Source organism: Capra hircus, chromosome 21, assembly GCF_001704415.2.
Source record: "Capra hircus breed San Clemente chromosome 21, ASM170441v1, whole genome shotgun sequence".
Classification (NCBI taxonomy): Eukaryota; Metazoa; Chordata; class Mammalia; order Artiodactyla; family Bovidae; genus Capra; species Capra hircus.
The window spans coordinates 16,186,934-17,197,952 of NC_030828.1; the positions used below are offsets into that span (position 1 = coordinate 16,186,934).

At 41.7% G+C, this 1,011,019-nt stretch overlaps 1 protein-coding gene and 1 pseudogene across 1 annotated transcript; both read left to right on the plus strand.

Moving 5' to 3' along the window:
- AGBL1 (ATP/GTP binding protein like 1) lies at window positions 108,983-952,966 on the plus strand. The gene is made up of 21 exons (XM_018066611.1): window positions 108,983-109,122; window positions 113,517-113,648; window positions 119,021-119,114; window positions 169,194-169,231; window positions 197,336-197,544; window positions 208,387-208,552; window positions 210,075-210,142; window positions 217,514-217,630; window positions 218,652-219,232; window positions 221,354-221,437; window positions 221,675-221,761; window positions 223,668-223,816; window positions 226,520-226,607; window positions 238,553-238,697; window positions 256,053-256,206; window positions 387,777-387,957; window positions 538,514-538,643; window positions 556,905-557,036; window positions 565,153-565,329; window positions 703,808-703,971; window positions 950,252-952,966. Exons 1-21 carry the CDS (start codon window positions 108,999-109,001, stop codon window positions 950,454-950,456), a joined length of 3,225 nt encoding a protein of 1,074 aa, XP_017922100.1. The 5' UTR covers window positions 108,983-108,998; the 3' UTR covers window positions 950,457-952,966.
- Window positions 466,987-468,177, plus strand: LOC102175619 (annotated as a pseudogene).

Here is a 1,011,019-nt window from a genome sequence, read left to right on the forward strand (position 1 = left end):
AGTTAATCAGCAGAAGCGTTCACCTTGACTTATTAACTTTAATGTTCATAAAGGAGGAATCCAAGCGTCTTGGGGCTTAAGTCATTCTGCATTCAAAGGCACAGAGCTAAAGAGTATGTCTCATCTTCACTTGTGCCCTGTAGGCATGAAAGGCATCTGAGTACATAATCCACAGCAACTCATCTTGCAGTATCCCAACCAGTCCTCTTCTTGGGATGCTTGAGGTCCCAGAAGCCTCAGCCTGCTATGCAGTGTCCTGTATGTTTGAGTTCTTGAAAGCTCTCCTCCCCCGTCTGAGCATCACTACACATGACACAACCCCTTGTCACATTCTCCTGCCATGTCCAGCCCTGGGGGGTTCTGATGGCTTTACTCTTGAGAATTTGTCCAAAAGCTTTGATATATTTTCCTCTTTAGTGGAAGGGAAGGAAGCTAAGCAGGCAATGCCACACTCTCTTTGGGTACCATGTCCCATGGGATGTTGTGTGGAAGGATTAAGTAACTGGCTCAAGATCACACGGTTGGCAAGAGGTGGGGCTGGAGTTAAAGTTCACAAGAAGCCTGTAAGGAAGCCAACCTAATCACCCCCAGGGGAAACTAGACAATCAGAGACACACAGATTAAGTCATTTTTCCAAGCTAGTAAGTAGAAGAAAGTATTGGCCCTTAGGTCTGTCCAACTCTAAGTCTTACATTGTCTGGGAAATTAAGTCTTACCCTTCTCTAGGGAGGCTGATAGCTTTGTCACAGTTTGTCCTCAACATTTTTTAGCCAATTCTGCCTTCTGCCAGCCTCTCCAGAACAAATCCTCTGCTCCAGTCACGTGACTTCACTTTCCATCTCTAACAGGAATGGCTCATTTGGAAACTTCTCATATATTTCCATACCCTGCAACTGTTGCTGCCCTAAGGCTTTCCATTTTGGAAGCAACAAGCTTTGGTGCCTCAGAGAGGACAGATAACCCCTGGAGTAGTGAAGCCTTTGCTCAACTTCACCTGTCAGATTAGATTTCTGTTTTAATTAGAATCAAGGACATAAGCTCCATCCTGCTGTCGCAGTGCTGGCAGTTTTAGCAAGCATGAGCCAGTCCTGGTTTCAGTGTGTTATATGTAAGAAGACTCTTAACGAGGTGAGGAAAGAAGGGAGATGCATCTTCCTAGTATAAGGGATTATGGAAATAGAGAGACAGTAGGGAAAGCAGGGTTTGTAACCTTGGATTTGGATCGCCTTAGTGGGGATGAGTTCGGATTGGAAGGGGAGCTCTGAGGGTAGGTTTGCTGCACTTCACCTTTGGGAGTCTGAAAAGGGCTTTGCCTCCCAGGTTGCCCTGCCAGACTCTGTAAAGGAAACTCGCTGGTCCGGTGTGGCTAGACTTTTTTATAAATTAAAAATATATATTAATTTCTTTATTTGGCTGCATCGGGTCTTAGTTGCGGCACATGGGATCTTTAGTTGTGGCATGCAAACTCTTAGTTGTAGCACGTGGGATCTAGTTCCCCGATCAGGGGTCGAACCCAGCCCCCCTGCACTGGGAGCATGGTGTCTTAGCCACTGGACCACCAGGGAAATTTCCTACCTAGAGTTTTCTTGAGCTGTCCCACGTGCCATTGGTGGATCCCTGAGTTGCCATATATGCTATGGAGTGTGGGAGCTGGAGAAAGTAATTGTGTTGGCCACAGCTTGACCTCCATCTGTTCATGGTGAAGAGTGAGCAGAGGCACATGGACCAAGCGAGGCTGGGACAGATGGCGGATGTGGCAGAGACTCAGAGAGATGGAGGGAGGCATCAAGAACTGAGGAGAGGCTGAGAGGGGCAGGGAGCCCTGTGCACGCTAGTTCCTTGCATATGAACCTTCAAGTTGCAAACTTTCAAAGACGCGGCTGTGTGTTCGCGTGTCCAGTCAGGTAAGCTAGTTCACGTGTCTGGCGTATGTTGTCATGTGTTTGCATCCTCTTTAAGTGGCTGTGGTTTTGTGTAATTTACTATACAGTGCTGTATAGAGTACAGTAGTGCGTGCTCAGTCTTGTCAGACTCTTTGAGACCCTGTGGACTGTAGTCTGCCAGGCTCCTCTGTCCATGGGATTTCCCAGGCAAAAGTACTGGAGTGGGTTGCCATTTCCTCCTCCAGGGGATGTTTCTGACCCAGGGATTGCACCCCCGTCCAGTACAATAGTAGTACGGTATCTTTATTTCAAGCCCAGGATGTCTGGAAGCAAGTATAAAAGCTGTGGTATGTAGCTGGTTGTGTCAGTTGGGTACCTAGGCTAAATGTGTTGGACTTGGGAATAAATTGGACTTATGAAGCACTCTTAAAATGGAACTCGTTTGTATGTAGGGGACTTACTGTATAGAGTTCCTGCCCAGTGCAGGGGGCTGATGAGAATAAATCAGATCAATTGTGTCTGAAATAAACTGACTTTCTTTGCTCATCTGTTTTTTTTGTGTACCATGCTAACATGTAGAAGCAGAGTCCATGCGTGCAAAGCTATTTGGCACGTTTCAAGGGAACAATGCCTCCTGCCTGTGTTGGGGAGTCAGTGCTTTTGGCCTCACTGATGGAGGGAATGGTTTTTCTATTAACATCAACCTACATATTCTTCAAGGGTTGTCCCGTGGAACACCAGTCTGTGTGTTGAAATTTTGCCAGGTCCCATTTAGATTGCCCTGAGGGGGACGCTCCCCACTTTCAATGGTCAAACATTCTTGAAAGAAGCCCTCTGAAGCTGAGATAGCTTAGTAGGAGTTGCTGATAGGCAGGAATGCAGCCCACACTACATTTTCCAGAACTGCTTGCATCCAGGTCTAGCGACATCAGAACCAATGGTGAGGGGCTGGCATGATACGTTTGGAAGCTCTCTGCTCTCTTTTTTCACCTGAAGACTGGCTGCAGAGGACTCTGATGCCTTACTGGTTGGCAGAACTTGTGTTTCTAAATTACCCATCAAGGCATGGGTCCATCAGGAATTATTGCCCAGGTTGCTCAGTGGTAAGGAATCCACCTGCCAATGCAGGAGACTCGAGTTCAATCCCAGTTCCAGGAAGATCCCCTGGGGAAGGAAATGGCAACCTACTCTGGTATTCTTGCCTGGGAAATTCCACGAACAGAGAAGCCTGGCGGGCTACTGTCCATAGGGTTGCAAAAAAACTGGACACAATTAAGTGACTGAGCAGCAATAATTTAAGGTAAATGACTCAGTGAGTTTGAGGATAACTGAACCCTTGAAACCACTGCCATGTCAAACCTATAAACATATCCATCACCTCACAAAGATTTCTCCCACCCCTAGTAACATTTTTTTGGTGTGTGTGGTAAGAACACTTAAAATAAGATCTACCTTGTTAGCTAATTTTGAGTATACAACACAGTATTGCCGGCTACAGGTACTATGCTATATAGTAGATTTACAAAACTGAATTCTCTTGTATTATTGAGATTTTGTACCCTTTAACCATCATCTCCCCCTTTCCCCCTTTCCCTAGTCCCTGGAAACCACCATTCCACTCTCTGCTTCTGTGAATTTGACTATGTTAGATTCCACGTATTCTATGTAAGATTATACAGTAACTTTCTGTGTCTGGTCACTTAGCATAATATCCTTAAGTTTCATCCATGTTGTTTCAAATGGTAGGATTTCCTTCTTTTTAAAGACTGAATAATTTCTACTGTATATTCATCCATCTATTTATCCATCCATCCTATCTATCCATCCATTCATCTATCTTATCTATTTATATCTATCTGTTTATCAATCCTATCTGTCTTTCTGTCCATTCATCTATCTAAGTGTCTGCCTCACATTTCTTAGATTACCTGTGGATGGACACTCAGGTTGCTTCCTTGTTTTGGCTGTTGTAAACAGTGCTACTGTGAACATAGGATTTAGGAGTGCAGGTATCTCTTTGAGATTCTGATTTTTAATTCTTTTGATCAATACCCAGAAGAAGGATTGCTGGATCATATGATATTTCTACTTTTAATTTTTCTAGAAACCTCCATATTGTTTCCTATAATGTTTATACCAATTCACATTCTGGACAAAATTTTTAAGATTATTACTTTTGTTATAATTTTTGGAGGCATTCAACTTAGTTTCCATAGAAATAAAACCTTTTTGCACTCATATTTCATTGGTTTAGATCCTATTTAATAAAATGACACAGTTACAATCACTGGCAAACCAGTCTTGTGAACAACTGTGCCTGACATTTGGTGACCACAGCAGTGAGTAGGCATGCCATCTGCGTGATTCAGTGGGACTGTAGGCTCAGGATGGGCATTTAGCAGAGGAAATGGAGAACATCACTTAATCCAAAAAATGATTTTAAGACCTTCCACCCTCCATGGTGGCTAGCCCATGGACACCTGTTTCTGTACAGTGAAGTATCCTGCCATGTGCAAGGCATGATGAATGGATCTCAGGCAGAATTTCAGCCCCTGCTCCTTCCCTCAGTCAAAAATCTTTATGTGGAATAAACCTGATGTGATGGCTCAGTCTATTTTATCTGTGAAATTTAGAAATAGCACCGAGATGCAGACAAGTTTCTGAGTATCTGAAATTACCAAGAGGGGAAACTTGGACTCCTACCTAAGCCATCAAAACCTAATCCAGCATAGACGGAATCACCTGGGTCAGGTGTTTGGACAGCACATCACGTCTTGTCTTGGTCATTAGATAAGAGCGCCTTCAATCTTGTCCCAGCATGTAATATACATCGTCAAGCCATGTGCATGGCTCCTCTGCCCACATGGCTTTCTCACCTAGTAGGACCTCAACCCCTTTACTTGTCCTTTAAAGACCTGCTCAACCCCACCTGTCCATAAAAACCCTTTCCTTCTCACATCTTCTATTGCTACAGTAGTTCTCAACTCTGGATACATGTTTGGGTTGACATTTTAAAAATTCTCATGTCTGTATCCTATGCCCAAGCAACTCAACCAGAATTTCCATGATGGGGCCCAGGCGTTATGCAGGTGGCTGAAGTGTGCACCCCAGTTTGAGGACTACTGAATTAGAAGGGTCTGAATTGCATGGCCCATTTCCTGATTATGTTCTTTGTGACTAGGTGGTTAACAATTCCGTCTGTGTATTCCTTACCATGTCGACAAGACAACTTAGATGTGGGAGCCGGGAGTTTACTTTTGCTGCACACGAGGGCTTCCTAATTTCTATTTGTTGTGTGGTCTTTAATTGGATTTGTGGATTTGTGGAGAAGACCTGCTTCCTGGAGGAGCTCCATTGTATACTTTCAATGGATAGAAGTGTTGGTGCAGGCAAGAGATGGCACAGGTGAATCAGGTAAGGAAGCAAAGCTCTCTGTCACCAAAGTACATGAATGTGCAGTTTTGTAATAGGGTGGGAGAAGTCTGTGAATAGACAGCTCATTTAGAGATGAATGACCAGACATTTTGCATCATTCCTAGTGGCTCAGCAGGTAAAGGACCTGCCTGCCAATGCAGGAGATGCAGGAGACACAGGTTTGATCCCTGGGCTGGGAAGATCCCCTGGAGGAGGAAATGGCAACCCAAGCAACCCACTCCAGTATTCTTTCCTGGGAAATCCATGGACAAAGGAGCCTGGAAGGCTGCAGTCCATGGAGTAGCAAAGAGGTGGATGCTACTGAGTGGGCATGCGTGAACGCGTGCGCGCACACACACACACACACCTTTTTGACCACAATGTCAACTTGAGGTCTACAGAGTAAGGTTCAGATTTCTTAACCTGGTCATTATGATCTGGCTCCAACCTACCTACGGTTCCAGCCTTCCTTCTCCAAAGCATCACCCTACACCTTGTGCTGTGCTTAGGTTCTCAGTCATGTCCAACTCTTTGCAAATCCATGGACAGTAGCCTACCAGGCTCCTCTGTCCATGGGAACTCTCCAGGAAAGAATACTGGAGTGGGTTGCTATGCTCTCCTCCAGGGGACCTTCCCAACCCAGGGATTGAACCCAGGTCTTCCACACTACAGGCAGATTCTTTACCATCTGAGCCACTAGGGAGGTTCTTGTTATAACTGCACGATGCTTCTCTTTCTCCAAATCTTTCCCTCTACACTTTCTTTAACTCCCTCATTTTCAGGATTCTCTGTTAATCTCCTTTGCTGGATTCTTTGCCAAGCTCTTTATGCCTTGCTCCTATGCTAGGCAGTCTTCCCATTTCCTCCCTGCTGACTCTCTACCCAAAGATTTGGCACCAGTATGAGTTTGTTTCCATCACTGGATTGAGATACCTTCTCTTGGGAGGATCCTGGGGAAGAGAGAGAGAGAGCTTGAGAGGCCCTTGTGTTAGAAGGAGCTCCATAAGTGAGGAGAAGTTTGTAGAAGAGTACACAGTAAAGGAAAGAATGAAGTCCCCTGCATACGAATCTTCAAGTCGCAAACTTTCAGAGATGTGAACGTGCGTTTGCCTGTCCAGTCACATACGTTAGTTCATGTGTCTAGTGTACGTTGTCACGTGCATGCATCCTCTACAAGTGGCTGTGCTTTTGTGTACTTTACAATACTGTGTAGAGTACAGCAGTGCAGCAGTTTATTTCAAGCCCAGGATGTCTGGAAGGAAAGCGTAAAAGCAGCCGTGATGTAGCGGGTGCTGCTAAGAAGCACCGAGTGATAATGGTGGAAACAAAAGGAACATAATTGAGAGAGTGGAGCAAGATGAAAAGATGGTAGAGGTCGCTCATTCTTATAAAGTGAATCATTCAACCATTGGCACAAAAGAACAGTGACAAGATCATGGGACATGTGAAGTCCATTGTACCAATGATGTTGACAATAATATCAAAGAAGCGTGGACAGATGATGGAGGAGATGGAGAAATTCTCAGTGTGTGGATGCAGGATCAGCATCAGGGTCAAGTCCTACTCAGCTTAATTCTGATGCAAGAGAAAGCTAAAAGCCTTTACAAAGACTTGAAGAAGAAACAGTAAAGAATCAGAGGGTTCATCTTTTAATGCCAGCCATTTGCTCTTCCCTGGTGGCTCAGATGGTAAAGAATCTGCCTGCAATGCAGGAGACCTGGGTTCAATCCCTGGGTTGGGAAGATCCCCTGGAGAAGGGATAGTATACCCACTCCAGTATTCTGGCCTGGAGAATTTCATGGACAGAGGAGCCTGGTGGGCTACAGTCCAAGGGGTTGCAAAGAGTCAGACATGACGGAGCAGCTTTCACTTTCGCTTATGGCTGGTTTCATTGGTTCAGGCTAGAGCCAACATGCACAACATAAAAGGAAGTGGCGCCACTGTGGGTGCAGATATGGTAACTGCCCTGGAGCTTCCTGAAATGCTTCAGGAAATTATTGACGAAGGCATGTATTTACCCAAGAGACAGGACTGTTCTAAAAGAGGATGCCAGACCAAAGTTCTACCAGTAAGGACGAAAAGTTGATGCTAGGCTATAAAGCTGACTCTGTTGTTTGATGGCAATGATTCTGATGAGAGGGAGTTGAAGCTTCTCTTAGTTTATCATTCACAGAATCCCCTTAAAAACATAGCCAAGGGCTCTCTTCCTATTGTGTGGAAGAGTAACCCCAAGCCTGGGTTACATGGGTGATCTTCTAGGACTGGTTTTTCCATCACTTTATCCTAGAGGTAGAGAAATATTGCTTGGAGAAGGATGTCCCATTCAACATTCTTCTGCTGCTAGACAATGCTCCAGGCCACTCGCCATTCATGGATGCCTTTCACCTCAACATCAAAGTACTTCCACAGCTAGAGTCTAGCCCCTGCTCTCCACAACTGTAGGCAACCCCTAACAGCAACGAAGACCCAGTGCAGCCAAAAGTAAATACATAAATAAATAAAGTATGGGATCTGCCGCTGAATACTACATCACTCATCTAGGCTATGGACCAGGGAGTTAGATCAGCTTTCAAGAAGTGTTGATGTCACACTTTTTGTCAGGCAGTAGAGATGTCTGTACAAATCAGGAAATCAGGAACAACCTTGTGACAATTTTGGAAGGGCTATAACATCTTCAAGGCCATAAAAGCTTTGACTTGGCTTGGCATGAGGTTACCACCATCCCCATGAAAGGGGTTTTGAAGAAACTTTGCTGGCGATTTGAGCAAGTGGATGAATCCAAAGAGGTCTTTAGCAACTTAGTGACCCTCCTTGAGAAGCTGGAGTTAGATCTGCAAGAGGATGGCTTCATTGAACCCCTTGCTGTGCAACGTGGAAGAGCTAATGAAAACCTGATGGAATTGGAGGCCCAGAGAAAGGATGAAGAGATGAGAGGAAGAAGTAACTGAAGAACCGAAGAGATTCACAACACAGGAAATAGCAATGGGATTTTCTGTATTTGAGCAGGCATTCAGTTTTTGAGGCTCAGGACTTGAACATTGAATGCTACATGAAGATGGCAGCAGCCATTCAGAATGCAATCCAATTGTACTACGTCACCTATGATGAGAAAGTGAGAGCTACTACCCAGACATCTGGATCGTTTTCTTCAAGAGGGTAGATAGAACTAAACCCAGCAAGGAACCAGGACCTGTGCCATCAACATCAGGCGTGAGTGAGATTGCAGCTTGCCCTCCTTCTCCTATCACTGGCGACCCTTCAGCTGTACCATCCCTGCCTCCTCTCCCTCCTGCATCAGGAACTCTTGCCTGTTCTCTTGATGCCAGCCCCTGTGTGCCAGCTGTTGTACTATACTTCTGTACTTTTCAAGGTATCATACTGTAAGATTACAAATGTTTTCTTTATTTTTTGTTTATTTTTATGTATTATTTGTGTGAAAAGTATTATAAACCTATTACAGTACAGTCCTATATAGCTGATTGTGTTAGTTGGGTACCTAGGCTAACTTTGTTGGATTTATGAACATGCTCTTGGGACAGAACTCATTCATATGTAAGAGACTTGCTATAACCAGGACAAAGATGAAGAGGAGAAAAAGGCAAATCCATTCAAGAGACATGAGCCAGGCTACCCACTCTTGGTCAAGCCCAGGGGCTTGGAGGCTGGGATGGCGAACCTTGTCTGGCTGTTGAAGTACTGTTGTTAACTCAGCAAGTATCTTACCTTCTTAGAGTGTCCATTTTCCTATCCTGAAGATGCTGACAGCCGAATAGCCCACTTCATGGGATGATGGAGAGATGCTTATGGGCAATAAAGCTGCTGGGGTGTGGAAACATCACCTTGGAGTCAGCGGATGGGTAATTTCACAGAGAAGACAGTGAAAGTCCTGTTACTGGCACCCTTTAATCCTCCCATCTGGAGGGCAGGTTTTGACGGGCTTCCTAGACTCTCTCCCAAGGGTTCCTGCTCCTCTTGAAATGGGCTTCCTCTGAGGGATGTCTCCAGCATCTGGGAGTCCATGGAGTTGGCTGCCTCCTTTGTGTGGTTTCAGAGCATACTTTTTTTTTTTTAAATGTTCTAATGAGTGCCTGTTTATTTCCATTCTTTTAAAAAATTATTTATTTTTTAATTGAAGGATAATTGCTTTACAGACTTTTGCTGTTTTCTGTCAAACCTCAACCTGAATCAGCCACAGGTATACATATATCCCCTCCCTTTTGAACCTGCCTCCCGTCTCCCTTCCCATCCCACCCCTCCTAGGTTGATACAGAGCCCGTGTTTGAGTTTCTTAGCCATACAGCAATTTCCCGTTGGCTATCTATTTTACATATGGTAATGTAAGTTTCTGTGTTACTCTCTCCATACATCTCACCCTCTCCTCCCCTTCCCCGTGTCCATAAGTCTGTTCTTTATGTCTGCTTTTCCATTACTGCCCTGAAAATAAATTCTTCAGTACCATTTTTCTATATTCCATATATATGCATTAGAATACAATATTTGTCTTTCCCTTTCTGACTTACTTCACTCTGTATAATAGGCTCTAGGTTCATCCACCTCATTAGAACTGACTCACATGTGTTCCTTTTTATGGCTGAGTAATTTGCCATTGCATATATGTACCATAACTTCTTGGCTTCCCAGTGGTGCTAGTGGTAAAGAACCCGCCTGCCAACGCAGAAGACACAAGAGACACAGGTTCGATCACTGGGAGATCCCTTGGAGGAGGGTATGGCAACCCACTCCAGTATTCTGGTCTGGAGGATCCCATGGACAGAGGAGTCTGTGGGCTATAGTCCATGGGGTCGCAAAGAGTCAGACATCACTGAAGTGACTTAGCACACACACACACATGCAACCTTAGCTGTCCTGGGAAGACAAAGTGTGCTACCCTTGTTTGCCAAATATTTTATTCTGATTCTTAATGAGTTGATTTGATAAGGTAATATCACACATAGTTATGGCTCTTCTAGATGAGAAAAGGGCTGGAATGGGAGTTAGAAGAGATTCTTAGTCTACAGTGGACCAGCTGAGTGACTTGTGGCAAATGACTTACCCTCTTTGGGCCTCAGACAGTTCTGACTAAATTATCTCTAAGATCTATTTTGATCCTAATATTTTATGGATCTAAGAAGACAATATTGTTAAGAGAAAAAAGTTCATGTTTCACAGTCAGATGGGCTGGATACAGAGTTACAGCTTGAGCTATATCAGCTGTGTGCTCTTTGGAAAGTTATTTAACCATTCTGAGCCTCAGTGTTTTCATATAGAAAATATGAAATACAAGAAAGTGCTTAGAATAATGCTGTTTTTTTTTTTTGTTGTTGTTGTTTAGTCACTAAGTCGTGTCCAACTCTTTTGTGACCCTGTGCCAGCAGGCTCCTCTGTCCATGGGATTTCCCAGGCAAGAATACTGGAGTGGGTTGTCATTTCCTTCTCCAGGGGACCTTCCCAACCCAGGGATCAAACCAGGGTGTCCTGCTTAGCAGGTGGATGCTTTACCACTGAGCCACCTGGGAAGCCCAATGGCAGGTAGATATGTGTATTTAATAATGTTGGTTCCTTTCTTTCCTTTCTCCTTTATCTCTTGCAACCTAAGAAAGCCAGTGCATCTTCAGGTAAGTCTTCCTGTCTCTCTTCCCACTTCCATCCTTTCTTCTTTTCTTCTACATCCACTTCTTGAGCATCTCTGTTGTTCCAGGTCCTGAGTTAGGCATTGGAGACAGACAGATGAGTGTGATCTGGTCTGGGATGCTAAGCATGGTACAAAGCGGTGTTGGAGATTGTGATAAATTATACAATGCAGAGAAGACACGCTTCTGAAGCTGCAGAGGGGAAGCAAAGGTCTCTTTTGCCTCTGGGAATGCTTTGCATAGGCGTTGACTCTGGCTGGTTTCTGATGGAACTTTGTGAAAGCAGAAGAAACAGAGTACGTGTGCCTGGACATGTGTGCAAGTGGAAGTGGGGGCGTTTGTTTTTTATTTTATTTAGTTATTTATCGGCTGTGTTGGGCCTTAGTTGCTGCACACCTTCTCTGTGGCATGAAGGATCCTTCTTGCAGCATGTAGGATCTAGTTCCCTGACCAGGGATTGAACCCAGGCCCCCTGCATTGGGAGCTCAGAGTCGTAGCCACTGGACCACTGGGGGTAGTCTTGGAGATGGGGGGCATTTGTGATGGGGCTTTGGGCAAGGGATTAGAGGAATGAGAACAGGCAGGTCTGTTCTGCCAAAGGCTTTGCAGAAAGAGTTGGTGAGACCAGGCTGAAGTTAACACGTGACCTTCTCCTTTTTTTTTTTTTTAATTATCTTTATTATAAGGAAAATATACAGTAAAATGGGCTTCCTAGGTGGTGCTAGTGGTAAAGAACCCACGTGAAGAACCTGCCTGCTGATGCAGGAGATAGTTAAGAGACACGGGTTCAATCCCTGGGTTGGGAAACTCCCCTGGAGAAGGAAATGGCTGCCCACTCCAGTATTCTTGCCTGAAGAATCTCATGGACAGAGGAGCCTGGTGCGCTACAGTCCATAGGGTCACAAAGAGTCAGACAGGACTGAGGAGACTTAGCACGCACTTATGCAGTAAAACAGGGCTGGAAGGTGGTGGGAGTGGATGATAAGGAAAAACTTAGTCAACCAAAAAAGCTGCCCCAATGTGACTTCCTGCTGTGGAGGAGAGTGACTTGTCCCTTACCTCACCTGTCTTTCCTGATTCAAAGAAACCTGTTCCTAGCAGGGCTGGGCCCAGGGAACCCCATTTTCCAATGAAAATTTGGGAAAGTTTGGGTTTCCAATGGGAATTTGGGAAAGGTTGTATAGTTCTCAGGCTTTTAAGATATGAAAGTATAGAGAAAGGAGGGATGTTACAGCCCTTTATTCCAACGTCCCAGCCCCATCCCTCAGTGTTTGCTGATGCCAAAGAAATGAATGAACTCCATGGAACTTGGGTAGCAGTATGGTAAGCAGTGAGGCTGTGCTGATGAGGAAGTGAGCAGCATCATAACTTCTTGTAGAAGCTGACCAGAAGGTATAGTACAATGGGAGAGATGCTGAGGAATTTTTGGGAAGAGGTAAATCGGAGCCCATCATCCGTCTCCTCCTCATCGCTGAGCCTTTCTTTGGCCAGGGGTCTCTTTCCTCATACATAAGAAGACATACAGAGCCTGCCAGCTTCCAAAGCCTGTCCAGCTCGGGTGTGTCACTTGCTTGCTCTTGATGCTCTGTTCAGGTTCACGTTTCTCAGGGAGGGCAATAGGGCTGCATGCTCATAGGTTAATGTCTCAGCATAGCTGGTCATAATACTATAAAACAAGGCACAATATCTAATCTATATATAGCACATAATACTGGGCTTCCCTGGTGGCTCAGAGGGTTAAGCGTCTGTCTGCAATGCTGGAGACCCGGGTTCAGACAGTGTATTAAAAAGCAGAGATGTCACTTTGTCAACACGGGTCAAAGCTGTGGTTTTTCCAGTAGTCATGTACAGATGTGAGAGTTGGATCATAAAGAAGGCTGAGCACTGAAGAATTGATGCTTTTGAACTGTGGTGTTGGAGAAGACTCTTGAGAGTCCCGTGGACTGCAAGGAGATCAAACCAGTCCATCCTAAAGGAAATCAACCTTGAGTATTCATTGAAAGGACAGATGCTGAAGTTGAAGCTCTAATACTTTGGTTACCTGATGCGAAGAGCTGACTCATTGGAAAAGACCCTGATGCTGGGAAAGACTGAAGGCAAAAGGAGATGGGGGTGACAGAGGATGAGATGACTGGGTGGCATCACTGACTCAATGGACATGAGTTTGAGCAGACTCTGGGAGACAGCAAAGGACAAGGAAGCCTGGCATGCTGCAGTCCATGGGGTTAGACACGACTTAGCAACTAAACAGTAACAACAATAGCTAGTCCAGGTGGGGCTACGTGGGACCCCAGGAACCCCAAATCGGACCATGTTGTCAGTAGCAGCATATCTGGTTTGGAAAATGCTGGTCATTCCTAGCAGGGTAATTTGCTGCTGCTGCTGTTAAGTCGCTTCAGTCGTGTCCGACTCTGTGTGACCCCATAGACGGCAGCCCACCAGGCTCCCCTGTCTCTGGGATTCTCCTGGCAAGAACACTGGAGTGGGTTGCCATTTCCTTCTCCAATGCATGAAAGTGAAAAGTGAAAGTGAAGTCGCTCAGTCATGTCCGACTCTTCATGACCCCATGGACTGCGGCCCACCAGGCTCCTCCACCCACGGGATTTTCCAGGCAAGAGTACTGGAGTGGGGTGCCATTGCCTTCTCCGAGCAGGGTAATTTAGGGGAATCTATTGTCTTGGCATCTCAACTTTGCCTCTGCCTAGCCCTGGCCACCATGCCTAGCCTTGAGCACTTGGAGAGGTGAACTGATGGTGCGTGTCCCCAGTGGAGGTCAAGAAGCATCGCAACAGACTTGTAACCCTACCCAGGACTGGGGTGACAGAACCTGAGCCCCCAGCTGAGCCAGCCCTTTCCCTTTTGTGTGACATCCAAGCCCCTGGCTCACTGCTAAATAGTAGTAACCTAAGGACCTGGGAGGATGCACCTGGTCCAAGTGTTTACTTTCTTCTGCTGACAATCTCCCCTGTCTTGGGGCTGGGTGCTGGGAGCTATTCTTTTCCCCTGGTTTAATTAACTCTTTTCCTTAATGATTTACACTGGGGCAGTCCCTGCTTTGGGGGGGATGTAGCATTAAGTGGGAGGGTTAATGGATTTTGGTTTTTGTTGCTACGAATATGCTTTGTTATCTACTTGCATATCAGAGTTGATGAAAGCAAGCAAGAATCATTGCCTTGAAGCAACCACTCATTCTGCTCATCTAAATGTTTGTCATTTTAAACCTGGACAGTAGTTTTATTTCATATGTAGGAACATTTCTCCTCTTCCTCCTCTTTCTTCTTTATGATGAAAGGAGATTCTTCTCCAAGATGGAAAGTATTTGCTTCATATGCACTTAGAGGTCGCTGCTTTTATGTTCCCAAGCAGAAGGTCCCTGGGAGGGGAAGGGAGGGGAGGGTAAGACCCAGGAACCCATTGCCTGGAGCTGGAAGCCACACAGACTCAAAGGTCTCCATCTCTCAGTGGGGATTTACACTCTGAAAGGGACAGCCCATCTCTCCCAGGGCAGCGGTTTTTATTTTCCTCTGAAAGCTCAAGCTGCAGAAATTGATAGTTTCTCACAGCTTTCCTGACAGGTACAATTGTCGCCAGAAACGGAATAAAGAGACAATGCAAAATAGCTCCTCTAAGCTGCATTTAATTGGCTCTTACAGTCATTTCCCTGAGATGGATTAATCACACCAAGATACCATGTGCTTGCGCAACTCATAAACCCTGTTTTTCTCGATCGTTTTCCAGGGTGAGGCGGTGTTCTGTGCCACTCTTGGTCCTTATGTCAAGACCTGTTATTAGATTTTATAGGGGCTAGTCAATGGAAACACCCATTCAGGTTCTGGCACTCCAAGTCCAGGGAACAGGTGTGGCCTAATCCCAGAGGAGGCTTTCTTGCCATCTTGAAGATCACATCAGATTCCTTCTGCTTGTGGAAAATGACAGACTCCAAAACCACCATTCTGCCAGTCCTGGCAGGGGGTTATGGGTCTTATGCAAGCTCTAGCCCTGGGATCTGCAGAGCTTACCATTAAAATGTACTCTTATCCTTCTTCTTCTTTTTTTTTTTTTTTAATAATTGTCTTTATTTCTGGCTGTGTGGGGTCTTTGTTGCTGCGGGGGCTTTTCTCTAGTTGCGGTGCACAGGATTCTCATAGCGGTGGCTTCTCTTGCTGCGGAGTACAGGCTCTAGCACCTGGGTTCAGTAGTTGCAGCTTCCAGACTCTTGAGTACTTGCTCAGTAGTTGTGGCACAGAGGGTTAGTTGCTCATGATATGTGGGATCTTCCTGGACCAGGGATGGAATCCATGTCCCCTGCGTTGGCAGGTGGATTCTTTACCATTGCACCACCAGGGAAGCCCATGATTTCTTATTCATCTGGGCATCTATGTGTATTCATATAGGCATCTATGAGTATTGATGCTGCCATTTTTGTGTCTAGAGAGCATCCCAAGTGTCACTGGGCAGTCCCCTTCTCCAGAGTTAGTGAACTTAGTGAAATACACTGGATGAGGCAGGTCTTTGCAGTTTTGTTTTAAAGCTCTGTTACTTGGGGGCAGAAAACAGTGGAGGCTCGGCTTAAATCAGTGAAGAATTTAAGGCTGAAATCAAATGAAAACTTGCACAAGTTAATCTCAAACACTTAATGGTATGCAAATTTGAGCTCCTATTCATGTAAATCACTGGTAATGAGAATTGGTTTCAAGCAGCCAGATCAATTTTTCTCTTCTTGCTTCCTTGAGTGTCTCAGTGTGAGTGATGTGCAGGCGTGCGATTTCCCTGGGATTCCTGTGTGGTGGGAGAAGACTGCTGGAGGGGTGGGGCTGAAGGACAGATGGGAGACCAGCTGGGCTGGAGGGTCTGTTCATGACGGTGGCTTCCTCTCCGAGGCTTCAGTTTAATCCTCAGGCTGCCAGCATAATGGTGAAGAGTGTGGGGGCTGCAGTCAGGCTTGTGGCCACGTGTCAGAGCTTTGGCTTCTTGCTGGAGTCTGCTGGAGACCGCCCACGGTTCCTTGTAATACAGGCTTCTCCAGCTTGGCCGTTTATGTCATCAAAGCCAGCAAGGAGAGACTCTGCAGCGAGTCTGCCAGCAAGGTGGAGTCATACAATGAAACATGATTGTGGGAACACCCTCTTACCACCTTTGTCATGTTCAGGGTCCCTTCCACACTCAAGGGAAAGGGATTTGTTACACAGAGGTGTGACCTTCAGGAGGTGGGGGTCATGGAGTGGGATGTGGCACCCTAGAGTCTATCCATTCATTTCCTTATAAATTCTACTTCAAGTATCCTAAAATGGTGTTGCTCAGTCACTAAGTCATGCGACCCCGCGGACTACAGTACACCAGGCTTTCCTGTCCATCACCAACTCCTGGAGCTTGTTCAAACTCATGTCCATCGAGTTGGTGATTCCATCCAACCATCTCATCCTCTGCCACCCCCTTCTCCTGCCTTCAATCTTTCCCAGCATCAGGGTCTTTTCCAATGAGTCAGCTCTTCACATCAGGTGGCCAAAGTATTGGAGCTTCAGCTTCAGCATCAGTCCTTCCAATGAATATTCAGAACTGATCTCCTTTAGGATTGACTGGTTGGATCTCCCTGCAGTCCAAAGGACTCTCAAGAGTCTTCTCCAACACCACAGTTCAAAAGCATCAGTTCTTCAGTGCTCAGCTTTCTTTATGATCCCAACTTTGACATCCATACATGACTACTGGAAAAACCATAGCTTTGACCATACAGACTTTGTTGGCAAAGTAATGTCTTTGCTTTTTAATAAACTGTCTAGGTTTTAGATGTTTAATAATTCTTGAAAATGAGCTTGAAACAGAAAAGAAGGGCACAACCTTTAAAAGAATGACATAGCCATAGGACATGATGAAAACTGGTTAGAACCAATTAGGTCCAAGGTGGCAGAAGATTTGACTTCTAGTAGGTCCTGAGCCTCATTATATGCTCATTTTGATACATTAGCGTAAGCTAAATGTCACACCCACCAGCGTCATGGCAGTTCCGAGGTCAACAATAAAAGGGTAAGAAATGGGTGGTGGCCCAGTTTCTGGATATCTTCACTCTTTCCCCCAAGTAATTGGAATAATCCTCCCACTTATTAGCCTATGAAATTACCCAGTCCATAAAAGCTATATTTTTGAACACTTTGCTCTTTCCTGGCTGACATTATGTCTGGAGTATGTTTCTTTCTAAATAAATCTTACTTCTTACAAATCACTTTTCCTCCAGATTCTTTTGTGATGAAGCAAGAACCTCAGATTCACTGGCAGCAAGCCGATGTCTTCTGTGGCTATAAGCTGATAGAAGATAGAAGACTTAATTTCAGATGCTCCTCTGAGGTTACTCATGACTGGTTACCATGGTCATTGTGGCTAACATCAGATCATTACTTATTAGTATGAGAAAGGAAATATAGTCAAGAAAAGTTTCTGCTGAAAGAGAGATGGGATAAAAAGTAATAAGGGGGATAAGGGGCTTTATCATTTCCATGGCTTTTGCTCCCTTCTTACAGACAGTCAGGCTGTGATAATGGTGTTTCAGCTCTGAATTTCTGCAAGTACAGATGGCTCAGTGAAAGCCTTGGATAATGACGCAAAAGGAAAATCTAGAATCTCTGCTCTGTTTACAAAGTGTATCCCAAGATAATTCTATCAGAAGTTGTTAATCAATTGTTAACTGATAAAGAGAGCCTTTCATTGTAACGAGCTTCAGTTCAGTTCAGTTCAGTCACTCAGTCGAGTCCAACATTTTGTGACCCCATGGAATGCAGCACTCCAGGCCTCCCTGTCCATCACTAACTCCTGGAGTTTACTCAAACCCATGTCCATTGAGTCGGTGATGCCATCCAACCATTTCTTCCACTGTCGTCCCCTCCTCCTCCCGCCTTCAATCTTTCCCAGCCTCAGGGTCTTTTCCAATGAGTCAGCTCTTTGCATCAGGTGGCCAAAGTATTGGAGTTTCAGCTTCAACATCAGTCCTTCCAATGAACACTCAAGACTGATCTTCTTTAGGATGGACTGGTTGGATCTCCTTGCAGTCCAAGGGACTCTCAAGAGTTTTCTCCAACACCACAGTTCAAAAGCATCAATTCTTTGGTGCTCAGCCTTCTTTATAGTCCAAATCTCACATCCATACATGACTGTGAGACAAACTGTAGCCTTGACTAGACAGACCTTTGTTGGCAAAGTAATGTCTCTGCTTTTTATTTTATTTATTTATTTTGGTTATCCATTTTATTTATTTATTTTTCCCTTTATTTTAATTTACAATACTGTCTTGGTTTTGCCATACATTGACATGAATCTACCACGGGTGTACATGCGTTCCCAAACATGGTCCCCCCACCCACCTCCCTCCCCATAACGTCTCTCTGGGTCATCACCATGCACCAGCCCCAAGCATGCTGTATCCTGCGTCGGACATAGACTGGCGATTCGATTCTTCATGATAGTATACATGTTACAATGCCATTCTCCCAAATCATCCCACCCTCTCCCTCTCCCTCTGAGTCCAAAAGTCCGTTATACACATCTGTGTCTTTTTTGCTGTCTTTGCTTTTTAATATACTGTCTGGGTTGGTCATAACTTTCCTTCCAAGGAGTAAGGTGAAAGGTGAAGTCGCTCAGTCGTGTTCGACTCTTTGCGACCCCGTGGACTGTAGCCTACCAGGCTCCTCCGTCCATGGGATTCTCCAGGCAAGAATACTGGAGTGGGTTGCCATTTCCTTCTCCAGGGGATCTTCCTGACCCAGGGATCGAACCCAGGTCTCCCACATTGGAGGCAGACGCTTTAACCTCTGAGCCACCGGGGAAACCTTCTCCAAGGAGTAAGCGTCTTTTAATTTCATGAGCTTATAGGATACTATCCTGTAAAGATGAGGGAGGGGATTTGGGAAGTTCTCCTGAATCACAAAAGACTTATTTCATCTTCCAGTTAGTGACCTGGCTTATAACTGTCCCTTAGTAAACTGTAAGTACTCCTGAGGAAGCATTGCATCATGCCTTATCAGTCATTCACAATCTAATGCGAATGATAAAAAAGAAAATTGAATTTGCCACATCCTTCACTTCACATGGAGCAGGAGAAAGCTCACATTTCCACGGAAGGAGAAGAAATGTAAACATGAAAATGAACTTCACTCATCTTGCTTACAAATTTTCATTGGGATCCTACCCCACACTATGGAAAGCAAAGCTATTTTATCTGGTCTGAGTTACCTCCATAGCTTCACTGTGAGGGCTCTATCAGTTTTATAACTCTCTTACACAGGTATTCCATTTACATGCTCTTCTATCGAGAATTCCCCTTTGCTTTCTTCCATCTGGAAGCCCTCAGAGGTCCAGTGCTAGGGCTATGTTCCTTGGGAAAATTTCCCAACTTCTTCAAGGAGGAGACTTGGAGCTTCCATTAAGCATCTGCTTGGTCAAATCACACTGGAAAAGTTATGTGAAGGATAATCTCTCCCACTACCCAAAGAGCTCTTTGAAGGCAGGAATTTAAACATCTTTAAGATACTTTGTCACCTTAATCTCTTTGATGCCATCCCAGGACCTGATGATAACAATTAATACCTATCAAGCTTTATTATATGTCAGACACTGACCAGCAAATTTTAAATGCGTTACTCATTTAGTGCTCACAACCCTTTGTGTTACTATCACTGTTTTAATGATGGGAAACTGAGGTAGAGAAACCGTATATAACTCATTAAAAGTCATGTAACTAGATTTGGCAGAACCTGTATGTAAATCAAAACTGATTCCAGAGATTTTGCTTTTAGCTATCATGTGATGGTATACTCCTCACTGTAGAAATCCGATGAATACATGTTTGTGGAGTAAATGGCTGAATGAATGTGTCACAAGCTGGAATGTGGCCTCCTTCACAAGGCCCCTCCCAGAGAAGCCATGCCCCTGCCCAGTTTGGCACTGGATTCCTCTAGTCCTGGCTTGCAGTCTCTCTAGCCTTCACTGAAGCAAAAGGAAGCATCTTGACTGGTGGCATTGATGGCTGATATCTCTATTTCTCCCCCACCTCACTCTGGGCAGGCTGACCTTAGGAGCCCTTGGTTCCAGCTTGCTTGTGACCTGATACTTCAGCCTGAGACCCAGAGGCCACAAGCCTCTGGACTGGCCCCAACGCAAGAGCCTGATGAACATTCCACACCTGTCAGCACTCCAGGTCTGGTCACTGATGGGACTAGACTGGGCGCAAGGGTAGAGATTATCTTGGCCCTCCCTTGGCCCTCATCTGTAAGATGTACATGGCAACATCACCTCGGGTGGATGCTGAGCAGAGCTGGATCTCAGCTTCACAGAACCAAGGATACAGTGTCCTTTGAACTGCCACTTACTGACAGGGCTGGGATACTGGCATGTAGCTAGTCCAAAGGTGGACTAGTAACTCTGTCCTTCACTGGAGGCCACTGGAGCCTGACGGTTTCTTGCCAGCTACTATGTGCCTGGCATTGTGTTGGGTGTTATGAATATAGACAGCTTCCTTGGCCACTGAAAGACCACAAGCCTAACAGCACAGCTGTCCATAGAAACTAATTACTGTAACACATCCGCCTGCAATGCAGGAGACCTGGGTTCGATCCCTGGGTTGGGAAGATCCCCTGGAGAAGGGAAAGGCTACCCACTCCAGTATTCTGGCCTGGAGAATCCCATGGACTGTATAGTCCATGGGGTTGCAAAGAGTTGGACACAACTGAGAGACTTTCACTTTCACTGTCATCAATGCTATGTTATGTATGCATGTACTTTGGAGAAACAGAAACTGGAGCATTTAACAGGAAGAGTGGTGTTAGGATAAGCCGCCAAAGGAAGGGATAGTATAGCGTGAAATTAAGTAAAACTCTTGCACAGTAGCTAGTACACAGTAGTGTAAGCGCAGCACTTGACAAATCTATCCTTGAGATGCTCAAGGATATCAAATATCATTATCAGCAGCAATAGCAGTAGCATCCTTAGATCTAGAAAATAGGTGATTGATCTTTAGGCACAGAAATCAGGAAAGAGCTAGCAAAACTTTAAGAGGAGAAAATGTTATTCCCAAGGATAAATTTTTAAAACATTGAAAAGGCAGCATATTTTCAGGTTGAAAACTGGGAAGACACTGAGTCTCAGCTTGGGTGATGTAGTTTCAATTGGCCATGACTATCTGTGTGCATTGGGCAAATCATTTTCCCCATGGGTTCCTTTTTATAATTTGTAAATGCATAAAATGGGTTATGTTATCCAAGAGTCCTTCTAATAGCAGAGTCTACAATCTCCACAAGATCTCAAGGACAATGTCTTGCAATCAATAAAATATTACTAGACACTTATACAGACTGGTTCCAAATAGGAAAAGGAATACGTCAAGGCTGTATATTGTCACCCTGCTTATTTAACTTCTATGCAGAGTACATCATGAGAAACGCTGGACTGGAAGAAACACAAGCTGGAATCAAGATTGCCAGGAAAAATATCAATAACCTCAGATATGCAGATGACACCACCCTTATGGCAGAAAGTGAAGAGGAACTAAAAAGCCCCTTGATGAAAGTGAAAGAGGAGAGTGAAAAAGTTGGCTTAAAGCTCAACATTCAGGAAACGAAGATCATGGCATCCAGTCCCATCATTTCATGGGAAATAGACGGGGAAACAGTGGAAACAGCATCAGACTTTATTTTTGAGGGCTCCAAAATCACTGCAGATGGTGACTGCAGCCATGAAATTAAAAGACGCTTACTCCTTGGAAGAAAAGTTATGACCAACCTAGATAGCATATTCAAAAGCAGAGACATTACTTTGCCGACTAAGGTCCGTCTAGTCAAGGCTATGGTTTTTCCAGTAGTCATGTATGGATGTGAGAGTTGGACTGTGAAGAAGGCTGAACACTGAAGAATTGATGCGTTTGAACTGTGGTGTTGGAGAAGACTCTTGAGAGTCTCTTGGACTGCAAGGAGATCCAACCAGTCCATTCTGAAGGAGATCAGCCCTGGGATTTCTTTGGAAGGAATGATGCTAAAGCTGAAACTCCAGTACTTTGGCCACCTCATGCGAAGAGTTGACTCATTGAAAAAGACTCTGATGCTGGGAGGGATTGAGGGCAGGAGGAGAAGGGGACGACAGAGGATGAGATGACTGGATGGCATCACTGACTCGATGGACGTGAGTCTGAGGGAACTCCAGGAAATGGTGATGGACAGGGAGGCCTGGCGTGCTGCGATTCATGGGTCACAAAGAGCTGGACACGAGTGAGTGACTGAACTGAACTGAACTGAACTGAACTGAGACACTTATAGAAACTGAAAGATGTATTCCATAGCCAAGAGAAAGAGTGGTTAATAGACAGTAAATCTGAGATATTGGAATGAGTGGACTAGGACTTTAGAGCACCTATTTTAAACATGTTCAAGAAATTAAAGAAAAACATGGTCATAATGAACAAACAGATGGGTAATAACAGAGAAATGAAAAGTGTAATAAAGAACTTGATGAATCCTTTACAGTGTAAAACTAAACTACTTGAAATTTTAAAATGATGACAAGTAAGTGAACTTGGAAAATTAATAGAAACCATTTAATCCAAAGGGCAGAGGCTTGACAAAATGAAAAGAGCCCCAGGAACCAGTTGTACCAAGTCAGTTTATCTAACATATATTAAATTGGAGTTGAATAAGGGGAATAGAAAGGAGAAGGAAAAAATATTTTTTAAAAAGGAATGCTTAAAGTGTCCAAGTTTGGTAGAAAGCAAAAACTACAAATTCAAGGAACTCAAAGAAATCAAGCAGAATATGTATAAAAGAAGCCACATTTAGGTATTACATGTTAAATCTGCCAAAAGTCAAAGAGAAAGAATTGTTTAAAACAGACAAAGAGATATGACACAAAACATACCAGGAACACTGATACACATATGATGGCTGCTGCTGCTGCTGCTGCTAAGTCGCTTCAGTCGTGCCCGACTCTGTGCGACTCCATAGACGGCAGCCCACCAGGCTCCTCCATCCATGGGATTTTCCAGGCAAGAGTACTGGAGTGGGGTGCCATTGCCTTCTCCGCATATATCTGAGTGAAGACAAGAAGATAACCGAATGACGTCTTTAAGGTGCTGAAAAGAAAACAGTCAGTCCAGTGTTGCAGAATGCTATATTCTTTAAAAACGATAGCAAATTAATGCGTTTTCTAAAAAATAAAAATGGAGAGTACTTGTTGCCAGTAGATGATAACTTCAGAAATGCTGAAGAAAAATTGCCAAGCTGAAGGAAAATGGTTCCTGAAAGAAAATCATATCTACAAGAAGGAATAACAAGCAGGGAATAGTAAGTCTGTGAATAATAAACAGGGAATAGTAAGTCTGTGAATAACTATAAAAGACTGTATTTTTTCTTTTCATAATTTCTTTAATAGACGTATGACTATCTTAAGCAAAAGAAATATTGTGTAGGATTTATAACAAATATAGAGTTACTATTTATGACAACAACATCAAAAGGATGAGAAGTAAAGGCAAGTGGAGATACTCTGTTACATAGTTATCATAAATTACACGAAGAGGTACTATGAAAACTCCAGCCAGACTGTGGGCAACGGTTAAGGATGCGTAAAGTAGTCCTTTGAACGAGCACTAAAATACAATGCATGGGGCAGAGCTGAAAAGTCAATCATAGAATTAAATACTATAAAATATTTGATTGACCCCAAAGAAGGCAAAACGGAGGAGAGGTGGATGAAACAAAGGAAGTGAAGTCGCTCAGTCGTGTCCAACTCTTTGCGACCCCATGAACTGTAGCCCACCAGGCTCCTCCATCCATGGAATTTTCTAGGCAAGAGTACTGGAGTGGGTTGCCGTTTCCTTCTCCAGGGGATCTTCCCCACCCAGGGATCGAACCTGGGTCTCCTGCATTGTGGGCAGACGCTTTACTATCTGAGCCACCAGGGAATCCCAGGATGAAACAAAAAGAGATGGCAAAGAGAAAACCAATGGCATTATGATAAAACCAACTATATAAAAATTAAACTAAATGTAAGTAAATGGAACGCTCCAGTTAAAAGGCAGGGATTGTCAGAATAAATAAAAAAGTTGAGACCCCACTGTATATTTTTTTGTACAAGAAATGATGTTGTGTATAAAATACAGATGTGCTGTGCTCAGTCACTTCAGTCGTGTCTGACTCTTTGCGACCTGTGGACTGTAGCCTGCCAGGCTCACTGCCCATGGGATTCTCCAGGCAAGAATACTGGAGTGGGTTGCTGTGCCCTCCTCCAGGGAATTTCCCAACCCAGAAATCGAACCCATTTCTAGGGCATGCTCCTGCGTTGCAGGCAGGTTCTTTATCCACTGAGCCACCTAGGAAGCCCTCTCTTCTTCCTACTTAACCGTTATTATTTAACGATAATAATACATTGCAATAAATTCTCATTAGTAATATGCTAAGCAGTAGTGGGATGAGCCAATAGAGATAGATTGAAAATAAGGGATGAAAAAAGCTATATCAAGTAAACTATAGCATAACAAAACTGGAATAATTTGTTAGTATCAAACAAAATAGACTTTAAGACAAACAGTATTTTCAAAGACAGAGACATTTCAGTATGATAAAAGGGTCCATTTATCTGAAGGACATAGCAATTTAAATGTGTCAGTTCAGTTCAGTTCAGTCACTCAGTCGTGTCCGACTTTTTGCGACCCCATGAATTGCAGCACACCAGGCCTCTCTGTCCATCACCAACTCCCAGAGTTCACTCAAACTCACATCCATCGAGTCGGTGATGCCATCCAGCCATCTCATCCTCTGTCGTCCCCTTCTCCTCCTGCCCCCAATCCCTCCCAGCATCAGTCTTTTCCAATGGGTCAACTCTTCACATGAGGTGCCCAAAGTACTGGAGTTTCAGCTTCAGCATCATTCCTTCCAAAAAACACCCAGGGCTGATCTCCTTTAGAATGGACTGGTTGGATCTCCTTCCAGTTCAAGGGAGTCTCAAGAGTCTTCTCCAGCCCCACGGTTCAAAAGCATCAATTCTTCAGTGTTCAGCCTTCTTCACAGTCCAACTCTCACATCCATACATGACCACTGGAAAAACCATAGCCTTGACTAGACGGACCTTAGTCGGCAAAGTAATGTCTCTGCTTTTGAATATGCTACGGGGTTGGTCATAACTTTTCTTCCAAGGAGTAAGCGTCTTTTAATTTCATGGCTGCAATCACCATCTGCAGTGATTTTGGAGCCCCCCAAAAATAAAGTCTGCCACTGTTTCCCCATCTATTTCCCATGAAGTGATGGGACCGGATGCCATGATCTTTGTTTTCTGAATGTTGAGCTTTAAGCGAACTTTTTCACTCTCCTCTTTTACTTTCATCAAGAGGCTTTTTAGTTCCTCTTCATTTTCTGTCATAAGGGTGGTGTCATCTGCATATCTGAGGTCATTGATATTTCTCCCGGCAATCTTGACTCCAGCTTGTGCTTCTTCCAGCCCAGGGTTTCCTCTACTTAGTCCCTTCTAATTTAGCAGAAGTCCAGGGCATCGGTACTTAATAATTTCCACCACTCATCACCTTACATTAGTCACTTGCACATATTTTTGCTCATTTAATCCTCCCACCAATTACTTGAGGTAGGAATTCTTCAATCTTTAACAAAGGCAATCACAATAGTATCAGTAACATCTGCATGTGCAGAGGGCTTACTAGATGGCAAACACTGTAGTAAGAACATCGTGCTATTTCAATGAATCCTCCCAGCTACTGATGAGTTGGGCATTATCATCACCCCATTAAACAGATGAGAAAATTGAGGTACGGTGAGTTTAGGTCTCTTCCCTATAGTCACAGAGCTAATAGGCAAGGGAGCAAAAGTTTGATCTCAGGGGTTCCATGTTTAGATTGGAGAGAGGCTTTTCAGAGGGCTGGTCCCAGGCTGAGAGATGGAGGAAGTCTGTTTTCAGACCTGCTCTTCTACTGGAGGTACATGCCTTTGTGTGCATCTAAGTCACTATGTCTTTCTAGACTCCTGCAGGTGGCACTCACAGCCTCATTGCAGGGTATGCCCTCCTGTTCCCTTCAGTTCCCTCTATCTTCAGGAAAGAACCCACATTTGTCATATATGAATGTATTGGGTTGGCTAAAATCTTCTTGAGAATTTCCCTTCCAGGGGCTTCTGCACTTGCCCCCTCTCTTCTCACTGGTGGGCAGGACCATGAGGGCTGACAGATCCAGGATTAAATCCCTGCTCAACACCCTCATGTAGTTTAACATTAATGTTCTCAACTGGAAGTGGGAGTAATGTCTGACTCAGAGGGCTAGGACAGGGTTCCATTAAATCAGGTACACACAACACCAGCTCTTGGGCCCAGATTTCTTTTCCTCTACTCCTCTGCTCCCACCCACTCCCATTAGGAATTTCATGCATCAGGAGAAGGTGGGGGAAATCTTCTGAGAAGCATAGGGACAGCCAGTCAACTATGATGTACTGTCAAGGCAGGCTTTTTTTTTCTTTCTGTAGTTGTTATATTTTATTTTCCAAGTAACACTGATATTTATACACCAACTTTTAAGTCCACAGTTTAGTAATGTTATTTGTAGCATATTCAAAAGCAGAGACATTACTTTGCCGACTAAGGTCCATCTAGTCAAGGCTATGGTTTTTCCAGTGGTCATGTATGGATGTGAGAGTTGGACTGTGAAGAAAGCTGAGCACTGAAGAACTGATGCTTTTGAACTGTGAGGCTGGAGAAGACTCTTGAGAGTCCCTTGGACTGCAAGGAGATCCAACCGGTCCATTCTGAAGGAGATCAGCCCTGGGTGTTCTTTGGAAGGAATGATGCTAAAGCTGAAACTCCAGTACTTTGGCCACCTCATGCGAAGAGTTGACTCATTGGAAAAGACTGATGCTGGGAGGGATTGGGGGCAGGAGGAGAAGGGGACGACAGAGGATGAGATGGCTGGATGGCATCACCGACTTGATGGATGTGAGTTTGAGTGAACTCTGGGAGTTGGTGATGGACAGGGAGGCCTGGTGTGCTGCGATTCATGGGGTCGCAAAGAGTCAGACACAACTGAGCGACTGAACTGAACTGAACTGACTGAAAAGAAGGCAGCCTTGTTCTGATTGGCAGAAGGTTGTGGACAGTGTGTGTCTGTGTGTGCAGGCACTGGTGTGTATGCGCAAGTGTGTTCTGGAAATGGGGAAAGAAAGTAAAAATGAAGAAAACCAGAGCATGAAATGAAAAGTTTTAAGACAGTAACATTATATGCAAATCATGATAGACAGACTGGTCACATGTGTGGGCTTGGGTAAATCTTCTTATTAATCAGCTTATTATGTGTCCGAAGAAGAAGGGTGTTAGCTAGTATTTGAGAGAGATTTAGTCCCACTATAAGATGAGAGAAAAGATAATCTGAGCTGAGTATTAGACAGGAAGCATGGAGCAGTGTGATCCTTCCATAATTTTAGCTATTAACCTCCGTCCAGATTTTTGCTGTGTCTGAGAGTCACATGTACTATTATTCCCTTAATGTTTTTCTTAACATTGACTCACTTTTTAAAACACTTTATTTTATTGATAGTTGATTTACAATGGTGTGTTAATTTCTTCTGTACAGCAGTGATTCAGTTGTTCACACGCACACACACACACATATACACACGTATTCTTTTTCATATTCTTTTCCATTATGGTTTATCCTAGGATATTGAATATAACTGCTGTTCTATACAGTAGGACCTTATTGTTTATTCATTCCATATATAGTTAGTTTGCATCTGCTAATCCCAATCCATGGCCCAATACATTCCTCCCCTAGCCCCCTTCTCCTTGGCAAACACAAGCCTCTTCTCTATGACTGTGAGTCTGTTTCTGTTTCACAGATAAGTTACTTTGTGTCATATTTTAGATTCCGCATGTAAGTAATATCGTGTGGTATTTGTCTTCCTTTAGACTTACTCTGTCTGGCCTAAGTCGCTTAGTGTGGTAGTCTCTAAGCCCATCCGTGCTGCTGCATTGCCTTATTTTGTCCTTGTCTAACGGCTGAGCAGCATTGCACTGTCTGTGTGCACCACGTCTTCTTTATCCATTCATCTGTTGATGGGCGGCGAGGTTGTTTCCATGCCTGCCTCCTGTAAATAGCGCTGCTATGAACATCAGGCGCATATAGCTTTTTGAATAAATGGTTTCCCCAGGAGTGGGATCGCTGGGTCATACAGTAGCTCTGGGGCTTCCCTGGTGGCTCAGTTGGTAAATAATCTGCCTGCAATGTGGGAGACCCAGGATGGTAGTTCTATTTTTCGTTTTTTTGAGGAACCGCCATACTGTTCTTTTGAAGAAGGAACGAATGAATACCTGAGAAAACCGTTTTATTGTGCTAATTAGGTATTTTTTTCTCATACAGGCTGAGATACAACCTATTCATCAGAACATAAACTGTTTATCCAAGTTCCACCCAGACCATCACATGGCCACCTGGGAGAGTGGGCCACACTCTAAAGGGAAGATTCGAAGGGGGGTTTGTTCCAGCTCTGACATCTCCTGGCGGTGTGACTTGGAGCCAGGGAGTACCTCTCTTGCTCCCTACCCCATCAAGTCACTGAACATAAAGCCTGTTAAGGTCACACAGTCCTGGAATGTCCTCTGGAACCTTCTGACCAAATGCTCTTTTGGTCCCTGCTGGGCAGGGAAATAACCCCTTGTGGTGGTCTGAACCCTCTCGGGACAGTTCTGCATCTGCCCTACACTGGGCTCCTGGGAGCTCCTGGGAGCTCCACCCTTTACTTCTGTTTCCTGCCTTCCTCTTCACATCCTTTCCAGCCTGGGTGGCAGTTGTCGTGCATCTAGAGGCCAAGTAGTGTTGAGCAGGACCAGGGTCTCCTGTGTTGCGGTTAGGAGTCATCCATTGGTGATGTCCATAACGTAATACCCAGCTCTCACTGATGGGCACGTCCTCTGTGCCAGGTGCCTTTCTGAGCTCCTGCACAGGTGGGACCTCAGTGTAGCCTCACTGCCATCCTGGTTACAGGCACAACTTTCACGCCCCCCAAAGATGATGCATTCGACTGAAAAGACACTTTGGGAATCTGAGGCCAGGCTGACACGCATGTGGTTCTCCCCTCTGGCTAACCTCCCGAACCTTTCCATGGTCAACATCGTTTTGCCACGTCTCTTACCTTACTCTTGCAGAGCTGGTGTGGAGGATCCAGGGGCAGGAGTGTCCATCTGGCTCTGTTATATTTCATCCTGTGGGATCCGATCCACTACTCAAGGCTGCTGAAATCTATTTGGATCCCAACTATGTCAGCTGACATATTTCTGTCTTTCTCAATCGGGTGTCATCAGAAAATTTGGTAAGCTTGTAGTCTTTATTTTCATCCCAAGTCATTGATAAAAATGTTGAATAGGAAGAGCCAGGGGAATTCTCAGAATGCCGTTAGGAAATTCCCTCTGAATCAGCAATTCATTAATTTATCGCTCTTTGAATACTGGCAGTATACTAGCTATTGGATCCTCCTATTTATACAGACCTGTGCTTATTTCTCTGGCTTATTCACAAACTATCATGAGATTCTTGGGGCTGAGATTATGGGATAAGAGGGCAGGTGTGCAGTAAAGGGTTAACCTTGTCCAAATAAAGTTCTGACTCTTGCTCGGCTCCAGAGAGGTGATTTCTAAGTCCTTTGAATATGCTGTCTGAGAGTGTCTGCTTACCTGGGGACCTTGGGCCATGAAGATGTGTGCACATAGTTGTGTCTGACTCTTTGCAACCCCATGGACTGTAGCCTGCCAGGCTCCTCTGTCCATGGGGATTTTCCAGGCAAGAATTTGGAGTGGGTTGCCATGCCCTCCTCCAGAACTATGCAAACAATATCATTTAGGTGGGGACCTTGGATCATGGTGTGATCTTGACCTCTGGAGGGGCTGGAGACTAAAGTCAGCTGTGTCTACATGACCAAACCCCGGTGTTTGGTTGGCAACAGAGTTGGCAACACTCTACATGGGTTGTAACCCACTGTTGCTGGGAGAAGTAAGCACTGCCCACACAGTGGCCTGAGTGGGCATGCCTGGTGTCTCTGGGACCCTGCTGTGTGTGCCTCTTCCTTTTGCTGATTTTGATCTGTCTCCTTCTGCTATAATAAATCATAACTGTAACAGGGCTTTCCAGGTGGCACTAGTGGTAAAGAATCCTCCTGCCAATGCAGGAGGTGCAAGAGGCTTGGGTTTGATCCCTGGAGTAGGAAATGGTAACCCCTTCCGGTATTCTTGGGAAATCCCACAGACAGAGGAGCCTGGTGGACTCCAGTTCATGAGTTGCAAAGAGTAGGACATGACTGAGCACGTGAGCATAACAACGTTGCTGAGTTCTGTGAATACTTTTTGTGAATTACGGGACCAGGAGGTGGGGTTGGACACCTCTGGAAACTACAACAGAAATCTCTGGATCACATTAAATGTATCTTTTTTTGAAGCCAGTGGACTGAGTTCTATCCAGGTTTCTCTAAATGCCTTCTTCAAGAGGTACAAAGTAATGAAGGAAGGCCTTTCTCTTCTGCGCAAAGTAGCATCCTTGCTAACCTTCCCCGGGGTCTGACTGCCCTGTGTGGGTAACGAGCACTCATTTCAATCTTCTCTGGCTGCTATTTTGCCCAGAAGGACTTCAAGCTTGGGTATCTCCTCCTGCCTTTTAGGAAAGTCTCTGCTGAAACTCAAACACTAATGGGGGCATGCACACTAAGCTACTGTCACCCATTTATACTCCGGCCGAAACTAATCAGCCCACTCATGGAACTAGAGTCTCATTTGGACAGAATCCAGGAGAGGGATTCAAATGGGGGTCAATTTTATGTCAGTGCGAACATAAGGGCCCATGAGCACAAAAATACCTTCAGTTCAGGTCCTCAGGGTTGTTTGTGTGAATTCTCAGTACAAAGTGGCTTTTTCTCTTTTATTTAAAAATGTTTTATTGGAGTCTAGTTGATTTACAATGTTCAGTCAGTTTCAGGTGGACAGCAAAGTGAATCACTCCTACACATATATCCACTCCTTTTTTTTTTTTTTTTTAAGATTTTTTTTTCCCGTTTAGGCTATTACAGAGCATTGACTAGAGTTCCCTGTGCTACACAGCAGGTTCTTATGAGTTATCTGTGTTATATATATAGTGTGTATATGTCAACCCCAATCTCCCAACCTCTTCTTCATTCACTCAGTTTTGGCTGCACTGTGTCGCTAATGCTGCGCATGGGCTTTCTCCAGTTGCAGTGAGCGGGGGCTATTCTTTCCTTGCAGAGTGCGGGCTTCTCATTGTGGTGGCTTGTCTTGTTGCCGAGCACAGGCTCTAGGCACTAGGGATCAGTGGTTGTGGTGCATGGGCTTAGTTGACCCAAGGCAAATGGGATCTTCCTAGACCATGGGTCGGACCTGTGTCCCTATATTGGCAGGTGGATCCTTTACCACAGGACTACCAGGAGAGTTTGGCTTTTTTCTTTATTTTTGAGATACATGTTGGTAGGGAGGACTTACTTTTCCTCCACCCCTTTGCTTTATCCTACAACCAAGGGGCATGGATATCTGCCTTTAAGGTAATGGCATGGGACAGTGCAGTCCTTCCTGCATCCCTGGACCTTTAAGAATAGACCATCCCTGGACCATAGAATGTGTGCCTTGAAAAGCTCCACTCCTTATAGAAGACGGAAATCCTTGCTGTTGTTTAGTTACTAAGTCATGTCTGACTCTTTGTGACCCCTTGGACTATAACTCGCCAGGCTCCTCTGTCCATGGAGTTATCTGGGCACGAATATTGGAGTGGGTTGCCATTTCCTTCTCCAGGGGATCTTCTCAGCCTAGGGATCAAACCCACATCTCCTGCTTGGCAGGCAAGATTCTTTATCACTAAGCCACGTGGGAAGCAGGGGGACCTTTATTTCTTCTCTCCTGTCATCAGAGGTGGGGGAAGTGGAGGGATAAACTGTCCCCCTAGCCCCATGCTTGATTAATGTGAGATGTTATAGTCCAGTTCCTACATGGAAGGTCTTTATATTTAAAGCCATTAAGAATGGCTTCTTGGGCTCCAAAATCACTTTGGACGGTGACTGCAGCCATGAAGTTAAAAGACACTTGCTCCTTGGGAGAAAAGCTATGACAAACCTAAACAGTGAATTAAAAAGCAGAGATGTCATTTTACAAACAAAGGTGTGTATAGTCAAGGCTATGGTTTTTCCAGTAGTCAGGTACAGATGTGAGAGTTGAACCATAAATAAGGCTGAGCACTGGAAAATTGATGCTTTCAAACTGTGGTATTGGAGGAGACTCTTGAGAGTCCCTTGGACTGCAAGGAAATCAAACCAGTCAATCCTAAGAGAAATCAGTCCTGAATATTCTTTGGAAGGATTGATGCTGAAGCTGAAGCTCCAATACTTTGGCCACCTGATGCAAAGAGCTGGCTCACTGGAAAACATCCTGTTGCTAGGAAAGATTGAGGGCAGGAAGAGAAGGTGACAACAGGGGATGAGATGGTTGGATGGCATCACCGACTCAATGGACATGAGTTTGAGCAAACTCTGGGAGACAGTGAAGGACAGGGAAGCCTAGTGCTGCAGTCCGTGGGATTGCAGAATTGGATACAACTGAGTGACTGAACAGCAACAAGAGTGGGAATTTCTGGAGGGCAGAAACCACATGAATTTCATCCTTGAATCTGAGGGTGTGGCCTGGCCTAGCATGGAGAGGGAGTAACTGACATGCTGTCTGTCTCCTAACTTGAGAACGTTTCAGCCAAGTAGGATTAGGAAATACAGAGTCCCTTTCCTTGGTCACCACAACGGGCTTGGGCAGCTGCCAGCTGGCTGCGCTGATGCTCATGAGAGCTCCCCGAGCTCTGCACGGGGCTGTTGGCTGTGAGCCCAGGCCCTCCTGCCTAGCTGGGCTCTTGATCAGTCATGAAGTTCAGTGAGTTCACTCTCCAGTTTCACACGTGCAAATTGTGCTTGGAGCTTGCTGGATGGAGATTGGAGACAAAAGCTGTCAGGCATCAAACCCATGGGCTCTCTGTGGCCATGTCGTCAATGGGGTCAGAAATGGGGCTTCTTGAACGTTTACTCCTCTAGTAATGTTGTCAATCAGCTGTGGATCCCCTGGGGATCTTGTGAAAATGCAGCTTCTGATTCAGGAGCTCTGGGGTGTGGTCTAACAAGCCACCAAGTGATGACCTGACCACACTCTGAGAAGTCAATATCCAGTGGACCATAAGACACATGGGTGTTGACATGGTAGGGCGGGGTTTAGGTGGCCAACTAGCCACTAAAACTCTTGACACATTCTGAGCAGAAGACATAGAGAGAAGTGATGGATCCTGCATTGGTCTGGAGGAAACCAGCCACCAGGGCATCTACTCTCCCTGAGGCAGGGGACAGGGCTCCCAGCCCACATCGTATGACTTTGATCAACGCATTTGCAGAAGCAAGAGGCAGGATGGTGTAATGGCTCCTGCTCGTGGTTTGGTGCCAGTTCACCTTGGCAGGTTGGGCAAACACTCCTAAGCTCTGTTCCTGTGGCCCAGAGTTTTCTCTGTGCCCGAGTTTTCTCATTTGTAAAAGGGAGGTGCAATCTCAGCATCGCCCGGTGCTAGTGCTAAAGAATCTGCCCGCCAGTGCAGGAGACACGGTCTCGATCCTTGGGTTGGGAAGATCCCCTGGAGTAGGAAATGGCAACCCGCTCAAGTATGCTTGCCTAGAAACTTCCATGGACAGAGGAGCCTGGAGGGCTACAGTCCATGGGGTTGGAACGAGTCGGACACGACTGAGCGTGCACTGTCACTGCAGGGTCACTGTGAAGGCTGCAGATTATATAAGGGACTCGGTTGATAAAAAACGACCCAGAGTAATTCTTTTCCTTCTCAGCCAGAGCTCCAGTCCCTCAGCCTGGGACCTCAGGGGGCCCTGGGCTTCTGTGCCCTGCAAGGCCACGGTTGTGCAAGCGTTCTCGGGTCTCTTGTTACCCAGGAGCCGGCAACAGACCAAAATAAAGTTGAGGGGGGGACCGGCGGGGAGGGCCGAGCGAGCCTCTGTAGGGAGTCTGACCAGGTCAGCTGGGAATGCCTGTCAGCCGTCCAGGGTGGCTCCTGCGTGGGCCTGGAGGTGGGTGAGTGACTCACGCCGGGGGCCCTCTCTACCCCCATGCCCAAGTGCTCCTCCCCTCCCGGGCCGGGGCTCACCTAATCCCCGCAGTGGGTGTCGGGGGGCACCCGCACCTGGGCCGAGGGCTAGGGTTGCAGTGTGCTCACTTCACACTCGGCAGCGTGCAGCTGAGGCCCTCTCCCTGGGCAGCGAGGTCAGCTTGGCAGACATTGCCTCTCCAGCCCTGATCTGAATCTGGCCGCAGGCAGCCGATTCCCCCGGACCCGACGAGGTGATGGCCGAACAAGAAGCCAGTGGGCTGCAGGTCCTACTGCACACGCTCCAGGTAGGCAAGAGGCCGAGGGCCGCCCAAGCTAACCAGCTGGATCTTAGCCGCGCCGGGCCTGCTTGGGAGCCGGGGCTCTCCCCGCAGTCTATTCTGGCCCTAGTGGCCTGGTTTGCTAACCAGCAGTAACACCCGAGTCAGCAGCAGCTCTCACCTTGAGGCTGACCTAAATGATGCTCTGGTGTTTAAATATTAAACCTGACTGTGTTGATGAGTGTGCTGCTTAAATTATTGAACCTGGTGGGATTAGAGGCTCGGGCTAAAGGATCCAGGTTTGCTCGAGATGAGAAAGATGGAAAAAAAGGCTGTTTGGCAAATGCACGCCTGTTTAACTTCTCCCCGAGCAGGACAGTAGACCTCGGGGTGGGGGCGGGTGTATAGAGAAGGAGGAAGGTGGGGCATCAGGGAAGACCACTCCTCTGGGCTTCTGTTGAATGGCCATTACCAGGTTCCCAGAGAGTGGTCCTCATCAGAATCACCTAGGATGCCTGCTCACAGCGCATCTTCTCAGTGGGATCTGCCAGAAGGAATTACTGTCACCAGGGGCGGGGGCTTGGGGATCTGCCTTGCCTCCTATGTGATTCTATTCACTCCTATTTTTGAGACTTCTCCCAGGGCATGGTTTTGCTATCTTGTCTGCAGACTAGAAACTCCCAGAGGGTGTTAAAAAAATGTGGATACCCACCCACCCAAATTCAGATTTAATTGATCTGGGGAGTAAACTGAGTATTGGATCTTTGAAACCCTCCCCTCCCAGGTGGTCTCAAAGTGCAACTAAAGTCAATGAATCACTGCTCTGTAGACTTGGGTAGATGCTTGCACTTAACTGGATGCAGGGAATGGCAGACCTCAAAGGGGCCCAAGAGATCTTCTATTCCAGGATTCTAAACCTGAACTTTATGGACAGGTGGCACAAGAGAATGGGCTTCAGGGACTCCATCACCCCCACCCACGGATTTAGAATGTAAATATTTTGCACTTATTTCTTCCCAGCTTTGAAAAGTTTCGTTTTCCTTGGATTCTTGAGAAAAGCTATATTCCTAAATATAGGTTTAGAGTTTGAGCAAACTCTGGGAGATAGTGAAGGCCAGGGAAGCCTGGTGTGCTGCAGTTCTTGGGGCTCTCAAGGAGTCGGACATGACTTAGCGACTGAACAAAATATCCCCAGAAATTTGAAGAACCAGGAAATCCAACCTTCCAGTGCATGGTTAAAGCAACTGAGTTTCAGAAGAGAAATAGCTTCCCAAGGTCATGTAACCACTTAATAGGGGAGCTGGGACTAGCACCAGAGACCTTCAGTATCCCGTGGACCAAGTGTCTTTGACTCATTCTATCCGGTGCAACAAAGGCAAGAATGCATCTGGGTTAGGAGTGTTGGCGGTGGAGTGGGCCTGAAAATAAATTTGCAGTTGGCCTGGAAATCACTGCAGGATAAACTCAATCTCCTGTCTTTCTACTGTGGGGATTTCTGATTGATATTTAGGATGATTGTTCCAGATTCTCAATCATCAAAGATAGACTGAATTAAATTCATTATACCCCATGTGTGCTAAGTCACTTTAGTTGTGTCCGACCCTTCATGACCCTATGGACTATAGCCCGCCAGGCTCCTCTGTCCATGGGATTTCTCCAGGCAAGAATACTGGAGTGGGGCCATGCTCTCCTCCAGGGGTTCTTCCCTACCCAGGGATCCAACCTGTATCCCTTGCATTGCAGGTGGATTCTTTACCACTGAGCCACTGGAGACTCAGTATGCACTACTTATTCCCAATTAACCAAAACACTAAAATAACCAGAACATGTTTGCCCTGTGCACTCCAGTTGATCTCAGAATCTGGCGGTGGAATTGACTTGGGTTCCTGGCAGAGCCCTGAGTCAGCCCTCTCTCCAGGTGTCTGCCAGAGTCTGGTTTCACTTTTGAGGGTAGAAGTTAGAACTCTGGCATATTTAAAAAAAAAAAAAAAGGAGAATGAGAATCCAGAATAGATATTCCGTGGAATAATGTTTCCTGATGAGTCTCCTGCCCTCCTCATTCTCATCTCCATGGACTAGACCCTGAACAGTTTCTGAAAAGAGCTTAGCTGGTGTGTTTTTGATGGAGGGTCTCACAGGTCTTAGGGGTTCAAGCCAGTCCTCCTTGTGCACAAAAGTGAGAGACCGAAGGGTTTGTACCACTTCTCAAACCTCTGCAGAAAACAGCGGTTATGTCTGAGTAGAATGTGAGTTCTCCAAGTCTTTCAGAAGCACCCAGAACATTGCCAAGGGAAGAAGAGAGACCAGATGGCCAGAAAGACAAAGCACAGGGGTGACCATGTCCCCATGATATGATGGGGACTTCTGCCTCCTCGGGCAACTATGACAAAATCAACTAGATCATTAAGAAATACTGGTTCTCCAGGGACTGCCTTGGTAGTTCAGTGGCTAAGACTCCAGGCTCCCAATGCAGGGGACCCGTTTGATCCCTAGTCAGGGAACTGGATCCTGCATGTTGCAGTGAAGACCTAGCACAGCCAAATAAATACATATCAAAGAAATATCAGTGTTCTGCCTGTTACTTTTCCCTCTACAGTTGGGAAAGGGCTAAGTGCTTTTTTTCCTACCCCAGTTTCAACACAGATTTATCTCTGCCCTGAAAGGCTGAGAATCGGATTTCTACCCAGACATTTTCCAAGTGCCTGACTTTTACCGTATGAGTTGAGACAGAAAATCACGAGATTGACTCACGAGGGCCTGGGTGAAGGGGAGGCACCACAGAACGCAGGTGCGAGAGACAGGAAGAACTGGCTTCTGCCCCATTCCTGGCACTTACCAGCTGTACACCCTTAGGCAAGCCCCTCAACCTCTCTGAGCCTTCATTTCTAGATCTGTAAAAGTGGGGGGGGGGGGCAATAAAACTTTCCTCAGCCCTTTGTGCCAGGATTAAGAGAACCCATTTGAAAAGTGCTTATAAGCTATAATCAGCAGTTTGAGTGACTCTGGTTTTTATAATTTCCCCAGCTGAGGACACAGTGGAGAGGCTGGGAACATTTGCCTAGGCTTTTCATCATCTCACTCTGCTTATTTCCTGGATGGGCTCCAGAACCCTTGGAAAAAAAGGAAGGTGTCTCGTCCATCCTGCTCTCGTTTCTCTGTGTGGTTTGAGCTAATGGGGAAGATGGGGAGCTGCCGCGGTAACAGGATGTGGGCGCCAGGCCAGCCCCAAAGCTGGGAGCCCTCACCCGGTGATGTCCCACAGGATGCCAACTTTGACACACTTTGAGCTGTGATATGGGCACATTTTTTGCTATTTGCATTTGCACTTTATTATTTGATATTACAGCTGCTCAGACTGAATGCCAGGTCTGCATCTTGGCCGAAAGGTGCGTAGTGAAGCTCCTTTGCTTGACTTGGGCTCTGGTATCTACTATGGATTGCGAATGAGGTTGCTGCATGTGTGGTTTCTGGTCTTGGGTGAGCATCAGGCTCAGATAATAGAAAGCCTGGAGGAGGTGGCAACCGCACTTTTCCCTTGGACTTCTTCCTTCGAGGATTATTTCTGAGACAACAGGTGATTTCAGCCTCTGGGCTGCAAAGAGGGGATGGATGGAAAAATGATGACTGATATGTTTCATTCATAGCACTTGGGGATTTTAAACATATGTTTAAAAAATTCTAGAATTCTCCACAGAGGATGTAGAAATTTCCATCTATCGTACATCCATAGGACCAGGTGTGGCGGAAACTGAGGTTTCCCCTTGGACATCAACAGAACGGTTTGGAAAAATCATGAGATGAAGTTTCCTTTTAGATAGTAAGCATTGTGTCTTCCCTGAATATCCAGTAAGGAGGAGTCTCTTCTCCCAAATTCCTTACCATGGCATTCATTACATACAAACTTGCTCTACAAGTATTTTTATCTTCCCATTGTTCATCTAGAACATTGTATTTTCATTGGAAAATGGGTCAACTTTCAGCAGACGAAATTGGTGCCGTTAAGAGGGTAATGAGGGTCCCCAGGGGTCTTTCTCATGGCAGCAAAATGTGGAGAGTATTCAGTATTTGCTATGACACTGAATTTGATTAAAATGGAAAATCTGAGAAGGGGAAGAGAGGAGATTGACATGGGAGTTTGCTCAAATGCTTGAGTCTTGAGTGGCAAGCTTCAGATCTAATCATGCCCTTGGCAATGGCTGCTTATCCATAAAGGTAGATGATGGGGACTCCAGGACATTCAGCCAAGGTAACAGTGGTACAGATCTTTGGATGGGGACATTAGCCATGACTGTATCTCTGCTTTTTACTGCCAAGTAATATGATGTGCAGGCGTCCCTGGTGTCTCAACAGGTAAAGGGCCCTCCTGCCAACAGGAGATCCAAGAGACTCAGGTTTGATCTCCGGGTCTGGAAGATCTGGAGGAGGGCATGGCAACCCACTCCAGTATTCTTGCCTGGAGAATCCCATGGACATAGGAGTCTGGCAGGCTACAGTCCACGGGATCGTGAAGAGTTGGATGTGACCAGGTGTGCAAGCACGCGTGCATGCATGCCCTGTGATGTGTTACACACAACCTCCCCGTCACTGACCTGACTTCTATCCTGGTCCTCTTCTTATCCATCCCTTCCCTTTAGCCCTTTCTTGCCACTTAACTCAAGCTTGCATCCCACCCCATCCTGAGCCACTGTGCATCTCTAATCCCCCTCCAGGGGGAAGGTCAGAGACGGATTATGGCTCAGGGATTGGTGAAGTTGCACTGTTTAAACTTTTTTTTTTTTAATTTGAAAGGAACAAAAGTTATTTTAGAGGCAGAGTTCAATGTCCTTGTGTCAAAACAGTTCTGCTAACACGGCATTAAAAGGGCCAGTGCATGCTAAGTCACTCAGTCGTGTCCACCTCTTTGTATCCCATGGACAGAGGAGCCTGGTAGGCTGCAGTCCATGGGATTCTCCAGGCAAGAACACTGGAGTGGGTTGCCATGGCCTCCTCCAGGGGATTTTCCCAACCCAGGGATCGAATGTGCATCTCTTACCTCTCCTTCATTGGCAGGCAGGTTTGTTACCACCAGTGAGTTGAGTCCAAAAGTCCCATCCTCACTTTTGGTAACTGAGAGCTCCCTGCCGCACTCCCACTGAACCCAGACTCTGGATCCAACTTCCTCCCTGAGCATCTACCTCCCCAGGGCAGCAGGCTAGGGACAGAGGCCTGCATGGCTTTGAGGTGTAATTGAAAATTTGCCCTTGCTGCTGACATGTTGAAGGTAATGGCTAACAGAGAGACCCACGTTTACTCCACAACTGGCAACTTTTACTGGCAACATCGCTCCACAATTTACTCAGTTACGAAAATTGGAACCCCTCTTATGAAAGTCACACACAGTCTGGGTTTGAGTTCTGGGAGCTCGGAAAGCCTGCAACCAGGGAAGAGAAGTTGGTCTGGGTGACTGATCACTGTACCACACCTGTAAGTGTGGGGGAAGGCAGCTGTGAATCAAACAGACAAGGTGCTTCTTCATATTTCAGAAATAGGCACTTGGAAACGCATCCTCTTGGGTGTGAGCTCCATATCCTTTTGCCAGACCTGAAATGAAGGAAGTTGAAGGTATGTGGGATCTGTGCTTTTTCACAAAGAGAATACTGCATGGTTCCTTCAAAGCAAGGGTTCTGCAAATCAGGTTCTTGAGAGAGAAAAGGGTGTGTAGGGTGAAGGAGAAATCGATTTCAGAGATGCCAGGAGTACAAGAATGAGGAGAACAAACGGTGTGGAAGAAGACAGAGCATTCTGGGTCCTCTACACCTTGCCCTAACTTGCTTCATTCATACTTGTTAGTTGAAAATAGCTTGAGATGCTTTGCACTGTAGTTGTTGTTCAGTTGTTAAGTTGTGTCCAACTCTTTGTGACCCCATGGACTGCAGCACACCAGGCTTCCCTGTCCTTCACTATCTCCCAGAGTTTGCTCAGACTGATGTTACATCAGTGATGCCATCCAACCATCTCATCCTGTCCCCCCCTTCTCCTTCTGCCTTCAATCTTTCCCAGCATCAGGGTCTTTTGAAATGAGTTGGTCCTTTGCATCAGGTGACAAAGTATTGGAGCTTCAGCATCAGTCCTTTCAATGGATATCCATGGTTGATTTCGTTTAGGATTGACAGGTTTGATCTCCTGGCTGTCCAGTGCTTTTGAATTGTGGTGCTGGAGAAGACTCTTGCATGGAGAGATGTTGTCAAATTCAGGTTTTTATGTGTCTAATTTCCTCTATTTGGTCCCTTGAATTATAATAGTTAAAATAATAATGAACATTTATTAAACAGTTTCTCATGTAAGAAGCTGTGCAAAGTCCTTCGCAGGCACCGCCTCATTTAATCCTTACAACAACCCTGTGAGTTGGGTGGCATTAGTGTCTGCATTGTAGAGCTCTCAAAGGGAAGGTTGGAGATGTTAGTACACTTCTCATAGTCACACAGTGAGTGAGTGGCAGAGCTGAAATCTAAGCAGAGGGAATCTGACATGAGTGGATGTGTCCTTGCCAGGTGTATTAGCTCCCTGAGGAGAAACAGGCCCATTGTGAAGATTCAGAACAGATTTTCTCAGGTGGTAGGTATCTGCAGAGGAGAAAGGAGACGCCCCCGCCCCCCCTTTGGCAAAACAGCAGCTGTGCCCACAGTCCTGGCAGGACTGGCCGAAAGGGCAGAGAACAGGTGCCTAGAATGGGTGTCTGCAAACTTCGAAGGGTCTAATACAAAGCTTTTAGGCTTCTCAGGCCACACGATCTTTGTCACAGTTGTTCAGCCCTGCCGCTGTAGCTGTGGACGGCATCGGAAAGCATGGGCGCTCTTGCAATAAGATTTGTGTACAAAAACCAGGGAATGGGCTGGCCTTGGCTGTTGTGATAGACGGTGGACCCCTGGCTGGAGGTCCTTTGGGCCCAAGCAGGGTGGAGGTGAGGGTGGGAGAGGGGACAGACAGCGAGAGGTGGAGCATCAGGGGCCTGTTGGACTGTCTGCTGCCAAGTGGGAACTTCCTTTATGTGCGTGGACGCTCCTCCTCAACTTCCAGGCCGCCCTCCTTGCAAAGGCAGCACAGAACATGATGCTCTGAGTTCCTCTGGGGGCAAGTCTTACAGAACCTGAAACACACACTTCAGAATGTCATTTCCTGCTGCTGCTGCCTCCAGTTTTTTAAGTACCAGTGGAGACAGTCATTGTGTCTATTAATCCTCCAAGGAGAGCTTTCAGGGCATTTTAGCAGCACTTAACATAAATACTGCTGGTTTGATCCCTGGGTCAGGAACATCCCTTGGAGGAGGGCATGGCAGCCCACTCCAGTATTCTTGCCTGGAGAATCCCTTGGACAGAAGAGCCTGGTGGGCTACAGTCCATGGAGTCACACAGAGTTGGACATGACTGAAGCTGACTCAGCACATTGCACCGGTGTAATAGGTGATTGTCTTGCAGATATTGTTTGCATTCAACAGCACTTCCAGCACAAGACATGTTCAGTTAAGCACTTCTTAGACTGGTTTCTACAGAACACCAATGAGATGGGATGCCAATGAGTGTTCCATTCACAAAAGTTCTTGTTGAGAGATGGATTGGAAATGTCGGGGTAAATAAACTTATTAGAATTGCTTACTGGAAGATAATCAATCTTTTGAAAGCTTTTCAAACACTTGTGTCCTACAGCTCTCAGTTTAAATGCCTTTCACTTGGAGAGGAATACTCTGACACCCCAGTGTTCCTGACAGCCCAATGAACTGGGCTCTGAGTCCCATCTCCCTAGTTTGACTTTGCATAGAACTTGCCACTTCCTGATGCTTGTCTGTGCCTTCTCTCCCTTCCTCCACCAGAGAGGAGATGTCATCTGTCTTGTTCACCTTTATCCCTACTACCTAAAGCACTCTTTAGGACATAGTAGGCACTCAATAAATCTTTATTGATTGAATAATAAGATGAATGTGTGTGATAAATTATCAAGTTGGGGATATAATATATAGCATTTCTATGTCATCTTCAGTTCAGTTCAGTTGCTCGGTTGTGTCCGACTCTTTGCGACCCCATGAATTGCAGCACGCCAGGCCTCCCTGTCCATCACCAACTCCCAGAGTCCACCTAAACCCATGTGCCTTGAGTTGGTGATGCCATCCAACCATCTCATCCTCTGTTGTTCCCTTCTCCTCCTGCCCCCAATCTTTCCCAGCATCAGAGTCTTTACAAATGAGTCAGTTCTTCACATCAGGTGGCCAAAGTATTGGTTTCAGCTTCAACATCAGTCCTTCCAATGAACACCTTTAGGATGGACTGGTTGGATCTCCTTGCAGTCCAAGGGACTCTCAAGAGTCTTCTCCAACACCACAGTTCAAAAATCATCTTAGAGATGGGATTTTTAAAAACTTTTATTTTGTATTGGAGTATAGCCAATTAACAGTATTGTGAGTTTCAGGTGGACCGCAAAGGGACTCTGCTGTATATATACATGTATCCATTCTCCCCCAAACTCCCCTGCCATTTTCAGGCTGCTGCATAACATTGAGCAGAGTTCCATGTGCTATGCAATAGGTCCTTGCTGGTTATCCATTTTAAACATAGCAATGTGTACCTATTGACCCCAAACTCCCTAATTTTCCCTTCCCCCAGAGATGCAATAATTTTTTTGTAGCAAATGCCCACCAGTATTCCATCCCACAGAACATTAGATGTTTCTTTCTTTCTTTCTGGCTGAACCACCTGGCATGTGAAATCTTAGTTCCCTGACCACGGGTCAAACCTGAATCTTCCTGCAATGAGGGAGACCCAGGTTTGATCCCTGGGTCGGGAAGATCTCCTGGAGAAGGGAATGGCAACCCACTCCAGTATTCTCACCTGGAGAATTCCATGGACAGAGGAGCCATGAGGTCTCACAGAGTCAGACATGACTGAACAACTAACATTTTCACTTTTCTTTCAGTTTCCCTGTGGTGAAAGCCCAGTCTTAATGATTGGCCACCAGGGAAGTCCCTCACAGGACATTACAAATCCATGGAACACGTTTGGGAAACAATGGCTGTAGACCCAGGCCATGTTATATCACTGCTTTGAGGTCTTTGAGGGTTAAATTTCTCCAAATCTGGAAGCTGACTTCTGGCATGTTGAAACATTTTTAACCCAAGTTGATATGAAGTTAGTACTGTTGGAGACCTAGGGTCATTCCTCTACTTGGTGAATTCTACTAGCTGATGGCTATCCAACCTGTGTGTAGGCCTTGAGTGGACATGAATTCTAATCCTTACTTGATTGGGAAGGAGAATATAAGTGACAGATGTGGAGGTTTAGAAAAAAGGTTCTTCCCAGAAGCTCATGAGAGCCATTCTGCTTCTGATCAGGAGGCCAAATGGTGATAAGTATGGCATTAGGTTTCAGATGAAAGGCAGGGTCAGATTTCAGAGTCATGCTATCTGATGAAACTTTCCCTAGGGCACTTGGAGAGACAGCAGCTTCTTCAATAAATGGTCAGTAATGAATTTTCCCTCTAACCTTAAAAAATCCCGAACCCAATGTGTGTTAACATCTCTATCTTTGGATCCCACCCATCGGTACAGCCCAATGCCCTACATGTCTAGCCCATAAGCACCCTTATCCTACCCCTCTTAAAACTCAAATTAATCCCAAAACCCCATGACAATGCAGATATTTTTTTACATATCACAATAGGTAGATTAAGAAGAGGCTATAAGAAAATCCTGTTTTCTCCTTTACCTTCATTATTAAATCATAAAATATATATTACATGTCCTAAAGGAAAAGAAATTCCCCAAATGATAGTTAAAATTTTAGACGAAGGAAGAGGCTAAAATGATATTTGAAAAGGTATTATTTGAAAATGGACATTAAAATTCAAAAAGTGTTTTTGCCATGAGCTGCTCACACTTGTTGAGCACTTACTATGTGCCAGTCTAAGCATTTGACATGTGTTATCTCATGCAGTCGTCACAGTGATCCTATGTGGTAGGTCTGACTATTATCTCCATTTATAGATGAGGAACCCAAGGTGCTCAAGGTCACACAGCCGTTAAATAGAGGGTCAGGATGTGAACTCAGGCACAGTCTGACTTTAGTTTGCTTACTGCTCATTGCTATTAGGCATCAGGCTGCAGAGTTTCTTCCCCTCTTACCTGCCCTTTTCACCACTAAATGTTTTTTTCCCTGATTAAAGAAAGTAATAAAAGCTCATGATTATAAAATTTTAATTAAAATACAGATATAAATTTTAGGGAGTAAAAATCATCCCCTCAAATCCTGCTCTCTAAGCCAACCACACAAGGGTCTGCTGTGTATTCTTTTGTGTTTGCATACACATAGCGATATGTGTATTTGTATAACTATGTCTATGGGTGTGGATCAGTTTAGCACACTGTTATTCAATTTCCTTTTCCTACATATCAGCATAACTGTACATCTTTCAAGTCAGCATGTATGACGCAACTCAATCTTTTGTGATAGTTGCATAGAACTTCATTATATGGATATACTATAGCTTAAATAGAAGTACATTTTCTTCTAGTGTTTCACTTAAATTTGACTTGCTTTCTGTTTTGTTTTTATTTTTGATGTTGTGTTACATTTTAATCATCAACTTTATCAAAATTTTCAAACTTTCCTTTCATGAATTTTTTTGGCCATGAAACATTTCCCCCAGGATCTGTTATACTTAGTGATGTTTGACTTTAACGCCATGCCATTCCCTTTCTTGTAGGTCTCGTTGCTTTCACAGGGCTTCTCTGCCATACCACACTTCACCAGGATGTGGCAACAGTAAACAAATTTATCTCCTTAAAATTTCTTTTACTGGAAGATGCCAGTTCTGTAACATCTGATAGAGTTCTGCTTGATAATATTTGAAAATTTTGCATTTGACATAAATGTTTATTTAAGATAAACATGTGTAGGTTCCTTGGCTGGGCTTCAGGTGGCCAGAGCTGATTTTGGACCTAGTCACTGTCTTTCTGTTTGCCTAGAGTCCCTGGGCCAGCATCCTCTGTTTTGTTTTCAGACTTAAGTGCTAGGAGACGTGCCCAGAAAATATCATCTGTTTCCTTGATATTTTACGGCTCTCTTGTTAATGGTTCATTCATGTATTAAATGCTTCCCTTGTGCCAGAGGCTGCGCTAGGTAGTGGGTGGCAAGGTTCAAGAATCTTATTAGTCCGACACTTTCCTACTGAAATTCTTCCAAATGTTAATGACTAATGTCAGGAAGAAAGAGATCCGGAATACTGCAGTCACACCTGCCCTCCTTTCCTCCATGGACCGTTTTATTCTGTGGTGACTGGCTGAGAACACAGTATTATCATTACCCCGAGTCCCTGGGATAAGAGCTGAAGGTTCAGCAGCTGTAACATGTTTAGCTACGCCTATGTACTAACGTTAATTCGTATGTGGTCATTAAAAAAACCCAAAACTGTGGGGTCATAATTCTAAACCTTTTCATTCCTTTTTTTTCTCTTCCAGTGAGTAGGGTGTCACAGATGCCCCCCTTTGTTTTGGCTGCTCCCCACAGAATCTAGGATCTTAGTTCCCTGGCCAGGGGTTGAACCCGTGCTTCCTGCAGTGGAGTCTCAGTCTCTGGACCACCAGGGGGGTTCCACAGTTTCCTTTTTGGTGCCATAAAAGCTAAAGGACACTTTCCCCAGCTAAATGCACACACCAATTTTTGTGAACAATTTCAGTGTAATAAGCTACACCATAAAGTTTCACTGTCTCAGGGTATCTACTTGGGTTTTTTTTTTTTTTTTTTGCATGGAATGGAGCTTTTTAAGGCTGGAATAGTAGAAGTCAGTTATTGTCACATAAAGCAAACCCCACATATCTGTCCAGTTGTAACTTATCTTTTATGCCTCTAACCTGGGCACAATAAATTCTTTTTCTGTGAAATAATAAATTACCATACTTTGCAAGCCACATATTATATCTGTTTACTGTATGAAATAATGTATGCATTGATTTGTGGGCAGGGAAAAAGACCCTAATGTATGTTTTCTAGACTTTGAATCAGATTCAGTTTTGCTTACCAAGTTTCTATACAGAAGAGAAGAATGTACTCTTTGTTCTCCCTCTTTGGGCTTGACTGAATTTATTTTATTTTATTTATTTTTAACTGGAGGATAATTGCTTTGCAATGTTGTGTTAGCTTCTGCTGTAGAGCAACATGAACCAGCTGTAAGTATACATATGTCCCCTCCCTCTTGAATCTTCCTGCTCCCCCAGCCCCGTCCCACCCCTCTAGGTTGTCACGGGGCACTGGGCTGGGCTGAACTCCTTGTGTTATGTATCAGCTTGCCACTGGCTATCTGTTTTACCCGTGGTAATGCATATGTTCCAATGCTACTCTCAATTCATCCCACACTCTCCTTTCCCTGATGTGTTTACAAGTCTATTCTCTATGTCTGTGTCTTTCTTTATTCCTGCCCTGCAAAAAGGTTCATCAGTACCATTTTCTAGAGTCCATATATATGCGCTAATATATGATATTTGTGTTTATCTTTCTGACTTACTTCACCTTGTGTAACAGTCTCTAGGTTCATCTACCTCAGTTCAAACGGACTCAAATTCATTCCTTTTTGCGGCTGAGTAATATTCCATTGTATATATGCACCATGACTTCTTTATCTATTCGTCTGTTGATGGATGTCTAGGTTGCTTCCATGTTCTGACTATTCTGAGTAGCACTGCAATGAACACTGGGGTATGTGTGCTTTTTGGTTTTCTCAGGTATATGCCCAGCAGTAAGGAATCAGGTGGTGAAGAATCTGCCTGCAGTGCGGGAGACCTGAGTTCAATCCCTGGGTCAGGAGAATCCCCTGTAGAAGGAAATGGCTACCCACTCCAGTATTCCTACCTGGGGAATTCCATAGACAGAAGAACCTGGCGGGCTACAGTCGATGGGGTCACAAAGGGTCAGACATGACTGAGTGACTAAAAACAGCAACGACAAACTGGTAGTTTTATTCCTAGTTTTTAAAGGATTCTGTTCTCCACACTGTTCTCCACAGTGGCTGTATCAACTTAGATTCCCACCAACAGCACACGTTTTCTCCATATCCTCTTCAGTGTTTATTGCTTGTGGAATTTTGATGATGGCTATTCTGATTGGTGTGAAATGATACCTCATTGTAGTTCTGATTTGCATTTCTCTAATAATGACTGATGTTGAGCATCTTCTTGTGTTTACTGACCATCTTTCTTCTTTGGAGAAATGTCTGTTTAGGTCTTCTGCCCAGTTTTTGATTGGATTGTTTGTTTTTCTTATATTGAGCTGCATGAGCTAATAAAGTATTTTTATCTCCACATTCCAACTTTGTCTTGAACATCTTTCATATCTGATCTATACTTGTGAAAATTATAAGTACTTTTGATGGATCAACTGTTATTTTTCAAAGAAAGCTTCTTTTGATAAATTGTATAGATGATACTTCCCTTTCTCTTCTGAAGTAGTATCTAAGAATTTATACCTCTCTCCTAAATCATCCATGCTTTGCTTTGTCATGAATTGTTCTTTATTTTTCAATAGACTTTTACTGGGTAGGGAGAATCCAAAAATAAATATGACATGGTCCTTGTCCTCCCAGAACTCACTGTATCGAGAGGAACTAGACAGACACCGAGATTCTCCTGAAAATTACAGACCCCTTCTTTAGATAATCATACATATGCAATTCAACTAAGCATTTAAATCTTAGATTTGCCCACAGTTTGAATATGAATCTATGCCATGTGATTGCTCAGTTTGACATATCAGCAAATAATTACAAAGTACTGTTATAAATGAAGATATAGCAACATGCCCAGGGAATTCCCTGGCAGTCCAGTTGTCAAGACTCTGCTCTCACTGCCAAGGGCCTGGATTGAATACCAGGTCAGGGAACACAAACAGAGCATTGCATCCAAAAAACAAACAAACAATACCAAACCAAAAAATCACAAACAAACAAAAACAACATATGAAGTGTGTTATTCTGGAAGAAAAGAAATTTCAAACAATCTCCAGTCTCCTGTGACCTTCTCTTCCTGAGTAATAGATTGATTAGATAATTCAGACCAACCCTTGAGTTGGAGACAGTTAAAAAGACATATAAAATATAAATAATTTTTTAATAAAAAGCATCCATGTTCTAATGAAATAATGAACATTTAATGATCTGGAGTCAGAGGAGGTGGGAAATCCAGAGAGATGAGCGAAACTCTGGCATGTCTGCCCTCGAGGCATTTACTATTTTGAAGGCATGGCTTGAAAAATTAAGCTGTATGTTCTATAGTCTTGCATGTCTAGGAGAACAGGAGTTGGAATATAGGGCTTACCAAGAAGAGGCATTCTGGTAAACTACTCTCTGCTTTTGGGCTGAGACCTGAAGGGATGCTCACTAGAAATAAAGGCGAGTCACACATAAACTAACCTTCACATTGAGCCATTCCTCAACCCACCTGGGTGGTCCAGAAAATCCTAAGACTTGAACAGGCAGTCTCAGATTCCTGGAGCTTCCAGGTGCCTGGGAGTAGCAAATTAAAATCCCCATCAGTGGAAGAAAATATCATACTGGGCTTTACATTAATTCTACAAATAATTTGGAAGCCAGGGACAAGGGAAGATAAATCAATGTGAGTAACCACCAGCAGAAACAGGGAATTGTATTCAATATCCTGTGATAGACCATAATGGAAAAAAAAATTAAAAAGAATGTGTATATGTGTATAACTGAATCGCTTTGCTGTAGAGCAGAGATTGGTACAGCATTGTAAATCAACTGTACTTCAATTAAAAGAAATTTTAGGAAAGGAATACAGGGTTTCTGTTGCACTCCAGAAATTAGAATTATCAGACACAGAATGTGAGAAAGCTTTGGTTATTATGTTCAAAGAGATTGAAGTCAAGTTTGAAAAATTTGGCCATGAACTATAATCAATATAATGTCATACAGCAGATTTAAAAGGAACCATATAGAAATTCTTGAACTGAAAAAATAAATAACCAAAACTAAGAACTTGATAGATTTAACTGTAGATTACACTGGGCTGAAGGAAAAATTGAAGACCAGGTCATAAGAAGCTATCTAGACTGAAGCATAAAAGGCAAAAGATTAAATATGCTATGCTGAAGGGCAGGTAAGAGATAGAGAAGGTTTAGCATGTATTAAAATTGGAGTTTTGGAAGGACAGAAGAGAATGAGACAGCAACAGTTTTTCAAGAAATAATGATAGAGTCCCAACCATTTAATATACTGCTTATTCCTTGACAATAGGAGTATTCTTTCTCAAGTCTGTATTCCTGTAAGTACTTAGCATGACTTTATTAACTGTTTGTTGAGTTTGTTAGGTGAGGAAATGTCCCTATTATTTTCTATTTTTGAAATTATGTCAGAAGTTCTTTTAAAATATTATACTGTTTAAAACAATTCTATAAAATTACTGTCTGTTGTGGATATACATCCAAATATTGAAATTCCCGTATTTGCAGTTGTCACTTTAAAATTGAGAACTAAATTTATGATTGACATGCCAGTTGAAGATTAAACTCTCATTTGCAAACTGATGATTCATTTTTGACCCTCCGAATCCTCTCAGACTCAGGTTGTGCTGTGCTTAGTCACCCAGTCATGTCTGACTCTTTGCGACCCCATGGACTGTAGCCTGCTAGGCTCCTTGGTCCATGGGGACATCCAGGCAAGAATACTGGAGTGGGTTGCCATGCCCTCCTTCAGGGGATCTTCCCAACCCAGGGATCGAACCCAGGTCTCCCACATTGGCCGCATTGTAGGCAGATTCTTTACTGTCTGAGCTACCAGGGAAGCCTCAGACTCATATATGATGATCATACTACGATTATACTCCTATGATTATACTCCATTTCCCTTCTTGCTTTTTAAGTTTGACAGCAGCCTTTGGAAATGAGTTATAAAATTGTAATCTGGTCACACCAATTAGTATATTACATTCACTTGTTGTTGTTCAGTAGCTAAGTCATGTCTGATTATTTGCGACCCCATAGACTACAGCACAGCAGGCTCCCTGTCCTTTACTATCTCCTGGAATTTGCTCAAACTCGTATCAGTTGAGTCAGTGATGCTATCCAACCATCTTATCCTCTGTTGTCTCCTTCATCTCCTGCCTTCAATCTTTTCCAGCATCAGGGTCCTTTCCAATGAGTTGGCCCTTGGCATCAGGTGGCCAAAGTATTGGAGCTTCAACTTCAGCATCAGTCCTTCCAGTGAATATTCAGGGTTGACTTTCTTTAGAATTGACTGGTTTGATCTCCTTGCTGTCCAAGGGACTCTCAGGAGTCTACTCCAGCACCACAGTTGAAAAGCATCAATTTTTCAGTGCTCAGTCTTCTTGATGGTCCAACTCTCACATCTGTACATGACCCCTGGAAAAACCATAGTATTCTCTTTAATGATATGGTATTCTGATAAGAAACTTCATTTATTCCCTTTAAAATAGAGAAGAAAGATGATGTCTTATAGGTTCTCTGGGAAACTGATTTTGAGACACAAACTTGCATTCTGGAAATGTACCAGGGAGGGCCTCAGCTCCACACGTGAAGGAAGGGAGGAAGTCTGGGCAGGGGGAGGGGATGAAGTGCAAAGTGGTCTCAACAAAGACTCAAGCTGATCCCAGCAGGGGTCCCAGAACTTAGATGGTCTTTTAGCAGTTGTCTCCTCCCGTGAGCAGGGGACTGGCCCTTTATGCCTCCTGCCGCACACCACTGACCAGTCATTCATGATAGGCTGCTTCTAAACAGGGGGCATGACCTTAGAGAGCTCTACTTGACAGTAGTTCCCAAAGTGGGGCCCAGGTGAGAGCTGCCAGTCACTGTGGTCATTATCTGCGATTTCCTGTGGTTGGGTGTGTGAGTGTCTCAGTCCCGAAGGGGAGACCCAAGAGGCACACCTGTAGCATCCACTACAGGTGATAACTGATAACACTGGGTACCAAAAAGCTTAGGTTCAAATCTTGGCTTTGGAATTTGGAACCATGCGGTCTTGGGCAAGCCATATAACTAACCCTCTGGGTCAGTTTCCTCATCTTTTCCTTTCTAAAGGAGTGGGAATGAGATCATATTTTCCTCACAAAACGGTAGTTTGAATGCTACTTTCATGAGTTCTGTTTCATATTTTGAATCAACGATACTATTGTTTACTTGGCATGATTTATTTCAGCAAATTTATTCATTTTAAATTAATGTTATTTAAGGTGACACTTTATATATGACCATAAATATAGCAGCAGTGAAGTGAAGTGAAGTGAAGTGAAGTGAAGTGAAGTGAAAGTCGCCCAGTCATGCCCGACTCTTTGTGACCCCATGGACTATACAGTCCATGGAATTCTCCAGGCTCTTCTCCAGGGGATCTTCCCAACCCAGGAATTGAACTGGGGTCTCCTGCCTTGCAGGCAGATTCTTTGCCAGCTGAGCCACAAGGGAAGCCCAAGAATACTGGAGTGGGTAGCCTATCCCCTCTCCAGCGGATCTTCCTGACCCAGGAACTGAACTGGGGTCTCCTGCACTGTAAGTGGATTCTTTGCCAACTGAGCTATCAGGGAAGCTATCATACTCAGTAAAAATAGAAAGTAGCCACAAAAATAAATATATTGAATTTTTTTCTTTAAAAATTTTTTTAGATTGGAGGATAATTGCACTTTACAATTTTGGTTGGTTTCTTCCGTACAACAATGTGAATCAACTATAAGTATACGTATTTTGCCTCTCCTGAGCCTCCCTCCCACTCCCCACCTCCATCGCACCCCTCCAGGTCATCAGCACATCAGGCTGTGTATAGACTCCCTGTTATATAGCTCTTCCTACTATATATTTTATACATGCAAGATGTATAGCTACCATTTGTAAACATGTATTTAATATAAGCAATGTGGTGCTGTTAAAATCCAGCTAGACTCTTGCCTGTGGAGTCTCTGACCTGAGGCCTTCTCTCTGCTCTCTAACATGTAAGTGTTAGTTGCTCAGTTGTGTTAGACTGTTCGTGACCCCATGGACTGTAGCCTGCCAGGCTTCTCTGTCCATGGAATTCTTCAGGCAAGAATACTGAAGTGGGTCATCATTCACTTCTTCAGGGGAACTTGTTGACTCAGGGATTGAACCTGGGTCTCTTGCATTGCAGGCAGATTCTTTATCAACTGAGACAACAGGGAAGCCACTGCTTTCTAAAAATATTAGCAACTGTTGGAGAAGAATGGGAAATATACTAATAACTAAGACTTTAACAGACATTTCTCCAAAGAAGAATAAACATTTTACTGGAAATAAACATTTTTCTCTGAGTGATTCAGTGAAATTCAACGCTCTGTCTCTTGTGATGCCTAAATCCAGGTCATATACTCTCAGCAGAAGATTTGTGACCGTCCAAGAAAATACTGAATTATGTAGCCTTTAGGGTGAAATTGTATTATTCCATGATTCTCTTCTTGTGGGAAAGGAATATTAAAAGAGAAGATATTTATGAGTTATACTTTTCTTAAGGTCATACATCTATTAGATTGAATACCAAGTGGAAGCTTGAGGAATTAAATTTATTGGCTAGGGTTCCTAAAATTATGAGCACACCGTATCTGAAATGTAGGCATGATGATCTCCAATCAGAATGTAGTGCTTCAGCTCTCTTCTTTCTCCTGGGAGAAAGAGCCTCTTGTAAATGGTAGACACTCCTTTCTCGAGTAGCTTAGCACAGCTCTGTGTGCTAACTTGCTTCAGTCATGTCTGACTCTTTGCGATGCTATAGACCATAGCCCATCAGGCTCCTCTGTCCATGGGATTTCCCAGGAAAGAATACTGGAGTGGGTTGCCATGTCCTCCTAAGGGGATCTTCCTGACCCAGGGATCGAACCTGCCTCTCCTGTGGCTCCCGCACCGCAGGTGGGTTCTTTACCACCTGAGCCTCCAGGGAGAGGGGAGCTACCCTACACCTAGTTCCTCTCCTCAGGAGAGGCTGATCTGAAGTATCACAGCACATGGTCCCCTTATCTGGAGATCACCATTTTCTTATTCAGTTGCTATTTCCCTGCTGACGAGGAGTTAGCCAGTTTATCCCCGGACATTGACACATTAATAGGAGGGGCCTAGAAAATTCTGCCTGTGATATCTTCCAGATATCAGGCCCTATACCGGGTTGACCAAGCCTACTGGCCTGCTTTCAGGGTCCTGCCACCTCTGCACATGCTGTTCACCATCAGGAGTAGAGATGGGGGCTTTCTCTGCATTTCAGCTATATTCTAAGCTTACCTAGGGTTACTACTCATGATTCTTTATTCAGCTATGGTGATAGATAGTTCCTCCTAATCTTGGCATCCGTTCACCCCCAGATGTCAGGCTTTGGCATCTCTTATTGACTTCATCTTTTGCAAAGAGCCAACTCACTGGAAAAGACCCTGATGCTGGGAAACATTGAAGGCAAAGGGAGAAGGGAGTGGCAGAGGATAAGAGGGTTGGAGGGCATCATCCACTCAATGGATGTGACTTTGAGCAAACTCCAGGAGATAGTGAAGGACAGGGAAGCCTAGCATGCTGCAGTCCACAGGGTCACAGAGTCAAATACGACTTAGCGATTGAACACAACACAGTTTGAATTCAACTATACTGGCCAACAAGAGGATGGCCAGAATTCTGTCTGTACCCGTTTCCTCCATAAACAAGTGAGGAAAATTATCTGAAGGCATTCACCTTAGTGGGACCACCTCCTTCACTCAGTTAGTTCTACATTCTGAATATATTCCCAAAGAATTGAGACTATCAGGCCTTTTTTGCTTGTATCATAAAACAAATGTATATCCATATATACATCTATAAATAATGATGATGACATTTATTATCTTAATATCAGAGGAGGAAGAAGACAAGTTGGAAGAGGAGGAGATGCAAGAAGAGGAGGGAAGCAGAGGGGAGAGGCCCTATAGCTTTCTACAACCTTTCAGCTTTTGAATACAAATGCTTCCATGTGATGAATTTATCTCTTACATTTTATAGCTCAAGTGCGATTGAACAAACTAGTACGTCTTATTCTCTTCTGGACCAACCCCATCTTTGCTCTTTTTATGGCTCTTTCTATCTCTCCTTGGTAGAGAGTCAGTCCTCAGACCCCATTCAGGGAGGTCTGTTGAAGTGAGTTAGTTGTATATATACAGTTTTATTTGGTGTGACTATGAGTCACTCGGAGTGTCTGAAGTTAACGCTAGTATTTACAGAGTGGCCTGCCAACTCAGCCCTCTGTCTCTTCAGTTCTCTTCTGAGAATCCCTTTGTTCTTTGCTTCTAAATGTCTTGCTCCCCATGCTGTTATTTAATTCTGGAAACGGCACAGGAACCAAATTTAAATGATAATAATGTACAAATAAATATGTCTTTGACCCGATGTATGGATAACTTCCCTGGGACATTGCTGTGTTTGTCAATTGCTGGAATCTGCAGAGAGAATGGGATAGTTCACTCTGCAGTGAATTTGGTGCTTATGTTACATGTACTTGGCCTGTGTGAGATTTGGTTCAGTGAGATGTTTTCAGGAAAGCTAATTTCCCATTACTCAGGACAAAAACGTGCTTGGATGCATTCCAAGCCACCCATGGTTAGAGCAGTTTTCATGCATGGTATGTTAGGGGTGCATGGAGATGAAACACTGATTCAATGCAGATGACCTCTGGTCCTGTCTTGAGCCCCGATCAGCGCTAGGAAACCTCCATTTGATCTGGGATAATAACTATCTGTTTGGTTGACTCCAGTGATTGTCAACTAGGAATAATTTTGCTTCAGAGGGGACATTTGGCAATGTCTGGAGACAACTTTGATTGTCACAGTTGTGGAAGATTTTACTGGTTAAACATCCTATAATGCTTTGCCTCCTAATGCTGTTAAATGTCCTACAACACACAGGATCCAGCCCCATCCAAAGAGTTTCCCAGTCTAAAAATGTCAACAATGCCAAGATTATAGCCTTGCTCTATTCAATCAGCCCTTTATTCATTTTACTAATTGAGGCTGAAAGTGAAGATGGCGCAATACCAGAGAGCACGGTGTAATTTGGTCCAAATAATACTTTCTCTGAGAAGGGTAGTGATGTTCTCCTTGTTAATTCTTGGATTTGCTTATGGAAGAATCCTGCTAGTGAATCTCAGGACAGGCATTTTCTCTCCAGACCCACCTCCTCCTCACTCCCACGGGCGGTGTGCTTCTGAGCCCTGAGAACCAGGTGGCAGTGATCAGTGCAACTTGCTTTGATGTCTTCCTGAGGCTGGAGGAACTGTTGAACTCTGTGAGTGACACATGCCTGGAGGCAAAGTGTATTATAATTCACAAATGGGAGAAGGAGACCAATTAGAGTTGATTAAAAATAGAACACACTGTGGGAAACATGTGGGGTCCAAAATCATTCAGGAAGCAAAGGTATGCTCGCCAAGATCTAGCTGTGCCAAAAATGAACATGGCCAGGCTGCCCTATGATTTATGCGTGTGCATGTTAAGTAACTTCATTCGTGTCCAGCTGTTTGCAACCTTATGGACTGTAGTCCACCAGGCCCCTTGTCCATGGGATACTCCAGGCAAGAGTACTGGAGTGGGATGCCATGCCTTCCTCCAGGGAATCTTCCCGACCCAGGGGTTGAACTCGCGTCTTGTATGTCTCCTGCATTGGCAAGTAGGCACCTGGGAAGCCCCCTATGGTTTACAGTTTATTATAGAATAGGCTTTTGATGATTTCGTGCAACTATAGGCTAATATAAGTGTTCTGAGCTTGTTGAAGATAGGCTAGGCTAAGCCATGATGTTTGGTAGGTTAGGTGTATTTAATGCATTTTGACCTTCTGATGTTTTCAACTTAGAATTCCAGGATGTAACCCCATTTAAGTTGAGAATGATCTGTAGATGTCTGATGAATATTCATCCATCTTCCCCCACTGCTTCCTGTGGGTAGGAGCTCACAGGAGAAGATAAAATAGAAAGGTTTTACAAAGAACTGTGGTCCTCTGTGATTTTTATCCTGTTCTTACTTTTTCTGCATGACAGTTAGATTGTAGAGCTTAATTTTGATCTGCCAGTGAGGCCAGATGTTGAGTTTAACTCCAGAGAGAGTTGAATTTCCATTCTAGTTCTACTACTCATAAGCTGTGTGCTCCTATGCAAGTTATCTAGCTTCCTTAAACCTCGGTTCTCCCTTCCATGTGATGCAGAAAATGCTTTCTATCTGCTGTGAAGATGAAAGGTGATATCGTTTGTAAACCTACTAGCACAATTTTGGCACATGTAACAAATGGCCCCTGACTTACAGGGATTCGATTTGTGATTTTTCAGTGTTATGATGGTGTGAAAGCAATATGCATTTAGTAGCAGCCCCACCTTGAATCTGGATCTTTTCCTGCCTAGTGATGTGTGATATGATACTCTCTCTTGATGCTGGACAGCACGCATGCACCTCAGCTCCCAGTCTCCTTGTCAGCCACATCATCACTGAGGAGGTAAACACCAGGTATACTGACAACCATTCTGAGCCCAGATAACCATGCTGTTTATACTTTCAATAAAATATTCAATAAATTACATGAGCTGTTAAACACTGTATTATAAAATAAGCTTTCTATGATTTTGCCCAAGTGTAGGCTAATGCAAGTGTTCTGAGCATGTTGAAGGGAGGCGAGGCTAAGCTATGGAGTTTGACACAAACTCCAGGAGATAGTGAAGGACAGAGGAGCCTGGTGCGCTGCAGTCCATGGGGTCTCCAAGAGTCGGACATGACTTAGCTGCTGAACAACAGCAACAAATATGATAATCAGGAGAGAACCCAGATTTTGTGGGGCTTGAAGCTTATATAACTTTGGGGTTCCTCATTAAAAAAAAAGAGTTGTTGTTTATTGTTTAGTTACTAAGTTGTGTCCGACTCTTCTGCAGCCCAATGGGCTGTCCGTGGGACTGCCCTGGCAAGAATACTGGAGTGGGTTACCATTTCCTTCTCCAGGGGATAGTATAGACCCAGGAACTGAAGCTGTGGCTTCTGCCTTGTCTCCTACATTGTGGGCATGTTTTTCTTTTTTTTTTTTTAATCACTGAGCCACAAGGAAGAGAACAAAATTACAAATACAAAATTAAACACGAATGAGAATATTTGTTTAGAATAAGGAACCTTTACAAAGTAATGACTTTTTAGAAAGCTGACAAATAATGCAGGCCTCATGAAATCCAGAAAAATAATGTATTTTTAAATTGACTTCCTGGCATTTCTTTATAATCCTTTTAATCATAACTTTTGGGGGCTGACTGTTCTTTGCCATATTCACAGGACATTTTACTCTATCCTCTTCCATAGAGAATAAGGACAGTTCAACCTCTTCCTGGCATGGCCGGTCAAAATTTATTTTTCACTGTTGAGAATCAAAGAAAATTTTCTTTCTGTGTCCTAACTTTGTTTTGGGGTCATGTCAGGTAAATTTTTAGAATTATTGTCAAATTGGGGAAAGCTTCCATTGAGTTTGTTTTAACAGAGCTGTAAGTTCTGAAAGGACAAGTTCTAGGCCAAATTCTGGCTTTGCCCCCTCTGTGTCTTGTTGCTCCTCCATCCCTGACATCCAGGGCTGGATGCTGTGGGCGACATCTCCATAATGATGAGGCCTTCATGTCATGATGGTGGGGAATCTGCATATGTGGGAACATTTCTGGAAGCCCTTGTTGTGCCAAGATGACTAACAGCAACTTAAGTATGCATGTGTGCGTGTTAAGTCGCTTCAGCCATGTCTGACTCTTTGTGACCCCATGGACTGCAGCCGCCCAGGCTCCTCTGTCCATTGGATTCTCCAGGCAAGAATACTGGACTGGGTTGCCATTTCCTCCTCCAGGGGATCTTCCTGACCCAGGGACTGAACCCGCATCTCCTGCAGTTCCTGTATTGGAGGCAGACTCTTTACTACTGAGCCACCAGGGAAGCCCAACTTAAGTGTACAGAAGAGTTACTGTAAATCATAGGGATAAATCCAGCTAAACCCAGGTTACTTAGGTTCTCAGCTCAATTCCAGTGCCACTCAATTTGCGGGCAAAGTACTCGTGTTAATAGGAGGTTGAAAAAGAAACAAATAGGGGTCTTAATTGTAGTCAAAATATTTTCCATCTGCAAATTATACAAAAACATATGACAATGTAAACATGTAGCTAGGACCCCTCCCAGTTCTTGAAAGAATTCCATGGAAGTGAGGTACTCTGAAGCTTAAACTCCATGAAGTTCATGGTTAATCTACCACTGATAATAATAAATAACTCTGAGAAGGGAATGAGTGGACTTGGGAACTAGCTCTGCAAACTTGGGTAAAATCACTTCATTTTTTTATGAGCTTTCCCCCCCATTTTTAAAGTGAAGATGGTGATGTTGTAAGGTCTCAGATACCCATAGCAGTGGGCGACTCTGAGAACTGTTTCGGAGCAAGCCTAGAGGGGCCAGGGAGGATTGTGAAAGAGCAAGAAGAAATAGTCACCACATTAAGACTGTCCCTTCCTCCCTCTCTCCTGCAGGAAAGGTTTGCTTAGCAAAGGAATCCTGAGTTTCCCCAGCACAGCAGAGCTATGAAAACTCTGTGCCACTGAGTATTGCTACAATTACTGGCTGTGACAGACCTATCTTTTATTTCCCTGGGAGTGAGATGTAAGGAATGAACTGAGCTGTCAGAATGACTTACCCAGACATCCCTCCTTTGAAAGTCATCAGGGCAGGAGGAGAATTGTCTTGGAGGCAGCAGGGCTCAGGCCAGTTCCCTGGGTGGTCCTGAGAAATTCTGGTTTCTGACAGTGCCTAGGAGTCAGATCAGACTGTGAGTTTGGGCGGGTTCCAGTGCTTTCTTGCTTCACCTCTTGACCGTTAATTCCTCTCATTTGATGAATGGACTGGGAGTGAGAGAAAAGAGGGTGATGACTAGTCTTGCCTGGACAATATACATTTTGAATGTACTTTTGGTATTAAAACTCATTTTTTAAAAAAAAAACTTAAATTCATTCTGATCTTAGCCAGCTTGAACATACATAAAATTCTTTTTCCAAGATTCCTTTTCCACAAGGCTGCAACTTTTTGATATATGTTTAGTTCTTGTCCTGTATGTTTTCTCATTCTGGAACAGCCAGTCCTTTCACACGCTTTTGGTGCACACTTGTTCCTTTTCACCCTTACTTTTCTAAGTGGTTTTACTTATGTACATTGATGAAACTTCTTAACCCTTAGAGTCCTGTATTCCTAGTGAAAACTAAGAAGTAAGCAATCACAGACTGTTACATTAGCATTCTATGCACTGGCAAATGTATGAACATGTTTCATAATTTCTGGTACTTGTATATTCTTCCTCATAGTGAAATTTTCAATACAGCACAATATGTGTTTACTTAAAGGCCCATTTTTGTTACTCTGTAAAAGGAAGCCAGAAGTGGATAAACCTATGGTCAATAGTTAATGTTTCAGAATTTCAGCTTGTTTGGAAATGAACTAGAAATTCAATGGACATTTAATATTTAACTTATATCAGTATAACTTTCAAGTTATTTTTAAGTAGACATACCATAAAACATAATTATTATTGAAAAGTTAAATTATAAACTTTTATCCATTATCTATTTACTTGTTTTTAATAATTGTATTTATATTATTATAAAAATTTCATGAGACATGAAAGAGCTAACCATCACCTTTATCTTTTTTGCTGACAAATTCTATAACACAAAAAACGTGAGCTTGTTTGATTTTAGTAAAGCTAGGTAGAATAAAACATTTATATTTAATGCTGATAATTCTACAGATATACCTGTTTTAATTAAACCAACAAGCTTAAACTAACTTTTATTTACCAAAACTTCCCAGTGGCTCAGTGGTAAAGAATTCACCTGTCAGTGCAGGAGCTACAGGAGACGTGGGTTCAATCCCTAGGTCGGGAAGATCCCCTGGAGGTGTGAGAGGCAGCCCACTCCAGTATCCTTGCCTGAAAAATTCCGTGGACAGAGGAGCCTGGAGGGCTACTGTCCTTGGGGTCGCAAAGAGTTGGGCACAACTGAGCAACTGAACATGCATACACAATCCTACACCAAGTGAACTTGAGCAACATTTGGGTTAGTTTCTGTGTTTCTGAGAATACACTTTTTAAAATTTATAATGCTTGTTTGTCTTTGAAAGTGTGAAAGTGTTAATTGCTCAGTTGTGTCTGATTCTTTGTTTTTAAGCAAATTAAAACAAATTTTAAATTTGCTTATCTTTAAGCATATTAAGTAGAGCTCTTTAAAATTTAATTTTGGTGATATATTCTGGAGGCAGAAACAAAATAACACGCCTGTGACATACATCCTTGGACATCTGGGCAGTTGCAAACGGAGATCTTACGTCTTTTCTGAGACAGGTATGATAATGCAAAACTCACTGGTTTACGAAAGAACAGAGAGATCCAAACTATTTTTCTGGCAGATGGAATAAGTTAAGGTTACCTACTCAGATGGCTAAAGCTTTTTACTAATATTTATGAAAGAGACTTTTAAATTCTTCATAGGCCTAATTTTCAAAATTGGCTTTCCTTTTTTTCCCTCCTTCTGATAAGAATTACCTTAGTTCCTGGAGAAGACCAAGTAGATACTTGCATTTCAAAAGGCACAGAGAAAGAAGACGAGTTTTACCAAGAAGGATTTTTATTCCCTAACTTCAGATTTTCTACAGTATGTGCAAGCCTTTTGGAAGAAATAGGGGAGGTTTGGGGATTAGTAGAAGGATCCGTGGGCTTTCAGTTTTTCTCAGGTCACATTTCTGTTCTTGTAAAACTCCTTCTGTAGGTGGTTTTGAATTCCTCAGATAATTGAGCTGCAATTCTTGAATAATATCAGAAGCTGATATTTTCTTCTATTTGCATTTTATATTAGGGAGAAGATCTTTGACTGAGTTGAAATAAAAAATTTTTATGTTCTAGGTTTAGAATTGTGTATCTTTGGAATGTTTTCCCCAAATCCTTCCACAAAGCCTGCAGAATACTTTTCTTTCCCTTTGGGTGCATTGTTTCATTTTGGCTTAGGGAAGGAAGCCTAAAGAAATATTCCAATCTGACTCTTGAGTATCAGCTTTCAATCTGGTAAACACTTGTCCATAGAGCTCCTTAAAACAGTTTCTTCCAAATATCTTATCAGATTTTGACCAGAACAGTGAGTATTTTTGTCAATACCGAGCAACACTGTGAATGCAAGAGGCATCCCCAAAGAGGGCTCTAAGGATACTATCAGCCCAATATCCAGAGCTATGCCACAGTATAACCAAAAGAAAGAAAGAGAACTCCCCTGAGAACTGACAAGAGCTGATAGGGCCCCAGTGAGCTGCAAATGGGGTACAACCCACATTTTTGTTTGGCCATATTTTGGGGGATCCCAACCTGACAGTTTCCAAGTCAAGTTCTCAGGACACAAAATGAGACAAATGAGGGTGTCCAGTGGTTAAGAATCTGCTTGCCGATGCAGACTACACGGGTTCGATCCCTCCCTGGTCCAGGAACTAAGATCCTATATGCTGCAGAGCAACTAAGTGTGTTTGCTGCAACTGCTAAGCCCATGCACCTACAGCCTGTGCTCCGCAACAAGAGAAGCCACTTCAATGAGAAGCCTGTGCACCACAGCGAAGAGTGCCTCCATCCCCTGCAACTAGAGAAAGCCCAGCACAGCAGCAAAGACACAAAAATACATAAAGTGAGACAAACAAGAAAGCAATAATGTCCCCAGAAGAGAAAGAATCAGCCATCCATGGATACCCGAAAGCAAATTCACAGGCCACAGTTGAAAGACCTAGTTCTTACCTGAGTTTTTTTAGTCTGCCAATCTGAATTTGGAAAGGAAGAGACAATGCAAAATGTTCCTTCCTCTTTTGACCAGGCATCACACATGGTGATCTGACTTTGTTAAGGATTCTTACCTTCTGTTGGCTTCTGGTAGTTTTCCCAAGATGCCATCTATGGCTTTTGAAGCTAGTGGGGGTGTTCCAGCGGGTCTCATCCTGGTTATCAGACACTCTAGAGGAGGAAAAACAATTTCTCCTCTATACTTTATGGTGAGTGACTGGCTGAGAAGACTTTTTCTCTAGGCTATACCTCCTGTGTGGATAAGCTTATCTAAGTTACATTTTCCACTGTGGCCACTGTAACTAAAGATTAACTTTGGAAGGTTAAACTGCTTGCTTAGCCTCAAAACAAAATTTTATCTACTTGAGACCTCACACTCAGCCCAGCCCAGCTTAAGTCAAATCTGGCTCAGCTCACACTCAGTCTGACCTGGTCCAGTTGGCTTTAAGGTCAGACCCAGTCCAACTCTGGCCAGTTTCCGAATCCAGCGAAAAGAAGTGCTCAGATAATGTCTGAAGGTTCATAACACAAAAGCTGTGGGGCTAGAATCTGAGAGGGGCTTACCCATTACTTCCAGAGGCAAAGAGAAATCAGCAGTCCTAAGAGGCTCAGCAGGTACTGACCCCTGCTTCTTTGTTGCTCTTGGAAGCTGTTGGACATCACCTTTGATTCCCACTTTTGACACCAAAACTGTCAAAAGATAAATTGAGCTGGGTTAAAAATGAGTTTATTTGAACAAAATTTGATTCCCATTCGTCAGTATCCAATCCAGCAGATAGAAAGGAGCTTCTGAGGAGCTGTATAAAATGAAAGATTTGAGTAGGCAGAAGGAAGCAGGAACAAGGAAGCCATTCTAGGCAAAAAAGCTGGTTGGTTATTGCAAAGTTACTTTCCTTTAGGGGATGGCAGGGGTCTATCAGGCAGATGACCCCACTCATGCTGATCCGAGCATTCCTTACTGACCAGCTTAAGCTTCCATTTTTGCTAGAGCTAAAACTATAATTGAATCTTGGTTTCGTGACATGAGGCTTAGCAAAAGCAACTCCATTTTGGGCCTGTTGTCTTGTTTTTAACAAGTTACATTTTGAAGACTTGGAGACGTTTCCTAGATCAAGACACTGTTGAAGGGCAGAAGGCATGCATTGAATTGTCATAGGCAAATAAACACTGTCCATGGATGAAAAGGTTGAGAACAATGTACGGGTGTGTATATCTTTCCAGATCATTTATCCACATATATATATGTGTGTGTGTTTAAACAAAAACCAGACATGCTACAAAAGTATTCTGTACATTTATTGATATAACATGAATATTTTTTTGCATTAATACAAGTGTCCTACGACAACATCATTATCAATGGTGGAATATTATTCCATTGTATGGTGGTAATTCATTTAATGTTAGACATTCAGAGTGTTTTTCATGATTACCAACAGCGATGAAATGATGAAGATCTTTGCACACAGATGTTTGTCTCCATTCCTTAGAAATAACTGCAGTAGAATTGTTGGGTCAAAGGGTCTGTACGTTTTAAAGGCTTTTGATTAAGTATTTCTAAATTGCCCATCCAGGAAGGTTGGAGCAATTTAAGTCTCTTCATTACTTTAGAAGAATGCCCATTTCCTTCTCACCCTCGCTAGGACTAGAATTTTATCATGCTTTTAAATCTTTGCCCATTTGAGAGGAGAAAGATAGTAATTTGTTTTAATTTGCATTTGTTTGATTACTAATGTGATTGAGCAGTTTTAAAAAATAAGCTTATTAGCCATTTGCATTTCTGCTTTTGTAAATTGCCAGTTTATTTCTTTCAGGCAAGAGAATCTTTTCCTTTAGGAAATTATCTCTAAGATACTGCTGCTGCTGCTAAGTCGCATCAGTCATGTCCAACTCTGTGTGACCCCACAGACAGTAGCCCACCAGGCTCCCCCGTCCCTGGGATTCTCCAGGCAAGAACACTGGAGTGGGTTGCCATTTCCTTCTCCAGTGCACTAAAGTGAAAAGTTAAAGTGAAGTCGCTCAGTCGTGTCCAACTCTTCGTGACCCATGGACTGCAGCCTGCCCGGCTCCTCTGTCCATGAGATTTCCCAGGCAAGAGTACTGGAGTGGGTTGCCATTGCCTTTTCTGCCCTAAAATACTAGGATCAATTATATTAAAAAACATCATCTTTTGTTCTCATACTTCAAAAACATGCCTCCTGTTGGAAAAAGGAAGAGACAGTCTAAAGAAGGAAATGGTGTCCCTGTTAGCAAATGATGAGTTTAGCCATGGGGGTCAGGGGCAGAATTTAGGCTTGTTGCTTCAACTCCTAGCTCTTGCCTCAGAGTTACCTTTTCCGTTAGTTGAATTCTATTCATGGCTATATATTGCATCTTTTTTAGGGGGTAACCAAAGGATTTCTGGTAGTCTAGATCAGTATTCCCCAACCTTTTCAGCACCAGGGACCAGTTTCATGGAAGACAATTTTTCCATGGACCAGTGGCAGGAGGATGGTTTCAGGATGATTCAAGCACATTACGTTTATTGTGAACTTTATTTCCATTATGATTACATAACCTCCACCTCAGATCATCAGGCATTCAGTGCTAGAGGTTGGGTACCCCTGGTCTAGATATTTGAGTATCTATATCAAATAGATATATACTATGATGTATTATATAGTATAGTTTATATTAGGTAGTTTATGTTATGGGGCTTCCCCCGTGGCTCAGCAGTAAAGAATCTGCCTGCAATGCAGGAGATGTGGGTTTGATCCTTGAGTCGAGAAGATTCCCTGGAAGAAGGCAGGGCAACCCATTCCAGTATTCTTGCTGATAGAGGAGCCTGGCAGGCTACAGTCCATGGACTTGCAAAGAGTCGGGCATGACTAAAGTGACTGAATTTATATTATGTTGTTATGTTTCATTATTAAACTGATAATAGATGAGGGATTACCCTGCCCTATGCTAGGTTATAAGCTCCTAAAAGACAAAGGCAGTTTCTTCTTCATCTTTCTGACACAGTGGCTTGTCCATAAAAGCTGCTCTCTCTTGTGGGATGCCTATGGATAATGCCATATCCCAGTAATACCATTTTAATTCTAGCAGATTTTGAGTTTTCTGGTCATTTTGCAAACTTGGCATGTAGTCTTAGAAAAATGAGCTGAGTTTATAGAACTTCTCATTCTCCATAACCCAAAGGAAGACTGGTAATTTTGTTTATAAGGTTCTCTGTGTTATATTGGTTCTTTGAAAATGCTGAGAATTATTAGAGTGGTAAAAAAACAATTAAGAGAATTCTACACATAAGTCATTAACTATACTTGAAATAAGATATGTGAGTTACCACTGACATTTCATGGACTATATTTGCTAATAACTGAGCCTTGACAAATTGAAATTATTTACAAACTTGGCTGAAATGGGAATCCAATACTGCCTCTAGTCTTGTTGAACAATCCAATTAAGGGACTCTATATAGAACATGTATGCCATTTTTTATTTGAAATATTATGATGATGTTATATTTGAAGTCAGAAACTGGTTTTTAGACAGTGGTTTGGTCTCTTTGAACTTGAACTTGGAGGGGTCATGGGAGGTGAGGGGTGGGGAGAAGGGGGAGCAGGTTCTCACTTAATCTTGGCTGCTTGCTTTTCTTCTGGTTCAGAAGAAAGAGCTCAGAGGCACCAGTTTCAGTTGAACCTGGAGGGACTGGCCCCCATCCTCCACCCCTGTCTGCTTGTATGTTGTTGGTCTGCAGCAGACACTCCTTACTGATGATCCAGTGGGATTCCTGGAGCCCAGCTTTGGTGACAAGTGATAGGAACTTAGTTCCTTATGGATCAAAAAAATTTTTTTAATTGAAGTCTAGTCAATTTTCAATGTTGTGTTGATCTCAAGTGTATGGCAAAATGATTCATTTATGCACACACATATATTATATACATATTCTGATTCTTTTCCCTTATAGGTTATTACAGAATATTGAGTGCAGTTCCTGTGTCATGCAGTGGGTCCTTGCTGGCTACGCCTTTTATATGTAGTATATCTGTTAATCCCCAAATCCTAATTTATCCCCCGATACCCCCTTTGGTACCCATGTTTGCTTTCTATATCTGTCAATTTGTTTCTGTTTTGCATATAATTTCATTTGTATTACTTTTTTAGATTTCATAGCCCAAATGTTGGCTTGACCTCAGTGTGGCATAGATATCTTTCTTCCATGATGAGTGTTCCTTTATATGAGCTCAACCTTTGAAACAAAGAGAAGATTGGAAAGTTCCAGGAGGGGGCTGTTCTTTTCACTGATGCATCTGAAATCTTATTGATTTTGCTGGTTTAGGGATTGCACATACTGAGATATGGTCAGTAAGACACCGTGTCCCAGCTGAGTTTGGTGTAAATGGCAGCTTGTGTCTAGCATGCCCGCTTTAGGATGAGTTCGGCCTGCCAGTTTATTCTGTCAGCAGTCCATACCAATGCTGGGATCCTTCAAGAAGTCCTTCCTCAGCGAATTCATGTGAAATATGGAAAGAGTGGTCAGAGCTTTCCATGAATTTGTCTTTTTTGTTGTTCAGTTCAGTTCAGTTCAGTTGCTCAGTCATGTCCGACTCTTTGCGACCCCATGAGCTGCAGCACGCCAGGCCTTCCTGTCCATCACCAACTCCCGGAGTCCACTTAAACTCATGTCCATTGTGTTGGTGATGCCATCCAATCATCTCATCCTCTGTCATCCCCTTCTCCTCCTGCCCTCAATCTTTCCCAGCATCAGAGTCTTTTCAAATGAGTCAGCTCTCTGCATCAGGTGGCCAAAATATTGGAGCTTCAGCTTCAACATCAGTCCCTCCAATGAACACCCAGGACTGATCTCCTTTAGGATGGACTGGTTGGATCTCCTTGCAGTCCAAGGGACTCTCAAGAGTCTTCTCCAACACCACAGTTCAAAAGCATCAATTCTTTGGCGCTCAGCTTTTTTTATGGTCCAACTCTCACATCCATACATGACTACTAGAAAAATGATAGCCTTGACTAGATGGACCTTTGTTGACAAAGTATTGTCTCTGCTTTTTAATATGCTGTCTAGGTTGGTCATAACTTTCCTTCCAAGGGTAAGCATCTTTTAATTTCATGGCTGCAATCACCATCTGCTGTGATTTTGGAGCCCCCCAAAAATAAAGTCAGCCAGTTTCCACTGTTTCCTTATCTATTTCCCATGAAGTGATGGGACCGGATGCCATGATCTTAGTTTTCTGAATGTTGAGCTTTAAGCCAACTTTTTCACTCTCCTCTTTCACTTGCATCAAGAGGCTCTTTAGTTCCTCTTCACTTTCTGCCATAAGGGTGGTTTCATCTGCATATCTGAGGTTATTAATATTTCTCCCGGCAATCTTGATTCCAGCTCATGCTTCCTCCAGCCCAGTGTTTCTCATGATGTACTCTGCATATAAGTTAAATAAGCAGGGTGACAATATACAGCCTTGACGTACTCCTTTTCCTATTTGGAACCAGTCTGTTGTTCCATGTCCAGTTCTAACTGTTGCTTCCTGACCTGCATACAGGTTTCTCAAGAAGCAGGTCAACTGGTTTGGTATTTCCATTTCTTTCAGAATTTTCCACTGCTTATTGTGATCCACACAGTCAAAGGCTTTGGCATAGTCGATAAAGCAGAAATAGATGTTTTTCTGGAACCCTCTTGCTTTTTGGGTGATCCAGCGGATGTTTGCAATTTGATCTCTGGTTCCTCTGCCTTTTCTAAAACCAGCTTCAACATCTGGATGTTCACGGTTCGCATATTGCTGAAGTCTGGCTTGTAGAATTTTGAGCATTACTTTACTAGTGTGTGAGATGCGTGCAATTGTGCAGTAGTTTGAACATTCTTTGGCATTACCTTTCTTTGGGATTGGAATGAAAACTGACCTTTTCCAGGCCTGTGGCCACTGCTGAGTTTTCTAAATTTGCTGACATATTGAGTGCAGCACTTTCCCAGCATCAACTTTAAGGATTTGAAATATCTCAACTGGAATTCCATCACCTCCACTAGCTTTTTTGCTGAGCTCCATGATAGTCTCCAATGTTGTTACCAAGCTGAACTCACATCCCAACATGCCAGTAAATTGGGAGATGAGTTGTTGGGGCAAAGACTTTAATTGGAAAGCTAGCAGACTGGGAAGTTGTCAGATGAGTGTCTCAAAAAACCATCTTCCCGAGGATTTTTCCTGGTGGCCCAGTGGTTAGGACTCCATGCTGCCCATGCAAGGGGCATGGATTTGGTACCTGACTGGGGAGGCCATGTGCTGTGTGTTGTGGCACCCCCCTCCCCGCAGAAAAACCAAATCATCAACCCTCAGTCTGAATTCAGGCTCCTTTTATGCAAAGGAAGGGGGAGGGGTCCACTGCAACTAATGGCTGAGCAGGACCCTTACTGGTCACTCACTAACAGCATGCACCTGCCCCGCCCCTATTACACTGCGGAAAGGGCAGGACAAATTGCGCCACTTTCCACTCACTGTTCACCGTTGGGTGATGGGTAAACTCTGGCTGGCTTGGGGGATGAGAAAGAACTGAGGTATTAGTCTTGACTTCTAAAAAATAGGTATTGCTCTCCCAAAATAACACAGTGAGGCTACTTTTGCTTTCCTGAAAATGCCTTTCGTGAAGGATGCTTAAGCCATTCTCTAGGTGGTCACTGCTGATCTCGTGATTCAGGTGAGCCCTATGAGGTCACAGCAGGGGACAGGGACTATGAAGATAAGAGTGGCATCCACTCTGCCCTTGCCTAGATCTGCCTGTGAAACACACCACCACTAGGTTGTGCTAGAGTATAAACACAGCACTGACGTGCATGTCCTGGTAAATCTTTTCTTCACTGGCTACTTCTTCCGTTAACAAAAAATTCCTTCTGTTCTTAATGGCTCAGGAAATATGTCAGAAACATCACTGTGATCACTTTTGTTTGAAATGAAGGACCTTTGAGTGACTGTGCTGTGATTTTGTAAAAACCTGAGGCAGTGAGATGCTCAGAATTATTTATACTCGTAAGCCTGGATACCACTTGAGTGAATGAATGAATGTGGGCATGCTCAGTCGTGTCCAACTCTTTGCGAACCTTTGGACTGTAGCCCACCAGGCTCCTCTGTCCATAGGATTTTCCAGGCAAGAATACTGGAGTAGGTTGCCGTTTCCTTCTCCAGGGGATCTCAGTGACCCAGGGATCGAACCCACCTCTCCTGCAGCTCCTACATCGCAGGTGAATTCTTTACCCTCTGAGCCCCCGGGGGGAGCTAAGATTCCACCTAGCCACTTGCCCACATTGGCGCTCCTCCTCAGTTGCTTACCAGCTGCTCATTTTCTACCTGACTTCTCAGTGCTAGAAAGCGCAAGGCTCTAGCTAGGTTCCTCGATGTTCTTCTCTCTGTATACTCACCTAGATTTTCTTCCTTAGTCATATACCAAAATTCTTTCTCTTCCATACAAGACGACCAAACATTCCAGCTTTCTGGAACAGTACTGGTTTATACTTGTTTTCCTCTTATTAGTAAACCCCATCTCTCTCAAAAGCTACCATTTATGTCATCCTATATGTCTCTTGGAGAAGACAATGGCACCCCACTCCAGTACTCTTGCTTGGAAAATCCCATGGACGGAGGAGCATGGTAGGCTACAGTCCACGGGGTCATGAAGAGTCGGACGTGACTGAGCGACTTCACTTTCACTTTTCACTTTCATGCATTGGAGAAGGAAATGGCAACCCGCTCCAGTGTTCTTGCCTGGAGAATCCCAGGGATGGCGGAGCCTGGTGGGCTGCCATCTATGGGGTTGCACAGAGTCAGACACGACTGAAGCGACTTAGCAGTAGCAGCACACATGTCTCTGCCAATTTGACATCTTCACTTGAATATCTTAGTTTTCTGAATGTTGAGCTTTAAGCCAACTTTTTCACTCTCCTCTTTCACTTGCATCAAGAGGCTTTTTAGTTCCTCTTCACTTTCTGCCATAAGGGTGGTGTCATTTGCATATCTGAGGTTATTAATGTTTCTCCCGGCAATCTTGATTCCAGCTCGTGCTTCCTCCAGCCCAGCGTTTCTCATGATGTACTCTGCATATAAGTTAAATAAGCAGGGTGACAATATACAGCCTTGACGTACTCCTTTTCCTATTTGGAACCAGTCTGTTGTTCCATGTCCAGTTTTAACTGTTGCTTCCTGACCTCCATATAGGTTTCTCAAGAGGCAGGTCAGGTGGTCTGGTATTCCCATCTCTTTCAGAATTTTCCACAGCTTATTGTGATCCACACAGTCAAAGGCTTTGGCATAGTCAATAAAACAGAAATAGATGTTTTTCTGGAACTCTCTTGCTTTTTCAATGATCCAGCAGATATTGGCAATTTGATCTCTGGTTCCTCTGCCTTTAGATGGGAAAACAGTGGAAACAGTGTCAGACTTTATTTTTGGGGGCTCCAAAATCACTGCAGATGGTGATTGCAGCCATGGAATTAAAAGACGCTTACTCCTTGGAAGGAAAGTTATCACCAACCTAGACAGCATATTCAGAAGTAGAGACATTACTTTGCCAACAAAGGTCCATCTAGTCAAGGCTATGGTTTTTCCAGTGGTCATGTATGGATGTGAGAACTTGACTGTGAAGAAAGATGAGCGCTGAAGAATTGATGCTTTTGAACTGTGGTGTTGGAGAAGACTCTTGAGAGTCCCTTGGACTGTAAGGAGATCCAACCAGTCCATTCTAAAGGATATCAGTCCTGTGTGTTCATTGGAAGGACTGATGCTAAAGCTGAAACTCCAATACTTTGGCCACCTCATGTGAAGAGTTGGCTCATTGGAAAAGACTCTGATGCTGGGAGGGATTGGGGGCAGGAGGGGAAGGGGAATGACAGAGGATGAGATGGTTGGATGGCATCACCAACTAGATGGACATGGGTTTGAATGAACTCCAGGAGTTGGTGATGGACAGGTAGGCCTGGCGTGCTGTGATTCATGGGGTCACAAAGAGTTGGACATGACTGAGCAACTGAACTGAACTGAACTGAACTTGAATATCTTTTGGTGGTGGTGGTTTAGTCGCTAAGTTGTGTCTGACTCTTGCGACCCCATGGACTGTAGTCCTCCAGGCTCTTCTGTCCATGGGATTTCCGAGGCAAGAATACTGGAGTGGGTTGCCATTTCCTTCTGCAAGAGGTCTTCCTGATTCAGGGATCAAACCCAGGTCTCCTGCATTGTAGGTGGATTCTCTAGTGCTGAGCCAGAATCTCTTATAGGCATCTCCATTACCATGTCTGAAACTAGGCTCTTAAATTTCTATCTAATTCCCATATATTCCCAGTTAATGGAATCAACATCTACAGTTGTTTAGGCTTGTTATCTAGTACTTTTCACTGATTGTTTAATTTCTCTGATCCAATTAGTCAATAAATTCTGCAGGCTCTCCATTTATAACACATTCCAGACCTACCCAATCCTATCCTCTCTACTTCAATTTGAGTCCATCCACAATCATCTCTTACTTGGATGGATCTTAAAATCCATTCTCCATATGGTAACCAGTCTGGCATTTAAATAAGACCATGTTTTCTTGCCTAAAATCCTCTTGGAAGATGGGAAGTAACTAATTGGGAACAATAATAGAATTTATGATGCCACTAAAACAAGCAGGGAGCCTAGATTTTATTTAGCATCATTGTGCTGGTTTATTTGCCTTTATTCTCTCATCTCATCTCTGTTTCGTGGGTATTATTCTAGTTTATTTCAGTCAAAACAAAGCAAAATAAAACAAGCAAAGTAACGAAAGAGAAAAGTGAGGCTCAGAAAGACAAAAATAACTTGCGGAACATCACACAACTGCTAAGTTAAAGCTGGATTTGAATCTTGGTTCTCTCCAGTGCTGAACCAGGGATTACCTGTTTGTTTTTTCTAGTCACTTTGTTGGCAACTAGTCATCTTTCTTCCTCTGGCCTCAAGAATGCTTTCTGAGAAGTTTTTCTATTACTTAGGCCATTTGCTTGATGATTTATCAACTGCCATCGTTACAGTCTTATTGAAGATTACCCCTTGGTTACTGTATTGATTAAGATTAGGCTATGGATAATAAAAAACTAAAAATCACTGTTTTATCCTATTTCACATTAAAGAAGTCTGAAAGTAAAAAGCAGCCCTGACTGTTATGGGGTTCCATTCTCATCATGGCCCTGACTTTTTTTCTGCCCTACTATTGCAAAGCATGATTACTTTCCTTAAGATCACCCTATGATCCAAAACTGTGGCTGGGAAGTCCTACTAATATTTGCTGTGTTACTAAGGAGGAAGAATAGAAGTCAGCCATCTCTGCTGTAGTGACTGACTTTGCTTTCTTTTATTTTCAATATTTGGCAATTTGTCCAAATGTATAAAAAATAAAGTGTGGAATAAAGTTGATTTGGCATCAGATTCACCTGGCTACAATTTTCAGCTTTCCCTGGGACTAACTTTGCTAATTGGGCAAGCTATGCAACTTCTCTAAGTGAGACGTTTTACACAATCGTCTCATGCTTTTGAACTGTGGTGTTGGAGAAGACTCTTGAGAGTCCCTTGGACTGTAAGGAGATCCAACCAGTCCATTCTGAAGGAGCTCAGCCCTGGGATTTCTTTGGAAGGAATGATGCTAAAGCTGAAACTCCAGTGCTTTGGCCACCTCATGCGAAGAGTTGACTCATTGGAAAAGACTCTGATGCTGGGAGGGATTGGGGGCAGGAGGAGAAGGGGACGATCGAGGATGAGATGGCTGGATAGCATCACTGACTCGATGGATGTGAATCTGAGTGAACTCCCGGAGTTGGTGATGGACAGGGAGGCCTGGTGTGCTGTGATTCATGGGGTTGCAAAGAGTTGGACACAACTGAGCGACTGAACTGAACTGAACTGAAAGCCCCCACTATCTCTGTTTTACAGATGAGAACACCAAGACTCAGAATGTGTTAGTGCACATCCAATAATGATCAATAGGCAATGATTAACACTTCACATGGCACACAAGGTATCCAAAACACTTATTTACCTTGTTTTAACCTGAAGTTTTCCTCTTGACTATCAAATAGGACCCTTCATCATTTTCAATTTATTAAGGTTTCCACAGAAAAAAAATAAAAAACCCACCTCAAGTTTAATGTGATCGGAGATGATAGGAGAATGTCATTGTTACTGCCAGTTGCTCAGTTGTGTCTGACTCCTTGCGACCCCATGGACTGCAGCACGCCAGGCTTCCCTGTCCTTCACTGTCTCCCAGAGTTTGCTCATACTCACATCCATTGAGCCGATGATGCCATCCAACCATCCCATCCACTGTTGCCCCTTCTCTCCCTGCCCTCAGTCTTTCCCAGCATCAGGGCCTTTCATAGGGCTTTAAAAAAATGTATTTGTTTATTTGGCTGCCTTAGGTCTTAGTTGCAGCATGCAGGATTTTTGTTTCAGCGCACAGACTCTCTGCTGCTGCTGCTGCTGCTGCTAAGTCACTTCAGTTGTGTCCGACTCTTTGCAACCCCATAGACGGCAGCCCATCAGGCTCCGCTGTCCCTGGGACTCTCCAGGCAAGAACACTGGAGTAGGTTGCCATTTTCTTCTCCATTGCATGAAAGTGAAAAGTGAAAGTGAAGTTGCCCAATCACGTCCGACTCCTAGCAACCCCATGGACTGCAGCCTACCAGGCTCCTCCATCCATGGGATCCTCCAGGCAAGAGTTCTGGAGTGGGGAGCCACAGGCTCTGCATACAGGCTCAGTAGTTGCAGTGTGTGGACCTAGTTGTGCCGTGGCATATTGGGTCTCAGTTCTCTGACTGGGGATCAAACCTGTGTCTCCTGTTTTGCAAGGATGATTCTTAACCTCTGGACCACAAGGGAAGTCCGTGTTATAGAGCTCTATAAAAATTCGTACGTCTGAAATCCAACTCTAGGGACTTCTGATTCAGTAGGTCTGGATGGGCTTGAGATGTCTGTTGTTTAAAAACAGACATGTTTGATGTGTATCCATGGGTGAGCTTCTGACACAAGAAGAATAGCTTTCTGGAAATGTGCCGCTGGCCTTAATTTGGTATCTTTTTGGATAGAAAAATCTTTGCCTGTTCCAGTGTTTCTGCTGTCATATTAAACAGCCATCTCTAAATTTCTTATCACATTGACATTGTTACCACCGTCCTAAGGAGTGTCAATGTAATCTTTCTTCTCATATTTACCCACAGGAATTCTTTTAGAAGCGGGCTCTCACCTTGTTCTGGGTGGGCTCAGTTCTTTAGTTCTTTAGCAGCACCCCTAGTTCTCTATCTAGGGGTGCTGCTTAGGCTGTATAAGAGCTGCTCTTAATTGAGGTGTTGGGGACCCCCTGTTCATCTTGCCCCTCCCTCTTGTCTTCTTTATGGGGTGAAGTCTGGCAGGGGAGAATGAGAAGAAAGTCTAGACACTCCAGATTGGAAGGTTGGATTTCAAAGAACAAAAATAATATTCGAGGCATCTCTCCCCTCTGTTTATGCTGACAAAAGGCTGTCTTTGTAAGAACTCTGTGGCATCACACGCACTGTTGGCCCTCTGCAAATCAGCACCAATGACAACATTATAATTACGTTTCAAAAACAGGCAGCGAGAAACTGCATTTTAAGTATCCTTTATTTGGTTGCTCTGGGAGTGTTTGTGTAAATTCAGTGCTGGAGAGCAGGTTCAGAGATTAAAAATACACTCAGGGGAATATCCGAGCAGTCCGATGTGGTTCAGACTCTGTGCTTCCAATGCAGGGGACATGTGTTCAATCCCTGGTCTGGGAACTCAGATTCCACCTGCTGTGCAATGCGGCCAAGAAAATATTTTAAAAAATGTATTCGCTTAAAAAAAATCTAGAACTCAGGGCCTTGCTTTCTGTCATATCCATCTTGAACATTAATGTTTCCTGGAGGCCTAGACATTAAGGAGGGGTGATGAGGTAGGACACGAGAATTCCTCTTCTTTTGGGTTCTGTAATAGCACAATAAACCAAGGACGAGGAAGACTAAAGCTTTTGGGGGAGGGGTGGAGCTGGAAAGCAAATTTGTGCTAATAACCAATGACCGATTTCTCATGTACTCAGAGCGCTAAGCAGCTGTGTAGAAAGGGTCTTCCAGGGTAGGCATAATCGTGTGTGTGCTCAGTCGCTCAGTTGTGTCCAACTCTTTGCAACCCCGTGGACTAGAGCCCGCCAGGGTCCTCTGTCCATGGAACTTCCCAGGCAGGAATACTGGAGTGGGTTGCCATTTCCTCCTCCAGGGGATCTTTCTGAAGGCATAATCATAGCAACCCCCACTTAAGCATCCACTATTTGCAGGCAGGCTTCCAGGTAGTTTATTGCCATGGTTTCTCATTCCCACATGAAGATGCTGCGAGAATACCGTGTCATACTCTGGGAGTCTCTGAGAGGGCACACAGAGGGGAGCTGTGCACAGCCAGTAAGTGGCAGGACCGAGATCCAAACCTGTAGGCTCTGAAGTCTTCGCTAGTTGCTCTAGGTGGCATCTCACCTCTGACTTGATGAGGGTTCATTTCTTAAAATTGGAGTATGACTGCTGTATAAAGATGTGTTAGTTTCTGTTGTACAGTGAAGTGAATCAGCCATGCGTACATGCTAAGTCACTTCGGTTGTGTCCAACTCTTTGCGTCCCTGTGGGCCATAGTCCGCCAGGCTCCTCTGTCCATGGGATTCTCCAGGCAAGAATACTGGAGTGGGTTTCCATTTCCTCCTCCAGGGGATCTTCCTGACCCAGGGATCGAACTCGCATCTCTTATGTCTCCTGTATTGGCAGACGGGTGCTTTACCGCTAGTGCCAACTGGGAGGCTGGAAACAGCATTGTGCATACATACATCCTCTCGCTTCTGGACCTCCCTCCCACCCCAGGCTCCCATCTCACCCCACCCCCACATCCCTCCCCTCTAGGTCATTACAGAGCACTGAGCTGAGCTCCCTGTGCCATGCAGCAGCTTCCCACTAGCTACCTGTTGAACATGTGGCAGAGTCTGCCTGTCAAAGCAGGAGATGTGGGTTCAATCCCTGGCTCAGGAAGATCCCCTGGAGGAGGAAATGGAAACCCACACCAGTATTCTTGCCTGGAGAATCCCATGGACAGAGGAGCCTGGAGGCCTACAGTCCATGGGGTCGCAGAAGAGTCAGCCAGGACTTCGAGGCCGCACAGCAACAGCAACACTTCAGTTCACTTTTCCTTCCTGTGATTGGTGGGTCTCTCCTGGCTCTTTCCTGCTAACTCTCCTCACATACTGCCAGGAGTTCTGGAGTTTAACATGACAAAGTCATGACACCAGAGAGAGAGAGACCAGCTTCGACAGCCCAGAAAAACAGATTGACTGGTCCAGCTGAGCCAGCAGGAAGGTTACGTTGTATAAATATATGGCTGAATCCACAGTGGCCAGGGGCTAGGAATCCCACGGAAAATTGGAATAGGGTAGAGGAGGCCTGTGAGGACTGTGGCATGTGCGAGTATGTATATTTGAGTGCACAGTGCGTGGGTGTCTGTATGTAGAAGCTGGGCAGACGAGAGATGCAGGCAGAGGTGCATCCGGACAGGCTGCAGGGGTCTTCTGATTGTGCGGATCCTGGAAGGGGCAGAAGTTTGCCGCATGACCACCTGTTTGGAAGGATTTTTTTTTTTTGATGTGAGCATTTTATAAAACTTTATTGAATTAGTTACAGTATTGCTTCTGTTTCACGTTTTGGTTTTTTGGCCACGAGGCATGCGGGATCTTCATTCCCCAACCAGGGATGGAACACACACCCCCTACGTTGGAAGGTGAAGTCTTAACCATTGTGGGGGAAGCCCCTCACAATACCGCTTTTAATCCTCTCACCAAGGCTGGCTCCCCACAAGAGATAAGAGAGTAAGGGTTTTGGCAATGGTTGAAGGAAAGCCACGGAAGAGAAGCGTTTGTTCATGACCTGTTCTCAGCATCAATTCTGAACATCTGCTAACTGTTAAAAAACCAAAGCCTACTTGTGCACATCATCGTTTACCTTCCCTCGTGTATCGTTGGAACTCTAGCACAAGTTCCAATGTCCTTTTGCCCTTCATATGATAAATGAACGTTCATATGATAAGTGTCCATTCGTATGATAAATGAACTCCATTTTGATCTCAGCAAGACAGCAGTGAGCAGTGGTGTGAAGTGAGATCCTAATTCCCTGCCCAGGAATTGAACCTAGGTAGCCTGGCTGAGAACCAGGAATCCTAGCCACCAGACCAGCAAGGGCTAGAGGCTAGAAGCTATTTTTCCCTGGATCATTGTCCTCAGTGAAAATGCATTTCTCACGGAGGCAGAAACTGTAAATGGAGGTACAAGGTTTATTATTAGGGGCAGAGCCCAACAACAAGTGGGAGAGCACACAGAGAAATGGTTTCATTAGTGGAGGTAGAAGCAAGGCAGAGACTCACACCCAGAATAAAAGGCTGCAGGCGTCCCCCTAGTGAGGAGGAGAACAGTGAAGAGGTGCTTAAGTCATTTGTGTAGATCAGTCCTTCTGGTTCTTTGCCTTCTTTCAGGCCAACTACCTGCTTGCTTTTTCCACAACCGACCTACCCTGGGCCCCTCCCCTGGGTGTGCACACTCCCCTCAGCCAACATGGGTCTGGAAGTGAAGGCTTCTGGGAGGAGGAGCAAGACTCACTATGGCCTGGTGTTATCCCTTGACTTTTGACCCACAAAGAGCCTTTCTGTGCCTGTGTAGTGTCTCCTTTGTCCCAAAAGTAGGGAACGGAGATCCCTTAATCTTTTACTCAAACAGGGTTTTACCCCACTTTGTCCCTGCCGTGACTGACTATTACCTTAAGGTGTTCACAAGAGACAAACACTGGCTGTTTTCCCTGTTTGTGTTGTTACTTCCATTTCGGAGGGCAAACAGGAGGCTGATTGTAAATGTCTTAACTGGAGCCCACTTATCTCTTGTCTCAGAAAATGCTAACATTTCTAAGTATCCAGCCCGAAGCCCATTTCTTTGTGGCCTGTGAAATACAAACAGGAGGCCAGCTGTAAATGTCTAACTTGGAGCCCATCTATCTTCTACATCAATTGGCTTCAAGGCAAAGTTCTAGCATCATCTCCCTAAATTCTTCTCTGTAACAGCCTCTGTTACTCCTAAAGCTAAGCTAAGTGATGTTTCCATACTACTTAGTGGCCTAAGTATTATGGGCTTAAGTCTTCAGAAAGCAGCAGGAAAAAGCCAGTTTTCATCCCAAGTTGGATCTGTTTCTTTGACTTTAACCTTTGCTTTCGGTTGTTCTTTGTTATTTTAGTCTACACAAAAGAAAAAAAAAGTACACTGGTGTGGAATATTTTGAAAACAAATTTAATCATTCCTTTTAAGTAGAGATTTGGGAGACATATAAATTTGTCAATCACAAAGAAATACCCCCAGTCTAAGGATTTGTTGTTTTTCAGTCACTACTTTGTGTCTGACTCTTTGTGACCCCTTGGACTATATATAGCCTGTCAGGCTCCTCCGTCTGTGGGATTTCCCAGGGAAGAATACTGGAACGGGTTGTCATTTCCTTCTCCAGGGGATCTTCCCGACCCAGGAATCAAACCTGCACCTCCCTGCATTGACAGGTGGGTTCTTTACCACTGAGTCAGCAGGAAAGCCTGACCCTAAGGATGACCTTCTTTAGAATTAGAATTTCAAACAGTGGTGTAAGCTGCTTTGGGAGATGTTGGATTCCTTATCTTTGGATGTATAAAAAAAACAAACAAAAGATGGGGAAATTTCTCATTTGTGTGTTGAATGGGTTATTTTGGGCTTCCCACATGGTACTAATGGTAAAGAGGCTGCCTGCCAATGGAGGAGACTTTAGAGACGCAGGTTCGATCCCTGGGTTGGGAAGATCGCTGGAGGAGGGCATGGCAACCTATTCCAGTATTTTTACCAGGAGAATCCCCATGGACAGAGGAGCCTGGTGGGCTATTGTCCATAGGGTCGTGAAGAGTCAGACCCGACTGAAGAGACTCAGCACAGCACAGCACATAAGTTATTTCATGGATTTGACAAGAGTCAGATTAGAGAACTTTTAAAGTCTGAGATTCTAATCTGTTAGTAGAATTCTCATGGATTTCAAGGGGAACCCACGTTTCTAAAAGCATCTGCTATGTTGAAAGCCAGAATGCACTTTTCTGCATCCCTGTTTCAAGCCAGCCTAAACCTCAAAGGCAGCCTTTCAGAGGTTAATCTTTTAATACATTGTTAGGCTTACTTACACTTTTCAGGTTGACAGATGAGTTTTTGTTCCACAATGTATCCAGTGATGCCTAATGTAGTCACTGCACAATCAGCATTAAATTAGTTATAGGATGAAATGAAACAAATTTGGCTTTTTAAAAAGGGGGATTTTCCTACAAGGTCTAACTTGAGAGAAAGAAAGCCAGAGAACATTTCAACTCAAAAAGCAATTTACTTACAAAAGGAAGTAGGAAAATTGCAGCCAATCGTACCTAATTACTGGACACATTTGTGCTTGAATGCGAGCTGTCTCTCCAGGGAATGGTCTCTGAGTTCCTTACACTTCTCTCAGCAGCCAGAATCCACTGCTGATGGCAACACTCATTGGAGCAACACAGTCTTGCCCATTTCCTGACATGGTCGAAGGAGGTGCTGACCGAGTGCTGTAGAAAGTCTTGATCTAAGTGAAGTAATGGGCCTGCGATGATGAAAAATAGGATGGGACAGAATGTAGATATTCCCATGAAAGCTGAATGCATTGAATGGATTTCTCCCTCAAGGTCAAGGATTCAATTTTTGTAGATACTACCCCTTCCAGGAAATGGAGCTTAATTTCACCCTCTCAGCTTGTGTAGGTTAGACATAGTGACTTGCTTTTCCAAAAGGTAGTTAGAAAGGGAACCTTAGTAACTTCCGATTGGAGAAAACTGACAAGTGTCAGTTTATCCAAGTGTTGAATCATGTGGCTATCATACACCTCTGATAGATGATGGGAAGGGCAGTTCCCCTCTGAAGACTCATAAACCCGGCTAATGAAGGGGAGAAAAATGGAACAAACCCAGCCTGGGGGCTGAAGAATTGATGCTTTCAAATTGTGGTTCTGAAGAAGATTCTTGAGAGTCTTTTGGACTGTAAGGAGCTCAAAACAGTCAATCTTAAAGGAAATCAACACTGAATGTTCATTGGAAGGACTGATGCTGAAGTTGAAGCTCCGATACTTTGGCCACTTGCTGCGAAGAATGGACCCATTGGAGAAGACCCCAGTGCTGGGAAAGATTTGAAGACGGGAGGAGAAGGAGGCGACAGAGGATGATCTAGTTGGATGGCATCACCGACTCAAGGGACATGAGTTTGAGCAAACTCCGGGAGATAGTAAAGGACCGAGGAGCCTGGTGTCCTGCAGTCCATGGAGTCCCAGAGAGTCAGACACAACTTAGTGACTGAAAAACAACAAAAGACTGGGGGCCATTCTAGAGGACAGCCTTTCAGTACTTCTCAAAACTGTCAAGGTCATGGGAAAAAAGGAAAGGTTGAGAAACTGTCACAGACCAAAAGAGAATGGGGAAATGACGACTAACTGCAATGTGATAACCTAGTGAGGGACTTGGCACAGCATGAAGACATTGGTATAAAAATTGGCCAAATCCAAGAAGATCTAGAGGCTAGTTGATAATGTTCCAATGCCAGTGTCTTAGTTTTGACAAATGTGCCACACTATTATAAGATGTCAGCAATGGGGAAAGAAGGTGACAGGTATCTCTGCAACTTTTCTGCCAATCAAAATTATTCTAGGGGGACTTCCCTGGCAGTCTAATGGTTAAGACTGTGCTTCCAATGCTAGGGGCACAGGTTCAATCCCTGGTCAGGGAACTAAGATCCCAGATGCCCTGTGTTATGGCCAAAACATAAAAAGAAAAAAACCCCAAACAAAAAACCTCAAAATTATTCTAAATTTAAAAGGTTTATGAAAAATTTTCAAGGATTTTATTCTCTGTGAAGATTTGCTTCCATTTCATTAGTGGACTTCGTCCATGCCTTTGATACTGGCTCATCAGATTGTTTTCAGGAAATCAATGTATTCCTCACAAAGGATGTCTGCATTTCTAATCCTATGGCTCAAACACCAGACTTCTGAAATGAATTTCTTATGAGTAAAGGATTAGACTGATCATTCAGCATCTAATGCTTGACAATTGACCATGGAAACTCTGAAAATCGCACAGAAGAAGGTCATTAATGCTTAATCTAATTATATATAAACTTAAAACAGTCTATAATGACAAGACACAGTTATAACTACCCTTGGTAAATGGGCATAAAACTGGTTGATGTTCAAATGATAGACTTTATTTTATAGAGAATAAAAGAGACTTTGGAACTAATTTGATCAAACATCCCTCCAAAGTGCAATGATCCCTTTATATAAACTGATTGATTGAAGGCTCCTTGATTTTGCTTATCCAGTGAATTCATGTCTTCCTGATGGGAGAGAAAAAAAAAAAACTTTGATTTTTAATCATGGCAAATATGGTGCTTTATTTGCACAATTGGATGACTTCCTTCAAGAAGATTAAAGCCAAAACTTGAGACCGAGTTAGAAATAATTCATCAGGTTTTAAGAAGAGATTTCTACCTTGAAATTGAGATAGTCATGGCTAACCAAAATAAATGTTGCTTCTATTTAGAAAGAACTTCTTACCTCCTCAGTGTACATCTCTATCATTTCTCTTTTTAGCAGATATATTGATTTATTGGTATCTGGCTGTGCTGGGTCTGTGTTGCTGCACGCAGGCTTTCTCTAGTTGCAGAGAGTGGGGCTGCTCTCTAGCTGCGGAGCACGGGCTTCTCCCCATGGTGGCTTCTCCTGTCGTGGAGCACGGGCTCTGGGTGTGCGGGCTTCCGTAGTTGCGGTTTGTGGTCTCGGTAGCTGGGGCTCAAGGGCTCTAGAGCACAGGCTCAGTAGCTGTGGCACATGGGCTGAGTTACTCCAGGGCTTGTGGGATCTTTCCGGACCGGGGATAGAACTCATGTTCCTTGCATTGGCGGGTGGATTCCTAACCACTGGACCACCAGAGAAGCCCCCATTTTATTTTCATAATGAAGATTTCCACAATTACATTTTCTCCCCTTCTCACACACTTTTCCCAGAACTCCTGTTAGTCATTCTCATATATTGAATTCAGTATGGACATGGATAAAATGTCAGTATTTTTGTGTCATTTTGGGCTTGTTTTGCAGTTGGGTTGAGAACTCCTGCACTGGTGGCATCCTTGAATCCTCCTCATCCATGGCTTAATGTATTAATGTATACCCAATAAATTGAATAAACAATTGAATGGATGGATGGAAGGACAGATAAATGGAGATTTTTTTCTAGTTACTGCTTATGTAGGAAGTCATGTCTCTCTGTGACTGTACTTCTTGGTGACTTTCAAGCAGTAATTTTCCTTTCATTTCTCTTCAACCTATAGCTTCATTTAGTAATGTGTCAAAGAGAAATTCCTACTGGTGGGAAATGAACCTTCTCTGGAAGGCAGGAAGATGCCACTTCATCTCTGTGAAACTGTACCAGCTTTGTCTCTCAGATTCCTTGAAAGGATGCAGTCAAAAGCAACTTCCATCATCACGATATTTGGTAATTCAACATAAAGCTGAGTTCGAGAAAGGCGAATTGAAACAAATGTGCCCTCCTTAAGAGGGAGCATTTAGCTAAGAGCTTGCTGAGTATCTCCTTAGTTCTTGGAATTCAGCCCTGGCAATTACAAGAGGATTGCCTGATGTCCTCTTTGTGGTTTATGTGATTCTACACAGCTGCAAACACTTTTCTGGACTATTAAAATTGTGACTTAACTGACTACTTGCCAAATATTCAGGGCCTGTTTGCTGAATCTTTTGATAGACTGTTTTTCTCCCACTGGCCTTTTATAGTCTTTGACCCTTGAAGTCTTGAAGGTGGAACCATCACCTCTACCCTTTGTAGCTCTTTTTAAGATTATCTTTCCCATTTATTTAACCTCTCAACTCTCATCAGTTTTTATAACCCAGCCTGCTAACATTGTTTTTCCAGAATCTTCTGGTTGGTTGGACATGAATGTGAAAAAAATAAGATGTCAGTTTGTATCAATATCTTCCTCTCACCTTACCTCTGACCTGCTCCCTTGACTTCATGAAATGTAAGTGAGGTTCATGAGGTTTGAGTGCTTGAAGAATCTCTTGCGAAATTATGAACAACCGAGAGGAGTGTCCTTTAAGTGGGCACCGTGTCCCTGGTAGAGTTCTCGGGTGACGTCAGTGCATCTTAATAACTTCAGTGCGATTTCACATTTCTAAAGAGGCCTCCAAGATATTCCACAAATAGATGGGAGAGTCTGTGTGAATTTAATCATGTGTTAAGGAGAAATTTCTATTGGTAGGGAATGAACCATCTCTGGGAGAATGGTTTGCAACATACTGTCACTGATACATGTTACCTAATGATTACAATTTGAACCTCTTCACTCACCAAAGAGATCAACAAGATCTGTGACAGAGATACAGATGAAAAATACATTATTAACTAAGTGATCTTTAAAGTGAAAGTGAAGGTCACTTAGTTGTGTCCGACTCTTTGTGACTCCATGGACTGGAATTCTCTAGGCCAGAATGCTAGAGTGGGTAGCCTTCCCTTCTCCAGGGGATCTTCCCAACCCAGGGATCGAGCCCAGGTCTCCCACATTGCAGGCAAATTCTTTACCAGGTGAGCCACAAAGGAAGACCAAGAATACTGGAGTGGGTAGCCTATCCCTTTTCCAGCAGGTCTTCCTGACCCAGGAAGTGAACCTGAGTCTCCTGCATTGCAGGCGGATTCTTTACCAACTGAGCTATGAAGGAAACCTAAGTAGTCTTTGGGTGTCCTGAAAATGAAGCTATAGAATATTTGGAAAGATAAATAGGATTACTGATTTATTTCAAAACTGCTTTCTGTTGAGCAGTTGCATTGGGGTGAGGGGGGTACTTCCCAGGTAGCATGGTGGTAGAGAATCCCCCTGCCAATAGAGCAGACCCAGCTTTGACCCCTGGGTTGGGAAGATCACCTGGGGAAGAAAACGGCAACCCAATCCAGTATTCTTGCCTGGAAAATTCCATGGACCAGGGAGCCTGGCAGGCTATAGTCCATGGAGTTGTGAGGAGTCAGACACTACTGAGCACACACACATTTGTGGCTATAATTAATATAACAAATCTTGAAACAAACTCCATTGCAGCTGCCCACATAGCACTGAGATTCCTGGATATATTTGGTTGGAAGCATTTTGCTTTGAAGATGAGAATGACTAGAATGGAAACCACAGTTGAGGTTCCTCAGAGGTGTTTGGCCTGGGGCAGCTGGTCCAACAGGCTCATCATGATGTGGCTTGAAATCCTTCTGAGAAGTGCCTCCTGTGATGAAGAGGGTATGCTATTTAGATAGGATGAGTAATCGCTTTTCATAGAAAGTTAAAGCTGAGTATTGACAGGCATTTTCTGAGGTGCTTACCAGCACTGTGGCCTCCAAATAAGGAAACAACTACTGGAATTCTTTTTTAAAAAATATATTTATTAGTTTATTTGGCTGCATTGAGTCTTAGTTGTGGCATGTGGGATGTTCGCTGTGTCATGCAGGATCTTTCCTTGCTACTCAGGGACTCTTTAGTTATGATACATGGGCTTAGTTGCCTCTCGGCATGTGGGGTCTTAATTCCCTGATCAGGGATTGAACCCAAGTTCCCTGCCTTGCAGGGCGGAGTCTTAATTACTGGACCACCAGTGAAATCCCTACTGGAATTCTTAATGTTCAGCCTTTGGTATTTTTGCTTTTAGCTGTTGATGACTATTTCTATGTTGTAACTCACCCAGAAGTGTAAGGACTTTGTGATTTCAACTTTGGTCATAGGTTATTTGATATACTGACTCCTTTTTGTTGTTACTGTTTCTATTTTTTCTTATAAAAAATGTGCTTATCATTGAGTTTGAACTTTTGGTTCTTTGTGAAAGGTGTATTGGAAACCAGAGTCAACCTTTCATGAGTGGGGTGGGTCCTCACACAGGAACTAAGAATTGGAAAATTGCCTTTGATGCAGGATGGAATATCCAGTGTCTCCTGATCTTGCTTATTTTGGTCTATAGTTAGCAAGTTTAGACAGAATGGAGGGAAAGATGGCGTCCACTAGCAGGAGGCCAGCCAAGGGCATGATGGGAGATCACACCTGTTGGGAAACCGTAGAGGAGGATGAGGAGACTGCACTCTACCAGAGCCCAGCTAGCCATCTACCAAATCTACTTCCTCTTCCTTTAATACAACTGCTGGAGTTGTGTGCACAGTTTAGGTCCTGATTCTGGAATATGCTATCCTAGCAGCTTGGAAGGGAGGTGAATACCCATGAGCAGGAGAATTACTGTTAGAGTTGCAGTTGCCCCTCTCCACGTGATGGTCCCCAACCCATCCTTACAAGCTGAACTTACAGATTTGGGCCTTATTTTTATTAATGGGGGCAGGGTGTTTTTATATAGTTTATGCTAATTCATCCATATACCTTTTTCTTTTCTCTTTAAGCCAAAGAGTTCATCTACTAGAGATGAGGAAGCAATTTATACTTATGCAGCAGAATGAATGGAGTACTAATTTTAGTCTTACAAAACTTTAGTTAAGCAAACTTTTCATAGACTGAGGGAGCTATGAGAGCTGAGACCTTATTGGCCTCCCTGGCATGTTTACAACCCAGTACATGTCTTCTGATTATGTTAGTTTGCTGCTTTGAGCCAACCATGGGCAAGTCAGGAAAAATATTGGAAATAAAGAAGAAATCTTACTTTTTACCTATTAGAATGCACTAGGTGTTCTCTTTCAGTATAACAGAATCAACCATTTTACACAGAGGATAATTATTAATCATTCAAAAATAGATGTAATGTCCCATGTGAGAGCAAAGCCATGCCTTTGTTTTAATTCTTGGTTGCTTGTCTTAGTTTCCAGCAGGTGAGTAGCTGGTGGCATCCGCTATAGAATGAAATCTGCAAAATTCAACTACCTTGCAATTTAACCAAGTGTGTGTACGTGTGTGTTGATTGATCTTACCTGTGATCTAGAACTCTAGTGCTGGCTGTGAATGCAAGAAGAAAGCAGATAGTTGTCTGGGAGAAGTAATTTGTGGGGTGACCAAAAGGCTCCAGGACCCATTGTATCTCGGTGACTTGGCTTTTCACTCATCCTTGAAACAAGAAAATCTTTATTTCTTTGGTTTATGTTATTCTCGTTAGATATACTGGGAGGTATATTGTGTTACATAGGAGTTAGCCACTAATTCATTAGTAGAGTGGTTCTTGACCAGGGCCAGTTTTGAATTTGGCAGTGTTGTTCAGTTTTCACGACTAGGAGGAGGGGGAGTTGGGTGGGCTACTCATTGGCATCCAGTGGGTACAAACCAGGGATGCTGCTGAACATCCAATGATGCACTTTTAAGAAAGTTTACAATTGGGCCCTGTACCATCCCACATCCTCCGTAGCTCCTCTTGAACAACTTTTGTCCATAATTATTAAAGTATTCATATGTTTATGATTATTAAAATTGAATATTTAAATTAAAAGTTTTTTCTTTTCTTGATTATTCAACTTTCAGTTCTTAAAGCTGAGTAAGTGACATCACCATTCCTTGCTGTGGCACAGGTTATAAACTTAAATGGAGGTTACCTGCACCACCGAATGTTTCAACTTTAAAAAAGTAAAAGGCGAGTACAAGTGACTGTTTAGTTCTAGAAAATTTGTGCAACGTGTTCCTAACAACGGCTGTGGTTGCCAGAAAGTGTGTCGTTTATGCTTCTCTGGTCGCAGCGAGCGGGGGCTCCTCTTCATTGCAGTGAGAGGGCTTCTCATTGCAGTGACTTCCCTTGTTGTGGAGCACGGGCTCTGGGGCACGTGGGCTCAGTGGTTGTGGCACATGGCCTCAGTTGCTTCTGTGAGCCGTGTGTCACACTGGGATTCGTGACCTCCAGAGGGGAGGATTTCCATTTGGGGTCAGAGATGAGGCTTGACGACTTGGAGCTTTTTGTGCAGCAAAGTTTTATTAAATTATAATAGAGCCAGGGAAAGCTTTTTGACATAGACATCAGAAGGGGACAGAAAGAGTGCCCCCTTGCTGCAATGAGTTAGACAAAATTTTAATATATATACTCTAAATGAAAACAGATTGAACTTTTGAGCTGGTAGGGTAGAAGGCAACTCTGCCAACAGGGCAGTTAAAGCCCCCACTTTAGTGCACATTTCCACTGTTCCATTTGCATGCATGACACATTAACAGTACCTAGTCAAGGCTATGGTTTTTCCGGTGGTCATGTATGGATATGAGAGCTGGACTGTGAAGAAAGCTGAGCACCAAAGAATTGATGCTTTTGAACTGTGGTGTTGGAGAAGACTCTTGAGAGTCCCTTGGACTGTAGGGAGATCCGACCCGTCCATTCTGAAGGAGACCAGCCCTGGGTGTTCTTTGGAAGGACTGATGCTGAAGCTGAAACTCCAGTACTTTGGCCCCCTCATGCGAAGAGTTGACTCATTGGAAAAGACTCTGATGCTGGGAGGTGTTGGGGGCAGGAGGAGAAGGGGACGACCGAGGATGAGATGGCTGGATGGCATCACGGACTCCATGGATGTGAGTTTGAGTGAACTCCAGGAGATGGTGATGGACAGGGAGGCCTGGCGTGCTGTGATTCATGGGGTCGCAGAGTCGGACACGGCTGAGTGACTGAACTGAACTGAACTGAACTGAAAAGTAAATGAGAGTTCTCTGGTGGCTGAGTGGTGAGCAGTCTGCCTGCCAGTGCAGCAGACACAGGTTTGATCCCTGGTCTGGGGAAATTCCACGTGCCGAGAAGTGAGAGGGTAACAGGTGGGAAGGCCAGAGGCCCCCAGGCGGCAGGAGGAGATAAACTGCAATTGGCCGAGTTTTTTTTTTTTTCCCTTTACTGTTGATGGAACCAGTTCTGCTTCCAACTAACTTTTTTTCTTTTCTCAAACGTTGGGCTAATAATGGATCAACAAACCAGTATTTGTGTCAATTGTTTTATGGCCAGGGATGACACACCTTGTGCCATCCTATCTCAGAAATGCATACTGTGGGAGAGGGGTCTGGTGAAACTCCCTCAGCCTTGAGGTGTCTCTTTTATCTGTTTTCATTTAGAGTATATATATTAAAAATTTGTCTGTTAAACAGCCTGACTCTGATTTAGCCTCTTCAGATACTCTTGAGCTGTGCAGCAATGGTTCTCTCTGTAAATTCTATGTATTTTGAGGATACACAAAAAATCATGCTGTGTACAGGATAATGTTTCCTGCCAATTAGATGTCCATTTGTTACTGTGTTTGTTAAAAACCCTTTATCTCTTGTTGTTATGAAACCCACTTAAAACTGAAAAAAAAGGGGGGGCTTCCCTGGTGGCTCAGTGTTAAAGAATCTACCTGCCAATGCAGGGGACATGGGTTTGATCTCTGGTCCAGGGAGACCCCACATGCCAAGAGATGGCTAAACCCATGCACCACAGCTATTGAACCTGTGCACCCTGGAGCCCATGCTGTGCAGCAAGAGAAACCACCGCCTTAAGAAGCCTGCACACCGCAACTAGAGAGGAGTCCCCACCTGCTGCAACTAGAGAAAGCCCACGTACAGCAACAAAGACCCAGAGCAGCCGTAGATAAATAAATAAATCTAAAAAAAAAAATCCTACAGCTAAGTCGGCACTCCATCTTCACCTCAACAAATAATTATCTGGCCCCAAGTACCAACAGTTTCGAGTTTGAGAAACCTGACCTTAGTGTAAGCTAATTCATTGGCAAATCCGTTAGAGAAGATAGTTGGCAGAGTGGAAGGTTTTGAGGGAGAATGGGCAGAGCGGACATTAAAAGAAAAGTGTGAAAATGGGAGGTAAGTGTTGAGATTCATCATCACCCAGATGTCGGCATCTGTGAACCAAAAGGGAAAGAATCTCTCCCTGGGAAAAATGCCAAATGTAAGAGCTGTTTTTTTTTAAAAAATGGCAGAGTGCTGTCTTAAGTTCACAAAGGTGAGGAGAGGTCGTGGGAGGGAGGGCACACACAGGAGTGGCAAGAGCAGGGATCCTGGACCTGAAGTTAACACTGGCCTCTCTCTGGATTATTCTGGACCTGGAGGGATGTCTCTGAGAGCACATCATGCACCGCTTGAGGCCTCCCAGGGCATATCTGTCCTCTGAGACCCTTGAGCGTGCTTCCAGAGAATGAACAGATGCCATCTCTCGCTCTCTCATCTCTCATTTTCAGTCCGATCCACGTATAAGCAGCCACTCTTGGCCCACAGCACCAAAACTAGAAAGTTTACCTGTTAGCCTGAAGATCTTCTCTTTGGCCCAGTCTGACATCGTTGAATGCCACAGGGTCATAATGTTGGGAGGGAGGGACCTGAGAAGTCACCTCCTCTTGTTCTCTTAGTTGAAGAATGAGGAAAGCAAGTAAAGGCCAGAGAAGGTAAACGATGTCTCTAAAGTCGTAAAGGAAGAGTTGGGTGAGAAGTAGGTCTACTGTCTCCACGTCTGACGTTTTCTGTGCTGTCACGTGGTCTCTCACAAAAACCAATGAGATCTTGTCAAATCCTTGTGATATTTCACAGTTTAAAAGGTCTAGGTCCTTCTCATTTTCTTTTACTGTCATGCATTCCAAATTCTGGCTTTTAGAAATCAATGCATTTTTAATTGATCTATTTTTCAGATGGGTTTATGTTTCAGTTACTATTACTGCATAACGAATGATCCCAATGTCAGTGGCTTGAAGCAAACATTTCATTTTTCTCACAGTTTGGAAGGGACTCGGCAGGGTAGTTCTTGCTTGGTGTCTGTTGTGTGTTGTATTGGAAGCTGTCTGGGGATGCAATTATCTGAAGGTTCAACTGATCTAGATAGCCAAGATTGCTTGCTGCTACAGGCCACAGCTGATGCTGAGTGATCCCTATGAAGCTGTTTAAATTGGGGCTGTCTATCACAGCTTCCCTGCTGGCCCAGTTGTAAAGAATCCATCTGCCAATGCAAGAGACACAGGGGTTTGATCCCTGGATTGGGAAGATTCCTCTGGGGAACAAAATGACAACTCACTCCTTTATTCTTGCCAGGGAAATCCCATGGACAGAGGAAACTGATGGGCTACAGTCCATGGGGTTGCAAACGGTCAGATACAATTTGGTGACTAAATAACAACAACAACAACGGGAGGTGGATCATTCCATGTAGTGTGGGCATCCTTACATCATGGCTGCTCTAGGGGATTCAGTGCTTGCGCATGGTGGGTGAGGGCTCCAGATGCCAAGATCCCAGTGACTTAAGTAGAATTTCATCACTTTTTACAGCTTAGCCTTGGAAGTTAAGCAGTGTCACTTCTGCTACAATCTACTTGGTAATAAGGGAGTCACTTGGCCAAGATTCAAGAATATGGGCCATAGATTCTACTTCTTAGTCTTTCTCTCTCTTTAGTTGCTAAGTTGCATATAACTCTTGTGACCCCCATTGACTGTAGCCTGCCAGGCTCCTCTGTCCACAGGATTCTCCAGCCAAGAATACTGGAGTGGGTTGCCATTTCCTTCTCCAGGGGATCTTCCTGACCCAGGGATTGAACCTGGGTCTCCTGCATTGCAGGCAGATGCTTTACCAACTGAGCTATGAGGGAAGCCCACCTCTTGGTCATAGGTATGATAAAGCACTTACAGGCATGTTTTAAAATTATCAGTTTGTTCTCTAGAATCAGAGAGTTTCCACTAAAGAAACATTAATTTAGTTACTTTGAAAGTGATTTCTTTTTCAAATTTAGTAGCTTTCAAAACTCAACTCAGAAAATAAGAAGAAAAGTTACTCTTGCTATCAAGGAAATTATTCCTTTGGCCGCAGTCTCCTCACTAGTACAGTAGGAATAAAAATATCAAAATTGCAAGATGATTTCAGGCAATTCCCTGGTGGTCCAGTGGTTAGGACTCAGAGGTAGCACTGCAGACCTGCAGGGGCCATGGGTTTGGTCCCTGGTCAGGGAACTAAGATCCTGCATGCAAGTTGCAAGATGGTTTTCAGGATTAAGGAGTAAGTGATATCCGAAGCGAAGTGGGCCCTCAGTGGCAATATTCACAGCATTGCGGGCTGTGTGTGTGCTCAGTTGTGCCTGACTCTTTGCGACCCCATGGACTGTAACTGCCAGGCTTCTCTGTCCATGGAAGTTTCCAGGCAAAAGTACTGGAGTGGGTTCCATATCCTACTCCAGGGGATCGCCCTGACCCTGGCCCTGAACCTGAGTCTGGCAGGTGGATTCTTTACCCCTGCGCCACATGGGAAGCCCCATTATGGGCTATATGGGATGTCAGTTCATAACCTGATGCCTAGTTCTTAACTTTCAAACTACAGAATACCTCTGAAAAGCAGCTTTTCAGAGTAGGTTGGGGAAGGTCATTACCTACTAGGTTAGAGAATAGCCAAGCGGTGGAGCAAGACTACAAAATGATGGGGTCCCTGAAATGCGAGACATGAGGACCCCAGAGTCAAACTTCTGTTGCTTCATGACTGTGCTTTAGACCAGCTGGCTAAGAACTAGCTGGGTGGAAGGACCCAGAAAAGGGCTTCTTCTTTGTGTTTTTGGAAACTGCTTGGTTCTGTGGCCTTTCAGTGGCAGAATGGAGCCTCCCTGTACCCCTGCTTTTAATCTTCCCTGTGTGCTTGGGGGGTTGATGGATTCAGAGAGGATCAAGGTGGTGGGTGGCAGCTGCTGGCTGAACAGGAAGGAGCAGTTGCTTCCTCCACTTTGGTGCTGAACACTGGGTGACAGGCACCTGGACATGTTACTTACTAGCTCTGTTTAGAATCCATTCAGAAAAGCTGAAAACAGTTTGGCACTTCTTTTCAGCAATCCTTAATTCTAACTTGCAAGTTTTGTGCTCTTGTTTGTCAGCTGTGCTCTGGAGCGACTTCACAGCCTTCCTGGAAATGGAGACAAGTCTGCTCTCCGCTGACTGTCACTCAAAAGAAATCAGAGAACATCTCGAGGATGGGATGCTGTTGATTGCTGTTGTAATGATCGTGACTCCGAGTCTTTAGTGTTTACCAAACGCAACAAGTGTGCTGGACATAGACAAAGCTTAGGATTATAAACTGTCTCTTTTCAGAGGACACAACCTCACCATTTTTGCTTGTTTTGGTTATTTTTCTCTCCTCCTGAAGAGTATCCTGCTAAATTGAAAACATCGTGATCTGGGCGTAAAATTGATCCAGGGAGATGCCTTTCTAAAGATCTTCAGATCTGTTTTTAGACGACTCACATTTTGTTAGGCATGCTCATGGCAATGTTTATTCCCCAACAGCCAATCGAACATCTATTGTGACTTAGGCAGACGGCTAAGCGTTTAGCATCCGTTCTGGTATTTCTAACCCAATTGTATCCTTCAGCTGGGTTCAGTGATTAGCCCAATAATGTAGGAAAGAAAGTAAGTTGTGCAAAGGTTTTGGTGACCAAGGTCTATTTGAATTAGAAGTGCATTCTTCAAACACCCCTGTCCCTTTCTCGACCCTAACTTCACTGGCCTTGTTTATCTCCCTTATCTCTGCGTGTTCCTACCAGCTATGAAACTGTACACTACTCTTATTTGCCTGGTTTTGTCCTGAGCATTCTGCCCTCCAATCTTCTCCTAGTTAAAATTAGCTTATTCTTCCACTCTCAGCTTAAGTGCTACTAGTTTTTTTAAAAAGAAAAGGAAAATTTTAATGTTCTTTTTTTTTTTTTTATTGGAGCATAGTTGCTTTACAATGTTGTGCTGGTCTCTACTATACAGCAAAGAGAGTCAGCTATACCTATCCATATATTTCCTCTTATTTGATTTCCTTCCCATTTAGGTCACCACAGAGCAATGAGCAGGATTCCCTGTTCTACACAGTGGGTTCTCATTGCATGTGCATCCCAAGTCCCTTCAGTTGTGTCCAACTTTTTGCAACCCTATGGACTACAGCCTGCCAAGCTCCTCTGTCCATGGGATTCTCCAGGCAAGAATATTGGAGTGGGTTGCTGTGCCCTCCTCCAGGGGACCTTCCCGACACAGGGATCGAACCCGCATCTCTTATGTCTACCTGCATTGGCAGGTAAAGTGGTTCTTGACCACTAGCACCACCTGGGAAGCCCCCTTTAGTTATCTATTTTATACATAGTATCTATAGTGTATATATGTCAATCCCAATCTCCCAATTCATCCCACCACCCTCTTTCTCCCCTTAGTATCCGTACATCTGTGTTTCTATTTCCACTTTGCAAATAAGTATGTTATTTCTTAAGGAAATCTTTTACTGATTCACACTAAATAACCTTATTTTATGGTCACATGACAAAATAAACTTGGTTACTTATCCTCAGTTGCAATTCTACATTTCTTTGGGTGACTATTTAGCTATCTGCCTTTCTAACTGGCTTGAAAGTTAGATGAGGGCAGGGACTGTGTATATTTATGCTATCAGTGTTATTCCTGGCACCTAACACAGTACCTGGTACAAAGTAAGTACCTGACAATATTTGCCAAATAAAAAATAGACTGCGCTCTAACTTTACCCGAGGCTGAACCATGTATGCCCCTTTGTTTGAAGGGAAAGCATTGGTATTCTTTGTTGTTGGTCAGTTTCTTAGTCATGTCCAACTCTTTGCAACCCCATGGACTGCAGCATGCCACACTTCCCTGTCTATCATTTCCTGGCGCTTGCTCAAACTTATGTCCATTGAGTTGGTGATCTCATCTAACATCTCATTCTCTGTCATCCCCTTCTCCTCCTGCCTTCAATCTCTCCCAGCATCAGGGTCTTTTCCAGTGAGTCAGTTCTTCAAATCAGGTGGCCAAAGTATTGGAGCTTCAGCTTCAGCATTAGTCCTTCCAGTAAATATTCAGGACTGATTTCCTTTAGGATTGACTGGTTGGATCTCCTTGCAGTCCAAAAGACTCTCAAGAGTCTTCTCCAGCACCACTGTTCAAAAGCATCAATTCTTTGGTGCTTAGCCTTCTTTATGGTCCAACTCTCACATTCTTACATGACTACTGGAAAAGCCATAGCTTTGTTTGGAAAGTAATGTCTCTTCTTTTTAATATGCTGTCTAGGTTGGTCATAGCTTTTCTTCCAAGGAGCAAGCGTCTTTTAATTTCATGGCTGCACTTACCATCTGCAGTGATTTTGAAGGCAGAGAAAATAAAGTCTGTCACTGTTTCCATTGTTTCCCCTTCTATTTGCTATGAAGTGATGGGACCAGATGCGATGATCTTCATTTTTCCAATGTTGAGTTTCAAGCCAGCTTTTTCACTCTCCTCTTTCATTTTCATCAAGAGGCCCTTTAGTTCCTCTTCACTGTATTCTTAACAATTAATTATGTAAGACCCAACATATGACTAGAGCATTTGTCAAATTCTGGAGCCCAAGAATTATGAGGAAAGATCCTAGTGGGATTGTTCATTCTTTTCTCAGTAGTGAAGTATGTTTAAATTTTTATGTTGATGTGTGGCAAAACCAATACAATATTGTAAAGTAAAAAAAAATAATAAAATTAATTTAAAATGGAGTATAGTTGCTTTACAATGGTGTGTTAGTTCCTACTGTCCAGCAAAGCGAATCAGCTACTATGTATACATGTACGTATATATATACATATACATACGTGTATAAGTCCCTCCCTTTTGGACTTCCTTCCCAGTCAGGTCACCACAGTACATTAAACACAGTTGCCTGTGCTACACAGTAGATTCTCACTAGTTATCGCTTTTATACATCGTGTCAATAGTTTATATCTGTCAGCCCCAATCTCCTGATTCTTCCCTTCCCCTCCTTTCTCCCTTGGTATCCACACATTTGTTTTCTACACCTGTGCCTATGATTCTGCTTTGCACATAAGATCATAGACACAGTTTTTCTAGATTCCACATATATGAATTTAATATAGTATATTTGTTTTTCTCTTTTGGACTTACTGCCCTCTGTATGGCTTGTTCATTCTAAAGAGTCCACCTAAGACAGAAAACATTACGTACCATTTCACTTTATTCTATTGTGTCATGATGTTTATTTTTCAATATTATAAAACCACATCACCCAGCTTCTGTAATTATGGCAAGCTTCTTGTTTCTTTCCTATTTCCAGCCCAACATCCATTGTATTGAGAAAACTCTTATTTCTCTACCTCTGTGTCTCCTTTGTTGCCCTGCATGTGGGATCATCGGTTCCATCTTTCTAGATTCCATACATATGTGTCAGGATATGATATTTATCTTTCTCTTTGTGATTTCTCTTTCTCTTTGTGATTTAACTCACTCCATATAATAGGTTCTAGGTTCATCCACCTCATTAGAACTAAGGAGAGGGTGGGATGATTTGAGAGAATAGCATTGAAGCTACATATATATGTATATATATGAAGCTACATGTATACATTGTTATATGTAAAATAAATAACCAGTGGGAGTTTCATGTGTGAAGCAGGGCACCCAAAGCCAGTGCTGTGTGACAGCCTGGAGGGATGGGGTGGGGAGGGAAGGGGGTGGGTAGGAAGGGAGGGGGTGGGTGGGTGGCTCAGGATGGAGGGGACAGGTGTATGCCTATGGCCGATTCATGTTGATTTATGGCAAAATCATCACAATTGATAATTATCCTCCAATTAAAATAAATAAATTAAAAATAAATTATTTCATAACCATCTGGTGGCTCAGACAGTAAAGCATCTACCTGCAATGCCAGAGACCCGTGTTCAATCCCTGGGGCTACAGTCCATGGGGTCACAAAGAGTCGGACATGATTGAGCCACTAACTCTTTCACACTTTTGTAGATATTTCAGTCCATACTCATTTAAAACAACTCTCCCTCTTTTAAACTCGTCTCAGCCTTGACAGGAAGTTTTCCCTTCTGCCCCAGCTAAACTTCTAACTATGCAGCTTCTTCCTGTTTCTTCTTGTGTGAAGGCAGAGAGCTATTGGTCACCATTTCTGGTATAATAACCATTTTCAGTCATTGAAGTTTGTGATCAGTACCCTCTTTCATCACTCATTACCAGCTCCAAATTTAATAATGTCTTTTCTTTAGCCAATGGACCATTTCTAGTGAGTGTTCAAACTGCGTGACTGCAGAGCAAATTTATTTTTGGCAATATGGTTTTCTTGGGCTACGAGCTGTGTCCTGTGCTCTTGGCTCATGAATTTGGAAGAGGTTCTGTCTTATTCTTTAGAGATGAAGAATTAAAATTTCATGGGCTTATTCTTTCCATCTGTGGGAACAGAGGAGCAGAGTGTAAGCACTCTATTTCTGTGATATCAGGGGTGTTACAGAAAATGGGATTGGGATGGCCTTTTTTCCCCCCTGTTCAGTAAAGTTGGGTGTAGACTTGAGAAAATTTCAGAGAGTGGCACAGGATACTTCTTTTCCCTCCACATTGTCTGGGGTGATGTTGATGTTCTCTATTCATTAACACAGGTCTTGGCACATGATACTACATCACGTCAGTCATGTCCTACTCTTTGTGATCCCTTCTCTGTCCATGGGATTCTCCAGGCAAGAATACTAGAGTGGGTTGCCATGCCCTCCTCCAGGGGATCCTAGGGTATGTGTGTGAATCTTGCATTGGCAGGTGGGTTCTTAGCCACTAGCGCCATAATAGGCATCCTATAGTAGGCACCCTATAATTGTTTGTTCGGTTGCTGGATTCATAGAAAAGTTGATCTGTATACCTTGTCATAAATTTGTGTAAGGATGTTTTCACTGGAATATGCTTTGAGGTGAATGCTGTCGTCAAAGAGAATAGGGTAGCAAGGCTCTGGCAGATTTCATATTATTTCCATTCCATTCCATTCCATTGTATCCCACCCATCCCATCCCTTCCCAAGCCATTCCATTCTATTATTTTCCATCCTATCTCATCCCATTTTATAACATTTGGGATGTTTACTGAATACCTACTTTGTGTAAGATGCCACATGGGGAATGAGATAAAATACTTGTTCTGGAGAAGCTCAAAGTCTAAGGAGAGGGCAGGGGATTAAAAATGGCTGCAACTTTTTTCTACTCCTCCAGTTGAGAGGTAGAGAGTAATTCCATCCACTCAAATCTGGGCTATCATCAGTAACCTGACTGGCCAATAGGATGCAGTGGAGGTGATGGTTAAACTGAGGCTAAGCCAAAAGAGGCCTTGCTACGTCTACTCAGTTCTCTTGGGATGCTTGATCCACTGTGTAAGAAGTCCAAGTTCCTTAAGACTAACATGTTGGAAAGGCCACATGAAGGCATTCTGGTTCATAGTCCACGATAAACCCAGTCCTTCAGCCTGCCAAACAGAAACCCATCTGTGCCAAGGTATCAGACATACAAATGAGGCCATCATAGACCCTCCAGACCAGCCACTTCATTTGCCAGCTGAATGCCACCCAGTGGCCTTAGTTAACACCAGGGCAAGTAGAAGACTCTCCAGTTAAGCCCTGCCCAAATTCCCTGTCCACAAAATCAAGAGAGAAAATAAAAAGGCTATTGCTTTAATCCAATAGGCGTCAGGGTGGTTGGTCACCCCTGCAATAGACAACCAAAACACAGAGGCAAGAAAATACCCAGGATTTAGTAAGAATTCTAATCAAAGGAGGGGCAAAGTGGATTGTGAGAAATCAAGTATTTAGAGCAAATAATTCTGTTCTTAGACGGGCTGGGCCACTGCACCATCCCACTTTAGAGGCACTGATTATGTGGTAGTCCTTGCGAATGGCATGCCTGGTAGTTGTACATTGCCCAACGTATGCAGACATGTGGCAGTTTTGGGCAATGAGTGCCAGGAAGGTAGGTAATATGGAAAAACTGTAGAAAGGGAACTTGAGCTTGGAATTGAAATACAAGTAGGTTTCATGGGCTAAGTACAAGTAGGTTTCATGCTCTTCACAAGGAGAAATAATATTCCATCAGTAGAAGCAATGTGAGCAAAACTTTGAAGGCATAGGAGCCTGTGATGGGCTTGGGGCACAGGGACTGGTCCTTTGTGGCCAATATACTTGGTACTGGGGTTGGGGGGGTAGATGGAGATGAACCCCTGAAGCTGAGTGATGTGAAGGGTCTTATATCTTCATGGAGAGTCAGGAGGAGGAAGGCAACAGGGAGACAAAGATTTCAAAGCAAGTGAGCAACAAATTCAAAACAGTATTTCAGAAAAATGTAGTTCAAAACCCCACAGACTGTGAAAGACACTGTTTGTTCTTTCAGCTGCCTGCCTCTACTAGAAAGCTTGGCAAATCCTTTTTCTTTCTTTTTTTTTTTTAATGGGAAAGTCTTAAACAACAGGGAATTACTCAATGATTCATTTAAAAGGATCATTAAAGGAAAATGGAGGCATGTCGCATCCTGCCTTCTTTAATTGCTCATTTATTATTACTGTGGGTGAGATAATGGTTTTGTGTTATTCTTCTAAAGAGTGTAAAATATTTATTGGTAAATATAGCAGTGCATATATTAATGCCAGTGGAGATTTGGTGAAGTGTTTTTTCCCTCCACTGATAGCCATAATTTTTACTTAAAGAAAAACAACATTGTGTTGATTCATTCTAGCTCAGAGCTGAGCGAGAACATTATGAACTAAACATCTCTATGACAGCACTGTCTCAGTGCCGGTGGAATAGCAGGATTCTCTGGGGCTGGCCGTAGTTTGTGAAATCAATTTCTTTCCTGTTTCTTAACTCATGATTTGGAAGAGGACAAGCAGAAGTGTAAAAATTTTCTTCTCTCCCTCTTCATAACAAACTACCTGATTGAAAATAGCTTTTATAAGTGAGGATGCTTACCATTTCATATACCTGAAAGTCTGTGAAGGACAGGGAAACCTGGCGTGCTGCAGTCCACGGGGTCGTGGAGTCGGACACAGCCGAGCAGCTGAACAACAACGAAAGTGTATAGGTAGGTGGTTTTATAGAGCTGGTTCACAGCTTAGCAATGTCACCAGTGACCCAGGGTTGTGTCCTCAGACAACAGTGTCCCAAATAAGAAACAGAGTGTTTGTCTTTTTGCTTTGTTTTTGTTTTTCATGGTTTCTCTTTTTAAATCTTGGAGAAAAATCTTTTCTGGAATCTCTCAGTCAACTTCTATTTGAGTTTCCTTACCCAGATCTGGGTTCATAGTGGTGTGGTGGTTTAGTCCCTAAATCATGTCTGACTCTTTTCGACCCCATGGACTGTAGCCCACGAGACTCCTCTGTCCAAGGGATTTCCCAGGCAAGAATACTGGAGTGGGTTGCTATTTCCTGCTCCATGGGATCTTCCCCACCTGGGGATTGAACCCACGTCTCTTGTATTGCAGAAATTCTCATGCAGTTGCAGGCAGGTTCTTTGCCGCTGAGCCACCAGGGAAAGCCCCTATCTGGGATCATACTCACATCTCAACCAATCATAGGAAAAGGAGAAAGACAGAGGAGGTGAACTGTGGCCCATTCCCCAGGCAGGAGACAAGTAGAGTGTGTATCTTTCATCAGCAGGCTGCTGCCCCGGGCTTGAAACAAATGGGATTTTCTGGGAAGCAATTATAGAAGAGCGACTGGAGTGTGTGCAGCCAACTGTGCTGGCCACGGGTCAAACCAATTTAGGGGTGGTGATTTAGTAGATTCTGTATGCCCAGATCTATCACCCTGCTGGAAGGTGCAGCAGAAGCCGAGGAGAGGGTGCTTGTTCTCAGGGAGCATTAGTGGGCATTGAACTAAAAGCGGGCCATCTCTTAGCTGGATAAATGGATCCAATAAAATATACCGATTATCTATTGCACCTCAGGACACAGGAATGCAGAAATGAGTGACGCCTAGTTCTTGCCCACAGACTTTCACAATTCCCTTCACCATCTGCTTCATCCTGGAAGCAGCTTCATCCCGGAAGCAGCTTCATCCCCCAAGCAGCTTCATCCCCCAAGGCTGCCACACTCTGTCATGCTTCCCTCTAGTAAGTAGGGCTGTGGCACAGCTGGAACATTCCCCCTGATACGGTGCAGGGCCCTGTGGGGCTCCCAGGCACAAGGCCTTACTGTGTCTCCCCATTTCTTTGATTACAGGAAACAGCCTTCATTTATGCTCCATGACCTTCCCTGAGTTCCAAGGGACAGATTCAAGCAGTTGTTAATGAGGGAAAGGAGGGGATGCGAGACCAGGGAGAAACAAACAGTCAAGAGTCACCATGGGGCAAGGCCCTGTTACCCCATCAAGGGATACACACAATATCTTTGAGCTGTTTGCAGATACTGAAGAGCTTCCCAAGTGGCACTCGTGGTTAAGGACCTGCCTGCCAATGCAAGAGACACGGGTTCTATCCCTGAGTCAGCAAGATCCCCTGGAGGAGGAAATGGCAACCCACTCCAGTATTCTTGCCTGGAGAATCCCATGGATGGAGGAGCCTGCCAGGCTACAGTCCATAGGGTCACAGAGAGTCGCACATAACTGAGTGACTTAGCACGCACGCAGATACTGAAACCCGTTCCAGGTGGGAGAAGCTAATGATTGGTGATGACAGGTGGCCCACAAGCATGTAGACCCCAGACTGGTTGGACCCGAAGGCTGCTGATGCTGACTCCTGCTTACCTCACTGTCAGCCCATCAGAAGAATGCCCGTGAGCTGATCACACCCTTTATGAACAACCATTATAAAATGCCTCACTCTCTTCCCCAAGCTGGGGACACATGGTTTTGAGGGCATTAGCTCGCTGTGTCCCCCTTTGCCTGGCAAAGCAGTAAATCTATCCTCTTCTACTTCACTCAAAACTTGTCTCTGAGATGTGATTCAGCACCGGTGTGCAGAGAGGCTGAGCTTTCAGCATCACTCCTGCCCCACTTCTGCCCGATTTCCCAGATGCATCACTCCTGGACCTGGCTGGGCTGCACACCCCATCCCTGGACTCTTCTAGCATCCCTGTTTAACCTTTGTCACAGTCCTTAACCATCTTGGGTCCTAACTGTTTGCCAGCTGTTCGTCTCAGCCAGGCCCGGAGCCCTGTGAAGGCTGAATGTGTTCCCATCTGTTTGTATCCCAGCCCAGTGACTGGAACATACATGATTTCCAGGGAGTATTTGTGGGGCGAATGCATGAATAATTGAATGAAAGGAAATTAAACATGGATCTTTTTATCCCTCTTCAATCAGTTTCCACTTTATTGGTTTTCCTCTCTCCCTTTTCTCTTCGCTCTTTCTCATCACCCTGTTTCCTCTCTTATTTTCCTTTTTGCTCATGATTCACAGTTAACTGATGAATCCTGCATTTATACCAAGTCACACGATATTGCCCAGCCTTGCTTTTATGGCTTATCCCCCTCCCTCTTTTCAGAAAGAAGAGCAGTTACGGGGGTTTCTGCTGGTGGATCCAGACACATCATTGCGGAGAAGAGACTTTGTTTTTTTTTTCTTTTACCATGAGCCATCTTTGGGCCCATTTTCTTTTTTCTTTTTTTTTGGGTCCATTTTCAAAGGGCTGGATATTTTGTGGTTTATAGTAAGAAGTAGATATTTGGTCTTCCTCCTGTTTCTGGCACAGAGCTCCCCAAACCCTTGGAATATCCTCAGTGATGAGAGCAATAAAATTGTCTTTTGTTAAGTTAATGGGTTGACTTTTGGACCACAGCTACAGATGGAAAGCTGACTCTCAGGAGAACCGACCATGTGATTGGAGGGTTGGGACTTTCAGTCTGACCTCCTGGCTCCCCAGCACACCTTGAGTGCCCTTTACCTCCAGGGAAGGTAGAAGAGCCAGAAGGTGAATCTATAGACTGTGTAAGGACAGGGGAACTACCTTGGCAGTCCAGGGGTTAAGACTCCACGTTTCAAGGCAGGGGCGTGGGTTCAGAAAACTAAGACCCCCACATACTGTGGGTGTGCCCTTGCCCCCAAAATTAAAAAAGAAAGAAAATAGGAAACTTGAGAGATGAAGTTTAGAGAGCTTCCAGGTTGGTGAACAGGGGGAGGAGCTGGGAGAGTGATGCTCCCGGAGAAGGCGTGTGAGCTCTGTGCCAGTTCCCCAGACCTTGCCCTGGGCACCTCTTACATCTGGCTGTTCCTGAGTTATATTGTTTTACAATAAACTAGCAATCCAGAAAGTGAAATGTTTCTCTGAGTTCAGGGAGAAGATTTAACCAATTAATCACACCCAAGGAGGAGATCGATTATGGGACTCTTTAATTTATAGCCAGTGAACTGGAAGGACAGATTAACAACCTAGATTTGTGACTGACACCCTGAGTTAGAGGCGCTCATTGGAACCTCTGATTTATAATGTATGTTGGCCAGAAGGAAGGGTCACAACCTGGGCTTGCCACTGGAGTCTGAAGTCGGGGTGGGCAATCTTGTAGGACTGGCCCCTCAACCTCTGGAATCTGATGTTATCTCTGGGTAGATAGTGTCAGGATGGAGATGAACTGTAGGGCAACCTGATGGTGTCCAGAGTACTGTTCGTGGATGTGGGGGAACCTCTCCTACTAAGACTGGCAAATTCCCTGGGATGATGTGTCGCTGGCTTCCCTGATCCCTGGTTCTTGTTCCCAGATTTTGGAAGACCAAAGGGTGGGAGGGGGCAGGGAGAACTGACAGGGAGCACAGCTGTGCATGACATCTGTTGGAGAGGACTCAGAGTGATGCCTTCTGTCAGCGTCCAGGGCAGCTGTGATGGGAGGCATCAGAAAAGTGATGCTGAGGCTGCCTTCTTTAGGCTCAGCTCCCTGTGGAGAAGCTCCCAGAGCAAATCCAAGTCTTTTCCTTGGTAAGTGTATAAACCTCAAATGCCCAGGGAACCCCAGGTGTCTCATCACACCTGGAAGATGAGTTAAAGTATTAAGTTTTGGTATTTTGTCCATAATGGGCCTTTTTTTTTTTTTTTGCCTTGTTGGTGTGTAAAAGCATACCTTTACAATAGTATCTTATCAGTGTTCAATGATGACTTAAATGGGAAGGAAATCCAAAAAAGAGAGGATATATATATACAGAGAAGGCAATGGCAACCCACTGCAGTACTCTTGCCTGGAAAATCCCATGGACGGAGGAGCCTGGTAGGGTGCAGTCCATGGGGTCACTAAGAGTCGGACACGACTGAGCGACTTCACTTTCACTTTTCACTTTCATGCAATGGACAAGGAAATGGCAACCCACTGTAGTGTTCTTGCCTGGAGAATCCCAGGGACGGGAAGCCTGGTGGGCTGCTGTCTATGGGGTCGCACAGAGTTGGACACGACTGAAGCAACTTAGCAGCATGGCTAATTCACTTTGCTGTACAGCAGAAACTAACACAACATTGTAAAGCAACTGTACTTCAATAAATTAAAAAAAAAAAAGCTTAATTGTTGTTATTTATCCATTAAGTCGTGTCTGACTCTTTACAACCCCACGGACTATAGCCCACCAGGCTTCTCTGTCCATGGGATTTCTCAGGTAAGAATACTGGAGTGGGTTGCTATGCCCTCCTCCAGGGGATCTTCCCAACCCAGGGATCGACCCAATGTCTCCTGCATTGGCAGGCGGGTTCTTTACCACTGAGCCACCAGAGAAGCCCCTCGTATGTGAGTATTTCTTCCCATTCTGTTGACTTTTCTTTGTTGATTGTTTCCCTGGTTGTGCAAAAGCTCTTCAGCTTAATGGAGCCTCACTTGTTTATTTTAATCTCATTGCAGGTGCTTTTGGTGTCTTACCAAAGAAAACGTTGCAAACACTAATTTCAGAGATTTTTTTTTTCTCCTGTGATTTCTTTGGGAGCTTCGTGATTTCAAGTCCTAGATTTAAGTCTTTGACCTATTTTGAGTTAATTTTTGTGAGTGGTGTAAGATAAGACTCCTGGCTTTATATTCAAAAGATTTGAAAGCAGTATCTGGAAGAGACATCTGCACACCCATATTCACTGTAGCATTTTTCATAACAGCCAAGATATGGAAGCAACCTAAGTGTCCTTCAACAGATGAATGGATAAAGAAGATGTATATACATACAGTGGAATATTATTCAGTCACGAGAAAAAGAATATCCTGCCATTTGCGGCAACACAGATGGACCTTGAAGGCATTAGGTGCAGTGAGATAAGTCAGAGAAAGATGAGTACTGTGTGATACCACTGACACATGGAATCTAAAAAGCCGAGCTTGCAGTAACAGAGAGTGTAATAGAGCGATGCTTACCAGGGTTGGAGAGTGGGGGCTTTGGAGAGGTGCTATTTATGGGTGCAAACTTGCAACTTATAGGTAAAGAAGATCTTAAGAGCTAGAGAATTAACATATTACCATGCAATGACACTGGCCCGGTTTTTGGGAGCCTGGCCTGGGCTGTGCTCTGGGTTTGGCTTTGTGGATCACCACAGAGGTCTTGATTAAATCCTCCCTCCCTCTGAGTCTTGGTGTTCTCTCCTGTGTAACAAAGGGGAGCGTGTCAAGGATTGCAAATATCCCGTAGAGCTATATCGTGAGATGTGTTGTTACCCCAGGTGTCTCTTAAGAAAACAAAACTTTATCCTTGTATGTCAGGGAAGTCTTTCCATCTGAACATGTTAGTGGATTTTGGTTTCTGCTCTCTGCCCTGGATTGAACAATAATCTAAGTCTCCTGAAATTAGTGAAGGCTTTGCTACCTTGGCCCACAAAGCCCCTTTTCATTTGCCCTTTCTGCCTAAACTATCAATGTTTTCTTTTGCCCATTTTGCTGATGTTGCTAGTTTCTGAAGGCTAAATATGGAGAAAGAGCCCCTGAGATGCTTCACTCAGTGAGTCCATTCCAGTTATTATTTAAGGAGCAACCATGCCATGATTTCTTCCTTAAAAAATATTTATCTATTCGGCTGTGGGTCTTACTTGTGGCAGGTGGTCCTCTCTCTAGTTGTGGTGCATGGGTGTGGTTGCCCTGAGGCATGCGGGATCTTAGTTCCCAGGCCAGGAATCTAATTCAAGTCCCTGGCACTGGAAGGTGAGTTCATAACCATCAGACCACCAGGGGAGTCTCCCTTCAGCCATTCCTTATTGTAGAAAGTCTTTCTCAGCAAAAGGAAGCTGCCGTTCCCATGCATACCCTTGACCATGCCGCCTCCCTTCTTTTGCCTTCTTTCTTTTTAAAAGTTTTATTTTCTGCTTAGAGTATAGTTGATGTATGAGCTTCCCAGGTGGTGCTAGTGGTAAAGAACTCAACTGCCAATGTGGGAGATTTAAGAGATGTGGGTTTGATCCCTGGGTCGGGAAGATCCCCTAGAGGAGGGAATGGCAACCCACTCCAGTATTCTTGCCTGGAGAATCCCATGGACAGAGGAACCTAGTGAGTTACAGTCCATAGAGCTGCACAGAGTCAGACATGGCTGAAGCTATTTAGCATGCATAGTTGGTTTATAATGTCCTGTTAGTTTTAGGTATATGGCAAAGTGATTCAGTTACACATACATGTGCATGTATTCTTTTTCAAGTTGTTTTCCCATTTAGGTTATTAGAGAATATTGAGTAGAGTTCCCTGTGCTCTACAGTAGGCCCTTGCTGATTACCTGTTTTATATATAGTGGTATGTACATGTCAACCCCAAACTCCCGTTTCCCTCTCCCCACCCACCTTTCCCCTTTGGCAATCATGAGTTTGTCTTCCATATCTGTGACTCTATTTCTGTTTTGTCAATAAGTTTATCTGTGTCATTTTTAAAGGTTCTACATGTAAGTGATATCATATGGTCTTTGTTTTTCTCTGACATATTTTACTCAGTATGACAATCTCTAGGTCCATCCATGTTGCTACAAATGTCCTTATTTCTTTATTTGTAATGATTGAGTGATATCCCACTGTATCTATGTATCACATCTTTGGGCTTCCCCTGTGGCTGAGTGGTAAAGAATCTGCCTGCAATGTAGGCAACTTGGGAGATGCAGGTTTGACCCCTGGGTCGGGAAGATCCCCTGGAGGAGGGCATAGCAACCCACTCCAGTATTCTTGCCTGGAGAATCCCATGGACAGAGCAGCCTGGCGGGCTACAGTCCACGGGGTCGCAAGGGGTCAGCCACGACTGCAGCGGCTGAGCACGCAGGCACGCACCGCAGCGTACTTAGCGATTCATCTGCCAGTGGGCATTCAGGTTGCTTCTGCCTGTTATAAATGGTGCTGCAATGAACACTGGGATGCATTCATCATTTCAAATTAGGGTTTTCATCTTTTCTGCATCTATGCCCAGAAGTAGGATTTCTAGGTTTTACGGTAGTTCTACCGTATGGAGACCCTCCATACGGTTCTCCACAGTTGGCTGTACCCTCGCCTTTCTTCTTAAAGACGGCAATCTGCTTTCATTGCAGAGCTCCTTAGACCGGGAGTCCATCCTGGCCATCCTCCAGCTCCTCGGAGATCTGCTTTCGGTTGGTGAGTAGTTCCTGACCTCACTCCTCCCGTGGCGGACGTGGGGGCATGCAGATGCCGTGTTTCCCAGGAAACTGTGTGGCCTGGGGTTTGATCCAAGTTTGCTGTGCAAGACAAAATCACCATAAGATGGATGTACTTTGGGCTTTTCAATCATGTCACCCGCCCTACAGTGGCCCAAATTTAGGAGGCATTTAGACTCTGGGTGGCTATTCTGTGACATCTCATCTCTGGGGCCAAGGACCTCCAGCCCTCAGTGGTTTGACCTCTCGCCTCCCCATCTTCCCTCATCATGGCCCATTTAGAGAGCCAGGTGTCGGCAGCTCTCTTATGTAAGTCAAGTGGAGACAGGAAGGCGAGGCAGGAGCTAGACTTAGCGGTGTGGTCAGCCATCACATTTTGAGGGATAAGTGGGCAGAAGTCACTACGGTGGCATCAACTGAGTTAACTGAGTCCCGCCTCTATCAGCTCTTTTCCACCTGAAGTTCTTGGAAAACACGGCTTCTTGAGCATTCCAGCATTCACTTAGCTTTCTCTTCTATGAAGCCAGCCACGTTGCATTAGAAAGACATATTCATACCAAATAGAAATGCCACAAAGAATGTCGCTCCAAAGCCCCAGACCCTCAGGCTACAGCTTCAGAAGGAAGGGCCCCGCTCATATTGAGGTTTACCCTCAGGCTGCGCTGTGCTCCAGTGGCAGGGTGACATTTCTTCTGCATCAGGTGCCCTCTGGAAGTGAAGCCCATTTGTTCTCTGGGATAGTTAGTTCTGCCTTCGGTTTGTCCAGTGGTGTCTGGAACTCTTAGAATGAAACCAGAGTTCTCCTTCTGAAATAGTTACTGATTATTGCTCCTTTAGTAGAGGATGAAAAATCAGAGAGTCTTCTTTGATTATAATCTCCCACCCTGTTGACCACATTGGTTCAAGTATGTAGAGAATCATGTGAGTCCCCTTCCAAGTTGCCCTGTTGACCACGTTGGTTCAAGTGTGTAGAGAATCACGTGAGTCCCCTTCCAAGTTGAAACATAACTGCCACCTTTGGGCTTATCCTGGGGTAAGATGGGGGAGGTCCCTCTTTAAAACTACTCTAAGGTAGAAAGACCAACATATTTTACCTTAGTCCAGACCTTCTTCAAAACTCCCTAGATATATGATTAGGTGTTTGTTTCTCAAAGGATTACTCTGCTTGTTTCCATATGTACCTCACATCAGTTACTAAAGGCCAGCACAAAATAATCATTAATACCACTAATGAAATTATTCTAGATAAGCCATCAAACTAAACCTTCTTATATTAAGAGATGATTTAAACCTAATAGCTGAGGGATACTGATATTCTCACTTTAATCAAGTATATGATTATCAGTTCAGTTCAATTGCTCAGTCGTGTCCGACTCTTTGCGACCCCATGAACTGCAGCACTCCAGGCCTCCCTGTCCATCACCAACTCCCGGAGTTCACCCAAACCCATGTCCATTGTGTCGGTGATGCCATCCAACCATCCCATGCTCTGTTGTCCCCTTCTCCTCCTGCCCTCAATCTTTCCCAGCATCAGGGTCTTTTCAAATGAGTCAGCTCTCCGCATCAGGTGGTCAAAGTACTGGAGTTTCAGCTTCAACATCAGTCCCTCCAATGAACACCCAGGACTGATCTTTAGAATGGACTGGTTGGATCTCCTTGCAGCCCAAGGGACTCTCAAGAGTCTTCTCCAACACCACAGTTCAAAAGCATCAATTCTTTGGTGCTCAGCTTTCTTTATAGTCCAACTCATATCCATAGATGACTACTGGAAAAACCATACCTTGATTAGATGGAACTTTGTTGGCAAAGTAATGTCTCTGCTTTTTAATATGCTGTCTAGGTTGGCCATAACTTTATACATCAGCCTACATGCATATTTCTTTGCATGTGATACGAGGCTTTCCAGGTGGCTCAGTGGTAAACAATTTGTCTGCCAATGCAGGAGACGCATGAGACATGAGTTTGATTTCTGGGTTGGGAAGATGCTCTGAAGAAGGAAATGGCAACCCACTCCAGTATTCTTGCATGGAGAATCCCCACAGGCAGAGGAGCCTTGCAGGCTATAGTCCATGAGGTTGCAAAGAGTCGGACACAACTTAGTGACTAAACAACATCAACAAATGCATGAAACACCAGTACCCACATACACTGAGACTTAGGATAGAGTCTTAGGGAAGTAGAGTTTAGGCTCCGTTTATTATATCTGCTGCAAGTTCTCAAGTATTTTATTATTTCTCCGTTTCTCACCCCTCCCCCCTACCTCTGGCCCCTTACCTAATAGCACAACTTTACACAAGATGCTTCATGAACTGTACACTTACTGTCTCTGAGATGAGATGAATCAATGCTTGCTCATTCTCTAGCTGTGAGATCTGCTTCCTGCTCCAAGGACAGGAGGGTAGTTACGTGAGACTCAGGGCCCCTCTGCTCACCCACTCAGGCACAGACCGGAGGATCCGCTACATGATCAGCAAGGGTGGGAGTGAAGCCCTTCTGCGGACCCTGGTGGACACGGCCAGGACGGACTCTCCGGACTATGTCATCCTCCTGCCGCTCTTCCGGCTGCTGGCCAAAGTTGGCCTCCGAGGTACCCACGCCCCCAGACCCAACGATGGCTGGAAGGGTATCTGGGGATGTTATCATGGGAATGACTGGGGAAGCTTTTATGGGAGAACAGAGAGGAGGCAGTTCTAGAGCCTTGGTGATGATGGCAGGACCAGCCCCGCAGGCGAGCACATCCCAGGTACCTGGGGGCTCAGGACCGGACCCAGAGCAGGAGTGGACTGCTTGGGGCATGAGACGTATGGAGGATGGAGGGGAGCTATTCCATGGAGGTTTTCAGTCACTGTATTTAAAAACTTTATTAATTTATTTTTGGCTGCTCTGGGTCTTTGTGCTGTGCAGGTTTTTTTCTCTAGTTGCAGCAAGAGGGGGCTTTGCAGCAGTTACAGTGCATGGGCTTCTCATTGCGGTGGCTTTTCTTGTTGCAGAGCATGGGCGCTAGGTGCTCGGGCTCAGTGGTTGTGGGGCATGGGCTTAGTTGCTCCGTGGTATGTGGAATCTTCCTGCAGCAGGGATCAAACCCATGCCTGTCACATTGGCAGGCGGATTCTTAACCGCTGGACCACCAAAGAAGCCCTCCCTAAATCCTCACTGTGTTTAGGGCATACTCAAATATGTACGACCTTACTTAATTAATTAAGTCTGCAGAGACTGTTTCCAAATAACATAACATTCTGAAGTTCCAGGCAGACATGACTTTTTAATTTTTTTTCATTAATTTTTTTTTAAAATTATCATTTGTTAAGTTTATTAAGGACTTCCCTGGTGCCTCAGACAGTAAAGAATCTGCCTGCAATCCAGGATATTGGTGTTCAATCCCTGGGTTGAGAAGATCCCCTGAAGAAGGAAATGGCAACCTGCTCCAGTATTCTTGCCTAGAGAATTCCATAGACAGAGGAGCCTGGTGGGCTACAGTCCATGGGGTGGCAAATAGTTGGACATGACTAAGTCATTGCTTAAAACAATTTTTTATTGGAATATAGTTGTTTTACAATGTTGTGTTAGTTTCTGCTCTGTAGCAAAGTGAATTAGCTATATGTATACAGATATCGCCTCTTTTCTGGCTTCCCTTTCCATTTAGGTCACCACAGAGCATTGAATAGAGTTCCCTGTGTTGCACAGTAGGTTCTCATTATAATCTATTTTATACATAGCATCAATAGCATATATACATTAATCCCAATCTCCCAATTCATCCCACCCCTCCTTTCCTGGAAGGACAGTTTTCAACTCACTAGTGATATAGTGTATACTGTTAGTTGCTCAGTCGTGCCCAACTCTTTGTGACCCCATGGACTGCAGCCCACCGTCCTCTGTCCATGGGATTTTCCAGGCAAGGATTCTGAAGTGGTTTTCCATTTCCTTCTCCAGGAGAAGGAACTTCCCAACCCAGGGATTGAACCCAGGTCTCCTGCACTGCAGGCAGATTCTTTACCAACTGAACTACAAGAGAAACCCAAATAAGTCATATAGAAGTGGTGCTTCCCTGGTTGAAGACGAGATGGGGGTTTAGAATTCTTTCCACTTATGCTCCACACCCATTTCTATTTCCACATGGAAGACCCTGAAACACCTCCCTAAAACCCTAGGACCTTTTGAAAAAGCCTGGGCACCCAGGCTGCATGTAAATGTTACAAATTAGTCGTAATTAGGATCTATGTGTGCAGTCTTAGACCACAGGGCGTCCCTGGTGGCTCAGATGGTAAAGAATCTGCCTGCAATGCAGGAGACGGGTTCGATCTGTGGGTCAGGAAGATATCCGGGAGAAGGGAATGGCTACCCATGCCAGTATTCTTGCCTAGAGAATTCCATGGACGGAGGAGCCTGGCAGGCTACAGTCTGTGGGGTCACAAAGAGTCCGACACGGCTGAGCGACTAACACAACACTTTACCCAGACCACAGTCAAGAAGCTCAGCTCCTCTGAATGTTGTGAAGGCAGCAGCCGCTGAAGGCACAGGGCTCTGGGAGTACTCTTTCCTTTCAACGTTTCGAACTCTGCTTTGAGTCCCTTCAACATTTCACAAACAATGACTGAGACCCAGGCATCAGCCAGCACCTGCAGGATCATGTTCCAGACAAAACACATAGAATTCACCCACTGATGACTCAGCAGATATTTACTGCATATCTCCTGGGGCTGTGCACTGTTCTAGGCACACGGGAATCCCATTGTCACCAAGACAGATAAGGGGGTCTTCTCTTGTGGGAATTACATTTGAGCGGGGAAGGGCAGAAAGTACATAATTAGCTAGATAATAGCAGATGGTGATAATTACCTAGGTAGTAACTGGAAGGAAAAGAAAGGGTGATGTTCCTCTAAGATGGTGTAGACAGAGAGAGGTGACATTTGAGCCTAATCTTGAAGGAAGAGAAGAAGTGAATGAAACCAAGAGTGGGCTAAGTGAACTACAGGAAGACAGAATTAATATGATGTACACCCTAAATGGCAGAGGCTGGGGACTCAGACTTGGGTTTTAGGCTTGAAAGTGAAAGCATTAGTCGTTTGTTGGGTCTGGCTCTTGTGACCCCATGGGTTATAGCCCGCCAGGTTCCTCTGTCCATGGAATCCTCCAGGAAAGAATACTGGAGTGAGTTGCCACTCTCTTCTCCTGGGAACCTTTCTGATCCAGGGATTGAACCTGGATCTCCTGCATTTGAAGTGGATTCTTTACCATCTAAACCACCAGGGAAGCCCTGGCTTGATGCTTATTAGCAGTGTGACCTTGGGCAAGTTACCATTGGGCTCTCATCGACAAAATGGGTCTCAGTATATAATTCTTGGGTCACTTGCTGTAAGGATTAAGCAAGGTTGTATGTCGCCTGCTTAGACTGTAGGGTCAGAGACTTGACAAATAAGAGTCATGTAGGTTTTATAGGAGAAAGAGATGAACCAGGGAAGTGATTTTCAAGTTATAGACCCCAATACTACCATTGCCATAATTACATCACCACACCTTCTGCCATCAAAGACTGTAATCCTAGATGTTAGCATTCAAGCTGTCAGGGGCTGAGCTGAACAGAACAGCAATGAGGTTGGCTGCTCATGAATGGAGCTGGACAGATATCTTTCTCTTCTGATAAAGGGGATGGGTCATATGAGCTCAGTCACAGTCTCTTTGCCTGGTGTCCTTTGGTCCAGAGATAAATACTGGTAATTGAGGTGTAGGATGTTAACTGTTTTACTCATTTCTACCTGTGATGAATCTGATAGTGACTGTATTCTTGCTAACATAAACATGATTTGGGCATTGCACTTTGGAAAGGACAGAGATAAATGTGACAGGTGGCATAGTCATTTGTTATCCTGTGAAAACCAAGAGCATAGAATAAAAAGTACTTTCTATTTATTTCTTATGCTTGTTCATTATTATTAAAATAATAATGACTCACCCACAAGTCTGAATATCAGGTTTATTTTGATCAATATTTTCAAGAAATCTGGGGAGAAAATTTTATTTTCCGAAATTATGTTTTCACTTCTTATTTTAAAGTCCTTTATCATATAGAATGAAGACCTCTTATATACCTATCACTCAGATTGAACCATTGTTAACATTTTATCATATTTCCTTAACATATTTATTTTTGTTTGAAATGTTCTAAGGAAAATTAGAGATAGCATTTTACTCCTAAACACTTTTGAGTGAATTTTTTGAAGAGAGACATTTTCTTATATAATCACAATGCCATAATCACAAATCTAGCAAATTAACAAGACATGCACATTTATATTCATTCCAGTTTCTCTAAAATGTTCTCAGCGTGCCTTTTACAGACATGCTCAGGGAAGGATCCAATCAAGGTCCACATACTACATTTGAATATATGTAACTTGTTGTTTAGTGCTAAGTTGTGTCCGACTCTTTGCAACTCCCTGGACTGCAGCCTGCCAGGCTCCTCTGTCCATGGGGATTCTCCAGGCAAGAATACTGGAGTGGGGTGCCATTTCCTTCTCCAGGGGATCTTCCCAACCTGGGGCTCAAACCCACATCTGCTGCAACGCAGGCGGATTCTTCACCACTGAGCCACCAGGGAAGCCCAAGTTATGTCGCTTAAGTATCCTTGATTCTAAAACTGTCTTAGAGAAATAAATTTATACCCAACTAACATCTAGCTCATGTTTGAGAACAACCAGAAGTATTCTTACATACAGGGGATAAGAGTCATACAACTCGCAAGGCTGCATGTAAATAATACTTGAAGAATAATGGACCGTATGAGTGCCCTTGATGGGCTCTTTTGAGCCATCTGGTTCTAATGGAGACGTATTTATTAGCATTTTCTACTAGATATGAAAAGTCTCGTTGCCATGCCAATCCTCTTCCCTCCACCATCTTTGCTGTCTTCTCCCCCACGTGGTATACAACTGTCAGAATTGATGTGCAACACAACTAAGATGGATTGATATGTGTTCACAGATAAAAAGTTTGGACAGAAGGCACTGGAATTGGAAGCACTTGACGTGACATTGATTCTGGCCAGGAAAAACCTGTGCCACAGCCAGAACCTCCTCCACTGTCTCTGGGCTCTGCGTGTGTTCGCCTCTAGTGGTAAGCAGCTCAACTGTGGCTCTCTGGGGTGGCTTCCAGATCTGGGCCGGAGCACCTGGAAGCCATTTGGGAGCATGGTTGAAAGGAGGGCTTGGGGGGAGGACAGATGTAATCCCAACAAGACAAATAAACCGTGAGGAGCCTCACATTCTAGAGACTGTAGAGGTGAGAAGTGATTTCTTTGTCTCCTCCTCAGTTGTGGAAAACTCTTTTTTCCCCCTATTATTTACTTTTAATTCAAGGATAATTGCTTTACAGTAGTGTGTTGGTTTCTGCCAAACATCAGCGTGAATCAGTCATTAGGTATACATGTGTCCCCTCCCTCTTGAACCTCCCTCCCACTTCCCTTCCATCCCACCCCTCTAGGCTGTTTCAGAGCCCTGGTTTGAGTTCCCTGAGACACACAGCAAATTCCATTGGCTATCTATTTTACATATGGTGATATATGTTTCTATGTTACTCTCTGCATACATGCCACCCTCTCCTCCCCTGTACCCCACACCCCGTGTCCATAAATTTGTTCTCTATGTCAGTGTCCATGGAGAACTCTTGAATCAGTTCTTGAAATGAGAGGTCCATAATGTTTTCCCTTGGGAGCTACTCATTTTAGCACTCTACATCTCTCTGTCAGTACTACAAGGTGAAAAAGACCTATTCCAGGGGAAGGCAGACTTTATTGAGTCCTTATATCCAAGGCACAGTGCAATGTGTTACAGCTGTCAAGAGCAGCCCTCACATCACAAATCTCTCCACTGTGTCCCTGAAGTCACGCATGGATCATGACATCCTTTACCCAAGTTTATCTCCCAATGTGTCTTAAAATGGTCCTTCAGGTAATTTGATATATCATAGCAGAAGTGTTGATGTTATTTGCCATCTCCTAATTTGGATTATTCCTGAGTATCGTTAACAATCCTGTATGTAGTCTTAGCGTTTGATAGCTAAGAAGAAGAAAAGGAGGCTTAGGAGAGTGAAGAAATTGCTTGAGTTCATACAGATAAGTCATGAGGGCTGAGTTTCTAACTGTAAAAGTCATGTTGATTCTACTCTCCGCACGGAGACAGTTCTTAATAATAGATTATATATTCTGTACCACCTATTTCAGGATAATGAACATAGACTTTTATTTCTCTTTTCTGAGCTCCTTCCCTGCAGAAAGAAAGTGGCAATTATTTAGATGTAATACTCTCTAGAGGAAAGAATGTGAGCTTAGAGCCAAGAAGACCTGAGCTTGACTCTGATTTCATTTCTTAAGAGTCAGATGACATGGGCACTTAACTTGTTTAACTCCGTTTCTTCCTTTGTAATGTCAGAGTTGTAATAAGACCTCATAGACTTGGTGGATGAGTGAGTAAGATCATGTTCGTGGGTAAGCTCATCACATAACCGTCGCTAAGTAAGTGTTTTTCTTCTCTGCTTTCCTGTTTTCCCTCAGTCCTATGAGATAATAGGAAGCAGGCCCGTACAGGGAATTAATAGGTAACCTTTTCTGTAACTATCCTCAGAACTGCCAAAATAGTAGGGACATGTTTTATTGGTTAATTTCATGAATAAGCGTGGTGTGTGTGTGTGCTTGTGTGTGTGTGTGTACTAGTGTGCATATGTCTACTTGTGTGTGTGCTCAGTCGCTCAGTGATGTCCGACTCTTTGGACTGGGACCCACCAGGCTCCTCTGTCCATGGAAGTCTCCAGGCAAGAATACCAGAGTGCATTGCTATTTCCTACTCCAGAAGATCTTCCTGACCCAGGGATTGAACTCTCATCTTACCACTGAAACACCTTGGAAGTGGATAAGCATGGAGGACCCATCAAAAGACAATATTTCTAGGGAAAAATGAGATAGATGCTTGACTCCATGTTCATAGGCAGAATCTCCATTCACACTCATATATGTTGACCAGATAATCAGACAATATTTCAGAGAGATTAAAAGAATATATCCGAATCAATTTCTAAAAAAAGGAAATTCTAAGTGAGAGGCTGTGGCTTTGCATAAAGGACAACTCTTATTGATGAGTAGGCAGAAGGTATGCCATTCCCATTTTGAGCTTGCCAGCAGCATGAGATTTGAGATATCTTATTTTGGTTTTGTAGCAGGGGTTCCCAGCCTCTGGGATCTAATGCCTGATGATCTGAGGTGGAGCTGATGTAATAATAATAGAAATAAAGTGCACAATAAATGTAATGTGCTTGAATCATCCCCAAACCATCCCCCACTCCAGTCTGTAGAAAAATTATCTTCCACAAAATTGGTACCTGGTGCTGAAAACTTTGGGGACCACTGTTGTAAAGAATAGTTAAACTGAACAGCCTACTCTCATTATATACATTGATTATAGAGATCTTGAAGAATTCCTTCAGCAGGGAGCTCTGAAAAATGCAGGGATTTGCCTATGGATATGAAGAAGTGGCCATTTGTCTCCTATTCCAAGACAACATTTATTATACAAACTATTTCATAAGATATTTTAAAAATATATGGTCAGTCTCTACACATTAACTTTACTGATGAGAGGCAAGCAGAGTTCATGAAGCCCATGGGTTTCTGTCTCTTTGGTGAATTGTTAGCCACTGTCGAACGTTCCAGCAAGTTTTCTAAACAGTTCCTATCTGCAAAAGAAGTTGGCTGGAACCAGAATGGCTCTCTGACAGCCAACAAACCCTTCAGCATCTTTCACATGGCCAATGTGGATGTTTATAGACCTGCCAGAGGTCTAACCTTGGGCAGTCATCCAGCATGGAAGAAATTAGTGAGGATTTTTTATTGTTATTCTCTCCCAATTCCAAGTTGAAAGCCTTCCATGCTAGAATTCACGCTCTTAAAACTACTTCCTCCCTAACTGTACTTAATACTAGAGTTTTGCTGAATTATTTGCCAGGAGTTTATTCCAGCATGTTTTCCCAATTTAGAAGGAAAGGCTGAGTAGCCATGGGAGCAGAAGATTGATAGACAGAACTTGGACGCCAAATTCTTGAATTTTGATCCAGGCAATGGCTGCCTGTACTAGCCTCAGGAGGAATGGATGCACAGTGGATGTTCCAGGAATACACACTTCTCGTGGTAACTGAGACATCAGCCTCAGTCTCTCTCTGGTGGACTGTACTGGGATGAACTATATAAGAGACTCCAATTTTCCATTTTTTCTCCTTTCCTGAGGCTTGGAGCAAGCCAGGATAAGCCTCCCTTGATTCTCTCTCTCTGCTTCTCCATGACCCCCTTGCTACCATTCATATTTCCTGGAACAAAGCTGGCCCCAAGCGCAAGGCATTCCGAGGTCTCTGTTTTAGTATGTTACTGAAAATGGGGTCCAGCTGCTTGCCACTCGAAAGCCATAAGAGACCGGGTTGGGGGAAAGGAAAGTTTGCTTTATTTTGGATGCTGGCAAGCAGAGGGGGAGGGTAGATGCCAGTCCAACGATCAACTCCGTGCCCTCCTCCACACCTAGCACCCTGACAATCAGGGGTCAAGAGCTTTTATAGGCTGAGGGAGGGGGCTACATGCAGAAACAGCACAGTAGGCTCTAACAGCCTTCTTGAAACTGGTCATCAGAGGTCCCACCAGCGTCACCTTGATTGTTTTAAGTGCAGCTTATCTTTAGTTGCAGGTTCAGTTTGTTTCCATTTCTTTGAGGCCAGCTCCGGGAATTGTGGCAGCTCATGTCATGGCTACAGTCTGTTCATCATGTACTTAACTTCTTCCACCTGGTGGGAATTTCAGCATCTGCAAGACAGCTTACAGGATATGGCTCAGTATATTATCACTAGCTCTTGAGAAGGAACGAAAAGTCCTTGACTTTGCTTATGGACTGAACTATTATTATTTGGTTTCTTTTGATAGCTTTACTTTGCTTCTGCATTTTCTCACATTTCTGATTAAATTATTTTTGGTTAAAGTTTTTCCATATACAGAAGAGTGGTGGTTGGAGGGGGCACGGCAAGGACCATAGGATCCTGCTCTGTTTCACTACAACAGTGCAGTAAAAAGAAAAAAAAAAAAAAGTCACACCTTGGAAGATAACCTTCTTTCCTTCTCCTAACTGAACATTTTGCCCCCAGCCAAACTGATTCCATTTTGTATCCTGTGGATTCCTCTTATTTTTTGATGTGACCAGAGCTCTTCCTAAAGTGAGCTGAGTGGAGTCGGGTGCTGGGGATATTGTGGAGAAGCTGGAGCAGCATTGGAGATGAGAGTGGCATCCAGAGGTTTTGTATCCAAAATACTTACCTGAAGCTGCCAGGTTGACCAGATGCCCCTTTGAGTCTCTTTCTGTTATTCAGATCTCTTACTATGTTTCTCTAACCATCCACTTGGACAAAAAGGCAAAGATTTATGGTAATTACCTCTAAGCAGGACCAACTAATGGATAGAAGCATAGTCAAGCCACAGCCTCAGTGTTGGGAGATCCAAATGCAAAAGTAGGAGAACTTGGATTTGGCATGGAACAGAAAGGCTGCCATCTTTTTTCTTAAGTTGTTCCTCAAAGTTTTAAAGAAGTGAATCCAAGTTGTACTCACCCTTAACCCATCCACTTATGAATTTTCTTCATTGTAAATTCTCCAAACAGTAAAATGTATCCAAGAAACTGTTTCTTAAGATGCTGGCTGTGTGTGTGTGTGTGTGTGCACACGCACATGTGAATGTCATTTTGTCTGTGTGTGCATGCATATATGTGTCATATGGGAAGTTGGTAGTGGGTGAAACAGCTTGATCTGAAGTTGCCAGAAAGCCAAAGGTCTACTTAAAGAGAAATCTTCTGCTCTGCAATTACCTTGACTATTCTGATTAAAAATACAATGGATTTCACATATGTGCATTAATACACAATATTTGTTTTTTCTCATTTTGACTTACTTCAGTCTGGATACCAAGGAGGAAAAGGGGGTGGCATATATACCCTACTATGTATAAGACAGATAACTAATGAAAAGTGACAGTATAGCACAGGGAACTCTGCTCAATCGTCTGTGATAACCTAGATGGGAAGGAAGTCCAGGGAACGGGGGATATATGTTTATGTGTGGCTGATTCACTTTGCTGTATGGTAGAAACCAACACAACATTGTAAGGTAACTATACTGCCCACCCCTCTGAATACAATGGTGTAGGGCAATGGGCCACCGGAAAATGAAAAACATAATTTCATGGCTTGGGCCCCCTTTGAGAAAAAGATAGTATGAGAAGATAATGTGTGCTTTTCAGGTATCTTTAACTTCCAAGCCAGGGATGAAAGGCCATAGACTTTCTCTACTTTTAAGTTGCCTTTGGCAGGAAAGGTAATGGACCTCATCTTTCTTTTAGGCTCAGTCTGTGATGCTGAAAATAATGCTTGGTTCAGATGGGTCAATAACTAGTGTGTTTTTGTTTTTCTCAGTCACCACAGGAGCCATGTTGGGAATTAATGGAGCAATGGAACTGCTTCTCAAGGTCATCACCCCTTACACTCAGAAGCACACCCAAGTAATCAGGTACTGAGCACTTTTTAGTACTTTTTCCCACTTTGAGTAGATACAGAGATGGGGATGCCAAAGATATTCTCATGGTGAATGGTTGACATAGCTACTATGTCCGCCTTAGATATGGTACAGTGACCTTATCCTGTGTCAACTCCCATCCACCCATGCACCACTTCCTCTGATTGTCACAACAAACCTGAATAGATATGATATAATGGGTATAACACCATCCTCATTCTCAGATGAGGAAACTCAAATGTGAGAGAGTCCCTAAGATCACAATGCCGGGAAAAGGCAGAGTTGGGATTTGAATTCAGCCTGATCTGTCTGACTCAAAAGTCCTTTTTTTTTTTTTTTTTTTAATCTGAAGTCTTCAGGTATCTCTTTTAATCACAGCAACTCTACCATAGTGAGTACAGCCCTTTAAAGACAGTCCAGAAAAGACAGGGAAATGAGATGTTCTCAGGGTCTCTGAAGAGACGGCCAGTTAAATCTCTGATATGAAATTCTGGTTGTGTGCTAGCTTTGAGATGTGCTTTTATGATTGGAAAGTGAAACTCTGCCTGTTCTCTCTGGTCCTGCCTGCTGGAGTGGAGTGAATCACAAACTAAAAAAAGGGAGATGGCCAGACACGCCGGCTTTAGAGATATTCAGAACTATTAAGGTCCATCATTTATGGGAGTGACTCAGCAAGGACCTTGAAAGAGTATTAGAGAAAATTCAGCCAATTTCCAAGATATATGGGGTCGTTTGGCAAAGGAGCATTTCCATGCCCAGCCATGATATTTTCCGCATCCCAGCATCAATCTTTGGCTCATCTTCCACCTGATTATTTTTCTCTTGGGTCACCAGACTGATGCCATTATCATCCATTCTCACCTGCATCTCTCTTCACCAGCAATTCCTAGAGTGCAAAGCATGATATCTCAGTCAGAAAAAATTACTCATCAAATATATTGAGAAGTACTGGGGTAAACCAAGTTAGGTACATTTCCTTACTCTAAGACTTCTCAGAGCTTTTGTAAAGCCAACACATAATTCAGAATATTCAAGATGGGTATGTAGTGTATTCATTGTTCTTAGTTGCTCAGTCATGTCTGACTCTTTGTGAACCCATGGATTGTAGCCCCCCACACTCCTCTGTCCATGGGATTTTCCAGGCAAGAATACTGGAGAGGGGTGCCATTTCCTTCTCCAGGGGATCTTCCCAACCCAAGGATCAAACCTGAGTCTCCTGTATTGGCAGGCAGATTCTTTACCACTGAGTCACCAGGGAAGCTTCCAGGTAATATATACCCTTTTCCAAAATTGATTTGGCTAGGGATCCATTTTTGTTTGGAGACCACCTCTTTTTTGGGAGTCTGTGTTCCATGTACCTCATTTGAAAGCTCTCTGAAGTGCAAATGTATTGCAAAATGAAATTCAACTAAATTCTATCAAAGGATCCTCGTTTAGTTAAGTACGAAACTTCAGAGTCACAAGCTCAGTGACAAAAAATTAACTTTCTTGATTCCTCTGTAATTATTGAATACATTTTATTTCCCTCTTAAACGTCATTATTCAATTTGAATATGTTTGATTTGGGTATTTCGGTTTTTATCATGGTTTGTAGGCCTTTGCTGCTGACATATGCAGTCTTAATGTGGCCTTTGGTCAATAATCCATGAGCTGTATCTTTTTGCACTATTCACCAGAACTCTTCTATTTCCCCCCCTTCCTTTTAAAGGTTGCCTTATTTTTTTTCTTTTGATGTGGACCATTTTTAAAGTTTTTATTGAAATTGTTGCTATACTGCTTCTGTTTTGTTTTGATTTTTTGGCTGGGTGACATGTGGGATCTTGGCTCCCTGATCAGGGATCGAGCTTCCTTCCCTGCACTTGGAGGTGAAGGTTTAACCATTGGACAACCAAGGAAGGCCCCCCCAGGACTCTTCTAAACTGCTGGTGTCTCCATGCATCTCTTTGACAGCTCAAAGATATTTGGTACTTATCCTATATCATGTGAAAATCTAGCAGCATCTCTTGGGCCCACCCACATACCAGTATCCCTCAGTGCTCACTCGGGTACCATGTTGTTTAGAGAGCTTCTCTAGGTGAGTCCTCCCTGGCTTCTCTTGGCCCTAGGCCCCTCCTTTATGGGATCCTGATAGTTTTATATCAAACTGGGGGATGGAGAGTAAACGACAAAGCACCGAAGCCCCCTTCTCAGAGACTCACGCTAGTTGCCCTCGCTATTGCTCTTTTTCTCCTGGAAAAGGAGTAGAATTCAAGCACAGATCCAATCAAGGTGTATAGAAAAATGGGAAAGTAACCCCAGGGATTAACAGTCGTGGATGTTTCCAATGACACAGACTTTTCGGGGACCTTGGCATATTCCTGCATTTCTGGTCTGTTCTGTAAAAGACAAAATGATTTCCCTTCTTGATCCAAATGCCAAATTAAAACCGAACCTCCATAGAGGAGAGGCTTTTCCACCAGCCATTTCAATAGAGCTGTCATTGCTATGCGTTTATTATGTGCTCTGCCCTGTGCTAAACTCTTAGCATGCATTATCTCACTTGATCCTTTCCCCTTAGAGGCAGGTGCTATTACTGTCCCCAGTTCTAACAGGGGGAAAAAAATAAAAAGGAAGCTGAAAGAAATTAAGTAACATGCTGGGATTTAAGTGAAAGAGCTGGAATTTAAACCCTGTCTGATACATGAGCCTTTGCTCTTAAACCACCATTGTCCAGCATTTGATTTCTAAAACCACCATAGGTAAGACAATCATAAGCATTTAAAGTTTGTTTAAATTTCAGTGACCCTCTAAACTCATGGACCAATTTGCTTAATGATAGGGGAGCCTTTCTCTTCAGCTGAGTGACTATTTCCTCTCAAAGGCTAAAAGGTCTGTTCTCTCTGCTTTTGAATTCTTTCTTAAGGCTACCTCATTTTCTGCCTTGCCTCCAGCCTCCAGCAGCATAATGAGAAGAAACGTGCTAAAATCAGAAGACCTGCCTTCTAGCCTTCCTTCTAGCTGATTCCTTGGCAGGCCCTTTATCCTTTCTTAACTCAACTCTCACATTTCTCAAAGTGTGAATATCAAGTCCTACCTCCTAGGTTTGTTGTGGGCATTAAGAAAGAAGGTGCCAAAAATCTCAGAAGCTTTGCTGGGCTTTAATGTTGTTCCTCGTTAGGAATATAAATGCTATTGGATACTTGGCCGCCTGCTTCAGATCAGTCAGCAAAGCTAGAGGCAAACGCGCAGGCAGGAGGTTTCTGCCATCACTCACCTTCTCCCATGAACTCCGTGTCCCAAAAAGTAACTAAGGCATGCCCCAGTGGGTTCGACTCTAGTCCACTGGGATGCCAGAACCTGGGGCTTTGAAAGGGTCTTCCAGGGATGCAGGAACATGTCAGGGGGTCTAAATAGCTCTCCTGAGGGTCATCTTGCAAGTGCTGGCAAGCTCCGGGAGAGTTATTCTCAGATGCCTCAGTGAGAACAGATGCTCAGCGTTGTTTCTGTGACTCCTCCCTGCCCTGGAGATTAAACCTGCCCTATTTATCCAGTGCAAACCTAAAATTAGTTATGCAGCTGTCCTCCAATAAAACCCTGTCTCCAGATAGTACTCAGGGTGAGATTTATGACAGAGACACAAACTGCACACCTTCTAGAGAGAAGGGACAAGCCGAGCAATGTCACTCACCCTCTGTGGCCTCTTGCCAACCCTCACTCCCAGGAAAGGTGGCTGCTCCAGGCCTCCCTCACTTCCCAAATACCCTCCATGCTGGCAGAGTCTGAGGGCCATAGATTTGTGTCAGCTTGAACCTGTTTCCTCCTGACCGTCGCTTTACTCTGAGCCATTTTTAATCAGACTTAGATGGCTCCTCTAGCCTTCCAGTTGGCCTTCCCTAACTTCAAAGCAATTAAGAATGTGTGTCCTGGGAGATTTCTCTGGTGGTCCAGTGGTTAAGACTGCATGCTTCCAATGCAGGGGCTGTGGCTTTAATCCTTGGTCAGGGAACTAAGATTGCCCATGCCATGAAGTGTAGCCAGTGTGTGTGTGTGTGTGTGTGTGTGTGTGTGTGTGTGTGTGTGTGTGTGTGTGTGTGTGTGTGTGTGTTTAGTTGCTAAATCATGCCCGACTCTTTGTGACCCCAGGGACTGTAGCCTACCAGACTCCTCTGTCCCTGGGATTCTCCAGGCAAGAATACTAGAGTGGGTTGCCGTTTTCTTCTCCAGGGGATCTTCCTGATCCAGGGATTGAATCTGCATCTCCTGAACTGGAGGCGGATTCTTTACTGCTGAGCCACCTGAGAAGCCCATATATATGTGTGCGTGTGTGTTAAGAAATATATATATATGTATATATTAAAAAACCCCAATATATCCTGATCTCCGTCTCCTTCCTTACCTTGCCCTCCTCTCATCCCTCTAGTCAGCTGCCCCTGCACGTGGGATTCTCTGTCCTGCTCCAGACCTTTTCCTCAGGTGCTTCCCTCCCTCTGGAAGGGCATCGCTGTCTTATCGGATGGGAGAAACTCCCCCCACTTTTCAGGCACCTCACAGGAAGGAATTTTCCCTCCTCCAGCGCTTTGTTCACATTTTCCTTAAACACATGTCAGATTTGACTCCCGTGTTGGCTTTTCCGGTGGCTCAGTGGTAAAGAATCCCCCTGCAGTGCAGGAGAGGCAGGAGAGGTGGGTTCAATCCCTGGATGGGGAAGTTCCCCTGGTGAAGGAAATGGCAACCCACTCCAGTGTTCTTGCCTGGGAAATCCCAGGGACAGAGGAGCCTGGAGGGCTGCAGTCCACAGGGGCGCAAAGAGTTGGACGCAACTGAAGTGACTGAGCATACACGTTGGTTTGTGTTGTCTTTCCTCTCCTTGAAATTCTCAACCTTCTGAAGGTAGAAGTCAAATTTATATTTATTTTGCTGTTCTCCATTGGCCCAAGTGCCCAGACCATGGTATACTCTTAATTGAAAAGAACTTCATAAAAAAATTTTTTTTTGAATAACCTATCTGATGATTAATAAAAGCCAACATTTACTGAGTGGGTGCTATTTCGTGTGTGTGTGTTCAGTCATGTCTGACTCTTTGTGACCCTCTGGACTGGATAGCCCACCAGGCTCCTCTTTCTGTGGAATTTTCATGCAAGAATACTGGAGCAGGTTGCCATTTCCTCCTTCAGGGGATCTTCCTGACCCAAGGATCAAACCTGCATCTCTTGCATTGGCAGGTGGATTCTTTATCACTGGGGCACCTGGGAAAGCCCGGATGCTATTGTAGGTACTCCCTATTTATTATCTTACTCCTTGATACCAAGAACTTCACATGTGAGGTTCTATCATGTCTAAACATGTGTGGGAAATGATGTGGTAGATCTCCCTGAAGTCTCTTGCGTGAGAGACTGAGGTGCCTGGAGGGAGAGGAATCATGCGAAGAGAGTGAAGGCAGCAGCCGTCAGCTTGAGAGAGAAGAGAGTCTCACTGGAGGGGAGGCACACATGGCCTCTTTTATCTCTTCCTCAGATTTGTCTAGAGGACTGCCTGAGGTTGGCAGAAGAGAAAGATCTGAGTGTGAGGGGACGTGACAGGCAGCATTCACATTCAGGCTCTGCTTCCTATTTGAGACGGAGCTAGGCTTCCAGTATTTGGTTTGATAATCCATTCAGCTGGAATTTATGGGGCTTTGGAATTTATGGGGCAGCTTTTTATAGAATGGTGGTGGGTTGGGTGGGGGAAGGAATGACCCAAGGCCCGGGTGAGCTCACTCTCACTAGCTGGTTCCCCTGTGAACAAGTTTGTTTATCTGCACCAAAGCTCTCTTTGAGCTTTCCAAGTTTGCTAAGTAGGAAAATTTATTGAGGCAAAGATGGACTGCTGATCTGGCTCATCTTATGACCTTAGAAGAGCCTGTGTTTGTTCCATGTCTCAACTCGTCTGGTACCTTTGTGCCCTCATTTCCAGGGTGGACCTATGGTTCTGTAAAAAGAATGGCAATTTCTGCTGTTAGCATCAGTTTATTTTTCAGGACTTTAAACTCTGTTGACCTCTCTTGCCTTAAAAACATCAGTGTATGGGACTTCCTTGGCACTTCCCTGGCACTTCCCTGGGACTTCCCGGGACTTCCCAGTGGTTAAGACTTTGCCTTGCCATGCAAGGATTGCAGGTTTGATCCCTGGTCGAGAGATCCCACATGTCTTGTGGCCAAAAAAAAAAAAAAAAAAAAAAAGAAAATGCCAAAATCCTTCACTTGAAATTTCTCTGGAGCTTTTCCAAGAAGTCAGGAGGTCAGGAAATGTGTTGTTCACGACCCTGCTGGTCTAACCCTCATTGAGGACATTTTCAATATTCCCATCCCATCCATGACCTCTCAGGCTTTCAGCAGGATTCTCATGCTATAATTGATGCTCTTCAGGCTCAGGAGTTCCTGGGGGCCTAGCATTCTATGGGGCCACGGTGTTCAGAGACCATGTGCTTCACCCAGGCGCCAACACTTTGACAAGAGGAAAAGATGAATGTGTCGGGTCTTTAGCAAGCCTCATAAGCAAATTCTCCAGCTTAGCCTCCTGTTGTCTGTGCTTAGAATAGTTTTAGGTGATCTTCTCCCTTCAAAGGCCTGATCTCACAGCATTGCTGGCATTTGAGCTTTGCCTGAGTGCAGGATTACTAGACATTGCTTCAGGGGCAGTTCTTTACAATGATTTCATCTTCAGTCTACAAGCTCTAAAAAATGTCCCTCTCCTCCTTTCCCTCCTTGCAAAACTCCCTACATTTTTCTTTTTTTGCAGACCCAGACCTTCTGGAATTTCCCCAAGTATCCTACCATTCCACTTTTCAGAGTAGCTGACAGATGAGTGGAGACTCCACCAAAGCTCTTGGGTTCCCTGAGATCATGAGCGATTTGGTGACTCAGCTACTTTGTCACTGAGACAGAGAAGCAAATTTTCCTGTTTTTCAAAATAGCTACTGAACTTCTCCCTGGGTGTTCTTTTCCCCCTTACTGTCCCATGAATGGCTTTGTGGCTTTTGCTGTTCTCGGTTTAATATAATTAAGACTCTGTGGTCTCCAGAGTTTGGGCTCACATGGCCGGTTTAAAAAAATATGTGCTCCAGATCACTTGGACTCAAATACCCTGGAACAGGAACAAAAAAAATTCCACCCCAGCCCTACAAGTGCTTCTTTTGGGAGTGGGCCACACAGGCTCAACTTACTGACAGAGTGATTAGTGTCCTTGCCACTTGACTCCAAGCCTGTAGCTGATCATGGAATGAATAGTTTCCTACATGTATTAAAGCCTTGGTGACTAGGTTTGCTGGTTGAAATCTCTGTCATCTTTTTGGGAAGCCAGTGATCTCTCCCTGATTAGGGCCAGTTGTAGACATTCAAGTCATAGGATCTGAAGTTGGAAGTGCCTTGAGGACCTGCTGGTCCAATTCCTTTGTTTTAAAATGAGGCAGTTAAAACCCAAAGAGGTCAAACTCAGCCTTCCATCCTGATGTCAAGACTGTTTCCCTTAGATCCTCTACTGTGTGATACAGATCAAACCTACCCCGAACTAGGACTTCTGATATTTATCTGAGAACGTTGTAAGTGTCTATCTTGATTCTAGGCAGGAGGGTTTGAAAATAGCAGAAGGTGAACCCTGTCTTCAGATTATGGCAACCATAAAAGTACAGGGTGGAAGGCGCTTCCTGACCCCAGTGCTGGGCTTGTGAAATGGACAGATTTCCTGTTTTGTGGAAATGTCCTCATCACGCCTTTATCTTTAGAGCTGAGCCAGAAAGCCCTCCTCGTGTGGACCTGGATTCTCAGGAGGCTCAGGACTTTGGAGAGCCTGCCTAGAAATGTGTGGGTCCTGCTCTGGGCCTGAGGCGGGCTTGGGTTGGCTGTGCATCCACAGGGCTCCCAGTCTCTTTCTTGCTCCTAGACACCCTGATACTCGAGTGAGGTGAATTGGATACCTTGAGGAGGAGCTCTAAAATACATGCATATGGGGTTGTCCGGGGACCCCATGGCCAGTCCTTGATTCAAAGAAGATGATCTGGCAATGAGATCTCTCCTGTGGTATGGTATTTTGTCCTCAGCATGACATGAGATGGGGCAGATGGAATATTGGTAACATGCTGATTTGGGGTACGTCCAGCTGTTTGTATAGACAGAGGCTCCAAAGCAAAACAGAATAAAACTTGGTGGACCTGTGTACCTGGGACGGTCCTACATGGCCCCTTGGCTCTGTGAGGGTTCTCTACAGACACTCCATTCCCATCTTTATGTGCTGAAACCTGTTCTGCCCATACCTCTTCATAGATTTGGGCTTCCCAGGTGGCTCTAATGGTAAAGAACCCACTAGCCAATGCAGGAGACGTAAGAGGTGTGGGTTCCATCCCTGAGAAGATCCCCTGAAGGAGGAAATGGCAACCCACCCCTGTATTCTCACCTGGAGAATCCCACGGACAGAGGAGCCTGGCGGGCTACCATCCTCAGGGTCACAAAGAGTCAGACAGGACTGAATGATGAAGCACGTGTGCTTCATGGATTTGCTCCCATCTCCCCTCTGGAGTTTGGAGGCAGGCTCTTAGGAATTTCCACTTTCAATAGATTATTAATCTTCTAGGCCAGGCTGAACGAGCAAGAAACTTTTGCAAAGAAATTTGTTTCTTCCTGTAAATCATGCCTTCCTCGCAATACTATAACTGCTTTCAAATATGTGGGTGAGGGGTTTTGAAGAGCTGATGGGACGTTCAGAAAGACCTGTATCAGGAGAGACTCTTCTGACCTTTGCCTTTTGCTTTGAGGAAGAGTTGCTTTTATTTTAAGTATTATTTATTGGCTTGGCCATGCCCGGTCTTGGTGGCGGCGTGTGAGGTCTTTAGTTGTAGCATGTGGGAATCTAGCTCCCTGACTGGGGACTGAACCTGGGTCCCCTGCATTAGGAGTGCAGAGGCTTAGCCACTGGACCACCAGGGAAGTCCCAAAGGAAGAGATGCTTCTAATAGGCCATTACCAAATTCTTCAGGGGTTGATTCCACACTCAGGCAAATTATGAAGCCTATGGGTGAAGGGAGCACATTCCGCTTTCCCTATGGGGCTTTGAGTGGGTGCTGGGTCTGGGGTATGTTCATTAAGCAGAGACAGGCCAACTCAATCAGCTAGAAAGTGAAGGTCAAAAGAAATCTATTAAGCAGATGTATAGCCTTCTATAGCTAGCTTCTTTAAAGAATTTACACAGAGATTGTAGGGTGGGAACAGATTGGAAATGTTCTAAGTTCAGTTATAGTGCTATTTTAATATTAGATCACATGTGATCATTAATTATATTTAAAAGAGCCAATGAGAACAATGGCTAGAAAACAATCATTTGCCATTTCAAAGAAGTTAATTATTAAAAAATTAAGTTTTAATTTCAAGTGGTAGATAGCAGGTATTCAATAACTATCGTCTGAAAAAATGGACATTGTTGTTTGCGATGCACTCTTTTAACCATTTATTCCTTCAATAAGTATCTTCAACATTTATTATCTGTGGAGATGTGTGGACTTTGAGATGAAAATATACAGCCCTTGTGCTTTGCTGCTGCTGCTAAGTCGCTTCAGTTGTGTCCGACTCTGTGCGACCCCATAGACGACAGCCCACCAGGCTCCCCCGTCCCTGGGATTCTCCAGGCAAGAACATTGGAGTGGGTTGCCATTTCCTTCTCCAATGCATGACATGCACAATATGGTAATATAATGGCAGGACGTTTAAAGAAGGAGGATCTTAGTCTACCCAGGAACTGTCAAGGAAGAATTCACTAAAAAAGGCAGCTTTTGATTTCAAAAAGGAAAAGATTTTCAAAGTCGTTAAGGTTATAAAAGAAGAACCCTCTAGGCAGAGGCAGAAGCAAGTGCAAAAACAACAACAACAACAAAAGGAAAAACAAGAAAGGATGGTGGGTTCATATGTGACTGGGGTATATTGCAAGAGAATAAGGCCAGGGAGCCTAGCTCGGTTGTTTTGGAGCACTCCAATATCTTAATAGCAATAAAGAATGGAAATACATAATTCACGAAGAGGAAATAGAAAAACCAATAATCCCATGAAAATATTCAACTTGCCAATAATCACGGGCACACAATTTATATCAGGATGCCAATTCCATAAATCAGAGTGGCAAATATTTAGAAAAGTAATATTGTTGGTGAGGATTCAAAAGATGAACTCACATATATGCTGTTAGGAGTGTAGATTGATAAAATCTTCCCGAAGACAATGGGATGATGTACATCAGGTTTTTTTTTTTTTGATCACGTTTCCATCCCTTAAACTAATTTTTTCACTTCTTGAAATTTGTCCAGAATATCACTGAGAAAGACAGATGAATATTTGTGTACAAAAATATCAATCATGATATTATTTATAACTGGGAATGTTATAAACAAGAAATGGGATAACATGGGTGAAAGTTATATCGCTCAGTCGTGTCTGACTCTTTGCATGGGATGCATTGTAAAATGGATATATTTATACATCATCATATCATGTAGCAACACTCAACAAGTACATTAGGAATGCTGTTTGTCAGTAGTATGAGCTTAAGATAAAATATTGACCACAACAAGTAACGTCAAAATCCAGAATGATCTCAACTATGTATAAGAACATGCAGACGATTTCTGTTCCCAAGATGGAAGAACTGGGATCAGATTAATCTTCCCATCTGATAAAAAACTACAGATAAAATATATTTAAAAATTATTTTAGAAGATTTAATTGACATCAGGTAATGAAGAACAGGGATCCATGGGAGTTGTTCAGTCGCTCAGTCGCGTCTGACTCTTTGTGACCCCATGGACTGTAGCCTGCCAGGCTCCTCGGTCCATGGGTTTCTCCAGGCAAGAATACTGGAGTGGGTTGCCATGCCCTTCTTCAGGGGATCTTCCCCACCCAGGGATCAAACCTGCATCTCCTGCGTGGCAGGCAGATTCTTTACTGTTTGAGCCACCAGGACTAAATGTTAACTTTAAAAGTGTTTTCTGTAATTATTAGGCATTGCTTTTGTAATGATGAAAATTAAAGCTAAATGAAAATAGTTACAGTAATGTTTAGTCTGCAAAATGTTGTATCGGATTGTCTGGCTATGGATACATGCATTGAAACTAACAAAACCATTATTGATCATTAAAATGTTCATTTATTCATTCATTCAAAAAGGACTTTGAAGAGTTTTGATTAATGGGGAGGATTTAGCCCATTAGCATTGGGAATGGGGAATGGAGGGAACAAAAGCAGCATGTGTTTTTGTAGGTGGAGAGAAAAGCAGAAGAGGATGCATAGAATCAAGAAACAGACTAGTTTGGGTGGAGTAAACAATTAGTTGGATATTAACGTAGGTGAAGTTTGAGATGGGTGATCCTGGGAAAGAAAGATATGAACCTAGATGTCTATCAGCAGATGAATGGATAAGAAAGCTGTGGTACATATACACAATGGAGTATTACTCAACTGTTAAAAAGAATACATTTGAATCAGTTCTGATGAGATGGATGAAACTGGAGCCGATTATATGGAGTAAAGTAAGCCAGAAAGAAAAACACCAATACAGTATACTAACACATATATATGGAATTTAGAAAGATGGCAATGATGACCCTGTATGCAAGACAGCAAAAAAGACACAGACACAGATGTGTATAGCGGACTTTTGGACTCAGAGGGAGAGGGAGAGGGAGAGGGTGGGATGATTTGGGAGAATGGCATTGAAACATGTATACTATCATGTAAGAATCGAATCGCCAGTCTATGTTCGATGCAGGATACAGCATGCTTGGGGCTGGTGCACGGGGATGACCCAGAGAGATATTATGGGGAGGGAGGTGGGAGGGGGGTTCATGTTTGGGAACGCATGTACACCCGTGGTGGATTCATGTCAATGTATGGCAAAACCAATACAGTATTGTAAAGTAAAATAAAGTAAAAAAAAAAAGAAAATATGAACCAGGGCAGGATCTTCATATCTTGGCTTCTCTCATTCTTCTCTCCTTCCCCTTCTCCTTCCTTTTGTTACCTTAGTTTGTTTATATGAGGTTTTTTTTTTTTTTTTTTGCATTTTAGGGAAATTCTTTGTGTTTGCATTGAACTTGACTAATTCAGTTTTCTGCTATAGTCTGTCTTCTGTTCACTGCTTCTGACAAAGTTTTGCATTCATAACCATGTATTTAATATACATACCCAGTTTGTCTTTTTTTAAAATTTATAATTTCAGTCTTACAGAGATACTTTGTCTCAGTATTTGTTTGTAATCAGTAACAGTTGAGTGGGGACTAAGGTGGAATTTGGTATAGGTCTCTACTCAAATATTTCAGAGCAGGATCTTCAAAGTCAGATTAAAGAGAAAGAAAGGAAGGGAGGGAGGGATGGAGGGAGAGGAAGGAAGAAAGAGAGAAGGAAATCCGAGTGTTAATAGTTACTATTTTGCCAATTTAGAGATCTGGCAGCCTAAAGAAGGAATATAGTGGAATAGAGCCACAGGTCTTGCTCTTATTTCAGTATCACTGAGATAATGCTCTGCACCATGGTTAACCTTCCAGCGTGTTTGATCAAAAGCGAACCTTGGTGGCTTCTCACGTGCAGGTGTCTAGGAGGAAGGTGACGACACCTTCCCAGAGATTCCCACGCTGCTATCACCTCCAGTTCTTACTCTCTGGGTGGGGTCTTTCTCTAAGTGGTTAGCAGAGCCTCTGTCCATTCTCTTCTTTCACAATTATGAGAGCTTTTCTAAATATTATACTTTGGGAGCATCTCATTCCTGTTTCTCAGAACTGCTATGATTTTTGCAACCTAAAGATTTCTACAGTATTTTTTAAAAGGATGAAACAATTTTAGACTCTCTGACAGCAGTGCTTTTAATTTTCATAGACTCTTGAAATATTGTATGCAGAAGGGACAGTAGAGGGTACTCATTTCAGTAAATAAATAGAGACTGAGTTCAGATAAATAGAGACTGAGTTCAAAATAGGTGATTTTCCTGTAGTTTACACAGGTCATGGGTAGAAGAAGTAAGGTAAGATCCCGGTTCTTTTGACAGGAATATCCAAGCATAGTTTTGCCCTACCTTGCTGTAACACAATGACCTTTTCCCTCGATATATAAAAGTCATTCGAATATTAAATGACTTGAAACAGTAAACACAGGTGGTGTACCTTTTGACTAGAGCCTGAGGACTCTGAAAAGGAAAGAGGGAACCTCACATCTCTGTTTCCTATGACTGAAATAATTTGTCTCTGAAAAGGGCCCACACTAATTATAGTGATCATCATCCACACGATAAAATCCTATATTATATACCATACTGTGGCTTGTGTTATATAGCATGTTTTGGCCCTTGTTATATAGCATGTTTGGGGTCAAATGAACCCCCACAAAATGCTTTTCAGATTTGGTACCAAGGTTTGCCAGTTATAGGATGCTCTTATGAAATTAAATAACACACTAGCAGAGTTATTTTTTAAATAGTTATTTCTGGCTGTGCTGGCTCTTCGTTGCTGGGCAGGCTTTTTCTCTAGCTGCTGCGAGCGGGGGCTACTCTGTTGTGGAGTGTGGGCTTCTCAGTGGGCTGTCCTCTCTTGTTGTGGAGCAGGGGCTGTAGGGCATTTGGGCTTCGGCAGTGGTGGCACATGGGCACAGTAGTTGTGGCTCCTGGGCTCTAGAGCACAGGCTCAGTAATTGTGGCCCACAGACTTAGTTGCTCTGTGGCAAGTGGGATATTCCTGGATCAAGGATTGAACCCATGTCTCTTGCATTGGCAGGAGGATTTTTTTTTTTTTTTTTAACCACTGAGCCACCCAGGAAGCCTGATACCCGCAGAATTATGATTATAAGGGGTAAGAAGGAAAGTGGGAAATGATCAGGCCATAACAGTGGAAGGGAGTTTTTCTGAAACAATATCAAGAATCAATGAGGCAGAGAGGGCCCGCCACCCCAACAATATTCATAGCAGCACTATTTACAATAGCCAGGACTTGGAAGCAGCCTGAATGTCCACCCACAGAGAGGTGGATAAAGAAGACGTGGTACGTACACACAGTGGACTATTACTCTGTCATACGAAGGAATGAAACCGTGCCATAGGAGGCTCTAATATGGTTGTACAGAATGAAGTGAGTCAGAAAGAGAAACGCAAGTATCATACATTAATGCATATATGTGGAATCTAGAAAATGGTAGGGGTGAACCTATTTGCAAAACAGAAACAGAGACACAGAGGGAGAGAACAAATGTTTAGATACCAAGAGGGGAAAGGGGAGGTGGGATGAATTGGGAGATTGGGATTGACATATATATACTACTGTGTATAAAATAGATAACAATTTTAAAAGAAGTCATTAAGGCGGAGAAACAGGAAAGGCAGTTCGAGACGTCAGCAACCCACCAACCCTGAGCACTTATATAGACCACTGCCATCCCTTGTTAGTCATGGGCATTACATTTCCAAATTACCTCATATACAAGCTGGCATATTAAGATGTTAGTATAAAGTGTTGCAATGAAATGACTTTATATTTATAGACATGTTATTTCCAAGTCTCTCAAAGAAAATAGTTTTTTGAGAAATTCAATTTATTATTTTATTTTTTGTGCTGTTTGGAAAACCCAAATATTGGCTTCCTGAATTTTGTTTGTGATGGCAATAAATGTTCATCACAAGTTAGTTTTTTATTTTATTTTTTTTCTGGTCAGAGTTGACAGTGAAGGCTAAAATGAGTTCATCAAACAGTTAGTCACTGGATCAATATGAGACTGTTTTGAAGCAGAAGTATAAGAGCATATTTTGGAAGCCAACTGTTGAATGGCTTTTGATTTTCATGAAATTTTGTATATATTCTGTTTTTGTATTTTTGGTTTCATAAAGGCAAGCAGCTTAAAAAGGAGTTATAAAGTAATTTTTGGTGTCTTAGAAAAGAGTTTTGAAAATAAGTATGTTTTCTCTTCACTCAGGGTCAGCTTCTGTCCCTGAAAATTACCCTTTGAGGAGTTCCCATAAGGTGGAATTTCATGGCTGGAACTGGTTTATGGCTGTTCATGGCTTGGGCAACCCAATTGACTCAGATCTTGGACAATTTGTTTACTGAGAGGATGGTGCATTTGACATATCTTAAGATGGGTCTGAAAGTATTTATTCCAACACAAATATCAACTGCATATCATGACCACTAAAAGGGAAAAAGAGATAAATTAATTGCAGTGTAAAGATTACTCTTTTTGCTGTGGGTGTTCCAAGGCCTTCCAATCCACCACTTCAAGTGTAAGGCTAAATGTGAAGGCAAATGGCTGTGCAGACTTGTCAAAATGTTTGCTGTGGAGCAAAATTTTAATCGCAAGAGCCAGTCTGACATGGAACCATGTGGCCTCCACAAAGTCCTCAGCAAAGTAAATGTCACAGAGTGTATCATTACTATAGTCTGTCAAGAATTTGAATCATTAGTATTAATAAAAATGAAGCATTAATTGGGAACCTAATACATGTCAGATGTTTTCACAATATACAGAATCACTGTGAAGTTGGCATTTTTGCCTCCATTTTACAAAGAAGGAAACAGAGTCTGAGAGATGTTTAGCAACATATCCAAGGTTATACTAGATTGAGCATTCAGGTCAGAGTCAGATTCAATCTGACTTTAAATCCCAATCTGTTTTCATCATAGAATGCATGGAAGTGAAAGCCGCTCAGTGGTGTCTGACTCTTTGCAACCTCATGAACTATGCAGTCCATGGAATTCTCCAGGCCAGAATACTGGAGTGGGTAGACATTCCTTTCTCCAGGGGATCTTCCTTTGATCTCCAGGGGATCTTCTTTCAATCTCCAGGGGATCGAACCCAGGTCTCGCTGTTTAAATTCTTTGAGCCCTGTCTGCATGCTAAGTTGCTCAGTTGTGTCTGACTCTTTATGACCGATGGACCATAGCCTTCCAGTCTCCTCTGTCCATGGAATTTTCCAGGCAAGAATACTGGAGTGGGTTGCCATCCTACTCCAGGGGATCTTCCAACTCGGGAATCAAACCCTCATCTCGTATGCCTCCTGCTTTGGCAGGTGGGTTCTTTACCACTAGCGCCACCTGGAAAGCCCATAAGTCTATGCTTATTTCTATCTATAATCTGAGGATCTCTGGGCCATCATTGATATTAATGCTATATTAACTAAAGCTAAAGCATTTATGTCTGCATCTACCTTTTTGCTTCTCAACAAAAATATCTAAACTGTGCTGTAAACTCACACTTTCCTATGAAAACCAATACCTACCCATGTCTACAGATTAATTATTGAGGTCTTACAGTGGATCTGTTATGAGAAAGGATATGGGGAAAGGAAACAGACAGTTTTACAATTTTAAAGTCTGATTTCTTATGAAATTTTTCCTTTTATAAGTGGAAGATTCCAGCCCCTTTTCCAAGTGGATGCTTATGTGGAACTTCAAAATACGATACCGATAATAGCTACCTTCTTCGCAGTGTTTGAAAACCTCGAATTCTGCCTTCTCTTTGCACCTTCAACTTCTTTCCCTCATCATGCTCCTGGGATGCCAGGACTTGAAAGAACATATAGTATAAACTTGCCAAACTATTGAAATTAACAATATGTCAGCAGTCATGGATTAGGATTTAAAGGTTGACTTTCCTCTTTATAAGTGACTTTAAAGTCACTTAAACTTGCTTAAGCAAGTTTCTCATTTCAATTGAGTCTCAATTTGCAGTCTTTAAGAATGAGTATCATAGGGCTTTGTCTCAGGAGGCTGTTGAAAGGTTTTAAAAATTGGCTTTTATTGGAGTATATTTGCTTTACGATGTTGTGTTAGTTTCTACTGCGCAGCAAAATGAATTCACATATGCATGTTGAGAGATTTAAATGGGATAATACACAAAAGGGCCCGGAACAATGGCTACAGCATAGCTTCAATGAAGGACAGTTCCCATCACTGCTTATTCCCAGTCCCTCAAAAGTCCTTCTTTGTAACTATCAAGATTATATGCAGGGCACATGTGACTAAGAGCCTCACTGCTCAACAAATGCACTACCTCAAAGTGTATCCAATGCTGTCTTTTGTTTACAGTACAGCTCCCCGTACTGTCATTTGGATTCACCGCCTTCTCTAAGCATTTACCCAAAGTGACTTCATTGTAGACTGCTATATCTCCCGTGACTTCCAGCCTTCTTTAGTGAATAATTGTTAATGGTATTGCACTTACTCATTACTAGTCTACTTTCTATCTCTATGGATTTACCTATTCAGGAGATTTCATATAAATGGTATCATATAATAAGGGACCTTTTGTGTCTGTTTTTTTAAATTAGCATAATATTTTCAAGGTTCATCTGTGCTGTAGTATGTATCAGTGTTTCCATTCTGTGGCTGAGTAATATTCCATTGTATGGATATACTACTTTTGTGTATTTATTCATCACATGATGGACAGTTGGTTGTTTTTGCCTTTTGGCTATTGTGAATAATGCTTCTATAAATGCATGTGTTTCTGTTTGAGTGACTGTCTTTCATTCTTTTGGGTATATACCTAGAAGTGGATTCCATGTTTAACTTTTTAAGGAACCACTAACCTCTTTTCTGCAGCACCTGTACCCTTTTATATGCCCACCAGCCATGCATTAGGGTTCCAAAAATTTCTCTTTATCCTTCAGTTCAGTTCAGTCGCTCAGTTGTGTCCGACTCTTTACGACCCCATGAATCGCAGCACGCCAGGCCTCCCTGTCCATCACCAACTCCCAGAGTTCACTCAGACTCACCTCCATCAAGTCAGTGATGCCATCCAGCCATCTCATCCTCTGTCGTCCCCTTCTCCTCCTGCCCCCGATCCCTCCCAGCATCAGAGTTTTTTCCAATGAGTCAACTCTTCTCATGAGGTGGTCAAAGTATTGGAGTCTCAGCTTCAGCATCAGTCCTTCCAAAGAACACCCAGGGCTGATCTCCTTCAGAATGGACTGGTTGGATCTCCTTGCAGTCCAAGGGACTCTCAAGAGTCTTCTCCAACACCACAGTTCAAAAGCATTAATTCTTTGGCGCTCAGCCTTCTTCACAGTCCAACTCTCACATCCATACATGACCACTGGAAAAACCATGGCCTTGACTAGATGGACCTTAGTCGGCAAAGTAATGTCTCTGGTTTTGAATATACCGTCTAGGTTGGTCATAACTTTTCTTCCAAGGAGTAAGCGTCTTTTAATTTCATGGCTGCAATCACCATCTGCAGTGATTTTGGAGCCCCCCAAAATAAAGTCTGACACAGTTTCCACTGTTTCCCCATCTATTTCCCATGAAGTGATGGGACCGGATGCCATGATCTTTGTTTTCTGAATGTTGAGCTTTAGGCCAACCTTTTCACTCTCCTCTCTCACTTTCATCAGGAGGCTTTGTAGCTCCTCTTCACTTTCTGCCATAAGGGTGCTGTCCAACACATTATTTTTCACTTAAAAAATTGTTATTTTAGCCATCTTAGTCTGTGGGAAGTGGTATGTGTTTGTGCTTTTGAGTTACATTTTTCTAATGGCTAATGATATCAAGCATCTTTTTTTATGTGCTTATCAGCCATTTATATATCTTTTTTGGAGAAAGGTCTATTCAAGTTTTTTTTAAAACCTATTCTGTAACTGAGTTGTCTTTTTGTCGTTGATCTTGCCAGACTTTTAAAGTGTGCGCAGAGTATGCAGTGATGGACTCCACCCCACCTTTATTAAAATTAGTGCATTGTTGCCATGAAAAGGAGAAGTAGATACTGGGTAGAAACAGCAACAAATCTCTGCCATATTAAGAAAATTACACCAGGCAATTTCTCTGATGAACCCTAGAAGACTTCCTATAACCTTGCACAGTAGTAACTCTGTAACCCAAACTCCTCAGTTTTACTTAATGCTTTTCTTTTTTCTGGCTGTGACGTCATTACATCGGCTGCTGGGGAGAAGTAGGGGAAGTGGGAGAAATGAAATCCTGGAGTTGATGATGTCTGTGAGGTTCCACCTTCTGTCAGGGATCATTGAAAGCCCAAATATTCTTTCCATGTGATTCATATATGCCTTTAGTCAAGGGAGATGAACTCTGTCACCAGAGTTCTAAGAAATTTCATAAGAAAGGTGAACAACCATTCTAGTCTGTTTGTGACCGTCTCAAACTTTGCATGAAAATTTAAAAATCTCGTGTCCTGGGAAACCCCTCAGTGAGATAGGAAAGGTCTTGATTTCTGGTGATGGGTATGGAAAGTTGAGGGAAAAGTACAAAGTTCACATGCTGCTGCTGCTGCTAAGTCGCTTCAGTTGTGCCCGACCCTGTGTGACCCCATAGACGGCAGCCCACCAGGCTCCCCTGTCCCTGGGATTCTCCAGGCAAGAACACTGCAGTGGGTTGCCATTTCCTTCTCCAGTGCATGAAAGTGAAAAGTGAAAGTGAAGTCGTTCAGTTGTGTCCGACTCTCCGTGACCCCATGGACTGCAGCCTACCAGGCTCCTCCATCCATGGGATTTTCTAGGCAAGAGTACTGGAGTGGGGTGCCATACATGGTAACCCCCCAGTTAGGGCCTGAAGGTAGTATTGTTTTCAATGACAGGTAGTTACGGCGTGGGCTTCCCAGGTGGCATTAGTGGTAAAGAACCTTCCTGCCAATGCAGGAGACAGAAAAGACTTAGGTTGGATCCCTGGGTCAGGAAGATCCCCTGAAGGGGGCAACCCATTCCGGTTTTATTGCCTGGGAAATCTTATGGATAGAGGAGCCTTGTGGACCCTATAGTCCATAGGGTCACAAAGAGTCGGACACAACTGAAGTGGCTTAGCACACATGCACAGATATGGCATATGGATAAATGGGTAAATGGGTATCTTCTGTAGTCACTATCATTTTCTCTGACCACTGATGTTAGCAGCCATGAGTTGCGGTTCATAATAAAGGACTATTGGACTATTTGGGGTGATGAGACTTAAGTGTGAATATAAGGACATTGTAATTGTGAACGTTAATAGTCTGTGTTTAATTTTAAACATTGTGAACACTGAGACCAGATTTTCTGAGAGTTTGAATAACAAAATGAGAGTGATTACAATACTTTCCCAGCTTCAGCATGACCTAGGTATCACTGAAGAAGAAAGTTAAACGACCCTGCAATTTTTTGAAGTATAGTTGGTTTACAATATTATGTTAATTTCTGCTGTACAGCAAGGTGATTCAGTTATACATATATATACATTCTTTTTAAATATTCTTTTCCCTTACCATTTATCATGGGATATTGAATATAGTTCCCTGTGCTATACAGTAGGACCTTGTTGTTTATCTTCTATATATAACAGCTTGTATCTGCTAACCCCAACTTCCTGCTCCATCCCTTTTCCAACCTCCTCTCCCCCTTGACAGCCGCAGGTGTCTTCTCTATGTCTGTGAGTCTGTTTCTGTCTCATAGACAGGTTCCTTTGCGTCACATTTTAGGTTCTGTGTATAAGTAATATCCTATGGTATTTATCGTGCTCTTTCTGACTTCCTTCACTTAGTATGATGGTGCCTAATTGCATCCATGTTGCTGCAAATGGCATTATTTCATTCTGCTTTACAGCCGAGTAGTACTCCATTGTGTGTGGTGTATATATCTTTATACACCCCATCTTCTTTAAGTACTCATCTGTCGATGGACATTTAAGTTGTTTCCATATCTTGGCTATTGTGAATAGTGCTGCTATAAACACAAGAGGGCATGTATCTTTTTGAATTATAGTTTTCTATAATTATAGACTTCCCTGGTGGCTCAGATGAAAAAGCATCTGCCTACAATGCGGGAGACCCAGGTTCGATCCCTGGGTTGGGAAGATCCTCTGGAGAAGGAAATGGCAACCCACTCTAGTACTCTTGCCTGGAAAATCTTATGGACGGAGGAGCGTTGTAGGCTACAGTCCATGGGGTCGCAAAGAGTCGGACACAACTGAGCGACTTCGCTTCACTTTTGAATGTCCAGTATAATATTAACAACAGACGGAGGGGTACCTGTAACTGGATTAGGGAGATTGATAATCAAGCCAAATATACTGTACAACATGCAGAAAAAAATTGGGATCTTGCATGTTGAACAAGGGATGTGAAAGCACATATGGAGACTGAATCTCACAAATCTGTAATGGGACAGTCAAGTACTTCTACGCCAATTTAAGTGCTTTTCCTCTACTGAAAGTCAGTAGGGCTCAGTTGAAAATAGTGGCCTCTCGTTGATGTATGACAGAGACTACTACAACATTGTAAAACAGTTATACTCCAATCTTAAAAGAAAAGTAAAGAAAATAGTGGTTTATGAATTGGCTTCAACATACTTTATGAATGGAGACACATTATTGTTTTCTTGAGCATCTGTGAAACTATTACTTTTCTTGTTTCAGATATTGCAATTAAAATGTTCTATAGTTAAAGTAAGGGGAAAATTTGATAGTTGACCTATTGGCCCTTCCCACTGTAGAGTTCATTCTGTTAGCTATTATTAATGATCAAGTTTTCTATCATATTGATTAAAAGGGGAAGTAACAGAAATTAAAAAAAAACCGAAAAACCAGTTCTCCTTAGGTTTTAGGTAATTTGTTTTGAGAAAATGAAGCATCAAACTATCTTCATGATTTCTAAGAAGATTCTAATGAAATTGCAGACAATATAAAACAAAAGATTGTTGGTAATCTTGTCTAAATGCAAATTAGAAAAATTATATTGTGCTCATCTGTCTGCTTATTTGTTAGATAATGCTAATATAAATTTTGACAAAAATTCTATTTAATCTCTAAACTTTTTACCAAAGAAAAGGGTAAGATCTTACCTTTTAAGTGTTCTGCACACCTCGTACACAACATTGCTAAAAAAGGATGTGATTTGCTTATCAGTGTTATTCACAGTGAATTTTCTGTCACTTTCAAGTTCCTCAAAACATTCAGAAGCAATTAATAAAATTTTGACTTTATAGAAATGAAAGGAAATAGCGGCCTACTGCATGGTATATCTTGACACATTTTTCTTGGCCATTAAAAAAAAAAGGTTTTAAAATGTTGGCCTGCTATAAAATATTTTCAAACGTGAGATAAGAAGAATCTCCTTCACTAATTTGGAAATACCTTGAGGATAAAAATGGGGAAAAGGATTACTTTAAAAGAGAGATTTATATAATGTTTCTTCAAAGCTTTTTGGTGATTTTTAAAGAGATATTAAGGAGTTTTAGAAAAGGATGAACTGACTGCACTTGAAATATTTTAGGTTGTGGAAAACACTTATATGGAAAAAAAGAAGCCTTATTTTTGGAAAGAAATAAAACTGTTTCAGAATTCATAAAAATGCCAACAGAGTGGGCAGCCAAATTAAACAGGGCTTTCTCAATTTATTTACTAAAACTGTAATGTATTTGGAATGCAACTTCAATTCCACAAATTCAAACTGCTTCTTGGCTTTAAAGCCATTTTCTGTGAATGAGGTTTAACTTTGGATTTTTTTCAAGACTATGGACATTGTAGACACAGAAAATGTATTTGATAAATTTAGAGATGCAAAGGAACTGATGGACAGGCGACTGATCTACCATAACAGACCAGTAGATGTGACGTGGTGGAGCATTTGTAAAGAACCGGAAACTAATTTCTAGAAGTCTAAAAACCTGGTGTTGCTAGTAAATAAAATTGTAAGTATTCTATGTATGAATGCTTTGTGGAGAGGATGTTTAGACATCATCAAAACCAGAAATCAGTGTGATGTGGGCTTAATAAGGGCAGAGCTTGCAACACAAAATGAATTTTAGATTAGACTGTTGTCAGCATCACTACTACATTAAAAAGGATGTCCTCAAGGCTGCAGGAAGTTCAGAGAAGTATTGTTTGAGAAGGATTTAGAAAGATTACAAGTAGCTTACTGTGTCATGGGACCAAAAGAAACATATTTTATTTTAAATTAAATATGGATAATACCTGCTTGACTAGTCCTATGTTCTCTTTTTTCACAATGCATTATATTCAAATATGGTAAGAATAGATATTAATATAGCATAATGTAACCGAGCATAACTGGTATATTCAATGTGTTTAAAAGGTTTGAATAATTGCTCTGTCAGAGGGCAGAAAGAAATGTTATAAAAATATTAAACATTTCTCACACATATAATTTGCTTAGATCTAGTTAGAAGGACTGATGCTGAAGCTGAAACTCCAATACTTTGGCCACCTCATGAGAACATTGGAAAAGACCTTGATGCTGGGAGGGACTGGGGGCAGGAGGAGAAGGGGACGACAGAGGATGAGATGGCTGGATGGCATCACCGACTCGATGGACGTGACTTTGGGTAAACTCTGGGAGTTGGTGATGGACAGGGAGGCCTGGCGTGCTGTGATTCATGGGGTCGCAAAGAGTTGGGCACAACTGAGCAATTGAACTGAACTGAACTGATTAGTAAGTACTAAGTACTTACCTTGTCTTATTTTTGTTTAAACATTAACATTTGTATAGAATACAGAATTATGATTTCAAATAAACATCTACTTTTCATATTTTATATTAATGAGAAAGTGTTAGTCGCTCAGTTGTGTCCAAGTCTTTGCAAGCCCATGGACTATAGCCCACCAGGCTTCTTGTCCATGGGATTCTCCAGGCAAGAATACTGGAGTGGGTTACCTCCTCCAGGGGATCTTCCCCAATGAGAATTCAAACCCAGGTTTCCTACATTGCAGGCAGATTCTTTACTGTCTGAGCCACCAGGGAGGCCCAAGAGATATATGAATTAATTATTGTATTTTATTATGATTTTTGTTTGTTTGTTTGATGTGGCCATGTCCTGGCTTGGCTTTCTAAACAGTTGTTAATTCTACCCAGATAAATGCAGGACACTGACTCTGGTCCAGCTGGGGCTCCCCCATCCTCTTCCTGTAGGATACACAAAAGCAGATGTGGCTTACTGAGGCTGTGCACAAACATAGCTGACTGACAACATTCAGACCTCCAAGTGAAACGCTGAAAGGGAGATAGTGAGGTGCCAAATGGTGTGAGGGTGGACTAATGGGTAATTCAACCTCATTTTTACAGAGCAAATGAAATGTATAAAAAAGGACTCTCCGAGTTAATGGGCTTCCTTGATGGTTCAGCAGGCAAAGCATCAGCCTGCAGTGCAGGAGATGTGGGAGACACGGGTTTAGTCCTTGAGTTGGGGAGATTCCCTTCAGTAGGAAATGGTTACCTACCCCAGTATTCTTGCCAGGAAAATCCCACGGACAGAGGATCCTGGTGGACTGTGGTCTATGGGGTTGCAGAGAGTCAGACACGACTGAAGCAAATGAGCACACACACACTCTAGGTAATATGAAAAGCAACATTGTGGAGGAAGACCCATCTAAAAGGTACAAGAAAGCAGATATTAAAACAAACAAACAGAAAGAGTCTAAGCTCAAGAAAACCCAACCCAAGAAATAAAAATTTCCTGTAAGTACTTTTCAGAGTAGAATTTAAAGTGAACAAGAATTCGGTGACTCAAGAGCTCAAAGATAAATTGCTAAAACAACAGAGTGAGCTGAAAGGGAAGATTACTGAAGGAGGAAAATAATTTAAGGTACAAACTCTCCTTTAAGTGGAAGAAACTGAATAGGAATAGAGAAGACCCAGCAGAAAAGTGAGTGCGTGACAGAGCAAAGGCTTGTGATAATTACCCTGAATGCGGGAAACAATCAAAGGGATTAATGGAATTTAAATGGCAGTGATAGATAAAAAGGTAAGAGATGATATTTTTAACTAAGAGTGATTGGTCTTCTTGAAGTAGAAAGTGAAATAAATAGAATTGTTATGAATGAAAGAAAACCCTACCAGAGTGGTCTCAGAAATCCTGGTAGAATGACAACCCATGTCTTTGGGAATCGGGCTTCCTTTCTGCTCCACTGTCTTTGAGTGCGTGCAGAGTTGCTTCAGTTGTGTCCAGCTCTGCGACCCTATGGACTGTAGCTCACCAGGCTCCTCTGTCCACAGGATTCTCCAGGCAAGAATGCTGGAGTGGGTTGCCGTGCCCTCTTCCAGGACATCTTTCCAACCTAGGGATCAAACCTGCGTCTTTTGCATCTACCTGCATTGACAGGCAGTTTTCTTTTCTTTTCTTTTTTTTTTTTTTAACCGCTAGAGCCCTCTGGGAAGCCCTCTTTAGTGTGTGGCCACTCTCCCTTCGTGCACTGTTTCCACATTCCAGGCAGGAGCATGGATGAAGGACAGGGGGCCAGTTGCTTCTGCTAGTGAGAGTTTGTGTTTTTAAGACAGAATAAGCTCTCCCAGGGACATCTGACTATATCTCATTGGTGACACTGTGTCACATGACCACACCCCACGTTCAAGGGCATCTGGGAAGGTATTCTATATTCTTCCTCTATAGTGGAGGAAGGCAAGGGGTTAACTGTGGTGTCTGGGAACCCAAGCCAGAGCCATCTCCCAAAACAGCAAGTCCATAGGCATTGTCTAAATTAGATAACTCAATAAGCAGCAATGTCAGTGTATTTTTTAGAAGATTGGTGGTAATTACTGGAATAAACTGCAGAGATATTTGAAGAGTTTGCTTCAGGGAGCAAAATGTAAATATACAGAGAAGTGTGGTGCTGTATAGCTATTTTCACATAAGCCCTTTAATTTTACCTGAATTATAACCATATATTTGTATTTAAAAATGCAACTACCTTTGGGGAAAATATAGGGAAAAAAGGAAAATAGAGAAAATCATTAGGTGACTTCCCTGTTCAACTCCCCATCTCTTACCACCAGAAAGTAAAAGGTACACGTACAGAAAAATTACAAAGAGAAAAAGTGTTTATAAGTAAAATTCTTACTAAATACATAATTAATATATAATTATGTATATTTAAAGTTCAAGGAAAGTAAGGGGGAGAAGACAAAATTTTAGTCCATAGAGGGAAAAAAAGGAAGCAAAGAAATTTTAATCAATCAAATGAAAGGCAGGAAAGAAAATGAAAAGGAATCAAGGAGAGAGAATGGAAGTGGGAAATACGAAATAAGGCAGCAGAAGTCCATCTATATTACGACAAATCTGAATGAGCTCAACAAGGGCAACAGAGATTAAAATCCAGCTACGTGATATTGACAGGAGATATTCTGAATACAAAATGATGTCTGTAACCTAAAAATAAACACACGAATACGGGTAGATGGGATCCTAATCATGATGACTATAGGCACAGTAGCATCAACAGCAACCACGAAAAACAAAATGATTTCCCTCCCCACCCCACCAAAAGTACCTATCGGCCATTTGTATGTTTTCTTTGATTAATGTCTACTCAAGTCGTTTGTCCACTTTTTAAGCAGCTTTTTAAATTTTATGCTATTTTTTCTCTTGGGTTGTAGGAGTCCCTTTAAAATTTTGGATATTAACCCCTTATCAGACAAATGGCTTGCAAGTATTTTCTCCCATCACTCTGTCGATTGTTTCCTTTTCTGTCTAGAAGCTTTTTGGCTTGATGCAGTCCCGTTTGTCTGGTTTTGGTTTTGTGGCTTCTGCTTTTGGTCTCATGACCGAAACATCACAGCCAGGACCAATGTCAAGAAGTTACGCTGTTTGTTTTCTTCTACTAGCCTAATAGTTTTAGGTCTTACATTGAAGTCCTTAATCCATTGTGATCTGACTTTTTTCATTTCACTGGAGTTCAGAATGATGCAACAGAGCCACTGAACCACGTGTCCGCATCAGAAAGTGGCACTGTAGGTGTCACTCTGGCCTCTCGTGGCGTTTTCTGATCTCAACCCACGGCTCACTGGAGGTGGGACCATCCCTTCATTCTGAGCTGCTTTTGCTTTATGGCACAGTTGAGGTGCTCAAGGCCTGCATGCAGGCACAGAAAGGGGGCCTGGCTCCATGGATCTCTCTGGGGGAAAAGCTTGACAACACAGAGGAGGAGTAGTAATGTCAGAATAAATCACGGACTGTGTGTTTCAACACAGTGGGAAGACCGGTGTGTAAAGAATGGTGCCTGGGACTTGTCTGGCAGTCCAGTGGTCAAGGCTTTGCCTCCCAGTGCACAGGGCTGTGGGTTCTATCTCTGGTTGGGAAGCTAAGGTCCCACAGGCCAAAAAACTAAAACATCCCAGAAGAAATCCCAGAAACAATATTGTAACAGATTTAATAAAGACTTTAAAAATGGTCTATTTAAGAAAAAAGATTACAAAAATAGTTTTTAAAAAATAGATGATCCTTGACATACTCTTAATCCAGGCTTTTAGCTAGATTTTGAAGGTTGTTCAAGACCTGTTCATTTTGGAATATTTTCTCTGTTTATTCTAACCACAGCCCTATTGTAAACACAAAAGCTGTTTGCGTTAAACACTTGCACGAATTGGCAATGACAGGGTCCTTCTGACAAGTCCATCAGGCCCAGGGAGCAACACAGTAGAGAGGAGCTGACATCTGCTTCCAAGTCTTCTATCTGGAGGTGAGACCTCTGGGCGCAGGGGGAGATCTTGAGAGAATAACACATTCTCTTGTGAGGGATTTTTGTCCTGACACTGGGTCTTGATTTCCCCATCTTTTAAATTTCTTCCTTTTACTCCTATGTACATCCTGTGAGAAAAATTCATTTTGTTCCTAACCTGCTCTGGGATTGGCTTCTAAGTACAAACCAGAAGTACATCTGTACTTTCTCAGCAAACTCATCGTTTGGCTGGGTCGCTTCATAATTAGGTTTTTCAAAAGCCGCTCTCCTCATATATCAATGATTCTACTTCCTTAATCATCCTCCTTAGTTCTCCATGAGCCTACTCATTTGTCAAACTGTCTGGGTCTACAGCGCTTCGGCATTTACAGAAAAAGGAGTGACACCCGCAAACCGGGTGCGATGTCTACTTGGCTGTGGTCTTGGGATCTTTCTCCCACGTTTTCCCCCTTCTGCTCCCCATTGGCCCTGCCAGATGATAGCATTGTTTCCCGTATCCAGAAGAGAAGATCTGTCCATTTAGTGAGCTTTTGGATTTCTGCAAAAATGCTTTTAGAAGCAGAGCACTCTGGAGATCGAGGCTTCCTGTTTATGTCCTTTTGTACTGGGAGATCTGACTTCCTAAAGCGCTAACCAGCTTTATAGCTAATTAACCTCTGATAACCTTGGTGATAACCCAAGAGACAGGACGAATTATCGTATGAGTTCCTAATCTCATATTGGGTAGATAGTACAAAGGGAGTATGTTGGCAAGATGTGGGCAAAGAACAGGCAATCCTCAGTTTCATCAGGAGTATCACAGCCTGAAAAGTCACTCTATGGCAATTTAATCCTGTCTGTCCAAATAGACATGAAAGGAACAAGCTAGCAAGGTCTCAGGCAAGATACATATTTCTCTTATTTGTCACTGGGGTTTTTTCTGCAGAACCTGATATGGATATACTGTCTTTGATGTGTTCTCTTCCACTAGGAGACATCGTTTTACGATGGGAATGAATATGTTTTTTATGAGAGTCACTAAGCATGAAGTGTTGAAAGGATTCGCTTCTTCAGCTGATCTACGAAGGTCTTTAAGTATCTCTGATGGATTCATTCTTTCTTCACACAGTTACTGGGAGTTTACTGTAGACTGAATACCGTGTAGGCACCTGGAATGGGATGGTGAGTCGGAATAGATAGGCCTCTGTCCTGATGGGTTTTATAAAGTAATAGGGAAAGACAAATGTTAACCATTATAGCACAAAAATACTTGTAAAATTCCTGAAGTGATAATTGATCATTGGAGGGTACCTCAGTGAAAGGCATATGGGGATAGGATGTTCTGGAGTTCTGATTGGTTGAATTTGCTTGTGGTCATCCTGGAACTAATGAGACACACACCTACAGACACACCCTTCCCTGTGAGTACTCTGAAGGTGAGGTCATGTGGCATTGTCTATTTCTTTGTTTCAGAGGATTTGATAGTTTTTATTTGCACTTCATACCTAGTTAGTATCACTTAGTTCATCAGATTCATCAGACAAAATGTCTCCAAACATAATTCCATCACAAAAACGATACCTAGAAAAAAATTTTACGTATTGACCTGGAAATCATCTGGCTTGCTGGGATCACATGTTCTTCAGATTAAAGTGAAATTCAGCTCCAAATCTGGTGGGAAATCCAGTAGCATTTTACTCCCAGCATTCACCTGTAAATGCTCACCTCGCAAGATTTACTGGAGATTTAGGGCATAACGTGGTTGTGATGGGAATGAAACCACACAGCAGCACAACAGAAAAAACCTGAATTTTGGATGTTCCAGATTTTAAAAGTCCCTCAAGCATTTCCTTCCTTAGGGGATTTTTGCCCCTTTTTTTCTTGAGCTCAGCTCTGTCATTTTTTCACATTTCTAAGTTTATCCTAGCAAAACCCTAGGGGTATCTTTCAACAGCTATCTTCTTTTGTTGAGGGCAATAGGATGTACTGAAAAGAATATAAAAGGATCCCATTATCAAATAAATTTGGGGAGCTCCAGTTGAAATACAATAGGAGCTTTTTAACTCTGGGATTTATCAGAGTCTTTAATTCACTAATATATGTTGTAAATTGCTAAGAGAGATTTTTGAAAGTCTTTCACAGGATATATTTTTATTATTTCTCAGAAACTGCATCGTTTTTGATAATTTAGGCTCCACGTAGTACAAGATCTATGACTTATAATGATTTGAGCAACAAGAAATGTGATGTTTCCTTGTGGCTGGAAGTACAGATATTGGATGGTTGGTTCTGTGGGTCAGTGATGACGCCAGGGGCTCAGGCTTTTTCCCCTCTTGGCTTTTGCCATCGTCAGAGTTGACTCTGTATTCAGACTAGCAGCAGAATGGCTGCTGCAGGCATGCTCAGTGCGCCCAGTTGCTCAGTCCTGTCTGATTCTCTGGGACCCCTTGAACTGTAACCCATCAGGCTCCTCTGCCCATGGGAATTTTCAGGCAAGAATGCTGAGTGGGTTGCCATTTCCTTCTCCAGGCTGCAGCAGGTACAGGCTTTATGTCTATAGTGGCAGTATCCTTAAGAAAAGGAGTGGCCATTTCTTCCTAGGGCTTTTTCTTCGAGAGAATCGACTTGTTTCAAAATCTACCTGTAGACTCTCTCCCACAGGTCTTTGTCTGGATTGGTTCTTAGCCTTATTCCTAAACTAATTCATAGCAAGGAGGATGGCTGAGCCTCCCTTAAGCATCTGGCTTCGCATGGGATAGGTAGATACCCGCACACAACTGAGGTTCTTTTTTGAAGGTATTAGGTGGGAATAAGTGCGATCAAGCCACTAATAATGTCCATTAAAGAAACACATTGCTATGGACTGAATTTTGTCCCCCCTAAAAGTCATAATTGAAGGCCTAACCCTCCTTTTGACTGATTAGATTTGAGGATAAGGTCTTTATGAGTAATTAAGGTTAAATGAGCATCGTGGACTCAATGGACGTGAATTTGACGGAGGAGCCTGTCTTGCTGCAAAGAGTTGGACATGACTTCATGACTGAACAACATCTGAGGTCATACGGGTAGAGCTCTAATGTGGTAAGGCTGGTGGGTTTATAAGAAAAGGGAGAGAGAGAGAAAGTACAAGCACCAAGGAGGTGAGGACATTGCAAGAAGGTGGCTGTCTGCAAGCCAGGGAGGGCGCTGTCACCAGAAACCAACCCTGTCAGACCTGCATTTGGGACTCCCAGTCCCTGTAACTGGAAGAAAATATTTTTTTGCTGTTAAGCCACTCAGTCTGTGGCGTTTTGTTAATGGCAGCCTGCACTGACCGATATACACCTCAGTGTGACAAGAGCCTAAAATAGTTCAGAAATTTCTAGAAAAATGGTGGGATACTCCTCCTCTATGCCAACTGCATTCCTCCCTAGCGATTGCTGCTAAAAATGATTTGCAATATACTTTTCTAGTCTTTTTTGAGGTTGACCAGTTGTACATATATCTTCATGGGCTATAAACACACATATCCTTGTACACACATACATTTTTGCTGTTGACTTTATTTTTTAACATTGACAGTTCACTTACAGTTATGCAAATTTATTTATTCATTTATTTTCATTCTCAACAAAATATATAGCCCAATGTCATTCCTCATGAGGGTTGCATAGATAATTCTGTGCAGATGAATCATAATTTCTTCAACTATTTCAGTATGGAAGGATGCTGTATGAAGTGGGTCCCACATGTATCTGAACATGGAATATCTCCTGAGATTTGTGTTCAGCACATTTGTGGATCTGCTGCTCTAGAATTACAGGTTCTCTCTCTTTCTTGTCCTAAAAGAAGACGATGTCTTGAGGCTTTTATGATGTTTAACCACGGAAGAATGTAGTTGGCTGATGGTACTCAAAGGACTTGATGGCACAGGGCACTAATGAATGACTGCATGTTGGATAGTCTTCTTTTTTGGCCCCTGTGCTTCTAAAAATGCTAACTTCTCATTCTTTAGGGCATCAGACACTTTGTTCTCTCATGCATGACATTGTACTTAGAAATTGTGACATGACTCAACCACTGACTTATTCCATCTTGGATGAACTCTTCCTCAGGTCATGTAGCTTCAAGAGAGTAAATATGACTAATAAATTTACAGGCAGGATTTTGGCAACATATATAAGGTTCTGGCCTCCTTAGAAAAGTTTAAACAATTGGTCTAATGTTTATGAGGAAAATCATTTCTTGTTATGTAGGTTATTTGAGTCTAATTTTAATGGTCAAAAGACACTCTATAAATATAGGAAACCCACCCTAGTAAAGTCATTTAGTCTTTAAGCCCATTTAATCCTACCAATGGGATTGTTAAAATAAACATGGGTGATTCTAACATGCCTGGGAGTTTACACAACCGCCCTGTTTGCAAGAGCCAAGATATTATTGTGTTTATCATAGACAAAAGATGACCTTCACTTGGGGATTGGATTGAGTTCCAACAGAAAGATTATTCTGTAAACCTAATCCCCAAATGAATGTGGGTAATTGTTAAACATATATCTCAGTTTGTTGACTCAGTTGTTGGAAGGTCTAGATGCAGTGTTTTGGAAGATTTGTCTAACAACGTAATTTTTCATTTCTTCCTTTATACAGGCTCATCTTGGCTTGGATCTATTTTAGGTGACAGCACATTTAAGTAGAGGAAACGAGAAAGAACTAGAGTCATTAAATTGATGGATCAGAAACTTAAATTTTTTTAATGAACTTTCTCTCTTGATTTCAAAGGAATTATAAGAAAAAAATCTTTCCCCAATCCACTTAATCTTTAGTACCTCAGTTTTGTCATCTGTGATGTTTTTCTAGACAAGGGTGACTTACAGTTCACCCAGATTTCAGACTGTGGTGGCTAAGAGAGTTCCCATGTTTCATTATTTAAAAGTATTTCTTTTACAGCACTTTTTTGTTTCATTATATTATCTTTTTAGAGTAGTAGCCACCATTTTTTAACTTTAAAAGTGTTTTAAAATATTTTTCTTTTTAAAAAAAATTTGTTTATTTATTTAATTTTTGGCTCCTAGACAGGTACTTGAACCCTGGGCCCCCAGAGTAAAAGTCTGATGCTCGTCCAGCTGGTCTACCCAAGCAACCACCGGTTGGTTTCCATCACAATATTGCTTCAAAGAATCATGGATTCTTTAAATTAGAAAAAAAAATCATATTCTTATTCAAACTCCCATGCAAATACTTTAAAAACATTTTTTAACTGGAAGATAATTGCTTTACACTGTTATGTTGGTTTCTGTCATGCAGCGATTCAAATTAGCCTTAACTATATATATCCCCTCCTTCTTGAGCCTCCCTCCCACCACCACCCCATCCTACCCCTCTAGGTCGTCACAGAGTGCCAGTCTGGGTTCCTTGATTTACATAGCAGCTTCCCACTAGCTATCTATTTTACACATGGTGGTGCATACACTTTCATATCTTTAAAGCATGTGACGTCTAATGCTGGTTTAAGAAGTATAATTACAATACTACAAATAATCAAAAGCATGTTAAAAAAGTATAGTTTCAATTATATAGCATATGTGAATACTTGTATGTGATATTGTGTTCATCCATCCATCCATCCATGCATCTATCCTATCTGCAAAGATGTGTTCAGCATAGATAGGAATGATTCAGTAAATCTAAAGGCAAAAAAAAAAAAAAAAAAGGCTGTGCAAACAGAAGAACTTCACCTTGCAATCTAAGCAAGCCATTAACCTCTTCATGGCACTTCTGGATTGAGATTGAAGGGCGAGAGTCATAGAACATGAGGGGTCTGGGAAGAGAGCCAGTGTCTCTGTAAGGGAGATGAAAGAAGCAGGTGGACTCTGCTGGTAGCTCTGGCAGCTCTGCTCTAGGCTTGCTGACCCGCCGCGAGGAATCCCTGTGCTGTCCGCCACTGGTGGTGACGCTGAGCAGTGTGCCCTGTGCCGCATTCCCTTATGCTCTCAGTGCACTTCTTGCCCCCCGCCTTCCTCCCACCACGGCAATTCACTCCTGGTGATCTTTTCGTTTGTTTGTTTAATGGATTAGTTTATTTTGGGCTGTGCTGGTCTTTGTTGCTGTGCACTGGGCTAGTGGGGGCTGCTCTAGTTGCAGTGGGCTTTGTATGGCGATGGCTTTTCTTGTGGAGAAGGGTGTGCAGGCTTCATCAGTTGCAGTGCATGGGCTCAGCAGTTGTGGTGCATGGACTTTCTAGTTGCCCCAACTAGCATGTGGGATCTTCTTGGAATGGGGATTGAACCCATGTCCCCTGCACTGGCACGTGGATTCTTAACCACTGGACCACCAGGAAAGTCCACTCCTGGTAATCTTTAAAAAAAAAAAAACAAAAGCCCTTTTTTTGGGTGACAGTTTCTTTGTGGTTTCTGGAGCTAATGGGAGGTTAGTTCAGTTCAGTTCAGTTGCTCAGTCGTGTCTGACTCTGCGACCACGTGGACTGTAGCACTCCAGGCCTCCCTGTCCATCACCAACTCCTGGAGTTCACTCAAACTCATGTCCATTGAGTTAGTAAAGCCATCCAACCATCTCATCCTCTATCATCCCCTTCTCCTCCTGCCTTCAATCTTTCCTAGCATCAGGGTCTTTTCAAATGAGTCAGTTCTTTGCATCAGGTGGCCAAAGTATTGGCATTTCAGCTTCATCAGTCTTTCCAATGAATATTCAGGACTGATTTCCTTTAGGATAGACTGGTTGGCTCTCCTTGCAGTTCAAGGGACTCTTAACTGGATAATTGTACTCAAATCTCGTATTAACCTATAGTGGAAAAGAATCTGAAAAATAATATATGTATATATAAAACTGACTATATATATGTAACTGAATATGCATATATATATATAAAACTGAATCACTTTGCTGTACACCTAAAGCATTGTAAATCAGCTATATTTCAATTTTTGAAATTTACCATTTTAGCTGTCCTTAAGTGTGCAATTCAGTGATGTTAATTACATTTTCACTGTTAGGCAACAGTCACCACTATTGCATTATTTTAAGCAAAAGTTTTCATTTGTTTCATTTAAACATTTGAAAACTTTTAAACAAGTAAAAACTCTTGTCATAAACTGACATTTTCATTACTTTAAGCAAAAACTCTGTGATGATTAAGTAATAACTCCCCATTCCCCTTCCCCTCAGCCCCTGGTACTTCTAATCTGCTTGTATTCCTATGCATTTCCCTATTCTAGCTATCTTGTATCAGTGGGAAGAGTCTTACCATATTGGTCTTTTGTAAATGACAACCTTTGGAAGCACTGGTCGTGTTGGTTGCATTAGTGATGGGAGCTTTAAGCCTTGGTACCAAGTGTGTCGCTCTGTTACATCTAAACAAATAGGTCAAGTAAGGATCAGGCCTGTCTTTTCTTTGCTGTTCAGCAAGAGTAAGATCAGATACATTTCTGTTCATTCATCAAATCAGCAAATATCCACCAGGTGCCTGTTCTGTGGTTTGCATAGCTTTTTGTGCTTCCAGATAGTCAAGATAGGATGGTCTCATACACGCATTTGTCTTAGAAGATTTCAACTAAATACAGCAATTATTCTACTACAGTAATACAGAAAACATTCTGTAACACTTTATTTTGCATATATATGCATAATTATATGCTGTTCTCATTATGTATTTATATATACATACGTACAAATTTATATGCCTACACACATATATTTATATGTATATTTTATATACACATGCATATTATACATTTATTATACATACATTTATGTATAGGGTCACAGTCACTCATCCATATATATTATACTTTATGAATAATTTAAGGAAACTCAAACATTACTGTCACACTGAGTTCTAACTCAAGAGTCAAAGAGACCCCCCTGTTTATGAGAGCTTATTAGAATCCACACTCTGCTCCTCCCTCCCCTGAGTTAACCTTTCCTATCCTGGTCGTGGGGATTCTCAAAAATTTTTATCTGAACCCTAGGTCCTGATGCCATTGCCCGTGGATTTGGAAGTACTTCCAAACCAGTTCCCCTTTGCAGAGTTGCTGCTTGGGACCAGCCCGGCAGGGTCCTCCCAGCCTGGACTGTGGTGCTGTGCTCCTGGTTCCCCGGCTCAGGCCATAGACCCTCCTCGGTCACATCCCCTCAGTTCAGTTCAGTTGCTCAGTCATGTCCAACTCTTTGTGACCCCATGGACTGCAGCACGCCAGGCCTCCCTGTCCATCACCAACTCCCAGAGTCCACCCAACCCTTGTCCATTGAGTCGGTGATGCCATCCAACCATCTCATCTTCTGTCATCCCCTTCTCCTCCTGGCTTCAATCTTTCCCAGCATCAGGGTCTTTTCCAATGAGTCAGTTCTTCGCATCAGGTGGCCAAAGTATTGGAGTTTCAGCTTCAACATCAGTCCTTTCAATGAACACCCAGGACTGATCTCCTTTAGGATGGACTGGTTGGATCTCCTTGCAGTCTAAGGGATTCTCAAGAGTCTTCTCCAACACCACAGTTCAAAAGCATCAATTCTTTGGCGCTCAGCTTTTCTTTATAGCCCAACTCTCACATCCATACGTGACCACATCCCCTACTGATGTTCTAACAAACCTGTCTGAGATTAGGGTTTTAGTTTCTCTTGTAAAAATTTCCCATGACAGATGATGGTTCCCACAAGGTGTCTTTGACAGCATCTGGATAGTGTTGGGGAGGTGCTTTTTCTTTTTCTTTCTCCAGAACGAAATGGACAAGTTCCACGCTGGGCACAGGATCTGGTTAGACCTTTGCACTGTATGTCCATGGTTTTTCTTTTCTTTCACCGTGTAGGAGTTATCTCAGTTTCCATTTCTTTTTTCTCCTCTCTTTCTGAAAATAGTGATGAGAAAGATCCACTTGTCATCTGTTTTCCTTGGTAACTGGCCGTATGTGTGTGTGTGTGTGTTTGTGAGCTTTTACCCATCATGCTCTTCCTTCTCCAGCCAGGCAGGAGGCTGGGATGGTACCAGATGGTGTTCTGGACGTCTGTGTTCTGCAGGCAACATGTTCTGTCTCTTGTAAAGGTCCTCCTGCTTTATCCACCTGTTATTTTAAATAATTCTTTTTTCCCCATCACTTTCTGTTTCTGTTGCCACAACCCTGCATCCCATGGCCAGCTCTTGAGAGAATCTAACATTAAGTTCTAGGGCTGCCTACTTTTTTCTTTCTGAAAGCTATCTGATTTACAGATGGTTTGGTCTTGTATATAGAAAGTCATAATGAATCCATTAAAAAAAAAACTATCAAAACAAATAAACAGATTCTGCAATGTGGCCACAATAAAAGGTCAGTATTCAAAAATATTGATTAATATTCAAAGATCAATATTCAAAAATATCATCCTTGTTCATTGCTAGTTTACTGAAATACAGTATTTCTGACCCCAGGGCTGCCGGTGTTGCTAGGTGTCTGGGGTAAGTGCCAGATGTTGGGGTCACGCAGACTCGAGGCCAAGTTCCTGCTCTGGTGCTTTCTAATGTTACTTCAGGTGGGTTAATTGACTGTGAATAGTCCCTTCATCTGTTAAGTGGGAATTGTTATGAGATATACGTCAGGGCTTCCCTGGTGGCTCAGTAGTAAAGAATCCGCCTGCGATGCAGGAGCCGCTGGAGACATGGGTTTGATCCCTGGGTCAGGAAGATCCCCTGGGGGAGGAAATAGCAACTCATTCCAGTACTCTTGCCTGGAGAATCCCATGGACAGATGAGCCTGGAGGGCTGCAGTCCATGGAGTCGCAAAGAGTCGGAAACGACTGAGGCGATTGAGGACACACCCATGCGTGAGAAATAAGTTAATGTTACTTTTCCTAGTCGTGGCCAAGAAATTCTGTTAGCTCCAAATTCAAAACATATCCGTGTTCTTCCTGAGAAGATCCCTCTAGCTCAGTGGTCCCCAGGCTTTTTGGCACCAGCGACTGGTTTCATGGAAGATAATTTTTCCATGGATCAGGGCAGGGATGGTTTTGGGATGATTCAAGTGCATTCCATTTGTTGTGCATTTCATTTCTAATCTAATGCCACTGCTCATCTGATAGGAGGTACCAGTCTGTGGCCCACAGCTTGGGGACCCCTGCCGTAGTTATACCCTGAACATTTTAAAGGGGACCACCAACCTAGATAGCATATTCGAAAGCAGAGACATTACTTTGCCAACAAAGGTCCGTCTAGTCAAGGCTATGGTTTTTCCAGTTGTCATATATGGATGTGAGAGTTGGACTGTGAAGAAAGCTGAGCGCTGAAGAATTGATGCTTTTGAACTGTGGTGTTGGAGAAGACTCTTGAGAGTCCCTTGGAGTCTTTAGTCCATCCTAAAGGAGATCAGTCCTGGGTGTTCTTTGGAAGGACTGATGCTGAAGCTGAGACTCCAATACTTTGACCACCTCATGAGAAGAGTTGACTCATTGGAAAAAACTCTGATGCTGGGAGGGATCAGGGGCAGAAGGAGAAGGGGACGACAGAGGATGAGATGGCTGGATGGCATCACTGACTCGATGGAGGTGAGTCTGAGTGAACTCCGGGAGTTGGTGATGGACAGGGAGGCCTGGGATGCTGCGATTCATGGGGTCTCAAAGAGTCGGACACGACTGAGTGACTGAGATGAGCTGAACTGAACAGTGACTGTGGATACATCAATGCTGGGGCTACAGCAGTAGTTAAGAGACAGCTGACGTTTAGGTAATTTCTTCTTTTTTTTTAAATTTTATATATGTATTTACTCTGTTTTTATTTCATTTATTTATTTATTTTACTTTACAATACTGTATTGGTTTTGCCATACATTGACATGAATCCGCCACGGGTGTATGTGAGTTCCCAATCCTGAATCCCCCTCCCACCTCCCTCCCCATATCATCTCTCTGGGTCATCCCAGTGCACCAGCCCCAAGCATCCTGTATCCTATATCGAATCTAGACTGGCAATTCGTTTCTTACATGATAGTATACATGTTTCAATGCCATTCTCCCAAATCATCCCACCCTCTCCCTCTCCCACAGAGTCCAAAAGTCTGTTCTATACATCTGTGTCTCTTTTGCTGTCTTGCATACAGGGTTATCATTACCATCTTTCTAAATTCCATATATATGTGTTAGTATACTGTATTGGTGTTTTTCTTTCTGGCTTACTTCACTCTGAATAATCAACTCCAGTTTCATCCACCTCATTAGAATGGATTTTAGATATTCTTTAATTTTTTTTTCTTCAAACAATGTTTTCTAGCTTTCCATGTAAAGACCTTGGGTTTCTTTCTTAAATTTATTGCCCAGAATCTAATTCTTTTCGTAGCCATTATCAATGAGATTCCTATTTTAAACTTCATTTTTGAACTGTTTGTTGCTAGTTTACAGAAATGCAATTGATTTTTGAGTATTGATTGCAGAACTTTTTAGTTCTAGTAGTTTTTCCATGGATTAATTTACTTACTATATGTAAGACCCAACCATCTACAGATAGGATAGTTTTACTTCCTCTTTTCCAATTAGCGTCTCCCTCCTCTCTTCCTTCCCTTCCTATTAAATGCTCTGGGTAGAACTTCCAGTACAATGTTGAACAGAGGTGGTAAGAATGACTATCTGAATCTTGTTCCTGATCAGAGAAGGCAAGCACCCAGTCTTGTTTCTCCATGAAGTGTCATGTTAACTGTGGGTTTTAAGAGATCACTTTATCAGAGATAAGAAGGTCCCTTTATCAGATATTAGTAAGCTATCTTCTATTCCTAGCGTGTTGAGCATTTTTATCATGAAAGTGTAATGAATTTTATCAAATGGTCTTCCTGTGTCTATTAAAACGATAATATGATTTTTGTATTTTGTTATTATGATGGATTAATTGGTTGATTTTCAGAGGTTCAACCAACCCTGCATTCCTGCAAGTGGGTCAAGAGAAATCCCATTGTCTATAATACCTGTTAGTGATTGCTGTATTTGGTTTGCTCCACACAGTTCTCTACTGCTTTCTACTCTGGTTGGTTTCTGGTTTCTACTCTGGCTTCCCTAGAGTCCTTTTTTTCTTTTTGAAAATAGAGCAGCCAGAGAAATCTTAAAATACGTTATATCATTGCTCAAAATTCTCTAGTGAATTCCTCACTTAGAATGTAGGTGAAGCCTTTACAGTGCATACCAGGCCCTCTGTTACTCCTTACTCCAGCTCCTACTCTTCTTTCCCCATCCATTTTGGCTTCAGCAGCCCTGTCCAACTTTCTGTTCCTTGAACAGATCAGGCCTATTGTCATTATAGAGGGTCTGGGCATGCTTCCTTCTGACATGCATAGGACAATTTCCATCCTTTCTTTGTTCAGGGGTTGCCTTCTCCATGAAGCCTACACTAGCCAAACTTTAAAATTTTGCAAACTGGCCCTGAGCATCTGATCTCTTTACTCTATTTTTCTTTTTTCTTTTTTTCTCCATGGCACTGATCACAATTGAGAATACTAATTTAATATATTCTTCAAAAATAATTATTGTCTATTAATTATTTCCTTAACCTTATCCCTTTGGAGTATAAGAATCTTTGTTTTATCAGTTTATTTCAGCACACAGTAAGTTCTCAATAAATATTTGTGGACTGAATGGACAGTGTAAATAAAGCTCCTAGACCAGTGCCTGATTTTTGGAAAAGGTTCAGTGAATATTTGATGGTGTTCTGTAATCAAGCACTATTAAATGGTGGGGGTAGAATATGGATCTCGTGGTAAAGAACCCATCTGCCAATGCAGGAGACATAAGAGATGTGGGTTCGATCCCCGGGTCAGGAAGATCCGCTGGAGGGCATGGCAACCCACTCCAGTATTCTCGCCTGGAGAATCCCATGGACAGAGGAGCCTGGCAGGCTGTAAGCCATGAGGTCTCAATGAGTCAGACAGGAGTGAAGCAACTGAGCATACAGTCACACACAGAATAAGGCAAAACAAAATGTTTTCTGTTTTTTGGAGTTTGCAGACTGGAAGGGAAGGCAGACATTAGTAAAATAACCATGAAAGGAGTGAAAAATTATAAACTGAATTGAGAAATTTAAAAGTGGGGAGGGGTGAAGGATGAATATACCAATAGAGGACCTGGACCTCGGCTGCTGCTGCTGCTGCTGCTGCCAAGTCGCTTCAGTCGTGTCCGACTCTGTGCGACCCCATAGACAGCAGCCCACCAGGCTCCCCCATCCCTGGGATTCCGCAGGCAAGAGCACTGGAGTGGGTTGCCATTTCTTCCTCCAATGCATCAAAGTGAAAAGTGAAAGGGAAGTTGCTCAGTTGTGTCCGACTCTTCGCGACCCCATAGACGGCAGCCCACCAGGCTCCTCTGCCCATGGGATTTTCCAGGCGAGAGTACTGGAGTGGGGTGCCATTGCCTTCTCCGAGGCCTAGGCTAGGGGTCCTGAAAGTTTTTCCTGCGGGAGTGACACCTGAAATGGGAGGTGAAGAAGGAGGGGAAGGCCATGGCATTTTAGGCTATGTCATTGGCAAGGATGGAAGACAAGTTACAGGACATGTTTCAAAGCCTGGCAGAAGGTCAGAGGGACAGAATTACAGAGCATGAGAGGCTGCGCTGGGGCTGGGCTGGAGCGGGTGCCAGCTCCCAGGCTTGGTGGGGTCTCCAGGAGCGTGTTTCAGATTTGGGTGTTTTTGCAAGAGTGAAAGTAGTTGTGGGAGTTGCAATGTGAGGGTTTTCTAATCAGATGATCTTGAGAAGATCATTTTAGTTGCAGCCTGAAGACCAGTTTGAAGGGGACCTGGAGTAGATATTTCCTGGGAAATTCCCTGGACACAGAAGCTTGGTGGGCTACAGTTCCTGGGGTTGCAAGGAGTTGGTTGTGATTGAACACACACACACACATGTTAGAGCTGATATGGTCAGATTCATTCAGGGGTTATCACAGTAGGTAGGTGAGAGATATTTGGGTGATTTAAATTTCTTCCATTTACTCATGCACAACTCTATTTTCTGATATATCTAACATGATTCTGCAGTTCATATACATTTATTATACAGAAAATAAAATGTAAATTTCAACCAAGGGCCAATGACTCTAGAAATTACATTTTTCCGTGAAGTACCAGACCCCCATGTGCTTGGACTAGGGTGGAAACAACAGAGGAAGGGGCAAATTAAGAGCATTCTAGAGGTTAAAATGAGGGAGTGTGAGCGCGTGGGGTGACCTGGATGATAAGGGCATACAGACAGAAGGACGGGCGCTCAGTTTCTGGACAGCAGTAGCTCTATTCTGTGGGAAGGGGAAGACCAAGGAGGGTCATGTCTTGGCTAGGAGAATATCAGGGTCCTAGGCAATGACACCCCACTCCAGTACTCTTGCCTGGAAAATCCCATGGACGGAGGAGCCTGGTAGGCTGCAGTCCATGGGGTCGCGAAGAGTCAGGCACCACTGAGCGACTTCCCTTTCACTTTTCACTTTCATGCATTGGAGAAGGAAATGGCAACCCACTACAGTGTCCTTGCCTGGAGAATCCCAGGGACGGGGGAGCCTGGTGGGCTGCCATCTATGGGATCGCACAGAGTCGGACACGACTGAAGCGACTTAGCAGCAGCAGCAGCAGCAGCATCTAAATATCAAAGCTTGCAAGAAGCTTTGGGTGGTGTATAGACTCTAATGTAGCCCCCCAGCCCGTCACCTCTGTCTCCTGGTGTTTATGCATTTGAATAACCCCCTCCCCTTGAGGGCCTTCCCAGGTGATGCTAGTGGTAAGGAATCTGCCTGCCAATGTAGGAGGTGCAAGAGATGTGGGTTGGATCCCTGAATTGGGATGATCCCCTGAAGAAGGAAATGGCAACCCACTCCAGTGTTCTTGACTGGAAAATTCCATGGACAGAGGAGGCTGGCGGGCTACAGCCCATGGGACTGTGGAGAATTAGACAGGACTGAGTGACTGAGCACAGCTCTCCTGAAGAATGGGTAAGATCCAAGGCTTGCTTCTAGACAATAGAGTTTGGCCAAAGTGAGAGTGTGTTCCCCCCATGATTGCACTGTGTTCTGGAAGACTTTATCTTGTTTACATACTGCCTATAAAAATTTCATGATTGATGAAGTTGGTAGACAGGTTTTTTGGCATAGCATCTAGGAGCTGAGGATGGTCTTCAGCTGACTAATAGCAAAGACACCAGGGTCCTTAGCCTCACTGTTGCAAGGAAATGGATTCTGTCCACGATCTGCTGGAGCTAGGAAGCAGACCCTTCTGCAGCTGAGCTTTCAGATGACAAGGATGCATTTCTGGCTGACACCTTGGTTGCAGCCTTGAAAGACCATAAACAGAGGATCTAGTAAGCCACGAAGTTCCTGCCCTGGAAAAACTGTGAGATAGAAAGTGTTGTTTTAAGCTGCTAAGTTTGTGCTAATTTTTCACATAGACATAGATAACTAATATAGATCACGATCATTATATCTAGACCTTTGGAATTACAGAATATTTGACCTCCCTGAAATAGTTTGACTATTTTATTTTTCTCCAAGAGGGAGAAACCCATTTTTTCTCCAGTGGCCTCTCCTGACTAGCATGTGGCAATCCTGCCAGCTCATCATCTGTGAACACATGCAGGGATGAACCCTCACTTCCTTGCTTGGTAGTGGTTCTATTAGAGATAGATACAAGTTCATGGTATGTTCCAGGGACTGTGCTGGATTTTAATTTAATTTTTCCTTGATCTCCTTCTTCACACTACGGTTATCAGTTAGACCCTATTAAATCTACTTCGCTGGTGAGGATGCTGTGAGATTTGGAGTGATCCAGTAAACCCCAGGACACAAGACCACAAAACCAGCAGAAACAAGCTTCAAACCCCAGCCTTCTAACTCCTAATTCAATGACTTAGACCCAGCATTCAAAACCTCTGTGGGTTGGTACCCAATAACTTCTCCATCCTTGTCTCCATGACTACGTTTGAACATCTACATCCACTCAAGCTTCAGCTAAACTGTAAAATGCAGAGCCATGAATTAAGCCCCGGACTCAATGCAAAGAAGCTGTATTGGCTGTGACAGATTAATCGTCTGACCTTGTGCCAGTCACCTTCACTGAGAGATGTTTTAGATTTCTTCTAGCACCTTGCTTTGCAGTGCCCGAGATTAGCTGCCCTGTGGCATGTGGGATCTTAGTTCCCCAACTGGCGATTGAATCCCCACCTCCTGGATTGCGAGGTGGATTCTTAACCACTGGAACACTGGGGAAGGCCCTTCTGGCATGATTTTAAAAGTAGAAAGAGCTGTATGTGATTAGATCTGGAGAGATGAGGACTACTATTTCAATGCTGCCTCTTACTAGCTGCTGGAACTTGGGCAGGTTATTTACTTCTGTGAACCTCCCTGCTGTATGTGTACGATTAGAACTAGTCATTTAACCCTCCAGTATTCCTGGGGAGGTTACACATGATGGGTGTAGGACACTTAGCATAGCACTGGATATTTATGGGGACTCCCCAAATTATGGTGGTAATTATTAAAGACTATTGTAAAAGCTCTTAAAATTTATTTCATTTTGAAGACGTAAATTAAATTGTTGCAATTCTGTGGCTTCTGCTAACTCTTGGCAAGGGAATATATACAAATTTTGCAAAGGCTTAAACTTAGCTTTTTCTGAGGAGGAGAACTGAAGTGACCTGTGACCTCGAGAGGGCTTCCCAAATGGCGCTAGTGGTAAAGAACTGGCCTGCAAATTCATGAGACGTAAGAGATGTGAGTTAGATTCCTGGGTCAGGAAGATCCCCTGGAGAAGGGGATGGCAACCCTCCCCAGTATTATTGCCCGGAAAATCCCATGAACAGAGGAACCTGGTAGGCTGTGGTCCATAGGGTCGCAAAGAGTTGGACATGACTGAAGCAACAGCACACCCGCACACACGTGGCCTCTAGAATCTTAACTGAGTTATCCTCCACATTGTGAAATGGATAGGGTGGAAGCCATCCCGTTTCTCCTTTGCCTGTTGTAGTTCTCTGGGAGCAGGATATTCTGCAAAAATTTATTAAATGACCCATTCAGTGATTACACTCAGGGAGAGTCGGCAGAGGAGGAAATTTTGGCATTTCTAGTTTTAATCCCATGAGGACTGAGTTCAGACCACATGAGATGATGATATGGGTTTAAACAGAATAGTGGCATCTCAAAAATCTTTATAGAACCAGTGAAACTATCAGAACCATGGGCGCTGAATGTCCATGTCCAGCAGGGGGCAGTCTAGAACACCAATTCATTCATTCAATGCTGTGGGCTTGATTTCTAAGCGTGGAAGTAACTCACTTTCACTCATTTCCTTACTTGTTTTAACTTTAGCTGCTTGCATTTTTGCTTTATTTTTTGTTTAACCGTTGGTTGACAAAATAGCTGGGTTTACGTTCTTAGTGTTACACCAGGGGGTCAGGAGAGAAGCAGAGCACAGTGTTCAGACATTTATCCACCAGACAGAGCCAACACACAGAGGCTTTCGGTGACATTCACATGGATGCCTGGATCTCAGCCCCACGTGGGGGACCAAACGCTTTCTGTTTGCTCATTAGTTCATTAGCTGATTCCAGTCATTTGCTCTTGTTTAGATCTCATATGGATCCTATACCTTAACCTGCATCTTTAGAAGCTTACTTTTTTTAGAGGAAATTATTTATATTATCTTCCCAGTAGGCACACGATGTGTATATGGGCCTTGAAATAAGGTTTCCCAGATAACTGCTAAACTTCGCTGCATATCTCTGATATATACTTTATTCCATTTCAATGTATTCATTTTCATTAATGAAGCTAGTTAGTTAACTGCTGAACTGATTTTACAGTTCCTATTGGGCCACAACCTACAGCTTCCCTGGTGGCTCAGATTGTAAAGAATCTGCCTGCAATGTGGCAGAAACCCAGGTTCGATTCCTGGGTCAGGAAGATCCCTTGGAGAAAAGAATGGCTATCCACTCCAGCATTCTTGCCTGGAGAATTCCATTGACAGAGAAGCCTGATGGGCTACAGTCCATGGAACGTCAGAGTCAGATATGATTTAGTGACTAAAAGCAACAAACAATTGGGTCACAACCTACAGTTTGGAAAACATTGTGCCTGGAAAATCTCGCGACTTACAGTTTTAAGCTGAGCCCCCTCTATTTCCTTCTCCTTGACTGTGCGTTATCTGAGTTTCTTAAGGGTTTCCTTCCCCCTAGTTCAGATGCTTCCCTGGAGCAGTTCTCTATTCAGCTCTTGATTGAATTTCTTCACAAATATCCCCTGTTTCTGTGGCTACAACTGGTGTTGCTACTGTAGTGATTCATAAATATACACCCCAACTCTGGCTGTCCTCCAGAATCCTCAAGCTGTGTTTCCAGTAGCGTTTTGAATAGTTCTGTGTAGCTTTGTCCGCATCATCTCGAGCTCAGCAAGTCTCAAATCAAACTCAACATCTTCTCTAAACACCTCAGTTTCCCTCCTTCCAGGGTTCATTGTTCTCCCAATTACCTTGGCTAAAAATTCCAGGCCATCATTGACTCTTCCTTTTCCGATGCCCTTTATCATTGGCCTGTTTATCATCAAATCTTATTCATTCTGTTCCCGGTGAATTTGAGGTTCTTACTTTATAAGAAGTCTGGAGACAAAGTGATAGGTAAAAGTGGATTTATTTAGAGAGAAACATACTCTACAGATAGACTGTGGAGTCTCACAGAAGGTGCGTGAGAGAGGCCTTGAAATATGCTGTGGTTAGCTTTTATGAGCGGGGTAGTTTCATAGGCTGGGCTTCCCTGGGTTGAGAAGATCCTCTGGAGGAGGGCATGGCAACCCACCCCAGTATTCTTGCCTGGAAAATCCCATGGACAGAGGAGCCTGGCGGCCTACAGTCCAAGGGGTTGTGTAAGTCAGACATGACTTAGCGATTTAACGACAACAATAAATTTCACAGGGCAGGGAGGATCATTCTTATTTCACGGGAGGAGTGAGATTTCTAGGAATTGGACCACCGCCCACGTTTCGCCTTTTATGGTTGGCCTCAGAGCTGTCGTGGCACTGGCAGGCGTGTCACTTAGCTAACGAGGCTCAAAGTCTATCGGAAGTCGAATCGCCTGCCACCTTGGATCTAGTTGGTTCTCACCAGCCTCTGCGTGTCTGGTGGCTGTGCCATTCCCTTAAAAGTTGTGCTCTGCCCCCTCTCCTCCTGTTTCAATTCTGTGCTCAAATTCTTCCTCTCGCTTTTCCATCCTTGACACCATACCCTCTTGATCGAAGAAATGGAATGGCTTCTTATCATCTCTGAAATTGTATCTAAACTTATACTGGATTTTGGTCTCAAACCGATGTGCTTTGTTGCTCTAAATGTGCCCTTTGCTGTATCAGAGATTGCTCGCCCAATTAGAAGGACAAAGTATTTGTAAAGAAAGAAATATTTTCTGGTTCCTCAGGAATCAATCTCCCATCTTCGACTAATGCGACACTTACCCTGTGTTTTCTGCTGTATCCGTCCCTGTTTGGATTCATGTTTATTTATTGTGTGGTGGCTCAGATGGTGAAGAATCTGCCTGCAATGCAGGAGACCCGGGTTCAATCGCTGGATCAGGAAGATCCCCTGAAGAAGGAAATGGCAACCACTCCAGTATTTTTGCCTGGAGAATCCCATGGACAGAGGAGTCTGGCAGGCTAGAGTCTGTGGGAGTCGCAAAGAGTTGAACATGACTGAGCAACACTTTCACTTTTCGATGGAGCAGTACCCGATAGGCGATCCCCCAAACAAACATGCCATGCAAATCAGAAATGCAGAGTTGCCCCAAGACCTGGTCATGATCTAAGATTGCTGCTGCTGCTGCTAAGTTGCTTCAGTCGTGTCCGGCCCTGTGCGACCCCATAGACGGCAGCCCACCAGGCTCCCCTGTCCCTGGGATTCTCTGGGCAAGAACACTGGAGTGGGTTGCCATTTCCTTCTCCAATGCATGAAAGTGAAAAGTGAAAGTGAAGTCACTCAGTCATGTCCGACCCTCAGCGACCCCATGGACTGCAGCCTACCAGGCTCCTCTGTCCATAGGATTTTCCAGGCAAGAGTACTGGAGTGGGGTGCCATTGCCTTCTCCAGATCTAAGACTAGGCTAGACTTTTTGCTTGGGACGCCCCCATTGTTTCTTTTCCTGTTTCGACAGTTCCCTTCTTCTCTGCTAACCCTCTTTGATGAACTCAATGTGGCTACTCTTCTTTTGAACCCCCAAATACTGACTTTCATTTTGTCTCAGCCCAAGCCAGGCCTTCTGTACTATGGCTCATAGAGTTTCCACACTGGCTTGGGATCTCAGCAATGCCTGCAAAGTGCCTCTTTTTAGAATCCCTAAGGTTAGGGAACCATTAGCTGAAACTGCCCGCCTTGGCCAGGCACTTGCATGAGTTATCTTGAAATAAGAGGTCCTGATAGTGAACACAGTTCATTATGCCAAAAAGTAACCAGGAGACTTTGGGAGGGGCTGGAAGGAGGGCGGAGATGCCAGTCCACGTGCCCTGCCGACATCCCAGAATCTTTCTAGACAGAATACATCTTGGCTGAGAGATGCACACACCGCCAGGAAGGACCCTGAGGCAGACTGGATATGAGTTAAGTGAGATGATTGGCCAGAGACAGCCTAGAAACTAATCCCATCACCATAAAACCCGAGACAGCAAGCCTCATGGCAGAGCAGTTCCCTGGGTCCCCTACTCTCCACCGGGCGCCCCTTCCCAATAATGCCTTTTGTTTTGTCAGTACATGTGTCTGCTTGGACAGTTCGTTTCCAAATGTTAGATAAGAAGGTGTTCCCCTTCCTGCAACACCACTATGTAGAGTTAAAAAGAGGGTGACTGAGGAAGCTGCAAGTTGATTCAAGGAAACTGTGGTTAGGAAGGAGAAATGACGTAGTCCGTTGGTGAAAACTAGCCTTGCTTTCTTTACAAGTATCTTGAAGCTGGGTGGGTCTCACTGGGCTGGGGTCATCCCAACCATGGATTTGTGCCTTTGAGCATCAGACCACTGCTTTACAGGATTCTCTCATAGGTTATGGGGAGCAATCATGTTACAAGCACCTAATTTCTATTTTAGTTTAGTTTACTTTTGTTCATTGCTTTGTTATTATTATTTTTCACTGTCGGCTCTATTGCTCAGTGTGAAAGTGTTAGTTGCTCGGTCATGTGTGACTCTTTGTGACCACACAGACTGTAGCTTCTGTCCATGAAATTCTCCAGGCAAGAATACTGAAGTGGGTAGCCCTTCCCTTCTCCAGGGGATCTTCCTGACCCAGGGATTGAATCTGGGTCTCCTGCATTGCAGGTAGATTCTTTACCATCTGAGTCACCAGGGAAATAATACATAATATATTGCAAAGAGAATTGTTCTTTATCAACTATGCAGAGACCAGAGCAAAGCAAGTGCAAGATAAGCTCTAAAGACCAATGGATGTGTAGGAAGCAAAGATGGAAAGAGAGATTTCTGGATTTGGGGTGTCAGTTCTGCTCCCATGTCTATGAAATCTTGGAATAGTGATATATTTTCTTTGGCCTGTTCCCCCAGTTCTCAGAAGGGTGCTGGGAACATATCGCTGGGTTTTTTTTTTTGTTGTTGTTCACTTGTTAAGTTGTGTCCGACTCTTTGTGACCCCATGGGCCATAGCATCCTAGGCTCTCCTGTCCTTCACTATCTCCTGGGGTTCGCTCAAACTCATGTCCACTGAGTTGGCGATGCCATCCAACCATCTCACCCTCTGTCATGCCCTTCTCCTCCTGCCCTCAATCTTTCCCAGCATCAGGGGCTTTTTCAGTGAGTTGGCTTTTTGCATCAGGTGGCCAAAGAATTAGAGCTTCAGCTTCAGCATCAGTCCTTCCAATGCTTATCCAGGCTTAATTTCCTTTAGGATTGACTAGTTCGATCTCCTTGCTGTCCAAGGGACTCTCAAGTGCTTTTCCAGCCTCACAATTTGAGAGCATTACTGTTGAGTAGGCTTTAAGGATAAGTTAGTAGGGCTGTGCAGAACACTTTTTTTTTTAAAAGCAAACCCTCTCTCCCTCCCAGAATCACATCACAGAGTCCCCAGTGCCACAAAGTTTCCCTCTGCCACTTGAGTGGGTCTTCGTGTGACCTTCCCAGGCGCAGGGAGCAGACGGAAGTCACTCAGCCTTGGGCCAAAGGCATTTTCATCCTCTGGGCCTCCTCTTGCTGTTACAAAGGCTGTCAAATTCCTTTATGGAAGAAAACAATGAATTTGGAAGAAAAATGCAATATAGCCATTTTCTACCCCAAGGAACCAGCTTCATTTTCCAATGTGTGGATGTTTTCCAGTGTGTGCCCTGGGTCCTAAGTATTTCAAGAAGTTTGCAGTGAACTGTTGTATTCACCCGGCCTCCAAGGCTCACCCCCTCCCAACTCGTTCCATAGAGTCCCCGGGGTTTCCAGGTATAAATCAAGGGCCTGTGAGAGCTCTGGCTGAAAGGAGCGAAGTGTGAGGAAGGTGGTGTGGGGGAGAGGGAGAGACTCCCAGCAGCAGAAGGGACTCTTGAGACCCATTTGCAAGACAGACGCTTCACTCAGCACGATTTCTACATTCCTGGCCCTTTAATGGCCAGCAGTGGAATCCGTGGAATGCCTGCTACCTGGTTACTAATGGAGCAGCTAGGTGGCAGCAATGAGCAGGCCGGCTGTGGGATCCCTGGGCTGACAGAAAGACCACAGAGCCCTGATCTGACCACTCTTCTTTCTCTTTCCCCAGGACAGCCACTGAAGTTCTGGCAGCGTTGCTGAAATCCAGTAGGTGCCTCTTTTGGAACATGTGCTTTCTTTCCCCTCTGAGTTCAGTGAAAGATGCTTCTGTCTCCACGGCTCATTTTCGACCTGGAAGGCAGTTGAGCCATTCCTGGCTCTTTGGGGCGAGAGGGAGGGCACTATGGCAGTTCCAAGCTCGGGGCTGCAAAGAGAGATGGATGTGGACGTGCCCGTACATAATACTGCCGGCACAAGCCACTCTAATGGGGACACGGTGCCTACCACAGACCCGAGGATCTCTCCAGCTCCTAATGGGACCAGCAGCCTTTAAGAACTGTTGGAATAAACTGCAGTTTCCAGTCGGATTGTCCTATGTATGAAAACTTTATGAGAGCGAGTGGGAAGCCTGACTCTTCCCTTTGATTCACGACTTAGCTTTTGACCGTATTCTTAGGCAGATGGGGTGTTGTGATAGCTTGGCCAGTATAGATACTGATAACAAATTCATATTAAAAAGTTGGCTCCTTTCTCAGTTACTTGAGTGATTGCAAAAGCATAGCTCTGGGGGTCTGAATAATTTGAAATTTTTCTTTCTTTCTTTTTTTTTTTTTTGCCTCGTAGCCCTGGTCTAATTACACTGGGAGTCAGTTTCATGTGAGCGATATGGTAGAAGGCACCATGCGCTTGGGAGGGAAGAAGTCTCAGCTTAATGTTTGTACTCCCCCTCCCCCTTACCTCTTCATCTATTTTAATTTGGTACCTTGGAAACCAACTGCTTCAATTGTGATAGTTGTTTCTCTGTAGGGAGCCCGAGGCCTGTGGGTAATAGGTGAGTTTTAATAAAACCTATAAATAAATAAATAAAAATCACCTCCCCGCCCCCGCCCACCACACATCTGTCTCAGCTCCAAGTGCAGAGAAAGAGTCTTGTCACATAATGCTTCCCTTTATAGACTGAAAAAGGTGTTGAATCTTGGATTCATTTGGTTTATTGGAACTTGATACACTGTTCAGGTCTATCCGCAGGTGCCTGACCTGAAGGGAGAGGGGAGGTGGTCAGAGCAGCTGAGAGAGTGAAGAGTGAGCGGTTAGACAGCCCTCCAGGCGGGAGGGGATGAGAAAGTGTTACCTGCAGGCTATGGGGATATTGCAGAGAAGAAGCCAATTCTATCTCCACATTGGAATATGTTTCTTTGACTTGCTTTTCATTGTTTTTGTTATTATGTTGTTGTTCAGTCACTCAGGCGTGTCCGACTCTTTGTGACCCCAGGGACTGCGGCACGCCAGGCTCCTCTGTCATCTCCTGGAGTTTGCTCAAACTCACGGCCGTTGAGTCAGTGATGTCATCCAATCATCTCATCCTCTGTCGCCCCCTTCTCCTCCTGCCCTAATCTCTCCCAGCATCAGGGTCTTTTCCAGTGAATAGACTCTTCGCGTCGGATGGCCAAAGTACTGCAGCTTCAACCTCAGCATCAGTCCTTCCAATGAAATTCAGGACTGATTTCCTTGAGGATGGACTGGTTCGATCTTCTTACAGTCCAAGGGTCTCTCAAGAGTCTTTTCCAGCACAATTTGAAAGCCTCAGTTTTTCAGCACTCAGCCTTCTTTATGGTCCACCTCTCACATCTGTACATGATTACTGGAAAAATCATAGCTTTGACTATACAAACCTTTGTCGGCAAAGTGATGTCTCTACTTTTTAATATGCTGTCTAGATTTGTCTTAGCTTTTCTTCCAAGGAGCAAGTGTCTCTTGATTTCACGGCTGCAGTCACAGTCAGTCTGCAGTTGATTCTGAAGCCCAAGAAAATAAAATCTGCCGCTGTATCAGTGCAAATACTGACTGATACAAATTTGGAGATTAACTGGGTTTCAACACACTAGTCGAGCTTAGCAAATGGAGTGGGCTGTCCTAGGGGCTCAGTTTTAGGAGTTTCTAATGTCTACTCTCTCTCCAGAGCTCAGCTCAGCCATCAGTCCCTCTGAAAACATTTTCCCTAACTACCAAGACCAGGCTGGATAGATGCCCCTCCTCTAAGGACACATAGGCTCTCTCAGCTCAGCATCGATTGCACGGCATTGAATTTGCTGTTTGCCCGCCTCTCCCAGCTGATCGCAAGCTTTGTATGGCAAGGGTGATCTGCGCTGGATGTTGTTTCACTTGCATCAGCACAACATAAAGGCTAAAATAAATTGTGTGTGTGTGTGTGTGTGTGTGTGTGTGTGTGCACGCTCAGTTGCTCAGTCATGTCGGACTCTTTGCTACCTCATGGACTGTAGCCCACCAGGATCTTCTGTCCAGGCAAGAATACTGGAGTGGGTTGCCATGCTCTCCTCCAGGGGATCTTCCTGACCCATGGATCTTCACAACCCATGTCTCCTCCGTCTCCTCCATTGGCTGGTGAATTCTTTACCACTGAGCCACCTGGGAGGCCCCAAGTATTTGTGTACCAAATGTTGAAATGAGTGAATGAATTCTGATATTTACATGTATAAAAATGGGAATACCATCCTCTACGACCCTGTTTTACTGAATCCAACAACCCATGCATAGAAACAATGATCTTAGTTCTAATGTCTGTTTAACTATAAGGATAGACTGTCAGGGAAGTGATAGCCTGCCCGCTTCTACATATAAAACAGGTTTTTTGTTTTTTGTTTTTTGTTTTTTGCCCCATTAGAAGGATGTGTAGGGCTATTTGCTAATTCTTTTGAGCTGTCCACATACATTTTGTCTGAATTTTACGTCCATCCTATCACAGTTGGATGAGAACTTCTCTAAAGTTCTTGCTGCCATTAATCAACCTTACTGTTTACCAAGGTTTTTCAGCCTTGACACTCTTGGCGTTTTGAATTGGATAATTCTGAGTTCTTGAGGCTTCTCCTGTGTATTTCAGAATGTTTGGCAGCATCCCTGGCCTCAACTCACCAGATGCCAGGAGCACTCCCAGTTGTAATGAACAAAACTGTCTTTACACAATGGTGATATCCCCTAGCATGTCAAAACTGCCTCCCTACGAGAATCGCTGGTGTGTACATGACTATGCAGGAGCTGGTGCTCCTTTAGGAGCATGGTCTCTCCTAAATACCTTTATTGGTATTTCATGGATGTGCTTATTTTGTCTTTCAGGGTTGCTGTTTAGTTGCTCAGGCATGTCCAACTCTTTGTGACCCCGTGGACAGTAGCCCGCCAGGCTCCTCTGTCCATGGGATTTCCCAGGCGAGAATACTGGAGTGGGTTGCCATTCCCTTTGCCAGGGAATCTTCCTGACCCAGGAATCAAACTCTGCATTTTCTGCATTGGCAGGCAGATTCTTTACCACCAGGGAAGGCCTTCCATTATTGATCTTAAATTCCCCAGCGCTGGCATCATTCCTGTGGATTCGAATGATGTAGGAATACGAACGCCAGAAAGTCGTTATGAACATGCCGAAGTTACTTGGGAGGGAGCATGTTCTAGAGCTTTAGAGAATCTCAGCACAAGGAGGGCAGAAAGTTCGACTACAAGAGCCAACTCCCATGTGTGGGTAGAAGGATTCTGAGATCACAGTTGAGCTTAGCAGGAAAGAGGACTGTGTTTTCATCTTTTTTTTTTTTAATTGAAGTATAGTTGGTGTACAATATCATACAGATTATAGGTTACAATGTAGTGATTCACAATTTTTAGAGGTTATATTCCATTTATAATTATTATAAAATATTGGCTATATTCCCTGTGTTGTACAGTATATCCCTGTAGCTTATTTCATACCTAATCGTTTTTACCTCTTCATCCTGTACCCCTGTGTTGCGCCTATCCACTTCCCTCTCCCCACTGTTAAATGCTGGTTTGTTCTATCTGTGAATCTGCTTCTTTGTTGTTATATTCACTGATTCGCTGTATTTTTTGATTCCCCATAAGTGATATCATATAGCATTTGTCTTTCTGTGACTTATTCACTTAGCATAATGCCCCCTAAGTCTATAGATGATGTGGCAAAAAGCAAAATTTCATTCCTTTTTAATGGCTGCATAGTATTCCATCATATGTGCACACCCTACTCATCTTTACCCATTTATCTGTTGACAGAGAATTAGGTTTCTTCCATATCTTAGCAATAACTCATAATGCTGCTAGGAACATTGGGATGTACGTATCTTTTAAAATTCGTTTTGTTTGTTTTTTTCAGATATACACCTAGGAGTTGAATTGGTAGGTCATATGGCAGTTCTATTTTTAGTTTCTGAGAAACCTCCATACTGCTTTCCACTGTGGCTGCACCAGTTTACACTCCCACCAACAATGTAGGAAGGTTCAAGAGCGCTGTGTTTCAATAGCAAGGTCCTTCATGGATTTGGGCAGGAGCGGTTGCCATCTTTCTTCTGCCGGCCTAAGTGGTATGGTGTGGCATGTGAGGTCTGAATGTGTGTGCTGGCTAGGGTACTGCAGGGGAGATGGTTGTCATGGAATTCTGCACTTGTCTTCAAATGCCTTCTTGCATAGTTAAGATTTGACATGGAATGTCAATTTGGATCCCAGATGAGATTGTTTCCACTGAACCTAAATGCAGGAAGCTAATTAAGGTCTAAAATTCAAATCCTCACCGTGTGACACTGATATCTGGAATATTTCCATGAACATTTATCTCTTGAAAGCACACTCTTTTTAGCTTGTGGTTATTCTGGCCTTCATACTTATACCTATCAGTATAAAAGTTGTCCCTCTTAGTATATCTCTATAATTTCATCATGGGGCTTCCCTAGTAGCTCAGTGATAGAGAATCCTCCTTTGCGACCGTGGGGGTCGCAAAGAGTCAGACAGGACTTAGCCACTGAACAACAACAACAACAACATAATTGTGTCACAAACGGAGACTATTCCCAGTCAAAATAGAGCCCGAAAGACATGTCTACTACCTTGCGGACAGTGAACACAGGTGGGCTTGGGAATCTGAGGTCAAAAAGTCTTATCAGTAGTAGGTGACGGGAGGTAACCCCCACCAATAACAGAGTAGGGCTCGGGGATCTGGGAGCCTTGGAGCCACCCACTGTAACAAAGAAAGGCAGAGAACACCAGTCTGCATTAGGACAGTTTCGTTATTTTATTTCAGCTCTTTTTTCCATCAAGTAGCTTCTGCATGAGCAGCCAAAGAAGGGCGGGTAGACGGTAGGCAGAGAGAAACGAACCAAAAGACAGCTCTCATCTCTTTCTCTTTCTAAGCAACAGCAGGCAAAATAAACTTGGAAGTTCTAGGCATTTTCCCCAATAACTTCTGAAATTTAGAATCCTAGTAATTAAGGTCGTTGCTCATCCAAGGGTCCTTTTTGTGTGTACACGGAATGATCTAATCCAGAGTCCATGCCTTTATTCTATCAGCTTCTCTCTTTCTACCCACACACATGCAAATGCTACATCTTCCTATAGTGAAAGTTTTACCCTTTTATGCTTTATCCAGGCAAAAACATTTAGCTTTTGATCCCCAAAACTTAATAAAGGTTTAATTAAGAAATAAGGCTTCTATGGCAGGCAATTATTTTCCTCCAGTAAATCAAAACAATGGACGGTCCTTTGCCCTATCCCTTTTAAAATTTTTATTAATTTATTAAAGTATAGTTGGCTTACAATGTGTTACTTGCTGCTGTACGGCAAGGTGTCTCACTTATATATATTCTTTTTTTTATATTATTTTCCATTCTGGTTTATCTCAGAATACTGAGTATAGTTCCCTGTGCTAAACAGTAGGACCTTGTGGTTCATCCAGCATAGTTTGCGTCTCCTAACCCGACTCCCGCTCCACGCCTCTCCCATCTTCTCTCCTCTTTGGCAACTGCTCTGTTGTCTATGTCCGCGTGTGTGTGTGTGTTTGTGTGTGCGCTCAGTCATGTCTGATTCTTTTGTGACCCCATGGGCAGTAGCCTGCCAGGCTCCTCTGTCGGTGGGATTTTCCAGAATACTGGAGAGGGCTGCTGTTTCCTTCTCAAGGGGATCTTCCAAAACCCAGGGATCAAACCCGAGTCTCCTGGATTGACAGCCAGATTCTTTACCACTGAGTCACCAGGGAAGCTTCCAGGTAGTATGTTCCCTGACATCCTTCCATGAGCATTAGGTATAAATGGAGTTCGGAGAAGTGCAGGCCCCGGCAGGGATGCTTGGAATGAGCATGCCCTGTGGGATTCCTTCTGATCTGTACTGGCTCCAGTGGTGAATCTTCATGTGATGCCTTGGCAGTCACCTTGCTGCCCAGCTTTAAAGGTCACATTCTCACAACAAGGAAACACTTGAAGCACTTTCTGGCTCAGGCCGTACATCTTATTTATTTATTTTAAAATTCTTAATGGGCCATGTAGCATGCAGGATCTTAGTTCCCAGACCGCGGATCGAACCCATGCCCTCTGCAGTAGAAGCATGGAGTTTTAACCACTGGACCGCCAGGGAGGTCCCAGGCCCTATGTCTTGATAAGAGGGTGATGGGTCTACTTCAGACTACTCTCCAGCTTCAGAGTTTTCATTTAGAGGAGTCTGGGAGTTTGCATAAGTTGGGGCAATGGGGAGGGTGCTTGAAACGGGAAAGTGAGTTAGTGGAGAGAAGGCGAATGCAGGGCAGTTGGGGCAAGTCGGGCAGGAAGAGGGGTTCTCTGTGGTCTCCCTGGGGAAGCCTGTCCGGCGAGGGCCGGGGGATAGTGCATCCGGTTGCTAGGGGAGGGGCCTCTTGCTGCCTCTCAGGCTCTCAGCGGTCCTCTCCTGTGGCCTGTCAATCAGCTGTGCAGGGACCCGAGGCCTTGATGGTCAGAGAGATGCTCTGTGGCAAAATGTCAAAGAACTAGCCATGTAAGAAATGTCCCGACTGAGGCTTTTGTGGGAATTCTAGGAGCTCTTAGTTCTCAGTAGGGCATCAGTGTTTTAGGATGGTAGGCACGGCAATTCCTTTGAACTTCTGATGCACACCAGTAGCCGTGGGGCAGTATAGCCTTCTTGGGGTACACAGGTACAGTCTGGGTCACCACGGGGCCTGGAATCTGTCCTCCTGGCTTCCTGGGCTTTCTGGACAAGCCAGGTACCCCTGGGTTCTACCTAAGGAGTGTTTTCCCTTTAGTTTCCAGGTGAGGGCCATGGAGTCAGACCATTAGAGCTGGAAAAGACTTTCTGGGTTGCTGAGTGCAGTGGTGTTCAATCTTTTTTTTTTTTTTTTGAGTAGAGAGCTGAGAGCGCTCTCTGTCCATTTCCCAATGATTCTTGCCTTAAGGTGGCCTCTGAGACGCATTCATGAAAATATAGGGCTCCCTGAGAATGTAGGATACTATCAATCTTTTCTAAAATTGAAATGTGTTTGACACTTAACATTGTGTACATGTAACGCGTGTTGGTTTGCTACCTCTGTATATTACGGCGGCCACTAGAGCAATAATTTGCATGTCTGTCACTTCACATAATTATTTCTTTTTAGTGGTTGGAATACGATCCAGTCTCTTAATTAATCGGGTGATTATAATACAATTTGTTGTCTAGATTCCCCCCCCCAAAACTATTGGTTTTATTCACCCCCTCCTCATTTTCGGGTTTCCCAGGTGGTGCCAGTGGTAGAGACCCCACCTGCCAGGGCAGGAGATGCAGCAGACTCAGGTTCGATCCCTGGGGTGCAAAGATCCCCTGGAGGAGGGCATGGCAGCCCATTCCAGTATTCCTGCCTGGACAGTCCCATGGACAGTGGAGCCCGGTGGGCTAGGGTCCATGGGGTTGAAAAGAGTCAGACACGACTGAAGCCACACATGCATGCATACTTCTGAGAACCAACTCTCCCGCAATCAAAGATTCCTGTATTTTTGCATGTGAGTATGTGTGGACAGGGAGGCCTGGCGTGCTGCGATTCATGGGGTCGCAAAGAGTGGGACACGACTGAGCGACTGAACTGAACTGAACTGAACTGATGTGTGCATGTATTTCTGTGTATGTATGCGTGTGTTTTTCCTGCGGGGTACGCCTCCATGGGGGCTGGGGTCCCTACTATAGCCCCACACCTCTCACTGAGCTGTGCCCAGAGAAACTCTAGCACAGGGGTCCCCAACCTCTGGGGCCTAACGCTTGAAGATCTGAGGTGGAGCTGACATAATAATACTAGAAATAAGATTCACAATAAATGTAATGCCCTTGAATCATCCGGAAACCATCCCCCCCACCCCTGAAACCAGTCCCTGATGCCAAAAATGTTGGGGACTGCTGCTGTAACACAGTGTTAAATGAGGAAGAATTCTTATTTCCTGACTTAAGCCTCATATACCTGCTTTCAATATACCTTAATGAAGAGACCAGCCCAATTCCTATCCCTGGAAAGGATCGCGCTGAGGTGTGATTACAGACCGGATGTGCTCTCTGCCACCTTAACTGCTGCAGCCGCGAGCTGTGTCATTTCTGTGATGATCCGGAAATGGACTTCAGATAATATGGATAGGTTTTTGCTCTTGTCACACTGGGATGGACGGCTGTGACGGACTTTGCGTGGATCTGGACTAGCAGGCCACAGCCAGCACAGAGTGGGATGGATGTGATAACACAGATATCTGCCATTCATTGACTGGCTTGAGTGGCATCAACTATGTATATACATGTCGCCTAGCAAGGCGCTCTCCTCATACCCATTTCACAGGTATAGAAACTGAGGCCTGGAGAGCTTAAGTAATGCACACAGCTTGTGGACTGCAGAGCTTATCTGCTGTAGACCTCTGAAACCTAAGCGCTGTGCATACCAAGGATAGATACCAAAGAGGGTAGGTTTATTTAACTCAAAGAAGATAAAATCAAAAGCTGAAAGGAAGTTAAATGCTACGTATTAGGATTTTTTCTTCGTTTTTTTGGTGGTCGCATCTGGCATTTAGTTGAGAAAGTCCCTGGTCCATCCCATACAAGCATCTGAAGGGGCCCCAGTGAGAGGTGCCCGACACGTACACGTGGCTGCACTAGCGGCCAGAATCTGCTGAGGCTGGTGAACGATGCAGTGAGCGAGAGGCGAAGGGGACAAGACCAGGAGGGCTTCCATACCTCTATTACGTCGTGCCGCATTCAACCGGTATTTTTTTTACCCCTTGGCTCTTTTTTTTTTTTTTTTGAGTAATTTTCTCTCCCTAGTTTGGGGAAAATTTCCCGCCTAGTTGTGGGAGCTAGCTGATCGGCGCTGGCCACAAAAGGCAGCTCCTGTAGTTCCTCTTTCTGCCATGTGGTGGTGCTGTTCTTTTAGTTATCTCGGTCGCGCTCGTCCAATATTTATTTTCAGAGAGTAATTTGTTTATCAGGAGGTTATTTTAATCTAATTTTGGCCATATTTGCTATTGCACACTATCTGTGCTTCCCAGCGTTAGCAGCTTGCATGTCTTGAAGGAAATTAGCTGAAGATGGTCTCGGAGGCATTTGCTCAGCCATCATTTAAGGGGAGCTGGGAGAAATAAGGCAGGGTGAGCGGAACCTGGGGTTGAAAAAGCTGCGGGAATTTGTTGCTCTCGAGGTGAGGTCAGCGTGATTGAGAGAGACTTACTGCGGGCGGGGGCATCTGGCATCTCGGGCAGCCCTTTTGAGGGGCGCCTCTGGTCAAGGGCAGCAAATTCTGCAAGTTACTTTCCCCACCTCCCTTGAACCCCCGTGATGACCTGTATCTTACTCACTTAAGGAAGATGTCCACCCGCCTTCCCGTGGTTCACAGGCATCCCACATCCCATTTGACGATATGTTTCATGAGCTGTTCGCTGCCAGCCTTCGAGGAAGGGGGCAGGAAGGTGGGCAGTGGGAAGGGAATTATTGTTAGAGTACCTTCAGTGAATAATGATCGTAACTATTAATTACAGAGCACTGGCCCTTATCGCATGTTTTATACTTCCAGTTTACCTATGAGGAAGCTGTCCTTAGGAGAGGTTAATGATTTCCCCCAAGATCCCATAAGTAGTGAGTGGGGAACTAAGATTTGACCTCAGTTGTGCCTACCTTCAGAGCAGAAACTCTTCCCATTTCAAGGATGAGTCCCGCCTTCCACATGGAGCCAAGGAAGTCTGGACTGGGCTGATGGGCAGATGACCTTTAATCAGCTGTTTGTCATTGTATTTGACTCAGTTTCATTTTCCAGAAACGGGCGGGTTATACAGATTGAGTGGTTTGAGAGTGCTTTAGTAGAAGAAACGATTTTTTTTAAAGGGAAGTCTTTGAGGAGCGTGCCTGCTGTGTGCTCAGTCATGCCTGACTCCTTGCGACCCTGTGGACTGCAGCCCGCCAGGCTCCTGTGTCCGTGGGATGCTCTAGGCAAGAATACTGGAGTGGGTAGCCATGCCCTTCTCCCTGGGAACTTCCCGACCCAGGGATCAAACTCATGTCTCCTGCGTCTCCTGCATTGGCAGATGGATTCTTCACCATTGCACCACCTGGGAAGCCCTCTTCTGAGAAGACACATCTAAAGCAGATGAAACAGGAGCAGAAGTGGGAGATCCCAGCGAATCATAGCCCGGCCTCGCCCTTGTCACCCCTCCTTTCCCTGGCCCGTTTGACACTGAGAAGCTTCCATGGACGCTCCTTAGGGTTTGAAGGAATGAAGCTTGTGAACCTCCGAAGTAAATATTCTCATGAGGCACTTTCAGAACTCAGTAAATTGTCAGAGATTATAATTTAAAGTTGGACAGATGCATCCTTTAGGAGGGTTGGAAAACTACGCTCGTTTTTACTGTGTGCTGGTCCTAAGGAAGAGCTCCTCCAGTTTGGCCAAGAGATGCAAAATTGTTATCTTCATCCTTAGCCCTAGTCAAGTAACTTTTGAGGCTGTTGGGGCTAAGAGGACTAATGAAGCAATTAAACTTAACCTAATTAAGTGAGGAGGGTCAGCTTTCATTGGAAATTAGAATGTTAGTATGGTGTGTGCTAAGTCGCTTCAGTCGTGTCTGACTATCGTGGCCCCATGGACTGTAGCCCGCCAGGCTCCTCTGTGCATTGGATTCTCCAAGAAAGAATTCTAGAGTGGGTTTCCATGCCCTCTTAAAGGGGATCTTCCTGGTCTAGGGATTGAACCTTCATCTCACATATCCTGCATTGGCAGGAGGACTCTTTACTTCTAGCCTCACCTGGGAAGCCCTGTTAGTATGGGCAGGATGGTAAACCACCGAGGTGGCCTGGGTGTTCCAGGCACCCACATGGGGGTATAACAGAACTGTGGACTATGGTCGTGTATTTTCTCTGCTTGACATAAAACGGTTGTCTGCAGAATATATTGTTTTAATAAGACTGCAACCATTCTGGTTCTCACACCCAAGAAGGAGACTGGCTGTGTTTTCAGATGATCCTTTTCTCTAGCATTAAAGACCTGGTTTTCTCTCTAGCGCTTTCCCTCTGGCCTGATTATCTGACTGTAAATTTGAGCCATGATGTTGCTTTGACAACAGTGCAAATGTGTTCAGGGAGGCTCAGGGTCATGTGTGCAGGTAGCCTGTGTTTGCTGAAAGCTCAGACCTCTTACTCGCTAGAAGGATGAAACATGATGGAGAAGAGTGTTTGCGCGATGGTCTCAGTGCTGGCTCTCAACAGACTGAGCTCAAATCGTGGCCACACTGGGTGGGTTCCGCCAAGATTCTGTGTTGCAGTTTCCCCACTGGTAAAGCAGGGAAGATGATACCCCCCCAAGGATAATTAGTAAGATGTCAACAAGGTGATGGGGCTTCCCTGCTGGCTCAGTGGTAAAGAATCTGGAATGCAGGGAACCCTGGTTTAATCCTTGGATTGGGAAGCTGCCCTGGAGCAGGGCGTGGCAACCTACTCCAGTATTCTTGTCTAGAGCATCCCACGGACAGAGGAACCTGACAGGCTACAGCCCACGGGGTTGCAAAGAGTCAAACATGACTTAGCGACTAACCAATAACAACAACAACAAGCAAGTTGATGTGCTCATCGTGGGAGCATAGTGCTAGATCTTAGTCTGTCTCTAAAGATCAGCTCTCATTTTATTGTCAGTACCACCTGAGGAATACTGAGTTTCAGAAATGGGTCATACATGAGCATAACTCCTGTTGCAATGTCTTCCTGTCTCCCAATGTCTACCTGAGCGTTGAATGATACAGTGTTGTTTTTACTGTCTTCCTTCTGTAAGATTTTTTTTTTTCAATAAAAGAAGTAAGTAGATAGATGAACACAGAAGAGCTGGCCTTCTGAGTTGGTCCACATGCCCTTAAATGTACTTTATTTTCATTCCGGGGCAGCAGGGGTTAACATCCAGGATTGCTGAGCTCTAAATATTCTGGATTTTAGAATTCGTGTCACCCTGACATAATGAATGACTGGCTATGGATTGACAGAGATAAAGTATCACAAAGATTTAAAGAGATAGACAAAAAGATAAACATCTCAGGGCTCTGAAGGTGCGCGGTATCTTTCTCATCACATTCAGGATTGAGTGTACAATTATTTGCGTTTGTCAGGTTGTAAGTCAGCTGCTTCCTACAGACGTCTAATAAGAGCAGTTTGCCAAGCCCTTCTTCATGTATTATCTCATTTAATGCTTACCGTAGTCCTGCAAGACAGGTAAATATTTAAGTCTTCTAGGGCAGCAGCTCTCAACGTGAGTGATTTGTCCCAAGGGAACGTTTATTAATAATAAGGTCTGGAGACATTTTTAGTTGTTACATCTGCAGGGAGTGGGGGTGTTCCTGGCTTCACGTGAGTAGAGATTGGGATGCTACCAAATATCCTGCAATGCACAGGGCAGCTCTCCCCCACCCTTTCCTAAGACATAATGTTGTTCAGTCACCAAGTCATGCCCAACTGTTTGGGACCCCAGGGACTGCAGCATGCCAGGTCTCACTATCTCCCAGAGTTTGCCCAGGTTCATGTCCATTGAATTGTTGATGCCATCCAACCATCTCATTCTCTGTCTCTCTCTTCTCCTTCTGCCTTCAATCTTTCCCAGCATCATGGTCTTCTCTGGACCCAAATATCAATAGTCGAGGCTGGAAAACTATTCTATAGACAAAGCATTGAGGTCGAAAGAGGATTGCTGATTTGCCTAAGACTGTGTGATGTGCCCTCGGTACACTGGGACTGAAATCCATCCTTCTGTTTCACTCCCAGAGGAGTTCAAACCTTTTGAAGAAATAAAACTGTTTTAGGGACTTCCCTGGTGGTCCAGTGGTTAAGACTTTGCCCTCCAGTGCAGGGGGTGCGGGTTTGATCCCTGGTCAGCGAGCTAAGATCCCACATGCGCCGGTGCCAAAACAAAAACAAAAACAAGAAAAAACAAAGTAGAAGTAACATCATCACAAATTCAACAAAGACTTTAAAGATGGTCCACATCAAAAAAACAAATCTTAATAGAAATGAAATACAAAACTATTGCATGTAAGCAGCTGAGAGCGGAGCTGCCCTGGTGGAGTGGGGGTCAGAGGCCCCACTCAGCCTCTTTCTCAGCCCCTCCCCTTAATTCTGGGGCTTCCCAGGTAGCTCAAACAGTAAAGAGTCTGCCTGTAATGCGGGAGACCTGGGTTTGATCCGTGGGTTGGGAAGATCCCCTGGAGAAGGGAATGGTAACCCACTCCGGTATTCTTGCCTGGAGAACCCCGTGGACAGAGTATCCAGGTGGGCTCCAGTCCATGGGGTTGCAAAGAGTTGGGCACGACTGAGGGACTAACACACACCCCTGAATTCCAGGGATGCACAGCCTGGCACCCTCTCCTATCCATTCAAGGGGACCTGGAGAACATCAGGACCCTGTTGGCATCCACAGACCTTCCGGATTTCCCTGAGCTGTTACATTGTCCTGGCAGAGGATGAGAGCATCTGAGTGTGCATTTTAGTAAGATGTGCTGAGCACTGGCGGGGAGAAGGAAGCATGGGGGCCAGGGAGAAGGCTGCTGCTGGCACCTTCCAGGCAGTAGGAGAGGGGACTGGAAGGATCGCAGGTGTTAGATGATAGCTGTTCAGTCGCTCAGTTATGTCCGATTCTTTGTGACCCCAGGGACTGTGGCACGCCAGGCTCCTCTGTCCTTCACCATCTCCTGGAGTTTGCTCAAACCCATGTCCATTGAGTCGGTGATGCCATCCAGCCATCTCATCCTCTCGTCCCCTTCTCCTCCTACCCTCAATATTTCCCAGCATCAGGGTCTTTTCCAATGAGTCAGCTGTTCTCATCAGGTGGCCAGAGTCCAGCAGCTTCAAGTTCAGCATCAGTCCTTCCAATGAACATTCAGGGTTGATTACTTTTAGGATGGGCTGATGTGACCTGCTTGCAGTCCAAGGGACTCTCGAGAGTCTTCTCCAGCACCACAGTTCAAAAGCATCAATTCTTCCATGCTCAGCCTTCCTTATGGCCCAATTCTCACATCTGTAGTTTACAGGCAATAGGGTAGAGTTTAAACAAGGAAGCAGGAGGCTCAGGCATGCTGTGGGATTTTACAGCGTTGTGCTATTGGGTGTCATCAGGCTGAAGGGTGGCACGCCAGGAGCAGGGAGACTCAGCTCTTAGCTGTTGTCTTCTGTGCATGCTGGAGGCATGGAGGCAGATGCTGTGTGACCCAATTTGCATGTGACCTTTGCACCACCGTGCAGATTTGTTTTCTTGCCATCCACAGTGCTGCTTTTTACTCTGGTTGAAAGCTGGCAAGGCCATGGCAGACAGGTGTCTCCTGCATCCATTGACAGAGAAAGGCTGGTGCTCTGTGCTTCTCTTTCCAGGTTCTATCCTGGCTTTCTTCTTTAAGTGTCAGCTTCTGATGAGCTGAACATGGAAACGGCAAAATGAAACTAGGAGGAAGGTTACTAACAACGACCCAGGAGAGATAGTGGCTTGTCTTAGGACTTAGCAGGTAACAAGAATCCGAATTCAGAAGAAAATTCTGGATGGATAGGAAAACTCCTGGGAAATTCTAGGTCTGAACAAAGATGTTCATTCCTAAGGGCTTTCTTGCAGAGATGTCAAAAACAAATAATAGAAAGGAGAGTGAGAAAATCTACCTGACACATCCGTCCTCCCCGGACCTGGTCTTGCACAACCTTCTGTGAGGAATGTCAAGTGGTGGGGCCCCTGCCTTCTGACACCCGCCCTTCTTTTCAGTCATCTCCGACTGCCCTCTCCTCACTTTGTTCACCTGCCTTTAGCTTCTAGGTTTTTGTTATTTGCACTCACCAAATTTGGCCTTAGCCACTTGCTCTGATCTCAAGATCGTTAGAATTTTCTGTTCTTGGATGTCTGCATCCTGACTCCTGCCTACATTCCGGTCTCAGTGCTAATGTCCCCCTCAAAGAGCTGCCCCGACCACCGATCTAAAATAGCTACCCTACCCAGTCCCTCTAGAATCATTACTTTATTATTATTTTTTTCATTTTAATTTTTTTGACTATGCTGAGTCTTAGTTGCAGCATGCAGGATCTTCAATATTCTTTGGGGCATGTGAACTCTTAATTGCAGCTTGTGGGATCTAGTTCCCTGAGCAGGGACTGAACCCAGACCTCCTGCATTAGGAGTGGGGAGTCTTAGCAACGGGACCATCCAGGGAAGTTCCTCATTGTGTAGTTTTCACTGTCATTATCTGAATTTACCTAATTTGTGTCTGCGTATGCCTACTTATGCCCATCTGAGGGCTTCCCTGCTAGTACTCAGCTGGTAAAGAATCTGTATGTAATGCAGGAGACCCTGACTTGATTCCTGGCTGAGGAAGAGCCCCTGGAGAAGGGATACGCTTACCCACTCTAGAATTCTTGGGTTTCCCTGGTGGCTCAGACAGTAAAGAATCCACCTGCAATGTGGGAGACCTGGGTTTAATCCCTGGGTTGGGAAGATCCCCTGGAGGAGGGCATGGCAACCCACTCCAGTATCCTTGGCTGGAGAATCCCATGGACAGAGGAGCCTGGCGGGCTACAGTCCAGGGGGTCACAAAGGGTCAAACACGACTGAGTGAGTAAGCACAGCACAGCTCTTGCCCATTGGAATCTCGGAGTCTCCCCCAATACCCCCACGGGAATAGAAACCCCTTAGAACAGAGACTTGGTCCATCTCATTTCCTGCTGTGATATCACCAAGGCCTGCAGTGGTGTCTGGCGTATACTGGCACACAATAGTTGTTAGCAGTGTTTGTTGAGTGAATGAGGAGTGGTGTCTGGGGTTTAGGGGTAGGAGTGTGGTTTTGGCTGATGATTTACTGCCTGCCTCATCCCAGCAAGGTCTGGCTTTCAGGACAAGTTGTCTCCGATTATTTGCATTTGCTGAGCAAAGCCCTCAAGTGATCACCGCTTGCTGGGAACCAGCTTCTTTTAGAAAAATTTCAAACTAGATACTGAAGAATTAATCCTGCTTCCTCAAATCAAAGATGTTGTTGATTATAAGAAGCACCATTTGTACATGCCACTGAGAGAAAAACAATGCTGCCAGTTGCCATTGAAATACCATCATTGGTTAGAAGCACCTTAAATTTGGAACGGCTTAAAATGTGAAAAAAAAAATGCCCGAGAATTGATAAAGTACGAGATGAGATGGCTTCATCATATGGAGTTCAGGGAAGTGGTGGGGCAGTTTAGGGTCTGGAGTATGTCCTTATTAGTGGTCCCATCCTCTGTAGCAATGCACTGTAACACTTGGACATGGCATGCTTGATGGACCAGAGGAAGCACTGGGTGTGTGCAGGAAGAGGCAGATATAACTTCTGAGGCTTTCTCAAGAGTGGAGAAAGTTCTCCAGCTTGGGAATGTATCGGAAAGGCATCAGAAGGAGTTGGTGATAAAAACAAACATAACAACCTAACCAACAGTCAGTGAGTCTAGATTTAAAACACTACTATGAAGGATGTTTTTTACCCTTTTCAGCCATTCTTACTGAAGCTTAGGAAAAGCATCTTTAATTTTCAAAAGGCAGTCAATGGCAAAACAAGATTTGCTTAAAATCCAAATTTACTTTATAGCCAGGTTTACTGAAATGTATCTATTTTACAAAGATAAAAAGAAAATACCTGCAAGCTAATTCAATATCATTATTCTTATTTGAGCTAAAGATAATGGAGTATAATTTCCATTACTGCTGGCATTAAGATTAGTTATGTTTCAATACATATATCATAGCTTCTCCTTTGTGAGGAGCGTCTATGCAGCTGCCAGCGGAGGCTGAAAGCTGACTCTTCCTCTCCTCAGAAGCCCTACACTCACCTCCTGGGCCTGACATAGGGGCTGGCCTCCGGGCATCCCTGCTAGGCGGCAGGACGGCTCTTGAACATCCCCTGCAGTGACCCCAAGAACCATCGGCTGTTTGTTTGGCTCCTTAAACCTTCTTGGGCTTCCCTGGTGGCTCATGTGGTAAAGAATCTGCCTGCAATGCTGGAGACCCAGGTTCCATACCTTGGTCAGGAAGATCCCCTGGAGGAAGGCAATGACAACATGCCGCAGAATTCTTGCCCAGAGAATCCCATGGACAGAGGAGCCTGGGGGGCTACAGTCCATAGCGTCGCATAGAGACGGACATGACTGAAGCGACTTAGCACAGTGAGTGCACAAACCTTCTGGAGTTTCCTATAAAAAAATAAAATTAAATAAAATTAGTAAAAGAAAAAAAATCAGCTCTCTGAAGTATGTCAGAGAGAGAGAAACAAACATCATATATCACATAGGGAATCTAGAAAAATGGTACTGATGAGCCTTTTTCCAGGGCAGGGATAAAGATGTAGACACAGAGAACAGGCGTGTGGGCACGGGGGCATGGGGAGTGGGGGGAGGGAGTGGGGTAAACTGAGAGAGTAGCGCTGACATCTGTATATTCCCGTGTTTAAAACAGATGACTAGTGGGAAGCTGCTGCATAGGACAGGGAGCTCAGCTGGATGCTCTGTGATGACCTTAGGGGGTGGGATGGAGGCGCAGGAGGGAGGTTCAAAAGGAAGAGGATATATGCATACCTGTAGCTGACTCACATTGTTGTACAGCATAAACTAGCACAACGTTGTAAAGCAATTATGTGTGTGTGTGTGTGTGTGTGTGCTAAGTTGCTGCGGTCGTGTCTGACTCTTTGTGACCCTATGAACTGCAGCCTGACAAGCTCCTCTGTCCATGGGATTCTCCAGGCAAGAATACTAGAGTGGGTTGCCATGCCCTCCTCCAGGGGATCTTCCCAACCCAGGGATGGAACCCTCATCTCTAATGCCATCTGCATTGCAGGCAGGTTCTCTACCGCTTGCGCCACCTGGGAAGCCCAAAGCAATTATATTCCAGTTTGGAAAAAAAAAAAAAAAATCAATTCTCATCACAATTTAGGGGCCTGCGAGGTAGCAGAGAAGATACTGGAGGGTGATTGGGTGGAGGGGCTGAGCCAGGTTAGATTTGGTGGATAGCCACGCCCCTCAGGCACCTCAGGTGTTCTGCTGACTTTATCTCCTTTGGACTTTCAGAAACCTTCTGCAGGAAGCTGCTTCTGGTAACCATGAAGGGTCTTTATCTGAGTGCAAAACAGTGTAATCTCTGCAAACCAGCATCAGAGCCTTGGGGATAACAATGTGGGTTGTCAGCTTTGGAGGCAGATGGGGGATTCCATCTGAATTCTCCATATGCCATTTACAAGCTCTCAGGACTTAAATAAGTTATTTAACTTCTCTCAGCCTCTGTGTCTTCATTTATAAGAGGAGGCAAATAATGCTTATCTTCAAGCATTTCCATGAGACAAATGAGATGATCGTTGTAGGCTGATTAGCTCCTATGTGCTCAATGCTGAGCACATAGGAAACATTCAGTAAATACTCAGTAATTTTAACTGGTGTTAAAGTGGCAAAGAGGCAGCTTTTGTTCATGTACAGGACTTAGAAGTCTTGGTAAAAGCCTGCTTTGTCTAGAAACATCTTCTAAATTGACTCCATGAAAAGACCGCTAAAAGCCTCTGTTGGCTGTGGTTAAGGTCACTGTTATCTTGGGTTGTAGTAATATCTCGAAAGGGGGAGATCTAGGGTGAGATATTACACAGTGTGGGTTCTGTGGCTCCAACTAGATCTTTTCCTATGGGTTCTTGATGAAGATCAGGCAGTGTTTGTGATGTAATTGCTCTGGTCTGGGGGATCCAGGGATGAGAGGGTTTGGAAGCAAACCTTGGGAAGGAAGGTTTGTTTGATGAGCCCAGCGAGCGGTCTTCTCTTTTGAGAAGAGGACCACTGTCCTGAAAAGGGCTAGCTGAATTGCCAATAGTTCATATGAATGAATTTTCATGAAGTTCCTGAAACAAAAGGAAATCAAGCTGTTTAATAAAGCTATTTAGTCTTCCTGGGCAAGAATTTCTTGCGAGCGTGATGTCCTACTATGCTGTATGGTTGAAAATGATTTCCGTTCTCAAGAATGACGGGGACCTGGAATCCTGGTATATATTCGTACTCATATATGTGCATACCAAAATCAAGGATGAGTTATTCAACAGTTAACCATTATCAATCAAGAAGATCTCAGAGCACTAACCAGTCTTCTAAAAAAGCTTTAGTAATGGGATCCAACTGGGGTAAATTTTGCCAGAGACAGAACTATTTATAGTTCCAAAGCCTTTGACTGTGTGGATCACAATAAACTATGGAAAATTCTGAGAGAGATAGGAATACCAGACCACCTGACCTGCCTCTTGAGAAATCTGTATTTCTCAACAACAGACTGGTTCCAAATAGGAAAAGGAGTACGTCAAGGCTGTATATTGTCACCCTGCTTATTTAACTTCTATGCAGAGTACATCATGAGAAACGCTGGACTGGAAGAAGCACAAGCTGGCATCAAGATTGCTGGAAGAAATATCAATAACCTCAGATATGCAGATGATACCACCCTTATGGCAGAAAATGAAGAGGAGCTAAAAAGCCTCTTGATGAAAGTGAAAGAGTAGAGTGAAAAAGTTGACTTAAAGCTCAACATTCAGAAAACGAAGATCATGGCATCTGGTCCCATCACTTCATGGCAAATAGATGGGGAAACAGTGGCAACAGTGTCAGACTTTATTTTTGTGGGCTCCAAAATCACTGCAGATGGTGGTTGCCGCCATGAAATTAAAAGACGCTTACTCCTTGGAAGAAAAGTTATGACCAACCTAGATAGTATATTTGAAAGCAGAGACATTACTTTGCCGACTAAGGTCCGTCTAGTCAAGGCTATGGTTTTTCCTGTGGTCATGTATGGATGTGAGAGTTGGACTGTGAAGAAAGCTGAGCAAAGAAGAATTGATGCTTTTGAACTGCGGTGTTGGAGAAGACTCTTGAGGGTCCCTTCGACTGTGAGGAGATCCAACCAGTCCATTCTGAAGGAGATCAGCCCTGGGATTTCTTTGGAAGGAATGATGCTAAAGCTGAGACTCCAGTACTTTGGCCACCTCATGCGAAGAGTTGACTCATTGGAAAAGACTCTGATGCTGGGAGGGATTGGGGGCAGGAGGAGAAGGGGATGACAGAGGATGAGATGGCTGGATGGCATCACTGACTTGGTGAATGTGAATCTGAGTGAACTCCGGGAGTTGGTGTTGGACAAGGAGGCCTGGAGTGCTGTGATTCATGGGGTTGCAAAGAGTCAGACACGACTGAGCGACTGAACTGAACTGAAGGTCTACATTAAGGACATTGTATGTAGGGGGTCCTGGGATAACACTGGGAAATGATCCTCAGCGTGTGTTTGGGGGTGTCTAAGGCAGCTATGTAAAAGGGATGGCCATTTGGGGTGAGATGTCAGTTATATTACATGGGGATTGAAGGAGTCTGTTTATCAATTTTACTTCTTTTGAAACTTTTTCTTGGGCTATTCTCACTGGTGAAATGTATGTGAAGGTTGAATGGAATCCATATGGGGAAAGGGTTTTTGTTTGAGCACATCCTCTTGAGCTTTTATTGAACACATACTTGGTTCCAGGGGCTGCACTATGTAGTCACTCTTTATAATGGACATGTAAGGTTGATGCGGTCATTGTTTCCTTTTTATCTTGATTCAATGTTTGCAGATAGTGGAAATGTAGTTCAGAGTAGCTCAGTAACTTACCCAAGGTTATGCATCTGGTACAAGTTACAGTCAAAATGTAGATCAGCAGCTATGTGACCCTGGTGCTCCTATTCTTGCATGAGGCTGTCCAGAGGAATGTGTTCATGTCCTGAGCATTTGGCAGTTTGCTGTCCAAGATTACAGAGGGCCAGTTGAAATAGTAAATTGTTGTTGTAGTTCAGTTGCTCAGTTGTGTCCAACTCTTTGTGACCCCACAGACTACAGCACGCCAGGCTTTCCTGCCCTTCACTATCTCCTGGAACTTGCTCAAACTCATGTCTTTTGAGTAGGTGATGCCATCCAACCATCTCATCCTCTGTTGTCCCCTTCTCCTCCTGCCTTCACTCTTTCCCAGCATTGGGGTCTTTTCCAATGAGTCAGCTCTTCACCTCAGGTGGAGCAAAGTGTTGGGATTTTAAATAGATAATGCTTACCATGATTATGTGCTTCCCTGGTGGGCTCAGATGGTAAAGAACCCATCTGCAATACAGGAGACCTGGGTCAGATCCCTGGGTCAGGAAGATCCTCTGGAAGAAGGCATGGCAACCCACTCCAGTATTCTTGCCTGGAGAATCCCATGGACAGAGGAGCCTGGTGGGATACAGTCCAAAGAACAGGAAATGACTGAAGCAATTTAGCACACTGAGTGCTTATTACATTCCAGGCATTAATCTATCTACTTTATATATATTACCTCATTTAATTTTCTCAACAGCTCTCAAGGAGGAGATTGTTATTAGGTTTGTTTGTTTCTTTTTTTTTTTTCAAGTCTTAGTGATGAGAGCTGTCAAGTAACATGCTCAAGGTCACACAGTTAGAAAGCAGTGGAGGTCATGGCCTTGTGCATAGCATCCATAAAGAAAGCTGAAGGGTCTGCCCGACAAGGCAGTGAGGAGTATACAGTGATGGTTAAGGTGAGTTTGGAGTTCTGCGCTAATCCGTGTGTCTCATTCCTAGAGCTGTGGCTGTGAAAGCGTGCACTCATCCCTCTGCTGCAGGTTCCCACCTTTCCTCCGCTTCGAGTCATCACTTTTCCCTAAAGTGGTGATAAAATTCTCAGATACAGTGAACAAAGAGCATCCATGGCAATCCCCTCTGGTTTTGCCAAATAACAGTAGCAGAGTGCTGGGCTGCTTGCAGGAATAATAATCTGGCTCGTCAGGCACTTACTTCTCTACCAGCCTGTCCTGGCCCAGAAATTCCCCATGAGAAATCCAGGTTTTGAGCCTTAAAGGTTTCTGAGCTTTCTTGTTAAAAGACAAACATCTTTATAGAGACGATCATGATCGCAAATACCTTCAAGGGCGAGGTAGATAATTCACGTTTGAAAGGGATGGGGTAAGACCGAAAAGGTGCATTGGTTGCTATGGCAACCTGGGGACTGCCTGTCCTGCCCACAAACATTTACGACGTGGCATATAGTCTATGGACTTCCTGTCAAAGAGTAACCTATCTTTTTCCTCTTGTTAAGGCTCATTGTAGATGACGTGGAGAATAAAAGCTACAGAGAAGTGTAAGTTGAGGCTAAAAAATCCACAGCAAATTGAATCATCAATATCGTCCTCCCTCATAAGTACTATGGATATCTTGGCATATTCCCTTTCTTTTTTTTGTTTGTTTTTGTCCTGAGTATAAAATTTGCTACATCATCGGGGTCTGTACTAAAGAAAATATTTGAGCTTCTATGAAAAAATGAGGAGCAAAAATAAGACTGTGAGACCACATTTTAGACTGAGAATTAGCTACAAAGAAGACTTGAGGGGGATAAAACCTGGAGAGGTAGGTAGAAATAGTAAAGCTTAAGAGAGTTAACGGGAGGCGGGGACCAGGAGGTGGGCTTGCCACAGGGAAACTGGCCAGAGAAGGCTCTCAGCCGTAGGCCTCCAAGGGGGGGCTGATGGAGACGGGAGGTGCACCTTTGGATGGAGTGGGAGTTGGGGCGCTCTGTTGCTCAATTGTGTCTGACTCTTTGTGACCCCATGGATTGTAGTCTGCCAGGCTCCTCGGTCTTCTCTGGGGATTCTCCAGGCACGAATACTGGAGTGGGTTGCCATTCCCTCCTTCAGGGGATCCTCCTGACTCAGGGGATCAAGCCCACGTCTCCTGTATTGGCAGGCAGACTCTTTACCTCTGAGCCAGCAGGGACGGAGGATGAGCTGTTAAATTAAAGGTTCTCAGAAGTCCTCTCTGCCCTCTCCACTCCATCCTCCCATCAGCTTAAAATAAACCAATCCATTTCAGAAATTTAAAAAAAAAATACAGAACAGGAACTTTTTCCCCCAAGAAAATCTTAGGAGGAAGCCGTTTATGTAAACAGGCTAAAGTGCAGCTTGTCAATTTTAAAGGGGTTTGGGGGATCCTCACCTGCTCGCCCCCAAACCCTGAGCTCACCCAAAACAGCGTATGAAAGCCCACATCTTCTCCTTGCTATCTGGCCTCCCCAGGAGAAGCACTGTCTTCCCCCCAAACCTTTTGGAACTCCTGGAAATTGCTGATCCCAGCCACCCTCATTTCATTCTTTGGGTCCTCTCTGCATTGGTTCAGCTTGATGACTCTCCTCTTGTTGGGTTTTAGAGGCATGTTGACTTTTGCAAAGCTCCCGAGCCATCCCCAGAGAAAGACTGGCTGACTTAGGGTAGAGAATGGGGGAGAGGTGTAGCTGTTTTCGATGTTAGTAAACATGACAGCTTGCAGAAGATTAGCAGGAAACCATGAATAAAATCATCGGGATTTGATAAGGGATTTTTCTCACAGATAATTAAAGATTTTTTCCCTCCATATCTCCCTCCCCCTCCCCACAAAACTGGAGATGAAGGTCATGAAGATAACACATTATTTGTCTCATACTTTTAAAACAGATGAAAGACAAAAATGCTTAACCTCCCACTGCCCACGGGGCCTCTGTGCAGTGTTTTTTGCCATTCTGTCATCTTTTTAGCAGGCGATACTTTCCTTTAATGCCTCCTACTTAATCCTCAATTTTCTTTTAAACATCAGATATTGGCTAGGCTGGAACCTCATTTAGGCAGCAAAGAACTCCAGTGCTCTGTGTCCACGACCAGCCAAGAAGAGAAATATTTCTGATACAAAAGAATAATTCATTAAAGGAGGTAATGAAGGTGATTTAAACCGTCCACCACAAATATGTCACAGAGTGAATAAAGCTCATCGGTCTCAGTTCAGGGTCATGGCTAAATGAAATGTTGTGAAAAGTGAAAAAAAAGAAAGCAACTGCACAAATGGGTCAAAAAATCTCAGTGGGGCTCAGTCAAGCCTGACAGTTTAGAATTTGACAAACAAGCAAGATAAAAGGAGAATTCTATTAACATTATGAGAAAACCCTTCTGGAATAAAACACAATTTCCATGTCATTTTTTTTTTACTCATGGGCATTTACATGGTCTTAGGGAAAAATCTGACTTGGGGCTGAAACTTTGCTTATCCAATTACAGCACAAGGGAGCTCTCCCTCTCACACTCAGCCAAAAAGCATAGATTGTCTATGAACCAGTGTGAACAGTCTGGATAATGCAGAAATGTAGTGTCAGAGTGCAGAGCTGCAAGCTATGGCCCTTTATGCCTGAGAGTCAGCTGGTTAGAGTTCTACAGGGCACCTAGTTGGCAAGGGCAGAGAGAACCACAATCCAGAGAGGACCTATCCATCTACTAAGCAGGTCTGCACTAATCCACAAGTAGTTGGTTGCCTGCCAACCCTGTAGGGTGAGGAGTTTAACATGAAAACTGGAGTATGTGTGCTGTTGAGAGAAGTATCTTAGACCATTCTTCCCCCTTTGTTTCTTCAAAGAGAATTTAAGCTGTATCTTGAGAAACTGCCTTGCAATGCATGGGGCATGGGTTCGATCTCTGGTTGAGGAACTAAGATCCCACACGCTACAGGGCAACTAAGCCTCAACTACTGAGCTTTTCTGCTGCAACAATTGATCCGAAGTGCCACTACTAAGACCTTCACCAAATAAATAAATGCTAAGTCACTTCAGTTGTATCCTGTTCTTTGCTGCTGCTGCTGCTACTAAGTCGCTTCAGTCGTGCCCAACTCTTCGAGACCCCATGGACTGCAGCCTACCAGGCTCCTCCGTCCATGGGATTTTCCAGGCAAGAGTACTGGAGTGGGTTGCCATTGCCTTCTCCGATCCTACTCTTTGCGATCCTATGAACTATAGCCCTCCAGGCTCCTCTGTCCATGGAATTCTCCAGGCAAGAGTATTGGAGTGGGTTTCCACGCCCTTCTCCAGGGGATCTTCCCAACCCAGGGATTGAACCTGTGTCTCTTCCGTCTCCTGCATTGGCAGGCAAGATCTTTACCACTAGTGTCACCTGGGAAGCCAAATAAATAAATACATAAATAATATTTAAAAAAGAGAGAGAGAGAGACCATATCTTGGGAAAAGGCAGAAACCATACATCAATCAGAGGGGTCTTATGGGAGGTCTCACGCAGAGTCATTCAACTAACAACATGTACACACTTGCTATGCATCCGCCTTAAATATAGCAGGCGTGTCCGCTGAATCACTCTGTTATACAGCGATACTGTAGAACACAGGGAACTCTGCTCAGCGTGATGTGGCAGCCTGGATGGGCAGGGAGTTTGGGGAGAGTAGACACACCTATATGCATGGCTGAGTCTCTTTGCCATGTACCTAAAGCTGTCACAACATTGCTAACATTGGTAACTTTCTCTACTCCAGGGTAAAAACTTAAAGAAACTGCAGTTGTGGTGTGGGAGAGGGGAAAGGCCCTGTAAGATCTTGCTATTCCAGCTCCCTGAAGGACGTAAGGAAGCCCCATCCTCACATCCCTGCTGGGTGGACTTCCAGCCTCTGCCTGGGTATTTTTGGTGTCAGCTTGCTCGTCACCACATAAGAGTCCAGTCTCTTGTTGGGTGGCTTGACTCCAAGGAATTCCTTTCCCAGATGCAGCCAGGCCCCTGATGACATATAAACGGGCTTCCAGTCTCTTTGGGGAAAACACACAACACATCTGTTAAATGCGACAGCCTTCCCGACATTCTATCTCTCACTCAGGGTCCTTTCCTTTCCATTTGGATCGAGCCTTGTAGTTTGCTCAAATGACCATATCCCAAGCCGACTGAGACTGAAGAAAAAGGAATGGAAATCTGGTGAATCTCTCTCTTCCCTTCTTCTCTCTCCTTCACACTCAATTTTCCTTTTTCTGAACTATTTGAGAATAAGTTATAGACATTCATAATTGTGGATTTCCTAGAAACAAGAATATTCACTTACCTAAGCATAGCTTATCAAAATCCAGCAATATCCACTTACATAATGCTATGCGTGGTTGCATGCTCAGTCAGTTGTGCCCCATTCTTTGCAATCCCATGGACTATAGCCAACCAAGCTCCTCTGTCCATGGGATTTTCCCATCAAGAATATTGGAATGCGTTGCTTTCTGCATCCCCAGGGATCCTTCTCCAGGGGATCTTCCCGACCAGGGTTCAAACCCAGGTCTCCTGCACTGCAGGTGAATTCGTTACCACTGAACCTCCTGGGAAGAAACAGTGTGTAATTAAGTGTGCTAGTCGCTCAGCCTTTGTGGCCTCATGGACTCCAGACAGGCTCTTCTGTCCATGAGATTCTCCAGAAAGGAAGACTGCAGTGGGTGGCCATCCCCTTCTCCAGGGCATCTTTCTGACCCAGAACTGAACCCAGGTCTCCTGCATTGCAGGCAGATTCTTTACCGTTGAGCCAGCAGGAAAGCAGCACTGGGTTAATCTAAACACCTTATTCAGATTTTACCAACTGCTTCACTGATGCCTTATGTAGGAAAAGAAAACAATATTTTTGGTCCAGGGGTTAAATTATCATTATATACTTACATGCCATATCTTTTTTTAAAAATTATTGAAGTAGAGTTGCTTTGCTATTGTGTTGTATTGTGTCAGTTTCTGCTGTTCAGTAATATGAATCGCCTATTGTTATTCAGTTGCTCAGTCCCATCCTATTTGTGAACCCATGGACTGCAGTACACCAGGCCTCCCTGTCCTTCACCATCTCCCAGAGCTCGCTCAAACTCATGTCTATCGAGTCAGTGATGCCATCCAACCATCCCATCCTCTGTCGTCCCCTTCTCCTCCTGCCTTTGATCTTTCCCAGCATCTGGGTTTTTTCCCAGCGAGTCAGTTCTTTGCATCAGGTGGCCTAAGTGTTGGAGTTTCAGCTTCAGCATCAGTCCTTCCAATGAATATTCAGGACTGATTTTCTTTAAGATGGACTGGTTGGATCTCCTTGCTGTCCAAGGGACTGTCAAGAGTCTTCTGCCACACCACAGTTCAAAAGCATCAATTTTAACGTGCTCAGATTTCTTTATAGCCCAACTCTCACATCCATACATGACTACTGGAAAAACCATAGCTTTGAGTAAGTGGACCTTTGTTGGCAAAATAATATCTCTGCTTTTAAATATGCTGTCTCTGTTGATCATAGCTTTCCTTCCAAGGAGCAAGCGTTTTTTAATTTAATGGCTGCAGTCACCATCTGCAGTGATTTTGGAGCCCAAGAAAATGAAGTCTATCACTGTTTCCATTGTTTCCCCATCTATTTGCCATGAAGTGATGGGACTGGATGCCATGATCTCAGTTTTTTGAATGTTGAGTTTTGTTCTGTACATGTATACATATATCCCTGTGTCATGTCTTTTTGGTCTTTGTTAGCTGAATTCCTTGGTCTTTTTTTTTTTTTTTTGGCCTTTTACTACTTTGACAGTTTTGAAAAGTGTAGATCAGATATTTACAGCATATCCCTCATTTTGGGTTTGCTGATTTTCCTCGTGGTTACGTTCAGGTTATGCATTTTGGTTCAGGAATACCACAGTAGTGATACTCAACTGATGCTGTGTCTTTCTCAGGACATCTTGTCTGATGTTGACCCTGGTCACTTGATTAAGCTGATATCAGTTTCTACACTGGAAAATTAATATCATCCTTTTATGATTAATTAGTATTTTGTGGGAGGGGACGATCTCTTAGAGGAGGATATGGCAACTCACATCAGTATTCTTGCCTGGAGAATCCCATGGACAGAGGAGCCTGGTGGGCTAGAGTCCACAGGGTTGCAAAGAGTCTGACATGACTAAGAGGACTTAGCATGCACGGACACTGGACATCCTCAGGGGGGTGTGGCCAGGAGAGCCTTTGACTGATGTTGCCTTTTCCCATTGGTTTCAGAGTCTAACAGCCGCAGGGCAGTGAACAGAAGCTACGTCCCCCGTTTGCTCAGGCTGCATCAGGATTGGCACAGCCACGACACGGCCAATTCCTTCGTTCCCATCCGCCGGGCGCTTCTGCTCTGCCTCAAGCATATTGCCAAGCTCCGGTCAGGCAGGGAGGCCTTCCTGGCAGCTCAGGGCATGGAGATCCTGTTCAACACCATACAGGTAATCTGCACGGGAACTGCCTCTGTAGTTGGATGGCATCTGAAGGATGTCACTTAGGATTCACCCGTCACAGAGTTGGGGAATCTCAGTATGTTTCTTGCTTCTTGCTCTGGGTAGATGTTCTGGACTCAAATCCTTGTTCTTTCACTCACTCATGTATTGATTGACTCACTTATTTATTACATATTAGTTGGGTACACCTGGGTCGGGAAGATCCCCTGGAAAAGGGTGTGGCAACCCACTCCAGTGTTCTTGCCTGGAGAATCCCATGGACAGAGGAGCCCGACAGGCTGCAGTCCATAGGATCACACAGAATTGGACACGACTGAAGTGACTGAGCGTGCACGCACAGTGGGTACATGCTGAGCGGTGCCGGGATCAAGAGCGTTGCTTGTTTGTTCCTGGGATATAGTTGCTTTACAGCGTTAGCTTCTGCTGTACGACAGCGAATCAGCCATATGTGTACGTGTGTCCCCTTCCTCCTGAGCCTCTCTCTCATCCTCATGTTCCATTCACCTAGATTATTACAGAGCACCGAGCCAAGCCCCCTTTGCTATTCAGCAGATTCCCTCTAGCAATCTAGAGGGATTTTCTACACATGGCAAGCACGTGCTTCAGTCCCAATCTCCCAGTTCATCCCCATCCCGTGTCTGCACGTCTGCTCTCTACATCTGCATCTCTATTCCTGCCCTGAAAATAGACTCATCCGTACCATTTTTATAGATTCCACGCACATGCGTTAGTGCTGATTTTAAAGCTAGAGAACCTGGCTTCAGATCTCAGACCTCGCGCCTACTGCTGCGCAGTGACGCAGTCTCTCTGGGTTTCAACCTTCTTCCTCTTAAAAAAAAGATGAAAGTGATAAAATCTAAGTTTCTACATGGCCTGGATAAGTTAACATAGAGACGTCTCGTTTAGCAGGGTACTGCCGTGACTTCACTGCTTTATGAGGGAGAGTGTTTATTGGAACAGCGATTAGTTATTGGGACCTCACGGTGAATGTGATAGACAAGATCCTTGACCTTTGGGGGCAAATGTTCCAGCAGAGGGTCAGACACTAAGGAAGCAAATAGTTCAGTCTGCAAGATAATTTCATCTTGCTCTATGGGGTCAATAGAAGAAGGGCAGAGGTCCGCAGTGACCCTTGCATGGGCAGAGAGGTCTTCTCCTAGAGACGTCAGGTCTTTGAGTGGGTGACACCTAAGCTGAGACTTGAATTATTGAGGGAGCCTGTCATGCCAAGTTTAAGAGGAAGAACATCCCAAGCAAAGGGAGTAACACTTAGGAACGCTGTCGCTGATCTCTGCCCCAGTGGAATATGTGTCTAGGGTTTCCTGGATTTCAACCAAATAACACATTCCTTAATTTCACTTGATTAGGGCTAATGTAAGCTCCACTGTGGGCTTCCCTGGTGACTCAGATGGTAAAGAATCTATCTGCCTGAAATGCAGGAGACCTGGGTTTGATCCCTAGGTCGGAAAGAGCCCTTGAGAAGGGGCTGTCAACCCACTCCAGTATTCTTGCCTGGTGGCCTGCAGTCCCTGGGGTTGCAAAGAGTCAGACAGGACCCAGTGACCAACACACACAGGCAGGCACCATCGTGCGAGGCTGCCTATACGTTCTCCATGAATAACGCGAGTGTCTCCCAGGTACCCGTCATCTGCTCACCCACCCTCTGTTGGGGCCAAAGCAGCCGTGTTTCACACACAGTATATTCCTTTCTGTGTTCTTATTTGGACTTCCCTGGCGACTCAGTGGTCAAGAGTCTGCCTGCCAATGCAGGAGAAAGGGGGTTCAATCCCTGCATCTGGACAATTCGCTGGAGTAGGGACAATTCCCTGCTCCAATATTTTTGCCTGGGAAATTCTATGGGCAGAGGAGTCAGTCCATGGCAGGCCACCGTCCATGGAGTCACAAAAGAGTCTGACATGACTTGGCGACTAGACAATGCTTGAAAAGTGAAAATGAAAGTCATTCAGTGATGTCAAACTCTTTGCACTCCTATGGACTGTATGGAATTGCTCTAGGCCAGAATACTGGAGTGGGTATCTGTTCCCTTCTCCAAGGGATCTTTCCAACCCAGGGATTGAACCTGGGCCTCCCGCATTGCAGGCAGATTCTTTACCAGCTGAGCCACCAGGGAACTCCACAAATACTGGGGTGGGTAGCCTATCCCTTCTCCAGCGGATCTTCCCAACCCAGGAATCCAACCTGGGTTCTCCTGTGTTGCAGGCGGATTCTTTACCAGCTAAGCTACCAGGGAAGCCCAAACAATGCTTAATGTCTTCATATTATTCTCTGTACTCCCTTCATCTGTCTCATTGCTTCTCTCTGGACACCTTCCAATTTCTCTCCACCTGAGTACATCTGGGGTAATGAAGCAGTCAACCAGAGTGCCGTTTTCCAATCACGCTATCTGTAGACTCTAACCATTTTTAAAAAGCTGTTCCCCTCTAAACAATAACATAATATTGCACTGCAAGCCAATATCTAATTTTCTGTCTGCTCTCACCTCTGGGTTTCTCTCCATCATTACAGTTTTCAGAGCTTCTCAGTCATGAAATAGCTACCTTTTCCATTCTGTCCCTCTGGATGAGGAAATGCTTGAATTTTTCCAGGTTGCACCGTACTTTGTAAGCTTGTGTTCCCCAAATCTCGAATTTCTCCCAGCCCTTGTGAAACTGCCCCCTGCTTTGCTGATCTCTCACAGCCCCCTGCTCTGGCTCATGTACTGCAGCCAGCTCCTCTGCCCCTGCCCTCTGCATTTTGGACTGTTTCTCAGATCTGTGTTTTTTAAAAAAGCAAAAGAGCAGAAAAGAGAGGTGTTGATTGCAGAGGTCTTTGACACAGAGAGGGTGGAGAAGATGCAAAGTGAAGCCCAGGCATAAAAGTGGCTGTGAGCCTAGCAGCAGGCTTCTAGGAGCAGGCTTCTAGAAGTAGTTCCTCAGCAGGTCGATAAAGACCTCAACTGCTCAATTAAGCAAATTTACAACAAGCTCCCAGCCTCCAGTTACTGTTGGGACTGGAAGCAGGATGTGAGTGAGGCAGACTCCGCACTTGGTGGCCAGGTTTCTCTTGCCTGCAGAGCCTCCCAGCACCTGGACTCTGGGCTCTGAGCACAGATGCTGCTGCAGCTGTGCCGGAGTTGGGGCTTCACATCTATCCTCTCCCCTCTCCTGCCAGAGAAGGAACAGGAGCTGCAGGATGGCCAACCTTGGATCTGGGGATGTCATTCTGGCCACCATTGCGTATTATGCTGCTGCAGCTGATGGTAATAACACTGAAAATGCAGGAGACGAAGAGGAAGAAGAAGAAAATGAAGGAAGAGATGGAAGAGGCAGGCGGGGCATTGGGGGGTGGGTGGGCGTAGTGGGCTGCGGAGGGAATTTGTGTTGAATGCTTACTATAGCCCAAGACTGGTATAGCAGCTTATGCAGACTTTCTGATTTCAATATTTTTAAAGGATTTGGTGGCTCAGATAGTACAGAATCTGCCTGCAATGTGGGAGACCCGCGTTCGATCCCTGGGTCGGGAAGATTTCCCGGAGAAAGGAGTGTTAACCTACTCCAGTATTCTGCCTGGAGAATTCCATGGACAGAGGAGCCTGATGGGCTGCAGTCCATGGGATCATAAAGACTCTGACATGACCGAGTGACTAACACTACCTACCTAAAAGATTTGAAACTGATGATCTTTTTAAAATTGGGTTATAATTGCTGTACAATGTTGTGTTTTCCCCTCTCTCTTGAGCCTCCCTCCCACCCTTCCCATCTCACCCCTCTAGGTCATCACAGAGGCTGAGATGAGCTCCTTGTGCCATACAGTAACTTCCCACTAGCTCTCTGTTTTGTGCATGTTAGTGTATATATGATGGTCTTCCTCAAGAGTCCAAGCTTCTGTCCAATGCACCAGAGATTCTCCAAATTGAGTGTGATCAAAGCTGCTACATGGTGGCAAGGTCCCTCTCCTCAGAGTTTCTGATTCAGTCGGTCTGCGATGGAGCCTAGAATTTGTGTTTTTAACAAGTTCCTACGTGATGCTGCTGCTTCTGGGCTGGGGATCACACTTGGAGAACCGCTGTCCTATACCATTTTTATTGGTGTTTGTGGTGGTATTACAAGTCTACTAGGCATGAAAATGACTGAGAAAGAACTATTTTTGAGTCCTTCCCACAGCTCCTGCCCATCATAGTGTTCTTCACTTTGCTGCTGAGGTCACTGTTTGCCATGTTTCTCTCTCAATAACCCCACCTCTTTGTTTCTTGGGTCCTGCATCCTTGCACAGATTCTCTGAGCATCCTTTAAATGTTCAGAGGATCACACTGCCCATAATGCAGTGAGGCTGTGTGTAACAAACTGGGATCTTGCTGGAGCTTTGCATGAGGAAGGAGAAAGAATGCTGACAATTTGCATGTAGGGTTAAAAAAGAACCCCTGCTAGGATGCCCTGAAATAGCTTGAGATAGTTACCAACTTTGAGAAATGGGTAATTGCAGATGGAATAAACTTGTATGAGATAATCAGATTCAGGGGCCACTCAGTCTCTGGAGCCAGAACAGCTTCTGAGACCTAAAACTTTGCTATGATTGGTTGTTTGGAAGCTTAATTATATGTCATAATCACCCAGAGCACTCACTTATACACAGATAACTGGACGCCACTCCCAGAGTGTCTCATCATTAGATCTGAGCTAAGGGACAAGATTCTGCATTTCTCATAAGTATTCAGGTGATGTTAATGCTGCTGGTCTGGAACCCTCACTTTGAGAACCACAAGAGTAAGCCATGATAGCCTTTTTAAAAGCTGCAGCACTCTCTACAATAGCCAGGACATGGAAGCAGCTTAAACGTCCATCAAGAGGGAAATGGATAAAGAAGGTGCAGTACGTATTTACAGTGGGATATTGTTGTTGTTGTTCAGTTGCCAAGTCATGTCTGACTGTTCGCTCCTCCCTGGACTGCAGCATGCCACACCTCCCTGACCCTCACCATCTCCTGGAGATTTCCCAAGTTCATGTTCATTGCGTAGGTGATGCCATCCAGCCATCTCATCCTCTGAGCCTCTCTTCTCCTTCTGCCCTCAATCTTTCACAGCATCAGGGACTTTCCCAATAAGTCGTCTGTTCACATCAGACGACCGAAATACTGGAGCTTAAGCTTCAGCATTTGTCCTTCCAGTGAATATTCAGGGTTGAACTTTCTTACCATTGACTGGTTTGATCTCCTTGCTGTCCAAAGAACTTTCAGGAGTCTTCTCCAGCACCACAGTTCAAAGGAATCAGTTCTTTGATGTTCTGCCTTCTTTATGGTCCAGCTCTCACAACTGTACATGACCACTGGGGAGACGATAATCTTGACTACACGGACCTTTGTTGACAGAGTAATGTCTCTGCTTTACTCAGCCATGAAAAGAAATGAAATTGTTCATTTGTGGAAACATGGGTAGACCTAGAACCTGTTATACAGAGTGAAGTAAGTCAGAAAGGGAAAAACAAATACCATATAATAACACATACATGTGGAATCTAGAAAAAATGTTATGTGTGTGTCCTTAGTCACTCATTTATGTCCAAGTCTTTGTGGCCGCATGGAATGTTGCTGCCAGTCTCCTCTGTCCACAGAGTTTTCCAGACAAGATTAATGGGTCTAGTTGCCATTTCCTACTCCATGACATCTTCCTGACCCAGGGATCGAACCCACATCTTCTCCTTGGCAGATGGAATCTTTACCACCGCACCACCTGGGAAGCCAAAAACATGTTACAGATGAACTTCTTTGCAAAGCAGAAATAGAGACACAGACACAGAGAATAAATATATGAATTCCAAGATGGGGAAGAGGGGGGCTAGGATGAATTGGGAGACTGGGACTTGCATATATACACTACTGTGTTAGAATAGCTGCTGAGAACCTACTGTCAGCACAGGGAACTCTGCTTAATGCTCTGTGATGACCAGAGTGGGAAGGAAAGCCAAAAAGAGACGATATGTGTACACATATGTACACACTTTTCTGCACAGCAGAAACTAGCATAACATTGTAAGGCAACTGAACCCCAATAAAAATTATTTACAAAAAATAAAAAGCTGCAGTCACGGTCATGTGCTCAAGAAAGGTGAGAGGCCAAGTCTTGATTCATCAGGACCCTGTTTGTCCACAGGACTGATTTCCCAGCACTGTGGGTCTCTCAAGGGAGTGTTAGCCACTTGGGATCGGGAGCTTAATATGCTGGAGGTCAGGGTGATTGGAGCTCTTTATTCAGTAAATGTTTCCTAAACTCCTACTTTGTGAAAGGCACTGGGGTTAGGGTACATGTTCAAGGAGGTGATTAGAGTTTCCATCCTCCTCAGGAAACCTACTGTCTTACAGGGGAAATCAGGATCACTGTAATACAGGCAGCAGGTATAGTAGAGATGAGGCTTCCCAGGCGGCACTAGTGATAAAGAACCTGCCTGCCAATGCAGGAGATGCTAGAGATGTGAATTTGATCCCTGGGCCGGGAAGACCCCTTGGAGGAGGGCATGGCAACCCACTCCAATATTCTTGCCTTGAGAATCCCCATGGACAGAGGAGCCTAGTGGGTTACAGTCCATGAGATTGCAAAGAGTCAGACACGACTGAAGGGACTTAACACTCATGCCCACATGGTAGAGATGATTATTTGCAAAGTAGATTTCAACTCGTCAAGGATCAGGCTGGCTGCCACTGGAGGGGAGTACCCCAGGGCATGAGAGGAGGAGGAGTTAGGAGGGCAAGGGGAGAAGTCAGACCGTGAGAGTTGAGGCAGGAGATGCTGATGGCTTTGGCTGGTGAGAAGCATTTGTTGTTTATTCACTCAGTCCGATTGCGACCCCATGAACCATAGCCCACCAGGCTCCTCTGTCCATGGGATTTCCAACAGGCAAGAATACTGGAGTAGGTTGCCATCTCCTTCTCCAGGGCATCTTTCCAGCCCAGGGATGGAACCCGCGTCTCCTGCATTGCAGGCGGGTTCCTTACCACTGACCCACCAGGGAAGCCCAGTGAGAAGCAGATCTGGAGCTTAAAGCCAGGACCGCTTCTTCCTTGAGCGCCTCTTCCGCTAGAACATCTTATTTGGTTATTGTGAGAATTGTTTCTAAGACTCTGCCGTGAGTTAGCACGGGTCTCCTAAGATCTTTCCAGATTCTTATGAGATTTTATGATCCTAATGATGCCTCCTGGCATCCTCCTAGCTCACTTACCGAGTGTTTACTATTAGGCACTCATCTTATGTATAACTCATTTAATTCAGACACAGTCTTTATCAGAGAGGTTCTGATAGCATCTTTTCTTTACAGGGAAGGAAGCTGAAAAGAGAGGTATAGTAACTCACCAGGGTTCCGAGTTGTACAGTTAGTCCTTGTCAGCCCAGGATTTAAAAAAAATTTTTTTTTTTGGTTTGTTTTTTGTTTCAACATTAAACTTTTTTTAATGTTAGGGTATAGCCAGTTAACAATGTTGTGGTAGTTTTAGGTGAATAGCAAAGGGACTCAGCCATACATGTACATGTATCCATTCTCCCCCAAATTCCTGTTCCATCCAGGTTGTCACGTAACATTGAGCAGAGTTCCCTGTTCTCTGCAGTAGGTTATCCATTTTGAATATAGCAGTGTACATGGTCTTTCCAAACTCCCTAACTATCCCTTCTCCCCCGGCCACTATAAGTTCATTCTTTAAGTCTGTGAGTCTCTTTCTGTTTGGTAAATATGTTCATTTGTATCATTTCTTTTTAGATTCCACATATAAGGGGTGTCATACAATATTTCTCCTCTGTCTGACTTCACACAGTATGGCACTCTCTAGGTCCATCCATGAGGCTGCAAGTGGCATTATTTCATTCTTTTTATGGCTGAGAAGTACTCCATTGTGTACACGAACCACATCTTTATCCATTCCTCTGTCAATGGACATTTAGGTTGCCTCCATGTCTGGGCTATTGTGAACGGTGCTGCAGTGAACATCGGGGTGCAGTCAAGGATTTGAATTCAGACGGCCTTGCTCTGATCTGAGCTGTGTGCTATCCTCTCTTTCACTTACTTATTATGAAAGTAGGATATTTACCATCCCACAGCTGACTCAATGATATTAAACGTGAGTTGAATATTTTAAGCACTCTTGTATTTCATCATCTTTTTCAAGTAGCAGGTGGATGATTTGGAGTTATGAGAAGAGTGTGCTTATAGATGTCACCTTTGCCCCAATTCTGAGATATTTGTCCACCGAGATCCTATATCTTGGAGTCTTATCATTTGATGATACACAACACAAGTGGCTATCCTGCATTTGCAAGAGCCGGAGGGTACATGCCTGCTTAAATTTTGTGTCCTGAGCCCCTTCTTGCCTCACCTGGGTCTTGGTCATGATGCATTAAGACTAGAAAAATGTTGGCAAGAGATCTAGGCATTTCTGTTCCAACAACTTGGACTCAAGGATCACCTTTATTCTCTTCAATTAATTTTTATTGAAATATGGTTGCATTTGGAGTAGGAAATGGCAACCCACTGCAGGGTTCTTGCCCGGAAAACACCATGGATGGAGGAGCCTGGCTGGTTACAGTCCATGAGGTCACGAAGAGTTGGACACAACTGAGCATGCGTGCACACAGTTCCTTCACAGTCTTGTGTTCCTTTCTGCTGTACAACAAAGTGAGTCAGCCACACACACACATCCCTTCTTTTCTGGTTTCCTCCTCATTTAGGTCGCCTAGAGCACTGAGTAGAGCTTCCTTAGCTTCACAGTAGGTTCTCATTGGTGGTCTGTCTTATACATCGTATCAGTCCAAGGATCACCTTCAAATTCATAAATGTTTTCTCCAGAGTAGAGCAGACACCCAATATGACATTATCCCTAATGTCTAGGTTTCTGTAGACACCATCACCCAAAGTCCGTTCATGGCATAGCCTAGTCCAAGAGGGCACTTGGACTTGGCTCCATCCTTTCACTTGCTTTTCACCTGCACCATCCCACACCAAGTAAAACATTGTTTCCACCATCAGCAATAATACCAGTGACAGTCATAGACCTGGCTTCCAGAGTACTGCCAGGTTTGAGCAAGTTTCCTGGCCTGGACTTGGCTCCACATCTCCTAAGGGTGTAACTCAGAGCATTACCTCTGATCAGTCATCCACCGCACTCACCTCTCTTTATCGTCCACATTCAGTTCTCTCTCTTTCCAATCCTCATAGCTTCCACTAAGCACTTGAAACTACTTGAGCAGTCCCAGCGGTGAAGTGGGCTTCTTGGGTAACTCAGATGGTAAAGGATCCGCCTGCAATGCAGGAGACCTGGCATCGATCCCTGGGTTGGGAAGATCCCCTGGAGAAGGGGAAGGCTACTCACTTCAGTATTCTGGCCTGGAGAATTCCATGGACAGAGGAGCCTGGTGGGCTGCAGTCGCAAAGAGTTGCACTTGACTGAGTGACTAAGTCTTACTTTCGGTGATGAAATAGCCTCAACTAATTTATTTTCCATGGAAAGTGTTTCCTGCTGTTGGTTCAGGTTACCTGATTGGTATTATCTGAGCACACTGAAGAGAGATAGCATTGTTTTTTTGTTTATGATGTGGACCAATTTTAAAGTCTTTATTGAGTTTGTTACAATATTGATTTTGTTGCTTTTATGTTTTGGTTTTTTGATTGCAAGGCGTGTGGGATCTTAGCTCTGTGACCAGGGACTGAACCCACACCTTCTGCCCTGGAAGGTAAAATCTTACTCATTGGACCACTAGGGAAGTCCCAGGCATTCTTGATTGTATTAAGAACTTTCTGTTTTGAAAGTTGGCTTACTTTTATTTCACTCTGGAGTCATTTGGGTAGCTTGAATTCAAGGCTTACATTTTATTAAATTTTTTCCCTCCATGTTCCTTCCTGCGGGGCTGCCTGTAACGTGGGCCTGTAGGTGCCAGGCAGGGCATCATCGTAGACAGTCCCTGTTCTGTGGCATGTTCTAAAGCATCCTCCATATCTCCTGCTATGACTTATTGGCCTCAGAGCTTACTGGAAGCCCTTTAGGAATATCACGCTGGAGGCTTTCGTTAATCAACTCTCTCTACCAAATTCAGGAGACAAAATGTTTACTAAAAGACTGAAGAAAACGGCCATGCTTTTGCCACAGAGATCCTGACCACTCCCAACTTTCTCTCTGTCTCAGTTTAGAATACTTGTTCTTACATTTTCCGTGGTGCCTGAAAAGCAGGATCTTGTCATGTTCCATCAGTATCAAAATGTTACCTCTTGCAAACTCAATTTTTCTTTGCTTTGTCTTGCTACCAAGAGGAACCGACACTGTGGAAGTGCTTTGAGAAGAGGCATGCTATTTAATTTAGGCGCTTGGGATTCTATTACTCTTTCTTCCGATTTCATATTTTACATTTGCCTTGATATTTCCCCCTCAGATAATAGCTGAAAGAGAACAGTAAGACTTCTCTCAGTTCAGCTGCTCATTTTCTAATCTAGGGGATAATTCACAGTGACATATGGATGGTTGAAGGAAGATGCCATTTCCTTTCCTTCCCTCAGCTCTTCTAGACAATGTCTTACCTTAGGTGCAGCCTGCCTTGAGAATCTTTCAGGTGTATTTTCAGACTTAATTCACTCCAGTAATATATGAGCTGTAAAAGAGAAATAAAACTGTAGATGATAGACCGGACCAAAGCAGATTCTACGCTAGACAAAATGCTATGTTAGAATGTTCAGATTAGATGGCCTACCTTAAGGGTATTTACTGTGCATTCAGGCTGTGTGCAGTTCATTACCTAAAACACCATTGCAGCAAAGGGACTCTGCACAAGGTGGTGGTGTCTGATAGGATATTCTCTTTGTTTAGAACTGCCTGGATGACCAAAGTCTGGAGCCTGTCATCTCCATTGTTCTTCAGATCCTGAGACAATGCTACCCTAAGAGTCCGCTTCCCTTGCTCACAAGCAGCAGCGCTTACTCTTTTCCAGTCCCTGGGATCGTCACCTCTGAAGCTCCACGTGTTCTGACTGAAGGTAAATTTGTGGATATACAGATCTTCCTGTGGCTCAGTGGGGAAAAGTCTACCTGCCAATGCAGGAGAGGCGAGTGTGATTCTAGGACTGGGAAGATCCCCTGAAGGAGGAAAAGGCAACCCACTCCAGTATTGCCTGGAGAATCCCATGGACAGAGAAGTCTGGCAGACTGCAGTCCATAGGGTCACAAAGAGTCAGACACAGCTGAGTGACTAAGCACATACACACTGTGTGGGTAGTTATTCTGTACTCATTTTGCGAGCTCTAAGCTTTATGATGAATTTTTGCATTTGGATAATATTTCAGAGGAATGTGGATGAAAGTAGAATCAGTTTTTTTTTTTTTTTTGCTTTTTACAGATCAGCCATGATTATCTAATAAGCTAATTAGAGAGATGAATGAAAAGGCAAATTTTTCATAATACCAAGCTCATTAATTTTGTCCTGTATTATTAATTGTTGCCAGTTTGTATCACTGACTCGATGGACATGAGTTTGAGTAGGCTCCAGGAGTTGGTGATGAACAGGGAAGCCTGGCATGCTGCGGTCCATGGGGTCACAAAGAGTCAGACACGACTGAGTGACTGAACTGAACTGAACTGATGGAATGACTGTATAGTCATCTCAGCTGATTAAAAAAAAAAAATCTATTTCCAGTCCTATGATGGAGTCCCTCCATTGTACAGACTGGTTCTGGAATGAATTTTCCCTAAGGATGGAATTGAAAGCAAACTTTTGCTGTTTACCAAACCTTTTGCTATTTACCACCCCACAGTAGTCATGTTAGAATACTTGACAGTGTGATTGTCCAAGTCCAAGAAGATTTTGTTGTCAGAAGATTCTAGTGGTTTTCAACTTTGTCCTCTTTGCAGGGAACAGATTTTCGGTAGGCATCATCTTGTTGCAATGATACTGGATGCTTGCTTTGGACTTCTGTTTTAAACAAGTTCCTTCGTACTAAAATTAGGGAGTCAATCAAAGTGCTGTCGACATTACAGCAGCTTTGACATGTATGTGATCACTAAACTCTGGCCATGTTAGTTGCATAACTACTTCTATATCAGGTGGAGGAAGCCAGAATGGTCCACGTGCCTGCTAAGTCACTCAATCGTGTCCAGATCTTTGTGACTCCATGAACTGTAGCCTGCAAAGCTCCTATTCCCATGGGGTTCTCCATGCAAGAATACTGGAGTGGGCTGCCATTTCCTCCTCCAGGGGATCTTCCCAACTCTGGGCCTGAACCTGCGTCTCCTGCTTTGCAGGCACATATTTTACTGCTTGAGCCGTCTGGGAAGCCACGTGTCATTTTATTCTGCACTTGCTTTGCATTCAGTGTGGGGCAGCACTTTAGACTTCATGAGATAGTGCTCTTGTGTGCCTATATTTGCACTAATTACACATTCAATAATCGCTAGCCTGTGTTGAGGTCTTGTGCACTTAATAGCCTCCTAGTTGTAAGAAAAAGTACTAACCATTGTGTTCTAAGAATTGCAACCCACCTCTGTTTTTTCTCCCCCACTTAGAAGATTATGAAGATGACAGTGAGGAAGAAGAGGACAAAGACTCAGACTCTGAAGATGTGAAAGAGGAAGTAGGTACACTTGCCCTTGATTCAGATGCTCTCCACATTCACAATTCTCAAAGGAAAATGCCCTTTTCTATGTTCAGCTGAACCCAGAGTAAATTTTGTTTTTTTTGAACCCAGAGTAAATTTTAAGGACACACTTTTGTGCTTCCCTGGTAGCTCAGCTGGTGAAGAATCTGCCTGCAATGCAGGAGATCCCGGTTTGATTCCTGGGTCGGGAAGATCCCCTGGGAGAATGGATAGGCTACCCACTCCAGTATTTTGGGGCATGCCTGGTGGCTCAGCTGGTACAGAATCCACCTGCAATGTGGGAGACCTGAGTTCAATCCCTGGGTTGGGAAGATCCCCTGGAGAGGGAAACGGCTACCCACTCCAGTATTCTGGCCTGGAGAATTCCACAGACTGGGTAGTCCAGGGGGTCGCAAAGCGTCGACACGACTGAGAAACTTTCACTTCGCTCTTCCACTCCGGGGCCCCAAAGATACCGATGCTCTGTTAATGACTGCGACTGTTGTCATTTTCATCTTGGTAGGTCCTGTACAATCTTATTGTCACATCAGAGGCTGTCCATTATGAGGCACCAGTATTCCATCAGGATGAGCCTCAGGTAGACACTCCTGGTTGGTGTATTTAATAAGTGTGAACGGCATTCAGGCAGAGACCACGGAAAGATTTCCTAGGAAACTTTTTCTGGTAGCTCTCCAGTATCTTTGTAAGTTAGCCTTTCCTACTCACTCTGTACACACAGGACCACTGTGTTGTGCAACTCCATTCACCTTGGAGTCGATGTGAACTGTATTCCTTTGGGTTGTATTGTGAACATCCTAACCAGTAGGAGAGTAATGCCTGTCGGTCTCTATTACTGCTAACCTGTGCTATAGAGTGGAGGCCAGCAAACTTTCTATGAGAGGTCAAATGATCGTTGCTCTAGGCTTCATGGACGGTTCAGTCTCTGTTGCAAGGACTCAGCTTTGCTGTTGTAGCACAAAGGCAGCTGTAGACAGATGTGCAAACAGTAGGGACAGTGGGGCACAGTCTACTGACTGCATTTCTAGAAAAGACTTTCTGAACGCTGGCACTGTGGGCATTCGACCAGATAATTCTTAGTTGTGGTGGCTTGTCTTGTGCATTGTAGGGTGTTTAGTAGGATCCCTGACCTCAGTGCACAAGCTGCTGGTGACACCCACCACTTTGACCCCAGTCATGAACAAAACTGTCCCTTGTGGTTTACTCACTAGATCGTGTCCGACTCTTGGCGACCCCATGGACTGTGGCCCTCAGAGCTCCCCTGGGATTCTCCGGGCAAGAACACTGGAATGAGTTGTCATTTCCTTCTCCAGGGGATCTTCCTGACCTAGGGATCAGGATCAAACCTGAGTCTCCTGTATTCTCGAGTCACCCGAGAAGCCCAAAACTGTCTCTAGGACTTGCCACCTATCTCTGGGCGGGGGCGGGGATCACTGTGGTTGAGAACTACTGCTCTAGAAAAATGATAATTCATCTATGAGTTATAATCATATCTCCATTTCTGTTGGTGGCTATGAACAAGTTCCTTCAAGTCACAGTTCCTTAATTTTGACACTGGGGAAGTAAGACTGAAAAGCATGCGCTAGCTTTTATGACCTTCCTGGAGATGAAGTCTGAGTTTAAAAATCTGTCTATCGGTCTGTTTATCGCCTATCATCTGTATGTGTCTATCTATCTCATATCTCTTTATGTACCTACCTATATGTCTGTCATCTATATTTGTTGATATATCTATCATTTACCTACCTTTCTATTATGTATATGTCTATTTACCTGTCTCATATGTATCTGTCTATCAACCTACCTACCTACCTATCATCTCTATCTGTAGTTCTATGTATTTCACCTTTATCTATCTATATATTTATCTACCTACCTGTCTATCATCTATATGTCAATTTATATATCTCACATCTACCTACCTATCTATATCTGTCTATCTAGCTCACCTGTATCTATCTGTTCATCTATCTAGCCATCCATCATTCCATCCTCCTCTCTCCCTTCTCTTCCACCTACATATCTACCTAGAGAGAAAGGGACTTTTTGCATTCTCTATCATAATAATCACCCACCTTGCTATTAGTAGTACAAGACATAGAGGGTCTACCTCTTAGCGAGGTCTCTAGCTTAAGGCTGTTACTGATATTGTGGTGTGCTCAGGGTTTTGCTGATGAACAGAATCATTTTTGAAGTCATCAGAAGCAAATTGGCTCTTTGCTGTGGCTTGCCAGTGCAGGCCTATGGAGAACTTGCTGAATTATTTTGAATAATACTGTCCTGCTGCAGTCATTCATCAATGCCACTTTCCCTCCCCTCTTGCGGGCTCTTTGATAACTGAATGGTTGATGTGGAGCGTCGGTAATCTCTTGTGTCTGATATGAACGGACAAGTTGCAGGCTGGTGCCTGACTTCACACAGCGTGGGGTTGTGGGGTGGGGAGCTCTCAGACCATCTCCCTGCCCCCACCCCTGGCTCTGCAGATGATGGTGGGTTGGGATGGAGTGGAATCTAAACAAATAAATAAATCCAGCTGGAAAGGAAGCATAAGACAAATGAGTGAGGCCCTGGAAATAATTCATCAAGATCCTTCAAGCCAAGGAGAAGGTGAGAAGTTAGTGTGTGAGCATGCATTGTAGAGAAACAGAGGGACAGTGGAGTAAGGGCTTGATTCTGGGGGTGTTGCAAGGACTGGTGCCCCAGCAAACTTGTTTTCCCCAGGAGAAGCCAGCAGCATTTTCTCCTAGATATGTGGCCAAGCCTTCCCAGGTGATGCTAGTGGTAAAGAACCTGCCTGCCAATGCAGGAGACATTAAGAGATGCGGGTTTGATCCCTGGGTCAGGAAGATCTCCTAGAGGAGGAAATGGCAACCCACTCCAGTATTCTTGTCTGGAGGATCCCTTGGACAGAAGAGCCTGGAGGGCTATGGTCCATAGGGTCGAAAAGAGTCAAACATGAGTGAAGGGACACAGCAGCAGCAGCATATGGGCAAGAAACCAAGAGTATTTATTTCTGGTCAGAGAAGTAACCCAGGCCTTTAATTTATGGCCTTTTCATTTGAAAAATCTTAGTTGCTAATCGGGAGAAGTCTGTTAGAAAGAATTATTAAAAGGAACTTCTTACATCTGTAAAGGGTCTTGAGTGTGGATAGTCAGATGCTATTCTTTGGTTGAAAAGTGTCATCATAAGAAAGGAGAAACTTACAATGAATATCAACTGGGAGTGGGCCATGATTTTTTCTTCATGAAAATAAACATTAGATTTAGATAGACCCTGGAGAAGAAGATGAACAGAGTGAATTCAGGCTCTTCCTTCCTTTTTTTTCCTCCTCTTAAACTTTTTATTTCTTTCAGATATTTTCTTGGATAGGATTCATGTGTGCAGCAGCATGCTAAGTTCTTAGGGATGATATTATACAAAAACAAATGAGACAGTTTTTATCTTCAACGAAATCAGTCTGGTCAACTTGGGGACTGTCTCTGCCAGAGTTCAAATTAGTCCCTTCAGAAGGGTGTTGAACTCAAATCGAATACTGGCCAAAGTCAGTATTAGAAAGGTCCAGTCTGAGGAAGAAGGACCTTATCTGGGTTGTATGGGTTTCAGAATCCCTAAATGATGAAGCTTGTCTGGGTTGCTGTGAGTGCAGAGAAGTTGGTCTAGTGATAAATAAATATAAATGGTATTTATAAAATATGGAAGGAGTTGACAACCTGCCTGAATACCTGGAGATGCAGAGGTCAAGATTCAATTTTTAAAGACCAGAAGGGGTCTCTGGGGGACTTCCCTGGTGGTCCAGTAGCTAAGACTCTGAGCTCCCAATGCAGCGGGCCAAGGTTCGATCCTTGGTTGATCAGGGAACTAGATCCCACATGCTGCAACTAAGAGCTGGTGCAGCCAAATAAATAAATAAATATTTTTTAAAAAGTAATGGTCTCTTACAAGCACTCCACTTTACTATTACACTGAGAAAGGCATCATGGACAATATATAAATGAATGGGCATGGTTGTGTTACTTTATTTACACAAACAAGCAGTGGGTCATCAGTCGTGACCTATGTACACAGTTGTGATTAGTCGTGGTCATCAGTTGTGACCCTATGTACCTTAGCCCACCAGGCTCCTCTCTCCATGGGTTTCTCCAGGCAAGAATGCTGGAGTTGGTTCCCATGCCCTCTTCCAGGGGATCTTCCTGTCTCAGGGAATTGAACCTGTGTCTCTAATGTCTCCTGCATTGGCAGGTGGGTTCTTTACCACTAGCACCATCTGGGAAATCCATAGATTTCTAACTTCTGCTCTAATGCTAAGTAGATCACCTAGTTAGGCTGAAACTCATGGGCTACCGAACACTCTTCACACCAGACATACTGGCCTTACTTGCTGGTGGGGAGATGCTTCTCAATGCTTGCCAGGTTGCATTTCTATTGGTGCCAGCTCAGGGCATGGCTGAGGCTGGAGCAGAGATGGTGGAAGCAAGGAGGATCTGACAGATGAAGCTGGAAAGGATAAGGCTTGGGATCTCTAATACCAGGCTAAGGAATTTGGGTCTGAAAATATCATTATATCAACCTCGTGGAAATCTGTATTTCTTTTAATTTAAAGTTTGGAGGGAACTTGCAGAAGATGGATGAAATATTGCATTTTTATCCCCTGAATCAGGAATAGAAACATTTATTTTTTACAATTTATTTGATTTAGGGAAGACTAATCCAGACTCTCAGGACTCTCAGATTTTTCCTTAACTAACAAAATAGACTCCTAAACTATAGGGTAGAATCTGCATTCCTCCCTTCTGCCCCATTTTATTAGGGAAACTTGATCTAGGAGAAACACAGAGAGATGAAGAGATTACACTGTTTGATTCTTGATGTTCTTTCTCTGTATAAATCTATAACCTTTGGAAAATAGAGAAGTGTTGGGAGGAGAGTCACCATCGCTATAAAACTGTTATGAAATGATGATATAGAAGAAGAAAGATAAAGGGTCTGGGATTATTCAGTCCAGTGAAGAAATGGCTGCTGGTGACTTGGTAATCTTTTAGATGTACAAAGAGATAAAGGTGAAGCCGGAGGTTACAACCACCTCCTCAGAGCCTGGGAGTTCCAGCATCATCTTGACTCCTCCAGTCTTCCTCTTACACTTTATGCTTTAACCACCTGCTTTCTATGTAAAAGTTTTTTTAAAAACTATTTAATTGAACTATAGTTGATTTATCATGTGGTGTTAATTTCTTGTGTACAGCAAAGTGATTCAGTTATACATCCATAAACATTCTTGTTCTATATGTGAGTGTATACATTCAGCCACCTTCTTTCTATAAGCAAATTTAAGCTGTTTTTGTATTTTTTTTGTTGTTGTTAGTAATTTCTTTCCTCAAGTCTTTGCCTAGTTAGCTCTTATGATCATTTAGGTCTAGTTAAAATGTGACTTCCTCAGCTTCTTGTACCCCAGCCTCACTCATAATCACTCTACCCTGCTGGGAGCCAGCATGAGGAATCCCGCCCATGGCAAAGCTCATGAGGAAGGAAGCCTGACAAAACGCAAGGGTGTGATCAGGCTTCAGCGGTTCCCCCTGGAATTTCCTGAGCATCCACCCCCCAAAACCAGAGTCTGCCTGCTTTACTGTGTTATGCTTTCCACCTACTCTTCTGACATTAACAGGGGGCTGTCCCCCCACCGCCTTTTTCTGGAAAAAGTTAATTTAGAGCTTTTAGATAATAAATCTCCTGGGCATAATAAGAGTGTTTCAATCCAAACACCCCTCTGATGGCTTTCTAGCCTGCCTGCGGACTCTTACAGCCGTGCATGTGATTGTTTGTGGCCTCCTGACCGCGAGAGGCACAGGAAACTTAAAACATCCTAGGAATGTGGGGGCTTCGGAGGAGTCAAAATCATTAGAATAGGACTGATTAAAGGTTTCATTTGTTGAGCCAATACTTGCTGCCAAATTTTCATATCTTTTATTTGTAGATATAGTTGGCATGTAGAAAAAACAGGTAGTAGGCCTGGCATTGGCAACATTAGATCTTTGAGTTAAGTACTTTCTTTGTTATAACCCACTGCACCTTTGTTCTACAGGAATGTAACTTTATTTAGTACTTTGAGGATGATGCAGAGTAAAGAAAAAGCTCTTCTAGGGAAAAAGTGTTTTTCTGATTGATAGACATTTATCTAGGAAGAGAGCCATAAAAATGTTAACAGAACTCTTGGCCAGAAGATAATGTAAACCACCTGAGACCTTTTGTATATGGGAAGGTATGCAAAAGAAAGCCTGGTCTCAATGAGGGTCAGGACTGCTGCCCCTGCATAACTCTGCATATTCCATTATTTCTTTATGTACAACTTGGGGTATATATGCTGATTTTGAAAATAAAGTTGTGGGTCTTGCACCGATGCTGGGCTCCCCCATGTCATTCTTTTCTTCCCTTTTCCAGCTGAATTCCCATCTGGAGCTTGGAGGCTCGCCAAGTCTACTTACTTGCCCTGGCTTCTAAGATCCACGCGAGAGGGAGCCCAAGGCTGGGCACCTTCCGCTATTCAAGTGGGCACCAGTGGCCTAATGTAGATGGTGCAAACCTCTTGTCTCGAGGTTTTATTAGTTTTCTGTGTAAACCAAGTTATTCGGCATCTTTTCTCCACTAATTTCCCTACTACACTATTCTTTCCTAATCTCTTTATATTTCGAATTAAATAGTCCTTTCCCAGACTCCGACTCTGCCCCCGCTTGAAATTCCCTGGATCCACCAGGGCTGGACCCTGGCACTACCCCCTTTCATTCTCCTCATGACATTTATCACTGTTTGAAGTCACCTTGTTCATGCATTTGCTTTCTTAATTCCTGTCTCCCTTCTCTCACTAGAAGGCAAGTTTTATGGAATCATGGACCTTGGTCTGTTCCATTATCTCTGGGTCTCAGTACCTAGGCTAGTTCCCTTTCATAGTTGATGCTCATTAAATATTTGCAAAAAGAATTATTTAAATGGGTAGATAGATGAATAAATATGACAATTACAATTATGTTGAAGAAAGTGGTGATGAGATCAAAGCAATTCTTTTATATTGTTTACCCAGTTCATCTCATTTTGCATAAATTATTTATTTGTGATGAATGTTGATAAATACTGACATGAGTGCTGAGAAAAATTATCTTCTTTCTTTTTATTTAAGAAATACAATCTTACATATTAAATTATCCTTGATTAGGCTAGCCCTATAATTTGGAGGCAAGAGAACTGTGCCCATGATTCTGAAGAATCACATCTGTAGCTTGTCTTGACATTTCTCAGGATGGCATATGTTTTGAATAAACATATGCCTGTTGGTAACATATGTTTTGAATATTCCATTGCAGGATGATGACTTGGAAACAGACGTGAACAAGCTGAGCTCCAAACCTGGTCTTGACCGACCTGAAGAAGAGCTAATGCAATACAAGGCCATGTGTCTTGAGCTCTCCTGCAGCCTTGAGGTAGGATGTCCACTGTGGTTCTGCTCCTTGGTGATGCCCATGGGTTCTTTGCAGGTGCTGGGAGGCCAGACAGGTTTCCACAAGGAAAGCATCACTCATTTTTAGCAGTCTGCTTCTGGGATCTTTCTGAAAGAGAAGCATAAGGCTAAACACAAATGTGAGAAGGCGGCTGAGCCACAAATGCATGCAAGGGTTCTGCAGTGTGACACCGGGACCTAGGAAGGAAGTAGGATGAAGGCTCACATTGCGGCCTGTTGTCTGGTGGGCAAGGTGCCTACCCCCACACACTGATAAGCAAGTGAAAATCTTGGTGATTTAATTGTCCCCTTGTCAAAATGGAAAGGTTGTACTCCTTGGCTTTCTGAAGGTGACCAGCCTGGTTCTAGGGTTTCTTTGTTAGTGGATACAAATCAAGAACCTTATACCTAGTGATGTCAGTTCAGTGACTAGTTGCTGCTGCTACTGCTGCTCCCACCTAATTTTAGACCCTACTTTCGGACCTCCATTCTTTTCTTATGATTCTTAATAAAGCATGAATTTAGCTGCTTCTAAGAGTATAAGCTAAGTCACTTACAGAAGAGAGTTAACGTATTTTGCTCTAGAAAGCAGAAGGGGATCAGTGGGTAAAAGTTTCAGGGAAGGAAATTTTAATTAAATGTAAAAAAGAATATCTTAAAAATAATCAAAATCACCCACAAATGCAAAGAAGCACCTCGGGATGCAAGGAAACTTCCGTTAAGTGAGTTATTTGCCTAGACTGTAAATGCTTGAGGTGTCACAGGAGGCATTCATGTAGACGTGTACTACACCCACTGAATGCCCGTTCAAAATGTGAGTTGCTAGGATTCTACCATTTCTTTGACTCTTGAAACTTAGACTTTCGTTGACTGACCTTGGAAAAAGCTTTCCAGTTGACAGGATTTATGCTTAGCTCTGTGCCCAGAAAGTAAGGACAGGGATTGGATTGCATTCTCTATTGGAAGGAAACAATGACATATTGCTTTCCCCTTTTAACCTGAAGGAACTGGAGTCCAAGCCTGGAGATGATCTGAATTCTGATGAGACTGAGTATGCCAATCACCATCACATTCCGACTGCTGCCTCCCCAAAGGGGCTTTTCTTGAATAAGGACCAAATCTCTGGGGGACAAGAAAAAGAAGTTCCGGTCCAAACCTCTCTTCTGAGCAGGGTGAAGATGGGGAGGTCCAGCATACATCTAACTTCCAAAAGAGGACCTGGGATGAATTCATACAGAAATGCACACTCTAATGATCCTGGGATAGGTTCTTCTGGAAGTGACGTCTCAGACATTCAGGCATCCTTCCTAGAGGATGCTTGGGACATGGATGCGATTTCCTGCCCAAGGATAAGTGCTTCCTTTTCCAATTCCACTAAGACTAGAGAAACTGCCGAATTCATAGATCAGCTCCTGCAGACACATCTGAAGCCTATGGTCTTCCATGACCCCTATCTTTACATGGCCAAAGCCAGGAGAACCAGATCTGTGGCTGACTTCACCATGATGGCATTTCCTGATTTCTGGGGACATTGTCCACCTCTCTCTGCCCAGCCTATGTTGCAACGTAAACGTGGAGTCCAAAGGTGATGGTGTTACTAATTTGGGAGCTATGTGTGTTTTTTTTTTTTTCTTTTTCTTCTTTAGTAAATATTTTTGTAGGTGGAATGGTTGGTGCAGATAGTTCTGTTATCCTCAAGACAGTGAACATTAGTCAGGAGCATCTGAAAACCCTTAAGGACAAGCTTCCTTGATGGTCCAGTGCTTAGGACTTTACCTTCCAATGCAGGGGGTGCTGATTCAATCCCTGGTCAGGGAGCTAAGCTCCTGCATTGCCAAAACACTAAAGCATAAAGACAGAAGCAATATTGTAACAAATTCAATAAAGACTTTAAAAATGGTCCACGTCAAAAAAAAAATTTAAAAAACCCCACGACCCTTAAGAACATTTTGCCAAATATACAAGCTTGTCTCTCTACTAGGACATTTCGGAACCAAGTATAGAGTGGTAGACCTTAAAGTGAAAAGTGAAAAGTGTTGGTTATTCAGTTGTGTCCAACTCTTTGTGACCCCATGGACTATAATCCACCAGGCTCCTCTCTCCATGGGGTTCTCCAGGCAATAATACTGGAGTTGGTTGCCGTGCCCTCCTCCAGGTAGCAGATGTGTGTCTGCAAAATGAGTTTCTTAGATGATTCAAATGCAACTGCTTAGCTCCTGTCCATTGCAAATCCTACAAAAGGAAAAGATTATCTAGTTCCACCAAACACTGGGCTCATTCCTTAAAGGAAGTTCCTCAGGAAAACGAACAAACAAACAAGTGTGGATTATTTGGGATCACTTTTCTCATCCACTGCAAATTGGAGTCTGATCTCTCGGTGCGAGAATGTGGTGGACCTCCGTGCAACAGCCCCAACCTTACAGAACCTGACGTGCCTTGGGGAATAGTTTGGCTGCATCATTGAGGATTGTAAGGAAAAAAATGTATCTTCCAGGGAAGAAACTTTGGGTAATGGATTATTCCCAGCATGCATGGAAGGGAGTTTGTCTTGGGAATGGCCTAGTGAGATTAAAAAGAAAATTACTAAAGCCAAGGGGAAAAAACCTATCTTCATGGAAAAAAATTGAGTATATACGCATTAAGTCTATGCAATAAAGTGTGCATAGCAGTAAGTTTTATTAACTTATATTCAAGTTCATTAGCAAATTGATGGTGGACCCCAAGAAAAAAGTGCTTCTGCTTGGTCTTTTGGCTGACGTCTGTGACCTCTGACATCTCTGACCTCACATCTCTGACCTTATCTTAATGCTCTGTTTCCTGAGAGACCCACTGCAGGGGCTGGCTCACCTCCACACACCCCTGGCCAGGACACTTTCCCCTGAATTCAAGCCTCATGTTGACCTATCCTTCCTCTCCTACCACTCCCTACCACAGAATGGAAATTTAGGGAGGGAATCTGAAAGATCCTTAGGTAGCCTTCCTCTCTCATACTGCAATCTCCTGGATATTGCTGTTTCTTGGGCTTCTCAGGTGGCACAGTGGTAAAAATCCACCTGCCAATGCCGGAGACACAGGAGACGTGGGTTTGATCCCTAGATCGGGAAGATTCCCTGGAGGAGGAAATGGCAACCTATTCCAGTATTTTTGCCTGGAGACTTCTGTGGAAAGAGGAGCCTGGTGGGCTGCAGAGTCAGATTTGACTGAGCACACTTTGTTGTTTCTTAGACAAAAGATGTTTCTTAGACATAATCTTTTGGAGCAAACAAAACTGAGGAGTATAAATGACACAAAAGTTTAAGGTCTTACTGGCACCTCCCAGACCTTGAGGAGGCTAACAGTCAGCAACCCTGATGTCTCCTGTCTTAGTGCAAAGGACCCTCTTATTCCCACAGCCAGAAGCTCTCAGAGTGCTTCAGCCTAAACGCTCTTGGCAAAACTCTCCTTCAAGCAGACAATTCTCCTAAAACTACAGTTTGGCATCACAGCTTTAACATTCCCACTGCTCAGTGCAGTTTCATTGTTTGAGAATGAAGTAGAGGAAGGAGGCATACTGCTTTTTGCACTCATTCAGCTCAAGGTTGGGATATTATTGCATTTTTCTTTTATAAATCACTGGTGACTCCCAAAGTGCTTTCCACACGACATAGGATGGATGGAGTAAGGAGTGAGGGCCAACCCTTAAAATGTTTCCAATTTTCGTTTCCAGGATCAAGATACTTGAGGATGTCCGGAGACTCATCCAGCCAAGTGATATTATAAATAAGGTTGTCTTCAGTTTAGATGAGCCTCGGTAGGTGGTCCTGAACATCAGTGGAGCGAGGGTGAGGGGTGGTGGGCATATTGAATAACCTTTTAATGGCATGTGAATACGAATATTTTAGGTTCGTAATCCATTCCTTCTCCTAAAAACAACATGGTGAAAATTCGTGTTAAAGATCTGTAAGATAAAGCTTATCTCTAAGAAATGTCAATCCGTGTCTAAGAACAGCAGTCACTCCTATAGTAACAGGTTCTTTACTTCATTCAGGCCTTTGCAAGATACTGCTTCTGACTGCTTGCAGTTCTTCTCCGCGTTTGAGTCAGGAAATCTTCGCAAAGCCATCCAAGTGCGTGAGTAAGTAAGGAAAGCTGCAGGGGTAGGTCCTGGCAGCTCAAGCCAGCATTTTGTGACTGTCTGTCCCGTCCTCTGTTTTCAGGGACCTCACATCGATAGGTTGAAATCTATTATGGTGGGAGCATTTACAACATACAAACCGGCCAGCATGTGAAGGTTTTTTATTTTCCTAAGAGTTGATAAATGTTTACCAGCACACCACCGGGGAACTCACTAGCTGATGTCAAGAAAGTGGAGACTTTGACTTCCCAGGTGGTCTGGTGATTAAGAATCCGCCTGCCAATGCAGGGACTGTGGGTTTGATCCCTGGTTTTGGAAGATGAAGATCCCACATGCAACTCAAAGATCATATAATGATAGTGTCTATACACAAATTTCCCCAAAGGTCACAAACACCTTTATGGCTTTTTTTTTTTTTTTTTTAAATTCCAGAACTCTATCAAAGACCGCATACTTGGCACATACATTAATCGAGAACTATTCACTTCATCATCTTTTCATGGCCTTTCATGACATTGACACTGATGTTTTTAAAAATTCAGAGTGGGTTATTGTAGAACAACCTACAACCGGAATCTGTTTCCTGCTTCATGATTAGATTCTAGAGAAATATTTATTTTGGCAACAATTTCACATTGGTGATGATTTTACATTGCCTTTTCTTGATGTCATAAAATGGCAAGGACTCAATGTTATTTTGTTTTACTGTTGGTGATACTGACTTTGATTACTTGCTTAACAAGACTGGGTGCTTGAAAGAAAAAAAAAAAATCTGATTCAAGTCCTCCCCCTGCTTCAAACCCTATTGTGACTTTATCTTAGAATAAAGCTCAATTTTATGAAAAAGAGTGTGTCAAGGGGCTGGGATAAGACTTTTTTGAAAACAAAGTATCCTGATGATAATATTAAGTCAAAACTGCATTGCCAATTTTGTTGCTAAAGCTCAAAAAATAATTTTTTGGAGACATAGTGACAGGGTGGAGACACAAAAGGACTTTCTGGGGTTCAGGAACTGTTCTACATATTGATCCAGTGAACTGTCAGACAGGTGTGTCCAGATGAATTTGTTTAAACTCGTTGAATTGTACATTTAAGATTTGTACACTTTAGTGCATGTAAGCTAAATCAGTTAAAAAGGAGGGGGGGGGGACAAACAAACAAATCCCTCATTACTAGTCTAATTCATGTTTGTTGCCCTGATGGGGATTTACATATGCTATTCTACTTAATCTTTACAAACAGTACTGCAAGTTTAGACACTATTTCTGATTTTCATATGAGGAGACTGATGCTCAAAATCATGTAATGCCATCAGATAGTAATGGCATATCCAGCCAGATGTGATCACATTTTTCTCTGGAATACAGCACACTTATGTTTTTCAACCTGGATAGACACTTCATTGTTACTGTCATTGTTCACCTGCTAAGTCATGTCTGGGTCTTCGTGACCCCATGGACCACAGCATGCTAGGCTCCTCTGTCCTCCACTATCTCCCAGAGTTTGTTCAAATTCTTGTCTGTAGGGTTTGTTTGATCTCCTTGCAGTCCAAGGGATTCTCAAGCGTTTTCTCCATCACCACAATTCAAAAGCATCAATTCTTTGGCACTCAGCCTTCTTTATGGTCCAAGTCTGACATCCGTACATCACTACTTGAAGCTTTCTTACTGTGTAATAAAAAGATGTGCTCTAATTGTATAACTGACTTTTAATACTGCTTCCCTCTCCTTAAATTTCTAGAGCCTGTGTCCAAAATTGTGAGACAAGGATAAAAACCAAAGCTTACCAGCCAGCTGAGCTCCTGGGTCTCAGATCTGTCATCCAGAGCCTGAGATGTGCGGACTTCTCATTGTCGGCAGCTCTCTTGAAGGCTTCTAACCCACCCGTTTTGCTTCTGCCTTTGCAGGTTTGAGTACGACTTACTGGTCAATGCCGATGTGAACAGCACGCAGCACCAGCAGTGGTTCTACTTCAAGGTGAGCGGCATGAGGGCCGCTGCCCCCTACCGCTTCAACATCATCAACTGCGAGAAGCCCAACAGCCAGTTCAATTACGGTATGTGCACTCAGGGGAGAGAGGCCTCCGCAACGATGCCAAGAATGATGTCGCTTTTGAGTGCTGGACCAAGCTCTGCTTGGGTTGCATAGGGGTTGAAATTGGGATGGTAGGTTTTGGTTAACCTGAATGGCGAGAAAGCTGCCAACCTAGAGCAAATTTCTATTGCCATGCAATGTAACTGAAGGAAGTCCTCGGCACATGAACCTTCAAGTTGCAAACTTTCCAAGATGTAAACGTGCATTTGCAGATTGAGTCACTTAAGTTAGTTCGCGTGTGTGGTGTACATTGTCACCCCCATGCATCCTCTATAAATAGTTGTCCTTTTGTGTACTGTCCAGTAATGTATAGAGCACAGTAGTACAGTATCTTTATCTCAAGCCCATGATGTGTGGAAGCAAGTGTAAAACAGTGGTGATATAGCTGGCACATTACAATCTAGGAATCACTGGATCATTTTTTTTTTTCCAAGAGAGTAGATAGAACTGAGTCTAGCAAGGAATCAGAACCTCTGCCATCAATGTTAAGCGTGAGTGACCTTGCAGTGTGCCCTCCGTCTCCTATTGCTGATGATCCTTCAGCTATACCCTCTCCCATCAATGTTAAGCGTGAGTGACCTTGCAGTGTGCCCTCCGTCTCCTATTGCTGATGATCCTTCAGCTCTACCCTCTCCCACCTCCTCTCCCTCCTCCATCAGTAACTCCTCTGGCCTGTTCGCTTGATTCCAGCCCCTGTACGCCAGCTATTGTACTGTGCTTACTGTACTTTTCAAGGTACTGTTCTATGAGATTAAAAAACTGTCATGTAAGAATTGAATCGCCAGTCCATGTCTGACGTAGGGTGCAGCTTGCTTGGGGCAGGTGCATGGGGATGACCCAGAGAGATGTTGTGGGGAGGGAGGTGGGAGGGGGGTTCATGTTTGGGAACGCATGTAAGAATTAAAAATTTTAAAATTTAAAAAAAAAAATAAAAAAATTAAAAAAATAAAAAAATTAAAAAAAAAAGAGAAAAAAAAATTGTTTATAGAATACCAAAATAAAGCAAAAAAACAGAGGCAAAAAAAAAAAAGAGTGACTATGAAGCTTGGCTTAGGACCCAGTAGAGGAAATGTTCAACTTTCTCAAAAAAAAAAAAAAAAAAAAAAAAAAGATTTGTCTTTGCTACGTGTAATTTGTGTGCAAAGTATCATTACAGTACAGTACTATATAACTGATTATGGTAGTTGGGTACCAAGGCTAACTTATTGGACTTATGAGCAAATTGGACTTAGGAATGCACTCTCGGAATAGAACTCGTTTATATGTAGGGGACTTACTATACTTCGTGTAACTTTTCACAACTACCTGCCTCCCTGTCTCAGCTTGAACTTTTCGAAGTCAGTGAGCCCTCTCACTTATTCCTTCTCCCCATCTCGTGAATCCCCCAGGAGCACACGCGTTGCTGTTTGTGACAGACAGGCAAACAGCACAATTCAATGGGACAATGCTCATTTACACTCTCAGAAAAGACTGGCGAACGTTTAAATTCTCCCTAACACCTGTGGCCATTTTAGAGGAGACATTCAAGGGACAAAGAGTGATTAGGAGCCCATATTTATCTTGAATGTTTCTAGAAACTGGAAGTTCTGCCTGTTACTGTTGGCTCGTATACTAATGCACTGAGTGGCTTTGAGTAAAGAAAAAGTATTCCCACATCTCCAGGCTCGAACATAGGACATTGCATCTGTTTTGCAGTGATGAAATATTTTGCTGGTATAGAAAGAGAAAAGGGAATCCTTGACTCTCGAATTCACGTGCTGTAGCTGTTGTAACAAATTGTCTCATATTTTGTGGTTTTAAAGAAGACAAATATATTCTTTTACAGTTCCGAAGTCCACAAGTCTCAAGTCCCACAAGTCAGTTTCCCTGGGCTTAAGTCAAGGTGTTGGAAGGCTTCCTCTGGACAGTCTAGCAGATTATTTATTTTTAGTTTCCAGCTTTTAGAGTTGCATTCTTCACAGTCCTTGGCTCATGGCCCCTTCCTCCATCTTCAGCGTCAGAGCATCTTCAAATCTCTCTGCTTCAGTCACATTGCTTCTCCTCTAAACTCAAACCTCTCCCAGCCTCTTTCTTGGAAAGACACATGTGATTGAATTTAGGGACAACCAGGATCTCCTCCTCTTAAGATACTTAATTTAATCATATCCACAAAGTCTCGTTTGTCATAGAAGGTTAACACACAGCTCCCAAGGGTTAATACCTGGGTATCTTTTTTATTTTTCAGATATTCCTAATTTTATTTTATTTGTTTATTTTTGGCCATGCAGTGTGACATGAGAGATCTTAGTTCCCAAAAGTTTTAGTCGCTCAGTCATGTCTGACTCTTTGCAAACCCATGTGGTTAGCCTGTCAGTCTCCCCTGTCCATGGAATTGCCAGGCAAGAACACTGGAGTAGGTTGCCATTCCCTTTTCCAGGGGATCTTTCTGACTCAGGGATAGAACCCTGCTCTCCTGCATTGCAAGCATATTCTTTATTGTCTGAGCCACCAGGGAAGCCCAGGATCAAGCTTGTACCCCCTGGACTGGAAGTTCAGAGTCTTAACTGCTGGACTGCTAGGAAAGGCCCAAGATCTGGGTATGTCAGAGGGCTGTTATTCAGCCTACCACAACTCTCCTTTCCTTTTTACACCCCTCATGGATTAATCCTGCCTTTATTTTGTGTAGGGATGCAGCTGACTCTGTATTCCGTGAAGGAGGCTCTTCTTGGCAGGCCCACCTGGGTACGGACAGGCTACGACATCTGTTATTACAAGTAAGTTAGACTGTTAGCTCCCCTTGCTTTTTCATTCTCTCTCAACTTCTTACTTCTCCATTCTAAAAACTGTCTTTAAAAATATTTATTTGCTATTTATTTATTTCTCCATGACAGGTCTTAGTTGTGGCATGCAGGATCTAGTTCCCTGACCAGGGATTGAACCTGGGCTCCCTACACTGGGAGCATGGAGTCTTAGCCACTGGACCACCAGGGAAGTCCTTCCTGCTTCTCCATTTTAATCTTATAAACCTGATCAATCTGTGCTTTTCTGGTTTACTTATCACCCTCTCAATGACAAATGCTGTGTCTTTCAGAAGCATAAGCATGTTAAATGACACCCACAGTAGACCACAAGAAATATCTTTTGGTTCTGTGAAAAGTCATCTATTCTTATTTAAACACGTCAACACCTTTAGACCTTTTGTTGGATACAGGCTTAACCTATGACGAGTGCGTCAGCCTTCAGTTTCCTTCCTATTTCCATTTGTCTCAGTGAACAAAAATGTCTCAGATATTCTGGCTTATTCTTATCCATCCTGCACTTCAGTTTTCCAAAGTAGGTAAGCGTGAATTTCTGACAAGTACACTTAAGTAACTATTCCTCCACAGCAAGATAGCGTTTTGGAAAAAAGTAAAAGACAAAAGTATTTTCAGAATTCATCTTCAACTCTTGATCAGTAGCCAGTTTCATCAATTTATCCTGTAAAGGTGTAATGAAATTTGAATTATCCATGCATTTTGATAAAACAAATTCATTCCAGGCCCATGAATTGCTTATTTGTGCAGTTTCCTTTGATAGAAAATAAAATAGAAATTCATAAGACAAAAAAAAAAAAAAGAGAGAGAGAGAGAGAGAGGAATTGTGGACAGGTAGAAGTGATGTAATTAATTATTAGCTCATTGCTAGTTTCTTGTAAAGATTGATAGGCTACTACCTATTTTCTGGGATAAAGTAAGTTGTATCTCTTTCTGAGATGACAAGGGGCCCTGGAGAATATTATCAGGCATTGGAAAGTTTAGGATTGTTACAATTATCAAAAAGAAAGAGAGTGAAAAATGCTTATGCCTCTCGGGTTTTGAGACTGTGAGGACAGGAGCATTGTCAGAGAGAAAGGTCTAGAGCCGTATTGCTCTATCAGACATAAGGGCAAACATCACCACAAAGCAAGGACAGTCTATAAAGCACAGAGCTGGGCTAACTGTTTATATTAATAATAAAAGAGTCGACAGCCTTCAGTCTTGCATGTATTAGAATATGGACCTGGGTAGGCTAGTATTTTCCTTATATTCTTCAGAACAATAGCAAAGTCATATGCTTTTATTTATTTTCCATAGCAGTTACTTGCTTGCCCACCTAGCTACAGACTCTTAGGATATTTTTACGGTCCACAGAGACTGAGACTAAAATCACCTTACAGTGATAGCAGCCATAGCTGCAGTAGAAAATAATGAAAGATGAATTTGGATGTTGGTGTATCAAGAATAACTTTTAGGACTGAGCTGGTGGTCCAGTGGTTAAGAGTCCACCTGCCAATGCAAGGAACATGAGTTCAATCCCTTGTCCAAGAAGATCCCACATGCCACGGGGCGACTGAGACTGTGTGCCACAGTGACTGATGCCTACGTGCCCTAGAGCCTGTACTCTGCCACAGGAAAAGCCACCGCAATGAGAAGCCTGCACATCACAACTAGAGAGTAGCCCTTGCTTGCCGCAACTAGAGAAAACCCAGGCAGCAATGAAGACCCAGCACAGGGGTCTGAAAAATAAAAAGCCAATAAAATACAGAAATATATGAAAAGTTTTAGAAAGGAATAACTTTTAAGTGTCCTTAAATAGTAATCCTAAATAAGCATGAAAGACCCAGCTTGCAGCAGGCTCGGATCTGTAGCTTAGTAGGAGACTAGACAAGCATTAACTTTCAGCATCCTCGGGAGTAGGGGTGGAGAGGGAATAGCTCCCCCTAGAGGCTGGTTCCTTGGGCTGGAGGATAAAGCATCAGCTTAAGGGACTAAGTATTTGCCCAGAAGAGAAGGAAGAAATCAGACATCCCAAAGCAGAGCCTTGGCCTAAAGAATGCCTGTGTTAATGTTAATAGCTTTTAGATTCATTAACAGGACAATTGTTATGTGATTAAAGAGCAACAGAGGGGTAACATGAAAACCATGCATGTGTAATGTAATTCATTTTTCATCTTCCAATCATGAATCCAAGCAGATGAATGGATAAGATTGCTACACAGTCACATAGCTTGTTTTACAATGATTGGCCACATTGTGTTAACATATTTCCAATAATGTGATCTAACAACAGGATAGATATGTGTATCTCTATTCAACCACAAATCAGGGTAATTTTCCCTAAGGTAAAATGCCTTAGATTAGAAAATGTATTTGTTTCCCTCTTTTACTTATCACAATCTTTTTAAAAATATATGGTATTTTATTACAATTAATTGCATCTTCTTTCTATTAGAGTGCGTCATTGGCTTTTAATTGTTTTACTGGAGTATAATTCCTTTTCAATGTTGTGTTTGTTTCTACTGTACCATGAAGTGAATCAGCTATATGTATATATATATCTCCTCCCTTTTGAGACTCCCACTCCCCTTCCACCCTCCCCATCCCACCCCTGTAGGTCATCACAGGGCACTGAGCTGAGCTTCCTGTGTTATACAGCAGCTTCCCACCAGCTGTCTGTTTACACATGGGAATGCATATATGTCAGACTTAATCTCGCTGTTTGTCTCACCCTCCCCTTTCCCTCCTGTGTCCCTAGGTCTGTTCTCCTATGTCTGTTCTCTAATTCCTGCCCCACAAACAGGCTCATCTGTACTCTCTCTCTACATTCCATGAAAAAATGAAAGCAAAGACGCTTAGTCATGTCTGACTCTTTGTGACCCCATGGACTGTAACCTATCAGGCTCCTCCAACCATGGGATTTTCCAGGCAAGAATGCTGGAGTGGGTTGCCATTTCCTTCTCCAGGGGATCTTCCTGACCCAGGGATCGAACCCGGGTCTCCTGCATTGCAGGCAGATGCTTTACCATCTGAGCCGCCATATGCATTAATATATGATGTTAATTTTTCACTCTGCTCTAGAAGATTATTTTTTTCTTCATCCTTGCTTTTTTAAAAAATATAAATTTATTTATTTTAATTAGAGGTTAATTACTTCACAATACATCAACATGAATCTGCCACAGGTATACACGTGTTCCCCATCCTGAACCCCCCTCCCTCCTCCCTCCCTGTACCATCCTTCTGGGTCATCTCAGGGCACCAGCCCCAAGCATCCAGTAACATGCATTGAACCTGGACTGGCGATTCATTTCATATATGATATTATACATGTTTCCATGCCATTCTCCCAAATCATCCCATCTTCTCCTTCTCCCACAGAGTCCAAAAGACTGTGCTATACATCTGTGTCTCTTTTGCTGTCTCTCATACAGGGTTATTGTTACCATCTTTCTAAATTCCATATATATGCGTTAGTATACTGTATTATTCTAATATATTTATTTGGAAGAACTTTGCCTCTTTATTTCTTTGTCTCCAATGTGTCATCAGGCACTCAGAAGTCCTTTGACTGTTTACATTCTTAGATTTAGTACCACGTTCTAAAGGATCGGCTGGGTGCTTATTGTGGAAAGAACCAGGAGCCATGGTACCTGAGTATATCTATGGGAGGGTGAAAGGAAAAAAGAGAGCACTCAGAAAGAATGGGATATTCATTTCCCTTAAAAAGTGATAGCAATAATGATCAATTAAGGAAATGGGCTGACTGCTTTTGGGGTCTGAGCATTATCACTTAAAAAGTGATCTCCAAAGTATTTTGATAACATACAGTAATCCATGGATTTTAAAAAATGATTTGTTTATTTATTTGTGGCTGGGCTGAGTCTTCGCTGCTGAGCACGGGCTTTCTCTAGTAGAGGTGACTGGGGGCTCCTCTCTAGTTGGGGTGTGCAGGCCTCTCATTGCCATGGCTTCTCTTGTTGCAGAGCACGGCCCCTAGGCATGCAGGCTCAGCAGCTGTGGCACACGGGCTTAGTTGCTCAATGGCATGTGGGATCCTCCCAGATTAGGGACTGAACCTGTGTCCTCTGCATTGGCAGGTGGATTCTTAACCACTGGACCAGCAAAGAAGCCCCAATCCATGATGGACTTTGATAACTTGTTCAAAACTTAAAAAATTCAATTATATAAGTCTAGCTGTACTAGTATATTATGTACCCTTAGAAAACATGCAAAAAGTCTAGAATTTTAAATCATGGGGAAAAGATGAGAAAAATCATTTAAAATTTAAATCTTGAAATTTTAAATGTAAAATTATTATATTTTTATACTATTGATAACTCGGGGCATCCTGTACCCCTAAAGTTGACCATAAAATATATAGTTGTAAAGTGTCTGGTGGATAATTTTGAAAAATTGTGGTTAACTCCCCAGATCTAGTTAGTGAATTTTTACACAAATAAGAATTCTTGAGAGCTAGTATTAAGGGTAGGAGGTAGATCATGTCAGTTCTTCCATTCTCTTTGTCATTCGTGCTTAAAATGTAATATTATTATCAATCTCTGAATTCCAAGCTGAATTTAGAAAAAAATGAATTGTCTGTATTGTAGGGTTTAATTTAGATAATATAATCTGTAAATCCACTTGAGAAGTCTTCTGCAAATTTAAGTACCTTGCCAGAAAATGAAAGTGAAGTCACTCAGTCGTGTCTGACTCTTTGCGACCCCGTGGATGGTAGCCCACCAGGCTCCTCTGTCCATGGAATTCTCCAGGCAAGAATACTGGAGTGGGTTGCCATTAGAGATGGTGAGCTATTCCCATCCCTCCCTCGGGAAGGCTCCTGTGTAGCAATCCATACTTAACTATCTGACATATGAAAACCATCGATATGCAATGTAATGTATTTGTCATATTCCAGCCCTGGGAAACAACAGAGAAGAATGGATAACACTGTTACTCTATCGTTGCAGGAAGGGGGACCCCTTCCAGGACCCGAGAGTGGGTTCTTGTCTAACACTGGGAAGTGAATTGTCCAAGGAGACATTGCCAAATCAGGAGAGTTTGTTGTTAAGGTGGGGCCCAGGTGGAGAGCAGGGTAAGGGAACCCAGGAGGACTGCTTTGACACGTGGTTCGACGTCTCAGTTTTTACGGTGATGGGATTAGTTTCTGGGTTGTCTCTGGCCAATCATTCTGACTTGGGTTCCTTCCTGGTGGTGTGTGCATTGCTCAACCAATATGGAGTCCAGCGAGAAGGATTCTGGGAGGTTGACTGGACATGCAGCGTCTCTTTTTGACCTTCCCTGAATTCTTCTGGTTGATGATGGCTTGTTAGTTCCATTATTCCTTACCAGGACCTCCTGTTGTAAAATAACTCATGCAAGTGGTTGCTGTGGTGCCTAGTCAGGGTGGGTAGTTTCAGTCAGTGTTTTTCCTAACTCTGAAATCTAACTGGTTTCACAATTATTCATCACAGTAGGTTGATTTGCACAGCATACCGGCATCAGTGTCAACCCTTATGTTAAACCACTTTGTTTCTTTCTTCTAAGACCGTGACATATTTAAAGGGGAAGTCTCACATCTTCTCCCCATGTTCAGTTGATTTGATCTTCTTGCCCCTTCCCTGGAGTACCTCCACCCACCCCCTTGCCCACCCACCTTACAGACCACTAAGCCAGAAAACCAAAAGGGATCCTCTGAGGGAAGAAAGAAATGGGCAGGCTTGTTTTTCCACACCTCTCATAAAAGTAGGCCAGGGCAGTTTTAGTTTCTGCTTTATTTACTTCCCTGAGGTCTGCTTCTTCTCGAATGTACACAGCTACACACCTTTTTGAATTCTCTCTCAGCTCTGGTCTGAAGCAATTTTTTTTTTTTTTTTTTTTTTTTTTGCTGAAGGGCAGAGGGAGAGAAGCTGCCCATTCAGAGTGGCCATGTAATACACCACGGCTGATCTCTTCCGACATTTATCTCTGCTCGTGAGAGGGGACGGAACAGCTCACTCATGAAGATGAATGTCATACAAGAGCTCTGCTGTCGCGCATTCTTGCCGGGGATCTCAGTAGAGAGATTTGGTGCTCTCCAGAATATTAGAAATGCCGCAGACACACGGCAGCCTGGTGACTTGGCAGCTCTGCCTTGTTAGATCCTGTTAAGTGAAATGATACACCCATGTTAAACAGAGCCATCGTCATTATGAAATTATCTAATTCCCATTCTGTCTTGGCATTTACTTCTTTCATGCACACGCCAGAAAAAAAAAAAAAAGGCTTCTCCAAAATAAAATAAAAAATATGACTTCCCGTCCTGTTTTAAAGTACAAATGGAAATAGATGGAGTTCATAACTATGCATTTGTGTACTTTGCTCCTTGCTTCATTGAAGGCTTTATGATTATAAAAGTGCAGATCCTTCCAAAGATAAATGGTTCAGGGAATGAAAAAGCAGAGGGGAGCCTTTTAACTGTGGAATAACTGATCTTTCCATATTATCCTTGACCCAAGATGACATATCCAGGGGGCTTCTCAGATGATAGCTCAGTTGGTAAAGAAATCTCCTGCACTGCAGGAGACTCCAGTTTGATTCCTGGGTCAGGAAGATCCACTGGAGAAGGGATAGGCTACCCACTTCATTATTTTTAGCCTTCCCTGGTGGCTCAGCTGGTAAAGAATCCGCCTGCAATGCAGGAGACCTGGGTTCTATCCTTGGGCTGGAAAGATCCCCTGGAGAAGGGAAAGGGAACCCACTCCAGTATTCTGGCCTGGAGAATGCCATGGACTGTATAGTCCATGGAGTTGCAAACAGTCAGATACGACTGAGTGACTTTCACTTTCCCGGATGACACTAGTGGTAAAGAACTCGCCTGCCAGTGCAGGAGACATAAAAGATGCAGGTGTGATCCCTGGGTTGGGAAGATCCCGTGGAGGAGAGCATGGCAACTCACTCCAATATTCTTGCCTGAAGAATCCCTTGGACAGAGAAGCCTGGCAGACTACAGTCCATTGGGTCGCACAGAGTTGGACATGACGGCAGATGGTGATTGCAGCCATGAAATTAAAAGATACTTACTCCTTGGAAGGAAAGTTTGACCAAACTAGATAGCATATTCAGAAGCAGAGACATTACTTTGCCAACAAAGGTCCGTCTAGTCAAGGCTATGGTTTTTCCACTGGTCATGCATGGATGTGAGAGTTGGACTGGGAAGAAAGCTGAGTGCTGAAGAATTGATGCTTTTGAACTGTGGAGTTGGAGAAGACTCTTGAGAGTCCCTTGGACTGCAAGGAGATCCAATCAGTCCATTCTAAAGGAGATCATTCCTGGGTGATCACTGAAAGGACTGATGCTGAAGCCAAAACTCCAATACTTTGGCCACCTCATGCAAAGAGTTGACTCATTGGAAAAGACTCTGATGCTGGGAGGGATTGGGGGCAGGAGGAGAAGGGGACGACAGAGGATGAGATGGCTGGATGGCACCACTGACTCGATGGACATGAGTTTGCGTGAACTCCAGGATGGACAGGGAGGCCTGGTGTGCTGCAATTCATGGGGTCACAAAGAGTTGGACACGACTCAGTGACTGAACTGAAGTGAAGCAACTTAGCATGCATGCACAATGCATCTAGGGTCTAATTCGAGAGCACACTTGAGTTTCCCCAGGCTTCTTTTCCCACTAGAAGAACAGATCAAGGAGAGAAAGATCTGGGAGTCAAAGTTCTACCACCCATTAATAATGTGATCTTGGGTAAAATTATTCCAGCCTCTCTCAACTTCAGATTCCTCATCAGTAAAGGGGGATGTTAATGGTATCCACTTGATAGATCTGTGCTGAAGATGAAATGAAATAAGATAAAGTCCATGGAACTCTTAAAACAGTGTCTGGTGCATACTAGATGTTCCGTGAATGTTAGCAATGATTAATAATTAATAGAAGCATCTTGGTGGCATCAAATACTGATGACATAAAGAATGATAGTGAATAAATAACGTTCACTAGCTCTCCTCTGAATTATTTATCATTCAGTTATTTTAGACTTTAAGTTTATAGGTAGCCCTGATTTATGAAAGCCAAAACTTCAAATTCTTGCTGTATTAAACCAAAAGATGACTTGTCTTTTTATCCATTCTTATGAGACAGAGGATAGAATAAAAAAAAAAAAAAAAACCACAAAAACTTGGTTTTGGAGTTGGCCCACAATCCCATTCAGGCCCATTTGCGGTTGAATCCTGTTAACTGTGCTTGTTGTACGCCCGAATGCATGCTTAGTCCCTTCAGTCATGTCCGACTCTTTGTGACTCTATGGACTGTGGAGCCCACCAGGCTGCTCTGTCCATGGGATTCTCCAGGCAAGGAGACTAGAGTGGGTTGCCATGCCCTCCTCCAGGGCATCTTTTTGACCCAGGGATTGAACTTACATCTCCTGCATCAGCAGGCAGCTTCTTTGCCACTGAGCCACCTGGTTAGCCCTAATTATGCAGTAGGAAACCTAAAAAGAAACAAGACTCAGGTGAGATGAGACCACCCCCACTCACCCTGGGGGCATCTTATTAACCTTGAGTAAAGATGCAGGCTCTGGTTCTACTCCATGTAGGTGAAAAACTTGGGGATGACAAGGCACTGGTTTGGTTTTAGTTGCTAAGTCGTGTCTGACTCTTGCGACCCCAAAGGAGCCTGCTAGGCTCCTTTGTCCGTGGGATTCTCCAGGCAAGAATACCGGAGTAACTTGCCCTTTCCTTTTCCAGGGGATCTTCCTGATCCAGGCGTCAAACCCAGGTCCCTTGCATTGCAGACAGATGATTTACTGACTGAGCTATGAGGGAGGCCCAGTGCACTAGTTGTGTCTTTTTACCTGCCTTTGAAAGAGAGCAGGACCCTATGGTCCTTGTACCCCATGTTCTCAGCCTGCATTTTGCCTGTAGAAAAACTTTAGCCAAAGAACAAATTTAATTAGAGAAGTGAGATCATGTAGAAACGAAGGAAAACAGACAAAGGAGACCAAATAACAACGATAAGGTAGTCCTTAAGCATAGTCAGTGACACTCAGTTCCTGCTCAAGGGCTGTAGATAATATTCTGAGCCACATCCTGTGAGTTGTCTCATAGAGACTGAAACTCCCACCAGGTGAAACAAGTTAGCTACACGATGACCCAACTGTGGCCATGAAGTAAGCCGCCACGATTCCAAGAACTGGCCTCAAAGGCGTGGAAGCAAGCTGACCCTGGAGCTGAGGATGAGCTGTACCTAAAAGCATCAAGATGATGCTGGTCAGACCACTGATGACCAGTTTCAAGATGACTGTCAGCTGGGTTGTGTGTGTGTTGTATCTGCACGAAGCCCCCTCCCTTTGTCTAGAAAAGCCCTCGCCCCTTGATTGTCAGGAGTGAGGGGGCATTGGCCTTTGGACAGGAGTCCACCCTCCCCCTAGTTGTTGGCTTCTAAGCATCTAAATAAAGCAAACTTTCTTTTCCACCAACTTGGCCTCTTTAATGGCTTCTGAATGGCGAGTAGCTAGACCCCTCTTTTGGTAATGCCTTTACCTTCATGAGTATATATGTGTGGTGTATGTGTGCTTTCACACTCGTGCATGTAAAATTCTCTTCCACATTTTGATTAGTTGTCAAAATGTTGACCATTTGACCAAAATGACGACTGGCTCATTTCACTTCAAAGAGAGGTATAATTGCTAGTGTAAACTGAATGCGTGTTTGCAGTAGAGCCTTTACGAGTGAAGTCAGAGAGAATAAGAGGTAGAGCATATGTGGTCTGCATGCTTTCTGAGTTACCATCTGCCTCTTTACATACTTGCTAATAATCAGAACCTTAGCCCTGCAGAAACTATAGAACTTTAGGGAAATCTGGAGAGAGTAGACCAGTTAGGTATCAAGGACCAGAGACCACCATGGATGAAGATGCCTTTTTGAAGTTTCTAATCCTGTAGTCACAAAGGCTATGGCTCCTATTAATATGCAGCTGAGAAGCTGGGCGGCATCATCATTTGACACTTACATCACTGGAAACTTCTTTCTTTCCCTAGAATGATCAGGGACCCAGAGTGCCATGTTGGCAGAAGCTGAGGCGAGAGAAATGCAGGTCATAGTCCACGGAACTGTGAATTTCTCTTCCTCCCATTCTTCGTTGTATGAGTCCAGTAAGCCTCCTATATATGAACCTTCAAGTTTTGAACTCTCAGAGATGTGAACATGTATCACTGAATCGCTTTTTCAAGAGGGAGATAGAATTGAATCCAGCCAGGAACCAGAACCTGTGCCATCCGTGTGAGTGACGGCATATCAGGTGTAAGTGGAATTGCAGCTTAGCCTCCGTCTCCTGTCGCTGACGACCCTTCAGCTCTACCATCTCCCACCTCCATCAGTACCCTTCTTGCCTGTTCACTCGATGCCAGCCCCTGCATGCCAGCTGTTGTACTACTGTACCACCACACTGTACTTTTGTAAGTCCTGTATTATAAGATTAAAAGTTTTCTTTATTTTTTTGTGTTTGTAATGTATTATTTGTGTGAAAAGAATTATAGACCTTTTACAGTACAGTCCTATATACCCAATTATGTTAGTTGGATACCTAGACCAGCTTTGTTGGACTTAACAACAAATTGGGCTTATGAACACACTCAGAACAGAACTCGTCTGTCTGTAGAGGACTTCCTGTGTTGAAAAACCACCAAACCACTAGAAACAAGAGAGTAGATTTTCTATTTCTTCCTTTCTCGATTGCTTGATTCTTTTGGCGGAGGTGTCATGAAAGTGATAAAATGGCAGAAGAGAATAGTCTGTATTTTTTATACTTGCAAGAACACACAGAATAATTACCTGCTATTTCTTTCCTCTCCCCACCCTTCTCCCCAGTGAAACCCCAAAACATAATGGACAAGAAAGCCAATGTTGTTAATGTTCAAATGTGGAATTGCATCTTTCTGTGTCTGGGTGTATTTTGCATTGTAATACAGCCTTGATGATAGCATTTCTCAGGAAAGCCTGCCAGCCTGTCTCAGCATCAAGAGGCAAAAGGGGAATGTAACTGGCAGCGTGTGGGGAAAATATTGCTGGGAATGTACTTCTGGGGGCAATTTACTTTGGTACCGTTCTCTGAAGTATCAAAATTGGGTCTTCATCTTTGACAAAGGAAAGCATACATTCTCAAGCTGCAAGAAGCTGAACCATGTTGGGGGTAACAAATGTATGCCTTTGGGAAGAAAGTGCTGTTGTGGAAAGAACAGAGGCTTTGCAGGCAGATCTGGGTCCAAGGCACTCACTAGCTTTTGATCTTCGTTGTTGTTCAGTCACTAACTCACGTCCGACTCTTTGCGAACCCATGAACAGCAGCACATCAGGCTTTCCCATGTTTCACTATCTCCCTAAGTTTGCTCAGACTCACGTCCATTGAGTCAGTGATGCTATCTAAACCATCTCATCCTCTTCCACCTGCTACTTTTCCCTTCAGTCTTTTCCAGCATCAGAGTCTTTTCTAATGAGTTGGCTTTTTGCATCAGGGGGTCAAAGGATTGGAGCTTCAGCTTCAGCGTCAGTCCTTCCAGTAGGTATTCAGGGTTGATTTCCTTTGGGAAATTGGAAATAGGATTGACTGGTTTGATCTCCTTGCTGTCCAAGGGACTCTCAAGAGTGTTGTCTAGCACCACAATTTGAAAGCATCATTTCTTCAGCACTCAGCCTTCATTATGGTCCCACTCTCACATCTGTACATGACTGCTGGAAAAACCATAGCTTTGACTAGATGGACCTTTGTCGGCAAAGTTAGGTCTCTGCTTTTTGATATACTGTCTAGGTTTGTCATAGCTTTTCTTCCAAGAAGCGAGTGTCTTTGAATTTCATGGCTCCAGTGATTTTGGGTCTATGGCATCTAAATGACAATTCTTCCCACCTTTCACTCATTCGCCTCTCTCTCCCTTCTCTTCTAGAAATCATTATCGCCAGAGAACAGCTGGGACGGGGGCAGCTTCTGGGAAGTGCTACTACACGCTGACCTTTGCCGTCACCTTCCCTCACGCCGAAGATGCCTGCTATCTGGCTTACCACTATCCCTACACCTACAGTGCCCTCATGGTAAGTTCCTCCGTCAGCCCTACCCGCGTTGGACTGAAGGGGCTCTTTGAGGCTTTCCTGGAAACCTTCAGGAAACCCTGACATCCTGCTGGGGAACTTCAGGCGTCCGAGGAAGCCAGGGTTGGTTGTTTCTGACTTGGGGGCTTTCTCTCTGTCCTGTTTCCTTCCTTGGACAGAGTGCAGGGCTGAGGTCATGACCAGCAGCATTCTAATGACCCCAGTGGCATACTGTGCTCTTCATCTGCAGGGTGAGTGTGGATGTGAGGGGCAGGGGACACTTTTTAGGGGCTTTATCTTTAAATAGCCCTCAATATATGTTGTCGCAGGAGGACAAATGGCTGAAGATTAAAATTCATATTTTACCAAGGCCAAAACCAAAGCAAAGAAAAAGTTTGAAAGTTTTCTCAGCTAAACAAATTCGATCATGGGTGTTGTATATCCTCCTGTGATTTTTTTCGTCTTGCCATATTTTGAGGCAGCAAAACTGATATTCTACTTTTGTTTCATGGTTACCAGAAGTAAAAAGTCCACAAATATAACTTTAAAAAGTACTCCCAGTCTAAATAAAATTAACTAAAATTTCATTGCAATTCTGAAAGGTTATTTCCTTTTATTTTAGAAATGCAAGCACGCTAAGTAAATATAGGAAGGTTAGAATCATGATTTAATAAATATCTGTTAGTTTACCCTAAAAAAAATAACAAAAAGCCCTCAAGTTAAACAAGAAGAATGAGATTGGAGTGAGATTATTCAGCTGAAATGGGGTAACACCATGCAGGTCAGCTGAGATGCCAGTTTAAAGGACATGGATGCATTGAGAGGAGTGAAGCAGAGACTGAGGGGGTGAAGCTTGGAAAAATGCCCTGAGGTCACCTTCCAGCCACTTTCCCATTTCCAGTGGTTTCCTTGGCCATGGACTGGAAGGATCCAGGGTGGACAAGAAGGGTAGAAGAATGAAACATTGAATCACTACAAATAAGGGTCATGATCTTTTTACAAGAGGAGTGTAGTGTCAACCAGTCCAAACTTGAAGTCATCATTCAGATATCTTATCAGGCCATTTCTTGCCATTTGAAAAAGCTGGCAAACCGTCCCTCTCCCCGAGCTATTTCATGGATGTCCTGTGGAGTCATGAGCTAAAGTATCTAATAAAGTACTTCCATCCTCTGTGTTAATGCAAAATGTTATTAGCATATTTATAATAATATGTGTGTATGCAAATATATATCACTTAGCCTGAAGGATAAGCATTTTCATTGCAAGCCTGTGATAAGGATTTGGAAAAGATGATAACTGAGAACACCTTTCCCTCCAAAGAAATATTCAAGCGTAAATGCAATGTTTTTTCTCCATTGAGAAGGCATACCTTAAACCACTCAGCTAACTGCTTCATAAAAGTACATCTGCCCTTCTCTCCATATGCTGGCTTGCCTAAAGAGATTTTTTTTTTTTACTGTTTCCCAGATTGTAAAAGATAGACAACTAGTATTTTTTGTGGATCATACTTAGAGATCGCAAGAATTTAATCCAAGAAATGTGCATCACCAGCTTTGCTGTAACAAGGCATGTTTGTTTTAAAACATGCTTGTGGCCTTGAGGGCCTCAGGGCAGGCAAGATCCATGATCTCCTTCGACAGCTGTTCTTACTGTCTCGTCTATGAAACTCTGCATGTTGAAAAGTCTACTGGAGAAAGGGGTTCCTTTTTAAAGACAGGTTTGATTTTTCTGTCAGAGTAATTGTCCATGGGTCCAGGTCACTGTTCTTTTCACTTGTTAGAATATCTTTGTCCTACGGACTTAGAGAACAGACTTGTGAACTCAGGGGGAAGGAGCGGGTGGGATGGTTTGAGAGAGTGGTATTGATATATATACACCACCACGTATAAAATAGGTAGCTCATGAGAAGCTGCTGTACAGCACAGAGAGCTCGGCTTGGTGCTCTGTGATGACCTAGAGGGGTGGGATGATGGAGTGGGAGGGAGGCTCAGGAGGGAGGGGATATGTGTGTGTGTGTGTGTGTGTGTGTGTGTATACACATATATGTGTTCAGTTCAGTTCAGTTCAGTTGCTCAGCCGTGTCCAACTCTTTGTGACCCCATGGACTGCAGCATGCCAGGCCTCCCTGTCCATCACCAACTCCCGGAGTTCACCCAAACTTATGTCCATTGAGTCGGTGATGTCATCCAACTGTCTTATCCTCTGTCGTCCCCTTCTCCTCCCACCTTCAATATTTTCCAGCATCAGGGTCTTTTCAAATGAGTCAGCTCTTCACATAAGATGGCCAAAATATTGGAGTTTCAGCTTCAACATCAGTCCTCCAATGAACACCCAGGACTGATTTCCTTTACGATGGACTGGTTGGACTTGCAGTCCAAGGGACTCTCAAGAGTCTTCTCTAACATCACAGTTCAAAAGCATCAATTCTTCAGTGCTCAGATTTCTTTATAGTCCAACTCTCACATCCATACATGACCACAGGAAAAACCATATCCTTGACTAGATGGATCTTTGTTGACAAAGTAAGCCTCTTTTAATTTCATGTCTGCAGTTACCATCTGCAGTGATTTTGGAGCCCAGAAAAATAAAGTCAGTCACTGTTTCCACTGCTTCCCCATCTATTTGCCATGAAGTGATGGGACTGGATGCCATGAACTTAGTTTTCTGAATGTTGAGCTTTAAGCCAACTTTGCACTGTCCTCATATGTGTATGTGTATATATATATATATATATAGAGAGAGAGAGAGAGAGAGAGACAGAGAGACAGAGAGACAGAGAGAGAGAGCTGATTGGTTCACATTGTTAAACAACAGAAAATAACACAAAATAGTAAAGCAATTATAGTCCAATTAAGGAAAAAAAAGATTATCTTTGACCCTGTGGAGAAGCTCAGTGACAGCTAGTATAAAACTTTAGAATTCAGAAGGGTTTGGGAAATTGTGTAGCTCATATCTATCATTCATAAACACAAAAACCAAAGCCTAGAAGTCCCACATTTAGCTGGTGGCCAGAGAACTATCGATTATTGGCCTTTGAGGTCTATTCCTATCTGATGGAGACTCTGAGAGTCCTTCAGCTGACCTTGGCTGCATCTGGCTTCTTAATTTGAATTTTAGATCTGAATCAGCTTGTATGCACTTAGCAAAGACCCATCAAAGCTTCTTGGAATAAGAATGGGATCATGTTTGGGAAACAACACTGTTCTCAGCTGAATCACATCCATAGCACTCTGCATTACAGACAAAAATGGTGGGTTGGTGACTTGCACTCAACCACTGGATATTGTATAATCACGCAGCTTGATGACTATGTGCACCTATAAAAGTGGGCTGCCATTGTAGCAGCTGCTGTATGTCAGAGCTTTTGTCTCTGGGAACACTTAGTACTTTTGTCATACCGAAGCACAAAGTCTTAAGTTTACAGTCAACAATTGCTAATAGTTTAGGAGCCATTGAGGTCAAGTTGGGGATAATTTCATATTGATGGGGGACAAAAACTCAAGAAAAGAAGATCTTGGAAGATGGTCTCATCTTCCATCAACTGATCTCTGTGAGAAAAAGGGAAAGATCTTATTCACTGATGTTTATTGCCTTGTTACTTAGCCTACCGACTGAATCTCTTTGCATTAGGGAAGTTTGAGGAGAGTTAATGAGAAGAAGAGACGGGAAAAGGGATAGCTTTTCATTCCTTTTAAATGAGTAGAACAGAGTAAGAAAGACAATTTGTTACTTGAAGTGAAAAACATATATACTCAATTTTAGGTTTTACATTTCCAATAATGTATGGGCTTTGTCCTCTTCAGGTTTAAGAGAGTAATTGACTCTGTGACTTCTTTGAAAAAGCTCTTTCTCCCATCATGGACAGAATGAGTTCATTCTGTAATGCACACTAGTCATTTTTACTTTTGGACAAGCCCTAAGGAGAAACAGTTTTCTTCCAATAGATCAGTGATAAATTAAATGTGGATGATACCCCAAGGGTGGAATTAGCTGTATTTTACTTGGGGGTTATGCTGATGGGTGAAAAAATATATTTCTATGTGGAATTCATAACTGGTAAATCTCTTGTAATATGGATTATGTTTAACAATTATAGACATTTTTAAAGCAGGGTACATGTATGTTGAGTGTTTTTCAACATGAACCTTAAAAATTTTATTATTCTCTTATAATGAGAGAATTAGTATTTATTGAGTTCTTTCAAACTGATGTCTTCCAGATGCTTGCCAGGAATTCTGTTGGATAATCATCCCAATTATAGTATTAAAATAATGCTAAAAGAAAGAAATACAATATTATTGCCATTGCAAAGCCAACAAAAGACCTGTTTAATCATCCATCTCAAGCTTCCTCAATAATTGCAATGATTGTTAATGTGTTGTTTGCAATGCTTGTTAAAGTATTTGGTTCATGTTCTGGATTGCCTGTAGGTAGCCAGGAGTATTGGCATCCCAAGAGAGTTTCTGATGGACATTTTAGAGAGTAAGAAAGTGGAAGCTCACTGAAAATTTAAAATGACGTGAGTTGGCAAGAGAGGGGAAAAAAAAGTGATCAGAAATAGGATGGATGTGTTGGGAGAGCTTGTGGCTTTTAAAGAGTAGAGTAGGGTTTTTCGCCAGACATATATAGTCCCTGTGCTAGTAACCATTAGCAGGGTAACCTGCTGAGGTCAAATGAAGTCTTTTATGGGAATTTTAAGGGAGTAGCTGATGAAGCTTTATTTTTAGAGATAAAATGGAGGGTAGTGTAGGAAGTGAAAGGGAAGGGACAGGGAGAGGGGAAGGGGAAGAAAGAAAGTGTTGAGAATTAGAATGTCATATTCACAACATCTTATAAAGAGCTCCCATTTAAAACATGTCAAATGGGAAGTATTGACTTACACGTGATAGATCAAAGATTCAGTGAGCAAGTCATAAATCAGTGTTGTCGTTTAATCAATCGACAGACACCTATCTTTGTATGGGCCAAAAGAAAGGACAGATATCAGTAAAGGGTCCTGATGTTGAGGAGTTGAACACGAAAGGCCATTCTGAAGGAGCTGAGGTGTGCATGGGTGGGGAAGTCATTGACCACAGGGACCCCTGAATTCTAGGGTTTTGAGCACAATGGAAGAGCAAGCTTTGGAGTCAGAGTGACCTGGATTGGGGTCTAAGCTCTGTGTTTTGCAGTGTAGTCATGGGCAAGCTATTCAGCTTTTCTCAGCCTCAGTTTTCTCACCTGTGGATTGGAACCATTGAAGTGGTTCTTCTATGGGTTATCAAGATTACATGACTTGATACATGGCAAGTGTTAGCCAAGTGTCTACAACTAGTAAGCAGTATTAGATCTTAGAGCTTTTATTCTCTTTTTTTTTTAATGATAATGGGTGATCATTTTTTCTGTTGAACTGATTGTATATATATACACAATATATAATAAAATTAAAATTATGTTGTAACAAAATCCTAGTAAAGGACCAAAAAGAAATAAATACAGATTCTACTGATAGTTTTCTTAGGGTAGTGGATTATAATTATTTTTTATTTACTCTCTTATTCAATCTGGAGTAGGAAATGGCAACCCACTCCAGTATTCTTGCCTGGAAAATTCCATGGACAGAGGAGCCTAGTGGGCTACAGTCCATGGGGTCGCAAAGAGTTGAACACAGCTGAGCCCAGCACAGCAGCAGCTCTTATCCAAATCATCAGCAATATAACTTTATCTATTTTTAACAGAAAAAGGATATTAAAATCACCTTTTCTTCATAATCAGCAAATCTGTGAATACACATCTAGAGATGAATCACTCCCATCAGTCTCAAAGTGAATCAGTTTCAGTTAGGGAAAGTGGTATTGGCAGACTGGGGCAGTTTGAGAAAGCTCATTAGAACCTAGTCACAGCATGTTCCGTTGCTTTGTATTTAACTTAAATGTGTCTTTTGCTCTTCTCTTGTGATGAGAAGGATTCGATTCTCTGATGGATGTTTCTAGGTGACACTTGAGAGCTAGTCAGTACACAAGTGAAATAGGCCGTCTTTTTAGGGGTGAGCTTTATTCTGAATTAGGGGGACAGGAGGTACAGCTGTTTAGGGGCTAACAAGGCGATATGAATGATTTTTGAGAGCGTAGTGGTTCTTACTTCATTAGTAGCCATTAGCAGGGTAGCCTGCTGAGGTTGAGTGAAGTCTTTTATGGAAGTTTTAAGGGAGTAGCTGGTAAAACAAAGTGGGCAGAAGATGCCTGCCGAGAGGCAACCATGAGGCTGCAGACTAAGTTACCAGCCTGATGTCTTTCCTGGGTAGGGAGGGTTTTAAGAAGACAACCTCTCTGGAGGTTTCCATAATTGCCTTGAACGCCTTCCCATTTTCACAAAGAAGCCCACTCCTGCGGCTTCCATGGGGCTGCTATTACAGTTGTTTGTTGGCACATGCATTCCGAAACCCTGCTTCTCTCATCAGTGATGCCAACAATAGTTAATTAGGCATGGCCTCGCTGGACCTGAGATGGGAACATTTACCTAAGACTCATTTCCAGGAGACTGATACAAAGCCATTTTTTTGAGAAAGGAAAACCAGCAGAAGTTTATAATTGGTTTACTTCTGGAAGATTTCTGTGTGACTGGAGCTTGAATAATGCACTGAGCACAGAGGTGTTACGCGTTCCATGGCAGGTGGAATGGTCAAAAGGACAAAGGGTTCATTGAGGGACACAGGGAGATGACTGCATGAGCAATTGCAGAAAATGGGCTTAAGCTAAAAGTTGTCAGGCATTTGTTGAGCTGGAATATTAGTAATCATGAAAAATATTATAGTGAAAAAATTAACAAAGAGCTCATAGAAGAAGAAAACTTTTAAACTTTGCTTCCTTCATTAAGGTGACAGTGTTTTAAAGGATAGTGTACATGAACACAAGATACTTTCTTTTTTTTAAATCATTTTTTCTCCTGTATCTAATTGTGTTTGATGACTTCTGTTAGGCAAACCTGCTTCCAAACCTTCTTTCAGTAACTAATTTATAAAATCTAGATTTTATTTTGTTTCCCTAAGTTTGAGGGCAGAAGAAGGGGGCAACAGAGGATGAGATGATTGGATGAGATCATAGATTCAAGGGACGTGAGTTGAGCAAACTCCGGAAGATAGTGAAGGACAGGGAAGCCTGGAGTGCTGCAGTCCATGGGTTCACAAAGAGTCAGACATGACTGAGTGACTGAAAAACATCAACCCCAAGATTTGGCAAGAAGAGCTATGGCCTGTTTATATTGAGCTGGCCAAAAGGTTCGTTCAGGCTGTTCTGTAAGATCTTACGGAAAACCTGAAAGAAGTTTTTGGCCAGCCTAATAACTTTGTGATATCACGGAAATGATGGCCAGTACTTTTCTGGAGAAGGGTCTCTATTTCTCCCCCATCACCCCCACATGTCAAGAATCCTTGTAGCCGTAATAAGTGTGAAACAAATAGCCCTGATGGCAAGAACAAGGCAACAGACAAAACAAAGCAAAAACCCTCATAGAAACAATTCAGCAGACAGTGTTTCCCCAAACGCATGCTACAACTCTCCAGGGTCCCAAGATCTTTAGAGGAAAAGGGTCCAAGAGTTTGTAATGCGTATTTGCATGTAATGTATATTTGCACAAGAGTCTGAACAGTTCTGCAGTCGTGAAAATGTTTTCATTTAGTTTAACTCACTGTGCCCCAGGTGCTTTGGATCTCCCCCTCTCCACACCCCAGTGTTTAGTAAAATGCTGCTAATTACATTTTGGAAAATGCTTCAGGAAAAGGTAGAGATTTCCAAGTTTGAGGGCCTGGAATCTTGATGGTAGTTTTGAGGCAGATTTCAACTCAGTTGAGATTTCAATAAAAATATTGGGACAACTTTCACCTAGATATGTGTGAAAGTGATTAAAATAATTTGTTTATGATCACAGACTATCACTAAATCCAGAGTGATAGACTCTTTAGGAAGGTGCTGAAATGTCCTTTTACCAGGTGGCTGAGATGTGACTGACATTCTGATGGGGTCATTTTTGTTCCTGTCTGTAGCTTTTCTTCTGGGATGGAAAATGGACACTTCTTTGATCAGGGCTTTAATTACACTGATTTAATATTGACTTTCTTTTTCATATATGAATTTCTTCTTTAAGAGGATATTTTTTTATTCCTGAAAGGCTTAGTTGCTCAGATGTGTCCGACTCTTTGCAACCCTATGGACTGTAGCCCGCCAGGCTCCTCTGTCCATGGGATTCCAGGCAAGAATACTGGAGTGGGTAGCCATTCCCTTCTCTGGGGGAGCTTCCCAACCCAGGGATAGAACCTGGGTCTCCTACATTGCAGGCAGATTCTTTACTGTCTGAACCATCAGGGAATTCCTTAATCATTTTATTTTTGCTGTTTTTAAAACCATTTTTACTCAAGTCTCATTTCATCTAATTGTTAGAAAATGTGGTTTGTACAACTTCTGCTTTTAAAAAAATTTAGTGAAATTTTTATTGTCTTGCATATGATTAATTTTATTACACTTCCATGAACGTTTGAGAAAAAAGTAAAAGACGCTGTCTGTAAAGACAGTTTGACATATGTCTATGAAAAACAATATTGTTCAAATGCTCTATCACTATTTTGCAATTGATATATCAAGGCTGATGTATTGTTATAAAGTCTCCCGCTCCTAGTACAGAATTTTCCCCTTCTGCCATTTTGCCGTTGTATATTTCAGTTCTGCATTATTTGATTCCAGAGATTTATGAGTCTTATATGTTCTTTGTGAATCATGCCCTTTATCAAAATAAGATTTTTAAATCCCATTTAATGCACTTTTCTCGAATATGACTTTGTCATATATTGCTGTTGCCAGGCCCACTTTAATTTATGTTTGCTTATCCATTTAGTTTCCATATTTCTCTTTTAAAATATTTTAGTTGAGTCAAATAGAATAAAAGATAATTTAGGAATGTTTTTCATACACATCATGGGTCTTTTTTTTCCTTCTCTTTTAAAGTTCCTTTTATATACAATAGGCAGTGGGATTTTGAAGAGCTAATCTGAAAGTTTCTGTCATTTAATAATGCTGTTTAGCCTATTTATACTTTAAACAATTTTCGGTGTTGCGTCTGTCATTTTGGTTTTGTACTTTCTATGCTTCATTGCTTTTCTTTCTTTCTTTCTCTCTCTCCACCTCGTCCCCTGTCCATCCCTTCCTCCCTCCCTCTTCCTTTCTTTTTTCCTTCCCTCTCTCCCTCCCTACTTTTCCTCATTTCTTCCTTTCTCTCTTTCTTTCTTTCTGTTTTATGCAACATGAAGTGACCATATTTTCTTTGATATTTTTTCCTACAGTGTTTAAAATTCTACTAGTGTTTCCCTTTCAGCCCTTAAAAAAATTAAATATACATGTATCCATGAATAATAACAGCTGAAATTGAGTGTTTCCTGTATGACAGACACTTCTCACGCACAGTAAATGACTAAATTATAGCGACCACTGAATGTCATAGGTAATGCCATTTTATATACAACTTTACAGAGAAAACTGAGTCACAAAGAGGTTTAGTATAGAATTTACATGATTTATCTAGAATCCACAACCAAATTTAGAACCCAGGCTGGTTGACTCAGAGCCTGCATGGTTAGTCATCTTGCTATACTGCCTTTCCATTTTTAAGAATTAAATAATAATACCATGTCCATGTAAGCTGAAAAGTGAACATTTTGTTTTACTTTATACTTCAGTTACGCATTTCTTTTTAATTTCATTTTAGAACCACATGATGAGATTAACATTTGATGATATGTTTTCTCCCTAAAGAACTATTTTTTATGTTTGTATTATATAGTAACTGTTTTTTCCAATGATCATCTAAACGAACCTTGTTTAACTGGACTGTCCTTTTATATCACTCTTTAGTTTGAATTTGGGCAGCTAAAATTTGTCTTCAAGTTATTATAAGGGTGAGGTGATGTGTTTTCTGAGCTCTTGCATAGCTAAGCTTATATGAGAAGATATTTGTGAGTAAAAACTTGGCTGGTTATAGGTTTGCTATACATTGTACTTTCAAGCACTAAGCAGTACTCCATTTCCTCTGACATTTAGCACTGCAGAAGGAATTGTGACCCAAGAATAACTTTTTGCATCTGTATATGTATATATATATTTACATGAATAGGTTTATCTCTACACACACACACGCACACACACACTTACTTTTAAAAATAACTTTAATTGTATGATGAAACCCCCATTCTGCTCAACAAGGAGCAGTGATGTTGGGTGTAGATTGGTGATTGAACACATAAGTTTAGGCTTTACCCGGAACGAAATGAACGCATCCTTGAGAAAGGCAGGCAATAGCACAGCATGCGTGGGAGGGCCTCTGTGAAAGTCTGGACTCTCAGGCACAGCTTTCTTGGCCTGAGTCAGTCTTTGCCAGGGAAGTGTGTGGTCATGGGAGATGAAGCTGAGCTCAACTTAGAAGAGCCATCGGTTCCAGGTTTTCCTCAGCTTTCATACTTAGCTATTTACATAGAGCCTTTGTAACTAGTGTGTGCACAGTGTGTGTGCGTGCACAATCAGCTAGCCTCGTCTTCTCAGGGGTATTGAGACTACCTCCCAATCCCCACTGCAGGTGCTTCACAATAATACCTGGTATTCATCATCACTTGACAATGATAGGAAGATGAAGCACAAGGGTTTGGTCAGATATATGGGCCTTAGGTGAATTCTTTTGAACCTGAGGTAGCCATGGTCCTTATAATTCCTTTTCTTAGTATTGTGTCAAATGCTGGCTCTCAGAAATACCACCTGTTTCTAAGACAGACCGAAGATATTGCTTACCTTGGTGTGGTAGACAGAATAATGCCCCCAGCCCAAGATGTTCATTTGCTAATCCCTGAAACCTTCAAGGATGCTGCTTTATGTGGCACAAAGGACTTTGTAGATGTGATTAAGTTAAACCTCTGGAGATGGGGAGATTGTCAGACAATTAGATTGGGTCCAATGTAATCACCAGGCTTCCCTGGTGGCTCAGACGGTAAAGCGTCTGCCTGCAATGTGGGAGACCTGGGTTCGATTCCTAGGTCTGGAAGAGGGTCCTTAACCATGGACCACTGAGACAGAAGGGTCCGAGTCAGGGAAGGAGATTTGACCGTGGAAACCGAGGTAGGAATGTTGTGGTTGCTTCCTTTGAATGTAAGAGGAGAACACCATGGGACAAAGAATGTAGCTGCCCTCGAGAAGCTAGAAAAGGCAAGGAAGTTACTTTCTAGAACTTCCATGGGAGATGCAGTCCTGCCAACACCTTGATTTTTGCACAGTAAAACCCATTTTGGGCTTTTGACCTCCAGAACTGTAATACAATACATTTGTATTGTTTCCAACCAGTAAATGTGTGGTAATTTGTTACAGAAGTGATAGGAAACTAACATATTTGATAAAGCAGAATGTGACAAGAGTCTTGATAGTGTCTCAAAGGAGGAAGGGCAAACCTGAGGTATTTATTAAGATTTTAAAGTTTTGTTAAGTTCTGGTATGTTAATGTAGGGCTTGATTAACACTGGGTAAAGATCATGATAAAATGCTTTTAGACTGGTGGACGCTGTAAGGCAAGAACCTTGAGGTTGTCGAGTCTTAGTTGCGGTATGCTGGGTCTTCACTGTGTTGGGCATCATTTTTGTTGTGGCTCATGGATTCTCTAGTCATGGCCCACAGGCTTAGCTGCTCTCCAGCATGTAGGGTCTTAGCTCCCAGACCAGGGAGAGGGCCTGTGTCGTCTGCCTTGCCAGGCAGATTCTTAACCACTGGACCACCAGGGAAGTCCTCAGTTGATATTTTCTATTGAAGAGTTGTTGAGATGTTCCTGAAAAATTATCAATTTATGAAAAGTAAATTAATTTGTAATTTCTATTTTCCCAGGATAGTGTTTCCTAAGGCAGTAAACTTGTGTTGATGCAGACAGAGAGTAATAAATTCATATTAATCCAGGCAGTAGTCTGTGTGGAGGCAGATGATTCAGGATCCCAGTTGCAAGGAGGATGCGATTCAGAGTCAAATTTTCAGGTATACCTGAAGCTAGAGGAAAGGCCACAGAATCATTGGTCATCTTTTCTTTCCTTGGGACTTTTTCTTTTTCCTTGTAAGTCTGACATTTATTCAATAGAGTACAAGTGGAAGTTAGTCCATTCCTACCCAGATGCTAGGATTTCTACTTAATTTAGAAAATTCTGTTTCTTACTTATTGGTTTTGTATTGCTGCCATAACAAATTATCACAAATTTTGTAGCTTGAACAATTGAAAAAAAAATCTTACAGCTCTTATGGTGAGAAGTTCAATATGGGTAAACATCACTGGGCAAAAATCAACCTGATAAGATACATGCATCCCAATGTTCATTGCAGCATTGTTTATAATAGCAAAGACATGGAAGCAACCTAAATGGCAATCAATAGAGGAACAGATAAAGAATATGTGACATATATATACAATGGAATATTACTCAGCCATTAAAAAGAATAAATAATGCCATCAGCAGCAACATGGATGGACCTAGAGACTGTCATACTGAGAGAAGTCAGAGAAGGACAACCATTGTATGACCTCACTTATATGTGGAATCTAAAAAGAAATGATACAAATGAACATAGAGGACAGAAACAAACTCATAGACTTAGAGAACGAACCTATGGTTGCCAGGCAGAAGGGATGATTATGGCGTTTGGGATGGACACCTACACACTGCTGAATTTAAGATGGATAACCAACAAGGACCTACTGTCTAGCACAAGGAACTCTGACCAGTGTTATGTGCCAACCTGGATGGGAGGGGCGTTTGAGGGAGAAAGGACACATGTATGTGTATGGCTGAGTCTCTTTAGTGTTCACAACCTTTGCTGAAACTATCACAACATTGTTAATTGGCGATACTGCAATGCAAAATAAAAAGCTTTTTAAAAAAAATCAATGTTCAGTTCAGCTCAGTCACTCAGTCATGTCCGATTCTTTGTGACCCCAGGTCTCCCTGTTCATCACCAACTGCCGAAGTCTACCCAAACCCATGTCCACTGAGTCGGTGATGCCATCCAACTATCTCATCCTCTATCGTCCCCTTCTCCTCCTGCCCTCAACCTTTCGGAGCATCAGAGTCTTTTCAAATGAGTCAGCTCTTCACATCATGTGGCCAAAGTATTGGAGTTTCAGCTGTAACATCAGTCCTTCCAATGAACACTCAGGACTGATGTCCTTTAGGATGGACTGGTCTCCTTTAGGATGGATTGGCTGAATCTCCTTGCAGTACAAGGGACTCTCAAGAGTCTTCTCCAACACCACAGTTCAAAAGCATCAATTCTTCAGCACTCAGCTTTCTTTATAGTCCAACTCTCACATCCATCCATGACTACTGGAAAAACCATAGCCTTGACTAGACGGATCTTTGTTGGCAAAGCTTTTTACTGTGCTGTCTAGGTTGGTCATAACTTTCCTTCCAAGGAGTAAGTGACTTTTAATTTCATGGCTGCAGTCACCATTTGCAGTGATTTTGGAGCCCCCGAAAATAGTCTGACACTAATGTTTCCACTGTTTCCCCATCTATTTCCCATGAAGTGATGGGACCAGATGCTATGATCTTAGTTTTCTGAATGTTGAGTTTTAAGCCAACTTTTTCACTCTCCTCTTTCACTTTCATCAAGAGGCTCTTTAGTTCTTCACTTTCTGCCATAAAGGTGGTGTCATCTGCATATCTGAGGTTATTGATGTTTCTCCCGGCAATCTTGATTCCAGCTTGTGCTTCTTCCAGCCTAGCATTTCTCATGATGTACTCTGCATAGAAGTTAAATAAGCAGGGTGACAATATACAGCCTTGACGTACTCCTTTTCCTATTTGGAACCAGTCTGTTGTTCCATGTCCAGTTGCTTCCTGACCTGCATATAGGTTTCTCAAGAGGCAGTTCAGGTGGTCTGGTATTCCCATCTCTTTCAGAATTTTCCACAGTTTATTGTGATCCACACAGTCAAAGGCTTAGTCAATAAAGCAGAAATAGATGTTTTTCTGGAACTCTCCTGCTTTTTCGATGATCCAGTGAATTTCAATAAATTCACCTGGAATGGGTGAATTTAACTCAGATGACCATTATATCTAATACTGTGGGCAGGAATCCCTTAGGAGAAATGGAGTAGCCATCATAGTAAACAAAAGAGTTTGAAATGCAGTACTTGGATGCAGTCTCAAAAGTGACAGAATGATCTCTATTCATTTCCAAGGCAAACCATTCAATATCACGGTAATCCAAGTGTATGCCCTGACCAGTAACACTGAAGAAGCTGAAGTTGAACAGTTCTATGAAGACCTACAAGACCTTCTAGACTAATACCCAAAAAAGATGTCCTTTTCATTATACGGGACTGTAATGCAAAAGTAGGAAGTCAAGAAACACCTGGAGTAATGCAGGGGCCACTCCACAGAAAGAGAGAGGCAGTGGAACTTCCCTCAGCAGAGCTGAGGGGTCCCAAGGAAAAGTGAGCCTGCTGTCCGCCAACCCAGCCCCTCAGCGAGCGAGAGACAATAAGATGCGACAGGGGTTCTGTCTAAGCAGTTCCGCTTTATTGTCGTAAGCTCCTGGTTTATATAGGCAAGCAGGGGGGTTTTGTGAGGGACTTTCCATAGTTCTACCAATCAAGTTAAAGGTCAGATTACCACGTGCTTGCATCATGACAGGGGTCTATGGTGATCACGTGTTGTCCACGAGCATGGAAATCAAGAGAGCCAATCAAAAATTTTGACAAACAACTTAAGCTGCACCCTCATCTCTTCCGCCAGGCACCATCTTAGCTCTAAACCGCAAAGCTAGCCCTTCTTTTTAAGGTTTCCCATTTAGGGCCTCACAGAGTAACAGGCAAATTTGGCCTTGGAGTATAGAATGAAGCAGGGAAAAGGCTAATAGAGTTTTGCCGAGAGAACACACTGGCCATAGCAAATGCCCTCTTCTAACAACACAAGAGAAGACTCTACACATGGACAGCACCAGATGGTCAACACCAAAATCAGATTGATTATATTCTTTGCAGCCAAAGGTGAAGAAGCTCTGTACAGCCAGCAAAAACAAGACCAGGAGCTGACTGTGGCTCAGATCATGAACTCCTTAAAGCCAAATTCAGACTTAAATTGAAGAAAGTGGAGAAAACCACTAGACAATTCAGGTATGACCTAAATCAAATCCCTTATGACTATACAGTGGAAGTGAGAAATAGATTTATGGAACTAGATCTGATAGACAGAGTGCCTGATGAACTATGGGCGGAGGTTTGTGACATTGTACAGGAGACAGGAATCAAGACCATCCCCAAGAAAAAGAAATGCAAAAAAGCAAAATGGATGTCTGAGGAGGCCTTACAAATAGCTGTGAAAAGAAGAGAAGTGAAAAGCAAAGGAGAAAAGGAAAGATATACCCATTTGAATGCAGAGTTCCAAAGAATAGCAAGGAGAGATGAGAAAGCGTTCCTCAGCGATCAATGCAAAGAAATAGAGGAAAACAATAGAATGGGAAAGACTAGAGATCTCTTCAAGAAAATTAGAGATACCAAGGGAACATTTCATGCAAAGATGGGCTCAATAAAGTACAGAAATGGGAAGGACCTAACAGAAGCAGAAGATATTAAGAAGAGGTGGCAAGAATACACAGGAGAACTGTACAAAAAAGATCTTCATGACCCAGATAATCATGATAGTATGATCACTCACCTAGAGCCAGATATCCTGGAATGTGAAGTCAGGTGGACCTTAGAAAGCATCACTATGAACAAAGCTAGTGGAGGTGATGGAATTCCAGTTGAGCTATTTCAAATCCTAAAAGATGATGCTGCAATCAATATGCCAGCAAATTTGGAAAACTCAGCAGTGGCCACAGGACTGGAAAAGATCAATTTTCATTCCAATCCCAAAGAAAGGCAATGCCAAAGAATGCTCAAACTGCTGCACAATTGCACTCATCTCACACGCTAGTAAAGTAATGCTCAAAATTCTCCAAGCCAGGCTTCAGCAATACGAAGTTCACTTCCAGATGCTCAAGTTGGTTTTAGAAAAGCCAGAGGAACCAGAGATGAAAAAAATCAGTGTATTGGATCTGTATTCCTTCTGGAGGATAGTGGAAGAGAATCCATTTCCTTCCCTTTGCTGGCTTTTAGAAGACACCACATTCCTCAGCTTTGACCTCTTTCCTCCATCTTCAAAGCCAGCATGGAAGCCTGAGTTCTTTGCATGTGGTACTGGTCCTTTGCGGCTGGGGAAAGTTCTCTGCCTTTAAGCATTTGTGATTTATATATTAATAGTTTGGCCCTAACTGGTTAATGCAGGATCATCTACCCATCTCAAATAGAGTTAAATCTTAAATATATCTGCAAAGTCCCTTTTGCCATGTAAGGTAACATATTGTCAGGGTCTGCAGTTTGGGGCATGGACATCCTTTGTCGTTTCATCGCTAGGTTGTGTCTGACTCTTCATGACCCTGTGGTCTGTAGTCCGCCGGGCTCCTCTGTCCTTGGAATTTCCCAGACAAGAATACTGGAGTGGGTTGCCATTTCTTTCTCCAGGGAATTTTCACAGCCTAGAGATTGAACCCACATCTCCTGCATTGGCATGTGGATTCTTTACCACTGAGACACCAGGGAAGCTCAGATGTAGGGTATGGTAGGGAAAATCATTTGTTACCAGTTAGTTTTCTTCACTTAACATTTTCCCTGGATTGGTTGCTTTCTATTTTCCTTCCATATGCTCCCAGCGCTCCTTGTATTGCTTAAATCTAGTCATGTGCACCACTGAAGCTCAGTCTCATGTTCCCAAGCGTCTTGCGTGTACTTAGTCTTTGTGATAATCGCGTTCTTTGCATGTCACTCTCAGGGGAAGAGTGCTGTATGCCCCTCCTCTTTTGCTGCAGTGCAGCTTGAAATCAGATACTCTGTTGTGCAGACACAGGCAGGAATGATGTGTCCTGTTCAGCCTCACTGAACTTCTTCCAGGGAGCAGGAACAGTCCTGCTTCTAAATGACTTGATGCCCTGTGTCAGGCAGGTCTGTTGGTTTTAGTTGCTACGTCCTCTCCAACTTTTTTTGTGACCCCCATGGACCATAGCCTGCCAGGCTCCTCTGTCCATGGGATTTCCCAGCCTGGAATACTGAAGTGGGTTGCCATTGCCTTCTCCAGGGGATTTTCCCAACCCAGAGACTGAACCTACATCTCCTGCATTGGGAGGCAGATTCTTTACCACTGAGCCTGTCAGAAAGATTAGGTTAACAAAAATATTTCTAAACTACCAGGAGTTCGAGGAATATAAGCTGTGTTGCTGCTTTCACCTACTGTTATTATCAAAAATCTTAAAATACACTTTTCTTTCATTTATGCCCCAGACTCACCTTGACATTCTGGAAAAAAGTGTGAACCGCAAGCAGGTCTACTTCCGACAGGAGGTTCTCTGCCAGACACTAGGAGGGAATTCCTGTCCATTGGTGACCATCACGGCCATGCCGGAGTCTGACAGTGCTGACCACCTGGAGCAGTTCCGTGAGTAATCACATACCTTCTTTGAAGATTTGGTGGTGATGGTGGTCCAGGAGGTCCTCTTAGTCTTGGAAGCTCTCTGTCCCTTTGAGGTCAGAAATTCCACAAAGGATTGGGTACTGGTGTACCTTTGTAGAAATACACCCCGACTCTTCTTGCTTTGTTTTGTTGGTCTGTTGCTAAGTCATGTCCAACTCTTTGTGACCCCTTGGACTGCAACACGCCAGGTTTCCCTGTCCTTCACTATCCCCTAGAGTTTGCTCAAACTCTTGTCCACTGAGTCTGGGATGCCATCCAACCATCTCATCCTCTGTCCTCCCCTTTCCTTCTGCCCTCAGTCTTTCTCAGCATCAGGGTCTTTTCCAATAAGTAAGGTCTTCACATCAGGTGGCCAAAGTATTGGAGCTTAAATATCAGTGTTGCTCTGTTATCATAGGGAGAAGAAAATTAATTGCATATTGTCAAAGAGATGAAATGACTTGTTGAAATTGAGAGCAGTTTAAAAGTGACAGTCAGTTCTCCTAAAACAGATCTGGAACCGGAAAATGAATCAACATTTTCTGACCTGTAATCCAGGGACTTTTCTCACCATGCTCAGCTGTTATACTACCCTCATGGTCAGTCACAGTTTGGAAATTAAAGAAGCTGAGTCTTGGAGAGCTGGCTGAATAAGTCCCTGAATGACCTGGATACAGTTTGGATCTGAAGAACTAAAAGTGTGGAGGAGGCTCTAGCCAAGAGTTGTAAAACCAAACCAAAGCACACAGACACACACAGAGATGTACATGAGCAGACACACACAGCACCCATTTCATGCTAGAATCCTGAGCACAAATGTGATTTTCTTTGTAACCCACCAGCTTTTAAAGTTGGCTCCTCCTGGCATAGTTTTCAACCTCAGACAAAGGCAAGGAAAATCAAGCAGAATGAGGCATGCTTTGCAATATGGAAAAGTTTGGGAAATGAAAGAAAAGGCTGGGGAATAAAAATCTAGCTAATTTATCCCCTAAAGAGGCAGCCTTAGCTGATGAAGTGCTAACTGCATTCAGGTGAATCTTTGGTGAATAGGAAATGTAATTTCTCACACCCCATCAGCATCTGACAATGAATGCTTAACTGTCTGGCTAATCAACAACCGATTATCCCATCTGAATTAATAAGGCCATAACATGCTTTAATGAATAATAAGGGATTTTCTAAAAGTTCTCTGATGTGGTTCATGCATTTAAGAGCGGTTTCTCTAACAGTTACCACCTTCTTCCCTTGCAGATGAGCAGTTCGTGGAAGTTTGAGACAGTAATCCTTCCAGGCAACCTTCAGAGAGCAATTATTTATTTAAGAAAGTGGATCTATGTATGTCTGCATTTTGCAGGCTCAGTTTCTAAATAGGAGCTGCGCGGTACCCAGTGTGTAATTATAACATAGAGTTGCCTCTGCTCTTGCATCTTTATTTACACTGTCAATGGTACTTTCGTTGATATTATAACCACAGAGATCATTCTCCCTTTAAGGAAAGGACTTGAAACACAGTACTTGCTTGCTCAGTTGCTGCAATCATGTCCAACTCCTTGAGACCCTATGGACTAGAGCCCACCAGGCTCTTCTGTCTATGGAATTCTCCAGGCAAGAATACTGGAGTGGGTTGCTGTTTCCTGCTCCAGGGGCTCTTCCTGACCCAGGGACCAAATCCGTGTCTCTTATGCCTCCTGCACTGGCAGGCTGGTTCTTTACCATTTATGCCACTGACACACAGTGACAGCCCCTAAAAAATTTGACACTTCCAAATAGTTCAGTTAAAAAAAAGAGAAAATATTTCTTATCACACATTCATATGAATCAATGGAGGCTCATTTCTGCTTGGGATCTAAGGTTGGTAATAATACATGTATACTATTGTTGGGGGGTGGGGATGGCTGGAAGCAGGACCTTGGTCCTCATCTTCTTTAAGGAAATAATTCAATAGAGAGCGATATTGTGAAACAGATTAACTGTTTATCAAAATCAAAGTACACATGGAGGAAATGGCAACCCACTCCAGTATTCTTTTTTTTTTTAAACTTTTTATTTTTAGTTTATTTTACTTTATAATACTGTATTGGTTTTGCCATACATTGACATGAATCCACCACGGGTGTACATGCAATCCTAAACATGAACCCCTCTCCCACCTCCCTCCCCACAACATCCCTCTGGGTCATCCCTGTGCACCAGCCCCAAGCATGCTGTATCCTGCATCGGACATAGACTGTGATTCTATTCTTACATGATAGTATACATGTTTCAATGCCATTCTCCCAAATCATCCCACCCGCTCCCTCTCCCTCTGAGTCCAGAAGTCCACTATACACATCTGTGTCTTTTTTGCTGTCTTGCATAATTATAAAATTTTTTTTTATTGAAGGATAATTGTTTTACAGAAGTTTGTTGTTTTCTGTCAAACCTCAATGTGAATCAGCCATAGGTGTACATATATTCCCCCTCCCTTTTGAAAACCCCTCCCATCTCCCTCCCCATCCCATCCCCTCTAGGTTGATACAGAGCCTCTAGGTTGATACAGGTTGTTGTTTGAGTTTCCTGAGCCATACAGCAAATTCCCGTTGGCTATCTATATTACATATGGTAATGTAAGTTTCCGTGTTACTCTCTCCATACATCTCACCCTCTCCTCCCCTCTCCCCGTGTCCATAAGGCTATTCTCTATGTCTATTTCTTCACTGCTGCCCTGTAAATAATTTCTTCAGTACCATTTTTCTAGATTCCGTATATGTATATTAGAATATGATATTTATTTATTTTTCTCTTTCTGACTCACTTCACTTTGTATAATAGGTTCTAAGTTCATCTGCCTCATCAGAACTGACTCAAATGCATTCCTTTTTGTGGCTCAGTAATATTCCATTGTGCATATGTACCACAGCTTCTTTATCCAGGCATCTGTCGATGGACATCTAGGCTGCTTCCATGTTCTAGCTTTTGTGAATAGTGCTGCAGCGAACAATGGGATCCATGTGTCTTCTTCAATTTTGGCTTCCTTAGGGTATATGACTAGGAATGGGATTCCTGGGTCATATGGTGGTTTTATTCCTAGTTTTTTAAGGAATCTCCATACCATCTCCCACAGTGGCTATATCAATTTACATTCCCACCAGCAGTGCAAGAGCATTCCCTTTTCTCCACACCCTCTACAGCTTTTATTGTTTGTGGACTTTTTGATGATGGCCATTCTGACCCACGTGAGGTGATACCTCATTGTGGTTTTGATTTGCATTTCTCTAATAATGAGTGATGCTGAGCATCATTTCATGTGCTTTTGTACATCAAAGGAAACTACAAGCAAGGTGAAAAGACAACCTTCAGAATGGGAGAAGATAATAGCAAGTGAAATAACTGACAAAGGATTAATTTCCAAAATATACAAGCGCTCCAATATTCTTGCCTGGGAAATCCCATGGACAGAGGAGCCTGGTGGGGCTCCTCATGGGGTCACAAAGAGCTGGACACAGTTGAAAGATCAAGTACATAGCACGCATGGAAGAGCACACGGGTGAATTCTCAGAGTGAACTGCTCCCAATAAGAATGGCTTAGTTTGCTTACATGGGGGCAGTCTTCTGTGTTTGTCTCTAGCCAGTAATCTTGCTTGTAATATTTGGCCTGACTCAGGGTCCTTCCTGGTGGCACACGCATCTCTCAACCAAGATGGATTCCAGCGTGAAGGTTTCTGGGGAACTTGGCAAGACGTATGATAAAAATATGGTCACTTTGTCTTTCACCCAATCAGGGCCGATGCTCCTGTTGCTATTTTGTCTCAAAGTGTCCACAGGAGACTGGATGCAGCTGCTCAGCCTGGTGCCCAAATATCTCCTACATCACTCTCATGTATCTTTATAGTTTTCTCTCTTAAACATGTGCTAGCATGTCAGCTGCTGTTCATCTCAAGATGGGCAGGTGTTGAGAAGACCCAGAAATGAATGATGTTCATCTTCTTTGGGGCATCATTGACTTGGAAGTGACAATCACTGAGCTGAGTCCTGAGAGAAAAGACCCACGGGGGCTGTCTTTGCAGGTGTGTCAAGTGGGCATTTGCACAAATCCCATGCTTTAGAAGGGCCTCGAACTTTGTTTAATGCTCTTCAGTCACCAACTTGAAAATCCCAAGAAAAAAGTTCTGAAAGGGGCTTTGCATTTTCTCTGAGTTTATTTGAATTTATTTATTTTGCTGTGTTGGGTAGTTGCATCTTGCAGGGTCTTCGTTGCATCTCGCAGGGTCTTCATTGCATCTCGCAGGGTCTTCATTGCATCATCAGGGTCTTCGTTGCATTTTGTTGTGGTGCTTGTGCTCAGTGGTTGTGGCATGTGGGCTTAGTTGTCCCACGCGATGTGGGACTTTAGTTACCTGACCAGGGACCGAACCCACATCCCTGGCACTAGAATGCAGATTCTTAATGACTGGACCAGCAGGGGAATCCCTGTATTTTCACTGTGCAATGGACCCTCGTGTTGAGCAGTTGGTCCCAGGCCTAATCTAAGTTCATATAGCTGGAAAATGAAAAGGCTAGTGTACAAATGAGGTAAGTGGAGCTCAGGGAAGTTAAATGTCACAGTCAATGGTGGTGCCTGATTTCTGATTTTCTTTTTCTGACTCCTGGGTGCATGTGCACAATAAATGCGCTAACAGTCATCAGAACCAGTGTTCAACGTCACCATTCAGGGGCTCCACTCTGATCCAGAACGTCCTCTCTCCTCTATTCTATGTCCTCACACTATTGGAAGCTAATTTAGTTGTTAAAGCAACTGACACTAAATTGACCGCAGGTAAATGCATTATCCTCTTCCTGCTCACAGTGAATTTTATTTTCCTCTCCTCACCCAATGTAAACATTTTCATGGTGGACGTTTCAGGCACTGTGGCAGGAAGGAAAGAAGGAAGGAAGATTCAGAACCCTCCAGACCCTTCAGATCCCAGCACAGAGGTGAGATTGCATGACCTGAGCCTCAGTGCTGGATTCATAGTCCCTGATGGGTTTCAGAAACAATTTATTTCGCAGCTTTCAATATATACATGAGCACAGGTCTTTACTGTAAAGAGCAGAATATGAACATCACCTACTCTCCAAAACACAATACCATGCCCATAAATCAGAAATGAAACAACTTCCTTTGAACTGCAGTGTGTCGCATTGTTTTAGGACAAGAAAGCAGCCAATGAGCCAGTAGCTCTAGACTCTTCCTGCCTGCAGGCTCCAATTGTCTTCTCTGCTTCCTCCCTCCCTGGGTCACCAGCTTCAGTCTGCAGTTGGATTTAAATGTGATGTGGCTGGTTTCAGATTCAGTGGTGGCCTCTCATCCCTCATAAGGAGGTTTTGGGCACTAAAAGACTTTCTTTCCACTGAGCAGGATTATCACTTCAGTCTTATTTTAGAAGTTCAAGGAATGAGAGCATGGGGGCCCAGGGAGCAAACACCCCTCCACTGGAGACTTGTTCCCTGACAGTCTGGCCTAAAGTCCTAGACCAGGGGCTTGTTGAGAGCAATTTATTGGTTATTTTTAATTCTTTCTTGACTCTGGGCTCCAGAGAGTCTTTCCTGGAAGGATTCATTTTCTTTGATTTATTTTTCAAAAGCATTTTTTTAAAAAAAGACATTTTCCTGGAAACATTTAGCCTTACTTTCCTGATAAATATAGTTTTGGTCAGTAGTAGCCAGATTTAGGAGACATAAGTTCAATCCCTGGGTCAAGAAGATCTCCTGGAGATGGAAATGGCAACCCACTCCAGTATTTTTATCTGAGAAATCCTATGGACAGAGGAGCCTGGTGGGCTACAGTCCATGGGGTCAGAAAGAGTCAGACGCAACTTAGTAACTGACCAGGTAGCCGGATTTGCCTGGTGTATGTTTTATCTCTCTCCTGAGAATTGAGGGTGAGTGACCTCACAATGGTCCCAAGAGAGGCTCATTTTAGACCTGGAGATCTAAGCCTCAAAGCCAAAATGCTGGCAAGTTCGCAAGAGCAGAGTCACTGTCCACCCTTTCAGTGGGACAGTGAACAGGGAAGTTCTCCGAGAAATTCTCGTTGAGGCCGTGTGGAAGAGACTGACTTGAAAAGAAATGGAGAATAAAAGGGAGCTGTTACAAAAAGGATAAATGACTCATTCTAGCATCAGAGACTCTCAGTGGATAAGGTATAGAGGAATTAGGCAGTCTGGGCTCTTCTTAACTGGTAGGATTCCAGAGGTCAAAGGAAGCCTGGATGTTTGGGATGTGTAGAGCAGAGAGTCAGTGAAGAGTGAACAGAGTCTAAGAGGGTGGGATAAAGGCTCTGACAGGCTGAAATAGAAGGCGTTGGATGAGCTGGTCTGGAGGTAGGTTTGGTAGGCAAGATCTATCCCAGACATGCATTTGGGTGCTTTCTGAGACTACTCTCCATTGGTTAGTGATCTTCTGGCAGAATTACACTTCAGATCCTTTTACACGTTGTGTGTTAGCAGATATTCCAAGAGTTGAGAAGTCATATTTTCTTTAGCTTGTGTATGATAAGTCCCCTACATATGAATGTGTTCCATTCTAAGAGTGTGTTCATAAGTCCAACAAAGTTAGCTTTGGTACCCAGCTAACACAGTCAGCTATATAGTACTGTGAAAGTGAAAGTGTTGGTCGCTCAGTCCTGACCCAAGGATTGAATCCAGATCTCCCGCATCTCCTGCATTAGCAGGCAGATTCTTTACCATCTGAACCACCGGGAAAGTCCAAAGATACTGGAGTAGCCATTCTCTCCTCCAGGAATCTTCTCAGACTCAGGTCTCCTCCATTGCAGGCAGATTCTTTACAATCTGAGCCACCAGGGAAACCCCTAGAGTACTGTGCTATAACACATTAAAAATACTGTACAAATAATACATAGAATACAAACATAAATGATTAACAGTTTTAATCTTGAAAAGTACAGGAGTACCAGCTACATAAGCATTACGTTTTTGCTTCCAGACATCCTGGGCTTGACATACAGACACTGTACTACTCTCTTCCAGGAGCCTCCCAGGTGGCACTAGTGGTGAAGAACCTGCCTGCTAGTGAGGAGACATAAGAGACACGGGTTCGAGACGTGGGTTGCCAGATCCCCTGGAGGAGAGCATGACACCCCCCTCTCTAGTATACTTGCCTGGAGAATCGCAGGGCAGAGGAGCCTGGCACGCGGAGGTCCACTGGGTCACAAAGAGTCAGACACGACGGAAGGGCCTTGGCACAGCACTGCAGCACTGTTCTCTACGCAGTACAGCGCAGCAAAGCACACGAAAACACACGCCCTGGTAGAGGAGGCGCGCAGGTGGCGACGCACGCCAGACGCCTGGACTGGCTTGTGTGATTGGGCATGTGAACCCACGCTCGCATCTTTTCAAAGTCTGCAACTTGGGTTCATACGTAGGGGACCTGACTGTGCTCTTCAGGAGTGCTGTGTGTTCGTGTGTGTGCGTTTGTGTGCTTTTTGAATTGGAACTGAGAGAAGATACTGCATTTAAGAAAACTAGAGAACAATTCAGAGGGTTAAAAAAAAGTCTCGGGGGAGGGGAGTATTGTTTCCTGAAACCCCATTGAAAGTGGATGAAAAACCAGGAAGGGCAGTTGGTCTGCCTTTTCGAGGGCTTGGTCACTCCCCTGCCTGGCTTCCTACTCTTGCAGAAGGGCTGTCCTTATCTCCCTTTTGCAGATGGCCAAGTTAAGCCTCACTAAGGGTATGCAACCAGCCTGAAGCCCCATGTTAAGAGGTTTCTCAGAGAGGAGACCCCAGGTCTCTACCCCACAGTTCCAGAATATCCCCCTCTTTAGGGTCTGCCCTCAGTGAGAAATTTCCCAGAAATGCACACAATCCAAACACACTGCTTATTGAAGACCATCATCATTCTGTTAACTTTTCTATTTTCTCCACACTTCCCCCATCCCCTCACATTATTTTTTTCTTTTTTAAAGATTTTTATGATGTGGACCATTTTTAAAAATCTTTACTGAATCTGTTACGACATTGCTTCTGATTTATGTTTTGCTTTTTTGGCTGTGAGGCGTGTGGGATCTTGGTTCCCTCATCAGGGACTTAACATGTGCCCTCCTCTGCAGTGGAGTCTTAACCACTGGACCACTAGGGAAATCCCTCATGTTTTCAATGACCATTTCAGTCCAGGGGAAGTTGGGTTCCTTTTTAGTCTGGGGTTACATCTCTGTGATGGAAGCTTCATGGTTTTCTCAGGAATTCTCTTGATGATTCTTTTCCTCTTTGGATATCTCTCCATCCATGCCCCTGAGCCGTATTGTCTTGACTATCCTCAAGAAGAACCTGAGAGGGGGAATACGTCTGTGAGAATTTCCCAAGGCAGAATGACATTCTCTTGTTAGGAGCTGTCATTCTCCAAGTGAACAGTGATTGCCTGACTCAGACTGGTGAGAAGACGAGAAACAACAGAGGTGAATGGAGGGGGCAGATCTGCTATTTCTGCCCTTGGCGGCACCTCTACCTGGCATTTATTATAACCTGAAAGAGCAGAGTTTACCCTTCTGTGTCTGGAGGTGAGGTAATCTCACAGGGCTGCCATCGCCTCTGATGGCTCACATGCTGTTCTTTCCAGGGGGCCTGAGGTAGGGAACAAGAGGCTGTGTTTGCCGCTGTTAAAGAATACCTTTCTCTTGTTCTTTCTCTTAAAAATATTCGTACAAGAGCAATGTTCTATTCAGCCTGCCATTATGCTAAAAGCTTTTCCTTGGAAGACAATAGCTGTTCTCAGGAAAAAAAAGATTTACACGAGGTCCCCAGGGTGTAATGAGCTACCACACAGCACCTGCCTCGGGTTGGGAGTTGTCACTTATAAGTGGTTTTAAATTAGAACGGAGTGGAAAAATACACAGTTGCAGAATTCCCCTTTCGGCTTCTTTGCACATCATTTTCCATCCTCTCTGGCCTTTGTCTCTTCCTGAGACACCTGATCAGGTATGAAGAACAGAACTTTCCAATGAGGGGAGTGTGAAGTGACAGTAACAGTCCAAGGAAAACAGAAGCCTGAAGTCTGTTTCGGTTTTGACCCCCACCCCTCCTGGAGGCACGTGAGGCTGAGCATTGCTAAGAGATCACTGAATTTTAGAGTTTCGGCAGACTGTGGAGTCCAGATTCCTCCATTGCTAGTGAGGGATTGGAGGTCAGATACATGAACTGACCATGTTGTTCTCCCAGCTAGTTGATGGCAGATGGGGTTTGAAACTTCAGACCTCTCGTCTCCTGATTAAATTAAATGCTTTTCTTGCTCTCCTTTTTTTTGGTGGGGGGGGGTAATGCATTGCTGTTGACAAATATTAGAACTAAAAAAATGAACTACAAGAGTATGAAAAACTTCTCTGTATAGAAGTTTTTAATAAAAAAAAAAGAAATACGGAATTGTAAACTTTTCTTGTCTTATAGCTTCCATCTTTTCAGGCAACCAGGGCTAGGAACCATGGTAGATATTAGGAAGATAGAGATGAATAGCACGTGATTCTAGTCTTTGAGACACTCTTGATAAGCATTGTGTTTGTTTGTATGTGTGTGGCTTATGTAAACAAGTCATTATGATACAGAAGTTATACAGTGCTTTTCAGTGGAAACACTGAAAAGAGAGCCTTTTTCTTCTTGGTGGAATCAAAGGGGGACTGGTACCCAGGAGGGAAAGCTTTGTACATCTCACGTGCATGACGATCCTTTATTGACACACCTTTGTTTTTAAAGAAATCTCAGTGGACAATCCCAAAACTATTTAAAGAACTGTTTAAATCTTTCTTGAGAAGACATGAAAAGGGGAATATATAAAATGCATGCAAACCATCGTAAATTCATCTTTTTTCATCTTTCTTACTGTTACCAATCTACACATACAATTAGAGGTTCACAATAATCCCACTGTTTTTCAATATAAAGCTTTAAAACTATGACATTTAGACCAGTGAAGTATCTCCTTTCTACTTCCCATTTTGGCCCAGTCACTCTAAGAAAAGGAAGATGAAGAATTCTTTCTCCTTCCATGGCTGGTTGGAGGCAGTGGGGAAAACTACAAAATCTTACAATTGAATAGTTTTTCTTATTATACCCAATCACGTAGTTTATTCTTACAGAGTTTTTGCATAATATATCATTTTGTCCGTATAGTCCCTTTGTTCTATAATGATAAAACTGAGATTCCCTATCAATGCCACTGGATCTGTGTCTTGAACTCAAACTATTGCATGCAGTGACATGGAGATGTGTCTTCTCAAGCAGGAAAATAGCTTTTGTAGAGACACGGAGGTCTAGAAATAATTGCTGTGAACATCTCAGGGTGCCAGAACTACAGGGATGGTGGATTGAGTATGGGATCAGAAAATAAGGTGGGAAAGGTAAATTGCGCTGAGTTTAAACATATACCTTATTTTTCATATTAGTTTCTCCTGAAGGCAATGATGAACTAATAGGATGCTGTTAAAAGTAGAGAAATGACAAGATCAGATTTGTTTTGGAGGAAGATCTTGTGGCAGTAATGTAGGGGGTGGAGAAGGAAATGGCAACCTACTCCAGGATTCTTGCCTGGAAAATTCCACAGACAGAGGACCCTAGAGGGCTACAGTCCCTGGGTCGCAAAGAGTCAGACCCGGCTGAGCACACACAATGCAGGGGAAGTCTGGAGTGTGGCCATGGGGACATGACACCCAGCACAGAGAAGTTCGTGAGCACATAGACCCTAGACTGAGACTCACTGGGATCCTAGTCTTGACTCTGCCATTTATTAGCGTCATGAGCTTGGAAAATAGGTTTCAACACTTCATGCCGAGGTTTCTCCACTTATAAATTGCAGATGACAACAGTACCTTCTTCACGGGTAATCTGAAGCTTGTGAAAGGACTTAGAACATGGTACACAGTATTCAGGAAAAAATAACAACTGTTAGTCTTCTACCTGGTTGATGAGATTCCCAAGGAAGATAACTCTATGGAGATGGGAGGGGAGGGACTGAATTTAGGAGATATGTCTAAGTTAGGAGTGAGAGATGTTGGTGATTAACAGAGAATAGGGATAAAGAAGAAGGAGCTGAACTATTTCTCCTTTGGGTGATGGGTGCACAGTTTACTACCAATAGAAGAATACTTGAGAGAGTAAGACTGTTGTGAATGGATATTGAGTTCACTTTTGGAAATATTAATTTCTAGAGGCCTGCAAATTATGTAACTCAGGTTAAACATGATTATAAAGCCATGCTATAAGATCTAATCTATTTCAGAGGGAAATAAAACAAAGTTTGCATTACCTGAATAATTTTCTAAATTAGCAAGGTTACAATAAGTTGACTCTATGTGGTTACTGAAGCAGAAGCACATGATGTATTTCATCAGAATCCATGCCAAAACTGTTATATCCTGTAAATATGTTCATAGGATTTAACAATTTATATATTTCCAAGGTAATTAACTGTTTACAGAATGTTTATATGCGATTAACTGTTCCTCACAATAGCTCTGTGAGGCAAAGAAAAAAAATTACATTTTTTTTTCCATTTTTAGCTGATAATATTGAGGCCCTAAAAAGTCATGTGGTTAGTGAGAGCTGGAGCTCAAATTTATCCCCAAATGCTCTAGCTCCATAACCCTAATTCCATATTCTATGACCTTTCAGCTCCTCAGTCATGAGAGAAAATCCTTTATCACTGAGCACAGTTCCCTGCATGTAAAAACACTTGTTTATACAGCAGGTAATACATTCCAGGCTTCTCCAATGTGCCTAGCACCTATGTAGTCCCATTAACATTAATAACCCTTGTAATTAAAAAAAAAATCTGTACCACAAGTCCTTTAATTAATTAATTATTTATTTATTTTGTCTTTTTCTGTAAACTTTTTTTAAAACTAATTGAAGGATCATCGCTTTACAATACTGTGTTGGCTTCTGCCAGTAGGCATCAGCCGTAGACATACCTATGTCCCCTCCCTCCGCTCCCTTCCTCCCCTCTCCCACCCCATCTCAACGCCGTAGGTTGGCCCAGAGGCCTGGTTTGACTTCCCTGCGTCATACAGCACATTCCCACTGGCTGTCTATTTGACATATGGTAGTGTATATGTTTCCATGCTACTCTCTCCTTTCCAAAATAAGGAACGCTTCACGAATTTGTGTGTCATCCTTGCACAGGGGCCATGCTAATCTCCTCTGTACTGTTTCAGTTTTAGTATGTGTGCTGCTGAAGTGAGCACAATTTATTTTCATTTTCTGCCATCGATACCATGAAATTCCGTGTTAGAATAGAATAGCCCTTGTAACTTAAGTAAAATCTAAATCTTTCTGCCTCCGCAAAACCCTTCTCACCTGTATCTTACCCCTTAAGCACTCCATACCCTTCAGCCACACTCATCTTCTTTCTATTCCTCAAACACAGGGACTAAATTATCTTCCCCAGGCCTCTGGATTTGCTGTTCCCTCTGAGTGGAAAACTTTACCTCTGTAGCTTGGCAAGATTGATTTCTTCTTGTCCTATATTATCCTTGCTCAGGTTGAGGAAACCTTCCTGGGTCACCATATGTAATGTTCTTTCACTCAGAACCTCATTATTACATGACCTTGTTCTATCCTCCTCACAGCCCCTATGGCTGAACTCCACATGGACACAGATTACATGCTGTATTTTTTCACTGTTGTATCTCTAGGGTCTAACAATTCCTGCAGAAAGCTGGTGCACACTCAATATTTATTGAACAAATACATGAAATCTTTGCATCTATTTTTCCTTCCACCCACGATGCAGGGACACCTCTTGAAAAGTTAACTTTTTCCTTAGGTATTTCATGGGTTACTCTCAGGTAGCCTCAACTGCACTGATAAAGTAGCCATTGGATATAGTCATCCTTACGGCCACTCCATTCTTCCCTGGTGCTTGGGCTTGTTTTGTTAGTTGTCAGCTGTCCTCAAAGCTGCTGAAAGGATTCTTGCTACTGCCATTGCTGGGTTTTTAGAGAGTTGCTTAATTCTGTGTAAAGTTGGGGGGATTAGCACCCTCTAAAACTCCCCAAAACAATGTTGCTTGGCACCAAAGCGCCTTAAGTTTCCTCTGAAAGAAGCTCCTTCTTCATACTGGACAGGGACAAGCTGGCAACCCATGTCTCCATTATTGAGATGTTTCTCTTTCTCAGAGTCCCTCACCTAAGACTTGAAAACTCATATTCCTCGCTTGTCCTCCAGCCTCACATCCTAAGGCTTCCCTGCCTACCAGCACATGTTCTCAAGGGTGGGTCATGACCAGCCTTCTAGTTCCCCAAATAATCAAACTCAGTTTACCAGGCTGCACTAACCAGACACTCTGATTCATATATTTCATGGATGTCTCATAACATGACTGGCTTCCCAGGTGGTGCTAGTGGGTAAAGAATCCACTGCCAATGCAGGAGATGCAAGAAACCTGGGTTCGATCCCCTGGTCAGGAAGATCCCCTGGAGTAGGAAATGGCAACCCACTTCAGTATTCTTGCCTGGAAAATTCCATGGACAGAAGAGCCTGACGGGTTACAGTCCCTGGGGTTGCAAAGAGCTGGATGACTGAGCACATATGTACAGCATGACCACGAGTTTGTTATTAAAATCCTTTATTTTAAAATAAAAGGACAATGCAGTTTATTATTTATGGACAATTGCACTCATCTCACATGCTAGGAAAATAATGCTCAAAATTCTCCAAGCCAGGCTTCAGCAATACGTGAACCGTGAACGTCCTGATGTTCAAGCTGGTTTTAGAAAAGGCAGAGGAACCAGAGATCAAATTGCCAACATCCGCTGGATCATGGAAAAAGCAAGAGAGTTCCAGAAAAACATCTATTTCTGCTTTATTGACTATGCCAAAGCCTTTGACTGTGTGGATCACAATAAACTGTGGAAAATTCTGAAAGAGATGGGAATACCAGACCACCTGACCTGCCTCTTGAGAAATGTGTATGCAGGTCAGGAAGCAACAGTTAGAACTGGACATGGAACAACAGCCTGGTTCCAATTAGGAAAAGGAGTACGTCAAGGCTGTATATTGTCACCCTGCTTATTTAACTTCTATGCAGAGTACATCATGAGAAAGATGGAAGAAACACAAGCTGGAATCAAGGTTGCCAGAAGAAATCTCAATAACCTCAGATATGCAGATGACTCCACCCTTATGGCAGAAAATGAAGAGGAGCTAAAAAGCCTCTTGATGCAAGTGAAAGAGGAGAGTGAAAAAGTTGGCTTAAAGCTCAGCATTCAGAAAACGAAGATCATGGCATCTGGTCCTATTACTTCATGGGAAATAAATGGGGAAACAGTGGAAACAGTGTCAGACTTTATTTTTGGGGGGCTCCAAAATCACTGCAGATGGTGATTGCAGCCATGAAATTAAAAGACACTTACTCCTTGGAAGAAAAGTTATGACCAACCTAGATAGTATATTCAAAAGCCGAGATATTACTTTGCCAACTAAGGTCCATCTAGTCAAGGCTATGGTTTTTCCAGTGGTCACGTATGGATGTGAGAGTTGGACTGTGAAGAAGGCTGAGCGCCAAAGAATTAATGCTTTTGAACTGTGGTGTTGGAGAAGACTCTTGAGGGTCCCTTGGACTGCAAGGAGATCCAACCAGTCCATTCTAAAGGAGATCAACCCTGGGATTTCTTTGGAAGAAATGATGCTAAAGCTGAGACTCCAGTACTTTGGCCACCTGATGCGAAGAGTTGACTCATTGGAAAAAACTCTGATGCTGGGAGGGATTGGGGGCAGGAGGAGAAGGGGATGACAGAGGATGAGATGGTTGGATGGCATCACTGACTCGATGGACGTGAGTTTGGGTGAACTCCGGGAGTTGGTGATGGACAGGGAGGCCTGGCGTGCTGCAATTCATGGGGTCTCAAAGAGTCGGACATGACTGAGCGACTCAACTGAACTGAACTGATATATATATATAGAAAAAGTATAAAACCATGCTGAAAAAAGATAATACCAGATTCAAAATAGTGATTCTATCTGAAGATGGTGGAGCATAAAGAGGAAAAAAATGAATATTTATTGGGGAGTTTGAATTTCTTAAAGAAAAAGAATTTTAAAGAAGATATGACAGAAAGTGTGAGCTTTTAAATCTAGAGGGGCAGGCACATGAGTGTCTGTCCTATTGTTTTTTTTGTATCTCCAACTATATTTGTATTTCATATTTAAAATTTAAATTAAAATTTAAAATGTCAACATGTCATCCTTAATCAAAAATAGATGAACTAGTATAAAATATGAAATTAATCACATATTTCTCATCTTATTATTCCCTAAGCAATTGCTTTTAACAGGTTCATGTTTTCCTTCAGTGCACACAAACACACACACATACATACATACATATACACTCACACATAAACATATGAACTCATGCATACTGATTCCTGAAATTTAGACTGAATGAACTTTAAATTAGCCTTCCTGACAATTCTGTCCTATGAAAGTCCAAATCTCTTCCCCATGCATTCCAGGATTGACAACCTCACTAAATTCTGTATTACCAATTATACTCCCACAAAAATATAGGAGATTATTTTCCTCCAGGGCCCAGCCAACAATGGGTTTACCAGTCTTCTACATTTTCCTGTTGGTTAAAAAAATTAATCCCCTTCTCTCAAAATACCATTTCAGTGTTTTTTTTTTTTCATTTGAATCTCTTTGTGCATTATTCAAGTGATCCATATTTTTAAATGTTATTTATGTATCTTCCTATTAAATTACTCAATTTTAAGAGTCATTTGTCTATTGTTTTATTAGATGCTTTGTCTTTTCCTAAATGATGTAATAGGAGCTCTTTGTATATTAGAAATATTCTTCTTTGTTAAACATTGATTTATTTAGCAAAATTTATTAAGTATTGATCATTGTTTTAAGATAGGGCATCAAGTGGTTGATGTTTTCTCCTAGTCTGTCACTTCTTTTTAAATTTGTTAACATCCTTGGTTAGTTTTCATAGAGTCTAGTATAATAATCTTTTTCCTTATACTTACGAAAGTAATGTGTTAGGGAAAAAATATGATTTTTAAAGACTATGGAAGTAAGACCCAGTGAGTGAAAAGCAACTTGTGCATGGTTGCATAGCTATTAAGTATAAAGCCAGAAATAGGAAACTGGGTCTTTTATAATAACAAAAATTGCTTTATTTTAAATGCAACACTTATAAAAGAATTCATGTTACATAAAGGTCTAGGTTAAGAACAATAAAATGGATACCCAGGGATATACTACCCATTTTAAGAAATGGAACATTACTCCATATTTTAATCCCTGTAATCCTTGTTTCTATGTGTGTGCTCAGCCATGTCTGACTATTTGTGACCCATGGACTATAGCCCACCAGGCTCCTCTGTCCATGTGATTTCCCAGGCCAGAAACACTGGAGTGAGGTGCCATCCCTTTCCCCAGGGGATCTTCTTGACCCGGGAATTGAATTTGCTTCTCCTTCATTGTCAGATGAATTCTTTAATAGTGTGACACCAGGGAAGCCCCTTGTTCCTATGACCTCACAATTTCTTCATTTGAGTAACTATCATCCTGGATTTGTGTGTTAAATGGTCTCTTGCTCTTCTTTATATATGAAAATCACATTTATATATCTATAAACAACCTACTGGGAGAAATATCAATAACCTCAGATATGCAGATGACTCCACCCTTATGGCAGAAAGTGAAGAGGAACTAAAAACCCTCTTGATGAAAGTGAAAGAGGAGAATGAAAAAGTTGGCTTAAAGCTCAACATTCAGAAAACGATCATGGCATCCGGTCCCATCACTTCATGGGAAACAGATGGGGAAACAGTGGAAACAGTGCCAGACTTTATTTTTTTGGGGTCCAAAATCACTGCAGATGGTGACTGCAACCATGAAATTCAAAGATGCTTACTCCTTGGAAGAAAAGTTATGACCAACCTAGATAGTATATTCAAAAGCAGAGACATTACTTTGCCAACAAAGGTCCATCTAGTCAAGGCTATGGTTTTTCCTGTGGTCATGTATGGATGTGAGAGTTGGACTGTGAAGAAAGCCGAGCACCAAAGAATTAATGCTTTTGAACTGTGGTGTTGGAGAAGACTCTTGAGGGTCCCTTGGACTGCAAGGAGATACAACCAGTCCATTCTGAAGAAGATCAACCCTGGGATTTCTTTGGAAGAAATGATGCTAAAGCTGAGACTCCAGTACTTTGGCCACCTCATGCAAAGAGTTAACTCATTGGAAAAGACTCTGATGCTGGGAGGGATTGGGGGCAGGAGGAGAAGGGGATGACAGAGGATGAGATGGTTGGATGGCATCACTGACTCGATGGACGTGAGTTTGAGTAAACTCCGGGAGTTGGTGATGGACAGGGAGGCCTGGCATGCTGCAGTTCATGGGGTCACAAAGAGTCAGACATGACTGAGCGACTGAGCTGAACTGAACTGAAACAACCTACTGTCAAGTCTGGTATTGGGGGCTTTAGGTAAATGGGAACATACTGTGTATGCATATCTTGTGTTATAATGGGCTTATTTTGTTAATAACATTTGAGACTGAACCATATAACATGTTGGAACTGCATCTGAGCCATTCATTTTCACTACTGTATAATACTCCCAGGTATCAGTTTACATCTATTCATCCATTTTATTGTTGATGGCTAATGAAATATTTACAATTTTGTTTTGTTTGCTATTACATACTGAATATGTATACAAATAGAGCCTCTTGATGAGGGTGAAAGAGGAGAGTGAAAAATCTGGTTAAAACTCACTGTTAAATAAACCAAGATCATGGCATCCAATCTTATCTCTTCCTGGCTAATAGAAGGGGAAAAAGTGAAAGCAGTGACAGATTTCATTTTCTTGGGCCGCAAAATCACTGTGGACGGTGACAGCAGCCATGGAATTAAAAGACACTTGCTCCGTGGAAGGTTAGCTAAGACAAACATAGTGCACGCCTGCTAAATTGCTTCAGTCCTGTCCAACTCTTTGTGCCCCTATGGATTGTAGCCCACCAGGATCCTCTCTCCATGGGATTCTCCAGGCAGGAATACTGGAATAGGTTGCCATGCCTTCCTCCAGGGGGTATTCCTGACCCGGGGATCAAACCCACGTCTCCTGTGGCTCCTGCACTGCAGACAGATTTTTACTGCTGAGCCACTGGGAAACCCATGATAAATCTAGGCAGCATATGAAATTTAAAAAGCAGAGACATCACTTTGCTGACAAATGTCTGAATAGTCAAAGCTATGGTTTTTCCAGTAGTCATGTACAGATGTGAGAGTTGGATCGTAAAGAAGGCTGAGAGCCAAAGAATTGATGCTTTCAAATTATGGTGCTGGAGAAGACTCTTGAGAGTCCCTTGGACAGCAAGGAGATCAAACCAGTCAATCCTAAAGGAAATCAACCCTGGATATTCACTGGGAGGACTGATGGTGAAGCTGAAGTTCCAATACTTTGGCCACCTGATGTGAAGAGCCAGTTCATTGAAAAAGACCCTGATGCTGGGAAAGGTTGAGGGCAAGAGGAGAAGGGGTTGACAGAGAATGAGATGGTTGGATGGTATCACCAAGTCAATGGATATGAATTTGAGCAAACTCTGGAAGATACTGAAGGACAAGGAAGCCTGGCATGCTGCAGTTCATGGGATTGCACAGAGTGGGACACAACTTAGTGACTGAACAACAATAGCAACAATTTAGGGTTTTGTTTCTGATTGCCCTCAAGATTTTCTCACTAACTTAGGTTTTCAGCAGTTTGACTATCATCTATATAGGTGAGATGTGTGTAGATATGCTTGTATCATTTATTCTGCTTAGAAGTCTGTGAGCTCCTTGCATTAAGGATTGAGTCCTTGATTACTCTGTCTAATTTTTCATTGTTAGTATATAGAAATGCAAGTGATTCCTGTGTATTGATTTTGTATCCTGCAACTTTGCTAAATTCACTGATTCGCTCTAGTAATTTTCTGATACTGTCTTTACGGTTTTCTATGTACAGTATCGTGTCATCTGCAAACAGTGAGAGCTTTACTTCTTTTCCTATCTGGATTCCTTTTATTCTTTTTCTTCTCTGATAGCTATGACTCCCAGAACTATGTTGAATAATAGTGCCGAAAGTAGACACCCTTGTCTTATTCCTGATCTTTCAGTTTTTCACCATTGAGAATAATGTTTGCTGTAGGCTTATCATATATGGCCTTTACTATGTTGAGGTAGATTCCTTCTATGTATATTTTTTTGAATTTTAATGATAAATAGGTGCTGAATTTTGTCAAAGGCTTTTTCTGCATCTATTGAGATGATCATAAGGTTTTTATCTTTTGATTTGTTAATATGGTGTATCACATTGATTGATTTGCATATATTGAAGAATCCTTGCATCCCTGGAATAAACCCAACTTGATCATGGTGTATAAGCTTTTTGACGTGTTGCTGAATTCTGTTTGCTAAAATTTTGTCGTTCATCAGTGATATTGGCCTGTAGGTTTCTTTTTGTGTGTTTTCTTTGTATGGTTTTGGTATCAGGGTGATGGTGGCCTTGTAGAATGAATTTGGAATTGTTCCTTCCTCTGCAACTTTTTTGAAAGAGTTTTAGAAGGATAGGCATTAGCTCTTCTCTAAATACTTGATAGAATTCTCCTGTGAAGCCATCTGGTCCTGGGCTTTTGATTTATGGGAGATTTTTGATCACAGTTTCAATTTCAGTGCTTGTAATTGGGTTGTTCATAATTTTTATTTCTTCCTGGTTCAGTCTTGGAAGATTGAGCTTTTCTAAGAATCTGTCCATTTCTTCCTTGCCAGGGTCCAGCCCCGGTGGATCCAGGGAATTCGAAGGTGGGGACGGCGTCAGCGTCTTTGGGAAAATACATATTTAATTACAGATATATAGAGAGATTAGAAACGGATAGTGTAGTAGGAGATAGTGTAGTGGAGAAAAGGAGGCTGAATCCAGATGGGAATTCAGCCAGAGAAACGGGAGCAAGAAGGAAGTGACATGGGGGAATCAGTCTTTCCGGAAACTGATCGGATTTCTTTATTTTTGGGTTTGCTTATATACCTTTTGTTACACATAGGGATGAATACAGAGTCATGCGGGGGTCAGCAGTCCTGATCTTTATCAAAATCAGGTGCTTCACATAAAAAGGTCTTAGGGATTTTATGATACTTTCTTTCTGATAACCGAAAACTTATTTTTTCCAAGGGTGTTTTTTCTTAAACCAGGCACCACCCTCCAAATAAAGTTACATTCCTGTAGGGTGAGGGTGTAGTTAGTTACAATCAAGAAAAGAATTTATTTAACCCAAGGTTAACATGATTAATCTTAAAGGTTAATACTTATTTCTGCTATATACTTAAAGGTTAATGCTTATTTCTCCTATATGCTAGTTATATTCATTATAAGGGCAGGGAATATGGAGATTTAGCCGCAAACATCAGCCCAACAAATGAAAATCCTTTCACCAATGTTCCCCTTAAGATCTATTTAGTCTTAAGATAGTGATAAAGTTACATTTTTACATAGCAAGGACACAGTGATTTATAACAAAGTACAGTGATCTATTACAAAAGAGAAAATTCATTAACTCAAGAAGTCTAGTATTGCTAACCTTAAAAACTACTATATTTCCTTTTCTATATTCCAAATACATTGATTAATATATTCCCAGGTGCCTAAGGATATGGAGGCCTGGTGGCAATCATTGACTCAACAATGAGAAAAGCCCTATGCTAATTAAGACTCTCAAAATACTCCAAAACTCTCTGTGCTGTTTATGGTTGAGAGGTAGTAAACAATCATGTGCGTAGTGGCAGGAGTATGGACAATCCTGTCACACAAGCTAGTCTGTCAGCAGAGAGGTTTGACCTGAGACATCCTTGTCCCACCCAGGGGAGGGAATTAGCAGCAATTATTGACACAACAAATGAAAAACCCTTCACCAATATAATTCCTAACCAACCCACTATACTAATAGTTTCCAACCCCCAAAAGAATTTGCCTTTAGTAAGTCTAAAACATCTCGTGCCTCTCAGGTTGGGAGGCTGTAAACAATCACATGTGGCCGGACGAACTTATACAGGCGGGGTAGATAACCTTCAGAGCAGTCCATAAGCTGAAACACTCTTGTCATGCCCAAGAATTTTGATTGCCCTGGAGCTGCACGTTTACTCCTTCTCCGAGAGAAACGGTTATGGGGGAGAGCCCCCCGTAAAGTCAGAGGTGTAGGTGAGAGCATAAAACAGACTCTGGTTTTGGGGTAGATGCTTGGGAACAGGTGGTTTCCTGAGGCTTGATCATGCCTTTGCATATGCCAAGCCTCCTTCCTCATGACCTTTGCCATGGGCGGAGTTCCTCACGCTGACCCCTGGCACTTCCAGGTTATATATTTTATTGCCATATAATTGTTCATAATAGTCTCTTATAATCCTTTATATTTCTGCATTGTCTGTTTTAACCTCTCCTTTTTCATTTCTAGTTTTGTTAATTTGATTCTTATTTTTTTTCTTGATGGGTCTGGCTAAGAGTGTCCATTTTATCTTCTCAAGAACCAGCTTTCAGTTTTATTAATCTTTACTTTGATTAATAAATGAATCTTTGTTTGATTTCTTTTTCATTTATTTCTGCTCAGATGTTTGTGATTTTTTTCCTTCTACTAATTTTTGTTGTTGTTGTTGTTGTTGTTCTTCTTCTTCTTCCTGTACACCACTGCTTTAGGTGTAAAGTTAGGTTGTCTATTTGATGTTTTCCTTGTTTCTTGAGATAGGATTGTATTGCAATAGTCTTCCCTCTTAGAACTGCTTTTGCTGCGTCCCATAGGTTTTGAGTTGTTGTGTTCTCATTCTCATTTTTTTCTAGAATTTTTTTGATTTCCCTTTTGATTTCTTCAGTAACCTGTTGGTTATTTAGAAACATGTTGTTTAATCTCCATATGTTTGTGTTTCTTACAGCTTTTTTCTCCTAATTGGTATCTAGTCTCATAGCTTTACGGTTGGAGAAGATGCTTGGTATGATTTCACTTTTCTTAAATTTACTGAGGTTTGATTTGTGACCCAAGATGTGGTCTATTCTGGAGACTGTCTCATGTGTGCTTGAAAAGAAGGTGTATTCTTCTGCATTTAGATGGAATATACTGAAGATATCAATGAGATCGATCTCATCTAATGTATCATATAAGCCTTGTGTTTCCTTGTTAATTTTCTGTTTTGATGATCTGTCTTTTGGTTGAATGGGGTGTTAAAGTCCCCTACAATTATTGTGTACTGTCATTTCTCCTTTTACGTCTGTTAGTGTTTGTCTTATGTATTGAGGTGCTCCTATGATGGGTGCATAGATATTTACAATTGTCATGTCTTCCTCTTGGATTGATCCCTTGATCATTATGTAGTGTCCTTCCTTTATAATCTTCTTTATTTTAAGGTCAATTTTGTCTGATATGAGAATTGCTACTCCAGCTTCCTTTTGCTTCCTACTTGCATGGAATATATTTTTCCATTCTCTCACTTTCAGTCTGTATGTGTCTTGAGGTCTGAAGTGGGTTTCTGGCAGACAGCATATATACGGGTCTTGTTTTTGTATCCATTCAGCTAGTCTGTGTCTTTTGTTTGGAGCATCTAATCCATTTACATTTAAAGTAATTAGTGATATATATGTTCCTATTGCCATTTTCTAATTGTTTGGGGTTAATTTCGTAGATCCTTTTTCTTCCGTTGTATTTCTTGACTATAGAAGTCTGTTTAACATTTGTTGTAAAGCTGGTTTGGTGGTACTGAATTCTCTTAACTTTTGCTTGTCTGAAAAGTTTTTTATTTCTCCATCAGTTTTGAATGAGATACTTGCTGGGTACGGTAATCTTGGTTGTAGATTTTCCCCTTTCAGTACTTTAAATATATCCTGCCATTCCCTTCCAGCCTGCAGAGTTTCTGCTGAAAGATCAGCTGTTAAGCAAATGGGGTTTCCCTTGTATGTTAGTTGTTGCTTCTCCCTTGCTGCTTTTAATATTATTTCTTTGTTTAGTCTTTATAGTTTGATTAGTATGTGTGTTGGCCTGTTTCTGCTTGAGTTTATCCTATATGGGACTCTTTGTACCTCTTGGACTTTATTGGCTATTTCCTTTTCCATGTTGGGGAAATTTTCAACTATAATCTCTTCAAAAAGTTTCTCATATCCTTTCTTTTTCTCTTCTTCTTCTGGGACCCCTATAATTCAAATGTTGGTGTATCTGATATGGTCCCAGAGGTCTCTGAGGCTGTCCTCAGCTCTTTTCATCCTTTTTACTTTATTTTGCTCTTCAGAAGTTATTTCCACCATTTTATCTTCCAGCTCATTGATTCATTCTTCTGCTTCAGATATTTTGCTATTGATTCCTTCTAGAGTATTTTAATTTCAGTAATTGTGTTGTTTGTCTGTGTATGCTTATTCTTTACTTCTAGGTCTTTGTTAAGTGACTCTTTCATTTTCTCCATTTGGTTTTCAAGGTTTTTGATCATCTTTACTATCATTATTCTGATTTCCTTTTCAGGTAATTTTCCTGTTTCCTCTTCATTTATTTGGACTTCTGTGTTTCTAGTTTGTTCCTTTATTTGTGCAGTATTTCTCTGCCTTTTCATTCTTTAAAAAGTTATTGTGTTTGAAGTCTTTTTTCCCAGGCTTCAAGGAAAGTTGAATTCTTTCCTTGAAGAAGGTTGAATTCTTTCTTCCTTTTTGTTTCAGCCCTCCTAAGGTTGGTCCAGTGGTTTGTGTGAGCTTTGCATAGGGTGAGATTTGTGCTGAGTTTTTGTTTGTTTCTTTGTTTTCTTTGTTTTTCCTTACTCAGGGCAAGGCTGAGTGAGGTGGTAATCCTGTCTGCTGATGATTGGGTTTGTATTTTTGTTTTGTTTATTGTTTAGGTGAGATGTCCTGCACAGGGTGCTACTGGTGGTTGGGTGATGCTGGGTCTTGTATTCAAGTGGGTTCCTTTGTGTGAGTTCTCACTGTTTGATACTCTCTAGGGTTAGTTCTCTGGTAGTCTTGGATCTTGGAGTCAGTGCTCCCACTCTAAAGGTGCAGGGTTTTATCTCTGGCCAGGAACAAATATTTCACAAGTGGTTTGTTATGGAATTAAGGGAGAGTAAAACAAATATCCAAAAATGAGAAACCAAAGATGAACCCCAGACAAATGGCAGTTACAGAATCAGACAAATAATCATTAAAAATGGAATATACATATATACATATACACCCATGAGCAAAATAAAAACAGTCCAACAAAAATAAAGCACAGTAGATTGATCTGGCAAACAAAGGAAATCAAATATTATATTTACCAGTTAGGAACAAAATTAACTTAAGCACAAACTGAAAAACAAGACTAAAGAAGGTGTCAACTGGGGAATAAAGCAATGAAAACAAAACTAATAAACATATTGAGAGGAAAGGAAAGAAAGAAAGAATAGATATGCAAAGTTAAACAGAGGTAGATGAAGAAGGTTTATATACATTCAAGATTAACTGCAAGGGGAAAAGGACAGTAGGAAAGGCAAACGAAGGTATAAATGTAGAAAAAATATAATAAGTTTAAAAAATTAAAATTAAAAAAAAAGAAAGAGAAAAAATGGAAGAAAGAAAAAAGGGGAAGAAAGGAAAACTCCACAGAACTGCAAAAGCCCAAAATAGAGGCAGAGGTTTTTTGCAACAATAGAAAATGTGACTGAATGTATACATATACACTCATAAGCAAAATCAAAGCAATCCAACAAAATGTAAGTATAATAGATTGACCCGGCAAACAAAGGAAACAAAATTGTTATCTCCAGAATAAAACTAATTAAAGCACAAACTGGAAAACAAAAGTAAAGCAAGGTGCCAACTGGGGAATAAAGCAATGAAAATAAAACTAACAAATATGTTGAGAGGAAAGGAGAGAAAGAAAAGAAATATAGATTGCAAAGTTAAATAGAGGTAGATAAAGAAGATTTATATACATTAAAGATTAACTGCAAGGGGAAAAGAACAGTAGGAAAAGCAAACAAAGGAATAAATGTAGAAAAAATAATAATAGGTTTAAAAAATTAAAAATTAAAATTAAAAAAAGAGAAAAGGAAAAAAGAGGAAAACTCCTCAGAACAGCAAAAGCCCAACATAGAAGCAGAGGTTTATGACAACAATAAAAAATGTGACTGAGGAAAAAGAAAAAAAAAGTTCAAAAGCTTAATTGGATTTCTTAGTGTCAATAAAATCAACAACTACAACAGAGGAGGGGAAAAGGAAAAAGAAAAAAAAAATCCAAAAGAATCTACAGAACAAGTCAAAAAATAAGAATAATATATGTTTTTCTTGAGTCACTGCTGTCAGAGTCTTTTCCTGCACTGGGAGTCACAGTCCACCTCACCTCCCTAGGATGCCCTCCAACACTGTGCTGATTTCTGGACTTGCTGTGGGGGAAGCTCAGATTCTATTCTGGCCCTACTCCTGTGCGTTCTTGCCTCCAATGTCCACAGCTATGAGAGCTAATGTGTTTTCTTTTGTGGGAGCTCTCAGTGATCTTTTATATATTCCATAGACACAGAGTCTGCTTAGTTGATCGTGTGGATTTAATTGGCATCTGTACAGCTGGTGGGAAGGGTTTGGGTCTTCTTCCTTAGTCACACTACCCCTGGGTTTCAATTGTGGTTTTATTTCCACCTCTACATGTGGGTCGTCCACTGGGGTTTGCTCCTGAGGCTGCCCTGGAGGGCTTGGGCTTGCCCCTGGGAGGGCCAGGCCTGGAGGTGGTGCAGCTGCTTGGGTCACAGGAATTCTGGCAGCACCAGGTACTCAGGGAGTTTGGTGGCTAGGGCAGCAGGAAATACAGTGGTCTAGAAGGGTATGGCAACCAGTACTGGACCAATGCGTTCCAGTATCCTTGCCTGGAGAACTGCCCCCTCTCCCTGACATAGAAGCCCGATAGGCCACAGTCTACAGGGTTGGAAAGAGTCGGACAGGACTGAAGCGACCCTGCACGCATAAACACAAGACTTTTTTTTTTTTTTTTTGCCTGTGGCAGCTCTGCCCCAGTGAGAGTTGAGTGTGAAGCTGCTTGGCTTGCGGGGACCCTGGTGGTGCCAAGTGTGCAGGGACACGGACTGCCTCTGTAGCAGGAGTTATGGCCTTATCAGAGTCTTTTTTTTTGAGCCTTTTGTAGCTGGTGACCAGGAGGCCTCTTTGGCTAGTCTTTCTCTGTAGCTCCACCCATTCAGGCACTTAGAGGGACCCCTGGCTGGGGTCCTACTCTAGATCAGTGCATCAGGCACTGAAAGGGGCAACTGGGTGGGGTCCTACTCTGTAGTTCAGTGCGTCAGGCGCATTTGACGGGCCAGCCTCTCTGTTCAGCTGCTGATGCTGGCTTGTGGAGACAGAGAGGCTATGGTGATGGTGCCATGCTCTTTGCGTGACTCAGCAGTATCACCTTGCTTCCATGGCTGCCTGGCTTTTCTCCACAGGCATTTCCCACCAAAATCTCCTCCCTCACATCCCCTCCATCTGTCTCTCTGCAGTCAACAGCAGCCCTCGCATTGAGATTGCTCCACAATCCCTAAACTCCAGCTCCGAGCCGCTGCACCTTCCAGGAGACCCGTGTTCCTGCCCAGTGTATGTATGGCTGCGGCAAGTACTGTCTGATTCTCATTCCATTTAGGCTGCCGCACATCAGCTCTTTCACTCTCAGCCTTAAATATTTCTCCTCTGACTCAGACAGTGGCACCAATGTGGGGATCAGACCCCTGCTTCAGTTCCCCTACCTGCCGAGGGCAGGTCCAGTCCTGCTAACACTTCTGTTTTTCCCCTAGTCCCTTGGTTCTACTGAGTTTTGTGTGGTTCTATATATTCTTCAACATTGGTCAGGTACTCCTGTCCGCTCTCAGCTGGTGTTCTACATGCACTTCTGTGTCTGAAGGGGTATTCCTGATGTATCTGTGGAGAGTTGTACTCCATGTCCACCTCTTCCTCTGCCATCTTTTTTTCCCGCCATCAGCTTTTAATAGCACGTTTGCAATACAGAGAGCCTATGTCTCCATGCCCATTTCCTCCAGCCGGAGCAAACAACTTTTCATTTCCTTCTACCCCCAAAACATGATATATTAGCCTGGGTCCTGAGATTGAGAGAGTTTGGTTTTCCTCTCACAGCAGTTTAAGTTTTTTTTTGTATGAGAGGGTTCAGAGAAGGAGGTGCTGTTTTTTGCCTGTTCATCAGCAGCTCTTGAGCATGTTGCTCACATCTCAAATTTCTTTCATTTCTTTAAACATAGTTTTTTATATTATATTGTTATTTTATATTGTTTTCTACAGATCAACTATCTCCTGGAGGCCTTAGTTCCTACAGAACTCAAAGATATTGTTATGTATATTCCTTGAGGAGGAACAACAGTTCAGTTCAGTTCAGCCACTCAGTCGTGTCTGACTCTTTGCGACCTCATGGACTGCAGGACGCCAGGCCTCCCTGTCCATCACCAACTCCCGGAGTTTACTCAAACTCATGTCCATTGAGTTGGTGATGCCATCCAACCATCTCATCCTCTGTCGTCCCCTTCTCCTCTTGCCTTCAATCTTTCCCAGCATCAGGTTCTTTTCCTGCTTTAACTGATTCACTATAGTTTTCTGATTGTTCCTCTTTGTTTCTGCATTCCATATTTCCCTGATTAGCAACTGTTTGAATCTGCTCTTTGAAACTCTGAGAAGGTCTAGGAGACTGAAGCCTTTATCCTGCAAATAGGAAACTTGAAAGGCTTTTGTGTCCAGAGCTTTCAGGGATTTCTTAAAATTTTGCCTCTTCTACAAGCAGCCTTTCTTCCTCTCTTATATGACACCAAAGCAGAAAAAGTACTCCCTTGTTGGGATATACCGCTCTTTGCACTCTGAAATTCAGTGCATTCAGCTGCTTTATGATATTAATCTCTGATAGATTCAAGAAAAGTTAGGATGGATATGAAATCATGCAACTCAGATTGGGGCTTTAACCTATTATCTGTTCATTGAGAACAAACATCTGGTCTCGGGACTTAATGAAGCTCAGGTTCTTGAAGTCTCATTGCAGAAAGAATTTAATGAGAAACAAAGTCATAGGTGAGAAGTGGATTTATTTAGAAAGAAATACACTTCACAGACAGAGTGTGGCCTATCTCAGAAGGTAAGAGTGGACCTTGAAATATGATACGGTGAGTTTTTATTGGCTGAGTAATTTCATAGGCTAATAAGGCAGAGGATTGTTCCAACTATCTTGGGGCAGGCATAGAGATTTCTAGGAATTGGGCCACCCTCACTCTTTGATCTTTGGTGGTTGGCTTTGAAACTATTATGGTACTTGTGGGTGTGTCATTTAGCTTATGCTAATATATTACAAGCTCAGTGAGGCTCGAAGAAGTCAGATCTGCTATCTTGAACCTAGTTAGTTCTAATAAGTTTTCCTTTTCTTCTGTGCCCATGCTGTCAGAGTCAGACATGAACGAGCAACTAACACAGCACAGCCACATGGCTATGCCATTCTTTTAAAGAATGCCCTGTCTGCTTCCTGTCTTGGATAGATTATTATTCAGCTTTTTTTTTCTCCATTAGGATGAGAGAAACATTGTCCAGTGGCATTCTGCATGTTTTCTTCGAGAAAGCTGTCAAAAGTATTTAGCCTATTATTCTTCTCTTAATGGGAATCCTCACCCCTTCAAATTCCATTAATATCCCTTCCTCTATTGACTTTATCGTTTCAATTATTAGATTTTTCACTTCTAGAAATTTATTCCATCCTTATCCACATCAACATTTTGCTTTTAGAGTCTCATTCCTTGTTCATATCTCAAACTTCTCTTTCATTTCTTTCAACATTATGGTTTTTTTTTTTTTTATGTTGTTTCCCATCAATCTAGTATATTGTGTCTCTGCAAGTTTGGTACTCCTTCTTGTTTCTGCTGCCTGTCTCTCATGGGGCCTTGTTTCCTGGTGTGTTTCATAATTGTTGATACCAAATCACTCATTTTTATTGGAATTTTACCTCCTGGAGGTCTTTGAGGTCAAAATTGAGGCTGCTTTACTTAAGAAAGCATTTGTATTTGCTTTTGCTAGTTATCTGAGGATGCTAACAAATTCAGATAACTGTATTACCTTTCTGAAATTTAGGGACTGCATATGGATCATGAATTCAAATGAATGTGAAAGTTTTCTTATAGTTATAGACTCCTAGGGAAATTTTGAAATAAGCTTTTCTTGCTCTGCCTTTTTGTGAATCAAAATTGAAGACTTTTGGGGGGAGATGTCTCAGCTTTATGCAAGAATCTCTGTTTGATGCCCCACCAAGGATAAGCCACATGCTTCACTTTCCTGCATCTCCTGCAGCTTTCAAAGCAAAAACTCATGGTCTCCAAGGCTTGGTAGAAATCCTTGGGTGAAAAGTATGCTTTGATGCTTGCTTACCTTTCAAGACTTCTTTGGTCTCACTGTTTTTGGCATCTATAGATTTCTTCATTTCAGATCAGCTCAGCAATGCATTGAAAATGATTTTAGAAAAAGAGAGTTTATTTTAGTATGATGGTTGTTTCATTTGGGGGATTGTTCAGAATATTTAGTCTATTATTCTGTTGGAAATGGAGGTTTTCACTCCTTGATCTTTTCACTTTACATGCTGCTTCTTTCCATTAGAAGGAAAAAATGAAATTATTTTTTGTTTACTATAATGGATGATACGAATTTGAAAGTCTGTTTGTGAATCTGAAATAGTATATCTGCTCTTCTATATTTAGAATTGACATTAGTCCTGCTGAAAGAATATTCTTTCTTTTATGGTTCTTGAAATAATCTTTTTTTTTTTCTTTCCTAGCAGAAAGTAAGGATTTTAATGAAGAAATAATTTGAAAATTTTAAATTGAGACTCCAACTAAGGACCAGGTGTGCTCCAGTGTCTTTTGCTTCTTTTCTTTGACATCATGAATATTATCAGAAGAGTGACTTTTGTTTGGCTTTGTTCTTTGCCTTTAAGATGACTTGTTCACCTAGAGGTACCTCCTCCTTCTGATTTCAGTCACCCATACCAACACCATCATCAACACCAGAAACCTCCAAAAGACAAGTTATTTATTCCATCCCATCTGTCTGCTCTGTGAAACTAACTTTCGTTAGTTGCTCAGTCATGTCTGACTCTTTGCCACCCCATGGACTGTAGCCCATCCATGGAATTTTCCAGGCAAGAATACTGGAGTGTGTAGCCATTCCCTTCCACCCTAAAACAAAACATACGTGGTCACATTGCAAGTCTGACTTACAAAATGCTGAGACTATGTTGTAATGCTCTTTCTCTTTTCTTAAAAATAAGGATTGAATTTAATGGAATAACACTGATGTGAGTGATATGACATTATCCAATTTGTTTGTGGTGGTTTCCTACTCCCATTGTGCAAACCAAGTTGGAGGGAAAAAAGTAGTTTGGTCACACAGGCTTTTGTAAACAAGAATCTCTCGAGGCCATAGCAGGGATATCACTACGCTGATTCCAGTCGAAGGAGAAGATTCGGGAACACAGACTATGTGCTGATTCACTGGGCACATTAACTGCCTGAAATGTGATCATTGAAATTTATGTCCAAAGCCACCTTGGCAATGATCTCCTGATGGAGTTCTGACCTTAAGCTGGTATGTGCGATGCTGCTTTTCCGAAGCAACGGATGAATGCGGTAGGAGCTTCCATGCCACAACTCAGAAGCAATTGGTGATGCCCCAGTGTTCTCTGTGCACCCTCCCTGTAGCTGATTTTCTGTGGCTCATTGAATGTGGAGCCCAGGTGCAGCTGTGGGTTTTGACATCCCAAAATTTTATAGGGCAAGGGCATCCTCAACATGTACTGATGTGCATCTGGGTTGGAAGTGGCTATTCATGAAACTGACAGAGTAAAACCCTAATTAGAAAGACCCGCAGGCGCCCTGTACCCCGGGATGCTTTAACAGAGCTGTCACTGTCTTCCCTCAGGCAGGATCATTGGGCTAGAACACTGAGCAAAAAACATTTTGTTCAATGTTCACCATAAATAACTCCCATCATTAGCAACGTGACAAGTGAAAAGACGACCTGCATGTCAAGAGACAAAGGTTTTTCTATGGTGGTTGTAAGGGGTGATTCTGAAAACTTTTAGCTGCTGGGGAAGTAGATTTTACCTTCTGAGAGATGCTACTAGAAACTAGTGAAGTCAAATGGGTATGCCTCTCTGATTTTTAGCAGAATGAAGCTTAATTTGAGGTTTTGGAAACCCTGTAGGCTGGGAAAGGGCTGCTGTGGAGGGACTTGACTTTGAAGCCTGATTCATGTCAGTATTTTGTAGGACTTTTTCATTTCTTTGAAGCTCTATTTCTTGGTCTTTGCAATGGAGGGTTGTAAGCAACTCTTTGTTTAGGCTTAAAATGTAGCCCTGTTAATTAAGATTCTGAATTCTTTGGAAAAAAAAAAAAAAGCAAACCTATATACCTTACTGCACTCTGAATACGCTTGTGCAAACAGCCTTTATTCATACAGTTGAAAAGATACATTGCTAGATCATATGGTAGTTTCTCAAGCTGTTATGGAAAGCAAGAGTCCTTATCTTAATTTCTTCTCAGTCAATAACAATTCCTAATTAAGAAGGAAGAGGAGAAAAGTAGAAACGGTACTCCTTTGAAGGAAGCTGTGATGTAATGATTTGGTGGGCAACTTACATAGTTTAATTAAGCACTCTGATTGAATCAATATGTACCCAACAGTTCAGCCTGGCAATCAGCTTAATCTCATTAAATGTTGTTCAGGCCCTAATAATTGATTAATAATACATTATCATTTATGAATTATTGACTTCAAGTTGTTATAATTGCACCTGCTATGTTCTCTGCATCTGCTGCCCACATGGAAATTATGAAATGCTCAAGCACTTTTCTTGGAATAACTTTAGAGATAAAGCTGATGGGGTTTTTAATGAAGTAAGATTATCTTTGGTTCAGAGCTGGCCTTTCTCAACCCTGTGTTGTTTAATAAAAGGGAGCAGATATTCGCCTTTTTAAAGCCAGGCTCTAAGAATTAAAGATGGAGTTGGCAGACCTCATGCTCAAGTTGGACGGTGAGCCCTTCTGAATGAGGTAAGTGATGTCAGCCTCCTAAGCCAGTGGATTCTACTTACTGAGAAAGAGCTTGCCTTACTCAGTAGGGAGTGGCTTTCATCTGGAAGAGATGGGTGTTTCCTTCTTCAGTGGTCTGGGAGGAAAGAGAGGGCCTCAGAGAGGAAAATGGAATTGGCAATGTGAAGGATTATCCTTAGACTGTGGGAGAAGAAGAACTCCTTGGAACTTCTAACATCAAGGAAATATATTACCTTGTCAATTATCAGTTGACATTGGGAGCAACCTTCTGTTTCAACTGAGATCATACTGAAAAAGTTATTCCTTCCAAAGACATCTATTACATGCCGCTGAATGAGACAGACCCTGGATATAGAGACGTCATTTCTGTTCTGGAGTTTACTGATTCTGTCTTTGAGGGTTGGATTTGCCTAAGGTTATTTGGGGATTCTAGAGGAAAGATTAGACCTTTCCTGGCTAGAGATAGGAAAGTGTTAGTTGCTCAGCCGTGTCCAACTCTTTGTGACTCCATGGGCTCTAGCCCTCAAAGATCCGTGTCTGCGGATTTCTCCAGGCAAGAATATTGAAGTGGGCTGCTATGCCCTTCTCCAAGAGATGGGAAGCATGGGAGCTGTTTGGGAAAATGCCCTTTAGAAGGACCTTAGACTGAAGAAGAGGAGTGATCCCACTTAAACCAGGTTTAACCAGATTAGTCCTTTGCGTCCTATTTCTCCCTACTTCTAGCTACATTCTCTCTCTCTTTCTTTCTTTCTCTCTCTCTCTCTCTTTTTTTTTTTTTTGAGGGGCAGCTGGTTAGCAAAATCCTGCTTCAGAGCCCCAGTCTGGCCTCAGCTATGCCAGATGAATAGAAACAGGAGTTGAGAATGAACCCACACTTGAGGCTGAACATAAAAGGAGAGGACAAGGTTAACCTGGTTATGGCTGCAGAATGCATTTATGTTTGATGCTCAAGGGGAAAGTAAAATTTTGGGGCATGAGGAGTCCCATTTTTGCAAAGTCCCATGGCCCTTCCTATGCTGTGAGTCTCTTTCCATGGCCTTCCTTGAAGGACCTGGGCTTGATTTTATTGACAACACCCTGGGAGGCATTACTGTTGCCCCCTCTGGTTCTTAGCTCTTAAGAAACCCTTCAAGGATGAAAGATTCTGGCTCTCCTAAGATGTTCCTTCTCCAGTGAGATCCCTCTTTAATCTCCAAAACCTTGCCCAGAAATCAGTAGAGTAAGAAATAAGATTTTATCTTAAGGCTATATATTTTTTCTTTTTGTGAATGCCTTTAAGAGATTGAATATTTTCAACTGAAAGATATATTTTTAATAACTTTATTTATTTATGGCTGTGCTAAGTCTTCGTTGCTACACAGGCTTCTCTCTAGTTGTGGTGCACAGGCTTCTCATTGCAACAGCTTCTCTTGTTGCGGAGCACAGGCTCTAGGGCATGTGAGATTCCGCAGTCGCGGCTCCTGGGCTCAAGAACACAGACTCAGTAGTTAAAATGAACGGGCTTTGCTGCTCCGTGGCATGTGGGCTCTTCCGGGATCAATGATGCGACCCGTGTCTCCTGCACTGGTAGACACATTCTTCACCACTGAGCCACCAGGGAAGCCCCAGGAAAGATTTTCATAGAGTGGGAAAGCACAGGTTCATCGTCAGGCCTGGGCTGGCATCCTGGATTTTCTGTGTGAAGTTTGGAAAGTGGCTTAAATTCTCTGGGTTTCAGTTTCCTTATCTATAGAATGGGGATGATATTATTGCCCTCATAAGAGTGGTGAGGTTAATGCAGTAAGCTATATTTTCCTAACATAATGTCTAAGAAAGTACATGCACGCTCAGTTGTGTCTGACTCTTTGTGACCCCATGGACTGTCACCCACCAGGCTCCTCTGTCCATGGAATTTTCCATGCAAGACTACTGGCATGGGTTGCCTTTTCCTACTCCAGGGGATCTTCCCAACCTAGGAATTGAACCTGTGTCTCTGCGTCTCCTTCATCTCCTGTGTTGACAGGCAAAATTCTTTTACCACTGAGCTACCTGGGAAGCACCAATGTCTTAAGGAAGGTGCTTGTTAAATTCTCATGTGCACATTCTCTCTCTGCCATCCTTGGCTATTGTAAGCTGATGCCTCACTCATCTTACCTGGTGCCATTTTAACTCTCAGGTTAGCACACAGCCTTCTGAATTGAGGAGCAGGGGGTGAGACTCAGCAGAGAGGCAAATTACCCAAATGTCATGTCAAGAGCACAGACCAAGAACAGCTGTTGGAACCTTTCTGATCAGCATTCAACTTAGAGCTTGGTAGACTGTTGTAAACCACTGAGAGTTGAGCAACCTCTGAAGTGAACCAGCCTCAGTATCTTCATCTGTAAAATGACACCAGTAATATTTTTTCATATGACTGTGACAAAGTTGGAAGGCATTAGTGTATAAAGCACAAAGCCAGGCATTAGCTAAGGGCTCAGCGGTGCTCCCTTCTCCCATACTCATCTTGTATAGGCATTACGGTAGCTAATGTTTACTTCAGAGAGGGATTGCTCAAAGAGGAGAATATAACCAGCAGGCAGGAAGTCGTCAGTAGGACAAAACATCCTGTCTCAAATAGCCTAAAGCTCCCGGGATGGGGGTGGGGGAAGCTTGTCTATTTTATCTATTTATTTACTTATTTATTTGGGTGCACAGGGTCTTAGTTGTGGCATGTGGAGTCTTTAATTGTGGCATGTGGGATCCAGTTTGCCAACTGGGGATCAGACTCGGGCCCCCTGCTTTGGGAATGCAGTCTTAGCCAATGGACCACCAGGGAAGTCCCAGATCTTGTCTGTTTTTGATACACCAAGTTAAGGATAACTTTTGGCAGAGACTGAAGCACTGTGTAACTCCTGTTTTCTGAATGAACCCCCAAATGACCAATTTTAACATAGCCAAAACAGTCCTTCTATCTTGTACCCCTTTTCTTTACACTCCGCTTGTTTACTATGGGTAGACCCATGGAGAGTGCCCGAAGAAGCCCCATTATGTTGGCATAAAGGGTTTTAGACAAAATTGCACAAGTGTTCTAAGAATATTGATTGTGTGGGAGCAATCTCTTACTAGATTCAGCTGCTCTTCCTGTGTTGAAATAAATCCCAGCTCACCTTGAAGTGAAGTGCTCCTTCAGATCCCAGATAATTCACTAGACATTTTTTTTTTTTTTTGAGTCTTGCTTGATTTATTTTGATGAGATTCTCCATTTTTACCTCTTAGCTTTTGTTGACTAACCACACCTCTCCATTCATTTGGGCTTCCCTGATAGCTTGTTGCAGAAATCAGTACTCGAGAAACCAAGCACCACGCTTGCAGAGTTGGAGAACTCAGGTTTATTACGCTGGTGGGCCCAGAGGAGTTAACACTCTAAGCTTTGAGTCCCAAACAAAGGGGTTACAGAGTTTTTATAGACACACTGCAGTAGGCACACAAGCTGTTAATAGGCTGGTTTAAACTAAGGGGTTTCACACATGTGGGAATAGTGGTCAAGACAAGGAGGGGGATGCCTGACCAGGACAGGCATGATTAAACAGGTTTGCAGGGGCTGGGTGATTGCAAAGAGCAGGACAAGGGTGAGTGAGATAAACTCCAGTTCCTATTGAAAGTCCCCATTTTCTGAGACTATGTGACCTACGTGATTCAGACTTTGCAAGGGGCAAGGCGAGTTACAGAGGCAGAAGGAGGTAAAATTTTAACTTTTCCTCTTCATTCCCCCCTCTTGATGCTTCTATCACTTCTATCACATCATCTCATGTTTTGGTAAGACATTCAGAGCTCCCCATTGTTTGGGGGGCTATACTGAGCTATTACCATTTGAAACTTTATGGATTCAATCCAAGAGGTTATGAACTGGGTAACTGCATTGAGAATACAAGGGCAAAACAAGAGCGCCACAAAGAACACGAAGAGAGGACCGGTTAAAGGGAGAAGCCACGATGCCCAGCTCCAGATAGTGTGCCAGTTACCCCAGGAATTTGCTAGTCCCTCTCTCCTTTTCATGATTCCTGATTGGTTTACATAAAAGCAGCGTTCTTTGTTCAAGAAGAGGCAGAATCCTCCCTTTTCAGCTGTCAGTAGGTCTAGCCCTCTCCTATTCTGTAAAACCCCCTCAGCCAGGGAGTCTAGTTGGTCCTGTAAGGCTGCTAAAGATATGGCTACTCTCTCAATGTCGTCTGTGAAGCCTTTGGATAGTGTACGGTAGAAGGTGGCTGATGAAGCAATTCCTCTTATTCCCATAGCTACCCCAGCCATGATTCCTAGACCATCTAGTAGGGGTATAAGCTGGATGGCTCTTTTTGACCATGTATATGCTGCCAGAGGTATGGTGAGTGTCTGGTTGTTAGGGACAGTATTCATCTGGGGGGTGAGGAAAGCTAAGGTGCAGATACCCATCCAGTTGACTGGTAGACACAAGTAAGCATCTGCCCCACACACAAAGAAAAGGCCTTGATGGGGGCGGCGCCATATTGTGTTTGTGGGAGGATGAGTGGGCTATCCACATTTTATAGTTTGATTACAGTGGTCCCTGGCTAAATTGCCTACAGGTTCAGTTCCGCCATCATTTGTAAAGCATTCGGGAGCCTTTTGAGTTAACTCAGTTGCCTTTAAGACTGGCCCTTGTAAGGGTGGATCTATAGGAGTTCCCATGGCTGTTGCATTATTTAATGGTACTGGTGTGGCTAAATACTGTGGAGCTCCTAAGGATGAGCAGAGCCAGCAGTCCCTGGCCAGCTGGGGGTGGTGTCATTAAGAAGGCAAGGAGTTGTGTTGAGAACCTGTAGCCTGGGTCATGCCGCCAACAGGCAGAGCCTGATTTTTTTAGGGCAAAGTTGTTCTGTGATTTTCTTTGTCTGCATTATTGTCCCCGTCCCGTAGGTCTTTCCATTTGTTTGACAGACAGACACCTGTTCTGGGTTGTAACATCTGCATGGCATTTGGGGGTAGACAGAGGCTCAGGGGCATGATGACAATGCCATGGTGTTGGGATACCGCCTGGGTTTTGGATCTTCTGGTGGGGGAGAGGGAGCGGCAGTCGGGGGAATAACTGGGAAACATCTTTGGCACCCAGGCGCCTGGATATACATCGCCTGTTATAAAGGCAGTAGGTGATCAGCCTGTAGGATTGGCTGTCTATACATTGTTCTAGCTGATGGCTGAGCAAGCGATTTTCCAAGGGTTGACTGTAACGTTGACAGGTGCATGATGGATAAGCAAAGGCACCATCTGTTACAGCAAGGGACACCAAAAGTCTGCGAAGCAGCCTGCATATATCAGATAACTGAACACTAGCAAAAGGTTTTCTCCCCATCTTTGGGTTGTCATGGCTATAGCAACTGAGCTTATCATGAAGGGGGGGTCAGTTGTACTGGGGGGCAATTTAGTTCATAGGGAGAATTGATCATAAGAGACATCTAGGAAGAATGAAGCTTCCCACTACAGTGAGATAGCAGACAGCTATCCGTAGCTTCCGACCCAAATTGCAAAGAGCACAGCAGTAATACCAATCAGGGGTACAGTCCAGGGTTGACAATGGAAATCCATTGGTATTTTGATAGCCGGATCCTCAAGCTTCCACCATGTGTTGACCAGCCAGCTGCTGGACTGTGGCTGGAACAAGGCTGAAGAATCCTCAAGTTTCTGCGGTGTGTTGTCTAGTCAGCTCCCAGAGCGACTAGAGCAGGGCTCAGCATCCTTCGTGGGTGAGGGCCATTGTTTTTGGAATCAGACCCTGAGGGGCTTTTCAGGGTCCCGAACTGTTTTCCAGGTGTCCTCATCACAGGGAGCTGCTGCCTTCTTGACTCTGGTGTGGTGGATCCAAGGGATGACGCCTGTAACTTTAACAGCAGTAGGGGGTTGCCAGGATAGCCATGTGAGGGCCTGTCCAAACTGGTTGAAGTGGTTCCTTTTTCCAGTCCTTAACCCATACCTCATCTCCTGGCTGATAGGGATGAGCCCAATTGCCCAAGAGAATGGGTGTCCTTTCTAAGCTTTATCAGGTGATATGGCAGAAGACTTTTCCCAGGGCCTGGAGGTGTTGGGACATCTCCAGGTCAGCTATTGTTTGGGGGTTTCCCTTGAGTTTTCCTATCACTGGGGGTATTCTCCCATATAAAATCTCAAAGGGAGAATAGTCTGAGGACCTTGGGTGCACTGGGCTCAGAATAAGGCTAAGGGTTACATGTTGACCCAAGATAACTGTATCTCCTGACAGAGTTTAGCTAAGGTAGTCTTGAGGGTCCAATTTATGCATAAAACTTTCCCTGAGCTCTGGTCTGTAAGCAGTGTAAAGCTTCCATTTGATACCCAGCATCCTGGATAAAGTTTGGATTATCTCAGACACAAAAGCTGGCTCATTGTCAGACCCTACGGAGAGAGGCAGCCCATATCTCGGGATTATGCACATGGCGATTGCAGCCATGAAATTAAAAGACGCTTACTCCTTGGAAGAAAAGTTATGACCAACCTAGATAGCATATTCAAAAGCAGAGACATTACTTTACCAACTAAGGTCCGTCTAGTCAAGGCTATGGTTTTTCCAGTGGTCATGTATGGATGTGAGAGTTGGACTGTGAAGAAGGCTGAGCGCCGAAGAATTGATGCTTTTGAACTGTGGTGTTGGAGAAGACTCCTGAGAGTCCCTTGGACTGCAAGGAGATCCAACCAGTCCATTCTGAAGGAGATGAACCCTGGGATTTCTTTGGAAGGAATGATGCTAAAACTGAAACTCCAGTACTTTGGCCACCTGCTGTGAAGAGTTGACTCATTGGCAAAGACTCTGATGCTGGGAGGGATTGGGGGCAGGAGGAGAAGGGGACGACAGAGGATGAGATGGTTGGATGGCATCACTGACTCGATGGACGTGAGTCTGAGTGAACTCCGGGAGTTAGTGATGGACAGGAAGGCCTGGTGTGCTGCGATTCACGGGGTCGCAGAGTCAGACACGACTGAGCGACTGAACTGAACTGAACTGAAGGCCTTGGCCACTTCTTGTGCCCGTTCAGTGCGTGTAGGGTAGGCTTCAGTAGATGCATTGTGAGTAGGCGCAGACTACCACAAGTAAATACTTACCACCCTTATAGGGCTTGACTTCAGTAAACTCTACTTGTAGATCTTCAGAGGGCAGTGTCCCAGCTGCCTGCACCCCTGGGTTGGGTCCTGGTCCTTGGCTGGTGTTGTTTTGTGCACAAGTCACACATCTAGCACTGATCTGGGCACACAGGGTTGGGAGCTTAGGAATATTGAAATAGCAGCGGCTCAATAAACTCTCTGGCTCCGTTTTTGCTAAATGAGTTGTCTCATGATGTTGTTTTACCAGCTGGATTGCTATATTGCTGGGAACAAAGAGTCTTTGGCCTGGAAGCTTCCACCAGCTCTCTTTCTTTTATTCCTCCATCATTTAGAGCCCACTGATCTTCTTCCTTGGTGTATCTTGGGGATGGACGTGATTCTGGTGCCAAGAGGACCTTAAGTATTGACTCAGGGCCCACTGTGGGACTCAGTTGGGTCACTGCCTTCTCGGCTGCATGGTCACCCAACCGATTTCCTTTGCTGATTGGATCAGTTCCTCGCTGATGGCCTTTACAATGGATGACTGCCACTTGGGAAAGCTTCCAGACTGCTTCTAACAGCTGAAGGATTTCTTTTTTGTTTTTAATCTCCTTCCCCCGCCACCCCACTGTCACTAATCTCCTTTCTTTAGAAATGGCTCCATGTACACATACAGTAGCAAAGGCATACCTTGAACCAGTATAGATGTTGACCCATTTCCCTTCGGCGTGCCTTAGCACCTGGGTGAGTGCCCATAGCTCAGCCCATTGTGCTGACTGCCTTTGTGGCAAAGCCTCAGCCTTCACTATCTCATCAGTTGTTGTTGTGGCAGAGCTTGCTTTAGGCTGCCCTTCTTGGATGAAACTGCTTCCGTCAGTGAACAGTTCCAGTTCTGGGTTCCGGAGGGGAATGTCCGTCAGGTCCGGCCTGCTCGAGTAAGTTTCATCTATGGCCTCTTTACAGTTATGATCGGGGGTTCCTGCTTCCGTAGGTAAAAAGGTGGTGGGGTTCAGCAGCCGTACAGTCTTGAGTTGGACCTGTGGGTTTTCGCAAAGCAGTCCTTGATGGTGAGTCACCCTGGAGCTGGTCAGCCACTTATGCCCCTGGCTGTTCATCAGGGCAGTAACAGCATGGAGAACCTTTACATTTATATTTTGTCCTAGAGTAAGCTTATCTGCTTCTCTGACCAAAACCACAGTGGCAGCTACTGCCCAGAGGTGTGGCAGCCATCCTGCGGCCACTGGATCCAGTCGCTTGGACAGATATGAGACTGGGTGCTGCCATGGCCCAGTTGTTTGTGTGAGGACCCCCAGTGCAGTGTGATTTTTCTCACGTACAAAGAGGTTGAAGTATCACATCTGGCAGCCCTAATGCTGGAGCGCTGGTCATGAGTCTCTTTATCTCCTCAAAGGCCTTTTCCTGTTCAGGTCCTCACTCCAGGGGGTCCTTTCCAGACCCTGCTGTGGCTTTAAACAAAGGCTTGGCAATTTCAGAGAAACCCCGTATCCAGATCTGGCAGAATCCAGCAGCCCCGAGGAACTCATGACTTCTTTGTTGGTGTTTGGCTGAGGTATTAAACAGACGGCTTGCTTCCTCTCATGTACAAGCGCCTGATGCCCTTTTGAGATGACAAACCCCAGGTACTTGACCTCCTGTCTGCAGATGTGAGCCTTTTTCCAAGACACCTTGTACCCTGTGGTGGACAGTAGAGCCAACAGGGCTTTGGTGCCTCTCCAGAAGCCCCCTTGGGTGGGACTGGCTAGCAACAGGTCCTCCACGTACTGGAGTAGGGTGCAGTTTAAAGGTTCCCTGGGAAAGGCAGCAAGAGCCACAGCCAGGACTTCACCAAACAGGAGAGGTGAGTTTTTGAAGCCTTGTGGCAGTTGAGTCCAAGTCAGCTGTGTCTTTCTCCTGGTGTGTTGGTCTTCCCATTCAACGACAAACAAGGGCTGGCTGGTTGGTGACAGCTGGAGGCAGAAGAATGTGTCCTTGAGGTCAAGGCAGGTGAACCAGCTTGCCTGAGTGGGTAAGAGACTCAGGAGAGTATAGGATTTGGGACCACTGGATAGATGGTGATCACTGCACTGTTGACGGCGCAGAGGTCCTGGACGGGGCGGTAGTTGTTCCCTCCAGACTTTTTGACTGGCAAGAGCAGAGTGTTCCAGGGAGACTGACATCCAATTAGGATCTTGGCATCTTGTAGGCACCGGATATGGTCCTGAATTCCCAGGCGTGCCTCCCGCAGTACTGGGTATTGTTTCTGTCCAACAGGAGTGGCTCCTGGCCTCAGGTCTACTACGATGCGAGCATGGTTTTTGGCCAAACCTGGGGGCCCTTCCTCTGCCCAGACATCAGGGAATTGTTTTAGCAGGCTGGGGGGATTTATTTGTTCTCTCCCTGAGGAACAGAGATGCCATTCACCTTCCCTGGGCACAGTCACAGCCATCATCAGAGCCGATTGGCTCCCTAATGTAGAGGCTTGCAGACTTTCCAGGGGCAAAGGTGATTTGTGCCCCCAGTTTTGTCTGTAAATCTTGACCCAGCAGGGGAATGGGGCATTCTGGTAAGTACAGAAAATCATGAGTCACCAGATGGGCCCCTAGCTGACACGAACGGGCCTTGCGAAATGAGCGGGCTGCCGTGTCTCTGCGGCCCCAACTATAGTTGCTGTTCGGCCTGCGAGGAGAGCCACAGGTGTGGTTACCACGGAGTGTTCAGCTCCGGTATCCACCATAAAAGTCATTGATTGGCCCCCTACCTTCATCATGACCGTGGGCTCCCGGGGACCCAGGATCAGGGAGCCCGGTCTTCCCTAGTCTGGTTCTGCTCCGTCTAGGCCGATACGGTTTTGGACAGCCGGCTCAGGCTGGTACCTTTCTCTGTTGGGTTGACTGAACTTCTTTGACCCTTTAGATGGCCCTCTGTGTTGGGGGCACTCATTCCTCCAGGTCTGGTCTCTTTGCAATGGGCTCCTTGGTCATAGCAGAGTGATGATCTCTTCTTAGTTTCCCCTTTCCACGAGGGAATGGTCTGTTTCACTGGATCTGAGCTCCTTAATGCTGCTGCTAGCAGGGCTGCTTTCTGTTTCCTTTTTCTATCTGCTTCTCGTTGGGCTTCACGGTCTCGGTTCACAAAGACTTTATTTGCTACCTCCAGGAGCTGTGTGGCATTCATCCCAGTAAAGCCTTCCAGCTTTCAGAGCTTTCATTGGATGTCTGCACAGGATTGAGCTGCAAAGGCAGCGTTAATCATCCTTTGATTCTCGGCTGTCTCAGGGTCGAAAGGGATGTCTGTCCGGAATGCTTCACACAGTCTCTCATAAAAATTGGTGGGGTTCTCATCCGCTTTTTGGATTATCATAATTTTGGACATTTTGGTGAGCATTTTGGCTCCCTCTCAAAGTCCATGGAGAAGGGCATCATGGTATCAGCCCAGGGATTCTTGTCCTTCTCTGGCTAAAGGACAAGAATTGAAATCCCAACTAGGTCTCGTCTCTGGCATTGCTCCTCGTGCCCATCCTTCTGCATCTAAGACCTCTGCGAGGGCTTGTCCTCAGAGCCATTTTTCGGCTTCAGTTGAGATGCATCAGCTTTCCTCAGTGATGAAGAGAGACATAAGGAGCTGGCAGCAGTCATCCCATGTAGGCTGATGGGTGTGGAAAATGGACTCTAGCAGGTCAATCATAGCCTGTGGTTTATCAGAGTAAGTTGGGTTACGGTGTTTCCAGTTTAGGAGATCAGTAGTGCTGAAGGGCTGCTAATAGAGGATGGAGCGACCAGGCTGGACTGGGCCATCCTCGTTCACTTGTTGAGGACCTTGAGTTTCTCGCAGTGGCATCTGATGGGCCGCGGCCAGCTGGTTAGATTGTTTGGCTGAGCAGAGCCACCTCCCTACTGGCTTGAGGCTGGTGTCTTGCTCATGAGGTGGTGGGGGGACACGGAGGGAGCTGGGCTGCCTGGCAATGGGTCCAGCGCTGGCTGTGCTGGGGCTTGTGGAGTCAGGGGAATGTATTGTGGGGGCAGCACTGGGTCTTCCACTGGATCTCCCTGGAATATAGGTTTTTTTCCTTTCTTTTTTTCTGAGTGGTTGGGCCACAAATACCCTACTCTGTCCCTGTCTGTGCAAAATCTTGCCCGTGGGGGCAGGGTCTGTGCCATTAGAAGCCAGGAGTCTATGTATTGAAACTGATCTGGATGTCCTGGAGTCCCAGTGATGACCTGGTGTACTGTTTGGACAGTGGGCAGGTCGAGCGTGCCCTCTCACATCCATCCAATGTCCAATGATGGCCAATCGAGCTCACATAAGTTATGAAGCTTCCTGGGGGTCGTCTTGACTCCATAATCTCCTACAAAGCCCTTCTTAAAGTTCTTTATCATGCAATCTAAAACTGTTGGCTTAAAGGAACTTACCCTTATGTTGACAAATGTAATCTACCTGCAGGGTTTTGAGGAAAACCTAATCTCTTAGATGTTGGCTCAAGGAGTCAGTCAACAGAAGAATAACCAGTCACCAATAACTTCTCCCTCCCTGTGTATCCCGCTCTGAGTTGGTGGTGCAAAGACAAACAAGGGTGGGGGCCCCCTCAAAAGAGGAGACAATTCAGGTGCCTGCTTGGCCTTGTCTCCAGGGGGATCTTAGGTGCCTCTTAGCACTGGCGGAGCAGTATAAACCCCTGATTCTGATCTGTCTTGCAGGGAGGGACTGGGTCCCCTTGGGCCATATGAGGTCACCACGAAACTGCAAGTTAGGGCCCTCTCCAACTCTGTAGCCGCAGAGGCCAGAAAGCCACACAATTGAGCCCGACGCACAAGCGGATCAGGTTGCACGCTAGTTCACATTCAGTTTTTGTCCACCTGGCCGCTCTCCTAAGGGAAATTTAAGATGCCTCTTAGCATTGGTAGGTCAGTACAAACCCCTGACCCGGACCAGCCTTGCAGGGAGGGATCAAATCCCGCAGAGACTGGCACTGCCTTTCAGCCTTATGAGGTTGCTACGGAACTGCAGGTTTTAGACCCTCTCAAGCTCCATAGTCCAAGGACTGTTGAGCTCACTTTCACTTCCTTCAGTTAGCAATCATGCATATACAATCAGAGGTTATCACAGTGCCTCCCTTTTCCCAAGTCCCCAGGTCTCCCTATCTGATGCTCCCTTCCTGGGAGCCCAAGGAGGTGGTCAGTCTCTTCTCCTACCCACTGGGGTAGGTTCCTGCCTGGGGCCAGCCCTGGGGCCTTACCTTATACTGTCGCCATTCCTGGTAAGTTGTTATGTCCTTCCAATGAATTCGATCAGGGCTCGGCCATCCAGAGAGTTGGAACGCTGGCCCAGAATACCATCAGGTGGCACTCCTCCTTGTTCGTCTCAGGGCTCATCTTCTCTGACCCAGCCAAGCCACCAGTCTTGCAGCTCAGGGGGCTGTCATGGTTGGAATCTCACTGAGGCCTCCAGAAATGTTGCTGAAACCAGTACTCGAGAAACCAAGCACCACGCTTGGAGAGTTGGAGAACTCAGGTTTATTACGCTGGTGGGCCCAGAGGAGTTAACACTCCAAGCTCTGAGCCTCAAACAAAGGGGTTACACAGTTTTTATAGACACACTGCAATGGGCAACACTAGCTGTTAATAGGCTGGTTTAAACTAAGGGGTTTCACACATGTGGGAACAGTGGTCAAGACGGGGAGGGGGATGCCTGACCAGGACAGGCATGATTAAGCAGGTTTGCAGGGGCTGGGTGATGGCAAAGAACAGGACAAGGGTGAGTGAGATAAACTCCAGTTGCTAGTATTGCAAGTCCCCACTTTCTGAGACTACAGACCTATGTGATCCAGACTTTGCAAGGGGCAAGGTGAGTTACAGAGGCAGAAGGAGGCAAAATTTTAACTTTTCCTCTTCAAGCTCAGTCGGTAAAGAATTTGCCTGCAACGCAGGAGACCCTGGTTCGATTTCTGGGTTGGGAATATCCACTGGAGAAGGGATCGGCTACCCATTCCAGTATTTTTGGCCTTCCCTGGTGGCTCAGCTGGTAAAGAATCCATCTGCAGTGTGGGAGACCTGGGTTTGATCCCTGGGTTGGGAAATCCTCTGGAGAAAGGAACAGCAACCCACTCCAATATTCTGGCTTGGAGAATTCCATGGACTATATAGTCCACGGGTTCACAAAGAGACACAACTGAGCAACCTTCACTTCCACTTTCCATTCATTTGTCTCCACATGCAGACCCAAGGAATAAAATGACTGCCCTCTTTCTCACACAGCTCTGAGGCTTTGTAATTTGAGCATCTATCAGAGGTGACCCCGATTCAGAGGATTTGGGAATCAGTGGGTCTGTTACACTTTCTTTATTTTAAAGATTTGTATTTATTTATGGCTGTGCTGGGTCTTTGTTCCTTTGTGGAGGCTTTCTCTTGTTGTAGCAAGTGGGGTTACTCTTCGTTGTGGTGAACGGGCTTCTCACCACCGTGGCTTCTCTTGTTGCAGAGCGCAGGCTCTAGACATGTGGGCTTTAGACACGTGGGCTTCAGTAGTTGTGGTGCCTGGGCTTCAGTTGTGGTGCAGGGGCTTTGTTGCTCCATCACATGTGGGATCTTCCTGGACCAGGGATTGAACCTGTGTCCCTTGCATTGCAAAGCAGATTCTTTACCACTGGGTAACCTGGAAGCTCAGTGGGTCCCTTACTTTGTGCAGGGCAATATCCTCCTCCTGGATGCCTAGATAGAGATCTATCTGTGAAGTTGGGAGCTGGGTCCTGGAAAGCAGGTAGGAGATCAGAGGATGTAGAGATGAGGAAATCACGTTGTCCGTCATGTCCTGATTCTCGTCTTTCTTTACTCTGCTGGTAGCGCAGCTCTATTTTATGAATCTCCATCTGGCCCAGTCACTGTGTCCTCTCTGATCTCAGTTGTATCCTAGGTCTTGATCTCTGGCTTTATATTCTTTCCTTGGAGGAAGCAACTGATCCTTGCTGTGATGATATGGTTCTGAGAGAAGCAGCGCTCTCCTGTAGGATGATGGCAGAAGCTTATACTGGGACTTGCAGGGCTATTAGCTGTCCTGTGGACAGACAGAAAGTGTCAGCCTCCACACCTGCCAGTCTGGCATCCTTCACTGTTGCCATGTTTGTTTACAACATCTATAAGCGGGCAATTGGGTCAAAGCTATGGTTTTTCCAGTGGTCATGTATGGATGTGAGAGTTGGACTATAAGGAAAGCTGAGTGCTGAAAAAGTGATGCTTTTGAACTGTGGTGTTGGAGAAGACTCTTGAGAGTCCCTTGAACTGCAAGGAGATCCAACCAGTCCATCCTAAAGGAGATCAGGCCTGAATATTCATTGGAAGGACTGATGTTGAAGCTGAAACTTCAATACTTTGGCTACCTGATGTGAAGAGCTGACTCACTGGAAAAGACCCTGATGCTGGGAAAGATTGAAGGCAGGAAGAGAAGGAGATGACAGAGGATGAGATGGCTGGATGGCATCACCAACTCAATGGACATGAGTTTGAGTAAATTCTGGGAGTTGCTGATAGACAGCGAGGCCTGGCGTACTACAGTCCCTCGGGTTGCAAAGAGTTGGACACGACTGAGCGACTGAACTGAACTGAACTGCCTCTCATCTGTTTCCTGTTTCTCCTTCCTCTCAGTTCTTTTTTTCCAAGGAGCTAGGCATCAATTTAGGCTCTCAGTACTTAAAGAAGTGTGCCTATACCTTGTTAAACCAACTTAGTTTCTAGCTCATCTGTTCTCATGACCACTGATCATGATGTCACAAACAGTAGGGGATGGCCTGAACGAGGACTTAGGAGGTGAGACTGCAGATAGATTTTTGGAAAAAGGAAAAAGAAAGCAATATCCCCTTCACACAGAGTTCTCCTTGATAGTAAAGAACAGGGTGTAGATAAATCAAAAAGCAATGAGAAAGAAGAAGAATCATTTCCAAACACTGTCAGAGAAATTAGGGGGTGGAAATTAGCAACACTCATGAACAGTGTTTGGTTTCCTTTCAGGCACTATGAATGTTGAATCTGCACAGCTCTCACAGGATGATGAATTCCACACAAGATGGGGACATTAAAACTTTGAGAGGCTAAGGAATTTGCCAGAGACTGTGAAACACAGGGACAGGCTTTGAGAGGAGGGTTGCGTTGGTATTCAGAATGAACTGAAGCAGAGATAGAAACACATTTTCTAACAAAGGGTCAGACAGTACTTATTTTAGGCTTTTCAAGCCAGTGGTCTCTGTCTTAACTACTCTGATTTTGTGAAGCAAAAGTAGTTATGGCCAATAAATAAACAAGAAAATTGTGTTCCAATAAAACTTCATAAAAATAGGATGTGGGCTGGATTTAGTCTGAGAAACCCTTGAAATAGAGGATTATAGAATTGAGTACTGCATTTAAATGGAAAGGGCCTTGATGGTAGCATTGATACCAGACTTCCTCCTGAAATGTGCTGGTTCATGCATCATGGTATCGTGAGTGGAAAGAAAAGATCAGTACTGAATAGATGGATCCCAGTTCCTCTGTTTATTCCATAAACATTTGTTGTGGCTCTGCTTTGTGAAATATTCTGTGCTGGGCATTGGGAATACAGCAGTGCATGGATCTCTGTCCTTGAAAGATTTTATGTTCTAATTAGCTGTGCTAGCATGGGGAAATCATTGAAGCAACATCAACCCTGGTTTTCTCATTTAGAAATCTAATTTTTAAAAATCACAGGCCCTATTATATGTACAATACAATCTATAATACATATATGTAGAGTATAAGAAATAAAGCAAACATATTTTTGCACCACCCATGTTAACCAAAAAATAAGATGCTATGAGTACCTAAGATTTTTGTGTCTTTCCCAAGACTCATTATGCTTCTCATTAACCCAAAATTTTGTGCTAACTATTTCCTTGATTTTCTTTATGTTTTGCCACATACATATGTTTCATTTAAAATTATGTAGCTTAATTTTTTGCCTCTTTGATTTTTAAAATTATTGGAACCATCCTGTTGTATGTACCCTCCTTTGATTTGGGTTTTAAAATTAGGAATTTTTTTTTTGAAGGGGCAGTTTATCCACACGAATGTATTTAGCAATTGATAAAACCTGGGGCCCAAAGAACAGTAGAGTCAGACCTGTAGTCAAACAAAGCTAGATTTATGAACATGCTATAACTAAGAAAAATGGAGAATCACTAGGTATTTCAAAAGAGGATTTATAAGAGGCTATTTATAGATTTTGGCTAGTGTTGGTCATCGATTTTCTTGGTAGGGATTTCTCAGAATTTGTAAGCCATGTTGCTAGAATAGTCAGTGTTTGTATCTGTAGAGTGTGAGTTCATGTAGTAACTCTGTTAGATCAGTTTGTTTGTGGTTTTATCTTGTAATGTATGGATCTAGATAAATAGGTTTTAAGAGTTTGAGCTTATGTGAGCTGTGATGCATATCAGGACTCAGTTGGGCACAGTTTATCTGTCACTTGGGTCTGGGGGCATTCTGCCAGACATGGTTTCTGAATGATCAGTTTTCCCCTTGCAACCTTGATGCCAGAAAAGGCATTAAAAAACTTTATCACTGCAGTTTATTTTTATTGCAATGCAATAGTCCATTGTATGAGTATAGCCACGTTTACTTATCAGTCCTATCTTGATATATTTGGATTGTTCCTGGGCATTTACTGGTACAAGCCATGCTGCTGTGAACATTCTCTTTTAAAATGTTTGAACTGTTTATTTTGTATTGGGGTATAGCCAATTAACAAACAATGTTGTGGTACTTTCAGATGAACAGTGAAGGGACTCAGCCATACATACACATATATCCATTCTCCTCTAAACTCCTCTCCCATCCAGCCTGCCACAAAACTTTAAGCAGAGTTCCCTGCGCTATACAGCAGATCCTTGTTGGTTATCCATTTTAAATACAGCGGTGTGTACATGTCCATCCGTAATTATCCCTTCTTCCCATCCTTCCCCCTTACTCCCGCCTGGCAGCCGTAAGTTCATTCTCTAAGTTTTCGAGTCTCTTTCTGTCTTGTAAATAAGTTCATTTGTATCATTTCTTCTTAGATTCCACCATAAGGCATGTCATATGACATTTGTCCTTCTCTGTTTGACTTACTTCACTCAGTGTGACACTCTCTCGGTCCATCCATATTGCTACAAATGGCATTATTTCATTCTTTTCAACAGCTGAGTAATATTCCATTGTATATATGTAAGCCCATCTTCTTTATCCATTCCATTGTCAATGACGTTTAAGAGATTAGTCTCCAAAATTTACAAACAGTTCATGATGCTTAACAGCATCAAAACAAACAACCCACTGGAAAAATGGGCAGAAGACCTACATAGACATTTCTGCAAAGAATACTACAGATGGAAAACAGGTACATGAAAAGATGTTCAACATCACCACCAGTTATTAAAAAATACAAACCCAAACTACAATGAGATGTCACCTCACACCAGCCAGAATGGTTATCATCATATAATCCACAGACAATAAGTACTGGAGAGGATGTGGAGAAAAGGGAGCCCTCTTACACCATTGGTGGGAATGTAAATTGGTCCAGCCTCTGCGGAGGACAGGAGGCTGCTGCTGCTTAGTTGCTAGTTCGTGTCTGACTCTTTGCAACCGCTGGGCTGTAAACCTGCCAGGCTCCTCAGTCCATGGGATTTACCAGGCAAGAATACTGGAGTGGGTTGCCATTTCCTTCCCAGGGTATCTTCCAGACCCAGGGATCAAAGCCACATCTCCGGCTTGGCAGGTGGATTCTTTGCCACCTGGGAAGCCCTATGGAGAGCAGTACGGAGGTTCCTTAAAAAATAAAAATAGCAATCCCACTCCTGGGTATATAGCTGGAGCAAAACGTGATCCGAAAGGATACATGCACCCTGGTGTTCATTGCAGCACTGTTTACAATAGTTGAGGCATGCAAGCAACTTAAATAGACATTCCGGATGTGTATAGAAATTTCCCCAGGCTGGGTGTATACCCAGAAAAGGAATCATTTGGTGCACCCGTACATGGACATTTAACTTTTGTAGGAAACAGCAGTTTTCTGAAGTGGCTACACAGCCAATTGTAGGTGAGAGTTACTGTAGCTGTATATACATTCTGGCTAATACTTGGGAGTTGTTAAACTTTTCATTTTTTGCCAGTCTGATGAGTATGTGATGGTATCTCATTGTAGTGTTAATTGGTATTTCTTTGATTACAAACAAGACGAATCATTTTTTCAAATGATCCTTAGGTCTTTTAGATTCCTTCCGTTGTGATGTGTATGTTCATTTTTCTCTCCATTTTGCTATTGGTTTGTCTTTGTCCCACATCTGTATGGAATCCTATTTTAAATATATCTTTGTATACAATAGGGAAGTCCTGTACTTTATTTTGTTTCTTCAAGAGTATTTTAGCTCTTCTGAGCCTTTTTTGTGTCTAAATAAATTTTAGTGTGAAATTGACTGAGACGACCCAGAGGGATGGTACGGGAAGGGAGGAGGGAGGGGGGTTCAGGATGGGGAACACATGTATACCTGTGGTGGATTCATGCTGATGTATGGCAAAATCAATACAATATTGTAAAGTAATTAGCCTCCAATTAAAATAAATAAATTTATATTTAAAAAAGAACAGTATAAAAGTGCTTACTGGGATTTTTATTGGAAATTTATAAAATTGCTTATGTGCCAGGGCTGTCTGAGGAGGCTTTACAAATAGCTGTGAAAAGAAGAGAATCAAAAAGCAAAGGAGAAAAGGAAAGATATATCCATTTGAATGCAGAGTTCCAAAGAATAGCAAGGAGAGATAAGAAAGCCTTCCTCAGTGATCAGTGCAAAGAAATAGAGGAAAACAACAGAATGGGAAAGACGAGAGATCTCTTCAAGAAAATTAGAGATACCAAGGGAACATTTCAGGCAAAGATGGGCTCGATAAAGGACACAAATGGTATGGACCTAACAGAAGCAGAAGATATTAAGAAGAGGTGGCAAGAATACAACACAAGAACTATACAAAAAAGATCTTCATGACCCAGATAATCATGATGGTGTGATCACTCACCTAGAGCCAGACATCCTGGAATGTGAAGTCAACTGGGCCTTAGAAAGCGTCACTATGAACAAAGCTAGTGGAGGTGATGGAATTCCATTGAGCTATTTCAAATCCTAAAAGATGATGCTGTGAAAGTGCTGCACTCAATATGCCAGCAGATTTGGAAAACTCAGCAGTGGCCACAGGACTGAAAAAGGTCAGTTTTCATTCCAATCCCAAAGAAAGGCAATGCCAAAGAATGCTCAAACTACCACACAATTGCACTCATCTCACATGCTAGTAAAGTAATGCTCAAAATTCTCCAAGCCAGGCTTTAGCAATACGTGAACTGTGAACGTCCTGATGTTCAAGCTGGTTTTAGAAAAGGCAGAGGAACCAGAGATCAAATTGCCAACATCTGCTGGATCATGGAAAATGCAAGAGAGTTCCAGAAAAACATCTCTTTCTGCTTTATTGACTATGCCAAAGCCGTTGACTGTGTGGATCACAATAAACTGTGGAAAATTCTGAAAGAGATAGGAATACCAGAGCACCTGACCTGCATCTTGAGAAACCTATATGCAGGTCAGGAAGCAACAGTTAGAACTGGACATGAAACAACAGACTGGTTCCAAATAGGAAAGGAGTACATCAAGGCTGTATATTGTCACCCTGCTTATTTAACTTCTATGCAGAGTACATCATGAGAAACACTGGGCTGGAGGAAGCACAAGCTGGAATCAAGATTGCCGGGAGAAATCTCAATAACCTCAGATATGCAGATGAAACCACCCTTATGGCAGAAAGTGAAGAGGAGCTAATGATGCAAGTGAAAGAGGAGAGTGCAAAAGTTGGCTTAAAGCTCAACATTCAGAAAACGAAGATCATGGCATCTAGTCTCATCACTTCATGGAAAATATATGGGGAAACAGTGGAAACAGTGTCAGACTTTATTTTTTGGGGCTCCAAAGTCACTGCAGATGGTGATTGCAGCCATGAAATTAAAAGACGCTTACTCCTTGGAAGAAAAGTTATGACCAACCTAGATAGCATATTGAAAAGCAGAGACATTACTTTGCCAACAAAGGTCCGTCTAGTCAAGGCTATGGTTTTTCCAGTGGTCATGTATGGATGTGAGAGTTGGACTATAAGGAAAGCTGAGCACCGAAGATTTGATGCTTTTGAACTATGGTATTGGAAAAGACTCTTGCGAGTCCTTTGGACTGCTAGGAGATCCAACCAGTCCATCCTAAAGGAGATCAGTCCTGGGTGTTCATTGGAAGGACTGATGTTGAAGCTGAAACTCCAATACTTTGGCCATGTGATGTGAAGAACTGACTCATTTGAAAAGACCCTTATGTTGGGAAAGATTGAGGGCGGGAGGAGAAGGGGACGACAGAGGATGAGATGGTTGGATGGCATCACCAACTTAATGGACATGATTTTAGGCAGACTCTGGGAGTTAGTGATGGACAGGGAGGCTTGCCTTGCTGTGGTTCGTGGGATTGCAGAGAGTCGGACACGACTGAGTGACTTAACTGAACTGAACCAGGGAAAATGATATAAAAAATGATAGCAAATGCTCCTATCCAAAATGGTTCCAAAAGCTTGTATATTTCTCCATTTAGGTAAGGTTCTTCAGTAATTTTCATAATTTATTTTTATTAAGAGCTTGCTCCCACATCATAATTTTATTCTTGAATTTTTTTACTTGTGGGTTACTGTAAATGATATATTCTTTAAAAATTACTTTTCAAAATGATTGTTACTGGTAAAGAGGGATGAGTCTGACTTTTCTATACCATTTTTTATTTAGAAAATGGAATTCTTTTAAAATTTTAATATTTTTTATGCATACTATTTAGGATTTTCTATATGCATAATCGTATCATTTGTAAAAGATAGAATTCTGTGGTGGATTCATGTTGATGTGTGGCAAAACCAATACAATATTGTAAAGTAATTAGCCTCCAATTAAAACAAATAAATTTAAATTTAAAAAATATTTAAGAATAAGATACAATAAAATAAATTACTACAGAAAAAAAAACAAAGTATTGTATCTTTAAAAATTTTCTCTTGTTTTTAACACATTGACTTGAACTTTAACAACATTGTATAAATGGTGATAGTGAATATCTTTGTATTGTTCTCGATCTTAAAGAAATGCTTTCAACATTTCACCATTTAGTATGATATTTAATGAAAGGTGTGTGTATGTGTGTGTTTGTGTGTGCATGGTCATATTTGTGTACATTTCATTTATGAGCTTAAGGAAGTATCTTTTTATTCCACATTTACTAAAATATTTTAAATACAAATGGATGTTGAACTGTATTAGATGCTTCTTTCCACATTCATTATGATTATCAGATAATTTTTCCCTTTTAATCTGTTATTGAGTTAAACACATTAATTAATTTTCTAATATTAAGCTAAACTTGCAGTCCTGAGTTAAACCCACTTGTCATAATATATTGCCTCTTTAATACATTGCTTATTTAAATTTGCTTTTCCTTAGTTAAGTAACAGTGAATAACGTTAGCAATTGATGTAAAACATGTAAAAGACATCATGCTTGGCAGAAAAATGAGATAAGTTCACTTCCTTGTAAGGTGGTTGTATGAGCCTTGGTATTGCGTATTGGTTATGTTAAAGAGCCATATGTTAAAGCTCCACCCACTGTCAGGATAGAGAACCATTTGATTGGCAGATGATGCAAAAGATAGTCTAACTATAGGCAAGGTCATCAGAAGTTAAATAACTGTCAGTGTAAAATCCTGTTTGGATGTTTGTGCTAAATGTGTTTGGTCTCTTGATTTATTAGTGATACTCCTTATTCAGGTACAGAATTAATCTCTAAAAGGCTAATGCCTCGGACTCTGCCTTGCTTGGCAGTCTCTATATTCAATGCTGTCAGTGTGACTTCTGAAATTATTTCTTTTATTTGGCTAGGTTCACGAACCATTGGTACTCAGATTTGCACAGTAGTTTGCAAACTAAATGGACTTACTAGTGACCTCTCTTCACAGTGTTTCTCCTTTTTTTGCACAATCTGGCAAGTCTTGCTCTTTGGAAAGGTTGCAATTTCCTAAGTGTTGTGCTGTTGTATATCTTAGTGCTCCAGGTAATGGCTGGTGAAATGCACAGAGAAGATTTTCTGATACTTCCTATAGCGGGATGTTTCATGGGTTAAAAAGTAGCATGCCTCATTTTGTCATTAATTTCTAATTCAAAAATAATTTCAAGAGAGCTTGTTTACTGTCAGACACTGGGCTGCGTATTGAGTATGCAAGCATGATTAAAGCATAGTCTCTATCCTTAAGAAATTAATGGGTTTTCCTAAGAGGACCTTGGGTTGGAAAGATCCCTGAAGGACCCCCTAAAGGAAATGGAAACCCACTCCAGTATTCTTGACAGGGAAATCCCATCGACAGAGGAGCCCGGCGGGCTATAGTCCATGGGGTTGCAAAGAGTCAGCCATGACTGAGCAAATAAGCAACACAACAAAGAAACACCAAAATGGAACATTTAAGTGTTACAGGAGCTTTGCTAGAAGTTAATACAAGTTTGAGGTAAGGTATAAAGGAGGAAGTTGAAAACTATAACTGGGAGGGAAGAGAAGGCAGAGAAAATTTGAAGGAGCTAATGATGCCAGTAGTAAAGATATGGGTGCAGTGTGGGTGTTCGGCAGGATGTGGGAGGGGACAAAGGTCTCTCTAGGATGAGGGGTCATTGTCGTAAAGGCCCGCTGGCATGAGGCAGCCATGAGCTCTCAAGGGCTGCATTCATTTATTAACTCACCTGTCATTCATTCAGCCAGTTTGTACTGGGCATCTGCTAGGTGCCAGGGACTGTGCTAGTCACTCAGTTGAGTCTGACTCTTTGTGACCCCATGAACTGTAGCCCACCAGGGTCTTCTTTCTATGAGATTCTCCAGGCAAGAATACTAGAGTGGGTTGCCATGACCTCTTCCAGGGGATCTTCCTAACCCAAGGATTGAACCCAGGTCTCCCACATTGCGGGTCAATTCTTTACCATATGAGCCACCAGGAAACCCCAAGAATATCTATCCCTTCTCCGGAAGATCTTCCCGACCCAGGAATTGAACCAGGGTCTCCTACATTGCAGGCGGATTCTTTACCAGCTAAACTACCAGGGGAGCCCGTGCCAGAGACTGTATCAGATGTTAAACATATAAATGTGGTCTCTGACCTTTTGGAGCTTTCAGATTAAGGTGAGACAGTCAGTAAACCAGGAAGCCAATAAGAGAATAGTCACATAATGTAGTAATAGCTATAAGGAAAATAAGTAGTTCATAGTGATAAATAAAATAAGGTTGGGATGTGGTTGCTGCTGCTAAGTTGCTTCAGTTGTGTCTGACTCTGGAAGACCCCAGAGACGGCAGCCCACCAGGCTCCCCGTCCCTGGGATTCTCCAGGCAAGAACACTGGAGCGGGTTGCCATTTCCTTCTCCAGTGCATGAAAGTGAAGTCGCTCAGCCGTGTCCGACTGTTAGCGACCCCATGGACTGCAGCCTACTACGCTCCTCAGTCCATGGGATTTTCCAGACAAGAGTACTGGAGTGGGGTGCCGTTGTAATTTAGATAAGAATGGCTTCTTTGAAGGGACAGCATTTAAGTCAATGCCCTAATAACTTTGCACTTCACAACACGTGCTGAGGATGGAATCTGGAGAATGGTTTAGAAGGTTTTAGGAAGAGGGAACAGCCTGTGAGAAGCCAGGTAGCAGGAATGAGCTTAATGTGTTGCAGGAATGAAAAGGAAGCCAGGGTACAGAGGGGGAGAAAGGAGAAGAGATGCAGCAAATGACACTGGACAAGCAGACATGTGAAAGATCTTGGAGGGCGCTGTAGACCAGGCTAAGAAGTACTGGTGTCAGCAAACTCAGTGTCCATTGGCAAAGAATGGGTAAAGAAGATGAAGTACATATATAGAGCGGAATATCACTCAGCCATTAAGAAGAATGAAATAATGCCATTTGCAGCAACCTGGATGGACATAGATATTGTTATACCGAGTGAAGTAAGTCAGAAAAGGAGAAATACCATATGACATTCCCTATATGTGGAATCTAAAAAGAAATGATACAAATGAAGTTATTTAACAAACAAAAAGAAACTTACAGACTTAGAGAATGAATTTATGGTTGCTGGGGGGAAAGAAGGAGGAAGGGATAGTTAGGGAATTTGGGATGGACATGTACACACTGCTATATTTGAAATGGATAACCAGCAAGGTCCCACTGTCTAGCACAGGGAACTCTGCTCAATGTTATGTGGAAGCCTGAATGGGAGGGGAGTTTGGGGGAGAATGGATACCTGTGTATACATGGCTGAGTCCCTTAGCTGTTCACCTGAAACTATCACAACATTGTTAATCAGCTATACCCCAATACAAAATAAAAAGTTTTTGAAAGAAAAGTTTTAACAGACAGCCTTTGAAGGGTTTTGGATTAAAAAATATATTGACATCTGGGATTTTAAAAATGCCACTGACACTAGAGGGCAGGATGGTTGAAGGGCTAGTTCACCAGAGAGAGAAGTTCCTGGAAAGTATGGCCAGGAACTAATGAGTGTAAATGGGAACAGAGAGAAAGAAACTTGTAAGAAATGTTTGGGTCGGGGAAGAAGACAGGTGACAAATGGCATCCACGAGTAGATGGTGGTGTCAGCTTTTAAACCTCTCAATTCAGCAAGAGTAACAAGTCTCCGGGGCAAGGCAAACAAGTCACTATAGATGGGCAACCTGAGGTCCTGAGAGTGTCCAGGAAGAGAATAACATTTGGTGGACTTGCAGACCTGTTTGGAGCTTGGGACAGCAGCCAGGGCTTGTATGAGAGAAGGACACAGGTTTGGAAGGGCCCTCCTTTTCTGTAACTTGCCAGCCTACCCTGGAGGGGAGACAGGTTCCACACGTGATGAGTCAGTCCTCACCTCTGTGGCCAGCCTGGCATTGTTTTGTTGCTGAGTTGAGCCCCACAGTCCAGTCTCTACTGAACAGCCATCTCTTGATCTCTTAGCAAGATGAACACAGACCAGTAAATGTCCTTTTCCTTAGTACCTCCTTAGTAATTTCACCAGGCAAAACACTGGTTCATAGTGGAAATGTAGGGTGCTATTTTTCTAGTGGATGATACATATCTCACAGTTATAAGGTGTGTGTTCAGGGGAAGGAGGAGATATTACTGTTTCATTTGGTTTAGTTGCTTACCTGCATCTGGATGGGAAGTACCTGATATAGACTTATGTCTTTGAATGGATAGTGCCTCGCAAGGATAACTTCTTTCTTCAAATATCACTTCTTAATTTCTTCCATTTTTCTCCTGAATCTTTTACACTCAAGTCCACAGAGGCAGTATCGCACTCGCTCCTTGAGAAAATTCCAGGCCTTCCCACCTGAGGATGGGGTTCTGTTCCTTGAACTCCTATAACTTCCAAACTTGATCACATACAGCTTCAGATAGATAGGAAAGAGCTTGTCTTAAATCCAGAAGAGAAAAGTGCAGTCTCACGGGTGAAAGCAGCTAGGTGCTCCAACTCTCATTCATCCCCTCCATCAGCAAGTGTTATAGTTAATTTCCTTACTGTTGCCGAGAAAGCTAGCACACTTTGTCAAGATGAGCATTTTTTCTCTTTCTTTCTATTTTTGGTCAGGGCAACACAGTTCAGTCTTATATGGACAATGGAAATCCCTTTTATCAGATTTCCTAGGTGGCGCTAGTGGGAAAGAATCCACCTGCCAATGCAGGAAACATGAGACGTGGGTTTGATCCCTGGGTTGGGACAATCTCCTGGAAGAGGGTGTGGCAACCCACTCCAGTATTCTTACCTAGAGAATTCTTTGAACAGAAGAGCCTAGCAGGGCATAGTCCATAGGGTCGCAAAGAATCAGACACGATTATAGCAACTTAGCGCTAACACTGAGAAGATAGTTTTCTACCTTCCCGTGAAGCAAGAAACAAAGAATTATAGTAAGTCTCCTACATACAAATGAGTTCCATTCTGAGAGCACATTCATAAGTCCACCAGTTGTTCATAAGTCCAACAAAATTAGCCTAGGTGCCCAGCTAACACAATTGGCTGTATAGTACTGTACTGTAATATATTTAATCATACTTTGCACACAAATAATACGTACAAAATAACAGAGAATAAAGAAAACATTTTTAATCTTACAGTACAGTACTTTGAAAAGTACAATAGTATAGTACAACAGCTTGCATACAGGGACTGGCACCTAGTTAAGAAGAGTTACCGAGTGGAGGAGAGAGCGGAGGTGGGAGATGGTAGAGCTGAAGGACCATCATCAATAAGAGACAGAGGCAATGGGTTCACTCATGCCTGATGTTGATGGAACTTGTGTTCGCATCTTTGAAAGTCTGAGACTTGAAGGTTTGTATGTAGGGGATTCAATGGATTGGGCTACACCAGCCATGAATGTCTCTGTCCTAGACATTTAAAGCTAATGAAAAACATACCATGAAATTGTATTTTATTTATGTATTTGCTTCCAAGCACAATGGAGAGGGGTATAGAGAATGTTTTTTTTTGTTTGTTTGTTTGTTTGTTTACTTTGCACATAAATAATTTTTTCAAATATTGCAGTGAGCCAACTTAAGTTGAAAATGCAAGAGAAGAAAAGATTCCTTTCCTTGGCTAGGGATGTTTGGCTGGTAGGAGAGAAGAGAATGAAGGTAATCTTCATTTGAGAAATGTGATTGTTAAAGAAAAGAGACTATTAGGGCAATAATTATAGAGGAGTGGTATATTTTGGCTTTTTGTTATTTGATTTTTCTTTTTGCTTGTTTCATTTAAAGAAGAAACTTGAGAAACTTCCAAAAAATATCTTCTGGGTAAAGCAGAAGCCAGTTTTGAGACAAGATTTAAAGCACAGCCTAAATGGGGAATGAAATGGTCTAGCAAAGTCAGAAGAGGTTTAGCATAGATCAATCATGAACAATAGGAAAGGAGCCTCTGCCTTTAGACTGAAAGGAAGAAGGTGGCTTTTAGAAGATAAGTTTATGGATACAGGAAGCTGGAAATTGAAGGAAGTCACTCCCCTAGCCTTGATGGTTTGTGGGGAGTAATATGAGACCATCCACTGATGGGTAGGATGGGAGGATAGTTTGAGGAGATTGGTCAAAGTAGAAACAGTCATTCAAGGGAATGGGAGGAAAAGCTGCCCAGTGAAGGGGAGATGGGTGACAGAGCAGGGCTTAAAGACAAGTGTGAAGGTAGCTCATGGGTTTGTGGGTTTCTGTCTCTGTGGGCAAGTACTTTTTCCAGCAGTGCTCAGCAGGTCTCCTGGAACTGAGAAAGTCAGCGGACGGCCTGACCCAACACTGAGGGTGGGAGACGAGGGAGTGGAAAGACTAGGGGATAAAAGGAGACTTAGGTCATAAACCCTTTGTTTGGTGGCGCTAGAACCAACTAAGTTCTTATCTAATAAATTTGGGGTGGTCCAAACGCTAGATTTCCTGGTGGCTCAGATGGTAAAGAAACTGCCTGTAATGCAGGAGACCCAAGTTCGACCCCTGGGTTGGGAAGATCCCCCAGAGAAGGGAATGACAACCCAGTCCAGTATTCTTGCCTGGAGAATTCCATGGACAGAGGGGCCTGGCAGGCTACAGCAGTCCATGGGTCGCAAAGGTTGACATGACTGAGTGACTAACACTTTCACTACTTTCTCTTTAAACACTAGATTTGCTCACTTTAAACACTAGATTTGCCCTTAATATGTGATAGCTGCTGCTGTGATAGCTAGACATGATGTTTTCCTTTACTCAGAAAGCTGAAGTTTACAACACCTCTGACTCATTCTCTGATGATAAATTTTACTTTTTGGATGCCGAAATTCTGGTCTGAATACAAATGTCACCGGAAATTAGTTTCGTTTTGCTTACTCTGAGAAGTGATAAAATCCACATAAGAGAAGATAAATCTTAGGCATATGTACCCAGCAGAAATGTTTGTATACTTAGTGTTTGCTTATGTTTTCCTAGAGGCATCAGCTGCTTTTTCTATACCAGTACCTTTATTGAACATATGGCGTCTTGAGGTGAATCATAGAAAATTCAGCTGAGTCTCTTAATTGCTAAAAGAGACAGGTATAAATCCAGAAAGGAGCCAGAATGTACCTACGAATGAACTCCAAGCAGGTGTGACTTGTCTAATTACTTGCTGATGGAAAAAGCACTCCTATTGTGATTTATGTACCCTCCGGTCATATGATAGGAAAAGTCTTGGCAGCTGGCAGATAGGGTGTGTTTCAGACTGGGTGGGTTTCAAATAGAGTGTGTTGTGATCTGGCTCCTTGAGTATTCAGGTAATGTGTTTTAAAGGGAATAAGGATCTGGTTAGAATCATGACTTCATAGTTATATGGACTTCATAGCTATGGCAACTTGAGCACGTCTTTGCCTTTAAGCCTCCATTTTTCTTTTTCTTAAAAATGATGCTCAGACTTCCCTGACGGCAGAGTGGAAAAGAATCTGACTGCCAGTGCAGGACGTATGGGTTCAGTCCCTGGTCTGGGAAGATTCTACATGCCACAGGGCAACTAACCCCGGGAACCGCAATGGCTGAAGGCCACGTGTCTTGGAGCCCCTGCTCCACCACTAGAGAAACCACCACAATGAGAAACCCATGCACCACAATAAAGAGTAGGCCCTACTGGCTGCATCCAGAGAAGCCTGTGCAATAATGAACTCCCAGTGCGAACCCCCGGCAAAATAAATAAATCATTTTAAAAATGAAGCTTGTGCATGCATGCTAAGTCACTTCAGTCATGTCTGACTGTCTGCGACCCTATGGACTATAGCCCGCCAGGCTCCTCTGTCTATGGGGATTCTCTAGACAAGGATACTGGAGTGGATTGCTATGCCCCCCTCCAGGGGAATCTTCCCAACCCAGGGACGGAACCCATGTCTTCTGCATCTCCGGCAATGTAGGCGATTCTTTATGGCTAAGCCACTGGGGAAGCCCAGTGAAGTTCACAATACACAATGTGTGGACCAACTATTAGAAGCTCTCAGCTGAGTTCCTGGCCTGTGGATATTTGCTCACCTCTGACACCTACCCGTAGAACTTCTAGCCTTATGTATGGGAGATCAACTTGTGCTTATTGTGGTTCTTCTCCAGAATAAGAACTAAAACAGTGGAATCAAAGTGTCAGTATTTTAATAATCATATATAGAGAGTATTAAAACAAGTGTGGTAAACATTAAAAATTAGGGGAATCTTGGTGAAGAGTACACAGGAATCTTTTCAACTATTTCGGCAACTTTTCTATAAGTCTGATATTGTTTCAAAGTAAAACTAAAAAAACAAAAACAAAACCCCATGATTTAGAGAGAAAACACATCCATACATGTCTCAGAAATAAAGAAGAAATAGTTGGCCTGTTTGACTGTCTCAGAGATGGCTTATAAGAGACATATGGGTAAAAGAACAGAGCTGGGTTTACAAGTGGAGGTGGACAATGTGCGCGGTGTCTGGGTGCAGTAAGGGCAAGAGTATGGGCTTCCCAGGTGGCGCTAGTGGTACAGAATCCCCATGCCAGTGCAGGAGACACACGAGACGCAGGTTTGATCCCTGGGTCGAGATGATCCCCTGGGGGAGGAAGTGGCAAGTCTCTCCAGTATTCTTGCCTGGGAAATCCCATAGACAGAGAAGCCTGTCGCTGTACAGTCCATGGGGCTGCAGAGCTGGACCCTGTTGAGGCAACTTAGCATGCACACAGGCATTCCAGGTCTGTTGCAGTGAGAATTTAGCTAAGCTACCCAAATTCTCTGATGAAGAACTTGCATGGGGTGTTTTCTGGTTTTGTGTTTAGGAAGATTCGGCCAAATGAGCCCCCAACTCATTTTCTCAGTGTCTGTCATTTTCCACTGCAGAGCCCAGTGTACTTGTTGTGAATGTGTTGACACAGAGAGGTGGCAAAGTGTGAGGCCAGCTTGCTACAGTAAGGAGGAGAAAGGGTGGAAAAGTCCAGGAGCCAAGGACGAGGTAAAAGCACATGGTCCACCTGCTGCTCCTGGGCAGCCCAGATCTTCAGACCAGCTGAGGCTGTGGAGTCAGAGGAGAAGTCTGCGCGGAGCAGCAGTGCCCAGGGCATCTCTCACTCCTAAGACTTATGCTCCATCTGCCCCGGGCTCTAACCTCAGAGCTGCCTTTTGCCTTGTTGGTTTGGATTCTGTTTCTGGACGTTTCTAAAGAACATGCTTCTGTTTTTGAGTTGCTAATCATCACGCTCTGTAACTTGCAAAGAGACCCCCCTGAGGTTTCGCCGACTCAGGTAGAACAGAGGATAAACTTATTATGGAGCCTAAAACACGAGAGAATCAAACTGAAACAAGTTCAGAAAATAAATTGAATTTAGAGCTAAATGAATAATCTCTCCCTCTTCTTGGGCCGACTGGAACACAGTACCTGCTTGGAATAACAAGTCCTGCGTGTGAGCTGGCATTTGATTGTGCTTTTATTACCCAGTGGTCTGGCTTCAGCATGAAGAGAAGTGAGGAGTATTTACTTAGCACAGGGTTGCTGCATTGGCTGGACCTGCTTTAGCTCTGATCCATGATGTATATCAACATGGGAGCAGCCGGCAAGACCATCACTGTAGATGGGTGAAAGCCTATCCTTTATACCCCGTGAGGCAGAAACTTAACGGGAACTTCTCATACTCCGAAATCAAACATCAGATTGCCCTCTGCCTTTAGAGAGAGACAGGTGAAAGAGGGGCCTAAGAAAAGCTCCAATTTTGACCCATAATCTGTGCAAATCCATAGTATCAGTAACAATTATCCTTCCACCTACCTGTCCTGTATGAATAGTCCTTCTAGCATAGAGAAATTGTCTGCATATGGGGCTTCCCAGGTGGAGCGCTGGTAAAGAATCTGCCTGCCAATGCAGGAGATGGAAGAGATGAGAGTTCGATTCCTGGGTCGGGAGGATCCCCTGGAGGAGGATCCCCCGGAGGAGGAGATGGCAACCCACTCCAGTATTTTTGGCCTGGAAAATCCCATGGATAGAGGCACCTGGTGAGCTACAGTCCACGGGATCACAAAGAGTCAGACACGATTGAGCTACTGAGCATGGCATGGCATGGGGATCCACATACATGCTCTATTTCTAGGATGTCAGGAGGCACTCCTAAGGACTCTGGCTGTCAAGAATTAGCATCACTCTCAAGAGGTGGACATGCAAAATCATTAGTTTAGAAATGTGCAAAATCATTAGCTTTTGTGTTCCTGACAGCGGATCTGTCTCTTTCTGCAGCTCATGCCTACAGAAATTTGCACAGGTTTCCACTAGTGAAACTTTTGGAAACTGAGTTGCCATCTGTGTCTCATGTGAGATTTTGTTTACATGCCTGGATATTTGCAGAAAACAGGTAGACATATTCATGCATAATTTGCATGAATCCAATCTGTTGTCTTGCACAACCAGTAGACATTTGTTTAAGGAAGGAAAGAAAAAGAGTTCAGAAAAAGAGAAGGAAAGAAAGGATGGGGTAGAAAGACATATATAGGGTATTGTTTTAGCTTGTTCATTTATGTAACAGATATTTACAAGCATTTGGTGTGTACCAGATGCATTTCTAGGTACTGATTAGAAAACAAAATAGGTAAGGTCCTGCCCTCTGAGAATTTACATTTTATTGATTTATCTTTTAAACTTTTAAAGATATTTCTTAATGTAGACCCTTTTTAAAGTCTTTATTGCATTTGTTGCAATATTGCTTCTGCTTTATGCTTTGTTTCTTTTTGGCCTGAAGAATGTAGGATCTTAACTCCCCAACCAGGGACTGAACCCAAACCCCCTGGATTTGAAGGTGAAGTCTTAACCGCTGGACCCCCAGGGAAACCCCTGAGAGTTTACATTTTAAAGAGGGGACACAGATGATCACTATGCAGCCTATGATGTGTCAGTGGCTCTAAGGGATATGGAGGGAAGAAAAACGGAGTGTGGGATGGGCATGCCAGGTGGATGTTACCTCTGGGTTGTCAGAGGTGATCAGAGAAGGCTCTTTGAGAAGGGGCCAGCTGGAGGCTTGCAGACCCATTCCTGGCAGTCTGTGCTCAGCTGCTTCAGTCGTGTCCGACTCTTGGCGACTCTAGGGACTGTAGCCTACCAGGCCCTTCTGCCCATGAGAAAATAGCAAATACAAAAGAGCCTCAGTAAAAGCATGTTTTAGGGGCTTCCCTGGTAGTTCAGTGGTTAAGAATCTACGTTGCAGTGCAGGGGACTTGGGTTCCTCCCTGACTGGATAACTAAGACCCCACATGCTGTGGAGCAACTAAGCCTGTGTACCGCAACTACTGCACCCTTGTGCAACAACTGGAGTCTGTGGATCACAACTAAAGACCAGATGAAGCTAAATAAATAGATACTTAAAAACCAAAAATAAATTAGAGAGGTTTACTCTTTTTTTAATAAAAGCATGTTTTAAAGCCCCACAGGATTATGCTTGGTGGGTTCTACTAAGGATGATCCATGTGGCTGAGTGAAGTGGACAAGGTCTAAGAGGTGATCGGGGCCAGTTCCTGCAGGTTCCTGTAGTAGTCCTAAGAATTCTGGCTTTTCCATTTAGTGATGTGGCACCACTGGAGAGCTGATATGGTGTGATTTATATGTGGAAAGAATCACTTTAGCTTCTAAGGGATAAAGGTGAAGCAGTACCACCCTGGGTGATCCATTGCTTTGATCCAGCAAGAAATAGTAGTGACTTTGAACAGACGGGGGAGATGGTTGTGTTTTGAAGCCATTTTGAAGGCAGAGCAACAGATTTTGTTGCTGAATTGGATAAGGGATGTGCAAAAAAGAAGTCATCAAGGATGCTCCTCCAGATAAACAGTGTGGACAGGCTGCCAAGACTGGAGCCAACAAGAGCAGGATGGAGGCTGCTCTCAGTCATTGAGGTAAAGCTGGCGTTTCCAGCTCAGTGTTGAATGAGAATGATGTAAGTGGATATCCTTACCTTGTGCCTCATCTCAGGAAGAAAGCACTTGGCCTTTCACCATCATGGACAGTGTCAGCTTGAGTTTTTTTGTAGATTACTGTCAAGTTGAGGTTGTGACCTTCTGTTAGTATTTTTCTGAGAGTTTTCTTTTTTTTTTTTTTATCATGATTGGATGTTGAATTTCATCAAATCCTTTCTTCCACATTTCTGTATTTTTCTTCTTTATCCTATCAATAACACAATGAATGATGTCACTTAATACGTCTTTTTGAAAGTTATCATTCTACTTACAGGATTCCATTTTAATAGTCATTTCTTATAACACTTGGAAAATAGTGCCCTACTTCCTTTTGGCTTCTGTGGTTTTTGTTTATTTGACTGTATTGGATTTTAGTTGCTGTACGTGGGATCTTTGATCTTTTATTTGAGGCATGTGGGATCTAGCTCCCTGACCAAGGATTGAACCTGGGCCCCCTACATTGGGAGTGTGGAGTCTTAGCCACTGGACTACCAGGGCATTCCCTGGCCACTGTAGTTTTTAAATATACCCACTGTCATTGAAAATGTTTTTTCCCCTATAAGTAAGGTAAGGTAAAGTAAGGGGTTTCCTTCTCATGTTGCCAAGAGTTTTTTTTTTTTTTTTTCCCTTCAGTTTTTGAAGTTTGACTATGAAGTGTCTTGCTATGGATTTCTTTGGTTTATCCTGTTTGATGTTTGCTCAGTTTCTTAAATCTGTAGGTTGCCAAATTTAGGAACGTTTTAGCTATTATTTCTTCTAATATTTTTCCAGCCCTGCATTCTTTCTCCTCTAGTTCTGGGATTTGTTACATCTTATTGTCTCATATGTCTTTAAGGATATGTTCATTTTTTTTAATCCTAATTTCTCTCTGTTGTTTAAATTGGGTAATTTATATCGTTCTGCTATCATCTTCATTGATTCTTTCCCCATCTCCTCCATTCTGCTGTTTCACTCATCCAGTAATTACTTTTTTATTTCAGAAATTGCATTTTTCAGTTCTACAGTTTTTATTTTATATCTTATTTGTTGAGGCTTTTATTTTTCATTGTTTTGAGTATGTTCATAATTGCTTACTGAAGGAATTTTATGATGACTTCTTTAAAACTTTGTCATAAAATTCTAATACCTTTTCTTGTGTGTTATTGTCTATTTTTTTTAGCTTGTTATTTTATATTGGAATAGTTGATTAAAAATGTGTTCAGGAGCACAGAAAGCGACCCAGCCATACGTATACATGAATCCAGTCTCCCTCCAAATTCCCCTTCCATCCTGGCTGCTACATAACGTTGAGTGTATTCCCCTGTACTATACAATAGGTCCTTGTTGGTTTGTCCATTTTAAACACAGCAGTGTGTATATGTTGATCCTAAACTCCACACTGCACCACTGGCAATAAGTTTTTTTTTTCTAAGTCTGTGAGTCTCTTTTTTGTTGTAAATAAGTTCATTTGTATTGCTTCTTGTAAGGGCTGTCATATGCTATTTCTCCTTCTCTGTCTGACTTACTTCTCCCAGCGTGACAGTCTCTAGGTCCATCCATGTTGCTGCAAATGGCGTGATTTCATTCTCCTTAGTGACTGAGTAATACCCCTTATATATGCGCACTGCGTCTTCTTTACCCATTCCTCTGGTAATGGACATTTAGGTTGCTCCCATGTCTTGGCTACTGTAAATAGTGCTGCAATGAATACTGGGCTTTATGTATCCTTTCAGACCATGCTTTTTCTTTGGATATATGCCCAGGAGTGGGATTGCAGGGTCATGTGGTAGCTCTTTTTGGTTTTTTCAAGGAATCTCCATAGTACATTCCATAGTGGCTGTACCACTTTCGATTCCCTCCAACAGTGCAGGAGGTTCCCTCCTCTTCATTGGCATTGTTATCTATTGGCTGCCCATTTTCAGGACAACCTTCCTTTCCCTTTTTATGATGGTTAGTTTTTGACTGAAACCTGGCATTTTGAGGTATTATGCTGTAAGACTGTGGATCTTATTTAGATCTCCTGTTTTAGCTGGTATAATGGGTTGAATAGTGCCCCCCCAAGTTCATGTCTACTTGGGACCTTAGAATGTGACCTTATTTGGAAATGGTCTTTGCAGATATAATCAACTAGTTAAGAATATTTAGATTAAATCATCCTGCGCTTAGGATGGGCCCTGAATCCAATGATGCTGTCCTTATCCATAGAGGAGAGGACACAAAGAGACACAAACAAAAACCACGTGAACACGGAGCTGGATATTGGGGTTATGTTGTCATACGCCAAAGAATGACACCATTTCCCAGGTGCCTCGGTGGCAAAGAACCCCCCTGCCAATACAGGTCAAATGGGTCAATCCCTTGGTCGGGAAGATCTCCTAGAGAAGGAAATGGCAACCCACACCAGTATTCTTGCCTGGGAAATCCCATGGACAGAGGAGCCTGGTGGGCTACAGGCCATGGGGTCGCAAAGAGTCAGGCACAACTTTAGCAATGGAACAATAGCAAGCCGAAAAACTCCTGAAGCCACCAGAAGCTGGAAGAGGTGAAGAATGACTTTCTAGAGCCACCATAGTGAGTGTAGCTCTGCTGGCCACTGGGTTTCAGATTTCTGGCCTCCCAAAGTGTAAGAGAATAAGTTCCTGTCATTTTAAGCCATCAAATTTGTAATCATTTGTTATGGTCATCTTAGGAAGTAAATGAAATGCTCTGGCAGGGGAAGGGGTGGGGGTACCACTTTGTCACTGCTACAGGAGTGAAGTCCTAGTTCCCCACCTGGCCTTTGTTTGCAGAAACCCTCTGCATTCCTGCTGATTGTGGACAGGAGTTCTGATGACCTTAAGCATCCATTGATTCCAGCTGGGCTGGGAGGGGCCAGAGAGCTTCATTACTGCTCCTGACATGGCTGCTTCCCATACTGTGGGTGAAGGCGGCCTAGTTACTCCTGGGAAGTATTGAAAGTCTGGACTCCTGTTAGTCCTCCCTTGATGCTACCCTGGTAGGGGCAGGAACATGGCACCTCATTACTGCTAGGGTGCAGTACACGTCCAGACTCCCTGTGTGGTCTCCCCAATTCTGCAGGCTCACTAATGGCCCTCTCTGATGCACCACTGTGGGGGTGAAGATATGGGGGTTAGGATGCCTCCATGACACCTGTCCAAGGCGGAAATCTAGTGTCCCCACTGGGCATGTGCTGGTAGGGGTGAGACCTCAGTTTGTTTCTGTGGGGTTGTTTTGAAACAGTTTGTTTCTGTTGGCTGTAGGATAGTATTATCTAAAAGTTTTCTGATTTTCTAAGCTCCTCTTTTTTCTGATCCTTTGACTAAACAAAGCAGTTTTTTGTTTGGGCTTTTTTCATCTATGCCTGTTGGGTTTCTGAATTACTGACTTTATTCATTCTAGAAGTGGGATGCATGAGACAAAAAGCCACGTGAAAAAACTCAAAGTGATGACTCCTTTGTCACTCTTTGGGTTCTGGTGGTTCACCATCCTCTCGTCCTTTCTTAGAGCCATCTTTTATTTGTTTTAAACATCATGATCATGTGGAAAGAGTAAATAAAGATATACCTACTGAATACTGTACTTCCAGAAGTAGAAATCCTTATTTGCCTGTAAAGCTATTTTTTTTTGGCCATGCCACATGGCGTGTAAGATCTTAGTTCCCTGACCAGGGATTGAACCTGTACCCCCTGTCTTGAAAGCAGGGAGTGCTAACCTCTGGACCACCAGTGAAGTCGCTCAGTTGTGTCCAACTCTTTACAACGCCGTGGACTGTAGCTGACAAGGCTTCAAAGACCATGGGATTTTCCAGGCAAGGGTACTGGAATGGGTTGCCATTTCCTTTTCCAGGGGATCTTCCCAGCCCAGGGATCGAACCCAGGTCTCCCGAATTGTAGGCAGACGCTTTACCCTCTGAGCCACCAGGGAAGTCGCTAAATATTTTTCACATCTTTACTCTTGTCAGATTGTAGAAATTATCTTCGATGCTTTTTCTGGGTGAGTATAGTCCTCAGACCCTACTGAGATCTAGTGAACTCTGCTAGGTCATGGCTTTAAGTATGAGCCCATAGACTGATCATGTCCCCTACTTAGGAGGCCCATGAACCTTAATAGAATTTTGGTCAGAAATTTCCTTTGCCCCTTGCTTTTACTTGTGAGCTAGCCACTTGAGTCATTGCTTTAAGGAGGAATGGAAATTGTAACTCATTTCTTTCTAAGGAGAGTCTTCACTTGAGAACTTTTTTAACCATAGGATTTCTCAGAAGAGCTAGTCTTTCAAGGGTGAATTAAATAGTACTCAGCTAACATGAATGTTTTCATGAACACAAATGTTCAAATCAGTGATGGCTTATTGAAATCCTGGCTTGTAAAAGGCAGTGGGCCAGCACCTTCCTCCTGTGTGCATTTCTCATAGTAATAAAGGCTGCCACCTTCAAATGGCCCTTTTCCCAACTTTATTCTCACCTTGTTATCTAATTTCATATTATTGACCAGAGATGTATTAATTTGTCTTATTGACCATCAATAGGTTTTTGGAGGGTGATACAATTAACATTACCATGCAAGGTTGTTAGAGCCTAAAATTGATCAAGGGTTTATTATACAATTTGTGATTGTTGTTTTCTTTCATATTCTTCTCTATTAGGTTTTTGTTCCAAACTGTGTGTATTATAAACACAACCTTATTCATATAAAATTTTAAAAAATGATGCATCATGACATTTTGAGTAAAGAAGAATTTTTTGGCATATTTTATGCAGGTGCTTTCTCTGCGATGTACATACTACTGCCTCAGAAGATATTTCTTCAGAATATAGTTCTCATTCAGACAGTGTATCAGGCCAACAAGAAGACAGGAAAAAAAACAAAAACAAAAACAACACCTTTGTGATTGATCATCATACAGAAAGTGAAAATGAAACTCTCAGTGCTAGAGATGGCTTTACACACTTGTCAGGTGTGACTATTGAATGTAATAACTCGCAAAGTGTTAGTGAAATAACAGAATTCATTTTTGACCAGCCAAAATAAAAATCATGGCCACAGACATTAGCTTCTGCAAAATTCCCTCGGTCAATAGTGACATAGCCTTCCTCTATTGCCGGGTCTCCAACTGCCTAGCACTTACTATGCTCTTAAACATTGCTTAAGTTTTTGTCAGCATAAGCACGTGGGAAATAGCTGAACTCAGTCATTCTTGGTATGTTGTACAGAGTTGTTAGATTATGAACTCAGTTATGTCTCTTGACTTGTATATGTTGCTTTTCTGAGAAATACACAGTGTGAGACTCAGGACTGTGTTTCTTGTTTCCTTTTTACCTTTTGGGATGATTGAGAAAGTGCAGGCTCAGTAACTGATTGTGAAATGAGTTGATGAAGGCGACCAAGAGGATCTGGCTTAGAGGATAATGATGGAGACTCACAGCTATGTTTTTATTCTGTTAGACTATGTTCACGCATTCATCCAATGCGACTGTGTATGGGCGCCTTACTAAGGATTGTGGAGATTTCATAAAGTAAATAAGAGGCAGAGTGACAGGGTCACTAAGAACTTGAATGGTAGTGTCAGAAAGAATTAAGTTCAGTTCTCTGATCTTTCCCACGTTGGCTGCTTCACCTTGTGAAACTCCATTCCTCTGAGCTTTATTCCCTCCTCTATGTGTTTATTATGATAATTAAATGAAACAGTAAATGTAGCAAATACTCACTGTAAGCAGGTACTCAATTTATGTTGTTTATTGGGAAATCATGTCTGTCTCCCTCAAAGGAGCTTATATTATAATAGAGAAGGAAGCACAGACTCAAAGAAATAAGAACACTTTTAGAATCTGCACCAAGAGCAGCATATTGTGAAGTCAAAGGAGAAAGCTCACTTTAAACTGGAAACGGGTGAAGAACTTAAAAGTAATTAATAATTATTATTATTTTAGTTTTTGGCCACACCATGCAGCATGTGGGCTTTTAGTTCCCTGACCAGGGATTGAACCCATGCTCCCTGCAGTGGAAGCATGGAGTCCTATCCACTGGACCACCAGGGAAGTCTCAGAGCTTAGTTTAGTGTACTCTATACACCATCCAGACTGGTGTACCAGACCTATCAGTTCAGTTCAGTTCAGTCGCTCAGTCATGTCCGACTCTTTGTGACCCCGTGAATCATAGCACGCCAGGCTTCCCTGTCCATCACCAACTCCCAGAGTTCACTCAAACTTATATCCATCGAGTTAGTGATGCCATCTAGCCATTTCATCCTCTGTCGTCCCCTTTTCTTCCTGCCTCCAATCCCTCCCAGCATCAGAGTCAACTCTTCACATGAGGTGGCCAAAGTTCTGGAGTTTCAGTTTTAGCATCATTCCTTCCAAAGAACACCCAGGGCTGACTTCCTTTAGAATGGACTGGTTGGATCTCCTTGCAGTCCAAGGGACTCTCAAGAGTCTTCTCCAACACCACAGTTCAAAAGCATCAATTCTTCGGTGCTCAGCTTTCTTCACAGTCCAACTCTCACATCCATACATGACCACTGGAAAAACCATAGCCTTGACTAGATGGACCTTTGTTGGCAAAGTAATGTCTCTGCTTTCGAATATGCTATCTAGGTTGGTCATAACTTTCCTTAGTCTTCATTTAATTAGGGGGAATCCTGGGGGATCAAGGATAAAAGTGTGTTTTCAGAATTTCCTTGGTGTGCCAGACATTTTCCAGTTATGCCCCCTAATACCCCATATCTACTCTCTAGCTCTAGAGAGGGACTTTATGAATTGGGAGGGCGATCTTCATAGTCTGCACCAGTGGTGGTGGGGGTTGCGGGGGTGGTCATTTGATGGAGTGGCTTTGAATTGGATTGACCAGTAGGAGGCAGTATAAAAGACGGTAAAAGGGAGAAGAGTGAGATTTATTCATTCTCCCAGCTTCCATCTTGGTTGTGGGTTGGCTGTATCTCTCTTCTGAAAGTCACCACTTCTTAGAGGCGCCTCTCTCCAAACCACCGCCCTTTGTGCATGTGTGTGTGCAGTCACTTCAGTCGTGTCTGCCTCTTTGTGACCCGTTGACAGTAGCCTGCCAGGCTCCTCTGTCCATGGAATTCTCCAGGCAAGAATGCTGGAGTGTGTTGGCATGCCCTCCTCTAGGGGATTGTCCCTACCCAGGGATCAAACCTACATCTCCTACATTAGCAGGCAGGGTTTTTACCACTGAGTCACCTGGGAAACCCATTTCCCTTTCTAGGTACCAGCAATGGCTCCCTCTCCTTTTTGCCTTCAGGCCTACCAGTGGTCACAGCCAGCCTCAGGGTCCTGGATCAGGCCAGGCTAATTCCCACGGATTCTTGCACTGCTTTTGCCTGTGCCCCAGTACCCTGGTCTTCTCGGAAATTATTCTCGCCTCTACATCTCCTCACAGGATGCCTCCTGGAGGCTGAATCCAAATATCATCGAAGTCATATCTGAGCTCAGAAAAGCATGGGTTAAAGGCTTTCATAGACTTTGCGGGCTTCCAAGATGGCTCAGTGGTAAGGAATCCACCTGCTAAGGAGGATGTGCAGGAGATGCAGATTCCATCTGTAGATTGGGAAGATCCCCCGGAGTAGGGAATGACAACCCACTCCAGTATTCTTGTCTAGACAATCCCATGGACAGAGGAGCCTGGTGGGCTACAGGGTTGCAAGAGTCGTACCTGACTGAGGGACTGAGCATGCATGCAGTGGATTTCATGGCAGAACAAAAGATTAGAAAAAGAAGGAAAAGTCGGCGAACTTTTAATTTTTTTCTCCAATGCATTCACTGGAGAAATTTGTACCAACTTTTCCATTGCCTGTGGGTTCTTAACTTTCTTCCCTTTCAAAGAAATCCATCTCCTTTTCTAGAATGTGACCACCAGGCCCTGCAGTGGCTGCTGCTAGCAGAACCTTTAATCACCTGTGTGCATGTCTAATAGGACTATGAAATATGGACCCTGAAGGCCTCCGCACTGCCTTTTCCCTTCCTCAAATGGTGAATAATCATTGAACCGCTCCACAGTTTCTGATATAAAGTTCAAATCAAGCCATGAAAAAACCCATATTTCACAAGGTAACATATTTTTGGTTCCTGGCAGTAAATTTCTCTCCCTTTCACCGTGCTGTGGGGCATATTTGGAAAGGTCAGTTTGGCACTGTGTAAATTAACCAGAGAACCATTGGAGTTGAATGAAATCTATTGTCAATGTGTATTGATGGGCATAACATGGGCTGGGGGGCATGGCTCCAGTGCCAGAGTGATTCAGACCAAAAGGCAGAATTGTCACATGGGCCTCAGAATCATTGTTACTGTCACGCTGAGTAACCATTGAAATGGAGTGATGACACAAGGCAGGGCGACTCTTTCCGCAGCTTGCTTAGGGAAGTGAGTGTTGAACTTAAGCCAAGGGTTGAGATGATCGCTTGGTGTCCTGCGGGCCTCAGCAACTTGAACGTGAGCACTGCTGTTGTGTTGCACAAATCCAATGGGCACTGGTCACATTGTGATCCATATGAATAGAGCACCCTGGTGTTGTTCAGTGTATAGCCTGTGTATCCAGGCGGGGCGAACCAGGGTTTATAACATTCTAGGTCTAGAAGGAGGCAGCGTAGTCCAGAGGCTAAGACTCTGAGATTCCATGGACTGTAGCCTACCAGGCTCCTCTGTCCGTGGGATTCTCTAGGCAAGAATGCTGGAGTGGGTACCCATTCCCTTCTCCAGGGGATCTTCTCCACCCAGGGAATGAACCCAGGTCTCCTGCATTGCCAGCAGACTCTTTAGCATCTGAGCCACCAGGGAGACCCAAGACCTGGATAGAAGCACAGATCTTTTACTTGCTAACTGTGTGGTCAGAAGCCTGTCTTTTACATTTTCTAAGCCTCAGGGTCTTGGCTTTAAATACAATGGCTTTAATAACAACACCTCCCTGTGTGGTTTTGATTATGGAATCAGATAATGTAAGTAAGGCACTTTGCTCAGCACGAAAAGCAGTTCTTAAATGTGAGCTATTACTGTTCTTATCATTTAATATTACTGTTCTTATCATTTAATACGTAGGCCCTGAGTGGGAGCCCAGATCCCAATATAGCAAGAAATGATGATTACTAGGACACAGAAGGGATTCTGATCTGTCCTGTTCAGAGTCCTGGGTTCCTACCTGACTCCTTTTCATCCCTCAGTCTCATAACGTCATTGGTGAGCGGAGAGGAGCATGACTTTTCCACAGTCAGTTAATTATTTAATCGATCTAGGCATCCATTTGTTCATGGTAAATTAGTCAAGCGCCTCCTCCTTCTTAGCACTGTCTTAGGCTCTGGGGAGCCGCAGTGAGCAGAGAAGATGATACACATGTCATGTCCAAAGCCCTTGACACAGCTTCTGCTGGTCTGCCTGAGCATCTTATTAACTGGATGGCTCTGTTCTCATTTTTACCTGCAGGGAGACAGCTGATTAGGAGAGAGAGTGAGGGAGAGGAAAAGAAGAAAAAGGACGTGGAGGAGGTGGGGAGTGACATTTAGAGAAGACTTTCTGTGGATAGTAAAGCCAAAACTATTAGTCGAAGGCCTTGCCCTGCTCCCTGTCTGCTGCTGACAAGCCATCCCATTCGTAGTTGCCTCCTGCGGTTGGTGGCACCAGCAATCAGCCACAGTAATTGCATGCCCACTACGCACCAGGCATTGTGCTAGGCATTGGGCTTACTGCGATGAACAGATCATAAATGTACAGTTTAGTAATGAATACAAATACACTAGTAGTAAAGAACCCACCTCCTAATGCAGGAGACATAAGAGACACAGGTTTCCATCCCTGGGTCGCGAAGATCCCCTGGAGGAGGAAAGGGCAACCCACTCCACTATTCTTGCCTTGAGAAACCCATGGACAGAGGAACCTGGTGGGCTACAGTCCATGGGGTTGCAAGAGTCAGACATGACTTAGTGGCTAAACAATAACAGCAACAAGTGGATGAAGGATGTGATCTTGTTCTTTAAGATCTAGTGAATAGCAACATCACTGACCTGACAATCTTTTGTTGAAAAGGAGGAAGCAGGAACTTGTGAAAAATGGACCTCTGTAAGTTAGCTGGGGCTCACCAGCCAACAAGATTCTTGTGTAAATGACACTACTAGTGGAAGCTTTGAGAATTGAAGCTAACAATAGGCCATACAGCGAAACTCTGCCTTTGGGTCTGAGTGCTTGCTGGTTTGGTCTGCACTATAGTAGGTCAAATTAGAAAGTGATGAAAAATTACCCTGTTTGGTACCTTGTTCTCACAATATGGATCTTGGTGGAGCTTTGAGAACTTTATTAATAATAGCAGCTGATGGTTTATTGGACATGTGGTGCCCAATTAAGGGGTTTGACAGTACATGGTATATATTAATGACTTATTAGGGTGGACTTGGCTGGTAATTGATCACTAATGAGGCTTACTTGCTTGCATCTAGGCAAAATAAGATTTTGAAACTGTTTTAGCAAACCCTGCTTGAGCGCCTTAGGAGCAGCAATCTACTAAATGGGTGATAAATATTTCATGGTGGACATTTTATAGCACCTATTTTACTAAGTTTTTTAACTAGATGGTTACTGAAAAGTCCCCATTGGCGGTTGCCTTTGGTGTGCAAAAATTCTTGATGTACAGGACTGGCACTGAGTAATTGCAGTCATTACTGACTTTCTCTTGCTATCTGTGGCGACAGAGCGATGTCCAAGTGGCTGAGAGTGTTTTCCTGGGATGAGTAAGTTCTTGGCAAGCTTTGTATTGGATTCGCAAAGACAAAGCATAGTTTATGCGTGTTTTTCAAATGTCATAAGAAATGAACCATTGCAAGCTACAACTATGATTGCTCACTGATGTGGAAGTGAAATGTTTTCTTTCCTTTTAGACCCTGAATTAAATAAATACTTGCTTGCCTAAAGATGTTGCATGTATGTTTGCCATAAAAATGCTCTGGATCTGTTTTACAAATTTCCGTTTTCCATATGACCCTTTTTCTCTTTGTATTAATGAACTTCACCTAATTGAATCAGATGCCACAACTGACAAGCGCTCATTCTGAATTTCAGCTTCGTTTCCCCAAGCCGGCATTTTCTCAGTAACACTTAGCAAAATGATATCTATCAAATCACTGGTGCAGTTAGAATTTAATTTGCTCCATCAGCTGCCATTGTCATGCTACTTAACCTTAAAAAAAGTAATTTTCCTCAAGACTTCATAATTCCTATTACATTTCTCCTTCTTCTCACTGAATGAATTTAATAAACTCTTGAAAGAGAAAAGACTGGATAAGAGCCATTCTTCTCAAGGTGACAGGGGCTGGGAGCCTGTAGTGGCCACTTTATTTCCAAGTCACCCCTACTAGCTGGCATTGCATACTTTTAATGACATCTTTCCTCCTGACGCTAGCCTAAGCAGTGTCCCCTTATGGAAGGGGGGAAGAAATGTACTGACAGGGAATGGGAGGAAGGAGGGGAAATGGAGAAAAGGAGAGGCAAGGAAGGTGAGAAAATAAAAGGAGGAAAGAAAGAGGAGGAAGGAAATGGCAATGATATTGGGAGAGAAAGCAAGGAGAAACAGGGACTTCCCTCGTGGTCCAGTGACTAAGACTCGGTGCTCCCAAAGCAGGGGGCCCAGGTTCAATCTCTGGTGAGAGAACTAGACCCCACATGCCATGACTGAGTTTGCGTGCAACAATTAAAGATCCTGCAGGCTGCAACGAAGATCGAAATCCAGAGTGCTGCAACTAAGACTCGGTGAAGCGGAATACACAGATAAATAATCATGTATTAAAAAAAGAGGGAGGGACAACACTGCAAAGGCAGAGAAGCCAGGTTCCCTTGACCCTTTCCTGTCCTGTTGAAAGCTTTACTGAGTACTCAGCTCACATTCATTTTTCCATTTTCTTTTTTTTCCCGCCGAGACAGATCTCTCATTTTATTTGAGGTTTACGTGCATGCACACATTCATGGGTGTCTGATGGTGCAGCAAGACTTGAGTTACAACTTTGGAACTCTTTGCTCTTATCTATCTACTCAGTATCCCTGCCATCAAATCGGAGCTGAGACTCTTCATCACTTTTGCTATCCTCACAGACAATAGGGTTCCATAGAAGGAGCCAGCCTGAAATTTAATTCTAACCAGCAGCTCAGTCCTAAAATCTGGCTGGGATGGAGTTGTAAGGTATTTTGACAATCCAGTTAGTGAAAGAAGCGCCCCCTTGGAAATCATAACAAAGAATCTTAAGCAAGTCTCAAGAAGATTAGGCTAAAGTTGAAAAAAAGTCTCCAGGGAAGGTGGTTTTTTGAATAAAGTTGTCAACAAAAGGACTTGCATTTTCCCTTTTCTGATCTTGTGAAGCAGCAGTTCTCAACTCCAAGTGATAATTTTTCCCCCAAGAGGACATTTGGCAATGTCTGGAGAGATTTTTAATTGCCATGACTTGTGGAGGGGAGGGGCGGGACAACATAGTGGGGATAGTACAGGTGTGCTGGCTTGAATCCCATTCTTGAAAATTCATGTCCACCTGGAAAGTGTATATGTGACCTTACGGGAAACAAGACCTTTGAGGATGTAATTGAGTTAGCAGGAGGTTACACTGGATTAGACTGGGCTCTGTTCCAATGATTGGTGTCTTAATAAGAAGAGGGAAATTGGGAGGTGGGGACACAGACACAGAAGAAAGACAGCTGTGGGATGATGGAGGCAGAGACCGGAGTTACACTGCCACAAATCAAGCTAAGCCCAGACTGCTGGCGACCACCAGAAGCAGGAAAAGGCAAGGAGGTATTCTTCTCTAGAAATTTTGGAGGGAGCATGGACTGCCAACATCTTGGTTTCAGATGTCTAGCCTCTAGAACTAGGAGCTAATACATTTCTGTTGCTTTAATCCATCCAGTTTGCAGCACTTGGTGATAGAAGCTGTGTGGGGTTTGCCCTTAAATGTCCTATAACGCACAGGGCAGCCCACTGTGAGAATGAATTGCATGGTCCAGTTGTTGGTAGTGTCAGGATTGAGAAAATCTGCCAGAGAGCTTAGGTCTATAACTCTCATTGAACACCTTATTACAAAGCTTTGAGGCAGTTTCTATGCTATCAATTCATTTTTTTTAACCTGATTCCTATATATCATTTACTTTTTTGTGCCTTTGTATGTCGGCATATCCACTAAGTAAACTCTTGGATGGCACGGGGTTTGTATTTGCTTCTTTGATTTCTTTCTTTGCTTAATTGACATGCATACTGTAGGAGCTCAATAAATGCTGCTTGAGTAAATGAACAAAGGTTATCCAGTCCTTGATCGAGCTCAGTGGCACCTGTCCCCAGTCATGTTAACTGAACATTTTCTGAGGTCTTGAGGCTGTGCTTTCCTAAGTTGTGACTAATGTTTCTTAAGTCTGAAGCCTCTGGGTAGAACCATTCAACCCCATAAGGAAGGCCTGTGTGGATGAGGAAGCCTGGTCTTTCGCAAAGAACTCCAGGATGAAACTCAGGAGATGGGTTCAATTTCCAACCCTTTGGGTATCTTACGTTTCTTTCTAAACTTAAGTTTTTTCCACCTAAAAAATGAGACTAGCCACATCTGGTATATAGAAAATCAAGCAGGTAACAACATAAAGAGTCTGAAAAAGGTGCTAAATAAATATTTTATCTTTTGTCCATGTAAAAATTGGGACAAAGGTTTTTCTTGTTTCAGGAAAATGGCATGACTGTGAGATATAAATATTAATACATGCACGATGGGGCTGTGAATCGTGTCTCAGAAGCAGAAAACAAGGAAGAGAATAATGCTTATGTTGTGTGAACATGCCTCCTGTGTGCCAGGCGTGTTCATGCTTTCTCATGACAACTCTCTGAGGTAGCCATTGCTCTTCAAAGTCTGGAGAGAGGGAAATGAAACTCACAAAGAGCCGAAGCCAGTAGGGACAGACTCAGATTTGATCATAAACTCCACAGTGTTCTACTGCACTTGCCCCCTGCCAAGCTTACAGGAAAAGTCCTGAGCAGGTGTTCGGTAAATCAAAGGAAGGTGATGAACTCATGTAGCACTGGAACAGAAGAGATCTTGTAAATACAGTAAGTCCCCTACATACGACCTTTCAAAGATGCGAACCTGTGTTCACGTGTCCATGCATGTAAGTTAGTTCATGTGTCTGGCGTACATTGTCATACGCATTTATCCGCTACAAGCAGCTTTGCTTTTTTGCGCTTTACTGTGCAGTACTGTTAGAGTACAGCAGTAAAGTATCTTTATTCCAAGCCCAGGATGTCTGGAAGAAAGTGTAAAAGCAGCAGTGATGTAACTGGTATCTCTATGCTTTTCAAGGTACTGTATTATAAGATTGAAAATGTTTTATTTTCTGTTTGTTTTCTATGTATTGTTTGTGTAAGAAGTTTTATAAACCTATTAAAGTACAGCTCTATAGCTGATTGTGTTAGTTGGGTAAGTAGGCTAACTTTTTGGACTTATGAACAAATTGGAACAGAAAGAACAGAACTCATTCGTATGGAGGGGACTTACTGTGACATGAAGTGAACACATGTTTATAGGGTATTGTCTCTGTGTGGCCACTCTTGCCTGGTGGTGTATCTGGGCTGGTTTTCTGTACTTAGTGATGACTACAGCTTGGTCTCCAGCTTGTTCCCACAATATGTTGGGTAAAGGTTAATAGCATTGTCTATTACCATGAGATAAGGAGAAAATGATGAGTAATGGCCTCAGGAGCTCTACAAGGCACTCTGTTGAGTTGGTTGGTCTCAGAAGTGTGGCCATCAGAGCTAGAACATGATTAGGGTTAAAGTCCTGGGAAGAAATACTGAGTAAGAAGTAGCAATCCATATAAGATTCTAAACCTTCAAGTTAGGTTCATATTAGGAATTTATACTTGGTAACTCCTCTGAGAAAATGTCCATGTCCTACTGGGCTATGTCCTGATAGAAAAATATGTAGATCCATGGGCAAGTTTTCAGAGGGACATTTGAAAGGAAAAAAAAAAAACACAAGTTTAACAAGTGCATTTAAGTGATATCTAAGTGAATAATTTTGGTGTATGAGACCAGAATCACAGCAAGAGGAAGCTAGTCTTATCTTGGGTTGGCCATAAGGTTCAGCTGGTTTTTTTCATAACATTTTATGAACTTTTTTGGTGAACCCAATATTTTACTTTTCTGTGTTAAGCATATTCTGCATAGTTATGCCAGATCTGCTATTTAGGAAATTCATATTGGAATCCCATGTTGATAGAAAGCATGCTTTTCCTGTACCATTGATAGAATGGCAGTGATACCAATGGTTGAAGGTCGCTGTGGGCTCACATGGTGCTGTAAAATCTTGCCTTTGGAAGATCCAGCTTTCATCACTCAGCCCGTGATCAGTCAATCTGAATATCTGTGGATATGGAGGGTGACACTAGCAAACTGACCAAGAACGGGCTCCTTTTGTGATGGTAATCACTTTGCCAAGATGCTACAAGAGCAGATATTTGATCACGAGAGAAAAAAAGTTAACTTTCTACTATCCTGTTAATCAAATTAACTTAGCCATTGATGTCTACTCTAAAATTTTCAATTTCTGTATTTTTAGAAGTTTATATCCAAAAGGGTGAAAAATGGAACATATTTCTAAACGTCCTTCCATTAGGGATAAGTAGCTTTTGGTTTCTCCTCCATTTCTCTTATATGTTCTGTCTTCTATCTAAACTGTGGCCATTGACTTCTATATGAATGGTGACATCAGAAATATTTTCATTCTCTCTCTTTTTGGGTCATCTGGTTCTGAGAAAGCACACACCAAAGGTATTCTTTAAGTCTTTTAACTCATATTAGAAGTAAATTCTGGTGCTTCCCAGGTGGCTAAGTGGTCAAAAAAATCTGCCTACAGTGCAGGAGACCTGGATTCCACCTTTGGGTTGGGAAGATCCCCTGGAGAAGGAAATGGAAACCTGCTCCAGTATTCTTGTCTGGAAAATTCCCTGGACAGAGGAGCCTAGCGGGCTGCAGTCCATGGAGCTGCAGGGAGTTGGACGTGACTGAGCACGCACACACACAGAAGTACATTCCACTATATTAGACACAAGATTTTTTGTCTTCTCAGACGTTCTCCTTTCTTCCTTGGGAGGAGCTGCCCACCTCCTGCACAACACTGCAGTCCCCAAAGACTCTGGGAAGGCCAAGCCTCCCTCTTACTGCTCCTGAGAAACTAGACTAGTAGCAAGCCTGCAGTTTCTAGTTCTTCCAGCAATTTCTGGACTTGGATGAAAACTCACAATGAAGATGTGTGTTGTGGCATTTTAAGTCGTGAAAGTAACCAAGATAAGAAGGAAGTTTTAATACCTCGTGAAGTGAACTCTCACCAGCTAGAACCAGGAGACAGGAGGGATGTGGGCAAATTATCACCCGTTCTTCCCTTTCATTGACTACTTGGGTGTAGAATTTCTCTTTACAGCTTGTCTAGTTTACTTGCATGCTGAGTAACCCGGTCTGTCTCTTCATGGAAGGCTGTGAGTCAACGTGGTGATTATGAACTAACTTCTGTTCTCCATCCTCCACCACCATAATTCATATGTTAAAACCCTAATATGTGACTGTATTTGGAAATAGATCTTTTCAGGAAGTGGTGGTGGTTAGTCGCTAAGTCATGTCCAGCTCTTGCAACCCCATGGACTGTAGCCCACCAGGCTCCTCTATCCATATAATTTTCTAGGCAAGAATACTGGCGTCAATTGCCATTCCCTTCTCCAGGGATCAAACCCAGGTCTCTTGCACTGCAGAAGATTCTTTCAGAAAGTAGTTAAGATTAAATAACATCATGAGGGTAGGCTTATATGCAGAATCTAAAAAGGAATGATACAAATGAAATTATTTACTAAACAGAAAGAGACTCACAGACTTAGAGAAAGAACTTATGGTTGCTGGGGAGAAAGTTATGGTTGGGAAGCTTGGAAGGGACATGTCCACACTGCTGCATTTGAAATGGATAAGCAGGGGCTTGCCTGGGGGTCCAGTAGTTAAGACTGTGCTTCCACTGCAGGAGGCACAGGCTCCCTTTCTGGTCAGGGAACGAAGATCCCACATGCTGTGCAGTGAAGTCTAAATAAATGATTAAAAATATTTTGTTGAATAAATAAAATGGATAACCAACAAGGACTTACTATATAGCAGACGGAACTCTGTTCAATGTTATATGTCGGTCTGGATGGGAGGAGAGTTTGGGGGAGAATGGATACATGTATATGTATGGCTGAGTCCCTTTGCTGTCCACCTGAAACTGCACAAAATTGTTAACTGGCTATATCTCAATCTGAAATAAAAGGTTTACAAAAGTTTTTATTTTTTATTTTTTTAAGAATGAGTATGAGATCTAAACCTGTCCAGCCAACATAAAAATCTTTAAATAAAATGTTCCATATTCCCTCAAGAGAAAAGAAAGAAAAGAAAAGGTCATAGTGTGGGGTTCCAGTCCAGTAGCACTAATGTTCTAATAGGAAGAGAAAGAGGCACCAGATGGCTCTTGCTCTCTATGTGAGTGCAGAGGAGAGGCTGTGGCCACAGCGAGAGGTCAACCGTCTATAAGCAAGTAAGCGAGCTCTCATCAGAAAATGAATTAGGAAGTACGTGATCAGAAACTGTGAGTCTGCAGAATAATAAGAAAACACATGTCTTGTTCAATTCACCCAATCTTGGGTATTTTGTTATGGTAGCCCAAAGCAAGCTAATACAATGGTAATGCTGTGTTCTGATTACTTCACACCAAGGTTCTGTTTTCTTGGCCCCAGGCTAAGACGAATATCTTACCTTGGGGGAAAAGTGCCTTAATTAGAAGATGATGCATTGAACTCTGTTCTAGAAATATGTCAGAAAAAATGTAAAGTTTTAATTATAAAAAGGAGACGCTAAATATCTTCTCCTGGGGACTGTGTCATTCTTTTAATGAAGGATCTGTTGTAGTACACGTCAGTTGAAAGAAACTCTGGGAGACAGAGAGATGGTTGGCCAAAAAGGTTCAGAGATGACTTTTCAGTTGCTGCTCCTTGGTCCAGCAATATGTTATCCACTGTAGCTTTTCTAGCGCGTTTTGCAGGAGAGTTGAGTGGGGAAATCAGTTGGCTTTGTAGGGGGCTGTTTGAAAATATTCAGGCTGTTGCCAGGAAAATAGTAAGACAGAGTTTCATAGAACTCTATTTGTGAAATTAAATTGACCAGGATCAGGACAGTCCTACAGCTTCAATCTGGTCGCACGCCTCTAAACAGAGACCATCAGTACAAAGCAGTGTTCTTCCTTGTGAGGACTTATCTAATGGGCTGCTACTGAGGTCAGCTCTAGGTCAAGCTTCCTTTACTAGTGAAAGAAAAAGTGAGCACTGTGGAGAACATTAATGAAACTTATGCTGGTTCTAAAGGAAGGCCCTGCCACGCCAGGAAAAGGAAATAAATGTCACTCTTATTTCTTCCCATTTAGCAAGCTTTGCCAATTATTGTGCAGTGTATGAGATTTTATGATAAAAGCATTGGAAGGATAAGTGAAATAATGGAAGTGGCAGAGACGTGCAGGTAGGAGAGAGGTTTATCTTGGAAATGACAAATCCTTTGGATGAAAGCCCTTGGAGTTTCATTTTGAGAGAGAGGGAGAAATATATAAATAGTCACAGAGGAAAGATTTGGTGGAATACTCAACAACTGAGACCAGAATTTTTGTTTAGGGAAGTATGGAAGTCAAATGAGAAGTCAAAGACCAGATGTCCAGATACGTGAAAGATGAGAGTCATGTGAGAGCCGGAGCGTGAAGCTGTATGGGCGAGGAGATACAGCAGTCATGGTGGTGGTTGTAATAAACTTGACAAAAACAGTTGCTTCTTCTTTTTTCTTCTATGCATGGCTCAAGACGGAGTGTGCTGATTATAGCACAGAATAATACTTGAATTCCAGAGAGTGTAGCTCTGTGGGATCGGCCTCTCATGAGGCAGGTGATCTGCACTTAACTTCTCCATAGAAGCAGATGCTAAAGGGGGTGACTGTCACAACGTCCATATGCTTGAGTAAGGGATATGCCCAGAGCCAATCCATGGACCAACCAAGTCTGTCCCTCACTCTAGCAGTTTGTCCCTGAGGGGCATTCAAGTAGACTGAGAGTTAGGGTAAAATTATTCTAGGGTGGAGACTTCCCTGGTAGTCCAGTGGTTAGGAATCTGCCTTCCAGTGCATGAGACATGGGTTTGATCCCTGGTCAGGGAACTAAGATTTCACATGGCTCAGGGCAACTAAGCCTGACCACAACTACCGAGCCCCCAAGCTTTAATATTTAAATAAAAATATTCTGAGGTGCCCTGGTGGCTCAGACTGTAAAGAATCTGCCTACAATGCAGGAGACCTGGGATCGATTCCCGAGTTGGGAAGATCCCCCTGGAGAAGGGTGTGGTAACCCACTCCAGTATTCTTGCCTGTAGAATCCCATGGACAGAGGAGCCTGGTGGGCTATAGTCCATGGGGTCACAAGAGTCAGATACAACTGAATGACTAACACTTTCTAAGGAGCAGTTCAGAGAGGCCTAAGTAAGAAGGAGGATCATTTGGTGATTTGGAAAAATGTAGAGAGTGCCCATGGCAAGGCCAATATAGCCATCTGATTGCTAGTATAATGATTTTGAGGAATTGGATAATTCATGGTTATATCCTTCATAGTGCATGAGTTACCAGGATATGTTTTCAACATCCTGGATGAGAGGTAGACCAATGGCCTGAGACCACTCACTTTGGTTAGATTGTAGCACAGGTCTGTGGTCTCTGCCACTGTCAGAAATGGTTTAGGAATTGGAGGGGAAGCCATCACTAGGTAGGATGATCAGGATTAAGTGGACTTAGAAGCGTGAAAGATGCTAACAGAGAAGAGACATGTTTAAGAGTGTTGTATTGGGTTGGCCAAAAAATGCATTTGGGTCTTTCCATATGATATTCCAAAAGGTGAACTTTTTGGCCAACCCAATAAATATATAGTTCTGGACACTCAGCTAATATTCCTGAAATGTCAGTTGAAGTTTAGTACAAATAGGAATTCAGGTCATGGAATTCACTGTGGTAGGTCACAAAATGGATCCTCCAAGATGTCCTTGCCCCAGTCTCTTGATTCTGTGAATAGGTTGCTTTATATGGCAAAGGAACCCTGCAGAAGTAATTTAGAATATAGACCTTAAACTAGGGAAGATTATCCTGGAGGACTGGAGTGAGCGCAATCTAGTCTGTTCAACACTGAGAACTTTCAGTGCCTGAAGTTGGATATGGTAGAAAAGGAGGCAGAAGAGATATGTCAGGTGGGAAAATCAGAAACACAAAACAGGAACGGAACTTGATGGACTGTTGCTGACTTTGAGGATGGAGGAAGGAAGTTGAGAGCAACTCCAAGATAACAGACAGAGAGGAGATGGGGACCCTGGCTCTAAAGTAACAAGGAACTGACTTCTGCTGACAACTTGAGTGAACCTAGAAGCAGATTCTTTCCCCTAGCCTCCAAATAAGAGGCCTGAACAGGTGACACCTTGATTTTTAACCAGTGAGACTCTTTTAAAAATGGATTTTTATTGGCGTATAGTTGCTTTACACTGCTGTGTTAGTTTCTACTATGTGAATCAGCTATCAGTTCAGTTCAGTTCAGTTCAGTCGCTCAGTCATGGCCGACTCTTTGAGACCCCATGAACCGCAGCACACCAGGCCTCCCTGTCCATCACCAACTCCTGGAGTTCACCCAAACTCATGTGCATCAAGTTGGTGATGCCATCCAGCCATCTCATCCTCTGTCGTCCCCTTCTCCTCCTGCCCCCAATCCCTCCCAGCATCAGAGTCTTTGCCAATGAGTCAACTCTTCACATGAGGTGGCCAAAGTATTGGAATTTCAGCCTCAGTATCAGTCCTTTTAATGAACACCCAGGACTGGTCTCCTTTAGGATGGACTGGTTGGATCTCCTTACAGTCCAAGGGACCCTCAAGAGTCTTCTCCAACACCACAGTTCAAAAGCATCAGTTCTTTGGCGCTCAGCTTCCTTCACAGTCCAACTCTCACATCCATAAATGACCACTGGAAAAACCATAGCCTTGACTAGACGGACCTTTGTTGGCAAAGTAATGTCTCTGCTTTTTAATATGGTATCCAGGTTGGTCAAACTTTCCTTCCAAGGGGTAAGCGTCTTTTAATTTCATGGCTGCAATCACCATCTGCAGTGATTTGGAGCCCCCCAAAATAAATTCTGACACTGTTTCCACTGTTTCCCCATCTATTTGCCATGAAGTGATGGGCCCAGATGCCATGATCTTCGTTTTCTGAATGTTGAGCTTTAAGCCAACTTTTTCACTCTCCTCTTTCACTTTCATCAAGAGGCTTTTTAGTTCCTCTTCACTTTCTGCCACAAGGGTGGTGTCATCTGCACATCTGAGGTTATTGATATTTCTCCCGGCAATCTTGATTCCAGCTTGTGCTTCCTCCAGCCCAGCGTTTCTCATGATGTACCCTGCATATAAGTTGAAGCAGGGTGACAATATACAGCCCTGATGTACTCCTTTCCTATTTGGAACTAGTCTGTTGTTCCATGTCCAGTTCTATCTGTTGTTTCCTGGCCTGCATACAGGTTTCTCAAGAGGCAGGTCAAGTGGTCTGGTATTCCCATCTCTTTCAGAATTTTCCATAGTTTATTGTGATCCACACAGTCAAAGGCTTTGGCTATAGGTACATATATATCTGTTCTTTTTTTGGATTTCCTTCCCATTTAGGTCAGTCCCATGCCTGGTGAGGTTTTGCTGAGTTTCTAACCTATGGAACTGTAAGAGTAATTGGTTTTGCTTGAAACATCTAAGTTTGTTGTAATTTGTTATGGTCAAAAAAGAAAAGTAGTATATTCTCATATCTATCTTTCCATAGATATATGTATCATTATTTTAATGTGTGAACATACACATATCTGAGCAAAAGTACCACATACTATACAGCATCCTGAAGTGAGTCGATTTCATGGGAATATGCAGCCTTATGGTCAGTGCTTCTGGCTCTGACCGCTGAGGGCTGGTCTAAGAGCGTGTTGCATGCAACTTTTTTTTTAGTTTTTTTTTTTTTTGGTTTTGGCTTTTACTTATATTTAAAAGAATTTTTTTTTTTACAATGTTGTGTTAGTTTCTGCCATGAAGAAAGAGTGTTAGAGTCTCAGTTATATCTGACTCTTCGTGACCCCATGGACCGTAGCCCACTAGACTCCTCTGTCCGTGGAATTCTCGAGGCAAGAATACTGGAGTGGGTTGCCATGCCCTTCTCCAAGATGTCTTCCTGACCTTTCAGGTTTCTGCCATACTGCAGTGCATATCAGTCACAATTATACATGCTTCTCCTCCCTCTCTTGGTCTCCTCCCCCCATCCCACCCATCTGAGTCATCACCGTGCATCAGACTGGGCTCCCTGCGCTATGAGGCAACCTCTCACCAGCCATCCATCCCACACCTGACAGTGTGTATATGTTGATGCTAGTTTCTTCATTTGTCCCACACTCTCCCTCCCCCACTGTGTCCGCAAGGCCATTCGCTACAGCTGAATCTCCATTCCTTCCCTGCAAACAGGTTCATCAATTCAGTTTTCTAGATTCCGTATATATGTGTGCAACTATTTTTAACTTCTTCAGTGATTAAAGAGAGACTCCACGGGTGAGATTATTGTACTCTATGCTTTTAAGAGCTGCTGATTCACAAAAGTTGTCAGAAATTCAAACTCAGCTCCAGGCTTCCCCAACACTTTTGCCAAATTTGATAACTTCTCCAGCCAATATACATGTATGTATGTGGGTTTGTGCGTCTAGGGTATGTGCCTACTATATGTACACAGATATAGAGCTCTCATTTCCAAAACAGTTTTCTAATGTGTTAAGAATAGCCTTGCTGAAACACATAAGTCGTCACTTCCTGTGGACCGGGGCAGAGCTGGTGAGGGATGATGGGGAGATTTGATATTTGTTAACATTGAATCTGTCCTTTTCTCAGACTGACATCTCTCGCAGGATCCCTTTAGTTGTGATTCCCTGTGTTTTGCAAACTCACTGATAAGTTTATGCAAAGAAAAACATCTTCTGTTTCTTTCTGCTCAAACACCCAGATTGCAAGAATTTAATGGAATGCTCCATAGAGCAAGCACTCTACTTGCCTGTCTCTTCAGCACCAGCCTGGATGGACAGCTTTCTCTGGGCGGTTTGTGTGCACTTCTTACACAGTCAACAGAATTGTCCTCTGTGTTTTAAATCTAAATGTGGATACTGAAAAATGCTAATTTATGATAAGCAAGAGCTGGATTGACAGGAAGAACAATAGCAGAGGGAGAGGATGTTTGGTGAGACTGGGAAGGGAGTGAAAATATTACAGAGACTGACCGGGAATAAAACCAAAGAGGTTAAAGCAGAATTTTTTTAAAGTTAACCCAGAGAGGGGCTGTGATAGAATAACTTAGGAAAATCATGTATATTTATATATAGGGAAATATACCAAGTATATTTTTCTTAGTCAGGCAATAGTGATAAAGAAAAAAATATACATCAGTTTAGGGAGTTATACACCTTCTTGGAAGATCAATTAATTTCCAAGCCTTGGGTTTATGTCTTTAGAAATAGTAAAGGTAGCTGTTGAGTTTTTGAAGGTGATTAACAACAAGTTGCTGGTTGTAGGCTGGAAAATAGGTGGAACTAAAAAGCTGAACCCAAGCTATCTCATGCATGCTAAGTTGCTTCAGTCGTGTCCAACTCTGTGTGACCCTATGAGCTACATGTAGCCTGTCAAGCTCCTCTGTCCATGGGGTTCTCCAGGCAAAAATACTGGAGTGGGTTGCCATTTCCTCCTCCAGGGGATCTTCCTGATCCAAGGATTGAATCCCCACTTCTTATGTCTCCTGCATTGGCAGGCAGGTTCTTCACTGGCAGGCAGGTTTTTTACTCACAGGGTGAATTAGATGGACTCAGCAGAGATGCTATACTATGCCCCATGATTTTGATGATCTGCAGAGACTTTTTTTAAAACAAGATTTATTTATTTTATTTTGGCTGCATTGGGTCTTCCTTGCTGCTCAAGGGCTTTCTCCAGTTGCAACAAGAGGGGGGTATTCCCAAACTGCGGTGTGCAGGCTTCTCATTGCGTGGTTTCTCTAGGTGGTTTCTCAGTAGTTGCAGCTTGAGGTCTTTAGAGTGTTGGGTTGGTAGTTGGGATGCACAGGCTTAGTTTCTCTGTAGCATGTAAGATCTTCCCAGACCAGGAATTGAACGTGTGTCCCCTGCATTGGCAAGCAGATTCTTAACCACTAGACCACCAGGGAAGCCCCTGCAGAGACTTTCCTCTGGGAGTTTCACTGGCAGGATGTGAGAGTTAGGGCTACAGTTCTCCTGAGCAAGGCTTTCAGTTGGAGCAGGAGTTAGGGCTGACTTTACCCCAGGTCACTTAAGGAGCTGTTCCTTTTGTTGATCTCGCTGGCATTTTGTTTTGCATCCTTTTTGTGGAGAATAATGGGGAGGTAAGGTGAAATAGATTCTCACCTTACATTTGATGCAGCTGGGTCCCAGATGGGCACTGTTTGCCCAGCATCACACGCCAGCTTCTGGGCTTCCCTGGTGGCTCAGATGGTAAAGAATCTGCCTGCAATGCAGGAAACCTAAATTCAGTCCAGTATTCTTGCCTTGAGAATTCCATGGACAGCGGAGCCTGGTAGGCTACAGTTCATGGGGTTGCAAAGAGTCAGACACAACCAAGTGACTAACATTTTCACTTTTTCCACACTACAGCATCCACACGAACTCATCCAAATACTCTTAATTTTTCTTGATTACTAAAACCCTATTTCTACTCTGGCATTCCCTGAGGATAAATGTGTTTCTTGTTTCTCTGCAAACAAGAAACTATCCATGCAGAGCTTAATCATGGCTGAGAGAACATTTGAGAACTCAGAAAATATTTTAGCTAGAACCGAGTAACTCAGCTGGGGCATGTTTGTTATCTTCAGATATTTGTCAAGGAATCATGTAAAAGAGGGATGTATCTAAACTCCTATGGTCCCAGAGGGCAGATGCAGGAGTGTGATGTAGTAGTTACAAGAAAACAGATTTTAGCCTGTGAAAGGAAGAAGTTCCTTCCAGGAACAGTTTTGAACTGTTCAAAAACAGAATTAATTCTTTTATGTGATAATGAGTTCTCGCCTCTTAAGGTAATTAAAGGCTTGATAGTTCAAATCTTGAACTTCATTGCTTCCATCAAAATTAAAATGACCCTACCTTAGCTTTTTACTTCCCTTTCTCTATTTTTCAAAGTTTATGTTAATTTTTTTAATTAAAAATTTTATTTTTTTATTTTAATTTTTTAAAAGATTTTTTGATGTGGCTCATTTTTAAAAGTCTCCACTGAATTTGTTGCTATATTGCTTCTTTTTAATGTTTTGGCCTCGAAGACACGTGGGAGCTTAGCTCCCCACCCAGGAATCAGGCCTGTCGCCCCTACATTGGAGGGTGAAGTCTTCAACACTGGACCATCTGGGAAGTGCCATACTCCTTTATACATATTTCTACATTGTTATTTTTATTTTCATTGAGGTACAGTTGATGTACAGTATTATATAATTTCAGGTGTACAACACAGTGATTCACAATTTTTAAAGATTTTATTCCACTTAAATTTGGTCTTGATTTCTACTCTTCATCCAAACTTCTGGGGGTTTAGCAGAGACCACCGCACCTTTCTGGGCTCAGTCTTTCTCCCATTTCCTTCTCAGTGTACTTGTCAAAATTTACCCCTCTCTCTATTTCAGTTGTGTGTCTTCTTCCCCAGGGGCACTTTCTTTTTTTATATGTACCACATTCTTCTTTACCCTAAAACGGTATTGACTTTCCGTACCCCTCACATTTCCATTCTGAAACTTTTCATGAAGCAAGACTTTGTTTGCACTTGGTGCTGATTCATGCTCACTCCATAGACTCTTGCTATACAGCTCTTATCTCATCACTCTACTTACTGATGGGCATGGACGTGTTTGTTCTAATATTCTTTTTTGACTTCTTGCTTTTTAAAAATTAACAAAACCATGAAAAGCTCTCTGCCCTGGACATCCTAATTGCCAGATGTGGAAGCATCTTTCCAGTCTTTGTCCTTCTGATTTCTCCATGACCCTGTGGCCCTGGACACAGTCCCTCACCTCCTGGAAGCCTCTCTTCTCTTGACTTCTGTGCAGTCTCATGCTAATTCCCTTTCTGCTATTGCTACCCTGTCCCAGGACTCCCCAGGGAGTAGTCTTCTCCCATTTTTCCCTTTGTATTTTCCCCCTCAGCTGTATCATGGGCTCACTTAGGGTCAGCCGTAGCCGTGCACACAAATGGCCCTCAAATCCACCAACTTAAGCTCCCCCTGGTTCTTCTATGTATCCCAGAGGCAGCATGGTGAAAATCAGATTGGTAACCTCCCCCATCCCATTAGCTCCTCACGCTCATTCCTTGACTGTGATACCACCATTATCCAAGCTACTCAGGCCCACAATTTTGTAATCAGAGTGGACTATCCTTCCTCTTACTCCACAGTCAGTGCCTAGTCTATATATCCTACCCAAGATTCTGTTCAAGTGAGCCTCCCCCATTTCTATCCCCACCACCCCTGCTTTCGTGTGGCACTTAGTCCTTTTCATCTGAACCTTTAGAGCATCTTAACTCATCCCATACCTGCAGTCTCTGTGATCTCCAGTTAATACTCAGAAATTATCTTTCTCTTCAGACCCCACTCTTGGCTTTTTCTCAGCGACAGACTTCATAACAGTCTGAAATTTGAGTTTCTCCATGATGTTAGAACCAACTCTATGTATCTTAGCCATAAAATAGCTAATATGGATGACTGTTTACTCTGGGTTAGGCATTGTGTTAAGTGACTTTAATAACCCTATGAAGTAGGTACTCCCAGTTTAAGTAATTTGCCCATGTTCACAGTTGGTAAGACTTTGAGTCTAGGAGCTCAAAGAAACTTTAGAAGCTTTAACCATTCTGAGGTCCTATTGGCTTGTCCTGTACATATACTGGGCTTCCCAGGTGGAATTTGTGATTTAAAAAAACCTGCCTGCAAATGCAGGAGACGTAAGAGAATAGGTTTTATCCCTGGGTTGGGAGGAGCCCCCAGAGGAGGGCATGGCAACCCACTCCAGTATTCTTGCCTGGAGAATCCCATCGACAGAGGAGCCTGGTGGGCTACAGTCCATGGGGTCACAAAGAGTTGGGCATGACTGAATCAACTTAGCATGCATGCTACAAATACCATATGCAACTTTAATCTGAAATCTTAATGCATCTTCCCTATCTCATTCTGATTGGAATGATTTTCTACATATTTTATTTTAGAAACTATTTATTCTCCTAAGGACTCTACTGATTCCTGCTCCCTACTTGAAATCACGCATTATTTATTTTGTACTTTTATGTATAACTTCTTTAAACTTTTTTTATAGCAATGCATATCCCTAGCTTCTTAGTTCTGATATTTATCATCTCCTTACAGACAAGGACCATTTGTCCACCACCTTTTTTATTCTTTAAGTTATATAACAGAGCACACCTTCTCTATAACATAGTATCACACGTGTATGCTCAGTCATATCAACACTTTGGGACCTCATGAGCTGTAGCCTATGGGGCTATGGATACTATGGGTTGCCATTTCCTACTCCAGGGGATCTTCCCAAAAGAGGGATCAAGTCGGTGTCCCCTGTGCCTCCTGCGTTGGCAGGCAGATTCTTCCTGTGGGAAGGCCACAGTGTCTTTACTTAAATGGAACTGACTTGCAGCACATTAACTCGATGTGAGTGCTCGTCCTCATTCAGGTCAGTGGCCCCTTTCATGCCTTTATGATTAGTACTCTTGGTTCTAGTGCTAGATAACCTGAAGTAGCCTCATTTGATTTATGTATATATATCAGTTCAGTTCAGTTCAGTCGCTCAGTCGTGTCCAACTCTTTGCGATCCCGTGAATCACAGCACGCCAGGCCTCCCTGTCTATCACCAACCCCCGGAGTTCACTCAGACTCATGTCCATCGAGCCAGAGATGCCATCCAGCCATCTCATCCTCTGTCGTGCCCTTGTCCTCCTGCCCCCAATCCCTCCCAGCATCAGAGTTTTTTCCAGTGAGTCAACTCTTCGCATGAGGTGGCCAAAGTGCTGGAGTTTCAGCCTTAGCATCATTCCTTCCAAAGAAATCCCAGGGCTGATCTCCTGCAGAATGGACTGGTTGGATCTCCTTGCAGTCCAAGGGACTCTCAAGAGTCTTCTCCAGCATCACAGTTCAAAAGCATCAATTCTTCGATGCTCAGCCTTCTTCACAGCATTGATTTATTTACACTTCAGGAGCTGCCCTTCTAAGTGGAAGAAAGTAAAGTCTCATTTCTACAAAAGACAAGTGATAATACCTGAAACAAGGGCCATGTCACTGTCCAAATTGATGGAAAAAATTCATTAATTAGAATGAAGAGCCTGATTCTGATTTCTTAGAACAGATGGAAGAGATTCATCTAAGCTATTCTAGGTGACATATAATAGTCTGAACTTTTTGACAGAAGAGTTCATTTTGAGGAACTGATTTTGAGTTCCCTGAATTCTGATACCCTTGAGGGGGGAAAGCTGGGAAGGAGGATGTGATGAGGATATTGTACTTGTGGTAGATCTGCGTAATCTGGGATGGAAGGATGTGGTTGTCTCAGCACAACCATTTGAAAGTAACCATTTGGGTAGCCTTGTGTCAGAGAGCGGGTGATGGAATTTTTGCCTCTCACATGTGAAACTCATCTGTGCAGTTTCTCTCTACACCCATTTTTCTCTTTGCAGAACTCCCTGAGATGATTAATATTTTTTTATTTTTTTTCCTTTATCCCTTTTCTCACTCAACCCTTTGATTTTCTCTCAGTCACACCTGTTATTTGTCAGTCCTGCTTTCCAAGAGCCTTTAAGTTTGTTTGGTGTGTGATGAATAAATTTTTTTTAAATGTTTTGTGACAGAACATTTCTGGAGTAAGGGAGTGATAAATATCAAATCAAGTGGAGGCCAGAAATTTAATTTTCCCTATCAGGGCCAATCTGTGCTTCATTTTATCCTGACAAAAATTGATATTTTATCCCTGTGATAATGGGAGACTCTGATTGCAGGGCCTTTTCATAATTTAAGAAAAAAACGTTTTTCTTCCCCTAGAGAAGCTTGAATCAAAGCTGAGCAGATTCCTTGCTCATTGTGAAGAAAGTCACCTTATATTCCTTCAGCCTTTTGTGTCCCCTAGCCTGGCAGCAATTATTTCTGTAAAGTTGCTCAAGTTCTTGATTTAATGTGTTGCTTTCAGGTTTTCTCTCTAGTTCTTCTCAAGAAATTTATCTTACCATGGCAGGGATACAGGCCTCCTCCACTTTCTTCATCCAGCCCCACTTCATAAATTTAGGAAGACCTGAGGATTCTGACGTTATGTCTGAGACCTGTCTTTCCACTGAATGCAGTAGAAGCTGTTTAAGGCTGGAGTGAGACAAATAAGTACTTATTTAACAAATACTTGTATGTCTGGGTCAGACGACATTTCAAGGGATCTCTAAATATTCATACATTTAATGGTGGTAACAACCCTACGATGACCATCCGATTTTTATACCCATTTTACAGATGGGAAAACTAAGGCACAGACAAGTGAGAACGAATTGCTGGCAAGCAGTGGAGCCAGGAAACTCAAGTGTGGCAGGCTGCCTAGATCCATGCTTTTAATCATGTTACAGTGCTGACACCACATTCGATTGTTCAATTTGCTTCGTGTCTTTCCTAGCGCCATCCTTCCCTCATGGACACCCTTCCAGTTCTTAGGACTACTCTTTAGAATAATGTTGCAAACCATGTTTCTTCACATTCTCCAGAATCTGCCAGCATCATTCAGGAAATGTCGTTTCCCAAGTCCTAGAATAACTTCTTCTGAGGGGTGCAGTGCCAGCTCTGTCAGAAGCTAATTATACGGTCTCAGGGGGAAATGTCTACTGTCTCATCCATCTGTAAAATAAGGTGAGGCTGGGCGACTCGATTGTTTCTGTTCTAACAGTTAAGTGTTACGATCCTCAACATGACTCATGTTCTTTGGGGACATCCAGGCTGTGTGGACTGTGCTTAGGAATCTATCTAGATTCAGAATGCATCTTCTAGGGGGCTAGAATCAGGTTCAAAACTTTGTCCCAAGGCTGTTCTATAGAATCTATTAATATTACTACACTGACTGCCTTGATTTTGTGGCATATTAGACCATTCCTTACGTCCTTTTGACAGCCTCTGTTATGGTATAGGTATAAATGATAGCATATTCCATGAGGACAAAGAGAGACTAATATTATTGCAAGACTCAGAAGTCTTCTGGGGGAAGCGAGTAAGTTATTTCCTTCGTGTGTGCTTAGCTGCTCATTCTTGTCTAACTCTGTGACCCTGCGAACTCTAGCCAACCAGTATCCTCTGTCCATGGTCTTCTCCTGGCAAGAATACTGTAGCGAGCTGCCATTTCCCTCTCCAGGGTATCTTCCCGCCTCAGGGATTGAGCCTGCAGCTCCTGCACAGGCAGGCAGACTCTTTACTGCTGTACCACCTGGGAAGCCCCGTTTTATTTCCTAAACTGGACAAAATACATGGTGTGAAGCGTGGTCCTGAAACAGAGCACCCTGAATGGGTACTCAACAGAGCATTTTTTTTTCTTCTGAATTAATTTATTTATTTTAATTGGAGGCTAATTACTTCACAATATTGTAGTGGCTTTTTCCATATTCATATGAATCAGCCATGAGTGTCCATGTGTCCCCCATCCTGAACCCCCCTCCCACCTCCCTCCCCATCCCATCCCTCAGGGTCATCCCAGTGCACTGGCCCTGAGTGCCCTGTCTCATGCATTGAACCTGGACTAGCGATCTGTTTCACTTATGGTAATATACATGTTTCAGTGCTAGCTATTCTCTCAAATCATCCCACTCTCGCCTTCTCCAATAGAGTCCAAAAGTCTGTTCTTTACATCTGTGTCTCTTTTGCTGTCTCGCATATAGGGTCATCATTACAGTCTTTCTAAATTTCATATATATGTGTTAATATATTGGTGTTTTTCTTTCTGACTTAATTCACTCTGTATAATAGGCTCCAGTTTCATCCACCTCATTAGAACTAATTCAAATACATTCTTTTTAATGGCTGAGTAATATTCCATCACGCATACGTACAACGGCTTTCTTAGCTATTCATCTGCTGATGGACATCTAGGTTGCTTCCATGTCCTGGCTATTATAAACAGTGCTGCGATGAACACTGGGGTACACGTGTCTCTTTCAATTCTGGTTTCCTCCTGTGTATGCCCAGCAGTGGGATTGCTGGGTCATAAGGCAGTTCTATTTCCAGTTTTTTAAGGAATCTCCACACTGTTCTCCATAGTGGCTGTACTAGTTTGCATTCCCACCCACAGTGTAAGAGGGTTCCCTTTTCTCCACACCCTCTCCAGCATTTATTGCTTGTACACTTTTTGATGGCAGCCATTCTGACCAGCGTGAGATGGTACCTCGTTTGTGCATTTCTCTCATAATGAGTGATGTTGAACGTTTTTTCATGTGTTTGTTAGCCATCTATATGTCTTCTTTGGAGAAATATTTGTTTAGTTTTTTGGCCTATTTTTTAATTGGGTCGTTTAGTTTTCTGGGATTGAGCTGCATAAGCTGCTTGTATATTTTTGAGATTAATTCTAACAAAGCATTTTTTGTGTGAGAACAATGTTGGTTTAAGGCTCATAGCATATAACTGATGCTTACGCCCCCTGGTGGCATTTTCTGAAACATCCCCACACTAATAACTTGGTGTTTATAGGCTTTATCATATGGAGGAGGATAAGGGGAAATACGTTCTTAAGTCTCATGACTCCTCATTTCTGATTCCTCTGTTACACTCTCATAGATCTAAAGGTCCTTATGCTAGAGATTTTAGATCAATGGGGCCCATGGTTGGATTTCTTTCATCTGTGAGAGCCTGAAATTATGTACATAAAAAGAGCATATATGTGTGACTATGTGCCTTTTGTGCCAAAGAATTGATGCTTTTGAATTGTGGTGCTGGAGAAGACTCTTGAGAGTCCCTTGATCACAGAGATCAAACCAGTCAACCCTGAAGGAAATTAGTCCTGAATATTCATTGGAAAGACTGATAAATGTAGCTGAAGCTCCAATATTTTGGCCACTTGATGCAATCATGAAGGATGATGCTGTGCAAGTGCTGCACTCAATATGCCAGCAAATTTGGAAAACTCAGCAGTGGCCACAGGACTGGAAAAGGTCAGTTTTCATTCCAATCCCAAAGAAAGGCAATGCCAAAGAATGCTCAAACTATCGCACAATTGCACTCATCTCACATGCTAGTAAAGTAATGCTCAAAATTCTCCAAGCCAGGCTTTAGCAATACGTGAACCGTGAACTCCCTGATGTTCAAGCTGGTTTTAGAAAAGGCAGAGGAACCAGAGATCAAATTGCCAACATCCTCTGGATCATGGAAAAAGCAAGAGAATTCCAGAAAAACATCTATTTCTGCTTAATTGACTATGCCAAAGCCTTTGACTGTGTGGATCACAATAAACTATGGAAAATTCTGAGAGAGATGGGAATACCAGACCACCTGACCTGCCTCTTGAGAAATGTGTATGCAGGTCAGGAAGCAACAGTTAGAACTGGACATGGAACAACAGGCTGGTTCCAAATAGGAAAAGGAGTATGTCAAGGCTGTATATTGTCACCCTGCTTATTTAACTTCTATGCAGAGTACATCATGAGAAATGCTGGACTGGAAGAAACACGAGCTGGAATCAAGATTGCCGGGAAAAATATCAATAACCTCAGATATGCAGATGACACCACCCTTATGGCAGAAAGTGAAGAGGAGTTAAAGAGCCTCTTGATGCAAGTGAAAGAGGAGAGTGAAAAAGTTGACTTGAAGCTCTATATTCAGAAAACGAAGATCATGGCATCTGGTCCCATCACTTCATGGGAAATAGATGGGGAAACAGTGGAAACAGTGCCAGACTTTATCTTTTTGGGCTCCAAAATCACTGCAGATGGTAACTGCAATAATGAAATTAAAAGATGCTTACTCCTTGGAAGAAAAGTTATGACCAACCTAGATAGCATATTCAAAAGCAGAGACATTACTTTGCCGACTAAGGTCTGTCTAGTCAAGGCTATGGTTTTTCCTGTGGTCTTGTATGGATGTGAGAGTTGGACTGTGAAGAAGGCTGAGCGCTGAAGAACTGATGCTTTTGAACTGTGGTGTTGGAGAAGACTCTTGAGAGTCCCTTGGACTGCAAGGAGATCCAACCAGTCCATTCTGAAGGAGATGAACCCTGGGATTTCTTTGGAAGGAATGATGCTAAAGCTGAAGTTCCAGTACTTTGGCCACCTCATGCGAAGAGTTGACTCATTGGAAAAGACTCTGATGCTGGGAGGTATTGGGGGCAGGAGAAGAAGGGGACGACTGAGGATGAGATGGCTGGATGGCATCACGGACTCGATGGATGTGAGTCTGAGTGAACTCTGGGATATGGTGATGGACAGGGAGGCCTGGCATGCTGATTCATGGGGTCGCAGAGAGTCGGACACGACTGAGCGACTGAACTGAACTGAACTGAACTGATGCAAAGAGACGACTCACTGGAAAAGACTCTGATGCTGGGAAAGACTGAAGGCAAAAGGAGAAGGGGGCAGCCGATAATGAGATGGATATATAGAATCAGTGACTCAGTGGACACGAATCTGAGCAAACTCCAGGAGATACTGAAGGACAGAGGAGCCTGGCAGGCGACAGTCCATGGGGTCACGAAAGAGTCAGACATGACTTAGTGACTAAGCAACAGCAACAGATTCACTTAAATCATATCAAGTATATGAAAATATCTTACTGATTTTAAACTTACTATATTCCGCATGCATGAAATGATAAATGAAGGAATACTCCCAGATGAGAACAAGAACACACGAAACAAGAAGAGGCAGGCACGAAACAAGAATAGGGAGGTGTGAAAATAACTAATTAGAAACCTTGTACATGAAGGACGTATACTGTTGCTGAGTCACTTCAGTTGTGTCCGACTCTGTGCAACCCCATAGGCAGCAGCCCATCAGGCTCCCCCGTCCCTGGGATTCTCCAGGCAAGAACACTGGAGTGGGTTGCCATTGCCTTCTCCAATGCAGAAAAGTGAAAAGTGAAAGTGAAGTTGCTCAGTCATGTCCGACCCTCAGCGACCCCATAGATTGCAGCCCACCAAGGTCCTCCATCCATGGGATTTTCCAGGCAAGAGTACTGGAGTGGGTTGCCATTGCCTTCTCCATGAAGGACATATAGGTTGTTCAAAAAAAGTGAGTGGGACTAGTTCAATCCTAGAGACAGATGGAGAGAGAGTTAATGAGTTTGAAGAAATTCACTTAGTGCAAAGTACTGAGAAAGAGATAACATATCCCCACTAAAGACTAGGTAGAGACACAGAGTGCATGCTGAGGGACCCCAGCATTCACCTAAAGAACTTCAAGGAGAGAGTGGAAAGAATGGTGGAGAAATGATATCTGAAGAAATAATAGGTTAGGAGTTTGAAGAACAGGAGAAAGACTTGAATCTTTCAAAAATGCATTCTAAATACTAAAAAAGGAGAAACAAAAAGAAATCACCACCTAGAAACACCATCTTCATATGGCAGAACAACAGGATAAAGAGAACTTTTAAAAAATAGCCAAAGAAAACAACAGATAACCTTCAAAAAGACAACAATTAGACTGAAGGAAACTGATCAGCAACAAGACACAAGAGGATGAACTAAATGCAGATTTTTAAATCATGAAAGATGAGGGGAATTTTCCAATAAGACTCTCAAAAAGAGGATGGTTAACAAGTCTACTGCAGTAGGAATGGTAAACAAGGGATTGGAGGCATGGGGTAGAAGAAATGATGGTGATCATAGAAATTGATACATTCGATAAGAAAACTATCACAAGCATTGGTCACAAAAAATAATTTATTGTTTAACATGGTAAAAATAAACCCTAGATAGCAATAACAAGAAGGGAGACAATATTTAAAGGGTACTTAAAATATGCAAAATTTCCTGTCATCTTTGTAGGGGATATATTGTGAATAATTACATTTTGTTTAGAAGATTTATAGTACAGAGATAACTAAAACACAGACATAAAAATCTATAATTTTGAAACTAACAGAGAATGAAAAGAGCAGAATATGTTGAATTTCATCAATCGAAGCAGAATCCAGAAAGTAGATGTAAAAAAGCAGCAAAGAAAAGAAAAAAAAAAAAAGAGGTGGACACAAAATAAGTTGGCTAAAATGAGTGTATATATATATCAGTAATACCAATAAATGTAATTGGATTAAAGTTATATACTTTTGACTGTAAGTATTAGATTGATAAAAGGGAAATTGATTTTTATCCTGTTAACAAGACATATACTTAAGGTGACCCTCAGAGAAAGGCTGAAAATATAAACCAAGAATAAACTTGAGTTATAATATCAATATCAGATGAGAGAAAATTTAAATGAATTATAAATATGGATAAAGAGGGCTACCTCTTTATATTTGGTACCTAAATATAACTATTACTTATTACTGTGTCTATCAATAGAGAGAAATAGATAGAATTATTAGGAGACATGGATCAATTTATATTGTGGGTGATTTCAACAAATTTGTCTGATTGATATATATAGAACTCCACCCCCAACAAATAGGCTTTCAAAATCCAACCATACTGTAGATCAGAAAAGAAAAATTCTCAGGCAATTTCATAGAATCAATTACAAACAGGCCAGGTTTTATGAGTGGAGGGCAATTTAATTCCATATCAATCATAAAAATATTTAGAAACTTAATTCTTCATTAAGAAAATCACCCTGAAATTTCAAAATGTCTTGAAAAGAATAATAATGAAAATATAACACTTCAAAACATATGGGGCATAGCTAATGTGTTAATTAGAATAATATTTTCTGCCCGTTAAGCTGATATTGACTTCCCTGGTGGCTCAGATGGTAAAGCGTCTGTCTACAATGTGGGAGACCTGGGTTCAATCCCTGGGTCGGGAAGATCCACTGGAGAAGGAAATGGCAACCCACTCCAGTACTATTGCCTGGAAAATCCCATGGACAGAGGAACCTGGTAGGTTATAGTCCATGGGGTTGCAAAGAGTCGGACACGACTGAGCAACTTCACTTTCACTTTTCACTTTCAAGCTGGTATTGAACACCTTGGGTGACTCTTCCCTGTGGCCTGGGCTGGAGATTCACTCTGTAGTTACCTGGTAGGTCTACTGAATCAGCACATTCCATTTCTCAGACTCCTCCTCATCTTCCTATCACTTCTGCTTTTTAAGGCCAAGATAAGTGACAGCTGCCCAGAATACACCCTCTGGGTTCCAACGCAAGCTGATTTATGCTCTCTGTCTCTGCCTCTCTGCTCCCAGGGCTCATCTCAGTTGGGTTTGGTGCTGAGTAATCAGTGACTCTGCTTAACATAACTCCTCTCTCCACTAAGTGGAAGGTCTTTAGGGGAAGAGATCTTTACAGCCCCCACCATGCCCATATCAGGGACTTGCCTGCGGTGGTGTGCATATAGTAGGGCACAGGCTGAGTACCAAGTTGAATGTGGGAGGCATATACACATTGTCTTCACTAAAGTGAAGATGCTGGGATCTGTTGGTCTGGAGTTCAGAGAAGAGGTCAAGACTAAAGACATGATCTTGAGTGTCATCAGCATTCAGATGGTATTGAAAGCCTGGGGATGGGGTAAGATCACTGTGGTACTGACTACTGTGGGCAGAGGAGAAAGCTAGAGATGGCATATGGTGCAGCAGGGATAAGGGGGCTCAAAAACATGAGCCTGGCTGCAAGTCGGGAAGGAGCATGTTTTAAGGAGACGTGAATTGTGCTAGATGCTGCTGGCAGGCAGAAAACAATGAGGCCTTAAAGGATTCCACTGGAGTAAAAGCAGTGAGTGTCACTGGGAACCTTAGCAAAGTCAGTTTTCCGAAAGTGGTAAAAAACAGGATGCTTGATTGGAGTGAGCTGTCTGCAAGACTTCCACCTGGGGTCCACTCAATCTGGAGTGATTTTTCCCCCACCCTCAAGATCTGGCTCACAGTAGTCCATTCTCTGTATGGACTTCATACACTACATATTTATATATATGCATGTGTGTGTGTGTGTGTGTGTGTGTGTGTGTGTACATTCGTATGTATAATTCAAAACGACTGGGCATGCACGCATATATATATATGTTGTTATTTAGTTGCTAAGTTATGTCTGACTTTTGTGACCCTGTGGACTATAGCCCGTCAGGCTCCTCTGTCCATGGGATTTCCCAGGCAAGAATACTGGAGTGGGTTGCCATTTCCTTTCCCAGGGGATCTTCCCGACCCAGAGATCAAACTTGCGTCTCCTGCACTGGCAGGAGATTCTTTACCACTGAGCCACCAGGGAAGCCCAAAGGCATAAATAGACCCCATCAACCCTCCTCTAATTAATTCATTGTGGTTTAATCCATACAGCCTGGAACGTTTGGTAATAATTCTGCTTAAAATTCTCTAGGCTGAATTTCCACGTGTAATTTGCTTTGGGTCTATGTGTCTCTTATAACATGAAGACTTACTTTCCCCAGAAAGGCTGTGAGACCCTTCCAGCATTTGGAAACCCTGTTTCCATGGACAGAGAAAGTAGCCTTGATAAGCTGGGGCACAAGCAGCGATGCGGCCAAAACAGTCCAGGATTGGGGTGGAGATGACTCTGGACTTGCCCTTGAAGGCCAAGACCAGTGGTTTGGCTTTATGAATGGTGGTGTTGGGAAGTTCTGTAAGTCAGAGATTAAATATAAGACACTTAGCAGTGCTGAGAAGAAGGGAGTGAATGCAGGCAGGTTGACAGTAACCCGAAGATTACAGGAAGCAGAATGGGATTTTAGGCCAGAAGGCCAGGCGCAAAAATTCAAGACCTAGGTGGGGACTCTGAGCATCACAGGGTCAGGAGCCTTTGGTCAAACATGTTAGTATCTGAGAAGCCCTAGGTGAGACACAGCACGTCATGGAAAGACCAGAGGCTGCTAGGCCGCACATTCAGGTCTGGCTTTTTTCTGTATTTGTGTTTAGTTTTTGGCTGTGCTGGGTCTTTGCTGCTGCACTGGGGCTTTCTCTGGTTGCGGTGTGTGGGCTTTTCCTTGTGGTGTCTTCTCTTATTGTGGGGCACAAGCTGTAGGGTGCACGGGCTCCAGTAGTTGTGGCACGTGGCTCAGTGGCTGTGGCTCCCAGCTCCAGAGCACCGGCTTGGCAGTCGTGACACGCACGCTTAGCTGCTCCACAGCATGTGGGATCTTGCCACACCAGGGATCAGACCCGTCTCCCCGCCTTTTCAAGGCAGATTCTTAACCACTGGACTACCAGGGAAGCCCAGAGTGAAGTTTTTGTTGTTCTATTTACGAGAAGTCTGTCCATGAGCATAATTAACATCTGTCGACCATTTATTTTACTTTAAGTGGAGCCAATAAAACTCTTTGCTTTGTTATGGTGAGAATTAAGTGAAATTATGTGTGCAAAGCGCTCAGTACAGGGCTTCTCCGAGCAGAGAAGCTCCGAGTAATGAACTTAACCTCCTTCCTGCCTGAGGCAAGGCCTCCTGGCACAGGTCATTAGAATGGAACTTGACTCCACTTCGGAGGCTTTCAAGGGAGTAGGAGAAGGGTCTCCTATTCAAGCTCGATTTGATTTCCAATTAGAACAGAGCCTATGGTCCAGAATGGTTACTTGTCTTGGTGAAGATCCCAACAGTTGTTTGAAGCAAAGCCAGAAAAGCAAACTCCAGCATTTCTCAATTCTAACCCACAGGCATCTCCAATTAAGCATGTAAACACTTACTGTATCAATAGGAATTCAGGCTGAAGCAAGGTTTGCTTCTTGGCGAGGAAACTTTGTTGATTTATGACAAAGCCTGTGAAGATAAGTGTAATTTTGTGTTTCATGGATTCATTTTTATGAATACCCTAGAGGTCTGCATATTTGACTGTAATGCTTGCATTTATCTAAATATCCTAAAAGTAATAGCAAGAACATATGACGGAGACTGTGTGTGATCCAGGCAGCCCCTACTCCGGGCATGTGATGTGTCTTGTTTATACACTGTTGGTGACGGATTGTTCTGATTTATCCACTTTTCCATCCTAGTCCCTCGGGCAATGCCGGTAATGATTGGAGTTACAGAACAATCTGACTGTGGAATGGAGTGAGTCAGGTCCTAAACCTGTAAGCTGGGGTCACCACTCACAATCAGTGGCTGCGCACATCTGTCTTGTCAACAAAGAACCCCTCAGTTTCCTTGACTCTCTTTTAATTTCTTTCTTGTTCCTTTGTCAGAGTGCCCTCCATCATGGGTATTCCTCTCACGAGACTTTCTTTGGAACTGACTTGCTTCTAACATTCAGTTGGCCAATAAGTTCATCCAGGTTTTTCTGTAACATGTTATGGAAAAACTCAAATGCATTTTTTGGCCAACCCAGTGTGTGTGCTCAGTGCCTCGGTTTTGTCCGATTCTTTGAGACTCCGTGGACTGTAGCCCACCAGACTCTTCCGTCTGTGGAATTTTCCAGGCAAGAATACTGGAGCACATTGTCATTTCCTCCTCCAGGGGATCTTCCTGACCCAAGGATTGAACCTGAATCTCTTGTGTCTCTTGCATTGGCAGGTGGCTTTGGGAATCCAAACCCAATATGTTGCAGAGCTTAATTAAGAATGTGGACTCAGGAGCCAGTCTGCCTGAGTCAAAATCCAGCATCTCTTACTCATTTTCTGAGTGACCTTGGGCCAGTCACTTATCTCTCATGATCTGTAGGATGGTGAAGACAATAGCACCTCTATTCTGAGATGCTTTCTGAGGGCAAAGTGTGTTAAAAGAAACGAAGTGCATAGTCAATCGTGGACCCACGTTAAATGCTCCTTGAAAGTGAAAGTGGTAGTTGCTCAGTCGTATTTGACTCTTGCGATCACATGGACTGTAGCCCCCCAGGCTCCTCTGTCCATGGGATTCTCCAGGCTAGAATACTGGAGTGGGTTGCCCATCCCTCCTCCAGGGGATCTTCCCTACCCGGAGATTGGACCCAGGTCTCCATTACAGGTAGATTCTTTACCATCTGAGCCACTTGGGAAGCCCAAATGCTCCTTAATCTACTGTTATTTTCTGGTTCTAAAGCCACTTATTCTTCGTTTCCCTTTGGGGAATCAGCCACACCCTCTTGCTACTCAGCCACTTGGGATGCAATGCTTGCCCTTGTCTTTGGCCAGATCTAAGGAGGCCTGTCTGATTCCTGGTGAGACTGAAGTTGGGAAGCAGTTTGCCTTGAAAGGTATGGAACTTTTGATGACAGTTTATAGAATCATGTTGAGTTCCCTGAACCCTCCTGTTCCAGGCCATGATCCAGGGAATGTGGGTAGTGTGTGCAGGAAGTGGTATGTATTTGTCAGTATTCAGTGAAGAAATACAGTCCCATGTGCAGCCCTAGGCTGGTCCTAGGACAGTATACTCAGCATTCTGGCTCTTTCTCTGTGTTACCTGCCCCCACCCCCTATTTCATAGCTTACTATGTGACAGAAAAGGGTATAAGACTTAAGTTTAGGGCTCATGGGTGAAGGGGAAATGGAACAACACCAAAGTCAACAAGGAAGGGTGCTTGTTTGAGCCCTGATCAGTGGTAAGGTCAAGTGCATGCTGGAAATAGAAGGGCAGAGTCTTCTCTATTGAGAGAAAGCTGGACATATTCTGAGTCTGATCACACCAGGTGGCCACACTGCCTGAGACAGGCTGGTGGGTCCTTCGTTAGGGTTGGATTTGAGCAGGTTTTCATCTACGGTGACCAATGGCTCCATGAGCAGATAGAGAATAGAATTATGCTATAGAGGTGCCACGGTTTTAGCTGAGGATACAGTATGTGTTTTGAACTTGGTGGGACAAAGGAGAAGAAGGATGATCAGAATCTGGGAGGGTTATAAGCAGGATGAGAAGGGGGTCAGTGTTTGGTGAATGCCATCACTCAGATACAACTTCCAAGTCTGGGGAAACAGCCTCGGCAGGCTGCTCTCCCATCTGATACCAACTGCAAGTTTAGGGGTTTCCCAAAGCTACCTCCATTTTGATAATTTATTGGAGGAATCAAAGAACTCACTCAAAGCTATTATACTTACTCTGATAGTTTATTACAGGGAAAGGACCCACCCAGGAGGGGTCCATATGCAGACAGTTGGCTAGTCTTAGCCCCGTGGAGTCAGTGGAGTCTGGGCAACAGTACATACTCCCTGCCAAGATGTGTGACAATACGCAGGAAGTACTGCACACCTGGGAAGCCCACCCGAGACCTTGGTGTCCTGAGCTTTTACTGGGGTTTGATCACTTACTGTACATGTGGCTGACCTGTTATCTCAGATCCTCTGAAAGTCAGAAGTGGTACTCTCTGGCCCGCAGCTTTTTCCTTGTCATAAATCTCACTGTTAGACTGTCCAAAGGGCAAAATCCCGAGGCAAACAAAGTCACTCTTATTAGGAAGTACGTTCCTGGAGCCTAGGGAAGACCTCCATGTAGTCAAGGAGAAAGACTGCAGTCTCTTCATGAACAGTTAATTTTTCATTTCATAGTTACCAAGTCTTGAGGTGTCACCCTCCCTCTTTTTCTTTTTTTTAATGCTGCACAACATAGTTTGGGGGATCTTAGTTCCCTGACCAGGAATCAAACTTGTGTACCCTGAACTGGATGCATGGAGTCTTTACCACTGGACCAGCGAAGTCTCCTTTGCCCTTTGATGAACTCATCCTCTGTGTGTGTGTGTGTGTGTGTGTGTGTGTGTGTGTGCGTGTGCCCACATGCTCAGTCATGTTTGGCTCTTTGCAACCCCATAGACTAGCCCACCAGGCTCCTCTGTCCATGGGATTTTCCAGGCAAGAATACTGGAGTGGGTCGCCATTTCCTCCCCCAGGGCATCTTCCCGACCCACGGATCAAGCCTGCAGCTCCTGTGTCTCCTGTGCGGCAGGTGGATTCTTTGCCGCTGAGCCACTGGGGAAGGCTGAGCTCATCCTGCGGGTGGTGACAGAAGGAGAGGCGTAGGTTATAGAGGATGCAAGAGCTAGACCGTAGAAGCTTGCAGTCCTCTCAGCGTGGGAAAGTCAGGCAGCGCGGGCCTAATACTCAGAGAAGGAATCACAATTATCATGTTACGAGGGTTGTTCTGGCTTGGTTTTTCTGGTTGAGCCTAACGCACAGAGTCGGACACGACTGAAATGACTTAGCAGCAGCAGCAGCAGCAACGGGGCCAGACCTACCATGAGTTCAGCCCTAGCCTTTCTTTGTTTTCCAGTCTGGGAAACTCAACTCTATCCATTCTTCCAGGTGGATTGGATTATATGGACCAAAGTCCCAAGAAATGGATTTAAGAAATCAGTATCAAGTTTATTAATTTATAATTAAATACACACACTCATGTGTTTGTGCATACTTTTACATAGAACGGGATGAGGTCACTCCCCTGGGGGGCTCCCAGAGCTGATAAGTTATCCACTCAGGACACCAAAATATACCCAAGAAGGGGGCTTGGTCAGCAGAGACTTGGAGCAAGGAGAGCTGGCTTTAAAGATACGGAGGTTCTCACAGCCTGGTTGACTGGCCTAAATAACTGTACCAGACTCCTAAAATGCGAGGGAAATTTCTTGTGGTCAGTGCTGACAAGTCCTGAATTTCCACGTCTCCATTTTCATTATTTCTTATCGGGTCCCAAAGGTTTCTCTCATTACATTATTTTATATTACAATTTACAAGCTCATTTTATACAAGTGGCATTTCAGAGTAACTGGTTCCTGGCATGTTAATCTCACAGATGAGCCATCTCTAAATCACCCTGTGCTGTGGGTTAGTACGGTCTCTCATCCACTGTGGGGGCTGCCACGCTTGCTGTTTCCAAGGAGCTCTTCCCTCACTCGCCAGAGATTTCAGCACTCGGTGATTTGGGGTCCACCTCTGAGCCCCCCATCCTCATAGTTACCCTGTCAGATGAATGCTTTTTCTTTTTCTGTATTTTTAACGTGCAATATCTTAAAATGAAAATAATTAAAAATAAAAGGCGACTGCCTCAGTGGAAGAGGGCTTTCCAGGTAGCTCAACGGTAAAGACTCTGCCTCCCAGTGCAGGAGATGCAGGAGAGGTGGATTTGATCCCTGGGTCGGGAAGAGCCTCTGGAGAAGGGAATGGCAACCCACTCCAGTGTTCTTGCCTGGAGAATCCCATGGACAGAGGAGCCTGGTGGGCTGTAGCGCATGCGCCACAAAGAGTTGGGCAGAACTTAGAGACGAGCATGCACGCACGCATCAATGGAAGGGGTGTTGCTCAGTGTTGTTATGACCAGGCAGGTGCTCAGTATGAACACTCCTTCAAGAAGGAACTTGTCACCCCACCAGGCTGTTGGCGGGTGCTTTGTAAAATTACCTGGGAGAGAAACTCACACTCAAAACCCCTCTCTTCCTTTGTATGGTAGAAAAGAGACCATGAAAAAAATAGTAATGGTAGGAAAAAAAAAAATAAGATAGTTATTTGTGGATAAGAATTTAAAGTTCTCATGTAATATCCAGACTTTATATACCGAGGCTCACGCTTCACTTTGCCTACAGACAGACTTTGCATGTAAATGGGACTCACACGGCAATGTGTACCTATGTGTGGATAATATAAATACATAATATAAATACATAATGCTCTTCCTAATACCGCAAAGAAACAGTGGGGCAGATTTCAGACTTTAAAATACAGTATTGTCATATTTTTAGAGCTGGAGTCACCTTAATGTGCTGTCTGCCTCACTCAGGCAAACTTTAAAATAATATCGTATTTCACAAAACCCTATTAAACTGTCACATAAATTCCCCTTATTTCCTTTTCCCGTCAGTGCTGATTACCATGGAAGATATTTCTGTGTCAGTGGAAATCCTCATCTTTTCCCATCAGCCTCCTTCTCTTGCCTTGTTCTTTTGGGGGGCATCTCCAAGATGTGGTCTCCTAGGGTACCTTTGCTTCTCCAGAATGGAGGGAAAGGCAACCTGGTGACCCAGTGCTGGGTTTCTCATTAGCTGTGAGCAGCTTTGACCTCTTCTGGGCTGTGTTGAGAGACACTCTGATTTCAAAGGGCCTTACAAAGAGTTATCATTTCTCAAGGACTTCCTAGGGATCTGGATCACGTTAAGCCATTCAAGTCACCTCCTCTTATTTTCACAAGAACATAATGAGGTGGGATTATTATTATTCTCCCTATTTGGCCACTGAAAAAAATTGAAACTGGCTGTAAATAACTTACTCAAGGTCAAGTTAGAGGTGAAATAGCAAGATTAACATTTAGGGTGGCCAGTTGTCCTGGTTTGCCCAAGACTGAAGGATTCTGGGATTTTCAGTGCTGAAAAAAAAGGGACCATCCTGGGCAAATTAGGATGGTTGGTCACCTATCTCAGATCCCAGTCCATTTGGTTAGCTGACTATTATGGACACCACCCCACCTGCATGGAGCAGAATATAATATAATAATATCATATGAATTAATACAAAACTCACTCTTCTCTATTCCTATGTTTTTATATGGTGTTTTAGAGAAAGTTTTTGAAGTTGAATCTGAATGGTTCTCATTCAAACTTGATGCAGCCTTTTCAATAATTAATTCATTCATTTAATTTACTGTACTCTTGCCTGGAAAATCCCATGGACGGAGGAGCCTGGTGGGCTGCAGTCCATGGGATTGCTAAGAGTCGGACACGACTGAGCGAGTTCGCTTTCACTTTTCACGTTCTTGCATTGGAGAAGGAAATGGCAACCCACTCCAGTGTTCTTGCCTGGAGGATCCCAGGGACGGGGGAGCCTGGTGGGCTGCCGTCTAGGGGGTCGCACAGAGTCGGACACGACTGAAGTGACTTAGCAGCAGCAGCATGAATAATAATATGTGTGTGTGTGTGCATGCTATATAGCTTCAGTTATGTCTGACTCTTTGTGACCCCATGGATTGTTGCCTGCCAGGCTCCTCTGTCCATGGGATTCTCCAGGCAAGAATACTGGAGTGGGTTGCCATTCCTTCCTCTAGGGGATCTTCCCGACCCAGGGATGGAGCCCTCATCTCCTGTATCTCCTGCATTGGCAGGTAGGTTCTTTACCACTAGCACCACCTGGGAAGCCCAAATAATAATAATAATAGTACTATAATCCTCCTTAATTAAGAATTATGCAATTTAATTAGTTACATTTATTGAACAGTTTAAGGTGTGCTTTTTTCTTTGCAAACAGGCTTTACTTGTTTATCCTATTTAATTTGGACAACAATTTTATGAAATACTATTTTTTTTCTGGCTTTACTGAGATATAATTGACATATAACATTGTGTGAGTTTAAGGTGTGCAATGTTATGCTTTGAACCATTTTGCAAAATGATTCCCATGGTGAGGTTAGTTAACACATCCATCACGCAGTACTATTTCACCCCCAGTTTTGCAAATAAGCCTCAGAGAACTTAAGTGACTGACCACAGTGTGCATGCAGGGCTGAGATGCTAACCGAGGTCTGAGACCAGAGAGCTGGCTGGCTCAGGACATATGGGAACACTGTTGATGCGCCCTCGTCCTTGCAGCCTCAGGGCTGTCTGCAAGTGCCTTGCAGCAACCCAATCTTACCTGTGTAGCCGTGTCTCACTTCAAAAAGTAACTGCAGGAATTCTAACTTTTCAGAAAGATTCATAGCAGGGGGTTTCAAAATTGAGAGCTCTCCAAGTAAATTTAAATGATGACTTGATTTTTAAAATATCCATTTACATGCAATCGGCAGGGCCCACCTCTGACACAATTCCTTGGCTTGGCCTAAGGGATTGTTTGAAAGCAAAGCACTAGTGAGATGTCATTTGGCCTGTATTAAATGGCTTTCTGGGGAACTTCAAATCTATACACTGCTCAGGAATAACTGATGGCCAGAAATTCTCACATGATAGAATCTTTACACTATGAGCACAGAGTCACCTCCCTCCCTCCTATCCGTTTGTCTAGGTCATTCTGTTTCTGTTAGTGTCCGTTGTTCTTTCTGTCTCTAAAGGCTGAAAGAGGAAAAGAAGTATTTCATTAATTTCCTCTTAATTTACAAGTTCATCCATGCACATGCATGGTTTAGAAATCTATTTATAAGTCCCAATTTTCTGTGCCCATTTAAGGCTACTCATCCTCATCTAATTCTACTTTAAAGCTGTGTCTCAAAGGATGCCCCGTAGAACTTTAAGAAGTCTTGCTATTAGTGCTTATGCGATTTTCAGGTGTCTCAGTGGTAAAGAATCCATCTGCCAATGCAGGAGACTCAGGAGACACAGCTCTGATACCTGGGACGGGAAGATCCCCTGGAGTAGAACATGGCTACCCACTCCAGTACTCTTGCCTGGAAAATTCCGTGGACAGAGGAGCCTGGCAGGCTACTGTCCATGGGGTCACAAAGAGCTGGACATGGCTGAGCAAGCAAGTATGCGCACGTGTGGTTTTCAGACACTGATATTCCTCTCACTAGGCTTTGTTCTTCTAATTCATATTTTTAAAAAAACTTTTTATTTTGTATTGGCCTATAGCTGATCAACAATGTTGTGATAATTTCAGGTGGACAGCAAAGGGACTCAGCCGTACATACATATGAATCCACCTCCCCGAAACTCCCCTCCCATCCAGGCTGCCATATGACACTGAGCAGAGTTCCCTCTGCTGTACACTAGGCCTTTGTTGGCTATCCATTTTAAATATAAAAATGTGTACACGTCCATCTCAAACTCCCTACCTATCCCTTCCCTTCCTCATTCTAGCTGGCATTATTTTTTAATGTATGTTTGTGTGCGTGTTTATCTGTGTAGTATTTGTGTGTGTGTGTTTGCACGTGCATGCCCCAGTTACTATGCTGATTCCTAGTTTCTTTGGAAACAAAATTGAATGAAATAGATATCCTTAGGGACATCTTGAGATCTTAGGCTCAAAGCATTTTAAGAATTTGAGCCCCCATCATCATATATCATATTAAACATAATAAAATGCCCTCATATCCCACATTTCTCTTTTTAAACTGAATTTGAAATAATTTCATGTTTGTTTTACAATTATTGGGCTATGGCTGATACTCACTTTACGGTTGGCTGTGATTCCTTAGCCAACATTGTCTGCACTCAAGAATTTCTGTGAAGTGAGGAAATCTTACCTACCGCTGACTTTCAAAGATAATAAAGTTTTTATGAGTACTAAATTCACTCATTAATGAAGTTGACATAATATTCTAATTTTGAGGCAATTAAACACCTATTGCCATCAAATAATACTTCATATTTTAGAGCCAACATATACATTTCAGGTCTCAAACACTTTCCTGAGTTTTACCAAGCCCGTTGGCTCCAGGCACTGTGTCTTGGGGCCTGAGGAGTGAAGGACTCTGGATGTCTTTTGTGCCCTGAAGCGTGTTCCAGCTCAAGACAGGGAAGAAAAGCAAGACGTGTGAGGCGGGGTGGACTCAAGGTGCTGATGCCACAGTAGAATTGTGAGCCAGATGGTCAAGGAGCACAGGCTCTGGGGTATTTAATTCAAACTCAGAAGGAAGTAAACAGGGAGGTTACCCTGAAACGAGTGAAACTCGAGCTGAGCTTGAAGTCCATTGGAGCCGGTCAAGCAGAGAGGGTGTGCCGTCAGAAGAAGAGCCGATGCTGGGGAGCAGAACCGAGCCTGTGGAGCCAGCGGGCTGCACACTGTCCTGTGGGGGTACGCGGGGAGTGTCAGCACAGCTGTGGCCTTCCCAAGAGAGGGGGCGGCCCATCGTGGAGGGCCTGTGCCCCAGAAAGAAGCCTTAAAGTTTTAGTTTGGCTGTTTATTATTTGTTTATTTTTACTGAAGTATAATTGATTTACAATGTTGTGCAAATTTCAGTTATATAGCAAAGGGATTTGGCTATATATATATATATATATCTCCACAGGTTGTTGTCAATTCAGTTACTCGGTCATGTCCAACTCTTTGTGATCCCATGGACTACAGCACGCAGGCTTCCCTGTCCATTACTATCTGCTAGAGTCTGTTCAAACTCATGTTCAATGAGTCTGTGATGCCATCCAACCATCTCATCCTCTGTCACCCCCTTTTCTTTCTACCCTCAGTCTTTCCTAGCATCAGGGTCTTTTCTAAAGAGTTGGCTTTTTGCATCAGGTGGCCAAAGTATTGTAGCTTTAGCTTCAGCATCAGTCCTTCCGATAAACATTCAGGGTTGATTTCCTTTAGGATTGGGTGGATCTCCTTTCAGTCCAAGGGACTCTCAAGATATATATATATACTTTCCAGACCCAGGGATGGAAGCTGTGTCTGTGTGTCCTGCATTGGCAGCAGATTCTTTACCTCTAGCACCACCTGGGAAACCCCATATGTATGCATGTATACATGTATGTGTGTGTGTGTGTGCGTATCCATATTTGCTTTCTCTCTGATTATTTTCTATTACAGCTTATTACAAGATAGTGAATGTAGTTCTCTGTTCTGTACAGTAAATGCTTGCTCTTTGGGTCACTTGTAGAGACATGGATGGACCTAGAGACACAGACTGTTATACAGAGTGAAGTAAGAAAGAGAAAAACAAATATTGTATATTAATGCATATACACGGAACCTAGAAAAATGGTACAGATGAACCTATTTGCAGGGCAGGAACAGAGACACAGAAGTAGAGAACGGGTATGTAGACACAGGGAGGGAAGCGGAGGGTGGGACGAATTGGGAGATGAGGATACTGACACTACCAGCTGTAAAATACACAGTGAGAACCGGCTGCATAGCCCAGGCTTCCCAGGTGGCGCTAGTGGTAAAGAACCCACCCGACAATGCAGAAGACTTGAGATGCGGTGGAGAAGATCCCCTGGAGAAGGGCACGACGACCCACTCCAGGATTCTTGCCTGGAGAATCCCATGGGCGGAAGAGCCTGGTGGACGGCTGTCCATGGGGTCGCAAAGAGTTGGACATGACCGAAGTGACTCAGCACTCAGCACAGTGGGAACCTGCTGTATAGCACAGGGGGCTCAGCTCTGTGCTCTGTGGGGGCCTAGAGGGGTGGGAGGGAGGGGGTGGGAGGGAAGCTCAAGAGAAAGGAAATGCATGTATACATATGGCTGATTCACTTTGTTATACAACAGAAACTAACGCAACCTTCGAAAGCAATTAGACTTCAATGAAAAGAAAGTCTTAGTTTTATCCTAAGGGCAGTGGAATGGGGGAGATGAATATTTTGTATGAACAGGGATGGGGGGATGTGAAATACTCAGAAAGGTATTTTGGAGGCAGAAATGACAGGACTCAGTAACTCTGTATGTGGGGTCGCTTTCTGTTGTGAGGGGTCTGGTGAGACGTGAGACCTCCCTGCTTCTGGTAAGTTGCGTGGAGGCACAATGATGCTCTACACTTTCACCAGCACAGGCCACGCCGGGCCCTGCGCTTGAAGGCCCGAGGCCATGGGGCTTGTCTCTGGACAGCTGTCTCAGTCAGCCCAGGCCACAGAAACCAGCAGGAGGGTGTTAGGAAATGTCAGGAAAGGCAGAAGAAAACATCAGGAAGAGGGGCCAGAAATAAGTCTTTGATCCTGATAGAAGCCCGGTTTGGGAGCAGTGGAAGACTTTACATGCTGATCTCACTTTCTCAGTTCAGGCCTAAATGTGTCACTAACATTCTCTGCGAGGCTCCCTGGCCAGACCCACTCCCCCTCCCCTCCACACACACACTCTGTTGATTCCACACATCCTAGGAGCCCTTGGCCTGCCAGGAGCTCTTTCTTGTTGCCCAGTCATCTGTGAATATACCTAATTCAGAAGGTGAATACATTTAAATGGCTTAAACATGAAAGGCATGTTGCCAAGCAACCGGGAAACTGAAATACCCTTGTCAGGGTATGCAAGGGAAGAGCTAGCAGGTCACTGCTGTAGTTGTTTTTATTGGAACAGCATCAGTAATAATCCTCTTTCTCCTTCTTTTTCTCTTGTATCTTCTCTCACTCCCTCCTTTCATCTCTTCCTGTAAATCAGCAGCTCAGCCTTAATTTTAAAACATAATATCTCTATTTCAACCCAAGCGTGGCCGGAATAGCTCTGGGTTCTGCTTGGGGAGTAACTAAGCAGGAAAGTTACTTTCTCTAGTCCTGACTTCTCCCTGCTCCTTAAACACCTCCAGGTTCTTGAAACAACCTGTACCATGCCAACCCTTGCAGGAGTAAAAAGGCCCGCATCTCAAGGCAAGCAACGCAGCTATTGAAATTTCCTGGCACGATTTGAGTTTTAAAGCACTCTGCTCCAGTGTCGGATGGTGACATATGTTTTGGGCTTAAGACTTAAATTTTCTCCTACCTTCTTGGTCCTTGTGACTCAGGCCCATAATTTATTCATCATGTGGTTTTCACTTGGTGGTTTTTCTGTTCTTCAATAGCAGAAACTAAAAAGGCTTTGGCAAGAGAGAGGTTGAAAATTCGTGAAGGATAATGCAGGGAAGAGAGCAGGCTTTCAGTTGGCAATTTATAATTTAAAAGGAGAATCATCTGCATTTCCCTGGTGGCTCAGTGGTAAAGAATCTGCCCGCCAATGCAGGAGATACAGGTTTGATCCCTGATCCAGGAAGATCCCACATGTAGTGGAGTAACTAAGCCCGTGCGCCACAAGTGCAGAGCCTGTGCTCTAGAGGCCCTCAGTCTCACCTCCTGAGCCCATATGCTGCCACTACTGAAATCCGCTTGCAGTCAAGCCTGCACTCTGCAACAAGAGAGGAGCAGCCACTCGCCAAAACTAGAGGAGAAGCCTAGGCAGAGTGAAGACCCAGCACAGCCAGAAATAAATTATTTTAAAAAAGAGAGAATCATCCTATTTGCCTATTTAAAAATGTCCCTTGCACAGGAGATTGCATTTCCCCCCTACTGTTATCACTTCTGTCGACTTGAAAACATAGCCACAACCCCAAAGTTGAGAGCTATGCTTTGTTCAGTGCAAATTTTTAGGACTTAAACCCAGGAGGTCACATTTCAAGTAACCCTGAGGGAACTGCTCAGAGGAGGCGAGGGGAGGAGCCAGGTTATACAGAAGTTTTACAAAAAAGGACAGTTAGCTTGAACATCAAGAGGTTATTGTTTATGAAAAGAAACCAGATATCTCAAATTAAGGAATTTCTTTCCTGGTGACTCAGCAGTAAAGAATCTTCCTGCCAATGCAGGTGATACAAGAGAAGGGAGTTCGATCCCTGGGTCGGGAAGATCCCATGGAGAAGGAAATGGCAAACTGCTCCAGTATTCTTGCCTGGAAAATTCCATGGACAGAGAAGCCTGGTGGGCTACAGTTCATGGGGTCACAAAAGTTGGATACCACTTAGAGACTAAATAACAAAACAACAGGCATTTTTCTATGTGAGGGAAAAGGCGAGAGTCTGAGCTCACTGAAACCATTCCTTTAATATATATCTCCGCTATCTGGGCCAGTATCCTGTATTTTCACATCCTGAGTTCCTCAGGGCTCACTGTAGGGAGTGGCTGTGGCCCTTTGGGTGCTAGATCTTGCAGGTATTCTTCCTGAGCACCCTGGAGGATTAGAATAGCTGATGACTGTGACATCCTTGTTTATTGATATGGCAGGGAATACTCCTTTTTTCACTTCCCTTCCCCTCTTCACAGACGCCTAATAGTATCTCACAATAAGATTTCCTAACAGTCCATGGTAACACGGGCAGATGCTTTGCTTACGGAAAAAACTGTCTTCGGAACAGAGCACCTGCACCCTCAGGGACTTTGAATTCTTTTCTCTTTCAAATACGATCAGACAAATAATATGGGTAAGAGCAAAGTGAGAGACCCATTGTATGTGATCTGGGAGCAGAATTATTCACTAGGATATTTCAATGTTTTCTGAGCAAGGCAATAGCTCTTTAATCTCTTTCTTCAAGATTTGTATCTGTATCTTTCAGTGCTTTATAATATGCCTCAACCTGATGAGATGTAATCTAGTGTAACAAGGTGAGCTGTGTTGGATGTATCTTTACTGAGCTGGAAAAGGACTCCTTCCAACTCAGTTCGTTTATTTAGGCTTCTCGAGGTTATAGGGATGCTCAGCTGTGTCACTGTTGGGCCTAGGCTGAGAGCTCTGGCTGAAGATTGCTGGAATTTCGGCTGTATCTTTAAAACCATCCTTTCAGAAACAGCTGGTAGGGATTTGACCTCACCATCAGTAGTCTGTAGGTGACACAGCCCTCCTGGGACCTTCTGGTGCTTGAAGGAATTATAAAGCTTTCCTCTGGACAGAATCAATTCTATTAAGGAGGCCAGAGGCAAAGGAGCCAGTGTCCTGGGGTACCAGTGAGCCAGTACATACCAGGCAGAAATGTGAGCATCCCTAACTGAGATCAGCTGATGGGTTGGTGGGGGTTTGGAGGTGCAGTAGCATCTGTCTGCAATTTTCCTGATGCGATTACTCACTTCTCCCAAGTGACTGTTGCTTCTGTGGGTAGTAAATTTCTTAAACCCAATCTAAATACTGTATTATGATACTGTATATATTATGCATCATTAGAGCACAGATGTATCATTTTTATTTCCAGCATATTATAGTATAACAAAATCCGTAGAAAAAAATCTGTACCATTTGACACATATGAGGAAATGCAGATATTTGCTCTTATTTATGCAGAGTCTAAAATTGTTATCTCAGCCTCCATTACACCACTTCCTCTTGGTTATCTGAAAATTGCCCAGGAATAGATTTCCTGATTTTCTTTTCATTTATACATTATCCAGACCCGCTTTCTTATAGTCAGCGATAGGCAAGACTAGATATAGTCAAAATAAGAAAGTGAGATTGCCCTTTGCAAAGAAATATGGGTTTGTAATAGTTCAAGATTGGATTTGTTTCATGAGAAAGAAGGCAATGAAACAATGTTTTGTGTGTGTGTGTGTGGGGGGCTTATTCTTTTATTCATTTTATTAATGTCTCAACTATATTACATTGGAATGTGTTTACTTTTACCACTGAGTATGGTGAACAGTATCAGTTAGAGACTTGAAAGAGGGTCCAGGACTGTATTGTTCAAGTTAATACAATAAGCCCTCTACATATGAATGACCTCCACCGCTCCTCTAAATTCTCTGTTGCCTCCATTTGCCTTAATTTTCTTCATATTACTTAGAGGATGTTGTGTTTGCCTTCCCTACTAGAAAGTAAGCTCCTGATGACTGAGCTTTGACTCCTGCCTTGTTATAGTTCCAATTTGTATTATAATGCCTGGTGCATCATAAGGGCTTAATAAATACTTGTTGAATGAATGGATTCTGCAAGAATTAGTGAAATATGTTGTGAAACAACTGGGCATGGAGAGGTTAATTAAAGGTTAATTACTGTTAATTATAGGCTTCCCTGGTGGCTCAGTGGTAAAGAACCTGCCTCCCAATGCAGGAGACACAGGAAACACAGGTTCAGTCCCTGGGTCGGGACAATGCCCTGGAGGAGATGACAATCCACTCTAGTTTTCTTGCCTGGGAGATCCCATGGACAGAGGAACTTGGCAGGCTACCATCCATGGGTTGCAAAGAGTCCGACCCGACTTAGCAACTAAACCACAATGGGGCTTCCCAGGTGGTGCTAGTGGTAAAGAACTTGCCTGCTAGCAGAAGAAATAAGAGACATGGGTTTGATCGCTCAGTTGGGAAGATTCCCCTGGAGGAGGGCATGACGACCCACTTCAGTATTCTTGGCTGGGGAATCCAATGGACAGGGGAGCCTGGTGGGCTACAATCCACAGGGTCACAGAGCTAGACATGACTGAAGTGACTGCGCACGTGTGCACGGAGCAGACCTTTCCTGAGGTCAGCCTTTGCTCCACAGCTTCCTCCCTGCTGCTCCCCCAGATCCTCAGTGCGGCAGGTGGGGGGGGGCATGGGTATCCTCTCTCCTCCTTCTGTCAGTACAGGAGCCCTTGTATTTCTGCCAAGAAATTAGAAATCTCTTTACAGAAAGAAGCCAGTGTCTCAAGCTGTTTACCTTTCATTTTGTGGTCAGGAGATCATTTCTCAAGCTTTGAGAGGAAGACAGAGTGCAGAGCTCTGCGAGGGATAGGATCTGAGGCCACTCCAGTATTCGGGCCTGGAGAATTCCATGGACTCTATAGTCCATGGGGTCACAAAGAGTAGGAGACACGACCTGAGCGACTTTCACTTTTCACTTTCTTGCCCCTGGAGGAGGGTGGGGATGAAGATGATTGGTTGGGGATGAACTGAAGTTTTTAACCTCACCATTTGGAGCAACCCCGAATGAGACTAGTTTGGAAACAGAAGTCTGGTCAGTTGCATGTTCTATGGCATATGGGCCAGAAAACCAGTAGCTTATGAGTTTGTATGGACTTTCCTGGTGTTCAGTGATCAGGACTCTGTGCTTCCGGTGGAGGGAGTACGGCTGCAATCCCTGGGTGCATAACCAAGATCCTGCATGCCCCATGCCAACCTCCCCTCCTGCCCCCCAAAGTGTTTGTAAAAGAAGGCATGTGAAAAGTAGGCCCTGCTCATCTGGGAAGGAATTGTGCCCCAGTAATCAGGAGCAGCGAGGGAGATGCAGTTCACACTTGATTGTTCAGAAACTCATTATTAGCACTGATTACCTGCTCTCTATTTTTTCTGCCGATACCTGACTTTTGACTTCTTTACTAATTAGCACTTGCATCTGAATATTAGAGAAAGAGGAAAAAAAAAAAAAAGAGATGAAGTTCCCTGTAATTTCACTTCTTGTTAGGCACTCTCTTAAAAGAAAACAGGAGAATATAGTAGAATCAAAGCGGATTGAAACCACTGGCCAAAAAGTTTTATTTTTTTATCTATAGTATTTCACATTGCCATTGATAATCATTGAATTTAGTGTTACAAAGACCTGAGAGAGCCTAATTTTATAGGTCAGGGACTTAGATTTCAGAACAGTTCAATCTTTCCTAATACGTTCAATTGGTAGGATGCAGACTGGGCCTCAAACCCAGCTCGTTCGACTCAAAATGGACATGGCGCTTGCTGTGATGTCGATATATCATTGTGTTTTATCTCAAGAGGATTCATTTAAACCTTCCTCTGAGTATACAAACAGAATAATATATGGTCAAATGAAAAGAACATTGGATTTTGTTTCAGAACACCTACATTTTCCTCCAGTGATTTTTAATGATTTGGTTTTGTTATTGTATAATTCGAGTTGTTATTTAAATCTTCAGAGGGAAAAAAAGATCTAGGCTCATGGCTTCACTGAAAAATTCTAAAATAAAATTAAGAAAGAAATACTTCTAAACTTCGAAAATTTTCCACAGACATGAAAAAGTGGTAATGGCTTCCAAGTCATCATACATTCATCTCTAAGTCTGTAAAGGACATTACAAGAAAGAAAAATTACAGGCTCTCATGGGACATAGATGCACAAATCCGGAGGGAAAAAAGAACAAATCTAGAATTACAGAAATGACAATTGATTGGTTCTCAGGAGAGTAAAGTTGATACAACTTGAAAAAAATCAGTCAGTTTAATATAAAGTGATGTCTTGTTGCTCAATCTCTGAGTCATGTCCGACTCTTTGCAACCCCATGGATTGCAGTATGCCAGGCCTCCCTGTCCTTCACTATCTCCCAGAGATTGCTCAAATTCATGTCCATCAACTCAGTGATGCCATCCAACCAACTCATCCTCTGTTGTCCCCTTCTCCTCCTGCCCTCAATCTTTCCCAGCATCAGGGTCTTTTCCAGTGAGTCAGCTCTTCACATCAGGTGGCCAGAGTATTGAAGCTTCAGCTTCAGCATCAGTCCTTCCAATGAATATTCAGGGTTGATTTCTTTTAGGACTGACTGGTTTGATCTCCTTGCAGTCCAAGGGACTCTCAAGAGTCTTCTCCAGCACCACAGTTCAAAAGTATCGATTCTTTGATGCTCAGTCCTCTGTATGGTCCAACTCTCACATCCGTACATGAGTACTGGAAAAACCATAGATTTAACTATATGGACCTTTTTTGACAAAGTGATGTCTCTGCTTTTTAATATGCTGTCCAGGTTTGTCATAGCTTTTATTTCAAGGAGCAAGTGTCTTTTAATTTTGTGGCTGCAGTCACACTGTCTGCAGTGATTTAGGAGCTCAAGAATAGAAAATCGGTCAGTGTTTCCATTTTTCTCCCATCTACTTGCCATGAATTGATGGGATTGGATGCCATGATCTTAGTTATTTTTAATGTTGGGTTTAAAGCCAGCTTTTCCATTCTCCTCTTTTACCCTTATCAAGAGGCTCTTTAGTCCGTCTTTGCTTTCTGCCATTAGAGCTGTATTATCTTCACATATGAGGTGGTTGATTTCTCCTGGCAATCTTGATTCCATCTGTGAGTCTTTCAGCCCAGCATCTTGCTACTCCGTATAAAAGTTAAATAAGCCTGTCCATGGACAAAGGGGAACCTGCAAGGAGAATGTAGGAGGGGCATAATCACGTTATAATCAAATCCCATACCTGCAGGCTGGGTGACCCACAGACTGAAGAATACCAAAGAAGTTCTTGCACTGCTGTGACAGTTTTAGGCCCCACGTCAGACTTCCTAACCTGGGATCTGGCAAAGGGAATCCCCAGGGAATCTGACTTTGAATGACATTGGGATTTGATTATAGGACTTCCACAGGACTGAGAGAAACCAAGACTCTTGGAAGGCATGAACAGAATCTTGTGTCCACCAGAACCCAGGGGAAACCCCACCGAAGACTGCTCCACTGCCTGTGAATATTAAGCGTCTTCTGCAGAGGTGTGGGTCAGGAGTGGCCTGCCGCAGGGTCAGGGCTGCTGGCACCAGCAGTCCTGGGAGGTGCCTGTCGGCACGTGCTTAGTCTCTCAGTCGTGTCTGGCTCTTTGTGGCCCTGTGAACTGTAGCCCCCCAGGCTCCTCTGTCCTTGGGCTTCTCCAGGCAAGAACACTGGAGTGGGTTTCCATGTCCTCCTCTAGGGCAGGCAGATCAGGGATCAAACACAGGTCTCCCGCATTGCAGTTGGATTCTTTACTGTCTGAGCCTCCAGAGAAGGCCAAGAATACTGGAGTGGGTAGCCTATTTCATCTCCAGAGGATTTTCCTGACCCAGGTATTGAACGGGGTTCTCCTGCATTGCAGGTGGATTCTTTACCAGCTGAGCTACCAGGGAAGGGCATGTTGGCATAAGCCCTTTTTGAAGGTTTCCAATAGACCATGGAGCTTGTAACCTCCAGGACTGGTTCACCTCAGGCCAAATGACTAACAGGGATGGAGCATAGCCCCAGTCATCAGCAGATAATTGGATTAAAGATTTTTGAGCATTGCCCTGCCCACCAGAGTAAGACCCAGGTTTTCCCCAGAGCCAGTCCCCTCTATTAGGAAGCTTTCACAAGCCTCTTTCTCATCCATCAGAGGGCAGACAGAAGAAGCAAGAACTATAATCCCATGGCCTCCAGAATGAAAGCTACAATCACAGAAAGCTAACCACAATGATCACATGGATTTATAGCCTCGTGTAACTCAATGAAGGTATGAGTCATGCCCTGCAGGGCCACCTAAGATGGTCTGGTCATGATGGAGAGTTCTGACAAAATGTGGTCCACTGGAGAAGGAAATGGCAAGTCGTTTCAGAATTCTTGCCTTGAGAATCCCATGAAGAGTATGAAAAGGCAAAAATACATGACATTGGACACCTACCCCAGGTTGGTATGTGTCCAGTATGGTACAGTCCAATATGTCCAGTATGCTACTGAGAAAGAGTGGGAAAATAACTCTAGAAAGAATGAAGAGGCTGGATCAAAGTGAAAACCATGCTCATCTGTGGATGCATCTGGTTTTGAAAGTAAAGTTCGATGCTGTAAAGAACAATACCCTATATGCAACTAATTAAAAAAGGGAGGTAGAAAAATCTTTATATATTGATCTAGAAAGACCTCCAATATATATTAGTGAAAAGTAGACAACACAGAAAATGTTCATAGCATGCTATCTTTGGTGGCAAACTTTAGTATCATGTATATTCTATATAGTATATAATTTTTTTGATCAAACTCTTTTCAAATTTTCTTTCTCACAATATTCTTTCATTGAGATTTTCTTTTTTAATTTTTATTTTATATTGAAGTATAGTCAATAACCTCAGATATGCAGATGACCCCACCCTTATGGCAGAAAGTGAAGAAGAACTAAGGAGACTCTCTTGATGAAAGTGAAAGAGGAGAGTGAAAAAGTTGGCTTAAAGCTCAACATTCAGAAAACTAAGATCATGGCATCCGGTCCCATCACTTCATGGCAAATAGATGGGGAAACAGTGGAAACAGTGTCAGACTTTATTTTGGGGGGTCCAAAATCACTGCAGATGGTGAGTGCAGCCATGAAATTAAAAGACGCTTACTCCTTGGAAGGTAAGTTATGACCAACCTAGACAGCATATTGAAAAGCAGAGACATTGCTTTGTCAACAAAGGTCCATCTAGTCAAGGCTGTGTTTTTTCCAGTAGTCATGTATGGATATGAGAGTTGGACTGTGAAGAAAGCTAAACACCAAAGAATTGCTGCTTTTGAACTGTGGTGTTGGAGAAGACTCTTGAGAGTCCCTTGGACTGCAAGGAGATCCAACCAGTCCATCCTAAAGGAAATCAGTCCTGAATATTCATTGGAAGGACAGATGCTGAAGCTGGAACTCCAATATTTTGGCCACCTGATGCGGAGAGTTGACTCATTTGAAAATATCCTGCTGTTGGGAAAGATTGAGGTTAGGAGGAGAAGGGGACGACAGAGGATGAGATGGTTGGATGGCATCACTGACTCAGTGGACATGGGTTTGGGTAGACTCCGAGAGTTAGTGATGGACAGGGAGGCCTGGCGTGCTGTGATTCATGGGGTCGCAAAGAGTCGGACACGACTGAGCGACTGAGCTGAACTGATGGTTGGTTAACAATGCCATGCTGGTTTCAGGTGTACAGCAGTGTTTCAGGTGTACATACCCATGTATCTAGTCTTTTTCAAATTCTTTTCCCATTTAAGTTATTGCAGAATATTGAGCAGATTTCCGTGCTATACAGTAGGTCCTTGTTCATTAACTGTTTTAAATGTGGTGATGTGTACATGTCAATCCCAAATTCCTATTTATCCCTCCCCTCTCCTACCTTTCCCCTTTGGAAACCATAAGTTTGTTTTTTAAGTCTGTGAGTCTCTTTTTTGTAAATAAGTCCATTTATATCATTTTTAAAGGATTATGCATATAAATGATATCATTTTCTTTTCCATTTGTTTCCTGGTCTCTTTCTTTACCCCTTGCCCTTCAGTCAGGCCATTTTTATCCACTCTCTTCCAGAGTTAATGTCATGTTAGCTGACTTGACCTTAATATCACAATATGTGCTTTTTTGCCATTTCTCCTGGCATCTTTAGTTCCAAGAAAAGTCCCCATCTCATCACACCATTGTAGAATGATTTTTTATGGTGCTTCCATAGCCTATAAAATTACTCCTTAGCCTGGCTAAAAGACCTGTTTAAAAGAATTGGGTACAGATTTAGCTTATAGCATCATTCTTATCTTCCATATAGCTATTGCTTCAATCACATAAAATGACATCGCTTTTCTTCAGACACTATGTGCTTTAGGACACTGTTATTTTGCAAATATATCAACTTATCCCTTTCCTATCATCTCCCACCTTCCTTTCCTTTTTTCTTTTTGAAGTATTTTACTGATTTTTTTTTTTTTTTTGGCCACACCATGAAGAATGGGGAATCTTAGTTCCCTGCATGCATGTACGGGTGCTCAGTTGCTTTAGTCCTGTCTGACTCTTTGTGACCCCATTGACTGTCGCCTGCGAGGCTTCTCTGTCCATGGGATTCTCCAGGCAAGAATACTGGGGTGGATTGCCAAGCCCTCCCCCAGGGGACCTACCGGACCAAGGGGTGAAACCAAAGTCTTCTGCATTGCAGGTTGTTTCTTTACCCACTGAGCCACCTGGGAAACCCCCTTGTGGTACAAGTATGGTGTCCCAGCCTCTGGATCACCAGGAAAGTCCCTAATCTCCTTCCTTTCTTTTCTTCATCTTGCAAACTCCAATTAAAATGGGGTGAACCAGATCAAACGTCACCTCTTCTGTGAAAATTTATTTATTTTTTAAAAAATTTTATCTTCTGTGTTTTACTATTGGACAATATTTAGAATATATTGAAAAATTGGAAATATTGACAAATATTTTGCCTCTATGAAAACTGACATATGATTGTTATTTTCTGGAGAGACAGACACATTAGGTCAGGATAAAGAGGACATAAGAGTGACTCAGATGGCCTCCACTCACTGATTTGTCTCTGTGTACAGATGCCTTTAAGTATCTATTAATACAGTTAAACACAGATCGGATCCATTACAATTCAGGTATCTCACCTATATTGCTTTCACTCATCATTATGTGACAGGTACCCTCTAATATCAACAGAAAGAGATCTATGTGTCGTTTTTAATGGCTACATAGTATTCTTTTTTATATATCATTTCCTTAGCTAATTTCCTGTGGATGCACATTAAGTCACTTTCAGGTGCTCGCATTATGGTAAATAATGTCATAATGAGCATTCCACTGTGCTTTGGAAATGTTTGGACAGTTTCCCCTGATCACATAAGATCTTGATTATCTGTTTTCCTGTCTTTCTCACCAGACTATTATTAGTTCCCTGAGGGCAAAAATCATTTCTTTTGGAATCTCAAGACCTTTATAGAGTGCCAGCAGGAGCTTAATAATACCTCTAAAAGAAAGAAGGGATAAACGAATGGATATTTATAGAGTTGGGTGCACATCACACATGTCTTTAGTTCTTTCTCAGTTTCTCACTGGCCGTGAGCCTGATATCTCTTAGGACTGTACAGTTCTCTGTTTGTTTCTAACAGATGTCATTGCCACTGACATAAATTTAATATGTGACTTTAAGAATTACAGTATGCCAAACCATGACTCCACCATAGATCTTCATGGACTCCAGAATAGATTTTATAAATTGCAGAGAAAAAATAAAAGATGTATACCCTACACTCTTTGCCCTCCCCTAAGCAGAGATGAGTTATTGAATCTTAAAATTTCAATTACAGGAAAAAACACATAGTATGTGCATTGCCTACTGTTTACAGCTGTTGTCTATTACGGGTTCTCTGGAGCACCATTTGGGGCTATAACTGAGTGGTCCTATAGGTTGAAATCACCCATATGAATACAAAATTGCCTTAAATCACAGAGAGGAAGAGAGGAGAATCTACTAGAAATGTCTAAACTGCTGCTTATGCTAATGTCTTTGTGAGAAGCCACAGTTTCCCTGTTTGCTTCTTTAGGAGAGCCTCTTAGGTTTTGTGGCATATGACAATCCAGTGAATTATAAACTTGACTCTCCAAAGAAGAGAAACATCCCTGATATTTCCTTGCAAGAGCTACATTTGACTTACTGACTATAATGCACTAATTGCACCAGTTATCCGGCAATGGGACTCAACTGGCCCAGACAATGAGAGGACCCAATTGATGTTGAAAATTTACAAGAGCTTAAGCTTTGTTTTACTTCTTCGTGATGGACTGGGAACACCTACTATGGTTTAATATACTGTAAATGAGCATAGTTCAAAAACCACAGAGAGTGATGTGGACTTATAGAACTGAAAATAGGCCACTGATTGGGTCCAGGTTCATCAAGCCTCTTTATTTCTCAATAAGCTTTTTATTGGCATGTCAATACAGCTTGCTTTGGAAGTAATTGTGATCAGATGATATAGTGGGAAAGTTGACCTTCAACTAACTTCAACTGTGCTAACCAGCTGATTGTATACCACCCCCCCCCCCACCGTCCCCGTACTCTTCTTACTTAGTAAGTTCCAGTTAGCAAATCGTTAGTCTAACATGCAGAAGCTCCAGTCCAAAACTCAGTTTCTTCAGAAACTTACGTAATTCATCTTAGACAGAACACGGTGGGGCTGGAATTGGAACTCTGGAAATACAGCTCTTGAAGTTGTTCTCTGAACTTATGGTTGCCAGCAGGGAAGGATGAGGGGAACGGACAGTTATGGAGTTTGGGATTGATATGTACACACTGCTCCACGTAAAATGGATAACCAACAAGGAATCACTGAGAACTCTGCTCAGTGTTATGTGGCAGCCTGGATGGGAGGGGAGTTTGGGGTACATGTGTATATATAGTTACATGTATATGTGTGGCTGAGTCACTCTGCCGTGCACCTGAAACTATCAAAGCATTGTTAATCAGCTATAGTCCAATATAAAATAGAAAGTTGAAAAAATAAAAGTTGTGCTCTACTCCAGTAGGCTCTACTGTCTGTGACTAAACATATGTACTGTCTATAGAAATGTCATGATTTTTTTGAAGCACAATCTTTGGTATGTCTTGCTCCTGTTTAAAAGCCATCATATACTCTCTATTTCTTAAAGTAGAAATTCTCAACTGTTTATTTCTGGGACACACCTAGCAAATATGCTCATGACAACTCTTTGTGTCCCTCTTTTCTCCCCAGTCCAGAAAGCACACTTAGATGCATGCTATTCAAGGTAACCATATTATAAAGATGATCTTAAACTGTTCTTTTATTCATATAAGTTGAACTAGAGTCTAACAAAATATAACAAATATGTGATTACACTTGCCCAGTCAAATAGTGGTTTATTGGTCTCAAACATCTAGAAGCATTGAAGAAGCTAGTGAAGGTGCAGGATAGCTATTTAAGGGGTTTTTTCAAGAACCCAGGCTCTTTCTACCTTTATGTTACCATCTTCTCATGTGACTTGGATTCTCGAATTGGCTTCCCCACCTTAAAGTGTCAGATCTATGTTCAAGGAAGGAAGAAGAGGCAGATACAAGAGACAGAAATCTTAGAAGGCATTTGCCAGGTGAAACTATGCTCTCTAATCCTTTTTCCGACAGGCTTACCCTCTGGCTGCTATTTACATCTCATTGGTCTTACTCCTGTCACATGGCCTTTCCTACCTCTAAGAGGATTCATGAAGCTGGGTGTTTTGATCTGGGCACTTTTTTAACCTCCCCCGAAATCAGGGGTCTTGTAGTAGGAAAGAAGGGGACTAAAGCATATTGGACAAGGAACCAACATTTTGTGTGATATATACATTGTGAACATATGTATATATATATCTATGTATGGAGAAGAAAATGGCAACCCACTCTGGTAATCTTGGCTAGAGAATCCTGTGGACAGAGGAGACTGGTCGGCTGCTGTCCATAGGGTCACCCAGAGTCGGACACGACTGAAGCAACTTAACATGCATGCATGCATTGGAGAAGGAAATGGCAACCCACTCCAGTGTTCTTGCCTGGAGAATCCCAGGGACAGGGGGAGCCTGGTGGGCTGCCACCTATGGGATCCCACAGAGTCGGACATGACTGCAGCGACTCAGCAGCAGCAGCAGCATGTATACATATAGGGCTTCCCAGGTGGCACAGCGGTATAGAATCTGCCTGCTAATGCAGGAAACTCAGTAGATACAGTTTTGATTCTTGTGTTGGGAAGATTCACTGGAGTAGGAAATGGTAACTTCCAGTATACTTGCCTGGAAAATTTCATGTACAGAGGAGCAGGGTGGGCTATAGTCCACAGAGTTGCAAAGAGTTGGACACAACTGAGCACACGTGTACACACACGCACATATACATATATAATGTGAATATATCTGTATCTGTATCTATTTCTCTATATTATCTATGCTGCTGCTGCTAAGTCGTTTCAGTCGTGTCCGACTTTGTGCGATGCCATAGACGGCAGCCCACCAGGCTCCCCTGTCCCTGGGATTCTCCAGGCAAGAACACTGGAGTGGGTTGCCATTTCCTTCTCCAATGCATGAAAGTGAAAAGTGAAAGTGAAGTCGTTCACCTGTGTCCGACTCTTAGCTACCCCATGGACTGTAGCCTCCAGGCTCCTCTGTCCGTGGGATTTTCCAGGCAAGAGTACTGGAGTGGGGTGCCAATGCCTTCTCCGATATCTATATATAAAAGAAGCAAACATTTGCACTTTTATTAATAACCAGTGATTCTTCAATAGATCTCATCACAGATCATAGCATACCAGTGAGACACTGACTTCATGACTGAGAACTTCTGATTAACAGTATAAACTCCAAACCCAAACCAAAATGTATGAGGAGGGATATTACTAGTTTGACACCAGCCTAATTTCTAAATTCATGAGCTACCGTTTCCAGTCCTTTGCTTCAGCCACTCGTGACTCTTCTTGATTCTTGAAAGCACCGGTTTGTAAAAACTGATTGTTTTCACAGATTGGTAAAAAAACAATGAAAACACAGCAGGAAACTGGTTGTGTTTCCTCTGTGTTCTTTGCATGTATCTTTTTCTTTGCTTAGAAGACCCTTCCTCACCTTCTCTCTCAGGTTGTGCTTGGTTGCCCAGTTGTATCCAGCTCTTTGTGACCCCATGGACTATTGAGCACCAGGCTCCTCTGCTCATGGGATTCTCCAGGCAAGAATACTGGAGTGGGTTGCCATGCCATTTCTCTCAAGTTAGATGATAATTATTCTGCAGGACTGAGTCTAAATAAATGGCATCACATCTCTGGAAATGTCTTTCCCTCTCTCAGACAGATCTATTTTTGGTGCTTTATTTACACCTCCATTAGCTCGCTTGTCATTATTTGCTTGAATGTTTGTCACCACCGACAAGTGCTTTGGTCTTTTACAGAACAAGAACTATAATAGATTCAGCTTTTTCTACTCAATGCCTCCTGCAGTTCCTGGAATATGTTCAAGATACCTGCTTAAATTAAAAAAAAAAAAAAGCTGAATGTTATCCCCCAAATATAAATGATCTGCAAAGAGAAGCAATGTGCTCTCACCACAGGCAGTAAAAGTGCACGAATATATATGCTCCTTAAACCTGCATCTTGTTGGCTGTTGACAGAGGGCATTTTGTTTGTTTTAACTGATGATACTAGTAATATGATTGGATAATTAATAGTTTATTTCTCCATATCTTTTATTCCTTGTTATTTAGGGGTTCTTGAGGTTATTCAGTTTTGTCTTTCTTTGTATAGAATTAGAGATATAGTTTATACTCTTTAAGGGGAGAAAAGCCATAAACTCACAGTTAAATACTTAACTCATGAATTGAATAATCAGGAAGAAAATGGCTTGTTTAACTTTTAGACTGTTTAGTGGCTAATGTATTTATATCTGGCAAAAATTTTGTTCTCGTCTTTAAAATGAGTTTAGGAGCAGTAAGGAATTGGGTGAGGATACAGAAGGAAGTGAGAGTCAAAAAAACCCTCACAAAATCAAACAGGAGGTTAGAGCAGACATGGTGAGTTGCTTGTCTGATTCCACATGTTCTTCACCTCCCACTTCCTCAAGTATGTGAGGACAGACATCACTAATCAATCAAAGACGTTTTCCACCTGAGCCCAGATGTGGTCTGAGAATAGGTCTCAAAGCTATGTGCATCTTCTGTCAACAAAGAAAAGATAAGTCCATCTTTTCTCAATGCATTCTGCATACAGGTATGTTGTGTCAACACACTTCTTGTGATTGGCAGAGACTGTGTTCTGATTTCTTTCGCAAAGTGAAGGGTGTATTGCAACTCCAAGACTGAACTTCTAGGCACTTCCTTCTCTGAAATCTCTCCAGGATTGGCTTCAGTGTCATAAAGTCAATCATAAGTTTCCCAGTTCAGTTTCTGTACTTGACTCTCTTACTGCTGTGAAATGAGAGGGAACATCCTAGCCACAGATTTTATAACTGAGAAGGGAGAGAGCTAAGAGGTACACACCTAATGGCAAGCAATGTGCCAAGTGCTTTATAATTACATCGTTTAGTTTTTATAACAGCTACAGGAGGTCAGTATCATTGTCCTCATTTTACATGTGGGACAGCAGCCTTGGAGAAATTAAATCCTGCGGCTGAGATCTTACAACTGGTAAATGATGAAGATAAGATTCAATCTCAGATCTGGGACATCCAGCACCATGCTATTGGATACCGATGAGAAAACTGTTTCTTTGGTGGTATTCTAAAATCTGATTCATGGCTTGTTTTGATGCCACGAAGTACTTACAGTTTGGGTAACAGCCTTGAGCTTTAACTTTATACTCTCCCGAGTCTTAGAGACTATAGAGGCAGATGGAAAATGGATAAATGCACATTAGGTTTGTATTAGAAACAATCAACCTATTTAAGACTTTATGCCAGTCAGGTGTAAAACTGGCTTCCTGGAGATTGTCTTGATGGATATGGAAACTGTATTTAGGTTTAATTTTCTTGCGTGTGTGTTTTCTTTTTCTCTGCAGGGCAGCGCCCATACCAAGTGATTACAGCTCGAGTTCACCCAGGAGAGAGCAATGCTAGCTGGGTGATGAAGGGGACCTTGGAGTTCCTGGTCAGCAGTGACCCCGTGGCTAGGCTCTTGAGGGAAAACTTCATTTTCAAGATAATCCCCATGCTCAACCCAGATGGTGTCATCAATGGCAAGTAAGTTAGGGGCCTAACTTAGGTCGCATTTATGTTACCATGATAATGGATTGTTGTTCTGCTCAATGGGTTTGACTTGAGAGGTCTTGGTACTCTGGCAGGAATAACTTCTCTTGAGTTCTGTTACCTCGCACAAATATCAGGATGTTCTCTATAAACATTGGTATCAATCTCATAGTTTCTTTTAATAGAAAAGTATAGACTCATAGGCAATTAGTAACCAAAGAATCCTTAGAAAGAATCGAATCTAACACTCTCCTTTTAAAAAGGAAGGAATTGATGTCCATGATAATCAGATGACTCCCCGCGCACTACCCCCTGCCACCTGGGCTGGATTAATGACAAAGCCAGGGCTCAAACTGTGATCTGATGAAGTTAAGACTGGTGCTTTTCTTTGCTCCTGAGCCTGGTGGGCCATGGCCCACTGGGTCGCAGAGGGTCGGGCACGACTGAAGTGACTGAGCATGCACTGCGGATCAGTCTTTATTCTCAGTTGTGTTTTTACTTGGAGCAGGAAATGGCACCCCACTCCAGTACTCTTGTCTGGAAAATCCCATGGAAAGAGGAGCCTGGTGGGCTACAGTCCATGGGGTCGCAAAGAGTCGGACACGACTGAGCGACTTCACTTTCACCTTTCACTTTCATGCATTGAGAAGGAAATGGCAACCCACTCCAGTGTTTTTGCCTGTAGAATCCCAGGGACGGAGGAGCTTGGTGGGCTGCTATCTATGGGGTCACACAGAGTCGGACATGACTGAAGTGACTTAGCAGCAGCAGTGTTTTTACTGAATTCTGGATACAGCTATAATAAGGGTGTCACTTTATTTAAATGGAATGGCTGAAATGGTTGAAGAATGGCCATAGGATGGCTAAAAACGAAATGACTGAAAAATGGTTGGCTGAAAGAGAGAAGACTGGGGTGGTGCTTTTCCTGGCCCACTCCTACATGCATTTCAGAATGTATATTGGGAAAGATGAATTCCAGTGTTAGAAAGAGTCAGCATTTTTAGAGTTTGTGGGCTGAGGCCCAGAAAGCAGAGTAGGTTCTCAATATCTCACAGCCAGTGGATGGGGGTGACAGTGTGAATATTCATACATACCTGCCTCAAGCTGTGGAAAAAAACTTAACATTCCTTCCTTTGGTAATAAATGATTATTTTTACCATAAGATTAGACAGTGATATCCTATGGAAAAACCAGAATTCAAGATAAATAGACATATTGAAAGGAAACATAATTTCAAGAGCTAACGATGCAAAAGAAGTTGTAATTTAAAATATCCATATTAAAGAGGCAAACACACACTTTTAGAAACTGAGAAAATAGAGCAATATGGAAAATGTGAAAATAAAGAGAGATAAAATGAGAATTATAAAAAATATGAAAAAGCAAATTTCAGAGATAAAATGACTTAAAATAAATAAGAAAATGTTTTAAGAAATATAAAATAATTTCTTTCAGGAAAAAATCCTAAATATTAATAAATGTTGAAATGCTGAGAATAGACTAGTTTCAAAGGGTAAGCATAAAAAAAGAATATTGAGAAGTTACAAAGGTTAAAGATATAAAGATGGTAAAATAGTAAAAGAGGATCAGAATAATTCCCAAAGGATAAAATATGTTAAATTATGCTAAAATGCAAGCGAATGAAAGCTAAAGCCTATTAAAAAAGAAAAAAACCAACAGGAAAGTAGATAAGTAAGTAAAGAAAGCAGCCACATACTACTTAACATGTTTCCTAGTTTTGTAGCTCCCCAATTTTTTTTTCTGATGGAATTTTTTTTGGTGGGCAAAGAACAGGGTCCTTACTTTTTGTATATGGTGACTGGTTGGCACAGTCTGGCCCTCTTTGCATACGGTGACTGGTTGGCACATGTGAGGCATGAGAGGACAAGTCCTTTAGCAGGCACCATCGATCAGACCTTTGGCAGCAATCCGGCTTCTTAGATCTCAAGCGGGACAAAGCCCTGAGGCACAGTGTCCATTCCTGGTCCAGCAGCACTCAGCTGGCTCCTACCATGTGTTCACTGAGCTCTAGGAATCAGCTCTAGAGTCTCATTGAATGACTCCTCCCTGCTTGAGGGGCTAAGGATTTTATTAGCATGCTTACTGAGCCTAAATGGATGGAAAACAACTCTGCAAGCCGTCTTGAGGGACATGACCTCGTTTCAAAGATTTTCTCATCCAAATTGGCTCTTTTCTGAAGTTACGTGTTCCGTTGAATTATCTGGAGTCTGGCTGAGAGTGAAAAGAGCACCGGGTTCAGAGTCATAATTCTACTTGGGAATTCTGGCTCTCGCCTGACCTACTTAGTTTTCTCTTCTGTTGAAACAGGAAGCTCCCTGTTGACCCATCTGGGTAAAGGTCTTAAAAGCCTAAGGTAATATTCAAGCTTTGAAACAAATACTATGGTTTCTTCTATTTCAGATGCTCACACCTCTGAATCAGAGGCTTGATCCAGGTCTTAGTTTGAAAGGTTAATGTGGTCTCATCAGTGAATATCCTTCTGGTCTGGACATGCTTTATTTCCAGCTGGTTGCTTTGGGTTCCCTAATGGCAGGCCAGCTTCTTCTTTATGACACCACCATTCATCATCATTACCATTATTTATTATGACTAACTTACCCTTTTTATTTATATAGCATCTTTCATCATGCAGCTCAAAGCACTTTGTAGGTTACTTTGGATCACTCAAACCGTTTTGGCTGAGTTGGATTTGGAAATCATACCCTTATTTTACTGAAAGGAAAATTCCCAGGTCATTGCACATCATTACCGAAAGACTTGAGGCTGCCATGGAATCATAACATCACATGATAAATATGCTTAAAATCCTCAGCTCATGGACCCTTCTCAGAACATACCTAACATATGGTTTACCTAGTTTTTGTTGAGTCCCTAAGTCGTGTCCAACTCTGCGACCCCATGGACTTAGCCTGCCAGGCTCCTCTGTCCATGGGATTTTCTAGGCAAGAATACTAGAGTGGGTTGCCGTTTCCTTCTCCAGGAGATTTTCTTGACCCAGGGATTGAACCCATATCTCCTGTATTGGTAGGTGGATTCTTTACCACTGAGCCACCAGGGAAGCCCATGGTTTATCTAATAGCCACTTAAATACTTCATTGACATTCCATTTAAGAACGTACACATTCCATAGTATATAATTAGGTGGATTTGTTTTTCTCTGTTTTTATCTTATGAATTTTACACATTTTGCCTAAAATGTGTAAAAATAAGGATAAGATAATTACCTTCATTTTACATGTCTTAACTTCCCCAGCTGAAATCCCCTCCAAGTTTGATGCAGTTCACCTGAACACTGCTTATGTGATATTGTTTCTGATGTTCTGACTTTCATTGGTTTTCTTGGGACACATTCCTGTTCATCGGCTTCTTAACATTAACAAAACTTCCCTGTGTGTGGTCTGACCAGCAAAGAGGCAAGATTTGCCTAAAGATTAAAGAGCTCGAACTTGAACTTGGCACTTAATCTACCACATGAAGCTTTTCTTTTACAAGAAATTATGGGCCCTTATGGAGTTTGAAAAACCGTGTAGAGGTGGAGTAGTTTCCTTGATGCTAACGGAGACTCTGAGGATGGCTGAGAGGTTTTAATAGCAGTGGTCAGGGAGACAAAGCCAGGATTTTCTAGCAGAAATAGAGAGGGTCTTGCCAAGCCAAAGGTATCTTAGCAACATATGTCTGTAACAGGAAAACAAACCACAAAGACGGTTTCCAAAAGAAACATCCTACCATCTTGTTGGCCTGGTCATTTCTATTGAACTGGGCTGAGTTCTGAGTAATCTGGGAGGCCTGACACAGTGATCCCTTGATTCTTATAATTCTTTCCAACATGCAATAGAGGTAGGAGACGACCGGTTGGGTTAAAGCAGAGGTGATAATGGTGGCTTGACTAAAGCGGGAGAGGGGGAAGACTGGTGATACCTTAAAAGGTCATCATGGTAAGTAAGTGAAGGAGAAGGAAGAGATCTAATGTGAGTCTCAGTTTTTGGACTTTGGTTGCTGGGTGGATGGTAGTGACAAAGAATTTTTATAGAATCAATACAGAGGCTAACATTTTGTTACCAGTAGAATCGAAGTATATTTGTCCTTAGTATATGTACAAGTCTACAAACGTGATTACCTCTTCTAAGACCGTAGTGGAAAATAAGTAAATAACAGTAAAGAAAACAGTAAAGATGGCGTTTTGCCATACAGCAGAAACTAACACAATATTATAAAGCCAACTCTACCGCAATATTAAAAAAAGAGCAAAGGTCATGCTGTAAGTAATAGCTGACTACTTTAGGACAGGGGTCCCCGATATCTGGATTCTAACGCCTGCTGATCTTAGGTGGAGCTGATGTAATAATGATAGCAATAATGTGCGCAATAAATGTATTGCCCTGAATCATCCCCAAAACCACCCCTCCTGCCAGTTCATGGAAAAATTGTCTTCCATGAAACCAGTTCCTGCTGCCAAAAAGGTTGGGTCTCTCTACTCTAGAGGAAACATATGAAACTATAAAGATCAGATAAAAATGTTGATGACTTTAACTATCTAGGACCATTTAAACTTAGTATGGATAGCCTTTTATTTGTGAGTTGGGAAGGCTTTATTTTACTACATTAAAAGCCCTCACAGACTTTATCTAAGAAAATATTGAGCACCTTTTATAAGTCAAGAAAGAATCTTGCTCTTTTACATGTATTTTCTTATCCAGTAATAATTATGGCCCAACGGGAGTATCAATAGATCTTCTGTATAATTTTCAGGTATGAAAATAAATTTAAATACGTATACAGGGGTGAAGTCTTCAGAGCAGTTTATTTATTTTTTAATTGGAATATAATTGCTTTACAATATTAGTTTCTGCTGTATGGCACAATGAATCAGCTGTAAGCATACATATATCCCTTCCCTCTTAAGCCTCCCTCCCATGCCACCAGCCCACCCATGTAGGTTATCACACAGCACTGAGCTGAGTTCCCTGTGCTACACAGCAGCTTCCCATTAGCTGTCTATTCAGTTCAGTTTAAGTGGCTGATATTACAGAGGCAGGACTATAACTACCGTCTATTCTGTACAGAGATTTAAAAGCATTAAAATAAAAGAAACTTAAAATGTTCTAGCTGGGCAGATTCTTGTATATTATTTAGTCTCTGTCCATCAAATGATAAGGTACTTGAGACTAAAGAGATAAAAATAAGTTATCACATAGCCTAGTTGAAAAATGGCACTAAAAATTGTCTAGATAATTAAAACACTCAGGCAAACACACACATACACCCAGGTTGTATAGCTAGCTTGTGACAGGGTTGGGGTTTGGACCCAGTCTCCCTCCAGAGCCCATATTGATTTTAATCTATCAACTCTTCCCAGACTTAGATGGTGTACTTAGTCACTCAGTCATGTCTAACTGTTTGTGACCCCGTGGACTGTAGCCTGCCAGGCTCCTCTCTCCATGGGGATTCTCCAAGCAAGAATACTGGAGTGGCTTGGCATTTTTTTCTCCAGGGGAGCTTCCTGACCTGGGGATTGAACTGGGGTCTCCATCATTGCAGGCATTCTTTACCATCTGAGCCACCAGGGAAGCCTGAGAATGCTGGAGTGGGTAGCCTATCCCTTCTCCAGGGGATCTTCCTAACCCAGGAATTGAAATGGGGGTCTCCTGTATTGCAGGCAGATTCTTTACCAGCTGAGGTACCAGTTGGAGATGCAAGCAAAGCCTCAGCCCCATCAGCAGAAACGGTTTCTAAAGTTAGTCTTTTTTTTGTTTGTTTTGTTAGGCTTTATATTTTATACTGGAGTATATCTATTAACAATGTTGTCATAGTTTCAAGTGGATAGCAAAGGGACTCAGCCATACATGTGCATGGATCCATTCTCCCCTCCGATCCAGGCTGCCACATAACACTGAGCAGAGTTCCCTCTGCTGGACAGTAGATCCTTGTTGGTTATCCGTTTAAAATATGGCAGTGTGTACACGTTGATCTCAAATTGTTGACCTTGATCTTCACATCCAGTGTGACTGGGATGAAAGAAGGCATAGCCTTCCCAGCTTTCCACAGTATTGATCCATGATAAATGAATCGGTTTATCCTTGGTTTCCCTTCATAGAATTTGAATTCCCAGCTTGGCTTAAGCCTGGACACTCTACCATATCCTGCCAGCTTTTTCCATTGTAGAAGACATCCTTCCTGTTGCCACCAACTTTCTGGCTATAAACTGCACTCGTCTGACTTTGAATTGTTTTGGTCACTGGGCTCCTCTTCCACTGTCCTCTCTAGTACATTTTCATTCAGGTGACAATTCAGGATCGCAAAGCGATGATGGTGATCCCCTTTGGGCTCACTGCACCTTTGGTCTTGGCTAGGCCTCTTCCTTCCTTTTTTTGATATGCTACCAGCTTCCCTTTTACCTGACCTCAGTTCTTTGAATGTATTTCAAATCTCTTCAAGATAAAAACACATAGCACTGATTCTCAGATTTTCAAATTTCACAGATCAGTTACATTTGGAAAAAAAGGACTGTAGTGAGTATATAATCTTTTAAAAATTTGCACAAGTAAGAATGGAAGATACTCTCTGAGCTGCTGACCAACAGACTCGTGAGAAATTCAGCATCAGATGTTTCTTGGGCTGCCTCCTCACTTACACAAAATCCTACGAGTAACTCGGAGGTTTGTGCTGCCGGATCTTTAGATCATGGAAGTGAGCATTCTTACTTTTCATGCCACGATACACTTGCTACTGGTCATGAAGACTTCCTTGTGGGTAGAGAGCAGTGTAGTCATTGAATGAATTGGCTATTCCCAGTATCAATCTTCCCAGAAAGGAGTAAATCCTGGAACAGGAAAAGATGCCTGATAAATGGACCTTTTAGGGGGAAGAGATAATTCTGATGATCTTGAAATTGGAGAAACTCTGGTCCCTCTTACATCGCTGAGGGTCATTTTAGAATGATGGCACCTAGGATGTCAAGGAGGTCTGAAGAAGCGATTGCTCAACTTGCTGCCTGAGCATGAGAACAGCTATCACCAATGATCGATTTTAAATTTTCTGTGAGTAGTTATCATCTGTTATATCCTTTATTCTTATTATTGTTACTGAGTCACTAAGTTGTATCCTACTCTTTGCAAACCCAGGAACCTCAGCACGCCGGCTTCCCTGTCCTTCATTATCTCCATGAATTTGCTCAAACTCATGTCCGCTGAGTCACTGATGCCATCCGACCATCTCATCCTCTGTCACCCCCTTCTTCTCTTTCCCTCAGTCTTTCCCAGCATCAGGGTCTTTTCCAAAGAGTCAGCTCTTCACATTTATTCTTAGTAAAGTGCTAATAAGCCTTTCCATCTTGTTTCAGCTGTGTTATTGAGATTGAAAGAGAGTATCTATGCCTCAGGTTGGTGAAGAAGAGCAGTGGCAGTCATACTTAGAGAAAGTCTTAAGGAGACGGAATAATAAGCACAATGGCGAGTATGCTTTTAAAATCATACTCAGTATAACTGAGACATTTAAAAATAAAATAGCTTTATTGTTTTTTAGTTATGAAAGGATACATGATACAATCAAGATAATAGGTGTTGAAGAAGATGGGATTTGATTCACACAGTGATAAGAAATCTGAAAGTTCAAAAGAGGAATGCAGAAGAAACCAGGTGATAATATTTGCAGAGGCAGGCACTGCCTACCGGCCTGGGGAAGCAAAGGGAAGCTGTGGAGTTACTGAAACCCAGGGGCTGAAAGGCTCCAAAACACTGGTGTTTGGAGCTCTGAGAAGGAAATGTGACTTGTCATGGGCTTCAGTAGACTAAAGGTCACAGGTAAAAGGGTGAAAGAGAGTAATATCCAAATAGCAAGGGGACACATCCCACCTGCTGCTGGCACCCATGAGAGGATGCAGTGATGCTATTGGTGTGCATCTTAAGATGCAGGGGTTGAGCCAATCACCTGCTGCTGCTCTAGCCTCACTAAGTGGAACTGGGAAACATAGAGGGTACCCTTTACTTCCTCCTCCTGCCTTCTTATCACTCTCTAGTGCCTCTCAGTGCGGAACCTAGCAGGAAGTCAACTGGCAAGGTAGTCTGAGCATTGCAATCTTCAGTTTTAGCTGCAGTGTGACAGAGAAGAAGAAAAAATTATGGGCTGAGAGCTCAGAGACAACTGGTGAAAAGCAAGCACAAAGCATCCATCTACAGAGTGCCCATTATGCAATTGCATTGGGCTTATTACTGTTTATATGTGACTTCTCTGTTTTCAAAAAATAAAGTGGTTTTATTGTTTCCAATGGGGGGAAAATGAAGCATCATTATTGTAGAAAGTCCCATTGTGGAGAAAAACCTTAAGGAAGAAATTAAAAAGCACCCAAATTTCAGGCTAACACATTGCATTACTCCAAGGGGTACTGCTCACATTATCATCTGTGATAATTACATTGTGCCTGTGGAATTTTGTAACATGGAGTCCCTCCCTGAATCAGGCTGCTCAGAGAGAAACACCATTAGGAAGATGAAGAAGATGCATTAGTGTTTGTTCATAAATCTACAGCTTCGGGTATATCAGTTATTTCTTTACATGTATTTCTATATCCAAACTCATTTTAACTTTTATAAGATAATGTATTTTGTAGTAGAGTTTAAAAACAAACAGCATCTTCCTAATGGCAAAGAATACAAATGTTGTTATTAGTTTTTAAAACAGCGATTTTACTGTATTGCTGGGCCATAATTAATACAAACAGTTCTCCTTATAAACGACAGACAGGTGAAGAGTCTTGTCAGTCTCTTGACAAATTTCTCAGGTTGTTTCCTTAAGATAAATTCTAAAAAGTGATGTTTTTTAATCAAATGTTATACATATTTTATATTTAATACATATTGTTGCCAGATTTCTCTCTATAGAAGATATGCAGATGTATATTCCTACCACTGATGGATGAAAGGGCCTGGTCTCCATACCTTTTTAACACTGAACATTATCATTCTTTTTATTCTTTGTCAATTTTATAAGATAAAAATATGATTTTAAATTTAATTTTTTATACTTATGGAAAAGTAAATATCTTATCCCATTTTGCAGATGGAAAAAAAAAAAGTCTGATGCAAAAATCAGGTGACATATGCAAGGTCAGCCACACGGTTGATGTTTCACAGTCAGGAAGTAAACCCAGGTTTGTCAGGTTGCAAACCTCCCGTTCTTTCCACTTAGCTTTGCAGTCCCACTTATGTCAAAGCTTCCATACCATCATAGGGTGACTCTTCTTTTGAATGCTGTCAGCATAGAACTTGGGAGGTGTAAGCGCCTAATACATACCTGTTAAGTCTAACTCAGGGTGCACCTGACCTTTCTAAAGTGTTTTAACATATGGCCCTCCAGATAGTTCATCTTCAGACCAGAGTAAGAGCTCTAAAGCAGTGGTCCACAAGCTTTTTGACACCAGGGACCCTTTTCATGAAACACAGTTTTTCCACAGACTGCATAAGGATGGTTTCAGGATGATTCAAGTGCATTACGTTTATTGTGCACTTTATTTCTATTACTCTTACATCAGCTCCACCTCAGAGCATCAGGCATTAGATTCTGGAGGTCGAGGACCCTTGCTTTAAAGAGCTTTGAGCCAGCTCTGTCAGAAATGAACTTTCTGATACATCTTCAGTTAAATGTTAGTACACAAATATTGATGAAACACTCACAGTGTTTTGCTGCAGGTTGGCTATAGTTTTTTGTTCAATCTTGTACAGATGTTAGAGTTAGGCCATAAAGAAGGCTGAGAACTGAAGAATTTATGCTTTTGAATTGTGGTGCTGGAGAAGACTCTCAAGAGTCCCTTGGACTGCAAGGATGTCAAACAAGTCAGTCCTCAAGGGAATCAACCCTGAATATTCATAGGAAGGACTGATGCTGAAGCTGAAACTCCAATACTTTTGCCACCTGATATGAGAACCAGCTCATTGGAAAAGACGCTGATGCTGGGAAAGATTGAAGGCAAGAGAATGGGGCGACAGAGGATGAGATGATTAGATGACCTCATCGACTCAGTGGACATGAGTTTGAGCAAGCTCTGGGAGATAGCGAAGGAGAGGGAAGCGAGGCTTTCAGCAGTCCACGGGATCTTGAAAAGTTGGACATGACTTAGTGACTGAACACCACCAAGAAAATCGGAAGATTAGATTAGTGCCCTACCCATTTGGGGTATGATTTTGGTTGAACCTGGGGGTCTGACACTTAACCTTCTCTATGCCCTGCTCATCCTTTTAGTCCCCAGTCACTGTTTTGAGAGAATGACACATCCGGGAGCCTGGTTTTATGTCTGGACAGTCTCCAACAGGCTAAGGTTTAATCAGCATCTTCCACGCTGGGAAGATTTGTGCCCTCGTGAGTTCTGCCCTATGCCCTGAAAAGCAAGGATGGCAGATGACACTCCTTTGCAGAGGGGAGAAGGAGAAGCAGGGGAATGCAGGGGAGACCAGCAAAGGCAGGGGCTTACTGTCTGCAGACGGTCAGCCTCTACCTGCATCTCTTTCTCTCTCTCAGCGAGGCACTCTGTCATCCTGTCCAAAGGCCAAAATGATTGCAAGCCGAAGAGCCTAACAGAAGAAAGCTCTACATTCTCTGTGGCCTTTGGGAAGGTGAATGATCGAGTAAATGTCTGGAGAGATAGTGGTGACGGTCGTTATACCACGCCATGCCGTGACATGACAGGAGAATGATACTCCACGTTGAACTCTCGTTCCAAAGTTTCAGCTCCAAATTCTCCTTTCAGTGAGGCCCAGGAAATCCACCACCCCTGCTACGGAATCTCCCTGGGAAATATTTGCTGGCCAAAGGTCATATTTCTTAGTTAGAGCTTAGCCACGCCAGTCACCTTTCCTTTAGTGTAGAATGCAATTGCTCTGCCTGGGAGCTGAAAAAGTTCTTAAACTTGCAATCAGGGACTCTGAAAATTCAGATTGTTTTGCTCTTTTGTAGTCTCTGGACCAGAGTCATCAGTGGATGGATATTTGTTTTTAAGAAAATTTTAATTTCTTTGGACATGGAGTGAAGGGTTGGTTCTTTGGATGGAAATAGCAGTCTAATTCTGTTTCTGCTTTGTTTGCTGGTCTCAGTGTTAGGGGCTCTGAGAAGAGGTGGGCAAAAGGTATTTAACCTCTTTCTCTTTGCTTTACTTTCTTTATATAGATAATGGGGGGGGGATGTTATTTTGATCCAGAAGGGATTATTTGGATGGAGGAACTATAGTTTTCTCCATTTACCTGATGCCCTCACTGGGGAAAAAAAAAAAAAAAAAGAAACAATGGAAGTCTCAGTCCAGTTTGGATGGTGAGATGTTCTCCTAGGCACAGAAAGGGAACACTTACAGGAATATGTTAATCTCACAGACTCTTTTTTAAATTAAAAGGTAAAGTTTCAAAATTTTTTTAAACATTGGAGAATAGTTGCTCTACAATGTTGTGTTAATTTCTGTTGTGTAATGAAGTCAGTCAACTGTATGTATACGTATATCCCCTCCCTCTGGGACCTCCCTCCCAGCTCCTGCATCTCACGCCTCTGGGTCATCACAGAGCTTGGCGCTGGGCCCCCTGTGTTACATAGCAGGTTCCCACTGGTTACCTGTTTTACACAGGGGAGGGTATATATGTCAATTCCATTCTCCCAAATCATCCCAGCCCCTTCCCCCTCCAAGTTCACGTGCCTTTTCTGCACCTGCATCAAATAACTACAAAATGAAAGACAAATACGCATTTGAGATTATTTTAAAAGTTGCAAAGCATAACTGTTTTCTATCTTAAATACTTGACTTGCAAATGTCTGCCAGTAAGTCTCAAATCATGGTCTACAGAGATTTGCCGGACATCCGTGATGTTCCTTCTAAGAGACAAAAGGAGGCAAAGAGATCCATGAAGAACGTGGCATTCGGTGGCTCTGTCTGAACCTCTGTGCATCCCTCTTAGGAACAGTGTGAGTTAAGGGAACATTTGAGGGCTGCGGTTCTGGATGCTTTTTAACAGTGGAATTGGAGAAGGCGCTTGAGAGTCCCTTGGACAGCAGGGGGATCAAACCAGTCAATCCTAAAGGAAATCATTCCTGAATATTCATTGGAAGGACTAATGTTAAAGCTGAAGTTCCAATACTTTGGCATCCTGATGCGAAGAACTGACTCATTGGAAAAGACCCTGATGCTGGGAAAGATTGAAGGTAGGACAAGAAGGGGACAACAGAGGATGAGATGGTTGGATGGCATCACCGACATAAGCTTGAGCAAGCTTCAGGAGCTGGTGATGGACAGGAAAGCCTGGTGTGGTGCAGTTCATGGGGTTGCAAAGTTCGACATGACTAAGCAACTGAACTGAACTGAACTGCTTCTAGAGAGAGATCTGATACAGTCTTGTTGATGAACTTGTTCTTAGAGATCAAAATGAAAATTATTTGCTCTGGGAACTGTGAAAGTCCTGCTGCTAAGTCATTTGCATAGTGTTAAATGATGCATAGTTCTGGGTGGATAGTTCTGGGAGGGTGCTCCCAAGGGCTTCCTTGCTCCCACCCCTTCCTACTACAGCCTGCACACCGAGAGGGGGGTCATCAGTTTGACTGTTCCATTTGCCTTCCTCAGATATTGCAGTGCCGAATAAACATTACTATTTATTATTCCTAAATTTAGGATTATTAATTATATCAGCATAAACCTAATTTATGCCATCATAAACAGCGATAATAAATGCTGCCAAATGCTAATACTCAGCTCTTGCCAACTGTGCCTGTGGTTGATGGGTTCCCCCCCTCTTCCCAGAAGCATTAAATTAAAAATGATTCAGTGTTGCAGAATCATTGATCACACTGGAGCTGAGGCTCTTGGGGAAATGGGCTTGTTTTGTTAAATGCTTTTCTCCCTCATTTGCTGGGCAACTTTTGTTATCTGTCTGCACTCCAGTTTTTCTCTGTTCTTCCCCCTATAGGAGGAGCAGGGATGCAGGCAAGGAGGGAGGTGGTTGATCATTTGTTCTTCTTTCTAGATTTCCCCTTTAGACAGCTCTCTTTCTAGTATTACCACTCTTAACACCTTCTTTCAGCATACTGAGAAGTCTTTATAAAGCAAACCCTTGAGTATAATTTGGATGTGTTATTTCTCAATTCCCATCACGTCCACCATGTTTTTAATGATGTATGTCATGTGGCTTCCTAACATCCATCAATTTCCATCACTGGAAAATAGGAAACACAGCTCTGACAGCTCTGCCAATACTGAGGGTGTTACTTCTTTTGCCGTTTACCCTCGGGGAGGCTCTGCTTTTATGAGGGAGGACGTAGGCCTGTGTCCCCTTGTTTTGAGAACTGTAGTAAGACCTCACTGCTTTTCTCAAAGGAAGCTGTTTGAACTTTTCCTGCCTTCTTCCTGGATCGCTCTTTTTTGTTCCCATCTGGGATGACTGTGATGGAGGTGTAGTAAAGAAACTTTCCATCATGTGATCCAAAGACTGATTTAGGTCAGAGTTGTATTCTTTCCATCGATGTGGCTTTGAACAAGTTACTTAAGCTCTCCATCCCTGTTTCTTCAGTGTATGAAGACACCTTCCCTAGGTATCATCATGGTCAAATACCACAGCACTTTGAAACTGTTAAGCACTGAATGGAATTATGATGGAGGGGTTCCTTGGATGGTGTTCTTTCTTTTTTAACTAGAGGAAGGGATATGTTTTATATTTGGATTTTTACTGAGGTATAATTGACATATGATACTACTAGGTCACACACAGTGATTTGACATTTATATACATTACTCATTTATCACCATGAGAGGTCAATATATGAAGTTATTACAATGTTATTGATTTTATTCCCTAAGTTTTACATTCCCTAAGCTGTGATATATTTTATAAAATAACTACAAATTTGTACCTAATTCCCTTTCCCTGTTTCGCCAAACTCAACCTCCTCTTTCTCTCCCTCTCTTTAGTTATGATTCATTCTTTCTTATACTTACAATTTCTTACTCTTTGCTGAAGTTCTTATTGAGTTCATCTATTATTCTCCCAGGTCCTGAGATTTTGTCTTGCTCTTTCATTTGGAAGGTATTCCTTTGTCTCTTCACTTCCCCTACCTCCCTGTGTATGTTCCTACATATTAGGTATGTCAGCTACATCTCTGGGCCTTGAAAGAGTGACTTATATAGGAGTGATCACCACACAGGTGCTCCTCTGTGGGTGGCAAAGGTCCTCCTCTTATGGTTGGACTGTGAGAAAACTGGTGGGGGCAGGTCCCTAGTCCAGCTGACTGCGAGGCCTGGCTGTGACTGTTGCAGGTGCCCTGCTGGGTAGGGCTGCTCCTTGGCAAGGTTGTTTCTAAGGCCCAGCTGAGATTACTGCAAGTGTGCTGGTGAACGGGTCTGGCGCCCCAGAGTGGGAGTCACTTTGGAGGGGCTGCTTGAGTGGGTGGATCAGGTGTGGAGGGTCCTCAGGGGAATGCTAGGGTGGGATGCATGGTGTTAGCTAGTTTGATGGAGAGGGACAGACATAGTGCCCACTAGCGCTAGGCCAACTAGAAGCCAGGGAAAGGAGAGTAAAATAAATGGTGTCCACCAGCACTTATTTCCCCAGAGAAATTCCCACTAGATCCTAGCCTGTTTAGTACACACTATAAAGTTGTAAGCCAGAACTCCCTGGTGGCTTCATGGTAAAGAGTCTGCCTGCAATGGAGGAGACCCAGGTTCAATCCCTGGGTCAGGAAGGTCCCCTGGGGAAGGGAATGACAACCCACTCCAGTTTTCTTGCCTGGAGAATTCCATGGACAGAGGAGCCTGGTGGGCTACAGTCGTGGGGTGGCCAAGAGTTGGACTCGACTGAGTGACTAAGCATAGCACACAGCACCAGAACTCTAGGGTCAGATTGATGAGGGCTCAACAGCCTTTCCACGTCTCACCGGCGCTGTGATCTTGGGTTGGTTACTTAACTCCTTTGAGCATCAACTTCTTAACCTCTTTGAACATAAAATTGTAAAATCTCCTTGTATGATGCAAACACTTTCCAAGCTGTGCCTTTGCATTGGAACTCAGTGGGTGCATTTTTACAAGTTCTTCAAGAGTGGGTCTTGGTTAGCCACAACCCTCTGACGCGCCTAAATGTAAGCCAATCTGGTTTTCAAAAGCAAACACTTTGGGGGCTCATAGTGTTTTCTTCCTGGTGCAGGTCCCACAGGCTGGAAAACACAACACTGGGCTCAGACTGTTCGCTTCTCAGGGGGCATCTCCATAGTTGTGATGCCTGCCTCCTGCCCCCGGTTGTCAGTTACCCCATCGTGGGGTGAGCTCTGTGATTGGCAGCATCTCTGCTACTCCTACCTGTCTTGATGTGGTCTTTTCTTTATGCTGTTAGTTGTAGAAAATCTGTATGCTACTGGGAGGACCCAGAGGGATGGTACAGGATGGGAGGAGGGAGGGGGGTTCAGGATGGGGAAGACATGTATACCTGTGGCAGATTTATGTTGATGTATGGCAAAACCAATGCAATATTGTAAAGTAATTAACCTCCAAATAAAATAAATAAATTTATATTAAAAAATAAAGAAAAGAAAAATAAAAACTAAAAAAAAAAAACCCCAGAAAATCTGTATGCTAGTCTTCAGGTCCGGAGAAGGCAATGGCACCCCACTCCAGTACTCTTGCCTGGAAAATCCCATGGATGGAGGAGCCTGGTAGGCTGCAGTCCATGGGGTCGCTAAGAGTCGGACATGACTGAGTGACTTCACTTTCACTTTTCACTTTCATGCACTGGAGAAGGAAATGGCAACGCACTCCAGTGTGCTTGCCTGGAGAATCCCAGGGACGGGGGAGCCTGGTGGGCTGCCGTCTATGGGGTCACACAGAGTCGGACACGACTGCAGCAACTTAGCAGCAGTAGCAGCAGCAGTCTTCAGGTCATTCTGACACAATTGCTCATATGTAGTGGTAGTTCAGCTGTATCTGTGAAAGGCTGTAAACTCAGGAGCTTCCTACTCTGCCATCTGCATCCTGATGGTTTCCAGTTGTTTTCTGTTGCCTGAACTATAACTGTGGGACGTGCAAAGTTCTTCTCAGTCACCAAGCCAAGCAGGCTCTTTCCTGGTTCCATTTTCTCGTGTTTCAAAGATATTAGGATAAAGTTTGGCAAGAATAGATGAGACAGATATTCTTCAGAGGTTGAGATAAGGTCAAAGGTGAGAAAGTCTCCTTTAATATATATATTTGATATATATGTCTATACATGGTGTATATATATATATAATTACATGTATATGCATATAATTTGTCAATCTTACATCCACTCTAATTTTAAAATAACAATCACAAGGACAACAACCTCTTTAGTAAGAGCTTTCATTGACTTGTGATATGATTTAAAATTATGGATTGGGTTGAGAACTGAATAAACTGTATAAAGTATACCGCAGTAGGGAGGCTTGGAAGTGGAAGAATTCAGCTAATGCCTTTTTTCTTTTCATGCTTACTTTCCGAATAAATATCAGTTGTTGTTGTTCAGTTGCTAAGTCATGTCTGTCTCTTTTCGACCCCACGGACTGCAGCACACCAGGGTCTCCTGTCTTTCATTGTCTCCTGGAGTTCGCTCAAATTCACGTCCACTGAGTCAGTGAGGCTGTTTCACCATCTCACCTCTGCCTCCTCCTTCTCCTTTTGCCCTCAGGTTTTCCCAATGAGTCAGCTCTTCACATCAGGTGGCCAAAGTATTGGAGCTTCAGCTTCAGCATCAGTGCTTCCAATGAATATTCAGGGTTGATTTCCTTTAGGATTGACTGGGTTGCAGTGCAAGGGACTGTTAAGAGTCTTTTCTAGCACCACAATTCAAAATCATCAGTTCTTCGGTGGTCAGCTTTCTTTATGGTCCAACTCTCACATCTGTACATGGTAGCTGGAAAAACCATAGCTTTGACTATAAGGACCTTTGTTGGCAAAGTAATGTCTCTGCTTTTTAACACTGTCTAGGTTTTTATAGCTTTCCTTCCAAGGAGCAATCATCTTTTAATTTCATGGCTATAGGCACCATCTGCAGTGATTTTTGGAGCCCAGGGTCGGGGGGGGCGGGAATCTGTCACTGCTTCCATTTTAAATAAATTTAGTTGTTCTGTTTGAATGGATGAAAATCTGGGCTCTTGTGTTTTAGAACACAGCCTTTTCAGCCTCAACCTCCATCAGGGCATCTCCAAGAGTGTTTCAGGGTATCTGTAATGAGCTGTGTTTATGGTGGAATCTGTCTCCCCCAGCCTAGGGACTGCCTCCTTGCTGGAGTCAGTCTCAGCATCTGAGCCAGCCTCATTGCCCAGCACCCACAAAAGTCTGGATTCCTGTGAAAGTGCGCCCCATGAGGAACCAGAAGGAAACGCACCTCTAAGCCTGGCATTGGGCAGCTGCTGGGAGCCTTTTTCTTTCAAATTCTGGGTCCTGCTGCCTGGCTGGTGGTAACAGGAAAGTCAAACACAGCACATACATCTGTGTCTGTTTTGCTGTCTCGCATACAGGGTTATCATTTTGGACTCTGTGGGACAGGGAGAGGGTGGGATGATTTGGGAGAATGGCGTTGAAACATGTATACTATCATGTAAGAAATGAATCACCAGTATAGGTTCGATACAGGATACAGGATGCTTGGGGCTGGTGCACTGGGATGACCCAGAGAGATGATATGGGGAGGGTGGTGGGAGTGGGGTTCAGGATTGGGAACTCATGTACACCCGTGGCGGATTCATGTCAATGTATGGCAAAACCAATACAGTATTGTAAAGTAAAAAAAAAAAAAAGAGAGAGAGACAGCACATAAACCTTGGTAATGTGGCTCCACCCTCCCTACCCTGGCTTCCAGGTTGTCTTTTTCTTGGAAAAGATTATTTATCTCCCTGAGCCACCAAGCCCTTTTGAGTTATTAGTCTTATTCCTTTATTGCCCTGCTTCCTTCTTGCAAATATGTTCCTATACATCTTCACTGCGTAGGAAACTCTTTTCTATTTACAGCTTCTCTCTGCTCCTTACCCCTCCCCCTGGCCCAATAACAGCCAAGGAGATAAATAAGAAACATAACTCTTTTTGGCTATTATTTTTTTTCTTACCCTGCACAGTAATATATATAATAACAAGAAAACAAATCTTATTACTAAAGTAATTACAATAAATAAAAAATAACCGAGTGTGGAGCTTAAGGAAGGGGGCATGTCAGGGGAGTGATTGCAACAGGATTTTAAAAATCTAATTTACTAGCACCAGTCTCACTGTTCTGTGGATGCCTCGTTTAGGAGATTGTGTCTAATTAGGGAGTGTTGTTATCACTCATTGCATACACCCGCCCTTAGCTGACTTGTACCTTGGGTCTTTGAAGGGAAAATTTGGCTCAAGGAATCCCTGGAGAAATTTCCTTGTCAGCAGCCCTGTGTTGATAACAGCTACACTTTGCATGCTAAGTTGTATAATCGTCAAAACGTGGAAACTGCAAAGAACTGCATGGCATCCTCCCCTCTGATCGTAGATAATCTCCTCCTTCATCATCTAAAGAGTTGGGTATTTATCCTGTCATTTGTGAATTTCTAAGTAGGGGTCACAGAGCACCCCTTAGTAAAACATGCTGGTGCTGACCAATTCCTTTTGTTACAGTGTTTTTCCTTGAAGCCAATCTAATTTTATCTGAAAGCAATTTATGTCTCTTTGTTCCTGTGTGGTCCAGAGTGGAAATGCGGAACAGTTATTTTTCTTCATTATTTATGGCTATTATCTCATTTATGATAGCCATGTTTCCAAGTCCTTTTAGTATTGGAATCATTTCTTTTCTTTAAACTATGTCCTTGTATGGTCTGCATTTAGCATTTTTTTAGCTACAATGTAATTATCCCTGTTTGGTTTCTTTAGCCTTCTTCAAGTTACTCTGGCTATGGAAGGCACTTTGGGCCTGGCCTAACAGTTTGATCATGTCTTTGAGCATCATTCTTCAACATCAGCATCACAGAAACACAATCACATTTGTTAATCTATTATGTGCTCATGTGATCTAACTTACTCTGGCCAATTGGTCTTAGTCATCTAACAAAGTTGAAATCCAGGAAAAATGCACAGTTTAAACACATAATATGCCACCTCGTTTCTCAACCATCACTCCTACAACCATCTCTGAAAAACACAGCCAACATCATTGATAAAGTGGCAAATATTAATTGAGCATTTAACAATTGTTTGACAACGCTAAACACTGTACATGCATTATCTATTTTCATCTTCATAACAGCCCTCTGTGATAAGTCCCTAATATGACTTTATCATGAGGACGTGAATTTGAGCAAACTGCAGAAGATAATGGAGGACAGAGGAGCCTGACATGCTGCGGTTTTGAGGTTGTAAAGAGTCAGACACAACTTAGTGACTCAACAACAACAACAAATTATTTTAGGAGCAAAAGGAGATAGACCACAGATAATGAGTGAAGAGGGTATAGAATCAAAGTTTGTGTGTGAATGTGTGTATGTGTGTGTGCACGTATGTTTGTGTTTGTGTGTGGGTTTCTAGAACCTGTCCCCTTACCAATACATTATACATGATATCAAAAGTTAAGAGGATCCTATAATGTTAGCATTGGAAAGGCTCTTTGCATTTCCATAAATCGAGCCCTGCTCTCTCTCTTTTCAGAAGATAAAAAAGATGCCTAGTCAGGTTCAATAGGTTTTTAAATCCTTAGAATTTTGGAACTGAGTTTAGAGGCTAAGTTTAAAATTTTCCCCACTGAATGGCCATTTCATGTGAGGATAATGCATTTGCAACCAAGGTAGACATTTGTTAATAACTTTATGTATAATCTTGTGACATTTAGGCATGTAACACAAAGCTAAGTACTTTCTACATTTTGTACTTCTCTGTGCAAAACTGCAGTCCCTTACTAGTCTAAGATGGCATCCTAGGAATGGTGAGAGAGCAAAGAGAGATTAAAAAGGGGAAACAGGGACCTCCCTGGTGATCCGGTGGTTGAGAATCCACCTTCCATTGCAGGGGATGTGGCTTTGATTCCTGTTTGGAAAGCTGAAGTCCCAAAGGCCACGGGACAACTGAGTCCTCATCCCTCAACTCCTGAGCCTGCATGTTACAACTAAGACTTGATGCAGCCAAATAAATAAATGAAAAGAGATATTCCAGAATATTGAAAATGTAAGCAGAGTATTCTTAGAAGAATGGTTAAGATTTCTTTAGGCCAACATTTCCCAAACTGGTTCTGAAGGACACTAGCAGATTGGTGCTAATAGATGCTTCTTAAAATGGGTGCTCTGGTTGGAAGACACATTACAAATTTCATGGAAAAAGATTTCTTTGTTCACAACCTACCAGTCCTATTGGAATATCAACTTGCATGGAGACTGTCCAATAGGGGATAAAATGCATGGTATTTACTGAACTTACTTAAACAGGATCATATTTGTTGATATAGACCTAGAAGATCTAGAGGAATATTGTTGTGGCTGTATCATCACTAATTTGTGTCCAACTCTTTTGCAACCCTATGGACTGTAGTCAGCTAGGCTTCTCTGTCCATGGGATTTCTCAGGAAAGAATGCTACACCTATGGCTGATTCATGTTGACGTATGGCAGAGGCCAATGTAATATTGTAAAGCAATTATCTTCCAATACAAAAGCAAGAAAAAGCAAACAAACAATAAAGAATACTGGAGTGGATTTCTATTTCCTCCTCCAGGGGATCCTCCCACCCAGGGAAGGAACCCATGTTTCCTGCTTGGCAGGTGGGTTCTTTACCACTGAACCACCAGGGAAGCTTCTTTAAAGGAATGCTAGTGATCCTTCAACTTGGGTGTTGGAGAAGACTCTTAAGAGTCCTTTGGACAGCAAGGAGATCAAACCAGTCAATCCTAAAGGAAATCAACCCTGAATATTCATTGGAAGGACTGATGCTGAAGCTGAGGGTCCAATACTCTGGCCACCTGATGCGAAGAGCTGCCTCACTGGAAAAGACTGATGCTGGGAAAGATTGAAGGCAGGAGAAGGGGATGATAGAGAATGAGATGGTTGGATGGCATCACCGACTCAATGGACATGAGTTTGAGCAAGCTCTGGGAGATGGCGAAGGATAGGGAAGCTTGACATGCTGCGGTCCATGGGGTCACAAAGAGTTGGACATGACTGAGCGACTGAGCAACAATGTGGAAAGTGTGGCTCAAGACTTTTAACTGAGATGCAAATGTAAAATGAAACACATTACTTCTAAAGAAGCCTGTTTGCATAGTGGCTGAGAACACGCATTCTAGAGTTGAACTTCTTAGGCTTGCTGCTTACTGGCTGTGTGATCTTGGACAAGAAGCTTTCATAGTTTGGATAATGTGGGAAACATTCTGAAAGGGAGATTTGCTATAGGATGTTTATTGTAGCATGCTGTTGAGAATAACACCTGTGAGGGAATGGAGTTAGCTGAACCAGGGCTAGGGTAGAGTTGAATTGTTGATGGAGGTATTGCAGAAGCCTCAGATGATGAGTGGGAAATTCTGCAGCTGGAGCAGGATATCCTGAGTTAAACCATCTGGACTGAACCTTTCCTTTGTGAATTTGACTAATGACCAACCATTAAATATGGGGAGAGAGTGCAACCTTGGCTACAAAGCCTTTTGACAACTCCTCAGTTCCTCAAAGAGGTACACATCCAAGAGCCTCAGTGGCCAACAGCAGCTTAAGGATGAGTTCTTCAGTCCTAGAGGGATACTCTGAGTGAAATGCCACAGTTTCTTCTGTGCTTCACTTTTCTCATCTGTAAAGTGGGCATAATATAAAATTGATATGGGTTAAATGAGTTATTGTACAATGCGCTTACTATTTACTAGAGATGAATAAGCGTTAAGATAATTAAGATGATAGCATAGATAATAATTTAGATAATACAATAGGTAATAAGAATAATTAAGATAACAAATAATATTTAAAATAAGTTATCATGGAATTCATAGTTAGATTTAAGCCCATGAAAACTGGAAGAACAAAGATATTTTTTACTCCTAGTAAACTGAAAACAATTTTAGTCTCTCTGTGTTATCATATGTTCACACCAGTGGTTCTCTGTGAGACAATAAAGCAAGTACTCTATCATCTGATGTGCTCTTTCCCAGTAATATAGGACTCTGTGAGAAGAGCAGTCTACTCCTTCAGAAGGCATTTCCTTGGATAGTTGGGGATACATATATGGGGATATATATAGATATATATACATACATATACACCTGGGAAAGTGTATATATAGTGTTTTTATATACACACTCATATGTGTGTATGTGTGTGTGTGTGTGTGTGTGTGTGTGTGTGTGTGTGTATGGGCTTCCCTGGTGGCTTAGACGGAAAAGAATCTGCCTGTAATGCAGGAGCCCTGCGTTCGATCCCTGGGTAGGGAAAATCCCCTGGAGGAGGAAATTGCAACCCACTCAAGTGTTCTTGCTTGGAGAATTCCATGGACAGAGGAGCCTGGCAGAATACAGTCCATGGGGTCTCAAAGGGTCAGACATAACTGAACAACTAAGTATGTGGTATATATATATATATATATATACCACACACACACTATGTATAAATATATAGTTTCCCAGATATATATATATATATGTGTATATATATATATGTGTGTGTGTGTGTGTGTGAGAGAGAGACAGAGAGAGAGAGAGTGTATGTATACATGAATCTGGAAAATTATTCAGAATTACTTTGTTCAGGTTAGGTATTCCATTCTATCGATTAAAAAAAAAAAACTTAGAGATTTGATGCTGCTTATAAACTTTTATTCAGTTCTCCAGAATAGGTAAGATCAAGTCAAAAGACAAATGACTCTCCCGTTCTGCTATTTCCATGAATGTAATTTTCTCGGACATACATCTTATTCCTCATGGATTAATTCAAAGAGTAAGATGGTGTGAATTATAGATGAATATAGTTCTGTGAATATATTTGAATGCAGAGTTCTGAAGAATAGCAAGGAGAGATAAGAAAGCCTTTCGCAGTGATCAATGCAAAGAAATAGAGGAAAACAATAGAATGGGAAAGACTAGAGATCTCTTCAAGAAAATTAGAGATACCAAGGGAACATTTCATACAAAGATGGGCTCAATAAAGGACAGAAATGATATGGACCTAACAGAAGTAGAAGATATTAAGAAGAGATGTCAAGAATACACATAAGAACTATACAAAAAAGATCTTCATGACCCAGATAATCATGATGGTGTGATCACTCACCTAGAGCCAGACATCCTGGAATGCAAAGTCAAATGGGCCTTAGGAAGCATCACTATGAACAAAGCTAGTGGAGGTGATGGAATTCCAGTTGAGCTACCTCAAATTCTAAAAGATGATGCTGTGAAAGTGCTGCACTCAATATGTCAGCAAATTTGAAAAACCTTGGAAGTGACTGCAGGAATGGAAAAGGTCAGTTTTCATTTCAATCCCAAAGAAAGGCAATGCCAAAGAATGTTCAAACTACTGCACAATTGCACTCATCTCATATGTTAGTAAAGTAAAGCTAAAAATTCTCCAAGCCAGGCTTCAACAGTACATGAACTGTGAGCTTCCAGGTGTTCAAGTTGGATTTCGAAAAGGCAGAGGAACCAGAGATCAAATTGCCAACATTTATTGGATCGAAAAAGCATGAGAATTCTAGAAAAACATCTACTTTTGCTTTATTGACTATGCCAAAGCCTTTGACTGTGTGGATTACAATAAACTGTGGAAAATTCTGAAAGAGATGGGAATACCAGACCACTTGACCTGCCTCTTAAGAAATCTGTATGAAGGTCAGGAAGAAACAGTTAGAATTGGATATGGAACAACAGACTGATTCCAAATCAGGAAAGGAGTACATCAAGGCTGTATATTGTCACCCTGCTTATTTAACTTATATGCAGAGTACATCATGAGAAACACTGGGCTGGATGAAGCACAAGCTGGAATCAAGATTGCCGGGAGAAATATCAATAACCTCAGATAGGCAGATGACACCACCCTTATGGCAGAAAGTGAAGAAGAACTAAACAGCCTCTTGATGAAAGTGAAAGAGGAGAGGGAATATGTTGCCTTAAAGCTCAACATTCACAAAACTAAGATCATGGCATCTGGGCCCATCACTTCATGGCAAATAGATGGGGAAACAAACAGTGGAAACAGTGACAAACTATTTTCTTGGGCTCCAGAATCACTGCAGATGGTGACTGCAGCCATGAAATTAAAAGACGCCTTGGAGGAAAAGTTATGACCAACCTAGACAGCATATTAAAAAGCAGATACATTACTTTGCTGACAAAGGTCTGTCTAGTCAAAGCTATGCTTTTTCCAGTGGTCATGTATGGATGTAAGAGTTGGACTATAAAGAAAGCTGAGTGCTGAAGAATTGATGCTGTTGAACTGTGGTGTTGGAGAAGACTCTTGAGAGTCCCTTGGACTGTAAGGAGATCTAACCAGTCCATCCTAAAGGAAATCAGTCCTGAATATTCATTGGAAGGCCTGATGCTGAAGCTGAAACTCCAATACTTTGGCCACCTGATATGAAGAACTGACTCATTTGAAAAGACCCTGATGCTGGGAAAGATTGAAGGCGAGAGGAGAAGGGGACCACAGAGGATGAGATTGTTGAATGGCATCACCGACTCAATGGACATGAGTTTCAGTAAACTCGGAGTTGGTGATGGACAGGGAGGCCTCGCCTGCTGCAGTCCATGGGGTCGCAAAGAGTTGGACACCACTGAGCGACTGAACTGAACTGACGGATATTTCTGTGACTTAATCATTCAGCCATATAATAATAGAGAATTTAGCATTTAGTCCAGCTTTTCTTCTTGTATTTGATATTCCTTGATGGCTTTCCTGCCATCATGTAGCCAAACATTGTGTGCTTTGGCATATCCATACTGTACAAACTTGTTTTATCTCATGGGAATTTATATCATTATTGGTACTCCTATCAGAAAGTCTTCTCTTGAAGAGGTGCCTTCTCTTGAACCATGCTAAAATAGCTCTCCTTGAAAATTCTGTCCTTGATGTCATGTAGAATAAGCTAAATCAATCCTCTTCAGACATTTACCTAATTGAAAACCACCCTCACATCACTCCCATGAGGCGCCCTTCCTCCAGAGTAAGCATCTCTAGTTCCTCCTAGTTCTCTTGTGATGTTTTTTTATTCTTCTACTCTCCTGATTGCTCTCTGATTTACCTCACTCATTAATTCACTGAAAGTTTGTTGATCATCTGGTAAACTTATGGGTGCAACAATGAGTTCAGTAATCAGTTCACAGTACAGAGGTGGACAAAGACAATATAATGCAGTGTTTGAAGCGATCTGATAACTGTGAACTGTAGGGATGCTCAGAGGAAGGACACCTGGCTTAATCTTGAGATCAGGAGCAACTTCCTTTGGCGTCTGCATTGAGAGCTGGAGGAAGAGTTAGCCAGGAGCAAAGCATGTATAGGACAGTAGAAGTAGGGAGATATTAGAACTGTCTATAAGAGAAGCCAGAATGCTTCTAAGTCTAGAAATATTGAGCTGTTATAGTAGGATTCTCAGATGACCACCATTATCATTCTGAAAATCAAATTGCTCTTCATGACATCTGAAGCATGAAGCCTTAAGGTCTTTGGATGGCCTCATCATATGGCTAACTCATTTTCAATTTAGTGTCAAGTAAAGTCCTGAACTCCTTTTTTCTAATAATGGCCATTAGCATGAATGTTTCCAGCTACATCCCTGGGTAGTGGATCTGGAAGGACCACATCCTTGAACTTAAACTTACTCCAATTTCATCTGATTAGATTCCGTTCTCACGAGACCACTTTGGATTTTGAACTTGCCATCCATTTCACTTGGCCCTCTTCTCATTTGCAAGGAGGCTTCAGTGCTGACAGGAATTTCTTTTATCTTTTTACTCTGTCATTGATAGATTTGTTGAACTTGAGTGAATCAAGTACAATAGACTAGAATACGTATCACCCAAAACAGATCCATTTAGTTATGATCATTCATGCACATTCTAATCTATTTGAGTGCTGCCATTGAACCTATCTCTCTTTATATAATGTGCAGGGGTATCTTGAGAGACTCTTGCCAACTCCTCACTGAAGGCCTGTTAAACTCTGTCTCCTTATCTAATAACCTGTCAAAGTGTGAAAAGAAGTTGGGCTGGTACAGCTGGAATAACTCCTTAAGTTGTTCTTGGTGATAGGCGCTGGTTTCTATGATTTCTGCTTCTTTTTTCTGGGCAGCCCCACAATTCCTTGTTAATAGGTTTAAGAATGTTGCTGAATGTCAGTGTCAAGCTTACTGATTTCATCTGCTGTTTGCTCCTTTTCACAAATGGAGGGGCATGCGTGCATCTTCAGTTGTTGCGAATTCTCCATAGAGAATTCAGGCTACAGGTGGAGTCAGAACCGCTGAAAAGCGAAAAGGAGACCTCAGCTCCTGACTGAGGGTGGCTCAAACATCCCAGAGTCATCTCTAGGTGATGTGTTATTTCACTTTCCCTCTCCCCAGAACAGACCATGCACAGTGCTTGTCAGGATGGTTTATTCTAAGGGCATGAGAGCTGCAGTTCTCTTGACCTTACGTCACTGAACTAAATCATACACATGGGTCAAAATCATTGGGATTTCAGGTATTTTAATCTAGAAAAGTCTTTATTAACTTATATTGATTTATTTATTAATTATTAAAATTTATTATATATGCTGTTAATTTTTATTGGAATATAGTTGCTTTACAACATTGTGCTAATTTCTGAAGAAGTGAAGTTGCTCAGTCATGTCCAACTCTTTGCAGCCCCATGTAGCCTGCCAGGCTCTTCTGTCCATGGAATTCCCCAGGCAAGAATACTAAAGTGGGTAGCCATTCCCTTCTCCAGAAGATCTTCCTGACCCAGGGATTGAACCCAGGTCTCTTTCATTGCAAGCAGATTCTTTACTGTTTGAGCCACTAGGGGAGCTCTTACAGAAAAATATCTGAGTATTTTTCAGTGTTAGTTTCTACTATACAGCAAAGTGAATCTGCCATACATGTACACATATCCCCTCCTGTTTGGATTTCCTTTCCATTCAGGTCACCACAGAACGCTGAGAGAGTTCCCTGTGCCATATAGTAGTCCTCATTAGTTATCTATTTGATACATAGTATCAGTTGTATATGTATGTGAATCCCAATCTCCCAATTCATCCCATACTACCCTTTCCCTCTGTTGTATTTATATATTTGTTCTCTATGTCTCTGTCTCTATTTCTGTTTGCAAATAGGATCATCTGTACCATTTTTTCAGAGTCCATATATATGCATCAATATATGGTATTTGTTTTTCTCTTTCTGACTTACTTCACTCTGTATGCAGTCTCTAGTTCCCTCCACCTCTCTACAAATGCTCCAGTTTTGTTCCTTTTTATGGTTGTGCAATATTCCATTGTATATAAATACCAAATATTTTTTATTTACTTCTATTTATTTAATGCTCTTTATACCAATAGATTCTTGGATAGGATTAGGTCCTAGATTGTAAAGTTTATCAGCACATTTTTTGATGTGTGGCACATTATAAAATATATGTCTTACCTATTATAGGCATTTTTAACATGAAAATGTTGCCCACCTTTGATAAATCTGAGGGAGTTAAACAGCAAAATTCCAGACTATTAATATAACTTGGGAAACAACTTAAAATTAATGATTAAATTCATAGTTGTGAGATTTTTTTTTTCTTACTAAAAAGTGTTTCTTTCTCCAGTTAAAATTCTGGTAATTTACACCAGTGATTTGAAAATGTGGTTGATCATTAGAATGCCTTGAGGAGCTTTCTAAAAGCACAGAGTTCAGGGTCACCTCCTCAGAGTTTCCGATTTCTGATTCCGGAAGGGAAGGAGGAATCTAGGAATCTGTGTTTTGGTATATTAAATTCTGAAAATAGAGCAATGGTATACTACTTGTCTTTATAAGCCTTGTGGCAGTCACATTGTCAGAGAATTGTGGAGAGAGGTTATAAGTATGTATGTGTATGTGTGTGTGTGTGTGACAGAGTGAGAGAGAAAAAGAACAAAAACATAAAAAACTATACATATGAAAAAAATTCACCAAAAGGAACAAGAAGAAGCCACCTCCATGTGAGAGGCAGGAAGCATTTTTTTTGAAGTATCCTCTAGAGATGAGGCTGGCCACATCTCTGCTGTCCACGGGGACATCCCAGGTGGCTCAGGACTAAAGAATCTGCCTGCCAAAATGCAGGAGAGGCAAGAGACATGGGTTTGGCTCCCTGGATCAGGAAGATCCCCTGGAATAGGAAATATCAACCTGCTCCAGTGTGCTTGCCTGGAAAATTCCATGGACAGAGGAGCCTGGTGGTCTTCAGCCCATGGGATTGGAAAGAGTCAGACATGACCGAGAGCAACAAGAAGCACATGTAGCAGGAAACAGAGGAACCAGCGCAGAAATAAAGCTCAGACTTCGTACTTAGACCCTGAACGCTGAAGGCTTAGAAACAGAAAGACTGCGAAATCTCTGAAGTTAATGTCAAAGATCTCACACACGGGAATATCCATTTTGCCAAAGGCAGATGGGGAAGAAATCCGCATGGGATCAGAAAAATTTAGTGGACAATCTAAAACCAACTTCAGCTTCTAGAGATCTAGGACAAAGAAGATCTCCTTAGCCAGATCTGCCAAAGAATTTTGCTTAGTCCTTTTAAAAAACTGCATGGAAGTCATCTTTATTGGAGAACTGTATCATCATGTGTGTTATATATACATGTATATGTGTGTGTGTCTGTGTGTATGCATTAGATCATAGATCGTAAAGGATGTCTGAGCATTTTTAATAGTGATGCATTATGAAACTTATGTCCTGTATATCTGAGGCAGTGTTTGGCTGCCATACATATAAGATATCAGCCATTTGTTTAAGTAAGCCCAAAAGGATATTGCGTGTGGTTCCATAGTGTGGGTTCATCCATACATGTCTAACTTCCTTTGCCCCTCATTGAAAGGATTGCTTCAGGTAATTTCAACCTTAGCCAGCTAGACCAGCTGACAAACTGGTGCCTCCGCTACAGGTAGCCAGAGTGAGCAGTGGAAATGAGCGATGTCCCTGGTAAATGCGACCTGATGGAGGTCTGTTCTGCTCTGAGAGTGCAATGCAGTATAAATGCACGCATCAGTTGACATCTTCTATGGATCTTGTACTAAAGCTGCCCAAGTGGGGCTACTGAGATATTTATTTTGTCTGTTTTGTTATGTGCTTTGTATTTATTTTATTTACCTCAGGTCAAGTGGTGATCATTTAAAGAAACACACTTCATATTTTCTTTGTCACTGTATTACTCTGTTTTCTACTGAATTGATAAATCCTTCCTGGGAAAGATACTGCAGAGAAATACTTTTTCATGGTAAGAAGGAAAACGAGGAACAGTTCATGAGATGAAATTATAAAAGCTTCATTTTATAAGGGTGATGACAAATGTGCTAGACCTTTCTGTAATATCCATAACCAAGAAACAGGAATTGCATAGGGATGAATATTAGTGTCTTTCATGAGATGTTTTAGTACATGCTGGATGTCATTAATTAGGCAATATTTCTGTGAGCTTCAAACTAGGACATCTCCAGAGTCCTATATGACATTTCCAGCTTTATACTGCCACTGAGTGTCTTTTAGGTTGTTTTCTTTTTCTTTTCTTTTTTTTTTTTCAGTTCATTTTAAGCATTTAGATCCATGTGTGTGTGCACGTTACGCTGCTTCAGTTGTGTCCGACTCTTTGTGACCCCGTGGACTGTAGCCTGCCAGTTTCCTCTGTTCATGGGGAGTCTCCAGGCAGGAATGCTGTAGTGGGTTGTCATGCCCTCCTCTAGGGGCTTTTCCCAGCCCGGGGATCGAACCCGAGTCTCCTGCATCACCTGCATTGGCACGCAGATTCTTTACCAGTTAAGCCCCATTGAAAGGGAGTGACCTGGAAAACTGGGCCAACGTGAAGGTGGAATTGTCCACAGATGCAAATGAAACTCTGGGAATTTGGAACGCTCATCTAGGACAGCTTTGGGTTGAAAACTGTACAACAAAGCATTGGACAAAGAGGAAGATTTTAGTGTTCCTAGGAGCCAACAGCGGTCTCTAGGTGCCAACCTTGGCTTGAGGAGCCGTATCGTTTACTATTCAGTATGCTCAAGTAGGGCAAAAATTGTAAAGCTGAGGGAAAGTAAGATCCAACTCTTGCTTTGGACATTCTTCGCTTTTCTTCTCATCTTTTTCTCTATATACACCAAGACACTAGGACATTAAGGATAATCTACTTCTGAGTGTCTTGTTTAGGGACAATATTGGGAAGAGGATACACTTAGTGTCTTTAATATGTGCTGAATTATTATTTTATGAGTTGACTTGAGTTCTATGCTTTCTCTGAGAAAACCAAGCAAGAGAAAATCTGAAATGGGGAGGATTATGACTATAACCTAATTCACCATAGGTATTGCCAGTCATGAGGATGGATTCACAGCAGAGTTCACAGAATAAGATCTGGAGGTCTTTAACAGGTCTTTGGATTCCTACCTGCCTGGGATGTTGATGAACTAAGTCTTTCCAAAAGCAGCAAGTAGCATGAAACATTTTCTTTTTAAAAATTTTTTAACTTTTTTCTTTCTTGTTGAAGTATAGTAGATTTACAATGTTTCAGGTATACAGCAAAGTGATTCAGTTATACATATGTACATATACAAACATATATATATATATATATATATATATATATATATATATATATATACTTTTTCATATCTGACAGAATGTGGTCCACTGGAGAAGGGAATGGCAAACCACTTCAGTATTCTTGCCTTGAGAACCCCATGAACAGTATGAAAAGGCAAAATAATAGGATACCAAAAGAGGAACTCCCCAGGTCAGTAGGTGCCCAATATGCTACTGGAGATCAGTGGAGAAATAACTCCAGAAAGAATGAAGGGATGGAGCCAAAGCAAAAACAATACCCAGCTGTGGATGTGACTGGTGATAGAAGCAAGATCCGATGCTGTAAAGAGCAATATTGCATAGGAACCTGGAATGTCAGGTCCATGAATCAAGGCAAATTGGAAGTGGTCAAACAGGAGATGGCAAGAGTGACCATCAACATTCTAGGAATCAGCGAACTAAAATGGACTGGAATGGGTGAATTTAACTCAGATGACCATTATATCTTCTACTGCGGGGAGGAATCCCTTAGAAAAAATGGAGTAGCCATCCTGGTCAACAAAAGAGTCCAAAATGCAGTAGTTGGATGCAATCTCAAAAACGACAGAATGATCTCTGTTCATTTCCAAGGCAAACCATTCAATATCACAGTAATTCAAGTCTATGCCCCAGCCAGTAATGCTGAAGAAGCTGAAGTTGAATGGTTCAGTGAAGACCTACAAGATCTTTTAGAACTAATGCCCAAAAAAGATGTTCTTTTCATTATAGGGGACTGGAATGCAAAGGTAGGAAGTCAGGAAACACCTGGAGTAACAGGCAAATTTGGCCTTGGAATGTGGAATGAAGCAGGGCAAAGGCTAATAGAGTTTTGTCAAGAGAACACACTGGTCATAGCAAACACCCTCTTCCAGCAACACAAGAGAAGACTCTACACATGGACATCACCAGATGGTCAACAATGTAATCAGATTGATTATATTCTTTGCAGCCAAAGATGGAGAAGCTCTATACAGTCAGCAAAAACAAGACCGGGAGCTGACTGTGGCTCAGATCATGAGCTCCTTATTGCCAAATTCAGACTTAAATTGAAGAAAGTAAGGAAAACCGCTAGACCATTCAGGTAAGACTTAAATCAAAATCCCTTATGATTATACAGCAGAAGTGAGAAATAGATTTAAGGGACTAGATCTGATAGATAGAGCACCTGATGAACTATGGAATGAGGTTCGTGACATTGTACAGGAGACAGGGATCAAGACCGTCCCCATGGAAAAGAAATGCAAAATGGCTGTCTGGGGAGGCCTTACAAATAACTGTGAAAAGAAGAGAAGCAAAAAGCAAAAGAGGAAAGGAAAGATATAAGCATCTGAATGCAGAGTTCCAAAGAATAGCAAGAAGAGAAAGAAAAAGCGTTCCTCAGCGATCAATGCAAAGAAATAGAGGAAAATAATAGAATGGGAATGACAAGAGATCTCTTTAAGAAAATTAGAGATACCAAGGGAACATTTCATCCAAAGATGGGCTCGATAAAGGACAGAAATGATATGGACCTAACAGAAGCAGAAAATATTAAGAAGAGGTGGCAAGAATACACAGAAGAACTGTACAGAAAAGATCTTCATGACCAAGATAATCAGGATGGTATGATCACTCCCCTAGAGCCAGACATCCTGGAATGTGAAGTCAAGTGGGCCTTAGAAAGCATCACTATGAACAAAGCTAGTGGAGGTGATGGAATTCCAGTTGAGCTGTTTCAAATCCTAAAAGATGATGCTGTAAAAGTGCTGCACTCAATATGCCAGCAAATTTGGAAAACTCAGCAGTGGCCACAGGACTGAAAAATGTCAGTTTTCATTCCAGTCCCAAAGAAAGGCAATGCCAAAGAATGTTCAAACTACCACACAATCACACTCATCTCACACGCTAGTAAAGTAATGCTCAAAATTCTTTAAGCCAGGGTTCAGCAATATGTGAACCATGAACTTCCAGATATTCAAGCTGGATTTACAAAAGGCAGAGGGACCAGAGATCAAATTGCCAACATCGCTGAATCATGGAAAAAGCAAGAGAGTTCCAGAAAAACATCTATTTCTGCTTAATTGACTATGCCAAAGCCTTTGACCGTGTGGATCACAATAAACTGTGGAAAATTCTGGAAGAGATGGGAATACCAGACCACCTGACCTGCCTCTTGAGAAACCTATATGCAGGTCAGAAAGCAACAGTTAGAACTGGACATGGAACAACAGACTGGTTCCAAATAGGAAAAGAAATACTTCAAGGCTGTATATTGTCACCCTGCTTATTTAACTTCTATGCAGAGTACATCATGAGAAACGCTGGACTGGAAGAAACACAAGCTGGAATCAATATTGCCAGGAGAAATATCAATAACCTCAGATGTGCAGATGACACCACAGAAAGTGAAGAGGAACTCAAAAGCCTCTTGATGAAAGTGAAAGAAGAGAGTGAAAAAGTTGGCTTAAAGCTCTATATTCAGAAAATGAAAATCATGGCATCTGGTCCCATCACTTCATGGCAAATAGATGGGGAAACAGTGGAAAAAGTGTCAGACTTTATTTTCTGGGCTCCCAAATCACTGCAGATGGCGACTGAAGCCATGAAATTAAAAGATGCTTACTCCTTGGAAGAAAAGTTATGACCAACCTAGAGAACATATTCAAAAGCAGAGACATTACTCTGCCAACAAAGGTCCGTCTAGTCAAGGCTATGTTTTTTCCTGTGGTCATGTATGGTTGTGAGAGTTGGGCTGTGAAGAAAGCTGAGCACTGAAGAATTGATGGTTTTGAACTGTGATGTTGGAGAAGACTCTTGAGAGTACCTTGGACTGCAAGGAGATCCAACCAGTCCATTCTGAAGGAGATCAGCCCTGGTGTTGTTTGGAAGGAATGATGCTAAAGCTGAAACTCCAGTACTTTGGCCACCTCATGTGAGGAGTTGACTCATTGGTAAAGACTCTGATGCTGGAGAAGGAAATGGCAACCCACTCCAGTGTTCTTGCCTGGAGAATCCCAGCGACAGCGGAGCCTGGTGGGCTGCTGTCTATGGGGTCGCACAGAGTCGGACACGACTGAAGTGACTTAGCAGCAGGAGCAGCAGCTGGGAGGGGTTGGGGGCAGGAGGAGAAGGGGACGACAGAGGATGAGATGGCTGGATGGCATCACCAACTCGATGGATGTGACTCTGAGTGAACTCTGGGAGTTGGTGATGGACAGGGAAGCCTGACGTGCTGTGATTCATGGGGTCACAAAGAGTCGGACATGATTGAGCAACTGAACTGAACTGAACTGATACTTTTTCATATTCTTTTCCATTATAGCTTATTAGAAGATACAGAATATAGTTACCTGTGCTATAGAATCGATCCTTGTTATTTATCTATGTTACATGTAGTAGTGTATATTGGTTAATCCAGAATTTCTAATTTATTCCTCTCCCCACTTTCCCCTTTTGTAACCATTGCTTTTTTTTTTTTCTCTTCTATATCTGTGAGTCTATTTCTGTTTTGTAAATAAGTTCATTTGTATCATTTTCTTTAGATTCTGCTTCTGAATGATGTCATATGATATTTGTTTTTGTCTGACTTCACTTAGTATGATCATCTCTAGGTTCATCCATGTTGCTGCAAATGGTATTATTTCATTCTTTTTTCATGGTTGAATATATGTGTGTGTGTGTGTGTGTGTGTGTGTGTGTGTGTGTGTGTGTGTGTGTATGAGAAGATCTCCTGGAGAAGGAAGGGGCAACCCACTCCAGTTTCTTGCCGGGGAAATCCCATGGACAGAAGAGCCTGGTGGGCTACAGTCCATGGGGTTTCAAAGTGTTGGCCATGACTGAACGACTAAGCACACACACACGCAGGCCTGTCCTGCCTTGGAATTAAATGCCTTTGCACGTTTGTTGACTCATGGTCTCAGTGATCACTGAAAATGAAAAAGCATGATTGAAAGGTTTATCTTCTGGATTTCTTGGTGTGTTCTGGAGCAGGAAGTCTCAAAGACTGAAGCCGTGGACAAATGAAGACTGAGAGACGGAGTGGATTGAGGAGTGGAGCTGTGGCTGCTGGCTTCACAGAGGGTTACCTGTCCTTCACTGTGTCTTCTCACCAAGGAACGGCCAAGGGCACTCATTCCCCATACCCCTCCGGTCAGGAATGGAAAGCAGAGTCGTCTCTCTGTTGGCAGGTGTCTGTCTTACTCCAGAGCCCTGGGAGACAGACATGCACTTGTATCTCTCTTGTTGTTGCTGTTTAGTCACTCAGTGGGGTCAGACTGTTTGTGACCCCACAGGCTGTAGCCTGACAGGCTCCTCTGTCCGTGGGATTTCCCAGGCAAGAATATTGGAGTGGGCTACCATTTCCTTCTCTGGGGTATTTTCTTGACCCAAGGATCAAACCTGGTTCTCTGCACTTCAGGTCAATTCTTTGTTGCTCAGCCACTGGGGAAGTCCCATTTGTGTCTAGCATGCTGGCCTGACACATGTGAGCTTTGTCTCGGCTTTCCTCCAGGCCCAGCCTTGTAACAGAGCTGCATCATATTAGTCACTCAGTCGTTTCCAACTCTTTGTGACCCCCATTGACTATAACCCTCCAGGCTCCTCTGTCCATGGGATGCTCCAGGCAAGAATACTGAAGTGGGTTGCCATGGCCTCCTCCAGGGGATCTTCCCGACCCAGGAATCAAACCCAGGTCTCCTGCATGGCAGGTGGATTCTTTTACCGTGTGAGCCACCAGGGAAGCCCGCAGAGCTGCATAGGCTGAGTCTACTCTATACTATTGGAATTGGGAAAAAAAAAAAAATCTAAAACTTCACCTTTGTAACACATGCATGGTAAATAGAAAAGAGAAGGAAAGCTGTGATTTTTCTTTGAAAGTAAAAGTTTAAAAAAATGCATTGAGCATAATAGACTGTCAGCCACACTATCAAGCTGAAAATTATAGCCAGGCCCTGCAGACTTCCAGTGTAAATCTGACAAAGAGGGGAACAGACAAGTATGGCACAAATGCTGCCTGGGATCGTAACTTCAATTCATCTCTGAGGAATCAACATGAAGGGCCTCCTCTCCCGGATGCTCATGAGCCCTATAATTTCAGGCTCTGTTCTCCCCATGTGGGTGAATACAACCTTGAACTATGTCTACATTTTTCATTTTATTTCAGGCAAATGAATTTCTCACCGGGCATGTTATTTGTGCAATCAGACATCCTTCTTATCATTGCCTTCGAGCTTTGCTGCAAATAATGCCAAGATAGCCGGAGACATAAATAAACTGAAACCTAAGAGAAACGCATGTTGCAACAAATGGCCACAATAGATTGACTTTGATGAATATTCTTTCCTGTTGCCCGTGCTGGCCTGGGGTTCAGACAGCTCTGTAGCTTTTGATGACTGAGTTTGGAGTTCTTTTGGGAGACTAGTACCATGAAATCTAGCCTGTTATGATTCCAGTATTTTCTTTTCTTGCAAATAGAATATCACGCTTTGTCTTATCCAATCTTCGAATTTCTAAGACTCTGAACACTAAAGCATAATATTAATGTTATTGTATATTGAGAGAGTACTCAAAAAAATGGGGCTTCCCTGGCGGCTCAGTGGTAAAGAGTCTTATTTGCCGGTGCAGGGGACATGGATTTAATCCCTGGGTTGGGAAGAGTCTCTGTAGAAGGAAATGGCAACCCGCTCCAGCATTCTTGCCTGGAGAATTCCATGGACAGCGGAGCCTGGAAGGGTATAGTCCATGGGATTTCAAGAGAGTCGGACACGACTTAGCCACTAAACAACAACAACAGCTCCCCAAAATCATTCTTTTAGTGCATATGTTTTAGTTGTGCTATATTGGATTTGCTTGAGTCAAGATAAAAAAGGATTATTTTTTGTTTTTTAAATTTTATTATTGAAGTGTAGTTGATTTACAATGTTGTGTTAGTTTCATGTATACAGCAAAATGACTCATATATATATATTTATATAGTGTGTTTGTCGCTCAGTTGTGTCCTACTCTTTGAGGCCCCAGGGACTGTAGCCCACCAGGCTCGTCTGTCCATGGAATTATCCAGGCAAGAATACTGGAGTGGGTCGCCAGTCTCTTCTCCAGGGGATCGTCCCTATCCAGGGATGGAATTGGCGTCTTCTGCGTTTCAGGGGGATGTGTGAGCCACCATGAAAGCTCTCTCTCTCTCTCTCTCTCTATATATATATATATAGATAGATAGATATAGATATAGATATATAGATATATAGATATATTCTTTTGCAGATTGTTTTCCCTAATGGGTTATCACAAGGTAGAGTAAGTCCTAGCTATTTATGTTTATTTATATAGTAATGTATATGTGTTAATCTTAAACTCTTAACTCATCCCCTCCAAGTTACCCCTTTGGTAACAGTAAGTTTGTTTTCTATATTTGAGTCTGTTTCTGTTAAAAAAGAATTCTTAAAGTCAGTGTTTATTATGTGACCCTAACAGTGCTAGTAATTTATATTACAAAAGCCTATTTAGTTGTTGTGACCACCCACTGGGAGTGATGGTATTAAAACCCTCTATGCGGTAAGAAAATGCAGGCCCAGAGAGGCTGAGTAATGTACTCTGTGTCACTCAGCCACCAAGTGGTGACACTGGGGTCTGAACCTGCTCTGACTCCAGCATGCCACTATGTAATGACAGCTGTGCAGTGAAGACACAATTATTTCCCTCATGGTGTTTAAACTATCAACATTTTAATGGGAGCTGATTGCTTACAGACTGTGAGACCCTGCTATGAACCCATTTGCCAGAATGGGCCTGTGGTTCAGTTGCTCACTTGTGTCCAACTCTTTGGGACTCTATGGACTGCTGTGCAGCAGGCTTCCCTGTCCTTCACCGTCTCTCAGAGCTTGCTCAAACTCATGTCCCTTGAGTCAATGATGCCATCCAACCAACTCATCCTCTTTCATCCCCTTCTCCTCATGCCTTCAATCTTTCCCAGCATCAAGGTCTTTTTCAATGAGTTGGCTCTTTGCATCAAAGGATTGGAGCTTCAGCTTCTGCATCAGTCCTTCCAATGAACATTCAGGGTTGACTGGTTTGATCTCCTTGGTGTCCAAGGGACTCTCAAGTGTCTTCTCCAGCACCACAGTTGGAAACCATCAGTTCTTCAGCGCTCAGCCTGACCCAGTGTCAAGAGTCAGTGCCCCGTGGTTGGGTTCACTCTGGGACTGTCAGTTCCAATGTCAGCTTCACTACTCAAGTGATCTTGGAAAAGTTACATAAAATCTTTTATAGGTAGTTCTCTCTCCTGTAAAATAAATATAACAATTCCTCCATTACTCAGTATTTGGTAGGACGAAAGGAAATGACACATGTGAATGGCTCAGCAGAGTGCCTAGCACATAACAAGTTCATCAAAGTATTGATTACCACATAAATTTCTGAGTAATTTGCATGCATGTAAGCTAAGTCATTTCGATTGTGTCCAACTCTTTGCAACCCCATGAACTGTAGCCCGCCAGGCTCCTCTGTCCATGGGATTCTACAGCCAAGAATACTGGAGTGGGTTGCCGTGCCCTCCTCCAGGGGATCTTCCCAACTCAGGGATGGAACTGGAGTCTTCTGCAACTCCCGCATTGCAGGCAGATTCTTCACCACTGAGCCACTGTGGAAACCCTCTGGGTAATTTGCCATTTATCAGTTCCAACTCTCCAAAACTTGATGTTAAAGCCATGCTCAAAGTTTGCTTTTCCCTCAGGACTAGACAGTAATACAATTACATGTAAAGCTTTTCTATAACCCACAGCGACTTTCACTTTCATTAATATTAGCTAATAAGATTTTGTTTTACTTTATTACAAATCCTACGTGTTTATGTGGTGTCTGACAAGCCATAGGAATCCACCTGCATTTAATTTTTTATTGAATGTGCTTTTAATTTTTATTGAAGGATAGTTTCTTTACAATGTGGTGTTAGATTCTACTGTACAGCAGAGTGATATTTTTTGCTCAGTCTTTTTCTGTTTAGGATTTTTAATTGGTGGATAACTGCTGAGCTGAACTGCTTTACATTGCTGTGTTAGTTTCTGCCACACGTCAACATAAACCAGCCTTTGTTGTTGTTCAGTCACACAGTCGTGTCTGACTCTGTGACCCTGTGGACTGCAGCCCGCCAGGCCTCTCTGTCCCTCACCATCTCCTGAAGTTTGCCCAAGTTCATGTCCATTGCATTGGTGATGCCATCCAGCCATCTCATCCTTTGATGTCCTCTTCTCTTTCTGCCGTCAATCTTTCCCAGCATCAGGGACTTTTCCAGTGACTCTGCTGTTTACATCAGTTAGCCAAAGTACCAGAGTTTCAACTTCAGCCTCAGTCTTTCCAACGAGTATTCAGGGTTGATTTCCCTTAAGATTGATTGGTTTGATCTCTTAGAATCAGCCTCCCTTCCCCCTTGAACCTCCCTCGCATCTCCCATCCCACGTCTCTAGGTTGTCACAGAGCACTGGGTTTAGCTCCTTGCCTCATACAGCAAATTCCCACTGACTGTGTGTTTTACACATGGTAATATATATGTTTCCATTCTACTCTCTCATTTAGCTCCGCTCTCTGCTTCCCCCACTGTGTTCACAAGTCTGTTCTTTATGTCTGCGTCTCCTTTGCTACCCCGCAAATAGGTTCATCAGTATCATTTTCTAGATTCCATATATATGCATTAACATGTTTAAACTAAAAAAGAAAAGCATAACACATTTCTCCCACCCCACCCCTTGTCTCTTTCAACCATCAATCTTTTGTCTGTGTCTATGAGTTTGGTTTTTTGTTTTTTTTGCTTGTTCTTTTAGATTCTAAATATGAGAGAGACCACACGATATATTTTTTTTCTGTCTGACCTGTTTCATTTAGCGTAATGCCCTTCAGGTCCACACATGGCATTGCAAATGGCAAGAATTCACTCTTGTGGCTCAATAATATTCTATTATACATTTTAATAACATCCTTATTCTTTTGTTCATGAACATACTTAGGTTGTTTTCATATCTTGCCTTATAAATAATGCTGCAAAGAATATGCGGTGCATGTATCTTTTAGAATTGGTTTGTATTTTCTTTGAATAAATACCAAGAGATGGATTACTGGGTCATATGGGAGTTCTGTTTTTATATAGTTTTTTGATGAACCAGCGTAGTATTTTCCATAGTGGCTGCACCAGTTTATGTTCTCACCAACAGTGCAATTTTCTGCACTCCTTTTCTGCACAGTCCTCACCAACACTTGTTATTATTATTTGATGTCTTTTTGATTATAGCCATTCTAGCAGGTGTGAAGTGTTATCTCACTGTGATTTTGATTCACATTTCCCTGGGAATTAATATGGTGAGTATCTTTTCATCTATCTATTGGCCATCTGTGTATTCTTTTTGGACAAATGTCTGTCCACATCTTCTGCCTGTTTCTGAACCATTTTTTGCTTGTTTTTTTTTTCCTACTAAGTTGTGTGAGTCCTTTGTATGTTTTGGTGATTTGCCCATTTTCAGACATATGATTTAGGATTATTTTCTCCTATTCAGTCAGTAGCCTTTTGATTTTGTTGATAGTTTTCTTTGCTGTGCAGAAGCACTTCCGTTTTAGATTGTTTATTTTTGTTCTTGTTGCCTTTGATTTTGGTGTCAGATTAAAAGAACATCTTTGTCAACACCTGTGGTAAGGAGCTTATTGCCTTTGTTTCCTTCTAGAAGTTTTGTTGTTTCAAGTCTTATGTTTAGATCTATAATCCATTCTGAGCTAATTTGTGTGAATGATGTAAGATGTACAGTCTCGCTTCATTCTTTTGCTTGCGCCCAATTTTCACAACATCATTTACTGAAGAGACTATTCTTTCCCAACTGTATACTCTTGCCTCCTTTTTCAGAAATTAATTGACCATATATGCATGGGTTGCTTTCTGGACTCTCTGTACTATTTCAATGTTTTTTGTGTCAATTCTATATGTTTTAATTACCAAAGTTTTGTGATATAGTTTGAAATCAGGGAACTTGATGCCTTTAGCTTTGTTCATCTTTCTCAAGATTGCTTTTGTGCGTCCATCCAAGTTTCAAGATTGTTCTATTACTATGAAAAATGCCATTAGAATTTTGATAGGGATTGCCTTGAATCTGTATATTGTTTTGAACATTTGAACAATATTACTTCCTATAATCAATGAGCATGGACTGTCCATGTATTTGTGTTCTTCAGTTTCTTTCATTAATATGTTGTAATTTCAATTCACAAATCTTTCACCTCCTTGGTGACATTTATTCCTAGGTATTTTATTCTTTTTGATGTAGTTGCAAATGGAATTGTTTTTTCATAATTTCTTTTTTTGATAGTTTGTTATTTCTGTAAAGAAACACAACAGATTGTCTACTGATTTGTATCCTGCAACTTTACCAAATTTGTTTATTAGTTTTAACAGTTTCTTGATGGAGTCTTTAAGGTTTTCTATACACAATGTCATGTCGTCTGCAAATAGTGACAGTTCTATTTCTTTCCTTCCAAATCACCTTCCATGTTCATTGAAAAATGTGAGTGCTTACTTAATAGACTGTATCAGCTTGGGGACTGAATTGTAACAATTGCATCAGAATCCGACTGTAGTGCTGGTCTGTGTCATCTCCCTCTTTGACTTCCTGGAGCCTACCTCCTAATATGTCTTCAGTTGAGACTCCTGGTTGCCCTGACATGGGGCAGGTGGTTTATAATAACTTCAAAGGCTTCCCCTCTCTCCAGCAGATCTGAATATCCTGGGGCTCTAGGACTGTGCACTGAAAATCCATAAAAGTTCTGAATCTCTTTTCCTATCGTGCAGTCCTGGAGCCCAGGGGCTCGCCTCCTGTCTGTCCCACCTTCCCCCAAGCTGGGGTCTTCAGTGCTGCTCAGCTCCCAGATTGAGCTCCAGTTTGTGGCTCTAAACTCTGTATGTCCAGGACCCAGCTGAGGTGCGTGTGTATAGCCTGTCCTGGTATCCATTCTCAAGATAAGCAATTATGTGTGTGTCAAACTGCAGTTAATATAACCTCAAATAATACATGATTATTCACTAAAACCTACTTTATTCAGATGTCTTTAGCTTTTACTTAATGTATTTTTGTTGTTGTTGGTGGTGGTCCCAGGACCCCATCCATGATGTCACATTACATTTAGGTGTCATATCTCCTATGAGATTCTTGGACTTTGTTTTTGATGCCTTTATAGTTGTGAGGAGTACTGATCAGGTAGTTTGTAGAAGGTCCCTTATTGGGAATTTGTCTGGTATTTTTCTCATGATTAGATTAGGGTTATAGGTTTTATTTATCACAGAGGTAAAGAGTCATTTTAATCACATCATATTAAAGGTAATTCTATTAATGCGACTTCCCGCTAGTGATGTTGACCCGACTGAGCTGGTATTGTCGGGTTCTTCCAGTGTAGAGTTACTCTCTTTTTCCCCCCGTTTCTATACTGTACTCTTTCTGACCAATGCTTTTCTCTCAAATAACATCAGGTCACCACCAAGGAGTGCAGAGATAAAGAGGAGCTTAGATAAAAGCCTGAACAAGGTCAGGAGATCTAAAGCCTGAGACTATTCTGTTTGGGGTTTAATTTGTTCCTGGATCTGACGGCAGGAAAAATGGAAAGAATTTTCCTTGAGAACAATGGGGAGCGGGCCGCTGTTGTGCGGCTGTGAGCCAGTATTCTGGCAGAGGGACAGACCCCGCTGGCCACGGGGAGTGAGCTCTGTCCTCACCTCCCTCCCCATGCTGCCGGGGCCCAGGCTGCATGGCCACCAGAGCGAGGTCAGGGTGGAGGTCGCAGGTCAGTCCTGGGGCTCTCATCAAGGCTGGCATCACTCCGTGATGTGCAGAACAAAATGGCCAAGGGTGGCTCGGCTGTGGCTCAAGCCAGGGCAAGTCTGAGAGGAGCAACTAAAGCTGATGGACAGCAACCTGGTAGTTCAAGGAGGAGCGACCCAGCTGGCCTTGAAGAGATGAGGATTCCGAGTGAATTCCTCGACAGAAGCTGCAGTTCCTTTAGCTCTTTTTCCAGCCATTGGCCACATTTTCAATGGATGGGTGGAGGAATTTTAGATGCAGTCAGGATGGTGGGCATCATCCCAAATGGCCCTATGTGGTGCTGGGGAAGATGGTTAAGAGTCCCTTGGACAGCAAGGACATCGAACCAGTCAATCCTAAAGGAAATAAACCCTGAATATTCATTGGAAGTTCTGATGGTGAAGCTCCAAATATTTTGGCCACCTGATGGGAAGAACTGACTCACTGGGAAAGACCCTGATGCTGGGAATGATTGAGGGGAGGAGGTGAAGGGGGCAACAGAGGATGAGATGGTGGGATGGCATCACTGACTCAATGGACATGAGTTTGAACAAACTCTGGGAGATAGTGAAGGACAGGGAAGCCTGAAGTGCAGGACTCCACGGGATTGCAGAGGGTCTGACCCGACTGAGCGACTGAGAAACAACAACAACAGTTCCTTCTAGAAGGGGATGGTGGCAGATCCTGCTCAGGAATGTTCCATGGAATTATGTCAGTGTTAGAGTGGGAGAGAGTCCCAGGGAAATTTTAAACAGAATGTGTTTAACTGAGAAACCTGTCTGCTGCAAAGTCTTCCCCTTGATACAGTTTGTGTGTCAGTTTTCCCGCGTGTGAGGCACTTTTCCCGGGGAGGGACGCGTCCCTGTGTGAAGGGGTCTGTCCTAGGAGAACCTGGCCTGTGCTTCACTGACGTCTCCAGGAGGGCATTCCTTAGCCTGAGCTACCAGGAGCCATACATGCTCTGTCTCTGAGTTTCAGCCTTTCTCTCTTACATTTTATGAATTCACTAACATATCTACCAGAACAATCCAGAAAGCAGTATTGAGGGAGTGGGGAAACAGGGGGATATGCAGAGCATCTTTCCTGGATAACTCTCTTCCTTCCCTTTCTGCTACCTTGAATTTCTTTCTGCAGACTTTCCACCTGGAGGCACTGACTTACTGGAGCCTAAGCTATGGCACCCAGTTTGGAAGATTTTCCAACTCTTCCATTATCCGAAGTTGGGCAGATACAAATAATTCTAGTTGATCCAGAGAGTGGACGGATCTACAGGCATCTTAAGACCTGTCTTCATGTCCAGCTGGTCTTCGCAGGTGGCTCAGTGGTAAAGAATCCACTTGCCAATGCAAGAGATGTGGGTTCAATCCCTGGGTCAGGAAGATCCCCTGGAGAGAAAAATGGCATCCCACTCCAGTACTCTTTCCTGGGAAATCCCATGGACACAGTGGTCTGGCGGGCTACAGTCCATGGGGTCACAAAGAGTCGGACACAATTTAGCGACTCAACAACAGCATGTCCAACCAGTCCTTTTATTGTAGCTGAAACACTTGATCTGTCATTTACCTAGTCATTTCAGCTTTTAAACAAAATGGAATCTAGGTAGTTACCTGAACAAATTAACCTTTTTGATGACAGTACTAACCATCTGGGTTAATCACCCCTGTGAAATCAGCTGTCCACAAAAGCAGAGTTTTATGAGTCTTATTTCCTTTGACCTTTATTCTAACTGCCCAGTTATCTGACAACATGTGTCTAAAAAGTGAGCAAGGTCCACGTGGTTTACTCTAAATTCAATGTCTGACCTTGCTCCTCCGCTGTAGAGTGTATTGTTTAGATCATGAAATTGGTGAGGCGAGGAGAAGTGATGCTGAGAGGGAAATAAGCCAAGTGCAGTAGGGGCCAGGAAAGACCTCACAGTGCAGTTTGCTTACATTTAAATTAACTGATGCTAATTTATTTACTTATTATATTTATGGGATGCACCCATTGCTTATTAGCCCCTGGATACGTTTTAAGAGGATCATAAAAAGAGACACTCCTTGTCATTATGGCTAATTAACATTCAAATTGACTAACTAACTAACATTTAAGCGCCAAGAATAAAACCAGTCATGGACCAGTCAACATTTTCATCAAATGTCCTTAAATGGAATCCATTAGTTGGTTCCCTCTCCTCTACTTTTCAACCTGCTGCCAAAATATCTGGCACCAGAGAGTGTCGGAATTGAACAGGGGAACTATATTGTTACCTCTGTGACAATTAATATCTGATGTGTTTCTGGGCTCATACAAGGTAGTATGCAAAGTTTGATTAAATGGACAAGGCTTCCTCCCAGAAGTGGTTTATAGTCCAGCTATAATTGATACAGAAATAATGAACTTGTAAACCCAGGGTTTATATGTCCTTTTATTCTGGACTTGTCTTGCTCATGCAGCCACAACAATTACTGAAGCTTATAAATTAGGTGTGTGTCCAACTGTAAGTCTTCTTGATTGAATATGTGCGGTGAAAGACCCTTGAGCTACTGTAAATCCATTCAACTGAAGCATAAGAAGGACAGGGAGACGTACTGATTGGGCAACTTGGTTATTCTTGTAACTTCTAAAGGGGAAGAGAAAGGGAAGAAAATTCTTGCTTTTTTGTTTTTCTTTTTTTTCTTGGTCATTAACTTACCCAAGTAAATCTCTATATAGGCACATATGAGTCCTACATTAAAAATATATTTATGTTAAAATTTTCATCCCTGTTTTCTATTTATATTCTTGATTTCCACCTACTATTACAGTTCTGAGTTGTTCTTATACTGAAAGTAGTTAGGAAAGGTCAAGACCAGGCAGAGGGGGATAAACTGTGAACTTTGAAGGTCTTCCACTAAGTTTGGTGGGAAGGCTTAATTTTGCTTGAAGTTTAACTTATCACCACTTAAGAAGTAGCATTTTTGCTTTAGTCAGACCTGGTAAATTTGTATGTTTAACGAGTCCTTATTTTAAGCCATGGACTATCATTAGGCTAACTTTTCAGTAATCATTTCCATGTGAATCAGAAGTTTTAACCAAATTACAGATTTATCTTCCTGTGATACTTTATTCTCAGTGGGCTTCTTTAGAATTAGAACATCTAAAGTTAATTTTCAGGTTGGTCGCTAATCTAGTGGAGACTAGAGAAAGAACATATGGGGTTTGGGGCCCGACTTCTGAAATTTCTGGCCTGGCTGGACACAGAGCTAACCCCTCTGAGGCTCAGATTCCTTACCAGTAAAGTGAAGTAGATTATGAAACCTATCCATTAAATGAGATAATCAAATAAATTGCTTAACTAGATCTGTGGCAAATACTAACTGCTCAGTCTTCAGCTATTGTTATTACAGTTAATTATCAATATCATAACAATGCATATGAATTATTAGCAGCTCTATTGGCTTCTTATTTTAGCTGCAAGTTACTCTCATGGCATTCATCACGGTCTAAGGAATCATCTGAATTCAGTTCCTTTCTCTTAAAATGGTACTTTGAATGTCTCCCTGGAGTGACTGCAATGAAAGTTTCTTAATTTTTTTTCTTTCAACCCTTTCCTCTCTCCCCTTTGCTCATCCGTTTCTTACTGAACTCCTTAATTCTGAGCCGTGCATGCATACAGATGGCCATTAACTTATCCCTCCCTGTGGTGGTAGGAAGAATGGGGGAGGCATTCATTTTCATCCTATTGTGAATCAGCTTGGTAAATGTTCCATCTCCGGCCCAAACTATGCATAGCTAAGAATCAGATGGTGTGTAGGAGAAAGGGGAAGGCTGCCACTTAGGCCAAGCCAAAGAAGAGATCCAAAATAAGTAATAAAATAGGCAAATATGGCATATCATAAAATTAATGAAAACATAGATTAAAATAGGATCAATGTGTCCTGTGGGCTTGTGGGAGCAAGTTTCTTGGTGGTAAAGATGGTCTTGCCCAGAGCTGGCTTTTTGTGCAAGAAAAGTTTGGAAGTAGGGAAATTATAACTATTTTCCATCCATTCAGTAGATAATTAACGTACTACTACTAAGTGACAGGCACTGCACTAAGCCTTTTGTATAGAGTGATAAACACCAGAGGCATGGTCTTTGCTCCAATGGCAGTTACACTAAGTTAATAGGAAGAATTATTTTAGTAAATTAATATTAGTTGACAACCATGATCTCAAAATTATTATTTACAAATAAAGCAGATCAGCTCTGTTAATAAAGAGTAGGTACCCAAAGTTAATTATTGTTAATGAATAAGCTAAAGAAAGATTGAGGGAGGAAGGTATGAATAATTTTCAGATACGATGAGGATCTGCTTATGGTTCTAGAAAAAACTATGCAGGAATAAATAAAGAATCACCAAATTTCATACTTCTCCAAATCTTTTTTAAGATTCTGCAACTCCGCCATAATAAAACAAACTGGCTTTGTCAAATCTTGCAAAACCATCAATCGCAAAGAGATCCAAATGAGCTTTTTATATTGTTTACATCAAATGACTCTGGACTTCTCAGGAATTTTCCATCAAAACCACTTTTTTTTTTTAGTACGTCAAGGCTATATATTGTCACCCTGCTTATTTAACTTATATGCAGAGTACATCATGAGAAACGCTGGGCTGGAGGAAGCATAAGCTGGAATCAAGATTGCTGGGAGAAATATCAATAACCTCAGATATGCAGATGACACTACCCTTATGGCAGAAAGTGAAGAAGAACTAAAGAGCCTCTTGATGAAAGTGAAAGAGGAGAGTGAAAAAGTTGGCTTAAAGCTCAACATTCAGAAAACGAAGATCATGGCATCCGGTCCCATCACTTCATGGCAAATAGATGGGGAAACAGTGTCAGATTTTATTTTTTTGGGCTCCAAAGTCACTGTAGATGGTGATTGCAGCCAATAAATTAAAAGACGCTTACTCTTTGGAAGGAAAGTTATGACCAAACTAGGCAGTATATTAAAAAGCAGAGACATTACTTTGCCAACAAAGGTCCATCTCATCAAGGCTATGTTTTTTCCAGTCTTCATGTATGGATGTGAGAGTTGGACTATAAAGAAAGCTGAGCACCAAAGAATTGATGCTTTTGAACTGTGGTGTTGGAGAAGACTCTTGAGAGTCCCTTGGACTGCAAGGAGATCCAACCAGTCCATCCTAAAAGAGATCAGTCTTGGGTGTTCATTGGAAGGACTGATGTTGAAGCTGAAGCTCCAATACTTTGGCCACCTGATGCGGAGAGCTGACTCTTTTGAAAAGACCCTGATGCTGGGAAAGATTGAGGGCAGGAGGAGAAGGGGACGACAGAGGATGAAATGGCTGGATGGTATCACCAACTCAATGGACATGGGTTTGGGTGGACTCCGGGAGTTGGTGATGGACAGGGAGGCCTGGTGTGCTGTGGTTCATGGGGTCGCAAAGAGTCAGACATGACTGAGCGACTGAACTGAACTCTTGCCAAAAAGGGGGATCTCAATTCGTCCCACCCTCCCTTTTTCCCTCTCTGGGTCCACAAGTCCATTCTCTATGTCTGCATCTCTTTTCCTGCCAAATGAGGGGATATATGTATACATATAGCTGATTCATATCATTGTACAGCTGAAACTAAAACAATACTGTACAGTAATTGTATGCCAAAAAAGAAAGAAAAGAGAGGGGGATTCTGAATGAGCTGTTGTTTTCAGAATTTTATCGATTATCTCAATTTGAGGGCACTGAGTATGTGTATTAAGATATGTTCTAGAGAGGAGAAATGAGAAGCATGCATAGAGTTCTAAGTACCTTGATGCTTTGGCACAAGCTCTCCTCTCGAAGGCCTGGTATTGACAGACTCAGTGTTGGCTTTTGGTGAAGCAGGAGCCCAGTGTTCTGCTACTTCCCTTCTCCAACAGAGGCAGGATAGGGGGCTCTAAGTAAGATGGCTGCACCCTTGTTCCTACTCCAGGGCCCCCTTGGGTTATCATTGTGAGACACTGACTGAGCATCATCATTTCAAGCAACAGTGAGATCCAGTTTGTCCTCCCAAGTTCTTGTCTCCATGGAACCATCTTATCCTGTCCTTTGAATTCCTTTTTCTCCTGATGCTCAGGTGATTCTGCCAACTTAGCTGGGTCCTAAGACCTATTCTGGAGAAGGCAATGGCACCCCACTCCAGTACTCTTGCTTGGAAAATCCCATGGACGGAGGAGCCTGGTGGGCTGCAGTCCATGGGGTCACTAAGAGTTGGACACGACTGAGCAACTTCGCTTTCACTTTTCACTTTCATGCATTGGAGAAGGAAATGGCAACCCACTCCAGTATTCTTGCCTGGAGAATCCCAGGGAAAGGGGAGCCTGGTAGGCTGCTGTCTATGGGGTCACACAGAGTCAGACACGACTGAAGCGACTTAGCAGCAGCAGCAGCAAGACCTATTCTAGCTTGAGAGTAGATGGCTCAGTCCTGTTAAGTGACTAATGTGGCTGTTACTTCCAGCCATATTAACCTCAAGTATTACTAAGCCCATGGGATGGAGCTTAGGGATCAGGTGGTGGAAAGTTGAAAAAATGCAAATCCTACTCTTCCGAACTCCCAGTCTCTGTGTCTTTCTCCTTCTACCTTTCTGTTCTTATCATGGGTGGCTGTGTAGAGTGAAGAATCAGAGTAGAAACTAGAGATATCTGTGGTCAGATCCAGCCTTCCCTGATTACCAAGTATCACCAGACAAAGTATTTAATCCAGCCAAGTATCACTGATTAAATGGGGAATATAATAATAGTGGATTTTGAGAAAAATTAAACTAATCTAGGTAAACAGCTTGGGACCTAGCCCAAAATGCTCAGTTTAACAGATATCTTATTTTTATTAACTAATTTGCTGTTGTTGTTTTTTAGTTGCTAAGTCATGTCTGAGTCTTTGAAACCTGGTTTGGAGCCCACCAAGCTCCTCTGTCCATGGGATTCTCCAGGCAAGCATACTGGGCTGGGTTGCCATTTCCTTCTCCAGGGGATCTTCCTGGCCCAGGGATTGAACCCACATTTTCTGTTTGGCAGGTGGATTTTCTATTCCCCAATCTCATATTCTAAGCAGATTGGAATATTCCTTCACTCACGAACTTGCTTTACCCCCTTTTCTAAATTTTTTATACCATTCACTTTATCAAGCCTCACTTCCATATCCCCTTCCTCTCTTCACTGAAATCATGCAGCGTAATCAGATTTAGCAAGTTAAAATACAGGACACCCAGTTAAATTTAAATTTCAGAAGAGCAAAGATAATATTTTAGGATAAGTATTTCCCATGCAATATTTAATAAGATATAGTACTTCTAAAATTTTTATCTATTTGTCTAAAAGTAGAACTTAACTGACAGTAGTTGGTAATTTAAAATATAAAGTATGTGTGATCTGTTAGTATTTAAATGTTGGAACTAGTCAAATGCTATAGTAATTATTCATGGGTCACAAATTTCAAAAATCTGCTCAGGATAATTATGTCTTTTTTCCCCCATGTGGACTTTCTCTGGTAACCCACAGTAGAGACGGTGTCTCTTTCAGTTGAACTCCATTCTGATGGTCAGTGTTTAGGCACCTGCATGGTATATTTTTCTAAGATCATCAACTTCAAGAGAGTAGGGTCAGTTCATCTTTGCTTCTCCAGGGCTTAATATTTAAAGCATTATCAATTGAAAGAATGAATGAATGAATGAATACATAAATGAACAAGTTTTTATTTAGCGAGATTCAACCAAGATTATCCAGAGGGCTGAGAATCAGAGTTTTAAAAGGGCAGCGTTGAACAAAGCACAGAAATCTATAGATTTTCAGAGTATGACCAGACTTGACCTCATACACATTCTTTCTAGTCATCGTGATCAGCGAATTCCTCCTCTCGACAATAGTCATGTTTCTCATGCCTTATCCACTCAAGGAGTCACAGCAGAGGGGTTGTGTAAATAGAAGCACATCCCATTTTCTTAGGGAAGATTTTTATATCATTGCACACAGTCCAGGAGGGAATAAACCCGAGACACAGAAGGGGCCTCTCGGTGTCTAGGACTAGGTGTCCTAGCCAGCTTTATCTCTGGAGTTGAAGCAGTAAATCTTGCTCTGGAAAGAACTTAATTTTAAGTTCCTCAATATTAATAAAAGCATTAAGGGCTTGTATAATAAAAGTTTATTGACTAATTTTCTGCCATAATGTCTATGTGATTCCTGTGCAGCCATATTATATTTTTATGAAATGGAAACACTGTGTTCCTAGGCTGCACGATAATGACAATAAAAGAGCAAAAGATACTTTGAAAATCCTTCATCAGGATCTGAGGCATTTTGGGTGAGGAAATTTAATCCTATTTTCATGGGGGATGCGTGGAGTAATTTAAAAAATAATAATAAGGGAGTTTACCCAACTGGGGAAATGCTAAGAAGCCCATAATACACTCATGACTGGTTTATATATTACTTGGTTATGCACAAAAGTAGATCCCTTCGTAAAAGTCTTCTTGAGCATCAGGAGAGGAGAAGTTGAGATTACAGTCAATAACCTGTCATCAAGGGCTAAATTGACATGTGTGATTGTCCTATCCCTGCTATGGGATAGAGAATTATAATAATAATGATAATAAGACTCATAATAGTGAACGAGAGTTAAGCATTTACTTTGTTTCTGTCACTCTGTAAAGCATTTTATAGACCATGATCTCATTTATTCCTCATGACCACCCTATAAAATTGGCTTTCTCATTAGATGAGGAAATGGGTCCAGTGCATTGCCCCAAGCCACATAACTAGCGAACAGTGTTATTAATGTTCTAATCCAAGATGAAGAAGCTACTCTCCGTGCATTTACCATGGCCTCTTGCTGTAAAACTGTATCATGGATGCCTTAGGAATTGAGCCAGGGAGCAGCAACCAACCTCTAAGAAACTCTCATACGTGAGAGTGAAACCGAGGGGTTTTGGAATAAAGTACCTGTCATTAGGGCATGAGGTGCCAAGAGTTAAGTGGAATAGTCGGGTATGATAAACAAGCTCAAGAAACATCATGATCAACATAGTTATGGGAATGAACGGACAACAGAGTCAGAGACATACATTAGAGTGGGGGTCAGGAACAGATGGAGTAAAGCCCTAACTTTTTCAATTAGAGGTGTAATTGATGACCAATGCCAGCAACCATCTGACTACATGAACTCAAGAAAGATGCTGGCTGTGCTCAAATCCAGCAGATGGAGGCTTCCTGGCGTGGACTCGTTTTGCGAAGGGCCATCAGTGTGGCCCTGTGTCCTGTGACTGTATTAAGTAGCTGTGAGACTGATGCTTGTTTATATAGGTAATTGGGATATTTGAATATGGATGTCACTGATCATCAATCCTTTAAACTTCTGAAGTCAAAAATCTGACTGTTTTCATATTGATCTAGTATTTTGTCTTTGGAACTAAAATCTTCAACATCTCATACTACAGAAGTGAAAGTTACTCAGTCATACCCAACTCCTTGTGACCCTGTGGACTCTAACCCACCACATGCCTCTGTCCCTGGAATTTTCCAGGCAAGAATACTGGAGTGGGTTGCCATTCCTGTCTCCAGGGAATCTTCCTGACCCAGGGATTGAACCTAGTCTCCTGCACTTCAGGCAAATTCCCTACAGTCTGAGCCACCAAAGGGAAAAATAATTTCAACAACTCTCTCCAATTCCTGCTCAACTAAGGTTTATGGCCTTTGGAGCAGAGATGAGCACATAGAGTAGACTGGCTAATTCTGTTTAATTAATGACTTTTGAGAACCATAGAAGATGATAGGAGGGTAGATGTGCCAATAATATATCTTTGCTTCTAGGAGGCTATCCAGGTACCTGTGCCAATAGGCCCATGCCAAGGCCCCAGCACAACCCCTGAAGTCACTAAACGACTAACTGGCAGGGTGTACACTTGTTAGAAGGGCACTGTATCTCTGTCACTGGGAGAGATCAGGCAGCTCCCCTTCCCCAGGATATAAACACGGCAGTTGTCCAACCAAAGGGTCAGCACCCTGGGTTGAAGGTAATCATGGTGGAATTGGCAGAGGGTCAAGCCAGCCTCTTCTGCCTGTGGAGAGACATGCCCAGCAGACAGTGGTGAGATCAGTTCTTGGAGAGGTCAGGAGAAGAGGTTAAGCAAAAGCTCAGGTCATGTTCTGAAGAGCTCTGAGCATCAAAAGGAAAACAGTGAAATCCGTAAGAGCAGGGGCAGATGATAACATGACAGATGAGGCTTGGAACATTCCAGTAGCCTCAGGAACTGAGAAGGGAACAAAGGAGGGAGCAAAACCTGCTTTAAGACAATTGTTTGCATGAAGCCAGGAGGCTGAGCCTGATTTTAATTGGATACCAGTTATGCAGTGTGTGATACTCAGCTGGATTTAAAAGCATGTGGTTAGGTCAAGAATGAAAAAAAAAAAACAATCCTTCATTGAATAGGCAGGAGCAGACTGGGCCAGCAACAGAGCCACCATGCTTTAATATAATACATACAAACAGCCTGTGGACCAAGCCAGCCCTCTGCAGCCCAAGGATTGAAGCAAGATGAAAGAGCACTTGCTGCCCATACCTTCATGAAAATGTAAGTGTTAGCTGCTCAGTTATGCTTGGTTCTTTGCGATCCCATGGACTGTAGCCAGGTTCCTCTGTCCATGAGATTTCCCAGGCAAGAATACTGAAGTGGGTAGTCATTCCCTTCTCCAGGGGATCTTCCCAACCCAGGGATCGAAACTGGGTATCCCACATTGAAGGCAGATTCTTTACCATCTGAGCCACCTATACGATCTTCCTATAACCAGCTGTCATGTTGGGGCAAGGAGAGACAGGGGGAAAGAGCTCTAATAGAGAGTTAAATTCTGAATTAACTGAGCTTTTTCCCCAACAGAGTTGTTTGTAACCAACCCCTAAAAAATTTTTAAACGAGAAAAATTCAAAAAATTTAAGATTTTCCTTATCCAGTGGTATGGTGGCGAGTAGAAGGGGGGCAGATATCTTTTTAGGAGCAATGTCTGAGCTGAAGGGTGAATAGATTTGTGACTGCTCTGTGTGTGTTATTGCGAGTAGCCTCCTTTCTGCTTCCCAGAGAAGTGGGTGTGAACCAAACCTGAGAGATCAAGAACAGTCACACTGGTGCTCCTCCTGATCTGAAGCCCATCACTCTGGTAACATGTGACCCCTGGCACACCAACAGAGTAGCAAGTCCACCAAACGGATCTGGAGAGAAAGAAATCCATGAAGTATGTGAACGTGTGATAGCTTTTGGTGCTTGCAAAGGTGTGACTTGTTGCTATGGCAATACTTCTGAGATGAATGGGTTATAACAGGAAATGCCTCGCAACCCTTTGTTGCCATTCAGTCATTCAGTCGTATCCGTGTCCAACTCTTTGTGACCCCATGGCCAGCAGCACGCCAGGCTTCCCTGTCCTTCACTATCTCCCAGAGTTTGCTCAAACTCGTGTCCTTTGAGTCAATGATGCCATCCAACTATCTCATCCCCTGTCGCCCCTTCGCCTCTTTCCCTCAATCTTTCCCAGCATCAGGGTCTTTTCCAATGAGTGGCCAAAGTATTGGAGCTTCAGCTTCAGCATCAGTCTTTCCAACCTTGGCTTCAGTCAAACGAGGAGCATCTATAGGTGGAGGCTTGGTCAAGGCAACTTCCCTTCTGGCTGATGCAATGAAATCTCTTCCCTTCAGGGACACAGTAGGGCACTCCTGTACCAGTTGGCTTTATAGATCGTCACCACCACAAGCAGGCTTCCCTGGTGGCTCAGTTGGTAAAGAATCTGCCTGCAATGCAGGAGACCCCGGTTGAATTCCTGGGTCAGGAAGATCTGCTGGAGAAGGGATAGGCTACCCACTCCAGTATTCTTGGGCTTCCCTTGTGGTTCAGCTGGTAAAGAATTCGCCTGCAATGCAGGAGACCTGGGTTTGATCCTTGGGTTGGAAAGATCCCCTGGAGAAGGGAATGGCTATCACTCCATTATTCTGGCCTGGAGAATTTCACGGACTGTCCGCAAAGAGTCAGGCACCACTGAGGGACTTTTACTTTCACCACTGCAAGCTCCTCATCAAGCATGGCAGACAAACCACTCCATAGAAAGAAGCAAGAGCCTTACAAGGAGCATGGTGATAGACTGCAGGGTTCATTTTCTGCTTCCTCCTCTAGACTGATCTCCCTTTTCCTTCCAACCTGGCACATAATTTGGTGGTCAGTTTCCCCTCCACTTGGTCTCAGTTGAGTCCACTCATCCATTTATCAGGAACAGGTGCCAGTTGATACAAATAAATAAGTTAGAAAGGAAAGGGACCTCAGCATCCCAAAGCCCTCCATTGAGCTGTGACTCAGGAATTACAGCACATTGTATTAAACCATTTCTTCTTGATGCATTGGGGCTGCTCAAGAGCCGACAGTGACATATGGGGAAGGCCCTGGTAGCGGGATTGGGGCTGTTGTGTGATAAATGACACAATATGTCAAAGAACATCTGTTATCCATCATGCCGGCTTCCTTGGGACACTTGGATGGTGTGTGTGGGGAGGAGCGCTTCTGGGGAGGGGGCTGAGAGGTGGGTGAGTTAGGAGGAAGCAAGACTCAATATAGCTGGGAGAAAATAGGAAAGGAGGCCCTACCCTTGAGAGAGCAAAAGTGAAGCAGGAAGACGAACAAGCCAGCGAGTCTCTCCAGCAATCCACCACTCTCCTGGATCTTTTCATCTCCTTTCCCTTGATTTTATTTTTAAAATAATGTAGTCGAGGGTTGAGTGTATTAAACCATCATGCAGGCAGGTGAGGGATTGGAGCTGGCTGCCCCGCTGTTCTGCTCCTTTCGTTCTCCAGACGCACCGCCCTGGAGGTGTGCCGGGTCTCTCTGGGGACAGACAGGCTGAATCGGGCATTCTGCGACTTCATTGGCATGACAAGCTGTATTCGAATTGTCCAAGCTAACACGCTGAAGCCCCGCGTGTGATAGCAGGTTTTATGCCAGGAGGGATCTTTCATTTTGGATTTCTTCGCCTTTCATCCTATCATAGTCATGTAAATGCCTGTCTTTTCTATCTGGATGCAAACTTTTCTGATTGTTTTGTGTCCGGGGAGAGAAAACTTCCGTTTGTTTTGGATTTCTCTTTGTGATGTTATGAATGCAACTTTTCCAGGATGAGTCCAGGGGCACCCAGGAGAAGAAATGGATTTCTCGCTCCCTTCAAAGATGTAACCACTCATCATGTTATCTAAAAGAATAAATCTGTTTTAGTGATTCTGATAGACCAGAACCAGACACCCCCGGGGCTCATCTGCTTTTGTTTTAGATGAGATTGAAGGTAGAAATGCTTATTGAGAATATTTACACTTTCATATTTACAGAGTCACTTTCCTTGGTGCTCATATTTCTTTTTAATATTGCTTCATAACTTTTTAAATATGTATCTGCATTACTTTCCCATGTGATAGAAGTAAAGGAAGGCACAAACAGGAGTCAGAGGCTTTGATCCCCCTCACCTCAGGCCAGAGGAGGAAGTCTTACGAAATGCATTTTCTAGACTTCAGAATGAGATTCTCCTTTGGAAGTCTTTAGATAAGGCCCATAAATCTGAAATTTAAAAAGTTTATCCACTTGATTCTGATGATCAATATAGTGAATAAATCAGTTATAATCTAAATATCAATTTCCCCTTTTCCTGTTACTCATACTCAGATTTCCCTCTGTGTATTTATCTCAACCACTTATCCACCATGCAAAAATTAAATAATGAATACTTGATATAGTGCTCAATATGAGATGTCTGTTCAGAGTGTGGAGTAAGGTGGGAGACCTCAGCTCAGAGCAGGCAGAGTGGCTATGCCGTTCATCCAGCTAGGGCAGCCCCCTGAACCTCAGAGAGGCAGATTCCAGGATGCTGTAAAAATGCCTGCTGACACGTGACATATCTGGTCCTCACACGTGGGAGAGCCATCCTTTGGTCTACTGCCGTGGTCAGGGACACCGATGGCTTCGCTTGCAGAATTCTAAACTGCAAATAACTCCTCTTCTGTTCCATTGGCCTATTCCAAAACACAAACAAACAAGCAAAAGCTATCCAGAGGAAAATTGGCATACTTTTTCCTCACCTACCTGTGACCCTCCATGCCAGCTTACTCCAGCAGCTCACAGATCCTGTGGCCATGGATCCTTAGCACACCTCTGATGCCGTGAACGTCAGTCTGATCAAAGTCAGCTTTTCTCCCAGGCTCCACACATGGATTGTGGCATGGTAGCTACTCGGTCCAGCCACCCTTTGATAGCTGGGGCCCATTTTCATGCTGGCTTTGACTGTTGTCTAAGTCAACAGTGCTCATCTTTGCTCAGGAAACTTCCTGGTTTGTTTTATAACTCCATAATTTTTCCTCTTTACTAAATTCCTACCCTAGACCCAGCTAGTTTGAATGTCTAAAGATGGGGTTGGGTCATGTGTATTTTTACAATGCTCCTTGCATGTTTATACAGTGAAATCACAAATTTGAGACAAGAAATCTTTGAAAAATTGAACAGTTTTTTTTTTTTTTTTTGTCATTTGCTCCGGAATGAAATGTTGGGGAAACATGTTTCCTGTCTCCTAGATTAAATTAACATTAATTTTAGACATTATTGTGCTCTGTTTATTAAGACTGGAGGATGACTCCTTGCTCATTCAAAAGTTAACTTTTTGATTACAGTTGTTTTAGAATAGACTCAAAGTGACAGACTTTTAGGGACAATTGAGTTCAAATTTTAGTTCTGCTGGGACTTCCTTGGTGGGCCAGTGGTTGACTCTGTGCTAACAATGCAGGCCGCATAGGTCCAGTCCCTGGTCAGGGAATTAAGATCCCACATGCTGTGCAACGCAGCTAAAGAAGAAAAAATCGGTTCCGCTTTGCACTAACTGACTTTGAGAATGTTATATCATGTCTTTGACCCTTATCTATGAAACGCAGGCAATGCCCACTTCACAGTTTAGGTTGAAAGAAGATACTGTGCACAGTTCACCCAGCTCAGTACCTGAACATGGGATATACTTTAAACAGTAGCTATTACTCTTAATAATTTAATTATCTTAGTTACTGATTAATTAATAGATATTCTTATTGCTTTATCTTCTTTATATCCCAAATATTTGTAAACTCAAATTGATATTTTTCACCTGAGACATGTCAGAATGTAACAAGACCTTTTAGGATATGTTTTAATAAATAGCCATCATTTCTTTGAAAATATTTACAGACATGTATATGTATGCACAGATGTACTCACAGCTATTAGTGATTAAACATGTAGAGACTCATCACTGAATATTTTACTTCTTTTGAGATTGTGTTTCTATTATAACTCAACTGGTTGAATACTTTCTTTTGTACCCATGAAAGTTTTGGGATGTTTGACTTTCTCAGCACTTTTTCATTGTTTCGCTTTTACAAATTAGTTGTTGGATTGAAATTGTGTTAGACTTTCCTTTTACCAAAATCCCTTGAAAAACAGTCTTCTTAGGTTTTTGAACCTTAATTAGTTGATCCTTGGTCACACATGTGGTTATGTCAACCTTCGGCCAGGAAGGAACTTGGAAGTTTAAGAATTGTATTAATATTTCACACCAAGCAGTAGAATTAATTCCTCCAAAGGAGGATCCGGATGCGTTCAGTTCGGTTCAGTTGCTGAGTTGTGACCGCCTCTTGGTGATACCATGGACTGCAAGATGCCAGGCTTCCCTGTCCATCACCAGTTCCCAGAGCTTGCTCAAACTCATGTCCATCGAGCCAGTGATGCCATCCAGCCATCTAATCCTCTGTCATCTCCTTCTCTTCCTGCCTTCAATCTTTCCCATCATTAGGGTCTTTTCCAGTGAGTCAGTTCTTCACATCAGGTGGCCAAAATATTGGAGTTTCAGCCTCAGCATCAGTCCTTCCAATGAATAGTCAGGACTGATTTCCTTTAGGAATGACTGGTTTGATCTCCTTGTAGTCCAAGGGGCACTGAAGAGTCTTCTCCAACACCACAGTTCAACAGTATCAATTCTTCAGCACTCAGCTTTCTTTATGGTCCAACTCTCACATCCATACATGACCACTGGAAAAACCATCTAGCCTTGACTAGATGGACCTTTGTTGGCAAAGTAATGTCTTTGCTTTTTAACATGCTGTCTAGGTTGGTCATAGCTTTTCTTCCAAGGAGCAAGCGTCTTTTAATTTCATGGCTGTACTCACCATCTGCAGTGATTTTGGAGCCCAGTGACAGAAAATAAAACCTGTCACTGTTTCCATTGTTTCCCCATCTATTTGACATGAAGTGATGGGACCAGATGCCATCATCTTAGTTTTCTAAATATTGAGTTTTAAGCCACCTTTTTCACTCTCCTCTTTCACTTTCATCAAGAGGCTCTTTAGTTCTTCTCTTTCTGCCATAAGGATGGTGTCATCTGCATATCTAAGGTTATTGATATTTCTCCTGGCAATCTTGACTCCAGCTTGTGCTTTACCCAGTGCAGCATTTTGCATGATGTAGTCTGCATATAAGTTAAATAAGCAGGGTGACAGTATACAGCCTTGACATACTCCATTCCCAATTTTGAACCAGTTTGTTTTTCCATGTCCAGTTCTAACTGTTGCTTCTTGATCTGCATACATATTTCTCAGGATGTCTTCACCCACTTGACTTCACACTCCAGGATGTTTGGCTCTAGGTGAGCGATCACACCATCATGCTTATCTGGGTCATGAAGATCTTTTTTATGTAGCTCTCCTGTGTATTCTTGCCACATCTTCTTAATATCTTCTGCTTCTGTTAGGTCCATACCATTTCTGTCCTTAGTAGATGCGTTAGTAGAAGGTAAATAATTCATGTCTCTCCTTCATCTTCCATTACTTACCAAGAATTGCCTTCTTTTTCGGCCAAACCCCTGGCATGTGGCATGTGTGATTGTAGTTCCTCTATCAAGGATCAAATCCATGCCCCCCACACTGGAAGATCAGATTCTTAACTCACTGGACCACCAGGAAGTTTCCCAAGAATTGCCTTCTTGATGTCTTTCATGTCTCCCATTGTCCCTATGCTTTGGTCTCTGTTCTCCTATAGCCTGGTAACTACTTCTCCTGTCTCCCAATTTTAATATGTTTTGGATATGTCTATAAGATTAAACACCTTTACCATATATCAAAACCTTCAATGACTTCTGATCCTCATTTTATAAAATTTGAACTCCTCTGCCTGCCATCCAAGGCCCTACAAAATCTGTGTCCTATTGATATTTATGATTTTATTATTTAGAAATCTCTCACTGGCGAGGGGCTTCCCCGGTGGGTCAGTGTTAAAGAATCCACCTGCGGTACAGAAGACACAGTAGATGTGGTTTCCATCCCTGGGTCAGGAAGATTCCCTGGAGGAGGGCATGGCAACCAACCACAGTATTCTTGCCTGGAGAAGCCCCTCAGAGCGAGGGGCCTGGTAGGCTACAGTCCACATTGTCACAAAGACTGAAATGACTGAAGCAACTTGGCATGCACACACCTGAGCTAGACTCTCAGTGAATTCACCCTTTTATCTTGAAGGTGGCCTGTTTCTACTGATGGAGGCACCCTGTCCCAGCCAGGGTGGCTTTTCTGAAGACCTCATATAGATTCATTAGACTTCGTAAGAATCATGTGAGCATCATCTCCAGACTCATCTCCTGTCATTCCTGGGATTCTCTCTTACTCTCTCTCCCACTCTATACATCTATTGTACTAAAAATCTTGCAGGGCTCTGGGCTGACCATGTTGCCCTGGCTGTTGCCTCTACCTGGAATGTCATTTCCCTAATATCGACATGACTTCTTCTGCTCACATGTTTCTACTTAGACATCCTCTTATTGGAAAGAGTTTCCCTGACCAATAGCTATCGTGAAGCATGCTCCTCAAGGCACTTTCTATCTGCCTTATCCATCTTTTCTTTTCCTATTTTTTTGAAGGTGTGGACCATTTTTAAAATGTCTACTGAATTTGCTGTAATATTGCTTCTTTTTTAAATGTTTTGGAGTTTTGGCCCCAAAGCATATGGGTTCTTAGGTCCCCAACAAAGGATGGAACCCACACCGCCTGCATTGGAAGGTAAAGTCATAACTACTGGATCACCAGGGAAGTCCATCTCTTGTCCTTTTTAATAGTTTCTACATGTTCAGTGGTGTGTTCATTTCATGTCTTCCCGTGTATATGATTATTCCATGAGCATGGAAACTTTGTCTTGTCTTCTTTCTGTCCCCAGCTTCTGGAAGGGCACCTAGGTACTCAATTACGATTTGTTAAATAAATGAATATGTGCTAAAGACACGAAAAGACGTAAAGGAGCACAAAGCATGTAAAATGACTGTGTCTGGGATGATTGAATAAAGGGAACCGTTCCCACAGGCCATTCATATCCCCCTTTCCACATCAACAGACAGACACCTAAATTAAATCTAGATGCATGTCCCTGCATCTTCAAATCCGATGTGGGCACAATGGTATTAATAATACAAAATCCATCATGTCTGGCATTGCTTTAAGGAGATCAGGAGAGGAGAGGAGAAGGCCTGCATGCTTCTCCCTGCAGCAATTCCATACCTCTCTTAATGATATTTTGGTAGCTTGATAGAGGCATTTTATCCCAGAAAGGAGGCAGACATTTATCCTGGATTGCCTGAATTTACAGCTGCAGTTACCAGCAAAAAGCCATCAGGTTTTAGAGTTTTCTCATCCGTGGGAAGCTGGTCAATTTATTTTATTAGAATCTTTTCCAGTGCCTGACCCTAAAATAACCGATTTCAGTGTTTACATTCTTAGTGGCAAGCTAATGAAGAGCCCTTGTCGGCTACAGCCAAGTCCTCAATGTGTGAGCAAAACCTAATCATAACGGTAACAAAAACCTCCCCATGGAATCCACTGGAAAAAGATCTCTTATCTAGGATTTTTTTTTGTGGCGTCTTATTGTTTTATGAATAAACATTTAATGAAAATAATTGTGAAATGTGGAGCTTTGCTTTCCACCCTCTGCTTCACATGGGTCCATGGTAGCTGCAACTTGTTTCTTTTTAGGATAGTCTATTTTTCAATCTTCTTGTCCTCAGTTTCTCCTTGCCATCTATGTGCCATTTGCTTGCTTTCTTCATTTAGTGCTGAAAGGTTTCTGAGATTTGTGAGTTGATGGGGAAGACCTTAGAAAAGTTCCCTTATAGGCACACACAGAAAAGGGATCCTGGGGGCTTTTGAGAGTCCTTTGTATGTACCTACGAAGATCCCTTCGGCTTTGGCACCAACAGTTCTGCCCATTAAAAGTCAACCCACTTTCAATTTTGGTTTCCTTAGGGTATATGCCTAGGAGTGGGATTGCTGGGTCATATGATGGTTTTATTCCTAGTTTTTTAAGGAATCTCCATACCGTCTTCCATATGGGCTGTATCAATTTACATTCCCACCAACAATGCGAGAGTGTTCCCTTTTTTCCATACCCTCTCCAGCATTTATTGTTTGTAGACTTTTTGATGATGGCCATTATGACCAGTGTGAGGTGATAGCTCATTTGGTTTTGATTATTATCTTTAATAATGAGCGATATTGAGCATCTTTTCATCTGTTAGCCATCTATATGTCTTCTTTGGAGAAAAGTCTGTTTAGGTCTTTTTCCCACTTTTTGATTGAATTGTCTATTTTTCTGTTATTGAGCTGTATGAGCTGCTTGTATATTTTAGAAATTAAATATGTATCCCATTGTTCATCGCAGCACTATTTACAATAGCTAGAACATGGAGGCAACCTAGATGTCCATCGATACATTAATGGATAAAGAAGTAGTGGTATATATACACAATGGAATATTACTCAGCCATAAAAAGGAATGCATTTGAGTCAGTTCTAATGAGGTGGATGAACCTAGAACCTATTATACAGAGTAAAGTAAGTCAGAAAGAGAAAGATAAATATCATATTCTAACACACATATACAGAATCTATAAAAATGGCACTGAAGAATTTATTTACAGAGCAGCAATAGAGAAATAGACAAAGAGAACAGACTTATGGACATGGGGAGAGGGGAGGAGAGGGTGAGATGTATGGAGAGAGTAACATGGAAACTTACATTACCACATGTAAAATAGATAACCAATGGGAATTTGCTGTATGGCTCAGGAAACTCAAACAGGGGCTCTGTATCAACCTAGAGGGGTGGGATGGGGAAGGAGATGGGAGTCAGGTTCAAAAGGGAGAGGATATATGTATACCTATGGCTGATTCATGTTGAGGTTTGACAGAAAACAGCAAAATTCTCTAAATCAATTATCATTCAGTAAACAAAAAACATTAAAGAACAGTAAACCCGTCATATATTCTTCATTGTTTACTCTTGCCTCTTTTGTAAGAGATAAGGAAGGAAGCTGAACACCCACTGACAGATGAATAGATGAAGAAGATGTGTACATATGCACAGTGGAGTATATTCAGCCACGAAACAGAATGCAGTCGCGTCATTTGTAGTGATGTGGATGGAGTCACAGTCTGTCATACAGAGCGAAGGAAGTCAGAAAGCGAGAAAGCATTGTCATATATTAATGCCTGTATATGGAATCTAGAAAAGATGGTGCAGATGAACCTGTTTGCAGGGCAGGATAGAGACACAGACATAGAGAACGTCCCTGTGGACATGGAGGAGAGGAGGGGAGCGTGGGGCTAACATATATACACTGCCACGAGAGAAATAAACAGCTGGGGGAAGCCTGCTGGATAGTGCAGGGAGCACAGCGCAGCGGTGACCTAGATGGATGGGGTCGGCGCGTGGGAGAGCGGCTCAAGAAGGTGGGGATGTATGTATACACATAATTGAATCACTTCATTGTACCGCGGAAACTAACACAACATTATAACTCAATTCTACTGCAATAATAAAATACATTTAAAAAGTAAAATAAAGTGAACCCAAGAGTGGGCAAGAATGTGGAGCAATTCAGATTCTGCTACGCATCTGGTGGGAGTGCCACTTTGGAAGACATTTTTGAACTGTCTTTAAATTAAACACACACACAAACACACACTTCTATGATTCAGGAATCCCATTCCTAGGTATTTACCCCAGAGAAATGAAAACACATATGAAAGCGATTGCTCACAGCAGTTCTAGTCGTAATTGCCCCAAACTGAAAATCATCCAAATGTTTATCAACAGATGAATAGAAAAGGAAACGAAGGCATATCCATACAATGGGCTATTAGTCAACACACAAAGGGAAAAAAATCTGATCTGTGCTGTAATATGGATGAATCTCAAAAATATTCTTAGCGAAGGAATTCAGACACAGGAAGACTGCACACTGTGTGATTCTATTTTACGAAATTATCGAACAGGCAAAACTAATTTAAAGTGAAAGGAAGTAGGCTGATAGTTGCCTGGGGACAGTGGTGGAGGTATTGATGGCAAGCAGGCATGAGGGAATCTTTTAGGTGATGAAAATGTTTTATATCTTGACTGAAGTGGTGATTATGTGGGTGTACATACTTGTGAAAAGGCATCAAACTGTTCCCTTCAAATGGGTGCTTCTTGTTGAGTTAAAGTAAAAACAAAACAAAACGAAAACAAATGAACTCAGGTTTGAAGTCTGTACTCATCCACATCTTTCACCTGCCAAAAGCTCTGTCCAGAAAGAACTCTTGCCTCCCTGAAACTCTAGTGACCATTCACCCATTAGGAGACCTTTAGAAAACTTTGTTAAGTTTTTATATGAATAAAAAACAAGTTCTAAGTTCAATATCTGGTTATGCTGTCCTCTTCCTATGAAATCTCTGGGACAGCAACCAATGATAAAAACAATGAATGTGATTAAAATGTATCAATTGCTTGAAATGCCTGGAATTTGCAATGCTTTACTTCATCATATCAACCTTTAGCACAGTGCCTGGGGCATAAGAAGCACACCATAAATATTGATTGAATAACAGGACAAACCTTATAGCAATGTTATAAATATGTCCTCATTTTATCATATTCTATAGACAAGGAAACTGAGGTTAGACAGGTTAAGTGACTTTTCCAAAATCTGTGAGTTAATTAATTGGCAAAGCCAGGTTTTGAGTCCTGATCTGTAGTATTTGTTTTTCCATTAAATTAATTTGAGTTAATGCAAAGTGTATTATCCCCCAGTTGGTTGCTCATATGTAAAATTGTTATTATGACTATGTCTGACATCTAAGTCAAGTGCCTGTGCTGATGATCAGATGATTTAAAATATGTGAACAATTTTTATAAACTCTAAAGCTTTGTAGAAATATAAGAAATAAGAAACATGATTTTATGTAAAATGTGGCTTTCTTTTTAACTATCATTAGAAAAGCTAACAGTTTTTGAGGGCTTACAAGTTACCACATGTTATTTTAAGTGCTGTAAAACATATTTAATCTTCAGTTCTCACCAGAACTCTGTGGGGTAGATAGAACCATCATCATTGTCTTCATTTTACAGAAAAGACTGAGGTTCATGCAGATTTTCTCAGTCTCAGTAAGTGACAAAGTTAGGATTTGAATCCAAATAGTCTATATGGATATCTCATAGTCATTACCTTATACTCTCATCCACCCGTCTATCCATCCATATCCAAATCAATGAGTCTCGGCATTTTCCCTTGAAATATATCTGACAATTAATGTTCATTCACAGATATTCTCCCATCATTGTCATTCATGTCAGTTGACTACTAGATTGGCAGACTGCAAGTTATGCGATTTTTTTTCTGTGAATTTGCATTTTCTGTTCGAAATGTCACCTTTTTCTTATCCAAGATGAAAGCCGATACTCCAGATTTAAACAACAACAAAAACAATCAGGCAGACAAAACAGTAGCATGGTTTCGTGATTGCTAACTGGAATTGGATAAATTCAACATTAGTAATTCATGACACATTTATCAGGATAATGTCCTCTTAAGCTGAGAAACTTAACAAAGGGCTAACTTCCCCGTAAAGCTGGCCTGCTTGCTCCATCTATAATGTCTTTTTATCTTGCTATTAAAAATATTCTGGGCCAGGTCCAGCCTGGGACGGCTGGATTTTGACTGTGCAGTGGATGGTGAAAGGACTCATGTCCAGATGCTCATTAACATTCTTCTCAAAGACCGTACGGGGCTGGGCATGGTAGGTGGTGGTGATGATGCCTTCAGAGCAACTGACAAGAAGAAACTCTGACCAGTGTGGTATTCAGAGGAGAAGCCCTCATAAAACCTGAGCGGTTTATTCTTCAGTTTGCATCCATGTCTGCAGGCTGAATCTCAGGTGGGACAAGAGTCCTAGATCAGAATAAATTCAGAGAAGTTCTGGTCAGAGCCACAGCTTGATTAAGATATTTCAGGGGGGGAATTCTGATTAACCATGCCTCTAGAGCAAATAAAATTTAATCTGTTTCATGACAGTGTTGATGCTTCAGTTTAAGAAAGGAGTTGTCGCATTATTAAATGGATGTCAGTTTTATCTGATTGGTTTCATAAAACAGAGTCTATCTGAAACGCCTTCAAGTTCAGGCTTTAGAACCTTTGCTGTTTTGTTGGCTGAGATGGTATGGCCAACATTTGAGCATCTCAAAAAAGCATCCCTGCACTCTGGAGACTGATATGTTTATTAGCTATTCTTTACTGATTTAATGAATCAGTAAAGAATCAGTAAAGAATACACATATATGTGTATATTCATATACACTTATATATTCATATGAGAGAGAGAAGGACAGAACAGGGCATGTTATAAACTAGTGCTATGATACTGAAGCTGAAGCTGCAATACTTTGGCCACATGATATAAAGAACTGACCCATTGGAAGAGACCCTGATGATGGGAAAAATTGAAAGCGAAAAGAGAAGAGGGTGGCAAGAGATGAGATGGTTAGATAGCACCACCAGCTCAATGAATATGGATTTTTTTCCATGTTTTGAAATGTATTTTTATTTCCCTGCAATTTTCACTTATCAAGAACAAATAACAGGGAAAGTTGTCTGAACTAGTGCATAAACAAACATTCTGAAACATCACTACACATATCTAATATTGATGAATATGAATTTGAGCAAACTCTGTGAGATATTGAAGGACAGGGCCTAGAGTATTGCAGTCCATGGGGTCGCAGTGAGTCAGACATGACTGAGCTACTGAACAAGTTAGCAAACTAAATGGACAGAATCCTTTTCATTGTGGAACCTAGAAAAAAATTACCCCCCCCCCCCGCCGCTGGAATGCTGTGCAAGGGACAGAATGAAAAGTCTCTCTATTTTTCATTATTTATTTTTACTTAAATAAATATACTTTGCTATTTTTTTCCATTTTGAAAGTACCTTCTGGGACTTCCCTGGTGTTCCAGTAGTTAGGACTCCTCACTTCCACTGAAGGAGGCATGGGTTTGATTCCTGGTTGGGGAACGCGGGTTACACACACCATGCTGTGAGGCCAAAAACAAAGTAAAGCAATAATTTCTTCCTTAAAGGCTAGAAACCAGAGTAATCACTTGATTTGTTAGATATGCAACAAACTTTGGTCTTTTGTGGATGTACATGGAGAGCTTTTTATTTGCAATGGGGCTATCCTTGGCACGTGAAGTTTTTTGATTCCATCGGGTGAAGAGGAGGCTTACTCGATAGGTTCGTGGCCATTTCCTTACCTAAGAGGCCTTCCCAGGTGGTGCACTGGTAGGGGATCCCCCTGCTAAAGCAGGAGATGCAAGAGACGTGGGTTCGACCCCTGGGTCGGGAAGATCCTCTGGAGAAGGAAACAACAACCCATTCAGTATTCTTGCCTGGAAAATTACATGGACAGAGGAGCCTGGCGGTTACAGTCCCTGGGGTCACAGACAGTCAGACATGACTGTGCATGCACGTATGCCTTACTTAAGATCCTCTGGGAGCAATTCCAATAGCTGACATCGTTGCTTTCTGAAGAGGGCAGTGCACCCAAGGCATACTCAGCATAAAGGGGATCATTATAAAGATCTGTCTTAACTCATCCAGGAGAATAGTAGAGTCAGGAATGTGTGATTAGGGTATCATGTCTAAGGGAAAGCATCTCTACTATGCTTCAAACTTCATATCTTAAAGAAAGACTTGAGACCAGTTTTGAAACTAAACAAGATTAGAAGTCTTTTGGAGACCACTTGCAGGATACATCTGCCTGGCAGTCATATTGTCCAGGATTATGCAGGATTATTGGCTTAAAGGGTGTCAAAGGGTTATATAAGTCATCATCTTTCACTGAGTTCAAAATAAAAATTTGTTTTCTGCTAGTAGAGTAGAAAATGGATGTTAGAAACACACACCACCCTCATCTGGTCTCTTAATTTCTTTGAGATTTTCTGAGCCTGAGATGAGTAGGAATCTCAGATTCTTCCATGTAAGATCCTTGGTCTCTGTCCATTTGCAGTGCCTTCAGTCCCATGAGTAGTCTGGTATAAAGGGAAAATTAATGGAATAAAAATGGAAAGAATGATTGGTGAATAGGAGAAAAAAATAGTACTGCTTTTCTTGTTGGAAAGCAGATTGACTGCCTCCTTCTTTACCACTTTAAAAAGTGAGTTCAGGACTTCCCTGGTGGTCCAGTGGTTAAGAGTTTGTGTTTCTATTGCAGGGGGTGCAGGTTTGATCCCTGGTCAGGGAGAATCCCAGGGACAGGAGAGCCTGGTGGGCTGCCATCTATGGGGTCGCACAGAGTCAGACACGACTGAAGTGACTTAGTAGCAGCAGCAGCAGCAGCAACGGCAAGGAACTAAGATCCCACATGCCACGGGGTGCAGCCAAAAAAAGAGAGAGGGAGAGAGAGAGAGAGAGAGAGAGAGAGAGAACCACCCCCCGCCCCGCCCTGCAAAAAAAAAAAAAGAGTTAAATCAACCCAGCAAGAAGGCTCAACAGCCTGGCTGTAACCAGGTCAGGTAAACTAGTATGACTAGATACCAACTTGAAGAAACATGAAGATCAAGTCAGTTTTCTCTAACATTTAAAGGATGGATTTCTTTTTTAAAAGAAAGTAAAACTTCAAGAAGAAGATGACAAAATAAAAATAATAATAATTATCTTTATATATATGTCGCTCAATTGTGTCTGACTCTTTGTGACCCCTTGGAGTGTAGCCCACCAGGCTCCTCTGTCCATGGGAATCTCTAGGCAGGAATACTGGGGTGGGTTGCCATTCTCTTCTCCAGGGATCTAATATCCCATATTATTCTGTGTGGTAATAAGTTGCACTTATTTGCCAGTGTTGCACTATTCATTTGCATCAGTGTCCTATTTTCCCCAGGGATTTTACATGAGCCACAGTCTCATTGTCTCTTTTAAGAAATGAAAACATTGAACAGAAAGAGGTTGAAGAGTCCACCTAAGGGCATGCTAGCACTACAGTTCTGTTATAGATTGACTATCCTAGGTTGCAGACCATAGGAGAGTTTTTAGGTGGACAGCAGATATCATAGGTAGGGTAGGTATTACAAGGAAAGTGAAGTTGATGAGAAAATAGATGGGAAATTGCAGCTGATTTGCCTAGAGGCAAATAGACATCTCGGGGTACCACTGAGCACTTTTCAGCCAAAATCTGTATGAGTTAATTATGTGTTACAGAATTAGTTGACCATGAGCTTATAACTTTTTTCCTCCTTGCCTTAAAAGTTGAATAAAGCTTTCTGAGTCTTATTTGTTTATTTCGGCATGTAGCTTTACCTTCTTACATGCATGCACGTTCAGTCCCTCAGTCAGGTCTGACTCTTTGCTAGCCCATGGACTGTAGCCCACCAGGCTCCATGGGATTATCTAGGCAAGAAAACTGGAGTGAGTTGCCATTTCCTCCTCCAGGGGATCTTCTCCATGCAGGGATCAAACCTGCATCTCCGGCACGGGCAATCGAATCCTTTACCACTGAGCCACCTGGAAAGCTCTAGCTTTACCTTCTTAGCCTACTTACATACAATAACCGTGTGAGTGTAATAGGACCCTCTAATAGTGCCTGCTTTGGGGAGGTGTTCTGAAGAAGATCAGATCTATTGCTACTATTTTCCCAGAAGGTTCCCATTTTTGGAACTTGCTGCCAATTCAGCAAGATGACTAGAAATTGCGTTTCTTCTGATTTTCCTCTGGTCTCATTTCATCTTGACTAGGGTGTATGTGCTCAAATACATGAAGGAAACAGAAGCCATAGTCAGCACCTGTGTTCATTTGACTCTAAGATCTACTCTCTTTGGTGCTAGTTTGCCTGAAAGTAAGTAGCAATGAAGTCTTCATTCACCATGCTTATATCAAACCTTGAAAGCACATTTCTCAATTCTCATTCTTATACCTAAGTGGGGTGAGAATACAGATGTGGGGATTTAAAATTGAGATCCTATGAAATTCTGCACCAATTTAAGCCTTGATTCTAGTATATAATTTTGTTTGCTTCCTTAGGAAAGCAATCCTTATGCTGGAATCAGCTTACCTAGCTATATTACCTGGTGACTTGCTACATGTTTAAAATCCTGGAGGATTTCAAAATGAGGAAAGAATTTAGAATCAAAGTTTGAGCATAAATTGATGACTAAAGATTCCTGCTTCTGAAGAAGGTGGAGGAAAGAACTCCATAGGTGGACTATCTTTTGTGTGTCAATGCCAGGCCTGATCAACTCAGAAATAGAGGAGTGCTTACTGGGCACTCAGTTCAACTTGGTGTCCTTGTCTTGGGTGTCAGATGCACCTGCTTAGACATAAGTTGACAAGTTGCACATTAAGAACTATAAATGGGTCCTCATTGAACATAGAGCTTCCCAGCTATCTTCCTTGGAGACTAGGATCCAGAAACTCTGAGATGTCATTTGGGAATTACCATGTTTAACAAATACCCTGGGTCTTCCCTGGTCGTCCAGTGATTAAGCATCCACCTTGCAATACAGGGGATACAGGTTTGATCTCTGGTCGGAAAAGTAAGATCCCACATGCTGCTGAGCAACTGAGCCCAGCCACCATAACTGCTGAGCCCATGCGCCACAACTAGAGAGTCCATGAGCTCCAATGGAAGATCTTGCAAAGTGCCATGTGCCACAAGTAAGACCTGATGCAGCCAAATAAATGAAAAAATTTTAAAAATAAATCCTAGCAGAGTCTTACTATTAGAGAAGTTTGAGATGTTCTGCCGAGAGAGGGAATTTGTAGGCTGTCAGAATTAACTGAACTACCCTGCAGTTTTTCCTTGCTACTTCCCCCAGATTTCCTAGTTCCTTACTATTAGTGCTGCATCATTGACTCTTTAGCTCAGCTCTGCCTTCACTGGACTCAATATTGTAGGAATTCAACAACAGGGAACAATGACAGAAGCAAGGAAATGCGGAGTGGAATGCAGCTTTTCTAGTAGCAGCATTGGAAGCCAGTGATCTAAAGGAAGGGTTCCCAGGCGGCTCAGTGGTAAAGAATCTGCCTGCTAATGCAGGGGATGCAGGAGACACAGGTTCGATCCCTGGGTCAGGAAGATCCCCGGGAGGAGGAAATGGCAACCCACTCCAGCATTCTTGCCTGGGAAATCCCATGGACAGAGGAACCATGGACAGTGGGCTTATAGTCCAGTTCAGTTCAGTTGCTCAGTCGTGTCCGACTCTTCACGATGCCATGGACCACAGTACGCCAGGCCTCCCTGTCCATGACCAGCTCCCAGAGTCTACTCAAACTCGCCTCCATTGACTCGGTGAGGCCATCCAACCATCTCATCCTCTGTCGTCCCCTTCTCCTCCTGTCTTCAATCTTTCCCAGCATCAGGGTCTTTTCAAATGAGTCAGCTCTTTGCATCAGGTGGCCAAAGTATTGGACTTTCAGCTTCAACATCTGTCCTTCCAATGAACACTCAGGACTGATCTCCTTTAGGATGGACTGGTTGGATCTCCTTGCAGTCCAAGGGACTCTCAAGAGTCTTCTCCAACTTCACAGTTCAAAAGCATCAATTCTTCGGTGCTCAGCTTTCTTTATAGTCCAACTCTCACATCCATACATGACCATAGGAAAAACCATAGCCTTGATGAGATGGACCTTTGTTAGTGAAGTAATGTCTCTGCTTATAGTCCATGGGGTCACAAAGAGTCCGAAGTGACTGAGTGACTGAGCACCCTTCACTGGGCTCCTAGCATCTCCTGGAGCCCACCATCCTGTCTCTTGTGTAATAGCTCTTTGCTATTTCTCCTGCTAACCCTGAGCTTTATCTCTGTCATTGTGACCCATGTGAGAAATTTGGTGGTTTAGTGTCCAAACAAACCATTTTCTGCCCCAAAGGTTGGAGGATGTTATGATCTTATTTTCTCGTTTGTTGGTTTTTGGATAATTATTCTACATAAATGCATTCTAGGTCAGAGGACCTCAATCTTACATGGAGTTCCCTGGAGAATTTTACAGATCACACCCCTCCTCTTTGGAAAGGCTCTGGGAACCTTTAATGTGTCCCCAGAGTAGAAACCCACTCCCCTAGGAAGACTTGTGACCCCTGCACTGGTCCACAGGGCAGTGGAACTGGGTTTATAATGAACTTTGCTTTCGCGGTAGGAGCTTCTAAAGGAATCAACCACAGTAGCATCTTGCTCAAACTCTCTTTTCTTTTTATTTTTTTAAAATTCATTTATTTTAATTGGAGGCTAATTACTTTACAACATTGTAGTGGTTTTTGCCATACATTGACATAAGTCATCCATGGGTGTACATGTGTTCCCTGTCCTGAACCCCCCTCCCACCTCCCTCCCCATCCCATCCTTCAGGGTCAGCCCAGTGCACCAGCCCTGAGCACCCTGTCTCATGCATCGAACCTGGACTGGTGATCTGTTTCACATATGGTAATATACATGTTTTAATGCTATTCTCTCAAATCATCCCACCCTCATCTTCTCCCATAGAGTCTCTCTTTTCTTTTTTAAAAACATTTATTTATTTGGCTGCAGCAGGTCTTAGCTGTGGCATGCGGGATCCTTAGTTGCAGCATAGGGGATCGATGCTGACCAGGAGCTGAACTGTGGGCACCCTGCATTGAGAATGCAGTCTTGGCCACTGGGCCACCAGGTAAGCCCCCCAAACTCTCTTTCCTAGAAGAGAAGAATTTGCAATGAACTCTGTTTATGCCTAGCCACATTCCTCCCCCAAGTCCCATCCGAGAAGGACTTGTTACAATATTTGGTGTTTATATAGTACTTGTCTTCCTGGAGCAGAGGTACCATGCACATTTGCTTTAAGATCTCATTAATTCTCACAGATTTTTTTATTTAGGATTTCACAGGAGTATCACACCAATATATAAATGTCGAAACATTATTTCAAATATATATGTATGGGCCATATGATTTTTTAACTTAATATTTACATCACATAACCACTCATGCATACATGCTGCTTGTCTTTACGTATATAAAAGCATAAGCTATAGATGACATATATTAAACACCCCTCCCCCCACTGGCAGTGTGCTTGTATTTATCAACAGTGCTTTTCAAAGCCTTCTTTTAATCTTTAGTGCCCCATTTTTTCTTTCCCTTTCCCTTTGCAGGCGTTTTCATCTCTCTTTATTACCGAAATTCCCCTGGTGACACTTCTGGGTAGCTCACTCACGGTGATTGCTTATTTCTCATATGTTCCTGGTGGCAAAGTTGTCGCATAGTGATCAAACGGTTGCAGCATCCATTGCTTGAAATTTCACATCCAGTCCCTCCCTGCTTTATTCAGTCCATACAAAGTCTTTCCTGTCTGTGATTCCTTTTTTTGGGGAAAAGCTTTTTATTCTATGTTAGAGAATAGCCGATTAACCTTGTTGTGATTGTTTCAGGTACACAGCAGAGTCACTCCGCTATACACATACATGTATCCGTTCTCCCCCAAACTCCCCTCCCATCCAGGCTTTCACATAACACTGAGCAGAGTTCCCTGTGCTAGACAGTAAGTCCTTGTTGATTATCCATTTAAAATATATTGACAGCAGTACATGCGTGTCCATGGGCTGCCCAGCTGGCTCAGATGGTAAAGAATCTGCCTGCAGTGCAGGAGATGTGGGTTTGAACCCTGGGTTGGGAAGATCCTTAGAGAAGGGAATGGCTACTCACTCCAGTATTCTTGCCTGGAGAATTCCATGGATAGAGGAGCCTGGCGAGCTCCAGTCCGTGGAGTCACAAAGAGTCAGACAGGACTGAAGCAACTAACACTTTACTTCACACATGTCCATCCTGAACTCCCCAACTATCCCTTCCCCCATCCTTCCTCTCAGCAACCAGAAGTTTGTTCTCTAAGTCTGTGAGTCTATTTCTGTTTTGTAAGTTCATTTGTATAACTTCCTTTTAGATTCTGCTTGTAAGTGATGTCATACAGTATTTCTCTGTGTGACTTACTTCACTCAATATGAAAATCTTTAGGCCCATCCATGTTGCTGCAAATGGCATTGCTTCATTCCTTTTCACGAATGAGTGATATTCTACTGTATATATGTACAGCATGTTCTTTATGCATTCCTCTGTCAGAGGACACTTAGGTTGCTTCCAAGTCTTGGCTATTCTAAACAGTGCTGGAATGAACATTGGGGTGGATGTCTCCTTTCCGATAATGTTATGCCCAGGAGTGGGATTCCTTTTCTTTAGTCAATCGCCTGCAAAACCTGAGCTGCTCCATTAGTTGAAAAATAAATATTGGTAAACCTCATTGCCAGCTTCTATTTCAAAAAGCAGTGCCACATAAGAGTTGAGAAGATAGAATATAACAAGGGGTCAGACCGATCTGGGTTCAACTTCTACCATTTTCTAAGTGTATGGTCATCCTGCGCCCCTTCTGTTGGATGGCTATGAGGCTGAGTCAGACCATCACGCAGTGTGCCTGATGCATGATAGGCGATCAATAGATGTTGACATTCTTATTATCATCATTGATTCTGCCAAGCCTTCAAGTTTCAGATCAAAGTTTTCCTCTTTTTTAAGACCTTCTTTGACTGCACAGGGAAACTTCTTGGCTTGTCTCCTTGTTGCATCATTTTCACTTGTTTATGCCCCCTTTATGAATATTCCTTTTTTTGGCTAGCATTTCTCTTCCCGCCTAGACTGTAAACTCTTGGGAGTAAAGGATGTGACTTAAATCATTGTATCTCTACAGCCAGACACACAAGTGTATGAGCATATGGGGACAGGCAGGGAAACTGCTACCCACAAATATTTTGATTAAAAACTGCTTGTGAGTTTCTTCACTGGCTGTGTGGGAAGAAAGCGCTAGACAAGGCATTCAAGGCCTCGGTCACCTTTTTCTAACTAGTCCTCAACGGAACCTTTACATGAACCTGGCTATATCTGGCTTTTTGAATGGAAATCTAGAAACTCTGTTTGTTGCAAAGATTTTGACCAGCTAAAGCTCAAACTGCTGATTTCCTCTAGATGATAAGGAACACATTAAGCAGAGGGTGCCGTTTCTCAAATTCCATTGCTAGAATCGGCACTCCAGTCACGTGGCTTCTCTGCTTCAGTTCAGGTTAATTTCAAGGGCAGGTCACTTGCCCACGGAGGAACTTGAAACCTTGTATGGACAGCACTGTAGGTTTGCCCGTGTTTGTTTGTTTGTTTGTTTGTTTGTTTCTATGCTAAGGAGGCAATCATTTCATGTACTGGTGAGAAGTTTTAAACCATCTCATTATCAGTCTTTGCAAGCCCTTTAATGGCACAGCTTCCATTGTGATTGGGTCTGAATTGGGCTGAAACTCTCACCAGTAAGACTCCTGTTCTTATTTCTTCTAAATTGCAGGTTCATGTTTATGGCTGTTTCTGTCATCACCAAGGAATCAGGAGCAGGGTCTACAAATTCCTTAGCTAATATTTCAGTGATTAGGGTTATTAAAAGAGTGTTATGTTCAATGGATGTGAGAGTGACATGGGAGAATTAAGAGAGATGAATGATCAGTCTTGACACTGAATGGGAACAGAATTTTTTGTTTCCCCTCTGTGAATGTAATTTGCCTTAATGAAGCAGGGAAAGTCAAGTGGATTGTGATTGATATTTTAAAATCCTGTTTCCAATCTTTGATGAGGTCAGAGGGTTACAGTGACGGTGGCTTGTCTGCATAAGCTTTGTATCTTCAGGGCATCCTGTTGCTTCTATTTTAATAAGTAGAATCTGGAGGGAATTAAGGAGCATTTGAAGAGTAATATAATGTGTTGAGAGCTTCCTAGGTGGTGCTAGTGGTAAAGAAACCAGCTGCCAGTGGAGTAGATGTAAGAGACACAGGTTCGATCCCTGGGTCAGGAAGATCCCCTGAAGGAAGGCATGGTAATCCACTCTGGTATTCTTGCCTGGAGAATCATATCAGGGACAGAGGAACCTGGTGGGCTACAGTCCATAGGGTCACAAACAGTCAGACATAACTGAAGCAACTTAGCATGCATATATTGTGTTGAATGGTGATCCCCCCAAAAGAGATGTGAGTATGTCTTAACCTTCAGAACTTGTGAATGTTTGGAAAGAGGGTCTTTGTGGATACAAGTAAGAATCTGGAGATGAGATCATATTGGATTGATTATGATCTCAAGGAGAGCCAGGAGTTACCAGAAGCTGGAAGAGGCAAGGAGGGCTTTTAAAGGAACACAGCTCTGCCCGCCTCAGTTTTGGCATCATGGCTTCCAGAATGGCAAGAGAATAAACTTCTGTTGTTTTAAGTGACCGAGTTTGTAATTTTTAATGGCAGCCCCAGGAGATGAATACAGTTGACTAGGATTTATATCAGTGTTTGTGTTCAGTTGCTCAGTTGTGTCTGACTCTGCAGCCTCATGGACTGTGGCCCATCAGGCTCCTCTGACCACAGAATTTCCCAGGCAAGAACACTGGAGTGGGTTGCCACTTTCTACTCCAGGGGATTATTCCCAACCCAGGGATCAAACCTGCATCTCTTAAGTCTCTTGCACTGGTAGGCAGGTTCTTTACCACTAGCTCCACCTGAGAAGCTTAGGATTTATATCAGGGAGGTAGATTAAAAGGCCTAGTCAAGGTATAAGTTCTCTTACTGCTTATTAGGTTGTATGGCATTGGACAAAGATAGTCTCCAATATCTGATTGGTTGGTTCATTGATAGATTCATTTATTCATCATCGTGTACTTAGTAATCTTTTCAGTAAATACATTCTGACTTTCTTTTGTGCTCCAACCACTGTGGTAGACATTTTGATGAAAAAATGTGTTTCCAATCATTAAAAAAAATTACACTTAATGAAAAGAGACCAGTTATTACAGTATGTGTTTGTTAAATTTTCTTTATCTGATTATAAATATTCTAATGGGAGAAAATGCTAATTGGAGAATGTTAAGAAAATATAGATGGGCAAAAATAATAAAAGTCACCCATTATTTCAACACCAAGGGATTAATCATAGTTAATATTTTAATAGATTTACTTACACCCGTTTTACGAATGTGTGCATGCTAGGTCACTTCAGTCGTGTCTGACTCTTTGTGACCCTATGGACAGTAGCCCACCAGGCTCCTCTGTCTATGCGATTCCCCAGGAAGAATACTGGAGTGGGTTGCCATGCCCTCCTTCAGGGGATCTTCCCGACTCAACGATCGAACCCGTCTCTTATGTCTCCTGCATTGGCAGGTTGATTCTTTACCACTGGAAACAAATATATATAATATTGAATTTTGTAATAGTGATATATAGATTCACTTCCTCAGTTTTTTTTTAAAATAAAAGAACATGTATATAATTTGTGTTACTGTTTCTTTTCCTCATGCTAAAACGGTTCTTCAGAGACATCGTTTTTAATGACTCAATAGTAAATATTTTGTCACAAAGATGGAAAATAATTTATTTGCTATTGTTGGAATTTCAGTTATTTCCATGAATGCTATTGTTGTCAATCTTTGCTCATATCATTGATTATTACCTAAGTATTAACTCCCATAATGGAACTGCTAGGTCAAGCCTCTTAACGTTTTCTCTCTTGTACCATGTTGTGCCAAATTATGCTTAGAGACATGTCCCAACTTGCCCTTTTACGTGAAGTTTGTGACAGTGCCCATGTCCTGAGCGTCTGTTCTGAAAGTCACAAGGAAGGTTGTGTGTTGCCAACATTCAAAGTTGCTCTCCTCTTTGAGTGTTTATGTCAGACTTCAGGTTGGTGGTCCTCATTATCAGGCTAATGTACATTTAAAAAGAAAAATCTCATTAACAGAACTTGCGGCAGAAACGATTAGTTAAATTTTGTTAAACAATCATTAAGCGCCTATGATAAGCATGAGACTTTTGTTATGTCTGGTACCGTGCAAAGATAAATGAGATGTGATTTGTTGAAAGAGCACATAGTATTATAGCAGGATAAAACCTATGCATACCTATGAAGACATATATGGCCTATGAATATATGACAAGGAAGAAGGCAGTATATACACTCATATGGACTCAAGCAAAAGGGGTGATGGAGTCACATTTTCTTGGAAGATATGACATGGAGATGAGCCACCAAAGCAAGGCAAGATTTTAAAAGATGGAGATTATAAGGCCATAAGAACAGCATGAACAAAAGTCGTAAAAGGCTAGGGATATTTAAGGAATGGTAAATAGTCCAGCCTAGTTGGAGCCTAGAAAGAATGTGAAGGACTTTGACCAACATTGAAACCAATTTTGAAACTTATTCTATTGGCAAAATTACTGTCTGGGTATTCTTGTTTGTTTTTTCCCCTGCCATTAATAGTCCTGGGGACTGTTTTCAATGGATAGGATTTATCAGTCCGAAGGGAGGGAAATTATGGAATATGAAGAGGAAGAAAGACAAGTATGATTTTTTTTTAATTGAAATGAAATGGACATAACAGCACAAAGAAAAAGGAAGAAAGAAAAAGCCATTCTCCTATCTTGGTCCTTTGACACATTTAGAAAACTTTTTGATGGTTTTGTGACAATAACCAATATCATCATTATCAAGTACTTACCATGCGGTTGACACATTTTTAGCCATTAACTGAATGTCTATAGCAAGTGAGGCAGATATTTTAAACCACATTTATGTGTAAGAAAGCCAAAGTCTGGTAAGGTCATGTGCCTAGTCCAAGATCACGCCATCTGTAAATTACAGCTCTGGGAATCAAACTTACATCCATCATTTCCATATCCCATGGTCTTAGTACTGCCCTACATTGTGTGTATAGAACTCCATGGGCAGGACTTTCTTGGTTCTCCTATTAACTCATATCTCTGCATCCCTGGGGATGGAGAACTTGGGTTATCATACGCAATGAATGTCCAGTGGATTATCTGTTTTCATATTATTTTCCCTAGATCCTGTCAAACCATATCAAAACTACAGATCTTATGATGGGGTTACATCCTGATAAACCCATCTTAGTTGGAAGTATTGTTTATTCAAAAATGGACTTGAGGTCCACAGAGGAAAGGCCATCTGGCAGGCTGAGGAGAGAGGCTTCAGAAGAAAACAACCCTGCTGACATATTGGTATTGGATTTCCAGTCTCCAGAACTCTGACAGTCCAGAGGCTGGGTGCTGGTTCCACCAGCTACTGCAACTAAGAAACCAGGTTCAAAAATGTCAGCTATCCTCTGGGAGCTGCTCCGAGTTTCTGAGAGAGCTGCCAACATTGCCTGGGTGTGCAGGCAGCAGGAAGCCCTTTTTCATCTGCTGATTGAAGAAAAGAAAGAGGCAGAAAAGAACAAGATTTGCAGTTGATTTCTAAACCCTGGCTGATGTACTGGTACAGGAAGTTATCAAACAGAATATGGAGAACAAGTTTCCAGGCTTGGGTAAAAAAATTTTTTGGAGAAGAATCCAATTAATTTGTGAATGATTTTGGGGAAAAGATTATCATGAGACTGTATCCAACAGAGGAGGAACCAGCAGATCTTCTCAGCAAAGTCCTTAATGGTGACAATCTGAGGCCTTAGCCAAGACTGTGCACCAGAACATTTGTCTTCAGTGACCCAGCTTTGGATTCAGTAGAGATCAAGATTCTGCAGGACATCTTGGGAATCTGGGTGGATCCTATAGATTCAGCTTTTCAGTATATAAAATGTTCTGCTGGCATTAAACCCAACCAAGGAATCTCCCCCGGTGGACTTCAGTGTGTCACTATTTTAATTGGTGTCCATGACATACAGACAGGGGTGCCTCTCATGGGAGTCATCAACCAACCTTTTGTATCGCAAGACCTAAACACCCTCAGGTGGAAAGGACAGTGCTACTGGGGCCTTTTGTACATGGGGACCAAAATCCCTTCCCTTTGCTTCCCATCTCTGCAAGCAGCAGCAGTGAAAGGCAGAGCCAAGTGACCCAAAACCCCAGCTCTGAATGCTCCCTCCTGTTCTCAGCTCTCATTAGTACCAGTGAGAAGGAGACCATCAAGGGTGAGCACTGTCACGTGTGTGTGGAAAGTGCATCTTCTGGGCAGCTGGGGCTGGTTACAAGAACCTCTGTGTATTCCTTAGCCTTGTTGATATGTACATCTTCGCAGAAGATACCATGTCCAGGTGGTACTCTCATGCTGCCCATGCCATCTTCGGGGGTGGGGGAATGGTGGATTTAAAAGAATGCCTGGAAAGGAGCACTGACATGCGGCTTGACTTGCCACAGCTGGTGTATCACGCGGGAAATGAAGACGCTGCTGGAGTGGATCAGTGGGCCAGCAAGGAAGGACTCATCACGTACAGATCAAAGCAGCCACTGGAGACATTCCTGAACCTCCTCCTCCAACACCTGGCCCCTATGGACACACATACATAGATGAGTTCCGTCCTCATGGGCTCCACAACCTAACTGTGAACCTCATTTCCATATCTCTGTCTTTTGAAGATAGCTTTGTCCTATTGATGGTCAACATTCACCTTCCTCTTTTGGGGAGCATTTTTCCATTATGTGTTCACAATGCTAATGTTAATAAATGAATGATATTCATGCAGCAAAAAAAAAAAAAAAAAGGACTTTACACCCCTGAGTTACTGAACATCACAGCTTAGCATAGCCTAACTTCCAAAGTGCTCAGAACACTTACATTAGCATACATTTGGGCAAAATCATTTAACACGAAGACTATTTTACAATAAAGTATTGGATATCATGTAATTAATTGGATACTGTACAACTGTACTGGTTGTATTTGTGAAGCGTGGTTGTAAGTGTATCAGTTGTTTACCCTCGTGATCACCTGGTTGACTGGGGGCTGTAACTCATTGCCACTGACCAGCCTTGAGAGAGCATCATACTGCAAGAAAAGATTACATTTTGAAATTTGAAATGCCTTTCCTACTGAACGTATATTGCTTTCATACCATCATAAAGTCAAAATATCATAAGCTGAATTATCGTTAAATTGGGGACCGCTTGTAGATGGAAATTCAGTGGCCATCTGGTTCAATGCCCACTCTACTGAAGTTCCCATTGAGTATCTCAGATAGGTATTTTCTGCTTCAAAACTTTGCTGCATGACACTGGAATGACATTTAATGTAGTTGAGAAGTGGAATGAAAGATGTAAAGTCACGTTTCCTTCTAGAGAGATTAAACATTGAATAGAAAAAGTAATGTTTGGATGCTGCTAGAGATATGTCCTGGAAAAGGCAATGGCGCCCCACTCCAGTCTTCTTGCCTGGAAAATCCCATGGATGGAGGAGCCTGGAAGGCTGCAGTCCATGGGGTCACTGAGGGTCAGACACGACTGAGCGACTTCTCTTTCACTTTTCACTTTCATGCATTGGAGAAGGAAATGGCAACCCACTCCAGTGTTCTTGCCTGGAGTATCCCAGGCACAAGGGAGCCTGGTGGGCTGCCGTCTATGGGGTCGCACAGAGTCAGACATGACTGAAGCGACTTAGCAGCAGCAGCAGCAGCAGAGATATGTCCCAGAGTCTTCTCTGTTGACTTCAGTCTTACCTGCCTTTCATAGTACAGAAATTCCATGCTAACAAGAAAGAAGAGATGTCTTCCTGACCCATAACTGTGATGAGTTAACCTACTTTGGTAATATATTTATAATCTTTTTGAGCTCCTTGGAGGAAAGATGAAATATGAATATAAAATAATAACAGAACTAACCTTCAAGCACTTCCCGAATGCCCAGGTGTGGTTTGAAGCTTAATAAATTTGTGTTAGTAAAATATTCTGAGATCTCGGTTGAGGGGAACTTGAGAACACAAGCGGTTATTAATTATTATTATTATCAACTCCTGCCCAGAGTCATGGAGATTGATGATCCCTGCCATGTTTTATCCCCAGGAGTATGGTTGCAGATGTCAGTCCAGGGCACAATAAATATTTAATCCCTTAGAAGGATTTTTAAAAATATATTATTTTCCATAATCTATTCTGAATGAATTACTTCTTCCTCTTGCTATTTCATCTGGTGATTCTTGGTATTTATAGTGGAAACAAACTACACTAAAATCCAGGCTGGACCCTTTGTGTTTTGTGTCGGGTAGCAGCGCAAAGAAACTTCATGGATTTTTGTTAGTTCTGTAATGTGAGAAGAGTGAAAAGGGCAAAAGAGTTTTATCTAAGGAATATTTTTTGTACCTTGTGTCATATGGACCGCCTCTTGCCACCCAGGACATTTGTTCTAGGTCTGTTAATCAGTTCACCTTGACCAGATTTTTTTTGTTTTTTAATCAGTGATCTGGTCTTAACCAATCCACAAAGCTTCAGCAGCCAAGCCAAAATTTGTTTCCTTAGTTTCATGCTTGCCCCAGGGAGGCACAGGGGGAGAAGTTGGTGGCTGACTAATTCTGCCTCAATCACTGTCTATTGTCACTGATCGAGAAGCACAATGGAAAGATTTGGGCAGATGGAATGGTTCCAGTGCATTTCCAAAGTGATTACAGCAAAGTTTCATTGGTTTTCCAGATACAAACATTTAGCTGTTAAAATAAACAAACTTCTGCATCCCTACAATTATCGCTTACCCCTGCAGATGCAGCTTAAATGAATCCCAGCTCATCTCGAATGCTGTGATGATGTCTCCAAATGAAGCTTCTTGCTATTTTAGCCAGAGAAGGAGCAGTAGGCATTCAGCTGAACGTTCTTGTGACAACGTCCTCGCTTTCCGGTAGAAGTTTGAAGGACATTTCCAATCAGGTTAACAAGGACCTGCTGATTCAGGGCTGAAATGGGTTGGTTTACATCTTTTCACTTCAACCCAGTGGAAAGCCAGGCTCCTTTATCTGCCAGCCAATCACAGCCTGCCACTGTAACATCTGGCTTGAGCAGCTGCTGGGAGGGGAAGCACTCTCTCTGTCCCCTTCAGCAAGTAGCAAGGGTGTGTAACTGAGAACCTGTAATTGCAAGAGTGCACAGACTTTGGCAGAAATCATGAAGGTGAGAAGACAGAGGAGATGGAACTGCAGGAGGAGCCTCTGTGTAATTTCCAAGGGAGCCCGAGGTGGAAAGAACCACACAGGGGAAAGCCGTGATTCATTTTAATCTGTGCATCTCTATAGAAGTTATTGTTAATGTGTATCCAATGATGCCTGTGCCACATTCTTTTTTTTTAAATATTAGCATTTTTTAAACTCATCTTTAATTAGAGGATAATTGTTTTACAATATTACGTTGGTCTCTACCATGTATCACCATGAATCACCCATAGTTATACACATATGTCCCCTCCCTCTTGAACCGTCTTCCTACCTCATCCCATCCATCTAGGCTGTCACAGAGCACCGAATTTGAGCTCCTTGCATCATAACAGCAAATTCCCACTGGTTATCTATTTTACATATGGTAATGTATATATTTGTATGCTGTTCTCTCAATTGTACCACTCTCCCCGTCCCCAACTGTGTCCACGAGTCTGTTCCCTATGTCTGCATCTCCACTGAGATTGTTGTTCAATCGCCAAGTCATGCCCAACTCTTTGTGACCCCATGGACTGCAGCATGCCAGGCTTCCCTATCCCTCACCATCTCCCAGAGTTTGCCCAAGTTCATGTCCATTGCATCAGTGATGCCATCCAACCATCTCAACCTCTGTCACCCTCTTCTTCTGCCTTCGGTCTTTCTCAGCATCAGGATCTTTTCCAATGTGTTGACTGTTTGCCTCAGGTGGCCAAAGTATTGGAGCTTCAGCATCGGTCCTTCCATTGAATATTAAGGGTTGATTTCCTTTAAGATTGACTGGTATGATCTCCTTGCCGTCCAAAGGACTCTCAGGAGTCTTCTCCAGCACCACAGTTCTAAATTGTCAATTCTTCAGTGCTCTTCCTTCTTTATGGTCCAACTCTCACAGTCATATTTGACTACTGGGAAGACCATAGTCTTGACTATACAGACCTTTATCTGTAAAGTGATGACTTTGCTTTTTAACACACTGTTTAAGTTTGTCATAGCTTTCCTGCCAAGAAGCAATCGTCTTCTGATTTCATGGCTGCAGTCCCATCTGCAGTGATTTTAGAGCACAAGAAGAGGAAATCTGTCACTGCTTCCACGTTCCCCCTTCTGTTTGCATGAAATAATGGGGCTGGATGCCATGATCTTAGTTTTTCTTAATATTTAGTTTTAAGCTGGCGTTACTGAGTTGTGCAAGCCCCTTTGCCATGACAAGGCAGTGATCCATGCAGGGGGCATCTCCATTACTGGCCTGCAAGTATGTTTAGCACTACCATCTTTCTAGATTTCACACATATACATTAATAGAGCCACTTTCTGATTAGACAAAAGTTAGGAAATGATATTTTCCCAAATTGAAATTGCAAGGAATCATTCACGGATCTGGGAGGCACTAAGTGTCCTCTGAGTCCAAATGTATTCTTAAGGAGGCGTGTGGCAAGTTAGGATGGAAACTGATTTGCTTCTGCATTTCTGGGAAAGCTGCCTCCCCATGGCATACTGATATGCTATTGCCTGAGTGGGAGACACATTGAAAAAGTAGCCTATTATCAATTTATCCTGTATCTTGTCAAGCACTTCCTAAGCTTTACTCGGCTTCTTTTGGGGTCATTTCCTACAGACTCTATGACTGCGCTACTCAGTCAAAAGTATGCTATAAAATTGCTCCAAGAACATTTTCAAAGCTTCCCATGAGATCAGATAAGAATCACTGGAGGTAATTGAAAAAGTTTGAGATGTTTCCTAGGTTGTTCTAATCTACCTTCGCTTCTCTGCACCCCTACACCTCTTTTAGAACCAGTGTGCCTATGTGTTTCCTCCTGCTTATGGCTTGTAAGCTCTCGGGCAACAAACTTTGAACCTCAGGGATTTCTGAGAGCTCCTGGCAGAGAGCAGAGCACAGGTGAGGCCACGTGTAGAGTCACAGGCAAAGCGGGCTGTGCCAAGTACAACAGTCAAAGTGTCCTGAGTGAGGTGTTGGCTAATCTATTGGTGATCCTGCCAAAATCTTGATTGGGCCTGATGAGAGCATGCACAGGATAAGGACAAGAAAACAATCTTATCTAGAAAACTGAGATTATAGTTTAGCATTTCATGGTACATTTTAAAAAAATATCTATTTATTTGGCTGTGCCAGATCTTAGTTGCAGCACCTGCCATCTTTGATCATTGTGACATGTGGGCTCTTTAGTTGCGTCTTGCAGGATCTATATTGAACCAGGGTCCCCTGCATTGGGAGTGCAGTCTTAGCCCCTGGACGACCTGGGGAGTCTCATGGTACATTTTAAAAAGATTGTTTTTAATTGGAGGATAGTTGCTTCACAATGCTGTATTGGTTACAACACTGTGAATCAGCTATGAGCATCCACATTCCCCCTCCCTGCCTCCCCTCTGTCTCACCCCTATGTCATTCCTGAGCACCAGGCAGGCTCCCCGTGTTATTCAGCAACCTCCCCCTAGCTGTCTGCTTTATACATGGTAAGTATATGTCAGTGCCGCTCTCTCAATCCGTCCCACCCTCTCCTCCCCCTGCTGTGTCCCCAAGTCTGTTCTGTATGTCCGTATCTCTGTTTCTGCTCTGCAAATAGGTTAATAAATTCTGGTTGTATCACCACTTAACTGGATAACTTTGGACATGTTGTTTAAACCATCTGTGCCTCAGTGTTCTTTTTGAGAATATTGAAAAAAATTAAGTTATTTTCAAGCATAGTTGTGAGGATTTAAAGAGGAAAACCCATGGGAATTCCCTGGCAGTCCGGTGGTTAGGATTCGGTGCTTTCTTCATAAGGGTCCCAGGTTTGATCCCTGGTCAGGGACCTAGGATCCCACAAGCCATGTTATGTGGCAAAACAAAACAAAAGAAAAAGCAACAACAGCAACAAAAGAAGAGAGAGAGAGAAATCCATGTAACCTGAATTGTTAAACAAGCATCAATCAGGTATCTGTGTGCGAGGCACTGTAGAGCTGTGATATAAGTATAGAGACAAGATCTAATCTCTACCTGTGTAAAGTGACAAGTCAGGAGTTCTTAACTTGAGGTTCATGGACCCTTCATGCTGGGTAATAGAAGCCAGTTCTCTAAAAATAGTGCTTGACACATAAGAAGTATTCAATTACTGTTAATTGTTTTTGAACAATTGATACTTAAAAAATAGAATTCTTACTCTCTTAATGTTCAAGTGCTAAGAAATCTGATTTTTAAGTTTAAATTTTAATTTTATATCCAAGTACAATTTTTTTCTGCCCATCTGCTCTGTAAAATTTCCATCACATTTTTTATGGAATCATCTATTTTTCCATCATTTCTATGTAACTTTGTCTTGGTTCTTGCTTCTCTGTTTCATCTCTTCTGTACTGCTTTGTCAAACATGGTCTGTAATTTGCTATTTTGAATGAAGATGTTCCCAACTTTCAGGTGCGAACGAAAGTACAAGAGTATGTCTTTGAGTAACCGTCAAGATGATATGGTGTCCTTTCAGTCATCTTCCTGAAGTCACAGATTTTGTTCTTTAATACTTGACATTCATTTTCATGCAGGATCACACAAGCAATTCACAAATATATGTGCCATTTTTAATAACCTATTACAATGCATGAACAAGAAACATATTATTACTTTTTTGCACTGCCAGGTCTTAAATAAGTGGTCCTTAATTTCTTTTGGATCTTGGACTTCTTTGATGGTCTGATGAAATCAACTGTATCCCCCAAGAAAAACACATATATACAAGCATTTTTGTACAAAAAAATTCTGGTGTCTATTACCCAACATGGAGGGTCCATGAAGCTCAAGTTAAGAACTCCTGACATGCCATTTTTCTCCAGTAGAGATTAGATCTTATCTGTATACACCTATCACAGCTCTACAGTGCCTGGCACATAGATACCTGATTGATGCTTATCTATTTGAACTTGACTTCTATGAAGGTGACTTCAAAGGTCTGTCTTCAGCCAGGGGCTTTATCTTAAGTGCCAGATACATATACCCGACTGTCTTTCCTCCTCCACCCAGTTCTCTACCTCAAAACAGCTAAAATGTCAATCAGCTTTCTCTGTGAGGGTATGGATTTGGAGACAAAAAAATCAATCCACCTAACTCAGCTGAGGGCTTCCCTGCTGGCTCAGCAGTAAAGAATCTGCATGCAATACAGGAGACGTGCGTTCAATCCTCGGGTCAGGAAGATCCCCTGGAGAAGGAAATGGCAACCCACTCCGGTATTCTTGCCTGGGAAATCCCATGGACAGAGGAGCCTGGCGGGCTACAGTCCACGGGGTCACAAAGAGTTGGACAAGACTGAGCGACTGAACAAAAACAAGAGCAAACTCAAGACAGCACTTGTAAACCACCTTGTCCCACATGGCCACTACAGAATACAGTCACCTCTCCTGCTGGGATGAGCCTGTACCCATGGATCTAAGCTGGAAACCTTTGTATCATTTTTCAACTCCTTCTCTCCACTACCCTTATTTTAATTAATTATCAGATCTTAGTGTTTTTACCTCTTTAATACCCTTTGTTTCATTTCCCTCTGGCCTAGTTTAAATTTTCACCATCTCTTGCTTAAATTTTAATTTCAGTCTACTAATCAGCTGGGTTCTGGTTTCCCATTCTGTCTTTCTACCAGAAGTTATTTTCCTTTGATCCTAAAGCACAGATATGAATGCATTACTCCCTTTTTTAATGGTCATCAAGCCCTAGGTTTAGTATAAATATTCATGAGCCCAACTCAGACCTGTTGAAAGAATCTGAATCCCAGAACTCTGTATAATTAACAAGGTTCCTAGGTAGTTTCATATATCCTCAGATTGGGAAGTTCTGGCCTAACCCAGTGTTTCTAACTTTCCCTCAGATTCCTCAGTAGCATTTCTTCAAATGTAAATTCCTGGGCTTCCTCCCAAAGGCAGGATTCAGGAGATTTGAGACAGGTTTTGGGGCCTGCATAGTAACTCCTTGTCCAAGTGTCTCTGATGCAGGTGGTAATGGTCTCCAGCCTTTTTGGCACCAGGGACAAGTTTCATGGTAGACAGCTTTTCCTTGGACCAGGGTAGGGGTGATGGTTTCAGGATGATTCAAGCACATTACATTTATTTTGCAATTTATATGTATTATTATTACACCAGCTTCACCTCAGATCATCAGACATTAGGTCTTGGAGGTTGGGAACTCCTGGTTTATAGAATCACTCTTAAGCAGCCCTGAACAAAAGGTGTAAGCTTTGGAATCACACCTAGAGCTCTTCACAAACTTTGACTTCATTTCCTCCTCCTTGCCATACATTAGACCCTCAGGAAGGCAGAATAGCAGCTAAGAGGCTGAGCACCAGCCTCACACTTCTCTGGGTTCAAATCTAGGCTTTTCTGTTTACCAGGTATGTGAGCTTACCTGTATACACCTTAGCCTCCTCATCTTTAATTTAGAGATAATTACACAATTGCTGTTCACTTGCTCACTGACTCTTTGTGACCCCATGGACTATAGCACTCCAGGCTTTCCTGTCCGTCACTATTTCCCAGAGTTTGCTCAAACTCATGTCCATTGAGCTGGTGATGCCATCCAACCATCTCATCCTCTGTCATCCCCTTCTTCTGCTACCCTCAACCTTTGCCAGCATCAGGGTCTTTTCTGATGAGTTGGCTTAGCATCAGGAGCTTCAGCCTCAGCATCTGTCCTGCCAATAAATAGTCAGGGTTGATTTCCTTTACCATTGATTGGTTTGATCTCCTTGCTGTCCAAGGGATTCTCAAGAGTCTTCAGCACTACAATTCAAAAGTATCAGTTCTTCAGTGGTTGCCTGTCAGTTTTGTGCCAAATGTTAAATAAAGATAAAATATGCAGAGTTCTTCATATAATGTAGTGCATATGATACCTCCTGCATAAGGACATCTATTATTATTTGCCACTCCTGACCTACACTGTGGATTTGGATGTCTGACTTCTTTGCTTGGGCTTCCCAGGTGGTGCGGTGATAAAAAATCTGCCTGCCAATGCAAGAGCCTTGGGTTCCATCCCTGAGTGGGGAGATCCCCTAGAGTAGGAAATGGCAAGCCACCCCAGTATTCTTGCCTGGGAAATCCAGTAGACATAGGAACCTGACATGACTGAGCATACACACATACTTCTTTGTGTATGCTCTTCTGACCAGTTTGCCTTCTCTTCACTTTTTCCCTTCTATTTCTACGTTCTTCTAGGCCCAGGATATTCGTTACACCTCTTCTAACATCTTTCTTAACCCATTCTACTTCTCCAACCCCCTTCCCTACTTGGGTTTTGTTAATCGCATCATCATAATTGCTGTCACCTTTCCTTGCAGTCCTGCGTATGCTTGCCTCCCTGGCAGGGCAATAAGACCCCCGGACCCAAACACTGTCTCATTCAACTTTGTCATCCAGGCGTCTGGCACAGTCTGTTTCCCAGAGTGGGCTCGCAACAACAGTTGGCTGCATGAATGAAGGTGATAGATATGTGGTGAGCTTTGGGTGTGATTCTAAAGTTCAGACCTTTTGACCAGAGCTGTTCAAGGGTGATTGTATAGAACACCTGCATTACTGTTATGGATAAAGAAATTGAGAATAGCTATGAAAATACATTTTTAATATTATTTGAAAATCTTTCTTATAATTTTTTCTCAATCTCATTCCTATAAGTGAGATGTTTTTCAGTACAGTTAATCTCCATGTGTCATTTGGGACTCAAACGTTCTTTCTCCTTACTTCCGTCTTGAGGCTTGTGGATACTTGAGTCTTAGCTCTGCCTGTCTCTATTGATCCTATTCCTGTCTGCATAATTTTATTGAGCTCGAATACTACACATAGTGCTGGTGAGCTTTGACAACACGTTTACTGGGTGGCTGAGTTCCCAGTTCAAGTCTAGAAAGCTGACCTTTATAAATTTCCATATTTTCTCTCCACATAAACTGCTAGAAGTTTATCTTCACTTCAACTCATAGGATTCAAGTATTCCTATACATCCTTTCATGGAACCAGCTGGAATCTGTAGATATCCAATGCTTTGTGGTTTTAGCCACTCCACTAGCCCTTGTGACCACCTGTTCTTTCTTGCTCTGATCTGTCCCATCCTCCCTGACCTTTCAGAACTGTCCCCAGAAAGCATTCTATAATCAGATATGAAAAGGTAAAAAAGTCAGGTTGCAAGGAACTGGCAGCAAGGTGCAACATTTATCCAGAAACACATTTACTCCACTTGAAATATCCTTTCTTCCTATTGTAGCTCTTTGCTTGCAAAAGGAGCTCCTGTCCTCTCAAGCCAGCTGCTCCTCAGCCTTGGGATAGCTAAAGCGAAGTCCCAGTTTTCTGATTCTGGCAGTGCGCTTGACACCATTGCCAGGGAACAGAATGATGATGGAAATAATAATTAATAAATGATATGACATTATGGACTCACCAGGGACACTGTGTATTACTAAGCTGGATAGATGAAGAATATGGGTCCCTTAAAGACCTCTTAGAAACCTGGACAGCCGTGGTAATGACATCAGCTAAACATTCAAAAAGCAAAGGCCCTTTGTCTCCATTTAAAGGGAAGTGGCTTCAGTCTAAAAGGAGATGAAGGCTGAGTTGGCAAGGAAGCCCAGAGCCATGCCAGAGAACAAGGCCAGTGCATTCAGGTAGCCCCTCCCTCTCATCTGTAAAGGACCCAGAGGCAGGATTTTTCCTGCAGTTGTACAAAGACTCATTGTGGATGAGTCCAACACTACCCAAATGTCATACATTGAATGCATTCTTTCTCTGAACATCCAAACTTTATTTGGATTTAAATCCTCGGAAAGTAAGAAAAACCAAAGAAGTGCCTAATGGGGTGGCATGTGTTGAACTTGACTCATCACTGAGAGAACACTGGTTTGCGGGCAAGTCTGGCCTTTGCAAAAGTATCTGGATGGGTTTCAGGTTCCCCTCCTATTCTTTTTCCTAAATGAGTAGGTTTCACCTGGTTGAAGCAAATAAACACTAAACATCGTTCACTAATCCTGAACATTTTTATTCAGGTCCCAATTTGGTTTCCGGTCATATTGGCCCACAATTTTAGCTGTGGGTTTCAGCTAAACAACAGCTGGGAGTTGACAGCAAGCCAGCTGCAGCCTGCTAGAGCAAACACTTGAGCTCCTAAATGTATAAAAATGATAAAATGACTAGACATATAGGCTTCTAATTGCACCCAGCAGTCTGCAGCTGGGAAGTCACCAGGAGAAATATATTCTGTGCTGTCATCCAGCAATCATGCACTCCACCCCAATTGAAAAGCACTTCCCTTTCCCCACCCCCAAGATTCAGCCAAAATGCGAAGTCTAGTTCCAGTTTCAGACAATGTTTGCCACTTATTGAGGAACTGACCCAGCTCCAGGCTTCTAAATCCAGTCAAAGATGGAGCCAGGGTGATGCACCAGTTGAAATTTGAGGGGGAAATGATGATAAGCTGATGCTGGAAAATAAGACTCAGATGCACGTCTATGATGAGATCTATGGGGGTCACAAAGGTAGCCCCCCAGTGCAACAAAAAACATATGAAGGATTCAGAGCGCAGCCTCTTGTTTCTTTTCTTTGACTTTCCATGTCATCTCCTTCACTCCTGTCTCCTTTCCTCCCCTTTTCCTCCTTCCCTCTGCCCTCCAGATACATGCCCTCCTTTCTTCAAACAACTTCCATAACTCATCATTCTTGTCTGTAAGGCCTGTTCCAATGATAGGGGGACATTCATCTTTCTTGAGCTTCTCTCCAAGCATCAAGAAGGCAACTGTTTCCCTTACGTCAAGTATTCATGCTTTCATATAAAGTTAATTTTCCAAACATTTGTTCTTTTTTTCGAAGTTTAAAAAAATCTTTTTTTCAGATTAAAATTAGTTCCATAAATAATAATACAGCAAACCCACTTTCTTGAGTCCACTATTTCAGGTGATTGTGATTTCCATGCACATTAGAGTATTATTTGAATATTTGCTTATGTACTTGTGGGAAGCTTCCCTGGTGGCTCAGATGGTAAAGAATTTGCCTGCAATGCAGGAGACCCAGGTTTAATCCCTGGGTCAGGAAGATCCTCAGGAGAAAGAAATTGCAACCCTCTCCAGTATTCTTGCCTGGAGAGTTTTCTATGTGATGGAGAATCCTATGGACAGAGGAGCCCGGTGAGCTACAGTCCATGGGGTCACAAAGAATTGGACATGACTGAGTGACTAACAGTTTCACTTTTTGCTATAGACTTTTCTTGGTAGGAATTCCAGTTTTACTGAATTCTTCCCTTTCCTTTAGATATCCCATTTTCCATTCTTCATTAAAGGCTGGATCATTAGTCATTCTTTCAATGCATAATTTTCTTTCAGGCATTGTATTACCTTGATTGGAGGAAAAAGTAACCAAACTTTCATAGTTTTCTTCTGCTTGAAATTTCTCTTTCAAGATGGTTATTTCCCAGTGGATTTAAGAAAACTGAGCAATTTCTTTGTTTTCTCCTTCCCTGGAGTATGGATCTCCAACCTGTTGGACTAACTAGTCTTTTTTTTTTTTTTTTTTTTTTTCGGTATTTATTTATTTGGCTCACCAGGTCTCAGTTGTGCCACTCAGATCTTTAGTTGTGGCATGCAAACTCTCAGTTGCGGCATGGGGGATCTAGTTCCCGGGCCAGGGATCAAACCTGAGCCCCCCACCTTGGGAGCATGGAGTCTTAGCCACTGAACCACCAGGGAAGTCCTGGACTAACTAGTTTTAATAGCAGAAAGGCTGAAGGGCAGTGGGGAGAGGATGTGTGACAAAGAGGCCAATAAAGGAAAGTGAATCTGAGCCACTTTGGAGCATTATCTGGCTGTGTTCTTGGGCCCATGGCACTGCATTGTCCTGGCTTGTGTACGTTTTGTACAGCCGATCAGTGCGTGTGGGCCCAGTCGTGTCTGACTCTGCAACCCCATGGACTGTAGCCCGTCAGGCTCCTCCGTCCATGGGATTTTCCAGGCAAGAATACTGGAGTGGGCTGCCATTTCCTTCTCCAGGGGATCTTCCTGACCCAGGGATTGAACCTGTGTCTCCTGAATCTTCAGCATTGGCAGGTGGATTCTTTACCACTGAGCCACCTGGAAAGCCATGTATTGTACTAGAGCAACAAAAAAGAAGACATCTTCTCTTTTCCTTTGTATCTTTGAGGTCTTGCACAGTACCTGGTCTTTGAAATACATGTAGAAAGAGTGTTTGTGGATTGAACAGTGAATGAATGAACTCCAGTCAAATCTGGCTGAATACGTTTGTGCTAATGCCCTACATTTGTACATTTGTAAGAGTTTTCAAAGTGTTTCCACATATTTCATTTCCTTGATGTGACTATTAGCAAGTTGTCCCCTTTTTCTGCACTTTTGTGAATGAGCCAGAAAGTCTACAAATAAGCAACCTATTTTAAACAAAGAATTTAACCAGAAGAGGCCATGGCATGCAAGACTGGATAGCATACCTCTTTGCTGGCCTTGAGGGGTCTAGATCAGAGGTCAACAAAACACAACCTGTGAGCCAAATCTGGCCCGTGGTCCACTTTTGTAAATAAAGCTTTATCAGAACAGCAGCCATGATCACTCATTACCTCATGTCTTTGACAGCTTTCTGACTACCAGACAGAGGTGGAGAGTGTGAGAGATGGTCAGGCCCTCCAGGTCTATGCTATTTACTCTCTGAGACTTGGAAGAAAAAATGTTGTTGATCGCTGGTCTAGATTTTAATAATTGCAGGACACACGAGTCACTTTGAAGGATGTCAAAGAAGATAGGGGGAATTCTATCCACCTTTGGAACCCCTCTGGATTGTTGAGTGATATTTCTGACCTCTGATCGAATAATACACTTAAAAAGAAAGGTCAGGAAGTAAGCATGAGAAAGTAAAGAATGAACAGCAAGAAATTATCTTTTTCAGTCCATTTTTGGGCAACGACACTCTGGGATATACAGGGTTTTTCCCTCAGTCCTGTTGTGATATCTCAAAAAGCTCAGTGTAAGGTACTTCCGCTGTTCCACAAGGCAGCTGTGACATCCCAGTGAGCCATCCCAGTCCCCTTCTTATCTCATACTTTCTGTTATCTTTACCCTTGAGCAGTCACAGAAGTCAGATGCCTGCTGAAAGTAACCTAATTAGATATGGGTGCCTCTCTTCCCCTTGCATCGCCTGTGGAGTGGGTGCAAGCTGCCTTCACTCTTGAGAACTTAATTTTTTTTTTCTCAGTGGATTCCTCAGTAGACTGAACATATGGGACCTCTCACACCTGTAAGCATTTTAACAATTTTCCTCTGATGAGTCCATTTGTAACCCTCTGCTCACTTACACCAAAGGGTTCCTCTTTTCTTTCTCTCTCCCTTGTTTCTTTTTTTTTGTAATCTCTGAAAGATTTTGCCACTTGCAGGGCTAAGAAGTCATGAGCTATGTGGCTAGCTGTGGGGAAACTTTTGCATGTGGACAATTTTTTTGACTTTGATAAATCTCAATGAATTTCTCTAAAGGCAGCTGCTTTGTATTTATCTGCATGACAACGCTAAAATTCTAGAACAAGTCCAATGTGAGAATTTGCAATTTACCTCTTTATCCTGGCAGCTTCATTTAGCTTTACTGTGTGTTTTTTTTTTTAATCACTGAGTTAATTACTGGGTTATAGATAAAGAAACTGACTGCAAAGCGATTAAGTGACTTTCAGATCAGAGTGAAATCTTGCAAATAGAAAGAATACTGAAATATCCTTTCTCAGAGGCATCTGCTATATTAAAATTGCACAGACTTTGGGATGAGAGGACCTGGGTTCTCAGCACAGCTTCATCAATGGCAAACTCTAAGGCTATGGCTGAGTTGCTCTGTGACTTCTCTGAGCCACAGTTTCCTCTTGTATGAAATCCAGGTGCTCACAGTACTGTGCTTCTTGCTGAGTTTGAGCACGCATGCTCAGTCACTCAGACACGGCTGGCTCTTTGTTACCCCATGGACTGTAGCCCACCAGGCTCCTCTGTCGATGGGATTTTCCCAGGCAAGAATACTGATATGGGTTGGCATTTCCTTCTCCAGGATATCTTCCCGACCAGGGATTGAACCTGCAGCTCCTAGCAGGAAAATGCTTTATCACTGAGTCACCTTGGAAGCGCTCACTGAATTTAATTCTGTTCTATTCAATGTGACAACATTTCATTGAGCATATACTCCTTCTAGGCTCTTTGCCTAGCACTGTAGTTATGCATGAGAGGGTAACAGGCAGAAAGGCTAGGGGTCTCCAAATGGAGGAAATGGACTGCAAGTATCAGATGTTTTTTTTATCTCTCTCTTAAGTGGCAGGGGGAAACAAACTTTAAGTATCAGATATTGTCCCCTTCTCTATACAAATTTAAAAAGAGTTTTCTTTTAAAATTCCATGTTGCCATGATGACACCTGGTTCCACCTGAACTTAACTTTTCACAAACCTTGAGCTAACCAATGCATTCTTCTTATGGAAATGTTTTTCTTAAGCTATGACAATGAACTATGTATTTACCCTGGACTCTGTCTTTCTTCAGCTTGTTTCTGCTCAAGACTCAGAACCTATAAGGGCTCAACAAACCAGTATGTTTTGCTCATACATTGTTCTCCTACTCTACTTTACATCATCTATGTTAGCATCACTACGAACAAAGCTGGTGGAGGTGACGGAATTCCAGTGGAGCTATTTCAAATCTTAAAAGATGATGCTGTGAAAGTGCTGCACTCAACATGCCAGCAAATTTGGAAAACTCAGCAGTGGCCACAGGACTGGAAAAGGTCAGTTTTCATTCCAATCCCAAAGAAAGGCAATGCCAAAGAATGCTCAAACTACCACACGATTGTACTCATCTCACATGCTACTGAAGTAATTCTCAAAAATCTCCAAGCCAGGCTTCAACAGTACGTGAACCATGAACTTCCAGATGTTCAAGCTGGATTTAGAAAAGGCAGAGGAACCAGAGATCAAATTGCCAACATCCGATGGATCATCAAAAAAGCAAGAGAGTTCCAGAAAAACATCAACTTCTTCTTTATTGGCTATGCCAAAGCTTTTGACGGTGTGGATCACAACAAGCTGGAAAATTGTTCAAGAGATGGGAATACCAGACCACCTGACCTGCCTCTTGAGAAATGTGTATGCAGGTCAGGAAGCAACAGTTAGAACTGGACATGGAACAACAGACTGGTTCCAAATAGGAAAAGGAGTACGTCAAGGCTGTATATTGTCACCCTGCTTATTTAACTTATACGCAGTGTACATCATGGGAAATGCTGGGCTGGTTGAAGCACAAGCTGGAATCAAGATTGCTGGAAGAAATATAAATAACCTCAGATATGCAGATGACACCACCCTTACGGCAGAAAGTGAAGAAGAACTAAAGAGCCTCTTGATGAAAGTGAAAGAGGAGAGTGAAAAAGTTGACTTAAAACTCAACATTCAGAAAATGAAGATCATGGCATCTGGTCCCATCATTTCATGGGAAATAGATGGGGAAACAGTGGAAACAGTGTCAGACTTTATTTTTGGGGGCTCCAAAATCTCTGCAGATGGTGATTGCAGCCATGAAATTAAAAGACACCTACTCCTTGGAAGAAAATTTATGACCAACCTAGACAGCATGTTAAAAAGCAGAGACATTACTTTGCCAACAAAGGTCCATCTAGTCAAAGCTATGGTTTTTCCAATAGTCATGTATGGATGTGAGAGCTGGACTATAAGGAAAGCTAAGTGCTGAAGAATTGATGCTTTTGAACTGTGGTGTTGGAGAAGACTCTTGAGAGTCCCTTGGACTGCAAGGAGATCTAACCAGTCCATCCTAAAGGAAATCAGTCCTGACTATTCATTGGAAGGACTGATGCTGAGCTGAAACTCCAATACTTTGGCCACGTGATGTGAAGAACTGACTCATTTGAAAATACCCTTATGCTGGGAAAGATTCAAGGCAGGAGGGGAAAGGGATGACAGAGGATGAGATGGTTGGATGGCGTCGCTGACTCAATGGACATGAGTTTACTCCTGGAGTAAACTCTGGTAGTTGGTGATGGACAGGGAGGCCTGGTGTGCTGCAGTCCATGGGGTCACAGAGTCAGACATGACTGAGAGACTGAACTGGACTTTATCTATATTAATGAAACTATATATTTCCTTGGAAACCTGCCTTTCTTCAAGATTCATGTCAATAATTTTATGGCCTGGGATGACTCACCTTGTGCCAGTGTTATCTCAAAATGCATGTTGTGGGTGACAGACTTGGTATCAGTCTCTGTGTTTTGAGACAGTCCCTTTAATTAACAGCCTGCTGGTAGCTATATAACATGCAGCTAAAGATTAGGAGGGGGGCACTTTTTCTGCTCCATTCTGATGTCTATATCAGAAGATTTCTCTTTTATAATTTAACAAAACTTTATTGCAGAAAAGCTCTGAGCAATCAAGCCTTGTCACTGGCCCCAGATTGAATTCCTCTCCTCTGGAGGCCAAGAATCCCGGTGTCTTTCACAGCTCGGCAACAACCTTTCATTAATCAATATAATCATGTCTCTTTACCAGTTTAATGTGTACTGGAGATTCAGATACATATAAAGATGGTTTTAATATAATTTGGTATGAATCATATGAGATATAGTCTGGGTTGTATAGGGATATTTTGCTCTGTCCGAGTGTCCAGGAAAACATCCTCTGAGACATGGTACCAGAGCTGTGATTGAATTAATGTCATCAGGCTAAGATAGAAAAGAAAGATTATTTAGATGGCAACACTAGCGTGAGAGAAAGTGGGGTAGCATCAAACCACCTTGTTTATGTAGAAAACTGCAAGAGGTATATTAGTGGTCCCCATAAATTTGAGGTTTTAAATTTCATTGTGGAAGAATTTAGGGACAAAGTGAAAGGTAAGAAGTAGATTTAAGTAGAGAGAAATATACTCCACAGATAATGTGTGCATTCTCAGGAGGTGAGATCTCTCAAAGTGTGGCATGGTTAGTTTTGATGGGCTGGGTAATTTTATAGGTTAATAAATAGGAAGATTATTCCAATTATTTGGGGAAAGGGGCAGAGATTTCCAGGAATTGGGCCACTGCTCACTTTTTGGCCTTTTATGGTTTACCTCAGAACTGTCATGGTGCTGGAGAGTGTGCCATTTAGCATGCTAATGTATTATAATGAGTGTATAATGAGATTCAAAGCCTAGTAGAAGTCAAATTTTCTACCATTTTGGATCCATTTGGTCCCAATCAGTTTTTGCTCTGTCCTTTGGCTATTTCATTCTTTAAAGGTTGTGCCCTGCCCCTTTCCCTCTTGTTTCAGTAGTATGTGGCAGGGTATATGGTTGGAGGTACATTTAGGAACCAGGACATGAAGGACCTTGTAAGATTTGTCAAAAAGTCCGAACTTAATCCAAAGAGCTCTGGGGAACCAGTGATGTTTCCAGGCAGGGAAGTAACACAATGGTGTATATCTGATTACACATTATTTGTGGGGGTCCTTCCTCAAGGACGGCCAGTTTTAAAGCTATATGATAATGTTTTCAGCTTCCAATGAAAGGGTTATAGCAGATCTGTGACATGAGTCAGAGAGAAGGGGGGTAGTTTCCAGAAGTCATCAATATAATCATTAGGGGGAGAGAAGTTGACTGGGTGTGGTCAGTGAAGAAGGGTATATCTATACTGGTCAAAAGCCACATGTGAAACTATTCCTTGCACTTACTCTTGTAAAATCACACTTTCCCTCTCACACACACATACACACACACACACACACACACACACACTTATAGGCAGAGTAGTTGCTCACTGACACCCCAGCCCTTGTGACCTTGGGGCAGGAGGTGAGGGGTGGGGAAGTATCACTTTTTACTCCAAGCATTTATCAAGTATTTCTTATACAAAATATATCAGTTACTGGCTGTAGAAGGACTGGAGAAGGCAATGGCACCCCACTCCAGTACTCTTGCCTGGAAAATCGCATGGACAGAGAAGCCTGGTATGCTGTAGTCCATGGCGTCGCTAAGAGTCATACACGACTGAGTGACTTAGCAGCAGCAGCAGCAGCAGTAGAAGGCGTATGGACATCCCAGGTGGCACTAGTGGTAAGGAACCCTCCTACCAATGCAGGAGACATAAGAGATACAGGTTTGATCTCTGGGTCGGAAAGATTCCCTGAAGGAGGGCATGACAAGCCACAGTATTCTTGCCTGGAGAATCCCATGGACAGAGATCCTGGCAGGCTATGGTTCATAGGTTCATGAAGAGTCGGACACATCTGGAGCAAATTAGCATGCACATAGATGAATTATAATTGACCACTGTGTGGTAAATACAGGACGGGGTTGGTGCAGGGATCATGTTAATAGCAGAGGAGGACTGGTTTTATTATAAGTCAGTTTCATTTGACATGCCTATGGGACATCAAGGTCATTCCTGTAGTGACAGGTAATCTCACTCCTCCCAGAAGATGAATTCAGTCACTCAGTCGTGTCTGACTTTTACGACCCCATGGACTGCAGCACACCAGTCCTCCCTGTCCATCACCAACTCCCAGAGTTTACTCAAACTCATGTCCACAGAATCGGTGATGCCATCCAACCATCTGATCCTCTGTCGTCCCCTTCTCCTCCCGCCTTCAATCTTTCCCAGCATCAGGGTCTTTTCAAATGAGTCAGCTGTTCGCATCAAGCGGCAAAAGTATTGGACTTTCAGCTTCAACATCAGTCCTTCCAATGAACACTCAGGACTGATCTCCTTTAGGATGGACTGGTTTGATCTTCTTGCAGTCCAAGGGACTTTCAAGGTCTTCTCCAACAACACAGTTCAAAAGCATCAATTCTTTGGTGTTTAGCTTTCTTTTAGTCCAACTCTGACATCCATACATGACCACTGGGAAAACCATAGCCTTGACTAGACGGACCTTTGTTGGCAAAGTAATGGCTCTGTTTTTTAATATACTGTCTAGGCTAGTCATAACTTTCCTGCCAATTTTAATTTCATGGCTGCAATCACCATCTGCAGTGATTTTGGAGCCCCCCAAAATAAAGTCAGCCACTGTTTCTCCATCTATTTGCCATGAAGTGATGGGACCAGATGCCATGATCTTTGTTTTCTGAATGTTGAGTTTTAAGCCAACTTTTTCACTCTCCTCTTTCACTTTCATCAAGAGGCTCTTTAGTTCTTCTTCACTTTCTGCCATGAGGGTGGTGTCATCAGCATATCTGAGGTTATTTATATTTCTCTCAGCAATCTTGACTACAGCTTGTGCTTCACCCAGCCCAACATTTCCCATGATGTACTCTGCATATAAGTTAAATAAGCAGGGTGATGATATATAGCCCTGATGCACTCCTTTTCCTATTTGGAACCAAAACAGTCTGTTGTTCCATGTCCAGCTCTAACTATTGCTTCTGGACCTGCATATAGATTTCTCAAGAGGCAGGTCAGGTGGTCTGGTATTCCCATCTGTTGAAGAATTTTCCAGCTTGTTGTGATCCACACAGTCAAAAGCTTTGGCATAGTCAATAAAGCAGAAGTAGATGTTTTTCTGGAAATCTCTTGATTTTTTGATGATCCAGAGGATTTTGGAAATTTAATTTCTGGTTCCTCTGACTTTTTGAACGGCAGCTTGAACATCTGCAGTTTCACAGTTCACGTATTATTGAAGCCTGCCTTGTAGAATTTTGAGAACTACTTTACTAGCATGTGAGATGAGTACAATTGTGCAGTAGTTTGAACATTCTTTGGCATTGCCTTTCTTAGGGATTGGAATGAAAACTGACCTTTTCCGGTCCTGTGGCCACTGCTGAGTTTTCCAAATTTGCTGGCATATTAAGTGCAGCATTTTCACAGCATCATCTTTTAAGATTTGAAATAGCTCAACTGGAATTCCATCACCTCCTCTAGCTTTGTTCATAGTGATGCTTCCTAAGACCCACTTGACTTCATATTCCAGGATATCTGGCTCTAGATGAGTGATCACACCATTGTTATTATCTGGGTCAAGAAGATCTTTTTTGTCCAGTTCTGTGTATTCTTGCCACCTCTTCTTAATATCTTCTGCTTCTGTTAGGTCCCTACCATTTCTGTTCTTTGTTGAGCCCATCTTTGCGTGAAATGTTCCCTTGGTATCTCTAATTTTCTTGCAGAGATCTCTAGTCTTTCCCATTCTGTTCTTTTCCTCTATTTCTTTGCATTGATCTCTGAGGAAGCCTTTCTTACCTCTCCTTGCTATTCTTTGGAACTCTGCATTCAGATGGGAATATCTTTCCTTTTCTCTTTTGCTTTTCACCTCTCTTCTTTCCACAGCTATTTGTAAGGCCTCCCCAGACAGCCATTTTGCTTTTTTGCATTTCTTTTCCATGGGGATGGTCTTGATCCCTGTCTCCTGTACAATGTCATGAACCTCCATCCATAGTTCATCAGGCACTCTATCAGATCTAGTCCCTTAAATCTATTTCTCTCTTCCACTGTGTAATCATAAGGGATTTGATTTAGGTCATACCTGAATGGTCTAGTGGTTTTCCCTACTTTCTTCCATTTAAGTCTGAATTTGGCAATAAGGAGTTCATGATCTGAGCCACAGTCAGCTCCCAGTCTTGTTTTTGCTGACTGTATAGAGCTTCTCCATCTTTGGCTACAAAGAATATAATCAATCTCATTTTGATGTTGACCATCTGGTGATGTCCATGTGTAGAGTCTTCTCTTGTGTTGTTGGAAGAGGGTGTTTGCTGTGACCAGTGTGTTCTCCTGGCAAAACTATGAAGTGTAGAGTTTATATTCACACCTAAAGGAATGTGACTGTTGACTGTCACTGTATGGTTATTCCCCCTCCTCCATTTGTTTTTCCCAGGCTGATTTTATAGATTCTTCAGGATAATACTATGCTGGAGGATTTATGTGTCAGTTTGGGGTTGAGGATCTCAGTGTGTCCTGGTGGACTGTTAACGAGAAGGAGACTGAGGTTCTAATGCAGGGTAGGTAGTTTACACAATTAAAAACCCCAGTTCTATTGTCACGGGCTGCCCTTTTATCCTGCTAGCTGTCTCAAAGGTTTATGCTATTGATCACAAAGTTAAACAGGTATGACCCCCCAAAATCTATCACCACCATGGGAATGTCAGCCTGCCACTGCATCAGTGCACTCGTTAGCCGTGAAAATTCTTGAGTGTTGGCCTGATTCTTATGGCTGGGGTAATAGGGTCAGGAACCTTTTACTTGGGGGAGTAAAAAAAAAAAAATACAACTCATGAAAGCTAGTTCAAGTCAAAATGAGACTCAATGCTTATCTATCAGAAAAATACAAGGGGAAATTAGACTTTATTACTCTCCCTTCCCTCTGTTTTCAGTTATGCTTCCTAGATGGTAGAAGATGATTACCACAAGCATCAACTTTATATAGACTTTTGGTACTCAGGGTTTCCAGATAGGGTTCTTATTCCATGACAGTTTCAACAGTAGTCCTGGGGAAAGCTTTGATGCACACAGCTTGAGTCATTTGCATTTCCATAAATAAATCATTTCCATAAATGAATGTGAGGGGACGTGACATTCTGATTGGTTATACCCAGGTCATTTCTTCACTGACCTTGAAGAAATAATGGTTTACCCAACACATATGGGATTTATGCTTGGTAGTCTGATAACTCGGAGAAGGTAATGGCAACCCACTCCAGTACTCTTGCCTGGAAAATCCCATGAACAGAGGAGCCTGGTAGGCTGCAGTCCATGGGGTCGCTAAGAGTCAGGCACGACTGAGTGACTTCACTTTCCCTTTTCACTTTCATGCATTGGAGAACGAAATGGCAACCCACTCCAGTATTCTTGCCTGGAGAATCCCAGGGACAGTCGCCTAGTGGGCTGCCGTCTCTGGGGTCACACAGAGTCAGACACGACTGAAGCGGCTTAGCAGCAGCAGCAGCATCTGTAAAATCTTGTCTTAGGCACCAGATCATATCCCCAAGCAGCTTAATGGGATCCAGCAGTGAGACTCTTTACAAATACTGCAGTGTCATAACTACCTGAGTATAGATGTCAACACTGCATGGCTGTGGCTGTAGGGTCTCATCATCTTCCTCAGTTAATTATTTTATTTGGAACTGTTCTTGCTTTTTAACAATACATAGTTTGTTCTTTACTCTGGAGCACTGATATTTAAAAAAATAAGTCATAATAATTCTCATTTCATGTAAATATAGCAGAATTACTCATGTGTCTGTTTTACTTGTTTTAGGAAATAATTCAGACATAAATAATGCATAGAGAATAATGTAAGGGACAAACGTAAAGCTAATGTAATGCTATTTAACGAATTTTAACACATTTTTATATTTGCCTCAGGGTTTATGTTTAAACAAAAACAATATTTTGGATAAGGGTTAAAGCCCTCTTGTATCCAGTCAAATTTAATTTCTATCCTTTCCTCTCCAAAGTTATGACTATCCCAAATCTAATGTTGGTGTATCATCTATATATCTGTCTATCATCTATCTATTTTGCTTTAAGGTTTTCTCTTTGATTTCGTTGGGTAATTTTTCTATTGCCTGTGTATGGCTAATTTGGGCTTCCTGGTGACTCAGACGGTAAAGAGTCTGCCTTCAACGTTGGAGATCCCAGGTTCAATACTTGGGTCTGGAAGATCCCTGGAGAAGGGAATGGCTACCCACTCTAGTATTCTTGCCTGGAGAATTCCATAGACAGAAGAGCCTTGTGGGAGTTAAAAAGAATCAGACGACTCAGTGACTAACACTATCACTTTCATTGCATGGCTAATTTACAATGTGTTTATAGAAAGTGATAATTAAAGTTCTCCATTAATTAAAAGCAAACACACACGCAGATAGAAAAACTACCCTAAAATTTTAAAACATTAAAAACAAAAATGGCACCTGTAATATAACCTTTTTTAGTGAGCCATAGCTTTTGTAAGATGTTTATTTAAAAAAAAAATTCCCACTGTGATTGTGATCTGTCAGTTTCTACTTTTAAATATTTTTGCTTTTGTATTTTGAAGTGATGCTGTTAAGGGTACAAACATTCATGGTGGTGAGAATATCTTAGTGCAGTGTTCCTTTAATGATTATATTGTGTTTCTCTTCATCCACATTAATAATTTTGCTTTGAATAATTATTGTGTAGTAGTAGTTATTAGAGACTTGTCTAATTTACTAGTCTTTTTTTCTATGTAGTTTGGGACTTGCTGATCATTTTTCTTTACCCGTTTCATTATTTTTTTTAACTCCCTTCTTTGTGTATTCCATTCATTTTTCTCTGAACTTACTCCATCCTCTTCCTACTCTTTTGACCCATGATTTCAACAAACCTGTTTTTATTTTAATTCACCTTGTTTTTTAAAGTATAACTTTACAAAAGATTTTTGGCAAGCATTATTATATTTGTATATAGTTTATAATTTACATAATCATGTATTTAACCCATGAATTGATTAGATTCTGTTTTTAATTGCCAGATATTAGAGGTGGTTATCACTGTTGGAATAATTTGTCTTGTATATTATAATTTGATGTTTGTTTTCCATTCCATTGTGACTTAGTTCCATTATGGTCAGGGAAACTGGACTCCGTGAAGGTAACTTTTTAATATTTATTGAGATTTCTTTGTGACATAGTTCCTGACAAATTTTTATAGATATTCAACATTTTGTATAAAAATGGGCATAGTCTCTGTTGGAAACATAATTATTTAAGAACAAGCTTTTTTATCATGCTATTTTAGTTTTATCCACCTTTCTATTTTCTCTTCTTCCATTTGATCTGCTTTTTTTAAAGTTTATTTTAAAAATATTAGTTGTCCTTGGACCTGTTTTATCCTATTCAATGTTTTTGCCTCAAACACTGTCCCCTATCACAATATTAGTATTGCTAAGTCAGATAAAAATAGTGATCCTTTTTTTTTCACATAATTTTTATTTTTCATCTTTCTCTGGTAATTTCTTTGAATTAAAGATTTTAAAATTTAAAAAATAAAAAAAATAAAAAAAAAATAATCTATCAGTAAAAAAAAAAGATTATATAGCAGATTTTTTTCTTTGGGTTGTTTGGTTTTAAAAAATTCAATACATAGTACTGCCTTTTAATAGGTTATTTATTTTTTTATTTAATCTGAGCACTGATCAGTTTCAATTAATTCCTTCCATCTTACCTTGAATTATCTATTGAACATTTTTTATTTACTTACTTTTAAAAATCTCACATTTCCTACTTCTGTTAGCTTATAAAATTTAAAATATTCCTTTGTTTTTCTCCTTTGCCAGACTGTAAACTACTATTTATATTTTTATTGTGTTTTTAAATCTCTCCTAGTTAAAAAAAAATATTGATGTGCGTGGAGAAGGGGGCCTTCCCTGGTGGCTCAGCTGGTAAAGAATGTGTCTGCAATGTGGGAGAAGTGGGTTTAGACCTGGATTGGGAAGATCCCCTGGAGAAGGGAATGGTTACCGACTCCAGTATTCTAGCCTGGAGAATTCCATGGACCTTATAGTCCATGGAGTCGCAAAAAGTTGGACACCACTGAGTGACTTTCACTTGAATGACATGGAGAAGGAAATAGCAATCCTCTCCAGCATTCTTGAGGGTCGGACACGACTGAGTGACTTCACTTTCATGCATTGGAGAAGGAAATCACAACCCACTCCAGTGTTCTTGCCAGGAGAATCCCAGGGATGTGGGAGCCTGGTGAGCTGCCGTCTATGGGGTCGCACAGAGTCGGACACAACTGAAGTGACTTAGCAGCAGCAGCAGCAGCAGCAGCAGCAGCAGCCAGTATTCTTGCCTGGGAAATCCCATGAACAGAGGAGTCTGGCAGGCTATGGTCCATGAGGTATCGCAAAGGTTGGACATGACTTAGTGACTAAACAAACTGATACAGATAAGTCCCAGGTACCCTTCATCCAGCCTCCCCCAATGGTAACTATCTTGGAAAACTCTAGTACATCATCACACCAGGCTATTGACAAATATGTAGACAGACAGATAGATCAATAGATATACAATTGGCATACAGGAAATTGTACAGAATAAAAGGTAGTTTATCACAAAATTAGCATTCATGTGACTGCCATACAAGAAATAAAACATTTGCAATATTTCAAAATCACGAAGTATTACTGTATTTTTAAAGGTAAATCTTTAGATTAATTAAGTTTCTTACATTAGCTAAAGTTATGCAGTATCTCTATACTTTCTCTAGTGAGATGAGGACATTCGCAAGCCTAACTAGTCATTAAACTCTTTCCCACTTTCTTTGATGTTGTTTTAATTTTAATTTTACTTATTTGTGACAGTGAAATTCAGCTATTTGAATCTGGCAAGTTGCATAAATTTGCCAATTGTATCTTACTGTGTATTTGTTTTTGCTGTTGTTGCTGTTATTATTATTGTTTGTTTTGTACTAAAATGCAGCTTAAATCAGCTTACTAAACTGTAAGCTTCATTTTATGTCTGCAAATGGCTTCACTTCATTTTCATTTGAATGACACTTTATCCAGATATAAAATTCTAGTTTGACTATTGTGTTCCCTCACCTTTTTGAAATGTTTTCTCTGTTGGCTTCAGGTTTTCATTATTAATAAAATTAACATTATTCATAACATAATTACTAATCCTTTGAAGGAAATTTATCTTTTTCATTTGATACTTTTAAGACCATTTCCTTTTATTTTCACTGCATGAAATAGCAGCGTCATCTGATCTTTAGCATCACATTGCACGCTAACCCTGGCTGTGCCTGATGTCCCTGTGTTTGACAGCTGAATAGTTTAATCATTGAGAATCAATCTTTAGCCTTCAGACATAAAGGAGGAAGGAAGACTGCTTAGTTATACAACCTGGGACATGGATCTGAGGACCTGATTTCTTTTTGTAAAAACTTTCAACCAATACCATGTGTCGACAATTTCTCTATGTCTCACAGTCAGACACACTTAAAAATTTTTTTTAATCGGAGGATAATTGCTTTACAATGTTGTGTTGCTTTCTGCCATACATCAACATGAATCAGCAATAGGTATACATACGTCACCTCTTTTTTGAACCACCCTCCCACCCCTAACCCTATCCCACCTATCTAGGTTGTCACAGAGCACTGGGTTGAGCTCCTTGCTTCATACAGCAAATTCCCAATGGCTGTATCTTTCACATGTGGTAATGTATATGTTTCAATGCTACTCTCTCAACTAGTCCCACTCTTTCCTTCCGTCACTGTGTCCACAAGTCTGTTCTGCATCTCAGAGACACATTTTACACTCAATTTCTGATTTTTTTTTCTGTTGTAATTTGGCTTACTTCCTTTTGGTATATAAGTTTGAGAAATCTCTGATCTGTTAAATCACATACCACCAGACCATCTGCTTTCCATCTCTCAATATTTAGATATGTCTTGCCTGTTGTCATCTCCTCTCCTACTTTCTGTAGGTTTGAAGATTTATAGCTATTTTTAAATCCTTACAGTAATTTTAGGGGGGTATTCTTGAAGATATAATGGGTGGATGCATATATTCAGTCTTCTGTGTTTAAACAAAAATGCTTTCCATTAAGATTTTGCAGACACTGGAAATTCTATTAACAGATGATAGAGTCCTTCATTTCATAATTAGAGAAATCCCAGGGAGACATAGCACATTAACTTATAAATTATAAATGGCTGTTATGCTTTCCTCTTTATAATTGACCCCCCGATTCAGAATTAATTGCTTCTATATCCTTATTATATCTCCTTCACATATTTATGGTTTTTGGTGGGCAGCCCTCAGTAACTAGACTGTGAACTAGTTAGGATTATGTTTAAGGCACTTTTGCATTTGAGGATCATTAGTATCTATCACAGCGCTTTGTGCAAAGAGATTGCCTCATAAATTCTTCTTCAATAACATTAAATAGTTTAGAATCAGAATTAACACAAAAAACCTTTAGCTCCAGCAAGTGTTTTTCATCAATCGTTGAGAAATTTGAGCCAGATGTTCACAGACTTTTCTCTCAGGTTTGTCTCATGATTTCACTGTTTGTATGTTTTAGAAACTGGCATTGTGAGGAGACTAAATCTTCAAATAATGATAAAATAACAGCATTTGTTTATATTTATATAATTCATTTATTGTTTATATTGTTTCCGTACCATATATGTTTTTTCTAATCCTCACACATCGCTGCAATATTAGAGAATTGCAAGATGTATTTCATTTTATTTTTATTTATTCTTCCAAAGAATGCATGATACTGGCAGGGATAATCATTGACAATTTGGAAAAATTCAAGAATATTTCCTAATTTAACATCATTTTTCTGTAAAACTATGAGAAACCAAGGCTATGAGAAGAGTTTGTTAAAGGGATAATAAAACATGGAGCAAATGTCAGTGCCAAAGTAGAACTTGAACTTTTTCTTTCCATTTTGTTGTTGTTGTTTAGTCACTAACTTGTATCCAACTCTTTCAACCCCAAAGACTGTTGCCTGCCAGGTTCCTCTGTCCATGGGATTTCCCAGGCAAGAATACTGGAGTGGGTTGACATCTTTGTCATGGGACCTCCCGACCAGGGGTTGAACTCATGTCTCCTGCATTGGCAGGTGAATTCTTTACCACTGAGCCACCAGGGAAGACTTCTTTCCTTTTTACTCTGCCCCTAAGCAATGCTGTTGAGCAATAATCAGTACAAAGGCTGCAAAGAACAAAGACTTTATTGGAGGTCTTAAGACCTCCTGCAATTCAGGAGACATAGATTCATGTAAAACTGAAAGTGTATTCCAGGGAAGAGAAAGACTCAGGGTTTTATAAAAGCAAAACCCACAAGGTTGTACTCTGGCATAAGAAAAGAAATATTTCACTCTGTACGACTGTTTCTAGGTCCATACACATCGGTACAAATGACCCAAATTTTGTCCCTTTTTATGGCTAAGCGATAGTCCATTGTGTATAGGTACCACATCTTCAGTTAATGGACATTTAATTTGCTTCCATGTAAATAGTGTTGCAGTAAACCTTGGGGTGCATATTTCTTCCTGAATGATTATTTCTTTTCTGGGCACATGCTGAATAGTGGGATTCCTGGGTCATTTGGTAGTTCTATTTTTAGTTTTTTGAAGAAATTTCATGCTATTCTTCATAGAGGCTATATCAGTTTACATTCCCACCAACAGTGCAAGAGAGTTCCCCTTTCTCCATACCCTCTCCGGCACTGTAATCTAGAAAAATGGTACAGATGAACCTATTTACAAAGCAGAGATAGAAACGGAAATGTAGAGAACAAAAATATGGATGCCAAGGCAGGAACAGGGGGATAGAATGGATTGGGAGATTGGCACTGACATGTATAAACTGCTATGCATGAAACAGATAACTAGTGAGAGCCTGCTGTATACACAGGGAACTCTACTCATTGCTCTGTGGCGACCTAAATGGGAAGGAAATCCAAAAAGGAGGGCATTTATATGTACAGATAACTGATTCATTTCAACGTACAGCAGAGACTAGCACAACATTGTGAAGCAACTATGTGCTGTGCTGTGCTTAGTGGCTCAGTTGTGTCTGACTCTTTGCGACCCCATGGACTGTAGCCCGCCAGGCTCCTCTGTCCATGGGGATTCTCCATGCAGGAATACTGGAGTGGGTTGCATGCTTTCCTCTAAGGGGTCTTTTCAACCCAGTATCGAACCCAGGTCTCCTGCACTGCAGGCGGATTCTTTACCATCTGAGCCACCAGGGAAGCTCATGAAGCAACTATACCTCAATAAAAAACAACAACAATAACAACAATAATAATAATAATTAAAACTTTTCTTATTTAAAAAAAAAGAAAGGAAGGAAATATTTGTCCTTAAGGGTTAAGCTGTCATGAATTACTTTAGCCTAAGGGTCCATTGGGTAGATAGATGTTCTGATGCCTGCATCAGTTAAGACAATAAGGGGCTCAAAAGGTCAGATTCTATCTGGACTGAGATGTGCAGAAGTCACACTTCTGCGATGGCTTCATATTAGAGAACTCTCTTAACGATATTGACTCCATGTTGATTTTCCTTTCATCGCACCACCATGAGACAGCTCACACCCTCCATTTTTTGATTGGAAATAGGAAAGGACTTGGGCCAAAATTCTCAGAAATGGCTTGTCTCCTAGAACCCTTGCCCAAACAGACACACCTCTTCAGCCAAGCCCCTCATTCCCAACAGAAAATGACTCCTACTTTGAGCTTCTCTTCTCTAATTTTTTTAAGCAGAGGAGGTAAAGGGACCACTACTTTTATAAATAGTAAATGAAGTTCTTATTTATTACAAATGGGTAAACACACTGATAGGTATCCTAGAAATTTTTGCTCACAGAATATTTGACAGCAAAAAAAGCAGTAATGATCATTTTTGCTTAGAGTAGAAAGACCTACCATTGTTAGTTCTGAGAAGTGTCTCATCTATTCCAAAAGAAGCAGGAAGTCTGGGGATTTTGGATACACTGAAATTCCAGGAGAGGGGAATGTGTGAGTTTGAGAAAGACTGAGGCCTGCTACTGCTGCTGCTAAGTCACTAAACTGTATCTGACTCTGCAACCCCATGGACTGTAGCCTGCCAGGCTCCTCTGTCCATGGAATTCTCCAGGCAACAATATTAGATTGGGTTGTCATTTCCTTCCCCCAGGGACTTTCCCAACACATGGATCAAATCTGTATCTCCTGCCTTGGCAGGTGGATTCTTTACCACTGGGAAGCCCCAAATTGAGGTCTATGACTACACAATTTAGAACAAAATGAAATGGAAGCAGTGAAGCTGAGATTATATAAGGGAATGTTTTAAGAATTGAGGAAAAGTTCCCCAATCAAGATTTCTGGGTCAGAGCTTTAAACAGTTGGGATTCAGAGTAAAAAAATCCCAACTTTAAACAGTTGTGATTCAGTGTTTGGAAACCCATTTATTGTGAAATGTCAGACAAAAAATGCAAGCTCCATTAATTAGTATTGTAGTTCTTTTCATTACTAGTCTCATACTTGAGGTTTTGAGCTTGGATTTAGCTAGCAGGAAGTGTGCATTTTAAATGCATTGAAGGAAGCTAAAATTTTAAATAAATCACTCTGCCATCTTAAACTGACAACAAGGTGTTCAGTGAAAGTAGTGACCTGCTTAGCAGTCAGGGTCGAGTCAGCACGGAAACATTTAATTGTTATGTAAATGGTGGGGAGCAGGGGAATGTTCCTTGCTCCTCTGAGAGATCAAATTAATTAACATTTTCACAGCAGCAGGGATGTCTTCTGCTAATACCTAGCAGCTTTTCAGGTGTAACTCCCATGGTTATTTCAAGAGCTTGTCAGTTGCAGCTTTGAGCAGTCTTCCTGTTAGTTGTGAGAAAGCTGGATAATTAAGGTGTTTGTGGCTATGCAGACTTGCAAGGCAAAATGAACAACAGAAGACAGTGCTACTGTTTTCTTCTGAAGAATAAACAAATAAACATCCATCACGCAGGTGGAACTTGAGAACATTATATGGGCTTCCCTGGTGGCCCAGATGGTAAAGAATCTGCCTGCAATGCAGGAAACCCAGGTTCCATCCCTGGGTCAGTAAGATCCCCTGGAGAAGGGAATGAGTACTTACTCCATTATTCTTGCCTGGAGAATTCCATGGACAGAGGAGCTTGTGGGCTATAGTTCATGGGGTCACATAGTTGGACATGACTGAGCGACCAATACTTTCAAGAGCCTATGGAGCCGGCTAACAGAAAATCCTTTTCTGACGCATATGTTTGTGGAGGAAAACTTTGTCTCATGGCTTCCTGATGGTCATTAGTTTTTTTTTTTTTTTTTTTTTAAGGTTTATTTTTACTTTCTTTTGCTTTACAATACTGTATTAGTTTTGCCATGCATTGACATGAATCAGCCACGGGTGTACATGAGCTCCCAATCCTGAACCCCCCTCCCACTTCCCACCTCATATCATCTCTCTGGATCATCCCCCGTGCACCAGCCCCAAGCATCCTGTATCCTGTATCGAACATAGACTGGAGATTCATTTCTTCCATGATAGTATACATGTTTCAATGCCATTCTCCCAAATCATCCCACCCTCTCCCTCTCCCACAGAGTCCAAAAGTCCGTTATACACATCTGTGTCTCTTTTGCTGTCTCGCATATAGGGTTATCATTACCATCTTTCTAAATTCCATATATATGTGTTAGTATATTGTATTGGTGTTTTTCTTTCTGGCTTACTTCACTCTGTATAATCAGCTCCAGTTTCATCCACCTCATTAGAACTGATTCAAATGTATTCTTTGTAACGGCTGAGTAATACTCCATTGTGTATATGTACCACAGCTTTCTTATCCATTCATCTGCTGATGGACATCTAGGTTGTTTCCATGTCCTGGCTATTATAAACAGTGCTGCGATGAACACTGGGGTACATGTGTCTCTTTCAATTCTGGTTTCCTCGGTGTGTATGCCCAGCAGTGGGATTGCTGGGTCATAAGGCAGTTCTATTTGCAATTTTTTAAGGAATCTCCACACTGTTCTCCATTGTGGCTGTACTAGTTTGCATTCCCACCAAGAGTGTAAGAGGGCTCCCTTTTCTCCACAACCTCTCCAGCATTTATTGCTTGTAGACTTTTGGATCACTGCCATTCTGACTGGCGTGAAATGGTACCTCATTGTGGTTTTGATTTGCATTTCTCTAATAATGAGTTGTGTTGAGCATCTTTTCATGTGTTTGTTAGCCATCCGTATGTCTTCTTTGGAGAAATGTCTATTTAGTTCTTTGGCCCATTTTTTGATTGGGTCGTTTATTTTTCTGGAATTGAGCTGCATAAGTTGCTTGTATATTTTTGAGATTAGTTGTTTGTCAGTTGCTTCTTTTGCTATTATTTTCTCCCATTCAGAAGGCTGTCTTTTCACCTTGCTTATAGTTTCCTTTGTTGTGCAGAAGCTTTTAATTTTAATTAGATCCCATTTGTTTATTTTTGCTTTTATTTCCAGTATTCTGGGAGGTGGATCATAGAGGATCCTGCTGTGATTTTTGTCAGAGAGTGTTTTGCCTGTGTTCTCCTCTAGGAATTTTATAGTTTCTGGTCTTACGTTTAGATCTTTAATCCATTTTGAGTTTATTTTTGTGTGTGGTGTTAGAAAGTGATCTAGTTTCTTTCTTTTACAAGTGGTTGACCAGTTTTCCCAGCACCACTTGTTAAAGAGATTGTCTTTAATCCATTGCATATTCTTGCCTCCTTTGTTGAAGATAAGATGTCCATAGGTGTGTGGATTTATCTCTGGGCTGTCTATTTTGTTCCATTGGTCTATATTTCTGTCTTTGTGCCAGTACCATACTGTCTTGATGACTGTGGTTTTGTAGTAGAGCCTGAAGTCAGGTAGGTTGATTCCTCCAGTTCCATTCTTCTTTCTCAAGATTGCTTTGGCTATTCAAGGTTTTTTGTATTTCCATACAAATTGTGAAATTATTTGTTCTAGCTCTGTGAAAAATACCGCTGGTAGCTTGATAGGGATTACACTGAGTCTGTAGATTGCTTTGGGTAGTATATTCATTTTCACTATATTGATTCTTCCGATCCATGAACATGGTATATTTCTCCATCTATTAGTGTCCTCTTTGATTTCTTTCATCAGTGTTTTATAATTTTCTATATATAGGTCTTTAGTTTCTTTAGGTAGATATATTCCTAAGTATTTTATTCTTTTCGTTGCAATGGTGAATGGAATTGTTTCCTTAATTTCTTTTTCTACTTTCTCATTATTCGTGTATAGGAATGCAAGGGATTTCTGTGTGTTGATTTTATATCCTGCAACTTTACTATATTCATTGATTAGCTCTAGTAATTTTCTGGTGGAGTCTTTAGGGTTTTCTATGTAGAGGATCATGTCATCTGCAAACAGTGAGAGGTTTACTTCTTCTTTTCCAATTTGGATTCCTTTGATTTCTTTTTCTGCTCTGATTGCTGTGGCCAAAACTTCCAAAACTATGTTGAATAGTAGTAGTGAAAGTGGGCACCCTTGTCTTGTTTAGGGGAAATGCTTTCAAGTTTTCACCATTGAGGATAATGTTTGCTGTGGGTTTGTCATATATAGCTTTTATTATGTTGAGGTATGTTCCTTCTATTCCTGCTTTCTGGAGAGTTTTAATCATAAATGGATGTTGAATTTTGTCAAAGGCCTTCTCTGCATCTACTGAGATAATCATATAGCTTTTGTTTTTCAATTTGTTAAGGTGGTGGATTACATTGATTGATTTGCAGATACTGAAGAATCCTTGCATCCCTGGGATAAAGCCCACTTGGTCATGGTGTATGATCTTTATAATGTGTTGTTGGATTCTGATTGCTAGGATTTTGTTAAGGATTTTTGCATCTATGTTCATCAGTGGTATTGGCCTGTAGTTTTCTTTTTTTGTGGCATCTTTGTCAGGTTTTGGTATTAGGGTGATGGTGGCTTCATAGAATGAGTTTGGAAGTTTACCTCCCTCTGCAATTTTCTGAAAGAGTTTGAGTAGGCTAGGTGTTAGCTCTTCTCTAAATTTTTGGGTAGAATTCAGCTATGAAGCCGTCTGGACCTGGGCTTTTGTTTGCTGGAAGATTTCTGATTATAGTTTCAATTTCCGTGCTTGTGATGGGTCTGTTAAGGTTTTCTATTTCTTCCTGGTTCAGTTTTGGAAAGTTGTACTTTTCTAAGAATTTGTCCATTTCTTCCACGTTGTCCATTTTATTGGCATATAATTGCTGATAGTAGTCTCTTATGATCCTTTGTATTCCTGTGTTGTTTGTTGTGATCTCTCCATTTTCATTTCTAATTTTATTGATTTGATTTTTCTCCTTTTGTTTCTTGATGAGTCTGGCTAATGGTTTGTCAATTTTATTTATCCTTTCAAAGAACCAGCTTTTGGCTTTGTTGATTTTTGCTATGGTCTCTTTTGTTTCTTTTGCATTTATTTCTGCCCTAATTTTTAAGATTTCTTTCCTTCTACTAACTCTGGGGTTCTCTATTTCTTCCTTTTCTAGTTGCTTTAGGTGTAGAGTTAGGTTATTTATTTGACTTTTTTCTCGTTTCTTGAGGTATGCCTGTAGTGCTCTAAACTTTCCTCTTAACACTGCTATTATAGTTTCCCACAGGTTTTGGGTTGCTGTGTTTTCATTTTCGTTTGTTTCTATGCATATTTTGATTTCTTCTGTGATTTGTTGGTTATTCAGAAGTGTGTTGTTCAGCTTCCATATGTTGGAATTTTTAATAGTTTTTCTCCTGTAATTGAGATCTAATCTTAATGCATTATGGTCAGAAAAGATGCTTGGAATGATTTCAATTTTTTTTTTGAATTTATCAAGTTTAGATTTATGGCCCAGGATGTGATCTATCCTGGAGAAGGTTCCGTGAGCACTTGAGAAAAGGGTGAAATTCATTGTTTTGGGGTGAAATGTCCTATAGATATCAATTAGGTCTAACTGGTCTATTGTATCATTTAAAGTTTGCGTTTCTTTGTTAATTTTCTGTTTAGTTGATCTGTCCATTGATGTGAGTGGGGTATTAAAGTCTCCCACTATTATTGTGTTATTGTTAATTTCCCCTTTCATACTTGTTAGCATTTGTCTTACATATTGCGGTGCTCCTATGTTGGGTGCATATATATTTATAATTGTTATATCTTCTTCTTGGATTGATCCTTTGATCATTATGTAGTGGCCTTCTTTGTCTCTTTTCACAGCCTTTGTTTTAAAGTCTATTTTATCGGATATGAGTATTGCTACTCCTGCTTTCTTTTGGTCTCTATTTGCGTGGAATATCTTTTTCCAGCCCTTCACTTTCAGTCTGTATGTGTCCCTTGTTTTGAGGTGGGTCTCTTGTAGGCAGCATATATAGGGGTCTTGTTTTTGTATCCATTCAGCCAGTCTTTGCCTTTTGGTTGGGGCATTCAACCCATTTGCATTTAAGGTAATTATTAATAAGTATGATCCCATTGCCATTTACTTTACTGTTTTGGGTTTGGATTTATATGCCCTTTTTGTGTTTCCTGTCTAGAGAATATCCTTTAGCATTCGTTGGAGAGCTGGTTTGGTGGTGCTGAATTCTTTCAGCTTTTGCTTGTCTGTAAAGCTTTTGATTTCTCCTTTATATTTGAATGAGATCCTTGCTGGCTACAGTAGTCTGGGCTGTAGGTTATTTTCTTTCATCACTTTAAGTATGTCTTGTCATTCCCTCCTGGCCTGAAGCTTTTCTATTGAAGGATCTGCAGTTATCCTTATGGGAATCCCCTTGTGGGTTATTTGTTGTTTTTCCCTTGCTGCTTTTAATATTTGTTCTTTGTGTTTGATCTTTGTTAATTTGATTAATATGTGTCTTGGGGTGTTTCACCTTGGGTTTATCCTGTTTGGAACTCTCTGGGTTTCTTGGACTTGGGTGATTATTTCCTTCCCCATTTTAGGGAAATTTTCAACTATTACCTCCTCAAGTATTTTCTCATGGTCTTTCTTTTTGTCTTTTTCTTCTGGGACTCCTATAATTTGAATGTTGGAGCATTTCATGTTGTCCTGGAGGTCTCTGAGATTGTCCTCATTTCTTTTAATTCATTTTTCTTTTTTCCTCTCTGATTCATTTATTTCTACCATTCTATTTTCTATTTCACTAATCTTATCTTCTGCCTCCGATATTCTGCTATTTGTTGCCTCCAGAGTGTTTCTGATCTCATTTATTGCATTATTCATTATATATTGACTCTTTTTTATTTCTTCTAGGTCCTTGTTAAACCTTTCTTGCATCTTCTCCAGGCTATTTATCTGTGATTCCATTTTTATTTCAAGATTTTGGATTATTTTCACTATCATTATTTGGAATTCTTTCTCAGGTAGATTCCATATCTCTTCCTCTTTTGTTTGGTTTGGTGGGCATTTCTCCTGTTCCTTTACCTGCTGGGTATTCCTCTGTCTCTTCATCTTGGTTATATTGCTGCATTTGGGGTGGCCTTTCTGTATTCTGGGAATTTGTGGAGTTCTCTTTATTATGGAGTTTCCTCGCTGTGGGTGGGGTTGTACCAGTGGCTTGTGTAGATTTCTTGGTTAGGGAAGCTTGTGTCGGAGTTCTGGTGGGTGGAGCTGGATTTCTTCTCTCTGGAGTGCAATGAAGTGTCCAGTAATGAGTTATGAGATGTCTATGGTTTTGGAGTAACTTTGAGCTGCCTGTGTATTGAAGCTCAGGGGTGTGTTCCTGTGTTGCTGGAGAATTTGTGTGGTATGTCTTGCTCTGGAACTTGTTGGCCCTTGGGTGGTGCTTGGTTTCAGTGTAGGTATGGAGGCATTTGATGAGCTTCTATTGATTAATGTTCCCTGGATTCAGGAGTTCTCTGATGTTCTCGGGATTTGGACTTAAGCCTCCTGCTTCTGGTTTTCAGTTTTATTTTTACAGTAGCCTCAAGACTTCTCCATCTATACAGCACCAATGATACAACATCTAGGTTAAAGATGAAAAGTTTCTCCACATTGAGGGACACCCAGAGAGGTTCACTGAGTTACATGGAGAAGAGAAGAGGGAGGGGGTAGTTAGAGGTGACTGGAATGAGATGAGGTGGGATCAAAAGAGGAGAGAGCACGCTAGCCGGTAATCACTTCCTTATGTGCACTCCACAGTCTGGACTGCTCAGAGATGTTCATGGAGTTATACAGGGAAGAGGTGAGGAAGGAAGTAGACAGAGGTGGCCCAGAGGATAAAAGAGGGAAATGAAAAAGAGAGAGACAGATCCAGCCAGTAACCAGTTCCCTAAGTGTTCTCCACCGTCTGGAACACACAGAGATTCACAGAGTTGGGTAGAGAAGAGAAGGGGTAGGGAGGAGGCAGAGACAACCTGGTGGAGAAAAAGGAGAGTCTAAAGGATGAGAGAGTGGTCAAGCCAGTAATCTCACTCTCAGGTAAAATTGGGTACTGAAGATTGGGTTTTTAAATGTACAAAATTGACAACAAACACCAAAAAGAAAAGATTAAAAATCTAGAGTAGAGGTTGGATTTTCATCAATACAATATTAAAGAAAAGAAGAAGAAGAAAAAAGAAGTCACAAGAATTATTAAACAACAACAACAACCACAAAAAATATATATACAGCATTTGCTTTAAAAATAGGGTCTTTTTTTTGAAAAGTAATAGTAGGTTATAAAAATTAAAATTAAAGGAGAAATAGAGGACTTAAAAATTTAAAAATGTTAAAAAAAGAAAAAGAAAAGAAGAGAAAACAATCAAACAACAACATCAAAAAAAAAAATAAAAGAAAGAGAACAATCGTAAAAATAGTAAAGATATTTCTGTGACTTTCTCTGGTGTTGTGGGCAGTGTGGGGTCACTTCCAAGGCGGTTCCCTCTGTTTAGCTTCTTCTGTTTGCTGGTCTCTTCAGTGTCTGCTTTCCACCCTGACACAAGGGGGGCAGTGGTAGACACTTGTATTTTAGGCTCACTTGTTCAGTCACGCTGTGGGGAGGGAAGGATGCTGCAAACAAATAACACTGGCGTGTGCTCGCAGTGTCTCAGCCACGCTGGGCATGCCCCTGCACATGGCGCACACTGCTCAGGCTCTAGGTTGCTCCGCCGGGAACCATCTGAGGCCGGCTCCAGGCTGCATGCGCCTCCCTGGTTTAAGCTGCTCAGGCTCGGCTCTCAGGTAGTCCTCAGAGGCACAGATTCGGTTGGGCCTGCGTTTTGTGCCCTTCCCAGGTCCGAGTAGCTCAGGTGTTTGGCGAGCGCGGTCGCTGTGACTTATCGCCTTTCCCGTCCCTGCTCCTCAGTTTTCTGGGTGGACCGCTGGCGCCCCTTGTGAGATGGATGGTGACTGTCCAGGACCCCAAGAAGTCTTAGCAAAGAAGCCCGCTTGCAGTTTGGTAGGTAGGGTCTCTCAGGGGCTGCGATTGCCCCCTTCCAGCCCTTACAGCTCTGGCTGCCTTTCACCGGAGGGGGATGGTCTGCAGCCGGCTAATTCTGTTCCATTCTTTGTTCTGTGTGCGGTCCTGGCGGTGTCTTATGTAAGAGCTTTTCGCATGGTAGCTATCCCACAGTCTGGTTTGCTAGCCCAAGTTTGTTCGCTCTGGTTACACTCGCGGCATTCCAGCCTGATTCTTAAAAAGCACTGCAGCCCCAGCCCCCGCTTGCTAGTGGCGGATGCAGGCGTTTGCGCTGCTGGGGAGTTACCATTGGGCTTGTAATCTGTTGGTTTTAATTATTTATTTTTCTTCCCTGTTATGTTGCCCTCTGTGCTTCCAAGGCTTGCCACAGACTCAGCAGTGAGAGTGTTTCCTGGTGTTTGGAAACTTCTCTCTTTTTAAGACTCCTTTCCCGGGCCAGGACTGCCTTCCCGGGACAGAGCTCCCTCCCTACCTCCTCTGTCTCTTTTTTTGTCTTTCATATTTTTCCTACCTGTTTTTGAAAACAATGATCTGCTTTTCTGGGTGCCTGATGTCCTCTGCCAGCATTCAGAAGTTGTTTTGTAGAATTTACTCAGCGTTGAAATGTTCTTTTGATGAATTTGTAGGGGAGAAAAGTGGTCTCCCCATCCTATTCCTCCACCATCTTTGGTCATTAGGTTTTGAAAAACTTACCTGCACATTGTGATTGGTCTCTGAAAATGGATGTTGAAGAGTCATATAACAGGTAAGGAATTTGAGGACAAGTTGAAACACCTGATATAATTTAAGCAAGAACTTTAATAATAAACAAGCAGAAATAAGATATCCAAAATTGATGTCATTCTTAAAATAACTGTATTCGGGTACTTCCCTGGTGGCTCAGTGGTGAAGAATTTGGCTGCCAATTCAGGAGACATAATTTCGATTCCTGGTCCAGGAAGATCTCACATACCTCAGGGCAACTAAATCATGTGCCACAGCTACTGAGCCAGTGCCCTAGAGCCCTGGAGCTGCAACTGCTGAGCCCGTGTGCTGAAGCCCAGATGCTCTAGAGCCTGTGCTCCACAAGAGAAGCCACTGCAAGGAGAAGCCTGTGCACCGCACCTAGAGAGTTTCTCCTGCTTGCCGCAACTGGAAAAAAAGCGAACGCAGCAACAAAGATCCAGCAAAGCCAAATAAATAAATAAATAAAGTTATTTAAAAAAAAACCTGCACTCAATAATTGAGATTTTTTAAAAGCATCATCATGTATGAGAAAATTTGGAAAGCAAGCTGGAGTTAAGAATTTCTAGTATTATACATAAGACTCCTTTACATTTAATTTTCAGACAGATTATTAATAAATTTTTAAAGTTGAGGACAGGCTATTCCAAGTTTCTATATGCAAATACATAGGCATATGCTGATAGAGTTAAACCTCAGTGATTAAGGAACTAATTAATGGAGTGTCTACAATATGTAATAGTTTTTCACAGTTTTTATAATTGCATTTTTAAAGTTGGGATATAATTCGCATATCATGCCATTCAGCCATAGCAAGTGTACAATCAAGGAGATTTTAATATATTCACAGTGGTACAACCCAGCACCACTATCTGATTCTAGTATATTTTTGTTACCCCAATAGAAACCCCATACGCATTAGCTGTCATTCCCCATTCTTCTCTCCCTATGGTCCCCGGAAATCACTAATGTACCTGCTGTATCAATGAATTTGCTGATTCTAGACTTTTCATGAAAACAGTATGGTGTAATATGGAGTCTTATATATGGCTCTTATATATGGCTCTCCATACATAGTGTTATGGTTCATTCACTCATTGTTTTTTAACACTTCATTTTTTTTTCTGGCTCAGTATTTTTTCCATTGTATGGATATATCACATTTATTTATCAGTTCATTCACTGATAGTCAGTTGTCTTGTTTCCACTTTTTGGTCATTATTAATAACACTGATATGAATATCCATGTACAATATTTCACATGGAGATATTTTTTCAGTTCTCTTGGATATATACCCAGGAGTGACACTGTGGGGTCAAGTGGGGAATCTATTATGTTTTAAGGAACTGCAAGATTACTGCAAAATAGGCAAAAATTTTTATTCCACTAGAATGTGAAAGATTTTCAATTTGTATACATTCTCTAACATTTTAATCTTTTTAATTTTAGGTATGCTTTTTAATTTAGGATGTGAAATGATATCTAGTTTTCATTTTGAATTAGCTTCACCTGATAACTCATGATGGTGATTATATTTTCATGTACTTATTGGTCATTTGTATATCTGTTTTGGAGAAAGGTTTATTTAAATACTTTGTCCAGTTTTTAATTGGTTTTTCTTATCAGATATGTTATCTGTGAATATTTTCTCCTATCCTATTGGTTGATTTTTACTTTCTTGAGGGTGTCCTTTGATATTCAAGAATTTTAATTTTTTATGAAATACAATTTATCTATTCTGTTTTGTCACTTTTGCTTTTGATAATATGAAACCATTGCCTAACCCAAGGTCATAAAGATATAATCCAATGTTTCTTTCTAGTTTTGTAGTTCGGTTCTAGTATTTAGGCCTTTAATCCATTGTGAGTTAATTTTTGTGTATGATATGAGATAGGGGTCCAAAGACATTCTTTTATTTAGGTGTTCAGTTTCCCTAGCACTATTTCTGGAAAAGATTATTTTTTCTCCCTCATTTGTAGTTGTTTTGAAAATGGGAGTCCTTCAAATTGATTCTTGTCTTTCGAGATTGTCTCACGTATTCTGAATTTTAAGTGCAGGTTGTCAGATTATGAAAGAAAGAAAAAAGTCAGGTAGAATTTTGATAGATATTTTATTGAATCTTTGGATCAATCTGATGGATATTGTCATGTTGACAATATTAAGTCTTCAAATCCGTGAACAAAGGATATTGTTTCATGTATTTAGGTGTTCTTTAATTTCTTTCACTAATGTTTTATAGTTTGAAGTGTATGTCTTGCACTTCTTTGGTTACATTTGTCCCTAAGTATTTCATTCTTAATGATGCTATTCCATGACATATGGAATTGTTTTAATATTTTGTTTTCAGATCAGTCATTGCTAGTATACAGAAATACAGTTGATGTTAGCACATTGTTTTTGCAACTTGTGTTTTTGTTGAACTTGTTTATTAGGTCTATTTTGGTTTTATTGGTAGGTTCTCTATATACAGAATTATTTTATCTGCCAATAAGGATAATTTTACTTCTTTTCCAATCTTGGTGCTTTTTATTTCATCTTCTTGCCTAATTTCTCTGGCTAGCATTCCCAATACGATTTTCAGAACATGCGGTAAGAACAGACTTCCGTGGTTCATTATAGATCTTTGGGGAAAGATTTCAGTCTTTCACCATTAAGTATGATAACAGATGTGGGATTTTAATAGATATGCTTTATTATGTTGAAGAATTTCCTCCTATTCTTAGTTGCTTTTGTTTTGAGTGTTTTCTGTCATGAAAAGGAATTGAATTTGTAAAATAATTTTGTACATCTACTGAGTTGATAATATATTTTTTTGTCCTTTGTTTTATTAATATAGTATATTACATTGATTGATTTTTAACATTGATTTGCATGTTGAACAAACCTTCAAATCCTGGAATAAATTCCACTTGTTTGTGAACAACATATATAATCATTTTTATATATTGTTTCATTTGGTTTGATAGTATTTTTTGAAGAATTTTTAGATGTACTTGAATTTAGGGGTATTGATATCAAGTTTTCTGTAATGTCTATGGCTTTGGTATCAGGGTAATACACAAAGAAGAGAAGTGTTTCTGCCTCTTTTATGTTTTAGAAGAATTTGTGAATAATTGATGCTAATTCTTTAAATGTATAGTGGAATTTACCAGTGAAGTCATATGGTCTGGGGCTTTCCTTTGTGGGGAATTTTTAAGCTATTAATTCAATGTCTTTATTATAAATATATTCAAATTTTGTATATCTCCTTGATTTAGATTTGGCAGATTTATCTTTCCCAACATTTGTTCATTTCCTCTATATATTCTAATTTGTTGGTATATAATTCCTTATGTATTGTGTGCTCTGCTAAGTTGCTTCAGTCACGTCCGACTCTTTGTGATGCTATGGACTGTAACCTGCCAGGCTCCTTTGTCCATGGGATTCTTCAGGGTTGCTATGCACTGGAGTGGGTTGCCATGCCCTTCTCCAGGGGATCTTCCTAATCCAGGAATTGAACTCGCGTCTCTTAAGTCTCCTGCATTGGCAGGCAGATTCTTTACTTACTTAGCATCACCTGGAAAGCCCTTGCTTGTATTATTTCCTTATAAACCTTTCTATAAGGTTAATAATAATGTTCTCTCTTCCATTTTTTATCTTAATAATTTACTTTCTCTTTCTTTCTTTACTGTGTCTGCTTAGCTACAGGTTTATACATTTTCCAAGAACCAACTTTTAATTCATTGAGTTCTCTATTGTTTTTCCATTCTTTGTTTCACTGATTTATGTTTTAATTGTTATTATTGCCTTCCTTCTTTTTGCTTTGAGCCTGATTTTCTTTTCTTTTCTGTTTCTAAAGGTAGGATGCTGGGTTACTGACTTGATTTTTTTTTTTTTTTAAGGTAAGCACTTGTGACTATATGCCTCTGAGCAATGCTTTCATCTTATCCCATACTTTTGGTGCATTTTGTTTTCTTTTCATTTCTCTCAGTGATTTTTCTGGTTTCCCTTGTTTCTTCTGGTTTGACCCATTGATTATTGAATTTCCACCCGTTTGCGAGTTTTCTCAAATTTCCCTTTGCTATTGATTTCTAACTTGGTCTACTTTTGATCCTGGAACATACTTTGTATGATTTGAATCTTTTAAATTTGTTGAGACTTATTTTATGGCCTATCATGTGATCTACCTTGTCACGTATTTCCATGTGCATTTCAGTAGAAAGCGTGCATTTTGCTATATTGTACCAAGTATTCTGGTATTGGTTTATAGTTTTTACCAGTTGTATCATTTTGCTGTGTTGTTCCAGGTGTTCTGGAGTTGGTTTATAGTTTTATGTACGTCTTAGGTTTCCTTGTTGATCTTCTGTGTAGTTGTTCTATCCATTACTGGAAGTGTGGAATTGAAATCTCCAAGTGTTGTTATTGAACTGTTTCTCATTTTGATTAGTTCAGGTATTTTCATACATCATGCTACTCCTTTATTTTGTGCATGGATATTTACATTGTTATATCTTATTGATGAATTGATTCTTTATCATTATATCATATTCCTTCTTGTCTCATAATAATTTTTGAATTAAAGTCTGTTTTGTTTAATATTTGTATAGTCACTCAGTCTCTTTCTTTTGATTACTGTTTTCATGGAGTATCTTTTCCCATCCTTCCACTTTTAGCCCATCATGGTTTTGAATCTAAAGTGTCTCTCTAGTAGGCAATTCATAGCTATAACCTTTACTTTAAAAAACAATCCACTCTATTCATCTCTACTGTTAGATTGAACGGTTTAATCAATTTATAGTCAATGTAATTACTGATATGGAAAATGTATAAATGTCCTGTTGCTATTTGTTTTCTATGTCATTGTTTTCATTGTTGCTGTTCAGTCACTAAGTCCTGTCTGACTCTTTGTGATCTCATGAACTACAGCATGCCAGGGTTCTTGGTCCTTCACTATCTCCTGGAGTTTGTTCAGATTCATGTCCATTGAGAGTGATGACATCTGACCATCTCATCTTCTGTCACTTCCTTCTCCTCCTGCCCTCAATCTTTTAGTTTTCCCATTCTCCCATTATTATCACCTTTTGGGTTAAATAAATGCTATCTCCTGTTAGACTTATTCTGACATTGCTTTTGTAAATTTTTTTGCCTTGGGGGTTATAATTAATATCTTGATATTTAACCATCTGGTTCAGATTAATACAAACTGCATTATACCAGTATATAAATTTTTGCTTATATACAATTTCATTTCATCCCCTGTTCCTTTGTGTTATGATTATACACATCATACCTTTATACATTGTTTGCACATCAACACAGTTTATAATTATTACTTCTGCAGTTGTGTTTTAGATAGGAGAAAAATGTTAAACTAAAAATATGTTTATACTGTCTTTTATATTTACCTATTTTGTTACCTTTAACAGTACATTTTTCATGTGTATTCTTGTTATTATCTAATCTTCCGTTTCAGCCTGAAGATCTTCCTTTAGAATTTTAGAATTTCTTGTGTGTGTGTGTGTGTGTGTGTGTGTGTTCATCGCTCAGTTGTGTCTGACCCTCTGCAACCCCATGGACTGTAGCCCACCAGGCTCTTCTGTCCATGGGATTTTCCAGGCAATAATACTGGAGTGGGTTGCCATTTCCTTCTCCAGGGGATCTACCCAACCCAGGGATCGAATCTGGGTTTCCCATGTTGCAGGCAGATTCTGTACCATTTGAGCCAGGAGGAAAGTCCATAATTTCTTATAGGGCACATCAGTTAGCAATTACTTCTCTCAATTTTTGTTTATCTAGTATTATCTTAATTTCTTCTTCATTTTTCATTCAAAAAAGATAGGTTTGTTACTTTTAGCATTCTAGTTGGCAGGCTCTTTCAGTGTAAGTATGTTATCTCATGGCCTTCAAGCCTTCATTGTTTCTGAAAAAAGTAATCAACTTCTAATATTACTGTTTATTTCTTCTATAGGATTAGTCACTTCTATACTACTGCTTTCAAAACTTTTTTCATTTGATTATAGCTGTCTAAGTGTGGCCTTTGAGTTATCGGTCATAGAGTTTGATGAGTTTTTTGAATATGTAAATAAATACTTTTCATTAAATTGGGACATTTTTTTGTCATTATTTAACTATTCTTTATGGTTTGTCTTTCTCTTTTCTCCTTTCTGGGACTTCTGTTATGTGTATATTGGTATGCTTGTAGTGTCCTAATGGTTTCTGAGACTGTTCATTAGAAAATTTTTTTTCATATGTTTGTTCCTGAGATTCAGTTCAGTTCAGTTCAGTTCAGTTGCTCAGTCGTGTCCGACTCTTTGCGACCCCATGGACTGCGGTAGGCCAGGCTTCCCTGTCCATCACCAACTCCTGGAGCGTACTCAAACCCATGTTCATCAGGTCAGTGATGAAATCCAACCATCTCATCTTCTGTCTTCCCCTCTCCTCCTGTTCAGTGTTTCCCAGCATCAGGATCTTTTCAAATGAGTCAGTTTTTTGCATCAGGTGGCCAGAGTATTGGAGCTTCAGCTTCAGCATCAGTCCTTCCAATGAATATTCAGGACTGATTTCCTTTAGGATTGACTGGTTTGATCTCCTCACAGTCCAAGGGACTCTCAAGAGTCCACAGTTGAACTCTCCAATACCACAGTTCAAAAGCATCAATTCTTCATCAATCAGATTTCTTTATAGTTCAACTCTCACATCCATATATGACTACTGGAAAAACTATAGCTTTGACTAGATGGACCTTTGTTGGCAAAATAATGTCTTTGCTTTTTAATATGCTGTCTAGGTTGGTCATAACTTTTCTTCCAAGGAGCAAGTGTTTTTTAATTTCATGGCTGCAGTCACCATCTGCAGTGATTTTGGAGCCCTCCCAAATAAAGTCTGTCACTGTTTCCATTGTTTCCTCATCTATTTGCCATGAAGTGATGGGATGATCTTTCCTGGATGCCATGATCTTAGTTTTCTGAATGTTGAGGTTTAAGCCAACTTTTTCACTTTCTTCTTTCACTTTCATCAAGAGGCTTTTTAGTTCTTTGCTTTCTGTCTTAAGGGTGGTGTCATCTGCCTATGTGAGGTTATTGATATTTCTCCCGGCAATCCTGATTCCAGCTTGTGCTTCATCCAGCCCAGCATTTCCATGATGTACTCTGCCTAGAAGTTAAATAAGCAGGGGGACAGTGTACAGCACTTAAGTACTCCTTTCCCAGTCTGTTGTTCCATGTCCAGTTCTAATGTTGCTTCCTGACCTGCATACAGATTTCTCAGGAGGTAGGTCAGTGGTCTGGTATTCCCATTTCCCAAAGAATTTTCCACAGTTTGTTGCATTCCACACAGTCAAAGGCTTTGGCATAGTCAATAAAGCAGAAGTAGGTGTTTTTCTGGAACTCTCTTGCTTTCCCCATGATCCAGCGAATATTGGCAATTTGATCTCTGGTTCCTCTGCCTTTTCTAAATCCAGCATGAACATCTAGAAGTTCACAATTCTTGTACTGTTGAAGCCTGGCTTGGTGAATTTTGAGCATTATTTTGCTAACTTTGTTCCTGAGACTGGACAATTTCAACTGAACTATCTTCAATTTCATTGAATATTTCTTCTGTTTGCTCAAATTTTCTATTGAACACCATTAGTGAATTTTTCATTTCAATTATTGTACATTTCAACTCAGGACATTTTGTTTGGTTCTTTTTTATAATTTATATCTCTTCATTGATAATATCTATTGGTTGAGACAGGGATCTCAAACTTCCCTTTAGTTCTTCAGATCCAGTTTTCCTATTCCTTTGAATGTACAGACATACCTATAATAGCTGTTTTGAATCTTTCTCAGTAATATAATATCTGGGCTTCTACACGGACAATTTCTATTAACTGCTTACTTTCTTATGTATGAGCCATACTTTTTTACTTTCTTCTTTACTCTCTCTCTTTTTTGCATGACTCATAACAAGTAGAAATTTTAAATAATATAATGCTTCTGTTCTGGAAATTAGGTTTATCCTTTATGCCAGGATTTACTGTCATTTGTTTAGCAAATTTCTTGAATTAATTTTCTAAAGCCCATATTATTTGTCATATATGGTCACTGAAGTCCCTGCTTGGCTAGCTTAGTGATCATTTAATAATTAGTGATGTTCTTAGGTGTCTGTTGATAGTTCATAGCCTCTGCTGAGTGGCCTGCAAGCAAGTTGGGGACATACCATCAATAGTACAAGGTAACAACTCTGCTTTTTTCTTTACTACCTACTTGTACAGAAACTCAAGGTTAGTCACAAGTGAGAGCCTAGGGCCTTTTTAGGTGTTTTCTGAGCCATGAACACAGGCATGTGCATAGATCTGTATATTCACACAATCCTCGGCATGTATATTCTCAGAATAGTTTGAGATTTTTTTTCAAATTCCTCTATGGGCATTTCTGTCCCCAGATTTTAGTTTTGAATTTTGTGGTTAGTTCATTGTTTGTCTAGCTGCAGTTCTCTGCCATGGACAGCCATGATATTCAGCAATTGCCTCTGATTGTCTTTTAAAAATGCCCCTGGAAGAAAGGCTGTTTTCATGTGGCGACCTCTGAAGTAGGTAAAATAAAGACCGGTGCTGCTGATTCCTTTTGCCTGTCATCAGGGAACAGAGCTAACACTCCTCCAATGGCTTTTCAACAAAACAACCTTATTGAAGAGTCTTGACACAACTTGCAAGACATCACTAATTAGATTTCACTTGCCATCTGCTACACTATCCTTGTTAGAGACTAGTAAAATGTAAATTAAGAACAGATGACAGAATGAAAGGAGAAAACAACACCTTCCTGTTGATTGTGATTACCCAGTCTGGATGCTGGGGAAGCAATGCAATGTTATCTAAAGGATTGCTTCTTGTCATAGGCTAAAAGAATTGGCATTGAATGAATAAAAGAAATAAAGAAAGAAATAAAATTTTATTTCTTTATTTTTTATATACTCATTTATGTTTTCTTACCTTGGAAGAGGGGTGAGAAAGAAGGAGAACAGATATTATCTTATATAGGAGAATTATTCCTATAAAATATAATTTTGACAAGAGATGTAAAAGTTATGCAAAAGAGATGTAAAAGTTATATTAACTATGTTTAGCTTGAAGTGTATATTTTTCATTTAAAATATACAGTAGATCAAAGGTAGCATTTTTTTTTTTCTGGTTCATGAGACCTAGCTATGAAGATATTTTGAATTCTCATATTACTAAAATAACTCCCAGAATAAAAGGATGAAGTCAAGCTGCAATGAGAAACTTGTCTGATTTAATTCTGGGTCTTAAAGGAAATAAGATCCAAAGTAAAGTAATTTCAAATTTTTTAGGAAATGTCTTTGAGGAAGCTAGTGGTGAGTCATAGTCAGTCTGTATATATATTTTAAGTCAGAGTCTGTACAATTTGCTGATAAGTTGGATTCAGTTCAGTTCAGTTCAGTCGCTCAGTCGTGTCCGACTCTTTGCAACCCCATGAATCGCAGCACGCCAGGCCTCCCTGTCCATCACCAACTCCCGGAGTTCACTCAGACTCACGTCCATCGAGTCAGTGATGCCATACAGCCATCTCATCCTCTGTCATCCCCTTCTCCTCCTGCCCCCAATCCCTCCCAGCATCAGAATCTTTTCCAATGAGTCAACTCTTTGCATGCGGTGGCCAAAGTACTGGAGTTTCAGCTTTAGCATCATTCCTTCCAAAGAACACCCAGGGCTGATCTCCTTCAGAATGGACTGGTTGGATCTCCTTGCAGTCCAAGGGAATCTCAAGAGTCTTCTCCAACACCACAGTTCAAAAGCATCAATTCTTCGGCACTCATCCTTCTTCACAGTCCAACTCTCACATCCATACATGACCACTGGAAAGTGAGATTAGGGGTATGGAATAAGGAGGCATCCAAAGTGACTCTAAGATATTTGGTTGAGGAGCCAAAGAAATGGGGGAGACATTTGCTGAGAATAATGAGAAAGTCATTAGTGTTACCGCCTTTTTTTTTTTTTTTAATAAAATCTAATGACTAGTGCCTTTGCCTTTTTAACTTCCTGGCGCTGTATGTGTGTGTAATTCAGCCGAACAATATAAGAAGTCCCCTGCTGTCTGTCCGCCCCCTCCCCCAGAGTTTCAGTTACCTGAGTTTAAATATGGCTGGAAAATATTAAATTGAAAATTCCAGAAATAAACAATTCATACAATTTTAATTGCATGCCTTTCTGAGCAAGTGTGATGAAATTTCAAGCCATCACACTCTGCCCTCTTGGGTCATGAATCATTCCTTTGTCCAGCGCTCCACATTGAATATGATATCAGCCTATTAGTCATTTAGTAGCCATATTGGTTATCAGATAAACCATCACAATATCACAGTGCTCTGTTTGAATAAGCCTTTACTTAATAATTGCTTCAAAGCAGTGATGCTAGGAAAAACATAGTATATATTGGTTTCGGACATCCACTGAGGTGCATAACATATCCCCTGTGAGTATGAGGGAATCTAGAATAAATGGGCTGCAGAGGGCCAGGGTAAGATTGAAGCCAACATCACACCTCTCTGTATGAAACTATTGTGGAGTATGTCAAGGGAAAATGAGGACAAACAATAAAGGAGATACCAGAAGATTATTTTATAGGGAAATGAATTTCCAGACTTCCTTCAGGCCACCTATTTTTCAATTTGGTGAAAAACCTGGGTTTACATTCATCCTTGAAATGTGTGACTGTGGATAGTTATGTAAACCTTCTGAAGTATAGTTTTTTCCAGATACGAAATGAAGACTGTTATGAGGATTAAATGAAAAATAGTTTTTCTCCTATTATTTTTATTTACTTCTCATGCTTTACTGAAACTCTAGAAGAAAAAGGAAAGAGAACAGTCCTATATTTATAGTCATATTTATCTCTAAGCATCTCTGTAATAAGTAGTTATTGAGATCCATTGAATGTAGGACATGATGATAAGGACTGAAGCAGATTTAATAAACAGACAAAATGTAGGTTATCCTCCAGTGACTTATAATGTAAGTGCAAGCACATATAGCTTAGTTAAATGAAAGTTCAGGACAGTATTTGAGGGTGATGCAAATGTGAACGCTATAAGTAATTGTTTTAGTAAATCCAAATATTTATTCTTTGTCACTGGGAATTTACTAAGCATTTTGTTAAGTGCCTGTTACCAGCCGGGTTCTTGGCCTTCCCCAATCAACAGAAGCTGACAAGAGGCCAGACGAGAAATTCAGGCAAGGCTATGTTTTGACCCCTGCTGCAGTGGTGGGGGTGAGAACAAACAGGTTTCCTTTGCTTGCCCCTTCCCGAAGGAGGGGCAAGCTGGATCCTTACTTGGGATGAGGGTAATGGTGTTTCCAGGGGTCAGAGAAGAGGTGACTTAGATGTTCTGCCCACCCCTCTGGTGATGGTGTATGCATACGTGGCACCCTGCTTTTGCTCTCAATACCCAGTTTTTGCTCCCTGATGGCTAAGATGGTAAAGAATCCATCTGCAATGTGGGAGACCTGGGTTTGATCCCTAGATTGGGAAGATCCCCTGGAGAAGGGAATGGCTACCCACTCCAGTATTCTGGCCTAGAGAATTCCATGGGCAGAAGAGCCTGGCGGGCTACAGCCCATGGGGTTACAAAAGGGACATGAATGAGCAACTTTCACTTTCTTTAGGAGTGGTGGTTGTTATTTTTTGGTCTCTTTGTATCTTTTGCCCAGAAATTGCCCCAAATGTGCAGGCACACTGTTATTTTTAGTCTTATACAATTTATTTTTATTTTGTTGCTAGAGGAGAGGTTTGTCCAGGAGCAAGCATTGCAACCCTGCAGCAAAGAATCCCAGGTCCCAGCCTGTCTCACTTTCAGTGTGGTATGTCACTTAATTCTAAGAAACGAACAAACAAAAATCTGTGAGTTGGATGCTAATATTTCCTTTAGGTAGAGATTGAGGGATAGGAATCATTCTTATCTGATATTAAGGATTCTTAAATTTAGCAAGGTTAAATAATTTAGCCAAACATACATGGCAAGTTCCAGCACCAGACCTGACTCTACTGACTATGCAGTGAAAGTGTTAGTTGCTCAGTCATGTCTGACCCTTCATGACCCCATGGAGTCATGAAGTATGTACTGTATGTAGCCCACCAGGCACCTCTTCCAAGGGATTATCCTGGTCAGACTACTGGAGTGGGTTGCCATTTCCCCCTTCAGGGGATCTTCCCAACCCAGGGATTGAACCCAGGTCTCCTGCACTGCAGGCAGATTCTTTACCATCTGAGCCACCAGGGAAGGCTGACTATACACAAGTTTTTCAACATTTTGTTTTCCTAAGAAAGCTGAGCACTGAAGAGTTGATGCTTTTGAACTGTAGTGTTGGAGAAGACTCTTGAGAGTCCCTTGGACTGCAAGGAGATTCAACCAGTCCATTCTAAACAAGATCAGTTCTGGGTGTTCGTTGGAAGGAATGATGCTAAAACTGAAACTCCAGTGCTTTGGCCACCTCATGTGAAGAGTTGACTCATTGGAAAAGATTCTGATGCTGGGAGGGATTGAGGGCAGGAGGAGAAGGGGACGACAGAGGATGAGATGGCTGGATTGCATCACTGACTAGATGGACATGAGTCTGAGTGGACTCCGGGAGGTGGTGATGGACAGGGAGGCCTGGTGTGCTGTGATTCATGGGGTCGCAAAGAGTCGGACATGACTGAGTGACTGAACTGAACTGAACTGAACTGAAGGAGTTCAGAAGTTGGAGAAATTGATGCTGTACATGGGAGTAGTCAAAGAAAGTCTCTTGAACATGGCAGTGTTAGAAGGTTTTTGAAAGGTGGATAGACTAAGAAAAGAAAAGAAAATGATCAGATTTCAGACATGATTCCATCAGGAGAGAACATTTGATCCTCGGGAGAGCACAGACTTGGAAACAACCAGGACATCTGTCTTGCTTATAGGACTGGGTTTGTGTTAGGCAGTAGTAAGATTACTAAGAATAAGTGTGGAAGCAAATAAAAAAAAAGAACAGTTTATCCTCCAATGACTTGTGGAAAAAAATTTGCACACTGTGAGAGTTGTGAGTTAGGTTTTATTTGGGACAAAATTAGGACTGGAGCCTAGGAGACAGCTCTTCCGATAGCTGTGAGAAACTGCTCCAAGAAGGCAAGCAGGGAGGTAAGATAGATAGGAATTTTTCAACAAAGGGCAGGGAAACTGAATATCAAAAATTACTGTTAATTAAAGAAACCCAGATATCCCAAGTTAAGGTATTCATCACTTTTCTATGTATGGGAAGATGCAAGAGTCTGGGCTCACTGAAATCATTCCTTTGATATGCACCTCAGCTGTCTGGGATCAGTATCCTATGTTTTCACATCCTGTGTTTTCTCAGGGCTCCTTCCTTGGGGAATGGCTGCAGTCTGCTGGATGCCAGTTGGCAGATATTGTTTTCGGCCCTGAGTTTCCTCAGAGCTCATATGTTCACCTTGGAGGGCTGCAGTCATTGATGACTGTGACAGCCTTTGTTTACTGAGATGGCAGGAAACACTGTATTTCTCAGACTTATAATCTAAATATGCAGTTTGTTGTTGTTTTTGTTCAGCTGCCCAGCTGTGTCTGACTGTTTTCAAACTGTGTGGACTGTAGCATGCCAGGCTCCCTTATCCTTCAATATCTCCTGGAGTTTGCTCGAACTCATGTCCATTGAGTCAGTGATGCCATCTAACTATCTTATCCTCTGCCACCCCCTTCTCTTGCCCTCAGTCTTTCCCAGCATCAGTATCATTTCCAACAAGTTGGATCGTCACATCAGGTGGCCAAAGCGTTGGAGCTTCAGCATCAGTCTTTCCCATGGATATTCAGGGTTGAATTCTTTTAGGATTGACTGGTTTGATTTTCTTGCCACCCAAGGGATTCTCAAGAGTCTTCTCCAGCACCACAGTTCAAAAGCATCAATTATTTGGCACTCAGCCTTCTTTATGATCCAACTCTCACATCCATACATGACTACTTGAAAAGCTGTAGTTTTGACTCTATGGACCTTTGTTGGCAAATTGATGTCTTTGCTCGTCTAGGTTTGTCACAACTTTCTTTCCAAGGAGAATGTGTCTTTTAATTTCATGGTTGCAGTCCTCAGTGATTTTGGAGCCCAAGAAAAGAAAATGTCACTGCTTCCTTCCACTTGTCTCCCTTCTATTTGCCAGAAGGTGATGGGATGGATGTAGTTTAGTTTATCAAAAGTTCATGACAGTATTTGCTGCTGCTGAAAATAAGAATGCTCACCAAGAGTTGGGTTGGTGAACCAAGCCCAGTCTGTAGAAGATCTTGAATGACAATCAAAGTAGTTTACATGTCCTCCTGTAGGTAATGGTAAGTCATTGGAAGAATTTAAGTGTCAGTTTTGTGCTCCAAGAATTATAGAATTATGTCAATTTGGGAGAGAAACATTATGAGCAACAGAAGATGAGAAAGCTGTTGTGGAGGCGATTTTTACAGTTCACCTATGAGGTGATAAATCTTGGGCAATTTTTCTGTTTAGGAATCTGTGTTCCAAAGAGTAAAACTGTATAGCCCACCTCTATACGCTCCTCTCCCCTTGTGTATCTTTCTTTCTCTTTTCTCAGAAGGGTCCATTTTTAAAGAAGAGTTACCTAGGCTGAAGATCCTACATCCTAATTTTTTTAAACAAATAACAACTCTGAGTCAGGCAACATTAAGGAACATGTTTAAGATCCCATAGAAGCAAGTGTCCAAACCAAGACTGAATCCCAGTTTGTTTTCTGACTTTCTCTTTAGCACTGTAAGTAGTATCCTCCCAATCTTTCAACTTTCTCCTGCCAGGACTTTAAGAAGAAGAAACACCAGACTTCCTAGATGACTTTCTTCATCCCTTTGCCTAGGATGGTACTGACAGTCAATGTTGCTTTCAGGGGATGAGGTGAATGTTGCTAGCTACTGAAACTCCCAATCAGCAGAAATTATTTTTCCGCATCTCTGCTTCTTTCCCCGAGAGACTTATCTGGATTTTATTATACACCAGAGTTAAACACATTGACAGCCTCTGGAGAAAGCAGAGAATCACTTTCCTTGCTACCTCTACTAGTTAGCTGGAGAGGGAAGAGTTTTACTCTCTTGAGATATCTTTTGGCTTACAGCTCATCAGGGAGTTGTAGATGTCCTGTATACCTTCTGGTCCATAACAAAAAATTGCCTTAATGTGAAAGAAGCCTCAGAGGCATAGAAAAAGAGAACAAGTAAAGAGCTATGATTTTTTTTTTTTTTTCCGTTCAGGAAGAAAAACATGAGGTGTTATTTGGTCTAATTAAAGGACCCTAATTTCTGGATTTTGGGGGGATATCTCAGCTTTAATATCAGCACTTGCATTAAGGTTAAGAGAATGAAACAAATTGTAGTTTTAGAAAGGACAATTTTTATTTTTCTCAGTGTTAATGGTTTTGGTCTTTACATGGAATTTTTTCACCATGAGTTTGTCTCTAACAAGGAAGGCATAGAGATTTTCAGACTGTAGCAGTACAGAGAGCCTGCCAAGACAGAGATGATCAGGAAGAAAATCAATACCCCATAATTAAATCTGTTGAATTAACAGTTTTTTTTTTTTTTTTTAAGTTGTGGTTTTAATTTAGATATTGGCTTCCCAGAGAAGAAATATTCTTCAGCAGTAGAATGGGGAGTTCCTTCAATCATGATGAATTGGTTGCCTACCACATGCTGGTCACTGTGCTGAAAAATTAACAAATATGACGGACATCTGCCTGTCTTTAATTACCACTTAATCATAATCCCCAAAATGCAAATTCCTAGTTGGGCTTGTTTATTACTGTATTCCTCAGGATAAGAATAGTATCTGATACACTGTAGGTGTTGTAACAATAAATATACGGTGAATTAATGAATAATACATGGTATAAAACAACGCTTTTGTCTTTTGAATAAAATTTTATACCTTACACCAACTTGTCAAGCATGAAGGGGAGTATTAATTTTACATATGAGAAAACTGGATACTAAATTGTCAACAGATTTCTAAGGCTGAATCGAGTAATGACACTTGACTCACAAGCCATCAATTATTAATGTATTAAACACTGTAATCCTTTCTTCAAACAAAGTTTGCCTCTAAATTTCAATGTGCAAGTTAGACACAAGCTGAGATATGTAGGTACGGAAGGCAAAGATGGTCCATTTCTGAAGGTTTCTTCCCCACCTTTCATCCCTTGGGGACAATGAGTTGATCTGTCCACAGGATAGGATGGTTAAGACTTTTATAAAATAACCTTCTGTATTATGCCTTTTACTCTGAAACTAGAAATTATTGTACTTTTGCTAATTTAGGCAAATTACTTAACTGTCACAAACCTCTATTTCCTCATCTGCAAAGTGACAATTATAATAACAATGCCTATAGGATTATCATGAAGATCAGCGGAGATAATGCATAGAACCGCTTAACAAAAGATTGGCACTCAATAAATGTTAGTTATGATGGCGATGAGGAGGAAAACCAGCTGTTATGATCCTCTGGCCTGATATAAAAAGACGGGGCGTACCTTATTGTTTTTCTTGTAGTGATGGGCTCTTTCACTATTAAAAAAATAAAAGTATTTGTTTTATTTTACATCGCAAACATGACAACTAAGGTAAAACTAAATGCTGGGAATAATCTGCTTTTGCTTCTGTGATGTCAGAAAACATTTGAATGTCAAAACTGTTTTGCTTCTTAATTGATTTTGCTTTATTAAGCATTTATTTACGCACACTTCATTTACGACATTTAAATTAGAAGTTTAAATTCCATGCTGTCTTACTCACATTCTTATACGTTCAGTGAGTAATTTCAGTGGGTCAGGTGCTGTCCCAGGTTCTGGGATTTAGAGATGTGACAGGATACTATTTTTTACCTTCGAAGGGCTCAACTTCTGGTGGAGGAAACTATAGTATGAATGTGAAATGAGTTCTGTGGCATCAACATCTACAGGTTACTTTTATAAAAATTGAAAATATCCATAGCTCTCGGATCATTTTACGTATCTGAGTTTGCTCTCTAATGTATTTCCTAGGCTAGGGTCATGGGAATAATACTCCTTGGGTTCTTGAATATTAATAACAATGTGTCTGTTCCTCTTTGTATCTGAGGATCACTTTTGTTGGATACAAACAAATTTGTCTCATATTTTCTTCCTTTAAATGTCTTATTTAATTTCTTGAATATCACTATTCAATTTTCTTCTGAAGCATTGCTGCCAAAAGAGATAACCTAATTTTTCCCTTTTAAGTAGTGTTTTTATTGCCTTGCTCCCCAATGAGTTTTTTTTTTTTTTTCTTTAAAATCCAGTAATATTACTAGATTATGTCTTGATGTTGGTTCTGGATTATTTATCTTAGATACATAATAAATTATTGCAATGTGATTTTAATTTTTTTATTATTTTATGTGAGTTTTCTGAATATAGGTTTCTTAGTACTGTTAGTAAAGCATTTGTCCTGATCCTTGGCTTGTTTTCTTTCTCACACGCCCTTGTTACATGGGTTATTGTTTGCCTGTCTTCAATGTGTCACTCACCAGGTGTCAGTTTCTCTTAAATCCTTTTTACCTGTTTGATTCCTAAGGATTGGGCTTCCCTTGTGTGGCGCAGCTGGTAAGGAATCCATCTGCAACCTGGGTTGGGAAGATTCCCTGGAGAAGGGAAAGGCTACCCACTCCAGTATGCTGGCCTGGAGAATCCCATGGACTATATAGTCTACAGGGTAGCAACGAGTTGGATAGGACTGAACGTCTTTCACTTTCACTTTCCTTAGGTTTACATTTTTTTTTTCACATTTTTCTTATAAGGCATTATTTGTATCGATTCACTCATTCTTTCTACTCTAGGTTTCATTTTCAAAATTATAATTTCTTTTTCTAACCATTTATTGAGTTTTTTCTGAGTTTTTAAAATTATCTGTTATTTTTATTGTGAATTATATGAATATGTTCCTTTAATTCCTTTTTGTGAATTAAAAGGATATGTTCCTTTTTTAAATTTAAATTTTAAAAAATTCTTTAAGCATTTATTTTGAAATAATAAGCATCTGTCAGAAAAGTAAAAATTGTAATAATTGTACAAAAAGCCCTGTGTGTGTGTGTGTGTATATATATATATATATTTAACCCATTTTGTAGCATCTTGCCTATCCGCAGTATAATGAGGAAACGTAGAAAATAATATCAAGGCACTTGTATTTATTGGTTCAGATTTCATCAATTGCGCCAATAAAGATCATTTTCCCAATGTATGTGGTATTCGTGTCTTCTTTTTAAAAAAGTTTTTAAAAAGACTTTTTTTTGATGTGGACCAATTTTAAAGCCTTTATAGAATATTGCTTCTGTTTTATATTTTGGGTGTTTGACTGTGAGGCCTGAGAGATATTAGCTCCCCCACCAGGGATCAAACCTGTACCCTATTCATTGGAAGGCAAAGTGTTAACCCCAGGGAAGTCCCATGTTCATGTCTTCTTAATCTCCTCCAGTCTACAACAACTTGTCATCCTTTTTTATTTTTTTTTGATCTGGACATGTTTGATGAGTACTGGTCTGTTATTTGGAGTGTACACATTGATTTGAGTTTTTCTAATGATTAAATTTATATTCTGTATTTTTGGCAAAAGCATCATATAGGTGATGCCATGTCCTTCTCAGTGCATACATATTTCTAATGGTGATGTTATCTTTGATCTGTTGATTAAGGTTGTATCTGCTGGGTTTCTTCACCATAAATTTACTAATAATTTCCCTTTGAAATTAATAAGTATATTATGGGAACACAAGTCTATGTAAATATTCTATTCCTCATCATAACCCACAATTTTAGTATCCATTGGTGATTCTGGCTTATAACAATTACTATTATATTTGCCAAATGATAACTTTATTTCCTTCACTCTTTCTGTTTTAACTGACTGGAATTCTACTCAAATGAAGAGCTCTTCCTTTATTTATTTATATCAGTACAAACTTATGAGTAATTACTTATTAATAATTACTTGATTTAGTGTTCAAGTCTTACCCTATTTGGTCATTGAGATTCCCTTGAAATGGATTCTTCTGTCATTTCAACATGTTCCCATTATTTCTGAGTGCTTTAAAAATTCTGGCATCATAATATATTCTAGATTGATATTCTTTCCTCACCCCACCTCTGAAGCTAGGCGTTTCTTCAAGAAGCCCTGATTTCTTTGATTAAATAATGTTACTTGGAAACTTTGATCTGAGCATTTTATATGTTCATACTACTTGGGAGTTATTATTTCTAGGTCCTTCCAGTAGACAGAACTAGGAAATAAATGCATGAATACATACACCACTACAGATACACTTGTATCTATTTAATCTAACACTCTATATGAAATCATGAATTCATGATGATGCTTTTGATTCCAGTACATCAGAGTTAATTCTTTATTTATAATTCTTTTTGTAACTGTGAGATACCTGGTTGTTATTATGTATAATTGATTTACTTATTTAGTCAATTCTAGAGAAGGCAATGGCACCCCACTCCAGTACTCTTGCCTGGAAAATCCCATGGACAGAGGAGCCTGGTAGGCTGTGGTCCATGGGGCTGCTCAGAATCGGACACGACTGTGCGACTTCACTTTCACTTTTCACTTTCATGCATTGGAGAAGGAAATGGCAACCCACTTCAGTATTCTTGCCTAGAGAATCCCAGGGATGGGGGAGCCTGGTGGGCTGCCGTCTATGGGGTCGCACAGAGTCAGACATGACTGAAGTGACTTAGCAGCAGCAGCAGTTAGAATAGGTAGTAACATTGTTTTATAAAGTTACTTGAGTCAATTATTTCCTTCTTCACTTCCATAAGCGTAATTTATTTGCCATGGAGTTTATTTGTAACTAATCTATTTGGAGTTCTATTCATAGTTTTCTCATATTTATTTATTCTTATCAGTATGTGAGACATTAACATAATTCTAAAGGTTGGAACAACACAGAAAGGTATTATTAGAGAAGTGTCATTTGCCCTTGATTCCTCCTACGAAATTCCCATTCATCCATGTTTTATATCCTATTTCCATCTGCCTTCTGAAAGTAATCAATCTTTATGTTTTAATCTCTGAGTCACATCCGACTCTTTCCTGACCCCATCGACTATAGCCTGCCCAGGTCCTTTGTCCATGGGATTTCCCAGGCAAGAGTACTGTGGTGGATTGCCATCTCCTTCTCTAGGGGATCTTCCCACCCAGGTGTGGACCTGGTGTCTTCTGTATTGTGGCAGGTGGATTCTTTACCACTGGGCCACTGGGGAAGCCTAATCAGTCTTATTAGTTTTTTATTTATCTTATGTTATTTGCATAGATCAATATATATATGTATTATCATGTAAAAAGCATAAAAAATATGCTTTTTATATTTTATATAATTTTTAGCACTTAGCTTTATATCATGAAAATCACCATTCCATATTAGTAAATAGATATTTTCCTCTTTTTTCTTAACAATTGCACAATACTCCATTTTTTAAATGCACCAAAATATTTAACAGCTCTTGTATAAGATAATTTTCTTCTTTATTGTAATATTATATCCTGTTAACTTCCTGAATTATTTATTGTACGAGTTAAACAGTGATTTTCTAGGTCATAATAAATATATATAAAAATATGTGTATATATATATATATATATATATACTTATGTAGAATCAGAATTGATGGACACATTTATACACATACCATGACACAGAAAGTATCCAACAATTCTTATTTTCTTGACTGTCCTTCTTAGGAATGAGTGTTGACTTTTTTCAAGACAGTATTTCTTTTTTTTTTTTTTTTAACATTATGGAGGTAACCCTTAGTTTTCAATTTTTGAAAAACTCTTTTATAATTTCCTGTTCTGGCAACATTTTGCAAAGATTATTAATAGATTTAAAATTTCAGAAATTAAATACATTATTCTTCCTCAGTCAGTTCAGCTTCTCAGTCGTGTCTAACTCTTTGTGACCCCATGGACTGCAGCACACCAGGCCTCTCTTTGCATCACCTACTCCCGGAGCTTGCTCAAACTCAAGTACATCAAACCAGTGATGCCATCCAACCAGTTCATCCTCTATCATCCCCTTCGCTTCCTGCCTTCAATTTTTCCCATCATCAAGGTCTTTTCAAATGAGTCAGCTCTTTGCATCAGGTGGCCAAAGTGTTAGAGTTTCAGCTTCAATATCAGTCCTTCCAATGAACATCCAGGACTGATCTCCTTCAGGTTGGAGTAGTTGGATCTCCTTGCTGTCCAAGGGACTGTGAAGAGTCTTCTCCAACACCACAGTTCAAAAGCATCAGTTCTTTCACACTCATCTTTCTATATAGTCCAACTCTCACATCCATACATGACTACTGGAAAAACCATAGCTTTGACTGGATGGACCTTTGTTGGCAAAGTAATGTCTGTTTTTTAACATGCTGTCTAGGTTGGTCATAGATATTCTCTCAAGGAGCAAGCATCTTTTAATTTCATAGCTGCAGTCACCATCTGCAGTGATTTTGGAGCCCCCCAAAATAAAGTCTGTCACTGTTTCCCCATCTATTTGTCATGAAGTGATGGGAATGGATGCCATGATCTTAGTATTTTGAATGTTGAGCTTTAAGACAACTTTTTCACTCTCCTCTTTCACTTTCATCAAGAGACTCTTTAGTTCCTCTTCACTTTCTGCCATAAGGGTGGTATCATCTGTGTATCAGAGGTTATTGATATTTCTCCTGGCAGTCTTGTTTCTAGTTTGTGCTTCATCCTGCCCAGCATTTTACATGATGTACTCTGCATATAAGTTAAATAAGCAAGGTGAAAATATATAGGTTAATGTACTCCTTTCCCAATTTGGAACCAGCCTGTTGTTCCATGTCCAGTTCTAACTGTTGCTTCTTGATTTGCATACGGATTTCTCAGGAGGCAGGTAAGGTGGTCTGGGATTCCCATCACTTGAAGAAGTTTCCACAGTGTGTTGTTATCTACACAGTCAAAGGCTTTGGTGTAATCAATAAAGCAGAAACAGATGTTTTTCTGAACTCTCTTGCTTTTTCTATGGTCCAATGGATGTTGGCAATTTCATCTCTGGTTCCTCTGCCTTTTCTAAATCCAGCTTGAACATTTGGAATTTCATGGTTCACATACTGTTGAAGCCTTCCTTGGAGAATTTTTAGCATTACTTTGCTAGTGTGTGGGATGAGTACAATTGCGCAGTAGTTTGAACATTCTTTGGCATTGCTTTTCTTTGGGGTTGGAATGAAAACTGACCTTTTCCAGGCCTGTGGCCACTTCTGAGTTTTCCAAATTTGCTGACATATTGAGTGCAGCACTTTCACAGCATCATCTTTTAGGATTTGAAATAGCTCAACTGGAATTCCATCACCTCCACTAACTTTGTTTGTAGTGATATTTCCTGAGGCCCACTTGACACATTCCAGGATGCCAGGCTCTAGGTGAGTGATCACACCGTCATGGTTATCTGCATCATGAAGATCTTTCTTGCCACCTCTTCTTCATGTCTTCTGCTTCTGCTAGGTCAGTACCACTTATGTCCTTTATTGTGTCCATCTTCACATGAAACGTTCCCGTGGTATCTGTATTTTTCTTGAAGAGATCTCTAGTCTTTCCCATTCGATTGTTTTCCTCTATTTCTTTGCATTGATCATTGGGAAGGGCTTTCTTATTTCTCCTAGCTCTTATTTAGAACTCTGCATTCCAGTGGGTATACCTTTCCTTTTCTCCTTTGCCTTTCATTTTATCTTCTTTTCTCAGCTGTTTGTAAGTACTCCTCAAACAACCATTTGCCTTTTTGCATTTCTTTTTCTTGGGGATGGTCTCCTGTAAAAAGTCACGAACCTCCATCCATAGTTCTTCAGGCAGTCTGCCTATCAGATCTAACCCCTTGAATCTCTTTGTTACTTTTACTGAGTCAGTTGTATACGACTCAGTTCTAAGGAGAAATTTGAATTAACATGTTACATATTCCTGACTGATATTCACAATATTGTAGGGCTCTCCTACATTTCCCACCCCATAATATGGTCTGACGTGATTTCACCTTGTCCCTTTGCTTGTTATCTTTTGTTACATTGGATGTCTGAATGATATTATGAAACCAGACTTGTCAAAATAACTCAGAGAAAACACACTTACATCTTAAGTCTACACTGGTTTTCAAATTAAAACATGCAATAGGCTAATTCAATCCTGGGGGAAATTAGGTGGGAAAGTAGGAAAGATACATCTTAAAGCTTTTGGAGTTGGTGCTGCTTGGAGTCAGATGCCAGTGATTCTAAATAGCAAATGTTCTAGATTCCAGCAAGGTTTTTGGCAATAAAGTCCTTTATAAAGTCCACGTTTCTATGTACGTGTTAATTTTCTTTGTTTCTGTAAAGTATAAGGCAATGCCTCTTTTGCTTATTGCCTTTGGCTTTTTGAAAAAAATTATATTGGAGTATAGTCGATTTATAATGTAATAGTTTCAGGTGTACAGCAAAGCGATTCAGTTATGCATATACATATGTATATTCTTTTTCAGATTCTTTTCCCATGGAGGTTGTTACAGAGTATTGAGTAGAGCTCCTTGTCATATACAATAGGTCCTTGTTGATTATCCATTTTATATATAGTATTATGCATACATTGATCCTAAACTCCTAATTTATCTCTTTCCCCCACCTTTCCCTTTGGTAAATGTAAATTTGTTTTCTAAGTCTGTGTATGGTGTCTGTCTCATAAATAAGTTAATTTGTATCATTTTTTAGACTCTGCATGTAAATCAAATATTTGTCTTTGAGTTACATCACTTAGTTTGATAATCTCTAGATCCATCCATGGTGCTTCAAATGGCATTATTTCCTTTTTTATGGCTGAGTAATATTTCATTATGCATACATCACATGCACACACACGCACACACACACACGCACACACACACACGCACACACATCACATCTCATCCACCTGTTGGTGGACAGTTAGGTTGTTTCCATGTCTTGGCTATTGCAGACAGTGCTGCTATGAACACAGGGGTGAGTGTATCTTTTTAAATTATGGTTTTTAAATTATGGTTTGCTCCAGGACCAGATTTTTTTCTGAATTGTTTGATAGCTCTATTTTTAGTTTTTTAAGGAACCCCAAACTGTTCTCCATAGTGTTGATACCAGTTTACATTCCATTCCTTTAAAGGTATTCTCTAAATGTGTATACAGATTCTTTGGAACTCTTGTTAAAATGAAGATACAGAAATGGGACCCAGGTTTCTACATACCTAACAAGCTCTCACATGATGCTACTGTGACCACACTTAGAGGAAAATGAGCAGGTTAGGTTTGGACTAACCTAGGTTCAAGCATCACCTCTGGGTGATTTATTTAACAAAGTTGAGATTTCCACCCTGGTCATTTCTTTGTTGTTGTTGCTATTGTTTAGTGGCTAAGTTGTGTCCGATTCTTTTGCAACCCCATGGACTGCAGCCCACCAGGCTCCTCTATCCATAGGATTTCCCAGGCAAGACCACTGGAGGGGGTTGCCATTTCCTTCTCCAGGGGATTTTCCTGACCCGGGGATTGAACCTCCTGCATTGGCAGGCAGGTTCTTTACCACCGAGCCATCCGAGAAGCCCCATAGCCATGTGCGGATTGGTCTATCACTTAAGGACCTCAGCTTACCTCTGCCTGGGGTCTGGGGTGACCATTCCTCTGGCATCATGTGGCTGGGTACTTGGATATGTTGAAGGACCCTTGGGTTTGATTGCTTCTTTCTCCTTCACGCTAGACTACTGTCTGTCTGAGCTCTTTGTATGACAAAACTATTTTGAACATAATATGTCCTCACAACCCTGATTGTTTGAGCTGTAGAGTGATGATGGCCTTGAGAGGACACCGTGTTTTGCTGTGTTTTTTCTCTTTCCTCCTTTTCCTGATCCAGGCGGTCTTTATTTGGAAAGCTCTGGGTACAGTGTGTGGCCCGCAGTGGCCTGTGCTGTTCCGTCGCGTTCTCTCGTCCATCTATTTACCTTGATAAATATTCTCCTGCACCCATGCTGTCTCCTGTTACTAAGATGTGCAGTGAATGGTAAAGCACTTGCTAAATCTCAAACACGCTGCCTCTCTTTAGACTACAGAGCTTGCTGTGCCGCGGGCACTAATATTATCAAGCCTGGCATCACTCATTCAGTCTGAAGGGCCCCATCTTTCCTTTGATCAGTCACGGCTGGATGGGAGATTTTTGAATCATTTTATTGTCTGACTGCAGCTTTATAGATTCTCTTTCAGGAAGCAGCTCACTTTTCCTCTTTCTTCCTCTGCCCTCTAATTCTTTCTTTGATTTAGGGGTCCTGGTAGTTCAGGGTCTATGTATCAAGGCCTTTGGTTAGATCATTTATTTCCCATTCTCCAGTTAGGATAATCCTTGTTCTTAGCAAACACATAAACCCATATGTTGGAGAAGGCAATGGCACCCCACTCCAGTACTCTTGCCTGGAAAATCCCATGGATGGAGGAGCCTGGTGCGCTACAGTCCATGGGGTCACTGAGTTGGACACGACTGAGTGACTTCACTTTCACTTTTCACTTTCATGTATTGGAGAAGGAAATGGCAACCCACTTCAGTATTCTTGCCTGGAGAATCCCAGGGACGGGGGAGCCTGGTGGGCTGCCATCTGTGGGGTCGCACAGAGTCGGACATGACTGAAGCGACTTAGCAGCAGCAGCAACAAACCCATATGTGTGCATGCTAAGTCACTTCAATCTTGTCTGACTCTGTGAGACCCCATGGACTGCAGCCCATCAGGCTCCTCTGTCCATGGGATGCTCCAGACAAGAATACTGGAGTGGGGTGCCATGCCCTCCTCCAGGGGCTCTTCCCGACCCAGGGATTGGACCTCTGTCTCTATGTCTCCTGTGTTGGCAGGCGAAGTTTTTTACCGCTAGGTCCACCTGGGAAGTCCACTATAAAATCCACAACAGATGTTAAAAAGTGGTTTCGAGTGACATTATTTCCCTTTAGACTGTCTGGCCTTTAAGGTATGCTTAGATTACCATGAAGATGATGACTTTTAATCAGTGAACTCTTAGAACCGTCCTTTCTGATTCATTGTTTGATAATTTCAGCTGATATGTGTGGTTTTATTTTGGAGGGGGGTCATAAAATGACCATATTTTCAGGAGACCAAAAGCCTTTTTTTTTTTTTTAAGGGAAGTAATTTGACCTACCAAAAACTGCAGGTTTAATTAGAGAGATATCCTAGACATGTGCTGCAAATAACCTAAAAGGAGCGGACTCATAATATACATGTAAAGTACTCAGAGAGGCTTCCCAGGTGGCGCATATTCTTTGGTGGTAAAGAATCTGCCTGCCAATGCAGGAGACTCAAGAGATGCAGGTTCGATACATGAGTTGGGAAGATCCCCTGAGAAGGAAATGGCAACCCACTCCAGTATTGTTACCTGGAAAATCCCATGATCAGAGGAGCCTGGCAGGTCGTCTGTGGGGTCACAAGTCAGACACGGCTTAGTGACTGAACAAGAAAGTTGCATTACAACGTTGTGTTAGTGTCTGCTGTAGAGCACAGTGCATCAGCTGCGTGTGCACATATAGCCCCTTCCTTCTGGACTTCCTTCCCTCAGGTGCCCACAGAGAACTGAACAGCGTTCCCGGTGCAATGCAGTAGCTGTCTATTTTATACACAGTAGAGTGTACGTGTCCATCCGAATCTCCCACCTCTTCCCGTCTCCCCGTTTTATCCCCTTTGGTATCCATGCTTGTTCTCTGCATCTGTCTCTATTTCTGGTTTGCAAATAAGTTGATCTATAACATTTTCATAGATTCCACATATATGCATTCATATATGAAGTTTTTCTTTTTCTGACTTACTTCACTCTGTTTGACACTCTCTTAAACCAATGCTTTTGCTTTAAAAAAAAAACGGGGAGGACTATTTGAGTTAAATGACTTCCTCTGTGAAAATCAAAAGGAAGTATTTCTTTCCCCCTCTGTAAGTCTGCAATTTTTCAGTGGGGAAAAAAAGATAGCAATGCTGACCATTTTCTACTCGTTAGAAGCAAAGCAGGACTTCAAACTCTATTTGAGGGATGACCCCTTTTCAGAAATTAGAGGCGCTGAATTTATTGCCAGCCAGTCATAGCTGTCCATCTGCTAATTTTCTCCACATAGAGGCAGCAGCTGTCATTTCAGAAATGCTACAGTAGATAATAAGATGGGGTGCATTTCATCTTCAAATGCTTAAAACAAATCCCTAGGAAGAGTGACAGCAGTTCCTCCGACTGCATGAATCGCTGATGTCATTAACGCAAAATGCTAAATGGATTTGAAGATTGGAAGAAAATGGATTTGCTTTAAAAGGAGCAGCACTCAAGTTAGGTGTAGTACTTGTTGTAATAATGTGAAATTGCGGAAATCTAGGAACTGCTGAAGCCGTAAGCACACACAGAGATACTCTCAAAACCACAGCCACACAGAGAACACTGAATACAAATACATATGGGTTTCCCAAGTTCATGCCACCTAGATAGACCTAAGGAATGCATTGCTGTCTCCTCCCCTGAAAAACCAGCAAATTTTTTCCCCAACTAATAGGAGAAAATACTTGCTTAAGTCTCAAATGAGTCCAGTTTCTCCCCAAATCTGCACACCTAGTTGATCTCAGAAGCCATCTTTCCCTTGGTACAATTTAATGGCCTGCTTGGGACTATTAAATAGTCTGTTCAGCAATTTATATTGTTATATCCTTGCATTTTTTTTTCCTTAGACAAGATTTTATTTTTTTATTGGAAATTGCTTTACAACATTTTGTTAGTTTCTGCTATTCAACAAAGTGAATCATCTATACACGTACACATGTCCCTCCCCTTTCAGCCTCCCCCACCATCCTGCCCGTCTAGGTCATTGCAGAGCACTGAGCTGAGCTCCTTGTTCTTTATGGCAGCTTCCCTCTAGCTTTCTGTTTAACACATGGTACTGCATATATGTCAATCCTACTCTCCACGTTTGTCTCACCCTCCCCTTCCCACCGTGTCCACATATTCGTTCTCTGAGTCTGTGTCTATTCTTGCCTGCAAACAGCCTTGTCTGTACCATTCCTTAGATAACTCTCTTTCTCTTCAGTCTGATGCTTTCCACTCTTAAACGTGTTCAAGTCAGTTTGAATTTAAAAACTAACCACTGCCTCTTATGTGAGGTTCCCAGTCAAGATTCTTCTCCCTTCCAATTGAAGTGCATACAGTTCTCTGATGATTATTCGTAAGGAAAAGTGTAAGGATGAGATAAAGGATGAATGAACATAATCCAAGTGGTGCTTTGCATCCCTGAGCATTATAGTTGAAGATGAAGCTGTAGATACAGATAGAAAGAGAGATTATGCATGCGGATATGGATGTAGACATGGCCTGGATGTAGACAGTGGTGGAGAAAGAGTTACATAGTTTCTCCATGGAGATATCTAAAACAGAGATCGTTTCATTTACCCGTCAGAATAATCCTGAGAGGCAGGGTAGGAATATCTATATTCTTTTGCATATGACAGTATTGACTCTCAGAAGATCAATCCCCTTACCTGGTGACAAAGCTGAGAAGAGACTCGAGCTTTTTAACCAACACTCAGGCTTATTCTGATTGCAGCACAAAACTCCACCCACCCCTACATTTTGAAGAACTGTTGTCTAGAACAGTATATCTGCCTCTGTAAACCTCTGAGTCTTTTCCTTGTGGACATTGCTCTGAAACTTGATCTCTGTGGAGCAGAAGGAAAGCAGAGGCAAAGAGAGTTGCATGGAATTGCTGGCTACTGGTCACAGAGAAAGCTTGCATTTTTATTGCTACAAACAGAAATACTTTAAAGGGGCCTCCACTGATTTCATTACTTTTGATGTTACAAAGGAAAAAAAGGAAAAAACAGTGTTGATGAGAATCCAGGTCAAGGCAGAATCACAGAGCAGTTAGAGAAAATTCTGAGGCTCTGGGATGTTGTGCTGGCAAGTACCTTGATTTGAGAAAAGAAATTCATTTCAACACAGCAGATAGGCTTAGGAGAAAGTCTGAGACACCAGCTTCTTTCCATTGCTATTTGCTTCTTTCGAAAGATCTGCTTTGTATTTTATCTTCGTCCTTGGTCACCAGGCAGAAACCCTATTTCTAAATGTCATTGCTATTAAAAAGAGGACGTTTGGGGGGTGTAAAGCAAGGAAAGAATAAAAGTCATAGAGGAAGATGCAACAAACCTACCATTTCTCAAGTCAAAATATTTTAGTGGTGAAATCGGGATAAATGATTAATCTAAAGATTTTCCGTTTCCAGCAAGCTGTAACAGGGGCTGACAAGCAGCTGGAAACTAATATTTAAGATAATTTCAGAAACATGAGATTAAAAAGTGCTGAAAGGAGGAGGCTGAACCTTTTTCCTTCCACCTCCAAGATTTATTGAAAATAGTGTTTTTCTTTGAACATAAAAATTATCTGATTCTACATTTAAATGTTAGTACATTTTTCACTCCAAAGTATTTACTAATACCAACTCTGACACAGTTTCTATATTTGGGTCTAGATGGTAACAAAGAAACTGTTTCTGTCCCCAGGAGGCTTACAGTTTAACAACAAAGGTGAAAGAAACAAAAATAAATTGAATAAAAACTGTCGAAAAAGATTCTATGAGAACTCTGAGGATGGTGTTGCAATATATTTAGTAGCAGCAGAACATAAGGGTCTGGGGATCAGGGAAAGTTTCCCTGAAAAACTGACCCAGGAATGTTGAAGAGGTAAGGGATGAAGCTCTGGGGAGTCCTGGCAATGAGACCAGCAGGCACAATTTCTCAGGGAGAGTGGTGTGCAGTTTGATTAAGTTGAAGCACAGAAGGACAAGGGTAGGACATCACTGGTGGCTCAGTGGTAAAGAATCTGTCTGCCAGTCCAGGGGACATGGGTTCCATACTATTGAGCAGCTAAGTCCATGTGCCACAACTGCTGAGCCCACGTGCTGCAGCTGCTGAAGCCAGGACACATAGAGCCTGTTCTCTGCAGAGAAGCCACCAGGTCATGAGAAGCTCTCGCACAGCAGTGAAGAATAGCACCCTCTCCCTGCAACTAGAAAGAGCCCAAGCAAAGCAGCAATGACTCAGGGCAGCCAAAAATAAATAATTAAATAAAAGTATGTTTGAAAACAGAGAAGGGCAAGGGCAGCAGGAGGTGGTGGTAGGGATTGGGGTAGGGAGGTTGGGAGGACTAGCTGACGGAGATGCTGCTCTTCTTCCTCTTAATCTCTGGTACCTTGATTGTCAGCCTATTGAATAAATAACATCTCAGCAGGACTTCTGGCTGCCTCCCTAGAGAAGGGGCGGCCATTGGTAATCGCTGGTGGACCCGGGCTTTTAAGGTTCCCTTTACCCACCACCCAGCATCTCAGCTTCCTTCCCTCTGAATTGCAGTCACTGTTCTTGCTAACCAGCTGCATCACCTTTGTAGAGAGACTTGATACTTTCAAATGTGAACATCCTCTTTTCCCCAATGAGGACAAGTATGATTTTTGAACTCATTTCTAGAGCTAATAATCCATGATGATGTCTCTGAAAATGACCCTCCAGCTCTCTGAGTAAATGTCAAGCTTTTTGTGGCATCTATATGGATAGAGTGGAGTTAACGTGATAGGAGAAAGACCCTATACTGTTTCTCAGACGGAAACAGATGTGGATGGAAAGCCTAACTTTAAGTTATGTGATTTGGGGACATTTATTTAACCATTTCTATGTCATTGTCTTCACTGGGGTGCAATAATATCCACTTGGCAGAATTATTGGGCCAGCTAGAAAGATCATATGTAACGTGCCCAGCATGATATATTGATCCCAACTTATTATTAATAATGATTATTTGTGGCACTGAAGAGTCTAGAGAAATTGATTGAATTTGTTCTCCTTGGAAGTAGGTAGCAGAGAACAATATTTCCCAAACTTCATCTTCAAACTCTGGTGACCCTGACTCAAGTTAAATGCAGTTTCCAGTTCTTTGGGGAGCTGTGAATAATCACGACACATTGGGATCTGCATCTTTCTGGGCATCTTCAGTGGATGCCAATTGAGCAGAAGTCAGAAGGAAGTTGGATTCATTAGTTTAATTGTTTGTCTTTTCAAGCTTTATTTTCTCAAGTTATTTTCCTCTAAATGTGTATTTATTTGCTTGTTGTTTGTTCCCACAGTCACAGATGCTCACTGAGAGGGGAGGACTTGAACAGACAATGGCTGTCTCCCAGCGCTCATCTGCAGCCCACAATCTACCATGCCAAAGGACTCCTCCACTACCTGGGCAGCATCGGTCGGAGACCCACGGTGAGTCACTTCCTTCTGCGTCCACACTCTTGGCTGGCTGCTTCCACCTTCCGGGGACAGAGTACTTTCTGTCCAGGCAGGAAAACCAGACACAAGCCCAAGACCTGTGTATGCCAAGCTGTAAGGGGGCATATTCATTTCCTAAGGCTGACATAGCAGAACACCACAACTGTATAGATTAAAAACAACAACAACAGCAGCCTATGTTTCACATTTCTGGAGTCTAGAAGTCTGGAAATTAAGATGTCAGCAGCCCCTAATGTCTCCAAAGACTCTGGGAAAGAAGCCTTCATTGCCTCATCCTAGCTTCTGGTGATTGCCAGCAGTCCTTAGCATCCTTGGCGTGTGGGAGCACAAACCTCTGTCTTCAGAGGTCCTTCTTCACTCTCTGTGTGTCTGTGTTCAAATTTCTCTTTTCTTAGCATAGCAGTCCCTGGACTAATGTGTACATGCTCAGGCATGTCTGACTCTTTGTGACCCCGTGGACTGTAGACCACCAGGTTCCTCTGTCCGTGGGATTTCCCAGGCAAGAATACTGGAGTGGGTTGCTCTTTCCTTCTCTAGGGGACCTTCCCAACACAGGAATCAAAGCCATACCTCCTACATCAGCTGGCAGATTCTTTACCACTGAGCCACCTGGGAAGCCCACAGTGAAGCAGGGCCCACCCTAATTCAGTATGGGCTCCTCTTAACTTGGTTACATCTGCAAAGAATCTTTTTCCAAATAAAGTCACATACATAGGTACTGGGAATTAGAGATTGAGTGTATCTTTTTGGGAAACCATTTAACTGACAACAAGAGCAAACCAGGAGTTCAATATTCATTGCTGAAAACTGGGCAAATAATTGTATTTCATCCCATTTCCTGGGTCTTTAGTTTTTTTTTTTCCCCAGTTGTTCATCAATAAAGAAAATGTATATGTCTTATGAAATAGTAAAATATTCTCTAGATGTTCAGATTCATATTCAACTAGTACTTATTAAGTTCCAAAGATGATTCTGTCACCGTTCTAGGCACTTTCATATGTAGGCTTTTCTCTCGAGCTTATAGTAAATGAGCAATCAATGGAAAACAACATTCAGAGGCTTAGGCTCAAGATCAAATGGGAGGTAATACTAGCCACGTAACTGTATGAAAGTAATCATTTATGGGCTACAAACTATGAACATATCTATCTGCAAAAGTGCAGAGGGCATATGTACAGATTTAGAGTGCTTACCTCACGGAAGGAGCTTAAACTAATTTGCAGAAGCTCACACATGGACCAATTCAAACAATCATCTCCACCATTAACCACTTTTTGACCATACACTATATGATTAAAACAGTGACACATTCAATGAGTATCTGGTGAAACAATGGATGAATGTCTAATTTAGAAGCTGACTTGAACCTCAAAAAGATTAACAGGTCAGATGATTTCCCTGGCATCACCAGGAAGTAGACTCGATCTGGCTTTCCACCCCGGAACCCCTTCCCTCTTCATCACTTATTCTTTGAGGGATGTGTTAAGTCCAGTGTCTGCTCCCAGGGCAGTTGTATGGACAATGCTTAATTCTCCATCTTTGACGTGTGATCACAGGGAGAATGTTGCCAGACAAGGACGCTCCCCTGAGCCACTGGGGTTTTTATCAAGGGTCGTTATAGATTGGCTGCCCTGGGTCTTTGTTCCTGCTGCGAAGGCTTTCTCTAGTTTCGGCAAGTGAGGGCTACCCTCTAATTGCAGAGTTTGGGCTTCTCACTGTGGCGGCTTCTCTCGTTGCAGAGCATGGGCCCTAGCTGCACGTGCTTCAGTGGTTGTGGCTCGTGAGCTTAGCTCCTCCAAGATATTGTGGGATCTTCCCGGACAAGGGATCAATCCCTTATCCCCCGCATTGGCAGGTGGATTCTCAACCACTGAGCCACCAGGGAAGTCCTCAGGAGTCATTTTGTAGCCTTGGTGTCCACGTGGCTAATCTTAGTTAGTCTCCAGGCTCTTCAGAGGTCAAGCTGACACTTTGTGGCTCAAGAACCCCACCATATTTCACGTGGCATAAACCTTCTAACGTGGCCCAAGGTCCCAGGTAAAGAAAGACACTCTTATCTATCAGGATATTCCACAGATGTCAAGGTGAGCTCCCAGGAGCCAGTCCAGGGTCAGACCTTTCTTTGGAGAATATAGGGTTTACATACTTCAGGCTTGTTGAGTCAGTGCTTTATTGCGAAAGGACAAAGCACATGCTTTTCCCTTAAGAACACTTATTCTACACTGGTCAAAATGTGCCATATTTTCATGCTAATTCTCCATCCAAGGAGACACTGTAACCTGCTGTCTACCCTCTGGAAGTAACTTCATGGCCTGCATGTGTGTGCTCAGTCTTGTCCAACTCTGCCCCATGAGCTGCAGCCTGCCAGGCACCTCTGCCCATGGACTTTTCCAGGCAAGAATACTTGAGTGTGTTGCCATTTTCTACTCCAGGGGATCTACCCAACCTAGGGATTGAACCTGTATCTCCTGCATTGGCTTGGATTCTTTACCACTAGCACCACTTGGAAAGTCCCTACCCGGGGCCTCGTGCACAGCAGAGCCCCAGTCTTGAAGTCAAGATCTTGAAAAGTATGTCTCTCTAAGCAGGAAGCCTCAGCCTCTGGGAGGAGAGAGAGAGAGAGACATACAGAAAAACAGTTTCCACCCTGATACGCATTTTAAGCATACACACATTCCATCCGTAACAAACAGGATTCCTCTCCGCTCTGACAACCTCTAATTGAAGAGCAGAACATTTATTTTAAAGCATGGTAGGTGAAAGCCTTGTTTAAAAATATAAATAAACATTAATTAACTGTAAACATGACAGTCACAGATTCGTTTCCTGCTGGGACCATCTGAGAGGTGGGTGAGAAACAGCTGAGCACTAGATGCCGCTTGTAGCATTACAAAGCTCCCCCTCAGGCCCAACATCACCTTTCAGTTACCTGTGTGGCTATATTTAAGCAGCCTCCTGCTGACAGCAGAAGCACTGTCACTCACTCAGTACTCAGGCCTGTCCTTTACCTGGAAGTCTTCCACTGAGCCAAGATTGCCTCCTGCGCTACATGGTTGTAGATTAACAGTAACTCCACACAAGCACTGACTCTTATGGAAATATTTCTCAAAGCATTAGGAAGCCCATTTCTGGTGGTTAGCAGGTTCTACCTGCTCTAGATGGTACTGAGATATTTGCATATTGGCAGATAGAATGATATAAACTCCTGGGACTAATGAGAATGCAGGAGAGGTGGAGAAAGCAATGTCATGATACTTCTGGAGCTTGCAAAAGACCAGACAGTTCATTCAGTTTATAAGCAATACAGCCCTCTACACATATTGTTTCATCCATCCACCGATTCATCCATCTACCCTTCCATCCATTCATTCATCCATCTATCCATCCACCCAACTTTTTATCCATCCACGCATCTTTTTATCCATCCATCCATCCATCTATCCATCCATCCATCTTTTAATCCATCCATCCATCCATCCATCCACCTATCTTTTTACCCATCCACTCATCCATCCATCCATCCAGGCAGTCATCCACTTGTCTACTCATTTACATCATGTGTGTAATAATTGTGCCAGGTGCCAGAAGGTACCTATTCTTTAAGGAGTTGTATAATTTCTTTGGTAGAAAGTGAAGTCAAGTCTGTGAAGAAACCCATGTAGTAAAAAATGAAACAAAGTTTTTTTAGTAAAAACTGAAACCAAGGTTCCTGTGAGTTGTAGGAACACAAATGAGGGCTTGAGTAACTTTCCCTTCAGTTCAGTCGCTCAGTCGTGTCCGACTCTTTGCGACCCCATGAATCGCAGCATGCCAGGCCTCCCTGTCCATCATCAACTCCCGGAGTTCACTCAGACTCATGTCCATCAAGTCAGTGATGCCATCCAACCATCTCATCCTCTGTCGTCCCCTTCTCCTCCTGCCCCCAATCCCTCCCAGCATCAGAATCTTTTCCAATGAGTCAACTCTTCGCTTGAGGTGGCCAAAGTACTGGAGTTTCAGCTTTAGCATCATTCCTTCCAAAGAAATCCCAGGGCTGATCTCCTTCAGAATGGACTGGTTGGATCTCCTTGCAGTCCAAGGGACTCTCAAGAGTCTTCTCCCTTAAGGTTATGGAAATGCTAGAGACTGAAGATACCATTTGAGTTGTACTTGAATGATGACTAAAGGTTTTTCTTGCACTAACAATAAACTAGTAGAGAAACATTCTTTCAAGGTCTACAGGACTGATTATGGACTCTTTTATATTCTTCCTTGTGAAATTGAAGACTTGCTGGGTTTTCTGTGTTTGAAGGTCACTAGACGGAGCAAAAGAAAGGAAGTTTTTATTAAGTAATGGCATAGCTCTCACATCACACTTATGTTCCCTTTCCTATTGTCCTGAACTTCCATTTTATGTCTCTCTTGTTTGTTAGAAGATAAGGAAATATGCTGCAGATGTTGGATCCAAAAGCCCAGAAACACACACTGTTGGCATATTCATACACTGGAATACAATTCAACAATAAAAACTTAAAGACAGTAGCAATCAACTACAGATATACTCAACAACACAGACCAATTTCAGGAACATGTTTAGTGAAATAAGTTAGACATTAAGAAGTACATATTCTATGCTTCTATTTATACAAAGTTTAAGATGAGTAGACCAGAACAGTGGTTTCCTCTAGAAGGGGATTAAATAAGAGGGGCCAGGAGGGAACTTTGACTCAAAACTCTTTCAAGTTTTGTGCTTGTACATACTGCCATTTCCATTTATTTTAGAATTAACAAAATCAAAGCAAAGTCACAGAGCTTTGAAATGTAGCTAGGAGATAAAGGAGGATGTTCAAAGTAAAACTGACCAGCACAAAGGCATGTGAGTCAATCTAGAGAAGATTATCTTTACCAGAACAGAGTAGAGGGGCTGTGAAGATTTGTTAGAAATCAGAAGGCTCCAGTCAGAGAAGAGGTATGTAAGTGGAGAAGCCCAGAAGAGCAGACAGCCTTTACAATCAACTAACAGGAGGCATTGAAATGTTCATCTTCAGGAGCTCCACACAGGGGTCAGGAAACATGTCGCCCTGGGGCAGTAGGACCTGGCTTGGGGGAGAAGAGGAAAGCTCAGGCTCCAGCAAGCTCCGAGGAACCTAGGCCAGCAGTGTCTCCTGAAGAGCTGTGTTGTAGCTGCCTGGTCTCTGTCCTGCTGCAAAGCATCTGGGCTTCAGAATTAGGAGAGGTATCAGTTTGCATCCCCTTGGCTCTTGCTGTGTGCGTGCGCGCACGCGCAGTCATGTCTGACTCTTTGCGATCCCATGGGCTGTAGCCCACCATGCTCCTCTGTCCATGGGACTTCTCAGACAAGAATTTGAATGCGTGTTGGTAAAGAGATTGCAGTGCTCCGTGAGCAGCTCATTGATTTCCATTTACCACTCACACAAAATAGGCTGCCTTCTACCAGGGGATAGGGAGGGCGTATTTGGGGTTTATCCTTCTCTGGGGCCCAATGAAACAGAACTTTCAGCTACTAACATTATTTTTCTGGTCTTATTCTGTCCCTCTGGCATATGGTTTTAGTTCATCAGCTTCTTTTTAAAAAAGGCACGGAAGTAGAGGAAAAGAAGAAATGGCATGTCCCTTTCTAAATCCTAGTCTCCAAGGACCTAAAGGTACGCTGTACACACAATTTATTTTATCTCCACTTTATCCTTCAGAAGTAGCAGAGGAACATGTGTTACAGTTACTTATTTTCTTTGACTCAGGCTAAGGTACTGAATCTAGAATTCTCCTGTTTTTGTATTTGAGGATAAAGTAGGGGAAAAAAAATCCCCATACCAAAAAGGAAACAAGCAACAGAAAATATGGAGGTCCTGGGTAAAAAAAAAATTATAATAATAATTTGATCCCATATTTTTTTATTTAAAATTGTTCCCACGCTACCAGAATAAAGATTAAGTATTGAGTGGCTGTGTGCTAGTCATTTAACCTCCTTTAACTTTAGCACAATACTAAGTTGAACCTCATTTGTAAATTTGAATGAAAGCCTCCTTTCAGGAATTTTATACTGATTAAACATGTATGTCATGAACCTTAACAGTGTGACCGGCACATATCAAACATTTAAATAAACCGCAGAGATTAAAATCATTATTAGTTCCTAGAATGGTGTTACATCCAAAACAAAGCCACATTTTAGACTGCATGATGTTGCAATAATGTACATGGGCTTTGTCAACGTAATTGAGCTATTTTAGAAAGAAGGACATTGTAATACATAACTCTGGAATGGCAGAAAACTTCCAGCAGCATTTTATAATATTTAATAAAGGGTCCCACTGTGAGAAATCTCATAACCCATTAGTTACTGATGCCTTCTGCTGAGTTAAATGGGAAAAATTTCACCCCAAATTAGCCACTGGAGGTGGACAAAGCTGATGTGTAAGTAAGGCTGCTTTTCTGAGATCGTGTTGGAACTTTGACCCATAACGGCCCAATTTAAGTGAAAATCTCTCACTCTAGGAAAGAGAAAAGAGCATCAGATGCTCTTTCAGCTGTGTTTGTGTATTTGCTCAGTCCTATCCAACACTTTGTGACCTCGTGGACTGTAGCCCACCAGGCTTCTTTCTCTGTCCCTGGAGTTCTCCAGACAAGAATACCGGAGTGGGCTGCCATTTCCTCTTCCAGGGGATCTTTCCGACCCAGCGATCAACCCTGCATCTCTTGCGTCTTTTGCATTGACAGGTAGGTTCATTACCAGCTGAGTCACTGGGGAAGCCAGCCCTCACCCCCACCTTGCCTCTTTTAGGTATTGATAGGAATAAATTCTGCACATGCCCCCTGCGGTTAGCCTCAGACATGAATGGTGTTGCTGACAACTCAGATGAATCCCTTGCTAAGAAAAGATCATGCCTGTCAGTAAAAGGACTGGGAAATCTGGTCTTGCAAACAGGGTTCTTGGATAACTAAGCATGCCACTGATAGCATTTCTCTCCTAGAGAGGTTTACTCCACTGAAGAACCTGGGCTGAATGTTGTCTGCAAAGCATTGTACTCGGGCTGGAATCTCCAGGGCTACAGTGAGACTTGTTTGGTTTAATTGGAAGCATCGTGGTTTTGGATTTCCATCACATTCGCCAGCATTAGCCTCCTTCGAGCTTCAGCCTCACCTTCATTTTCTTGTGGCAAGGGTATAAATTATGCGGAGGTCTTGCTGCCAGGAAGCAGGAACAAGACCCAGATGTCAGGAATGGAAAACACAGCAGCTTAAAGCTGGCAGAGAGAGCAGTAAACAGTCAGAAACAGCGGAGCCATGGGGGTCGGGGAATGGCCAGGAGAGATGGCTCGAGATGACGGGAGAGGAACCCCTGGAACAAGGTGCCCAATTAGCTTATAGAGGACCCAGGGTGGGACGAAGGAATGGAGGGCGAGATGGTGGAAGTGTGTGAGCAGCATAGTAATGGGGCCCTCAACAGCCTCTTTGCTGAGCAAGAAATGATGGAACACACGTTTGCATGAATTAAATTAACCTTGCAATTTAGCTCAGACAGGAATTCATTGGAAAAGGTACTAGGGAGACGCATGGGAGTCTGATTTCAAAATCGTAATCCAATCCACAGTATACACTTTGCTGATGAAGGAAGTGAGGCACGAGGGAATCAGTTTAGCTCAGGGTGAACAAGTGTAAAACTAACCACTCTGGCTCAAAGAAAACAAAACTTAACTAAACGAGAGCTTCAAATCCACATCTCTCCCAAGTTCCTTGCCTTGGGGAAAAGCACACCATATTGCCTATTTACGTAATCTGAAAATTTAGGTATCATTCTTAACCTCTTCCTCACTGAGCCTGTGAATCCATTTAGTCTCTAATTCCTATAGATTTTACTTTCTTACTCTCTCACCAAACATCCTTTCTATCCATACTTACATTTTCTCCCTTAAAGTAAGTGTTTGCCATCTCTTGTGCCTGGTCTCAGGCCCTGCAATTCATTCTTTGTTGTTTTTTGTTAGTTGTTTTGAAGTGGATGATTTATAAAGTCTGTATTGAATTTGTTACAATAGTGCTTCTTTTTTTTTTTTTTTTTCATTAAAAAAAATGTTTTGGTTTCACGGCCCTCAGGCATGTGGGATCCTAGCTCCCCATCCAGGGATTGAACTCACACACCTGGCATCAGAAGGTGAAATCTTAACTACCAGGCCACCAGGGAAAGTCACTTTGCTCAGTCGCATCCCATTCTTTGTGACCCCATGAAACTAGCCCGCCAGGCTCCTCTGTCCATGGAATTCTCCAGGCAAGAGTACTGGAGTGAGTAGCCATTCCCTTTTCTAGGGGATCTTCCTGGATTAGGGATTGAACCTGGGTCTTCTGCATTGCAGGCAGGTTCTTTACCATCTGAGCCACCAGGGATGCCCCCTGCCAGGGAAGTCCTCGTGCAGTTCCTTCTTACTCCAGTTCTGGTGACCTGAGCGCATGACTCCTCTTTACCACAATGCTTTGATGGCTCCTTCCCCACCTTTGGGAAAATGCCCAAACATCCTGCAATGATAAGTGTGCATGTTAGGGATCTGATCACTGCCCACCTCTGCCTGTCCCCAGGGTCCACTCTCTTTCACTCTATATTCTTAGTGATTGCAGTTCTTCATGTGCATAGTCATTTCTCATTTTTCCACTTGCCTGGACAGCTCTCATTCAGTGGAGCTCATCTTAGGTATCACCCCCTAAAGAATTCCACCACATCATACACTTCAGGGGTGCCATTCCTTAGAGCGCATGGTGGAAGACATCCCAGGAGTTGTACAGCTTGTCCTTATTTGGGTTCCCACAGGAACTGTGTGTCTTTCTCCTCTGACAGTAATATGTTCACCTATTGTGGTGCTGGAGAAGACTCTTGTGAGTCCCTTGGACTAAGGAGATCAAATCAGTCAATTCTACAGAAATCAACCCTGAATATTCACTGGAAGGACTGATGCTAAAGCTGAAACTCCAGTACTTTGGACACCTGATGCGAAGAGCCAACTCATTGGAAAATACCCTGATGCTGGAAAAGATTGAGGGCAGGAGGAGAAGGGGGCGACAGATGGTTGGATGGTATAATCGACTCAATGGACATGAATTTGAGCAAACTCCAGGAGACAGTGAAGGAGAGAGAAGCCTGGCATGCTGCAGTCCCTGGGGTCACAAAGAGTAGGATATGACTTAGCAACTTAATAGCAACATTCACTGTGGGATCATCCCAGTAAAACAGCTCCTGGAAAAGGCAATACCCACCTAAAAAGTGTTTTAAAACATGAAGTCTGGATGAGAGCAAACCCGGGTTCAATTATTTGCTCACATACTTAACAGTAGCGCGAACTTGAGCAAGCCTAGGCAAGTTACTTTTTTTTCCCTGCAATTAAGTTTTCAGCTACAAAATAGGAGATAATTATAGCACCTAATTCATCATGAGATAATCTATATTAAATGTTTAGCACAGTATCTGAATCATTGTAAGTCTCCAATAAATTAACTACTGTTGTTCTTGTCATTGTTATTGAGGGCAGTATTGCCTTATACTAAAATTTTAATTTCTCCTGCCACAGTGCAGGCATCCAGCAAATATTTGTTGAATCCAGTTGATGAATAAGCAAGATAGGGCCATTTATTAATGCATGGATATTAGAGTGTCATGACTGGGCACATTTCCCACTTACCTATTACAGATTTTTACTGAAAGGAAGTAGATGAGTATTAAGTCATCCAATCGGAAAGAAAAAAGCTTCCTTAACTGAAATAACTTGATAATTTGTCTTGTAATTGCCCCCCTGCAATGTAGAGCAACACATGTTTCCTATAACTAATGTGCCTTTATTTTTAGGGATGTCATTTGAGCAATAAGTAGATCAATGTCTCCATCTCCTTTATTTTCAATCTTGAGGGGCCACTAGAACTCCTAGGGCAGAGCAGAGCTCATTCCAACAGGTGAAGAGGTCTATAATTTATCATTTATGTCAGCTTTCAGAATCTGAAGGATCAGAAAAAAATATAATTATTTTTTTCCAGTTGAGTTCGGCAGCTAAGGAGCACCTGTCACCACAGAGGCATAGCTTCTGGCTCAACTGAGAAATCTGTTGCTAAGACACAGTCCTAATTTGTTTGCACACTTTTCATGGGAACGGTGGGTGTTTATTCACAGGGAGAAACTGAGGCATGAGAGATAAAACTTGGTGGGAAGTTCATGATGGCAGAGGATTAAACCTTGAACAATTATTTGATTGGTTCCTTTAGAGGCTTTCAAAGCATGGCCCCAGGTCCAGTGGCATTAGTGTCACCTGGGGTTGTTAGATATGCATGTTCCTGGGTCTCACCCAGACTTGCTTCAGTAGCCACATTGCTGGGGAGTGGACCACTGTCTATGATGCAACCAGTCCTCCAGATTATTCCGTTGCTTCATGGCATGTCAGACCCTCTGCTCTAGACTCGAGACCCATGCAGTGGGTCTAAACCCTGGCTGCACATTTAGAAAAACCTGGGAAACTTTTAACAATCCCATCACCCTGGTGTCACTGCAGACCAATTAAATCAAAATCTCTGGAGGTGGGCTCCAGGCATTGATATTTTTACAATCTCCTTAGGAGATTCCAGTGCACAGACAGGATGGAGAAGCACTGGCCTAGGGGATTTAATTTTTTTTTTTTTTTTTTTCGCAAACAACGGAAACCTGCTTAAGTAAACCAAGGTGGCAATTTTAAACAAGTGGAATAAGGGCTAACCAGAGCTGGAAAATACCCAAACCCTAGACACTTCTGCCAGTCTCTCATTTTCTCCTTCTGTGGGCACATTTTCTGGTTTCTGCTTTTGTCTGCACATTTGCCTAATCATCTCAGCCTTTACAACCCAACTTATTCTGTTCATTCACTGTTTCTCCGCTGCTTTTTCATTATTTTTGTCTTGTCATCAGACCAACTCCCCCCTCGCAACTCTGTATGGAACACCCACAGCTCAATGATGTCTAGAAGCTGGAGAGATTTTGTTTTCTCCTAAGATTTTAACTTGAAACTATGAGTCAAGGATTCCTCCCTCCCCCCAATAATAAAATTCCTTTTTTTTTTTTTTTTTTTGAAGAGGAAAAAAAAAAAAAACCTAAAATACTCCTCTGCTAACAGGAAATTCACAATGCAATAAGAAAAATTTCCCCCAATAAAATAGTAGCTTTTTGAAGAAAAAGTAAAAGTTAAAGTGCTAGTCTCTCAGTTGATCCCAACTCTTTTTGACTCCGTGGACTGTAGCCTACCAGGCTCCTCTGTCCACGCAGTTCTCCAGGCAAGAATGCTGGGCTGGGCAGCCGTTCCCTTTTCCAGGGCAGTCTTCCCCACCCAGGGGTCAAATCCAGATCTCCCACAAGGCAGGGAGATTCTTCACCATCTGAGCTACCAGGGAAGCCCAGTAGCTTCCTCTTATTTACAATTAAGAGAGAGGGGGGAGAAGAGAAAGAAGGTTAATTTATCAAGAATATCTTCAAGTCCTTTAGTTCTTAAAACTCTCACCTCACGGATGACCCCAACCACCTTGACTCCAGATATCGGTCCTGACATCTCTGCATTCTTCCCTGCTTACATAGCCCATCAACTACCACACCTTATCAGTTCTGACCTACTCTTCAAGAATTAGCTTTCATCTTCTCCCATTATGACTGAGACCATCTACCTATTTGCCCTTTTTATCTTTCTTACATATGTGTGTTTATTTATGGCTCCATGCATGCACCCTGCATGTTCCAGGTCATTCCTGGTGTCAACAGCTTCTTATTCAATCAGTAAACTAAAGGACTTGATCAGATACCAGAAAACAGGCTCGTCTCATCTAACTTCTCAACCAACAACATTGTTGATAGCAATTTATCTGGCCTTAGCTAAAATATTTCCAGAGAACAGAAGTTTTTAAAAGCGTGACACTGCGTTGCAGGACATCTATAGCCACTGAAAGTTATTTCTTGCTGATAATAAATATTCAACAACTGAAATCTAGTTCCATGGTACATATTCTCCTCCCTTTTGCCTTCCTCTGCCATTTGAAATGATAGCAAGCATATTTATTCATGCTTCAGATGGGAGAATTTATAAATTTGGAGGGCTACTCTAGACCCTACTGACCCTTTTCCCCCCTAGGGTAAGTAAGCATCTCCAGTGTTGTTAGTTGATCTGTGTTTATGTGTGTATTAATGCTAAGTCCCTTCAGTCGTAGCCCACCAGGCTCTCTGTCCATGGGACTGTCCAGGCAAGAATACTGGAATGGGTTGCTATGCCCTCCTCCAGGGCATCTTCCTGACCCAGGAACTGAAACCCAGGTCTCTTATATCTCATGGACTGGCAGGTGGATTCTTTACCGCTAGTACCACCTGGGAAGCCTGATCTGTGTTTATAAACATTCCCATTTCCCTGACTTTCTGATTTCAATTTACTGAGGCATCCTAGCTTGTTTTAAAATGCTACACTCAGAAGTGAAAAACACTGTATTAGATATAAATTGACCAGTAGTGAGGTACATCAGACTGATTGCTCTCCTAATGTATGACCACTTTAACTTCTCCAGAAGCAATTTATGATTAATTTTGACATCCATGGCTACTGGTTCATTTTGAGCAAACTGTCATTTAAAACCTACTGCTAAGCTGAATGTCTCTTTCCTTTTGCCACTGTTTTCATCTAATTGTAGGAGCTGCATTTATTCTACTTTAAGCATTTCAATTTCCACGAATTCGGCTCCTTTTGCCACTTACAATTTCCGCTCTTCCTTGTTTGCCGTGCTTTCATTCATCCAAGGTCATTATTACTCTCTGTGCATGTGTGTGTAGCAGCTTCAGTTGTGTCCAACCCTTTGTGACCCCGTGGACTGTAGCCCACCAGGCTCCTCTGTCCATGGGATTCTCCAGGCAAGAATACTGGAGTGGGTTGCCATGCCCTCCTCCAGGGGATCTTCCTGACCCAGGGATTGAACCCATGTCTCTTATGTCTCCTTCATTTGCAGGCAGGTTCTTTACCACTAGCACCAACTAAGAATCCCATTCTCCCCTCAGTTCAGTTCAGTTCAGTTCAGTCGCTCAGTCGTGTCCAACTCTTTGCGACCCCATGAATTGCAGCATGCCAGGCCTCCCTGTTCATCACCAACTCCCGGAGTTCACTCAGACTCACGTCCATCGAGTCCGTGATGCCATCCAGCCATCTCATCCTCTGTCATCCCCTTCTCCTCCTGCCCCAAACCCTCCTGGCATCAGAGTCTTCTCCAATGAGTCAACTCTGCACATGAGGTGGCCAAAGTACTGGAGTTTCAGCTTTAGCGTCATTCCTTCCAAAGAAATCCCAGGGTTCATCTCCTTCAGAATGGACTGGTTGGATCTCCTTGCAGTCCAAGGAACTCTCAAGAGTCTTCTCCAACACCACAGTTCAAAAGCATCAATTCTTCGGTGCTCAGCCTTCTTCAGAGTCCAACTCTCACATCCATACATGACCACAGGAAAAACCTTGACTAGATGGACCTTAGTCGGCAAAGTAATGTCTTAGCTTTTGAATATACTATCTAGGTTGGTCATAACTTTTCTTCCAAGGAGTAAGTGTCTTTTAATTTCATGGCTGCAGTCACCATCTGCAGTGATTTTGGAGCCCCCCAAAATAAAGTCTGACACTGTTTCCACTGTTTCCCCATCTATTTCCCATGAAGTGATGGGACCAGATGCCATGATCTTCGTTTTCTGAATGTTGAGCTTTAAGCCAACTTTTTCACTCTCCTCTTTCACTTTCATCAAGAGGCTTTTTAGTTCCTCTTCACTCTCTGCCATAAGGGTGGTATCATCTGCATATCTGAGGTCTCAATTCTGTATCATTAGCAAATTTGACAAGCACCTTCAGTTACCTACCCTGTGTACTTAACTTATTACGTAAAGACTACATTTCTAGAAACTAAGGAACAAATGTGAGGAAATACCTCAACGAAATTCTGGAACTTCTGTCTCTTTGAAACACAGACGTGTGTATGCATCCTATTTTAATGTTAAGTACACAGAATATACCTCTACAGCTTGATAAATTCTCACAAAATGAACATAGCGTGTGACTGTCAAGCAAACCAAGAGACGGAACACCACACACAACCCAGACACGAGGCCATAATGTAATGTCCTCCTGCCCTCAAGTACAGATATTATTCTCACTTCTTTCAGCATAATAGTTTTGCTGAATGATTTTTGAATGTCATATAAAGGAAATCATACGGTTGTGCTCTTTCATATCTAGCTTGTTCTTCCATTCTCAATCCTGGATGGTATTTTGTTGAATGATTATAGCACAATTTATTAATCAGTTCTACTGCTTACAGATTTAGGCTATGAAAAATAGTGCTGCTGTGTATAGGTTGGCCAAAATTTCTGTTTAGGTTTTTTCCTTAAGATGGTACGGAAAAACCCGAACGAACTTTTTGTTCAACCCAATATATTCTTGCTATCTTCTCATGCCCAATGCATGCATTTCTGTTGGGCAGGTTCTAGATTATGTGTATATTCAGCTTTAGTAGACATTGCCAGATTGTTTTCTATAGTAGCGATATGGCAACATAGTCCCACAGGCTGGGTTCAAGAGTTTCACTTCCGCTGTTTTCTTTTCATGATGTTAGGAGTCTAATAACACATTAGGTGCAGTCACATCTCACTGTGGTTTAATATTTCCTTGATATTGACAGAGGCTGATTACATTTTCATTTGCTTAACAGCCATTTGGAACTTCTTTTTTTGTCCGTTTAAAATTTGAGTTGCTTGTTTTTTTCTTATTGATATGTGTATACATTCTCGATGAATCATTTGTTGGATATATACACTGCACATATATTATTTCACTCTTTGGTTTGCCTTTTCACATTTCTCCTGGTGTTTTTGCTTCAAAAGAAATTCTCAATGAAATGTATCTAGTTTTTTAAATGTTTTTATTTATTTTTAGTTCTTATTTTCATCTTCATTAAGAAATCTTTAAGAACTCTTTCCCAACTCCAAGGTCATACATAGTAACCTATGTTATCCTCAAGTGACTTTATTATTTTATCTTCCATGTTAGGATCTATAATTTATGTGGATACTTTTAAACATATTATGAGGATAAATATTTACTTCTATTTTTCTATATATTTTACATGGGAATTCAAGCCTCCTAAAACCGTCCTTTCCCACTGCACCAGTGTGTGAACTCTGTCATGAATCAAGTGACTGTGAGACTTTCCTTGGAATATTTACTTTTCTCTATTGATCAATTTATGTATTATTTTACCAATAATAATGTCTGTTATTCTTATGAGTTTTTTGCTTTTATGCTATTTTAAATACTGTTTTCCAAGGTTTTTTGTCATCCACAGAGTCAAAGGTTTTAGTGTAGTCAATGAAATATAAGTTAAGTAATTTTCTGGAATTCCCTTGGTTTTTTTATGATCCAGCAAATGTTGACTATTTGGTAATTTCATATTTCATGGCATATAAAATGCTGTTTTAAACTTTAGACTTTTTAGGTACATTTATAGTATTTATAAATGCACTTGATTTTTATATGTTGACATTCTTCCCTGCAATTTTGCAATAGTTTGTATGTATAGATTTTTTATATTCTGAATTTAGCAATCTTTATATAGGGAGATAAAAGACAATTTTATTTACTATTTTAAAATCTTATACTATTTTTTTCTCTTATGTTTGTTTTTCTTTTTCTTCAATTATACCATCAATTACAATTGAATCTTAGTGCCAGGTCTTTTCCCAAATACAGGGATTAAGCATAATATTTCATCAAAAATTATACTATTAACTGTTTTTTAAGTAATGGTTCTTAGGTTAAGGAAATTCTGTCTATAAATGCATATTTTTTTACATTTTTTATTTTTATACAATTTTATAGATTACTTTCCACATACTGTTATTACAAAATATTGGCTATATTCCCTGTGTTTTTCAATATATCCTTGAGCCTATCTTATAAGATTGTTACTTTTTGATCCTGTATGGGTATTGAATTGTATCAAACATTTTTATCCATCTATTATGATTATCATATTAGTTCTTTCTTTAGTCTATAAATGTAGTGAATCACATTTAATTATTTTTGATGTTGAAACAAACTAACTTTGCATTCTAGATTTTAACTAAATATTATGCTGTATAATTTTTTCATTTCTGTTTTGAAATAATTTTAGAAAAGTTCCCAAAATAGGCAATACCCATATATACTTTCCTTGTGGATCAGATGGTAAAGAATCTGCCTGCAATGTGGAAGACCTGAGTTCGATCGCTGGGTGCGGAAGATCCCCTGGAGAAGGGAAAGGCTACCCACTCCAGTATTCTGGCCTGGAGAACTGCATGGACAGAGGAGCCTGGCAGGCTGCAGTCCATGGGGTTGCAAAGAGTCTGACACAACTGAGTGACTAAGCATACACATACATAATTCATCCACTTTCTCCTAATGCTAATGTTTGGCACAATTACAGTACAATTGTCAAAACTGAAGGTTAATATTGGAACACTAGTATAAATGAAATGACAGAGTTCATATGGATTTTACAAGCTTTGCAGACCAGTTTTTTTGTTTGTTTCAAGATTAATCCACAATCCTCTTCGTACTTAGATTTCATATTTCCTTAGTTTCTCCTCTGTGAGAATCCCTTACACATTCTTTGTCTTTCATGACCTCGATGGTTTTATTTTATTTTTTATTTATTTATTTATTTTTTTCAATAGTTCATAAAGATTTTATTTTATTTTATTTTATTTTTTAATCTTTAATTCTTACATGCGTTCCCACACATGAACCCCCCTCCCACCTCCCTCCCCACAACATCTCTCTGGGTGGTTTTAAAGAGTGCTAGTCATTTTTAAACTTTTCTTCAACATGAATTTTGTCAGCACATCTGTTATTGGTGGTGTTTACCTTGGTTACTTGGTGAAGGCAATGTCGGCCAGATTTCTCCGTGGTAAAGTTATTGTTTTTCCTTCAGCAGTTAACATCTTGGAGGAGAGATTTTGACACTATGCAAATAATCCCTTTGCTCCACAAATCTTTCTCATTAATTTTGGCATCCATCTTGCCAGCAATCATTACAGGGGTTCTAATGGTGATTTTCTATTTACTTCATTTTTTCTATATTTATTAATTAGAGTTTGTGTGGAAAAACTATTAAAGCTGATTTCTTTTTTTTCTTTTTAACTGAGGTACAATTGCTTTTCAATGTTATGTCCCCTCCCCCTTGAGACTCCCTGCAAGCCTCCCCCCATCCATATAGGTCAGCACAGAGCACCGAGCTGAGCTCCGTGTGCTATAGAGCAGGTTCCCACTGACTCTGTCTTACACATGGCAGTGTATATATGTTAAACCCAACCTCCCAGTTCATTCCACTCCCTCAACTCCCCTGTGTCCACCTACCCATTCCTTACCTCTGAATCTCTATACCTGCCCTCAGATAGGTTCATCTGTACATTTTCCTAGATGCCACAAATAAGTGTTAATATATGGTATTTGTTTTTCTGATTTTCATTCTGAGTAATAGATTATTGGTCCAGCTACATATAAAAGATCTCATTTAAAACACTTCCTAACACCATACACAAAAATGAACTCAAAATGGATTAAAGCTAAATGTAAAACCTGACACTGTAAAACTCTTAGAGGAAAACATAGACAGTACACCCTTGGACATAAATCACAGCAAGATCTTTTTTGACCCACCTCCTAGAGTAACAAAAATAGAAAGAAAAAGAAACAAATGGGACCTAATTAAACGTAAAATCTTTTGCACAGCAAAGAAAACCATAAATGAGATGAAAAGACAACCCTCAGAATGGGAGAAAATACTTGCAAACAAAGCAACTGACAAAGGATTTATTTCCAAACTGTACAAACTGCTTATGAAACTCAATGTAAAAAAAAAATCAATCAAAAACTGAATGGAAGGTATAAATTGATATTTCTTAAAGGTTATTTCTTATCTCCTCTTCCAGTTTGGACCCTGTCTCCTCCCTCATCATAAGAAAACTTTTCAGAAGAGCTTTACATGAATTATATTTCTTTACATCCTGTTTGACCCTGAGGTCCTTCCAGCCTAACTTCCTCCTTGATAACTCTGCCTGCTGAACTCTTGCTGAAGTCAAAAGTGGTCCCCATGTGTCTGGTTCTGCTAAGTAAACAGTATCTACCTAAGAAAGTTGACATTTTAAGCATATAAGAAACTAGCAGATTTAGTTTCTCCTTTGTTTGGTCATTGCAGGTCTTCTGTGATTTCCATGGCCACTCCCAAAAGAAGAATGTGTTCCTTTATGGCTGTAGCATCAAAGAGACCTTGTGGCAAGCAGAGGCTACTGTAGGCACATCAAATCTCTCGGAAGATGTCAGCTACCGGGTAAGTCATTAGGGGGATGACATCAAAAATTTTATGTCCAGATTCTCGCCTTTGAGACATGTCGCAACCATTATTTTCCTGAATAAGAATTTTTATTATTTTAACTATAGGATTATAGTACAAGCAGGTTGAAGGCATGTGTAGCTTTTCCTCACTTTTGATGAATAATGGCTTCCTGCCTGGCTACTCTCAATTTTTTTTTTTTTTCTGTATGATGTGATATAGTGCATAGAATTGGAGATAGGAAACCTCATTTTAATTCCTGACTCTGTAACTATTACTGTGTGACTATGATCCATTAACATCACCTCTCTGAATCACCATTCTGTCACCTGTGGATAATGAAAATACTGCCCCTGTTACATATTTAGGAAGGAACGAAATGATACTGAATTGGAAAGGATCTTAAATAAATATGAAGGGATGAAAAAAATTAAGGCATTTCACCATCCACATTCCTCTGTGTGAGCATGCTATAAAAAGTAGACAGTGATCCACTGAACCTAATTCTCTATTTTTCTGGGTTCCAGTAGCTAGAGGTCAGCTATCCCCACACTGAAGCCAGATGAGGTTAAGGAGGCGGGAAGGAAGGACATCTTCCTGTTGGGATAAAGTGGACAAGCTGCTGCTTACTGGGTATTAGGAAGACGTAGAAGAGGTCAAGGTATCAAAAAAATAAAAATAAAAATTGACCTCTCTTTCAAATTTATACAGGAAAAGGAAAACATGACTGTGTTGGAAAAACCTGGTTCTCCTCCTCTGTCTTTCTCCTTTCCTTTTACACAGAATGCTTCATTTCTCACACTGTTGCTTTAGTTGCTAAGTCATGTCCACTCTTTGTGACCCCATGGTCTCTAGCCTGCCAGGCTCCTCTGTCCATGGGATTTCCCAGGCAAGAATACTGGAGTGGGTTGCCATTTCCTTCTCCGTGGAATCTTCCTGACCCAGGGATCGAACCCATGTCTCCCGCATCTTCTGCACTGGCAGGCAGATCCTTTACCACTGTGCCACCTGGGAAGCCCATTTCTGACACTGCTGAGGATCAGATATTTGCATTTTCCCCTCCACCAGGCAGTTCTGTGACAACACCTGAGTGTCTCACAGTTTCACTGGGTGCTAACACTGTCTACCTGGAGATAACATCAGATCTCCCAGGTTAAGGGCTCAGTTCCAGGAGACATCCCCTCACTTCAGATGCCAATTGCAAGTGGTCGGTCCCCAGGTTATCCACAACTCCTGTCTGACTCGGCTACAAATCAAGGGTTTCCATGATCTCCTCCCCTTTGGGTCTGATTATTTCCTAGAATAGTTCATAGTATTCAAAGGAACACTTACTCACATTTCCCAGTTTAGTTAAGGATATGCTAAAGGATACAGGTTTTTGACTTAGAACAGTGCACAAAGTGAGAGTCTCCAGTTAAGTTTCATTGAGGACAAAATGAGGACTATAGCTTGGGAGACAGCAACCCAGTTAATTCCGCAAAACTGCTCCAGAGAGGCAAGAGGGAAAGTCAGCATATATGTGATTTTCAGTTCATTTCAGTTCAGTCGCTCAGTCGTGTCTGACTCTTTGCAACCCCATGAATCACAGCACGCCAAGCCTCCCTGTCCATCACCAACTCCCGGAGTTCACTCAGACTTGCGTTCATTGAGTCAGTGATGCCATCCAGCCATCTCATCCTCTGTCATACCCTTCTCCTCCTGCCTCCAATCCCTCCCGGCATCAAAGTCTTTTCCAATGAGTCAACTCTTCACATCAGGTGGCCAAAGTACTGGAGTTTCAGCTTTAGCATCATTCCTTCCAAAGAAATCCCAGGGTTGATCTCCTTCAGAATGGACTGGTTGGATCTCCTTGCAGTCCAAGGGACTCTCAAGAGTCTTCTCCAACACCACACTTCAAAAGCATCAATTCTTCGGCACTCAGCCTTCTTCACAGGCCGACTCTCACATCCATACATGACCACTGGAAAAACCATAGCCTTGACTAGATGGACCTTAGTCGGCAAAGTAATGTCTCTGTTTTTGAATATGCTATCTAGGTTGGTCATAACTTTTCTTCCAAGGAGTAAGCGTCTTTTAATTTCATGGCTGCAATCACCATCTGCAGTGATTTTGGAACCCCCCAAAATAAAGTCTGACACTGTTTCCACTGTTTCCCCATCTATTTCCCATGGAGTGATGGGACCGGATGCCATGATCTTCGTTTTCTGAATATTGAGCTTTAAGCCAACTTTTTCCCTCTCCTCTTTCACTTTCATCAAGAGGCTTTTTAGTTCCTCTTCACTTTCTGCCATAAGGGTGGTGTCATTCGCATATCTGAGGTTATTGATATTTCATACATACAATCAAACATCTTTTTTTTTTTTGCAGAAGTTTTCTGCTAGTCATGAGAAGAATCGTCACCATGAAGAATTTTAGTGCTTTTGTAGATATGAAGAGATACAATAATTGAGTTCATAAAATTGCAGTAGCTCATGATTTAATCCTTGTAGAACTGGATGGCAAGTGGCAAACTGTCACTAACAAGATAAACAGCCATTTAAAAAGATATATAGATATGAGAGGGTCCCAAGTTTCTGTAAGTGTGGACCTGCACTGGGGATGCATTACTTTCCAGTGTATGGAAGAATTCACCAACCTGGAAGCTCCCCAACTTGCATTCTATTTGGATTTTATGGAAACTTCTTCACATGGGCTTGATCATTTATTAACTCCATCTCTAACCTTTCTCTCTTTCACAGAGAAGTAGTGATCAGCCCTGATCCAGGAGCGATTCAGGAACTCACCCAGAGTCACCTTATTAGAAGAAAATATGCTCCTACCATTCTTATCACATAGGAATTTACAAATGTTTTAGGAATCTCATGTCAGAACTGGGAATGAAGAACCAATATATATAGTTCTTACTGCAATTATGATATCACAATTATGATGGTACCAACCTCTTCTTAGGGGTGTCCCTTGTGGCTTAGATAGTAAAGAATCTGCTTGCCATGCAGGAGACCCAGGTTCAAGTCCCACTCCAGTATTCTTGCCTAGAAAATTCCATTGACAGAGGAGCCTGGCGGGCTACAGTCCATGGTGCCGCAGAGAGTCTTTCACAACTGAGAGACTACACTTTCACTTTCAACCACTTATTATTCTAGATATATGAATTTACTGAATATGAAATACCTTCAGAGTTAGTGAGTATGAAAAGGGGGAAAAAACCCACCAAGCTTCTGTCTCACCTGAAAATACTTCCCCTGTGTCCTGAATTGTTCCCCCCTCTTCATTTGTGCCTATAGAAGCATAACTGCTATTGATCACTAGAATTCCCCTAAGGCTGTTAATGCAGAAACAGCAGCTTATCTCCCATGTCCTATTTGCTCTAAGGCTCAACCAGAGTACTTGTGATAAACCTCAAGAAGCTTAACTGCATAATCTTACTTAGGAAACTAGCTTGGATTAAAACATTTCATCTTATCAGGTCATGCTGACCTATATAAAATTATCTCCTATGAGTAGTACATCTTAAATTAAAGAATCTATACTATCCAGCCTTAAATATAGAATCACCACGAATTTTTGCTCTCTTTTTCCAAGAAAAAGTTAACAATATTCATAGATAATGATAAAACTTGCATCATTTCCTAGGTGGCACAGTGGTAAAGAATCCATCTGCCAATGCAGGAGACATAAGAGATGCAGGTTCTATCCTTGTGTCAGGAAGATGCCCTAGAGGAGGAAATGGCAACCCACTTCAGTATTCTTGCCTGGAAAAATTCCATGGACAGAGGATTCTGGTGGGCTACAGGCCATGGGTCGAAGAGTCAGACATGACTGAGAACACACACACAATAAAACTTACCCCCAATACTTGTGATGATTAAATGAATTAATGAATGCAGAATGTATAGTTAGCATTCAGTGAAAAGCTATTACAATATCAATGTTTTGGAAACTGAAATTAGGTTTAAGACACAGAGAAAGTGTCAGGGGAAGAGTTGAATGTTCCAAGCCTTCTTTCCTCACTCAAGCTGGGGGATGCTAGGAATCACCGCAATAAGTCTCCAGTGGGTCAATTCATGTGTAGAGTTCATCAATTTCCTAATCATTTAAAAACAAAACATATCAAACCACCTCCAGCTATCCTAGCTATCATCATCTTCATTGCTCACCCTGACCTAGATCCATCTGCATAAAATCAAAAGGGAAATAGAAAGACTTTACTGTGAATGAGATGGTGTGGCACCCATTATTTAATGAATGGATAAATTGCCACTGTAGAAGTGTAAAAGGATGTTCCCATTGAACTTCATAAATTTCACATCTTCCAGGCTCCAAGGCTCCAGTAAAGGGATCATAGATTATGGAGTTTTCCAAATTCATGCCATTAATAGAGTGTGTGATTTTTTGGAGAGAGATTATACTAGCTAAGAAAAGAAGAGTCACTTAATTTAAGAAAGGAGAGATCATTTAAATGATGTCAGATTAAACTTTTTGCAACAAGGCAAAGCACTGATAAATTGAAATTATATTCAAGTATTCTCAAACACTTTAGTTGATAGAATAAACCTACCTAAGGAGGCAAAACAGCTGTATTCAGGAAACTAAAAGATGCTGATGAAAGAAATCAACGATGACACAAAAAGATGGGGTGATATACCATGTTCTAGGATTGGAAGAATCAATATTGTGAAAATGACTATACTACTCAAAAGCAATCTACAGATTCAATGCAATCCCTATCAAATTACCAATGGCTTTTTTCACAGAACTAGAACAAAACATTTTACAATTTGTATGGAAACAGTGGAAACAGTAGCTGACTTTATTTTTCTGGGCTCCAAAATCACTGCAGATGGTGATTGCAGCCATGGAATTAAAAGACGCTTACTCCTTGGAAGGAAAGTTATGACCTACCTAGACACTATATTAAAAAGCAGAGGCCTTACTTTGTCAACAAAAGTTCGTCTAGTCAAGGCTATGGTTTTTCCAGTGGTCATGTATGGATGTGAGAGTTGGACTATAAAGAAAGCTGAGTGCTGAAGAAGTGATGCTTTTGAACTGTGGTGTTGGAGAAGACTCTTGAGAGTCCCTTGGACTGCAAGGAGATCCAACTAGTCCATCCTAAAGGAGATCAGTCCTGGGTGTTCATTGGAAGGACTGATGCTGAAGCTGAAACTCCAATACTTTGGCCACCTGATGCAAAGAGCTGACTCATTGGAAAACACCCTGATGCTGGGAAAGATTGAGGGCAGGAGGAGAAGGGGACAACAGAGGATGAGAATGGTTGGATGGCATTACTGACTTGATGGACATGGGTTTGGGTAGACTCCGTGAGTTGGTGATGGACAGGGAGGCCTGGCATGCTGTGGTTCATGGGCTCACAAAGAGTTGGACACGACTGAGCAACTGAAATGAACTGAACTGAACTGATGGAAACAAAAATGACCACAAATAGCCAAAGCAATCTTGAGAAAGAAAAACATAGCTAGAGGGATCAGATTCCCTGACTTCAGACTATACCAAGCTATAGTTTTCAATACAGTATTGTACAGACTCAAAACTAGAAATGTTCTCTTTATGTCTATTTAAGCAGTCATTAAAAAGCTTAGATAAGCAGATTCTATTTTTTTCCAGTGAATAGTTTATGAAGTACTCCCTATAAGCAGCACTGATCCATGTGCAGAGAAGATACAGACCTGCTCTCATGGAACTTCTAGGCTTCAGGAGAGATTGAAAATAAGCAACTAGTTACATACAGAAAATTATGATGAACACTTTGAAGGAAAAAAACAGTGTGAGGGATCATGGGAAAAGAGGGACAAGAAAAATGGGTACTAAGTCGTGTATGACTTTCAGCCACATGGACTGTAGCCCACCAGGCTCCTCTGTCCATGGAATTTTCAGGCAAGAATGCAGGAGTGAGCAGATATTTCCTGCTCCAGGTGATCTTCCAATCCAACATCGAGCCCACGTCTCCTGTGTCTCCAACTTTCGCAGGAGGAGTCTTTACTACTACTGCCACCTGGGAAGCCCCAGGAGTGGATGAGTGAGCACGTGAAAGTCTCCCTGTCGTGCCCAACCCTGTGACTGCATGGATTGGAGCCTGCCAGGCTCCTCTATTCACGGAATTCTCCAGGCCAGAATACTGAAGTGGGTAGCCATTCCCTCCTCTAAGGGATCTTCCCAATCCAGGGATTGGACCCAAGTCTCCCTCATTACAAGTGGATTCTTACCATCTGAGCCACTAGGGAAGCCCAGGAATACTGGAGTGGGTAGCTTATCCCTTCTCCAGTGCATCTTCCTGACCCAAGGATTGAACTGTAGTCTCCTGAATTACAAGAGGATTCTTTACCAGCTGAACTACCAGGGAAGCCCCCAAGAGTAGATAGATGAAATCAATTAGGAGGAATTGGAGAAACTCTGAGGATAACATTAACACGTCATTTCCCTTAAAATTATGATGCTATAGGTCTGGAGCCTATGTAGGAACTTAGAGATCATAGTAGATTACATTAATAAACACATTAATATATACTGATGTCAAATGTTTTTATAATTAGTTATATTAATCCTTATATTAATATAATAGCTATGTTAAGCATGGGGACAGCAAGAACCAGAGATATTAAGAGATTTGCTCAATGTTCTAGAAACAAACAAAAACTGCATTTCTTGAAAAATAGTTCCTTAATTCACATTCTTATCCATTTGTTCTGCTTCTCCACCTTCTCCCAGGAATTTGTCCAAAGACTGACATCATACCATTTCTTATCTAATCTATATACTTTTTTTTACTATGTGCTAATTTTTGGAGATTTTGCTAACACTGAAGTGAGAGAACCCTCTGCGTTCATATCATAAAATTTCTGAACTGTCCAAGTGTATTATTGGTATACTATCAACTCTGGATGCCATCCTTGGGGTCCGGGAAGGTCCAGGGACTAGTCGTCCCCTCTCTGTAGATAGACTAGGGTCTATCGATGCCTTCTGGCTTCCCTGGCGGTATGGTGGTAAAGAACCTGCCTCCCAATGCAGGAGAGGCAAGAGGCGCAGGTTCGATCTCTGGGTCAGGAAGGTCCCCTGAAATTGGAAAGGGCAACCTGCTCTGGTATTCTTGCCTGGAAAATCCCAATGACAGAGTAATCTGGTGGGTACAGTCCATGGGGTTGCAGAGAGTCGGACGTGACTAAAACGACTGCTCACATGCGCAGGACATACAGTTACCTTTAAATGGAAATTAAGTGATCTCACATGGTATGTACGAATCCAAGGGGTATGGATTTTTATAAGTTTTATAATTGCCCCAACTTCAGATTTATAGATCAGAAGATGAGATTGAAAAGTTCATTTTGGCAGTTATACTCTTTCAGGAAACAAAGTAACTTTATATGTGTTCCTGCTTAAGAAGCACCAGTGGTCCGTATGTCTTAGATAAGTGAAAATCCAGCCAGAAAACAGGGAGTCTGGGTTGAGCCACTCTCTAAATTTCAGGTCCCTGTGAAGTCTGTGGCTTCCCATGGGGCTCAGCACCGTAATGTATGAGGCTGCGTACATGTTGCAACATTGGTTCATAGTGATGCAGGAAGATGAGGTTGAAAGATCATAGTTTTTGGAGTTGGCCATGTTGGCATTTGGATCCCATCCCACCCACTTCATAGTTGAACTTAAGCTAATTCTTTCTGAGTTTTTAAAGCTTTAGTTTCCTCATCTTTAAAATGAAAAAAAAAGGGGCTTCCCAAGTGGCACAGTGGATAAGAATCTGCCTGCCAATGTTGGAGACCCAGGTAGGATCCCTGGGTTAGGAAGATCTCCTGGAGAAAGATACGGAAGCCCACTCCAGTATTCTTGCCTGGAGAATCCCATGGACAGAGGAGCCTGGTGAGCTATATAGTCAGTGGGGTCACAAAGAGTCAGACATGACTTAGCAACTAAACAGTAACAATAACTACAGGAAAGGATTTAAAAATTGGTACTCAATACTTAGGACTGATATAAGATTTACAGTTGCATATATTAAGTGTTTGATATATTCAAATGCTTAATACTAAGAAGTTATTATTTTTTTTAAATGATGCCTAAATACAATCCTCTACAACTCCCCATAATTTGATTTTCTTAATTGTAGACTCTTCCCAAAATCCTTGATAAACTCGCACCAGCGTTTACCATGAGCAGTTGCAGCTTCCTTGTGGAGAAATCTCGGGCCTCCACAGCCCGGGTAGTGGTGTGGAGAGAGATGGGCGTGTCCAGAAGCTACACCATGGAGAGCAGCTACTGTGGTTGCAACCAGGGTCCCTATCAGGTATGTGAGGCTGTGGGATACCTCTGCTTTCTGTCCAGCAGCAATGCACTGTGATCGAGAGCTATTGCATACCCATTGATCCTTCTGTCTAGTCTGAAAGAGGAAGAAGTCTCCAGAAAGTCTGGCCTAGCACCCTTGATCTTGCAGAAGAACTAGTTCAATGAATGCTTTCCCTGGCAGCACAATCTGTGTTGATCCTGGAAGCAATCTGTGGCTGCCTGCTGATTTGGTATTTCAATCATCTGCCCTCTCCGGCAAGTGGTAGGGAGCCACCTCAGACAGGCACCCCTGCCTTTCATGGAACCTCTTCCTGGCCCTGTTTTATGTATGAGAACATTTTCTTTCCTTTTGCAACACACAGACCAGTCCCCGATGCATCATCAGGAAAAGGCACAGCTCAGGGCGTCGATGTTGTCGAACATATGTGGTTGGTGTTTCTCTGTCTTTTGTGTTCAGCGGCTCTCTGTTATCCTGCTGTTGCAGAGCAGACAGAAGTGTGTGCCCAATGCGGGTCTCCCCGAGATGAGTGGGCCTGGGACTCATGTCTCAACGGTGAAGGAAAGGGCTGGAATGAATCATACTCTTCCTGCAGCTGTATTGTCTGTATGAGCAGCTGGGTAGCTCTGAGAGCTGCCTGTCCCACTGCCCCGCTGCTGCTGCTGCTGCAAAGTCACTTCAGTCGTGTCTGACTCTGCGACCCCATAGACGGCAGCCCACCAGGCTCCCCCGTCCCTGCTAGAGGAGCATAAAAAAGGGGCATGGTGACAGTGCCAGGGCTCTTTTTTTTATGTGTTAGGCAAGATGACAGACTACTCCTGGGTAACTTCTATTGAACCCTAAGGATTCCTGGACCTTGCCAGCGTTAAAGCCCACCACGTTGGCTTTGATCCTCTCCTGGAACCATTAGGAAGCACTTGGCGTCTCCATGATCCGGTGCTTGTAGAAATCTGTTAGCCATCAAAGGCAGTTCAGGGAGTGACAGGTGGGTGATGAACATTATCTAACTTCCCATCTGCTCAGAGATATTTTTCAACATAGGGCTCCTGACTAACCAGTTTGACCTATCAATTCTGTTAAATCGTCAGTTTGTCTATAAACAGTGGCCTGAAAGAATTGTTGTTATTACTGAATTAATAAACGATGAGAATGAGTTAATCTTTATTTATAAATATCAATCCAATTCAGAGTAAAGACCTCACTCTTCCAGCTAATGGCAGTGTTGTACAGTGCTTGCCTCTATAAACCTCTATGTTTCATGTATGAAATGCAGATACTATAAAAGATTCCTCTCCTTCCTGATAACCCTGGAGGAGGAAATGGCAGCCCACTGCAGTATTCTTGCCTGGAGAATCCCATGAACACAGGAGCCTGGCGGGCTCCAGTGCATGGGGTCACTAAGAGTCAGACACGACTGAGCGACTGAGAACAGCCTCAGGCTCCTTCCTGCTAGGCAACATTTTTGTAAAGGTCAAAAGAAAATACATAAACAAATGTACTTGGGGGGTTATTGCATTAGGATTATGTTCACTCTCTTGACATTCAAAACCCATAGGATTGGAAAAAAAAAAAGCCTGGGCTATTGTGACTCAAGACGTTATGCTTATTAGACTTGTGCCTCTCTTGCTGAATGCTTCTCGATGGAAACGGGCCAGTCACTTGTTTAAAAGACAACTCCATGCATCCCTCACAGATTTATTGGATTGGTGACTTTCATTGACTTTGTTTCTCCAAGCACCAATTCAGGCTAACAGCTTCTAGTCACATAAGTATCAGTGCCATTCACAATAAATCAACCAGACACTCAAAGGCCCTCGGAGCTGTTGTTTGAAAACTAAATGACTCATAGGTTCAGGCCCTCACCAACACTCCATCTTTCAGGCAACATACACGGTGGCGGTTGGAAATGACAAACAGTGAAAGAAGCTTGCCCAGTGGGATGGCTTTCAGATATGGACTCAGCATTTGTCCTGTGAAATTTTCCACATGGCCTTTGCATGGAGTCTCTATAAGGAAGGATGGAAAAGGAATTGGCTTAGAGAAAAGTCCTAACAGTGCCAGACCTGGCTTTGCTTTTAAGATCCTATTCTGCATATGAAACACCTCTCTGAAAGGGTTGGTTTTCCCTTTCCCTTTGTTTTTCTGTTCTTACAAATGTTGTTGTGTAACTGAGCAGAATTGCAGACTGCACAAGAGGACGGTGAGTAATTTTACATATTGGGGGGGGGCACCCTGGGGAGAGGAAGTTAGCCCAGAGTTGGGTGTTTCAGTGATTTTTGTCTGAGGTATATAATGAAATCTATGAGCTATAAAGCTGTATAGAAATTTCCATCCTGAGCATACTGCAAATGATTTTTGTACTTTGAGAAGCTGAATCCCAGTTGAGTCCCGAGGTTATTATTCTAAGGTCATCTTTCCATTTTTTTTTGTTTAGCATTACCATTTATCCAAAGATGGAGGGTGCTTAAATATCCCCATGAGGGGCATTCCATCCTTCCTTCATCAGAATATAAGTATTTTTGCAGTTTCTCTGGTTAATGCAGCTTTAAAATAGTTCCAATCATTTCTCTCAGCACACTAAGTATCTGATTTGTTAGTATTGAAATGAAATATCATTTCTTACAGTGACATTTATGTTGGAACAACATTGAAGCATATAAACTCTCACCTTCTAATAATTATTAATACTATGATATTTTCCCTTCTATTTTCAGGTCTATAGTTGACGAATGTTGAAAAAAAAATTCTCCTGATTTATTTTTCTTCTTTTGAAACATAGCCTCTACTGCTAGGTTATATGCTCTGATCCATAATTTGTATTTAATGTGGAGGTCTCACCCACTGAGAGATTTTCTTAATGTCTTTGGACTGGCCCAAAGCTGTGGAGACTGTTGAGAGGAAAAGCCAAAGTGGAATGAGGCATCCTTTGTAGGCTTCTTTTTTACGTCACTCAGCCTACGTGGACAGCTGTGTGCTTTACACTGAGAGTTTGTGACTTGGGGGTCACATGCATGGTGTATTTGCATATGCTAAAACTTATGACTGGGTCCCTGGGGGCTGCTTGTGGCTTAGGAGGCTAATGTGAACACTCCCACCCAAACAGGCTGTTGACAGGCTCCTTGGCAGTGTTGCTGACTCCTGGGATGGCCAGGAGGGTCTTAGTCAGAGGTAGGACAGAAGATGGGTGACTCAGCTGAGGTTTGAAGAGTGACTCAGCTGAGGTTTGAAGAGTGACTCAACTGTGTGTTGACAAGCGCTGCCTGCCAGCCGCTCGCCCTGTATTGTGGACTCCCCAGCTATCCATCCTCTTTACCACTCACAGAGAGATATTTCAGATAACCCCAGCCTATTCAAATCATCTGCCCATTACCCATCATCATGTTTTAAAAAAATCCAAATTCCTCATCATAAGGGAGGCCGACTCCTCACCATCAGTGTAAGCCTTTGACAGCCTCCTCATTCATTATTTTTAAAGATTTTTTAACGCCTTTTTAACATTTATTTTTAACCGAAGAATAGTTACAATATTGTGTTGGTTTCTGACATACATCAACATGGATCAGTCTTGGGTACACATATGTCCCCTCCCTCGGGCCTCTTTCCCACTTCCCACTCCCTCCCACGCCTCTAGATTGTCAGAGAATCCCAGTTTCAGTTCCTTGAGTCATGCCGCAAGTTCCCACTAGCTATCTATATATATGCTTAGAATCTATGTTTCCATTGCTACTCTTTTTTTTAAAGATTTTTTTGGATGTGGATCATTTTTAAAGGCTCTATTGAATTTGTTACAGTATTGCCTCTGGTTTAGGCTTTTCGGTTTTTTGGCGGTGAGGCAGGTGGGATCTTACTTAGCTCCTCAATCAGGAATTGAACCTGGACCCCCTGCATTGGAGGGTGAAGTCTCAATCAGTTCCCATCCCTCCTCATTCACTTTTTTACACCCAGTGTCTTCTTTAGTATGGAATAGGTGTTATGTATGTATGTTGTCTCACCAATAAATGGGTAAGTGAACGAATAAATGGTGATTTCCGGGTAGGGTCAGGTGATTTTCCTTTGTCCATGGATAACTAGAAAAAGGAGATGAAATCCCCACCACGGTCTAAATGTGATTAGAAGCCATTCTATAATTTGACTTTAAGAGTTGTAATTCATGGAAATGGAAAGTGTGTGGGTGAGAGAGGGAAATGAATAAGAATGCAACTCAGACTTCTCAGGCCTGTCACTATGTACTTGACTTCAGAGCATCTAATGGATTCGTTCCCCAAGTCCAGGTGTGGAATTACACATGGCCACATTCTAATAACAGATGAGGGTTAGACAGAAAGACATCCACCTGTGCATGTGGGAGATGCTGTGAGGCACCTCCTAAATCCCCTTGGAGAGATGCTGATTCCCCATTGGCTCACAGCTGTGTCCATCACCAGAAATTGCCTAGAGCTGGTAGAAGTTGCTTTGACCAAAGCCCTGGCTTCTCTGTGTGAGCCTGCATCCAACAGCTGGTCTATGTGGGGGTCCAGTGCCTGGCCCAGTTGGGAAAACCCCAAAGGGGGGGCATTCCAACTCCAGAAGTCCATGTAGGGTCATCTGGACCTCAGTTGCAATTGCGTTGGAGTTCAGCCTCCTCCTCAGCCCAAGCCTGCTCTTCTCACCACTCACAGGTGGGATTATGTCATGTGTCCCCCTTCCCCTGCAATCCTTCTGCAAAACAGCTTGTAACAGTATTTCACAAAGGCTTCAATTAGGAAACATAAATGTTGGAATGAAGCACCTGGGCTGTTGAAGATAGGTTGATATGGATGAATTTCATGTAAAAATTAAATCATCTCAACTTGGCTTTCAAGGCTCCCAGTGCTCTTATTCAACAGCCCTCTCTGTCCGTGGGGTTTCCCAGCCAAGAGTACTGGAGTGGGGTAGCCCCTGGGATAGAACTCGCATCTCCCACATTGGTAGGTGGGTTCTTTACTGCGGAGCCAACAGGGAAGCCCCTCACACTGGTGGTCTACTGCTGTGTGGTCCAGAAGGGAGGTTGAGTTATATTGGTTTCCCATGGCTACCTTATGAATTACCAAAAATGAACAGGGCTTCCCAGGTAGCTCAGGCGGTACAGAATCTGCCTGCAATTCAGGAGACATGGGTTCGATCCCTGGGGTGGGAACATCCTCTGGAGAAGGGAATGGAGCCCACTCCAGTATTCTTGCCTGGAGCATTCTTGCCTGGAAAGAGGAGCCTGGAGGGCTGTGGTCCATGGGGTCACAAGGAGTTGGACATAACTGAGTGACTAACACTTTCAGGGGCTTAAAACAGCACATATTTATTCTGTAACACTTCTGGAGGCGAGAAGTCCACCATTATGGGGTTAGAAACACCATGTTTTCTCTGAAAGCCCTAGGGAAGAATCGGGCTGATGGCTTTCTTTTCACTTCTGATGTTTCCTGGCCTGTAGGTGCATCACTCCAATCTCATTTCCATCTTCTCCACTTGTCTGACTCTGTCTCCATGTCGTCTCTCCTTTTCTTATAGGAACACCAGTTATATTGCATTTGGGACCCACACTCCTCCAGTATGACTGCATCTAAACCAATTACGTTTCCAGCAACCCTATTTCTGGATCAGGTCACATTGTGCAGTTCTTGGAATGACACTGACTTGGGGGAGACATTATTTAATCTAGTGCACTGGGTCAGACAAGAAAGTACAGAATAGTTAGATCTAAGAACCGAAAAGAGCTTTTTATTTGTCTTCATATCGCTGTGCTGTGAAGCCCAAACAGATGATCACCAGTCTTGTTTTCACGATCAAGAACATGAGAAGTTTTAGATTTTCTTGGAATTTCTTGGAAGACAAATTTGAGAGCCATGCCATAGATAATGAATTCTTTTTAAAAAAACATTTTTATTTATTTTTAAGTGTCTGAGTCACCTGGGAAGCCCAAAATATTTTTACTTTTCTTTTAGATAATGAATTCTGTTTTGTGCTGCTTGAATATTATAACATACAATGCCCTTAAGGAAGCAATAATAACGAACAATCTATGTTATTTACTGTGTGTAAAACCTGGAAAGGCTACCCACTCCAGTAGTCTTGCCTGGAGAGCTCCATGGACAGAGGACCCTGGCTGGGTACAGTCCATGGGGTCACAAATAGTTGAACACGACTGAGCAACTAACACACTCCACCGAAATCTTTTGTAGCTAAAAGTTAATCCATTTTTTTGATACTGCAGGGTAAAACACTGTCAATTTTGTTTTATCATCATCAGCACTATCATCCTTGTTTTACTAATTGGTATGCCTGGGCAGAGTGGTTAAGTAACTTATTCAATGCCATGCAGTTAATACATTTTAGAATCAAGATTTGACTGCAGATACATGTGGCCCTGGAATCTTTGCTTTTACCCACCCTACTTTCTGCCTTGCTGAATGACATTGGTGAAAGGAATCCTGGGCTTGGGAAACAGGTGACCCAGCTTCTGCTTTTGGCTGTCACTCAGGAAATCTGCCCTTCCCAGGTAGCGCTAGTGGTAAAGAACCGACCTGCCCATGCAGGAAGTGTAAACGACGTGGGTTCAATCCCTGGATTGGGAAGATCCCCTGAGGAAGGAAATGGCAATGCACTCTAGTACTCTTGCCAGGAGAATTCCATGGACAAAGCAGCCTGGAGGGATACAGTCCTTGGGGTCACACAGAGTCAGACTCGACTGGGCGGCTAACACTTTCACTTTCAAGGAAATCTGCAACAGTGGGTATGGGTTTCTTGTCTATAATAAGAAGATATAATTAGAACTAAGACACGGGCATGTGGTGGTGGTTTGGTCTCTAAGTCGAGTCTGACTCTTTGTGACCCCATGGACTGTAGCCCACCAGGCTTCTCTGTCCATGGGATTTTCTAGGCAAAAATACTGGAGGAGGTTGCCTTTTCTTTCTCCAGGGGATCTTCCCGAACCGAGGATTGAACCTGGGTCTCCTCCAGGGAAGACCAAAGACATGGGCATGGTCGCTGGTAAATTGTGTTTGAAATAGGCAGCCTTTGATGATTATCCATGGGGCTTTGGGGTTACCTAGACCAGGATGACCTGGCATGATTCTGAAAGCCCTAAAAATCTTCGGTAACCACTGCTGGGCATGTGATTTTTCTAATGGGAAACTGCTGTGCTTTTATAAGCACCAATTAGCTATTTGTGAGGAGGAAATGGCAGCCCACTCCAGTATTCTTGCTTGAAGAATCCCATAGACAGAGAAGCCTGGTGGGCTACGGTCCATGGGGTCACAGAGTCAGACACGACGGAAGTGAGAAGCAGCAGCTGCTTGTCAGGAGCCTTTGTTCATCCATCCCGTCCTTTCACACCCCTTCATTCATCTTGACCTGTTTCTTTGTTGGCCTTGCCTGAGTAAACAAAAAGACTCTGGAGGACTGTAACACTATGAACTGACAGCTTTCTACCAGCAGGGAAAATGAGGGGAGTGGAGCTAGTGTTCAGTGAAACAAGATATTGAAGTTTGTATCAGACAAGTCCCTGCCTTTCTTCTGGACTCATTTCCCTTCCTGATGACTGCTTTTCTTGTCCTGTTAGAGATCTAGGGTTCTCACACAGCTCTTTGCACTTGACTAGTCTTTGTTTGAGGACACTTTTCTTCCTCAAATGTCCTAAACTGAAAAATTGCCCCCCTGCCAGGGAATACACGTATGTTCTTTCTCTCTTGACCAAACACATTTATGTGTGCCTATCATACGTGTATGCACATATTACCCACCAGTGGTTCTCCATAAATTCATACAGGAAGTATGGCTGATTTTTTTTTAAACAAACATTATTTATCTTTTTTTTTAAAAATTTTTATTTTTTGACTGTGCCAAGCGGCATGTAGGATCTTGGTTCCCCAACCAAGGAAGAAACCTGCTTCTGCTTCATTGGAAGAGCAGAATCTTAAACGCTGGACCACCAGGGAAGTCTCAGCTTACCCTTTAGTGTGGATGTCTGTGTGAGACATGGGCTTCCCTGGCAGCTCAGACAGTAAAGAATTTACCTGCTGTGCGGGAGGCCTGGGTTCAATTCTTGTGTCAGGAAGATCCCATGGCCAAAGGAATAGCTATCCACTCCAGCATTCTTGCCTGGAGAATTCCATGGACAGAGGAGCCTGGCGGGCTCCAGTCCGTGGAGTTGCAGAGTCAGACACGACTGAGCGACTAACACACTGTTAGACACTGAGTTCCAAGGAGACCTCTGCACTACGCAGTCGTAACTTTGAGACAATTACCTGACCTCTACGGGGTTTAGTTGTAAAAATGGTTTCCTCCCTATTCCTCCCTATGCAGATGCTGAATGAACAAATGGCTGTAAAACACAGATCTTTATTTTTCTAGTAGACATTCATGTTTTTTTTTAATCATCTGTACTATTATTGATGGTATGTAAGAAATTTTAATGATTACTTTCTCTTTTAATTTTAAATGAAGACACTTTGGCTCTAACTTTCATCCATAATTGTCTTACTCAGATCTTGATTAGAACCTCTGGGGTTGGAGATTAGGTATCTGTGATTTTATTAACTTTGCTATGAAGCCATGGTTGAGAATCATAGATTTTGACTTTTACTGAGGCTAATATCCATATATCTACATTTATAGATTTAGGTATATCAAAACAGCTTCTATATGTATTATTTAGACATTTCCTCTACTATCCACCTTTTATTCTATCAATAGAATAATATATAATATTATTATTCTATATAATAATATAACCTACATAATAGTTTATAGATGAGGTTCTAGGAAAGGGGAGGGAAACTTGTGAGTCTGTTCTTAGGGGAAGAGTGAGGAGTAGAGGCCACGGCAAGGAAACAGATTTAAATTCCTCCAAAATTTCTGAATTTAAAAGCCTACTCTGGGACTTCCCTGGTGCTCCAGTGGTTAAGATTCACCTTTCAAGGCTGGAGGTGCAGGATTGATCCTGGTCAGGGAGCTGAGTTCCCACATGGCTCATGGTCAAACAGCCAAACATAAAACAGAAAAAATGTAACAAACTCAACAAAGACTTTTTTTTTTAAGCCTATTCTGATCATGAGCACAACTCAAGAAAATATTTTGCATCACTGTTCTCTTGGAAGTAATTTTTCTGTCCTATGGGCAACCTCATATAGACTATCACTCTCTCTGAGCTCTGAATGAGAGTCGAGGGGTATCTTAATTTCATTAATGTAATTTGAGAATTGTTGCTGTTGTTGTTCCGTCATTAAGTCATCTCAGACTCTTTGTGACCCCATGGACTGTTTCATGCCAGGCTTCTCTGTCCTCCATTATTTCCCGGAGTTTGCTCAAATTCATGTCCATTGAGACAGTGATGCTATCTAATCATCTCATCCTCTGCCACCCTTTTCTCCTTTTGCCTCCAATCTTTCCCAACATCAGTCTTTTCCGATGAATCGACTCTTCGCATCAGGTGGCCAAAGTATTGGAGCTTCATCTTCAGCATCAGTCTTTCTAATGAATGTTCAGAGTTGATCTCCTTTAGGATGGACTGATTTGATTTCCTTGCTCTCCAAGGGGCTCTCAAGAGTCTTTTCTAGCACCACAATTCAAAAGCATCAATTCTTCAGCACTCAGCTTTCTTTATGGTTCAATTCTCACATCCATACATGACTGCTGGGAAAACAGTATTACTTAAACCTTTATTGTGTATAAAAATTACCTCAGGATTGTGTATAGTGCAGGTTTCTGAACCACATCTCTGTTAGACCTGGGGTTTGGCCCAGGAATCTGCATTTCATCAAGCACTCCTGGGAACTGTGATTCTTAGTCACTGAGAGATAAAGTGGGCCACCCAAAGGTGAAAGGAGAGATGGTTTTGAAGCTGGTTTCTGTAGTTTCTGGTTTTGTTCTCTTTCTCCTGATTTGCTCTGGGCTGTGGCACCCCACTCCAGTACTCTTGCCTGGGAAATCCCATGGATGGAGGAGCCTGGTAGGCTGCAGTACATGGGGTCACTAAGAGTCAGACACGACTGAGCAACTTCACTTTGACTTTTCCCTTTCATGCATTAAAGAAGGAAATGGCAACCCACTCCAGTGTTCTTGTCTGGAGAATCCCAGGGACGGGGGAGCCTGGTGGGTTGCCACCTATGGGGTCGCGCGGGGTCAGACAAGGCTGAAGCGACTTAGCAGCAGCAGCAGCAGCTCGGAGCTGTGGAGACTTTCTCATGGCTGTTATTGTAAAGTCTCAAATTTTCTGCCTCCCCCTACCTTAAAAATTTTTTTTTGTTTGTATGTTGTGTTTCATCTGTCCTTTTAGGTAACTGGCTTAGTTCTCCCAGAAAAGTTGTATTTAAAAACTACCTAATATCCCAGTGAGTTGAAAGACATTTTTCATTTTATTTATTTTTCTAGTTTTTTTGGACAGCATGAGGTTAAAGTTTCTTAAATTGCTTGTGGAACAAAAGTGTCTAGGAACTGATATAATTATACACCAATTTGTTTGCCTTTGTGTACACTTTTCTGGGGAAAGTGTCTACAGTTTTTTTTTTTAGATATTTTTAAAGGGAGAGCAAGCACCCCACCCCCCAACACACACACACACACACACACACACACACACACACACACAGAAAGATTAAGAGCTCATGCTTTAGTTTATTGAATCCAAGATTTCCAGGGAGCCCATCACAGCTTCCCAGTGTCTGCTTTTAAATCAGCTCAGAAGTGTTTGACTTGACTTTGTGAAAATCAAATGGGGTCTGTAAATCTCTGACTATCTGTCTACTTATCAATTAGCACAAGAACAATGATGCATCGTATTAAGTGTGTATTAGAGTAACTTCAATCTAAATCTTCTGTAATTACCTGTAGGACAATAATGTTTTCTGCTTTGTGCAGGTGGTCATTTAGAATGAGAAGCAGCTCCCAAGCTTCACCTGGGATGAATGCAGAGTCTCAGGCCCCACCTACTGCTTTAGGATCTGCCTTGTAATAAGATCCCCAGGTGATCCATATTTCTAGGAAAGCCCTGATTTAGAGCACCCTTGGTTTGCTGAGAGGGCTTCCCAGGTGGCTCAGTTGGTAAATCTGCCTGTAATCCAGGAGACTCAGGTTTGGTTTCTGGGTCGAGAAGATCCCCTGGAGGAGGAAATCGCAACCCACTCCAGTATTCTTGCCTGGAAAATTTCATGGACAGAGGAGCCTCGTGGATTGCAGTCCATGGGGTTGCAAAGAGTCGGATATGACTGAGCATGCACGCATATGTACGATTGGTTGGCAGGGCCTTGAGAAAGGATTAGAGGTCCAGAAAGGGAAAACTTAGGGAGCTCTAACTTCTCTGTTAGACAAGCACATTGTTCCCAGAATTTTTGTGAGCTGGGATGAGGTGCTGTATGTGAATGTGGTTTAAAAGGTTAACATAATCCCTAATATGAGACCTTTAAAAAGACAGAGTATAATTGCTTTACCATGTTTTGTTAGTCTCTGCTGTCCAGTGAAGTGAATCAGCTATATGTATACATACACCCACTCCCTCCTGAGCCTCCCTCCCACCCCCATCTCACCCCTCTAGGTCATCACAGAGCCCTGGGCTGAGCTCCCTGGGCTGTCCAGCAGCTTCCCACCAGCTCCCACACGTGGCAGTGTGTATATATCAGTGCCACCCTCCCAATCATCCCCTCCTCTGCTTCCCCTGCTGTGTCCACAAGTCCATTCTCCAAGCCTGTGTCTGTCTTCTTGCCTTGCAAACGGGTTTATCAGTACCATCGTCAACAGGAGACCTTTTGTTGATATGTGCAAGTGTTTTAATGCTAGATGAGTTTGTTGTTGTTTTTTCCCTGCTATACTTTCTATTCTATATCAGCCTTCCAGAACAGAGGACCATTTCCCAAACATCTGCTTTGTCATTGGAATGACACTCCATTCCTTTGTAGAGAAAAATATGAAATCGAAATGCTAATCTATCATTTTAGTATGAAACTCTATTTAAATCTTTCATGTCAATCCCCTTTCTCTCTCTCTCTCTCTCTCTCTCTCTCTCTTTTTTTTTACGAACAGTGATTCAACAAGTATTGCGTTAATATTCTGCTTTTGTTTTGGTTTCTTAACCTCTTTGTATATCTCAAAACACATAATGAGCTATTTATTAACTCACTGCAGGCTTAATGATATAGTGAAATATGTTCCTCATTCTGTATCCCCCCATTCCATAAAGTCTGTCAGCCTTATGATTAGACTGTTAAAAGGAATTAAATAAAAATCAAGAGGCAGAGATGCTAATAAGGTTGCCAGCAGGGGCCTTTCCCGGGATTTCTAAAGCCCTGGGAGCTGTGAGTTTTAAATGCCCATTGTAGAAAATGGTTCATTGTATCAAAAATAAGGTCAGAATCAGGCAGCACAGGATAATCCAATGAGCCTCTGATGACCTCTGATAGGTTAAAAATAATTTGGCTTCAAAAGACCAGGAAGAAGAAAAGATGGTTTATCTCTGTAAATCTTTCTCTCCTCATGTGATTAATGTAAGTGCAAGAACCCAGATGCCCTAAGGGAGCAGATATAAAAACAAAGAAAGAATTCATTTGATATAGGTGTTTTTTTTTTTTTAACCCCATTGCACAGCATGTGGGATCTTAGTTACCTGATCAGGGATCAAACCTATGCCCCTTGCAGTGGAAGTGAGGAGCGCTAACCACTGGACTGCCTGGGAGCTCCCTAATCCATTAAACGTTTTGCACAGAGAACATGGATTGGCCCAGCCTGAGATTCATTTCTCTGGTCTTGGTGCATGATTGAGTTCCTTGGGGTAGCATCTCCTTACAAATGTGCTGAGAAGGGAGGATTCAGGTTTTGGAAGTATTAGCTGTGGAGCTGTCTCCTCTACAACACGGAGTGGACCCTGGACCGCAATACCATCATTAACTGGGGTGAGGGGGGGGTGGGCGTGGAGGGGCAGGTAATAGTTCTATTTTTCCAGCTCTTCTTTCCATATTATTTATCATATTTTCACATCAGTGGAGTAGACTTGGAAATTTCTATTTATAAAACTGAGCAGTGATTCTCTTTATCCATCTATTTTCCATTGAATATAAATGAGAAGAGAACATCCCATGGACAGGGGGGGCCTGACAGGCTGCAGTTCATGGGATCCTTAAGAGTTGGACGTGACTGAAGCAACTTAGCAGCAAAAGCAAAAGGAGAATAGTTTGAACCTTGTTGTCAGAAGGTAGGCAGTAGACATTTTATATAGATTTATAGTTGTTTTATCAGTTAGTTAGCACATGTTTATTAGGTATCTACTTTGTTTTAAGCTGAAGCTAGGGGCTTGAGGATATATAGGGAAAGCTGAAAACACTTGGCTAAAGTCAGATACATGGTCAATGCATCTTCATTCTGTATTCATTCTTTCTTTCATTCATCATTCAATAAACATTTAAAAAAAAATCCAGACAATATGTTAGGTGCCAAGAATATGACAGAGAGTGGAACTGACAGCTTCTTACTCTCCCGCAGTTTATGGTTCAGACAGAAAGGGAGTTAATTAAGTAAGCAATAGCAACAGAGAGTCATATAAAACAACTGGGTGCTGCAGGAAACACAGAAGGAGATCATTTAGACCTTCCTTAAATGTTTTGGAGCAGAATATAAATTATCCATAAGTTATTTTTGTTTTGCAAAATTGGGGGAGGTAACTTTTATAATGAAATAGAATATAATTGATGGAAAGTAGGATAGGCTCAGGAAGTTCTTGACTTTCGTTTCATCCCAGCTTCCTTTCATGCTACTTTCTTCTCATTGCCTCTTTCTAAATCTCACCATGGAATTCCATGATGGTGGCATGTGTTAGGCTGCATCTGGGTCCACTGGAGCACTCAAGTATTAATATAATATCCTGCTCCTTATTCTACCGTGCCTTCCTTGGGAAGATACAGAAATGTTTTGCAGGTGTTTCTATGAGGCTTATAGTTGACTATAGCTCCCTGAAGACACATGGTCAAATCAGAAAGATCAAAAATGTCTCAAAATCCTTCTTAGGCTGATAATGAATGATGAAATATAAATAAGGGTAATCTTGATTACTTTATGAAATGAATTTCTGTATACCCCCAAGTATTCCTGAAAGCAGCAGCAATCACAGCAATAAAAAATACCTTCCCTTTGCAGAGTGGTTTATAATTTGGAACATGCTTTCGTAAACTTTATTATCTCAGACGAGACAGGAAACGACCATAGACCAAGCATGAGAGAAAATGAAAGTGAGAGATAAGAAAAGTGAGGCAGGAATGAGATGGAAAGTAATGTGAAGTGTATTGCTGGCCAAATCCAGCAGGGAGGTTTGCTCATCTCCCTGGGGTGTGTCCAGACAGGCTGTGTGGAACCATTTCCCGAGGGGTTGTAGGGAAGGAAGAAGGAGAGACTTAGCAGGCAGCTCCCCCTCCTGTCTCCCAGTAGACCAAGTGTGTCCCCAGAGAGTTGAACTATCTGGCTTCTTTTATAGCCATTCATCTAAGTCCAGAGATGCTGAGAGGAGCTAAAAACTCAGGGCGTGAGGCTGGTTGGCCTGGTATGGTAGCCAGAACGGAGGAAGTACTCTTCGGACAGTAACTGGTCTGCCCCAGAGTGTGGAGCTGTGAGAGCCCAAGCAGAACTGGGGTTTCCTAAAGGCTTCTTTGGTGGCTCAGCTGGTAAAGAATCCACCTGCTATTGCAGGAGACTTGGATTCAATCCCTGGGTGGGAAAGATCCCCTGAGGAAGGAAATGGCAACTCATTCCAGGATTCTTTCCCAGGAACTCCTGTGGACAGAGGAGCCTGGCAGGCTACAATCCATCGGGTCACAAGAGTGGGACACAACTTAGTGATTGAAACCACGACCACCAAGGCGAAGTTCTCCCACCACTGAGGGTCCCACGGCTGATGTCAGCACTGAAATCTGAGAAGGCACCTAACATATGTCCTACAAATTCCCCCCCCCAAATCTTTTCTATATTGTTAATTATAAACATAATAAAACACAAGTTGACAATACTCAATAAAAATATTCATAACGTTTGATCCTAAAGTTTCACTTCCAGAAATTTAATCCCCCAAATGCACAGAAGTATGATACACAAGGATATCATTACTTGTTAGTAGTGAAGAAATGGAAAGGACCTGAATTCCCACTGGTAGAGGATTGGTGAAATAAACATCGTCTGTTTAATGACGGATGACTTGGGCTAAAGCAAGAAGATAACTAAATTCACATGGTCTTTAGCATTTCTATACACTAGCTCCATTATGTATTGGCTGTATTTCGGGTAAATGATCTATTCCTTTTAATCTTTATTGTACTCATCAGAAAAAAATGAGGATAATGATTGTACTTTCTTCAGCATATTTGTATGTGAAGCATTTAGTAGACACAGAATGCTAACTAATCTTTGTCTTTACCATCCTCCTCCTCCTATCAGTTCAGTTCACTTCAGTCGCTCAGTCCTGTCCGACTCTTTGTGACCCCATGAATCACAGCACACCAGTCCTCCCTGTCCATCACCAACTCCTGGAGTTCACTCAGACTCATGTCCATTGAGTCCGTGATGCCATCCAGCCATCTCATCCTCGGTCGTCCCCTTCTTCTCCTGCCCCCAATCCCTCCCAGCATCAGAGTCTTTTCCAATGAGTCAACTCTTCGCATGAGGTGGCCAAAGCACTGGAGTTTCAGCTTTAGCATCAGTCCTTCCAAAGAAATCCCAGGGCTGATCTCCTTCAGAATGGACTGGTTGGATCTCCTTGCAGTCCAAGGGACTCTCAAGAGTCTTCTCCAATACCACAGTTCAAAAGTATCAGTTCTTCGGCGCTCAGCCTTCTTCACCGTCCAACTCTCACATCCATACATGACCACAGGAAAAACCATAGCCTTGACTAGACGGACCTTAGTCGGCAAAGTAATGTCTCTGCTTTTGAATATACTATCTAGGTTGGTCATAACTTTTCTTCCAAGGAGTAAGGGTCTTTTAATTTCATGGCAGCAACCACCATCTGCAGTGATTTTGGAGCCCCCAAAAATAAAGTCTGACACTGTTTCCACTGTTTCCCCATCTATTTCCCATGAAGTGATGGGACCGGATGCCATGATCTTCGTTTTCTGAATGTTGAGCTTTAAGCCAACTTTTTCACTCTCCACTTTACTTTCATCAAGAGGCTTTTTAGTTCCTCTTCACTTTCTGCCATAAGGGTGGTATCATCTGCATATCTGAGGTTATTGAGATTTCTCCCGGCAATCTTGATTCCAGCTTGTGTTTCTTCCAGTCCAGCGTTTCTCATGATGTACTCTGCATATAAGTTAAATAAGCAGGGTGACAATATACAGCCTTGATGTACTCCTTTTCCTATTTGAAACCAGTCTGTTGTTCCATGTGCAGTTCAAACTGTTGCTTCCTGACCTGCATACAGATTTCTCAAAAGGTAGGTCAGGTGGTCTGGTATTCCCATCTCTTTCAGAATTTTCCACAGTTTATTGTGATCCACACAGTCAAAGGTTTTGGCACAGTCAATAAAGCAGAAATAGATTTTTTTTTCCTGTAAATCTCTTGCTTTTTCCATATCTCCTCCTATAATCTCCCATAAACATAAGTAATATATATGAATGTTTCATGCATATTTACATGTAGTTCAGAGAAAAATGTATTGCAGGAGCCAGGCAAGAAGAATGGGTAGCTTATGCTCAAAAGACTTGAATTCTTTTGGGTGGATCTCAGTTAAATTTTTAAGGGGAGAATGAGGGCATCTCCCTTATATATTGTTAGACTCAAGCTACAGACATGAATACCAAGATAAAGAAAATTTATGAGGCATTCAAAATGTTTGGTAATTTGTCAGTGGTAGAATTAGAATTTAAGCTGTGTTGTAATTAGAATTAAAACACACTAAATCTTGTGTTACTCGATACCACCTGGCCTCATGTTGATGAAATTTTCTGGTGTCACAAATCTGGGACAAGCAGTTATTGAATTACAGATAAAAATTTGTGTCTAAAAAGATTCTAGCAAAATAGAATCATGGGCATAATATCAAAAAAGGAATTTAATATGAATAATAGCGAAGTCCAGCATTTGGTTAAAACTGAAAGAAATCACCCTAGTACAAGAAATTTTATAAAAAATATTTAGGGATTTTACTTACTGGTAATGTAATGTGATTAAATTGTGAATTATGACTGTTGGAAATGTGAATATGATAGTCAATTGCATTAAAATTATCATAATGCTTAGAATGAGAATGCTGATATTTCTGCTTTCTCCAGCTCAGTCTAATTGCACTGAGAAAAATGTGTTCCATTCAGTAATATGACTTGATTTTCAGACACGTAAGGGATAAGGGAGAATTGCAATAGAAGAATGCAATGGTCAGGTAGAAAGAACCTTTGGAGCCATCATAAGGATGATGGTGTTTACTTTCAAGGCTCAGGAAAGTCAAACAGGGGCTCTGTATCAACCTAGAGGGGTGGGATGAGGGAAGGAGATGGGAGGGAGTTTCAAAACAGAGCTGGAATATATGTATATCTATGGCTGATTCACATTGAGATTTGATAGAAAACAACAAAACTCTGTAAAGCAATTATCATTCAATAAAAACATTTTTTTTTTAAAGAGAAACTGTGTCCATCAATAAGATTTAAAAAGAGAAGTAATGAGACTCTACTTGTAGTTTAACAGCTGTGTGCTGACTGGGACTGGGGACAACAGTCCATGGTTGGAAGGAGGGCAGAGGTCTTGAAAGCAAACAGGAGAGACAAATTCAAGAAATATTCAGGGGGCTTCCCTCATGATTCAGTGGTTAAGAATCTGCCTTCCAATTCAGGGGACATGGATTCAATCCCTAGTAGGTGACCTAAGATCCTACATGCTATGGGACAATTAAGCCCACAGGCTACAACTAGAGAAGCCTATGTGCCACAAGACAAATTGGTGTGTTGCAACTAGGGAAAGCGTGTGTGCTGCAACGAAGACCTAGAGCAGCCATATAAATATATATATATATATATATATATATATATATATATATGTGCGTACGTGTATTCAGGAGGCGGACTTGACCAGAGCTGGTCATGGGCTGAATGAGGTAGTGAGGGGTGAAGAAATGGGAAGGGGCTAGGATGATTCAGGCTTCTGGATTAGATTCAAGGTTGGGAGTGTAAGAAGTAGAACCATTGTGGGCAGGCATGAGAGAGGAAGGATGATGAACTGCATCAGGCAGTAAAGCATAGGCAAGGCAACTCAGTAGTACTTTGAATATTGCACAAGAAACTAAAGAAGCAGAGTCTAGCTTGATGGATAAGCTCTGCGGCCAATTCCCTTGGAGAAGTTTGTGATTTTGTGATCAGACCACTAATGGAAAAGAATGTGAAATTGCTATATTAACCTTATGAGAAACTTTTGAACATATACTCATTACTGCTGCAACACCACTGACCTTATCCTCATTGCAGCTTAATTTAAATTCTAATGCTTATTATTCTACATCCTCCAAGATTCTTATTATATGTTTCCTTATTGCTACTAGCTTCCTAAATGCAAATCTATAAGTTTGGTATTATTTTGACTGGAGAAAAAGGCCCTGGGTCAGATTTGACTATATGCCTTTTTTTCCCCCTAACCGTATTATAGAAAAACAGTATGGCTCATAAATGTATGAACTTGTATCTACGGCTACCATTTCTTTTGTCAATTTGATATTACTTTCTAGACTTTTATCATATGCACATGTTTACAGATTTGTCAATCAGTACACATACTTGTGAATCATTTATTTACTTTTATTATTTTTTTAAACTTTATTCTACAAGCCAAACTGTGTGGCCAGAAAGAAAGAAAAGAAAAGAGAAAGCTCTCAGGCCAATGTTGACACTAGGGAGGTCCAGAGAAGGGAAGTCAATGGAGGAATATAAAACCATGTTGTGCAAATTGGGCCTTGAACCCACAGTCTATTTTTAATATTTATTTTTATTTATTTATTTGACTGTAGTGGGTCTTAGTTGCAGGACATGGGATCTTTAGTTGCAGTATGATGGATCTAGTTCCCTGACCAGGGATTGAAACCAGGTCCCCTGCTTTGGAAGCACATGTCTTAGTTACTGAACCACCAGGAAGTCCCCTGAACCCATGATCTTTTAACTGAGATCACACACCTGGTCTCAGAACGTTACGAACCTCAGTTCTTGATGTCTCATCACAGAAAGAATTCAGTGAGAGACAAAGTGACTGATGAAAAATGGATTTATTTAGAGAGAAACACACGCCATAGAATGTGAGCCATCTCAGAAGGCAAGACCACCTGTGAATTGTTTTTTTTTAAATTGTTTTTAATTAACATTGTATCATAAGAGTTTCCACTTTTCTCTGAAAACATCATGCTTCTGACAACTGCATTTGCCTTTATTACACTGCAGGTTACTTGAATTGTTATACATTGAGTTTGCTTCCAAATTTTTGGCTGTTTTATGCAACTCTCAGGAAAAAGATCTTAACCTATAAACTTTTCCCTACTCACCACCATATTTTCAACTAATAGATTTGAGATCCAAAGTGGAATTTCTAGTCTAAGTGCTTTAAAAAAATGTGGAACTGAATATTGCAAAATATCATTTACCAAATTAAAACCTGCCTTGGCCTTGGTTCTTTGCTTATGGTCAGTATGAGCAGTTGCATTTTCGCTTGGGCTTTTTGATTTGTGTATATAACAAATTTGGGCTTCCCTGGTTGCTCAGATGGTAAAGAATGTGCCTGCAATGCAGGAGACCCCTGTTCGATCCCTGGGTAGGGAAGATCTCCTGGAGAAGGAAACAGCTACCCTTTCCAGTATTCTTGCCTGGATAATTCCATGGACAGAGGATGCTGGTGGGCTACAATCCATGGGGTCACAACAGGTCAGACATGACTGAGTGACTGACACTTTTACTTTTCATAGCACATTTAAAGTGAATGAATGGACAGCTAAGCATAGGAAGGAAGGCAGCACAGAAATATAATGGCCATTTTTGTTTTAAAAAATAATTCTTACATTCTGGTGTCTCGTAATTTTGATAAGTTCCTTCTTACTTTCTTTTTACTCCCAGATCTGGTAATGGCAAGATACAGTGGCGAAATTTATTTTTTCACTCAGCTATATTGTCACAGAAAGGAATTCATGGATTTGTTTGTCAATTTACTTTTTAAATTTTGTGAAATGATGTCCTAAAAGAGACCATTGAAACAACCATTGGATTGACTTCCAAATTGGATCATCATTTTATCATTCATTTGAAATCTCATTTACCCCTAAAAAGCATTGCCAGTTCCCATAACAAATCAATTTTTGTGTCCTAATGCTCCTCAGACTCTCCTTAGTCACCCATGAATGGGTTAAGTACAGCTGTTCATGATCAACCCCTAAATATAACCCAGAAATGAAATCTTTCACCCCCAAATCTCCCTGACATAGATACTTCTTCACTGGCTCAACATTGGCAGAGAAATAAGATCATTTGTAGTCTCTGTTAGGAACCATTAAAGAGATTGCCAAGCAAAGTGGTGAAATGGAGACCAGCAGCCTTCTCTTCATCAAGGACACGAGATATGAGTTTAATTTGGATTATGAGTTTCTTGGGCAATGAGTATGGATATATGTTGGCAGGAGACATTAAATGGATTACTGAAAGAGGAATCTATCTCAGAGGTTTTCAGTTCTGTGCTGTTGACATTTTGGGCTGGGTAATTCTTTTCGAGGGGCTCTCCTGTGCATTGTAGGATGTTTAGTAGCATCCCTGGCCTTAACCACTAGATGCCAGTAGTAAGTGCTAGTTGTGACGACCAAAAATGTGTCCAGACATTACCAGCTGTCCCCTTGTGGGTTAAAACCACCCACAGTTAAGAATTACTGATTACCTGCAGTTGCTTAGTTTTCCAAGTCCTCTCTGAATCTTGCTTGGATTCCTTACCTACAAAATTAGAAGACTGAATTGGATGATACTTAGCCTCTAGCTCTAAAGACATCTGAACATGCAGAGGCCAGAGAAACAGATTTCTTGTCTTTGGTGGTGTTGGTTTAATCGCAAAGTTGTGTCCAACTCTTGCAACCACATGGACTGTAGCCCAGCAGACTACTCTGTCCATGGGATTTCCAAGGCAGGAATACTGGAGTGGGTTGCTATTTCCTTCTCCCAGGTCAAACCCGGGTCCCCTGCATTGCAGGCAGATTCTTTGTTCGATACGATCTTTCAAACCCTAGACTTTTGTGACTCCTAAAGTTTAAAAATTGCTACAGTGGGGGACTTCCCTGGTGGCCCAGTATTAAGAACCTGCCTTCCAAAGCAGGGGGTGTGGGTTTGATCTGTGTGGGGAACTAAGATCCCACATGCCACCGGGCAGTTAAGTCTGTGAGCCTCAACAACTGGGCCCGCATGCCACAACTAGAGAGCCTGCGTGCTACAATGCAAGATCCCACATGACATAGCTAAGATCCAACGCAGCCAAACAAATCCTAAATGTTTGAAAAAAATGTTATGGTGTTATGAAACTTTTTTAAAAGAAACACCATGGTGTTGTCAGTCGGGGAATGTAAACAAGATGGGCTACTGTTTCCTCTAGGAAAAAATAAGAATAATTGTTAGAGACCAGAACTCGAAATTGTATTTGTGCTAATGCCCTAAAGTATCCCAGTTTGGAAGCAAGCTGGAGTATGATAGAGTCGAAGATGGCAGAAAAGTAGCCAAACCTGAGAAGAAAATAGGAGTGAAGACAAAACCAATAGATGTCAAGTCTGAAAATACCCACATCATTTCTTTTAAATGTAAAATAATCAGATGACAGGAGTAAAGAAAAGGTTCAAGGAATTCAGGATCTGATTTCCTAAGAGGGCATGTGTCCGTTGGAAGGTTTATTCTTTCATCACTCGGTTGCTTAAGTTGCACAAGGACGAGAGACTAGCTAGGCGTGAAATCCACGAATTGCTTTCGGAGTACATCAAAAGGAATGGCTAATACATTTAGAACACTGGTGAGAAACAGAAGCTCAGGAGTTCTAGCACGGCCAAATGGGTGGAGCGGGAAAAAGGTGATTAGGGATAGCGAGCCACGCTCCACTTTCTGCTGCCATCACCGTGCAAAGAGCTTTTGTGATGGTCAGTGTCTCTTTGGACACACAGACATGCTGCCTGTCAGTACACCCCGTGCGCCCAATAGAGCCCATGGATTTGGGTCTGGCTTCACAGACAAGGCCACTCTCATCTGCAAGATAATGCTTGCCAAAATTCAATCAGAAAGAAGAAGGGATATTAAATCTGTCTTTCTTTTGCTTGGTCTCTCTCACCGTCTCTTTCTCTGCTAACCCTGCATTTCTAAACCATCCAGCAGGACAAATTTCATAGTCATACCCTGAGCAATCATGACTGTGAAGGATAACTATAATATTATTTAAGTGCTTACCATGATCTTGAAACCTGGCTTGGCTTTGACCTCATAATATATTATAATAGAATACTATTAGAGCTTACTCTGTGCTCTTATGCTTGCATGTGTTAGATTAACTGTCAATATAAATCTTTAAGGTTGTTGTTTAGTCACAGAGTCGTACCCAACTCTTTTCGACCCCACGGACTATAGCCCACCAGGCTCCTCTGTCCATGGAATTCTCCAGGCAAGAATTCTGTGGTGTGTTGCCATTTCCTTGTCCAGGGGATCTTCCCAACCCAGAGACTGAACCCACATCTCCTGTGTCTCTGGCACTGGCAGGTGGATTCTTTACCTCCTCTTTGAATAAGGAAACTTGATCAGGGGGTAGTTAGGTAACATGTCCAAAGTCATACAGAGAGTAAGTTGAAAGAGCTGTGATGTGGCTCAGTCAGACTTTCTCCTTGATCCTCTGCTCCGTATAGCTATGTCTGTCCCACCACTTCCTTGAGCTTGCTATAGCATGGTCCAACTTCATTCTCACCACCACCTGATACATAGATATTAGTTTTATCTTTTTTCCCACAGATGAGGAAATCGAGGTACAGGGAGGCTGAATCATTTTTCGAAAGTCACATAGAAATCAAGTCAGGAGTGAGGATTCCAACCCAGGTGGCCAGCAGTTCGTCTCTGTGGCACGTGCTCTCTGCCCACTGCGGGTCAGCCACAAGGACGTGTGCCAAGCCACTGCCCAGGGCAGAGGACATCACTGGAGTAAGGCACAGGGTGGTGTGCCTCCCTGGTTCAGAGAAGAAGGATGTTACATTTGGCTGCTTGTAAGGGGTTGTTCAAGAAGGCTTCCTGGAAGGAACGGTATTCACTAGAACTTTGGGGAATGAGCTAATTTCATAAGCAGAAATTGAAGGGAGGGATTTCAGGAAGATTAAACAACATAAGCAAAGGCATAGAGGTTGAGTTTTGCAGGATGGGCCTGAAAATGTTCAGTTGGTCATGGAGAAGTTTAGGGCAGTGAAAAGGGGCTAGCCTTTCCTGAAGCACATAAGCTATGCCTTCCTGGAAGATTTTCTTGAAAGTACAGCAATTTAGGGAAACTAAGAACTCGGGAGGGGGGTGGAATTTGGATTAGAAAGAGATTTGGGCACACTGGCTAAAGCTAGTATCAATGGACAGCCTTAGAAAGTGACCAAGAATAAGGCAGATACTGCCATGGGGACATGTATGTTAATCAGGCAGGAATGCCTGTCGCCTCCAGAAGTGGGGATCATTAAGATAAAACTCACAAGATAAGAGTCACAGGCTGGGAGGAAACCTTTTACCCTCCCACAGTCCCTGAGGACTCACTAGAAAGCCAGTTATCTTTCAACATGACCCTTTTTCTGAAACACATAACTAGTATGTAAATGTATTCATAGGGAAAGTATTATTATTAACTAACATGTATGCTGTGCACTAGTGTCAGTGATTTTAAATATTAACTCATTTAAAGGTATCAATAATGAGGAGAGTGAAAAAGTTAGCCTAAAGCTCAACATTCAGAAAACTAAGATCATGGCATCTGGTCCCATCACTTCATGGGAAATAGATGGGGAAACAGTGGAAACAGTGTTAGACTTTATTTTGGGGGGCTCCAAAATCACTGCAGATGGTGATTGCAGCCATGAAATTAAAAGACACTTACTCCTTGGATGGAAAGTTATGATCAACCTAGATAGCATATTGAAAAGCAGAAATATTATCTTGTCAACAAAGGTCCTTCTAGTCAGGCTATGTTTTTTTCCAGTGGTCACGTATGGATGTGAGAGTTAGACTGTGAAGAAAGCTGAGTGCGGAAGAATTGATGCTTTTGAACTGTGGTGTTGGAGAAGACTCTTGAGAGTCCCTTGGACTGCAAGGAGTCCAACTAGTCCATCCTAAAGGAAATCAGTCCTGACTGTTCATTGGAAGGACTGATGCTGAAGCTGAAACTCCAATACTTTGGCCACCTCATGCAAAGAGTTGACTCATTGGAAAAGACCCTGATGCTGGGAGGGATTGGGCGCAGGAGGAGAAGAGGATGACAGAGGATGAGATGGCTGGATGGCATCACCGACTCAATGGACATGAGTTTGAGTGAACTCCGGGAATTGGTGATGGACAGGGAGGCCTGGCATGCTGTGATTCATGGGGTCTCAAAGAGTCGGACACGACTGAGCAACTGAACTGAACTGAACTGAATGTTTAATTGCACAATTAGCAAATTACACTTACAGATAAGGATAATGTGTATGACAAGAATTTTACAATCTGAATTATACTTTCATTAATAGAATATTGTGATGTTCGAAATCAGAGTGAGTCTGGGTTGACTTCTCATCATGCATTATACATTAGTGTTAGTTGCTCAGTTGTGTTGACTCTTGTGACCTCATTGACTGTAGCCCGCAGGCTCCTCTGTCCATGGAAATCTCCAGGCAAGAATAATGGAGTGGGTAGCCATTCCCTTCTCCAGGGGATCTTCCCAGTCCAGGGATCGAACTCAGGTCTCTCACATTGCAGGCAGATTCTTTACCATCAGAACCACCACAGAAGCCCTCCTCTACTGACTACTCTACTGACAAGGAATACAGTCTCTTCAATGAAGATGTGTAAAGAACCTCAGCTTTGGGGCCTCCATCTCTTAACTCTATTATCAAAGACTCTGGTGCAGTTGGTCCCCTCCAGTGATCGCTGTGTAAAGAGGATGCAGCCAATAGAAATTCTGCCTGCCCAAACAATGGAGCGGTCCAGATAGAAAACCATCAACAGCAGTAGCTATTGAGGAGATTCTGTATTCTGTGCCCTGCATGGGGAGAGTTCCTGCAGGGAGTGCTGAGATCTGTCAGGTTTGGCTTTTCAACATTTTTGATAAGGCTGAAGCTCAGGTAAACCTACATCTCATTTGCCTGGGGTCAGGCACCACAGCCAGATAACCTGATCAAATTCAGCCCTTGCAGTGTGTGTCAGGCCAGCTGAGAGGGAACACAGTAGGCTCACCTCCGAAGCAGAGAAATATTCTTCCTGTAATATTCTGTTTGCAGTCCAAATAAGCTTTTTTTTTGTTCTCCTTCTCAGACAAAAATGTAACCTGCCCTTAGGAGGAAGCATGGAAACTGAACAAACACCCATATTTGTTGAGAGTGACTGACCCTTCCCTAGGAAAAACTAGAGCAAATGTCTTTTGATTTTTTTGTTAAACCTTTGTTAATTTTTGATTGCAAATAATATGTGTAATCAGTGTTCACTGAGGTAACTGAGAAAATACTGATTGGGGAGCAATGCAAAAATATTAAACATCCCTCATGCACTTTTACCATTTTCACGTATGTCTTTTCAGAATCTTCATGCATATATTTGTATACTAAGTACATTTGCTGGTCAGTCACTAAATTGTGTCTGACTCTTTGCAATCACTAAATTGTGTCTGACTCTTTGCAACCCTATGGACTACAGCACGCCAGGCTTCCCTGTCCTTCACTGTCTCCCAAAGTTTGCTAAAACTTCATGTCCATTGAGTCAGGATGCCATCTAATCGTCTCATCCTCTGTCACCCCCTTCTCCTTCTACCTTCAGTCTTTCCCAGCATCAGGGTCTTTTCCAATGAGTCAGCTCTTTGCATATGGTGGCCAAAGTATTGGAGCTTCAGCTTCAGTATCAGTCCTTCCAATGAATATTCAGGGTTGAATAACTTTAGGATTGACAGGTTTGATCTCCTCACAATCCAAGGGACTCTTCGAGTAGTTTCCAGCACCACAATTTGAAAGCATCAATTCTTTGGTGCTAAGTAAATAAGTACATATAAACCAGTAGTTTTAAAAGTATGAGAGTGACCTGCAATTGTTTTGAAATCTATCATTTTGGGGTATTTTTTTTAATTCTGAAATTATTTCACTTAGAGAAATTTTGCAGGATCAGTATATAGTTCTGATCATACAGATTTATCAACAGTTTGCATTTTGCCCAATTTGCTTTATAATTCTCCTTCTGTCTTTCCTTCCATCTTCCCTTCCTTACCTGATTCTCTCCTTCCTCCCTCTTCATTCCCATCATCCATCAATCTACATCTTTATTTCTCTAATCTATCCTCTGTGTATCTGTCCACCTATTATTCTGAACCATTTGAGAGTAATTGGAGACATCACACCCTTCTAGTGTGTGTTTCCTACAAAAAAGGACATTCTCTTGTATAGCTACAATAAAATATTCTCTTACATACACTCATAAAATTATGAAATCAAACAATAAACCTTGGTGCAGTACTCTGTCTAACCAGAGTCCATCTTCAAATCTCATCAATTATCCCAGTAATGTGTTTTATAGCTCTTTCCCCCTTGTTTTGGATCCAATCCAGGATTACATATTACATTTAGTTGTCATGGCTCTTTCATTTACTTTAATCTAGAACAGTTTCTCATCTTTTCTCTCTCATAACCTTGACAGTTTTGAAGGAAATGTCCCTCATGTGGATCTGTCTGATTGTTCTCCCATTGTCAGGTTCAGTGTTTGCATCCTTGGCAGATACATCACAAAAATCTTGCTGCAACCTTTTTGGGGCTTGACAGGAGGTGCAAAGAGTTTGTTTGTCCTAGTATCGATGCTAAATTTGATCACTTGATCAAAATGCTGTCTTCCAGGTTTATCCACTATAAACTTATAGTTTTCTGCCTTATAATAAACAGTTTTCCCATGGGGAGATATTTTAGGGCCAGGGAAATGCCCTAAAAATAGAATATTTTTCATCAAACCACTAGCTTAACATCTACTTAGGTTTTTTTTTCCCCCCACTCTATCATTATTTTTTGTTTACTAGTTAACTTTGTACGACAAGACAGAACTTTCCCTTACTATCTATCTGTGTATCTACCTTTCTAGCTATCAAATTGATAAGAACTCGTGGATTATTCAATGAATTTTATAGGCCATCAATGTCATTTTATTTTATTGCTCAAATTTCTGCAAAGGGAGCCACTTCATGCCATCTTCTTCTTCTTCTTCTTTTTTTTTTTTTTTTTTTTTGAGTCATGTTCTCATCATTCTCTGGGCACTTTTTTAGTTTCTGGCAACACAAAATATTCCCAGCTAATTCTATACTTCCTTCATTCTGCTGTGGAATCAGATTTTCCTTCAAGAAACAATGGCTACTTCCATTGAAGAAAAGTCTTTAAAAACTATGTGCGCTCATTGCTACTGATTTTTCTCATGGGACAGACCCAGGAGCTAAGAGAAATAGCCCGCATGTATACAAAAACAAGACAACATGCTGATTTCTCCAGTTCAAGACCAAAGAGTACGGTCTCACCTTTCTCTTTTTCATATTTTAGCTGTCTTTTCCAATAATGAGAAACCTGGTGAGATAATTGAAGAAATGTGTGCATATTTCAGCTAATAGGTTAATTGCACTAATTTTAAAATATATTTTATTGATTTTAATTTATATGTAATAAAATGCACCCATTTCACCTGTCCTATTTGAAGAGTTTTGTCAATGTGTGCACCACTGAAACCAACCACAGTCAGAATACAGAATGCTTCTAACACCTCTCCCCAAGTTTCCTCCGACTGCTTTCTCACCCTCTGCTACAGGGATCATCTATAAGGTAGCCACTGAGTTGCTTTTGGTCACTGAAAATCATATTCCCACTTCTAAAATTTGATATAAATGGAATCATAAAATAAGTCCCCCTGTTTCTGCTTATTTTACTCAGTATGATATTTTTGTGATTCTTCATCTATATGATTCTGATTGATTTTTGAATGATAAACCAACCTTGCATTCCTAGAATAAACCCATATTTATTCATAATTTGTTATCTTTTTATATGCTTTGACAGTTATTTTGTAAGTTTTTTTTTTTTTGGATTGATAACATTTATTTGGTTTCAAAATTCTTTTTTTTTTAATGTTTATTTTTACTTTATTTTGCTTTACAATACTGTATTGGTTTTGCCATACATTGACATGAATCAGCCATGGGTGTACATGAGCTCCCAATCCTGAACCCCACCTCCCACCTCCCACCCCATATCATCTCTCTGAATCATCCCCCTGCACCAGCCCCAAGCATCCTGTATCCTGTATCAAACATAGACTGGCGATTCGTTTCTTACATGATAGTATACATGTTTCAGTGCTAATCTCCCAAATCATCCCACCCTCTCCCTCTCCCACAGAGTCCAAAAGTCCATTCTAAACATCTGTGTCTCTTTTGCTGTCTCGCATATAGGCTTATCATTACCATTTTTCTAAATTCCATATATATGTGTTAGTATACTGTATTGGTGTTTTTCTTTCTGGCTTACTTCACTCTGTATAATAGGCTCCAGTTTCATCCACCTCATTAGAACTGATTTTGTTTTGCTTTTAAAATATATTTGTTTTGAATTTTATGTCTTAGGTTGTTTTTGTTAAGTTTTGTGCACAAGGTAATAATGTTGGTCTCCTAAAATGTGGTAGAGAATGTTCTTTCTTTCTATACTTTATTAAATAGCCTGGAGAATATTGGTGTTATTCATTCATCAAATATTTGATAGAATTCACCAGTGAAATCATCTGGGCCTGGGATTTTCTTTGTGGGAAAGAATTTTAATAATGATATAAAGGTTCAGTCACCCTCTAGTAACTTAAAATATGTATATATTTAATTGAGTCCAATATTGAGATGTATAATCTTGGGGCAGGTTAGCATGACACATATTGCTTGTTCATTACCAGAAGTATAATATAATGGAGTAAAATATAATTTTTTATTTTTAATTAAAATACCATTTTAGCTTTGTCTGTGCTGGTTCTTCATTGCTGCACAGGCTTTCTCTAGTTGCAGCCAGTGAGGGCTACTCTCTAATTGCGCTGCTCAGCTTCTCACTGCAGTGGCTTCACTAGTGTCCCTTGCATTGTCAGGCATATTCCTAACTGGACCACCAGAGAGGTCCCAAAGTCTAATCTTTTAAACTCAGTGATATATTATGGTATATTTCTCCATCAATAAATACATGCAAGTACTGTAGAGCATTTCGTTTCATGCAGGTATGACAGTTTATTTACCCGATTTCTCCCCTTGTGTATTCACACTCACTTTCTTTAAACCGACTCTTGAAGCCTTTTTACTCCAGTGACGTTGCTAATGTCAGGCTAATGAACTGCCTCCACATTGCTAAGCCCAGTGGTAAGTTTTCAGTCCCTGTGTCATGTCACGTCACCCACGAGCAGTACTTGACTGTTATTCACTCTTTCCTCAACATACTTCCTTCAATTGGCTTCCAGGACACCAGTGTTTCTTGGTTTTCCCTTAACTCACCGATTGTTGTGTTTTAAAGGTTTCACTTCCTGTGGGACTTCCTGTCCACTTCCTGAACTCTTAATGTTGAAATGATTCAAGACTCTGTTCTAAGTCATCTTCTCATCCTTCTATTCCCTCAGTCCCTTGATAATCTCAACCAGACTTACAACTTTAAGTATCATTTCTGCTGATTATTTCAAATTTATACCTTTAGCTCAGATCTGTGTTATAGTTCCAGACTCAGAAGTCTGATAGGCATTTCAAACTCATGTTCTACAATAAATTCTCCTCCATAAACTTTGTTACTTTGGTTGATGTCAATTCTGTCTTTCTTTATTCAGTTCTAAATACTTGGATTCAACTGTGACTCATCTTTCTCTTATAGTTGATCAAAATCCAAATTCTCTTGGCTTTACTTTTCTCATACATCCAGAATCTTATTACTTTTCATCATGTCATTGCACTGTCAATTATTATCACCCTTTATGCCTCTTAATGGGCTTACCTGGTGGCTCAGACGGTAAAGCATCTGCCTGCAATGTGGGAGACTTGGGTTCCATCCCTGAGTCGGGAAGATCCCCTGGAGAAGGAAATGGCAACGCACTCCAGTGCTCTTGCCTGGAAAATCCCATGGACGGAGGAGCCTGGTAGGTTACAGTCCATGGGGTTGCAAAGAGTCAGACATGACCGAGCAACTTCACTTTTTTATGACTCCTTTCTCTCCCGCCCCTTTCAATCTAAGCCACCATCATCTCTTCCCTGGATTACTCATAAAAAAAAAAAAAATCTTCTAATTCTAAAGCTGTTTTCAATGCATTCATATTGGATCACATTAATAATTGAATTTTTAAAGCTTAATTACATCATTCCTCTACTCAAAATACTTCAATGTTTCCCCAGTTTACTCCTTATACAATCTAAAGCCCTTATAACAGTTTATAGTTTTCTACATAGCCTGATCCCTGGTGTGTCTCCTTCTTACTCCTTGCTCAAAAAACTGTTTTCCTTACAATTCTATGAAAATTCCTGGTGGATATCTGTCCAAGGGCTTTGCCCTAACCACTCCCTCTTTTTCTGGAGTTCTACATAGCTAACCATTACCTTGAAATCAGCACTCAATTCTCATCTACCTAAAGCTGCCTGCTTTGACCATCCTCACCCTCAGAGCTCCCAGTTCCACTTGCCCAGTTTTCCCTTTTCTTATTTCTATATAACTTGCCACCTTTTAATACAAAATTTTGTTGTTCAGTTGCTAAGTCTTATCTGACTATGTGACTCCATGGACTGCAGTGTGCTAGGCTCCTCTGTCCTCCACTATCTCCTGGAGTTTGTTCAAATTTATGTCCACTGAGTTGGTAATGCTATCTAACCATCTCATCCTCTGCTGCTCCCTTCTCCTTTTGTCTTGAATCTTTCTCAGCATCAGGGTCTTTTCCAATGAGTAGGCTCTTCACATCAGGTGGCCAAAGTGTTGGAGTTTTAGCTATAGCATCAGTCCTTCCAATGAATATCCAGGGGTGATTTCCTTTAGGACTGACTGATTTGATCTCCTTGCAGTCCAAGGGACTCTCAAGAGTCTTCTCCAGCACCACTGTTTGAAAGCATCAATCCTTTGGGACTTAGCCTTCTTTATGATCTAATTCTCACATCCATACATGACTACTAGAAAACCATGGCTTAAACTATATATATAATTTTATGTATATATATATATATAATTTTCTTATTTGTTATATTTACTCTTTATTATATATATAATTTATGTATATATAATTTACTTATTTGTTATATTTACTCTTTATTGTATGTACTCTGTTAAAATTTAATCTTCCTAAAAGCAGAGATCTTTTTTTTTCTTTTATACCAGTATATCATGCATGTATCACGATTTAGGCAGGTCTTCTAAAACAAGGCGTATCTATCTAAAACATATTTATTTGTCTGCTGCCCATTAAATTAGTAATTCATCTATCATTTATATATTCCCATATCTATATCTATTAGCACACCCATATCTATTGATATATCTGCTGTAATCTACTGTATTCTATCCATTTGTGGGTTTTTTTTTGATATTTACTTGTGTTGGACAGTGTTAGATAGTGAAAGAAAAAAGTAGACAAATATAGAGTGATGACTGGGATCACTCAGGTTGCTAGCACTGATTGTTAAATATTCAGGAATTTACAACCCAGTTGTTAAATCAGTAGTAGCCTGAAATTGGCCTTGGTAAGAACTTTTACATTCTATAAATTGGAAAATGCCACAAACAAGGGCTTTTCTCATCCCCGCTTAACCCCAGAGCCCGTTTATCAGTGTCATTAGAAGTACAAGACTTACTCTTTGTCATCAAGCAGTTAAACTTCTAAGCATAGGATTCTTAACTATAATATATAATAGAACTTGAAAGTGAAAGCCGCTCAGTCCTGTCTGACTCTTTGCGACTCCATGGACTGACTGTACAACCCATGGAATTATCCAGGCCAGAATATTGAAGTGGGTAGCTGTTCCCTTCTCCAGGGGATCTTCCCAACCCAGGAACTGAACTCAGGTCTCGCACATTGCAGGCGGATTCTTTACCAGCTGAGCCACCAGGGAAGCCCAAGAATACTGAATTGGGTAGCTTTCCCTTCTCCAGCAGATCTTCATGACCCAGGAATCGAACTAGGGTCTCCTGCGTTGGCAGGTGGATTCTTTACCAGCTGAACTACGAGGGAAGCCCATGATAGAACATAGCAGGATGCTTCAAATTAACTCTTACTATACTTGTGTTTTGTGGAAATAAATGAGAACAGAGAGGTGATTTATTCAGAAATTGACATAGTGAGTGAGTCAGGCACCATCACTTGTCTGGCAGAGACTCAGTGGCAATCAGGCAGTTAAAAAGCTTTATAGTGAGAGACGGGGAAAGCATCAGGTTGGAGGCTGTTGGCTTGGGGAAAGTGGATAAATATCAGAGGGGCACCTTGTGTGATTGTTTTGGTAAGAATATGTGGCTTTCTCTAGTTTGTCCTGAGTTGGATGAGAGTTGGGGTGACAGCTGGGGGAGCTGGTCATCCTTAACCCAGGCCTGACCATTCTGGCTGATTGCAGCAGAGGTTGCAGTTGGGTTCTCTGGGGTTCACATGTGGATTAGAGAGCCCTATTGTCATGTATGGTCTGGTCATTGTCTGTATATTCAGTGTGCTTGGTGTCTATTTTGGTCGTTCTCTTGCTTGTAAGAGATTAATCAATTCAGAGAAGGCTCAAATTCCAGATCTTTATTGCTCAGTGATTGTCAACAATGCCAATTGCATTGTGAGATCTCCTTGATGTTGTCATCATTTCATGGTGGAGATCACTGGGTGAGACAGTGTCACTGCATTTAACAGAATACACTGTTCTGTTAAACAGATATACTCTTCTGTGTATCTGGACAGAATACCCTGGACCAATGTTATTACTACTGTGATAAAACAACAGTTACTGGTTTCTGTAAGATGCTTTGGACCTAAGCACCTCAATTGCCAAGAGTACAAATCCCAGAGGTTCTGAGAATCACCCTTGCAGATCTAAGTATCTTTTTCATAATGCAAGGTATAGCCTGCCCTACCCTGTCTGTTAGATCCAAGTACAAAAAAGTATTAGCAATGACAGAGATGCCACCATAATGAGTGTGCAAGAAATGTAGAGCAAGGCGATGGTACAGCACTATTCATGTCAATGAGTGAAACTGGTCTATATTTCACCTAAGGCAGAGTAGTATCCTTAACGACTTCTGCCAGAGTCCGTGATAAGTATTTTTATTTCCACTGTTTACTCTGAATGTTCTCATAAATGATCAGTCCATTTAAAATATGGCAGCATCTATTCTAAGGATATTATATTGAGATAACCTATTTAAGCATGTTAATGATATTTAAATGTAAAAATTCAACTTAGGCTTTGTTGCTCTTTTGGCAGTAGAACTATGGTCCATTGTTGAAAGTCAATATAAGGATGATTTGGCATTAATAAGAACTATGGAAATGGAGCAGGCACTGCCTTGAGAATGTAGTGGGCTTCTTGTTATTTAATGCTTTCAGGCACTGGTTCTAGCTTTGAATGGGAGGTTGAAATAGATTAACTTAAATGTCCCTTTCAATGCTAGGACACTGTGACTCAGAATGATTCTTGAGAGATGCTGATTGATGACTAACTACTCTAAGGAAAGGAGAATGGCTGATTTTAGGGTAATCACATAGAAGAAATAGGGATTGGCTTCCCAGTGAACTGAGTTTTGCTTAGTTTCTGAGCCAGAGTTATAAAGGGAAATTGACTAGCCTTATGTCATTTCATCTGCCACATAGAGGATTCTATTAGTCATCTGTTCTCCCCCTAATAATTTGGTATACTTTCTCCCTAAAGACTATGTAGATCATATAACTGAAGATGTTGCTGTTTTTATTTTAGCAATATGAAACCACGGGGCACATTTTCAGTTAACCGTTTTAACTGCATACATTCAAACTGCCTATTTATGGTTTTTCTTCCTGTTCTCAGTCTCCTATTCTAAATGACAGTGTGTTGACTCTTTATTTTTATGTTTGGCATTTATGTACGTTATGCACACTTCTGAATACCACAAACCCTTTGTGAAGTGAAATAAAAAATCAATGAGAGGTTGGATAAGTGGATGGAAGGGTAACAACTTGGCAAATCGGTGTTCTTTTTGGTAAGCACCAGTAAGTGTGATGTCATCATGCTCCATGAAGGTGGAATGATTTGTCAATCACTAGTATTGCCAGTAATTTAATCCATTACTCAACATCTAAATTTTTATTTTTATTTTTTTGCCAATGGGTTCCCATTTTAATAACTATCAGCCCTAATCCAAAATTCATTTGGAATAATGATGATAAATGGCGGAATCCAGTTGGCCAACAATGTTCTTGGATTTGTCTTGCATAACATTAGTAGTGTTCAGTACATATTAGATACGTATGAGAAGGTTTCTCACAATATAAGTTCCATGTTGAACATAAAACTTATAAAATAACAGCTGAGTTTTATACAAGCTATTTACAATAGCTAAACTTTGGGTCCCAAAATGGTGGTACACTTGATCCGCCCTCTTTGTTAGATTGAACTTGGAATTACTTCTACAGTAGTAAAACGTGACTGCTTCTCTATTATTATTACTGATCTGAGAAGGTGTAGAATGTTGTGTTCAGTTCTGGATCACTTCCTTGGGAAGGACACTGAAAACCAAAAATGGATTCAGAGGAAGTTCACAAATTGATGAGGGGTTTGGAAGTAACTCAGGTGTCACTTGCAGGAACTGTGAATGCTTAACCTGGAAAAGTGATGGCTCTAAATTGATAAGCTTCTTTCTTTCTGGTATCAGACTTAAATTTGTCCACTGTTTACTAATCTCTGTGCATAAATGAAAGTCTTCCAAAAATGAAGATACCCCTATGCATATGGCATATGTTTGTTGTACCACAATGTAATTTGTGAAGTTCCTGCATGGGTGCTAAGTTGCCTCAGTTGTATCTGACTCTTTTGGGACCCAATGGACTGTAGCTTACCAGGCTCCTCTGTCCATGGGATTTTTCTAGGCAAGAATACTAGAGTGTGTTGCCATGCCCTCCTCCATGGACTCTTCACGACCTAGGGATCGAACCTGCGTCTCTTATGTCTCCTGCATTGGCAGGTGAATTCTTTACCACTAGCTCCACCTGGGAAGTTGCCAATGAAGTTCCTGAAAGATCCTAAAAGCTCTTGCAAAAGGTCTATAAGATGTAGTTTTATGTTTACTGCCGGCTGGAAATCTGTCAAGACCCCTTAGTATACACCTCCTAGACCATGTTCTGGGGAAGATCAGAGTAGATTTCGCCTGTTACTCACCTTGGCTTTTGTTTTCTTGCTGAAGGCATCTTAGATGGGTAGGTGCGGAGAGATGGATGCCTGCAGTCTGATAACTGGTTCCTAGGACAGGAAGCTGAATCCAAAAGAGCCTTGATGGGACTTCCCTGATGGTCCAGTGGTTAAGAATCTGCCTTCTAAGGCAGGAAAGGGAACGTGGGTTTGATGTCTGGTTGGGGAAGTAAGATCCCACATGCCTCTGGGCAACTAAGCCCTCGTACCATGACAAAAGGTCCTGTGTGCTGCAACTAAGACTCGATGCAGGCAAATTAGTTAATTAATATAAAAAAGAGCCTTGGTAGGGAACACTGGTTTTCCTACCCCTGCCTTTACCCCTAAAATAACTCTTGAATCTACATTTATCCCTAAGCACTATCCTGATGAGCGAACGTAAAGGAGACATAAATTGGCTGACTTGCTCTTTCAGTGGCATAGTCTCATGGAATTTTATAGCTTAGACATTCTGGACACTCCTGTAGTAGAGCAGGGCCAGCTGATGATGCTGATTTACTCAAGGCAGACGAGGAAATCTCTAACAGTATTCCCTGCCAACTCTGATACTCGCCAAGTGTCCACAGCCTGCTTGACTTCATTTGTAATGGCTGCAGACTTCTCCTTTAGTGAAAATCTACTGGCTATTAAAATATCCTAGGACTGGTGGTAACTGAAGCCATTTTCCCCCATCTACCTATTTGCCTTAACCTTCAGACAGACCCCGTGAAACAAATAGCTTAGCAGGCCCATTGTCAAAGGAGGTCATGGGGATAATATGGGACCAGGTCTGATCACTGACAGACATTTGGTTAAAAAAGAGGTTGTGTAGGTTTAATTAAGAATGAACATACTCTTCTATAGACAGCCAGCTGAGGTCTCTCGAATCCTTAAGTCAAGTATTGTGAAAGTAAATTGGACAGGACGTTATTTGATTTTGTTTTTAGCATATGTAGCTTTCCAATTATGTGTTGCTTATGCCAATAATACATTAATTTGCATTTCTTGACATTTGCATTACTTTAATAGGAGTTGAGGTATTGAAAACATGAAGCACATTGGACAAAAATTTGGCTGTAAAATTGAGCACCAATCATGGTTTAGCTAGGCATAAGTGAGTTATTTAATCCAATGAAAGAAAGAGTAAACAAATGATCAAATAATATTTTTATTTTTTTAAAGATATGATTAAGGTGATTTCCATCTCTGGAAAGTTAGACAGTTTTTTTACTGGGCCGATTAGGAAGAAGTCTTGAGTGGTCTTCTATGGGAACAAAAGGAAAGAAAGAGGCATTTTAACTGGTATTTTAAGCAGAATCATCAGTAATAACATATTCTACTTAATAACAGTTTTAATTTCCCAAAGTCCTCTACATTAACCATATCATTTTATTTTGAGGTGATTTAGGCAAATTATCATTATTATCCCATTCAATAGATAAAGAAATGGAGACAGGCAGGGTAAATAATGTGCTTAAAGTTACACAGCTGGTTAATAAGTGGATTGAATCCAGGGTTCAGGTCTCTTAGCTTAGCCATTTCCTCTTTCCACTAGATCATGTCACCTCTCAAAATTTACTAGTGATCTCCATCTGATTTAAACCTCTAGCGGCTAAATATACCTTAATTACTTCCTTCCTTCTGTCCCACCCCCCTCCTTTTCTCAGTCTTTCTCCACGCCATTCCTTCCCCCTCCTCTCTTCCTTCCTTCCTTTTTCTTTTCCTCCCTTTCCCCTTCTTTCCTTCCCTTCCTTGTTTTCTGTTTTTCTTTCTTTGCGGCACTGTGACATTAGTCGACATCAGCAATCTCTTTGTTTCGGACTTATAAAACCTTTTCATCCCACCTTCCTCATTCTGAAAGGTACCATAGCTACTTAGCATGTGCTTTGAAGGGATTATTTATGTATATATACACACACACGCATATATTTGGCTTTGAATACCAAGCTCTTAAACTCGCTTACTCATAGTAACCCCGAGGTTTACATTCTTAATTCCTCATCTGAAGTACGGTGGGAGTTATTATAAAATAACTCCTTTATAGAATGATTCTGAGGATTAAGCTTGATCGTTATGTGATGGACTTATCTGAACTTCTGCAATACTGAGATGTGTGTACTCAATAAATGGTAACTATTGCTGTTGGATTGTTTAATCATGAAGCAACAATGAAACTGAAATTTAAAAGAAGACAAAAATCCATCTTCATTTCAAAGAATGAGGATGGAGTCACAGAATACATAGCACTGATTTGAGATCAGTTCCAAGCATTGTTATTAGTTGGCTTAATGCCCTTTCTGGTGAAATCCCATCAAATTTCCTAGTTTTCCTTGCATGTGAAAGATTCACATTGGGTTGAAAAAAAGCACAGCTAGTGGGGAATGAATGGATGATGGAATTCATAATATGTCTGTGGAATCATAATCAGGATTTATCAGAATGGGCAGCCTCTGATTTGTCAGTGAGGTGAGAAGTTATTTAAAGATCAGGCCTTGGGAGAAACATCTTCAGAATTTGACAGAGAGAGTGCTAAGTTAAATACATTAGTAGGGAAAACGAATAAGGTCCAGAGGGGAAGGGAGACTTCAGTCATGGTTTGGTCTCTTGGAGTCAATCAACATCAAAAGGGTTCCTTCCAAGAGGAATTCTAGGATCTCAGCTTCTCCAGCAGTGGACCAGTGGAGGCCCCATCCACAGCAGTGTCACGTCTTAAATCAGGCCTCTCACCCTGGCTGTTGATACATAGCTGGGTGGGGACCAGCTGAGTAATTGAATATGAAGCCCCATGCCAAATGGCTCCATTCAGATCAGTAGAAAGCAATGACAGGGTTAGTGCAGGAGAGGTCAGCCTCTGTTGGGAATGTGCAGCCATGCCTGGCACCACTGACTCAGAGGAGTTGATTTCAGCTGATTCTCAGAACCAGAAGTTCTCTTACCCCTCGGCATTTCCCCATTTCCCCACATTGCATTATAGACTTTCTTTTATTTATTTCCTTCCAAATACAGGTTTCCTAAGTTACAGCAGAAACTCTCCCCTCTGAAAGATCCAACATCTGATGTGCATTTTAACATCTCACTTCTATATGTTAATTATTTTATTTAAGAAATAGTTGGAAGCTGACTTAGGCATAGGGATATAAAATCCATTTAAAGTTTCTCTTAACGTTGTCATCCCCCACCCCCCCCCCCCCCGCCCCGCCTCCAGAATCTGGGCACTTGGCTAAAAGCTTAGTGTAGTATTGCAGTGATGCGTGAACTCTCTCTCCCTCAGCCCCGTTTCTCATACGCAACCATTTTACTTCCAAGATGGGCAATGTGCCTAAGAACAGGATCAGGCTGGCACAGTACCTACCAGAGGAGGAGGCATCCTTGCTTTCAGAGGGAAGCATTGAACCACATCTCTCAGAAGGGGAGCCTGACCCCTTCCTTCTCTTCCCACCCCCTCCATCTGGAAGAGAAGAGAAACACAGAGATGTGGAAGTTGCCAAAGTTTAATTACTTCTACTGAAAGTGCCAAAAAACCGTGAAAACTTATCCTTTAGTGAAAAGAACCCAGAGGGCCTTGTGGACATTTGCAGCAGTCTGTTTGTCTTTTTTTTCCTCTCTCTCTTTTCTTCTTTAGTCCCCCAAGTAGCAAATTTCCATTTTTCCTTTCCAAGAAGCAAGAGGACAGATTGTCCCTTAGAGACTTCAAAGGGGTGTTTTGGATTCTGTCACCTCAGTTAGAACTGTTGAGACATCCTCAAATACTTCTGCATTAAGATCCACACAACCTGAAACTTCAAGAGAGCGTGTACTCACACCATCAGCTCATTGTGTCAACTATCCATCCAGACACCTTGTATTAAAATAGAGCCCATCTCTGACTAATCCATAGGGGGCCATGTCAGCAGATATTAAAATGGGTGATTTTTAATTTTTGTCTGGGAAGAGGGGCAACAAAGACTTAGACAACATAGGAACAACAATTAGAAAATTGTAATATGAAAGTGTAGGCAATTAGATGATAATTAACATTCTCATTAAACAACCATTATCAAGTGTTTACCATATGTCAAATCTATAGACTTTCATGGGTGTTATAATTATTCCTCATGACAACTCTGTGAAAAAAAGCTAATATTGTCACTTAATAGATTCAAAGAAAGCTACATTTTCAGTGGAGATAAAGAACCTGACCAGAGTCACCCAGCTAAGGAGCAGGGCTGTAATCTCAATTCATGTCTTGTCGTCCCAAGACCAGGGGATCAGGCCTCAGTGAAGACTTAATTAGGTGAAGCCTGATCAGGCTTGCAGATTGCCTACACTTGATTTATCTGTCTTTTCTCTCCCTGTGGCATATTTTTGGTACCTTTTAGCAATACCTGTCCGAGAAGGCAATGGCACCCCACTCCAGTACTCTTGCCTGGAAAATCCCATGGATGGAGGGGCCTGGTAGGCTGCAGTCCATAAAGTTGCTAAGAGTCGGACATGACTGAGTGACTTCACTTTCGCTTTTCACTTTCATGCATTGGAGAAGGAAATGGCAACCCACTCCAGTGTTCTAGCCTGGAGAATCCCAGGGACAGAGGAGCCTGGTAGGAGGCCGTCTATGGGGTCGCACAGAGTCAGATACAACTGAAGCGACTCAGCAGCAGCAGCGGCAGCAGCAGCAATACCTGTATGCTTGGATTGATATTTACCAACCCGAAGACAGGAGAAGCAAAATTCTCTTTGCTACTGGTGAGTAGGTTGAGGGGTAGTTGAAAGTATCAAGTAATTAAAATTATGTAAAAATCATCAGTGAATCACAGTGATTGCTATTTTCTAACTTTTATATCAAGAAGTTGAAACTGGTGACATTTAGAGAATAAATTTATTCCAAAGAGCAAATTTGGAAGTTGAAGACTCTAAACAGCATTGCTTGAAAGAAAGAAACCTAATGTTCTTTCCACACTTAGCAGCAAGTCTTTTCTTACAAAGGAGTCTTTTTCATTACCAAAGGGACATTGTGGTGTTTCTGTCTTGTTGGTGACCCTTTCAAGAGCCACACATCTTTCTTATGTTTCCTGTGAAATCAGTGTGATTTGCTTTTTGATTTCTTCTATCTCTTTCTTATAAATCTTTTTCATTGTGGATTTATCACACAAGTCTGTGTAGCAGCTAAAAATTATCCTTTAATACAATATAGGCACTAAACATTAACTTCTACATTGGAGGAAATGTGTATAGAAGATGATGGCGCCACTGGGGAATTTCAATTTCAAGTCCTTTTTTCTTTTCAAATCTTTGATGTACCTGATCCTTCCCTAACATCACATGGAATATAGAAATTGCCCTTAGAAGTGAAGACATTGGTTTTGCTAGTCCAGTATTAGCCTCTAGTTGAGGCTCAGGTTTTAATTTTTCAACATTTGTCAAATAATTCATTTTGAACTGAATTGGGCTCAGAGGTTACATGTATGATGACTGGGAATAGAGAGACAACATGAATGGTAAGAATTTGAGAAAAAAAAAAATCAGCTGAGAGTCTTATGGGTGTTCCCTTGTAGTTCACTCTTTGTTTCTTTGTTTTTCTCTTGCTGACTTTAGAATCCTCTCTTTAACTTTTGACATTATAATTATAATATTTCTTGCTAATGGTGCGATGCTGTGCTCAGTTGAGTCTAACTCTTTGAGACCCCACAACTCCACATACTGTAGCCAGCCTGACTTCTCTGTCCATAGGATTCTCCTGGCAAGAATACTGGAGTGGGTTGTCATTTGCTTCTCCAGGGCATCTTCCCCACCCAAGGATCGAACCTGCTGCATTGCAGGCAGATTAGTTACCACTGAGCCATCAGAGAAGCCCTTATAAAATGTCTTGGGTTTGGACAAATATATGCAACATTAGGGTATCATACAGGATAGTTTCAAAGCATCATCTTTCAGGATTTGAAATAGCTCAACTGGAATTCCATCACCTCCACTAGCTTTGTTCATAGTGATGCTTTCTAAGGCCCACTTGACTTCACATTCCAGGATGTCTGGCTCTAGGTGAGTCATCACACCATCAAGATTATCTTGGTTTTGAAGATCTTTTTTGTACAGTTCTTCTGTGTATTCTTGCCACCTCTTCTTAATATCTTCTGAAAGAGATGGGAATACCAGACCACCTGACCTGCCTCTTGAGAAACCTATATGCAGGTCACGAAGCAACAGCTAGAACTGGATATGGAACAACAGACTGGTTCCAAATAGGAAAAGGAGTACGTCAAGGCTGTATATTGTCACCCTGCTTATTTAACTTATATGCAGAGTACATCATGAGAAACGCTGGGCTGGAAGAAGCACAAGCTGAAATCAAGATTGCCAGGAGAAATATCAATAACCTCAGATATGCAGATGACACCACCCTTATGGCAGAAAGTGAAGAGGAACTCAAAATTCTCTTGATGAAAGTAAAGTTGAGAGTGAAAAAGTTGACTTAAAGTTCAATATTCAGAAAACAAAGATAATGGCATCCGGTCCCATCACTTCATGGGAAATAGATGGGGAAAGAGTGGAAACAGTGTCAGACTTTGTTTTTTTGGGCTCCAAAATCACTGTCGATGGTGACTGCAGCCATGAAATTAAAAGACGCTTACTCCTTGGAAGAAAAGTTATGACCAACGTAGATAGTATATTCAAAAGTAGAGACATTACTTTGCCAACAAAGGTCCGTCTAGTCAAGTCTATGGTTTTTCCTGTGGTCATGTATGGATGTGAGAGTTGGACTGTGAAGAAAGCTGAGCACCGAAGAATTGATGTTTTTGAACTGTGGTGTTGGAGAAGACTCTTGAGAGTCCCTTGGACTGCAAGGAGATCCAACCAGTCCATTCTGAAGGAGATCAGCCCTGGGATTTCTTTGGAAGAAATGATGCTAAAGCTGAAACTCCAGTACTTTGGCCACCTCATGTGCAGAGTTGACTCATTGGAAAAGACTCTGATGCTGGGAGGGATTGTGGGCAGGAGGAGAAGGGTATGACAGATGATGAGATGGCTGGATGCATCACTGACTCGATGGATGTGAGTCTGAGTGAACTCCAGGAGATGGTGATGGACAGGGAGGCCTGGCGTGCTGCAATTCATGGGGTCGCAAAGAGTCGGACATGACTGAGCGACTGAACTGAACTGAACAGGATAGTTTCACTACCCTAAAAATCCTCTATGCTCTGTCTCTTCATCCTTCCCCAGCAACCACAGATCTTTTGCTGTTTCCATAGTTTTGCCTTTTTCAGAGTGTTATTGGAATCATACAGTATATATTCTTTTCAGGGTGGCTTCTTTCACTTAGAAATATGCATTTAAGCTGCCTCCATGTCTTTTCACGGCTTGAAAGCTCATGTCTTTTTAGTGTTGAATAATATTCCTTTGTTGGGATTTACTGCAGTTCATTATTCATTCACCTACTGAAGAATGTCTTGATTGCTTCCAAGCTTGGGCAACTACAACTAAAGCTACTATAAAACATCCTTGTGCAGGCTCTTGTGTGTATATGACGTTCACCTCCTTTGAGTAGATACTGAGAGTGTGACTGCTGGATTGTATGGTAAGGCTTTTTTTAATTTTGTAAGAAATTGCCCAAATGTCTTCCGAAATGACTGTCCCATTTTGCATTAGCAGCAGCAATGAGTGAGAGTTCATGTTGCTCCACATCCTTATCTGCACTTGGTGTTGTCTGTACTTTGAATTTGGGCCGTTTTTATAGGTGAGGAGTAGTATCTCATTGTTTTGATTGTAAGTTCCTCATGACATAGGGTAAGGAGCATCTTTTCATATCTTATTTGCCATCTGTATGTATTCTTTGGTGTGGTGACTGCTTAGATCTCCCCCTTTTTCTAATTGGATTGTTTTCTTATTGATGAGTTTTAAACTATGCTTTGCTTTTGATTTCTGGTGTCTTAAAGGGAAGACTTTCTATGAAGAAATAGTTGTATTATGCACATTGCATTTTTCTCCAACTGAGATATAAGAAAAATCTTGGCAGTGAATGGATACATTGTCAGACATTTGCAAATTATGATATTTGAGGTTATGCCTATAAAGGGCATAACCTTTATGGTGGGGCTTATCAAGTACATGACAGCGTGCACTGGAAAAGCCAGAGGACCAATTTATAACTAAGTACTATTATCCACATTTGGTATCTGTATTTTCATTGGTATTTACAATTGCTTTGACATCAATGACACCGAAGTGATATAATTCATTTTTAATGCAGTACTTTTCAAACCAAGTTCAATAGATGCCTGCTAATCTGTGGATATATTGTTTGAAATCCAGAAAAGTTTTGTCCCTTTATTCAATAATGAGAAGTACCAGAAATATGTGTCTTTGATCTCAAACTACAATGATTTCCACAGTGCTATCATCAGAGACTTTCTTTGCTTTGGCTAGAGACAGGCTTGGGCCAGTTTCTTGTCCTTTCTCACTAATTCATTTCCGAATTGCAATTTTTTTTTCTTTTTCAAACCAGGGATGCAAAAGCAGGGAAAACTGTGTGTCCAAACACATACTTGTCTTTTTCCCTATTGACAGGATGACCTACAAATGGGGCTTAAGACTGTGGACTTGTAATTTCTCATTGGGAAGTAAAATGCTTGGGTCCTGAGAAATACAAAGGAGATGGAGGAAAAGCAAAAAAGACCTTCAACTGCCTCCTTCCCCAAGAGTCTGTTTTATGTGACCTTGGGATATACTGCAGGATTCACAGTGGGTACCTGTTAGGTACCCAAGCAGCTGTTGATAGGAAAATGGATAGCATTATCCACTGGAAAGGGTGGCTTGGTCATTGCATGCTAGAATGGAGACCTGAGTCCCATCTGATCTTTCAAGGGAAGTTGTGAATCTGATTTTCATGTGGAATCTCCTAATTTTCAAATATTGGCAGTGAGTTCACATCTTGTTCATAGCCCTGTGACCTTAATAAAATGTATCTGTGGTTGAGATCTGGCCTGCTACAGGGCTTCCAGCTGGTGACGTCCACTCTATGTGGGTTCATTTTGCTGATGGTTTGCTGATGAGAAATTGCACTTTGACAAACACAAGGTAGCTATTTAAAAACATACACAGGTAGCACCTTTAGTTTAATTTCATAAGCACATGCATCTTTGATTTTGAAAATATTCATGCCAAAACATCTTGGTTGGCTCTCCGGAAAATGGGAGATGACACTCCCTTTCTGCATGCTACCTAATCTATCTAACACTTACCCACAAAAAGAGATCCATTCTTGAAGGCATTGCAGTTTTACCCAGGTAAGGATTTATAAGACTGGCCTTCTGAGTGTGGGTGACTAGATTTCAAGACCTGTGCACCAGGCCCTGATAAAAGGAGGATTACAAAGGGAGCAGGATGGAGGAGAGACTCAGAACAGAGGTCTCAGGAAGCAGAGTTGCTAGGTTGCAGAGGCCTGGAAGTTAGCCATCACATAATGTTACAGGTCTTTGAAGCTCTGTGGAAGATGAACACAGTCACCTGAAAAACACCCCCTGGTCAGAAAAACCTTATATCTGGGCTTACACAAACTTCATCTATATGTAAGTAGATGTGGTAGGAAATAGAGATACCAATGAAGGGTGATGTGGTGTTCTAGGGCTTGATTTGTATTTATTTACTCTTGGGCTTGGTCTTCCCTGGTGGCTCAGATGTTAAAGAATCTGCCTGCAATGCAGGAGACCTGGGTTCAATCCCTGGGTTGAGAAGATCCACTGGAAGAGGACATAGCAACCCACTCCAGTATTCTTGCCTAGAGAATTCCATGGACAGTGGAGCCTGGCGGGCTACAGTCCATGGGATCACAAGGAGTTGGACACATTTGAAGTGACTTAGCATACACAGCTCAGTTAATTAAGTGAAGACAGTCATTGCATATCTTTGTCATGAGAGAACGGTGGTTGTGAAAAGTGCAGGTAACTGGGTTTCACCAGAGTCATGCTATCAGATTAACACTATGTGAAAAAAGATCCAGTACAACTGTCCAGAAAGAGAAAAACTTAGTCAACCAACTGTTTTTTGTGTGTGTGTGTTTTTTTTTTTTTTTGTCCATGTGATACTACACGAAAGTTTAAGATCAAGCAAACTTGAATGCTTAAAAAACATATTCAGTGTGTAGCAGATGGATTTGAAAGATCTACCTCTGGGTCCTTAGTTATGAAGAGACACTTTCTTGGATGGGAATGAAGCATGTAGCTTGGTGATAGCTGAGAAAATTAGCTTGTTCTGCCCCAGAGAGAAATAGATAAACTAACAAAGTTTCCTAGGCTACACAATGCTGTTCTTGGAAACTTCTGCCTCCCAGAGTGAATCCTGGTCTTTCCAACCACAACACCACCTCCCTGCCCCTTCCTCGGCCCCCCGCCCCCACCCCCGTCCACCCCACCGCCACTTACTGTCAGTCAGTGTTTAAAATGGGAAACTCTCGAATCTGGTTCCTAAACCATTTCCAGCAAATCTGTGAGGGAAAGAAAAGGACCTCTGATTTAGACTTGGACTATAAAGCTCCATTTCACACTCTTTTGAGATATTCCAGGAGGCCTCCAAAATCAGCTCTTCCCTCATTTCCATAAGCATGTGTTTTCACTTTTCTTCTCTCTTCTCTTCCCTCCAATCTCTTGCTTTTCCTTATATTACATATTTGTAGGGTACATGATAGCTAAGAGACTCTGTGCTATGCTCTAGTGTTTTCTGAAAGTTTTCATGTTCTTCTCAGGTTCGAAGGCTTTGTTAACAATTTTAGCCACTCGTTATGTAGAAATAAATAATAGTTATTTATTAGAGAATTGTAGAGCTTACTATCAACATACTAACATTAAAGGAAAAGAGAAAGAGAAACAGTAGAGGACACACCACCAAACTGGGTTTTGACCAACATCCTGACTTAAACAGTTCTGGGAAGTCCCATATCACAGTACATCTAGAGTCCCAGTTGGGAAAAGGTGTCAGGCAGGGTGTCCACTCTGTGGGTGAGACTTCAGAGATTGCAGTTCTGGGTTGTCATTTATATTCCCAGTGAAAAGTGAAAGCGAAAATCACTTAGTTGTGTCCAGCTCTTTGCGACCCTATGGTCTATACAGTCCGTGAAATTCTCCAGGCCATAATACTGGATTGGGTAGCCCTTTTCTTCTCCAGGGGATCTTCCTATTCCTCCAGGGATCGAAGCCAGCTCCCCGACATTGCAGGCAGATTCTTTGCCAGCTGAGCCACAAGGGAAGCCCAAGACTACTGAAGTGGGTAGCCTGTCTTTTCTCCAGAGGATCTTCCCAACCCAGGAATTGAACTGGGGTCTCCTGCATTGCAGGTGGATTCTTTACCACCTGAGCCATAAGGGAAGCTTTTCTTTCTTCTTAAGGGCAAGTATTTTAATTTCATAGCCACAGTCACTGTCTGCAGTGATTTTGGAGTTTAAGAAAATAAGATCTGTCACTGTTTCCATTTACTTACAATGAAGTGATAGCACTGGATACCATGTTCTTCATTTTTTGAATGTTGAGTTTTAAGCTAGTTTTTTTCACTCTCTTCTTTCACTTTCTTCAGGAGGCTCTTCAGTTCTTCTTAACTTTCTGCCATTAGGGTGGTGTCATCTGTATTTCTGAGGTTATTGATATTTCTCCCAGCAATCTTGATTCCAGCTTGTGCTTCATCCAGCCTGGCATTTCCCATGATGTACTCTGCATTTAAGTTAAATAAGCAGTGTGACAATAGACAGCCTTGAAGTACACCTTTCACAATTTGGAACCAGTCTGTTGTTCCAGGTCCAGTTCTAACTGTTACTTCTTGACCTACATACAGATTTCTCAGGAGACAGATGAAGTGGTCTGGTATTCCCATCTCTTGAAGAATTTTTCAGTTTGTCATTATCCACATAGTCAAAGGCTTTGGAGTACTCAATAAAGCAGAAGTAGATATTTTTCTGAAACTCTATTGCTTTTTCTAGGATCCAACAGATGTTAAAAATTTGATCTCTTGTTCCTCTGCCTTTTATAAACCCAACTTGGACATCTGGAAGTTCATGGCTCACATACTGTTGAAGCCTGGCTTGGAGAATTTTGAGCATTGCTTTGCTAGCATGTGAGATGAGTGCAATTGTGCGGTAGTCTGGGCATTCTTTGGCATTGCCTTTCTTTGGGATTGGAATGAAAACTGACCTTTTCCAGTCCTGTGGCCACTGCTGAGTTTTCAAAGTGGCTGGCATATTAAGTGAAGCACTTTAACAGCATCATCTTTCAGGACTTTAAATAGTTTAGCTGGAATTCCATCACCTCCACTAGCTTTGTTTTTAGTGATGCTTCCTAAAGCCTACTTGACTTCACACTCCAGGATGTCTGACTCTAGATGAGTGATCACACAATCGTGGTTATCTGGGTCATTAAACTCTGTTTTGTATACTTCTGTGTATTCTTGCCACCTCTTCTTAATATCTTCTGCTTCTGTTAGGTCCATACTATTTCTGTCCTTTACTGTGCCCATATTCACTTGAAAAGTTCCCTTGGTATCTCTAATTTTCTTGAAACGATCTCTAGTCTTTCCCATTCTATTGTTTTCCTCTTTCTTTTCAGTGATCACTGAGAAAGGCTTTCTTTTCTCTCCTTTATATTCTTTGGAATTGTGCATTTATATGGGTATATCTTTCCTTTTCTCCTTTGCCTTTCACTTCTCTTCTTTTCTTAGAGTTTATAAGTCCTCCTCAGACAACCATTTTGTCGTTTTTCATTTCTTTGTGTTGGTGATGGTCTTGATCACTGCCTGCTGTTCAGTGTCAGGAACCTCTGTCCATATTTCTTCAGGTACTCTGTCTATCAAATCTAATCCCTTGAATCTATTTGTCACTTACAGTGTATAATCACAAGGAATTTTATTTAGGTCTTACCTCAAGGGTCTGAATTTTGCAATAAGGAATCTATTATCTGGGCTTCCCCACTAGTTTAGTGGTAAAGAATCTGCCTGCAATACAGGAGACATGGATTTGATCCCTGGGTTGGGAAGATCCTCTGCAAGAGGAAATGGCCACCCACTCCAGTATTCTTATCGCGAGAATCCCATGGATAGAGGAGCCTGGCAGGCTACAGTCCATAAGGTCCCAAATAGTTGGACACGACTGAAAGGACTGAACATGCATGAGCACGGTCTGAGCCACAGTCAGCTCCTGGTCTTGTTTTTGCTGACTGTATACAGCTTCTCCATCTTCAGCTGCAAAAAATATAATCAACTTGATTTTGGTATTGACCATCTGGTGATGTCCATGTGTAGAGTCTTCTCTTGTGTTGTTGGAAGAGGGTGTTTGCTATGACCAGTGCATTCTCTTGGCAAAACTCTATTAGCCTTTGCCTTGCTTCATTCTGTACTCCAAGGCCAAATTTGCCTGTTACTCCAGGTATTTCTTGACTTCCTACTTTTGCATTCCAGTCCCCTATAATGAAAAAGACATCTTTTTTGGGTGTTAGTTTTAGAAGGTCTTGTAGGTCTTCACAGAACCATTCAACTTCAGCTTCTTCAGCATCAGTAGTTGGGGCATAGCCTTGGATTACTGTGATACTGAATGATTTGCCTTGAGAACAGAGATCATTCTGTTGTTTTTGAGATTGCATCCAAGTGCTGCATTTCAGACACTTTTGTTGATTATGAGGGCTGCTCCATTTCTCCTAAGGGATTCTTGCCCACAGAAGTAGATATAATGGTCATCTGAATTACATTTGCCCATGCCAATCCATTTTAGTTCACTGATTCCTACAATGCCAATGTTCACTCTTGCCATCTCCTGTTTGATCACTTCCAATTTGCCTTGATTCATGGACCTGACATTCCACGTTCCTATGCAATATTTTTCTTTGCAGCATGGGACTTTACTTTCATCACCAGACGCATGCATAGCTGGGCGTTGCTTTTGCTTTGGCTCCATCTCTTTATTCTTTCTGGAGTTATTTCTCCACTGATCTCCAGTAGCATTAATATGGCACCTACCTGCCTGGAGAGCTTATCTGTCAGTGTCCTATCTCTTTGCCTTTTCATACTGTTCATGGGGTTCTCAAGACAAGAATACTGAAGTGGTTTGTCTCCAGTGGTCCTCGTTTTGTTAGAACTCTCCACTGTGACCTGACTGTCTTGGGTGGCCCTACACTGCATGGCTCATAGTTTCACTGAGTTAGACAAGGCTCTGTCCATGTGATCAGTTTGGTTAGTTTTCTGTGATTATGGTTTTCATTCTGTCTGTCCTCTGATAGATAAAGATTAGAGGCTTATGGAAGCTTCCTGATAGGAGAGACTGACTTTGAGGGAAACTGAGACATTGTTAGATATACAGATTCTCAGGCCCACTCCAGACTGGCTGAATTAGAACCTCCAGGGTGGGGCCCAGAAATCTGTGATCTAAGGGGCCCTTGGGAGATGCTGATATGCAGCTGCTCAAGCTTCTAGTCCATGCTACAAAATTGAATGGGACCAGTAGCTGGCCGTTTCAGCTTACAATTTGGGGATGGGAACAGCTTGAAAACTAATGATATGATGATTTATATGATATAGGTGTGCATAGAGTGTGTGGGAGAAAGAAGGGAGGACAAAATCGAGATCATTATTTGGAAGATCCTCTGTGTGTGCGTGTTCAGTCACTGAGTTGTGTCCAACTCTTCACGAAAACATGGACTCTAGCCCGCCATGCTCCTCTGGCCATTGGATTTCCCAGGCAAGAACACTGGAGTGGGCTGCCATTTCTTTCTCCAGGGGGTCGTCCTGCATCTCCTGCATTGGCAGGTGAATTCTTTACCTCTAAGACACCCAGGGAAGCCCCTGGAAGAACCTCCAAAACACTTGAAAGGCACTCTCTTTGTGTGTTGTCCAAGGATGGTTGTCCTTACATTCACATGTTTGCAGTATGTGGTTCCTTCTAAATCAGCAGGCACCCAGCCATTGCTTCTCTGTAACACCAAACCAGGAGAAAATCCTAAATCTCTTTTGAGAATTTTTCAATAGGGAGAGTACAAAATATACTGTTGGTTTTCTGTATCCATTTGGAAGCTATTCAGTTTGTCTAGAGCAGAGAATTTGAACCCAACTAAAAATCTAAAGAGGGAACTTCCCTGGTGTCCAGTGGTAAAGAATCCACCTGCCAATGCAGGGGATCCAGGTTCCGTCCTCGGTCAGGGAAGATCCCATGTGACCTGGGGCAATTGAGCCTGTGGGCCGCAACTGTAGCGCTTGTGCTCTAGAGCACTCGAGTCGCAACTACCGAGCCCAGTTGCTACAACTACTGAGCCCAGTTGCCACAACTACCAAGCCCACAAGCTCTAGAGCCCATGCTCGGCAACAAGGGAAGCCACTGCAATGAGAAGCCTGCACTCTGCAAGGAGAGAAATCCTGTGCACAGCAATGAAGACCCAACACAGCCAAAAAATGACAAATAAATAAATAAATTTTAAAAAGTAGAAAGAGAGATAGAAAGAAGCATATTCCAGAAAAATAAATGACCCAATCAAAAAATGGGCCAAAGAACTAAATAGACATTTCTCCAAAGAAGACATACGGATGGCTAACAAACACATGAAAAGATGCTCAACATCACTCATTATTAGAGAAATGCAAATCAAAACCACAATGAAGTACCACTTCACACCAGTCAGAATGGCTGCAATCCAAAAATCTGCAAGCAATAAATGCTGGAGAGGGTGTGGAGAAAAGGGAACCCTCTTACACTGTTGGTGGGAATGCAAACTAGTACAGCCACTATGGAGAACAGTGTGGAGATTCCTTAAAAAATTGCAAATAGAACTACCTTATGACCCAGCAATCCTACTTCTGGGCATACACACCGAGGAAACCAGAATTGAAAGAGACACATGTACCCCAATGTTCATTGCAGCACTGTTTATAATAGCCAGGACATGGAAACAACCTAGATGTCCATCAGCCGATGGATGGATAAGAAAGCAGTGGTACATATACACAATGGAGTATTACTCAGCCATTAAAAAGAATTCATTTGAATCAGTTCTGATGAGATGGATGAAACTGGAGCCGATTATACAGAGTGAAGTAAGCCAGAAAGAAAAACACCAATACAGTATACTAACACATATATATGGAATTTAGAAAGATGGCAATGACAACCCTGTATGCAAGACAGGAAAAAAGACACAGATGTGTATAACGGACTTTTGGACTCAGAGGGAGAGGGAGAGGGTGGGATGATTTGGGAGAATGGCATTCTATCATGTATACTATCATGTAAGAATTGAATCGCCAGTCTATGTCTGACGCAGGATACAGCATGCTTGGGGCTGATGTATGGGGATGACCCAGAGAGATGTCATGGGGAGGGAGGTGGGAGGGGGGTTCATGTTTGGGAATGCATGTAAGAATTAAAGATTTTAAAATTAAAAAAAAAAAAAAAGAAGAAGCATATTTAGCAGCATGGGGGACAAAGCTAACTGCAAATGCTACAAGGTACAATTCCAGTGAACTAGAGAATGTGGAGGTTTCTACAGATCTGTTGCAGCCCCTTCAGCCAGGGATTTTTTTCTCCCCACCCCACCCCTATCCTGTAATCTAATCAGAAAGTAGAAAAGTAATGTACATTTCTGTGGGATTTTTATTATCATCACATTGTTTTTTAAAGCATGATATCCAGCAGGCTCCAGTGGCCAGAGAAGTGGCTCTGATTAAGACAGCAAGCCCATTTGTGAGATGCTGTGAAAGCAGTGGCTTCATGCAAGAAGAGGCTCAAGGCAGTTTACTGTAAACCCAAGGTGAATCAACAGGACAAGATTGCCAAGAAGTTTAATTTGATCTGTGCTGCCTTAGAAGCCAGTATTTAAAATAAGTGGTGGAGGGATGATGCACCTTTCTGCAGGGATCAGAACACACCTGGAGTATTGTCATTTGGTTATGAGCCTCATTCTTTAAAGGAATATACCAAATAAGCCCCAGATCTAAAACCCAGATTAGACTCTTGCTGCTCTGTCCTTTACCTCTTGGAAAGTTGTGTAGGGAGGGGAGAAGGTATTCTGAAGAGACTGTATCTTGACCAGAAGAAGACAGAATCACCCAGGTGAAGCATCTTTGAATATACAAATAGAAGCCCCCAGAATTGGGTCTGAGAGCTGAAATAGTCTTTGCTCAAGTCAGTGCCCAAACATCTCTCCCCAGAAGGTCTTCCCAGATCTGGTTTAAGAGGGCATTCCCTCCCCCTGCACTATACCCCCCTTTACTTAAATGTATTTGTTTATTGGAGTATAGTTGCTTTACAATATTATGTTAGTTTCTGCTTTGCACTAAGTCAAATAAGATATATATTTACACTGTTGTTTAGTCCCTAAGTCCTGTCTGACTCTTTGCAACCCCATGCATGGTAGCCCACCGGGTTCCTCTGTCCATCGAATTCTCTAGGCAAGAGTACTGGTCTGAGCCACCAGGGAAGCCCACAGTAGGGTGAGTGATAAATGGTTCATGAGACAGGAGTGGGCATGTAGATGACACTGTCTCAAAATCTCCTGACTTGTGAGTGAACACAGAATTCCATACTTCCTGTCTCATTTTGTTATGGACTTGACTTGCTCTTGACCCTGCCAAAGCTATATTGTATGTTTCCATCAAGCCAAGTCATTTATTATTTCTCCAAATTCATAGGTTTGAGAGTATGATCATACTTGACTTTCTATAAACACAATGTTCAGGAATTTTTGCCATTTATCATAAATGTGTCAGATTTTAGACATTTTGCATTGGCTATCTACCATTGCACCAGTTTTCCTATCTTTTTATCATTGATACTTCAAGTTGATCTAAGAAGGAGAAAAAGAAAGAAATCTGAAGGGCTAGTCCTATATCTTAGTTCTTGGTGAACATTGTGGAAAAGGACCATCTCTTCTGCCTCCTCCGTCACCAGGAACCGTTGCGCGCTGGTGTGAGTGTGTGTTGTAATACTTTACTATTAATAAACATTATAATCACCTTCCAGTTTAAGTGTTGCTTCCTTCAGTCTCTCTCTGCTTAAATGTGAGAATTAGCTCAGTGCTTCTTAGCCTTGGCAAGCCACCTTTGGCCTGCCTTGCCCTTTGATCTGTGATTTCTAATTGCATTTCATAAGGGTTCCTGCTTCTACACAACTTATTGACCCTTTGACGGGAATTTTGGCTAGTGTCATTTGAGAGAATTGATGTCTCTTGCAATCTGACAGCTGTTTGGATTTCAGAGTCAACAGCTGAGGGTGATATTCTTGCGACCTTTAGAGTCACTGTTTTCTTTTGCTTTAAGGACCAGACACAAGAGATTTGAAAGAACTGCCCAAACTGACTTTGACAGCTGGAAACACGATGCTTCTGACTAAAGCACGAAGGACTTGGAGTTCAAAATCTAAAACTGTCTAGAAGACAGTTGAGGATGAGGAACTGTATTGAATTGTCATCTACTAATTAATTGTATAAGTGATAACACCTTGTAATTTATGATAAAGTCTGACAATTGGAGCTTCAACTAGTATTGTAAAATTTTAGTGGGGTGGATGAGAATATGATGTCATTGAAATCATAGCCATACATATTTTATATATTAAGTGAAACTGTATCTAGCTTCTATACTCTATATATTAAAGTGAAATATATGTATTTCACTTATATATAAAGTGAAACTGTATGAAATCCATGCTTTTGTCATACATTGAAAATAATTGATAGTATCAGTTGTGCATGGTTCAGCTTTATGTCACACACAGATGAGCATGGGGTAGCGTGGGAGGAGAGAGAAAGAGGGAAGGAAAGATTGTGAAAGAAATTGATTCATTGTCTCAGCACAAGTGCTTGGCAATAGAACTTTGACAGTAAAGTGTTGTTTTGCCACTTACTAAATCATGTTACTCGGAGAAGTCAATGGCACCCCACTCCAGTGCTAATCATGTTATTGCTGCGGCTCCATGATGATACAGGAGTAGTGGATCTTATATTTGTTGAGGTTCTATCCTTGGGTCAGGACAATATCTTGGAGAAAGGAATGGCAAAGAAATTCAGTATTCTTGCCTGGAGAATTCCATGGACAGAGGAGCCTGGTGGGCTCCAATACATGAGGCCACAAAGAGCTGGACATGACTGAGAAACTGACATTTTCACTTTCCTATGAGTCAAATATTAAAAAAAATTTTTTTTTAATCATAATATTTCTGAGAGGTAGGCCTTTTTAATCCTCATTCTGAAGATGCAATTCAAAGAAAGGGAACAAGTATCACAAAGCTACAGATTGATGAAACTGGGCTCACCCTACAGGATATTCCCACCCAAGACTTAGCTTCCCTCATGCATATTTTGGAAACTGAAGTCCTGATAGAATATTCAATCAGGGGAGCAAATTATGAACCACAAAATTACTCTTAAATTCCAAACAGTGTAGGAGGCTAATTTTGATGCCAGAGAAGAGAATTTAAATTTTAAAAGCCAAAAATTAAATATATATATGTACACACACATACATTATATATATACATATTGCATAGTCTTGCCTTTAAATAACTGCAATTTTGGTTAAGAGCAACAAACTGCACCACGGTTTTCTCATTTGTAAAGCATTAGGATTAGGCTATGGTGATTTAAAAGACCTTTCCCACTGTGGGAATATGAGTCATTGAATTGAAAATGACATGGACAGATCGATTAAGGTCAAGAAACAAATGGAGCTGAAACATCTTCCTCCAGGTGTGGTTCCAGGACCACCCTCATCAGAATCACTTGCACCTTTTATTAAAAATATAGATTTCTGAGCTCCAGAACTACAGAGTGTTTTGTAAGTCCTTGGGGATAGAGCCAGGGAATCTATATTTTAACTGTCTTTTCCAAAAGCCTGGCATTGAGTAACTGCTATGTAAATGAATGGTAATTCTGTAACATGAATACTACTAATTATTCTTACATACCTGACATTTGAGAACCGCTAAGCCAAAGAGTGTGGTATAAGAATACATTCAGGTGTACTGGATATTGAATACCCATCCTTGATCAGAAAACAGGAAAGTGGATCCCATCTTGACCTACTGTAACATCTGGCGAAAAGTTTGGAGTTTATTCTGAGTTTTTATTTTGTTCTCCATGGATCCTATTGTGGCCTGCACTAAGAAAAACGTGAAAGTGTTAATTGCTCGACCATGTCTGACTTTCTGCAACGCCACAGACTATAGCCCTCCAGGCTCCTCTGTCCATGGAATCCTCCAGGCAAGAATACTGGAGTGGGTTGCCATTTCCTCCTCCAGGGGATCTTCCCAACCCAGGGACTGAACCTTGGTCTCCTGCATTGCAGGCAGATTCTTTACCATCTGAGCCACCAGGGAAGCCCTCACTAACCTCTAACATTAACCCTTTCCCCTGGGCTACAACCTTTTTTGCAACCATTGCTTTTATTTTATAATTGCTCCTTCCCTCAGACCTAAGAGCAAATGCCGACAGTAAATGTCGGTAGTAACCATTTAGAACCTAGAAGAATAACAATATGACTTTAAGAGTAAAAAGTTTTGCAGGCCTTTCTGTAACTGTGGTATCTGGGTCTATATACATACCCGAATACCCAGGTATCTGTGGCCAGGGGAAACGATGATCTGGTTCAGACCTCTTCATTCATTAATTAATTCATTGCGAGGCTAATATACATTGAATGCCAACATAAGCAAAAAACCATGCTATGGCCAAGTGCAGTTGCTCAGTCGTGTCCGACACTACGCGACTCCATGGACTGGGGCCCCCCAGGCTCCTCTGTCCATGGGGATTCTCCAGGCAAGAATACTGGAGTGAGTTGCCATGCTGTCCTCCAAGAGATCTTCCCAATCCAAGGATCAAACCCAGGTCTCCCACACTGCCAGCAGATTCTTTACCGTCTGAGCCACCAAGGAAGCCCAAGAATACTGGAGTGCGGAGCCTACCCTACAACCAGGAGATACTTATTTCAACTATAGTGTCGGGTGGGCTTACCTGTGGCTCAACAGTAAAGAATCTGCCTGCAATGCAGAAGCTGCAGGAAATGTTATTTCGTTCTCTGGGTTGGGAAGATTCCCTGGAGGAGGGCGTGGCAACCTACTCCAATATCATTGCCTAGAGAATTCCATGGACAGAGGAGCCTGGTGGGCAACAGCCCATAGGGTCACACAGAGTCGGACACGACTGAAGCAACTTAGCATGCACACATGTGTATTGTCAGGCGCATAAGAGGTACTCAAGACATCTTTTAAAATAGATGTGACATCTATCTTCACCAAACCTACAATGTCTTCCATTTATAGAGACCCCACTGTATTTTGTGTCTGGCCAAAAATCAAAGATCACCTGCGAAGAGAAGAGCCTCTTAAGATCTAACTCGTGACTTCCAGTTTTTCCCTTTCTCCATGCTTCACTTTTAATATCCTACCACAGAATGAAAAGTTCAGTGGAAAATGATAAAGTTGAGATTTCATTAGCTTTTGATATCACTGGTCCTTGGGGAGAAAAGTCACATTTTTGGGTGACCTTTTTAGCTAATTCACAGCCGGGAGAAAATCATTGTCAGTATCTTTTCTATTTATAGGTAATTAGACTCTGCTGGTAAAGCATGGTCCTATGGGGTGGGCTGTGCTATGGGGGTGAACAGAGATGGAGTGTGGGTCTCATTCTTTTGGCTTCTGACTCCCAGATCCTGGGCCATAGCAGCTAGAAGAATGAGATCAGACTGTGACAAGTACCAGCATAGTACCAAGAGGAGAGAGAGCTTACTGCTGACCTGAAAATCAAGGAAGATTTCTCAGCAGAAGGGACATTTGGATTAAGCCTTATATTGTATGTGATCAGGCCTTTGACAAGTGGAGCAGGGAGGCCAGTTCAGATGGCAGCTGCCACACGTGCAAAGCAACTGAGACGGAGGAACAGATGCACATAGAGAGAAAATGTGAAAACTCTTGGTTTCTGCAAGGGTCTTCTCCTCGATAGTTTTCCCTATAGAGTTAAGTCACATTTCTTTGATCAGGACCTAGTCTTTCACGATCGATGGTTTTCCAGGCTCACCACCTGTCCTGGCCACATAACTGTTCTTCCAGACAAGCTGGGTCACTACTGACCTCAGCATGTTTTGATTAAAACAGTGCAGTCTCCAGTAATATCCCTTATTTGTGAGTTTCTTTGATGGAAAAGGGACACCAAATTGGTGGTGTTAGGTACAATTCCCATCAATAGAAGATGAAGAGAAAGGTCCATGAAGTCACATACAGTCTGTCTCTTGAGCATCAGGGCAGGACAATGATGGGGTGTGTTTATTTTCTCACACTTTGTTAGGACTCAGATTTACATGTTTACATTTGTAGAGCACCTCTCCAAAAAGGCAATGACATCACTTGGGAAAAGGCTAAAGGTCACTTGAAATCTGACTTAAGGGGAGACACAATAAAGTTCAGGCTGTCAGGAAGTTTGCCTTGAGGTCCCTCTGTGTTTTCTTCTCACTAACTTATTCTCTTTTGATGCTCTAAGCAATTCCACCCTTGCCTCTAGGCGGCCAACCCTGCCTCACCCAACCCCAGCCCTCCTCCCAGGGCTTGCCCAGTGACCTTAATTATCATCTCCTCAAGCGCACATATTCATTGCTTTTCCTCTGTCCCCAGAAACTGATCCACCCTCTGCAGGCACCCCTGCTGTTTAACCCTTTCATTGGTTTCCTACCCAGAGCTGGTGCATTTCCACATCCTAGAAAATAATCTATCCTCTCATTAGATCCTCATAAAAAGGGACTTTGTAACCTACCAGCTGTGTGATTTTTCCACCTCTGAAAGTGAACTTCGAAATGTTGGCTCTTTTTTTCCCCTCCCTGCTACAGCATCGCATGACTGGTCTAAATCCCAGTTGCTGCCTGCATGTCACTTCTCACCATTCTTTTTCAAGTTTGCTCTGTGCTTTGAATATTTCTCTTCAAAGGGAAGGGCTGCTCTTTCCCTCCAGTTAAGACTCCCTTTATTATACTCGGCTCTCTCATTGCTATGGCTGCTATGTTCTCCTGCCTGTCTCTTCTTTCCCTGACATTTGCAACCCTTTCCGTTTGGAATCACCTGAGACTTTTCCCTTCATGTGAGGTCTTCCTTTGCACATTGGGGCATGAATATAAATGACAATACAACCAAAGGTAACAACCATCCTTGCAGATTTTATTTGGTTATGCGGCTCTGCTGTTAAATCTTTCTATATTCTAATACAGTGTTGAACAAGGATGACTCTCTGCTGTAAGAACTGGGGAAGTCACCTGGGATGGTGGGGCAAGTGCAGTGCTTGGATTTGAATCCAGGTTCAAATCCTGGCTCTACCACTTACTACCCAGGGGTTTGTATTAGCTATTGATTTCGTATTCAGTTGCTGTGTCTGACTCTTTGTGAACCCATGGACTGTAGCCTGACAGGCTCCTCTGTCCATGGGATTTCCCAGGCAAGAATCCTGGAATGGGTTGCCATTTCCTTCTCCAGGACATCTTCCCAACCCAGGGATCAGACCTATATCTTTTTCGGATCCTGCCTTGGCAGGCAGATTCTTTAGCTCTAGGCCACCTGGGAAGCCCAGATGTGTTAGTTAAGAAGGTTACAAACGGCCACAAACAGGATGGCTTACAACTGTTCCTGCAAGTTTGTGTGCTCAACACACAGTGAGACCAAAATGTCTCAGATTGCAGCTGAGGAAGTTTTTTTGCAGGGCCACGCAAGGACACAGATGGCTCAGGACCCAAGACCCTGAGGTCCCCGAAGGGTTTCAGTAAAGCATGTTTAAAAGCTAGGTGGGGGAGAGGGGGTTGTGCACAAGTGTCTGACTGGCTGATGGTGAGGTGAACACAAGTGGGTGAACACGATCAGTCCTTAGGCTCCAAGAAGCCTGGGGCTGTGTGCGTGTGGCCCTCAAATAGTTAATATTCCATGTGGTAGGGGCTTTTCACATCTGGGAAACTACTCTGAAAATTTGCATCAAATACTGTTATCTAGGTACTTCAGGGAGGAGCTAAAACAGAGGATATGGGGAAAGGCATGTCCAAGCCCAGCCCCCACAAGGCTGCAAAGGGTCCTGTCTGGTCACAAGATCACAGCGATGTATTCTCTGATGGTTCTGGACTACAGTTCAATGTCAAGGACTGGTTCCTTCTGAAATCCGGAGGGGAAACCTGTGACAAGCTTCTCTTCCAGCTTCTGGTGGTGGCCAGCAATCCTTAGGCTTTTTGGCTGGTAGTAGTATCACTCCAGTCTCTACCCTCATCTTTCCATGGCTGTGTCTCTGTGTCCTCTCTTCTTATCATAAGAATGTCAGTCATTGGATTTAGAGCCCACCCTAAATCCAGTATGAGAGCATCTTGAGATCCACTTAAGGGACTTCCCTGAGAGTCCAGTGGTTAAGATACTATGCTTACAATGCAGGGGCTATGTGTTCAATCCCCAGTCAGGGAACTAAGATCCCACATGCCGCATGGTGTGGTCAAAAATAGTAATAAAAAGATTGCCTTAATTACATCTGGCAGGACTCTACTTCCAAATAAGATTACGCTCACAGGTACCTGTGGTTAGAACTTAGGGATATCATTTTAGGGGACACTATTCACCCCACTATAATCTTAGTCAAAATTTTAAATCTCAAACAGTTTTAAGTCTGTTTCCTCAGCTATAAAATTTGGATAATATTGCCGGCGAGAGTACTTGTTGAGGGAAATAAATCAAAATGTTTGGAAATCTTCTAACATTGTAGAGGATGTTGACTTAAAAAATGCACAATGTGAGAGTGGTAAGTTAAATTTTATTTGGGGCAGAATGAGGACTGCAGCCTGGGAGACAGCATCTCAGGTAGCTCTGAGAAACTGCTCCAAAGAGGCAAGGCAGAAAGGTCGGCGTTCATGTGATTTTGTTGAAGGAAGACTACATGCAATCAAGCACATATTTTTCCAGAAGTTTTCTACTAGTCTCACGAAGCCTTTCTAGTCACAAGGAACAGTGGCCACCATGAAGGATTTAGTGCTTTTGTAGGTATGCTGCTGCTGCTGCCAAGTCGCTTCAGTCGTGTCCAACTCTGTGTGACCCCAAAGACTGCAGCCCACCAGGCTCCTCTGTCCCTGGGATTCTCCAGGCAAGAACACTGGAGCAGGTTGCCATGTCCTTCTCTAATGCATGCATGCATGCTAAGTCACTTCAGTCGTGTCCGACTCCGTGCGACCCTGTGGACAGAAGCCCGCCAGGCTCCTCTGTCCACGGATTCTCTAGGCAAGAATACCGGAGTGGGTTGCCAGTTCCTTTTCCCCTTGTAGGTATGGGGGGATGTAATATTTGGGCTCATAAATCAGCTCTTGAGAATATCTGTCTGAAGACCTGTCCTGCCAGGTTTTCCCTGGGCACAGAGTGCCTCATTTTTGCTCTCCACCCTGAACTGCTCTCAGGAGGTGTTGAAAATCAGCAGCTACAGCAGCACATGATTTAATCCTTGTAGAGGCAGATGGCAAGTGCCAATTTGCAGTTGACAAGGGCATATACTAAGTCAACAGTGAATATCAATTCCCTTCTCCAAAAGCCCGATGGCTCTTTTGGTATGGCACATTGGACAACATATGTGATATAATTTACAGGTTGGAAAGTTAGCTGTGTCATACCCAGTGCTCTATTTCTATACGAAATTGAGAAATAAGTTTTCCCTCTAATAATTCAACTGCAAGGCAAAGTTGGAGATTTTGGAGAAGAAGGGGTGCAGCCAAAAGCCAGGCAGGCCTAATTCTTTCAGAATATGTATTTATTGCCCACCTGTTAAATACTAAGGGATTCCCTGGTGGCTCAGATGGTAAAAATATCTGCCTGTAATGCAGGAGACCAGAGTTTAATCCTTAGTTCGGGAAGATCCCCTGGAGGAGGAAATGGCAATCCACTCTACTATGCCTGCCTAGAGAATTCCATGGACAGAGGAAGCTGGTGGGCTATAGTCCATGGGGTCAGGAAGAGTGGGACAGGACTGAGTGACTAACACTTGAGCTTTTATTAAGTATTGAGCACGGATTAAAGGAGATCAGAGTCCAGGCATCATGGAAGGAAAGATAATTAAGAATAACACACTAAATGCATACTTTTTTATAGGTCACTATTAAAAAAACAGGCACAGTTAAGCAGGACAGTGGGATGGAGCATGATAGAGGGCCCCGGGGAGGGTGCGTTTTGAAAAGGTAGCAATGAAGGCAAGTTCTGAATGAAGCAAGGGGCCACTCAATGCAAGGGGCTGAAGGACACCCATTCTGGCAGAGGGGACAGCAAGCGCAAAGGCCCCGAGACAGATGGAGGAAGCAGAAAGCCAGGACGTCTAACAGAGTGGGACGCGGGATAGATTTGGAGGAGGCACATTGTATAGAGCCCAGTAGACCACAGTTGAGATTTTGTGAAATTCTTTAGAGATTGGACCTGTCACAGGTGCTGGGTGAGACAGTGTGACTGGTGACAGCAGTGTCCAAGGACAACCACAACCACCGCCTGCAGTTTGGAAAGGCCGCCAGCAATGTGGACAGAAACCGACGGAGCTGGTTCTCCCGACATGGGGCCACACCATCTCTGGATACTTGTTCTCACTCTTTTCTTTTCTTTTCTTTTTTTTTTGATACTTATTTATTTCTGGCTGTGCTGGGTCTTCATTGCTGTGCATGGGCTTTCTCTGGTTGCAATGGGTGGGGGCTACTCTCTCATTGCAGTTCACGTCCTCCTCATTGCAGTGACTTCTCTTGTTGCAGAGCATGGGTTCTAGGGCAGGAGTTTCAGTAGCTGTGGGGTATAGACTTAGCTGTCCCAAGGCATGTGGGATCTTCCCCTGCCTAGGATTGGACCTGTGTCCCTTGCATTGGCAGGTGGATTCTTTACCACTGGACCTCCAGGAAAGTCCTTTTCACTGTATTTTAACCTGATAGAAGTAGATGATATTACTATGAGACACTTTGAGAAACCAAAGATGCTTTTCAGGTGGTCAGTTCCTCCAGTGCAAGTAACATGATAGTACCTTTCTAAATAATTTCACAAAATTACACATCCTGTTATGTGAGTTTTCCTATGCTGGGAGCTGTTGCACTTCTTCGCCTAAAGCTACACTCTATTGTGAACTGTCATGTAGCTTCACCTAGATGAGGCCAGAGTTAGATTTAACCCCATTCCTGTTTCATGTCCTGTGGTGCTCAATTATGTAATAAAAAACACTTTCTCAAAAGATAAAAGCATGCATGAAGATAAAAGGCGAAGTCGGGGCCTTTCCGAAAGGGAAAGAAAAGAGGCTATGCGTATTGGGAGGAAGGAGAGAGAGTGAAGGAAAGCTGGACAAAGGCAGGGCAAGTGAAGCAAAGCACACAGGTGCTGTGCTGAAATGGTGAAGAGCATTGTCTACTTGCGGTCTGATGGATTTTCCTACATCAGTGCACACTGGTGCAATCCTGTCTTCTAAACTTGTCTAGGAAGGCAGTGAGAGGTGAGGTTCCTTCTTCCTGCTGTTGGAGACTGAGTATAGAGGAAAGCAAGTCAAACTGAAATTGTATGTTAAAATTATGAGATTAATTTATAGTGATCGATCAGATTTAATGCAACAGTATGCGGCAGTTATCAGCCTTTGATCAAGCTGTGGGCAAGGACACATTCAACATTCAGTAACATTTATAGAGCACCTGCAGTATACAGTGAGCTTGCTAGGGTGGGTAGAGAGCTATGAAGAGAAAGACATGGTCCCAGCCCTCCTGGGTATTAAGTGCCGATCCTGAGTCGTTTCCTGTGGTTTTCATCTCTTCTGTTCTATTAACCGCCTCTCTCTCGGAGGCATTCAGGATTAACTCTAAAAGGCCAAAAAATTTATCTGGAGTGTAAATGGGTGTGGGCGTTGGAGAAAGACTGGGCACGAGCTGAAGGCAGGATGCCAAACATCCCGCATGCCCACGCCAGTCGCGACTCTTTGTGACTCCATGGACCGTAGCCTGCCAGCCTCCTCTGTCCATGGGATTTTCCAGGCAAGAATGCTCAAGTGGGTTGCAATGCCCACCTTCAGGGAATCGTCTCAACCCAGGGCTCAAACCTGGGTGTCCTGTGTCCCCAGCTTGGAAGGTGAATTCTTTATCACTGAGCCACTGGGAGTGTTCCACAAACTCAGGCAAACAGCTCTCTTTCCGCTGGACCTGTTCCCACCTGTTCCTCCTGGTTTTACTCAGGGGTATTCTGCTGTGATGAGCCAAGCTGGCCACAGGGTGTCACAACTGCCCCAGAGACTCCCAGACACACTCAGGAGAGAAGGTCTGAAAGGTCAGGCAGCAGCTGCTGGTGGGGGCACGTGGCTACGTGAGTCAGCCCTGAGTCAGCTGGCTGCTGCTGCAGAAATCATGCTGTATCTGCCAGGGCCCTGCCAGAATGCCTCCAGAATTTCTCCCCAGACCTTGAGAGGTCCCCTGTGTAACAAGAGAAGGGGATCTAAATTCCGGCTGCCCCCATGGGTGCAGTGAGGGACTGGAAGCAGACGTAGCCCTGCTTAAGACTGGCTCCCTCTTAGGCTTTCAGTTAATCAGACCCAGTTTGCCCCTGGGAGGGATATTCATGATTTACCTGGAGAAGAGCTTGCCAGGGAGTCAAAAGACAATGATTCTGGTGTTGTTCAATTTCCTTCAACCTGATGATCACCGAGCTAGGCCTTGGTTTCTTTATCTGTATAACGAAAGCACATCTTTTCACTTCCAAAGCATTAGAGAATGATCTGGCATTTGTCCTATCGTTAGATGTTTCGATTTTGTTATCTTGTTTGGCCTTTAAAAAAGTTATTTCTGGCTGTGTTGGGTCTCTGTTGCTGCGTGCAGGTTTTCCCGGCTCGCGGTGAGTGGGGCCTCCTGTCTGGTTGCGGTGTAAGGGCTTCTCACTGCCATGGTCTCTCTTGGTGCAGAGCACCATCTCTAGGGCATGCGGGCTCAGTAATTGTGGCTGAATGTCTTAGTTGCTCCCTGGCATGTGGGATCCTCCTGGACCGGGGATCAAACCCATGTCCCGAGCATTGGCAGGTGGATTCTTAACCACTGGACCACCAAGGGAAGTCCCTTATTTGGCCTGGAGAGCCTTTAAAGTAAGAAGAATTAGCCTACCCCCTGTGTATAGACACAGAAATTGAATTTCTGAGAGGCTAGTAAAAGGTAATGGAAAGGTCAGGTAATAGAGACATTTTATGCAGATTAAAGTGTTAGTCACTCAGTGGTGTCTGACTCTTTGTGACCACATAGACTGTCACCCACCAGGTTCCTCTGTCCATGGGATTTTCCAGGCAACAGTGCTGGAGAAGGTTGCCATTTCCTTCTCCAGGGGATCTTCCCGACCCAGGGATCAAACCCGGGCCTCTTGCTTTGCAGGCAGACACTTTACTGTCGGAGCCACCAGGGAAGCTCAGACTAATCCCATCATCATTGAGATGTTAATTGACAAGCCATGCCAAAACCTCTCATAAATTCTGGAAAACCAGTGTAACACACGATCGGATAAATGACACAGAGGATAAATTTGAATTAGGCTCTGTAGAAGGTAAATTCTGGATCTTTGGGGTAGAAGCTAAATTTGATTTATGAATCAAATGTTAAGAACAAAACAGAATTATGCATCCATGTGTATAAAGAAGAAACAGAAAGGAAACTAATTTCAATTACATTCCATCAATATTTAATGAATTTCTCTCTTGAGAAAATGGCTGGTTAGGGTGGCAGGAGACACGCATCTCTCGAGGGCAAGTGACTCCAGGCACATCAATGTCCAGACACAAAGGAGAGTAACAGGGCTGGGGAAGTTTACCAAGAAGGAAACCTCATCCACTGGCGGAACTCAGTCCGAGCCATGCAGAAGGTGTTATTTCAGTTGGATTTGCAAGAAGAGTACAGTAGAGTAGGGCTTTCCCAGTGGCTTAGCAGTAAAAGAATCTGCCTGCAGTGCAGGAGACTTGAGTTTAATCCCTGGGTTTGGAAGATCCTCTGGAGAAGGAAATGGCAATCCACTTCAGTATTCATGCTGGGAGAATCCCATGGACAGAGGAGCCTGGTGGGCTAGAGTCTGTGGGGTCACACACGACTGAGCACACATATACACACACGCACAAGATAGAGCAGACATCAAGACAGAGCAGGTTTCAGCTAATTGAAAGAAAGAAATCCATGAACAGAAGTTTAAGAAAAGGTTTCATTTGAGAAAGTTTATTGGTGGTCTTTTTTATTGAAGTTATGGGGCGCATGTATGGATGTGAGAGTTGGACTGTGAAGAAGGCTGAGTGCCGAAGAATTGATGCTTTTGAACTGTGGTGTTGGAGAAGACTCTTGAGAGTCCCTTGGACTGCAAGGAGATCCAACCAGTCCATTCTGAAGGAGATCAGCCCTGGGATTTCTTTGGAAGGAATGATGCTAAAGTTGAAACTCCAGTACTTTGGCCACCTCATGAGAAGAGTTGACTCACTGGAAAAGACTTTGATGCTGGGAGGGTTTAGGGGCAGGAGAAGAAGGGGATGACAGAGGATGAGATGGCTGAATGGCATCACTGACCCGATGGACGCAAATCTGAGTGAACTCTGGGAGTTGGTGATGGACAGGGAGGCCTGGCGTGCTGCGATTCATGGGGTCGCAAAGAGTCAGACACGACTGAGTGACTGAACTGAACTGAATAGGGTGCATAGACCTGGGAGAGGTAATTTGCAATCATATTGTGGACGGTCTTCTTAAAAGAGTTTGGAGTTGGGGAGCGAGGAGGAACCAAACAGAATTTTGAAGCAAGCTGGTGATGTAATTTCTATAGAAACTTCTTTGCCTGTTGTGCAATATTAGATTTATTCTGGAGGCAGGAGATGAAGAGGCCAGATAAATGTTCAGTGAAATAATTGTTGTTAGAGATAAGCAGGACTTGAACTAATTTGGTGGCAGTGGGAGTGAAAACGAGATGTGAGAGACACCAAGGTATGAACTCAAGGATGTGGCCTCTGATTTAATACAGGTTGGAGGAAAGGGTAAAAGGAGGCTGAGGTTTTGAGCTTCCGTGTAAAATGAAGGTGCCCTTAAGAGAGGCAGAAAAGTCAGGAGGAAAAAGAAGCTTCGAGAAAGCTAACAAGAGGAAGTATATACAGAGAAGATCAATACAAGTGAAACACTAGGGGAGGCCTATGAGGGAATGAATGTGAGACAGTAAAGCTAATGGAAAGGCAGAAACCACCGGTGAAGACACAGGGTTACCAACGTAGATGGTCCCTAAGAAGAACCAAGGTCAGTAGTGTCAGCTGCCTTGGGGATTAAGTGGGGTCGAGGCGAAGCCCCAGGATGTGCTCATGAGAAAAATCAGGATGGCCTTTGATGGGAGCTGTCCAAGCACCATTACCATTTTCTCTGGTAGCAGATCACCTGTAGGGTGGTTAGGTTACATGGAGTGCTGGGTTCCACCTCTGGAGGTCCTGATTCAGTAGTTCTGGGATGAGTCACCCAAATTTTCATTCTCACAAATTCCTGGATGATGCGGATGCTGCTGCTAGACCTGCGACCACACTTTAAGAAGTGCTGAGCTACTGAAAAGATCCCTGGATATTTAATTACAAGACCTAGGGTAAATCCCAAGTCTTTCCGTTATTTGCTGTTTGATGTCAGGCGCATCTCTGCTGATTTCTTCCTATGCCAGGTAAGGCTCTTACCTGCAGTGTAGGTGGGTAAGTGAGATCTATCTCACAGTATGTATTTAAAACAGATTTGCTGAATTCAAATTGTTAGACATTTTTAAAAAATAGCAACTGGCTGGAACTTAAGGAAGTAGCACGGAGGAGAAAAAAATACGTTTCATTTTGTTATTTGAGAAACTGAGAGATCTCTGCATGTTTGTGGGCAAACAGATTGTGGGCAAAAGATTTGATCTGAATCAGCTGCTGTTGTTGCTGTTGTTCAATCACTCAGTCATGTCCAGCTCTTTGCAACGCCATGGACTGCAATTTGCCAGGCTTCCCTGTCCTTCACCAACTCCTGAAACTCATGTCTATTGAGTCAATGATGCCATCCAACCATCTCATCCTCTGTTGCCTCTTTCTCCTCTTGCCCTCAGTCTTTCCCAGCATCAGGGTTTTTCTGTCTCTGTGAAGTCACAGATGATTTCAGAGCTGGCATGAATCTTGCATATCCATCAGTCTGTCTGCCTATTTCAGCAGGGACATGTAGGCCTGAAGGCAAGTTTTCTCATTTTGCTGGTACAAAGGTAACTGAAGCGCTGGAACCACACACATTCAGAAGGGGAGGAGTGAAAGGAAGCACCCTTTGAATCATGCATAGATGTGTAATGCGTTCCCAATAAAAATAGAGATGAGGCTGGAGCTGGATAACCATCAGCCTGGTCCAAGGTACAAAGGTTTAATTTTTTTATGTTTGTATTTAGTCATTTTTATGGTACTGACTTCCCAGCTCATTCCTGAATAAATCCATGCAGCATTGAAACAAATGCCAAAGAAACAGAAGAAAAAAAAAAAAAAACCCTCTTAGAATTTCCCGACCATATTTATAGTGAGTTGACAGATATTGCATTTCCTTCATTCCAGGCCCTCATCAATTCATTGCTAAAAGGAAAAAAAAAAAGAGAGAGAGAGAGAGAGCGAAAAGAAAATAGATGAAGAATAATTTGTATGGGGCTTCTGGTCATTACCCTCCTGTTATAACTCTCATTAGTAGAATGAATTAACAGTACATTAATACACACAGGGATAAAGGATGCTGCCCCCAAAGCAGATGCTTATTCCGATTGCAGATTCATTGGTACCATTTGCTTGTTAAATTCAGCATCTTTCAGTCTTTTTAGTTTAGCGCTTCTAGGAGACTGAACGTTTCTCCTTCGGTGGATCTACTTCCGTGCGGTCAGGATGCAGATCCCAGGGTGAGAGTAGCCATGCGTCTGTCTACCTGCCTTTGTGTATAAGGTGTATCTTGAACTTGATTAGGCACCTTGAGCATTACGAATCCCGATGCCTCCCACCCTTTCCTGTTCTTCTCTTGGCTGGTCACAAGACAGTGGCCCAAGCGCTGGCAGAGAGAACTAGCCTGTTCCATGATAGTGATTTTTTTTGATGAGGACCTTTTTTTTTTTTTAAGATTGTTTTTTGAATTTGTTACAGGGTTGCTTCCCATTTATGTTTTGGTTTTTTGACCACTGAGGCATATGGGACCTTAGCTTCCTAAGCAGGGATTGAAGCTGCATCCCGTGCGCTGAAAATCAAAGTCTTAACCACTGGACCACTAGGGAAGTCCCCCATGATTGTTTTGGTGGAATTCAGCTTTGATGGAGTGTGCCTGTGAACTACCAGGGACTCCTAAGTGGCTCTGCCATGGATGATGGATTGAAACGGAGACTAAGGGCAAAGCAACACCTCCCCACACACTGTCCCTAACTTAGACAAGGGACATTAGGGGCAACAGTGCCAAGGTGGAAGAGAGGTTGTGCTGTCTGTCTCAAACATTACTGTACAGGCATCTGGGGTTTTGTTACAAAGCAGAGCTGATTCCACAGTCTCCTGTGGGTACAGATGCTCTTGGTCCATGAAGTGCTTGGAGTTGCCCTGATCAGTGATGGATTTCAGCTTCTTCAATTTAACCCTCTGTCTTCTGTGACAAAAACAACTAGCATTTTGCCCAGCTAGCTCCACAGGGCCATGTAGTTTTTCTTTCAAAGTAAAAGAAAATGAATCAACAGGGATGGAATCATATAGGAAAACCCCCTTGATAGTTTTCCCCCAAGATGTAGAGGCAGGTGACAGCGTGAGGCAGTGAGAACGGTAGATATCACAGTGGAGTTTTCTTCATCTTTAAATTTTTTATCATGTATATTTATTTATTTGGCTGCAGCAGGCACGTGGGATCTGTAATCTTTGTTGTAGTGTGGGAGATCTTCACTTTCTACCTGCGGGCTCTTTAATTGTTGCATGTGGAATCTTTACTTGCAGCATCTGAACTCTTAGTTGTGGCATGTGGGAAATAATTCCCTGACCAGGGATCAAACCCTTGCCTTGGGAGCTCAGAATCTTAATCACTAAACCACCAGGGCAGTCCTGCCTCATTTTTCATTCTAGCCCTAGTTATTAATTTTTAGGAAGGGTGTCCTTATATCACAGATTTCCAAAAGGAAGTCAGGGGGAGAATTCGATTTTGGAGAAGAAAAAAAAATCACTTTTATCAGCACTCTTTGTGCTAATCTTAACAAACATTTCAGGTTTAAATCTTAATGGGTCAGTAATGTCATACATCAAAGATAAAGGAACTCAGAAGAGCTTACTACAGATTCAGAGATATTGAGTGACTTGCCCAGAGCCAAGTTACTAGGAAGAGCTATAGCCCATGTCCCTTGATTTATAAAAAATACTGCTTCTGACTTACTTATTCTTTGAAACCTGTAGTTTGATTTGAGACCGACTAGTATCTTTTATTTATTGCTTGCATCATTTCCCATGAGATATGCATGGCAACCTGAGTGCCAAAACTTTCTGGAAGGATGAACTCACATCCTTCATAGGAGGCTTGGAGGCTTCCTGGTCTCATGAGAGTCCCCAGGAAGATGCGCAAAAAGGCTGTTAGGGGAGCTAGGGGTTAGGTGACTCTTCCCCCTATGCCCCCAGGCCCTGGATCTCTTTCTTTCTGAATTGCTGTTCTTCCATGAGCTGATGGGCTCCTCCTACTGCCTTGACCTGCACCGACCCTTGTTCCTTCTTTTGCTGAGGATTTCTAAAAATTGGCAGCCTTCCCTTGTTTCCATTGGGTTCCTTGCTTTTCTACTATAGTCAGTCCCCTACTTGCTCCTTAGAAAGAAAGCTATAACAAACCTAGAGAGTATATTCAAAAGCAGAGACATCACTTTGCTGACAAAGGTCCATAGAGTCAAAACTATGTTTTTATCCAGTAGTCATATATGGATGTGAGAGTTGGGCCATAAAAAGGCTAAGTGCTGTAGAATTTAGGCTTTCAAGCTGTGGTGCTGGAGAAGACTCTTAAGAGTCCCTTGGACTGCAAGGAGATCAAACCAGTCAATCCTAAAGGAAATCAACCCTGAATATTCACTGGGAAGGACTGATGCTGAAGCTGAAGCTCCAATACTTTGGCCACCTGATGGGAAGAGCTGACTCATTGGAAAAGACCCTGATGCTGGGAAAGATTGAGGGCAGGAGGAGAAGGGGACGACAGAGGATGAGATGGTTGGATAGCATCATCCACCCAACTGACATGAGTTTGAGCAAACTGTGGGAGATGGTGAAGGACAAGGAAGCCTATAAACCTTGGGGACACAAAGACTCGGACATGACTGAGCGACTGAGCAACAACAATGCTGCTGTACTCTATACAGTGCTGTGCACTAAAGTACACAAGCACAACCACTTGTGGATGACGAGTGTACGTGCCAGTGTGCACCAAACACACTAACTTGCGTGACTGGACTTGTGAATGCATATTCGCATCTTCGAAAGTTCACAACTTGAAAGTTTGCAGGTAGGGGCTTACTCTAGTTTTGAAAGTTAATGAAATCCATTTGAATTTTAGAGTTGCCACTCAGGACAAAGAAAGGAATTTATGTGGACCTCACAAATCATTCATATTGGTCAGATCTTGCTCCTGTATGTCAAGATTCCCGCCCCCCTGTCCATCCTCATAACTGTGGCGGTAACTAGGTCTCATCATATTTGTTTGCATAAGGGCTGACTTCATTGGGAGTTCAACTAGCCCATGTTATTCTTTAGGTGAGGTTACCTAGAGGTAAAGGAATCTGAACAAGTATATTAATTACCACTGCTACTAAGAAGCATGCATAAAATTGGGGATGTTTTATACCAACATCATTTTGTTTTCGCAGTTACTTTTATTTTATTTCTTGCTAACATTATTACCAATTTTTTCTCATCATTATGCAGATTTTTTTTTTGTTTCAAACCAATCATTCTTTGCTCACTTGCATTGTTTAATTATTAACCAAAGAGCTTACAGAAAACCCAAAAGCAATATTTGAAGACAAAATGAATGAGAACTTTTCAGATTTGATGAACATTGTGAAACATAACTGTTGGTTCTTCCTGATCGAGGGATCAAACTGGAGTCTCTTGCACTGCAGGTGGATTCTTTACCATCTGAGCTACTAGGAAAGCCTTATCAACAGTAGGTGAAGGTGAAGGTGAACGTTGCTCTGTCATGTCCAACTCTTTGCAACCCCATGGACTACACAGTCCATGGAATTCTCTAGGCCAGAATACTGGAGTGGGTAGCCTTTCCCTTCTCCAGGGGATCTTCCCAACCCAGGGACTGAACCCAGGTCTCCCACATTGCAGGCAGATTCTTTACCAGCTGAGCCACAAGGGAAGCCCGAGAACACTGGAGTGGGTTGCCTATCCCTTCTCAGTAGGTGGGCAAAATCAATTCTTCACACAGTAAAAAATAAATCTACATTTAAATACATTGCACTAAAATTTTAGATGAATTGAAAAAAAATATCTGGAGGACACCTAGATAGGAAAAATGACAAACACCAGTTAATACTTATAAAGAAGAGGTACATATGTACAAAAGGAAAGCTGAGCTGTGTGATACTAAGTGAATTATTACCTTTCATGGCTTCTTACATACCCACTAATTATTGTCTATATTATTAAGATATGCCAGATTAATTTTGCTGTGTTTGATTGCACCATGAATTATTGTTCATATAATCTGGTCACATGCTCCAAATTTAAAGGAAAGAAATATATATCAAGAGAACCTTGGTTATGACATAAATTAGGCTATGACATCTGACTTTATGGACATTCTTTTATGTATTTATGTTCTGGAAAGTACTTAGTAGAATGCTTCATGGATAGTGAGCTCTCAATAAATAAATGCTGTTGAAAGGATATTAGAATCCTTGATCTTCAGTAGAATTATTATTTTAAATTTTCTTCATCTTTTAGTTTCCTAGTGGGATATATGAACTCCAAGAGAGTAAAAAGAATCGTTCTGTGACATCTTAGAAGAAAGTCTTAGCCCTTCTTTCTTGAATTTAAAACAATTTTAGTGGATGTTTTATACAACATATCCTACATTTGTACTGTACTATATGTAAACAAATTCATAAACAATCCATCAGGCATAAAATAGGTGAAAGTTCAAATGTTAGCATATATGCAAAATTGATCCCATGGACCAAAGCACACTAGGCCTCCCTGTCCATCATCAACTCCCGGAGTTTACTCTAACTCATGTCCATTGAGTTGGTGATGCCATCCAACCATCTCATCCTCTGTTGTTCCCTTCTCCTCCTGCCGTCAATCTTTCCCAGCATCAGGGTCTTTTCCAATGAGTCAGTTCTTCACATCAGGTGGCCAAAGTATTGGAGTTTCAGCTTCAACATGAGTACTTCCAATGAACACCCTGGACTGATCTCCTTTAGAATGGACTGGTTGGATCTCCTTGCAGTCCAAGGGACTCTCAAGAGTCTTCTCCAATTCCGCAGTTCAAAAGCATCAATTCTTCACTGTTCAACTTTCTTTATAGTCCAACTCTCACATCCATACATGACTACTGGAAACACCATAGCCTTAGCAAGACATACCTTTGTTGGCAAAGTAATGTCTTTGCTTTTTAATATGTTATCTAGGTTGGGCATAACTTTCTTTCCAACGAGTAAGAGTCTTTTAATTTCAAGGCTGCAGTCACCATCTTCAGTGATTTTGGAGCCCCCCAAAATAAAATCTGACACTGTTTCTAGGGCTTTATATGTCTATTTGCCATGAAGTGATGGGGCCAGATGCCATGATCTTCATTTCTGAATGTTGAGCTTTAAATCAACTTTTCCTCTCTCTTCTCTCACTTTCATCAAGTGGCTCTTTAATTCTTCTTCAGTTTCTGCCATAAGGGTGGTGTCATCTGCATATCTGAGGTTATTGGTATTTCTCCCAGCAATCTTGATTCCAACTTGTGCTTCATCCACCCCAGCATTTCTCATGATGTACTCTGCACATAAGTTAAATAAGCAGGGTGACAATATACAGCCTTGATGTATTCCTTTTCCTATTTGGAACCAGTTCTTTGTTCCATGTCCAGTTCTAACTGTTGCTTCCTGACCTGCATACAGGTTTCTCAAGAGGCAGGTCAGGAGGTCTGGTATTCTCATCTCTTATATTGAGATCCACACATTCAAAGCCTTTGGCATAGTCAATAAAGCAGAAATAGATGTTTTTATGGAACTATCTTGCTTTTTCAATGATCCAGTGGATGTCGGAAAGTTGATCTCTGGTTCCTCTACCTTTTCTAAGACCAGCTTGAACATCTGGAAGTTCATGGTTCACGTATTGCTGAAGCCTGGCTTGGAGAATTTTGAGCATTACTTTACTAGCGTGTGAGATGAGTACAACTGTGCAGTAGTTTGAGCATTCTTTGGCATTGCCTTTCTTTGGGATTGGAATGAAAACCGACCTTTTCCAGTCCTGCGGCCACTGCTGAGTTTTCCCAATTTGCTGGCATATTGAGTGCAGGGCTTTCACAGTATCATCTTTTAGGATTTGAAATAGCTCACGTAGAATTCCATCACCTCTACTAGTTTTGTTCATAGTGATACTTCCTAAGGCCCACTTGACTTCACACTCCAGGATGTCTGGCTCTAGGTGAGTGATCAAACCATCACGATTATCTGGGTTGTGAAGATCTTTTTTACACAGTTCTTCTGTGTATTCTTGCCACCTCTTCTTAATATCTTCTGCTTCTGTTAGGTCCATACCATTTTTGTCCTTTATTGAGTCCATCTTTGCACAAGAAATTCCCTTGGTATCCCTAGTTTTCTTGAAGAGATCTCTAGTCTTTCCCATTCTATTGTTTTCCTCTATTTCTTTGGACTGATCACTGAGGAAGGCTTTCTTATCTCTCCTTGCTATTCTTTGGAACTCTGCATTCAAATGGGTATATCTTTCCTTTTCTCCTTTGCTTTCCACCTCCCTTCTTTTCACAGCTATTTTAAGGCCTTCTCAGACAACCATTTTGCTTTTCTGAATTTCTTTTTCTTGGGGATGGTCTTGATCCCTGTGTCTTGTATAATATCATGGGCCTCCGTCCATAGTTCATCAGGCACTCTATCTATCGGATCTAGTCCCCTAAATCTATTTCTCACTTCCACTCATTAATATAAGTAAAATTTAAAAAGACAGACAATAGCAAATGTTGACAAGGATGTGGCGAAATTGGACCCCTGGTATATTGTTGTTGAGAATATAAAATGACACAGCCTCTTTAGAAAACAATCTGACAATTCTTTACATTTTTATTTATGTTTGTATTTAATTTGTTACTGAGCTGGGTCTTTGATGCTGCGTGGGTTTTTCTCTAGCTGGAGCAAGAGGGGGCTGCTCTCGAGTTGTGATGCTCGGCTGCTCATTGCAGTGGCTTCTCTTGTTGAGGACCGTTGGCTCTAGGGTGTGTGACACAGGTTTGTCTAGCTGCGGAATCTGGGCTCAGCAGTTACAGCTCCCAGGCTCTAGAGCACAGGCTCAGTAGCTTTGGCTCACGGGCTTAATTAATGTGGGACCTTCCCAGATCAGGGACTGAACCCACATCCCTGCACTGGCAGGCAGATTCTTTACCCCTGAGCCACAAAGGAAGCCCCTAAATTTTAAAAAATAGAGTTACCATGTGACACAATGATTCTACCCCTAGGGATACCTGCTAAAGAAATGAAAACATATACCCACACAAAAACTTGTACATGGATATTAATGATAGCCTTATTCATAAGAGCCAACAAGTAGAAATAAACTAAAAGCCCAACAGCTGATGAAAGAATAAATAAAATATGGTATATCCATCCATACAGTGGATATCGTGACAAGGAATATAATATTGACACATGCTACAACATAGATAAAGCTTGAAAATATTATGTGAAAGCAAAGAAGCCAGAGACACCACAGGGCATATATGTTATGATTCCATTTACTGATTATGTCCAGAACAGTCAACTCCATAGAGACAGAAAGTATCAATAGATTAGTGGCTGCCTGGAGCTGGGGGGAACAGAAGATGGGAACCAGCTGCTTATGGGTATGAAGTGTCTGTTTAGGGGTGACAAAATGTTTTCACATTAGATAATGATGGCAGTTGTACAACTCTGTGGGGGAAAGAAAAAAGCTAAAAAACAGTATTTCGAAAAAGAAAAGGAAAAAAAAATATGTTTGTAAACTACTGCTGCAGATGAACTCACACAAACTGATTGAAGCCAGTAGAAGTTAGAAGATCATGTGAGTAAAGCTATTCAATTCTATTTACATGAAGTTGCCACATTTTTTCTCTCTTTAGATAGCACAGTCTCTAAAAGAAGTTTTTCTTTAAATTGTTCTTATAAGCTGGAGAATGATGTGGCAACCCACTGCAGTGTTCTTGCCTCAGAAATCTCATGGACTTAGGAGCCTGGGGGGCTGCAGTCCATGGGGTCGCAAAAGAGTCAGACAAGACTTAGCGACTAAACGGCAACAACAAATAACTGTAACCATGGATTTAACAAGAGCTGTCATGCTCCACTTTGTGTATGGGCTCAGCGGTCTAAATGGGACCCACTGGAGGTGCACTGAGGAACTACCGCTGCATAAAATTCTTCTGTGAATTAGAAGCAAAAAAATTTGATTAAATTTGTAATTTGTTCTCATGGAAGGGACTGTGGAGGATAGAGAAGACTGCATTCTTCATATTTCCTTCTATGTAAGCCTGCAAGGCTCAGAGTTTACCATTATTCCTCTTCCGGCTGTGTTTTAGAAGGACAGGGAAACCACCACCACCCCACCCCACCCCCCATTTTTCTCATTTCTGAGTAATTACCAAAGGAAAAAAACTGTTGCGAGGCTTCCAAGGTGGCTCAGTGATAAAGCATCTGCCTCTTAATGCAGGAGACACAGGAGAACGGTAAAGGACCTGCCTGCCAATGCTGGAGATATAAGAGACTTGGGTTCAGTCTCTGGGTCGGGAAGATTCCCCAGGGGAGGGCATAGCCACCCACTCCAGTATTCTTGCGTGAAGAATCCCCTGGACAGAGGAGCCTGGTGGGCTACAGTCCATGGGGTTGAAAAGAGTCAGACACAACTGAAGCAGTCACTCACTCAAGGACTGCTGACCTGAATAGTCATCCAGGTCAGATCATTGTGGGGGTAACTTAAAGAAACAGCAGGTAGATGGCACTGTCTTAGATCCCTGGTTGGAGGCTAATTCAATGCATCCGGTCTAAGATCTGGTGTTCTTTCCAGAGAGATTATTTAAGGAGCCTGATGTGTGTGATAGTTCCCTGAGTTCTTACTCTGGGTAAAGCTGTTTTGTAGATGCTCAGGGGATGGAAGTAAATCCAGCCTTTGTGGGGACTTCACTTGAATTTGGAGATCCTCTATAACAGGGGTCCACGACCTCGAGGATCTAATGCCTGATAATCTGAGGTGGAGCTGATGTAAAAATAATAGAAATAAAGTGCACAATAAATGTAATGCGCTTGAATCACCCCAAAACCTTTCCCCCTTCACCCCAGTCCATGGAAAAATTGTCTTCCGCAAAATTGGTTCCTAGTGCCTGAAAGGTACTAGGGGACCTAAAAGGTACTTGGGGACCACTGCTCTATAAGAAAAATATTACAAATTGTAAATATAAAAATACTTACAAAAGTGAGTATCTGTTTAGACAGAAGGCATAACACATACAGGTAAAATGCTGCCAATCCCCACCAGCATAAAAATAAAAAAGCTCATTTCAAACCTTCTGTCTCTCCCCCGCTTCCAGACCTACTTTCACAGCTGGGTGCCCTAGGATGGTTTGGAGCGCAGGAGAATTCCAGGCCCGACTTTCTTATAACATCACTGGGCGAGTCAGCACAGCTGGAAGTAGGAGGATTATTGGGAGCTCTTTCTACACCGGGATGGTAGCTATGATGTAACTACGCGTGGACTCCCTATGAACCTTATCTATATGTACCACTAACCGGAAACTAAGTGTACCCCAAGTCAACTCCTCCTGAGCGTGATGCCCGAAAGGCCGTGGGCACCATGCTACCACATCACAGGAAAGGAAACGTGATGGAGGGGAGTGGAAAGTCGTGTTGTCAGAGAGAAGACAGAAGGTTAACCTCGGCTATTAAAATTCCCAATTCTGTACATTTTATGACAATAGGAAGGAGTCTATTGTATGTGATTTGAAGCTTAAGCTTTTTTAACTTCATGGTAAATATATCTCTGCTGACTTCTCCTTTTCAGAGACATTTGCAGACATTTATTTAAATTGTTTCACCCATATCTTTTGGACAAAGTCATAGGAATAACAAGTTCCTAGGACATTTTGAAAGCTTCCAGTTTAAAATAGAGGAACTACAGAAGAAGCAGCAGCATTAAAAAGTATTCTCTCACTTATCAAGATACATTTTCCTAAAATATCTGCCATTTGTAGCACGGAGATGAAAAGTTTTTCCCCCTCATAAAAGGCATTTAAAAAAAATCCCAAATCCATTGTAATGCTCTCCATATGGGTGTATTATTAGCTTACTGAGTCATTGTGAGTCAGCATATCTAAATCTTATCATTTTGGCTTGCAGCATCTCATGAGCCATCACTATTATAAACATTAAAAGGTAGGAAAAGATCACATTCTTGAATGTATTTAACCAGAACACTGTAAAACCATCTCTAATGACTCACAAGGCACAATTCAGTTGTTCCATCATATATATCAGTGTCAGCTCCATAGAGGGCTTTGCTAGACCTAAGGTGAATATAGAGATTTATAAGACACAGACTCAGTACCTTAAGGAGCTCATTTTTTTTTTTTTTTAGCAGAACAAGGCATATATCCAGGTAGCTATACAAATACTGGGTATATATAATACAAATACTGGGTAGTAGGTAGATATGGAGGGGAAAAACTATGGAAATTCCTAAGAGGGAGATTATCATCCATTTATTTGAAAATAGAGGGGTGAACAGAATATATTTGGGTCCTGTGCTCACAGAGTTTATAATCTAGTGAGAAAGACATGCATGAAATAATTCCATGCATTCTTGGATATTTCACTATAAATTGCAATGCGTTATGAAAAAATAGATTTGAGAGCCAGTGAAAGAAAATCCTGGTTAAGACTGGAGAGTCTTAAAGTCTGAGAAGGTGACACATGGGTTAAACTGAGTAGTAAGTGTGAGTGAGTCCGGTAGAGGGGTCGAATGTTTTGGGCAGAGAGATGTGTAAGTATGAAAGCCTCTAAGGCAAGGAGAGCTTGGCTCATTTAATGTATTGAAAGAAAATGAATGGGGCTAGATTACAGTTCATCCATGATAGGGGCATGAGGTGGTCCAGAGAGCAGAGATAGAAGCTAGATTCTAAAGGGACTTAGAGACATGTTAGTAATTCTGTGCTGTGGCAATACTTTGGAGATACTAAACAAAACAAAACAAAAAAAAAATGGCTCTCATACGATGTAGAGTGTGGATGGGAAGCAGAAAGAAAGTACTGGTAAGAGGCTCCTGGAGTCACTTAGGGACAGATTGTAACCTGGGCTCCTGCAGAAGCAGTGAGAGTCGCAGGGGGGCGGGTCATCAGTTTTGCACGTGGAATTGACAGGACCTGTGTACGGGTTGGGAGGAGAGTGAAAGAAAGGACAATGCTGGACTACTTGTTTTATATTATAATCTTTTCTTAAAAAAATTAAATAGTTACTGAAGCCTAGTTAATTTACTGTGTTGTATTAGTTTCAGATGTACAGCAAAGCAATTCATACCTACACACATGTACGTGTCTATGTGTGTGTGTGTGTGTGTGTGTGTGTGTGTGTGTTAGTTGCTCAGCCGTGTCTGACTCTGCAGCTCCATGGACTATAGCCTGCCAGACTTCTCTGTCCGTGGAATTCTCCAGGCAAGTATACTGGATTGGATAGCCATTTCCTTCTCCAGGGGATCTGCCTGACCCAGGGATCAGACCCAGGGATCAAACCCAGTTCTCCTCCCTAGCAGGCAGGTTCTTTACCATCTTACCTACCAGGGAAACCCATATCTATCTATCTATCTATCTATCTATCTATCTATCTATCTATTCTTTTTCAAATTCATTTCTGTTACAGGTTTTTACAAAGCACTGAGTATATTTCCCTGTGTTATATAGTGGATCCTTGTTGATTACCTGTTTTGTGTATAGTAGTGTGTATATGATAATCCCAAACTTCTAATTATGTCTTCTTCTCCCACCCTCCATCCCCCTTTGGTAACTGTACACTTTTTTTCCCTATGTCTGTGAGTCTATTTGTTTTGTAAATAAATTCATTTGTATAATTTTCCTAAGATCCCACATATGAATGATACATGATATTTGTTTCTCTGTCTGACTTACTTCACTTAGTATGAAAATCTCTAGGTCCATCCATGTGGCTACAAATGGGATTACTTCATTCTTTTTATGGCTGAGTAATATTCCATTGTACATATGTACCACCTCTTCCTTATCCATTTATCTGTTGATAGACATTTAGGTTGGCAATTGTTAAGTAGTGCTGCGATGAACATTGGGGTGCATGTATCTTTTCAAATTAGAGTTTCCTCAGATATATGCCCAGAAGTGAGATTGCAGGATCATATAGTATTTAGTGTGATCTTAACTTTGTGCCAAGACTGAGTTCTTTCAAGCATTAGACATGTTTTCTGCTGGTTTGTATTTCTACAGCAACACATTTATAGAAGGTAATGGAGAAATATGGATTTGCAGTTTGTTGTACTAGATAGAGCATCTGGTATCTGGTGTCCCTTGCTTTCTGCTCCTTAGTTTGTTTGTTTGTTTTTTTGTCTTCTTTCCATCCCTGTGTATTTGCTTCCTGATCATGACTTTGGAGGAAGAAAAGGAAAACATCCTTCATACTTCACATTTCAGAGCTACTTACCATCTGTTCAAGGTAGCACAAGCTAGAGACACACAGTTATTCTTGTTCTTTTGGACAAATCCTACTGGGGTGGCCACCCTGGAAGGGCTGTCTAACATGGTAGCAGTTGGTGGCCCAGCTGAGATAAAGACATGTGATGCATCAGTCAATGCCTATTCTATTTTGCATAATTTCCAGAGAACATTTAGCTTATATGAGGAGTACCTCATGAGAAATGCTGGGGTGGATGAAGCACAAGCTGGAATCAAGATTGCCGGGAGAAATATCAATAACCTCAGATATACAGATGACATCACCCTTATGGCAGAAAGTGAAGAGGAACGAAAGAGCCTCTTGATGAAAGTGAAAGAGGAGAGTGAAAAAGTTGGCTTAAAGCTCAACATTCAGAAAACTAAGATCATGGCATCCATTCCCATCACTTCATGGGAAACAGATGGGGAAACAGTGGCTGACTTAATCTCAGGGGTCTCCAAAATCACTACAGATGGTGATTGCAGCCATGAAATTAAAAGATGCTTACTTCTTGGAAGGAAAGTTATGACCAACCTAGTTCAGTTCAGTTCAGTCACTCAGTCATATCCAACTCTTTGTGACCCCATGAACCACAGCATGCCAGGCTTCCCTGTCCATCACCAACTCCCGGACTTCACCCAAACCTACCCATTGAGTCAGTGATGCCGTCCAACCATCTCATCCTCTGTCGTCCCCTTCTCCTGCTCTCAATCTTTACCAGCATCAGGGTCTTTTCAAATGAATCAGCTCTTTGCGTCAGGTGGCCAAAGTACCTAGACAGCATATTAAAGAGCACAGACATTACGTTGTCAATAAAGGCCCGTCTAGTCAAGGCTATGGTTTTTCCAGTGGTCATATATGGATGTGAGAGTTGGACTATAAAGAAAGCTGAGCACCAAAGAAGTGATGCTTTTGAACTGTGATGTTGGAGAAGACTCTTGAGAGTCCCTTGGACTGCAAGGATATCCAACCAGTCTATCTTAAAGGAGATCAGTCCTGGGTGTTCATTGGAAGGGCAGATGTTGAAGCTGAAATGCCAATCCTTTGGCCACCTGATGTGAAGAGCTGACTCATTTGAAAAGACCCTGATGCTGGGAAAGATTGGGGGCAGGAGGAGAAGGGGTCGACAGAGGATGAGATGGTTGGACAGCATCACTGACTCAATGGACATGGGTTTGGGTGGACTCTGGGAGTTAGTGATGGACAGGGAGGCCTGACGTGCTCGGTTCATGGGGTCGCAAAGATTCGGACGCGACTGACTGAACTGAACTGATACTGATACCAGAGAACACGGTTTTAAGATGTCCTTAGATACACCCTGGGCTTCCCAGGTGGAGCTAGTGGCAAAGAACCCATCTGCCAATTCAGGAGACAGGGGTTCAATATTTGGGTTGGGAATATCCCTTGGAGGAGGGCATGGCAGCCTATTCCAATATTCTTTTGTAGAGAATCCCATGGACAGATGAGCCTGACAGGCTACAGTTCACAGTATTGCAGAGCTGGATATGATTTAGTACACAGCCCATTCAGTTCAGTTCAGTTCAGTTGCTTAGTTGTGTCCGACTCTTTGCGACCCCATGGACTGCAGCATGCCAGGCCTCCCTGTCCATCACCAACTCCTGGAGCTTACTCAAACACATGTCCATTCAGTCGGTGATGCCATCCAACCATCTCATCCTCTGTTGTTTCTTCTCTCCCATCTTCAGTCTTTCCCAGGATCAAGGTCTTTTCAAATGAGTCAGTTCTTCACATAAGGTGGCCAAAGTATCAGAGTTTCAGCTTCAGCATCAGTCCTTCCAATGAATATTCAGGACTGATCTCCTTTAGGATGGACTGGTTGGATCTCCTTGCAGTTCAAGGGACTCTCAAGAGTTCTCCAACACCACAGTTTGAAAGCATCACTTCTTCGGTGCTCAGCTTTCTTTATAGTCCAACTCTCACATCCATACATGACTTCTGGAAAAACCATAGCTTTGACTAGGTGGACCTTTGTTGACAATGTAATGTCTCTGCTTTTTAATATGCTGTCTAGGTTGGTTATAATTTTCCTTCCAAGGAGCAAGCATGTTTTAATTTCATGGCTGCAGTCACCATCTGGAGTGATTTTGGAGCCCCGCCCCCCCGCCTTAAAATAAAGTGTGTCACTGTTTCCCCATCTATTTGTCATGAAGTGATGGGACCAGATGTCATGATCTTAGTTTTCTGAATGTTGAGTTTTAAGCCAACTTTTTCACTCTCCTCTTTCACTTTCATCAAAAGGCTCTTTATTTCTTCTTCACTTTCTGCCATAAGGGTGGTGTCATCTTCATATCTGAGGTTATTGATGTTTCTCCCAGCAATCTTGATTCCAGCTTGTGCTTCTTCTAGCTCCGTGTTTCTCATGATATCCTCTGCATAAAAGTTAAATAAGCAGGGTGACAATATACAGCATTGACATACTCCTTCCCTATTTGGAACCAGTCTGTTGTTCCATGTCCAGTTCTAACTGTTGCTTCCTGACCTCCATACAGATTTCTTAAAAACAGGTCAGGTGGTCTGGTATTCCCATCTGTTGAAGAATTTTCCACAGTTTGTTTTGATCCACACAGTCAAAAGCTTTGGCATAGTCAATAAAACAGAAGTAGATATTTTTTCTGGAACTATCTTACTTTTTTGATGATCCGACAGATGCTGGCAGTTTGATCCGTAGATGCATCTTGATCATTTCCATGAATACTTTAGTGAAAATGGTGTAGGATCTGCCTCGTTTTAATGATCTTCAAAGACAATGATGCTTGGGGTTTTTGCTATGATCTGCATCTCCTGGCCTGTCTTGGAATTTGGAAGATCTCAATAGAGCAGCAGTGATTTTTAAAAATTAATTTTTATCAGAGTATAGTTGCTTTACAATGTTGTGTTCATTTGTACTGTATAGCAAAGTGAATCAGATATATGTATACATATATCCCCTCTTTTTTGACTCCCTTCCCATTTAGGTCACCACAGAACCCTGAGTAGAGTTGCCTGAGTTACACAGTAGGTTCTCATTAGCTGTCTGTTTCATACATTGTATCATAGCGTATATATGTCAATTGCAATCTTCCAATTCTTCCCACCCTTTTCTTCCCCAACTGGTGTCCATAATTTTGTTCTATACATCTGTGTTAGAGCTGCAATCATTTTGTTTCTTCATCTGGCGGGGAAGCAGGTGTGGATAAGGAGCTCTGAGGGAAGAGCATTGGCTCTGGTGGGTTCATGGACCAGGTGGATGGCCGTGATTGACACTGCATTTTCTTCCACCTTGGAGACTTATTTCAGCCTGACACGTTGTTCCTCACGTTCAGGTTTAAGGTCTAACTAATCCAAATGGGAAACTTGCATTAGAAAGAGGGTGAGGGTTTAAAGGAGATTTGATTTGGAGTAGAATTGAGAAATGTTGAGAGAAAGAGCAAAATGAAGGAAGAGGTATATATAACTGCATTAATCATCTATTGCTAAGTTACAAACGACCATCAAATAGCGCTTTAAACTACACACATATATTACCTTAGCTTATGTGGGTCAGAGTCTGGGCATTGCTGGACTAGGTCCAGTGCTCCAGGGATCACTCACAGGGCACAATCAAGGGGTCAGTTGGTCTATAGACATTGCAAGGCTCAACTTGGTAAGGAGATACCTCTAGGCTCATTCAGGAGGTCTTGATTTCTTACTACTTTTGCCTGCCCTGCGTTCCTTGCCATGTGGGTCTCTTGCTTTATTGATGTTGCAGCTGTACTATATGTCTACAACTTTGTGATAAGCCAACAGAGAGAATGCAAGCAATATAGGAGTTCCAGCTGTTGTAATCTAGTTATAGGATTGTTATCTCATCACCTTTACTGTCAATGAGGATTAAGTCACTAGTTCCAGCTTATACTCAAGAAGTTCATTCAGTTCAGTTCAGTCGCTCAGTCATGTCCAACTCTTTGCGACCCCATGAATTGCAGCACGCCAGGCCTCCCTGTCCATCAACAACTACTGGAGTTCACTCAGACTCACGTCCATCGACTCAGTGATGCCATCCATCTGTCGTCCCCTTCTCCTCCTGCCCCCGATCCCTCACAGCATCAGAGTCTTTTCCAATGAGTCAAATCTTCGCATGAGGTGGCCAAAGTACTGGAGCTTCAGCCTTAGCATCATTCCTTCCAAAGAAATCTCAAGGCTGATCTCCTTCAGAATGGACTGGTTGGATCTCCTTGCAGTCCAAGGGACGCTCAAGAGTCTTCTCCAACACCACACTTCAAAAGGATGAATTCTTTGGCACTCAGCCTTCTTCACCGTCCAACTCTCACATCCATACATGACCACAGGAAAAACCATAGCCTTGACTAGACGGATCTTAGTCAGCAAAGTAATGTCTCTGCTTTTGAATATGCTATCTAGCTTGGTCATAACTTTTCTTCCAAGGAGTAAGCATCTTTTAATTTCATGGCTGCAGTCACCATCTGCAGTGATTTTGGAGTCCCCAAAAATAAAGTCTGACACTGTTTCCACTGTTTCCCCATCTATTTCCCATGAAGTGACGGGACTGGATGCCATGATCTTCATTTTCTGAATGTTGAGCTTTAAGCCAACTTTTTCACTCTCCTCTTTCACTTTCATCAAGAGGCTTTTTAGGTCCTCTTCACTTTCTGCCATAAGGGTGGTGTCATCTGCATATCTGAGGTTATTGATATTTCTCCTGGCCATCTTGATTCCAGCTTATGTTTCTTCCAGTCCAGTGTTTCTCATGATGTACCCTGCCTATAAGTTAAATAAGCAGGGTGACAATATACAGCCCTGATGCACCCCTTTTCCTATTTGAAACCAGTCTGTTGCTCCATGTCCAGTTCTAACTGTTGCTTCCTGACCTGCATACAGATTTCTCAAGAGGCAGGTCAGGTGGCCTGGTATTCCCACCTCTCTCAGAATTTTCCACAGTTTATTGTGATCCTCACAGTCAAAGGCTTTGGCATAGTCAATAAAGCAGAAGTAGATGTTTTTCTGGAACTCTCTTGATTTTTCCATGATCCAGCGGATGTTGGCAATTTGATCTCTGGTTCCTCTGCCTTTTCTAAAACCAGCTTGAACATCAGGGAGTTCACGGTTCATGTATTGTTGAAGCCTGGCTTGGAGAATTTTGAGCATTACTTTACTAGCTTGTGAGATGAGTGCAATTGTGCAGTAGTTGGAGCATTCTTTGGCATTGCCTTTCTTTGAGACTAGAATGAAAACTGACCTTTTCCAGTCCTGTGGCCACTGCTGAGTTTTCCAAATTTGCTGACATGTTGAGTGCAGGACTTTCACAGCATCATCTTTCAGGATTTGAAATAGCTCCACTGGAATTCCATCACCTCCACTAGCTTTGTTCATAGTGATGCTTTCTAAGGCCCACTTGACTTCACATTCCAGGATGTCTGGCTCTAGATGAGTGACCACACCATCGTGATTATCCGGGTCATGAAGATCTTTTTTGTACAGTTCTTCTGTGTATTGTTGCCACCTCTTCTTAATATCTTCTGCTTCTGTTAGGTCCATACCATTTCTGTCCTTTATCGAGCCCATCTTTGCATGAAATGTTCCCTTGGTATCTCTAATTTTCTTGAAGAAATCTCTAGTCTTTTCCATTCTGTTCTCTTCCTCTAGTTCTTTGCATTGATTGCTGAAGAAGGCTTTCTTATCTCTTCTTGCTATTCTTTGGAACTCTGCATTCAGATGCTTTTATCTTTCCTTTTCTCCCTTGCTCTCCACCTCTCTTCTTTTCACAGCTATTTGTAAGGCCTCCCCAGACAGCCATTTTGCTTTTTTGCATTTCTTTTCCATGGCGATGGTCTTGATCCCTATCTCCTGTACAATGTCACGAACATAGTTCATCAGGCACTCTATCTATCAGATCTAGGCCCTTAAATCTATTTCTCACTTCCACTGTATAATCATAAGGGATTTGATTTAGGCCATACCTGAATGGTCTAGTGGTTTTCCCTACTTTCTTCAATTTAAGTCTGAATTTGGCAATAAGGAATTCATGATCTGAGCCACAGTCAGCTCCTGGTCTTGTTTTTGCTGACTGTATATAACTTCTCTATCTTTGGCTGCAAAGAATATAATTAATCTGATTTTGGTGTTGACCATCTGGTGATGTCCATGTGTAGAGTCTTCTCTTGTGTTGTTGGAAGAGGGTGTTTGCTACGACCAGTGCATTTATTAATATATAAGGGCACAAATACAGGAGATGGCGCTCATTGCAGGTTACCTTAGACGTCCACCAACCTCTCTGACCTCATGTTACATCTGGTGACACAAGTTGAAACTGCCATGACACAGGAAAAGAAGAGATGCTTCATTGGTTACGTCCATTTCCCTCTACATAGAAGGGACTCCAAATTATGACTCTTGGCATTGAGCTCAAATCTAGGCTCAGGTTAATGTCATGACCAAAGAGAGTCTAGTAACCAAAAACGTTTTCTCTTGACTCAAGTTAGTTTCAACTGTTTCTCCAACATCCCAGAAGACAGGCGTCTTCTACACTATGCCATCTCCTCTGAAAATCTCATTTTTTCCCCCCTTCCACACACTTAACTCATACACAGCCCTATGATTTTGTTAAACTTCTCTCTTCTTGTCTCTGAAAACAACCTCCCGGATGGCTAATCCTATCTTCCAGTTCTAGATTACTAAAGTTCAGAGAAACCTTTCAGCTACAGAACAGAAATGGCCTGGCAGTTGCTGAATTCTCTTTGGAGAGTGGAGAAGGGAAAGACACAGAGCAAGCAAAGCAAGTTCTCTTTTGCAGGCAGGAAAGGAGGAAAGCTGGAAAGCCCACTTATATTAATGTTTTCAGTCTCATCACATAGCATTTATTGTGTGCAAGTTTGATCTCCTTAACCAGACTGCAAACTCCTTGAAAGCACATTCTTATCTTCTACTTTCTCGTATTCCACCATAGCAAATGCTGGGCTGGAGTGGTATAGACAGATGGCATGCGTGCTGGGCTGTGAGTATTTTTCCATTAGGCTAGTGATTAGAAGCGATATTGTGCCTGAAAGTGCTATGTAAATGGTAACACTCTGTATACATGGTACAGTTATCACTGTTACTATCATCACCATCACCCTCTAGCATGTCTTTATGTACCACCTTCAAAGATGGACCCTCTCCTGGGTCGAAACTCAATCTTGATCCTTAGAATTTAAGTGCAGCAGAATAAACGAATCCTTTCCAAAGGTATACTTGTGCATCGATTTGCCTTAAATTATAAATACTATGGAGTGGGACTGTCACATATAATGTCAATTGGGTTTCTAAATACTTTATTTTTCTGACTATAAAAGCTATAGAAATAAAGTGAGAACAAAATAGAAGACCCCACCTTGGGCAGTTTACCGTATTTCTTAGCCTCTCGTATAAATGTGTATATATGTACATAATTACATTCACATATATCATATATATGCTACACACCTAGATATGTGTGCTATATATGTGTGTGTATATACATATACAAACAATTGATGCATTTGTTTGATGCCTGGGTTGGGAAGATCCCCTGGAGGAAAAAATGGCAACCCACTCCAGTATTCTTGCCTAGGAAATCCCATGGACAGAGGAGCCTGGAGGGCTGCGGTACACGGGGTCACAGAGTCAGACATGACTGATCTGCTGAGCATGCATAGCCAGTTAACAATGTTGTGATAGTTTCAGGTGGACAGCAAAGTGATTCAGTTATACATATTAGTTGCAACCTTTGGAGTCTTAAAAGTTGAATTACAAGTCAATTGCATGGCCTTTTGCAATATTTTTAAAATTTATTTCTTCTGGAAAGAATTTGCCAGTTTATATTTCTCCAGGAGTCTAAGACATTCCCACCCTCAAATGCATCACTTATCATCTTAAAATTTCTGCTGATTTGATAGAAATATCCTTGCACTTTGCTTTAATTGTATTTTTTAATTACTGAGGTTGATTTTTTTCTTGTGTTTTGCATTTATTCTTCTGGGAATGGTTTAGTCATCCCCTTTGCCCACTTAACTTGATGAGTCTTAATGTTTTCTTTCTTGATTGATAAAGTTTCTTTGATAGCTTATTTTAACCTTTTGACTATTGTAATAATTTTGAAGATATCATTTGGTATTATGATTTTATATATGATTTCACCCCAAATTATGAATCATGTCACTTATTTTTGTTTTAAAATATTTTCCATCCACATAAAACCAATGCTAATAATTGGCTGTCCCCTAGTCACACAACTTTCCCCAACTCCCCAAGGTAATCAGACTTTTGACTTTGGTGATGATCACTTTCTTCCTCTTCTTTGCAAGTTTGCAAATATCTGTGTATTCCTACTTAATACATTGTTCAGCTTTTCTCATACTTGAACTTTATATAGGTGTAAAACCACATTGTGCCTTTTTTTGGTCACAAGCTTTTCATTCAACAATGTGTAGTTTTAAATTGTAATGACATGTGAATGCATATCATAATTAATTTGCTCTGCAATATAGTAAGTTGTCCATACTTCATCTGTTTTATAATCTTAATGACCCTTTGGATTATTTTCAGAGTTTTTTGTTGTCATTTTGCAATTATGCACAATATTGCTTTGGACATTCTTGTAGATGACAAGTTTCCTAGAGCAAATCTGCAAATTATCTCTAGGGACTATGTTGAGGAATCAAGTTGTTGGGTATTGGGATAGGAATATGTTCAGTTTTACTGGATAAACACCAAAATATTTCCCAAAGTAGTTATTCTAGCTTTCTTTTATTCCAGCAGTTAACAAAGTTTTCTACTTTTTACCTTGGACAGCATTTAAGATTTCTGAGCTTTTAAGGTTTTCTTATAGGATGAATATGAAAGGTTATTTCAAGATTATTTTAATCATAATTTTGCTCATTACTCAGTGAGTTAAAGCACTTTTCACATGTTTAGAGGTTATTCATGGTTTCTGATCAACATTTAGATTCTTTGCTTATTTTTCTCTTTTTTAGAAAAGCTCTTTCTAATTGAACCACAGGTGCTCTTTTTTATTCTATTTTTTTGTCATTATAAGTGTTGCAATATATTCTTCCTATTTATGGCATGACTTTTCTCTCTCTTTATGATGTATTTTGATTGATGAACTCAAATTCTTAATTTTCCATGCATAGGTTTATCAGTCTTTGCCTTTATGATCCATTCTTTTTATGTTTTATTTTTAAAAATCTTTCATTACCTTCTGAAAGGAAAATCTCTATTTCTTTTACACAGTGACACCACTTCACTTCTGACATCAGACACAGGTTTTTTTCTCATATGGATCAATTCTCTGACACCAGCTAGATGTCCTACAATTTAATTCAATTCTGACACTGGCTACCTAGAGAAAGCATCACATCCCACAGGTTAAGGGCTCAGGCCCAGCAGACTGCCCCTAGCTCCAGATGCTAATTGTAAGTCTGGGCCTCCATTACTTCTAAATGACTGGCCGTAAATCCCACAGTGGCCTCCTCAAGCTTGGTTATTTGCTATGATGGCAAATAATAAATGGCACATAAATAAATAATAATAAATGGCACACAAATCTTAAGAAACTACTTACGTTTGCTAGTTTATTACATAATAAAGCAAATATGAGTTTCCCTAGTGGCTCAGTGGTAAAGAATCAGCCTGCCAAGCAGGATACACAAGTTCGATCCCTAGGTCAGGAAGATCCCCTGGAGAAGGAAATGGCAACCCACTCCAGTATCCTTGCTGGGGAAATGCCATGGACAGAGGAGCCTGGCAGACTACAGTGCATGGGGGAGCTAAGAGTTGGATACCATTTAGTAACTAAATAACAACAGTAAAGGCATATAATAAATGATTCAAATAGATGACCAGCCACATGAGGAGATACACACGATGAGTTCTAGGAGGGTCCTGTCCCTGTGGAGTGGGGTGTGCCAATCTCCTTGCATGTACAAGTATTTACCAGTGAAAAAGAGGGTTAACCAGCATTCAAGTTTTTGTCTATAAAATTACTATGGTGATTATTTTGAAAAGTCACTACTGCCATGAAATATTATCTTCAAACACTACTAAAATCAAACCATCTTTATCATCTTAGCAGCAATCCTGTTTAGCTTTAGTGAAGTATCCCTTACACCATATTGAAATCTATTTACTGATATTTTATTTGGGGTTTTGTATTTTACATTAGCAATTTTAATTTGTTTTCTTCATTCTGTTTTATAATAAATATTATACTACCTTAACCAGAAATGCTGAGTTAGATACCATCTTTCTCTATGCTCTAGAAGAATGATTTTTGTTTTAGAAGAAAACTAACTCACAGTGTTTTATTTTTTTTAATAGATGTGTTTGCCCACCAGGCTCCTCTGTTTATGGAATTCTCCAGGCAAGAATACTGGAGTAGATAGCCATTTCCTTTGCCACTGGCTCTTCCTGACCTAGGGATCAAACCCAGGCCTCCTGCATTGCAGGCAGTCTCTTCACCATCTGAGCCACTAGGAAAGATGGTAAAGACGTTGGGTGGGTTTGGACATTGGTTTGATTCAGCAATCCTCTCACCTCAATGATATGGTTTCTTTTTACTTCTCCACTCTGCATTCTGGTTGAAAAAACTTTTCAAGTTGGCTCCCTTCACTGAGGCAAAGTGTGGCAATTTGAGATATCACATTGTTCAGAAGAGAGAGGGCTGGCTTCTATAAGCTCTCATAAGATGGAGGTATCTTATTTACAGAAATTCATAGGGAAAAAAGCTTCTGCTTTGTGTTTCATTGTCTTGAATTGAGTCCATTGTACTTTGTAACCATCAAATGCCATGAATTGGTGACATTAGAGATGGGTCAACTGATCCAGCCATGATAATAAAGGAACTTTTGCCTTGATTTCTCCCGGCAGTCTTGATTCCAGCTGGTGCTTCATCCAACCCAGCATTTCTTATGATGTATTCTGCATATAAGTTAAATAAGCAGGGTGACAATATACAGCCTTGATGTACTCTTTGGACTGCAAGGAGATCCAACCAGTCCATCCTAAAGGAAATATTCAGAAGGACTGAATATTCATGGAAGGACTGATGATGAAGCTGAAACTCCAATACTTTGGCTACCTGATGCGAAGAACTGACTCATTTGAAAAGACCCTGATGCTGGGAAAGATTGAGGGCAGGAGGAGAAGGGGACGACAGAGGATGAAATGGTTGGAAGGCATCACCAACATGATGTTTGAGTAAACTCATGAGTTTGAGTAAACTCCGGGAGTCAGTGATAGACAGGGAGGTCTGGCATGCTGCAGTCCATGGGGTCACAATGAATTGGACATAACTGAGCCCACATGCAAGGTGTACTTGCCTTGATTAATTAGAACAAGACAGGCACTGGCGAGGTCACTCCTCAGGGCTGTTAATAGTGAGGGAGGGAAGAGTGAGATATTGGTGAGACAATCTCAATAGTTACTAAAAGATGTCCTTTAATAATTGAAAGTATCTACCTTTGAAAGCATTTAGGGTGATACTATATTTAAAACATGGTTTTCCCTATGTCTCTATTGATCTATTTTGGTTTCCTATGTCTTATTGAGTCCATTTTGTAATTTATTCTAAGTGTATCCTTCAGTTTGTTCTATTTCAAAAATATGTTAACTGATATTTCGTATGGTATTGTCGTATTTTGCTTTTATTGATACAAGTCTGTTGTAATAACTGTGAGACTGAAGAGAAATGGGTTCTGGCCCAGATATCATAAAGTGAGTCTCAATCCAGCAGGAAGGATGGGGGTCAACGTACCACAGTTGAGAGCAGTTACTGAAAAATTCACTTCATGGTTAAACCCCAGTGACCGATTCCTCAATACATGGGTTGCAGACTGCTCTTCTGTGCTCAGAGACCCACAGGGACCATGCTGCTGCTGCTAAGTCACTTCAGTCGTGTCTGACTCTGTGCGACCCCATAGACGGAAGCCCACCAGGCTCCACCATCCCTGGGATTCTCCAGGAAAGAACACTGGAGTGGGCTGCCATTTCCTTCTCCAATGAGTGATAGCGAAAAGCGAAAGTGAAGTCTCTTAGTCACGTCAGACTCTTCGCGGCCCCCTGGACTGTAGCCTACCAGGCTCCTCCATCCATGGGATTTTCCAGGCAAGAGTACTGGAGTGGGGTGCCTTTGCCATAGCCCTCCACTGACCAGGAGCTGGGCCAGCTCTGCATGATATGCCTTTGTGGGCTTCCCAGCATCTTCTGAGACAGTGTTCCAGCCCACAAAGGTTCTAAATCTTTTTTGATTTCTTTCACATATGCTGCTATAGCTATTACCATAGCTTTGATTTTCTTTTTGAATAATAATAATAATAGTGTTGAGAGCTTAGGTACTGTGCAAACATCTTTGCATATGTTATCTTAATTCCAATCACTCTCTTATAAGACTTATTACAATATTTTTGTTTTCATCTATTTCTTTTTAAAGAATTAGCTCTTAAATTTGCCTATGTCTGCTGGTTCTGACATTTTTTTCAGTAATTAATTTTTGCTACATTTTTATCATTTCCTCCTATTTTCCTTAAAGCTACCTCTATATTCTTTTTTGAATTCTTGATAGTTAAAAATTATTATTCAGCATTTAATTTAAAAGTATTAAGGATCCAGATTTATATATGCTTATATTTATTATGTGGATTTATAATATTTTTACTTAAGATAGTTCCTTCTTTCTTCTTCTCGTGTTCAGTCACGTCCAACTCTTTGGGACCCCATGGACTGAAGCCAGACAGGCTCCTTTGTCCATAGGATTCTCTAGGGATAATACTGGGATGGGTTGCCATTTCCTCCTCCAGGGGATCTTTCGGACCCAGGAATCAAACCCACATCTCCTATATCTCCTGCATTGGCAGATAGATTCAAACAAGCCCACTGAGTTTCATGGGCTTCCAAAGATAGTTCCTAAATAGTATTTTATTATGTATTTAATCTTTAACTTGGAGTGCTCTTAGAATAACCGCTTTCTACTTCTATGGTTAGGCCCTTGTAAAGTTAGTTTTGAAATTTCTGCTCTTGCTGAGTCTTAAAAAAAAAAAGTTGGTCTGTACAGTGACTAATTTGTAGAACTTAATGATTTGCATCCCAATAGACACAATTTTTAAGCCATACCTTTAAGGCTTAAAAAAAGAATGATTTTTAAATTTGTTATTAAAATTAAATATATGTCTGTTCACATGCTTCTGTTAATTATGTTAATCCAATCATCACTATTCATATATGTTTTGACTACTTCATTCATTATCCAGTGAAGGTAGGGAATTAAAGCAACTCCATTATATTTCTTTCAATTTCTTAATTAATTTTGACAAATAACTGCTTAGTCGAATAATTGATTTCCTAAATAATATGTGAACACACGCTATAATTAGCACCTGGGTTAAGAAATTGAAAGTCGATAACTCAGCCTCCTGTTCCCTTTTAGTCACTAACCCCTACAGGTAGCTGCTGTCCTTAATGCTAACAGTAGAGATAGATAGATTTTGTCTGCTTTCCTAGCATCTTAACATTGTATTGGGGAGATTTGTTCATATTTTTTGTGTGGAATGTTTTATAAATCCAGGAGCTTGCATGCTTAAAAATTAGAAAGAAACCAAAAGAACAGTCAATATTGTGAGGTGCCAGAGAGAAACAAACATGAAGCTGAGGGCTTAATTTAGGGTAAAAGAAAATAAGCAGCTATGGCAACCAAATGCATGATTAAATTGGAGAATTGTGAATATGCACTGTGTATCAGTTAATATGATTTGATTAATGTTAAACTTTTTGAGTGTTTAATGATCTTATTGTTGTAGAGGAGAATGTCTCATTGCTCTTCAGAGATAACGATGATATAGTTAAGAGTCAAATATTATAGGGTCTGCAAGTTAGTTTAATAATGGTTCAGTAATGGACTTCCCTGGTGGTCCCGTGGCTAAGTGTCTGCCCTCCAAATGCTAGAAGTCCAGGTTCAATCCCTAGTCAGGAAATTAGATCCTATAGACATTATCAGTTCCATTCAGTTGCTCAGTTGTGTCCAACAATTTGGGACACCACAGGCTGCAGCTTGCCAGGCTTCCCTGATACAGTCACATAAATAGAACTGATACAGCCAAATAAATAAATAAAACAAATATGAAAAAAAAAAACCGGCTCAGTCAAAGAAATATACATACACGTATATTTGTGTCTGTGTATAAAAATAGCAAGGACATGTGTCAAAATGTTAAACATTGGTGATGGATGTGTTAGTGTCTTATTGTTTCAACTCTTCTATGGAGTTGAATTTTTCAAAACTAAAGAAAGTGAAAAACAATCCTGCCTGGTGATTTAATCCTGACTTTTAAAATCTGAGAAATACCTTTTTCATTGTGATTCCATTTCTCATATGGGGTAAACTGAGGCTCAGTGGGATTCAGTGAATTGTCTAGAGTATGCTCCTTCCACAAAAGCTGCATGGATACTGTTGACTGACAGTTCCAAAAGGTTAAAGTTCCAAAACATTCTGGGATTTTATAATAGATATGGACCAAGTCAATCAGATACTCTAATCTTAGAAATGATGTCAAGAGGGTTGAGTGTTTGGCTCAGGTTCAGTGAACAAAGGATGTCAGAACCTGTGTTACAATCTTGGTTTTCTGATTTTTTAGATTGGTATTATTTTCACTGCACCACCAAAGATCTGAAGGTTCTTTGCAGGAAGAATTCTGGGCCATGATACATTAGAACAACAAAGTTACAAAGAAGACAAAAAACCTCAAATTCCTCTATATATGTTTTGGGTTTATGTTTGACATCTGACCACAGGTCAATCAGGCGTTGCTGATTGCTTGACTCAGGAACATTTTGTATAACTCCTCTGAATGGGTAAAATCCTTGCTTGCTTTCCCTGGCCAGGTTGGGAGTGTATCTTGGCATGCAGCAGAACTTCTGAATGTTTATTTCCCTGTCTTAAGTCAACAATTTGCTGAATCATTTACTTTTTCCCTTTGACAAGAGTTTCAATGCTGTCAGTAGAATTTGCATCAGGGCAGAAGGGAATTATTGTGGTGTCAGGCATTATGGGTAATTCCATGTAACTAGTTCTGCCGAGAGCCATGCAGACTTGCCTGGAGCCAGTAAAGGCTCTAAAAGGAAGGCTTCCTTCTGTCTGGTTTTGTTAATTTCAGTTGAGTGGCTAAAGACAGGTGTCTTGGAAATAGGTATGTTGGACCCTTGACAGTCCTCTTAAACTTGAGAGCCCTATCCAATCTCATTTATTCTTGTCTTACGGAAAAAAAGTTTTGTTTTCAGTGCCTTTGTTTCCATTATCCACATCTTTCTGTTTCCTTTCCTTGGCTGCAGTCTTCCTGAGGAGTAAGGAGACGTGTCTGGTGCCTCCTTCCTACATTCAGACTCTGAGCCCTGAGTCTGAGTTACTTGTTTGATTTGTTGCTGTTGCTGTCAGTTTGTTTTATTTCCTTATTTTTCTAAATTGGAGTATCATTGCTTTGTGGTGGTGTATTAGTTTCTGTTGTACAGCAAAATAAATCAGCTATCCACGTACATGTATCTCCTTATTTTTGGATCTCCTTCTCATTTGAGGTCACCACAGGGCACTGAGTAGAGTTCTCTGTGATATACAGTTGGTTCTCATTAGTTATCTGTGTTATACATAATAGGGACCTTCCGTAAAATCTCGGTGAAGAGAGATTCCCCTCAGAGGAGCCTGTATGATGTTATAAGAACAGCTCTGAACTGAGAATTAGGGATTCACCCACTCAGTTTTGCGATTAGTTAGTGCTCCCACCTGATCATACCGTTTTTCATCACTAAATAGGTAACAATGAAAAAAAAAAATGGAAAAACTCTACTTTAATGTGTGATTTGTAGGAGGTGAGAAATTAGGTTTTCCTTGTTCATTGTTCAGCTGCTAACTCGTGCCTGACTCTTTGCGACTTTATGGTCTGCAGCACATCAGGCTTCCCTGTCCTTCACGCTCTCCTGGAGTTTGCTCAGACTCAGGTCCATTAAGGTGGTGATGCCATCCAACTATCTCATCCTCTGTTGCCCCTTCCCCTCCTGCCCTCAATCCTGACTACTGGGAAGCTGTTGTATAGCAAAGGGAGCTCAGCTCGGTGCTCTGTGATGACCTAGAGGGATGGAATGAGGGTTTGGAAGGAGGTGCAAGAGGGAGGAGGCCCAGGATATATGTATGCTTATAGCTCATTCACTTTGATGCACAGCAGAAACTAACACAACATTGTAAAACAATTATATTCCAAAAAAAAAAAAATGAACCTGGGTTTCTGACACCATGGAGGCAATACCTTTAGCCAAAATAATTGTGAAAAAGAATTAACTTTTCATAGGGCTTCCCTTGTGGCTCAGATGGTAAAGAATCTGCCTGCAATGCAAGAGACCCAGCCAGTGTCATTGTGAGATATTTGATAACTCAGATGAATTGTAGCCTTCCCAGAGCATGAAAGCACAACAAACCATTTTTCCCAGGTCAAACATTCTATTTCTTGTTTCTCTTTATTTCATATCAGATCATCTGAAAATAAAAGCAAAAGAACAGGCATCGCTTATAAAGGACAAAGAAAAGAAAACACCTGCATTTAAAAACTAAGTCAAGATGCCTATAGAGTTCAGATCTGTGACCTGCCGATAGTGAACACTGACTTGCACGTTGTCAGGAGTGCCGATCGGCACACGCTCTGGCTTCTTCTCCAAGCTCCTTCGTCTTTCAGACCTGTGGACTTTGAATATAGGTGTCGTGTAATTTTCGGTGCCCTACAGCTAGTCTTATCCACACTGATCTTCTGCCAAGGACAAATCCCAAACAAGTCTGATTTGGGGATTTCGTAGACTTCACAGTTCATTGGCAGAGCAGTGAATCTTGAAAAACCTGTAGTTAGTGAATCCCCTAGCACTTCTTGGTTCAAGTCCTCAAATCAACTTGCTTCTGAGAAGGAAATTCTGATATTATTCGTTCAAGGATCTTTAGGACTCCCTTTCATATCTTTTCCTGTGTCCCTCCAACATACAACCCAGTGAAGTAGCTTTCAGATTTTAATAAGCATAAAATGATCAAAATGCATTTCATCAAATGATAGCCTTGGAGTTCCTGATTTGGTGGATCTGGGCGTGGAACACAGGATTAGTTACTTTTAACTAGTATCGTCCCATGGCTCACGTGTGGGCACTCCATGTGATCCTATTTTGAGAATTTTGTAGAAGTCTTCATGGAAACTGACACTGATTGCTCAGAACAGTTTCACTGTGTGAGATAGTCTAAAAAGTGGCTGATGTTCACCATCTTTCCTCGTTTTTTTTTTTTTTTTTCTTCCCCTAGATACAATAAATGGAAAACCTCGACCATAAAAGTGACTTGGACATCTGTGCTTAAACCCAAGTGCACTTTCAATTTAAATGTTATTTTGGGGTCAGAAGTTTGGCAGCAAATAGTAAGAAGAAACCAGTTTCCCCACTTCACATGTTCAACTCAAGAGATACAGAAGACTTCAGTACTGTGATATGACTCCCACTTAGTGAAAAAGGGGACAAAATCAATGCCTGTTTCTGTGGCTTTTATAAAGAAACAGAAACATCTCTGCCTCTTAATTTTGCTGTTGTTGTTGAAGATCTAAAGATCAGAACCAAGCTTTGATGTTGGAAAGTGGAATGAAAACAAAACTTGTTTTTTCCTGGCTACTGGAGGTTTTTATCCTTCTTAACTTAGAACTTCTAGAAAGATGTTGTCTCAGGCTCAATATAAACACACCAAGATGCAGTATAAGTGCTTCATATTTTACAGATTGGGTTGTAGACGGAAGCCCTTTCGGGGGCTAGATTTAACTAAAACTAGTGCTCTGCTGACTTTATTTGCTTTTCTTTCTTAAAAATCTCCCAAATATCATTTCTGGGTTCCCATTCTGAGATTCACTTTGATGAAATTCAATTAATTGTAATTATTCTTTTTGGAATTTTCTCTCTTAACTTTATGAGTGACTGCATTAAATCTCCCCAACATGTGCTCACACAAACACACACACAAACACACACACACATACTTGATTTTGTGTAAGTGAAAGTGAAGTTGTTTAGTCGTGTCAGAATCTTTGCAACCCCGTGGACTGTAGGCTGCGAGGCTTCTCCATTCATGGGATTTTCCAGGCAAGAATACTAGAGTGGGTTGCTGTTTCCTTCTCCAGGGGATCTTCCCGACCCAGGGATGGAACCTGGGTCTCCCACACTGCAGGCAGACTCTACTGTCTGAGTCACCAGGGAAACCCTTGTTTTGTGTAAAGCTGAAGTCTGAATGGGGAAATTTCGCCCCTCACTCCCACTCCTCAATACCAAAGACATTTGGCCATATCTAGAGACATTAGGGGTTGCCCTGACTAGGTAGATATATTCCGGACATCTAGTGGGTAGAGGCCAGAGTTGCTGCTAATCCGTTTGCCTTGCAGTGCACAGGATGGTCAGTCCCCACAACAAAGAATTTTCCAGCCCACATGTCGAAAGTGCCGAGGCAGAGAATCCTTGGTGTAGCACCTACATAAGTTTATCCATGAGAATGTATTTTCATTTTATTTTTGTGAAAAGCTAGTTCACCCATCAACCAACTGGAATACTGCCAAGTGGCCTTTTCGCATGCTCCTTCTATAATCCCCTCAATTGCAAACCAAAATGAGTGAAATCAGCACAAATATCTCAGGGGGTCATGATTCACAAATAAGGAATAGTTAGCTCTGGCTTGGCAGGCTCCCTCCACATCCATTCAGTGACCTCAACATAAATTATGGTCCGTGCACAGCGCACTTTAGTGCCTGCTCATTTCCCCTTTCTCTGCCACCCAGAGCGTCACCACCCACCTCTTGTTCCCTAGTTCCATAAAACCACAAAGCCCCTTCTCTCTCTATTATTCTCAAGGCCTAGCAGGACTTTTTGTGTTCAGGCAAATAAACACGCTACCAATAATCCAATAAAACCTTTACAGACATGGGATATAAACCATAGCGAGGAGCAGTGCGCAATCTATAACCGCTGGCTTCTTTTTTATAAACCTTGCACTTGAGCCCCGAATGCAATACAAATCAAAGCTCATAAAAGCGCCAAGGTTTTATCCTTATTGTTCCTAATGGGTTGATTCACCCTACCTGTGCTGTTCCCCTAGTGACCACAGGCTGTCTGGGCTTCTAGATGGAAGAGATGCAAGCTGGCATACCACGTTCGAGGGAGGAGAACTAATTTCAAATGCTTCTTTTTCATCATGATGATTTTCCCTTTTGGTGGTCATCAGGGTAACCAGCCAACATCTCGGGTTCCCAGAAACAAAATGAAATCCTGGAGCTCGTATTTTTTTCTCAGCTGCGTTTCCCATCTCTAACTTTAGGAGGGAACTACAATTAATCTATGCTATAGATGAAAACAGATTAGAACTGATAAATGTGAGCTGTATGATAAAAAAAATAAATAAATACTTGCCCCAAAGCAGAGGTAAGAGGAAACCGCAGTTAGAATGTTAGTCTTTTCAGAGGGAAAACATTATCTTTGGCAGAAAGACTGCAGGCTTTTGCTGATAATCAAAACATCGATGTTTTCTTCTAAGTCACAGCTCAGATGTCTCTAGGGGCCAAGCAGAAGACATAGATGAGTGGAAAGGAGGGGACAAGCACAGATGTTGTGGAGGGGCATGTTTGTCATCTAGAAATATGCTTTTCTTGTGGCACCCCACCCCCTCTCAACAGTTCAACCAAATTGTTGACAAGTAGACATGTATAAAAGACCCTGATGCTGGGAAAGTTTGAAGGCAGAAGGAGAAGGGGATGACAGAGGATGAGATGGTTGGATGGCATCACCAACTTGATGGACACGAGTTTGAGCAAGCTCTGGGAGTTGGTGATGGACAGGGAAGCCTGGTCTGCTGCAGTCCATGGGGTCCCATAGAGTCAGCTATGAGTAAGTGGCTAGACTGAACTGAGACGTGTTTTCAGATCTTCCCATTTTCCCAATATATACAATAAATATTTATTTTAATGTAAAGGCTTCACATTTTTATTATCTGGGAAATTGATTTCATTTAGGGAAAAAAAATGCCTTGGACAAAATAAAACTAAAACATATCTCTGGGCTGGGTCCAGCTGAGGGCTACCAGGTTGGGCCCCAACCTTCCCGTGATCTTGCTTCTTCCTTGGAAAGAAAGAGCTAATGACTATGATGTTTGGGCTTCCCTGGTGGCTCAGCTGGTAAAGAATCTGCCTGCAATGCGAGAGACCTGGGTTCAATCCCTGGGTTGGGAAGATCCCCTGGAGAAGGGAAAGGCTACCCACTCCAGTATTCTGGCCTGGAGAATTCCATGGACTGTATAATCCATGGGGTCACAGAGTCAGACACGACTGAATGACTTTAAAAAAAAAAAATTTTAGTCCCAGGAACCTGATCAAAGCTTTACAGAGCACATTAATTTTCTTCTTTTTTAAAAAACCTCCAAGTAGGACCCACACACATGTGTTCCTAGAGGGTGCATGTGGGCTCAGTTGCTCAGTTGTGTCTGACTCTTTGCAACTCAATGGCTTGGAGAGCTGTTGTTTAGTCACTCGGCCATTTGGACTCTTTGAGACCCTATGGACTGCAGCACACCAGGTTTCCCTGTCCTTCAGTATCTCCTGGAGTTTGCTCAGACTCATGTTAGCTGAGTCAGTGATGCCATCCAACCATCTCATCTTGTGGCATTCCTTTCTCCTCCTGCCCTCCTCTTTTGTAGCATCAGGGTCTTTTCCATTGAGTCAGCTCTTCACATCAGATGGCCAAAGTATTGGTGCTTCAGCTTCAGCATCCCTCCTTCCAATGAATATTCAGAGTTTATTTCCTTTAGGACTGACGATTTGATCTCCTTGTTGTCCAAGGGACTCTTAAAGAGTTTTTTTCAGCACCACAATTTGAAAGCATCAATTCTTCAGCACTCAGCCTTCTTTATAGTCCAACTCTCACATCCATACTTGGCTACTGGAAAAACCATAGCTTTGACTAGATGGACCTTTGTCAACAAAGGGATGGTTCTGCTTTTTGATACAGTGTCTAGGTTTGTTATAGATGGCATGAGTCTGGGCAACTTTGGGGGGCCCCCTTGCACTTCAAGCCTTCTCCTCTAGGTGTCACTGCAGCTCTCCTTGTGGGCAGGTGGTGGTCTAACCTCCTGCTCCCCTTCACTGTAAGGCTTTCCTGATGACCTGGCCCTGCCAAGTCAGCCAGCCATGGAGAAATAAAGATTACACACAGCCTCCCCTTGGCTAAAGATGCCAGGAACCATCAAAATCAGACAGCAGCTTCATATAGCCACAGGCACCAAAAGCTTGCCTCTCTGGAATCTCTTTCATCTGGTTTTGCTCTGTTGGAATGTAACATCTTTTCAACAGCTCCTTCTTTTCATAGCTGTGTTATGGTAAAACAGCTGAGGACGGCTTGTGTTAACCCAAATGCACACTAACAGCCTGCCAGGAGAGGTGATGCCTTCATCCATAAGGGCGGGTGCCAGAAAGGTGGTGAGGCAAGGGCTTATTGGATTCACTGGCGCAGTCATTCCGAATGCATCCAGTGGGACCAATCTGGGGCTGATCCCAAACTCCAAAATGCCTTCTTCCCTGGAAGAATCATGAGCCAAGACGTACAGGTGTTCAGAGAATGCAAACAAATCTTCCTCTCATATTTCTTTCGATTGTGAACACCTATTAGCAACTTGCCTTCCCACCTTTTCCCAACAGTTGGACCATAACTGAGCACACAGTCGGAAGATAGCAACGAAACTAGCCAACTGACTCTGGCTTCTAAGTACCCATAGAGGTAGTTATGTTGTATCTTCACTAGTAAGTAGTCAGTGGAAAATATATGAACATATAAATAAATGATGTATAAATTCTCCAAACTAACATTGAGGAGCGGTGAAATTAATATTTCCCCTTAATTTTCCTTTCCTTACCCCCCCGCCCTTCTTCCCCCATGCTTGTTAAGCATCTTCTGCTCCCTACCAATCAGGACACAGCTCACCTTTAGGGGGCGCTCTCTTACCATCACGTCCATTGCTTTGCTGTTTAGTCACTCAGTCGTGTCTGACTCTTCGCGGCGCCATGGACTGTAGCCCCCAGGCTCCTCTGCCCGTTGGATGCTCCAGGCAAGAATATTGGAGTGGGTTGCCATGCCCTTCTCTCGGGGCTCTTCCAGAACCTCTCCCGCATTGACAGTCGGATTCTTTACCACTGAGCCCTTCAAGTACATTATATATTGACAAGAACATACACCAGAAGACCCCAGCGACCACTTCGGAAGAGCCAAGAGCAAAAACGGGGTGTTGGGGGCAAAAGCAGGGCAGTCTGTATGCTCCCTGCGCTCAACACCACCAAAAGGACAGGCAAACCACCTAAGCCCAATCTTTGGGCACCACTATAGCTGACCCCATTTGAGGAATAAGCTAGCCCCTCCAGGATCCAGCAAGCCAGAGACACTGCTACTTGTTCTCACTGCCCCCTGCTGCAGCAAGGGCCCCAGTAAAGACTTACCTGAGGAAAAAAGAAAATACACCATTTGAAAAATTAGAAATGATACTTGTGTTATTAGATATTAAAAAAAAATGCTGTTGCTGCTGATATTGTGGTCCGTCTTGTTCCTGGGGGGAGAGGACGTCATGACCTTGCAGTGACCAGGAAATGCTGCAAAATGGTGTAGTTTGGAGAGTTAAGAGGAGAGGTAATTGAGTCGAGAGTTGAGGCTGTTCAGCTCAGTTCAGTTCAGCCGCTCAGTCGTGTCTGACTCTTTGCGACCCCATGAATTGCAGCACGCCAGGCCTCCCTGTCCATCACCAACTCCCGGAGTTCACTCAAATTCATTTCCATTGAGTCGGTGATGCCATCCAGCTATCTCATCCTCTGTCATCCCCTTTTCCTCCTGCCCCCAGTCCCTCCCAGCATCAAACTGTTTTCCAATGAGTCAACTCTTCGCATCAGGTGGCCAAAGTACTGGAGTTTCAGCTTAAGCATGTCCTTCCAAAGAACACCCAGGGCTGATCTCCTTCAGAATGGACTGGGTGGATCTCCTTGCAGTCCAAGGGACTCTCAGGAGTCTTCCCCAACACCACAGTTCAAAAGCATCAATTCTTTGGCGCTCAGCTTTCTTCACAGTCCAACTCTCACATCCTTACATGACCACTGGAAAAACCATAGCCTTGACTAGACGGACCTTTGTTAGCAGAGTAATGTCTCTGCTTTTGAATATGCTATCTAGGTTGGTCATAACTTTTCTTTCAAGGAGTAAGCGTCTTTTAATTTCATGGCTTCAATCACCATCTGCAGTGATTTTGGAGCCCCCCGAAATAAAGTCTGACACTGTTTCCACTGTTTCCCCATCTATTTCCCATGAAGTGATGGGACCAGATGCCATGATCTTCATTTTCTGAATGTTGAGCTTTAAGCCAGCTTTTTCACTCTCCTCTTTCACTTGCATCAAGAGGCTCTTTAGTTCCTCTTCAATTTCTGCCATAAGGGTGGTGTCATCTGCATATCTGAGGTTATTGATATTTCTCCCGGCAATCTTGATTCCAGCTTGTGCTTCTTCCAGCCCAGCATTTCTCATGATGTACTCTGCATAGAAGTTAAATAAGCAGGGTGACAATATACAGCCTTGACGTACTCCTTTTCCTATTTGGAACCAGTCTGTTGTTCCATATCCAGTTCTAACTGTTGCTTCCTGACCTGCATATAGGTTTCTCAAGAGGCAGGTCAGGTGGTCTGGTATTCCCATCTCTTTCAGAATTTTCCACAGTTTATTGTGATCCACACAGTCAAAGGCTTTGGCATAGTCAATAAAGCAGAAGTAGATATTTTTCTGAAACTCTCTTGCTTTTTCGATGATCCAGCAGGTGTTGGCAATTTGATCTCTGGTTCCTCTGTCTTTTCTAAAACCAGATTGACCATCTGGAAGTTCACATATTGCTGAAGCCTGGCTTGGAGAATTTTGAACATTACTTTACTAGCGTGTGAGATGAGTGCCATTGTGCGGTAGTTTGAGCATTCTTTGGCATTGCCTTTCTTAGGGATTGGAATGAAAACTGACCTTTTCCAGTCCTGTGGCCACTGCTGAGTTTTCCAAATTTGCTGGGATATTGAGTGCAACACTTTCACAGCATCATCTTCCAGGATTTGAAATAGCTCCACTGGAATTCCATCACCTCCACTAGCTTTGTTCGTAGTGATGCTTTCTAAGGCCCACTTGACTTCACATTCCAAGATGTCTGGCTCTAGGTGAGTGATCATGCCATCATGATTATCTTGGTCGGAAGATCTTTTTTGTACAGTTCTTCTGTGTATTGTGAGAAACCTCTGGCTGTGGGCTTAGGTGTGGTTTGGCTAGATCCTAAGTGTGAATCGACATAAAGACTAGCAGACAATTCAAATTTTGGAAAGTTAATTCACCTTCTTGAGAATTTATAAAATGGGGATGATAATGCTTATCTCCATTGAGTTGCTAGAAATATAAATATTAGATATTATATATATATTACATAGTATAATGTATCATATGCCATATATATCATGTTATATATTATAGATATAATTCAGATATCTAATGAAATAATATACAGAGCCACAGCATGAAGCAGGGCTCCTGGCTGGTTTTTACACTGTCAAGTGTATTAGAGAAAACTGTGGAGGTCTGGGGTCACACAGCGTTAGACACGATTTCACTTTCACTTTCACTTTTCACTTTCATGCATTGGAGAAGGAAATGGCAACCCACTCCAGTGTTCTTGCCTGGGGAATCCCAGGGACGGGGGAGCCTGGTGGGCTGCCGTCTATGGGGTCACACAGAGTTGGACATGACTGAAGCGACTTAGCAGCAGCAGCAGCTTGATGAGCTTGGGCATTTTTCTGCTAGTCCATTTCGGTCCCTGACCCTTATCTTCTTTCTCCCTTTTTTAAACTTTTTATTTTATATTGAAGTGTAGCCAATTAACACTGTTGTGATAATTTCAGGTTGACAGCAAAGGGAGTTAGCCATAGATATGTATGTATCCATTCTGCTCCAAACTCGCCTCCCATCCAGGCTGTCACAAACATTGAGCAGAGTTCCCTCTGCTAGACAGGAGGCCTTTGTTAGTTACCCATTTTAAATATAGCAGTGGGGACATGAGCATCCCAAACTCCCTAACTACCCTTTCTCCCCCTGCTTCCCTCCTGGTAATTAACGTCTTTTGAAGATCCTCTCAGCAACTAACCGTTGCTGCTTCTGAGACCCTCACTTTCCTCATTTATCAGTTTTGTGTCTTCTGCTAGTATGGTCAGCTCTCCATTCTAGGGGGTGTCCCTGGTGGTTCAGAGAATCCACCTGCCAATGCAAGAGGTACAGGTTCGATCCCTGAGCTCGTTAGATCCCCTGGAGAAGGAAGTGGCAACCCACTCCAGTAGTCTTGCTTGGGAATCCCATGGACAGAGGAGCCTGCTGGGCTACAGTCCATGGCGTTGCAAAAGAATCGGGCAGGAATTAGCGACTAAATAGCAACAACAATCCCTCTTAGCCTTTCCACTAAGGTCTAGGAAGCCTTTCCTCTGGTCCCCAGAAGTATTTCCAGAATGGGAAGCTGAGCCAGGACATAGCCAAATGCACAAGCCCCAAAGGTCACCTGAATTCCTACTGGCCAGTTGGCTTTCTGGCCCCAGTACGTGCTGGTTTCCTCCTGCTTTTTGACACAGTTTTCTCATTTCACAAAAGACTTTGTGGTTCGTATTCAACAAGAGCATTCTCTGGCAGCATCCATGGGAAATCGGATTGTCAATTTATTTATATCCAGCCTCAGGACAGAACTACTGTGCCTGTGTAAAGCTATCACAACATGCATAAAATAGAGCGTATGTGTATATATATACATATTGACTAGAGGTGATGTTTAGAGTGGAAATCCATTGCCCCATGGATTGGAAAAGTGACTAACAGTAGGATATAAAAATGCCAGAAAGACTTGGTGTTATTGCTAAACGGAGGTCACTTTTTCAAATTCATGGTTGGTAGTTTCCTCCAGAAATGCTCTGTTCTGTATGGATAATCACAGTGCCATCCATACGTGGACTTGTTGTGCCCAAACTTGACATGGTGACCTGGTCCTCCCATCATAGAAAAATGCACCTCTTTGTTAAATCTCTTACATCTGGTAAAATGGGCCAGTGGCTGCGGGCATATATCACAAAGGGAAATAGCAAAGGTCTCTGGTGGGCTAGCAGCTGTGATGTCCTGGAGGGAAGACCCCTGGACTGATGGTCAGGGGATATGGTTATTGATGGTTCAGAGATAATCTTATCTTCACCTTCTTTCAACCCGCTCTTTAGGACTGTTTAGGATTATACTCTATTTCTATCTTTGTGTCATCTCTATCTATCTATATATCTACCTATCTAATCTATCCATCCACAATCATCCATCTATATATTCTATGTATTCTTTCTATCCAGTTTGTAAATGTAAATAGCATATATATGTCTACAGTATATGTGTAACAAGAGAACATGATCAATAGAGTTGTTCAGCTTGAGTTAGAGTCCCTTTAACATATGCTCATAGCATTCCATGTTTTTGGGTCACAGCACTTTCAAAATTACAATAAGCAATTATTATCTTTTTCCTTTTTTTTGTATTTGGCTGTTCCAGGTCTTAGTTGTGGCAGGTGCAGACTTTAGTTACAGCAAGCAAACTCTTAGTTGAGGCATGCAGGATCTAACTCTCTAGCCAGGAAATTGAACCCAGGCCCCCTGCATTGGGAGCACAGAGTCTCAACAACTGGACCATGAGGGAAGCCCCAGTAAAGCAATTATTATCATAATTTCTCTACACTAGGTCACATGAAGGGGGAGGGCCTGTGTCCTCAGCCTGAGAACAATGTAATGGCATCTGGCACTTGGAAGGAATTTACTATAGATTTTTGAATGAATGATTATTAAATCTTAGTCTTTCTGAAATCTCTGGGTGAATGACCCATATGTTTTGACTTCTTTTGTTGTGGCTAATGGACACTGACATCCCTACTGGTCTATTGTGATCCTGGACCAAATAATATGGTTCAATAATATCCCAGTGGCTTATATTACTAATTATTCTTACCTTATTTGCATTTTTACAACTGTCCCACAAAATGAGATTATGAGTCCCACTTTATAATTGTAACTATGAGGCCTCCTGGAATTTGGTTCTGGTGAGTGTTTCTCATGTGTAGAGTTATCTAAACTTGAAGCATGAGTCTCGATCTTGTCCAGGATTCTCTAATCTGAAGTTTATGTGGTCCATAGCTTCTCCAGGGGCTCTTTCCTGCCCGGGGATCTAACACAGGTCTCCTGCATTGCAGGCAGATTCTTCCCCGCTGAACCACCAGGGAAGCCCAGAGACAGAGGCTCCATAGTTGGGGTTCACAGGCTGGAGTGAATAAAGGAATGAGCCCTGACAGGAGCACATCCTGTTACTGAACTCGGTTACAGCTGGTCCTACCTAATGAATTCAGTTTGGAAACCAAGGGAATGATTACTAAAGCTCCTCTTTTGGGGTAATCAAAGTGATTTCTAGTGTCATTGCACTTAGGTTTAAACTTTGAGATTTGCACATTTATTTGTCTACATAATTACCATTGTTTTAAAAAAAACTAAACCTTTTATTGTATGAGATAGAGTTGCATGAGAATTAAGATGAGTTATATCTACACGTTTGTGGATCACAACAAACTGTGGAAAATTCTTAAAGAAATGGGGATATCAGACCACTTTACTTACTTCTTGATGAAAGTGAAAGAGGAGAGTGAAAAAACTGGCTTAAAACTCAACATTAAAAAAAAATAAGATCATGGCATCCAGTCCCATCACTGCATGGCAAATAGATGGGGAAACAATGGAAACAGTGTCAGACTTTATTTTCTTGGGCTCCAAAATCACTGCAGATGGTGAAAGCAGCCATGAAATTAAAAGATACTTTTGGAAGAAAAGCTATGACAAACCTTGACTGCACATGACAAACCTTGAAAACAGAGACATCACTTTGCCGACAAAGTTCTCTAGTCAAAGCCATAGTTTTTCCAGTAGTCATGTATGGATGTGAGAGTTGGACCATAAAGAAAGTTGAGCTCTGAAGAACTGATGCTTTTGAACTGTAGTGTTGGAAGAGACTCTTGAGAATCCCTTAAACTGCAAGATCAAACCAGTCAGTCCTAAAGGAAATCAGTCCTGAATATTCATTGGAAAGACTGATGCTGAAGCTGAAGCTCCAGTACTTTGGCTACCCAATTCGAAGAACTGACTCATTGGAAAAGACCCTGATGTTGGGGCAGATTGAAGGCAGGAAGAGAAGGGATGACAGAGGATGAGATGGTTGGATGGCATCACCGACTCAATGGACATGAGTTTGAGCAAGCTCTGGGAGTTGGTGATGGACAGGGAAGCCTGGAGTGCTGCAGTCCATGGGGTCACAAAGAGTCAGACATGGCTGAGTGACTGAACTGAACTAAATTGGCATCTAACAAGTCTTTGTGGACTGGGGTTTGTCTACACAATCACTAAATGGCTCGAGGAACAGAGATAAACAATGGTTTGTCCTGAAAAATCAGAATATTTCTTCCATTTGATAAGAGACTGTGGTCCTTGATATCATTAATTGCTACATCTTTTATAAACAGATTTATGCAAAAGACTGGTAATATCAGTGCAAAGCCCTTAAGTCGTATATAGAAAATACAAAGGGCTAGAGTAGATCCACTGTGTAACTTGGTATGAAAATTACTTCTGAAATTTCCATGTGTATATACTGCCCAATACTAAAAAGAATGGCTAAAAAGATTGGAATTTTCAGAGGAAATATTTGCCATTTAATCCATGAATTTGACCCCTTTAACCAGATCAAAAATGTAGAAAGATCCAAGTCACTACAAATGACCCACTCTCATTCTTTTCATGGCTGATTGATGCTCCACTGTATATACGTACACATTCATAGCTAGTGTATAGCACGGGAAACTCAGCTCAGGGCTCTGTGATGACGCAAGTGTCTGAAAGAGAAAAGTGAAAGTGAAGTTGCTCAGTCATGTCCGACTCTTAGCGACCCCATGGACTGCAGCCCACCAGGCTCCTCCGTCCATGGGATGTTCCAGGTAAGAGTACTGGAGTGGGGCGCCATTGCCTTCTCCATTGTCTTTGGCTAGAGAAAGGTAAAGAAAAGGGTAAGAAATGCTGTTTACAAATGGTTATCTCAACTTGTTCAAACACTGAGATGGACATATTTTAAGAGCATCATTTCAGTATTGAAGGCTGATTATCTCTTGAGTGGAAGATGAACACCCAGACCTTTACCACTGTACTTGAGCTTAAGAGTTTCTCATCTCCTTGGAGGTTTTCCCTCCACTTCTGTCATCCATCCTATTTAATCCTAAGTCTGCTTCTAAAGCAACCACGTTTGGCACTAGAGTCAACATAACACATACATTTTAATCTAGGTATTAATTCAATTCTAACACCAATGAATGTGGTAGATCACTGCAATGCCAAACCCACATATGTGGTTAGTTAGTGGAAGCTACCAGAGAGTCTCACAGCTAAAAGAAGATTTACAACTACCTTCAGGAACTTTTCCGCTTTCTATCTGAGTCTTTCTCCTCATGGAAAATCAAATGTGTCTGAGCATATAGTATTCCACTGCATATATGTATCACACCTTCTTTAGCCATAGCTTCTGTATAGCACGGGGAGCTGAGCTCAGGGCTCTGTGACACCTAGAAGGATGGGATGGCGAGGAGGGTGGGAGGGAGGCTCAAGTGGGAGGGGATATATGTATACATATAGCTGCTTCACAGTGTTGTACAGCAGAAACTAACATAACACGGTGAAGCAATTATACTCCAACAAAAAAATGAATTAAATGAAAGAATGTAGAAAGAGGTCAAAGTAGAGGAAGGGCTGATAAGGATAAAATCGTGTTGTGGACTCCACCCCATTTCTTGTAGACTGTCTTAATGGAAACCCAATCCCAATGCATTATGGATCCCAGACTTTACATTCACGTATCAGACTATCCCCATGGTTTTACTTACACTCCTCTTCCTGGCTTGAGGCAGGGAAAGGGAAATAGCATGGACTTCACAGCATGGTTTTATCCTTATCACCTTACTGATGGTGAATTAGAGGCCCAGTTGGATTGAGAGCAGTTCCCCAGGTAAAGGGTGCGTATGTGCTTCCTGTAGCCCAGAGATGAGTGGCTTGTGCAAAAGGGAGATAGTAAAGAACTATCTCAGGCTGCATCCAGCCGAGATATCTGGGATGTAAAGAAAATGGATGCTTGCTTCTTGGAAGAAAAGCTTTGACAAACCAATACAGTGTATTAAAAATACGAGACATCACTTTGCCGACAAAGGTCTGTATGGTCAAAGCTATGGTTTTCCAGTAATCATGTATGGATGTGAGAGTTGGACCATAAAGAAGTCTGAGTGCTGAAGAATTGATGCTTTTGAATTGTGGTGCTGGAGAAGGCTCTTGAAAGTCCCTTGAACTGCAAGGAGATCAAACCAGTCAATCCTAGAGGAAATAAACACTGAATATTTACTGGAAGGATTGATACTAAAGCTGAAGCTCCAATACTTTGACCAGCTGATGTGAAAAGCTGACTGCTTGGAGAAGACCCTGACGCTGGGAAAGATTGATGGCAGGAACAGGAGGGGGCAACAGAGGATGAGATGGTTGGATGGCCTCATGGACTCTATGGACGCTAGTTTGAGCAAACTTTGGGAGATAATGAAAGACAGGGAAGCCTGACATGCTGCAGTCCATGGTTTTGCCAAGAGTCAGACACAACTTATTGAGTAAACAACAGAAACCTTGTTTGTGGGATTTTAGCAGCACGCCCCTATCTCCTGCTATCTGCTGGTGCATCTTGAACTTGTAAGTATCTCTCACTGATATCACATCCCTTTTCATCTGCCATCAACAGGCTATAACCTGAACACTCCCCCTTATAGGAGGTTGGAGGCAGGAAGGAAAAAGATAGGACTGATTGGGAAGAGTTCCATTAAAAAAATAAAACATCTCTCCTCATTTGAAGTGAACAAAACCTGCTAACATGTAACCTGCTTGCTGGATTCTCCAGCTGTTCCCTCCTGAGCAGTTGGGTATCAAAGCCGCATGGCCCAACGGGAGGACTGTTTGCTCTGATGCCAGAGCAATTATAGCCTGACGGTGTTCAGCTCTGTTACTGTTTTTATTACTCTTATTATTACTTCTCTGCTCATGGATTCTGAAGGCCTCTCTACACAAACGTGAACCCTGGGGAATCACAAAGCCACAGGCTCACCATTTGCAGTCACTGCTCAGCAGCTCTTGGATTGATGTGGTTTTAGCATCTCCCTTTATCTGGTAAGCAGAACCAGTGATGTTTAGACTTCCACTCACAGGAAAGAGAGGATTCCCTGCAGAAAATGTTGGTTTTTACTCTAGGCAGCAAGCAAAATAGAGGAGAGCAGCCTCTTCATTTTCATCTGAAAAGATCTCCAAGTGTCAAGATCTCCCTGCCAACTCGGGGCCAAGAGGCATATTCAAGGCTAAACTGTTTGGGACCTAGACTTGAAGCTTGGGACAATGCATCCTGCTGATGCCTTTGTTGTCGTTGTTCAGTCGCTAAGCCATGTCCAATTCTCTGCAACCCCATGGATTGCAGCACACCAGGCCCCTCTGTCCTCTGCTACTTTCGGGCATTTGCTCAAATTCATGAAATGGCAACCCACTCCAGTATTCTTGCCTGGAAAACCCCATGGATGGAGAAGCCTGGTGGGCTATAGTGCATGGAGTCGCAAAGAGTCGGACACGACTGAGCGACTTCACTTTCACTTCACTATGGCTATTGAGTTGGTGATGCTATCTAACCACCTACTCTTCCTGCTTCTTCTCCTTTTGCCTTCAATCTTTCCCAGCATCAGGGATTTTTCCAATGAGTTGGCTCTTTGCACCTAGAGCCCAAAATATTGGGGCTTCCGCGTCGGTCCTTCCAATGAATATTCAGGGTTAAATTCTTTAGAACTGAGTGGTTTGATCTCCTTGTAGTCCAAGGGTCTCTGCACACAGGAAAAAATAATTTTCTTGAATAAATTTATCAAACAAATCTCTCCTTGCATTCTCATTATGTGCATGTTTTAAAACACAACATTTGTGCAAATCAACTTTTCAAATCTATTTGCAGCTGGGTGGGTGTCATTTGGTGAAAAACAGCAAAACTCTAGAAGATGAAAACAAAATCTTATTTTTTATCCCCTTAGGGTTAATTTTATTAATAAGTTCAGTTCAGTTCAGTCCCTCAGTCGTGTCTGACTCTTTGTGACCCCATGAATCGCAGCCCGTCAGGCCTCCCTGTCCATCACCAACTCCCGGAGTTCACCCAAACTCATGTCCATAGAGTCGGTGATGCCATCCAGCCATCTCATCCTCTGTTGTCCCCTTCTCCTCCTGCCCCCAATCCCTCCCAACATCAGGGTCTTTTCCAATGAGTCAACTCTTTGCATGAGGTGGCCAAAGTATTGGAGTTTCAGCTTTAGCATCAGTCTTTCCAATGAACACCCAGGACTGGTCTCCTTTAGGATGGACGGGTTGGATCTCCTTGCAGTCCAAGGGACTCTCAAGAGTCTTCTCCAACACCACAGTTCAAAAGCATCAATTCTTTGGTGCTCAGCTTTCTTTACAGTCCAACTCTCACATCCATACATGACCACTGGAAAAACAATAGCCTTGACTAGGCAGACCTTTGTTGTCAAAGTAATATCTCTGCTTTTTAATATGCTATCTAGGTTGGTCATAACTTTCCTTCCAAGGAGTAAGTGTCTTTTAATTTCATGGCTGCAATCACCATCTGCAGTGATATTGGAGCCCCCCAAAATAAAGTCTGACACTGTTTATACTGTTTCCCCATCTATTTCCCGTTAATGCTATCAATAAAATTTTCTTACTAATTTTTTGGTTGAAACATTCTAAAATTAAGCATTATTTCTTAATTTACTTATTGGCTCAATATGAAAGTTTTGTACAGCAATCTCACTGCTTTTAAATCCTGAATGATGATTTTTCTCCTCATTTGGTCAGCCTTCATTTGCTGAACTGAATATAAAATTGCTGTATTACTTTTGGTCAGATGGTATCTTTTGGACCATAATATCAACTTCTAGCCACACATAAATCTCCAGGCCCTAATGGCTGTTATTAGCCCCTATTCCTGTCTGTATTGCTTTTCTCCCTATTCTGTCTCTCTCTGAAGCATTCAGTCAAGCAAAACTTGAAGGGGAATAAGAAAAGAATATCAAAGAAAGAATGTTAGTAACTAGAATTGCTCAGAATTGAGTGTTACAGGGGCCAAGCAGACAGCATAAATGCACAGGGCTAGGAAAGTGTAAAACTGTATTTAGCTGCTTACGTTGCTTCTCTTGTTTTGTTAGACTCCTTTAAAATGCTGTATTGGGACTTCCTTGGTGGTCTGGGGGTTAAGCCCCCACACTCCCAGTTCGTGGGGCCTGGGTTCAATCCCTTGTGGTGGTGCTAGATCCCACATGCCAAAACTAAAAGACCGTGCATGCCACATCTAAGACCTGGTGCAGCGAAGTGAGTAAATACATAGTTAAATAAATATCAAGAACAACAAAAATGGTGTACAGGGACATGCAAAGTCTGACCTTAGCCAGAGCAGTTATTTTCCCTCTGAACATCTAAAACGTTTCTCATTTTACTGTGAGTTGTACTTTTCTAGTAGGCGATTGGATCCTTAAAGGTTGACATCCTCTTTGAACTCCTTTGATGATGTTCTGAGTGCCTAACCCTGCCCTCTAAAATTATACACTGCACCACACTCTGCCGGAGATGTCGAGATGGAGGTGGTCTTTTGGAGGTGATGGGCACATAAGTCATGGTTCAGTGTTGGCATGGTGCTTCTTTCTTCCCAGCATAGTATCACGTACATGTAGTGAGAGCTAAATAAATTTCCATTTATGTGTGTGTGTGAGGGGCGTCAATGCTAATTGTTTACTGGTGATGAATGCTGACCCAGCCCAGCTGTCAACCTTCAGAAAAACCTGTAATTCTTCATGAAGTCAAGGACACCTCCTAAAAGATCCCTCCACACAAATCTGCATTCAAATTGAGGGTAATAATCAACCATCCCTGCATTTCTGTTGTTCAGTGAAACCCAGTTAGAAACCTCTTGGCTGGAACAAGCAGCTGGTCCCCGCGTAAACTGTGGTCTAGGGTTCTGGAAGACGGTGTTAAGAATGGTGATGGTGTCAAGGTCTCATCAGGGTGTAGGGCTCCCTAAGAAGTCATTCTTGTCCCCCACACTGTCACACTGTTCCTGGCCACTTTCCGATCAACTTGCTTGATTTGTCAAATGTAGGTTTCTTTGGGGATAATTTTTCCTTTACTGCTCAAGCTCTGAACTTCTTTCTTCTCAACTTCTACCTTCTATAAGAATTGTATACAAGCATGTCTCATTTTATGGCACTTGGCTGATACTGCTTTTTTTCTTTTTCCAAATGGAAGGTTTCTGGCAACCCTGTGTTGAATAAGTCAGTTAGCGGCATTTTCCTCCCTGTAGCATTTACTCACTTTGTGCGTCTCTGTCGCATTCAGGTCATTCTCAAAATATTTCACACTTTTTCATTATTATATTTGTTATATCTGCAATCAGAAATATTGGATATTACTATAGCAGAAAGATTGTGATGCGCTATAGGCTCAGATGATGGTAAGGATTTTTTTTTTTTTTTTTTGCAACCTTGAACATAATGCATTGTATTTTGCATATGAACATGGAGGCTCCAAGTTGAAATTACTGTTAGAATCATAGATAATTTACTTATACACTATTTTCTTTAGTTTTATAGTCTCTTAAAAGTCTTGTAACCTCCAAGCATAAAGTAGAGAAATAAAACGAAGCCTAAAACCCCTAATTGAGTTTGTGATAACAAAAGTATTAAATAATTGGCCCCGTTCTTGCTGATAAGCTCATCAGAGGTATTCCTTCTGATGTTGCAGTTTTCACTTCTAGCATTTCCATTTCACTCCCCTTTGTAATCCCCACCTTTTTGTTGAAATTTCCTATTTGTACATATTCTCCGCTTTTTCCACGAGTTCCCTCAGCTTATTAATCATGTTATTTTCGAGTGCCTCTTTGATAGTTTCAGCGTGTCTGGGTTCAATTCTGTTGATTATTTTATGCCTTAATAATAGATTTGTTTTTCTGGCTTTCTTGTGTTTATTGAAATTTTGTTTGAATATTGGATAGTTTGTGCAACAAAACAGCAGAGACTTGAGATGAATAAAATTGATGGCCAGAAATATTTATGTCCCTTTTCCTGTCAGGCCATTAATGTAGAGAGCTGAGTATCAAGTCTGTAGTTTGATCTCAGTTTTGTTGTGCCTGAAGTTATCATCCTTGTATCATAGGTAAGGATTTGTTTAGCACAAAGTATTCTTTATTAAGGTATGCACATTGGTTTTATGTTTTTAGACATAATTCTATTGCACATTGTTGGGGCTGAGGGAAGACCACCCCAAAATATGACTCAATGGCACATTGATTATCTTGAATAAAATCCATTTTAGAAATGGCCTGTGGAGGGGAAAATATATTGAACAAACACTCGGATACTTCCCTGGTAGTCCAGTGGGGAAGACTCCATGCTTCTACTGCAGGGGGCTCAGGTTCGACACGCAGTTTGGGAACAAGCTCTCACATGCTTCACGGCACAGGAAAAAAAAACAACTCATATTCCCATCTTTCTCCGTGAAACAGAAAATAAACCTACCATATGAACCATGTGAAGGTATTCGCCCTATAGTAGGAGGACGGAATGCATCCTTATTGCCAGAGATAGGGAATTCACACCCCAACGCACAAATCCCTTTGTTTCCTTCAGTTCAGTTCAGTCGCTCAATTGTGTCCGACTCTTTGTGACCCCATGAATCGCAGCACTTCAGGCCTCCCTGTCCATCACCAACTCCCGGAGTTCACCCAAACTCATGTCCATTGAGTCGGTGATGCCATCCAGCCATCTCATCCTCTGTCGTCCCCTTCTCCTCCTGCCCCCAATCTCTCCCAGCATCAGGGTCTTTTCCAATGAGTCAACTCTTTGCATGGGTTGGCCAAAGTACTGGAGTTTCAGCTTTAGCATCAGTCCTTCCAATGAACACCCAGGACTGGTCTCCTTTAGGATGGACTGGTTGGATCTCCTTGCAGTCCAGGGGACTCTCAAGTGTCTCCTCCAACACCATAGTTTTTCTTAATCTTCACAAATAATTGTTTCTTTGTCTAAAAACAATATATACAAATAGCCTGCTCTGGTCACTTTCAGGGGTTCCATTTTTTTTCTCCTATTAATCTATCTTGTATCAGTTTAATCATTAGACCTGCCAGAAGAATCCCAGAAGGTTAAGGAGGAAATTCCTCCTAACTCGAAACATTTGATAGACTAGAGTACACGCTAATATTCACTTTATTCTGGTGGTCTGGAACTGGACTTGACATACCTTTAGAGTGTCTCTGTATATCAGGAATATGATTCTTCTCCCTCAGCTCATCTAAAATTTTACTTATCTAGGTAATTAAAAGCTCTAGCTTCTCTTGAATGCCTGCCCTCAGTACTTTGCCTCATTGTGTTTATCCCCATCAAATTTAACAATGGAAGAAAATAAAGAAGAAAGTGAAATCTGATCGTAGATGAGTGGCATTTATATAGGCATACATACATACACTTTTAAAAACTGAAGTATTAGTTTATTCACAGTGTTGTGTTTGTTTCAGGTGTGCAGCAATGTGAATCATTTTATATACATACGTACATATTGGAAAAGGAAACGGCAACCCACTCCAGTATTCTTGCCTGGAGAATCCCACGGACAGAGAAGCCCGGAAGGCTATATAGTCCATGGGGTCACACAGAGTTGGACACGACTGAAGCAACTTAGCACACATCCATGTGTATCATTCTTTTTAAAATTCTTTTCCCTTACAGATTATTATGAGATATTGAGTATAGTTTATGCTATACTTACCTATACAATAAGTCCTTGTTGGTTATCTATTTTATATATAGTAGTGGGTGTATCTGTTAACTCAAACACCTAATTCATTCCTTTCTCCTTTTCCCCCCATGTTAACCATGAGTTTGTAACTTGTGTCTGTGAGTCCATTTCACTTCTGTAAATAAGTTCATTTGTATCATTTTTTAAAATCTCACATATAAGTGATATCACATGGTTTTTGTCTGTCTCTTTCTGCCTCATTTCATTTAGCCTGACAGTTTCTAGACCTATTTGTGTTACTGTAAATGGCGTTATTTCATTCTTTTTAAAGGCTGAGTAATATTCCAATAAATGTGTGTGCATATACATACATATATATATACACATATATATGTATATATATGTACACACACACACACACACACATATATATATATATATATATATATATATATATATATATATATATATATATAGAGAGAGAGAGAGAGAGAGAGAGAGAGAGCGATAGTTGCTTCCACAGCAATACAATAGCCTTGGCTACTGTGAATAATGCTTCCATGAACTCAGGGCTGCAGGCGTCTTTTTGAATTAGAGTTTTCTCCAGATATATGCCTAGCAATGGGATTCAGGGGTCATGGGTGACTCTCTTTTTAGCTTTTTAAGGAGGTACGTATATTTGTATGTTTCATGTATATATGTGTATGTGTGTGTGTGTAGATATCTCTCATCTGTACAAATGGCTGCAGTCCTGTGTATAATAGCACATGAGGTAAAAGCACCTGGAACCCCCATTTATGGAGCAGCTACTCTGTGCAGCTGTGTGGTACAGGTGCACCTTTTATTTCACTCAGTATTCATAGAAACATTCGAGTGATAGAGAATATTTTCCCATTTTAAGGAAAAAGGCCTTGATTTCATATAGGTTATATAAATTGAATAGCCACTGGGATATGAAGTGGCAGTGTTGAGATTCAGAGCCTACAGAACTGACTCTAAACATATTATTTTGCACTATTCAAAGCAGAGGCCTTTTGGGGGCCTATTCTGGAGCAGTATGACTCAAACTGGTTCCTGAACTATCGATTCATCTGTTACTACAAAGATATAAGTAGCTTGTACCAGAAATATAAATAAACACAATCACATGCTCCTTCCTTGGAAAAAAAATCAGATTAACTAAATGTGTGCTTGGTCACATGATTGATTTATATTCAGGCTCAGGTCTTCTATTTCTTTAAGTGTTCACAAACATTTCAGAGGCAAATGCTAATCTGAGGATCATGTTTTGAGAAGCACTGGCTTCAGCATTGTTATGGTGCTCTTACCCTCCCAACGCATGCACCATCCAGGGTGTCTGGTGAAGGCCTGTCTGGTGGGTCCCTCTCCTGGGAGAAGTCATATGGGAAAGTTGGGGTATTCAGCTTCATGTTAATGTTCCACCTTTTGAAAATAGTTTTTGTTTATGTCCCATCCCTCTCATCAGACAAAGAGACAGCCCCGGTGCACTTGGATGGACTGGAGTGAAAGCTGGAGGCTTGGATAAAGATTAGGATTGATATTCCACTGGGTGCACCAATATGACTATGTCCATTGTTAGTGCATTAAAATACTTTCACTTCTGCACGTTAATAGCCACTGCTGATGCCCTCCAGGGGAACCCCATCCACCCCTTCACTATACTGTTCTTGCTCACTCTTCTTTCAGATTCCTCCAGGACCACATCAAGGTTCAGAAGCTACAGGATCTGGCCAAGCAGAACCCTGCTCCATTGCTATGACCAGCACTTGTTCTAATTTGTTGTTGTTGCTGTTCAGTCACTAAGTTGTGTCCAACTCTTTGGGACCTCATGGACTGCAGCCTGCCAGGCTTCCCTGCCTTCACTGCCTCCCAGAATTTGGTTAAATTTATGTCCATTGAGTTGGTGATGCTATCTCACCATCTCATCCTCAGTTGCCCTCTTCTGCTCCTGCCCTCAATCTTTCCCAGGATCGGGGTCTTTTCCATCGAGTCAACTCTTTGCATCAGGTGGCCAAAGTATTGGAACTTCAGCTTTAGCATCTGTCCTTCCAGTGAATATTCAGGACTGATTTCCTTTAGGATGGACTGGTTGGATCTCCTTGCAGTGCAAGGGACTCTCAAGAGTCTTCTCCAACACAATTCAAAAGCATCAATTCTTTGGTGCTTAGCCTTCTTTATAGTCCAACTCTCACTGGAAAAACCATAGCAGTTCTAATTGGTCATTGTCTTTTTCAGGTGAATTTCTCAAAATGTTATATAAAACTCATAGGCAGTGGCAGGGTACCTTCTCCCTCCCTCCAACCCCCAATCTGTGACACCACAAGGAAAGTTCAAAACTAGGTCTGAGAGTGGCCCTAGGGACTCAGAGCTAGAGAGACTGCTCTGGCTAGCCATCTTAAGGTAGGCTATGAAGGCTTCAGGAACCAAGGGCAGAGATAAGGGATCCAAGGGCCAGGGAAGATGAGTGACAGGGACAGTGGGTGGGAATGGAGAAGGAAGGAGACAGCCCAGCTGTTTAAGATTGGGCTTGTGCGTGTGCCCACTGCCATTCTGGTTGAGGCTTTTTGTTTCTTGGGGTGATGAGGAATTTGGAAACGTGCAATTTATGGCAGCACATAACCAGTAAGAAAAGATGGACTCCAAATCTCCAAAGGCTATTATTAAACAGGTTTGTGATGTTAAAAGCCATATGTATTGACAGAGACATTTGATTAGTGTCGGGGGAACATTTATTGTAACCCAGTTTCTTCCAGCACTTAGCTGTATAACCTTGTATAAGGCATTGTCAGTTTATGCATCTATAAAACGGAAAGTTAAACTCGGTAACGTTCCTGACTCTGCTCAAATTGTAGGCTGTCTAAAATACAGTATCTGATTCATATTTACTCTTGGGTGTATGGTCCAGAAAGACATAGAAAGGCAATCACAGAGGACTTAGCTGTCTGCTGTGTCATTCATGGCTTAAGCACAAATTCACCAATAAAAGATCCAGGGAAGGTCCAGCCTAGAAATAAAGGATACATTTGAAATACAGCCCTCACCTTCAGCCCTGCTGTTTCCATGAATATAGGGCCTTTTTGCAGTTACTAAGGAAACGATTGTCAGTAATGGATTAGGAAGCCTGGGCTGAAAGGATGGATACAGAGGGGCTTTATACACAGGAACCCGTCAGATGGAGTATGGCAGAGACACCAACATGTTTCGCGATTGATTTGGTCCTCAGTGTGAAAGCATTAGAGTCCATTTGATGGGGTCGATAAACAAGGAACCCAAGGAACCTATCCACCAACTCTCTCGCTTTCTCCTCTTCCACCTATTAGATTTCATGGATCTGCATGGTTGGATTGGCTTGGTTTTAACTTCTCTGCTGGGTGCATGTCAGGACAAAGGCTGTACGTACTTAATTCAGCTCAGAGCCTCTCCAAACTCATTTAAAACTCTCAAAGTCACTGTCTCTCGACTCATGCTGGTAGTTTCCAAAGATTCTGAGAACATTTCTGGGGACAATAAGGGAGTAGACTTCTTGTTGTTATATCTTTACTAGACCTTAAGATGTTTAACCCCCAGATGAAAACAAGCACAGGCTCAGTGACCCAAAGGAGGTAAAGAGAATCTAGAGGGTACTGGTGGCTCAGATAGTAAGTAACCTGCCTGCAGTGCGGGAGATCTGGGCTTGATCCCTGGGTCAGGAATATGCCCTGGAGAAGGAAAGGGCTACCCACTCCAGTATTCTTGCCTGGAGAATTCCGTGGACAGAACAGCCTGGCTGGCTACAGTCCAGGGGTCCCAAAATCAGACATGACCGAGCAACAAACACTTTCACCTTCAGAGGGTACTAGGTAATATATGTGAAGGAAGAAAGAGGTACTCAAGATAAGTCAGTATGCCTAGCCAGCTTCATTCTTTGCTTTTTGTCCTTTTGAAATATTTAAATTCAAGTATTTAATTTAATTTTAATTTAACTAATGATTTATTAGAATGAATTTTAAATTTAATTTTACTTATAAATTTTAAATCACATATTATATAAAATAACACATTCATTCAGATATAGTACTCTTTTCAAGCTTACATGCACTGCTTAAGGAAATATGAGCAAAAAAGCAATTACTTATTTTTCATGACTAAAAATAAGGAAAATCAAACAAAGGAAAATAAATAAAAGTGGGTACTATCATCATTATGCATTTCTAACTACTTTGAACATTTTAGGACATATGAATCATTTACAATTTTTTAAATAAAATTAGGAATTAGGATTGCAAGATACACTGCACTGTAGCCAACTTTAGCTTTTAATATTCTATTGAATGAAATAATGGCTTTTGCAGCAATATATATGGGCCTGGAGATGATTTTACTAAGTGAAGTAAGTCAGACAAAGACAAACATCATACTATCATTATGGGTGGATCTAAACAATGATACAAATGAATTTATTTACAAAAAAGAAATCAACTCAGAGATTTAGAAAACAAACTTGTGATTATGAAATGGGAAACACAGGGGAAAGGGAATAAATTAGGAGTTTAGGATTAACATACACATGCTATTATATGTAAAACAATCAACAAGTACCTACTATACAACACAGAGAACACTACCAAATACTCTGTAATAACCAAATGGGAAAAGACTCTGGAAAAGAATAGATATAGTATATGCATAACTAAATCACTTTGCTGGACATCTGAAACTAACACAACATTGGAAATCAGCTATCAGTTCAGTTCAGTTCAGTCACTCAGTCATATATGACTCTTTGCGACCCTATGGACTGTAGCACACCAAGCCTCCCTGTCCATCACCAACTCCCAGAATTTACGCAAACTCATGTCCACTGAATCGGTGATACCATCCAACAATCTCATTCTCTGTCGTCCCCTTCTCCTCACACCTTCAATCTTTTCCAGCATCTTTTTTAGTGAGTCAGCTCTTCTCATCAGGTGGCCAAAGTCTTGGAGTTTCAGCTTCAGCATCAGTGCTTCCAGTGAATATTCATGACTGATTTCCTTTAGGATGGACTGGTTGGATCTCCTTGCAGTCCAAGAGGCTCTCAAGGATCTTCCCCCACACCACAGTTCAAAAGCATCAATTCTTCGGCACTCAGCTTTCTTTATAGTCTAGCTCTTACATCCATACATGACTGCTGGAAAAACCATAGCCTTGACTAGATGGATGTTTGTTGGCAAAGTAATGTCTCTGCTTTTTAATATGCTGTCTAGGTTGGTCATAACTTTTCTTCCAAGGAGTAAGCGTCTTTTAATTTCTTGGCTGCAGTCACCATCTGCAGTGATTTGGTGCTAAGTGACTTCAGTCGTGTTTGACTCTGTGTGACCCCATAGACGGCAGCCCACCAGGCTCCGCCATCCTTGGGATTCTCCAGGCAAGAACACTGGAGTGGGTTGCCATTTCCTTCTCCAATGCATGAAAGAGATAAGTGAAAGTGAAGTCGCTCAGTCGTGTCCGACTCTTCGCGATCCCATGGACTGCAGCCTACCAGGCTCCTCTGCCCATGGGATTTTCCAGGCAAGAGTACTGGAGTGGGCTGCCATTGCCTTCTCCGCAGTGATTTTGGACCCCCCTCAAAATAAAGTCTGTCACTGTTTTCATTGTTTCCCCATCTATTTGCCATGAAGTGATGGGACCAGATGCCATAATCTTGTTTTTCTGAATGTTGAGTTTTAAGCCTGTTTTTTCACTCTGCTCTTCCACCTTTATCAAGAGGCTATTTAGTTCTTCACTTTCTGCCATAAGGGTGGTGTTATCTACGTATCTGAGGTTATTGATATTTCTCCCAGCAATCTTGATTCCAGGTTATGCTTCATCCAGCCCAGTGTTTCTCATGATACACTCTGCACATAAGTTAAATAAGCAGGGTGACAATATACAGTGTTGATGTACTCATTTCCCGATTTGGAAGCAGTCTGTTGTTCTAATTAGCTATAGTCAAAAAGAAAATAAAAATTTTTTAAAGAAGGAAATTTAAACATTCCAGAGATGCTTAAACTAAATTGTGAAATTATCCCCATGAAGTTGCCTATTCAAAACACATAATGTTAATATTCCATGATATGAATATACACAAGCTTATTTGACTAGTGATATATTAATGCTTATTTAGGAATTTCTTATTGTTTGTCTTATGATTGTTTTCTTAATATTGATTTCTGGGATTTGGATTAACTCCAAGAGCTTAAGCATTCTTAAGGATGAATTTTCAAATTGTCCTTTGGAAATACTGCAGCTATATGCACTTCCGCTGGTAACTAGCAATGACATTGCCAATTTATAGATCTGTACCAGCAAATCAGTACAATTTTGGGATCAAGGCTAAACCTGAAATGAAAATCAAATCATGCTATGTTATAGTATAGTATAGTAATTTGTATTTTGTATCAAGAGAGCTAATTTTTCCCTTTATTAAAATCATGTTTCTTTTGTAATATTTTTGGCAATTTACATATTTTTATATTTTATTTGTTCAATCACTAATATTTTCCTTTATGGTTTCTTCTTTGCAGATATATATTAAAAGACCTTCTCCGGGTCTGGAGGTGATAAACATAAAATGTGTATTTTTTTCTGTATTGTTGTTTGATTTTTAAATATTTAGCCTTTTAATCAAAATAAAAATTTTATATTTGTGGGAAAAGTTTTGCCTGAAATATTAATCAGTTGTCTTTGTTTTAGCTCCAAATAGTACATTTTCTTGTGACTTGGAAAGCTTCTTATCATGTGCAAATTTTCAAGGTTTGGGGGCTTTCTGCATTCTTCCCTTGCTCTACTGCCATATTCTGCATCAATATCATAACAGTGAAGTGAAGTGGCTCAGTCGCGTCTGACTCTCTGCGACCCCACGGACTGTAGCCTACAGGCTCCTCTGTCCATGGGATTTTCCAGGCAATAGTACTGGAGTGGATTACCATTTCCTTCTCCAGGTGATCTTCCCAACCCAGGGATCAAACCTGGGTTTCCCGCATTGTAGACAGACGCTTTACCGCCTGAGCCATAACAGTAAATTATTGTAAATATGTAAGATCTTTTGCTTATCTGTAAAGGAAAACCCTCATTATTATTTTCACTCTTTATTCCAAAATGATTCTTGGATATTTTTGCCATGTATTCTTCTAAAGTGGAATTAGTTTGCCAAGTCTGAAAATCCCCATTGCTGTTTTGATTTTCTATGCTTTTATAGACTAATATGAGGAGAATTGATATTGCATGCTATTGGGCCCTGCTTTCCCAGAATTCAGTATATTCCTTCATTTCTTTAAATTTTTCTTTTTTATCTGTTGGTAAATTCCTGAGATTTATCATATAATCCTTAGGGTATTTATTATTAATTCCATTCCTAGATATTTTATAGTTGTGTTGCTATTGTGATAGAATTTTTATTATACTTAATAATTTATTTTGCTGGTTCATAGAAAGAAAATTGATTTTTGTATATTTAATTTGTTATCTGTCTACTTACTCATTTCTTGCCTTCTATCTAATAGATTTTCTGTTTCAGTTGATTCCTTTTGTTTGTTTTAGTACCTAATCAGTCTTCAAATAATGATAATGTGCTTTCTTCCTTTCTAAAATGTATGATTCAATTTTTTCTTATCTTACTGAATTGTTTGGAACTTGTTGAATATTGGTAAATAACAGTAGTGAGAGTATGCAATAGTTTTAAGAAGGACTGTGTATGCCAAGTATAATTTTGACTATTGGTTTCATGTTAGAAAGACTTCCCTGGTGGCTCAGACGGTAAAGCGTCTGTTTACAATACAGGAGACCCGGGTTTGAGCCCTGGGTTGGGAAGATCCCCTGGAGAAGGAAATGGCAGTCCACTCTAGTACTATTGCCTGGAAAATCCCATGGACAGAGGAGCCTGGTAGGCTACAGTCTGTGGGGTCGCAAAGAGTCGGACATGACTGAGCAACTACACTTTCATGTATGAATTTGCTGTTATAAATACTTGTATAATGAGACATGGGCCATCTATTAAATCAAGTTTTTAAAATATATATTAACTCCTTGAATTATCTCAGGAGTTCCATGAGGTAGATAGTGATATTATTATTATCATTAATGATGTTATTATTATTCCCATTCTACAGATTAGAAAATTGAGGCACTGAGATTGATTTTCTTAATGGTCATACAGCTAGCATAGGGCAGCACTAGACTAAGACACTAGCAATGTGAGCCCCAGGGCCTGTGTTAATACCCACCATGCTGCCCTCTCATGTTTAGTAAGTGCTGTTAGCTCATAAACAGATTTGTATCTGAAATGGATACATATATCCAAAAATCCTGTTTATTTTTTCTCTATTCTCTGCTTTTTAATCTCTATTCATTAACATTTATGTTAGTAGATTTTCAAATAACACCAACCACATGTCATTCTCAGAAAAATACTTTCTAGATTAGGCTATGTAATTAATTATTTGTCTTACTGCATTACTTACATGCTATAAAGATCAGTTTCTTGAATTTAGGGTTATGCTAATATTTTCCAACTTTTTATTGAGTTATAATTGGCATATAACATTATATTACTTTCAGCAGAACAACATAGTGATTTGATATATGTACAGACCGAGAAATGATCATCACCTTTCATTAATATTCGTCACCAAACACACATACAATTTTATTGTGTGTATAAATGATGAGAACTTTTATGCTTTGGTTTATTAGCAACTTTCAAATACATGATACAGTATTAACTATAATCACCACGTTGTACAAAACATCCTTATAACATTTATTTTACAATTCAGTTCAGTTCAGTTTAGTGGCTCATTTGTGTCTGAATCTTTGTGATCCCATAAACTGCAGCACACCAGGCTTCCCTGTCCATCATCAACTCTGGGAGCTTGCTCAAACTCGTCCACTGAATTGGTGATGCCAACTAACCATCCAGTCCTCTCTCATCCCCTTCTCATCCTGCCTTCAATCCTTCCCAGCATCAGGGTCTTCTAAAATGAGTCAGTTCTTCACATTAGGTGGCCAAAGTATGGGAGTTTCATCTTCAGCATCAGTGCTTCCAATGAATTTTCATGACTGATTTCCTTGAGGACTGACTGGTTTGATCTCCTTGAAGTCCAAGGGACTCTCAGGAGTCTTCTCCAACACTACAGTTCAAAAGCATCAATTCTTCAGCACTCAGCTTTCTTTATAGTCCTGTTCTCACATCCATACATGACTATTGGGAAAACCATAGCTTTGACTAAATGGACCTTTGTTGGCAAAGTAATGTCTCTGCTTTTTAATATGCTGTCCAGGTTGGTCATAACTTTTCTTCCAAGGAGCAAGCATCTTTTAATTTCATGGCTGCAGTCACCATCTGCAGTGATTTTGGAGCCCAAGAAAATAAAGTGTGTCATTGTTTCCACTGTTTCCCCATCTATTTCCCATGAAGTGATGGGACCAGATGCCATGATCTTCGTTTTCTGAATGCTGAACTATAAGCCAACATTTTTCACTCTCCTCTTTCACTTTCATCAAGAGGCTCTTTGGTTCCTCTTCACTTTCTGCCACAATCGTGGTATCATCTGCTTTTCTGAGGTTATTGATATTTCTCCCGGCAATCTTGATTCCAGCTTGTGCTTCCTCCAGCCCAGTGTTTCTCATGATGTACTCTGCATATAAGCTAAATAAGCAGGGTGACAATACATAGCCTTGACATACTCCTTTCCCAATTCGGGCCCAGTATGTTGTTCCATGTCCAGTTTTAACATTTGCTTCCTGACCTGCATACAGATTTCCCAGGAGGAAGATAAGGTGGTCTGATATTCCCATCTCTTGAAGAGTGTTTCACAGTATGTCTTGATCCACACAGTCAAAGGCTTTGGTGTAATCAATAAAGCAGAAGTACATTTTTTTTTTCTGAAATTCTATTTCTTTTTTGATAATCCAACGAATGTTGGCAATTTGATCTCTGGTTCCTCTGCCTTTCCTGAATTCAGCTTGAACATCTGAAAGTTCTCGGTTCATGTACTGTTGAAGCTTGACTTTGAGAATTTTGAGCATTGCTTTGCTAGCGTGTGGGATGAGTGCAATTGTGCAGTAGTATGAACGTTCTTTGGCATTGCCTTTCTTTGGGATTGGAATGAAAACTGACCTTTTTCAGTCCTGTGGCCCCTGCTAAAATTTCCAAAGTGGCGGGCATATTGGGTGCAGCACTTTCACTGCATCATCTTTTAGGACTTTAAATAGCATAGCTGGAATTCCATCACTTCCATTAGCTTTGTTTGCAGTGATGCTTCCTAAGCCCCACTTGACTTCACACTCCAGGATGTCTGACTCTAGGTAAGTGATCACACCATCGTGGTTATCTGGGTCATTAAGATCTGTTTTGTATAGTCCTTCTGTATATTCTTGCCACCTCTTCTTAATATCTTCTACTTCTGTTAGTTCCATACCATTTCAGTCCTGTATTTTGTCCATCTTCACATGAAATGTTCCCTTGGTATCTCTAATCTTCTTGAAAAGATCTCTAGTCTTTCCCATTCTATTATTTTCCTCTATTTCTTTGCATTGATCACTGAGGGAAGCTTTCTTATCTCTCCTTGTTCTTCTTTGAACTCTGAATTCAAATGGGTTCAGTTCGGTTCAGTTCAGTCACTCAGTCGTGTCTGACTTTTTGCGACCCCATGGACTGCAGCACGCCAGACCTCCCTGTCCATCACCAACTCCCGGAGTTTACACAAACTCGTGTCCATTGAGTTGATGATGCCATCAAACCATCTCATCCTCTGTCGTCCCTTCTTCTCCCACCTTCAATGTTTCCCAACATTAGGGTCTTTTCAAGTTAGTCAGCTCTTCGCATCAGGTGGCCAAAGTATTGGAGTTCAACTTCAGTCCTTCCAGTGAATACCCAGGACTGATCTCCTATAGGATGGACTGGTTGGATCTCCTTGCAGTCCAAGGGACTCTCAAGATTCTTCTCCAATACCACAGTTCAAAAGCATCAAGTCTTTGGCACTCAAGTTGGGTATATCTTTCCTTTTCTCCTTGCCTTTCACTTCCCTTCTTTTCACAGCTATTTGTAAGGCCTCCTCAGGCAACCATTTTGCCTTTTTGCATTTCTTCTTTTGGGGGATGGCCTTGATCAATGCCTCCTGTACAGTGTCACGAGCCTCCATCCATAGTTCTTCAGGAACTCCATCAGAGCTAATCCCTTGAATCTATTTGTCACTTCCACTGTATAATCTTAAGGGATTTGATTCAGGTCGTACCTGAATGGTCTAGTGACTTTCCCTACTTTCTTCATTTTAAGTCTGAATTCAGCAATAAGGAGTTCATGATCTGAGCCGCAGTTAGCTCCTGGTCTTTTCTGACTGTATAGAGATTTTCCATTTTTGGCTGCAAAGAATATAGTCAATCTGATTTCACTACTCACTATGTGGTGATGTCCATGTGTAGAGTCTTCTCTTGTGTTGTTGGATTAGGGTTTTTGTTATGACTGGTGTATTCTCTTGGCTAAACTCTCCTAGCTTTTGCCCTGCTTCATTCTGTACTCCAAGGCCAAATCTGCCTGTTACTCCAGGTATGTCTTGACTTCCTACTTTTGCATTCCAGTCCCCTGTGATGAAAAATACATACTTTTTGGTTGTTAGTTCTAGAATGTCTTGTAAGTCTTCATAGAACCATTCAACTTCAGCTTCTTTAACAATACTGGTTGGGGCATAGCCTTGGATTACTGTGATATTGAATGGTTTGCCTTGAAAACGAACAGAGATCATTCTGTCATTTTTGAGACTGCACCCAAGTACTGCATTCGGACTCTTTTGTTGACTATGAGGTCATTTTACAATTTTACTATTGGACATTTTTAACTTTTGATCACCTTCACCCATGTTGCCCACCTTCCACTCTTTACCTTTAGTGATCACCAGTCTGGGTTTTTTTTTTTTTTTTCATAGATTCCACATGTAAGTGAGATCATACAGTCTTTGTCTTTCCTTAACGTATTTCACTTAATGTAATGCCCTCAATGTCTGTACATGTTGCTGCAAATGGCGAGATTTCCATCTATTTTATTGAGACTAATATTCTGATGGATCCATATCTATATGTCTGTATCCTATTTTCTTCATCAAGTTATTGACTGATGGATTCTTAGGTTCATCCCATGTATTGGTTATTGTAAACAATACAGTTATAATAATATTTTAAAAGAAATTCTGAAATTTTTGAGTTCTGATTATTTGTATGGCGACGCTGGGAGGCATGTAGGATCTCAGTTCCCTGACCAACGATCAGAACTGCGCCCCCTGCACTGGGACCACGGAGTCCTAACCACTGGACCTTCACAGAAGTCCCTGCAATTTTCCTTATCAATATGTGGTCTGTATTTAACTCTTTCTCTTCCGTGGGTTATCTTCCTGCAAGGCCCTCACATGTAAACAGCATTTTTCAAGACACAGTATTTTCTCCTCAGTTCTATATGTCATTGCCTTACTATTTTTTGTGTCTATTGGTGTGAGCAAATTTTACCATTTAATTTTTAATTATTTATAAGGATCCGCATACTTTTTTGGTTTCTTTTCATTAATTACAGCACCTATATTTGGTGAACTTGTTTGATCTGCAGACTCAGTTTTTTGTTTTTTTAATGTAAGGAAGTTCTTTCTTCTTTCTCCTCATCCTTTTTTTCTCTTTTTTTCTTTTTCTTGACTTGTGTTATGACTTCCATACTATCTAGTCTCGCAATACAAGATCACTTTTCCTGAATCTTTTCCATGATCCTTGTTTACATATTTACCTCATCAGGTTTATCCAGCTTTCCCTTGAGATGCTGGAAAATTTCTCAAGGTTATCTTATACAAAATTAATCTCATTTTCTGCGTTGAATAGTGTATTAAATTTTTCCATGTGGATTGTCATGTAGAAATGCCATTTTCCATCTCAGTCGTGCAATTTCTTCTGACCTCATATTTTCCCATCATTCCTTTTTGCTATCCTTGAACCAAGGTAATGATATCTCTTGATTATTTCCAAGATATAAATAAGAAATCTCCCATATTTTTTTCTCATTTTGGGAAGTAATCGTATTTTTAAAAATGAAGCTTGTGTAGTGTCTTTTGAGTGCCACTGTTTTTAACTGTAGTATCTTTACACACGGCAGCATGAAGCATGTAACATCTTCCCTCTTTGCTTATAGAGGGTGTTTAATGAAGTCTAGTTTTATTAAAAATAAAGATAAGTTTTGCCAGACATTGTTGTTGGTCTTTGGGGGCAGATATTAATCCCTATTCGCTTATGACTTGGGTTTTGGACACAGAGAGAGGCCCATGCAAGATCTGAGGACTGATTGAAGACTTAACTACACAAAGTTAGGTCCTCCAAAAACGACAACTGCAGTCAGTAAGCTAGTGAAACCACAATCTGTGAAAAGCAAGAAAGTAGGTTTGCCTGAATGTCTTTTGGCCATGGCTTTGGGTAGAGCAGGAAAAAATGGAAACGTTTTTATTCATAATTTCTCAACACAAACCCTCCTTTTTCAGTTGTACACTAAAGCCCAAAAGGCTTCAAGCCAAAACTTCAGCCTATACTGGTCCTTTATTGGCTGTTCCTAAGTGCCTAGGGGAGACAAGCATAAGATCTTTCTGGAGGCAATAACATGAAAAATAAATCCACAAAGACTTTCTTTGAATTAAATAATATGCAAATTTAGAATTCTTAGAAAATCATAAAATGAGCAAACAAGCCTATGTTATTGACATTAAACAGGAAAATCAAACCAACAAATGATTCACACAAAGACTATATTTAGGACTAATCAGGTAGAGCATATAAATAACTGTGTTTACAGTGTTTCAGAGACAGGTTTTGAGATGAGTATGTTAGAAAAATGATTCAATAAAGCTGGAGAGAGAATCATGAAAATGGAGTATTTGCATAAAATATTCAGAATCACAGAGATAGAAAGAAAAAATATGAAAGTAGAGTTGAGTTTTGGAGGAGATAGGGAATGGGGGAGTAAATTATACTAAGAAATAATGGGTGACATTTTTCTAGAACTAATGAAAGACACCAATCTTTACTGTCACTGAATTACACATAAAAGAAATAAATCTTGATGTACTTCAGAATATTAAAGAAAGGAGGTCTTACAATTTCTAAATGTAATCACACTAGTTTATTGACATGCTATGTATAGTTTTTTGTTTATTCCTGGCTGCACCAGGTCTTCACTGTTACATGTGGGCTTTCTCTAGCTGCAGCAAAGGGGCGCTACTTTCTAGTTGCGGTGCGCGGGCTTATCATTGCAGTGGCTTCGCTTGTGGAAAAGAGGCTCTAGGGTGCACGTGCGTCAGTAGTTTCGGCTCTGGGGCTCAGTAGTTGTGGCGCGTGGCCTAAGCTGCTTAGTGACATGTGGGAGCCTCAGGGAGCAGGGATCTAATGAGCACACCCTGTATTGGAAGGCAGATTCTTAATGACTGGATCATCAGGGAAGTCCTTACATAGCTTTTAAAACATTTTTCTAGGGAGTGATAATTTTTAAAAGTATTTTGTACATGGATGTTTTATTGATATTACCCCTCTCTATGTGTTTGTGTATTATAGGCAAATCATATCAATAGTGTCTGAAAGTGTATATGAGGGGTTTTCGTTTCTAAATCTTCACCAGAAATCACATCATTATGTGCTTTGTATTTTGCTTTTCACACTTATCATTGAATCATAAACATTATTGCTTATTGTCAAATTGTTATAATTATTATTTCAGTGACTTCATTATCTCATAAAATCTATTCCACTATAATTCATTAGTCATTTTTCCTTCTTAGATATTTAGACTTTTCTCTCAAAAAATTTTAATTATTATGAATAACTTTGACATGATACACACTTTGTGCATATGGCTTCACTTTTATTAGAATTGGTTCCTTAGGAAAAATTCCCAGAAGTAATATTATCATATCAAATAGTCATTGTATTTTGATATGTGCCAGCTTTTATCATAAGAGTCAGCACTAAATATTTTCAATTTGAGTGTGTTTATCTACTAATTTGCAGGGTGTAAGAAGTATTTTTAAGTAATAAAATAGAATATTTCCCCATATTTCATTTTTAATTGGTTTTTCTCTGTGCTCACCAGTATCTTGATAAGTATCTTGCTTATCAGTATTCATGCTTTATAAACTTCTCTTCTGTGGATTCTGTATTTGTCTTACCAATATATAATTTTCTGCAATAACACAAATATTAAAATAAAAAATTAAATTTTAGACTTTAAAGTTATTTTAAAACTTATTTTAAAATATTAAAATAAGTAATTTTCTACAGTAATACAAATATTCTTCCCATGTTGATATTGAAAAATCATATGAGGGTGAGGCTACTAGCCAATTTGGGGATCAAATATAGTTATGAATTTCACTTATTTTGGGGTAGATTGTCAAGAAAAGTTTAAAAATATCTGTATATGTAAAGAACTGTCCAGTGAGTTTTGCTTGCCAATGTGTTGAAAAAAGAAGGACCTATACTTTCCAGCAGCATTGCTATATGGATATTGGTGTGTCATTGCTGGACTCTCCCAATCGTGTTTCTAACACTCTCTTGTCTTACATATCTTTATTAAAAAGGATGAGCAATCTGAACTATTTAGTTCCCAGACAATTATAAAGCTAATGTTTGCTTTGTTACATAATTCTGACCAATAAAGTGTAAGCAAGAATATGCTGTCATTTCCCCCTCCCCTACCATTTTCTCTTTCTCCTTCCTTGAATGGTGATGTGCTGGCTGCCGCTACTGCAGCCACCTTGCAGTCATGATGAGAAAATCAGAAGAATAGCAGATATAATGACCCTGATTTTGCTAAGCAACTGAAATAAGGCCAGAAACTTAATACCCACCAAAACTTATGATATGCAAAAACTAAAGTTCCATTTATGATTAAGTCACTTTTGTCAGACTTTTGGTCATTGCTGAAAAACAAATCCTAATTAATTGAACTAAGCTTAGGGAGAGGAAAATTGGTTCTCTGTTTTACTAAGATACACTTTTAAACTAACCCAAAGCCAGATTTATCTATAAAACTACTGCTGTGAGTACACAGTAACTGACCAATGTAGATAAGAGAATGTTTAAATTTTGTTTACCCGTTTCCCCAAATGTATCCAGGGAGTAAATGCACCTCCTGGAGCAAAAATAAAATAAAAAATTTTAAAAATTGCTCATGGCATTTAACAACAGGAGAACAGAATTTAAAGGCATTCCTGTATCTGCTATCCAGAGAAATACTGTTCCACTCAGCAAATACAACAGTATCCAAGGGATGCACACCCATGCCTCTGCATATCCATACATTTATAGCCATCACTTACCCATTTATAATATATGGAGGATATACCATATGCTGAAATGTGTGTTCCATGCCAGGGATATAAAAAACATATATGGCTTAGTCCTTGCCTCTGAGATTTTCACTCCAGGCTGAATGTAGGATAGAAGACGAGGCCATTTGGATAAACAAATGGTCTTCATACTGTTTGAGAGTAAAAAGCATAGGTTACTAAAGTGAGATTCATAGTAGAGAGTGAAATGGAACAGGTGTTCCTCAAGGCCCCACAGTCAATAAATGTGTAAGTTACTTTATTTGATGTCTTCCTGTCTAGTCATTTTATTTTACTAACCATTAACTGAAATAAGTGAACTGATATCTATTCTGAGACTCTTTTTGCATTATAAAGATGCTATTCTTTATTTTTTTTTTTTAGAGGTTGGAAAGAACGGCGAGAGTATCCTGGAAACATATACAATACCATGTGTAAAATAGATAGCCAATGGGAATTTGCTGTATGACTCAGGGAACTCAAACTAGAGCTCTGTAAAAACCCAGAGGGGTTTAAAGGGCTGAGAGATGGGAGGAAGGTTCAAGAGGGAGGGGATATATCTATACCTATGGCTGATTCATACTGATGTATGGCAGAAACCAACACAATATTATAAAGCAATTATCCTCCAATTAAAAATAAATTAATCTAAAAAGTAAGGTGATATGGTAGTAAAAAAAAATGCTTTTGACTTGTTGTGCAGAATTTGACTTGTATGTAGAAATTTCCTCTCATCTGCCAATATTGTGCCTGCTATGAGATTTATTTCTCCCAGGACTCTTCTTTCTTCTGACCTGTTATATGTTGGACTGGATGCTGGGCTAACAAACGTGGATCAGTTATGCTGCCTATCCCTAGAGCCTGGATTCTTGTTCATAGCCTCCTTGTTTATTCCCCTTTGCCACCAGCAAGGCAGGAGGGTGGAGGAGGATGGTCTGACCTCCACTTCACTGTTCCTGACCCAGCCAGCCATTATAGAACGAAGCAGAGCAGTCAGGAAAATGGGAGGAGGAAAAGCATTGGACCGCAGAGCTGCCATAGCTGGAAAGAGACTGAGATCTTTTCTCTTTTTGTGAAAAGGGATCTTCTCGATTGACCTAAGGAAAATCACCTGTTAAACTTCTGTCTTTCCCCTCCCGCTGCTATTGTTTATGGAGGAACAGACTTCCCTTAACTCTGAAGTAATGTCTCCTTTCTTTAGGTAAACAGGTGTCCAAACATGCAGTGAACCACATTTTTAAACAGCTGAAATAAAGTTGAGGACTTTACACATTTCTTTATTATTTTACCTAGAAATTCTTTCATGAAATAGTTTCCTAACTTGGAACTTCATTTTTCCTTGGGACACTTAGGCCAATCTTTTAAAATTTTTACTATCACATCCCTGTCTTCTAGATTACTATTCTTTGGATGGAAAATCTATTTTTTTAAAAAATATAATATTCAATTATTGATTTTTTTTTCATGTAAGTGAAATATGTTTTATAAACATGAAGACCTCAGAACTACATTGAATTCCATTGTATTAAATATCTTTATAGGAAGAAGAAAAGAAAAATTGAGATAAAATTGATCAATATTGTGGGGACTTTGAAATATTCTTTATCATGGTACATCTAAGTGTGTGGAGGGAGGAATTATAATCTCTTTTATGGATGAGAAAATCAAGGTGAATAAAGTTCACAATTCTAAGATAATACATTCATAAAATAAATTAGGATTCAAATCCAATTTTCTAATCTAACTTCAAAAAGCATGGACTTTGTACTAATATAAAGTAGTAATTACTCATCAAGTAATATAGAGTTCCTCACAGTCTACATATAGCACTTTGTTGAGTTGTTAAGTCAGAATCAATTTATGAGTCTCCAGGTGGCGCTAATGGTAAAAAACCCACCTGCCAAAGTAAGAGAAATAAGAGAAGCAGGACTGACCCCAGGGTGGGGAAGATCCCCAGGAGGCAGGTGTGGAAACCCACTCCAGTATTCTTGCCTGGAAAATCCCATGGACAGAAGAGCTCTGCATGTGGGCTACATACAGTCCATAGGGTTGCAAAGAGTCAGACATGACTGAAGTAACAGACACACACACACACACCCCTCATAGGGCTTTAAAAAAAATATATATATATATATAATTGCTTTACAATGCTGTGTTAGTTTCTGCTGTACAACAAAATGAATCAGCTTTTTGTTGCTGTTGTTTAGTCACCAAGTTGTGTCCGACTCTTTGAGACCCCATGAACTGTAAGCACGCTGGGCTTCCCTGTCCTTCACTGTCTCCCACAGTTTGCTCAGACTCATGTCCATCGAGTCAATGATGCCATCCAACCATCTCATCCTCTGTCATCCCTTTCTCCTCCTGCCCTCAATCTTTCCCAGCATCAGGATCTTTTCCAATGAGTTGGCTTTTACATCAGGTGGCCAAAGTATTGTAACATCAGCTTTAGCATCTTTCTTTCTAATGACTATTCAGAGTTGATTTTCTTTAGAATTGACCAATTTGATCTCCATGAAGTCTCTCTCAAGAGTCTTCTCCAACACCACAATTTGAAAGCATCAATTCTTTGGCACTAAGCCTTCATTATTGTCCAAGTCGCACATCCATACATACTGGAAAAACCATAGCTTTGATGACACAGACCTCTGTTGGAAAAGTGACATATGTGCTTTTTAATATGCTGTCTAGGGTTGTCATAGCTTTTCTTCTATGGAGCAAGTGTCTTAATTTTGTGACTGCAGTCACTGTCTGAAGTGATTTTGTGGCCTAAGAAAGTAAAATCTGTCACTGTTTCCACTTTTTCCCTTTCTATTTGCCTTGAAGTGATGGAACTGGTTGCCATGATCTTAGGTTTCTGCATGTTGAGTTTTCAGCCAGCTTTTCACTCTGCTATTTCACCTTCATCAAGAGGCTTTTTATTTCATTTTTGCTTTCTGCCATTTGAGTGGTATTATCCATATATCTGAGGTTGTTGACATTTCTCCTGGCAATCTTGATTCCAGCTTGTGATTCATTCAGCCTGGCATTTTGCATGATGTACTCTGCATAGAAGTTAAATAAGCAGGATGATAATACAGAGACTTGATGTACCCTTTTCCCAATTTTGAACCAGTCCATTGTTCCATGCCTAGTTCTAACGGTTGCTTCTTGACCTGCATACAGGTTTCTTAGGAGGCCATGAAGGTGGTCTTATATTCCCATCTCTTTCAGAATTTTCCAGTTTGTTGTGATCAACACAGTCAAAGGTTTCTGTGTAGTCAATCACACAGAAGTAGATGATTTTTCTGGAATTCCCTTGTTTTCTCTATGATTCAAAGAATGTTGGCAATTTGATCTCTGGTTCCTCTGCCTTTTCTAAATTTAGCTTGTGCATCTGGAAGTTCTCAGTTCACATACTGCTGAAACCTAGACTGGAGGATCACTGCATTGCTAGCATGTGAACTGAAGGCAACTGTACAGTCGTTTAAGCATTCTTTGGCATTGCCCTTTCTTTGCGATTGGAATGAAAACTGACCTTTTCCAGTATACATATATCCTGTCCCTCTTGGACCCCCCTTAACCATCTCACCTATCTAGATCATCGTATATACACTGCTGCTGCTGCTAAGTCGCTTCAGTCGTGTCCAACTCTGTGTGACCCCATAGACGGCAGCCCACCAGGCTCCCCCATCCCTGGGATTCTCCAGGCAAGAACACTGGAGTGGATTGCCATGTCCTTCTCCATTGCGTGAAAGTGAAGTCACTCAGTCGTGTCTGACTCTTAGCGACCCCATAGACAGCAGCCCACCAGGCTCCTCCGTCCATGGGATTTTCCAGGCAAGAGTAGTAGAGTGGGGTGCCATTGCCTTCTCCGCATATATACACTACCATGTTTAAAACAGATAACTAGCAGGAACCTGCTATAAAACATGGAAGCTCAGCTCAATACCCTATGATGAACTCATAGGACTTTGGTAAAGATTCACTGAGTCAATGCACGTAAAAGAGCTCAGAACAGAATGACACATGGTCAACATTCAAGTTGCTTGCTAATTGTTAATAATATCATAGAGTATATGTCACAGCTCTGCTTTCATGTGTTATCTTAGTACAGCTGAATATGAGGTTCTAAATAAATGGTGCATGGTTTTTATTTATTTTTTGAGTTTTAGTGTTTTTACATGAAAGATCTCCTTCATTCTCCATTGGTTGGTAAATTTATGGGAGAGAAAGGATATCTCATTCTTTTTCTACAAGAAACTCTTTTATTATTGCTTTCTTTTATATTTTGGCATAAGCAGACTTTTAGTCTCTCTTAGTAAGATTGTTTACAAACTTTTGTTTCAGCTGTGAAATCCTTTTGTAAAATATAGATAGAACCATTGCTGCTTCATCAGAAGTTGGTGTGGGGGGGGGTGGCTCCTGGATCTTCAAGCACCCTCCTGCCTTTCAGTACCCCTAACCACTCATTATTGTCTTGGGGGTTCTCCCCTAAGGTTGATGTTATGCAGGATGAGAACCACTGATCCACAAGGCACATGAGAAAACTCACTGGGCAGTGGCTGACAAATACTGTTAATTCATCATTTCTGTGATAGACGTACATCCAGGAATCCTTCCTCCTAATCACAGATTGTCTTCACTGCATTTCCGCTCTGTTCTCACTGTTGACTGCTCTCTTTAACTGGCAGGGTCTACAGTTTGGTACTGGTGAGCTGGAGGAGATGGGAGCCATGTTCTGCTTGGGGCTCCTCGTCTTAGAACTCAAATCTGGAAGCTGCAGCCATCAACTCCTGACCCGTGCAGCAGCTCTGCTGAATGCTGAGGAAGAGTCTCTGGACTTCTACCTGCAGAGGTAAGTTGCTCACAGTTTGAAGCTTTGTGTATCCATCGGAGAATATCTCAGAAGTGAAAGTCACATGGATCTATGGCTGTTTGATAAAGAAAAAAACATGGAGAAAGTGCCAAATGAAGGTAAGACAGTAGAGTTCTATTGGAGCCAGTCTCGGGACATCCTGAGTTCTTGATGAAGACAGGGAGGAGGATGCTTACTTGTACATAAATGCACATAGAAAGCTACGTACATGTATAAATATGTATTTTTATAAAATTTTGCTTATGACAAAGAAGATGCAGCTTAGCAACACACATACACACTTACTTATGCATGGTTTGACAGTTATATGTTTATATGTGTACAGGTATCATTTTGGAGTCATTAGTCAGCTCAGAAAACGCAATCTTATCATTAATATCTGCACACCTGGGAGACAAGAAATGATTTAATCTTCCCATTCTTAAATAGCAACGTTCTGTCTCAGAATACATGATGCTGATGAATACACTGGCCCGAGAACCTGACTCACAGCTATGGCAGGGAAAGGATGGGTCTCTGAGAATGGTAAGGATTGTTAATGAGTCAGGAGATGGATAACTGTTATCCACATGAGCCCTTTTGACGCCCTGCACTGTACACAAATTGGATTTAGGTGGAAGAAAGAGAGATATAATGGCCAAGAGAGAGAAAAGAGTATCAGCAAACATCAGAGGATGGAAGGAATAAGTCACTGCCCACATTTTAAGCAAAGGGAGGGAGAGGGGAATTGAGCCATTGGGGAAGGAAGTGGCTACCAATAGTTGAGGAAGCATCCTCACATCCAAAGGCAGAGAGAAAACAGTTTATATTAAGGTCTCTTATTTCCAGCTCATTTTCATGAATTTTCATCCTGCCACTGTTAGGCAGCCATTCCAGTGTGACTGCTCACCAAATGGCCAGTCAAGCCTAGAAAGATCTAATAGCTTAAATTCATAATGCTTCAGAAGGCACTGGTTTTCTGTGAGATTTAATTACCTAAGTGCAGTAATTAACTTGCTTATCACATGATGCTATAGATCATAGACTCTGGAGACTTAAGTAAATCCAGACCTCTTCCCTCCCCAGAGACACTGCACTGACTTCGTTTTGACATCACAACTGCTTCTGTCTGCCCCTGCTCCTTCCACGCCCCTCAGCGCCCAAAGGCTTGGTGTGTTTGGCATCGTGGTGGTATTTTAGCTTCTTTCTCTGACAGTGAGTGCTTCCATCTGCCAGGATGTATATTTCAACGTGTCTTTTCGTCTTCGCCTTTGCTGAGCTATCTTGGGTGCAGACATGCCTGCGTTTTCTTTCTCTCTTTCCATCTTGGCCGCTCCCCCCACCCACCTCCCGTCTCCTCTACTGTTCACTGAGGAAAGACTGAGCGGACCTGGCATTGCTTGCTTTCCCTGAATTGATTGTGCCCGTCTGTTTGATCCAATGCAGTGAGGATTAGTTGCCTGTAAACTGGAACAAGAAGAAATCTATCAGAGAAATGCCTTTTCTAATTCAAGTCTAAAGAATTTGGTGTCAGGCTCCACATGCAGTGGTTTCTCTATGGGTGATCATAAGAGCAGAGCATTACCTTACCTCCATGCCATCCCTTATAACTAACTAGTAATTCCACACAACAAACTAGTAACTTTTCAGTTGCAACCTATCCAAGGATACTGAAGGTTGAAGTCTGACCCTTCTTGGGCTGGGGCAACTTCTTACAGGGCACGATACCCACACATAGTATGTGATTCAGCTGTGTGTTTTGAAAAGATTTCAATTAAATTTGAGAGGCATGGAATCTGGTGGAGAGCAACAGAATGAAAGCTGCCTATTTCACCCTAACATTTGTATCATATGTCTACTCATGGAGATGGTTGATCAAAGCAAATCATGGTTCCTACACAGAGGACCTGAAAACTACTTGGTTGAGAGCGAAATCACCGTGAGAATGTCTTGACCCAGAAAATATCCCTTCCAGTAAGTGTGTATTCATTAAGGGATGGCAGAGGAGACATAATAAAAATGATACTTGTTGGTTTGAAACCAGCAGCAAGCTGTTTGAGTACCTTTGATTCGTTTCCGATGAACAGAACTAAATCATGACATTTAATAATCAGCAGAGTGAATCCTAGGAATTGTGTTAGTAACAGGACTCTTATTATCATACAAAAGGGTGTAAGTATTTGTTATATATGCTTTAAACAGGAGACTTCTGCTGCCCTCTTCCCACCCCCTGGCCCATTCCTGCCTTTTTTCCTTGGGTGTGTTACCTTTATTTGATATAATAGGATTATATATTTCAGAAAGATTCTTCTTGCACAGAAGGAAATGCTAGAAAAAAAAAAGGCAATCATTTATCTGAAAAGTTGCCTTAAAAATATGTGAGCATGTGTTATTTTGAGGGTCCTTTAGACAAGGCCCAGGAGTGATCTACTGGGAAGATAAAGCCTGGCTGTATGCTCGTGGGCATCATGTTTTTTGACAATAGTTTTCATGCCTCATTTACCACAGAAATAATTAGAATGTAGTCAACATTCACAGAACAACTCACCATTTTTCATGAGCGGATAAAGGGCAGAAAGGTGGATGTTTGCCCAGTGACTGAAGCTGAAAATGAAGTACATGCACGCTTTGGTTTTTTGGTTTTTCTTCTTTAGCTCTCTTCCCAGTTGCTCATTCAAGAGATGTCTGCAGACTCGTTAAGGCATCTTGGAACTTCTTGCCTTTCTTCATTCTGTCTCGTTCCTCTCAAGTTCATCCCTGGAAATTATCATGTGTGCACTGCAGGAATGCTAAGCTGTTTCTTCCGGAGGGACCGTTTATCCATTGTGACAGGTCTTTTGCAAAATCATTTAATAGTTTTGCGGAGTCAGCCACTGTTCATCTCGATTTGTATCCCTCCATTGCCTCTCACTCTTCAGTTCAGCTACCCTCTCTCCAATTGTTCTTCCATTAATAACGACAGAATGTGCAGTCTCCAAGCTGAACCTTAGCAATGGCTTAATATCTCATTTATTTTCTGAAACTACAGTCCTGTTGCATTAACCAGGGCACCCCTTAGCATCCATATAAACTCATTTAATCTTCTCTTTAATTTGATGAAACAACACAGAAAAAATAAAAATCTTTCATAGACTTTAAGAAACCTAACTATACTTTTAAAAATACTTATAGATACTTGATTTAAAACAAATGCAGTTTTGTTTTTCTGAATATTTAAGAAAATATAATTTGGAAATCAAGCAACAAAAATACAACCCTACTTCTGCCTTCAATCACCCATTATCCAACTACCTCTAGACAATCATTGTCAACATTTTGGTGAAATTTGCTATTGCTTAGTCACTTCAGTCATGTCTGACTCTGTGCGACCCCATAGACAGCAGCCCACCAGGTTCCCCCGTCCCTGGGATTCTCCAGGCAAGAACACTGGAGTGGGTTGCCATTTCCTTCTCCAATGCATGAAAGTGAAAAGTGAAAGGGAAGTTGCTCAGTCATGTCTGACTTAGTGACCCCATGGACTGCAGCCTTCCAGGCTTCTCCATCCATGGGATTTTCCAGGCAAGAGTACTGGAGTGGGTTGCCATATTAAATGACTTTTTTTACATGTGAATAAACTGATCAAAAAACGCACTCAACAGCAATGTATAAAACTTCCTTTCCTTGCAACTTGATAAACACTTCTTAAAAAAAAAAAAGAAATTACATTTATTTATCTATTTGCCATGCCTTGCAGCATGCAGGATCTTAGTTCCCTGACCAGGGATTGAACTTACTCCCTGCATTGGGACTGAGGATTCTTAGTCAATGGACCACCAGAGAAGTCCCTGGGTATTACATTTTAGAGAAACTTTAATTCACAACAAGATTGAGAGGAAGGTACAGAGATTTCCAATAGGCACCCTACCCCTTGACAGCTACAGCCTTCCCTGTTATCAACATCCCCCACTACAGTGGTAAATGTTTGACAACCAATGAGCTAACATCGACACATCATTACTACCCAAAGCCCAGAGTTTACATTAGGGTTCACACATTATGTTACACATCTAATGCATTTGGACAAATGTAAAATGGCCTGTATCCATCATTATATATCATACAGAGTAGTTGCTCTGCCCTAAAACATCCTCTGTGCTCCCTCTGCTCATCACTTCCTCTTCACCAGCCTCTGTCAACCACTGACCTTTTGATTGTCTCCATAATTTTGCTTTTTCCAAAATATCCTGTAGTTGGAATCATACAGTATTTAGCCTTCGCAGATTGTCTGTTTATCTCTTAGAAATACATATATTTAAGTTTCTTCCATGTCTTTTCATAGCGTTATAGCTCATTTCTTTTTTTTTTAGCACTTGATAACACTCCATTGTCTGGATGTACAATATTAACAGTTTATTTATCCATCCACTACTGAAGGACATCTTGGTTTCCTCCAGGTGTGGGCAATTATGAATACACCTGCTGTAAAGATCTGTGTGCAGGATTTTGTGTGGAAATGTGTTCAACTACTTTGAGTAAATACCGAGAGTGTGATTGCTGGATTGTATGGTAAGAGTATGTTTAGTTTTGTAAGAAACTACCAAAGATCTTGCCAAGTGGCTGCATTATCTTACGTTCCCACTGGCCGGGAAAGAGAGTTGTCATTGCTTTGCATCCTTGTCAGTATTTGGTATTGTCAGTGTTCTATATTTTGGCTATTCTAATAGGTGCATAGTGGTCTCTCATTGTTGTTTTAACTTGCATTTCCCAGTTGACATAGAATGTGGGGCATCTTTTCATATGCTCTGTTTTCCATCTGTATATCTTATTTAGTGAAGTGTCTTTTAAGGTTGTTGACCCATTTTTAATCACATTGTTTTCTTATTTTGAATTTGAAGAATTCTTTGTATATTTTGGATAATGGTCTTTTTCAAATATTTTCTCCCAGTCTGTAGCTTGTCTTTTCATGATCTTCACATCATCTATCACAGAGCAGAAATCTTTAATTTTAATGAAGTCCTCCTTAACAATTCTTTCTTTCAGGGATTATGCCTTTGGTGTTGTATCTAAAAAAAATGATTGCCAAAACCTAGGTCATCTATGTTTTCTCCTACCTCATCTTCTAAATATAGTGATTGTTTTTGCATTAAAATCTTTGTAATTTATAGGTGAAAATTGGGTTCTATTTTAATCTATAGTTTGATCTTTTTTAATATGAATTACATGCTTCTATTTCATTAGTTTCTTTTTAAAAATGAATTTCCAAATAATATATTGTATTCTTTATTCTTTTAATAAACATTTAAAAAATTATTTTCAAATTTAATTTCAATTTCTGTGTTAAAGGTATTCAACCTCTGTTCATCATGGATACTTCAAATATTTTCCCATTAACCTTTCACGTTTTTTACATAATTTATTTATGAATTGTTACTGGCCAAAAGTGAAAGCACTGGAATTTTAACTTAAGGTGCATTAAAATTATAGTCTTTTTCATCTATTGATTATTTACCTATATTATTTTTTCAAAATCTGACATTTTATCCCACTTCTTCAGGTCTTTGATTTTCTTTTCTTTTTTTTTTTTTCAGATTTAATTTAATTAATTAATTAATTTTTTTTACTTTACAATATTATATTGGTTTTGCCACAGTCTTTGATTTTCAGCAAAATATTGTAGGGGTTCTTTCTGTACGTCTTTTTCATATACTTACCTGATAATTATCACCAGCTTTTAATGTTCTTGTTATACTAAAAACTGTCTTTTTTCATCATAGATTGGTAAATAGTGGGTCTTAGTTACACGTGAAGATTCTTACTTATTGATCTGTTTATTAGTAATTTCACTACACTCTGTAGTTATACCTAAATGCATTTCCCTAGATTTTTCTTTTTTTTTCTAGGTAAAGCATAGCATTACTTATAAATGTCAACAATTAGCTTTGTTTACTTGTTTCAAAAAATTCTTCATTTTATTTATTTATTTTAAAGATTTTTTTTTTTTATGTGGACCATGTTTTTAAAGTCTTTATTGAGTGTGTTACAATATTGCTTCTGTTACAGTATTGTTTTTTTGGCCATGAAACATGTGAAATCCTAGTTCCTAAACCAGGGATTGAACCCACACCTCCTGCATTGAAAGGTCAAGTCTTGACTACTAGATCACCATAGAAGTCTCTGCTTACTTTTTACTTTTATCTATAAACTTACTCGGTTTTGAGAATGTAGTATAAAGACGATGATGATTCTATAGTCAAATTCACTGTGAACCTCATTTGAAAATGAGAATAACTCTAAGAGTTAAGTAAGATGTTGATGGTTGGTATTAATGTTCAATGTCTTCTTTTTTAATTATTACTTTTCCTTAGCATATTAATTTAAAATATCAAGATTGGATGATGAATTTTTTGGTGTATCTAGAAAAATGACTATGAATTAATAGTCTTAAATTATGTTAATAGATTTTATAATATTCACCCATTCTTAAAAATCAAAGGAAAGTATATTTGGCTGAAGATCTAGAATATTATTTTATCCTAGATATTGATGTTATTTACTGTGAGTAGAGGAATATTTTTTTCCCTTTGTTTGGGAGTAAAGTATGTACTTTGTCTGTTTTGTTCAATCATTAGAAACAGTTTGCATTCCTAGGATATTATCTGGAATATATATGTGTTGAACATACACATATTGCCAATCCAACCATCTGTGTCTCATTTATTTTAAACAAAAGCATTATTTTTCCACTTCTTAATTTCTCACATAAGATGTATCTGTGGCATTTGGCTTGTCTAATAGTCATAGTCAGATCATTTTAAAATTCAGTTTTTTAAGTTATTTGTTAATCTCTGTCCATTCTGTGCAGTCACGTCCTCCTTCTTATTTTTATATTGATTCATCTCACTTATTTGCTAGAGAACAACTATTTTTTTGTAAAGTAAATCAATGGATACTTTTGATATATTAGTATACATCTGAATATTTTCCTATTTACTTTACATCACAGTTCCACTTTACGTACCAAGAGATTTCATTAAAGCAGTATAGGCTTGGTTCAATTTACTCTGATATTTAAGCCGTAGTAATCAGCCTAATTTTTCTTTCTTTGTATGCATCTTATGTATTTCTGCCTTACTAGTTTTGCCTCGTTCGTTAACACAAATATCCTTTCTCTACTGCATCAAAAATATTTCTTTACTTTTTAATTTTTAGATTTAGGTCCTTTTGATTTATCTTGGTTTTGAATACTCTGTCCTTTTCTGACAAGTCTTTCAGTTATAAGATAGCAGTGTTTCCATTATGTCTTCATTTCCTTTTACTAAGGGTGTTTTTTTTTTTTTTAATTTTTAGTTTTACTTTATTTTACTTTACAATACTGTATTGGTTTTGCCATACATTGACATGAATCCACCACGGGTGTACATACGATCCCAAACATGAACCCCCCTCCCACGTCCCTCCCCACAACATCCCTCTGGGTCATCCCTGTGCACCAGCCCCAAGCATGCTGTATCCTGCATCTGACATAGACTGGTGATTCGATTCTTACATGATAGTATACGTGTTTCAATGCCATTCTCCCAAATCATCCCACCCTCTCCCTCTCCCTCTGAGTCCAAAAGTCCGCTATACACATCTGTGTCTCTTTTGCTGTCTTGCATACAGGGTCATCATTGCCATCTTTCTAAATTCCGTGTATATGTGTTTGATATCTGTTTTCTGAACACATGGGTCTGTCGTCTCCTTTCCTCTTATCACTTCTACTTTGTAACTATTTTTTTCATATTTTAACAAATTTTTATTTTATAAAAGTGTGGTTGATTAGCAACATTGTGTTTCCATAAAGATGATACAATGAGCTAATTTACAGAGCGGAAACAGACTCACAGGACTTAGAGAACAAATTGATGGTTACCAGCGGGGAAGGATGGGGGAGGAGAGGGATAGACTGGGAGTCTGGGATTGACATGTACACACAGCTATATTTAAAGTAGATAGCCAACAAGCGTCTACTGTATATCAAGGGGACGCTGCTCAATATTCTATAATATCTTATAACTTTTAATGCCAGATTCTGGAAGTGCTTCTAAGGTTTGCCCTCACAGATTCTCTTTTCTGCTTCATGGACTCTCCTCTGTTGATGTGTTTTATTTTCAGCCACATTGCATTTAGGTTTCATCGCACCTATTTCTTTATCTTTGCCAGTTTTTTCTTTTATTCATGCTTACAATATGGAGAGTTTTCTTTCCATTTGAATCTGCTATCTTTTTATTTAATGTTTCATGGATGTCATTTTCCGTGAATTTTCCTGAAACCTGAATAGGGGCTACCTAATGCTAGTGTCTGTTTCCTGTGGCTATTCATTTCCCAAGGAGCACCATTGTCTTGTGGGTTCTTATACATTGCAGAGCATATCACCCACTGGGTTGTTATGTCCTCCTCTTTCAACTTTTATTTCATTATTTTTGTTTATTTATCTTTAAATTGTGGGAGCTCTATTATCTTAAAATTACTCAATAGCCCAGGGTTCAAATGTTCTTTAAAACAATTTGTAGTCTAGCTGCATGCAGGCAGCTTCTCCTGTTATAGTGTGAAGTAGCTTGATTTGTTCGGAGAAGGCAATGGCACCCCACTCCAGTACTCTGGCCTGGAAAATCCCATGGACGGAGGAGCCTGGTGGGCTGCAGTCCATGGGGTAGCGAAGAGTCAGACACGACTGAGTGACTTCACTTTCACTTTTCACTTTCATGCATTGGAGAAGGAAATGGCAACCCACTCCAGTGTTCTTGCCTAGAGAATCCCAGGGACAGGGGAGCCTGGTGGGCTGCCGTCTATGGGGTCACACAGAGTCAGACACGACTGAGCGGCTTAGCAGCAGCAGCTTGATTTGTTGCTGTTCAGTCGCTAAGTCATGGCCAATTCATGGCGACCCCATGGACTGCAGCGTGCCAGGCTTCCCTGTCCTTCTGGAGTTTGCTTGGATTCATGTCCATTGAATCAGTGATGCTATATAACTGTATTATCCTCTGCACCCCCTTCTTCTTTTGCCTTCAATCTTTCTCAGCATCAGGGTCTTTTCCAATGAGTTAACTCTTCACATCAGGTGGCCAAAGTATTGGAGCTTCAGCTTCAGCATCAGTCCTTCCAATGAATATTCAGGGTTTATTTCCTTTAGGATTGACTAGTTTGATCTTGCTGTCCAAGGGACTCTCAAGAGTCTTCTTGATATAGGTGATGATTTTTCTTCAATAATATGTCATATTTTTGGCTTTGACCTGAAAATGTAGGTTTGGGGTGATTTCATTGCAGAAGTTAAGGAGAAAGGAAATGTTATATCTGTATCTCCAGAGACTCTCTGATTCCCTCAACATGGTTGGTTAATATTTACTGAATAAATATGTGAGCTAATTGATATTTAATATTATTAACAAACTTCTGTTCAAAATGTGTTTATATTTTAGAATCCTATGGAGGGAAACTAATAGCAGTCATGATGATGATGGCGATAGTGATGACAGCAAATATTCATGTCAGTGACATGAAATCTCCTTAGTAATTTACTTGGTTCCAAATAGCAAAAGGAGTACGTCAAGGCTGTATATTGTCACCCTGCTTATTTAACTTATGTGCAGAGTACATCATGAGAAACACTGGGCTGGATGAAGCACAAGATGGAATCAAGATTGCCGGGAGAAATAGCAATAACCTCAGAGATGCAGATAACACCACCCTTATGGCAGAAAGTGAAGAGGAGCTAAAGAGCTTCCTGATGAAAGTGACAGAGGAGAGTGAAAAAGTTGGCTTAAAACTCAATATTCAGAAAACGAAGACCATGGCATCCGGTCCCATCACTTCATGGCAAATAGATGGGGAAACAGTGGAAACAGTGACAGACTTTATTTTCTTGGGCTCTCAAATTACTGCAGATGGTGACTGCAGCCATGAAATTAAATGATGCCTGCTCCTTGGAAGGAAAGTTATGACCAATCTAGACAGCATACTAAAAAGCAAGTTCATCTAGTCAAAGCTATGGTTTTTCCAGTGGTCATGTATGGATGTGAGAGTTGGACTATAAAGAACGCCGAGTGGTGAAGAATTGATGCTTTTGAACTGTGGTGTTGGAGAAGACTTGAGAGTCCCTTGAACAGCAAGGAGATCTAACCAGTCCATCCTAAAGGAAATCAGTCCTAAATATTAATTGGAAATACTGATGCTAAAGCTGAAACTCCAATACTTTGGCCACCTGATGCAAAGAGCTGACTCATTTGAAGAGACCCTGATGCTGGGAAAGATTGACGGCAGGAGGAGAAGGAGATGATAGAGGATGAGATGGTTGAAAGGCATCACAGACTCAGTGGACATGAGTTTGAGTAGGCTCCAGGAGTTGGTGATGGACAAGGAGGCCTGGTATGCTGCTGTCCATGGGGTTGCAAACAGTCAAATACAACTGAGCGACTGAACTGAGTACTTGTATAATCTCATTTAAGCCTCTCAATAACTCTATGCACTAAATGTTATTATCTTCGTATTACAGATGAGTACATTGTGATTCAGAAAATATATGTGGCTTGCCTAAATGAGTGTTGATAAGTCGTAGAGCCGAGATTTCAATCTATACCGTTTTGCTAAAGAATCAGTATTCTTTAATGACTATGATGCACAACCTCTTAGTAGGTAATAAGGGCAACAATAATAATAACTAACGCATGTTAAGCATTTACTCTTTGTATGTCCAGGGTATGTGTTTTGTATACATACTTCACTTCTTGATTTTATCTTTTAAACCAGGAGTCAACAGACTTTTTCTGCAAAGGGATAGATGGAAAATATTTTAGTCTTAGTGGTCCATATGGTCTCTTTTGCAACTACTTAGCTCTGCTGTTGCAATGTGGAAGTAGCCGTAGCCAATATGGAAATACATGGGCATGGGTAGATTTCAATACAATTTTATTTACAAAAATAAACAACGGACTGGATTTGTCCCAGTGAGCCACAGTTTGCCAACTGTCCTGTTTTGAACAATTCTTTGAGGCTCCTACTATTATTATATCCCATACACAGATGGGGAAACTGGAGGTTAGAGAAGCCGTATAACTTATCTCTCACCTGATTATAAGAATCAGATAGGAGCTGAACAAGCACAGGGGTTGAATCAGGCAGTATGACTCTGTATCCTTAATGCTTGTGTGTACTCAGTCACTCAGTCACATCTGACTCTTTGCAACCTCATGGATTGTAGCCCATCAAGCTTCTCCATCCATGGGATTCTCCAGGCAAGAATACAGGAGTGGGTTGCCATTTCCTCCTCCCCAGGGGATCTTCAGGAATTGAAGCCGGGCCTCCTGTGTCTCCTGCGTCTCCTGCATTGGCGGGCAGATTCTTGACCACTAGTGCCAGCTGGGAAGCCCTAGTGTCTTTGATGCTTAGTGATGTCAGTACTAAACCATGTGGGGTTTTTGATGAGGAATGAATGACACTGTTTCTACTCTCATAAATTCTAAACCAAAAAAGAAATAGAACCCAGAAGCTAGATACGGTGTATGAAAATTACCTGATTTATTACTGGTAATAAAGAATTAGAGAGCATGGCCCCACCAGAACTGAACTTCCTTATCTAGCCATAGGAGCGGGGCTGGCCTTGCTAACCTCATCACATAGAGGAGCAACGAAGCATATTGAGCTCAGGGAGAGAATGACTGTGTGGGTCACCAGCAGCTCATGCTAGTTCAGTACTCATCAACTTTATGGCCCTCTTCCTCTCTTAGGCAGGTACCAGTGAGGGCTGGAAGTGAAGTGCCAATGTCTAGGGGCCAAAATGGGATATATAGTGTTGGGGAGAAATGTTCCCCTCAAAGGTGCATGGGAACTCAATGCTTCTGATTGTAAATTACTCTGTTTCCATCAATTCCAATTGTTGCTACATAGCAATTATAATGGTATTTATTTTTCCTTGTTGTTGCTCATCCTAATTTTATTGAAAATAAAAAATAATAGCCCATAATATTTAATATCTGAGAATAGTCTTAGCTTCATTCCATAATTGCAGGCAAACAAATATCCAATGACTACAAGGAGGAATGTTGGAATGGAAGTCAGTCTGGGGATTTTTTGAGACTATGAATTACCACATATTGCTTTAAAACATTAAATGGTTCTCTAACTAGTCAAGGAAAATGAATCATTTAGCCAGGAAGAAGTATCCATCTTAGCAGGAAACAATAACAAAACTCCCCAGCTTCATTAGTAGTTAAAGAAAGGCTAATTCAAATATTTTTGGTATGATTCTATGCTGAGTCTTCTACAATAAAAAAAAAAAAATGAAGACTCAGTGTTGGTGCATCTATGAAGAAAGAGCTTTAATAATATCATACAGCTATCTGTAAATTGGTTTACTTTCCTCTGGAGAAGAATTTGGCAACTTTCAAGAAGGTCCTTAAAAACCTCTCATTTAATCTTGTTTCCAGCCTGACTATCCCTCAAGAAATAAACTTATCAGAAAACAGTATTTACTACATAGATATTTATAGCAATGAGACTTATATTCCCAAATAAATTTAATCCAAATTCCTAGCAGTGAAAAGAAAAGAAAAAGAACATAGTTGATTATTTTCTAGAATACCGCAAAACCATGAGGATCCTGAGTGTGTCAATGCATATGTAAGATGATAATAAGAATAAAAACCTCACCATGAACTCAATGTTATACTAAGCATTTTATTAGTAGTATTTTATTTCATCATATAAATAATTTGTGTGATAGATCCTGTTATTAATGGCTCCTTTTACAAAGACATTGTTCTACTGAGGTTGAGATGTCCGCCAAATGTCAGGAATCTTGTAAAAGAGCCACTAGCTTTTGAATTCAGTTCTGTTTCATGACAAGGCTCAAGTTCTTACCCTTTGTGATATTCAGAGTTTCAAATAATAAATGGAAAAAGGGAAAATTAATTAACACTCTACACATGCTGATTGTGTCTTCAGCAACATACAGAACCACTGACAGAGATGAGGGCCATTACATACATAATCTAAAACTAATTTAATCTTACTGGTTTCTTTTTCTCTTTACTCTCTAAAAGTACATGTTAGATGAATGTATGGCTGAGTGTGTTTATGTGTAAGTTTTAAACCCTTAATGTCCTGGGCTTATTTTGACCCAGAAATACCCCTTGATTGTTTTAACACCACTTAGGGAAGATGACTATATATCATCATAGGTGGACTGTATGTCACCATGGATTAAATGCTTAGCCACTCCTGCAGAGAAGAATTCAGAAAAGAAAGCTGGTAGTGATTGCAGACAGAGAGGAGTTAAAGTGAATTTTCTGCACAGTGCAGTCGTTATTTGCAAAACATTACCACCTGATAACAACCATGCATATTATCTGACTTAAAAGAATTCCTATTTTACAGGTGATTCCGTGGGGGCCCAGGGAATCCTGAGTGACCAATGTGTGCGTGCATACTGAGTTACTTCAGTCGTGTCTGACTCTGTGACCCTACGGACTGTAGCCTGCCAGGCTCCTCCATCCATGGGATTCTCAGGCAAGAATACTGGAGTGGGTTGCCATGAGCTCCTTGAGGGGATCTTCCTGACTCAAGGATCAAACCTGCGTCTCTTATGTTTCCTGCATTGGCGGGAGGGTTCTTGACCACTAGCATCACCCGGGAAGGCCAAGGTACCACTAGGTATAGTTAAGTGATTTACCCATTGCCAGTCAACATTGGGGGTCTCATTTGCTTCTGCCTCAGGCTCATCCGAATGAAAGGCAGGTCTCCTGCCTATGAATCTATGAACACCTGAAAACAGAATAGGCTAGCAGCCCCTGGAAAAGAATTTCAGTCAAGAAAACTCATTCGTCCCACTCTTTATCCATAGTGTGTCTGACTCTTTGCAGCCTATGGATGGTTTTCTTTGCATGTGGATGGCCTAAGTTTATTCAGTGGCTTTTCATTAATTTTTAGAGTAATGCCTTTTTCTCTTGATTTCTTAGTACTGGATTACGCTTTTTGAAACCCCATGAGAACCTATGGCTCTTACAAAGAGTTAGCCATTTAGTATAAGGGTTCAAATCATTTCACCTGTAAGTTTACCAGATTTATAGAGATAGCAAAACTATGGATGTGACTACAAAGTTCTGAGAGAGAAGGGAGAAAGGATGGGGAGCTCTTTACAAGAGAAGAACTCAAGGGCGTGATAGTCAATCCACAATATCCTCATGTGAATAAAAGGAATCAGAAATTCACATTTTTGGCTTGTAAGATCCTGAATTTAGATGACTGTATTGTTAGAGAGAAACACTAATTTTAAGTTTCTGTGAACATTTCCAGGTTATATTATTTTTCTTTACCCTCCCTCGTAACTTAAATGGTAAAAAAAAATCTGCCTGTCAATGCAGGAGACACAGGAGACACAAGTTCAATCCCTGGTTAAGAAAGACCCCTTGGAGAAGGAAATGACAACCCCCTCCAGTATTCTTTCCTGGAGAATTCCATGGACAGAGGAGCCTGGTGGGCTACAATCCATGGGGTCGCAAAGAATCAGACATAACTGAGTGGCTCACACACACTTTGGTCATCGTCCCATCTCCCCCTCTAAGAAGGAAATCAAGTAATCCAGACAAATCTATTGCATCTGAGATGAAATAATCTATCATGGTTTTCTTTGTCTCACAGCTTTTCATGAAGCCCTCACTTTAGTACCCAACATAGTTTTTATCAAGGACATGTGGCTTAGTTTCACTGAAGCTCAGCTCTGGTTCAAAATATTAATGCTCTCAACTGGCTCTGTGACTTCGGGGAGGTGGCTTAACCTGTTTACTCTCAGAATTTTTTAGCTTTCAAATTCAAGATCTTTAAATTCCTTTCCTCTTGAATACCTTATTTTTATTTTCAAGGCTATGGCCACTGACATCCCCTCATTTCAACACAGGCTATGAGGTTACAACCCTACATTTAAGACATAAAAGGCAGGGCTGTTGGATTATGCTAAGTGTTGCAAAGCTTGTATTTAGTTGAATGAAAATTAAATTTTATCTCCATGCCTACTGAGTAGATAATACAGGGACAAAAGCTTAACAGTCCTTAGGTTACAGAAAGGAGTTATAAATAAATGAGAAAAGGAGAGAGTAAAACAAAGAAGTGTGTTGATGAGTGGATGTCACAAATTGAGAGGCAGCAACATGGTGAAGAAGAATGTTAAACCAAGCGTGCAACATTAGAAGTAGAATCTGGTACAAGATGATTCTTTAAAAAGGATCTTAATATTCTTAATCCAAATGTTAATGTATACTGTATCCTCTTCCTAAAGGTGAAGACTTCGAGGGGGAAGGAGTTGTGATTCACTTCTGCTTGGTCATTTTAATATCTTTAGATGATTTTGTCCAACTCAGACCCAGAAAATGTCCTAGTAAGACAAAGACTATCTTCAGTTGCGTGATAACTCACCATAGACTTACTGATTCTGTTGTGGTGAGAGGTGAGTCTATAAGAAAAGTGGAGGCAACTTAGCATAAGTCAATATTGTTTCAGTACAATGAAAATGGAAACTAAATTAAAGCCGTTGTGTTTATGATGACTTGGTACTCATCATTTTGTTAGGTGGTGGTGTCCAGTCAGGGAAGCTGGCTAGCTCCTTCTCTTTGGTCAGAGTGTGGCATAATAAATAAAATGAAGAGCAGAGTGGTAACTTGTCATAGTGATGGAACTGTGATAAAGCTTTGATAAGTCTGTCTAATGCATATATTTTGTTGTTCAGTCACTAATTCCTATTGTACGCTTCATAACCCCATGGACTGCAGCATGCCAGGCTCCCCTGTCCTTCACTGTTTCCAGGAGTTTGCTCAAATTCATGTCCATTGAATCAGTGATGCTAGCTAATTATCTCATTCTCTGCCACCCTCTTTTCCTTTTGCCTTCAGTCTTTCCCAGCATTTGGGTCTTTTCCAATGAGTCAATTCTTCATATTAGGTGGCCAAAATATTGGAGCTTCATCTTCAGCATCAGTTTTTCCAATGAATTTTCAGGGTTGATTTTGTTTAGGATTGACTGGTTTGATTTTCTTGTAGTCCAACAGACTCTCAAAAGTCTTCTCCAGCATCACAATTCAAAAGCATTTCAATTCTTTGGCACTCAGCCTTCATTATGTTTAAGCTCTCACATCTATACATGACTATTGGGAAAACCATAGCTTTGACTACATGGACTCTTGTAGGCAAAATCATGTCTTTGCTATTTAATATGCTCTCTAGGTTTGTCATAGGTTTCTTTCCAAGAAGCAAGCATCTTCTAATTTCATGGCTGAAGTCACCATCCACAGTGATCTTGGAGCCCAAGAAAATAAAATTGGTCACTGCTTCCACTTTTTCCCCTTCTATTTGCCATGAAGCAATGGTATTGGATCACTGATCTTAGTTTTTTGAATGCTGAGTTTTAAGCCAGCTTTTTCACTCTCTTCATGTATATATATATATATATATATATATATATATATATAATATTTGCCTATTTATAGCATGTGTATGTTATCTTAAATGGAACAAGCACTAGGAAATTATAATTATTATTCATTTCTACCTTATTGATGAATAAATGGAGGCTTTTGATGCTAAATGTTTGATAAAAGCCAAGCCACTACTACGTGGCTGATCTGTGACAAATACTGATCCCTGATTCCAAATTTCTCTCCTGAAATGTATTGAAAATAATTCTTTAAAAAATATATTTATAAAGTAGTTTCCATGACAAAGGGGTTAAGAACATAGGCCATGAAATATGATCCATTTTAATTGGTGTTCTTGACTAAAGAACTGGCTCATCTGCATATGAAGATAGCAACATGCTACATTAGAGATAGGAAATATGCATGCAAATGAGCATCAGCATTCTAATCTTTTCACCGACTGAAGTTCACGGCCATAAGGCAAAACCAGCCAACCTAACTTTGTTGTTGCTCTTTTTGTTCATATATTTCATTACCTAGAAATAACCTAGGAATAGTCTCCTCCACATTCTAAGGAAAAGATGTGCAATTATCTTGTAGGGCTACCTAATATCAGTTATTCAAGGTTTGCCTTAGAAAGGATGGACTTAGCTTTTGGACGCAGGGTCTGAAGAGGTTGAATTGACTGTCTTTTATCATTGAGGCACTGAGGACCTAGAGATGATTTGCATTGCAGCTGAGTCCTAGTTTACCACTCAGCCATTAGTACTGTAGGAATGTAGACCCCAGGGAATTGAATATACTCATCAGAAAAGCAGGAGTTAATGGCGCTAATGATGATAATAACCGACGTGTATTGATTTAACAAGTGCCAAGCACCATTCTAAGTTTTCATTCATATAAGCTTTTAAAATTCCCTCAACTAGTCCTAAGAGGTAAAAGAAAGCATTTTGCCCCTATTTTAAAGAGATGAAACCAAGATACAGGGAGTTTAAATAACTTGACTAAAGTTACTCACAAGTGATGGAGCAGAAATTCGAACCCCAGAGGTCATCTCCAGGACCAGCACATTCAGCCATGATACCAGCTTAAACAACAGAGGTAGTTTTGTAAAATCGCAAATCTTTTCTTTCTAACTGGATTGTGTGTGTGTCTGTACTTGTTTACCTAGTTAGGAAAACAAGTTGCCCTTTATGAACTGCAGGTTGGAATGGAAATGTAAGGAATGTAAAGGAAGCCTCCCCGAAGGGGAGGCTTATTAAACCATTAGAAAAAAGGTGGGGATATAGGCAAGGACTCTGTGGTCACTTAATAGTGCGAAAGTTAGCGGTTTCTTAGAGCCACTCGGGAGCTGCTTTGACTCTCAGAGTCTTTCAGGACCCCTCCCCCATCTGCATCGTCATCTCCTGGAGTCCTCCGAAAGGAACTGTCCTTACCTACCTCTGTGTCTATAGCCCCGAGGAAGGCAGCTGGCTCAGGCTTCCCTGAAAGCTGATAAGACCCTCATGTCTGTCTTCCCCCGAATCTTCTACCGCAAATGCGCCCCCTCTCCAGGAATAATGGACTCTCCCCTTCTACCTCCAAATCTGATAAACAGATTGGCAGGCTCTAATTCAGAACCTTAATAAGAACCAAAGAGAAGCAATGGAACCAATAAGTTGCTGAATACTAAAGGCTTCCATGTGGCTCAGCAGTAAAGAATCTGCCTAGCAATGCTGGACATGTGGATTCCACCCTGGGTCAGGAAGATTCCCCTGCAGAAGGAAACAACAACTCACTCCAGTATTCTTGCCTAGAAAATTCCGTAGACAGAGGAGTCTGGTGGGCTATAGTCTATGGGGTTGCAGAGTCAGCCACAACTTAGCAACTAAATAACAACAATCGATATTTTTAATATAATCATGAGTGACTTTGAAAAACCATGGCTTACAAATAGACAAATCTATGGCTTCAGCGCAGATGTATGAGTTACAACAGAATTAAGCATAAGCTATGTTAGTTTCACTAGTTCCCATAGAGTAAAATGATGGTAATTCTTAAATCTGAAATTTTTCTTGACTTCCCAATGTGTGCATAGCAATTATGATAATTTTGATTTGTAAAATTCTTCATTGTTTTAGGTGTTTCTATTTATGTTTATGACAGCTCCATGAAGAGCCCTAGGTAAACACAGGAATGGTGAGAGGGTGAGTGATGCAGGCAGCCAGGTCTGCAAAATCACTTCTTGGGATTTATAACAGATGTTCCAGAAAGCATTCTGTTCTGTCGAATGGCATTTTTGTTATTAACTACGTCAGCAACACAGAGCTTGTGTCTTCCTTGAGACCTCGGTGTTTTTTATTTTGTTTTTTGTTTTAGTAGCGTAAATAAGTATAGTTAGGAATACTAAATTTCCTAAAGAAATTGGAATATATAAAACCAAAAGAGAAACAAACAAAAACACACCATTAGTTACATTTCAGGGATTCCTTGGAGCTGCAAGTGACTTAAAGCCCAAGGGAGCGACATCTTTGACCTATGGCGTGTTTTGTTCTCACCTAGTAGAGAATGATATTCAGACTGAGAAGGATGAAGAGCAGAAAGGGAGAGGAAGAGAGGGAGGAGGAGAGAGAAAAGAGAATAAAGCTTTCTAGGAAGGAGCACATGTCAAAGGTGGGAGAGGAAGTTTACCAGTATATGTATGAGTCTAAATGAGTTCAGGGGCTTTCCTGGAGTTTAGCAGTGAAGACTCTGCCTGCCAATGCAGGAGATGCAGGTTTGATCCCTGCTTTGGGGAGATCCCCTGAAGAAGGAAATGGCAACCCACGCTAGTATTCCTGCCTGGAGAATCCCATGGACAGAGGAACCTGGTGGGCTACAGTCTGTAGGGTCTCAAAAGGGTTGGACACGACTCAGCGCCTAGACAACAACAACAAAAAGAGTTCAGGGTTTTTGGATTAGCTGTATTAAAATGCAATTCTGAAATAATATGCATATTATATTATCTAACTGCTGTTCAAGATCTTTGAGGTGGCATGTTTACAAACTGAAGTTGGAAAATATGTTCTTTTACTCTCCAAACCCTAGAAAGAGATATAGTCTCTCAAACTTAGGCAAGTGAATATGATGTAGATATCAGGAAAGCACGGTTGAATTATTGAGGAAGTTTTATTAACTACTTAGACAATGAGCTGGGTATGACTGAAAACTACCAAATACTCTCTGTAAAAGAAAGATACTCAAACAAATCTGATTTTATGATAGCTTAATTGAGACATTATCGACGTACAATAAACTGCACATATTTAAAATATGCAGTTTTGACTGGCTTTGACATTTATACATACATTCATGGTACCATTATCACAATAAAAATTACAACTATTTCCATCATTCCCCCAAATATCCTTGAGTCCCTTTGTAATCATAACTCTCAGAGACAACCACTGATTTGCTTTCTGTCCCTAAATTTTAGTCTGTACTTTGAGAATTTTATGTAAATGAAATCATATAGTAGGTACTCCTTTTCCCCATTTGGCATTTTCACTCAGAATAATTATCTTGTGATTTATCTATATCCTAATCTGATTATATTTCATTTTCATAAAGTTACCAGCTAGTTGATCAAATAAATGTGGGCTTCAGCCACAAATGTTTGTTTCTCTAACAGTTTGAGATGGATCAGTCCTAATTTTAATTTTTTTCACTGGTTGTCCCTTCACACTGGTATACATTTCCTTCAGATCATTGCACAGTTGGCTCCTTGACATTCAAGTCGTGCCTTAAATGTCATAATCTCAGCTTAAATTTCATCATCTCAGCAAGATTTGTCATGGCCGCCTTGCCTAGAGTAGCATTCCTCATCACTACTACTATGACACCTTTAATTCAATATCATCTGTCTTTCCCAGCTAGAATGTGCAACCCATGAGAAAAAGAACTTTCTCTGTCTTGTATAAAGAGGTATTCCCAGCACCCAGAACAATGCCTGATGCATAGGAGGTAATAAATAAATACATGAACAAATAAATCTTTGCCATAGTCTTTCATCTTATGTTTATGGGAAATTAGGGAGACCTATGGGCTGAATAATGGCATAATTCAATGCAATTGTTATTAGTTGAAGTAATATGTTCTATGTCTGTTGATTAATGGATATTTTTCTGTCTCAAGATTTATATCCACAGCTTTACCTTCAGTCCTGTCCTATTCCACAATTTTCAGACATTAAAAATATTTAAAGAAATAGCTGTAACTGTAGAAACAATGATATTTCTTTCTGTATAATGTGAATCTACCACACATAATGAAGATGTAATTGATATTCTAAAATATATTTACAGGTGGAAATGATAGATAGCACTGAAAACATAAAGCTAGATAAGGATAAATTCTGTTTCTAGCTGATGACACAGCCTCTTGGAAGAGTATGCAGTTGTCTCCGTGGGGTTGTAATTGACAGTGAGCTTAAGAAAGCTCAGTGTGAGAAGCCTGTCAAAGTTCTGATGACAAAAGAGTAGCTTTGATAGATTTATAAAACACGGAATTGGAGATGTACAAGTTTCCTTCTGCTTTGCTCGTGGAAACACAAAGCCTAAAGTCTTATAGTTTGTTCCTGAACCACAAAAAAGGAAATGGCTGCAAGGGATTGCTTATATCATAGTAAGAAGAGTCATATAAAAATAGTGCATATAATGAAAAGTAGAGGAAATGGGCAGTGGTTATTTTGTCAGCTGTCTTCAGATATTTCCATAATGAAAAGAAATTAAAGCTAGTCTTGGTTTGACAAAAGCGATGAACTAATATATATTAATATCTGATACAATCTGGTTTGCTTAGTTAGCGATGCCAACAGATAGAATGACTTCAGAATCTTATAGCACTTGACAAAGGCTTTGTAGGGCAGACTTAAGGTTTGTGAATTCTTGCTTGAAAAACAGTATATTTAGAATCTATACTAACACTGCCTTATAAATTAAAATGTATCATACTACTAATAAATAAAGGTATTCATTTTCATTTATTTGGTATGACATGTGGTCCAGTCACTTAAGAAAAAAAAAGAAAAAGGTGAAACCATGAATTCTTCCCTAAATTCCGATTGATATTGTATAATAGACTGTAAAAGTAAGTTTGAGGAGTGACTGCTTGGCAGTCTTGTTTGAATTTTATCTTGTGCTATTAGAGGCCAAAAAAGTGTTTGTTTTGTTTTTGCATTTTTCTTAAACCAGAGAATAGCAGTTTTTAATAGAGTATCAGTTCATTTCAGTTCAGTTCAGTCGCTCAGTCGTGTCCAACTCTTTGCGACCCCATGAAGCGCAGCACACCAGGACTCCCTGTCCATCACCAGCTAGAGGGGGGATATTGAAAGATTTGGCTTGTAGGTCTTACTCACCACAGAAAATCATTTTATATTCCTCAATTTCCATTCAGTTGGGTGGTTTTGCATAGATACTTGCTGAGATGGTACTGTCCAGAGGCATGGGTGCTGAATTGCAGGGCTCTCAAGGGGAAATTTTCTCAGCAATCTCATTAGTAAAATGAAACTGCAGGCGATAAGATAAGCTTGTCCAATTTATTTACTTAAGCATTCTATTCTTCAAAATTGTATTATTATCCAGGGAGAAGCATTAGCTATTGCTGTATCTTTCTTTTATGTAGACATTTATTTCAAATTGTAAGAAGTGCAACGCATAGTGATCCATATTAAGTTGAGGGTTGCAGTTTTCCTGGACAATTTTCTCTATTAACAAGAAGTGGAGACAAAGGAAGAACAAAGATATTTGTTATGTGCTGTGGAATCAAAATTGTTTCTAAATAACACTGTTGTGTGGTGTATTCCTGGAGGTCCTGACAGCTTCTTATAAGGCAAATGAACATTTCAGCTGAAATTTGCAAGCAAAACACAAGGCTAATTACAAACTCTTTCTCTGTCTCTCAGCAAACTGCAGGGGGCAAGAGTGAGCTTGTGTAAGCACTAGGAACCTAGATTTTCCTGGGTGCTGTCTTCTCACATGTGTTTTTCAGTCTTCCAACTTGTGATTATTATTTTTCAGCACTGAATTAGTGAATCATTTTACATAGTGCTGTTATGTAAAATAAAATGATACTTTGTTTCTCTGCATTGGCCAATTACTGGGTGGAGAAAATTGGACTCCTGAAAGACACATGTGAGCAGAGTTTGCCAGATTACAGGAAAGCCTTGTAAAATGCTCCCAGATGTTTGGTGCTAGAGAGGGAATAACGCCAAGAACAAGGAGCAAATTGAGGTGGGTTTCAGATATTACACAACCTATTGAAGTAATAGCTAAGAAAATAAATAAGATCATAGGCATGAAACGGCTCTGCAAGGTCAGTAATCATAGAGTTTTACTATATTAAGCTCGTTTGCTCCTTTCCTTTCTCCCCCTTTGGCTGATGCTATTATAGAAAATATTAAGGGACATTATTGCTAATGCTTAATAAACAGTACATTAAACATGAATCACCTCATCTTTTTAGCACATGGGCCACAGGACAGCAAAGAAGCAAAGTCTGGACTCTTTTTTTTCAGGGACATGACCCGATAGCTAATCATTGAGGTTGCCTTTTTCAAAAATAAAATAATAATAATAATATTTATTAGTGTGTAGTTGCTTTGCAATGTTGTGTTAGCTTCTACTGTACACTAAAATGAATCAGTTCCCAGTTAGGTCACCACACAGCATTGAGTACAGTTCCCGGATGTTCTCATTATTTATCATTTTATATATAGTAACAGTAATGCATATATTGTCCATCCCAACCTCCCAGTTCATCCCGCCGCCCCTTGCCCCTCAGCTTTCCCCTTTTGGTGTCTGTAGATTTTCTTTTTATGTCTGTGTCTCTTTTTCTGCTTTGCAAATGAGATTGCTTTTTATTTAAAGTTTGGTAAGGCCATTCCTGGTAAGGATTTTGTTATGAAAAAGTTGAAGTATCATAACAAGAGTCTCCTTCCAACCTCAAAGAGCAAAGGAGAACCTGTCCTTCATTAGCGTGAGGTTCTTAAACTTGACTATGGCAGAGCCGGTTGAAGTAAGGATTGTAACACTGGCTTCCTTTGAATGCCAGGAAGTGTTCTTGAGTCAGTCTATGTCCTAGTAGCAAGCAGCTGGAAGGTGGCAACGGGATCATTGAGGAGAGATAAATGAAGGGACTATTTTTGAAGGCAAGATTAAGGGAACCGTGAGAGGATGGTGAAGCACTCTAGGAAGAGTGATGGTGGGAAGGTAGTATCACCCTAGTGAAGTAGACAGATAGAACCAAGGAAGAGTCACCCTTACCTGTGAGAGGTGTCCTTGCAGGAGAAGGAGAGTCCAAGAGAGAAAAATATGGCAGCCACTGCCAAACAGTGTCTTTACAGGGAGGGATGTGGGGGAATAAATGCCGTACCTTTTTCTCTTGCTAACTCTTGATCTCCTCATTATGCCATAGTTTGTCCAAACTGCTCCAGGCCAATGAAGCGTGGGGAGGCCAGTCTTCTAGGTCAGTTTCTTAGGACACAGAATAGGATGGAGAAAGATGAAGAGAAGACCTGATGGGGTAAATGGGGAATATATAGCACGTTCCACATCTTAGCTTATTTATTTTTGGAAATACACCCCAACATGATTAGCTTCCATGTTTTCATAGATAAGTAAGTATACCAAGTTTAAAGTCTTTAATATAATTTGCCCAGGTTCCTTAAAAAAATTTAAAAATAAAGCTACCATGTGACCCAACAGTCCTACTCTTGGGCATATTCCCAGAGGAAGCTATAGTTCAAAAAGATACATGCATCCCAATGTTCAGAGTAGCACTATTCACAATAACCAGGGCATAGCAATAACCTAAACATCTATCAACACAAGAATGAATAAAGAAGGCGATGGCACCCCACTCCAGTCCTCTTGCCTGGAAAATCCCATGGGCGGAGGAGCCTGGTAGGCCTCAGTCCATGGGGTCGCGAAGAGTCAGACACGACTGAGCAACTTCACTTTCACTTTTCACTTTCATGCATTGAAGAAGGACATGGCAAACCACTCCCAGGGGTGGGGGAGCCTGGTGGGCTGCATCTATGGGGTTGCACAGGGTCAGACACGACTGAAGTGACTTGGCAGCAGCAGCAGCAGTACATATATACAATGGAATATTACTCAGCCATAACAAGGAATGAAAATGGGTCATATGTAGAGATGTAGATGGACCTGGAAGTGTCAGAAGTAAGTCTGAAAGAGAAAAATAAATACCATCTATTAGTGCATCTATGTGGAATCTAGAAAAATGGTATTGGTGAACGTATTTACAAAGCAGAAATAGAGTCACAGATGTAGAAAAACTTAAGGATGCCAAGAGAGAAAAGGGAAGATGAGAGGAATTGGGAGATTGGGATTCACACGTACACACTACTGATACTAAGTACAACATAGATAACTAATGAGAATCTACCCTGTAGCACAGGGTAGATTCAGCGCTCTGTAGTGCCCTAAATGGGAAGGCAGTCCACAAGGGAGGGGATATATATGTGCGCGTATAGCTGACTCACTTTGCTGTACAGCAGAAACCAGCACAACGTTGCAAAGCAACTATACAGCAATACAAATTAATTAATGAAAATAAATAAAATAAACGATTTGCCAGTTTTAAACAAGCATCTATCTGACTTCAAATTCTTCATCTCCTGCTGCTTTTTCTTTGTTTCCAAAGAGCATCTTTGGGGAAGATAATCCACAAAAGGAGAAAAAAAGATTACTGTATCACCTTTTCTCCCTACTGTAATTCTAGTAGGTCTAAGTGCTGATCCTTGTTTTCCAAGGAGACAAGCAGGATTAACAAAAGTAACTAATCAGAATTTCTCAGGCAAGGAGTCTCAGCCCTGGTGTTCCTCATCCTGCTCCTTTATTCTTGATTGTGGATCTTCTGGGATGCCTAAAGGAAATTTTGAGCCAAGTGTTCCGGGCAAGCCCTGAAGTGCCAGTCTGGGAACTCGCTGCCATTAGTAAAATGAATCTCAAAGGCATTTGTGAAGTTTGAAGACAGACCACTGCCTGAAAATTACAGACAAATGATATGTTTGTTTTGTTGTGTATGTAATTTAAAGATCTTGTGGACTCCTAGTAAGATGAGACAGAACCTCCGTTTTTAAGACTTCACCAGAGGACTGTAAAATTTTCTTTTAAAATACTAAAGTCGGGGAGGTAAACTAATTGAATCTTTAAAAGCAGGAAAATACATTATCATCAATCTCATGTGACATGTCTTTCAATATATATTATATATAGTTTTTAACTTTAAAATGTTTAACCTTTAAAAAAATTATTTACTTTTAATTGAAGGATAATTGCTTTACAATATTGTGTTGGTTTCTTCCATATATCAGCATGAATCAGGCATAGGTGTACACATGACCCCTCCCTCTTGAACCTCTCTCCCACTTCCCACCCCTTCCCACCCATCTGGATTGTCACGGAGGTTTGAGCTTCCTGTATCTTCTTTAAATAATTTATGGTTTAAGCTTCCCTGGTGACTCAGTGACAGTGAATCTCCCTGCCAATGTGGGAGATGCAGGTTTGAGCCTGGGTCAGGAAGATCCCCTGGAGAAGGAAATGGCAACATGAGACGCTGGTGGGCTACATGTAGTCCACGGCATCGCAAAAGACTCAGACACGACTTAGCAACTAAGCAACAGCAGCAATTTCAGCTTGATTAAAAAGTTGAAAAAACCATCCAAATACCTTCAATAAAATTCCTCAGATGTCAATATTTTGTACATCTGCTCTCACTTTTTCCTTCCCTCTCTCACACACACGTGTGCACAGAAACACAGCAGTATTTTTTCCTGAGCTGTTAGAGAATAAGCTGTAAACATCATGCAAACTTATCTTTAAATACCTCAGTGTACATTTCCTAAAAACAATGATGTTCCTGTATATAACTATAGGACACAAATCTGGAAGACTCAGCAGTGGCCACAGGTCTGGAAAAAGTCAGTTTTCATTCCAATCCCAAAGAAAGGCAATGCCAAAGAGTGCTCAAACTACCACACAATTGCACTCATCTCACAAGCTAGTAAATTAATGCTCAAAATTCTCCAAGCCAGGCTTCAGCAATATGTGAACTGTGAACTTCCAGATGGTCAAGCTGGTTTTAGAAAAGGCAGAGGAACCAGAGATCAAATTGCCAACATCCGCTGGATCATGGAAAAAGCAAGAGAGTTCCAGAAAAACATCTATTTCTACTTTTTTGACTATGCCAAAATCTTTGACTGTGTGGATCACAATAAACTGTGGAAAATTCTGAAAGAGATGGGAATACCAGAGCACCTGACCTGCCTCTTGAGAAACCTGTATGCAGGTCAGGAAGTAACATTTAGAACTGGACATGGAACAACAGACTGGTTCCAAATAGGAAAAGGAGTACGTTAAGGCTGTATATTGTCACCCTGCTTATTTAATTTATATGCAGAGTACATCAAGAGAAATGCTGGGCTGGAGGAAGCACAAGCTGGAATCAAGATTGCCAGAAGAAATCTCAGCAACCTCAGATGTGCAGATGACACCACCCTTATGGCAGAAAGTGAAGAACTAAAGAGCCTCTTGATGAAAGTGAAAGAGAAGAGTGAAGAAGTTGGCTTAAAACTCAACATTCAGAAAACTAAGATCAATGCATCTAGTCCCTTCACTTCATGGGAAATAGATGGGGAAACAGTGGAAACAGTGGCTGGCTTTATTTTTCTGGGCTCCAAAATCACTGCAGATGGTGATTGCAGCCATGAAATTAAAAGGCACTTATTCCTTGGCAGGAAAGTTATGACCAACCTAGACAACTTATTAAAAAGCAGAGACATTACTTTGCCAGCAAAGGTTCATGTAGTGAAGGCTATGGTTTTTCCAGTGGTCATGTATGGATGTGACAGTTGGACTATAAAGAAAGCTGAGCGCCGAAGAATTGATGCTTTTGAACTGTGGTGTTGGAGAAGACTCTTGAGAGTCCCTTGGACTGCAAGGAGATCCAATCAGTCCATCCTAAAGGAGATCAGCCCTGGATGTTCATTGGAAGGACTGATGCTAAAGCTGAAACTCCAATACTTTGGCCACCTGATGTGAAGAGCTGACTCATTGGAAAAGACTTTGATGCTGGGAGGGACTGGGGGCAGGAGGAGAAGGGGACAACAGAGGATGAGATGTTTGAATGGCATCAGCGACTCAATGGACATGGTTTTGGGTGGACTCTGGGAGTTGGTGATGGACAGGGAGGCCTGGCGTGCTGCGGTTCATGGGATCGCAGAGTCGGACATGGCTGAGTGACTGAACTGAACTGAACTATTATAAAAATGAATAATAATTGACACTGTGAAAATAATCTATAAATCTTATTCAAAAATGTTTGTTTCAGTAATGCACTTTATAACAAAAGGAAAAAAAAAAGACTATAGGATCCAATTCAGAATAATAAGTTTCATTTAGCTGTCAAATCTCTTGAGTCTCCTTTAATGTAAAACAATTTCTTGGACTTACTTTACATTTCATGACCTTTACATTAAAAATATTCAGGCCAGTTACTTTGGAGAATTTCTCTCTCAATCTTAGTTTGCCTGATGTCTTGTTGTGATTAAAATCAGGTTGTGTACTTTTGGCAAGAATACCACAGAAATAGTGTCTTATCTTTCTCAGTGCTTCATGTTAAGAACCACATAATATATATTTGTTCCATTACTGATGATGTTACACTTTGATTACTTGCTTAAACTGCCAAGCTTCTCCACTATCAAGTTACTTTTTTCCTTTTTATTTAATAAGCATCTAGTGGGAAAATTTCTGGAGACTATATAAGTATTCCATTTTTCATCAAGCATTCCCCTATCGGTATTAGCATCCATTAATTGCCCATATTATTTTGGTATAATTATTGTAGTATAACCAGGTGATTATTTCTCAATTCCACTATTTTTTCTACATTTATTGGTTAGCACTCCATTGTAAGGAATAACTATTCTTTCTGAGTGATTTACATCTCTATGTATTTACTGATTTTTTCAATGGTCATAATTAATTGTTAATAGTTATTTATTTTGATGCTCAAACTGTCCTTAATTTGGATAAAGGAAATTCCTTCTTACTGGCCCCTATAGCCACCTGGCACATCCCCATCATTCTTTGAGCCTGTCTTTATTTAGAGTACAGATTTATGTTTTCAGTTCATTTTGTACTGTCCCTGATTCCTCTCTGAAGCATTCTTTGTCTTCCAGAAAGATCTGATCTCATTTTAAGGTGCTATTTAGCAACTAAGATCTAAGTGTCAGTTTGTATTTTTTTTTAGCAGACTGAACTAATACAGCCCCCTCAACACACACACACACCTCTTTCTCAAGATGGTCTTAATGTTGAAAAGGAAGAGTTTAAACAATTATATGGAGCCTTTCTTAAGGAAAAGCATGGACTTTTGGCACTAATGCTCTTTGAGTTATTATCAGAACTGGCAGTTTTCAGCTGGGGGAATTTAAGATCAAGAACAAACGAATTACACACCACAGGTACAGGAAATGGTTTTGGCCACCTTGCTATTTCATTGTCTTTCAAGTACTCCTAACTTTCCTTCTGTCCTGATTCACTGTTTACAGATAAATTTCTCCATGGGGTCTAGTTCATCATCAAGAAACTTGATGTTGTTTGATGTCAACAAACTTCCTACTAGGTTTAGATTAAATGGATTTTTCCAAGTGAACCCATTAGTGTTTGGGGTAGTGTTTATCAGCCTTCAAATAAAACCCAGAGAGACAATGTCAGCAAGGAAGGTAAGAGTCAGCAAGGCTTAGGAATCAAGTAAGATACTGTGATGCTGAGCACCCTCCCCACCCCCCCACCCCACCCCCCCACCAAGGGTCTCAGCTACTAGAAGAGTTGCTCTGTGGCTGGTCCCATGCTCCTTCCCTAGATGATTCCAGGTGCCTAGTAACAGTTTAACTTGTTAAGAAGATATCAGCCTTACATCATTTGCATTTCCTTCCCACAATACTTTTAAATTTGGTGCTTGCTTTGAAAAGCAAATGATGACATTCTGCTGGGAAAATATCAGCCCCTGTGTGCTCTTTATAAAGTAAGGAAGTGGCATAACATTCACTGGTATGGGGGGAAAAGAATATGTTTTTCACATTTGGTGGTTTCAGAGAATGTGGCATGTGTTTGCTGTGTGTGTATTGGGAGGTTCTACTGGGGAGACGAGGTGGAGGATGGGAAAATAGTGATTCTGGTTCCCTGTACTAGCACGATAGTGAACCAAGAATTGTCAATAATTCTGAAAACCCTTGTAAATAAGAGGACATCCAATTTGTTGTTAAGAATGATCAAGCAGAATTCTGCTGAGCATGTGTTAAGATATATGTCATCAGAATTCTGGGTAAACCAAGCTTAGATCATGAAAAAAGAAGCTTAGACTCAAGGGTTGAAATCTACCTGGTCTCATGAATGGTTCAAAGATGAGAAGGAGGAGGAAAGCAGGTGAAGAGAATCAGACAGAATTTGATAAAACACAAATCTCTTCTCCCTCCCCTCTTTCCCTTTCCTTCTCATTCCCCACCGCCCCTTTTTTTTTCTTTTTGGTCTGCCACAGCAAATGACCAGCAAATCCTATTATTTCTTTTTCCAATACATATTTTATTTAATTTAATTTTTTCAAAGTTTTTTCTTGATATGGACCATTTTTTAAAGTCTTTATTGAATTTGTTTCAATATTGCTTCTGTTTCATGGTTTTACTCTGTTGGCCACAAGTCATGTGGGATCCTAGCTCCACAGCTAGAGGTCAAACCAGCACCCTCTGTATTGAAAGGTGAAGTTTTAACACTGGACCACCAGGAGAGTCCCCTCCAATACATATTTTATATTGAATGAAGTAAAACAAGAGTATATTAGAAAGAGATAAAGCAATGAATAAAATAAATAGAGGGTTTTTAAATTTGAGGAGCTTAACATAGTAAATAAGCTAGCACAGATACAAAACTAGTATTATAGAAGTAGGAATTAACAAGTTGTATGTATTTTACATATAATACTCTATGTACATTAATAGCAATATTTGCTTTCATCTGTCCATCAGAATGCAACTCTAGGAAGACAAGGTTTATCTTTCTGTTTTGTTCACTGTGTGTACCCAGTTCCTCGAATAATTCTAGGCGTAAAGTACATGCTCAATAAATCCTGAATGGTAGATGAGTGGAAATGTTCATACCTTTTATCATCATTTATTCCCTTCTCCTCTCTTTTGTAAAATTACAATGGATTCCACTTCCCCCTCCTTCCATAAACGTCTGAGCTCACTTTGCCGCACTGCTGCCCAATCCGCTTTCTCCTTTTAAGTCCTCCTTGCATTTTCTGCTTTGCATCAAGTGCAGGGGCTTCTTGCTTCCTCTGCTTTTAAACTCTCTTCACACTTTTCCCCCACAGTTCAGTGTTTTTTTTTTTTTTTTTCCTCCTATCAGTCTGGGTAGTCAGTAACATCATTCATTTGGTCTTTTTTTTTTTTTTTAATTTTAGCTTTTAAGTAAGATTTGTGGATAGCTGAGATGTACAATATCATGATTTGATATACATATACATCATGAAATGATTTTTATAGTCAACTAAGTAACACCGATTTCAGGCGCCTGCATCACACCCACCCACGTGTGCCCACACACACACACAGTTTGCTCTTCATCTGCTGATTTTTCCAGGAGTCCCTTCACTGCCATTTCTTATCCTTTTTTCTGCCCATTCTTCTGAAGTAATAGGATCAAGCTCCATGACTTGGACTGTGACCACCATGCTCAAATAATAAAAAAGAAAGAAAACCTTTTAAAAAACAAGTGAATGCAGAAAAGAAATGAAAAAATGTAACTCAAGGCAGAGTCCTAGCACACTCCAAGTTTTAAAAGGCAGGGAGCAATTAGCAAAGGAAAATGAGAATTTGTGGCCAGAGGTTTTAGAGGAAAATCAGATATGTTTTTTGTCCCAGAAGCCAAGAGATATAAGCATCTTGAGCAGGAACATTGAAAGGCTCTTACCAGCTGCATAGAGCAGTGACAATCAGTCAGTGTTTCTACCATAGGTGGAGTGTTCTGGTAAGTTCACACTAGTATAAATGACAATACCATGTTTGTTACTTTTTACATGCATAGATAAATGGATAGATATCAAGTAAACTAAGGTTCGGATAAACCTGGTTTGACTATTGGTTCTGCCTTTTATGAACCATGGTGGTGAGAACTTGGGCTCTGAGATTAGATGACCTGACATTGGCTCTTTTTATCAGCAGATGGTGTGCTATTTGATGAGTCCACTAAATAAGTCTCAATTCCTTTATTCATTAAATGGAAATAGTAATAATACCTCTTTCATTAGTTTTCTCTAAGGATTAAATGAGAAAACATATTTCAAGAACTTAGAATCTGGTTGCTGTTCAGTAGCTAATCTGTGTCTGATTCTTTGTTACCCCATAGACTACAGGATACCAGGCTCCTCTCTCCTCCACTATCTCAGAGGGTTTACTCAAATTCATGTCCATTGAGTTGGTGATGTTATCTAACCATCTCATCCTCTGCTGCCCCCTTAATCTGAGTACCACACAGGAAAAAACAAAACAAAACAAAACAAAACCACTCACTGGCTATTATTCCATGAGCTTGCGTTTCCTAGCCCATTGAACGTGCATCATGCAGAGTTCCAAGTTTCTAAAATTATTGTGAAAGTCAAATAGAATGAATATCCATGTAAAATGTTTTGTACATTGTACGTTCTCCATACATGTTGATGGAATCACTGCTGAATATATTCATCGTTTGGGGTGAATTGAATGACCCAGCCATACAATTTATCCCTCACTTGAGCATTGCTAGTGGTTATGGGGCTGGAAGCATGACACAGCTTTAAATTATTTTATTCTCAGTCATATTATTGAATCCATGCTCATAAAGCACTGTTGGCTGCAGACAGGAAGCGTAAGGAGCGCTGATGTGCACGCAGTTTCACGGGATCTTAAAGGTGCGTTCATCTGATCCAGATTCTCAGAGCACATCAAGGTGTCTCATAGCGCTTTGAAAACCAGTGCTAAAAAGTGAAAATTTAGTGATGATTAAATCCAATTTGACTTTTGTCTTGAGGGAGTAAACAGCATCCTCACAAACAACATGTCATATGCGAAGTGCTTGCACTTGGAATACATAAACCACTTCTCTCACCTCATATTTCAGAAACAAATATTTAAAAATAAATAAACAAATCGTTTTGTAAGTATGAAATGCAATCATTCCACACATTAGGTCTGAAAATCAATGTTTAATTTCCTGACTTTCTTTCAATCTAAAATCAAATATTAAATAACCCTTGTCCATTATTAAATGAGAGTGAAATTTGTCTACAAGGTTTATGAATATTCTTGGAGGCTATAATAAGTTAACTTTATATTACAGTATACCATAAAATGATAAAATATAAAATAATGTTTTTTTAACCTCAATATACTTTTTGTTGCCACGACAACAATGTATAAAATATTTTGAAAAATCTTGAGTTTTTACAAAATGGTATGTACTTATAAAATGCTTATGAGGGAAAGAAACTTTATTAATCAATAACTATAGCAGAAGAACTAGGTTCTTAGACCTGGGCTGCTAAACTTGGGGGGAAATTTGTAATATACATGTTATGAGTTTGATTATAGCACTTAATTATGAAAATCACCACTAAAACTCTCCATCCATCCCACGCTCATCTCCTAGATAATATCCTCTTGAGGAAAACCTCAAGTTTATTATGTATTCAATGCAATTGACGATCACATGCTGTTAATCACAATTCCTAAAGTTTCATCTATTCTGTAGTAAAGGGTGTGTGCTCACTCAGTCATGTCCAACTATTTGTGACCCCATGGCTTGTGGCTATGACTCCTCTGTCCATGGAATTGTCCAGCAAGAATATGGGAGCTGGTTGCTATTTCCTACTCCAGGGTGTCTTCCCGACCCAGAGATTCAACCTGCATCTCTTGCGTCTGCTTCATTGGCAGACAGATTCATTCCTTACCACTGTGCCACCTGGGAAGCCCATCTAAGTTGGCAGTACCCTTCAAATGATTACGTCCCAGTTAAGCAAAGAAAAAAGGCTAGGTTTTCATGAAATCACATAACTCTGCTCTTTTTAGAGGAATCATCAGACAGACAAAATGCGTGTACGTGCACATATACACATCACACCCCTGGTAAACTCTAAACATAATACATTGCAGAAGTGTAATAGGATATTATATACCTTCCTCCAATAACTTTTTCAGAATTTGGAAATGATGCAAAGCCACATGGGTAGAATTTGTAGAAAGCTCACTAAAGAAAAGATAGTCCCAAGGGGTCAATGAAATCTCTTTTCTGGACTTTTTGTATAAAATGTTGAAGAAATATTGAATTAGAAAATAAGAAGCATGTCAAATTACTTCCATGACAAAAAATATTACCCAAAAGAATATCATGGGTTCCTCTGAGAATTTTCCTGGAAGTAGGAACCAAAATTGAGTTTTCTATTTTAATGGAAATGAAGAGCTAGTAATGTGTGATCAGTTTTTAAAGGGTCATACTTGATGAGAGCATGAATGATTTTTCCTTTGGAAAGTGAAGTTAGAAGAAGAGGGTTAATAGAGATAGGAAGCATTATTCCAATATGGACCATGATTCCTCAAATGTTGACATGCCTTTTACTTTGTTCCATTTCTTCATTTTCCTTCTCTGGTTAGTGGCTACATCTGGCCAATTTCCATTCTTAACTTTCCATGCCAATTTTTTTTTTCTTTTCATTTTAACATTTTAAAATTAATTTTTATTGTGGTGGACCTAGAGACAGTCATAAGGAGTGACTTGTCAGAAAGAGAAAAAGCAAATATTGTGTATTAACACATGTAGGTGGACTCATGCCAGTTCCCTCAATGTCATGGCTACAAACACATAGAGGTTGCTCTGGATTGAACTGTCTTCCTCCACAATTCATATACTGGAGCCCTAATCTCCAATGTGATTTTATTTGGAGACAGGGATTTTATGAAAGTTATTAAGGTTGAATGAGATCCATGAAGATTGGACCCTGACTTGCTAGGATTCATATCCTTATAAGAGAGAATGCATTCTCTCTCACACATACGCCTAGGAAAGGCAATGTGCAGACACAGAAAGAAGATGTTTACAAACCAGAAAGACGGCCCTCCGCAGAAGCTGAACACTGTCGCTCCTTGGTCTTGGACTCCCAGCTTCTGGAACTGTGAGCAAATAAAGTGCAGTTGCTTAAGCCATCTAGTCTATGGGGTTTGTTGTGGCATCCCAAATTAAGACATAGGCTGATTACATCACTCCAGAATCGGGCCTGTTATATGTCGTCCCAGGTTTAAATAAATCCTCACGAAAACCTTATGATTGAGGTTTTATACAGATGAGTGCTTCAGTTTCCTAGGAGGTTAGATTATTTCCCCCAGCACACAGAGCAAAAGACGACAGGTCACGATGACAGCACACTTTTATTTTAATAGTGTGTCTCTTCCATGCACCAGTACCATTTCCCTAGGCCACCATGTTTAGCTTTCCAGCATTTCCCAGAGTTATCCAGCATCTGTGTTAATTTTGTATGCTTATCAAGACAAAAGCATCTCGTTTGTTACTTCACTTTCACCTCATGCTCATTTAATGCACCTGTAAGACTTGCCAGGACATGTCCCCAATCATTAACCCATCTTCTTCTAAGGTGTGTTCAAAATCTGAGCCCACTTAATTAAAGTGCATCACCACTTTCAAGGTCTCATGTCCAGTCTCTGATCCACCATGCTATACTGGAATACAACACATTCAATTTTGTCTTTATGATCTTATAGTCTATGGCCTTCCTGCTCCTGGAAAACAGTTTCCTCTCCCATCCATATACAAAAATTCTACTCATCATCTGAAGCTAAACTCAACCCAACTACTTGTATATATTTTATGTCAATCTATATTGATCCCCCTGCTTGGAAGTCTTCTAGTTTTGTGTGTGTATGTGTGTGTGTGTGTGTGTGTGTGTGTGTGTGTGTGTGTGTTTGGTTTGCAATATATTTTCTTTTAGTATTTGGTTATGTATCTTCCAGTGTTGTCTTATATTTATGAGAAAACTTTTCCAAAAAAAAGAAAAAATTCCTCAAATGCATGGTTCAAATCTTTAACAAAGTAACCAACAAATCTACTCAGTTAAAAGTGGTTACTAATCAGTTACTATACGATCTAGGCTTTGCAAAAACTACAATGGCATTGGATAAGAATATTCTTCCTCTGTAGTATATTTCTTCAATTCAGTTCAGTTCAGTCACTCAGTCATGTCCAACTCTTTGTAACCCCTTGAACACAGCATGCCAGGCCTCCCTGTCCATCACCAACGCCCAGAGTTTACCCAGACTCATCTCTATCTTCAGAGTCCATCCAAACCCATGTCCATTGTGTCGGTGATGCCATCCAAACATCTCATCCTCTGTTGTCCCCTTCTCTTCCTGCCTTCAATCCTTCCCAGCATCAGGGTCTTTTCAAATGAGTCAGCTCTTTGCATCAGGTGGCCAAAGTATTGGCGTTTCAGTTTCAACATCAGTCCTTCCAATGAACACTCAGGACTGGTCTCTTTTAGAATGGACTGGTTGAATCTCCTTGCAGTCCAAGGGACTCTCAAGAGTCTTCTCCTACACCACAGTTCAAAGCATCAATTCTTCAGTGCTCAGCTTTCTTCATAGTCCAACTCTCACATCCATACATGACCAGTGAAAAAACCATAGGCTTGATTAGATGGTCATTTGTTGGCAAAGTAATGTCTCTGCTTTTTAATATGCTGTCTAGGTTGGTCATAAGTTTTCTTCCAAGGAGCAAACATCTTTTAATTTCATGGCTGCAATCACCATCTGCAGTGATTTTGGATTTCTTAGCTGAACCCAAAGACACTGTATGAATAGTAGATCAGTTGACTGGATGACTGATGGTATTATTGCTGCTTGTGCTCCAAATGTCAAGGATTATCCAACACAATCTCATCTTTGCTCACCGATGATACTAAAAGGACATCTTTTTTGGGTGTTAGTTCTAAAAGATCTTGTAGGTCTTCATAGAACCATTCAACTTCAGCTTCTTCAGTGTTACAGGTTGGGGCATAGACTTGGATTACCATGATATTGAATGGTTTGCCTTGGAAACGAACAGAGATCATTCTGTCATTTTTGAGATTGCATCCAAGTACTGCATTTCAGACTCTTTTGTTGACCATGATGGCTACTCCATTTCTTCTGAGGGATTCCTGCCCGCAGTAGTAGATATAATGGTCATCTGAGTTAAATTCACAATTCTAGTCCATTTTAGTTCGCAGATTCCTAGAATGTTGACATTCACTCTTGCCATCTCCTGTTTGACCACTTCCAATTTGCCTTGATTCATGGACCTGACATTCCAGGTTCCTATGCAATATTGCTGTTTACAGCATCGGACCTTGCTTCTATCACTAGTCACATCCACAACTGGGTATTGTCTTTGCTTTGGCTCCATCCCTTCATTCTTTCTAGAGTTATTTCTCCACTGATCTCCAGTAGCATATTGTGCACCTACTGACCTGGGGAGTTCCTCTTTCAGTATCCTATCATTTTGCCTTTTCACACTGTTCATGGGGTTCTCAAGGCAAGAATACTAAAGTGGTTTGCCACTCCCTTCTCCAGTGGACCACATTCTGTCAGACCTCTCCACCATGACCCACCCGTCTTGGGTGGCCCCACACGGCATGGTTTAGTTTCATTGAGTTGGATAAGGCTGTGGTCTATGTGATCAGATTGACTAGTTTTCTGTGATTATGGTTTCAGTGTGTCTGCTCTCTGATGCCCTCTCGCAAACCTACCGTGTTACTTGGGTTTCTCTTACCTTGGACGTGGAGTAGCTCTTGATGGGTGCTCCAGCAAAGTGCAGCTGCTGCTCCTTACCTTGGAGGAGGGGTATCTCCTCACGGCCACCACTCCTGACCTTGAATGTGGAGTAGCTTCTCTCGGCCCTCCTGCACCTGCACAGCCACTGCTCCTTGGGTGTGGGGTTGCTCCTCCCGGTCGCTGCCCCTGACCTCGGGCGTGCTTCCTCTCAGCTGTGCTTCTGCCCGGTCCGTTGCAGCCAGCACACTTCTGTTAGAACTGGACATGGAACAACAGACTGGTTCCAAATAGGAAAAGGAGTACATCAAGGCTGTATATTGTCACCCTGCTTATTTAACTTATATGCAGAGTACATCATGAGAAACACTGGGCTGGAAGAAGCCCAAGCTGGAATCAAGATTGCCGGGAGAAATATCAATAACCTCAGATATGCAGATGACACCACCCTTATGGCAGAAAGTGAAGAGGAACTAAAGAGCCTCTTGATGAAAGTGAAATAGGAGAGAGAAAAAGTTGGCTTAAAGCTCAACATTCAGAAAACAAAGATCATGGCATCTGGTCTCATCACTTCATGGGAAATAGATGGGGAAACAGTAGAAACAGTGTCAGACTTTAATTTTTTGGGCTCCAAAATCACTGCAGATGGTGATTTCAGCCATGAAATTAAAAGATACTTACTCCTTGGAAGGTACTTCCCTGGTGGCTCAGATGGTAAAGCGTCTGCCTACAATGCAGGATACCCGGGTTCAATCCCTGGGTTGGGAAGATCTCCTGGAGAAGGAAATGGCAACCCACCCCAGTATGCTTGCCTGGAAAATCCCATGGGTGGGAGAGCCTGGTAGGCAACAGTCCACGGGGTCGCAAAGAGTCCAGACATGAATGAGTGACTTCACTTCACTTTCACTCCTTGGAAGGAAAGTTATGACCAACATAGATAGCATATTCAAAAGCTGAGACATTACTTTGCCAACAAAGATCTGTCTAGTCAAGGCTATGGTTTTTCCAGGGGTCATGTATGGATGTGAGATTTGGACTATGAAGAAGGCTGAGTGTTGAAGGATTGATGCTTTTGAACTACGGTGTTGGAGAAGACTCTCGAGAGTCCCTGGGACTACAAGGAGATCCAACCAGTCCATTCTAAAGGAGGTCAGTCCTGGGTGTTCTTTGGAAGGACTGATGCTAAAGCTGAAACTCCAGTACTTTGGCCACATCATGCGAAGAGTTGACTCTTTGGAAAAGACTCTGATGCTGGGAGGGATTGGGGGCAGGAGAAGGGGACGACAGAGGATAAGATGGCTGGATGGCATTACTGACTCTATGGACATGAGTTTGAGTTAACTCTGGGAGTTGGTGATGGACAGGGAGGCCTGGAGTGCTGCGATTCATGGGGTTGCAGAGTTGGACGCGACAGAGCGACTGAACTGAACTGAACTGAATACTAAAAGGGATCATGAAGAGAGTGGTGCAGAAAGAACAGCATGGTGTGATGGAAGCCTTATGAACTTTGAACAGAACCTTGTTTGAATCCAGTGTCTATCTGCTTCTTCATTTTATTACTAAGGAAATTACTTAACTTTTCTCAGCGATACTTTCCCTATTTAAAGCCCCCATCATAGACCCTGGCTCACAGTAAATGCTGCAGGCAGAATCTCCTGATTTCTATTTGTGGCCGTTGAAAAATCACCATGTAGAGAGCTTTGTGAATCCTTCATCCATACTCTTTCATGCCAAAACTGCTTCTCCAACTCTTCCCTGATACAAAGATGAGCAACATATGTAACTAGATCTGAAACGCAGCCAGATTCCGGAACTGGCTTTGAACGAGGGCAAAGAGATTCAAGTTTTACAGAAGACGTACTATAGCCAAGGTATTAATTAGTGAAGAGAAGTGGTTATGCATAATCCCTTTCCATCATACTCTTCTTTCACAACAGGAAGCAATATATTTGCTCACCTTAAAAAGAAACCATGAGACAGCCAATCCTACAGATGTATTACAATGCTTTAGAGAGGATATAATTAGACAAAACACCTTGTATTAATGGACTGCCTCTGGGGTGGGGATGAGCCTGATTAGAGAATCTATCATTTCACTTGGTAACATTTATTGCATCTGCTTTTAGGAGTGAATTGGAAGATTTAATGAATGATTATAAACCTGAAAATAACATCCCATTATTTTTTAATAAAGAATGAATGACTGTAGACCAAGGTAATTCTGTTGTTTTCATTGGGAGGAGAGTTTGGGCTGATATTTAAGGCTCTGCTCAGCATTAAATTTGGAAAAGTGCAATTTAATTGGTAGGAGACAGTATAGGTTTGTGAAAATAAATCATGTCAAACATATTTGATTACTTCTTAAAATTAAATTGCTATTGAACTAGATAGAACAGGAATCAAGTAAATTCAGTACAACTGGACTTTTTTAAAAAGCCGCTTGACAGCATTCTTTATTAGTGCTAAACACAACACATTAGTTCCAGGTAGGTTTATGATAAAATAGTTAAGAGGTAATAGACAGTGGATGCTGGGATTGAAGAGTTATTGGGCTGGCCAAAAAATTCATTTGGGTGTTCTGTAAGATGAATGAACTTTTTGGCTAACCGAATGGAAAGAAGCATAGCTATTCTTTGGAATGGCTGGAAAATCACAAAATGCCAAAAGTGGAGGGCTTCAGAGGCAGATAGATTTGTGGTCAAAGATTGGCAGCACTAATTACTGGCTTTGTGATAAGTCATAACCTTTCTGAACTTCAATTTTCTCATCTCATAATATTAATAGTTACTTTCTAGGTAACTACCCAGAGTCTGTTGAGAAGAGCATAGAAGGTTTTAAAGAGTGGAACTCAGGACCTGGCGTGTAGCAGGTATTCATGTAATGTTTCTTCCTCACTTTAGAACCCTGATGCCACGGCAGCTTCCCCTAATCACACAGAACTCTAAGAAGTTTAGGGAGGGGATTGCTTCAATATTCGTGGGCTTTCCTGGTGGCTCAGTGGTAAAGAATCCACCTACCAATTCAGGAGACAAGAGTTCAGTCCCTGGGTCGGGAAGAACTCCTAGAGAAGGAAATGGCAACCCTCTCCAGCATTCTTGCCTGGGAAATCCCATGGACAGAGGAGCCTGGCGGGCTACAGTCCATGGGGTTGCAAAGAGTCAGATATGACCAAACAACAACAACTGCTTCAAACTTCAGTCAAGAGTCTGGGTAACATTAAGGGCCAATCTCTATGCGCCCTTGATCTCCTGGTACCTTATAATGTTTCAAGTATTTCTCTGAAAACACCTACTGAAGAGATCAGTACTGCAAAATCCAGCTTAGTTCTTTGAAAACAAGAAACTCAAAAACCTTTGCAAAAATTGTAAGAGAAAAGCTTCAACAAAAATCAATGAAAGTCTTTCAGGAAAGGCCATCTTAGTACTTTATGCTCCATGGTGAGATGTGGCAAGAAGCCTCATGTATACACTCTGCCACTCCCTTCTGTTAAGAATTCTCTGCCTGGTCTCTACATGCTACTGGAGTGTTTATCATTTTTTTTCTTTCTGTTCTTGCTTATTCATTACCTCCCCTCCTAGGAATGTAGGTAGATCATATGAAAATAACATTTTTTCTATACGGTTTATTGCTCTGTTCTATGAGTTGTAAGTCCTTTGAATTGCTAGTCATGTTGCAGTTGCTAATCCATTGTAGGTTCCCAGATAAATATATTTAAATGAATTAATAGCTGACAGTGAGAACAGGAAGCAGCAAACTATGGCCCATCAGTCAGATCCAGTCTGCCACCTGCTTTGAACAGCCTACAAAAACCACAACTGTATTTATAATTTCTATGTTGCCTATGTCTGCTTTTATGCTATCATGGCATAATGTGGGGCCAGGTGACCTACAAAGTCTAAATAGTTGCTATCTGGAACTTGAGAGAAAAAGTCTGTCTACACCTGCTTTAGAAGTTAAGAATCCACAATGTGATCTCATCGCAACCATTATCTTCAACATTGTGGCTCTCAAAAGCATTTTAATTAGACCAGAGGACTACCTTTGTTTGGTCTTTTAACAGCCCTTGCAAGGCGGCTCTTATTTCCTCTTATCTTGCAAATGAGGAAACCGGCACGCAGAGAAGTCACTGCGGAGCTCAGCAGTGTCTGAGCTCAGATTCACCCTTCCCCAACCTATGACTCCAACACCTTTGATTTTCACACTATACCAAGCTACTCATATGCTTACCATAGGCATTTTAAGTGACCATGAGCAAGTCAGTTAAATTCTCAGGGTCTCCATTTCCTTTTCTTTCATGGGTTTAGGGTAAAAATGATCTGTTTAAAAAACACAAAGCAAAACCAAAATCGAAAGTGACTGAGCCTTGTTTTCCAAGTCTGGTTGCCATGAATTGTCCCTTTCTCTTTACTCTATTTTTTTCTTGGTTTGCTTGTTTTTAATCGAAGGGATTAGAGAGGGGCTGTGCTCATTTTTGACACTCACTGCTGACACTGAAATGGAGGGAATGTTTAAGAAACCAAGATAGAACCATTTCACAGGATAAACTCTGAGAGATTAGGCAAATGGGTTTCAAAGTGGAATATGAAATTTAATGTGGCTAAGTGATGCACTTCAGTAGAAATAATGCCTAGGCTAAGTACAGTTTAAATGGTGCTTAATTAGTTAATATGGCAGAGAAAAAAGATCCACGTGTACTCAGAGGATGAGCATTTACATTCTGGGTTCAGTGTGAGCAGGGGTGGGGGGAGCTAATGTGCTGTCAACTGGAGTGCAGAGGGCCATTCTGTTAGTCCTGGGATACCTGCCCTTTTAGGCTTCCCGGGTGTTAGTGGTGAAGAACCTACCTCCCAGTGCAGGAGATGTAATAGACGTGAGTTCAGTCCCTGGGTTGGGAAGATCTCCTGGAGATGAGCACAGAAACCCACTTCAGTATTCTTGCCTGGAGAATCCCATGGAGAGAAGTACCTGGTGGGCTACAGTCCATAGGGCTGCAAAGAGTCAGACACGACTGAAGCAATTTAGCACACATGTGCACCTAGGCTTTTATAAGGCACTGATTAGAACCCACCAAGGCATCTAGTCTAATTCTGGACTCATTAGATAGCAAAAGCAATGGAAAGTCTATTTCCAGGAACTAGAAATGACTGCCAAGAGCTTGAAGACTGTTTGGTAGCAAAGAATGTAACAAGGGGGAGACCTGAAGGTGAACCTCTTGGATCAAAGCCTCAAAGACCCAGTGGGATGGAGTCCCTCCTGCCCTCCCCACCCTCCTCCCATGCGGCAGCCCTGCTCTCATCACATGAATTCAACCATATCTGTAGGATTCTACCCTCCAGTGTGTAATCAAGGCATTATAGCCCATCTACAGAAGGGACGGTGGTGCTTGAGTTTCTGTCTGTCCATGAGAAAGTCAACTTGTTGGGATCAGGGTCTTTTATCGTATTTACTGGGACACTCCTAGACCCTACACTTTCCCTCTTCCTACACAGAATCTTATTTTGCCCTCTGCTTTCTCCTTTTCTCTCTCTTTGGGAGGGAGGGAGGCTAAGTATAGCTTCATCATTAATTATGAAAGAGATCGAGGAAGGACAAAGATAGAAAAATCCAGGCAGCATGTTGATAGAGAGGTTTTATTGGGGAAAATGTGATGGGGGAGGAGTGGAAGAATGCCCTGCAATGGCCAGCGATGTATGTGATCAAGCACGGTGGTGGGTTATGAATGGGGCCCTCTGAATTTCTCAAGTTTATACACACAGAGGTTAAGTTGCTTTTTTCCTGATTAGTGGCTGTTGCATTGCATTTCTTTAAATGTCATCCCACTCCGGATCTGGGTGCATGGATGATTAGAATTAGAAACATTTCATTGGTATCCTTGGTGCCCAGTAAGGTGCTAGGCAGATTGTGGAGATTAAATTATATTTTGAAAAAGCAAAATAATAAGAAGGAGAGGGGGTCATGTCAGCTGCAGAGGGATCTGATTGGAGACGGAACTATGCTCTGATACCGTTCTGTGTGTTTCAGGTCAACATTATAATTTAGCTGTGGACACCTAAAGCACCTTCAGGGTACGTAGCACACCTGGACATGATCTGGAAGCTAATTCAGCCTTAGGATGTCTTATATTGTCTTAGAACAGGACAGTCACTAAGGCGAACAGAGACTGAATTTTTCTTTTTTTCCCTTCCTTCCTCCCTCCCTTCCTCGCTTTCTCTTTCTTCCTTTCTTTTCCTCTCTCTTTCATTTTGTCTTTCTTTCAATAAAACTACTAAAAGAAAGGCACTAGATTTAAATCAACCACAAAAGCACTATAAAGTAGACCCAGATTACTGGAGAGTTTACTGATTAATTAACATTTGCCCAGTTCAGCATGCCCTTGTTAGAGAAAATTATGTAATGTATGTATGCCACGTCTCTCCTTAAACACACACACACAAAAGCGGGAGGCATGGGCAACAGATGGAAGAATAACCTATACCAATAGCTGGATTTTTACTCTTTCTGGTCATGAAATGTCTATTGAACACTGATTAGAAGGCATGAGAGTTATAAACAAGGCTGTGATCTCCTCAAAGGCACATATATTGTAGGGGAGGAGCGTATGCAAACAGCATGTTAATTATGAGCATATGGAAAGGGACCCAAGAAATAAAATGCCTGTGCCACTGAGTTTCAGCAGAAGGTAAAGACACATTTCACTGGTGATGGGGATAAAGGAGTTCAAGCCTTAGGTGATATTTGAATCACACCCTGGAGGGTAGTTAAATGTCAGTGGACTGGCCGAGGGAGAAGCAGTGTAAGCTGAAGACAAGATGTGAACACAGCACAGATTCCAACCTGCAATACAAGTGAGTCAGAAGCGGGGGATTAGACTAGAAGAGGAAAAGTGAAAGTCACTTAAGCTCTGGGGAGTTTGGGGCAAAGCCCGCCTCATGAAAGTCGTCAGAGGGTCTAGATAACCAGGCGCTTGAGCATTAACACAAACAGAGGGTCTGGATCAGTGTGAAGCAGTAGGGATTGGCAGGGTCTGTCAGAAACTGAAACTACTAAGATTCAGTTTGTTTTTTTAAAATGGTGTGCAGACTCTGAACGCCCACGGTAACCCCCAGAGCAGGCGTGGTTCAGTTCACAAAGTTCAGTTTACTGTGGACACAGGTCATGACCTTGTCATTAAAGACACTCTAAAAGTCAGTTGTGTTTAGTCACTAAGTCATGTTCTGACTTTTTTGTGACCCCATGGACTGTAGCCCATCAAGATCCTCTGTCCAAGGGATTTCCCAGGGAAGAATACTGAAATGGGTTGCCATTTCCTTCTCCAGGGCATCTTCCCGACTCAGGGATCAAACCCACCTCTTTTAATAGGCAGATTCTTTACCACTGAACCACCAAGGAAACCTCCTGAAAGTACTGTTTACAAAAGTATAAAAGGATGCTTACCGACTGGCATTTCTGGGGTTTAAAATTGCCTACCTCCCCAGTCTACCAAGACAGAAGGGATCCTCTGGAGGGAAGTAAGTGAGCACCTTCGAATGGGGACCCCTCAACATCCTTCCTCTTAGGGAGCATCCATGTCTTGTCTGAGGCTTCCCAGCAGGCATGCAATCAGCCTGCACGCTGAGTGTTTGAAGCTGTGCGCTCACCACTTAACACTTGGATTATTGAAATTTAGTGTCCCTCAAAGAAAGTGAAGTACTTTAATGATCTTCCCTATGGCCTTGCCTCCAGGTCCTGCCCCGCATCTGCACTCCCCACAGTGCTTCTGCTCATCCAGAATTGGAAACTTAATTTGCTTCTAGGAAAGGAGACGTAGCAAATTGGCCTGACCCAGCAACTTGACTGATTTAAGCCTGCGAAGTCAAGTGTTCAGAAGGGAGTGAACAGGGAGTTCTCGCCACATCTCTAAAATCAAGAGAAATGGGGGAAATAACCTAAATCCTGCACAGCGAATTAGTGGCAGAGCCCTATGCCCCTGTTATTGTTGCTGTTCACTGTGCCTATAATGGTCATCAGCCTTATCGTACATACAACAAACAAGCCACGAGGGAAACAAATCTGATAAACCACTCTTTGCAGCTCGCATTCCTCACAGATCCCATCTGAGGTCTCCCCCTAGAAGAAGTGCTTATACCAGATAATCTAATACCGAGAAATGGAAATTCCCCGTTTTCTACCTCCCAAACAAGTTGATGTCATTTTTTTCACAGTTTGTTCTCATTGTATCCTTCTTCGGGTCTTCAGCAACCAGAATCGTTCCTGGTTGATGTGAAGCTGATTATGAAGAATGAAAACTGTCTTCGTTGTGTTCTCAGATGTCTTTGGGGAGAGAAAATGGCTTCGTGAATCTGTGGTATTATTTGCAAGATTGAATCAGTAAGAAGGAGTGATGGTAAGAATTTAAGAGAACAGAAAGGAAGAGAAAAGCAAAGCACAGGGAAAAGATCATTTGGTAAGTTTTCAACAAGCAGTTTGTGGTTCTTTAAATAGGACAAGATGAGTTATTTTCTCTATTGCATCCTAGATTGCTAGCTTGATGGTACAATAATCATCTATGCTCTGAGGCTTTTACTACTTAACACATAATTTAAGAATAATTTTGGACTTTCCTGGTGGTGCAGTGGTAAAGAATCCACCTGCCAATGCAGGGGGCATGGATTCGATCCCTGGTCCGGGAAGATTCCACATGCTGTGGGCAACTAAGCCTGCGAGCCGCAGCTACGGAAGCCCACAGGCCTAGAACCTATGCTCTGCAACAAAAGACACCACTGAAATGAGAATCCCTAGTGCCGCAATGAAGAGTAGCCTCCGGTGGCTGAAACTAGAGAAAGCCCAAATGCAGTAATAATGATCCAGAGCAGCCAGAAATAATTTTAAAAAATTATTTAAATAATAAAAGCAATTTAACATTCTTCTGAAATATGCTCTTTTAAAATATTTTCCCCAATGGCTATGTCCATAAACATCATACCCATGAGAGCTATTCTATACCTCAATGGTATGAATGGGATAGAAGGTGGTGTTTCCTCTCTACAGGTCTTTTGGGGATCAGCTCTCTATGTCTGGAACCTCCCTGGCATTTTCAGTCCCAATCTTTCTCAGGAGGGTTGAATTGGAGTTACTCTAAGGATTGCCAAGCACACAGCCTGATTCCAATTTCTAGTAAACATTGCTGTGCAAGAGAAGCCTGAAAGGCTGCTCAAGTGTAGTGGGGTCCCGCAGGGGGCTTAGGTTGCTGGCGTGTAGATTAAAATCTCCTCCAGGACTAGGTAGAGTTCGTGTCACTTCTATTCTGTGTGACTTTCTGTCCAGTCTGATTTATAGTTGAGCTAAATACATCATTGAAAAATCACTGTTTATATTTTTTGTAGCTTGGAAGATACTAGACAAAGATTAAAAATTAATAAACAGCTCATCAAGGCTTGGAAAAGTTTCAGTTATGCAGGATGAATAATTTCTTGAAATCTGTTGTATGGCATAGGGCTTATAGTTAACAATATTATATTGGGCACTTACGTGTTAAGAGCTTAGATCTCATGTTAGGTGCTCTTGTTGCTGTCCAGTCACTAAGTCCTGTCCGACTCTTTGCGACCCTGTGAAGTACAGCATGCCAAGGCTTCCCTGTTTTTCAGTCTCCTGGAGTTTGCTCAGACTCATGTCCATTGAGTCATACAAACAAAAATACAAAAACAAAAGGGGCGCAGTGAAAGTTTTGGCCGTGATGAATATGTTTATTACTGTGACTGTGGTGGTGGTGTCATGAGTGTGTGGATATGCACTCAAATTGTACATATGAAACTTGTGCAGTTCTCAATATTTAAACTGTATCTCAGTAAAACTATATTTGAGCTTCCCAGGTGGCACTAGTGGTAAATAACCCACCTGCCAATGCAGAAGATGTGGGTTCTGTCCCTGGGTCAGGAAGATCCCCTGGAGGAGGGCATGACAACCCACCCCAGTATTCTTGCCTGCAGAATCTCATGGGTAGAGGAGCCTGGCAGGCTACAGTCCATAGGGTTACAAAGAGTTGGACATAACTGAAGAAACTTATCATGCAAAACTGTATTTAAGAAGACTTGGGAAAGGGCAAATGGATGGGAAAGGTGGTAGATACAAATATCCATGGATATCCCCAGAAAATGTATAGCACTCAGATAAAAGAGTAGGAAGAGCTCCTAGCCTTGAAATGTGCAAGGACTTTGATCAAGGAATTCATAGTGAAAGTGAAAGTCACTCAGTCGTATTCAGCTCTTTGTGACCCCATGGAGTATACAGTCCATGGAATTCTCCAGGCCAGAATACTGGAGTGGGTAGCCATTCCTTCTCCAGGGGATCTTCCCAACCTAGGGATCAAACCTCAGATCACAATCATTCCAAAGCCATTATTGCTAATATTTGGGGTAGATGCATGAACCAGATTTATTTCTGGCTACACTGTGTTAAACTTTAGACAAAATATCAAGACCTCATGAATAGAATAGGAATCCAGTTGAACTAGGTGGCTTAAGAGCTCAGACTCTGAATCAGAGGGCCTGGGTTGGCATTCTAGTTACGCCATTTAGAAGATGTGTCAATTTGGGTAAGTTGGTTTACATTCAGTTTTTCTGGGGGCTTTTTGTTTGTTTGTTTTGTATTGACTTGTAAGACAGAGATAATAATATAACCTACCTCAAAAAATACTTTGTGGAGTAATCCATGTGAATTCGTTAGGCAGTTTCTTTTTGTAGAGCAAGTGCTCACATATTGATTATTAGTATTAAGGCAAGATGAGAAAATGTCTGAGGTGATAAAATGGTTCAGAAGGCAAGATTAAAGAAATCACAAAGGAAGAGGAGGGTGGGGCATGGAGAATTTGAGAGGAAATGTGAGAAGAACAGAGGAACAATGGGAATAAGAGAGCACCTCATAATTAAAGCAACTAGTTTCTAGTTCATAGTCTCCATTTCTGCAAGTTAATATGTCAAGGCCAAAGTGATGGGTTAACATGGGCAATGGAGAACCTGAAAAATTCTTCTCTTTCACTCACTAACCCCAGGGAAGAATGCATTATAAAAGGAAAGGGATTCGGTTGGGTAAGCAAAAAGGAACCATATGATTCAATAGTAAGGACTCCAGCAAGACCAGGAGCCATGATGTTATAGTCATTGTAAACATAAAGACCGCCTGTTGTTCCTCAGTGCCAATCCTCGTGTATCCTTGGGTATCCCCCCGTTTTAGGTGCTCATCCTGTTTTGTAGGCTTTTTCCACAACCCTCCTATTCCATTAACTCACCAGTTGCCTTAGAGAACTATTGTGACCTCAGCCACTTTGCAAAACAGAGTCTTGGCTCCTTGAGAAGCATGTCTGAACTTCCAGTCATCGATCTGTGCTTCGAGGATCTTATTCCTCTTTCCAGGATGACATCCCCATCCTCACCCTGAGAAATTACAGCATCATACATTGGGAGAATTAGGAAACCCACTCATGACAAAAACACAAGAAGGAGAGTTCGGTTGTCTGTGTGTCGACAACACAGCCAGACACACTATTGTTGAAATACAGCTGATAAAAGTTCAGCTAGAGGGACTTCCCTGGTGATCTAGTGGTTAAGACTCCATGCTTCTAAATGTAGAGGGGCATGGATTCGATCCCTGGTCAGGGAACTAAGACCCCACATGGTACCACCAAAAAATAACAACAACAAGAACAAAAAGTCATCTAGAAACCGCCCTGCCATCACGCAAAGGCAGGCAAGCAGTATAGCTTAACAAAGGGCACTCAGAAGAACAAACTACCCCAGAACCAAGGGCAGATGAGGAAAAAGATGAGAAAACGCTTGGCTAGTTAGAGTTGTGAAAGGAAACAGAGCTTGACAAATCGGCAGTGATGTTAATGGCTAGACAAGGGGCAGGGAGCCACGGAGCTGCGGGAGGCTAGGGAATGAGGAATTTATTTTTTCTTTGCAAATTGTATTTTGTAAGCCTGTCTTTTGAACAGGAAAATAAATAAAGTGAAACTCTGGGAGAAAAGCAGTGGAAACATGATGATCCCATCAAAACAAAACAAAAAACATTATCCCTGACCCCGATAAATCTAAGCATTTCTGAATAGGTAGAACTAGAGTCCTTGCATCTGGTACTCTTATTAATCTTGACTTCTAGGCTAATTGCCTAAAGAATTAAACAATCTATCCCCCAATACTTCCTTTCTCTACCAAGAGTTTCCCTTTTCTCTCCAAAGAGAAAAAAAAAAATAATGGGAATGAATTGCTGGGAAACCTAACATCAATGTTTAGTAAATAATGGCACAAATATCAATATAATGAGAAGAAATCTCTAAGTATTAGACAAAGAGGAGTAATGATCAGCCAGTCGAACTGCAGATCTGTAAGGGAGAAGTCAGGCCCTATGTATGTAACCACCTTTGCTTCTCTTAATCAAATGGCAAAGAACAGTGGTGTGGGAAAGTCACCAGCAGTTAGCTAGAAAACAAATCTTGTTTTTAGACCTATACAGTCCCAGTTCTCTGCTACACTGCAAGCACTTTATGTATCAATTAAAGTTAAAAGTTAATTGATAACCGTCCTGAGTGGGCATATATACTAAAGATGGGATAGGGAAAAATGCAGCAATCTTAAAAAAAAATGCAAGTCATCTTTACAATGGGGGCCAAATGTCTTCTTTTTCTTCTTTTCAATGCCATAGAGATTGATGAATTTTAGAGTAAATCCTGAAGCTTTTTGCCTTGAACTAGAATTCATTTATTCACTCTTTCCTGGTGGCTCAGTGGTTAAGAATCCAGCTGCCAATGCAGGAGGCACAAGAGACATTGGTTCAATCCCTGGCTCAGGAAGATCCCCTGGAGGAGGAAATGGCAACCCACTCCAGTGTTCTTGCCTGGAGAATCCCATGGCCAGAGGAGCCTGGTGGGCTACAGTCCATGGAATCACAAACAGTCAGACACAAATAAGCCACTATTTGCTACTATTTTCTCCCATTCTGAAGGTTGTCTTTTCGTCTTGCTTATAGTTTCCTCTGCTGTGTAAAGACTTTTAAGTTTAATTAGGTCCTACTTGTTTATTTTTGTTTTTATTGCATGACTCTAGCAGGTGGGTCACGCTTCCCTGGTGGCTCAGACAGTGAGGAGTCTGCCTTCAATGTGGGATACTTGGGTTTGATCCCTGGGTTGGGAAGATCCCCTGGAGAAGAGCATGGCAATCAATTCCAGTGTCCTTGCCTGGAGAATCGCCATGGATGGAGGAGTCCATGGGGTCAGAAAGAGTGAGACAGTAGTGAAAACTAAGCATAGTAGGTGGGTCATAGAGGGTCCTGCTATGATTTGCGTCTTAGGGTGTTCTGCCTATGTTTCCCTCTAAGGGTTTCATAGTCTTTGGTCTTACATTAAGCTCTTTAATCCATTTTGAGTTTATCTTTGTGTATGGTGTTAGGAAGTGTTCTAATGTCATTCTTTTACATGTAGCTGTCCAGTTTTCCCAGCACCATTTATTGAAGATGCTTTCTTTGCCTCATTTATTCTTGCCTCCTTTGTCAAAAATAAGGTACCCATAGGCGCCTGGGTTTATTTCTGGGCTTTCTATCTGTTCCATTGGTCTATATTTCTATTTTTGTGCCACTACTTGAAGATTGTAGCTTTGTAGTATAGGGACACAGGAATTTTGAAGTTACTGGACTTCAGCTTGATCACCAATCTTAAAATATAATACTTGTGTGAACTTAGATGTGGTCATCAGTCTTTCTAATTTTTGATATATATTCACTCGTTAAATGGAAATGCTAATACCTGTCCAGCAAGGTGTGAGGATGGAAAGTATATGTCAAGTGTCTGGCACACACTAGTGTCCTCTTAGTTTCCATGACGCCCCTCCCCAGTGTGTCTACTCACCAATTCTCAAACTGTTGATGTCTTGACTTTCTCATCCAGTTGCCTTATAGCTTAATTCTTGGCCCTCAGCTCTTGCATGTTTATATTCTATCCTCAATGGACCCTATTATGTTCAAATAACAAATATGTATAGATAATGTTCAAATTACTATCTCTAGCTCTGACTTCTCCCCAGAGCCCCATACTTACATGGCCAGCCACCTCTGTGATAGCTTCCCTTGGATGACCCAGGTGGCTCACATGGTAGAGAATCTGCCTGCAATGCAGGAGACTTGAGTTTGAGCCCTGGGTCAGGAAGATCCCCTGGAGAAAGGAATGGCAACCTACTACAGTATTCTTGCCAGAAGAATTCTGGGGACAGAGGAGCCTGGCAGGCTATAGTCACAAAGTGTTGGACATGACTGAGCAACTAACACTTTCGTTTTCATTTAGCCTAACCAATGGTGATAAAGAGCTTTTTGTCCATTTTGCAACACTGTACTTATTCCTCCTTAATTTTTTTTAAAGGGGGAAAACTAACACTAACATTTACACAATTATCATTTTCAAAACCTGAGAATCATTTTTTTAAATTTTTTTCTCCTCTTTTATGTTTCCTTTCTGCTCTTTGTCTTTGAAATAGATATTAAATGAACTTGCTTATTTATATTGCTAACACTGAAGATTGTATTAATGCTTCCAAGTATTTATTCTCTCATTGTTCTACAAAGGGTTGACTATGCATGTTCTTTGCCATGGAACCTGTAGGATTTCCTATGAGAAGAGTTTACTTTCCTGCTCAAAGTCCAATTTGCAATATATGCCCATGAATATAAACATGGGACTGGTTCCTCAGCTGTGTATCCTTGCTCTGATCAAACCTGCAATGGGCAATATTTGTCTGTAACCATGGGTTTTGCCAGACAAGAATGATGGTGGTAAAGACAGCAAAGTGGTTAAGAGTGAATATCAGGAGTGATTAATGATAAACCATGGAGAATAAGCTGGTGAGAAGGGAAGTGGGGATGCTAAGGAGCCATGGGGCTGGAAAAGACAGCAGGGCCCATGAATGCAGGTCTCGGCAGAGTTGAGAAATCCAAGAGTCAGGTTCTAGATAACAGTTTCTAGAAAGATAAAAGATGCTTGAAAATGAAATTAAAGAAGGGGTGAGGCGATTAAATAAAAAAAAATGTCCTTCGACAGATGAATGTATAAAGAAAATGTGCTACATACATACAGTGGTATCTTAGCCATAAAAGGAGAAGGAAGTGGCAACCCACTCCATTATTCTTGCCTGAAGAATTCCATGGACAAAGGAGCCTGGTGGCTAAAGTCCATGGAGTCACGAAGAGTCAGACATGACTGAGTGATGAACACTTTAGCCATAAAAAAATGAAGTTGAGTCATTTCTAGTGAGATGGATGAACCTAGAGTCTGTTATACAGAGTGAAGCAAGTCAGAAAGAGAAATACAAATATCCTGTATTAACACACATGTATGGAATATAGAAAAAAGGCGCTGATGAACCTATTTGCATGGAAGGAATGGAAATGCGACTGAAAAGAATGAACTTGTTGACACAGTGAGGAAAGGAGTGAGTGGGATGAATGGAGAAAGTAGCATCAACATATATACACTATTGTGTGTAAAACAGACAGTTATTGAGAAGTTGCTGAATAACACAAGGAGCCCAGTCTGGCCCTCTGTGATGGGATGGGAGGAAGGGAGGGAGACTCAAGAGGGCTCAAGAGGAGGCTATAGGTATAATTATGGCTGATTCACATTGCTGATTGAATTATAACACATTATAAAATTTTAAAAAACAAACAAACAAAAAACTTTGAAAGATTTCTTGGGTATGACCTTTGGGAATAAGTAGATGAGATCAAAGAAAAAGCCATTGGAGGCAAAGAGGCCAAGAAATAAAGGGGCTAGAATTTCTTGAGGGGTCATCTGCTTGGATGTTGACGTCTTCAAGAATTACAGAAAAATTTGGGTCAATTTAGTGCTAAAATATTCAAGGAATGAAGACAAGTGATCTGAAGCATGTAGGTGACTCCATGGGAATGATGATCAGTAGCAAAAGTATAGTCTTTCGGCACAGACATCAAAGGAGCTGGAGGTGGGGTGGAGTTTACAGAAGAAGAAGAAACAGTGACCTGCGGGTAAAAACGAGGAGCAAGGAGGATATTTATGATCAGTGATATATGAGATATGAGAGAGAGAAAAAAACAGGCAATATTTGAGAGTGCTGCAGCAGAGATAATATCCTTGAAAGATTGTCAATAGAGCTGAAAGTTAACTGTACGTTGAATAAATGAATAAATGCAGAGCGGCGATTATTTCTTTTATGTTGCCACTGTACATAGATTAAGGGCTTCCCTGGGGCTCAGACAGTGAAGAATCTGCTTGCATTGCTGGAGACCCTGATCCAACCCCTGGGTTGGGAGGATCCCTTGGAGAAGGGAATGGCAACCCACTCCAGTATTCTTGCTTGGAAAATTCCATGGACAGAGGAGCCTGGGGGGCTACAGTCCATGGACTCACAAAGAGCCAGACACAGATAAGCCACTGGCACTTTCACTTTTCATATATAAAGGGACAAAATAAATAATTTCATTCAAGGAGCTCACAGGAACAGAGAGGAGCCCAGAAACATCTTTTAGCTGTTTTGGAAACACGCAAAAGATCAAGTGACTCTTCCAGGGTGGTGTAGAGCCTTGTGATTGGTCAGAGAAGGTTTCTTAGAGAAAGAGGTGCTTCAAGGATAATTAAGTAATTGTTGGGAGTTTAGGTTAGGAGAGGAAACAGCCTGGGAAAAGGTCAAAAGGCATGAGGGCATCAAACAATGCTAGGTCCAGCCTGAGAGCAATGGCTGCCTCTTTTTCCAGTCCTCTATTAAGAGACAAAGACTGGGGCTTCCCTGGTGGTCCAGTGGTTAAGACGTCGCCTTCCAATGCAGGAGATTGGGCTTGATCTCTGCTCAGGGAGCTAAGCTCCCACATGCCTTGCAGACAAAGAAACCAAAACATTTAAAAGAGTGATATTTTAACAAATTCAGTAAAGACTTAAAAAATATGGTCCACATTAAAAATTAAAAAAACAAACAAACAGAGGCCTGGGTGAGTCTCTAGGTAAGCCTTGGTGTGCATCATCTTCATATGCTTGTATCTGCTCAGGTGCCTGTGTGAGCAGCTGGGACAGTTTTTCCGGTGGGATCCTTTCTCCTCTGATACACTGATACACTGTTTCAGAAATGTCTTACTGTAGAGTGAATTTTGCCTTTTCTGCCAGGGTATAGAGTATATGTGTGCCACTAAGTCAAAGACCAAGGTGGCCTGTTGAACTGGGGTCTGATGTCAGCAAGAGGTATGGGCTTCCCAGCTGGTGCAGTGGTAAAGAAGAGACTGCCAAACAAGAAAGCCAGGAGTCAGGAAGATATCCTGGAGGAGGAAACGGCAACCCACTCCAGTATTCTTGCCTGGAGAATCCCATGGACAGAAGAGCCTGGTGGGCTACAGTCCATGGAGTCGCAGAGACAGGGCTAGTGACTGAGGACCACATACATTCATGGATGAAACAGTCCTAAAAACCAAGGCACACACATATATACTTGAAGATTTCACAAAAACCCTTCTAAGTCGAACTGTGGTTTTAGGAACCATCCTCTAGGCTGAGAAGTCTGAAAGGGCCTGATTCATATCTTACTCATCACTGGGGCCCCTACATCTAGCTCAGCGTCTGGCATAAAGCATAAACTGAAAAACCATTTGATGGTATTTTGTTTAACCTTCACTATTGAAGTCAAAGAGCAGAGGAATATGCAAAATAAATCATTCAGCAATAGTGTAATGGAATATAATAGTATTAGCTTAAGAGTACACTGTGACTTGTAAGTTTTAAGACATTTAAATATACACTGACTTATTGGATCCATAAACGATGTACTGAGTTATATGGCATGCTTATCAACTTCTATTTGACATAGTGAAGAACAGTGTCTCCATTAATATGTGAGAGAGTCAAGGCCATAAGCAAATACTTGTAGTAGCTGAAACTAGATATCTGGTTTTCTGAACCATTGTTCAGTACTATATGTAAGATCTGGAAATGCATTGTGTTCAGCCATAACCAAGCCAGGGCTGATTTGGGCTGTATTATAGAGTTGGGTTCCTAACACGGAACAGTTAGAGAAGAGTGGGTATTGGATCTAAACCTCAGCTTTAGTCACTTGAGTTGTGTGACCTTGAGCAAGTTAGCACATTTCCTCCATCTGTATCAAGAGGACAATTATAACCAATGCGTGATGAAACTTTAACTTAGGGTCATGCAAGATGAACACGTATAGAGCTAGGCACAATGGGTATTGTTGTTTAATTGCTAAGTCATGTCTGACTCTTGTGACTCCACGGACTGTAGCCCACCAGGCTCCTCTGTCCATGGGAATTTCCAGGCAAGAATACTGGAGTAGATTTCTATTTCCTTCTCCAGGGGATCTTCTCACTCAACCCAGGGATCAAACCTGTATCTCCTGCATCAGCAGGCAGATATTTACCACTGAGCCATTGCAGAAGCCCTGGCGCAATGGCAGTTAGTCAGAGTTGCTGGATAATGCCATAGTATTATGACCTTAGATGCACCATGTTTAGTGACAGTTCATTGGTGACAGAGAACTGCAGTGATTTGTGGCAATGTCATTTTTCTCATTGATTGGATGACCATGGGCACTTTTTACTTTCTATGCTTTGGCACAGTTTTGGAGAAAAGGATATGAAAATGTAGACTGTGTTTCCCCCTCTTCTAGACTCTGTTGAGTCAAAGAGAAGGAAGAGCAAGAATCAGGCGGGATTTGGAATGTTGGGGATGCTAATGTAAGGACACCAATTCAAAAGGCACAACATTGATGATACAAGTGGCCCGAGAGGGAGTGTGATTGCACTGTTCAAATATTTACCAAATGAAAACATGGTGAAGGGTGAGACAGCCTGCCACACTCGGGGACCTTCCGCATCACAGCGGGGACACTGAGATCAAGACGTGAAGGTTCTCATGGCCTTGAGGCTAACTGAACTTGCCAGTTCAGAACTGTTAGCTGAGGTGTCCCGCAGTAACACACGGGCTTGCAAATACTGTGCTGCTCTGCATAAGGTGCCTTGGGAAGATGAGGTCATTTTTTAAAGTGTTTTGAATTCCAGTTTATTCTCCATGTGGTAAGACCCTGAAAATAGATCCTCCATTAGGAGAAGGGTCTTTATTGGATACGAGAAAAGCATGGAGATGGTACATCCCAAGACCTTATTTTTATTTTTTATCACAACAAAAGCTAGCTTTCTTTATTGTCTTTCCAGACTAAACTATAAGAAAAGATCTTCAGAACCAAGAACAACTGAAATTAAAAAACATATATAAAAATAACTTATTTAATAATAAAATAGTTTATTTTCCATGAGGCAGGAGCTTGATTCTGGTTTTCAGAGTCCTGTCAAGGCTAAGGAAGCTAAAGGCAAAAACCTTGACTTTATTTATAAATTTGACACTGTAGTCATAATGGATTTTTACATTAATTTTGATTCTTAAAAGCACTGCATTGAAATGTAATTTATCTTAATTACTGAGGTGTTTTTTTTTTTTTTAACCACCACTCCCTCCTTGAATTTTGCACCTGGGGTTTTCCACTGGATAGACCTCTGAAAGTGAAAGTGAAAGTGAAGTCACTCAGTCGTGTCAGACTCTGTGACCTCATGGACTGTAGTCTACCAGGCTCCTCCATCCATGGGATTTTCCAGGCAAGAGTGCTGGAGTGGATTGCCATTTCCTTCTCCAGGGGATCTTCCTGCTCCAAGAATAGAACCTAGGTCTCCCACATTGCAGGCAGACACTTTACCATCTGAGCCCCCAGGGAAGCCACCAGGAAAGTGGATAGACGTCTACACTCCCTTGATTTACTGTAGGCTTTGGGTTCCCCATCTCAAAATTAAGATCAATGTGGACAGATTCCACCCATTTTTCAGAGGCTTCTAACACACACTCAGATTTAGTTTGAATTAAGAAGTTAACTGATGAGGGAAGCAACAGGTTTATGTATTTTGTTCTGTGATGTATCCACGAAACTTAGCACATCACTTAGCAAAATTCAGGAGCCCAGTTAATAGTGGTAAAAAACCTACCTGCCAATTAAGAAATGCAGGAGATACAGGTTCGATCCCTAGGTCAGGAAGAACCCCTGCAGTAGGAAATGGCAACATGCTCCAGTATTCTTGCCTGGAAAATTCCTTGGACAGAAGAGCCTGGTGGGCTATAGTCCATGGGGTCACAAAGAGTTGGAGACTAATGAAGTAAGTTAGCAAGCATGATCAGATAAATAAATGCAGTGAAACTGTATAGTTCTTAGTTTATAATCGACTAGTATTTTTTCTAAGTTACACCTGACAGAGTCTTAGAGACCCATAACCAAGTTCTGGCAATTCTTTGAGACTTGGGTTCTCTGTCTTGGCTAGCCACTAGAGTAGCTCACAAGCTACCACTTGCTAATTTGGTAGCCTTAACCACATTCCCCAATGTTTCTGGACATAAAAGTTGTCACTTGATTTTATGTGGCAATAATAAAAAATTATCACAAACAGTTTGGTAAGATTAAATAAGAACACATAACAGTGGGTTTTACAAGTAGTAAAGATAATGTGAATTTAAGGATGCATAATTACTAATTCCTTGCCAAAGCAAACATCTTTGGATTTAGATTTGTATATAAACAACATTGCACCGATATAACCAACAAAGAGAGAAAAGACAGGGTTATATGTCCCACATTGTTGAAGGCTCCTGGCCCTTTTGGCCTGGGTTCAGTTGGGTTTTTCTTTTCTACAGTTCGCTGACCTAGAGAGAAGATTTCACATGCCCAAGGAATTGTTTCATGGGTGAGGGTGTGGAGGCGGTGTCTGATTCTCTCTTTCTGACCTTTGCAGTCAGCTTTCTCAGAACCTAAGGCTGGAGATTTCCCTCCCATGGCTGAGAGGATCGAATGCCACCACGCATTCCCAAATCATGCTGTGATCTTTCTGCCTCTTACGTTATCACCAGCAATAAATATTCTGCAGCGAGATTTGAGCTGACGGTTCAGGTGATGATGTACCAAGCAGTGAAGACGCCAGCTTTGTTCTTCTGGGGTTCTATCAGATCCTGCAGTGCTCACAGGAAGGAAATCGTATTGGTTTTCTTTCTCCCTTCTGTCATGAGGGCAGATGAAACTTGAAACAAGCAAGAAGCAAAGAGATAGAGGAGGACATTATCAATGTCACATAAAAAATGTCTCTCTCCCCTGACCAGACTGAAGTTGGGGCTGCAGGGTAAGTCACTGGGCCGGAGGAAGCCTAGAGGAGCCAGAGGTTTTCTGGATGCTTTTGAAATAAAGGTTGCTTGCGGGTAAGGTGGGCCTCCCCAATGACTCAGAGGAGACGAGAATTTGATCCCTGGGTCAGAAGGGTCCTCTAGAGAAGGAAATGGCAACCCCCTCCAGTACTCTTGCAAGGAGAATTCCAAGGACAGAGGAGCCTGGCAAGCTACAGTCCCTAGGGTCACAAAGAGTTGGACACAACTGCAGCAGCTTAGCATGCATGCATGCCTGTGGGTAAGGCAGCAGGTTTAGAAATCTGGGACCTGAGAATCTTTGAGAATAGGAGGCTTAGAAATGCGTGCAGGACATTAGCTTAGCCTTTGGAACTGAGTGAGGAAAAACTGAAAAGCAAAGAGATAGAGGAGGATGTTATCAATGTCACATAAAAAAAATGTCCCTCACCCCAACCAGACTGACTTTAGGTTTGCAAGATGACTTTGCCCATTACCATCTTATTTCTAGCTCATTCTCCCTCCCAGATTTATTCAAGTGGCATTCCTCTAGGGATTGGTTTGCAGTCACTCTGCTTGCATGATTACCATCTAAAGATTAACAAGAAGGTTGGTACAAGAGTCTTATGGGATGGATTTTATTGAAACCCCCATTTTACAGATGCAACAACTGAAGCGCAACAAGAGTAAATGCTTGTTTAAAACCATGCAGCTTGTAAAGCTGGTGTCAAGTTTTGAATTCAGGCAGTGGGATTCCAAAGTCTATGCATTTAATCTAGTTTCTTGAAATATATGATGTGCATAGGGGTGTGTGTGTGTGTGTGTGTGTATGAGTTTATCCGGGTGTATAGTTGTTGCAAACAGTTGGACACAACTTAGCAACTGAGCAACAACATAGTTTTTCTCAGTAAGAAGCTGGCTTGATACAGTCATATGATGTGATTTTCAGGTGTCTTATCTGTGTAGGCACTGCTCTCAGTACCTCTTTTCTGATCCCGGTTCTCTAGCATTCCTGTTCATGCTGTGAGCATCTCAATATTTCTTCTATGTATTCCTAAGTCAGACTGATTTGTTTTCAGTTCCTGGCACTGAAAAATCATGATTGATGCCAAATATTATAAAGATTATGATATATGGTACTCTTTCAAAAATCATGTTCTCAAATACAGGGTATCAGCCAGGAGTTCATTTTTCTGAATTTTGAGAGAGTAGAATGGAGCCCTTAGTGGAAATGCTCTGAGGCTAGACTGCCTCAAATAGATGGCCTGGTACCTCAGGTGGTAACGAATCTGCCTGCAGTGCAGGAGACACGGGTTCCATCCCCGGGCTGGGAAAACGCCCCAGAGAAGGGAATGGCTACCCGCTTCGTTATTCTTACCCGGTGAATTCCACTGACACAGAAGCCTGGCTGACTACAGTCCATGGTGTCGCAAAGAGCTGATCACGACCGAATGACTAACATTTGGATTCCAGGATTTGCCAAGTACTAGATGGGTACCTTAGGCAAGTCAGGGGGATGTATCTGTGTCAGTTTCCTCATCTTAACATAGAAAAATGATAGTTCACAGTTGATCCTTGAACAGTGTTGGGATTAGGGGTCACTGACTCTCCATGCAGGTAAAAATCCACATATAACTTATAGTTGCCTCTCTAAATATATATCGGAGAAGGCGATGGCACCCCACTCCAGTAATCTTGCCTGGAAAATCCCATAGACGGAGGAGCCTGGTGGGCTGCAGTTCACAGGGTCGTAAAGAGTCGGAGATGACTGAGAGACTTCACTTTCACTTTTCACTTTCATGCATTGGAGAAGGAAATGGCAACCCACTCCAGTGTTCTTGCCTGGAGAATCCCAGGGACGGGGGAGCCTGGTGGGCTGCTGTCTATGGGGTCACACAGAGTCGGACACGACTGAAGCGACTTAGCAGCAGCAGCTAAATATGTACAGTTCCTCCCTATACTGAGTTCCTCTGTATGCGTAATTCCTTCTTATCCATGCATTCAACTGATCCTGGATCATATAGTACTATAGTACTTACTATTGGAAAAAAAGAAATAGGTGGAAGAACTAAATAGAAATTTCTCCAAAGCAAAATTTTATAGGTGAAGAAACTGATGCTCAGAAAGGTCAAAGACATTTTCTAGCCACTGAGTGGTATCTGATTCTTTGTAACTGTGGAATGTAGCCAGCCAGGCTCCTCTGTCCGTGTAATTTTCTAGGTAAGAATACTAGGGCGGGTTGCCATTTTCTATTCCAGGAGATCTTCTTGACCCTGGGACTGAACCTACATCTCCTGCATTGGAAAGTGGATTCTTTACCACTGATCCACCTGGGAAGCCCTTTGGCTGGTTTATCTGTATCACATTGCAAGGCTCTTTATTCTTGTCTGTGAGATCTCATTTGGGAAGAAGACAGGGTTTTTTTTGCATGGGGCACATATATATAGAGCATTCCCCACTCATACACTTACTAATGAGAATAGCTACTTCTCACCATCTGGAACTAAACTCTTCCCACCTACCATCAGTCTGTAGCAGTGACCCCTCACATGGGCTGAGTTTGATCCTTTCCAGTGTCATGGTAAGAAGGGAGGTGACTTTCACTAAAATCAAACCTTTATGCAGGACACTGCTCTAAGCAGTTAGCATATTATTACTCTTTTTCATTTGTCAAATCCCTAGACTATAAGCAACCCTGGAACATCCATATGGCATATTCCTTTTTGATGCAAGAAACTTAGCTTCTTAGAGGTTAAGAAACTTCCTCACAGTCACACAGTTATCTTGAAGTATAGTTAGGATTGAAAACTAGGACTGTTTGACCCAAAATAAATATTGCTGATATAATATGACCATGACCCAGTTCTCCATTTAAAAAAAGATGACTAGGATGGGAGTAAAATCATAATTCAGTTTTTAGTGAGAAGTCTGGCTTGATGAGTTTTGTATAGATTATGGAAGAGAGTGTCAGGAGGTCTGTAGCTGGAAAAGATGCAGAGCCTAGGAACTGTTACAGGAAAAGAAGTGAAGAGTAAGACAATTTAGGCAGAGAAGTGTGAACCATGTCTAAGTCCACAAGGGGTGGGGTCTGAAAGATGGAAGGAAAACTTTGTGGAAATAGACATCTAGGTTTTTTTCCTTCTGACTTACTTCACTCTGTATGACAGTGTCCAGGTCTATTCATGTCTCTACAAATGACCCAATTTCATTCCTTTTTATGGCGGAGTAATATTTCACTGTGCATATGTACCACGTCTTCTTTATCCATCCCCCTGTTGGTGGACATTTGGGTTGCTTCCATTTCCTGGCTATTATGAATAAATGTGCAATGAACACTGGGATGTGTGTGTCTTTTGGAGTAGTGGCTGTAGAGTAGAAACTAACACGACATTGTAAAGCAACTATACTCCAGTAAAAATAATTTAAAAAAAAATAGACACCTCTGGTTTTGCAGAGGTCACACCTTGATGCTGACTCAGAACCATGACTAGCCCCTTCCTGGTGAGAGGTCAGTGTCACTGCTGGGCTTTTTGCTTCCCCATTGCAACAAAGTTGGAGCTTCCCTGTGGCTCAGATGGTAAAGAATCTGCCTGCAATGCAGGAGACCTGGGTTCGATCACTGGGTCAGGAAGATCCCCTGCAGAAGGGAATGACAACCCACTCCAGTGTTCTTGCCTGGAGAATCCCCATGGACAGAGAAGTCTGATGGGCTACAGTCCATGGGGTCACAGGGAGTCAGACACGACTGAGCTACTAATGTTTTCACTTTCTTTCTTTGCAAAAAAGTGAGGATGTCATGTCAGGAGAAAAGGGAACTGGGATAACTCTGGCTCCTTCCGTGAAAGGGCTGATGACTCCTTCCCACTGGGCGCGTCCTTCCTTGGCTCTCTGTTGCTCTTACATGGTCCTCTGTGGACAAAAATGAAGACCCCAGAGCAAGACTTCCCTCCCACTCCTGCCATTGTTCATTGAGAGCTAATGGGGGCTTCCCTCCACATGGGTGAAGCAAACCCCCAGGGAAGATGAAGAGACTTCTTGGCACCCCCTTCCCTGTCCCAGGCTCAGGGTGTGTTTCCATCCAGCTTTCCTTTTTCTTTTGCGCTCCTGCTTTGCCGGGTCTACAGTCAGCACATTCAGTGTAAAATCATGACAGTGTTCCTTGGTTTAAAAAGCTGTTTCAAACATATGACTTTAAAAAGATTAGTGGTGAGTGAGCAAATAATAAGAAAAAAATATAATAATGAAATGTTTACTGAAAGTATTTAGGACACTATAGTATACATTTTCATCTAATATATTATACATCTCTCTGTCCATTTTATCTTTCTCCGTAAGGGAAAGTATCATTTTGTTTTTAACTGCATGGGGTTTTCCGGCTCTGCTCACCAAGGCTGGACTTGGTGTGCGTTGCTGTCCAAGATGTGTCCCTGGCAATAGAATGCTGTGAAATGGGGTTCTGCAGTCAGATTAATTTGGGAATCTGAGTTAAACAAGAAAAGCAAGCGTCACTGCTGCTGACTTTCTCTGTGCCTTCAACGTGCTACAACGTACTGTGCAGCTCCCAAAGGCAGATGCTGCAGGCGGATAATTTGACCATGAAGCCCCCCTTTCCCATATTTTATGATTTCTTACAAGATCAATCAAGATTAGTGTTCCTTGGGTAGGAGAGATAAGAAATGTCAGAGTAATGGGTCAAAATCATGGTTTGCAAGCTTCCAAAGATTTAGGTTCAATTCTAGCTCTGCCACTAACTTGCTGTGTCATTTCCCATGAGTAATTTTTCTGCTCTTAGGATAATAGACTCACCTTTGCACTTGGAAAGTGGCAGGAAATGGAAAGCTATGGTTTTTCTAGTAGTCATGTGTGGATGTGAGAGCTGGACCGCAAAGAAGGCTGAGCACTGAAGAAATTGATGCTTTTGAACTGTGGTGCCTGAGTAGATTCTTGAGAGTCCTTTGGAGAGCAAGGAGATCAAACCAGTCCATCCTAAAGGAAATCAACCCTGAATATTCATTGGAAGGACTGATGTTGAAGCTGAAACTCCAATAGTTTGGCCACCTGAGGCAAAGAGCTGATTCATTGGAAAAGACCCTGATGCTGGGCAGATGGAGGGCCAGAGGAGAAGAGGATGACAGAGGATGAAATGGTTGGATGGCATCACGAACTCAGTGGACCTCAGTCTGAGCAATCTCCGGGAGACAGTGAAGAACGGAAGCCTGGTGTGCTACAGTCCATGGGGTCACAGACAGTGGGACACAACTGAGTGACTGAACAACAAATTATTTTTATCCTGATAACTTTCAAAACCCTAATGCACTGGGAATAAGGAAGGACAGAGGCATAATGTTCACTCTTTAAACTGTTCATCTGTATAGCAGATTGCTCAGAGGTGTGAACACCTCAAGAGTTCTATGACACCAAGTTTATAAGGATCCTCCCCCTGCAGCAGAGTGGTCTGATGAATAATTGAGCCCTGCTAGGAAGGGAAAACTTTCTAGTTTTCTGATACTCTGTATGTTTGCAACTGGCTAGCTCTGATAACACTTTTAAATAACCCCTTTCACCTTTAAGCCTGATACACTTACCTCCTGTTTACTGTTCCAGGAGTTCTCTCTCTTACTATAAAAATAAACCAGCTTTAGAAAGTCACTACTATTTTTTTTTTAAGAGAATAAAAGTGCCCTGGCTAGAGCCTTCATAATTTAGAGACTAGAAGCCCTATTGGTGTGTGTCACTATGACCTAGGTGGTCTCCTATCAGTGGAAAGCTGATCCTTTGTTATAGAGTAAAATTCTCCATCTGGCTCATCCGTATTTGGGTCACCCCAGACCTTCCAAGATGAGAGAGTTCATGCTGAATCTTATTAGCTGACTGACCATTAACTGGTCTGAGTATTCATATATGCAAATTAAAGAGGTTAATGCAGTAACAATGCAGCCCGCCCACCAGAAAGGTCTAGGACTCTGTGCAAAAGTGCTGCTAGGTATAACCCACACTATTATTTTCTTTTACTCTGAAGATTTGATGGAAGGAATAAGACTGAGGGTTTTGTTAACATTCAGGTTGAGCCAAAATTGTCCCTAAATATTAGGGGGCTGCTGTCTAACTGGAGACATAAGAAAAAATAGAAAACAGTCAGTGTGAAGTTGAACAGTAATTATGGAACACATATCACATGTGCTTTAAGATTAGTAGACAGACTTCATTCATTTAGGAATGGTTTCATGGGGAAGTGGGTAGAAAGATAGGTGAGTGTTGGGTTGGTCAACAAAAGGAAAGTATTCTACCAGGGTTCTTTGATTTTCAAGGAAAAAGGAATGGACTTCACAACGATGAGGTTATTTTATAAATTTCAGTTAGGAAAGAAAATTCAACACATTTTAGGTGACTAGAATTTGAGAAATAAAGTGCTTTAGGATCCTGAGGTGACTCTTTCTCCAAACTTCAAAGCACACTCAAAGTCCTGTGAAGAATTCTAGCTCAGGACTTGCCTGGTGGTGCAATGGTTAAGACTCTGTGCTTCCACTGCAGGGGTCACAGCTTTGATCCTCAGCTGGGGAGTTCTGCTGGACGTGAGTCTGAGTGAACTCCGGGAGTTGGTGATGGACAGGGAGGCCTGGCGTGCTGCAATTCATGGGGTCGCAAAGAGTCGGACATGACTGAGCGACTGAACTGAGCTGGGGAGTTCCACATACCAGTTCAGTTCAGTTCAGTGGCTCAGTCGTGTCCAACTCTTTGCAGTCCCCACAGACTGCATCACACAAGGCTTCCCTAGCTATCACCAACTCCTGGAGGCATGTAAGGTGGTCTGGTATTCCCCTCTCCACTCCTGGATACTCATAGGCAAGTCTGACTCAGTCTCTCGTGGGAATACTTCTCCTTTCTCGTGTCTCCTGGCACACACGAGGTTTATTTTTTATCTATTTATTCTTTAAAATTTATTTATTTTAATTGGAGGTTAATTACTTTACGATATTGTATTGGTTTTGCCATACATCAACACGAATCCGCCACGGGTATACACGTGTTCCCCATCCTGAACACCCCTCCCACCTCCCTCCGTGTACCACCCCTCTGGGTCATCCCAGTGCACTAATCCCAAGTTTGTGCCCTCCCAGAGTCTGCTTCCCCAGTCCTGCGAAAATTCTGTAATCAAGTCCCACTGGTCTCCAAAGTCAAATTCCCTAGGGGTTCTCGTCTGCTTGGTGGCTCTATGGTGGGGCTAATGGCGACCTCCTCCAAGAGGGTTTATGCCGCATGCTCCATGACCTCAGTCTGCTGCAGTCAGAGTGCCTGTCCCTGCAGCAGGCCGCTGCTGACCCGTTCCTCCACAGGAGACACTCAAACGCTCAAAGGCGGGTCTGGCTCAGTCTGTGCGGGGCCTCTGCGTCCTGGTGTGCGCTGTTTTGTTTGAACCCTCCGAGCGTCTCTGGCGGGTATGGGGCTTGATTCTAAACGTGATTTTGCCCCTCCTACCAACTTGTTGGGGCTTCTCCTTCGCCCTTGGATGTGAGGTATCTTTTTTTTGGTGGGATCCAACATTCTCCTGTCGATGGTTGTTCAGCAGGGAGTTGCAATTTTGGAGTTCTCGCAGAAGATGAGCACACCTCCTTCGAATCCGCCGTCTTGAATAGACCCCTGGTCTATTGGTCCAAGGTATGACCAATGGAGCCTAAATACTATTTGCGATTTTATGCTTACCATTCCCACCATCATTAAAAAAAAAAAAAAAAAGACTGCTTAATCTCTTTCCTCTTACAGGACAGAAGTTTATTTTTTATCTTGCCTAAGCTCCACCCAGTTATAGCTTCTGCTTTCCATCGGCAGAACTTCTTTCTGTGTGGGAAGGACCCTATACATCATTTGCAACTAGCCAGCCTATCGATCACTCATCCGTTTGCTCAGTCATGTCCAACTCTTGTGACCCCATGGACTGTAGTCTGCCAGGGTCCTCTGTCCATGGGATTTCCCAGGCAAGGATACTGGAGTTGGTTGCCAATTCCTACTCCAGGGGACATTCCCAACTCAGGAATCAAACGCATGTCTCCCGCAAGTCGATTGCATTGCAGGCAGATTCTTTACCACCAAGCCACTGTATCCAAGTCAGCCATGCCCAGGGACTGGGTCACAAAGTAGAGAGAATGCTTTGTTCCAGGGGTTTGAGAACAGACTGTTTACACCCACAGGGAAAGGTTTTCTAACAGGGAAGCTAAGGGACACTGCTACTGCAAGATGTCATGCCAAGTTAAGGAAAAAGAGGGGCAGAAACCTTGAGATTGTGAAGAGAGCTGCCTAACCAGAGTGAACAGGTGGTCTGAGGTAAAACTAGAAAGGAAGAGTTCAACCAGAGTAGACATGGCTTGCAATCAAGAAAATGACATGAAAGAAAATAAGCACCAAAAATATAAAAGAAAAAGGACAGTGGATTATGGACCGTGGTGATGGGGACCATGTTTAAGTCTTGAAGTGTAATAAAGACATCACAGTTCTGCTTGCTGATGGAACTTCTTAAATTTTAGATCAGCAGGCAACCAAGCAGAAATAGGAAAGACACATTGTGCATTGTGCTAATTGACCTTCAAGAAAAGAGTCCAATTCTTTATTGAATTTTGAAACACCACAGTTTGCTGGAAGAGGTCAGGCTCAACTTTCAAATTTGGCTTTAATGTTTGCCAGAAGGCATGTTGTTTAACTTCTTACTTTAGTTATTCAGTCTGTAGAACAGAAGAGCAATGCTTACATTGAAGATTTGGTTTTAGGGTTAACACAAAGCATGTAGGCTAATATTCAGCATATAGTAGATGTTTTATGTATGTTAATTCCCCTTTTCCCCCTAATATTCTTTAGATCTAGGTCCCTACTAATTCTCCTTATCTACCGGAAATTTTTTAACCTGTGGGTGGTTTAAAACTCATGTCAGGCTAAACATGATGAAAGGGAAAATTAAGGCTCTTTGAGTGGAGAGGAAGGCTGAGAGGCTGGTGATAACTTAAAACCAACAGTAAAACATTGAGCCGTCTATGCTCGTTGATGACTCTGGCATTCTTTTTATTGGGTAGAAATAAAGAGAAGTGACCCAGACTGCAGAGCATCAATTGTCAGAGTTCTGTTCCTCGAGGATTTTCACTCTGCGCTTGTTATGAGCCCCTGCAAATGGAATCCGACTTCACGGCTCTTCTGGCACCGCAAAAGGGAAGATTAATTAAAATTAGTTACAAATGAAGCAATGCCCTCTGCCTTTGTGGAGTTTGTTGGTAAAGAAATGTATGGTAGCAGTGCTTCCTGACACTACTGAAGTGACTTAGCAGCAGCAGCAGTGCTTTCTGGTGGTCCAGTGGCTAAAAATCTGTGCTCCCAATGCAGGGGGCCCTGGGTTCAATCCCTGGTCAGGGCACTAGATACCATATGTCACAACCTAAATTTCCTCATGTGGCAACTAGGACCCAGTGCAGCCAAATCAATGAATTTTTTTTTTTTTAAAGAAAGAAATGACAAAAGTGACTAGACCTTTCTTGAACTTTTGCAAGAGCCTGAAGTTGTCACTTCCATCATCTAACCTGATATTAATACCTATTTGCCAAAGATGTTTTCTTTGGCTTGTTTCTATGGGCTTCACAGGATTGTAAGATCTAATTATGGGGTGCAGAGAAGGAAGGGGAAAAGCCTACCCCTCATCTTCTGTTTGTTCCTGATGCTGACGTGCTCATACTCAGTCATGTGTGACTTTTTGTGACCCCGTGGACTGTAGCCTGCTAGGCTCCTCTGTCCATAGCATTCTCCAGACAAGAATCCTGGAGTACGTTGCCATCTCCTCCTCCAAGTGATCTTCCAGACCCAGAGATCGAACCCACGTCTCTTTCGTCTCCTGCATTAGCAGGCAGATTTTTTTTTTTTTAACCACTAGTACTCTTGCCTGGAAAATCCCTTGGATGGAGGAGCCTGGTAGGCTGCAGTCCATGAGGTCGCTAAGAGTCAGACAAGACTGAGTGACTTCACTTTCACTTTCACTTTCACTTTCATGCCTTGGAGAAGGAAATGGCAACCCACTCCAGTGTTCTTGCCTGGAGAATCCCAGGACAGAGGAGCCTGGTAGCAAGCTATCTATGGGGCCGCATAGAGTTGGACATGACTGAAGCAACTTAGCAGCAGCAGCGGCGGCGGCATCTGGGAAGCCCTCGGTATAGCCAGAGCTCCTGGCTGTCCAAGTCCTCTCTCTGGAGGTCACTCCTGGAGCTGTGGCATTTCCAGGATTTTCCCCAGATTATCACAGAGAACACTGACTCCTGAGATTCAGGACATCGGCAGTGTCATAAAAAGAAGCCCTCCCTGCCAGGCCCCCTTTGTTCCTCCAGTTGGTAGAATCACAGTAAATACAACTCTCCTTACGCAGATTAAATGGTCCCCGCTGCTCTCTCTGCTTTGGTCTGTTAGTCACCAAATTAAATTCCTATGTTGGAAAGATTCAGAAGCCTACAGGTAGCTTGGTTCAGCAAATAATAAGGAAATCAAACTGAAAATCAACATACTTCAGTGCTTGTTATATGAACTCATTCCCTGGAAGCTATGGGGCAAGAGTTAGCATATACAATTTATTCAAAGATTTTTAAGTTTCAGTTTGTAGTACCTGGTCTTAAACTGTGCCTAGAGCAGGTCTCAGTAATTATAAGCTGGATGAACAGATGAATTCTGAAGAGCCCCAAAGAATTTTGCCATGGAGATCTTAAAGGCTTGCATACTTTACCTCCTGAAGACACTCACACTGAAGTTACATTCATTAAAAAAAAAAGTCTTAAAATGTTTCTTTAACAGCTTTATGGAGCTATAATTTACATATCATAATATTCACCCATATAAGTACATTATCACTGATGTAGCATTTATTCTTGACCCAACTTTTGTTATAATGAAAGGAAGGATCAGTGTTTCTCTGACTGATCTGTAGGGGAAACTAAGGAGGTTCAAGATCATTATCAAGGGCTTCCCTGATGGCTCAGTGGTAAAGAATCTGCCGGCCAGTGCAGAAGACATGTGTCTGATCCCTGGACAGGTAAGATTCCATATGCCACAGAGCAACTGAGCCCCTGCACGGCAACTGCTGAGCCTGTACGCTGGAGCCTGGGAGCCACACTACTGAAGCCCTAGCACCTAAAGCCCATGCTGCACAGCAAGAGAAGCCACTGCAATGAGAAGCCCAAGCACCACAAGGAAGCGTAGCCCCTGCTTACCGCATGCAGCAAGGAAGACCCAGCACAGCCAAAAATAAATACAATTATATTTTTGTTTGTTTGTTTTGTTTTGTTTTGTTTTTACATATTTTATTTTATTTTATTTTTTTATTATTATTTTTTTTAATTTTAAAATCTTTAATTCTTACATGCATTCCCAAACATGAACCCCCCTCCCAGGTCCCTCCCCATAACATCTCTCTGGGTCATCCCCATGCACCAGCTCCAAGCATGCTGTATCCTGCATCAGACATAGACTGGTGATTCAATTCTTACATGATAGTATACATGTTAGAAAAAGATTACTATCAAAGCTGTAATCCACTAGGATCCCAGAGCACAGTGCTTTCTGGCAAATCCCTTTTGTCTCAGAACCCCCTGGGCTGTTTTTCCCTCTTGGAAACCTGGGCCTCTGGCAGGAGAGCTCCCCCTACTCTCAGGTTGTGGGATGAAAGACTGGCTGTGGTCTTAGTGAATGGAGGCCCTATACCTACAGACACACTTGAGAGTTTTTATCTGAAGAGCCTAAAGGATCGCAATCAGGAGTGTTTAAAGTGTAGATTCCTGGGTTCTACCTCTAAATTCCTGGCTCAAGATGGCTGACTTGGGCCCAAGGAGACTGTATTTTATTTATTTATTAACACAAATTTATTTATTTTAATGGGAGGTTAATTACTTTACAATATTGTATTGGTTTTGCCATACATTAACATGAATCCGCCACAGGTATACACGTGTTCCCCATCCTGAACCCCCCTCCCTCCTCCCTACTTGTACCATCCCTCTGGGTCATCCCAGTACACCAGCCCCAAGCATCCAGTATCATGCATCAAAACTGGACTGGTGATTCATTTCATATATGATATTATACATGTTTCAATGGCATTCTCCCAAATCATCCCACCCTCGCCCTCTCCCACAGAGTCCAAAAGTCTGTTCTACACATCTGTGTCTCTTTTGCTGTCTCGCATGCAGGGTTATTGTTACCATCTTTCTAAATTCCATATATATGTGTTAGTATACTGTATTGGTGTTCTTCTTTCTGGCTTACTTCACTCTGTATAATAGGCTCCAGTTTCATCCACCTCATTAGAACTGATTCAAATGTATTCTTTATAATGGCTGAGTAATACTCCATTGTGTATATGTACCACAGCTTTCTTATCCATTCATCTGCTGATGGACATCTAGGTTGCTTCCATGTCCTGGCTATTATAAACAGTGCTGCGATGAACATTGGGGTACATGTGTCTCGTTCAATTCTGGTTTCCTCAGTGTGTATGCCCAGCAGTGGGATTGCTGGGTCATATGGCAGTTCTATTTCCAGTTTTTTAATGAACCTCCACACTGTTGTCCATAGTAGTTGTACTAGTTTGCATTCCCACCAACACTGTAAGAGGGTTCCCTTTTCTCCACACCCTCTCCAGCATTTATTGCTTGTAGACTTTTGGATCACAGCCATTCTGACTGGCGTGAAGTGGTACCTCATTGTGGTTTTCATTTGCATTTCTCTGATAATGAGTGATGTTAAGCATCTTTTCATGTGTTTGTTAGCCATCTGTATGTCTTCTTTGGAGAAATGTCTATTTAGTTCTTTGGCCCACTTTTTGATGGGGTCGTTTATTTTTCTGGAATTGAGCTGCATAAGTTGCTTGTATATTTTTGAGATTAGTTGTTTGTCAGTTGCTTCATTTGCTATTATTTTCTCCCATTCTGAAGGCTGTCTTTTCACCTTGCTTATAGTTTCCTTTGTTGTGCAGAAGCTTTTAATTTTAATTGGATCCCATTTGTTTATTTTTGCTTTTATTTACAGTATTCTGGGAGGTGGATCATAGAGGATCCTGCTGAGATTTATGTCAGAGAGTGTTTTGCCTGTGTCCTCCTCTAGGAGTTTTATAGTTTCTGGTCTTATGTTTAGATCTTTAATCCATTTTGAGTTTATTTTTGTGTATGGTGTTAGAAAGTGTTCTATTTTCATTCTTTTACAAGTGGTTGACCAGTTTTCCCAGCACCACTTGTTAAAGAGATTGTCTTTAATCCATTGTATATTCTTGCCTCCTTTGTCAAAGATAAGGTGTCCATAGGTGCGTGGAGTTATCTCTGGGTTTTCTATTTTGTTCCATTGATCTATATTTCTGTCTTTGTGCCAGTACCATACTGTCTTGATGACTGTGGCTTTGTAGTAGAGCCTGAAGTCAGGCAGGTTGATTCCTCCAGTTCCATTCTTCTTTCTCAAGATTGCTTTGGCTATTCGAGGTTTTTTGTATTTCCATACAAATCTTGAAATTATTTGTTCTAGCTCTGTGAAAAGTACCGTTGGTATCTTGATAGGGATTTCATTGAACCTTCAGATTGCTTTGGGTAGTATACTCATTTTCACTATATTGATTCTTCCAATCCATGAACATGATATATTTCTCCATCTATTAGTGACCACAGTGCAGTAAGATTAGATTTCAATTACAGGAGAAAAACTATTAAAAATTCCAACATATGGAGGCTGAACAACACACTGCTGAATAACCAACAAATCAGAGAAGAAATAAAAAAAGAAATCAAAATATGTATAGAAACGAATGAAAATGAAAATACAACAACTCAAAACCTGTGGGACACTGTAAAAGCAGTGCTAAGGGGAAAGTTCATAGCAATACAGGCATACCTCAAGAAACAAGAAAAAAGTCAGATAAATCACCTAACTCTACACCTAAAGCAACTAGAAAAGGAAGAAATGGAGAACCCCAGAGTTAGTAGAAGGAAAGAAATCTTAAAAATTAGGGCAGAAATAAGTGCAAAAGAAACAAAAGAGAAAAATAAAAAAGAAACAAAAGAGACCATAGGAAAAATCAACAAAGCCAAAATCTGGTTCTTTGAAAGGATAAATAAAATTGACAAACAATTAGCCAGACTCATCAAGAAACAAAGGAGAAAAATCAAATCAACAAAATTAGAAATGAAAAGGGAGAGATCACAACAGACAACACAGAAATACAAAGGATCATAAGAGACTACTATCAGCAATTATATGCCAATAAAATGGACAATGTGGTAGAAATGGGCAAATTCTTAGAAAAGTACAACTTTCCAAAACTGAACCAGGAAGAAATAGAAAATCTTAACAGACCCATCACAAGCATGGAAATTGAAACTGTAATCAGAAATCTTCCAGCAAACAAAAGCCCAGGTCCAGATGGCTTCACAGCTGAATTCTACCAAAAATTTCGAGAAGAGCTAACACCTATCCTACTCAAACTCTTCCAGAAAATTGCAGAGGAAAGTAAACTTCCAAACTCATTCTATGAGGCCACCATCACCCTATTACCAAAACCTGACAAAGATGCCACAAACTACAGGCCAATATCACTGATGAACATAAATGCAAAAATCCTTAGCAAAATTCTAACAATCAGAATCCAACAACACATTAAAAGATCATACACCATGAGCAAGTGGGCTTTATCCCAGGGATGCAAATATTCTTCAATATCTGCAAATCAATCAATGTAATATACCACATCAACAAATTGAAAAATAAAAGCCATATGATTATCTCCATAGATGCAGAGAAAGTCTTTGACAAAATTCAACATCCATTTATGATAAAAACTCTCCAGAAAGCAAGAATAGAAGGAACATACCTCAACATAATAAAGCTATATATTACAAACCCACAGCAAACATTATCCTCAATGGTGAAAACTTGAAAGCATTTCCCCCAAAGTCAGGAACAAGACAAGGGTGCCCACTTTCACCACTACTATTCCACATAGTTCTGGAAGTTTTGGCCACAGCAATCAGAGCAGAAAAAGAATTAAAAAGAATGCAAATTGGAAAAGAAGAAGTAAAACTCTCACTGTTTGCAGATGACATGATCCTCTACATGGAAAACCCTAAAGACTCCACCAGAAAATTACTAGAGCTCATCAATGAATATAGTAAAGTTGCAGGATATAAAATCAACACACAGAAATCCCTTGCATTCTTATACACGAATAATGAGAAAATAGAATTAGGATTTAAGGAAACAATTCCATTCACCATTGCAACGAAAAGAATAAAATACTTAGGGATATATCTACCTAAAGAAACTAAAGACCTATATATAGAAAACTATAAAACACTGGTAAGAGACTGTATTTTAAACAAGATCCCAAGAGGATTCAAATATTGGTGGTCCCAGAGAATCCTGAGTGTCCCTTGGACAGCAAGGAAATCAAACCAGTCAATCCTAAGGGAAATCAACTGTGAATATTCATTGGAAGAACTAATGCTGAAGCTCCAATACTTTGGCCACCTGATGTGAAGAGCCAACTCATTGGAAAAGACCCTGCTGCTGGGAAAGATTGAGGGCAAGAGGAGAAGAGGGCAGCAGAGGGTGAGTTGGTTAGACAGTATCACTGACTCAGAGGACGTGAATTTAAGCAAACTCAGGGAGATAATGGAGGATAGAGGAGCCTGGGTTTCTAGGGTGTATAGGGTTGCAAAAGTTGGACTTATTTAGCAACTCAACGAGAACAACAGAGACTATTTTACTCTGAGACTATTTTGAGAGACACTGAATGAATTTATAGCAACATCAGAATCGTTATGTGTTGAAAATGTTTATTCCATTGATCTAAGCAGATCTAATTTTATCTACCTAACATGGCCCTTCTGGGGCATCTAATTAAATACACATTTACGCACAGGCATGAAAGAAAAGTCAAGCTAAACATGGATACATAAGGAAAAGTAATTTAAATACATATAGTTTTCTTGTGAAAATAATTTTTTTAGAATGATGCCATATCTTATTCAAGTGTATCTTGAAAATATTAGCTGAGCCTAGGTCCCTGCTAGGAAATGAATAGAAGGGAAATTTAAGCCTCTGAAATAAAAAACAAAAAAATCCAGTGACTGAGAGTCTCCAGCTCCCTTAGTTAAGGCAGGACTTCCTAGGAATAATTAGCTTTGAAAAAAACCATTGAAATAGAAGTTGAAGACCACTAGCTGATGAGCCTGCTTTGTGTATTTATGTATTCTGCCGGGTCTTTGCATTGAACTTTCTGCCTAGGAAAAAATGTGCTTTTATTTTTTTGTCCCAGCCTCCCCTTTTCTCACAGAACTCCTGCCGTGCCAAGAGAGATATGAAAAAGGCCAAGTGATCTGATGTTGAAGCTGGAAGAAATATCTCCCTTCCAGTGACCTTCTGAGATAATGAGCAGATATGGTTTTCTAATATAAAAGAAATAAATCAATAGACCTTTCAGGGAGCCGGGGCCATAACAGTGGAGTCCAAGACCATCAATCGCAAAAGCAAAGGGCAGAGGCACTTTTCCCTGTAGATCAGTGTTAGATTACAACAAGGCAGTAGACACTCCCCAGAGCCAGGGAGGGGCTAAAAGAGAGCCTCTTCCTCCTCCTCCCGCGCCCTGGGAGAAAACTTACACCACCGCAGAACGTTTCTCTAGCTGTTATTTTCTGTTGATTGAGCTAAAACATAGTTTTGAGAGATGGGTTGCACACACTGCAGGCAGATTCTTTGCCATCAGAGCCATCAGGGAAGTCCTGTTTCCTTTAGCTTATTTTCAGTGTTTTGCTATGAATTCTTCTTTAGACACAGAGGCATATCTTCCTGTTGATCTGTAGAGCTCTTCTCCTCTGCTCCAGGTTTTCGCCTGCAACCGTTGGTCCCTCTGCAGAGGCATGTTTAGGGACAGAGCTACCAAGTGTCAGGGCCTTGTAGGTCATTGGGGGCATCTCTGTCCTAGAACTATTGTTACACACATGGTAGCAAATGGTTGTTATTTGCATAGTATCATAATATGCCAACAAGAACAAAGGATGATCTATGTTCAATTTAGGAACGATGTCTGGTGTTTTAAGAATCATCACATAGATAACTTTGATACTACAACTGCTGTTTACTGATATCTAGGTGTTAGACATAGTATCACCAACTCAATGGACATGAATTCGAGCAAACTCTGGGAGACAGTGAGGGACAGAGCAGTGAGGGACTGTAAAAAAAACTTGGTTTTTACAGTCTATGGGGTTGCAAAGAGTTAGACATTACTTAGCAACTGAACAGGGTTTCCCTGGTGGCTCAGACATTAAAGAATCTGCCTTCAGTGGGGGAGACCAGGGTTCAATCCCTGAGTTAGGTAGATCCCCTGAAGAAGGGAATGGCTACCCACTCCAATATTCTTGCCAGGAGAATTCCATGAACAGAGGAGCCTGGCTACAGTCCATGGGGTCACAAAGAGTTGGACACGACTGAGTGACTAACACTTTTTAGCAATTGAACAGCAATGAAACATCTTTCTAAATATATGAACCCTTAAGGAGGGTTTGTTATTGGGCCCATCATACAAATGGTGTTATAGAGGCTCTGTACATTTCAATGACCTGAACTGGGTAACACAAATGGAAGATATTAAGTGAAGCATATTTCATTTAGGGCTGTATGACCCAAAGTCTATTCTTTTAAGCATCGTTCTCTGCACAGGAAGAGACATCAGTAAATGGTCTATAGAAGGAGCTTTGGAGAATCAGAAACTATCCCTCCGAGGAAGCTCAGCCATTTCTGGACCTTTTGTAGATGACCATTTGGATGGATAACTTGTTCCAAGTGAGAGGGCACAGAAAGCTTAGTATTTTCATGTAAATACTATGGTCCTTGTCAGATTTCAGAAATTGTACTTGATTCCCCTTCCCTTCTACCCATTTTATCTTAGCAAAAATTGTATGTATACATATATCCCTATTTTTGGACTTCCTTCCCATCAAGGTCACCACAGAGCACTGAGTAGAGTTCCCTCTGCTATACAGGAGGTCATTGTTGAGTTGTCTATTTTACACATGCCTGCGTGCAAGCTAAGTCACTTTAGTCATGTTCAACTCTGCAACCCCATGGACTGTAGCTCACCAAACCCCCCGTCCATGGGATTTCCCAGGCAAGAATACTGGAGTGGGTTGCCATTTCCTTCTCCAGGGGATCTTCCTGGCCCAAAGATCAAACCCACATCTCTTATATCTCCCCTTCACTACCAGGTGGATTCTTACCACTAGCACCACCTGGGAAGCCCATTTTTATATATGGTAGTGTATATATGCCAGTCCTAACCTCCCAGTGCATCCCATCCCCTCCAGACTTGTATTTAAATATTATTTTTATAAGTGAGATTACACATCTTTTCTTGTTAATATGGTAGACATATATCTTGGAATGCTGCCTTAAAATCAGTGAGAAACAATAGCTTAAAAGAAAAAACAAATCATAAACAGAGGCTTACACAGATTTCTTCAAATAAAACTGTTGTTTTAATTACAGGTCCTATAATTTTGCACATGCCTATTTCATATTAAAAACTGATATTCGATTTATGGACCACTCTTACATATTTATCTGTAATAATCTTCCTAGCAACACATTATTACCTTGGTTCAATGTGTGATATATGGAATAATTTAACTTTCATCTCATCCTATTCTGTGAATCACACTTCCATCCCAGTGGCCCGACTTAGTGAGGAGTTAATGTACCATAGGTGGGCATTCTGGAACCTTCTCCAATCTCTGTGTATGGCATTGCCATGATGGAAACCAAAAAGCTAAATGAAGCCATCAGAGTTTTAAGTAGTTATTGCATTAACTCAGACCTCTGGTCCCATCAACTTATCTATTTCAGTTTTCCTGGATTTCTGCTTATCCATCTTTCCAGTCTCATTGAAACCAGTATGTGTAGCCTGTGAATTTGTGGTTTGCTGGCTGCTGAAGCAAAACAGATGTGTTTCTGAAATATATCTTCATCTGTCTAGGTTTTTAGGACAAGGTCATTCATCTTGTGTCTGGTAAGAAGGATCTCTAGGCATTTCCCCGGGTAATGGGTCTGATTCACATGATGTGATGAAAGGAGGGGTAGATGGATTCTTCACTTGTCACTACTTTGCAAGATCCCATGGTCTAGGGAGAAGGAAGAGTTAGGCACCCTAAGTCCTCCTCCCAGTTTCAGGACTCAGAGACTGGGCATAAAGTGTCCCTATGCCCTCTTTACTGTCATAACTTCCCATGTGGCACTGGGGATAAAGAGCCCGCCTGCCAATGCAGGAGGCATAAGAAACTTGGGCTCAGTCCCTGGGTTGGGAAGATCCCCTGCAGAAGGGCATGGCAACCCACTCCAGTATTCTTGCCTGGAGAATCCCATGAACAGAGAAGACTGGTGGGCTACAGTTCATAGGGTCATGAAGAGTCGGACACAACTGAACTGACTTAGCACACACACACACACACACAAAGTCTGACATTAAGGGTGACAGCTTTATCCACCCTCCAAGGAATAGACACACTGGGAACTATATTCAGAGAGAAAGGAAATGAGATGAAACCAAACTCTGTAGTCCAACCCTTCTGTGTTTTATGAGGAGTGGCTATTTTGGGGCTATTTTTTTCAGTGACTGCATTTCTCAACCGAACATCAAGGACAAATGATTTAGATAAGGGACAGTAAATTGGCAGAATTAATGGACCAGAATATTGTAATATTCCATACAAAATTTTGCAGCATTCACACATAAAATCTCCTAAGCATGGAATAACCAATCTATCTTTCCTTCTTTCCTCTCTCTCTCCCCTTCTTCTTCCTTCCTTTCTTTCCTTCAGCCCTTCCAAAATCAAGGCACTGTTTACAAGAGACTATCCTATCTGCTTCTCCCTGACAACTCCTTCCTTGTATTAAAAAAAAATTTTTTTTATTAAAGTTTTTTCCTGCACCATGTGTGTCTCTTGCTTAGACTCCGGTCTCCCTGCATCTTGGTCTTGTCAAGGGGTTTACTTGTTCTCTGTGACCAGGCAGATGTAAACAACTTGAGAGAAAGGACTTCTGTCTTCCTCCTGCTCCTGTGCCCTACGCTGGAAGTTCTTACTAAAATCTTGTTGAGAATCTTACTAAGCATGCTGTTGTTCACTTCAACACAAGGGAGACTTCATCATAAAAACGGCATCACAACTTTACCTTTAGCAGAGCAATATCTATCACACTAAATTATGATGCATTCAAATTTTATTAGCTGTATTTAAATATAATATAATGTTTCATGTCTGTGCAGATTTAAGCACTATTATTTTTAAAATGAGTTCAACAGCTTGAAGAGGACATTTGTCTTTGAGGGGAATTTGTGTTTATTTCAACTTAGAGAAGCCACCTTAATTAATAATCCCATATATATATTTTTTTCACATATGTGTGGCATCATTGACACTACGGACATGAGTTTGAGCAGGCTCTGGGAGATCGTGAAGGACAGGGAAACCTGGCGTGCTATATAGTTCATGGAGTCGCAGAGTCAGACATGACTTAGTGACTCAACAGCAGCAAATGCTAGCTTCCACAGTTAGACTGCAAGATCCTTGGGGGAAAAATCCCACGAATCACATGTTTTTTGAAGTCCAGGGCTCCAAGGAATGTAAGTGATGCTCAGACAGTATCTATTGGTTAATGGTACTGTCACCGGGTGTGTGCTGAGGTCTCGGTTTCCTCTTTACTCTGTAGTGGCTCAAGGATGGAGGGGTTTCTGTGGGCAGTGGCAGAAAGAAGGCATGCATTTCAACTCTCTCGTGTCTGTTCCTGGGTCCAAAGGGCCCCTCCTTGAGCTTCCTGCAGGGCTTTGATGTCCACACCCCTCCCAATGAATGCCCCGTGCATCCTGAAGGCATCAGCCGGGCCTCGCCCCAGCGTCGTCCTCCGCTCCGATGTTCGATTGCGGCCGTGCAGTTTTATTGCTCCTGATAGCACTAATATCGCTGCATAAAGTGGTTTCTTTGTTCTCATCCTTTTATCCTCCCAGCAGTGCTGACCTTTCCGTTTGCCCATTTTGCAAGTTCCATCAAAAAATCCAATCCATCCTTGTTTTTGCCTGGCCGTGATGACCCTCCCTCCTTCCCCTTCTCTCCCCTCTTTCTTTTTGTCCCTCTTTCAGCCTTTTGATTTTATTTTCTTTGCCATGGCTCATTTGGAGCCTTCCTAGCACAAAGAGAAGAAGCCTAGGACACTAAGTTTGAGATTTATCAGAAACCTTTCACTGCAAAATGATGGCATGGGAAATTGTATCATCCATGTACTTGAGGAAGAGACAGAGGACTGGGAGAATACTTATGTGCGGATGGATTTTCATACTCGTGTCTGCTATAAGAAGATAAAAGTGAAAAATAAAAGGAGGGAGAAAGATAAGGAAAGGCGAATGAAAGTGAGGATGGATAACCTAAGGTTTTAGGCTGTCTCTCTAGGAAATTTAGAAGCTGGTTCTTCCTGTCCCTGTGCAAAATGGAATGAAAACATTCAATAAACCATAAAGTGAGAAATGCAGAAAATTCTACCTGTGTTTCCTTTCAAGTCCAGATCATCATTATGGCTGAGGATCAGCAAACTGGTAGCACAGAGAATCTCTGAGAAAACAAGCCTTTTCTTTTGGATTTATTTTTTGCTTTCTTTCATTATTTTTTGCTTTTGGACACATGTCATGTGGGCCTTACTTGACCAGGGATTAAGCCCCTTGCATTGGAAGCACATAGTCTTAACCACCAGATCAGTAGGGAAGTCCATCTTTGGGGTCTGGAGTGAGCAAGGATTATAGGAAAATGATGCAAGAAAGGTTACAGTCCTGGAACAAACAGTTTCCTGCCTTCTTCAATTCCTAGGTGGCTCAGTAGTAAAGAATCTGCCTGCCAATGCAGGAGATGCGAATCTGATCCTTGAGCCAGGAAGATCCCCGGGAATAGGAAATGGCAACCCACTCCAGTACTCTTGCCTGGAAAATTCCATGGATAGATGAATCTGGTGGGTTACTGTCCATGAGGTCATGAAGAACTGGACAGAAGTGAGTGACTGAACATGTATGCATGCCTTCTTCAAGGGGCAGGAGGCACCAATGCCATTTCTTAAATATCTTTTCTATTTTTCAGCAGTAAACTACCGTTCATTTTGTATTAGCTCCCAAATTGCCCTCTTTGGGTGTTCTTCCCAGATTGGCTGTCCCCCCCTCTGTACCCAGATATACTTACTTGCTTGTTTGTCTTAGTTTTGTGTGCAAGTCAACTTCTTCTCTCAAGCCTCTGTTGCTTTTCACGCTTTCCCACCTGGCTGTTGAAGGTGAACGAGCTTTGCTTGATTTTACCTTTCTAGCTCTCATCTCCACACAGCCACTGCTGGACTCTGTGTGGTATGTGCTGGCTTTTCACTGTTGATTGACTTCTGTCCAGCATGGAACTTCTTGCTTCACCCAAACTAAGGAGACGAGAGGCGGTAAGGGAGAGAAGAATGTACCAAGACTATCAGGCAGTCCTCACACACACGGACTTGTTTCCTAAGCGATGTCCCCTAAAATAAGATGTCCATTAAAGTGACAATGAAAGACGCCCAGAGACTGGGATTTCCTACACTGTTTAGCCCAGAGTCCAGTTGCTTTGGATATTATGCTGTTGTTTCTCTTGGGAGCAACATATCCTCCAAGGGCACCTGGACACATACTGATGACAATAGGGTCAATTGTAAATTTTCATGAAGACTGGAGGGCTGAATGGGTAAAATTAGCTTTCAATGCCTGATTCTGGGAATGATGTATGCCCTGAAATATACAATTAAAAGTATATTTCATCTCATACAATGAGATATGTCCCCCACAAAATTCCATTAATTCCCTATTTTAAAAATGCACGCACATAAAAGAAGGCTGCATAGCCATTTTCTCACAAAATTTCCAGGCTCCAGGTAGTGCTCAGATGTTCAGTCGTGTCCAACTCTTTGTGATCCCATGGACAGTAGCCCACCAGGCTCCTCTGTCCATGGGGTTCTCCAGTCAAGAATACTAGAGTAGGTTGCCATTTCCTCCTCCAGGAAATCTTCCCAATGCAGAGATTGAAATTGAGTCTCTTGTATCTTCTGCATTGGCAGGCAGATTCTTTACCACTAGCATCCCCTTGGAAGCCCCAGGCTCCAGGTAAGTGTTGCTCTGGAATCTTCTAATCCCTTTTCCAGAGTCCATTCATTCTCCCATGTACTTTCTTGGGCAACCCTTATGTGTGACCATAGGTGATTTGGTTGTTAGTAAGATGGATAAAGCCCCTGGCCCTCTAGACTTTTGTCCAGGTGAGAGATGTGAACTAGACAGAGATCCTGCTTTTCCATGTTATGAGTGTTTTAAGAAAGGAAGTGTGGGACTCTATGGGAATGTGTGGAAAGGATTTGAGCTGGATTAGGGTAGTCAGGGAAGACTTTCCTGAAGAAGTACTTCCTAAATGGAGATGTGAGGATGAGCAGGAAATCAGAAGTGAGAGAGGGAGGGCATAGGGTGGGGTCTGCATGTGGAAGAGCCCTGAAGGGGGCAGCTGAAGCAACACACTTGAACATGTGAGGCTGATTGATCCAAGAAGCCTTCAGGAAGAGCTACTCCATATGCTGGGTCTTGGCGGATAGACAGATGAAGGCAATGCGGGGCAAATAGGCTGAGCCTATCTTATAAATAATGAGTTCAGACTCTATAAAGAGGGCAATTGGAAGTCCTTAGGGCTTTAAAAACAAGGACACTGGCAATTCAGATACATCCTCTGTCCATAGTTTGGCCCATAATGAGTGGATTAAAGTTGAATCCAGTTCAGTTCTCCTATCTTTTTTCTCCCCATCCTCCACTCATTCCATATGGAGCTAATTATGCCACAGCAGCTTCCAGAGTGCTGTGCCTTATCTTGGGTTTTGAAATTTGTTCATTAGGCCAAGAATTTATTGATAACTATTAACAGCATAAGATTTGCCCTGCATTTATAAATTCAGATCCCTCTCTGGATGCCTAGGCAAATTTATTCATGAATAACCTTAGATGCTGTCTCCTGAGACTGCATAGAGAAAGCATCATGTTATTTTCAGATTTCTCATGTAAGCTTGATGGTGCGGTTCTTACTCAGTCTCAGCAACCAGAGTTTCTCCATGTTCTTTCACTTTATTCTTGTAGCAGGGCTACAGGTGAGATGAATGGGTAGGATTGGTATTTTCTTTCCCACAGTTAAGGGAATAGATCATTTCCTTAGCTATCAGCTTAAAGGCTCTACTATGGACTAGTTGTTTGTTGTTTAGTTAAGTTCTGTCTGACTCTTTGTGACCCCACACACTGTAGCCGCTAGGCTCCTCTGTCCATGGGATTTTCCAGGCAAGAATACTGGAGTGGGTCACCATTCTCTTCTCCAGGGCATCTTCCCAACCCAGGGATGGAACCTGCATCTCCTGCTTTGGCAGGCAAGTGCTATACCATTGAGCCACCAGGGAAGCCCACGCTATGAGCTAGAAGATTGACCCATTTAATAGTGAACCACTGTTAAAGTGAAATGCAGTTTCCATGGCCATTTCTTTTGATCCCCTCAATGGCACTCTTTGGAAGAATTTGCCAGCTCTGATTTTATGAAGACGAAACCAAGGCTCTATGGGGTTAAGCGACTGTCCAGTGTTCACACTGCTGCAGGAAGGGGCCTGAGAGTGGGCTCTTGTCTAACACTCAGAAATGAATTGTCCAAGGAGACACACATGCTAACAAAGAAAGAAACTTTATTAAGAAAGGCCCCCTGGGTGGAGAGTAGGAAGGTAAAGGAACCCTGGAGAACTGCTCTGCCCTGTGGCTCACAGTCTCAGGTTTTACGGTGATGGGTTTAGTTTGCAGATTGTCTTTGTCCAATCACTCTGACTCAGGGTCCTTCCTGGTCATGCACGCATTGCTCAGCCAAGATGGTTCCAACGAGAAGGATTCTGGGAGGTTGGTAGGACATGTGGACTGGTGTTTACTTCTGGTTGGTGGTGGCCCATTAGTTCCGTGTTCCTTACCAGGACCTCCTGTCATAATCCAACTGGTGCAAATGGTTCCTGTGGTACCTGGCCGGAGTGGGCAGTTTTGGTCAGTAGTTCCCCTAACATCATAGCTCTGAAATGCCCTTGGAAAACCGAAAATAAAATGGATGTGTTTGGTCTCAATGACAAATGATCTTGTCTCTCCACACTTATTTGGGTCATTATCACCATTCCTGAAAGTTGTCTTGGCGCTGTCCCTCTGGTCCCTTGGGCTTTCTATTTTTTTCCCTCCAGTCTGCTTATCTGGTCCATCATGCCTCGATAAACTCATTTGTAGTTTCTAGTCTTGGGCCACTAGTGCTTCTGCCATTAAGGGCTCTTTGCTCTTATACGATAGTGTAGCAGGAAATAAATGCAGATCTGAATTTCGGAAACCTGTGTTCTCTTCCTGACTCCGATCTTGCACAATGTAAGATGAGTGATTCTGGGCATTTCATTCCACTTTGAGGAGGCTTTCATGGCCCCATCTCTGATGCAGAGATTAGCATTCTACTTCTTTACTTAAAATGAAGGGAGATCTTAAGACAGGCAGCCATCAGGGCTTTTGAAGTACTACTTCAGTATTTATTTTGACTTCAAGTCAGTATCCTCATGACTTCCAAGTGTTCTTATGATTAAAAACAAAAACTAAGCTATGGCCTTGAAGGCCCTTCATGGTCCACACCTCTGCACATCCCCATTTGATATCCCTAGACTGTTTATTTCTTGTGCCCCATTTCTACTGGTTTCCGTTTGTTTCTTAAAATACTGCAAGCTTCCTCCTGCTGAAAGGCTTTTCTCATAGTCTCTCTTTGCCCTGATACCTCTTACCACCCTCTAGTTAACATCTACTCATTCCTCTGTTGCAACCAATGAGCATTTCCTCAAGGGAGCACTTCCTAGCCCCTAGAATAGCCTTGGCTACTGTGTGCTCTCATAGTACCGTGTATCATTCCTCTGTAACAGTGGTCAGTCGTGCCTGCAAAGTTGCTTCACTTGTGTCCAACTCTCTGCAACTCTATGGACCATAGCCCACCAGGATGCTCTGTCCATGGGATTCTCCAGGCAAGAATGCTGGAGTGTGTTGCCATGCCCTCCTCCAGGAGATCTTCCCAACCCAGGGATCGAACCCATGTCTCTTACGTATTCTGCATTGGGAGGCGGAGTCTTTACCACTAGTGCCGCCTGGGAAGCCCTAACAGTGGCCATAGTTATTTGCATTTAGCGTTGTGATTAACTGATTGATGTCTATCTCATTCACTGGATCATAAACCCGATGATGGAGACCAAATCTGCTTTTGTGAATTCTTGTAATCTCGGTAACTGGCACTTAGGTGCTCAGTGGTACCTGCTGAAGCTGGAATGAGTGCTCTGAACTATAGTATGGGCGATTCAGTTGCCCTTGAATTGTCCTGGTCCTGCCATCAAGGATCCACTTTTTTTGTCTTGTTTTTGTTGTGGTTTTTTTTTATTGAAATATTGCTCAATAATGTGTTAATTTCTGCTGTACAACAAAGTGTATCAGCTTTGTACATATACATATGTCCCCTCCCTCTTGAACCCCCTTGCTGCTCCCCCCACAATTCTACCCCTCTGGATCATCACAGAGCACCGAGCTGAACCTGTGCTACACAGCAGCTCCCTGCTAGTTATCTATTTTACACGTGGTAGTGTACATATGTCACTCAGTCTCCCAATTCACTCCACCCCTACGTCCCCTACCGTGTCCACACACCCATTCTCTCTGTCTGCCCTATGTCACAGGGCGCACATGGAATCAAGGACCCACTTTTATTAGAATTTAAACTAATACTTCATAAGACCAGAGAGTATGGTCAGATTTTATATAGATTTCTATGAAGTAAGGGAGTTTTAAATTGTATGTTTCTGTTCAGATCAATTCAAAACTCTGTATTTAATCCAAACTATTGCAGAATTCTTGTTTAGTTCATGCTTTCTAAATACTATAGGATTGATTTATGTTTATTAAAGTCAGTTGGCTAGTGGAAAGTGAACATTACAGGAGAAAGCATGTAGGGTTAGTTTACTATGGTGGCTATAAGTCTAGGTTCTAGCATCAGACCTCTTCAGATCAAATACTGCATAGTCATAGGTGACCTTGTGTAAATTATTTAGTTTCCTTCTGTTTTCTTACTTGTAAAATTAAAAAAAAATAGCTATGTCCATCTAAAATTGATAAGAATAAAATAAAAAATAATTTTTGCAAACTGCATAGCATAGCCCTGGACATAAAGTAAGGATCCAGTGAGTATTAGGTCTTACATGATTTAGGGATTAATGTAGTATATTATTAAATTATTAAGGAAATAATAAATATTCATTGATGTGCTTTGGTATTTTTTGAAAACCAAAGGCCCTATATTTTTGCAATACTTCCAGTAGAAAGTCATGATTTTCAATGATTTCTAGACATTCATTGAAAATATCCGTACAGAAACTTGAAAGACATTAACATCTTTGACAGAAAACAAGGAAGTCAGTTCTTTTAGGGAAGAAAAGATCTTGATGACTCCACTTTTTTTTTGATGATCCTCACATGCTTCTAATTTCTCTTTGCCCACCATGGGAACATTTTTTCCTCATCACTTTTTAAAATCACAAACACTCCCACATCTTGTCTGGGTTCTTATGGAAACCTTATACCTTTTCTTAAAGTGGTGCAGGCAGGTATTCTGACATTTGGAAAAATGAGGTTCATGGTTATTTTTAGACTCAAATAGCAGCAGCAGGTTTCCATCTTTAGGAACTGTAGGAACCCTCCCTCCCTTATGTCTGGGACAAGGTAATGACTTCAATGGAGTAATGGCTTTGCCATTCATAAACTTTATCCCACCGATGACTACCTACCTCCTTAGTGGTCTTTGTATTATGCTATTTTGTCTTTTTAGTATTAAGAGCAGGAGGCCCCAGTTGTTCTTCACATTTGATCATTTTTTCTTCTTCAACTAGAAGAAAATGAGAAGCAGGGGCAGGTTACTCTCATGGCTAAATTGTTCCTGCTAATAAAACTACAGGAGCTGTACATTAGGATGTCTTCCATAAATCAGCCTTGGGGAGAATTAGGTGCTGAGAGATGGAGGAACGATGTTTAATCATCACTTGTAGGAAATCATTAGCTGCACACCCTCATTCCGCTACTTGCCCATTCATCATTCACCAATCGCTCGTTTTCCCCCAGACCATTAACATTTCTCAACGACTTTCTAAATGCAGAGAAAAACCGCAGAAGGGGTGAAGGATGGGGGGACATTATGGAAACACACAACTGAGAGATGTCTCTGCTGCTTGCCTCCTGCTCCCGTGAATGTAAATAGACCAACGTAAGAGCAAAATGATCGATACCTTGGCCAGCCAGATGCTGCTGCGAGAGCTAAGGAAGATTTTGCCTCCTGTCTGCCTCTTCCCTCTGTACAAATAAATAACCCAGACGCTGTTCCTTTGGCTTTGTGGAAGACAGCTCTGTCTTTTCTTTGTTACCATAACCTCATGATGGTCAAGGCAGATGAAAAGATTAACTGGGTGGTAGAGGAGTGCCAGCTTGGGCAATTAATTGGATCCCCCTAAATTTGCTTCCCCCAGCCTAGAGAGAGTCATAGCTGAAGAAGCTGTTGTTGTTGACTGTGCTGACATACTCGCTATGTTGTGTCTGACTGTTTACAACACCATGGGCTGCAGTTCACCAGGGTTCCCTGCCCTTTACCATCTCCTGGACTTTGCTGAAACTCGTATCCATTGAGAGTACTGAGAATTTTTTATCCTAGATAAATAGAAGCAGGAAATGTTGCTAATAATTTGTGCTCAACAAATCAGAGATATTAAAAAAATATAAAAATGCTCATTTTATTGAAAAGTACATATTTAAAGAAGATGGGAAAATAGATGAAATGGAAGTCTAAGAGCAATTTCTAGAAAGTCTGTAGGAATTTGGGCTTCCCTGGTGGCTCAGATGGTTAAGCGTCTGCCTGCAATGTGGGAGACACAGGTTCGATCCCTGGGTCAGGAAGATCCCCTGGAAGAGGAAATGGCAACCCACTCCAGTACTCTTGCCTGGAAAATTCCATGGATGGAGAAGCCTGGTAGGCTACAGCCCATGGGGTCGCAAAGAGTTGGACACGACTGAGCGACTTCCCTCCCTCCTCCCTCCCCTCTCCTATAGGACTTTAGAGATTATAGTCCCTGCTGCTTCAGATTATGTTATTTCTAAGGCCACAGGGTTCCTTTTTTGCTGATGGAGGTAAATGCCCAATGCAACTCTTAGCTTTATAGACCAGGATTTTTGTCACTTGTCAGGAGATGGATCAGAAATGGAATGAAGTGAGGGAAAGATTACTTTCCATGGGTAGGAAATGAACAGACAAAGGTTGGGGGGTGTAAATGTGAACACATGCGACAGAGTGTGTCTGATGGGGAGAGGCAGAGGGAAACAGAGGAGTTGGCGTGCTTAGATTGTCTCTCTGAGGAACAAGAAAGTGGGTTTGATTAGAAAGTTAATCCAGTTACCACTGTTTGGGGCTATTGAGCCTTGCAATAGACCTACTTCCAGAAACAAACCAAGGGTTGAAATGGAGGGAGATAAAGGCAGAAAGAAACAAAATAGCTGTACAAGTAGGTAGAGGATGATAAAATATGAGCTATATATGGGTGCAGTCATATGTAGTAAAAGTTTATTAATGCATATATACAGAATCTGGAAATATGGTGCTGATGAGCCCATTTGCAGGGTGGGAATAGAGACACAGATATAGAGGATGGGCTTGTGGACACAGCAGATGAAGGGGAGAGTGGGACAAACTGGGAGAATGGACTGACATGAATACACTACCATGAGTAAACAGAAAGCTAGAGGGAAGCTGCTGTGTAGGGAGCCCAGCTCTATGCCCTGTGATGACCCGGATGAGTGGGACGGGGTACAGGTGGGAGGGAAGTATGAGAGGAGGGGATATATGTATAAATACAGCTGATTCACTTCACTGTACAGCAGAAACTAATACAACATTGTAAAGCAGTTATATTGCAATTTAAAAATGAAAATCTCTGGTGGTGGGTTTGAGGGAGGGCATTACCTTTCTTCTTTTTTATTCAGTTTCTCAAACATTCTGTGTAGGTCACATTGTGCATGCATGCTAAGTCACTTCAGTCATGTCCAACTCCTTATGACCCCAAGGACGCCAGGCTCCTCTGTCCATGGGATTCTCCGGGCAGGAATACTGGAGTGGGTTGCCATTTCCCTTTCCAGGGGATCTTCCCCACTCAGGGATCGAACCTGCATCTCCTGCATTGGCTGGTAGATTCTTTACCACTGGTGCCACCTGGGAAACCCATTGATCACCTTACTTTTAAAAAAACATTCACTGAAGAAATATATATCTCTTGAAATGTAAAAATGAAATAAGAACACCATAATACAGAAACATGTTGTTGCATGTGGGGTTACCCAAGGAGTAAGATAGAGAGAGAATGTGGTCATTGGCTGAAATATTTACCTGAGTGAGTCTAATGCTCTGTTTGTGTGTGTGTGTATTTGTGTAACAAGGATCTGAGACAAGTATGTAAACTGTTAACATGTATTAAATTTATAAAATGAGAAAGTACATGGGTCCCTGTTATTAATCCTTCATGCTTTTTGTATATTTAAGTTACCTTTTGGTATTAAAAAATTAAAAATAAGCATTTTTTTATAATTAGCAAGAATGCTGATAATAGTGTTATAGATTCGATAATCTACGGATACTTCATTTTCTAACATAATTTTATTAAGGTCACTTTGCTTCAGTGGCTGAGGTCATTAAGAATAGTGAAATTTCTAATTCATTTTGATCAGGAAGTTTTTTTTTTCAGATCTTGCAGTTGAAGAGCAGAGTGTCTTTTTAATGTTAATTTGGGCCAACTTTGAGCTGTGTAGATGTAGGTTATACAGAAAGCACCTGATTGTTCAACCTGCACTCTGATGAACCTGTTTCCAGACAATGAGGAAGAGCACAGAACATCTGTAATCAGTTCCTCTAGATGGCTTTGGTTCCCCAAGAGCTGCTCCAATTACAGGCGGGAAGGCAGGAAGATGGTGGACTCGTGTTGTTAGGAAAAACTAGAGTGCTAAGAAATGTGGAGAGACCCACAGGGTGTGTGTTTTGATGGGAATGGCCTTGAGTCTGTTCTGCCCATACCATGATGTGGATCCACATTAGGATGACATGTGTGGTGTTCTATCTTTGAAAATGACACAGGTCCAGAGCAGGAAAGCACTTGACATGTGTTATTTTTCCCTTTTTTTCCTTTAAGGATTTTTTTCTGATGTGGAAAATTTTTAGATTCTTCATTGAATTTGCTACAATACTTCTTCTGTTTTATATTTTGTTGTTGTTGGTTTTGACCACAAGACATATGGAACCTTAATCCCTGCCCAGGGATCGAACTCGCACCCCCTTCATTGGACGCTTTAATCACTGGACTGCTAGGGAAGTCCCTTGCTGTTTTTACTGATAGTTGGGACTCTCTCCTGTTCCCTTTCATGATTGTCCTTAACATAAATCTTTTTTTGTAAACACATGATTACTGTGTTCTTAGTTAGTGACCATGCACTGTGACAGACACAGGGACACAGTCAATCCAGGCAGTTTCATCGGGGCCCTCACAGTCATGTGGGAAAGAGAAGCAGGTGACAGACAACTGCGGTCCCAACTTGGTGAGCTCTGTTGTTGAAGACACTCAGTGTGCTAGGGCGGGGCAAGAAGGGTACCCAGGTTACACCTGGTGGGTCAGAGAAAACATCCTGGAGAAAGTAGCACCTTTTATTTTATTGGCTACATAAGAAAGATGATGGAGTGTGAAGGTTAGGGCGCTCCAAAATTTGAATCAATAGGATATACAGAGATCTAGTGTGTGTGAGTGTGCTCACTCAGCCATGTCCAACTCTTTACTATCCTGTGGACTGTAACCCACCAGGCTCCTCTGTCCATGGAATTTTCCAGGCAAGAATACTGGAATTGGTTGCCCTTTCCTACTCCAGAGAATCTTTCCAACCCAGGGGTTGAGCCCACATCTCTTGAGTCCCCTGCGCTGGCAGGCAGAATCTTTACCACTGCACCACCTAGAAGTCTATTGGGTTGGCCAAAAAGTTTGAGTTTTTCCATAACATATGGCATACAGTTAAGTCCCATACATATGAATGTTCACTCAAGTTTCGAACTTTCAAAGGTGCTAATGTATGTTCTATCAGATGTGAGTTCTATCAGGAGGGCAAATCACAGCTTGCCCTCTGTCTCCTATTGCTGACGACCCTTTAGCTCTACCATCTCCCACCTCCTCTCCCTCCTCCGTCAGGCAGGAACTCTTCTGGCCTGTTCACTCCATGCCAGCCCCTGTGTGCCATCTGTCATACTGTACTACTGTACTTTTCAAGGTACTGTACTGCAAGATAAAGAATACTTTATTTTTTGTGTTTATGTATTACTTATGTGAACAGTATTATAAACTGATTACAGCACAGTACTATATAGCTGACGGTGTTAGTTAAGTATCTTGGCTCAAGCCATTATGGAAGCCAAGATATCCCACCAACTCCAAGCTGGAGACCCAGGAAAGCTGGTGGTATAATTTGGTCTGAGTCCAAGGGCCTGAGAGTCAGGAGTGCTGATGCCTGATGGCAAGATGAGATAATGTCTTACCTCAAGCAAAAAGGACAAATTCACTCTTCCTTCATCTTCTTGTTCTTCCAACCCTCAAAGGAGTGGAGGGTACCCCACCTGCACTGGTGAGGATGAACTTCACTTGATCCCCCATTCAAATGCTATGCTCTTTGGGAAACACCCTCACAGGCACACCCAGAAATGATGTTTTTTACCAGCTATGTGGGCAGGCTTCCTAGATGGCTTAATGATAAAGAATCCACCTGGCAATGCAGGAGATGCAGGAAACTTGGGTTCAATCCCTGTGTCAGAAATATCCCCTGGAGGAGGAAATCGCAATCCACTCCAATATTCTTGCCTGGGAAATCCCATGGACAGAGGAGCCTGGTGGGCTACAGTCCATGGGGTCACAAAGAGTCAGACACTACTGAGCATGCATGCGTGGGGCCATCTGGGCATCCCTTAGCCTAGCCTACTTGACATACAAAATTAACCCAAATGGAGCATATTTCACATATATGGACCTGTAGGTTCAAATACCTGGGGCTGTAAGGGGCTGAGGTATGTTTGATAAGGTTAAGTCATTAAGTCATGTCCAACTTTTGAGGTTTGGCAGAAAATATTGAAGTACAGAATATAGTCATGGCATGATGTTGAAACATTTTAAGGTGGTAATGACTAGACCTCTGCTTTAAAAATAGAATCATTCTTATAGTGTAGATGCTTCCCTATTGGAGGATGAGGCTGAAGACAAAAATGTGCTTGTGGCTAGCAGGTAAATTATAACCAAGGGAGCAATAAAACATAAATTAACCAGAATTATAGGGATCTTACAAGACCTTCTGGCTTCAGAGTGCTCTCAGTAGACTGAACTAGATAGAGTCACTAGGTTGTTTGGAAGAAAGGAAGAGTGCAACCTAGCTTGTTATCGTTGCTGTTGTTCAGTTGCAAGTTGTGTCCAACTCTTTGTGACCCCATGCACCACGTAGCCTGCCAGGCCCCTCTGTCTGTGAAGTTTTCCAGGCAAGAATACAAGAGTGGGTTGCCATTTCCTTCTCCAGGGTATCTTCCCATACTAGGGATCAAACCTGGCAAGCCCACAACCTAGGTTAAGGTAGTTCTAGCACTCCCCCTTCATCAGGGTCTTTTCCAAAGAGTCATTTCTAAGGAGAAAGGGGCATCAGAGGCTAAGGTGATTAGATACCATCACTGACTCAATGGACATAAATCTGAGCAAACTCCAGGAGATAATAGAGGACAGACAAGCCTGACACATGAGATCGCAAAGATTTGGACACAACTTAGTGGCTGAACAACTCCTAGCTCTTTAATACCCAGGTTTGTTATAATATCTCATAATAGTAATAATAACAACCACAACCAATACGTACTGAGTTCTTTCTTGTGCCAGGCATTATTCTAAGAGTTCATGTGTTTTTTCTCACTTAACTCTCACAACAACCCAATAAAATAGCTTGCAGTTCTCTCATTTAAGAGACAAAGCCCAGAGAGATTAAATGATTTTCCCAGGATCACAAGGCTAGCTGATGAGTGTAGCCAGGGGTCAAACCCAGGCAGTCTGACCCCAGAAACCCTACTCTTACTCCCATACTATCCCACTTTCTATAATCAAAACCATTTTGTGTTTCCACTTTCAAAGTAATTCCACTATTTTTGCTTGTTTGATTGTTTATATGTTACTTGAAATATGTTTTCTTTAGATCAGACACTGATCTTTTGATGAAGATGATACAACCTGATGATTTTGTACATTTAATGCTGACTCCTTGACAAGTTGATAATTGATGTCATCATTAAACTCATTGGTAATGAAATTATTTCATTTAACATTTTTATTTCATTCTAGACCCATCAATTATAAGAGATACAAAATTTATATGAAAAGATAGATGGGCATATAAAATGTTTCTAATATAGAAGAACAAGTCATAGTGATTTATATTTCAGTGTGGAGATTCTCTTATTCATCCATCCATCCATTCATTTGTCAAATATCTATTGAGTGCTAACTCTGCGCTGAATGTGGCTAATGTACTAGGGATATAAAGTAAAAGAGACATGGTCCTAACTCTCCAAGATGTCTCAGTCAGCCGGGCCTAATCAAATTCCTATTTCTGCTACTGTCTATAAAGTGAGAAGGCAATGAGAATAAGGAGGCCTTCACAGCAAAAGCTCTATTTAGTGAAGTCAAGAAATAAAATTAAGTCAAATATCAGAGATGATTAGAATTTTAAAAAATAATCTTTTTTTTCTTAAGATTTTTTACAGATGTGGACCATATTAAGAATCTGTATGGAATTTATTAAAGTATTGTGTGTGTTTTCCTTTTTGGTTTTTGGCCACAAGACATGTGGAATCTTAGCTCCCAAACCAGGGATGGAACCCACACCTCTGGCATTGAAATGTGAAGTCTTAACCACTGGATCCGGGGAAGTGATAGTAATCTTTTTTTCTTTTTAAAGAAAAATCCTAGCAAGAGTATCTCAACACATACATGCACACACACACACAAAACTGCTCTGAGAATCTACTGCCAAACCAAAGAGCCCCTTTAAAAAATCTATCTGGATAGACAAGAGGAAAAGTAAAAAAGGATAACCCAGACATTATGATTTGGGGTAAATTAGTAAAAAGGTCTATATTAAAATTTAACTAGAAAATTTATGCTGCATTAAAAAGTAATTGTATTTAAGAATTAATGAAAAAGTATCCAGTTGTGTCTAATGCTTACTTTCCTGAGCAATTGTTTGAAGTATTATTTTTTAAACATTATTAACAATAGGTGAAGTTCCAGTTGCTAAATATGTTTTGTAAGAGTGCTTTATTGTGCAGAGATGAGCCCTGCAAAATCAAGGGAAATAGATAGCTGCAGTTTAACCTCTGGCCATCAAATGCTTCAGCAAGACAAGCATTCTGACGATGCAGAGAGGAGACACATGGACTGTTCAGCCTTTGTCTTATGTGATTATATACTATTCTAAATCAAGTAAAGCTACACTAGGGAAAGATAGCTTCCACCCCCTCTTTGCTTCTTTGTATTCCTCTTACTGTGGCTCAGATGGTAAAGAATGTGCTTGCAATGTGGAAGACCCAGGTTCAATCCCTGGGTCAGGAAGATCCCCCTGGAGAAGGGAATGGTAACCCACTCCAATATTCTTGCCTGGAGAATTCCATAGATATCAGGGCCTAGTGAGGTACAGTTCATGGGTTTGCTAAGAGTCAGACAAGTCTGAGCAACTAACACACACACACACACACACACACACACACACACATTCCTCATACTATAAGAACCTTAGCATGCTTTTTGCTATTATTAGATTACCTAAACAAATGCAGAGGAGACTTCTTGCCAAAAGTATGATTTGAAGTTCAGAGCATAGCAAATATTCCAGAGTCAAATGGACACAGAATCCCTATCTTGAAAGAAATAATAGAGCATTTGTTGAGCTCCAAATGGGTTCCCTGGTGGCTCAGCTGGTAAAGAATCTGCCTGCAATGCAGGAGACCTGGGTTTAATCCCTGGGTTTGGGAAGATCCCCTGAAGAAGGCTACCCACTCCAGTATTCTAACCTGGAGAATTCCATGGACTGTATAGTCCATGGGGTCGCAAAGAGTTGGACATGAGTGAGTGACTTTCACTGTTGAGCTCACAGTGTTTTGTGGCTCATTTGGCTTACAGTTCTCATTGACTTGTCATGAATTTATTAACGTTCCCATTTTAGAGTTGAGAAAATTGAGTCTTGCCTCAGGTTTCTCCCCAAGTTCACACAGTCCATCAGAAGTAAGAATAGAAGTTTTAGAGTAAGATTCTCTGATGTACAACTGCGGGCTATTTCTTATTCTTGATGTACTTACTAGTAGTTTTCTGAAAAATCTTCCACTATCACTCTGATGACATAAGAGGCCAAAGTTGAGAAGTCAGGCAGACTTGTGTTCCATTCAAATGTGAGATCTTGCAGAAATCAACTCAACGGTAGGAAACATACAGACCTCTTCTTCCCCTTGCCAGGGAATATTCACTTATATTCTAGAGTGAAAATTCAATTTAACCCTTCCCCCTACCCCCTGCCCAACTCCAACCTTGTCTTTCTCTCTGGAGTTTAGGGTAGACGATCTGTGAACAGCGCTACTTTCAGGGTGCTCAGCTACAATATACCCACTGCATGCGCTGGAACCAAGCCCTCACTGGATCTGGGGATTGGGCATGGGAATTGTTATAACATATTTCTCTGGAAGCTGCTTTTGCTGTGAGTAACAATCTGTCTTTATCTTTGACCAGGAGGTCTCATGTTAACTGGCAAGTAGGTTGCAATCCTATGTGTGTGCTCAGTCACTCAGTCATAGCTACTATTTGCGACCCCATGAACTGTAGCCCTCCAAGCACCTTTGTCCATGGTGTTTCCCATGTAAGAATACTGGAGTGGGTTGCCATTTCCTCTTCCTGGAGATCTTCTTGACTCAAGGACTGAACCCGTGTCTCTTGTGTCTCCTGCATTGGCAGGTGGATTTTTTACCAGTGTGCCACCTGGGAAGACCAGTTTACAACCCCATACTGTCCACAATGTCTAGCATAGTACTATATTTTTAATGTTTCATCTCCAATGGCTTTTTGAAAGAGCTCTTACTGTACATGAGAGATTTCTCTAAGCCCCTTGGGACACAGCAGTATGTTCCATAGAAGAGGCTCCTGACCTGTGGGGCTTAATTCCAGGGCGTGAGTAAACAACAAGTTAAACAGAAAATTTTTATCTGATGATAGCTTCCATGGAGGGAATCTAACAGTAAACCTTTGGATAGTGAGTGACTTGATTTGGGATAGAGGCTAGTCTAGCCAGGACAGATATGACCTCTCTGTATATTGAAAGTCGCTCAGTCATGTCCAACTCTTTGTGACCCCATGGACTGTACAGTCTATGGAATTCTCCAGGCCAGAATACTAGAGTGGGTAGCTTTTCCCTTCTCCAAGGGATCTTCCCAACCCAGGGAGTGAATCCAGGTCTCCATGTTGCCAGCAGATTCTTTACCAGCTGAGCCACAAGGGAAGAATCTTTAGACTGTTGACAAAGTCACAGTAAGACGGCGGTTCCTGTTGTGTTGTTCAGTTGCTAAGTCATGTCCGACTCTTTGTGGACCCGTGAACTGCAGCACACCAGGCTTTCCTGTCCTTTACTACCCATGGTTCTTATACAAGGTTGATTCTGTTTTCAGAGGAGACATATGGCAATGTCTGGACACACTTGTGATTGTCATGAATGAGGGAAGGTAGAATTACTACCAGCATCTACTGGCCAGAGGCCAGGGATGCTGCTGAACATTCCAGAATTCCTAAGACTCTTCCACAACAAAGAACTACCAGATCCAAAATGAGCATAGGGATGAGACTTAGAAACCCTGTGAAAGGGTCACAACACTGAGTCAGATGTAAAAAGACACTGTGATTGCGTATTTGGGGAGATAATATCTTAGCTGAAGAGTGGCAGAGCCACCAGAGAAGCGCTGAGTAAGGACTGTCCTTTGAGCTGATTCATAGAGATAGTTAGGAGTTTTCCAGGTAGAAATGAGGGACATATTTATAGGAGCAGACTCTCTGAATGGCTGGGGTACATGGCACAGTTTTCCTGCCAGACAACTTCCCAATCCCCAAGGATACTGGGGACCCCATTATGGTAGGACATGAGAAGTAAGCCAGGTAAGGACAGGTCTCTGTTTCCACTGGAAATTTTCAAAGCGCTTGATCTGAAATCAACTGTGGGTGTATGTTTACACAAAGCCATAACATATCTGAGCTTCCCAGGTGTCTCACTGGTAAATAATCCACCTGCCAATGCAGGAGACCTGGGTTCAGAAGGTCCGCTGGAGGAGGAAATGGCAACCCACTCCAGTATTCTTGCATGGGAAATCCCATGGACAGGGGAGCCTGGCAGGCTACAGTCCATGGGGTCACAAAAGCATCATACATGACTTAGAGACATAAGCACATAACATACTTACCACATTCAAGCATCTCCCGTGTTAGGGACAAGGGGGCAGCCTGGCCAGCTCTTCTCAAATCAGTTTTATGTTCATCTCAGGCACACACCTAAATGACTGATCTCACCTCCACTCTCAGGAAGAGACAGCCGTGTGACTGGGTACAGCTGTGAGCAGGGAGGCGTCCACCTCCAGCCTCCTACACGTGGTCCTCACTCTTTTTCCCCAGCCAGTGGGTGGAAGCAAAGGACTAAGCCCCCAAGAATGGAGGTCTCGAATGATGGCAGGAGGCTAGACCATACATCACTGTGTGAAAAACACTGTGCTGGAAACTACTTGAACAAACGCCAAGCTTGTATGGTACTAGGGCCCTGGGATTTCAGGCTTGATAGCAAGATAGCACAGAGAAGGCAATGGCACCCCACTCCAGTACTCTTGCCTGGAAAATCCCATGGACGGAGGAGCTTGGTAGGCTGAAGTCAATGGGGTCGCTGAGAGTTGGACACGACTCAGTGACTTCACTTTCACTTTTCACTTTCATGCATTGGAGAAGGAAATGGCAACCCACTTCAGTGTTCTTGCCTGGAGAATCTCAGGGACGGCAGAGCCTAGTGGGCTGCCGTCTATGGGGTTGCACAGAGTCGGACACGACTGAAGCGACTTAGCAGCAGCAGCAAGATAGCATATATTGGTGCATATATATGGAATTTAGGGAAAATGGCACTGATGGACTTATTGTAGGGCAGGAACAGAGACACAGACATGGTGAATGGACTGGTAGGCATGGTGGCAGGGGAAGGAGAGGGTGGGATGATTTGAGAGAGTGACATTGGCATATATACTCTCCCTTGTATAAAATAGACAGCTAGTGGGAAGCTGCTATAGAGCACAAGGAGCTCAGTTCGGTGCTCTGTGATGACCTAGAGGGGTGGGATGGGGTGGGAGTTGGAGGGGACATATGCATACATATAGCTGGTTCACTTTGCTGTACAGCAGACTCTAACACAACATTGTAAAGCAATTATTGCAGTTTAAAAAAATAAGGAAGTGATACTATAATTAGTATAGATAGTGCTAAGTATTTTAGGTTCACTATTCCTAATCCTTTCAATGACTTTGCAATACGGTTGCTATTACTCATATTTTAAACATATGAGAAAGGTCTCCAAGGGATTAAATAACAGATACTAGTAACTGGAGAGGGCTTCCCTGGTGGCTCAGAGGTTAAAGCGTCTGCCTGCAATACAGGAGACCTCAGTTCGATCCCTGGGTTGGGAAGATTCCCCTGGAGAAGGAAATGGCGACCCACTCCAGTATTGTTGCCTGGAGAATCCCATGGATGGAGGAACCTGATGGGCTACAGTCCACGGGGTCGCAAAGAGTCAGACATGACTGAGTGACTTCACTTCACTTCACTTAGTAACTGGAGAGAATTAGGAATTGAATGTATGGTCTTTCCAACATGCTAAGTAGCTATACACTATCCTTGTGCAAGAAGCAGCTTTGAATGACTGTATAACTTTATGGAGGGAGAGCGTCTCTAAACTGGTTTGCGTCTTTCCTTGTCTTCCCTTTTTCTTCTGGTTTGGAGGGTGAACAAGTAGCTTTCTTCCAACTCGTCATGTCTGGTGTAGGACACCAGTGCAGTGCTCTCATTGTCTGAAATATTTGACTCAGCACAAGAGGTAACGTGATTGGTAAATAGAAACCATTCTTGCATAAATGGTACCTTTCTTGTCAGACACAAAGGGATGAATACAGAACCTTCACAAATACAGTTGCTTATCATTTTCCTTATGTCTTTTCCTTCAATGAATTGAAAATGTACATGAAGCAGAGGGCCTGCTATGTCTCCCAGCTGCTGGAAGTCACATTTCCCAGTAGGAGAGTTTATGGGTCCCCAAGGCTGCTGGAAGAAGGAGTTACCAGTAATCAGACAGTGTCATAAAGGAGACAGGTGTTTTCATGAATGAGCTCTGGGTAAGCCCAGGAGCTCTTCTGTGGTCAGAGGTGCGACCAGGGCCTGAGAGGAGCAGCCTTTATATCTCTGATATGACTCATTTAAAAAAAAAAAAAAGAAAGAAAGACCAGCACCACTGGGTCTCAGAGGGCAGGAAACGGGGCCAGGAAAACACGTGGGCTTGGCTCTCCAGTCTGCCCAGCATCTGTGGGAAACTATTGGTCCTCCGTTCTTAGTCCTTGAAAATTACCTGGGACTGAGCATGACCTTCTACTTCCAGAACTGGGCAACTGATCTAGACTTGACCCGTTACTTATTTCTATCTCCATCTCCCACCTCTGATCCCAGACACACACTGTTATAAGAACAGCCATACTGCCCAAGCAACATTGGTAGGAATTATCCTTAGGGCCAAAGTTCTCTCTGATTATAGATATATCTAATTAGCTGGGCCAGGCAATCCTTGGGGCATCAGGGATAGTCCTTAAGTAGAACTTAACAGGGAGCTCAGTTTGGCGCTCTGTGATGACCTAGAGGGGTGAGCTGGGGAAGGGAGGTTCAAGAGGGAGAGGACATATGCATTCTTATGGTTGATTTATGTTATACAGCAGAAACTAGCACAACATTGTAAAGCAATTATCCAATTAAAAATAAACTTTATAAAACTTTGAAAAGAAAAAGCAAAGAGAGTTTAAAAATGGAAACTCACAGAAGAAAGCAGTCTTAGAAGATTTGAGGAAAAAAAATACTCAGATCATATTATTTGAGATTATATCTAGAAATATAATCATCAATGAAATAAACCAAATGCTCTAAGTTTTCAGTTTGAGGGAAACTGCATTTTCTTGTTTGTGTCTAAGTTAATTTGAATTGGACTTGTTCTCATCTGCAACCTAAAGGAACATTTACAGAGCATGTTCCTCTAGGCCAAGATAAGAATTTGAACCTTTTCTCCCTCAAAAACAATGAGAAGTAATTAAAGGATTTAAGCTAGGGACATGCTTAAGTCTGTGTTTCAGAGAGATCACACTGACTGCACTGTGGAGGGTATATGTCAGAGGGACAGCAGTGATGTATATGGAGGTGATTATGGTGATCTAGATAAGAGAGATGAATGGCATAGCCCTAAGTAGTGAAACTCAGAATGGAGAAAATAACACACATTAGGGAGATATTTAGGATATTAAATTAATGCATGAATCAACTAAGTATGGAAATTAAGAAGGAGGGAGTTGTTAAAAACCACTCCTGAGTTTCTGGATTGGAAAAGTGATTGAATTAGAGGGTCACCCAGGGAAAAATAGAGAAACCTGCAGGAACAGCAAATGTATAAGGGGTGTAAAGATCACAAGTGCATTTTGTAGGTGATACACCTTTATCACGTTCACATGGAAATGCCAGTTACATAGCTAGAACATGAGACTCGAGTTTCAGAGAAGAGCTCTGGAGAGGAGATATACATTCGCAAGTCATCTATGAACTGATGATAATTAAGTTTATGGGCACGTATAAAATCACAAAATAAAAGGTTAATAGTCAATAGAGAAAAGCCCTGGGGCTGGGCCTTGGGGGATATATTGAGCCCAACATTTAATAGCTAAATAAAAAAGAATGAGTCTGTAGATGAAGGCAGAGAAACGGCGATCAGAGAGGTAGTGGAAAATCAAGGAGGCCTTTTTAAAATTAATCAACTTATTTTTTATTGAAGTATAATTGCTTAATAACATTGTGTTAGTTTCTGCTGTACAACAACATGAATCAGCTATATGTGTATATATCTATATCTATATCTATATCTATATCTATATCTATATCTATATATCTATATCTCCTCCCTCTTGAGCCTCCCTCCCAACCCCCCATCCCACCCCTTTAGGTCATCACAGTGAAGGAGATTTTTTTGTGCCAACCAAGGAGGGAGAAAAATGTTTAAGATCTTGTGGTCACAATTTCTGTTTGCTGTTGACAAGTCCAATAAACTGAGCACTGAGAAATACTGATCAGATTTAGCAATGTACATGCCACTGGTGACCTTAGGACTCATTTCAATACTGTTATTAGGGCTAGAGTCAGATGCAGTGGGTTGAGGAGTGAGTGAGGCATGAGAAAATGGAGACGGCTTATCATAACTAATGCTTCCAAGCCATTAAGCCCTTCAAATGCAGTAGCAAACTACCAGCAGCTAAATACTGGGTTTGGCCAGAAAGGTCAGTCAGATTTTTCCATTTAAAAATGTGAATGAACTTTCTAGCCAATCAAATACAGGAAAACACAGGAACCTTCTGGCCAACCTAATACATACTTGAAAAATTGAGATTTGCTGTTAGATTTGCCTAGATCTCCCAGAATAATCCCAAGTGGCTCAGCAGTCAAGAATTCACCTTTCAATGTAGGAAACACAGGAGAAGCAGGTTTGATCCCTGGGTGAGAAAGATCCCCTGGAGAAGGGAATGGCAACCTACTCCAGTATTCTCACCTGGAAAGTCCCATTGTCAGAGGAGCCTGGCGGGCTACAGTCCATGGAGTCACTACTCAGCGACTAAGCACACACATCCAGAAGGAAGCAGGCAAGCGTGCATGCTTCTCTGTCCATGGTACACCTACACTCAATCAGCATTTATTACATATATACCCTGTGTTAGGCTCTGGGTTATTACTGACTTTGGGTCTTGATTCTAAGGAGCTGTCATCTAGATGTGACATAGCTTTAAAAAGACAGCGGTCTAGTTTCACGTGGTAATACAGTGAAAGAATACCGAGGAGATATTCCTAAACGGATCAGCAAAGGCCTCCTGAAGAATGTGACAGCTGAGCCAAGTCTTGAAGTGTATGTGGGATTTACGTTCATCCTTGTGGAAAGATAACTCTTTCATGCATGAATTGGAACTATAAAATATGGACATCAATAACCCAATAGAATAAATGTATAGAAAACCAGAAGTCAGTTTACTTACACTCATCACAGGGCCTAAGCACCACTAGTTGGCTCTATATGCACTGAAAAAAGGAAAAAGCAGAGCTTTCAGGTATCTATTGAAAGAATCGCTCCTAGACTTCTTATCTCTGTGGGGTTTCAGAATGAAATATATCAGCTCCACAGGGAAGCCCCTGACAGATGGGAACCTATTTAACAAACCATGGAAAATGAATAGTTTGGCTCTGAAAGGGACCACACAGTCACAGAAAAATCTATTCTCAGAGTTATGGGTGTTGGCAGGACCCAATGACCCACATTCAGAAAAATTTGTCTATTAATTAGGGCAGGTGGTTCCATTCCAGAAGGCTCTGCCTAGCAACTGTAACCAAGAGTTTCTGCAACTTCAGTCCTGTGAAAGAACTTCAGTGTGAGAAATCGGAGTGGCATGGATAGTAATAAGAGAAGTCTCTGAGCTTGAACCTGACTGCTTTATCTGTGTTCCTATTTTTGCTTGCTCCAGATGAGTTATTTTTGACAGGCAAACAGATCCCCAAAACAGAGTCACTCTCCCTGCAAAAAACTTAAGCTCTGTGTGGTCTTTGCATCTTGCCCATTAATCCCAGTGATGGATGGTTTCAAATAGGGATATTAAAACTGTGTTTGAGGGTCAGTACAGGATGGTTCACACCTGATTTGAAGAGCCAACTCATTGGAAAAAACCCTGATACTGGCAAAGATTGAAGGCAAAAGAAGAGGATGGCAGAGGATAAGATGGTTAGATAATGTCACTGATTCTATGGGCATGAATTTGAGCAAACTCTGGGAGACAGTGAAGGACAGGGAAGCCGTGCCTGCTGCAGTCTATGGGGTCACAAGAGTCAGCCATGACTTAGTGGCTGAACTACAAGAATGGGATAGCTGAGAGATGGACCAGGAAAAACAGTGTTTTTCATGCCTTCTAGGTTTGATTCATTCATTCATGGAACAAATATTTATTTCACATTTTTCATAGATAAGGGACACACTATTGAACAAAACAGAGTATTTGTGCTCAAAACCTTAAAATCTCAGAATATACACCTCGTATTGGGATATTGGGATTGCTGCGTCATATGGTAGTTGTATTCCAAGATTTTTTTAAGGAGCCTCCATACTGTTCTGTATCAAGTGATTGTATCAAGTTACATTCCCACTAACAGTGTAAGAGGATTCACTTTTCTCCAGCATTTATTGTTTGTAGATTTTTAAATTATGGCCTTTCTGACCAGCATGACATTATATGTCACTGTGGTTTTAAAAACCATAATTCGGAAAGGTACATGTACCAATGTTTATTGCAGTGATGTTTACAATAGCCAGGACATAGAAGCAACCTAAATGCCCATCAACAGATGATTGGATAAAGAAGATTTGGTACGTGTATACAATGGAATATTACTCAGCCATAAAAAGGAACAACGCTGAGTCATTTGTAGTTATGTAGATGGATCTAGAGTCTTCCAAACAGAGTGAAGTAAGTCAGAAAGAGAAACGAATATCATATATTAATGCATATATATGAAATCTAGAAAGATGTTACAGATGAGCCTCTTTGCAGGGCAGGAATAGACACGCAGATGGAGAGAACAGACATGTAGACACTGGGGGCAGCAAAGAGAGTGGGGCGAATTAGGAGAGTGGGATTGATGCACATACACTACCGTGGGCAAGACAGCGATCTAGGGGGAAGCTGCGGCGCAGCACGGGGAGCTGAGCGTGCTGCTCTGTGATGACCTGGAGGGGTGGGATGGGGGAGGCAGAAGTGAGATCCAGGAGGGAGAGGGTATATGTATACATACAGCTAATTCACCTCACTGTACGGCAGAAACTAACGTAACAATGTGAAACGACTGTGCTCTAATATAAACGCATCACATCTATGGGAGGAGACCTGCAGTCATTTCAGTGCAGTGAGACAGTTGCTACAACAAGGGAGGTTTAGAGAGCTCTAAGTTCAGGGGGACCTGGGAAGAGGTAGGAACCCAGTATTTGAAGGATCCTGGAAGGCTGTTGTGGGAGTTAACTGAAAGGAAAATGAAGATTTTTCCATCGATGAAAAAGGAGATGGTGGTGTTCTATGAAGTGCTAACAGTGTACCAAGGCAGGAGACATTAGCAGGGCATATTTGTTGAATGACCAATGGCTGGACGTTGAGAAGGATGAAATAGGAGTATAGTAAGTCCCGTACGTGTGAACCTTCAAGTTGTGCAATTTCAAAGATGTGAACTTGTGTTCTGTCGACGTCAGGAGTGAGTGACGTGGCAGCGTGCCCTCCGTCTCCTGTTGCTGAGGACCTTTCATCTCTGCCCTCTCCCACCTCCCCTCCCTCCTCCATCACCAACTCTTTTTGCCTGTTCACTTGATGCCAGCCCCTGAGTGCCAGCTGTTGTACTGTACTCCTATACTTTTCAAGGTACTGCACTATTTTTGTGTTTGTTTTTTATATATTATTTGTGTAAAATGTATTATAATCTTATTATAAGTTTGTGTTAGTTGCTCAGTTACATGATTCTTTGTGACCCCATGGACTGTAGCCCACCAGGCTCCTCTGTCCATGGAATTTTCCAAGCAAGAATACTGCAGTGGGTTGTCATTATCTTCTCCAGGGGATCTTCTGGACCCAGGCATCAAACCTGGGTTTCCTGCATTGCAGGCAGATTCTTTACCCTCTGAGCTACCAGGGAAGCCTATTCTAAGCCTATAATGCGTAATTATTATAATGACTGCAGTACTATATAGCTGATTCTGTTAGTTGGGCACCTAGGTTAAATCTGTTGGACTTACAAACAAATTTGATTTATGAATGTGTTCTCATATAGGAACTCATATGTAGGGGACTTACTGTACAATAATTGAGATGGAGAGGTAAACTGGGGTTAGATCATGTAGGGTCTCAAATGCCAGTCTGAGGAGATATAATGTTATCCTTTGCGTCATCACACAACAGCTATGTTTCTTTTAATTATTTTATTGAAGTATAGTTGATTTACAATGTGATGCTGGTTTCAGGTGTACAACACATTAATCCATATATATATATATGTGTGTATATATATCTATATGTCATATTTCAGGTTCTTTTCCCTTGCAGGCTATTATAAAATATTTAGTACAGTTCCCTGCACTATACAGTGGGTCCCTGTGGTTTATCTGTTTTATGTATAGTGTGCATGTCCATTCCGAACTCCTAATTTATCATCTGCTACTACAGTCCACAGACATGACTGAGCAACTAAGCGCACGCACACTTGCCACTTTGGTACCCATAGCTTGTTTTCTATGTCTGTGGGTCTATTTCTGTTTTGTAAATAGTTTCATTTTTTTATCTGCTTCTTTTTTTTTTTTTCTGATTCCACATATAAGCAATATCACATGATTTTTGTCTTTACCTGGCTTACTTCACTTAGTATGATAATCTCCGGGTACTTAACAACTGTTTTAACTGGAAAGCAGACGCTTTCCACGTGTGTACTCTGGTACTCTGGAAAATATTCACTAATAACTAATTCATTCATATGAAACATATGAAGCCTCTGTTTATACCAGGTGTTGTGCTAAGTTCTGGGACTACAGTGGTGTACACAGCAGGCATGGTCCTTGCCTTTGTGAAGTTTATAAATATGTGTGTGTGTGTGTGTGTGTGTGTGTGTGTGTGTTAAGTTGCTTCAGTCGTGTCTGACCCTTTGCGACCCTATGAACTGTAGCCTGCCAGGCTCCTCTGTCCACGTGATTCTTCAGGCAAGAATACTGGAGTGGGTTGCCATGCCCTCCTGCAGGGGTCTTCCTGACCCAGGGATCAAACCGACATCTCTTATGTCTCCTGCATTGGCAAGTGAGTTCTTTACCAATAGCACCACCTGGGAAACCCAAAGCTTATAAATAAGACAGACATTACACAGTTGATTTAGTGTTGATGGGATAAACTTGAGATATGAGGAGATGGAAGATGAAGGTAGAGAGGCATCTTAAAGGTCCAACGGTAGTAAACCAACCAGAGGATAGTGATGGCTTTTAAGGGTTCCATGGTAGTGAACCAGCCATTAGAAAGTGATGGCTTACCCCAAGGCAGAGAGTGGGGTTGGGAGGGATGAATGGATTCCAGAGATTATGTAGAGGTGGAAGCGACAAGATGCTGTGTAACTGGGGTCTCCTGGTGACCATAAACATCCTCTGATGGAATGACATGACAGAGCTCAGCCTGTTCCATGGAGAAAAAGAACCTATTCAAATTTTGCAAATCAGTTCCGAGAGAGCTGTCAATATGTCATACTCTCAGCAGAAGATAGATCACTTGGCATAGCCAATTTCTGGGCAGCTAACATGAAAAGGGATTAGTACAGGTTGAGATGCAAAAATCTATTTAAAATTTCAAACTTAGGTCCCTTCATGGGCCAGGGCTCTTGCAGTGGCAGGTTTTTCTTCTATTTTTAACTCATGGCAGATTTTTTTCCCCCAAGATAGAGCTATATTTTAAACTAAATATTTAATTATGAAATTTCACACGCATAAAAATGTACAGAAAATAATGTAACAGACACCTATGTAGCTAGCACTAACATTTTAGAAAGTTAACTTTGTATCAGATTTGCTTTAGGTAGCTTTCTTAGGCAGATAGTTCAGCTGCTCAGACGTGTCGGACCCTTTGTGATCCCGTGAATCGCAGCATGCCAGGCCTCCCTGTCTATCACCAACTCCCAGAGTTCACTCAAACTCACATCCATCCAGTTGGTGATGCCATCCAGCCATCTCATCCTCTGTCGTCCCCTTCTCCTCCTGCCCCCAATCCCTCCCAGCATCAGAGTCTTTTCCATTGAGTCAACTCTTTGCATGAGGTGGCCAAAGTATTGGAGTTTCAGCTTTAGCATCAGTCCTTCCAATGAACACCCAAGGACTGATTTCCTTTAGAAGATGTAATTAAATCATGCTTTCTCTCTCTTCAATATCCTGAACATCTCAGAGGAAACCATCACTGCAAGTTGGTGAAGGTCATTCTGTATATTTCTGCATTTATTTAACATGTATGTATCCACAAACAACACACGGTATATTTTAAAATCTTGCACAGGTTGTATCATATTTGATCATTCTCTCTCTTGTCTTCTTCAATCAAAATACTGTGCTTGAGATTTGTCTGTGATGAAAGTGGATCTCATTCATTTATTCTAAGAACAATATGGACTACCCTGTGTCAGTCGGTAAAAAATCCACTTGCAGTTTGGGAGACCCAGGTTCGATCCCTGGGTTGAGGTAATATATATCCCATTGCATTTTTTTTCTTTTTTTTTTTAAATTTTTATTTTTACTTTATTTTACTTTACAATACTGTATTGGTTTTGCCATACATTGACATGAATCCACCATGGGTGTACATGCGATCTCAAACATGAACCCCCCTCCCACCTCCCTCCCCACAACATCCCTCTGGGTCATCCCCGTGCACCAGCCCCAAGCATGCTGTATCCTGCATCAGACATAGACTGGCGATTCGATTCTTACACGATAGTATACATGTTTCAATGCCATTCTCCCAAATCATCCCACCCTCTCCCTCTTCCTCTGAGTCCAAAAGTCCGCTATACACATCTGTGTCTCTTTTGCTGTCTTGCATACAGGGTCATCATTGCCATCTTTCTAAATTCTATATACATGTGTTAGTATACTGTATTGGTGTTTTTCTTTTTGGCTTACTTCACTCTGTATAATTGGCTCCAGTTTCATCCATCTCATCAGAACTGATTCAAATGTATTCTTTTTAACGGCTGAGTAATACTCCATTGTGTATATGTACCACTGCTTTCTTATCCATTCATCTGCTGATGGACATCTAGGTTGTTTCCATGTCCTGGCTATTATAAACAGTGCTGCGATGAACATTGGGGTACATGTGTCTCTTTCAATTCTGGTTTCCTCGGTGTGTATGCTCAGCAGTGGGATTGCTGGGTCATATGGCAGTTCTATTTGCAATTTTTTAAGGAATCTCCACACTGTTCTCCATAGTGGCTGTACTAGTTTGCATTCCCACCAACAGTGTAGGAGGGTTCCCTTTTCTCCACACCCTCTCCAGCATTTATTGCTTGTAGATTTTTGGATCGCAGACATTCTGACTGGTGTGAAGTGGTACCTCATTGTGGTTTTGATTTGCATTTCTCTAATAATGAGTGATGTTGAGCATCTTTTCATGTGTTTGTTAGCCATCCATAATTTACAGATCCATTTCTTTTACTGGGACACAGTAACTTTCTCTTTGTTCTTTCACTTGCATGAAAGTTTCTCTGTGTTAGCTATTGTGAATCAGAATTGTTGGTCTACATCCTCATCAATACTTGGTGATCCATGTAGTTGCTTTTGGACAATCTGGATGTGAAAGGATATCTCACTATTGTTTTAATATCCATTTTCTTAAGTATTAGTGGGGTTGAACTTTTTCTCTCACAGTTTATTAGCCACTTAATTTTCCTCTGCTATGAATAACTTATTAATATACTTTGTCCATTTTTCCATTTGTTGTTTCTCCTTCTGTTATATTCTTTTTGTTATTGATTTGAAGAAATTCATTCTATATCCCGAATACTTGGTCCTTTGTTTGGTCCAGGGATTAAAACTGTTTTCACCCAGTCTGTGACTTTGTCTTTTCATTTTCCTGCTTTTTAAATTTCTTTTATGGAACTTTCTCTGTGTTTTTCATTTCTGTGTTTTATTTAATATGTTTTGAAATAATTACATGCTTTTTTCCCTGTAGGATTGAGGTGTATTTTGTACTGTTTAGGATTTGTTGCCTAACCTCATGATGAAGATTTTTTTTTCCAAATTTTCTTCTAAAAGTTTTATAGGATTGCTTCTCACATATGTTTTATCCCACTTGAACTTCAGTTATACATACAGAGAGAGTTCTAATTCATCTCTTCCTATATAGGCAGCCAATTAACAGTCTCAGTAACATCATCAAAGTAATGTCATCTGTATCATGTGCCAAACTGTCATATAGGCAAAGGTTTGTTTCTTTGTTCTATAACCCTTGGACTGTTTTCTCTTCTTGTATCCTGTATCACCCAGATTAAAATATAAACTACTGTATAAAATATATAAACTAAATAAGCTGCAAGGATGTTTCTCTTATGAGTCATTGGTACCCATGTATTCAGCTTGTAGTAAGTACTGACAGATTTTTTCGACACTTATGAAGAATTCTGGAGCTCCATATTGCCACTTATGGGAACTGCCTTTCCTTATCGATTCATTCTAATGGAAAATAGTGATGTCTACTTGTGGTTTTAATTTACTTTTTTTCAGATGACTAATGAAATGGAGCCTTTAATTTTTGCATTTTATGAACCATTTGAGTATGCTCGTTTGTGAGGAGGCTGTTTCAATTTTTGCTCATTGTCCTGTTGAGTTGGTTATATTTTTTTCTGATTAATTTGGACACAAAAACACAACACACTTTTTACTTCTTTACCAGGGTATTTTTGGACGATAGGTATTCTTAATCTAGTGCAATGGGAGTTAGTTTTCCCTTTATAGATATTCTTGTTTGTGTCCTATTAAAGAAATCTTTGCCTTCCTCCAGGTCATAAAACATTCTTTCCTGTGTTCTTCTTAAAGTTGTATTATATTAACTTGCATGTATAGGTCTATGTTCCACATTTAGTTAATTTTTGTAGATAGCATGATACAGTGATCAGGGTACATTCACGTGCCATGATGTTGATATCCATTTGACACAGTGCATTTATCTAAAAGACCGCTTTGTCCGCCCTACACTGCAGCCGCCTTTGTCATCAGTCAGGTGACTGTATATAGCCATCTCCAGACTACAGTGTGTTCCGCGGATCTGCTCATCTATCACTAGACCAGAATCACACTCTCTTAATTATTACAGCTTTATGATAGATCTTGCTTTCTTTTAAGTATGTTCTTCAATTATTTTTTTCTTCTTCAAAATTATCTTGCCTGTTCTTAGACATTTGTGTTTTACTGTAAAGTTTTAGAATTAGCTTACAAACTTCCACACAGAGTATGTTTGCAACCTAACAACATGAAATTTTCCATTCTCTGGACTGTCTTTCCAATTAATTGATTCTTCTTAAGGTCCTCTAAATGCTTTTTTGAAATGTCTTGTTTTAGAAGTCTTACATAATTTTCATAATTTAATTTTTCTTAAGTATTGTACATTTTACAGTAAATAATATCTTTTTAAAAATATACTTGTTTGTTAATGCTGAATTATGTTTCATATCTGTTTTAAATAGCATAAAGCTGATTTTCTCCAAGCTGACCGTTTCTGTATTTCCTGACAAGTTTACTTCACTTAAACTAATGATAAATTAATGATACATATTAATTTATTTCCTCTTATCTATTTTGAATTTTCTATGTACCATGTTAGTCTTTACTTTTATCTCTATATTTTCTGTCTTCCATAAGATTGATCAATTTTATTTATTCCCAGCTTCCTCTTTACGGTTCTGGAAGATGCACATTATACTTTTATTCTTTTATTGGTTTCCCTTAATATTTCAATATAATACCTCCTTTGTGGGAGTTGATATGAGAATTTAGCAGCAATAATGAGGCAATGTATTCAGAGCGCATGGCCTATGTTATGTGCTCAAAAATGGTAATAATCATTATGAGTATTCCTCTGACTCTTAGCAATATTATCAAAACACAAAAATCATCATCTTCCCTCATTCTCTCTCCTTTTATGTATCTTTTTTTTATCAATCTTCATATATCTTTCCAGGACTGGACATTAAACCTATGATAACTAACAGACTTTGATGTCTGAGTTATTTTATCATAAGAACAAAATCAAGTCACTAAAATTACCAAGGATGTTTCTACACAGATAGGTTTCCAAAGGCAGTAGAAGTCTTAGTAGGGGTCTTAAGACTTTTGAGATGGGAAGGTGACACCTGCTTTATGCATCCAGCCTCATGTGGCTTGTTAAACCTAGATATGGTGACACTCTGATCATCTGTTGGAGGAGCAAACACAAAGAGTTTCTGCCCTAAAGAACAAAAAATGTTTTTAATTGGGGTGCTTGCATTAATTTGGGCTTCCCTGATAGCTAGTTAGTAAAGAATTAGCCTGCAATGCAGAAGACCCCGTTTGGATTCCTGGGTCGGGAAGATCCCCTAGAAAAGGGAAAGGCTACCCACTCCCATATTCTGGCCTGGAAAATTCCATGGACTTGATAGTCCATGGGGTTGGAAAGAGTCATACACGAGTGAGTGACTTTCACTCTGCATTAATTAACAGAATTGTGCTTCTTCATTTCCACTAAAGAGTTTCTCCTGGGTCCTCAGGATCTGCCTCCATCACACCTCATGGGTCTTCAGGCTCTGAGACTACGTTATGGACCTTCATAACATGCAAAAATTCTGACTGTGAAGTCACCATCTCACAACCTCATTCATTCAAATACCAATCCTGACATAATCTGGGACTACATCTATACAAAAAAGATCTTCATGACCAGATAATCATGATGGTGTGATCACTCACCTAGAGCCAGACATCCTGGAATGCAAAGTCAAGTGGGCCTTAGAAAGCATCACTACAAACAAAGCTACTGGTGGTGATGGAATTCCAGTGGAGCTATTTCAAATCCTGAAAGATGACGCTGTGAAAGTGATGCACTCAATATGACAGCAAATTTGGAAAAATCAGCAGTGGCCACAGGACTGGAAAAGGTCAGTTTTTATTCCAATCCCAAAGAAAGACAATGTCAAAGAATGCTCAAACTACCACACAGATGTGCTCATCTCACACGATAGTGAAGTAATGCCCAAAGTTCTCCAAGCCAGGCTTCAACAGTATGTGAACCATGAATTTCCAGATGTTCAAGCTGGATTTAGAAAAGACAAAGAGAACCAGAGATCAAATTGCCAACATCTGTTGGATGATCAAAAAAGTAAGAGAGTTCCAGAAAAACATCTACTTTTACTTTATTGACTATGCCAAAGCCTTTGACAAACTGTGAAAAATTCTTTAAGAGTTTGGAATACCAGACTACCTTACCTGCCTCCTGAGGAATCTGTATGCAGGTCAAGAAGCAACAGTTAGAACTGGACATGAAACAACAGACTGGTTTCAAATCTGGAAAGAACTACGTTAAGGGTATATATTGTCACCCTGCTTATTTAACTTATATGCAGAGTACATCATGTGAAATGCTGGAATCAAGATTGCCAGGAGAAATAGCAATAACCTCAGATATGCAGATGACAGCACCCTTATGGCAGAAAGTGAAGAACAAAAGAGCCTCGTGATGAAAGTGAAAGAAGAGAATGAAAAAGTTGGCTTAAAACTCAACATTCAGAATACTAAGATCATGAAATCTGGTCCCATCATTTCGTGGCAAATAGATGGGGAAACAACGGAAACTGACAGACTATTTTCTTGGGCTCCAAAATCACTGCAGATGGTGACTGCAGCCATTAAATTAAAAGATGCTTACTTTCTTGGAAGAAAAGTTATGATCCTCTTAGACAGCACATTAAAAAGTAGAGACATTACTTTGCCAACAAAGGTCGATCTAGTCAAAGCAATGGTTTTTCCAGTGGTCATGTATGGATGTGAGAGTTGGACTATAAAGAAAGCTGAGCACTGAAGGATTAATGCTTTTGACCTGTGGTGTTGGAGAAGACTGTTGAGAGTCACTTGGACTGCAAGGAGATCCAACCAGTCCATCCTAAAGGAAATCAGTCCTGACTATTCATCGGAAGGACTGATGCTGAAGCTGAAGCTCCAATACTTCAGTCAGTTCAGTTCAGTCACTCAGTCATGTCTGACTCTTTGCGACCCCATGAATTGCAGCACGCCAGGCCTCCCTGTCCATCACCATCTCCCAGAGTTCACTCAAACTCATGTCCATTGAGTCAGTGATGCCATCCAACCATCTCATCCTCTGTCATCCCCTTCTCCTGACCCCAATCCCTCCTAGCATCAGAGTCTTTTCCAATGAGTCAACTCTTTGCATGAAGTGGCCAAATACTTAGGCCACCTCATATGAAGAGCTGACTCATTTGAAAAAACCCTGATGCTGGGAAAGATTGAGAGCAGGAGAAGGGGACGACAATGGATGAGATGGTTGGATGGCATCACTGACTCAATGGACATGAGTTTGAGTGAACTCTGGGAGATGGTGATGGACAGGGAGGCCTGGCATACCACAGTCCATGGGGTCGCAAAGAGTTGAACACGACTGAGCTGAACTGACTGACATCTATCAAAGGGCCTTGACTCATTTAAAATCATTATAATTTTTTTTTTATAACTTGTGGATTATCTGACAGTAGCACTTATATATCTTTTGGATGTAACATCTGACTCATTATTGGAGTGCTAACTGGTATGATAAGATCTGCTAACTGGTAGATATGATCTCTCACTCCAAAATATTTATCTTTTTCCTGCAAAGGCAGACAGAATAATGCAGGTTAACCTTTACAGGAGAGACAGTAGGATTTTATTGCTTTCTGTTAAAAAATGTTTGAAATACATATATACACTGGAATATTATTCAGCTATTAAAGGGAACAAAGTAATGCTATTTGCAGTAACATGGATGGACCTAGAAAGTGTCATAGTGAGTGAAGTATAAGTCCAAAAGAGAAGGAGAAATATCCAATGTCATTCTTTATATGCAGAACCTAAAAACCAACCAGTCCATTCTGAATGAGATTAGCCCTGGGATTTCTTTGGAAGGAATGATGCTAAAGCTGAAGCTCCAGTACTTTGGCCACCTTATGCGAAGAGTTGACTCATTGGAAAAGACTCTGATGCTGGGAGGGATTGGGGGCAGGAGGAGAAGGGGACGACCGAGGATGAGATGGCTGGATGGCATCACGGACTCAATGGACGTGAGTCTGAGTGAACTCCGGGAGATGGTGATGGACAGGGAGGCCTGGCGTGCTGCGATTCACGGGATCACAAAGAGTCAGACACGACTGAGCGATTGAACTGAACTGAACTGAAAAACAAATTCATTTACAAAACGGAAACAGACTCACAGTCTTAGAGACCAAAGGCGGGGAAGGATAGGGGAAAGGACAGTTAAATAATTTGAAATGGACGTGTACACACTTCTCTACTAAAAATGGATAGCCAGCAAGGACCTGCTGTGTAGCACAGGGAACTCTGTTCAATGTTATGCAGCAGCTTGGATGGGAGGGGAGTTTGGGGGAAAATGGACACATTTATATGTATGGCTGAATCCTTTTGCTGTCCTCCTGAAACTATCATTATTGTTGATCTGCTGTACTCCAAAATAAAATAAAAAGTTAAAAAAAAAAAAGAAATACTGCCCAGTCCATACTGATCTTATTTGTGGAGTTAGAAACAAGATCCAGAAAGAATCATTTCCTACTTTGGTGTGGGTTTTTGAAGGATAGGATAAGACTGATATGTAGAAAGTGATTTGTGAGTGAAGCCAATCTTGTATCATACATCAACACTTACATGAATCTCTTCTTCAAGTTGACCTTATAGTCTGAGTGTATCAAGGGAATTCAAGATTGATCAACAGGGAGACGGGCAGTGGGGAAGGAAGTAGGGCCAACCTGGATTCCTAGAATGTGTTTCTGTGCATGTTGAAATCCCCCGAAACTGTGTCTCACAACAGTAAAGCAGGCATTTCATTCTCATGAGGATCATCCGTGAAATGTTTTAAGAATTAAAGACAGTGGGGATATCTTGGCTAAATTTGCAAAAAGCCCCAAAGCTAACTGCTTTCCATGTCTGCTTTTCATTGAAGTGAAATTGGTTTCAACTTGCAGTAACCAACTCTTTGGCCACTTTTTGCTTGTTTGTTTCATGTAAGTGATGCTTTGTCTGTCCAATGGGCATGCATAATAAGTTAAAAGGCTGAGAAAAACAGCTGAATCTCTGGGGAAAGTACATCCATGAAATTGCTTCATTCCTTCCAAATTGCTTATGCTTTCCAGTTGTTTTAAGGAAGTTCTTCCACTGAATGAAATTATTTTATTTGTAATAGCACTCCCCCACCCACGTCCTTATTGCTCCCTTCTCTCCTTAATCCATTTGGTTGGATGTACACTCTCACACCATGGCTCTGTTGACAAAGTTCTGGTCCTCCATTCTGTTTTCTTTCTCATCATCTTCAAAGGTGTGCCCCTGCTTTGTGTTCATGTCAGTCAGGTACTATGGGATTTTCTAATGTCTGGAGTTCTCTGGACATAAATTCCATTATTTGAAACAAAGGGTCTCTATTTATTTTTACCTTCTCTTTCCCTTTTGGAGTTAGAATTGTCTCTCTTTCCTTTGCAGCATGTGAACAGACTGTGTCATTCTTGTGAGTAATGGAGTCTTCATCCATGGAAGCCTAGTCCTGTCTCCAAGGTTCAAGACTCCCTGCCAACAGCTTTCTTAGCATCTCTGGGACTTTCAAGCTTTTGAAAAAAAATATTTGTTTATGTTTTTGAACATTTTATGTTATATTGGCTTATAGCCGATTAACAATGTTTTGATAGTTTCAGGTGGACAGCAGAGAGACTCAGCCATATGTGTACAATATCCATTCTCCCCCGAACTCTCCTCTCCTCCAGGCTGCCACACAACATTAAGCAGAGTTCCGTGTGCTATACAGCAGGTCCTTGTTGGTTACACATGTTAAATACAGCAGTGTGTAAATGTCCATCTCAAATGCCCTAACTAGCCTTCAATTAAAAATAAATTTTTAAAAACTGAAAAAATCACCTTGTATACCTTCAATATATACAGTTTTTATGTGTTCATTACACCTCATTAAGGCTTTTTCTTAAGGCTGAAAAAATTATATGAGAAGAGCCACTCTGAGGTTCTATGGGGTTCTGACACATTCACTAAGAAAATTAGACTTCTGGTTTGGGGCAAGGACAGTGTTGGGCTAGAGATGAGAATATAGATTTTGCAGTGAGAGGCATGTGTTTAAACCTCTAACTCAGCCTTTACTTGCTGTGAGCCTTTACCTACCTCTTAATCTCGGTTTTCCATCTGTAACTTGTGAATAACATTGCTGCTGCTACTGCTACTAAGTCGCTTCAGTCGCGTCCGATTCTGTGTGACCCCAGAAGCAGCAGCCCACCAGGCTCCTCCGTCCATGGGATTTTCCAGGCAAGAGTACTGGAGTGGGGTGCCATTGCCTTCTCCAGTGAATAATGCTACCACTTTCCATAAAGGGATGTTGTTAATTTTTAGTGAGATAACTTATTTAAAATGTTTGGGATGGAGAAGGCACATTATAAGCTCCTACATGCCATGTTAAATATTAATAATGATATTAATAATGGTGGAGCAGAGAGTACTATTTCCCACAGAAGCAACCCACTGATGGAATTCAGGAAAAAATATAGTCAGAAAGTTAATTCACTTTGTGAACGGGTTGACTGCAAATAGGAGATGTGGTTATGCAAATTCCAGAAATAATAGCTAACATTTATTACAGCCTGCCAGAGTATATTCACTGCCCCAGTGGTTTTCAAATCTTACTGTGAATAAAAATCCCTGGGAAGTTTGTTGCAAATGCAGAAGCCCAGGTTCTACCCTTAGAGATTTTGTTTAGATTTGCCTCCAATTAAAATAAACATATAAATTTTAGAAAAGGAGTAGCCTAAACTTCCCTGGTGGTCCAGCGGCTATGACTCTACCCTTCCACTGCATGGAACGTGAGCTGGATCCCTAGTCATGGAACTAATATCCCACATGCCCCCTGGGTGAATCACAAGTAAATAAATAAAAATAAAAGAGAGACTCACTACAAACCACTTATTAGAAAAATAAAAAAGAAGAGGTTTAACCTAGGATGTTTCCATTGACGAATGTGTACTCAATGTTTTAGTCAATGTCATCTAATACATATGAATTTTTCTTAGTTTCCCAAGTACCTTTTTAACTCCCAGTCTCACAAGTAATAGTAATATGTCATTGTCTTACATTAAGAGATTTGGTGTGGTTTTTCAGGTAAAGTCCCACAGTAGAGAGGAATCAGTATTATTCTGGGTGTAAGAATAAGGTTTTTTCAGCTTATTCTTAGGAAAAGAGTAGATGAATAAGGGCACGGGCAGCCCTTTTGCATTCCTGAGGCCCGCAGAGGAGGATAGCCAGGGCCTAGTTGTAGACAAGCACACACAGGATAATCTTAGCAAGGGAATTGGGCAGTTGGGTGAGAGATGGAATGGATTAGGAAGAGGTATCATCCAGGTCAGTGTCTGGCAGGCTGCCCAGCAGAATCCCCTAGGAATCTTACTGATTTAAAAGCTCTAGGACATTAATTCATTTAAATTTTACAGTAAACCTGTGAGTTAGATGGATATTACCATTACCTTCACTTTACAGAGTAGAGACGTGATGCATAAAGAGGTTTGGTAACCTTTGCAAAATGCAAATATTAAGTAGTAATAGCTAGGAGAGTTGAGACTGGAACTCAGGTTGGATATGAACAGAGCCGTGACACTATTATGTCTTGTTTTGCTTATAATGCCAGTAAGTTTCTTTTTTTAATAAAAAAATATATATGTATGTACATGCATGCTAAGTCATTTCTATTGTGTCCAACTCTGTGCAGCCCTATGTACTGTAGCCCGCCAGGCTCCTCTGTCCATGGGATTCTCCAGGCGGGAATACTGGAGTGGGTTGCCATGCGCTCCTCCAGGGGATCTTCCTGACCCAGGGATGGAACCTGAGTCTCTTACATCTACATGCATTGGTAGGAAGGCTATTTACCACTAGGGCCATCTGGATATATACATACATATATATATATGTATATACACACACACATATATACATATACTTTTAAAAGGTTACTTTCCATTTACAGTTATTACAAAATACTGATTTTTTCATGTATGCATTAATTCATTACAAAATATTGGTTAAATGAATCAATGCATACATGAAAAAAGCAGTACTCAAGTGCTCGATAAATGTTACCTAAAATGCTGTTCTTTCAAAGAAAAAAAAAAACAAACCACACATGAAAGCTCTAGGACAGCATACAGAAGTCTGCAGATTTTAAGGGTCATAGTGATTATGAGGACTTGCTGGTTATACCAGTATGAGAGTTCCCAATGTGCCTCCTCTTTGTTGATACTTGATATTGCCTGTCTTTTTCATTTTTGCCCATTGAATATTTGATTGATGTTATCTTTTTTAATTTTTATTTATTTTTTTTTAGTTTTTTATTTTTTTAATTTTAAAATCTTTAATTCTTACATGCGTTCCCAAACATGAACCCCCATCTCACCTCCCTCCCCATAACATGATGTTATCTTATGTTGGTTTTAGTTTGCATTTTCTTAATTCCTATTGAGATTGGACCACTCAGGTTTTCTCTTCCAAGAACTTCCTATCCGTATTTTATACTTAGTTTCTTTGTTAAAATGTTGCTTTCAAGGAGTGTTTACATAATTTGGACACTAATTGCTTGATATATAACTGTATTGAAAATCCCCTTGAATGGTGGGATATAATTTGAGTGGGGTTACCTTTTTGAATGTAAAAGGTCAAGTAGAGGGAAAGGGGAGCATACATCACTTTGGAAAGTAATCGTTGCGGGAATAAGTTACTGAAGCCAAGAGGAAGGGCTCAGGATTCAGAAGTTATGGACTCTGAGCCAGTGGCTCTACCTGACTCTCACATGAGGCTGAGATTTTGAAAGAACCTGGAATTTTTTTTTCTCTTTCTGTGGTCTCAAGTAGCTTTATCATCAGATAAGCAAGTATGAATTGAGGGAAGAATAAATAACTCAGTTGTTATTTTTTGTGGGAGTTAAAAAAATAATTTATTTTTAATTCAAAGAAAATTGCTTTATAATATTGTGTTGGTTTCTGCCCATATCAAGATGAATTAGCCATAGGTATACATATGGCCCCTCCCCCTTGCACCTTCCTGCCACCTCCCACCCCACCCCGCCCCTCTAGGTTGTCACAGAGCACCTAATTTGAGCTCCCTGCATCATACAGCAAATTCCTACTGGCTATCTATTTTACACATGGTAATGAAGATGTTTCAAGGCTACTCTCAGTTGTTCCTTATCCAGCAAACACTTAATGAACTCATAACATGTGCTACGCTGCACATCATTATCATATGTATTAATACAATGTGTGAAGAGGAGAGAGAACTTGCTCTTCAGGAGCACTCCATGTTGTCAGAGAGACCTACCCCTAAGGAAGCCTTTAAATAACAATGTGACAAGAGCCTCACAGAGATAAGGACAGGAGCCAATGATTTCCTCACTCGCTGGTGGAATATTTATGGAGCATCTACCCTGGGGACTGGGGATGCAGCTGTGAAACAAGGGAGGCAAGAACTCATAAAACATATATTTGTTAAAGGTGTGAGATGATCAGTTAGCAATCAACATACAAATGAACAGATCAATCCCGTAGATAAGTCATCATTAAATAAGTTCATAAGCAAGGAATTCAGGCAATGATACATATCATGCCAGACACATTTGATAACATGAGAAGTTTTGAAGCATGGGTCTACTGGATCTGGTCTGGCCAGAAAAGGCCTTATGAGGAGCAAACATTTGAGTTGAGAGGTATGTGATAATCAGGAGTTTTGTTGTTGTTCAGTCGCTCAGTTGTGTCCGATTCTTTATGACTCCATGGACTGAAGCACACCTGGCTTCCCCGTCCATCACTCTTTCCTGGAATCTGCTCGAATTCATGTCTATTGAGTTGGGGATGTCATCCAACCATCCCATCCTCTGCTACCCTCTTCTCTTTTTGCCTTCAGTCTTTCCCAGCATCAGAGTATTTTCCAATAAGTTGGCTCTTTGCATCAGGTGGCCAAAGTGTTGGAGCATCAGCTTCAGCATAGTCCTCCCAATGAATATTATTCAGTGTTGATCTCCTTTAGGATTGACTGGTGTGATCTCTTTGCAGTCCAAGGGACTCTGAAGAGTCTTCTCCCAGAACCGCAGTTTGAAAGCATCAATTCTTCTGTGCTCAGTCTTCTTTATGGTCCAACTCTCAAATCCATACATGACTACTGGAAAAACCATAGCTTTGACTAGACAGACCTTTGTCACCAAAGTGATGTCTTTGCTTTTTGATATGCTGTCTAGATTTGTCATGGGTTTCCTTCCAAGGAGAAAGAGTTTTTTATTTCATGGGTGCATTCTTTAGATCATAAAGAGATGAGTAGGAGTTAGCCATATGAAATATGGGAGGAGCAAGAATAAAGAAAGTGAAAGTCTGCAAGGCAGAATGAGCTTGGGGTTCACAAATAAACAGAAATCACAGGAAAAGGAGTAGTGGAATCTGCTGACAGGCAGCGAACTTTGGGGTTGATGTCAAGTTTTGCAGAAGAGGTCACATAAGGCAAAGTCTGGAAGGATAGAGAATAAGGTAAAGGACATTCTGGCCATGTGACATAACATGATCAAGGATTAGGAGAGTTAATGTGCTGTGCAAGTCCGAGTTTCAGCATCTAAATCCGTTAACCTGTGCAATCAGAGCGTCAGGCACAAGGTCCAATGGGCCGCTGCATGCAGCTCTTCCTAGACCCAGGCTCAGCCCAATTGTTGACACACCTGTGTCTCCTAACCTAGCATCCTAGAACTACTATAGGCTCCATCTTTAGGCAAAAACCTGGAGATGATCCAGTAAAGGGATATTTTTTCCCAGAGATGTGAATGTTATAGAACTCTGACTGCTGCTGCTGCTGCTAAGTCGCTTCAGTCCATCTCTGTGCAACCCCATAGAAGGCAGCCCACCAGGCTCCCCCGTCCATGGGATTCTCCAGGCAAGAACACTGGAGTGGGTTGCCATTTCCTTCTCCAATGCATGAAAGTGAAAAGTCAAAGTGAAGTCACTCAGTTGTGTCCGACTCTTAGCGACCCCATAGACTGCAGCCTACCATGCTCCTCTGTCCATGGGATTTTCCAGGCAAGAGTCCTGGAGTGGGTTGCCATTATGATGTTTTTAAAAAGCATTTTTAGTTAATTCATTAAGCTTATTTTGGTTGCACTGTTTTTTTGTCACGATATGCAGGCTTTCTCTAGTTGGGGCGAGTGAGGGCTACTCTTCTCTGCGTTGCACAGGCTTATCATTGCCGTGGCTTCTCTTGTTGTGGAGCACAGGCTCCGGGCACATGCACTTCAGTATTCGCAGCATGCTGGTTCAGTAGTTGTGGTGCATGGGCCTAGTTGCTTCACAGCCTGTCTAATCTTCCTGGGCCAGGGATGGAATCTGTGTCCCCTGCATTGGCAGGTGGATTTTTACCCACTGTACCGCCAAGGAAGTTCCAGATTATGATTTTTAACTAGAAGTGGGAGGATTAGGTTGGGGTCATCTAAGGCAAGTTTCAGTCAAATTCCCATCAGCAAAGCTTCTACTTTGAATTTGCTCATTGCTACTGGGTTGCTGAAAGTTTTGTAGCCAAATATGTCATGAGGGTATATAAATGATCCCATTGTTTGGGACCGACATCTGAATACAAATGGACCTGACTCCATCCTCTCAGAAAGCTAGTGGAGTCCAAGCAATCAGCATTTAAATCAGATCCCCTGGCCAATGATCCAGGTCTAAACAAAACTGATCTAGCCCCTACCATCTAAATTTCCACGGTGCCCATCTCAGTAGCTCTCAGCATCACTCACTGAAGGGCATTCTTTTAAAACACATGCAAGGTTTAGCAGTTTTCATAAAACTTAATGACACCCTGCTTTTTGTTTTTAAAGAATAGAGATATTCACTTGACCAAGTAAATGCTGTTTGAGAAAAGGGCACATCAGAGAGCTCATCCTTCCCTGGAGATGGCTCTGCAAATTCTCCTCAAATCTATCTCTATGGCTCTTCGTTCTGCATAAATGATTCCAATCACTTAAATAGTCGCTGGTTATAAAAATAGTCACAGGGAGACTTGGAGATACCACACTTTTTAATCAGAACCATTCCTGATTTTCACTATTTTCACTTCATCTTATATCTGATTTCTTAAAGTTAGACATGAGTTAAAAATAAGGCTGTTTTTGTTGTTATTATTTTCAGTACATACTGATGCATTATTATTAAGAATAAGCATTCCTAGGGAATGCAAAACATTCTGGAGAAAGCAAAGAGCCTTCATTTTGTACTTGGCAATTAATTTCTAATCACAAGGCTCAAAAAAGCTTCAGTGGGGGGCAAGTGACACTGTTTCTCTAGAAGAAAGATGCTATAGATGTTATCCCATTGAGGCATCTGGGTAACACTGTCAGCCTAGGAAAGATCACATGGTGTAGGAATTTCACCAGCTGAGTAGAAAAGGAGCCACTCCCCCAGAGAAAGAGATTGAGAGAGTGTTGTATTTTGTGCAAATGTTTGTTAATCCCTACATTTCTTCAGCCTCTGTTCTCTCAATTTTTCTCAGCATTTGGTGGACAAGTGAAGGGTCTGCAAGCTAGTGCCCTAGGGCAAACTTGCCTTTATCCTAGACTATTAAGTCATAAAAGATGACTACTTGGCCTCATTTTTTTTGATCCTGTTATTTTTATTGTATAGCTTTAATAAATGATTTTCATGGGGAGAGGGCAGCAAGAAATAGATGACAGAACCTAGGGATTTATCAATTCACTTTCATGATTTCTTCCTCTTAAACAGCTAAAAGTCTCTCCTGCTATAAAGATCCAACATGCTTCCAATTTAATTCAGTGAGTATTCAGGAAACGTATATCTATTCCATGTGCTGACAGCTCCTACAACATACTATAATTTCTGTAACCCACAGGAAGCAATTTCATGAAAGAACTGTAGTAATTCCCAAATGCTTAAAAAATAGTGAAAAAAATAAGTAAAATTCAAAATCTGTAGACAAAATAATTAAACAATCCATGTTACAAGGTAACAAGAGGAAAAAATATCTCTTGATGTCTTCTGATGAAGTCTCCATCAGAATTTTCAGATCGTCAGTAATCATCAAGAGAGACATAGTCATGAAATATAAGGAAAATTTGGAAATATGCAAAGACCCAGCCTTTAGATTTAGATCAGCACCCTAGTCTGGAAAATATGTGAACCCAACACAAACATCTGCTAAGGATGAAGCCCTCCAATCAGCTGCCTTGTGACTGAATTACCTGGTTAGTGAACTACTGAGGCTGAAGCTAACATTTCTGAATAGTTTAGCATATGAATCTCAGTTCTCTATTGATTATTTGTATGATTTGGGGTAAACTTCCTGATTTTCCACATTTGGTGGTTAAGGATGCTTTTAATTCATAAGGTTATTTCAAAAGTTAAAATAAGTAATTCATGTTAAACACCTCGCCCATAGCTGGTACTCAGTAAATGCTAACGTGTTCTTTTTTCTTTTTTAAATTGAAGTATAGTTGATTTACAATGTCGTGTTAGTTTCTGGTGCACAATGAAGTGATTCAGTTAGATATATGGATATATATCCATATATATGATATATACTTATGATAAATCTCTCTCTATATGACATATATATGGATATGTATCTATACCTATATATGGGTATATCTACATATAGGTTTATATTCACATGAAAAAGAATGAAGTTTGGTCCCCTCCTCACATCATATACAAAAATTAATACAAAATGAACATTATATCTAAATGTAGGAGTTAAAATTATAAAAATCTTAGATGAATACATAGGTGTCAACCTTTAAAATCTTAGTTTGAATATCGTTTCTTTAACATGGCACCAAAATCCCAAGTGACAAAAGAAAAAAAAAAAAAGATAAATTAGACTTCATAAAAATTAAAAGATTTTGTGTTTTAAAAGATACCATGAAGAAAGAAATGGGAGAAAATATTTTCCTATCATATATCTGATAATGGTCTAGCAACCAGAATATGTAACAACTCAGCAACAATTTTTAAAAAATGATAAAAGACATGAATATACTTCTCTCTTTCTAATTTATATACTCATCTCTAAAATATATATATAGGTAGAAGGAAGTTTGCTGGTTCTTCAGTTAACATAATATCACCATATGGCCTAGAAATTATAGCAGACATACACCTAAAGAATTAAAAACATGTGTCCAAACAGAAACATGCAGATGAATGCTCATATCAATACTATTCGCAGTAGCAAACCAGTGACGTCATCCCAATTGTCCATTAACTAAGAACAGAAACCAACACACAGTGTATCCATACGATGGAAAACACATAGTATAGCATACAATAGGGTATTATTCAGTCAAAAAGAGAAATAGTCTTACCACATGGCTCAGTGGCAAAGAATCCTCCTGACAATGCAGAAAATAGGGGTTTGATCACTGGGTTGGGAAGAAGATCTCCTAGAGAAGGAAATGGCAACCCACTCCAGTATTCTTGCCTGGGAAATCCCTTGGACAGAGGAGCCTGGTGGGCTATGGTCCATAGGGCTGCCAAGAGTCAGACACGACTGAGGGACGGAGCATGCACACACATGAAGAGGAATAAGGGACTGATACGTGTTACAACATGGGCAAATCTTGAAACATTTATGTCAAACGAAAGCAGTCACAAAAAAACCACATATCATATGATTCCATTTTCAAGAAATGCTCAGAATAGGCAAATCTACAGAGATAAATATTAGATTGTTGATTGCTGGGGAAAAAGGGAATAGGGAGTGACTGCTTGATGGGTACGAAGTTTCTTTTTAGGGTGATATTCTGGAATTAGATGATGGTAATGCTTGTATAGCATTGTGAATGTCCTAAAAAGCCATGGAATTGTATGGTAATTTTAATCTTTTTGAAGCATAGTTTACAGTGTTGCATTAGTTTCTGGTGTTGTATACTTTACAATGGTTAAAACGGAGAATTTAAATTTTTATGGATTTTACCTCAATGGAGAAATACAAGTGGGGTTCTCATGCTGATTACCTTCATATCAGTGCACTTTCCCCCAACCCCGGATTCAATGATTTTTTTTTTCCATTGGACAGCCCTTAGATACAGACCTGATGAGTTTATATATAACAGAATCATTTTTTCTTGCCCTTTGAGCAGGATGAGCACTTGTCTTTCAATTCTTAACACAGAGCTGTACATAGGTGTTTGAGTGGGTAATTTTGTAGTTTTGCTAGTTCTGTGAAGAGAAAGTCCCAAAGGGGACAGGATGGCACTATGTCATCACATCACAGAAAGTTCCTAATCAGAGCGCCGCTTGTGGACCAGCACCTGCTTCAAAGCAAGAAAATTGACACAGGAGGGGGAAAAATGGCAGACTTCACGACCTAGGGGCAATCAACTTATCAGTTTGGGGTTCTGGTGCTGAGAGTCATCTGCTAAATGGCAGCTGAAGATGAAGGCTATCAAAATTTGCAATTTAGTCTCCATTGCGCTGATGGCTGCAGGGTCCAGCTCTAGCAGTTCAGCTCAGTTGGAAGGCTCAGCTTAATTGCCAGCTCATCAATTCGCATTGACTACCTGCTCTGGCCTGGATCCCTGGGTGGTGAAAAGGAGAAATAAGCAGGGAGAGGGGAGCAAATTGTTGCTCAGAAGAAGGATTGCTAGAATTCTGTTATGATATCTGACAGCTAATCTTTTATAAAGTCTGCTAAGCTTTAGAAGAGGGACTGGAGGGTGTTTTGGGGGGCATACACAGAGATGCTCCTCTTTGAAATAAAGACTTTGTAAACATTTGCTGGAAATATTCATTGGAAGGACTGATGCTGAAGCTGAAGCTCCAATATTTTGGCCACCTGATGGAAAGAGCTGAGTCATTGGAAAAGACCCTGATGCTGCGGAAGACTGAAGGCAGGAGGAGAAGGGGATGACAGAGGATGAGATGGTTGGATGGCATCACTGACTCGATGAACATGAGTTTGAGCAAGCTCCGGTAGATAGTGAAGGACAGGGAAGCCTGACATGCTTCAGTCCATGGGGTTGCAGAGTTAATACAACTAAGCAACTGAACAGCAGCAGCTAGTGCCTGGACTGGGGAACATGACCCTGCAACTGCTTGTTGGAGACATAGCATCAATGTGATGAGTAGAAGGTCATCTTTCTCATCTGAAAGGCACTGTCTCCCTCCACCTATGCTCCAGCACAGTCATCAGACTGGTCACCAGCCTATTTCCTTCATGGTCTTACAGCCCCAAAGGGAAGCGCAGGGGTACACGGAGAGGAAGCAGTGGACTCCTTCCCTGAAGACATGGTCCCTCCTTTTCCCCAGCATAGGAAAATGTCCCGTGTTCACTGTGCAGACTTAATGGTATGGCAGTCTTTGTCAGTGTGTCAACCAACTAAACTTTTCACATTGGCTTTACAAGGCACCCACTGGCTTCGTCTTTTCCAAGGAAAGAAGTCTATTCTCAGGCTCAGAGGAAGAAAATGATTTGCCCAAGGTCATACCAAAAAAAGTAGCTGCTGGAACTGGCATTCTCTTCTCACTCTCTCTGATCTGAAAGGTCACATTTGTTCTACCTCACATTAGGAGAAGAGAAGAGACAAGTTGGCTGAGTGGACATGTGGTCTGTCAGAAAAGTAAATGTCACTGGACTTTGAATATAATACACCCTATCCTTTCATTTCTGTCATAAAGGCTCCTCTCTAAGCTCTCCAAAGCACTTAAGTGAGCTCTCTAAAACCTGAAGGTGTTGGTCTCAATATATCCTTTGTCATCAAATAAGTATAAGTGTCAAAGATAAATGTCATATTGCTTGACTCACGTGCAGCACCATCCAAAAGGCTTCTGACCACTTGCAACTCACCCACAATGTGATAAGCATCTTTAAGGATGGCCAAGGATTTAGATATGGCTTCAGGAGTATCAAGTCACCTGCTTCATCCCACTTAGCAGATCCTGTAACACTGAAAGACTTCGCCTGGTTTTTAAGCAAAGGCCAGCAATCTATGACTCAAGGGCAAAATCCGGTCCTCCAACTGCTTTTTTGTAAATAAAGTTTTATTTAAAAATCTAACCACGCCCATTCATTTGCCAGTTGTTTATGGGTGTTTGTGCTACAAGACTGAGTTGAGTAGTTGTGTCAGGGATTGTGTGATCCACGAAGCCTAAAATATTTACTATATGGCCCATTACAGTGAAAGAAAAGTTTTCAAATCTGGTTTTATGGTTCAGAGGGAAGGGCTTTCTGGTATTTTCTCACTACAAAGTCTATTTCCTGGTGCTAATGAAAGTGAATTGTACAGGGCTGAGAGGTGCTACAATGGTCTAAAGCATGGACTCCGGAAATCAGGAAACCTTGGGTTGAAACTGAGAAAACTTTTTGGCTGTGCTCTTAGGGTAGTCACTTAACTGCTGAACTCCCTCATCTGTGAAATGCACGTTATCATTCTGACTTTGTGGACCATTTGAAGATTTAGTCAGATTGGGGTGTTTGTAAAACCTAGCCTAGTGCCAGGCACAAGCACCTCATTGAATGATATTTCCGACATGATTCTTAGAGGGCCATACCTCATGAAGGTCTCAGTTAAATTGGCGTTTTGGAGGATTCACACTAGCTCCTACTATTCTGGTGGCTCAGTGGTAAAGAATCCATCTGCCAATGTAGGAGATGAGGGTCTGCAGGTTTGATCCCTGGGTTGGGAAGATCCCCCGGAGGAGGGCATGGCAACCCATTCCAGTATTCTTGCCTGGGAAATCCATGGACAGATGAGCCTGCTGGGCTACAGTCCATGGGGTCACAAAGAGCTAGACACAACTTGGTGACTAAACAACAACAACAATCCCTGAGCTGCTCTGTGATAGCAGATTGCTTTGGACATCACAATGGTGTGTGGCCTACAGGAGGCTAAGTGCCTTGAAGCTCTAAAATGGAATGCAAAAGCAGAGTCATTTCAGAAAAAGTACAGATCTGTCTCTTCTCTCCCTTCCTTCTTTTGTCTTTCTCTTGCTAGGGACCTGTTATCCTGCAGACATCTCAACTTGCCCACTTTGATGAATAAAAAATGCATCAGGCGGTGGCTAATTGCTGATAGTTCCCTCCCTATTGATCTCTTTCTTTGGCTCGACTCTCTCGGATTTTTGAGTGACTCTTCTAGCTAATTATGATTGAGACGGGTCAGGACAAAGAAATCTCATTTAAATATGTCTATGGCAGAATGGCACAGTGTCTGTCTGCAGGACACACACACACAAAGCCAGTGCAGGTGTGGTTTTAGAGGCAAGGATCTTCAGGTTAAAGTGTCACATATCTAAGCAGAGGAAGGGGAAAAATCCATTGGAAAATAGATTGAGACCAAACCTGAACCAAAGTATGATGGAAAGAAGGTACCCAGTGGATGTGGAGGGCTCAGAGTAATATAAGAAGTTGAATGTCTGAGAAAGCTTTTTTTTTTTTTTTAATGACCTTGTTGTCAAAAGATACTCTGCTAAGATATTAGTCATGGTTTTCACATAGACAGAGAAGGATTTGTTAGGGATAATTAATTTATGGAATTTCCTGGTAGTTCACATAGCTACGCTTAGGTGGTATAAAGCCATAAGCAATGCGACTAGAAGAAATGCCCAAGCCCTGCGTGCTGCTGCTGCTGCTGCTGCTAAGTCGATTCAGTCGTGTCCGACTCTGTGCAACCCCATAGACGGCAGCCCACTAGGCTCCTCTGTCCCTGGGATTCTCCAGGCAAGAACACTGGAGTGGGTTGCCATTTCCTTCTCCCAACCCCTTTGTGAACCTGTCCCAAGTGAAATCCCGAGGCTGTCACTGCAGACCTTTGGTAGCTGTTAGACTGCCAATCACAAAATCAAACTTTCACTATTTCTACAGAAACACAACAAAATAATTCACTCAACAACATGCTTGTCAGAAGAGCCAGACAGCCACTGCTTCACCACGCTTCCTTCTTCCTTCAAAGTCCTGAGTGAGATTCTTTGCTCTTAGAAGCCAGATTACTTCTGGAATCCTAACTGCAAGGGAGTCAGGGGAATTTAGACTTTAGCTTCCCAGCATTAGGTAAACTTGTAGTGCATGCTACAAAGAAGTTGGAATAGAGTCCAGTAAGTCAATCTATAACGTCTATACAACCTGAATTATATTTTAAAGATTGCATAAAAATACACAGAATGCACACTTTTTTTTAAAATCTCAGGAGAATTTTTAATCCCTGGACATTCTTAAAAATTTAAATCAAGAAGACTCTGCTATCCTCTGTTACTAAGCTTAGTTACCACCCACTAGATAGACCACTACTCTGTAATAGCAGTAAGTTAGATGCTTTACTCTTTGAAAGGGCTGATGCTGAAGCTGAAGCTCCAGTATTTTGGCCACCAGATGCAAACAGCTGAGTCATTGGAAAAGACCCTGTTGCTGGGAAAGATTGAAGGCAGAAGGAGAAGAGGATGGCAGAAGATGAGATGGTTGGATGGCATCACTGATTCAATAGACATGAACTTGGGCAAACTCCAGGAGATGGGAAGGGACAGAGAAACCTGGCATGCTGAAGTCCATGGGGTCGCAGAGTTGGACATGACTTGGCAAGTGAACAACAATAAAGGCACTTTACATGCCGTACTTCAGTGCTATCACAACAATAGGTGATAAATATTATTTTTCCCATTTAACTTTTGGAAAATTGAAGGCTAGCCAATTTAAGTAACTTGTTCTATTTACACCACATATATGGTAGGTAATATGACCAGATATCTAAGGAATGTACTTAGATTCTTAGGTTGTAAAGCCCAGAGTCTCATATTTATTGATGAGTTGAAATAATAATAAAAAAAAAACAAAACAGAGACCAGATATTCCATTATTATTGATGGTACTTTTTTGGTTGTTGTTTTATTCTTTTTTTTAACTATAAATTTATTTATTTTAATTGGAGGTTAATTACTTTACAATATTGTATTGGTTTTGCCATACATCAACATGAATCCACCACAGGTACACATGTGTTCCCCATCCTGAAGCCCCCTCCCTCCTCCCTCCCCGTACCATCCCTCTGGGTCATCCCAGTGCACCAGCCCCAAGCATCCGGTATCATGCCTCGAACCTAGACTGGCAATTCATTTCATATATGATATTATACATGTTTCAAGCCATTCTCCCAAATCATCCCACCCTCTCCCTCTCCCACAGAGTCCAAAAGACTGTTCTATACATCTGTGTCTCTTTTGCTGTCTCGCATACAGGGTTATTGTTACCATCTTTTTTTATTGTTGTTTTAGGTAGACCTCCTGACTAGGAGGAGACTTTTAAGAATTTATGAGGAGTTTTGCAAGAAGTTCTTTTGCTTGGCAGTTTTCCTTTGGATGGGCATCTGGGAAAAGTAAAAAAGATAAATAACTAAATGCATTTACCTGGGGTGAGTCTTCGTTGTGGGAACTCTTTCTTATACACTAGGGTTCACTCCTAGCACTCAGTGTCTGGGTAGTCGCCAGACTGTAGATTCAGAGTTCTGTCTAGTTTGAATAGGAATCATCTCTGGTTCCTTTTATTTGCATCTGAATGCAATTATAACAATTTAGGGCCTCTTGCTATGGGCAGACGTCTTAGACAATTTTTTTCTTCTGTACTAAGTAAATCTAACTCTGTTTTCTTCAAAAATGCATAAGCACATGGAAATGGGTCAGTCCAAAGGATGAGTGTTAAGAGAGTAACCCAGACTAAGCAACTGCACAAAAAGTAAGGTTCTCTTCTTTTTACATCAGGATAGTTCATGTGCTTAATCATCCCATGAACACAAATTTCTGAATGCTTTCACTTGTTTTCAGAGTAGCTCATTTGATTAAAAACAATCCTCAGAGATTGTGATTGAGTTAGCTAGATTCTAGAATTCATGCTCTAGGGGAATTCTATACGCGTAAGGCAGTTGAGGAAATGGAATAAGCACTTTGACCTTCACTTCTGTTTTTTTGTTGACTTTGAACTGAAAAAAAAAAAAAAAAGCCCCAACATCTTAATCTTGAGTCTGTAAGCCATTATGGAATTCTTAGCTGAAAAGTGCTAGGGAATTGTATACAAAATTAATCATTACCTTATAATGAAATGGTTCTGCAGATTACTGCTTAATAATACTTGAAGTCATCAAAAAGCTCAAAGATTAATTACCATGTAACTGGCAGTGCTTAGATCAGAAAATTAAGGTTCCAGTGAAGAACAGAAAAATATCCACATAATTACAAGGTATAAAATACAGCTTAGTATTAATACCTTCATGTATATGGGCATCTCAAAATAGCAGATTCCTTTTGAGATCATCAAGTAATTTTTCATTACTTTAATTTCTTTTCATATAGCACCTAATATCACACTTGTTTACTAATTTGTGTCTTAAGGACAGTTTCTCTTTAGCAAATAGCTGCACCACCAGGAAATAATTGGATTAATATCATTTGATAGAATATTATTGTTTTTGCTATGGATCTTGGCAATTAATAGGCATATGTTATCTACAAATACTATTTGGGGACATTTTTAATGGGCCTTAGGTAGCAAAGCATATGCCACAGAGCTACAAAATGTTTGAAACCATGTAGAGAGACTTTTGTGTTTATTGGTGTATCATTTGAATCAAGGATTTTTAAACTTATTTTAATTTTATTTTCTATCCTTTCTATGTCTTTGCAAATAGTACACCCTTGAAGAGTATTGATTTGATAGGGTCAATATTTCCTTTAAGAGCTTCTAGGACAGAGACCTAAAATCTGGAATTCAGCCTCCCATATCTATGTTTGGTATTCAGAGATTTTCTCATGTGTCAGACTATACCTTTCTTACTCCACTTAACCTAATGTAACAGTTTGGCTTAGAAAATTGGCCACTTAGGTTTTTAGGGGATTTTTAAGATGTGAGACATAATTTAAACATGGAATTTGGCAAGCTGTTCCAGGCTCAAGCGGGAGCCATATGCTAGCAACCGCCTCCTGGCAAGTTAGTTTCAGAATATGTTTGGCATACTGTTTTTCCCATTTGAAAATATTTGCTCTACAGTTACCTGGCTGATGGAGGTCACTTACAAAGAAGGAAGTGGAATATCAGGGAATGGAGGGCAAAGACGGGTCTGAAGGACTGAAGGACCTGATAGGAGACAATTATTTTTTATCAGAAGCAGCGGTTGCTGAATTAGGTTATACTAGGTGACACTTTGAGGGGTGAGATAAGTGAAATATCCACTAAAGATTAGTGTTTGGGAGCTTTTTTTTTTTAAAGAAAAAAAGCAAATTTCTCCTGTGAAGGGCCATTGAGATGTCTCTTCTTGGTAACTCCTTGTCTTCAGACAAAAAAAGGGAAAACTAGAATTTTTATGTGTGATGGTGATCACCCTCCAAGTGACGATCTCACACTTTCAAAAAGTGCTCCTTCAGTGTTTAATAGACAGAAATTCATGATGGCAAAGGCTGCGTCTGCCATTTCACCATTGTATCCTGGTTTCTAGCAGAGAGCCTGCCACTTGGCAGGGCCTCAGTAATATCTCTTGCCTCATGAAACTTCAGTGAGTAAATGCCTAGGCTCAGTCACAGATTTGTAGCATCCATTCCTTAAATTGCAAATTAAAGCCACATTTCAGTGTTAGAGAACCCAATGTAGTGATATAATTCTACCTGCTTTACCTCAAGTTTAACATATAAGTAGCACTTAATATGACTCTGATGCTGAGAAAGATTGAAGGCAAAAAGAGAAGGGGGTGGCAGAGGATGAGATGGTTAGATATCATCACTAACTCAATCGACATGAATCTGAGCAAACTCCAGGAGGTAGTGGAGGACAGAGGAGCCTGGCATCCATGGGATTGCTAAGAGTTGGATATAATTTAGCAACCAAACAGCAACAAAAAATGTCAACTTAGCACTTGTAAACTCATCCAGAGATTCAGTTTCTTTGTCTTAGGTAGGAACTGGGACTATACATATTATGGTTCCTGGCCTTAAGTTGCTTACAGTCTAATGGGAGGGAGAGGTAAATAAGCAGATTATCTCAATATCATGCTATAAATGTAATTCATGGAGCGATCAGACAGATACACAGGCTGGGCTACTATTAGCATGGGATTTGTAGCAAGACAAGCCTGGGTTTCAAATGTAACTCAGTCATTCAATAATTATGAAACATCACCACTGTCCTTAACCTTTCTGAGCTCTGATTTTTTCATCTGTAAAAAGGATTTAATAAAGCACTTATCACAGAGCTATTGTAAAGTTTTGGTGATATAAGATGTATAAGGTACTTAGCACTACATTTAGCATTCATTTGACTTGTTATTAATTTTTGCTCCAAAATCAGGGAAAGTTTCCATAGAGAAGTGGATATTCTTCTGTATTGTGAGTGTGTGTGTGTGTGTGTGTGTGTGTGTAGGAAACTCCAGCCATATGAAGGGCGATAATGAAGGAATTCAGATTTTTTTTACTATAATGAACATCATGGTGGTGGTGGTGGTGGTTTAGTCACTAAGATGTGTCTGCTTCTTTGTGACCCCATAGACTGTAGCCCACCACGCTCCTCTGTCCATGGCATTTCCCAGGCAAGAATACTAGAGTGAGTGGCTATTTCCTCCTCCATGGGATCTTCCCAACCTAGGGATTGAACCTACAGACCAGCATCTCCTGCACTGCAGGCAGATTCTTTTACCACTAAGCCACCAAGGAAGCCCCCGAAGCATCTTATGTGCCACTAATATGTACATGAATGAATATTTATTCTGCGTCATTTCAGAAAATTTAGAGGCAACTCTGACTTCTCATGGGTGATCCATTTGAACTGTGCATGGCCATTTGCGTCTCTCTTGTGAGTTTTCATTCATCTTCTAGCTCTTTGGGATTTTATAAACAGTGTGGTGATATTGCTTCTGCTTCTTGGTAAGAAGCATATTTATTCTGGAATTCTTAAAGGACAAGAATGAGAAGGGCATGGTGTATTGGTTCTCAACCTGGGGAGGTTACCCCCTCCAAGAGACACTTGGCAGTGTGTGGGAACCTTTGGGATTGTCACATCTGCAGAGGGAGGGCTACTGGTATCTAGTGAGTAGACTCAGGGATGCACAGATCTTACAATGCACAGGACATCCTTCTCAACAAAGACTTACCTGACCTTGCATGCCAACAGTTCTGCAGTTGAGGACCACAGGTATAGGGAAAGAGAGTTTGGTTTTGTATTTGTCCATCATCAGTGGTTTGTTGAAGACATCTCAGGAAGAGAGACAAGAAAGAAGCTTCTCCTAAGAAAATAATGTCATTTGTGGGTTAGAAGACAAAGGGAAGGGACAGAAAATTGAGCATTATAAAATTTTAATTTTGTGTATTTAAAATTAAAAAGAAATGTTAACAGAGTTAAAAGAATCACAATACTTTCCAATATCAATTATTTATATATTGGAGAATCTGAGAAAGAGGCGAGCAGACCACTATCTTTTAAGACCACTATATTCTATAACAAGCTTTAAGTATATCTTACATTTGCTGTCATTAAAAAAAAAAAAAAACAACTTCCAGTAAATGGCATTACCTAGGATTTAGCAATTGGGCCCACAGATACACAACTGGCTAATGAGAGAATCAAAACATAATACAGTAACAGTCTGATCCTTTTCTAAGTCACCATGTTTCCCCTTTTGCTAGTTTCCTGCATCAAGCCAATGATGGAGGCAGACACACAACAAAAAACCCAAGTGAAAAGTAATAACAACCACCACCACCACCACCACAGATCTGGCGTCGAGAAAGATGCAAAATTGCAGAAAGCCAAGCCAAATGGGAAGGCTGTCCATGTGTCCTGATTGCAATTTAATGTGATTTTAAACTGGAATACATGCAATGCCAGTTCTCTAGGCTCTGGCCCAAGACACACCTCAAACAACCTAGGTCATGCTGTTCTCTCTTGCACAGAAATAGCTCCCCACTGTTCCTGGGGGAAGCAACACAGGGACATGAGGCAACGTGAAAGAGTTGGGTAGAGGGCAGATCCTGAGTTTTTAAGCCCACATGGCAGGATCGGATAGGACTCGGATGTGGACATGTGTTCGTTAGAAGGAGACATAACTTAGGAGGGATCTTAGTATTTAAGGACAAATGCCAGTTGAAAGGATTATTTTCTAAGCTCACTATCCACAGAGAATAGAAGCATTAGCAGCCAGAAACCGTGGACTATGAGAAGGGCTCAAAGCTGACACAGTAAAAGTTTGGATTAGCCAACAAGGGAAATACCATTGAGACGGAACCGTCGGGGAGCAGGCAGAGTCCCAGAGGCAGGCTGAAGGATGCCCAGTGCCAAGCTTCTAGAGCCCGCTAGATGAAATGGTTGTGAAGACTCAGATGGCCTTTTCTGGCCCCAGGAAATAATTGGTGAACTGAGCAGAGCTGTCTCACCCATGGGCCAATGACAAATTATAACAATCCATTATTTTTATAAGAAAAAGGGAAAAAGAACTTTTTCCCTCCCGCTTTCTCAAAATGAATTTTATGTCTGTAAGGAGAACCCGGCAAATAGACCCCAGAGGCTGAAGTTTTCTATTAACTCACAGGATAGTGACTTAACTGAACAAAGCAGCACATGAACCTCCTCTCTGAATCCTCCCAGCATCCCTCAAACCTCCTTCAGGAGCCTGGTTGCTTGGTGCAGCTCACCCCCTGCACAACAGAGCTCAGCATGAGCAGAGAGGTCCTCAGGCTGAGGGCCGCTCAGCATCTGACATTCTCTGCTGACCCTGCCGATGAGTTGGTGAGAACAGATTAGACTCAGATGTGGACATGCGCTCATTAGAAGCAGGCTGGTCATGTGCCTCATAGAAGACAGAATCAAGAATTGCTTGGAATGACTTCTAGTTGCTATGAAGACATCAAGAACCCAATATGGGCCCTTGAGGTTGGTATGACATGGTCATTGGTTTTCCCACTGTTCTCTGAAATTCTTACCCCATTCTACACCACCCTGTGGCCTCAACATGCACAGTGTTTCAAAGGAGAGAAGTATTAAATGAAATGCTAATTTTGCTCTAAATGCAGAGGAGAAGCACGGAAAGACTTTCCGTAACCAGCTACAGCACTGAGCCCTTTATAACTCATTTGCAATTCCCCAAAGTCCATTCACACTATCCTTGTCCTAATTAGTTTTTGACAGGCACATCGGCTGAGAAAATCAAAACAGCCTGCAATGCTGGAGTCAGGGCTCTGCAACATCTCAGGCTCTGGGAAACACTACTAAGGTCTACATTGACCTCAGGGCCTTCTTCCCAGAGGATTCTTTCTGCCAAGAGCTCAGGAGAGCTCAAAGCCTGGATATCCATACCTTGGCTCGACTGATTGAGGGAATCTGTTGGGGATTAAGGATTAGATGGAAGAGTGGGTGGCTTCTGGAAACACAGAGATATATGCTAAGACTTGGAACCAGCTCTTCCTCCAGAGAGAACACGTTGTAATACCATTTGGTTTCTGACAATGAGAAATTGTCCGACCATTGTAGTACCATTGACTCTGATAATGAGAGTGTAGTACGTTTTAGGTCACTGGGGGTCAAACTGGAGCCTGGAGCCATCTTGACCACTCCAGATGGACCCACCAGATCAATCTCAAGCAAGCTCAGGCGGTGGGGGGGTTGGGGGGGTGCGGGGAGGCACACAGGGCTCTAAATGTTACCTGGGAGTGAAAAATTAGAGAGAGATTTCACTTACACAGTGGCTGAGCAAAACTGAAGCTCCCTGAGGAAGAATCAAGCTGTTAATACTGTATAATATATATGCCCTGGTTCTGGAAATCCCAAGGGATACACCTCAGATTAGTGCCCCAGGCCATGATGGTGTGCCAAGAAAAGGATGCTGGAGCTGGCTATGTCCAGATTCTGATTCTAATGTTTGCTAGCTCTGTGGACTTAAGTAAGTCACATAACCTCTCTGAGTCTCCCCTTCCCTATTTGTAAAATGGGAGTGACACCATCTATTTCTAGCATTGTTGTGAGAATAAATTGAGTTAAATTACATTTAGAGCACTTAGGATAGTGCTGATACATGGAAAATAATATATAAGTGCTTGTATTGTTGCATTGATACTATTCTATATTTATTATACATGATTTACATATTAATATATGAATTACAATTTAAAACACATTATAGTTAAAGATTATTATATAGAGCAGTAGATTCCCAGCAGGCACCAGTGGTAAAGAATGTGCCTGCCAATGCAGGAGACACAGAGGGTACAGGTTCAATCTCTGGGTTACGAAGATCCCCTGGAGGAGGAAATGACAACCCACTCTAGTATTCTTGCCTGGAGACTCTGATGGACAGAGGAACCTGGTGGGCTACAGTACATGGGGTCACAAAGACTCAAGACATGACTGAGCATGCATGCATAGATTTCATTGCATTATAATATAATAATATTTATTATAAAATCATATAACACACTTATAATACTATACATCATTATTAATATAATTATAACAATATTACAGTATTATAATTATATAGTTTCTACAATTCTATGTTATAATCATACTATATATTATATAATTAGTATACTAATAATATAATACATTATATAATATGTTTATTACATACTGTATGTTATATAGCATATATCATATATTACATACGATTCTTTATTAGTATCTCAATCAGCATGGAATTTCTGAGGATACATCGAGGTCCATTTTTTTCCTAAAATTTGTAATTGCTTTCTATATTTTCTGAGAAAAATTCCATGTAATCTGGCTCAAAGCTAGCTCGAACACATACTAGCTGTGGAACGCCAATAGTCCTTCCCTAGTCTCACCCAGTTTCTTGATCTTGAAAATTGATCTTGGTGAGAATTTAAAGAAATTAGGAGAATGAAGTCCAGTCGGAGTCCTCTGCACAGTTAACACGGGGATTAAACAGTGGGCACGTCAGGCTTGCAGATGGGCAGCGAGTTCTGGGAAAACGAGAGCCCTTGGCTGGTTGTCTATGACAATGCGTGCTTTTATCCCCGTATGCCCTACACATATCACCGTTTTACTTCATAACAGACAAACCTGTCGGAGCGCCCTGAGAAAGATGCAGCATTTGAAGTGCTGAGTGCCAGGCTGGTGCAGAGCGGGTGACCCGCCAGTGGTAACGCCTGTGCTGGTGCTGATGGCAATGGTGACTGTAAAGGAGGAAAAGTGATTGTGTTTGCTGTTGTGGCTTGGTGTTCCTTTGAAGAATGGATTGGAGCATCCCATTATCTTATACTTCAAGCCTAGAGGCCACAGCCTACCAGTGTTGTCTGGGTACCTTGTGGGCATGCATGCCAAGTCACTTCGGTTGTGTCCGACTCTCTGTGACCCTATGAACTGTAGCCCGCCAGGCTCCTCTGTCCATGGGACTCTCCAGGCAAGAATACTGGAGTGGGTTGCCATGCCCTTCTCCAGGGGATCTTCCTGACCCAGGGATCAAAACTGCATCTCTTACGTCTCCTGCGTTGGCAGGCAGGTTCTTTATAGTACCACCTGGGAAGCTCCTATACACCTTAGAAATCCTGAATATTGTGAATGTGTGTTAACACTGGAGCATGGATGATAGGGTGACCAACTGTCTCAGTTTGGCTGGAATGAGAGAGTATCCAGGATATGGAGCTTTCATGCTTATAAGTGAATTCTCAGCTTGAATATGTGAGTTGGGTTTTCTGAATCACTTTTTCTTATTGACACCTGGGTGAAACAAAGCCTGACTAGAGGACTTTGGGTATCAAATGAGAAACGGTACATAAAGCATGTGCCACAGAGTAGAAGTAAGACAAATATTGTACCTGTTCTGTTCCAAGCCTTCCACCCTCCAGTAAGAAACAATGAAATCCTTCCACTTGCAGAGATGCAGATGGATCTAGAGATGGTTACACAGAGCAAAGTAAGTCTGGAAGAAATAAGCAAATATCGTATTAAGGCATATGTGTAGAATCTAGAAAAATGGTGCTGATGAACCTATGTGCAAAGCAGAAACAGAGACACAGCCATAGAGAACAAACAGACGGACACCAAGGCAGGGGAGAGGGGCAGGGGCTAAACCGAGGGGCTGGGACTGACAGATACACACTGCTACGTGTAAAATGGATAACTAATGAGAACCTACTGTTTCCACAGGGAACTCTACTCACGCTCTGTGGCGACCTAAATGAGAACGAAATCCAGAAACGATATAGATGATTTACTTTGCTGTACAGCAGAAACTAATTCAACATCATAAAACAACTATTGCTCCAATATTTTTTTAAAGGGAGAGAGAACTGTCAGAGTGTGGATATAGGCTCCATAACTGGCAACTGTATAAAGCTGGGCAAGCTGTGTAAATTTTCAGAGCCTCAATTTTATCATATCTATAATAATAATTATTATTGTTATATAAAATCCTTGACCTTGATAGATTGCAGGGAGATTAAATGGAAAAAAAAATAATTACTCCAAGGAAACAATTATGTGGTATTTCCCTTCTTATTTCCTTCTTTTTCTTTCTTTTAGTAGGTTTTCAATCTATAACTCTTATGCAGAACAACCGTCTTGAGAAATAGGACTCCCAGACACTGGTTGACCCATGGTGTGATCTGCATGTCTCAGATGAGAGAATTCCAGAAGTGATGCTTCTCTGTGCCACTCATGCCCTTCCCATGGAGAAGATGGTGTTCTCTGTGAAGGGCCTGCATGAGGTGTTAAAAGCACAGAATAGCTTTTAGAAACACTCATGAGCTGGCCAAGATTCTAACAGTAAGGCATTGATTCAGTGTAGCAGACAAGTTCTTGTTTCTAAATCCCATTGATCTTTCATCCTTAATAATGCCCCATAGGAATTGAAAGAGGAATAAACAATGATTTAAATCTATTCCACATCTGCTAATATGAAAAACGGAGTGTTTATACACAATTTTGTGATTTGCTTTCTTTCTTCTTTTTTTCTTCCTTCTTTCTTTCCAACTTTTCCAATGTTTCTTTTTCATAAGCTATTAATTGGCCATTTCATAGCTTTATTTTCTAAATTTTATTTATTTATTTATTTTTGGCGGCCCTGGGTCCTTTCTGCTTCACACGGGCTTTTTCTAGTTGTGGCGAGCAGGGACTCCGCTAGTTGGGGTGTGCGGGCTTCTTTCATTGTAGAACATGTGCTCTAGGGTGAGGGGGTTTCAGCAGCTGTGGCTTGTGGGCCTAGTTGTCTCCAAGCATGTGGAATTTTCCCAGACCAGGGATCGGACCCATGACCCCTGCGCTGCCAGGTAGATTCTTTACCACTGAATCAGCAGAGAAGCCCCCCCCACTGCTTCTTTAGCTACTTCCATTTTCATTTACCTCTCTTGACTTCAATTTTAGCTGTCTGTATAATTTCTTTATTGTCAGTGATCATGGATGAATCTTCTCTTTTCATTTAGACAATTCATTCAATTATATGCACAGTGAATATTTATCGATCACATTCAGCTGGGCCAAACACTGTATGAAACACCAATAAGGCAAACAAAGTTGCAATGTTATGGCTTCTTTAATGAGTCGCTCTTTTCTACGCAACAAGTTACACATGAATACATAGAGAAGAAGAAGCTTATTACATTCATCGTCTCATTTTATTCTCATCATGTAAGGATTAGGGGAAATAATTAACTTGCCTAAGGTCACTAGCTAGAAAGTAATAGATTCATGATTCAATCCAAGATCTGTTTCACTGAAGAACAATGCCTCATTCTAATTTGGGTGTGTGTGAAATAATTCATGTTGGTCTTCTCATTTTTCTCCTTTTAGAACTGGTGACTTGAAAGTTTTTACTACTAAGGTCTTTCCCAGACGAAATATAAGACAGAGAGAGTTTTACTTCAGTGATTTCCTTCTACCCCATCAGTTCCTGTCTTTATCATATCCAAGGATAACACCTTTAAATCCACCCTCTCCCCCACATGTACATTCTTGGAGCTATACCATCACCAAGATTTACTTTTTTTTTCCCTATCGAAGTGCGTTTGGTGTTTGTCCCATTCATTTGTGTTCTTACTCAGAAACCAGCTAATCTGATACACTAACGCTGTGTGCCAACTTAGGAGTAGGCCTAGCGTCAACACAGCTCCGTTTGGTTGGACCATTCCGGGGACATTTCTCTAACCCATGAGATTAGTAACTGAGAAATCCAGGCACTCCCCGGGAATTAAGGAAAGAGTGTGTGGACTTGGGGAACTTCCAGTCATGCCAGATCATTTTCTAAAAGCATTTAGGTCTCCTTTACTTAAATTAAAAGTACTTAGGCTCAGTAATTTACAACAGTTTGATAGACCACACAGTCTCACTGTAATATTAAAATTCAGACCACCCAGGCTGGAAAATTTCTAAGAGGACAAAGAATGATGAATCTAGCTTTGTGTTTCCTTGGTATGAGTCTTGCGTATTGTTTAATTGGTCAAGTCTCTGTTGGATCAGTAGATTTTTAACAAGATAAATAAATGATCACCTCTAACAAAAATACTTGGCATGGAAATATTGGGTTCCAGTATTTTTTTTTTTTAATCTTTTTAAAGCCTATGAAAATATCACATTAATTTAGCTCTGGGTTTGCTCCATCTTGAAGTGAGAGATTTGGCAGTCCTGCTGATCATGTCTCCAATGAGTTCAAACCCGGGAAGCTATTATAAAAACACACTAGTTCTCCTTTCTTTAGGGCTAAGTAGATTTTCAGTTCTGCAATGAGAGAGAAAAAGAGAGAAACACACACATTATCTGTAATACAATCTCCTGACTGGCTCAGTTAGTCCTTCTGAGTGAGGAGGGGTTTTCTCATCTGCCATTTAGCTACAATACAACCAAAGGTTTTCTCACCAGTGTCCAGCACCCTGCCTAGAGGGGATGCCAGTTCTACCTTCTAGGCTCAAAGACATCACAATGTCCATTGCCCTCTTCTTGTCGTGTAGTTCTCGTCTTCAGTCTTTCTTTAAACCCTATTAATCACCACCTCTGAAAGGCCCCATTACCAAGAATATTTAATGTATGACAGGATAATACACTAGGAGATATACTGTGGGGAATATTATAGTCTTGGCAGGACTAAATGACTTAAAGTCACCTCACTCTCTAGTGCTGCTTTGATTAATTAGCCCCATTTCTCAGAATCCTTAAGAATCCAAGCTTCTCTATACTGTGAGGAGCCAGCTCAGAGAAGGTTTCTTTTATTCCCCCCTCTCACTGGGTTTCTTTCTTTGTGGAGAAATGTCTTTACTCTTAAATTCCAGCTTGTCTCTAAAGTGTTCATTTGATCAGCAGATGTGATTATACTTCTGATGTGTGCTAAACATTGCATGTAGGGATGGTAGTGACCAAGTTGAGTGATACCTGAATCTCACTGCAAGAGGCTGTCAGTTTCAAAGGGGAAATTGATGGAAATGGGGCTTCTAGGACATTCGGAGGAGAAAGTGCTTAACTTCGTCTACAGTACCAGAGAAGGCAACATATGCACCAAGTCCTAAGGGGCTGGCTGTTGTCTGCCAAGCAGATGGACCAAGGAGGGTTATTACAAGCAAAACGGGAAGATAATGTACAAATATATGGATAACTCTTGAAGTATTAACCAAAGCTGAGGTTATCCAATCTGTCTAGAGGAGAAGGGTCAGGTGGAGTGATAGAGAAGGGTCAGGTGGAGTGATAGAAAAGGGTGAGCATCAAAGGTAGCCAGGAAGGGGCTTCCTTGGTGGTCCAGTGGCTAAGACTCTGCACTCCCAATTCAGGGGGCCTGGGTCCAACCCCTGGTCTTGGATTTAGTGCCCACATGCCGCACTTAATTATTTGCAAGCTGCAACTTAGACCTGGCAGAGCCAAATGAATGAATGCATAAACATTTTTTTCAAAAAGTAGCTAGGAAAAGAAATGTCATATGAATTCTGCCCAGGAACATGGTCCTTGTCCTACAGATAATGAGGGACAATTGAAGATGTTTTAGCAGATGTGAGCTTTTAAGTTACCCAGTAGAATAAAAGTATGGACCCAGAGGAGGCTCTCCCCATCTTTTATGGGGAGAACAGTCAGGAGGCTATTGGAAAGTTTAGATATGTAACAACTGGAGGAACAGGATTTGGGGCTCTAAATGTGAGTGTGAGTCCTTCTCCAGACTTCTCTTTCATGGCCCTGTAACATTTTCTTTGTTTCTTTGTTATTTCTCTGCATAAAAATCTCTCCAGATTTGTTTCTTGTTGTATTTAAATATAGTTGAATATTTATATGCATGGCCCTTCTGTCAGCCAGCGATCATGGAATAATCTTAGACTCCAATAATTTTAATGGAGTGAGTTCCAAATTACATGATGTTGGAAATACCTATTGGGAACACAATAGCAAAAAGAAAGTTAGAGGCAAGTGTAACATGTGACAACAATTTTAAGTGAGTCTTTTAAAACTAACGCTGTAATACCTATCACTGGGTTTGGAAAGAGTTACAGAAAACATATAGTTTAAATTTCTGACTTGGAATCAATTCCATCTCTGGCATGTGTACTAATTCATATTAATTGGCTATACCCATTTTCAAGATACTTATCTACTCCAAAGCTTATTATTTTTCAGCTCTGAAAGCATGGGAAAATAGCTCTCTTGCTTGCTTCTCAGATCAATCAACATATGGAAAAACACTTTGTAAACTTTAATGTACTTTCAGAATAAATGGCTTTTGATTATAATGTCTAAGGGCAAATAGCTAATTAGTGACAGAGCCAAGATGAATACTTGGGTCTCTTGATTTCTAGCCTAACCATATGACAATTTGTTTACTTTCATATTGAATTATTTTTCTCTGCACACCTCACTCAGTTTCACAAAGAATGTAGTCCAGATGCTTTCTTTTCCCATAGCAGACTAAGTTTGCCATAAATAAAACACTCACTCATGTACCCCCCCACACACACACCCACACACACACGCATGTACACACACAGCAGCCATTGCCGTCTCTTCCTAACTCTAACCACTCTCTTTAGTGCTTAGAACAATCCACTCCATCAGTGCACTGAAACTTACGGTAGAAGAAGCCACAAAGAGAAAAGGGGGTTGTTAAGCTGCTTCTTTAAAATGATGAATAGAATCCTCAACTGTGTCTTGGTGTTGGAATCATCCTTGGAATCCTGAAATAATTTGTGGTGTTCAAGCCACTGAGGACCTCTGAAGTCAGGGTGTCCTGAATTTCCCCTGAGTAACTGAACCCAAACCCACAGATCTAGCTAAACAGCCAGAGGTGATTCTCATATGCGCCTCAGTCACTGGGTTCCCACAGACTCAGTGTGTAAGTTTATTCATCATAGCCAACCTTCACAAGTAAATACATGCCCTAACTCGCCTTTGCCTCTCAGCTACTCCTCTCTGTATTGTTGGAAGTACTCACTATGCAAACCAGTTGGGATTCACACGAGTCCAGGCGCTATGCTGGGTACACTAATGAATGAACGTAATAGCTGCCCACGAAGCATTGCAGGTGTATGCATGCCTGGCCCCTAAAGAAGTGAGCCTAATAAGAGCGTGATCTTTACAGTGACATATGTATCTGAAAGCCCAATAGTATATATATATATATATTATATTTTTAATTGGAGGATACTTACTCTACAATATTGTGAAGGTTTTTGCCATACGTCAACATGAATCGGCCATAGGTATACGTATATCCCCTCCCTCTTGAACCCCTCTCCCACCTCTCTCCCCATCCCACCCTCTAGGTTGTCGCAAGGCACTGGCTTTGGGTTCCCTGCATCATACATCAAGCTTCCATTGGCTATCTGTTCTACAGGTGGTAGTGTATAGGTTTCAATGCTGTTCTCTCAAATCATCCCACCCTCTCCTCCCACTGTGTCTAAAGGTCTGCTTTTTATGGTCCTGTCTCCTTTGCTGCCCTGCAGGCAGGATCATCAGTAACCTTTCTAGATTCCATATATATATATGTGTTAATATACGACATTTGTCTTTCTCTTTCTGACTTACTTCACTCTGTATTATAGGCTCTAAGTACATCCACCTCATTAGAACTGAGTCAAGTGGATTCCTTTCATAATTGAGTAATATTCCATCGTGTATATGTACCAAAACTTCCTAATTCATTCATCTGTCAATGGACATCTAGGTTGCAAAAATCCAGAAGTATTAAAAAGCAGGGAGTACTTTACTGGACAGGGAGATCAGAAAGAAACAGCTTCACAGGGGAGGCAAATTTTGGGCAGGGTTTGAAGGCTAAGAGAACTTTCCAATAAATTGAACTAGTGGAAACAAAGAGCAGGGAGCTGGTAGGAGAGTGGAGAAGGAAGGAAGATATTCTTGAAAGAAGGTAGGGGGGCATGTTTGTACAAAGTCCCTTCAGTTTTATCTGACTGTTTGTGACCCTATGGACTGTAGCCCGCCAGACTCCTCTGTCCATGGGATTCTCCAGGCAAGAATACTAGAGTGGACAGCCATTTCCTTCTCCAGGGGATCTTCCTGGCCCAGAGATGGAGCTCGCATCTCTTAAGTTTCCTGCATTGGCAGGCGGATGCTTTACCACTAGTGCCACCTGGGAATCCCTTGTTCAGGGAGTCATAAACCGTCTTGAGGACATGGTGTCTTCAGAAAGACAGGCTTGGTGGTGAGTCAAGTCCAAGGAGGTGGGCAGCCTCAATGGATGAGGCTGGAGAGGTCTTTAGGGAGTCGTCAAAAAGGGCCTTAGAAATAGATTACTAATGAGAACCTATTGTGCAGGGAACTCTACTCAATGCTCTATGGTGGCCTAAATGGGAAGGAAATTCAAAAAAGAGCAACACATAGCTGATTCGTTTTTCTGTAGAGTAGAAATGAACACACTAGTGTAAAGCAACCACACATGAATAAAAATTAAGAAGGAGGGGGGTTTAGATGCTTTGCTATGAAGCTCTATTCTGCTCTTCTCAAAACACAGCATGGCTCTCTATTTTAATTTTTCTAATGATGTAAATTCAGCAACCAAGTTATCCTTAATAATATTTCTGAATCAGAAAATATGTTCTGATGAAATCGGTTCTATCTTTTTATCTCCTTTCAGTAAAGGAATAACACATATTTTTTGGAACCTTTGTCCATTTCTCTGCTGTCTTCCAAGGCATGTCAACACCAAAACACTTTATTCTAATGGCTCCTCTGGCCTCCATCCCTTCCACACCAACACACAAAGCCTCCAGAATCCTCGCCCAGCTCTCATTTCTTGTGGCTGTCAGCCTGTTTGTTTCCAAGGAGATCTGTTGAGATTGAAACAAGCTCTACACCAGTTATTGGACAAGGGGCAACATTGCAGAGAAAGAGAGGGGGCTGGGAATAAATAAAATGAGATTTCAGGGTTAGTCAAACCCCAGAAGACTCAGGCCTGATCTCCAGTTCCAGAGAAAACTAATGGTCTGAGTTGAGATGATCAATCCAGCCTAACCCTCTGAGCCAGGCACCTACTGGAAGAGAAGGGCAGAAACAATCTCCCTTTTTGCCTGTGATTGGCCATGGACCCTGACTGAAAGGGAGTGAATGTAGGATTGTGGAACTGAGTCTAGATCTCTGTCTGACCTACCAATGACTCCAGCCTGCCTTGGCTTAAGGCCTGGGAAGACTCAGGCTGTAGATTTATGGGAAGGGATGGGGTAGATAGACAGGGACTGGACCTGCACAAGAAGATAAAAGTGAACCTGGACAGTTAATATCCTACAGATACACACAAGTCCTCACCCAAGAAGGATCCAAGCCCCAGAACTATGTTCTCTGGAGTTCAGAGGAGACACTTCATATTCCAGGAGGTGAAAGAAAAGTGGAAAAGGAGGAAATATTACTTAGAGTAGGGGTTGGGACTGTGGTGTCTGGATGATCTGATTCAAACCTGATTTTGTTATCACTGTTCATATCTATATCCCTGTTCAGTTCAGTTCAGTTCAGTGGCTCAGTGGTGTCTGACTCTTTGCGACCCCAGGGACTGCGGCACACCAGGCCTCCCTGTCCATCACCAACTCCTGGAGCTTGCTCAAACTCATGTCCATTGAGTCAGTGATGCCATCCAACCATCTCATCTTCTGTCGTCTGCTCCTCCTCCTGCCCTCAATCTTTCCCAGCATCAGGGTCTTTTCCAATGAGTCAGTTCTTAGCATCAGGTGGCCAAAATACTGGAATTTCAACTTCATCATCAGTCCTTCTGATGAATATTCAGGACTGATTTCCTCTAGGAAATTATTCACATATATATATGTATATATATGCCCCCTCAAGGCAAAAGCTCTGTATATCTTAATTATCCTGATATCCCAGCAACAATCACAGACACACTCGATCAAGTTTCATTGACTTACTTTACTTTGATTTATTTTTTATTGAAATATAGTTGATTTGCAATGTTATTTTAGTTTCAGGTGTGCAGCAAAATGATTCAGTTATACATACATATATACCTATTCTGTTTTAGATTCTTTGCCATTATTGGTTATTACAAGATAATGAATATAGTTCCCTGTGCTATATAGTAGGTTCTTAGTAGTAGTAATTTGCAAACAAATGTTGTTTGACTTCTCTCTTTCAGCTTCTTGTGTTCCTACATTAAGTTACATAGACTAATCAGAAAATAAGGTGGCCTGTTATATGTCAGTTGATCATAAGTGTATCCCCTGGGAATGATTTTGTGACAATATAATATAATATATTGTGTACTGGTAGATAACTGACATTTATTTGTGAGGTAGTTGACTGAGAAACTGCCTTATACTTTAATATCTACACAGTAATGATCTAACTAGTTTGCACTTAGCAGAGACTTAAGAAATTTTTATGGATTGAATGGTTTAGGAGATCTTTTAACTTTCTATTTAAATTGGGCATATATGAGTGGATGAGTTTGCAAGTGTTAGGTGAGCTGGGCTAGGTCAGTGGAAGAAATTAATAGGACCCATTCCCAGTTTCTAGTATGGTGTTGATATTCCTTTTTTTTTTTGAAAAACATTGTAAGGTATTATTTCTGACCTGTAAGGACTTGGGGAAAACTTCAATTGTAAGAAAGACTAAACAGACTAATTGTTTCTGGCAAGGTGTGCCTGTTTATATAGTCAAGAAAAAAACTTTAGAAATGAGTCAAGATCACCCATTGATGAAAACTGCGAGTTATCAAGAAGCAGAGAGGTGCTTATTGCACTTTTAGGAAGAATAGTTGCAGCAAAGAGGGAAAACAATCCCCCAGGTGATGTGTTATAAATCAGGCTTTGGTGGGTCCAACTTGTGGACAGAAGAGGGGATAATAAATCTCAAAGGTCTGGGGAGGGTTTGAGAGGGAAGCAAAGAGGATGAATCCAGAGATGAATCCAGAGACATGATGTTAAAAAAACAGCTAAGGAGATCAAACCAGTCAATCGTAAAGGAAATCAGTCATGAATATTCATTGGAAGGACTAACGCTGAAACTCCAATACTTTGGCCACCTGATGCAGAGAACTGACTCATTGCATAACACCCTGATTCTGGGAAAGACTGAAGGCAGGAGGAGAAGGGATGGCAGAGGATGAGATGGTTGGATGGGATCACCAGCTCAACGGACATGAGTTTGAGCAATTTCTGGGAGTTGGTGATAGATAGGGAAGCGTGGCGTGTTGCAGCCCATGGGGCTGCAAAGAGTCAGACGCAACCAAGCAACTGAACTGAGCTAACTCCGATATGTGGAATCTAGCAAAATGGTACATGAACCTATTTGCCAAGCAGAAATAGACACACACGTAGAGAACAAATGTACAGACACCAAGTGGGGTGGAGTGGGATGAACTGGGAGACTGGCATTGACATATCTATATATTATGTGTGTGTGTGCTCACTCAGTCGTCTCACTCTTTGCTACTCCACAGACTGTTGTAACCTACCAGGCTCCTCTGTCCATGTGATTTTTCTGGCAAGAATACTGGAGTGGGTTGCCATTTCCTCCTCCAAGGAATCTTCTCCACTCAAAATTGAACCCATGTCTCCTGCATTGCAGGCAGTTTCTTTACCTGCTGAGCCACCAGGGAAACCCAAAAGAGCTGTGTCCTGCATTGGCCAGTAAAATAGATAACTAATGAGAACCTACTGTATAGCATGGTGGGGGTGGGGAGGAGCAAAAAGACAGAACTGAATTAGGGATTTTTTTCAGCATCTCCCAAAGTGTCAAAATTCTCAGGGCACTCTGTGATGCAGCTTTCAAGACAAGGAACTCCGTAAGGCATAAGCACTGTCATATTTGTATCTGTACTGGCTGCAGAGCCCAGTACAGGGCCTGGCGCACAGTAAGCACTCTGTGATGTTGAGTAAAGAATTAAAGAGACAAAGAAAACAATATCTATAGCATTGAGGAGTTCAGTCAAGGATGCTTTGGTGAAGAGAATGAAGGAGAAGCAAAGAGGAAGCATGCCATTTAGGTTTTATATCCATGGAGTCTGAGATGGCTCCTGGAGCACCATACCAGTATTTCAGATGCTGGAGAGCAGTTTCTGTTTTTAGCCAGAAATATGGGATGGGCACACAAGAAGAAGGAACAGTAGGAAGATGAATAGTAGGTGTTAGTCAAAGCCACAGAAAAATCTTCCAGAGAAATTAAATAAAGGATGCGTTATGAAAGTCTGAGAACTGAGGGACGCCCATCTACAGGGCAGAGAGGAAAAGCTCTCTGTGTAGAAGCAAATAAGATTGAGTGATCTTATTCACAGAGGCAAGAGGACCAAGTCTTCTATCATAACACAGAAGGCAAGATAAAGTCTAGAAGGAGGTGTGGCCAGTTGGGATACACAACGGAACTGTCAAGAGGCTTGGAATCCAACAAGAGATACACTGGCACCCAGCTAGTTGCTTTCAATGCCAACATCGCTTATTGGTGTGTGACTTTCATAAAGGCAGCTCAGTTGACATGTGACAATGGATGCCAAAGAAATATCAGGAGAATCAGTTAAAAGGAAATGGGGACACAGCTAAAAACATTCCTTAAGAAGTTTCACTATGAAGGGAAGGAGAAAAGCAAAAGTAATGACTAGGGCCACTTAAAAATCATTTCAGGATTAGAAAAAGCAGCATATTTGATGCCAATTCAGTTGAGGAGAAAATCTGGAGACACTAAAATGGAAAAGTGTCAAAAAATAAAAAATAAAAACCTGCAAGAGCCAGGCAATTGACTCCAGGAAGAGGAAAACTGGCCCCTTCCTAGAGATCAATGATCAGAAAGGGTAAGTTATATAATTTTAACTTTGAAAATACTGAATATTTTTCCAGGTGTGTATACATCTATATGATGAGAGTTGAAATATTTGACCTAACCCTACATTTTTCCAGGTATACACACACATACAGTTTTTCATTTAAATATTTTTCCTTAGGTTGTTAGACCTTCTTAGGGACTTTGTAAAAAAAAAAAAAAAGAAAGCATTATTTTCATCCTACATTGCAGAAACAAAGTCTTGAATCAGGTACATAAATTAATCAAGATCAGGTACTTGCAAAGTGGCAGGGTAGGTCAAAAATTCCAGATCTCCTCATCTAAGATGGAGGGCAAGAGCCAGGTCATTTCCTTGCTCCTGACACACGTCTGCACTTAGGCTGAAATGTGCATCTAAGATATGAGTGATGCAGTCAGATGAACTTCAACTGTTAAATAAGACGGTGTGTGTGTGAGCGCCTGTGTGTACATGTATGCATGCACTCTAATTGGAAGATTATATAGATTGAAATGGTGTCCCCTCCTCAAAATGACATGCTGAGGCCCTAACTTCTCGCTACCTGGAATGTGATCTTGTTTGGAAATAGATCTTTGCATATATAACAAATATGTAAATTAAATGCATCATCGTGGAATAAAGTGGGCCCCTAATCTGGCCTGAATGGAGTCCTTATGAGAGGAGCAGAGATGCACGCAGGTAGAAGACAGCCACGTGGTGATGGAAGCAGAGGTCAGAATGACGCCATCTCCAGGCCAAAGAATGCCAAGGATTTAGAGCAAACCCTGGAAGCTACAAGAAGCAAGCAGTCATAATTCCCTCGGTTTCTGAGGGACCGTAGCCCTGCTGGCACTTTAATTTCAGACTTCTGGGCTCCAGAAGGGTGAGACCAGACATTTCTGTTGTTTTCAGCCACCTAGTTTATGAGACTTTGTTATCATACCCCTAGGGAGCTATCATGGAGAGATATGACATAGATGGGGGTGGTGAGAACTCGAGCAGAACAGAGACTGTGTGAGTGACTGAATGGAGGTTAAGTGTGGAAGTTTGCAGGGGAGTAAAGACAGTTCTGGTGTGAGTGTTTCCTAGGGGCCAAGCATGGAAGTTTGTGGGCCTCCCTGGAGGCTCAGTGGTGAATCCTCCTGCTACTGCAGGAGACGCAAAAGACCCAGGTTCTATCCCTGGGTCGGGAAGATCCCCTGGAGTAGGAAAATGGCAACTTGCTCCAGTATCCTTGCCTGGAAAATTCAATGGATGGGGGGGATCCTGGAGGCCTGCAGTCTATGGCGTAGCAAAGTCAGACACAACTGAGTGACTGCGCACAGGACTGGCAGGCCGGCCTGTGTCTGAGCACAGTGATTTTATAAATGGACGCAAATGGGTCCTGTCGCTCTCTTTTGCTGTTGTTGTTTGTTATTCTGCCTCTCTTCAGCTGGGAGACATGTTATTTAAGGTTTTTAAGGTTCTGTTCACTTATTTGCAAAATAGATAAAATAATCCCTCCACCATGGGATTGTTATGAAGAATAAAGGGCACGTGACACATAAAGCACTCACCACAGTGCCTTTAGTGCTCAATAAATTTGGAGAATTGGTAGTTTTTGTAATAGAGTTTTTGTTTATGTTGTTACCATTGCATGCCTTTTTCTAGCAGCATTTTTATGTGGAATTACAGAGAGTTGAGGCAGAAAAGGATGAAGACAAAAATACAGCTTTGAAGTATATTTGTTTGTCCATTTAAGGCACCATGATGCTAAGGATAGTGGGTGATGTTGGCAGTAGTAAGAGTAACAACAGTAGCAATAGTAATATAAAGAAGAAGAGGAAGTAGAATAGGGGTTTTAGATTAATAGGTTCTAAACATTTACTGTGTGCTTTGCATATTTTAGCAAGAATGTGAGATGTAGGAGAGAGGGTAATGTTGACATCTGGAATCCCAAGATTGAGAATAAATTCGATTGAAACAAAGGACAACGTTTTAGTAGAAAAACCGAAAGTAATTCCAGGTAATGGAGATGGGAAGAGAAAGCAAGATCAAATGTTAAAAAAAGAGAAAAAAAAAAGGTAAGGGATTTAAAAGGTAATTGTTGAAGATAAGACACACAAAGTGAATCATTTGTGTTACATAGTAGTATATTATGCTGATGGTTATTTTTCCTCTTATGAGATGGCTATGCATGCCTGTAGATGGTGTAAAAATCATTATTACTACTGATAATAGTAGTAGGTGCTGCTTACTGAGCATTGACTATTTTCTTCTTGTAGTAATAAGAATATTATGAGTATTATTTCATGCAGTTCTTAAATCAGTCCTGTGAACTATTGCTTTGTGCGTCTAAGCTCCTGCCTCAGATCTTCTCAGTGTCACTAAGCTCCAGAGCCCTTGGGGTTACTGATTATTCCCTGATTGCCTCTGCAGTAATTATCCATGGACTCCAGCCAGTATCACAATGGCACAGGCCAAAAGCACCTGACCTCCTACCTGTGCTGCTCACTTTCACCTTCTATGCTACACCTTGCTAATCATCTCTGAGATATGTAGGATCATAGGACCTGATTGATGTCCATGTGTGACAGTCCTGAAGTCTAGAGGATTTAATACAATCATTATAGGGGACAGGAATGCAAAAGTTGAAAGTCAAAGAAATACCTTGAGTAATGGGAAAATGTGGCCTTGGAGTACAGAATGAAGCAGGGCAAAGGTTAACAGAGTTTTGCCAAGAGAACCCACTGGTCATAGCAAACACCCTCTTCCAACAACACAAGAGAAGATTCTACCCATGGACACCACCAGATGGTCAACACCGAAATCAGACTGATGACATTCTTTGCAGCTAAAGATGGAGAAGCTCTATACAGTCAGCAAAGACAAGACCAGAAGCTGACTGTGGCTCAGATCATGAACTCCTTATTGCCAAATTCAGACTTAGATTGAAAAAAGTAGGGAATCCCACTAGAGCATTTAGGTATGACCTAAATCAAATCCCATATGATTATACAGTGGAAGTGACAAATACATTCAAGGGATTAGATCTGCTCTGAAGAACTTTGAATGAAGGTTCATGACATTGTACAGTAGGCAGTGATCAAGACCATCCACACAAAAAAAGAAATGCAAAAAGGCAAAATGGTTGTCTGAGGAGGCCTTAAAAATAGCTGAGAAAAGAAGAGAAGCTAAAGGCAAAGGAGAAAAGGAAAGATATACACATTTGAATGCAGAGTTCCGAAGAATAGAAAGGAGAGATAGAAAGCCTTCCTCGGTGATCAGTGCAAAGAAATAGAAGGAAACAATAGAATGGGAAAGACTAGAGATCTTTTCAAAAAATTAGAGATACCAAGGGAAATTTTCATGCAAAGATGGGCACAATAAAGGATAGAAACTGTATGGACCTAACCGAAGCAGAAGATATTAAAAAAAGGTATCAAAAATACACAGAAGAACTGTACAAAAAAGATCTTCACAACCCAGATAATCATGATGGTGTAATCACTCATCTAAAGCCAGACATCCTGGAGTGTGAAGTCAAATGGGCCTTAGGAAGCATTACTATGAACAAAGCTAGTGGAAGTAATGGAATTCCAGTTGAGCTATTTCAAATCCTAAAAGATGGTGCTGTGAAAGTGCTGCACTCAATACGTCAGCAAATTTGGAAAACTCAGCAGTGGGCACAGGACTGGGAAAGGTCCATTTTCATTTCAATCCTAAAGAAAGGCAAGGCCCCAAAATGCTCAAACTACCACACAATTGCACTCATTTCACATGCTAGTAAAGTAATGCTCAAAATTCTCCAAGTCAGGCTTCAACGATATGTGAACCATGAACATCCAGATGTTCAAGCTGGATTTAGAAAAGGCAGAGGAACCAGAGATCAAATTGCCAACATCTGTTGTATCATCGAAAAAGCAAAAGAATTCCAGAAAAGCGACTACTTCTGCTTTATTGACTATGCCAAAGCCTTTGTCTGTGTGGATCACCACAAAGTGGAAAATTCTTCAAGAAATGAGAATACCAGACCACCTGACCTGCCTCCTGAGAAATCTATATGAAGGTCAAAAAGCAACAGTTAGAACTGGACATGGAACAAAAGACTAGTTCCAAATCGGTAAAGGAGTATGTCAAGGTTGTATATTTTCACCCTGCTTATTTAACTTATATGCAGAGTGCATCATGAGAAACGCTGGGCTGGAGGAAGCACAAGCTGGAATCAAGATTGCCGGGAGAAATATCAATAACCTCAGATATGCAGATGACACCATCCTTATGGCAGAAAGTGAAGAAGAACTAAAGAGACTATTGATGAAAGTGAAAGAGGAGAGTGAAAAAGTTGGCTTAAAGCTCAACATTCAGAAAACAAAGATCATGGCATCTGGTCCCGTCATTTCATGGCAAACTGGTGGGGAAACAATGAAAACAGTGGCAGACTTTTTATTTTCGAGGGGCTCCAAAATCACTGCAGATGGTGACTGCAGCTGTGAAACTAAAAGACACTTGCTCTTTGGAAGAAAAATTATGAGCAACCTAGAAATCCTATCAAAAAGCAAAGACATTACTTTGCCAACAAAAGTCCATCTAGTCAAAGCTATGGTTTTTCCAGTACTCATGTATAGATGTGAGAGTTGGACTATAAAGAAAGCTGAGCATCGAAGAACTGATGCTTTTGAACTGTGGTGTTGGAGAAGACTCCTGAGAGTCCCTTGGACTGCAAGGAGATCCAACCAGTCCATCCTAAAGGAAATCAGTCCTGAATATTTATTTATTGGAAGGACTGATGCTGAAGCTGAAAATCCAATACTTAGGCCACCTGATGTGAAGAACTGACTCATTGGAAAAGACCCTGATGCTGGGAAAGATTGAAGGCAGGGGGAGAAGGGGACGACAGAGTTTGAGATGGCCTCACTGACTCAATGGACACGAGTTTGAGTAAACTCCAGGACTTGGTGATTGACAGGGAGGCCTGGTGTGCTGCAGTCCATGATGTTGCAAAGAGTTGGACACGACTGAGGGACTGAAATGAACTGAACTGAACTGAACTGATCTGAAGAGTGAACTGATTACCATTCAGGAATGGGAGTCAGTGAATGTATTTGCCTCCCTTTCTATCTCTTATTGATTTTCCTGTGAACCAATTACTTCATAAAGACTTCCCAGTCATCTTTTTGGGAAATAACAATCTGCCAGCTTAGAGAAATTGTTTGCTCTTGATCACAAGTAGTGGCCAGTGACACACCATCATAGTGCTTCCCTATCCTTTTCTATCCCACACCCTTTTCCTTCACTTTCCTCACGCTCCCCTGATATTTATATTCCCAATGAATAGCAGTGCATAAGTATTAACCTTTGTAGAACCCAGGCTAAGATAATGGTACCAGAATGGGATGATGATAATGTCTTGTTTAGGGGCATCCCTTCGTATGGCCTTTACGTGTGTATGATTAGGACGAGCTGTAGGTGGAAGGTGACACATGGATTATGCAGTGGCTGTGTGATGGAACAGAATGGACACAATGCCAATTATAAGGATTGTGGAGTAGTATGACTTCTGTTAACAATGCTGGTAGCCTTGACAACAGAAAATGATAGGTTAAGGGCACTCTACTGCTTGCTTAAGTCATGCTATGAACCCTGGGATGCCTTTATAACAGATTTTAAGGAGACTCTCACCTTCTGTAATTATGCCACTGAAAATCGCAGAGGTTACTAAAAGGATAGCAGAGCTGTAAATGAACCTGAATGTTCCCTTTCAATGAATCACCTTTGAGAATTAGGGTCTTGACACAGGAAGGGTCAACCATGAAACCTAGGATATGGGCATTTGGATGGACATGCCTGAAAGTCTTTTTTTTTTTTTTTTTAATTTTAAAATCTTTAATTCTTACAAGCGTTCCCAAACATGAACCCCCCTCCCACCTCCCTCCCCATAACATCTCTGTGGGTCATCCCCATGCACCAGCCCCAAGCATGCTGTATCCTGCATCAGACATAGACTGGCGATTCAATTCTTACATGATAGTATACATGTTAGAATGCCATTCTCCCAAATCATCCCACCCTCTCCCTCTCCCTCTGAGTCCAAAAGTCTGTTATACACATCTGTGTCTTTTTTCCTGTCTTACATACAGGGTCGTCACTGCCATCTTTCTAAATTCCGTATATATGTGTTAGTATACTGTATTGGTGTTTTTCTTTCTGGCTTACTTCTCTCTGTATAATCGGCTCCAGTTTCATCCATCTCATCAGAACTGATTCAAATGAATTCTTTTTAACAGCTGAGTAATACTCCATTGTGTATATGTACCACAGCTTTCTTATCCATTCATCTGCTAATGGACATCTAGGTTGTTTCCATGTCCTGGCTATTATAAACAGTGCTGCGATGAACATTGGGGTACATGTGTCTCTTTCAATTCTGGTTTCCTTGGTGTGTATGCCCAGCAGTGGGATTGCTGGGTCATAAGGTAGTTCTATTTGCAATTTTTTAAGGAATCTCCACACTGTTCTCCATAGTGGCTGTACTAGTTTGCATTCCCACCAACAGTGTAGGAGGGTTCCCTTTTCTCCACACCCTCTCCAGCATTTATTGCTTGCAGATTTTTGGATCGCAGCCATTCTGACTGGTGTGAAGTGGTACCTCATTGTGGTTTTGATTTGCATTTCTCTAATAATGAGTGATGTTGAGCATCTTTTCATGTGTTTGTTAGCCATCCGTATGTCTTCTTTGGAGAAATGTCTATTTAGTTCTTTAGCCCATTTTTTGATTGGGTCGTTTACTTTTCTGGAATTGAGCTCCATAAGTTGCTTGTATATTTTTGAGATTAGTTGTTTGTCAGTTGCTTCATTTGCTATTATTTTCTCCCATTCAGAAGGCTGCCTTTTCACCTTGCTTATATTTTCCTTTGTTGTCCAGAAGCTTTTAATTTTAATTAGATCCCATTTGTTTATTTTTGCTTTTATTTCCAGAATTCTGGGAGGTGGGTCATAGAGGATCCTGCTGTGATTTATGTCTGAGAGTGTTTTGCCTATGTTCTCCTCTAGGAGTTTTATAGTTTCTGGTCTTACATTTAGATCTTTAATCCATTTTGAGTTTATTTTTGTGTGCGGTGTTAGAAAGTGATCTAGTTTCATTCTTTTACAAGTGGTTGACCAGTTTTCCCAGCACCACTTGTTAAAGAGATTGTCTTTACTCCATTGTATATTCTTGCCTCCTTTGTCGAAGATAAGGTGTCCATAGGTGTGTGGATTTATCTCTGGGCTTTCTATTTTGTTCCATTGATCTATATGTCTGTCTTTGTGCCAGTACCATACTGTCTTGATGACTGTGGCTTTGTAGTAGAGCCTGAAGTCAGGCAAGTTGATTCCTCCAGTTACATTCTTCTTTCTCAGGATTGCTTTGGCAATTCGAGGTTTTTTGTATTTCCATACAAATCTTGAAATTATTTGTTCTAGTTCTGTGAAAAATATGGCTGGTAGCTTGATAGGGATTGCATTGAATTTGTAAATTGCTTTGGGTAGTATAGTCATTTTCACTATACCTCAACATAATAAAAGCTATATATGACAAACCCACAGCAAACATTATCCTCAATGGTGAAAAATTGAAAGCATTTCCTCTAAAGTCAGGAACAAGACAAGGGTGTCCACTTTCACTGCTACTATTCAACATAGTTCTGGAAGTTTTGGCCACAGCAATCAGAGCAGAAAAAGAAATAAAAGGAATCCAAATTGGAAAAGAAGAAGTAAAACTCTCACTGTTTGCAGATGACATGATCCTCTACATGGAAAACCCTAAAGACTCCACCAGAAAATTACTAGAGCTCATCAATGAATATAGTAAAGTTGCAGGATATAAAATCAACACACAGAAATCCCTTGCATTCCTATACACTAATAATGAGAAAGTAGAAAAAGAATTTAAGGAAACAATTCCATTCACCATTGCAACGAAAAGAATAAAATACTTAGGAATATATCTACCTAAAGAAACTAAAGACTTATATATAGAAAACTATAAAACACTGATGAAAGAAATCAAAGAGGACAGTAATAGATGGAGAAATATACCTTGTTCATGGATCGGAAGAATCAATATAGTGAAAATGAGTATACTACCCAAAGCAATTTACAAATTCAATGCAATTCCTGAAAGTCTTTAATCTTTAAATTCTCCTGGATTCTTGAGGCTAGCAGAGGCAACGCCTTCCATATGTTGCAGGAAAACAGACTCTTCTTGCCTAGAAGCTTGCAATCTTGTCCCCTGAAGAGCAAGTCTTATAAGATAAGGCTTATCCTCATTTAGAGCTTCCCCCTTTCCTCAGCTGCCTGCAGGGCAATAATCAGAGTTAGGGTTTAGTGCAGCTGGATTAGGGAAGAACAGCCATGCTCCAGGACTGCTGCTGCTAAGTCGCTTCAGTCATGTCCAACTCTGTGCGACCCCATAGATGGAAGCCCATCAAGCTCCCCCATCCCTGGGATTCTCCAGGCAAGAACACTGGAGTAGGTTGCCATGTCCTTCTCCAATGCATGAAAGTGAAAAGTGAAAGGGAAGTCGCTCAGTCGTGTCCGACTGTTAGCGACCCCATGGACTACAGCCCACTAGGCTCCTCCATCCATGGGATTTTCCAGGCAAGAGTACTGGAGTGGGGTGCCATTGCCTTCAGAGCCAATATGTGGAAGGATTTGCAGGACCTTCCTAACGTGTATGAGTGAGAACCAGGAGACTCTGTATGGGAGTGCATCCTGAGTAGGTGAGACTGGGGTAGGGACAGATGTTTAATACTGGGTAGGGGAGGATGTATTGACATAGAGACACTCCCACGAGACTCTGAGTTCAATGTTCTGTTAAAAACACCTAGAGCAGATTCTAGAAGTTTGCTGCGTGCACCCTGTCAACAGACCAAAAATGAAACGTCACATGGACAGATAGAATTGATGCAGAAAAAGCATTCGGCACAAACCAACACCTACTCATGATAAAAACTCTCAGGTAGTTAGAAATGGAGAATTAGTGTGACTTGATCAAGAGTATCTGCCAAAAATTTATAGCTCAGGGGACTTCTCTGGTGGTCCAGTGGTCAAGAATCCACCTTCCAATGAAGGGGATGTGGGTTTGATCCCCCTTTTTTAAAGCATAGCTAATATCATACTTAATGACAAAAGACTCAATGCTTTTGCCTAGGACTGGGAATAAGGCAAGAACATCTACTTTTACCATTTCTGTTCAACACAGGACTGGAAGGACTAGAAAAATTCTATACAATATTCCCCCTCCCTGCTTCCCCAGTGAATCCACCAAGAACTAACAAAGGAATTAACAAGATTGTTGAATATAAGATTAATACACGAAAAGAAAAAAACATTTCTATATACTAAGAATGACATGCTGAAACTGAGATTAAAATGTAGTATCATTTATAATTACTCCAAAGAAAACAAAACCCCTGGGAAGACACTTAACACAACACATACAAGACCTGAATAGTGAAGATGACAAGATGCTGATGATAGAAATCAAAGAAGATCTAAAATGAAGAGACATACTGTGTTCATGGATTGCAAAACAATTCCAATTGTAAAGATGACAATTCTCCCTAAATTGATCTATAGGTTTGATAAAACACCCATCAAAATCTTAGTGAAGGTTTTTTGTAGTTATTGAAAAAGCCTATTGTAAAATTTATATGGAAAGGCATAGGTCCTACAATAGCTGAGACAATCTTGATGAAAAGAATAAAATGAGAGGAATCACTCTACCCACTTTAAGAATTATAGTTACAATAACCAAGACAGTGTGATATTTGCAGAGGGATAGATGCATAGATCAATGGAACAGAATAAAGAACCCAGAAATAGACCCACATAAATATGCTTGACTGATTTCACCAAGGTACCAAAGAAATTCAATGTAGGAAAACTTTTTAACAACTGATGCCTGAACGATTGGACATCCATAGGCAAGAAAATGAACTTTAACCTACACCTCACACTCTTTAAAAAATGTACGGTTTTTTGACTTGACACCAAAGGCGTGATCCATAAAAAGGAAAAAAAAAAAAAAGATGAGCTATACTGCATTAAAATTAAAAACTTCTGCTCTGTAAAAGACTATATGAAGGGGATGACAAGACAAGGTACAAACTGGGAGAAAATATTTGCAAGCTACGTATCTGTCAAAGGACTTGTATCTAAAAGAACACTCAAAACAACAGTAAAAAAAAAAGTCAAACTAGTCAATTAGAAAGTGGTCAAAAGACACTTTACTGAAAGGGATGTGCGTATGGTAAATAAGGACATGAAAATATTTTCAGGATTATTATTCTTCAGATAAATGCTAAAAAAAAAAAAAGCAAAACCCAAAATGGGATATCTCTATATACTAAATGGCTAAAAAAAAAAAAAAAAATAGTTCAACACCAAATGCTGATGAAGCCGAGAAGAAACTGAATCACTTATTCAATGCTGGTAGGAACCCAAAATACAAACAGATGGATAGATACATAGATAGACAGACAGAAGGCAGATCATTGTAGTAGACACCTGTAGCTGCAAGAAACAATACAGAGAGATTCCAAGTACACTTTTCTCAGTTCCCCCTTGTGGTAACTTCTTGCAAAACAATAATCCAGTATCACAATTAGAACGTTAACATTTCTGTAACACGTTGATCTCAGATTTCTTCAATTTATTAATGTGTGTGTGTGTGTGTCTGTGCAAACAAAAGTAAAAATCTTCAGTGCACCTCCTCAAAGCTTGTGCACATCAAAGGCCCACACTAATGAGATCGAATTGCCTTTGCTGAATATTGAGGATAAAATCAGAAGACTCAGAACAGTGGAAATATTAGAATAGGTGATATCCCAGAGGACACTCCTTTCATGAAGTCAGTGGTTTTCAAACTTAACCCTGCACAGAATCTTTAGAAAGACTTGTTAAACATCAATTTCTGGACCTCATCCCCAAAGTCTAATTAAGTATGCCCTTAGATTTGGGGATCTAAAATTTATATTTCTAAAAAGAGATGTCAGTGTGACTGTTCTGAGGTTTACCCTTTGAGAGAACTGTACAATAAGGCAATAAGAAATGCACTGAAGAGCGGGCAGCTCCAGGATCTTTGAGAAGTTCAGTGGTGTGTTGCCCTCTCTAGACTGGGTTTGACAGTGGGAGATATTAACATAGAAAAAAGCTCCGTGGTATCAGTGCTGATCATGAGATGCCAGAATGACTGAGGCTAGATGGCAGCACTTAACCATCAGAGGCAAGGAAGATGTGCCTGATGTAATTACTATAAGGGGTAGGAAGGCTGGAGTGGCAATCAGGATGCCTTGACCTGCAGTGGTTTGTGGCAATGGCTAAAAGATCATGGGGCTTTTTTGATTAAAGGACAAATTATTTCTCATGAGTAAGGACCCTTCAATGTCATTGCAAGCAGCTATGGAGCATTAGCTTGCAAAGAGATAGATGCAGAGCTGGTATCAGAAGCTGGACCCAAGTTCATACATAGACATATATCTTATCCAACTGATATCTGAGTTATATCAAGAAAAGCCCACTTTTTCTCACACAGGCGTATGATCAGATCCCACCCACAAAGTGAAAGAAAAATGATTCCTTACCTTTGAGTCTGCTATTGAGCAGAAACCTGCTGTTTCTAGCTTGTTTCTCAGCCAAGCTTTTTTTTTCATTTTATTCTGCTGTCTTCTAGAAGAAACCACTTATACCCTTAAGCACCTGAGAAACAGAAGTTCAAGTTTGTGCTGCTAAACAGAGATTGCCTATTTAAAATCTACAGTGTGGTACCAGATTAAAAACACATTCAAGAACTAAAATATTGGAGACTGTGTTCTGAAATCCTACAGCTGATTTGTACAATAGGTCACATAGTTGATCCTTAAAGTGGAAACTGATGAAATCCAGGAGGTTTATGTAGAATGTAACAAAAGACCTGCTCTCAACAGAACTAGACCTTGGTTCTTTTGGTAGAAGTAATTTCTTAAAAGGTAATGGAGCTTAAAATACCAGTTTCCATCAAGATCTTAATCATGCATAAATTAACCAAATGGAAATGCAATGAAAACGCTTCAAAACAAGCCACTATCATGCAAGAATTTCCCTGTTACCATTCTAGAGTGTACTTGCACACGCTAGTCAGAGCTATCCTTGAAGAATCTAGTTAGGCTGTGTATCTCCACCTTCGAATCCTGCAGTACCTTCCCCTCACATTAGAAAAAGAGCTCAAAAAAAAAAAAAAAAAAAGAAAGAAAGAAAGAAATAGAGTTCAGACTCTCAAACCTGGTCCCAAGGCGTGACCTGGCTCCAGCCTCTCTCTCTCACCTCTTATTTGGTACCCTCCCATTCACTTCAATTATATGCTCCAACCGTACCAATGTCTCCTTTCCTATTTCTTTTCTAATTCTTCTTTTAATGAAATTTATCACCATTAGCTGAAAGAATCATCTCAGAGAAGCCTTGTCTAGCTTCCCAAACAGTAGTAGTAACTATTCCACCTACATCTGGTCCATACAACACCACCGTTTCATTCCTTATTGAAATTTTCTTTATTAGAAATTATCTTGCTTATGTATTCATCTGTTCATTGTCTGCCTCCTCATACTAGAATATGATCTCCAAAAGAGCAAGAATAATTTTGTTCTTGTTCAACATTGTATTCCTAGAACCTAGAAAAGCGTTTGAAACAGATAGCCACACAGATCTTGTTTGGAGTGAGTGAAAGGATGAACAAATTAATAAAATGAAGTATGCTTTATACACTTTCCAGACGGTCTACTCCCAGGAGGAGAAGGAAATGGCAACCCACTCCAGTATTCTTGCCTGGAGAATCCCAGGGACGGAGGAGCCTGGTAGGCTGCCATCTATGGGGTCGCACAGAGTCAGACACGACTGAAGCGACTTAGCAGTAGCAGCTACCCCCAGGATTCCTATACTCATTAGTACATTTTATTACCAGCTGGTCCAAAAGTCTTCTTAGCTATTGGAAGAAAGTGCCTTTTAGTACAGAATGACCGCCATATCTTTCAAGAAATGAAGGAAAGACTTCTTTGATTGTCCAGTGGTTAAGAATTTACCTTCTGATGCACGGGAGTGTGGGCTCAATCTCTGGTCTGGGAGCTAAAATCCCACATGCCTTATGGCCAAAAAATCAAAACATGGAAGGAATCTTGTAACAAATTCAATAAGGACTTTATAAATGGTCCACATCAAAAAATCTTTTTAAAAATGAAGGAAGTTATTGTATACTGGTCATTTATTTTTAATTCTTACTTTGCTTAACATGTTATTTTAGTAACTATTGTGTATGTGGAACAAGGGTCAGCAAACTACAGCCTCCAGGCTATATTTAACCCGCAACCTATTTTTTGTAAATAAAGTTTTTGGAACACAACCACATTAATTTGATTACACATTTTCTGGGACTGATTTTGAGATGCAACAGCAGACTTGAAGAGCTGCAAAAGACAGTCTAATCCTTAAAGCTCAAAGTATTCATTGATTAACCCTTGAAACAAATCAATCAATAAGGGCTTCCCTGGTAGTTCAGATGGTAAAGAATCTGCTGCAATATAGGAGACCTGGGTTTGATCCCTGGGTCAGGAAGATCCCCTGGAGAAGGAAATGACAACCCACTCCAGTATTCTTGTCTGGAGAATCCTATGGACAGGAACTTGGTGGGTTGCAGTCTACAGGGTTGCAAAGAATCGGACACGACTGAGTGATTCTCACCTCTTTCACAAATCAATATGGGTTCAAAGATAGAAATGGTATGAGAAAAAATCTTGCAAAACATCAAGAGATAACTGAGCGCACTGACTAGTGTTTGTTTTGGGTAAAATCCAGGAAATTTGATAGTGATCTCACTAGAAGTGTATCCTCAACAGGGTCTCAGGTTAGAGCAAGAAAGAGAAGCCTGGGTTTCAGTCATTAAATCAGAAAACAGAACATCACTGGATGAAGACCTAGCTCCTCACTCAGGCTGGTTCTATATTCTCTTAAGAGATGCACTTCCCTCAGGTTTTCATCATGCCCCTGGGTTCTACCTTTGTTTGTGTCTTTTCTGTGCAGTCTGGAGTGTAAAAATATTGCCATCTTCATGATGAATGGTTTCCCCCATTGAATTGCAATTACAGGTTTTAATCAGTTCATTATTCCACCTAGTTTTTGGGTCCTGACAGTTAGGCTGCAGAAAATAATTGAATTGGCTTTGCCTCAAGGCAGTCCCATAAGATCTTACCTTGCCTTGGGAATCTTTTTGGCTGATTGACCAACTGAGCCCTAATTTCCATGTTCAAACCTAAAAAATAGTTTCATATTTCTGCTTTGAAACATTTCTTTGCATTTTTTCCTACTTTGAACAAGATACTCTTCATATAAAAAGACAAATCACAAGTCTATAAGTAGTGTAGTATTCACAGAGCTCCTTATATAAGAGGCTATAGTTGTTGCAAAGTTAACCTTTGTCATTTCCCTTAGCTTCTCTTTAGATCAATTAGAAGGAAAACAGTGTGGAAGATCCCGGATATTACATTCATTTTTTTTTCAACCCTTTCCTCTTCTCTGCTGTAATTTTTAGGCTATGAAAGCAATATTGCCGAGGGATGGCATATGGCTGGCTCTCCATGATGATGTTATCTTAGGAAGGTCACCATGGTCTATGGCTGGGGACTCAGGTTTCTGGATACCTCCCACAGACTTGTTACTGTTGTTCAGTTGCTAAGCCATCTCCTACTCTTCACGACCCCTTGGACTGTAACACGCCAGGCTCCTCTGTCCTCCACTATCTCCCAGAATTTGCTCAAATTCATGTCCTTCAACTTTAGCACTACTGATATTTTAGGCTGGGTAATATTTTGTTGTGAGGGGCTCTTCTGCTCCTTAGAGGATGTTGGGTAACCTCTGTGTCCTCTACTAAGTAGTCGTCAGTAGCAAGCTCCCTCCCTCAGTCATGACACCAAAATTGTTCCTAGACATTTTTTTTTTCAGAGTCTGCAGATTTATTTACAAAGTCATACTACATCATTCACACAGCCGCTCCTTCACCCATAGAAAGGATCGCTCCAGGACAAGTCCATGGACTGTGGGATGTCACATAGGGAAGCCATCACACTGACTCCCCTTCCTTCAACTGTATTTGAAAGCTTGCTCTTCCCTGATTTACCCTTTGGCTTTCTAATTGTATGGAGTGTTGTTCTAACTGACTGGAGTGTTGTTCTCTTCCCCTCTTCCAAAAATCTCTTTAGCGAATACTTAGTGGCCTTAATGCAAATGTCAACACTATCTGAAGCTTTTTCCCCACCCTTCCCCAACTCCAGGCAGGTGGGAATGTCTTCCATCTCTTCCAGCGACCAGCTGGACACGTCCATAGGTTTGTCCCCAAAACAGCTCCCATGTGCTGTGTTCAACGCCAAGTCATCAGTTTCTTTCTGCTTCCCCCATATCCAAGAATGCCTCTACCCTCCATTTGTAGACATTTTAATATGTTTCTTGGGGCTCAAGTTGCTCCTGTCTGAGAACTGCTGGTATATAGGATAGAAGGATGAAAAGAAAAGACATTTGCTCCTAGTTCTTTTCTTTTAGGGCAAGAAGCATTCAACCCAGTCAAGCCAGATTCCAAAGTCATACAGTTAATCATTCAACTTTATTTCTGAGATTGCCTTACTGTAATTCAAGGTGTTTGTAAAAAGCAAATCTCAACTCAGACTCTTTTTCCATAAAATTACTATGTTAAACTGTCTTTCCAAGTAAGTCACAATTTTCTCACATCTTCTTGGGGAGAAAATTTATAGTAGACTTTTGCTCAGTTATACAGATCATCATATTTTTATTGGGAGAGAACAAGATTTCAAAATTTAAGATATGTACACTATCTATCAAAAAACCCACAACTGAATTAATGCTGAAACCTAACTAATGTATATTTTCATTTCCTTTTATTGAAAAGCTGGGTCATAGAGCTTGGGAAAGAAGAGAACTTCTAGTCCAACAACTTCACTTTCAAATAAGGAAAATAAATCTCAGAGAAGTGAACTGATGTGCCTCAAAACAACAATAAAAGAATGATTTGAGCTCAGGTTTTCTGACAACATGGGTATGGTTTTATAGTACGTAAGTCCACACTTCCATATATGTGCGTAGGATGTATTTTGATGTTTCAACCTCAACACAATCATTCGTATATTACACATAAGTCTCCCACTCCTCTGCACCCTAACCATAGCTGGTTGTGCTTTTATAACATATTTCAATGCATTTCTCCCACCCATGATCCATCCCATGGCTGTATCTGCTAAGGGCATGTAGTGCATTGGGTTTGGATCAGGACCTTAAAGTTTTCTGGTCCAACTGGCAAGTATTGTCATCTTAAAGCAAGAAAACTACCCCGTCCATCAATTTATGGGAATTCTACCCTCTCCATTAAGGAAGTATTCCTTTGGCTTGTGTCTTTGCAATTTGTTCAAATGGGAACTATTTCTTATGAATGTCCCTGGTCAACAAAGCTTAAGTTCCTAAAAAATACATCCCCAAATATCCTACCCAAATGCATTATCTACTCTTAGACAAAGGTGTTATCTCATGCTCATCCTCTCTTTTAAAGTATATCTCCCCATCTTTCCTCTCATCATTTAAAAAAAATGGTGTTTATTCATTTATTTTTGGCTGCACTGGGTCTTCATTGCTGTGCACAGGCTTTCTCTAGTTGTGGTGAGTGGGGCCACTCTCTAGTTGTGGCTAGGGGACCTCTCGATGAGGTGGCTTCTCTTGTTGTGGGGCATGGCCTTAGTTGCTCTGTGACATGTGGAATCTTTCCAGAGCAGAGATCGAACCTATGTCCCCTGCTTAGGCAGGCAAATTCTTAACTCCTGGACCACTAGAGAAGTCCCTCTCTCATCAGATCTGAATCATCGATGTCCCTGTCCTTTTTTTCTCTAGGATATAGCCCAACCCTTAAATGGAAGGTATACATTAGTTTCCCTGCAGTTTGCCATCAGCAGCCAAAAGCCCTTTGCCAAAAGAGCTATCTTCTGAAAGTAGAACTTGAAGGTCACTTTTTCCCCCAGAAATAATTAAATTTTTCTCTACCAATCAAAAAGTTCTAAAACAAGCCTGGTGATGCTTATAGTTGGGGAGAATGGATCAGCCTGAATGGGGGATGGTTGCTGTCTGTATTCAAGCCCTAGGAGCACTTCTGCATTTCTGTGGCTGTTCCCCTTTTACAAGAAGGAAGAGGGCAATCGGCCAAATAAAATATAATTACTGCTGAAGTGCATATCATTCGTTTTGAGCTAATGAGATCATTTCCAGAAAGATTTTGTTAGGAAAAGTGAGAAAATGGAAGGACTATAAGGAGTTAGGTCAGAAAGGGAAAATATTGTAGTGTGTGGAAAATTCTGTGTGTAAAAATGCAAGCACATATGAATTCAGGAGAGAATATCAGAGAATGTTTTGCTGTAATGTTAGCATTTTGAAGGGCCTATGAATGCTCTTTTTAAGTTTATTTTTTTAATTTTTTAATGTAAATTTATTTAATTGGAGGTTAACTACTTTACAATATTGTATTGGTTTTTCCATACATCAACATGAATCCACCACAGGTATACACATGTTCCCCATCCTGAACCTCCCTCCCTCCTCCCTCCCCGTACCATCTCTCTGGGTCATCCCAGTGCACCAGCCCCAAGCATCCAGTATCATGCATCGAACCTGGACTGGTGATTCGTTTCTTATATGATATTATACATGTTTCAATGGCATTCTCCCAAATCATCCCACCCTCTCCCTCTCCCACAGAGTCCAAAAGACTGTTTTATACATCTGTGTCTCTTTTGCTGTCTTGTATACAGGGTTATCATTACCATCTTTCTAAATTCCATATATATGCATTCGTATACTGTATTGGCGTTTTTCTTTCTGGCTTACTTCACTCTGTATAATAGGCTCCAGTTTCATCCACCTCATTAGACTGATTCAAATGCATTCTTTTTAAAGGCTGAGTAATACTCCATTATGTATATGTACCACGGCTTTCTTATCTTCATCTGCTGATGGACATCTAGGTTGCTTCCATGTCCTGGTTATTATAAACAGTGCTGCAATGAACATTGGGGTACACGTGTCTCTTTCAGTTCTGGTTTCCTCAGTGTGTATGCCCAACAGTGGGATTGCTGGGTCATAAGGCAGTTCTATTATTTCCAGTTTTTTAAGGAATCTCCACACTGTTCTCCATAGTGGCTGTACTAGATTGTATTCCCACCGACAGTGTAAGAAAATCTTGGCATTTTAACTATTTATACCAGGATTTGGGCTCTAGAGTCAGAAAAATCACATTTATAAAATACCAGCTCCACTCCTTATTACATATGGGATTGAAACAAGTTCTCTAATTATTCTAAAATTGCATTTCCTCACCTATAAAATGGAACCAATCAGTTAGTAGAGTCTGGCTCAGAGGTTCAGTAAAGGCAAGGGTGATGGGTGAATGGATTTGGGGGTGGGTGGGTTGAAAAATCAGAAACTCTGAATCCATCAGGAGAAAAACAGTATCAGCTGAATTCTTAGAAAAAGAAAACAGCTTTGTTTTGTCCGCTCTTGTCGGCAGTGAGAAAAGATTCAGTGTTCATTCTTCAGGAAGGGCATGAGACCTCAGCTATCAATATTGAAGAAAGTACAACTTCACCTGTCTTGAGTGTTTTTGCTTTTAGGAAGCGGAAGGCTTTTATTGAAGTGGTGGCTCGGGAATTGCCTAAGAACTTTGTTTTGGACTCTGAGTTCCTCAGATAGATTGATTTCTCTCTAATGAATCAAGCCCTTGAAACCTGCTCTGTGATATTGCAGACACCTCTGCCTGAGCTCAGCAGCCAGGCAGAGCCCGGTCTCGCTGTGGGCTGGCCTTCCAGTTCCACTGCAACAAATTAGAAGGCTTGCTTTTCTGAATCAGTAACTGGCTGGCAGAAAACCTGGCTCAGGGACCTCCCACAGGGCACTTTGGACGAGCAGGCGATCTAACTACTGATGAAGGGACCACAGCGGCTCAATGTGTAGAGAACGTCTCCTTTCTGCAGTGGGAATGTAAGGAATTGTGCTTCATGCTGCTGAGCTGATCATTCTGTTCACTCCAATTAGCACTGGATCCAAATGGAATGATGTAGTTTTCCTTAATTCTACCAATTATCCCAGTATTCAATGGGAGGATGCATTCTTTCTTTCCAAATGGAAGTGCAGAATTCCTCACTAATATGAGGTCTGTTGATTAGTGCTACCAGATGAAGGCTGCCTGCAACTCTGCTCAAAGTGTCGCCTTTTTTTTTTTTTTTTGGCCAGCATGCAATTGCCCATCAGTATCATTAATTAGAGGGCTGCACTCCCCTTTTTTTCCTTCCTTAATGACCTCACACTCAGTGAATCCCATCTGGAAGATGCTTTCAAGTCCCCTGTGCTGTGTGCTCAGTTGTGTCCGACTTTTTGCAACCCCCTGAACTATAACCCACCAGGCTCCTCGGTCTATGGGATTTTCCAGGCAAAAATACTGGAGTGAGTTGCCAGTTCCTACTCCGGGGGATCTTTCCAACCCAGAGATCAAGCCCACATCTCTTGCATCTCATGGACTGACAGGTACATTCTTTACCATTAGTGCCACCTGGGAAGGCCAGTTCAGTTCAGTTCAGTCACTCAGTCGTGTCTGACTCTTTGCAGCCCCATGGACTGCAGGACTCCAGGGCTCCCTGTCCATCACCAACTCCTGGAGTTTACTCAAACTCATGTCCATTGTATCAGTGATGTCATCCAGCCAGCTCATCCTCTGTTGTCCCCTTCTCCTCCCACCTTTAATCATTCCCAACCTCAGGGTCTTTTCAAATGAGTCAGTTCTTCGCATCAGGTGGCCAAAGTACTGGAGTTTCAGCTTCAGCATCAGTCCTTCCAATGAATATTCTGGACTGATTTCCTTTAGGATGGACTGGTTGGATCTCCTCACAGTCCAAGGGACTCTCAAGAGTCTTCTCCAGCACCACAGTTCAAAAGCATCAATTCTTTAGCACTCAGCTTTCTTTATAGTCCAGCTCTCACATCCGTACATGACTACTGGAAAAACCAAAGCTTTGACTAGATGGACCTTTGTTGGCAAAGTAACGTCCCTGCTTTTTAATAAGCTGTCTAGGTTGCTCATAACTTTTCTCCCAATTGTACCCAAGACAGGGTTCAGGGGTCCTGCCAACAGGTCAGACCTCACACCTTGGGGGCTGAGAGGGCACTGTGACTGGAAGAGACAGGGAGAGTGCATTTGGAGGCAGTTTTCCAAGCAACGAACAACAAGTATTGACTGTTGTTCAATGTGCCTCTGACTCAATGCTATAGATGGACAAACAGTAACAGGGTCTTTAACAGGCAACAACTACAAAGGCAAGTCACCCAAAGAGCATACATCTGTATCCACAACAGCCCAATGCTTCTGACAGGGATCTCTGAAGGAGGAGTACACTGAATCAGCCAAACTTCACTTAGCCCTGACAGTCTGATGGCCCTGCTGTGGAGAGAGTGACAGATGTCACAGCAGCAAGAGCGGTATACGCTAAGTGCAGGCAACGTGGGCTGCAACTTTTTTCTTCTTTTAAAAACATCAAGTTGCAAACCCTAAGGCCAAAGAGAGAGGGATGGGTATGAGAAAAAGAGGTAGGGTTAGATTTGAAGATTTGGAGAGTTTCTATGGTAAAAAAAATAATTGTTGGGCATTTAGCAGTGGAAAAATAACCAAACTAAATTAACTAACTGACCAACTAGGGGTTTACCTGTTCCTATTTATGAAATGATCTACAAAGAAGCTAAGCTGGGAAGGAGGGATCTCAAACATAGTCCTCAAGGCAAGAGAATAAGGCAACCTAGAACGATGAAGTGTTTAGTTTTTGCTTTTCAACCCTAATTATTTGAGTGAATTAAAATCTCTTAACTGAGCTCGATGTGTGAACACTTGACCTCAAGAAGCTTATACAAAAGAGCTTTCTTAACAGCTTTATTGAGATATAATTTAAATCCAATGAGTTTCACTCCTGGTGAGTATTAGATTCAATGATTTTTAGTAAACTTTGTGTAATCATCACCACAATCCAGCTTTGGAATATTACCATCATCCCAAATTTCCACCAAGAATTAATCTTCTCACCCCATTAGCCCAAGTTTCCACCTAAAATCAATGTCCTCACAACCCCAACCCAGGCAACTGCTAATCTTTCTTATTTTATATATATATATATATTTTTTTTTTTCTGGACAAGTCATATAGATAGTATCATGCCATATGTAGTCTTCCCGTCTAGCTTATTTCAGTTAGTGTAGTGTTTCTGAGATTTACTCATCTCACATGAATAGCCCATATTAATAATTTTTCTTTTCTTGTGGTGGATTAGTGTTCTGTTGTGTTGGTACACAACTTTGTCTATCTGTTCACCAGCTGATGGACAGTACGATTGTTTCCAGTTTGGCGTTTTTGTGTGTAATGCTGCCACCTTCAGATCTGCTGTTCCTAGAGACTGCCCACCGTTTCTTGCCACGTGGTTCATCAGTATATCTTCCAACTCTAGAATTTACAGTTGGCGCTTTTCACAATTCTGTTGGTTTGTTGAGATTTTCTGTTTGTTGATCGCTGTCATCATACGTTAAACACAGTTTTCTTTAGTCCTCGGAGCATACTTCGTAATGTCTACTCTGAAATCTTTGTCTGCTAAATCCAATATATGACCCCACTCAAAAACACTTTCTACTGACTTCTTTTTAACACTTTTCCGAGCGTGCCTTTGTTGCTCTTGTTCTGTTGTTAAGTCATGTTCGACTCTTTGCGACCCCATGGTCTGCAGCATGCCAGGCCTTCCCTGTCCTCCACCATCTCCTGCTGTTCGATCAAACTCATGTCCACTGAGCGGCGATGCTAACCAACCCTCTTACTCTCTGGCGCCCCCTTCTCTATGCCTTACGTTTTCCCTTTACTTGCATGTCTCATAATTTTTATTAAAAATGGGAATATTTTAGATAATGGATGACAGTAACTGAATTCTGATATGTCCTGTCTATGCAGAAATTTTTGTTTCTATAGTCTTTTTTTAAAAATTTTGTTGTTTTCTTAGTAACTTGCTATGAATAAACCTATGAAATCTATTTCACTTGTGGTATGTGACTGCTACTGTTTCTACTGATTTGTTTATTTATTTATTTTTTTATCTAAGGCATTTTTATTTATTTTTCAGATTTTATTTTATTTATTTACTTTGCAATATTGTATTGGTTTTGCCATACATCAACATGAATCTGCCATGGGTATACACGTGTTCCCCATTCTGAACTCCCCTCCCACCACCCTCCCTGTACCATCCCTCCGGGTCATCCCAGTGCACCAGCCCCAAGCATCCTGTATCTTGCATCGAACCCGGACTGGTGATTCATTTCTTATATGATAGTATACATGTTTCAATGCCATTCTCCCAAATCATCCCACCCTCCCCCTCTCCCACAGAGTCCAAAAGACTGTTCTATACATCTGTGTCTCTTTTGCTATCTCGCATACAGGGTTATTGTTACCATCTTTCTAAATTCCATATATATGTGTTAGTATACTGTATTGGTGTTTTTCTTTCTGGCTTACTTCACTCTGTATAATTGGCTCCAGTTTCATTCACCTCATTAGAACTGATTCAAATGTATTCTTTTTTAATGGCTGAGTAATACTCCATTATGTATATGTACCACTGCTTTCTTATCCATTCATCTGTTGATGGACATGTAGGTTGCTTCCAGGTCCTGGTTATTATAAACAGTGCTGTGATGAACATTGGGGTACACGTGTCTCTTTCAATTCTGGTTTCCTCGATGTGTATGCCCAGCAGTGAGATTGCTGGGTCATAAGGCAGTTCTCTTTCCAGTTTTTTAAGGAATCTCCACACTGTTCTCTATAGTGGCTGTACTAGTTTATATTCCCACCAACAGTGTAAGAGGGTTCCCTTTTCTCTACACACTCTCCAGCATTTATTGCTTGTAGACTTTTGGATAGCAGCCAGTCTGACTGGCATGAAATGGTACCTCGTTGTGGTTTTGATTTGCATTTCTCTGATAATGAGTGGTGTTGAGCATCTTTTCATGTGTTTGTTAGCCATCTGTATGTCTTCTTCGGAGAAATGTCTATTTAGTTCTTTGGCCCATTTTTTGATTGGGTCATTTATTTTTCTGGAATTGAGCTGCATAAGTTGCTTGTATATTTTTGAGATTAGTTGTTTGTCAGTTGCTTCATTTGCTATTATTTTCTCCCATTTTGAAGGCTGTCTTTTCACCTTGCTTATAGTTTCCTTTGTTGTGCAGAAGCTTTTAATTTTAATTAGGTCCCATTTGTTTATTTTTGCTTTTATTTCCAGTATTCCGGAAGGTGGGTCATAGAGGATCCTGCTGTGATTTATGTCAGAGAGTGTTGTTGTTTAAAAATTATTATTTTACTCATGATTTCCTAGGAGTCATTTTTTTCTGCATAACTTAATGATCAAACAGTGATACTTGAAAATCTGTGCTAAATACCTCAATTCAGAAATTCTCTACCTTCTACCAATGGATTTGTGTATATGTTGGGGCACACATTCAAATTCATACAATTTCTAAAAATATTTATTTTTGTTTTATTCATTTATTTTCTTTGGCTGTGCCAGGTCTTAGATATAGTATTGTGGGATCTAGTTCTCTGACCAGGGATTGAACTTGAGGCCCTGAATTGGGAATGCAGAGTCTTAGCCACTGGAGCCCCAGAGAGGTCCCTCCTACAGTTTTTAAGCCAGCTCCAGTTTTTACTTTCCACAGGTCCTATTGCACATATGCAAGGACAGAGTCAGACATCAATATATAAACAAGCTAGATTCTCTTTGGTCCGCTTTGCATGTGTGCACAACTTTCTAGTCAACTAGAGACCAGTGGGAAAGATCAAGACCCCTTTTTGCTGTGTCATTTATCAAATTTCTCTGCTAAATTTCTGTCTGTGCTGCCAGTTTCTTACTTGCCTAGCTAAGTCCACACCTCTTAGTGAGCAAGTGGTCTTTCTTTCATTTGTTACAGAGATAGCTAACACGACTGACAAAGCTGTTACAGGGCTTCTCCCTTGTCTGCTTGTTGCAGATAAAATTGGCCCTCACCATCAGTGAAGCTTCTGGTTTTTAGGAACTGGCACATTCTTATAGAAAGAATGACACAGGCTTTCAGGTTTTGTATCCCAAATTCAGTATTTTGTCTATGAATAATTGTTTCCAAACTCAATATAGGCATTTGGTTAATTTCCAAAGTCCTAAAATTGTGTATGTGTTTTTAACAACTTTGTCCAGTCTCGTAGCTCATGTTGGGGAAGATTTGCTGAAAGGATTTGCCATATTAGAAGTCTTGTCTCAAAACCTTGTTTTTGAAAGAAGACAAGCATGAAGCAATCAATGAAAATGTAGCTATCATGTATACCCCATTAAAAAAAATTAAGATGCCCTATATAGGATGCTTGGGGCTGGTGCCCTGGGATGACCCAGAGAGATGATATGGGGAGGGTGGTGGGAGGGGGGTTCAGGATTGAGAACTCATGTACGCCCATGGCGGATTCATGTCAATGTATGGCAAAACCAATACAGTATTGTAAGCAAAAAAATAAATAAATAAAGAGCACACACGAAAAATTAAGATGCACTATCCCATGCTCCTCCTTTTAATTATATGGTATCAAGCCTCTTCATGATTATAATTCATGATTTGGAGTACTAACACCCTTTTTCATTTTTTCAGTTGGTGAATAATTGCTTTACAATGTGATGGTTTCCACTGCACAGCAACGTGAATCAGCTAAAACTATGCATATATCCCACCCCTCTTGAGCCTCTCCCCTGACCCCGGCCCTCTAGGTCATACACACATGTACATGTATGTGTTATCTGTGTATACGTCAATACTACCCTCTCAGTCTGTTCCACCCTCTCCTTCCCCTGCTGTGTACACAAGTCCATTCTCTACATCTGTGCCTCTGTTCCTGCCCTGCAAATAGGTTCATTGGTATCATTTTTCTAGATTCCTTATGTATGCATTAACACTCAATATTTATTTTTCTCATTCTGGCTTACTTCACTCTGTATGACAGACTCTGGGTCCAAGCACATCTCTACAAATGACCCAATCTCAATCCCTTTTGTGGGCGAGTAATATTTCATTCTATCCATGTACCCTATCTTCTTTATCCATTCATCCATCAATGGACCTAGGTTGCTTCCATGTCTTGGCTGTTGTAAATAGCGCTGCAATGAACATTGGGTGCATGTAACACCTCTTTTACTATTTAGTCCCCAGAACTGGATGCAATAATACAGGCATGGTCTCATTCATTCAGGTAGTTGTAGCTTAATCTATCATAGAATGGATTCCCTGAGAGTCTATCATTCAATACCAGTAAACAAGAAAAAAAAAAAAAAACAACTTGATTTTTTCAATAGATTTGTTTGGGCTCAGGCAGAGAATCCATGATGGAAAAGTAGTTCCACGCTAGATTAAGTTTCCACAAGAAAAGTTTGGGATGGTTAGTTTAACTGTCTTTATCCTTCAGTCTTTAATGGTGGCAATGGAAACATCCATGGGGACAAAGGAGAGTGTAGTAATATAGAGAGAAGTCAACATTTCCTGAAAATCTTTCATGTTCTATGCATGATTTTAGGTGTTTTGCAGGTTATTGCTTTTTTTGATCTTTGCAGCCCTGCTGATGAGAAAACAGAAATCAGCTGAAGTAATCAACCTGGCTGAGATCACAGACCTAGTCCAGTTTGAGTGTGGATACTGTGGGTTCAGACCTGGGCACTTGTTGAGTATGAAGTGAGGTTCACTACTCAGTGAAGAGAGCTTTCTCATTGGAAGCTAGCCAGGGAATGCCTCGCTTTACCACTGCCAGTTCTTAAGCAGATGGAGAGAAGACTACTGGTGTAAAATTTTGAAGGCGTCAATCTTACAGCACATTATGGTGGTGCAAGGTTCCAGTTTAAGCCAAAGTCTGCTCTGCCTCCCAAAATCGCAAGTCCGCAGGAAAAGTGGCTAAGAAGTCTGTCCTCTGGCTGCTGAAATCTACAGACCTCTATGCACATCAGGAGTACATTGTGCGTGATAAGTAGCCATGCCTCCCACTGGAACAATCACACACAAATCAGGACGGAACTGGGGAATTGAAATCACGGTTGCTGGCAGCTGCTGAGTCTGAGGACATTAGATAAACACAACAATGCATTCTGAAAACAAGGTGGCACTTTCTAATGGATTGAGGGGTGGCAATCTCATGCAAACCACAAGGAAAGCATCAGAATAGCAAGTCACATGAAAATAATGTTGCTGAAATCCTGATAGACCTAATAATGGATGAAAATGGAATCATGTCTGGAACAGAGGAAGTAACAGCTTGGGTCAATTTTATCCTCAAATTCCAGAAGTGTCAGAAATAGCACAGGTTATGTCAGGCTTAGCGTCTAGGACCCCTTGGGACCATTAGCCCCAATAACTCCAAGGCCAAATCCTCACCCCAGGAAAGCAAAGCTTCCACTACTTTAACAGGACCATGTCTGCCTTACAAGTGGAGTAGTAAGTCAGCGACATGATTGAATTTTAATGGGAGGTCATAGAAGGAGCTGCTATTTTTGATCTTTTATTTGTAAATGAAAGTCTAATTGCTTTACAATATCGTGCTAGTTTCTGCCGTACAATGAAGAGAATGGGCCATATGTATACATTTATTCCTTCCCTCTTAGACCTCCCTCTCACGCCGCATCCTGCCCTTCTAGGTCATCACAGAGATGAAGTCTCTGAGCTGTGCGGCAGCTTCCCACTCACTGTTTTTCACATGTCAGCGCTACTCTCCCAATCCATCCCACCCTCCTCGTCCTTCCCTGTGCCCACTTTCCCATTCTCTGCGCCTCTATCCCTGCCCTGCATGTAGGTTCAGCTGCACCATTTTTCCAGATTCCATTTATATATATATTAATGTATATTATTTGCTTTTCTGTTTCTGAGTTACTTCACTTTGTATGACAGATTCTAGGTCCATCCACGTCATTACAAATGACCCAAATTCTTTCCTTTTTATAGTAATATTCTGCTGTATATATGTACCATAGCTTCCTTAACCATTCTTTTTTGATGGACATTTTGATCATTTTACAGTTCTGAAAATAAAGAAGGATTTGTCGTTCTTTCCATTGCTTCGCCAGCCAATCACCTTGGCCTGGGAGACTTCAGTGCTATTGCTTTGTGGGTTTCATAGCATAAAGTTATCCACCTACTTGGTGTTGTGATTCTCAGTCTCTCTCAACCCAGTTGAGCACAGTGGGAAGGATAAGACTTTATTAGTCAATATCCCAACATCTATTTAGCAGAGGCTGAAATGTTCTCTTCACTGGATCAAGAAAGACAGTCACTTTCAAGGCGTGGGAAGTAGGAAGATGTCACCCTACTTGGTGCCTTAGGCTATGGGCATTACTTATTCATTCCTTCATCCATAACTTTATTAAATAGTGTCCGTACATGGCATGGATTAAGTATCAGAGAAATTACCAATATGCAGAGGACACGTTCATTGGAATCTTCCAAATATATTTTTTATTAACACAGAGAATATTTGTTGGTATGGTCATTTAAATTCTCTGAGATAATCCCCTTCATCCATAAAGTGGGAAGGATAAGAGTATCTATACGATATATTGTTGTAAGGCTTACATGAGATAATAAGTAGCATGCTTACGATAATACACACCACACGGCGGATGCTCATTCATTCCTCTTCATATCACACGGTCATTCCAAAACCTTTACACAATTTTCACAAAAACTCCCTTCTGTTCACCAACAACATAAATAATAGGTAACATTTGTAAATTAGAGACCATGTGAAGCAACTTCTCACATTAATTATTGCCATGTCCATTTTATTGATAAGGGTATCAGAGTGTAGAAAATTAATAATAGTTCTCTGAAAGCACCTCTAAAGTGTGTTTAGAGGGGCTTTCTGATCCACTGTTGAGTGGACTGGATAGATAATGCACTTCAGGCCATCTGATTAAGGGTGAGTGATGTCACACATCACAGCAGTGGAAGGATCATCACCCACTCTCATCCCTCCTAAGTGCTTTCCTGATAGCATCACTCTCATTTACTATTTTGGGAGAGAGGGCAGGAAGTGGAGGAAAGAAGCACAGATATAAAGCCTGGAGAGAAAATTGGGAGCTGGACCTGTAGGTTCTTTACTTCCTGAGAATACAAATCACCAGGATTTGGAGTATATGTTGATCTTATCTCAGCTCTACGTCTGCCAGGATCGGCTCATCCTGCCTACCTGACCCTGTGGGATGGGGCCACAAAGGATTCTGATGGGGGCAAACAGCGAAGGCAGGTCCATCACTTGGTCAAGGATGGGACATGACGGCTCAGTCATAATCCTTGGGAGCTGGAAATGTGGTTGAAGTGACAGAGTACATACTTCACCTGTCCAGTGAATGAAGCTTGCTGTCTTCCCAGAGTTTTCTGAGAACTCCTTTATAAGAGCAAGTGTTTCTGACCAGATCTGCCCATGTTAGTTCTACCTGACCCATAGAACCCCCTGATTCTCCCATCCTCAAGGTCTCTAGGATGATAACTCATTTGATAAGGAAAGAATCTGGGTCTGCACAGGAGCAGTTACCGGAAAGAAAGTCAAGGCATCGATCTGAGCCCAAGACAGGAAGGAATAAGAATAGTGATTAGTGGACTAGGCAACAAGGAATGTGGGGGCCATCCTGGACGAATGAAAGAGTGACCGATGGAGATCTGAGGGACTTCCCTGGTGGTCCAGTATTTAAGAATCTGCCTTGCAATGCAAGGGATGTGGGTTCTATCCCTGGTCAGGGAACAAACATCCCGCATGCCCACAATCAGCTAAGCCCATGCATCACAACTACTGAGCCAGCATGCCACAATTCGAGGGTCCATGGGCCAAAAGGAAAGATCCCACATGACTCAGCGAAGGTCCTGTGTGCTACAGCTAAGATCCAACGCAGCCAAATAAGTAAATAACAGAGGTCTGGGTGTAACACAAGATGACAGGGATGGTGGTCAGCTCAGACTCCATTTAGTGAATGGTTTGACTACAGCAGAGGCAGGTTTGTAGTTTCATTGTTAAGTTCCGAATAGGCTGTCAGGCCTCCCTGGCTCCCCATCGTCACAGCTCCTACCATAGAGGAGCAACTCCATTCCCATCTGTTGCAAGGATGAGTGGGTGGTTGACCTTTTGCTGAGCATCTCCTCAGCACCCCATGACCTCTTGCACTTCCTGGAAACTCTGTTCTTATGGGCTTCCAATCTCCATGCACTATGTGGACCACGTGACTTGAAGAACACTCAGCTACTCTGCCCATGCTCCTTTTGAACTGGCATCAGTTATCTTCCTTAATGGGCTTCTCCAGCGGCTCAGCAATACAGAATCCGCCTGCCAAAGCAAAAGACGGGGGTTCGATCCCTGGGTCGGGGAAATCCCCCAAAGGAGGAAATGGCAACCCATCCAGGAAACCCCATGAGCAGAGGAGCCTTGCAGGCTTCAGTTCACAGGGTTTCAAAGAGTTGGATAAAACTGAGTTCACGTGCACATGGACTCATTCTCCTTAATAATATTCCTCCTATGTTCTTGGGATTACTGGAAACTCCAGGGTCTGCTTCACTGAAACAGGCCTAAGATCTGAAGTCACAGTTTCATAGGCAATAACAGGAAGTACCCGACATACCATCCTGTGAACTCTTGTCCAGGATGCAAGGGAGAGGAATGCAGGGAAGGGCTGTGGAATAAATCCTTCACCCATAAAGCATTTTGCTTATCAAGGTAGGAAGCAGTGGTTCTCAACCCAAGCTGCACTTTAGAACCACCTGGGGAATGTTTAGCATGTCCACACTCCACCCTGGATCTATTATTTTAGAATCTTAGCATGTGAGGCTCAAGCTTGGGTTTTTTTTAAGCTCCTCAAGAGAATTGTTTTATAGTCAGAATTGAAAGCCAATGAACTATGGTTCCTAACTTTGCAGCAATTAGAATCATGGGAAGATTTCAGTAATCTCAATGCCCAGTCTCTATTCCATACCAGATTTAAATCAGGTTCTCTGGGTTGGGGGTCTTCTCGGGGGGGGGGGGTGCTCAGTAGTAAAGAATCCACCTGCTAATGCAAGAGTCACAGGGGACTCAGGTTCAGTCCCTGGGTTGAGAAAATCCCCTAGAGAAGGAAATGTCAACCCACTCCAGTATTCTTGCCTGGATATTCCCATGGATAGAGGGTCACAAAGAGTCAGACACGACTGAGCACACACTAGCTGGATCTAGGGTGGGACCTGGGCATCCAATTCTTACAACTCTCCAGTCTATACCTATGAGTAGTCAAGTTTGAGAAGGAGTTTAGTTTGAGTTTGAGTTCAGGAGAAGGTGAATATGCAGATGCCCTTGGTCTGCTGAGCTAATTAGTTGCTAATTGAGTGATGGTGAAATGTACTGATTTGGGACTTTGATCAAAACAATATCATATGTCTCTTGCTCATCCAAGTTTCACCTTGATATGAGTATGATTATTGATTAAGCAAGCAGTGAAGGGCTACTGACTATTATGTCAGGATTCCTAGGCATCAGAAATAACAGAAATAAAATCAGCTGCTATTGTTTTAGTGCCAGATCCTCACAGCAGTCTTGAGAAGTGGGTAATAGTACTCCAATTATAGAGAAGAAGAAATGGATGCGGACAGAAATTAAGGAACTTGTGCAAGGTTGCCCAGAATTTAGGAGCTGGAATTAAGGTCTGAACCATGGTATAATAACACCAAAGCTCAGGCCCTGCTTACTACACTTGGTTGCCTTTATTTTTTAAAAGCTGATTGTAATATAATTTACATGCCATAAAGGTCATTATTTCAAGTGTACAATGATTTCTAGAAAATTTACAGAGCTGTGCAAATATCACCATTTCTAGCTTTAAAACGTTTCCATCATCCTTAAAGATCCTTTGTGCCCATTTACCTGACTGACTTTTAAAGAATATTGGATTGGTAGGTGCATATTTGGGCTTTAGTCCCAGCATTATCATTTGCACAGTCCTCTGACCTTGAAGAGGCCCTTAACCCCTCTAAGTCTCCATTTTTTAAATGAGTCACTTAGAGATAATAATCCATGCTATAGGATAAAGGTCAATTAAATATCACATAGAGAAGTGCCTGGTAACGAGGAAGAGTGAAAGAAAGTGAAAGTACTGCGCTTTTTTAATATGCTGAAAACCATTTTTCACCTTTCAAGTGCCTTAGATTTGAAAGTGACCTCAGAGAGTTGCAGTAATTCAAGATCAGTTGTTTTTCCCTCTTCCCCATTGTTATGTCTACCGACACCCTCATTCCACTGAGGTCTGCCTCACTGAACCCCTTTGGGAGTTAAAATCTGCATCAGCCATAGTAGCTGGTGAGAGGATGCACCCCTCCTTAGCACCAGCATGTCTGAGGGTTCTGCTTGGGATCTTTAGGGGTCTTCACTATCTCTGGCAGAAGTCCGGGTGCCCATACGTTCCTGTAATGACTAGCTGTCAGGGAGATGCATGGTGTCCTTTAACAGGAGGACAAAAACAGATGAGGTGGATGGTGGTATTTCTCTGGCCTCTTAATTAGCACTCTGATGGGTGTAGAGAAGCCCTGGCATCATGACTTCTGGGGAAAGAGGCTAAAGGTTTACGATATTCATCTAAGTCTCAAATATGCAATCAGCAGTGAGCTCAGCATTAATGCCCCTAACCTTCTTGATTTACATTGCTTTAATTCTTTGCCTGAGCTGTTTTCCTACTTTCATGTAGCTTAGGTGATGCACATCCTGAGGGCATATCTTCTTCAGCCTTATGATATATCCTAGCTACCAGCGTTGATAAGTTCACTGAAATGTAAATCGAGCTTGAATCTTCATGTAATTTCTTATCTGTCCCTTTTCCTCCACCTTGCCATATTTGGGTCTTACCTTCCATATAGCTGAAACACCTAGAAATTCACAGAGGTTCTACCTAGGATCTCAGAGATCTCCCTCACGGCTTTTTGATAACACCAATGATCTTTTCCATAGCTGTGATGTTCCATTCATCTCTCCCTAACTCTGTCATTGTTTAATGACCCATCCTGCACTTATATGGTTTTTCCAGTAGTCATGTGCAGATGTGAGAGTTGGACTAGAAGGAAGCCTGTACACTGAAGAATTGATGCCTTCCAGCTCTGGTTATGGAGAAGACTCTTGAGAGTCCCTTGGACAGCAAAGAAATCAAACCAGTCCATCCTAAATGAAATCAGTCCTGAATATTCATTGGAAGGACTGATGTTGAAGCTGAAACTCCAATACTTTGGCCACTTGATGCAAATAACTGACTCATTGGAAAAGACCCTGATGCTGGGAAAGATTGAAGGCAGGAGGAGAAGGGGGTGACAGGATGATTGGATGACATCACCGACCCAGTGGACATGAGTTTGAGCAAACTCCGGGAGATGGTGAAGGACAGGGAAGCCTGGTGTGCTGCAGTCCACGGGGTCAGAAGGGTCAGATACAACTGAGTGGCTGCACAATAATCGGCACATAGATGAGACGATGAACACCTTCTGCGGGGAAGAAGGACCCTCAGCCTCTGCCCTCTCCTGGAAAGGCTGATTGAAAAGACCTGCAGATATCATTCAGGCCCTGGAATGTTGGAATGTTTCTAAGCATGCCCCGGGGCTCCTGCTATACTTCCTGGACCAGGAATCCACGTGAGAGAAGCAGGGCTTCCTCCTGAGCATCAGGCAGATTTCAGTGTCCCCAGACTCAATGAGAAGCAGGAACAGACAGCTGCACAGGGAAAGGCAATGGTGATATAAATACACGTTTAATTGCACATCAATTACAATTACTAGGCTGCATTTATTTAAATGCAGTATAATTAGAGCAAAAGCCTTGATTTAATCATAACCTTATCAAACACCGATCCCGTCATCTTCCTGTGCTTGCGCGGTCTGTGTTTCCCTTTGTGCCAACTGGCAAGGGGAGTGGGGATGGCAGCGCCCTTTGGGGTCAGGAGGCCCCCACTGAGTTTTCTCTCCTTATCTGAGCCCCCTGCTCAGAAGCTCAGAGTGGTTCATCTTGTCTCTTCTTGAGCAGCTCACCATGAGAGGGCCTGATTAGCTAGAATGACTTATTGAAAATATAACTCATCCTTCATGGCAGGCTTCATAACCCAGGAGCCCAAGATTAGCAAGGACATTACATAGGTTTAGCCTCCAGAGATGAATGACTCCTTGGAATGTACCCTCCTGTAGTCCCTCTATCTGATTTCTCATCAGCGTTGATGGGCCCTGATTTGACATTGCCGCAGAGGGGTGGACAGCAGGCAGGCAGCCTGTCTTTCACGGTTAGCTCCAGGCCGTGTCTTTGTCCACCTCCCTCCCTCTTTCATTATCTCTTGGCTTTGCTGTCCCTGGCCCCCTGGAGGCTGAGACACTGTCTTTAAGGTTTCTAAAGAAGAATGCCCTCTTTCTGCGAGTGTGCTGAAAAGCAGCCATCTGTTGTACCCTTCCCAGCACAAGCATTTCCAGGTGGACAAAGCGTCTTTTCTTTAAGATTTTTTTTTTTAATTTGGACTGTTTTTTAAAATTTTTATCTATTTATTCACGGCCGTACTAGGTCTTCGTTGCTGCATGCGGGCTTTCTCTAGTTGCATCGAGCGAGAGCCACGCTCTAGTTGTGCTGTGCAGACTTCTCATTGCGATGGCATCTCTTGTTGTGGAGTACGGGCTCTAGGCACACAGGCGTCAGTAGTTTTGATGCATGTTGCTCCACGGCATATGGGATCTTCCTGGACCAGAGACTGAACCCTTGTTCCTTGCATTGGCAGGCAGACTCCCAACCACTGGACCACCAGGGAAGTCTCAAAAGGATCCTTTCTTCAGTGACCTTCTCCTGGTGACCAGCAGAGGAAGTAGAAATAAGCTTCATCTCCATCCCATAGCTTGTAAAGTGAAGGTCTAGTTGAAAAAGACAGCCCTAGCGAAGACAGACACTAACAAAAACAGGCAAATGTCTTCATGTTTGCTCCTGGCTACTTTTTTTCCCCCTCATTTCATGCACTTATTTCCTACTCATCCAGCCAAACAGAAATCAAGTACATTTCTGGAACTTTAATATTAATGTGTAATGTGTACTGAGCAGCCACTCTGGAACAGGCATGGTTTCTGCATTGTCTTTCACAGCAAAGTGCAAGGAAGCCACTGTGATTAATTCCATTCCACAGATGAGAAAAGAGGTCAATTTTCTGACTTGAGATCACAAAGTTGGTAATGCAGTGACCGCTGTTATCTGTGGGACACGAGGTTAGAACCAGCATTGCATTGCGCAATTTTTGTAATTTTGTCTCATCTGATTCTTACAGCTCTACAGACAAGGCAATATTCTAGCATAGCAATAGGAAACTGACCTCTGAGAGGTGAATCTAATGTGTTAATTTTCATGACTAGAGGGTGAGGAAGCGAAGCGTTGGACCCAAACAACTGCATGCTCTTCTCCATGCCCACTCAGTCCTCACGCAGCATGAGTTGCCCTTTCCTCTTCCAGGGGATCTTCTTGGCCCAGGGATCAAACCTGTGTCTCTGGTGTCTCCTGCATTGGCAGGTGGGTTCTTTACCACTAGCTCCACCTGGGAAGCCCCAACAGGTGACACCCCCAGGCATCTAGGTGCATAATCCAGAAACCACGCCGGAAACTTGCCCCACCACCACACTGTATCCATCGGCAATCCTGCCAGTTTTATATCTTGGTATGTCTCAAACATACCCCATTCCTCCTCAACCCGTTGCCATGCTAGTCCAAGCCATCATCTTTTATTTGGATTCCTGCAGTTACTATCCAGCTGGGCATCCTGATTCTATTGCTTATTCCAAACAGACCATTTCCTACATATTAGCCAGAGTCAACTTGAAAAGTGCAAATGTCTCCTATCACTCATTGACTTAAATACAGTAACAGCTTCCTATCCTTATGGGGCTCCCCAAGTGGCTCAGTGGTAAAGAATCTGCCTGTCAAGCAAGAGAGGCGGGCTCGATCTCTGGGTTGAGAAGACCCCCTGGAGAAGGAAATGGCAACCCACTCCAGTATTCTTGCTGGGAGAGACCATGGACAGAGGAACCTGGCTGGCTAGTCCATAGTGGTGTGAAGAGTCGGACACAACTGAAGCAGCTGAACAGCAACAATCCTTCTCATGGTGAACGTCATTGTCCACTCTGGCCTTTGTTCCTGGTCAGTAAGGGATCTCTACCTTCCCTCTGACCTCTTCTCAGGCAGCTGTCCTACCTCCATGCTCTGGACACTTGGTCTCTTTACATTTCCTCTTATGTGTTCTTTCCCCAAATACAATCTCTGTACGTATTGTCCTCTCTGTTTTAAATTCCCTCCAACTCCCGTCACCTTCCTTTGCCTAGCTAACTCTTCCCCATCTCTGAATCTGAACTCAAAAATGATCTCTTTGGGGACTTCCTTGGTGGTCCATGCTTCCTTAGACTCCACACTTCCACCAGAGGGGGCATAGGTTCAATACCTTGTCTGGAGCTAAGATCCCACCTGCTGTGAGTCACAAAAATAAATAAATAAATAACCTCTTTGGCAAAAGCTTTGCAGACTCTTCCAAATAGATCAGAGCCTCTTTCACATATTTACAGGACTCATCAGCTTTTTATTATATACTTACGTAACTATCTTAGCCATGCCTCGCTCCCCACTAGGGCCTAAGGCATAACAGGGCAGGGACTGTGTGTGTCCTGGCACCCAATATCCTGGAGACAGATGTTTAGAAGGAACCCAATAAGTATAGATTGAAATAAAGACTGAATAAGGCTCTGGTGTTAAAGAACCCACTCGCCAATGCAGAGGACATAAGAGACGTGGATGAAATCCCTGGCTTAGGAAGACTCCTGGAGGAGAGCATGGCAGCCCACTCCAGTATATTGTCGTCTGGAGAATCCCACTGACAGACGAGCCTGGCAGGCTGCAGTCTGTGGTTGCAAGGAGTCAGACACGACTGCAGCGACATATCATGCACGCATACTCAATTCAACCTTAAATCCACTTCTTTCTTTGTGTGTATCTGGCTTCCTCTTTGTTTTACAATTTCTTTACTGCATCCCACAGCTGAGTCTCTTCTTTCACAGTTTTGTGTGTGCGGGGAGGGGACGCTGTAGTCTTGGGCTCTTGCCTTTACTGTGAGCCCTAGCCAGAATTCCTTTCTTTCCAGAATAATCTTTGCCGTTCATCCCTTTCCATGTTGTACAAGTAACACCTTATAGTCATTGTACAAAGGGTGGGCTCCCTTGGTACTACTTTGGAAATGTTATAGAAGCCAATGCTGGTGATATACTCTCTGTAGCAGAGATTTCAACATAAATCCCCAGGAGCGATGTGTTGTGTAGTGGTAGATGAAGGTATAACAAGGAAAAAGGCAAAAATTCAGAATGAAAATGGAGAAATAATTGATGAGAAGGTAATACTAGCATGAAGAAAAGCTTTGAAAACTTAGATATAACAGAGCCTCTTAAAACTCAGTGGGATGGAGCCCTGGAAAACATCCTTGGGAGGTGGTTTACCAGCCCAAACAAATGTTCCCTTAAGGCTGCACCAGTCACCATTCTAAGTCCTGGGGCCAGACAGAAACACAAAACAATTTGTGACCTCAAGGCATTCTCAGGTCAAGGCCTACCAGTGTGAAAATTCATGGATTTTCATGCATGTTATGTGGGTGTGGGTGTGTGTACATGCAGTTATGTGTGTGTAAAGGAAGTTGAGGCTGACTAAATTACAATGTGATAAGAATCACTTTAAAAAAAATTATCAGTTTAGTTGCTTTATAATATTGTGTCAATTTCCTCTGTATAACAAAGTGAATCAGCAATATATATACATCTATCCCATCTTTTTGGAATTTCCTTCCCATTCATAACAGAGCATTGAGTAGGGTTCCCTATATGAGAACCTGTACACTAGGTTCTCATACATTTATTATAAAATAGTTATCTATTTTATACATAGTATCAATAGTGTATATACATCAATCTCAGTGTTCTGATTCATCCCACCCTCATCCCAGTTGTGGTATCCATACATGTGTTCTTTACCCCTGTGTCTCTATCTCTGCTTTGCAAATAAATTCATCAGTATCAGCTTTCTATATTCCATATATATGGGCTAATATACAATATTTATTTTTCTCTTCCTGACTTACTTCACTCTGTCTGACTGTCTCTAGGTCCATCCTCATCTCTGCAAATGGCACTCTGCAAATGAAATGACAATTTAATTCCTTTTAATGCCTGAGTATATGTGTGAAACTCCAGTACTTTGGCCACTTTATGTGAAGAGTTGACTCATTGGAAAAGACTCTGATGCTGGGAGGGATTGGGGGCAGGCGGAAAAGGGGATGACAGAGGATGAGATGGCTGGATGGCATCACTGACTCGATGGACGCGAGTCTGAGTGAACTCTGGGAGTTGGTGATGGACAGGGAGGCCTGGCGTGCTGCGATTCATGGTGTCGCAGAGTCAGACACGACTGAGCGACTGAACTGAACTGATATGTGTGCTACATCTTTTTATCTAATCGTCTGTTGAAGGCCATGCTGGTTGCTTCCACTTTCTGGCTATTATTTATTCACCAAACATTCACTGAGAACCTATAATATATGGACACAGTTCTAGGCTTTTGGGATCCAATGGTTAAAAAAAAAAAAAAGGACAACCCTCTTGCCTTCTGAGACATTATAGAGGTGATGAATGGGTTTAGCTTTGGAAAAATCCATGCATATGTTTCCAGCCTTGCCAGTCACCTTGGATGCCTGTAGCAGCTCTGCTCACACCCCAGGGAGGTCCTTTATAGACAAGTGGTGGTCCAGACACTCTACATATGCAAAGAACATCCATGGCTATTAATGTAGCATTCGTGTGCCAGATGCTAGGGTACAAAAATGAATAGGACGTGAACTCCACAATAAAAGCAACTCTTTTTTTATCTTAATTTATTTTTCATTTGTTTGCCAGTATTTAATTTACTGATTTATATATATATATACATATATATATAATACATATATATGAGTAGGATTGCTTTACAATATTGTGTTAGTTTCTTCTGTACAATGAAGTGAATAAGCTACAACTCTACAAAGATCCCCTCCCTCTTGAGCTCACTCCCCACATCCCACTTATCTAGGCCATCACAGAGCACTGAGCTGAGCTCTCCGTGCTATCTAGCATCTCCTCACTAGGTATCTATTTTTACCAAATCTTTCTTTTTATAAAAGACAGTTGTCCTCATGCAGAGGTGGTATTCAAATGAGAGGGACCTTTAGCCTCTCCCCTCCAAATCCATCTCCTATGAACAGCTTGTTGTTATTGTTTAGTCTCTCAGTCATGTCCTACTCTGAAATCCCATGAACTGCAGTATGACAGGCTTCTGTGTCCTTCACCATCTCCCTGAGCTTTCTCAAACTCATGCCAATTGAGACAGTGATGCCATCCAACCATCTCATCCTCTGTTGTCCCCTTCTCCTCCTGCTTTCAATCTTTCCCAGCATCAGGGTCTTTTCTAATGAGTCGGCTCTTTGTATCAGGTAGCCAAATATTGGAGCTTTAGCTTCAGCATCAGTCCTTCCAATGAATATTCAGGATTGATTTCCTTTAGGATTGACTGGTTTGATCTCCTTGAGCTATGAACAGCTATTAGGTCATAAATCCATACTACTTGAGAAGCAGCCCTTTCAAATGTTGCTGCTCCCAAAGCTGTTTGATTTGGTTAAATATTCTGAGATCTTGACAAGTTCTATTCTGTGAGGGTGCTAGGTGCACAATATTTGTCCTAAGCAGGTCAACCAACCCTTCCAGGTATTGAGGAAGTCAGCTTAGAAGCAGAAAGGATATTTGGCAAAAAATCTACAAGAAGCGATACCCAGATATTCACGAGCATTTGAAGGCATGGTAGCAAGTATAGAAGAAAACTCACTCACACCTCCACCTTCTTGATGTTCTAGGGCTGATAAGTATTTGGAGACAACACACTTGATTCCGAATTCCACTCCAGCATTTAACTGACGTGACCTTGCAAGAGTTGCAGACGTACTCTGAGCTCAGTTTTGCTGAGATGATGAGACCTTACATCCAGGATTGTCAGAGAGAGAATTAAATCTGGAGCAGAGACTAGTGAAACATGATCATATGTCTGTTTCTGAGTTTTGCCTCAGCCTGGTCTTTTTGCTGTACCTTCATGATTGATTTTGGGGGCTGAACATCGAAAGCTCTAGCTCAAAGTTCAAGCTCAGCTTGAACTCTGGGCAGATTACTAAACCTCTCTGAACTTCAGTTTGGGATCCTTAAAAGGAAAACGATGCCCACCCTTGCACCATATTTTGGAACTACAGATGATGCGTGTATAGCCCTGAGGTGACTACCCAAAACATGATGAGTTCTCAAGGCAGTAGAAACATTATTACTATTAATTATCACAACATAGCGAGAGGAGTGCTTCTCCCTCATTCCCTTTTTGCAAGTGAAATTATGTTAGAAATAGGATTTTCCTCTTTCTTCTTAGTATATTTTTATGCATTCCTGTTTTCTACCAGCAGAGAAGTAAGAAACAGTTAAATGCAGTTATAAAGCACAGACGCTGTTCATTAGGGTCTGATTATAAATGTTTTACACTGTCATCCGGGGGTACTCATGCTACATGACTACAAATTATGCTTTGGAACTTTGCTGTTCAACAGCCAGTCCCAGGGAGTTTGAATTTTGGTAGCCTCCACCATCACTGATTGTTCTTTACCTCTATTGAATGTGTTTTCATTTGTATATGAAGATATACACATGTTTGGATGAACACTCTCTTTTGCTTCTGAACATCTCCATAGGCCTACCACCTGCCATAGGTAAATTGAGACTCTTGCTTGCATCTCTGGTGAGTAGAAGGCAATATTAAGGTAGAGGTTGTGATTAAGGGGCTCTTTGATTATCACTTCCTTGATATTGGCTATGCTTGTCCCTCTAGCGAGCCCATTCTTTGGAAGGGGAGTGTGGGCAGTGGGAGGGTTGGGTTGTTCCTGCCCTTAGGAACTCAGTGGAATTCCAAGAGGTAGGGCTTCCTCAGAATGTTTTTGTTGTTGCTTACTCACTAAGCTGGGAGAAATATCAATAACCTCAGATACGCAGATGATTCCACCCTCATGGCAGCAAGCAAAGAGGAACTAAAAAGCCTCTTGCTGGAAGTGAAAGAGGAGAGTAAAAAAGCTGGCTTAAAACTCAACGTTCAAAAAACTAAGACCGTGACAACCAGTCCCATCACTTCATGGCAAATAGATGGGGAAACAATGGAAACAGTGCCAGACTTTATTTTCTTGGGCTCCAAAATGACTGCAGATGGTGACTGTAGCCATGAAATTAAAAGATGCTTGCCCCCTTGAAGAAAAGCTATGATCAACCTAGACAGCGTATTAAAAAGCAGAGACATTACTTTACCAACAAAGGTCTGTCTAGTTAAAGCTATGGTTTTTCCAGTAGTCATGTATGGATGTGAGAGTTGGACAGTAAAGAAAGCTGAGTGCCAGAGAATTGATGCTTTTGAACTGTGGTGTTGGAAAAGACTCTTGAGAATCCCTTGGACTGCAAGGAGATCAAACCAGTCAATCCTAAAGGAAATCAATCCTGAATATTCATTGAAAGGACTGATGCTGAAGCTGAAACGCCAATACTTTGGCCACCTGATGTGAAGAACTAACTCACTTGAAAAGATCCTGATGATGGGAAAGATTGAAGGCAGGAGGAGAAGGGGATGGCAGAGGATGAGCTGGTTGGATGGCATCACCAACTCGGTGGATGTGAGTTTGAGTAAGCTCTGGGAGCTGGTGATGAATAGAGAAGCCTGGTGTGCTGCAGTCCATGGGGTCGCAAAGAGTCGGACATGACTGAGTGACTGAACTGAATTGAACTGACTCACTAAGCCATGTCCAACTCTTTTGCAACCCCGTGGACTGTTGCCTGTCAGGCTCCTGTCTCCAAGGGTTTTCCCTGGCAGGAATACTGAAGCAGGTTGCTGTTTCCTCCTCCAGGGGATCTTCCCAAGCCAGAGATCAAGCCTGCATCTCCTGCTTTGGCAGGTGGATTCTTTACCACCGATCCATCTGGGAAGCCAGATATTAAGAAGGTTATGATAAGGGGGCTTATTTATTGGGTTGGCCAAAAAGTTCATTCAGATTCTCCATAAGATGGTGTGGATAAACCAAAACAAACTTTTTGGCCAACCCAATATTTTGTCGCATGGATGGAGAGGGACTTAAAAGTAACCCTACCCTTCCCTGAGCCCGCAGAAATGCCTGAAGGCCACTGCTCTTAAATTCCTCATAGGAGATTTGATCCTTACTGATTGAGTCCTATTCTCTGTTCAGTCTCATTCAAAGGCATTTGTTATGCACCGATAATAGACAACAAACAGTGTCCGGGCGCTGTGGGGGAAATGGAAATGAACTAGACATGACGTTTGTACTCAGGGAGTTTGAAATCTAGTAGCTACTAATGGTACTGACTAATATACACTGAGCTCACTCTTCAAAGGGGCAAGGACTGGCTCAAGAACACAGTATCCCACTGAATTTTCAAAATCCTGTGTGTTAGCCAATATTATCATCCCCATCATATTAGTACCCTAAATGTAGGTAAAAGATGTTTAGCGACTAGCTCAACTATAAGGAGGTTGGAGACAGAATGCTGGGGTCCAAACCTTAGCTTGAATAGTTACCACAGTTATAATTTGGGGCAAATTACTTAAATTTACCTGTTACTTAGTGTCCCCATTTATACAATTGGGACAACACTGTTATCTACCTTACAGAGTTATTGTAAAAATAAAATAAGGTAATGTGTACTGAGTATTTAGTATTGTCTGTTGTTATATAGCAAGCGCACCGAAATGTGAGCTATTTTTAGCTACAGTTTCATCAATGTCCTCAATATGCCATCAGAATTTCTGGGAAGAGACAGATGTGTTTGAAACTCTAAAGCACTCATCTGCATTTATGAGTTAACTGTCAGATTTACCCATAGGGTCAAACCAACTATACGGTCATTAAATATCACAAGAACAGAGATGTAATTTAATTTCAATGATAGCAATAGCTTGTAGACGTCAATCGAGAGCTACAGAGCCTGGCGCTGTCCTGGTGGTGGTTTAGTCACTCAGTCCTGTTCAACTCTTTGCGACCCCATGGACTGTAGCCCAGCAGAATCCTCTGTCTATGGAATTCTCTGTGCAAGAATACTGGAGTGGGCTGCCATTTTATTTTCCAGGGAATCTTCCCGACCCAGGGATTGAACTCTGATCCCCTGCGTTGCAGGCAGTGTCCTGTGTTGTAGGCAGATTCTTTACCAACTGAGCCATCAGGGAAGCCCTGGGCACTGTCCTAAGTGCTGAGAATTCAGCAATTAAAAGTGTATCTGGCACTTTGGATTCAGAAAAACAAGGATTAGAACCTTGCTTCCTTGGGCATCTCTCATAGCTCTGTTGGTAAAGAATCCGCCTGCAATGCAGGAGACCCCGGTTTGATTCCTGGGTCAAGAAGATCTGCTGGGGAAGGGATAGGCTACCCACTCCATTGTTCTTGGGCTTCCCTTTTGGCTCAGCTGGCAAAGAATCTGCCTGCAATGTGGGAAAGCTGGGTTCAATCCCTGGGTTGGGAAGATCCCCTGGAGAAGGGAAAGGCTATCCACTCCAGTACTCTGGCCTGGAGAATTCCATGGACTGTATAGTCCATGGTGTTGCTAAGAGTTGGACACGACTGAGTGACTTTAATTTCACTTCACTTCTTCCTTGTTCTCCTTGTTGTGCATTCTTGTGCAAATTACCAACCTTGATAGCGTTTAGTTTTCTCATTTTATTAAATCAAAATAACAACAGTAGCTACCTCTTAGAATTATTTGAAGATTAAGTGACTTGAAAAATACAAAGCATACTCATTGCACAGAATAAGTGCTAAGCAAATGTTAATTAAGCAGATAAGTTCTTAGGAAGGTCTAGTGCACATTTATAGGCAGATATTGTAACTTACAGCTTAGCCCTCCCTTACAACAAAAAACAAAAAATCCTATAAGATTTGTAGTACTAATCAGGTCCTGCTAATGAAGTGGCTTTGTTTATGAAATTAGCTTAAAGTGAAAGCTTGGTTTGAATTCACATCACCATAATCCAAAACAGATGTTCTTTTCACCATTTTGGTCACAAGCATTAAGTAACAATAATTGGTTTTGCTGAGAATGTACATACATGCAGACACTCACGAAAGGGTCAGATGAAGTATGGGGAAAGTTGAATGGGGAAAATGCATTGTATATGGAAAAGAACCCCACATTGATGTTGTAGATAGAAACAAATGAAGTTGCTGATTGATGTAGCAAGAAACCATGAATGAACAGACAAATGATTTGCCGATAGGTTTACTGTGGACAGAATTAGAAGTCATGGAAAAGCACGCGTGCTGCCATCTGGCAGGAGGTGAATTACGGTACTCACTAGTTAGAGATTTGAGAACAATTAGCGAGATAGATTCCATGCATATAAATAGAAAGAGCATGTGGATATATGAGTGCTACACGGTGATGGATAATGCCGCAGATAAATAGTGGAGCTGGAAATGCACGTAGAGAGTCTGGATAAATGGTCCCTATAAATAAGTATCGCTCATGGATATTTCAGATGCTTTTCTATTTATGAGCATTTGACATTCATCCCTAAGGAATTGCATATTTCCTCATCAAAAGGAAAAGCGACTGTGTAACCAATGACTGGATATCTGATTAGAGCTTTAAACATTTGCACCATGCTAGCTGCTGCAACCATGGCTCAGGCTCCAGCTCCAAGCTCTGGGGAATAAAACAGATGTCTCATTTATGAGAAGACAAGGAAGCCATAGTCATTGTTGCTGGGGAAAGCTCACCACCAGTGCCTTTACTGAAAATGTCCATATTTTCCCTTCCTATGATAAGCAATGAAAGTCACCATCCCTTACTCAAGGCAGAGGGTTTGGTGTGGGTATGTGCTGGGAAGTGTTCCTGTTGTTTGTGAGTCATGGTGCCCCTTATGAATGGCAAGACTTTGGGATTTTAAATTTTAGAAAGCTCTGTATATATCATAGGAATGGCAAGGTCATAATCTAAGAAAGGTGATGCTATCTGTGGGATGCTTTCTAGAGGAAATTACATGGGCTTTGAGATCAGATAGATCCAGAATCCACTGTGTGATACTAAACAAGTTATGTAACTGCTTCTTCTCAAACATAAAAGCTGGATGATAACTATTTCATATATTTGCCTTGAGAATTAAATGTTATATGTAAGCTACTTAGCCTAGAATTTGGTCTATGATAGGGTTTCCACCAAAGGTAATTTTTATGATTAATTCCCAATAATCAAAACAGAAAAATGTCACCTGTTTGTCCTCAATGTGGGCATCTTGGATCTAGAGGATTTCTCACTAGTCAGATAACATAGCTTTGCATAAAGACAGAAACCAGAGTATCCATGAGATAAACAGCTGCCAGAGGCTCAGAGTTTCTTTCATTTCAAATTCTGTAGGGAAGATCAACTTGCTTTCTAGCTTGACCCATTCAAAAAAAAATAATCCAACCCCAGAGGGGCCGCCTGAGTCTACAGTTGCAAGCTGTAATAGGAGGAAAAACCAAATAGCCCCTTGATTTCTAGTTGTTTTTCTGCTATTTGCTTTGACTTATGGCAAAGGAACTGGAAGACTAATTTTCCAATTGACAAAAGGAAGAAACACAGGAAAGAAAGAAGGGAGGGAGGAAGGAAAATAATAATAACCAAAAATATATTGAGTATATTGAGACTTCAATGCATGTGTGTGTGTGTCTGTGTGTGTGTGTGTGTGTGTCTGTGTGTGAACACACACGCATTGAAGGTTCAATGCACTCAGGAACCATTCTAAATACATTTTGTATTAGTTTATATCAGGGCTCCCTAACCTCTGGGATCTAATGCCTGATGATCTGAGGTCGAGCTGATATAATAAAAATAGAAATAAAGCGCACGATAAATGTAACATGCTCTAATCACCCCCAAACCATCCCTCACCCCCATTTATGGAAAAACTGTCTTCCAGGTAAACAAGGACTGTCTACCAGTCCCCGGCACCAAAAAAGTTGGGGATTGCTAGTTTATAGAACATCATCAACCACCCTATGGCCTATGGTACTTTTACTACTCCCATTTTATAGATGAGAAAGTAGATATGTACAGAGCTTAAGTAACTTGGCCACAATCATTGGTGTGAACTGAGAGTAAGCCCTAGGCCATCCCACTCAAGGGTTTGCCCTCACACTACTGTGCTAACCTACCTCCACTAACCTTGCGATACTTAAACTCTCTAAAACTGTGAGTTACCTTTTAATTCCGTGTCATAACTCCTTTATAACTATTTCACGGCAAGGGGACATCAGGAAAGCACCAGTCACTGCCGTGCTCTTAGTGGAGCATTCAGCAAGCACGTGTTCAATGTGCCTCCACGTGCCCGCTGTCAGGGGTTATATGGGCTCGACAGTGCCGCAGACCACCCAGAATTCCATACCATGGTGGTCGGGATGTTTAAAAAGGACACTTCCCCATACTAATATTCTGCAGTCAGTCCATGCTGGTGGTTAGAATATGGTATAGCAAAAACAACTGAAAATATATCCATATGTTGATGTTTTAATAACACTTGGACTCCCAAATGATTACATGTATTTACTTGTTTCTTGCTGTTCTCCCCTTTATCACCCCATGCAAACATTTGCTCTCCCTGCAGCAGAGGACTTGTTCACTATACAATCCCCAGCACACCTAACAGATTTGATGCACTGTGGGAGTTACGCATCCAGCTGCTGAGTGAATCGTGAATGAGCACAACAATGACAGATCCTGGCATAACACTTCACTTCCTCCCCCTGAAGTTCAGGAACTGCTTGACGATGTAATATTTCATTTGATATTCATCAACTTCCCCAGGAGAGAGCTAAAATTTCACTTCTTTTACCAGAGAGAAATTAGAGATTCAGAAGAGCTATTTGAATTGTCCAAAGTCCTACAACATGGAAGACTCCAACTCCTTTGAGTCCAAGCTCCACATTTTTTATTACACTACTTTGCAGATGAAGCTATGCTATCATTTTGGAGGTAGTATGTCACAAAATTGAGCATTTCACCAATAGACACTCAATATAATTAGACCAGAGACATGAATACAGGCAAATGGAGTCAGCTTCTATCTTCTCAATTTCACAATAGTCTTAAAGAAAATGTAGAGTGCAAATGCACTGAGGTGGATGAGCAAGGTTAGATAAATTGTATTTAGTTTACTTGACTCAATATAACCAAGAGAAAAATCCCATGTACTCACAGCTAATTATGGCATTACCTTTCCAAAGCAAAATTTTAGCTTCATCCCTTACAAACTTACATCACACCAAGTCATACTCATCAGAGTCCTATGCTCTGTACATCAGTACCTCACTTTTCCCCAGTTTGTGATGTGAAATATCTGGAGTCTGTAGTCAGCCTGTCTAAGTTGAAACCCTAGGTTTGCCTGTTTCTTTCTGTGCAGCTTTGGGATGAGTTCTTTGGGTCACTGAGTTACTTTGGTTACTGGGGTTACTTTGGGCTAAGTAGCTTCTCTGCGCTTCAAACCTTCCATGGTTAAATGAAGATTAAATTAATTGATATATATGAAGTACTTAGTTCTAGGCCTAGTATGTAACCAAGTATTTGGGAACTGGGCCATTACCATTTATATTTTCATTGCTCTTGTACATTCCGATGACCTTGCCTCAGCCAGCTTTTCCTCTCCCAGGGTTTTGCTACAAGAAACATCTCTTCCTACTGTGTCATTCTCTTTACCTCCCTTCTAAGCTTTCAAACCACAGTTTCCTTTTATTATACCTCTAAATATATGAACAAGACCATTTACCTTCTGAGAGCCGGAATATGGCTCAAAATAAACATTCCACTGAATGAATAAGAAGAGTCATCAAATGAAGGACAATAGATTTTTCTTACAGTGATAGTGATCAATGCCTATCTATCACTTCCTTGTGTACTATTTCTGATTTGTTTGTTGAACCTCAGTACCAAATGCCATCCCCTCGTGGCCCAAGCAATGCTTATTTCATGTCAATATGGCATCGATCATACACTTAAGAAAAAGAGGTGTGTAAACTGGGCTCTTGTTTCTGCAAGCAAAACCAGGTAGAGGAAATGGTGGTTAATCCATCCTTCATCTACTTCTTTCATGAATCTTTTAGCAAACAATGATTGAGTACTTATTGTTTGCCAAAGAAGGTTCTGTGCTCAAACTGATGAATCAACAATAAATTGGATGCTAGAGCTGATATCAAGGAATTCATGAAGAAATGATTTGTTGCAGAGAATAAACATGCAGAGAATTATATAAGGCAAAATTTTTGTATAGGCTCATTCTTGATGCAGGATGTTCCTGTGAAGCTTGGGCTGCAGAATTAGAAAAGCTTCTCAGAGAAGGGATATCAGAAGAGAATTTGAAAGGATGAAGTAGAAGTTTGGCAAGATAGAGAACAGAGCTATCATTTGGTGAAATAACATCTAAATTTATGAATATATGGGCTTCCCAGGTAGAACTAGCCGTAAAGAGCCCACCTGCCAATGCAGGAGACATAGGAGATGTGTGTTCGATCCCTGGGCCAGGAAGATCCCCTGAAAAAGGGCATGGCAACCCATTCCAGTATTCTTGCCTGGGAAATCCCATGGACAGAGGAGCCTGGCAGGGTACAGTCCATAGGGTCACAAAGAGTCAGACACAACTGAAGCAACTTTGCACACATACACACTGAATGAGTATGTGAATATATATTCATAATGTTCAAATGTAAGAATGCCTTCAGAAGCAAAGGCGTGAGATAAGAAGGCAAAGCCCTCTCAGGAGACATCTGCTATATCAATGTGGCTATGGTGTGGACTTTGGGAGTGGGTGGAGTGATAGCAAGAGAGAAGGGTCCTCTTATAAAAACATTTCCATCTCATGCTCTAAAGATTTCAGTTTTGTCCATTTCTTAGGATTGGACCAATCCTATTTCAAAATCACAAATGGTTGTTAACATTATAGAGTGAAATGAAGCTTCACTCGGCCCTTAATTTTTCTTTGCTTATGTTGGTCTGAGGATGAATACTCCTAGCCTAGCACTTCTTTCGGGGCTGTGCTGAAAGTGCTGGCACTTCAATTTTCCTCTCACCCAGACTTGGCAGTCTGCTATCACTACATTTTACAGATCAGCTCTCCTATCAGGTAGGTGACAGTAACTTCCTGAATTTTATGGTATGCATTTCAATGTGCTGGCCACCCCAGGGATGAAGAATTCTGTCTGTGGCAGTAGTAAAAACAATAATTTAAAAAGTGGTGGCTTAGTCACTAAGTCGTGTCTGACTCTTCGTGACCCCATGGACTGTAGCCTGCCAGGCTCCTCTGTCCATGAGATTTCCCAGGCAAGAATACTGGAATGGGTTGCCATTTCCTCCTCCAGGGGCTCTTCCCAACCCAGGGACTGACCCCCACATCTCTGGTATCTCTCCTGCATTGGCAGGCAGAGTCTTTACTGACTGAGACATCAGGGAAACCTAGTTTAAAAATGTAACTTCATTTGACACTTTTATTTTTATTACCAGTAATGGATTTTAATATATTAGTGAAGGTACATAGTGCTTTACTTGAGAGAGGACTCCCTTTCATATGAAAAAAACTTATGAGGGGAAGCCAGATTCTAAAAACCAGAACAATAAAATGGAAAAATGTGTGGACTACGTGGTGCTTTGGTGTCAGGTATTTTTGGCTCAATTTTATTATTTATGGTGTTGAACAAAGATAAATAGATGTTCAAATATACGATGTACATTGAATAGAAGGAGAGGAAAATAAATGATCAGATGTAAGTTAAAACAAGGAAATGGGTAGGATTGAGTTTAAAGGTCTGAATCACTGATCTATCTCTTACAAGCAAATTTCTAAGCTTTGATACAAATGCCAAGTACACAGATCCCAATGAATCTAGAGCCATTTGTAATGACGGAAGGGGAAAGTCACAGAAATGTAAGCACTGAGTATCTTGGTATTTCACAATGTCTGAATCTAGAGCATGCTGTAGGATGCTATTCAAGAGATGTAAGATAGTGCATGTGTTAACAGTTTGTCAGAATTATGAATTGTCAATGTGCCTAGTCCAGCATATGATCAAAGAGGGAAGTCGGGATGTAATACCCGACGAGGTTAAAGAACATCAGGCATCAGGTTAGGCTGAAAAAATAAACACACACACACACACACACAGAGTTAAGAACCCAAGGAGCAGGTACAGAAGTAGAGTGGAGGTAATTTTGTTCAGTAGCTCATAAGAGCGGCTGAAAGCACTCTGAAGTCACCAGAAGACTTCATGTGGCAACAACTTCATGCTGCAAGACGCTCATACAGCTTCCCTTGTCATGTTGCAAGACTCTCAAACATCTCGCCAAGCCACAGAAGGCTACAACCTCTCAGGCATTTCCAGATGTGATGTTGTGTTAATAAAGCAATTAGCAGACCTTTAATGACATTCTTCATTCATAGCACTGAGCCAAGGGAAGTCTTTCAGATTTAGTAGCTAGAAGCCATGGAAGATGAGTCCAGTTTCCCCAAAATGTATTACACATGGTACACATTCAACTATGTCAGAATTATACAACTCTAAGATCTAGTTAGCATTAAGTGAAACAAGCCAGAGAAAGGCAAATACTGTATCCCACTTATATGCTGGATCTAAGAAATAGAGATATTCATCACCTCATGGCAAATAGATGGGGAAACAGTGGCTGACTTTATTTTGGAAGGCTCCAAAATCACTATAGATGGTGACTGCAGCCATGAAATTAAAAGATGCTTACTCCTTGGAAGGAAAGTTATGACCAACCTAGATAGCATATTAAAAAGGAGAGACATTACTTTGTCAACAAAGGTCCGTCTTGTCAAGGCTATGATTTTTCCAGTGGTCATGTATGGATGTGAGAGTTGGACTGTGAAGAAAGCTGAGCGCTGAAGAATTGATGCTTTTGAACTGTGGTGTTGGAGAAGACTCTTGTGAGTCCCTTCGACTGCAAAGAGATCCAACCAGTCCACTCTAAAGGAGACCAGTCCTGGGTGTTCATTGGAAGGATTGATGCTGAAGCTTAAACTACGATAGTTTGGCCACCTGATGTGAAGAGCTGACTCATTTGAAAAGCCCCTGATTCTGGGAAAGATTAAGGGCGGGAGGAGAAGCAGATGACAGAGGATGAGATGGTTGGATGACATCACTGATTCAATCGACATGGGTTTGGGTGGACTCAAGGAGTTGGTAATGGACAGGGAGGCCTGGTGTGCTGTGGTGCATGGGGTCGCAAAGAGTCAGACATGACTGAGAAACTGAACTGAAACTGAATGAATATAATAAAAAAAAAAGAAGCAGACTCACAGATAAAGAGAAGAAACTAGTGCATACCTGTAGGGAGGCAGGAGGGAAATATTGGGGCTGGGGAGGGGAAGATACAAACTACTGGATGTAAGATAGGCTTAAAGATATATTGTACAACCCAGGAAAACTGCAAATAATTAAAATAACTGCAAAGGGAAAGTAACCTTTAAAAACTGTATAAAGATTCTTCAGTTTAATTCAGTTCAGTTGCTCCATCGTGTCCAACTCTTTGTGACCCCATGAACTACAGCATACCAGGCCACCCTGTCCATCACCAACTCTCGGAGTTTACCCAAACTCATGTCCACTGAGTCAGTGATGCCATCCAATCATCTCATCCTCGTTGTCCCCTTCTCCTCCTGTCATCAATCTTCCCCAGCATAAAAGTCTTTTCAAATGACTCAGATCTTTGCATCAGGTGGCCAAAGGATTGGAGTTTCAGCTTCAACATTAGTCCTTCCAATGAACACCCAGGACTGGTCTCCTTTAGGTGGACTGGTTGGATCTCCTTGAAGTCCAAGGGACTCTCAAGAGTCTTCTCCAACACCATGGTTCAAAAGCATCAATTCTTTGGCGCTCAGCTTTCTTTATAGTTCAACTCTCACATCCATACATGACTACTGGAAAAGCCATAGGCTTGACTAGAAGGACTTTTGTTGGCAAAGTAATGTCTCTCCTTTTAAATATGCTGTCTAGGTTGGTCATAACTTTCCTTCCAAGGAGCAAGCATCTTAATTTCATGGCTGCAGTCACCATCTGCAGGGATTTTGGAGCCCCCCAAAATAAAGTCAGCCACTGTTTCCACTGTTTCCCCATCTATTTGCCATGAAGTGATGGGACCCGAAGCCATGATCTTAGTTTTCTGAATGTTGAGCTTTAAGCCAACTTTTTCACTCTCCTCTTTCACTTTCATCAAGAGGCTCTTTAGTTCTTTCACTTTATGCAATAAGGGTGGTGTCATCTGCATATCTGAGGTTATTAATATTTCTCCCGGCAATCTTGATTCCAGCTCGTGCTTCTTCCAGCCCAGCGTGTCTCATGATGTATTCTGCATATAAGTTAATAATCAGGGTGACAATATACAGCCTTGACATACTCCTTTTCCTATTTGGAACCAGTCTGTTGTTCCATGTCTAGTTCTACCTGTTGCTTCCTGACCAGCATACAGGTTTCTCAAGAGGCAGGTCAGGTGCTCTGCTATTCCCATCTCTTTCAGAATTTTCCACAGTTTATTGTGGTCCACACAGACAAAGGCTTTGGCATAGTCAATAAAGAAGAAATAGATGTTTTTCTGGAACTCTTTTGCTTTTATGATGATCAAACAGATGTTGGCAATTTGATCTCTGGTTATTTTGCCTTTTCCAAAACCAGCTTGAACATCTTGAAGTTCATGGTTCACATATTGTTGATGTCTGGAGTGTAGAATTTTGAGCATTACTTTACTAGCATGTGAGATGAATGCAATTGTGTGATAGTTTGAGCATTCTTTGGCATTTCCCTTCTTTGGAATTGAAATGAAAACTGACCTTTTCCAGTCCTGTGGCCACTGCTGAGTTTTCCAAATTTGCTGATATATTGAGTGCAGCACTTTCATAGCATCATCTTTTAGGATTTGAAATAGCTCAACTGGAATTCCATCATCTCCACTAGCTTTGTTCATAGTGATGCTTTCTAAGGCCCACTTGACTTCACATTCCAGGATGTCTGGCTTTAGGTGAGTGATTACACCATTGTGATTATCTGGGTCATGAGCTTCATTTTTGTACACTTCTTCTGTATATTCTTGCCACCTCTTCTTAATATCTTCTGCTTCTATTAGATCCATACCATTTCTGTCCTTTATTGAGCCGATCTTTGCATGAAATGTTCCCTTGGTATCTCTAATTTTCTTGAAGATATCTCTAGTCTTTCCCATTCTATTGTTTTCCTCTATTTTTTTGCATTGATCACTGAGGAAGGCTTTCTTATCTCTCCTTGCAAAACTTTGGAACTCTGCATTCACATGGGTATATCTCTCCTTTTCTCCTTTGCTTTTTGCTTCTCTTCTTTTCATAGCTATTTGTAACACCTCCTCAGACAGCCATTTTGTTTTTTTGCATTTCTTTTTCTTGGGGATGGTCTTGATCCCTGTCTCCTGTACAATGTCACGAACCTCCGTCCATAGTTTATCAGGCACTCCATCAGATCTAGGCCCTTAAATCTATTTCTCACTTCCACTGTATAACCATAAGGGATTTGATTTAGGTCTTACCTGAATGGTCTAGTGGTTTTCCACACTTTCTTCAATTATGTTTGAATTTGGTAATAAGGAGTTCCTGATCTGAGCCACAGTCAGCTCCTGGTCTTGTTTTTACTGACTGTATAGAACTTCTACATCTTTGGTTGCAAAGAATATAATCAATCTGATTTTGGTGTTGGCCATCTGGTGATGTCCATGTGTAGAGTCTTCTCCTGTGTTGTTGGAAGAGGGTGTTTGCTATGACCAGTGCATTTTCTTGGCAAAACTCTATTAGCCTTTGCCCTGCTTCATTCCGGATTCCAAGGCCAAATTTGCCTGTTACTCCAGGTGTTTCTTGACTTCCTACTTTTGCATTCCAGTCCCCTATAATGAAAAGGACATCTTTTTTGGGTGTTAGTTCTAAAAGGTCTTGTAGGTCTTCATAGAACTGTTCAGCTTCAGCTTCTTCGGTATTACTGGTTGGGCATAGACGGATTACTGTGATATTGAATGGTTTGCCTTGGAAATGAATGGAGATCATTCTGTCATTTTTGAGATTGCACCCAAGTACTGCATTTCTACTATGATGGCTACTCCATTTTTTCTAAAGGATTCCTGCCCACAGTAGTAAATATAATGGTCATCTGAGTTAGATTCACCCATTCTGGTCCATTTTAGTTTGCTGATTCCTAGAATGTCGACATTCACTCTTGCCATCTCCTGTCTGACCACTTACAATTTGCCTTGATTCATGGACCTAACATTCCAGGTTCCTATGCATGAATAGGAACCTATGCAAAAAATAAATATTCTTAATATGTTTTAAAGAATTAAAAATTTTAAAAGGAAAAAACGAAAGCACAATGACTATAAGCATAACTTCAAAAAAGATCTAGTTAACATTAATGCTTAAGAAGTACCAATGTGTAAAGGAATCACGAAGATGATGCTGTAAGGAAATACAGTGATCTAGGCCAATGCTAAATTGGTTTCTGCTCACCCTTGGAGTTCAGAGACAAGTTTCATTCTGTGACATCACCTGGCTTGGTTTGTATCTGAGTTTCTTTCCAAGAGGACTACTGAAGAGGGGGACCTGTGAGTCATTAGTAGATATGAGTGGGTGATCTAAATTCATGGTCTGGAAACACACCATGGTGACGGGAAACAGATATTGAAAAATAAGCAATTTCATAAAGGAAGAAGAATAGGGGGGAAAAAAGTGCTTATTAATTGGGGCTTCCCTCATAGCTCAATCGGTAAAGAATCTGCCTACAGTGTAGGAGACCTGGGTTCGATCCCTGGGTCAGGGAGGTTCCTAGAGAAGGAAATGGTAGCCCACTCTAGTATTCTTGCCTGAAAAATTCCATGGACAGAAGAGCCTGGTGGGCTGCATTCCATGGGGTCACAAGGAGTCAGGCACAACTGAGCAACTAACACTTTCACCTTCACTTATTAATAAAATGGCCTGTGCTTTTAAGAGAGGCCATTTTTCTTTTAATGAAAGAAAGTGGCATACCTCCCTTAGCCCAAAGTTTAGAGTGTTCCAAATGCAAACTCTTTAAAATCATACAGTCTCAAAGACCAAGTGAAGGTATAATTTTGAAAGAATTTTTGGAATAGCATTTGTATCCTAGCTGTCAACTGCCTTGGTGGCAAGGTAATAAATGCTTCTGAATTTGACTTAAACAGAGTAAATCCTATGAAGCTGTACTTTTGACTGTCGGACTTTCTAATAATTCCCTAAACTCCCATGTGTGCCAGGGGAAAACACAGCAGAATTGGGGCATCGGGGCACAAAAAGCCGCCCATGGCATCTTCAAAGTGGTCACAGTGATCGTCACCCCCAAGGCCATGACAATGTCCCTGCATCTGCTCATCACTGAGATTCCAGCATCAGGCATCTTCCTCTCTTGTTTCAGAGCCTCTGAATGGCCTTGATCAGCAATCATGGCCATTTTCTGGGCTTTAATTTCCTTCTTTAGAAATGAATTGGTAGACATTTCCTCTAAGATACAGCAGTGTTGAATGGGATGTGCTGTGGCAGAGTTCCTCTATTTTAGAGAAGGAATTGGGGCACAGACTGAAAACCACAAGAGACACACTTCCTATCAAGACCTTGATATCTGATACATAAGTAGAGCCTGGATACAGAAGTAAGTGCTACCAAGTCTTGCCCTGATTTGATTCCAGAAGAATATTTCTAACATTAACAACCTCCTCTTCTGCCTCAACTATTAGAGATGCTGACTAGAAATGCCATGTGCCAAGCAATCTTCATGTTTTATCTCAGCTGGTCAAAGTCTAAGCTGAGCCATCTTTAGATCCTTCCCGGCTCTAGACCACTATTGAAATTGATTTTCCACTTTCTCAGGGAATTTGTAAAGAAGATACCAGCATCATTTCTAGACTTGGCAGTTCCTGGATGCTTATCTGGGCTTATATCTAGAAGAACTGGTAAACAGGCCATTCCACTGCCCACAAGTTCCTGCTTTGAAATGAAGGCAGCAAAGTGACATTTCCCGCTGTCATTCTGCTGTGCTTGCCCACTCCTGTTCAGACTGCAAGTGCTTTAGAGACCTCCTAGCACAAAGATATCTTTGATCATTAAGAGATTCCTGTTTATAATTTCAAAAAAATAAGCTTACATTATCTTAAAAGAGTCTAATAAGAAAAGGAAGGGAAAGGAAATCAATTTATAGCCACTTATATCCAGTGTTTTTATGGACTACATGTGATACTCTGGTTCTATCTTATTGTTCATCCTCAGTTTCCAGAAAAGAAATCAGAGGTTAATAAAATTTAAGCCTCATGTTGAAGGTTCAAATAGGCAAAGCCAGGATTTAAGCTTTTCCATTAACTTTTTCTGCCTGGGAAAAGAGGATCCATAGCCTGCGTTTAACTCAAGCAAGAAACAAGTAAAACATATCTGCCAAAAAGAGAGAAGAGAACAAAACACAATGCAAGTCTTCTTTTCCTTTGGCATTTAAAGGAAAGCCTTGTGTGAAAGCATGAGGAAGGAAGTTGTACACATGCTTACATGAGCAGAAATATTCTTGGGAGCCTTGGGATTTATTTCAGACATGTTTTGAATGGATATATTGAAAGCAAGAAGGAAGAGGAGGTGAAAAAAAAAAAAAGCATCTGATGAATAAGCAAGTGGCAGAAACCATGAGGAATAAAGATGCAGTGTAATCCTAGCCTGATTCCTTCTGGGATAAACTAGCATGTTGGTGCTGTCTGTACTGTAGGGAATATATCAGCATACTGAGATTGCTATTTCATCACAACTGATATTGGATTTGATCCTTCAGTTTGGCCAGTTGGCTGCAAAAACAACATTGGAAGTTTTCAAAGTTTTTGGCTCAAGTGAATGTTTAAATATGGGCTCCCTTAATTGCCTTGACTGAGAGACTGGATAAGTTGCCTTTGGATAAGCAGCTAATTGGGTAGGTGTAGTATTTATAAGGGTTTCCGAGGTGGTTCAGTGATAAAGAGTCTGCCTTCCCAGCAGGAAATGCAGTTCGATCCATGGGTTGGGAAATTCCCCTGGAGAAGGAAATGCCAACCCACTCCAATATTCTTGCCTGGGAAATCCCATGGACAGAGGAGCCTGGTGGGCTACAAAAGAGTCAGAATTTCGGGGTCACAAAAGAGTCAGACACAACTTAGCAACTAAGCAACAGCAAGTGATTTATATCTGACACCCAACAACCCATGTGATGTTTTCCTATAGGAGTCATTTCATTAAATCGGACAAACATCTTTGACTGACTTAATCAGGAAATCAGCTCAAGAAATGAAACCAAGAATAGCCATTGTCCTCTGCTTTTTTCCCGTGACCTGTGAATAGGAATCATGAAAGTAAAGTGTCACCAAATGTCCATGACCCCTACGGGCACCCACCTCTCAGGTGTGTGGTCAGCAGCTCCAAAGAGTATGTACTGAGACACTCAAAAGTGTCCAGCTGAACCTCAGTCTGTCAACTGAACAGTTCCCCTCTGGGGATGTCTGTTGTTATTTTTCAGTCACTAAGTCATGCCCAACTCTTTATGACTCCATGGACTGCAGCACACCAGATTCCTCTGTCCTCCGCTATCTCCCAGAGCTTGCTCAAAATCATGTCCATTGAGTTGGTGATGCTATCTAACCATCTCATCCTCCACCACCCTCTTCTCCTCTTGCCTTCAACCTTTCCCAGCATCAGTGTCTTTTCCAATAAGCCAGCTCTTTGCATCAGGTGGACAAAGTGTTGGAGCTTCAGCTTCAACATCAGTCCTCTGGCTGGGATGTTGCACATGAATAAAACAAGCCTTCATGAGCTCCTTGGCTGGCCGTAATCAGTGGAATTATTAAGTCTCTGTAGATGCAGCAAACTGAATCCCCACAATTATTTCTTACTTCCCACGGGCTCCTTGCAAAGAGGGTGAAATGTCTGTGATCTGATTCCTCAGTGACTCCTATCCTTCTATGCGATCTTATACTTTCTCAGTGATCACTCTTGTGGCAGTTATCTTCATGCTTTTCAAAATAATGATCAGCCCTGACTTCCTCCCAGGCCTAAGATCCTAGCTCCCAGAACTCATTCCCCAAATTGAGCTCCAGATCCCCTGCCATCTGCTTGTGTTAAAAGGGAGTTTGATCACCTTGTACTTTATCTTTCTGGAAAGACTTTCTTTTGTCTATGGGAAATGATTGGTCAGATTATCTGAATGCTTGCCACATGTCGCATATAGTTTTCAAATGCAACTACAGTTATTAAGCACTATGGTACATATTTTTCACATCTGATACAACCAATAACCTTGTGATACTTATGTCCCAATGTTCTCATTCAGATGAGAAAATGGTTTAAGCAATATTGAAATGGATTTCTCAAATTAATATTGATCAACAGAAGCATATCTAGAACTCAAAGAGCAGATTCTAAACTCCTTCCAAAGCTCACCCAGGCACTCTGTCAGGACAATTGCAATAATTAAATTCCTAGGACAGAAGAGCTGCTGATTTGAATCACAAACAGTGTCTATGAATTCCTATGAAGTCCCCCTGCATGCCCCTTTTTGTTAACTTTTTATTTTTTGGAATATAGCCAATTAACAATGTTGTAATAGTTTCAGGTGGACAGCAAAGGGACTCAGCCATGTGTATGCATTCAGCCATGCTCCCCCAAACTCGCCTCCCATCCAGGCTTCCGCATAACATTGAGCAAAATTTCCTGTGCTATACAGGAGGTCCTGTTGGTTATCCATTTTAAATATAGCAGCATGTGCATGTCCATCCCAAACTCTGCATGCCTCTTTATAATATATTTTCTGAAGTCAAAGAGGGAAACATTTCTATTTCCCACTTTTTCAGATAGAGAAAACTGAGACACACTGATGGACTGATTTGACTAAAACCACTCAGTTGGAGAAGTGAAAATCAAAGACCCAAGATCTGAATCCTGGTCAACAATAACCACCAGGCCAAGCTGACCTCATTCATAAATTAATGTATTGACTTCTATCACGAGTGGTATTGTGAGCTTATCTACAAAGATTGCATTCAAAATAGAAAGATCATAGATGCGCTTCCTATGCCAGCTGCAAATCTCAAACACTATGATCAACATTCTTGTTTATTTAATTCTCAATATTCCCTTAGTAGTTCCCGAGACTGATCTAGTTATATAAATGCAGACCATGTGAAGATAATCACCATCAAACATGCAAATATTCTAAAACACTTCATCTCATTTCCACTCTACCTATAGTCATCCTTTGAGCACAGTGTCTAACAGACCATCCACTTCCTAATTAGGAAGGGATCTGGTATTTGTCTTTGTGACTTATTCTGTGTAAGCTCCAATTTGCTGCCAAATCCTCATTCTCCACAGGTGAGAACAGGAGAAAAAAGCATTTTGCACTGGTTTCCGTTCCAGCGTAAAGCTTTCATCTCGGCAGGAGCAATTAATTTTCCCCATTTAAAAAGACAGAGAAAAGCCTTATCTTTGGCTTTTCATTGTAAGAGCTTGGTGGATGCAACGTAGGGGCAAATGCATATTGGGCTTTCACGTTTCCCCGCTGGATCAGATGCGTTGATTTCTGAACAATATTCTCAATATTAGATAACGATTTATTAATCTGGTTAGTTTTCACTGAGTACCGGGAGATATTCATAATGAAAATACAAATTTGAAATACGTACTTGTTTTGAGTGTGTTTCAAGATGTCTTAAAACTCTCCACTCCAGATTCATAATAATGTGAGTTTTCCACTCTTTTTTTGTAATGTTGTTTTTTAGCCTCCAGCATAATAAAAAATATTGGATGTGACTCAAGACTCAAGGGTCTCTATGATCATGTAATAATAGTAGTTATGCTTCAAAGAACAGTGGAATTAAAAGCCAGAACTTAGTTCAAGATTTGACTCCATCTCTTATTAAGCATGTGGCTCATTTGCCATCTGAGTTTTCATTCCCCAGTCTCCATAATGGGAACATTACTCCCCTGCCCATCTGATGAATATATGGTGAGGGTCAAGTCAGACAAAACTATGGAAGGACTTGGTTTATTGTGAAACCTGATGTACCTACATGTATTATTTCCTATAAAATAACATAAAGTGCCCTTATGAAGAGTCACAGTTTTGCCAGGATGTTCCAATCCTTTTTACAGGCCAAAGTAACAGTCCAAGAAATTATTTAAATGAGAGGAAAAATGATTTTAAATAATTTATCTTTTTTATTTTTATATAATTTTTAAAGGTTGCTTTCCATCTAGTTATTACAAAACATTGACTATATTCCCTGTGTTGTACATTACATTCTGTAGCCCATCTTACACACAATAGTTTGTACCTCCCACTCTTCCATGTCCCTCCCCCTACACCGATGACCACTAGGGTTTTCTCTATATCTGTGAGCCTGCTGTCTTGCTGTTGTTGTATCGACTACTTTTGTTATATTTTTTTAGAGGCCACACATAAATAGTGTCACAAAATATTTGTCTTTCTCTCTCTGACCTATTTCACGTAACACAATGTCTTCAATTAAAAATGATTTAGACGTTTTCTAAAAGGAAGTGAAAGTGTTAGTTGCTTAGTCATGTCCAACTCTCCAGGCTATCCCATGGACTACAGCCTGCCGGGTTCTTCTTCCTAGAATTCTCCAGGCAAGAACATGGAAAGGGTAGCCATTCCCTTCTCCAGGGGATCTTCCTGACTCAGGAATCGAACCTAGCTCTCCTAAATTGTAGGCAGATTATTTACCATCTAAACCACCAGGGACATTTTATGAGTATATCAGTAGTGTATATTATCAATCCCAATCTCCCATTCATCCCACCCCACCCCTTCCCTCAATAGTATCCATGTTCTCTAAGTCTACATCTTTATTTTTGCTTTGCAAATAAAATCACCTTTACCGGTTTTTCTAGATTCTACATATATGCATTAATATAGTGCATATAGTGCATTAATCCACTCACTACTCTGCGATGACCCAAATAGGAAGAAAATCCAAAGAGAGAGGGGATATATGTATACATATGGCTGACTCACTTTGCTCAAGAGAAACTGTCACAGCATGGTAGAGCAACTGTACTCAAAGAAAAACAGGTAAAAAGTGATTTTAAACAGTGAAGTCTTTTGGAGAAATCATGGTACTGTGTCTCTCAATTTCTACTTCTTTATGTGTGAAAGTAAGCAGGTACGGTATCTGCACTAGAACTGCCATAAAGTTTATTTCATTTTATTTTTAATATTTTGGGGCCAGTAACCAACACATGTTGTTGCTTAGTTGCTGTCAAGTCTGACTCTTTTGCGACCTCATGGACTGTAGCCCTCCAGGCTCCTCTGCCCATGGCATTTCCCAGAACACTGGAGTGGGTTGCCATTTCCTTCTCCAAAGGATCTTCTCGACCCAGAGACTGAACTCATGTCTCCAGCATTGACAGGTAGATTCTTTACCACTGAGCCACTGGGGAGCACATAATAAGTACTAAATTAAGGTTAGTTCCTTCTTCCTACACTACCTCATTCAATCCACCTCCCGCCTGATTTGAGAAAATCTCCTGGTTCTGATTGAGGGGGAATCAAAGTGGACAAATGTGTTCCAGTTAGAGGGGCTGGAAATACCATCTGCCAGTTAAGAGTTAAATGACCCAGAATCAGAAGAATCGCTCTGTGTGGCATAAGCCATGGGGAGAAGGAATGGGACATTCCCCTCCACCTTTTCACTGATCTAAGGTCAATCTTTACAACAGAGTTTTCTAAATGCTTCTCGTTAATGCAACTCGCATGGTGTAGTACTTCTTATGCAGGGACCGAGTATACACAAATGTACATACACAGTCACAGACAAAATTTAATAAAGATCCCTATTTTTACTTTTGTTGGCAATATATGTTACTTTCTGGTCTATTCACTCCATGGTCTTTAAAAAGTAATTTTATGGACACCCTCATTGTTAGCAATCCCACAGTTTAAAAATGCTTTTCAGAGTATCCCCAAGTATGACCTCCAACATCATAACTTCATTTGTCATTCCCTATGATGTCCCTGTCTGATAAGTAACAAAGCCAGCTGTTACTGTTTTGCAAATCAGAAAACCAAGAGATCATGACTAGAACTTTGAATTTAAAACAGATCAAAAATACAAAACCGGGGCTCCCCTGGTGTCTCAGTGGTAAAGAATCCACCTGCCAATGCAGGAGACTTGGGTTTGATCCTTATCTGTGAAGATCCCACATGCCACAGGGCAATTAATCCCAAGGGCCACAACTATGAGCCAGCACTCTAGAGCCTGGAAGCTGCAACTGCTGAAGCTGGTGTGCCTAAAGCCTGGGCTCTGCAACAAGAGAAGCCACTGCAATGAAAAGACCACACACTGCAATTAGAGAGTAGCCTCTGCTCGCTGCAACTAGCGAAAAAGCTTGCACAGCAATGAAGACCCAGCCTAGACAAAAATAAATGCAAAAATAAATAAATAAACGTTTTAAAAACATGAAACATATATATATATATATATATATATTGAGTTGCCCAAAAAGTTTTTTCCATAAAATATTACAAATTTTTTTGTGTTTTTATGTATTTTTATTGTATTTTAATGTAATATTTTACATAAAATATCACAAAAGTTCATTTGGCCAACCCAAAATCTATACCTATATTCTATATATTTAAGTATATGTAATATATATAGAGAGAGAAAGGGGCAAGGGGACTCCCCCGGTGGCTCTAGAGTAAAGAATCTGCCTACAGTGCAGGGGCCATGGGTTTTATCCCTGGGTCGGGAAGATCCCCTGGAGAAGGGAATGGCAACTCACTCTAGTGTTCTTGTCTGGAGAATCCCATGGCCAGAGGAGCCTGGCCAGCTACAGTCCACATGGTCACAATGAGTCAGACACGACTGAAGCAACTTAACACACACACACCCTTAGAGAGAGAGAGAAATGCTTTATTCTTTCTTGGACTTTTTGTTCATAACTTCCAGAGAAAAAGCCCCACAGTTTCTCTCAACCTAAATGCTAAGCATCTTTTAATAGCAATAAAGCACGAAATCAATCTTGGGCCTCCCCATTCCCTGCTCAGGGCATCCACTCCATCAGATTCTGCTACTGCAGCCATCAATAAGATCTAGGTCTTACAAGCATGCCTGCTTCATGGGACAAGCCCAGAGCCAGATAACATCTCTGTATCCAGATCACGGTTGACAAATATGCCAGTGTCCCTTAGACACATAGCATACCCTCTGGCATGGCTTAATTGGAGCTTACTATTTTATTTACTTTTTAATAGAAGATTCTAAAAAAGAGGAGGGAATGAATTAGTGGTTGGGGTTAGCAGTGAGCCTCGTAGCTTTCTCTTTAGTGTCTGACTTGCCTCTGTGCAAGTCAGTTTGTTTTATTAACGCTTACTGGCCTGAAGCTACTGCCATGATGTTGAAGATGCTGTGTTAGCACAGCACTGACATACAGATTTGTTTTCTATGGGCAAGAAATTAACGATCACATAGGATATTGAACCCCTGGCTTTCCTCCAACTTTCTGGCCTCTATGTTCAAAGGCTGGATTAAAGACAGAGAAAGGGGCTCATGAAGGGGTTATCACTAAAAACTCAGTGGAGATCAGAGAAATCTAGGCTGGAGGATCAGGATTGAGATATCATCTTATTTCTGTGTGAGATCGGACTTCCTCTTCGTCACTCACCTTCCACCACCAGGCAATTGATTAAGAAGGAAACCAAGTCATCCCTGGGTAGCTCAATCATCCTAGCAGCTTTGTCAGATAGAATACAGAATTTTTTCTGCCTCAATCCTGGAGGCCCTTCTGTCACCAGGTATAAGAGAGTATAGTGAACTCCAGTTTGATCCAGGACAGGATTTATACTCAAGAATTGAAAATGGAAACATGAACTTTCAGTTACTAGGGAGCTATCATTTTGGATTCCAGTTATAACTCAGGAGGGCCATCCAAGAAGGTGGGAGCAGTGAGAGAGGCAGGGCTCACCCACAAGGAAGGTCCCATGGGAAGGAAGTGGGAAGATCATATCTAGTAACCTGGTCCATGGTTCAGGGCAGAACTTCAGACATAACAGGGAATCAGAGTAGAGATGCTACTGCCTTGGGGTCCCAGAGCAATATTCAGATCTGGTGCTCTGGATGTAAGAACACTAATCCCCAGAACCTCCTTTCTTGTAGGAGAGAGTCCTTCATGGGAATAGTTGCTGTCGGTTATGGGTGAAAGAGAGATTACATCTGTAGCTGACCAGGTTTCATCCGATACTCCCTATGAGCATGCTTTGGACTCCCTGAGCTTCAGTTTCCTCCTTTCTAAAATGCAGTGATAACACCTGTTTCTAGGGTTAGGGTTTTTGAGAGGTTTGAATGAGCAGATGGATACTAATCGGCATGTAGGACCAGGCACAATGATAGCAATAGCAATAGTGATATACTTTTTATTATCATTATTTAATATTACTTTTCAGTTTCTAGGGTATGAAGAGGCATTTAAGATCTGATTCCGTCCACTTATCTCACTCACTCTGCTTAAGAAAATCTTCCCAGGTCCATATGAGCAGTGTACGTGGATCAATTAATCAAATCTCAAACTTTTAACTGGGTTCAAGTGCGTGAAATCCCATAACCAGCCTTCACCCATATGTCCCTGTGCCCACTGAGGGCTCCCTACTGCACTGCCGTCATCCTGAGTGCCACCCAACAGTGGACAAGCTAAGAAAACCTGAGTCACATTTCTTGGAGGAAAGTAGGTGCTAAAAATGTGCACCAGACCTGGCTAGCACACTCTTCTGTGAGGAAAAGACTAGGAAGATAGCCATCTCTTCTGTAGGAAATTAGTGTTCTTCTTGGAGATGTGGGATAAAACCAGTGACCTCTGATGACGCACCATATTATTGAAAGGTATTTGCAAACTCTCCTTCCTGTCAGTATTGGGGAAGAAATAAGTAAAAAGTGATGAGGCATGAGCCCCACCCATGGCAGGACCACGTGACTCTCTGCATCTCTGAGTCCAGTTAGACATGGCCCATCCTTACTGGGCAGCCGTATGCTCTGAACCCAGAAGACTGTGAGCATTTATCTGCCATCTATAAGTGTCAGCTATTAGAGAAAAACCCAAGCAAAGAGACTTGAGGCCAGCTTCGTGCTCTACAGTTTAGCAACTTTTCTCTGGTCACTTCTTTGGATTACTTATTAAGCAATATTTATTTCATGATAACCTATAACCTACCCTTGCATTGCAGGCCATGTGGTTACCAACCCTCTTCTCACAATCTTTCTCCCTAATATCAAAGCGGAAAAAGGTGACATTCCTAATGGTGAGCGTCTGTATTTTAGGTGGAGCCATCCCCATCTTGGCGAGCCTTTCTTCCACTTTTCCTCCACGTCAATGGCGAAAAGTAAAGAACACTAGAAAGGGCAAACTGTCTCTCTCCTGGAGCAGAAAATAGTCCCCAGATTTCAACATGGAGCTCTGTATCTCAGCCCACAAATTATCATGTTCATGAAACCCTGGAGAAAGAATGAATATGGGCTCTTGTGTATAGGGTGTGCTCTTGTGATTAGGGTTTTATTCTAGAGCAGAGCTTGGAAAACTTGTTCTGTAGGTCAGTATCTCCAGCTTATTTTGCATCAAAAATTTTTTTGTTGAGGTGTATTTGATTTACAAAAGCTACACTTTTGTGTTGATTTATGGTACAACCAAGCTATTGTGCTAGTTTCAGATATTCAGCATAGCGATTTGTGTATTTTTGCAGATTATATTTGATTATAGGTTACTGCAAGATAGTCTGTATAATTTCCTATACTACACAGGAAATCCTTATTGCTTATCTATGTTATGCATAATATTGTATATCTGATAATGCCATACTCTTAATTTGTTGTCTCTTCTCCCCCTCCCTTTCCTCATTGGTAGCCATAAATTTGTTTTCTATGTCTCTGAATCTGTTTCTGTTTTGCATATAGATTCATTTATATTATTTTTTAGGTTCCACGTATAAGCAGTGTCATATAGCATTTCTCTTTCTCTGTGTGACCTACTTCACTACATATGGTATCCTCTAGGTCCATCCATATTGCTAAAATAGCAACATATTCTTTTTTACAGCTGGGTAGTATTCCATTGTATATATACCACATCTTTCTTTGGATTGACATATATACACTATGGGCTCTTCCCTGGTGGCTCAGATGGAAAAGCATCTGCCTACAATTCGGGAGACCTGGGATCGATCCCTGGGATGGGAAGATCCCCTGGAGAAGGAAATGGCAAACCACTCCAGAACTCTTGCCTGGAAAACCCCATGGACAGAGGAGCCTGGTAGGCTATAGTCCATGAGGTCGCAAAGAGTCGGACATGACTGAGCAACTAAGGCAATGGCACCCCACTCCAGTGCTCTTGCCTGGACAATCCCATGGACGGAGGAGCCTGCGGGGGCTGCAGTCCATGGGGTCATGAAGAGTCAGACACAACTGAGTGGCTTCACTTTCACTTTCATTCACTGGAGAAGGAACTGGCAACCGACTCCAGTGTTCTTGCCTGGAGAATCCCAAGGATGGGGGAGCCTGGTGGGCTGCCGTCTATGGGGTTGCACAGAGTCAGACACGACTGAAGCGATTTAGAACCAGCAGCAGCATATACACTATTGGTTCTACGTATATAGTAGATAACTAATGGGGACTTGGTGGCTCAGACAGTGAAGAATCTGTCTGCAGTACAGGAGACCCAGCTTTGATCCCTGGGTTGGGGAGATCTGGAGAAGGGAATGACAACCCACTCTAGTATTCTTGCCTGAAGAATCTGATGGACAGAGGAACCTGGCAGGTACAGTCCCCAGGGTCACAGAGTCGGACATGACTCAGCAACTAACACATTCACATTCACGATGAGAACCTACTGTGCGGCACAGGGGACTCTCCTCAGCACTCTGTGGTGACCGAAATGAGAAAGAAATCTAAGAAACAGGCGATATATGTACATGGACAGTGGATTCACCACTGTCCTGTATTGTTGAAACTAATACAACATTGTCGAGCAACTACATTATTTTTTTTAATGCATTGCTTTGCATAAGCTCTCTCAGAACTATTTAACTCTGTTGTTATAACCAACAAGCAACCACAGACAATGCCTAATACATAGAAAGTGCTCCATGAATGTTAACTAATAAGCCCATTTTGTTGGGATATCCTACTCATTCTTTCCCTGACTCTCCATCCTTGGCCTCCTATCAACAACCTCCATAGGTCTGTTTATCAGGGGAACCTCATCACCTCTGTAACAAGGTGTTATCCACCCATGGGACCTCTCAGTTTGGGGGCAGCCTCTGAGATGGGATGTTTGAGTCCCAGGACCTTCAGCAGGCATCCCCCTGAACCCCCAAAGAGCCAACTTGCTGCTCCAGTTCACAGCAGTCCCACAGGTTGTGACAGGTGGACAAGGAAGCAGAGACATGAGTGAGGCAGAGAGAGGTCAAGAGTCTTTTGTCCAGCGTCATGAAGAACAGAAGGCTATCTGCAGGACTCAAGAGGGGAGGATTCAGCCAGAAAGTATGTCTGGCAGGAGACAGCTTCCTTGTCCATCCTGGCCCCATTCATCCTATCTTATCCCTTCCTGGAGAAGGGCCCCTTCCTCTTGTTTTAAAAAATGAGTGATTTTTTAAATGATGTCAGTCTTGTTGCCCTGACCAGTATCAAGGTGGGCTTGAGGTAGGTCTGACTTCATCAGACACGGACACGCTCTCCTCTAAGTTTTAAAGAGCCACTCAGGGGTCATTTGGCTGCCCACCCCATATAGTCTTTTGTGGAGAGAACTTACCTGCCGAGTGTACAGTCTTAGATGCCTGCTGCAGTTTTGGCTCCAGGGAAGGTGCTGTCTGGGGCTTGTACTGAGACCAACTGGCTCCTCATCTCTCAGGTGAGACAAGCTCTCCTCCAACTTCTCCTTGGCTACTTGCTAATTTCACTGATGAACCAAAGCATCCGCTTTTAACCTCATCAAATCAATTACAAATGTTACAGGTTGTAATTACCCAAGGAACTCCGGAAAACTAATTAATATGCAATCCCCACAATAAATTACTCCTTTCCTTTGGCCTTATGTTCCAGAAAGCACTTTTCTGAGAATGCCTAGAAGGAGCGTTTTTCAGCTCTGCCAGGAATAATTGTGAAAATGTTCTTTATTTGGCTCTGCTGTGTGTTTTCAGGGCTTTCCAGGTGACTCCGTGGCAAAGAATCTGCCTGCCAGTGAAGAAGATGCAGGACACGCAGGTTCAACCCCTGGGTCAGGAGGATGCCCTGGAGGAGGAAATGGCAACCCACTCCAGTATCGTTGCCTGGGAAATCCCATGGACAGAAGAGCCTGGCTAGCTGCCATCCATCGAATTGCAAAGAGAGGACATGACTTAGCGACTGAGTACACACGTGTCCTTTCGGGTGTTTGTCAGAGGTGGTCCCAGGAGTGGCTCTGTGTGGTGGCCATGTCACCTTTTACACTTTGGGGGAAGTTACCACATGATCCGTGAGCCTAGGCTGTCCTTCCACCTCAGGGAGGAACTTCAACTCCCTTGGGGGAAAATCTGGAGAGGAGGCAACAGAAAGCAAACATCAGATGCAGGGGGATTCTAGAAGGAAAAGCAGAGCAACATCGTTTACTTGGTCCTGGCAGTGGTCAATCTCCTTCAGCAAGGGAGCTTATCAGAGAAATTCAAAACATAATTTTTCCCCCCCAGTAACAACAGGCAAAGGAATCTCAGCGTTTGCTGAATCTCAGCGTTAGATATCAATAAAGGCTTTTCTTATTGAAGGAATACGGGAAAGCAGACTCTAGAAGAACTTTCTTGGTGGCTCAGACATAAAGAATCTGCCTGCAATGCAGCAGGAGACCTGAGTTTGATCCCTGGATTGGGAAGATCCTCTGGAGAAGGGAATGGTTACCCATTGCAGTATTCTTGCCTGGACAATTCCATGAATATTGGAGCCTGGTGGATTATAGTCCATGGGGTCGCAAAGAGTCAGACTCAACTGAGTGACTAATAGGAGTATATCAATAATAAAACCAGAAATCAGCCCATTTATAGCACTCATATCCTCCCAGCAAAAGATCCTTCACCTAGAAATGCTATTCATGGGAACTGTTACTCAAAACTATCAGTATAAATATGTGGATAAAAGAAGAAATGGGAAAGCAAATTTGTAACCATTCCAAGCAGGGAATCAGAAGATAGAGAACTCTAGGAATGACTTTGGTGTGTTGGGAGGATTAAGGATGGGTGAAAGTGAGAGTCACTCAGTCATGTCTGACTCTTTGCGACCCCACGGACTATACAGTCCATGGAATTCTCCAGGCCAGGATACTGGAGTGGATTGCCTTTCCCTTCTCCAGGGGATCTTCCCAACTCAGGGATCAAACCCAGGTCTCCCACATTGCAGGCGGATTCTTTACCAGCTGAGCCACAAGGGAAGCCCAAGAATACTGGAGTGGGTAGCCTATCCCTACTCCAGCGGATCTTCCTGACCAAGGAATCGAACCAGGGTCTCCTGCATTGCAGGCAGATTCTTTACCAGCTGAGCTATCTGGGAAGCCCAAAGATGGCTGATGGGAGGCCAAAGTTCTGGGACTCTGAGCAGTAGCGAGAGGTTCCCTTTCAGGGTACCCTAGGGATGGTGGTTGGTTGTCTTTGTTTCTGAGTCCACAAGTGTGGCTTGTGTGTGTGTGTGTGTGTGTGTGTGTGTGTGCAGGGAACATCAACAGCCATTAGAGCAGGTAAGACCCCTGTTACACTTCTCCCCCAGCCACTGCTGCCCCTTGCTCATCAGGGTCCACATGCTTCTCGCTACATTTGCACTGTGCACTACAGTCTCCCCTACAAGGGGCAGGACAGAGGTGGAGAGAGACGGTGTGTGCTTCACCCCAGACCTGGCAGCTGGCACTGGGCCTGGCTCCCGGTAGGACCCGATTAAGATCTGCTGAGCGGACGGACTACACACCACGCTCCTGAGCATGCGGACCCCAAGGGTGTGTGGCAGGCAGGCTCCTGGGGTCCCTTCCTCACCAGCAGGGCCACCTTCAGTTTCACAAATTCAGGAATCTGGGTGTTGTCACTTTTTCTTTGCCTGTTTACGTTTAAGACAGAAAGGTATTTCTTGAATTAACATGGACTCAAACATGGAATATAGGATAAACTCTCTAGAAAGAGGAAGCGAATCTCTTGTCTTGTCAGATAATTCTTTGTTGGGAGGAACCTTAGCTCAGATGATGTTCCCAGCTTGTTTGATTAAAAATCTCAGCATTGGCCTGATAATTCTCGCTCTCTCTTCTCGTCTCTACTTGATCATCTTGCTAGTTCAGTTTGCAGAGTTTTCTAAATGCTTCGTTAGACATGGCTTTTTTGAAACTACTTTTGATTGTTTCTTTACAAGGTTGTGTTAGTTTCTTCTGTACAGTGGAGTGAATCAGCTGTATGCATACATATATCCCCTCTTTTTTGAACTTCCTTCCCATTTGGGTCACCACAGAGTTCCCTGTGCTATACAGTAGGTTCTCATTAGCTATCTATTTTATACATGGTATAAATAATGTAAATATGTCAATCCCAGTCTCCCAATTCATCCCACCTTCCCTTTCTCCTTTAGTATCCATATGTTTCTTTTATTAACACATATATGTGGAAACTAGAAAAAAAAATACAGTGTCAATGATCTTCCTTGTAAAGCAGAAATAGAGACACAGATCCAGACATGACTTTTACTGAAGCAGTCATTCTTTTTCCCCTGGATCACTGCAAGAATACTCAAAATCATCTTCTTGTTTCATTTCCCCAACTACATGCTATTCACCTCTTCAAGGTGACCTTTCAATAGAATCGTCTAATAGCATTAAGTTCAAACATATGAACTGGCCAATACTGGACCTCTCTTGACCTTCAAAAAATAACACTTTAATACAATTCAACCAGATGTCATTATCTAGCTCACAAATATTTGTGGGCATCCTGTGAACAGGAGCTTTATTGAGAGGAAGTGGCTATACTTCATTTGTTAATCACTCTCCCAGAAGTAAATAAGCCAGAGTGATACCCCAGAACCTCATTTTCCATAGATACTCTTTGCTAAATAACAGACAGCAAAGAACAGCCGTATACTATTCAGTTACAATGCTCAAGTCAAATCATAAAATATACCCATATCCATTTTTAATGACTTGCTGTATTAGCATCTGAACTATAACTTTCAGATGTCAGTGTACAATGTCTTCTGGTGTAAAGCTTTCAGCAAAACCTCAGGATGCACCCTGACACTACTGATTATTAGCTGAGTGACCTTGGGCAAATCCCCTGACCTGTTCATCCTTCTCAGAAAAATTAAGCATATGAATAGCACTTAGCCCACTGGACTTTTGTGAAACTTAGAGAAACAGTGTATATAGCATGTTAAATGTTACCTATGAAGCGGTCCATGATGTTAGCACCTACTAAGTGGTCTATAATATTGACCCATCATTACTTCTCCCCATCAATGCAAAACAAGTTCTTTTAGAATCAGGCTTCTCTTGGACCCTAATGACATTCTATAGCTAAATAGCAACTCTGTGGGGGCATTTTCTCCAAGGCTTGATAAGTCTGAGTTCATGTAATTTACATGTACCCAATGGGAACCCCCTTTAGCCCCCTTTTCTTACCTATTCTTTATGAAAATGTGCCTCCATTTTTCTTATATTTACTTGAGTTTGCATGGATAAATTTAAAATAAGTTGTTTTTTTTTTTTAATTTGAGTGATTATTGCCAGGAATGTGAATTCCAAAATGAATTAAGTCAGAGAGTTAAGGTGCTTTATAGTTAGCTTTTGCTTTACTTGACAAGAAAATATTAGTATTGTGCTGTTTTTAAATAGCACACATAATTATCCCCTCATTAATGATGTCAAATATTATTATTTAACACATTGCTCCAATTAATTATGTTTTTTAAAATTAAACAGCTAATCTCTAACAAGGTATGTTTAAATAATTATATCTAATGCTAATGGGATAGGGAGTCATTCCAACATCTTCTTTATAAACACAAAATGAAATTAAGGCTGGTTTGGTTTCCTTCACTGAGCAGCTCCTAACTTCATGTCCCACAATTAGCTGTACACAGTTTATGCTTCCATGCACGTGGGCATGATAAGTTGCTTCAGTTCAGTTCAGTTCAGTTGCTCAGTCATGTCCAACTCTTTGCAACCCTATGTATCACAGCATCCCAGGCCTCCCTGTCCATCACCAACTCCCAGGGTCCACCCAAACCCACATCTATTGAGTCGTTGATGCCATCCAACCATCTCATCCTCTGTCGTCCCCTTTTCCTCCTGCCCTCAATCTTGCCAAGCATCAGGGGCTTTTCAAATAAGTCAGGTCTTCACATCAGGTGGCCAAAGTTTTGGAGTTTCAGCTTCAACATCAGTCCTTCCAATGGACACCCAGGACTGATCTCCTTTAGGATGGACTGGTGGATCTCCTTGCAGTCCAAGGGACTCTCAAGAGTCTTCTCTAACACCACAGTTCAAAAGCATCTTTGGCACTCAGCTTTCTTTATTGTCCAACTCTCACATCCATACGTGACCACTGGGAAAACCATAGCCTTGACTAGACGGACCTTGGTTGGCAAAGTAATGTCTTTGCTTTTTAATATGCTGTCTAGGTTGGTCATAACTTTCCTTCCAAGGAGTAAGAGTCTTTTAATTTCATGGCTGCAGTCACCATCTGAAGGGATTTTGGAGCCCCCAAAATAAAGTCTGACACTGTTTCCGCTGTTTCCCCATCTACCCATGAAGTGATTGGACCCGAAGCCATGATCTTCGTTTTCTGAATGTTGAGCTTTAAGCCAGCTTTTTCACTCTCCTCTTTCACTTTCACCAAGAGGCTCTTTAGTTGTTTCAGTCAAGTCCGACTCTTCACCCCATGAATTATAGCCTGCCAGGCTTCTCTGTCCTTGAGATTCTCCAGGCAAGGACACTGGAGTCCATTGCTATTTCCTTCTCCAGGGATCTTCCTGACCCAGGAATTGAACCTGTGTCTCCTGTATTAGCAGGCCAATTCTTTACTACTAGCGCTATGCACAGTTTATGCTTCTGACTCTAAAAGGCTCACTGTTGCTATGTGGACTATGTTCTTCCAGGATTTTTTATCTGTTACTGTTCATCCTGGGGTGTCCTTTCCGCTAGTCTTAGCCCAGATCAAAGCTCATACATTCCCTGTTTGAGGACACCTCCCCAGCCCCTCCAACTGAATCGCTTGTTTCATTCTGAGCTCCCAGTCTGCCCTGCCCACTCTTCTGATAGAATGTTCAGTGAACAACACTGTGACTGATCTCTGAGTATGTCTGTCCCCCATTCCCCTCCCTGGCTCTTCTGTATCCCCTTCTACATCGACAGCCCTCAGCACACGGAACGTGGATGAAAGCTGGCTTTGCTTTACTTTTCTCCCCGAAATCAGTAAATAGATAAATGAAGAAAAGAACATTCATAATCAATATGAATATGATGATCAATAAATGATTATTGAATGAATGAGTGGATTAAATGAGTTAGTAAGAATCTTCATGAGTCTGGGATGTGCATGCCTTAAGGCACAAGAAAGATCAAGACAGAATATTTATATTTTGAAATCAGAAGTGAAAAACACAGTATAAAGCAATACTGTGGTGTTAAATGAGGTAATTTATTTAAAGTCTCTAACCACACAATTCTCAGTAAGCTTTCTACAGCAGATGCATTTTATTGTGCTTCTTATTGTTACTGCTATGTAACTCAGTAATTAGTAAATGGAAAAAGCTACCTAATAGAGCAGATGCTACTGGCTGATGCTAAAGCACCTATTTACTGCTATTTTAACTTATATTAAAGACACTTTAAAAAAATTTACAGTGATAAAAACAGCGTTTAATGTATAATAGTTTCTATTAATATATATGAACTAAATATATAGTGTTATATAATCTGCAAGCTAATTTTACATGTATATAAAAACTATCATTTGTTTTAATTCTTATAATACAGTGCCATGCCTTTGTTAAGTGGTACTTATTTACTTCTGCCTTAGGTCAAATTGCTGTTGCATCTTTATATCATATCAAATGGTATTATAGTACATTGCATGATATGTTTTATCATGATGCTTATAACAAACTGTCCCAGCCCCTCCTAAAAGGATATTTATTTTTTGATTCTTTGTAACAAACTCTCCTAATCCACCTCAGACAGGATATTTGCAGTCTTTTATGTCCTGTCAGTCTTCCCTGGTGGCTCAGATGATAAAGAATCTGCCTACAATGCAGGAGATGCGGGTTCGATCCCTGGGTTGGGAAGCTTCCCTGAGAAGGGAATTCCCTCCTCAGTTATGATCCTCAGAGGCTGTCTTTACTGACTTCAGATTTTGATATTTTTTTAAAAGGCCATAATTGTCACTTACAATTATATATATATATTTTTCATGAGCCCAACTCAAGCTGTGTCTAGTTAACTGTTTAAATCAAAATATTTCCTTGAAGGTCAACAGTCATGTTTATAGCAAAATTGATTCTACTGTTAATACCCTATTAATTAAGTTCCCTTAGAAGTGAGTGTGGGATAAATTAAAATTGACTTCTTGGGGTTAGGGTAACCTCCCTTGGAAGGTACTGAACAGTTTTCTCTCCCACATTTTGTGAAAAGACTTGATTTCTCCACAGTCTGTACAATATGAGAGTCTATCTATTCTCAATACTTCACATCTCTTCAAATGTCATGTGCTGATTATTTATCTGTTATTGTTTAGTTGCTAAGTTGTATCCAACTCTTCTGTGACCCCATGGACTGTAGCCCACCATGCTCCTCTGTCCATGGGATCTTCCGGGTAAGAATACGGTAGTAAGTTACCATCTCTTACTCCAGGGGATCTTCCGGGTAAGAATACTGTAGTAAGTTACCATCTCTTACTCCAGGGGATCTTCCTGACCCAGGGATTAAACCCAGGTCCCCTGCACTGGCTGGCGAATTCTTTACCAGTGAGCCACCCGGGAAGCCAGATTATTTATCTCCTTCATGGCAGAAAGTATCACCACTCTCTACGACATTTAGTAGCTGATAAACCTAACTACTTCATTCTTTAAAGAACCATACTTAACCAGAGTTTTCTCCCAGACGTGTTTGTCGCTGTTCAGTTACTCAGCCGTGTGTGACTCTCTGCAGCCCCGTGGACTGCAGCACGCCACGCTTCCCTGTCCTCCACTGTCTCCTCCAACTCATGTCTGTCGAGTCAATGGTGCCATCATGGCCATTATGCCTGGCTACCATGGAACCTAAATGTCATGAAAACATGCGTGATAAAAGTGATAATCCATAGATTAAATCTACTACTCTTAACCAAAAAGAGAATAACATCCACAAAATGGCAGGTTTTGCCCTCAATTTGGTGGTAGGTAGTGTTGGATATAGATTTAAGTCCTGAAATCAAGAGCCATCTGGTTTTCTCTCCACAACTGAGATAGGAATTCATTGCTCTCTAAACTCCTTGGAATCCCTGGGTGTTTCAGAAAGCAAGGAGATTCAATTTTGTTCTTACAACAAAAAGGCCTGTGTAAAGAATTCTTTTAGTCTGTATAACAATAGCAACACAAAATCCTTTTATCTGAAACCTGAGAGTCTGATAGAAACATAGAATTTGGGAGAAGGTTTCCAAGATAACAAAACAGAATCTTTAAATAGCAATACTGATTTTGTTTCTTAATAATCTCTCCAACTTCTAACCGCCCCCCACATCCTGCAAATTTTCAACATCCAGCCATTTTTGCCTTTTTCATCTTAGCTACTAAGCATCTTATTCTAGCTTCTTATTTTCCTAAGACAGAGAACACCAGTATCTGCCTATGGCAAGCAAACTAGAATCTCACCTAAGAACACTGATTAGCTTGAAGTTTTAGCAAATGTTCTTGTAAAGGAACGGCCCACTCTAGCACTGTGTCTTTTGTAGTTTCAATGTTTAAAGTATGAATTCTCTTGAACACCTCACCTCTTCAATTTTTGTGTGTGGCCAGTAAAAATCAGCAGAGACATGGGGATAACCCTAATCTGCAGGCAGAGTATGTTTTTCTTACATTAAAAAAGTGAGATTTTCTGTCATTTCTCAATTTAGTGTATGATTTGAGCATTTTTTATGTATGAGGTAAGGGCTAATAATGACGAGAGTTACAAGGTAATCTGAAACATGTTTCTGATCTGTAAGGGAAAATGCAGTGAATAAATGCATTCAAACTGACCAGGTAATTATTTCTACCCTGCATAATCATGGACTTTTGTTTGTTTGTTTTAATGAAAGAAAGAACATGTGGGCTTGGTCTTAAGACAAGTGGGGGTTTCAGTTACCAGCAATGAGAAGGAGAGCACTGCAGGCAGAGTCAGGATGAGTCAAGTCAGAGAAACAGCAAAGTCCTGAGTACGAGAAGAGAGGTGAAAGGCCAAGTGACCTTGAATGGAGGGATCATGTAGGAGAATATAGTTGAAAAACGTGGATGAAGAAATAAGTAGAACTGAGACTGTGGAAGCTCCTTTTTCTCCCTAGATATGTGATATCAAGCTTCCGTGATAGAAAATGGCATAGACCAAAACTCTATTAAGTGAAGGGGTGGGGAAAGCAACCAGGTTTGCTGAAAACCAAATGTTGTGCTTAAAATATGTGTTTAAGTATGGTGGGATCTAGAAAGAATGATACAGATGAATCTATTTGCATTGGAAGGCAGAGTCTTAACCACTGGATCACCAGGGAAGTCCTTAAGATGAACCTATTTGCAAAGCAGAAATAGACACACAGAGAGAGCAAACATTTGGATTCCAAGGGGGAGGGGGAGTGGGAGGAATTGGGAAGTGGAGATTGACATACATGTCCTACTATGTATAAAACAGATAACTCATGAGAACCCACTGGATGGCGCAGGGAACTCTACTCAGTGCTCTGCAGTGACCTAAATGGGAAGGAAATCCAAGCAAGAGGCGCTATATGTATGCATATGTATGTATGCATATGTGTGTATATATATGTGTGTGTGTATGTGTGCATGTTGTGTATATATAAAGACTTCCCTGGCGGTGCTAGCGGTAAAGAATCTGCCTCCCAGTGCAGGAGACACAAGTTCAATCCCTAGGAAGATCCTCTGGAGAAGGAAATGGCTCCCCACTCCAGTATTCTTGCCTGGAAAATCCCATGGACAGAGGAGCCTGGTGGGCTACAGTCCATGGGGTCACAAAAGTGTTGGACACAACTTGTGACTAAACAACAATAGCAAATATATGTATATATGTGTGTGCGTGTGTATATATCCGTGTGTGTATGTGTATATATATAGCTTATTCACTTTGCTGTACAGCAGAAAATAGCACAACATTGTAAAGCAACTATATTCCAATGCAAACTGAAAAGAAAAAATACCAGTTACCAGTAAACTTAAAGATTATGTGAAGATCTTGCTGCATAAAAGCTATTTATTAAAATAAATATAAATAATAAGTTACATTTATGGAAAGTATATATATCTACGTATCTTTCTATCTAACTTGTTTCTTACTTTTAAATATTTTCATTATTCAAACCACAGTAAATCTCAGCTTCTTTATTGCAATATCTTTGACATATGATGTTGTGCAAATTTAAGGTGTAGAACATGTTAATTTGATACATTTATATATTGTCATGTGATTCAAACACCTCCTTCATTGCTTTCCTACTTAATCATTTGAAGCCACTATCTCCTTCAAGCATTCCATTCTGCTGTGTCCTTATATTAGATTTTTAATTCCTAAAGTGTCTAGTCATTCTGCATCTGGAGAGAAGGAAGTGTTTGTAGAAATGAGAGTACAGCATGAATCACAGCTATACACGTCCCTTTCAACACAGTTCCTATGAACACCAGTTCTTGACATTGGACTTTACAGCTGCTGTTTCCTTCACTTTGAATTCCGTGACTTTGTTCCAGGCTACCACTGCAAATTCTTCTAGCTAGAGCTCACACAGTTCAGACTAGGGACCTCATAAGATACAGTGAGTTTTAGGCAGCTTTTTATAATATCAAAGGACTTTTATAAATCTCCAGTTGAGTTAGCATGAATGGGGAAAACAAAGAAAGAAAAGATTTCTCTTTTCAGGATAAAGGGGTCTCAACAGAGAGACATAGGTTTACAAGGATGTATGCGAACCTCAGCAAGCGTTCATTTTCCTCCCATTTACTCTAAAATCTCAGGGGAAGAATGGGAAAACAATGAAAGAAGACCTAGGGTTACAACCTTTCTCCACCCTTACTGCCTCTGCATGACAAAGGCTGGACACATCTCTGGGAGAACCTCCAGGTCTGTTGCATGCTTGCTAAGTCACTTCAGTCCTGCCTGACTTTGTGACTCTATGGACTGTAGCCTGCCAGGCGCCTCAGTCCATGGGATTCTCCAGACAAGAATGCTGGAGAGAGTTGCCATGCCCCTCTCCAGGTTCAGAAAAGTGGAATTGTTTTCTCTGGGCCCAGGGAGGTACAGAACTTCAATTCCTGGGACCAGCGGGGGAAGGAAGTATCATGATCCATGAACCATTCTACTGCCAGTGGCCAGCCCGCGTGGGGATACTTCATGAACAAGGACTGGGCTGTCCAGGCAAAACTAAATGCTCAGGAGACTGAAACTGTCTGTCAAGGCAAAGCAGAGATAGAGACACAGACATAAAGAACAAACGTACGGACAGCAAGGGGGGAAAGGAGGGTGGGATGGGTTGGGAGATTGGAATTGACATATATACAAAAATATGCATAATATAGATAACTCATGAGAACCTACTGGATGCCAAAATAAATATATAAACAAACAAAACCCAATAAAACCAGCCCATGTGAAATACAGACCTAAAATTGATTGTGTATTTACATTTTTTTTTTTTTGAGGTAGGGTAGAACTTCTAACCAGCTGTCTCGTCACTTTTGCTTTATCACAGGACAAGCAGAACTCCCACTAGAATTTAAGCTTGTATTTACATTTTAAAGATAATATTAATGCTGAAATTCAAAGTTATTGGCTTTTTATAAGTTCCATCGACTTATAGATGACAGTGATTTGAGGAGAGAGGATGGCAACCCAAGAAGATCTAGATACAAAATGAATTTTCTGGGGATGAGAGGGGGCGGGGTGGTCCTCAATTTTAGTAACAGGAGATTTGTCCAGTGACTTCTCTGGGGACACCAAATAGCGCTGGACATTAATCATCTGTTTCCTTAGCCTTCAGGTCCTTCAATGTGCTCCTGGCCTCAAGCTGCTTTAGAACTAGCGTTTGCTGTGCGCACCTCCAGCGCTATTATTTGCATATCTTTTGTGAGCCATTCGAAGTCAAACCTGTTCACCAGAACATAAAATCATGTCAGAAAGAGAAAACTGTGGAAGAGTTAAAACATGGATACTTTCTGAAGTAAGGAAAGCTCAGAATGTCAGACTATATTCACTGGCTGAGCAATCAATGGTTTTCATTCCTGGAGTGAGACTAATATATAAACATTTATAACATAAAGAGTTCTATAACAAGTAAGTGCAGAGTGGTGCTTAAGGGACATACATCTATAAACTGTGAGTCAGAAAGTAAATGCATACATTAATTATCTTTTAACTTTTTGAAGAATCAGAACTTATGTCTATATTTTAAATTGTCCTAATTTGTTGTATTGTCATGACCTTTCCCATCACACATAGTGTTCTTTATGTTGATTACTATATACACAGGAACCAAATTTATTTCTTTGTGGCTTTGGAGTATATAAGAAAGGCAAGCCCTTCTAATATAAAATGGAAGTGGTGATACCACTTAGCATGGAAAGGTGGACCAAAGCTAACCAAAAATTTAAGTGTTTTCAACAAACATGTATTTCTTTCAAATTTTCTGATTTCTTTCGGGAAAATGAGAAAGTGTTCTTTTACAAGTTTTTGAAAGATGAAGATGAGTTTTACAACATTGTAGCTGAGTGAGACAGAACCACAGTTTGTTTAGTGTCAAAGTAAGATATTTTAGTTTCTGATACTTTGAAATTTATATGGTACCATGTGTTCCAATGTTCAGGAGAATGTATCAAATGGTAAAATATGTTAGCTATACCCAGTTATACTGTAGCTAAAAGTGATGATTTGCTGGTTTAATAGAATGGACTTTCAAAGGACCATTGGAGCCATTTATTGTGAAAACATGGTAAGAATGATGGAAAGCAGACATAAGTATGGGTTATCTTTTGGACACTTTAACAGTAGTAGTCTGAACAAAACCATCATCATTCATTTCTAAAGTGGCAAACTGTCTTGCCCTAAAATATCCTGTCTTGTCAATCGACATCAAGTAGAAGGCAATGGCCTGGAAAATCCCATGGACGGAGGAGCCTGGTAGGCTGCAGTCCATGGGGTCGCTGAGAGTTGGACACATCTCAGTGACTTCACTTTCACTTTTCACTTTCATGCATTGCAGAAGGAAATGGCAACCCACTCCAGTGTTCTTGCCTGGAGAATCCCAGGGACAGTAGAGCCTGGTGGGCTGCTGCCTATGGGGTCACACAGAGTCGGACACGACTGAAGCAACTTAGCAGCAGCAGCAGAAGGCAATGGCACCCCACTCCAGTACTCTTGCCTGGAAAATCTCATGGGTGGAGGAGCCTGGTAGGCTGCAGTCCATGAGGTCGCTACGAGTCGGACACGACTGAACGATTTCATTTTCACTTTTCACTTTCATGCATTGCAGAAGGAAATGGCAACCCACTCCAGTGTTTTTGCCTGGAGAATCCCAAGGACAGGGGAGCCTGGTTGGCTGCCATCTATGGGGTCGCAGAGTCAGACACAACTGAAGCAACTTCAGCAGCAGCAGCAGCAGATCATCCTATCCTTATTTGGACCCTATATGAATTAGTTGGCTTCTCTGGGTCCCTGAGCCACAGAGTATGGGCATGGCAGCCCACTCCAGTATTCTTGCCTGGAGATTCCCGTGAACACAGAAGTCTGATAGACTGCAGTCCATGCGGTTGCCTAGAGTCGGACACGACTGAAGCAACTGAGTGCACGCACGCACATAGACAGCCTTGTACCCCAGCTCCAATTCCATAATCACCCAGTGAGTTTCCAAAGAGAAGAACTCAGAAAATAATAATACACAATTCACAGTACATGTCTGAAACATCACTGGGCCACTCAAAGACCTTCTTTCATATAATTGCCATTTTAGTCATTGACTGTCCTCTACAATGAACCAGCATCTCACATTTACATACCTTTTCCTTCAAGCCACTTACTTACATCAATTCATTTATCATATCAGGGATGAGAACTTAGGGGTAAATTCTCGCTGACAAGTTGGTTGAACAAGTTTCACTAAACTGTCCTCTTACTCTTTCTTTCTCTCTCTCTCTCCCCTCCCCATCTATTTTGCTGTCCTTCGTTTACATTAATGCCTTTCTCCCACTCTCACCCTCTTCTATTCTGTATTTCTAATTTTATGAAGAATTTGGTCTGCATCCTGACACCATCATGGATTAACTTATCCAAGAAGAAGTTGGACAATAGCCAAGAGGTACATGAAAAATGGTATGCATCTCTAATTATCAGAAAAGTGCAAATCAAAACTACAGTGAGTTACCACCTCACGCTGATCGTAATAACCATCACCAAAACACCTACAAACCAATGCTAGAGAAGGTATGGAGAAAAGGGAACCCTCTTACACTGTTGGTGGCAATATAAATTGGTACAGCCACTATGGAGAACTGTATGGAGATTCCTTAAAAAACTAAAAATAGAGCTGCCATATAATGCAGAATTCCCACTCCTGGGCACATATCCAGAGAAAACCATAATTCAAAAGGATACATGCACCCTCAAAGTTTACTGCAGGACATCTTATAATATCCAGGACATGGAAGCAATGTAAATGTCCAGGAGGAATGGATAAAGAATATGTACATATACATACCATGGAATTTTACTCAGCCATAAAAAGAATGAAATAATGTCATTTACATCAACATAGATGGACTTAGAGATTGTCATACTGAATGAAATAAGTCAGGCAAATAAAGACAAATATCATATGATATTGCTTATATATGAACCTATTTACAAAACAGAAATTGAATCACAGATGTAGAAAGCAAACTTATGGTTGCTGTGCCAAGTTGCTTCAGTCATGTCCAACTCTTTGCAACCCCATGGACTGTAGCCTGCCAGGCTCCTCTGTCCATGGGATTCACCAGGCAAGAATACTGGAGTGGGTTGCCATTTTCTTCTCCAGGGGATCTTCCTGACCCAGGGATCAAACCCAGGTCTCCTGCATTGGCAGGCAGATTCTTTACCACTAGCACCACCTGGGAAGTCCCCAAACTTATGGTTACTAAGGAGGAAAGGGAGTCTTGGGAGATTGGGGTTGACATACACATATATATATATATAGACACATATATATATATTGGGGTTGACATATATATATATGCTACTATTAATATATATATATGGGCTTCCCAGGTGGCACAGTGGTAAAGAATCCACCTGCTAAAGCAGGAGATGCAAGAGACATGGATTCAATCCCTGGATCAGGAAGATCCCCTGAAGAAGCAAATGGCAACTGACCCCAGTATTCTTGCCTGGGAAACCCTGTGGACAGAGGAGCCTGTTGGGTTGCAGTCCATGGGGTCACAAAGAGTCGGACATGACCGAACACACACACACGTTAATATATATAAAATATAACTAGTAAGAACTTACTGTATAGTGCAGCATACTCTGGTTGGCGCTCTGGAGTGGCCTGTGCGGGAATGAAACCTAGAAGAGTACACGTGTACATGTACGGCTGGTCCCCTTTGCTCACAGCAGAAACTACCCCAACATTGTAAAGCAACTATACTCCAATTAAAAATAATTTATAAATCAATTTTAAAAAGACATTTGTTTTCTTTTTTCTTTTTTTTTTTTTTTTGAGTGAAAATGACATTTTCTAGACCTCTAAACCATATGCAGAGTTCATGACTTTGATTTTGGCTGAATTGCTATTTCATTACAGTTCTTCCTGAGATAAAGTAGGTTTTATACAGCAACATTTGTTGAATGAATTAAGCCATTCAGCTCATTTGGGTTACAGAAGCCCTTCATCTTATCTGATTATATATCTTCTATGCCATGTATAAATTTAAAATACTGAGAAAATTATTTAAATACCCAACGTCTCTCTTTTCCCAACTGAAACAGAAATGATAATATCACCCTATATTTTTGCTTGTTTTCTTTTTTTTTAATTTCAATGAAATGAGAGCAAATGCAAATAAATAGTAGGTGATAACAATGTTATTGATTTATTTATTTTTCCTTTACTAATACTGCTTAGTGCTGCTTTCTGTATACTTGAAATGCTCCATTACTGAAGTTAACAATAACAAGACCAAAAAAAAAAAAAAAACAAAAAAAGGTGAAATAATAAATTATGCCCTTCCCCTTACAAGTGTTGAATCAATGACAGACTTTGTGATGATGTGAAGAACTTGGCGAATAGGAAACACTAGGGAACCATGCTAATTGTTTTGGGTGATGATGGTGAGATATGCATAGTGGGAATAATTTGTTTGTCTTTAGATGTTTATGAGTTGTCTAATAGGCTGCTGATACCTCCTCAATGGGACACAGCATTCACAGAGCTATGCTCCCAAAGGTTGGATTGCAACAGCATGATGTGAACAACATGTCCAAATACTTCCCTGGGATGCAGTTAACAAGGGGATTCAGACTTCCTCTTTCTCTTCTACAGAAGCCAAGAGGCAACAGGGCTGTGTTTCATTGGGAAGAGGCATTTGATGGGGCTCAGCTTTTCCAGGAAGCAGACAGGTGATCTGTAGGCTGGGGAGAAAGCGTTGGATGAAGCTAAGTGTCTAGAATTTAAAGAGTGTTCTACTGCTCCTCAGTAGACAGCTGCCTCTTGAGATCTGGCCCTCACCCAAGTCTTGAACATCACCTCGGCATTTAAAGAGAAAACAAGGAAAAAGGGAATCCACAAAGCTCTGTTCTAAGGAGCATTCACATCAAGGAACGCCACAGGCTAAGTTTTGTTCACCCTGTTAGCATACAGAATCATTTTGCTCTACAGAAAGCTGTCTTTTCCTAACCGAGAAAACAAACAAACACACAAAAAGCAGAACTAATTAAGATCGTCATATCTCAATAAATATGCAAATGAAAAATCAAAACAAAGAAATTCTATTTATCACATCATAAAGTTGCAAATTGCTATACAGGCTGGCTTGGAAGAATTGCAAGGGATGGAATCTTTTTAATGGCTTTGCCCAGAAAGTGTGTTCAAAGCTGCACTGATGGGTTTATACTTGAAGATGAAGGTGATGAACTCACCAAAATAAAAATATTTTCATGCCTTATCTCCCAACACTGTGGGAAGAAGAGGGGACTACAGATTCTGTTAAGTAACCATGTGTCAGGTGTTGTGCTATGAAATTTGCTCTTTATATATCGCTTCAAGAAGAAAGCCAATGAGATACCCAATTTACAGATGAAGACAGTAAAGCTCAGAGAAGATAAGTTCCTGCTTCTCACTAGGTCTTTGAAACCAGGATTTCTGCCTCCAATCGTTTGTATGACATAATGTTTTCTTCTTCTTTTACATTTTTCTCGCTGCACCACATAATTCTCCAGCACTACCCAAGGTGACTTTTTAATGTGTTTTTACAGGATAGCAAGGTCTTCTCTGGTGTCTCAGATGGTAAAGAATCCACCTGCAAAGAGGAGGCCTGGGTTTGATCCCTGGGTCGGGAAGATCCCCTGGAGGAAGGCATGGCAACCCACTCCAGTATTCTTGCCTGGAGAATCCCCATGGACAGAGGAGCCTGGCAAACTGCAGTCCATGGGGTCGTAAAGAGTTGGACACGGCTGAGCGACTAAGCATGCATGCACACACAGGATAGCAAAGCATTTGGAAGGAAATGAAAACAGGTTTCAGATATTTTCTCCATGCATTTTCCACACCTGTGTATTAAGGGCCACCTTATTGTTGGAGGCACAGTTTGATTTCTGCATCATGTGATTTCCTTTAAATTATATTTGATTGAATTTGCATATGTGATAGCTTCTTCTTGAATTTATCATCTTTGAAACAGAGAAAGAGTGAAAGGGAGAATCACGGACACCGCAATATTGCTGACGGTACCATTCCTCTTCCTTACCAAACGGACTTGGTCCTGTGAAAGCTGCAGAGAGAGCATCTCTTAATGATATTGGCAGCTTTGCTTTGATAACTTGAGCCTGCCCTCTGCCACGTAGAATGCTGCACTTAGAAGAAGGCTCTCCCTGGTCCCAAGCAATATATGTGCTATTCTTATCTGCTGGGTGAGGTCTTTATGAGGATGGGGAGTTGCCTGGAATGAGCAAACAGCTAATGAGATGGGACCAGCCTGGTATCCTCATTGCCCTGGTCTCAAGGGCAGTGCGACCAGAAGTCTCGCAACTGGCAGAAGGTCAGCACACACGGAACTGCTTATTCACACTGACAGTAATATGAGACAACAGCATAAGCAAAATGTCAAAGAGGGTGGTCCAGCTAAGCGCTTGGGCAAGTTAAAAAAGAAGAAAAACAAAAGACAAGGAAGGCAGCTTGGGGGAAGACTTAGAAGAAGAGGTGGGATGCAGGCTTTACCTTCAACATGGGGTAGACTGGCAGGAGTGTCAGGGACAATCTGAGTGCATTTTTTTAGACTTGAGCGATTTTGTTCAAAGGAAATAAGATAATGGACTGAGTGGTGGCAGGAGATACACATAGCAACCTGCAACAGGCAGTTTGTCTTTTCTGTCCATCCCCTTTTCTCCCTTCTTCCTCCCTCCCTCTTCTTTTTGTTTTTGTTTTCCTTTGTTCTCTTCCACTTCTCCTTCTTTTGTCCTTCCAGCCTTTCTTTTACCATTTCAAATTTAAAACATTTCAGTTTTATTTTCCCATTAAAGCAGTTATTTTATGGCATTTGCATGTATTTACATATTACAGGTGATATTAATATTATGATGTATATGATATGTAAATGTTTTTTAGAGAGCCCATTGAAGATTGCTTAGGGCACTTCTGGAGGAAAGTGACAAACATCACTTCTGCTCACATTCTTTTGGTCAGTGAATATTTTAAATCACTATTCTTATTGCCTATATATGACTCCTCTCAGTCTATACAAGTATATTTTCCAAATTGTGCAAATGCTTAGTATTTGTAGCAGAATCATGTCTTGTGAGCCTGTTACTTTGATCAATTCAGTGTTTTCCTTACTGAAGTATATATTTTAGTAGTCTTTTCTTGATGGCCCATGTGTGGGAAAATATTTATCTTACCCTCATCCAAGAAAAATGAAGTTTTTGCTTCTTTCTTTCTTCTTTTCTTCTTTCTCAGTATAGTTAGAGGTTGGTAGTTGTATATATCTTTTCAAACAGTCAGATCTTCATTTCATTGATTTTCTCTATTGTTTTTCTCTTTCAAGTACATTGATTTCTGCTCTTATCTTTATTGTTTATTTCTTATGTTTGCTTTAGTATTTATTGTTGTTGTTCAGACACTCAGTCGTGTCCAACTCTTCGCAGCTCCATGGACTGCAGCACTCCAAGCTTCCCTGTCCTTCACTATCTCCCAGAGCTTTCTCAAACTCATATCCATTGAGTCAGTGATGCCATCCAACCATCTCATCCTCTGTCGTCCCCTTCTCCTCCTGCCTTCACTCTTTCCCAGCATCAGGGTCTTTTCCAATGAGTCAGTTCTTTGCATCAGGTGGCCAGAGTATTGGAGCTTCAGGTTCACCATCAGTACTTCAATGAATATTCAGGGTTGATTTCCTTTAGGATTGACTGGTTTGATCTTCTTGCTGTCCAAGGGACTCTCAAAAGTTTTCTCCAGCACCACAGTTCAAAAACGTTAATTCTTTGGTGCTCAGTCTTCTTTATAGTCCAACTCTCACATGCATACATGAGTACTGGAAAAACCATAGTTTTAACTAGACAGATCTTGTTGGCAAAGTAATGTCTCCACTTTTTAATATGCTGTCTGGGTCTGTCATAGCTTTTCTTCCAAGGAGCAAGTGTCTTTTAATTTCATGGCTGCAGTCACCATCTGCAGTGATTTTGGAGCCCAAGAAAATAAAATCTGTCATAGTTTTCATTGTTTCCTCATATATTTGTCATGAAACGATTATTTTGCTCTTATTTTCCCACTTTCTTGAGGTGTAGCTTAGATTTACGACTTAGACTTTTCTAAGGTACGCATTTATTCCTATAACTTTTCCTCTCACCACGGCTCTCTCTGTGTGCCACAAAATTTGATATATTGATATATTCATTCATATATATGAATATATATGCAGATGCTTTGACCTCCTGAATTTTCTTATCTACTTTCCAAATGTTTGGAAATGTTCTTTTCATCTTTTTGTCTTTTATTTCCAGCTTGATTCCTTTGGTCAGAGAACCCAGACTACACTATTTCAGATCTTTTAAATTTGCTCAAATGTGTTTATGGCTCAAGATGTGGTCTGTCTTGATACATATTTTATCGGCATTGGAAGATAATAGGTATTCTGCTGTTATTTGGTGGAAAGTATGCTATAAATGTCAGTTCTATGTTGTTGGTTAATGGTGTTGTTGAACTCTTCTATGCCTTGACTGATTTCCTCTCTAGTTGTTTAATCACTTGTTGAGAAAGGCGTGAAGTCTTGAATGATAATGATAGTTTTGTCTAATTCTCCTTTCAAATCTATTAGGTTTTGCTTCATATAATTTTCACTTCTATTGTTTGGTACATACGCATACAAAAATACTCTGACTTTTTGATGTATTGACATTTTTATTATCATATCCCTTTACCTCCCTTGTTATTTTCTTTGCTCCGATGACTATTTTATTTGATGTTGATATAGACATTCCTGGTTTCTTTTGATTAATGTTTGCATGGTGTATCTTTTCCATCCTTTGGGTTTGTATCTATCTATTTCATGATACTTGAAGTGAATTATTATGAACAGCATACAGTTGGGTCACATTTTAAAAATCTGTGCCGATCTTTCTTTTAATTAGTAACATAGACAATTATATAGCATTTAATGTTATTGATAAGTTGTAGCTAATTCTTCCATTTTATTCTTTGTCCTCTCTCCCTTTTAGTCTCTAGTTTTGTGTTTTCCTGGTTCCTTATTAGTGGGTTTTTTAAACAATTTTGTTTTTATTTCCTTATAAGATCTTGAGTGTTATCTCCACATACATATTCTTGTGTTGTAGCTATTACATTTTGTAACTTACAACCTAGTGGTGTCACATTTTTGCCAGTTCAAGTGTAGAAAACTTCCCTCCTTGTACATCCTTTTACCTTCCCATTTATTATATAATTACCTCAAATATTTATATGAACTGTAACACACTGTATAATTTTGTATAACAAACTATATAATTTTAGATCCAATTGTCAAACATAATTTTAATAGTTCAAGAGGGAAAAAATTCTATTGGCTGTATTTATATTTTTACTCTTTTGTTGTTCTTTCTCCCTTTCTCATATTCCAACATTATAATCTTATTCATTCATTTCTGTTTAGGGGGTTTCCTTTAGGCATCCTTTTAAGGTAGGGTGGCAACAAATCCTCAAAATTTTACTTTGTATGAAGATGTCTTTATTTTCTGTTCATTTCTTGAAGGCTATGTATATATATAGTATTTAAGAGTAGTAGGTTGGTAGATTTTTTTTTTCAAATTTGAAAAATGGTGTTGTGTTTTATCATTCCCCCTATGGTTTCTGATGAGATCTCTGCTGCCATTCAAATTATTTTTCCACTATAGTGCTGTGACCCTACACTTTCTCTCATACTGGTTTCAAGATTTTCTTTCTTTCTTTCGTTCTTTTTTTTTAGTTTCAAGATTTTTAGTTTGTCTTTAATTTTCAGAAAAGTTGTTACCTGTCTTATCAGGTCTCCTTGAGTTTATCTATTTGCTCAGTATTTTATTTGTAGGTTAATGACTTTTGCAAAGTTTAAAAGTTTTCAGCCATTACTGTTTTGAATTTTTTTTTTTTAGCTCTCTTCTTTTGGGACTGCTGAAATGAATATTATAGATCTTGTCCTGATATTCTCTTCATTGTTTTAATCTATTTTCACTCTGTTATTCACATTGAATAATTTCTATTGTTCTGTTTTCAAGTTCACTGATTCTTTCCTTTGTTCCTTCCATTCTGCTGTTGAGCCTAACCATTGAATTTTTTAATGTATTCTTAAAATATCTGTATTTATTAGTTTTAAAATTTCCATTTGGTTCTTCTTTATATGTTCTGTTTCTTTATTGGAACTTTCTGTTTCTTTGTCGAGTTTTACATTTCTGTTATTGTATTTCTCACTTCTACAATTTCCTTCGATTCTTCTTTATATTCCTTATTTTTTGATGATATTTTCTATTTCTTAATTAAGACATTCAGTTACTTTTTCCTGTCTGTCACAATGACTAAGTGGAATACTTATATTATGTCCGCTTTCAAATCCTTGTCAGATAATTCTTTTTTTATTTTATATATTTTTTTAATTTTTATTTTTACTTTATTTTACTTTACAATACTGTATTGGTTTTGCCATACATCTGTGTCATATTGCGGTTGGCATCTATTGGTTTTCTCGGTTGATGTAATGAGTGAAATCTGAACAATTTGGGTATTACTTTATGAGAATATCAGTTCAGTTCAGTCACTCAGTAGTGTCTGACTCTTTGAAACCCCATGGACTGTGGAACACCAGGCTTCCCTGTCCATCACCAATTCCTGGAGCTTACTCAAACTCTTGCCCATCGAGTTGGTGATACCATCCAACCATCTCATCCTCTGCTGTCCCCTTCTCCTCCCTCCTTCAGTCTTTCCCAGCATCAGGGTCTTTTCCAATGAGTCAGCTCTTCGAATCAGGTGGCCAAAGTATTGGAGCTTCAGATTCAGCATCAGTCATTCCAATGAATATTCAGGACTGATTTTCTATAGGATTGACTGGTTTGATCTTGCAGTCCAAGAGACTCTCAAGAGTCTTCTCCAACACCACAGTTCAAAAGCATCAATTCTTCGGTGCTCAGCTTTCTTTACAGTCCAACTCTCACATCCATACATGACTACTGGAAAAACCATAGCTTTGGTTAGACGGACTTTGTTGACTAAGTAATGTCTCTGATTTTTAATATGCTGTCTAGGTTGGTCATAGCTTTTCTTCCAAGGAGCAAAAGTCTTTTAATTTCATGGCTGCAGTCACCATCTGCAGTGATTTTGGAGCCCCCAAAATAAAGTCTGTCACTTTTTCCATTATTTCCCCATCTATTTGCTGTGAAGTTATTGGACCAGATGCCATGATCTTAGCTTTTTGAATGTCGAGTTTTAAGCCAACTTTTCACTCTCCTCTTTCACCTTCATCAAGATGCTCTTTAGTTCCTCTTCACTTTCTGCCATAAGGGTGGTGTCATGTGCATATCTGAGGTTATTGATATTTCTCCTGGCAATCTTGATTCCAGCTTGTGCTTCATCCAGCCCAGCATTTCACATGATGTACTCTGTGAAGAGCTGACTCATTTGAAAAGACCCTTATGCTTGGAAAGATTGAAGGCAGGAGGAGAAGGGGATGACAGAGGATGAGATGGTTGGATGGCATCACCAACTCAATGGACATGAGTTTGAGTAAACTCTGGGGAGTTGGTGATAGACAGGGAGGCCTGGCATGCTGCAGTCCATGGGGTTTCAAAGAGTCGGACACGACTAAGGGACTGAACTGAACCGAACTCTGCGTATAAGTTAAATAAACAGGGTGACAGTATACAGCCTTGATGTACTCCTTTTCCTATTTGGAACCAGTGTGTTGTTCCATGTCCAATTCTAACTATTGCTTCTTGACCTGCATACAGATTTCTCAGGAGTTGAGTAAGATGGTCTGGTATTCCCATCTCTTGAATAATTTTCCTCAGTTTGTTGTGATCTACACAGTCAAAGGCTTTGGCATAATCAATAAAGCAGAAGTAGATTTTTTTTCTGGAACTCTCTTGCTTTTTCTATGATCCAACAGATGTTGGCAATTTAATATCTGGTTTTTCTGGCTTTGTTAAATCTGGCTTGAACATCTGAAGTTCATGGTTCACGTGCTGTTGAAGCCTGGCTTGTAAATTTTTGAGCATTACTTTGCTAGCATGTGAGATGAGTGCTATTGTGCGATAGTCTGAGCATTCTTTGGCATTGCCCATCTTTGGGATTGTAATGAAAACTGACCTTTTCCAGTCCTGTGGCCACTGCTGAGTTTTCCACATTTGCTGGCATATTGAGTGCAGCACTTTCACAACATCATCTTTTAGGATTTGAAATAGCTCAACTGGTATTCCGTCACGTCTACTGGCTTTGTTCATGGTGATGCTTTCTAAAGTCCACTTGATTCCACATTCCAGGATGTCTGGCTCTAGGTGAATGATCACACCATTGTGGTTTTCTGGGTCATGAAGATCTTTTTTGTATATGAGAATAAGACCTATGAGAATATAGGTCTTATTAAACTCTCCTGCTTGGACTGGGCTCCTACAACACCACTCAGACAGGAAAGGAAGGAATCATGAAGGTGAAACTCTAGTTTTCCCTTAGGCTCCATGGACACCCATGGTGCTGAGAACTCCTTGCTACTACTGGGCACTGATAAATGCTTTTGCTTCAACCAGGCCTTCACTAGTATTGTTCTGGGTGGAAGCAGCATGAGTACCTTGTGCTATTGGTCTGCCTTAAAATGGTAGTGAATGGTCTTGTTGTCAATAGTTGTGTTTGGAAGTTCATGCTCCCCTACAGGCCCCCACTGGTATCAACGGGTAAGAAACCACATTAGTGCCCATTGGAGATGAACGTTTTGGCTTTTTCTACCTTCTCTGATGCTTCCGTAGCTTCCTTGTAATTTTGGACATTACAATGCAGTCTGATGAGAGCAGAAATCTAGGCTCACCACACCTCTATTGGCAGAATAAGGACAGGACTGCTGTTTTTTTTCCTCTGTGGTGTCTGATTGGAATAGAGCTTTTATAATTTCAAACTTTTTTTTTTTTTTTTTGTGAGGTCACTCCATTTTTTAATCATTTGGATAAAGAGAGCAAGTTCTTGTCAGGGATTTTTTTGTCCTGTCAGCATTGCCAGGCTGTCAGCTTCTCTAGCTCCAAGACTAGAGTATGTGAGGCCAAAAGGAAATCCAGGGAACATACCATCACTTTGACCAGTAGGCCCCCATCTAGTCTGGTCTCTTCTCTCCACATTCCATCCACGTTTCAGTTCCTTTAATATATAATATCCAGAGAGGGCTATGAAGAGGAGAAGGGAGAACCTTCTGTTTATCCAGGAGTGGGAGTCCCTGCATATGCATTGTGGTTCCCTAACTCATCAGGATATTCGCACATTTTGGCAAATAAGTGAGAGATAATTAAACTACTGAAGGGTCCCCAGGTGCACTGGTGGCACAATGCCTCCCTGCCAATGCAGGAGACACAGGAGATGCAGATTTGAGCCCTGGGTCAGGGAGACCCCTTGGAGGAGGAAATGGCAACCTGTTCCAGTATTCTTGCCTGGAAATCCCAAAGACAGAGGAGCCTGGTGGGCTACAGTCCATGGAGTCACAAAGAGTTAGACATGACTGAGCACATAAGCACAGCCTTCTTAATTTATAAATATATAAACTATATACATATATAAATGTATTTAACATATAAATATATAACATATTAATATGCATGATATATAATATATAAATATATTAATGATATATAATTTTATAATATATTATACATTGTTCATTATATACTAATTATTGGATGAGCCAGAGAGTTTATCCTGTTTTTTCAGTAGCATCATGCAGAAAAACATGAAGGATCTTTTTGAAACCTCAATATATATTTAAGCTTTGTATTATACAATATTTTATATATTTAAGCTATATATTATGCCAATACTTTGGCCACCTGATGCAAAGAGCTTTCTCATTTGAAGAGACCCTGATGCTGGGAAAGATTGAAGGTGGGAGGAGAAGGGGATGACAGAGGATGAGATGGTCGGATGGCATCACCGACTCAATGGACATGGGTTTGACTAAAGTCCAGGAGTTGGTGATGGACAGGGAGGCCTGGTGTGCTGCAGTCATGGGGTCACAAAGAGTCGGACACGACTGAGCGGCTGAACTGAACTGAACTGATTATACTTATTTATAAATGTGAATGACAAAGGAAACTATGTTTATTTAAAATTACTAAAATGTACTGACAATTAATTAATGGCTCATTAATTAATGGTTTAATTCATACATAAAACTCATGAATGTGGGACCAAGATGACAGGACAGGATGATTCTGACCCTCCCTCTGTTCATGGCCACACCTCTACAGCTACATACAAATTGTTTCCCTCTGAAAAAGATCTGAAAATTGAATGACCTGCTTTTCTACTACAAAGAATTAAAGGACCACACTGACGGCAGGAAAATTTGAGACAGAGCCCTGGCAAGAACTGTGCCTGAAAACCAGCATGGAACAGAAAACGTGGAGAGATCTTGTCAAGCTAGTGCTTCTATCAAAGGAGCGAGGGGCTTGTGTCCTACTCAATGCCTGGGGTCTGCACCAGAGGGGTGAACCGCTAAAATGTCTGGCTAAGGGATCCAACCAGGCTGCTGTCCAAAGTGCTGTTAGAATCTGAGACTTCCCTTCTAAATGACTCACCTGTTGTCTTACCCACCCTGAGACACAGAGGGAAAAAAAAAGAAAAATAGCAGCTTGAAAAGTGCCTGCAGTGTATGTGAGAGAGACTCATTTGCTAATCTAAAACACATGTGCTGGAGGGGCAGGGATCTGTGAAAATTTTCCCGAGATGGCGATATTGACAGGTGACCTCTCCACATACTCTGCTGGCATAGGCAAGTAAGCTGGAGAGAGCACCCTCCTGCTGCCTTGCTAAGATGGACAGGGGCCCGTGGTCATGGTACTATACCACTGCCCTGCTGAAGCCAGAGAGCCCAGGTGGCTGCAGTGCCCGCCTCCTCCCTGGCTGGGGCTGGCATGAGAGAGTGGTCATGGCACTCGTCCACTCCCAGCCTAACTTCAGCACGTGCACGCAGGCAACACACTTTCCCGCTGCATTGCTGAAACTCACGGATGTGCACTGTCCAGGCATTTTTCTGCCACCTTTCTGAAGCCAGTGAAGGAGCCCTGCTTCCCAACCTCTCCAGTTGCCTTGCTAATGGCAGTAGGTGTGTGTAATATACACAGGGAACTAGTTATCTATCTATCTCATATATCTACTATCTATTTCAGGTATCTGTCTATCTATCTGTCACCAATCTGGGCATCCCAGGTAATGCTAGTGTGAAGAACATCCCTGCCAATGCAGGAGATGTTGGAGACACAGGTTCAATCCATGGGTTGGGAAGATCCCTGGAGGAGGGTATGGCAACCCACCCCAGTATTTTTGCCTGGGAAATCCGATGGACAGAGGACCCATGTGGGCTATAGTCCATGGAGGTGCAAAGAGTTTCTACTGTATTGTCAGCACATTCTAGGTGTTCTATAGAATAATATAAACATGAATCAGAGGCAGTGGCCTTATTCACAATATAAGACTATATAAACACTATTAAATATCAAAACAAATCAAGTGAATATATGAAAATTTATATTTAGAGGAAGACATTTCAATAAGAGAGTCATTGAAACAATCATTCGATGAAAATTAAGATGAGTTTTTACAGTTGATCTGTCTTATTTGGCTGGATGTTGAGGAGCTGGAAGATTACTTTTGATATAGGAAATTGTCTGTGTGAATAATCAAGACTTGAAAACACATTCAGCCTGATATGTTTGAATGATCACAATAGGAACGGTCTGCTAACTTGGCTGTCGCAGGAAAGTCTATGGGAGACTGGAGCAGACTCCACAGTGGAGGGAAGGCAGGGCTTTATGAGGGGATGAATGACTCTGCTGTTAACTCATGGACATCTGCCAACTGGACCCTTTAAGAACATCCCATCCACTGATACTCATATTGCGTTAGTAAGCAAGGCTGAGTTCTTGCAAGTTGTTATAAATAGTGCTAATTTGAAATGGCATCATAAAAGTTATGTTTTAGAGAAGCTGTTAGTGTTGCCGATTGGGAAAGTTTTGTAATAGTAATCGCAGCAATGAAGGAGTGAAGCAGCACAGCTCAGTTCCTGCTCATCTTCCCCACCCTGTTTCACCATCTTTTTCAGTATCCACAATAGAGGGGAGTTACAATTTGTTGATCAGTTTTATTTTGCAGAGCACTCTGCTAGATTGCATCCATGTGTCCTCTTATTTGGTATTCACAAAAAACTTTGAGTTATTGTTATTGCCCTTCTGTGAGGTGAAAGGGATTTTTCCAAGGTCCCCTGGTCAGGTTCTTGACCTTCTGTGGCTTTGTCCCCTCAACACTGACCATGGTGACGGGTGTGTCAAAGGCACTTGGTGTCCTTGCCAACTTGAGCTTGTGTTACGACTGGATGGGTCTTACCTTCCTTTACCCAACTGCTTTATCACCCACCATTCAGCCTGAGATAGGATAACAACTAATGCTGTGATGCAGTGGAATCAAGATTCAGACTTCTTCTCTTTCCTCTCCATTCATGAAATGTACCCCCAGGCCTTCAGCTTAGGGTACTAGAGAGCATTCAGTGGCTCCTAACAGTTAGTGAACAATTAAGAAACTGGCCTCTGATTCATTTCCCAAGCTGAAATGTAACCATGCTGCTGATTCCCCATTTTCATTGTTTATGGCGAGGCAGGTGGATGAACATCTCTGCCTGATTTATGAAGAGCTCGCCTTCTATAAATCACAGAGTGGAAACCCAGCCTGCTGCTAATCCTAATTGGTTAAATCCTAAGTAGGGAGTGATTAAGAAGTCTTCAGGAAAGAAGGTACCTCATGCAAATGAGGAAGATAATACAGTTCCTTGGGAGGAAATTTCTCCTGCTCATAATATACGGTCCAGGTTTGTTCACTCCTGCCACTCCCTTCTGTCTCCTGTTGGTCAGTATCTGTGATCTTCCACTTGTGAATAAACTGGAGGGAGATATGGGAGATGATGAGGGAGTTCAAACATAGTGGAAAGAGAGTGCTATTCCTCCACTTATTCTCTCCTTTAATGTCCACCTGGATTAGTTTTTTTTTTTTTTAATTTCAATCAGGCATCCACCATGATGAAGGGCTAGCTGTGTAATATGACTTATAGTGCTGTTCATTATAGTGGGAAGCATTAAAGATTTTTGCATCCTACCTATCAGAATTCTAGTGCCACTCTTCCCTGGGCATAACTGACATGACATTCACAGAGAGTCAATGACAGCCACCTCTGATTTTTCACTTTGAGGATCAAGGACCCTGACGATGTTAAATAGATGAGACCATCCCTAACTCGTGATTGGAAATCTTCTGATTGGACTTAGACATGCAGACTCTGCTGGCTAACGAAGAAGGGTGCCCGTAGATTTTACAGATTTTCTTCCTCCGTTGCAAGGTAGTGGTTGAGAGCACAGGGTGCTATATGCAACAGGTTGAAAGGAGTAGGGGGCTCTTGAGATTAGAACTCAGTGAAGATAATCCCCACCCTCTCTTTTCCAACCAATTATAAATGTTCTTTTCTTTGGGTAACTTCTCTTTTCATCTTCCCCTCCTTCCTCTCCACCTCCATTTCTATTCCCCTTCCCCTCTTTTTTTTTCTCCCTTTTCCTTCCCTCCTTTTCTCTCCTTCCTTTCTTCTCCATGTTTTCTGGGAACTCGCGGCAGAGGCAGCAGCAACAGCAGCACCGCTTCCGAACTGGATGACGAGCCTCCCTGCCTGGAAGAGATTGAGTATGGTACCGACAGCAGCTCGGAGCAGGAAGGGAGCTTCTCAGAGCTGGACCAGCAGATCCAAGAGTGCGCTTTCCACAAGGATGAGGGAGAGGAAGAAGAGGAGGGGACAGGGCAGGGAAGAAAAGCCATCCCTTAACCCTGAGGCTCATGGCAAGTTCTGTGCCTCTGGCCACTGGATTAGCTGCCACGCTGCTGCTTTGCCATCAGACACATGCAACTTCAGCACAGAAAGCCCAAGTGAGGTCAACATCCCTACATCCAAATTTCATTCTAGTTTCACTATTCGTTGAGGGTGGCTACTTCTTAATTATAGCATTTTACATATTGAGTTGGTCAAAACATTCGTTCGGATGTTATGGAAAAACCCAAACAAATGTTTTGGCCAACCCAGTAGTTAGATGGCTAGATGTACGCTGTCATTATGCTAGAATGGGAGACTCTCAAGATTTCCATGGGTCCTCTAAAGACTGTTCTGAGCTCTTTTCCATCCCTGCTTAAAACCAGAATGGACTAGAAGTAGTAGGAGTTCAACTTTCTTCGTGTCTTATCAACCCAAATTCTAAGTGATCATTCACATTGTTCTCTATATGAGGGTTATCGCCTCCTGCTATCTTCCTATTATAGCATCAGAGCTCCTCAACCCACAGCAGGAGCCCCCTTGAAACTGAGGGTCCTGGCAGGGTCTCCCCTTGCTGGCTGATTGAACATGGAAGACTGTACCACTGAGTAACTGTCCTTGGTCTCTTTTAATAGTATCTATTTTGCAGATTCAGTAAAGGCCAGGAGCTGTCCTATTGGAAGGGGCATAATAGTGAATAAGACATGACCAGAGTCTTTACATGAATAAAACACGGCCAAAGTCTTTACAAATTTGAAAATCCTATGAAATTCAGGCCACTTACCATTATCCTAGGAGGCAGCAAGGCACAGTGGACACTTCATTCATTTCAGACTCAGATATATGTGGCTCATATCTGAGATCTGGCACTTGCTTGTTATGAGAACTGAGGCAAGTAATCAAATCTCCCTAAACTACAGTTCAGTGGAGATGAGTGTGTCTATATTACAGAGTTATTGTGAAGATGAAATGAAATCATATGTAAAAGTACAGAGTTTGGCGCATTGTAGACAATAAAGTTGGTTTATTTTCCACCATAACATAGGCAGAACATGCTATGGAAGTATTCTCAGTTAGTAAAACAGGCTATGGAGTCACTTGGTTGGGAAATACTCTCTCTTCCTGGAGGGGTTCAGGACAGGAGTTTCTGTTGGAGCAGAGCCTAGGAGGCTGCCGTAGCTTAGGGCACGTGAAAATGCAGCAAGGCCCTGCAACAGAAAGATGGAAACAGTTTGAAAATGGAAATGGTGTGATGTATAGGGCCAAAGCATAAAGGATGAGAAGAGACTGGGAAGGCAGATTAAAAGGGAAGATAAAGCAGAGATAATATGTTAGAGCAAGTGTATGTTTGTCCAGATGCCATTCATATTTTGTGATAATTAGGTTTGGCTGCAGGAGATGGAAAATCCAAAACAGCATAGTAGCTTTTTTAAGATTGAAGTCCATTTGTCTGTCATGTGGAATTCCAGATATAGGCAGACCAGAGCAAGCACCATGAGTGCCTGGTGCCAGGCACTGAGCTTCAGCAGCCTCCTAGCCCACATGGTGTGTTGCTTCTCCTGTTGGTCTCAGACAGCTGCTGAAGCCTCCCACTTTGCATCTCCGTCCCAGTCAGCATTAGGAAGGACAGAAATAGGATATCATCTTCTTCATATTTCCAAAACTATGCATACTACTTCTGCTTAACCTCACCATCCAGAAAGTTGTCCTAGGAACAGAAGTAGCTGAAAGGGAGGTTGGAAAATGCAGTCTTTATTTGAGGCAGGCAATGCTAAAAATCGGAAATTTAATCTGAAGTGAAAACGATGCATATTGAGGATCAAAAACATGCCAAAGAAACTTTTCCTAGTATACCTAGCACTGCTAAGAGATTTTGGAAACAGAATACTTTCAGAGAAAACTAACAGTCCACACTTCTAGAAAAGCAGAAAGCCGTAGAAAAATAAAAACTTTTTGCTATAATTTAGCCCCAAAGAATGTGACAAAGTTATGTGTGCTGTGATTTAGGAAGTAGACATTATTATTACATTATTACATTATTATTATTATTATAAATAGGCCCTTATTTTCTGACTCTTTTTCAAATTTCTTTACCATCATTCAGAAATCATAATTCATTCTTTATATTAAGGCACTCAGATTTCTGTAATGTACACAAGAAGTTTGAGGGAAATAACAAAGACACTGAATTCAAATCCAAGTTGAAAACATCTCTTAACTTCTCACATATTCAATGTTTCCACTCTTAAATAGAGGATGGCATAATGCTTCTGTTTGTTTCTATTTTTTGTTTGTTTGTTTTTCACTGCTTTGAGGGTCAAGAAGATGACATTGTTGACTATGTAAATGGTGAGAGGAATGGAAATAATCCTAACACGTCATCAATTTGCATCTCAGCTCAAAATTGTTTATTTAACATGCTTTTGAGAATGTGCCCAGGGCAGGTAGATTTCTACGTGATGTGCTCAGGAAAAGCCAAGAATATGGACTGTTTGTTGATCCATCTATTGTAACAAATATATATTAAGTACCTGCTATGCGTCATGCTCTTTTTGTGTGTACTCAGTTGCTAAGTCATGTCCAGCTCCCTGGGACCACATGGAACTCCTGCCCATCAGGCTCGTCTGTCCATGGGATCTCTCAGGCAAGAATAATGGAGTGGGTTGTCATTTCTTTCTCCAGGGTGTCTTCCTGATCTAGGGATCAAACCCATGTCTTCTGCATTGGCAGGCAGATTCTGTATCACATGAGCCACCTGGGAAGCCTGTCAGGCTCTTCATTAGGCTCTAAAGCTGCAGAGAAAGAAAGACTCACTGTGTCCTGAAGTTGCTCAAAGTTCAGGGACAAAGATGGACAACAAACATTTTGTTTCAATAGAGCAGAATTATGGGCTGCAGAGGATGATACAGAAACACCACATCCAGTGAAGGCAGTACTGGTGGGCGAAGTCTACTCCAAAAGATGCTAGTTTAGGTGATGTTGGAAGGATATGTAAGTTTCCTGGTTAGAAAGAGGAGGAAAGACATCTTAAGAAGTGGGAAGAGTTTGTGCAAAGACCCTGCGGTGGAGTGAGAGTTGGAATAAAATGTTCAGTGTGACTGATGGAGAAGGTGTGCTTGTATGTGGGGAAAGGAGGGGAGGGACAGAAGATGAAATTGACAAACTAGATATCTATCAGATCAGCAACACTTATCCTGCCCAATGGAAAGGCTGGCCTTTGTTCTGAACATGCTGAGTGGAGACCAAGATTTTCAGCAAAGGTTTGACCGGAACTGATGTCGGCATGTATGTATCATTCCTGCTGTACCACGTGTTTATGACTGATTGATCAGCACCCTTGCTATGCTGGTTGTTCGATGGTCTCAGGAGCAGACTGGGTGTATCATTAGACCATAGGGCTTCCCTGGTGGCTCAGATGGTAAAGAATCCACCTGTAGTACAGGAGACTCGGATTTGATCCCTGGTTTGGGAAGATCCCCTGAAGAAGGGAATGGCTACCCACTCTAGTATTCTTGCCTGGAGAATCTCATGGACAGACGAGCCTGGTTATCTATAGTCCATGGGGTCTCAGAGTCAGACACAACTGAGTGAATAGCACTTCACAGGTTTGGGGTAAGGTGCAAGATAAGAAATGCAGTTGGGGCCATGTTGAATACTGGGATCTATGAGATGTCCCATTGGAAATAAAGAACTCCTAGAATCCAGAAGTACACAAGGAAAAAAAAGTAGAAGTCAAGTTACACTCCATGAGCCTGGGGACCCAGGCGGAAGTCCTGAGCCATTGAACCCAGACTCAAGTCAACTGGGAAGAAGTTAGCTTGGAGGGAGCAGGAGAGTTGGGGAGAGCAGACTTTCTTCCCTTCCTGCTAGGACAGGAGGCCGTTGTGTGTTACACTTCACTGATGTTCACTTTGGGAGCAGAGGGAGGGGAGGGGAGGCTCATCACAGGTCACCTGTGGATCTTCCAGTTCAGCCAGACGTGTCTCTTGCTGGCCAAACCACAATAGCCAATTGTCCTGAAAAGTGTTCTACCAAATGCGGAGCCAACTGTGATTATTCAGGAATTCCAGGGAATTGTAAGTGCTAATGGGAAGCACATGTGGTTCAGATTGTGCGAAGAAGTGTGTCTGGAGAGGTGAAGTGGGGTCCAGGCCACATACGTGGCTGTCCTGTGACAGCTGTCGTCTGGTGCTCCACATGGCAGGGCTGGAACGGGATGGGGGCCCTTTACACCCCCAGGACAATCATCATGTGTAGAGAAGCGCAGGCTTCTCGCGATCCCCTAAGGATCAAACGTCCTTGATCCTCTAAGGGTGGGACCTGCTGTCTCTTCATGACACTTCCCTGTGCAGGAGACTTTTCAGCTTCTTTCTAGATTCAAGTTCTACCCATGTCCACTCGCTCCAGTTTTCCATGGATCACAACACGTCTTTTTATTCCATCATTTTGGTGCCTGTGTGTGAACATGCACATAAACACACACACACACACATACACATGTGCACACATACACACGCGTGCACACACACACACACTTCTTGGGTCACTGTGTTCTGTGTGGTCAGTCACTTAGTCGTGTCCAACTCTTGGCCCCATGGACTGCAGATCCAGGCTCCACTGTCCACAGGATTTTCCAACCAAGGTTAGTGGAATGGGTTGCCGCTTCCTCTTCCAGGGGATCTCCCGGACCCAAGGATGGAACTCAGGTCTCTGGAGTCTCCTGCATTGGCAGGTGGGTTCTTTACCACTAGGGCCACCTGGGCCACCATAAGGCCCTTCATGATGTTTTTAAAAACTGCTCACATTTTCAGTCTGTCTCTAACAAGCTTATCCCTTTACCTCATTTGGGGTAGCAAGACCTGCTTCAAATATCATTTCTCTTACATAAAACATTTCCTAATCACCCCAAGTCAAGTTATATAATTTCTCTTCTGTGACCCTAATGTACCATTTATAAATTCCTATTATAGCCTGCTTGCCATTTACAGCTTTATTTGTGTGTTTTTTTACAGCTCCATCCTCACTGGCCAATGAATAGAGAACTCTAATGTACACGGACCTGCCTATTATTTCTCAGTCTCCCTGTACCTGAAATATTCAAGTTTCTCAAAAATGTATCTTCCCCCTGGCCTCAAACCTGGACATCCAACATCTCAATGAAATTCCATAAATTTAGGAAATTTATGGACTTTCTTCCACTTCCCCTCTCAAATCAGAGTGTGTGTTATAGGAAGGGAAATCGGTTTCATTACAGCTGACATCTCGCCCAAGTATAGCCCAGCCTCTCAAGCCATTGGTTGCCATGGAAGACTGTTCCCATGTGAGGCTACATTCCCAAGGAGCAGGGTGGCCTTGTCCTTTCCGAGATTATGCAAATATTTAGATACAGCAGTGAGAGCAGAGGCGCAGAATCTCCGAGAGCCTCCTGCTGCAGTCATCATCCAGGTGCTCTGAACACACAGGCTCACTCTCTTGCGAACTGGCGCGTGACTCCAGGTGTGCTGTGCCAGCTCGGCTGCCTGGGCACTTCTTTCAATCCCATCCATTGGATCCAGTTTCTCTTGGGTTTCCAGTAAAGGGATCCAGAACTACAGAGAACATTTGAACATAACCTAGACCGTGAATTCAAGCTTGCATTGAGCCTTGCCAACATAAGTAAGGTCACATTACACCCGAAGGGGAGGAGTTCTCACTCATGGCTTCCGTGATCCACCCTGAGTAAGGGAGCTGGAGAGTCAGTTTCATAGTCCAAGGGGAGCCTGTACCCTCTGCCCAAATAAGAAATTTCCATGAAATAAATGCCTGACATGAGTCATCCTTGCTCAGGAAAGAGACCTGCATGGTGGAGCTGAACACTTGCACCCTCATCAGAGGGATGGATTCATTTGGCCCTGTTGGTACAAACCGCCCCTGCCCTCTAAAGGCTCTGGTCTTGGAAAAACACATGACAGTGTAGCCTGGGTACTAACCCTGCAGGCCTTTTGGGGCAAAAATGATCCATGAGGTTTGCAGTCTGCCGCTGTCTTTGCAACAGACGTCCTCTTCTGTTTGTGCTGCGGTTTGGTTCCATGTGTGCTGCGTGCCCAGCTGATTCTGGATTAAAAGTGCTGTTTAGGAAAAAAAAAAGGAACTGCTTAAAGGAAATTTTTAGAAAAAAAGGATCATACTGCAGCCAGTATGCACCTAATAATAAAAAAGATTCAACTGTATATAGCTTAAAATTATCAGTTACACACGTTCCAACACAAGAGACCTGAAATTGATGTTGACTCCCTCACACACACACACACACACACACACACACACACAATATATATATATATACAGGTTCAATGTTTTTGGAAAGAAAACAAAGTAAGTGAGGAAAGGTTTATCATTATGTTCCTGTTTCTAAAGGCAAGGAGTAACTAAATGATGATTTTCCTGTGCTCTATCACATAGAACTGGGGGTGGGACGTGAGGCTCTCTCATCAGCATTTAACATAGTCTGGTCTTCTCGTCTGTGTATATTTTGAGCCTGTTCAGGTCATGAAGAAAAAGATCCAGTTCTATTTGGAAGAGAATGCATGGTTTTGAGAAAATTACCGATTTAATCACATTGCCTCTTATGACAAGTAGCCAAACAGAGCAGAGCAACAGACTGTTAAAATGCATGGAGCAAAACTAGTTTTTCTGATGAGGAGCTTTTATTGATCTTTTACAGTGTTTTCTAGGGGCTTACAGGGTTAAAATGATTTCTTAAGAGCAGATATGTATCATGAGCATCCCTCTGACAAAATAATCAGCATTAAGCACCATTCTTCAGAGCAGTTCAGTTGAAGTGTCTGAATGTGGACTTGACTTTGGAGGTCAGGGCTAGAGGGACCCTGAGGTCCATTCTGGACTGGCCGTGGGGCAGAGTGAGGAAGCGCAGAGGCCAGCAGTGTGACCTTGAGGGTATGGGGGTTCAATGAATAATGTTGGATAGAATTATATCAACCAGTCAACCAGCCCCACCCTCCACCACCACACACACACACTTCATTCTGAAGAAGTTACTTTAGAAGGTATCAGGGAGGAAAAGCTATCCTGAGCTCCTGCTCTGCACATCGTCATTCATCTAAATTCTCATGACTACTTTATGTGATAAAGGGGCATTACTGATGCCATTTTCAAAAAGAGGTTTGGCCCTATACAGAAGGACACTTTTACTGAGTATGGAACTGGGATCAACCCCCAGAGAAGTCTGACTTTCCAACCCATGATCCTTTTTACTTCCTTAAAGGGTTGGGCAGTAAGAGTACATAACAACCAACAAATGCTGCCAAAGTGGGATGGATGTGCATACTCGCCTCATACCACAGTCTGAGTCCATAGCATTTGTTATCATGTTTAAGTCACACACCCCAACCCTACAAGATAAACCCTCTTTCTATGCTCAGTCCACAGGTGACGATGCTGGAGCAAAATGGTCAGGACTTGCCTAAGATTTGTTGTTCAGTCACTCAGTCATGTCCAGCACTTTGTGACCTCATGGTCTGAGCATTCCAGGCTTCCCTGTCCTTTATCATTTCACGGAGGTTGTTCAAACTCATGTACATTGAGTTGGTGATGCCATCCAACCATCTCATCCTCTGTTGTCCCCTTCTCTCCTGCCGTCAGTCTTTTCCAGGATCAGCGTCTTTTCCAATGAGTCAGCTTTTTGCATCAGGTGGCCAAAGTATTGGAGCTTTAGCTTTGGCATCGGTCCTTCCAATGAATATTCAGGGTTGATTTCTTTTAGGATTGACTGGTTTAATCTCCTTGCTGTCTGAGATTGTGTGCCTAAGATTACTCGGCTGTTAAGTAGCAGAATGATGATTTTAACCCAGAGCCTGCACTCCAGGGAAGAGTGCCTCTTCCAAGAACCCTAAAGGCCTCTCAGGGGCCATGGAGAGGGCCATCTTCCTCTGTCACTAAGGAAGATGTATTAGTGTTGGTTTCAATATTTGACTCAAATACAAACAACTTGTACCAGACATCACTAAACGTGTGCATGCTCAGTTGCTAAGTCATGTCTGACTCTTTGCAGCCCCATGGACTGTAGCTCGCCAGACTCCTCTGTCCATGGGACTTCCCAGGCAAGAATATCAGAGTGGTTTGGCATTTCTTCCTCCAGGACATCCCTGTATAATCTCTACTTTAACCTCAAACTGAGCAAGTTCAGTGTCAGAGCCTCCTCCCAGCAAAGTCTCTATATCCTGGTTCTTGAACTTGACCATCTCAATGGCAATCTATGTGTGCCTGACATATGGCCCAATGTCTGACCAAGTCAGGCACTTTTGACTTCACTCAGTGGATGAATTCAAGCCTCCTCCTAGCTCTGCTTAGAATCTGCTCCTCTTTCTCCTCGGTCCATTCCTCACCTGGGTTTCAGCAATGGCTTCCTGACTACTGTCCTCATCTCTGGCTTTGCCTCCTCTCTAGCCCTTTATTCCCTTATAGACAGGAGATTTGCAAGGAAAATCTGTTTTTATTTCTGCCGTTTACATTCTTTCAATGGGCTCCCATTGTCCTAAGGTTAACATGCTAATGTGATTTGGCATTTGAGTCCGTCTCTTTTTTAAAAGATTTTTTTTGATGTGGACCATTCGTAAAGCCTTTGTTGAGTTTGTTACAATACTGCTTCTGTTTTATGTCTTGGGTTTTGGGCCACAAGGCATGTGTGAGCTTACCTCCCTGACCAGGGTTCAAACCTGCATCCCCTGCATTGGAAGGTGAAGTCTTAACCACTGGACCACTAGGGAAGCCCCTTGAGTCCTTCTTGATCCAGCCACTGGCTACCTACCTGGTCTCCACTCTTAACACAAACCCATACGGAGGTCCTAAAAGTTACTTTTGGTTTCCAGAACTCAACTCTACCCTTTTATTCTCTCTGCTTCCTCTTGTGAGCCAAATGTCATTACGGTGCGCTTCAGTTCTATTCTTGTCCAGGTAGTGTCCCATGATCTGATTCTGGGTTCTCATAGCACCTTGTAGGAACCCTATCATAGCTTTGGTTGCAAGATTTTCCCTGGGGACTCTTCTGTTGCCCCCACCAGACTGTACCTTTTTGGAGGACAGAAATGATTTTGTTCACTGCAGTATCCTGAGGGCCTAGCATGGTGCTCAAAGAATGGCAGGCCTTCGTTAAATACATAAACATTGAATGATCAAGATCTCCATCTCCAGCCTGCATGTCTCGCGAGAATGACCTCCTACCCGTTGCCTCAGTAACCTATTAGACATGGATAGCAGAGCTAGCAGGAAAGTAGGGCACACATGTGTCCAGCCAACTCAGAGCAGCATCAGTGAAGCATTCAGGAAAAATCTCCCTCAGACCCTGGTCTGTGGGGCCTCTTGCTCTGTAATTTTCCAGATGCAGCTTCCTTTTTTCCTCCGAATGGCCTGTAGAGGTCAGAAAAGGGCCTTGGTTTCCAATCGAGGACTGTCCTCTGTGTCCATTAGCATTCACCCCGGGTATCTATAATTAAGCAAACCTAGGCGCTGCACATAGGAACGGAAATGCATTGAGTTTAATAAAACAGAGTGTAAGACAACTTTAGATTGACTCCAGCCTTGTTTATTCTTGCACACTTGTAATTCTGCTTTGGTATATTCCCAGTCAAAGAGACCATTGTCCTGGGAACTGAAGCGTGTCCCTTCTTCATTGCTAACGCAGGCCGTCCAAAGAGGCAAGCCATACCAGCTTACTGCTCCCGGCTCACGGCAAAAAAAAAAAAAAAAAAGTTTTTGTATTTCTTAAAGCAAAACAATAACAAATAGAAGGGCATGTGGATACCACGAGAGGAACTCCTACTGATGTTCTAGCTTTTTGCTTTTCATGAATGTACGTGCATTCAGAGTCCAGAAGAAAATATACTTCCATATATTATATATTATATTTTGATATATATATATATATATGAATGGAGAAGGCGTGCTGGTGCTCCTGTCATTTAGGAACCACTGATTTTGTTCTGTAAATTGTTGCCTAGTGTATGGGACAGGACATGAGACTGAACACAGCCCACGGGCTGGGGTCTGATACTATCACTTTCATGGATAACCTTGGGGCTCATGGTTCGGTTCTCTGGGTCTCCGTTTCTCCACTGGAGAGTGTGGGCTGGACCAGGTGAAATCTAAGGTCATGTCTCTTTCTCATATTCGTGGCCACTGAGCGGGCCAGCCTGTGGGGAACGCCAGCACCCCTGGGCTGGCCAGGAGGATGAAGAGGCGGCGTGAGGTGGCCCACACTAGCGCTCTGTCCCCGGAAGGCCTGAGGCCAGGCTTGTACAATAATCTTTTCAGAGCCCAGAATGATGCTGTTGATACCCTGCCAAAGCCCAGCAGAATAAAAGCTTCCGAAATCAGGGCTAAAAATAAATAATGAAAGCAAGTGACAACATAAACAGGAAGACCTAAAAGTGGTGGGGGATGAATTGAGTCAGCAAACTGGGGGCGGCTTGGGGAAGAGTCTCACGCATTCTCTTCCGTGAGGATGGGGCTGCGGGAGGCTCCGGAGGTGCCAGTGCCCTTGCGAACGGGGGTGTGATGCCACCTGGGAGAGGAGGCAGGCCATGGAGCAGAGGTGTGGCCCCCTTCTCAGGCTCATTTCCTCTCTGCCACACACTCGATCCGCCCACTCGTCCCTGCTCTTTGTTGGCTGTTCAGAGAGAGAGCTTTCTAACAGTGCCCTTGCTGTCCCTGGACCTCTGCGTGGGCCAGGGCCAGCTGCCCTCATTGACCTTGTCTCTCAGCTTCGGAACTCTGCTTCCTCTTTGCACACACTCTGGATTTCAAATGAAATGGCGTTCCAGTCTGGTGATTCAGGGCGATGTGTGTGCAAGAGGGCTAGGTAGGGAAAGGATGCTACTAGTTATTAAGTGCATCTCACTTTCCAGCCTCTGGGATAGGCGCATTCATACCACATACAAGGAGACAGGCGTCTCTGGATAACAACAGCGCAAGTCAGCACATGAAAGCTACCTCTGCTCACTTTATCTGGCTGCTTCTAGTTCTCGCAGATGCTAAGGGTAGAGATCCAGAGCAGAGGGAATTTTTATCAAGGGAAGTGGTTTCGTATTACTCAGCCATAAAAAGGAATGAGATTGGGTCATTTATAGTGATGCAGATGGACCTAGAGTCCGTCATACAAAGTGAGGTAAGTCAGAAAGAGGAAAACAAATATCCATATGTATGGAATCTAGAAAGATGGTACAGATGAACCTATTTGCAGGGCAGAAATAGAGATGCAGGTGTAGAGAGTGGATACTGGGACACGTGGGGGAAGGGGAGCGTGGGACAAATTGGGTGACTAGAGCTGGCATATATACAGAACCACGTGTAAAACAGCTAGTGGGAAGATGCTGCATAGCACAGGCTGGTCACCTCAGTGCCCTGTGATGACCTAGAGGGTGGGGTGGGGCGGGGGAGGTCCAAGAGGGAGGGGATACATGTATACATACAGCAGAAACTAACAACATTGTAAAGCAACTATACTCCTGTTTTTTTTTTTTTTAAAGGTTGCTCAGTGAATTGGGGATATATGTGAGGGTAAAAGGACTAAGAGCCGTTTCTCTGTGCATATATAGAAACAGAGATTTGGGGCTCTATCAGGAAAGAAGGAGGGAGAGGACTTTCCAACATGGGCAAAGGCTCAGCCCCATGGAGAAAAGGGAGGTCGTGAGAAATCCTGATTTATTAAAACAAAAAAAAGAATCACATGGAATGTTTGATTTTAACTCATTTCTTGTTCTGGGGGGTCTCATTGGACCCCATACCTATGCCCTCAAATCTTTAGTAAAAGAAGACCATCTCAAATAGCAATATTTTGAGAAAATGGAAGATGAGGTTTGCTCGTTTTGGATAAAAAGACTGTGAGTAGAGGTTGTCAAGGAGAATTCAATGGAAGCAGGCAATCTGCAAAAATTTGTTTCTAGGGCATAACAGTTCCCACACTCCAGCTTGGAAGTTTCAGCCATTTTATCTGTCTTTGAAAATGGTGATGATAATAATGATCATTAAACAACAACAAGCGACCATGGTCCTATTCCATGCACCATTTCTTAGGCTGAGTGTTTACTCTTCATGAGATCCTTGCTAGGTAAGTAACTGCCATGATCTCTATTTTGTGAATGAGGACAGCAAGTCCTAGGAGTGTGTGCAAAGTAAGTACCTAGGACAGAGGCCAGGTTTGGATGTGAATTGTGTGTCCCCTTCCCTCCCATGGTCTTTGTAGTAGAAAACTTCCATAAAGTAAGTGGTCCTCCTCAGCAATGTGGCTCCTTTCTTTTAGCATCTTGAGACAAACTTGTCTTCATGCTTTCTTCCTCAAATTCATCTTCAGCATCTTATTTTCAAACTTCTTCAAGACTCATCCTCTCTCAGTGCACCCATGAACCTTACTGTTGCTCCATCGTCCTTCCATTGTTCTCAGTTACAATGCCGTGTGAGCGTCTGAAGGAATCTCTCAGTGGGCTGATGGTGATGGGTGGTGATGTGCGTGTGGAATACATAAAGCACACTGAAATCTTGAGAGAAATGTTTTTAAAGGTAAATGACATATTCATGGATGGATATGGTCCCATCCAAACAAAATTAGGTTGGGGTGCCAATCAGCAGGATTCTCCTAAAAGTGTCTGCTGTGAGCCAGGAAATGGTTGCTCAGGTTGCTACCATGTCTACAAATATTCTGAACAATGTGAGGGATTCACAGTGACTGTATATTTTTTGGTTAGAGTTTATTTTGTAGCCACCCTGGAATACAGCATTCAGGGTTCATTGTGAGCTTTTATTCCGAGACCTATGGTGCTCAATCGCTCAGTTGTGTCCAACTCTTTGTGACACTATGAACCGTAGTCCAACAGGCTTCTCCATCCATGGGATTTTCCAGGCAAAAATACCGTAGAGGGTTGCCATTTCCTCCTCCAGGCGATCTTCCCAACCCAGGGATCGAGCCTTCGTCTCCTGTGTCTCCTGCTCTGGCAGGCAGATTCTTTACCACTGAGCCACCTGGGAAGCCCCCAGAGACCTAGGAGCACCATATAACCATGGCCTCACTTTAAGAGATACTTATTTTACTTTATTAGGTCAGGCTCTCTGATTTACAAATCTCAACTCTCACTGCCTCTCAACTTCACTTAACTTCTATTTACCAGGGCTTTCAGGGAGCCAATCACCTCAACAAGGTGACTCAGCAAACAGCAACAGGAGAAAAACTTTTTGCCCTCTTATCTTCTCTTCCCTCTGTTGGGAATGGATTTCCATGTCACTTGGTATAAATCAAAGTTTCTTCCACGAAGAAAGTTGATCAGTCTTCCTGATCTTCATTTGAATGCTTTTTATTTTTGCTGGTCAGTTGGTTGATATTTTTCTCATGTGCAATGACTATAGGATGGCAGGACCAGAGACACTTAGCAAGGAAAATTAAGATCCTAAAAGTTAAAGTCCACACTCAAACCCTAAGATGGCTAGTGATTGGCTGCCTAACCCATGTTCACACACACACACACACAAGTGCACATTAGTTCCTAAGGAAAACTCTTATATGGATCAAGGGAGGCTCAAGAAGGAGGGAATATATGCATGCATATGACTGATTCGTTGTACAGCAGAAACTAACACAACATTGTGAAGCAATTAAACTCCAATAATAAAATTTTTAAAAAGGACAGGATGGATGGAGCCTTCAAGGACACTGATTTGGTAGCCATTGCAGAGAGCAGAGTTTTCACGGTAATAGGAAGAAGTTTATAAATAGAAGTAAGTGGAGCTACTTCTCTCCCAGTGCTTTGTAATTGATGTCATGACACCTTATTCCACATAATAGGGCAAAGATGGTGCAATAAGATTACCTCTAGCTTAAGAAGTAGCTTCACTGTCAGAGGTACCAGTGAGCTCAGAGTGGGACAAAGGAGAAGCAGATAGGGGCCGCCTCCCCCACTCTCAGAGTGTTCCCTCTCCATGTACCCATCAACAGCAGTGGATCTAGCAATGTGTGCTGATGGATTTGAGACACAACGAAATTTTCATGAAATAGACTTCCACTCCCGTGTCCCTGGGTATCTTTTTTCCACCTGAATTGAAGGCTGTACTGTGCTAGTGCTCAGGTCTATACGAAAAATTAACTCAATAAACCGATGCTTATCCATATAGGCTTATTTGGGGCTTTTTTGGCCCCACCATGTGGCATATGGGATCTTAGTTCCCTGAACGTGAAAGTCACTCAATCGTGTCCAACTCTTTGTGACTCCTTGGACTCTAGCCTGCCAGGCTCCTCCATCCATGGGATTTTCTAGACAAAAATACTGGGGTAGGTTGTTGTTTCCTTCTCCAGGGGATCTTCATGACCAAGGGGTCAAACCTGGGTCTCCCACACTGCAGGCAGACTATTTACCTTCTGAGCTCAAAATCCTTAGTTCCCTGACCAGGGATCAAAACTGTGCCCTCTGCATCGCAAGTGCAGAGTCTTAACCATGGACCACCAGTGGAGTCTCCAGTTCAGTCCAGTCGCTCAGTTGTGTCTGCCTCTTTGCAACCCCATGGACTGAAGCATACCAGGCTTCCCTGTCCACCACCAACTCCTGGAGCTTGCTCAAACTCATGTCCATTGAGTCAGTGATGTCATCCAACCATCTCATCCTCTGTTGTCCCCTTCTCCTCCTGCCTTCGATCTTTCCCAGTATCAGGGTCTTTTCCAATGAGTCAGTTCTTCGCATCAGGTGGTTGAAGTATTGGAGTTTCAGCTTTAGCAGCAATCCTTCCCATGAATATTCAGGACTGATTTCCTTAAGGATTGATTGGTTGGGTCTCCCTGCAATCCAAGGGACTCTCAAGAGGCTTCTCTAGCATCACAGTTCAAAATCATCAATTCTTCGGCACTCAGCTTTCTTTATGGTTCAGCTCTCACATCCATACATGACTACTGGAAAAACCATAGCTTTGACCAGACAGACCTTTGTTGGCAAAGCAATATCTTTGCTTTTCAATATGCTGTCTAGGTTGGTCATAGCTTTTCTTCCAAGGAGCAGGTGTCTTTGAATCCCATGGCTGAAGTCACCATCCGCAGTGATTTTGAGCCCAAAACAATCAAGTCTCTCACTGTTTCCATTGTTTCTCCATCTATTTGCCAGTGGGACCAGATGGGACCAGATGCGATGACCTTAGTTTTCTGAAAGTTGAGCTTTACCAACGTTTTTCACTCTCCTCTTTCACTTTCATCAAGAGGGTCTTCAGTGAAGTCTCCATATAGGCTTATTTGAAAGCACCTATACTCAGTCACAAGGAGGGATTAAGCTAATTTTATAGTTTTCAACCTTTCACTGATTGGATTACATATTTTGATTAGTTAGGAAATAAGATAAATCCTTAAAGACAAAATTAGCTTATAATCAGAAACTTAGTAAAGACAAAGTTTAATAAATATGAAATGATGCTGATTTTAATAATAGTATTTTATTTTAGAACGCCTTAATATCATAAGTAATAGTATTAACATTGAAAATCCACCAATAAAACTACAGTAAAAGTGTTCAGTTCATATAACAAAAGGCATAACAAGAAAACAAAGCCAAGAAATTAAACAGTAAAAGGAACTAAACAGAAACAAGACTGACAATATTTAATCATTGTAGTCATAATGTAAATGCTATAAATTATGCCACCAAGTGACACAGAATATCTGCTAGGATCAAAAAGGGAATCTAGCTATTTTTATTCATTATATAAAACTAAATAAAAATATTCATAATGAAACCATCTAGCGTGGAAAAGAGGTAATGAGTAAAAATTTCTGGGTAGTCATTACCAATGAGAAGAATTATAAATGCAAAAGCTGAAGTTCGGAATAAAGAGTTGAGACAGAGGACTGATTTAGGAATGGTAAGAAGAAGCCTGCCAGGTTCCTCTGTCCATGGAATTCTCTAGGCAAGAATACTAGAGTGGGCTGCCATTCCCCCCAGGGATTAAACCTGGGCCCCCTGTGTTGCAGGCAGATTCTTTACCATCTGACCCACCAGAGGAGCCTGAGAAATATGACTGAGTTTATTATTAGAGCTATGATAAAAGACCTGGGTGAAAAAGAGCCTTTCTGATCTCACTGGGGAAACGTGACCAAAGCATATGAAAAGTGAAAACACAGAACATGCAAAAGGATTCCTCCCCAGAACATTGCAGCAGAAGGGAGCCACAGGCTTCAGGCCTGAGGGGTGAGGAAGAACGCCACAGGATCAGCAGAGCTCAGCATCAGTCATACGGTGATGTGGCCATATCTTATCTCCTGCCCCTGTTTCCCTCTTATACAAGGTAACTTTGAAAACATGATAAATAGGGAGAAGGGATAAGTAGATCTATTGAATTATGTGGGTTTAGGACAGATTAAAATGAATTGAAACGACAGTCTCCTTCAGTTGTCCATATGATGCATTAGCTTGACATTCAGAGGTTTCTTAGTCCACTCTAGCCTGCCTTTCTAGGCTTATCGTCAAATACACATGGCCCCAGAGCCAGCTTTTCAGCCAAAGTGGGCTATTCACCACTCCTAAGTTTATCCTGCGTGTTATCACCTTGTCTTGCTCTTCCTCCTTCCCTTCAAGGGCCAGTTTAAATCGCCCCTCATCTGAATATCTTCTCCTATAACTCCTGTTCGCTCTGTTCCTCCATCTATGACCCCTTAAACCATTTATTACATAATTATCCATATCATTTCATGCTCCACTGATTAGCCATTTATCTCTTTTATGGAGGTTTGATGCTTCACATGTGTCTGTCATTTCTCTACAAGTACACTATTTGATTCCTGAGAGCCAGGCTGTGTCTTTTTATCATAGCATTCATCATTTACCACTCTCTAATTTCAATTTGTTTATCAATATTATCTCACAAAAATGCTCACTATAAAATTTAAGGTTAACTATTACTTTCTTCATTGTACAGACTAGGTCATGGAAACTCAGAGAAGTTCAAAAACCTGCCCTACATCATGTAACTAGTAAGTGGCAGAATCAAAATTTGAATCCATGTGAATTGAACAAAGACCTTCTACTTTCCCCAACAAGGCCGTGATGTCATTATGCCTTCCGGGAGTTATCAGCCCAGATGGTCCTTCACACTAAAATACTTATAACATTTACACATACAAAAGAGATTTTTTTCCATAAGAGTATTTCAGTTACTGTAGGTGATTTTCGTGCAGTTTGTACATTTGTAGCAGGGACATAGGATTTTTAGACTCGATCTAGAAAATAATTAAATCTAGAAAATTAAATCATTCTGTCTGCCCAGACAGAACGCCTATTCACGTGTAACATGTATACACAAACACGTGCATACACATACACAGATGTTTGCACCATAATGAATCAGCTCATCAGTGCTGCACACAGATTTCCCTGAAAGGACATTGCTTTCTCAGTGGCGAAATGAAGGATCTTCAAGGACATGGAAAACTTTTAATTCCAAGTTCCCAGGTGATAATGACACTGGTAGTCCATGGAACACGTTTTGAGAACCACTGTCCTAACAGGCATGACACGTGACCATAAGACTCGCCAGGTGATCATAGGAACATCTGGTCCCTTTAAGAAAATGTATTTTAATGCTACTAGTTAGAAACGTTTCCTAAAACCAAACCTAAATATTTTCTCAGAGCATGTTTGCTACATTATACTTATGTTCATGCTATCGCATGCCTTGTTCTTACCAAAGCTAAGTTGCTCTCCACCAAACCGGTGCTGACAGGCTTGTTGTCACTGGCGGGAGATTTTCTTCTTTTCTTGAGAAAAGAGTTTCTTTTCTTGGGACCAAGGAGAACAGAAAGACTCTAATCTCTAAGGGAAGGAAACACTAATATCTGCTTCTTTTCCCCTCTTTTCTTCCTATTTTTCTTCCTGTTTCCCCTGCCCTCACTTTCTTCTCATGCTTCTTTTCTGTTAATCTATCCCCTTTCATTTTCTCTAGGTTTGTAAGTCTTTCTCTATCCCCTTTCTCCTATGGAAGTTAGTTGAATGAGTTCATTATGATCGGCCCTGCCAACTTCCATCTCCATGACTTTATTTCTTCTTACTTTATCCTCAATATGTAAGTCTTTTTCTGAGCAAAATGAATACAACTATTTCTGAACCCTGAAGCATGTCCAGTCTTTGAAACTTTCAGGCCAAGCAAGATGTTTGATGGTTATAATGACCTCTTCTGAACATCAGGGCACCCGCCATGTACACAACCTCTTTCCAAGAGACTCAATAATGTGTAGATTGCTATATTTTTGTGCAGTAACATCATGGTCCTGAATACAATGGGTTTAACTCCTGACCCCAAAACAGCCTGTTTATAGGCAGTCCTTAGCCTCATGAAGTGACCTGGTGTATAAGCTCTAGCCAGTACCAACAAGAGTGCCCTTTGCCTGATGGTGACTTTCCAAGCTAACCACATTTTTCTTTGCTGAAGAGTTTGACTTTGAGACACATATAAAAACAGTGCTAACAACAGGAGTGGAAGTAAAGAATTGCCAAGGCACCAAAGCAATAGTCTGAAGGATGGTAAGCCCTGGGACAGCCACTAAAATGTCTCTGCATCATCGTTTGAACTATTGTCAAGACCTGAACAAAGTTTCAATCTCTAGGAAGCCTGGTTGGATATCATTTTAACAAATTGTTTGAGATAAGCTAAGACTCTCTATTCCTTATGCCTTACAGAAGCTGAATTTACAAACAACAGAGAAAGTTATTTTAAGACTAAGGCATCGATGAGAGGTGCATAGGACATAGATTAGAGGTCAATAGTAGAATCCAGGATTGATCATCATGATCAGCAGCAGTCACTGATAAGAAAATTTCAAAACTCCAGGGTACTAGAAGTTTCAGTCATTGTGTCTGTCTGCCTATGACAGACCCCTGGGGCCCTCACTCCTCTCAAAGCCACTGATGGAAAGAGAACTCTAACTGAATATTGTACAACCTCACTTAAGGCTTCCATTGACATTATTAGACCAAAGGTGAACAAATACTTCAAAAGCAGCAGATGTGTGTGTGTGTGTGTGTGTGTGTGTGTGTGTGTGTGTGTACACACCCAGGTTCGAGCCCTGGATCAGGAAGATCCCCTGGAGAAGAGAATGGCTACCCACTCCAGTATTCTTGCCTGGAGAATCCCATAGACAGAGGAGCCTGGTCTGCTACAGTCCTTGGGGTCGCAAAGAATCACACGTGGCTGAGTGACTAACACACACACACACATATATATAAAATTTTAAGAACTTTATATTTTTATTTCATGTAATTATAGCTTATGAAATAAAAATAAACCTTTCAAAAATTAGCTAGGCCAATCAGACCCCTTTATGGGCCATTTAAACTAAGAGAATTGAGATAATGATTTATTTAGCTCAGGGAACAGCAGTCTGAAAAATCACAAGGCAAAGTTGAGCCCAAGAAGAACGGTATGAAAATTGAAGATGTCAAGACACTGAGCCCCTGTATTGGCAGAAAGTGCAATGATGAGGAATCATAGGCAGAGAAGAGACAGAGAGAACCAAAGGCAGAGAAAGCACACAGCTCACAAAGGAGGATGAGAGAGCTTCTGGTCCAAGAGATGCCTTGATTGTGAAAAAAAAAAAAAAAAAAATTCTGACCCAGTTGTAGAGTGTGTTGAACTTGACAATAATTCTGATTTTCCTTGAGACTCAGATATGTCGAGCCACTTGCTTGAGATTATTCAGTGAACACAGAAAGGAGTGGGTATTTCAATCTGGACTGGCTTGACCCACTGCTTTTGGTTTTTCCAGAATGTGGTATTGTGTAGTGGAGCCTTTACATACGTGGAAGAAGGTATGAGTCTTAAAGATCAGTGTGTGTGTGTGTGTGTGTGTGTGTGTGTGTGTGTGTGAGTGCGTGTGTGAGCTATCGCTCTGTCATTTTTTCCCACATGCATGTGTTTGCATATGTGGATTATAGGCTCCTTTTTAAAATGTTTCGGCTGCATTGGGTCTTCATTGCTGCGTGCCAGCTCTCTCTAGTTGTACTGAGAAGGGTCTACTCTTCCTTGCCGCCCATGAGCTTCTCATTGTGGTGGCTTCTCTTGTCGTGGAGCACGGGCTCTCGGGCGCGGGCTCAGTAGTTAAGGCGCACAGGCTGAGTTGTTGTGCAGCACATGGGATCTTCCTGGACCAAGGATTGAACTAATGTCCCCTGCTCTGGTGCTTGGATTCTTATCCACCAGGGAAGCCCAAGGTTTCCTTTTGATGATTTAGAAAGTGCTCCTCTATCTCATCTATCACAAACTTTTTCAATCACAGAGTTTCTGGCAATCGAGTATTTTACTGGAATAAACAAACTTAAATTTTCTACTTATATTTTACAGGAGATTCCCAGGCTAAAAAGTCACAAAATTACATAAGAGTCCAGAATCCCTTTCAGATAACCAGTTAACCACTCAGGAGTTTCTAAAATCCAAGAACTGCTTGGTATTACCAGGCAGCTTGGTGCGCTTTGAAGGAATTCAGGTGTCCAGACAGCCATTGTTTCAGCTTTAAATGTAACTGGCAAACCTCCAAAAATATCCATACTTATCAGTTCAGTTCAGTTCAGTTCAGTCGCTCAGTCGTGTCCGACCCTTTGCTACCCCATGAATCGCAGCATGCCAGGACTCCCTGTCCATTACCATCACCCGGAGTTGATTCAGACTCGTGTTCATTGAGTTTGTGATGCCATCCAGCCATCTCATCCTCTGTCGTCCCCTTCTCTTCCTGCCCCCAATCCCTCCCAGCATCAGAGTCTTTTCCAATGAGTCAACTCTTCTCATGAGGTGGCCAAAGTACTGGAGCTTCAGCTTTAGCATCATTCCTTGCAAAGAAATCCCAGGGCTAATCTTCAGAAAGGACTGGTTGGATCTCCTTGCAGTCCAAGGGACTCTCAGTGTCTTCTCCAACACCACAGTTCAAAAGCATCAATTCTTCGGTGCTCAGCCTTCTTCACAGTCCAACTCTCACATCCATACATGACCACAGGAAAAACCATAGCCTTGACTAGACGGACCTTAGTTGACAAAGTAATGTCTCTGCTTTTGAATATACTATCTAGTTGGTCATATCTTTTCTTCCAAGGAGTAAGCGTCTTTTAATTTCATGGCAGCAGTCACCATCTACAGTGATTTTGGAGCCCCCCAAAATAAAGTCTGACACTGTTTCTACTGTTTCCCCATCTATTTCCCATGAACTGATGGGACCAGATGCCATGATCTTCGTTTTCTGAATGTTGGGCTTTAAGCCAACTTTTTCACTCTCCTCTTTCACTTTCATCAAGAGGCTTTTTAGTTCCTCTTTAGTTTTTGCCATAAGGGTGGTGTCATCTGCATATCTGAGGTTATTGATATTTCTCCCGACAATCTTGATTCCAGCTTGTGTTTCTTCCAGTCCAGCATTTCTCATGATGTACTCTGCATATAAGTTAAATAAGCAGGGAGACAATATACAGCCTTGATGTACTCCTTTTCCTATTTGTAACCAGTCTGTTGTTACATGTCCAGTTCTAACTGTTGCTTCCTGACTTGCATACAGATTTCTCAAGAGGCAGGTCAGGTGGTCTGGTATTCCCATCTCTTTCAGAGTTTTCCACAGTTTATTGTGATCCACACAGTCGAAGGCTTTGGCATAGTCAATAAAGCAGAAATAGATGTTTTTCTGGAACTCTCTTGCTTTCTCCATGATCCAGGGGATGTTGGCAGTTTGATCTCTGGTTCCTCTGCCTTTTCTAAAACCAGCTTGAACATCAGGGAGTTCACGGTTCATGTATTGCTGAAGCCTGGCTTGGAGAATTTTGAGCATTACTTTACTAGCATGTGAGATGAGTGCAATTGTGTGGTAGTTTGAGCATTCTTTGGCATTGCTTTACTTTGGGATTGGAATGAAAACTGACTTTTTCTAGTCCTGTGGCCACTGCTGAATCTTCCAAATTTGCTGGCATATTGAGTGTAGGACTTTCATAGCGTCATCTTTCAGGATTTGAAATAGCTCCACTGGAATTCCATCACCTCCACTAGCTTTGTTCGTAGTGATGCTTTCTAAGGCCCACTTGACTTCACTTTCCAAGATGTCTGGCTCTAGATGAGTGATCACACCATCGTGATTATCTGGGTCGTGAAGATCTTTTTTGTACAGTTCTTCCATGTATTCTTGCCACCTCTTCTTAATATCTTCTGCTTCTGTTAGGTCCAGACCATTTCTGTCCTTTATCGAGCCTATCTTTGCATGAAATATTCCCTTGGTATCTCTAATTTTGTTGAAGAGATTTCTAGTCTTTCCCATTCTGGCGTTTTCCTCCATTTCTTTGCATTGATCGCTGAAGAAGGCTTTCTTATCTCTTCTTGCTATTCTTTGGAACTCTGCATTCAGATACTTATATCTTTCCTTTTCTCCTTTGCTTTTCACCTCTCTTCTTTTCACATCTATTTGTAAGGCCTCCCCAGACAGCCATTTTGCTTTTTTGCATTTCTTTTCCATGGGGATGGTCTTGATCCCTGTCTCCTGTACAGTGTCATGAACCTCATTCCATAGTTCATCAGGCATTCTATCTATCAGATCTAGGCCCTTAAATCTATGTCTCACTTCCACTGCATAATCATAAGGGATTTGATTTAGGTCTTACCTGAATGGTCTAGCAGTTTTCCCTGCTTTCTTCAATTTCAGTCTGAATTTGGCAATAAGGAGTTCATGATCTGAGCCACAGTCAGCTCCTGGTCTTGTTTTTGTTGACTGTATAGAGCTTCTCCATCTTTGGCTGCAAAGAATATAATCAATCTGATTTTGGTGTTGACCATCTGGTGATGTCCATGTGTAGAGTCTTCTCTTGTGTTGTTGGAAGAGGGTGTTTGCTATGACCAGTGCATTTTCTTGGCAAAACTCTATTAGTCTTTGCCCTGCTTCATGGCCATCAACATTCATTTCTGGTGTTCAGTTGAAGCCTTATATATCATATTCACAGATACACAGAGCATTGTCTCTGGACTCTGTAAACCACGAGATGCCTCTGCCTTGAGACCACCTACAAGCTTTTCCCCAGTTCCCCAATATATAGCCTTTAGCTGAATGATACTTTGGTAAGCAGATAGGCAAAGGTATGTGTATGTGTAATTTGGCTTTCTCGAATCTGAACAATCTATTATGCATTTCCCTTTTCACTTTTGTACTATGCTTACAGGGAACCATACCATCAAACTTATATTTATCTTGCCCTCAAATCTAATAAAAAGATCATGAGTAAATGACAAAGAATAATACAATCAGTGTGTCTCTCTCCTTTCCATCATGCCAAATACAGTGAAAATATTGCTGAGATGTGAATTAGGAGATGTGGTTTCTTGTTCCAGTTTAATTGCTGAGAGTGTGACTTTAGACAAGTAATTTAATCTCTGAAAAACCTTCCAGAGTGAAAAGAAAAACCCTGTCATGCCTTTCAGTTCAGACAACTCTGAGCAGATGGGATGATGCATGTAGCAACATACTTAACACTTAAATAAGTAGAAGGGGTCTGGCTATGAATGAAAGAAGAGTGTCAGGTTAGCAATTAGCATTGAGAGGAGACCCATTGAATAGGAGGTCCTATTTTAAGAGATAAGTTTATTTTATAATTGCCAAAAAGCAAGGTGGTCATCTGATGTTTACTTAGAAATAATCAGTTTGGTCTGATCCTTTTGTTTAAAAATTTTTTTCTCTTATAGAACAATCTCTTCAAAAAATTAGCAATTATTAAGTGTAATTTTTGGCATCATAAAGGAACACATCCACCTGCTATGATATCAAACTGGTGTTTGCATTCTAAGATTTTGGAATCTAGGAACTAAAATGATAACAAAGGAATTGTCCATAATAATTCAACATTATTTTTATAGGCATCCACATAAAAAAGTGTTAATTACTTTAATGGAAAAAATACACCAACAAAATGACTAACAGTGTTTTCTGATGATGTTGTTGGTTTGTTGTATTTTCTCATGCTAACATGAATTTTTAAAATTTTGCACATTTTGAAACTTTACATTAAGTGTGTGTGTGTGTGTGTGTCTGTGTGCGTCTGTGTGTGTCTGTGTGTGTCTGTGTGTGGTTGTGATTGAGGAGGAGGACTTTGGGTGGAAATGCTTTGAATTCTATTGGGACACATTTTCCTGGAGTTATTTGCTTCTTAAAACAAGTCAATACCATCATTTATAACCATAACCCTGAAGGCATCATAGTTGCCTAAATATATAAATGAAATGAAATGAAATGTGCAATTTGCAGAGAGTATAGCTGAGTACTTTAAAATATGGAATGGTTTGGGGGAATACGTACAAGTAAAAAAAAATCATATGTGATGCTATCTAGGAATGTTTATTAAATGCCTATTTGTGGTTGTGTTTGACATTCTAAGGGACACAATGAATGTAACTGTGAAATCACAGAACTATAAAGATGGAAGGAATTTAAAGTGAGAATGGCATTGAAACATGCATACTATCATGTAAGAATCGAATCGCCAGTCTATGTCCGATGCAGGATACAGCATGCTTGGGGCTGGTGCACGGGGATGACCCAGAGGGATGTTATGGGGAGGGAGGTGGGAGGGGGGTTCATGTTTGGGAATGCATGTACACCCGTGGTGGATTCATGTCAATGTATGGCAAAACCAATACAGTATTGTAAAGTAAAATAAAGTAAAAATAAAAATTAAAAAAAAAATAAAGTGAGTCTTATGTAGCTTGTACACTTTACTGATGAAGACTCTGAAGTAAAAGATGATGAGTCCTGAGGTCACTAAGCTAGAAATAGGGCTCATACCCAGGATTCTCAAGACCTAGTTCAAAGCTCCTTCCAACACACTCACTTTAAGAGCCCTCTTATAACCACTATTGCTTATGTATCTTGTGAATTTCCCTAATGTGTTTATAAACAACCAAGCAACTGTCTAAACCCAGTGTTACAGCTTTGTCAACACCTTTAACAGTGGGTAGGAGACTTTGGGCCATTACTAAATCATTTGATTAATGTCAATAGTCCAGATCTTTCAGGTTCTGAAATGGATGACTGTATGGACAGGGAGCTGATTGGACAGTGTATTGGGCCTATGTACAAAGGGTATATGGAAATGGAAATGCATTCCTTTTCTTCTTGCTGTGTAGATTTGCAGCGACTTAGCAGCAGCAGCAGCAACAGAGGCCAGAAAATTGTTAGGAAAAAGAATCCTGAGAGTAAATCAAATCACAAGTCTTTAGAGAAAAACAATCAATTAGGTCACATATAGATCACCTCATGTGGCAAGGATAGGGTTGCTTCTTAGGGACTGAACCTCTGTGTTGTATTTTATCTCCAAATTGCTTTGCAAAGACATCAAATATGCACACTCCCCATTCTTCTGTTCCACTGTTTACCATATAATGGCCCATTATGAAGGCTTTGCTGAAGGCAGAAATTAACCTTTTGGAGAAATTTCCTTCCATTAAGTTTAGTTACATGAATCTGGACTGATTTTCTTTCAGATGGGAAGTTTGTTTTTTTTTTTTTTTTTTAGCCAGTATTTAAGTGCTCTGGGCTTGACTGTCTATGAGAGACTTCCTGGTGGAAACAAAATTGTTAGCTATGGTCTCCATGGTGATTTTTTTAAGGCCAAGTTTGAATCAATCTTCTAAATATTGAGGCATAATTTGTGAATGCAATTGAATGAATAATAATAGAATCATCAACAATACAGCATTACCTTTAATTCTGGTGTTTGAGACTTTCTGCAGACTTGTTCATAACTCACCTTCCAATTGGTTTCTCAGCATGACCTTAAAGGTTGCCCTTCCTCAATCATGCTGTTCTAGCCAAGCAGTTGCGTTTTCTTTCACCGCACTATATATCTGGTTCTTTAAAGAACAGCTCTAGTCCACCCCCTCCTGGGTCTTTTCCTTAAATGTATTCCATTATAATCCTTCTTATTTTATGCAATTCACGAAACATAGGCTCCCTTGCCCTAGGAATCAATACACTGGAAAGAATTCTGTTTTGAATATCAAGAGACCTCAGTTTTAACTGTCAAAACATGTTCTATGGCTTTATTTAAGTTTCTCTGTCTTAAGTCCAGAAAGTTGGGCCAGATCATTTCCAGTGTCCTTCGTCTGTAGATTTTATGATGAATCTCGGTCACAGAAACAAAATAATACAGTCATCAGAGAGCACTATTTTCTTGCTCCATCTTTTTAATAGAATGGTTTTCATCCATTGTCTTTTCAAACGTGTGCTTCAAGTTCAGAAATATGAAATATAACCAAAAGGTTCTGGGAGCTAATGAGAGGAAGAAGTGAATTCACCTCTCTGAGAAGATGCCTGTTCTGATAAACTTGCAGAATGGGTCTGCAGGCTGAGAGTGCTGTTAACCACATGTTACCACTGGCAAAGTGGAGATATCACATAATATATTTTTTATTATCTTTCTTTAAGTATCCAGAAAGCAGTTAAAATAAGAAACATTCTCATAAATCATCATTGGCCAAGAACAAGTAAGTTAGTTTTAGGGGGTCATCCATTTAGGCCAATGGACCAGAGTGCTTGAATCATCAAACGGACGAGGGAAGGGAGACTGAATCTGCTGGTATGTTTGTGCTTGTAAGGGGTTTTCTTCTCTTTTCTTACATGTCCCTCCATGTTAAGCTATACACAGGTGAAAAGGGAGTAACCAGACAGCAAACTCCCCCGAAAGCTCTCCCTCGAGTCATGCATAGCTAAAAAAGTATTTGTTGAGCGCTACTATGTTTTATCTATGTGTTATGGGGTCAGTATAGTGTGGTGGTTAAGATTACAGCCCCAGGCACCAGTTAATACAGTACTTAAACACTATGTGTCTCATAGGTAGCTAACAGTAAATGTTTAATAGGATTAATAGTTGCTGTTGATCCTTGCTGGGCACAGATACAAATTGAAGGAGAAAATAAGGTTTCTGCCTTCATAGACAACCAAAGTAAACCCTACCTACATTAATAAATACTTCAAAAACACTGTGTTTGGAAAAAAAAATTGTGGTTAAAAGGATAAAATGTAGTTCAACATCCTGGACTGTTCTTCCCTTGGTACCGCCCACCACATTTCCCAAGCTTATGTAATGATGAATTGAACAAACATTGGTCTTACATTAAAATGTAAAAGGCATATAATACAGTTACACTGTAACCTGGGTAGCATCGGTCCTCCAAGCCGAAAGAGACTTCTTTTTATCATGGGCATGAAAATGAACTCAGCTAGTTTTCTCCTGACTCCTCAACCTTCCCACCTTCTAGATGCCTCCATCCTATCCTTTTGACTATTGAGCCCCCTCCTCATGTCTTGTGTGACTGCAGAGAGGAATTAGAGGGCCTTGCAGTGTTTTAAAAGTTAGCTGGCTTAGACGATAATGTGGGTGCTGTGCATTACCTTGGGGAAGAAAGCGGTTTTATACATGACATTAAAATTAAGTGTATGCTTAATATATGTCCTACAAACACATTGTACTTCCTTTTTCTCCCTTGTCCTATATAGTTGTTATTGTTCAATGGCTAAGTTGTGTGCAATGCTTTGCGGCCCCATGAACTGCAGCACATGAGCCTTCCTTGTCCTTGCCTATCTCCTGGAGTTTGCTCAAATTCATGTTCATTGAGTCAGTGATGCCATCCAACCACCATATCCTGTCAACCCCTTCTCCTCTTACTCTTGCAGTCCAAGAGACTCAAGATTCTTCTCCAACATCACAGTTCAAAAGCATCAATTCTTCAGCATCCATCCTTCTTTATCCATACATGACTACTGGAAAAACCATAGCTTTGACTATATGGACCTTTGTCAGCAAAGTAATGTCTCTGCTTTTGAATGTGCTCTCTAGGTTTGTCATAGGTTCTGGTTAGTTATCTATTTCACAATAATAGTACATATACAATCTCAGTCTTCCAGTTCATCTCCCTGTCTTGGTGTCCATGCTCGCCTGTTCATTCTCTAGGTCTGTGTCCTTATTTCTGCTTTGCAGATAGGTTCACCTGCACTGGTCTCCTAGATTCCGCATGTATAGGTTAATATACTATATTTGTTTTTCTTTTCCTCTCCAGGGGTCTCCCAGGTGCCAGACATAAAGATTTTTCTTACAGTGATCCTCTGATTATCTTTACTTCCCCCTACCCACATGTTTTAAGAGAACTTTAACAAACTGTAGTAATTCACAAATGTGGTGGCCCCATTTGGTTTTTGTTTTGTTTCAATAAATGACGTGGCACCTCCTAGCACGAAGGAAGCATGGTTTCAACTCTGAAATATTACTGCAGTTGGCCTTTACTTGGGATGGGGGCCTTTCCGATGGGGACCTTATTTAGTCATTCTTTAAACACTTCTGGTAGGAAAAGAAAATAAGTGTATGCTTGAACCCAGGGGCTGCACTGTAAGGCAGCTGATCTACTCAGAAAGGCATGGCCGGGGAGAAGGCAGGGAGGACAAGGCCGGTTCTAGGCCTGGAAACAAGTAGCTGATGGCAGAAGCTTCCCCGCTGCTACAATCAGGGTGGTGGCAGAGATGCTGAACTCCTCCAGGGGCAAGCTAGGGTCCACTCCTGCGGTTACCCTGCCTTCTCGAAAATCTCTGGGACCACACCACCCCGCGGCAGCAGCACGGTGGTCTCTAACCTCACCACGTCTCTAACCTCGTGTTTCCGAGTCGCCCAGGCTCTGTCTCAGCTCTGTTAAGGAGAGAGTTTATGGAAGCACGGAGAGCCCTATGTTTGCGTTTAGCCCCGCGCCAGGTCTGAGTGATAATGAAATCTCGTTCCTGTCACGCTGGGGGATTGCAGAGAGCAATCGGAGACTGGTAAACAGAGAAACTTACCGTGATGATTGTACGTGGGTTTTAAAGGGCAGGTATGATTAGAAATGGGACTCTAAAAAGGCATTTCAAAGCTCCAGACTTATTTCCCTTCCGCGACTCTTGCGTCACATCCACTTAGTTTACAAATACAAGCAAAAGAGTCTTAATTTCAGCGGTGGGAAGGTCCGAAAGAGCTCGGAGGAAAGCAGCCACATGTCCTGTCCTTCTCGGCATTTGAAGAGCCCTGGCCACCGGGGGGACCGAAGGCGGTGGGAAGCTGCTGAGCCGGCGGGAGGCGAGACAGACGGTGATGGATGTGTCCGACGCGCGGTGCATCCGCTAAGCAGGTGCTCCGGCTCCGGCTCCGGCTCCTGTAGCGCTGATTAATCCAGAGAGTGTCAGCCACCCTCGCTGCAGCCCCTCTCTGTCAACAAGTGCTTCTGAAAGGACAGATTCCAAACTGTAAACAGAACAACTTGTTTTAAAAAATGACCAAAAAAAAAAAAAAGGAAGAAAAAAGAAAAGATAGAAAAATGTAAGCAGCAGCAGCAAAGCTCTGTCTGTGGCAAGCCTTGTAGTAGCAGGTGGGAATTCTAGACGTCTTTATTCTTGTGGCAAACTGGCTATTATCTGGTGCATTCTGGCATGTTCTCTGAGCTGGACAGCTCCAAGGAATCCAGACTCAGCATCATACTATATACTAGGCTTTACGCCAGCACTTTGACTTAAGTATAGGAAGACTGTTAGCAAGACTATTAACATTTTCTTTTCTTTCAACCTGTGAAGTATCATATGCCGTCCACTACCTTTTGTCACTGTTTCATCGCTAAGCCCTGTCTCTTGCGGCCCCATGGGCTGCTCTGTCCCTGCCATTTCCCAAGCAGTAATACTGGAGTGGGTTGCCATTTCATTCTCAGAGGATCTTCCCAACCCAGGGGTTGAGCCCACATCTGTTGCACTGGCAGGTGGATTCTTCACTGCGGAGTCACCAGGGAAGCCCCCATTATTTCTATTTGTTACACAGCTCCGTAGCGGGCAGGGCGGGGGTTGGACCATTTAGTCTCCTAGCACTCCTTGTTGTGAGAAATTCAACTTTTGGGGATCCCAGCCAAAGACAAGGTTATTCAAAGACAATCCCAATAAACCCGACTCCCAGTTTCCCAGCATCTATGGGAAGACTTGTAACCCAAATCTGGTAAATAAAATTGAAATGGAAGTCTTCTGGGAAAGGGGTGGGAAGAAGTAATCTTTAAAATGCTTATTTTTCTGATGAACAAAAATGGATGTGGTTTCCAACAACTTTTACTCCTTTCATAGTCTCCCTGTCTTATACTCAGATACAATGGCTGGAGCTGCAGCAACCTTTCTGTGATCAGAAGATAAAGGCTTTAAGAGTGGCAGACACAGTAGACCTGCTAGAGCTGACTCACTGAAACGACAGTAATTGCCTACTTCTCCTGTTTTTGTGGGAGAAAAGCAAAGTCTTGTTTTTTAAAGCCTGTGTAATCAGGTTTTATGTCATAGAAAGCTAAACATTTCCTACTCATATGGTGGAAAGGGATGGAACTGTTCTTTATCACTGGAGGGAGATTCGGCAATTGCAAGCACCTAGTCTAAGATGTATAACCAAACTGAGATTGACCCAAGTAATTATCACTTTGTGGGGATTTGGGCAAAGCAGATGTGAAGTCTTGAAGCAGATGGTGGAGTTCTCCGAATGGATGGAGATCAAAGTTGAAGCACCACAAAGTGTTTTAGGGATGGATACTCTGGCTATTTAGGTCAGGGTATATAAAAGCAGACTCTGTCTTGGTAGAGATTAACAGATCCAAGAAGGAAGACTAATCTTTAAGAAAAAAATTTGGATTTTACAAAAAGTCTTCATTTTGAAGTTACTCTACAATGTTGACTTATTTTATACTGAACAGAAAAGTGACTCAGCCACACCTATGCAAATACCTTCTCTTATTTTTTGGATTTATTTCTCATTCAGGTCATCACAGAACACTGAGTAGAGTTCCCCACGCTGTATGTTAGGTTCTCATTGTGTGCGTGCCACATCGCTTCAGTCTTGTCTGACTCTTTGCGGTCCCATGAACTGTAGGGCTTCCTCCATCCATGGGATTCTCCAGGCAAGAATACTGGAGTGGGCTGCCATGACCTCCTCCAGGAGATCTTCCTGACCCAGGGAGTGAACCTGCGTCTCTTACATCTCCTGCTTTGGCAGGTGGGTTCCTTACTGCTAGTGCCACTTGGAAACCCAGGTCCTCATTAGTTGTCTGTTTTATGTATCATAGTGTATGTATGTCAATCCCAATTCATCCCACCCCCCGTTCCCCTCTTGGTCTCCATACACTAGTTCTTTATGTCTGTGTCTTTATTTCTGCTTTGCCAGGAAGTCTGTCATACAGAATGAAGTAAGTCAGAAAGAGAAAAAAATATATTGTATATTAACACATATATGTGGAATCTAGGAAAATGGTGTTGGAGAAGACAATGGCACCCCACTCCAGCACTGTTGCCTGGAAAATCTCATGGATGGAGGAGCCTGGTGGGCTGCAGTCCGTGGGGTCGCTAAGAGTTGGACACGACTGAGCGACTTCACTTTCACTTTTCACTTTCATGCATTGGAGAAGGAAATGGCAGCCCACTCCAGTGTTCTTGCCTGGAGAATCCCAGGGACAGGGGAGCCTCATGGGCTGCCATCTATGGGGTCACACAGAGTCGGACACGACTGCAGCGACTTAGCAGCAGCAGCAGCAGCAGGAAAATGGTGTTAATGATCTTACTGACAAAAGAAGACTGAGCTTCTGTGCTAATTTGGCTTCATTTGTCTGGGGGCCTGCGCTAAAACAAAACAAAGACAAACTAAAAAAAAAAAAAAAAAAACCTGTCTTCTCTCAGGACCTCAGGGCACGAGTCATTTTCAGGCTAAAGGGGAACTCCAGCATCGTCCTGCTATAAAGAGCCCAAGTGTAAAGCCTGCTTCTCATGCCATCCCTCATACTTCCCTCTCTCTGCACCTGGCTCTTGCTTCTTGCCACTTCTAACATTTCCACATTCTCCTGTTTGCACTTCTACATAGCCTTTCTAGGAACGTATTTCTCCTCTCAAGCCTAGTATAGTGCCTCCCTCCAGAAGTACTGCCTCAATGTTTTGCCTGCTAAGTCACTTCAGTCATGTCTGACTCTGTGTGACCCCCGTGGACTGTAGCCCACTAGATTCCTCTGTCCATGGCATCCTCCAGGAAAGAATACTGGAGTGGGTCGCCATGCCCTCCAAGGGATCTTCCTGACCCAGGGATGGAACCCGCATTTCTGACGTCTGCTGCACCCGGCAGGTGGGCTCTTTACCGCTAGCACCACCGGAAAGCCTTTACTCTGCCCGAGTTGGGAATACTGAATCCCACAACAATGAGGGAAGCTATCCAGATGTGCTGGCCTTCATTCAGGCTGGATCTGGATGCCAATGGAGGTGCAGCATTTCTTTTAAACCTTTGTTTATTTATTGGCTGTGCTGGATCTTTGCTGCTTCATGGGCCTTTCTCTAGTTGTGGTGAGTAGGGGCTACTCTTTAGGTGTCGTACTCGGGTTTCTCATGGTGGCGCCTTCTCTTGCTGCAGAGCAAGGGCTCTAAGGCACACAGGCTTCAGCAGTTGTGGCACTCGGGCTCCGGAACACAGGCTCAGTAGTCATGGTGCATGGGCAGTAAGCAGCACAGGCCGTGATCTCAAACTGGGCCATGTACCCTATTCTCTTCATTAAGATAGCAGTGTCAACTCTGAACCCAGAGAACTGGGAACTCAAACGCTGCTCTCCACTTTAAGCTGCTCCCCACTAAACATACACACACACACACACACTTCACACACACACTCACACATACACACACACTCACACACACACACATACTCACACATACACACACACTCACACACACACACACATACTCACACATACACACACACACACATATATACACACACTCACACACACTCACACACACATACACACACACACACTCACACACACACTCACACATACACACACACACTCCTCTCTCACTCAGTACACAATGGTGTAACCAGAATAAGATGACAATAGTGAACACACTTGGAAAAAGGAAGGTGAGGGAGGCAGCAGATACTGATCACAGTGATCCTGCTTGAAAACTGTGGAGATTTTTAACCCCTGGTGCAGTGGAGTTCTAGTCAAGTCTTCCACATGCTCTCTAGAAAGTTTCATTTGCCCATTTCCTCTCTATTCCCTCCTGGCTCTAGGAGGGGTTCATCAGAGGTCTTAGCATTGTCTCAAGTTTCAGGCAGAGCCATTTTGCAAACTTGTATCTTCTTAGATTCATTCCTTTGAAAATGTAGCTGGACTTCCACCCAGCTCCATGTGCTAGTAATCGGGCCTTGATAGCTTCAGAGATATTATATATGAGTCATTAGCCTACTTAATTTTGCTCTCATACCTCTCTCTCAACTTAATTAAAATTACCTTAAAGCTCTCAGATTTCATCTGATCTTTGCCCCTCATTTTATCATTTTATCCCTCTACAAGGTTAGTCTGGACATTTGTCATTCAAAGTCTTTTCCAATTTCTTCTCTTACAGTTTGAGCTTCAGAAATAGTTTTCCAACCCTACAAGGCTCCACATTTCCAGATTCTTTCTGTTTCATTCCAACTCATTTCTGCTTGTACACAGGTTAATTTATTCAGCTCATGTCTTTCTTATAACAACCTTCCTAAGTTCTTAGTAGTAGCTAATATATCATCAATAACAGTTATTTGAAAAAATGTCCCTAGCATTGCAAACTAGGGGAAATGTTCTGTTCTCAGTGTTTTCATTGTTAAGCATGGATCATCTTTTCAGCCTGCTGAACCATGTTCTTCATTTTATGCCCTTACCAATACCACATACATCAAGCTTCTGTCATGTGATACCTTATTTTTGGAAATGATATTCATTTTAATTAGGATAAGTAAGTTTTGCTGTTAAAGCATACCAACCTTCAAATCTCCATGACTTAACAGAATAAAGGATTATTTCTCATTTAATTCAGGTAAGATACAGATGAAACAACCTTCTTTCTTCCCCAAGTTACACATCTGAAACACACAGTCTTCAAGATCAGCATGGCAAAGGAGGAGAAGAGACATTTTGTCTAGCTTCTTGAAAAGGGAACCCCACCCACACTGTCAGTGGGAACATAAATTGGTACAGCCACTATGGAGACAGTGTTGCTGCTGCTAAGTCACTTCAGTCATGTCTGACTCTGTGCGACCCCAGAGACGGCAGCCCACCAGGCTTCCCCATCCCTGGGATTCTCCAGGCAAGAACACTGGAGTGGGTTAGAGACAGTGTTGAGGAGACAGTGTTGAGGTTCCTTAAAAACTAAAAACAGAGTTACCATACAATTCTTCAATTCCACTTCTAGGCATATATAGGAAGAAAATTATAATTTGAAAAGATACATGCACCCCAGTGTTCAAAGCAGCACCATTTACAATAGGCAAGGCATGGGAACAACCTAAGTGTCTGTCAACAGAGGAAGGGCTAAAGAAGATATGATAACACAATGAAATATTACTCAGCCATTTAAAAGAAACAAATGATGCCGTTTGCAGAATATAGATTAACCTAGAGACTGTCATACTAGGTCAACTAATCCAGGCAGAGGAAGACAAACATCATATAATATTATGTGGAAACTAAAAAGTGATACACATAAGTTTATTTACCAAACAGAAATAGACTCACCACCATAGGAAACAAACTTAAGGTTACCAAAGGGGAAAGGGGCAAAGGGAGGGATAAATCAGGAGTTTGGGATTAGCAGATACAAACTACTATGAGGAAAGTAGATTTTATAACAAGATCTTACCATATTTCACAGGAAACTATATTCAATATCTTAAACTATAATGATAATATTCTGAAATTCATATCTATTATATATGCAATATATATGTATGTACTACATGTTATATATATAACTGAATTACTTTACTGGACTCCAGGAACTAACACACTACAGAAACAATTTTGAGTTAGTCTCTTGACTCAACCTAAAATTTGCTTCCTCTGCACATGTTGATCCTTCAGTCTGAAACATACTTGCCCTGACTCTATCTCGAGAAGACATTTTGTAACAAAAACTCACAAAAAATGCCTTCTGGAGATAGAGTCAGGGCAAGTATGTTTCAGACTGAAGGATCAACATGTGCAGAGGAAGCAAATTTTAGGTTGAGTCAAGAGACTAACTCAAAATTGTTTCTGAAGATGAAAAGATGCATTCCAAGATATCATTAGGCTGGACTTCTTTTTGTTCTGGCTTTTAGCAATTTTGAGGACATATAGAATTCATGGGAGGAATGATATAGGGAGGGACAGAAATACAGTATTTGAAATATTACAAGAACATGTAGTACCTATAGACAGGAACAGAATATTTTTTGTCTGTGGCTGCTGCTGCTAAGTCGCTTCAGTCGTGTCCGACTCTGTGCGACCCCAGAGACAGCAGCCCACCAGGCTCCCCCATCCCTGGGATTCTTCAGGCAGGAACACTGGAGTGGGTTGCCATTTCCTTCTCCAATGCATGAAAGTGAAAAGTGAAAGTGAAGTCACTCAGTCATGCCCGACTCCTAGCGACCCCAAGGACTGCAGCCCCCCAGGCTCCTCTGTCCACGGGGTTTGCCAGGCAAGAGTACTGGAGTGGGGTGCCATTGCCTAACTTTTGCTTTTCATTTTTAATTTTCTCTATTTATTTTAAATTGGAAGATAATTGCTTTTCAATATTGCGTTGGTTTCTGCCCTATATAGACATAAACCAGCTGCAGGTGTACACATGTCCCCTCCCTCTTGAACCTCTCGCTCACCTCCCACCCCATCCCATCTCTGGAGGTCACAGAGCATCAAGTTTGAATTGTCTGCATCATACAGCAGATTTCCACTGGCCATCTAATTTTACACATGGTAATGGTTATGCTTCAGGGCTCCTCTTTCAATTCTTCCCACCCTTTCCTCCCCCGACGCCCTGCCCCCATGTTCACAAGTCCATTTTCTGTGTCTGCATCTCCATTGCTGCCCTACAGATAGGTTCATCAGTACCATCTTGCTAGATTCCATATATATGTGCTAATATATAACATTTGTCTTTCTCTCTCTGATTTACTTCACTCTGTGTAATAGGCTCTTGGTTCATCCACCTCATTAGAACTGACTCAAATGTGTTCTTCTTCATGGCTGAGTAATGTTCCATTGCATATATATATATATATATATATATATATATATATATACCAAAATTTTTTCATCCATTCATCTGTCAGTGGACATCTAGGTTATGTCCATGTCCTAGCTATTGTAAATGCTGCTGCAGTGAACACTGGGGTACGTGTATATCTTTCGATTAAGGTTTCCTAAGTGTACATACCCAGGGATTCTTGGGTCATATGTTAGTTTTATTCCTATTTTTAAGAAATCTCCATACTGTCATCCATAGTGGCTTTGTCAATTTGCATTCCCACCAACAATGTAAATGGGTTCCCTTTTCTCCACAACCTCTCCAGCATTTATTAGAACTAGAATACTTTAAAGGCCTTCACTTTCAGAGATGAATATATGTGTTTCACATTACTAAGAAAGCAAGTTTAATTAATCATTATCTTTCACTTAGTTCTGCCTTCAGGAGGTGCTATAAGGGCAATCATTATGGATCATCAAGATAGAATGACAATATAATTTATTGACCAAACTTGGACACTTTTGTGAGTGAAAGGCTATGCTATAAATACAGTAGGACAACAAGTGTTAACCAATCGTATCCTGGGAAAACAGGGATATATGGTGTCATGGAATTTCTATAAAAATCATGAAATGTGTCACGTCCATATTTATAATGTAAAAGTAAAAAAATATGATATTAATAAACAAATAGGTATTCTAATTCTCATAAAATGATCTAATGCACAGTTGATAAATGAAGTTATAAATAAAACATTTGATACCGTGGAAAGAGTTCACAATACATTAAGATATGAGAAAGGTTAAAATTTTATTTCTATTCATAGTGTGGAGGAAAACACGGTGTAGACTTTTACAGCTTATTAACCTTGTTTAACGTGAGATGCTGAATGGCAGAATGGTGTGTGTGTGGTGGTGGTGTGTGTGTACTGTTCCTTTACTTAATCATATTTTCCAGCTTGATTCATTCTTACTAGTCAGCAGTTTAGAGAGTCCTGTAAAAAATCTTAAAAAGTTACTTGTGGACTTGATCAAGGTTTTTAACTAGTGGATTCATCTGAAGGGCAGCTCAGAGTCAAAGAATAATAATTCTTCCCGAACGTATAGCACTTTCACTTTAAAGTGCTTTCATGTGCATTATCTGATTTGATCTACTCAACAGCAGACAGGTATTATAATTCTCATTTTACAGTTTCAGATTTGGAATTTCTGAAAGATTAACTTAATTGCCCAAAGTCAAAAAGATGTTTGGAGGTAAGGTGAGAATATAGTTCCTGTCTCTCAATACTGAGTCCAAATTTCTTTCAAAGGTAGATTCTTGGCAACCTCCTGGCTCGCTGGTTGAGACTTGAAATTTTATTACAGACAGCGCTGAGGGGCTACTATTGGGTTAGAGGGGGGTCTCTGGAAAATCTTGAAATTTCATATGCACTACTGATGTACTTAGCAGATTGGGTCTTGCCTGATCACCAGAAAAGTAAAACACTGAATTTAATAAAAATTCAAACGCTAGTCACATAATCTGAAGGCTTGATTGTGTCTGAAGGATGTAACGTTTAAGATTTATTTTTCTTCCTGGTAGAATTTTCTCCAATTCTATTTTATATAGTTTAAAGTATTAGCTTAGCTTTTCCCCCGTAAACAAAAGCACAGGGTCACAAGCCTTCTGTTCATTTATAATGAACTTTCCATCTATTCACGTATCTTAGGAGATGTCCATAAAGAGTGTGTGGGTGGCTGAAAGGGGTTAAGCGTTAGTTTGGCTTGCTTGATGGCTCAGCTGTGAAGAACTGGCCTTCAGTGCAGGAGGTACAGGAGATGCCAGTTCGATCCCTGGGTAGGGGAGATCCCCTGGAAGAGGAAATGTCCAGCCACGCTAGTACTCTTGCCTGAGAAACTCCATGGACAGAGGAAACTGGCTGGCTACAGTCCACAAGGTCACAAATAGTCGGACACGACTGAACGACTGAACAGGCAGGCACACACATGAGCATTAATTTAGCCTTTGCATGCCCTCTGCTTATGACTCAGAAATGTGCACCTTCTCATTTGGGTTTGTGAGCAATCCTGCTTGTCAGAGCTCAGATCTAGCCAGGAGTATTTAGTTAATCAGTTAGAAACATAAAGATCGGCCACTGTTGTTTCTTTGGAAGTTAAATGTTAAATTTGTGAGTGATGGAAAAGAGTTATGGGATAAATTCCTAATATATGTTTCCTGATGCTTATTCTAATGAATATAAAGCTTCCTGACTCCTGCTGATTATGTATATTTTTGAGTTAGAGCAGACACTTAATTTCATATTTAAATAATTGCTTTGAATAATCACAGAATTAAAGGACAGCCACTCACATCTGCATAATTTCTAGTCTTGAAATCTGACAACCTTGTCTCAGAGACCTGGCTTCAATTTATATTGTTGATGTTTAATATTTAGTATTGCTTTGAAATTTATAGCAAATATTTAATAAATTATTCTCAGTAGACTTTATGTCATGTACTTAATAGTTTATGTTGTTCTGAGACCTTATAATTTGCAGATGGCATTTAAAATGGTTGTCTGACCACGGATTCAGGTGGGAAGGGAGAGGACATTGTGAGCTAATTCCAGGGAAGTTTTTCTATTAATTTATGTACTTATTTTTGATATTTTGTTGTCTTTTCATTTGCCAATAGTAAACAAATAAAATCAGATTTTGTTTTACAACATGAAGCAAAGAAATGTGGATGCAATAGACAAAAGTGTATAAATCTTGACTGAGCACCGTGGTTCAAATCTCAGCTTCCCAATTAGCAGATGAATGAATTAGGGCAAATTAGACTTACATTTCTGCTTTGATTTCCTAATTTTAAAAAGACCTAGTTTGTGAAGCTGTTCTTCCCATGTGGCGCTAGCAGTAAAGATCCTGCCTGTCAGTGCAGGAGACATAAGAGACACGGGTTCAAACCCTGGATTGGGAAGATCCCCTGGAGGAGGGCGTAGCAACCCACTCCAGTATTCTTGCCTGGAGAATTCCATGAACAGATGAGTCTGGTGGATTGCAGTCCACGGTGTTGCAAAGAGTCAGACATGACTTAGCTACTGATGAGCAATAAACGGCTTCTATTATGCTACAACAGCAGAATGTAAGAGTTGCAAGAGGTATTATATGGCCCACAAACACTAATATGCCTGTTCCTTTATGAAAAAAAAATATAAATGTTGAATCACTATGTTGTACACCATAGTACACTATGTTGTACTATGAAGCTAATGTAACATTGTATGTCAATTATATTTCAATAAGAAAGAAAGGTTTGCTCACCTCTGAAGCCTGGCATGCTGCAGTCCATGGGATCACAAAGAGTCAGACATGACTGAATGACTGAACTGAACTGATAGCCTAAACTCACTGATTTAAAAAAATAGAGAGAACAAAAACTATCAAAAATCTTGTAAAATTTCCAACAGGTAATGATTTTCAAGAAATCAAAAGCATAGAAATAATAGAAGATAATTTTATTAAATTAAAAAGAAAAAGATAATAGTAACAAGAATTATGTTTCCTTTATGATAGAGTACATTGTAGCAGAGGCTTCTTCCAGAGGCTCAGCAGTCAAGAAACTGCCTGCAATGCAGGATTCGCAGGAGATGCAGTCTCAGCCCCTGTGTTAGGAAGATCCCTGGGAGAAGGAAATGGCAACCCATTCCAGTATTCTTGCCAGAAAGATCCCATGGGCATAGAAACCTCATGGGATACAGTTCTTTGGGTTGCAAACAGTCTGATATGGACTGACACCTTAACACCTCTAGTCTGACACCCTAAGGTAAACACCCTAGAAAGGTAAACACCAATTGTGGGTGAAATATACAATAAAAAAGACTCATAATACTTGCAACCCAGATTTTTAAAAGCTCCCTTTCTGATTGAAATAATTTTATCTGCTGATACTATGCTTAATAGAAGAGAAACCTACAATGCAGAAAGATAGACTAGACAGAAGTTCTAATATTTATTATAAGAATGTCTAGTGGTTAACATAAAACTACAAAACAAGGAGAAAAAAAGGAAATATAAAGCAAGAGAAACTAAAATAAAATTAAATCATATACTAGCTGTACACTAAATTGTAATGATTGTTGTAGTGCAATAAATGGTCCAAATACTCCAATTAAAATACAAAAAATAATAAAATTGGATTAAAGAAAAAAGGAACACATGCTGCTTACCAGACATGCATTTTAAATGTGAAATTGCCATGAAAAATGGCAATTTAATGGATGAAAAACAACATGCCAGGAGCTAACTGGAAGTGACCATTGACATTCTAGGAATCAGCAAACTAAAATGGACTGGAATGGGCGAATCTAACTCAGGTGACCATTATACCTACTACTGTGGGAAGAACCTCTTAGGCGAAATGGAGTAGCCCTCATAGTCAACAAAAGAGTCCAAAATGAAGTACTTGGGTGCAATCTCAAAAACGACAGAATGATCTCTGTTTCCAAGGCAAACCATTCAATATCACAGTAATCCAAGCCTATGCCCCAACCAGTAATGCTGAAAAACCTGAAGTTGAATGATTCTATGAAGACCAACAAGACCTTCTAAAACTTACACCCCCAAAAGATGTCCTCTTTATTATAGGGAGCTGGATCAAGAACACCTTATTGCAAAATTCAGACTTAAATTGGAGAAAGTAGGGAAATTCACTAGACCATTCAGGAATGACCTAAATAAAATCCCTTATGATTATACAGTGGAAGTGACAAATAGATTCAAGAAATTAGATCTGATAGACAGAGTGCCTGAGAAACTACAGCCAGAGGTTTGAGACATTGTACAGGAAGCAGTGATCAAGACCATCTCCAAGAAAAAGAAATACAAAAAGGCAAAATGGTTCTCTAAGGAGGCCTTACAAATAGCTGAAAAGAGAAGAGAAGCTAAAGGCAAAGGAGAAAAGGAAGGATATATGCATTTGAACGGAGAGTTCCAAAGACTAGAAGGAAATTAGAAAGCCTTCTTCAGAGGTCAGTGCAAAGAAATAGAGGAAAATGATAGAATGGGAAAGACTAGAGATCTCTTCAAGAAAATTAGAGATACCAAGGGAACATTTCACGCAAAGATGGGCACAATAAACGACAGAAATGGTGTGGACCTAATGAAGCTGTAGGTATGAAGATGATGTGGCAAGAATACACAGAAGAACTGTACAAAAAGATCTTCATGACTCAGATAACCACGATGATGTGATCACTCACCATGAGTCAGACATCCCGGGAATGTGAAGTCAAGTGGGCTTTAGGAAGCATCACTTCCTAAGTGATGGTTAGTGGAGGTGATGGGATTACAGTTGTGCTATTTCAAATCCTAAAAGATGATGCTGTTAGGGTGCTGCACTCAATATACCAGCAAATTTGGAAAACTCAGCTGTGGCCACAAGACTGGAAAAAGTTAGTTTTCATTCCAATCCCAAAGAAAGGCAATGCCAAATAATGTTCTAACTACCGCACAATTGCACTCATCTCACACAGTAGCAAAATAATGCTCAAAATTTTCCAAGCCAGGCTTCAACAGTACGTGAACCATGAACTTCCAGATGTTCAAGCTGGTTTTAGAAAAGGCAAAGGAGCCAGAGATCAAATTGTCAACATCCGTTGGATCATAGAAAAAGCAAGAGTCCAGAAAAGCATCTACTTCTGCTTTATTGACTATGCCAAAGCCTTTGACTGTGTGGATCACAACAAACTGTCGAAAATTCTTAAAAAGATGAGAATACCAGACCACCTGACCTGCCTCCTGGGAAATCTATATGCAGGTCAAGTAGGAACAGTTTGAACTGGACATGGAACAATGGATTGGTTCCAAGTTGGGAAAGGAATAAGTCAAGGCTATATATTGTCACTCACTTATTTAACTTACATGCAGAGTATATCATGAGAAATGCTAAGCTGGATGAGGCACAAACTGGAATCAAGATTCCTGGGAGAAATATCAATAATCTCAGATACCCAGATGATACCACCCTTATGGCAGAAAGCAAAGAAGAACTTAAGAGCTTCTTGATAAAATTGAAAGAGGAGACTGAAAAAGTTGGCTTAAAACTCAACATTCCAAAAACTAAGATCATGACATACTGTCCCATCACTTCATGGCAAATAGATGGGGAAACATTGGAAACAGTAAGAGACTTTGTTTTTTAGTGCTCCAAAATCATTACAGATGGTGACTGCAGCCATGAAATTAAAAGACACATCCTCCTTGGAAGAAAAGCTATGACCAACCTAGATAACATATTAAAAAGCAGAGACATTCTTTTGCTGACAAAGTCCATCTAGTCAAAGCTATGGTTTTTCCATTAATCTTGTATGGATGTGAGACTTTCTTGGACTATAAAGAAAGCTAAGCACCAAAGAATTGATGCTTTTGAACTATGGTATTGGGGAAGACTCTTGAGAATCCCTCAGACTGCAAGGAGATCCAACCAGTACATCCTAAAGGAAATCAGTCCCGAATATTCACTGGAAGGACTGATGCTGAAGCTGAAACTCCCAATACTTTGGCCACCTGATATGAAGAATGGAGTTATTGGAAAAGACCCTAATGCTGGTAAGGATTGAAGGCAGGAGGTGAAGGGGACAACAGAGGATGAGATGATTGGATGGCATCACCAGCTCGATGGACATGAGTTCGAGCAAGCTACGGGTGTTGGTGATGGACAGGGAAGCCTGGTGTGCTGCAGTCCATGTGGTCGCAAAGAGTCAGACATGACTGAGTAACTGAACTGAACTAAAAGAGAGTTGGCTTAAATATATTAATAGCTTTGTGTGTGTTTGGTTGCTCAGTCATGTCCAACTCATTGCAGATCCATGGACTGTAGCCTGCCAGGCTCCTCTGGCAAGAATACTGGAGTGAGTTGCCATTTCCTTCTCTAGGGAATCTTCTCAACCCAGGTATCAAACCTGTGTCCCTTGCATCTGCTACATTGGTAGGCAGATTCTTGATCAATAGTGGCACCTGGGAAGCCCATATTAATATATTACAGTCTAAGAGAAAAGTTCTGCTAGAAACAAGGAAGTGGTTTACACAATAATAAGAGGGTTTATCATGTTAAACTTCTATAAAACTATTGCTTTGAAATACATAAAATGAATTTGTAAGAACTAAAAAAAAAAAACAGAAAAATACTGTGTGGTAGAAGAGTAATAGTACACTTTATTGAATAAGTGATAGAACAAGTAAGCAAACAAATGGTAATCTTTGTTAAACAATATCTTAAAAAGATCTGTAGGAAATATACTTAATAGTAAAATCTTAAAAGCTTCCACCCCAGAGACTGGGTCAGCAAAGCAGACTTACTATCATCACTACTGAAATTACTTGCCAGTGCAATGAGGTAAAGGGAAAGGAATTCAAATGTAAGGATTGGAGGGAAATTACAATTTTATTTACAGTTGACATAATTGTTTACAATTACATAATTGTAATTCAAAAAAATCTACAAAATATTAAAACTAATAAATAAATATATCAAAGTTGCTTGGTAGAGGGGTCTTATAAAACATTAATTGTATTTCTCTGTACCAGTAACAAAAGAAAAGGAAATAAAATTTGAATAATGATACTTTTTATGCTGGCTGCTAAACATCCAATCCTTAGTAATAACTCTAATAAAAGATTTCAAGATGCTTACTCTGAAATCTACAAAACTATGGAAAAATTTTAAAGAATTAAACAAACAGAGCCACATTATGTTTATAAATTATAATAATGGGCTTCCCTGGTGGCTCAGACGGTAAAGCATCTGCCTACAATGGAGGAGGTCTGGTTTCAATCCCTGGGTAGGGAAGGTTTCCTGGAGAAGGAAATGGCAACCCAGTCCAGTATTCTTGCCTGGAAAATAGCATGGACAGAGGAGCCTGGTAGGCTACAGTCCATGAGGTCGCAAAGAATTGGATACAACTGAGCAACTTCACTTTCTTTCTTTCTTTCTTTCTTTCTTTCTTTCTTTACATAGGTATTAATTCTCTCCAAATCAATTTATGTATTAAATACATTTCCAATTAGAAAAGATTCATTATATCGTTACATAAATTTTTTTGTGTTAGGGAAGAGTGAAGAAAGTTTATGTTTTAAAATGTATACGGAAATAAAAAGAGACAAGAATATTCAAAACAATCTTGAGGAAAAACAGAGTAAAAGAAATCGCAAAACCAAAAAGCAAGACATTACAATGTCATAGAAATTCATATAGAGCTTTTAAAAACAGACCACTGGAACAGATTAGAGAGATCACAGTCATGTTTATCTCATATGAAATAAGATGACACTATAGCTAATAGGGAGAGAATGATAATTTTAATAAATGATGCTCAGTTAACTGATACCCATATATAAAAAATGTAATGTTGACCTTATCTCACATTAAGTGCTAACATAAGTTCCCAGTAAATTGTAGGTCTACATTTGAAACGCAAAACAATAAAGCTTTCAAAAGGAAAAGAAATGCATTAGTGACCTTGTACTAGGACAGAAAAGCAGTAACCAAGAAAGGAAAAATATTAATAAATTAATCTCAATTAAAATTTAGAAGCAGTGTTTATTAGAAGAAACTATTCAAGAGTAAAAAGTCAGAGTAAGGGAAGATATCTACAAGAGGAAAAAACCACAACGACAAATGACCCAGGCGGAATATATATAAATAACTAATAACAGGAGAAAGCTAATTAAGTTTAAATTGGAAAAAAGACTTGAACAGATAGTTCACAAAAGAGTACATCAAAATTGTATATAAACATATGGAAATGTACTCGACGTCATTAATCATCAGGGAAAGGTAAATAAAACTATAACACAAGACTACTGCCCATGCACGGAACAAATGACAGACTGATATCAAGCAGGGCTGAGGGTGAGGTGAGACACCTAAGGTGCAAATTTTAAGGAAGAGCATACTTTTATATTTGATCAATGCACAGTCCGTACAAATCTGAAGGTGAGTGCCTCCTTCCCTTTTGTGCTCTTGGCATCTAAATCTTAAGGAGAAACCCTCTTAGGTTCATGCAATAGGGTGAGTAGAGAGCTCAATAGAGCTCAATAAGAGTGAGCACTTTCTTCTGTTTTCAACCCTACTTGCCTCTACCCGCTTGTGACCCTGATGCTGAGCACTGTGAGGGTAGGAATCAGTGGAAGTAGTTCATTGGCACACCCACCTTGATAGAATTATTGACATGTTTGCTAAAGATACATGTCTGCATACCTGTGACATAGCTGGTCTGTGCTGTGCTTGGTCACTCAGATGTGTCCAGCTCTTTGCGACCCCATGGGATGTAGCCCTCCAGGCTCCTCTGTCCACGGGGATTCTCCAGGCAAGAACACTGGAGTGAGTTCCTACGCCCTCCTCCAGATAGCTAGCCTACCTTTTGTTATTATACTCAAGACAAACGAATTCGTGTTTCTCAAACGTCAAGTGTGAGGATTCTCATGACAGCAAAATTTCTAAAACAAAATGTAATGTTTCCAAAAAACAAATGTAATATTCATCAAGAGAAGAATATGTAAATACTCTTTTGTGTGATAGTTCAATGGAATAATATTCAATGATGAAAATCAACAAAATGCAACTAGACGTGGCATCATATGTAATTAATCTCACAAATATAATGTTGAGTGAAAACAGGCAAACGCAATGGATCAGATTTATCGATTTAGAATAATTTTAAAAGAAGGTGCAATATATTGGTAGGACTAGAATTCAGAAAAGTGATTACTTTGGGAAAATAATTTACTGAGAAGAGGCACAAAAGGAACTTCTGAAATGCAAGTGATATCATATAAATTGACCTGAAGATAATGAAAACTGTGAACATTTAGTCAGCTGTGCACTTATTATTGGGACAGTTTTTGTTATTGTTCTTTGCAGGTCTATCGATTCTGGCTTCTTATACTTGAAACTCCGTCATTAGGTGCATGGGAGTTTAGGATTTGTATGTCCTTTTTATGGCCTGTAACCATCATGAAATGATGCTCATTATTTTCAGTAATGCTATTTACTTTGATATTAAAAATAGACAACCTTGATTTCTTTTGGCTGTTATGAGCGTGATACATCTCTTCCATCATTTTACTTTTAACCCGTTTGCTTCTTTAAAGTGTGTTTCTTGCAAGGAATCTATAGGAAGTTCTTGATGTGTTGTTAATTTAACAATTTTTGCCTTTTTAATAGAATTTTAGATGATTTACATTTAATATGATCATTTATAAGATTGTGCTTACCATCTTGCTATTATTTTTCTACCTGTCTCATTATGTTCTTTATTCTACTTTCCCTGTTTGTCGCACTTTTATAGATTAATTGAATATTGTGTTTTTATTATATCTTTATTTACTCACTACTTAACTAATATCAACATAGTACTTATTCTTGTTAGTATATCAGAGGCTCTTTTAGGGTTTATTAGGGTTTATACATCTTTATTTACATATGTTTAACTTATCAGATGAGTCTAAACCCTACTAATATTACTTCTCATGTAATAGAAAACTCAAACAAAAATATACTATAAATTTTCCTCTCCTGGTCTTTGTGCTTTTGCTGTCATGCATTTTATTGCTACATATATTATAAACCCCACAACCCTATTTTTGCCTTAAGATTCATGCAAATTTTATAAATATATTTATTCTGATAAAATGTTGGCTAAAATGACAGAAAGCTTTAATATCGCATATATCTAAAGTTAAAAGCAATTTTATTAAATATCCATTGTGGTTAAAATTTTTAAAATTCTAAGAAAAACTGTTGTTTAGTTGCGAATTCATGTTCCACTCTTTTGTGAGCCCATGGGTTATAGCCCTCCAGGCTCCTCTGTCCGTGGTATTTTTTCAAGCAAGAATACTGGAGTGGTTCCCATTTCCTTCTCCAGGGAATCTTCCTGACAGACCCAGGGATTAAACCCATGTCTCCTGTTTGACAGGTAGGTGCTTTACCACTGAGCCATCAGGAAAGCTTAGAAAAATCAGCAAATACTTAAAACTGAATCACATAATCAAATGAAAACCCTACGTGTGAAAACAGATAGCTTGCTAACAAAACAGCTGCAATTCTAACAGAAGTCCAACTACACTCATCAGAAACAAAGTGCTAGTCAGAAATGAAGGAACTAGGAATTCAGTTCAAGGAGTAAGAAATAGAAGTTAGTAAACCCAAATAAAGCAGCAAAAATAGTTGATAAAAACAATGAGAAAAAGTGAAAACCAAATGAAAGAAAAGATTTGAACATAAAACTAAAGACTAGTTTCTTAAAGGACACTATAGACAAAATCTGAGAAGTATGATGAAGAAAAAGAAAGATGAAAATAAACAGTGAATGTAAGGTAGGTATACCGATAAATATAACAGAGGTTTTAAAAGTTTTGAAAGGGTATGATAAAATATACATAATTAAATCTATAAAACCTGATCAAATGAACTAATTTTCAAAATATATTAAACACTAGATTTTGATGAGGAAAATTTAAAAATCCATTAGATTATATTTTTAATATATTGAAATGAAATCCCAAGCCTTACCCCCCACCAACATGACAAAAAAGTAAAAAATTTTAAATTCAACAAGATAGATGTTATTGTGGCTGTGGAGTAACAGGTAACTTCATGTATTTATGGTGGAAGTGAGAGTCGGAAGTCATGGTTTTAGAAAATAATCTGTTATTTGAAATAAAATCAAATACACATATACTTAAATGGCATTGTATATAAAAATATGGACGTCTTCCCCACTGGCTTAGCAGTAAAGAATCCGCCTTACTGGAGAGAAGCAGGACACGCAGGTTTGATCCCTGGATTTGGACAACCCCCTGGAGGAGGGCACAGCAACCCATTTCAATATTCATACATCCATACATGACTACTGGAGAAACCATAGCTTCGTCTGCATGGACCTTTGTCGGCAAAGCAATGTCTTTGCTTTTTAATATACTGGTCGGTCATATCTTTTGGTCATAATATCTAGGTTGGTCATAGCTTTTCTTCCAAGGAGCAAGCGTCTTTTAATTTCATGGCTGCAGTCACCGTCCACAGTGATTCTGAAGCCCAAGAAGATAAAATCTGTCACTGTTTCCATTTTTTCCCATCTATTTGCCATAAAGTGATGGGGCCAGATGCCATAATCTTAGTTTTTTGAATGATAAGTTTTAAGGCAGCTTTTTCATTCTCCTCTTTCACCCTCATCAAGAGGCTGTTTAGTTCCTCTTTGCTTTCTGCCATTAGAGTGGTTTCATCGGCATATCTGAGGTTATTGAGATTTCTCCCAGCAATCCTGATTCCAGCTTAAGAGTCATCCATCCTGGCATTTCACATAATGTACTCTGCATATAAGTTAAATAAGCAACAAGACAATATACAGCCTTGAAGAACAATATTATTTATAATATGTAATGACTGAAAAAAGTTCAAAGCTCCTTGTTTTTCTCAGATGATAGATGAAATCTCTACAGAAGATTATTTACGAGGATGAACAAGCTCAGCAAGAATATTAGATTAGTATATAATATAATATAAAATAATCTTTGAAAATAATCAGACTCCTATAGATCAGTGACAACAATAAGTTATGCAATTAGAAAAATTACATCTTATGGTTGCTGGGAGTGGGAGGGATATTTTGGGAGTTTGGGATGGTCATGTATACACTGTTATTTTCAAAATGGAAAACCAACAAGGACCTATTGTATAGCACAGGGGAAAAACAAAGATTACATATTAAACATCAAAAATAAATCAGGTAATGACCTTGTAATATATTTAACAAAACTATGAATGACCTTTCAGAGTAAAAATATAAAATTTAACTAAAGGGCTTTTAAAAAGACCAAAACAAACATAGATCTATACCATAGTAAATTGGAAGAATCAATATAATAAAACAGTCAATTCTTACTATATTATTCCAAAAGTTAAAAGCAAACTTAATTACTGTTAAATGTCAAAAGGGTTTTTCTTAGGATTTAAAAATCTATTCCTAAAATTCGTATAAAGAAGCACCTAAAAAAACAAGCACCTAATATGCTCTTAAAACAGTGAAAAGGTTAAATATGTTAAATGTGTATGATGCTCAATCTCTCAATTTATCATGTTACATCAGGATTTTTCAACATTGATACTTGTAACATTTTGGACCAGATAATTCCTTGTTGGGGGCAAAGTGTCCTATGCATTATAGAATGTTAGGTAGTATCCTTGGCTTCTACTTCTGCAGTAATGACAACCAAAAATGTCTCCAAACATTGCCAAATGCTCCCTGAGAGGGGGAAATCACAGCATCACTGTGCTGTGGGGCTGCACCAAGTCTCTACAGTTGTGACCAACTCTTTATAACCCCATGACTGTAGCCTGCCTGGCTCCCCTGTCCTTGGGACTCCCCAGGCAAGAATAGTGGAGTGGATTGTCATGCCCTCCTCCAAAGGATCTTTCCAACTCAGGGATCAAATGCTAGTCTCTTAAGCCTCCTGCACTGGAGGATTCTTTACCATGAGCTGCTGCTGCTGCTGCTGCTGCTGCTGCTGCTGCTGCTAAGTCGCTTCAGTCGTGTCTGACTCTGTGCGACCCCATAGACGGCAGCCCACCAGGCTTCCCTGTCCATGGGAGTCTCCAGGCAAGAACACTGGAGTGGGTTGCCATTTCCTTCTCCAACACAAGAAAGTGAAACGTGAAAGGGAAGTTGCTCAATCCTGTCTGACTCTTTGCAACCCCGTGGACCGCAGCCCACCAGGCTCCTCCACCCATGGGATTTTCATGAGCACAACCTGGGAAATAATTAAGACCATTTAATACTAACGTAAGTGTGGACAAGCAAATTAATTATCATTACAAAGAGGAAAAAAGAATCGGACCAACCTGCAGAGGAATTTGGAATATATAGAAGTGCTATTACAAGTTAATGGGGAAAATTTAGAGAGAATACTGCAACAATTAGAAATTTATAGAAAATGATAAATCACATAGATTTCTGACTTCTAAATCCTTGGTTGTTTAAAAAAATATGTGAAGATTTGAATATAAAATTAAAGCAGTACACAAACATTAACCAGTATTTTCATTTCTATAAAGCAACACTTCAGACATATATTTAAGAAGACATTTAAAAATATATTTACTTTGGCACAGTCTGTCATTGCAAAAATATGCAAACAGTTTTACTCTCCATCATTAAGAGAAATAAACTTCATATATCATTCAATACTATGTATCTGTTAAAATGAAGTGACTGGATCTGAAATTATCACCATGAATAAACCTCAAGCATATAATACCAAGAACAGAAAGCAAGTTGCAAAGTGATATACTTCATAGATTAAGATATTTTATATTTAAAATGTTAAAACCTTCCAAACAATAGGTTTGGATATACTATACTAGTTTGAATATACTATTCCAAACAATAGTATATATTGTATTTAGTTGCCAACAAATGTATTAAATATATAGAACCCTAAAGGGAAATTTCTTACCTTTCTGAGAAGGGAGGGAAGGCAATTGAGATGATATGGGATTTTAATTACATGCTTATGTAAGTCTACAATTTTAAAAAAAGTCCTGAATAAAAGGTGGCAACATTTTAATAGATGTTATTACTTGACATCAAACATTAAAATTTATATTTCTATATATGAAAATGTGCTGTTAAAAATAAAAAAGAATTACTGGTTCTGTCTGTCATATTGATCAAATTTATTTTTAATGTCTAATGGAAGGAAAGCTATGACAAACCTAGACAGCATATTAAAACGCAGAGACATCACTTTGCCAATAAATGTCCATGTAGTCAAAGCTATTTTTTTTTCCAGTAGACATGTATAGATGTGAGAGCTGGACCATAAAGAAGGCTGAGCACCAAAGAATTCATGCTTTCCAATTGTGCTGGAGAAGACTCTTGAGAGTCTCTTGGACAGTAAAGAGATCAAACCAGTCCATTCTAAAGGAAGTCAACCCTGAATATTCATTGGAAGGACTGTTGCTGAGACTGAAACTCTAATACTTTGGCCACCTGATGTGAAGGGCTGGCTCACTGGGAAAGACCTTGATTCTGGGAAAGGTTGAGGGCAGGAGGAGAAGGGCATGACAGAGGATGAGATGGACTCAGTGGGCGTGAGTCTGAGCAAACTTGAGGAGATGGTGAAAGGCAGGGAAGCCTGGCGTACTGCAGTTCATGGGGCCGCAAAGAGGTGGAACAACAACAAAGGGATAAAATTAAATCTATCTATAGAAATAAAAAAGTAATTAAAATGAGTAACTGAAAGGCCATTCATAACCTCCAGTGATGTCTTGCCATCTGCATTCTTCCCCCTATAAAACTGTCCTTGCACGAAGGCAGGATGTTCTCTGGTTTTACTGATAGAATGTCCACATGCCTCAATATGAACTGGTGACATGTGGATTTGCCTTTTCTTGTTTTGAAGACATTTGCTCGTAAGATCATTATTACAACACATGCACTCAAAGCCTTTTTCTGTTTTGTTGTGTGACTTTTAAGCTAGGATGAATTAAAATTTAATTTCTATGTTACAGATAAAGCGGTTTGTGCGCCGCAAGAAGGGACAGGTCAAGTGGGGCAGAGATACTGTGTGCACACGACAGTGCTATTTGTTTGCAGCATCCCCCCTCCCCACAGCGCGACTGAACTAGTGAGCCTAAAAAACCAGCAAACAGAAGAAGTTAAACAGAGGGAACCACCTTGGAAGTGATCCCACATGGCCCATAACACCAGAAAGGGCCAGATATATTTTTAATATTTTTAAGAATCATTCCTTTTTTTTTTTTGCTTTTTTTTTCTAACTTTTTTTTTAATTGTTAAGTCTTCTATTTCTCCTCTAATTTTTATTTCTATAACCTATTATTACTATATATATTTTTTTTAAGACTTTTTTTTTTTTTTTAAGGCAAACACCATATACAGTCTTTGGATGGTTGTTGATGGTTTTTTTTTTTGGTTTTTTTTTTGATTGTTTGTTTGTTTGTTTGTTTGTTTTTTACTAATTCTTTTTCTATCTTTTTTATTTATTTTTTTCCTTTCTTCCTTTTTCTTTCTGCTTCTCTTTAATATTGTATCTTGGAAAATCCAACCTCTACTCTAGATTTTTAATCTTTGCTCTTAGGTTTTTGTTGTCAATTTTGTACATTTAAAAACCCAAACTTCACTACCCAAGTTTACCTGAGAGCGAGATTACTGGCTTGACCACTCTCTCCTCCTCTGGACTCTCCTTTTTCTCCACCAGGTGGCCTCTGTCTCTTTTCTCCCCCATCTCTCCTCTATCCAACTCTGTGAATCTCTGTGTGTTCCAGACGGTGGAGAACACCTAAGAACAGGTTACTGGCAGGATTTGTCTCTCTCCTACTCATTCCTCTCTCTGATCCTCCTGGTCACCTCTGTCTACTTCCTCCCTCTCCTCTTCCCCGTATAACTCTGTAAATACCTCTGAGCGGTCCAGACTATAGAGCGCACATAAGGAAGTGACTACTGGCTAGCTTGCTCTCTTCTCTTTTGATCTCACCGCATCTCATTCCAGTTACCTCTCACTACCTCCTCCGTCTTCTCTTCTCCTTATAACTCAGTGAACCTCTCTGAGTGTCCCTCAATGTGGAGAAACTTTTCATCTTTAACCTAGATGTTTTATCATCGGTGCTGTATAGATGGAGAAGTCTAGAGGCTACTGTAAAAATAAAACTGAAAACCAGAAGCAGGAGGCTTAAATCCAAAGCCTGAAAACATTAGAGAACTCTTGAATTCAGGGAACATTAAGCAATAGGAGCCCATCTAATGCCTTCATACCTACACCAAAACCAAGCTCCACCCAAGGGCCAACAAGTTCCAAAACAAGACATACCACGCAAATTCTCCAGCAACACAGGAACACTCCCCTGAGCTTCAATATACAGGCAGCTCAAAATTATCCCAAAACCTTTGATGTCTCGTAACCCATTACGGGTCACTCCACTGCACTCCAGAGAGAAGAAACCCAGCTCCACCCACCAAAACTCCAACACAAGCCTCCCTATCCAGGAAACCTTGACAAGCCACTGATAGAACCCCACCCAAAGTGAGGAAGTTCCATAATAAAGAGAACTCCACAAATTACCAGAATATAAAAAGGCCACCCCAAACGCAGCGATATAACCAAGATGCAGAGACAGAGGAATACACAGCAGGTAAAGGAACAGAAGAGTTGCCCACCAAACCAAACAAAAGCGGAAGAAGTAGGGAATCTACCAGAGAAGGAATTCCAAATATTGATAGTGAAAATGATCCAAAATCTTGAAATCAAAATGGAATCACAGATAAATAGCCTAGAGACAAGGATTGAGAAGATGCAAGAAAGATTTAACAAGGACCTAGAAGAAATAAAAAAGAGTCAAAATATAATGAATAATGCAATAAATGAGATCAGAAACACTCTGGAGGCAACAATTAGTAGAATAACGGAGGCAGAAGATAGGATTAGTGAAATAGAAGATAGAATGGTAGAAATAAATGAATCAGAGAGGAAACAAGAAAAACGAATTAAAAGAAATGAGGACAATCTCAGAGACCTCCAGGACAATATGAAACGCTCCAACATTCGAATTATAGGAGTCCCAGAAGAAGAAGACAGAAAGAAAGATCATGAAAAAATCCTTGAGGAGATAATAGTTGAAAACTTCCCTAAAATGGGGAAGGAAATAATCACCCAAGTCCAAGAAACACAGAGAGTTCCAAATAGGATAAACCCAAGGCGAAACACCCCAAGACACGTATTAATCAAATTAACAAAGATCAAACACAAAGAACAAATATTAAAAGCAGCAAGGGAAAAACAACAAATAACACACAAGGGGATTCCCATAAGGATAACAGCTGATCTTTCAATAGAAACTCTTCAGGCCAGGAGGGAATGGCAAGACATACTTAAAATGATGAAAGACAATAACCTACAGCCCAGATTACTGTACCCAGCAAGGATCTCATTCAAATACGAAGGAGAAATCAAAAGCTTTACGGACAAGCAAAAGCTGAGAGAATTCAGCACCACCAAACCAGCTCTCCAACAAATTCTAAAGGATATTCTCTAGACAGGAAACACGAAAAGGGTGTATAAACCCGAACCCAAAACAATAAAGTAAATGGTAACGAGATCATACTTATCAATAATTATCTTAAACATAAATGGGTTGAACGCCCCAACCAAAAGACAAAGATTGGCTGAATGGATACAAAAACAAGACCCCTCTATATGCTGCTTACAAGAGACCCACCTCAAAACAAGGGACACACACAGACTGAAAGTGAAGGGCTGGAAAAAGATATACCACGCAAATAGAGACCAAAAGAAAGCAGGAGTGGCAATACTCATATCCGATAAAATAGACTTTAAAACAAAGGCTGTGAAAAGAGACAAAGAAGGCCACTACATAATGATCAAAGGAACAATCCAAGAAGAAGATATAACAATTATAAATATATATGCACCCAATATAGGAGCACCGCAATATGTAAGACAAATGCTAACAGGTATGAAAGGGGAAATCAACAATAACACAATAATAGTGGGAGACTTTAATACCCCACTCACACCTATGGACAGATCAACTAAACAGAAAATTAACAAAGAAACGCAAACTTTAAATGATACATTAGATCAGTTAGACCTAATTGATATCTATAGGACATTTCACCCCAGAACAATGAATTTCACCTTTTTTTCAAGTGCTCATGGAAGCTTCTCCAGGATAGATCACATCCTGGGCCATAAATCTAAACTTGATAAATTCAAAAAAATCGAAATCATTCCAAGCATCTTTTCTGACCATAATGCATTAAGATTAGATTTCAATTACAGGAGAAAAACTATTAAAAATTCCAACATATGGAGGTTGAACAACACACTTCTGAATAACCAACAAATCACAGAAGAAATCAAAAAAGAAATCAAAATATGCATAGAAACTAATGAAAATGAAAACACAACAACCCAAAACCTGTGGGACACTATAAAAGCAGTGCCAAGAGGAAAGTTCATAGCAATACAGGCATACCTCAAGAAACAAGAAAAAAGTCAAATAAATAACCTAACTCTACAACTAAAGCAACTAGAAAAGGAAGAGTTGGAGAACCCCAGACTTAGTAGAAGGAAAGAAATCTTAAAAATTAGGGCAGAAATAAATGCAAAAGAAACAAAAGAGACCATAGCAAAAATCAACAAAGCCAAAAGCTGGTTCTTTGAAAGGATAAATAAAATTGACAAACCGTTAGCCAGACTCATCAAGAAGCAAAGAGAGAAAAATCAAATCAATAAAATTAGAAATGAAAATGGAGAGATCACAACAGACAACACAGAAATACAAAGGATCATAAGAGACTACTATCAGCAGTTGTATGCCAATAAAATGGACAACGTGGAAGAAATGGACAAATTCTTAGAAAAGTACAATTTTCCAAAACTGAACCAGGAAGAAATAGAAAATCTTAACAGACCCATCACAAGCACGGAAATTGAAACGGTAATCAGAAATCTTCCAGCAAACAAAAGCCCAGGTCCAGACGGCTTCACAGCTGAATTCTACCAAAAATTTTGAGAAGAGCTAACACCTATCCTCCTCAAACTCTTCCAGAAAATTGCAGAGGAAGGTAAACTTCCAAACTCATTCTATGAGGCCACCATCACCCTAATACCAAAACCTGACAAAGATGTCACAAAAAAAGAAAACTACAGGCCAATATCACCGATGAACATAGATGCAAAAATCCTCAACAAAATTCTAGCAATCAGAATCCAACAACAAATTAAAAAGATCATACACCATGACCAAGTGGGCTTTATCCCAGGGATGCAAGGATTCTTCAATATCCGCAAATCAATCAATGTAATTCACCACATTAACAAATTGAAAAATAAAAACCATATGATTATCTCAATAGATGCAGAGAAGGCTTTTGACAAAATTCAACATCCATTTATGATAAAAACTCTCCAGAAAGCAAGAATACAAGGAACATACCTCAACATAATAAAAGCTATATATGACAAACCCACAGCAAACATTATCCTCAATGGTGAAAAATTGAAAGCATTTCCCCTAAAGTCAGGAACAAGACAAGGGTGTCCACTTTCACCGCTACTATTCAACATAGTTCTGGAAGTTTTGGCCACAGCAATCAGAGGAGAAAAAGAAATAAAAGGAATCCAAATTGGAAAAGAAGAAGTAAAACTCTCACTGTTTGCAGATGACATGATCCTCTACATGGAAAACCCTAAAGACTCCACCAGAAAATTACTAGAGCTCATCAATGAATATAGTAAAGTTGCAGGATATAAAATCAACACACAGAAATCCCTTGCATTCCTATACACGAATAATGAGAAAGTAGAAAAAGAAATTAAGGAAACAATTCCATTCACCATTGCAACGAAAAGAATAAAATACTTAGGAATATATCTACCTAAAGAAACTAAAGACCTATATATAGAAAACTATAAAACACTGATGAAAGAAATCAAAGAGGACACTAATAGATGGAGAAATATACCATGTTCATGGATCGGAAGAATCAATATAGTGAAAATGAGTATACTACCCAAAGCAATCTACAGATTCAATGCAATCCCTGTCAAGCTACCAGCCACATATTTCACAGAACTAGAACAAATAATTTCAAGATTTGTATGGAAATACAAAAAACCTCGAATAGCCAAAGCAATCTTGAGAAAGAAGAATGGAACTGGAGGAATCAACTTGCCTGACTTCAGGCTCTACTACAAAGCCACAGTCATCAAGACAGTATGGTACTGGCACAAAGACAGACATATAGATCAATGGAACAAAATAGAAAGCCCAGAGATAAATCCACACACCTATGGACACCTTATCTTTGACAAAGGAGGCAAGAATATACAATGGAGTAAAGACAATCTCTTTAACAAGTGGTGCTGGGAAAACTGGTCAACCACTTGTAAAAGAATGAAACTAGATCACTTTCTAACACCGTACACAAAAATAAACTCAAAATGAATTAAAGATCTAAATGTAAGGTCAGAAACTATAAAACTCCTAGAGGAGAACATAGGCAAAACACTCTCAGACATAAATCACAGCAGGATACTCTATGATCCACCTCCCAGAATTCTGGAAATAAAAGCAAAAATAAACAAATGGGATCTAATTAAAATTAAAAGCTTCTGCACCACAAAGGAAAATATAAGCAAGGTGAAAAGACAGCCTTCTGAATGGGAGAAAATAATAGCAAATGAAGCAACTGACAAACAACTAATCTCAAAAATATACAAGCAACTTCTGCAGCTCAATTCCAGAAAAATAAACGACCCAATCAAAAAATGGGCCAAAGAACTAAATAGACATTTCTCCAAAGAAGACATACGGATGGCTAACAAACACATGAAAAGATGCTCAACATCACTCATTATTAGAGAAATGCAAATCAAAACCACAATGAGGTACCACTTCACACCAGTCAGAATGGCTGCGATCCAAAAATCTGCAAGCAATAAATGCTGGAGAGGGTGTGGAGAAAAGGGAACCCTCCTACACTGTTGGTGGGAATGCAAACTAGTACAGCCACTATGGAGAACAGTGTGGAGATTCCTTAAAAAATTGCAAATAGAACTACCTTAAGACCCAGCAATCCCACTGCTGGGTATACACACCGAGGAAACCAGAATTGAAAGAGACACGTGTACCCCAATGTTCATCGCAGCACTGTTTATAATAGCCAGGACATGGAAACAACCTAGATGTCCATCAGCAGATGAATGGATAAGAAAGCAGTGGTACATATACACAATGGAGTATTACTCAGCAGTTAAAGAGAATTCATTTGAATCAGTTCTGATGAGGTGGATGAAACTGGAGCCAATTATACAGAGTGAAGTAAGCCAGAAAGAAAAACACCAATACAGTATACTAACACATATATATGGAATTTAGGAAGATGGCAATGACGACCCTGTATGCAAGACAGGAAAAAAGACACAGATGTGTATAATGGACTTTTGGACTCAGAGGAAGAGGGAGAGGGTGGGATGATTTGGGAGAATGGGAATTCTAACATGTATACTATCATGTAAGGATTGAATCGCCAGTCCATGTCTGACGCAGGGTGCAGCATGCTTGGGGCTGGTGCATGGGGATGACCCAGAGAGATGTTGTGGGGAGGGAGGTGGGAGGGGGGTTCATGTTTGGGAACGCATGTAAGAATTAAAGATTTTAAAATTTAAAAAATAAAAAATAAAATTAAAAAAAATTTAATTTCTATGTTACAGATAATGGATAAGTCAATGCTATTTTACTTCCTGTTTATTAATGAGCTCTCCCTCTCTTCTTCTCTCTTCACTCTTCCCTTTTCTCACCTCAACCCATTCCTCTCTGTTCTCATTCGCTTTCACATCCTTTACCAGCCTTATCTCTCTCTTTCAAAGCCAAAATAATGAAGCATATTATTCTCATCTGGGTCTCTCCCCATGTCTCTATTTCCAGAACAGATTTAACTTTAACCAGTGGGTCATTGATTAGATGTTTACACAGCCACACTGGATCTTTCTTGCTCTGTTCATTTATCTTATTCAGAGGAAATGGGATTAGTTCTTCTTTAATTGTGTCATCTCTAAAGATAACAAGAACTCTTTTAAGGTTTGGGGAAAATATATAGTGGATCCTGGATAATATTTCAAAATAGTTTTAAAAATATTTCAATAGGAGGCCTCCAACTTCCTTAACATTTTTTATATTGAATCAAAAACAAAATAAAATAAGAAAAAACAGAGTACTGTTTACCTTGCTTTCCACAGTCTGAGTTAACGCCTCCTTATTCATTAAGTAGATGCAGACACAGACTCTAGTTGATGTCTCCTGTTTGTGTGTGTGTGTGTGTGTGTGTGTGTGTTTCTATTCAGGCTCCTCTTCTAAATCTCATATCCACTCAAATTGTTGTCACTCTGTTTTGGGAGCTTCTCTTTCTTTATATTATTTTCCGACTCAGATCTATAAACAGTAGGCAATGCCGTTCCATTTACAAGTATGAAATGTCTGACTGAAAAGAACCCAATTCACCACTCCCTTAGGAGATGCTCCGTCTCCATTGGGTACAGATCAGGTTTGAGTGGGGTCTGACAATGAGAGAGTCATTGCCACAGTCTCTGTGAAAGTACTTGTAATCCACCCAGAGTCTGAAGTGTCTTTGTCTCTCTGAGAAGCAAAATGCAGCCAATGAGTGTTCATGCTGCAACTTTATGATAGGATTCCTGCCCAACAGAGCTCTATCGCTATGGGAGACCAAGGTCTCTACTCAGTGTTCCTAGAGACAGCAGCAGAACCAGTAGAAGAATCATGGCTGTTGAGAAAGATCAGATGCCAAACTTACAGAAAGCCTGGAAGTGAGGCTAAATCCATCCTGTGTTTTCATTTCTCCCCATAAAACACTGGATAAACCTTTTGTGATATGCTGGTGAGTCCTTATCTGCAGTCAGAGGATGTTACCTTTTTTGATTCTCTCTCTCTCTCTGTTAAGCTCAGTCATGTCCAACTCTGAGACTCTATAGACTATAGCCCACCAGGCTCCTCTATCCGTGGGATTTTTCAGGCAAGAATACTGGAGTGGGTTGCCCTTTCCTCCTCTAAGAGATCTTCCCAAACCAAGGATTGAACCCGCATCTCCTGATTTTCCTACACTGCAGCCAGATTCTTTACCACTGAGCCACCAGGAAAGCCATACCATTTTCTATCACAAATTGCGGATTCAGTTTTCAAATTCCAATTACCCCAGAAACAGCTCACCAAACAACTTCATAGTGTTTGAAAAGAAAGACAAGTAACACCCAGGTTTATGAAAACATATATAGATACCAAGCATTTTAGCCTTGGCAAAAATTGAAAATAGTTCCAGCTCTGGACTGGGGTAAGAGTCAGGGAGAAGGTTTGGGGTGAAAAGACATATGACAGACTTGGATTTGTGTGTTCTCTGAAACAGTATTCCAAAATGATCCTCTATGAGGGACACTTCTTTGTGTGAGTAACCAATTAGACTTGGGAAAAGGGCTTCCCAGATGGCCCTAGTGGTAAAGAACCTGCCTGCCAATGCAGGAGACCTAAGAAATGGATGTTTTTAAAGAAGCTGCCGGCCAATACAGGAGACATAAGAGATGCATGTTGGATCCCTGGGTCAGAAAGATTCCCTGGAGGAAGGTATGGCAACCCACTCCAGTATTCTTGCTTGAAGAATCCCATGGACAGTGGAGCCTGGTGGGCATAGGGTCACAGAGTCAGACATGACTGCAGTGACTTAGCACTCAGGGGACTTGGGAAAAACTGCATAATTCTCCTCCATGCCTACAGATTTTTGAGGCATTACTGGGCACATCGCTAAGATTTCCAGAAATAAGAATTGTTTAACTTTATTTTAGTTAGCGACCTCCTCAGACTTTTGACGCACAAAATGCTTTCGCTTAAGAAATCCTTATTAGGCAGTTGTTCTTGTGAACTTTTCCATTTTCAC

Coding starts and splice junctions, on each gene's coding strand:
- AGBL1 (XM_018066611.1), top strand. CDS start 108,999: ATGATCAGCAAGGGTGGGAGTGAAGCCCTTCTGCGGACCCTGGTGGAC. Junction 221,438..221,674: donor TTCAGTTTAGATGAGCCTCG/GTAGGTGGTCCT, acceptor TACTTCATTCAG/GCCTTTGCAAGATACTGCTT. Junction 238,698..256,052: donor ACACCTACAGTGCCCTCATG/GTAAGTTCCTCC, acceptor TTTATGCCCCAG/ACTCACCTTGACATTCTGGA.